The following is an 826,457-nucleotide window of genomic DNA, read 5'->3' on the forward strand; positions in this document are numbered from 1 at the left end:
CGCGAATAAAGAAAGCAGGTTGGTGCACATTCAATTCTATCAAGGATGTCCTCCAAGGAAAAAATCAACAAGGCAACATGTGTCAGCCTCTTCAACTCAACAGTACTGCCAGCAATGTTGTACTGCAGCGAAACATGGGCACTGACAAAGACAGAGGAGCAGCAACTGTCTGTCACGGAAAGAGCAATGGAAAGAAGAATTCTGGGAATTTCAATCTGCAACCAAGTCCCCAATGAAGTGATCAGACAGTAGAGTGGAGTGCAGGACGTCATTGTTGAGAGCAGGCATGGTAAAATGCGATGGGCTGGGCATATAGTGAGGCTCACTGACAATCGATGGAGTGCAGCTGTCCGTGAGTGGTACCCACAGGAACTGAAATGACCACTCGGCCGACCTCAAAGAGATGGGAAGATTTTATCGTGAAAAGACATGGCCGCACATGGAGAAGGAAGGCCAGAATATGAGAGGAATGGAAGATGTGTTGTGGATCGGCACACTCTATAGGAGGGCTGAAGGACCAATCGATCAAGGTGTCCAACTTACACCTGGAGGAGTTTAGTTAACAAAGTTGCAGTCTAGTTAAAGCACATGCCTTCCATGTTGTGTGTCTTCTTGCATGTCTGGGACAATTCTAAGTCACTGTGAGCACCATTGTCAGATTGAAAATTTATCTTGATACTTCCAGATGGGGCTTGGTAACAAACTGTGTGAGGGCTATTGAGGTAAGACAACTGTCCAGTCCGCCACCCTGGTGTTTACTAGATATCAAAGTCCAGTTCCTGTGTGCAGGAGGGAGGAAAACCATCACACTGGGTTCTGGTGTGTAGCTATTGTAATCTCAGATCCATTAAGGTTAGACCTCCATTCTCCACTATACTCCAAAGCAGTCCAGCTCATTCGTGAAGTAGCTCCTTTCTGTAGCAGCGACAGGCACTCACCTCTACCCAATGTGTGCCTTCAGATTATTGTTGTAACCACCCAAGCACAGACCACTGGTATCGATGATCTTTACAACCTTTCTTCCAGCTGAGCATTCTTCTGTAGCAACGCTTAGTTCAAAATCTAGTAGCCACAGTGTAGTCACTGTCAGCAAAACAGCCCAGCAAAGTAACAGCTACAATCACAGACACTCACCTGTCTGATAATAATTGCTCTGTTGTAGTTAATTATAACTGTCTTTATTGTGGGTTGGTAATTTAGCAACACTCATTAACTTAACCAGCTCTCCCTCTAGCTAGTTTTTGTCATCCTCACACAGCACTTCCTTTCTGAACTCCAAGGGGTCATATGGTAGCATGTTCAGATTACATTATGATTGCCAATAATACCTATGGAGTGAAATCTTAGCCTTGATAGAGTCAGTAGCAAAACTCTCCTTGACTTAAATAGGGCCAGGGTTTCACCCATAATGAACATCAGTTTTTTCTGATGGGCTATATTTATAAATGAATTAAGATACTGCTGAATGCCAGCACCTAATGTGATATCTAGTTTTGAAGGCAACTGTTGCTTTCTTGAATTGACCTGAGGAGGACAAAGAGAGATAGGAGGAAAATAGGGAAAGGTGAATAGCAAAGGTTGGGTTATCTATTATCTCACAATCCTGCTACTCTACAAAAACTTCACAATCCCATCTGTAAATAGTAAGATGTTCACAGGGCAGCAGAAGAGGAAGAAGGGGAGAAAGAGGAGGAATAATAAAGAGAGGGAGAACAGAAGAGTAGGTGGAGAAGGAGTTCTGTCTCCATCAACCTGTCTATTTTTCCCATGTACAGAGAGTCTATACAATAGTGTGATGCAAAGGTTTCACTGACACAAGTTTGGGATGGTTGTGTTACTCATAAGCGGCCAAGGCATGAGTGAGTTCTCCAGGCAATCCCAAAGGAATGCCGGTAGAGCATTTATCCCATACTACAAAGTCAAGTCGAAAGGAAATTACCACCAAGAGTTAAAATATTTTATTTGCCTATTCTTTGTATCCTTCCTCTTGCTTAGACAGGTGCCTTGACTACTGTAAGTCCCACTGTACAGGTCACAATGGATGAAAAAAAGATTAGAATACATTACAAAATCTCTACAAATTACTTAACATAGCTTTTCTTTACATAAAATTATAACCAACTTAATGTCTGATACTTCAGTACCTTCCACTGCTGTGAGTGCCACTGGACAGCTGGGACTCTCCCCTTTGAAATACTAGACCTTAAACTTGTCTTTGATGCAGGACTGAATATTGTCAGTCTTGCACCTGATACCAGAGTATTTTGTGGGGAGGGGAGAAATTCCACATTTAAAATATAATTTGAACATTGACTTGTGTATTATTTTGTCATGGCCTTGTGAGTGTGTAATCATTGTTGGAACTCTGCGGGGGATGGGGAGAGTGACATTGACTTCACAGATTAGGGCGCACAGAGCTGAATATGGCCCATGATCTCTGTAAATGATCATATATTTTGGCTTTGGATAAGAAATCACCTATCCATAAACGAATCATCTAAAAGATGCTGTCCAATCTAAGATTGCTTAAGCTTTACTCAGTTGAATTAATGAAGCATGTAATAATCTATCATTTTCACATATTGTACTACTTTTAAAAATCTATTTACATTTAAAATTCTTTGTTGCATTTGTCTGGATGGGATTTTTAAAACCAATCCAAAGTGAAATCAGATTTTTCAAAATATTTGTTTTAAAAAAATCAAACTTCCTATAAATATGGTATTCATTTTAACTAGATCTCCTGTATTTAATCATAAATGTTAACATTGTCTTTGTCATGTAATTGCACCATTGTACTATGAATCTGAACTGGAAAAAAGCAAATGTTCCTTGCATCTTAATTCTTGTGGTGTAAATAGGATATGCATAATATCAAATCTCTCTTTTCAACCATCATCTTTTTTGTAATATATGGGTTACGTAAGAGGCTTTCAAATGCTTTGGTTATGCAGAGAGGAAGAAAGTTACCAAAACATAAAGATCAGATTTTTAAAATGGAGAGACGTCCTAGTCTACACCCGGTTGAACTGCATAAAAGTACTTGGCTAGCATACATCAAGACATCATGCATGATTGGTTTCATCTGTTTTACCCAAATTGAATAATTATTTACCTTATATTTCAGGCAACATCTTTGCCTTTAAATAAACTATGTTCTTATCAGAATAGGCTAAAATGTCAAGATCTGATAGGTTATTATAAAAATGCCTTTTTAGTACAGTATATTTAGGCTTGGCAGAATTTGGTGTTTTTTATCATTTTGACACATTATAGATGCTTATTTTAAGCATTTTTTTATTTTTATAGCTTAACATTTATAGCTTAACAGTTGCACAAAATTATGGGGTGGTCAGACAATTATTTAATGACAAGAGAAGCTGAGATTCAAAATGTTAATGTTTTATAATTAAGGCTGCTTGTTTGTCATGGAGGTCATGGAAATTCTCGGATTCCGTGACTTTCCGTGACCACCGTGACTTCTGTAGTTGGTGCGGCTGGCTCAGGGGCTGCCTGAGCTGGGCAGCCCCTGGGCCAGCAACAGCAGCAGTTTGGCAGTTTGGGTGTGGGAGGGGGCTCAGGGCTGGGGCTTGTGGTTCAGGGCGGTGCTAACTGGGGGCGGGGAAGAGCTCCCTGGCTCCCACTGACATGTCCCTGCAGCTCCTAGGCAGAGGGGCCCACAAGTGCTTCCCCTGCAGATCCCATTAGGGTGACCAGATGTCCTGATTTTATAGGGACAGTCCCAATACTCAGGGTTTTTTCTTATATAGGTGCCTGTTACCCCACCTCCCACCCCCATCCCGATTTTTCACACTTGCTATCTGGTTGCCCTTGATCCCATTGGCTGCGGTTCCTGGCCAATGGGAGCTGCAGAACCAGTGGTTGTGGCAGGCGCAGCACGCAGAGCCCCCCTGGCCGCCCCTCCCCCTAGGAGCTTCAGGGACATGCCTGGTTGGAGCTAGGTAGGGAGCCTGCCAACTCCACCAACCCTCCCCCCCAGCACCAGTGTGGGTCCTGGGCTGGGCACCGCCACCTCCTCCCGCCACTGCCAGCGGGGGTTCCAAGCCACGCACTGCCACCTGCCTCCCCCCAGCACCAGTCCCAGGCCACCCCTGCCCAGCACCCATGGCCCTTGCAGCCCAAATTTTATTTAGGGGTAGATAATAAAAGTCATGGACTGGTCACAGGCCATCATTAAAACATAAATCATCAACATCACATATAGAATAAACAAAGTAAATAGCCTTAAATTGAACTCTAATTAAAGTTTTCAAACAGCGTTTTTCTAACTTTGCCTATCTGTAAATTTCAGTTATCACTGGAAATATTTTTTCATCAGTTTGTATGTGTGTACAGTGAAATCAATGTTTATCAACATTTACTGATCAAAATTTAATCCTTCTAGGCCCAGGAATACTTTCACACAATTTCTCCTTAGTAATATGAGTTTAATAAATATGCAAGGCCAAATGTGTCACAATTAGTATTTTTAAAAAGTAGAGAGCTGAGGGGGAAAAGTAATCTTCATACCTAAATGATTAGAAAATGGAACCCTTTGAAGAATTGGTACTTCAGAATCACCTCTTTTCAAATTCCATGATACACTTGGTAGCTGGAACCCTAATAATGAGGACCTAATGATTCTGTCAGGAACATTGAACAGGGTTCCATATTAGGGCCCAGTCCTTCAAGGTACTGAGCATCCCCAATTCCCATTGCATTCAGTGGAAGTAGTGTGGTCACTAACCACTTCACAGGGTAGGGCTTCGAGATCTGTTTTGAAAGGTGTGTTTAATTACAAAATCAGTCTTAATTTAGGTACCTCCTGGAGCCCACTGTCATATGCTGCAATAGACAGCTCCTCTGAGGAGCAATACAGAGAAGCCTAAAGGAGCAAAAGATCTTCAGGGTTCTTCTGGAGAAAGCTTGTAAAGAACAGATATGGCATCTTCAAGTGAGGGAATTTTAAGTGAGAATTGGAAAATGGATAGAAAGTTATGAAAGGATGAAAAATCTCATTCCTTTATGCCCATGTGGTTACAGTGTAAACCACCATGCTGACTGGTACCATGGCTTCTGTAATGCAATAGATTTTAAACTGGATCCTTCTATGTGGGGCACATGGTCTGAACAAATGGAGACAAGGATTATCATGAAAGTTATCAGTATCATCATGGGCACTCTTGTAATCCTACACAAGTTACAGTGAGGTTTTAGGCTCCAATCCTGCAAACCTGTATATATGTGAGTAATTTTACCCATCAGTATGTAGGCAAAAATATGCTTTTTAAGGGCCAAATTCTCAGACCTATACTCATTTGAGAAGCACCTTAATTTTATGAATAGGGCCATTGCTTTCAGTAGAATTACCCATGGAGTTAAGATGCCACTCTCAGCAACTCAGAATCTGTCCCTAAAATTAATATCATTTATCTGAAGGGCACAGACCAGAATAACACCTCTTACAACCAACTGAACTGTAAACTAAATAAATTTTAGCATACTAAACTGTTTCAGAATAGGATAACATATATGTTAGAACTAGTTAAAAATTTTCAACAGAACAGTTTTCTGTCAGAAAATGTTTTCAAATCAACATGTTTCATGGGAACATGTTGATTTGACCAAATTTTTGACAGAAATTTCAGAACAATTTGAAATCAAAATAGAGTATCAACTTTCTTGTTTGTGTTGACTTTCTTGTTTTGTTCTGATTGTTTTGTTTTGACTTTTATTTTTTTATCTTTCTCCGATATTACAATACTATAATATTTAATATTTTAAATTATATTATAATGTTTTGACATTATCAACACAATATTTAATAAGGTTGCTTTGATGTTTCTGACTTGAAATATTTCAAAATTTCTGCTTTTCCTATGAGTTTGTGATGGAAAAAAAATCTGAAATATTGGACTTTTCTATAGGACAGAAATTCCATTTTCAGACCAGCTCTTTAAGTATATTTTAGTTCCAGATGGAGGAAAGACAATAAAGAATCTCAATTAACTCCACCAGGAATCAGTGTTACCTATCTTTGAAGAATGATCAAGAATTCCTGTTCAATATTCAAGACCTTAGAAGAAACTTCCACTGAAGCCCTGTTTGTCACTTTGTTTTTCTAAGCAAGAACACATTTTTTATCATCGTGAGAGCTGGTCAGGTCTTTTCCTGTATTTTTCAAGCCCCAATGTTTTATTAACCAAACTCCTTGCTTTAGACTTGAGCTCATGTTCTCTGAGGAAGTACAAGTGGTAATTATGCAAGTCTTTCCTTCCCTGTCATAGGCAACATTCTCCGGGGAGATTTACAACCTTCACCTTTCAGATATGGAGACTAGTTGTTTAACTAGAGTAAGAATAATTCTGACATTGTAAATACTATTAGAATTGGAACAGCTCCTCCAGGAACTAGTCATTTGGAAGGACCTGGGACTTTATTCTTGTATTGTGGGGTTTTTTTGCTTTGTTTGTTTTTTGTATAACACATTGGTTCTACAGTGATTCCTGAGACAGGAATTAATTGGATGTTGTTTAGTTTCAGAAGCCAGACACTTTATATGTGATTTGTTTGATGTAACTGCATTAGTAAGAATCAAACTAACTTTCAGTCAGACCTAAGAAATACTATACAATAACCCTGCACTAATTCTTATAATTTGGAGAGATTTTAATAGGAGATTATATTCTTTCACAGCAATGGAGTACTGATCTCCAAAAATGCAGTCAGCAAACCTATAAACAGACATTCTGTAAGTTAACTTCCATATGAAGCCCTAATGTGGTGGTTTCATTTTCTAGCCAAAGAGTTCAACATTTGGGATACTCAGTCTGTCTCAATTCCATATGGGCCAAATTCTGACTAATGTGGGGGAAATGGTATTGCCCCCACCCCCATTCCTCTAAACATATATGAGCCAAAGGCACTAGCAGGGCCTGAAGACAGAGGGAGTCTTTTTATTGACAACAGTGTGCTCTGGATTAGGCCCCTAATGCATACGATTGACCACAGTCCTGTACACAACTCCTGGCTTCACCTATTCTATTTGAGCCAAGAGTAGGCCTAAAATACGGGAGTAGGATATGGGGGTGTGCACGGAGGCTATGCAAAAGGCTTGGTTCAGACGGTATTGTTTATACAGGTATAATACTTCTAATAACCAGGTGCCTCTGTGCCATGCATCAACTTTGTCACTTTTCAGTGGGGTCATAATAAGGACCTTTTTTCATACCAGATACAGATTTGTTCAGTGCTTTTATGGCCTATGGTTATGCTCGCACCTAGACAGAATTTGGCCACCTGTGTTAAAAATACACAAATTCCCCTTATAAAAAAATGTAATTAAATGCAAACTCCATAAATAAACTGCATATGGGGAGCCAAATCTTCAGACGTCAGCACCTAAGTTAGAGCTAGTGATTCCTCCTTCATGTGCTTGCAACATCAATTTGGTGTCTGAAACGGAAAAACACCTAAGTACCCATAGCAAGTATTTCAATGGACAAGTGCAGAATTAAACTCAGAGTATTTTTCTACAATCTCAATCTTTTACTGTGTGTATGTGTGTGTGTGTGTGTATATGTGCACATGTGGATTAACCCATATAAGTAGCATCATTTATAAAAAATAGAGTTATTAAAAAAGACAAACTTGCAAACATATGCCCCCTGTAAAATAGGTGATGACAGTATGATGTGCAATATTTTTATTGCCATATATCTGGCAAGACTTGGATAACTATATTTAGCCAAAATATATATAAATAAAAATTTGCTAGTACTCCACACTACCACATATTCTATATATATGTATATATATATACACACTATATCATATGTATATTTCCTCTCATCATATATAGAGCAGTCAAACCCTTACCTGAATTCTGGTTAATCACAGATCAGCAGTAATGTCCCTCAGGTTGTACAGCCTTTTTAAAACTGGACAGGTAATCGTGAACTGTCATCTAGCATCACTTCATTGCTTTCTGGGGCCATCTAGTTGCTCTTCACTGCCTTCCACAGCCCTCTTAGCTGGCTGGTCCATCTGGAGTTTGCTGGCTGCTCTTCACTGAGCTCTGGGATGGACGACCCAGAGCAGTTTACAGCTGCCAGAACATCTGGAGTCCACTGGCTTCTCTTGGTTAGGGACCCAGAGCACACAGTCTTTTTACAGCTGTGCAGCTGGCTTCCCCCTTCATCTGAAACTGTGTTTATCCAAACTCAGACTTTGCCAGAGACCTTTGGATACATGGGTTATACTGTGCATGTATGTATGCTCTTCTATATTGCAAAACCTAGTGTACATTTCAATCATTATATACACTGACTTTATGCTGCATTTATAGATGTCACTAACTCTCCCTCATATGAGTAACAATCTTGTGCTGCAGTAGCTAATGTAGGCCAAAGAGGAAAGGCAGAGAGAGCATAAAAACAAACAAAAACAACAAGTCCTGATTCTACAATTGGATCCACATGGGTGGACATCTGTCTCTGTGGAGCTTCATTGTAGCATCAGGGCCTATTTGGAATAAACAAAATACATGGTGGGGTGGCAGGCTACATCTAGTGGAGGGAGGGGTTTGTCCATTGTTTGAGAAGCCCTGCAAAACTCACTCATTGCTCTGCTGCATGTGTAAAATGAGGTCACTCCAAGCTCCTCACAGTAAAATGCAGACAATACCCTAGATCATCAAACATCCTTTCTTATCTCTGGTCCGCGTTCTGCCCTGAGATGCGTGCAGGGCCCCCGCTAATTTCAATGGGAGCTGCACATGTGCTTTAGAGGGCAGAACCGGCTTTATTTACAGAGTGTGGGAAAGCAGCAGTATATCCCATGGATCAGTAATTAAAAGTTTTACTTTTTGGAGTACAGAGGTGACCCCAAAATCTGAAACTAACGGAAAAAAATTCATGTAATTACAAAGCCTCATGTTTCATACTTCCTGACAGGTCTTAATGCCAGCCAGGATGCACTTGACATAGATTACCAGGTTTCTTTCAGGGCCACATCCTGCTCTCAGCGCATAGCACAAGCAACCAGCTATGAACTGGAATTTCTACAGTCGATCAATTGGCTTCTCCCAGGCTACAGAGTAGCACTGAGCCCCTCTGTACTATTACTCATCCTCAGAGCTGCAGCACTTCTCTGTCTTTGAGCCACTGGGCAGAAACACAGATCTGTCACCTCCTTCTACACAGACAAGCCATAAATCACCTGATTTTGCTGTGTCCAAGATGGGAAAGAGGAAGGACCTGCCCCTAAAAGCGAGTAGTGATCTACTATGAAAGCAGAATTAAGAATGAACATTGATATGTTGCTGGCTGAATTCTAATGCACCGTATGTGTTGTCCGAATAAAGAGCCAAGCAATCATGAATGATTACAGTTGGTTCAGAAAGAAGATGTTATGAGCAATCAATACTCAGTTTATAGTGTTCCAACTCCAGGCCAGATAGGCATAAGTAAAATATATAATAAGTGTGCATTTAGATGTAGTTAATAGTGCAACTTAATATCCCATGTAAGTACAGTATTATATAGCCTTATATTGCTCTTACCATGAGGAATAATTTATAGGTAAAGAAACAGAGCTTAAAACTAAGAGACTGTGTTTTTAAATAACCTGCCTGAAATGCATACTTACTTACCTTTTATTCTCCTGCTATGTGTGCACTGAGTTGGTCCAGGGAGTTCTATGAGGTAAGAAATTCCTGTGCAACAAAAGTTCCTTTTCTAAAAAAATGAACATAATGGAAAAGGCGAACAACTTACCAGGCAGCTGAAAAAGGAGCTGACTGTGTAGAGAATTTCACACCTAATGGCTTTTGGTTAGTAAAGCATATAAACAAAATGTAATTTTCTATGCAATTATAAAGGGTCACACAAAATATTATGTTTCAGAAAACCATGCAAAGAGTATATTGCTCACTACATCCTTAATTCTGAAAATACTTCCTAGCACGAGTAACTTTACTTCCCTTACATAAGTAAAGTTACTCTGGTGCGTAAGTATTTGTGGGATTGGGGCCTAAGAGACAGTTTCCTTTTTGAAACAGTTTGTGTAACAGTAACAAGAGGAAGATAAATTACTTTGAATGGTAGCAATTAGAGAAAAGAGGAGTGTGATGAATTTACCATGTGGAAAACATCTTATATTTGTTTATAGTCATTAAACTTAGCTTTAATGACACTACACTGATTTCAGAAAGAAACAGTTTATTTGATGAATAGAAACAAGCTGATCAACAGTAAGTACTTCCCATACACATGATGATAATGTTATGTTCTCTAAATACCTTGATACTTCACACTTTTACTAGACATTAAATTACAATGACTGTCTAATACATGCCCACTGGTAATTTCTAAGGATTCCTTAGTTTCATATCAATGTCCTTAACCACATATCAATATCACAATCCAGAACATGCCACTCACTTGAGGAAATTATTACATGAAGCACTATCAAATGAGGGGTTAAGGTAAATAGAGAATACTGACCCATTGTTGCAGAACATCACATTCAAACATCACTCTACACAAAAAAAACAAAAAACAACCCTCCCCCCACACACATTGCAGATATAGTTTGTGTCAACACATCTGAGGTCTTTTCATAAACACTGTTGAAAAAGGAAATTTAAACCCACTTTCAAATAAAAGTCAATGTGCAGTTACGTGCATACTAGATACACAAAATTCATTAAATACAAAATTCATACTGTACATTTAAATGAAAGAAAGAATGTGCAGTACAAGCCTGATTCCACACTAAAATAATAATTATTTATCTTAAATGTTAGCCAAAAGTTGGTTTAATTTCTTACATTTAGAAGGGGGGGAGGAACTACCAAACATTGCTGAAATAAAATATTTTCCCAACATCACAGTGTTTATTGTAAACCCCGAGAGTCTATTTCAGTATATGAAAAGATTTTTCTCCAAACATCATAGATATCACATGAAATGAAAAAAACGAAATGTTAGACAATTTTTTTTCTTTAGGGGCTAACTCATAGCCCCTGATAAAAGTTTAGATTAATACTCTTACAATATGAATGGAGCAAAAAGTGCTCCTAAAATAATGTCTGTGACAAAATTGGCACATACATATAAATATCTAACTATACAGTTTTGTTTTTATGACCCTATTTTCACCTAGTTTATTTCCTACTTCAAGTATTCAGTTGCAGAGTTAAGGTAAAGACCTGATTGTAAGAGACACAGACAGTTGTCCCTTACTATGACAACAAGTTCACCACAAGAAACAAGTTCTGTTGTCTGAGTTTGCAAGTGCAACATTTGTCATATGTGCTAAATAAACTCCTAAGAGCTTTGCTGTTTTGAAAACAAAGATCTAAAATTCCATTGATAGTTAAAGGACAAACTTTTTAAACATGAATGAATTTGGATCATGTATGCTATTCTAATTCTATACATTTTATTCTATTTACTGAGATGAAACATCAAGAAGGACTCCTGCTTGACTTAGTTGCTCTTTATTTGCACCAAAAATGATGGTACAATAAAATACTGTTTTCTACACAGCAATCATTTTAAAGGGGTTAATATAGGTATGGCTCACATAGGATGTTACTTTAGGAATAATTGCACCAATGATTTCAAAAAATAATATTTTTCTAAATTCAGTGCAAGACTTTCGGAATAACCACTTTAGAATACTTTTTTTTTACAGCAGCAAAGAAAAACCACTAAGAATTAAGGCCACCCATGCTTAAATTCATTGTTTGTCCTTTAATAATGCAAATATTCAATTGCCACTCACGTCAGTATAGAAGTACTTCTTCCACTGACAAAAAGAGAGATGCATCAGTAAAACAGCTGAACATTTGCACATGTTTGCCAGACTGGCTGAAAATGGTTATGAAGTTGTAAGGATCCTCTCGCTGAGGAAGTGGTAGAGATTTAACTCTCATTTGTGTCTCATCACTACATTAGAATGACTTCAGATTTTTTCTTTTTTCCTGGCATGTGCTTTAAATTATTCATCTTTATTTGAAATTCATTGTTGACACAGACAGCTTTTATTTTCTCCTCATTCATTAATATTTTCTTGTTTAACATCGAAAATTCATTGGGATCCATGATGGAGGCTGTTTGTTCACTACAGAAAACAATGACAAAATGGTCCATCATTTATAGGAGGCCTAATGCATATACTGTATTCACAGCATTCTTATCTTGATATATTTATGAGTCCCAGCTTTCATTAATACATACCTGTATGCATTTGGATGATAAAAGGTTGATCCACTCCTGTATACGTGTGCATGTATACACATATGTACGTATACATACCTCAAGCTTTTACCATCCACTAATATATAAATTTGGTATGTAAATTATTGATGATCAATTTAGATGTCCCATGCATTGTCAGAGACACACACCATATTTTCATAAGGCTAATCCTTGCCAACAGCAAGTAGTACCAAAAATTGATTTCATTTCCAACCTGGCCCAGAGCTTAATACTCGTTACGCTATCAAAATGTGATTATTTGAGTAACAGTAGATATAAGAAAACAGAGGAGGGTAAAGGCTTAGTTTTTACTTTTCTGAAAAGCCCACTTCTAACTGGGGGTAAGATTAATGCAGACTCCATTATATAAGTGTACTAATACCTCTTTGACAATCTAGTCCACTTTAGAAGTGTTACTGTAGAATACGCTAAGCAAAATCAGCAGATGAAGATACTGCACCTAACAGAACCTGAATTACACATTAAAAATCAATACCAATTTATCAAAATTGGTTAAAAGAATCCATTTAACTGAACTTCATTAAATAATAATATTCTGAACACAAGACCCATTAAAGGTGGAAATGAAGTTCTTGTAATTTCTGATTGAGTCCCCTTCATTATTTTCCAGAGTATCTGACTTCATAATGACTACAAGAAATAATGGAGTAGACACCAATTTATGCAGCATTTCATCTGGTAACAACCTCAGCATTCATCTTCTGTTTCTATGATCTGCTCCAGGATGTCATGGTTATGTTTGGAGATCCACTGCAATAGATTATCAGCTTAATTCTGCAGTGCTGCATTTTTTCCTCCTCTTTCTCCAGCTCCTCTGACAACTGTAACAACACAATAAACCATTCCAATTATTAAAATGCTTGACAGGTACAAATAGTGCCAGTTCTTACCCAATCAAAGCTCTCATGGAAGTAAGAAGAAATGTTGCCTATGTAGGGAAAGAGTCAGAACTTAAAGATTTCCAGATTTGAACCTATCTATTACATTTATAGAGTGCCAATCATCCTAGTACCTAGGCCCATGTTTATTTCTTCTACAGTTTACTTGTACAGCAAGATCTAAAAGAATGAGGCTGCTTTTAAATTCCAGAGATGTTAGATACCACTAGATATTGTGATTTTTTTCCATGTTAAACATATTTGCATGTCTTACGCAAATAGACAGGATCTTAGGAGCGGAAATGCTGCAGTTGCTGACAAACCTTAAGGTCTTTATTTTGAAAGAAGGCATGCTCCTTTCATTTGTCTGCAAGTAGAAAAGCAATTACTATCTGAAATAAGAGCCTGGTGCTACTGCACCCTCCCAAGAGGTGCTGAGGGCTCTTAATTTCCAATGAATTCCATGGCAGGTGAGAGTATTCAGTACCTCTCAGGACCTTCCAGGATTGAAAGTACTGAAAACAACAAAACATTTTACCAGTATATTTTAAGGTAAGTCCATTTCAATTTTCTAGAAAGTAGATTGAGGTATTTTAGAAATGCAAATCTCAGATTTATAAAAGGTTAAAATATACAAATGTTCACGATGACTATTTTTGTCTGTAGCCACTTACCCACAAGCATTGTACTTACTAGTATGAGTAGTGTTATTGAAGTCAATGGGATTTCTCAAAATAGTAAGCACTATGGGCCAGAGTCACAACCCTAGGAAGTTAGTAGAAAGACTCCTACTGCCTTGGGCTTTGGACCAGGCACAAAATCTGGTAGTAAGTATACGCAGGGTCAGACCCAACTCACTATAATGGCAACAGAACTCAAGTAACAATAAAATGCCTAACAGCCTTGAATACAATGCAGTCAAACAGTCTTATTCAGTACATGTATATGTCAGATGGGGGGTGGGGGGGATTAAACACTTCCCTTGCAGTACATGTGCACATTAGTTTATTGAGTTTGTGAATAAAAAAGGACAAATGCATTTACCTGCTAGGATTCTCAGTTGTTGGTCTCACATTCATGTAACTGACAAGTTTCCAAAATGTTTGTTTAAAAATGGCATAAAATATATTATTGCATTAAACAAATCATCTTTCCTGCTCTTGGTACTGTTAAAAAGACTATGATGAAGTTGTTTTGTAAATAGAATTATTTTGGCTAAAATGGCTTCTTATTTTTAAAAGTTAACACTTTCTCAGTGTGGTTATTCTGAAAGTGCAGCTCCACACTGTTTAAGTGCTGTGGACAAACAAACATGCAAAGAATTTGAAATCTGTATTTACAGGTACACGTCTGTGTGGTGGCTGCATATATTTATAGTCAGATGAACTATCAATCTTCCTACAAGAACTCGTTGCAATTCTTTTGGTTAAAACACTTAGGACCTGATCCAAAATCTATCTAAGTCAGAGGAAAGATTCCCACTGACTTAAATGGGCTTTGGATCAGGCCATTGAATAGGACAAAAATGACTTCTGCAGAGCTGGAAAGCAAGGGAGTTCCTAAAGTAGATCATGTTACTAGTTCTGGCACATAAAATCTTTGCAAACTTTTTATGAAAACTGTAAGTCAGAGCACGTGTTACATTTTGTGAACTGTGCATAGTTCCCATTCTTTTGGGTACTGAGGATTTTTTAATCATCCAAAGAGATATATAGATACAGGAAAAACCCATGGAAATTAACGAGAAGTTAACATTCCTGCAAGTATTAGAACAAAAAATGTCTACACCATTTTTTTAACAGGTTGGGAAATGAATAAAACAATCACAGTGACTGTTTTATCACAATCTTCTATGTATCTTGATATTTTACAAGCTAAAGCACCTTTGTAATTAACACTCGTTTATGCTGTTAAAAGTAAAGAACTCAGATCAAACAATGCTAGTCTGAGGAAGAGCAATAACATGCAAAATACAATCTCTCTGAAGTCCATTTTCCTACTTTTCATTTAGGGTTTGATGTACAATAAGAGAACTCCTGGATAAAACTCCACCCACTTAATCAACCAATCCATTCTTCAGGAAATTATATTATTGGAAGTACATGAAAAACCTGTTCACCACAAGTGGGAAATGCACAATATTTTTCAAATAAATCATATATATATATATATAAAAGGATATTGCTGTCAAACACCTACAAGGTCTGAGTAAATATAATATATATTTCTGTTTCTTCAGTGCAGTACACAGCATTAGTCACTGAAAAAAATACAAACCCAAGATTTGGCTAGATATATTGGACCCGATATTCAGAATTGCTGAGCACCCACAACTCCAAGTGATGTCAATGGAAGCTACAGGTGCTCAGCACCTCTGAATGTCAATTAGATATCACTGAATGAAAATTTCACAGGGATCTGAAGATATAAAAAGTGTGATTGCTCATAATGTATTTTCAGATTATTTTTCTTTTGGCTAAAGACTCCGGCCTGATTACTAGTTTCTGCCTCTAGTCCTTTCCTTTCAGTGGTTATTTGCAGAAACAAGCTGGGGGAGAGAGAGGGTAAACACAAAGGGGTTAAAGGGGAAACTGTTTAATAATGGTAGTAAAATGCAGGCTATTTTTGACATCTGGGTTAATGTCCATTATGTTCCATATGCTTTCCAAATGTTTGCAACAAGCACCCACATACAAAAACAGATACTCATTCACCTAGCCTTAAATTGCCCTCTTCTAACCTATTACACATTGTACCAGCATAAAAGGCCAACAACTGATATGGTCATTAGTGTGTGAGAGAGAGAGAGAGAGAGAGAGAGAGAGAAAATAGCCAGTTACTGTTAGGAAATTGGTATCTCACCAAATGTTGGTACTACAAAGCTATCATTAATGAAAATCCAGTAGGGCCATTTCTGCTCCTTAACAATCTATTAGAAGACATCTGCATTATGACTTAACATCTTTAAAAGTGTTGTCAGAATGAATTCCTTGTATTCCTAGTGAAGATTTATTTATTATTATGATCAAAGTACTAACAAATTATGTTAAATAATTTAATTTGCTTGGTCTAAGCAACTAGCCAAAACAGTAATAATTCAAATATAGGATTAGAGACCATTGATACTAGCAGTTTTAAAACTGTGCTATGGAATGCCACATTATAATCTGAATGCAATTGCAATCCAAATGCATTCTTAAGTATTTGTGGTCAACCCTAACTATGAAATATTGAGAAGGGTAATGAAAAGTGGCATGGAATTCTATTCCTGATTCTGCCACTGACTCACCGTCTGACCTTGGGGCTTTCTATGCTTTCTATGCCTTAAACCCCTTAAATCGGAAGGTAAATAACACAGAACTACCTCACAAGGCGTTGTAAGGCTTAATATCTGAAATGTGCTTCGAGATTCTTGGATGGGTGTTAAATATTATTATTTTTCAGTCTCTGTATTTCATTAAAATTATACACCATAAAAAAAGATTACTTTCATATACTGAATTACAAGCAAAAAGGGAGCATGTGGTTTGTTCAGATACTTGTAACTGTCAGTATTAGCATGTATTATAAAATAGGTGATTGCCAAAAGTCTTCAGTGACAAGTACCATGTAGGCATAACAGAAAGACTGCAGTTGGATTCAGCTGCTGGATTCAGCTAAGAATCTGTTCATGACTTCAGTGCAATCCTGCAGCTTAGATCAATGAGAATCTTGTGGACTGTGTTTCCCCTTCCTCTTAAGTGCAGATGCAAACATGCTCAAAATTTAGAAATTTGAAATTCAACACTAGGGACAACACTGGGTGCTTTTTTTATGAAAATCTAATAGAAATGTGTTCCACTATAATTTTTATTATATTAATACATTATTGAACACAATAGGCAACCTACAATTTGAACTCTTCTGTCACTGCAACCTGAGGACTTGTATCGTTCCTGTAACTTTTTGACTGCCAAATTCTTGGGAGGGGACAGATCCACAAAGAAGATTTTGAATGAATAAAGATCTGCCTGTTTTGAAATGAGTATAGCATTCTGTCAAACACTGCTATATGGATTTAAAAGTCTCTAGCAAAGAGGGCCAAACCCAGAGAAATAATTAAAATATAAATTTTTATCCAACCTGAAATAGAAAACTTGCAATACTGAGATGCCAAAGACACCTAAGACACTTGCTGAGTTAAGTGAAAAGGTAAAATCTAGTTTGAATTTATAGCATTCCTTCAGTGTCCCTCTAGGAGTTTGGCTTTATGCCAGTGTTCCTTGTTAAAAATTTGTTAAACGTGTTTGGCATTAATGCAAACACAAAGTACTCATTTGTTACAAATTCTATTGGAATGCATTCATTTAAGGCAATGAAGTAGTTACCAGAAAAGAAAAAATGTTCATTAAGTACATTTTAAAAATACAATGATGTATGCAGTGCATAACTATGGCGCCCCAGTGGCTATATAAATATCTGACAGAATAACCACAAGTTGTGTTTGGTTTGAAATTGGACTCTTAAACACAACCGATAGAACAAAAACAGGTTTTGTTTGTTGTCAAAACTGATGTTAGTTTTTCTTGTTTAGAACTAGTTACAATAACCAAAGTTTTGGCATACAATTTCTTACATCTCAAATCAATAAAACATACAGGTTAAAATAATGCAGAAGGAAGTCTCTCGCATCAAATTGTAAATTGAGCACTGCATATTCTATCCAGAAAACACTGAATCCAGAAAACAAAACACTCTGCTTTCAGGAGAGCAAATTTTAGTCATTCTTAAAAATTCCACTGAGAGGAAATTACACCTGTTAGTTTTGCAATTGTCTGACAACATTGGGTACATGTAGGCAAAAAGTTACTACTTAATCATAGTACAGCAAGAATAAAATAAACATCCCAAACCCTGTTTAAACAATTTAAATCTTAATAACTTATCCTCTTCTTCATGGTAACATGAAATATTCCTGAATAATGATAATTTCGTAGAAGAGACCATTTTGAAGTTTGTTTCCTAGGCGTTAGAGACTATCATTAAACTGTTAAAACAGAATAATTCTTCCTCTTACTATACATTGCTTTACAGATTATTCACAGTAAATCTTAAAATAGTAAAAATATGAGATTAAACTATCCTTTTTTGAAGATTCCAAATAAAAGTAGATAGAGTGAAGTAAGACAATGCAGGTATAATTATTTAGTGATTCGCAATAATCATCTATAAAACAAATACTTTTAAAGAAAGGACTTTATTCATTTTCTGGAAGGGTAATTCAGAAATTATCACATTTTGTTATTTATGTTTTAAATTCTTTACACAATAAAGTTAATCTGCACAAAAAGATCTAGAGCTGGTTGACTTCCTGCATGGATCTGATGAATTTTGCAGATTTCTATAATGCCAGAATTGTCAAACTACCCTAACAGCTTTCTTTGACAGGGTTGTGGATGGAGGGAAGTGGTAGGTGTGGTATATCTTGACTTTAGTAAGGCTTTTGATACTGACCTTCTCACAAACAAATTAGGGACATACAACCTAGATGGAGCTACTATAAAGTGGTTGCATAACTGGTTGGAAAACAGTTTTGAGAAAATAGTTATCAGTGGTAAACAGTCAAGCTTGAAGGGCATATCAAGTGACGTCCTGCAGGGACCAGTTGTGCTCAATATCTTCATCAATGATTTAGATAATGGCATAGAGAGTACACTTAGAAAGTTTGTGGACAATACCAAGCTGGGTGGGGTTGCAAGTGCTTTGGTAGATAGGATTAAAATTCAAAATGATCTGCACAAACTGGAGAAATGGTCTGAGGTAAATAGGATGAAATTCAATAAGGACAAATGCAAAGTGCTCCACTTCGGAAGGAACAATCAGTTGCACACATACAAAATGGGAAATGACTGCCTAGGAAGGAGTACTGCAGAAAGGGATCTGAGCGTCATAGTGGATCACAAGCTAAATATGAGTCAAATATGTTTAGTTTGGAGAAGAGAAGACTAAGGGGAGACATAACTGTTTCCAAGTACATAAAAGGTTGTTACAAGGAGGACGGAGAAACATTGTTCTCTTTAATCTCTGAGGGTAGGACAAGAAGCAATAGTCTTAAATTGCAGCAAGGGTGGTTTAGGTTGGACATTAAGAAAAACTTCCTGTCAAGGTAGTTAAGCACTGGAATAAATTGCCTAGGGAGGTTGCAGAATCTCCATCATTGGAGATTTTTAAGAGAAGGTTAGACAAACACCTGTCATGGATGGTCTAGATAATACTTAGTCTTGCCTTGATGCCGGGGACTGGACTAGAATTTTTCTCGAGGTCCCTGCCAATTTTATAATTCTGTTCTATAAATTGCTAACCTGAGTTACGAATAACAGCAGATACCATAGGAATGAATAAAATCAAATTGTTCCAAATCATCTGGGCAATGACAATCCTTGAAAACTACTGTACCATTATATGATAGAACTAGATGAAGATTGTGAGCCTTGAGACTATTTAGACAAGGATGCTTTCTCTACTAGGAATGTTTATAAATCAGTTAGGACATCAATGTTACTTGAAAAAAAATTTTAATAGATACTTTTTTATAAAAAATAAGTCTAGTGCAAAAACAATGCTAATCAGAACTATGCCAAAATTTAAAACATATTCTTCAGTGTGCAATTTCTACACTGAAATAAAAAGGAGATCACAGGAGCTCCATTAAGAATCACTTCAAAATATTGTTCTCACAGGGCCTGAATCAAAGTCTACTGAAGTCAGTGGACAAACTGCCTTTGATGTCAATGGGCTTTGGATCAGGCTCAGAGAGGGCAGAAAGGAGCAGTCACTAGGGCACAAAGCTATTTGTCAGGATGCTAATGTCTCCTCCAAGGTGCAGAGTTTGAAACAGGACATTTGCTAATATTTTAAATGAGCAGAAATATTGAATCATGAAGTGGCTCAAATGACAAGAGTTCCCAACATGATCCTAAAAACTGGCATTAGTAGAGATCACCTAATGAAATTGGAAGGAGTCTTTTTCATCCTTGCTGATGTGGAATGCTATTTATTCTCCTGCTAGGGACTAATTAGGGGCCTTGTCTGAAGATCAAGGTTTTGCAGTCTCTGCTTCTTAATAACATGGTTTGCCTATCCGCCACCTGGGACAAGGCAAGGTACTCTCTTTTACTCCAAACAGCAGGCACTGCCTTAGGCCTGTGCAGGCAGGAAACTGTTCCGGCACTTTCAGTAATTTAACCACTTCCCTATTGGCCTTCTATAACCATACTCAAAGTCCCGAATAAGCAGTGACCCATCCACCAGGAGTGCACCTATTTAATATAAATTACTATGTGATTGGATATCAGATAGTAAGGGAAAACTTATTATTATGATAATAAATGATATCAGAACTGTATGATCTGTTTATTTATAGATGAAGCGGAGGACACAAATCAACAAACCATTTGTTTTGTTTCAGAGTTAGAGACAATTCAAACTTTCAGTGGCTGACAAATGATGTGGTTAAATAAAAGCTGTGTCAAGCCCCCAATCTAATAAGTCATCTTATTAGGAAGTTGTGATGCCCTGCTTGCCCTGGCTTGTCTGCTTTACTGAAAGATCTCCTGCTGGGACCTTTGTGGCATTACACGAGGTAGAGAGGCTGCTGCAATATATGAGCCTTGATTCTGAGCAGCCAAAACAGCAGGAGAACTAAGCTGCAAAGAATTAAACATGTAACAACTCTACAGCACAGACAGTGATTGAGGTTGGCCCTTTTGCTGTTGACACATTCTGGCCCCTGTAGGTTGTGGTCACTAAGCCCATTAGAGTTGCAGTGTGGCAACAGCTAGTTCAGCAAGTTCAATGTGTTTCTGTTTTATTTCTAAATGCAGGGCGCAAGCTCGCAGTGATAGCAGAACGAAGTAAGGCAACAGAACCAGGCTATAAACACAGTCATCATTGTCAGGGATGTGAAACTTGTTTTCAAAAACTGTTTATTTTTGGCAGATGGAGCTTGGATGGATTTTTGCATTTTGTTAACTGTATTTTAATTTCAACTTACTGCATGCTTTAAAAAAAAAAAGTCCCGAGTGATGTTGTTTCCCTTTAAAAGAGAAAATTGTCACTAGTTAGAGTGATCTCTTTGTTACTAGGAATTCATGGAAAAAATGAAAACAGATGGCATGAACCCACTAAAATCTCATTTGGGGTCAATCCCATTCATTGGCACTCACTATAATTAAATCCACGCTCCTCAGAAGTTTGGTAAAAAGATATGCAAAATACCTCTCATTCAGAAAAAACCCCAGAGAATGTGAAATGAGCTCTAAATGCTGAACGCACTTAAACAAATGAGAGATCTATATGATCAAGACAGATTTAGGGCAAGATTTAAAAGGAAAAAAATCCTAGGCAAGTAATTTAAATTAGGCGATATGTATAACACACACATTTTAAAATGATGATTCCTCCCTCCACAGGATTAGGCTTTTCTGTGCACTCTGGGAATGGTGAAAGGTTGCCAGTTAGGGAGACCATGTGTTCCTGAATACTGGGAGGGTTCTCAAAAATGAGTGTTTGATCCCAGTTTTTCTAAACTCCTGCAGGCTTGTCACCTGAAGGAGCCATTGGCCAGTGCAGATGGTGCAAATGACAGCTGGCTGAGTGCATGTGTCCCTCAAAGACTTCCTTGCCCTCCAAACCTGTTGTAAATTGCCAGCCTGCTTTTGCCCCCACCGCAAGGCCTCTTGGAGACTGTCGACCCCCACTGCATGAGTCCTTGAGCCAAACACTCCCCATATTTAGACTTAAATCCACAGGGCAGCGGGGAAGGAGGAGGAGGAGGGAGCTTCTTGGCTGAGCAGGAGTAGGCAATTTCTCTTGGTCTATGCATATTTCCCTGACACCCTCATCCCATCCCAGGACAGGTGAGGTGACAGGCCTTTCACTTTAAAATATGGTCACTTAACTGCCAATACATCATTTAGCTGCTGGTGAATATGCAACCCCATGCCAGCTACCTTTTCCAGACAGGCACAAAGCTGCTGGCAAGACCAAATCACATTATTTGTCAGCCACCAGTGAAGGAGGAATAGCTTTCCCTCCCATCCCCCATTTTGTGTTCTTGGTAGTTGGCCTGATCTGAGTTAGGCAGTAGCTATGGAAATCCATTGGTTGATTGGCTCTGGAATCTCCAGTTTTGTGGGATTTATCTTTTCTGTCATGCCTAGATTTGCTGATAGTGAGTTTGGGATTAGAAGGGAATACTCCCATGTATATTGGCCTGGCACTGAGAAGTTTGTTTTAATTTTCCTCTGCAAGAGTTAGCTGATAGTTAACCGTGAAAACTGTTTGGAGTTGCATTTAGCTAACTCAGGTTACTGTTTCATTGTGCCTTGCTCCTGGAAGCATATAGGTCACTACATTTTTGTTGTGCTGGAGTGCCTTGTGCTAGTGGTTGGAGGTTCAATGCAAAAGGATCACAGGCACAGAGCAGGGATACAAGGGAGTTAGTTTTGTGGCTGGATCAAGTGTGTGGATAGGTGTTAAGATGGAACACAGATTTGAAGTACTTTATGCGTGGGCCCATTTCCTTCCCCGGAGGAAAAGGCTGGATTCTTGGCTTGAGAGGACATGTCTTCTTGGAAATGCTGGGCACAGAGTGGTGTTCTTGGAGCTGATGGCTCCCGTGAATTGGCAGAGAATTGCTGGGATTATCATTTTTGGTCCGGTAGCCATTTTGTTATTTAATTTAATACAAGTACATCTAGCCTGAGATGATATGCACATGCTTTTTCCAATCACATTATGGGGGGGAGTAAAGTTTGTTTATTTTTAAAGATTTGTGTAAGCTAACGAGTTTGACAGCCTTGTTCCTTGGACATGCATATTTATACTGACAGTTATGCCTCTAGTCACACAATGGGCTGGTCTATACAGCACCAGCTAAGAACACTAGAGAGGAGTGCTCTAACATGTTGCATGCCAACTACCCAATGCAGACCCTGCTGGCATGCTCTGAAAGGTAATTAGTTCACATTAAGATACAGGGCTACATTAATGCAAAATAGATACCTTTTAAAACACACCAGCAAGGTCTGTATAGAGCAATTAGAGTGCATCACATTAGTGCACTTTACAAATCACACCCCTCTGGCACAGTATGCCACACAGTGTAGACAAGACCTTGTTGGTTTTTTTTGTGATTTAAACAAATTATTAGCACACTGTTTTACTAGTGCATTCCATTAGCTAATAGTCATGTACTGCTTAAATGGAAGTTATTAGAATCTGAAACCAACACCTGATTGTTGTAGTGTGTTGCAATTAGGGTTGTCAAGTGATTTAAAAAAATCACGATTAATCGCACGATAAAAAACAATTGTGATTAATCGCACTGTTAAACAATAATAGAATACCATTTAAATATTTTTAGATGTTTTCTACATTTTCAAATATACTGATTTCAATTACAACACAGAATACAAAGTGTACAGTGCTCACTTAATATTTATTTTTTATTACAAGTATTTGCACTGTAAAAAAAAAACCAAAAGAAATAGTATTTTTCAATTCACCTAATAACAGTACTGTAGTGCAATCTCTATCATGAAAGTTGAACTTAAAAATGTAGAATTATGTACAAAAAAACTTGCATTAAAAAATAAAACAATGTAAAATTTTAGAGCCTGCAAGTCCACTCAGTCCTACTGCTTCTTCAACCAATTGCTCAGACGAATAAGTTTGTTTACATTTGCAGGAGCTAATCCTACCTGCTTCTTGTTTACAATGTCACCTGAAAGTGAGAACAGGCGTTCTCATGGCACTGTTATAGATGACATCGCAAGATATTTACGTGCCAGATGCTCTAAAGATTCATATGTCCCTTCATGCTTCAGCCACCATTCCAGAAGACATGCTCCCATGCTGATGCCAGGTTCTTCTCGATAACAGTCCAAAGCAGTGAGGACCGACGCATGTTCATTTTCATTATCTGAGTCAGATGCCACCAGTAGAAGGTTGATTTTCTTTTTTGGTGGTTAGGTTCTGTAGTTTCCACACTGGAGTGTTGCTCTTTTAAGACTTCTGAAAGCAAGCTCCACACCTCGCCCCTCTCAGATTTTGGAAGACACTTCAGATTCTTAAACCTTGGGTCGAGTGCTGTAGCTATCTTTAGAAATCTCACAGTGGTACCTTCTTTGCGTCTTGTGAAATCTCCAGTGAAAGTGTTCTTAAAATGAACCTGTGCTGGGTCATCATCCGAGACTGCTATAACAGGAAATATATGGCAGAATGCGGGTGAAACAGAGCAGGGGACATACAATTTTCTTCCAAGGCATTCAGTCAGAAATTTAATTAATGCTTATTTTTTAATGAGCGTCATCAGCATGGAAGCATGTCCTCTGGAATGGTGGTCGAAGCACGAAGAAGCATGTGAATGATTACCATCTCTGGCATGTAAATACCTTGCAATGCTGGCTACAAATGTGCCATGTGAATGCCTGTTCTCACTTTCAGGTGACATTGTAAATAAGAAGAGGGCAGCATTATCTCCCTTAAATGTAAACAAACCTGTTTGTCTTAGCGATTGGCTGACCAAGAAGTAGGACTGAGTGGACTTGTAGGCTCTAAAGTTTTACATTGTTTTGTTTTTGAGGGCAGTCATGTAACAAAAAAAAATCTACATTTATAAGTTGCACTTTCACGACAAAGATTGCACTACAGTCCTTGTATGAGGTGAATTGAAAAATACTATTTCTTTTGTTTATCATTTTTACAGTGCAAATATTTGTAAGCAAAAATAATATACACTTTGATTTCAATTACAACACAGAATACAATACATGAAAATGTAGAAAAACATCCACAATATTTAATAAATTTCAATTGGTATTCTATTGTTTAACAGTGCGATTAAAACTGCGATTAATTGCGATTAATTTTTTTATTCACGATTAATTTTTTTGAGTTAATTAACATAAGAACATAAGAACGGCCGTACCGGGTCAGATCAAAGGTCCATCTAGCCCAGTATCTGTCTACCGACAGTGGCCAATGCCAGGTGCCCCAGAGGGAGTGAACCTAACAGGCAATGATCAAGTGATCTCTCTCCTGCCATCCATCTCCACCCTCTGACAAACGGAGGCTAGGGACACCATTCTTTACCCATCCTGGCTAATAGCCATTTATGGACTTAGCCACCATGAATTTATCCAGTTCCCTTTTAAACATTGTTATAGTCCTAGCCTTCACAACCTCCTCAGGTAAGGAGTTCCACAAGTTGACTGTGTGCTGCATGAAGAAAAACTTCCTTTTATTTGTTTTAAACCTGCTGCCTATTAATTTCATTTGGTGACCCCTAGTTCTTGTATTATGGGAATAAGTAAATAACTTTTCCTTATTCACTTTCTCCACACCACTCATGATTTTATATACCTCTATCATATCCCCCATTAGTCTCCTCTTTTCCAAGCTGAAAAGTCCTAGCCTCTTTAATCTTTCCTCATATGGGACCCTCTCCAAACCCCTAATCATTTTAGTTGCCCTTTTCTGAACCTTTTCTAGTGCCAGTATATCTTTTTTGAGGTGAGGAGACCACATCTGTACACAGATTGCATGCACTAACTGTGATTAATCGACAGCCCTAGTTTCAATATATGCTTATTTTATTGCAAGATAAATAATTCTAATTATGAAGCAAATGAAGACGCCTTCGGAGTAATTTAGAGATGTATTACATACGGTAAGCCTGTTCTTGCATTTAACAAAATATAGTTTCACCTTCTTCTCCTTCAGACAATTCTTAAATAATATATTTTTTCACATGGTTCATCACAGGAACCTGTTCATATATGCCTAAAGCTTCTTAGTTAAAGTTATATCTTATTTTAATTTCTAGAGGAAAGATGCAATTCTTTGAAATGCTAACATGATTCATCTTTCTGAAGCTGGACCAGCTAGCTGTACTCGCTCTTAGAACTGATAGAACATTACCATGCCGCCTGAACATGACCTTGTAGGCATAGCTACTTCTTATTTTTCAAATACCGATCCAAACAGCATGCAACAATTTGAAATCTAACCCATCTTAACCCATGTGGGCCAATTATGCTCCACTCTTAGGGTCTGCCCATGCAGTTTTCAGTTCAGGATCAGGAAGACTTAAGGCCCAATTCAGGTGAACATTTATGAACACGCTTTAATGTTTTGACTTCAACAGGATTTAAACATGCACTTACGTATGTTTAAAAATATGCTTACGTGCCCTTTCTGAATAGTGACGCTTCCCTGAATTGGGGCCGTAGAGACTATCATTCTATGATGGGGCACTTACAGAGCATGTGTAAAGCTACACCATGGAGTTACTGACAAGTCTTTACAATAAGCATTGATGCAATAAGGAAGGAAAAAATAAAAGAGAGAACCAATTTTTTTAACGAGACCTTAGGCCACGATCCTGCAAAGATTTACATGTGTTCTTAACTTAAAGCATGTGAATAGTCCTACTGAGGTTTACAGGACTATTCATTTACCGTGAATACTTAACGGTAAGCATCTGTGTAAGAGTATACAGGCTCAGGGCCTTAGACTACAAGTTCTCAAAGGCAGGTAACAAAGTTTGCTATGTGACTGCAAAGCACCATGTAAATTTACAGCACTATATCCATGAATTTCAATGTTTAAATAGTAATACAGTATAACAAAGGGCACTATTAAAAAGCAAACCAGTTCTACTTGGCATGTTACTGCACATTTGGTATATTACAAATGAAACTAATCTAAGAACTGCACTTACTTTGTGGTTTTGACCTTACAAATAACAAAAAATAACCAGAACAACCCATCACACAATTGCACTGATTAGTATTTTTATCCCACAACCCCTTCTCTCCCCTCTTACTCATTTTCTTTTTCCCCCGTTGTTCCCCCATTCCATCTGTGGCTGGAGCCTGGAGCTAACCACCCCGATTTTCCCTTTTGTTTCAGCTGTGCTCCTTTCCAAGCACCTTTCTTTTCTCCCCCCTACCCCTTAGTAGTGCTTTCACTGCTGTATCCATCTTGGTTGCCAGCCTATGAAGAGCTCATTTTCTGAGTGGTGGCATTGTGACATAACTGGCAACTCAGAATTACCATCACCATCTACTTTACTTGCATACTACAGGCCTATTGATTGGAATGAGGAGAATCCCCATGGCAGTGGGTCAAAGGCATCTTTGAGGTCAGCAGAGTGTCAGTTTAAATAAAAGAGTAAGAAGAGAGAGACCTTTATTGTGCATCCACAGGGCACTAAATTTTAAATGGCGAATCTTCAGTGGAAGTTAATTCCTGAAGACAAACTTGTGAAATGATAATAGAGATAATACAGCCCACGCTTTGATATTTCTTCTGCTAGCTTCATAGGGACTCCCAGGAAAGTCAATGGGACTTGCGCTCCTATTTCCCTTGGCTGCTTTTGAATCCCTTTCCCACAGAGACTAATTCTGACACAGGTTACATGAAAGGTTGGTTGACTCAACCAAAGTTCAATACCTTGTGCATGCTGGTCCCTTTGATTGGAAGAAGGGGCAACAAGATTTTAACATACTAGAATGTTTATCAGCCTTCTTCCCTTTCTCTGAATTGAGCCAGAAACTTAAATGCTGAGGACTAGTGTAGGTAAAAAGCCCTAACCTCTACCAGCACCCAGCTCTGACCTTCCAAGACTGTTTTTTTTTAGTACCTAGATGACTGGCTTGTTTCCCCAGCTCTCATATGCAGCAGCCTATCTTCTACACCAGGGAATAGCATAACTGAAAGAAAAGGGAGCAGGAATCAGAGAAATAGCTGGAGCACGCAATTAATGTCTGAGGTTATGAGGCGAGGTTATGTGGTCTAGAACATAAGGTGTGTGGAAGAAGGCTGCACTGCAGATGTGGATGGAAAGACATTTTTGGTGCAGATGCTTATCTGTTCCAAACCAAACAAACTCCAATCTTGCTGAGGTTCCCCAAAGCTATTTGTGATTTTGGAACCAGTGATCATTTGTACTTTACACCCCTAGCCACAGCTTATCCATTGCTTAATAGGCAGAAGCATTTGACTGAATCAGGAATAGTTTCTTAGCAGCAGCTCAACAACCAAAGATAGTGTAGGTAAGTAGCTGTATTTTCAACCCACAGAATCACAAAAATGAGAGATGGGAAAGAGGTAGCAATAGTCCAGCCCTCTCACTGCCTCTGCAGGATTGTTTCCCACAAAATGCTTTCTAATGGTTTGTACAGTTTTATTTTAAATACCTCAAGGGATGGATCTTACAGTGTTGCAAAGTGACACTATAATCAACATAAATTGTTTAATAGGGTCCATAGAAAATGTAACCAGTTAAAACAGTTAAATTATTTTCCAGGTTAGAAAACCATTTAGGACCTGATCTCTCCCAGGACTGGAAGAGAGAAGAGGAGCAGCAACTCACAACCCAATTGAAACCTCCCTCCCATCCTCCTGGAAAGCCACTCAAGACCGAATTTCCCCTTCTGGCTTCTTGGGGATCTGCCGTAGCCAGAGACCAGAGCTGATTACGTGTCTATCGGAAAACTTCTCCAATTAGATCCTTATTTAAATTATTTAACAAGATAAGGAATTGGAATTATTCACAAAGGAACATTTTTATGAAAATGAGTTTAAATATATTGAAATGAAACAATAATTCTAACTAATATTAAGGCAGTTTGTGCATCATGATTTAGAATATTCAGCTATGCACCAGTGTCTGTGTTTGTGGAATGCAATTTCTAATGATGGTTGACACAATCTACATTTGTTGATATTATGACCATATCAGTCTATGTTGGGATTTTGTAAATATACTGAATAAAACAGTGCACTTTTTCCAACTTTATTCCATCCTGCTATGAGCACTTCCTGTTGGCAGAAGTTAAACTGCTTTGCTTACTTTCAATGGACTTGCTTGGTGCTCCTGCTGTTAGATAAACTTTCAAGGATATTTTTGTGACAGGTACAAACCTAGACAGGAAAGCTTGTGAAGAAATCCTAAATTAATTATATGTCAACATTCAAGCCTCGAGAAGGAGCAATTGTCATAAATTTTTTAAAGGTTAGAATCCAATTTTAGTTGAAAATGTAAAAAAGTTCACTGACTCACTTGTAAGTCAGAGCCAATAACATGATATATTTTACATTCTTTAATGGCCTGTTTTAGCTAAACATAGGGGAAAAGAAGCTATGATTTTATTCTCTTGAAAATTGAATTGTTAAATCATGTAAAATGATTACAGCTATGAGCCAATACCAAACAGTGTTGAATTTATAAATTGAAATTCAGCATTCTCTAATCCTCTCTGTTTTATTTGTTTTTCAAGAAGGTATATAAGGGATAAAAAAAAATTGTGCTAAAAAAATATCTTCACCACTTGTAATGCAGTCATCCCATGCTCATGCCAACAAAACCTTTATCCTATACCACACAGCATATATTCTATCCAACCACACACTGAGCCCGGTGGAAGAGTCTGTCCTATGTCGGGGACTCTTTCTGCCCCACCATCCCCACAAACATGATACAGTTCTATGGTGATCTGGAAGCCTACTTTCGTCATCTCCAACTCAAGGAATATTTTCAACACACCACTGAAGAGTGCACTGACCCCAGGGGCAGCTCCAGGCCCCAGCATGCCAAGCGCATGCTTGGGGCGGCATGCCGCGGGGGGCGCTCTGCCGGTCGCCGGGAGGGTGGCAGGCAGCTCCGGTGGACCTCCCGCAGGCGTCCGCTGGTCCCGCAGCTCCGGTGGAGAATCTGCAGAGCGCCCCCCGCGTGCCGCCATGCTTGGGGCGGCAAAATGGCTAGAGCCACCCCTGACTGACCCACTGGAACCCTCCTACCAACACTACAAGAAGAAGAATTCTGTGTGGACAACTCCTGATGGTCGAAATGACAGACTGGACTTCTACATAGAGTGCTTCCGCAGATGTGCACAGGCTGAAATTGTGAACAAACAGCATCACTTGCCCCATAACCTCAGCCATACAGAACGCAACGCCACCCATAGCCTCAGTAAAAACTCTGACATTATAATCAAAGGGGCTGACAAAGGAGGTGCTGTAGTCATAATGAACAGGTTGGATTATGAACAGGATGCTGCCAGGCAACTCTCCAGCACCACATTCTACAGGCCACTATCCTCTGATCCCACTGAGGAGTACCAAAAGAAACTACACCATCTACTCAAGAAACTCCCTGCTATAGCACAGGAACAAATCTACACGGACACACCCCCAGAGCCCCGACCAGGCGTATTCTATCTGCTACCCAAGATCCATAAACCCTAGATTCCCCCTCATCTCAGGCATTGGCACTCCTTACAGCAGGATTATCTGGCTATTTGGACTCTCTCCTCAGACCCTACACTACCAGCACTCCTAGCTATCTTCAAGACATCACCGACTTCCTGAGGAAACTACAATACATTGGTGATCTTCCTGAAAACACCGTGGATGTAGAAGCTCTTTACACCAATATTCCACATGAGGATGGACTACAAGCTGTCAAGAACAGTATCCCTGATGAGGCCATGGCACACCTGGTGGCTGAGCTTTGTGACTATGTCCTCACCCACAAACATTTCAGATTTGGGCACAAACAAACTTATACCTTCAAATCAGTGGCACTGCTATGGGTACCCGCATGGACCCACAGTATGCCAACATTTTTATGGCTGACTTAGAACAATGCTTCCTCAGCTCTCATCCTCTAGTGCCCTCCTCTGCTTGTGCTACACTGGTGACATCTTCATCATATGGACCCATGGGAAGGAGGTCCTTGAAGAATTCCACTTGGATTTCAACAATTTCCATCCTACCATCAACCTCAGCCTGGATCAGTCCACACAAGAGATCCACTTCCTGGACACTACAGTGTAAATAAGTGACGGTCACAGAAACACCATCCTATACCTGAAACTTTCTGATGCTATATTTACCTACATGCCTCCAGCTTCCATCCAGGACACATCACATGATCCATTGTCTACAGCCAAGCCCTAAGATACAACAGAATTTTCTGCAATCCGTCAGACAGATACAAACACCTACAAGATCTTTATCAAGCATTCTTAAAACTACAATATCCACCTGGGGAAGTGAGGAAACAGATTGAAAGGGCAAGAGGGGTACTCAGAAGTTACCTACTACAGGACAGGCCCAACAAGCAAAATAACAGAACACCACTGGCGATCACGTACAGCCCCCAGCTAAAACCTCTCCAGCACATCATCAAGAATCTACAACCTGTCCTGGAAAACGATCCCTCACTCTCACAGATCTTGGGAGGCAGGCCAGTCCTCGCTTACAAACAGCCCCCCAACCTGAAGCAAATATTCACCAGCAAGTACACATCACACCACAGAAACACTAACTCAGGAACCAATCCCTGTAACAAACCTTGTTGCCTACTCTGTCCCCATATTTATTCTAACACCACCATCAGCCACACCATCAGGGACTCATTCAGCTGTACATCTACTAATGTTATATATGCCATTATGTGTCAGCAATGCCCCTCTGCCATGTACATTGGCCAAACCGGACAGTCTCTATGTAAAAAAATAAATGGACACAAATCGGACATCAGGAATGGTAACATACAAAAGCCAGTAGGCGAGCATTTCAATCTCCCTGGACATTCTATAACAGATTTAAAAGCAGCCATACTTGAACAAAAAAACCTCAGAAACAGACTTCAAAGAGAAACTGCAGAACTAAAATTCATTTGCAAATTTAACACCATTAATTTGGGCTTGAATAGGGACTGGGAGCGGCTGGGTCATTACAAAAGCAACTTTGCCTCTCCTGGAATTGACACCTCCTCATCAATTATTGGGAGTGGACCACATCTGCCCTGATTGAATTGGTCCTGCCAACACTAGTTCTCCACTTGTGAGGTAACTCCCTTCTCTTCCTGTGTTAGTATAATAATGCCTGAATCTTTAATTCTCACTCCATACATCTGAAGAAGTGGGTTTTTTACCCACAAAAGCTTATACACAAATAAATCTGTTAGTCTTTAAGGTGTCACCGGACTCCTTGTTGTTATATATTCCCTTTGTCTATATATATACACACACACACACAGAATATAATTGGTTTTATGCATGCTATTAATATTTGAGCACGAGAGGGGTTAGGAGAGAAAAGAGCGAGTGTGTGGAAACAATATTGGTCCACTGAGAGTTGCTTATGTTTAGAAATATTTGCTGTAGTTTTAGTGCTGCTACAGGTTTCTTGAGAACTTTTCAGTTTACGCTTTTCAGCCAGTGATGTTGACATGTCTTGGAGAAAATTCTGAACACTGAAAACAAGAACGAATATGTCATTAGAATGCTCTATGGACACTACTAGGAAAAGCTATAAGGATGGTGAAGCTACACTCTACTCTACCTGTTCCCCTCCATCTTCGGGGGGAGGGATAGCTCAGTGGTTTCAGCATTGGCCTGCTAAACTCAGGGTTCTGAGTTCAATCCTTGAGGGGGTCATTTAGGGGTCTGGGTCAAAAATCTGTCAGGGAATTGGTCCTGCTTTGAGCAGGGGGTTGGACTAGATGACCTCCTGAGGTCTCTTCCTATCCTAATCTTCTATGATTCCATCTCTAAATTCCTTTTAAAGGAATGTGGCACAGTACTATAACTCTAGCTATGCCATTACCCGGCAGAGTTTCCTCACTGCAGCACAGACCACAGTTCCAGTCTTCATTCTGTGCCTCAGCTAGAAGTGGTATTGTCATCCATGCTAAAATGAGAACAGCTGAAAAAGCTGACCATGGTATGTCAAGGAAGGTACTAGTACAATGTCCTTGTGCTTCATCCTGGAAGGGGTACACTTCAAACCAGTCTAGGGAGGAAAGACTCTAGGTTAATTGTAGCCTTAGCAGGAGGAGTGATTGGAATGGGGGAGGAGAAGAGAAGGGAAAGGATATTGGGCCACATTTTGGATGCAGCTGTGAGCAGTATATAGGAGCCTGTTATGGCCCCCAATTCTGGGGGCAATTCTATGATGACCCTGGCATAGATTAGACTAGCCAAATGGCTGCTCTAAATCTGGAACATTGGAAATGGACCTCAGGGAGAGAGATAGTCAGGTGGGTATATAGCTGTAGTAAAGTGTGCACTGGCCACAACCATTCCCTACTTTTATGCAGGGGACTGTAGTGAAGGTGGCTAGCTACACTGGCTCTGTACCTACCTGACATTCCTCATGTAGAAAAATACCAAGCAGGGAGATCTAGCTGTTCTGATGGTGCAAAGGGAATGGAGAAGTTCAGAGGATGCAGCCCATAGCACTGAGCATGAGTAAGAGTGACAAAAAGGTAGCCTGGGCTGTAGAGTAGAGCAGAGGGTATGAAAGAGTCCTATTACTAACTTGGTGTAAGAACCTGACTCCACCCATTTTTCTCAGTATAACCATTTGTAAAACATGGATAATACCTACCTGGCTTTGCAAAGTGCTTGACTGCTCTATAGATCTCAACCAAAGCTCACTGATGTCAAAGAAAGTCTTTCCAATGATTTCAGTAGGCTTTAGGCCAAGCGCTATACATGTAAAGCATTATTGTTATAGTCCCAAAATGCCAACACTCAACACACACATGCAAACTGTTTTCACCAAATTCTGGCTATCAACGTACATATGTATACACCAGAAATCCTGCAGGCAGCAGCATGAGCACATTGCAGTTAGCTGGCCACCCTGACTGCTTCTTCTGAAAAGCTGTGGATAAATCACTCCACATGTCCTCCATGGGGAAGAGGAATAAGTGATATGGATATCTGGCCACCTGGATATTTTATATGAAAAAATGCTTACATTATTTGTCCTTATAAAAAGCCAGCCATGCAAATTATTCCTACTCTTCTCCGAAAAAAACAACAACCCAATCAAACTAGTCTCAAGAAAAATAGAGTGTATATTCATGCCAGTTTTGTGGTGTATACATGTGTCTATGTGTTGATATGGTGCTGGATGGGGGTTGTGTTGCTTTCTCCACAAGCCATTCTCACAAAAAATTGATTCTATAAGGTGGAAACCTCATGAGACCACACAATCTTGCAAGATTTTAATTATTTTAGGCCAAAATCTGTTCTCAGGACTTTCTGGCTGCATCCGAATCAGAAACAGAAAGTAGGCCCCTTATACATTTGGATCTGACATGAAACCAGAACTAAAGAGCTGGAGATTTGAATCCCTTGACATTTGAAGGGGATTGGTTCTGAAGTTTTTGCTTTGGTCCATCTTTAACACGTCTACATTTGTATGTAAATAATGTCTGGATTATCTGTCAAACTAGTCCTAATTCTGTATATTTGATATGTGTAAAAATTAAAAATAAGCTGTATCATGTTTTGCTGTAGTTGGATACTGACCATTTTACCTGTACAAGGAGACATATTAGCAGCATATTCTTCACAGTTTAACATCCCACATGGCTGATTGTTACATTTGGACATTAGCAATTTGTTTATTTATCAGAATAACTGTGGATAATAGAATGGCTTGAAGTAGTTTCACTTCCTCCAAAATGATAATAAATTGGCAGCGTGAGTGCTGACTTGCTGCAATGCAATTTCATTACTTCAGAGGTTAACGGAGCAACTTCTTTCTGTTGATCTCCCTGTCACCATAGGCTACAAAAGACTGTCTGACAGAGTCCAGTTTTCAGGAGAGGTGTAAGTATAACAGAGATTATCAACATTAAAAGGAAAACTGTCCTCCTCCATTACATTCTGCAGAGCTAGCATGCAGACCAGTGAAAATGATGAAAGGATTGCAAAACTCAACAATATGATTTGACTTCCGCTAAAATAAAATTAGAACCTTACAAGGGTTATGATGCAACATTACTGAAAAAATGGCTTCTTGGCTTACAAATAAACAATGAATAGATAAAACAAAATGGGAATACTTTAATTGTAAGGTAAAACATCAGTGGCTACAGATCTTGAGCTACTTTTTACAGTGGGTCAATAGAACCCCCTTTTACTGTATTTCTTTCAAGTAATCATCAATGATTTTTGTCAAGCTATGTCGACTCCACATTCTTTTGAATGCTGAATTTATATTTTTTGTAGGAGATGAAGATTGACAGGGAAAAGGTGGCATCTGAGAATCAGAGGATTAAATTTATTGCTGGTTAAATGAGTAACTTGCTTAATATGCCTCTCCTTGTTGTGTGTTGCTGTGCTGAAATGCCTTTAAGCCTTGGTAATTCTGTACAATTCAGGATTCCTGTTGATCACTAACAACACTTGGAAAGAAAGTATAACCCATGCTATTTGTGAGCAGACAGCATTGCCAAAACAAGCAGAATGCTTCACACATCTTGTAAAAAAAGAATTGGGAGTAACTTCCAGGGAAAAGGAAAAGTATTCCTCCTACACAAAGCACATTAACGTGCTTGCACAAAGTATTCAGTCTATCTAGGATGTTAGTTTACTTGGTGTAGATATGTTAAAATTGCCATTCTGTAGGGAGGAAATTAATTTTGCTGTTAGGGCCCAATTTTTCTCTGAAATATGTTTACATGGTTATATGTACCAAAATGTGAGTTTAATTTGTGTTTGCAGTTACCATAAATACATGCACAAATCAAGTAATTGTACCTACAAATGGCCAAATATGTTTCTGATCATTTGTGCACACAATTACCCAATTTGCACATGTAATTACTGTAATGTCATGTACAAACAAGACAAAGAATTGCACATACGTTTTTGTGCATGAAGTTGGCCATTCATAGGTTAGAAAATTGGGACCTAAATGTCTTGAAATTGGGCCACTCTGGATAGAGCCATATTTGCAGCTGACAAGGACAATGAGGCTTTGAGGTTTTTGAGGCTTTGAGTTTAATTCACCACTAAAATTCATAGCTTTTCTTTTTAAATTTGTATCCTTTCAAAAAACTTCAAAAATGTGTCTGGGTTCCTATAGAATTTTACAACTTTTCTTTTATTTCCTTTGCTTTTTATAAAACCCTGCAAATAAATGTTCTTATTTGTTATGTATAATTACAATTGTTTGACTGTATAAACATTTTCTTTTGATCTCTGATGCATTAATATATTTTCAAGTAGTAAAACAATGAAGCTGAACTGCCCCCACTAATTTTTTTAAAAGACTATGACATTTCAAAGACATTAATCCCTTAAGCAACAGGGTTGGGTGAACAGAATATGAAACAGAATTGGCCTCAACTTCAGGCTCTTTCATTACTCCCTTTTCCTTCCTGCAATAGGCCTTCTGATTCAGCACTTGACCTGAAAAAGACACTCCTTTCACTCTGTTTGATTTCAGGCAGTCCAATCACTTTCCCCTCCTCCTAATTTTGCTATGGAGTTCACTAGGTCTGACAGTGTATCTCCTGGGCACAAGCATGAGTCCTCTATTCAGATTGTATTTTGTGGATGCCATATGTAGAAGCGAGTGTTCCTGAGTGGGGAAAACCTCAACCTGAGTAAAAGTGCAGATCCTACCAACATAGTGCCAGGGCCTCTGGACTTTCCAGTGAAAGGGACCATCAAAAGTAAGAGGGGAGGAAGGAACTGTTGGAGATGATGGAGAGGGGGGAAGACAGAGAGCCTTTGCTGAAGAGGTGATGGAATGGAACAGGAGCATACTGAGAGTCCAGAAAGGAGCAGTGCTCTGGGGAACATAGCAACCAAAACTCAACGCCCTTACACACTTGTGATCTAGTAGTTTGAACATGAGACAGGGAATCTGGGTTACTGGCTCATTCTATGATATTGATCAAGTCACTTAACCTCTCGGTGCCTCAGTTTCCCCACCTGTAAAATGGGGATAACAATATGTACCAAACATGGCAAAGTGCTTTCAGATTTATGGAAGAAAGTGTGATGTAAGTGCAAAGTATTATTTTGTCTTATTGTATGTGGTAGTAATTTTAATGCTTTAATATACAAAATATATGCAATGTGATTAAGTTATGATTGATTTCAGAACCATGGCCTAAAGTTTTAAACGTGAGTAGTGATTTTGAGTGCCTAACTTGAGACACATGAAAGGGTCCTGATTTTCACAGAGTAGGTGTTCAGCGCTTGTCAAGACTCAGGCTCCTTTAAGGTATCTCAGGTTGGGCATCCAAAAGTCAGTAGTCAGTTTTGAAAATTTAGGCCCATAGTTTTGAACTTCTTGACTGTTGTGCATTTAAATAACTACTATCATTTTGCCTTAATATCTATTTTTGTGCTGAATTTCCCTTAATAAATAAGAACAAAAATTAATAGGAAAATAAATGTGTATTTGAATGCTCATCTGCAATAGCGATCATGTGTTTTCTTGACGCTTGGGATGAGCACTCCAAGGATCACTGAATTCCAGACAGCTTGAAAAATTTTAAATTTCAAGTATTGGAGTTCAGCGGGAAGAATGCTTGATCTGTTTGGCCCTTTTCAATGTCATGTCTACAGGCAGTTGGGGGAGATTTAGTAAATTAATATGGGGAGGGAATCATTTCTCAGTGTAGGTGATGTTCTCTATGCAAATTATTGGTGTTTATACTGGGCACACAGTGAAATCAGTAAAGTACAGTCTTGAGTGCATCAGCATTATGTTAATTCACACAGTATTTCTTAAATTTCCCCCTCACCTTCTTTGTTTTAAACTAAGGAAACATACATCCATGCACGAAAGTCTACACACTGGACAAACCTGGAATAATCAGTTCAAATAATTGATAAATTATCTGAGTGAGGATGGGGAAGCACAGAATAGTGTCTGAGTTTACTTTTTTATTGTGAAAAAACACAACTTTTCCACCCACACAGATAATTCAATACTTTTAAAAAAAATCAACTTTCCACGCATGAGAAATTTCAGTGCCAAGAATACGTTTTTGAGATATTATAAACACCATAAAGTGGAGGCTGATGACAAGAATGACTGTTTAACCACGGGAAAATTTCTGTCTCCCAAACTTAAACAATTGCAGAATGAATACAATGTATGTTCATCAAAGCAACATTATCGTGAATCTCTATTCTGACCAGTAATGGCCACAGCCCTCTTAGTAAGACAATTTTTCCTTGAAGAAGGGATAATCAACTCCAAGTGCAGGTGGGTGAGAGATATAGTAATGGTTGTCAGGTAAAAAGATGTCTGAGCACAAAGACCATGCCTCCTGGCACCAGAATGCCTTTCTATGGCTCCTGTAACAAAACACCATAGGTTATAGAGGGGAGCCAGAATTGAGGTGGAAAACTTCCATCCCACATTTTCCCCATGAGTGTTTTGGCATGCACCCATGGACAATCGGACTGCCAAAATCTGACTGTTTAGTAAAGTATTGCTACTACAATGCCAGAGCACTTTTCAGATGCATAATATTTATATTATCTAGTTAAGACTTGTATTATCATGAATACCATTAATAGATTCATTTATATTAGAATGCTTTGTTTCACAAAACAGAGAGGAATTTTTTTTTGCATTGTAGAGGTTATTCAATAATTAATTCTAACACAGTGTGTTTGATTATAGGTGGTCAGATAGGCAATGGTTATAGTAAGTGAATATGAACAATGGGGAATCCCAAGATAGCAGAGTAGGTCTTTCACTCCTTGGTCTGGTCCTATGCTCTCAGTCTGATATCAGGCACCTGATTTGTTTAATTTTTTTGGTATATATTTATTTATAGGTGCTCATCACTGTATAATCTTATCACAGCTACAAACATTGAAAAATTGAGTCAACAGATCTCACCCACTGAGTTCAATTGAGTGAATCAAGCAATCTGATTATGATAAACAATGATTGAGCACAGATAGTTGCTTTTTAAATGCAACTCTTAGTGCTAACACAACGAATGTTTTTCACAAATGTATTTGTACCAGATAAAGTGGAAAAAAGTGAAGGATTAAAATCCATAAACATTCACAGTAGAGAAGAAACACTTTGGAGTTTATTTCTTAATTGATTTTGGTCTTTACATACCTATCACTTTTTTATTTAAAAACTCATTAAATTTGATTAAGCTGACTTCTTAGCTCTAAAATTGGGACAGAAAAAAACAAGAATACCTGTAAAAATCTGTATTTTGGATGAAGTATCAAGTATTGGAAAGGGTTTTTAGCGTTGAATAGCTGATATTAATAAGAACACACTAAAGTTTATGTCTATACTTTTTTCATTTTTGTTTTCATTTGCTTGGTAGAAGCAATTAACAGGATGAAGTATTACTGTCATGAATGACAGAATAGACTCTCCAGTGTAGTAAACACAAAGATTACCCATCAGAAATAAAACAAAACAAAAAGCCTGCAAACATACTGTAATCTCTCTTTTTCTTGAGATAAACTTTTATATTGGCTATAATGCTAGCAAAACAGAATTTTTCATTTCACCTTTTTCCCCCTATTGAAAAGTGACACTCTCTTTATCTAACCTTTTCAAAAACCACCATTGAAAATTGTATTTTCTGATTCAAACAAAACACTGTTTTTCTTTCTCCCTCATATGGCTAATAATAAAGACTTGAGGTAAATCTCCCTACAGCTGCTTTCAGTTCACTTTAAATCAATGAAACCTATATAATCCTGAAATACAGTCAATTGTTTCTTTTCCACTAGGCCTGAAGGGCTGCAAGCTCAGAAGGGGAAGAATGACTGTTTTGCTTTTAAGCACCTATTAATATTTAGCCCCTCCAGTGCTTCTTTTTTCCCCCCTTTGAAGCCTTTCCCCCACTAAATTAATGTTTAACAATTAAGTCAAGCTGAAGGAGATTTTAAGAGATCTAGACAATTACTGATTGGGTAGAAGAACAGGCCTTTAATTTAAATGGGAAACATCTCTGAAATGAAGGTATGAGACCCCACAACTAATTACATAATTTTCTGCATCTGAAAAAACATAAGCTGAGAGAATGCAAATAGAGCCACACATGTAATATTAGGAAGAAAAGCTGGAACTATAACATCTACCTATTATCTTTGAAAATAGAGCAACTTGTAGAAAAACAAGCTTTGTGCTACTAGATCTACAGAGAGAAAATACAACTTTGCAAAGAACGAGAAAATCCAAGTGATGGTGTCTCTTTTTTCAGTCAAATATTACTGATACACCTGGAATGGTATCAATAAACTTTCTATACAAACATTACAAGCAGGCCTCAGAGCTCTTTTGAAACAGTATATTCTTAGTATACATAATATGCTTTGGCATACTTGCAGGATACAAGTGTTCTAAGTTTATACTTTCTTCTAAAGTAATGAGCACTTTAACACAAGAAAATATGGTGCTGAATAACAGGATAATGGTGGCGTTTTTGTCTTATGTAACTAGAGATTGTCTTGAACCAACCCTCACCCCCAAACTTCGAAGCTGTTTTAGTGGATACCTCATCTGTCAGAGTGCCAGGTCAAACCATTGTCTACACCAGTCTCCTTTGACTTGGATGGCTCCTTTGATGCTGAGCCACTGTCAGATCCATGCTCCTTATTGTTTCTTTGGATCTGACTGGAACCTTGTTAAACACTCAGATCTACAGTACTACTACTTCTGCTTCCTAATCAAGGGAAACTCTATCTGTTTCAAGCTGATCGAATCAGTGGAGCAACACAAACAATCTGGGTTTCTTAACATGTCTCAGATCCAGCTCTGTCTTGAATCCAAGACTGAGTGATCATTTGAGTTGTTGGAACACTTGGCATCAGACCATAGAGCAATTCAATGAAGTCAATGACTTTGTCACAGTCTAACCAGACCCATATGTGGAATCAGCTGAGGGAATTCGGAGCATCTTCTAAGAAGAAGCGTCTCAAAAAACACTCCTGAAATCAAAGACAAGGGGTGAAAACTGCAGAAATGGAACACGCATCTGGAGATGGCTCTTTGCACAAGCACTTAGGGCCCAATTTTGAAAGGTATTTAGGCACCTAAAGCAGCAGATAGGCACCTAATGAAATTTATAAAGGCACCTTAGTAGGTTAGGTGCCTAACTCCCATTGTACATTTTCTAAGAAAATAAAAGGAACCTCAGAGGGTTTAGAGGGTCTGTTCTGTTGGGATAATCATCCCAACAGTTTGGATGCTTCCCCAAACCTTATCTTTTCCTCCTGACGTTTCAAAAACTCTCACAGCAACTCTCAAAGGGGGTAAGATTTCTGGTACTTCCTGCCATTGGACAAGCCAGAAATTCCAAGACCCGTGGTATTTTGGCATTCATATTTCTGTCTGGAACAAGACAATGCAGAGGTAGATGAAAATAATAATAGTAATGATAAATAAAAATTTTAAAAGGACCATTAATAGACCTGAAAGGTCTGGTTTGAATTTTGAGTGTGGTTTCTTTTAATTCAAATAGGTTTAACACATTCCTAAATCAAATCAAAACATCTGAGCAAAAACATTAGCATTCAGTTCTATGAGTCATTGAGTCTTTTTGACACACTAAACATCTAAGCCCACAATCTGTTATATAACCTCAACATAAGTAAAAATTACTACATTTTAAAAAAAAGATGACAGATTATTATATAGGAGATATGCAGCCAACTAAAAATTGTCTGGCACTTCCAGGAATTAAGTCCCTTATTCTGATAACAACACCACTGACATAAGAAGGTCATGTTCTTTCCATGGTTTCAACAATTTTTTCATCAAGTCTATCAATTTATCTGCACTTTCTCTGCATTATTCACAAAGTAAATTCAACCAGAACATTAAAGAGTGAGGATAAATGTCTCTATACAGAAATGTAACTGATTTTATGTGTATGTACATATGCATGGGATTGTATCCCTCCCCAGATTCCTTTTGTTTAACCCCCGAAGGGATGCCTGGGTAATGACTCCATGTTTGTTTAATTTATCCAATAATCTGTACAAATAGTGGAGCTGGGCAGCAAATATATTTTGTGTATGAAACCTGGATATTTTATAGTAAAAGTTTATACATTTTCAAGAAGGTATTAGATAACTTTTAGGAAATATATTAACATAAGTTAGTGTATCAAAGTGCAATTCATCCTTGTGCAGAGGGCTAACACTGGACTTATTCATCAATTAAGTTCCATTTAAGCCTTGCTTTGAATATCATCTCTAACTTGGTAACCAAATAGCAAACAAAGATATATACCCAGTGACAACAGACAGCATTAAAAGTAAATGTGGGAAGCCTGGAAAGTGTAAAAGGTATTTATGTTGCTAGGCACAGGCAGTGAAACAAATTCAAAAGTAGCACTGTGTGTCAAGCAGAATTCTGTGAAGAAGAATTTGAGAAACAGAAAAGGGGAAACTGAATTGTTATTTAAATTTCTGGATTTGGATTCTTTCCATAATCTGACAATGAGAAATAATAGAAAATTCATGCCATCTGTGACAGGGAAAGAGGAGGGTGATACTCAGTTCTCAGATATCATTTGCTAACGGGCAAAGGGAGGTTTAAAACTATCACCATTCATAATGGTGATGATGAGTGAAAAGTGACATAGGGAACTTACTGACTGTTTTTAATCACCCTTGGGTAGCTGTAGACACACAGTAAAATGGAAAACAGGACATTATAAACAGAGCAAGCATGAGTGCCTTCTGTGACAAGGAGAATTGTTACAGGCTCCTTTATTCAGACAGGTTGGCTTAAGTATTCAATCTATCATCTTCCACAATTGGTTAAGGGCTTTGCCCAGTTTTAGAGATATCTAAACTTGTCCAAATTGGTTTGGTCCATCTCAGGTTCAATATAAAAGGAAGAGAGACTTACAGGCTAGTTAATTTAAAAAAAAATCTAAAAGACTTTTTTACAAAAAAGTGTTTCACAATTTTTTACCAAAAGATAACAAAGTTGGTTTCAAAAACTTCTGATATATTTAAAAACATGTTTAAACAAACTGGGATACTTGGCAGGGAAATACTTTTGCAGAAAAGGCATCAGTTACACTGGGTTAGGGAGTAGGTTGGGTTTGATTTTCTTGAGTGTTGAACTTCATGGACTTTTCTGGCTGTGTCAGAACTGAGTTTTGCATGTCTGTCTGCAAAACACTCAGCAAACAGCATTGCACAACACTGTGCTTTGGTCTGTTTTTCAGTGATGCTTTGTACCTGCAGCTCCCACTAAAGTCAACTACACACAACTAATGGAAAGGTACTTGAGCACCTCTGTCAATCGGAGGTATTGGTGCTCAGCACCTTTGAAAATCCATCTACTTATTCTCTGAATACAGCAGGCAGCATTTTAAATTCCAGACATCACTCACAAGTTACTGTGGTGTTTCCAGTAATTTGGTCATAAACCTAAAACAACGTAAACACAAATATCATTATTTCTGTTGTTTTTGGATAGTCGAGTTTGGAAACAAGGCAAGGACTTTATTTTATTGCAGCATGCAAGTTGTAATACTGACAGTAAAGTAAATAACCCTTTACAACAGGCAAAGAACAATTTTAACTCTGTTTTGGGCATATTTTATTTAGTTATTACATTAGAAGAGTGGGTGCATGCACATATTTATTTCGCTTTGGACTTCGAGCATACAAGGCAAATACATTGGGTTTAAAACCAGTTCCTCTCTGTGAAATACATAAGGGTCTCTACTTCTGAAAGCAGCCTAACAATATTTGTATTTTCTAAATATATTCATTCAATGGCATTTTATTCTACTGCATTACAAGAAGTTACCTCAACATACAGAACACAACTCATATACAGGAACTTCAATGCCTAAGTCACTTCAAGTCCTTACTCATCTTCCTTTATCTATACATGTGTTCCATGTTTGGCTAAAATCACTTGTCAGTCTCAGAAATGTAAAATACAATGAAAAAAACTCTCCAGAGAGAAAGCTAACTTCCCACAAGGCTTACTGTCATGGAGGACTAAAGTATTCAGAGGGGAGAGTTTACATTTTCTGTGGTACTCAAAAATGAACAGGTGTTCACAAGACCTGAGCTTTAGCACATTTTTACCCTTCCTTCTCTCCCCAAACAGAGCCGAATATCAGCACTTCTGATACAATGAAGTGTTTTGTATCTGTGTGTGTGTGCATGCGCGCGACCAACCTGAATAAAAACGAAACAAAGACAGAAAGAACAAATTAGAATCTTGAAAGGAAACTGAATTGTAAAGAAATAAGAGACTAGATAATTCTACATTCTGATAGGACTTGTTCTGAAGTGCTCACTGCATACATGCTGCGTTCCTTGGCTCATAACTTGCAGCAGTATTACAGAGTTTTTCCTTCCCCCGAGCATCTGATTAATAGCATGGATGAGATATGTCTCTGCACATGGTGAGATCTACAAAGTTTGTACAGAGAGAATACATAACCCTTTGTTATCACAGGTTATTTGCATGAGTTAGAGGGGAAACAAGAAGTGCATCCACAAGTCAGTTACACTAACCCTTTAAAAACAGTCTCAACTCAAAAGGCAAAGTTATGCTGAGTAGTCCACACATTCAATATGCCATAACAAATGTACGTCACTTCTTGAAGTCAGTAACATGACTTCAGCAATGGAGATTACATTTCTACTGGTTTCAAAGGTTTGTTTTTTGTTCTGTTGTGGGGCCATTTGTTTTTATGCCTTATTGTTTCTGCACGGGTGCTTTGAAATGTTGCCACTCCTTCCATGGCCATTTCCATTTTACTTCACTCAAGAACAATATAATGAAAACCATTTTAAAGTCTTTTCCCTTACAAAATATATCATTATAATTGAGCTCACGCTGAAATAATTTAAGATTGCTCAATGTGAACCTAGAATGGAAATTTCGTAACCCTGAGAAATATTGCCCCCTCTCCCCCTTTCAGTCATAAGAATATTGCAACCATCAACTTAAAGATGTCATAGGCAAATGGAGGGAAACATCTGCAAGGTCTTTCTGTCATCAGATCACCCCTTCTGTGCTCACATCACTTGAAAGTGGGTACGATCCATGCTCTGGCCCCATCTCAAGAACCCCGAGGGAAGGAGAAAGGACTAAAAACTAGAAATGAAGATGAAAGTGGTAATAGTTGGAAGAGAATTGGATAATAGGAAGGGAAACATGGAGATAAAAATTAAAAGCTGAAGACAAAAAGAGAAGTGGAGAAAGACCAAAACAAGACAGAACATGTTGGGGAAAATAAAGAGAGAAGGTTTTAAGGGAAGGAAAAGCAGATTTAAAATTGGCTTCTTTTAATAATTTCAGAGGTTAATACTAGCATAGAGGAAAATTGCACCACAAGACTTGTGCATGATGGAGCTGGTGTGTGTGCTTATGTGTCACAGCCATATCCAGACCTGCAAAGACCTAAAGTGAGGAGGGGGCAGGTAGTGACATGAGAGATACCCATCAACCCCACCAAACTCCATGGGAAATCTGCCAAAAAGTTAATGCAGCTCAGCATTTAATTAAACTATGAGCAACTTGCCATGTCACTGTGCCAATCTTTCCTTCCTCCCCACATGTAAGTAGCTGTGAGGAAGAGAAAATGGGGTACCAAGAGCTAGTGCAGAGGCACAGGGCCTCCCTACAGATGGTTTGGTGCTGCTAGAGGATCCCCTGAGGCCCACATAGGACTTGCTGCCCATTCCACAAAGGAAAACCACATTGCACCCTTCTCACCCTCCACTACTGAGAAAATAATGTGTGGAAATCCACACATTTGCATTTGGAAAATAATGTGTGGAACCCTGTGGAGTTTTCCTCCTCTCCCTTCTTGAGGGTATGTCCATGGGAGTGGGCAATCTAGCGCTCAGATGTAGACTTTTTAAAAAAAGTCTGTGAAGTTAACCTAACAGTATCCCCCTAAGGAAAGGGTTTTTTAATTGTTCTTTTAAAAGCGTATTTATGAAATCATTCCTTATCAATGGAACACATTTTCTTTCTTTGCTTGACAGTAGGTACACATATCAGTGTAAAACAATAGCTTGATTACTTGAGCATTTACATAGTTTTAATGAATAGTTACTAAAATGCTCCTGCAATTCCACACACAAATATTTAACCCCAGGGCTGCAGTAATTTATGGACCTTCCATTTATGGAAAGTATTCTATTTTTTTTTTCATAACCATATGTTGCTTTTGCATTGCACTTGGCCTATTCCTTTTATTGCCAACTCCATATCCTCTCACACTCTTACCCTATTTTCTGGAGCTGTAAACTACTGTTACACATAATTGAAAGGAGTCTAGTTAGACTGTTTACGAGCCAGGTAAACAAAGTATAAGGAATCATGGAAAAGTTCACTTTCTGTGGAAAAGTTGATTACATAATTTTTTGTTTTTCTATAAATACTGAGTGGAAAGGACCCCAAACTTAAAACTAGGATCCTTAATTTTGGTTCATTGTGATGTCAAGCACATTTGCCCCTAATTAAAAGTCAAAATCCTACCCTTTCAAAGATATGTCAATAACTACTGTAAATGTTAATGAGAGGAAAAAATTGAAATTCTCATACTAGAAATGTGTTTGTAGTGTCTAAACGGGTATCGATACTATATCAACCATAACCAGAGCATATTAGAATTTTAATTAAAAATTATTATTCATTTATAAACAAAGTACTGGATGTTTCCTTATGAAGTCCAAATTAAGTAATATATTCCAGTGCTAAAAATCCCATGACTGCAACATTAAATAGGGACTGGGGAGGAAAGGAAGACACCCAAAAGTAACATCAATCCAATTAATAAATATTTTTCCAAATACCAGAAATGGCTATAAAAACATAATTTGGATGTGGAAGAAAAGCTTTGGGGCTGAATTAGGTAACAGAGACAACGAACATTTTAAAGTAAAAAAACCAAAAGACTCAAGGACTTCTGTTGAGCTTTAATATTCACATCCCCTTCCCCAAAGAGAGCTTCACAACACACAGAGGATGTGAAACTGATAACAAAGAAAAGATGCCAAGAATGTACAAAATAGGAGGAATTTCTGCATTCCTGCTCTGAAGATGGAAATCCTCCCTCTGAAACAATTAATCTTGGCGGAGGGATAAGTGAAGTGGGGTGCCCAAGACAAACCTGTCAGACAAAGATATATTTGTTTGCTTTCTATTGATCTTAAAGTCAAAGTACAATACACAGCAGTGCTAATAGGGATGTTTCCAAAAAGATCTTCACTGCTCAGTGGGATATGGTGGGAGAGGAATATTTTGTTCTCAAGGGAGGATGGATCTGTTACAAATTGTTTTTATCATCATCAGTTTTGTAGCACCCGAGGCCCCAGTCTCAGTTGCAGCCCCATTGTGCTAGTCCCTGTATAAATTTATAGTCAGAGGCAGTCCCGGCCATGAAGAATTTACAGTCTAAACAGACAAGATTAAGGATGAGAAGAGAAACAAAGACAGAGGGTTGAAGTGATTTGCTCAAGGTCATACAGTAGATCATTAGCAGAGCTGTTTACAGAACCTAGGACTCCTGACTCAGTCCAGTGTTCTAGTCACTAGACTACACTGCCTGACCTATGCTAATCTCTCACATTCAGGAAAGAACATAGTTCCCAAAATTAACATAACAGTCATTTTAGGCTATCCTGTTGGTTCTAAGAAAGATAGAAGGTGACATGAAGATCCTTTTTTTACATTTTTCATTCCAGTTTGCACTGAACAGCTGCTTTTGAAGACAAGTTACTATATAATAAATAAATTATCTGCAGTAACATAATACTAGAAAATGTACTTTAAGGAATAATTCTGCAGTGGCAGGGAGACGGATTTGATGAACTGATAGGTCTTTTCTATTTCTAATGTCTATGATTCCCTAAATGGACAACAGCTGTATTTGAAAGCTAACCCCTGAGTAAGAGTCAGTCAAAGAGTATAAGCTTGGCACTTAGAAGAAATGGACAAACAAAGCTTTACTATAAAGAATTATAAGAAAGTGTATTCTGATCATAAAAAGTCAGAAGATAATATCGGAGGATCTCTACTTATCCATTCTGCCTTTTCTGCCAGGGCATCATTTCCTAGAGGCACAGAGGGCAGTTCTCCCTACTGCAACTTTTCATAGGTCTATATCAGGGGTTCTCAAACTGGGGGTCAGGACCCCTCAGGGGGTCACAAGGTTATTACATGGGGGGTCATGAGCTGTCAGCCTCCATCCCAAACCCTGCTTTGCCTCCAGCATTTATAATGGTGTTAAATATATAAAATAGCGTTTTTAATTTATAAGGGAGGGGTCACACTCAGAGGCTTGCTGTGTGAAAGGGGTCACCAGTAAAAAAGTTTGAGAGCCACAGGTCTATATGCTCCATTATGCCTTCCACTTCCCAAATTTGCAGGATATAATATAATCACATATAATGTTCTATATGCTGACACAACTTTGTCCTCCCCCTAATTTTATGTAACGATGCCCCCACTTTTCAGGTGTCAATACAAGAATTCCATCATGAGGAATTTCTATAGATTAACTCAATGATTGGTCATTGATGGAAATGACTGGTTCAACCAATTCATTTATGACACTTAGCTTAATCAATCATACATTATATTATATCCCTTAGAGAATTTTTCTTATCAATGTTAACAATAGTTTTTAAAAAAATGATGGGTGTAACATTAAAATATTCTTCGTTTATTTAAAAGTTTCAGACTGTTAATGTATAGACTATTGAAAAAAGTCACAGAATGGTTAGGACATTAAAGTATAGAGGGAACATTCTAGTATAGTTGGCTGTTACATGTTCCTTTGGGTCTTTGGTAACAAGAATGGAAAATGGCACAACCCTAATCTTTTTCTTGACTAAACTTGATCAATTCTTGTTAAAATCTTAAGCAGTATAATCTTATGAATCCTTTGGGCTTTCTGTTTTTGGGCAGTGCTAATTAAACTGTATTATCTTATGCAATGAAACCTGATGCAATCTGACATCATGCATGTACCATTCTGCTGCAATACGGTGACAAACAAAGCCCTGATTTTGTTGTTCTGAAAGGGTGAAAATCCTGGACTGACTGATTTCAGTGGGAGAGGAGGGTGCTCAGCATCTTGAAAGATCAGAACTTATTAAAGGGATAATAATAAGCTGTTATCCAATACTTAGTAGTTATATGGTGTACTAAAACACATGATGCAGCAAACACTCCTAACTTGAACTTGTCCTCATATTCCTAAAGCAACCTAAAACAATGTTATTTATTTACAAAATTGCTTTCAAGACAGAAGATATCTGTTGCAGTTCAATAGTTTCTGGTAAAGAACTATAGACTAGATTGTGTATTGTATGGTTATGTATTTCACACTACAAAGGGAAACGTAAATTAAGCAAAGCATCAAAGTAAGGAGGAAAACAACTGCAGAAAACAAATGAACAACAAATTTCAATTTCCATTTTTCCCCCCGTTGCACTCAAATCTATTCAACCTTATGCTGCAAATGGAGTGCATTTTATAATCTAAGCAGGATTGGGTTGGGATCTCCAAAGAAGATCTAAATGCTGCAAGGAAAGGTTATAGTGATTCAGTAGGTGTCACTCCTCCTTCTAAGCCAGTGTGAGAGGTTGAGTCTGTGTTGGCATCTTAGTAGGGGGGCTTATGTGGCTGGAGATACTGCCTTTCTAAAGTCCAACTCCTGACCACTTATGGTCATTACAGATCCTATGGAACCATTTGTAATAGGAGTGTCTTAGCCAAATTTCAAATTGACCAATTAAATATGCCTACTTAAATCATAAACACCACCCCCGCCATTTCCTGTTTCAATTGGAAGTAGTATTCTTTTCTTTCTCTTACACAGAACCGCTGTCCACAGTTAGGGAGCTGTTCCCTGATTAACAGATGCTATGATTGACCTCAAAGATGGCTGCATTTCAATGGTTGGGGAAAATGATCCCTATGTATAGTTCGACTATTAGCTTAAGTTCCCTTGGAATCCTTTGGGATGAATAATAAGGTATTACTACTAAATTACATCTGTATAGTTTGTTTTAGATTATTTAGTATTTTCCTCAGTTGTGTGTTTCACAATAAGTTACCATATCAACAGAAACACCTTTGGTAATTATCAATTCAGAACAATTTCAGAAAGCAAACTTTAATCCTCTAATTGTTTCTTTCTGACACTCTACTAATCTCTGCATTAAACAGGCTTTTCACCAGTTCTGGTTCACATGTCATTGCAACTTAAAGGGTTAAGCTATGCAAGATCACACAGGAGAAATCTCCACAGAACAGCAAATGTGGAGTGGAACTTTCAGTATGTAACACATTCTCACTCATGGATCAACATCTGACATTTACTTTATAAACAGTCAGTGACTAAACTGCAAGAAACAAATGTCAATACGTAGCCAACCTAGCAACAGCCTGCAATGTCCACACACTTGAGAAATCTGCCATCCTCAGTAAGAAACTGGGCCAAAAATCTAAATCTTGAACAGAGTGGAGTGCAGCATGTTGTGTTTTCTACAGATTTTAGCCCTGAAGTACAGAAATCCTGGAAAATTATCCCCTTCCAAAAAAAGATTAATATAAAATCCAAAACATCTAAGCACATGAGCTTGAGCTCCTTGGAATACAGTGCTATAAGTGTAACAAGCTTTCAGTTTAATTGCTCTGCTGTTTGTCCCGTAGAACTGTGCCTCTCAACTTTATATGGTTACAAATAGGATTCGTTTTGTTCTAGTCTTTTGTATTCTCTTACTGCTATAAACAGACTTGTTCATTCATGATGTGCAAACCTCAAATGGTTTTGCCCCATAAAGTTTGGGCAAGTAACTAAAGGTTACTTGATACCTTTGAGGTAATCTTTCTCTTTTCCCATTTCCCCATATTATATCTTTCTCTCAACTCTAACCAGAACCTTTTCCCTCCATCCTCTAAAATCCAAGATGATCCATCTTCCTCTCTGTCACCATTTTCCCCTTCCAGATATGGGGCGGTGGTTAGCATCAGGTGGTATCTCGTGTTTTCTGTCCTCCACTCTGCAAACTTCTGGGTCCAGCTCCACTAAGTCTCTGATTATCAACAAGTCCTTTAACTTTTCTGATATATAGGACTATGTGAAAGGTTCCCATTGAACTAAGGAAACACCTGAACTCAGGTGGATTTGAGTTCTGTTTCTTCTGTCATCCTCAGCCCAGGTTTAGGAAAGGGTCTCAAACCTGGGTGGTTACGGTTTATACAGAACGTCTTCTGTCTGCCCGACAGTTACATAATTCCAATTAAATACTGCTGCTGAAAAATGAGAGAATGAATTTATATCACATTAATTTGGATTGGTGCTTACTGATACAGCTCTGGACTCTGCACTGTAAGGTCAGTGTTAATGTTCTGTCTTCAGATATTTATATCTTCTGCTTTATGTACAGGCAAGATGGGATCATTTGTCCACTTCTCTCTGAGGAAACTTCTCATTTGAAAATTTTCACTGACCAAGGCCCTGATTCTACAAGTGACAGACCTCTGTGCCCATGCCCAGCCCATTTGACAGGAACAGGGCTCTGTGTAGGTTCAAGAGTACTCTCAAGCAGAGTAACTTGCAGGATCAAGGCTCAAGGTGATTCTTTGCTTGAGTGGAGCTGTCAACTCAGTACAGGCCCTCAATTTAGGTTTTGTTGTTTAAAAAAATTACAAAAGCTAATAGGAACGGGAATGTTTTGACTTCTTTACAAGTAATTTAAATGAATAACTTTGTTTTGTATTGAAAGTCGCCTACAGTGTTGTGAACCCAAATGCAACAGCACAGTGTATGCAAACAAGGAAGTGAAACTAACTATAAACAAAAGTGAAACTGACCAATCTTTTTTCATTCTTTCATCTGAGTGAAATGAAAAAGTAGTCAAAGAGCATAAAAGTTACAAAACTAAATACTAGTTTTACATTTCCTTCATTATTTAAGAGGATGAGACTTTTCCTTACAGATTCAGTGCCAAACTCCTTTATTGCACCTTTACCTACACACATTGCTCAGGTAACTGTCTAATGCAGGTCAAACGCAGTTTTGGAAGCATCGTTGCTGTGATTAAATAAACTTTTTAAAGTTCTTTCTAGCTATATCTTCCTTACAGATGCAGCTTTCTCCCCAAAAGGGATCATTCCGTATTGTTTGCCTTCTAAGAGATGTGTACCTATCTTAGTACCTGCATTGTAATTTATTTAAAGTAAAACATGAGGGTGATATAATAGCAAATGAATGTTGGCAAAATGTCAGATGACAGGCATAAAATTTTATGAACATGCACATTCCAATGTAATGTGGACATAAACCATCCACTGTAGTCCATTTTGGCAGAAATATTACAAAAATATAAGTTTGGCATATATTATAATTCATTTAAGGATGCTTAAAAACACATCCATCAACCTCCCAGGGAAGGTCAAAGAAACACATGAATACACCAAATTAAACAGTAACTGATGGAAAAGACAGCCTGAAACTCAGCCTTAGAAACTGGATTGAACAGATGTTTGAAGTCTGTTTTATTGGTTTCTTAATGCTGGCTGGGGCTAGATGTTAAATACAGAGCTAGAACCTGAGCTGGTGTAAATCAGTACAGCTACATTGACCTACCTGATTTACTCCAACTGACAATTGGGTCTATAATATAAAAAAAGAATTAAAATCTTTTAGAATGAAGGTAAAATGTAAGGCGTTCACATTTTTTGCCTGTACATATTTTGGGCCAAATTTTTAGTCAACCGGAAGTCGGTTTCCAAGTGTTCATGCACAAACCTAATGGTGCAATTTACACATACAAATGACTGTGTGTGCAAATAAAATGCAATTAGTTGCAGGCACAAAACTGTAAAGACAGGCTGGAAATCTGGCCCTCTAAATCTTCCACATGTCACCACTTAACAGAATAGCATCTGAGATGGCTATTCTGATTACCAGCCAAATCCTTCACCATTCACCAATCTGTAGCAGCAAGCAGGGAGAATTGGGGATGGAGGCTGTGAATCTGCAACTATGAAAATCTAGAAGCCAAAAAACACCAACACATCAAAAGCCTGTTGAAGTAAATTGGATTTTTTCCATTGACTTCAGTAGACTTTGGAAACAGGCCCAGCGTATGCAGTGATCATAACCGTTGGATTTAGTAGGGACCATGAGGCAGCTATGCTGATTGTGTGTGACCTGCCACCAGATTGGGTTGCAGTCTGTCACTTCCAAACCTCTGTGTGGGTCCCATGAATAAAGATTGTTTGTATATTGCTCAACCATGACTGGAAAAAAAAGTTTCTTTGTAAATCCATTTAAGCCTACTATGGATATATAGCCAACATTTGGTAGTAACTCACTTCATAGCAATATGAGTGTGAGTGAATTACAGTGTTGAAAACTTGGTTAAATCATTTGTCACTCCTAAGTTTTGCAAATAAAATATGTGTTTATACATATGAAATCGAGTAATTTAAACACTGACTCCTTGGGAATTAGAAGCTTTCAGGATGGATGCAAATAATTATATCTATCTATCTATATCTATATATATATTTTATATATATCTATATATTTAAATAACCAATTCAGATTCATTAAGAAAAAAAATGATAACATCTGCCTCTTTGGGCCTAATCCTGTGATGTACAGTCAGGGGCGGCTCCAGGAACCAGCACGCCAAGCGCGTGCTTGGGGCAGCAAGCCACAGGGGGCGCTCTGCCGGTTTCTGCGAGGGCGGCAGGCAGGCTGCCTTTGGCGGCTTGCCTGCGGAGGGTCCGCTGGTCCCGCGGCTTCGGCGGACCTCCCGCAGGCATGCCGCCAAAGGCAGCCTGCCTGCCGTGCTTGGGGCGGCCAAATACCTAGAACCGCCCCTGGGTACAGTATACCCTTAACTTCTAGTGAGCTAATTCAGCCCCTGGCAAGAGGGGGTCAGCACCTTGCAGAATTGGTCCCTTTAGATCTTTGTCCACTGTTCCATTATTATTAGATTTATTTAAAAATAAAAGGGGCATCTATCCAAGGCTCTAGGGACCCCACCATAAATTATTAAACTATATTAAATCTCCTATAGATTACCAAACGCCCCTCACCAGAAAACAGCTGATTTCCCTCAAAAGCCCACCTCCCGTGCAGCCTGTGTCTTGCAGATGGATAGACTTAGGCTATTTCAGACCAGTGGTGAATATCTCTTCCAGAGCTGAGCCTCATTAGCAATAGGTGATGAAGCAAGTAGGCAGAACCCTCTACCCCAATATAACGCTGTCCTCGGCAACAAAAAAATCTTACTGTGTTATAGATGAAACCACGTTATATTGAACTTGCTTTGATCCGCCGGAGTGCAGAGCTCCCCCAGCCCGTCCCCCAGGGAGCACTGCGTTATATCTGAATTCGGGTTATATCAGGTCGCGTTATATCGGGGTAGAGGTGTAGTTTGAAAGAGAGCTTTATTGAGCATGCACAGAGGCCAGTGTTATATGCGGAGAGGCCTGCATTTGCCTGCTGACAGTGGGGCCCCGGCTTGCATTCCTGACCCACTCACGTCTTACCAAACCAGGTCCCTTCTGAAAACTGATCCTATTTCTCCAGTTCCACTCATACTACACGCACTAACAAATATTATTTCTTTTGGTATCACCCAGTGATACCAATTATGACTGGGGATCCACTGTGCTGGGCACTGTACAATCAGAGATAAAGAGGCAATCCCTACCATGGAGAGTTTATAGGCCAAAAGACACTAATCGGATGAAAGGTTTGGATGGACACATAGCATACAAGAAAATGAATATGGTGATGAACTGGCACAGTTTTCTTGGGTATGTAGCTTTTTTCATTGGATTTTATAAAAGGGCATAGAGGTAGGATGAAAGGGAATGCCAGAAATGAGGGCGTTAATAAGAATAGGGGAATAGAAATGGGTAGGAAGGGGAAGAGGGACACAGTCACATCTAAGTCACCTGCTATTTTTGTCATTCCTCAATCCTTAATTATTTTGGTCTTTAGTGATACTACAGACATTTGGCTGGTGTCTATTTCCTGAGACATAAACACAGGCAACCTGAGAAGCCATTACTGCTCAATAAACAGACATACTGTATCTGAAGAACAAACTGACCAGAATGAGCTTCCCAACCTGTCTGATTAAACAAATAAAGGAGAAAGACAGACTTGGTAAAACTAAAGGATTTAAAAACCCTCCATGATTACCATTATCTGAGCAGGATCTAAAGAGCATATCTGAACACACTCTGCTAATGTGATAAAACTAAGTGGTCAAAGAAGATATTCACAGAACAAGAAGGGACCCTATGCTAAGGAATAGGAAGCTTCAAGGAAGAAGAAACGTTAATGAGGGCATGATAAAGCCCAGACATGTGGAAATATTTCTCTTTGAGGATATTCTTTATACCCATTACCCTTCAAAGATACCATATTAACTTTTTTGGCATAAGATGACAATTAAATTAGATTAATAGTTTCCAATGTTTTTGCATCTGATGTGCTCAAAAATGTTCTTTTGCTAACATTTTTAGGCCATCACCCTCATCTTTTACTTTGGCAATTTCTATAAACACTGACTTCAATTAAGTCAAGAATTTAAAAACATTTCAGCCTATTCATCTTTTTTATGACATGACAAATAATGAACTGGCTTTCATTATTGTTTCTTGTTTTCCAAAGCTATTGCATAGGGAGAAAAATTGCCAATAATTTTCAACGTCTCTCTTACATCTTCCAAATTGGCTTATTTTCCCATTTGTATTACAAACTTTTTCCTCTTAAGGATTAACAATGTCTTGAACTATCCAACCCTGTCCAATTTCATGCTAAAAAATTTCCTTTGTCTTGATGTGCTTCTGGTATTGGCACAGTATAGAAAAACAGTACAGTAATTCCCTGATTAAACTAAACACTGGGACACAAAGAGGGAACCTTTTCTAAGTAGCAGGTACAAGAGGAAGCGGCACATACATCTGAGTATTTGCCAATGGGATTTATATCTCTAACTTCCCCACACCCTTTTTAGAAAAAATTAACCCTGCATCTCAAAGACAATGTTTCAAACCTAGTCCTGGCAAACTGTAATAATAGCAATGGTCCACTTTCTTTTTTGTTATAAAAATCCCTTTTCTCTGAATACCTGCAGGAAGCTTATCCATTCTATATGAGTTTTGTGAGGCTCCTGCACTCCTCATTCTTTGGCCATATTTTTCAAACTGTCTTTATATCATGGACATAGACCACACTTCCTTGCTTCCTGAGACCCTTGGAAAGTTACCCTGAGCCCTTTCTTTTCTTCCCATGACCATAGTGATTTCGTCTCTTTTTCTGCATCCCTCCAGTAGGTCCTTCACTCCCTTCCTGCATCTATCCAAAGGTCCTGGCTCCTTCCCATGTTCCCCATAAGTCCCTTTTCTTCACAAAGCCCTATCTTTGAAGATCCTTCTGCAGGGCTTTTCTGGCCTCTGTTATTGGATTCCCATTTCTCAAGTTCTGGGACTATACTTGTCCCAGATAAGTGACAACAGTGAAATGAACTAAGTAGAACAAGAACAACTGGGGCACATGCTATCTTCAAAGCATTGTGAGGAAGTCCATGGGAGTTGTGGCCAGTTGGGAGCTTATGGAGAGGAAGTTAGCCAGGGTTTACTGGAAAATAGCAGAAGAGAAGGAAGAAAATTGCTGATAGAATGGAGAGCCATTGGGAGGGAAATGTGCAAGGGAGCAAGGACTACTCTTTTGCTCTTTTGGAGATGGGTCAAGAAAATGTTTCCTAAACTAGTTCAACCATCCTTTATTTCCATACAGTTTAGCTAAACAAGTCCTTAGACGTGCATTGGAATGCATATTGCACTCTGCATCTTATCGGGACCTTGAGATAACAACCTTAGACAAGTGACACTAAATTGCTGTAACTTTTATAAATCAGGTTTATAGTAAATTTAGATTGGCAATGCCTTTGACTTTTACATTTTCAAACAGGTGCAAAGCTCATCTCTTTAAGTTTTTATTTTTCAAAAAGAATATAAAGCCCAATAAATAAAAAATTAACACATACATTAAGAGGATGCCAATGCGGCAAAATGGGTGTTACATGCATCAATGCCTTTCTGGATTTGTCCCTCAGTGTGTGTGTCCCAGTTCCTTTTGGATCATGGATCACAAAGTCAAGTCTGGTTCTTATCTATTCATATTTTTCTCCTTTCACTACTTAATGCGGTTTTTTTGGGTTTTTTTTTATTAGATCAACTCTATTACAATATACTATTTAATATGATACTCATTTTCATTAAAATGAAATCTTAGCATCCTCAGAGTTTCATGCCCATGTTTCATTCTGTTTTACACTTTAATTGATCAACATTCTGGGAGCTTTTGTATTAATGAAGACCAACAGGATCTAGGTGATGACAGACTATACATTCCCTACGTTGCCTAATTCTATAGGGAACATTTCCAGGTGTGTTCAGGACTTTGTCAGTATTTTTTTGTATGAAATAATAGCTAATGAGCATTAAAACCCCCTCAAATCATAAAAAGAAAGGAGATATTCTATGCCTGCTACTAATGAAAATAAATACAATTTTGTACCTCTAAGTCAGGAATATAACTATGTTTTTTTTAATTAGGAAAACAAGATGGATGTGAGAGGAAACTATGTAATTGTTGTACTCTTAGACAGAGTCATAAATCTGACCTGACTTAAGTGCTTTGCTCAAAATTAGTATATGAGGCAGGAAACATTTACCGTAGTTCTCCTAGTCTTCCTCTTTTTTCACAGCACAGTTTTCACACCAACGAACCAGCTAGCATTCATACTAGATCTTTATCCTCAGTCAAAATAGGCTGGTCTTGCACCAGACACACCTGGTATTTCGACATGGTTCATCTTCCTACCTATTAAATGAGCTGCTTCTTTCTGCAGGCAGCCAAGCAATGGCACGCACTATAAATGCTGGTGAAGGAAATATGAATGGAGACAGTATTTGTACAGCAAGGTGTTTTAGCTTGCTGACTATAATTATGGAACATTCCAGTCAGCATATGGAACAAAGCAGTCAGCAACTAGCATACAGCCTTTTATGGTGAGAGACAGGTCTACCAGCAGTGACAGCAGTGAAAGATGACGACACAGCACGCCTTTTATAACACAGTTAATTCACTACAGATTACAAAACACATCAGCTGCAGGAGAGAAATGCTGCATATATTACAATCAACTCTTGCATAAAATATAGTCAAGTAATTTTAAAATGGGTACTTTGATAAAAGACACTGTAGACATTCCAACCAACCAACACTTCATAATGCTGTTAATTATGAAGAAAAGTCTGAAAAAAGTTTTTGGGTGAAAAATATATAAAAAGTTTTTGGGTGAAAAATATATAAATTTTAATTTATGGCAAATACATTTTAGAGGTCTCTTCATCAATGTGTTTTTCCTTTTTTCTTCCTTTCCTGAATGCTGTGTATTTCTGGCTCCTAGATACTACTTTAGAACCCAGTGGTATGCTTGTTCAGGATTAAAAATCCTCTTAAATGAAGTGTCCAAAATTTGTCCAACTGTAGGCTGAATCTAATCAGCATTAGGTCACTGATGACCTTATCTTTAACACATAAGTTTCACCTGTGGAAACCACAGGAGTTCCAAACGTGTTTCTGGAACCTGTAGTCTCCAGAAGCCACAACTGTGTGAGCCACATTCAGTTCAGAGGTTCACTTTAATTGTTTTCCATAAGTGTGTGACTTGGCATTTTAGTCCTAACTTCTTTGGTGCCAAACACAAAGGTTTTCAAAATATGTAGATGCTGATCAGTTGGACTGAATGAAGAACAATGTCCTCCCAGATATTATTGTATAAAACACTGTGTAAGAGTGTGACTCGGCAGGTAGCACACCCACTTCTGGCTGGGTGCAGTGTACCAGGCTCTCCTCCTTTTGCTGACAGCTACTTCAGCCCTGTGGTGTTGTGCTTCTTCTTGCGACTTGGCCCTCTGGTTGGGTCACATACAGTCCCAGCCATTCTGGTAGAAACTGATAGTCTAGTGACCTAACATTCGGCCTTTGGTCTATCTCCAGATTCACAAGTCCTTACCCCTTATATCAGGGGGTTTCAATAGTCCAAACCCTTTGTGCCCAGAGGTTTTTGCCCCACCTTCCAATGGGAGAATTGAGGACCTTCCTATTCTCTGGGTTCCAGCCCAGGATCCCTTTAATAAGCAGTCAAGGTCTGGCTATGTCGACCCCTTGCTGCCTCACTGGACCACTTCCTACCTCAACCTGATGTCTTTCCCACAGACTCTTCCTAGGCTCACCGTGTAGCAGCATCACTCTTTCTAAACCTAATCTCCAGGCTCATTGCAGAGCTTCTTAGCACTTTTGGCCATCCAGCTGATTCCACTCCTGGAGAGATTTCCCAACTTCCCTGGCAAAACAGCCTCTGTAGGAATCTTCCTGCTCCATGCAGGCCTCTGCCAGCATGGAGAACCCTGGGAAAATACCCCTCCCCCAGTTACCCTTTACAACTACCTTACACACTCTGTTGCAGGCCTACCTTCCTTCAGGGAGGCTCTGTCTGCCAGCAGTCCAACTCAACTCTCTAGCTCCAGCCAGGCTTCTCTCACTGAGTGATAGCTAGCTTCTGCTCTCCTTCCAGTCAGGCCTCACCTGAGCCAGCTTCAGTCCTTTTAACTCCACTCAGCAGACAATTACTGCAGGTGTAGCAAAGTGGGGCTGATTGAGCCCACAGATCCTTCAAGCTCAGAGTTGGATTTTTACTGCTAAAAGACGACCTTTCAAAATTATATTTTATTCTGACAATGATTAAGAACATAATAAATCAGGTTAAATCTCCTCTGAAGTGGAAAATCCTTACTTTGCTGCGTTCAGGCAAGGTTTTCACCAGCTCTTTGGAAATGCCTAGTCCTGCAAGATTTCTGTAGGATTGCACATAAGCCCCACAATCTGCCTGCACAGTTCTTCTTGAAGGACTGGGGTCTAAATGGCTGAAAACAAGGCTTTATCTGTGTTAGGTAAAAGATGTTGATCCCAGAAATGAAGCACTGAGGATGTTTTTAAAAAAAAGTACACAGGGATCGGTTTTCAGGAAGGCAGCCTGCTTTTTGCAGGGGTAATTTGTGATAGCAGTTGAATTGCAGGTACCATTTTCAATACTTACAAGCCTACCTGACTGTGGGTGCAAATAAAAACATGTACCTGTCCATTCTCTACACCTCAAAATGAGAAAAGGAAAATATAGCCATTAGAATGACTGTATGTTTTCAGTTCTGGTAGTGCTGGGATGACTCTATTATGGATAGAGACCTTTTGTTTGTCATAAGGTAACCTTTACAGAATTTACAGAACCATAGAGAAACTTTGTAAGATTTTCATTCAGATCCCATCAGTTCTCTGTGTGTGTTTCTTTACAATGTGTGCAAAATCCCACAAATCTAACAAAAATGCCAAATTTCCTTTAGGGGAAAGCAGAATTTCCCTCCATTACCATATTTCCTATTCTAGTAATATGTAAGTAAGAGAATGAGTGTGAAAATGTCAGATGTACAGATCATCTGTGACCCAGACTTGGGACCATGCTACATGAAGATTGTCTGGAAGTACAGTTTTTCATGTCCTGGTAGTTGTCAATAAAATATATATGTCCTATCTCAATTTACACAATATAGACACTCTCTTCTGCCAGTTCTTTTCCCTATCCATCTGCTGAGTTTAGACTTCATATGAAGAAGAATAAGGACTACCTGTCAAAATAAAATGCTATAATAATGAAATATACAGCACATGCTGTGGGAAAGTACTCAGTTTACTTACATATGCTGCAGCTGGTGAGTGCTATTGAAAAATGATTAACTCCATCACCCAGAAAAATAAGTATGTTTACAGAATATTTTAAACAGAATACATCTTCATCTTTTCACATGCTCAGTGTTCGGTTTTTGATTTAATATTAATGCTCTTCACTGCAAAATAACAGCTCCTATGCTGAAAAGGTTAATTCCTATCTTTCTTGACAGTCCAGTGCAATATATTCTTACACGGTGAAGAAATCAAAATGTCTTTTAAATCTTGCTTCAAGTACCCACACATTCCATGTTAAGCTGCTATGCTTAATTTAATATCTGTATGGCAGTGGTAAGGGTTTTAAACAATAGACTGTATAGCCTAAGGGACATAGGAACAGAATTCAGAAGGTGATATAATAGGTTTGAAAGATGATTGTACATTTGAGATGAGGCAGAAAAACCAAAAGCAAGGAACACTTTACCACAATTGCCAGAAAATAATGCAGTCACTATGTGAGCACACCCTGAGGCACTCCTCTGTCAGAAAGGGAGAGAAGTCCACAGTACTGTCATGCTCCAAAGGCTACAAATGTTCCCAATGTAGCTGGGTATTCAAAGCTTTCTGACATAAAAGCTCAACAGCTGTGGTTCACTGGAAGTCTGGGGGCAATAATTCTGTATTTTAATGACATAAATGACAATAGTTTTTCAACAAGAGAAAGAACAGGAGAGGGAGAGACAGAGAATGGAAAATAAAATTAGTCTTATTTCATTTCCTTTCTAAATTACTTCTTGGAATCAAGTGCAAAATATCATTCCAAATTCCCTCAAGTGCTTGAAATCATTGTTCAAAATGAAAGGCGTTAATTACCTGCAGCAGTGGTGTTCATCAAAATTCAGTTCCAGATTTCATTTAGCCTGTCATCCTGTTCTCCTCATAGCCATTCTTGGTCTTTTCTTTGAGGTGGTGAGAAGAGTCTGTATTTGTTATTACAAGATTCAATCCCAAACTCTCCCACTAAAGATCCCCCCCAAAACTAAACAACCCACCCAAACCTCTCCTTAGATGCTTGCATTTGTAATTTTTTGAATACACAGTGGTACTATATGTATACTTGTATCATCAGTAAGATGCAAAACAAGTACTGTCCATAGAATAATCTGCAATACTATGAAATGATGAAACAAAACATATTGGGGAAAAATAATAAATGTCCTAGATCATGATAAACAGAGCATTTAGGATGAGCTAAACTATATTCTACTCAAGGCTGATTTCAACAGCTTGGAGACACCAGTCACACAACATTTACTGGACTCAAATGTAAAGCATTTTAAAAAATACTGATAATCTTACTTTGCACGTTGTGTGTAAAATTCTGACTATTTCATGATCTGCTTTTGATTTGTGATGGGGGAACCTCACAAGATTCAGTCCAGATAAGATGCTCAATAGATTGGTCTTCAGCTCCATTGGGTCTCCATAATCTGTCTTTAGTCTCCACAGTATGCCCTTCCTTCCATTGATGATGTATGGCAGCTTCATCATCCTTCCCTCCTTCAATGACTTCCTAACAGCCCAGTTCCCAGACCTCCTCTTCTCTATCATCTCCATGGGCTAATCTTCAGGTCCTTAGTCAGTTTTTACTCTTTCCATACTCAGGCAAACTCACAATAAAGTTAACAGGTATTTGCCTAATAAGGAATGAGTAAAAACTGAGGAAACAGTCTTAAAAAACGTACGCCTATAATTGTCTTTACACACGAGTAGTCCCATTGACTTCAAAAGGATGACACACGTGCATAAAGTTAAGCATGAGTGTAACTAATTGCAGGCTCATGACCTGGATGAGGACCTCTAGATCTGCCTCCAGCCCTGAGTAGCATGTGCTGATAAGTCTTACTTTAATATTAATCAATGGGGTAAGGCACATAATTCTGTATGTTAAAAGGTTTAAAATACACATGTATTTTATTTAAATAATGTTGAATTTCTGGGCATTCTCCCCAAATTCCTTTAGTTTCCTTAACAACTAGAGTCAGCTTTGGCATATTTTTGTAACAATGCAGTGAAAGATTAAACAACAAACCAAATGTATATGAAATATATATAAATGAAGCATTCAGTGAAAGAGAAAAATAAAGGCAGGCACAAATGAGACAGTGGGTTTTATTCTCACTAAGGCTCAATTTTAAGGTAGAAAACTAGCAACTTTATTAAATAAATTCATCCTGTCTTGATTTCTACACAGAACTGAAACAAAAGGTGTACAGCATGCCTCAGAGCACACAAATTCCCACTCTGGGGCCACCCTATCACTGATGTACAGTACTTCTGAGGCATTTGAGGAAAAAGATAGGAAAGTAGCACATGGAAGACAACCACAGGTAGATAGATCCTGTAGGAGTATGGAAGTGTTGCCCTGTGTGAGGGGACTCAGATAGAGATCATTTTTATATAGAGTAAGATTGTTTAAACCCAAACTGACAATATCTCTCTCATCCTTTAAGAGAAAAGGGACAAGATTCTCATTTCTGCCTGCCTAGTTACTTTGCTATTGTTTGCAAGCTCCAGAATATGGTGACTGGAAACCACCACTTTTATATGTAAAGATACAGAGGGGCGATTAGCTATCTAAGCCACACAAAATCAGGAGGTATTGCTAAGGTACAAAGAACATAGCCATAGTTTCCTGTTTATCTTGTTTGCCAGAGGTTTACCTTTATATAAAGGTTGTGTGATCCCTTCACTTGTGGTATGCTACAAGCATTTTAACACCTCAAGCATTCATGGAAGCCATTCCAAAGCAAGATTCAGAAGTACTTGAAAATGGAATGCTTTGCTTTCTACAATTTTAATGGTATTTTTTCTTAGCATATTTGTGGCTTCTTTGGCCTTTTTGGGTTGGTGTGATCACAATCGGCATGTAAATTCCCATGAGCAACGGGCTTCTTAAGAAAGCACTGATACTTAGGACACCCTGCATGGGTGCACAAGAGGGACATAGGGTTCAAAGAACTTTCACCATCATCCCCTTGTTCCTCTGTGCAAGAGTCAGTTACAGTGGTGTTCCTGTTACCTTTGAACACAAGAACTTGGTGAGTCTAACACTGTAGGTGATGCTAAAAACACCTTCAAAGGAGTGCAGAGGATTGCCTCTCATAGAGCTGAGATACTGTGCAGTGAGCAAGTGGCAGCATGTGCTGCACCCAGTTAAGGACATAACAGTGGCCAATGGTCTCTGCACGGTGTTGTGCCCACTTCAAGTAAAAGGCCTTCAATGACGTTGTGCCTCAGAATTCTTGTCCACTGGAGGATGTGGGTTAAAAGCCACATTAGAACCATTGGAGCAGGTACCAGGCCATTCTTCCATATGGGTAAATGTTTTTAGAAATGAGAGATACCACTATATTTGCACTACCTCGTCTCTAAATCAACTTTTAAAATAAGCAAGTAATAAAAAATTCCATTGTCACCTAAAGTTGTTTTCAATCATTTTGAATTAGAGAAGGCATTATAGGCAGAGCCAGAGTGACTTTAGAAAGTTAAAGTGCAATCTGAGAGATACCCCAGACAGAATCCAACACTCATTGCAGCTAAACAGATCAGTAGATTTTAGAAACCTTTTCTGTAACCTTCCACATATACAATAAATAGTGTTCAACAATTTAGATCAAACTTTCAATAGACTTTCTAGGCCGTGGTCACAGTCGTTTGAGTGAGTTATTATAGACTGATCGTGTACTAAAAGGAATTCTACCTCTTAAAATGCCAACAGTTCAAAAAATTGAAATCCAGAATAAAAGGATGGTAAAAACCAAAAATGTTAAAATGAAGCCTGCCTCTCACCCATCTGATTTATAAACCAATTAAGAAAAGCAGTTGATGTGGTTCATGATCCAGCTATCAATACTTAACACAATAATGTTTTTATGTACATAATTACAGTAAGTTTACTAAAATTGTTGTTACCATACAGTTTCAAGTTACCTTAACAATAGGAAGTCAAGTATTCTGTCTGACAACAGGTGGCCAAACATTAGTGAAGACTGAACCTACTGATAAAGTCCATCCTCATGTTTGTGGACTGTTCTAATAAATGAGCCAAAGGAAACCTCCACGAGATTAGCAAGTAGGAACTAAAATAATCTTGTCCCATATTGAATTTTCTCTTTCCATATCTTATATTTCCCCATATCTTTTGAGAACTGATCCAACTCTCATTTCCAACTGTGATTCCCAACTGGTGGTCAAAACTGGAAGCAGACTTCTGAAATTAGCGAAGCCCCCTTTCAGGAAACTGGACTTGCTGTATGTGCATCTAACACATTAGACTTGACCTGGAGCCTTGTGTTCTGCAGGCAGCAATTCTTTTAGGTCAGCTGCCCTACAGGGAAGCTCTCTCAGGTTGATTCACAAAGAGTTAATTAAGCTTGTCTCTTTGTACATACTGCATAAACAATTCCTCCCCCCCACCGCCGCAAAAGATGCTTACTGGTATTATGTCTCCCCACTCCCATCATTCTCAGTTGTCTAGGGACCAGAACACATTCACACACACACTTCCCATTCTGGGGCGGGCACCATATCAGTTATGTATGCTGCTCTGGAGGCACGGGGAAAAAGACAGGAAAGGAGCACATAGAAAACAATTACAGGTGTATTGTATTATACACAATATACTATATCAGCTGTAAACTGTGTATATGTAATATATATACAAATTATATATATAAAATACTGACCTGGTCTCACCTTGAGACCCATTTACACTGTGAACTGATAATGCAAAACATTCCATTTAAATTAAAGGTGCACAATGCACCTGAAACAAACAAACAAAACAAAAACTTCTACTCCTATGTAAGCAATTGCATTAGGAATCAAATGACTTTTCCAAGAGTGATTTTGTAACAGAATCAATATATAGAATCAATGCCATGGATTCACACGCTTGCTCTAAAATTCTAATGAAGGCATCTGTTCATCACAGATATGCACCAGCATGCATACATCAGCCTGATAGTGGCACCTGATAGTTTCTATGCAGCTGTTTGTGTTATTAACTAGATATCCCATGGTAGTGCTAAGTTAAATGCTTTCAATGGTATGTTGTTTAGCTAAACTACTGACTGTTCATTGGCTTGGATTTACAGTAGTATTATAAACATATTGCTACTATTGACATTTTGCACTTATAGAAGGTCATTAGTCACTGAGCTTTGATACTTATATACTGCAGTTTTACCCACAAACAAACAATGTAACACATGTACCAGTTAATTCCCTCTGTGATATAATTTAGATATATTGTTACTTGCTGGTTTTGCAGCATATACAATATTCATTATTATTGCTAATTGGTTTATGATGAGCTGAAAATAGTTTTTGCCAATTTCAGGGAATGAAATGAGACAAAAGCAAGGAAGGATTTGGATGGCTATGATTGACTTTGTTTCAGAAATTCAATAATTCACTTATTTAGTACAGAATTTAAACTGCATTGTGACAGTTCACATGCTGTTTTCTGTACTACATAATGTTTGGTGAATTTTTTAACTAGTATATTTCTAAATCTTGGTCCCCTTGAATGGATTTAATCTACATGAATGGATTTAATATCTAAGGGTAAATCTAAATTATTTTGACAGCCTCTGAAAAATGTAATTAAATTATCTCTGGTCAAATAGAAACATTATTATCCTCTGAATTACTTCTGAATCTGAGAATTCAGAATTCACACTTCCTGCAAATAAATTAAATTTAGACACAAATCCAGCATGAATATGGCACAAATGTTTTGTATCATAGACATCTATACATCTTCATTAATACTTATTCTTCTGAAAGTAAGTTTTTTCACAGTTGATATGGTCTGTGGCAAATTGCCGGCACTATTATGATGGGTCCCACGCTTTCTCCTCTGGTGCGGCATTCAGAGTGCCGTTTCTCGCCCCTGAACTGGGGTATCAACTGTCTCACTAGTATCCCAGAAAAGGGGAGTGGAGAGAGAAGGACCCGGGCCCGCCCTCTACTCCAGGTCCCAGCCCAGGGGCCCTAGGGATAGCAGCGAACCACTTGAACTAGCGATTCCTTCCCCTGGGGTACTTCCCTCTCTGGCCCTTCAGCTTGTGGGGCTTCCTGCCCTCTCTCCGCTTGGGCCAAGTTTCTCCCAACCCCTTGTGTCTGTAGAGTCCCTCTGCTCTGCACAAGCCGGGTTTCCCTTTACCTAGGGTCTTGGTCTTCTGGCCCGCCACAGCACTTCTCCAAACTGCTCTCCTCCAAACTGTTCTTCTCTCCGACACCAAACCATTCTGCTTCAACTCCTTCAAACTGCTCTCCTCTAAACTGCTCTCTGCTCCAACACCAAACCACTCTGCTTCAACTCCTCCAACTGTCTGATTGAAGCAGGGGGCGGTTATCAGGTGACTGGCTTCAGGTGCTCTAATTAATCTGTAGCAGCTTCTCTTCCCTCTACAGGGAATAAGGCTCTCATCATCCTGGGGCTTACATATCTCCCATCTATCACTCTCCTGCTGCCCTCTGGCCATGCTATATCACAGGTCCAATTGATTGATTGTAGAAGTTACTGTAGAGCCTTTAAAATTTCATTCATTCTGTTTTTAAGAAAAGATATGCAGTCCCTGGATCTCTGTTATAGGCATATCAACACCATCAGATGTAATGGAAGACACCAAAACCATGCAGCAAAAAAAAGTAGTGAATATTCTTATCATTGATCATTTTTTATTTACCTTTAAATGATGCAAGTCAGCAGACTAAGGATCTGGTTAACAAAATACTTCGTGTGCTTTTTGTATTATTAATTTATTATTATTATTATTGTTATTATTGTTGAAATTATATAGGAAAGATTGAGTTGTTGAAATAATAAGAGCACCCATCAACCCACACTGAGGGAAAATATTTAGTCACCCTTGCTGCTCTTACTTGCTTACCAACAGGATAGTCTTTCCCAAGATTATTAAACACAGTAATAATAATAACACAGATACTGACTCCACAGGACTGTTGAAGCACATAACTCAGCTGCTCACATGCACCGAGATAGTATCATTCGTATAAATACCTTATAGCACTTTTCAGTTACTACACTCAAATCAAATAATGTTCAGCAATTTAAAGCTTGATTTCAAACTCAGGCCACAGTATGCCAAATAATTTTAAAGACATGCAATCTTTCTTAAATGTGTGCAGAGAAGATCCCACATACTGGGGAATGATGAAAATTTACTTATGAAGGAGTAGTAAATCTTTCGGTACAAGACTAAGGTCAGCAGACATTTTGGCAGCCAAGTTTTGAAAAAAGTAAAAATCACAATTTTTTTGAAAGGTAAGAGAAGTGGCACAGAGACCAAGAAAAAGAGAATTATACTAATCCTAACAAGAGATGAAAAGGAACATGCATATTAATCTGGATAGCCTTTACAAGGGCACATATATGGAGACAATGGCAAAGATCTAGGTCATAGTTAGTGAGACTGCAATAAAAAGGGAACAGTTGCCACACTGTGGTATCTCAAATATTAAATCTGAGAGACCAGCATTATTTCCTATTCTAAGCATACTATGGCAGTAACTTATCACAATACAGTGTGATAAGTGTTGTTAAATACTGATTTTCTAACAGAGATCACTATTTTTTACTATTTTATTGTTTGTATTATAGTAGTGCCCACAGGCCTCATTCAGGAATGGACTTATTGATCAGGCACCACTCTATAAAAACATTTCTTGTGTTGCACTAATTACAGTAGCTTAGTAAGTAAAGCTCTTCAGGGCAGGGACCGTCTTTTTGTTATGTACAGTATTTGTATTGTATCAAGCACAATTGGACCCCGGTTCATGACAGTGGCTCCTAGGAACTACTGCAATATAAATAATGAATGAATGAAAAAGAAAATATCATTTTACTCTGCTACAACAAGAGCAACTGGCATAGTTAATTTATTACACATTAGGGTTGGAGTCACTCCTAGGGGAGGGCTGGTGCAGGGCTGCCCAGAGGATTCAGGGGGCCTGGGACAAAGCAGTTTCGGGGGCCCCTTACATAAAAAAAGTTGCAATACTGTAGAATACTATATTCTCATGGGGGCCCCTTTGGGGCCTGGGGCAAATTGCCCCATTTGCCTCCCCCCTCTGGGCGGCCCTGGGCTGGTGGAATTACCACTGCTATAAGGATTACATTGAGTTTGGCAAACTTTGTTTGCATCTGGGCTTTATAGGTGTCTCAATGGAGGAAGCTAAAGATCTGTGCATCACCAGGCTGCCTGGGTTTCTCCCTAGCCAGCACTTGTTTTGAGTTGCACTGGCTCCCTACAGTTGCTCCAGTAAAGAAGACATCTGGCAGATTTACAGCTACTGGTGGCCTTAGATCTTGGTTTACACCAATAGAAGACAGCACGTACCAGGTTGGGGTGACTCTAGCCCATGTGTAATGTTCAATCTGCTGGCACATTCTTTTAAAAAACAGATTCTAACACAAGACCATCTGAGATTTCATATTTGCAGTCAAAGTCCATTATAGCAACCAGAAATGTAAGTTACTCATGAAAATGTTTTAATACATATAGCATTTACTATTTTTTTTCTTCCTTCTCTCTCCTATTTAAGAAATTCATTAAACAGTAAAGAGAAAGGCACAGAGATAGTATCTATTTACTGAAAATCTGACGTGTGTGCACTGATTGTGGGATGAGGTAGCTATCTTTTTTGCCATTTTCTCATCTTTGTGGAGTGTACTAAATTAGGGGCTGCTACTTGAGGATACTGGTATTAAATCGACCAGTCATCCAGTGAGTGGGATTTTTCCTATAAAAATCATATTACCTCAGTCACATGTGGTTTGCCTCGCAGCTCTGTTCAGCTTACTACAAGTGAGATTGCTATACATTCCTGCACAAAAGCTTCACACTAGACTAGCTGGGTATTGTAATACAGTCAAATGTAAAGAAGAAAGGCTGGTCTTGTGGCTAAATCATAGGAACAGCACTCAGAAATCCTGGGTCTATTTCCAGATTGGGCATTTTGTCAGTGTCCGCAGTCTGATTTTGAGGGGTGGAGGATATGTTGTAATTCAGCCTCCATTTTGAGTGTAGTCTTTCACTCTATATGCTTGTTATGTTGGCATTATCCCCCTTGTTTTTTGGGGTTTTTTTTGCGGGGAGAGGAAGGTAGATGGGCTGATTCCTAGGTGTCTGATCTTGAATGAAATCAACAATTAAATAGCCTTACAGTGGCAGGATAATGGGTGTTACCAACCCTCTGCCCAGCGGAGAACCCAAAGAGTTGGAAAATGGAAATACTCTAGGGCAAGGATAGAAGGAGAAAAGGTGTCAGACTGCTTTAAAAAGGACACACTTACTGTCAAGGGGGGTGGTATTGTCACACTATTACCAGAATGAGAAGACTGGGCAGGAGGAGCCTGGACCAAGACCCAAAAGACTCTCACAAGTGGTGAGGGAAATGGAGGGAGGGAATTGTGTACAGGTGTTTGTTGTTTTCCATAGATCTGTAACACTCTTGTGTTTTCTCCTGGCAAAGTCTGCATTTGTTTAACAAGCTTTTCTGCAAAGCCTGAATGTTCCTTGCTGTAAATGTCATGTGGTCCCTGAAGGGTTAAACTGTAAATCAGAGTGCCCATGGGGGGCACCTCTGGGGACAACATGCATAAGCTACTGGGGAGACTTGCAGGGTTCAGAACTGGTCTTGAGGCCTAGCACAGCCGGACCATGGAGTCCCATATCCCAGAGAAGGGGTACCAGACAGGGAGTCTGCACCCCAGGAATCTGTCTGAGAGGCTGCACTTAGAGACAGTGTCTGGATGCTGCCCAGACCCAGGGAGTTTGGAAGCTTGTGGAATCCAAAGGCTGGGTACAACACAGCAGCCTGATGATGGTCCACAAGGGGGAACTCAGCCAGGACTATAACACAGTTCTACCACAGACTCCCTTTCAACTTTGGGCAAAACACAGACAAATATTCAAAAGGGGCCACTGATTTAGTGTGCCAACTCGAGACACATATGGTTGGATTTTCAGAGGTGCTGAGCATTGACCCCAAATGGAGTTTAAGGATTTCATCTTCACGCAGGAAGTATAGGCTGTGATGGGATTTTTGTTTCCATTTCCTGGTTGTACAAGAACCATGAAAAATAAACCTGTAACCACAGAGAAGTTTCTTTCTACCCTCTAAATCTGGCTCTTCTGCAAAGTTTCTCTCCAGCTGCCCTATACCCTGGTCCTGCCACACTTGCCCTTGTGCCAGCATATTAAACTTTCATATTAACCAGCCATGTTTATTTGTAAAACATACTTTGCAATATACTTAATGAAAACAATTAAAGCAGGGCCAAAACCAGAGACCCTTGCTAAGTTTTTAAATGGTCTTACTCATGAAAGCTCCCCCTAATTTCAACAAGAGCCTTTAAAAATAAACAGGGCCTTATTCTTTTTTCTTATACAGAAAAATTTAAGATTGATATGTAGGCACAGGCCCAAGTACAGTTTTGGTGTAAGTGGGAACAATTCCCATTAACTTCAATGGCAACTACATCTGCTTATATCAAGATTGAATTTGTTCTACAGGGTCTGCAGCATTTTCTCATATTTTTTAATTAAAATTATACTGTTGATAGTTCTGGTTATATCTGAAATGTACAACCTTTTGATTATATTTTAATATTAGGTTATATTATCTTTTTCTCTTTCTATTCTATTATCTTTTGCTCCTCCATTATTCCATGCAGTACATATTTGGACTATTAGAACTGTGAATATGAATACTTCAAATAAGTTCACATAGTACTTTTTTATTTACTGAGAAAGAGCTAACAGGAGAAGGGGTTTAAAGTGTTCTCTTGGTAAAGTATCTAAAAGGACATTTATCCAAATATCTAGATATCTGTTTAATGTAGACAGAAAGAAAGAGGTCAAAAAGGGACAGATTTTAGTTGCTTATCTAGAACAGGATGCATTTAAACTAAATAGTTGTTTAATAGCATCTCTCCAATATAGGATCTCTTACTTAGGCCTTGGCTTATTTTACACTGAAGAGGAATTCTGTCCCACATCAAAGACCTCTGTTAAAGAAAAAAAAATAAATTCCTTTAAAAAAAAAAAACTTTGGCTGAACAAATAATTTTCAATTTAGGAGCAGGTGACAGTAAGATATCTCCCAAGGGCAGAGTATTTAGACTTTACATAGAACTAAACAACTCTGTTATGATGAAAGCCGGACATTCCTCGGCACTGGGATCTAATGAAAACGTCAACATTTTATGCAGTTTTGAAGCTGACAATTTAACAGTTTTACATGATCCTTTGAACATTTATCATCAATTTCTTAAATTTAGACAAGGGGAATAGTTACATAAAGCGAACAATTTTTGCATATACTAAAAAAACTGCACAAGTTCTTTAAGAAAGCAAATGTGTATTTAATTATTATGTATCTCTTTTGCAATAAACTGCCAGTAGTATGGATTCCCATACACAGGAAATCAAATGTTAAAAAAGAAGAATAAATGATTCTCGTGCTAGGCACTATATGCTTTCTCTCTTTCTCTGGAACATATGTTGATAACTGCCACCAATCCTAAAGTCTATTGTGTACATGATTGATGTCTATGCAGACAAGGGAACCAAGGTCAGGATAACCAGTATAAATTATGGTGGCCCAATCTTTCAAAAACTTCTTAGTCACTCTGAGTAGGAGGGGAAGAGGTGGAGGTGGTAAGATTCAGCCCCAACCTGCAAGTGCAGAATTTCAGTTTTGGAAACAATGGATTTGAGGTGATGGCGACACATCAGTGAGGAAAGGTCTGTAAACACTTTGAGATAAGACAGATGAGAATGGGGAGAATGGGGAGGTACATTTGGGAATCATTTGTATAAAGTTAATAGTTGAAAATATGGGAGTGGCTTTGGTCACCAGCAACAGTACAGAGGGAGAAGAAGAAAAGACTGAGGATACAGCATTAAGATTAATGATGAAATAGGGCCAAAGAGGAGGATCAAGAGTCACTAGAGAATACAGTGAAGGAAATACTGTGAGACTGGATGAGAACCAAGAGAGAAAAGGAGTTGCAGAACCTAACAGAAGAAAGGAAGCGGACACAGGCAAATAAAAAAAAAAAGAAGAGGATAAAGTGTCACTTTAGATTACCTAGCCAGGGGTCATTAATAAGTAGAACTGTGCAAATAATGGAAAATTGCTAATTGAATACATTATTCAAAAATGTTGAATTTGTCAAAAAAATTATCCAATTAATATTATTTACCTGACTCTTATTAGTAACCTGGGGCAGGATGGCTTTGGTGGAATGTAGAATAGAAGCCAGATTGGAGGGAATTAAAATCAGAGTTGATGTTGGTAGAGAGCACACTTGAGGATTTTTTAGGTAAAGAGGGACCCAAAGAGTCAAGGGGGTTGAGGGAAGGTTTTTTGAAGATGGAAGATACAATGCAAACAGACCAGGGGCGGCTCTAGGCACCAGCAAAACAAGCTGGTGCCTAGGGCGGCAAAATCTAGGGGGCGGCAAAAGGCTGGGGCCCCAGCTCATCCTGCCGCTGCGAGCCGAGGAGCGGCCCATCCCCTGCAGCCGGGGTGGGCGGCAGGCTGGGCCGGCGGACCTGCCGCAGTCATGCCTGCGGAGGGGGCGCTCGTCCCGCGGCTCGGTTGGACCTCCCGCAGGTATGACTGCGGCAGCTCAAGCGGAGCCGCCGGACCCGCGAACCGTCCGCAGCCGCGGGAGGTCCAGCCGAGCCACGCGGGACCAGCTGTCCCTCTGCAGTCATGCCCGCGGGAGGTCCGCTGCTCCCGGCTCCGGGGCGCCTCCCGCGCATGACTGCTTGGGGCGGCCAAAAAGGTAGAGCCGCCCCTGAAACAGACTATGGGCTTGTAACACATGAAACAAAGGAAGCCTTCATACTTCAGCACTGTGCTTTAAATATTGTACAGGTATACAATGGCATGGCACTTAGTTAAAACAGATGGAAAAATTACTTCAAGAGAGTTTTAGAAATATATGCTAATTCACCAAGTGATATTCCTGCTGCTCCTCATGCATTTTGTTTTTAATACTCCTTTGACTGAGAACATTAATTTAATGTATGAATCATTGTATACAAGAAGCCAGCTTTCCACAAGCCTGTTTGCAAAACATTATTTCCAGAAGTGTAGCTTGCTGTCATTAAGCATATTTAAATGTTTGTGCCTAGATCATGAATTCATGAATGTGTAATTCATTTCCCTTTTCTAAGCATTCATTATTTTAGAGTTCTGCTTCTGTGAGAAAAAACAGATCTGTATAGAGATTTACCAGTATACCATTTAATTAGTATACAAAAAAACTAAAATTGCTGGAAATGCACAATGGTGGTTCAAGCTTGCCTGAATGTCAGCATGATGACCACACCTGGTACCTAGAAAGCCTATATCTAATGGGTAGTGAAATATAGATTACAGAAATGGATTCCTTATAGCAAAAGTAGAATGACAATACATATGTGAGATATAATTCCTTATTTACTGTTTATTTCCCATCAAATATATTTATTAGAGACTCTTTATGGAGTAACTGAGAAAGTATTTACATGCACCAGTCAACTGTGGAACAATTCTATCAGGTGAAGTATCTTTTCATGTGTACCCTGAACCATTTATTCATTGTTAGCTTTTTTTTTTGCAGGTTACTCAATTTAAAAAATATTTAAAAATATCACACATTTTAAATGTATTTATCTGCAATTAACATTTAGTTTACTTCTCCCTGTTCCCCTCCCCAAATAGCTGAATGCTACATAATTAATACTTCTGAACCAAGAATAAAGCAAATTATTGTTTTCTGGTAACTAAAGGAGTAAGATACAACTAAAAAGAAATAAAAGTAATGTTTCATTAGCAAGATACAACTAAAAAGAAATAAAAGTAATGTTTCATTAACAAGAGTTAAGATGTATACATGCTGAAATGATGTTTTAGCTTCATATAAAAATCATAATTGGAGCTCAAAGTCCAAAATTTACCTAAGTACATTAATAAGTTCTCACAGCACCTTCAAGCCACCGTGGGTTAAGTAGGAATGCACTCAGTACCTAACTGAGTTGAGTTGTTAATTCACTGCAATTTGAGGCCAGTTTCCAGTGCATTTAAAAGGATAAAATAAAGGGTTCCCAGAGTTAAAAGGCCTGCAGTTTGGTGATGGGCCTCAGGTTCATGGGATATGGTGAGGCCTTCGTGGGCCAGGGTCAAATCTTGTGGCCATTACAAGTCAAGGTCCCAACATTTCTGCATCCTCTGTCCCCCTCACAGGAGGGAGGGTGCTTGGACTTATAGGGAGCTGAGTCCAGTGGGGAAGGCTGAGGAGAACATACCCCGAGTTATGGGTTACATGGTAAGGAGCCCTGTAATCCCTGCACTGAAACCAATTAAATGCCTGGCACAGGAGAATATGGGTGATGGGTAAGTAGTGCCCCTCCCCTGTTCTAAAGTTTAAAAAAAGTTACAGCCTGCCGCTTAATTCCATGCATGTGTCTGTCCTCAATTTGCTGCTGTGTCTGCATCAAATGGCTACAGCTAGGAATGTCAAACTTTGTTTTGCAGATCTCATTGAAAAAGTCTGCTTGAAGAAAACTTTGAAGAAAATCAGTTCAGCAGCTTTAAAGTTGAGTGTTACAAACGAAGATTTTGTGCATAACTTTTCTTGTATTTTTCTAGTTCTTTTAAAATATATGTATTAAGGATTCACTACTGCATTACCAAAACCAGCAGAGGCTGAAAGCATATCTACAGACCAAGGAACTTATAAGAGCTCTAGGAATTTAAAGGATTAATTAAGGATTGGTCTATCTGCTGGGGCCAGGAACTGGGGAGCTGTATAGGCTCTGCAGAAGAGAGAGCTATTGGGTTATGGAGCCTTTAGTGTAGATATTTTACTAAAGTGTTTTAAACAGGTTGATTTACATAATGGATTTTAGCATAGAGATAGTTCCAAAGTTTAGGTGTAAACTGAATAGCTCAGTTTCAAACAACTTTCAAACACTACAAACTGATTGCACTGGATCAAGGTATACACAAATTCTGTGAGCAAAACATTTCTTTTTTCATATTTCTTTTTCAAAAACGAGAAAGTTTAAAACCAAACCAAACAGATTAATCCAATGTTAAGGTTCAGAAATCAAGTCCTCAAAAGTCAGGAAATTCCCAGCATGCTTAAAATTAATCTGATAGCAGTAACTTGACCATGCTATCAGTATGTCACATTTTGCAGTTTTATTTTCCTTGTTAAGTGAAAACACAAATTAATATTGTCTGTTACTAATGTATACCATAAAATAAGTAGGATGTGCTCTGGGTCTAAATTAAGGTTGTCAAAGCAATCTTAGCTTTCAGAAATTCCCAATTTTTGAGACTTAAACTTCACATGCCATTAGCATTAGCATAAGTTCATTATTTTTAGTGATGTACAACACATACATGTGGCTTTATGCATTTAGGCTATGGTCTTGAACTACTAAAGTCAGTGGGAGTTTTGCCATTGACTTCCATGAGCATACAATCAAACATTTAAGGAGCTGAAAGTAACCACTGAACCTTGTTGAAGATATGCTGTTATTCTCTCATCCTCTGAAAAGGGTGGCTATCTCTAGCTGTGCATGTTTCCCCCCCCCTTTATGTTGCAGAACCCCACAAAGGGGCAGGTATGTCCAAATTCAGTAGAATTAATGGAGTAGCCCATTAATTCCTATATTACCATGTGAAACAGAAATAGCTGAAAGAAAAATTTGGAGTGTAAGTTATAATTAACTTTGCTAAAGCAGCATGCATTTTGAGTCACCTCAGGTATTCAGTCAATAGATATAACTGTCATCAAAATAAAGGGTGGACACTGTAATGTAATGTAAATTACTTTTAATGTAAATTATTTGGTTTTGTAAAGTTAAATGGAGGAGATTCACATTAATTAATTAATTGTGTAATGCATAGTAATGTTGTTTCTATACATTACATTTTTATTTTGTTTCTTATATTGTATGATTTTGCCTTGTAAACAGTGGCCATATGTGCTATATTTATAATTGTTGTTGTTTTAAAAGACTCTTTTATAATTAAATTTATTCTATGTTTGATCATATTTAAAAGCCATATTACACACAAGAGGATCAAGATATTACAGGGGCTGATCTAACCACATTAAGTGGGTATGCAGAGAATCATTTTAACCAGACTCCAAAACATAACAAAAACCTTGTCTCATTCCAAGGCAAGCCTGGATGGACTGTACCACTGATTATAAACTAGATTGTCCCTCAGAATTTCATATCATATGTATCTTACAGATATGCTTTGAATAGACAAAGTATTGTGGCATCTGGGAGAGGGTGACAGCAACAAATGTCCATGTGACAAAATCATGCAAACTTTCATTCATAATTTTGTAATGCATAAAGGTCAGGTATATACCACCATTGGGCTATACATATAAATTTATATAAGTACAATTTTAATCAAAATTTTACAATATGCAACATGTTTGGTATATTTTTTGCAACTACCCATCACAGAACTATCTTTCACGTTATGCATGGGTTTTTTTTAGCACAGTCATAAACGTATGTCCAATTCATGCTATTACCAGTTAGGAATAAAACCATTGTGCTTTCAAGTAAGAAAATTACTAGGAGTCTGTTCTGTATTTGTAAGCAAAAATGAGGCACCTTGAATGAAGAAGGAGAATTAAACTAGCCCCAGATATGGCTGAACACTGGCCATGTGTTTCTGAAGCGGGTATCCGCAAAGCCCTCCCCACAGATTCTTTATAGCCAGATCTGTAGACATATAAATGTGAAAATCAAGACATAATCTGGTCAAGAATTTGCTGCTATACAGCACATGGAAATCCATCCATTTTTTTAGCTTAAGTATTTTTTTTCCTAAAGGGCAGCATTTGGCCTTTGAATAAAATATTTTAAAAGACACTCCCAGCCCCGAATTTATACTGAAAGCTTATTCTATGTTTGAGATCCTGTATTTACTTAGTTCAAATATTTATGGGTGCGATGTATATACAGTATTGAACAAAACAGAAACCAGATTCATTCCTTAATGAGTGAGAAGAAATAGAGTTTGTATGGGGTGGCTAAATATACCATAGTGTTAAAAAATTGCCAGTTGTTCTTTAAACCAGCAACTCCAAGAAATTTTAAGTTTTCCCAGTTACTGAACAGAATAACAAAAACAAAAGAAAGTGGTATTAGTTTTTCTTCCATATTATCCAATTTTAAGACAAAGGTTAGAATATTAAAAAATGTGTCTGAATTTATTCAGCTGTTCTCATAGTTTCATATTTCATGAGTGACTGCTACACTGTATACGTTCCTATATGAGTGGGTTAAAGCTATCTGACAGGCTGGTTAAAGTTATTAGTCCAGCATTTGAATGCTTGTTCAAATCCTCAATCATCATTTATTGACAAGCTGCTAAATTCAGATTGACATCTCCATTTTTTTTTAACAAAAGAGTGGCTGGTATTTTAAAGGCCAATACATGAACAGATTGCTTTTCCTCTAGACATGTACATAAACTAAAAATGGTGTTAAGTCATTAAAAGACTAGTATTCAGGGGAAGCGCCTTTCAACTCTAGTCACAGGTATAAATACAGCTCAGGCTGATCATGACCAAAAATCATTATCATCTTACAGATGTTTGTTAGCCTATCCAAAAGTTATGGTGGATTCAATCTGTTTTCTAGTGAACAAATGACCACATCAAAACCAACATCACATCTGGCACCCTCACTGGTCATCTCTGTAGAATGACTAAGTACTGAAAGGGCATAGAGATAAGCCTGACTACAGTAGCTTCATACATCACTTCAATCATCAGTGCCACATATTCAACTTAATTCTTTTGTAGAAGATTCTCATCTTCAGGTGTATAAAGAACAGGTTAGAAAATAATATGGAAAATATTACAATATCATTAAATAAATTGATGATATACCTCAAGTGGAATATTGAGTTCAGTTCTGGTTACCCCACCTAAAAAAGATACAGCAGAAACAGAAGAGGTCCAGAGAGAGTCAACAAAAATGATCGGAAGCATGGAAAGACTTCCATACGAAGAGACTGTTTAGTTTACAGGAGATATGAATAAGAATGTCCTGGAGGAGGTATATAAAATGATGAATGTTATAAATTGTGGGTTCTTAACCTAGGGCTTGTGACCTCCAAGAACAGTTGCAAACAGGTTCCAGAGGGTTGTGAATATCCTCCTTTCCTTTATAGCTAAATTAAAGGGAATAGGGCAATGTGGGGGTCCTGAAATCTTTTTCTGTTATAACAGGGGGTCAAGGCATGGAAAATTTGAGAACCACTGGTATAGAATGCTGTTATTTAATCTCTCTTTATAGAAGAACAAGAACATATCCAATGAAATTGAAAGGCAACACATTTTGAACTGGTAAAAGGAAATGCATGTAAACATCAGACTCCATATTAACATTCTTTCACAGTGCTATAACTGCAAGCCTGCCTATCATTTCAACAACACAGCCTTCCATTGGCTACTCACTCTGGTTGCTCATTCATCACATCATAGAATCATAGAAGAATCATAGGAGATTAGGGTTGGAAGAGACCTCAGGAGGTCATCTAGTCCAACCCCCTGCTCAAAGCAGTACCAACCCCACTAAATCATCCCAGCCAGGGCTTTGTCAAGCAAGGCCTTAAAAACCTCTAGGATGAAGATTCCACCACCTCCCTAGGTAACCCATTCCAGTGCTTCACCACCCTCCTAGTAAAATAGTTTTTTCCTAATATCCAACCTAGACCTCCCCTACTGCAACTTGAAACCATTGCTCCTTGTTCTGTCATCTCCCATCACTGAGAACAGCCGAGCTCCATCCTCATTGGAACCCCCTTCAGGTAGTTCCCCTGCTATCAAATCCCCCCTCTCTCATCTCTTCTGCAGACTAAATAAGTGCAGTTCCCTCAGCCTGTCCTCACAAGTAATGTGCTCCAGACCCGTATTCATTTTAGTTGATTACTGTATCTCCCTTCCTCTATGGTTTCCCAAAGTCATGCATATCCAACCACCAGTCTTTCTAGAACATTGTAATAAGCGTGACCACTCATAGGTAAAAACACAACCATAATACACTCACCCTAAAAGACTTCCATTGGCCTCCAAATAATCCCCCATCCATTAAGAAATTGCTCTCATCTTCAAGAATTTTCATTGCTATGGTCCTACCAATTTCTCGCTAAACTCCCAATTACTCTGTCAGCTCAATCATCCTTTCAGACCCCCCAATCTCTATCTTCCTGTTTGAAGTCAATTCTTTTCTACCACTGCACTAGCTGTCACAAACAGTTTATTCACTATCTAGCTATTTATATCATATTCATAACCTTGGTACCTCTCTCTACTTCATGGACATAATTGTTTTTGAAATGCAGCTCAAAACCTACCTCTTCTTTGCAGTGTTCAACAATCATCCTGCTAGTTAGTTCCATGTACTGGCACGTGTTTCCATCAATTCATTATTCTTCCTATGTACTGCCCCAACCTAAGCAAACTAATTATAGTACTGACTTGTAACACCTGTTGTTGTATCTGCTGTGCATTATGAAATACATTGTTTATGAAAGATATGTAGCGATATTGCTCTGTAGGTATTGTAAAAAGATGGTCCTTCCAATGAAGATTTAAGGCAGAGTGACAGAACTGTGTGGGGAACCATGCACTGCTGCCACATGTACTGTATCTATCTTGTGGACAAATAAAGGACCTCAGTCTCAACAGTGATTAAATTATCATCTACCCCAAGTATTATCTACTTTTGCACAGATTCTGCCACCTCTGCTCATACTGAGTGCTTCCTTACTCTGTGAGTAACCTGGCTACAATCAATAGGGATACTTGTGGAGTAAGGTACAAATTAACGTAAGCATCAGTGGAAGAAACTGACCCTTTTTAAAAAAGGGCTCTTTCTGTATATTTAATTTTCTATTTCTGTTTTGTATTTTACCAGTTTATGTGACATTTAAAGTGCCAGTTCACAATATAGCAATTTCAGATACCAAATTAAGTTGTATATCTACTGGATGCAAAGTAACAAAAATATTGCACATCACTTGTTTTCTTGAAGTACTTGGAGCAGACATACAAAAATAACAAAAGGACTGCCAAGCAAATCTACAGTTCTAGTCTTATACCAGCTACAGCCCTCCAGAGACTTTAAAAGTATTTCTCAGCTGTCATTATGAAAACTAACATTTTAGTGCACCCCAAAAAAATAAAATAAAAATCTGGCCTGATATTGCAGACCGTTACTCAGATGAGTGCACACACGTAAGTCAGTAAGCTACTTGCATAAGTCAGGACTACATGTGTGATTAAGCATCTGCAGGTCTGGGCTCAACTGTAGCATACATAATGAAAACATATTATCTAATCAGAAATATTGATAAAAATTCAAATTAATTTGATAATGCTAGTGGTCTAGTCAAGTGTTCTAGGTTCATACTTAATGCTTACTGATCTATGAAGTTGTATCAAAAACATTAACATTTAAATAGATTGAACTGCCTTCAGAGCTGAGCACCCAGCCAGCAGCCACCACTCTCTAGCTGCCCGGCTCTGAAGGCAGTGCTGTTGCCAGCAGCAGCGCTAAAGAGTGACAATACCACTACCTGCCTACAATAGCCTTGTGACCCCCTTTTGTGTCAGGACCCTGGTTTGAGAAACGCTGGTCTCTCCCATGAAATCTGTGGGTAAAAGTACAAAAAAGACCAGATTTCACAGTCCGTGAATTTGGTAGGGCCCTAGTAATAACCATGATTAATAACAACAGTAAATGAATGAGAATTATCTAAAATCTCATACACCTTTTATTTATTTTTTACTACTAAATTGGAAATGGAGAACATTAATAAAATAGAAATAGGCCAGAAACCTTAAGGCTTCATCTAGGGTAATTTTATCTTATATCTGAACAATACAAGAACATACAATAAAGGGGTACTCTCAGGTTAAAAATAATATTAAAAAACAAACACATTTATTTACCTGTGTTACTAATGTTGCCTTGGATTGTTATATTTGAAATAATTTTTAAATCTAACCTTTCAAGATTTATATTTGTTTAGTCTTTGCATTTCATTTAACAAACATAATAAAAATTGACTCAACACTTTCAGTATCTGGTTCTCGGTTACAAGTATTTTTACTTTCAGGTTCTCATTCACTAGCACACCATTGCAATGTGTGGGTTGCAAATCCTGAAGGAAAATGTTTAAATCCAAACAAAAAACTGTTTACATTGAAATTTCCACTCTAACAATTTCATGAAAACATTCTGATTTTGCTAAACCTTCTTGGTACAATATCTACACTCTAGGCCTAAACCTATATATCAGTGTCACTTTCAATAATATCTCATGAATGGAAATGTACTACAAAAACTGTTATATCAAGATAGTTCAGTTACACAACAGATCTAAAATGGCTTCAGCATATTTACTCTATCACACCATATGTGAGGCTGTGGTCTCTACAACAAAACCTTTACACACTGAAGTCATTATCTCTATGAAGTCTGCAACTGGCATTTAAAACTTATTGATGGCCTGGGTATTGGTGGCTCAGTAGGCAGCCCTCTTGCCTGAGGCCCACAAGGTCACAGGTTCACATTCTGCTTAGGAAAAAAAACTGGACATATTCCAGAATTGTGTGTGGGCTGTGCTAGACTCCTGGAGGGGCAGTCCTTAGGATAGTAAGTGAAACCCTGTCTGTTTTGTGCATATCAAGGTTCTCGTGGTAATGGAGGAGGAAGAATGGGTAAGAAATGTAAGTTTAATATGCCTGGAGCAAATGGGTGTACTTGTTGAAGATCCTGCATTCAACCATGTAAGCACAGGATGGTAGAAGAATAGCATAACCTCCACATTTTTGGACTTCTTAACAAATCATTTCTGACTTTGTATTAGGCATGTTTGCAAGAGACCTGTTCAAAGACATCACTAAACATGATCATCATTAACTGATTTCTTTATACTTTCTGGACTGACTTGAGTTTCAGTTTCACATTTTGGGTCTGTGAAAAATGTATGCATAATTTTGGTAAGTGGGAAGTTTAATCAAGAAATTTTTAAGATGGTAAAAACTTGTCACATGCTGCAATCTGTCTGATGACATTACAATATGCATCAAGGAAAAATCTTCATCAAATATTTAAATTAGTACTGGCAACTGATTTAGAAAACAATATAAAATTAAGATTCAACCTGCTCTGGTGTTAATCTTTGATGTGTGGTTATCCCAGATGTCTCTCTCCTCTTCCTCCTCTTTATAGACAGGTAAAGATGGAACTCTTGAAGGAACTGGGGATCACACTCTAGGCAAAGGTTGGACAGGTGATCAATGTACAGCGTGAGATTTGCCATGGCTATGTGCCTCCAACAGTGACTGGATCATCTAGTTTAAAAAGACAACATATTCAAAATTGTAATATTTTATTTAAAACATGCATAAGGGAAAAACAAGTATGGGGGAGAAATAGTGTATTTGAACAACCAGAAATATATCTGGATGACCAAACTTGTCATATTGTAATTAGCCCATTTCATTCAGTTGTTCTTGTCATCTTTAGTTTCCTGCTTCCATCTCTTCAATGACATCTGATGCAACTCTACAAAAGTGGCATGCGTCACCAGTACCATGAAAAATCAGGGCCTGATTCATTGAGTTAAATGGGCTTTGCATCAGGCATTTAGTAAATAAAATGAGATTTCACTCAGCAATGCCCCAGAAGGCAACTCTAAATCCAGTCTCATAAGAGTGCAAACATTGCTTCTGTTGGCTGGCTACTCTAACTCTGGTATAGTAAATAACTGCCTTTTTTTTTAAACATGGAAAACCCAAATAACCATTAATAACCTGGATCCTTAGGGTTAGCTTTGGCCTATGTACATTTTCTAGATGGAAAAACAGACTATGATGTATTTAAGCAACAGTTCTTGCACAATTAAAAGGGATCATGAATGACCAGCATCACAAAATCTTTAGGGTATCACCAAATTCCTGCGTAAGTGATAAGATTCACAAAAAACAAAACAAAACAAAAAAACCCTTATTACTTATATTTTAGAAAAAAAAGAACTTAATATAATCCTGCTGCAAATCAGCAAATGTTCTAAGGTAAAACAAATTCATTTTGTCTCTAATATATAACAAGAAGCTGTTTCATAGAGGAGTGAAGGATATCCTCTTAACCTGTGATAACAAATTTGTTTGTTTTTTTCTCTTCTTAGTAAGAAAGCAATTAGATTTTCCCAATAAAAATATCCTTGTGCATATATAAACACTACTGGTAATCACGTAATTACCTTATCCAATCAAATTAAATTGCTGTCAGTTGAGTTCCCACTGCTGATTAACTTTAGTATACTTTAAATCTAAATGAAGCCATTTACAAAGGTGTCTCTATGATTCTACAAGGCATAACAGCAATATATTATTTGCCATAATCATCCAATGTTCAAGGTCAAGGATAGCTCATACTGAAACCCTTTTAGAAAACCTTAAAGAAACACAGAATTAAACTATGTTGCTTATTTTTGTGTTCTTTGCCATAACTTCTAAATGTAATAGTAACCTTTGACCCCCACACATTAAACACTGTAATTATGTAATTAAAACTAATTATGTAATTTATCTTGCATATTTGTATCTTACAGGAGGCAGGTCAATTACTTCACTCATTGACCTTAGAAGATTTCACAATTTGAAGCATAACAAGGGTTTAAATTAATTTTAAAGTACAAGTGGAAAAGAACAGCAGATCTGCAAAACTTATAAAATAAATATTATGGAAGAAGCATTTACAAATCTTATTCTTTATATTTTGTAAAATAAATCTCTTGATGATTATTCCATTCCTTTACGTATCTTCTATAATTAGAAATATTAACATATTATTTATGGACAAATCTTACATACAGTACCTGTCAACTGTAATTGCCTGGGGCCAAACTATGTACGTTTTTTTCTCCATATTTCCCTTCCTTCTAATCTGTCCCAATTTCCTCTCTTCTCATACTCTCTTCTCTCCCTACCATTTACCTTTAGTCTGCTCTGCATTTCTTTCTCTTCTCTCTTTTCCACATATACTCTCATGCCTTTTTCTTTCCCTTTTTGTCTCCTTTCTTCTAACTTCTGTATCCCATCACCATCAGCAAAACCTGTTAGTACTTTAAATAGTCTCTCAGTTCAGTAGCTGTTGGTACTATTGGTCTGTTCTCATCCCCATCCCCAATGCTGAGTTGGCATTTCAGGAGATGGTGTTTCACATCAGCTAATGACCACCCTGCACCTTTAAGAGGTGAGGGGTGGGATTTGGCAGGCTAGCTGAATGAAGGGAACTGTGCTTTATGGCTTGCGGGGGAGGAGATAAAAACTGCTGCAAAAGGGTCAGTGTGGTTGCTGACTCATCCCCTGGGAATGAGGGGCTTAAAAGGGGAAGCCCTGTACCTTAACCCTCCCTTTTGCATGGAGCAGGCTGAGGCGGCTCCCACGCTCCCTCCCGTTTAGGTGGTAAAATACCAGGTTTGATCTAGACCTGATGTGGGCATCATGCCAGCCGCTGCTCTGTTGAGGGGGGCTGGGAAGGAATTTTTCCCTTGCTACCATATTGGCCTAGGTGGAGTTGGGTTTTTTTTTTGCCTTCCCCATAGTGGGTTCAGAAGGGCTCTGTTCATGCATGGCATGATGGGCGGTAGGCAATATGTCACAACTCATTATTTGAGTGTAGGGCAGATGTCCAGTGCAGGTACTTCATAGGAAAGGCAACCAGTTACCAGATAAATGGCTTGGAAAAGGACTTAAAAGAGGTGTTTGGTAAAGGAGCAAATAGGGGGTGGTTGGGGACTCCTATGGCAGGGAGTCAACCCCTACTATTAGCGCCCACCTTAACTCTCCTATGAGGGTGGGGTGTGGATGGTAAGGTCCCAGCAATGGATTTGCTGGAGGTACCTGGATGGAAAAAGAGGGGGAGCCGGTGGAAGATCCTCAGTATGGTAAGATCCCAGCAATGGATTTGCTGGAGGGATCTGGATGGAAAAACAGGGGGAGCTGGTAAAAGTCCCCCAGGTAATTATGGAGTAAACATTGGGGTTACCTGCACTGTACACTTTTATCTGCCAGGTAGTCCAGACATCTAATAATAAAGTTGCTGCTTGATTAAACCCATGTCAAATGTCTCCTGTCCCTCTTTTGGTATAGCCAGACAATGGCTGGAGTGGCTTCTGCCAGTAGTGAGTCAGCAACAGGAAGGAGTAGTGGATTAGAGGCAATCACAGTGAAAGCAAGAAAACATGGTACAGTTTTAAAGTGGCCCTTGCAAATGTACCATATTTGGTACAACCGAAATACATACTACTAAATTATTCAGTGTGTGTCATTTCTTTAATACTATTTTTAACCTTTTTTTGGGAAGTACACACAGGTACAGTTAAACACGCAGCACTATAAGTTTTTTAAAAATTACATTTAAAGCACATACAGAACCTCTTGATGAGGAAATTCCCATTTTTGTGGTATGGTAAAATGATGATGATGATCATCATTATAAATCAACCATTTTTAACTTTTCAGTAAACTAATTCCTATGTAGTTTTGGTCAAAACTGTCTCTCAACAGAGAAAGGCCAACTGACAAAGTGAGCAGGCATGTATGCCTGTGTGCTCTAGCTCATTAAGGGCCAGACTGTGATTCCCTCACTCATGGAATAGTACCTTACACCACCAGTGGTCTCTCTGAATTCAATAGAGTTAATTGTAGAGCAAAGCACTATACAATCTGTCCCTAAGTTTGCTCTGTCTACATTTTGCTATGTATGGGGATCAATTTATACTTTTACAGAAACATTAGTGGAAGATTCAAGGTAGCTGTAAGTCTTTGCCATATGCCAAAAAGTAAAGCAAAGATGGCTAAAACTGATTTCCTTATAGAAACATCTTTGGGCATGCATCAGCTATATCAGACACACCATCTTCCTTTGTATTCTCACCTTAGAAGAGGCTGACCACAGTGAAAGAACTAATGAAGGCTGCGTACAGACAGGTTGGACGGATATCAGTTAACCTTTGACATAATAGGAACCAGGATCAGTGAACTCAGAATAGAGAGTTATAATAGGAAAAAACAACTTAAGCAGATGGCAAACCTGACTGCAGCAGGAAATCATGCACTGTAGCTGATTTATATAATATTAAAGTACAATAAAACTTCTGGACAACAGACCAAAGGAGAATGCATTTTTATATATATCTATATATCTACAGATACATAGATAGCTATATATATATAGAGAGAGAGAGATAGATAGTCTACCCAGGGGAGTTGAGGAGACTCAACTGATTTGAAAAAGAACATTAAAACTCTGATATCAATATACGTTGTCCCAGCTTAGAGAACCTCACATGGAAGAAAAAGACTTTGCATGAGTCCAAATATGGTTCTATTGCAAAATACTGGATTAGAGGAATTGGGACAGAATCCTACAAATAGCCAAATAACAGCAGGAGATCAGCTTCTAAAACAGCAGGATTCAGTTCTTTCCAGATGTGAGTGACATAATACAGGCAAAACAAGGGCACTTTTAGCTGATAGATGTATGCTTTGGAAAAAGAAACTGATGTAGAACTTAGGGGTGATTTCTCTAAAGCCAATATACATTTTGGAAGATTATGTTTTATATGGATAACATGGCATTGCATTTTTAAGATAGGAACAAAGAAGAAGAATCTCAATGTGGGATACATATGACTATATTCTGAAACTGCTGCATCAGAGGGATAAAGCCAAACACATTTGTGATACCTTGGCTGCTGCAGAAGCATGTCATCAGTCTTTTGCTGGACAATTCCCTATATATTAATTTGAATATATATGCAAATATTAGCCCCAAATGACTGAGTTATCTGGAATGAATCAGTAACAGAGTGTCGATATAACTTTTACTGATTATTCATGGATTTTGTGCTATAGTATTCATGGCAATGAACATTTACAGTTTCTGCAGGGAACAGTTTTGTGTTTGCAGAAAGATGACCTGGATAATCTTACAGCTCTTAGATACCACAATAAAAGGTGTTATATGAAAAAATAAGATCAATAGACAGATCTTTTCTATTTCCAACTTCTCTATGATTCTATGAAATGTTACTTTTCTTATAAACTCCTATTTTTACTCACTCAGAACATTCTCAGAATGTTCCATTTGGGGGCTGAGATTCCTCATGCTTTGTCTCATGCCAAATGTAATATTTTTGGGAAAAGCTTGAAGAAAATCCATTTAGATGTTTTTGAGCTTAGGTAAGTGAGAAAATTCTGCTTACAAATTTCAAATGGCTACCCCCACTCACAAATAACTCAAAAGTGGCTATATTAAAGTATTTTACAACTTGAAATAAATGTCTCTAGTTCTCAAGTAATAGGTATTTAAGTAAGTTTGGAAAAATTATCATTCCCTCCATAGGCAGAAGGATCCCAGGGATCCCAGCACAGGCCACAGCCACTTCTGCATCATCATCCACCCCTTCTCTGGTTGTCTGGAACACTGCAGGATGCAAGATTTCAAGAATAAATAAATAAATTTGTTAATCGCTAAGGTGCCACAAGTACTCATGTTCTTTTTGCAAGATGAGAAGGTTGGTGGAAAAGCTACAGAGATAGCATCACCTGTGGTTCTGTTTAATCCTTGTTAGCATTAATCTACCCAATTTTCTTCTCCACAGTTTGGAAACCACCCTTAAGTAATTCCCATGGTAAATGGATCCAACATGAGCCATGCTAAAAGGGGGCAGGAGCCACGCAGAGAAGAACCAAATCCCAGTGCAAAGGCATAGGTTATCTATGTAAATTGCAGGTTTAGAGGATTGGAACTCTGGGCATAGCCAGGAATAACAGTCAAGTGCTTAGTCTCTTGCTCCCTCCACTAGTCAATATGGCTTTCCTGTCAACTACAGTATTGAGTAGTTGCATAAATAAGTAGCCATCTTGTTTTCATCATTACAGGGAGTGTGACTACTTAAGTATGTGAACGTATTATACATTTATAGCATGTACGGTTCAAAGCAATTCTGTAAAAGCTGATTAGGACATTATACTCTGCTAAAAATTGGATGTTCTGTGAATGTTTGCTTTTTGGCCTTTTCCCAACCCTTTTCCCTACCAAGTGATGGAGGACAGCTGGAATGGACTAACATTCTAGAGGCAAGAGATTTTTTTCCCCTTTTTCCCTTTTGAAGGTATTACTTGCACGTTATTACATTTACATAAAGGATTCTAATTTTTCCCATATATAGTATTGTGCTACAGTATGTGAATGCTCTATAGCCACCTCTCCCTCAAAATGCAAAACTGAATTATGCTCACTGTCATTCAGTTTTTTTCTAAACAAACAGCTGATGCAAATCCATTTTTGTTTGGTCTGCTTTATGCTGACAGCAATTAATTCTGCATGTAGCCTAAAACATAAAGACATAAAAGTATCACACATGCTTTTAATCTGCAAGCAAGTTATCCAATTATTTTAGGTAAACTTTATGATCACAGCCATTCTTACCAACTTTCATATGATAGGTTATTTTCTTCTTAATGGCTTAAGACTCATATACTTAGCTATGAGGAATCTACTCTGAGTGCTGCTCATGTTTTAGTTCCTGATGTTGAAATAATATATTGAATGTGCACACTTTGTTTATACATATTAGTAAAAAGATACTAAAAGCATGCTGAGAAATAATGTTCCATGCCTTAGGACTAAAATAAGTTCTCCTTCTAAATAGAGCTTGTGTAAATCATGGACAAAGTTGACAAATTTCATGGATTAGTCATGGTGAAAATATCAGATTTCATGGTTTAAAACAGTTTAATAGGAAAGTCATATTAGAACTCCTGATTAACAAAACTTCTACATATTTCTGAAGAATAAAATGTCTGTTAACTTTTTTATACTCGTGCAATGTCAGTTTAGTATAAGTCGTTCTCATCTATCAAATGCATTCTAAGGCTCTGAAATCTACACTCAGTTACATTACGCATGATACAGTAGAACCAAAATTTCTACAACTCAAATTATAAGAAACGTTACATTAATGTTATTATGGTCCATTCCTCTACTCAATCAGCTTTTGTTGCCATTTAATGAGAAAATACTTAGTCATACAGAAAAGACATTTCCCTCAGCATCAATACAATTACAGTAGGAAACACAAACTTACAATTAAAATAGTTGATCTTGCAAGGTAATAGGTTATATCTAGTGCATTTCATTAAAGAAAGAGCTAAGGGGGAAAAAAATCTCCTCCAGAAGTGCCACTTTAACAGAACATCTTGGTACTATGCTAAAGAAATAAAATTCATATAAGTGAAGCATCACTTGGAGTAAAGAAAATCAATCATTTTTTTAATGTAAAACTTTTAAGTCCTTCCTGATGATGTAATTTAAAATTAGGCCTTATTTAAAAGAGACGTTACATGAGAGCATGTGATTCAAACAAATTTGTTGACTGTATCATTATTTGGCCTGAAGCCTGCATCTCCTCTTTCTGGTTAGCCATATAGACCACTTGTCATGTTTGCATATAAAGACAGCCAATTTGTCAGACATTTGCTTTAATTCTCTTTCTTTGTCTTCTTAACAATAACCTCCATATACATCATGATCATCAATATCATATATCTGACTGGAGAATGGAAATTCATTTGTGTCTACGTCTTATTTCCTTTGCATGCAATCCTCTAGGGTCTTATAGGATGTACTTAATAAGAACCACATTATTCTGCTAGAGGAAGTCCTTGAGCAGACTCTGAGAAGCAGTATGGCAAATTACTTTCAGAACATGGAAGGTCAGGTTGGAAATAAAAGCTGCAGTTATCTGTAGTACTTTTTGCAGTTGACTTTCTACTAGAAAGTAAGAAAGGGGGGTTAAACTTCCAAGAAAGGATTTATTGTCTCTTTGTGAAGGCTATGCTTATTTGCTCCTAATACAATAATGCCTTAAACGTTCACTGTAATAAATTCAAACTACATTTTTCAGTTAAACTGCATGTTTTGAACACACAAAATAGAACTATTTTTTCCAAACATGTTTAAACACCTTTGTTACCACAAACCTAGGAGATCCAGGCTACGTCTACCCTTGGACCTACAGGTGTAATTCTCAGCTCACACAGACATGCTTGCACTCACTTTCATCAAGCTAGCATGCTGAAAATATTGATATGGTCATAGTAGCATGGGCAGCGGCAACAAAGGCTAGCTACTCCAAGGACAAACCTCCTTGAACCCCATGGGTATGTACTTGAGGCAGCTGCTGCTCACTGCTGTCCATGCTACTGTGGCTACACTATGATTTTTAGCATGCTATCTCAATGAAAGGTAGCACGAATATATCTATGTGAGCTGGGAATCACACCCCTAGCCCCAGTATCACATACATTAAAAGCATGTTAAAAGAAAAATATTTAGATTGCAATGTCAAGCACTTGAAATTTATGCAATGCCGGGTTTAAGCTTGCCCGTGCAACCTCAATTCTGCTCCCTTGGGTATATGCATTATGATAGTCCTTAACTACATGATAACATGCTATTATCTACACAGAATCCATGCCTCATTCAATGCACAGACTGGACAGTGCTAAGGAAATAGGGCATCTGTTCGATCTATCTATAAAATATTTCTTATTAACCTATCCTTTTAATGTGTGTCCCTATACTTTATCTGCACGCCGTCCAAATCCAGACTTTATTTATTATGAATTGCTTCACAGACTTTTCAGTGCTGCTTATCATCACAATATCTGAGCACCTCATGACCGTAAATGAACTGACCTGAATATTTCCCCTGTAACATGGAGAATATGTTTATCTTCATTTCACAGTTGGGAAATAAAGACACAGGGCCAATAAGACCAAAATATGCAAAAGTGTCCACAAATTTTGGGTTCCTCAGTGACTGGCCCCCAACTTGAGATATCTCTGGCTTGATTTTTCAGAGTACGCCACATTTTTATAGCATTTCATATGTTCAAAGCAGTATAGACAGAATGACTGATTTATCCTGAAAACGTCGTGGTGAGAAAGGTGTGTAAATATTATCTTAATTTTATAGGTGGGGAAACTTAGATAAAATGGCAAAGTGATTTGCCCAAGGTCACACAATGAATCATTAGGAGAGAGAGGATGAGAATTCAAGACTTTCTGACTTGCAACACTGTGCTCATTCGTCCAAGCCACACTATCTTACTGTCAGAATGGTTAAACAACCACATTTTCCGTTGACTTGATGTTCAGTCATCAGAGTTCAGGACTTCTGAAAATCAGGCTCAGGTGTCTCAAGTTGGGCACCGAGAAAATAAGGGTTGCACAATGCAAACATTTTGGCTTAAGTGACTTGCTAATTGTCACATGAGAAATCCAGGGCAGAGACATGGATAGAACAAATTCTCAAGTTTGGCATTCCCCTGCCTTAAACTCAAGACCATCCTCTCTCTCCTCTATCTTATTCATTATGCAATCCTGACTCATTCCCTTAGCACCATTCATGCTGTGAACTGAAACACAAAAGGGCCCAGTGGAAAAAAATAGTAAGAGATCACGTAATTGAAGACTATCACATTGCATATGTACAGGGTGAAAGAATAAAGGTTGCACAAGCAAGCTTAAATCAGGCATTTCTTAACTTTCACGTGCTTGATTTGCTCCCTAAATATTTATTTACATTTTCTGGCATGTAGTTTGCAAAGTATTTTTTTTTAAAAGGCAAAAAATAATTCTATTATTTGCAACTATAACAGTGCCCTATCATGTATCAACAGCAGGGTATGAGACCTTAACATGCAGTGTTGCAGCACAGATATCTACCACTTTAGATAAAGTCGCATTAATACTGTGCTTATGGCGCTCACTTCCAATTGTAGCACTGCTAACTGAAAGAAGAGACTACTAGTTTGAAACTGGGTAACAATATTGTTTTTGTTTACTTTGCTTATTGTTAAGATAAACTAAACATTAAGCCTTACTTATTCTCTATGTGTAAACTTGGGAATCTGTCCTGAGAGGCTAATCTAACAAAAGCGGGGGATAAGACCTCTGAGTTCTCTAAACCCAAAGACTCTCCCACTGACTCACTATGGTCTGCACCAAAGGCTACTGAAGCCAATGTGAGTCTTTCCATTGACTTAAGTGGACATTGGTTTAGGCCTATATGACCTCAGGCAAGTTACTTAAATAGATAGTTGTTTAAAAAGAATTGGCCTATTTCTGTCCTCCCTTGCATCTGTTTTTCACTGATGATAGTCCATTGACCTCAGTGGAGTTCCTCCTTGTTTACATTAGTGTCAATGAGATCAGAATCAGCTTCAAAGTTTTAATCAAATGCATTTGTTCACATAAGTAACTAATATATATTTAGTGGCCCAATTATGCTTCCATTGAAGAAAATGGGAGTTCTGTTGTATACTTCATTGAGAGCATGAGATTATTAAACCTGAAACAGTTTTAAAACTCCAATTTATTTCTCACTATTTCTACTAGTACTTCTTCTCACTACTTATTTCTCTCTCTTTTCTTGGTTTATGAGTAACAATGGAGCTAGTTTCACTTTTAGGTTTTCAAGAACTGGGGCTGTAAATACATCAAAGGGAATGTTTATTTGTTTAAAAACAAATGTTAATGTTGAAATTAAAAATAAACCTGGAAATATCTCCATTTGCTTTCTTATAAACAAAAATCAATATAAAATCTAAATTTTGGGACAAATTTTGAGTTCAGGGTGTCTTTTTCAAACTCTCTGCTTCAGTGTTGTAATATGGATATAACAATGCCTACCTCACTGGGATATTGAAAGGTTCAAGTAACCTATGTTTTAACGTACTCTGAGATCCTCAGATGAAAACTACAGCAATGTAAAGTATTATCATTGTTACTATGAAGAAAATGTCTAGTTCTGCCCACTACGCTCACTGCCTTAAGTAACACAGTGGGTACCCTGTTATTAGTAAAGGAATAAACTTTTCATCAAACACTCTTTATAAAAATATTTCCCTGGAAATGTAACACAGCATGTAGCAAGACTACTACAATTTTCCATCAACTATGAGTATATGGAGCACAGGTACTGTATTTAAATTATTTTACTCGAGATTTTTGGCAACAGTTCCTCTTAAGGAAACTTAAATTAACCTGAAATTTAGAGTCTGTTATCCCCAGGCTAGCTTTGCTGGAATTTTTAATATGGCACTGTCTATTCAACAGTTGTGTGTAAAATGCCAATAAACTGGCCAGAAAAGAGCTGAAGGGCTAATTGCCTTTTAACTCCACTGTGATGATAAAGTCACGTAGAAAGAAAGGAAAAACTCCCACTGCTTTAACAAGTTTATCTGACTGCCACTTTAACATTCTCTGTCTGCATGCACTTTAGTGCATTCACCAATAAAAGGATAAAAGCATTCAGAATCCTATACCCTCAATAACTAAGAAACCCCAGATTCAAAACGTATGCTCTGTTGGAACCAGCCCATTAGCTCAACTAACTTTTTGTATGGTATTTGACTTCAGCTATACAGTATCTGCACAGAGTAGCCACTAAGCTAATTTTTCAGAAAAATTCCAGTTTTCCTTTTGCTTTATAAATATTATAAATTTGTACAAAATGTAAGAAAAGAGTAGCATAAAAAAACATGTCAGCCTATTACCTACAAACCAAGGAAGAAATCTTGGCTCCACTCAAATCAATGGCAAAATTCCCATTGACATTAATGACGCCAGGATTTCACCCCAAAAGAACAGAATTTGTGCAAACTATAATTTAAGAAAATATAGTAACCTTAAAGATAAAAGTTGAATGAAGACTTATGTGAAAGTAAATTTTTTCAATCATTTCATTCAGAACCATATTTTTACACCATTTTTCTCCATTGCCACAGCTCTGTTTAAAAGTTCAGTTTTTCTATGAACTATCTTTTTTTACCTGATTTTTCCTATATGCTATAGTATCTTTTACCTTAATTATCATTGTAGATAAATGAGGGATATAGGCATGTAAATGGAGAAGAGTAAAATCAAAATGATACATGAAATAAAAAATCAAAATTAAATTTGTAAATCAGCAAAGAGGACCATATTCTAGTGTTTTATTTTGTTTTTTAAATAAAGCATATTCTCCATTCCCATATAAGTAGCAACATTTCTTCTTTTCCTAAATGAATATACAAATGACATGGATCTTAAATGACACTACACAAAATATTTAAAAAAAAGAGAGGTGATGGATCACTCAAATTCTACTAGTTCTTTATTTTATTTTCACCAGGGAAGGACTATATCCAGCTCTTCTATTAAATTGACCTGTTCCACTTAATAAAATAAAAGCAGCACTAAAGGCATTGTGATGGTCAGCTGCAACACTGAGTGTTGTTTTTCTATTAGAATCAATTCCATGTATTTCTTATTTTAACCTGGAAAGAGTACGAAGTCTAAAATTCAAAGGGATTTCTGTAGAAAAGAATATGGTTAACACCAACAGTTCTTCAAGTACTAAACAAAACAAATGCTATATCATATTACAGTGAAATTTAAAAGCAGAAGTTCAAACTAAAAATAATGTGTCCTTCATAACAGACTTCATGTGCATCAGAGCCTGTCCATTCATGTGCTTATTTCCATACATTTCTGCATTAGCCTGCTCCATAATTTCATAATTTGTTCCAGATTTTGTTATTTCTTCCACATTTGAAGACACATTGTTCCACATTTGGGTGATGAAAGGTTGAACTGGATGGAAGTAAAGTGAAAAGTAAGATAAAATGAAAACAAAAATGAAGTTTTGTTTTCAAATTACAAAGTAGTAACAAATCTAAAGAAAATATAATATTCAGTGATTCCCTGACTGGCCTTATTGAAGGATAAAGACATATATGGTCACAAAGCAAAATGAACTACTGTGCTAGCAGCCCTCCAACTTTTAAATGACCATAGCTAAGGGAAGTGATGAACTTGATCTAACAACATATTAGATTTAGCCTGGTCTTTCACTGCAGTATAGGGGTACTCTTGAAGGTTAGATCTTTGTTACTAGATTACAAAACAGGGTGAACTAAATGATCAAGGTAATCTAGGATAAAGTTCTTCTCCATAGTTCAAAGACATTGGCCTTTCCCCAGGTTCAATTGCAAGTTTCTTTGAAGACTTTCCCTCAAGTTCATTAAATAAATTTTACTGACTTGAACAGATTTCAACATTAAAAAGATAATGTGAGCACTTCACCACCAGAAAAAAATGACAATCTGACTTTGAAGCTTTGTCATGCAACATTAGATTATTTTTCTTTCTTCCACTCAAAGACTATTTTATTCAAATGTACCTTCGTGTTTAAAATAAATCATTAGGTGATTACTCATTTGGTTAATTCTTTCTGAGGAATCAGAACTACTGATTTTTCTATTTATTTTATTTCTAATTTGACAATGTTTAAAGATGGCAGTAGCACATAATAAATTATGTATTGTTCCTGCAGCACTGTAGCTGTCCATGAGGCTTTGCAAAGAAATACAGAACGACAAAGAAGGTCCCTGCCCCCAACAATTTGTGATTTGACTAGATTTGCACCAGGATTTATATTAAGGGTACATACTTGTCTCCTTAACAGTGGCCCAAAAATCTGCAATAGCTGTAATTTCAGGTAGGAAGTTCTGTTTAAAGTCAATCCAACTTCCATTGACTTATTATCTGGGTATATCTCATTTAATCATTTCTCTGCCATTGCACTGGTGCACCTTCTATTCTCTGCCTGTGACACACAACAGTCTAGTCTTCTATGGGTGTCATTTCCATTCCTGGGTTTAGTGTGGGGGTGCTGGTGGCCAGACTAGACGATACGGGAGGCCTGACTAGATGATCCAGTGGTCCCTTCTGGCTTAATGAGGGTTATATCTAGCCTTTCAAACATAACTTTGATTTTCATGTTGGCCTCAATGCTGAACTCCTTAACCAGTCAAGATTCCCATTGTCTATATAGGATATTCAGGATGAAGATTATTATTTGTACTGCAAATAAGAGGATACACAGAGAGAGAGATTCATAAAGTGTCACACTTTCCAAAGTTTTTGAGGAAATGTTTGCAAAACATTCACATAACAATGTTTTAAAAAGATTTCACTTTTCCTAAACCAACATCTAACATATTAGTGCCAGTCTATGGAATAAACATTCACACACCCCTAATCTTCTAGCTATACAATCTGCAATTTAAAATGTTTTATTCCTTGCATCAGGACATGCGTATTCTACTTAGGGATTTTGGAAGCTTAAATTTTTACAATGCAAATAATGCAAAAACTGTTTGCAAATTATAGGAGTTGTGAATTTGCAACAGGGTGACTCTTTGTTATTCTGCAACTCCGCCTCCAGTTCCTAACCAAAATCATGAAATTTAATTCTTAAATTTCATTCAGTTTTGCACATGTTATAAAGCACAAATTTGCTAACCAGTTCACATCAAATAAAACCCCTACATGGAATCTGACAACTATCACTTTGTAAACAGCGCTGATGCATGGTATTTTGCTTTCTCAGGCCGTAAATTCTATATATTTATACCTGAACTGTTGTCATTTAGGTCAATTAAGATACTTTATTGGCTCAAAATAACTAGCTACAGGACATGTCAAATATTTTGACAGCACTTTATTATCCTTTAAACGATTTTATCTCATAAGGGCACAAGAAACTTCTGGACAGGAAAAGGCCATTTGTACCAACAAGCTTGTCCCCTTTAAGTTTATTTGAACCCCACATCCCTGTCACTGTATCCTTCGATGCTCTCTCTCTTCATAAAAATGTCTAGCTGTCTTTTAAACCAATTTATTCTATTTACTTTGATTGCTTTTCTGCTTCAATGACCTTATAATAGCTAGAAGTCAACATTTAAAAATTTAGTTCTTATAATAAAAAAGAAATCTATAAATTGCTTGACCTCTAAGTGTATAGATAAAGCTCATTTAAGGAAGTTGTGTTTTATCAAAAGAATGAAATTGATCAAAAATTCTAATTCTAATTATAACTGAAATAACAGAAGAAAGGCTGCTATAAAACTATTTGTTTAAAATATAGCATTGAAATTTAAATTGCAGATTTAATCTTTTCACCAAATCTGTTATCATACATTCAACCTCACATACCAATCACAATTACAATTTGCTGATTACAAAGGCATCAGGAAACTGATCCCCCTTCCTGTCACCCAGATTTAATATATTTCACTATGATTAAAGGCCAACTGTCAGTAAAACACAGATTTTTTTTCCTTTAAGTATACAATACTAATTTGTACCAGTATCCCACATAGTCTCCTGAACATGTTTATTACATACAAAAATTAACATTATTTTAAAATGCCAGAATTAAGGTTGCCTTTGTAACCTTAATGTAGCCCCCTTGTATGTACGTATGGTACTGTCTTCAATTACATGAACAAACTATTTCCCACAGGACCCATGCTTCATTCAGTGCACAAAACGGATAAAGTTCTATTCAATATTGTTTTTATCGTAGTTGTTCAGTTGGGGCTTCATGCTTTATTTACTATCCAATATGCAAACTCTGCTCTGAAGACAAAATTATTAATTTCCTCCTGGGTTTTCCTATGGTGCTCATCACTATCGTATGTGAATGCTATACAAATATTAATGCATTTATTTTCACAACACCCCTGTGAGATAAGGGAGGTATTTCCCCCATTTTACAGTTGGGGAACTGAGGCACTGAAAGATTAAGCTCAAAAGTATTTACTAATTTGGGGTGCTCAGTCTGAAACAGCTAGAACTGATTTTTCAGGAACTTTAGCATTATATAGCATTTCATATATTCAAGCCCAGCTCCCATTAACTTCAGTTGTAATTGTGAGTGCTTAGCACCTCTGCAAATCAAGCCCTAGAGTCTCAAGTTAGGAACCCAGAAATTGAGACTCGCACAATGTGTGAACACTTACCGTATGAAAAGTTTGGTTTAAGTGACTTGACTAACATCACAAAGGAAAAAGAGGTTATTTACAGTACTGTACAGTAACTGATGTTCTTTGAGATGTGTAGTCCATATACATATTCCAGTTGATGAGTGCATGTCAAGCCCTACCCTCATCTCATGCGAGGGTATAAAGGACAGAGCCACCCTGCCATAATAATTTCCTTCACCTCCAGCAAGAGCCCAGGGCATCAGGACTCTGAAGTAGTGAAGATGGGGAGTGGGTCACAGAATATGTATATGGACTACACATCTCAGTTACTGTACAGTAACCTCTTCTTCTTCAGTACTAGTCTGTATACATACTCCACAGTTGGTGACTCCCTCCTTGGGGCCGAGTATGAGGAGTCTCTGTAAATATGGTCTGTAACATGGATCTTTCAAATCTTGTATCGTCCCTGGTCACTTGCACTAATGTGTAGTGCTTCGTGAATGTGTGTACAGACAACTAGGTTGGTGCTCAGCAAATATCCCAGATTGACAGGTTTGCCAGAGGGGCCACAGAGGTGGATTATGTCCTGATGGAGTCGGATCATATTCTGCTAGATGGCTACCAGCCCTCTAACTGGTAGCATGTCCTGATGCACTGGGCAATCCAGTTCAATGTCCTGTGTGTAGATATAGCCTGTCCATTGATTCTCTCCATGAAAGCCTGAAAGATTTCTGGAAGGCTTTTGTCCTGTCCTGGTAGAACTATATAGCTCTGTGCACATCCAGCATCTGGAGCCTTTACTTCACTCTCCCACAGTAAGAAAAGAAGAAAAGAGGTAGATGGATGGCCTCATTGATGTGGAATTTTGACACCACCTGAAGAAGTAATCTGGGTTGAGATCCAATGGATATTTGGTGCTTGTGGATGACTATGTATGATGGCTCTACCATCAGAGCCTGTAGCTCCCCAACTCTTCGGCCAGATATAATTGCCCAGATAAAATTCTCTTTCATGGATAGATAGAGTCATGACCATGTAGCTATAGGTTTAAAGGGAGCAGTCACCAGTTTTGAGAGGACCAGGCTAGGTCCCATATTAGGGCCAGATCCCTGACAAGCATGTATAGACTCAATATACCCTTCAGGAACCTCTTTGCCACGAGCTGGGAGAAGACTTGGGTTTGGTCAATCAGTGGGTGAATCACTGAACTGGCCACCTGATGGACTCTCAGTGAGAGTCTGAAATGCTTCAGATGCAAAGGTACTGAAAGGGACATCCTGTGTTGTTTTTCCCACCTTGTGAACCTTGTCTGTTTAGAGATGCAGTAGACCTAGTGGAGTCTTTCCTGTTACTAACAAGAATCTGACAGATGTTTCATGAATAAGCCCTCTCTGCTGGTGTCGGCCAGTGAGCATCCATGCTGCCAAGTGGAGGGAGCTCAGGCGCAAGGCTGAGCCTGTTCTGAACTAGAAGGTTGGAGAGCAAGGATAGATTGATTGGCGGTGCTAAAGAGAGATCATGGGACTCTCTGAACCATGTTTACCTTGGCTCTGCTGGGGACAATGAGGATTATTTTGGCTTTCTCCTGCCTGATTTTCTGTAGCACCAAAGCAGGGGAATGGGAGAGAACACACAGAATAGCCCATCTGTCCACAGAAGGAGAAATGCTTTTGAAAGAGCCCAGACTGTGACCTTCTCCTACAAACAGAAGTGGTGAGACTTCTTGTTCTCCACTGTCGCAAAAAAGTCAATGTACGGAATCCCTCATCATTAGAAGATGTCCTGGAGGACCTGCTGGTGCATCAACCGCTTATGATTGCTGACTACTCAGGCTGTCTGCCTTCACCTTGTCCACCCACAGGAGGCGGAACACTAATAGAATAATGTTGTGTCGTATGGTAAATTCCCATAGGCAGACGGCCTCCTGACACAAGGACTACACCCTACCTGTTTAGGTAGCAGACTGCTGCCATATTGTCTGACATTGCCATGATTGTCCAGCGATAAATGTCTGAGGTGTAAGGCTCTCTCTGTCAGTAACCACAAATCCTGCACCATGAGAACCCTCTATGTTAGCCCCTTATCCATGAACTGGAGCAGTATGGAACCTCCTTGTGAAGTGGGGTTGTATGGAACCCCCTTGTGAATGTTGCAGGGCCCTTTAATCAATCTAGTGACTGGAGAACTACTGGAGGGAGATGCACCACCTTGTCTAGGTGGTATTTTGTCAAGTGATAGACTGAAGTCACCAGAAGCAGAGTCTTGCATGTGAGGTAACAAACACATGTACATGCTGCCATAAGACCCAGAAGCTTGACACAGAAGCATAAGACCCAGAAGCCCATAATGGGCAGGAACTAAATTGTGACATGAGGTGGAATCTGTTGAGTGGTAGCTAGGCAGTCGCCACTTCTGTGTCGAGTACAGCCTCAATCAATTCTATCTTCCTCACAGGCATTAATGTGGATTTCTTCTTGTTCAGCAGCAGGGCCAGTGGAAAGTGGCTAGGGACCTGAGATTCTGAGGCATCCCATACCAGCCATTCATCCAAGTATGGGAATACCTGGGTGCCTGTCCTTCTGAGGTAGGCCACCACCACCGCAAGGCACTTTAAAATAAGTGGAGCACAAAGGAGAGCCCAAAGAGGAAAACCTGATATTAGTAGTGATTAGTAGTGATTGTTGTCTAATACAAACCTCAGGAAGCAATTGTGCACTGAGTGTATCATGATGTGAAAGTATTCCTCCTATAATGTGAGGGCTGTATGCCAGTCTTTCTGGCCCAGGGAGGGGATGATGGATGCAAGGAAGACGATCTTGAACTTGAGCTTGTTGATACAGATGATCAGGCCTCTGAAATCTAGTACTGGCTAAAGGCCCCTGTCTTCTTGGGGATAATATGGGACATGGGACCTCAAAGGAAACCCCATTCCTCTTTGCTGAGGGAAAACATCCTCGATAGTGCCCAGAGCATGAAGGAACTGAATTTCTTGTCAAAGCACACACTCATGGGAAGAGTCCTTGAATAGGGATGGGGAGGGAGATTGGTTGCAGGGGTAGAGAGAGGAACTGGATGGTGTAGACTCTCTGGACCATCTTCAATACCTCACACTCTGAGATGATGCTCAACCAGGCTTGTTGGAAGTGACCTAGACAGTTGTCGAAAAGAGGGGAAAGGAAGGACTGTAGAATGAATGGTATGTTGTCCGCAAGCACAGAGTCAAATCTGCTACCTGACTGGTGCTGAAGCAGAGTGGTGTGACTCAGAGGTAGACGTCCTCCCCATGAACTTTTTTCTTGAGAATCTCTGCCTGTGGCCTGAGGATTCAGGCGGCCTGCACTGGAAGAACAGTTGCAGCTGCCGTGATAAGATGCTTCATCTTCTTGTCTTTGGAAGTCAACTTCTGGTGACCCTGATTTGTTTTCTCATTGGCCAACATCACAATGAGGGACCCTGGTACTGGATGTAAATAAAATAGTTCATATCCAGTAGCCAGGAACTGGCACTGTCTCTATTTGTCCATTTTTACATATGTGCCAATGATGCCATTGTCTGTCAAAGGCTTTTGTGGGCTCCAACAGCTCTTGTTGATTGGGATTGCTGTGTTCTGGTACTCACAAGTGTAGGATACGGAGGAATTAGTATTGTGCATCCCACACCACATCAGTAAGTATCCTCAAGACCACAATTACCTACCTCCTGAGGTCTTTGAACATGTTATAGCCTTGTGGGGTGTAAACTGACTGATCCAGTGCCAAGTTATTGTCCAGAGACGAGGAGGTTGTGGCTGGTAACATCTGATCTGCCCCGGGCCTGTTGCACTGGACCTAAACACTCCTGCTTCTGATCCCGAGGATGCAGCAAGGATGGGTCCAGTGTCTGGTGTGCAGGCGACAGTCTGTGCCTTAAGTATGCTGGGATGCCATTTCCAGTCTCCTTTCCAACAGGCTCCTTGACCCAATCTACTCCTCTCCCACAGATCTGACCCTTGTCCTCCCTGCATTCAGATCAGGCACCTTCCTGCTCCATCTTGCCTGGACCAAGCCGGGGTGTCACTGAAAGCACAGGAGAGATAGTGTTCCTGCTCTCAGTTCCTGTGCCTGGATCTGGTATGGCCTGCAGCAGCCCAGAGCTGTCATTACAGAGAAAGTCCTGCTCAGTCCTGGGCTGGACCATGCTCAGGGTGGAAGGACTCTGGAGGGAATGTAGCTGATAAAAATCTAAGTCTCTACTGAGCATATATGAACCGTAATTTTTCACAAGTTTATAATTTAGCCGAATTTAGCAGATTTTCACAGGAATGCCAAAAGAAATCTCTCTGATACTAAGACTACCCTGTTGCCAAATTTTAAACTCCTGCGCTAAAGGATAGAGGTGCTAACTATTTTTCAAAGAAAAGCTCTCCAGAATATTTTATATTGGGCAAGACAATGTATTTTTCCTTAACCTTGTTCTTGGAAATGGCTACACTGTTTTGGCTGAAATTTTCCAAAGTCAATCAGGCTGAGGCAGATACCTGGCAAGAAAAGCTTCAGCCAAAGTGATTTAAAGATAAGTGGGAAAGATATAAGTAACCAAAATGGGGTCTTATAATGGAAAGTGTCAGACAACTTTAATAATAGGCAGTTTTACCAAAGCTGGCTATAATATTCATAATAATTAGATAAGTTCATGGAGCATATGTCCATCAATGGTTATTAGCCAAGATGGTCAGGGATGCAAACCGATGCTCTGGATGTCTCTCAATCTCCAACTGCCAGAAGCTGGTACTGGATGACAGGGGGATGAATCACTTTAAATTCCATTGTTCCATTTCCTCTGAAGCATCTGGTACTGACCACTGTCAGAAGACAGAATGCTAGGCCAGATGAACCCTAGAGCTGACCCAGTTTATGGCTGTTCTTATGTAAAATACACACAGACACACACTTTATAGTAACATTCTCAAGTACCTTCAGTTGTTTCCCCTTTAATGTTAAAATCAGGAAGGGAAGTCCATATTGCTGTATTTAAAAAGTAAAAAATGAACATGTGACAGCTGAAAATCTTCTACTTGGAAAAATGTGATGTAACAATATTATACAAACTGTAATAATCCAATGTCAAAATGTCATTAACTTTTCTGATAGTCAAAATCTACAAATTCCAATTATTCTATCTGAGAAATCAATAATGACATCCAAACAACAAAACTGGTGCAACTAAAAATATCAGGGAGAAAATTTAAGACACCTAGACTTGGCCAAATAATACATAAATTGAGTCACAATTATTTTGTGCGTTAAACCAGAGATACTTCATGTCACTATTATCTGCAGACTCATATTATTAGCTGTTTGTGAGTAATCACTTGGTCAACAGCCATATATGAAACTATTGGCAAATCTCAATAGTTTAACAGATTTTACATGCATTAATATTGGTCTGAAAAATCATTTTAAGTGTTTCAATCATCCAATCACAGAGAAGAAACAATGACATGACACTTAGGTTACCAAATAGCAAACAGTCCAAGTCAATAGTTCAAAAGCAACAGAGGGTTTGGAATTAGTTCATATACATTATTAGGTCAAATTTATAACAAATAATTTGTAAATGGAGGATCAGTTTGCCAATGATTCATGAACAAAAAAGGGCTCCTGATTTCACTGCTCCTTTCTAGTTTCTCTCTCTCTCATAAACACCATGGCAAGGCCTGCTGCTGGCAGGGCAGATTAACTTTTTGTGGGCCCAGTGCCAAACATATTTGTGGCCCCCCCCATGGGAATGATTGTAAAAGGGGCTGGGGGTAAAATCACAGTGGGATAGGAGCTAGGGTTGGTCTCTGGAGCAAGGAGGGATCAGGGGTAAACTGCAAGCGCATCAGGGCTGGGGAGGGGGTAAACAGGATCCCCACTGCCCACACAGAGCGGGTACCTACCTGGTTCTAGCCCATTCTCTTTGTCTCTCTCTGCACTGAGCTGCCTCTCCTCCCACAGCAGCAGGACAGGTTCTCTTCCAGCCCTCTGGGGTGGGTGTTGGGAGTGGGAGGAGCGGAGGCTAATGTGGTTACTCCTATAACCGGACTTTTAGTTTCCAGTCAGCACTGCTAACCGGACACTCAGGTCCTGTTTTCTACTGGAGTTTCCAATCTAAAACCGGATACTTGGCAACAGGGCTGCCAGAAAAGCCTGAGGGGGGGAGGGGTAAGCAATCATTTTTAAAAAGTGAGAGGGCTAAGCCTTAAGCAGGGGTGGGAGGGGGGAAGCAAGTGGTGGGTGGGCTAGGAAGTGGAGAGGGGCTAGTGGGCAGGGCCATGACTGCTGTACTGCCCAGGTAGGTTGGAGCCTGTGGGGATCAGCTGACACAGTATCCCCAGCCCAGGTGACGTGACAGCCAGTGGTGGATTTATAGTGCCCCCCCCCCGGCCCTATGCTTAGCTTCATTTTTGGGGCCCCTCCTTGGGACCCAGCCAAGAAAAAGAACATTCTTTCATCTCCCCACACCACTGTTTTTCATTCTTTTTTTCTTCATCCTCCTCCTATAAGTAATAGCAAATAAATGAAAATAAAGTGAGGTAGCTTGATTGTTCTTATTTTTCCACAGACCACTTGAAAATCGCGGAGGGTCTCAACAGAACACTTGATGATCTTTCCAAATATTGTAAAAAAAATGTTGGTGTGCGGGGTCTGGCCAGATGAGGGAGCGGGCTCAGGGCTGGGGCAGGAGGTTGGGGTGTGGAGCGCTTACCTGAGGCAGCTCCTGTTTGGTGTGAGGGGTGCAGGTGGGAATGGGGTGGTGGTGCAGGAGCTCCCTTTGGTGCTCTAGATGCGGGTGGGGATGTGGGGGGATTCAGGAGTCAGGGCATGGGGTGGGGGGGCTGGATATGTGTGTGGGGGTGCAGGAGTCAGGGCAAGGGGCTGGGGAGGTGTGAGGGGGTGCAGGGGTCAGGACAGGCCTGGGGAGGTGTGAAGGGGTGCAGGGGTCAGAGGTCAGGGCAGGGGACTGGGGATGTGTGAGGGTGGTCCAGGGGGCTAGGTGTGTGTGAGGGGGTGCAGGAGTCAGGGCAGGGGGCTACGGGTGTGTGAGGGGGGATGCAGGAGTCAGGACAAGGTATGTGTGTGCGGTGAGTGAAGGGGTCAGGGCAGGGGGCCGGAGGTGTGTGAGGGGGTGCAGGGGTCAGGGCAGGCAGAGAGCTGGGGGTATGGGCTGGGGTCATGGGAGTGCTCATGTAGGGGTCTGTAGGGAGTATGCCCGATTTCAGCCCCGTTCCCAAGGCCCCGCCCTCACCTCTTCTCCTCCTCCTTTCCGAAGCAGCGAGCACGCTGAGGCTCTGCTCTTCCCCCTCCCTCCTGCTGGCAAACAGCTGATCGGTGGCAGGGAGAGGGGGAGGGGAAGGAACATAGCACCCTCCAGGGAAGAGGCAGGGGAGGAGCTTGGCTGCCAGCAGAGCCTGTCCTGCTATAGCAGGAGCACCAGGAGCCAGCAGCATCAAGCTTCTTCCCCCATGGAGGGGGGGGAGGAGGGGCAGAGAAGAGCGGGCCGGGGCCACGGGCCAGGCGCCATGGTAAATCCAGTACTGGCTGCTGGATCCTTATAAGCTTTCCAGTAGTCCCAGCTTCCTGCTGCACCACCAAACTTTGGCACCCCAGAACAATCCTTGAAACCTGTTGATCCTTACTTGCTATTCCACCTCTGAAAACGCTCACATTACAATCCCAGTTAAACAGCTTCCTTTAGATGGTCTCATGGTGAAGGCATCAGAGTGGAACTCATAAGGTCTGAATCCTATTCCTTGATCTGCCACATGACTTCCCACATGATCTGCGTAGGTTACTTAATCTCTTTTTACCTTAGTTCCCCAAAATGGGAATAAAACTTCCCTGCCTCAAAGGGGTGTAGGGAAGATAAAATTCATTAAGCTGTAGCTCACGAAAGCTCATGCTTAAATAAATGTGTTAGTCTTTAAGGTGCCACAAGTACTCCTGTTTTTTTTTGCGGATACAGACTAACACGGCTGCTACTCTGAAACCCATTAATTTTTGAGGCACTCAAATACCACTTAAATGAGAACCATACAAAAGCTTATAAATAAAAATATAATGGTGCCTGAGCAACCCCCTAGTATGGCAGTGAAGATATCTTAACTTTTAGGACTTGATCTAATACCTAGAACATAAGAACATAAGAAAGGCCGTACCGGGTCAGACCAAAGGTCCATCTAGCCCAGTATCTGTCTACCGACAGTGGCCAATGCCAGGTGCCCCTGAGGGAGTGAACCTAACAGGCAATGATCAAATGATCTCTCTCCTGCCATCCATCTCCATCCTCTGATGAACAGAGGCTAGGGACACCATTCTTACCCATCCTGGCTAATAGCCATTTATGGACTTAGCCACCATGAATTTATCCAGTCCCCTTTTAAACATTGTTATAGTCCTAGCCTTCACAACCTCCTCAGGTAAGGAGTTCCACAAGTTGACTGTGCGCTGCGTGAAGAAGAACTTCCTTTTATTTGTTTTAAACCTGCTGCCTATTAATTTCATTTGGTGACCCCTAGTTCTTGTATTATGTGAATAAGTAAATAACTTTTCCTTATCCACTTTCTCAACATCACTCATGATTTTATATACCTCTATCATGTCCCCCCTTAGTCTTCTCTTTTCCAAACTGAAGAGTCCTAGCCTCTTTAATCTTTCCTCATATGGGACCTTCTCTAAACCCCTAATCATTTTAGTTGCTCTTTTCTGAACCTTTTCTAGTGCTAGAATATCTTTTTTGAGGTGAGGAGACCACATCTGTACACAGTATTCGAGATGCGGGCGTACCATGGATTTATATAAGGGCAATAATATATTCTCAGTCTTATTCTCTATCCCCTTTTTAATGATTCCTAACATCCTGTTTGCTTTTTTGACCGCCTCTGCACACTGCGTGGACATCTTCAGAGAACTATCCACGATAACTCCAAGATCTTTTTCCTGACTCGTTGTAGCTAAATTAGCCCCCATCATGTTGTATGTATAGTTGGGGTTATTTTTTCCAATGTGCATTAAAGTTGATAGCAGATTTTCAATTGACTTCAGAGGGTACCATCTCAGATCCTTATTCCTGACTGGATGAATTCTGATTTTCATAGATGTGATATTACAACCATGAATGGTGGAGTCTAACTATTCACCAGAGTGATATAACATTCAAAATATATTATATTTATTTTTATAGGGGCTACCATATGTTTAATACTGCAATCCATGTACTTGGAGGGCACTGAAAGCATTTCCTTTTATTTTTTTTTTCCCTTTTGAGTAAGGTATTAGCTCTACTAGATCTGTTTCTCATTCTAAGTATAAAAAATACCTGCTTATACCAATAACACCATACGTAACTGTAAAAGTTAAAAGGAAACTTTTTAGGGGTGCCCACTCTACTACCTATATATAAATGTATTGACTTTTTAAGCACATAAAAGTGAGAAACTGATAGTTAGTTAGATAGTTAGTGCCGAGGACAGTGCTGCCAGTGCATTTTGGCTCCTTCTAAGTCACACCCCACCACGAGTGTTTATTTGTATACAAACTCTACAGAAGTGAGCAATGGGTGTATTTGCGCATTGGACAATGTAGCTCCTCCTCCAGTAGATGGTGTCTGTAGCAACCAAATGAAATCATGATTCCATTGCGCCCACCATTGTTTAGTTTAATAAATGGGAGTGCTTATTGTGATGGGACACCCCCCAAAAAACCACCCCAAAATCTATTACAAGGGGAATTCTTGAGTTAGGATCACACTAATTTGGCATAAAAGTTATCCAGCACTATCTGATGACAAAGAAAATGCTGATTTCTTACAAACTGCCTCCATGCTGAGCTCAGCTATCAAGATGCTTAAACTTTAACCCAAAACTCATTTATAAGAATGCAACCACACTTCATCTTCCTCAGGCTCTCAGGAATGATGTTTTTGCTAATTTAAAGCTACTGTATTTTCCTTCCTAGGGAACCTTATTAAAACGCAGCCTCATTAAATTAATACCTCATATACAATTCAAAATGGCTGGCTCCCAAGAATGATGCTATATGCAGGATAGATTTATTAGCTTATTGCATTTCCTTTTATCTTCAGCCAATCCACTTCCACAACAGAAACCAATTTTTTTCCAATAAAATTAGAGTGCAGAAAAATGTTGATTAACTCTGTGGTTGAAGTGAAATTACTAAATCAACAAATGACAAGTCCTTTGTATTTTATTTCAAAAGGAAAAAAAGATGACATTTTGAACCAGTGATTTACCTGCCCATTTAAGCCCTGTCAGCAACATAAAGGCTCAGACTGAAGTTAAATCCAGGATTCATTAACCCATTAAGCAGCTACTGTATTGATTCAGCAGTCTGAAAGGTGCACCTTTATTTCTATAAGGAGTTACTTTTAAAGAACGTCCCTATTGTTTAGTCCTATTTAGAGTTGTAACGAACTTTCCTTTTGTCTCTTATTGGAGTTTGTAGACCCATATACATATGAAAACACTTTAATTATTGAAGAGTTGAGTCATCTCATGTTTGGTTGGTTTTCTTGTACAATATAAACACATGCAGAAATGCATAATATTAAATGTATTCATGTCTGAAAATGAAAGGCAATGAAGTATAAGCCAGAGTGAAATTCTTTATAGGCATTAATTCCACCCCTCTTTCCCTCACCATGCATTCTTGCCCCTTCTAAAATAGTCCTTGATGTTTAGCAGCCTGAAATCATATGTCTGTCTGTTAAGCTGCTAGGTATGTGGAAACAAAGTTTTTAGGAGACCCATAAAATCAAACAAGATCAGATTAAATTATCTGCTGCTGATCTGCACAGATACACTACAACTAGTCACTAAGCCAGTCAGTTTAGGTTCTGAAAGAAATCAAGGGTAGTGAACCATGATATGCAACTTCATTGAGAGTTAGTTAAGCACATTATCTGACAGAATAAGTAGTTCAGACCTTCATAGTCGTCAACCTGGAAAATAAAAAGACTGATAATTACATCTTTGGCACTAGCAGAGACCAAAAGCAGTATTACAGTATGATTAATCTTATTACATCCTCTGATTTCCTTTTGATTAAGAATGCATGCAGTTAATTTTAATTTTGGGTAAAGAAATTATTGTGCAGGGAACTCTTTAAGAAAACCACCTCATCTCACAGCCTAATTAATTTTATGGCATAAAGGCTACAACTTTGATCACTCTCTCCAGCCCCTGGCCCTTCCAGAGACCTGGATCACTCTAGCTGACACTGCCTCTGCAGTCACCCTCTCTTTCTCTCTCACTCCCCATCCCAAATCAGGTTGAAGCCAGGGTATTGGGCTTCACCTCTTCTATTTCTACCACTTCCAAATCCTCCTTCCTTTTTCCATTTCTTCTTCTCTTTTGTACACACTGCAGCAGACTTTTCTCCCTCTGTGTTGCTGTCCTCTTCATCCCCCTTCTCTCTGACTGGCTCCCGTGTCTCTCTCTTTCTCTAATAGACTCACAGATTTTAAAGGCAAAAAGAACCATTGTGACAATCTAATCCAATGCTTCTAAACCTTTTCAAGCTGGTGACCTCTTATTCTAAATTAAAATGTGTTACAATCCCACTACATTTACTATAAAAGTAAGAGTAAAAATGTACCGAATGAGAACAATGATAAGCTTATATAATTTATTTGCATCTGTATTTTGAGATCATGACAGAGAATACTTGACTTGGAAGGATAAGATTGGGAAGGGAGTGGGGAGCAAGATTTTCTTTGCTTTAGATTATAACAACATTTTCAGTGCCTCATAAGCCACCTGATTGCTTTGCATGACTCCCCTCGGAGTCAGGACCCACTAGATGAGAAACACTGATATACTCTGATCTCCTGCATAATACACGGGCCATAGAATTTTCCTATGAGGGTCCTGCATCAAGCTCATCAGTTCTGATTTAGCTAGAGCATATCTTTCAGAAAGGGTCCATCTTGATTTAAAGACTTCAAGTGAAGGAGAATCCACCACATCCCTAGGCTAGTTATTCTAATAGTTAATTACCTATACTATTTAAAGTCTGCAACTTATTTCTACTATGAATTTGTCTAGCTTCAGCCACTGGATCTTGTTAAAATCCATTCCATCACAATCTCCCACACTGTCCTCGATGCCTTTCAACTTCCCATCTGATTCCATAAGTTGTTTTACTCCATGCTCACATCTCTTCATTTGAGCTACATTCTCACTCACCAAAACATGTACTAATTTGATCTTATCTTCACCAAGCACAGCTCTCTCTGATCTCTCCATCACTGATTTCCCCCTACTTAGCCACCACCTGCCCATCAATCCTCTCCCCTGCCCTGCCAAGACATCAATGTCTTCTCTTCTATCCCAGTTCTCTCCTTTCTGCTCTATTTTTCTTTTCTTACATTGATATTGTTGTTGATTCTCTCCATTCTACACTCTCCTTCACCTCTCTCCCATTGCAGGATCTACCCAGCCAACCTCAGCTCATCCCCAGCTCCACTTCCAATGCCAACATGATAGCGGATGCGTTGTCCCAGAGAGGGGGCCCTGAACTTCCCCAGGTCACTGGTCAGAGTGACCCTGCTCAGTTCAGTCTCGAAGAGGGGAGAGATGTGACGCAGTAGGGAGCAGTGGACTGGTTCTGGTAGAAGTCCTGTGAACATGCTGATTTCCTCCAGCACAAATTTGTTTTCTTCTCCTCAATTCTACCATTTGCCTAGCAAAGCAACTCTGCTTTCCCACCTTGATTAACTCCAGCATCCAAAATCCCAACGGCCTGTTTGCTACCTTTGACTCCGTCCACAAACCATTCCCTCTTTCTAACCTCTCTGTACAAGATCTTGCTGACTTTTTCATACTCTCTTAACTGATATCTGAAAAATGCAGATGTTAGAAATTAGATATGGAGAAGGCCTGTTTGACTGATAATTCTATTTATATGCAAATGAAGGATATAGGTCCTACATAGGGTATGAGATATTAAACTGATACAACAGGATAACAACCAAAAGACAGAGGATGATGACTTGGTAAGTGTATCTATCTAGGAATTTCTAGTGTTTGGTTTGGTCCCACCAATAATTATAATTGTTTCTTTGCTTCATAATTAATTTTGACTATTTACTTAATTTAGCTAGGATTAAATATAAAAGAAACTCATAAACCTCAACAATTCTGTTCTATTATGACAACTGACAGACTAAATGCAGCTTTTGGTAGCCATTTTAAATATAAGACATCAACTGAATACAAAGAGTCATTCATCAACAAGCAACAGCTACTGTATTTTAAACAGCTAATATGAAGTAGACAAGAATAAAACAAGCCTGAAGGATTCAAAACAACTCTAAAGTTAGAAATAATGTGGGAGTAATATGTATGAGTGATGTGATGAAACACTAGAAATTAAAATTTATTAAAACTTTGTCTTATGGAGACAGACTGCCAGTTATAGCAATAATACTCACAATATACAGAAAAGCCCTGCTGTATAATAAAAATACACAGAAGCCAAATCAAATGGCCCATTGGTTTCGAGCATGCACTGGTCAAATATTGCACATGGTTTCAAATTATGGCAGTAGAGCAAATAGGGAAGTGTTTTAAAGCTAAATATGTGAGAGCTTTGAGTGAGAAACTTCAGCCTGAGTTTTGTAAGCCTCTAATAAAGGTCTACATGTCAGAATACCCAACATGCACCCTGTATTGTAATTTCTCTGCTTCCATATAGGTTCAATTTAACTCCCAGCATTGGGAAAATAGCCCCTTTTGGCTCCAATACTTGTGTAATAAAACTCGTGTATTGTTGATCCAATAAATGTTAATCATGTCCCACGTAGGTTCAAAAACAGAAATGAAAATGTCTTCCAAACATTGCGTGTGATTGGAATAAATTCCTTCCAAACCAATGGGACAAGGTGGGTGAGGTAATATCTTTTATTGGGCCAACTTCTGTTGGTAAGAGAAACAAGCTTGTTCCCAGACCTGAAGAAGACCTCTGTGTAAGCTCAAAAGCTTGCCTCGCTCACCAACAGAAGTCGATCAATAACAGATATTGCCTAACCCACTTTGTCTTTCTAATATTCTGGGACCAACACTGCTACAACAACTTTCCAAATCAATTATTCTTTTAATTCTTATCCCCTTTGTGGACATCAGAAAAACCACCAAGTTTGAACTACTATGGCTAGAACAGCAAACAAGAACACCCGACTGATACAGTACGGAATTAGTAGGTATCATGCCACATGTCCAGAACAGAAGTCGATGGGGATGCAGATCAGTATAAATAACAATATTTATGCTTTTCAATTATCTCTCAATACACTTGTAACTCAATGTAATACACATTGTGTGTATTCATTCTTTTCATTTTCTCTTTATATCTTGCTTCTCGTTGTTTTTTAATGTTTTTACTTGGTTTTTAATTAAAATAAATAACCCTTCTCACTCCCAAATTTTGGGAGCATTTTCTATAGCTGCTGCTATCGTGTGATTTGTCGTAGATCACACTAAAGGTGATGAAAATGACACAGTCCACAGTGACAAGCCCAATAATACAAACTGTGTGTTAACAACATAGTACAGATATGTAGGGTGTAGAGGGAATGATCAATGCTCATAAAGCAAAAACAAAGAACATTAAACAGTAGTTATCAGCTGACTATGTTCTGCCTTTCATTCTCAGTAGTACTTTGCTGTCTCCAGATTCTGCATTTTGCAACTAACCTGGTCACAGCTTCTTCTGAGTCAAAACACAAAGTCTGTTTTGCCTTTTGAAGTGACTGATTATATTTGTTACTTTAATCCTTATGTAATATATGATCAGTAGTTCCTTTTACTACACAAAAAAGAAATTCCTCCCTAAAAAAACAGGCAGCCTCATAACTAACGAGCCCCAAAATTTAAGCACACAAAGATGTTGTTGCCCAGCACACAAACAGTAAACTGGCATACAGCAGACAATGATAATTTGTCTTTCAGATGAGACATTAAAGCAAAATACCTTCTGTCTCTAGTGAGAAGTCAAAGTATAAGTTTAATATTTAATGGAACTTTTTGATAACAGTAGGAAATTATTTTGGTATAGTAATCAACAATCCCTTTCTCAGTAAAATAAGACTGAATGAGTCCAAGTGTTTTTATATAACATTTAGAGCTGGCTACAGTGGAAGATCTTTGGTTTGTTAGAAATTTTAATATTTCAAAATTTGATTTCATTCTAATTCAGAATGAAACCAAATTTTTCGACATTTCTTGCTAAGCAGAACTCCTGAAAAAATTGTTTAGTAAAACAGACACATGGTGTTTCTAAAATGAAATATGCTCCCCGGGACCACCAGCTGCTGACTGAAACTGACTTCTTGCTACTCATCACAGTCAGCCCAGTCAGCAGCTGCTAGGTCTCCCAAGGTCGGTGGACTCTGGAGGAGTCCACTGCTAGGGCTGTCCCGGAGTCATGGACCCTGGAATCCTGAGCTCCCTCTCTACCAGGGCACCAGGCAAGCTTTAATTGAACCTGGTTCACTTTTCCAAGACACTGATGAACCAGTATTTTTGATAAAACTGTATTTTCTCAAAAAATTTCCAGCAAGCTCTACTAGTGTTGCTAACCCCGTACCAACTACATCAGGTTATTCCCAAATTATGGGGCAAATATCCTTTGTCCCACATTGATCTTATGAAGAATGACCAAATGTTCCTAATTTATGGAAAGCTACTATTTTTGTCCTCTGGATGGTGGACAACTCCTGATCTGTAAAGTGATTTGAGAAACCTTGAATATAAAGATCTCTATATGAAATCACATCCTATGCTGTATTTATTATTTTTTATTTCAATTACAGTAGCACTTAAATTCTCCAAATAAAAAACCAGGTCCCATTGTGCTGTACAAACAAGTAAAGAAGACATTCCCTGTCCCAGAATACTCACAGAAGAGGATAATGACAAAATTTCTACAAATAGAAGAAACAGACAAAAGGCATGGAGAGGGGAATAACAGTGACATAACAGTAAAATGAGCCTGTTTTTCATAGAAACCGATTGTCTGAGCTTAGCCATTGTCACATTGCAGTGGTTTTAGTAATCATGAAGGATGGATTTAAGGAGGAATTTAACAATATGCTTTATTACATACGACCACACCATTAACATCAAGATGGCCCAGTGCTTGGATGAGATCAGTTCATGGATGAAAAATAGGTGGTTGAAGCTGAACTGAACAAGATAGATATGACACTGGTGGGCAGAGGAAAGCACTGTGAAGCATTCACAACCATGGTGCAGTTTCCTATGGTTGAAGATCAGGGGTGAAAGTAACATAAAAGTCTTACCAGTACGGTGGCCCAGCTCCAGGCCCCTGGAAGGGGCGGGGCCTCGGGCACAAGGGGTGAGGCTGGGAATCAGCCTCCCCCAGCCAGCCCTTCAGCACTGCCTGGCCCACGCCACCTGGGGCTCTGGCAGTGATTTAAAGGGCCCAGGGCTCCGGCCACTGCAACAGTAGCGGTAGCCAGGAGCCCCAGGCCCTTTTAAATCACCAGCCTCTGGGGCAGCTGACCCTTTTGCCTCCCCCCCTCCCCCGGTGGCCCTGGGGGTGGGGCAAAAGGGGCAGCGATGTTAAAGCACTGCCATGGCAGCGCTTTAACGTCAGCTTTGTACGGGCCTGTACCAGTGGCCACTTCTTACCAGTACACAATACCTGCCCCTACCAGCCCACTTTCACCTCTGTTGAAGATACACACCCACAATTAGTCAATTCAGTCCATAATTTAGCTGTACTCTTGGATTCCTTGGTAATGATAAGCTCTCACATAGCAGTGTCCAATAGTAATGCTTTCTATCATTTCTGGTTAGCAGGAGACTCCATCCCATCCTGGAGAATTATACTCATTTTTTTGTCTTTTGTCATCTCTTAGCTGGGCTACAATATATGCACCTGAAACCTTATATACTTAAGAAATTCCAACTAGTACAAAACACTTCAGCATCTCTTCTCAGCAACATAACAATGCTACAAGCACATCAAACCCATCCTCTGCTCTCTTCGCTGGCTTCCCAGAGAATTTCAAATCAAATTCAAGGTCTCAATCCTTCTCCTCAAAGTGGCTTGGGCCAGGACCACTTCTAAAGCTCTGGGATGAAGACTGTGGTAGACAACTACTTTATTCTAACAAAATGGACATCATAACAGAATTTTCAGAATTCTTCTTGATCTATTGTTCAATTTGCAAACTAAGCAGCTGACCTCTCTGTGATCTACTGAACACTATATATCCATCTCCTCCATCCTCTACTAAAATGACCCACCACCATTCCTTCTATAATAACTTCATAGATTCATAGATTGTAGGGCTGGAAGGGACCTTGAGAGGTCATTGAGTCCAGTCCCCTGCCCTCATGGCAGGACCAAATACTGTCTAGACCATCCCTGATAGACATTTATCTAACCTACTCTTAAATATCTCCAGAGATGGAGATTCCGCAACCTCCCTAGGCAGTTTATTCCAGTGTTTAACCACCCTGACAGTTAGGAACTTTTTCCTAATGTCCAACCTAAACCTCCCTTGCTCTAATTTAAGCCCATTGCTTCTCGTTCTATCCTTGGAGGCTAAGATGAACACATTTTCTCCCTCCCCCTTATGACACCCTTTTAGATACCTGAAAACTGCTATCATGTCCCGTCTCAGTCTTCTCTTTTCCAAACTAAACAAACCCAATTCTTCAGCCTTCCTTCATAGGTCATGTTCTCTAGACCTTTAATCATTCTTGTTGCTCTTCTCTGGACCCTCTCCAATTTCTCCACATCTTTCTTGAAATGCGGTGCCCAGAACTAGACACAATATTCCAGTTGAGGCCTAACCAGCGCAGAGTAGAGTAGAAGAATAACTTCTCGTGTCTTGCTCACCACACACCTGTTAATGCATCCCAGAATCATGTTTGCTTTTTTTGCAACAGCATCACGCTGTTGACTCATTTTTAGCTTGCGGTCCACTATAACCCATAGATCCCTTTCTGCCCTACTCCTTCCTAGACAGCCTCTTCCCATTCTGTATGTGTGAAACGGATCGTTCCTTCCTAAGTGGAGCACTTTGCATTTGTCTTTATTAACCTTCGTCCTGTTTACCTCAGACCATTTCTCCAATTTGTCCAGCTCATTTTGAATTATGACCCTATCCTCCAAAGCAGTTGCAATCCCTCCCAGTTTGGTATCATCTGCAAACTTAATAAGCGTACTTTCTATGCCAATATCTAAGTCGTTGATGAAGTGCTCCAGGTTATTTCCATCTCAATGCCTGATGTCACCAAAGTATGTGTTTGCATAGCAAAATGTACATGTATTTTAAAAACAAAACAACAATAACCCTCCTCACAAAATCCCACCAAAATAAGATACTACCCTGCACATACTTCTCCTTTTGGGAGGGAATGAGAGAACAAACTCATGACAGCTTTTAGTCATTTGCTTAATGCACTACTGGAAGATGCTCAGATACTAAAGTGATGAGCACAGCATAAGAATCTGAATAGAACAGAATAGAATCAGGATAAGGTGATGGTTTTACAGATTTTGACTGGAAGTTTCCCCATGTCTAAGGGGCAGCCTGAGAGAAAGTGCAAAGTTGTTTGTTGATGGAGCAAAGGCAGGAGTTGACACTCTGATAAAATAGTAGTTACTAGAGTACGGGCTATTAGGAAGGGCAGAGCTTGATGATGAAGGGTCTAAAGGATAAATTTCTTATTAAAAATTAAAATAAGAATCCTAAAACTCTCCAATTTATTGCATAAGCTTTCTTGAACAGCCAAAATGCCTTTCTTAATACTGACTGATTTTCATCCTGATACCAGAGACCCTTCATCTTTCCTCCTACTCACACTCCACAGATCACAAGCTGATTCTTCCACAGGTGAAGCAAGTAAGAAAAGAAGGAATCCTTGGAAAAAGTAAGTCTGATTGCATTTTTGAACCCACTAAATTACTAAAAGACCTGCTTTTCCTAAAAATTCTATTATTTCCTGTATAGGAATCTAATTATTTGAACGGTATTGATAAAAGTTACAGTCTGCTTTAGACTGACTTTGCTAGGAGCTCGGTGCCAAAATTATTTATGCAACATCTATAACCTGTAGCTGCAGCCCATGTCCACACTAACTTTTGTAAAGGGCTTTGAGATCTTCCTATGGAAATTGCTATACAAGTTTAAAGTATTATTATATTATAGAACTCAGCAGCACACAATATTCCTCACTTATCTGAGAGGAAGACTCATTACATGCCAAGAGTCTCTTTGTGTTACACTTCCATATTAAGGATGAGGTAGGCCACTGACACTACCATGGAACTCTGTGTACTACATCTGGGCAGCACTCTGAACTCTCCGCTTTATACAAAAAGGATTTTTTTTTCTGAATTTCTTCACTTACTTAAATTTTTATATTAAGCCAGACACACTTGCTCCTATCAACAACTATTTAGAAAGTGACTGAGTGACCACATAACAAACATTTAAAAGTATAACAGTTGAAATTGCCCGGCACTCAGTTATAACTGTGCAGCTTGTTTTTGGCACCTCTTTTAAATGCAAAACTTTCTCTCACATAGATGAAATTATGAGTTTTACACACCTGCATGCCAGTATGTGGGAGGGATTTAGGATTTACATGTGGAAATCAACTGTGGAGGAGCAGAAACGTCACTTTTATGATATACAAAAGCTGGTGGTGTGGTCAAAAGATGGAATGTAGCCAGATGCTCATTACAGCAGTACCATTTACACTGGTACAGTTAAGGTAGAGTCAGTGTTTCCACTGTAAACCCCTATTTGCAAGAGCTTATAACTTGTCTGTAAAAATTCACTCCAGGCAAAACCTTAACACACAAGGTCTGAGGATCACAGTACATTATATATATATTATTATTGGTGTATATTCAGGTTACTTAGTAGTGCTAAACAAGTTTCCTATTCTTGTTTTGGATATTCTCTGCACTCCTTTCACTCAGAAAGACTAACTTTTAAGTAAGTAAAATAATGGAATTTTCCATTCTAAGTATAATTTTCCATAGTGGATAGCAGTTTTATTTTTTATTTTATTATTTTTTAAAATACCCTAATTTATTAACCAGTTTTCAAATGTTATTATTAAAATATTATTTCAAAAGATAATATGTAACAGATACATTATAGCCATTTAACACAAGAGTAAGTACAGCTCTACATAACGGATCATCTTAGTTGAAAAAGACTCATTATTACTTTTCAGCATATTAAAAATTACCAGCAATATAAAAGACAGGCTTCAGTTAACAAAATGCCCAGTCCTCTATTCCTGAAATCAGTAAAAAAAACTTCAATAGGACTTCAATAGGAGCAGGATCAGACCCAAGTTTTCCAAATGAATGGGTATGCAGTACTATAATTAATCATTTATTAATTCTCCTGCTTGCATGCACACGTCAGGTCTCTTGTCTGGTCTCTTGTCAATGTTGCTCCTTACTCTATATTAAGGCTGAGGTCAGTGAGGTCAGAAGCTGTGTTATCCTTCCAGCATGTAAGAGGTTGTCCATGCGGTCTTCTCCATCCAGCCTTTGTTGGATCAGCTGGTGGGCTGGTATGGTCTCTGGTATACAGAACAGATGGCCAAGCCACCTGAGCAAGTGTTGAGTCACTTGGGAGGACATTGGACGCTGGTTGGTCTGACACCTGACATCCTCTTTCATAATGTGATAAAACCACCATATGCCTTCAACATGTCATTGCTGTTTCATGTTGAAAGTGTCCAGCTGGTGCATTTTTGTTTCTGTGGTGAGATACATGATGTTGATGCCAAAAAGACTTCCAAAATGCATGCATAACACCCATAGCCTTGCTGATTTCATGTTTCATGCCAGCAAGTCAACCTCTTTCCTTGATGACAACGGAGCCAAGACACTCAAATGAGCTGACAAATTCAATTTTTTGTCCATCAGTTATGATGGTTAGGGGTAGAAACCCATCAGCCACTTTCATGAGTTTGTCTTCTTCCAGCTGACTTGTAGACCAAGCTTCCTTGCTTCCTCCATAAATATATACAGAGCATTGATTAGATATAGTTCACAAGGATGTGTATATAGCCATGTTCGAAATATGTTGTGCAGAAGTCATGAAGCACCACTGCCAGTATGTGGCTAGTGATGGCTTCCATTATTCTGTCAATAATAGTATTGAACAGATCAGGGGCAGCCACACATTCTTGAGGGACACGACTGTTGAACATAATCCAATTGGAGTTCCTACTACTTAAGCAAACACAGTTCTCACTTTGGTGGTGCATTTCTATGAGAAGGTGGAGGAGCTTGCCAGTCACTCCAACAGCTTGCAGTCAGCGCCAGAGGAAGCGATGATTAACAGAGTGAAAGGCAGCTTTTAAATCAGTAAGGGCTATAGACACTTCATCTTTACTGTGCTGAACTCTTGGGCTTTCTCAATAATTTGCCTAAGGCATAAACCCAGTTTGCTGTAGATGGTGTTGATTCATTATGGCAGGCTTAACATGCTTAAGAAGAACCAGCGTGAACTATTTGCTTGGAATGGAAAGCAAAGTGATGCTCTGGTGATTGGAACACATCAGAGCATCACCTTTTCCTTTCCAAAATGGGAGAATAATCCCATGGTGCCAATCATCAAATAGTTTCTCATGAATCCATACTTTGGTGATGTTATGGGTCAGCCACTCCAAGATGGAATCTCTGCCATGCTTGTTCAGTTGAGGAGCTATACCACAGATGCCAGCAGCATGACCATTCTTGAGATTACAGACTGTGCTTTGAACGTTTTTGACATTAACATCCTCTATATTACACAAAGGGGCAGCCACTGGACTCATCCACTTGGAGCTATGGATCTGCAATACTGGTGGGGTGGTTAAGAAGTCCCTGAAAGTGTTCTTTCCATCTACTTACACATTCTGCCTTGGTGTTCAGTATGTTAATGTGTCCATCTTTGCCAAGTGAGGATTTGTTCTGTGGACTGGCTTATAGGGTGCACATTTCTTTATAGACAGCACCATAGTCATTTCTGGCCAGTGCAGCTTCCATCAATTGAGACTTTGTTGCCCAACACTTCTCACAGTACTGCTTTAAAGCTGTGTTACACCAGGCATTAAAGTGTTGGTATCCTTGGTTGTTCCTGTTTAAGGAAGTCACATATTATTTTTCTATGGCATCCAGGATCTGTTGACTGATCAATTGATGCTTAGGGCTGGGAGCGCCTTATAACAGAAGACTGGAAACAGTTCTGCAAAATGTGGATTTGTTTATGTTCAGGCCTTGCATCTGCAAGGGCTAGTGTCTCAAATCATTTTCGGAGGTCAGCCTGATATTCCATTTTGACAGAGTCAGTTTCTGTAAAGCTAAACGTGTAATGGATGGCTTGGTTTCAGTTGCCTTCAACTTCAATTTCACCATGACTATGAGCAACCTCTGGTTGATATTGCCAACTCCGGTACCCCTGAACACTTGATGTGATGTACACAGCTTCTCCACTTACTGGATATGAGAATATGATCTAGTGCAGGGGTGGCCAACCTGAGCCTGAGAAGGAGCCAGAATTTACCAATGTACACTGCCAAAGAGCCACAGTAATATGCCAGCAGCCTCCCATCAGCTCCCACACACCCCCAGCTCCCAGCACCTCCCACCCACTGGCATCCCCACCGATCAGCACCTCCCCGCACCTTCTGATCAGCTGTTTCGTGGCATGCAGGAGGCTCTTTGGAGGGAGAGGGGAGGAGCAAGGGCATGGCAGGCTCAGGGGAGGGAGCGAGAAGGGGTGGAGTGGGGGAAGGGCCTGTGGCAGAACCAGGGGTTGAGCAGTAAGCACCCCCCGGCACATTGGAAAGTTGGCGACTGTAGCTCCACCACCGGAGTTGGTGCCTATACAAGGAGCCGCATATTAACTTCTGAAGAGCCGCATGTGGCTCTGGAGCGACAGGTTGTCCACCTCTGATCTAGTTTGCTTTGTGGATTCATCCATCATTCAAATACCAAGTCTACATGTGTACATCCTTCCTCTGAAAAATCAGTGTCAGAAACATGGAGTGTGGCTGTAGCACAAAGCTTGAACATTTGCTCACTGTTATTCTTCATGGTCACATCCACAACAATGCTCTATACTTTCCAGTGAGTGGATACTCTGCTGATGACGTTATACATGGCTATATTATACTTAATTACTATCATTACTTAATATTCATTGAGAGTGGGCTCAGTGCTGGACAAACCAAAGAAGACATAGTCCCTGCCCCTTGGAGTTTACAATCAAAAGACAACTGACACATAAAACACCAGGCAGTGGGTGTAGCACACAGTAGTGTACTGACATGTTTGTTCTCTTGTAACTAAAGTAGAACTATCACTAGCTATCACTTTCAAGAAGCTGAAGTTATATTTAGTACCTATATTGCTTAAGGGGTTTAAGGCACATGGTCTTTGGACTTCCCAATACATGTACTCCCATGCATAAGAGTACCCTAGGTAATTGCATGCCTAGTTATGCATTAGTGCTCTGACTGGTGAGGAGAGATATATTTAAAATATTTTTTTTTAAGTGTAGGTGAAGTCTACACACCTTTGTGGTGGTGGTGGTTGTGAAACAGGAAGGTAAATGTAAAGAAATGTCTTGTCTTTTTAAGGGCCAAACATAAATATAACGGACGTCTCTCATTCAACTCAAAGAACGGCTCTGAAGTGAGGCTTCAGCCAAGTTCTGGAGACAGGGAAACTGGCATGATTCTCCTTTGCTCTTCCTAGAGATTTTTCTTATTGGTTGGTTTGTTGTGGTCTCACAGTAAGCTGAGTGTCTTTTTTTTAAAATAAGTTAGTTGAGTGCAATAATGATTGCTTTGCAAAAGAAATAAAAAAAACTTCCAATGGGACTGGTACATTATATATTGAGTGTGAAGAGAGACACTCAGATCCTGCATGGCACCCTAAAACCTTGCTGCATTGTTCCACTTTGGAGACCCTAGAACAAGGTCCTGCCAAGCCAGACACCAGCCTGTGTTTTTGGGGGTTAACTGCCAATTCAGGTTCAGTGTCAGCTTAGAGAGGACTGAGCCTATCAGCTACTTAAAGATACTATGGGTTGACCAGAACTAAAAGCAGGGTATTCTGAGGAAACATAACAGTCACTCTCTTTGTAGATTTGTTTTGGAGTTTATTGGCTGTAAAACTGCATGGAAGGTATTTTGCCATAAAATTTCATCTAACTTTGTGTTATTTCAGTTTATGCTTAGATACAACTCTCAGGAGAGGATGATGGGGAAGTGCAACACCTTAGCAGGAACTCCTGGAGGCACTGTAATTAGATAGGAACAATGGGCCAAAAGCTCATATTTTCCCCCCAGGCATTTGAAAATGGTGGGGAATTATAATTGTCAGGGTGGGCGATAGTGTGAAAAGAAAGGATTTTATGGTGAATTATCTTAAGCATGTTACGCTAAAGTAGTCTAGCAAACTAACATTCCTATAAACTGAAATCAGTAAATAGTGTAATTAATTGACTTCAGTTGACTTACACTAGTGATAAATTTAACCCAATGCCTGCAGGAGTACTGGGGTTGAGGAGGGGCATTGGAGAATGTGAGGCAAAAGCAGTGATTTTTAACATCACGAAGGTGATGTAACAGACTCCCTTCAATCTACTTACTACTATGGAACTTAAGTAGTGTTATTGCAAACAAAGAGTTGGAAGGAAGTGCAAGTTAAAATAACCCCACACTTCTTATTTTAACAAACATTTCTGTTATTTTTTCTTGCTACATTGCGCTCTTCTATGCCTCAACATATAAACCAATTTACTCTATTAAAGACACCCTTGAACTCTGTTAAACTCAGTAGACAAAATTCAGAGGTTACGTGTAATTTACATGTTGGTAACTAGCTGTAAGTCAAAGGGAGGCTAGAGGAAGGAAATTCAAGTTAAACCTCATTGGATTCCGTCCAGATTAACTACTCACCTCTGAATTGAGTCTTGGACCACCAGCTCCCATGTAGGTGCTTGCAACTATTACACAGTTTATCTTTATCTTGCAACTATTACATAGTTCTCAAATAGTTTGAAGAGTGAAGCATAGATAGTGAACAAAGAAAGAACTGAAATTAATAAATGACATGAGTATGATGAGACAGTCTTTTTTTCAAATATCTCTGGTGTAATAGCTTAGAATTTCAAAACACTTCCAAGTTGGATGCAACCCTGATAAGATGCTTTTCCACCTTTCAGTATAATAGAATGTTGGATGTCAGGTCAGTGGATGTAGTTCTGCAGACAGCACAGAGACATTTATGTTTTCATTCACATCTCTAAAAGTCTCTGTATAGTTGTCCATAAAACTCTATTAAAACATACCTCAAGTGGTATATTCTAATCTATTTATTGCAAAGCCTAAATATCTCTGAGGCTGGAATTTCATCACTTCTGAGAGATGTAATAAGGACTTTAATGGGTTACCTTTGCATATTTTAAGGTCTATGGCAAGATTGCTTTAGTTAAAGGTGAGCGGCCATTTATATTACCATAACTCTTTGTGCACGTGTTCTAGTGAGGGCTGGTTGCGAAAATTTTTGACAAAACAATTTTTTTTATCAAAAATGTTGAAAGGTTTTTGTAGGTCAAGGATTGCATTTCTGGTCAAAATGAGAGAGAAAGCCCACCCCAGAATAGCCAATAATCTTACAGTTAGGACACTCACCTGGGAGACGAGGTTAAAGTCTCTGGTCAGCGTTATCAGGCAAAGGAGGAACTTGAACCTGGATATCTCGTGTTCCAGGTAAGTGCCCTAACTACCAAGCACAAGCAATTGACTATTCTGGGCTGAAAGTTTCTCTTATTTTTGGTCAAATGTTTGCAGTTTTATCCTGAGGTGGAACAGGAAACATTTTTTGGGACGGGAAATCAATTTTCCATCCAACTTTAGTTCTAAACCAGTTATTCTGATTTGAATAAGACTGAAACTGGACATAGCCCAAATGAAAGTTTTAAATAAACCCTAACACCATAAATAAATCTCTATATCCACTGTCTTAGAAACAGCATGATAAAAAATGGTGGAATGTGGGAGGTAGGAATTCTATTTATCAATCATCTTCCCTAAGTAAAAAAGGCACTTTAAAAACTAAAATATCTAAAGGATCTGAAGTAATGTAAATTATAAGATACTAATGAATTATATTTTTACTTTACAAAAATCTCAGGAGCACTAATGCAATGACAATACATAATATGTTATGCATTGAAGGAAAATATGTTCCATTTCTAGTGGACCAAATTCTGTCTGGTACTAGAAAAAAGAAAACAATGTAACAGAAAACAAAGAAGTGGTAGAAGTGATTTTCCTCCATTTTGGCTTCCACTGACAGGGCCCACTGAAGGTCTTCCACAGGTACACTGTCAGGGAAGATATATACGGGCATGAGAAAATAATTTGCGCTTTTTTAAGCATATTCTCCCTGATGTGGTTGTGATCTAACTTAACCCCATCCCACACTGATTGCTCCTGATCCTGACAGGAATCTTCTCCATAGTTCGGGGAAGGTGCATATGCTGGTATTGGATTGAAGCCAATCAAAATACAAGCACACATGCAAAGCTGTCAGGAGACTCCCTTCAGACAATCTGCCCTTCCTGCTGGCGGCTACTGACTTAACGCAGAGACTACTTTCCCCTTGCCATCGAATGAGGTCTTTTACTTCCAGTTGACCCTTCCTACTGCAATTCACTCCTTGCATTTCACCTACTTATGCCGTTCTTTTACAGTTGTCTCTGCTGCCCTTATCCTCTCAGCCTGGCCCTGTATCCAAAGTTTTGTTCTTTATTTAATTTGTTAACGATACATACAATTTTAATTTAATCATACACATGGTGTGGGGATGCAGCATTACACAGGGGAGTGCCCTAATCAAGTGGCTCCAGAAGGGTTCTGTATGGACTCAAACTGGCCTGACTCCTGTGAGACTCCAGGGGTAAACTTCGGTGTGGTGTAATATGGTATAGAAGCCTTAAGTCTATGTTTTGTTACCGGTAACAATTTAATTTAATTTTAAATGTTGCCATTTGTGTTTATTTAGCAGCTGAATGGAATAGCAGCTACCTTTTGCAGATCATCCATTACAGCAAAATTAAAGATACATACAAAAATTACATAAAATCAACAAAAAAGAAAAATATGCAAAACCTATTTTGGGTATTTCTTAATATTTATAGTCAAGCATGTTTTTAATAGAATAAAATTAAAATAATCATACCATGAGAAACAAAACTCACCTATACAGGTTTAACAACTTTGAACACACTTTTACTTGAACACATATTTCATTAATTGTGCAATCTTTAAAACTGCATGACACACTGAAGTGTTTCTCAAGTTGCTGTCCCAGAAGAAGTGTTGCCCCAGTTGATGGTAGGTGACTGTCATGGTAAATTGACAGGTTTCAGAGTAGCAGCCGTGTTAGTCTGTATCCAGAAAAAAAACCAGGAGTACTTGTGGCACCTTAAAGACTAACAAATTTATTTAAGCATGAGCTTTCGTGAGCTACAGCTCACTGTTGCATCCGAAGAAGTGAGCTGTAGCTCACGAAAGCTCATGCTTAAATAAATTTGTTAGTCTTTAAGGTGCCACAAGTACTCCTGGTTTTTTTTTGTCATGGCAAAGTATAGGTTTTTTCTTTTTTATTAAGCACCAGAGGAAATAGGCTTTAAAACTTGTGTCACCTCTTCACACATAAATTACAACTGCCCCAAGGCTGTTACAGCTTCCAGAGGTTGTTGGGTTTTTTTGTTGTTGTTGTTGTTGTTTTTGTAAGTTTACAGTTCTTTTTTCTTGTTTTTAGTATTGCCTATGTTAGAACTAATTATAGCTCCATCAACTGGCTACACCCATTCTGGAGCTCAGCTCTTATTCAGAGAGCTGTGCACATTTATGCCTGTATAAATTTGAAAGAGGGAGAAGTCAAGGAAATTTCAGACACATATTTCTGATGTAATAAAATAGTTTATATTTAAAAATAAATGAATTGCAATTAATTTATTTTTATTTAATTAAATAAAAAATATTTATTCATAGACAAAGAACACAACCATTGGCTGTGAATATTTAGTAACTAAACCAATTATTTGATAAACCCCATATAAAAAAAATCACCTTAACCACTAGAAACAGCATGTATATCTCCCCTACTTGGTGCATGGTGGGGTACACTGCAGGGAGGGGGAATAAGGAAATCTTATGTTTTCTTGAAAAAGGCTATTGCAGATATCCTTGGTGATAGCCAGGAAATATCATGGGGAAATGAATGGGTATGTTGTCACAGAAGTTCAACCTCTGGTTAGAAATTATTTTGTGAGTGAAACAGTATGGAAATGACATCTGAAATCTATCAAAAGAGAACATGCTTTATGATTTATGGTCTGCGATAATGGAAAAATTCTCTTCCCATTGTGCTGAATCAGTAAAGATGTCACTGGGTGAATCTGTTTGAACTGTAAAAGAACTGCCTAAGTAGGTGAAATGAAAAGAACTTAGGTCAGAGAACTAAACTGGACCACAGGAAAAAGGAAAACTGTATTGGCTGAATGAAGCAGAATTAAAAACCCAGTATCATCTGGTTCTATTTAAAATAATATCTTGATGAAGGGCCACAAACCATGAATATTAAAAATGTTAGTTTGCATACTTTAGACCAGTGGTTCTCAAACCGTGGGTGGGGACCCCTACGTGAGTCACGGCCCTGTTTTAATGGGGTCACCAGGGGTGGCATTAGACTTGCGGGGGTGGAAGCTGAAGCCTGAGTCTCACTGCCCAGGGCTGAAGCCAAGGCTTAAGGGCTGCAGCCCTGGGTGGTGGGGCTCAGATTAGAGCCCCCCACACCTGGGGCTGAAGCTCTTGGGCTTTAGCTTTGTCTCCCTGCCAGAGGTGGTGGGGTGTGGGCTTTGGCGGAGCTCAGGCACGCTCTGGGTCTGGTCCCACCTCTTGGGGTCATGTAGTAATTTTTGTTGTCAGAGGGAGGTCACGGAGCAATGAAGTTTGAGAACCCCTGCTCTAGACTTTCCATATATAGAGAGTGTTCTGCCTATTTTGCTCTTTTTAAATATTGCTGCTCTCTTCTGAGATGTACATTTTAGTGAATCACATTACATGAGTATAAAAATGACAGTGAATATGAGTTTACTAGAAGGCTATGACATCTAATGAAGGTTAAACTAGACGATTAATAGAATGTTTATTTGATTTCTATTTCTCTCTCTAGAAAGCTGCGTTAATGGATGGCTCAAGGGATTAGTAGTACAAATTAAAACCTGTCATCTCTAAGTAACTGGTTCAAATCCACCCCAAATTGGTAATGACTGAAAGTTGTTGCTGTCTGTTTGGTGGCCTATGTGAAAAGATTACTTCATCTCAGCTGAGTCCTATTGGACAGTTGAAAAATACTATGACATTTGGAAGGAATTGCTCTATTTGCAATCTAAACAGAGAGGCCAAGGACTGAATGGGCTTGGAAAATGAATTACTTTCTCACCACTAGAGATGTCCCTTCCAGTTTGAGGTGACAGTAGATTAATAAGGTAGCAGGGGAAGGTTTGCCCTGCTTCCCAAATTCTGGTAGAATAGATGAGATAAGCCTTCATACCTGTCAATTCTTTCATCAGCACTAAATTAATTTTAAAATACAAACTATCTATAAACATAATTTGTATAATTATAGGCAGAGAGATAACCATTGTTAAGGTTGCACAAAAGTGTTTTCATTCTGAAGGATCATTTTCAAATGAGTAGAACAATGTCAAAGTTTTGCCATTTGTGATGAAGTTTGGCACATTTGTTCTCAACTGAGCTGTTATTTTTTCTGGAAAACTTGAATTAAATAATTCAGCTGTTTTGAACAGCTCTAGTGCCCCAATGGAAAGTGGTAGAAACTTGAAATTTGGCAGGAACATACAGTGGGCTTTTCAAAAGTGAAAAAGTGACTTAGAATCACAAGTCTTAATGACTTTTGGAGGAACTTATTTGTACTCTTAAATCACTAAGAGACTTCTGAAAATCCCTAGGTTGCAGAATATCTTTCAATAGCCTTTCAATAGAAAATCTGTTTTTATTTGGCTGAGTTAAAGAGGCGTAAAACATTTACTTTTCTTTGATAAACGATCTGCCAACACTGCATATGTATTTATATGTTCTAATAAACTGGATTACAATTTCAACTGAATATATAATTTTTAACAAGTCTATTGGATTTGCATATGTAGGAATAATAAAGTGTACAGGATGGAGTAGGATGGAGTAAGGTATCGTTTGAAAACTAACAACTCACTGGTGAATAATATCATGATAAAATGTGTGTAGCAACATTATATGGAAAGTTATAGTCATAAGCTGAAATCAGATCTGGGTAAGCCAGTTTCTCAGAAAAAGGGCAAGGGGTTGCTTCTAGCCAGGTGTCCTCAAAGCTGATGGGCAATCACCTATCATTCTTTGGCAGGGAAGGAGGCAGGAACAAACAGATCTGCATCTTAGCAAACAACAGCATGGAATCTCTTTCACCACAAGACTCCATGGCTCCAACCTCACAGCAGGAATGAACTTTATCTAGGGGTCACCTTCAGGAAAATTAATTTCAAAGGGGAATTGGACTGTAAAGTTAGGGGCAAAAACACCCCAAGATATCTCTTCCTATCCATCTCCTTCTTTCATCTAAGAAGACAAAAGAAACAGCCTTTGGAAGCAGATCATGGCCTGAGAATTTGGGCAGCAATGTTACTGGGAACATGTAGTAAGGGATTTCACCTTGAACCAAGTCTACTTTGTTAAGCTTTAGTCCTAGGAAGCCTTTTACCTTTATTTCTCTTGTAACCATTTCTGAATTGAATGCCTTATACTTCTACTCACTTAAAACCTCTCTCTTTGTAGTTAAATAATCTTGTTTTATTCTTTAACCAAAACTAATCCAGTGTTGTGTTTAAACTGAATTGTGTGGATAGCTCCATTTAAAGTAGCAAACTGTTGTATACTGATCCCCTTAGAGAGGCAACAGACCTAAAATATCGGTACTGTTCAAGAGAGGGCTGGACAGTGCAGGACACAGGCTTCTTGGTGGAAAATTCAAGACTGGGAGTGTGTTGGGGTCACCCTGCAAATAGTAACCCAGGCTGCTGGAAGCCAGAGTATGGCTGGCGTTTGCTGAGAGGCTGTTGGGGTCAGAGTTGCTGCACTAAGGCTGTGGCTATACACAGACACAGGTGTGACCTGCATGCTGGCAGGTTGTTTGCAGGTGAATGGCCCAGGTGGAAGCTACAGCAGCAAAGCATTGTGAAGCATCCCAGGTTGCAGGGCAAGGGTTACACAGCCTCTCACTGGTCTGGATTGCCCAGAATGTCCTAACATTCCTTCCTTTCTTCTTCTAGGACTTGTGTGTATTCCCATCAGTGGGAGATTAGCGAAAAGTGCCCCTCCTCCGGACAACATATGGATGGTGGGCAAGAAGTTCTTAGGAAAATATGGACTGTAATCCTGCTCTCCCAAATGGGACAGCAGAGATCAAAGCGAAGTTCCAAAACAGTGCTTGGTGAAGATACGCACTGAACACCCTGGCATCTTTCCCCATAGGCTACAGATAGCTTGTTTGACTTTCTCAAAGGTTCTGCTTTCTCTAGATTAAAATAACAGGGTTCTTTTAAAGTCTAAAGTATGTAGACATACTTCCCCAGGGTGTGAATGAGGTGAGGGAACAGCACAGGGAAGGAAATGCTCTGAGAAAGTGCAAGTCAGATACTATTTGGGTAATGAAGCTATGGTGGGGTCTCATGACTTCGTATTTGTAGGTCAGTGTGTACAATTAATTGGATATCAGAAATTGCAGCTTAATCACTCTTCTTGCCAAGGTAATGGCAATGTAGAAGGCTTCAAGGAAAGGTGTTCTAGGGATGTCTCTCAAAGGGGATTGAGGCTAGTTGAGACTAAGTTATAACTGGGCTTTACTCCAAGGAAGGGGGAGCAGAGAAGGTATTAACAAACCTTTTTAAGAATCTGACAAATGCAGAGTGTGAGAAAACTGTTCTTATTTTAACTTGCTGATGATATGCTGATCTATCTGCTAGGTGGACTTTCGGGAAAGACAGAGATTTCTTGGGATTTTAGGTGGAGCAGATAGTTTAGAGTTGCAGGTATCTCAACTTGTATGAGACCAACTGATTGCTCAAAGGCCAAGAAGAGAATTTTTATTTTTAGCATAACATTTAAGTCTAGAAGATTTCCAGGACTGAAAGAATATAGTTTTCACCGTCTCTGAACATGACCTGTCTGTGGTGGTCCACAAACAATTATCCACCCATTCTGCCGGTTGGAATGTCTCTGAATAAGGATGGGGTACTAGTCTGGTTCCTCAATAAGAGGTCAGAAGACAATGGCATAGAGAGAGATGGTTCTCTGAACAGACTAAAAGGTCTATGTACCAGTGTTGTCTTGGCCATACTGGGGCTACCAGAATGCCATTTCTTTTGTCTCTCTTGATCTATCACAGTATTCTTGGACTAAAAGGAACAGGAAGAAAGGCATATAGAAGATCTTTGCTCCAATCAGAAAGCCATCTGTAAGGGATGTAATAGACATTCATGTCTATTTGTTCTCATGCAGAATAGTGGACATTTGATGTTCTCCTGAGATGCAACTAGGTCAAACTTTGGATGTCCCAGTTTCCTGAATAGCTGAGTAAATATTGCTACCTTTAGGGACAATTCACTTTGGTCCTGAGTCCTTCTGCTGAGGTTCACATGCAAATGAAAAGCTATTTGAGATATCTAGTGCTTTATGCGCCATTTCCACAGCTTTCTTGCCTGTGTGCAATGGATCCCAGGACACTGTTCTTCCTCATTTGTTTATGTAGTACATGGTTGTCAGAACTTGTACTATTTGATATTGCAAATACAGAAGAAAAGCCTTGAGGGCCCAAGTGTACTGCTCTGAGCTCTAGCATGTTAATGTGGTGCAGGAACTCCCATCTGTTCCAATGCCCCTGCACTTTGAGGTTTTAATAATAAATATCCAAGCATAGATTGGAGGCATATAAAGAGATTAAGTTGGTGGGAACAGGAGGAGTGAAAGAGACTCTCTGAAGAACATTTTCCCTGGACTCCAATCTGCTTAGTTGCTGCAATGCCAGTGCTGAGATAACTATCCTCCTTTGTAGGCTATCTGCTTTTGGGGTATGGTTTTGAGCTACTTAATGCTGTATAGATCTCATGTCGCAGGCAGGCATGAGGAGAGATGATGCTGAGGATGCCAGCAAGGCCCATGAATCTCAGAAAGTAGTGAGTGGTGTGCTCTGGAAATGCTCTTAACTAGATGCTGAGAAACCTGTCCTCCAAAAATTAGTACTTTGAGCATGTGATTAATAGAGTTGGTAAAAAATGTTGATTAAAAATTTTTTTCATTGAAAAATATAGATTCTGGTTGACTAAAATACTTTGTGAATTTGTTCTGAATTAATTGAATTGTTTTGGATGAAACTCTCCCTCCCTACCCCAACCCCCAAAAATCAGAAAAAATGTACTTGTTTCCTTTTAACGTATTCTAAATTAAACAGTTTGATTTTTTGATTTTACATGTCCAACAGGCATGAGTAGAATCCACATAGATAGAACCCAGGGATAAAGATCAGTATTTTTAGAAAGGGATGAGATTTTCCTCAAAAGTGGGAGAATTAATACAATATGGTGCAGCGATTAAAAAACACAACCAAATGTTATACCTAAGAGAACTGGGTTTTGAAATGTTTCCACATTTTTTTTAAATACAAGTCTGGAACTCTTGGGTCATCTACTCTTAGCATTTGAGTGACAGGCTAAAGCACAAATGTATTTAAAAGTGTTTTCTTCTTTCAAATACTTCAAATTATCTTCTTTTTCTCTCTAGCAATTATAGGAGTTCCATAAGAAAGACAGGTCCAAGGAGGGGAGATCCCATATGGACCCCAAACAATTCTTTGGTCAAAAAGCCACTTCCTGTCAAAAAAAAGTTTGGATAAAAAACTGCAACCAGTTCTAAGCTTAATCTAGGCTACCATACATTTGAACAAGTGGTCTAAAATGAAAGGCTCCTGATTACCAATCCCCTTGATAAAGATTTTCTATAGACTAGGAATTACCAGTTAAAATTCAATATCAACATATGAGTTCAACACAATCATAAAAGCATAAGACTATAGATGATATATGGTATGATACCACCAGTTTACATGTTATTTTTACTTTTAATCATATTTATTAAAGAGATTGGGATAGATATGTGTATTAAAAATACACAATCTTTCTTTAGAAGGTTTCCTCCACAATTATTTGTACTTGTTGGTTTTAAATAATATTTGTTATGTAAATTCCAGAAGTATTTGTACCTTTTATGTCATCACGCCAGCTTGTGCCATGTTTGCATCACAAGTTTTACCTTGCGTGAATGTCTAGACTTAAAATGAAGCAGAAAGTTTAAACAACACTTGAGATCATAAGCTTTGCTTTATATTAAGTTTAGATTCAAATCCAAAGAAATGGATACCTTAATGGAGTTATGTTAACTGTGGTGAGTTTGTCAGCACTTATCAACCCTCACAGAATATTGTGCATTAGTCAGGTTTAGCATGGAAAGCAGTGGTTCCCTTGTTCTCCAAAGAACATGATTTTACAACTGATCTGAGTTGCTGCTTGGAATTAAGGTCATTAAGTGCTACAGACATGAGGATGGCTTATATACATCTGTGTATTCTATATGTAATAACATAACCATAAGTAATTTATTTTCTTTGGATAGTACATTTTACGTACACATGCATTCTTCAAGTACATTATTCACAAGATTGACTTAAAGCTACTTGCTATATATGCATATATATATTAGCTTGTTCCATTTATTAGGACCAGCTTGTTCTCTTTCTGCAGTACTGTCTGAACCATAGCTATTAAATATTGTCAGTCTTTTCAGTAACATAATCCCAACTGAAATTCACATGCAAGATGTAATCTCTACAAGCCATTTGGAATCATTTCTAAAAAATGTAAAAGCCAGCATTCTTCTAAAGGAATGAACCAGTACGATAAAAATGTCTAAGGTGGAAGTCTAATCTGTTCATATGAGAACCTGTCAGTATACCATTCACTTACACTGGAAGATTAACCCATCTTCATAAATCGTCATTATAAGGAAGAGTGAGTGATACATTTGGTAAAGGTACTTCTCTCAAATTTCCAGTTAAAACCTTTGTTTCACATTTATAGTATGTTTACATGGAAAAAGCATGCCTAGAGCAAAAATTAATATATTAAAAAAACCTAATGTTGCTCACAAATCCTGAATAATTTTATTCCTAAAAATAAAGGCACCCTCCACCCAAATTCTCCCTCTAGCTTAAGTATATAAATATTGACTATTAAAATGTTTCAAAGCAGCTCTCAGTTGTGACCATCTAGTAGTTCTTTTTAACATGTATTCATTTTTCAGTTAAACCTTCAAAGATATATTTAAAATGCCAATTAAATCAGTTGTATACATTTTAATGTAGATAATGTGCCTAATTTATAATGATGAGAGAAATACAGAAAATGCATTCTATTTCTGAGTCAAGGTTTAAATAATGAGGAATCCAGATATCAACTTAATAAATTACTTTAAATGCAAGCAAATCTAAGATGCCACAGGAAACAGGATTTTACATAAAACAATCAAAAGACCAATGATGTCTTTAATCACTAAAAAACAAACCTTTCCAAGATAAATATGTATGGCATCTAGGGACTGAAAACATTATTTGGTGATGTCTCTGTAATGGAAAAACTTATATTTTACTTTAGAAAATAATTTCTATTGACATTTTTCTCATTGCAATTCTGCCTGGGTAAAAACTACAGGTCTGTCTCATCTTACGCGGGGGTTCTGTTCCGTGGTTAGCGCGTAAAGTGAAAACCACGTATAGTCAAAATTACACTGAGTTGAATGGCGGGCAGAATCGCCCGCACTACAGAAACAGTATTTTAATTGTTATTTTTCTCTTTTTTTGTTTTGTTTTTGCCAACCCCGTAAAGCTGAAATCGCACATGTTAAATGCACGTAAGATGCGACAGACCTGTATACATACTTCAAAAACTACTCCTCCAGAAAGCAAACACCTCTACCACAGTCTCCACATTGATTCAGTAACAAGGGGTTGCAATGTAGATTTAAAAACAGTCAGTGGTAGAAGAGGAAACATCTAGATTAGGAAACACAAGATGAGTCGGAAGCAAACTCTGACAAGCCTACCAATTACATGGCAAACCATCTCAATAGAGAATTGGGAATATAACGACAACTTACATTTTTATAATGCCTTTCATCCAGAATACTATCCATGTGGCTTATAAACTATATATACTGGAATCATTTCACACAGCACAGCCACCTTTGGGATGAAAGACAGCTATTAAACTATTAAAAAGCGCAAAGCAACACAAGAGCACGCTTTAGAATGGAAATTGAAGAATACGAATCTCCAACTAAAAATGCAAGAGAAATTTTTAAGGGACGGATGTTATCACAAAAATGATAACATGATTAGCACTTACCTCATTAAAGATTAATGAGATGCTCAGGTATCATGGTAATGGATGGCCATATATGAACCTAAGCTAGATAGATGTCTACAATATACTGTCCCCTAACCTCACGCTGGGGCACTGGTTCAGCCATCACTCAGGAGAAGTGTGCTACCATGGCATACCAACCTGCAATTTATTTGGTGAAGTCTCACCCAAATTGTGACTAGGCCAGACTTTGTTTGGCTTGTGCAATCTCACAAGAACACAGCCCAAATTAATGACATAATAAAAACTGATAATATAAAATATCAGCTCACAAACATAGATACTGGTGTAATTTTGATGACAGAGTTAATGGTTAATATTTATACTGATATTTGTTTGCCTTTAATTTCTATGTATTCATATCTGGAATTAGCATATACATTTACAATTTAATAAAATCAATTACAATAACAAGCTAGTAAATATTGTGCTATGGGATGTGAGAAAGTTGTATTGTTATTATAATTATCATTATTTACTAGGGCTGTCAAGCAATTTAAAAAATCAATCATGCGATTAAAAAAATTAATCACAATTAACCACGCTGTTAATAATAGAATACCATTTTTAAAAATATTTTTGGATGTTTTCTACATTTTAAAATATATTGATTTGAATTACCACATGGACTACAAAGAGTACAGTGCTCACTTTATATTTATTTTCATTACAAATATTTGCACCTAATACAAGTACTGTAGTGCAATTTGTTTATCATGAAAGCTGAACTTACAAATGTAGTTTTATGAACAAAAAAAGTGCTTTAAAAAAAACAATGTAAAACTTTAGCATCTACAAGTCTACCCAGTCCTATTTCTTGTTCAGCGAATCGCTCAGACAAACAAGTTTGGTTACAATTTGCTGGAGATAATGCTGCCCTCTTCTTGTTTACAATGTCACATGAAAGTGAGAACAGGAGTTTGCATGGCACTGTTGTAGCTGGTGTCGCAAGATATTTACGTGCCAGATGCACTAAAGAGTCATATGTCCCTTCATGCTTCAACTACCATTCCAGAGGACATGAGTCCATGCTGATGATGGATTCTGCTCGATAACGATCCAAAGCAGAGTGAACCGATGCATGTTCGTCGTCATCATCTGAGTCAGATGCCAGCAGAAGGTTGATTTTCTTTTTTGGTGGTTTGGGTTCTGTAGTTTCTGCATCTGAGTGTTGCTCTTTTAAACCTTTGAAAGTGTAACAAGCCTTATGGATGGGGGGAAGCAGTAGATGTGGTATATCTTGACTTTAGTAAAGCTTTTTATACATGACCTTCTCATAAACAAACTAGGGAAATGCAACCTAGATGGAGCCATGGCTGGAAAACAGTTCCCAGAGAGTAGTTATCAATGGTATAATGGCATTCAGAGGACACTTATAAAGTTTGCAGACAATACAAAGCTGGGGGTGTGGGGGTTGCAAGTGCTTTGGAGGATAGGATTATAATTCAAAATGATTAGCACAAACTGGAGAAATGGTCTGAAGTAAATAGGATGAAATTCAATAAGAAACAAATTCAAAGTACTACACTTAGGAAGGAACAATCAGTTGCACACATAATAAATGGGAAATGACTCCCTAGGAAGTAGTACTGCAGAAAAAGATCTGAGGGTCATAGTGGATCACAAGCTACATATGAGTCAACAGTGTAACATTGTTGCAAAAAAAGCAAACATCTTTCTGGGATGTATTAGTTGAAGTGTTGTAAGCAAGATACGAGAAGTAATTCTTCCGCTCTACTCCGTGCTGATTAGGCCTCAACTGGAGTATTCTGTCCAGTTCTGGGCACCACATTTCAGGATAGATGGACAAATTGGAGAAAGTCCAGAGAAAAGCAACAAAAGCAACAAAAATAATTCAAGGTCTAGAAAACATGACCTATGAGGGAAGATGGAAAAAATTGGGTTTGTTTAGTCTGGAAAAGAGAAGACTGAGAGGGGACATGATAACAGCTTTCAAGTACATAAAAGGTTGTTACAAAGAGGAGGGAGAAAAATTGTTCTTCTTAACCTCTGAGGATAGGACAAGAAGCAATGGTCTTAAATTAGAGCAAGGGCAGTTTAGGTTGGACATTAGGAAAAACTTCCTAACTGTTAGGGTGGTTAAGCACTGGAATAAATTGCCTAGGGTAGTTGTAGAATCTCCATCATTGGAGATTTTTAAGAGCAGGTTAGACAAATACCTGTCAGGAATGGTCTAGATCAGTGGTTCTCAAAGCCGGTCTGCCGCTTGTTCAGAGAAAGCCCCTGGTGGGCCAAGCCGGTTTGTATATCTGCCGCGTCCGCAGGTTCAGCCGATCACGGCTCCCACTGGCCGCGGTTTGCCGCTCCAGGCCAATGGGGCTGCGGGAAGTGGTGTGGGCCGAAGGATGTGTTGGCTGCCCTTCCCACAGCCCCCATTGGCCTGGATCGGCAAACCGGGGCCACTGGGAGCTATGATCGGCCAAACCTGCGGACGCGGCAGGTAAACAAACCAGCCCAGCCCACCAGGAGCTTTCCCTGAACAAGTGGCTTTGAGAATCACTGGTCTAGATAACACTTAGTCCTGCCATGAGTGCAGGGGACTGGACTAGATAAGCTCTCAAAGTCCCTTCCAGTCCTATGATTCTATGCTCCACACCTCATCCCTTTCAGATTTTAGATTGCACTTCAACTTAAATCTTTGGTTGAGTGCCGTAGTTATTTTTAGAAATCTCACATTGGTACCTCCTTTGTGTTTTGTCAAATCTGCTGTGAAAGTGTTCTTAAAACAAACATGTGCTGGGTCATCATCCGAGACTGCTATAACATGAAATATATGGCAGAATGTGGCTAAAACAGAACAGGAGACATAATTCTCCCCCAAGAAGTTCAATCACAAATTTAATTAACATATTATTTTTTTAATGAGCATAATCAGCATGGAAGTATGTTCTCTGGAATGGTGGCCGAAGCATGAAGGGACATATGAATGTTTAGCATATCTAGCACCTTGCAACGCCGGCTACAAAAGCCTGTTGTCACTTTCAGGTGACATTGTAAATAAGAAGCAGGCAGTAGTATCTCCCGTAAATGTAAACAAACTTGTTTGTCTTAGCGAATTGGCTGAACAAGAAGTAGGACTGAATGGATTTGTAGGCTCTAAAGTTTTACATTGTTTTGTTTTTGAGTGCAGTTATGTAACAAAAAAATCTAAATTTTTGTTATACTTTCATGATAAAGAGATTGCATTATGGTACTTGTATGAGGTGAATTGAAAGATACTATTTCTTTTGTTTATCATTTTTACAGACAAATATTTGTAATAAAAATAATAATATAAAGTGAACACTGTACACTTTGTATTCTGTTTTGTAATTTAAATCAATATATTTGAAAATGTAGAAAAACATCCAAAATATTTAATAAATTTCAATTGCTATTCTATTGTTTAACAGTGCGATGAATCCCAATTAATTTTTTTAATGCAATTAATTTTTTTGAGTTAATTGTGTGAGTTAACTGTGATTAATCAACAGCCCTATTATTTACTTTATACTAGTGTCTAGAATCAAGTTCAGGGTCCCATTATACTAGGCCAGGTGCAAACACATATAATAAGAGACATTCCTTACCCCCAAAAAATGTATTAAATAGTCAATGGAACATCTATTTATATTCCATTAAGACTGACCCTAATAGGATTGTCCATGACCTATACATACATATAAACACAGAGCCTGGTGATCAATGCAGAGTCCACCTGGGAAGTGAGTGGGTGTGTAATACCTAAAAAAGTGCTACTTATGCCTAAGAATAGGGACCAGCTCACAGAACCTGCATATGCCTGCAGTTATACAGGTTTATTTTGGTCAGATCAGGCCTTGGGAATATTATATACACCAGCATATGCTATTTCTAATCTTTAGAATCAACAGTATACCACCACAGTATATCTCAAAGGATTCCTGTTAATAGCTTATCCACAATATATAAGGCTACTTGTATTTTGACTCCTATGTGCTTTTAAGTCCCTCTACACACTGTGCACTCTGTTAAACCATCAGAAATCCTTGACTCAGAATCAACTTTTCATAGCAAATTTAAAAATAATGTTACAACAAAAGGATTGCCTTTCAAAGGACAAATGCCACCCCACAAGAATATGTTTGAAGGAAACATAAATAAACTTAAAATGTGATGGTTTTAATTCTTATATTGGAAATGACTATTTTCATATTTAAAACTACAATTTGCACACCTCTGCACTTGAGGTGGGGGGTCAAACATTTGTAATTTGCTGTATTTTAACATGAAATATGTACTTCTTGTATACTGTCTTGTGAATGGATTTATAAATCTGTGGGAACATTATAGATGCCAGGGGTTTAAGGTTAGAACAGTGACAATAACACGAAGGAAACAGCAGATTGATGGAATACTTTCTGAGAATAAAATAAATGTATTAACAGCCTTTAAGCAGAGAGAGAGAGAGAGAGAGTGCATGCTGAGAAGGCAGTGGTGGAATCCGGATTAGAGTTAGAGATGGGTTTCAGAATTGAGTCTGTCTAAATATAGTGATTTGGATTTTGAAACTCAGCTTGAATCTTGCAAGCTGTTCTCATGAAATTTAGGGTATATTTTCGCTGCCGCTGGGAGAGACCCTCCCAGACCGGGTAGACAGACTCATGCTAATGGGGCTTCATTTAGTGTGCTAAAAATAACAAGAAGGATGTTGCAACTTGGGCGGCAGCTTGGCTCTTAAGCCCACCCCACTCCTTGGTTTTGAGCTTGGATGGCTAGCCTGATCTGTATCAGAGCTGCAAGATCCACACTGCTGCTTTTAGCGTGCTAGTTGGAGCACTGCTAGCACAAGTCTGTCTACCCAGGCTGGGAGGGTATAGACATACCCCAAATTACAAGGACTTTGCAAGACAAATTTACTTACAAGAATTCCATGCTCAAATCTCATTAGGACAGTTATTGTTATGAAATTTAAACTGAATCCAAAACCAGGAATGGAAAACTGCCTCATTTTAGGTTTTAATCTGACATGAAATCAGTAGGGATGGGCCTGAATCTGGGAAATCACTCACAACTCAAAGGGTTTTGACTTGGAGTTCTACTTTTGGCTCCACTCCAGTACTATTAATCAAAATATGAAAATATGCACTTCTGCAATCAGAGACAGATACTGACAATTGAGAGTGCTCTTTTATTTTTGTGCACCAAAAGGGTGGCCTATAACGTACAAATAAAATATAAAGGTTGTTCCCTCCAGGAGATGTGTTATACAACTGACCATCATTAGACTTTTTTTTTTTACATTGCATCAAATTTAAGATACTGAACTTAGTACTTCCCTTTTTAATGTTTTTATTATTATTATAATTTAATTCAATTAAAAGGTTGGTCAGGAATGACCTATCACTTCAGAAGAATTCCCTGAAGAGTCAGGCTAGAACAATTTTTCTGTTTTTTTTAAAGAAACCTACAAAAACAAGCACTTGCTCCCCTGACCCCCCCAAATAAATAAATACATTAATAAACAGATGTTATTAAAATATTTTTTTGTTTGTGGCTGGTTGCCAAAGCTTCAATTGGCCTCCTTGAGAGGCTGATAAAGCTGTTTTAAGCACTACCACTTGGTTTGGAAAAAAAATGAATGAAAACCAGGGAAGTTAAAAATGTCTTGGTTTACATTCACTAATATATATATACAAGAGGGCAGAGAGTGATAATGGATACAGTAAGTACAGCTGAGCCAATATTCTGCAAAGAAGAAAAGCAACAAAAGACATTTGAAAATATCTTTCTTTGGAAAGCTTATTGTTTTCTATTAGGGACTGGCTAACTGGTTAGACCTGAAACTCTGCACTCTTTCAGACCTGAAATCAAGCCTTGTTAAAGCTTTACAGAATTTTAAGTAAAGATATTAATAATTTGCCTACATCCTGGACATTTATTCTAATCTTCCTTTTCTGGGATGACTCCAAAGGCCAATTATTCCCTGCTCTTAACACTCTGACAAGATCCTTACAACCTCCTAATGGCACCCCACCAGGAGGATTCTAGTTTGCTCCATCTTTTCCTCCATCCCCAAAGGTGCTTGTAATGTAGACATACCCTCAGTCTCTCACAGCTTAATTTTCTATTCTACTCACCAAACTCTGAAACATCCAAAATTATTCCATGATCTGAAGGGCTGAGTGTATTGAATTTATATTGCTTCCCAACTGTGGGCTTGTTACAGTAATGTGAAATTCCAATAATAAATCATGCCTGCAGAAGCCTGTGTGTTTCAGTATCTCCCTCTGGTGAAATCTTTATTTCCAGGTATCCAAATAGTCCATGACTCCAAATGCTTAACAGAAATCCTAAGATGTGTGGGTGCTATCTATGGTGGGAGTCTACTATTTGACAAGGTAATGAATCAAAAGAGCTACTTGAATTGCTCAACAAGCCAGAGAAACTTTATATGTCTCCCACCATCTTTCAAAAGTATCTAGTAATCAGCTTAAAGTTCTTCTCCACTGCTTGTTATTGTGGTTCACAATTTGGGAATGGTTGTTGTTCCCCAGTTGTTGCCAGATGATCTTTTTACTCTACTGACCAGGAAATGTTTTTTCCACCATACATTCCAAATCCTACCCCACGGAGGTCAATGGAAGTTTTGTCACAGATTCCAACGGGAGCAGGATCAAGCCCCACATGAGACAGAGATGCAGAGCAGTCCTCCATGAGGGTCCCTTGCTTTGGAATTCACTTCCCCCTTGGTCCAAAATTGCCTGAATTTGTTAACTCTATTTAACAGGACCTTGGGAGAGAGCTGAGTGTAGAGTGGAATGGGGTTGCTGTGCTTTGTGTATTGACTAAAGTGTTAACTTTTCTTATTGTATTGGTCTGTTTGTGTGTTATTTTTACTGATTGCAAGCTTAATTGCTGGTAGGGTGCCAAGACTTCATGTATATACATTTGTATATTTTTTAATTTAAAGAACAAATAAGGGAGACACATTCAAAGACACAAATGGAAGCTAGGCACATAATCCTCATACATTGCCTCTGAATGAGAATTTTGATTCAGTGCCATTGAAAATCTCCTCCTAAATAAAACAATGTATATCCATTTGGAAAAAAGCCCCAGGGAGGAAAAAAAACATTCAAGCCCTTGTTGCCCAAAATTATGACCAATGCACTGAGTGAATAATAGCATGAGAACTGTAGTACACCATGTTATCTAACCAGACTAGGTTACACAGTGCCCACATCCCAGTCTATGTAACAGCTTGCCTGTGTTGCCGCCGCCACCACCACATTTATAGATCTGATTTTCCCCAGTGTAAACAAGGCCTGTGTTTAGCCATCCATTAACTTTTCATCAAATTGTTCGGCTTCTTCCACCTCACATTGATTTTCTAAGAGCGTATCATAGTGTTCCTTAATCTAAACTGTCATAACCCTTTTACACATTCCTTCCTGCATTGTTCTAGCCTATCATGTGCACCAATGAATCATTTGGCATTTAGCTTTTTTTCCCCTAAAACCATTCACAAATCAATGTTACCAATTAAAGAATTTTCCATACTATTATGTACTATTAATATTATCAGTTTGGACAATTCCGTCCCATTGAGGTGAAATAAAATCTGCAGCATTTAAATGTTAATTCTACCCTAAAGTTAAATTGAAATAATTTGGAGCAATGTGAATATCTCAGAGCATGGGATTACCCAGAAGGTATTCTGGCTCCCCCACCTACATAAAAATATCCCAAACCTCCTCCAAATAGTGTTTTTTCAGGAAAGAGTCCCAGAATTGGAGAGTAGTGTAGTGTACTGAAATCTTTCTTACTAGTACTATATCACCTTCTGGAAGAGGTAAAGTACTTTAGGTAATAATGCCAAAAGAGATGTCCACTCCAGTTTGAGGGGATTCAGAAGGAAGGTGGGTGTATTCAGTGGTAACCTAAAATACACATTTTTCAAGATCCTCTGCTGATTATATGCAAGTCACTTGGCCATTTTGTGTCTCAGTTTCCCCATCAGTAAATTGGGGATAATTATATTTCAGTATCTCACAAAGATGTGAGAATCAAAATGCTTGTTCTCTGCTTTGAAGCTGTAAAGTGCTATATGTACTATGGTAGTCGGAATAATAATAAATGTAGCCTTAAGGTTAAAATTGTATACTCTCCCATTTGCTTTTATTTGTTTGAATTTAAAAGGCTGGTTTTCACAGTGTGCTTATGCTATACTGTACAGCATCCCAAGGACCTTGATGGGAGGAAGTGCATGATGTATAAATAAAATTATTATTTAAAAAATCCACAGTTACTGGTTTTCCTCAATGTATATAGTTTTGTGACTGAATTTTACTTTTTTGTTGAATCCTTAAGCTGTGAAAAGGGCCCAGAATACACCAGAGAATCTGGCCCAGTATTTCCAAAACAGTCTAACTGCTGCAAAATAAGACCCCACTTCTGCAGAGACTTACGCACGTGCTTAACTTTATGTACTGTGAGGAGTTGTCCAGTGACATTAACAGGACTGCTCACAGGCCGTGAACCAAAGCCCACTGAAAATAACTGAAGTCTTTTTACAAGGGCTTTGGATTAGGCCCACAGTGCATAAAGTTAAGCACATGCATATATCTTTGCAAGATCAGGGCCTGTGAATTTGAACGGAAGTTTAGACATTTTTTTAAATAACATATCAAGAGGAAATACACATTGTTCCAACTATTTGCCCTGGTAATAATTTACTGTCAACTTCCAAATGTGTAATATTTAACAACCTTAAGTGCTGCTAAATATACCTGGTACATAGGGCAACACACATGTCGGGTGCTGCTAAACGTATAGCATTTGGAAGCAATGGAGTTTCAAGGGACCACAGAAGCTACAGTGAAATCCAGCAATAAAGGAGTTAATGAAGATGCATAAGCCAAATAATCTGAATTTCAGAACATGTTTATTTGATTCTACTGGACATTCAGAACATCAAAGTAATACGAATATAATTTAAGGGCCAAAGATAAATAAATATGTTAAATTCCTTTGTTAGTGTGACACATCTCATACGATACCAGTGAGTTAAAAGATGGGAGACTAGAATCTCCTTCACCAGGCTTATTTGCTAATATATCATTGTGACAGGATCCCGGCATGCAACCTAGTACTGTGGGACCGCTGTGCCCCCTTAACCCTCCAACCTGGGCTGTCTCTCACAATGCTTTACTAATGACAAGCAGCAAGCCCCTCCAGGTGCTGTTATCACTCAGCACAACCACATGTGGAGCACCACACCTGCTAGATTGCATGAATGCTCCCAGAGCCACTCATGAATCACACACAGAAAGACACCAGCCAAATCCACCCCAGCTCCCTGTCTTGTACCTCAGGAATATACCTTCTTGCTCTGCGCAAGATGAGCAGTGCAAATTTATTAATAGGTTCACCACTTTGTCAATGGAAAGTGGATATCCACCAGCCTTTGCAAACCTGAGCAGATTCACCAGACACTTCAGGATGACTCACTGGTAAAGATAAACAGTTAAATAAGTTTATTGACTACAAAAGACAGATTTCAAGTGATTATAAGTGATAGACAAAAAATCAGAGTTAGTTAAAATATAAGCACACAGTCTAAACTCTCAACCCTATTAGAATAGGCAACATGATTAAGCAGTTTTTCTCACCCCACTGGATATTGCAGTCCTTAATATACAGGTTTGTTCCTTACACCTGGGCCAGTCTCCTCTGTTGGAGTCTTTAGTCTTCTGAGTGTCTTTGTTGTTTGCAGCATAGGTGGGGGAAGGAGAAAGGCCAAGCATGGGGCCCCATGTTCTATTTTATACCCTTAGTCCATTTGCTTGGAGAACACAAGTCCAAGCATGTCTGGTGGGCATTGCTGAGTCCCCAGGCAAGATTGAGCGATTCCCCTGGTGTGGCCTTATGAAGGTGAGTCATTGAAATGTAACTCCCTTGCTGGACAATGGCTGTTGATGGCTGTTTGATACCCGCCCGGGCGTTGGTTACTTTCCTTGCTGTTGTCTCTGGGAAGCTAATATCTGGCCCATTCCCCAACTTACAGCATGTTTTACCGACAACCATACAAAACAATCTCATAACTTCATATGCACTAATGATATACATATTTAGATAGAACAGTGATTTTCACCAGATCAAAACCTTGCCCCTGATACTTTACATGGCATGCTTTATATGCAAAATCACAATTATATACAAATGAGGAATATGGGGGTTACAGAGTACTCCCCCAAGGTATAGAATGTCACAGTCATATCAGGCCAAGTTTATTCCTGCTTTAATTCTACTGACATCAACAGAGTTTCAGCAAAGGTAAAACTGGTGCACCATTTTATATAATATATTCATAGTTGTATGTTACCAACACTCAAACAAGACCAGAAGAAACTGAAAGTGACCATTTCTTTAGACCTACTTAGCTTCTGGCAACCCGCACTGTTTGCCAAAGCATTTGGGTTCATTTCCTAAATAGATTATTTCTCACCATTAAAAAAATTCCTTATAAGTTCTCATGTTGATAATTCTCACTAGTATTTTGTGTCAATAAGGGCCCACATTTTATTCTGTGAAATGCAGAAAGAGCCTTGCTATGGGTAATTGTTAATTATAACCGCCACAAAGTATAAAATGGCCTGTGAAAGAAGGCCTATTTGGCAGCAGCTGTGAAAGCTGAACCAAGCTATTTGGAGATTAATCTGCTGCTGAATGTAGTCTTACAAGTGCAGCTTTGGAAAAGAAGATAAAAGAAACTAATGCTGTTCAGCCACAAATCACTTCAGATAAAAAAAAGTCTCATAAGCCATCAAAAAGGCAAATCATAATCATAATGGTTGACAAGGAGAAATCTTACAGAACTACTATCAAAGGTCAGCCAATGTCTTCCTGTTCTATGCTTTTTAGTTTACAGTGTTATACACGTATTTTTGACCCGAGAAGAACAGAAACAAAACCAAAATATCTTTAGGCAGATTTAAATATATCTTGCAAGATTATAATTCAAATCACGCATAAAGCTCAATTTCAGCATTCCTTAACTGCTAGTAATATTACAAAGGCAAGCAAATTGGGAGGTAAAGCTGCTTTGGAAGTGATGCTTATCTGATTCCAACACATCTTTCTTCATGTTTCAATCAGAGAACAGCTGCTATCATCCTACTGAGAAATTAATGACAGCACAAAACATAACAAGCCTTAAAAACTACTGATACAGGAGCCCTATTATTGTGGGAATAACTCATCTGCAGTTAAACTGCCCTTATAGAAAATAATTTGTAGCTAAGGTGAAAGGATTTATTTTAGCTGCAACATTCTTTCAAAAATATCACTACTCCCTTTTAAGCAATGACTTAACCTCTACAGTGCCTGAGGATATACAGCATCTATTGTGAAAAAGATAATTTAGTTATAGCCCTGAGATTGTACACTCCATGTCCAAAGTGGTCATTAGTCCTTGTGCCCTGCCACTGAGTAGGCATCAAGGCTGGGATGCCATCCCAAATGGGTACTTGCCATGGGCAGGAGTTTCACAAGCTTTTCCTGCACTGTGCTTGCTTGGTTTAAATCAGTTTGATCACAGTCATTGGGGGAGTGGGAGGGACAATCATTATGTGCTCTTGTGCTTGGAGAGCAGCTTGTGGATGGTTTCTAGTTCTGCCATAGAAGAGGTAGCTCAGAGGTGGTAGGGACCCCCAGCATTAAGCAACACCAGGTAACCAATGATTGAGGCAGCAGCTGTGGGCTGGGATAAGTCTCTCCCCTGCAGGTGGTGTGCCCACATAACCATCCCATTTGTTCCACGGTTGGAGTGAGCCAGGCTCCAGTGGCATTTCCCGTCCCTTTCAGCCTTGGAACAGCAGCAGAAACTAGCAGCAGGACAATGACAGCCATCAGAGCAGCACTATTCTTCTTATCTCTGAGATCATTGCAGGTGCCACGGGGGTTATGTTAGGGTAGTGGAGATTGATAGGTCAATACAGGTTTACTGTTCCTACACACACACACTTGCACCCACAAATGGGATGAATACAACCAGGGTACCACCAGCCTTTCAGCAACACCCAAGTGACAATGGTGAGTGAAACCAATGTGTTTGGATGAAAGAGCCTTCCTTTTTCACACTGGCTACCTTGGTAGCCTTTGGGAATAATGGCAACCAGTTTGTGTCAGCAGCTTCTGCTCCATCCCTGGCATCCAGTGCCTTTCTCTTTGCTTCATCAGTGGCCATTGGTTTGGGATTTCCAGGCTGCCTCCACTTGGCACAAAGGCAGCACTAACCAACATCCTGGAAGGTGTGAGGGCTGCCACCCTCTCTTCACCAAGAGGTAACAAGCTATCTGGTTCTACTGGCTCAGAAGCAGAGTTGACTCAAGTTTTGCCCTCAGATGTCCCTGACATCTCTGTTCCTACAATGATAGGTATGCCTAGATGATTTGGCACTTTGGGTGCCAACAGGCCTTCAAGACTTACATGAAAGAGAACTACAAGGACTGATAGCTGTCAGGTAACTGTTGGTTAATCTGAATTGTTATTAATTATCATTATTATTTAGTATTTCTATTGTTGTGACAACCAGAAACCCTAATCAACATCAGTCAGGGACCACAGGTCTTGAGTGCTCCTCCATAGGGCTCTTAGAAGCTAACGAGTTCCAATCTGCCACCCAGTGACCTGCTAACAGTTGCCAGAATAGAAGCTGAATCCTGACAGAGGACTCCAATCCTGGAATCTGATTGGTGGAATGCTGGGAGTCCTGATTGATTCACAGCTTCTATATAAACCAAGGACAGGAACAGAAGTTGTCCATGCTATTGGGTTCTCCCTGCTTAGGGCTGCTTCCCCTGCAATACCTGCGCCTACTGCAGGTCTCTTGGTAACCTGATCTGCCTGTCTCCTGACACATGGCTTGCCCTCTGGCCTGCCTTGGACTCTGACCTCCTGGTCTCTGGCCCAGCCTGACTCCTGCTCTGACCATTAAGGAGGGATTTGAAGGCAGAGGGTTCCTGAAATTTTTGTATGGAGCGTGCTGCATGTAGGAACTGGTATGGGATAAAGCAAGGAGGTACTTGCAGGAGAAGTGGACTAATGGACTGTAAAGGCTGACAACAGTATTGGAGCAAAAGCAGCAGTCAACAGTACGTTGAGGTTTTATATAAGTAAATAATATAATACAGTTTCAGGCAGAGGCCTTAAACAAAACAAGGTGCCATGAATTTTAATGGCACCACTTGCAGGTGGCTCCAGCAATGCATTGTATTTCACATGCAACAACAAGAAGTTATTTTAAAACTATCTAATTGTTGTGCTGTCTGGACTGTTATGTGGACAGTGCACAGCATTAGAGTTTTTCATTTGTTTTTGGATTAGATTACAGTAGACTTCTGCAACAGGAATACTAAATATTCTTGACATATTCTTCATTATAGCTCAGGTGAAAATCATGTTCCAAAGGGACCACAACAAGGACTAGGAATCAAGTGGTAAGGGTTAGTGTACTAGCCTGTAGAGAAATCATCCACAAGGGAAATGCCCCAATAACACTATAGTTTAAATACGAGTATTATCAGTGGTTCTTAAACCAGGGGTACACATACTCCTGGGGTACGCATGCCCCTGGGAGTATGCACATGTCTTCCAGGGGGTACATCAACTCATCTAGCTATTTGCCTAGTTTTACAACAGGCTACATAAAAAACACTAGCAAAGTCAGTACAAACTAAAATTTCATACAGACAATGTCTTGTTTACATGGCTCTATATACTATACACTGAAAAGTAAGTACAATATTTATATTCCAATTGATTTATGTTATAACTGTATGGGAAAAATGAGAAAGGACGCAATTTTTCAGTAATAGTGTGCTGTGACACTTTTGTATTTTTATGTCTGATTTTGTAAGCAAGTAGCTTGTAAGTGAGGTAAAACTTGGGGGTACACAAGATAAATCAGACTCCAGAAAGGGGTACAGTTGTCTTGAAAGTTTTGAGAACCACTGATCTAATCTACAGGTGTGGAGCAGGGAGTCTAAGAGAACAGTGTGAAATTTTTGCAAACAAAATTTATGTTTTAATTGCTCTAACAGGATACTGGCATTATAACAATAACCTCCATATAAAGATACATAAATAAATTTTAAAACAACCCTTATATATATTTAGCACTTACATATAACTTTAAATCTTCAAAAATCTATCTGAACATTAATTAATCAGTATTACCAAAGGACAGGCTTTCTCACTTTGAGCTGGATAGGTGACTTCCTCTAAAAGGTAGGAAAAACCTTTGTGGAACCACTTTTTGAAATTAAGATCATGCCTGTCACTTCCAGGGTACACACAGTGTTGTTGGAGCCGAGTCAGTTCCAGGATATTAGAGAGACAAGGAGGGTGAGGTAATAACTTTTATTGGACCAACTTCTGTTGGTGAGAAAAACAAGCTTTCAAGTTACATAGCGCTCTTCTTTGGGTTTGGGAAAGGAACTCCCAGGGTCACAGAGGTCCCCAGGTGGAACAGATTGTTTAGTGTAAGTAGTTAGCACATATTGTAGGGGACCATTCAAGGTAGAGTGGAATGTTAACAACTCTGCAGGCATAGGACAAAAAGGGTAGAGTCACTAACTTTTAAAATCTCAAAAGACTAAAACAACAAACCACAAGCACCAACATATTGAAATTCTAATGGAAATAAGGTCTTTTACTGTTTTGACCTTGCAATTACAGTTGTTGTGCTGCCTTAATAAACAAAACAGCAGATTAGTAATGTGCTACAATCCCACAGTTCCCTCGTTAACATAAGAAATTCCCATGTAGAAAAGTGTGTAAAGGATACTTTAGATCTGGATGTGCTCTCTTTGCCAGTTGCTAACCACTCTGGTAAGTAAAACTTCCTGCCAATATGAGCAACTAGATCCTTTGGGAAGGAAAACTGGCATGCTTCACCTCATCATGCTGGCTCTCTCACCACACAGCTAGTTAAAGAGACATTCACTAATTCACACAGAGATTCCAGCATGCATATGTACAGCTCAAACACTAAACTAGACATAGCAGACTGCAGATGAACAGCACACTATGTCATTCTTTCTAAGCATCTCTCATATATCTCATTCCCCCTTTTCATGCAGAATCCTAGAGGACCACATTTTCAGACACAATGGGCTAAGCTGCACTTACAAACAAATATATGCACTGTTTTATTGTCCCCACCAAAAAATACTCACAAAACAGATAACTACATATGCAAATTACCCAAACGGGCAAATGCCAAGTGGATATGCATGAATTTTCTGTGGCTTCAGTTAAGGTGCCAATGTGGGAAATAACTGGCTCTGACAAATAAGGATGAATATATGAATATAAACCTTTGGTCCATCTAGTCCATTCACTTGACTGTTGGCAAAAAATCAAATGGGCAGATCAAAGGAATTTAGACTTTCATGACTGTGCTAGAATGATCAACTACTACTTAAAGGCCTTATTCACTAAACACAGATACACATTACTTATTCTCTCCGTCCAAATCATCGATATATTTATGTTTGTACAGTGTGTAAAATTTTCATACATTCAGGAGATTTCATAATGACAAAATCCTTAACCCAAACAGCACAATTGATTTATTCTGCTTTTAAGTCTTGCAGTGTGATGGCAAAGGTTAAAAGGAACGGACTAGATGTAGCAAATACAGCAAGGGGCAATTGGTGTGATTTACTTGCAGCGGATTCCGACACACTGACTAGGTAACAGATCCCACAGACTAGGAAAATCATACCTGACAGTCCCTATATTTTTTACTGCACTCTTTTAAATAAGATATTTACGTGACAGATACGCTAAAGATTCATATGTTCCTTCTTCTTCAACCACCATTTCAGAGGACATGCGTCCATGCTGATGATGGATTCTGCTCAATAACAGTCCAAAGCAGTGCGGACGGATGCATGTTCATTTTCATTATCTGAGTCAGATGCCACTAGCAGAAGGTTAATTTTCTTTTTTGATGGTTTGGGTTCTGTAGTTTCCGTATCAGAGTGTTGCTCTTTTAAGACTTCTGAAAGCATGCTCCACACCTCGTCTCTCTCAGATTTTGGAAGGCACTTCAGATTCTTAAACCTTGGGTCAAGTGCGGTAGCTATCTTTAGAAATCTCACATTGGTACCTTCTTTGCGTTTTGTCAAATCTGCTGTGAAAGTGTTCTTAAAATTAACAACATGTGGTGGGTCATCATCCAAGACTGGTATAATATGAATACCTGGCAGAATGTGGTAAAACAGAGCAGGAAACATACTATACTCCCCCAAGGAGTTCAGTTAAAATTTAATTAACTCATTATTTTTTAAATGAGCATCATCAGCATGGAAGCATGTCCTCTGGAATGGTAGCCAAAGCATGAAGGGACATACAAATGTTTAGCATATCTAGCACATAAATACCTTGCAATGCCAGCTACAAAAGTGCCATGCGAATGCCTGGTCTCACTTTCAGGTCACATTGCAAATAAGAAGTGGGCAACATTATCTCTCGTAAATGTAAACAAACTTGTTTGTCTTAGCGATTGGTTCAATAAGATGTAGGACTGAGTGGACTTGCAGGCTCTAAAGTTTTACATTGTTTTATTTTTGAGTAGTTATGTAACAAAAAAAATTTACATTTGTAACTTTCACGATAAAGATATTGTATTATGGTACTTGTATGAGGTGAATTAAAAATACTTTCTCTTTTATCATTCTTACAGTTCAAATATTTGTAATAAATATAATAATATAAAGTGAGATCTGTACACTTTGTATTCTGTGTTGTAATTTAAATCAAGATATTTTGGAATGTAGAAAAACATCCAAAAATAGTTAATAAATTTCAATTGGTATTCTATTGTTTAACAGTGAGATCAAAATTGCAATTAATTTTTCGAGTTAATCGCGTGAGTTAACTGTGATTAATTTACAGCCCTAGTTTCAACTTTGAAGACTTCTGGGTAACAGGCCTTAAGGGTCTCTATTAAGAATGGGGAAACAGTAAGGTCCTGATTTTAGATCTGTTAAGTTTGTTTTCGGGCAGTCCTCTTGCACAAATCAGGCCCTCTCACATATTACCACAGCACTATTAAATTCTCTGGTGACGTAGTGGTGTTCTGGCCTGACACTGTAGCAGTGCAAAGGGTTTGTTTTGGAAGGCATGGTCTATCCTAGAAAAATGAAAACTTCCTTTGGCTAAAATGAAGAAATTGTAGCTATCCAAGAGGTATATTTTTTCTTCAGATATCTAAGCAGCTGACTAATAATAGGGTTGAATTCTGGAGTTGGTGGAATTTCATTAGATGTAATGAATGTAAATACATTTAAGAAGTCATAGCAATTTCAGACAAACCACGATTTTCAAACCCATGTGCATGATTGACATGTACTTGATGCAATACCCCAATTAGTATGTGCAAATTGGGATTTGTGTACACAAAAGGTGTACAGAAGGGTTTGAAAATCTGAGCCTTGGCATGTTATATCATATTGCATGCTAGTCTTATATTCTGAAATGTATTAGTTCTCCTATTTGTGAAAAGTCCTTGATCACTGACTGTGAAAGTGAGTAGATGTTCATATCGTTAAGTTATTTAAAGTATGTACATGCCCTGCAGATTAATATGTGCCAAATTCTCCCATTGTTTTCAAATGGTTGCCTTGCTTAGCTGTCCTAAACAATAGAAGACTACCTCTGCCAGCAACTCTGCTGAAGTGAGGACAAGTGTTCAAGATCGCCTTCAGCAGTTGCCTTGGAAATTGGCACTGGGGAACCTAAATTCTTTCTCTGCCACCCAGAAGAGGTCTCTTCACCCATTCCTGATTTCCCTGTGCTCAACTTAAGAGGAACAAAATTTTACTGTGCATAATACACTATGTGCTTCTTAATACGATCTCTCCTTCAAATAATACAGCCAAACTATAGTAGGAGTTCTGATGATTTTTGGTTTGATTTTGATTTGAAAGTTTAGACCTCAAAAACAGCTTAAGGACAAAGTTCTGGTGGGGACGGAGTGGATGGCAATGACCCCATAAATAGTCAGGCAATCTACTCTCCTTGCCTCTTAGGGCTAAATTAACCCTTTACACATTTCTAGATTATTGTGTGCATACAAATAAACCAGCAATAACTATATGCTGGAAAACACAGAACACTCCGTTTTAAAGATTACTGATGGATGCAACTACTTCTAGAATTCAAAACTTACTTCTTGTTAAAGCTGTAGTTACTCCAACCTGATGTCAAGATAAGTCATGAGGCAAATGGTACAGTCATAGTTTGAATGATTGTTTCAAAACATTTGTCAATAAGATCTACTTAAAATAGATGCTATTCCTGCAATTTTACAAACAGGAATCACTGGCAATCCCATGTTGAACAAGTCTAATGAAAAATGTTGGCAGTCTAAATGTGCTCATTGATCCTGCTTGATCTAGACATTTTTGACAAGAAATATATAATTTCTCATCCAATGTAAGTTCAATTTGTTTTGGAGGAGAACAACAACTCTGACCAAATGCTCTTCCTTTTACTCAAGGCTATTTGAGAACTAGCTTAAAAAATGGGATAGAAAGAGAATCACATCTTTACTGTGCATAACTGCTTTATCCCCTGTGGCAAATAATAGTATCTGAAATAATTAAATATACTTACAGTACTGGAGTCTTAAAATCCCACCTATCTGCTAGATAGTAAGTGTCTGTTTTACAAGAATTCAGTGTTATTCAATAGAATTCATCCTGCAAAGCAGAAAATCCCTTACAGGACATGAGGAATTATAAGGTTTAAAAGACTGTAATTGAAGAGTTAAACTGTTGTATTACTCAACACCTGTGTAATTTCTGTATCATTAGTCTGTAATTTAGTCTGAGATCACTCCTCCCAAAGGGCCTGATTGTACATCCCTTTCTCACACTGATAAGTACTTGCTTACTTGAGTAGTTCACTGAAGTCAGTGTGATTACTCATGCGAATAAATGCTAACTAACATGAATAAGAGTGGTGCACTCTAACCCAAAGCACAGAGAGAAGAAAGAAGGCCTGACATGCTTGAATAGGCGGGGATTGAGGATAATATCCCTAGACACCAGGAGTGGGATTTTCAAGAGTGCTGAAATGGCACAGGCGCACAAGTTGGAAGCTTTGAAGCTTGTCTAGATGGGAAAACTGACCAGCACAGCTACAGTGGAATAATTATTCCACTATAGCTACACTGATCAATTTCCCCATGAAGACCAGCCCTTAGATGAGTGCAAATAAAACTTAATGGGCCAACTACGGCTATGCCTTCACTGCAGAAATGGTGGAATTTTTATGGCAGGATAACGATTAGCTATCCTGCTGTATAATCCTACTGGAGACAAGGCACCTGTAATTTTTAACCACAAAGGAGCTCATTGAGGTCAACACTGTGCCCATGGTTGACCTGGCCTAGTTTACCTTCTGGTAAAACTACAGTGCCTTGTCTCCACTCAATTAGAATTGGAAAAGATATACTGGAATTGGACGAGAAGGGCAACAAAAATTATTAAGGATATGGAACAGCTTCCATATGAGGAGAGATTAAAAAGACAGGGATTTTTTCAGCTTGGAAAAGAGACTACTAAGGCGGGATATGATAAAGGTCCATAAAATCGTGAATGGTGTGGAGAAAGTGAATAAAGAAGCGTTATTTACTCCTTCACCTAACACAAGAACAAGGGGTCACCCAATGAAATTAATAGGCAGCAGGTTTAAAACAAAGAAAAGGAAGTACTTTTTTCACACAACACACAGTCAACCTATGACCATCATAGCCAGATGGTGTTATGAAGGCCCAAACTATAAGAATTAGATTAGTTCATGGGGAATAGGTCCATCAACAACTATTAGCCAAGATGGTCTGGGATGCAACCTCATGCTCAGGGTGTCCCTAGCCTCAGACTGCCAGAAGCTGGGAGTGGACAACAGGGGACGGATCACTCGCTGACTGCCTGTTCTGTTCATTCCCTATGAAGCACCTGGCATTGGCCACTGTCAGAAAACAGGATACTGGGCTAGATGGACCATTGGTCTGACCCAGTATGGCCATTCTAATGTTCTTACATTTATGTTCTTATGCAATAGCTAACCCACAGTAAAAACACTTTGGGGTGGGGGGTGAAGACAAAGCCAGTATCCTGATCTTTAAGGCTGAAGCAAAGATCCTAAAGGGATTCCCACACCCATAGCCTGAAGCATGTGTTATAAAATGTGGCTTGGTCTAGCTAAACCCAAGGGAGGGAAGGGAAAAAAATACTAATTTTAGCTCCACACCTCTTTATCCCTCCCAACTCAATACCTGCTCTTTGGGGATGCTTATTGCCACTGAGGCTCACATACATTCCTTTGCCAGTCATCTGCAGACAGACTTAGTCTTGTTAGCATTGCATCTGGTTGGTGGGTTGTCTAGGGAATAGTTTGTAGTTTGTGGGTCCTTCACACCATTGCAATAATTAATTTTTTTTCTTTTAACTGGCAGTGACAGCAGCCCAAAATAAATGGTGGAGCAGCAGGTAGCAATCTCCCCATTCCCTTGCTCCCGGTTGAGAAAGAGGAAGATAATAAGATAGCTATTGCAGACATTTTTTCTGGGAGCTCCTGACAAGTGTGAGGGGCAGCATGGGAGAAAGCACAAAGATCCTTGTTTGAGAATTTAACAACTGGGCAATGAAAGCTGGCATGCTGGGTCAGTTGGAGGCAGTAGATGACATTTCATTAGCGAATGAGAGATGATCAATCGGGGCAGAGGAATAGACTGTTAAGGGCCTTTAAAGTGAAGACAAGCAATGGAGGGACACATGCGAAGACCGAGGTGTGATGGGTGAACGCAATCTGCTAGGAAAATGATCTTTGCAGCAGCATTCTGAACAAATATGAGCAGGGCAAGATTACAATTTTCCAAGGCTAGAGAGAAAGATGCAGTAATCAAGATGCAGAATGTTGAGAACCTGGATGAGAATTTTAGCTGTGTGGATGGGTAGGAAAGACTGTACACTTGGCCTACACTTGCGGTGGTGTAGTTATGCATCACAGTGAAAAGCAAGCTGCATCCACACTCACTGAAGTGTGTGGCTACATGGGACAGTGAAAGGCTCTGGCATGGGGGAGGCAACTTGGAAAGGCTCCAGCAGTGGGAGCTGTCAGGGCCTTTCGCCACTGCCTCCCACTGATCCAGCTTTTCCACACTCCCAGAGGCTTTCAATGGGGTGGGGGAAAGGCTCCAGCAGCAGGGAGGTAGCAGGACACTACACTGCTAAAAATAGCAGTGTGGATGAGGGAGGCACTTGGGCAAGACAAGAGTCTATATGCCCTAGGGTTCATGTGTGTAGGGCACTGTACTCGCCTAAGCAGTGCCTCATCATCTACACAGATATTGATACCTGTGCTATCTGGGTGTGCATTGTCTGTACTCTACAAGCCACCATAACCATAGACCTATACTTAGAGATCGTATGCAGAAAGAATTGGAAAGATTTAGCCATAGCCTGGATGTGAGGACCTAGAGAGAGGTCCAAGTCAAAGATAATGCCATGGGACAGAGTGACAGGCAGCATGGTGACGTCATTCACAGTGATTGAGAAAGGAGGTAGTATGGAGGGTTTGGGGAGTGAAGATCAAGAACTCTCTTTTACCCATGTTGAACATGAGCTGATGGCTAAACATCCATAAGGAAGTGTCAAGTGAGATGGGTTGAGATTTTAATTTGGACAGGAGGAGACAGGTCTTGAGTAGAGGTAGATCTGTGAGTTGTCAGCATAGAGATGGTAGCTGAATGTGTGTCTGGGGATGAGATTACTCAGAGATAAATTATAGAGGGAGAAGAGAAAGGGATCAAGGACAGAACCTTGTGGAACTCCCCCAGAAAGTTGAAGTGAGGATGAGGAGGGTTTTCGAAAGGACACACTGACGGTGCAATTAAAGAATTAGGAGAAGAACCATACTTCTCCCTATCTCAATGCTTGAATGTTCTCTCCTAGTCCCAACCTCTCATCCTAGAGTCAAGCCGTACCATTTATCCCATCAGCATCACCACACACAACCATTTCATGCACCGATTGACTCCATTCCCTAGTTTGTTCATACCTACCCAAACCAAATCCTTTCCCTCTGGTGCCAAAACTCCCCACATCTCTTCACCTCCTTCCATCTCTACCTCACCCACTTGGAAATACTGATACACACACCAGCCCAAGAACCCTTGCTATTTTTGTCTAGCTTCTCCACAGCTCAGAACCAAGCCAGTCAGCTCTGACCTCTCTCCTACTTGGCACTTTCAGGCTTGGAGTATCCCCTCCCACCCAGCTTTCCAGGCTCAGAAAACCAATCCCTCAGTTCAAAACTATTCCCATTCCTTACCAACATGCATCATCACTAGGTTTGTGACCATGATGGTAAAGAGAACCAAAAGGCATTCAACCCAGCTAGAAGCATTGAATCATTAGAAGATATGCAGCAAGTCAGATAATGAGGAACCAGTGTCTAGAGGAATGAAATGAAAAGCTATAGGGAATACAATTTATGGACTGCCTTGTGGTATGAAGCAAGTCACTACCAAAAGAGGTTTTTCAACTACCCTAAGATGGCAAGCAAATATCATCACAGTAACTTCATATTAAGATAAGTGAACAGAGAAGTTGGCAAGGGACACAAGGACAACAGGACAGTTTGCTATCTCCCTGAAGTAAAAATACAAGACGTAATTGCAAAATTCGATGGGATTATGAAGTCATCTGGCAATTCTCCATTGGTGATGATACACACTGGAACCAATTAAAAGGCATCATGTGGAATTACACAGTTTTTCCTTTACTTAACTATCAAGACCCAATTTGAATGGTCGGTGTTTGGCCTACAATTGCTGGAGACATCACAACCATCACTCCCTGATGCCATCAACTGTAGTAGGAGAAACCCAGAACTCAAGAATAGATGGTTCAATGAAAGATGGATTAATTGCCATTTTATTAATTATTGTTATTAGTAGTAGTATTTATTTATTTGCAGGGCAATAGCGCTAGAGACCCCAATCATAGATCAGGAATCCATTACACTGGGGCCTAGACAAATACGTAACAAAGAGACAGTCCCTGCCTTAAGGACCATCTAAATATAAGACACAGAAAACAGGTGGATACAACAGACAGACAGGGGAAACACAAGGAAATAATGAGAGAGAACTAGTCAGTATTTAAAGCACAGTTGCCATTTCTTAAGTCTTCACATATGTTTTGTTCTTAAAGTGGGATCTTAACACAATTTAAAATTGTTCTTTAAAAAGCTTTTCAGTTCACAGTAACAATGGAATATCTAACCCTAAGTAAGTCTCCTGGTTATCACTTTGTTATAAACACACAAGAGTGAATTCTCCTTTTTTCTTTTCCCCACACCCCATTATATTACTGGGAAAGTCAAGTTCTGCTGGAATGATTTGGATCAAGAGAGGCTCCAGGGTACAAACTATGATGCAGTTACAGCTGGTCAAATAGTATTCATTAAATAATTTGACAGATTTCACATAATTTTTTTAATTTTAAATATTTTGTTATTAGATTAATATGTTTCCATTAGCCACCCATCTCTAGCTGAAACAAAGTAAACAATTACTAAAATTTCATGGACCATTGAGTGGATCAACAGCCCACCACATAGTAGTCCATTTGTTTTGGTTACCCAGACAAACCATAAAGAACAGACAAAATGTAACTTAACATACTATTGATTTCAAAATGTACATTTAATATTCTATGTACTCAGCAGTACATGTTTTCATGTATCAGCTGTAGGAAGGCACCTGCCAATCAAACGGCTTTTCCATGTGACATTTCTCATGAGTTTCATGTTTGTGGTTTAAAGCTAACTTTTATGTTTGAATCCAGTATTTCAAAGCAGCATCTGGGCAAAATATGCCTTTAATAGAGTCCAGTGATTTATTTGTTTATTGCTTGCGACACTGTATTTGGCAGCTGAGACATACAACTCCATGCAAAACAGCTGCAATCAAACACATGCAGTAAAGAGGGCTTTATATACCTTAAAACCCTTATTTTTATAAGGAAAAAAGCAATCAATCATATGCATTTTAACTAAATGATACATCCAAGTTTAAAAGGCAATTTCCAGAGGACATTTACATTTGTGAATCCCTTTGCTTGTTCTTTTTATTATTAATTATTATTATTATTATTATTATGCTCTAGATGATAGGTGGCAGAGCATGACAAATGCATCTAATTTCAGTGGGCTTGATGTCAGTTTGTCTGTTTTTAAAAAAAATGCACTTGATTGTGCATTAGGTGAGAGGTCAGTGACACTGAACACTGGCAGGTGTAATAACAACTATAGGCTCTTTGTATAGGAAATGCAAACAAGAATTTACCCCGAAGACAATCATGACAGTGCCTGCCTGCTTATGGTACCAAATGATTGACAGTTGTGACACCACGTCAAGGGCAAGAGTCAGGACACTTGGTGGTGCTTCACAAAGCCATATAATAAAAGAGGCTTTAACAGTGTCTCAGTGGAACTGATCCTTGCAGTTGATACCATAAAGCAACACAAACAATACATTGGATAGGAAAGCAGCTTTCCTATTAGCACAAAAACAACCTAAACTACACAGAATAAACCATTCTGACTGCATCTCAACACATGTTTTGTTAAGGTTCCCCCCCTTCTTCTTATCTGTCATTACATAAAGCACCTTTATTGAAGCTACCTGATCATTAATCACTGAGACACCTGCCAAGATAATTTTAGATTGTTTGGAAATCTTTAAGCCCATTTGTGGAGAAAATGTAGACAATGCAAAAACTTGCTTAAAGTACTCTTATTTCACCATATTTTCACAAACTTTGCATTAATTTCTCAAATATTTCCCTCCCCCAAATTTAGTGGTTTCATATTACAACTCTTATTTTTCTTATAGAAAGTGACTGACAAACAATATTTGTTTTTCTTAAGATTGCAATTATCAAATGAAAGACATGTACTGCAGAGAGATTGTGCTGCATGTTTGCTAATCTACATGCAAAAGATTAACTACGAAGGAAGTCTCCATTCAAATTTTAAAGCTTTTTGTGTGTATGTGTGTGTGTGTGTGTGTGCGTGCAGCATCGATATTCTATTCCTGGGCACATACATTTGCGTTCCTTTTTAGCGAAGATTTCTTTACTTTGTATGATTTTAGATTTTGACAATGCAGCTTTGTTATATAGGTACCTAAATAAAAGAGGCCTGATTTTCAGAGTAAGAGGCAAATGCTCAGTGCCACTGAAAATCAGGCCACTTTTATTTAGACATATAAATATGGATTTAGGTACTTAGCTATAGGCACCCACATTTAAAAATGTTGGCTTTTTATCTTTTGCGGTTTATAAAGCTTCTGCAGTGTATACAAATAGTTTGCAAAGCACTTTAATGACTTTTGGTATAAGTATGATATTAATATAAATATGATATAAGATATTATTCATTAGTTCAACTTCTCTTGCAGTCGTATGTACTTAATATATTTCAGTATGCTATACAATGAAATAAATTGATTTAATATCATGTCCCCTGAGATATAATGCTACAACTGCTTCGGTAACTCAAAAAATTCTTTACTTTACTTACTGAAATTCTTCCCTGAAATTAAATATTCCAAATAGCAGTGTGTGACTGATTCAAAAATGAAAGTCTGAGATGGCATGATTATGTTTTGCACCTGGTTGAAAAGTGTTAGAGATATTTAGCATTTATTAAGATTATGGTCTACAGAGATTGCAAATGATAAGATTTCTATCATGATCCCACTATCAAAACAATGAGAGGTGTGTTGAATTTCTGAAGTCATATTCTGAAATGTACTGGAATGACAGAAGTAAGGACAATATTGCTCAAGACAGATCTTTTTTAGAGTTGGGGTGTGAAATCTTGTCCCCAGTGAAGTCAATGGCAAGACTCCCATTGACTTCAATAGAACCAGTATTTCACCCATACTGTTTCAAAAAGGGGAAAAGTAGAAGGAAAAATACTCATAAAAAAGGGTGCTAAGTGACAAATTATTAAGGTGGTAAATTTGCCTTTGAAATTTCCAAATACAGTAGAGCAAACATAGGCCTTTGGACACACTGCAGCCCTAAACTGAAAGGTGATAGTGAGAATTGTTTAAAGTATATTAGTCACTATAGAATTTTGCTTTTTATTTTCATTTTTGCTGAAATAGTTATTTCATGAATTTGTGTGTTTTCAATGTGAATCCTGCCCTGTTTGTGCAACTTGGCCAAAACTACATAGTTTATAATTAAAGGCAAACCCCTTTGTAGAATGTAACTAATTTTTTATGTTATGATTATTTCATACATTATGCGAGAAGTCAGCTATGGATAAAGACAATGTAACAAAAAATACATATAGCTACATTGTCACTTGAAGACCTATTGACTTAGGGTTTAGCTGTATTTGATGATTTATAAAAATTGTTAGTTCCTTTTGGCAGTGACAGTGTTTTGCTCTTCCCCATCAACAAGCACACATTTGGCACTTAATAAATAAAATATCCGTGGTGATTCCATGGGAAAACACAAAGCAGTACTTTATTTCCTGGAGAAACAAGGCAGAACGCCCTTTGTCATTAACTTTGAAGAAAAAACAATCTGTGGTTTACAAACCTTCCAGTTGGTTAAGTCTGTTTCTGAATTGCCATTGTATATAAAATTGAGGCCCACCACACCCTGTCTTATTGTTTTTACCATGCTTTTATGTTCCCAGAATTTTATCACCCGGATGAGTATTGAGTTTTTTGTCCAAATGCAGAAAGTATACATGACTGGAAAATATGCAGCATCTATTTGTGCAAATGGCTCATTTGCTGAAAGCAAAAATACAGCTTCAAGAATTAGTCAGGTGCTGGAGCCAACTGCTTGGTTTTCCTTCCTTTACAAACTTGCACATTCTCAGATAACTCAGTAGACAAACTATATAGTGGCAAACTTACTTTCCTGACAATCATTTTAGATCACATAATCTCATTTACAAACTTGAACTTGCAAAGAGTTTTAAAAATATTCCTGACACCAGTTTACCTAATGTTTGCTTTGGGGGCGCTAAGCAGATATTTAGTTTTGTCCAATCAATGCCACTTAGAAGAGAATGTACTTATGTGTTAATCACCTGCTGGGTGGTGGTGGGAATCTATCCTTTGATCAAAGGAAGAAATACTGGTTTTACTTTACATCCTGTCTCTCTCACTCTCAACTGGCCCATAGCTGGAGGGATGCATTTCAGGACTTTTCTTTATTCCTAGTATTTTGTTACTTATTGCATACCACCACCAAAGACATCAGGACTAAAACCAAACACTCTTTGTGGTGCACCCGCATGACAGACTTCAAAATGGAAACAATATTTAAGTTAAACCTGCAAGATCAAGTTTGCTGAAATCTTGCAACACAGGCAGCTTTTGAAAACTTCAACATCAGATCAAAGTTTAACCGACAGACTGAAGTAGCTATGAGGGAAATGGGTATTTTTAAAACCTATGAATCTCTAAGTAAAATGGAGTGTAGAAGTAAAAACGTAGTACGGCATAGTGATTATTTTGCCTTGGTGCTTACAGCTGTTAAATTTTAATACAGATTTCAGCTTTTTGTTTGAGTAGTATCTTTTTGTATAGGAAAGAGTGGGCTCTCTCTTACCTTGTGTTAAAATGTATATTTGGAAGCTACAGCTCATCAATAAAGGAAGGGGAGGGGCTTTTCTTCCAACTTAATTATTCTGGGACACCATTGTTAGCTAAAACACCCGCAAACTATTTTTCTAATAAGTAAAACTGTGTCTGCTGAGGATTTACATATGACTTTAAGAGGAGGATTACTATTAGTGTTCAAGCCCTCTTTCTTGCCCTTTACCAAAAGTCAAGGTATTCCAAAACATTACAATCACCGAACAAACAGGCTTCATCTCATCTGAAATCTTTTTCTTTTAATCACACTGAAGATGAGCCCTTCCTTCTCTTCAAATTAGTTGCAATCTGATCAGCTGACAAATTCAGTTCTAAGAAAACCCATTACCATTGGAAGATTATTTATTTTGTGCTTAAAATAAATTGAAAAACTAAATTTCTTAAATATTTTTCTAACACACATTTAATGGATTATCAGTTGTATAGCAAACAGTTGGGCAACTTCCCAATGGTAGGACTGCTAACCAGAAGTTGGTCCAATAAAATATATTACATGTTGTGCCTCTAATATCGTGGGACCAACACAGCTACAACAACACTGCAAACAACCAATAGCAGACTGTCATGCTGTTCAGTTTTTCCATCCTCTCTCCTTTGAACTAATATTGTTGCGCTTGCAGAAAGTAGGGCAATAGGATATCCATTTTATTATAAGGCTTTAGAAACATCTTAAACAAATCTCCAAACAACAAACCTAACAACAGAATATGATAAACTGCAACCCCCCAAGAAAGGTGGAAGAGAAACTGGGTCTGAACTGCTAATGAAATTAGGGAGGAAATAGTAAACAAAGATTTAAAATATTCTAATGCTGAAAAAGGCCAATATATTGCTGGGAAATGATAATTTCTGCCCCAGTATCCCACAGACTGAGTTTATGGGTGCTGAAGGAACACATCTTACCTCCTAGACAATTTGGTCTGTCTAAAGAGAAGCAAAACTAAACTAAAGAAGGTGGAATGACGTCTAGATGAGGAATGAAGAGTGGTATTGTCCAGCTCTATAGCGAAAGGAGGACAGGAGACACTGGATATGGTTTAATCAGGCTGCAACTTTATTATTAGATGTCTGGGACTACTCGGCAGATAAAAGTGTACAGCGCAGGTAAGTCCATGGTCATTTCAATAGCTACCTGGGGCTTATGCCAGCCCCCTCTTTTTTCCATCCTGCTCCACAGCTAACCCATGCTGGGACTTTACCACCACCCCCATATTAGGGTTACGGTCGGGGTATAAAGGAAGGGGGTACAAAGGTTGGCTCCTTGTTGTGCCAGTCACAGGAGCCATGAATGCCTTCTTCCCTCTGCCACATTCTGTTCCTTTAAATCCTTTCCAAGTCATTTATCTGGTCACTGTATCCCTTCCCTATGGAGTACTTGCACTGGACATCAGCCCCACACTTACATAATGAGTTGCGACATTATACCCTAACTTCTTTCCCTACGCACCATAACAAAACCCCCTCAACCTGCTGTGGGTGAGGTGAAATCACCTTGGCCAATCTGGTGGTGAGGGAAAAATTCCTACCCAGCCCTCCAAGAAAGGAGCGGCTAGTACAATGCCCACAGCGGGTCCTGACCAAACCTAGTATTTTGCCACTTCCAAATTGTCTTGGTTCTGACACTCAGAGAAGAAAATGGGAACACAAATACAATTTGTATGTGGGTACTTGACTGTTAGACTCCAATAAAAAAAAATCTTCAGAAATAAGTGGCTGTACCAATAGCTATGAAGGAAGTTCTGCACATACTACAAAGTGAGAGTATTTTAATGATGTGGTAAATAAGAGCTATCGTTTCTCTTTGGGGAAAGATGCAATAGAACAGAGGAAAGGGTAATATCTATTAAGAGGCATGCTATTCCTGTGGTGGACAACCAGAGGGCCACATGGGGACCAACCAAGATATTTTTGTGAGTCATCAATTTCTGAAGACTTTCTGCAGAATTTAAGCTTCCCTTGCAAAAAGATCGCCAAAGGTGAAGCAATGCATTGCTGTCATATTGAGTGTACAGACTCAAGAGTCCAAAATATTAGCTGTAAGAGAGCTTCAATCTGTCACAATTTATACAAATGTTATGTTAACTCTGAAGTCTAATGACAATACTACTGGTATTTACAATGTCAAATATTTTACTGACGACCATTTTAGCAGAAATATTCAGTTAATGTTCTTATCAAGTATGACTGAGTCTCAGAAAAATTAGATGCAGATCAGACCTTTCAGGCATATAGATAAGGTTATACCTGACTTCAAGCTCTCTTTGGAGGAGAAGTACTGTCTAGAAAGGGCATGGGGAAAAGAAAGGAGAACTCCAATGTACCTAAGACAGGTTGAGTAGGTCCAGAGCACAACTAATCTAGCACATTTGCATGTCTGAAACCACTTCTTGACCATCAATGATTGACCAAACATTATCTTCAAGTACCTACAATTATTAAACTTTGAAATGGGGACTTCATTTGCAGGTGAGGGAGGGCCTAACAACTTTGCTGGCAACTGGCATTACAGGAGCGGCCTCTGAGTGAGGCTGAAGTAGAGCACAAAGGATAGGGAGTCTGAGTTTTCTGTGTTATGGGAGAGTGAATTAATGGGAATAACAGGCTAGCTTGGGTAACCAGCAAACTGTCTGAGGGAGGGTTAGCAAAAATTGGTGTTTCTGCAACAAGACCCATCTCCATCAACACAATATTGAAGTGGGAGACTGCAGAAGGAATTCTTCTAAAGTTGTTGGCATCGCAGCAGAGAGAGTACTTCATCAATAGTGTGAACAAAGTGGGGCATAGTATCACTCATCACCCATCTGGATGATTTTGACGAAAGATTAATTCGGTACATTACAAAATCTGCATGGGAAAGATATAGGCTTCAGTGATGTCATGACTGTAGTGCTCACTATGTTGAACTTGACAAGATCACATGGCCTAAATTGGTCTATCCATCTATCCTACATTTCAACATTGTGCTCATCACTACAATATTGTATGTAAATCATCATCAATGTAAAGTTATCCTTGAAGAAATCAGTGATGAATAAGATGATCTGCTGCACAAGACTGTGGAGGAGAAGGAAGGGTTTTTTTAAGAGATAAAGGCATTTTAACTGGCAGGGAGTAGTTGAATTTATTTATTTATTCCAATTTATAAAACTCTCTCTATACTTGCTTGCAAATTATAAACGGTCCTGGGATATTCCATTTCTCATAGAATTACTTACAGCAAGGTGAATAATTTGTCAAATTTCAACTTTATTCCAGTCACAAATTGTCCATAAATAGTTTGCAATTTACACAAATGTATCAGTTATTCAAAATTTACTGAATAATTTTTGGACTGTGTGTAGAATGTAGATTTTGAGCACTTTATTGTGTTTTTTTAAGTATTTGAAATTCAAGAAAGTGTTACTTTTGATGGAGATGTAGATCACATGGTTTGGTTTCTGTTCCCTGATTGGATTAATATAACTCTTAGACTCAAGCTTCCAGTATAAATATTTATGCTTCAAGTTCCAAATTCACTCACTGTATATATTCACTAACAGTTGCTTAAAATTAACTATTTCCAGGAATGTTAATGCTACTGAACATGTTCACTAGTAGATCTGTGGAAAGAAATCACAAAAAGTGTAGACACACAACCACAACAAATATGTATTTGAACAAATATCCACTATTTTTTTAAGATATTTGATCTGCTTTAGAGATGATATCGCATCTAAATGATTTGATTTTCTCAATTCAAGATAAAATCAATTATTTTCTGATATTGTTTGTAAGCTTCCCAAACAAGGGTTTTTCATAGACAGGTTAAATATAATGCCCTTTTCCACTTTCTGATCTAACAACAATTTATAAAAAATATTACTAATTTGCATTACATAGCATATACAGGTCTCAAACAGGGATCAGGGCCCATTGTGCTAGGCATTGTGATTGTTGTTTCTATGCTGAATGGATTGAGAACCTTCAAGGTTTATTTCATCAAACAAATTTTCAGGTTGTTTGCAGACACATTTTCATCTACAGCCGAAGAAGCTGAGGCCAAAGTTCAGACAGAATTTACTGACTTACATTGTTATGATACAAGTTTCAAGAAAGAAACTTATTGAATTTATATAATAAAAATTCCACACCTAGATACTAGGGTGACTGCTGTAATATAAATACCAAAGATAAGATAAGGATTAGATAACATAAATGCCTGCCTAATGACAGCCAGAGTAAGGTTATAGACCTGCTATTTGTGCAAATCTCTTTGGAAATACTTATATTTGTGAACAGATCTTTTTTGTACTATGAACAAATCAAAAGACTGCAATTGCCTAACAGATGCCGGGTGAAATCCTGACCCCACTGAAGTCAATGGCAAAACTCCAATTTTACTGTCTGACCTTAATACTGTAATATATTTTGCCACATCAGAGCTAAAACCAAATATCAAGAAACTGGTTTCTTTCCAGTCTTCCTATTGATTCTCTTTCTTCTGGTGATCACATAGCATATAGTTTGTGTTTGTGGGAAGTATTGTAAAGTGCTGCATTCACTTACAGCACAATACAAATATATATTTTTATATGTGCATTTAGCTAATTGAATAGCTATGTACATTTAATGAAAATTAGCTCTGCCTTGTCCACTCCAGAGTAGAATTGACATAAAAATACTAGTGATGACATTCTACAGACAAAGATGAAAGTAACTTCACACTTACTTTGAAAGTTGCACATTAAAACTATAGATATTTCTAATAAAAATAGAAGTACTATCACAAAACAGAGAAAGAGTTCTCCTAAGTCCCTACCCAGCTTGCAAAGGAAAGTTCCAGGAAGGATTTTCCTTTTGTTCAGTAAAAACAAGTTCCAGGAAAATAGTCGAACAAGAAGCACACCTAAAAGTCACAAATCCAAAAAGCCCTTGGGCTCCAGACTATGTAGCAACATCTGTCTAGCTAATTAAACATAGAGCTAGCATTCATACACTCAAACTCCTTCTTTTTCTCCACTGCTTTTGCCTGGTATGGACACTAATTTCAAAGTGAACACGTTTTTCTAAAGCACCGCCTCAACAGAATATTCAAACGTGAAACCATTTATTTACAAACCATTTGATATACTGAAATAAAAAGTGAACAATGGCTATTAGTTACTTTCCTCCAACATATCCTTATTTGCATAATCTTTGTGATACCTCAAAGTGCTCCTAGGAAAGAACTTTTAAAAAGGAGATTTAAATGAACATGAACATCTCTGTACATGCAGTCACATCAGATACAATGCTATGTATTGTATTTAATTTGAAAAACAGCCCTCTTCCTTCTCTTCCCTTGTAGGAGGCATCAGAGACACTGAATAGCTACCAGGTACCAGTAAACAAACATTAAAACTATGTTGCCTTAATCTTGTTAATAGCTTAGAAGCCGTAAAATTACACCCATACTGCAAACAATTCCTACTTTGAAGAATGATTCCATTATATAACTCTAAGGTCTCTCTAGAGAAGATATTCCCTTACCAAGATTTTAAAAATGAGTACCTGAAGTTGGGTCCTAAATCTATATTTAGAAGCTTAACTTTAGATTTCTGTTTTTGAAAGTGTTGGCCTTAGCTTGAATTTGACACTACCTAATAGTGAAATTCATCCCTGTGCATGATTTAAATTCTGTTTAGCCTTAGGGATGACTAAAATGGCACATGGGCCTTCTACTTGCCTTAATCCCAGGAGTGAATTTCACCCTGTTCTCGAGATAAAAAATTTGTACAAAATATCCCTACACACCACCATGTCACAGCTGCCAAAGAATAAAATCTACAGTACTGGCTGCCAATCTGTTTTGTGTCTATTTGGATTATAGACACACATGGATGAGTAGGTGGCAAAGTCCCAACTATCTTCCCATGTCTGCTGCACTTTACTGGTAAACAACAGAAAAGGAAAAGTGAGCAGTTATATTATGCCTGCATACCTCAGGTGTGTCATGAGTCATGCTCTTTGAAAGCCAGGTGGTTTCAGTCACCCATAATAGACTGCTATATAGCCTAAATTCTTAAAACATGTTATTGCCTTTATAGTTTTAAAAAAAATAGTAAAGATCTTGTTTCTAACAAGCCTCAACCAGTACAGTTGCATGTACTGTCAAATTTCTTGGCCAATCAGATTTTCTCATATAGCCAGTCTGTTTCTTAATGAGTGATGAGTGCTCTATGACCCTACAATACATTCCTATCCAGTCAGTCTTTTGTTCCTCCATCTCTCTCTCTCTCTCTTTCTTTTTCATGGGTTATCAGCACCAAAGCAGTAAAGTTAAAAATTACATTAGAGGACCATATTCCACCACTTTTACTTATGCAGAGAAGTACCTTACTAAGGAAGTAGGCCTGTTGATTTCAATGAGACTACTTGTGTGGTAAGGTACAAATCAGCATGAGAAAGGCTGGTACAATCTGATCTAAAGAAGGTAAATAATGAACATAAGGCAAAATTGGAATCAGGGGCTTCTGGATTCAAACTCTAAGATCAGGACCTATTCCTACAGCTGTTATTGCAGTTAGATGCACAAATAGAATGGGCCTATTTGCCCATTTAGATGTAGCCAAAATCTCAGCACAATCTCAGAAGACCTAACTCTCATGCAGTTTCAAACAAAAGCCATAGTCTAAACCTAAAGTCAGTTCAGGCTTTGAAAACCAGAATGATAGCTGCCACGTAAAGCCCATAGATAGATACATCTAGATTCAAATACTGACTCCTCAATCCATCTTTTAAAAAAACTGCTCCTAATTCCCTGCCACACACAACTACTACTTTGGCTTAAATTAATAACCATTCATGCTAACATTTTGCTTAGTTATGCAAGGTACTGAGGAGGTACCCAAAAGAGGTGTTCAGCACCCCACAAAATCAGGCCCATTATTGGCCAATTACATGAAATTATTCACAAATCAGCATTTTATCCACTTCTAAATCTCATTATACTTTCTGCAACAAAAAACTGAACAATAAGTGAACTCTGAACTAGATCTTCAGAGATTCTTCAGAGCATCACTTACTGTAGATTTGTGCCAAAAGCAAACAACATATGGCAAGAGGGAAACACCCTTTTTTAATCACAAAGGTTTTACATAGCAAGGATTTATACTGAAGTTTTTCTCAAACATGCAATTACGTCAGAGTTGAAGGTGAATGAAAGAAGAAAAGCAGCAGTTAATTCCACCACATTCTGACTCAAGACATTCCCAGAGGCGTTCCAATACTGCTATTGCAGCTACCTCTGTATCAAAATAAGGAAATAAAATAGCACTAACAGAAAAATATAACATTTAAGTTTTCAATTCTATTCCCTATTCTGTGAATAGAGAGAAAATCAGCAGCGTAATCTGCAACTTTGTTTAAAAATGGTTTTGTGCACAGAATAGCAAAGAATTTTGAAAGCTAGAAGAGTTCAAAAGACATGAACAGAAATATTTTATAAAGCAATGAGCATTAGAAAAAGTTTGACTGCAAATGAGTTAGCCGATTATAAAAATCCTCCATCCTTTGGTTATTCATTCAATATACTAAGATGGATCAGTGAAAACAGAAAGTTATTACTTTTAACACCGAAGGCTGCAATTTCATTCTTTGAAGTAAAAAAGTAGTACGTAAAAAAGAAAATTGTGTCTGTTGACAGTTCCAGTAGAGGGAAATGCACCACCATTTCATGTGGAGGAAAGGTAGTCTATGGAAAAGTTCGTCTTGTGGTTAAGGAACTGAACGTGGACTCTGAAGATGGGGGTTCAATTCCTATCTTCGGTACACTTAATCTCTCTGTGCCTCAATTTCCAATTTGTAAAATCAGAGCTATTAATACTTCCTACCAAACAGGGATGTAGTGAAGATAAGTTAATTCATTTTTGTGAAGTGCTCAGACATTACAGTGATAGAGGCCAGAGAGAAAGATATCCGCAAGGGAGAGCAAACCATGGACACGAATGGAAGAATCTGGAGGAAAGTCTACAAGGAGAACCATACAGCTTTCCTCCTTACCACTTGGGAAAATTCACAGGATTTGGCCCATTCAGAAGCACACATATCTTTCCCAACTCTGACAGTGCAATTATCTCAGATTTTTTTGAAGTGGTGAATGCCTATTAACTGGCATTGCAGTCTTAGAAGGAGATGCCTTGCTTTGCCTTGCCATCTTTTTATGGAACATCCTATTTTCACACTTGCTCAAAAATGAGTGTTCACCAATACTGTTTTTAAATTTGCCCACAAAAAAATCCAGGAGCAGTTTTTGCCTACAAAACATTTAAAGAATTTACTGAAACCACTTTTATATTACAGAATTATATTAAAGCAGAAGTTTATGTATTTTGGATATCTGCTAACTTAAAAAAAGGGTTTCTTAAATATAATTATTTGGCTTTTCAACCAAGGTGTGTCCTCAGTTTTAGACTTGTCCTTTCAGCTGAAAAGAAACAAATATTTCCACTGAGCTACATATTGAGGAAGATTCCATGAGAAGAAAATGTTGCCAGTGCCTCAGCTTCCAAGAATATAGACTCGGCTGCAACCTTCAGTTATAAGCAGCTGGTACTGTGACCTTACTAAAAAGATGGAGAATTAAAACTGGAAACATTTTGAACAACTTTAAGCATTGACATTTTGGAACATAGTCTCTTGAGGTTTATTTCTCAGAGCTGTTGATTTTTTGTAAACCTTTAATTTGAATTAAGAGTCCAACTGAAATAAGAGTACATATACAGCTTACATACCCTTTATAGGGACTCCACATTCAAAAAGTGTGGCATTGGGTTGTTCTAAGAACTGCAATTTTCAGTTCATGAAGTTCTAACACTTATTGCTCCAAATGGTACATGTGCAAAAACAACAAATAAGGGTTTATATTCAGAGAGAAGCGATGGATTCACAGTTCAACTGAAATGAATCTATTATTAGTGTTGAGCAAAATTTTTTGTTTGAAATTTTTTCAGCAAAATATGTGGAAACACCAAAACATTTTGTGAATTCATGTCAGTTTTGCTGAATTGTTTAGTTTGGGAAAAAAAAGCTACACAAATTTTGGAAAGGTAAAAACATTTCATTTTGATATTTTTGAAATCAGGCATTTTGATTTTTTTGAATCAAAATTACTTGTTGCTTCTAAATTTCCTTTAATTTTATTTTAAAAAATCCCAAACCTTTCAAAATGGTCAAAATTAAAAACAAACCATTTAGTTTCAGGTCAAATGAAACACTTAGTTCAACCTGATTTATTTATTTATTTATTTTAGTTTTTTGGTTTGACAAAAATTCTGGGAGCCAGAAAAGAGACCTTTTTTGGGTTGACCCAAAATTAATCCCCCCCCAGCCCTAATTTTTCAAAATTGTCAGCTAACAGAAAAATCCATTATTTGCCCAGCTCTATTATAGTGCAGCAGGTCTCTTCTGTGCCTCTCTTTTGTTACAGCTTTTGATTTGCAGCAACATTTTGTTAAATTCTTTAAAAAAGGATGCAGTAAATTTGGGGGTCCTGATTCTCCAGCTGCAGAATCTGAGTAATTCCCATTGACTAAAATGGGAGTTATGCATATACATTAGCCCTTCTATGAAAACTAAGCTAAACTAAGAATGGAGGGGTTGATGGCCACAATTGTCCGGCTATACTGAAAGAAGGACAGGAGACATTTGACATGGGTTTAATCAGGCCACAACTTTATTATTAGATGTCTGGGACTACCCAGCAGATAAGTGTACAGTGAAGGTAACCCTTATGTTTATTCCATAATTACCCGGGGGGCTTTTACTAGCTCCCCCTCTTTTTCCACCAAAGTCCCTCCAGCAAATCCATTGCCAGGACCTTACCATCCATCCCCACCTCATAGGAGGGTTAAGGTGGGCTATAAAATGGGGGGTTGGCTCCCTGCTGAACCAATCATAGGAGTCCCCAACTGACCCCCATTCATTCCTTTAATGAACACCTTTTTTTAAGTCCTTTTCCAAGTCATTTATCCAGTCACTGTATACCTTTCCTATGAAGTACCTGCAGTGCACATCGGCCCTACACTTAAATAATGAGTTGTGACATATGGCCCACCGCCCATCATGCCATGCATGAACAGAGCCCTTCGAGAAACCCGCTGTGGGGAAGGCAAAAAAACCCCAACTGGACTAAAGCCAATATGGTGGTAAGGGAAAAATTCCTTCCCAGCCCCCCTAAAAAAGGGACGACTAGCATAATGCCCACAGCAGGTGTTGAGCAAACCTGGTTTTACCACCTAAAAGGGAGGGAGGGTGGGCCCTGCCTCAGCCTTGGTCTGTGTAAAAAGGAAGGCTCCCAGCACCACGCTGCTCCTTGTCAAATCCTGCATTCCCAGGGGATAAGTCAGTGACCACTCTGCCCCTTTTACAGCAGTTTTCATCTCCGCCCCTCTGCCTCACCCCTCCCCGCAGCCATAAAGCACTGTTCCCTTTACTCGGCCAGACTAGCCCAAAAAAAAAACCACCTGCTTAAAGCTGCAGGGCGGTCATTCTCCCAGTTAAATAAAGTTGGGGGAAGGCAGAGAGAGTTCTCTTTTAAAAATATTGACCTTTCAAGCTGTTGATCCATGGACTAAACAGATTACCGTTCCCATATTTGATTTTCATTTACAACTATTCACTTACTGATACCTTGCCATTATACAGGTACATATTCATAATTTTTCATTTTGATTTGAGCATGGATCCTGCTGTAAAGGGGACCTGATCCTCAGCTAGTGTAAATCTGCATAGTTCAGCTGGAGTCAATGGAATTACACTGATTTATACCAGCTGAGGATATGGCCCAGGATCTCTGCCAAAACATATTAATGTCCACATCTGTATTTTTTTATGAATCAGATCCTAAAAATTGCATATGTTTCCAATTTTAAAAGATGTATTCTACTCTAGTGCTTTTAGAAAATAAAAATGTTCTTGTATTGCATGAGACCAATTCTGCCCACAGTTATGCTGGTGTAAATCTGGAATAAATCCATTGAGTCTGATGGAGTGACTCATATTTACACTTACATAATTTAGAGCAAATTTGGTCCCATGGCTTTATTAGTACGAAAATTCAATGATTAAATCATCACTGCAAATTGCCATTCTTGTGACAAACTCAAATTTAATTCTGACTCCAACATGCATACACTGTACTTGTAGCTCCTATTATGCCACATAAACGACCTTTTAATTTTAGTAGGAAAAGAAATGTCTTTCATTTAACAAACATCCCTCTCAACTCAAAGGCTGTTTGTTTATTCTCTATTACAGCTATAAGAATTAAATTATGTCTTTAGGCTCCCGAGAAAAGAATTTTCAACAGCAATATATACTTTGCATGTAAGTTTCTGAAATCAAAATTAATGTGACTCTAAAAGATCATTATTAAGATGTTGTTCATGCACAAAAATATGTAGTAGAATAGAGTTGTTACAACCATAACTTACAGTTTGAAATGTATAACTAAGTAGTATTGTGAAAAAAACAACAACCCTCATGAACTACCAGAACTAAGGTGAAAGATTTTTCCTAGAAATCTACATACTTGTGGGTCCAAGTGTTTTCAAGTTAAACTGTTGCATGCTAACTTCAATTTTCCTCTGACGTACTAATATCCCTCTCATTCATTCCTGCTTGTCTCTTGTTTCTCTCTTATGTTCACAATTAGCTTTTGATATAAGTTTGAAGCTAAAAAAAATGTCCTACAGGGAACATAAACTGAATTAAATTATACTGAATCTGAGGTTTAACATTACTTCAGCTGACTGAAAAAAAATGGTTTCTATGTATCATACTCTTTGCTTTGGAAAGGGGGAGTCTGTTTAAGATATGTCTTGTCCCATGTATTGATGAGTCTCCTGGGAGCTCTTAAATTCTGGAGGCTGAAACCATCTGTTCACTCTAATACTGGGTACAGTGTAAACTTCCCCTCACTCTCAGTTATCATCAGCTTCATTGACCACTGACATAGTCACGTCTTCCCTAAGGGTTTATCACCACTGGAACTACTTCTGAGCAACATTTTTAAAACTGTAGTAAAATTCTTCACAGCAATTCTAAAAGATTAGATTTTTTTTTACAATTAGACAAGTATCTAATTCTGAATCTAAATAAATGTGAAGGGATAACTAATATTTTCTGCTAACCCCAGTTCATTTTACTTATCTTTAGATCTACTTTATCTATATAATGAGATGCTATGGACCTGACTCACTGGACCACTCTGCTCCAGAGTGCATTAAAGATACGGCTGAAACCACCCATATCGTCTCATTTAGTTCTATATTACCACTATCCAGGGGAGGTGGCTGGAGTGAGATGTGCCTCGGTTATGCTCAGTTGGTGGACAGTCCCTTGGGAATCATTGTTACCTAGCCTAGGTTAGGATAGCTCCCAGGTTGCTCTCAATTACATTGAGAAAGAGCTCAGTAGAGAATATTGGAGTGGAACAATGCTGCAACAGAGAATCTTTGCCTTATAACTTCAGAAGCCTGGACAGAAATATTAATTATTGCCATGAATGCTATTCCCATTATAGCACTCAGCCACTTAAAAATGCACCAATGAACCACCTTAGCAGACATCAAGACATCATCCTCGCTTCGAGGGATTGCCAAAGAAGACCCATTATAATATTGCTTTGTAACAAAAACATATTTATTATTTCTATTTTTAATAGCAATAAGACATTCCACAGTGTTCATTTTTACTTGGATTATTACTCTTCTTAATTATTAAATTCACTTAACCTTAGGCCTTATCCATCACACCCAGAGCCAAGACATGCTCTTATTGCCCAATGCTTTTGCCTAGTGTGATTCAAATTTTGAAAAGCTAAATCTTGGACAGTAGTCATTCCAGTTTATCGCTATAACATCTTAAATGAATTCTGACAAGAATATTACTTTAAAATCTTGCAATACAGCCCAACAATCGTGCTAAATGCCAATCTCTTTTTATGCAAAATAAATTTATACAAATTACTGGCTTTACAAATACTATGCTTCCTGAATGGTACACTCAAGCTGGTCAGTAGTCTTGTAACATATAGTTTCTTTCAGAAACTTATCACTGTCCAGGTATAACATCCAATATCCACAACTTCAATATCACGATTAATACAAAATCTATATCTAAATAGAAATTGAAGAGAAGCCCCTTCTCATAAACTAGATCATCAGGGGCCTGATTCATCTACCTTACAGAATACAGGCTGCAGGCCACTTGGCAAAATGTTCCCTGCAGTCAAGCCACTGTCAACTCCTGTTCTGCTAGTATATCAAGATCTAGCTAGCACAACCTACACAGTGAGTGGAGCTAGTCAGGGAGACAGTGGGGCCAAGCTAAGCTATCTAGGGCAACACCTGCTAGTAGATCTCCTGTGGAGAACCCGTGAGAATTTAAAACAGTCTTCTCCCATTCTAATCCCTGAGGGAGGAAGATGGTAATGACTCCTATACTACCTGATGTGAACACCTCTGCATGCAGAATGGGGTCAAACTGCATACTCTAGTGATCATATGGGTGAATCAAGCTCTTAGCTTTCTTCTTTCCTATGGCCATAGTGCATTATTATAATGTTTATTTATTTTTGTTTTGTTTGAACTCAGTTTGTGGATTAAATAAAACACGTACATCCTTACAAAATGAACATCAGATGCCTTATTATTACTTACATTTACTTTCAAAAGCCTATTATCAAATGAATGTCCAATAAGTTATTTTTCCCTTAGGAAGTGGTCTATGTCATGAGGTTTTCACTTTATGATAACCTATCCCGAAGGTCCCACACTAAAACCATTATTCTTCTGCATCAGGGGGCCTGAATGGGATTAACTTTGAAATCACTTTGTATGTGAAACAGTCTCCCACCAGGGGTATGATTTGCTACCTTTGCAGCACTCCCAGCCTATGCTGACTTGGAAAGAAAGATCAAATATGATATTTATCAGTGCTCTGGAATATAACAATATGATATAAATTACACTGGCAACCGAACAAAAAAATCCAAGACTAAAACTTTGTTAAAACTGGAAATACATGTGAGCCTGAAAAGTAAACAAAAATCTGCTTTACATATTCAGGACAGAAGAAAATAATCTGACAAACAGTTGAGAACTGTGCTACTTGTAAATTACACAAGAAACTTATTGAAATAACATGCAACTTTAGCTGAACAGCACTTGCTAATTACTCACAGAACAACATGAAAACATCAAAAACCCAGACCTCTACTAAATTTTCATGTGACACAGAACTAAAGTTTTTTTTTTTGTTTTTGTTTTTGTTTTTTAAAGAACCCTTATTAGCAGAAGAGAGGAAACTGGGGCCAGAAGTAGTTAGAATATGTATGGTAGGTGCTGTTGCATTGTTACTATACTGTGTGTGTGTGTGCGCACGCGTGTGTACACATTATACACGTATATTATATAAACACACGATGTAACATTTTAACTTGAATCAGAAAAAAAAATGATTTTAATTGTATTTTGATAAACAAGTTTGGTTTTGTTCAGATGCTGACTGGTACCACACTCTTCAGAATAATCATTTTATTTTACTACCCTTGGGTGTTAAATTTCGCTATGTGACGTGGAGTTTTAACATTTTCTTTTTTTAAAAAACACAAACCATTAAATAGGAATATCACTAATTCAATATCACCTTACAGTCATTATGTACAACGAATACATACTTTCAATTAACAAGAAATTACTCTCATGAGGAAAATGTTTATTCTGGAGATGAGAATCTCATCAAGTCAAGTCACTAAATCTTATACATCCATTTATAAAATTACAATTCATTCATGTATTTTTCCATTTTTTTGATGACAGATACCAGAACATTCAGAAAAATAATGTAGGCAACTTCAACAAGGGCTTGATCCTGCAAATCGTTACTCATGTGAGTAGTCCTTGCACCCATAAACACTCCCACTGAAGTTAACAGAACTGTTCCAGTGAGTAAAGCATCACTTACATTATAAATGTTTTGTACAGTTAAACCCCGGGGCCTGATTTTCATGTAGATTAATGCCGCTTTATACTGCCAGAGTGGTGTAAAGTGGCCTTATTTTAAATGAGAATCAAGCCCTATGTCATAATTATAGGGCCACTGCCCTATTTTGTTAAATATAACTTACAAGGCAAGAACCTACAAGTGGCTACGAACTGAACACATAATTGACAAGTAATGACAATATAATACTCATAGTTGAAAATAATTAGCATAATAAGCTATATTTTTCTATTCTTAAACTTCCTGGACACAACCTAGGATGTCGCTTGTCATTTTATTTGAGTCAGAATGGAATTGGTGTATTAGAAGATTGCAGCTTTCCTTACCAAGCATGTATTTCTCAATTTAAATTTTCACAAAAATATAATGTTTCATTTATTAGCATCACTTTTTCATGCACATGAACATATCAGATTCCTATGGGATGCAATATCTAAACTGTGCCAAGTATTTTAAACAACGGATATTCATTTTTAATCTGAAAAAAAATTCTGAGTTCTTATATTGGCTTTCCCAGCTGACGTAACATGGCAGGTTAACTCCAGTTTAAAGTTTACTGCTAGAGGATGTCATTCTTATCTACTAGTGACAGGAATCCATTATTCACAGGAAATCCACAAGAGTGGATGCAAATTACTTGGAAAAGAGCACTTTGGACCTAAAAAATTAAACTGCTAGAAATTGAAAAAAAACAAAAACTTATATTGGGCGAATCATCATGATTCCAAAAAATTGCACATTATTCTAATCCCCTATGGCACATAAGATAACATCACATTGTTACATAGGCAAATTTCAAGACACACGTCTCTGAATACAGTTGAAAATTAAAACATTAGACTGCAACTTGAAATAGATATAAAAGATGGTTTCTCACCCCTCAGAATAAAACTGGAACTTTCGTTTATAGGAATGGCTATGCCCATATACCCTCCTCATCATCCTGCGTGCCAGATATTAGGAGATGCACAGAGAAGATGTTAGCATTGAAATGAAAGAAGAAAAGGTTAGTTACCTTGGTGCATGTTAAGGTACAGTGATCTTGGCTATTAAAAGCATGAGTTACAAAGAAAATTTTGTGCACTTTTAAGCAGCAAAAACAACTCAACAATAGTTTTCTGTATATCAGAGAATCTGCATCTATAGCAACCAGAATAAGAACAATGAAGTAAAACATTCTTCCCACCCAGTTAAAACTTTGTGTCAAAAGTGGATTATAAGATTAAATATTAAAAGATTATATATATTTTTAAAAGCTGATTGTTTGCACGCGATGTGTATCCACGCTTACTGCAGAAACAGTTTAAACCTTGTAAGTAAGCAAAGAAGTAATTACTATAATCAGACAGCTTCACATTCTGTAAGGTTAAAGGATACAATAAAAACTGCTGAGGAATCAAAAATTTCTTTTCAGTGAAGTATACTTTTCTAACATATAATCAATCAAATATATTATTTAACCAAGCCTTAAATACCGTATATTTCTAGAATACTATAAGCCAGTTTCTTTGCTCTTTTACAGGTTATTATGGTAGGGTTTTTTGCTTGTCTCAGTAACAGTTGCTCATGGAATTTTCATAAACTCACATTTAAAAAAAAAATCATTATTTGGGATTCTGCTCTAACAAAAAAGGGTGTTCTGTCCATTTATTATAGGCTTGAGGTAAAAAGGTGTACCAGAAGAATGAAATGTTCCTCCCCTGAGTATGTTTATTTGCAGATTACAGTTTTAATATGTTCCTTAATCTCTCTACTCAGAGATACATATATATGAACACAGTCTCTGTGGACTTTCATCCTGAATGCAGGAGTTAGATATGTACGAATATTGGGAGGAAGATAAAACAAAAAATAATATATAATTTTACCTGGCCTTTTTTCTTACATGATACTCAGATACCTAGATAGACAGACAAATATATACCACGTACATGTAATATGTGTTTCATTTAATTTAACATTTCAGAACAAATAAAATCTTATAAGTTCTTATATTTTAAATCCACCCATTCATATAAAAAAAAAGTGAAATTTTTCAATTTTCTAACATTTAAAGCTAGCTGGTGTAATGTAAATTGCTGGCACTTAATTCAATCAAAAAATAAATGAAATGAGTGGCAATTAATTATGATTGAAACAGACAGGAATTTTAGCATGAAAATATACACTGCCAATATCACTACTGTTCCTAGTCCATTCTAGGAATTAAAAAAAGAGCTCCCAGATGTCAACTGTTATTAAAAACCAGATGTTAAGAAAGATGTCTTCCATGTTGCTGAATTAAGTAAAGAAATCTGACAGTCAAATATAAACTTAGCTATCATTTAACACAGAAGAAATGTGGCCAAATTCCTTTAAAGTTAACTTGGAATATTTCTTAGTTTTAAGGTTTGCACAGCTATAATAGGCAGTAAAGAAAGTGTAATGTCTGAATATTATTATTCTCAATGAAGGGCCAAATCTTGCACAACTCCCATTTGGCTTGATTCTCCTAGGTGACAAGATATGAATAGCTCCCACTGAATTCTGTAGGAGTTACTCTTACTCAGGCCATTGACTTTAACTGAATAACTTATAAGTCTTCAGGAGTTTTGCTAGATTAAGGGCTGAGGAAAGACTACATGATTTCACTCACATAGAGTAGTTTGATCCCATTTCATTCACCCAGGAAACACACTCTATGTTAATCTTTGTTGGTATATTAAAAAAATAACTACAGAAATCAACAAAAATAGGGAACTCCATGTTTACAAAGAACCCTCCCTAACCACATGCAGCTGTTGTACTGTCTAGTCCAGGGGTGGGCAACGCAGGCTACACGTGGCCCGTCAGGGTAATCCGCTGGCGGGCCGTGAAACAGTTTGTTTATATTGACCATCCGCAGGCATGGCTACCCACCACTCCCAGTGGCCGCGGTTTGCCGTTCCCAGCCACTGAGAGCGGCAGGCGGCCAGGCCTGCAGACGGTAAATGTAAACAGACTGTGTCACGGCCTGCCTTTAGATTACCTGACGGGCTGCGTGTGGCCCGCAGTTTGCCCACCACTGGTCTAGTCCATTGTTAATTTTTCAATAGGCAAATATTAATTTCTTCTTTAACTACTACATCTCTCAAAATTAAGAATTATAGCCCAAATTCTGTTCTGAGAATGCTGATGGACTTCAAAGGGAAATGTACCCATGTAACTGAGAACAAAATTTGGGACTTTCAATAAAGAAAAGAAAAGAAAAGAAAAGAAAAGGGATACAAACATGGAAAATGTTCACTCCATAACATGGAATTAAACTCCCATATTCTGCTCTCCCTATATGTGTCTCTCTCTTTTTGAAGTAGAGAAAGCAAAATTTGGAGAATGACCTCACCCAGAGCCAGCGCTAGACATAAGCAGACTAAGCAATTGATTAGGGCCCTGAGCAGCTCCAGGGGCCCCCTATTAATTATTAGTATTGGGGGGGATATTCCTGTGGGGCCCCCAAATGAGCTAGTCCTGAAACACACCTCATCACACATTAAGCTGTGGGGGGCATTTTCTGGTTTGTTGGAAAATGTGTGTGCCCCTTTAAGGGCTAGAGAAATAAGGAGTGACTTTTTGCTGAAGCTGCAGACCAGGTCAGTGTGGGGATGCTGGGCCATCCCTGCAGGTTCATTCTGGAGCAGGAAAAGCCCTCTTTTACCTCAACCAGGCAGAGCAGCACCCACCCTCCCACCTCTGGGTTTTGTCAGAATTTGCTGTGGGCATTGTGCTAGTTTCTCCTTTCTTGGGAGCCTGGGAAGGAACTTTTCTCTCACTGCCACATTGGCTAAGACAAAGTGTGTGTGTGTGTGTGGGGGGGTTGCCTTCCCCACAGCAGGCTCATCTTAGATCGGGTGAACACAGAATGGAAGTTAGGCTATGATGTTGCAACTTATTATGTAAATATGAGGCAGATGTCCAGTGCAGGTACTCCATAGGGAAGGGCTACAGTGATGAGATAAAATGGACTGGTAAAGGATCTAAAGGAAGTATTCTTTAAAGAAGAGGAAATGGGGGAAGGGGAGTTTCAGAACTCCTATGACTGGTATGGCAGGGAGCCAACTCCCCATATATATAGCCCGCCCTTAAGCCACATTCAAGAGGAGAGATGGTGAGGTTACAGCAGGGCCAAATTAATCTTTTGTGGGCCCAAGCACCTGGACCATGGCCATGACCCCTGCTCTCCCCTAAGGCCCCACCTCCATTCAGCCTCTTTCCCCCGAGGCCCCACTCACACTCCACCCTGAGGCCCCACTTCCGCTTGGCCTTTCTCCCCCCCCTCAAGGCCTTGCCTGCCACTCACACAGGGGTCAGGGGATGGAGAGGAGTGAGCAGCAGGCGGGGCCTCAAAGGGAAGAGGCCAAATGGAGGTGGGGCCTCAGGGCAGAGCACAGGCAGACAATGATGGAGTTTGTGGTTTTATGAGACACCATAGTTGAAATATTTCTTCATATGAAAATTCCTTTCTCAGTGCTAAGGTAGCGTTGCAAAACTAAAACTACTGTACTGAGCTATTGTACAAAGGTATCATGTATATTACACTTGCTCATTATGCATATTCCTTTCAACAGTATTGCATACACATCAATAGGAGAATAGGTCCACGGTGTAAACTATGTAAGAAATACCTGCGGGTTAAGAAACTCCACAAGATTCCACCTGTGTATTTTCCACTGCATAATATGATTGGTAAATACATTTTTAGTGTGGTTATAGAATGATTTCTATGGGCCAAATTTTACTCTTGGATTTATTCACATGACTACCACTGACTGCAATACAGAACTATTTGTGCATGGCCTTATGTTAATAAAACCATATGTAGTTAGATTGAAACAGAAGTTTATTGTTACTGTATTCATTTGCCTTTTATGATTGTTTTCAAAATTATGCTATTCAACTTTTCTATTGAATTCACCATTATGTTTGTATCTTCCCCTTTTTGAATATTTTGGTTCTTTTCACAAGCTTTGTCTATCTGTTCAGTTTTAATATTAAAAATATGGATGCCACATAACTCAGATTATCAACTGATTATCATGATCCTTTTAAAGAGTAAATTTATCCAAATCGTTTGGGGGATTTCAATCTGGGGGACATTTGACAAAGGTCTCATGCTGCCACTAGTAAAGAAGTGACTTCAGAACTATTAAAAATCTTTTCCTTTTGTAGATACTTGTAGGGCATGATCATGTTTTTTAATCTAACAGAAAAAGGCATAACAAGATCCAATGGCTGGAAGTTGAAGCTAGACAAATTCACACTAAACATAAGGCACCTTTTTTTAAAAACAGTGAGGAAAATTAAACAGCGGAACAATTTACCGTGCCTAAGAATGTGGTGGATTCTCCATCATTTGCAGCCTTTAGATCAGGATTGAATATTTTTCTAAAAGAGTGGCGTAAACTGAAACACAAATTATGGTCTTAATGCACCTGGGTGAGGTTCACTGCTCTGTGTTATACTGGAGATCAGACCAGTTGATCACAATGGCCCCTTCTGGATTTCAAATCTATGAATCTATCAATATTAATAAAATTCCTCTTTCATCTTTTTCTTTTTCTTCCATCTATTTTGTTGTGAGAACTCCTGTAACAAGATCTTATTTTGTACATGTATTAATCAGCTTGGGAAAGTTAATTTAGTTAACACTATAATCTATTATGATGCACAAATGAGTCAAAAACTTTAGCTGGACTTTTATTTTTCTACCATTAAAAAGATCAGACAAGTCTCAATTTACCTTATCTAAAAATCTACAATGACATTATTGTGACTTGATTTACAGCTTCTCTAGGAAATAAATTGAATACTACATCTCTATTTCCTACCCCACGCCCGATAATGTACCGAAGACCACCAGTATTTAATGATCAAAGACATATGCCTACCATAATTGGGGCTCAATGTCCCCAATAACAACATCTCTGAAAAAACTATCTTCATTTATACATTATATTAACTTTTGTGTTAATACTCACAATATTAAATTCTATGGATAATAGTGATTGACTGACCTAAAAACATTTGGTGCGAGAGTGTGGTTCATACAACAGCTGAAAATATTTGTCCATTATCTGTCTCAGTGGAGCCTCCTCCCTATGGTACCTTAATCTATCTCCAATATCCTGATGGTTTAAGATCTAAAATTTTTGCCTTTGCTATTGTGCACTCTTTTTTATCAGTTTCCTAGGATTACACTAAAGTGACAATCTCATTGTTAAAATAATTGTAAATCTTGGCCCTGGTAAATTTAACACAACTACACAGAGGATAGGGCTCATTGAGGGATATTAAAAGGACCTATTCACCATTGTCCACACAAATTATATACAAGATGTAATTTTTCACATCCCTGTAATACCTAATCACAACGGTTTGTGTTAAAAATGTGAGGACTGATTCTGTATTATATTACACCTTCTGTAATCATTTATGCTTGTGCAAAGTGGTGTAAAATGGTACCAAATCAAAACAGTAGCACTTTACACTCACCTTGTAATTCCTTTGCTTAGATATAAATGTTTACCCAAAAGTTCAAGATATTGAAGAATCAGGATGACAGTGTTCATTGGTTTTGAAAGAAAAATATTCTACCATGAACTAGAGTTTGATAACTCAATGAAGACAGATAAGTCAGTCCAAAAATGAGTCTATGATTCTTTGAAGCACACTGAGGTATATTGCCAGTCAACACATTCTTGATGTATTATGGTGCAAATTGAAATTTTAAAATGCCCCAACAGTCATTACTATCAGAGACTTGCACCAGAAAAAGCGTTAGTTTCTCTTGTCAGTGTGTACCATAGAGAGTCATTAATCTATGGATCTTTCAAACAATAAACCATAATCAAACAATTTTTGACTAATGTATGTGTATACATTTGCTGCTTTTCAAACCTTGATATTTCAGTTGGTTTATACATTTGAAAATGCTGAAAAGATACCAGCTTGCATTACAGATTAATGGCATCCAAAACATTAAATCAAAAGCAAGTTTTCAATTATACACATGCGAAAAAAGCATCTGAAATCCAACATGTATCTTTATTTTTGAAGTGTTATTTACTAAAAATGGCTAATGATTGCATGCCAAGTACTTTTTGATAATCTATGAATAAATCTTTTAACTTGGCTTTATCACAACACTGCTGGCCGTTGAGATCAGTCTAATGCTGTTATGATGGCCTAATGATTCTGATCTAGTACCTACTGAAATTAATGGCAAATGACTCCAGTGTTGCCTGGTTAGGCCCTTAACTTGTTACTCTTGATGAGTGTGTACAAAATATATCTGTTATAATACTGAAGTGTATCTAAAAATAGATTTCACAACCATATTTCTCAGCTTCCAGATCTTTAAGGTCTATCTATCAACAGTAAAACTGTGGCAGCTGAATCTTAGATGAATGGAACTCTACTAAAGAAGGGATTAGACAAGGCTAAAATAATATGTATGTGAATTTTGTAACACATCAGGTGACTGAAAATTATGAGCCCAAATGACTGTTGCTGTGCACATTGGGTACTCCTGTACACAAGGGAGTGCAAATTGAATGTAAAAGGCTCTCGTTATGATATGGTAGCATTTTTCACTCGCGTTGGTATAAACAGCTACAAAAAAGCGCAGAGCAAGAGTAAATCAGGCCTTAGGTGTCTGATTCAAAAGAGAGCCAAGAAATCCCTTCATGAAGCTATAATATTGCAAACAAGGTATTTTTTCATTAACAATGTTCTAGTATCTTTATAAAATTATTTATCTAAAATAAAATAATTCTAAAATAGTACCTGGGATAAAATCTCTTTTTAGATAAATGCTTTCACAACACACATAACAGAAGAACCCAGATGAGTTAAGCTGTTCTGACTTTCTTACTACAACAGAAGACCCTACCTGCAAAGGCTCATCACAGCTCCCTTTCATGTTGCATGCATGCAAAGCATTAATGTTGTAATGTGAAGTAAGTGAATGTGGTGATAACCTGCTCATCTCTTGAACTAGCTTTCTAAAGTCTGATTTACAATCATATCTCCTTATTGTGTGTGGCTAGTGATGGTTCATTAAACATGTAACTACAAGCCGTGAGCCATTGCAAACAACGATACTTACATATATTAATTCCCTCAGAGCTATTTCTATTTCCTTTGATGTACACATTTACTTGCTTTGTAATAAAAGGTCTTTAAATTACACCTTTTAAACTCAGGAAATCTTAAATATTTATAACAGCTCTGAGAATGTTTTATCTGTTAGTCACTTATAAGAAACTTGTAAGGTCAAATATATCTTAGGGCCCAATCCCACAAGCCTTCCGTACATAGAACGGCAGTTGATTTAAGTGAGAGTTCTGTGCATGAATGACATGCAGGACTGAGCCTGTAACTGGAAAATGGGAAGAGACTGGCTGTGAAGATTCATTTGCATCTCTGGTGAATAGAGCTTTGTGAGCTTCATATTATAGGGGTCTTTTTTATACTCAGAAAGTTGAATACATCTTAAAAATTCCTTTAGCTTTACCTATGGGACTCTCAGATATATTTCAAATCTGTCCATGACAAAAGTGGTCACAATTAATAATGAGTCAGCAAGTTATAAGGAGGCCCTTAAAATAAATCCCATAATTTACCTATTTGTATATACTTAAGATGTACCCAAATACAATAAGTACAATGTGACCACTGACTTTATCACTCCCTTACTAACAATAATATGAATAAGATGTTTCACCATGTACTTATGTATTTTAAAGCTTTGTCACTAGATGAAGCCAAAATCCAAAGCTTCCTAAAAGAAGTGGTCCATGAAATCAGATTTGCATTGCAAAAATGTATAAACTCCTTTATAATGAAAGCCTATGACATGCTATCTCATGTAAATAACCAACATTAAACGCATCAGATATGCAATTTTTGTTATCAAGTTACTGTAAATTACAGAATGGAATTTTTTTTTTGCCTCTTTCAGCTGCTTTAGGCTGTGATGGTGGCAGTTAATTTTTCTACTAAGCAATGTAAGATAAATGTAAACCTCTCTATATAAGTACTGTATATCCTAATACACACACTCCTGGGAAGTGATGGGGAGAAGTTTCTACAGCTAAACATGATCTCAAGAAATTCTTCCATATGTGGAAAAGACTCCACAAAGCTGACATATAAATATAGATATATATAAATATACACGCAGGACAGTATGTATACATTTATATCACATTCATTAAACCTCAAAACATAAAATAAATTTTTTTCTCTAAGCAAAGGATGGGTATAACGTTTCAATATACAGAGTCTATCTTCTGGAGGTAACATAGACAGTAAAACCTAACCTCTGCACTCCAACTTAGCTGCCAGAAAAAGTGCAACTTTAAGATGATTAAAAGGCATGTGAAAATTCATATTGCTGTAATAATTATAACAACAGTAATAAATATTTCCCATTTACATAGGATTTTACTTGATTGAAGAGCTTACTAGACATCAATTAACACTGTGATATGAATATAAATACAGCATTGTCAAATTAGAATAAACAAGGGATGAGTCTGAGCTACAAAACAGAGATCCAAATCAGAAAGTTCATGGCTTTTTGGACGTAGGGTTTTCACCTAGGCTATTACAATATATAAAAGATCTACTGTGAAACTTCAGTATGAAACCAAATCCAAACTTCCTCAAAGTCTAAAGTGTCGGTTCAGTCCCCGTTTTGGAATAAAGTAGATATTAGTGGCTATATAAATATTAAAGGCAAGAATAGTCCTCTGCAGGTTCTCTGATCTGCAGTATGAAGTCATCATTAAGGCCTTGAGTCAGGAAGGCACGTAAGCACATGTTTAATTTTAAGCACATGACTAGTCTCATTGACTTCAGTTAGTTACTCAGTCAATGCCTAAGTCTTGACTTTTGACTGTATAAAGAAAATGAGAAATACAGTGGCTGCCACCAAAAGGTCAGCATTAGCTAACAGCTGCCACACAGTTTTCCTCCATGCCTGGAACAAAAAATAACCATGACAACTGTGTACTACATGATGCTGACCATGATAAAAGTTTTTATTGTATTTATCTTAATTAGGGTAAAATATCTTTTTAAAATCATAATATTTTTAAAATAGAATATTTGTAAAATAGACAGGATTGACTATTTCATCTGAGTGATGTTCTATTTTCCTCGCTACTATGACCACATGAACTGGAAGTTATTCACAGCATAATCGCCCTAAAGTGCATGTGCCCAGCAACATGTGAAAGTAAGGGGAAATACTGTAAAACCTGAAATTACTTTCACCATCACTTTGCACTTCACTCTAGCACCTTTCATCTTTGCATCTCAAAGTGCATTACGGCATTAATTAATTAACACCAGCACTGTGTGGTATTAATTAATTTATTATTACTATTATTATTATACAGAATCCATGTTAAAGTTGTATCAGTGGTTTAGGTGTACTGTAGTTTAATGTTTTCCCAAAGTCAAACAATGAGTCAGTGTCTGGAGCGCATTGACACTGGCTTCCAAGGCTATGCACTAAACTGCTATACCACAGTAGCTCCTTCTTATATTAGAAGCTGAGTTGGTGCTTTCCTTATCAGCCCAATTTCTATTGTTTTTGTGATGTGTAAAAAATTCAGTTTTACATACTGATGAGTTTAGAAAGCAAGTTTTGGTTTTGATTGTGGCAAACTCTTGATCATGTTTTTCTTTTCCAGTCACAAACCCAAACCAGACCTAATTTAATTTGGGTTTTTGATTCACAACTTCTATTTTATACTTTTCAAATTACCATACTCACTTGATACATTAATAAGCTAAAACAATGACTAAAACAAGACTCTTGGCTAACCCCCTGTTCTTCCATAAATTTGTCATATTGAACCTGTTTTTTTACATCTCCGTCCATATACTTAGAAGCAGGGTAAGAGTTAGGTAAGAGAAAAGCACCTCTCACCATATTTGGTGGTTTGTTTTCTTTTTAAAGCCCCAGCTCCTAGAATCCTGTGATTATGTGAGAATCTCAGATTTCCTTTTAATAAGGTACATTTGTAATCCTCGGGCTGCAGAGAAAATCATGAAAACATGACCAATGTGTACCCTAAAGGCCCTAAAACCAGAAGGCAAAGAAAAAACACCCAAAATATTACTTTTTAAAATCTCATGATTTTGTGTGGGTCAGAGTAATAATTTTTTAATGCTTGGTATTAGCAACACTAACAAAGATCAGATTTCTTAGGTTTTGTTCCTGGCTCTGGGAGCAGACTGTCAGTAGAGAGAGAATATCACATTCCTTCTGAAAGGCAATGTGACAGAGTGGATGAAAATTGGGTCTGTAATGATAGAAACCTGTGTTCTATACCCAGTTTAGCCTGAAGTGAGCTGGTACAGTCCCTATTACCTTAACTGTAAAATGGATGAATGACAGTTGCCTCCCTCTAAGGCAGGGATGTGATGCCTTAGTTAATAAGGGTTGTGAAGCAGACAGAAATATTATCAGCACCGAATGGAAGATCTAGGACTAGAATTCAGTCTGCTGGTCTGAAGCACCTTCCTCTAGACTACAAAGTGTTGGGAGGAGGAGAGTCTCTCAAGAAAAAGCTTCCTGGAGGTCTGTAATGCACTCTACATGGGGCTACCTATGTTACAGCCACTTGGAAACCGAAGCTAGCTCTGAATGCTTATTAAGGAGAATTTCACTTTGGGAGCAGATTACGTCAATGCTCCAGGATCTGCACTGACTGCCAATAAGTTTCCAGGTGGAATTTGAGTAAGTTGCCAACTCTCAAGCACAAACTGAAGGGAAAGAATCAACTAATCTAAATACAAAGTTGCAGATTTAATTTGTTTGTTAACAGCCAATTCTGGATGAAAGATCTGAAAATTACAAATGCTGTACTGAGGTGTATTTATTTTACTTTATTGAACTTACTCAATACCAATAAATATGAGAGATTTTTGTGTCTGACACATACACTCACACAGGGGAGTATGGGAGAGTAAGAATATCCCTATTCCCTATGCAGCTTTCTTAGGGCTTCTCTAGACATTAATCCAGACATATGAGGCTAAGCTGGAGCCGTGTACCTTTACTCCCTTCTCTCCCAAACAGATAGGCAGAAGGCGAGGGGAAGAGGGGCAGGGAGTAGGTAGAGACTTAGCTATTCTCCCTTAACACATCAGTCAGTGGATTTGATCAGGCTGAAGAGGAGGAATATGCTACACCCAGTAAAGAAGTCGTCTCCTTTGCCAGGAGTCACAATTCCTACACGGGGTTACTTCTGGGGCAGCACACCCACATGCTGCTCCTTACTCAGGGTGAGCTGAAAAGTTTCAATCTTGCCCTGACATAGCATTTATAATGTAAATATAATATGTAAAGTATAGCCTTAGCAAACAGCATCATGTGAAAAATGTGAGTGTGTTTATTCGTCTCCAAGGTGTGTGTATATGTTATCTACATATAGATTGATAACACACCCTCTCTCTTTATAGTAAGTATATGCACACACAGACATACATAAAGGGTGGAGAGGGCCTTACTCTCCCAAATATATGCTGAGGGGTAGAAAATCTTACTCTCTCATGCAAGCATGAGCACACACTTTTTCATATATGCCACATATAATATCAAAGTTTTCCAGAAAGATATGTCTATATATATAAATACATGTATAAAACTAGCAACATTCAAAATCATCACTATCAACTCAATACAATGTAGACAAACATATTTTTCAAAGTTAATGCTGTGTGTATTTCAAATATCTTTTTTTCTGTTTAGAAGTTATGCCTTATCTTTTGGAATTTCTGCTTAGTCTTCAAAATTGATAGACAACCTTGAAAGGGTAACTAGCAGTCCCCGTTAAGTGGCATATGTGATACAGTGTGCACCATCTTTTTCTTCTCATAAAATTAAAAGTATCCCCTGACCATTTACATGTTTATTTTTCCAGTTTATTCTGTGGTTTCACACCACTACCAGCATGTTGGATCATGGTCACCAAAAACCACACATCCCGAATTTTGTATGCAATACACTGTTGTGAATAGGAAATAAAGGTTTGCATAATAAAACCACATGACAATCAAACTGTAATAACAAAGAGTACTGTATGGAATAGCAAACAATAACAGATCACAGACAGAGAAAAATGATTCATAATTGAAAAATGTAAGCCTGGGCTATGATTAGTTCTCTCACATTCACAGCTAGCATGCTGTTCTGTTGGAGATTCTTTTGACAATGATTAGCTTATGGATCTATTCATTTGCTTGATGCATAATTAACCAACTGACGTGGTTTAACTGATGTACCATCAGTTTGCTATCTTGCTGGTTTGTTGATATATTCACCCTCCATTTTATTGTCACCTCCTGTTCTTCTGCTCCTTGACTGCATAATCTTCTCTCATTAGAGTCCTACCATTCTCATCACACCGCTTTTCTGACTCACTCATCCCCCTTACTTCCTGTCATCTCTATCACACATCCCTTCTTCACTTCCCTTTTACTGCTCCAAGTTCACCCACTCTACCCTCATCCCTCTGTCCCCTGCTCACACACAACTGCAAGTCCATATCTCACTTCTGCATCCTCTGTCAATTCCCCTCCTTGCCTCTGACATAATCTTCCCAGACACCAGATTCTCAAATCCCACAATCATCCCTGACATTATCTCTATTCCAGTGGCTGCCCCTTCAAACCTTATACCCATCTGCATCTTCATTACCTTCCTATGCTCCTTCTCTTGCTCACTGTGGAATGTGTCTCACCCAAAGAGAGACAAATGCTATGCACAACCTCCTCATCTTGCCTTCCTTCTCGCTCTTCCTATCCACAGAAACCAGAATTTCTATTTCTATGCCATAGCTCTGCCTCAGTAGCTGCTCTTTTTTGGCCTCTTCTTCTTGTACCTTTCACTCCAAATATCAGATAGTGGCATCAGGCTACTACTCTCCTGTTCCTGCTGTTTACAACTCCTCCCAGTCTTACTCATTCTCTCCCTCTGCATGCAGCTGTCATCACCTACTCTCCATCCACCTGCTTTGATTTTGACCTTGGCTTTCCATCTTCTTCATCTAACATCCCTCAACTTTCACCTTGGGTGATTTCACCTTCCACATTGATGCTTGAGCCAATGAATTTTACTCTTACTGTTACTTCCTCTTGACATGGAACTCTGGATCAACTCTCCCATTCACTCAAATTGCCACTTCCTCAATCTTCTCTTCACCAAACATGGCTTATTTTTCTCACCTCTCACTGTCCAAGTTCTCTCTGACCAACTCTTGATTTCCTTCAACATCGCCCACCTGCCACCTATTTCTCCTTCTCAGTCCTTCTCCAGCCTCCACTACACCAACGTAATGACTTTTTTTACTGCTCATATGCCCTCTTCTCTGTTCCTTCTTCCCTCTTCTCTAATGACTCAGCTGTAAACCCTCTTCAGTCTCTCATTCTCTTTGGGTTCATTCCTCTCACAAACATGGTCTGCTCTATCCTCAAACACCTCAGCCCCACCTGGCTCTCCAATAAAGCCCAATTTCCCTTCATATCCAAACTCAATCAATGTGTCATCTACCATCACTGACCTAAGTTCCATTTGGATACCCCTCCACTCTGGCTTTCACTCTCTGAACTGAAACCTCTCACATTAAGGCTCCAAGTACTTTCTTCTCAGCCAAATCTTAAGGCTTCTACTCCATCTTCATCCTCATGGACCTCTCTGCTTTCTTTACATTGCTGATCAATGTACTTCATGATATCTTATTCTCTTCCCAGGGCTTTCATTCTTCCAGTCTCTGCTAGTTCTCCTATCTCTCTCTGGCTGTTTCTTCAGCATCTCTCATCTCCATAGGAGGACTGTAGGGTTCCATCCTTGCCTTCTCCTCTTCTTCTTTTACATCCTTTCTTTGTGCAAACCCTTCTGCTCATATGGCTTCAATTACTGTCTTCATGCATGCCTCACAAATCTACCTTTCTACATCTGACCAGAATCCCTCAGTCCAATACTGCATCTCAGCCTCTCTCCTCCTATATGTTTCACCACTGAATTAAGCTTAACATGGTCCAAACTGAACTCCTTACCTTTCCTCTCACCTCTTCTCCTTCATTTTCTGTCACTATTGACAATACTAATTGACAAACTGGCTGAAAATACTCAATTTCTTAACATTTGTATATTTCATGGTTGTTTTTACAAACCACTCAATTTTTTCATACAATTATTTAATTTGCCTGCCAAAATAAATGAACTACGAAATGTTATTGGAATAGATTTTGCATTCTCATACACCAGTGTAAATCAGGCGTAACACCATATTGTCAATAGAATTGTGAGATCAGAATCAGGCTCTCTTCCTCCTGCTATAGACCCTGTGCCCTCCTCCTAAGAATTTTCTTCTGTGCTCTCCTGTCTAGCTGTTCCCAGACCCTTCCTCCTGTTGCTGATGACTTCATCATGCTCTTCAACTCCTACTCACTTCTTCCTAGTCTGAACATACTATTACTTTGCCTCCCTCCTCCTTTGAGCAGCACCTGCGTCCTTCTTTCATACCAGCTGAGCCATTACACACATTGAATCTATTTCCCCATGTTAAGTATCCTCACACCTTCTTGTCAAACTGTCTGAAATGGGCTGTCTTGATTATCACTACAAAAGTTTTTTCTCTTAATTAATTAGCGTCTTAGAGTTGGGTAGGGCAACTCCCACCTTTTCATGTCCTCTGTATGTGTGTGTGTGTGTGTGTGTGTGTGTATATATATATATATATGGAACATATAGTAAGGAGATATATATATATATAATATATAGTAAGGAGATATATATCTATATATATCTATATCTATCTATCTATATATATCTATATCTATCTATCTATCTATCTATATCTATCTATATCTCCTTACTATATGTTCCATTCTATGCATCCGATGAAGTGAGCTGTGGCTCACAAAAGCTTATGCTCAAATAAATTTGTTAGTCTCTAAGGTGCCACATGAACTCCTGTTCTTTTTTCTAGTAAGTATGTCATTGCTTTGGTGTTCTGCAGAAGGGAATCAACGAAAGAGTTCAGGCTCTTATCAGACTCCCCAAAATGTAGCATTTAAATAACATTTTGGTAGGGACATGTTAATTCTTTAGCACCAGTGTGTCTGTAGAAAAATCTTACAAATCTATGTCTCCAATTTTAAATATTTATTTTTAAAGACCCCATTTTTTTTTTACTGAATATAAAGTGTGTGAGACTTCTTTACAATGCAGCTTTTGACCTGCAGTCATATTGTGCAACCTACAAAATTGCAGCACTACCAGTGTGGGCTGTGCTCTTATCAAGTCTTACTGTGACTAAGCACAGCCCTGAGCAAAGGTTGGTGTCCTGTGTAAGCTGCCACCAACAGAGATGGAACCGGGTGGCACTGCGAGTCACAATTCCTCCCTCCCCTGCTTCCTTCTTGCTCCCTTGGAGGTAGCAATATTTATTTACTGCTTGGTAAATGGTTTGGAAAACTAGTCCCTGAGTATGTCACATAATCACTTAGCAGCAACTGCGTGGTGCAGGAGTAGTGAAATAACCATCCTATGAACAGACAAGAGGGCAGTATCATATGTGAAGATATTGCATCAAAAATATCCTAATCAATTCAGCCTACTTCTGAAGTAGGCTCATCAGGGGAAGACAGAGGGCCATCAAGTGTCTAAAATATAATAGAACAAAGTGTTGCATTATTCTTTTCCAACATACTGAATATTTCACAAACCATCTCATCTAAAAACTGACACCCAGAAGCACAATAAGAGATACTGCTGAGTTTTGCCGTGTTGGTCCTCTGGCTCTCATCAATCCCACCCCACGGAGGTAGTTTCTTCTAATTAGTGGTGAGGAAAGGAGAAAAGGGGGGAGGAAGAGAACCAGAGGTAAAAGAAAATAAGAAGGAAAAGATTTTGCAGATAGCAAAAAAGAAAAACAATTATTTCAACAACACAATATAAAGGGAAAGAAATAAAAATTGTAATCCTTATAGTTTCACACAGTTAGGGTAAAATAAAATTTGGTAATAATACTGTAATATAAAAACAGGGGCTAAAATAGACAAGCTATTTTAAACCCAAATATTCTGCAAACTGTTTAGCACTTTTCAATAAATTTCTCAGAAGTTCACTTCAAAGCCCCAAATCCTGCAAAGACTTTAGCATGTACATAACTTTATGCACATGCATAGTCCTATTAATTCCAATGGAACTATTCGTATGCAGAAAGTGATACATTAGCTTGAGTCCTTGCAGGATCAAGGCCTTAGCATTTCAGAAAACAAAAAGCCCTCGGTTTCTGTTTGAAAACACATCCATCTTAAACACAACAAAATCATAAAGTTTAATGTCATGGTATCCACTTTATGCAGATTGCTACAATCCAAGAGTACGGAGGCTGAACATTTGACACTTACCAATTATTTGCCTATTTACAGCAACATTAATTGCAGAAGCAGCATAAAAAAAACCTCCTAAAGACAAATTTTTGGGGTGACAATAAAATCACATTATATTATGTATTAAAATTATAGGCAAGGTGAGGTACATTGCCCTAGAAATTGTGCTAATATAAAATTAAAATGGAATCACATTTGAGTAATTTTGATTTACATTATTTTTTCACATTTTGTAAAATATTAACATTTTAATATTATTTTTAAATAAAAATATGCAAGTTTTGTTTATAATGAACAAGTTCTGATATTTGTAGAAGTGATTAGTGATTTAGGTGGTGGCTCAGTTTTGGGGTATCCAAACTGACACACACTAATGGGTCCCAATTGTCAGAGGATAGTTACTCTGAAACAAAGGTCTCTTGAAGATGTTTCAAGTTGGGCACTCAAAGATTGAGGCCCTCTGGAATCACTAGTCATTTTTGAAAATCACTCTAAAGTATACCCCAAAACATTTACATTTTGTTTACTAAAGACAACCAAAACTGAGTTACTGCAATATTTGCCAATGAATGGTTTAAATTCAAAGATATTTTCATGGCCAGTTTAGGAACAACTGAACACAAGCTTATAATGGAAATGCTGACCAAGTCTTTGAATAGCAGTTATTCCAAAAAGCAAGTACCTAATAGTGAAGTTACAGTAATTAAACAGATCTTCAGTAACTTTCTATTTAAACAGTTGAATCGGGACTCTGCTTAAAAGCTTAACGCAAAAGAAAAAGGTAGAGAGAGAAGAAAAATATTATAAGACAAACAGAAAGAGAAAGGAAAACGTTTAGATTCCCTGAGTGATGGAAATAAATACCAAAGCTATTAGTTTCAGTTCAAAAAGTGTATCACTTATATTGTTTATTATTTCTTTGGAAGATTTATTTTATCTTGAAATTTCAGAATGGTAAAAGGGTTAGTGTGAAGGTAAGAAAGGAGGTGACTGACCTGATCTGGAGAGGGTCGGTGATTTGAGTGCTGGGTCCTCCCAGGAGACCGGTGATGGTGGTGGTGGTGGTGGTGGTGGAAGTGGTGATGGTCATCATCATAGTTGTCTGCCATCAGTTTCATTCTGTTCTGTGTCTGAACAGGGAAAGGGAGAAAATTCCATTGATTGCCTGGTCTGTTCATTCCCTCTGAAGCACTTGGCATTGGCCATTTCAGAAGACAGGATACTCGGCTAGATGGACCTTTGGTCTAACCCAGTATGGCCACTCTTATGTTGTTAAGTGCTGGAACATATCGGTCAAATACAGTCACAGCAGGATCTACAGTATGGAACCTACAGTTCTCCTTTCATTCCAAAATCTAAAAATGTTATCATAAGTCAAATTCTAAGCGCTCAAGCCAAAGGTCTGCCAGCAGAAGACAAATGCAGGACTGGGGCCTAATTAAAGAAAGAAAGAAAATACAGTGGGACAGTCTTTGTTTCTATTGATACCTCTCCAACCCCACTAAAGTCACTGAGCCAAATATGGTGCCAATTAATGCCCCATGCAATCACACTGATTTCTACACAAATGAGATCACAGAGTGCAGAATTTGGCCCAGTAAATTCACTGGGTTTTAGGAGTGTAACAGAGAGCAAAATTTAGCCCAATTTTTGTGTTTACTATTGTAAAATATGAGTTCCTGGCTATTTCTTTTTCAATGTGTTAAGTTTTACTGAATAATTGCAAGATCAGATTAAAAGGAATATAAGTTTTCATGCATACTAGCAATTACATTAGCATTCACAGTAACAATGATGAGCGGTTATGGTGAAAGCCTATTTTTGCCTATTTTCAGGGTGTAATTGTGAAGTTGTTTCTTTTACCAGGATCAGGCTGTTATAAAACAATCAGGCATAAGAATCTGAAGATTGTATAATACATATACAGGCACAGCATGTTAATCAGTGAGAATAAGTTTTAACCAGATTCAGGTTATGAAAACAACTGAAAAGGTTTGACATTTCAGTTATTGACTTCTAGAGGTAATAAAATATAGTCGCCGCCAGGTAATAATAAATAAGACACTGCCTATGATCGCTATTACATTTTTTTCATATCATGTGACACTCAGAGCTCAACAATCCAGACCTTGCTGGGTCACACTAAAATATTTGTATTATGTAATTTTGCAAACACTTACAACTGGACAGAATACATACTACTGTCAGTAGTCATTATTTAAAATAATTTCAGCCATGCTTGATACGTTGTAATCAAGAAAAAACAACAAGGAGTCCTTGTGGCACCTTAGAGACTAACACATTTATTTGGGCATAAGCTTTTGTGGGCTAGAACCAAAAGATTATCTACCTGAACCTGACAAACCCATGAACAAAATTCAGTCGTTTTTGAAGTCCTTACCCAGAGTTTGCTGGAGCAATTAGATGAGGGTGCAATTAATATAATTTAGATGTCAGAATAGTATGATAGGAATCTGCACCCATGTAGTTTTAGTATTAAACAATCCAATACAAACTTGAGTTGAAATACTGTTTGGAACCCTGACAGCAGGACTGTCTGGCTATGTAGACCCCCTCCTCAGGCCCTACACTACCAGCACTCCTAGCTATCTTTGAGACACCACTGACTTCCTGAGGAAACTACAATCCATTGGTAATCTTCCTGAAAACACCATCCTAGCCACTATGGATGTAGAAGCTCTCTACACCAACATTCCACACAAAGATGGACTACAAGCCATCAGGAACAGTATCTCCGATAATGTCACGGCAAACCTGGTGGCAGAACTTTGTCCTCACCCATAACTATTTCACATTTGGGGACAACGTATACCTTCAAATCAGTGGCACTGCTATGGGTACCCGCATGGTCCCACAGTATGCCAACATTTTTATGGCTGACTTAGAACAACATTTCCTCAGTTCTCGTCCCCTAACGCCCCTGCTCTACTTGTGCTACACTGATGACATCTTCATCATCTGGACCCATGGAAAAGAAGCCCTTGAGGAATTCCACCATGATTACAACAATTTCCGCCCCACCATCAACCTCAGCCTGGACCAATCCACAGAAGAGATCCAGTTCCTGGACACTACAGTGCTAATAAGCGATGGTCACATAAAGCCACCCTATACAGGAAACTTACTGACCACTATACTTACCCACATGCCTCCAGCTTTCATCCAGACCACACCACACGATCCATTGTCTACAGCCAAGCTCTACGATACAATCGCATTTGCTCCAATCCCTCAGACAGAGACAAACACCTACAAGATCTCTATCAAGTGTTCTTACAACTACAATATCCACCTTCTGAAGTGAAGAAACAGATTGACAGAGCCAGAAGAGTACCCAGAAGTCACCTACTACAGGACAGACCCGACAAAGAAAATAACAGAACACCACTAGACGTTACCTTCAGCCCCCAACTAAAACCTCTCCAGCGCATCATCAAGGATCTACAACCTATCCTGAAGGATGATCCATCACTCTCACAGATCTTGGGAGACAGACCAGTCCTTGCTTACAGACCTGAAGCAAATACTCACCAGCAACCACAGACCACACAACAAAAACACTAACCCAGGAACCATCCTTGCAACAAAGCCCATTGCCAACTCTGTCCACATATCTATTCAGGGGACACCATCATAGAACCTAATCACATGAGCCACACTATCAGAGGCTCGTTCACCTGCACATCTACCAATGTGATACATGCCATCATGTGCCAGCAATGTCCTTCTGCCATGTACATTGGCCAAACCGGACAGTCTCTACATAAAAGAATAAATGGACACAAATCAGTCAAGAATTATAACATTCAAAAACCAGTCGGAGAACACTTCAATCTCCCTGGTCATTCGATTACAGACCTAAAAGTCACAATATTACAACAAAAGAACTTTAAAAACAGACTCCAACGAGAGACTGCTGAATTGGAATTAATTTGCAAAATGGACACCATTAAATTAGGCTTGAATAAAGATTGGGAGTGGATGGGTCATTACACAAAGTAAAATTATTTCCCCATGTTTATTTCCCCCACACACACTGTTCCTTACAACTTCTTGTCAACTGCTGCAAATGGACCATTTTGATTACCACTACAAAAAGTTTTTTTCTCTCCTGCTGGTAATAACTCACCTTAACTGATCACTCTCATTAGAGTATGTATGGTAACACCCATTGTTTCATGTTTTCTGTGTGTGTGTGTATATATATATATCTTCCTATTTTATTGCATCTGATGAAGTGGGCTGTAGCCCACAAAAGCTTATGCTCAAATAAATTTGTTAGTCTCTAAGGCCTGGTCTACACTAGGACTTTAATTTGAATTTAGCAGCATTAATTCGAACTAACCGCTCAACCGTCCACACTAGGAAGCCATTTAATTCGAACTAGAGGGCTCTTTAGTTCGAATTTGGTACTCCACTCCGACAGGTGGAGTAACGCTAAATTCGACATGGCTAGCTCGAATTAGGCTAGGTGTGGATGCAGATCGAACTTAGTAGCTCCGGGAGCTATCCCACAGTGCACCACTCTGTTGACGCTCTGGACAGCAGTCCGAGCTTCTATGCTCTGAGCAGCCACAGAGGAAATGACCCAGGAAAATTTTGAATTCCTTTTCCTGTCTGGACAGTTAGAATCTCATTTTGTGGTTGCACATCGGGGCGAGCTCAGCAGCGCTGGCAGCAATGCAGAGCTCTCCAGCAGAGGAGTTCATGTAATCTCTGAATAGAAAGAGGGACCCGGCGTAGACTGACCGGGAACTCTTGGATCTGATCGGTGTGTGGGGCAAGGAGTCTGTGCTTTCGGAGCTGCGCTCCAACAAACCGAATGCAAAGACCTACGAGAAGGTCTCCAAAGCCATGATCCAGACAGAGGATACAGCCGTCATGCAACGCATCGCCGCGTGAAAACCAAGGACCCCAGACAAGGCTACCAAAAAATCAAAGCGGCAAACGGACGCTACGGAGCCTGCCACCACTGCCCCACCAGTGACCGTGGACTCTGACGATGGGACAATGTCGACGGCCAGTTCCTCGGTGATGTTCGCGGACGGGGAAGATGAGGAAGGGTTTGTGGAGGACGAGGCAGGCGACAGCGCTTACAACGCTGGTTTCCCCGACAGCCAGGATCTATTCATCACCGTCACGGAGATCCACCAACAACCCTCCCCGGCCATTAACCCAGACCCTGAATCAGGGGGAGGAGCAGTCGGTAAGTGCTGTAACCATGTTAACTTTTATTCTTAATATAACAGGAATCTGAACTGTGTGAAAAGGAGGGCTCTCTAGATATGGGGATAGAACAGAAATCATCCTTGGAGATCTCCACGAAGCTCTCCTTGCGTTAATCGAACAGCATCAGCAGGAGGTTCCTGGGGAGAGCTGCCTTATTGGGTGCTCCCTGGTAGCAGAGTTTTCTGCGCGAGGCTTTCATGAGGAACTCATGGAGCACTGCCTCCCCGAGCACGGCTGCATCGGGCCCTGGTTCGTGCTAGCTTTCACGCAGCATGCGCTCTCTATCTCCTTCAGTGACCCTCCTCAGGGTGATCTCGCTCGGAGACTCCTGCATCTAATTAGGGTAATTACTGTAATTTTACGCCTGGTCCAAAGTATTTTTCAGAAATCTACGGACAGACGGCATAGCACAGACTCAGCACGCAGCTGCGTGATGAGCATAACGGAAAGCCAAAGAATATAATGGACACTCATGGAGGGAGGGGGGAAGGAGGACGCAAGCTATCCCACAGTTCCTGCTGTCTCCAAAAAGTATTTGCATTCTTGGATGAGCTCCAAATGCTTCTAGGGTCAAACACAGTGTCTGCGGTGGGTCAGGGCATAGTTCGGCAATTTGCGCACACACCCCACCCACCACCAGAAGTGAAAACAATCCTCTGTTGACTCTTTTACATGTCACCCTATCTTTACTGAATGCTGCAGATAGACGCGATGGTGCAGCACTCAACACCAACATCCTTGCTCCCCCCACGCTATTGATGGCTGACGGTACAATAAGATGGAAATCCATCCTCATCATCAGCCTCTTGGCATATGGGGCAGTGCAAAAGGGCTGGTAACCATGCCGACTAGTATCAGTATGGTCGATCAAGGGCGCCTGTCCCTAATTTTTGATGGCTGATGGTACAATATGGCTGGTAACCGTCCTCATCATTGCAACAGGGGGCTGAGCTTCATCAGCCCCCACCCTTCATTGTAAATAAAAGATTCAATTGCCCCTGGACTAGCAGAGGGATGATGGGCTCCTTCATCCACACTCCTTAATGTCCTGCCTGGACTATCATTGCAGCTGGAGGCTTCCTTCCAGTCATTTCTCACAAACAAGTCACTGTGTCTTATTCCTGCATTCTTTATTACTTCATCACACAAGTGGGGGGACAATGGTATGGTAGCCCAGGAAGGCTGGGGTAAAAACAGAATGAACAGGTGGTGTTGTTGCAGGAGCACCCCCTGTGAATAGCATACAGCTCATAATTTATGCAGGATCAGACACAGAGCGGCTGTGCTCTCTGGTTCTATGATACAGTGGTTCTCTAGTACACTTGCCCATAATCTAGGCAGGACTGATTCTATTTTTAGATACCAAAAAGGAGGGATTGACTCAGGTAGTCATTCCCAATTTTTGCTTTTGCGCCCCTGGCTGCTCGGCCAGGGGCACTTATGACAGCCCCAAATGGGGCAGTGCAAAAGGACAGGTAACCATGCCCATCTTATTACCATCTTATTACCAATTTATGGTATGGTTGATGGTACAATATGGCTGGTAACCATCTCTGCTGTCATGCAAAAGCAAAAGCATGCTGCTGTGTAGCGCTGCTGGCCCGCCTCTGTCAGCGGCATCTAGTACACATACGGTGACATACAGAAAATGCAAAACAGTGTCCATGGTTGCCACGCTATGGCGTATGCCAGGGCAATTCTGGGAAAACGGGCTTGAAATGATTGTCTGCCGTTGCTTTCCCGGAAGAAGGAATGACTGGCGACATTTACCCAGAATCCACCGCAAAAATGATTTCTGCCCCAGCAGGCACACGGGTCTCAACCCAGAATTCACAGAGACAGCCTAGACTCAGTTAATTGTTCGCCAAAATGTATCATTGCAAGGAATTCACTCCCTGTTTCCCATCTCACAGCTTCCACTGTCTCCAGACCTGCCACAGCATCCCCCTCGCAGAGGCTGGCGAAGATTAGGCGGCGAAAGAAAAAGACAAGGGACAAGATGATCGAGACGTATGGGCTGCTACCTAGCAGAGGCGGACCAGCAGAGCCAGTGGAGGGAGACCGTCTCTCTGTGCCAGCGCTCACACAGCGAACGGGAGGAGAGGTGGCGTGAGGAAGACAAGCAGGCGACTGAAACGCTGCTTGGACTAGTGAGGGAGCAAACGGACACGCTCAGGCGCCTTGTGGATGTTCTGCAGGACCGCAGGAGGACAGAGCCCCCCTGCAGTGTATCTGCAACCACCCTCCCCCGCCACAAAGTCCCATACCCCCTTCACCGAAAATAATCAGGAGGAGGGGCGGCCGGGGACGTGAATACTGTCACTGCACCACAGCACAGTGCTCAAGTACCCAAAAGCTCTCATACCCTACAGTTGCCGAAGTCCTTCACTTCCAGAATCACAGTAGTCCCAATCCCAGTCCCATCCCCTAACTGTCTACTTAATTAATAAAAATGCTTTGCTGTTAATTACTGTTTCCGTTATGTTTTTCCAAAGAAGACTGTGTTCGAATGGGGGGCGTGGTGAAGGGTGTGGTTAATTGCATAGGACAGTCACCTTTCCCAGGGTACAGACACGGGGGCAGGATCAGCAGCGGGTCACACACACGGTGCTGTCAGTAGGCAATCTGGTCGGTTTTTGGAGGTGGTTTCCAGGATCTGTGTGGGCGGGGGAGATGTGACTTTGCAGCGTGGGAGGGCGGTTACAGATCTTATACAGTGGTCCTTGTCCTGGACCGCTGAGTCACGCAGCTGAGGAATCTGTATCCGTCCTCCTCCACCACAAGGTCACATATCCGCCCGCACACAGAATTCCATAAAGAGGGATGGCAGGCTCCGTTGAAAGAAGCCTTCCGGCACTGCGGACCGCTGTAGGAGCAGGAGCCTGTCATTCCTTGAGTTTAGAGGCGGTCTTTACATCACCACACACCCTACCCAGCACAGCCTGCGTCCCAGTTTCAACCCTTTCACGAAAAGTCAGGAATAAAGAAACCTTTGTTAAGTAATAATGGGACATGTATTTTATTTTTACACGTGTGCTGGAAGTGGGGGTAACGGGGTGAATGGGGTATGTAACCGAAGAGGAGAGTCAACAGTCAGTGGGTAAAGAAACAGGGGCAGGTTCAGCTTCTCTGTAAAGAAACTGAACAGTCACAGGTCACGCTGCTCGCTGCTCGCCGGTATTTCAAGAGTTCCTTGTCGCTGTCCCAGGCGCCTGTATAGGGCTTCATGAGCAAGTGCATTAGCGGGCAGGCTGGGTCACCGAGGATGACTATAGGCATCTGCACATCCACAACAGTTATTTCATGGTCCGGGAAGAAACTACCTTCCTGCAGGCGTCTGAGAGCAGCCCACAGTTCCTGAAAACACACGCATCATGAACCTTGCCCGGCCACCCGACGTTGATGTTTGTAAAACGTCCCGTATGGTCCCCCAGTGCTTGCAGCACCATTGAAAAGTAGCCCAATTTCTCAGCAGCTGACTGTGGAAGAGGTGGATGATAAAGTGCGAGGAGGAGAAAACGGCGATGATCGCAGCGGGCTCCATGCTTGCAGTGCTGTGGCGTCCGCGCTGTCACTGACCAGAAAAGTGCACGAACAGATTGCCCGCAGGCGCTTTCACGGAGGGAGGGAGGGAGGGAGGGAGGTTGTGATTGACGGTTCAATGACGACACTTACCCAAAACCACCCTCGACACATTTCTCCCCCCAGCAGGCATTGGGGGCTCTACCCAGCATTCCAATGCGCAGCGGGGAGTGCGGGAACTGTGGGATAGCTTCCCACAGTGCACCGCTTCCAAAGTCGACGCTGGCCCCGTGAATGTGGACTCCGAAATTCGAATTAGTGTATTTAGTATGGATACACAAATTCGACTTCATAAGGTCGAATCCACAAATTCGAACTAAGTTGATTCGAAATAGTCTTGTAGTGTAGACAAGGCCTAAGGTGCCACAAGTACTCCTCTTCTTTTTGTTTGGAAACATTTCATTCTTAAATATGAAAATTAATGCTTGCCATTAAATTCACCAAATTTTGCAATTTTTTTAAGCTAGAAAAGCAAGAGGTTTGTAAAATAAATAACTATTTTGCTGTAGAAAGGCACAGTATGGGGGACATTGTGAATTATAGAGATCACTGAAAAAAGAGATGTCATATTTGCACTTACTATAAAAACATATACTACAGCAGAGCTCCCCAGTAGGATTGTGTCCACTGGGTTGTGATGAGGGGGAGAGGAGATAGGTGCCCCCTGTAGATGAACTCTGTTACCTCAAGTGAAATACCACAAAACACCCACAGGCAGTACAGGAGCAGCAGAGGTAAGATGCATAAAACCTATTGGAAAACACTTGGCAAATATTTAGCCACTATCAATATTTTTATGGTATTTCAGGAGCAATAAAATGTTCAAAAAGGGATCATCTCAGTGTTTCACATAATTAATTCCTCCAAAGGCCAGGTGGAAGAATAATTGGAACAATGCCCCATCCTTGTAATCAAATACATTGCCACATGCTAAGTCCCTGACAAACCCATATTTTCCATTTTGTTTCAAAAGAGATGATCTTCCATTTCCTTTTAAAACAATGGAAGAATGAACAGCAAAAATGACTGAATACCAGAGCTGGTTGGGAAACAAAGTTTCAATTTTGTGGGAAACTATGTGATTTCTAAATTGGTTTTGTACTGAATAGAACAAATGTCAAATGCAGAAGTTCCCCATAAGAATTTTTTTGTGCACAATTTTGTTTTGGGACAATCAAAACATTTTGTTTCAATTTTGACTTTTTAAATGTTAACATTTTATTTTGTATTAATTTTTATTTTATTTTCTATTTTAAATTCATTTTATACATATAAAATTGTATAACATAAAAAACATAAAATAAAAATAATCAAAACCCCATAAAATAAAATTTTCAACATGAAATGTTGAAATCAACATGTTTTCACAGAATGTTTTGACTTCAACTAATCAGTATTTTTAGATCAAAAACATTCCACTGGAAAATGTCTGATCAGCTCTACTGAACATCAGTATGAGTAATGCAGAGGGAGCAGGTGAGATGGAGGAAGAGTGAGGTGGCCTGTTGTTTAGGAGAAAATATGAAGTAACGGAGGGTGGCAAAAGGGAGCAACAGTTGAACATGCACCCATTGGCTTCACAAGCACAGCCACTCGAGTCTACAAAGAACAGAGCACTTATGAAGGTAGAAGATTTGGAAGCTACTACCAGCAAACTTATCTCAAAGAAAAATCTATGGAGTGGCCCAGGGGTACCCAAAATTTAGACAGGTTTTGTGGTGAAGCTTCTGTGAATCTGTCAGAGATGGGAGTACAATTAATTTTCTGTCTTTTCCCCCTGTCCTTTGTGCACTAAAATAAATACCTACAAACTGAAATTGAACAAAATACTAATTAAAAACATATCCTTGATATCTGTTGCATCTTTAAGTTAATTACTGCAATAAATGAACCTACATCCAGACTTGTTTCAAGGGGAAGAGGTATAGGAAAGGAAACCTCTAAATAGAACAATGGTCTAAGATATGTAGAGGGTCTTCATTTACAACTGCTCTTACATTTGGATTAGACTTCCTGCTAAATAATAGAAATGGGTTCCAGTCTTTTATCTTTGGGCCTTCTCTGTATCTGAAGCAATGGCAGCATGAGTTGCACAGGTGTCATACTGATATTAGATGGCGGTCCATGCCTGAAAGTCACCCAAGTCCCCTTGTAAGGTATGTGAAAGCTGCAGAGAGGATGTTATATCCTGTTATTCTACACTGACAAAAGCTTGTCTCTCTCACCAACTGACGTTAGTCCAATATAATATATTACCTTAACCATCTTGTTTCTCTAATATCCTGGGCTGCAACAACACTGCATACTTTGAAAAAAGACATTTAACAACCGAGTTACAACTTACTACTATGATGTATATTTAGAATAGGAAATAATGTTGCTATCTCCAGTAGTGCAGTGTGGAAACTAGGAGTCAAAGGTTGTTGTTTTTTTTTAATGTCAGTCAACAAGGATAACAATGTAGGCACAAGACAACAGGTAGAGAAAGGAGAGTCAACAGCTGACATTTTAAACCGAGACAAGCAGCTCTAGATTATACCTGTGCTACAAGTGTTAGATGGCTCCCGCTAAAAAGCGTACACAATGGACATGTAAAACAAATTCATATAGCAGAGACATATTGAGCAGGCTTTATCGGATGATGAAGCTGAAAGTTCAGCCCTGCTAAGACAGGTGGGTGAGATACATTTGTGACAGAACTTTTCCATCCTAGAACTATTTCCATCATTGGTGTCATAAAATATTTTCATACCTGCTTATTCCATACTGGCACCTGATTCTTTTTAGACCTCTATTTTGCCTATCAACATTCTACTTGCAGTGTACCTCAAAACATTCAATGTGAGTTGACACCTCTCAATCATTATCCTGTGCTAAGAAAGGATTTGCAGTAGTGTACCCTCATTTTCTGCTTAACAACATTAATAGAACATTCCTAATACATGGAAGGAAAATATTATATGTATTTTCATTAAATGTCCGGAATCATTTAATAACATGGAATGGCTGCAGGTATCTTAAATCTGTGTGTTTACTAGAAACAGAATATAGAAAGAGTTTGTGCTGACCTGTAGCTATGCGCTCATTTGTTTATGTTCTAAACTTAATAAGAAGAGGGGAAGAGACCCTGTGTCAGTATCTTTCTCATCAGCATAGCACTGAATGTTTTCTGTACAATTAGGGCCATTCTTCTTCCTCCACACTGGATAAGGGGAGAGAAGCATATGACTGTGGGTACTTATGCAGGAGTTTCTTCTAATTTTACCAGAGGATCAACTCTCTCTGAATTATTGGTAGATTGTTTGCATTTATATTCAAGAAGGAAGGCCTTTTTCACAAGGGTGAAAAAGTTGGAGAACAAACGGACAAATAATAACCCAGTTACTGTAAACACTGTAATATCTTTCCCCTTTGGGGAAGCTCCTAAGATTTTATTAGTTTATTTTCTTATCAATGAACAGCCTTAAATTTCCTACCTTTCAACTGTATCCCATAAAAGAATGCAAAAGCTAAACAAGATGATATATGCAATCCTAAAAGTGTCTCCTGTAATGAGGTGCTGGGGATTAGAAGTGTCCTGGGATAAGAACTGTAAATGAATGATGTAATCTTTCTAATTTGGTGCTGAAATATAAATAAGCCACTTCTAATGTTTCTTTTTTGTGAATGCCGTATTGCAGTAAAAATATGCACAAAGCAACTGTGAATGCTAAAGGAAGCTTCCTTTAATTTGTCTACACTGGGTGCAAAGTAGTAAGAAGTGTGAAACAGAGATGAAAAAAAATCATGTTTTGATCAGACACCCTAAACCTTTTTAAAAAAAAATCTTGCTTTTAACTGGCCTCTTAAAAATGGCACCAAATTCTGGTAAAATATGTTTTGTTTGGTTAGTCCTCTGCAGTAAAAAGTTAAAATGAACATTTTAAGATTAATTTTTTTTCACTTGAGCTACCATTAAAAAATACAGTGCTTCTGTATTAAATTCTATTTTCCTTAGGATATTTCTTACAATTTAAGAATGAGATTTTATGTGATCTTTAAAACATTTTATAAATACAAGTCCTTTTTGGAAAAAAGTAAACACAGTGAGGAAATATAGTAGAGGGATATAACAATCTTTTCCAGCCATTTCTAAAAAGCACAATACTCTGTACCCCTTGCATCTGACGAAGTAAGTATTCACCCATGAAAGCTTATGCTCCAATACATCTGTTAGTCTAGAAGGTGCCACAGGACTCTTTGTTGCTTAATACTCTGTATGTTACTGCTGGCTGTTTCACTTGCAATCTCTTTTAATGTTTGGTAAGCTTTGAAATGTCAGGTATATTTTTATTCCAGGAATAAATTAATTAACCAGATTGCGATTTATGCAGATACCTCAGGGCTTCATACTTACACATGCAAAAAATACTATTGGATTTTTATTGACCATATGTGTTTAGAGCCTAGGTTTAGCTGAAAGACAGCACCTCCAACAGCACAGTGTCCCAAGACAACATGATGGAACATTGGTTAAGTACTGACTTAGAGGGAAGAGTGCCACCTACTGACTTGGCAGTACCATCACTTCCTGCAGCATCTTAAATTTACTTGAAGATTTCCCATCCAAGCGCTTGCTAAATGTTTTCTATTTAGCTTGTGACACTACAGTACATCAGAACCTGCAGTTTTAGTTTAAAATATTGGAGTATCTTAATCTTAGAACATGTATAGTTCAGTACAATCTATGTGGGTGTTTAAAATGTGTCAACTTCAAGTCTGCACCACTTGTGGCTTTGTAACTATTATTTCATAGCTATTAAAGGACAGTTTTTGAATATGTAATATTTACATTTTCCTCTCAAACTGTTTTAAATAGAGCAGGATAGGGTCTTAAAACACAATTACAACTGCCAATTATTCCAGTAGCCAAAAGCTAGTATATTTTGTGTCTAATATATCTTTACGTATCTGCTCTATATATTTTGTAAATGATGCCACAGTATCAAATATTGTCCTATCTTCATTTTACTAACTCCCACTTATTCTGTAATTCCACAAATAAAAAACTAGTCCAACACATGCAGTCTTTAAGTAAAGACTGGATATCTTTTTAGAAGATATACAATAGCTCAAACAGAAGTTACGGGTTTAATGCAAAAATTACTAGGTGAGGTTCTTTGGTGTGTGCTATTCCATAGTTCAAACTAGATGAGGATACTGGTCCCTTCTGACTATTAAATCTATGACAACTCCAATGCAAAATCCTGGATATCTAGGTATCATTTTAGTAATGTATGTTATTTACTTCAAATTCTAAAACAAAAAAGGATTGATCTAAATTTCTAAATGCATAGCTTCACTTAAAATTATATGTGATATTATGGCAACAAAGAAAGGAACACAATAAGCCTTGCTTCTTAGACATAGTTAATAATAATAAAATAACAAATAAGCCAATATACCATTCCACCTCGGGCCTTATCCCACCCTACCCGTTATAATCACACCCTCTCCAGAAGACTAAGAAAATAGATGAGCCTTACAATTTGCCCTGAAGATCAATATATTTGCATTGTTTTCAATCAAGAATGAGGGAATAAATTCCAAAGGTTGAGAGGCAAGAATGCAGACTGTCCTTTTGGCTCCTACCTCTCTTTTATACTGAAGTAGCTCCAGTTTCAACATCTCCACTTACCACGCCTGTGGCAGTATGGCACAGGGAAAGAGAGAATCTTTCAAGTAGCCAGAACCCATGCCAATTAGGGCTTTACAGATGAAAAACACCACCATATATCCTATCTGGAAACCCAATGGTGTCTTTGGCTCCTAGTAAGACTCTCACAAAGTGGGCAGCAGCATCCAATGCTAGTTTCAGCTTCTCAGTAGACTTGCACCCCAGAACAAGGTGCTATAGAAGTGCAAAACATAATTATTGTTACATTTTTATTGCATAGTGTATTGCTGATCCTATACTATCCACATCAAATCATTTACTTATATTAATTCTAGTTTCTTATGTTAAAAGTGTTACCTACTGATATTACTCACACTAGCTTTATACAATTGAATATTTTCTTATGATATTGTTTAGAGTATTTATATTTATAATGAAAATAGATGAAAAGCCTGATCATACAAAATGCAATATATTAATTAAATGTATCTCCTATAAAGATAACTAGTTTTAGCCTGAACAATATAATCTTGCCAAAACTGTTTACTCTTAAGAAGTTAATAATTTATTGAGTAAATATAGTGGTGGGTGCATCCCTTCTGTGATATGGTTATGTAATAAATGAATGAAAGAGAAATTAAAAGCAGCTAACATCAAGATACATAAGTATAATAATATTTAAGGCTTGAAGCAATTATCTTTGATCATTCAACATTGCTGAGTTTCCAAAGTCACACATGGTGGGGGTAACTGAAATTTCACCCATTTACTAAAGAATTTATGACTAGCCTCTAAAGGAAAACTGACAGATATTTCATGTCCTCCTAAGATTCAGTGGCATTTAAGCAAGGATCTACTGAAACGAAATGAAAGTCCTTGATTGACTGGTAATAGGCTCAATAGCTTAACAGCAATCTGTAGCTGTAAAACTGTAATATTAAAACTGTCTTTAAAAAAATATTTTAGCAAAGTAGCAATAGGGAACTATGCTTTGATCAGTCATCTGGATCAAGTTAACAATAAAACTCTCACAAATGTGGTTTAAATGAAGAAAAAAATAGCAAGATTTGTTGCTAAGGGATATATAGAGATAATATAGTTCAATAGCTATTACTTACCTTTGGATTTTCTCCCCCATCTCTCCTCACCAAATGGAATTTGAAATATTTTCAGAATATTCCCCTACTGTAGCTTATTTCTTTTATGTAAGGTGGTGAGGAGATAGATATAAAGTCTACTGCTACGCTGCAGGCAATGCGAGCTGACGATTAAAACAAGGAGTTGGAAATCTGGACACATGCATTCTAGTTCCGATGGACTTGTGTGACTTTGGGCAAGTTACAAAATCTTTGTTCTGTGGATGCTAATACAGACAGGGATCCTGATATTTACTCACTTTCATAAAGTACTTTGAGAACTCCACATGACAAGTGCTATAAAAGTGCAAAGTATTATTCTTATTGATTTATTATTAGTAATTTAGTCCTTTTTATTTAAGAAATTAATTTTGGAAAACAAGTGACTTTTAGCTTTGAAATCCCCTATATAAGAACTGAAATAAGATACTTTACAGTACATAGCTCAAATAAAGAATCAAAATATTTCCAGAATTTGTATAGCTCAATTAGACCAGTTCAGATCTAGTGTATGTAAATGCAACACCAATTGCTTTTTCAGTACTACTTGCACTGAGAACTCGAGGACTAAATTTGGTTGGATAACCATTAAAAAGTTTTCCTAAACAAGTCAACTAAATCCAACACTTGTCATCTCCAAATAAAATCAAGTATTTTGTCTTAGAACAGCATTTTTACACATACATTGTAAACTGCTATCAACTGCAGACAAGTGAAGAATCTCAAATGCTTCTTGTTTGTGCAAGACGCAGAAAACCTTAACTGCCTATTGGAAGACACTGCTGTAACTGATTTGTAGCCTGACAAAGTTGCATTTAATTAAATACTGGACAATACAAATATAAATGTCCATTACTCCTGAATTAAAACTATGAAAATACGTTGTGATATAGTTATGACTTTTTAAATGAACATTATGGTGACTTCTAAAAATTAGTGAAGTGACAATAGCAGGCATTTAAGATGGTTTCTGCAGAGCCTGAGCTTCCAAACATTTGGCAAAACAGAAGTCCAAATTCTTATTTTTAGTTTACTTTTTGGCAAGTTTCTACTTATTTGTTTCACTTTGCTGCTTGCTCACCATTTAGTCTTGTGAGTTTCTGGAATCAAAATTGGTAACTTCAAACTTCAGTTGACAGGCCCTGCAAACATGTTCAACCTAACTGCCATTTATCTTCAGATCCTGAACCATTTAATTTTGAATATATTATCACTGATTAGAGAGCTCCGTCTCCCCAGATAAGTGCTCTGTCACTGAGACAATCAAATACTAGGTTTAATTTACCAGCTAGATATGACACTTAAGCAGGATCCCTTCTGCATGAGTTAAGATGAGTCTTGTGGCTTTGGTAATTTTTTTGTTTAACCTTCCAATTGTAGTTATGGATTCTTTGAGTGTGGATTCATTGGTTGTGAATGCACCTTGGCTAAAGCAACACAGATATCCTTGAAAAGCTATGAAAATTCTTTTGAGACATCTTTCAATTCTAAACTGTTGATTTTTTTCCTGTTTATAACAACATACTCCTTGGATCAACAGATGACTCAGAATAAAACCTTAATCCCTAAAATGCCATCAGCAGTACGCCTTCGGAAAATAACTCAGCCAAAGGGACTTTCTTGAACTGAACGTGGCAATTCCTCCCTTGTCAAGAGAAAGGATTGCCTAATGGTATGGGCTATGAATATTATGATATCCATGGAATCAAGCAACTGAATTCCACTAAGAAAATTTTTAACAGGAGCCAAAAATGAACATTAGCCCCAAAACACCAGGATTGAGATTTGCAAGGCTAGGAGATTTGGAAATAAAAAAAGCCGATGAAAATTAATGAGTGATACGTGTCCAAATCTTCTAGTTAGCTTTAAAAATCTCGACATAGATCTATAAAAGGCATCATGAAATTCAAAAGGACGAAGAACTGACATTTAGGGGAGATAACCTATATAGTACCTTTACTGGCATGGTAAACATCTTTACAATTCCCTCATACTTTTATCTACTTATTACAGAATTGCTAGTAATTAAATCAGGGATCCAACCTCTTTTCTATATATGAACAATAAAGTGTGTCCTCCCCAAAGTTACAGCACCTACTCTTTGAGTATAAACTGAATTTTCTGAGAATTTACAAGCAAATCTAGTAACAGTTTATAACTTAAACAATTTTTAAAAAGGGCCTTTATGAATTGTAGCATCTGTCAGTCTTTCCTTTCTCCCGAATGATAGAGACCCTTCAAATCTCCATATAATTAACATTAATTCCAATCTTATGTATTAGCTTAATTACAACTAATATCTTTAAATACAGCCAACTTATTAATGTTTATTGTTAATTATTGTTCTATTTAACTGTTATGCTTATACAGGCTACAGACCTCAGGTCATCTCACATAACTCTTAAGTGGTGCCATTGTAACAGAAGTAATTCAACCAATCACCATCCTTCATCTGTAGCTAATTTACATGCAACAATTCTATAGGGCTGTAATGAGATGGACTGGTCACATGTCAAGACTTCTCACTGGTAGTTTATTTGGTCCATTTGTCACTGTTCTTTCAAGGTTCTGTAGCTGTATATTAACTTGGATATCAGTGCTTGAAAGGCCCCCAATGGCACACTGAGGCAGATGTGTCGGGAAAACTGAGACAGTAATATAAAGGAAGCCACTACATTTCAGAGACATTGAGGTGCAGGGACTACGATCCCCCGCTCTCCTGTAGAGATTGCTGGTCTCTATATAAGATGTAAGGCTCATACTAAGTATCTTGACATAATTAGAAGTATTATTCTCTGGGTTTCTTATTTATTGCTCATGTATTATATTTTTAATATTTTTTAAAAAAGACGAAAATTCCAAGATTAAAGCTATGTTAAGATGAAGATAACGTAGTGAATACAGCTCAACAGCAGAAGGACAAATAGAAGACGTCAGGGATGCTGTAATTATTATGGGAGGGAATATTTAAACATCTTTGAAAATCAGTTTTATTTAGCCTGGGATCACAAATGCTAAAATGCCTTAATCATGATCTTATGGTTATTGGATGGCATCACTACAGGGCAGAGTTAAGTTTGTCTGGGTGACTTAACTGTGTATTTCCACACTTTAACATGTCTGGATTTTTTTTAAAATGCCTCTGAATTTCCTGGGTTTGTAATTAATAGTTTGGGATAATTATAACATCTCTGTAATGTTTTCTTACCTTTAAGTCACTGATATGTACCCTCAACCTTAACTTCATTTTAACATAGTTTTTAAATCTTGGAATATAGCATAAAGCACTGCAGGTATAAAAATTTAAGAGTTTTTTTTGTTTTCAGAGTTCTAACTCCAGACTGAATAATAAGGGTGCTGTTTCTCTTACTCATACAATAGATGATTTCTGATGAGAAGTGTGCTGGTCAAGATAGATGCAGAGGCATGTCATTTTATTGAAGACGGCTTTGGCTATCCTTCTACATCCAATTCCTGTGTTGTGACTTGAGAAACAATTAACTTTGACTGCAGTTGGCAAAGTATTCTGAGCATGGATATAAGAATTAGAAATGTTCTTTTATGAAGGTAAAGTGTAGGAATCCATAGTGCTTTTGGTCTATGGGAACAGACAAATTCTGTGTTCTTTTCCTTCCATCTATATCCCAGTCTATATTAAACAGAGCCTGCGTGATATCTAGAGGGTCCACTAACATGAACAATTGGTAGAAAACTTAGTAGAGTGTAAGGTGACCAGATATCCCAATTTTATAGGGACAGTCCCGATATTTGGAACTTTTTCTTATATAGGCACCTATCACCCCACACCCCCATCCCGATTTTTCACACTTGCTATCTGGTCAGCCTAGTAGAGTCCAATCATTGGTGGATGTGTGCTTGAGCAGAAATTTCTGGCATCAAAATCCAAAGTGCCTGACAATAGGAGTAAGGAGTAATTGTGAGGAATACTTTAGTTCTCTTAAAGGCCAACCTTCATCGAACGTCTCACACAGCTGCAAATGAGACCCAAATTAGATCCCAGATTAACTGTGTAGTAATATTTTAGGAGAGAAAAATGTTGGCAGATTCTGTACCAGAAATGGAAGTACAATTTATCGTGCAAGAAAAATTCTAGGAAATATAAGCAGAATGAACCCACAATAATTAGCTGTTTTAAAAGTGATGGAACAGTTTGCAGATTTTTTTTAAGTTAATTGCTAATTTGAAAGTTAAACCAAGGTATGTCACGGGGTAGAGCTCAAAGAGTAAGTATGTGATGCAGAAAGGATCCTAAGGGAAGTACATGGCATGAGCCAAAAGAGGCCTGGATGGCATAAATAAACCTTTGAGCAAAGCAGTCTGTCTGCCTAACCACCTGAAAGCAGGTTAGGCACAATCTTACCATTCAAGATCGCTAGAAATGATGAATGGAAAGTAGGTGGGATTGGTTTCCTCCCTCCCTCCCTCTGCCCCCGAGTGGACTCTGTCAGAGACTTTGATTTGATCATTTAAATAGCTGAACAGTGGCAGACAAGCTTTGCATAAAATACTATTTAACTGATATTAACAGCTGTGACACCTGTCGCCATGCAATATTCCAAAATGTGACTGACTTATCCTGAGACAAGACAGAGTGCCTAATAAATCTCTCTCTTTTAAATGCTGAAGGGTAATAGTCCTGTCACAAACACCAACTGGGATATTAGAAACTTGGCAGACTGAGACAGACTGCGATTCCAAGTGCCAGGCAAATACTTATCTGAAGTACTGAGGCCAAATTTCAACTTTCATGACACTTGTGATTGAATAAAGTTATTCTGATCTGAACATAGGTACATTTGATTTTTCTGTTGTGGTTCACTACATTTGAAGCTTGCGTCTTCTAAACCTTTTCAAGTTCTGTGAATTAACAGCATGACTCAAAGCACAGGAAATATCTTGTAATAATACAGCATAGTCAGCAATGTATAGGTTAAAGTCATGCTAAAAGTATTTGTCTGAGTCCCGCTACTAAACTTGGTAATTACAAAGAGGTATGTAAGAACACAGACACAAAGAAGTAGGTTAAAAAGCATAATTAAAGCTCTGGAATAGAAGCTGCCTGCGGACATTTCAGGCCAGGTCCTACTAAAAGCAGACAAGCAATATAAGATGGTAGGTCTCTTTTTGATATTTTACAATGACAGGAAATAACTCATTAAAAGGATAATTCCCCACAATAATTATTTAAAAACAGACATGAATCGGAAGCTACAGTAGCAAACCAAGACCTTTAATGCTGCAACTATATGGCTAACAGTACCAATTGTCTTTCCATGTCTTGTAAAATCTGTATGATTCACTTGATTTTTGCTGTTTCATTTTTGGGTTCAGCTCTCCTACTTGCACCATGTAAAGTATACAACTCAAGTGGAAAGTACTGGATGTTTTCCTTAGTAGGCAAGAAACAATTGAGAAAGGAAATATCAATTTCAACCCATTGTTGGCTTGTTAGAATAGAGATGGGTAGCAGAGAGAGAGCAAAGAGACATCACAACACTGTGCTTGGCTTTTTTTGTTAAGGGACTCTATCTATTACCAATTCTTGTTTTCAGATGTGATAGTTTGGTCCAATATCACAGGAACATTTTAAAACTAAATGTATAATAGGGGTAGCTAAATTTGAGACCCATTAATTTACAAAGTACTTGGAATTACTAGTAATTAGTTCTGCGTATAAGATCAAATAGACACTACCTAAAGTACAGCCTGCCTTCACTGAGCTTTATCATAGTTGAAAACTTAATAATAGACCTGAATGAATTTCTCCATTTATGCTTCATAAATGCCTTGTGGAGAAAAAATATATTTTAATGGCGATTCATGATTTTTGTTAATATAATGCAAATGTTTTCCATTTTCAGGGCAAAAATGGTAACACTTGGGACTTGTAACATCCTTTCCCAATCCTTCCAGCCAAACCAAAAGCTACATCTCCCCAGTTTCAGTCGACTGCCTAAACAGCAGCCTTTTGGCTAGCCCAGAGAACCATATGTTAAACCTCAATTTATTTTGAAATACTTGCTTGAACAAAGTTAATTGCGGCTTCTGTGGCTTTACAGGAGTTATAGCACAAGTTTAAACTGAGAAGATCACCAATGAAAGAGAGTATCACTAGACATCTCTATGGCTCATCAAAAATTTAGGACTCTCAATAAGGACAATGCTGAGAAGTAGGTGGTGATCCGTTTTAAAGGAGGACTGCCTAGAAACAGTGTGTGTTGGCTTGCATACCAGGTCCACGATTCCTACAAGGCCCACCCATCACAGTTTATATGACAGGCAAGAAAAAAAATTAAAAAAAAGCTTTTCTTCATCTCAGTGGAACATTTGGTAAAAAGGCTCAGTTATGACTCCTGAGCCTGCATGGAACAGAAGAGGGAAAGAGGTACAAAACCCAAGCAGGTGCATCTGGAGCTATTATGCCTTTTAAAACATAAAACTTCCAAAGGTGCTGGGGAGACTGTGAGGAGGGCTAGTCCTTGCTACATCTCTTGAGTAGGTGTAGCAAATATTCTCTCAACACAGCCCTGTTCCTAAAAACCTCTTCTGGAGTAACTAGCATTACCAGGAAACATGATCTAACCATAAACTGGTATTCTAGGATTGGTTTACATGATGTACTAATATATTACAAAGATTTGCACATCATTTAAAACAAGCCTACCATAATAAAACAAAGTAAAATATAGTGCACACTGGAATCTGAATAACATTAGTGACAAGTAAACTTCAGGACTGAGAAAAATAAAAAATATTAGAAAGTAAGTTTGTGGGAGTACTCATGTGCTTAAAGGCTTAAAAACTGCTGAATTAAGGCCATTATTATGAAAGATAGTAACAAACACAAGTGGAAGGGAGAATAAAGGTTACAGCAATAACATCAAGTAGTTGCTTCACTTAGTAATACACATCTTGACGTTTTTGTAATATAAGATACTGTTACTATGAAAGAAAGACTAGAGACGGTAGAGTAAATAATGCAAATACTGATTTCCACATTCAGTTCTTGTTTTCCAGCACAGTGAACAGATATGCCTGCAACTGGGGAGGCTGGCTGCAAATATGGACTTTGATCCTTAACTTTCAACATTGTATCCTGGCATTACAAAGGTCTTAGATGTGTATATAATTATGAACAAGAATACCAGTTCACTTGGAAACCCCTCCTGTCCCAACAGAATGGAGTCAGCAGCAAAATATCCACTGACTTTGGTGAAAGTAGAATTGGACAATATAACTCCCAGTGAAGTTGTTGGTTGGTTAAATCCACACACCATACACTGCTCTGAACATTCGCCCCAGGATATTGCTAAATGTCTTTGATTTTGTTAGTTTGTGTCATAACTAATGTTATTTAAACTTTTTTGTGAGAAAAATACTGAAAAGAGTCAGTTTCTTTCAGGAAATATGTTTAGTTGAGGCGAGGAAAAGTTGGCCATCGTTCACAAAAATTTCAACCACTTTAAAATAAGAATTACATCACTTTCAAAAGAAATGAAAGATTATAGCCTATATATGCATTTCCTTACAAGCCCCTGATGAAAAATGATGGAGAATAGGGTCCAGCAGTCTGCCAAGTCCTCCTCTAATAAAGATCTGGGATGATGATAATAATAGTAGTAATACTTTTCATTTCTAAAACATCTTCCACCTGAGGAACTTAAAGAACTTTACACACATTAATTTAATTTAATTTATCAACAGCTCTGTGACATAATTAAATCTTGCTGTCTCCATTTGACTGATGAGGAAACTGAGGCAAAAAAGTCATTAAGGGCCAGATTTTAAAGCGAGTACACAAAAGTGCATTCTGCTTGAAAGTAATAAAGACAAGATTTCAGCTGGTGATCTCTGCAGAGGATGTAAGAAAGGAACACAAGATATTTTGTCCCCTCATTCCCTAAAAATTAGGAAAATTAAATCCAATAAAGTAGCATTAATGTACCATCAAAGTTGCAAAATGCAGAACCCAGTAGTCTGAAATTCCAAAAGATTATGTTTTGAGCTGCAACACTAACTTGGTCACATCACACATATGTAGCAATTTCTATTCCTGTTTTCCTTGTTAAATATAAATATACTATTACTATTTATATTTCTAATACATATAATAAAATATACAGGATGTATGCAATATAGCTGAATGAATGTTGTAAGAAAAACCCTAATTTATGGAATTTCCTAACTTGAGCTCTTGATTTCACCCCCTTAATGTCACATTAACACTATTTTTATGTATTTAAGCTGTATAATGCAATATATTTCTTTCATTTTCATTTTTCTCTGGTGTTGCTGTAAGCACTATTTGCAAATATACCAGCTCTAGCTCATAGTAAGAAATACTTCCACGGATTGTTTGAAAGAGAAAACATTGCTAGCTGTTAATGTTGTTGCGATATTACAAGTTCCTTGATTGGTTCTCACATTGTTCCATCAGCAATATGTTCATGTGCTGAAATATGAAGCAATGAACTAATAGGTTAGAGAACACTGCCAAACACCAGTTTTGCCTCTGGCCAGAATATCCCGTACACCTGCAGTCTCAAAAATGTTGGAAAAGTTTCTAATTTCTTGTTTGGAGAAGAAGAATAAAATGCTCTCAAGGAGTTGGAAAACCTCTCAATTTGGCCAATTCCACTTACGTTTTTGGCTGAACATCCCAAAAGTGTAAAGAGACAACTGGGAAATTTACTCACAGTATCTGAGTTCAGGATAAATCAGGAACATTGAATATCTTCTGTTCTTAAAAAAAAAAAATCCCTTGAGATTTTTTTAATAATGGGCTTTAGGTTAATTATTTCACGAAGGATTGCATCATTGTACAAATGTCACTAACAATAACTATCTCTGAATACTCAGAAGGAATCCTTGCTAGGATGATTAAACATATTATATAATCAGTCAACCACAGCCCTAGTAGTGGATTAATACGTTATTTCTGAAAGCTCTTTTAAACCTCACACAAACATTGAGGCCTATCAAGCGTTCAGCATTAGTATACATATGTAAAACAATCTGAACGCTCCTAATTGTTCAGTTGCTGGTGTTTCACTGTGCCTCACTTTGATTTAAACTCCTACATAACAAATATTTGGTTTCAGCTCTATAATAACTATCTATAATTCTTTGCACTTAAATGGTGGCATCTGTCAGCCAAAGATCTCAAAGTGCACCACATGGGTGAACATTATTATCGCTATTTCTGCAGATGGGTAAATTGTGACACAGAGAAGTTAAGTAACCTATCTACAGTTATCAAAACAACACAATACAGAGAGATCTGTTATAAACAAATGCATTTTCTGCAACATAGACATTCACTGGTCTTTTTAATGGAATATCTCAGCAGGATTCTGTGTGCGTATTACACATTTTATGACAAGTTCAGGCATAAAATAATATCTTGATACCCAATATGTGTCTCCATTAATGTAAGTCCAGAGATTTACAATGTGTTGTAATATTCTCATTTGTTTATGCAAACACTTACTTTATTTCAAGTATTTAGGGTGTTGGTTGTTCTTCTTGAGTGGAAGGAAACATGACAAGCTATTGCTTCACTCAGAAGGAATATGCCTATGTGGGTTGGGGGGTGTGGCCAGCCCCCATTCCATTCACTGCCTAGCACAGGAAATGCTACATTTTTGTACAGGTCTAGCAACTCCTGCTGCTGAGCCAGTATGCTTGGAAGCATTAAGTCTGTACTACCACTGGACTACTTTGACTAGTCAGAGAGACAGCCCACTACATGGCTCTAAGAGCCATAATTTAGCCCAATGAAGTCCTCTAAGCATAAATATTCTATACCTTGTTTTATTTACTTTTAGTTTAGCCTGCACTTATGATTTGATTTGTCAACTGCCAGACATTTTCACAGCAAATTAGTAAATTTGTCAATTAAAAAAAATATTATTCAACTGATAGAGATATTTAAAAAGACAACACACATCTTTCTTTTAAAATGTAGCCTTTATTTTATCATTTGATTTTAAAGCATGGTTATCACCTAACAAGTGAGTGTGGAAAAATAGATTTTGCAAGTTCAGTGTCTATTGGCTTTCAACAGTTTCCAAAGCAAATTTACTCAATTTACAAACAATAATAGGTTTTTCTAATTGCAAAATAAAACTGGAATCTGAAAGTCAAACTGAGTTCTTTCTGACAGCAGCTATAATTCAGAAAGTGTACAGGAATCCATTTTAGCAAGGTTGCTTTATTTATTTGTTTATTTAATGTAACTGTGCTAGAATTTTAATGGGTTTTAATCTCTTCCTCCTAGCCAGGATGATAATAAATAATAATAATAATCCCACAACCTTAAATAAATCATTTTAAAATTAAATATTAGAACACACATTAAAGAGGATGTTATGCATATAAGGCCCACCTATTTCACATACATAATTAGTGTGACAGTACATGTATGGGGAGGAGGTGAGCAGCCCTCAGTGGTGAAAGAACAGGTTAAGGACTATTTAGAAAAGCTGGACATCCACATGTCCATGGGGCCGGATGCGTTGCATCCGAGGGTTCTGAGGGAGTTGGCTTTTGTGATTGCAGAGCCATTGGCCATTATCTTGGAAAACTCATGGCAATTGGGGGAGGTCCCAGATGATTGGAAATGGTCAAAAATAGTGCCCATCTTTAAAAAAGGGAAGGAGAAGCTGGGGAACTACAGACCGGTCAGCCTCAACTCAGTCCCTGGAAAAATCATAAAGCAGGTCTTCAAGGAATCAATTTTGAAGCACTTGAAGGAGGGGAACAGTCAGTATGGATTTACCAAGGGAAAGTCATGCCTGACCAAACTGATTGCCTTCTAGGATGAGTAACTGGCTCTGTGGATATGGGGAAAATGGTGGCTGTGAAATATCTTGAAGCTAGCAAAGTTTTTGATATGGTCTCCCTTAGTATTCTTGCCAGCAAGTTAAAGAAGTATGGTCTGGATGAATGGACTATAGTGGATAGAAAGCTGGCTAGATTGTTGGGCTCAACGGGTACTGATCAATGGCTCGATGTTTAGTTGGCAGCCGGTATCAAGCGGAGTGCCCCAGGGATCGGTTCAACATCTTCATTAATGATCTGGATGATGGGATGGATTGAACCCTCAGCAAGTTCGCAGATAACATTAAGCTGGAGGGAAAAGTAGATACGCTGGAGAGTAGGGATAGGATCCAGAGTGACCTAGACAAATTGGAGGATTGGGCCAAAAGAAATCTGATGGGGTTCAACAAGGACAAGTGCAGAGTCCTGCACTTAGGATGGAAAAATCCCATGCACTGATACAGGCTGGGGACTGACTGACTAAGCAGCAGTTCTGCATAAAAGGACCTGGGGATTATAGTGGATGAGAAGCTGGATATGAGTTAACACTGCCCTTTTTGCCAAGAAAATAGGCTGCATTAGTAGGAGCACTGCCAGCAGATCGAGGGAAGTGATTATTCCCCTCTATTCGGCACTGGTGAGGCCACATCTGGACTACTGTGTCCAGTTTTGGACCCCTCACTACAGAAAGGATATGGACAAATTGGAGAGAGTCCAGCGGAGGACAACAAAAATGATTATGAGGTTGGGACACATGACTTATGAGGAGAGGCTAAGGGAACTGGGCTTATTTAGTCTGCAGAAGAGAATGAGAGGGGATTTGATAGCAGCCTTTAACTACCTGAAGGGGGGTTCCAAAGAGGATGGAGCTAGGCTGTTCTCAGTAGTGGGAGATGACAGAACAAGGAGCAATGGTCTCAGGTTGCAGCGGGGGAGGTCTGGGTTGGATATTAGGAAAAACTATTTCACCAGGAGGGTGGTGAAGGACTGGAATGGGTTACATAGGGAGGTGGTGGAATCTCTATCCATAGAGGTTTTTATGGCCCAGCTTGACAAAGCCCTGGCTGGGATGATCTAGTTGAGGTTGGTTCTTCTTTGAGAAGAGGGTTGGACTAGATGACCTTCTGAGGTCTCTTCTAACCCTAATCTTCTATGATTCTATGATTCTTCTATGATTCTACATGCAAATAGTGAAGTTATACATGCAAATTACCATAATCAATCTGCTTGCACAATTATCTGTTGTTTTTTTCTTGGTTTTGTTTTTTAATTATGTTCGCAAATAGTATGTAAAATTTTGAAAGCATTTTTTGTGTGCAACTATATGTCTTTAAAAAAAACTGGACCTAATTAGCAGTTATATAGAAATTTACTTTTCTAAAGTATTGCAAACAGACAAATACTTGCACTGAAGACAACATATGGATGAAACTTCAATAAAAGAAAAGGGTGCAGCTGGCTAACCTGTCATACATGGGAAGTAGATGTTTTTCTCCAATTTTTTTTTTTACTAAAAATTGACTTTGTTATAACACAATTCACATTGAAAATAAAAGCCATTAAATAACATTAAGGTTATGACACAGACTGACAAAAGGAAGGAAATTCATCGTTAAGGTGGAAGCATAACATATGGCCTTGTAGGCACAATGGGGCTGATTAAGAAAGCTGTTCAGGTGCTGCCCTGTTATGCCTAGCTATTGAAAAACATATGGTACTTTTCTTCGTCACATGGGAACTTCTGTGCTTTCATCAGTTTGTGGTACACCCTTAAGTTCTTTTGAAACTATCTTGTGGAAGCGTTGTGGAGAGCCAATCTGCTTCCATCTGAAGTACAAAATACACCATGATGCTTTAGGACTCTATCAGAGCAATTAGAGCAGTTTATCACAGGGTAAGCCTGTGGTAAATCCAGACACATTTGCATTTAGGCAATTCAATCTCAGTGTAAATCTGTGATGCATTACAGCACTGTGATAGAATCTGTATTTTGGCGTTAATCCAATCACAATAAAAGTCTATGAGAAAGCTCAATACATTGGGTTACTCCACTGAGTTTAATAGAGTTGACCTCTTGAACTGTTAAAACACAATAATAAAAATCTACTACATACAGTCCCGTATCTCTTTAAATATGAAGCAGATCTTGGATGCCTATATGAATACACACTCTGGGAGTCACCAGATCCTGCTGTACAGTGTTTTCGGCAGCAGTAGGTGAATTTGCAAATGGTTACATGTTCCTGCCAGATAAGCACGTAGACATTTTAAATAAATGTTAGGAGACCCTAAACATTTTGAGGTCTCCCCAACAAAGTTCTATGACCCTTCCCTCAAACCTTACCTCCACAGGCCTAACCCAGATCAGAACATATTGGGGAAACTCCTTGGCCCTCTCTCCTGCTGGCAGAGGTATTAGGAGGGAGGCTTCAGCATTTTCTCCTTATCAGAGAATCTAGGGATCTTATTCCCATTAACAGGACTGTCCCCTGTCCCCCCACCAAAAACTTGAGATTTCAGGAGGATATTCCAGGGCTCCTCATACCAATTATTAAGATTCCTTGGAAAGGCAGGGGGAATTACAGTCCTTCTTCCTATCACCCTCTATGGTTTTCCCCTCTCCCAAGGCAGATTTCTTTGGTGGAAGTTTAGGATCTTTGTGGCCCATCAAAATCAGAAATTTCCTAAACGAGACACTTCAACTTCCCATCTCCATTAAAAGCCACAGGAGTTTCCAGAGAGACGTTACTGTGGCCATCACTACCAGTAGCATCAGGACTTTCTGAGACACTGCAATCGTTCTTCAGTGACAGTATAGCAGACTGTAATGCTAGGTTTCACATCTCCCAGTGCACAATGTTGTTCACTTTGGGGCTTCACACTTGAGTTTCTCTGGTGTGTTATGCATTCTGGGATGCCACCGGAGAAGACAATAGCAGGGCCAGGGAATGTTTGTGAGACAGAAAGAAAGAGACCCTCCCCCCAGCCTTAGACTATGGCAATGAAAGCAAAAAACTAATGAAACAGGTCTGATATATAATGGTGCATCTTGAACTTTGGGTAAAATTTCAGGACAGTTTTTATTTAGGCTGAGCTGATTTGCCTATATTTGATACTTTCAAAATAACAGCTGATTCAAACAGTATTTTCTTAACTCAGCCATAAAAAGGCCAAATACATTTCTATAGTTTTAAAAGATAAACCACCTCCTGACAGAGAACCAACATATCTAATTTCAAACACCAAATTATTTGCTTGCTAAAGATACTAATCTTTGAAAACAGAGATGTAAATGGAAGGGCTAACGCAACCTAACCCGAACTGTAATATCATTTTGGAATCATTACAAATCAGCTATTCTGTTTTAAACAGGAGATTGGTAATTATCCCCCGGTACCTGATTCATACCACATGTCTGTATCTAGAAGTGATATATGAGGGCTTCTGCTTTTATTACATGACTATTGTTTTCTCTTTTGGAGCAGTAATATTAAAATATGTCTAACAAGAAGGTAAAATGAGAGAAAAAGAAAGAGTAAAAAACTAGTGTTCATTAGACCAAAACCTGAAGAGCAGCACAAAGGTTCCCATTGGAAGGTATAAAAAAGAAGGGAAAAGAGAAACATTACTACTTATACTGGTGCACAGTAGAAAGTACCAGTGTGGCATGAGTGTTATGAAGAAATCGCCTGCAAAAGAACATTATAGATTATGCAGCAATCCAAGTGGAGATAAATCTGTTTCATGCATATTCTTTGCTAACCAAGCTATGGCTGAATTCTTGTACAGGAAATGAACACAGTATCATAAAAGGCAGAAGCTGAAAACTCCCTGTGAGCAAAGACAGTCTAGGCACTGGAACCCTTAAATTATTCATTTCTAACCTCATTTGCTATCACCTACTGATGTCTCTTTGTGATACAAAAAAAGTCTACTATGTGTTCTGCTAAAGAGATTCTCAGTGACACCTCTTCAGTCTATTGATAGTGGGTTCCCATGCAAACCTGTCCCCTCATTAACGCTGCAGCCTCACTCATGAGGAGGCTTTCTCTGAGCCAGTATGGTGGGAAAAAAGTTGGCCACTTCAAGGATTTACCTCCTCTCTGCCCCTCATGGGCACCCAGACTTCTTGTGGGCTTGAGAAGGTGTGCTCCTAGGCTGACTGGCTAAACAGAGGAGTATAGCGTAAGCCTATTTGCTCCTATGCACCCAGTGGGAGGCCTTACAGGCCTGTCCCCCTGCCTGAGATGCCATCCTGTGCCTTGGAGGAAATATCTCCTTCACTTGGGAATAGAATAGGATTGGGTTTTGTAGCCTTGCTATTTGGCATCATCTAGTCACCTTTCTGCACTGGAAAGGAGTATTTCCTTCACTGCCAGATTGGTCTGGGCAGGATGTTTTGGTTTTATTTTTTGTTTGGTTGGGGGTTGTTTTGTTTTGTTTTGCCATCCTCTCTCCTCTCAGCCACCCAGGGACCTGGTGGATAGGTTGGGTTGTAAAATTAATGTTGTCACAACTTGGCAGATGCCCATCGTAGTTAATTGTTCAATAGGGTCTGGTTCCCCTGATAAATCAGAATTGGAAGCAGATTACGCATCTCCTAAAAAGGGTGGGGAACAGGGTCAGGGTTTCTAATGTCTGATACAGCAAGGAGACAACCTCTTTTCCCTATACCCTTAACTCTTGCATGAGGAGAGGGTAGTAGTGACCTGCAATGAGGACTGATATCAGCCCTCCCCCAGATTGCACAGATTACAGAAGGAAGGATGACCTACACAGAGGATTCTAAGATGTTTTACTTAATAAAGTTGCAGCCTGGTTAAACCATATTCACCGTGTTTTGTCTTTCTTCTTGAGATGTCCAGGACAATAAAACGAGGGTGGCATCAATTTAATGTGTATAAAAGCTATAAATAGTGAAGTAGCATGTAGCATTTGGTATCTAATCTAAACTATCCAAAATAATCAGAGGGGTAGCTGTGTTGGTCTGGATCTGTAAATGCGGCAACGAGTTCTGTGGCACCTTAAAGACTAACAAACGTAGTGGAGCATGAGCTTTTGTGGGTGAATGCATCCGAAGAAGTGGGTATTCACCCACAAAAGCTCATGCTCCAATACATTTGTTAGTCTATAAGGTGCCACAGAACTCTTTGCTGCTTATCCAAAATAATGCTTCTCTAGCTACTCTCTTCTTCTTCTTGCTTTTATCTGTTTCTACACTGTGGCTGAAGGAAATTATGGGTGTTTTGCAAACTTTCACAGAAATCAGTTGAAGAGCTATACCCCAATATGTGTATAGGTATCTAGAGTGTATTTCAAAAAGATCGTTGACGGACACTGTAAAGGTAAGGTGCTCTATTCTTTCACTCCTCAGTCAGGAAAGATGAAGGAGAAGGAAAGAAGGGACTTATCTGAAGTGGTCACAAGAAATATCTGCTATCATCTAACAAAAAGAAAGAGAAAAGAAAGAAAATAAAAATAACCTATCATTGTTTGAATCCATGCTGCTTGGCTGCAGCATGGAAAATCCTGGGATCAATAAGTAAAAAGAATGAAAAAGTACAAATGTTGATGTATCTACTGGGTATATAGTATTGGCTGAAATGTCTCCTAAATAGCTGACTGACCTGAGACATATGTGCATCATGGCTGGAACCCAGGTACTTGGCAGCAATGTCTGTGATGAAGTCAGCATCACAAATGGATGATATGTTCATGCTCAGGGGCTGTTTCCTATTTCTATAGACCTGTGGGAAAAAGCTATAATGATTAGGTGCATGAGGTCAGAGCTATAGGGAACTTAGCTAAGAAGCAAGGGTTTTCCTTAATTTTCTGTTGCTGAGTGAATGAAAACCTATAGTATGCAATGTATGGTTCAGAATAAAGAATCATAACATTGTCTAACTACAGTATTAACATGGCATGCTCACCTGTGAAATGACCCACTGAGTGATTACTTTGAGAGGCTGAAGGGACTAGCATGACTTTGCCTTGTGATATTTTCCTGCTTCTCAGGTAACAATCACAAAACTCAATGATGACACTACCAAACAAAGGAAAACACCAAATACAACACTATCTACCAGTCACGGTCTGAAAACAGCCTTCTCATCTCTTTGCTCAGCATTACTAAAGGAGAGAAGGTGTTTGATAACATGCTCATATGACACACGACACAGATAGTTACTATTTAGGTTATCTGAGTATCCTTCCCTCGCTTGCTTGCTATTGAGCCTACGGTACCTACAAGTGCTATGACGAAATCAGAGAGTAGTCAGTGTACAATGTGTGTTCACATTATTGAAATTAACCAGTGGAGATGTCCATAGATACTGTACGCTGCTTACTATGGTAATTTTCCTCATTTGTAAGGTAGAAAATAAAATGACATTTACAGAGTTTTTCATGTAGCAAAATTTATTTCTAGAGCCTGTAACTAAGCACTCATCTGCTACAGTGTATTTATAATAACAAAGATAAAAGTATTTTTATTAATTTGGGGGTTTGTTTTAATCACAATTATGATTTCCAGATAACCTCTCAGAAAACATGGAACCTTCTGAACAAATAACTACTTACTACAAATGTACACATATCTAAACAGGTTCGAAGCGGTGCATCTGCTCTTTGATGTCTTTTGTGATGACGAAAGTGGCAGCTTTTATGGAAGAGGAAAAACGGAAAGTGTGTTGGCTGCATATAACATGAGCCAAGCAAACATGCATCTAAATACTAGACAGCCATCAATTAAGTAATAGTACAGCAACATTTACACTGTTCTTACCCTACCTTGCACAGCTGCTGGTACAAGGTAGGCTTGGCTTGAAGACTTTCAATATGAGGTTAGAATAAAACAGTGAAAATGAAAATACCACCAAGCCGCAGCCCCCAACAGAAGAGTAAAATGAATGTTCTCCCACCTGCTGTTTTAACTGATGCACTAATCTGTCTTTCTCTCGTTTAAGAGCCATTACTTCCTCTTGAGTCTTCTTCTTCTTTGAAGCAGACAGTTCAAGCAACGCAATGTTTGCATCTTTTTCACTGATTGCAGCAAGCAGTGCTTCCTGCCTGATAAAATAAAATACAAAAATACTATTGTTTCAAATAAATCAGAAAACACTTAGGAATATTTCTTGTAAATAATATTTGAAAAATCATTTACACTTTGAATAGTCATCCAGTTGCAAATTGTGGCAGGTGTCATAAAATCATGAAAAGACTACGTGCCAACAAATTAATAGAACGGCCTCTCACTTGATCCAAATATTTCACGACATTTAGCTGAATACATGTATTACATTATATAATGCAATTTTTAGCAATGTTTCTTTGAATTCTGTCATGTTAGAAACAGTCTTGGACATATAGTTTTAAAACACACTTTGCTTAATCCAAGTAAGCTTGTCACTAAAAAATTCATATTAGAAATACCTAACAAGAAAGACTTAAATGCTACAAATTAAATATATTTTTCAATCAGTTCTTTATCTCTGCCTCCTGGAGATTTAACCATACAAATGACAGGTCTCTGGAACTTCCTCTCATTTACTCAGCATTTTCCTATTATTTATAAGCACCACACAGGATCTGTTTTTAAATTATCAGTGAGTACCATAATACAAGAGTAATTTTCTGGCAAAAAGTGAAAATGATGAAACATGGACTTCACGGTTACTCCCTCTCTTTCTCTCTCTCTCCTCTTAATTCATGCTTTGGAGCCATTTGCATGTGCCAACCATGGCATTAATTAAAATAATCCTGCAGTGGAGTTGCAGGGAGTCATGAAGGGATGTGGAAGGGTCTTACTCCCCCTTACATTCCTAAACATCCTTGAAGTAAAGACCGCAATCTTTCCCTTAGTTTCTTAAATAATAAGAAGAATGTATTAGATTTGTGAAATGAGAGAAACAAAATATTCCAGTTCAGAAAAAACACATACTATATAAAAGCTTTTAGAATAGAATACGTTATGGCCTATGCCTTCCTCCAGAAATACGTAAGCTCATGAGAAAAAATAAACATAGATAAATGAGTCATAAATTAACCCTAACCTCCACCTGTTAATAGCTGTAAGAATATGGCTCATGAACTTCATACAAGGTAAGGTAAGAGACTGGAAATTTTATAGCCTCCAAGCTTACCAGCAAAAATGTCAAGGAAGCTATATCACTTTTATTTCAAAGTTTCTAATGTATTAATGTAAATATTTAGAGGACAATATTTCTGATGGAGCCAAAGAAAAACAACCCATATATTCTGCTCTCAAAGTTATGAGATATGGATTAATTTTAGATAAACAATTTCATTTTATACATAGACTTAAAATTCTCATTTATTATTCTGCCTGTTCATTATAACCAAAGTTTCTTTGTTTTTAATTCTATTTTTTTATAAATGGTGCATAGAAGGATGCCATATTCTCCAACAGTCTTTGTTTAAGTACAAAGTGACATTAGAAAAGCTAGTTTTAAAATTACTATATTTTTATCACAAAGATATTATGCAAAAGCATTGTGTATCCAGATTTTTCAATAAGTTTTTAATGGACTTATAATAATTATTATTATTTTAATGTGCTATTTGTACTTAAATAATGTAATTATTTTAATATGCTTAGTTCCCTTAGATGATCCCAGACTTTAAGTGCATTGGAATAGAAAAAAACTGATTTGCAGTAGCTCATCTTCCCATCCTGTCCTAAATAGAGAATATACACAAAAAGTCCAAATTTTCCTTCTTCTTGGTGGTTGGTTTTATTGGTAACTCAAACAACATGAAAAAAAACCCCACCCTTCAGCCTCAGGTTTCTCCCTGTAAGACTTTCTTATTTCAGCTCCTACTTTCCTCAGAATGACAGCAGGACTCCCTCAAGTAACTTTGCTGGAGATAACAAGAGCCATCCAACAGCAAGAGCCAGCAATAAGTATTCTGCATCTTTAAAGGCACAGAAAAATATATTCTATTATTGTATCAGAGGGGTAGCCGTGTTAGTCTGGATCTGTAAAAGTAGCAAAGAGTCCTGTGGCACCTTGTCCTGCTTCTGTTATTGTAGAATATATTCCCCTTCTAAAGTTAAATTGGACAAAATATGTGATTATATGAAATCAGCTAAGCTTAATGATTTGATTGTTCAGTTGATAACAGACATTTTTATTACCATATATAAAAACCGGTTACTCACCCTTTTTGTAACTGTTGTTCTTCGAGATGAGTTGCTCATATCTATTCCAGTTAGGTGTGTGCGCACGCCATGTGCACGGCTGTTGGAACTTTTCCCTAGCAGCTACTCATCAGGCCGGCTGTGGAGCCCCCTGGTTTGGCACTGGTATGGCACTCTATATATGATCCTGCTGGCCTGACCCTCTTCAGTTCCTTCTTGCTGGCTACTCTGACAGAGGGGAAGGTGTTATGGGGGAATGGAATAGTTATGAGCAACACATCTCGAAGAACAACAGTTACAAAAAGGGTGAGTAACTGCTTTTTCTTCTTCGAGTGCTTGCTCATATCAATTCCAGTTAGGTGACTTCCAAGCTGTACCTCGGAGGTGGGGTCAGAGTCAAGGTATTGCAGATTGAAGAACCACTCTGCCAAAGGCCGCATCGTTCCGAGATTGGTGGACGATGGCGTAGTGCACCATAAAGGTGTACACTGAAGACCATGTGGCAGTCCTGCAAATCTCCTGAAGAGGTATATGGGCCAAGAAGGCTGTCAACAAGGTTTGCACCCTCGTGGAGTGAGACATAATGGCAGGTGGAGGAACCTTTGCCAAGTCATAACAAGCGTGAATACATGCTGTGATCCAGGATGAGATCAGCAGAAGGTCGAACACTTCCTGTTGGCCCGTGTGGCGAACAGGTCGATTCAGGGAAATCCCCAACTGTGGAAGATTGAGTGGATGATGTCCAGATAAATCGACCACTCGTGCATAAGGAACTGTCTGCTCAGGCTGTCCTTCAGCACGTTCTGAATGCTCGGCAAGTATGAAGCTTGGAGAAGGATGGAGTGGGCTAGACAAAATTCCCACAGTAGGAGGGCTTCCTGACAGAGAGGAGACCATCAGGCTCTGGCTTGCCTGTTTATACAAAACATAGCCGGGGTATCGTCCATGAGCACCGCTACACAGTGACCCTGAAAGCGGGGCAGAAACAATTGGCACGCAAGGTGGACCGCCATGAGCTCTTTGATGTTGATATGAAGAGTCAATTCCTCTACTTGCCATAAGCTCTGAGTTGTCAGGCTTGCGAGATGCACTCCCCAACCCAGTGCAGATGCGTCTATTACCAGTCAAGGTGGGCTGGGGAAGGTGGAAAGGGACCCTGTTGCTCACCATGCGGGGGTCGAACCACCATCATAGAAAATTGAGGGTAGGCCTTGGAACGGTCAGCACCATGTCCAGACTGTCATGGTCCGGGTGATACACGGACGCGAGCCATGCTTGCAGAGGCCTGAGTTGCAATCTGGCACGCTGCACCACATAGGTGCAGGATGCAATGTGGCCCAGCAGCCTGAGGCACTGCCTCACCATGGTGATAGGAAACCTGAAAAGGCTGCTGATTATCTGTGAGAGGGCAAGATGCCACGCCTCTGGGAGGAATGCTCTCGCTTGATTGGCATTGAGAACTGCCCCGAAGAACTCTATTCTTGGAGTCAGAGCGAGGATGGATTTGCTGACGTTGAGAATGATGCCTAAGTGTTCAAACATGTCTTTGACCATTTGCACCTGCGATTCTACCTGCTAACGAGAGTGGCCTTAGAGGAGCCAGTCATCCAGGTAAGGGTAGACATGCACATGATGGCCGTGAAGGAAGACTGCCACGACTGCCGTGCTTTTGGTGAAGACACAGGGAGCCATGTATAGACCGAATGGGAGAGCTGTGAATTGATAATGTACCTTACCACAAAGCAGAGGAACTGTCTGTGAGATGGGGTGATAGATATGTGAAAGTAGGAATCCTTCATATCGAGGGTGGCGTACCAGACTCCCGGATCCAGAGAAGGGATGACTGTGCTCAAAGAGACTATGCGGAACTTCAGGCTGACAATGAACTTGTTGAGTTCCCTCAGGTCCAGAATTGGCCTTACGCCTCCCTTTGCTTTGGGGATGAAGAAGTAACGGGAGTAGAAACCCTTGCCTTTGAGCTCCTGGGGCACCTCTTCCACTGCTCCTAGAGCGAGGAGGGTTTGAACCTCCTAGATGAGAAATTGCTTGAGAGAGGGGTCCCTGAAGAGGGACGGGAAAGGGGGATGGAAGGGTGGGAAGGAGCAGAAGTGAATAGAATATTCTGCCTCTACTGTGCGGAGCACCCACCGGTCCGATGTAATAAGGGACCATGCATGGTAGAAGCGGGATAGACGGTTCAGGAAGGGAGGATAATTGTCCGGGTTGTGGACTGGTAATCCGTCCTTGTGTGCACCTTCAAAAGTGGTGCTTAGGGCCCGGAGGCTGGCTTGGACTGACCCTGGCCCTGCCCAGGAGGCGGCGCAATGGCCTATGCCGACTATATCCACTCCTCCTGCTGGAGAAGTCCTGTCTGAGCCTAGCGGGGAAAGACCGCTGCCGGATGGCCTATGGTTTGAAAGACTTCCTTTGGGTCACCGGGATATGCATGCCGAGGGACTTAATGGTGTTACAGGAGTCCTTCAGGCTATGAAGTCTAGAGTTTGTCTGCTCAGAAAACAGGCTCCGTCCGTAGAACGGGAGGTCCTGAATTGTTTGCTGAACTTCCAGATGGAGACCTGAGGACTGGAGCCAGGCATGGCGTCTCATCGCAATACCCGATGCCAGGATATGCACTGCAGAGTTCGCAGCATCCAAAGAACCCTGGAGGGAAGTCTGGGCTACGATTCTTCCCTCCTCAGCGATGGCCCCCAGTTCAGCCCTTGACTCAGATGGGAGAAGCTCTTTGAACTTTTGAACTGCAGACCACGAGTTATAACTGTACCGGCTCAGGATCTCAAGCTGGTTAGCGATCCAGAGAGAAAGGCCCCCTGTTGATTCTCCCAAACAAATCAAGGCATTTAGCATCTCTTCATTTGGGCACGGGCTCCAGCTGACTCTGCCTCTTTTTTGTTACTCCCTCCACAACAAAGGAACATGGAGGCGAGTGAGTGAAAAGATATTCATACCCTTTAGTAGGGACAAAGTACTTCCGTTCGGCCCCTTTGGCTGTAGGGAGAATTGAGGAAGGCGTTTGCCAAATAGTTTTAGCATTAGACTGGATAGTCTTTAGCATGGGTAAGGCCACCCTAGACAGACCTTCTGGTGCCAGGATGTCCACCACATGGTCCTCATCCTCTGCCACCTCCTCCCCCTGGAGTTTCATATTTAGGGCCACTCTTCGGAGGAGTTCCTGCAAGGCCCTGTAGTCCATGGGTGCTGGACAGGATGTGGAGGTACCCACCAATGCCTCGTCAGGAGGGGACGAGGAAGACGCCACTGGCAGGATTGGTTCCGTGGCGGCCTCCAGATCCTCTGGGATGGGTTCCTCCTGAGCGCCGGGTGTAGCTTCTAATGGGAGTGGGGTTGGATCCGAGTTTTGTGAGGGATCCTGGGGCAGGCAGCTGATGGTTGCCTCAGGAAGGTGAGACCCTAAACAGGATGGTGGAGGAGCACCAGGGGGGCACCTTGGGCCTGATGGTACACCCACAGGGTCCAGAATTGCCACTGAGGTTGCTAGTGGGGCACTGAAGTGTCCTGTCTAAGACTTCCCAGCCTGGATCTGGGCACTTCCAATGCCCCTGATGCTCTGCCTGACCTGAAGAGGCTGACCTCGAGTGGAAAAGCCAAGGGGGGGCAGGGTGGGACTTCTCCACAGAGGCCTCCTCCTTCTCAAATGGATAGGATGAGTGCCGTGGGGAATAATGAGGGCAGGATGGTGACCAGCAGTATTGCTGTGGGGAATGGTGGTGAGGTGCGGAGCGGTGCTGGGAGGTCCATTGGTGCTGCGAGGTGGGGGTCCGCCTTGGTGGAGAGTGGTGCCATGATGTAGAGCGGTACCACAATCGAGGCCCTTGCAAAAACAGGGGCTGTTGTCCAGAACAAGATCTGGAATGGTGCCATGAACAGGACCGGTGCCGTCCTGGGGAGCGGTGCTGAGATGAGGTGTGGTGCCATGATGTGGTGATGTGCGTAGAGCAGTGCTAGTCGGTTGAGCAACGACTGGGAAGTGCAGTCCAAGGTAGATGCGAGCAATGCCATTAGGTCACAGATTGGGATCTGGACCTCGAGCGGGACCATGACCTATCAGCTGACAACCACCTTGAGTGGGAACGGCTCAGAGAGTTGGGGCTGCGAGACCAGTGCTGCGAGTCAGACCGGTGCTGTGAGTCAGACCGGTGCAGGGCATATGTATGGTGCCGGGACTCAGAGCGGCACTGGGACTCAGAGTGGTGTCGAGACTCCGAGCGACGTGGAGATCCTGGTCGGGGGGCAGATGGCCCAAACATAGCCAGTTTACCTCTTGAAGGTGTCATGTCTCGAGGTAGTGGAGGCCTCTAGACTGGAGACTTGGGCGCTGTCATTTCGATAAGCCCCCTAGTGGCCTCAAAAGTGTCCAATGTGCAGGGTAGCGTGACTTCCTCCACCTTCAGCCGCAGGGAGTCCAGGAGCATGGGGCTTCCTGGAAAGACGTGGAGGTTGAGCCTGACCGGAGGGTCTGTCGGCCATAGGCCCATGCTCTGCAGCATGCCCTGCTGAGGCTGTGGTTTCTGAATCAGGCTGTTGTGGAGGCTTGTCCTTGGCCTGCTTCTTATGGGCAGCTGGTGAATGGGAGCAGTGCTGAGAGGAATGCTTCTGAGCCCCGGTAGACTGCCGACCACTGGGAGGGCATACCGAGTCTTTTTTCAGTGCCGCGGATGACACCATCAGAGGAGCGCTCCGCACCGAGGAGCTCAGGGCCGGGTCTTGCTGCAGACAGAGGGCAGACTCCACGAGGAGTTGTTTTAAACGAATGTCCCTCTCCTTTCTAGTGCGAGGCTTGAAGGCTTTGCAGATCTTGCACTTATCTGCTTGATGGGCTTCTCCCAGACACCGGAGACAGGAGTCGTGGGGGTCGCCCATGGGCATAGGCTTGGTGCAGAAGCTACAGGGTTTGAAGCCCTGGGATGGCATGCCCCAAGCCCCATGGAGCACTTGTTGAAGGGGAAAAAAACCCAACCACTAAAGACTACAATTAACAACTAGAGGAGAACAATTAACTAACAATGGGTAACTATATAGAAAGATAAGCAGAAGAGCTAGGGATTAGTGGCACACTTGCAAGCAAGAGACCACTGTTCCAACAACCGTCACTGACGGTAAGAAGGAACTGATGTGGGGTCGGGCCAGCAGGGTCGTATATAGAGCGCCATACCAGTGCCAATCCAGGGGTCTCCACAGCCAGCTCGACGGGTAGCTGCTAGGGAAAAGTTTCTGACAGCCGTGCACGCGGCATGCGCACATACCTAACTGGAATTGATATGAGCAAGCATTCAAAGAAGAACTAAAATTACAAACAAAAATTGGTCATACGTTTCCATAATGTCCAATGGTTTATGTTAACTAAAAGAATATTTCTGAAATGGTCAGGTTTTTTTGTTAGCTTCCATTGAGCAACCAATTTTTGTCAGTATCTTGAACAGTCCTTTAAGACAGCGTTTGCTGTATTAGTCTTGCTTTCAGGATATCTAGAATAAAAATGTGCATTGTTTACTACATTAATGCTAATGGGCTCAAACCCTATTGTTTTATTATTTGTTGCTATTACTGTAGATACATCAGATGAATATCAAGGTATAAACTGAATTGTACTAAAACAAAAAAGAAATAATTTATCATTTTGGCTTGATGCCGAAAGATGAATTCTGCAATCACATATTTAGTTCAAATGGTTCCATGTTAGAATTACAAATCTACTAATAATTGAATTCCCATACCTAGAACTTCTAATAGGAAGCACAATATATAATCACTGTTGGGATGTGCAATTGACAAAGTTGACAGAATGGTCAGAATAGAAACCTAACAAACTCAGGCTCACTATGGACTAGGTGGTAATATCTCAGATTTCCCAGTGTTTCTTAAATCTGGTTAAATTAGAAGTTAAGATATGTAGATACAGTTACATATTCTCTAGTAGGCTTCACTTTAAATATTTGCCAGCCGGTGGGTTTCACATTTTCAGTTGCTGCATTGTCATATTTTACTAAGTGTAATGCAGAGTTTACCCAGCTGTAAAAGAAGAGGACTCTCTCAAAGAATCATGTGGAGAATGAAAATGTTAGGTCAACATCAAGGGATAATTTTTTTGTCAACTGCTAAGGAAACCAAATAAGCTGCTGTAGTGAATCTTTATATTTCCTCCAGAATTTAACTGGCAGTGAGGCCCCAAATCTGAATAGGGAGCAAGGGCAGTCACAGGTCTTGGTAAATTTGGTAACATTCAGACAACTGACAGTTAGATTTACTCATATTTTTCTTTATTTTTTCACCTGCTAAAAATGCCTTATGTACTTGCGACCATAGAAGTGTGAGGGGTTTTTTAACACTATACATCCCCACTTTTAACAAGCAATTGGATACACACACACACACACACACACAAAGGAAAAGAAAAGAAAAGAAAAGAAAAGAAAAGAAAAGAAAAGAAAAGAAAAAATCTTCTGAATATCAAGGGAGCAATCCAACAAACATTACCAAGTCTGCACTCTGGGTCCTCCAACCATGGCTGGCTCCAGACCCCAGCGCGCCAAGCGTGTGCTTGGGGCGGCATGCCGTGGGTAGCGCTCTGCCTGTCGCCGGGAGAGTGGCAGGCGGCTCCGGTGGACCTCCCGCAGGCATGCCTGCGGATGGCTCCACCGGAGCCGTGGGACCAGCAGACCCTCCGCAGGCATGTCTGCAGGAGGTCCACTGGAGCCACGGGACCGGCGACCGCCAGAACGCCCCCCGCAGCGTGCCGCCGTGCTTGGGGCGGCAAAATCGCTAGAGCCACCCTTGCCTCCAACTCAGTTGACGCCCAGACATGCAGACCTACAGCAGTGATTCATAACCAATTTTTTTACAATCTAAAAAACCCCAAAATCTTGATTCCCCAATTTCCCTTGCTCTCAATGTCAACTATTTGTCAAAACATGCACAAAAAAAGTATAGGATTAACACTGTTATCCTTGATACATTTTTACATTAAACATTAGAGGATCATGAACGTTTTTGACTTTGAATAAGAGGTCACCAACCTGAAAAGGCTGAAAGAGCATAAACTCTGCTGATGCCTTTTCACTGGGACTAAAAGACATAGATCATGCATGATTTGAATAGTGACACAGTAACGATCCCAAGGTATACAATCCAACTGCATTTGACCAGGAGTTTTGGCTAACCAAAGATTAGTTAATCTGATTGGACTATATATTCTACCAAAGATAACATTTGATTACTCTCTCGACTACTTAAATCAACAAGCAAGCAGTAGCTCAAAACAATATGCATTATCGTGACATATATCACTACAATCATTGAGGTTAAAAAAAAAACAAGAGCCAGACTATGACAGACCTTTATACAGGCATATATAGGGACACTAGAAACTTTCCCCATCTTTGTGTGGCCCATGCTGTGCGGTCCTAATGTCACTGCAGTCCCTGCACTCAGACTCCATTAAATTCCAGGAAGAAACATCTTTAAAAAATAGGATATTGGCTGTTTTACTCATTTATTTTAAGTGAAGTGAACTGAGTGTTCATGGGAGAGACCAGATGGACAGCCTTGGAGCCTAAAGTTCTCTGTTGTTTCATAGAACATGTGAAGCTCCGACAGCAGCTGTGAAAAATTCACCACACTACCTTGCCAAAGAGCTGAAATCTCCTCTGAAGGGAACTCTGAGACTGAGAGGGCAGTTCAGCCTATTAAACCTGGCCTCTCTGTGAAAACGTGTCAATAAGGATGGTAACTACTGTCACTGTAGCTGTGGGATTTTAAAGCCATGAAACAAGGAATTAAGCTGCAATTTATTTCATATTCACTATCAAAACACCCATTAGATGGTAATGACTTCCTCATTAACAACATGGACTAAATTTGATTCAGTGACCTAAAAAGATGGGAAGCTCCATATATAAATCTCCCAAGTCAGAGATGTACCATACTAGAAATTAAAGCCTACAGTGTACGCCCTCTGAACATATACTTTGAAAATTAGGGCTTGAATAGCACTGAGTACAACATACAGTCTGATACACTCTCCTACTCACAAAGTTAAAAGCATCAGCATCATTTATCATTCTTAATTACATCCCAAATCAGCAAAAGTAGTAAATATCATAATATAGTTCTATAGAGATGTTATCACTTATTGCAGCTAAAATGTCTCCTTAGTGTTTAAATAAACAATAGTAATAAAAATACATTTTTAAATAATTTATTAGAGCAGTGCATTTAAAAACATTCTCCAGCATTAATATTTACAGAGAGCAATCCTTTTTGCTAATAGTAGCTTGTCCCCGTGCCCCCAAACTAATCTATTATATAAATATTGGAGTAATATTTCTAACATCAAGAAAAGTTTATCCAGCCTTACATGGTCAAATTAGAAAAATCTCTAAATTAACAAAATAGTCCCTAAATACATCAGCATTTTCTTCCAATTTTAATAATAATTCCTTCTTATTAGTATTGCACTTTGAATCCCTTTTATCCATGTAAGGAATTCATTCTTGCCATTCCTCCAAAAAACAAAACAAAAAACAAAATAACCAAAATGCAGATGATTACTAGAGAAAAATACTGCTGAAGATGCAGCTAAAATATCAAAATCTGGTTGTGCATTACAGTTACATGATGGCAGTGAGAAGGGAGGGCAGTGACATCCTGAGACTTCACACTCCCTTTGACGGGTGACTGCAAAGTCCTATGGAGTCTTGCAGCTGATCCGCTCCCAAGCCAGCCAACTGGATAAAAAGACAGTGAATGCAACAGTGTCTTCATTATTGCACTTGCCTGACAGATTCACTCAGCCTGTCTGACAATGAGAATTTTAGGACACTGGGGAGAGTCGTTTGTTGATTTGGGAAGTTTTGTGGAGGTTTGTCTACTTTAACTTATTTTTGTTTTCTATATTACAGTTTAGGGCCTAATTGTGCAACCTTTGCTCATGCTGAATAGTAATTATTCAAGCAAGTAGTCGCACTGAAGTCAGTGTCTTCCAACACTATTTATTTGAGTAAATACTACTCAGTGTAAGGATTGCAGAATCAGGCCCCTAGAAGGAGGAGGTAGTTTATGTGTTTAAAACTAATTTCCTATCTGTGCATCTACAGTCATTTTTTGTCACGTATTCATGAGCTATTTGAAACATTTTGGACCCCATTCAAGAACAAGGTAAGTCTTGAGGATATGCAAGTTTTTATGCAAATTATGGTCAGAGTAATTAGAGAATGAAATGACTTATTAGAGCATAAAGTTCATTCCTCAGAAATGGCAGTATGCAGTGCTCCACCCAGAGACACGTATCAGTTATTAAAATTATAATACAGTGGATTTTACACAAAAGGCACAGTACTTTAAAAAGTTGTACAACCTGCCTTTTTTGTGTAACTAATCAAAAAAAATTCTTAGCAATGGATAAACTGACTTAGATACTAAATTCAAGCTGAATCTTTACTGAAAGCCTAAACTAAAACTTTTGAGGGTCAAAAAGTTTACTTTTAATTTTTGGGCACCTCTGTGCTCTGGTTCCATTCTGGATCAGAAATGGAAGTACCCGAATACTATGAGCATTGCAAAGCTTGTTTTATTTCCAGCATGGTTGGCAGCAGATTCTGAAATCTCATGTATCAGTCTTGTTTCCACTCCTACTTTACAGATCAAAAAAATTTCATATATATTCAGACACTGCATGTTTGAACCTGCAAAGTTTCTGAGATGTGTTGACTCCCTACTGAAATTCAACAAAATATATACGGTATCTAACCACTACTCTCTACTCAGTTTGAATATAGGTTACTATTGATTGAAAGATAATATATAACGTGACTAATTCATCTTGACAGTTATCTAATATGCACAGAAGAATAGGATTGCTAACTCTCATGTCTGAAATCTGCTTAAGTAAAAGTTTGTGTAGCATTTGGCAATACATTCACTTCAGTCATATACTTCTGTATATAGTCACAAACTACATTCAGAGGACATGTATTTTGGGCTATGGAGAGAAATCATAAGCAGTACATGATTACTTAAATGTTACTTAAAGGTTTAACATCAACAATGAAGCACAGTATTTGTTAACCTTATTAATATCGATAATATCTTATATTAATATATCAGCTTACTTTCCAAATCATCCCAAAGCGGTTTACAAATATTGGCCAAATTCAGAACTAGCATATGATGTGCTACTGGTTTGTAGGAATGCAACTGATTTCTGATGTTCTCAAAGTACTGTTGCATCCCAAGGGTGCAACTTGTGGGAATGTGTGTGTGATGACATTCTTCCATTTCAGTAAAATTATCAAAACATTAACACCCAATGCTAATTAGTACACTACAATTTTAAGAACATCTTCAGACAGAAGATATTGTTTGGATGAGGGACAGTTGGCTTAATCTCAACCTGTACAGAAACAATGTTGTGCTTCAGTATCAACAGTAGCATACAGAGGGTTTGTTGATAGTCCACTTGGACCCACAGTTTTGGTTCATACAGAGTATTTACGCTCTCACGTGCCCTTTTTAGGTGACAGACCCTCAATAAATTATCTTAATAGCTAAATCAGGCAATGATTTTGGTGTTACCTTATAAAAACACTTGACTATGCCCAGTTTATTTAGGTCCAGATTCGGATACTCTTACTAAGGTCTGACCTTACTCTGCAAGTGGTCCCACTGATTTCATTGGTACTCCTTGTTGAGTAAGTTACTACTCAATGTGAGTGAGGGTGGCAGAATCTAGCCCTTAATTTGATGTCTCCGGGAGCATATTCGTGCACCGTTTCTAGAACTAATAAGCAAGGATCCAGTTCAGCAACATATTTAATCAGAACGACTTGTGTGCTTAACGTTGTGCATGTGCTTAAGTATTTTGCTCACAGGGACAATAAACTACTCAATAGCTCCATTACTCAAAGGGCTAAAACCTGTAGTCCTTATTCACACAAAACTCCCACTGAAGTCACTGGAAGTAGCTTTAAAGAATATTAACCATTTTTATTTAAACACAAATATTGGCTATGGGACTTCAGAAAGTATAAGATATGCACAGCTGCACATATTTAAGTGTGAGCATAGAATTCGCAAAACACAACCCCTAGATGATCTTTAAGCAACAATACAGGCATATACTATACGTTTGTGAAACAGGCTGTCTTGGACTGGAAAAAAATTACTTAATATAAAAAGGAAGCCCAAGCATGCTAGAAAGGAAGATAAGATAATGCAAAGAGAAATAAATCCATGAAATAGTCTGCTGAATGCCAAACTGGAAAAGTATACTGTACATAGTATTTTATCAAACTGCAGCCTAAACAAATGTCAAAAGGAATAATTTCTTTAACAAATATGGGCAACAACTGAGAAAAAAGGGTTGTTCACTAACATATATTTAGTCAAGATTAACAATGGATAAAAGAATGTACTAAGAACAGATTTAATAACCCTAAGCTGTCATTCAGCTTGTAGGAGGTATTCAAGATACAGCTAATAAAACACAAAAAAATGGTTTTAACCACCCGGAAAAAAATTCTCAGTAGACTAAAACACTAAAGGATGACCACTAAGATAAATGCTCTCTTTTGAGTGCTGCCTTGCAGTTAACCTTCATAAAGAGTCTCACAGAAACCTACAACCGTAATACATTGCATTGCCACTTTTCACAGTCAATTTAAAACGGAACTTCGTAAACACTTCTATTTTACTCCCCAACTGTGTTAGTCTATCAATAATTTTCTCAGCTCTAATAACAGAACCCATGACAATTTTTACGGGTGGCTGCTGGAGACAGTACAATTGCCACATAAAATAAAATGCCAACCTTAAGATTTATAGAAACAAGATTTTCTAACAAGAACCTTTACAGTCTTGATTACTTGAGCCATTCTGCATAAAATACAAAAATGCAATTTAAAATGTAGCCATTAAAATAATTCAAGTCAGAAATGTTTGAACTAATGATATACACAAAGTACACAGCCCACTTCTCATGTGCTAATCATACCGAGCAAGAAAAAAAAAACAGCTCAATCAACTTTTCCCCTTTAATTATTGTTTTCTTTCCCTCATGACCCTGAGTATTCAACCTTAAGTTCAGTAGGAGGTGGCTTGAGATAGACGGTGATGAGAGATCCTGTTTGAAACAGCTTCTCTCTGTCACCCTAAAAAAAAACCCACGGTATGTTAAAACATGCTGTTAATCCATTATGGATGCACATGCATCTTTAGAAAATAAACAATGGAACATTATCTGTATTTTTAAATAGAAAATATGCTGATTGCCTGAATCAATTTAAAATCTGTACATTCTACAACAGAGCCACTGGTCTAAATCTGCATTCAGTTATGGAGGTGTGAATCCAAAGTCTCTATTGACTTCAATGGGATTACTCTGGAATTACTTTTCTGGAGCTAAAAGCAGAATATGCAGATTACATATTATCATATAATCTGCGAGGGCTCCGTTTATACACTATTCCATTTATAAGCTAAACTATTTTAAAACTGTTTTCAAACAACAACTCTCTTGAGTGTAAGCTATTTTCAGAAAAGATAAACAATAATATGAAATAGCAATGCCGGGGAAACTGACTATCTCTGTGCCAAGCCATAAGCGCATCAAGGGCTCTAAACAGCACAGAGTCAATGGGGAGCAAAGACAGCAATGTCAAGAAGGTTCTTGAAACACTAATGGCTTGGCATCAAGGCACTGGGTTCCTCTGGCTCCAGCATATCCATATGCCCCCAGTCCCACCAATCTAATCACTCTCCTCCACATCACCCTCCTTCCTTCACAGGTGGGGGACTTCTGCACCCTCGGCACCACCCTGTTCATACCCTCTCGCCCACCATGGGATGTTGAGGGGAGGCTGAGTGCCCATGTAGAGAGGACACAAGGATAAGAAGGGGAGTGGAGTGAACTTGAGGTTGTGAGCAGGATGGCAGGGTTGTGCAGAGGATCACAGAGAAGTTGCACTTGATGTGGAAGTTCAGAGTGCAAGAAATGGAGAAGAGAGATTCATCAAAATGCAGTTCTCTTTCCATCCTTCCCTTGCCTCCTGCATTTCTCTCAGAGCAATCTTTTCCTCCCTCGTTTCCCACTATGTCCCCGCTTCCCATTTAATATTTATGTTTTTTACATTGGCAGCACTGAATAATTCTTTTTTTTCCCAGCAGCCTAATATATGCAAATGAAACTTTTGCCTATAAAAAAATCATTAAGAAAAAATTTTTAGGTGCAATTTCAAAGGCACAAATGGGAGCAGGGTACCCAGTGAACTCCCACTGACTTTCCGTTAGGGCTAGGCATACAATTCCCATGTGTGCCTTTGAAAAACACCCTCTTAGTCCCTGTCATAATGCATTTTTTACTTATTAACTTGAATTTTGTTTCATTAATGACAGATAAGGAAAACAGATCCCTTGGAGAGGAGATATATCTGTCCATGAAACTAGTTACATCACAGTCTCACAGACCATGTCTTTCCAATAACTGCCATATTATCATTTGGCACAAATTGATAGGAATGCCCACACGACTAGGCAATACCCATGTTCAGGCTGTGTAAGGAATATCTTAACGATGACCTTTGGTAAATCAGGGTCAGGTACTAAATATACCCAATGCCAAAGCTATTTCAATGCATAATTAAAAACAACAGAACACATGCATCTGTGAAAAAATGATGTTAAGATATTATCATTATTTCTGGTTATTAGGATTCTTAATTACAATTTGTTGTTATTTGCCCATTTTGCCCCAGTGCTCTGCAAACCAACACAAGCTTGCTTGTCTAAAATACCTCTGCCTGTAGTAAGATGTACAACCATACAACACAGAGGATAAAGAATGTTTAGGAATAATAAGACCCATGACATCTGAATACAGGGGTTTGTGTTACAGTGGGACACAGCACTGCACAAAGTCTATCTAAGCTAAACAGGAAAACAAAACCATAGGTAATCTGTCACTGTCAAACTACTCATCTTTCAACATTGCTCCTGGTGTTTATAATGGACAAAGATAAAAGTAGTTTGCAGGATGAATGGTTTGATCCCAAGAGTATAATTTTCAGCCAATTTTTTAAACTACCAAAATGATAGTGTGCTTTTGAAAAAAACTTACTATTGTTTTGTTTGCTTTACTGAAATTTTATAGCACTAGAAATATCTATTTTATAAAGATTTATCTCATAAGTTAGAAAACAACTTTTTGTTTAATTTTTAATTTAATTTTATTTTTATAGTTGACCAAATATTCCAAATTGCCAATGTTTAGTACAACCCAAAAGATAATTACTCTCATTAGTGGGTGGTGCCTACATCGAATTTTTCATAGCATTTTGATAATGGATCTATGAATATGATCCTTTGAGCAAACAAATAATTAAACAATACACTTGATGACTTCTTGGGGTTTCTGTGCATAGGAAATTTAAATAGAAGTATGGTGAACATTTTTGATGCAGTTACATGAGGGCTTCCTCCCTAATTTCCATACAGTTAAAGCAACAGCATTTTCAAGAGTAGGAATTTCAAAACTAGTAAGCTTCAAAGACTGGCAGGCTAAACTTTTAAGAGGCCCATCAACAGAATAATTAGCTCCATTCTGAAAGAATAAATAGAAACCCATATTTATTTGCAATAAAACATGTGCTTCAAACTTTATGACACCTAGTAAGCAATGGGCAGAGAGAGGACTCTGTTTGAATAGATACGTTTACCAGAATGCACTTTTCCTGGGGGTACATGACTAATATCATGGCTGGGGTGATTGAATCCCTTCCTCCTATGCAAGAGGAGGATTTAATCTATGCAAGGGAAATGGAACTGGGCAAGGTCATAAAGAACTCGGTCTGTACAGGGAACATGGGGTGCCCTTGAAAGGGATAAAAGGCGGGCTGGGAAACCCAGGTGGAAACCCCTTTCCCCGAGTACCAGGGGTCACTTGGAAGCAAACCCTGCCAGGGCAGAACAACAAGCATTAAGGATTGGGGGGAGGCCAAAAACCAATTGAAATGATGAATGCTGTTGTAGAAGAAGTTATTTCAGCATCAATTCAAGAGTTACAGGGCGCTACAGGACAAGCAGAGTCAGACCAGTGGGATGAGCTACCTCTAAGACCCAAGAGGCAGAACACAAGAATGGCAAGAGACACAATCACTGATGGCAGGGGTGGAACAACACCAAGGAGTGGTTGAGGGGCAGGGCATTTCAGGAGAGAGAAGTGTAATGGACACGGTTTGGGAGAGTACAGTGCCACAGCCCAGGGAGAGCCTTGTAGCAGTTCAGGCACAGGATAGTTGATATGCGGCTCTCTCAGATGTCAACAGCTTTTCACAACTGTTACAGGTTAACTTACAATTGTTTCAGAGGCTGGGAGCTTACCTCACAGGGGAGTCCTGGTCACCATGCATGGGTTCAGCTTTGGGATAAAGGAATAACTGGACGCTGCAGTGCCCAGACAATGGGATCATTAATACAAGAGAGAAAAATGGGAGACAAAAATTCAGGGATAGGATTGCCCTTCAAGGGGTACCTAGAGAGCCTCAGGACTTTGAGGGATGCATGGAGATTAGTTAGGAATATGGTAATACAGAAGCATTGGACCCAACAGGAGTTTACCTTCTCTCCAATATTAAAGATAAGATATTGGGAGGTGAATACACAGACATTTATCACTGCTTGACAAGGGAGCTATGAAAGACAATAAGATGGGATAGGACAAGCAAACCATTCATAGAATCATAGGGTTAGAAGGGACAACAAGGGTCATCTAATATGGCCCCTTGCCAAGATGCAGGATTTGTTGTGTCTAAAACACTCAAAACAGATGGCTATCCAACCTCCTTTTGAAAACCTCCAGCAAGGGAGCTTTCATGACCTTCATACTGTTTTTACAGTTAAGAAGTTTTTCCTGGGATTTAATCTAAATCTGCCAATGTCAAAAAACCAAGGCTAGCTAGAATCTGAGAAAATTGGGAAGCAGCTTTTTTGATCTACACGTGTGTTATTTTGGAGCAATACCCTGAAAGAAGCCCTGTATTATTCAAATATATGGACATTATATGGCAGGCATTTAATACATTTGAGGGCATGGATTGGTTTAATTGTGATGAGCAGTTTAGACTGAGGGCTGCAACACAGGCTGGAATTCAATGGGGCATCCCGCATCACATGTTCTGCTTGGGGTGGATGACACCATGGGGGCCAGGTGTTCATACTGACAGCAGCCTATCTGTTACTCAGCAAGCCCAACAGAGAGCCCATGCTCTGAATGACATTTGCTGGACTTTTAACAAAAGCAGGTGTTTGCTTTGGGGCCCATGCATCCCACACCTGCTACAGCTTTTGGGGAAGGCCGAAATGTGGTAGAACACTGGGGTAAATCCACTCCCCCTCCTGCTTGCTCTGGAGTACAGGGGCAGCTGGGGTATTGGCAAAAGCTTCTAAGTCCAATTAAGCTCAGAGTGTTGTGGTTATTCCTTTGGGATTACTCCCAGCAAGACAGATGGGTTGAATTTATGGGAAGGGTTTACAACAGGTTTTAGGATTCCCTATATGGGGGTAAGAAGTCATGTAATGTCCACAAATCTGAGGTCCATAGAAGGGTTGGAGCACATTGTAAAGAAAAAGATTGCGCAGGAAATAAATGCTAACAGAGTTGCAGGGCCATTCAATCATTTACTTATGAAGAACATCTGAGTTTCTCCCTCTAGTCTTGGTTCCTAAGAAGGCAGCTGGTGCTAGATCCACCACTTGTCCTACCCACACGATAGTTCAGTTGATGATGCAACAGACCCTGAATTATATTCAGAACATTATTCTTCCTTCAGTGAGCCTGTTTGCATGGTTAAGACCTTTGGTCTGGGTGCGCTGCTGGCAAAATGTGACATCAGGTTGGCTTTTCTGTTATTGCCAGTGCATTCTTCTGATTTTAACCTTCAGGATTTCTGTTTCAAGGGTCAGATTGTCTGTCTCTGGCTCAGCAAAAATTCAGGACAATGCTGGAATGCGCAGTGGCATGGGCGTCTGGTTTATACCATGAAGTACGCTATTTGGATACTTCTTGTTTGCAGACAGGGCAGATTCTGAGGAGTGTTCTAGGTTACTGGCCACATTGCAAGGCCTGCCTGGTAAGCTGGAGGTACTTCTGTGGAAAAAAGAGAAGAGCACTCTTCGAAGCCAACCTACCTGGGGATTGAATGAGATATACAGGCTGCTATATCTAGATCCACCCTGAATAAACTGGGGGAACTTCTGGGATTGATCACCAAGAATAGAGCAGCAAAGAAGGTTACACTGTGGGAGTTGCAATCTATTATTGGGCATCTAAATTTTGAATGCCAAGGGGTGGCATTTTGCATCAAACTGTCATCTGCCACACAGAAATAGCAACGTACAACCATTTTATAAATCCTAATAAAGAGATAAAGGAGGATTTAGGGGTTTGGGGACAGTTTCTGAATCAATTTAATGGAGCATCTTTTTGAAGGGAGGAATGGATGATAGAAGCAGATTTAACGGTTCATTCAGCTGCATTGGGAAGAGTAGGTTTTGGAGTATTTTACCAAGGCAGGTGGTGTGCCCAGAAATGGCCCTGAGATGGTACAGTAAAGAATATCACATTCCTAGAATTCCTTCCAATTTTGGCAGCAGTAACTATTTGGAAAATGGATTTCTCAAACAAAAGTGTGTTTTTGAAATGACAGCATGTCAGTGGTACATGTTATGAACCGCCAGTCCTCCAGATCACTCAGGTTTATGAAGTTGGTAACAACATTTGTATTACAGTGTTTAAATCTTAACATGTTTCTCTGCCAAGCATATGCCAGGACATATGAATTGCTGAGGCCATACTTGAAGCCCTCTGGCAGGGGCTCCAACTCATTGCCAAATATGCTGCAGAATGGACTGGTAAAGATTGGATTTCAAGGAAAGCATCCCTGAGTCAGGGGGTGTTGGGGCTCTTACGTCTTGTACAGCAGGAAGCTGATCTGCTCCTTTTTTCTGATCTCCTTTAATGGAGCTGAGGAACGGGGGTTGGTGCTCCATCTGGAACAGCAGGACAGCAACCCCCTGATTTATTCATCTCCTTTCACCTTATATGAAGGGAGGGTGGTGAGGTCCAGGTAGCAGGATAGCTGGGACCTGGTTGGGGATGAAATGGAAATGTTCAAGGAAAGGACAAAGACCTGCACTGTACAATTTGTTGCCTGGCACTCCCAGATATTTTAAGTGGATAACGTTGCCGCCAAATGAAATCATATCCATTGCCTCCTGTCTTTCTTCTGGTGTGGCCAGACAACATGACTGCGAATTTATTAAGTACAGTGTGTCTCAGAAATTACGTAACACCAATGCTCCATAATTTCTACTGTCTAACAATACATGCCCAAATGGAGTTCTAGTTGTTGGTTTTCATCTACAAAACCCCTCATGATTTGGGACCAGTTTGCCTGACATGTTGCCACTCTCTGTGCCACAATACAACAGGTGAGACCAATAAAGTCACTCATACAAGAGTTTCTAGATTTAAGATACACAGGGCTGCTGGCAGAGTTTTCTCTGAGAGTCCTTAACTTTGGAATGTGCTCCCCGGTATGGTCTGTCAGACTCTGAATTTACTAACCTCCAGGGCATGCTGCAAAGTCCATCTTTTTTCTTGATTGTTTGGGTTGGTGAGAGATATGGTGGCTTTGATCTGTTGTAGTCACTATTATAATCAAGTGGTGGTTTATTGTTTAGCATTGATGTGTGTGTAAATTCTGTAAGAAAGTGAATAATCTTAACTTTATTTTAAAACTATAAGCAATTTTACCAATAATTGCAACAATTTATTGCAATTTACTAATTTTTGTTTTTAAAAATACAATGATCTAGTCAAATTTATTTATTTGATAGGGGACTGCCGTGTTAGAGGATGAACTTTCTTTCACCTCCCACAGCATTTTGTCTCTGAGGATTTTCTTACATGTAAAAAAAATATATCTTTCCTCATTAACAAACCACAGCAAACTTGTTATCATATTAATATTCAAAGACGTTTGTCATATGCCATTTATTTAATTTTATTTTTACTTTTTGCAATTAAGTATACTCTGAGTATGAATAAAGGGTAACCAAATATGTCAATCTTTATTTGCCTTCTATGGAATACCAGTAATTTTAATTTTGTGACACACCTAGAGAAGTACAGGGTTAGATTGTAAACCCTGTACTTCCACTGGTGTGCAGTTACTAAAATAAGCACTATAAAATCTAAATAAACAAAGAGACTCCTGCTCATTTTTCAGCAGTAAATGAACACCTTAACTTCTTGAGGCCAACTATCCTGTCTAGTTCAACCAACCTACTCCAGCCCTAACTATAGCATACAAAACGAATGCTTTCAAAATGCAACACATCAAGAGGGAGAGTAATGTTGGGAGGTGAAGAGAACATGGAATTGCTCCAAGTATTTCAGAAGGAAAAAGAGAGGAGATCAGACAACAGTACACAAATATTTCCCTAATTAGTATCTTAAAAGACTAGTCATGAAAAAAGAGGTAGGATACCAGAGTCATGTTGACTAATTATGACTTCCTTGTTAAGGGAGTTACTGCAGGCATTGCCAGAAGCATGCATATCATCATATGATTCAAATTTGTATAGGACAGCTTACTCATTGATCTTCTTTGGTGGGTAAATGGTTTCAAATTTGTTTTAGGCTAAAGAACCAATTAAAAAAAGACAGATGTACAATTTTAGGGAAGAGGACATGCACTGATCAAGAACTGGAAGACAGATTATACTGGCTTTCTCAAACATAGACAAAACAGACACAGCAAACATCACTGAACTGTAGCAAAGAGAAGACATTTTGCCCGGTAAGATCTATGTCTGCATGGTAGTCAAGAGTCATTTGTTTGGGCCACACAATAGGAACCCGATAGTGAGACCATTTATTTCAGGCACTTCCAAAGATAAGTGTTGTAAAGGCAAGTTTTAAATAGGACATGCCAAAAAAACAAACAAACAAAAAAAGGTGCTGAAGTAGGAAAGAATAATTCAAAACATAAAACATCTACGAAAAGTAAAAATAATTGTCAGTCATGAAATGGAACAAAGGAGCTGATGTGACCGTGAAAGAGAAAAGATTTAGAACTAATTTCTGCTGTCTGTCGCAACAGTGCAACTCCAATTAAAGTTAATGGAATTCCATTGGTGTACATGAAAATAAAATTTCCTGATTTCGAAGTGACATAATCTTTCAGAAATACAGCATATAAAAGACTCATGTCACAGCTGTAGTAGACTATGAGACTGTCTGGAGCACAACATTTATAAAACATATTTCTACGTGAAAAAATTAAGTGCTTGTTGGACAGTTGGCAGATGGACAGTATGGAAACTCAGCAAAGAGTCCTGTGCACCTTATAGACTAACAGGAGTTTTGGAGCATGAGCTTTCGTGGGTGAATACCCAGTTCGTCAGATGCATGCATCCTGTTAGTCTATAAGGTGCCACAGGACTCTTTGCTGCTTTTACAGATCCAGACTAACACGGCTACCCCTCTGATACTTGAAAGTATGGAAACTGAAGTTCTCCACTGATCCACAGAACTGCAGACAGTGTTCTAAGCAACTGCTTGCAAATGCACTTCAATATGAGAGGGCTTTTCTAGGAGTAAGGAAGCAGTTCAGTCTCCAGTAGCTATTTGTTCCTGGGCTTCTACGTGAGACTGCCAACAGGGAATGTGCATTACACTAGCAGTATTGACGACTGTTTCTATGATATGGGCACCTGACCTCACAAATCAGACTGGAACTACCAAATTCATTTCACATACAGCCAGCCACTAAAAAGTTGGTTGATGGTAATGACTTGGAGGTAAAATGCCTTATACACTACTACCAATTCCCTGAGTGTGATAACCACGCAGCCAGGCTTCTCCTCCGTCATCTCAAAGCACAATGTTTTAAATATCAAGGTTCTTGCCTATTTACATCTTGCTTAGATGTCAGCTAAGAGGCATTAACTTGCAGACACTTATGTCTGTAATCATTCAATCACATTTTAGGGAACCAAAGCATGCAAGATTCATCCATATGGCACACAGCTGGGTTTACCCCAACAGTAAGACACGTGTGCTGGCAATGGATGTAATGCTATATTGTAATAACCTTCAAAGAGATGGTGAGGTGTAGGGCTATGTTTGGCAGCTAATATCTGTATGTGTTCTCAGATTTTTTTGCCCCAGTTTAGAATGTAAATATCCACCATCAAGGCCCTTCCTCTTTCTCCTGCTGTATAACAACATGAGGTAACCTCTGGAAGCTTGGAAATGTTAATCTCCTGGCCTGCACCTGAAAAAATCTACAGGGCCTGAGAGCCTTGTGCCTCACTTATTGTAAATCATCAACTGGGATTAGGCAGACGATATTTCTATTTGAATTACAATATGAATTTGTCCAATAAATACTTGTATGAATGAACCTGACAAACAAACAACAGCATTTCTTTTTACAATTCCCTAATAATAGACCATGGATAAATTTATAACACTTTCACACCAACAGCTGAAAAATGCCAAATGGAAGTTATTTTGCAAAATTTGGATGCATATATCTTACAAAAAATGACGTAAGTAGTGTGCCTTTTGTTGAGGAACATAGCAACAAGGAGACATTTGTGGACTCATTTTTGGAGGTGTTGAATACTAGAGCCCCAGCAGCACCCAAGAAAGTCAGTAGGATTTGTGGGTGCTTAGTACCTCTGAAAATCAAGCCACTTAAACCTCATGCACATCTCAGATTATATTATGGCACTAGATAATTCACAAGCAAATCATATTTTTTTTAATGACAGAAACCAAATCAGAGGAAGATGCTAATAAATAGCCTTGAATCTTAACTGAAGGTTGATGATGCTTTTTTTTTTTTTGCCAAATCCATGATACACAGTAGCACAGTTGACTATAAAAACATTAATTGCTGGAACAAACATTATAAGAGCAGTTGGTGAAAGTAGCAGAGTTGAAAAGATTAATAAAGAATTATAGGATAGAAAAATAAATAAATCCAGAACTTAAGAACATTAAACAAAGCAGCAAATCATTTAAACTTTAAATGCTCTGATTCAAAGCTGCAAGTCAAAAGAGTGATAAACCAATTAAAAAAAAGTGTTTTTTTTCAAACTGTAACCATGTTAGAATAAAGGAAGACAGTGCTGCTGATGAGGTAAAAACACTAATCTGTGCAATATATTCACACTATAGAGATGACCAAGTTTGCATTATAACAAGCAAAAAAGTGGTAGCTCTACTAGAGGTGAATGAATCATAACCTATAAATTACATAAAGTTGCAGAAGCATATTCAATAACCATAAATTACTTTCAGAGAGCCTAAAATTCAGATCAAAGTAATAAATTTAAGGAAAAAATGCTGCCTGTGGTATATAATGGCCAAGCAAATGAAATAAAAGGAGAGTGTAGAGTGAACATGACCACAAAAGGAAAAAGCACACTTCGCTGTTTGTTGTAGTATCAAACAGAAGACATTTTCAATTAGATGAATGGGCCTGTATATGTTTGAATTTGTTAAAATAACGTACAAAACTACAGGTCATGATGACCTTAAACAAACTATAGACTCCAAAACATAGAAGAGAGAAAAGGTTTCTAAGAATCATTTCAAATACTACTTGAATCAACAACACATCTGGAAAGAATTGTAATAGAAACAGTAAGAATTAGCTGCTATGGAAAACGCTCTCAAACTCAAAGTATGGGTGGCCTAGTGGGTCACACAAGTGATGCTTTCCATTCTGGGATGAACTCCCACTAAAAAGGAGGAATACTACTTAAGCAAATAGCATCATAATTACTATTTCTATGTGAAATGAAATCCTTGAGAGACTTTAGAGACATCTGTTTACTTGCCACACATGAAAAAACACATTGAACAGGTGATAGGAAATAGCTGTTTATGTCTTAAATATCAGTACTACTGTTCAAAGGATCCAGTGCTGATAGAAACAGTACCTGCATATCCATGGGAAAAGGTAGGCTCTAGCTTTTCTCATTGTCATGTAAAGGACTATATATTAATTATTGTAGATGGCTGTCCTGTCAAGAATATCAAGTGTTGCAATTATTAAATCCACACATCTACAATCCAAATCCAAATGTAAATGCAATTCATATTCTCTAGGCATATAATCCTTGTAACAATGGTCGACTGTATTCTGGTAATGAATTTAAAACATTTGCCTCAACCTCTGAGTCAGGTTGCAAACAAGTCTACTCTTTCCCCACGTAAGATGGCCATGCAGAAACTGGGGAAAGGGATATTGAAAAAAGAATCAGAAGGGAACACTAATAGATATTTGTATTTTTCTGGATTATGAGATGGACCCTAGCTTAGTGCTGTGCAAACTGGGGGTGCACAAGAGGTCCTTGGGGGGGAAGGGGAATGAAGAAACTTCGGCCTTTCACTTTTAAAAAGCAAACATACAAATAAAAGCACAGGCTGACTTATTTTCAATAATTTGGTTAATTTCATAACTACAATAGGCTTACTATGCCTTTAAAATAATTTTAATTCTCATTAATTTTAATTCATGTAATGATTAATCATTGATATTAAAATACATAAACCGGCAACATATATAATAATAGCTGAGAGCCCAGGACCTCTTAAATGAGTCATATGTTCTAACACTAAACCAAATTAATGAATAGTCTCATCTCTGTGTTTTCCCTCCACCTTCTGGAGTGAAAAAGAGTTTCAGATTACAAGTAATACAAAAAAAAGTTTCAGATTCAGTTTATTACATAAAAGAACTTCAGTCTAGCAATCAAAGACATGGTTACTTACTGTAACTGTGGTTCTTCGAGATGTGACGCAGACGTGTATTCCACTTAGGTGACTCACAAGCAATACCCCGTCCAGGGATGGGGGCTCAGAGTCTACTGAAATTTCAGCTCTTCTCTTCATTCAGCCATACAGCAGTTGTGTTGTAAGGTGCAGAGAGCTGAGCACAAGATGGAAGGTGAGGCCATGGAAGGTGAGCAGGTTGGGATGGAGAAGAAGCATATGGGAGGCTGAACTGACAGAGCCAGAAGGTCTGAGAACTAGCACTGTCTCGGTCACACCGGAGCAATGAGAATGAGCTTGGCGTGAGCTGCCTTGAGCTTCAGGATTACCTGAGGAATTATCAGAACAGGGGGAAAGGCATTTGGAAGAGTCAACTGCCAGCTGCAGTGGAAGGCGTCACAGAGGGAGCCCAGGTTGAGCCCTTCCACTCCCCTGAGAGCAGAATAGGCAACACTTTCTGTTTTCTCTCATCACAAACAGATTGATCATAAGGATGCCCCACGTTGTGAAGATGACCCAGAGGACACTCAGCATCAGGGACCACTCATGGCTCGGAAAAAAAACCCTGCTGAGATGGTCGTGAGACAATTCTGCATCACCAGCAAGTAGACTGCTATGGGAGCAATGTCTTTTTTGATGGAGAATTGTCACAGGTTGATCGCCTCTAGGCAGAGTAACCTGGAATGTGCTCCCCCTTGTTTGTTCACATAGTACATCACAATGGTATTGTCGGTGAGTATGTAAACCACCAAGTGTCTGATATGGTCCCAGAAGACACGACATGCATTGTAGATGGTCTGAAGTTCCAGCATGTTGAGATGGAGTGAGGGTTCCTGTTCTGACCACAGGCCCTACCACTCAGTGAGCCCAGATGTACCCTCAAAACCCAGAAGGGAAGCGTCGGTAACCACTGACTTGGTTGGAAAGGACTGAGTGAAGGGGATTTCCTGGCAAACATTGCATGGTGATGCCCACCAGCAGAAGGAGTATAGGACTAGTGGAGGAAGGTCTATCCAGAGAACATAGAGCAAGGCAGTAGACCTGAAGCGGGCTAAGGTGCAATCTGCCAAACTGGACCACCTGCGTACAAGTGGACATGTATCCCAACAGGCTAAGACGCATCTGAACTGTCATGAAGGGCTTGCAGACTGAGGCAGAGCTGTTGAATTCCCTGAAAGTGGTTGGTCAGCAGAAGTGCTCTTGACTTTGTGGAATCTAACAGGGCACCAATTAACTTGATTTTTTGCATGGGAGCCAAGGTTGACTTTCTGATGGTTGAGCAAATGCAATGTGGAGTTGATGGAAAAAGAACCTCCTCTCTGGAACTGCCCCTCAGTAACCAATCATCAAGGTCCAGGAAAATATGTATTTCTTTCCTCCTGACATATGCCATAACCACAGCCATGCATTTGGCGCCAACTTGGGGGGCAGAAGAGAGGCCAAATGGGAGAACTGCATCATGAAATTGGCATCCTCCTACCACACAATGAAGACATTTTCTGGCTTGGCAGAACTGCATGGAAATAGGTTTCCTGAATGTCCAGAACAGTGATCCAGTCATTCTGAGACAGCTCTGGGAGGATACCAATAAAGTGACCATGCAAAACTTCATGTATTTGATTGATTTGTTGAGCCCACGAAGGTCGAGAATGAATCTCATCCCTCCCTTGGGTATTGGTATCAGAAATTATCAGGGAGCAGAAGTCGTGGCCCCACGTTCCAGCGGAACTTCCATTACTGCTCCCAACATCAGCAGAGAGCTGACCTGACCTGCTTCATGAGCAGTGTCTTGTGAGAGGAGTCCCTGAAGAGGGACCATGAGGAGCAGGTAAGGAGAGGAACTGGATGGCGTAACCCAATCTGACTAGGACCCAACTGTTGGAGGTGATCAAGCTCCAAGAATGGTAAAAACTGGCCACGCTGTCTCCAAAGGGAAAGGTGAATGAAGAGGGCAGCACAATGACTGGAACAGTGCTCCGGAGCATGGTGTCAATGTGCGTGCTTAGCGGGCACTGGAGGAGGGCGTGAGGACTGATCAAACCCCAAGCACAACTGCTTCCTCTTCTGAGATCTAGCCCTCTTTCTGGATATGTTCCAATGCTTCAGGGGGAAAGGCTGTGCAAAGGAGTGCTGTGAGCAACATTCTTGCATGTACACTCCCATGGACCGCAAGGTAGCCCTTGAATCCTTAGCGTCAAAGTGTCATCAGTCTTTTCCAAGAACAAGATCCACCCATCAAAGGGCAAGTCCTCAGTAGCTTGCTGGACAACCAAAGCAATCCCAGAGTTTTACAGCCAGGAAGCCCTCCTCATAGTAACCGCAGGGGCCATAACTTTGGCCAAAGTGTCTGCAACATCAAGGGCAGACAGCAGGGATCTTCTGTGATAAATGCCCGAAACTCCTCACGCAAGGCCTCAGGCAACTGGTTCAAGAAAAATCATATTTGGACAGCAAAGCTTGTTGATGTGTGATCCTCATCTGTAGGGACGATGAGGTATAGATCCAGAAGGTCCAACTGCTTGGAGTCTCTGTCCTTGGGGGTGGACATGAACTTATCCTGCAGGGGCCCTATCAATCACTGCCGTTACAACCAGGGAATTCAGGACTGGATGGGAATAGAACCCTTCAAATCCATGCATAGGAATGAAGAAGCACTTCTCCATGTGCTTAGCCACCAGTAGTACCAAGGCCAATATACTACAGAGGGCTCTCGGTGGCTCGAGGAGTGCATTATTAATTGGGAGGACCACTCTCCCAAGAACAAAGGGCTATAAAATGTCCACCAGCCGTGGGTGTTCTCCTGGAGAAATTCTATCAGGATGCCAATGGAAGTGACTATGTGGCATAAAAAGTCCTGGTACACCTTAAAGTCCTTTGGTATGGAAGGGGAGGATGAACCAGGCAATATGGCATCGTCTGGAGATGAGGACAAGGCTCTTGGTTGAGCCAAAGCCAGCTCTTACTCCCAGGATGACATAGCCAGACAGGAGGACCCTGCTCGCTCATCAGGGAGGAAAACAGATGATGCCTGGGCTTGCGGCTGATCCACCACTGATTTGGTGGGTGATCTTGCCTTTGAACAAGAGATGACAAGTGGAATCTCCATAAGCAAGGAGCGTCCCACTGAGTCCAAGGAGGCCACTAATATGGGTAGGGCATCGGTGGCCAGTAGGGGCCGAGTCATGGGTCCTCCATTCCGGCCATGGGTTGCATGCCAACCCTGGGAGCCATGCTAGTCCATTGGCGACCCTCAGAGCTCATCAGGTGATGCAAAGCAGGAGGATGACTACATTAACTTGGAAGCAGAAGAGCCTCAGGATCTTGGAGACATGGTCGGAGTGACTCCCAAAGGAGCCAATAGGCAGTCTGATTCACCCATCGCCCAGAACAAAGCAGGAATTAGTGCCCCCAATGAAGCCAGTACCATTGGTACTCAACATGTCAGTGCTGCAGGCAGCGCTAGTTCTGGCTCAAAGAGACATAATGGAGCACCCGAGTGCATCAATGTTGAGGGTAGTGAAAGTCCCCATGGAAGTATCTGTAGCACTGACTGTCGTGGGGCCATCAAGGGTCTCAGTACCAAGATCCCACATAATGATTCCGGTATCGGTTCCATCTGAACCACTGGAAGGGGAGGATCTGGGTGTGGTACTGAGGGGCTTGACAATTCAGTGGCAGGCTCCATTGGAGGGGTTGTCAAAAGCGCAAAGTCCCAGAAAGTCCTGGACCAGTGATGAGGACAGAACCAAAAGGCTGAGCAGGTCCACTGCAAGCTGGTACATTGACACCATGGATACAATTGGTGCTGGCATTGCCCTTGTTGATACTGGACTCAACAGATGCCTGGAGACCAGAAGTGGAGTCAACAGTATGGGTTTCTGACCTCCCTCCCTCCTCAGTTCCAGGGAAGGGGCAGAGGTACCTGCTACATCCCGCATGCCAAAGCAGGCCCTGTGGAAGTCCACGCTTTTCCTGGGGGAGGCAGAGGAGCCACCCTGAGACCTGGAGTGGTCTCAGTCTTATGAGACTTTTTCCTCTGCACCAACAACGGAGAACAGGTCCTGTTTCTCTTCGGAGAGGTGCCTGCCTCAGAACGGGAGGCAGCAGTGCTGTCCAAGCCCAAGGGTGATCTTCAGCCCATGGAAGAACTTGGTACTAGATTAGGCCACATAGCCGGCTTAAGCAGGTGCTACTTGAGGCAACAATCCCATGCCACCTGAGTCCTCTTCTTGAATGATCTACAAACTGAACAACGCTATTTAAGCTGCCCTGAGAGTAGTTTGACTACAATCCCACTGAGAACAATGCGAAGCGGCAGCCATTTTGAAAGAAGGCATTTTGCTAATGGCAACCCCACAGCTAAAGTATAGAAATGGACAGTTAAGGCATCCAAACATTCCAAATTCAACCCTGTAGTGGCATCATAAGAAAAACAATTATTTTTTTCTTTAGGAACTATTTTTATCTAATCTTGGATTGTATACACCAGGGGTTGGCAACTTTTCAGAAGTGGCGTGCCAAGTCTTCATTTATTCACTCTAATTTAAGGTTTCACGTGCCAGTAATACATTTTAAAGTTTTTAGAAGGTCTCTTTCTATAAGTCTATAATATATAACTAAATTATTGTTGTATGCAAAGCAAATAAGGTTTTTAAAATGTTTAAGAAGCTTCATTTAAAATTAAATTAAAATGCAGAGCCCCCCGGACCAGTAGCCAGGACCTGAAAATCAGCTTGCGTGCCACAGGTTGCCTACCCCAGGTATACACTATTATGCACTAATAACAACTCTATAGTTATTGTATAGTGTCACTAGTAGGTGGAATAAAGGGTGTTTGGATGTCTTAACTGAGCATTTTCATATTTTAACGTGTCTGGATTTATTTTAAATTTTTACACTAATTATGAATTTTCTGGGTTTGTAACCCTTGTTTTTGGGATGATTACATCCCTGTAATATTTCTATTCTTAAATTATTGATGTGTGCTTGACCTTAATGCTAGTTTAACATAATTTTCATCTGGGAATAAATAGACTCAGAGACTGAGATAGAAAATAGTATACTGCTGAGTAGAGCAATGGTGGTTGATAAAAATGAATTCAGTACAGGGATAACATCAGCAGATCATAGTACCATCTAAATATTGTGGGACGAAATACTCTTAAAGACCCAGGAGCCCTAGTTAGGAGTTTTCAGTAAGTTGGGAGGTTTTTTTCCATGTTTCTCTCTGCACATGGAAGTTGTGGGCAGAGCCTGAGGGCCACACCATAAAAAGATATGACAGACAAGGCTCTAGAAAGACACTGGGTTGTGTACAGAAATCTGTATATGGAAACAGAAGTAGTCACAGGTAGGAAGGTGATGGGGAAGAAAATGGCATTTCAAATGGGGAATGGAGAAGGACTTAGCATCTGCTGAATTGGGGAACAGTGAACGTTTGGACCCTCTGCTCTTGCTAATAAACAGAGATATGGACACAGAAAATGGAGAAAAAGTACCAACTACAAACAAAGTTAATTCCTTTCCAGGACTTACTGCTAGCCTACAAATTGGCCCTCAAGTCCTCTCTGGTGCTTGAGCGCAAGTTCTTCAAAATATAACTGTAACTGTGGGTACGTCTACACTATGGGATTATTCCGAATTTACATAAACTGGTTTAACAAAACAGATTGTATAAAATTGAGTGTGCGCGGCCACACTAAACACATTAAATCGGTGGTGTGCGTCCACGGTCCGAGGCTAGCGTCGATTTCTGGAGCATTGCACTGTGGGTAGCTATTCCGTAGCTATCCCATAGTTCTCGCAGCCTCCCCCTCCCCTTTGAATTTCCGGGTTGAGATCCCAGTGCCTGATGCGGCAAAAATCATTGTCGCGGGTGGTTCTGGGTAAATGTCGTCAGTCACTCCTTCCGCTGGGAAAGCAACGGCAGACAAGCATTTCATGCCTTTTTTTCCCTGGATTGCCCTGGAAGATGCCATAGCATGGCAATCATGGAGCCTGTTTCGCCTTTTGTGACTGTCACCGTATGTGTACTAGATGCCACTCACAAAGGCGATTCAGCAGTGCTACACAGCTGCATGCTTTTGCTTTTGCATGATAGCAGCGATGGTTATCAGCCATACTGTACCATCTACCATACCATAAATTGGTAATAAGATGTGCATGGCTACCAGTCCTTTTGCACTGTTCCATTTGCTGCTGTCATAAGTGCCCCTGGCTGCTCTTAGCCAGGGACGCAAAAGCCAAAATTGGGAATGACTCCCTGAGTCAATCCCTCCTTTTTGGTATCTAAAAATAGAATCAGTCCTGCCTAGAATATGGGCAAGTGTACTAGAGAACCACTGTATCAGAGAACCAGAGAGCACAGCTGCTCTGTGTCAGATCCTGCATAGATTATGAGCTGTATGCTATTCACAGGGGGTGCTCCTGCAACAACCCCACCTGTTCATTCCATTCTTCCCCAGCCTTCCTGGGCTACCATAGCATTGTCCCCCCACTTGTGTGATGAAGTAATAAAGAATGCAGGAATACTTGTTAGTGAGAAATGAGTGGAAGGCAGCCTCCAGTTGCTATGATAGTCCACATAGGACATTAAGGAGTGTGGAGGAGAGGAGCCCAGCATCCTGCTGCTAGTCCAGGGGCAATTGAATCTTTTCTTTACACATGAAGGGTGAGGGCTGATGAAGCTCAGCCCCCTGTTGCTATGATGATGATGGTTATCAGCCATATTGTACCATCTACCAGGAAAAATTAGGTCCAGGCGCCCTTGATCGACCTGACCGATGCTAGTACGCATGGTTACCAGGCCTTTTGCACTGCCCCATGTGCCAATAGGCTGATGATGACAATGGGTATCAGTCTTATTGTACCATCAGCCACCCATGGCGGGGGGGGAGCAAGGATGTTGGTGTTGAGTGCTGCACCATCGTGTCTATCTGCAGCATTCAGTAAAGATAGGGTGACATGTAAAAGAGTCAAGACAGGATTGTTTTCCCTTTCACTTCTGGGGGTGGGTGGGGGGGTGCGTAAATTGCCTAGCTATGCCCTGACCCACCGCGGACACTGTTTTTGACCCTAGAAGCATTTGGAGCTCAGCCAAGAATGCAAATGCTTTTCAGAGACTGCAGGAACTGTGGGATAGCTTGAGTCCTCCAGTCCATGAGCGTCCATTTGATTCTTTGGCTTTCCGTTACACTTGCCACGCAGCAGTGCGCTGAGTCCCTGCTATGGCATCTGTCTGGAGATATTTAAAAAATGATTTTGAATTTCGTCTTCTGTAACGGAGCGCTGATAGAACAGATTTGCCTGCCCTTACAGCGATCACGTCCGCATCGTCCATGCTGGAGCTCTTTCTTTATTTTGATTTTTAACTGCATCACCACCCGTGCTGATCGGAGCTCCACGCTGGGCAAACAGGAAATATTCAAAAGTTCGCGGGGCTTTTCCTGTCTACCTGGCCACTGCATCCGAGTTCAGATTGCTGTCCAGAGCGGTCAGTGGTGCACTGTGGGATAGCTCCCGGAGGCCAATGCCGTCGATCAGCGTCCACACTAACCCTAATCCGATATGTTAATACCGATACTAGCGTTACTCCTCTCGTTAGGGAGGAGTACAGAAACCGGTTTAAAGAGCCATTAAAATCGATATAAGGTGCCTCCTAGTGTGGACGGTTGTGGCGTTAAATCGGTTTTACGCTCCTAAAACCGGTTTAAACGCCTAGTGTAGACCAGGCTTGTGTGACAGAATGCTGTTGACCTATTCTGTTACCGCCTTGGAACCTTTCAGTGAAATACTGATTCTTGCTCATTCACTGTAATTGGGCAGCATACAAGAGTGATGGCATGGTTCGGTGGGCATATGAAACAGCCATATTTAAGCTTACATTTTTGTTGAGGTTTACATTTTTAAATATGATCACTCACTTTGTTGTCCAGTCTAATTTGGAGAGAAGCCACACAGTAAAAGTGAATGCCCAGATCAATGGAAAAGTAAAAGAGGTAGTTCCACGTTAATGAACATTTGTGGAAGTCACTCAGATAAACACAAATATCTCCAATTGTTTGGGCTAAATGGAATGTACTTGATTCTTATGCAAGGTGATATATTCAGTTCACATTTATAGAGTATTACTGAAGCTTCCATGAAGTCAGAGGAGATTAAGCTTCAGAAGATCATGGAAGATTGAGTATCAGTGCTTCCTCCCATAGGAAAGCTGTAGTTGATAAACAGAAGCCTTTAGTGACTGGGAAAGGTACACTCAGGTTTGCTGACAGCTTACCTTGTTTTCTAAGAGGGGATTGTCTGCTACGCCTGTATTTTAAAGGAGAAAAGTCTACCTTGCAATTACTGCAATGTCTAATAAATGCACATTTTATGGTGAAAGAAGATAAACTGCTAATTAATGTTTGTGCAGGACTTTTGATATGTAAATCTGACATGTAATAGTTATGGCGAGATCCACTGTTATAGCAAAGGAGTCCTTAGTGCATCTAGTGGGATGGGAAGGGGAAATTGCTTTTACATCCCTTTCATTCTGGGCCAACCAGCTGATGATCTAGTACAGGGATATGCAACCTATGGCACGCGTGCCGAAGTTGGCACGCAAGCTGATTTTCAGTGGCACTCACACTGCCCGGGTCCTGGCCACCGGTCATTTTAATTTAATTTTAAATGAAGCTTCTTAAACATTTTAAAAACCTTATTTACGTTACATACAACAATAGTTTAGTTATATATTATAGACTTATAGAAAGAGACCTTCTAAAAACGTTAAAATGTATTACCGGCATGCAAAACCTTAAATTAGAGTGAATAAATGAAGACTTGGCACACCACTTCTGAAAGGTTGCCGACCCCTGCTCTAGTACAACCCCTTGAATAAATCAGAGCAGCTACAGGGCTGTTGTAATTTGTACTAGCTGCAAACAATGTCCACCAGCCATTATGGTAGCTGAAAATCAGCTATACCTCCACATGAAAGAGGGGTGGCATAAGAATCACTACAGTGGGTCTCTGTCCACAAAGAATTCCTCTGTGCCACAAGCAGCTCTAATGTATCAAAGGGTTGAGGCCTATGTATTTATTAATTACTGTGATTGTATTGGGTGAGGCTTAGTTTTGCAAGTGAAACTTAATGCCACAGACTAAAAATGGCAGAGTAGAAAAATGAGATTAAATTTACCATCTCCAGACACTACAATTCTAGCATCTTACCTGATGGTGATCTGGACAAATATTTTTTTTCTGCATGAAAATAAAAAGTATTGAATTACAAATAAATTGTCATTGTACATATGTTAATACCCTATTCTCGACTTTACTCTGTTTGTGTTCACTTACAAGGAACAAAAATTATGTCTGTCTCTCTCAAAAGCACAACTATCTTGCAGAAAGATTCCAAAGAGGTTCACCATTCCTTCACTGATTTTCTACAAATCTCTTTAGAAGGTTATATTCCATTTATTTACATGGCTATTAAGATCAAGCCTATCCATAGCTGGATGAACTGTTTCAATCACACTAAATCTGAGCTTGTTTGTAGATTTGAACTTTTTTTTGTGTGTGCTACCTTATACGCTAAAGAATTTGACATGAATCCTACAGTTCCTTCCAGAAACTAAACCCCTTTAGCTTCCTGGTAAAAGAAAGCTGAACTGTATGGTAAAGATTGTCCACGCCACTGCAATATGGGAAGGGGACACTCCACATGCAGATATCCTCTTTCAACATGGCTCAGTTGCCTCTGTGGCACAATCATCTCTGAGTCTGGAGGATTCAGACTGGGCCAGCCATTTCTGGCCCCACTCTGGCTGTGAAGAACTTGGGCAAAAAAAAAATAACATAGCCCAATATGGGGCTGTATTTGCATGGAGCATCGGGGGGTGGTTTTGGAGGCTACTGTGGCAAGTGGGAGTAGAATGGACACCAGAGGCCAGGGCTGGGGTGCTTATCAAAGTAGACCCTACAAGTGAACAATCAGGGAATAACATCAGGTGGGGATGATCAAGAAGATTACCTCCTTCCAGAGCCCCTCTATAGGGCTTTTTCTGCAGGGTGGGATGATCTGATCACAGCTGCAATAGTATGATAATAGTCATAACTTCTATACTATAGTCACAGGAAACAAGTGCAGTTTATACTAAAAGAGAGAAACTACAATTATTGCTAATATGAACTGCTAATAAAGTGTGTTTACATATACAGTGAAACGAGAATGTTTTCAGTCCAGCTGATATTACCTTTACCTTATAAATACTACTATTTAGTAGTAATTATACTGCCCAGTATATATTGATTAATTAAAAATGGTAAAGATTAAGAGAAGCAACTTTCAAAATTGGTCCCTTTTCTTGATGTGTAAGTCAGGTCTAATTTTCCTCCAGAGGCTTTGTTATTAATATCTTTCTTTACTTTTTAAAATTACTTTGTATATTTCTAGGCCTATGTTAAATAAAATCAGGATTTTTATTCATCAGTGATTATTGATTATCCAAATACTCAGAACAACACAGAAAAATAGAATCTATTAAACAATTGGTGTGGGTTCTATAACCATTATTGTAAGAGCACTAATTATATCCCAAACCAAGAACTATGGCAGACCACAAATTAACAGTGCTTTACTAACTAGAAATGATGTGACTGCCAAATGCAGTAGTTAAGATATTATTGCTTCTGTAAACTCTAAACTTAAGTATAAAGTAGACATGTAATCTTCAACTCCCCAAACACTCCAATTTGGCCACTAAAGATGCTGTTTTACATTTCCAAACATTTTCCCCTGTCACTACTTTTTATACTTCAGTTCTCAGGTTGTAAGTATTTGTTACTTGCAAAGCAACTCCTTTTGAACACAGAATCATGGGAGGCATTTGTTACTAACTGCTAATGCAGCCTGCCAAACAACAACTCCCTGCTGGTGACATGACCACCTAGTGACCTCTAAAAATGTTTTAACAATGTGAAAAATATCTCCCTCTTGTAGGAAACAGCAATTTTTTAAATTAAACGTACATTGAATGTTCTCTTACATACAGATAAATAGTATTCAGAGTCACCTTCTCTGTTTCCAATTTCATCTTTTGAAACCCAGCCCAAACCTAAATAAATAAACATTGATACTAAGAGGAAACTAAGAGCTCAAGAGCCTGGTGATTTCACAAACAGCTTTTTTCCATTTTCTAAAATCTAAACTTCAAGCCAGACATAGAACAGGTAATGAAAAGAAACAAGTTTGGCAGCCGCTATATGGGTCTAAGCTGAAAGTATGTTAGGCAAAAGTAAGTGGCTATAATTTGGCAGACTTAACGTCTTTAAAAGTTTGCAGCTTGCTAGGAAGATTTTTTTTTTGTTAGCATATAAAATTTACAAATTGAAACACTATCACTGTGTTGAAAAGGCACCACGACACAATGTCATCATTATCAATCCATTAAACATAATTTTATCATTATGTGCCCTTTAAGTACTAGCACAGCACAATGAACAAATCAATTATATCTGTATATGTGATGGTGAACATCCTATGTGAAAATAGTTTTTTTTGTTTTAATATTGTTAGAGAATTTTGTTTGTCATTTTATGTTACCAGGCCATTAGCAGCCTTCAAGTCCAATGTAATATTGGCTAACTACAACAGATTTGATATAGACCTAATTTTCTTATGCAAACTGGACCCAGAAGAAATAACAATGACATTTATGTGAAAGTGTTACTTGTTTTTGTAAAATGTAGGAATTATTGTAATAATTCCTTTCTGGGCTATAATTAGTTATTTTTGAGATAGTATTCATAAAAGGCCTAAATTTGCAATACTCATTCCATCAATATTTCATTATTTCACTGGCTACTAATGGTCAAAAGGATTTAATCCGTGGTCTTAATGTTGACATACAAAGCTTTTAATAAGATAGGTCCTAAGTACCTTGAACAATTGCCTCTCATCCTATTTCCCTGCCCATTAGATACTGTTACTTAGGTGGGCTTAGATCTAGTTCCTAGCTGTAATCAGAAGAATTTTAGACCAAGGCTTTCTCAGTTCTAGGCCTCTCTCACTGAGGATGTCCAGCATAGTCCCTCATAGACACTGAGGGTAGGTTTACACTTACCTTCCCGGTCGACATGGTGAGTTCGACTTCTCGGAGTTCGAACTATCGCGTCTGATCTAGACGCGATAGTTCGAACTCCGGAAGCACTGCGGTCGACTCCGGTACTCTACCACTGCAAACGGCGGTGGCGGAGTCAACAGGGCAGCCGCGGAGTTCGACCCTGCCGCGTCTGGACGGGTGAGTAGGTCGAACTAGGGTACTTCGAATTCAGCTACGCTATTCACGTAGCTGAATTTGCGTACCCTAGTTCGACCCCCCTTCTTAGTGTAGACCAGGCCTAAGGTACATATATCCAGGCATTTCATGGCATGGAGCAGACAGAGTCTCTAGGCTGATTACACATTTGAGAATACAACTGATGAAATAAGAAAAATATTAACATGGTTCCCATGTGTTAACAACTGTTTTACACTCATGTAGCTCCACTGACTTTAGTTAAGTTACTCCTGATTTACACTAATATAAGTGAGAGGAGATTCTCACTTGCACACAGATCAGATTCTCACCCATAATCTATGCATTTAGAACATCTTCATCTGATGTGAATTCCATTGAAACGAATGTATCTACACCAGTCAACACCAGCTAAAGATCTGGCCCAAGGAGACTTGCAATGGACACAACTACCATACGTTTAGAGGTGAAAATAGTTACCTCTGGTTGCAATTCCTTTTCTTTATGTAATCCAAAACAAACGTCAAAGTAAAAATTAGGCAATATGCTTTATTACTCTCTCAGATATTTACTATTACATCATAGTTCTTTTCTATATCATAGGTAAAAATGCCAGGTTTTCAGTATGTCTAAAAACTAGAACTAGCAAATACACCTCTACCCCGATATAACACAACCCGATATAACACAAATTCTGATATAATGCGGTAAAGCAGCGCTCCGGGGGGCAGCGGGGGGGGGGGGTTTGCGCACTCTGGTGGATCAAAGCAAGTTCGATATAATGTAGTTTCACCTATAACGCAGTAAGATTTTTTGGCTCCCGAGGACAGCATTATATTGGGGTAGAGGTGTATAACATATAACAATATTATGGATTTTGGGCTCTGCTATTAGGTTTTACTCACTACTCAAAGATTTTTCTTACTTTCTTTTTTTTTCTTTTCTGTTCACAACAGCAGGAGACATGCCAGCTGGAATATTTTAACTCCCTTTCATTAAAAAAAAAGAGGTTAAGGTCAAAATAAGTATGATAAACATGGTAGTTTCTATTCTGAATACTCAAGGATGAAAGACTAAACAGAAAAGAATTTCTAAACCTCACTAACTGTAAAATCAAGCTTTTCTGTGCAACACAATTAGAAGTAAAACTTACTTGGGAAAACAACTAAGTTTTTACAATAAAATTCTTGTCTTTTAAATGCCTAGTTAATTTAGCAGCTGTACATTCCTTACATTTATTATATGTTTTCAATTATCTCAATGATTGACACTTTCAAGTTTTATGGTAGATTATGAAGAGCAATGCACTTAAGAAGAGATGAAGTATATTTTCCCTCTGTAACAAAAAGAATTCAATTTGTGTTTTGGTTAAATGAGCTCTTCTTTGTCTAAAAATTCCTCAGTGCTAGGTCCTGGATTTTCTTGCCTGTAGGTTTAAAATATAGTAAATCCCATCACTTTGATTTTTTACAATAAAATACTTTGTTACAAGAACAATAAAATATGTTTCCAATAATTTGCCTAAAGGAAGAACAGTCTAAAGGTTATCATGCTAGTGGGAACAATAGATTAACTTGCAAAGAACTATAGTCTGTTTCTTCTAAAGGGAAAGTAAATTTATAACACAACAAATGTTTACTCCCAAGTGGTTAAAATAACTGGAATGCTGAGGTCTAAAACTAGTAACAAGTAGAGCTGTACAAAACATTTGTAATGAGACCTGAAACTTGGCAAAGTGGAAGATTGGACAAATAACCAGGGAGGAGTATAAAAGTATTGTTCAGGCATGCAGGTGTGAAATCAGGAAGGCCAAATCACACTTGGAGTTGCAGCTAGCCGGAGATGTTAGGAGTAACAAGAAGGGTTTCTTTAGGTATGTTAGCAACAGGAAGAAAGTCAAGGAAAGTGTGGGCCCCTTGCTGAATGAGGGAGGGAACCTAGTGACAGAGGATGTGGAGACAGCTAGTGTACTCAATGCTTTTTTTGCCTCTGTCTTCACAGACAAGGTCAGCTCCCAGACAGCTGCACTCTGCAGCACGGTATGGGGAGGAGGTGACCAGCTCTCTGTGGAGAAAGAAGTAGTTTGGGGCTATTTAGGAAAGCTGGACGAGCACAAGTCCATGGGGCCGGATGCGCTGCATCCGAGGGTGCTAAAGGAGTTGGCCGATGAGATTGCAGAGCCATTGGCCATTATCTTTGAAAAATCATGGCGATCGGGGGAGGTCCCGGATGACTGGAAAAAAGCAAATGTAGTGCCCATCTTTAAAAAAGGGAAGAAGGAAGATCCAGGGAACTACAGGCCAGTCAGTCTCACCTCAGTCCCTGGAAAAATCATGGAACAGGTCCTCAAGGAATCAATCCTGAACCACTTAAAGGAGGGAAAAGTGATCAGGAACAGTCAGCATGGATTCACCAAGGGCAAGTCATGCCTGACTAACCTAATTGCCTTCTATGATGAGATAACCGGCTCTGTGGATGAGGGGAAAGCAGTGGATGTACTATTTCTGGATTTTAGCAAAGCTTTTGATACAGTCTCCCACAGTATTCTTGCCAGCAAGTTAAAGAAGTCTGGGCTGGATGAATGGACGGTAAGGTGGATAGAAAACTGGCTAGATGGTCAGGCTCAACGGGTAGTGATCAATGGTTCCATGTCTAGTTGGCAGCCGGTATCAAGTGGAGTGCCCCAAGGGTCGGTGCTGGGGCCGGTTTTGTTCAATATCTTCATTAACGATCTGGAGGATGCTGTGGACTGCACCCTTAGCAAGTTTGCAGATGACACTAAACTGGGAGGAGTGGTTGATATGCTGGAGGGTAGGGCTAGGATACAGAGGGACCTAGACAAATTAGAGGATTGGGCCAAAAGAAATATGATGAGGTTCAACAAGGACAAGTGCAGAGTCCTGCACTTAGGACGGAAGAATCCCATGCACTGCTACAGACTAGGGACCAAATGGCTGGGTAGCAGTTCTGCAGAAAAGGACCTAGGGGTTACGGTGGATGAAAAGCTGAATATGAGTCAACAGTGTGCCCTTGTTGCCAAGAAGGCTAATGGCATTTTGGGTTGTATAAGTAGGGGCATTTCCAGCAGATCAAGGGATGTGATCATTCCCCTCTACTCAGCACTGGTGAGGCCTCATTTGGAGTACTGTGTCCAGTTTTGGGCCCCACACTACAAGAAGGATGTGGATAAATTGGAGAGAGTCCAGCGGAGGGCAACAAAAATGATTAGGGGGCTGGAGCACATGACTTATGAGGAGAGGCTGAGGGAACTGGGATTGTTTAGTCTGCAGAAGAGAAGAATGAGGGGGGATTTGATAGCTGCTTTCAACTACCTGAAAGGGGGTTCCAAAGAGGATGGATCTAGACTGTTCTCAGTGGTAGAAGATGACAGAACAAGGAGTAATGGTCTCAAGTTGCAGAGGGGGAAGTTTAGGTTGGATATTAGGAAAAACTTTTTCACTAGTAGGGTGGTGAAGAACTGGAATGGGTTACCTAGGGAGGTAGTGGAATCTCCTTCCTTAGAGGTTTTTAAGGTCAGGCTTGACAAAGCCCTGGCTGGGATGATTTAGTTGGGTTTGGTCCTGCTTTGAGCAGGGGGTTGGACTAGATGACCTCCTGAGGTCCCTTCCAACCCTGAGATTCTATGATTCTATGAAAGTTACTCAGAGGGAAGGAGAGATAGGGCAGGAAGCTGGGAAGGTAGACCTGTTCTCTATGAAATCCACAGCAAAAATCTTCTCAGTGGAGGAAAGCAGGCAGCAACCCCCAATTCTGTAGCAAAGGGTTCTCGGCAGGTCCTACTGTAATGTGCTGCTCTTGCACTGCCACATCAGTCTACAACTGGCAGCCATTCCAGATGGTACCCTACAATATCTAGGAATAATAGTACCCTGTAGTAAGGCCTCTCAAGGCCTAGAGTTCTGTTATGTGGAATCTAGAGTGACCTGGTGGAACATATTAGGTCCCGTTGGTACAAACCAGGGAGGCTGCTTTCTCCCCCGCTGATCTTTCCTGGAGATTTTGGTGAACGGAGAATAGTCCTAATTCTGCTATATACATCCATTCCTTCCTAAAGACTGAAAATGTTGGAGTGGGCCAGTCAGTTGTGCATAATTAGCTAGGGAGAGTCAAAAGGACCAATTAGCCTCAACCCCAAGGATATCAGAATTAAATATCAGTTTACCCCAGCAAATTAATGCTGAACCCTGTGCAAATAAACTATTGAGATCGCTAGTAATTACCTTTCAACAGAATGCATATACAGTACAGCATCCGTATGTATGATGGCAGAAAGTGCCCCAGATATATATCTCATTGGAGGAGGAGAAACTTCCTAGTAAGTAAGAGAAGTAAAAGCAGCTGGAAATGGAGCAGAGTGTTGACAGCTAACAGCCAAATTCTGTCTTGATTTAAGTACTGTGCAATCTCACTGGGATCAATGGAGTTGCATGGAGAGTAAATCCGGGCAGAATTTAACCTTACATGCCCTTCTTGGACCAATTATTGTGATGCTAGATTACTGCATTTAACTCAATATGAGGATACTTTTAATAGCTAGTGCAAAGAGAGAAGTTCGAGCTGATGCAGAGGGTAGCAATCAATTTGGTAAGCAGTATATTTTAGCAAAATAACTTGACACCATGACCTGCACTGACTGACTGCCAGTTTCTGAATGAAATTTAAAGTTTTGGTTTTGATCTACAAAATCCTACACGGCTTGGCACCTACTTGAATGACTCTCTCCTGTATGTGCCTTTGTGGTGGTCAACAGAGGCACTCAATATTGGAGCCACTTGATTTTAATAGAGAGGGCTAGTGCTCTAGCTTTTTCCACGAGGGCCACTCAGCTGTGGAACAAGCTTCTTCTCTTGGTCTGACACAGCCAAGGATTATTGACTTTCAGGGCATGCTACAAGGACCATCTTTTTGCTTGGATATTTGAAAAGCATAGGTCATAGAATGTCAGGGTTGGAAGGGACCTCAGGAGGTCATCTAGTCCAACCCCCTGCTCAAAGCAGGAGCAAACCCCAGACAGATTTTTGTCCCAGATCCCTAAATGGCCCCCTCAAGAATTGAACTCACAACCCTAGGTTTAGTAGGCCAATGTTCAAACCACTGAGCTATCCCTCCCCCCAGAAACAGTGACTATCTCTTCACTGTGTTAGTGATGAGGTTTTTGTGAGTCTTTGCTATTGATTTGTTAATGGTGTCCAAAATAATAGATGGGTGTTATGTGCCATTATCAATCTCAAAAAATAAAATAATCATCCTTTAATTTAATTTAATCTTTCACATGATGCCCACATACCATGGTGAAGGGCACTATTAATCATCAACATTTTTATCAGTACTGTACATGATACAAAAGAGGAAACAGACGCCAGCCTAAGTTGTTTGCAGTCCTTGTTTTCAATGGGGCTATTTTAAAATTACAGCAAGGTTTTTACTGAGAGCAGAATCTTGCCTTAAATATAAAGACAGATGTTGAGACCACTGGAAATAAAATTCTGTAGAAAAACTTTCCAGATAAATACCCTCTCCACAACAGTAATAAATGAGATTTAGAGATTTATAATTGAATCTTCTTGAATGATTGATGTAAAAGACATTGCTTCTATGACCATTTAAAGAACACTTTCACTACTCATTATACACTGTCTTTTTTGTGCACTTGGCAACACATTTTTACTTTAGCAGAGAAACAGTTAAAATGTACTGAATCAGAGAATAAGAAAAAGAAGTCATAAAATCCAGTTGTTATTCAATATATTATTGCAGTATTTTTACATACACCCTGGAGGAAATGATAGAAGAAACAGGCTGCACAGTTAATACATGGTTCAGCTATGAGACTACTGTATTCAAACAGTAGATAAAGTCTTGGAGATCTCCCATAGGATATCCCTATTAAATACTCATCTGTGATTAAATCTAGTTAACCACAGGGTGTCAACACTGGTCCACACAGAAACAGCTCATTCAACATGTATTTGCCAATTTAAAAACAATTCTGAAATAAAACAATCTAGAAATAACAGTTTGAATAATTTGACACATACAATAAACATATGGAATAACTTACTATGGAAGGAGATTGAGGCAAAAGAGAAAAACTGAGTTCAAGAGAAATTTCTACTTTTTTCTGGAGAAGGAAGCAAAAGAGGGACACTGAATCAAATCCTGTTCAATTAACACTGAAGCCAGTAGGATGGTGAATGTGACTAAGGCAAACAGAATTTAGGCAATAGTGAAAAAGCAGGAGGTTAAGATTAGGATGAACTGAAAAAAGATGGCCAAGTATGTTGTTCTGCATGACATTTTCCTGTTCCCAAAATTTCTTTCTCAAAAGACAATCTCATTCCCATTTACTCTTCCAAAATTGATCAGACTTTAGAAAATCTTTGTATAATCAGATAGCAAAATAATAGCGTAGGATACATTATGTAAAATCCACTAGAAACAAACCCTGTCCTACCAATATTGTCAATGCTAAATCACAGTATTTTCTCTTTCCGATACATTACCAGATTTTAAAAAAATCAATCTGATTAAATGAATTAAACCAGCAGGCCTGATCCACAGCCAATTGAAATCAATAGAAAAAGTCTGAGGGTATGTCTACACTGCACACTAAGCCAGGGCTCTGACTCAGGTTTGAGCCCAAGCCCCCTTTCTGTCCACACACAAATCAGTCTGACTTGGGTCAGCAAGCACTCAGAGTGTGGGTCAGAGCCCGCATCCTGCTAAGACGCAGGTTTACAAGGCAGTGTGAATACTCAAGCAAGGGCTTGGAAACACCAAGTCCTAAAGACATATCCTCACTGATTTTAACAGATTTTGGATAAGGTGCAGTATTTTCAAATCTCTGTACAAATCATAGGCCAATCAGGGCTGTGGGAAGTAGCACGGGCCGAGGGATGTGCTGGCTGCCCTTCCTGCAGCCCCCATTGGCCTGGAGCGGCAAATGGTGGCCAGTGGGAGCCGCGGTCAGCCGAACCTGCGGACACAGCAGGTAAACAAACCGGCCCGGCCCGCCAGGGGCTTTCCCTGAACAAGCAGCGGACTGGCTTTGAGAACCACTGGTCTAGATAATACTTAGTCCTGCCATGAGTGCAAGGGACTGGACTAGATGACCTCTTGAGGTCCCTTTCAGTCCTATGATGCTATGATCATTATCCTCAATTCACAGATGGGAAAACTGAGGCCCACATACCATGCTAAAGGGCAGCTTGGGCTATCGACAGCTCCTACATACCACACACCACTCATGCCATTGTGTGCACCCTGAAGTGGTAATTGGCTACATCTCTCAGCACTCACTTGTGACCTATGGAAGAATTCTGACTGGCCACTAAAATCATGCACACCACTGTTCATGCAGAGTTTGTGAGGGGGGAGGGCTCCAGGGCAGAAACAGGGTCAGACTTTAATGTCTGTACAGATCTCATAAAAATATAAAGTGCTATGTACTTGCTAATTATCCTTATTAAAGAAGAGCAGTGGCATTCTTATTAAACTAAAATATATTCAGAATTCTACAACTAGTGGATGGAAGGACGCTAAAGGCACAGGACTATGACTTAGGGCTTTTCTGTGCTAGCCTATCATGTCCTATGTCATTGTTTGGACGCTACCACACACTAAAGGTTCTGTAGTGAGCTGTGCACTTTGACCCACTATAAGTCTTCATACAGACAAGCCCTAAGAAAACTTAGGCTCACATTTTAAAAACATTTATGTGAGTAGTCCCTTTGACTTCCTGTGCCACCTTCTGCACACCACAGCCTTTCTATATCTCGGTCAACTCAACTATAAAATAACACTTAGCTACCTTACGGTGTAGCTAAATAAAACTAATTTTATTAATATCTGCAAAACATTTTGATAGCCTCAGATGGATGGCACTATAAACATGTAAATTATCTTTATTACTATAAGAAAGAAAAGTTAATTTAAAATGTAATACTATATAATTAATGTTGTGTCTTTTTAACATAATTAAAATACTCCAATAATTGCAGTGCCATATTTTGCACTAATAAAACATATTCTGCAATAGTCTGCTAAGTAGGAAAATAAGTGAGACCAAAGTGTACTGTACATTTTCTAACTGCTGAGAAAGTTGCATATACTGGCCTATCCAGCATTACTCTACTTTTTTTTTTGTTTTTAACAGCATACATCTCTCCATCAAAACCTGATGAGTGTGTGTTGTGAGCATTAAGATGCATGCCAGCTGCTGCTATTTTGTGTTGGTCATTTTTCACTATCGTGACCTATGGACTTTGAGCACAGCTGCCAAAACCTGCAAAGCTATTTTGCTTTGGCAAACTCTGTACATTTTTTAAAGTATTTCCTTATTCAAAATTTCTGAAAGCAAGTTGTGTCATTATGTAATAAATTTTGGATATTTCAATTAATTCAGACTTTTCTCAAAGGAGGATCCTCCTCCCTCCCGCAAAGAAATACAAGCTTCTCACATGCAATGACAGCAGCTTCCTGAAAAACGCCTGGTTTTGCTCTACACCAGTACTTTGTAACTATCAGTGAAATGAGGATCTTCATCTATGCTACTATTAATCAAATGTAATCATTTTTAAAGTGAATGAATTAATTTTATCTCCATAAGTCAAGAACAATTAGCAGTACTAATATTAAGGTGCTGTAAATATGCACAGGTCATAACACAAATGCACATGTGACTCTTGCATGCTGGGGAGTCCAAGTGTGTAAAAAGAGCTCTGCAACCACCAAAAACTCACTTTGGTGTAAGGGACTATTTTCCAAGACAAGGGAATCAACCTAGGATTACTTCCCTTGACTGATTCAAGGATGGATCCTGTAAAGTGCTGAGTACTCTGGCCTCAGTCCAGTAAAGCACTTAAGCACATGCTTGGTTGTAAGCACATAATAGTCCTATTGAAGCCAGTGGGACTGCTCATGTACTTACAGCTAAGCATGTGTTTAAATGTGTCGCTGGATGGGGCCACAATGCTCAGCATCTTGCAGGATCCAGCCTTAAATCCCCATCCATCTGTGATTGTAGGGGCTGGTACAGAGTAGTGTATTAATTCTGCAACAGTTCACCTTGACGTTCCCAGAATTTTATTTAATCTGTAGTTAAAGACAACCATCAATCTTTTCAGCATTCAAATATTTTCAAGCTATCAAAAAAGCTGTCAAAAACCAATCACTGCAGAAGACAGATTTCTGTTTGGATTCTATCTGTGTTTTAGGAAACATCTGTCAATTTGCTCTTTTAAAAAATATTTAAATGTTTCGTTTTCAGAGAAAAACAAAATTATCAAACAATGTTACATTAGAATGATCTCCTAAAAGGAATATAAGGATAGGGACAAGTGAGTCCAACACAAGAAAAAGAGGATAGAAAGGAAGCGGAGCTAGGCTATGTTTATGGAGAAATACAAAATATCTTTTGTAGTCCACAGTTATCAATTTCACAAGTTCAAGGACCTTTTATTATTTTGTATTGGGCCGCTGTTGGCACATGCTACTGCTCCACATCATTTTCTCAGATTAACAACCTCTAAAAGATTGTCTATGACACCTTTGGTGTTAGCTCTTCAAGGGAGTCTGGACTCACTACATTAGCAACTTAATATCTTTAGGATACAGTGCCTTTAAAGAAAACAAAAGTACTTGCTATTTTGAGCTGGTACACATGTGATCCTCTGGTCTCTCCTATTACACATCTCACATAAGAGAGGGCATGATATACGGGTACTTCTGTATCCCCCATGACAGCTGCTCATTTCTTTGTTATCTATCTCTTTTGGTTCGTGGTGGCTTCACTAGATAAAATAGTCACAACCAATTTTTCAAAAATGGCCACTGATCTTGAGTGCATCACATCAGGTTAGTGTTTTAACCTAAACATCAGAGGTAATGAGCACCCAGAGTTGCCACTGATAGTGTAGTGGTGGGTGCTCAGCACTTCTGAAAATCAGGCTCATGTGTCTAAAGTTGAGCACTCAAAAACTGAAGTATTCAATCAATGGCCACAGTCAAGGATTAAGCCACCATTTTATATCAATGACGTCATACGATTCCTCACCTGAACTTCCTTTTGAAGCTTCTAATTACCAATGTAAACTGTAATTCTAGTAACTTCTCTAGGTTACAACTCATGATATCTCATTTTGATATAGTCATTTAATTTAATGAGCCTTTATACAGTATAAACCATTATTTCTTGACTGGACTAATCCAGTTCATTACATGAGGGTGTCATCTTGTTATTTTCTTCAGGCAGCTGTAGTTTGTGCAAAGCTTTCATGCCAGAATCCTTTATCCGGTTCTAGACCTCAGAGATCATTACTTCTCTGCTGAGAGAATTTACAGAGAAGCAGTGAATCAATTTTAAGATTCTTTTGCTAACAGACAGTGCTCTGCATGACCTTGCACTTTGCTCTATCATGTTTACATTCCCTACTACAGTATGTCTCTAATCCCCAAAGTGTCCCCAAGGGAATTTAGCTGTTTCTTAAGTTAGAAGAGACTGCTGAACTTTGCAAAATACACCCAGTGCAAACAGAAGGCACTTGAGCTGTCCATGAATCCCTCTTCCTATCATCTTACTTTTCCATTAAGTATTAATGAGGAGGTTTTTGTCTTCATATTAGAAAGATCGTCTAGAGCTCTGGTGTTCCCACTCACCTTTTACTTTCCTCCTAGAGTGATTTGTATTATACTAATGCTTAATATTTACAAATTTTTACACATCATCCATTACCCTGATACCCAGAAATAATTTGCATGGGTTAAATGGGGTAATATTTTCAATTCAGAGGAACAAAATCCAATGCTTTCCTGCAGCCCAGAGCTTTTAAAACAGAGAAAAGAAAAAGATCTGACCAGCTGGCTATGTACTCAGGATTCCACTAACTATATTTAAGGGCAAACTGCTGTGGAGATATCTTCTCTCACTAAATTTCAGCTAGTCTGTCTGTTAACCATTTTAAAAGTATGTAGTGTGGAGGGAGGTAAATAGCAATGTTATAGCTCTTCTCTTTAAAAAGATCTAGTATTATAGCTACTAAAAGCTTATGCATGCCTGTGTGTGCTTACTGCACATATAAAAACAGAGAAAGACAACAAAATCGTTAAACTGTAAAAACAAACAAACAAACAAAAACTTTGGCCTTTTCTCAGCAGGAAGAGAGAAGGAAGGGGGAAGAGAGAAAAATGCCCATTTTCCATTGTAAAAAACTGTGATCATTTTTGAACAGCCAGAACAGGTGGCAGTTGAAAGCTGACATGAAAAGAACCCTCAATGAAGAACAGTGAACAGCTCTGTGTGTGAATAGTAACTTAACTGTACAATGAAATGTGTATTCAAATAAACTGCTGCAAATTGGAAGGGAGGATTGAAGGGATCCAGTGGTCTTTGTACGGTGTTCATGGACTAAGACAAAGGGTTCTGAGGAAGTCCTTGCCTGAACCTCTGTAGAGAGGGGTTGAGGAAGGTATTCTCTGGACTTAGTAAGATGCAAAGGGACTGAGAAACAACACCTGTATAATGCTTTACTGATAGTATCATATTTCCACCTTGTTAGAACCTCTACTGGGGGGGAGGGGGGCGTTGGATTAAAAATAACAAATGGAAGAGATCATTCCAGTCAATTTTAAAAAACCCTAAAAATCTAGTTATGTACTGTGCTCAGCTAGTAGTTGATGTTTTATCATCAAACTTTGGTTTTGGTGGAATGATAACAATTTGCAGAGGTTGAAGACCTTAAATATGTCACTGTGTAGTCAGTGGTTGCTGTGTACAAATTAAAATTCAAAACATCCTTCTGAAGAGACTGTACGAAGCCTGTGGCTCTTCATCTCTTAAGTGCCGTGGACATATTAACATGAAGTTTGGACATTTTGTTGTCATTGTGAAGTTCTCGTAACAATGGGGAATCTTGATTGGCTTGTGAGGAACTTGTTTTCCTTAAAAGAAATACCTGTACAAATTATCCATATCAAATATATTGTATACCAAGTCCGACAAAACAAAGTAAATTTATTTATTATTAATAAGTGTCAATGGGCATAAACTCTTAAGACGTGAGAGGGCCCTTCTGTTTGCCACTCTGCTTTGTGGTTCTTTCACCCTTCCCACTCACAAAATGCCTTTTTCCATATACAATATACTAAAGATATGATTTTATAATTTTACAAATAGTAGAATTGTATATAACCTAACATGATTGGAATCTCAGTGAAAACAGTTCAAATGTCATTTTAAACATTGTCTGCTTGTGCTGTAACCCAAAACAGAATACATTGTGCAGCTCTGCTGCATGAGAATCAGATAAGAAAAAGACTAATAACTGAAGTAGGCATCGTAAATAAAATTGAAAGTGAGCAGGCTATTTTAATTGTCCAAACAAGAAAAATGCCAAATATAAACAAAAAACATAAATGGCAGTTTCAACATAAATATGCATTTCATTTAAATACAATTTTATCTTCATAGCGTCTTAGAACATATGGGACTGCACTTAAGAAAATATACCATTACTACAGTTTAGAAAGCTAAAACACACATTCACCTGGATAGGGTAGAGCTTGTTGTACTGAAGTGAGATTATAACAGTATTAGAATGATTCAGGAAAAAATTAATACACCTTTCCATAGAAGGGAGTTCATAGAAAATTCTTATCAATTTATGAGATAAGTTCCATAACTGGAAATGCTTACAGAGTGAAAACAGGGGTTCAAAGTTCATTCTCTAGATGAAAAAATGAACTGTGACATGTATTTGGACCAAATCCTGAAAGTATAAAAAGTAATGTTTTTACTTGTTAGGTTAGGAATGGTTTACATTTTCAAAAATATTGATTTATTTCACTCTCCTTAGGCACTTTTTTCCACTGATTAAGAAAAAATAGTAATATTTATTTTTTTCGGAAGGCTCAATATCTAAAGTTATACTGTAAGGTCATCATTTTATCAAACAAAGTTTCTCAAGGGGAACGTTATTTTCACTGCAGTTAGTCAGGCTTTCCTTTTCAGTCATCAATATATAGTCATTAACAAAGGATATATTGCCCAGCAGTGTAGTAAGGAACAATCATGTTACATAGAGTCTGGAATATCACCCTCAGCTTGATCCTGAACTAACTTCATAGAAAGATAAATGATATTTCCATTGCAAAGTCTCCACAAACTGTTCAGTGTTTTAACAGCTTGCACTACAGACCTGTCTTTTTCTGTAGTCTTTCAGAAGCTGCATTACACAATATATTACAAATTAATAATATTACAGGAAAAATTAATTCTGTAAACCAGTAGCTATGTATTTGCATTTTTAAGACAAGATTATAATTGATCCTACATAAGTGAATAGGGGTACGGAGAAGGCACAAGACTGACAATGTAGCCATCTCCAATCAGGTTGGGGTCTAGGTATGCAGTCTCAATGCTAACCAAGCAGCTTCTCAAAACAGGGCTCAAAGATCCCATAGCCCTGTTGGCTCCTTCACATCAGCCAGCAAAGCTGAGCCAACACGGGAAAGATCATGCGCCCCCATTGCAAAAAGTGGCACAGCTTCTGCTCCAGCTTGCACTCCCCAAAGCCCCCCGGGAGGAATTCTGGCTGAGTTTGTCATTGCCACACCACTCATCTAAAAAGCAGCCAGTGTTTTAAAGATTTCAGAGTGGTAGCCGTGTTGGTCTGTATCAGCAAAAAGAATGAGGAGTCCTTGTGGCACTTTAGAGACTAACAAATTCATTTGGGCATAAGCTTTCGTGGAGAAAAAAAAAGCTTATGCCCAAATAAATTTGTTAGTCTCTAAGGTGCCACAAGGACTCCTCGTTTGTTTTGGTTTAAAGATGTAATCTGGCCAATAACAAGCATGTGGATTTAGGGAAGAAAAAACAAACCACAGAATATTTTCCAAATATTTGCTTACTGGCTGTGGAAAAACTTTATTTAGTACACACATCACAGAAACCCCCCAAAATTAAGTTATCTACAACTGTTTTCTGTAATTCAATGCCACAATAAGGCATCTAGTAGTAGTGATGTAGCAGGTATTTTGTTAAGGTTACCTACTATCGAATATCACTACAATAAATATTGCATTACAGATAGGGTGACCAGATAGCAAGCATGAAAAATCAGGAAAAGGGATGGGGGGTAATAGATGCCTATATAAGATAAAGTCCCAAATATTGGGACTGTCCCTATAAAATCGGGACATCTGGTCACCCTAGTTGCAGAAGACAACATCCTGAAGATGTCCAATTCACTTGGAAATTTGAAATAACTTCTGGTAGGGTTTTTAGAACTGCTCAGCATTCACTTAGGCACCATAGTAAGGGTCAGATTGTCCAGTTATACTGAAAGAAGGACAGGAGACACTTGATATGGATTTAATCAGGCTGCAACTTTATCATTACATGTCTGGGACTATCCAGCAGTTAAAAGTGTACAGTGCAGGTAAATCCTGTTTGTTTTGTAATTACCCAGGTGGGAGGCTTCTACCAGCTCCCCCTCTTTTTCCATCTAGGTCCCTCCAGCAAATCCATTGCTGGGACCTTGCCATCCATCTCCCCTTGTAGGAGGGTTAAGGTGGGCTATAAGAAAGGGGGGTTGACTCCCTGCCATTCCAGCCATAGGAGCCCCATATCCCACACCGTTCCATTCCTTTAACCAGCACCTCCTGTTTAAGTCCTTTACCAGGCCATTTATCTGGTCATTGGATGCCTTCCCTATGGAGTACCTGCACTGTGCATCTGCCACAAGGAGGCACCAGCAATTAGCTTGGCTGCCTCTCCCCACACCTACTTGGGGTCCCAGACATCTTTCAATGGACTTTTGTGTAGCAGCCCAAAAACATGTTACCCCTCAAGTTTGATCAGTGAACTCCCCTCCCCGCCCCAATGAACATGGTTGTCCTTTGAACTACGCAAGGATCATCAAGGACTCCCACAGCTGGGTTGACAATGCCATGTCCTGCAACACCCATCTCTACCTGATGGGCTATACAGGTTACCAGCCTCCCAGACCCTCGTATGCCAGAGCTCCATAGCACCAGTGGCATCTACTTAAGTTAGTCGCTAGCTCCTGGTGCAGGCCCCAAGACTGCAAACAAGACAGGGCATGCACTATGCCATCCTCCAACTGCGGACCCAAGCTTGGAAGGAAAAGAGATGTTAAGGCTCAAACACTGTGACACAAATTCACTCACTAACATCATAACTCTGCGTAAGGTGGAAGTTTGGCCTGCCATGTTGTCATACAGGAAACACATACTTTTATTGCGAGGGAGCTGTAATATGCCTGCCTTCGTGTTCACTCGATACCCAGGTATGCTAATGTAGTGGAAGGGCCCTCTGTCTCGTCTTCTGCATGGGGTACTCCCAAATGTTTTGCCAGGCGACCTGGTTCATTGTTGTGTGAACGGAGCTGCCTTGTGGGTATGAAAGGTGATGTATTACTCAATATTCACTTGGAGTGCTGTTGGGGACTGAACCTGGGTTGGGGGGGAGAGCCTTAGGTTCCCTATAGGCAATTGATTTTTTTTTTTACTTTACGTGGGTGCTACTCCCCGAAAAGGGGATCCGAAATCCCAAAGTTACCCCCACAAAAAAATTTGCCACATGTGCTTTATTAGGGTAATATCATAGGAAACCCTGAACACCTTAAGCCTAACTGGCAATGGTGCCCATGCCCATTGGACTGCCCCCAGCTTGCCTCCCTACCCTGCCTGTGTTCTGCACCGCATGACCTGTTTCAGCCGAGCCAAACCTGTAGTTGGCACTCCACCCACCCCCAATCCTGTTTTCCCCTTGTGATCATCCCCTTCGGCAAGAATGGGTCAAATGGGTCCCAAAGCATATCTCGCACACATGCTTGAATCTACAGGGGCTGCGAAAACAACCATTGTTATTAAATGCCCAGCAAATATTATTATGTGACTCATGTCCCTCCTGAGCTTGCAGTGGAAGGAACAGGCCACTGTCCATGTGAACTCCTGGTCCCCAGAGTCATCACCTCCTAACCACAGTGATGAGGTAGTACCACCCACACTCTCTGATCTCAGTTTGTGTTAATACCCTCAAACTGCTCATCATAAATTAAACCAAGACCCCCCCCCCATTGTATGTCATATACGCCTGAAAAAAGCATATATACTTAAACAGCTGGGCTCTTCTCTCTTAAGCCTGGAGTGTGTTACATGCATATAGATCAGAAGCAGAAGGCATTTTTTTTACCAATTGCCCTGTGGCTGGTGGGTTGCTGTGTGGCTTCTGTCTACTCTGTCCCTGCTGTGCCCTGTGTGCACCCATAATATGTCCACGTATTCCCCTCTCAGGATTTTATCTTTAGTTGTACTGAGCAGGTGAATTCCGTCGGGTCACCCACCCCAGCATAATCGTACTGGGGACTGACTGATAGGGCCTCCTCGGTGCCTTGTTCCCCCAAAGCCCCCCCAGGAAGCTCAATTCTATTCCAGAAGGTTATCTGTCTTAACAACTGGTGAGTTGACATGTGCCCAGGGGTTTCAACCACACCACTGCACCCCAACCTGTGGGGGGGGGGTCTGCTCACCTGCCTGTTTCCCGAGTCCTAGACTCCATGCTGGGCCTCCCCTGGAACCCAGGCCAGACCCAACACCCACAGATGCCTGAAGTTGTCGCAGCAACTGCAGACTAGCTTGCAGCAGCTGCCCAACACCATTAGTGTCCCCAGCAGGGGCACATCCTCCAGATGCATCTGATATGGATTCTGGGACTCCCATTCCTGGCCCTTGCCTATTTGTACTCCGCAAGGCTCACCACCTGAAAACGCACTGATGCATTACCCAGTTCAATGTATCCTTGATATGTATATAGTTCATAAGTTCATTATTTTTACATAAAAAGAGAGCAGAAGCATATCTGTTTTCTTCAAGTTACTGATATTAATGCATACAAAATAGCTTACATCATGTGAATGAAAAAATATATGAGAAACACTTGCAAACTAATATATAGGGCTTGAGCCTAAACAGTGCCGGTGTAGAGTAGGTTTACATATAATTGTGTGGTAAAAATAGAGTAAAACAAGATGTCAGGGGGACCTAATATTGCATTAATGAGAACACTGCTGCAAGGCCATCAAGTTACTTGGCTTGTAGCATAAGGGCTACAGCTAAATACCCTGCTATAGCCTATGAATTACCCATAAACCCATATTTCCCCAAACATTACCTGTTCATGCTCAACCCCTTTGTCATCTTGCACTTGAAAGTAAGGGAGTAGGTGCACAAAGGGTTTAAGAATCTGCTTGATGCAGAGGACCATACACAAGGCCAGATTTTCCAGTGTTCAGCGCTCACAAATAGGGCCACATTTTGAGAACAGCTCAACTCTAATTTACAGTATTGATTATAAGTGGCCAGATTTTCAAATGCGCTGAACACCGAACATGCACAGAAACCGATGAGCTTTTTTGAAAATCTGGTTCTTAGTACATAACTTCATTTGTACTTATGGGGAGCCTTTGTTAGCACATGAGCTGGAGGGCAACAACCTTGTACTCCTTGGTGTGCACCCCACAAGGATTGCAGGATCAAGACCCTCGTTGTACATGACTACAAGTTTAGACTTAAGGAATTCCAAACACTTTCTATTCAACCAGAAGTTTTGTTTGGTTGGTTTTGATTTTTGCTTTAATTTTCATACGTTATTTGACAAGATTGCAGAGATTTCTCTTTCATTAAACTTAAGGTCAAATGAAATTGTCTGTTTATGTGAATCTGCAAGCAACTAATGATGCAACTAAAGAGACTAATATGGCTCCACCAGGAGCTTTTTAATTACCTGAAAATGAAAAAGGAATTCTAAAAAAGTGGAATTGCTAATGAGAAGTAGAAAAGAATAGTGCAAGCATGTGGGGACAAAATCAGAAAAGCTAAGGAACAAAATGAAATACACCTAGCAAGGGATATAAAAAGGAATAAGTAGAAGTTCTTTAAATACATTAGATGCAAAAGAAAGGCAAAGGAAAGTGTGAGTCCTCTACTTAGCAGGGAAGGAGAGCTAATAACTGATGGCATCAAGAAGGCTGAGCTGTTTAATTCCTTTTTTGCTGCAGTCTTCACTAAAAAAGTTAATGGTGACCAGATACCCAAATGAATTAATATGAACAACAAGCGGAAAGCAAGCCAAAATAGGAAAAAACAACAGTTAAAGAATATATAGATACATTAGATGTATTCAAGTCAGTAGGGCCTGATGAAATTCATCTTAGGGTACTTAAAAACCTGAAAAAGCTGAAGTAATCTTGTTATAGCAGATCACAAACTGAATAAGAGTCAACAATGTGATGCAGCTGCAAAAAAGGCTCATATCATTCTGGGGTGTACTAAGGAGTGTTGTATCTAATGGGAGGTAACTGTCACACTCTACTTGGAGCTGGTAAGGCCTCAGCTGCAGTACTGTGTCCAATTCTGGGTGCCACACTTTAGGAAAGATGAGGACAAATTGGAGAGTATCCAGAGGCAAGCAACAAAAATTATAAAAGGTTTAGAAAACCTGATCTGTGAGGAAGGCTTTAAAAACTGAGCATGTTGAGACAAGAAGACTAGGGGGCACTCTTCAAATATGTTAAGGACAGTTATAAGGAGGACTGTGATCAGTTGGTCTCCATGTCCTCTGGAGGTAGGCCAAGAAGTAATGGGCTTAATCTGCAGCACGGGAGATTTAGGCTAGCTATTAGGAAAAACTTTCTAACTAAAAGGGTAATAAAGCTCTGGAACAGGTTTCCAAAGGAAGTTGTAGAATCCCCATCATTGGAAGTTTTTAAGCACAAATTGGACAAACACCTATCAGGGATGGTCTAGGTTTACTAAATCCTGCCACAGCACAGGGGGCTGTCCTTGATGACTTCTTGAGATCACTTCCACATTTCTATGATGTTATGTGCTTCAAAAGTGCATTGAGATGAGATGAAAACATAAAAGCATTAGTTTGCACTTGATTTTAGTTTTGCTATGAGCCAAAAAGAAAAAGGAAGCCAAATATGGAAAAACTGAAAACAAGGATACAAACTGGAAGCCAAAGAGAACTTACAGACACAGTGGAGCAAATTAGCTTCAGTCCATTACTGAATAACAAAAATCAAGCTACTCAAAGATTTTTGCAAAGGAAAGCCTGCTAATTGTTTTAGCAGATGATCAATACATAGGATCATATGATATGAGTTCTTTCTCAAGCCTGTGCTTTGTTGTCTTGTTGAATTTGGTCCCTCTGAAAACGAGAGACTAATTAAACCAGCTGGAGCCTAGAATGGTGCAGCAAGCTATCCTACAAAGCTCCATTGATGAGGCTTATTCTGTATGGCCACATCCATACTGACCAACTCCTGAGTTCTTTACAAAAAGAGATTACTACCGTAATTGTGTCACCTTGTTTCACATGAAGAGGCTACTCACTCTGTGCAATAACTGGTTCTTCGAGATGTGTGTCCCTATGTGTGCTCCACTCTAGGTGCACTTGAAATCCATGCACCTCAGATTGGAGACTTTAGGTCGCCATTTCCATTCAGTCCATGCATGCGCCCTCTGCAGCCTCATGCCCTGCACCACGGCTATAAAGAGCTGCTTACCTCTATTGTATAGAATACCAAAGCAGAGGGTAGGAGGGCAGATAGCAAAGCTGTTGAGAATAAAGAAGTGAGTAATCTTCTCTTCAAGTAACGTATCTATGGGTGCTCCACTCCAGGTGACTACCAAGCAGTACTTCTATGGAGGGGTGGGTCTTCAGAGTCAAGTCAAAGATTGAAGACAGTACAATAGAGTCAAACATGGCTTTACAAACTGAGGCAAGAGTGACCGCATAGTGTTCAGAAAATGTATGTACAGAGGTCCAAGTCATGGATCTACATATTTCTGGAATGTTCTTAAGAAAGGCTATTGAGGTAGAGAGTCTTTTCTTGGAAACTGGAGATCCCACAGTTCTGTCCGCAATGGAGAGAAACAATCTGGGAGATTTTCTCAAGGCTTTAGTCCTGTCTAGGTAAAAGGCTAATGCCCTCCTGACGCTGCGTATATGTAATGCCGCATCTCCTTTATCCTGGTGTGATTTAGGGAAGAAAACTGGTTAGGTGGGTAGATTGGTTTATTTGGAAGTCTGAAGATATCTTTTGTAAGAAATTGGGATGCTGTCGTAATGTGACCTTATCGTTAAAAAAAGACTGTGAAGAGGGTATGCCATCAAAGCCCCTAACTTTCCAACTTTTTGAGCAAACGTAATGGCTACTCGAAAGACTGTTTTCCTAGATAAGTGTAGAAGGACGCAGATAGCCATAGTTCAAAGAGGGGGCCTCGTAAGGCAACTGAGCACCAAGTTGAGGTCATAATAATGGCCAAGTGTACCCTAACAGAGTTTAGAGACAATCCTATCATTTTTAGCTCTATGTAATCCAGTATAACTGATAATGAAGAGGATGTAGGTGAGAGATGTCTTAGGTAACAACAGTGACTGAACCTTATCCACTTTTGCACGTAGGTGTCATGAGTGGATTGTTTCCTACTATGTAACAGCACTCTCTTTGCATCCTCTAACCCTGTGAACCATCTATCAGCAATACTTTGAGACTAAGAACCTCGAAATTGAGGTGAACGATTTGACTGGCATCCTTAGAGAGAAGGTAGGAGATGGTCTGGAGAGAGATCAGTTGACAAACAACAAGGTGGATGTGGTAAGGGAACAATGTTTGTCTTGGGCCACATCAGAACTACTAGAATAAACCTGTCTGTATCTTTTTGTATCTTGAACAGCACCTTGGATATTAAGGGAGTTGGAGGAATGCATACAGCAGGCCTGAACTCCAACAAAGATTAAAGGAATCCCCCAAGGAGTGGTGACCTAGCTACTTCTTGAGCAGGGAGCACTTCTTGCTCTTGGCTATGGTGAACAGGTCTATCTGCAGGACACCCCAGTACTGAAATATCCAGTGGTGTGTAATGGGATCTATCTCCCATTTGTGATCTTGAAAGAAGCACCTGTTGTGATGTTTTGTATACCCAGAAGGTAAGCTGCTGAGATATTGATCTGGTTTTGTATGCACCAGTTCCAGAGCCTCACTGCTTCAGTGCAGAGGGAAGGTGATCTCACTCTCCCTTGACAGTTGATATAAAATATGCATGACATGATTCTCATTACAATCTTCACATATTTGCCCCTAATCAGGGGAAGGAAATGGAGACAGGCATTTCTGACTGCTCTGCGTTCTACTGCAGAGTGGACTCGAGAGGAGACCCCTTGTCTTGAACAGTGTGAGCATCTAGGTGGGGATGTGTCGTTATAATTGACATTGTTGAGGGCTGATCAAAGGGGAACCCTTCACAAACATTGTGAGTGTCCTTCCAGAAGTCGAGGGAGTTTTTTATGACCAAAGTCACTGAAACTAATTTGTTCAAACTGTGTTTGCTTGGCAAATAAACAGTTCTGAGCTACCCTTGGAGGCAGCACATGTGAAGTCTTGAATGCTTTATTACAAAAGTGCCAGCCACCATATGTACCAACAGCTGGAGACCATTTCTGGCTCATGTCTGGGGGCTGATCTGAACTATACTGAGTAAATTGGTGAGGGTTATGAACCTATGTGAAGGAAAGTATGCTTTGACCATTATTGCACTGAGGTAAGCGCCTATGAACTCCAAACTTTGCACTGGGGTTAAGGTGGATTTTTGAATGTTTAATTGTAGTCCCAGTCTGAGAAATAGGTTGCTGTCCCTTTTAGTGTCCACTGAGGCTTTGTTGTGGGAGCATACCTTGAGAGGCAATCATTGAGTGATGGGAATTCCTAGTCTGCCAAGATGAGCAGTCATCACTGAAAGAACTATATAGCCACGGGTGTAGGCCACAAGGCTGCAGGGCATGCATACAGAGGCCGAACAGACATTGCTACCAAAAATCTGTGATCTGATACGCATGGGGTGCAAGCGCACTTAGATGAGCATCCATAGGGACATTACTAGAGTGGAGCACCATTAGGGACACTACTCAAAGAAAAAGTAGGAGTTTTATAATCTATACCACCACCACCAAATTCATAAGGCTTGTGATCTACAATAATCACCACTTGAACCCAGATCTCTGAATATAAAAGCCATTAATATATAGGGTCAATTTGTACTCTAGTCTCAGTTTGAATAATGGATGTCAATCAGCAGTAAGCTTAGCAAAAACATTTCTTTTGGAGTGAGGACAATAATTGCAAGTCAGCAGGAAAAGTAATGGATATATTTTCTTGTCAGTTTTGTGGACTGCCAAGAATTAAACTTTTAAATACAATAAAAGAATAATATGATTCAATTTCTTATGTACAGTTTCATGCAATTTAGTAACATCCCTAGACCAGTGAAGGAAAGATACAAGATAAAAGAAAAGTATGTCCCATTTTTTGTCTTACAATTACTATTATTACTGCTTATAGTGCTGCACTTTCTCTCAAGACCCTCACCCACGATTGTGTATCTTATGTATCCATGCACATGGAAGACATAAAATACATGTCAAACAAAACAAAGCAAGTTATTAAGAAGAAATAGACCCTAAATCTCAGTGGAAGTCAACAGATAAACATACTATAGCTCTCTTAGACCCTAAGTACACAATGCATAATTCAGAGATGAACTAAGTTTATAACTTATTGCAATATTTCTTACTCATAGAGACGTCTGGTATATTGAAACTTGTAGTTACTAATTTAGCAAAACTACAGAATCTTCTCTTCTTTCTTCTACTGTAAAAAAGCGGGGGGTTGGTGGGGGATGCCAGTACAATGGTGTTTCTGCCATGATTGACAGGGCTGGGAAGAAATATCTTTGGTCTGAATTTGTGTCTAAAATCAAACAGAAAATGATCACTAAATTGCTTATACACAATGCTCTCATTGCCACATACACAGAGTGCTGTATATATATTTACAATTTTTTTTTTAAATTCTGAGTCTACCACCATCAAAAGTCTAGACACTGCCAAATAAATTCTGCTAGCCAATATTATGGGAATGAGTTAAAGTGGTAATGTGAAATACCATATGATATCAATAAGAGTTTGTATATAGAGGCATTTATCATGGTCACCATTAAAATCTTGGCAATTACCTTAGATAACGGTACTCTAACTACAGTTTAGAGAAGTATAGAAAATACTGCAGGTATTAAACAAGCATTAACTAAGGCATGGTAGGCAAATCTTTAGAGGATGACCACTCTTCTGCAGGGAGGCACAGTGGAACACATTTTGTCCTGTCTGCATCCCACACAGCTCCGAAAGGTGCAAAAAACGAATATTTCACCATGTTAAATTAGATTCTGATTCACACCCTGCCCTAATTAAATCTATGCAGAACCAGAGACTTTTGACTTCAGTGGATGTCACAGGTTTCTAACTGACAACAAATTCTGGTCCCTAAAATAAAGAGGCAACATATTACAGATCCATATAGAGTGTGTATATGTGTACTGAGTCTATTTAGTAACAGATCGAGATGGATGGTTTATAAACTAGCGATCTATAGAATGGATACAATTTTTTGGCCAAAGCATGGCTTTCCACAAGCCCCATGTATAGGGGAGTATGCAGTAGTGCTGACTGGCATGCTGCAGGAAGGTAGCAATCTAGCAGCCTCCCAGTCCCCACCCCTCTCTGCCCATTCCCTAGGCCACTCAAGGAAGGGGACAAGAAATGTATGAGTTAACAGATGCCACTCTCCCTTCCACGCTGTTACAGTATAATGTATAGTGGATGATGCCCTCTTACTATTCTATGCCCAATCTTGCCTTTTAAATAGATCTGTGTAAGACTTCAATATTTGACAATAATCCCCCCCCCAAGTTTTTTTCGTATCTCAGGGAACCATAAAAATATTCCTTCAGTAAATATCTTATTTATGGTAGAGGGGGCCTCACCTCAGTTCCTGGAAAAAATCATGGAGCAGGTCCTCAAGGAATTGCCTTCTATGAGGAGATAACTGGGTCTGTGGATGAGGGGAAAGCAGTGGATGTGTTATTCCTTGACTTTAGCAAAGCTTTTGATACAGTCTCCCACATATTCTTGCCAGCAAGTTAAAGAAGTATGGGCTGGATGAATGGACGGTAAGGTGGATAGAAAGCTGGCTAGATCGTCGGGCTCAACGGGTAATGATCAACGGCTCCATGTCTAGTTGACAGCCGGTTTCAAGCGGAGTGCCCCAAGGGTCGGTTTTGTTCAATATCTTCATTAATGATCTGGAGGATGGCGTGGACTGCACTCTCAGCAAGTTTGCAGATGACACTAAACTGGGAGGAGTGGTAGATGCGCTGGAGAGTAGGGATAGGATACAGAGGGACCTAGACAAATTAGAGGATTGGGCCAAAAGAAACCTGATGAGGTTCTACAAGGACAAGTGCAGAGTCCTGCACTTAGGACGGAAGAATCCCGTTCACTCTTCTTCTTCCCATTCTGCAGAAAAGGACCTAGGGGTTACAATAGACGATAAGCTGGATATGAGTCAACAGTGAGTCAACAGTGTACCCTTGTTGCCAAGAAGGCTAACGGCATTTTGGGCTGTATAAGTAGGGGCATTGCCAGCAGATCAAGGGACATAATCATTCCCCTCTATTAGACATTGGTGAGGCCTCATCTGGAGTACTGTGTCCAGTTTTGGGCCCCACACTACAAGAAGTATGTGGAAAAATTGGAAAGAGTCCAGCGGAGAGCAACAAAAATGATTAGGGGGCTGGAGCACATGACTTATGAGGAGAGGCTGAGGGAACTGGGATTGTTTAGTCTGCAGAAGAGAAGAATGAGGGGGGATTTGATAGCTGCTTTCAACTCCTGAAATGGGGTTCCAAACAGGATGGATCTAGACTGTTCTCAGTGGTACCTTATGACAGAACAAGGAGTAATGGTCTCAAGTTGCAGTGGGGGAGGTTTAGGTTGGATATTAGGAAAAACTTTTTCACTAGGAGGGTGCTGAAGCACTGCAATGGGTTATCTAGGGAGGTGGTGGAATCTCCTTCCTTAGAGGTTTTTAAGGTCAGGCTTGACAAAGCCCTGGCTGGGATGATTTAGTTGGTGGTGGTCCTGCTTTGAGCAGGGGGTTGGACTAGATGACCTCCTGAGGTCCCTTCCAATCCTGATAGACTATGATTCTATAGCCAAAAGGGCCTAATATTTTTAAATTATTCGGCCAGAATTTTTTCCATGCCTGGTGTCTGTTGCAAGTTGATTTTTTTTTTTAATTTCAGCAAAAGTGGTTCAGCCATTTCTGAACACAAGGTTAGGGGAAAATGCATTGTTTTACAAGTGTTATAAAAATGTGTGTAACCATTCCAGTGAGAAGCTCTAGTGCTTACATACTTTGGAGCAGGTTTGGCAGGGTGGTCAGCTTGAGGTTAGAGAGGTGCCTTGTGCTTCCCCATGAAAATTCACCCATATATGTCCCAAGTTATAAGCCTCTGAAAATCACTGTTTGCACATACTCAAGAGGCCTGTCAGAATAGATGGCTAAATTCTTGAAAGATTCTGTCTGCTCTGAGCATGCCAAAGCCCAGGCTGCAGGGGCTGAAGAAAACTTCTTTTGTGATTGCAGGGGCCCGCTGTTTGCATTGGGCACCAGAACTGACATCAGGGTAATGGTGTGTCCTGTGAGCTCAGTGCAGAGAGTGAGAAGAGGTGGCAGGAGCTTGCTGGGAATAGATGGATACATGCTGGAAATAATAAGAGTAGGGGAGACTGGGATAGAAGAGGGCAAGTTTGTTGGGATAGGAGTGGAGAGGTATGTACTCACTAGTCCAAACTCCCCTGCAGAACTGGGAATAGAAGCCAGGGTTCTTGAGGCTCAACATTTCTCTGCTGTCTAGCAAAAAGTGGTAAGACTCATCTTATCTCCTCTACTAATTGGTCCACAGAGAGCATAATGTCTAATATTGCTACCAGTTACCCTATTAACTAGGGCTGTCAAGCAATTAAAAAAATTAATTGTGATTAATCGTGCTGTTAAACAATAATAGAATACCATTTATTTAAATATTTTGGAAGTTTTCTACATTTTTAATTATATTGATTTGAATTACAACAGAGAATACAAAGTGTACAGCACTCACTTTATATTTATGATTACAATTACTTGCACTGTAAAAAACCAAAAGAAATAGTATTTTTCAATTCACCTAATACAAGTATTGTAGTGCAATCCCTTTATCATGAAAGTTGAACTTACAAATGTAGAATTATGTACAAAAAACTGCATTCAAAAATAAAACAATGTAAAATTTTAGAGCCTGCAAATCCACTCAGTCCTATTTCTTATTCAGCCAATTGCCAAGACAAACAAGTTTGTTTACATTTGCAGGAGATAATGTTGTCCACTTCCTATTTACAATGTCACCCACAAGTGAGAACAGGTGTTTTCTTTTTTGGTGGTTCGGGTTCTGTAGTTTATGCATCGGAATGCTGCTCCTTTAAGACTTCTGACAGCATGTTCCACACTTCGTCCCTCTCAGATTTTGGAAGGCACTTCAGATTCTTAAACCTTGGGTCGGTTAGAAATCTCACATTGGTACCTTCTTTACGTTTTGTGAAATCTACAGTAAAAGTGTTCTTAAAATGAACATATGCTGGGTCATCATCTGAGACTGTTACAACATGAAATATATGGCAGAATGTGGGTAAAACACAGAGCAGGAGACATACAATTCTCCCCTAAGGAGTTCAGTCACAAATTTAATTAATGCATTATTTTTTTAATGAGCGTCATCAGCATGGAAGAATGTCCTCTGGAACAGTGGCCCAAACATGAAGGGATATATGATTGTTGAGCATATCTGAAACGTAAATACCTTACAGTGCCAGCTACAAAAGTGCCATGCAAATGTCTGTTCTCACTTTCTGGTGCCATTGTAAATAAGAAGAGGGCAGCATTATCTCCTATAAATGTAAACAAACTTGTTTGTCTTAGCAATTGGCTGAACAAGAAGTAGGACTGAGTGGCCTTGTAGGCTCTAAAGTTTTACATTGTTTTGTTTTTGAGTGCAGTTATGTAACAAATAAAAAAAATCTACCTTTATAAGTTGCACTTTCACAATAAAGAGACTGCACTACAGTACTTCTATGAGGTGAATTGAAAAATACTATTTCTTTTGTTTATCATTTTTACAGTGCGAATATTTGTAATAAAAATAATATACACTTTGATTTCAAATACAACACAGAATACAATGTATATGAAAATGTAGAAGAACATCCAAAATGTTTAATACATTTCAATTGGTATTCTATTGTTTAACAGTGCAATTAAAACTGTGATTAATAGCGATTAATTTTTTTAATTGCGATTAATTTTTTTGAGTTAATTGCCTGAGTTAACTGCAATTAATTGACAGCCCTACTATTAAGTCAAATTAGAGATCTGTACTGTAGAATGGAAGGATCCAATCCTGCTGATGATCCTTGTCAAGGTTAATAGGGTTCCATATGATGTGATTTCTGTTTATTTCTGTTTGCTTTTTTAAGAACTTAAGATATTGCATACAAAAACTATGTTAAAGGAATGTTAATGTTGTAAAGTCAAGCAATCAAAAGTTAGAAAATGACAGAATTAAGGTTGCCTGGGCTGACACAAATAGAAATATAACAAATGCATATGTGATTTATAAAATAAATATTTTAAATATACAGATTTACTGGATGGCAGGATGCTTAAGATAATTGTCCTGGATAGAACTATACTATATGATATACTTCAGAATTAGCCCTAGGGCTCCATTATTTCAGAAAGTGCCCTTCTTGTCTTGGTTAGTTCTGGAAACTCTTAAAATCATATTGTAGTGCTAGTCTTGGCACTTATCCAAGGACAGGAAATACCATCATTCTTTATTCCGAACTTCTACCTCTAGGAACCAATACAGAACTTTGGAAAGTCACAGGCCAAATGCCAACATTTAAAAGGATATCTGTGCTCTAATGTTTAGAGATTTTTTTTATTCATTTCTAAAGATTCAGAATAGTAACAAGGACCTCCATCTCAATTCTTTATCGGTCAGATAAAGTTTACTGGCAGTATGTTAAGTGCCTGAGGTGAAACTATCCCAGTGAGTCCTTATCTAACTGATAAAAGGCCGCTTCATCAGTCCATATTGCTTATTATAAACCAGACGAGGTGTTGATTGGTGCAATAAAGGTCATTATCTCACAGATAAAGTTTTGCCACTAAAAACAGAAGCTTGTTTTAAAATAATTGTGTTCAGAACAAACAAATGTAGAAAGTGCTGCTGCTCTTTAGTAGCAGAGTATATTTTAATAGTACTACACATTGGTATAGCCATAGAGCTCTCATTGAAATCAATATCTGTCTCCATTTTTCACAGAACTTTTCAAGAATTTCCTCTTCCTCACTGCTTGCTTTCTTCATTTTTCTAACAGCACTAAAGATCTTCATTTTAACTTTTTTTCCCATTTTTCTTAATAGCTATTACCTATTATTTGTCCTGACTTATTCCATCAACAAAACAGGAAGCTGATGGCATTCCAAATTATTTCTTGAATGTTTTGCAAATTTTCCTTACTATTTTTCCAGTCTGCATTCTAGAACATCAGCAGGTATACTACAGCATATCAGCATTACAAAACTGTTGCTAAAGCAAAATATTTTTTTTAGTCTAAGGGTATATGTGATGAGGCACACATCTCTCATGAGTGCCTCCTGTCAGCAGGGTGTGGTGCTGCAGTTTTTTTTCTCCTGGCTCCTCCTGTAGGTTGTTGACTTTGTTAGGCAGGTCTTCAGTGGCTCAGCCATCCAGCCCAGTCACACAGTCCAAAATGGACAAACCTCTTCCAGAGTAACTAAAGTCCAGTTGAAAGTCTATACAAATATCCAAACAAATTACTTTTTTCTTCCTTTTGGCTTATTCATCAACCTGCTTTCTGGGCTTAGTTCCTCAGCCCCTTCTTTAAGCTAACTAAATCCTTCCCTGCCTGTTATAGAGCACTGACTCCACGACTGCTTTCCCTGGAGTCCTTCTCGTTGTCCATTACTTGCTGAAGTTCCCTGTTCTTTGCCCCTACACCTAGGTTCTGCAAAGTTCTTCTTTGATGCTTTATCTGAGCACTGTCTCAGGCATAGGCACCAACTCCGTGGGTCCTCCGGGGCTGGAGCACCCACAGGGAAAATTAGCAGGTGCTCCGCACCCACTGGCAGCCAAGCTCCCACCTCCGCACCTCCTTCTCCCCCCACCAAGCACGCTGCATCCTCACTCCTCCCCCTCCCTCCCAGTGCTTCCTGCCCCCTCTCCCCCACCTAGTAGCTGTTTGGTGGCACTTAGGACTTTCCAGGAGGGAGCGGGAGGAACGGGGTTGCGACACGCTCAGGGGAGAGGTGGAGAAGAGGCAGGGCAGGGGCAGGGGAAAGGTGGTGGAATGGGGGTGGAAAGGGGCGGGGCTGGGCTGAGAAAAGGTGGGGTAGGGCAGGGACTTTGGGGAAGGGGTGGAATGGGGATGGGGATGGGGATGGGGTGAGGGCGATGCAGAGGCGAGCAGGGGCAGGGCAAGGGGCGGGCGGGGGTGTTGAGCACTCACTGGGCAGAGGGAAGTCGATGCCTGTGGCCCCAGGGCTTCCTTCCTGGAGACTCTTTCTTCACAGGTTCTCACTACCCCAACTCTCCAGCGAGATCACCTCTCAAGTTTAGTCCCCTTCCGGGATTGCAAACAGTTCAACAAAGTCTGTCATCACCATCACTAGGATCTTCAGCCGTGCCTCTGGGCCCTTTAAACTCCAGCTCTTTGCTTAGCTTTTAAAATAGCCACATCCCCCTTTCTCCAGGGCTTAGACCACTCCAGCCCTGGCTAGTGGGAGAGACCCAGGCCTGCCTACTACTCTGGGTCCCAACCCAGAGACCCTATACACAGCAACCACGTACCTCTGCCTCCAATTTGCTGCAGCTATTCCCTGGGCTACATTTTCCTATGTAGCCCCTTTCCTTTCACCCATTACCTTAGGGTTGTCAGAACCTGTCATTGCCAGAGCCAGTAAACCAGCCCATCAAGCTCCTCTGGCCAGAGCGGAGCACCCTGTGATGTTGCACCCCATAATGCTTTATAGAAATATACTTATGAGTGTAAATATGACATAATTAGAATATGTTTTATGCTAGATATGCCACATAACATATCTTTGCAAAGGTTATGTTCTACTGCATGTATTCATCCTATTTGTATGCATGCATCATTTTTATATCTGAAGTTATGAGCATTGGCTCTATGCTTGTATTTAAAGTGTTTGCTGTAGGAAGCACCTAAGGCAGATTTGGTCAACATAGTGTGAAGGGGTTATTCAAGTAAATGGGAGTACTTGGCTAACAATGGACCTTGATAGACGCCAATCCACAATTGAGCTTTCCTGGGAATGTTCGGGCTAACATATAGACAATGGCATCAGCCTGTAAAGAACTGAGTCATGCATGGACATGTGACTTGCCCATGTGACTCCAAAACATCATCTTGTAGTTGTGATTCAACAGAGGGGGAGAGAAGGGGTTTCCACCCACAAGAGAGACTATATAAGGCCCTGGGAAACCTCTCCATTTTGTCTTCAGCTGGCTCAAGAGGTAGACTCTCCACCCCAAAGGATGCCTAAAAGAAACTGGAACAAAGGAGAGTAACTACAGGGGTGTGAGTGAATGCTGGACCCAGATTAGGAGGAAGTCTAGTCTGTAACAGAAGCTTATTGGAACATATCTGAGGGTGAGATTTACCTGAATTTAATTTCTTACTGTATTAGCCTTAGACTTGCCTGTTTTTGTTATATTTTGCTTGGTAATTTACTTTGTTCTGTCTGTTATTACTTGGAACCACTTAGATCTTACTTTTTATATTTAATAAAATCACGTTTTACTTATTAATTAACCCAGAGCAAGCAATTAATTCCTGGGGGAACAAACTGCTGTGCATATCTCTATAAGTGTTATAGAAGACAAACAATTTATGAGTTTACCCTGTATAAGCTTTAAGCTCCCATTGAGAACTGGGTATCTGGGTGTTGGAGACAGGAGTACTTCTTAAGCTGTTTTCAGTTAAGCCTGCAGCTTTTAGGGGATGTGGTTGGATCTGAGTTTGCAGCAGGCAAGTGTGTCTGGCTCAAACAAGGCAAGGTACTGAAGTCCCAAACTGCCAAGGAAAATGGGCTCAGAGACAGTCCCAGCACATCAGGTGGCAGTTCCCAAGGGGGTTTCTGTGACCCAACCCATCACACTCCCTTCTTTGCCCCTCTGGTCCCAGCCAGGAACTGGCCTGCTTCAGCCATTCAGCCCCCTTTATCTGAGCCTCTCTTGGCAGGCCTGGAGGACCCATCTCAGCTGCTCCTTCCTGGAGGTGCGTGTGGTAGGACCATGTGGCTTCCAGCAGGGGCCCTCAAAGGGCCTGATATGCCCCAACACAGTATATTTACACTGAAAACATTACAGGAACACTGATGCAGCACTGCAGCAGTGCCACTGTAATGCAGACACTTATTACAGCAACAGAAGGGGTTCCTTCCATTGCTGTAGTAAATCCATCTCTCTGAGATGTGGTAGCGAAGTTGATGGAACTATTCTTCTGTCAACATAGTGGTGTCTACACCAGGGCTTAGCTCAGCTTAATTTTTCACAGCACCAAGTTATGCAACTAACTTTGTAGTGTAGACACTGGATTTATGTTAGATAGAATGGTTACATTTTGTTTTAATGTCATAGAATTTTAAAGATTTGAAATTCTGTAATTATACTAGCATCTGATAAACCATCTTTAAGGATTTCACTGAGGTTGTGCTATCATTTTAAAAATTCCATTCTTTATAGTAATATTTCAGATACAAGGGTTAAAAAGAGGGATATTATAGATAGAAAGACAGAACTGAAAACATTAAATGATTCAAGAGCAGTACGAGTGCTAGTTTTCCTTTCCTTTGTTTAATCTCCAAGAGATTTCTTAATATAAAAAATCTATATCTAAACAAGGCTGGATACGTTTGACAGCCTCCAACACAAACCCTAAAAAGCCAGGATATTACAAATTATGGGACACCTCTTAACTGCACTCTAATGCCCACACAGTGCATTTCCACTGGCAGTGACAGGAACTTCCTTCTGACGCCAACTTATGAGGAAACACACCACAGACAAACACATTAATCTCGCTCACAGTACAATGTAAAACCTTAATTACAACCTCATGCCTCCTTCACAAACACAGAGCACAACACATACTACGTACGCATGTCAACTCTGAATATTTGCTAATGTTGCTTGCTGAGCATGTAATCAAGGATTTGCATTGTGCCATGAGGGATATTAATGTTGCATACAATGTGTTTCTGTATCAGTTGTGACTATTTAGTCTGAAAATCTCCAGAAATTTCAATCCTTGCCTCGCAGATTTTGTTCTGTAAGTTCGGACAAATACACAGTTTCCTCATACAAAGAGGTCAAAGTCTCTGCCATAAGTGAAAAACTGAACTCAGTCTTAATCTGGAGATGCCACCACACCTGTATAATAAATACAGTTTAATGAAGGAGTTAATCATTTTATAATGTGCTGTAGTATGCTGATCAGACTCAACTCTCTAACAATTTTATCAGAACTGAGACATTGTGTTTCTTTGTTTTCCCAGTGCCTGGCTTCAGCAGAGGCCTGATTGAAAACTGGCTGAGGCTCAAACCAGACAAAACTTATCCTGATAAGATAAAATGCTGTTTGAAAGGGGGAAGCAACTAGAGTATTGAAGGGGGTTGTGACAGCTCCATCAACTGGTGGAATACATTCAAATTTTTATTAAAAGGATCAGAAACATCAGAGTTCTTTTGGATTGCTGCCTGCTCCTGAATCCCAAGTGGCTTATGCTGTAGTACTTATTTTCATGTGGTTAGCTATGAAAGTTTGGCCTTCCCTCTTTTTACCTCCATCTTGCATTACAGCAATGCCCATTACTTCACATTAACCATGAGACCACTAAGAAGCTTCACTTAGTGCAGCTCAGTGCCTAAAACTCTGGCATAAAGAATGAGAATGTTGATCTCTGAACTACAACTCTCATTGAGAAACACAGTCTATTCCAAACATATTTAGTAATGTTACAAAGGATTTCAAAGAAAATCTGCAGATCACACTACAGGCGAAAATAATTTTTCATTACTTAGTAGTAATATCACTTTTATAGTGCCTTATAGATTTTACCACCAATCTTTTAAACGAAAAATAATTGCAAATATACAGCTTCAAACAAACTGAAAACATACAATGTGCCAATTTCTTTGTTTCTCTAAAATGTCATAAAAAGGTAAACACTGAAAAAAATGCCTTATCTGCAGAGGTATGCCAGAAAAAACACGGATCATCAAATATTTCCAAAGAATGAACTTGTTCTCGAAGTCATTTTCAAAGAATTACATTCCAGCTCCAAGAACACAATTCCAAGAACGTCTTTTAAAAAATTCACAATTGAAGACCCAATTTTATGAGGCGCTCAGAACTATAACTCTCAATAAAGTCAATGAGAGTTTAGTATGCTCAACATCTCTCAGGAAATGCTCAGTATCTGGCAGGATCAGACCCTAAAAGATGGGACTGTGCTATTAGGTTCTGGTCATTTTTACAAGGTTTTAGTAAAAACAAAGATCAAAAGAAATGTTTGTATCTGGTGTTCTGTTGATTTATATCAGTTTAACTGCCAATATTTCTTAATTCACAGTGAAACTGCACAGGCCACTGTTCATAAATATTTATGCAAAATGTTAGACAACTGAATTTAAGTAGTGTGTCAAGCTATAAACAAATTCACAGAATATTTGTTCCTTCACAGAGCAGATGTCAACGTACCCAGCTTCTTTATTCATGCAGCCAATCTAGAGGCATCTCTCTTCCATTTTCTTTTAGTAGCTTAGTATTCAGCTGAATGGTGATTATTTAGACTACTAAATGTGTTGGAATTTAGATTGTGCGGTAGACCCACTATTTGTATTGTTATAGGATAGATCTGCAATCTATTCTTGAACATGAAAATTACATGTAATGAGTAATTTCCTGAGTGTAAGATTGCTTTATAGAGCTATTTATTCATTATAAGAAGTTATTTTTAGTGATTATCTTAAGTGAAATGTAATTCTAAAAGTAACAGGAACCATACATATGCTACAGTAGTTTATTTACTTATATATTATGTAAGCATCATGCATAAGGTAATTCTTATATCTTATTACCATTCATTTCTTTTAAGTGTCACATGAAATAGCTGATCTTCTGCCTGTAGCTTATACAAAGTTGAAAGGTTAGTACTTCCACCTTAAGAAAAATGTCACTAATAGATCCTGTGGATGTGTAAATGGTATTAAAAAAGGTCAGCGAGACCAAAGTCTGGTTCTCATGAGGTCTCACAGCTACAAGGTGTTTGGCTTTGTTGTTGGTGCTAGTTAAGACATGTCTGGGTTATTTGATCACACAGATTAATACAAAGAATATATCGGAACTGTGAAGGAAAAAATACACAACAGGAAGCTTAAATGCAGCCACATGGCCCATCTGATTCTTTCAACCTCCTAATAGATGATGGGTTGAAATAACTGCCTTTACTTGTATGCTAATTAAATAGTCCTAGCAGTGTATAAAATGGCTATAATAAAATTGAGTTTAACCATAACCTCCAGCTGTGTTCCACTATGACTCACATTCCAGGGCATCTTACCATATAATATGTAACAATTTTGTTAGCTGAGGTGTAATAAAACCCCAAATATATTCACAGCTTAAAAAAGAAAAAATATTTCATTAACAAAAATAATGGCATTCATAGGTAATTATACAAAACACTAAGTTATCTATTAATATGCAGTACCAGGTACCTTCCCTACCTATGATAATTCAGACTATTTAGCAAGAACAAATGATTTCCTTTATGTTGATTAATTCAAATACATTCACCCACACTGTTGTCACAATTATCACATTTTCTTAACAATTGCTCTACAACAGTAGCTAAGATATCACAATTATTTTCTAGTGTTAATATAGAGAAATACTGTGAAATCACTGTCATGATTTGGTAAGAGCTGCCTTCTTAATGGCAACTGCTATATGTAACACAGAGAGAGAGAGCCCTTCTATTTGTTCCTGCTTTAGTATTTGCTTTGCCATTTATTTTAAACTTAGAGCTCTTCTTTCCATAGGCTGCCAAGTTCAGCAGAATTTTCTAGTAACTACTGCAGCTGGAGAAACTCCAGGAGGCATGATCTTTGCAGTTGCAGTGATTCTTCCCAGGGTGACTGAAAGATATTGTATGTCTCTGATGTCTCTCAAAGGCAGTTGTACCTATAGATGTGTATTTATTTCTCCTGGACAGGAATAGCCATCCAACATTTCCACCACATGACTTTCATGAGAAGACATGATGGATGTCCCTCTCAAGAGCCCATCCTTCCATAATGAACTAACAGGATTGCAATGAACATATTCCCCAGATGTCACTATCAATTATCTATTTGACATGCATGGCAATTGTGCTAGGTGACACTACAATCTTTGAATAACATGGAAGTATGCCATCTAATTTTGTGGTCTTTTAAGATGGTATTTATTTCTGTTTATTGCTTAGGGTTGTATTTATCTGTCTTTGGTAGAGAATTTGAATTAATTACAATTTACAAGGCAAATGGTGCCAAAAATTGTGATGCAGAGGGCTTTGCATTGGTCCTTCACACCAAGTGAGTTTTACTCCATATGTATATTTGGAAGATCATTTTTCTTCTTCACATAGATCATATTAGGGTTTCATGGGCACTAAATACTGCAGTTTTTAAAAGGCACTGATTATAAAGTGGCAGGGTGAAATCCTGGCCCTGTTCAGATCAATGGGAGTTTTGCCAGATTTTCAAAGGTGCTCAGTATCTAAGTTCCCTCTAGGTTGTGCAGCCGCGCAGCTGTCTATTAAGCACCGTGCAGGTGCTCAGGGCTGTGGCGAGGAGAGATGCCTCTCCCCCAGCCCTGGACCTGCTGCAGTGGGGATAGGTACCCCTTTCCCAGCCCCAACCCAGCCCAATCCCAGACCTTCCACTGCCAGGGGGAGAGGCGTCCCGCTGACCCTAGCCCAGCCCAGCCCAGCCCTGGACCTGTTGCAGCCAAGGAGAGAGGTACCCCACCGGCTCCAGCCCAGCCCAGCCCAGCCCTGGACCTGCCACGGCTGAGGGGAGAGGCGCCCCCCCCCCCGCCCAGGTGCTGCTACAGGGAGAGAGAGCTGGGGGGAAGTCCTCTCTCTCTGCTGTAGCCCTAGAGCAGCCTGCACCCCAAATCCTCATGCCCGGCCCCACCCCATAGCCTGCACCGCCAGCCGGAGCTGCTCCAGGAAGTTCCAGAGGACTGAACATTGGGGAAGTTCCAGAGGACTGAACGGAAGTGAATGTTGTGCCAATATTTAGAATGTGTATATGCCTTGACCCAGGTAGTCCTAGGCCAGGTGAAACAATGGAATGGCTGAGACAGGGCTCAATCAATAAAGAATTAAAGAAGGACAATAATTAACGCCTATCAATATGGTTTATGGAAATTAGGTCTTGTCAAACTAACTTAATATTATTTTTATGAGATTAAAGTTTGGTTGATAAAGGTTGATAGTATTGATATAATATACTTAGACTTCCGTAAGGAATTTTACTTGGTACCACACAACATCCTGATTAATAATCTAAAATGATATAAAATCTACATGGCACACATTAAAATGAATTCAAAACTAGTTAAACAGAGAATCACCATTGAATGGCTGGGGTCTCACAGGGATCAGTTCTTGGCCCTATGCTATAGGGATAAAGAGTGATCTGGAACTCCTGGTAAACTGGGCACAGGCAAACAATACATGTTTCAATATGCCAAATGTAAGGTTATATCTAAGAACGAAGGCCATACACACATAATAGGAGGCTCTATCCTGGGATGCAGTAACTCTGAAAAAGACTTGGAGGTCATGGTGGATTATCAGCTGAATATGAGCTCTCAGAGTGATGCTGTGGTCAAGAGGGCTAATTCAATCCTTGGATGTATAAACCAGGGAATATTGAATAGGAATAGAGAGGTTTTAGTACTTCTGTGTTTGGTACTGGTGTGTCTGCTACTAGAATACTGTGTCCGGTTCTGGTGTCTCACTTAAAAAAGGATGTTGAAAAATTAGAGGGAGTTCAGAGAAGAGCCATGAGAAAGATTAAAGAACGGAACCACTCCCCCACCACCATCATATATTGAAAGACTTATAGAGCTCAATCTATAAGATTATCTATAACTACTCAAATGGGGAACAGAAATTTGATAATAGAGGTCTCTCCAATCTAGCAGACAAAAGTACCATGAAAACCAATGGCTGGAAGTTGAAGCTAGATAGATTTAGACTAGACAGAAGGCATAGATTTTTAACCACAAGGATCATTAACCATTGAAACAATTTACCAAAGGTTGCATTTTTTAGTTAAAATTGGATGCTGTTCTAAAAGATATGCTCTAGTTCAAGCACAGCCATTGAACTTAATGCAGGAACTAATACAGACGTTCTATGGGCTGTGTTACACAGAAGGTGAGACTAGACAATCCTGTCTGGACTTAAAATCTATGAATTATTAAATTACAAGAGTAACATGATGCATTCTGCTCCTTTACCCCCCTGAGCAAAGACAAAGGACAGGCCACAATCTGGTTCTTTGTGATTCAGCTTACCTATTTTCAGTTTCTAACAATGCAACATTATACAACATTTAAAATCACACAAAAAAATCACTTAGTGGGAATTGGTCATTCATTCATTTATAAAAGTAAATTAATGTCTCTTTTCCAGATGATTTTGGAGGGGGAGGGAGAGAACTGTCTCGTATCACTACCGTAAAAAACAACTTAAGTGATGTCCTAGTCAGGGTTTATGCCTTCTCCAGCTGCATATTTCATACCATAATTTTTGAAGGCAAAGGATAAGGATTAGGTATATTTTTTTTCCATAAATGTTCTATAGGAAATAAACCACCAGTTATAATGTGGTGTTTGTATTAAGTAACACAAATAAATTTACTGCAGAGATTAACACTTGGGAATGTCATAAATGCCTGTTATCACTGACAAAATCCTCTTTGGACAGGCTAAAAGTAGTACATGCTTGGTCTCAGATTATAGGTATCTCTGCATACAGCAACTGCTTGTATGAGACTGATAAACTTTAACATTTCACTTATGTGTTCTTTGATGCAGAACTATATTTGTTAGGAGAAATAATATTCTTCTGAAAAATAATATATTAAGTGCCATACAAATAACATTTTTTCATGTTATTTGGCAGATTTGAGTCATATTAATACTGCAATTTCCAAAGCTGCATAAGACATTTGGATGCCCAACCTTGCAGCCATTGTTCGCTATACCGTTCACCAGCATTTCAAACAAGCAAGATGCAAACTACTAATGTTCACTTTTGGAGGGAAAAAAGTTTTACTAGATTGTTTATCATTTCTATCATTGAAGTTGCTGCTATTACATTTTGTATTTAGTAACATCTGAACCGAAATTACAAGTTCTGTTTTGTACAAAAATCTGTAAAAGTTTTCTTGGGTATTGATTGCTGTACTGTACGCACTGATCTGAATGTTTGCACTGGATAGGCTCTCAGATGCAACACTGTCTTCTTCCTCTTTATTCTGATCATCTAATAAATTTTCATTTTGGATTGTAGATCACAGAAATGTCTTTTCTTCCTAGTCTTTTTTGAGCCCCTCATCAACAGGCAACTCATTTTCACCTGTTTAATAATCTGTATCGTGCATACTATTCGATAGCCAGTTAGTTCATCAAAAGGCTGCATTTAATATTTCCCAGAGTCACCTGGGAGAGTAGCAGTAGAGATTAGGATATTGTGTATTATCAAATTAATAATAATAAATGATGATAATGCAGAGTTTTTAACCATCCTGATGTTTACCATATTTCAACCTGCAGCAGTTATGCTTTCAAGTGTATCCTGGTTATCAGTTAAACATGTTATTAAATGGTAATGATAGAAGTTCTTAAACATTTTGAACTAAAAGTTCAATTTCATTCAATGGAACTATTTTGCTTCATACCAGGTGAGAATTCTGGCCCTTTGTTTAACACAAAATCAATTTCGTTGCAGATAAGAGGGCAAATTTGGCTCTCAATTACATCTTTATGAACCTTGAAAAACTCCACTAGCTGCAGTGAAAGTGTTTTAGATTTACACCAGTATAATAGAGCAGAGTTTGGCTCTGGATGCAAAGTTTACTTTTTTTATTTTCAGATTTCAAATATTAATTTTAACTTGAGTAAGGGCACTGTCTATAAACTGTAAAATGACACATTTGCTGCTTCTCAGATGTCAGCAGCCTCAATACACAATTTTTTCAGGTCTTAAACCATATGTTAACAGCTTATAAAAAGTGTGTATTGACTGTTTTGCTATCTCTACCACCATATTTTGTAATAATTGTTCAATAACAGCAATGTTCTTCTGTCTTACAGCTTTAAATTACCCATTCATGGTTTCACTGATGGCCTTTTTTTAATTTAAGCACCTGAACCATGAAAACTTCTCTCTCCCTCTCCTGTTTCTGGGAATTTCCTGGCTCTCTATTTGACCACAGGAATCACTTCTGCTATTTTCCTACTGTTTTTAATAGTCTAAATGTCCATGGATTTCTTTTGTCTCCCAACTCAACAATTTCCATTTGGCATTCTTTTCTTCTCCTTTGTCAGCTCTCTTCTCTGCCCTCTTTGCCTACATCTACATACATTGGCACTCTTTCATTGATATGGAAACCATCTTACCACATTCTGATTTAGCTTCCCATCTGAAAGCATTAGCAGGTGGGCAACACAGGGTGGATCAACCAGTGACTAGAAAAATATTTCATCAGTAGTCACTTTTCATAAATGCACTATATATGTTGGGGGGAGGGAGACATTAAATCTGGCAAATTCAAGGAATCTCAGAGTCACTAAAATAGGTTACTTTAGAGCTTGCTGCAAGCAGGTTTTCACCATATTTAAAAATGGTTTATCTACAAAAAGGAAGCTGATGGCATATAATAATCATTTATGGGTGCAGTCAGATACAAAGGAGAAAGAAAAAGATGAAAATGCCTAACATCAATAACTGCAAGAATAAGACAGTCAGGTAGGCCTTTTTTTAGGCTAAGGATAATGTCATTAATTATACACTTTTAACCATTGTTGTGCCCTCCCAAAGACCACAGCATTCTTTAGAAGCATTATATCTTTTACCTCTGAAAGAGAATTTTTTTATCTCCTTTGAGATCCAGAAAACCAAGGCATAGATTGATTAAATTAGTTGGATCAGAAAGTCTGTGGCAAAGCTCGGAAGAGAACCAACATCTCCTGATTTGATACTATGGTCCTTTTTCCTCCTTATTAGAAGCCCATATGTCTAAATAATTCATCAACAAAGCAGACTAAAGGCTAGAATGTGGGGGATTCAGCATGACGGGGCAGAAATATAAAAAAATCATGGCAAAAAATGGGTAAAGTACAAGCCCCCATGGCATCTCTTAAAAAAAAAAAGAATTAACTGGACAAGTGAGTAAATGGCCATGTACAATGGCAGGAGTCAATGAAAGAAAAGATACAGGAACATAAGAAAAAACCCACGGTGGAACAAGAGATTCTTGTGAAAACAGTAGTCAAAACAAGATGATGAAGACTGGACCATGAGGTCCGGTCACACAATTTTAGAATTAATGATCTGTCTGTAAATAAAGATTTGCCTGACTCAGCAAAATTTGCAGACAGATATTTGGCTATTGTGGTTTAACTGAACAAAAAAAAATTACCTAAATTTTGCTGAGAAGTGTTACACAATCCCTCCCAGAACTTCCAGCATGGTGCATGCTGATGGCAGGAAGGCAACTGCTTCTGTATTTCCCCAAAAGAAATGCTTTTGTTGTCTGTATTCATTGTAAACCATATCATTTTGTAAATTGTCTTCCCTCTAAAATGAAAGTTAACTGCTCCTTTAATATTTTCCAAAAAAAGGAAGTTTTAAAACAATAGTGAGCACATACTTATGTATATGATGTGACTGTCCTATAGCATGGAACCTTAAATGAAGACTTAGAGGATAAAATTACTTTTCCTTTCTGTTTCTCTTGAAATAGTCATTTCTGGATAATGGAACAAATTTACAATATCATAGATTGCTTGCAAATTAATGACTCTGATCAACGCTGCCAGACACAAGTTTGTCTTTTTCTGGAAACCAACGATCAGTATCACAGTAATTGCAGACATTACAAAGATTTTGCAATGTATAAGTCTACTTGAAGCACTGGATTTCAGCCATACTGATATTGTGAAAGCATCAAATTAAACTTCAGCAAGAACTAAAAATGGAATTCTATGAGGCCAAGTCTGACCATCATCTGCCCTGTTGAACTTTTGACCTTTATGGTGCCCCTTTTTATACTGTGTATTTAGTATCCAAATTGAGATGCTTTGATTCCTGGAAAGGGCACAATGTTTAATCAAGTTCTTATTTTAGTGTATTGTAGCAGTGTACATTGTACACAGTCAATAGCGTGTATAGTGGGAATAGTCACACACAATCTTAAGGATAATCATGCTAAGGATACAAGTGCTGCCATAAAAATGTCATTCCTCTTACTCACTACAAAATATAAACAAAATGTTGGAGATTAGAAAATTACTGGTACTCAGATATTTTGCGAATAATGGTTTTTCTCAGACAAAAACTAAGCTGAAACATTCCTGGTTTTCTTTATTAGTATCCTCAAATACAGAATCAGGGTTCTCTCTTATGTAACACGAGGACTTAGAACAGACAAATAGTCTGCTGTCCTTATTCTGCAATATTTACGAATAAGCACCCTTCTATTGTGTGTTACCTTGCCTTCCAAAAATCTTTTATGTCTGAAATTCTGTACACCACCATCTAATTGTCAGTGGCTCAAAATGAGACCATTTCTCTATCAGCACAACTATGGGATAAAGAGTTTGCCCAGTCATTCATCCAAATTGGTTCACATTTAGCAAAAACCTCTTGACAGCTAGCAGCTGCAGTAACTGGCAGCCAAGTTCTTCTATCTCAAAAGTGCAGCCAAATATATATACATTAAACATTTAAAAGACAGACATTTTCAGCACTGAATTGTAAATTATATTATAGGTACATTCAGGTAGCTTTGCTGGTATGTGGAAATCAATGTATTATACTTCATCATACCAATGATATCCACATGCTGTATTATGCCACACAAATGTCTATCTATGTTTGTGCACATTTAAGTGCATACATATTCATAAAAAGACAAATAAATTTAGTGACTAGGAGGCTAAATAAGTGGATTAAAGAGATATAAATATGGTAAGGGATTCAGTGAGGCTATTATAGCATTTTGTCTTTGTGCACTGAGATTCATAATACAGAAGTGTAGTGTCTGAAGTGTGAATTAACTTTAACAATAATGAAAATATGGAAACATTTTAAAAAGCTGCCTTTGTAAATGGAGAGCACATGTAGAGTACTTTTATCACCATAGTATCTCAGTTCTATAGTCTTCTTAGTACAATGGTGTGCTGTCAAGAAGTTGGAATTCATCTCGGGGCAGTGGTAAAAAGAAATATGCATAGAAAATTATAACATAGCCAAAGAGGATTCCCATTATTGAAGTAAACTTTCAGGAAATCAATAGAGAAATTCTGGCCTATAATGACTTACTACAATAGTACAATTACTACAAACTTTGTTGTTTGAATATATTCAAGCCTCAGGGCTTCAAAGCTATATTTTATTAGCCATGGTATAGAAGAAAATAAAACAAGGAATATTTAAGTCTCAAACATCCAGTCAAGTAACTAGCTTATTGAGTTACTCTTTTCATTTCACCCAGGGTCCCATACACGCAGGGTAAACAAACATCACTCTCTCGTGTACAGTTTACTGCCAATCACCTCAACTAGTGGCTTAAGCAGAGCTATCTGCAACACATTCCAAGGCAAACATCATCATCGTCAAAACTAACATATAGCATAGAGGGCTATGTAAAACATTATATTAAACTAATACAAAGTCAATAAAGCCACAATTATGATACACAAACAATCACATGTAACATTCCCCATGGATATTTGACCAAAAGAAAGTAAATGAAAGCACTAGAAATGTGTATTACCAAAGATATAGAAAATATTTTAGAAGTTTTTTTAAAATAGGACTATTACCCAATCCACATTGCTTCCCCACACATATGCACCCTATTACAGCTATTTTGATCAGCCTGCTGAGTGAGACCTTTGCTCAGCAAGGAGTATTTTGAATTGTTGATAAATGCTTCTCTCTTCTCAAGGGTGGATTGTTGCAGTTCTTTACTTGCAGGAGTTCCTGACCTTGCTATCTCTAAATGCTGCAGCTCACACCATCACAGACACTCCATTGTTTTAATACATCACTCCTATTTAAAAACCTTAAACTGCCTTTCCAGAAAAGTTCATCTCTTTAAAATTCTGCTATTTACATGCAAGAAATGTAATATTTTGGTCCAGCATACTTGACAGATTTTCAAATTTTTATTTAAAGAATTTTCTATTGTGAATTTTATTATTGTGCCTATGTATGAGGGCATGCAGATCCAGAGAGATTAGGGTCTATGTTTTAAAAAATATCCCCTCCTATTGAGAGCTTCGGTTTTTGGGTACCCAGCACCTGTTAAAAATTTTGTCCTAGGAGCCTCCAGTGGAACCCCTAACATTACTGGGCACTTTTGAAAATTTGAGCCAAAGTTGGCTTACCCAAGCTCACACAGGAAATCTGTGGAAAACTAGGGAATAGAGCTCCTATCTCTTGATTTCTATTCCAATGCCTTAAATACTAGGCCGTCCTTTTTTTGCACTCAGGTCAGAATCATCGGGTTACTTAGGACTAGATTCTATACTCAATTATGCATATGCAAACTATCATTGACTTTAATAGTATCTAAAGAAAGATTTTTTGACAGTAGCCCTAGTTATAACCTTTAGATGCTGGATGTTCGAGTACTCTACACTCCATGGCTACAGACTGACTTCCCAAAGCACCTAAAATGTCCTGTCTGTCCTGGCATTTAACATTTATCATATATTTGATGCTGTACTCAATCATTTCTATAAAACAAGAATTTCTATCAAGTATTGTATCATGAAACACCTTATAATTTTTATAAAAAATGCTGTATAAGCACATTCATAATATGGATACCGTATAACAATAGCTAACTATATATTATAAATCAAATCTATTGAATAAATACATAATATACTGTAGTGATGTATACAATGCAGTACATACAATTTTGAATCAAATGGGCTGATTTCATTGGTGTTAATTTAGATTTACACTAGTGTAACAGTACAGAATTGGCCCCAGTATACATATCATATACTCTCCACTAAATCACGTATAGCACATCTACTGATTGGCATTACATTTTAGCTAATTTTTATTTTATTTTAATTTTTTTTGGTCATTTATACTTTGTTTTCTATATTGACTTTGAGTATTTTTTTCTTTTGCTTTATATATCAGTCCCTGGCTTGAAATAAATGCAAATAAACATTGTTCAGTGCCAGAATTGCCACAGGCAAATACTTTTCTTTCAATGGTCCTGGGAAGTGGTTTGTTAAGCTATTGTTCCCAATTAAAAACTCATGTGTTTGTTCAATACAATATGGGTCGCTGCTCTGAGTGAAAGATTCCCTTGACATGGCAAAACCTCTAATTGTAGCAAGTCTATGCCAAGTATTTTTTAATAAGATGCAGCCCCAGGTTTGATTAGCAGCCACTGGATTCCATGTACAATCAGATAATGATGGTTTTGCTCTTCTCTGCTGAGCAAACATCCTCAGCTTTTAACCAAGTATATATATATTATAAAACCTCTATATAAATAACTATGTGCAGCATAACCGTCTTAAATCCATGGTTCATCTCAACTTATCTGACCTTTGACTGTTTAATCTTAGGAGAACCTGTGTAATACCAACTAAAAATAAATGGAATAAAATATTTATTTTGGCAGATATCATACAGATACAGTAGAGGGACATGTGGTGCATGGAAATTTTCTGCCGCACATGTAGAGTGCACAGAAAAGGCCCTGGAATACATTTTTGTTTTCCCACTTGTGGGATAGCATCTATTGGATAATGATGATATTAGGACTGCAAAGACACGTGTCATTTTGGAACCCAGTTCCAATACTCTTCCAGCTATGCCTGAGGGAAGGTGTTGAAGATTGGTGTTTATTCTATTTAGGAGGGCATCTCAGCTGATGTTTGGACTTTTATAAAATGTTAATACCGGTATATAATTTTCTGGATACATTTACATGGATGTTCATAATTAATAAATATGAAACCTAGACATTTTAATCTCCATACAAGGTATGTTATTACAACTGTTCTTAAGAGTAATTTGATGTTTTTATCATGGAAATAAATACAGTACATATTATCCCTTAACAACTATTCAGAATATCTCAACATAATCTCTCATAGAAGGTGTTAAGTAACTGTCCTTCCTCCACACAGTGTTGTAGAAACAGATTTTTTATACTCTATGTTTAGCTTGTTTTGGTCAGGCTTTATGTTCTATTGAAAAGCATGGAATGAAATACAAAAGCATGAGGTTAAAAGGAATGGAAATTAAATTTGTTATGAAAGTTCATCTTTATACTGTAGGGGAAATGTAAAATGAACCTGAAATAACTAAATATCAAGATTAAACTGAGGACTGTTGGGGAGAAATACTAGTGTATTTCCAGATACTTATCTTTCATAAACAGCAGGAGCAGGTGTTCGCCAGTATTGCCAAAAACATATTTCCCCCTCAGGAAGTATCAAAGGTGTAATGGTTTATTTTCATATAAGCCACTGTTGTTCTTTCAGTGAACAACGTTTGTGCATTTTTGCTTCAAAAAGTATGTCAAAGTGCTAGTCATTATAGAAATTCATCATAAACCTATATAAACAGCAAATACTATGAGATTCACTTTGATTTGCTTGCTACTAAAAGTAAAGTAACTCTTCATTTAACTACATCTTCAGGGACACAAGATGCAGGCAGCACTGGTGCTCACATTTCTGTCAAATTTCCTTTCATGAAAATCTGAAAATGGTATGTAAAAGGTAATTCAGGGCATCTCAGTCATGCTCTTTGGAACAAAGCTGGGTAGCTTTCTTATTCCAAGCAGTTTTATACTGTAATATTTTGAGAAGAGGAGGAGAAAAAAGTTAGTATACTTACAGACTATAAAATTAGACTTAGAGGAACAGTTTCTGCCTTTTATAATAATGAACAGAAAACAGAAAACTCTTCACAGTTTTCAGTACTGATGACTTAGAGCATTTGCCATTTAATTTTTCTAATGAAAGTTGATACAGTGCAGCATTCTATAATGAAGCTACCTGCACAATTTTCTAGACATTTGAAAAGAATAGTAGCATCTGCCTGTTATAAGCTGCAGTGTGAATGTTTACCAGAAAGGCAAGCAGTGACAGAAAGCACTGCAACTCAGGCACAGTCCTACTATCCCTACTCCAAACAAAAATATGTTTGAATTGTGCTGCTTTCTGCCTAGCTATGTATGTTATACCTCTTTATGTCAGTCATGAAAATTCACATTACACCTAGCAAACAAACACCAGTAGACTTCTTAATCACATAGGAAACAACATATCAATGATTAGGGTAAAATAGGCATATATAAAATAGATAAAGTAAACAGATAAAAAGCAAACAACAAATGTACCTGTATTAAATTACCACCAACAAACAGAGCAAAATAAAATGTCTAGGATAGCCATATTATTATGAATAGAGCTCTTAAATCCATTATTTGAGGTTACATTCACTGTTACAAAAGCAACAAATTCCTAGAAAACAACTGAAACCTAAATTACATAAAAATTTGGAGTATATCTGCATATACTCCACGCTATATGCTCTCCACATACACAAGTCTGTTAGGGACCCTTACGGTATTTGCAGGCAAAAATGTTAACAGCTACAAAGTGGCGACAAAGACACACATGTAAGGCATATTTTATAGGTCTCTTTGCGATATTTCCTGCTAAGGACCCATCCTCACACTAATTTTGCAGAGTCCTTTTGAGAACTTGAACTTTTCTCACTTTCAGAATAGGTGGAATCCCTTGCAATTTTTTTCCTATTGGAAGGCAGAAATTCTCCCAGTTTTCTCATGTCATCACACTAGCCTGGACCCCTATCTGTACAGGGCCTCCCTTTGTAACTCTGCTTGCGGGACTAAAATAGCTCTGTCTAATATTCTTCTTTTCCTCTGAGTGCTTTTAACCTTTTAATATGCTGTAAATAAGAAACTTTAGTATGTGTGAAATAATGCACATTTTGTTTGACTTGGTAAGTTGTACCGCAAATTAGGTTTACCTTTGCCAAACATCTTTTGAGCACACAGGTTCAGATATCTGCCTGCTTCTAAAGCAATTGGCAATTTGAGACAGAAGAAAATTAGCACGTTTAGGTTATTTTGCCAACTAGCACCTTTTCCCCCCTCCATAGAAAGGTATGACATATGGCAATGCCCTGTGGAGCTTTTTCCACAAATAAAATCACAGGAATTCCAGCTGACCATGAGCTGCTCAGAGTAAAAGTGGCAGGTTGGGAGAACTAACATTTGAGAATGGTAGCAGAGAGAGAATCTGGGGGCTTAAGGTTTTGTGGCAGCTGGAGGAAAGGTGAGCAATAGGGGGCATGATAGGTTCAACTGGTGGTATGGCAGGTTGTGGAGTAAGAGGGCTGGCAGATGGGGGCAGCAGAGAGGTATATTTTTCAAATTCTTAACCATCAAATTTGTGCATATCTCTGTATCACCATGAGCCAGTGTACTCTGAGGAATTCACCCCCAGGGAAGAGTGTTTCCACCACTGCTTTCCCTAAGGGACTATCTTTTGGGGAGAGGTGGTGGAGGGTGCAAGGTAATATTCTGGATCAGCTCATCTTCTGGCCCCTGCAGTCACATTCCTCCTAGGCCGGTTCTCTGCATTTTTGACGCAGTACTGGCTGCCAGCTAAACTTTCTGCCTGAGAAAGGAAATGGGCCTTGCACTGTGCCCTGAACATAAAGAAACTCTGGCTTTGTCAGACCAGGGGGGAATGAATTCCATAGTCAATGGACCTCCGCTGAGAATGTCCTGCCACCAGATGTTTAAATCAAGGGATTGTTAGTGCACCAGCTGATCTCAATTGCTGTGGTGGTACAGGAGATGCTTTTGGCTCTATTGTTTGATTTGGGCTGTTGGCTCTGTAGGTTGGGGCTGTCATTTTAATAACGGACAGCATTGTACTTCCCAGTAGGAGGACCAGTCTTATGATCCAAAGTAGGATGGGAGAATTAAGCTCCTGTTTAATATTTTGTTGTTATATCACATCTCACAAATCACACTGTTTTATTCTAGAATCCATGGAACGATCTTGTGCAGAAGATTTGTTTGGAGAAGACAGGATTTCTAGTTTGGCAGGTACTTGCTTGGGATTCAGCAACATTTGGGAACTGCTTCAAGTTCTGAAACACATCATGAATTGTCCAAGCATCCAAGTGAATTTTGTAAGGTTACACTTCAGTCTGGCACATTCACCAATGAAACAAAACAAGGAGTCCATATGTAACTTTCAAACACAGTGTACAAAATACATAGGTGCTGAAACTAAGGGTGTGGCAGCACCCCCTGGCTTGAAATGGTTTCTCTTATATACAGGGTTTACAGTTTGGTTCAGTGGCTCTCAGCAGCCTTAGTATATACAAATTGTTCCAGAGCCCCTGACAAAATATATGAGCTTTGCCAAAGATATGATGTACTATAAAAAGTAAGAGAGGGACAGAGAGATTTTGTGTGGTCTAGTGACAATGGCCTGGGCTTTCAGGGTCTGCAGCTCCTGGACAGCCCTTCCATGCAGACTGCTCCAGGATCAGGGATCCCAGGACTTCTAGGCTCCCAGCTCTGCCATAGGGATCCTGGAAGCCCTGAGAACCCTGGCTAGCAAACTCTGAGGCCCCTAGCTTAGCTGTGGTTCTCAGGGCTTCTAGGCTCTCTGCTGCCTGTCAGTACTCACAGGGAGCCAGGAGACTAGAAGCCCTAGAAGCCTCAGGGTTTGAGCTCCCAAGGCTCAGTTTTGTTTCAACATTTTCTAAACAAACTCTTTTGATTATTTCTAAACAATTTTTCTTAGGATTTTCTTTTTAGTATATATGTCAAATGTCAATGGAATAAAATGAATGACTGTACTGTTTACAACACTTAGCAAACACTATTCAGGAATTAAATGAAAGTACAACCTGTCCAAGAGGGCTTAAACCATAAAAGACATAGGAAACCAGTTTAATTTGTCAAGATGGCAGCCATTAACTGTGAAAGGTTATGCAAATACAGCAGATGGATGATAAAGTGCAGGCCACCTCTACTGTGTCAAATATAAATAAACTCTATATGAAACTGACAGGTAACAAATTTGTTGTGTAGGAAAGGCAGGTGAGGAAATGCTTCAGTTCCACAACAGCCTGCTTTATCCCCTAGTTGGAATTGTTTTTGGGTAAAGGAACATGTACCATCATAATTTGTAAAATTGCTCCTCTTTCCTTTTTCTAAATAACTAAATTGTACATATCATACTACCTAGGGTTTTCAGAAAACAAAATTCGAAATCTCTTGAAATACTGTATCTTGTGTAAAATGGTGGAATATGTGAATTGATAATTATAGATCTCTAAGAAGCAGTTAAAGATAATTTAGGTATAAATTTAGATCTAGGAATGCTAATGGATAACATTCTTGACATGAAAAACCTTTGATTTTAAGACTACATGATGTTGTTGACTTTATGGGAACATTCAAACATTCATTTTCTAAAAATATATATTTTCTGAATCTTTAAGATGACAGCAGAGGGCAAAGGTATTGTTCAAGTTTTCAACCACCCCTCCCCCACTCCCAGCCCTTTCCTATATAAGTATTTAAGTCCTATAATAAACAATTCTGAACCAGACAAACATACAAAACACAATGGGGCACGGATGAGCTTCAAAGCCCGAGCTGCAACTTCAAAGCACTATCTATACAGCTATTCTTAGAATGCTAGCATAAGCCCGCTAGCCCAAGTCTGTCAACCAGGGCTCTGATCCAGCAAAGCATTTAGGCATATGATTTGTCCAATTGAAATCAATGGGATTACTCATGCTTAAAATTAAGCACATGCTTACATTCTTTGCTGAATCAAGGCCAGACTGCTAAGGACCTTGTAGGATTGAGTCCTTTATTTTCCTTCTACCTTGAGGAACAATGTTTTGGTATCTTTCTAGCCTTCCTTCTTCACCTGTCAGTGTCCACCCTGGGGTCCTCAATCCCCTGTTCTTCTCTCCAAACTCTCTACTGGCAACTTCATCAACTCCCATGGTTTCAACTATTAACACATCTGAAAGACTACTAATCTACCTCTCAACCACTGAACTCTTCTCTTTCTGGATTCTCCTCTTCAAGTTTCTCTCTGACTTCTCTTGTTGGATATCCCACCACCATCTGAAACATAACCTTTCTAATAATAAACATTTTATCTTTCTTTCTGATCCCTCTACTCTTCCTTTCTAGTCTCTTAATACTGAAAACTCCCACTATCCTTCCCACTATGAGATTTACAACTTTACTGTAATCTTCAATTCTCCACTAGGTGCTGTAGCTGTAATACCACCAAAACCCACCTTTTGACCATGATCCCAATAGCTACAAAACTCTGTCCATCCCTTGGTCACTTCTTTCTTTAGTTAGGAACTCTCCTTTCTAGCCTTCCTTTTTCTCACATCTCTCAACTGCAATCTACCTAATGTGCCACAATACTAAATCATTTTCCATTCAGTCAGTCTGAACACATAACCTACCTCCTTTAATCCCTTCGTTTGCTTCCTGTTTTTAATCCTTAATACCTATTTACAAGGTCTTTCACAATCTTGTGCAAGAACTCTTTGGCAAAGTGGAGAACTTGAACTTTGTAAGCAGTCTATTCAGGTAGAAGAGCTGGGTTCCAGAACCCAACGGCACAAACAGGGAAAGTTATCACATTATCCTATTTGCAAAATACTGTATAGAATTCTCATAACCTATTAATGCTGGTCTTCTTTATAGGCTACAGACTGGCCAAAAATGCCAGCGGCATGGGGCAATCCTTATACTTCATGAAAGCACTTCCCATACTTATCAAAATGTTTTTTCACAATTAAAATGGTTAAAAATATATTTTTGTCACATTTATCCAGAATAGGCTCTCCCTTTCCTCATTCATTTCACACAGATTTAGCTGGGTAGAGAGGTTTTCCTTATCATCTTTGTCTCTGAGAACTTTCTTATATTATTTCCTACAGAAGTGTCAGACAGGAGAATGAGCAAATGGCTCATTTTAATAGTAAGTGACTATTCACATAGCTGATTTTCAAATACCCCAGTGAACTCAGGAGCACAAATCTACATTGTGTTTTCAAGGTTGAAAGAGCCAGAGTAGCTGACCAAGGTAGATCCCACTGCTACAGAATGAAGGAGTGGGTAAGGCAGTTGCCCCCAACAGAGATGAAAATGGGAATTTGGGTGGAATTAAGACCATCAGACCACCTCCCTAAAGAAGTAACGGCTGTCTAGACAAACATTAAAAACATCATATGGAGATAGGGTGACCAGACAGTAAGTGTGAAAAATCGGGGTGGGGGGGTAATAGGAGCCTCTATAAGAAAAAGACCCCAAAACCGGGACTGTCTCTGTAAAATCGGGACATCTGGTCATCCTATATGGAGACAGCAAACTTCCCCAACCCATCACTACAAGAAGACCTACTACAGCAGCAAATGTGAGGCAGGCTTGAGGAAGAATCCTCCCCCTCAACCCTGCCCCCACCCATCTAGTTTTCTCTGGGAGTGATATGAGGAAATCTTATCTGACTATTTTTACGTCTTAAAATACATGCAATCTTGTCAGTCTTATACAGGTAAGTGAAAGTTTGGGGGCATGGGGCCAGGGAAAGGAGTTTCTATTTGTTTGAACATGTTTTCCCCTTCCTGCTAAGTTCTTTTTTTTTTTAATATATGAAGCTTGAAAAAGATATGGAGCCACAGGAAATGTGTCTCCAAAATTTCCCTAATGAACAGGCAGATCTTAAGACTCTTGCTGCTATTGAGCTCATTTATATTTTTTATGAGCTCATGCACTTGTGGGAAGAAAAGAGACAGACTCTCTATTGGCAGATTAACCAGCCCTTTAGGGGTGTCTGCTGTTAATTTTGATTATTCATCTGCACATCTGTCTCTGCCCAGCTGTGACATGAACATAGCTCTTTGCAGCTAACTCCATTTAATCAGAAGCTTTTCTCCACTGAAATCTGTCAGCTTGTTTTGACCTCCTAACAGATCTGAATCTAGCATTACAATCTAGTACAAAGTCAGATCTAGCACTTCCAAGAGCTTGTATAAAGAGAGATCTCTGGTATTTAGCTATCTGGGCCTGGTAGCTGTTGACCGTGGCTGCCACAATCATGACCTCTGATAGTTTCCTTTAGAAAAGACACTTTGGTGGTTTTTAACACCAACCCAGAGACTGATAGAGCTGCAATTCTTTGGGACAACTCACAATGCCAAAATCTGTGATTGGAATAAATACTAAATCCTCTCTCTCTCCTCAGAATGTTTCATAGAAAAATTCCACTTATCTTCTTATGTAAGAGTTGTGCCACTTTTCAGAAAATAGATTTTATTGTGCCTTCAACTAGAAAATTATCTTTTATTCTATGTTCTGTCAGTCCTGGATCATCTGAATTCCAAAGAAACAAGACTCTTGAGATATTTAAAAATGTATATGGTACATTATTGTGCATTTCACTGAAGCGCTGTGGATCCTGTCCTACTACTGAATCAACTCATTTTAGGTTAATACTGCAGATTTCTCTTGCATTTCACAGAACTGGCAACTAGGAAATGGAATCCGTTGTTGCTTTCTTCCCCTCAGTATTCATAGCCCCTATAAACTCATGCCTATGAAAATAAAAATTATCTGTACTCCATATACTATCCACTGCACACATGTATGGGAACCCTGTACGACTACCTGTGCTTCATCTGATTTAGTACCATGTGATGCAGCAGAATCAAGCTTTCATCATATCAAATATGTTCTGTTGCTTTTAAATATACTTTTGGATTAACTTCTACATTAATAGGCCCTAGGATAGACTGAGGATAGCTATTCTTCTCAGCTGAGGAACTTACTGTGAAACGTTCACTAGTGGAAGACACTGGAGGACTATCAGCACTGGAGTGATTTAGCCTGCATCTTCACTGCAAAATGGGTGAGTCACCAGCCTGAATGAAAGCAGAACCCAAGATGTAATCCAGAACTCCACCTGTGCCAGCTAGCCTGGTTTGAAATAATCACTTAACTTGAGTAAGAGGTTTTTGTGTGGATGGGAATGTGGGTAAGTGGCAACACCCAAAAGAAAGCATGGGCTAACTCTGCAGTGAAGACATATCTTCAGTGTCTAGGCACTGACAAAGTACAGGGATAATGTTTCTAATTTAAGTGGGCTCCAGGATCACCTCCCTATGGGAAGGTCTACGTATTATGCATTTGTCCCCGGACTGGCTTGGAATAATTCTTAGAAGCAGATTTCTGGTGTGAATGCTTACTTATCTGTTGAAAATTCTCTAATATTTACTGAAAAATTGCTGTTTCCATAAGCAATTATGCCAGTAAATTCCCTTGCTAAAATATTTTCGGAAAGCAAACAGAAAAGAAGCACAAATGGAGCTGAAACAAATTGAATATTAATGGAAATGTTTCTGAAGTATTCATTGACTCTAGGGATCATGTATTTCAGAGAAGTGCTTATTACTCAGAACCTTTTTCTTGAGTAGGTATGTTTTTCTACAGTGTATTTACTTTATTCAGTTGCCATTAGTATGGACTGATGGGATCTAAGTACTAATTCCCCAGAGAGGGAAAGACAAAAGACCTATTTGCTGATTGCTATTTGTAGCAGCATGCTAGTTAAATATTTAGGAGGACTGCCTTGGCTTCTGTGTTTTAGCAGGAATTTTCTGATGGAGAAGTTAGGTCAAGACTGCATAGCACTACTATCTGATCAGATGTTGTATTTGAACTGAGAGCTAGAATTACTGTAGATGTCCCAGAGAGCACTGTTTTGTTATCAGAAGATTTCTTTTAAGCATAGTCTAATTTTGCTACAAAGAGACAAGAGCCATTAAAACAGAGAGATAGGAGCTGAAGTTTATCTAAAGAATCTCTGAAGCAGGAGCCAAGCCAGAGGATCCTTCTGGCCAGAACAAAGAAGCTCATATTTGTTGCCAGTTGTACTGAGTACTGGGAAACATCCATCAGGCTGTAATTGTCATATGCATTTACACATAGAAAAAACTCGGATTCCTTAGGAAGGTGAGACCAAATTATATGATATCCACTCCATAGATATCCAAGATGAATATACAGTAACCTCCAAGCTCTGGACCCTTTGAAATATCAGAACATTCTTTATGAAAATTATAAGACACCGATCTAGCTGAATAGATGAAGATTTCATGTATGATACTACAAAATGTTGCACTCTAAGAGAGAGATTTCCTTGATTTCTTTAATCACAATTTTTTATAATATAGGTATTTTTTAAAGAGTTACTTCAGTAACTCAGAAAGCAGCTATTGTCTCTGCTTTAAAAGAAAAGGCAAATGCTTTTTTTCTGGATGTCTTGAGAAAAACAGGTAGATCATTTTCATCTAATGTGTCAATTGTTTAAATGTTGTTTTGGGAGTTAAAAACTGCCATTTCTGGGATCCCTTGCAGGAGGATTTAGGAGGCTCATTACATCCTCCTGGCGGCTCACTCTCTGTCCTTCTATCCAACACCAACAGGAGTGATGGGCACAAGATTAGGAGATGTTATCCTTACTGCCCTGCTGTACAGCTTCAGGGTGAATACACCTGTATTCCCACTCTGCCATCCACTTTTAGGCTTCTGGCTCCCAGCCGTCACCTCTCTTGGGGAGAGACTTGCATCTCTCTCCCTCCTGACCAGGAAATCTTCAAAGGCTGCACAGTTCCTTGCTTGTGCTGTGATATTCCCTGCAAGCCAGAATGCCTAAACAGGCCATTTAAACTTTGCTTCCTCTCCAGAGGCTGTGAACAGAGTAATTGTCAGCAGTTACAAGCTGCTACTAAGCTCTTTTTAAGCAAACACATTTATTCTTAAGGCAAAACCATTAAGACATATTAAAGAGAATAAAAGAACCTACACGCATGCTAAAAAGCTTACCAGAGGTCACCCCAACTCCAACTCTGGGCATAGGCGCCAACTTCTCCTGGCGCTGGTGGGTGCTCGACCGCCCCCCATCCTTGCCCCGACTCCACCCCTGCCCTGCTCCCATTCCAACCCCTTTCCCAAAATCCCCGCCCCAACTCCGCCCTCTCTCTGCCCCTATTGGACTCCTTTCCCCAAATCCCCACCCCAGCCCCGACTCTTCCCCGCCTCCTCCCCTGAGCATGCCATGTTCCCGCTCCTCCCCTCTCCTTCCCACAGCTTGTAACACCGCGAAACAGCTGTTTCATGGCGGCAAGCGCTGGGAGGAGAAGTGGGGACACAGCGCGCTCAGGAGGCAGAGGTGAGCTGGGGCAGGGCGAGAAGCTTGGCTGCTGGTGGGTGCTCAGCACCCACCAATTTTTCCCTCTGGGTGCTCCAGCCCCAGAGCACCCATGGGGTCAGCACTTCTGACTCTGGGCTCTAGAAGGTGTCAGTCCTTCAAAACCCACAAATGGGTTTTCCCTCTGGTTTCAAGTTCACGAATGTCTCAGATTCAAAACCAGAACTCAGTGTGGGCAGATCAGCCTGTTTTTATTAATACGACTTGGATCTTTGATCTCCAACCTCCAGGAACAGGTAATCAGCAGACAATCAACTTCTCAGGGCGCAGCTTCAAAAGGCTGGGTTTTTGCATAACCAGAGTGGGCGGGGGGAATTTGCATTCACCTCTCCCTAGGTATTTCCCATGAAACCTCCTTCACACTTATTGTCCTAGAAGTCTTTTCTTTCTGGCACAATTTCAATAAATTCCCTTGAATTCACAGGCCTCATATCACATCTCCATGGAAGCAGGTTACAAATAATCCTGGCCCACAATAATAAATAAACCTTGCATTTAATATAATAAGGTTTTTCAAGGATATTGCAGGAAATTGCCATATCTGTCACAACTGCTATCTAACAAGGTCTCAGTGACTCATTAAGGAGTAGCAGCAACTATTCAGGAAGAATTCATTTTCCTAGAACAAGGCTCATGCTGACATTCTCAGAGGAGACTGAAAGAGATCCAGGATCTGTTTGCCACTGGGAACCAAAGAAAGCTTGATTAAACCATGAATTAGCCCTGGAGGCAAGAAACTGATCAATCAGAGGCACCTTTTTCCACGTGCAGGGAAACATTGCTTTCTTACTCAAGATATTCTTCTGTCTAGTCAGCATAAACTCCAGGGATGAACCAGATGAATAAGCATAATTGTGAGTTAATTTCCCTTTGAAGGGGCACTTGAAATTCCTATCTCCTGTGGAGATTGCAGGCTTATAGGTTAGTGAAATTTCTTTCCACACTTCCACCAAACTATCTATTATCTATCTCTTAACATTCAGTAACTCCCCAGACAGAAAATGTGCTCACTGCTAATGAATGTGATGACTCTTTGTCTGGGCAGCAGGAAAAGAGGCCAGGTTTCTACTGCATTTGGGTCATGAGGGAGGGGAAAGGGACATGCAGAGCCCGGTGGGGGGAAAGAGGAAATGGCCAAACCAGATAGTCGTGCTCACTCACCATGTGCATGAGGGTATTTATACTGTACCCCTGCATTCCAGAACTCACTCTCTCTCTCTGTCACCGATCATCACTGTCTACCGTCCCACCCATGGGATCAGAGTAGAACTGAGATTTATAATCTGATTTTGGCTTGCGATAGTTGCGTTTTTTTTCTTTGGGACTGGAGAGGAATTTTACCTTCACAATCAGGGGAAGGATTAGGTTTTTTTCAACTTTCCCCACAGCAGGTCAGGAACCCACCCAGTGAGGTAGGTAAGGACGTTAGGTTAAGATGTCACAACTTAGTAGGTGGCAGGCCTTGCAGTACAGGTCTCATTACAGAGGGGATATAGTTAAGAACATAAGAACAGCCATACTGGGTCAGATCAAAGGTCCATCAAGCCCAGTATCCTGGCCTCTGACAGTGGCCAATGGCAGGTGCCCCAAAGGGAATAAACAGACAGGTTATCATCAAGTGATCCATCCCCTGTCACCCAATCCCAGCTTCTGGCAAACAGAAGCTAGGGACACCATTCCTACCCATCCTAGCTAATAGCCATCGATGGACCTATCTTCCATGAATCTATCTAGCTTCCTTTTTAACCCTGTTAAAGTACTGGCCTTCAAAACACTCTCTGGCAAGGAGTTCCAGAGGTTGACAGCGCATTGCATGAAAAAATACTTTCTTGTGTTTGTTTTAAACCTGCTACCTATTAATTTCATTTGGTGGCCCCTTGTTCTTGTATTATGAGAAGAAGTAAATAACACTTCCTTATGTACTTTCTCTGTACTACTCATGATTTTATAGACCTCTATCATATCCCCACTTAGTCACCTCTTTTCCAAGCTGTAAAGTCCCAGTCTTATTAATCTCTCCTCATACGGAAGCTGTTATACCCCTAATCATTTTTGTTTCCCTTTTCTGAACCTTTTCCAATTCCGATATATCTTTTTTGAGATGAGGCGACCACATCTGCACGCAGTATTCAAGGTGTGGGTATACCATGGATTTATATAGAGGCAATATGATAATTTCTGTCTTCTTATCTATCCTTTTCTTGATGATTCCCAACATTAGGTTCGCTTTTTTGACTGCCGTTGCATACTGAGTGAATGATTTCAGAGAACTATCCACAATGACTTAAAGATCGCTTTCTTGAGTGGTACTAGCTAATTTAGACCCCATCATTGTATATGTATAGGTAGGATTATGTTTTCCAATGTGCAATACTTTGCATTTATCAACATTAAATTTCATCTGCCATTTTGTTGCCCAATCACCCAGTTTTGTGAGATCCTTTTGTAGCTCTTCGCAGTCTGCCTGGGACTTAACTATCTTGAGTAGTTTTGTATCATCTACAAATTTTGTCACTGTTTACCTATTTTTCCAGATCGTTTATGAATATGTTAAATACGACTGAGCCCAGTACAGATCCCTGGGGGACACCACTATTTACCTCTCTCCATTCTGAAAACTGACCATTTATTCCTATCCTTTGCTTCCTATCTTTTAACCAGTTACCAATCCATGAGAGAACCTTCCTTCTTATCTCATGACTGCTTACTTTGGTTAAGAGCCTTTGGTGAGGGACCTTGTCAAAGGCTTTCTGAAAATCTAAATACACTATATCCACTGGATTTATTTTGTCTGCATGCTTGTTGACCCCTTCAAAGAATTCTAGTAGATTGGTGAGGCATGATTTCCCTTTACAAAAACCATGTTGACTATTTCCCAGCAAATTATGTTCATCTATGTGTCTGATAATTTGGTTCTTTACAATAGTTTCAACCAATTTGCCTGGTACTGAAATGAGGCTTACTGGCCTGTAGTTGCCAGGGTCACCTCTGGAGCTCTTTTTAAAAATTGGTGTCACATTAGCTATCCTCCAGTATTTGGTACAGAAGCTGATTTAAATGATAGGTTACAAATGACAGTTAGTAGTCTTGCAATTTCAAATTTGAGTTCCTTCAGAACTCTTGGGTGAATACCATCAGGTCCTGGAGACGACATTTTTCACACATGCACGACACTTTTTAAAAATTAGAACAATCCTAATAGTTTTCATTTAAAACAATTCTATCTCAGAAATCAAGAACGACTATGTGAAAATGTTGTAATTTAAATCTCATAAAAGAGGATCATATTCTTTGGTTAGAGAGTTAATTAATAACACTAACATAACTGAACACTTCCAAACTAAACAACAAGAAACCTAATTTTATTCTAATAATTAAGTTAGTCACAATAATAATATCTTAATTTCTAAGTTCTCTTATAATGTCCCAGTTGCTTCTATTCAAAACAGAAGAAGTCAATATTGTTGCATTTTAAAATGTGATTTTAAATTTGCTATGCTCTAAAGGGACAAAAATCTATTAACTTTAAAATATGAGGTGCTATTAAAATGTTATGTAAAAACACCTTTGATGTTAAAGTACTAATTAGAATTTTTTGTCCAAATGCTAGTTGTCCGTTTCCATTAATTTGGACAAAACATACTGTAACAAAATAGTAAAACCACTATATCATTACCACAATTATATTATTTTTGGTATCTACGATGAAGTACAGAAAGAATACTGCTGTGTGCTGAACAAGAAAAAAAAGGGGGGAAGGGGAGAGGAGGGAACCTGGGAGAAATAGCATAATTAGTATTTTTAAGTTGGCATTCTCTTAATTCATTTTATTTGCAAGAACAGTTGGAACCATGGTGTGTCACTAGTGTTCAAGCAGAAGTATCCATGGAAATGAATGCTAAGTTCTGCTTAAAAATCAGCAGCATGGTCTATCTTTTGACAAAACAATTTCTGACCAAAACTCAAATCAGTATAATATGAACTAGGACAAACAAATCTACACAACAGTCTAAAAGTAACATGTAAAATAATCACACGATTAAGTTGGTTTAACAAATGCTATTTTCTTGTTTAGAATTATAGATCTTATTTCAATATACTGGATGTTTTCAGATTTTCTTGGTATATTTGAACTAAAGTTCACAGATTGTTTTATCTCAGCACATGCTCTATTTGCCTTTTTGTTTTTGACTTGCCACAGCACCATTATATGACAGTCAATGACAATCAATATTTATTTTGCTCTTGCAAACCTCTATGCTTCATCCCAAACTTCAGTTTACCTTGGGTTGTTTACCAGGGATGCCCACAGCAACATTTACTGGTTATGATGAACAGTGTTCGTATTTCCCCAAAGCAATCCCGAAATGCTGAACATTTTCTATCAGACTCCTGAGCAACTCAAAATAGTAAGGTTCCTCAAATCCCCCTCTTCAGATTTTCCCTTCCCCAAGGGAGCAATCACTGAGAAAAGCAACTATAGTTCTATTAAGGTATAGAAACTTGCTGATCCCCAGGGATGTGCTTCTCTAGCAGTGAGAATCAGCTTGCATTACTTCATAGCAGTAGGCTCTGCATGCTTAGTTCTTTAGTGTATAAAGTCACTTCATCAGATCAATTCTTTGTTTCCTTTTTTTTTTACCTCCAAAGTAACTCTAAACTACTTTAAACACCTTCATTACAGAAATGATTCAACCAGCACTGCTGCAAACTGTGGAAATGTAAAAGCTGTTAAAAATGTATTAAATGTTGTCCATGCCACAAGGGTACTAGTGTAAAATGACCTTAAGTTTAAAGGCTCCCTATGAAGGCAGAACAGTAATCTGCTCTGCTTCTCCTAATGAATAACAAATGGGCCTTCACAATTCATTTACTTCAGTACAATCTGCCATTACAAGTCGTTTTGTTTTTTTAAAACTTTGCAGTAATGTATCATCTTGCCTGACTATATGTCATTTTTAAAAGGTCACCAAAGGTATGTAACTCCACTTCTTTCTTTTTTTTTCTAAGATATGACAAACTTTGACAAAGTGCTGACCAGCCTGTTCTGATATACTGTATCATACATCTTGAACTCATACAAAAATACTTCCTGTTTTGTAAAGGAAGTTGGGAAAATACTATATTCTTCAACATGACTTTGTGTTATCAAATGAATAACTAAAATATGACAAATGAAGGACTAAAATTAAGACTTTTAGTTTTCTATGTATTTATTGTTATTTGTTGTACCCTAAAATTTAATTTCAAACTGCATGTTCAAAAGTCAATTAAAAGACCACTCCTATTTATCATTATTTCACAGGTATTTGGAAACACATATTCCGTTGCTATGGACAATTAGCCTTTTATCCAATTTTACTTGATAGTTTAACTCTCCCACCCTAAGGTTTTAATTATCCCCTCCACCCGCGTGCTTAGCCCTTAATTCATGCAGCTGGAAATCTGCCTCAGTGATGTTATAACCTTGTTAATGTAACAAAAGAGGAGTTTACTTAAAACTGTACTGACTATGGACTTAAGCCAAATTTACTTGAAAGAGGAAAGAGACTGTCAAAAATCCTATAGTAAACACAGAAAAGCAGTTCTTTCATAACCTTCACCTTAATTCATACAGACAAGCAATTTACATGTAAGTGGATTCATATGGCCTGCAAGGGGCCTCTTCTCTTGAGCTGGACTATTCTTTGTACCCTGCCCCCACCTTAAAAAAAATGAAACAGCTCACTTTACTGAAATGACAGAAGATGTGCAATCTTTTTAATCACAATAAAACATAATTAAGATAAACATTTATAAAGCTAGTCAGCATCAATAAAGACAGCATGAATTTCACAAAGGCATTTTCAACTTCAGCTGGTCCTTTGTCAAATACATATTTTAAATTCAATAGAGGTTTTTATGTGAAGAGTGTGAAGTTGCACTTCTAATGAGGTAATAGTTACATGAGCCTTAAGTGGAAGTTGCTTATCAAATATTGATATCCCCCATTCATTTAGTTACCAAATTACAATAGGGATTTCCTAACTTCATCTGTTAATTAGATTCATTGTAGGAGATATCCTAACAAAAGCTTACGTTAGACCAAACAAAACATTATTATATGGAAGTGTTGAAGGGAAATCTTGCTAAAAGAGCAAAAAATATAAACCATATTTCTTAATAGAACTGTGAAAATATTATAGGCATTTTTCAATCTGACTGGATCCCTAGTTTTTTATTTTTTGAGGGGAGAAGGGATTGGGTGGGGGGAACTGATTTCCCACAAAAACATAAAATAATTAGTCTTTTTGTTTCAGCAGTTTTGCATACTGAAAGTTTAAATATTTTTGTATAGGTAAAATGTCTTTCTTTAAGCTCACAAATGTTAGAGTATTTTCTGCTCTATTAAGAGGGTATTAGTTTGCTGGATGTCAAATGACAATCTACTACAGTGCATAGGCTTCTATTTTTTGGAAGCTATTGTAATCCATGTCTACTTTTATGCTACTGAATCACACAGCATTTCTACCACCAAATCTGCTCTAAACTCCACAGACATGCACATAGCTCATTTGCAGACAGACCACACAGAAGACTAAAAGAGAAGATTGCAGACTACCTGCTTCTTGGGTTATCCATAAAAGACCAGAATCAGGCTATTCAATTACTAAAAATATTTGTAATTGAAAAATACTTTATAAAACATGGTAATACTCCAAAATGTTAGATAATCAAAAAAATTACATCAACTGGAGCTATTTTTAGTATCTGCTGGGAGGCTTTTGAGACCTCCACTCAGGGCTCAGAGCATTATTAATTATTATTATTATTGATCTGTATTATGGTAACACATAGGAGTCTTGCTTTGAGCAAGGGGTTGGACTAGATGACCTCCTGAGGTCCCTTCTAACCCTGATATTCTGTGATTCTAAGTCATGGACCAGAACCCCACTTGCTAGCAAGCAGCAGGAGGGACTAGCTGCCCCAGCACATACTTATAGTTTCAGACAGGATCGTACTTGGGGAAGCTAGCTGTTCCTAATTACAGGTCTATTTTTAGCACACTACCTCAATCAGAACTAGCACAGGTATGTCTCCTCAAGATAGAATTTACACATTCCAGCTCTAGTGTAGATATACGCAGACATTACTACTACCAGAGCATTCAACGGTACTCATGGATTATCAAGAGGGACCGCTGTAGATTGATGTGGTAACATTCCTCTACCTATGGTTGAATGCCTTTTCTCTGAAGCATTCCCAGTCTGGTAGCTGTGAAATGGACCACTTACACTGATGTAAATTCAGAGTAACTTCACTGAAAACCATGGAATTATTCTGGATCTATACCTATGTAATACAGTATAATTTGGCCCCATATCTCAAATCAGGTCCCACTTTAGTTTTGTACTGTCAGAAGACTCCCAAGCAAGCTAAGGTCCTTACTCTGTGAACAGTTAAGAACATGTATAATTTTATTCAAAAATCAGGGATTAAATTATACACACACACACACACACACACACACACACACACACCTTTGTAAAAACATTGCATCAACAGACATGCATTTTAGAAAGAAAGAAAAAATGTCTGTCAAATGGGAATATATTGATAAACAAGACTTTTTTTCATTTAAGCTTAAATGTTTCAACTCTTTACTATATACTGTGAATGTGAATTCTTTCAGGAAAATATAAAATGGTAAGAGAAAAATACCTTATATGAAATGATTTTTAAATTAAAGTGCAATAATAAAACAATAGTAAAATATTACTTTTGTATAGGAACATAATGTCAACACTCCAGCGAGGTAGGAAATATTATTACTTCAGTTTTACAGTTGGGAAATTGAGACACAAACAACTTAAGGCCTAAATTTTCAGAGGCACCCTCTAATTGTAAGTACTGCAATTTCTGGTTAGTCAAACTGAAACACACAGGACTTAAATTTTAGTGATAATGAGTACCAACAACCCTAATTGGATCCAGTAAGAGGAAGGATGCTGAGTCCCATGAAAAATCATGCCTCAAGGTGACAACCCCAAAGTAGTGGACATGTGTGAAAATGTAGGGCTGAGTGACTTGCCATATGTCCCACTGGATGTCTGTGGTATGGCCAGGAATAGAAGCAAAGTCTCCTGACCCCCAATCTTGCATTTGTTACATACAGAGCTTGGTGGCAGAGACACAAGGGAGCAAGGTTTAGAAGTGTCTTTTTCAGGTCTTTTCTTCTTAGGCCAGTGGAAGTCAGTCAGGCAAGGCAGGACCAGACTTACAGTTGGATCCATAGATGTAGGAGAGATTTATGTTCTCTCAAACTACCCAGTTTGTGAGCACCTTGTAAGGTGTGTTTCTCCAAAGTGTTCAAGGCAACAGAGTTAAACTGAATAAAATCTAATGCCTGGCCTGTTGCTAGTCTGGAGAAGCACAATTAAGCCTGCAATGACACAGATAAATTATTTATGAAACAGACAGTGAGTTGGGTATTGCAAGTATCAAGACTAGCTTTGGTTCTATGATCCACAAGGAGGGGGTGGGGGTGAAATATTTTAGTGTTTACATAACACAGCACCTACCTATACTATCTCTTAGGGGCTTACATGTATTTCCTACCCATTAGAGCTGCCTGTGGTGCGTTGAAGAACAAGGGGATAACAGATGATAAACTTCATGATTGCCTCCACTTGACTAATCCACAAAGATTAGTCACCTGTCCTCTTGACTGGAAGATGAGCACTGTATAGTTAGTCACTGAAAGAAAATGAAGTTAATTAAAAGGAGCATACTCTAGGAGTTCAGGGATAATAAGAATAAGCCCTAGAAATGAGAAAGACATGGGTATTAGGTTGATCTTCAGGAGCTTGTGTGGACTGGTTTTGATCAGGGTCAAGTGCAACAAGGATAAATGTATGCATGTTTGAGGTGGGGGATTCTAATCACAAAAAGTCTTTAGAATTTTAATTTAGGCCAATGAGTGATAGTTGTCCTTAGTAGCTACGCATTTACAAAATCAAAACTTGGTGTACACTGAGAAAAAACAATATTTATTCTAATAAAGGAAGAGTGTCTTTCACTTTCTTGTTAACTTAAAATACTTTTAAAAGAACAGTAGTAAATATTAAGATGCAACATAATAAAATTGAGTATCAATTAAGAAATAAGAATCATGCTAACTCTTATAAAATGCTACAATATTCACCAGCAACAGTCCAAAATACACACCTCTACCTCGATATAACGCGACCTGATATAACACGAATTCGGATATAACGCGCTAAAGCAGTACTCCGGGGGGGGGCGCACTCTGGTGGATCAAAGCAAGTTCGATATAACATGGTTTCACCTATAACGCGGTAAGATTTATTGGCTCTCATGGACAGCGTTATATCGAGGTAGAGGTGTACAGCAGCTTTCAACATTGATTCTGCATGGTTCTGGACCATTACTAATATATTTTAATAAGGGGAAAGCACATCTATATAGGAATAGAACATGGTGATATTAAAAATTTGCTCCAAACTTGACTGTCACTTTGTAAAATGGTGAGTGTCAAGGTTAGTAATGGCTCATTATGGGTAGCATTTAAATAGGTCCCTTTAAGTCCTCATATGCCATGTCCATCACAGTGGCACCTGAGCATCATCCAATAGTGCATTAAGTGATGTGAGTAGCAATGTTACATGCAATCCTTTCCTTTTTTCTCGCTCTCTTCTTCTACACAGGGAGAAAATTGTGTGTATATTAATTTTATTACTGCGAGCAAGATTGAGGAAGTGCACTCTACAGTTGAAACAGTAGTGCTGAGATTTGTGGCTGTTCTTGAATTAGTCTGTTCCAGTCATGGGATGGCCCCAAAGAAATGCTGGCAGTCAAGGGTTGTTGTTTTTTCCTTGCTTTCCCATCTCCACAATTAAAGGAGGATTCTGTGGATGCCTCCTTCTCCCCCAAGACAGCCATCCAGAGCACTATTAGGTTGCCCCTTGCTGCTGTCTGGAGCGAGCCCTATAGGTCCTCTTTTCAGATATCTTAGCAAGAAGTGGGGCTGATTCCTGGTTTGGGGTCCCTAAACAAATATTAGAGGTGGCTGATCAACTAAGGTCCTTAAAGCAGCCAGAGATGACCAATGGAGTATTCTCCCTCTGCAGAGAAACTTTCCACTGGCATAATCCTCCAGTGGTAGAAGTGGCTATGCCACCTCTTATGACAGCTGTTCATAAATTAGGACTGAGCCTGTGCTATCCCTCCTAATTTGTGCTAGGCCCAGGCAGCTCTGGATCAGGATGCTATAAGTGGGATAAAGTGGAAAATCAGGGCCTTACCAAAGTAGCATAAATACCATTTAAAGATTGAGCGCCATTAAGGTCAAGGTGATGCAGTTGGGTTTTTTTTTATGGACTTTTAATACTTTAGAGACCTAAATTCAACACAAATCATAAACTAATAGGATTTGGATGACTTCATCCTAGTTCCTACTACAAATGGCCATCACACAACTCACCATAATTTGGCAGCTGCTGCTCAGATGGGGTGTTTATCAGTTAAAAATGGTGTGCCTTAGCACAGTTGTGTGGGAGTAGTTTTCGTAATGACTACATATGCAACTTAAAGTTCACACCTCACACCACTATTTTGTATTACAAACAAGTATTTTGCTTTTTCTTTAAAAAAAAAAAAGCTGATGATCCGTTAGCAGTTTAAATTAATTCATATTGAGAAATATACAGCAATTCTAGGTGTGCTACTTTCCGCACTTGCACTGTTTCCATGTTATTTTCTGATATGCTAAGTAAAGGAAATGCAAGTATTCAGGCAGATAAAAACAGATGATTGACAGATCTCATCTGACTTGTCAAGAATATTATTAAAATCTTTCCCTAGCATGCACACTATTTTTGACATTGTGTAACATCATGTTATATGCTACATTTATTTGAAAGTAATGTCTTATATAAAATTTTACAATATATAGTATTATATATATTTCTAATAGTTTTTTTTAATTCTGTTTACACAATACTAATTCATAAGCAGTCAATTTAGTTTATATGACTGTAGCTTTTTTGGTTCTCTAACTTCAAAAATTCAAGTTTTCACTTAGTCCAAAACCATATTGCTGGTGAGGCCATCATCTTTTAATTCCTCTTATTAAATTGTCGTGTTCTACATCTCAAATATGCAAGATATTTGTTGGAAGAAGAGAAAAACTGACCCACTCTATTCTGAAAGCCTAAAATACAGACACATCTGCTAGAATCATAACCAGTTTGTTGGTTGAGGTTAGCAATATGGGAGCTTGCAGTTGATCAATGCTGCCCTAGGTGACACTGAGGCCACCTATGAGAATTATACAAGAGGGTTTCAGCAGACTAGGGTGTAATTCTGTCAGTTTACCAAAAAAAACCCACCTAAAAACAGAAGCTTAGCTTTTCTTTCAGTTTCCCACGCCCTCATTGTCGTCTTTGGAACCACTTGTATCAGAAATGGATGCCATCACATTCTCTCACTGGCTACAGTTCAGTCCAAATTTCATCATTTTGCTCCTTCCTATTTCCTCAGTTAATAAAATTATAAGAAAGCATATTTTAGATTATCTTAAAAACTAAGGCACAGTTTGGCTGATACCAGTCCTGAAGGAGTACAGCTTTCTTCCTGTGGAATTATTTTTTTGATAACATGCTTGTATTTTTATTATTTTAAAACTAAGTTTATGCAATGGAAACTTTAAAAAAGTTATTACAGTCTTCAATATAAAATATTTTAATTTTCATTTACAAAGTAAAACTAAGCCAAACTCCAAAATCACTTAACTTTAGTTTAAATTAAAACATTTCCAAAGAAAATTAAGTAGTACTTCTAAACCTCAGTATCCCTTGAGATAATCCAGATCCAAATTTTCATGATTTAGAGCTGTAAATCCATCTTATTTTTATAAGGACAACTTTTTAACAATATATACCAATTCATAATTAGTGTATAATACAAATTATTTTGTATAGTGTTATTCATACTAAAGGATTATGGAACATTGAGCATGCAGATAGCCTGCACTAAAGAAGCACTTTAATTTGGCTTAGAATAGATATTTTGCCAAATTCTAGGCAAAATTTTGATATTTGGTCTTGGCTGAATCATTTTTCAAATACCTAGTCAAAGCTCAATAATTAGAAGGCAGCACTAGTCTCCCACCTACTGTACTGGCTGGATAAAAACTTTGCCTATTTCTCCTTCCTTCTTCCTTATGGGTATTTCAAATATCAGCCCAAATACTCAGGGAAAACAGGAGTGATTTTTAGGCAACTCTAGTCCTTTCCAATTCTGCACCGCCACCCACAGTACTAGTGTCATTCCTTTCCTGGAGTCAGCTAATGTGACACCCTCTCCATTGCCTTCCTGCCTCTATATCCCTAAGCACCATTCCTTCTCACTGTTGTTCCTCTTCAACAGCTTCCCCCAGTACCTACCCCCTGCACCCACTCAGGAGTGAATTTGGGAACCTTGGAATACTGGAAATCTGAGGTGTGCCAGTGTCACGGGCTAACATGACAAATTAAAACCCACTCAAATAATGCCAGTTTCCAAATTCAACAGAAAAGCTCCTGGGGTTTGCATGTCACTCCTGGGAGACTATAAGAAATAGAACAGAGACAATGGAAGAAACATAGGGTGAAAAGGGGATTAAAGAACAAGCACAGTGATAAACCCAAACAGGATGAAAATGCATAAAACAGGCTTCTCTTTGTGTATAACATTGTTTTTAAAACTTGATTATTCTTGAAAATATAATGGTTTAAAATTACAAGAGAAGGGTTTGCAGACTTCAATACCTTGTAAACTCAAAAAGTAGTTTATGCAATTCTTAAAACCTAAAACTTTGTGAGTTTCGCCAGTCCCTGGGGAGAGCACTTGTCTCAATCCTCACTCTTGCAATCTGTACTTTAAAATTATCATTTTGCTACTTGTATCATCATGCAGACTCTCTTATTCCCTGTAGGTCAATAGTACAAGCAAAAGGGCATTTGGAGTTATGGTCTTTAACCTCTCCAGCGTGCATTAGTTGACTTCATGTAACAGGTTCTTGAAAAGAGATTTGAAAAATCATCAGGTTATTAACTAGGTGCAGTCAGCCTGTTCCAGCCCATGATGGTAGTGTGGGAGAGAGCTTTACTGCCCACTATGGAGAGAAAATAAATATTTTAGGAGCACAGAAAACCTGATGGAAAAATAAAGGTCAAAGAGACAAAGGGAATGTCTTTGGAAGCCCTGGAAGAGTAGGAGGGAGATTTTATACTGGAATCTGTACCAAAAAAGCCCTGTGAAGATTTCTGAGAGTCGGGGTGATTTGTTCCCATTTCAGAATAAACATAAGACAAGCTGCCACGTGATGGAAAAATTGTAGTTTCTACTGTTTGGACACAGCAACAAAGAGTCCTGTGGCACCTTATAGACTAACAGACGTTTTGGAGCATGAGCTTTCGTGGGTGAATACCCACTTCGTCGGTTGCTTTTATAGATCCAGACTAACACGGCTACCCCTCTGATGTTTGGACAGAGTGAAGCTATGAAGAAGGGAATTACATGGCAGGGTTTTTTTTGTTTTGTTTTGTTTTACACTTTTACTGACAAGGAAACAGAGAAGGAACAAATTGGCAATATTCCATACATAAAAACTAGAGAGGCGATCAGAGGAATGTGGAAAAATAAAGATGGGGGTAATAAAAGTGAAAGCATCAGCTGTATCCCCTTCCCTATGAGATTCTGCAGAAGACCCCGCACTCATCTGTTTCAGTGTGCAAGGTTGGGGTGGTATGTGGCTGGGCACATTCAGAGCTGGGGGTTTGTCACTTCATGCAGCAGCATCACCCCAAAACCCGTAACAGTTCTTTGTGGAATTTCCAACAGAAATCATCACTTAAGCATGAAAGCTCTTCGTTTTCAAGATCCACATCTCCTACTCCCCAAAACTGACTGAGGTAGGGTATAAGAAGGTCTGGAGACATGGCAACATGATCTCTAACAATAATATGCTGTGTGGAGGTAGGAACTCAGAAAATAACATACAAGGGCAGCCCTTCCATACACATTCCCTTCCTGCCTTACAGATGCCTTGAAAATACATCCGGATCACTGTTCTGTCTCACAATTGGAGGGCCATGCCCATGGTGGAATAGAAAACCCTCTGGTTGGAAGGGATGCTATCTCAGGAACCTTGCAAGTTACAACTTGCTGTTTCCAAGTAACATACCCTGTGCAAGGAAGATGATGATGTAAAACAAGGTAAGTTTAATCTAGTTACAACTACAGCCCTGTAACACAGCATTTTACAATGTAAAACTGATGAGCAATACAGCACAGAAAAAAAAATCTCTTTTCTGCACCTGTTTGAAGGAGATCTTTCCCCTAGAATCCAAGCTTGTATATTTCATATTTAGAGAGCTGAAATTTGGCCACTCCCCCAATTATGAATAGTCTGGATTCAGCAGCTGTTACCATTCTTTTTCTAATTGTCTGGGTATGACTGGTTGAATTCCATGTAGATCAAAAGGATTATAACGCATCCTTTGTAATTTCACACTGTATGCAGTTGAACCATTGTCATTCGGTTTATTGTGTGAAGGCCATATCATTAGGGAAAAAAGCACTACAACCATTCCCTGGTGAAAAGGAAAACTGTGTTTTTGGTCTGTACACTCCAAGCACTTCCTAAGTGCAAGGGCTGCTGCAAAGGGAACATGAGAAATGACAGCGGCTCCTTCAACCTTCTATGCCCTGGAAATACTCAGGCAAAGACTGGGCACTGTATTGCCCCTTTTTTCATATTCTGAAGATTGCCTGAATTAGTCTAATGACATTCCAATGCCAAGTTCCATCATGTTATGAAAACAAATTATAACTATAACCTACAGAATAAATTATAGGAGGAGATGGTATACTTTCTTTCTTGTGGGAATGAATAACCAAATGTCACAGATTTTGTCAAATAAAGCCATGGAGAAACCATAGTATTTTACCCTAAAAGCACTATTATTGGGCTCTCATCTAAACAGACGTGGTGATAGGCATGTGTCTTTAAATGACTGAAGCAGTTTGCCAAGTAAATAGTTCACTCACATTATTCTCACAGAGAGAAGCATTTTATTGCCCTGTGCCCCTTTAGAGTTTTTCTTTTTTAAACATCTCTTCATTTTGGTCAAGCAAACTTCTGTTCCAGAGAACAAAGCCTTCATTTGGATTTCTCTAATCTTTATGGTGTTTGCAAGGTGGTGTCAAAAAAGTTAGTCAAGGCATGCTGAGCTACAGGTCTGTGGGGCAAAAAGCTGTCACAGGAGACTTTCCACCCACCTTAGAAGGAGACCACATTACCATTCTAACTACTTCCTGTGGAAGTCACAGTTGTATCAACATCCTGCTGTTTTGTTTGTATTTAACTTGGGATATGACTCTCTATACTCTCAGCATGAATCCTACAATTAAATGGAAACAGTCCACAGGTTACAAAAAACAGCCTACTAGTCCACTTTTCAAAAGATATATTTTTAAAGACAATCAATTTGTTGCCTATTTACTGATTGTTATAGTATATACAATCATAGCTCAAACAGAATAATGTAAAATGTTAAATTAGTTTATGAAAACACTTTTTCTCCACAACTATACATTAGCAAAGTATCTAATGCATATTCAAATCAATAGCTGACGACTGCTTAAATAATTCATAGGGAAACTTTCAAAACTATCTTTCCCAATATATAGGTTGACATTTATAGTTCTTTGTGTTAGGACTGAGCAAACTATTTAGAGAAAATTGTTAATATTCATCCTATTTTCAGAAGAGTAGACTAGAAAAATCTGATCCTGGTATTTTTGTGTAGATTTGGGTCATACATCCAGTCCTATTTATTCTACAATTATCCTCAGGCACTGCTTGTTAGAACAACTCTCTTGAAACTAATTCAGTGATATGTCAATATTTTTACAGGAACATCCACAGAGATGCAGGTAAGGGACTGTATTATCCACTTATTTGTTTTCCTCCTTGAACAAGCACAGTGTTGCAAACTATAACAAATGAAGGAAGCAGCATCACTTCACAAACACACTTAGGCCTGGTCTACACTGCGGGGTTAGGTCGAATTTAGCCACAGTTGGTCGATTTTAAAATGAATGCGTCCACACAACCAATCCCGTTCTGTCGACTTAAAGGGCTCTTAAAATCGACTTCTGTACTCCTCCCAGGTGAGGGGAGTAGCGCTAAAATCGACCTTGCTGGGTCAAATTTGGGGTAGTGCAGATGCAAATCGATGGTACTGGCCTCCAGGAGCTATCCCAGAGTGCTCCAATGTGCCCACTTTGGACAGCACTTTGAACTCTGATGCACTAGCCAGGTACACGGGAAAAGCTCTGGGAACTTTTTGAATTTAATTTCCTGTTTGGTGAGCGTGACAAACTCAGCAGCACAGGTGACCATGCAGTCCCCCCAGAATCGTAGAGCATAAAATGTTTCTACGCTCCCCCTATAATCTCTGTCCCTGAGGTTATCGCAGATTAGAAGGTGAAAAAAAACGCACTCGCGATGACATGTTTTCCGAGCTCATGCAGTCCTCCCGACCTGATAGGGCACAGCTTAATGCATGGAGGCATTCAGTGGCAGAGGCCAGGAAAGAATTAAGTGAGCATGAAGAGCGGAGATAGGTCGCGATGCTGAGGCTAATGCGGGAGCAAATGGACATGATGAAGTGTCTACTGGAGCTGCAGGAAAGCCAGCAAGAGCACAGATCCCAACTGCATCCACTGTATAACTGCCTACCCTCCTCCCCATGTTCCAAAGCCTCCTCACCCAGATGCCCAAGAACTCAGGGAGGAGGCTCTGGGCACCCAGCCACTCCACTCCATGACAGAAGGCTGTCATTCAAACAGTTTGATTTTCAGTGTGGCTACAATTAGCCATGTGGCCGTGTCCTTCCCTCCTCCCCCACCTCCCCTGGGCTACTTTGTCCTTTCTTTATTCATTTTTTTAAAAATGAGATAAAGAATGCATGGTTTCAAAACAATAGTTACTTTATTTTGAAGGGGGGAGGGTGGTTGGCTTACAGGGAATTAAAATCAACAAAGGAGGCTGGTTTGCATCAAGGAGAAACACACACAACTGTCAAACCATAGCCTGGCCAATCATGAAACTGGTTTTCAAAACCTCTCTGATCCTCAGCGCACCTTACTGTGCTCTTTTAATCGCCCTGGTGTCTGGCTGCTCAAAATTGGATGCCAGGCAATTTGCCTCAACCTCGCACCCTGCCATAAACGTCTCCCCCTTACTCTCACGGATATTATAGAGCACACAGCAAGCAGCAATAACAATGGGAATGTTGGTTGCGCTGAGGTCTGACCTAGTAAGCAAACAGCACCAGCGAGCTTTTAAAGTGCATGACGGTGAGCTGAGTGGGCTCCATGCTTGCCATGGTATGGCGTCTGCATGGGTAACACAGGAAAAAAAAGGCGCAAAACGATTGATAGACGTTGCTTTCACGGAGGGAGGGGCAACTGATGACATGTACCCAAAACTACCTGTGACAATGTTTTTGCCCCCTCAGGCATTGGGAGCTTAACACAGAATTCCAATGGACGGCGGAGACTGAGGGAACCGTGGGATAGCTACTCACTGTGCATCGTTCCATAAGTCGATGCTAGCCACAGTAGTGAGGACGCACTCCACCGACTTAATGCACTTAGTGGGGACATACACAATCGACTGTATAAAATCGATTTCTAAAAATCGACTGCTATAAAATCAATTTAATTTCATAGTGTAGACATACCCTTATATTAACAAGACATCATTCGCTTAAATTTTGTCAGTTTTAAAAAGTAAGGTAAAAGTACTTTCAGGGACTAAACCTACCCCTAAGTCACCCTGCTAATCTTTTCTATTTTGTTCAAATGCTTTTCTCTCCCCTATTGCTGCATGAAAGACCCACACAAACAACAGGGGAAACTAAATAACTTGATGACTACACATAATGACTTAACCAGCAAAGATAAGGAAGGAGAGATAACTTCACAGTACTGAGAGTCCTTCCCCAATACAATCCCTCAAAGAGGTCCCTATGAGTATATGCTGCCTCCTTCCCTCCTATATCTTTGCCATCAACAAGGCCTTAGAAACACTTCCTTCCCCCACCAAATTACCCAAATGAAACTGTCTCCCTCAGCTCCACCTGGATCCATCCAAGGCCTCCCCCACCAAAAAACAAAAACAACAAAAAACCTTTCCCTTTGAAGGGCAGGCAGGGAGAGAGCTGAGCAACTTCAGAGATCAGCCGCCTGCCTGAGACTGGCCTCTAGTGGCAATTGCAGCTGCCTCTTCCTTGCTTTGCAGATCAGCTCAGTCATTGACTGCTGGGAGAAAAGTGTTCAGCTCTGCTGCAATATGCAGCAGCCTCAGATTTTCTTTCTCCCCCCGCTCTGCTTCTTTATTTTCTCTTCTGCCCCCCCCCTTCCTTTCTTTTCAGGTGAGGCTGAAAGTTTGGTGGGAAATAAAACATGGGAGTGTTCCCCTTGTAAAATTGCAAACATGACATACACAGGTGCTGCCAAAAGCACAAAAAAAACATACTGAAAAACAGAGACAAGTAATGTTTTATTTCCTATTCTCTTTCAGGTATAATAACCACAAGTGTTCCTATGACAATGGAAGTGATTTTTAAGTTGATGGTATCAACCACTCATTGGAGAATCTTATGAAAAAAGGAACAGATATTGTGGATAGCACATCACAGTGTTCTGCTTGTGCTATTCAATGGGGGGAAGGATCATTTGATTAGGGACCCCAAAAGTATCTTCCCTTTATGAACAAGCCATCTACTTGGTACAATCTGGCCCATTCTAAGAGGCGAAATAGTTCTTCAAAAATATTTTTTCCTGAGTATCAGGATTAAGTCATCTCTGGCTGGACTGCTTTAGCAGTACCTATAGGGTACCTACCTCTACACTGCAGCTGGGAGCTGCTTCTCAGTGCAGACAGACAGACATGCAGGAGCTCTGCTCAAGCTAGCATGCTAAAAATAGTAGTGTAGTCAGGATAGAAGAGGTGGCATCTTGGGTGAATTGCCTGGGTAATCTCACCCAGACTCCCTAGGTACATACGCAGCTAACCCAACCCATCGCCTCTGCCATCCTGGTTAAACTGCTATTTTTAGCACCATAGCTCAAATAGAGCTAGTGTGTGTCTGTCTACCTGCGCTAGGAAGCATACTCCCAGCTGCAGTGTAGACATACCCATTGTGATGGTATGCACTATCAGAGGCAAGGAAATTATCCAACTTTCCTTTCAAATTGCTGGCAGGAATTTTGTCCCAGGTTTACTAAGAGTCCCCTCCAATACATCACTGGACTGACCAGATGCTTAAAAGAAAAATTCAATGCATAATATTAACGTCTCAAAAAGTATGGATGCACTGATCTTCAAGTCAAAACAGTGACGTTCACTTTCTGTATAATGTGTGGAACTGAACCTGTTAACACTTATTACCAAGTGTAGTGCTTACCACCCTCATCTTCATTGACTTGATTAGAACCGCAAAGGAGTCAGTTTTTGAGATCCTAATTTTAATCACAGCATTCTGCAAGAAGTCAATTCATGGATTTGTTTTTAAAGCAAAAATATCAGTCAGTTTAGCTGATAAGGAATTTTGTTAATGTTTAATGGTTGCGGCTTGGAATTTTTATATATAGAATTAAAAAATGGAACTAACAGAAACTGTGCCAATTATCACTCTGCCATCTTACTTTCCGCCGCTCTTCATCTGTCCTTGTCTTTATAGACTGTGAGCTCTTCAGGGCAAGAATAGTATCTTCCTCAGTGTAAGATAATACTGACACTGTTAGGAAGATAATAGTGACCCTATCCAAACATTGAAACCCACTCCACATGAGGAAATAAATAAAGAATTAAAGGAAGGTAATATAATTAATGCCAATCAACAAGAGTTTATGGAAAATAGAGTCTGCCAAACTAACTAGATTTTTTTCTGATGTAATTACAAGTTTGGCTGATAAAGGTAATAGAGTGGATGTAATATCTTTAGATTTCTGCAAGGCATGTGACTAGGGTGACCAGATGTCCCGATTTTATAGAGACACTGCTGATTTTTGGGTCTTTTTCTTATATAGGCTCCTATTACCCCCCACCCCATCCCAATTTTTCACATTTGCTGTCTGGTCACCCTCCATGTGACTTGGTACCACATGAATATTTGTTTAAAAGACTAGGAAGTTATAAAATTACCATGCCACACGTTAAATGGATAAATGCAAATGTATACATCTCGGAATAAAGAATGTAGACCATAGTTACATGATGAGGGACTCTATCCTGGGAATCTGTGACTTTGAAAAAGATTTTGGGATCATGGTGGATCATGGTGGATAATTAAACGTGAGCTCCCTATGAGTCGCTGCGCCCAAAATAGATAATGTGATTCTTGAATGCACAAACAGGGGGATCTTGAATAGGAGTAGAGAAATTATTTTATTTCTATATTTGGCACCGATTAGACTTCTACTGGAACAGTGTGTTCAGTTTTGGAGTACACAATTCAAGAAGGATGTTAATAAATTAGAGAGGGTTCAGAAAAGAGCACAACAATGATTAAAAGATTAGAAATGCCTTATAGTGATTGAGCATCTCAAGTCTATCTATTTAGTTAACACAGAGAAGGTTGAGATGTTTTGATTACAGCCTATAAATACCTATCTGGGGAATAAATATTTAATAATGGGGTCTTCAATCTAGGAGATAAAGGTATAATGTGATCCAATGACTGGAAGTTGAAGTTAGACAAATTCAGAATGGAAATAAGGTGTAAATTTCTAGCAGTGAGAGTAATTAACCATTGGAACAACATACTAACGGTCATGGTGGATTCTCCATCACTGATAATTTTTAAATCAATATTAGATGTTTTTCTGAAAAAATTGTTCTAGGAATTATTCTGTGGAAGTTCTACAGCCTGTGTCTACAAGAGGTCAGATTCGATGATCAGAATGATCCCTTCTGGCCTTGAAATCTATGAAGGTGAAGGAAACTTTTCAAGGTAAGCATTGAGTTTCCACAAGATTTTTAGTTTTCCACTCATTAAGTATAAGGAAAGGATTCAGCCCTAGTATGTATTTTTAAATAGCAGAGTCTAATTACAAGATATTTGAAATATTTTAAGAGACAGTAAATAATTTCTGAAATCTATATTAAATTATTGACATTATGCAATACAGAAACTTTTGAAAAAATAGTATATTTTACATAACAATTAGCTCAGTGATTTTATTATGCTTAGAAGGCACTGGTTATAAACCATGCAGAAAGCATTAGGACCAAATAGGCAAAATAATGGATTTGAACATATGGTATATTCTGATGTTAACATGTATGTTTTACTCCCATTAATGCCAGTATGAATTATTTGTGCACATTGAGGAAAAAATATGCACCATAACAAAAATATTTTCTCCAGAAATTATATAACTATTTATTGTCAATAACATGCAACTCTTGCACCAAACTTTAATATTGTGGAATTCTTAAAAAAATAAATCTCATCTTTTCACATATTAACATCAAGCGAAGAATATAAGGAGATGTTTATCTCATTCCATTGAACTTCCTCTTCTTTGAAGGGTACTTATCTAATGAGTGGAGCTCTCTCTCAGAGTCCAGATCAAAAAGCCCAATTAGATAATGCACTAGATCAGGGGTCAGCAACCTTTCAGAAGTGGTGTGCCGAGTCTTCATTTATTTACTCTAATTTAAGGTTTCGCGTGCCGGTAATATATTTTAACGTTTTTAGAAGATCTCTTTCTATAAGTCTATAATATATAACTAAACTATTGTATGTAAAGTAAATAAGGTTTTTAAAATTTTTAAGAAACTTCATTTAAAATTAAATTAAAATGCAGAGCCCCCCCAGACCGGGAGTTAGGACGCAGGCAGTATGAGTGCCACTGAAAATCAAGTCACGTGCCGTCTTTGGCACACATGCCATAGGTTGCCTACCCCTGCACTAGATTAAGTTGCTACCTGGTTTTATTCTAAACTTCTTTAAATAACTTAGTGTATGTGGAGACTTGTAATGACAACTGAAAAATTTGTCTAAAACTGACAAATGATTATACCCAGTGAACGAAGATGGATCTTGGCAATGTCAACCAGATGGGTTTAGAATTGAGAGCTATGTTTGGAACTTTAACATAATATAAGCATAGGAAATCATCATGAAAGTTCTTAAGTACACAATTCATGCCTGTAAGCCAGCAGTCACAAATTGTATCTACTCAGCATTAAATAATAAAATGGTAAATATCAGTTATAGAGCTATGGTCTGGTCTGCTAATTAAATTAATACATTAGCAGAGAAAAAGCAGATGAATAAACACCATGCTAGAACTGTCAGTATTCTGTCATCAGCTGTATGGATCTAATTTGATTCATGATTTGGTTATTAGAATATAATGTATATTAATAAAAATAATTAAATGCCATGCAGTTTTGAAATGCTCTTTCATTATGTTCCTCTTTCTGTAAGCAAGTATATAAAATCAAACTCCTTTGACCCATGTTTGTGAATTATTCTTATTGGACTATTTAGTAAGTATATTATACAATGTATTGCAGATTGTATTAAATCAAAATATTTTCCTTTATATTTATATATATAAAGTTGTAAATTCAGATTATAAATTATACATCTTATATGTTCTAAAACAATATTTAGCATTAATATAGCTCTTATATCCACAGAATTCAAAGCGTGATTTTTTACATGTATATATTTTTTATGTTTTCTAAATTTTTATTAAGGCAAAGTTACAATAACATTTTTTAAAAAGTAGCTCTAATGCAATAATAAAACTGTGGTAACAAGCACTTAAAAAATAACAACATTAAGAAGCTGAAGTGCAGGTCTCCACTAAAAAGTGCCTTTGGAAAAATGTCACTGTGAAGTTCCTCATTAATGTGTGCCTCATTGCTTTCCATGTCATATCAGTTCTATTTACTATCTCCTGGCTCTGCAAAATCATCCTGGATTCTGACAGTCATGATAAATTCTTTCCATATCACACATCATCACAAGTGATAGAGGTTATGCTGACCAAGGCACAGATACACCCGTGCAGACCTACTGTATTAAAATTATATCGTCAGATAATCCCATTCAAATTTAAGGATTTTCTCAAACATTAACTCAGCCTTATATCACATCTCACATAGTGGTATTTTATGGTATACTGCAAAACAATAATACTTTAACATCTGTTTTATTTACCAAGGAAAGCAGGTCCAATCCTATTCCTCCCTATATCATTGCAATAGGACTGGATCCCTTTGATAAGCTCCAGGGGGGTCCCACATGTCTAGAGAGAAGAGACTTCACAAAAGGTTCAGGTTTAAACTCTAAACCTCTCTCTGGAGTCTTTAAAAATAGATGGAGTTACAACTGCTTAAAACTGGAGTAATAAAGTAGTGAATCAAGTGGCCAAACTGCAAGAGAAGATGACAGTTAGGAAACCCTCTGCTGCTTATGAATAGAGCCCTACCAAATTCATGGTCCATTTTGGTCAATTTCACAGTCATAAACATTGTAAATTTCAGAATTTCAGCTATTTAAATCTGAAATTTCACAGTGTTGTAACTAGGGGTCCTGACCCAAAAAGGATTTTTGAGGTGGTCACAAGGTTACTGTGGCGGGGAGGGTATTGCTACCCTGACTTCTGCGCAGCTGCTGTCGGCAGTTCTGTCTTCAGAGCTGGGCAGCTGGAGTGATGGCTGCTGGCCACGAGCCCAGTTCTGAAGGCAGAGCCACTGACAGCAACAGCACAGAAGTCCGGATGGCATGGTATGGTATTGCCACCCTTACCTCTGCACTGCTGCCTGGAGAGCTAGGCCCTCAGTCAGCAGCCACCACTCTCTGGCTGCCCAGCTCTGAAAGCAGCAGCGCAGATGTAAGGGTGGCATGGTATCGTAGATCCACCCTTAATTCTGCGCTGCTGATCTCTGGGCACTGCCTTCAGAACTGGGTGCCTGACCACCAGCTGCTGCCCTCTGGCCACTCAGCTCTGAAGGCAGTGGAGAAGTAAGGGCAGCAATACTGTGACCCCCCTAAAATAACCTTGTGACCCCCTTGCAACTCCCTTTTGGGTCAGGACCCCCAATTTGAGAAACGCTGGTCTCCCCCATGAAATCACTATAGTATAAGATAAAAGCACACAAAAGACCAGATTTCATGGTCCATGATGTGTTTTTCATGGCCGTGTATTTGGTAGGGCCCTATCTATGAGGTATCCTTAATTTATGTATAATAAAACACCTAAACCAAGAAAACTTACTTGTTTTGTTTTTTTAATGTGGAGGATTTATTTTTGAAGAAGTCCTGGTTCATATTTTATAGATAAACATTGATTTAAAAAAATGTATGTACAAAATTGCTTTTCTTAAAGATAGAAGCACCAGTTAAGGGTCAAACAAAGATACATACATGCATTCACAAGTCTAGAAAAATTTTAAACCAAGAAATTAAAAGGCAACAATGTAAAAAATAAATAAGGTGGCTGTTAAAAGTAATTATCAAAACCTAAAGAACAACCGGCACTGACAACTATGCAAATGAAGAAAAAGTAAAAACAGTATCTTATCCATCACAAATACCTACTTCCTTAATTAGGAAATTTGTGCTACAAGATATTGTCATCACAGCATTAGTGGCTCTGACAGCCACTAATTTGTCTACTCCTATATCCCATTCTAGTCTTTGACACCTTTCTATCTCTGGGCTAGGACAACTGAGTCTTCTACCCACTATTAGGTCCTTTATCCATAAAGCTAGGTAACCCATTTCTGTCCAAAGTGAATTCAAGCTCTACATAGGCTTTACAAGCTAGGAATCTCAATCGAAAGATGCACTCCAAACATGTGCCTCCAATACTCATGAGAGTCTGTACAGCAACCCAAATATCCCACAGCAATAGCCAGAACTTCCCTTACAACAATTGATATTTGTAATCAGCCATACCAAAAATGCATCCTTTCCATTAAGGCAGGATCTTATCACTTAATGCAATCGACTAGAGCAAACAAAATTATACAGTCAAGACAGATGAACATTTGAAATTGTATTGGCACTAAGCCTCTGATTCAATTGCAGCTGAATCAGCAGCTAACAACTATCTATATGAAAGAAAGCTATAATAAAACCGCAAAGTAAATAAAAACTGCTTATGACTGCATTTGGTTCTTTATTTGTTCACTAAACAATAGTATCATCAATAATGAACCATGCACATTTCCACTTTTTAATACAGACCAGAGGTGAAAACTCCCATTGACTTCACTGGGGCTATGATTGCATCCAGATATTTATAATCAACCTACATATTATTTGATATCCCTTTTTCAGTTTGACATATGCAGAATTATACCATATGTATACATGTGTATGCGTTGTATGGTGTATTTAGAGCAACAATATTAAATAATTTCTTTATCAAATGGACTTACCTTTTTTTATAACTATATGGACATCTGCCCTGTACAGCAAGAAAACTAAGGAAAGCTGAAAGTTAGAAATGGCCTGTTGATTTTACTTTTAATTTTACAATATATTTCATGTTCTTTGAATTTCCTGTGCATAATGATCACTACATAATTACCAGACTGGTCAAGTCACAAGAAGGTCATTCTTCTCTAGCAAGCCACCAATTCAAAGAGAGTATCACAGCCTTAATGCATTATAATTACACATATTTTCCTTTATTGTGGGAAGGAAGTTAAATTTAAATTATAGGCCTCTGCAACCTTTTTAGTTTCTTAAGCTTAAGATAGAGATAGTGTTATATGCTGATATTTTTGTGTCAATTCAACTTAGTAAGCTTTACAACATCTATATAAAATTGACCTTTTTTCAGGATTCTTACTGAAAGATGTGACTGCATCCTAGTTTTAGCATAATTCAGTGCACAAATTTGCTTTGTGCCATAGGTGAACCCTTTTCACATCAGAATAAGGCAGAACATTATGGAAATTTAAAACACTGATAATGAATGGAGACAGATTCATATTAAAATATTTCAGAAGCTCTCAACTTAAGTTAAACTGTGCTGATACTGTATTAGCATCTAACACTACAAGGCAAATGGAAGTTATAACAAAACACTTTTTTAAGAATTCTACCTGTGTGTGTTGCTGACTTCCCGATAAATACTACCTTCATAATCCAAGGATATTTTATTGTATTTCTTCATTTTAGAGGGAACCTAACTCACATACATTTCTTAAGAGGTCCTGAGTTTCAGACGATTTAAATATGAATATAGTACATAGACAGCAGGAAAAAAATTGAAATTGCAATGCATCTAGTATCAAGAGGAGTAAATGTACTTACTTCATTTCTAATATTTCTTCAAGCTGTTTTCTCCGCTCTATTCTGAGGTTAGCCAGATGTGCTTCTTTCTCAGCCAGAGACTGCTGTGTTGAGGCAAGACGGGCTTTGGTAGCATCCAATTCTTGTCTGGTCTTTTCCAGTGCATTCATCAGTTCTTCTAACTAAAAAGCATAGATTGTTTAAGTTCCATATTCTTCATAGCAAATAATATTTTATAAACACAGAAAAATCATAGTAGGGCTGAATATAAGTGGAAGCATCGTTCAAATCCATTCCTATTTTTTATTGGTTAAAAAAAAACAGTTCTTAAACATCAGGAAATGATCGAGTTTCCAAGAATCCATCTAGTCACCAATAACATTTATACAAACCATTGAACTAACGTACATTACCAAAAGCCCTTCAACCTGTGCCATTGCCATAAATACTTCCTACACCATTTAGTCTATGGAATTCATTATGGACCTGTGGTAGTTACTCTATAGTTCAGGCTCTAACAGCACTTCCATTATAAACTGATCTTGACACCACACACAACTTTCACCAAAAACAGCTCCTTTCAGATTTACATTTTATATGACAACTGGTGAGAACCTCTGATGAGTGTATGGAGCATGTGGAATAGGGGAAGAGCTAAGGTTTTTACATTTGAACATCTATTTTTTAATTAATGGAATATATTCTCAACCTCATCTCCGTCTTAGCAATTTTTGAGGAGATTTCCCAATAAATATGAAATGCATTCATAGGGAATTGCTTACTGCAGGGATTAAAAAACAACCCACCCTACTTTAAAAAATAGCAATTTAGAAAAAAGTGTAGGCTGTGTTATAAAAGTGACACAATATTATTTAAAGAATAAAACTCAACCTCTGCAGAAAGGAAAATATATATTACACTTGCCTGGCAGCAGCAGGACTGTCTTGTGGGTGGATCATTACATTTACAGAACTGTTATGTCTATATGACATGGTCACTGCTAAAAAGTACATTATCTCCAGCATGGCTTCCCATTACCCTTGGCATAGAAACTCAGCAAAGTTAATGAATGAGATAAGACTGGAGACGGCAGGTCAATCAGCCTTGATGTCATCCACAGGTCCCAATTTTGCACGTGTGTGAACAGAGAATCAGGCTTCCAGTATATACAGGCTAAGTGCAATGGTCCTAACTTGGGGTTTTCTCTTTGAATATTTTGTCAAAGTAAAACCATTTTGTATTTGTTATATGCACCTCCTATAAACACATGAGGAATAAAATACTTGAAAAGTAAGATTGGTCACTACAGTTATTTTGTTGCTCTTTTCTTTCTTTTTGCCTACTTGTAATCTGCTAAAAATATAGTAGCCACTGTAGTAATCACCACATCACTAACTACAGACTGTGGTATACTTTGGGGTATAATGTGAAGTTGTATACTTTTTAAAGAGTTTTATGTGAACAATAGGTGGTAGATTTCCCCAAGACCCTATGATTATATTTTTAGAGAAATTGTGACATACTTCCTGTTTTGTTTTCTTACCCACCCACTCCCCTTGCCAAAAAATTAAAATTATATACATTAACCAACAGCAGAGGAAAATATTAGATGCATTACATCAGACTAGCCAGAAAGTGATAGGGGAGGGAGCCAACTGGAATATACCCAATCTGACTGCCTTTTTTTTTCTTCTGTGCTACCATGTTGTTGATACTATGGAAGTCAAGCAAAAATGTTTGCTTTTGCTGGTGTACAGAAGAAGTCTGACAGAATTCAGCTATGGTCATATAATCAGCCTGTCTACAGAGAAAATAAGATGTTTTCCCCAAGTTCATTTTTAATTACTGCTTGTCTCTATGTTGTTATCTAAATCCTACTACCATGCAATCAGCGCATATGAATCACATACTTTTTTTTTCAAGTTGAGCAAATATTGTGTTGCTTGTCTCCCACATAACAGCTTTGTGAAGCAGAATGAACACTATTATATGAATCAAACAATAGTAATCAGACTCAAACATTATTTGAAAACTTATATAGTACTTAACCCCTTTACTGTACTGTATTGTACAGCCATTCTCCATTGACATTCCATTGAGGTTGATGGGATATTAGAATGTGCCCGGTACATTCAACTAGGACATACCTAGAATTGTCCGGTTATACCGAAAGGACACTTGATATGGATTTAATCAGGCTGCAACTTTATTATTAGATGCCTGGGACTACCTGGCAGATAAAAGTGTACAGTACAGGCAACTCCATGTTCATTCAATCCACACTGCTACCCTTCCTCTGGCAAGACCCGACAATGTCCCTCCCGCTTAAGGTGCAGTGCGGTCATTAGCAACAACAATAAATTGGTTAATACCTTTCAATATCTTTCCACCCTGCACCTCAAAAAGTAAAACTGGTGAAATACAGGTATAAATGAAACAACAAAGAGAAATTATATGAATCCTGTGACTAGTTCTCTGTAGGCGCAGAGTTACACTGATGCAGAGCCACTTGCATGGTGAGGACTTTACATTTCTTCAAAAATAGCTATTACTGCCTTTCCACAGTGACTATTTCCTAGAAAAGTTACACTTGGGAAAATACATATTGAAAAAGAGAGAAGATCTGCACTGTGACCTACAGAAAAAAAGAAGTAGTGAAAAAAAGGAAAACTAAGGATGAACACAAAGCAAGAGAGAAAGGGGGGGGTTACTTGCAATAATTTATATTTTTGATCATATAATGTCAATATGTTACCATAAAAATACAAATAGGGTTTAATTTTCTACATATTCATATATAAAGGCACATACCTTGTCCCACAAGAAGTCCAACTGTATATAAAACTTAACTTTATATTTTCTTGTTTTAATAGGATTATTCCAAAATCTCATCCTTAAATTTCTCCAAGCCTTGAATGCAGTTTTAGCTACTCAATTCACATTCATAATAAGTGCCATGTAAGTAAGTCCCCAATCTATTACTTAAAGTCAGTTGCATCTGTTAATAGTAACATCTATAAAGATCCAGCCCTACAAACTGATTCAAATGCATGGACCCTTATTTCACAACAGTGACATCTATGTCAATGGCACTCTGGAGGTGTGGACCTGTATGAAGTACAAGACCCTAAACTGGAATAACAGCATCACATCTAAAGTTTTAAAATTTACTTTTTCCTTCTCCTGAAGCATTAGCCAGATTTGTCCTACTGTGTATTGATAGACACCACAGCTCACATCAAGTTTCCCATCAATCAAAGCATTTGAGAATATTTTTAAAGCATGTAAAGCAATCATTATCTTCTAACTATTAATGTGCTGACATTTTTATTAATTTACTTTTTACTTTATTTTAGAGAATAAAAAAGTCAAGTATATTTGTAAAAATATCTACACATAGAAGTGATGAGATTTTAAAGGTAGAGAGAATTTTTTTTAAAAATAAAAAAAAACGGCATGTGTAGACTCAAAAGCTATACATGCATTTACATTTTAACACAGTATTTGCAAATCAGTTCCTCCTTCACTTTTCTACCAAAACTTAAGTTCAGTGTTCTGTTTCCCTACCTACTTATCTCACAAATACCTAAAGCAGCACCAGGATTTGATTGGCAGGCAGGCTGGTATCAGAGACGTGTAGGACTGGAAGGGACCTCCAGAGGTCTTCTAGTCCAGACCTCCAGAGGTCTTCTAGCCCTGCACTCAAGGCAGAACTAAGTATTATCTAAACCATCCCTGGCAGGTGTTTGTCTAACCTGCTCTTAAAAATCTCCAATGACGTAGATTCCACAACCTTCCTAGGCAATTTATTTCAGTGCTTAACTACCCTGATAGTTAGGGATTTTCTTCCTAATGTTCAACCTAAATCTCCCTTGCTGCAATTTAATCCCATTGTTTTTTGTCCTATCCTCATAGGCTAAGGAGAATAATTTTTCTCCCTCCTGCTTGTAACAGCCATTTATGTATTTGAAAATTGTTATCAGGTCAGGTCACTACCCCTACATATACATTAAACATACACACTCACATTATATTATAATGTACAGTATCAGACAACATTAACTATAGGCAATGTTGCCAGCTACACCTGTAGAAAGGGAGAAAGATCAACCATAAGCCCATACCCTAACAACAGAACCTATTCACATCCCTGACGGGTTAAAATGATAAAAGATTATGATACGGGAGAGAACTAATCTATCACCTTTTAACCCTAGTATTAGGGCTGCGCAAAATCCCCGGCATTTGGTTTTAAGCTGAATATCAGCTTTCTGAATTTTGCCAAATCTCTCTTTCTTTTGGTGTTCCAATCCCCGCTGAGAGGAAGAAAGGGAGATTTGGGGATTTTTTTTTCTTCCTTCTCCCCAGAAGGTAGAAAAGTGACAACAGATTGCTGTACTCTAGTCCCCATGGAGGAGCAGTGAAACCAGCACTAATACTATCCTGTCCCTCACAGGAGTTCTTCAGTTTCTCTATTGTCCATGGAAGGTAGCTGAGGGATCAGTTCATCGTTGGTTAAATACTGGCTTTATGCATTTTTCACACACTTCTACAAAGTATAAGGACATATTCAACAACTTCCTAACTTTATTAATCCAGCCTTTAGAGTGGATGCACTTTCCTTCCATAGTGAAGTGTCTATTCTCATAGACTCATAGACTTTAAGGTCAGAAGGGACTATTATGATCATCTAGTCTGACCTCCTGCACAATGCAGGCCACAGAATCTCTCCCACCCACTCCTGTAACAAACTCCTAACCTATGTCTGAGTTATTGAAGTCCTCAAATTGTGGTTTGAAGACCTCAGGCTGCAGAGAATCCTCCAACAAGTGACCCATACCCCATGCTGCAGAGGAAGGTGAAAAACCTCCAGGGCCTCTGCCAATCTGCCCTGGAGGAAAATTCCTTCCCGAACCCAAATATGGCGATCAGTTAAACCCTGAGCATGTGGGCAAAACTCACCAGCCAGCACCCTGGAAAGAATTCTCTGTAGTAACTCAGATCCCACCCCATCTAACATCCCATCATAGATCAGTGGGCATACTTACCTGCTGATAATCAAAGATCAATTGCCAAATTAATTGCCAAAATTAGGCTATCCCATCATACCATCCCCTCCATAAACTTATCAAGCTTAATCTTGAAGCCAGATATGTCTTTTGCCCCCACTAGTCCCCTTGGAAGACTGTTCCAGAACTTCAGTCCTCTAATGGTTAGAAACCTTCGTCTAATTTCAAGTCTAAACTTCCTAGTGGCCAGTTTATAATCCATTTGTTCTTGTGTCCTGTAGCGGGGTGGCTACCCGCTCCTGCTCTTTGGGGCTTTAAAACAGCCCTGGGAAGGGGCTTTTGGCTGGGCTGATTGGGGAAGTGGCTGCAGCTGGGGTCACGCCCCAAACACAGCTACAGGGCCTTATAAGTAGGCCAGGGAGGCCAGAATGGAAAAACAGTCTCTCTCTGTTTCTAGAGGGAGATGGGCCTGGCTGCTGGGAACTGAGACAAAGTACCTAGAGTGGAGCAGGGCTGGGGAAAGGTAGAGGAGCTGGGGAGCTCCTGCCTGGAAAACCCCAGGCTGCGGCCTAGCATAGGGCAAAAGGTACTGGGGGTTGCAGGGGGCAACCTAGGGGTAGGCCAAGGCAGCAGGTCCAAACCCCCTTTGCCGATGATGAGTGCTGGCTACTGCTGTCTGCCCCAGCGAACGGGGGCTAGATGGAGACTGGGCAGTAGCCACTACTGAGGCGAAGTGGGGATAGTAGGGTGGGGGTTCCCCTGGGATGGGGAAACCCCAGTTAAGAGTTAAAGGGACACCGGGGTCCTGGGAGGGACACGGGGCCAGTAGCAAACAGGTGGATCACTGGCCTGCAGAGGGCGCTCCAGGGCTGGAAAGAGCTAATTCCCAGAGTCACCAGCAGGAGGCGCCGCAGGGGGTGAGTCCGACCCGTTACAGTCCACATTGGTACTAAGCTTAAATAATTCCTCTCCCTCCCTAATATTTATCCCTCTGATATATTTATAAAGAGCAATCCTATCTCCCCCTCAGCCTTCTTTTGGTTAGGCTAAACAAGCCAAGCTCTTTGAGCCTCCTTTCATAAGACAGGTTTTCCATTCCTCGGATCATCCCAGTAGCCTTTCTCTGTACCTGTTCCAGTCCAGTCAGTCCATCCATGTACAGTGATAGGATATTCTATATACAAAAATCACAAGAAGAATTTCTCTCAAAGTCACTATTGCTCATCAGTAATCTAATCCAAAATTCAAGCAGTATTGTAAAGTATTTTAATTATCTGCTGATGGCAAGTAATGATAATCTTATTCTTCTAATTACTCTTATTATGGGGTTTTTCTACCTTTATCTCTGTTCTACCTCACATCTCTTCATAATTACTGCCTTACAGTGACACCTATTGGAAAAGATTGAACTAGTAACATCCAGAAGTTCCCTCATAGCTGTTGGCTAGATGTTGTAATTACTAAATAAAGGTTTATTTAATCTCAACCATTGGAAGAATTTATTTTGGGGATCTCATAGAATTTTGGGCTCAGTCTTTTAAGATGAAAACCTGAACATCCCGAATCCATTACTAGCACCTTTTTTAAATTTCACCAGTTTCCTTAGTATAATAATATAATAAATGAGCTATTAAAAACAGTACATTTTTTCAACCCAGAAAGCTTAACCAAATGTCAGCATTTTGAGGATCTCACTTTGACTAAATATGTTTATTCTCAATGTCTGAACTGAAGTTCATCATTTCTGGATGGCAGAAAAACAACAAGCCAAGCTACTGTGCACGTAACTCTTATTCTTAGTTTTCAATATGTATTAAACAATCCTCTCTCCCTCCAAGTCCAATTAACACAGTTTCACACCGAGATACGAAAAGAAAGAGAAGTGAATGTGCAAAAAATATACATCTGAGTAACCAGATTCTGTTAAACTAAACAGGGTTAGAGTTCAAATGAATGACAGTTTGTTAAAAATGCCCTTGGGCATTCTTAATTCCAGATTGGATTCGGCTCAACGCAACTCATGCTAACATAATACAGCTCCAGTGAGTGGGGAAAAAGGAGGGAGGAAAAGGGGAATCACATGTTTTTACAGTTCAAGTAGGACATATTTCTGCGAGATGATGAAGAACTGGCAATCTTCCAACAATCAGGACTAATATTATTAGTAATATTATCTTAAAAGGTTTGGCACTTCATTTTAATAACAATAGTGATAAATACATGAGTTTTGGATTTCCCTTACTGATTTTTTTTCACATACCAGTATGCACAGCGATCATACTAATTTAAAATGTAATATTTTGTTAGCATATTTAGACCATTTATGAATTTTACATACTAAAATACATGTTGCGATATTGCACTACTGCTCATGTAAAATTATCTTAGTTACCACTATTATCTAAATACAACAATATTAGAACTAGCGAGAAGAGGTTATCAAGAAAGCTACAAAAAATAACACATCTTCTATTGTATTTGTTCAACTGAGAATCAACTGGTTTAGAAGTTGTTTCAGGTTTCTTGGAAAGTTATTTTTCTTCACATCAACTGGGAGCAGTTCTCATTCTTTTGAGTTCAAACTATACGCTGTGTAGATGTCAATAATCTGCAGTTCTGTGAATATGGAATTGATAGGAGCTAGACAGCCCCTTCCAGTGTAAAAACATGGGACTGGCCAAGGGGAAAGATTCCATAAGGTTCTTGTCATGAGGCAACTACCAAATTGTTTTATCTTTGGGTTGGGAAGGCAAAGTTTGCCCCCCTGCAGAGCCAGGCCCACACCAAATCACACAGCTGGGGGAGCAGTGGGAGGCCAGGGCTTTTCACACACAGAGGCCTCTCATAGTGCAGCCCTGATGGGAATTCCCCCTGACCACAGCTGTCCCCACAGTCTCACTTAAATGGGGGGGGTTCCCTACCCCAGGGAGCAGATGCAGGCAAGATAATACAGACCCAGCCCTAAACTCTACAGGACCTATGAGGGAACACTGTGTTACCATTCAACTTTTTTCCACCCAACAGAGGACTGCATGCTCTTTGTCCACAGCCCATCTGGGTCCCTCCCCCTTCCTCTTGAAAGGCTCCCAAACCAAGAAGAATTAATCCCAAGATTTTGGGAAGGTGATTTTGGATATGGTGCTGTGGAAGTGGCTGACCCTGCCCCTTTCTGCATGGAGGGGTGTGATCCACATACAAACAGTCCCCTCTGATATCTGGAAATGGGGGAAAGAGAAGTGGATGATCAGGGTCTAGAAATGTAATACACAGGCACTGGAATAAACTATGTGAATGATTTAACAAAAAAATTAAAAATAAGCTACTTAGATTCCAGGACGGTAGTTAAATGTTCATTTTGGGTCATTCGATAATGGTATAACCAATGTAAGGAACTAGGAAATTACACCCAAGGAATATCAACCAGCACAGTATTGTACACATTTTTAGTAAACATATACTGTATAATTTAAATCTACTTTAATGTAAATTAGCAACAGCATTTAAAATGTCACCCCAATTTGGTTGGTTATCTTTTCAATAAGAAGGCAGTAATAATTCTCAAAGAGATGTCATACTGCTGACAGCAAGTGCTGAAAAGAAGGTCCATTATTTCAACCTTATAATTATTGCTTCATCGTGAGTAAAGTAGGCTTTTTAAAAAAGTGTTTTACTGCTTATGACATGTACTAGACTGACATCTCAAGCAGCTGAAGCCTATTTAACAACAAAAGAGAAGCAAGACAGGTACCAGCACACGTTTCCCCACATGACCCTGCCAGGACCATTACTAAGGATGAGCGGTAGTTCAGTCTCCCTGATATTCATGTATTGGTCTCTCAGCTGAGTTTATCAACAAAGATGCCAGCTACTGCCAGTTGGGCCTTTAAGATGGGGATGCCTGTCAACCCTATGTAAAAGTCCTGTACAATTTAATTTAAAAGTATGACTTTCTTTTAGGTATTTTAACAATTTGAAAGAAAATGATAGCACTCCTAAAGAATCACATAGGATGATTAACAAAACAGAGATGGTATAATTCTCCATTAAACTTTATAATAGACTAATTTCTATAGAACCTTATCCATTTAATATGCATTAAATTTGAGAGACTTGCCCATAAAGGTTCTGGAAACTGGACTGAGCCCAGTTCTGGAAAATGGACTGAGTTCACTTCATGTAGGCAACAGATCATTCATCAGATGAGAGTTTTATTTTTAACCCCATTAGTGAATTAAAAAAAACAGAAACACAATACTGTGCTTCTTGGATACATTATCCACTGTTACACTGAATGTGATGATTTTGCCTAGAAATGATACCGATTTTCAGTGATGTATTGTGTCCAAATATCCAAACTTAATGAATAGTTTTGGAAATAGTGGAGTGAATTGGTTAAAAAAAATCACTCCAAACAGGCTCATTATTTAGGAGAAAATATTGGGTACAATGTATCATCTAAATGGAACTTAAAGCTTGTATCCATCTATTCTGCCCCAGAATTAAATACTGTACAATGTTCTTTAGCTCCCTCCGACAGCTCTCTGTCTCCCAAAACACATTCTGCATAGGTGCACAAATCACTCCCACCCAAATCACACATCTCAGAGGTTTCCCCAACTGCTGTCTCAGGGCTGGAGTATTCTACACAGACCCTGCCTCCCATCTTGTGAGAGACATCTGGTCTATGGACCCATATAGTGGCAGATCCACCAGTTCAAACATCTCACCACTCTCAAGTCTCAACTGTGCAGAAGGGTGCAATGAGCCATTGTGGAGCTGGACTTTGTGATGCAAACTCCCAAAATTTTGCTCTTCCTGCAAAATTGAAATGCAGGGGAAGATTGACAGAATCCTGTGCATGCAGAGTGGATTTGCTCCTAAACAGAAATTACTACAACAGCAGTGGATTACAGCTATGAAATTTGGTAGCCTAGACGAGGGCCTGATTCTGATCTCTCTGGCACCAGTAAAAACAAACAGGAAGAACAGTATTGAATTCAGTAAAGTTACATTAGAATAAAACTTAATTTTAACATAGTTTTAAATATCAGAATCAAGCCCCAAGTATTTCTTTATGGTTACAGCCTCCCAGTTGAAGGCTGCTCACACTGATGTTACTGATTTCTTTAGGCTGGAGGAATATAAGCAATTTTTCTGTCAAACACTTTTAATAATTTGGAGAAGAATCTTTTTGTTGCTGCTGAAGAATACATGGCAAATTAAGATGTATTCTCATTATGCACTTCTGAGTTCAGATTCCTTTTGTTACTTTAAACGTGAAACTGTTAAAAGCCCAGCATAAATAAGTATAACAGAAACATACTTTTATCAGTTTGCAGTCATTCTGATTATACACTGTATTTTTAAAAACATAATTAGCTACAGCATCAGAATATTGTTTTCTAGATAGAAAAGAAATCTGATCTGAAAATATCATCATGTAATGTTAAAGACTGAGATAAAACCTGCCCTCGTTGTACCCATGCAACTATATTCCCTGCTGAGGTTGCTGAGGTGTAACTGAGGACAGGGTTTTGCCAGGAATGCCTGCACTTTTACATTTAAGAGGTATATACATTTACCTCCTGAGGCAGTATGTTTAATGGCTAGAGAACAGGATTAGAAGTCAAGAGATCTGTATTGTATTTCCAACCCTGCCATTAAGGGCTTGCTACAAGGGAAAATTTAATTGAATAACTATAACACTGCAATTATAACACTATAGTTATAACAAGATAATTTCTCATCTGGATATTCTAGTGATTGGACATCTAACATAATGAATGCCAGTGAAAATGAAATAGGAACAGAGGCTAAAATGGGGGGGGGAGTTAAACATTATTTAGACAAGTCAGATGTCTTCATGTCACCAGGGCCTGATGAAATACATTCTAGAATACTCAAGGAGCTGACTGAGAAGATATCTGTGCCATTAGCGATTCACTTTGAAAAGTCATGGAAGACAGGAGAGATTCCAGAAGACTGGAAAAGGGAAAATATAGTGCCAATATATAAAAAAGGAAACTGAGGAAAACCCGGGGAATTACAGACCAGTCATCTTAATTTGAGTACCCGGAAAGATAACGGAGCAAATAATTAACCAATCAATTTGCAACCACCTATAAGATAGTAAGGTGATAAGTAAACAGTCAGCATGAATTCATCAAGAACAAATCGTGTCAATCCAACCTAATAGATTTCTTTGACAGGGTAACAAGCCTTGTGAATGGGGGGAAGCAGTAGATGTGGTATATCTTGACTTTAGTAAGGCTTTTGATACTATCTTGAATGACCACATACATAAGAACTAGGGAAATACAACCTAGATGGATCTACTAAAAGGTGGGTGCATAACTGATTGGAAAACCATTCCAGAGAATAGTTATCAGTGGTTCACAGTCAAGCTGGAAGGGCATATCAAGTGGGGAGCCACAGAGATGAGTTCTGGGTTTGGTTCTGTTCAATATCTTCACTGATAATTTAGAAAATGGCATAGAAACTACACTTAGAAAGTTTGCGGATTATACCAATTTGGGAGGGGTTGGCAAGTGCTTTGGAGGATAGGATTAAAATTCAAAATGATCTGGACAAAGTGGAGAAATGGTCTGCAGTAAATTAGATAAAATTCAATAAGGACAAATGCAAAGTACTCCACTTAGGAAGGAACAATCAGCTGCACACATACAAAATGGGAAATGATTGCCTAAGAAGGAGTACTGCAGAAAAGGATCTGGCGGTCATAGCGGATCATAACCTAAATATGAGTAAATAGTGTAGCACTGTTGCAAAAAAAGGAAACAACATTCTGCAATTTATTAGCAGAAATGTTGTAAGCAAGGCATAAGAAGTAATTCTTCCACTCTACTTTTAGCTGTTTAGACCTCAATGGGAGTAATGTGTCCAGTTCTGGGTGCCACATTTCAGGAAAGATGTGGACAAATTGCAGAAAGTCCAGAGAAGAGCAACAAAAATGATTAAAGATCTAGAAAACATGACCTTTGAGGGAAGATGGGAAAAATCGGTTTGTTTAGTCTGGAGAGGAGAAAAGAAGACTGAGGGAGGACATGATAACAATTTTCAAGTACATTAGAGGTTGTTAACAAGAGGAGAGAGAAAAATTGTTTTCCTTAACCTATGAGGATAAGAGGAAGAGGATGAGGATAAGAAGCAATGGGCTTAAATTGCAGCAATGATGGTTTAGGTGAACATTAGGAAAATCTTCCTAACCATCAGGGTAGTTGTGCACTGGAATAAATTACCTAGGGACGTTGTGGAATCTCCATCATTGGAGACTTTAAGAGCAGATTAGACAAACAGCTGCCAAGGGTGGTCTAGGTAATATTTTGTCCTGCCATGAGTGCAGAGGACTGGACTAGATGACCTCTCGAGGACCCTTCCAGTCCTACGTCTCTATAATTCTATGATTCCTATACACGAGTGTCTTTTTCTTTTTAAGGTTATATCACTTTGAAAATGATATAAGCCAAGGCACTCTTATTCTGGAATAAAAGTCTTCACATGGGGACAATTGTACCACCATAGTTACGTTCATAATTTTCACGATGTCAACAAGTCCTAACTTACTGGAGGCCCAACCCAACACCCAATAAAGTCAATATGATCTGTCCACTCACTGTAATGGATGCAGATCAGCACCTTTTACAGGCTGTGGGCATCTCAAGTTGATCACCAAAAATCAATGGACACTTCGGAAAACTTTGATCTTAACATCATTATGCCTCAATTTTAAATTTGCAAAATAGGTATTAACACTGTCCTTGCTCACATTTTTAAAGTGCATTAATATTCTCTAATGCTACTATAGGCCCTATTGCCCCAATTTAAAGATTGCTTAAATGCTGTCCTAGTAAGGATGCTTTCCTGAATTGGGGCTCATGTATTTGCAACATATTATATTTACATAAAAGCATTTGCCTATAATGTCACTTCTCCTTTTTAAAAAAGTATGTTATATGAATTGTTTGAATTAATTTGAAAAGTAATTATTTCCTTAATCAATCTTACTGCATTTTCTCTCATTTGAACATGTTCACGATAGCTGTAATGAGGTAGGAAAAAGATAATGGACCATATCCTGCTCTAAGTTACACTAGTTTGACATCATGTAAGTCCAATTATACAAGCAGTATTAAATCTGATTTACACTGGTATAAGTGAGAGCAGAATTAGACCTGATATATGTATGTTCGCAAATCATACAGTCTGGCCTAATATTTCCAAAATTATTTAAAATATATATTATAGTAATTATATCTGCTATCAAATTTATGTATATTTCAATAGATACAGTATCCTGTAGGGTAACTGAATGTATCTAGATGAGAACTCTTTTAGACTGAAAACAATTAGGCTGTGTGGGTTTTGTGCTGAGTCTCTTTGATAAACCGTGCAAGTAGAGCAGAGCAACTCTTTAGCTGGTGTTAAAGTACAGCGCTGTCAGTCTGGCCTCTCTGGTTAATGTCAATAGCACTGCATATAAAAGGTGACTAAAGTGTGTACAAATGTTGATCTTTGGAGAAGGCATGCCTAGAATCATACACACATCTACTATTTCATCCACCAGGTCAACTTCAGGGAGAGGGGGCAAATTAAGAGTTTTCTTGCCAAAAGTTGATTCTTAGCACACTTGTTAGGTTATTCTACACAAAGCTACTTCCCCTGCTGCATTTAATCCATAATTTTAATATATTATTAAACTTAGAAATGCTTCTCTCATATAGTTTCAAAAGCAGCAAGGAATGTATGTATAATGTGTTATTGCAAACGGGTAGTTTACGTAAATAAAGTAGTTTTGTACTTGCATTACGTGTTTAAATTTTGTGCAATGTGAATACTTTGATGTCATGAAAGTACCTGAATAGCTTGACATGGGAAATTTTAAAGTAATGTAGTGTGACCCAAGAACCCCTTAATGCCAGCTGCTAACAGGGTTACAGGAATGTCCTGATTCTGGTATGTACATTCTGGCTCACCAAATAATACCATGTGAGGTCATAAATTAAAGCTGAAGTCACATTGGTCATTAATACTGTTGTGAGATGTAAGTATGGATACTTTGTACAGAGTTAAGTATATATATTGAAAATATGTTCTGAGAGTCTGTATCAAGGTATGAGTCACTAGAAGAAGTGAAGAAACAGGTCTTCTGTCAGACAAGAGATGTTTATTCACCTCTCTGTCAGATGTAAATTAAGTACAGATGCCCCCCGACTTATGCAATTGTTTTGTTCTGGAAAGCCTTGCGTAACTCCAATTTTGTGCAAGTTGGAAACGTTTACCCGTACGTTATGCAAATATTTCCGCAACTCAAAAATCCTATTTCTGGCTTATGGAACTTTTTCTGTAAGTGCAAATTTGCGTAAGTCGGGTCTTGTGTAACCCGGGGACCGTCTGTACTGTAAGGTAACACTATGGATGTCCATTTACATACAAAGTTATCGCAGAGTTGTGAAGTCAATAGGCATGAGCACAAAGGGATAATAAGCTGTAGGTGATTAATACTGTCTCTAGATACAGACAATGAATTTGGGGGAGTAAGTAGAAGGCAGAGACAATATCCCTTTATCTTGTACCTACAGAGTAAACAAGCAGCGTGTTTATTCATGAAAACATTTCATTCACTACATTCATGAAAATAGGATCTCAGCCAACCATGGTCGAAATGCAGCTGAGGACTTTGAGGTTGGGAGGGGGATAAAACTAATTTAGACAGAAGATTAACCTATTAGTTATACTCGCTATCATTTGAATCTTTGGTAATAAACTTATCCTTGTTTGCACTATAAATATATCTAAATATAAATATATCTAAAGCAAGGTGCTAATCCTGAGCTGATTCATACAGGCTGGTGTGTATACTGTTCCTTTGGGGACAGCAGACCCAGATACAGGTCTGGACACTAAAGCAGAACTCTTCAGAGGAACTTGGAGATTGGGGTGAACCTATTGTTAACCTGCAAGGCAAAGTAAGGGATGGCATATCCCAGAGGAGAGTGGTTGAATGGCTAACAGGCTGGTGGAGTCAGGTAGCTGACATCCCACTAAGCACAAACAAGTTTCCCTCTCACTGGTGGCAAGGGGTAACAAAGTGACTTAGTCCTGGGTAGCCTGAGGATCATCGTACATAAGATTTACTTTGTAGTGTTCTTACAAATTAAAGATATTATTATGGCAGCAAGAGATTAAAACAATCCATGCAATTGGTAATACAGTATAGCTTCTACCGAAAGGATGTTTGATACCCCATTTAATAATGTGGCTTTTAAAGTAAAGTTCATCTGAATACTGAATACTCAGAGAGGTCTAGGTCTGCACTCTTTTTTAACGCAAATAATCTCTCTTCCTCAGTTTACTTTATTCTATAGCATTTTTGTGATATACATATTCATGTATTAGTTTGTAACTATGGCAGATCTACAAAAATTCCAATAAGTCACAAACATAATGCATGCTAAAAAAGCCCACATTATTACTGTACATAATGCACATCTCCATAACAAATCATTTCAAATGTATTTATGCTTTTGTTATAGGTCAAAGAGTAAAGTTCTTATTTGGATATATCATTTGTAAACAGCCTTTATTAAAAAAATAATTTGCTGCTATGCAAAGCAATTCATATTCTAAGTAGTGTTTTATGGAATTCCATTTACAGTCATATGAAAAGTACAGCAGAACACATGGGAAAGAACTACAAAGTGTTCCCCAAACTTATTGTACGATACATGGCAACACAGAGGGTGAAAATCATTCAGTGTAGAGGACTCATGCATCTTTTATACAGTACTGAAGGCTTGTGTATGCAGCTCTGCAGTTTGGACTACAGGGGAATTGCATGCACTAGCAAGCTGTATTACAGATATGAACTAAAAGTTACCTATTTTGTGTTAACACAATCCTGTTTGAAAGACTACTACGTTAATATGAACTAGGTATCTTTTAGTTCGCTCTAGCATCCACATGGGGCAGTTAGAGCACAGCATGCTAGTAAGCACAATTCACACCCACATAGTCCAAACTATGGGGCTGTGTAGACATAGCCTCAGACTCTTAAAAGATAGGGTTACATGTTTCCTTCTTTCTCTGATATTTTTCTTGCCAATCAGATCATGCCAAATAGTGAAAGGTCCTGTAGAGGACACTTTGATTTTTTTTAATTATAATTATTTTTAAAACAGGACTGTGCAGCAGCTCAGGGTGGGCCACCTCTGGCAGAGACCATCCAGCAAGAGTCAACACTAGAGCTAGGCAAGAAATGGTTTTCTAATCCAGCAAACATTTTTGAGATTTCACACATTTTTCCTGTTCTGCATCAGGAGAGAACTGAGGCCTTTGGGTGTTTTTTTTTTCACAAAAACAAAGAAACCACCCCAGAATAGCCAATAACCTGGTAGTTAGAGCACTCACCTAAAATGTGAAAGACCCAGGTTAAAGTCCTTGCTCTACCTGATTTAGTACAGGGACTTTAACCTGGGTCTTTCACATTTTAGGTGAGTGCCCTAACCACCTGGCTAGTGTGGGGTGGTGTCCCTCAAGTTCTCCTGGTGGAGCTATTCGACTCTGTATAAATAATTAAATAGGCATTGAGGCAGAAAGACTGTATAGACTGGCCATTGGAGCACTCACCTGGCATGTAGTGAGTCCCTCACTCTAATACCTACCCTAGACCTGAGAAATCTTTCCAGTCAGAAGTTTTGTCAAACCTGTCCCTAACCCACAAAAAAATCTGTTTCAGTGAATCGTCATTTTCTGACCAAAAAAAAGTTTTTTTGAAATTTCCTGACCAGCTCTAGTCAAGACGAAGGAACTTGAGAGCCTTGCCAGTTTAAGTCAGAATAACAAAACATCTGCCAATAAACCTCTATCACCGGGACACAAGATCCTGAGGAGTGAAGACCATGGAAGAGCACATGACTCAGCAAAATTATCACCCCCAGAATGTGATTTCAGGAATTCCACCATGAAGGTAACTTGCATTCAATATGCAAAATTCTATGACTGCTGAGTAAAAATCTAGTTCACATATGAGCTCCCACTTAGTAAAATTATCCCCATATCTATGTATGCAGTAATAACCCTGCTGGATGAAATGGTCAGGCTACATCCCTTCAATAAGATGGAAAACAGTTCCCTGAAGGAGAAAGAAATGGTGCTGAGGAAGCAGCATATCTAGAAGTGGGACTGAACTCAGCAGTAGTCAGGATAGGAAAAGGTAGTCTCAGGGGTCAGGAAATACTCTATGTGCAAGAGGGAACCAGATCTGAGTGAATGCATAGCCTATTCTCCCTGGAACCAAGGCAGCAGGCAGTTAGCAAGGACTGAGAGGGAAGTATGAGACATTGCTATGTTCCTGCATAAAGGAGACCCACAGACATAGTAACTCAGAGGGGAGCATTTTGGCAGAGAGACTGAGAACCTTGCACAGCCAAGGAACGTGCAGCTTTGCACAGATAGAAAGCATGTGTATAATTGCACATAGAGCATGCAACATTTCAGAGCAACATTGCAGTGAAGAAGAGAGGGTGTGCAGAATTACACATACAGAACATGCAGAATCCAATGAACAATGTGCAAAACTGCTGTCCCTCTTAGGTGTATCAGAGCCTCAGTTTCCCTTCCTTCTGCACCCCTTCTTCTGTACATACCACACAGCTGGTATTCCAAATTAAGATCTCCTCTCTGGGGTCTGATTTATGGATCATTTCAACCAAACATTCTGTGTCACCCTTGCTTCTTGGCTCCCCCAGCTGCTTTCTGGCCCATCCCCAGGGCTTCATGGTCACCCCTAATATAAGGATTTGGACCTTCTCCAGGACCTTCTGCTAATTTTTTTGCTGGAATCCTGCCCCATTTCCTCACAGCTCCTCACAGGATGTCATCTGACTCCCTAAACTACATTACTCTTCACAGTGATGTGGTCCCTTCAGCCAGGTGCTTCACCTGTCCCCTCTGGGAGAATCACACAACCAACAAATCCATCTGTTAAAGGAATGAGGGCCATAATAAGCATGCTGGAGTGGCATGCACATGCACAATAGAACCCACAACCTATTATGTTTTATAAAGTGGTGTAACAGAGAATTGCAGTCAAGCAGTATCATTCCATAGGGGGAGGGACTAAAACTATAGAAAATACATCATTCTTCATTAAATTCTGTAAGTTTTTATAGAATATACATAGAACACTACATTTCTGTAGAATCCTTTTGGCTTCATTCTTATTTCATTCTATAGGACTCTCTCATAAGGGGTTATGATTAGCTTTTAGCTCTTAATGGAACAATATTGAAAAACAACCACCATTTATATAGTGCTTTTCATCCTGAGGTTTCCGTACTGTATTTCAGATTTTGTATATAGAAATCACTCACCCACAACTGAAATGTAAAGTGTAAAAATGTAATAAGAAATGCCAAAAAGGAGTTTGAAGAACAGCTAACCAAAAACTCAAAAGGTAATAACAAAATGTTTTTAAGTACATCAGAAGCAGGAAGCCCGCTAAACAACCAGTAGGAGCCCTGGACGATCGAGATACAAAAGGAGCACTTGAAGACAATAAAGTCATTGTGGAGAAACTAAATTAATTCTTTGCTTCAGTCTTCACGGCTGAGGATGTTAGGGAGATTCCCAAACCTGAGCTGGCTTTTGTAGGTGACAAATCTGAGGAACTGTCACAGATTGAAGTGTCACTAGAGGAGGTTTTGGAATTAATTGATAAACTTAACAGTAACAAGTCACCGGGACCAGATGGTATTCACCCAAGAGTTCTGAAAGAACTCAAATGTGAAATTGTGGAACTATCAACTATGGTTTGTAACCTGTTCTTTAAATCGGCTTCTGTACCCAATGACTGGAAGATAGCTAATTTAACACCAATATTTATAAAGGGCTCTAGAGGCGATCCTGGCAATTGCAGACCGGTAAGTCTAACATCAGTACCAGGCAAATTAGTTGAAACAATAGTAAAGAATAAAATTGTCAGACACAGAGAAGAACATAACTTGTTGGGCAAAAGTCAACATGGTTTCTCTAAAGGGAAACCATGTCTTACTAATCTATTAGAGTTCTTTGAAGGGGTCAACAAACATGTGGACAAGGGGGATCCAGTGGACATAGTGTACTTAGATTTCCAGAAAGCCTTTGACAAGATCCCTCACCAAAGGCTCTTACGTAAATTAAGTTGTCATGGGATAAGAGGGAAGATCCTTTCATGGACTGAGAACTGGTTAAAAGACAGGCAACAAAGGGTAAGAATAAATGGTAAATTCTCAGAATGGAGAGGGGTAACTAGTGGTGTTCCCCAAGGGGCAGTCCTAGGACCAATTCTATTCAACTTATTCATAAATGATCTGGAGAAAGGGGTAAACAGTGAGGTGGCAAATTTTGCAGATGATACTAAACTGCTCAAGATAGTTAAGACTAGAGCAGACTGTGAAGAACTTCAAAAAGATCTCAAAAAACTAAGTGATTGGACAAAAAATGGCAAATGAAATTTAATGTGGATAAATGTAAAGTAACGCACATAGGAAAAAATAACCCCAACTATACATACAATATGATGGGGGCTAATTTAGCTACAACTAATCAGGAAAGAGATCTTGGAGTCATCATGGATAGTTCTCTGAAGACATCCATGCAGTGTGCAGTGGCAGTCAAAAAAGCAAACAGGATGTTAGGAATCATTAAGAAAGGGATAGAGAATAAGACAGAGAATATTTTATTGCCTTTATATAAATCCATGGTATGCCCACATCTTGAATACTGCATACAGATGTGGTCTCCTCATCTTAACAAAGATATACTGGCATTAGAAAAAGTTCAGAAAAGGGCAACTAAAATGATTAGGGGTTTGGAACGGGTCCCATATGAAGAGAGATTAAAGAGGCTAGGACTTTTCAGCTTGGAAAAGAGGTGACTAAGGGGCGATATGATAAAGGTATATAAAAACATGAGTGGTGTGGAGAAAGTGAATAAGGAAAAGTTATTTATTTGTTCCCGTAATATAAGAACTAGGGGCCACCAAATGAAATTAATAGGCAGCAGTTTTAAAACAAATAAAAGGACATACTTCTTCACACAGCGCACAATCAACTTGTGGATCTCCTTGCCTGAGGAGGTTGTGAAGGCTAGGACTATAACAGGGTTTAAAAGAGAACTAGATAAATTCATGGAGGTTAAGTCCATTAATGGCTATTTGCCAGGATGGGTAAGGAATGGTGTCCCTAGCCTCCGTTTGTCAGAGGGTGGAGATGGATGGCAGAAGAGAGATCACTTGATCATTACCTGTTAGGTTCACTCCCTCTGGGGCACCTGGCATTGGCCACTGTCATTAGACAGGATACTGAGCTGGATGGACCTTTAGTCTGACCCAGTATGGCCACTCTTATGTTCATACGTTCTTAAATGGAACCTCTTTGGGTTGAACATGGTAAATATCTTCTCTAGCAATATTTAACAAGTTTTTATATGGGTAAGTGAAAAACAATTTATACTATTGGAACTTAAAGGGAAATCAAAATATTAAGTCCCAGTCTGGACAAACTGAAATAAAATCCAGATACTCCATGAAATTCATGGAGACTTCATTAGGACAATCATTTTCACATGGAAGGCATTCAGATACCATGGTGAGAGTGGCAGTCTGAAACCCTAAGATAGGCAGATTCACAACAGAAATTTTTAGATGGACAGAATACATTCAGCAAGGCAGGATTTTTGTTAGGACACTGGCAATACCATTGCATATTGCTCAAAAAAATCATGGAATCTTTAATCACCGTGAATCAGCAGGATTGAAGTTTTACTACTCACTTGAGTTTTTCTTTTCTTTCCTTAATGGGGGCACTGAAGCAGAAGGGCGTAAATAGGAAAAGTTTGAATCTACAAGATGAGATTATTTGGTCTGTTTCAAACAAAATATATAGACATTTATTCGAACATGAGCAATTTAAAAGGACATCCGAATCTCACATAAGGATGCTTAAATTGGCACTGAAGTTTTTAAATACCCTTTTATGTAATTAAATTCCAACTAGATCTCTCAATAGTGGGTTTTGGACCTATTGTGCAAACAGTCCCAGAAGCAGCCTGAAAACAGCAGACCAAATCGCTATCCAAGCTTCCTCATCAGGCTTAGATGTATTTTTTTCCAATTGTTTATAAATATTATTTTTATCTCCCTTCCCCCAAAACCAAGAATTGATAGCAACCCTCAAAGATGACTATGTTCACAACAAGTTTCAGGTTTTAAAACTTGAAAGTATAATATCATATAAAGGGAAAAATCTATTTTCCATCACTCTCCCCCATTACTCAAGCATAGCTGAAAAGATTTCATTCAAATCACACACACAAAAAAGAGAGAGTTAGCCTTTTGGAAGAAAAAAAGCATGGAAAATTTCATTTCAAAGGGTCAATGCTTTAAAAAAGTAGAAGCATGTGAAAATAGAGGGTCATATTATCAGTAATTGACTTGCAACCTTCAAGCCTTTGCTCCAGAAACAGAATGTCTCTGATGAACAGAGCACCAGCAATCTAGAAAATTCTTCACACCTTGGGAGCTCCTACACAAGTTGGAGGTGCAGACCCAAGAGTGAGACTCTATTACAATTTTCTTTTTGGAGGAACATTAATTGACCACAACAGAAAGTTCATGCACAAATATACATACTGGCCACCTTGTACATTAATGCTTCCTTTCCTTTGTACTGTCATACAGGGTCCTTGCACTAACACCATACAGCCCAGTTCAGAAAACTCTATGCACAAGCTGGGACTGGACCTCGGGTGGAGCTAGTCAGTGAAAGAGATTGGACAGAACTCTTGGTGTCCTGGTTCCCAGGCCAGTGGCCTGTTCCATAAGCTAAGAGATGTTCTGGAAATATAGTCTTTATAGGAGCCTATACCTTTTGCCAGCTCCTATATCTTCTAGCACTCCAACTTCACTCCCTTTTCTCTTGAAACAGCTGAACAACCAATTTTCCTGATTAAAAAAAATTGACCCTGGACTTAGATTAAATATCAATAAAGTTATAATAAGCTGAAAAATGACTAGTACAATGGAAATGTTTATGCAACTTCAATAATAGGCAACACTATTAGAAAACCCATATCATCTCATATGAACACAACCCTGGATATCTTTTTTTTATTATTATTATTATTATTATTATGAAAACGACATGAAGTAATGGCTAACTAATTATTTTAAAGTATCAGCTCTCTCTACTTTACAGGAAATATAGACAGAACATTTCCTAATGATGAAGCCTAAAAAATTCTTAGGCTGTGTCTACAATAAATAAAACACACATGTATTAACTGAACAATTTTAAAAACAAAAAAGTGTTTCCCATCCATCTCAAGGCAGTTGGTTCCTAAAAATGATTCTGTTAATGCTTAAATTATAAGTACTGTATCAGATGGGCTGTTTGGCCTGCAAATTAGCTCCAGTACATACTACATGCTACTTTAAATGAATTTTGTTGAGCAGCTGATATGCATTAGAAGCAAAATCTGCAAAGCTATATTAACATGTTTTAAGGGATCTGACCTGCAAATGTTCAGTGGAGAACTGTAAAAACATATACTTTCATCCACAGAATGTCAATGAAAATAGAAACTATTAATCCTGGACCACAAGCTGAATGTACTTTCCCACCATTTGATGGCTTAGTTAGAAGAATGCCAAGGGTTGCTGAAATTAGGGACAGTCTGTTAACAACATGTAAATAAGGTGCAATGACCAGCAGGTTTTATACATATTAAAATATTTTTTCTTCATATATTTCCAGTAATGAGCACCATTTATATAAAATCCTTGGTCTGAGGCTAGTCTAAATATAATATACTTGTAGGGGAAATAACATTTGCTTCATTTAAACCTCAGGCACTGCTGATGGCAGAACAAGACTGGAATGTGCAGATAATTATCTCTGAGGCTAGTCAACTGCTATAAGTCCTTCATAATATCATCTTTAAGATCAAGCCAAGACATTCCAGTCTGAACCAAGGTTTATTTATTAAAGGATTTAGCACTTTTAGATCCCAAATTGCCTGGAAGACCACCAATTTCTATTTCCAAATATCCAATTTCTCCAGTTTCTTGGTACATGCATAAGACACCTTCAAAATCACTTCATGCATACACCTACCCCCCACCCCTAAATTCCTTTCCCTCAGCGAGGAGAATTCCATTGAAAACTCCTCCACAAAGTAAAATCTCCACAGAGACTTGTGGGAGATTTGACTGGCTCATAAAGTCTCAACCATTTAAACACTAACAGGGGAAAAAAATCACAGGAAACAAACACAAAACATAGCTGGATGGTAGTAATTTAGAGAGACATGAACCATAGGGACTGCTTGCTTCCTTTACTGGTTCATGATAGGTACAATTCACCCAAATACAGAAGGCCTCTGCAAGGTCCTTTGGACCACTTAAACCACAGATGAAGGGGCAAATCCTATCTACTCTTCCATGAGTATGGAAGTTCCCTCATTCAGTAACACCGCAGAAAGTGACAGGATTAGTAAAGGCTGTATAGGAGCTGCAGAATTCCTAGTGGGACATCCAAGTTTAGCATGCAGAGCTGGGCTGTAACTGTCAAAATACACAACATGTTTTATACACATTAATAGGATACAGAAGTATGGACATTTATTTCTTGGTTTGACCTCTTGCTGTTTGCCCAGATGTATCTTTGTCTTCTACTGGATATAACTTGTTAGTGATTTGGTGTTCGTTGTATTTGTTAACATGTGGACCAGTGGACTTCTAACATGATGATCAGGTAGTAGGGATACTGTGATATCTACTGATTATTTGTTGTGCTTTATATATTAAAATGTTACACTGGGACAGAATTGTGGATACTGAGGTATCTTATTTATCTTTGCATGTTTAACTCTTTTTCAAAAAATCTTGATTAAAAAGTAGAAAGAGATACAATTGTTACCCATAATTAGAGCACCACACTCCTCCGACTGCAATAAGTTGACATTGATTAGCGATTATCATTTTGGAATTGGTACTACTATTTTTTAAAGTTCACTGTACAATAACAAAGGCAATGGCTTACCATATACCATCTGTTTTGTAAATGAAAGTGATAGTGGAATATTAAAGAAGCTTTATGTACAGGCACAGAAGATAAATACATGTCTTCCTACACATAATAGAGCTGGTTAACAGAAAAACTAAACATTCACACTATGAACCTAGTTATCCAAACTTCCTTACTGTATCTAATGAACTGGTAACCTGTCTTCCTGTCTGACAATGACTCTTAATAATACAAACTCCCAATTATCCAGACAAATTTAGACAATCTGTTTGAATAACCGGCATCCTACTGTGCTGCATTAAAAATATGTATAGTGTGACCCAAGGTATATCTTAACATTAGTGTAACATTATGTGATACTCCAACCTCAGGGAGGAATGAGATAAGCCACTTCAAAAGAGTAATTCTTGTTGGTATAAACCCACAGTGATACATGTCAATTATTAGTTTATTATTTGGAATGGTTATAATGGTGCAAAAGTATTTCACGGAAGTATATGATCTTAAATTACTCCTGACTACAGGAAAAATAAAATAAAAAGAGCAATATCTACTTCTCCAGGATATCTGTCTTCTTTATCAGAGTTGTCACATTCATTTCTCTCCTTTACTTTAGTTAGTAGACAAGCTGCCAACAAGAGGCCCAGGCAGATATAAGATTTCCCAGTGTGAATCCTGGTAAGTTTTCCTGCATATAGGAAAGACAATTCAGCCCTTTATTCCACAAAGGTTTTTGGACAGCAACAAAATCTGTTAACCTAGGTCAGGAAAGAAAAGCAGTTTATACTCTTTGAACTCAAGGGACACATTCTGCTATCTTTTATCTTTTTTGACTTTGGCAGGATTGAACCAGTGAAACTGAAAGCAGAATTTGGCTTGCTATCGTTAATTTTCCAATCTGCATGTAAAATTCACTTGCCAAACAAAAATAATGATCATGCTAATATTTCTTAACACAGACCTGACTAAAAATATCACAGGTGGGCCCATGCAAATGATAACAACTCGAATTTGAAAATTGTGAGGAAACAAAGCAAAGAGAGGAATACTGGTGTTCTTGTCACAGAGAACTAAACATGCCTCTCCAGGAGAAAGATATTAAAAGCATTCAGTTTCTTAGTCATGTCTGGTTTTAGGCGTATAAATTATATGCACAAACACTCAATGCTGGCATAACCAGAATCACAGATATTGTGCAACCAAAAGTGGGGGTGGAGGAAATGTGGATATGTGATACACTAGGCAGATATATAAAACTAGAAAATTGATTTGAAACACTCAGTTTTGCACCTTTTTACAAAAGCAATAACAAAAACAAATGATGTTGATTCAAGAATTAAAATTGGCAGGAATCTGCCATTAGGTCTTCTATAGTTTACTCTATTTTTCTCCTCCAGACGTTGTCAGTGGGAGGTTTTATAGGATGATGATATACTGAGAAACTTATGACAAGCATGTCTAAACAATGTAAAACGTATTTTTCACAACACAGTAAACTCTGATAACTTTAAAGCCATGGAGCCAAGAGTAGTTTGATTAATAATTATAACAGAATTTTAACCTGAAAAACCTGTTTAAGGTATTTAAGTATTCTTGACTTTTTTCCAGAAAATACTTTTACTGCAGAAAGTAACTTTTATAAAACAGAGTAGAATGAACTATTAAAAAGTGATTGGTCATAAAAATATTGAAAAGAAATTGTTTTATAGCTTGATGAAAGAATAATAGACAAATACCATAAACAGCATCAATTAGTAGCTTTTCTATCATGTTCAGTACAAGGACTGAGAGGGCATGGAGCTTGCTCTACCCTCTCACTCATAGAGGTTGTCCCTTCTAAGTCACACTTAATGTACACTGGTGGTGAAATATGTGAGTGTACTTCTAAGGCTGCTGCTGCTCATGCTAAATCTATTGTATAGAATCATAGAATATCAGGGTTGGAAGGGACCTCAGGAGGTCATCTAGTCCAACCCCTTGCTCAAAGCAGGACCAATCCCCATCAAAGCAGGACCAATCCCCAATAAATGGAGATCTCATCAGTCTTCAATTCTATCAATCCAGCATCTTTTTACTTTACAAACACCATATTTACTTGAGAAATAAAAAAATCTCAAAAAGCCCATTTTAACTTAAAATAATCTAGCACATGCTTTAAAAAATAAAAGACCAACACAACAGAGCAGAACAGAGCTGCACAAAAAAAGTACTGTAAGTGTAAAAAGTTGGGCTTTTTTATAGTTTATTGAAAACACAAAATAAGTCTAAGAATTTTCAGCCTCTCATAATTCAAATCCTGGCCCAATGAGCCCCTTCACCCTGGAGCTGCCCAGAGCTGTAAAAGTAGGAGGATTTTGTAGACTCAAAGGCCTAAACAAATCCTGAGATTCCTCTATTTTGGTGTGAAATACTTCTGAGGCTAATCAACTCTTCCACAAGCCCAGGGCAGAGTCTAAGTTTTAGCCACTACCTAAGCACTGGAAGATAATTCACTTGTAGAAGTGAGGAGGTTCCTCCCTGCCAGACGTACCAGACAGACAGACAGACCAAGACATGGATTTCCCAGCAGAGATATGTAATTGAGCTGTCAGCATGTAGCAAAATCCAAGAAACTGGCCTTCATGGTGGGACAGGACATGGTTTCCCCTCGTAGCAACCTTACACTGGCTGCCTAGCTACTATTTTTCTTTCTTTAAATTTGGAGACCCATCCATGTCTTTGGATTCCTATGCAGTAGTACCCTCACCAGGAGAAGAGTGACCAGGGTATGTGTTCAGAAGGCCACAGAGAGCAGAAAGCTCACCTGCAGAGCTTCATCCACTCCCAGACAGCTGCCTGGATTACAATCATACAGCCATGTTGACCACTCTGCCTCATGATACTCAACTGTCCTGGTTTTGCAGCAGGCTAACATACTGAGCATGCTGCTTTTAAAATAAGGTCAGGATTTGGCCCTAGATGAGTCAATTAAGTATATTTTTAAGCTACTGTTTTCAGATACAGCACTGAGAGCATAACACAAATTCCTAATGCATCATTCATATTTTAATCTGTAAATTCTCTAAAGTCATTTTTCTGTTGTTACTGAAGTACTACCTTAAATACATATTGACTAATCTATGGTTTCATATATCAAGTGGACTATTTTTCACATACAGACTTAAATCTGGCTTTAAAAATTGTAGGATGAATTGTAAAAACAGTTTAAAGTTATGATTGGCTGATAAAGTGAAACTGTACTCCAGTTCACTTGGATTACTGTACAGCTGCAAGATATAAATTCTGTGTGAGAAACAGTACATTTTTTTAATGCTCTTTGAATTATCATGTTTTTGTTAAATGAAGGACAACTGGTTTCATATGCAGGTAAAGAAATATTGGCATAAGGAGTGTTATTTGATTTTAACTGAGTCATGTTGCCAGAATGCATGAAACAGCTGCTTAAGTTGAGTATCTGCCTGAGGCTACAACTAAATTTCCTTCATCCCCATACCACCTGTCTGCTCTAAAGTTACTGGATGTTAGTAGGTATCAAAGCCCAGTGGGGTCTGTAACTACCATAATGATGAAGTGCATTCCACACTACCCTAAACAACACCTTGACACTTCCGATAGACATGCATTTTACAGTATGGGATAAGGCATTATCTCCCCCCCCTTTTTTTTTTTTTTGCTTGTTTGCTTGTTTTTAAAGAAATTTCACAAATAAAGAATATCACAGACATACAAAATGGCAACGGCTTAATTGGAGGTGGGTGACACTGAACTTTATTTATTTCACTCTCTTTGATACATCTATTCCATTTCATCTATGTGCTTTTATTATATTTAGCGACACAAAATATGCAACAAATTGTCCAGACAAAACCACCCAGACTAGAAAAAATACTTGCCCCAAATAATTTCAGTAACAATAAACTTCTACTTCCAATAATGCCAAACTTCTCAACTCACTCCCATGAGAAAAGGTGAGATTTGCACTATGTCACAATGATTAACAAATTCAGACTTTTTCAAACCAGAAGGGGGAAAAGGTTCATAGGTTTAACACACATTAAATGGATTAGAAGCTAGCTAACTGCTAGGCCTCAAAATGTAATTATAAACAGGGAATCATCCTCAAGCAGATGTGTTTCTAGTGAGGTCCCAGTGGGATCTGTTCTTGGCCTTTTGCTATTTAATATTTTTATTAATGATCTAGAAGGAAAAAACAGATCACTGATCAAGTTTGCAGATGACACAAAAATTAGAGAAGCGGTAAATAATGAAGAAGATAATCATTAATACAGAGTTATTCGGATTACTTAGTAAACTGAGCACAAGCAAATAATATACATTGTAAAGGATACCACCTAGGAACAAAGAAAGTAGACTATAATTACAGGTTAGGAGACAATCCTGGGAAGCAGTGAGTCTGAAAAAAGATGTGGGGCTCATGGTACATAATCAACTGAACAGAAGAACTAATGCAATCCTGAGATGCATAAACAGGGGAATCTCATGTAGGAGTAGAGAAGTTATTTTACCTTTATATTTGGCATTGGTGTGACCGCTGCTCGAATACTGTGTTCTGTTAATGGTGAGAGTAATTAACCACTGGAACAATTTACCAAGGGCCGTGGTGGATATTCCATCCTGGACAGGTTTAAATCAAGGGTGTACGTTTTTCTAAAAGATTTGTTCTAGGAATTATTTTGGGGAAATTCTATGGCCTGTGTTATACAAGAGGTCAGATTCAATTATCACAATGGCCCTCTCTGGCCTCAGAATCTAGGAATCATTCCTCATGGAAAATGCCCTGTCACCAACTCACTCTTTTTATAGCAGGAGACTAATCGCCTAAGCACCCTCACCAAGTTCAGCTACAATATATAGTCTCTCTCACATCCTAGATCACAAACCACTTAGAGCTACAGAGCTCAATACCAACACCCAAAACTCTACTCAGATGCCACTGTAGTTTATGCAGTCTGGTATAGTGTGCTCTGTGTGTAAAACATTACACAATATGCAGGCAGGCATATTCTGGACTAACTTCAGATTCAGAATGTTAGCCACATATAGCATCATTTAGAACTGATTAATGAAGCCTAGAATCAGGTGACAAAGTCTTGGGCAACTGTGACAAGGTCCACATCTGGGAAGAAGATCATAATCATTTTGTCACATACTGATGAAATCACACCTGGCCAGAACTGCTACGGTACATGTTCAGCAAAGAGTTTATAAGAGTATAAGCAAAAGTTTACATGTCATTCCTCTGCTTCTACCCTTCTGCATACAGTAAGAAAAAGTACATTACATCCAATGGTTTATTATAGCAACTGAAAAAAGTGTAGCAAAGACGCTAGGCTGCTGCATGAAAATAAAATAAGTACTTAGGAAAGAACAAAATATACCATACATTGGAAAGGCTCACAATGGTTATGGAGAGCAAAATGCTTAACACTGAAAAATGAGATGCCCCAACCTGACAGAAACCGGAAGCTTGTGAACTGTCCACTAAACTCAAAGAGAAGGTCACGTATTTCTTCCTCCCACGCTTTGGGAATCCTTCACTGTTCAATGGCCAGATTTGCAAACATCTCAAGTTGTTTATAGGAATGTACTTTAGTTGCTTAAGTACAGCTGTATGTATGGATAGGAACAGACAGAAAGACTTAGCCTCCTGATGCAGTAAGGCAGCAGTTCTCAACCAGGGGTCTGGGGCCCCCCGGGGGGCCGTGAGCAGGTTCCAAGGGGGTCACCAAGCAGGGCTGGCATTAGACTCACTGGGGCCCAGGGCAGAAAGCTGAAGCCCCACCTCACAGGGCTGAAGTCCAGGGCCCCAAGCCTGCCACCCAGGGCTGAAGCTGAAGACTGAGCAACTTAGCTTTGTGGGGTCATCTGCGCTGTGGGACCCTGGGAAATTGCCTTGCTTGCTACCCGCTAACACCAGCCCTGGCTTTTATATGCAGAAAAACAATTGTTGTGGCACAGGTGGGCTGTGGAATTTTTATTGCATGTTGAGGAGGCCTCAGAAAGAAAAAGGTTAAGAACCCCTACAGTAAGGCACCCCATAGTACAGTCTTGTGTAAATCACAGTATGCAGCACTGCTACACAGCATTCTTGCCATGACAAAACTGCATGTTAAAATGCACACACATTGTGTCATTACCTATATAGTAACTGTGGATAATTAAAGAAATGGTAAGTGTCATATATTGGATAGCCACATTAACACTGCAGCAAACCCACAGGTCTCAAAATACCACATTACAATCCACATGGCCCATGAAACCTGACACACTGTAGCTGCCCTTTTGGATTATTTCCTGAGACAACGATAGTCCCAATGGGTTGGATTAGGGGCCTTGATTTCTGAAGCTTATTCTGGGCTTTTACAAGCCAGTGGTGACTTACACACTGAAGTTGTTTACATGTTCAGGATGTGCTGTTGTAGAATGGTGGAAAAGTCAAAGAAATCCCTATGACTCAGTGGAATTATTCTTCAGGTACAGCAGTTTATGACTTTTGTTTAGATTTAAAAGTAAAAACATCTCTATAGAATAGATTTCCTTCACAGCCTCTTGCAGGGATCCAAACATAATATTTCTAGCTTCCCCCACCCCCCAGTTCCAGAGATTGCAAAACCTTCCCTTATGTATTTCTTTAGCGTTGAAGTAACTATAGAATTGGTTGATGGCTGGTATGCCAAAGTATATAATTCAAGATCTTAGTACTAGTCTATAAAGCCCTTTCAAACCAAGGACCTAAATAAATGATCAACCACGCCTGGCACTATGCCCCTGCCCAGCAGTTAGAGTAGCCCAGGCCTCGTCTGTACAGTAATTGCTAGTCTGTAACTGTGCTCCGAGATTGCCCACAAACAATTCTAAAAATCAGGGCCCAAATGTTAAAAATGAATGCCCTCATGCCTGCGTTAAAATGTTTTTCAACTACTGTGTGACACTACAATTTCTGAGACACTAAGGTACCAGAAATTCTTGTGCTGTGTATTTTACCCCATTACCACCCAGTAGCAGGGCTGCCCAGAGGATTCCGGGGGCCTGGGGGTCTTCAGCAGTGGGGGGCCCCCACTTCGGCGGTAATTTGGCGGCGGGGGTCCTTCCGCTCCGAGACCCGCCGCTGAAGTGCCCCCGAGACCCGCGGTGGGGGCTCCCCACTGCCGAATTACCGCCGAAGACCCGGCTGCACTTCAGCGGCGGGTCCCGCTTTGGCGGTAATTTGACGGCGGGGGGTCCTTCTGCCCCGGAGCGGAAGGACCCCCCCGCCGCCGAAGACCGGGAGCAGAAGAAGCTCCAGGAGCCTGGGCCCCGCGAGAGTTTTCCGGGGCTCCCGGAGCGAGTGAAGGACCCCGCTCCAGGGGCCCCAAAAACCTTTCGTGGGGGCCCTGCGGGGACCGGGGCAAATTGCCCCACTTGCCCCCCTCTCTGGGCGGCCCTGCCCAGTAGTCTCTTTTATTACCAGTGCTGATTCTTCTTAGCAGCTCTTGCTTTTGTCTGACAATTACACTGTTTTTCCCCATTGTCACTTGGCATATTAACAAGATAAACCTTTCACCCCCATGTGCAGCTTCACAAGACCTTAACTGTAGGGTCTGTACTCTACTGCTCCTTCCAGGGGAGGATGCTGGAAAGGCGACAGGGTAAGTGATCCATGCCCACCTATTCAGCAGCCTGAATGGACACAATAGGGAGAACAATTCGCTCTGTCCTATTGATGAAGGAGACTGTGCAGTCTCCATGCAAATGGAGAAGCCTGGGAGATTGTGCCTGGGTGAGCATTCTGGTGTTCTTCTGTGGGTCACCATGACCCCCCACCCTCCCTACCATCATGAAGTGCTGTGGCACAGATATCACAATTTAGCCCTTTGCCTTGACACCCTATGATATATTTTTAGGTAAAAGATATACAAACAGCACTTCTGACACCACTGAAATGCAGTCACTTCTGGGGTGAATGCAAAGCACTAACATTACCTACTAATACTGCACAGCTGTTTAGGCTAGGAAGCAAAAACTTACACAGTATCAAATTAAAACTAAAGAGGGAATTTAGGAAGGTAGTATGGACAAAAACTGCTGGAGTTTTATTAGACAAGTACACCAAGATTAGCATTCCTGCCCTTCAGTAAAGTGGCAAGGGATCCTAAATGACGACATGTGGTCTTCATGCCACATCTCAAAGATGGCCCCCTCAGCAACTCAGCGCCCACTAAAAAAAATTCTGGGACCCTGGCTGAATACTGACTCGGAGGGAGATGATCAGTGACTCAAAATCAACAGGTTTCAGAGTAGCAGCCGTGTTAGTCTGTATCCGCAAAAAAAACAGGAGTACTTGTGGCACCTTAAAGACTAACAAATTTATTTTAGCATGAGCTTTCGTGAGCTAAAGCTCACTTCTTCGGATGCATAGAATGGAACACACAGACAGGAGATATTTATACATACAGAGAACATGAAAAGGTGGAAGTATGCATACCAACAGGCAGAGTCTAATCAATTGAGATGAGCTATCGTTAGCAGGAGGAAAAAAAACTTTTTGAAGTGATAATTAAGATGGCCTCACACCTTCTATGGGCCATCTTAATTATCACTTCAAAAAGTTTTTTTTCCTCCTGCTAACGATAGCTCATCTCAATTGATTAGACTCTGCCTGTTGGTATGCATACTTCCACCTTTTCATGTTCTCTGTATGTATAAATATCTCCTGTCTGTGTGTTCCATTCTATGCATCCTTAGCTCACAGCTCATGCTAAAATAAATTTGTTAGTCTTTTTTTCAAAATCAACACTACCTCCTTCAGCTCACCTAGATATCGTGTGCAGATCTCTAATGAAAGTACTGACCCAACCTGACCTTGCTTAGTTTATGAGATGTAACAGGGAAACAGCACAGGGAAATGAAACCAATAGAAGAAAAGAGCTGGGGGCATATAAATAACAATTCTGCTGGAAATGTTAAAAAAGTTACTTGCATGCTCTGCTGCTTTCACGGTGCCAAATACAGTCCATATCAACACATAATGAAAATAATAATAATTTTTTAACAAAACATATACTGAGTCCAAGAGGAAGAACTGTCTGCAGTCTCACACCAATTGACTTCCAACAAAAAATACTGCACTTCATATTTGCTAAATGTTCTTCATTCTAGCTCAGTCTTGTTCTTAAGAGTCTGAAGTTTAAACTAAGATTTTAAAAAATAACGGGTAGTAACCAAAAGCAAGTAGAACAATTAAAATAACATTTCAGAGGTATCAATCCTGATATAAAACTGTAAAAAGTAATGTAAGATACAGCTAATATTCTGTCTTTACTCAATACCTTTATGTTTGTGGAACTGAATGTGACAGCATTCACAGGTTGCATTCCTTATTTAGAATACTCTATTGTTCAACACTAAAACAATGGTCCAAAGTATTGAAGTAGCATGCTTGTAGTGTTTTGTACTACTATTGTAGGATACTGGAGTGGTTCTTTTATGCAAGGGGAAAGATATATGCTGAAAAACTAAGGCACAAAAGGGAGCGTTAAGAGCAAATAATAGTGAACATAGTTCCTTTTTTCAGTTTCAACTGCAGCTTTAGCATTACTGAAACATCCATGTTTTTCACACTCAGATTGGACACAAAGGTATTTAAGTTCTGGCACTTAGAAACAAGTGGTCCAATTTTCAAAGGTGCTGAGTACTTACAGCTCCCATTGGCTTCAGAAGAATTCAGCACATCTGAAATTACTTTTCATGGAAATAGGCTTCTTTTTGCATATTGACATGCATCTGTTGTTCCTAAAGTCACTTTTCATACTGTGTGGATTTCCTCCTTGCTGTAAATCTATATTAAATCCTTTCTTCATGTTTTGCTAGACAAACTACCCTTGAGAGTTGTCCTCATTCTAAATTCTTTCATTGTCAGCCATAAAATAATTCAGTACTTTAAAGTGAGCAAAGAGGAGGCAGCAGGAGGCAGTCATTGCTACAAGAGATATAAGATTTTCAAATAAAACACCTGTAAGGTTGGGAGGGATGGCACAGTCAATCAGAAGAACTGGAGACAAGCGCCTTCTAAGTAGGGTTGCCAGGTATCCGGTTTTCAACTGGAATGCCTGGTCGAAAAGGGTCCCTAGTGGCTCCGGTCAGCACCGCCGACCAGGCCGTTAAAAGTCCGGTCTGCGGCACAGCAGGCATCCAGGGCTAAGGCAGACTCCCTGCCAGCTCTAGCTCCATGTGGCTTCCGGAAGCAGCCACCAGGTCCCTGCAGCCCCTAGACGCATGGGTGGCCAGGGAGGCTCTGGTGTAGATCTGGCCTGAGAAACCTGTAGCTGATGAGAGATGAGTATGGGAGTCATAAGAAGTAATGTGCTACCCCATGACCCCACCTAATCTGGCCCTCCTGTGAGCTTTAGTAGGCTTCATTCCCTGCAACTGTTAGGTTCCTCCGTAGGGCCCACAATGTAATAGGCTTGTCAGCTCTGTCTAGTGAGCCAAACCAGGCCCCTCATGAGCCTTTGATTGCCACTGCTCCATAAGAAGTCCATTGGTGATATTCTGGCCCCAGTTAAGTTGGTTGCAAAACTCCCATTGACTTTAATGGGGTAATGATGTCACTCAAAAGTAGAGTAAGTACTTTAGGATTTAGTCTTTTATTTGCAAATACACCTCTACCTCGATATAACGCAACCTGATATAACACAGATTTGGATATAACGTGGTAAAGCAGCACTCCGGGGGGGCGGGGCTGCATGCTCCGGCGGATCAAAGCAAGTTCGATATAATGCAGTTTTACCTATAATGCGGCAAGATTTTTTGGCTCCCGAGGACAGCGTTATATCGTGGTAGAGGTGTACATGAGGAAAGTGATACTACTCAATATATTAATTCCAAACAAACACTTTATAGTTCATCTAAAGATACTATGAAATTCCCCTTTACAATGGCACTATTAAAAGAACATTTTAATGAAAAGGTACTCAAAATAAAGTTGGGAAATTGTCAGTGAAGACTGTCTGGAAAATTACTTTTGTTACTGGGCATGCAACAATTCCCATGCTGGGGTCCTACTTTATTAAATCCAAATTAAACTTGAAATAAAGTCTGTCCCTTTGGATTTAGGGGTTACACAGCCCTCAGGCCTGTGTTTCTCTGGGAGCGCCTCTCAATTAGGAAAACTCTTCACTCTATGAGTACCTCCCTGCCACTGAACCCCAATGGACTTTTATCAGGCTCATGTGTTCTTTATTCAAGCATGAGATAGGCATGTTCCACCTAAATTAGCTTGTCACAAGTGGCCCTGGACTCCCTTAAAGGGGCCAGCAACCCTGTGACACCTTTCCACTTAACTTCTAGTTGATATATACATTCAAATACTACAAAATTAACTTTTCAAAATGAATCTTAAATTCAGTCCATCTGTGCTGCAATATTTGGCTAAGATTGCATGTTAAATTTTCACCACTCTAATTCAAAAATTGCTTGGCTGATCCGCTTCAGACCTTAAACAGTCTGACAGCATGAGCCTAACCAGGAGAATTTTTAGGCCAAAAGGAGGCTTAATGTATAATTACTTTTGCAACCTTAAAAATGGAGCCATGAACTTAGCTCTATAATACAGACAGTAGTAAGTTTTTTCACTTGAGCATGTGATTCTAAAAAAAAATAAAATGGGAGGGGAGGGTGCGGGGAGAGCTTGATGCACTAAGAGAACTTCCCAAATCCTGTAAGGTATGTGTACTATTTGCCAGATATAAAACAGTTGATGTGCATATCTGGATTGTGGATTTGAAAGGCACTTTCAGGTCAGGAGCACCAACACATTCTGTCCCCCAGTTCCAGGAGTTCTAAATAAGAAGTAGCTTGTATCCTTAACTATACAGCCATGATTATGTCTCAATAGAAAATACATTACCAGAATTTGAGAGACACTTATTAACAAGTGTTAGAAGTTCAAGCTAGCAGTCTATTTCTATTTTAGATGTCCCAGTTACATCATTTCATATTGTATAGCTATACCAGGAGGGTCATGTTTAACCTTGCGACAGATACCAGAACAAAAAATATTGCCAAAGACAGGCACATCTTATGGCTTCTGTCTGAAATTCAGAAATACAGGTAGATATTTGATGTTTAAAAATGTGCTATGCAATTGAAATAATTAAGGTAAAAGTAAATACAGACAAAACACATGAGCTTTTACTTTTGTTGCCCCGTTACCCATGCAAAAAATGATTTCACTGAGTATATACATTCCTATATCCTAACAATTAGAAACACAGATCTCAGGCATGGAAAAAAAATGAAAAGAAACAAAGAAACAGGGAAACTATTATCATAATTAGAGCTGTGTAAAACTTGGATGTTATGGTTTGGAGGGGTTCATTCAAACCTTTTCTTTGGCTTTGGCTCCCATCCCAAATATTGCTTTGACTTTGGGGCTCAATGGAAGCCAAAAGCTCTAAATGAAACTTGGCCAAAGTCAACATATTTTTACAGGTTTGGGGTCAAAACCGCGCAAACCCACCAAGTTCCTCCTACAACTATAAATCAGCTCAGGTTTGCCAAAAAGTTTGTAAGCTGTTTGGCATACCAAGCTTGAGCTTCATGATCATAGTTTGATAAAATGTTACTCAAATCCATCCTCTATTTCTGTGTGCAGTCTCCTCCCTTTCTCCAAAACTAGTAAGGCCCAGTGCTGTAAAGTGCTGAGCATCCTCACCTTCCACTGAGTTCAGGGTCACTGAAGGCATTCAGTACCTTGCATGAGGCACTCCATATCTTGTAGTACTGGGATTATAATGAATAGTTAGGCATTTGGGAGTGCAACACAGAAACACGCATTTCACTTTTATTCCTGGTAATAATGATTAAAGTTACATAAATAGCTGTAGCAGATTATCAGAGAGACAAACTGTATCTGGAGGCGCCTTCAACCGACATGTTTGCAATGTGGCAATATAGTTTGAAATATCCATACACTTTTGTAAGCAACACTTGAAAAAGCAAATTCACACTTTCAGTCAAAAGGCATATACTGGGGGGGGGGGGGGGCACAAAGAGAAAAAAAGAAAAGAAAAAATATAGGTCCTTATGTAATTTTTCAGCCTTGTATGAATGTTCATCAACAGGTACTTCCATCCTACCCCAAAAAAGCACCCCAAACCTGATGATTAAAGGATTAGAAAACATGCCTTATAGTGATGGACTTACAGGGCTCAATCTATTTAGTTTAACACAGAGGAAGTTAAGGGGGTGACTTGCTTACAATCTGTAAGTATGTACATGGGGAACCAACATTTAATGATGAGCTCTTCAATCTAACAGAAAAAGATATAAAACAATCTAATGGCTGAAAGTTGAAGCTGGACAAATTTAGACTGGAAATAAGATGTACATTTTAAACAGTGAGAGTGATCAAGCATTGAAACAATTTACCACGGGTTATGGTGATTCTCCATCACTGAATTTTTAAATCAAGATTGGATGTTTTCATAAAATATATGCTTTAGCAATAATTTTGGGGAAGTTCTATTGTCTGTGTAATACAGGAGATCAGATTTGATGATCATGGTGGTTCCTTCTGGCCTTGGAATCTGGACCTATGAAAATGAGTCAACAATGCAACGCAGTTGTGAAAAAGGCTAACATCATTCTGGGGTGTATTAATAGGATGGCATAGGTTTAACAGAGGACTTCACTGTCCCACTTTACTTAGCACTGGTGAGGCCTCAGCTGCAGTACTGTGACCAATTCTGGGCGCCACACTTCAGGGAAATGTAGAAAAATTGGAGAAAGTCCAATGATAAAAGGTTTAGAAAACCTGATCTATGAGAAAAGGTTAAAAAAACTGGCCATGTTTAGCCTTGAGAAAAGGCAATTGAAGGGGATCTAGTAACAGTCTTCAAATACGTTAAGGGAAGTTACAAAGAGGACCACAATCAATTATTCTTTGTGTCGACTGAAGGTAGGACAAGTAGTAATGGGCTTCATCTGCAGCAGAGAGATTTAGGTTAGCTATTAGGAAAAACTTTCTAACTGTAAGGCTTCCAAAGCAGGTCTGAAATGCCCATCATTGGAGGTTTTTAAGAACAACTTGGACAAAAAACAGTCAGGAATGGTCTAGATTTACCTGGTCCTCCCTTTGTTGAGGGGTCTGACCTTGATGTCTTCTCAAGGACCCTTCCAGCCCTACATTTGTATGACTCTAGGATTCTTCAGCTTCTCTATTTGTTCATACTTCAAATAATGAAACAGAAGGAGGGCATTCATTCCAGAGCAGGGTTTCTCAAACAGGGGTCACCACTTGTTTAGGGAAAGCCCCTGGCGGGCCGGGCCAGTGTGTTTACCTGCTCTGTCCACAGGTCCAGCCGATCACGGCTCCCACTGGCCGCAGATCACTGCTTCGGGCCAATGGGAGCTGCTGGAAGCGCAGGCCAGTAAGTCCCTTGGCCCGCGCCACTTCCAGCAGCTCCCATTGGCCCAGATCAGTGATCCGCGGCTAGTGGGAGCCGCGATCAGCCGGACCTGAAGACGGGGTAAACACACCGGCCCGGCCCGCCAGGGGCTTTCCCTACACAAGCGGCGACCCCTGTTTGAGAAACCCTGTTCCAGAGAAAATAACAAATCAACAATCCTTTCAAACCCTCAATTGTTTTTGTATTGAAAATACACATACATGATTCATACAAGAGGTAAATATACGCTGTGAGAAATTCACGTTAATACCTAAAAGTGCACATATTCAGAATATAGGCACTAGACTGACTAAATTTCTTTCAAGTCCTCAGACTCAAACTGCTGGTGATTTTCTTTTACCTATAAATGGTCACCCAATTGTAATCATCTCAACTTACAGTAAAAATAATAAAATGTATTGTGGCATTCTAATAATTGGAAAGAGACATTCAATCCTAATCCTTTTTAATATTGGTTCATTTAAAATGTATTTCACATTTACTAAGTTTTCCTTAAAAACACAAATGCTATTGTTACATTGTGCCTGTTATTCAAACGAAAGATTTGGCACAGTTGTTTTATTACTTAAAAACTAGTTTGGGGAATAATAAACGTAACAGAAGCCATCATCATAGAAGACATACAAAAAAACCCAGACCATTCAGAACATGGCTAGAAGAGATGGATAGGTTTTTGCTTGTAACAACAATATATTTGGGTTAGAAGACAGATGTTCACAGTGCACATGTGGTTTACCTGTGAAGGGAAATTTTATATATGTGCACAAAACCACAGGCTAGTTATAGTTTTAAAGCTGTAATAAGAGCAAGAAAAAAATGCCTGTAAGATGAGTAAATGTGTAAACCCATCACTAAACCAGGTTAAGAGAAGAGAATTTTATTTAAAAATTGGGACCTTTATGATTAGGTTCAGGTATTCAGCAAACATTTAAGAATATTGTTCAACTGTGAGCATTTTAGAAACTGCGGTTTGCTAATTTCTCATAAGGTTCCTTTCACAACGAAGAAGTGCAACCAAAACAAAAACAAATCTGCTGTAATGATACAGGGAAGCTGTGTGCTTCATTTTCAACAAGTATAATTGACTTTGACAGCACACCAGTAATTTAATGCACTAAAATCAACACTATATACCTCAATCATCTGGGCATAGAAAGGGCAAACCTGCACCTATATATGAATGTTGACAATGGAAGCATTTTCAAAAATCTAAGAAACCTCATTAAAAAGAGGCAGCACTTATGTCAATATCTTCTCCAAATCAACCTTCTGCATTCAAAATCTAGAACAAGCATACATTTAAAGGCAGGCAGTTATACATCCAATATTCAGACCATTTCAATGAAAAAATTGATTGGCCTAAACTTACTAGAAAATATAGAGAAAATAATTCTATGTTTCAAAGAATATAAGTGTTTTTGTCCATTTTAAGCACTTTCTGTTTAATTAACTTCTTGTGTGACTTTACTCTAAGGCACAATTACAAAAGTAAAGCAGGGCAGCTCACACCTCCTCCTTGGTCTTCAGGCTTCTTCCCATGTTTACTTGCCACTGCTCATTGGCATACTCTTCACTGGGAGAGGACACCTCTCTCTATGCCCCATTGCACCAAGAATGGGGTGTGGGAAGAGGGTCAGAGAAGGGAGTCGCTGATACTCCAGAAACGCCTTTCCCTTAAGTTCCCCTCCTTGGAGACAGAAGAATTCCAGTCCCTTTGGGGCGGTCTGATGCCTCCTACAAACAGTAGTTTACTTAAAATTTATTCAAAATGTATTCAGAAGAGAAAAGGGTTGTAAAACAAAGCATCTAAAACCTGCAGACCCCAGTACTGTAGGCTCCCCTTAGCTTAATTTTAGAAAAAAAGAAAAGAAAATTGTACATTTCTGGAAATCAAGTCCCTTTGGTAATCATCCTTGGATCGGTTTGACAATCTCTCCCTATCCCTCGCTCCAACCTACTCATCAAGTCCTATGCATTAAAGTTCATTATCTTATCACAGTGAAGTTACACCCATATTGCCACAAGGGAGTGTTTGATCAAGAATACTATCTGGAAGTAATACAAAATCTTTGTCCCCCCACACAACGAATATTGGCCCCTCATCACCTCTGGGATGTTACTCCACCAAGTCCAGTATTTCACAGGCTACTTCTCAATAGGCAGGGAGCCAGCTATAAATTTGCATCTCCATTGTTCTTGGCTATGGGAGGGGAGACCAATCATGCCCTCATGCTGGATTAATGCAGTTTCTATCTTATCTAGTTACAGAGGTAACAGATTTTCTCTTGTATGTAAATATAAGTTATTGGCAAACTTTAGGCCTTCTGTCACAATACTGTTGACCCCCGCCCTTGCCGAGCGGAAGCAAATTCATGGCTTGGTACGTCAGTTACTTACCTGGAACAGAAATCAGTGACATAGTCATATATTTTCTTAGTGTAATTTGTTCATTTACAAAATGTACACAAGTCAGGTTTCCATGATCAGCAATGGTAACAAACTGCACACAAGAAACTCCCTTTTTTTGCAAAAAAATCAGGTATTTTTTTCCAATATCATGGCCCTGACAGTGCTATTTAAGAACTGTTCTGCATTGGGAAGGTGCAGATCTGCCCTTTTCCAGGGAAAGCCCTGGGAAGCAGTCTGCTTCAGACAGAAAGAAAACTTCCCAGAGTTCTCGGTTGCACAAAAGCTGTGTGCCTGCTACTACATGTTCTTCTGTTGTGTTGGTGTACAGAAGAGGCTTAGCGCTGGCCCTGCCTTCACTCTGTTCCTTCTCACCCTCTGTGGGGTGCTTTTGCCCTGGGAATTGGACAAGCCCCTATGCTCATTAGAGTGCTGGGACTGTAATTCTCCTGGTCCTTATTGCTCATGGGAAGAGAAAAAGGTGGATCTTTATGCCCTCCTCCACCCAGCATATTGCAGAAGGGTCAGTCACAAACTGTCCTTGTATGATCAATACTATGGTAATAATAAAACCATCACTAAAAATTTAGAGCTAAATTCTGTCAGGGGGACCCCACAGGCCAATCTCCTATTTCTCTGTTGATATCTATGCAGACTCAAGTACAGCAGCAGAAACCAACTTGGAAACCTTCCCCATCTGCAACTTGGCTGTTATTGTAGTATATCGATCAGACTTTTAGAAGGTATACAGTGACCAGAAAAATGACTTAGAAAAGGACTTTAAAAGGAGGTACTGGTTAAAGGAACAGAACGGGGGGTGGGAAAGGTTGGGGCTCCTATGAATGATACTGCAGGGAGCCAACCCCCCTTTCTCATAGCCCACCTACGAGGGAGGGTGGATGCTAAGGTCCCAGCAATGGGTTGGCAGGGGACCTGAATTGAAAAAGAGGGGGAGCTGGTGGAAGCCCGTGGGTAATTACTGAATGAACATCGGGTTACTTGCACTGTACACTTTTATCTGTCGGGTAATCCCAGACATCTAATTATAAAGTTCCAGCCTGATTAAAACCATATCAAGTGTCTCCCATCCTTCTTTGAGTATAGCCAGACAATGCATATACCTGCTTCTTATCTTTCATTTGCCACCAAGATTATGAAAAATTCGGGCTAGTTTTCATAGAATCATAGAACTGGAAGGGACCTCGAGAGGTCATCTAGTCCAGTCCCCTGCACTCAAGGCAGGACTAAGTATTATCTAGACTATCCCCAACAGGTGTTTGTCCAACTTGCTCTTAAAAATCCCCAATGATGGAGATTCCACAACCTCCCTAGGCAATTTATTCCAATGCTTAACCACTCTGATGTCCAAACTAAACCACTCTTACTACAATATAAACCCATTGCTTCTTGTCCTTTCCTCAGAGGTTAAGAACATTTTTTCTCCCTCCTCCTTGTAACAACCTTTTATGTACTTGAAAACTGTTACCATGTCCACCCTCAGTCTTCTCTTCTCCAGACTAAACAAATCCATTTTTTTAAATCTTCCCACATAGGTCATGTTTTCTAGATCTTTAATCATTTTGGTTGCTCTTCTCTGGACTTTCTGCAATTTGTCCACATCTTTCCTGAAATGTAGCACCCAGATCTGGACACAATACTCCAGTTGAGGTCTAATCAACATGGAGTAGAGCAGGATAATTACTTCTCGTGTCTTGCTTACAATACTCCTGCTAATACATCCCAGGATGATGTTTGCTTTTTTTGCAACAGCGTTACACTGTTGACTCATATTTAGCTTGTGACCCACTATGACCCCCAAATTCCTTTTCCGCAGTATTCCTTTCTAGACAACCATTTCCCATTTTGTATGTGTGCAACTGATTGTTCCTTCCTCAGTGGAGTGCTTTGCATTTGTCCTTAATGAATTTTATCTTATTTACTTCAGACCATTTTACCAGTTTGTCTAGATCATTTTAAATTTTAATCTTATTCTCCAAAGCACTTGCAACCCCTCCCAGCTTGGTATCATCCACAAACTTTATAAGTGTACTCTCTATGCCATTATCTAAATCACTGATGATTATATTGAACAGAACCAGATCCAGAACCGATCCCTGTGGGACCCCACTCGTTATGCCCTTCCAGCATGACTGTGAACCACTGACAACTACTCTCTGGGAATGATTTTCCAACCAGAATGACACCACTACATGGCTAAAAACACACGTAAAATACCCCTTTCACTAAGTTGCTGCTATTCTGCAGTATTATTAAATAAATCTTAGCTAAACCAAGGAACAAATGTAATCTTTAAAATATTTCCAGTTAGTGCAGGCATGCCCCTAGAATACCCTCACAGATACAGAGAAGAAAAACTAAAAAAATTATTTCTTAGAATGAAGTACAATAAAATCTTTGACTAACCTTCAAAGAAAAATGGAGACAAATTCATTCACAGTTTTAAACAGGACCATTTTGAGTAATTCAAAGTGTAAAATCCTATGCAAATCTATATCAGAGGAACATGAATGGAAAAATTCCAAGTGAAAAGTTTTGTTTCTTTTATTTGAAAAGTTAATAAGGATTTCAACTTGTGATGACATTTAATCTAACCAAGGATACACTGAAATCTTTACATATTAATTAAGTAAACCTGTACCCCATCCAATGGGAATTCACAGCTAAAAATAATTATAATAAAAGCAGGCTACTGTATATCAGTTCTTTGCCCCCCATGTACATATAAAATAGTAATTTTACAACTGCAAGTTGCTTTTCAGTTATTACAATTCATTTTATTTCTCTGGGACTGGCTTTTGAGTTCTGATGTTTAATTTAACACCAAAATAATTTTTTATTAAATTCACTGGAACTTGATAAGGGATCCCAAGTGGGCCCTTTCCTCTGTATGTTGGATTCCCACAAATGCCATTTAATATGTGGATCCATTCAGGAACACTTTATATGGTTTAAGATTTTTTAAAAGTTAACACTGCTACAAACCACAGCCTCCCCATACCTTCACACCTTCCCACTTTTTCAGAAATCAATGAACAGTGCAAACAATTGGGATAGAGTGCAGATAGTGTGAATCTGTGCTACTGATAATCTACTCGGTATGTCCATTTCAGTGGCTATACATGGTCTAGCCACTAGAAGGAGACAAATAGCCACACTGGGTTAGCATATGCTACACATATATGTACAAAAGGAAATTATGACATTAGGTATTTCACCCTCATATGGCCAGTTTTACTCAAAGTTTTTTCAAAGCCTTCTATTTTCTTCAGATGACCTATCAATCTAGTCACTTCTTATTTTCAGAAAGTAGAAAAACATTGTGATCTGAATGAAAGTGAAGTGAAGTATTTTTCCATGAAATTCTTGCAGTATATAGCTAATTAGTTATATTTATAGCACCTGAAAAATTATGTCAGCAAATATAAGAAAACAGGTTTGCTTGCAAAAAAAGTTCAGCATAAGCATCATTTCTGATAAACCACTTAAATAGGATAATCTACATCATGAAGCCGTCTTTACATTACACAATAAAACTTCCCAAATTCATGTTAAATTAAGGACAACTGCATAAATAGGTTCAGACATTTTATTGCAGTTTTGTTTGCAGAATTTCAGTCTAAATTATTGTCTTTGTCATTGATTATAATTTATATAATCTAAGGTGTTTCAATATGTAACAGTACGATTCTGGACAAGCTATAAGTCAAAATTAACATTAAAAAGCTAGCTATGTGTGTTTTGCTATATTGGACTGTGATGTGCTGAAATACTAACATCTATTATAATGAGGTTATTGATGTAGAGTTGACATATGACTTGATTTGCAGATGCCCTACTGACTAACCTTTTGCAACTATATCTCACTGTAAACCTGTGGTAATTATTGCTGGTAGGGAGAGTTGGTTTAACTGAACTATTTCTTTTGATACACGCTGAATGTGATTGCCCCCTGGAGATTATAGGAGTCCCACATGTGTGAGTTATTACATAAATACTCAGAGGGGGAAAAAAGGTGTATCACATTAAATTTTCCCTGTTTCTTATTGTTTCAGGGTTTTTTTTCCAAGAACTATTTTTCTTAAAGTGCCCATTCATATACATATAACATACATTTTTCAAAACATTTATCAAAGCATGTGTTCTATAAACTGTATCCTTATTAGAAAGTCATTAGAAATGTTGTTTAATGAAACGCAAATATTTTCAAATAATTTTTCATAGATTTTAAAGTAACTGTAACTAGAATATATGAGTGTAACCGGGTCCTTTCCTGGCCTGCCTTCCTGCTGCTCTGGGCTCCTTTAATAAAGCACCTTCAGGCTTCTCTTTTGCAGCACCCGTGGTTTTTATTTATATCTAGTACCCACCACCAGCAACACTATATACAAAGTTTACAAGGCTTTGGTCTCCTCTTTACAGGGGTTCTCCCTTCTCTCTGGAGACTACCCCTTCCCTGGCCAATCCCCCCTTTGCACTGGCTGCCAGCCAGCCTTTATAGCTCTTCTCTGACCAGGCCCACAGGTGCAGCCAGTTCCTGAGGCCAGGCACCAGCCTTCTCCCCAGCCCCAATCTATTTCCCCTGATTAAGGCTGGCTGAGCAGGGGCTAATTAGGTGCTTGTGCACCAGCACCCTGCTACAATGAGTAAAACCTCGTTTATGATATCAGGATATCTTACTGTATTGCTTAATGGATTTAAGCCCTAAAAGTCAGGAATCCAGGTGTTACTTTGGGCAATCCCACCTAAAATCATAGTACATAAGAACATAAGAATGGCCATACTGGATCAGACCAAAGGTCCACCTAGCTCAGTATCCTGTCCTCTGACACTGGCCAATATATTGGGTTTGCTTGCCAAACAAATAAATAAATACGAAAAATCATTATGTCTGATGTACTGCTAAGATAGGGAAATCTACGTTCAAACTTTTAGATCAAAGATGCTCCAGAAGTGCATATAATATTACCATTGTTGTTATAATGAAGTATTAGTAATGTTCTATAGTTCTCCTGGCTTAAATCACAAATCCTGAAGGAGATTAACATGTTTTTAAGAATTATATTCAAGTTATTGAATATGTATATGTAAATAACTGTTGGTTAAGGAAAAAAAGACATGAAATGAAAAAACAATTGTAGTTATAAGATTTTACATATTTTTGTAAATGGTCAGTTAAAAAATACACTGTACAGAACATTGTCATTTCTGTCAGTCTATCAATTACTACAAAGAAAGAAGGATTTTAAGAGACTGCAAGTCCACTAGAAACTGATCTTCAAATACGATTTTCATAGATTGTCTATAGGGACACTTTATAACAAAAGTAGTTTTGGCTTCTGGGAATTACACTGTGCAATGAAAACAAATGTCAAAGCAAATCACAAAAGAAGAAAAACACTTCTGGTACTGATCCTCAGACCTACCAATCAACCTTTCTGCCCTCTGTAGACTCTCAAATAGTTTAGAACTTTTCTTCATCTGAAACCTTTTAGAAAATTTCTCTTCAGTATAATCTTAAAACATTGGCTGAAGTTCAACACACATTTCAGCAACACATATGGAATTTATCCAGAACTTATGGAACCTCCACTGGCCAAGAAAAAAAATGCCTATGTGTTCATTCATGTTAACAATCTGAATTAATATTCAAATGTACGTAAGGTATCTGTCTCTTTAAATGTATTTATTTTGATTATTCTGATTTTGTAAGTATGCTATTTTTTAAACTTATTGCAATAAATCATCAGAAGCAGATTCAACTTTTCTATGATTCCCATCATAAATCACAGTACAAAGTACACAACATCAAAATAAAAACAATACGTTGTAGTTGAGGCAATTTCCTCAATTTAAAGAACAAATAAAATATATATTATAAATACGTGCATATTATAGGTATGCTCTCAAAAATGCAACTGCTTCCTCCTCCCCCCAAATATTTGAAGGAAAAACTCCTCAGTGAACTGTGTGAAATTCATAATAAACTCTACCTTTTGCTGAGGCCTGGACATTTTTGAGGTTGAAGTTATTAGCTACACTTCCTATCCTGGCAAAATTCAACTATAATTAGAGAAGCAGAGAAATGGCAAAGGAAGTGCCCAGGAACAAATCATTGATGTGCACAATTGTGTAATCTACCATGCTAGGCTCTTTCCTTTCATACCTCTTGTTATATAAAGGGTAAAAATATTCAATACATATATGCTCCTTATTTTTTTTAAACTGATCACACTTCAGCTTAACCAGTGGAAAAGAAGAAACTTTACAATCCCTAAGGAACCTATAATTTGAAAACGGAAGCATGCAAGAACATACTTCAGTTTTCAGGCAATAAATTGAAAAGAATTTTGCAGATGTATTACAGAAAACTGGCATAAAATATTGGCTTTTACATTTCTTCATATGTTAGTTCATTAACTCAATAGACAGTATATGGAGAAAGCCAAAAATTACAAAGATTGCCCATTTGGACTTGAAATTGGCTTGTTTATCCGAAAAGAATTTGCCAAGACCTGAAAAAATGTATCCAATTTAAGTAATGAAAAATTTGTGTGAAAAACAGAAAAGAAGCTTGTGCTGAAAATACTCCTGTGTAGGATATGCTACTAAATTAGAGCTCTAAAGCACCAAGTGTAGTAATGAGCCTCGGGATCTATAATCTTGTCTTAAACTGCAGCTTTCACCACAGATATGTTCATGTAGCACAGGTACTTGGTTCAGAGTAGGAAAACTGTCATTCATTTTAATAATAATAAATTAATTTATTACCCACTTTTTTCCAAAACAGTTTTTCAGAAGCTTTGAAGGAGACCTCTTTTCTAACTCTAACGCTGATATATTTGAAACCTGACATACTCTCCAATTCTGCCTTCAGATCTTTACGGCTGTCTAATTTTTTAATTAATTCATGAGTGAAGAAAGGAAACAACCTTTTTATATGTATTGTGATCCACCTGAATTCTGCTATCTTCCAAAATGTGAGTAGCTTTTTAACCTGTCAGCAACTGTGTTAGAAGCTCTCCAGACAAGAGGCCAGATTGTCCATGGCTTTTATGCTGAGGGGAAGGCACAAACAGCCTTTCTCCCACCACTTACACAACATGCACAAAGTCCAAGGTCTAGTGCACTTGCGTCCCCCCGGGGTATGCATCACTTAAAATTCAGTGGGGAAGGGAGAGAAGAATGTGGGCTAAATCTCTTCTCAATCCCTTCCCCTTCGCCACCCCATCTAGCCGGCTGTAAAGAAGGACTGAAACAACCAAAGTGTATAACACTATGCATTTCCCCCCTGCAGAATGAGGGAAGATCAGGGAGGAATTGTATCCTAAAAGGCAAAATCCTAACCTCAGCTCCCTCTTCCCCCACAATGAAAGCCAATAATTAAAACTATATTTACACAAAATAACCAGAATTATTATAACCTTCAAGATGCTACAACATCTTTCTGAGATGGATACAGACGCAATTTCAGATAAATGCATAAGTTAAAAACTTTGTTGTTTGCAGTGTCATTGTAGCCATGTTGGTCCCAGGATATTTGAGATACAAGGTGGGTGAGGTAATATCTTTTATTGAACCTGCTTCTGTTTGTGGAAGAGACAAGCTTTCAAGCCTCACGGAGTTCTTTGTTAGGTCTGGAGAAGGTAATCAGAGTGCAAGGTGGTACGGATTGTTAAGCATAAGGAGTTCACACATGCTGCATGAAGTGAGCAATTAAGAATTAGCAGGGAGTAGGGTACGTTACAAATTGTTGTCATAAGCCATAAAACCAGTGTCTCTGTTAAGTCCATGGTTTTTAGTTTCCAGTAGAGGGGTGAATTATGCTAACCCTTAATTGCAGAGTTTATTGTAAGTCGTCTCCTACAGCATGTGTGAACCTCTTATTCATAACTACCTATCCCACCTTGTTTTAACTGTGACACTCTGGTTGTCTTCTCCAGACCCGAGGAAAAGCTCTGTGAAGCTAAAACGCTTGTCCCTTCCTCCAGCAGAGTTGGTCCAATAAAAGATTGCCTCACCTAGCTTGTCTCTAAGTTAAAACTAACTTTGAATACAATAACTTATGATTTGGAGAGTCCTGAAAATGGGAGCAGTATGTGTTTCAATACTAATCACTACAAAGCTGTAACTTTATGGACGGGATTTCATCCTGCCTTGTTTGAAAATTCAGAAATGCATACTGATATCTGTGTACTACAGTCACACTGCTTCTTTTATCTCTGAATAGATTACACAGTTGTATTCATTTTTGTTTGTGATACTTCATCTCATCTTCATATCTTCTCTTTTTATAAACATTTTAATATCTCTGGTTTTGACATGTCAGAAAGAAAATTCCTTCTAGAACATACCATAATAAATGTACATCAGGTATACCACTTGGTTAGGTTTTGGTTATATTTTAATTTAAGAAGACTAGAGAGATGAGATATGACAATACATTCTGTCTTCAATGTATCTTATATTTCTAGTGTTGTTCGGGTGGTAGAAATTATACCAATGTGTCAACAAACTGGTAAATAAATACAGAATTCAAAACTTAAGGATTGTTGGGGTCCTAGAGGAAATGGAATTGTAGAGCATGAAACAGTTTTGTGCCGAATTAAATCACTTGGGACCTAATTTAACTGAATGGGTGTCTACAGACTTTCACATGGCGAGAATCATACTTTTACAAACCTAGAACCAGTTTGCTTGCCTGAAAATAGCTGCAGAACAATTCACTTAAAGGAACAGTAAAGTGGATAAACTGAAATCCCAGATTATGATATTCCAGGATAACCTGGACTGTATACCACTTTGCTCTTAAAGAAAAGGAAATGTTTTGCTGCAAAGAAAAATCTCTCTTCATGACATGGTCCTCTGCTCTCTTCTACTCAACTTGCTTTCAGGAGAATGATTATGAACTTACTTGTTTAAATTTACAGAAGAGGCAAAAAAGATAAATCTGAGGGAAAATGACAGAAACAGATTTTGAAGTTGAGCAGATCAGAACAAAATAGGCAATGAACATTTTTTACTTCTCTCTTCCTGCTGACCCAAAAATCTACCTTGGGAGATGTATGTGTGTTGCTGTTTAGATAAATACACACACAACTGAGTTATTGAGCTCAGCATGAATATAGTACTTCATGTTTTTGTTCAAATTTTCTAGTGGGAATTCTACATTTATAAGATGTATAATCAGGCCCAAGTAGAACTGTTTCCTATGAAAGCTATTCTGATGATTTACTTTGTATTTGATAAGAACAATTTGTGTAGTATTATGTGTAAATTTCCATTGTTTAATACTGTGTTGGAGCACATGAGATACTCTTCAAATAACATTATAATCACTGTACAGTTTGTGAAGTCCACTGGATAAGTTAGAGTACTTTTCAAAGTATTTAGTTTCAGACTAAAGTATTTGGTTTACAGACACACTGCTGTGATTTGAGATTGTTGGTGGCACACGCTTCTAAGGGAGTGCATAGGCCATGCTGCAGTGAGGTAATGGCTAATGTCCAGTCCCTTCATTAGCAGTGTTCAAGCAATTATGGAACTGGCTGAAGTAAGACATGACCTTAGATTTTCTTTATGTCTGAGATACCTTTATATTGTTTTAGTGTATACGTTTTTGTAAACACATGTGGTGATTGGAGTATTTTATTCTATATTCTTAGCCAGTTTTCTCCACTCCCCCAATTCCTGCCATTTACTTCTTCCTCTTTAGAGGGTGGAGAGAGGGAAAGACTGACATCTACAAAATCAGTCATCCACTTATTGCAAAATAGTGCTATTTACTTGAACTGCAAGCTATCAATAAGAGGAAATTTGGGGATCACACAGAGTGGGAGATAACGTTTTGCTAACTTCCACTATGTAAATCACATCAAGACACGCTAAGCCTACTTTTGGCAAGCAAAGGTATTTTCCTATTTTAAAAAAAATCTATCAACATATTTTTACAAAAATAAGTAATTAGTATATCAAAAGAGGAGATGGTCTGTAAGCATTCTTAACTGGAGGTTGCCTTACAAACTTAATTTTATTGTTATTGAGAGGATTGGAAACTTCATATTTATTAACAAACAAATTAATTTGCTGAAAGTAACAAGTCATAACACATGTTGGCGAGTTATTTTGATATCTGGACAATATAACATGAAAGCTTGTCCTGTAATAAAAGAAAAAGGAGAACTACAGAAAGATAAATAGTTGAGGTTTTTTCAAACTTTTTACAGATAGGTATATACAGCTTGGAATCCACACAGAAAACATAGATTTGAGAAGTTTTGTGGAAAGCTGCAAAAACCTAAAACTGAACCAAAGATTTTTGAGGGCCAGGGAGAAGCCTGAAATACTCAAATTAAACAAGCCTTTGGACTGCAAATTAAAAAAATATATCATAAACAGATATAATGACCTCAGATATCTATCCATGTTTCGATAATATTTTGTCTTCAAAATGTAAACAAATCTTTGGCTTTATAGTAAGAGGAGTAAAAATCTTTCTTCTTTGAATGCTTAATTTCACAACTGAAAAGACTGTGTATTGATAGCCACCTGTTGATCCCATATCCACAATAAACTGCATAATTTAGTCTAAAATAAAGTTTAAAATGTAGCAGGAATTACTGGTTTTTTTAAAGAGAAAGAGAGAGTACTTACCAACAGTAGTAGCTGCAGTCCTTCACACAGATTATATCCACTTTCCAGTTTTCCTAGGGGCCTATTTACTTTTGGCATTGATGTCATGACCCTCCAAAAAGCAATGGCCATGATCCCTCATGCAACCAAATGTTCAATAAAAAGAAATATACAGAGCTACACCCCCAACTCCAGCACAATTCTTTTCCCATTGATCAATATTATAATACCACTGGTAGAGGAAGGAATGTGTACAACTTCCTTTACCAGTCAGAAAACCAGCATCCCTGTTATCCTGTAGACCAAAACAAGTATATTTCTTGTTCCAGCTTGCCGTAAAGAGAAGTATTTAAGAAGTCCCTCATCCATGAAAGACTGGAGTCACCACGAAGTGTTTGAGAGACCATGCATGTTGATCACTATAATTTCTGCTCAAGTCATCTGCTTGGAAGACAGATGAAGAACCAGGGAAGAAAGGGGATGCCTGATATACCAGTCTCAAAGTCACACAGCTTCTTGACAAAATGGACAAGGGCAGCTCCTCCCTCTCTTACTATTTCTGTAATATGTGTCAGTCTACCTGGTGTGTCTCAGGATTCGCACAGATCTGCCCTTGATTTGTGGAAGGAAAGCTCTGAAAACCATATAAGTAACCTTAATTTCCAAGACATTATTCTGAAGTCAGGCCTCCTCATATTTCTGAAGGCCCCTAAGTTTTATAGCAATCCAAATATGACCCTAAAGTTATGCCTGAAGCATCAATCACAGTTTAAGCTGACAGTTAAGGGAGACTGAAGTGAATTCCCTCAACAGACATCCTTGGGCACTGTCCACCACAATAGGGGTTTAGAATCTTCTGAGACATGATCACTAAAGTCTGGAGATTGTCAAGCCAAAGAAGATAACCAGCTTTGAAGGTGCCTCATCCTGAGCCAAGTGAAAAGTATTGTATGTGCACAGGATGCCATGAGACCTATAAGTTTCAGGAAGAAACTGATGATGTTGTGAGGCTGAGGTTTCACAGAAATTACTGACTTCTGAATTTCTTGAAACCTGTCACATAGCAAGTAAGCAGTTAAAGACTTAGGGACAGAACCTCTGTCCCTGCTCCAGCTGTATAAACTAGATGGACACCCAGCTAACTGATTTCCTTGGGTTTCCCCTAGGGCAGTGGCTCTCAACCTTTCCAGACTACTGTACCCCTTTCAGGAGTCTGATTTGTCTTGCGTAACCCCAAGTTATACCTCACTTAAAAACTACTTGCTTACAAAACCAGATATAAAAATACAAAAGTTTCACAAGAAACTATTACTGAAAAATTGCTTTCTTTCTAATTTTTACCATATAATTATAAAATAAATCAATTGGAATATGAGCAGTATAAACAAGTCATTGTCTGTATGAAATTTTAGTTTGTATTGACTTCACTAGTGGTTTTTATGGAGCCTGCTGTAAAACTAGGCAAATATCAAGATGAGCTGATGTACGCCCTGGAAGACCTCTGCAGCCCTCCAGGGATACATGTGCCCCCGCTTGAGAACCACTGCCCTAGGGAAATCTCCAAGTACCTTGAGCCAGCTCTATGGTCTCCCGCACCAACTCCTTCCCAGCTCCAAATGTAGGAGCCCTGCCTGGGGAGAAAGGGGATCTGGCCAGAGCTACACTGTGCTCCAGCACAGGATATGTCCTGAACTGATATATTAGACCCTTGGAGTCACAGCCAGCTGGCTATGGCTTCACATATTATCAAGAATCTATTATACTTGGTCAAAGAATTTTAGGTCACTCTTTACATTAAGGTTGCATTTATAAATGGTTTATAAAAGATTAATAGATTATTAACAGATGTTATAAGCATATAACAGACATGAGTAATATGCGTTATAAGCACATCCAGTAGAAGGTGTTACAGATGGATATAAGCCACATGAATAAAGCAACATATTGAGCTATTGGACTCTACAGTAATGTATAAAAATTGATTCGCCATGTATTAAAACATCCATTAATAATTTATTAACCATTTATATACTATTTATAAATGGAACCTTAATATAAAGATTGACTATGTTTTCCATTTTATCTGGTTGTTAGTTGGGACAACACTAAAATCACATCTATAAATTCACTAGAAAGGATTTAAGCAGAAGCCACACAGGTTGAAATTCTATCTACTGATATAAAGCAATATCATACCTTCCAACTGATAAATATCCATATTCCAGCAGTCGGCTAATTCCTCATTGGGAGAGAAAATGAGTGGGCACAAGTTACCTCATTATAATCTAATTAATTTACAATATGTATCATTTAGAACAGAGATATTAGAAAGCAAAAGCCGAACACAGTAGAAATTCAGTATGCTCAGAAATGTAGTCAAAAGCTCAGAGACCTGCAGAAAGCAGCAGTACTGCATCCCTCCAGCCAGATTCTTTGTAACTAAATTTGCAGGAGTATTTATATTATGCCAAATAAATTAAATTATTTAATATGACCAGGTGCTAAAGTTTTAAGTCAAAATCACCATCAGTCAGATGCCTCAGATGTCAATCAAAATCACCTCTGAGCTACTGCCAGCACTCTGGGTCAGTCTAGTCTTTTCTATAAACATAGTCATTTGTATTTCCAAAAGATGTCCATTTCACATTTCAAAGATTTCTTTTACATCTGACATTGGTTTCTATGAGCTCTCTATTCCTCACTTACCCGCTTTTGAACACTTGTTCTTTAATCCAACCTGCTTTGCACCCCTAATCAATGGAATGAGAGCCAGTTTAATTCACTGAGGAAGCGGACAGCAGAGGGAGAATACATCCAGTCCAGTGAAAGCACAACAGACATCAACAGGGAGTGGACAGAAAGAAGTCAGAGCAAGGAGTGAGGAAAAGTTATCCAGATGGCCAGTCATCAGCAATGGGAACTAGTAAAACCAGGATAAAACTTGGATTTCATTGAAACAGAACACAACACTAGCACTGACCCTGATCACCTTACTTATGGGTTAGATTGTGCCACAGTAAGGAGCAGTGTTGAGCTACCTCTTCCAAGAGAAAGCACTGATAAGCATTCTATAGCAGAGTCTGTCCCGGAGCTTCAGGCACACAGAGGCTGTGGGCCAGCTTCTAAGGCCTTTGTGGTGGTTCAGGATATCAGTAAGCCCTGTGCAGTCAGCTAAATCTGCTGGCTAGTGCTTTGTGGTGGGAAGGGGTAAAGCTGTGGCCCCACCTCCTTTTCACTTCTAAGGGAGTAGAGAAGGAACAGTCCAGCACTCCTCCTGAAAGCAGGGACTGCAACTGCCCAAAGGGAGATGGAAGCTCATTGTACCCTGACCCTTCACATATGCACTTAGGGCCATGCAGAGTCTAACTCTACATCATGGATACTACTCTGATCAAGATGCCCTACAATCTCAATTCCTAAGGTATAAATAAAGATTTGGTATCACTGACTTTTACTCACATTACATTATATCTTGCAAAGTGTTGAGCATCTCCTTCAAGATGCTCAGAACCTTCAACTTTCAGTGAAGTCAGAAGGCACCTAGTGGTTCAGAAATCAAGCTACCAACAATGAGGTAACTTTCAAGGACCAGTGCCAAAGCCAGATCTAAGAGAGATTAACCTCTTTTTTTGTTTTGTTGGATCTTTTCATGCCTCTTTAACCTGTGGGTCACTGTCCCATGGGAATAAGGCCCTCATGTTAGAGAAAGTTAAAGCACTTTCCATTTAGGAAGAAGTCATTCAGTTTTTCTGAACAATTGTATCAGACTTCCCCTCTTTTTACCTACAATATGCCAGATATACTATTACTGGGTATATTGCTATTTACAGAAACAAGCATCCAAAGGTTGTAAACATACCCAGGACAGAAACAACACATCTTTTAATTTCGTGATATAGATAACCACAGCTTGTGCATTCCTTCTCAAGGTAAGTTTGTTCTATTATACAGGAATTAACACATTATAGCTGACATTTATTTCCGCTTCATGTAGACGTCTAAAATATAGATATTAAATGAAAAATTAATTTAATTAATATAAAGAATATTAATTTAAAATAATTGTTCTTGATTATTTAACATTTTCATAATTAATTACTGGCAAATGTTTGATAGCAACTGAGTTGCAGAAAAGGGATATATCCGAGGCAGAATTTATTCTTTGAAAATTCAGCCAAGGTATCACTCTGGTACTATTTGATTGGCACATTATAATTATATATAAGAAGATAAAATGAGAGAGACATGAAAGCTCCACATGGTATTCTCTGAGGGTACCACATCAAAGACTCAAAAAGAGAGTTCTGAAACTATCTTTTAGTGGATGTTTCCACCACAACAGCCTTCTGAATTATCAATGGCAAAAATAAAGTGCTCTCAGGCTGTTAAATTAACTTCTAAAAACTAATTCAGTGTTCTAAATGGTAATTCTGCACTATAGAAATCTAATTTTATCCTTATAAATTACATGGTCCATGGTAAGCCTACATAAACGTCAAAATTTCTTTTGTTAAAAACCCAGATAGTATAGTACAGTGCAGTGCAGTATACAACACTGCAATTTATAAAATATCCAAGAACCTGGCTGATGTATAATATCCTATATCTGCTTCTTACATACCTAGCAGCTGTAGAACCAACACTGGGTAGCAAATAGTGGTGTTAAATTCTCCATATTGCACACAGACACACTGGAAACACAAATACAGTACAAACCACATGCAGGCCAAATTTCATCTATTACAAACCATTCAGGGGGCCATTATACCACTGGATCAAGCAAACAAGCACCTGGCATACTGTAACTTAAACTTTACCTATATATACTGATTCCAGGTACCCCCAGGTGGTTCACAGAATTTTATAATATTAGATACTTTTGATCAGAGGTTATTTTTAGTCAATTGTCAGAGAAAACTAAATAATAACTGAATGTGGGTATCAAAATTATGTGTTAGTCTCTGGGCTTGGCTACACTTGAGAGTTGCAGCGCTGGGAGTTTACAGCGCTGGTCATCCAGCTGTGTAGGAACAGCGTTGGTGTGTGGCCACACTCACAGCTACCAGCGCTGGTGTGTGGTCACATTTGCAGCGCTGTTGGGAGTGATGCATTATGGGCAGCTATCCCAGTGTTCAAGTGGCAGCAACGTGCTTTTCAAAAGAGGGGGGTAGGATGGGGCTGTAGTGTGACAGGGAGCGGGGGAGAGAGAGAGAGAGAGTGGATTTTTGGAGCCAACACTGTGTGTTTAGCTTCCTGCCTTGCAAAATCAGAAAATGTTCCCGATCCCTTACCCTTAACTCTTAACTGCAAACAGCCTGCATCCAACGGACTCCCTCTCTCCCCTCTGCCCCCGCTGTTTCTGTCAAGCAAACACTCACTCCCTGCCTGTCTCATTCACAGGGGTTATCTCATTTGTGATTGTTCACAGTCAGGTACAGATTGATCACAGCAAACAGGAGGTGTTTGATAAGCAGCTCCCAGAGCACCAGAGCTCCGAGTTCACAACAAAACAAAGAGAGGCTGCATAACAAAACAAAGAGAGTAATTTAGTTAAAAGCATTCTGGGATATCTGCTAATACCCTGGAGGCCAAAAACAGCGCTGATGTGTGTCCACACTTGATGAGCAGCGCTGGATCACGAGCGCTGCACTCGCTACACCCCAAGCAGACCAGGTGTTCAGCCAGCGCTGCAGCCAGGGAGTTGCAGCGCTGGATGTGCCTTGCAGGTGTGGACAGTTACTAATTGCAGTGCTGGAAAGCCTCCACCAGCGCTGCAACTTTCAAGTGTAGCCAAGCCCTCTGCTACAATATAACTTCTTCTGTACACATTGTACCATTGAATTGTATCAGCTGATTATCTTGCAGAATCTTTATCTCTGAATTTTGATGACCCATTAACTGTACAAACTCTTCTGAAATCAACTTGTCTTTAAATATGAGGAGCTGTTGGTTCATGAAGGGTCTGCTTTTTCCTTGTGATACTTGTTTTTTAAATCTTTGAATGTTTATATGTATATGTAAGAATAATATAATGCTTAACCTTCTATAATTATTTTACAGAGAAAAACACATAAAACAAAAAATACGTTCACATTCGTTTCATTTTGAGATAAGTCAGGAAATGGAAATGGAATATCCTTCTTTCATTTACACTAAGGGAAAATGATGTTACACCGAAGAAAAGACCAATACATTCCATTCAGCATTCCTCCAAATTACTTATACATAAGTCGGGTCACATAGGGTCACATAAGTTGGGTCACATAAGTCGGGTCACATAATTTAACTTCTAAAAACTAATTCAGTGTTCTAAATGGTCACATAATTTGGTCCAAAGAGTGCAAGTGAAATGAATGGAAGAGAGAAATGTATGGCTATATTATACAGATTTAAAATTCTCAATTCAAATCAAGAAGTCAGCATTTCATATCTATGATTAATATTGAATGTATTTAGCAAATTCTCATTCGGAGTCTTCTTATTCTGCATTACATGGAAGATCCCCTTCTAGCACATATTGGACCTAATCTTGTGAGGTTATGAATGCCTCCTCTGATGGGAGTTGAGTGATCACTGTGTTCAGGTTCAGACACATTATGCATCTTTGAAACAACACACAAATTGGAAAATACTGGCAGTTTTAAAGTGTAATTAATAAACCAGCATACAATTATGAATTAATATATCAGCTCACCTGCAAGTGCTGAGAGTTGTCTGTCATATTGTCTTCTCGCCTACGAACTTCTTCCAGCAACTGAGCATTCTTCTTTTTTTCCATTTGTTGATTGTGCTTCAGATTGGCCACTTTCTTGTTTTGATCTTTCATATGTCTAAGAATTGTATGCATATGCCCGTTAATGCTGATGGCTACAATCATGTATCTCTTGCTACAATTTAAACTTGTGAATATGACTTATCACCATATGCCAGGTTTAAAACATAACATTTTATCCTGTTTTTAAAATGATACATCAAAATGGTCTAGATGAAAAGAAATTTCCAATGATAAAACAAATATTCTGGCCCATAGATTATATTCATCTTTGAAACCTTCTCACAATACATATTCCAAACACTCTTTATGCTTAAAAAAAGATGTATAATCTCACGATATTGCTGTCACGCAACATAGTAGAGATAATTTTTTCAGAGTCTGTTGTATGTTTAGCTGAATGTGTTAGTTATGAAGCTGCCTGCTTCAAAAAGAATAGTTTCTGACAATGGGTCTGATCCTGCAGTCTTCACACAGGCATTGGCTTCACAGACAGTTTTGCCTGAATAAGGATTACAGGATTGGGCCTTGCAGTAATATTTAATTATTAATATACAGGGAAATAATAGGTAAAGAATACTGAATGTTCCAGCTGTGCTGTTTGCTGAAGTATGCGGCACATTCATATTTTTACAGTTCATTTAGGGGTGGCTTTTGGGGGGAAAAGATGTAAACCAGAGGAGCCTTATGTTTTTAAATAACATAATTCTGATTTCTACAAAGGAATTAAGTAAATAAATCAATTCCTGGCTAGCATTCATGAAATTAGAAATATTTTTTCAGAATTAAACATTTTATTTTGTTAAGACTGAGCTCAACTTAAGCTAAAAATTATAATAAATTGTTTCAAAGTTGACTCATATTTCACTATGAATCCTATTTATTACTTACGAATTCTCCTGCTTCTTGTAGTTAGAATATTTCCCTGGATGAATGGGGTAAAACACCTTTTTTGCCATTTATCCTACATCATCAGCAACTGTCATGTCAAGCTCTAACAAAATTCTTAGAGCAGCATTTTCTACCTGCTTGGGTTACTAGATATTATTTTCTTTGACTTTCTTTTGATTCTGAGGAATTTGCTTCTTTTTATCTACATAATAATAAAGTCATGTGCAAATTCCTAATCAGATCTACAGGCTAATCCTTTTTTGCCAAATGAAGGGGATATTTTCCAGTGCCTATAAGGAAATTCCCCAGTTGCTTCTGAAGTGGACACTTTAAGAAAAGATCTAGTTACAATGTACATTTGCTGCACAGATATTAGGATGCTGCAACAATTGGGCCATGTTTTATCATTTTAATTGTTTTTTCTACTGACATGGCCACCTACTTCCCACGATGGCTCCTGCCATTTATTATTTACACTACAAACTTCCATGTGAATCTCAAGGAAAACACATTAGATAAGAATGGCATAGAACATATTTGTAAGTACAGCATCATTATACAGCAGATAGTCTATTATTATTAATGGAAAAATCACCAGTAACTATGTAAGAGTAAGAATTTATAAAAGCAGTTAAATTAAAAACTAACAGTACTTGAAAATAGCCTACTGTATTTCTACCAGGAAAAGCCTTAAAAAGTTTCAGGGAACAATGCTGTCTGATCAGAGATATAGAACTCTGCTTACTGCAAGTACTATAAAATTAAACGAATTTTCCCCAGATCTCAGTCCAGCCACAGAGACTGAAGAAGGGCTTTGCTATTCTGAAAAGAAATTTGGTAGACAAAAGAGCTGAAACCTCTATTTTTCCACTGAGCAAAACTAAAAAGGGCCTGATTCTTTGTTGTTTTCAGCACCTTACTTAGTCATTTGCAACAGTGAAAAATGAGCGTAAAAGGCTAACATCATGATTTGATAGCATTTTACTTTTACTTTGCACTGGCATAAAGGACTACACAAGCTGCAGGGCAATGGAAAATCAGGCCCAAGATCACTTTTGTTGGACAATCTCATATATTCTGAGATCAAGCAGTAGCAACCAGATTACATGGCTATCTTTTAAATACTGTTGAAGGCAAGGGCACTGATGTCCAAGAAACTAACAATGACTGAAACAGGACTCAGAGCATATTTATTTCTTTCCTTTTTGACATGTTCCATTTCTCCCTTCCAGTACTGGGGAAGACCCCCTGCTAAATCCGTGGCAATGCAATATTCTTTCACACAATGTAATTTCTATATATTACCAGAGTGCTTTATATTACATCAATTAGAAGTTAAGATGGCAGAGTAAGAAACTGGAACATTATTCTTCACAGATCATTACTCAGGGTTTCTCCCTCTCTATATAATGATGGATGCCAACATATAATACTTTGTTCCTTGGTGACTGGTTTTGCTTAGAGTGCAGAGTGGAATGACTTGTATCCAGTGCCGATAAAAGCTGTAAGGGACAGCTTCTGAAGATAATAGAGACTTGGGTTTTACTGGTAGACCTTGTGTCTGTGGAAAGAGAGAGCCTGAAGTCTTCACAGACTCCTTTTGTACCCTCCTTCTACCCCTTTGCAGGAGGGAGGGTGAGAGGATTCAGAAGTGAGCTGAATTCTAGAGGTAGGCTGAGAATGGTCTATCCTAAGTTATAGGTCATATGTTGGGAGTCCTGTAACCCCTGTACTGAAATCACTTCAATGCCTGGTACATGAGAGCTGTGGGACATACAGCACACCTCCCCATGTTAAGTTAATAAAGTTACAGCCTGCCACTTAAATCCATCCCTGTGTCTGCCTTCATTCTGTCCTGATCCTGCGAGAGATGGAGGGAAGATGGGAAGTTAGGTGGCAGTATTACATCATCACATGCTCTTTTTCAGATTATACAATAGGACATACAAATGTTTCTAGAATTTTAGACAATGTAGCACCTTCTGTTATTGACTACTACATAGTATATGGCAGTAAGAGAACTGCTGAACTTCATACAAATGTAAGTAGGCAAAGCTGATATGCAGAGCTCTGCCTCATTCACTGTGTGAAAGAGGCACTTTACAAAGGCTGTAGAAAAATAGTAAGAAAGTTATAATGTATTATTTAAGAAAGAGTTTTTGATCATGTGAGTATTATTATTTGTATTGCAGTAGTGCCTACATCCCTCTATCAGGGACTAGGGCTCAATTGAGCTAGGCACCATACAAACAAATCAAAGACTAGCCATGCTCTGGACAGCTCACTGTATAGGGTTATGATAAGAGGCAACATATAACCAGACAAGTGGATGGAGGATGTTTAGCAGTAAAGGTCAGTATATTTGCAGAGCATTAGTACTATAATCGCAGAGCTCACAGTAGAGATTGCATCCTAATATGCATACACAAAATAGAGTTAAGGTTGCAAGTGGAAACCCCACTGACATTCCTTGACTACTGGGTACTTAAAATGCACAACTAACTGTTTCTTGAGAAAGGTTTTGAGAGACTCTGCTAGATTGTGGGTATTTTGTATATTTGTTTAATTATTTTTTAAAGAAAAAAGAAATATAATTTTAAACTATATTGCTAGAAGTCTCCGGAATGCTCTCTCTTGTGCACTCCCATCCATATTCAACAAAGTGCTTAAGCAGGTCTGTAACTTTAAGCACATTAGTAATCCCAATGACATTAATCGGACTAATCACACTCTTTGCTGGATTGAGACCTCATTGGACGTGTCTACATTGCAGTTAAAATCCATTGCTGGCCCGGGCCAACTGACTCAGGCTCATAGGGCTCAGGCTAAGGGGGTGTTTAACTGTGATGTAGACGTTCAGGCTTGGGCCCTAGGACCCCAGAAAGTAGGAGGTTCCCAGAGCTTGGGCTGCAGCCTGAGCCCGAATGTCTCTTCCACAATTAAACAGCCCCTTAGCCTGAGCCCTGCAAGCCTGAGACAGTTGGCATTGGCCAGCTGTGTGTTTTTAATTGCAGTGTAGACTTACCCAGTGAGGACTAGCTTCTGTATAATCCTTTCTCACTGAGGGCCAGATTCTGCCACTCTACTTTCACTCAGTGGTGTTACATTAGCGGGACTGCTCACAAAGTGAGGTCACCCTCAGTGGGCAAGATTGACACAACCCTTACTCTGCTGTGCAGATAAGGAATAGGGAATAAGGCCCCCTCCTACCTCCCACTCATAACTTCTGAGACTGTGATTCCAGCTGCAGTGGGGAGAGAGAGAGGGAGAGAGAGAACAAGAGCTATTTGCCTGACACTCCTTGCTGTGAGCAAGTGGGTGAGGAAGGGGCGGAGGAGTAAGACCCTTCCCTCTCCTCTGCTCTCTCCCCACCCTCCACTAGCCAGCCAGAGTAGTTAGCTGGGACACAATAGGGGAAGAAGCTGCTCTACAAAAAGACTCTCTAAAATAACTTCTCTCCAGAAGAAGGAGAGAGCAGGGGAGGATTGTGACTCTGATTCACAATTAATTCTCTAGTCTTCTGGGGCACTGGACTATGCATCACCCTTCAGTGAGGTCAGACCGTAAGGTTACAATCTAGCTCACAATTTGGCTGAGCATGCACCCAATTTAATGAGACAAAGACTCATTTCCTGCCCCAGTAAGTGCATTTCAAATAGAGCTGCAATCCTACAGAAAGATCTGGTGCACAGGCCTTAGAATCTTTCAATTTAAAATGCAGATGTGCATGTACCAAAATATCACACACAGATATGCACATGTAAATTTGCTTACTAACAAGTGGATAATCGGCCTTTTAGAATACAGTATTTTCATATGTTTTGTGACCACTTTTGACAAACTGAAATTCCCCTAAAGCTAAACACATGGGTTGGTATTTGAACTTTCAGTGATTTACGTCCTTCTATATAATTATTTCCAACGCAATCGCTTTTATCAAAGGGTTTTCATGATAATATCTAGGAAGCAAAATAATAAAAACAAGAGAACTTTTATTTTTAGAGACTGACCCAGAAAGAAAGAACTCTGTGTTTGTGTTGTTAGTTTTCTTTATCTTTTTAGCGTAGGGAGCAATGATCTGTGACGACCCTGCTTTCACCAATGCTTACAGGAGAACAAAGCTTTTTTTTTTTTTTTTTTTTTGCGCAAACTATTGCTGTTGTGGATGAAACTGTCTGTGGAGATGCATTAATATATTTTATGACCATTCAGTCAGCTTTGCAATGTTTCCAGCCCTCCTTAATGTCTCTCTCTTTCTCAGTTGGAAGAGTAACTTATTGCATTAAATGGAAACGGAAGCTATCATGACCTAAATGCTGCTCAATTTAGGCCGGCTATTGGGAAGCTCAATACCCTTCACTTTTATAGGATAGCCAACAAAATTGCTATCCAGGGTATCAGAGAACTTGATACAGATGAAGTAATGGTACAGGAATGTTAGGTTTTCACCAAGGGAGCTTCAGAATGGAAGGTGAGAGCTTAACAGCTTCAAACTTAACAACAGTGATATTTACCAAAATGGGGAACAGAACTCTGAAATAAAACAAGGCACTCAGTGAACTAAAAGCAACAAGTGTGCTGTGCAATTTCCCTATTCATTTCCTTTTCTGAAACCCTCAGCTCCAATGTGACCACTTTTTTAGCAAACTGGTAAATTTGATGTAGCTTGCTTCAGTACTACGACATGTATGTTTTCTCTATTTGTTTTATTTCTTATCTGAAATGTGTTAAGAATTAACTATGAATTTAGCTCATCTTCCTGTAATTTTCAAAACATATTTAAGAAATCAAAGATATATGCATACAGAAAACAGTTCAAGACTAAGACAGGATGGTATCCATTAATGAAAAATAAATAAAGATAAAACAGAACTATAAGAATAAAAATAGAAGACAAATTAAAAAAAAGACAAAGATAAAGCCAAAAAATGAATACATTTGGAAAGACAGATGCACTGTACAGTAGTACTAAATTTATGCTATATAGTTGGAGTTAGATGATTAACAGAGACTCATGGATAAGGTAACCTGACTCGAGGCCCATTTACTACCGGTGTCTTTTATACTCAATTTCTAAGACCAGAAAATAGAATTTGCAAGAAAAGCGTATACTTGCCAACATTCCATGTTGTTGTATATATTAAAAAGCACAACCCTCTTTGCAGCAATTTATTTTCTCAGCTCAGTTAGGCAACACAATAAAAATTTTTCCTGCTTAAATCACCCTTTGGTTAATTCAATCATGTTTTGAGTTACACAAAACAGTAACTGGAGTATGACAAACTGAACTCCCCCAGGCTGAGACAAATAATCAGGAGCTGAGATTTTGGGGCACTGGAGAGTTGGAGGCTTTTTGTTTGTATCTTCATTAAAGACTTAGAGAATATTCGAGAGTGAGGGAATCTTATCTCATACCCAGATGAGGAACACTCCTCTCTGACATGGTATAAACCAGGGGTTCTCAAACTGGGGGTTGGGCCCCATTATGGGGTCACGAGGTTATTACATGGGGGGTCACGAGCTGTCAGCCTCCACCCTAAACCCTGCTTTGCCTCCAGCATTTATAATGGTGTTAAATATATAAAAGAGTGTTTTTAATTTATAAAGGGGGGGGGGTCGCACACAGAGGCTTGCTATCTGAAAGGGGTCACCAGTGCAAAAGTTTGAGAACCACTGGTATAAACCCAGCTCCATAGGTGCTGGAACTAGGGGTGCTGGCTTGAAGTGGTTTAAAGTGTTTAAAGTTTGGTTCAATCGCTATCAGCACCCCCATATACAAATTATTCGAGCACCCCTGACCAGCTCCCAGATGCATTATTATAGACACTCTCTACTTTAGATATGTCCTTCAAGTTGACAGGAGTAAAGGTCCTGAACAGAGAAATATTTTCTTCCCAGCCGCAAGAGGCCACCAATATCATGCCACAACAGCCCCCTGCTGGAGATGCAGCATCATCTTTAAGTCAATTCAATTTGATTTGGGAGTGAGGAGCAAGAAATACACCAGATGATGGTGAGAACCACCACCACTGGGTCATCAGGTCCACTACAACAGATTTAGGAATTTAGTTTAAACACGGTCTTTTATCACACTGTAACTTGTAAGGAAATGTTAATGCTAGGAAATACACAACAGTATGTGTCAACAAATAATCAGTAACAGTTAGTGCTAAGAAATAGCCGAGATATTTCCATCCGGTTATACTGCCAGATTATTGGGGGGAGGGGGGAGGAATAAAAACCTTGTGTATCAGTTTGAAGCTGATTCTTAGATATAAACAACAAAATGGGTTTAAACACACAGTTCTCTATTATTTACTTAAAAAAACCTTCAGCAGCTGGGTGAAATCTTTTCTATTTTTATAATCATATGCCAATCCATATGTTAGAGGTATTGTGCAAATCCAAATGAAAATCAGCCCACTTCATATATGGTAGATCAGAGGTGGGCAAACTACATCCAGCCTGCGGGCCACATCCAGCCTGTGGGACCATCCTGCTCGGTCCTTGAGCTCCTGGCCAGGGAGGCTAGCCCCCAGCCCCTCCCCTGCTGTTCCCCCTCCTCCACAGCCACGCCGCCACATGGGCAGCGCTCTGGCCAACAGAGTGGCATGCTCCTGCCGGGTGGCACAGTTGCCAGACATGCTGCTCTGAGCAGCATGGTAAGGTACCCAGGGCTGGGGGGTTGAATAAAGGGTGGGGGGTTCTGGGGGGGGAGTCAGGGGACAGGGGGGATTGGATAAGGGGCAGGGAGCAGGGGGCGGTTGGCTGGGGAGGAAGTTTGAGGGGGGCAGTCAGGGGACAGGGAACAGGGGGGGTTGGATAAGCTTGGTAGTCCCAGGGGGCATGTCAGGGGGCAGAGGTGTGGATAGGGGTCGGGGCAGTCAGGGGACTGGGAGCAGGGGGAATAGATAGGTGGTGAGGTCCCGGGAGACGGTTAGGGGCAGAGGGTCCCGGGAGGGGGCAGTTAGGGGACAAGGAGCAGGGGGGGTTAGATGGGCTGGGGGTTCTGAGGGGGAGAGTCAGGGGACAGGAAATGGGAGGGGGCAGATAGAGGATGGAGCCAGGCTCCTTGCGGAGACACAGCCTTCCCTACCTGGCCCTCCATACAGTTTTGCACCCCCAATGTGGCCCTTGGGCCAAAACATTTGCCCATCCTTGGGGCAGATCTTAAGAATATTACCATTTCTGCATGGAAAAAGGGCACATACACTGTGAAATATCTCTTTCTGGCCTAACAGTTTGATGTGGTGTTCAACTGAATTTAAGCAGTGTATTATTCAGTTTAGTATGATTGGATGTTATGGTGCATCCTTCCAATGAAAAATGGTTTTCCAACATAGTGCAGAGTAAATAATAAACTAATTTACATTTGGCCCCTATAAAGGGGTTTGTATTTTCTGACTGAACTACCTGCTTCTTGTCATCACCCTTCCCCTCCAGTACTTCCTATGCCAGCTTCTTTCCTGTAGTGTGCAACACAGAATGGCAAATGATGATAAACTCTAATCCTGTTTCAAAGAGGACTAGATTTAAGCACATTAACAAACTATTAATGAATGTCAGGAGGCAGCAGATGGAGCATGGCAGGCTCATGCAGGGTAGATTCACACTTCAGCTTGCCATGAACTAAATGTTTGCATAGACAAACCCTCAGTCCCCATTTATGGAGGAGGTCAGCACATCTGGCCTGTGTGGATGTGGTGCCATATATGAGGAGTGTGGATGTGATTCAAAGTGTAAGTGAAAAGCCATTTGGTTCTTTGGTTGGGTCCTTGTTGTGGTGTTTGTTGTGGACATTAGCGTCCTTTCACCTTGCTCGCCACTTACCTTTGGCAGGAGCCCAAGTCTCTGAGCTCTTGCACTGCAAGCCAAAAGGATCTTTTGGATTGGAAATCTCAGTATATTATTTAGTATATTATTTCATGTACTGGAAGATCCTCATTCCCTCGAATACAATGGCACTCCCGAAGGATTCTCATGTCATAACAAATTTGGGATAGGCAGATGTGTGCCACAGGTGTGGTGCTGATTTTACTGTGCACATAATGATCTGAATGACTGTATTATGTTGAGAATTAACAAGTGATGTATGTGTTCAGATGGGGGAGCAGTATTCTATAGTAGAGCAGTCAGGGGCCAGTGAAGAGGTCTCTGAAAGTTTTGCATGCCAGTATTCCTGCCAGTTTCTGGATGAGATTTATGTGCATCTTTATTCTGTCATGGATTATTTTAAGGTTCTGGTGGCATGTGAAGCTTCAGTCTAATGTCACACACCAAGACTCACTACAAAAGTCCCTGTGCAGTCCCACTCTAGGCTTTCAATTTTTTAGATGAAATGCTGACACATTAGTCTTCATAAGGTGTGGTTTTAACTGCCAATAAATGAAATATTCTTCCATGGTTTTAAGGGCCTTGGTTAGAATTTGTTCTGTTGTAGGTAAATCCATTGCCTGTGTAGTCAGAGCAACATTACTAGCATAGACAGATTTCCATGATGATGTTTGGGGAAGGTCACTGGTGTATATAGTAAACAGGATTGGTGCTAGGACTGATCCCTGTGTGTCAAAGTCACTTGGAGTTTAGCATATTACTTATATACAGCCCACTATATATAAATTAGGAAGATTGAGACAAAGTGGTCATAAGTTTCTTATTCAAACCTATTTCAATTCATTGTAATCAAGAATAGTTTGCTTATAATCTGCTGCAGTGTGTAATAATTCTGACTTTCTCACTGATCGCTAAGTTTTAGGTAAAGACATTACAACAAAACCAACTTAACTTCCATAGGGTTTCACTTAAAAAAACCCCCAAAAAACAGCAAACTCCCCCCCCCCAAAAAACCCTTTGCCTTCCTTTTACATTTAGAATTGGCACCAAAACATCCCTTAGAATTACAGCTCTTGCACACTACACTGATACACCTGTCAGAGGCAGAAGAGGGAAGGGTTCATTACAGGGGTAGGCAACCTATGGCACGAGTGCCAAAGACAGCACACAAGCTGATGCTCACACTGCCCGGGTCCTGGCCACCAGTCCGGGGGGCTCTGCATTTTAATTTAATTTTAAATGAAGCTTCTTAAACATTTTAAAAAACTTATTTACTTTACATACAACAATAGTTTAGTTATATATTAGAGACCTATAGAAAGAGACCTTCTAAAAATGTTAAAATGTATTACTGGCACGTGAAACCTTAAATTAAAGTGAATAAATGAAGACTCAGAACACCACTTCTGAAAGGTTGCCAACCCCTGGTTCATTACATCAGGGTCCTGGTCAATTAGAATAAACTGCAAAAAAGTTTAGACATTACAGAAACTTTCTATTTCAGCTAATGCATACCACAGTTAAGTTTTCAGAACATGATTTCTTAAATGCAATAGATTGCTGTATTTTCCGGATCAAACTTTACAATTTTCCTGGAGCAGCATACTCAGGAACCCCCTATCTGTAGTTTAATGTTTCATTATATTATACTTCCTATAATTCTTTCAAACCGTTTCACCATTGAAATTTATGTAAATTGTGGCGACATAATTTGTAGCTGTCTTGGAAGATGCAGCACATTATGCAGTCGTTTCCCCCCCCCCCCAAAAAAAAAAGAAAGAAAGAAAAAGAACAACCTTAACTAAGTATTTTTCCCCATTAATACATGCATAACAGATAGGAATATTTGTTCCTTTCCATTTTTCACATTTTGAAATTGTACTCTGCAATGAAATGAATAAAACAGATGATCTGTTATGTGGGTGGCAGGAGAAAGTAATCAATGAAGCATAAGAAATAGACAAATTCTCTGGAAAGAGTTCAATTAAAATAATATTGTTTAAAATAAATGTTTTAAAAGCCTGAAATGTACTTTTTATGGGTATAGGAAGTTGAGTGGATCTTATTGTCATCTGATCTTTCATCTTACATGTTAAAACTGCAGAGAAGAAAGGACAAAGGCATGTGGGACTTTACAGGTGAGAACAATGTGACCTCACAGGTTTCATGCAACCAATTCTGCCATCCAGTAAAGAAATACGTTACATCCAAATAACAACCATACTACAACCAATATGAGATAAAGGTATAAAACAAACTGTTGAGCATCATTTCAGTGTAGGAGGACTTCAAACAAGTATAAAGGAGGAAAGATGAAAAAACTGACACATTTGTCCAAGAATTAGTTATTAATTTCTGAGATGGTGGGGCTATTTAATACTAAACTTTTTTCAATTATATCCCCTCATTGGTATTTTAGGGCTAGACTGAACCTTTGCTCTGAGCCCTTAAAATAGGGCAGAATATAGCTATGCTGCTCCAAGAGGAACTCCCAGGAGCCTCAGAGTCTCAAAATCTCTTCTCTGTTGCCTCTTGCTCATGGAAGGAAAGGGAGAAGGAGAATAATTTTCTGCAACTTTTTACAAGGCATATCATGTTCCCCACCCACATTCCAGCTCCTCGCTGCTGGCCAGTGCATAGGAGCAGGAAATGGAGCCTTGGCTCTGCCTGCTTTCCTCTTCACTCCTTCCATTCACCTGTTCAAGAAGGGTACATGCCAGGCACACAGCTCCTACTTTACCCTGCCCCGTGCTTGGGCCCAAGATCTGGGGGAGCCCTAATGAGGAGTGTAGGAGGGGGTCTTACTCCTGATTACTTCCCTGTGCAACCGCATTAGGGCTAATCACAATCTGGACCTTAAACAGAAAACTTTAGTAGGGAATGGCCCTCAGACACTACCATGATGGAGACCACATTAGCACCTAGATCAACAGAAAGAAAACAGAAACACCATATCACTTTATGTTAAAATGGGTATTATTTTTAACTATGTTAAACGTTTTTCTTGTTCTTCTAAAAGAATATTACAAAAGCTGACATCCTATCCAAGCAGCAGGACATTTCACTCCTTTACTCCAGCATTTTAAAATTCCATTCAGCAGATAGATATAGCTAGGTCTCTTTCAGACTTCATCTTACAATAGTGTATAGCTATAGTTACCTCTCAAATGACTTGCCTTCTGACATTTACAGAAAATCAACCCACTGCTAAGTTCCTAATTTTAATTAGATGCCTGGGTACCTTGGCCAAAAACTAAGCAATGTCAGCCAAAACTAGGCAATGTCAGCCAAAAATAAAAAATGTTTCATGCTCATAATAGCCTTTATCTGATACCACAAAATACATTTTTTTGTTTTTTTAAAAAAAACTTCCAAAAATGCAAACATGCAAAATATTGCTACAAGAGGAAGAGCAGAATTTGTAATATTCCCCTAAGGAATACTTCATTTCAACAACTTTCATCACATTAAATATTATTACAGTGGGACTACCAGTCAGAGCCAATTAAAAAACTTCACCATTGCACCAGAAACTCTTACACTTCACTGCCAATTTCATAGCAAAAACATGCAATACACCATGTCTGGAATAATATACAATAGGAAATAGGATTAACAAAGCTCTGTTTTATGTCCCTAGCACAGGAACAAAATATAAAAATACAAAATGAAATAGTCTTACCAAAAACATGATAGACCATGTTTTTAGTACAAAAGAAGTTAAATTTTAATTGTATAAGTGTAACAATTTAGTCTAAACAACTAAGCATTCTTAAAGTATTCATGGCCCCAAACTAGATGTGATGAAAAATCCTATAACTCTACACGTTAATTTAGAAAGAAATCAAACAGCTAGAATAAAATTCTGTGGAAGATGTACTTTAGGAAGACTCTTGCTGAGGTAGCTACTTAAAAATATTTTTCTGAAGCAATATTTCTTGAAAAATAGAGTATGACAATTTATTATATCTACTGGGTTCAACTAATCAGCCTCATAGAAGATGCTGTAAAGATTTAAGACTGATCCTGCAAAAGCTATATATGTCAATAACTTAACGCATGTGAGTAATCCCATGGAGCTCAAATACTTCTGTGGGATTCCACATGGACATATCTGCCTATCCAGATCTGACCTTATACCTTAAAAATAAAAAAAATATACAGAAAACAGGAAATTTCTTCCATTAATGTAGGTGTTGTTTTTAAAAAAAATCCATTTTGATCTTTGAATTGAATCAAACCTTAACAATAATGTATCTTATTTTAAAAAATATTTTAACTAATTAAACAAAAATACATTTGCTACATAAAATTCTTAGGATTTAGGGTCCAGTCCTGCTCCCACTGAAGTCAATGGGCAAATGAGAAAACTCCCATTGACTTCAAGACGAACAAAATTAGGTCCATATTTTGGAGTCTTACTGAAACATAAAAATCTGTTAGTATGAATATACAGACCTGAAGAACAAATATGTTGTTTTGTAATCATAGAATCATAGAATATTAGGGTTGGAAGAGACCTCAGGAGGTCATCTAGTCCAACCCCCTGCTCAAAGCAGGACCACCACCAACTAAATCATCTCAGCCAGGGCTTTGTCAAGCCAGGCCTTAAAAACCTCTAAGGATAGAAATTCCACCACCTCCCTAGGTAACCCATTCCAGTGCTTCACCACTGGAAATAGTGTTTCCTAATATCCAACCTAGACCTCCCCCACTGCAACTTGAGACCATTGCTCCTTGTTCTGTCATCTCCCACAACTGAGAACAACCTAGCTCCATCCTCTTTGGAACCCCCCTTCAGGTAGTTGAAGACTGCTATCAAATCCCCCCTCACTCTTCTCTTCTGCAGACTGAATAAGCCCAATTCCCTCAGCCTCTCTTCATAAGTCTTGTGCCTCATCCCCCTAATAATTTTCGTTGCACTCTGCTGGACTCTCTCCAATTTGTCCACATTCCTTCTGTAGCGGGGGGACCAAAATTGGACACAATACTCCAGTGCTGAATAGAGGGGAATAATCACTTCCCTAGATCTGCTGGCAATGCTCCTACTAATACAGCCCAATATGCCACTGGCCTTCTTGGCAATGACGGCACAGTATTAACTCATATCCAGCTTCTCGTCCACTGTAATCCCCAGGTCCTTTTCTGCAGAACTGCTGCTTAGCCAGTCAGTCCCCAGCCTGTAGCAGTGCATGGGATTCTTCCGCCCTAAGTGCAGGACTCTGCACTTGTCCTTGTTGAACCTCATCAGATTTCTTTTGGCCCAATCCTCTAATTTGTCTAGGTCACTCTGGACCCTATCCCTACCCTTCAGCATATCTACCTCTCCCCACATCTTAGTGTCATCTGCGAACTTGCTGAGGGTGCAATTCATCCCATCATCCAGATCATTAATAAAGATATTGAACAAAACCAGTCCCAGGACTGACCCCTGGGGCACTCTGCTTGATACTGGATGCCCTAGACATCGAGCCGTTGATCACTACCCATTGAGCCCAATGATCTAGCCAGTTTTCTATCCACCTTATAGTCCATTCATCCAATCCATACTTCTTTAACCTGCTGGCAAGAATACTGTGGGAGACCATATCAAAAGCTTTGCTAAAGTCAAGATATATCACATTCACTGCTTTCCCAATATCCACAAAGCCAGTTATCTCATTACAGAAGGCAATCAGGTTGGTCAGGCATGACCTTCCCTTGGTGAATCCATGTTGACTGTTCCTGATCACCTTCCTCTCCTCCAAGTGCTTCAAAATGGATTCCTTGAGGACCTGCTCCATGATTTTACCTGGGACTGAAGTGAGGCTGTCTGTAGTTCCCCGGGTTCTCTTTCATCCCTTTTTAAAATATGGGCACTATATTTGCCTTTTTCCAGTTGTCCGGGACTTCCCCTGATAACCACGAATTTTCAAAGATAATGGCCAATGACCATTATCACATCAGCCAACTCCCTCAGCACCCTTGGATGCATTAGATCTGGACCCATGAACTTGTGCATGTCCAGCTTTTCTAAATAGTCCTTAATCTGTTCTTTCACCACTGAGAGCTGCTCACCTCCTCCCCATTCTGTGTTGCCCAGTGCAGCAGTCTGGGAGCTGACCTTGTCTGTGAAAACCGAGGCAAAAAAAGCATTGAGTACTTCAGCTTTTTCCACATCATCTGTCACTAGGTTGCCTCCCCATTCAGTCAGGGTCCCACACTTTCCCTGACTTTCTTCTTGTTGCTAACATACCTGTAGAAACCCTTCTTGTTACCCTTCACATCCCTTGCTAGCTGCAACTCCAATTGTGCCTTGGCCTTCCTGATTACACCCATGTGTGCTCTAGCAATATTTTTATACTCCTGTCATCACAAATCTATGTCTAGATTGTTAAGCCATCTAACTGCTGTTTCGTCCAGGGTAGCAAAGGATTGCAGTCAGCCCTCCAACCTTCTCGTCGTGCACTCCCCCACCACGTTTGACTGTCTGCATTGCTGCCCCCCCCACACACAGTTACACTGCCAAGAATGAGCTAAGGCAAAATTTTGCATTGTGGCAGCCACTCTTGCCATTCCAGTTAGCAGCCTGTTAAGCGTAATCTAGGACGTGCATCCCAGGTTGCAAACAGGTGGATGAAGGCTAGGGCTTCTGAAATTTGTCAGCATGCCTGTCTCTCTACCCCAGAGTTGGTGCCACTCTGCAAGAACAGAGCTGTCAAACCTGATATGCCACTGTTCATCTGAGATTGGCACTAACTGGGCTGGCAGCTCTGGACATGAGTTCATGAACAGCTGCCGTAAAAGAATCTGACCAAATCAGTCACGGCAAGTCACCAGGGACTGGAGGTGTATGTGTTTTCTTCTGGACGCAGAAAGGGTGCCTTGCTTATTTGTAAATGTTGGAGGCACTGTCAATCTTGCATATGTAGCTGGTTGTTTTCTTCTGTCATAGCCCTCCTTGCAGTTTTAAGGGTAATGGCATCTTGTTGAAGTTTTGAGGGAGCTATGATTTTAATGTGTGGCTACAGCAACCACTAATGACATAGGTTGTTCTGACTGTGTTCAGCGCTGAATCAATTAGATGCGTATGCCAGCTGCTGCCTCATATTGTGCTGGAATGAAGACCAGCACCAGCACTGAGGTTCATTAAACAGTTGCCTCTGCTCCCCAAAAGGTGCCCACTAGCTTCTGGATCAACACAGCATGGGAGGTGATCTTTTTATTTCAGTGCTCTAGATGGAACTGGTATGTTAGACTGCAGCAATTTGATTCCCAAATAAGTGACAATTGGCTGGGAAAAGAGTGGAAAATCCTCAACACAGACTGTAAGGGCTTGATTGGCCAGGCAATTGTTCACATGGAATGTTGTGGTCACCATCTTAGATTCAATTTAAGTGTCCATTGATGAAGGTAAGTGTGAAACTTCAGTGTCTTGTAGATTGTTACTCACATCAGTGAGACAGATGTCATACACATATACATACATACTCATCAGCATTAGTTGTTGGTACTTCGTAAGTATATATGTTGAAAAGAAGAAGAGCTAGAATGGATCCTTGTGGGAGTCTGTTACAGAGATGTCTAAGCCGGCTGAATTTCTACAATGAACCAACTTTCTAGCCCTTTTTGAAGGGATCTTCAATGTCTTGGATGTTAGGTGAATTACTTGATCTTCAGTACACTGTCCTTGTCTGAAGCCAGCCTGAACTAAGGGCAGTTGTGGTTCAATAACCTCATTGATGCACATGAGAATCAGTCTCATAAGCGTAAGCATCCATGTGACACAAATGAGAGATGGATCAGTAGCTCACGGGATCTCCCAGGAGTTTTCCTGATTTTGGAATGGCTACAACCTTTGCCCTGCACCAGATTTTTGGGATGCAACTGTCCTGGCAAGGGACCAGGGAGTAGCCAGTTTGGCATAATGGTCACAGCTGGACTAGAGTCCCCACATCAGGAACAGTAGTTGATGAGCAGAGATCAGAGGAATCATTAGAGTCAATAAGCAAGAGTCAGGGCCAAAGTCAGGCCAAGACTGCAGACTTGAGATCAGAGGTAGTACCAAGCTAAAGTCAGGAGGCAAGAATTAGGGTCAGGATCAGGTTAGGATCAGAGAACAGGAGACAAGGTGAGGTCTGGGAGTCACAGCAGGTCAGAAGTCTGTGTTGTTGCCCAGATAACTTCGTGGGGCACCTTCCAGGGTTAAAAAGGATGGTTGGCCAATCAGAGGGCCACTGGGTACTGTCACTCTGGGTCCTTTGGACAGCACTTCCTGTGGCGCTATTCTCTACAGTACTCCCTGGCTGGAGCTCTGCATGGGCTCCTGGTAGCACTATGGGGACATCATCCATGCCAGACTCTGCAGACCCAGATTCCAGTCCCCTGACAGAAACATCGTTTGAGTAACGGCAGCAGCCTAGTGAAGTCGGAACTCCATATGGATATAATCCAGGCCTGGAGCCTTTCCTCTTTTCATAAACTTTATGCCTTGGTGAAGTGTTGAGAGGGTTATTGAATGCATTCATGGCTCAAACATGCAAGGAAATTATTTATTCACTTAAAATCCATAGATGGATTGGTCTATGGAAATAGGTATCATCATGATAAGAAAATCCACACTCATTTTAGACTGAAATGTTTGAAATAATAAAGAAAACACAGTTGAAATAAGCAGCCTTATTTTCTTCAAGAAAACTCTAGTGCTCAAATTGCTAAATTAATCAAGAATACCTAGATTATAAATTATTCAGATTTACAATAAAATAGGTTATTAAAGACAGATATTTTAATAGGCAAAAGTATCTAGCTGTGCTGTCATTTGAATTTTATATACTTTCAGGATTTAAAACAAAAACTACACATTTGCAATCCAGAAAAAGGATTATGTTCTTCAACCTGAAGAATGCCTAATGTCCAAAACATCCTTGAGTACTTTAATCTGTTCCTTATGCCTAACTCTTCTTGCTTTACTTTCGTTGTCTAACCCATTTGACATGATGACCAAAAATGAGAAAGAATATTTTAAATGCAAAAACAAGATGAATCATTAGAACCATGGAGAATTAATTACTTTGACACAGCCAACATTTCCAATACAGTTGGACTTGAAAAAAAACTTGGTGTCCTCAGGGAAGTTCTGGTCTGGATAAGACCTCTGTTTAAAATGTTAGATACATCTCTAATTTTAAACAGACAAATAAGATTACTTATGGGAATGACAGTTCAAACATTTCAATCAACTTTGTACTTCTATTTGGCAAATGTTTCTATTAGTAAAATGAAAAAATAAAAATACCAGCTCAAACAGCTGTAAGGGCCATCTCCAACCCACTGACTTTAATTCATCTGGATCAGGCCCTAACACAAGTCCCAAAATAAAATGGGCAAGAGCAAAATAATGCTGTAAAAACAATGAGAAAAATCAGACTGTCCGGGAATACTTTCCTAAATATGGTACCTGCCTTACTCACTATGTATGTTGGTTATAATGGGTCACATTTTAGCCCATGCTAAGATAATAATAATGGTGTTGCCCACACCTCCAGCAAAAGGATGTGCACATAGCATGTGGTACTAAACCAATGTTAATATTCACTGATAGTCTACCCTAAAGAAAACACCTCCCCATCTCCACCCCATGCAACATATACCATGAAATGTAGATTAAATTGTGCAAGGAGCTGTGCCTGTGGGCCATGGCTTGATTAAATCAGCCACACACACAAAACACGCAGATTATACAGCATGACCTTTTTGTCACACCCTGTTACTCCTGTCTTTAATTTCTGTCACGAGGTTTTCTCTAACTTTTCTAGAGAAACAAAAGGTGGGGAGGGGGCAAGGGGGTCTATGGGCAGATTAGTGTGGGGTAGAGACACAGACATACCTCCTCCAGCAGGCTTTGGAGTGATTTGTGGAGTAGTTCTGTCACTTCCACCCCTTACTGTAAGAAGTGCTATTGTGCCTGGCCCTTGTGCATGATAGGGGAAGGAGAGAACAAGGGCTTCTTGTGTTCTCCTCTCCCACCTGCACACCCATACTATACTCAGGCATAATCTGGCACAAAGTGATGATCATAAGCACACAGTGTACAATTTTAGATAACAGAGCTCTTACTATTTTATCTCAGGAATGTTTTGTAGTACAAACTGCACCTGGGCTGTAACCAACTGCAAATCCAGCTCAAAACTGGCACCGTTGCAGTAATTTTCATGGGAGGTCCTCACGTGGCAAATATGTTAGAGGGAAGCAATGCAGAGTGCAATTACCAGCTTCTGATTGCTCTTATATTTGCTATAAGTTAATAATCACAGAGGCAGCAGCTAAGCACCAAAACAAAAGGAAACAAGAGTGCTTTTCACTGGAGCAAAATCAGGAGGTTGAAAAGCAAAAAGTCAATGATGGAGATAGCATCAGTCCTGGAACAGCTATGATTCAATCCCAAAAGCCAAACAGGAATTGTCCCCCAAACATACAGCATTCTACACACTCTAGAGGGCTTTTCAGAAAATGTGAACAAATTCACCTCTGCCAGCATCTTTGGTGGGCACCTATCAGTACTGATCAACAATTCACACAATCCATGTGCCAGTTCACCATGGTCTCAATCTAATCCATCTTAAAAACAAGCAAAGCACAGGATGGAGCCTAAGAAAACCCAAAAGCTAAATTTAGAAGGTTTATCATTTCTACATCCTTAAACCCCACAGAGTTGGGGTTTCTGCCTTTAGTTTGTTTATCAGATCTAGTTTTATATGACGTATGCTATGAATATTTGTTACTCTTTAAGCAACGAGACCAAACCCTATAATTAGCTCTCTGCATAGCCTCTTTTATTCCATTTTATAGCACTATATGCCCTGAGCATTTAAATAGCCAAATCATTGCTTTTAAGAGGAAGTGACTCATGTAGATGCACCAGTAACTAAAATATGAAAACAGATTTTAATTAACTGTCAGTTTATATTTCAAAGGTATCTCACAATTTTAAAAAATGACCTTTTTCCATTCCTTTTGAATTGAGGAGTCTTTAATTTAATGTAAATTATTAATGTAATGTAGACAGCAAATGTAAATAAGCAGCACAGATAGATAGATACAACATCATAAAAATATGAGGGTAATGGAAGCCCCACAGTATAAGTATATCAAATTGACCATCTGTTGTTGAATGGAGCCTTCTTGCACAAAGCATCCTTCCTTGCAAAGGGCTCTCTTGATTGAATAGGGCTAAATGCTAAGGGTCCTTACTTGGTTTTCGTTAAGCAAATTCCCAGTGAAATCAGTGGGAGTTCTGTTTGATGAAAAATGAGTAAAAACTGAGTAAATACCATAGAATTTGGTCCATTGTGACTGAGTTTAACTTGTTTTAGTTTCTGTGATCCCAAAGACCACACTTAGCCTAAGCTTTAGACACAGTGGGGCACAAAGGAGAAAAAAGTTTAGCAAAACCGTGTAAAATCTGTGCTTCCTAATCCAATTCTTGGTGGTGCTCAAGGGTTTTCATTTACTTTGCTTGGGGTTGCTGACCAGAAAAAATGTAGAAGTTTGATGCTCCCTTCAGAAGTCAGATAAAGGTAAGCAAGGAGTAGTTCAGGGCCTACTGTGGAGAGGGGTCATGTGGGAAGGATGCCCTCTAAGTTAACCATAGCCCAACCCACTATCTTTATATAGCAGAGATCGTTCTCTATTCATCTCTAAGAGCCTTAGAGGAGGGTATCACAGGGACAAATTTCTGCCTCCTTTTTAGAGCCTAGACGGAGGGAGAAGAAATTTTGGTGGGAGGTAATTCTTTTTTCCCCCTTCTCCTAGAGACTCAAATTCTATCTACTGGCTAAGCTAAGTGAGCATTACACCTAGTTACTCTCTGCTGCTTTGAGAAGATGACTACAGGATGAGGCGAAGTAACTGAACAGCATAAAATGTGGCTGAAAATACCTGGTTCAACAAATATGGCTAAAATTTTAGTTATCTGCACATGATCTAATTCACCCATCACTAGCTCTCAAAGACAGAGTAGAACACAAGTATGTTACAGTACTCAATGTTGCCAACTCTCAAGATTAATGTATCTCATTATTTGGTGTTCTACTTAAATGTCCAGCTCCTCCTGTCTCATTTACATGAGAAATTCAGTTTTCAATTAAAACATAAGTTTGTCATGATTGCAAACAAAAGCTTGAAAATGTAACCCAAGTGTATCCTATATGCGCAAAGAAAAAGAACCCTAAATTTATTATTTTTTAAATTTCACCATTTTAAAATCTCATGAATATTTGAAGCCTGACTTATGAATGTGTGGGGTTACTGAGTGCTTCAGTAAGGGACTATCGCTTTGTCGCAACAAGCAGCTACAAGAAAATATTACTGCATTGTGCAAACCAGTGTCTTGGCATTATGAGTCGGTACAGCCAAATGTTGTCACAGAATCTGTATCTCCCACCTTGAAAATAAACATCTGTGCTTAGGTATTTATTTAGCAGATGTATAATAAGGGAATTTTTCCAGAGTAATTGTTTAAACAAAAATGGTACTTGATACAGTACTAGCTGCACTAAGTGGAATCCTTTAGTCTGCAGCACTTCCACCTAAAGCACTGGAGACATACTGTGTTTGCATGCTGGAGAGAGAGGTGCATGGAGGAAAGCAGAGAACTGAGACTCACTAGCTTCCCATTGAGTACCTTTTTCATAATGCCATTTGTAGCTCAGACTAGTTTCATCTCCACATACGTCGTGGATTGTGACCACTGAAAGCTCAGTACAATAAAAGCAGCAAAGAGTCTTGTGGCACCTTATAGACTAACAGACGTTTGGGAGCATGAGCTTTCGTGGGTGAATACCCACTTCGACGGATGCATGTAGTGAAAATTTCCAGGGGCAGGTATATATAAGCAAGCAAGAAGCAGGCTAGAGATAACGAGGTTAGTTCAATCAGGGAGGATGAGACCCTCTTCTAGCAGCTGAGGTGTGAAAACCAAGAGAGGAGAAACTGGTTTTGTAGTTGGCAAGCCATTCACAGTCTTTGTTTAATCCTGAGCTGATAGTGTCAAATTTGCAGATGAACTGAAGCTCAGCAGTTTCTCTTTGAAGTCTGGTCCTGAAGTTTTTTTGCTGCAGGATGGCCACCTTAAGATCTGCTATTGTGTGGCCAGGGAGGTTGAAGTGTTCCCCTACAGGTTTTTGTATATTGCCATTCCTAATATCTGATTTATGTCCATTTATCCTTTTCCGTAGAGACTGTCCAGTTTGGCCGATGTACATAGCAGAGGGGCATTGCTGGCATATGATGGCATATATTACATTGGTGAACATGCAGGTGAATGAGCCGGTGATGGTGTGGCTGATCTGGTTCGGTCCTGTGATGGTGTCGCTGGTGTAGATATGTGGGCAGAGTTGGCATCGAGGTTTGTTGTATGGATTGGTTCCTGAGTTAGAGTTACTATGGTACAATACAGTTTCTTATCTCATCCCACTCTTATTGAATAACACTTTAGATAGTTTCAATTATAATGAAAATGAATCAAATCTAAATCAGAGGGTTTGTCTGTCACAGATCCATTAGACCATCAGGTGTGTGCACTAGGGAACAGGGCTGTAAAGAAGTAGTTTGCTTGTTCAGTCGTTATTTTCAACAGCACCTTTAGCCGCAATCACAACAGAAATTAAAAATAAAGTTTGTTTTCCGGAGGCCCAATACCTGGAAAATAAGCTACAGTTACAATTGTGGACCCCAGTTAAATAGACCTTCCTCTGTTCTTAACTTAGGTTAACTAACTGAGGTTAAAATAGAAGGCAACTCATGTTTTAATTTGGGTTAGCAGCTCAAGGTTTTAACTCAAGCACCTAAACTGAGTTAAAATCTGAGTTGCCTTAACTTCACTGCTATTTTAACCTGAGTTAGCTAATTTAAGTTAACACCACACCTTTTTTTGCAGTGAAAATATACCCTAAGAAGAAAACCTACAGAAGGGCCAAACCTTGTGTATCTCAGTGGGCCATTGAGAGTAACTTTCTCCACTACTTCAATCGACAATCTATAATTAGAGTATTTTCTTCTATTCTAGTTAGTGCGTCCTTTGTATCATTATCCCTCTTTGATCTCCACACTATTTTCTATGCTGCTTCTTTCCTTTACACAAAAAGAATGATTTGGTGACTTAGTGAACAAATGAAATAAATGTACATCTCCCAAATGAGAGATCATCTGACTGCTCCCCAAATGTAAATCTCTGATGCATGGGGAAGTAATTGTGCCTCAGCCAGGTGCAGTATACCCTGGAAAGGAAGAGCAGAATGGCTGCTTCACGTTTCACAGGGTGCAGGATATACTTCGCAGAATCCATGTCTCTGCCCACTTTGGGGAGATTAGTGCCAATAGTGACACAAAGGAAGCAAAAAGGCTGTTTCTGTGCTGGAAAGCACGGAATGGAAAGGGAGAACAGTTTCTTGTGGCCCTGCTTCCATAGCATATCAGTGGAGAGCCAAGTGCATTAAAAACCAAAACATATACTTTTGTACTCAAAGGATTACAGAACTCTCACCCCACCCAATTTATGCTGCCCTCTAAATTTTGCCCCCTAAAATTTGCATGTCAAAATAATAAATTACTAGGAGATTATAAATTCTCTTTTCTTGTTCAGAGATCAATTTCTAATTATCTCCTAGTAATTTGTTATTTTGACCTTTGCATGTAGTTTAGCATATTATGGGAGGCAAAGTAAAATGTGGGTAAGGTCAAATGGGTGGGATAATGGTGAGCAATGAAGGATTATATTGCAGAGAGGAACAGACTGGATCTTTTAACTGTTCATCTACAGTTATTCTGTTTGTTGTTTTTTGTTAAAGATTCAGAATTTTTGTAAATAAAGTGTAATAGTGACTTTTACATGTCAATTGGACTCCACTCAAACATACTTTTGACTTTAATTCTTTTTTTACCAAAATGTTTTGATTGTGAATATTTATATATATAAACAGATAAGAGTGAAGCATCCTTCATCAAATCTTTAAATATTTTTACAAGGCAGTCTTATTTAATAACACACTATAACAGAAAAAGATGACAACACTCTGTCAATTACCCAATAAATATTACAACTATGTTTCTCACCAAGACTAAGCAGTCTTTCTGAAAAGGACAGTATATCAAGGATTCTCTCAGTGCTCATTAATATAACTATCTCATTTTCTCCAAGGAAATTATCTTTGAACAACATATCACACTGCCCTTGGAACCATCAAACTGACATTTGACAAAACTGCAGAAGGCTACTAAGTTAAATTTAAAATCCCCTTAGACCTTGCCTTGCTCATCTCATTGAGCTTTAACCTCCCATGGAAACAATTAGGCAGACCAACAGCTAACGCTGGTGGGAAAATTTCTTGCATTTCTCAGTATATTAAAATCTGTTGGAACACATACCATCCCACTGTTTGTCTATATACAGAAATGGAGGAGGGGGTTGCAATGTATAGTAACCTAAATGAGAAATATTAAGTTGGTTCATGAAAAGTTCAAAAGTGCTGTTTCTTGTATTTAGGGCTATATTTTATTTAACAGATTGAAAGTATGTAATTATTTCTATAATATATTGTATTCTCTAGTCTGCCATAAGTATAGAAGAACATTATGTTATCATTTAGACAACACATTCTCTAACAACCATAAAGCAAAACAAATAATTAAAAAACACACTTAGCAATACATTGATTAATATAACTGAATAATTAAATACAGCCATTTCCTAAGTCAAGCTCTGACACTAATGATTATACAAGCCTGGAAACCTTAATGCAATCACTGGAATCCGTCAATAAACCCACATTGTACTCTAGTAGCCTTAACCAAGACTCGAGGGACAAAATTTGGCAGAGTTAGGACAACAGTTTTCTTTAATGAGGTCAACTACTCCTTTAGGTCAATATAACAAAACAGGAATCACGCCCACAACCACAGGACAGATATTTCCACACACCAGTCATTAAATACCACAAAATGAAATGCATGGCAATAATATTGCACGATATTCTTTCTTTAACTTTTATATTGCAGATGACCTTTTCAATATATGTTGAATATTTGCTGACACAAATGCTATAACACCTACATTAAAATATTAAATTAATCAAAGGTTATCCCAAAGTAAGCATCTCAAATTCATTTCTGGATGGAATAAAAAAGAAAACTACCGTTTTACAAGTGTAGCAGTAATAAGCAACCAATGATTTCCAAATAAATTGTGTCTTAATGATTATTTGAATCCTTGCATTTAATTACTATTCAGCCTAGCTTCTCTAGAAGTTGTCTATATTATGCATACAATAAAGAAGAAACTAAATCAGTGTTCATCCAGTTTACTGATGCTATTGACTGCAAACAGAATAGGATAATGATGAGATTCAAATTTCACAAAAAGGAAACTACATATGTAAAGAAATGCAATCAGCTTTAGTTGGAAAGTGATTTATAAAAGCTAAGCTTAAACACTGAAAAAAATGATATATGTGAAGTTTTAAGTACCGAGTATCTTCTCCAAAGATTTCAAAATTGCCAATATTTATCCAGACTACCAAGGTAGAAGACTAACTTAGAGGCTGATGTGAGAAAGATAGAGATTTCTGACAAGCTCATCCTTGTAGGGCTAGGAACGTGCTGAACACTTTTCTGTATGAGGTTACAACTTGGGGTCTAAGTGGCCAGCAGCCTAGCTAATATTTGTCCTCCATAAAATTGAATCCACAGATTCACCCCTCTTGGATGCTAATCTGCAACAGCAACCCTCCTTGGAAGTGGGCTGAGTGCTCAGTTGTGGAGCTAAGATATAGCATCTCTCCCAGCCTCAATATACAAAGAATAATTTGGGGGTAAAGAGTGTGAATTCGCATAAATGTAGGCTTTCTGAAATTTTCAGATACAGACATCTTACAAAGGCAGACTGAAGGTTCTGCCATAGCTCTATCTGAATGTGACATCAGGCCTTCCGATACCTGGAACCTGGACTGAAATGAAAAACCTGTACATCCCAAAATTATCTACCTGAGAAACCTCTGCATTGAGATGGACTCATCAGTCTGGATGATTTGTGGAGGGGTGGGAGGAAAGTTCTATCTAGATATTGTCTGAAAGTCTGCCTTAGTGAATGGAACAAAGCTGCCCAAATAAGTCATATGGTATGGGGAAGAAAACCAGTAGACAAATGGACTAGTTTATGTGGAAGTCAAGAGACCACTTTTAGCAAAAACCTTGTATGTGCTTGAAGCACCACTTTTTCCTTAAGAAAAAATATGAATAAAAGATGAGTTTAAGACCAAGAATGTAGTTTATACAACTGCCAGGGGACCATACAAAAAATTAAAAAACCACATCCCAGGACAATGATTAGTACAATGAAGGCTTGGAAAAAAGATTTAAAGGAAGGGATAATCAATCACCTAGGAACCAAAAGCCCACAAAGCCATTGGATCCTTCAACTTGAAGTAGGCTTTTAAGAAGCCCTTCTTCATTCATTTCCAATGGCAAGACCCATTCCACAGGAATTAAAAGGAAAATATAGCTGCCATGTGTATTTCAGAGACGATAAGTGTGAGCTAAATTTCATTAGCCAAACCGTGTATTGCAAACTGGAGGATATTGAAATAACTCAAGGCAACAATAGTTTACTGGATGCCCAAATAGAAAACTTTTTTCCACATTAAAACATAAGTGTTATGCTTGGAAGATTTATGAATTTCCTAGAACACTTCATGGGAAGCAGCAAAGTTTCTACAGCTAAGAGCCCAGATTCTACAATGCTAAGTACAGAAGAGCAAGACCTAGGTGTGGTACCACTCTCTCTCTCTTTCAACTAGAAGTGGTTGAAAATTTTCTGAAAATGATGATTTGACTAAATAAAATGTTTAGAAGAAATGTGCCAATTTTGTCAAAATTGACAATGAAAAATTATCGAAACGTTTCACTCTGAAAAGGTAAAAGTGCTTCATTTCGATAAGTGTTTTGTTTTATCATTTCAACTTTATATTAAGTTTAAAAATTGAAAGAAAACACTTTGACCTTATCAGAATGAAACATTTTTAAAAGGTAATTTTGATATTTCCCAAATTAATTGTTTTTGGAATTTCATTTCACAGGAAATTTTGAAAATATGATTTTTGTTCCAATTCTAGACAAAGGGAAATTTCAAAATGTCAGCTCCTGGAACAGAAATTCTGAGTTTCAACCAGGTCTACTTTCAATAGCAAGCATAAAATTATAGAATAAAATATGAGAGGCAATTTAGTTGTATGTAAACGTGATATGAATACTGTACAGTAAGGTAATTGCAGAGCTACCTGAATTTACAAAGGATTTGATTTCAAAGCACCTCTAACTGAACTTTTGAGAAAGAAGCTATAGAATTCCTTTGAGAGGGTTATAAAAAACATCTGCAGTACAATCATCATGAACTCATCTGTCTTAAATAGGCATCAGAAAGCAGGCTAAATCATCTGGAAAAGTACAGTAAAAATTCTTTCTGCATCTAAGCACCGTGACATATAAAGCCAGTTCCCAGCTAAGTATTTTCTTCAACTTCAGCTATGATAAGTAAAGGAAAATAAATTTTAAAAAAATCGAATTTTCTATTGTGTGCTGTTAATAATAAGGATCAAGCACATAATGCTTATTTCTATAGTCCCTGTTTTTTTTGATTCATTGGCTGATATAAATAAGTATTATTTTCTTGGAGTACAGGAATGGGTGGTAAAAAATGTCTATTACTTATTTTCTTATTACTGTTGACTAGAGTTGGTTGGGAATTTTTTGATAAGAGGTTTTTTGTTGGAAAAATGTCCATTTGTTGAAATAAACTTTCCTCAGGAAAGGGTCTCACAGTTGTACCAGTGGCTCACATCGTTTGAACCAGTATATGACACTGTGTGTAAATGATGAATTCCTTAACAATAAAAACAAATTTAAAAAAGAAAAAGATCTTCACACAAAACAACATGTGGATTCAATATGTGGCTAAACCACTTTTTCTTAGAAAATTTTTTCAAAACATTGTGATTTTTTTAAATAAAATGGCTTAAGCTACAATGTTAACATAGCTGCTCTACTACTGCCAGAACTTTTGTTGTATGGGAAATGTATAACATTGGTTTAGCCCCATCATTTTACATCGTGCTTTAGAAAATGATGATTGAGCTTGAAACACAACTGGTAATCTTCCAATACTTTCTGACAACAAAATTATCATATGAAAAAACAAACTCTGAATGTATAATGAAAACAATGAAAAATAAATTGCAAGAGAAAAACCACTTAAGAAATGTATTATTTCAATGAGAAGATCAAGCTTAGCTGAACAGCGAGTGATGTAAGAGAAGAGAGCAGAAGGTACTGACCTGGAAGTCAAGCTTGTTGGAGCAGGGATGAAAGCAGCAGTTTGGAGAACAAACAGAAAGGAAGGGAGATAGCAAAAGAGAATAAAGGGAGGATAAAGATTAGTTTTTTCCAACAAATAGTGAGCTTTTATATCAACAGTCTTTATTTTAAAAAAGCAGTAAAATAAAACTTCTGTGTAGTATTTCTTTGATGAGTAAGGACCAAACAAAAACTTAAAAGCAAAAAAGTCACCTAGCCATTTATGGACTATAGAAAACTATATATGTTTATGAACTCACACTGCACATATACAAATTTTAGTTAATAAAATAGGTGGCAATTGTTAAGGCATTTGTTTGGCAGCCTGCAGTAATCGTCATGAAACCATTATTTGAACCAGTGGGTTTGACCCACACAGGGCCGGCTCCAGACCCCAGCGCGCCAAGCGCGCGCTTAGGGCGGCGTCCCGCGGGAGGGCAGCAGGCAGCTCCGGCGGACCTCCCGCAGACGTGCCTGCGGAGGGTCCGCTGGTCCCGCAGCTCCGGTGGAGCATCCGCAGGCATGGCTGTGGGAGGTCCACCGGAGCCGCGGGACCAGCGGACCCTCCGCAGGCACGTCTGCGGGAGGTCCACTGGAGCCGTGGGACCAGCGACCGCCAGAGCGCCCCCCGCAGCGTGCCACCCTACTTGGGGTGGCGCAAATCCTAGAGCCGCCCCTGGACCCACATTCGGTATGTCATCTTCATCTGTGACAACAAAAAACCTAAACAAGTTGGCTACAGGTTCAAAGATTTTCATTTTAGAGGTTCAAAGTATTGCACCTAACAGTGATCAAAGATATTGCTTCCGTGTGTCCCCCAGGAAATAAAGTCCCTTTCAAAGCTGAGAGCAATCTTTTTCACTCCTGAAAATGAGGTTAATACTTCATCATTGAAAATATCCAGATGCTTGATAACTTATTTGTAAAAAAAATAGCTAACGTGCCTTTTCAATTAGCCAACACACAAAAAAATCCCTATCTTATGCCAAACTAGAATAATTCCTAGAGTTGTCACAGCTGCACGTTGTTGCATTTATTTATGAAAGATAATTTAAAAAAACCAGAAAAATAGCTTTTGACAGCTATTCAGCATGCTGGTTCCTCATATTTCACATACTGAATTATGTCAGTGCTGCACGGTTTGAATGCTGGCAATTTTTATAGAGTAGCCATCACTTTTCTTTCCATCTCAATTCACTACAAAAATGCCCAGTGAAATAAAGTTTTAGACTAAATCCCACAAAAGTCAGGATATTTGAAATTGAATATTCATAACTGTGCCTCTCTAAGGTGGTATGTGCAAAAACACAGTTGCAGGTGTGAAGTGGATAATTACATGCACAAAAGAACTGTAAATTGTGGGCTTGGATAGATTGTGCCATTTAATCAAAGCCTGGAGTGAGAGGCATTCTGCTCCAAAGACGCAGAATTGCTCCCTGGAAGAACCCAATTGTGCTATGGAGAGTATAATATGATCCTAGCTCTGCTGGGTGATGTGGAGGGGGTAGACTGCTTGTCTATCTTCCCAGTGCAGGAGGAACTAATGCCACTCCCAAAAGTGTATTCAGGAGTTTCCTTCAGGGCACAATTTTATTCTTCAAATACAAAACTCACAAACACACACATACAAAGCTATTCCCCTGAATAAAGCAAGCTGGAGGGGCCCAGAAGCCTTTTCCCTTGAACCTCTCCTCCCTACTCTAGGACAAGCCACAGGAGCTAACTTTCCTGCAACACTCCTCAACTGACCCCTTCTCAGTTGGGGCTGATATAGGAACAGACCTGATTGGCCACAGGCCCTTAAAGAGGGTGGATCGATGGCTTTTGGGTGACTTGCTCCCAGAAAGACTGGCCGCGCAGCACAGAGGCCATAATTCTGTACTTGTATTAAGAGGACCCTATCTTCCCTACTGCATAGCCACCTAAGGACCAGCCCCAGTCTAGCTCACCACAAAGGATTTCTGATGCAAATGCTGCCAGACTCTTGCAATAGTACTGCACATATTTACTATACAGTTAAAGTCCCACAAAGAGAATATAATCAAATTGCAGCTAAGAAAATGCTTCAGTAGTGTCTTTGCCTCAAAATAATATATGTCTGAAATCTTTGTAATTCCTAAGGGCTCTGCTAAGTGGCTGGATTCAATTTAACAAACTGATTAACTAGTCTACATTTTCCTCCCTGGCGTAACTCCAGGTTTTAGGGATCTGCATCACGATTTACTCTCTCATCCCCCCTCCATCAACCTGATGACACTTCACTCTTTATCCAACATCAAGCTGGAATGACTCAAGTATATACCTGCAGATTGCCAGATGGGTTAGTCAGGGGCTATAGCTCACAGAAACAACACACATAACTGGAGAAAACTGTAGCTTAGACCTGTTTTATCTGTTAAAAATCAACATGTGCCTGATCTGTTTCTGCTTCCCTCAGGGGTGGTCCTCCAAACCTCTGTTGGAGCTTAAAGACCTACCATTTCCTAAACTGGTTTCTTCTGCATAGTAATTGAGCTGATTCAGGGCATACATTGCATAGGCTGCTTAAAGTGATTCATGGAATGGGCTGTCCAAGCAGAAGCCCTCTCCAAAAAGAAATTTGTTATTAATCTAGTCCATTTCCTTTGTGGACTTTTCTTCAAATACCCTCCTCCATGGGATGGAATTTATCATCCTATGAAGCGTGCAGGGCTCTTTAAACAAATAGAGTCCAGACATTTGCAGGAAACTGTTTATAATTCCCAAAATCCTGAGTTACAAATGAGCAGGGACAGCCTCCCTATGCTGCTTTTTAGCTACACATACTGTAGTGTGAAGACAAACATGAAGAGGCATGCTTTAAGTAGCAACTATACAATTCCCTGAACTGGAAGTTCCCTCATTTATTAAGCTCCATGATGCAACACACACTAGTACTGATTGGTGTGTGTAGAGGACCAGGAATTCTATAACTACTGCACATCTTCCTTTCTTTATAATAAATTGAAACTTAAATCATAAATCAGTGTCTATACATACAATTCAAAAGAAACTTCCAATTCCTCAAAACTATTTACACTACTATGTCCCTTTGCCAACCCCATTTACATAGTCCAGAGCAATATTCAAAAGATCAAGCCTTTGAGGGGGGTCTGATCAATCTTCCAGACTATGGTCTCCCTTTTGCTGAATTTGTGTGTGCAGTTCTCTGGGGGAAGGAGGGCTCAATTTGTGATAGAGTACCCGCAGGTCCCAGATCCGTTCCTTGTTGTGTTAGGAAATATTTAAGATTAACCAGATTATTCCAGAGAAGTCCTTTTGGAGTCTCCACTAGGTAGCCTCTGGGAGTGTCTGCCTGGTTCAGAACTGTTCCAAATTTCTGGGAACTTTTAAGCCAACCGTTGCTCCCTGGTCTCAGTTCAGGTAATGCTTTTGTTCTGTGCCAATCACTGAAGTTTTGTTGCTGCTTAATTTTAATTTCAGAATCCCATTTTCAAAATTCCTTCAGGTTGGGCTATTTAGATTTAAGCATATTAGTACCATAGATATAACCATCCTTAGTTGTCTTCGCAGCAAACGTTTTGCTGGGAATAGACCAGACACAAGTGATGTTGACTGCTGGGCCATAAATGCTTTATACTGGTCTATTGTTTTTATATAGGTCTTTTTAAAATCTGCACTGCTCTCTCCACCTCACCATTGCTCTGGAGGAAATGTGGACTACTAGTAAAATATTAAAAATCAAAGTCCTGTGTGAATGGTAGGCACATTTCAGAGATAAATTGACACGCATTATTTGATATGGAGACTTTAAGAACTCCGTGTTTTTCAAATATTCACTTCAGTCTCTGGCTGTCCTGTGCTGAGGAAGTCTAAGTAAGTATAGCCAAGTCAATATACCTGGAAAAGTAATCAACTACAATAATGTGTGTCTTTCCAGAGAAGAAAATATGTTGCTACCCACTGTCAAGCTCTGTCAGGTAGTTTTGTAGAGACTAATTGCTCTGGAGATTGCCCCCCCCCCCCTTGTTTCATACCCCACAGCACTCTACTAAAGTCTGAATTTGCCATTGAGACTGGGTCACCGCCCGGTCTGTTGTGTTCATGCTCTGCACTTGTTTATTCCTTGGTCTTCTGTATGGATTTTGGAGAGAATCTCTTTCTGTAGTACTGTAGGGATAAAATTGTTCCATCCTTTCAGAAGCAGGCCATCAGCCCCAACGAGGTCCGTACATTCCTGCCAATACAACAGTAGGTCTGTTGGAAGTTGACTCTGAGCCCACCCTCTTTGGCAGAGTTCAGTATATTTCTGGCAAGTCTTATCCTTTAGTTGTTCATCTCTAATTAGCTGAAGTCAGCTGACAAATGCTGGATTTGTTGCCAGAACAAAGTCAATGTAGACTTTGACGTCTTTCTCTAAAGTCTTTTCCTTTTCATTTGGTGGCTGCTTAATTGGGGTTCTAGATAGACTGTCTACTGTTATGAGAGCTTTCTCTAGCACATGATCAATGTTTAAAGAAAATTGCATCAGCTGTAGTTGAAATTTTTGAATCTTAGGTGGAAGATCATCCAGTGGTTTTGAATCCACTAAGGGCTTATGTCCGTTCACAGACCCAAGTGTCTGCTAGAGCTTCCTTTTTCACTTGAGCATACCACTGTTCAGTTTCTGAGAGGCTCCTTGATATAAATGCAACAGGTCTCTGGTCTCCTTCTGGCTGCTTTTCTTTGAGTTCTGCTCCTAAACCATATGACAATGCATCCACTGCTACTGTTGATGGGTCGTTTAGAGTATTGTGCCAAAACAGTACTTTTTATTTATTTTATTAAATGCATTTTGTTATGTGTTCACCCAGATCTGTAAATTGTGACCATTATGGAAATCTCTTAAGAGTTTTGTTACATGAATAAATTTGGTAAGAATTTCCCAAAATGGTTTGTCATGCCCACAAACCTTTTTACACCAGAAATGTTTTGTGGTTTGGGTAAGGCAATTAATGCTTTCAGTTTGTCTGAATCTGGCTGAATTCCCTGTTTGCTAATTATGTGTCCTATAAATGTAATCTGCTCCTTTCCGGATTCACATTTCTTATTCAGAGTGAGTCTAGCTTCTTGAAAGCATCTCAAAACTGTGTGTAGTCACTCATCATGTTCATTTTTATCTCTGCCATATACCAACACCTCATCTGCATGGAAGAGGATGCCAGGAAAACCTGACAATCTGAGAGATTCTCTTTTTGAAATGTGCAAAATGGAAGACGAATGAAACAGTACCTTCCAAACCAGGTGATGAATGTAGTTAATGGTACAGATTTTTTAGACAGGGGGATCTGCCAGAAGCCTGTCATAGTATCTAACTTTGAGAAGACTTTGGCCTCTGATAACACAGCTAATGCCTTATCAGCTGCAGGAAGTATGTGTCTTTCTCTGCGCACCCTTTTATAAGGTTGTGTAAAGTCCACACAAATGCAGAATTTGCCATTGAGCTTCAGTACTACACCCATTCTCGCACACCAGTCCGTGAGTTCTTCTATCTGGGAAATAACCCCACTCTCTTTAATTCTTCTTTGACTTTTCCTATAAAAGGTATAAGGATGCACTATGAGGCTGAGAGAGCCAAGGGAGTTGGTGATGGCACTGATTTTATTTTGTACTCTCTTGACAACATTCCTAGCCCTGAGAAGATGTGTGGATACATGTCCTGTATAGTTTGCTTTCTGCCATTAATGCATTCCAGTTTCAGTAATAAATGTAGTCCTTGTATGCTGGAAACTCTAGTAGGGGAGTTGTTAGTCCTGGTATGACACATATTGCTTGTTAAAGAACTTTCAGTTGTTTCCCAATTTCCCAAGGAACTTCCCACAAACATCCAACTATTGTTACTAGCCCCATGTAGAATCTTATTTGATCTTTGCTGATTTTCATCTGGGATTGATTATAAACTTTTTGGAACTACAGTGACTGCTGCTCCAGTAACAATTTTAAATTTAAGTTTTTGATTGCTCAGATTCATGCTTATGTACAAAGATATTGCCTGTTCTAGTGAGGATATAGTCCTTAGAAATATAGACTCACCGTCATCTGATAACAATCCCTGTTGGATAGTTTCCACTATTATTGATGACCTGCACGCTATTGCCAAATATCCCATTTTGTGGCATCTCTTATATTCTGCCTCTTTAGCTGCACATTGTTGCAAGCTGTAGCTTGGTGTCTTGCCAGATCTTCCACAACTTTTCCAACCATCCTTTCTTTTAAGGTTTAAACAAATGGAAACCAGACATGTGCAGAGAACTCTGTTTACAATTCCCAAATACCAAGTCATCCGTGAGCAGGGACAGCCTCCCTATGCTGCTTTTCACCCACACACACTAGAGCGTGAGGACACACACAAAAAGTCATGCTTTAAGGAGCAGTCCTGACCAGGAAGTTCCCATGTTTAGTAAGCTCCACACTGCAACACATCCTGATCCTATTTGGTTACTGTGGAGGGCCAGGAACTCTATAACCACTTCACCCACCCATAATTTAGCCCCTGGTGCACATGTGGGTAACAGGATATCTGCACTTCTCAGGTTCTGGAAGCACAAGATCTCAGTTCTCATTCCTTTAACAAACCACTCAAGATGTGAACTCATAGAAAGTTAAATAACATAAGATTGCTCTGGGAAAAGCATATTACAGGCTATTAAGAGTATACATTGTTATTGTTAGTTATACTGATAGTTGTACAAGATCTTTTACACTTGACTCTATTGAAAATGAGTATTATACCAATACAGCAGAAAAAACATGACCAATGCAGTAAGTTACCAAAGAGTGCTAGAAAACTTTTAGGTTTATCAGATTGTAACAATAACCAATTTGAAAAATCAAAGTATTTTATTGTATATAAAAAGTAATTAACATACAGACCAACCTACAGTATACATGATGTACTGTATACAGTATAGGCATTTGTTAGAAGTAAATGATTAAACTGTCAGAAACGCAGTGATATCTGAAGTAGAAACATAAAGTTCAAGCCAAAGAGAATTACCATATGCATAAAAGCTCCTTCAGTTTTGTTAATAATTCCTGCCTGTCTGCTATTCAGCACGTACATTTCTTTGAGACTGTGCTAAATCAGATATCTCTTCTTTCAAACATTTGACATTCTCTAATATACTAATCAAAAGTGATTTCTCTGTGTTAAGTTTTATTTCAATCTATAAAATACAAACTTATTTCAGCGTTTTTTTAATTTCAGATAAAAGGATTTAATTATAAACACTCCTCCATAACTCTGAAATGGAGATGTGTTATATTGGTAAAAACACTATAACTAATAATATTATGAAGTATGTGTATTATAATTCGAGCAAACAAAATTAGATACTGGGCAACTTAAAAAGACTACCTTGCAATGCAAGGAAGATGTTAGAATAGGAATACACATGGTGCTCAGCAGATTATGTTCAAAATGAATGCCTGGACAGAGCATTCACTTTCCTAAGAAATCCCACACAAGCCTCTGTATCTGGAGCATGTGCTGTCACTATCACTGGACAGAAGACAATTTTCCCTTTGGAAGCTGCACAGGAGAGTTGGGAACAAAGTGGAGGAAGCAAGTTTGCAGAGCTGCAACTCATCTTTTTACCCCAACAAGGAATGGGTGGAGAGTAGGTAAAACCTTGGCTCTGCCTTCCCTCAGATAACCAGCCAACAGAGCTGAGCCATCACACGGGGGAAAGTATGCAGCACCTTGTAAAGAACTGCAATAGTTTACTTCTTGCTGGAATTATAAGGGTCTCAAACTTTGGGTCATATTAAAGGAGCCTGATTTGCTAAAAAAGGCTTAAGCATCAACACTCTGAAAATCAGGCCTCTTCACTGTGTCTCTATACCTAGAACAGATTACTTTCCCTGGTGTGCTGGCCACCCATTCCCCACCCCTTAATACCCATACACATACAGGAAGGTGAATATACTTATGTCTCCTTATTCTCCCATGCTGCAGTCTAAAACAAAGGATAATTTAGCCCTTACATTCTAAATAGATGAACCGACGCAAAATTTCTAAATCAACATTTGTGTTTTATTTTGGAATAGTTAATCTGCTTCTTCATGGAATACTTTCTTATGTACATTGAATCTCTAGGGCTCAATCCTGAGAAGTGCTGAGTATTCTAGCTCGGATGCATGATACATGTGCTTAAGTTTAATCATGTGAGTAGTCTCATTGAAATTAACTGGATTCCACACAGGGGCCAGGGGCCATTCTAGCAAATCTCAATGCAAGTTGGGGGCTAAAATTTATAACATTTTATAATAGCCACCATCTGGTTATATTCAGCTATTCAAATATACTGTACACGTTTCTCAGAAATACGTCACCAATTTTGTCACACTCAATATACATGTGATTCATTTTTTTGTGTGAAATTGAAGGAAAACGTAAAATATCCACTACTCATTAGAATCCTGGCCATTTGCTCTATAGTCAATTGTCAGTAAATGACTGAAACTGCTTTATGTTCAGACTAAGGTTCACATAAATCAAATAAAAATATCATGCAGGAAATCACATTCATATGCAGAAGAAAACCATACGATCTATTCTTATATTTATGTCTCTGTATTTGATTATATCCTTTGTATTAACTATGCTGGAAGTAAACTATTAAACATATTATTTACAGTGTGGGAATTTAAATCTTTATTTTGCCAAATTTCCCAAAACAAGAAAGTTTAAAAGAAAAATCGGGGCCCAATCCTATAAGGTGCTCAGCACCAGTAACTTCTACTAACTTGTGCAGATGTCAGTGCTTCTTAGCACATTAAGGCCCACAGATACTATAATTCCTGTTCCGGGCAATGAGAATTTTCTATATATATATCAAACATTTTCCAGTAACTTGTGGGCACTGTGTACATCAGGTAGATGTATTTATTATGCATTTATCTACAAAATTCATCTATCATCCATCCCACATCTCCTGGGCACATGCACATTACTCATACAATTATAATATTGTAATAATAGTAAATATATTGTATGGTAAAATAATATGTTGAACAGAATATCATTTTCGTGATTTTATTCTTAAGCATTTTATTCTACACCATCCACAAGTAATTATTGCTAACCAGATCTTTGTCAAGTGCCTGCAAAAAGTAAATAAAGTAAATATTTAGCAACAGTTAAATTGTAAAAAGCTGATAAATAACCACATTAACTTTTGGAAGTTCACCGGAAGTTTCAAACCATGTAAGAAGGATGTTTTACCTCTAATCCACACAAGCCTCCTTCTGTAAAAAACAGATCTTGGCTTTCTCCCTCCAATAACAATTGAAATTACTAGTAGGTCTATTTTGTAGCAGGATCTTTCTTCTGTGACAGTGTGCCACTTTGTCCAGTAGTAGCTGATAGATGGGCAGGATCTAGCAACAGTTACAGTGGGACCCACTGATCTTGCTTTTGATTTATGTGGCCCCTTGAGACTCTCCTCTCACAACACAACCCCTGAAATACACGCTTTTGAAACACCCTAACACACAAGATTGCTTCCTTCCTTCCTTCCCATAAGAATGGCTACGCTGGGATAGGAATGGAGAAATCTCACACATTCAAGAACTTCACATATATAGTACAACCTGGGGCACAATCTTCAGAAGAAGCTTTACAGTACTTTTCAATTTGAAAGGAACAAGATTAGTGGTTCCAACCCCCTCTCTCCCTCCACTAGGGAAAGGCTGAACAACTTCCCCACATGTAAGAAGAAAGGGGAAGAGCCACCTTCAAAGGATACTTGCCAACAGAAGTGTGAGGTACCCCAGAAAAATACCCAAAGCTAGAGTTAAGGAACAAATTAAGAAGATTTACCACATCTTTCCAGAATTTCTCAGATGTATACTGTACATGCTGTTCCAGGCAAGGACAAATGTCTGGAATGGTTCTTATTTGGGTTCACTAATACTAATACAGTATCAGTAAAAAAGCATAATTGCTCCCATAATGCAATATCTCACCCAGGTTCTGCAGACAGGGATATTACTATGTAAACTGGGTAGAAGTTTCCCTATATATACTCTTTGATATGTAGAATACCAAGCCTTTTCTAGCCAAAAGGAGGAAATTCCAAATCTGCTTCAAAGCCAGCACATAAACTTGTTTCTTAGGTACAACTCGTGAAGTAATGTGAATTGACTTTTTTGTTATTTTAAGTCCTTCCACAACGGAGATCTCTTAATAAAAAGGCCATTCAACATAAAGCAAATAATACAAAAAAATACCTTTCTAGCTCAGCAATTTTCTTATCTTTGTCATTCTTCTCATTCTCAACTTCCTTGAGGATTTCTAGAAGTCTGTCAACCTCAGCTTGAGCTTTGCCACATTCTTCTCTGTAGTAAGATGCCTCTTTGTCAAGCTGTTTCATTCTGTCTGCAAATTCTGGGTTCAGCCGAGCTTCTTCTTCAGCTTCATGAGCCTTCAGTGTTAAATTAAAAAAACAACAACAATCATTTAGATAGTTTGGTGGTGCTATTTCTGCAGCCTCAGAGTTCAAATCTGCATGAAAAAAAGGATTATGGGTATTTTTGTCAGTTGGAAACATATTCCCATAGAGGCACAGAAAAGAAAAATGAAAATCTGTCTGCATTCTTCCTATAATCATCAGGGGTTTATATTCCCAAAACTGCATCATGAAGAAAAAATATTTTCCCCAATTTAGCGTTTTTCATACATGAACGTAACCATGAAAATCTTAACTTTTGTTTCACTATAAAAGTTTCTTACTACAGTCAAACAAGCAGGCATTTAAAAAAATGCCACATTCGGTACCCTAGTCCACAGATTAAACCACTAGATATCTATTAAAATCTCATTGGATACTAACAATTTAAAGGAAGGAATCAGAGCTGTTTTTAAAGGTAAAACTAGAAGAATGCTTTCAGCTGACAGTTTTAACCCAAAGCCTTTTTTTCTACTGTTAATACTTAACCTGAAACATCAGAGGAACAAGCCCATTGGTGAACACGGCACAAATAAATATACCTGGCAAACACATGCATGGGTGGGTGGCAATTTCACAGACAAGAAAGAACACAATGAAAACAACAACAACCGGGCGGAGTCCTGTCCTACTCCCACCAAAACTGATGGGAAAGTCCCATTAACTTCAATGGGAGCAGGATTGGGCATAAAGGGTTTTAAACTCTTGGCTGAAATAATCAGAGACAGATGGAAACAACAATGCACTGCAATGCTTAGCCTACCCCTTGTTTCCCATTATTCCTAATTGGCATCTTCAAAGAGCAGGCAGGGAAAAAACAAGTAGTTTAACTGCAGTGCACATTAAACATAAAAAATTCAGAGAACATTTTTTTAAAATGTACAAATATTTTACAAAAATTAATTAGAACAGTAGGTCTTCCTGCTATCTTACTAAACAGAGCAGATGTTGATTTATTTTTAATTTCAGGGAATAAACAAGGCAAGCAAGCAATGAAACAACTGCTGGTCAAAATGAAACATGCATGTTTTGAAAAAAAAAATCAGTACCACGAACTACTACGGTTAGAAGGTTGACATTCTTTGCAATGATTTAGTAGAAATTTTTCTATATATATATATATTTTTTAAAGTCTTGTGTTTAAAGGAGGAAAAATAATTACATTACTGAAGAACAAAAATATTTTGTTTCTGCGTGTAACATAATTTAAGCATGAGGATAATAAGGAAAATAATGTTGCTTTCAAATTCTATTTTTCTACTTTGGGATTTCTATTCTCGCAGGAGATCTAATTGTGAAAAGAACATGAAAGTGACATAAGAAGCTCACTATATTTGTTTTTCTTGTTACTCCAATCCTCCCCTCTAGATAATATTACATTCTTAGGCTACAGGCTTCACGCAGATGCTGGGATCTCCCTACACTGAGCTCATTGCAGGGTCTGGTACTTAAGAGTATTTCAACTATATTGTTCTGGTGGCACATTTACTAACAAATTATTTTTTATCTTTTAGAAATCCACAAAGTTGATAAATATCACATTGGGGGTGGGTGGTGGTGGTGGGGGGAATTAGCTATAGTCAATTTTTTTGTTGTTGCCAGCATTATATTTTTAAGTGCAATAATGGCTCAAAATCCAGTTGTGCAAGAGACTGAGGTCCTTCTTTAAGGCGCTAAGCACTCTCAATTCCCACTGACTTCAACAGGAAATGAGAGTGTACAGCACTTTGCACAAGTGCTGTACATGTTCCTCTCCCATTGAAAATAGAAGCAGGAGCTGGCAAGTATTCCTATATTTCTGTAGAGACCAAAAATCCACAGGAAAAACCAGGTTCTCTCTTTTAAGATCCCAGGTAATCTATGGGGAGAGCCATCCCTTCACATCACTCCTCAGATTTCCTTCTCCCACCTGGGATCATCATTCACTTAAGAAGTCCTGAAATAGACTCACCCACTCTGTCCCTATTTCTCATTTGCCTCTTATGTTCTATCCCATCACCATTAGCGCATATCTGTCTATCCACATGCCCATTGCAGTACAGAGACACTCAACGATTCAATGGGAGAGCTGGGAAGAGAACCCAAATTCCCTGAAGCCCAGTCACACACTATATCCACTTGACCACACCGCTTTACAGAAATAGTCTTTTTAATCATTATGGATGCTTTAATTAACAGTAGTTTGCATGTTAACTTTACATTAGAATTGTACATGTTTGATGCTGCTTTTTATTATTGTAACCATGAAGAGCGTTACACACATGTACTAGATATTGAAGACAAAACAGTAACGTTTTCAAATTTTTAGTGTTAAAATTAGTTGTGTAAAATGAAATCATTTGGAGGTCTTTTCATGTTAACAATAATAATTCTTGGCAGCTCCAGGAAGCACAAGGGAAGTAAATGGCACCAGGAGACTCCCTAGTCCCCTTTGCACTCTTGTTCAGTAGCCAGGCACAATAGAAGCCCTATTACTCCAACAAAAGAACTATTCCTAACATGCCCGGTACTCAAGACACTTCAAAAGGGAAAGGGTGAAAGCAGAGCCAGGGTTCCACACAGCAGAGGCACCAGAGCTAGCTGGGCATGCATGCAGGAATATGCTGCACTCACAAAACGGTGTAGTTGACGGTATATTCCGCTACATACCAGCAAATTCCATGAGGAATTCCGCCTTCCAGAGGCACAATTCCTCCTGGATAGGTTCCCCTTGGAGCAATGCATTTCAACACCTCTCCAAGCATAAGACAGTGCCTATAAAACTCGAGTATGCCCAGAACTGATAAATTACCTACCCCACCCTACCAAGGCTCTAGAGATGCTTCACAGAGATGCATAATGTAAAATAATGTAAAAGCATATTGCAAATGCCAGGATAAAAACATTCTAATCTAAAAATATTAGGAAATTAAATATGGAGCCCAGTATTTGAAACCATTGTTAGGTTGTCCCTACTTGCATGGGATTACCCATTCAGTAGATTGGGACTAATTGGGAGAATAAGGATTGTTTTGCAGAAGGGATGCAGGATCAAACCCATGCACACTACTAAATGGAAGGAAAAAAGGAAAGGTTCCACATATATGGAGGGCTGATGGAGCAATATCATAAAACATCTTTGAAACAGAAAAGTTTTCTGGTGTTATTCAAAATTTGCCAAGGACAGACTAATTGGCTGTAAATAGAGAGTGAGGCTATGTCTACACTACAGCCTATGTCAGCAAAATTTATGTCGCTCAGGAGTGTAAGTATTCGACCCCCCCTGAGCGACTAAATTACACCGACATAAGCACTCATGTGCATAGTGCTATGTCGATGGAAGACCTTCTCCCACCAACATAGCTTAATGCACTTGCGGAGGTGAGTTTTATTTATTCCAACGGGAGAACTCTCTCCTGTCAGCATACAGCATCTTCACCGGATGTGCTTCAGTGGCACAGCTGTACCAGTACAGCTGCGCTGCTGCAGTGTAGTACGTATAGACATGGATTAAGTTCACAACTAAGTTATTCAATTCTCTCACATTAGGGACAAATAGAGAGAGAAAGTGGGTGAGGTAATATCTTCTATTGGACCAACTTCTGTTGGTGAGAGAGACAAGCTTTCGAGCCATGCAGAGCTCTTCTTCAGGTCTGAGAAAGACACTCTCAGTTTCACAGTTAAATGTGCTAACTCAGGGGTGGCCAAACTGTGGCTCGTTAGCCACATGTGGCTCTTTTACCATTAAAGTGCGGCTCAGGGAGCCCCCCCCCACACACACACCCATTCTTCACTTACCAGACTGGGTGGGGGGGATGCTCAGGACCTTTGCCTTGCATCAGGGTGGTGCGGTTGGGGCTTCTGCCCAGCAGGAAGGGAGTTTTGGGGTTTCAGCCCTGCAGGGCGCAACTGCCAGGGCTCAGGGCTTCAGCAGGAGCAGCGCTGAAGCCCCAACCTCTGGCTCTTGAACTTCTGAAGATTGTCGTATGAGGCTCGGAGGGCCAGAAAGTTTGGCCACCCTTGTGCTAACTACTTATGCTAATAAATCTGTTCCATCTGAACAGTTCTTTACAAGACAAAATTTTCTTATTAATATACACCACTTACATATTCAATATAAATGCCAATAGCGTATTTGAAAATTCTTTTAGAGACTTGATACTATTTTTAATTTGCATAGTACTGTAACCATCTAACAACAGTTTCTCAGTAATAAAAGTTAAATATAAACACTTTTTTTCCAATTATTAATTGGGATTTTGCATTTTAAAGAAAATATACTACTTGCATACAATTACTGAATTGATACTATGCTGTATTTCAGTATTGGAAAAGACATTATTATTTTTTGCAATCCCCAAAAATCCAAATATTTGAACTTCTCTGATTCTAAAAAGCATTTCATATTATCAACCCTGTTTTTTATTTTGCATGCCACAAGTAGAGGCAAAATAATTTTTTCTATATAAATACCAAATTGTCTACAGAAATATTAAAGTGTGATAATGACATATAAAATTAATGAATATATTATAAATTATGCCCACAATCCTGCATTAATTTTTCTGTATCAGATGCATGCATTGGAATAGTATACCTTAATTTAAATTAGCCAAAAGATCAAATTAGTGCTTGACCAAAAATAATAATTAAATGAAATAGCAGAAATGTACATGCAAGAAAATACTTTCTAAGATCCTTCACATTTTTTCTGGTTCAATAATAAATTAATTAATCTGTTCTCCTCTTAAATTTCAAAATCTCTTTAAATTTAAGTTATTTTTTAAACTAATTCCTGGGACTAATTCCTAGAGCTGATCTTTGCTTTGGTTTTTGATCTTCCATTGCTTCTGCTCAGTATTTGCAGAATCAGGTCCTCAATATTCAGAAGCAGCTTGAAGGACTAGAAACAATCAAATAAATTGTAATACCTTATTACAGAAAAATAACAATAATGTAACTTGTTTCTAACCATTATTTATTAGCACAGGGCATGATTGCATAATTTAAATGGTGTTCACATCTACACACAAAAGAAAACAAGGTCCAAATTCTGTTAATATTATTCAGACAAGTAGTCCCTCTAAATTCATTTTGAATATTCTCATGAACAAGGTGAGTGGGAATTTGGTCCCTTTTATATTTTTCCACTTTGCTAACAAAAAGCCTACAAGTGTTAAACAGATTCATCTGTTTGTTCTGTGCATTTTTAGGAATGGATAGGAGTGAGTGCCCCAGAGCTGATAGTACTCTATGGACAAAGATTTATCATTCTACTGAAAAAAGAACAGGCAGTATGAGGGAACAAAGGCTTTCTTAAAAATTGATTGTTAAATGCCAGAAAGGTTTAAAATGAAGATTGGAGTTCAACAGGACTGAATTTTGCCATCCACCTTATATTTATTGCATATTTGGAAACACAAATTTGGCTCAATTTCTGTTAATGGCAATCATGTAGTCTAAAGAACAAGTCTTTAGATCAGTCTGAAAAAATTATTATTCTCACATTGTCAAAAATAAACACAGAGGGAAAAATAACTAAAGAAAATATGCACTGAGGATAAGATGTAACTATCTGCTACATGAATTTAATATAAAAGATTTTCCATTCAGTGGTTTTGAACCACTGAGAGATAGTACTTGTAAAAAAGAAGTATGCAAAAAGGAAAAATTGATAAGATTTGGGATACTATATGCAAAAAGGTTAATGGTCAACAAATAGCAATCACTGTAGCAGTGTGATTAAAACTGAAATAATAAAGGGAGTGATCTATATAGAGCAAGAGAAAAGGTAACCAAGGAGTCAGAAATAAACAAAAGGTGTGCACTATAAGAGTGCAGATGATATGCATGAAAGTATGTTGTCTACCTATGAAACCATCATGTCGATGACCCAAACTAATATAAGGAGTGCAAAGTGCACAAGAATGCAAACTATCTGATCACCACAGTATGTTGGATGAGAAAGTGGGTATATAATTAGGTTTTATGTTCTCTATGAACAAATCATGACTGAGTTCCAAAAGTAATTACATGATTTTCAAGAAGTAAATATGGTAGATTCTATGGGATCTATTCTCCCATTAATACACATGAAATTTCCACTACATCAGAGGAAATACTCAGCATCAACAACCGACCCTACGAATGAAATCCTGGCCCACTGAAGTTAATGATAAAACTCCCATTGACTTCAGTGGGACCAGTGTCATCCCAAGTGAATAATACCATATTTTTAGAACCCTATAAAATCAAGTTCTCTCACACCTTCTGATTGGAATTACACGTTAATTATATTTAGAATTACTATGTAATCTGTAGGTCATAAATTGCTATGTTATCACAATCCAGTTACGTCATTATTTCTGCCCTGTGATGCTCACAGCATATTTTTAGTGTTAGTTTGTACCAGCCAGAAAATCTTCTATGCATAAGAATGTATTTTTGTTCTTCCTCAAATTGAAAAATGCATACAATAGAAACAAAAGGAAATTGCTTAAGAAACTATATTAAAGAAGGCATCAAAGAATAATCCCAAACGAACAAAAGTATTATTACATTTTCTTGTTTAAACTATAGGACAACTTTGCCATTTGTTTTCATCATTCTATATTTTCAGCCTTTTCTTGGTCAAAATATGTTTTTTAAATGTGTAAATACTGAACATGCACATTCGTTTACTGAAAAACTGATCTTTTGCCTTCTGAACTAATGTGATCATACTGCAACTTTACAAAAATATGCTGAACAAACATTTACTAGGTATTATTACTGATATTATCAGGTGAGATACATCACCATATATTATTTTGAATTTGAAGGATCCAGTAAAGTATTCCATGAGCATAGCATTAAAATAAAATAAAACAAAACAAAAAACTATCTTTTGCATGCTTTTAAAAAAATATAATAGAGAAGTTGAGGACCTGAAGGTAATGACCTTTGAACTTCAGAGGATGTTATATTAATCCAATTCCCAGTTAATACATATCATATTAAAAAAAATGGCCTTGAAGTCCACAAAGCTCATTTATTTTGAAACAACTAAAACAGGTGATCATCAAAAAAAATTTTTGCAAAGCTCTATAGAGGAAGAACACAACACAGTGTCAGGTCAATGGATCCTCATGCTTTCATATGTTACAGCGGGCACTTTCAGAAAGGACTTACTGGATTGTACATCTGATTGAACAACTGTTCAGCTTGCTACATTGCAAAGTTGGGAAGGAGTGAAGCATAGACAGGAAAAGAAGGAAAGATCCAGGAAAACAGCATTAGCTCAACAAATCCAGTGCATTTGCACAGAAGAACTTGTCATAAAAAAGTAGAAATTTAAGTTTCTAAACATTCCTCGGTGAAAGCGAGAGGCACTGGGGAAACATAAATGTTGACTTTGGCTTCTAAAAAAGAATAGCTGGAGTAAAAAATTTAAGGTTTGTGTTACTTTCCCTCTCTCAAGTTAAATAACCCATGAAATAAAGAAAGGTGTCCACTTTTGATGATACATTAAGTGCTAGTCTCAAGCAATGAATCACTAGAAGCGCTTTTAGCCAAGGCTGCAATTTATCACAAAAGTTTCAAAGACAGTAATAATAAAAGATTAATTAAACTTTATCATTAAATGTATGGTTTTTCTTTTGTATTAACACAAGCCTGAATTTTTGATTCAATACGACTTTTGAACAGTACAGCTTGGCAAACAGTAGTTTAGCAACAGCAAGTATGTCAGTAAGCATGGAAATATAAAATCCATGATAAACAAAAGGAGGAAATTCTAAAGTGGATAATAAGATTCAGGAAAGCAACATAAAAAATAATTAACTACCTATGAGGTAATTCCTGCTGTTCCATCATAATTAGCAAAGGAAAATAAGTAAAAAAAAATGCCTGTAGAGTTTTGGCACAGAAGTGTTGGGAGCTCTCCACTAATTTTGTTCCCATCAATTCCAAATCATAATCCTTGTAACAAAAGGCTTAACAAGCATGCTCATGGTTTTAAACAATTTTGGTGTACAGTAAAATACAGTATGAACACAGGAGCAATTATTCTTTTTGAATGCTCTCCTATCTATTGGTTTTTAAACCCATATGCTATTTCAATTAATAATGGGGCTGCAGTTCATTTTGTTGTAATCAAATAATTCAGGAGTCTGCCTATGGATTTTTGTTTTACTTTTGAATATATTCTTTCCGAGTCTGCATATTTTCTCCCCCAGAAATGCAGGTATTGCACAGTGTCAAGTATATAATACTGAGAAATAGTTATAGTCAACCCTGGGAAAAATGTCTTGGAGAACCAAACATATATATATATATCTTAAAAAAGGAGGAATTTAAAAAATAATTGAAAAAGGAGAGGAACAAAATTCCAAGGCAACACTATTCCTCATCACAAATTTGGTTAGGCCTTGTATCCCATAAACACTTCTTCTGGGCACAGTGCTTAGGACTATGACTTCTCAGAACTATTCACTGTTGCAAATATGTGCTGGATTAAATCAATATTTAGGAATAAAAATGGATACAACTAAAGAATCATAGTTAATGCTGAGCAAGTTAACTAACAGTATCACCACTCTGATTTATTTATTTTTTAAGAATGATAAATAATATGCAAGTTGTTCATATTTTTTAAAAAGAATGGATACATATTTAGAGTTACTTTTCAAATTATGTCCAATGAAGTGCCACATCTCTCACCTCTGCAGTGTTGAGTGTTCATTGATACAGTGAGCATCCATATGGGACATGCAGATTTGTATATTGTGTATAAGAATGAAGAAATGTATATGCTCCTTCCTATCTCCATTCAACAAAATTCTAAAATCCTCCCAAAACTGATTTCTGTTTCAGTTAGTTTGTTAAGGGATAAAACCAGTGACTGAGGTAGATTTCAATTTCTGGAGAGCAAGTTACTTTTATCACAGGATATTTTTAGGTTTAGCTGAAATTAAAGCTTTTACTAAAGTAAATGCAAACTAAAAATTACTGTTTGCAGTCCACTCTCATTAACAGCCAGTGTTTCTATTCTCCTAAACACATCCAACAATGATGATCTGCATGTTATTGTGGAAATACCAAGCTTCCTACAAATCTTGGGCCACTTCCCATTGGGAATTCATGTTGTATTTATGGTATAATCAAACTATTATGTTTTCAACTTTCATTTGGTAACCCTTTGTATTTTATTCATAAGAGACATACTTCTTTTTTATTTAAAAGGAGGCCCAGACACTTACAGACTTTTATAACTGCTTATTTTTCCATTACTAAATGATATGTTGATATATACATTCATAGATGTTCACTTAGAATTTCAACTATTTCAAGCAGATTTCCATTTTTTTAAGATGACAGGTGCTTTAGCATTCTAAAGAACTATTTATTACAAAAAAACTCCCCAAAATAAGGCCACTGGGGAAAATATTTTGAACATGTGAATTCATTTGAACGAATACCATTAAAAGCAATAAAATTAAATGTAAAAGTTAACCATAGAGGTAATAATATTTAAATTATAATTATCTTACCGTGCTCATCACCTTATCTGAACTATAATGCAAATAAAGATTCTTCACACCTTCAGTAAATAATATTTATATTTCTTTTAATAAATAAAAGTCACCTATGCCTACATACTTTATTTAGGTATTTTAAATCTGGTGCAAATAGCATTGATAATTTCTTGTAAATATTTGATAGGTTAAGATTTTGTTAAAAGCTCTTTGTATGCAAGTTTATTTGAAATGATGCCCTCCTCTCATCCAAATAAGAAAGGTCATAATGGGTTAGACCAAATGTCCATCTAGCTCAGTATCCTGTTCTCCAACAGTGGCCAATGCCAGGTGTTTCAGAGGAATGAACAGAAGAACAGGTAATCATCAAGTTATCCATCCCATTACCCATTCCCAGCTTCTGGCAGACATAGACTAGGGACACCATCCCTGCCCATTCTAGCTAACAGCCATTGATGGACCTATCCTCCAGAAATTTATCTAGTTCTTTTATCTAGTTCTTTGTTATAGTATTGGCCTTCACAATATCCTCTGGCAAAGAATTCCACAGGCAGACTGTGCATTGTGTGAAGAAATACTTCCTTTTGTTTGTTTTAAACTTCCTTTCAATTAATTTCATTTGGTGACCGCTATATGTTCACCCCAACAATTGTATACATAGTGTGTTTTATACATGTAAAATGTATATTAGATCATAATATTTTGAGTGTGCTCTTCTAAAGTATACATTACAGCACATATACCTACTCTAGAAGTACGTAATAAAATCAAAATGACAGGTAAAAATATAATTCAAACTCTGAAACCCTTGCTCACCCTTACTCCACAGGGAGTCCAACTGAAATCAATGAGGCTAACTATTCAACATAATCTGGACCTAAAAATGTCAATATTCAAGCTAAAATAATTAACCTCTTCTAGAGCACATAAGCATATAAATCCATGTCCAAAGTATTTTGGGGGTTTAAAGTTTTATCTACACTTCTGACTGGCTCATTTAACACTTGCAGAAGGAAAATATGATGCTTAAACCCACTGAGTATATCATGCCTTTGGTGTTCAAACAATGAGTGCAGACACTACCAAATGACAAAGCAAAAAGTCAAAGAAACACATGAAAAAAAAATGTGTCAACAAAATTTGGAGATCAATTAGTATTGTAATGAAGTAATCTACATAAAATTATTGGGTAAGTATTATACTTCTAAAACATTTTTTTTAAATGTTTGCTTCTGCTTCTTGGTGGATATAAATAAATGCCAACTGTGATATATTCAATACTATTTTCTTTAACTACCTCAAATATTAAATAAATAATAAATAAATAATATTAAGGAGAATTTCAGTAAAAAACCTAGACATTTTTCACTAGACAGAGTAATTTAGATTTGTACATATAGAAACAGCTGATTTCTATAACTCCTCCCCCCCTCAGGTATTTTCACCAGTTTTTCCAAATACCCCTTAGACAGGAAACTTAAGACAATTTTTCAGGCTCACAGACAGCTTTTATACATGCTTCTAAAGAAAAAGTCAACATTGTTTGATGCTAGGATCAGCAGACAGCAGAAGAGTGCCAGATTTTAAAATGGACCTCTTGCTTCATTGCCAGTTATATACTAGAGAAGTGAAGAGTTTAGTCCATTTCACAATAAGAATTTTCTTAGAAGGCACTTACCTTTTTCAGCTGTGCTTCCAACTTACTACATTCTTCTTTCTTTTGTTCTATGGCTATTTCTAAAGACTTTAATTTGGAGTCTCTTTTCAGCCCTGTTGATGCCAATGATGATGCATGTTCTTTGAGGTCAATTAAATTAGACTGAAAAATTATCCAAAAAAAGAAGAAAGAGATGGTGTTAGCAATTGCATTGATCCTAGCCGCTAAGATTGTAAATTATCGTCTCAGCTATGTTTTCAGTCAAAAACTTTGTTTACATAGGACATGTGTGCAGACATGGGGATGGGTATTTACAGCATAATAAAATATTATTAGGTAATTTTTAGAAGGTTAACAAAAAGTTGAATGTCTATGAAAAGATTACGTGTTCCTGAATATACCATGTTCCCTCTGGAAAGATAGAGGGTAATTTCCTTGGGGAAATGGATGATTCATCTGTATTTTAAATGAAATCCTTGAGAATTAGAAAATAGTTGATTCTATATTTTACACTGATCAGTGTTCTCCTTTATATTTAGTTTACTATCAGATTTTACTTTTGCCAGTTACCCTATGATAGAAGGGTGGAGGTAGCTGCACACATCAGTATTCTACATATTCATCTGTACTTAAAATACTATTATCAACTTCTATTGTTAATTTTGTCTATTTTACTTATAATAGCCTATAGAAGATTTAAAATAAATTAGAATCATAGAGGTTAAGCCCCAGAAGGGACCACTGGATCATCTATTTGGACCTCCTGTATATCACAGGCAACTAACACCTGTCCAGCACCCACACAGTAAACTCAAAAACTGAAATTAGACTAGTATTACACAGGGCTGCCCAGAGGATTCAGGGGGCCTGGAACAAAGCGGGGGAGCTGCGGTGCTTGTACTCACCCAGTGGCGGTCCGTGTCTTTGGCGGTGGGGGTCCTTTCAGTCGCTCCGCATCTTCAGCAGCACTGAAGGGCCCCCTCCCGCTGCTGAAATGCCAGTCGAAGACCCGGACCACCGCCGGGCCAGGGCTCACATGGCCCCGGCGGGGCCCAGGGCAAATTGCCCCACTTGACCCCCCTCCCCCGGGTGGCCCTGGTATTACAGCTCTCAGGAGACCGGCACAGAATCAGAGGGACTGGAATTCACCAAGATCTGAGACCCCCGCCCTCCCCTAATAGCAGGGAATTGATTAAGTAAGATAAATACAGATCATCCTGCAAGTGAGCCACAACCCATGGAATTCTCACCATCATTTCTTTTAGCCTCTGCAAAAATGGCAGCAGGCTTTTATTAAAAATATCCTCCTCATCATCATGCTGGTGATAGATTAAAAAAAACAACACCACCAAAGACAGACTTGATGAATAGATAAAATATTTTCCATTAATTCATCACAACTTTAATTACTTATAAATTCTCACCCAATATCTTTACTTTAAAGGGTACTCAGACCCTACAGTAGAAGTATGCAAGAGAAGAAAAAACAAGAGGAAGTATCTTGCAGCATGACATGAATAGGATTTAATCTTATCACATAGTTCATAAGTATCTAATGAAGTGAGCACAGAGCAGTGGTATGCAATGGCACAACAAAACTTTAGTAAAGAATCAACCAGACCAGGGAGTCACCAAGTAAAACCCCTTATCAATAATCAGTCTGATTGAATCAAATACTTGTGGACCTTACTCTCAGAAGGGCTTGCTCCTGCTAAGCCCATTAGTTCAAATAAAAACTGAAAATAAGACCAGCAATGGAATACTAAAGCCTTGTCAGACATATGGAAAGGAAAGGAAAGGAAAGGAATATACACAAAGAAGAAATAAAGGAAAGAAATATTTTATGGAAAGTAATCAAGACTTTGAGAGTGAGGAATGCTCAAAAATATACTGCTTTAGGAGTTAGTTTCTAAAAATAGTTGAAAACCAATAGCTTAAACCAGGTTTCTCAAACTTCATTGCCCCGCGACCCTCATCTGACAACAAAAATTACTACACAACCCCAAGAAGGGGGACCGAAGCCTGAGCCCCGCTGCCTCAGGCGGGTGGGCCAAAGCCAAAGCCCCACTGTCCTGGAGCAGGCCCAAAACTGAAGCTTGAGGGCTTCAGCCCTGGGTGGGACAGCTGTCACCTGAGCCCTGCCACCCAGGCCTGAAGCCCTTGAGCTTCAGCTTCAGCTCTAAGCAGTGGGACTCTGACTTTGGCTTCAGCCCCAGGCCCCAGCAAGTCTAACACCAGCCCTGGCGACCCCATTAAAACAGGGTCATGACCCACTTTGGGGTCCCGACCCACAGTTTGAGAACTACTGGCTTAAGCAACTGGACAGTGTCTCTAATTAACTTGTTTATATCAGTGAAACTTGTTAGGAAGATCAGAACAATAAAGATTTTTAATTTTACTGCAAAGGCTGACCTCCTTCTCTGTTAGTTCAGCTTGTAAAGCATTAACTTTCTCCTTCAAGTCTTTGTTTTCCTTTTTAAAGGATTCTATTTCTTCCAGTCTTTCTCGGTCATCCCGTTCCCTCTGCTCCTTCAAGCGCTCTATTATTCTCTCCTAACAATAAGAAAGAGTAATAAAAATGTAAAGCTTGGTACAGCAACTTACTTACTGAAGACAATAGAAATACTTCCACTGGCTTCAGTGGGCATTGGATCAGCCCTAAATGCTGAATTATGGTACCATCCCAGACAAAGTCCAACAAAATGTGATATTAATGTAAAATACATAGACGTTTAAAAATATTTAGAGAACACTACATATTTGGACAATGCACCTCCTTTGTTGTTAATCCATAAATTATGAATGAATGTTCAAAATGACAAAGCCACGTTTTCTACTGTACTCAGTTTTAATTTTCTTATTACAGTCTAGCTTCCCAGCAAGCTCTATGAGGTTACAATAGAGTCTTCATGAAAGTTCTAAAGTTTAGTTAACAATTGTTTGATAATTTAGAATGCAAGCAACAATCTGCCAGTAATTGGTAATGCTATATTCACAGGTATGACATTTTGAGGTACCCAAGAAAAATATTGAACAAGACAGAGAAAAAGGTACCTTCATTTTGACTGCAAACCCCAAAAGAAGAACATTTTCTATCCTAATAGCAATGATTACACACATGCTTAAAGTTGATCATATTCTTTAATGGTGTGCTGAATTTGGAGCTAAGCAGGAGAAGGAAAATGATCGTTTTTCTTCGTGGCTTTGAAGGGATTACCTCTAGAATGTTTATTCAGTCCTGGGCTCATCAACAGAAACACTGACAAATTAGAATGTAGTCACTGCAGACGAACATGATTCGTGGGCTAAATAATTGATTTAAAAAATATGTAAAACACAAGTATATAGTGTATAGTTTAGCGAAGCAATGACTAAATTGGGGAACATTGCTGTCTACAAGTATTTGAAAGGTTTAAACAAATAAATAGGAGAAAATATTTAGTGTGAAATAAAATTAAATTAAGAATAGGATAATTTAAGCAGAATGTCAGAAAAAACCTTTTGACAGAGAAATTTATTAGACTATGGAATAAGTCTCCCAAGGAATGTGATGGAAGCCATATCACTCGGGAAAGTTAAACCTGGACTAGACAAAACATTTCATACAACAACACTGGCAGGAAAATGGATGAGATGGCATAATCCATCTTTTCCCCCTCTGATTCCTTTGGTGTGCCATTTTAGTGCTGTTGATTGTTTCTTTTTAAGTTTTTTTTATACTTATGCATGAAATCTATATTATAAAAGCAGCACCAACTCTTAAAATACTGCTGCATACCAACATATAATCATGGTTAGTGGAAGTCTAATATTGTCAGAATAACATACATTCTCTTTCTCTCATGTTAATTTGCTCTATGCATAGCTTGCTATACTGCAATACATGTAATGTTTCATTTTTGCTAGCTTTAATGTGATTTATTCTCAGTTGAATTTTTTATTATACCTCAAAATGTCAATGAAATATTGAAACAAAGACAGCACCACCTCAGTGGCTTCTCATCAGCTTATTTTATTTGTAAAAAGCTTAGCTACCTGTAAGCGGGGGTGGGGGGAAGCATTCATTCATTCATTCACAGAACTTATACTGAAATTTATTATTAAGAATATTTAGTTATTTAACTGTCCTCTCTAGACATTCAGTATAATCCTTCTCAGAGGCTTAGAGGCCCTTCAAAACTGTTCCCTTCCCCCCACCCCCATTCCCCCAGGTACAACAGAAATCTGTAAAAGGCATAACCTCAACCTTTAAGACACAAAGGATGAGAATCAAGTGCAGAGTGTGAGCCTAAGAAGTCCGGCTCCCACCCCTGCAGCAGCCCTTCCTTCTTCCTCTACCTCTTCCTCTTTATTCTCCTTCCTCCAATGAAGACATTCCCCTTCCTTAGCCCAGTATCACGATTTATCACTTTCCTGCAGTTTAAAGGGCACATTATATGTATTTACTGGATTTTTTAAATAATATTAAATTAATGGGGTCTTTTGAACGAAATAAATATTTTCATTATTTTAACTGTGTGAAGAATATTGTTGTGATTAAGGGGAAGGTTTGGAAGTCAGGAGGAGATGGCTCTCCAGAAGATCCCTCATGCTCATGAGCCCACCTGGAAGTGGAACTTGCAGATCTCAAATGTGGGAAGAAAAATTTATCCATTCACCTAGATCAGAAGACACCCTGACTCTCAATTGTGTCCCAAATCAAACTGACTAAAAAGCTTTTCAGACATGAATGTCCAAGGGGAAGAGACAATCTTCATGCTGCAGTGGACCTAGATGGAGCTGGAGGTTAGGTAAACCTGTAATGGTTAAACAGGAGAAAGGAAGGCAGATGATGGAGACCAGGAAAAAGATTTATTTTTTCTTTTTAAAAAAAACTCAGGAAATTAAACTGAAAAATCTAAATTAATAGGATGTCCAGTGCAGGTACTCTATAGGAAATGTATACAGTGACCTGATAAATCTCTTGGTAAAGTACTTTAAAAGGAAGGTTTGTTAAAGGAACATAACCAAGGGCAGGGGAAGGTTTCAGGGCTCCTATGACTGATACAGCAGGGAGCCAATCCCCCTTTCTTATAGCCCACATTCAGGGGCGGCTCTATGATTTTTGCCGCCCCAAGCACGGCAGTCAGGGAGCCTTCAGCGGTGTATCTGTGGGAGGTCCGCTGGTCACGCGGATTCGGCGGCGGCTCTGCGGGTGATCTGCCAGTCCTGCACCTTTGGCATGCCCGCCACCGAATTGCTGCTGAATCCGCAGGACCGGCGGACCTCCCGCAGAAACACCGCTGAAAGCTGCCTGACTGTCGCCCTCACTGCGACCGGCAGGCCGCCCCCCGCGGCTTCTGCCCCAGGCACACGCTTCCTGTGTTGGTGCCTGGAGTCGCCCCTGCCCACATTAACCCTCATTTGAGGGGAGGATGGTAAGATCCAAGCAATGAGTTGCCTGGAGGACCTGGATGGAAAAAGTGGGGGACTGGCGAAAGCCTCTCAGGTAGACACTTTCATCAGCTGGGTAAGTCCCAGACATCTAATAATAAAGTTGCAGCCTGATTAAACCATATCATTCGTCTCTTGTCCTTCTTTTGGTATAGCCAGACAAAGCTAAATGTGTGCCTTACAGTATGTACGTGAGCATAGCTGCATGACAGCGAGAATCATAGCTTTTGCATTTCCTAACTTTTGTGCATTATTACCACTGTATTAACCCACTTTTAGCATTAATTTGTATAACAATATTGCCTTTGAAAAGATAAGGATGTTATCAGCTGTTAGCGTCAGGTATCAAAATTGGATGTTTTATAATGGATAAACTGAGAACTCAGTCATGTCTCCTGCTGGATCTGTACATGAGATGTAAATGTAAAATATGTGCTGTGTTTCAGTAGTGATCATTATAGACCTGTTTTATTAGTACTGTAAATATTTGTGCTTCTCCAATAAGTTTAACTGTTTCCTCCTGTTATACAATATGGTACATCAGGCTATAGCACTTTCTATTTCATCAATCCTTCAAAGCAAAAACATACATTATATTGAATGCTCTGTAATTTAACTGTATGTATTAGCACAAAATTAATGTTTAATAAGGTTGTGAGTTTTTTAACAGTCAGGTGAAAGCTTTTTTAACTATATAGTAAGGCTTCACTTGGGGGATTTTTAGTACATACATTTAGGAACTTTTTGACATAGGAAAATAATCAGCACTAAGTTTGATGTTCTTGTAATAAGAACATTGATATAGAACAGATATTTGCTACTGTGCTTCTGAAGAGCAATTTTTTAAAGAGCCTGAAATTCAGAGTCCTGCTCTCATTTTACATCATGCATTTATTTGACAGAGAAAATCACCTTTATTCCCCTGGATAAGCATACATCTATATTATAGAGTTAACACTACTATGAGAACCTTTGGCTGAAGACAATGTTGAACAATTACATAGTTCTCTTTCTAACATAAACAGGCTACATAGTAATGACATTCCTGTATGCACTTAGATGTGTTCCATCTTGCATACAGCAAAAACAAATTGCCAAAGGACAAGTAGCAAAACCCTTTCCAAGACATTATAATTTTTACAGTGGTAGGCTGCCCAGCTCTGTAATCCTGGCTTCATACAGTCAATAACAAAACTCCCACTGACTTCAGTGGGGTCAGGATTTCATCCAGAGTCTCACAATTTCCTTTAGCCATTTCAATATAACTTTGCTTAGGCAGAGAGGCTCACCCATGTGGATGAAGCTGCAGGAGCATGGCCTTACATAGAAACATCATCACTTTTTTTATTTGAGCAGTATGACAGAACTGTTCTAAGTTTACTTTTTAATGTGCCACATATTGTGAGCTACACAAGACATGGATGATATATGTTATTAAGAGCCCAAACTCACTCCTAATAATAAATAAATTCCCAGACTGTTATGGGGAATCATAGATTCTATAATATTTAAACTGTAAATTCAAAGATTATCCTCCTGTATTGAATGTAGATTAAGAAATGTACATTGCTGTATGCATAATTACTTTAGGGTGTTTGTTTTGTTTTTCATACCAATGCCACCTTGAAGATTTAGTTACTTAAAGTAATATTCCCTATATAATAAACTATATTAAATGTATACATAATAGTCACTCTGGCATTTTTTAATGGTTAAATAGTATAAAATTATTCTCAGTCAATCACAAAAGAAGGCTAATTTAACTGTCAGCTGCAGGGGGCTAGATGTCAGAAACGTGTTAAAAGGGCCTAATATACCATGTTTTACTTGATTAACAGCTAACTTGAAGAAATCCCAACAATGTGTTCTTGTTTTAGTCTTATTTGCACTGGCAAGCTTTCCTTGTGCACTAATCTAGTACCTCACAGGTCTAATCTACTTGCACTTTATCACAGAAGCAGGAACTGAAGTGTAGCAGCATGTTGCTTTATTATCAGACATACTCAATTGCTTATCTACTGTGTGGGGCTACAGCAGTTGTATGGCAAGACCAACTTCATAAATATCTTCTTCATGAAAGCAACCTCTTGAGCTGCTGGGCCAGTCCTAAAGCTAAGATATTTGAAAAGTTTAACGTTAACATCAAGCAAGTCAATAGTGTTTTTACCTATTCTTATTTTTTTTAAATTATCTGGGCAGGAATAAAATTATTTTTGGCTTAATATGAAGTGCACCTTTAGTCTCTTTTAAAGAGCTTTCATTGCCTAGAAGACATTTCCAGTTTAGAGAATGATTAAAAAATGCCCACAAACTGTAAATATATCAATTAATTATTCCTGCACAGTCCTAATTACTTTCTTAGAATTTTGCACATTATTGCAAGTTATTTGACACCACAAACCGAATCAATCCCAATTATATTCAACACCAGAAAAGCTATAAAAATTTGGTATTTTCGATAAAGGACTGTTGTCCTAAAAAGCACATTTTAAAGACTGATGCAATATAGTAGTACTTGAAAACCATAGTCTAATGATTATATAGCTCATGATGAAGATTGTGTTTCCCATATGCAAAACTTGGCATTGTTCACAACAGTTTTACTTTTGTGTGTATGCATCCCATCAAATTTAATTCCACTAGTCTTTAAGAGGCAGAATACTCCAGCAAAAAGGATATATAAAGAGTTTCTATCTATCTTGGTTTAATCAAGATTATCATTTGGAAATGTACTGAAGACTGAAAGATGAATATTAGGATCCTGGAAATATTTTCTACATTAAATGAATACATGCTACAGGTATACTGTAAAATTGTTTGTTCTATGGTAGGTACATAATGATTTTAGGATTCCATCAGTCTCTGTTTTTCATTTAGTTGGACACAGAGACAAAGCCACCCTGCCATTAAACGTAAAAGAAAAGCCAAAATGGAATACTCATACTCTTGCAAATTCTACTTCTAGGATTTTTGGTAAAATACTAGTGGCGATGTTTTCTAATTCAAAATCTAATTATTTATGTGCAATTCTCAATGCACTACAATTGGTGCAAATACATTATAAATTTTTCAAACAATAAGCACACAAAGTTTGCACAGCTGCCCTTTGCATGTACAAATCTAATGCAAGTGATAGCGTGCCTAGAATCATACACACAAAACTAAAAGCCAGTTTTAGACCCATTTTATGGTAAAACATTTTAAAGGAGGAAAAACAGTTAAAGCATCTGATTGTGGGGCATCAACTGGGATTTTTTTGTTGTTATTTGGTTTGCTAATTTTTATGTTTTAATATTCTCTGGATAAAAGCCTTCTGTGGGGTGTTTTCAAATCAAGTGTGTACCTTTTTCTAAAAGATATGATCTAGTTCAACTACATCTATTGGACTTAAATCATATGACCTGTGTTATGCAGGATGTCAGACAAGATGACCACAATGGTCCCTTCTGGCCTTAAAATCTATGAATCTCTGAATAAAGCCTTGTCCACACTAACAAAAGTAAACTGACTTTGAATTCAGTTCAACAACATGCTTAAGTATTTTGCTGAGTGAATTTTCAAAACATTCAGTATTAATACTCTGAGAACTGTTTTAGCACATATAATAGGAGTGAATTAGTGAGCTAAACTTCAGGTCTAATTTTCAAAAGTGTGTGAATTAGAAACATACGTCTCAATAGGACTTACCTTTAAAAATCAGGCCCTAAGTGACATAGGCTATTTAGGTGCCCAAACTTGAAGAGAGACTCCTAGTGGGATTTTCAAAAGTGCCTAGATACTTAATTCCCATTTATTTCAATGGGAGTTTTTAACTGTGTTAAGTAGACCTAGATTAAAGCACATTCAGTGAAGTAGTACTATTTTATATAGTATAGACAGGGCTCAAAAAGTCTACCTGCAATTTAACTTGTGGAGATCAAGTGCGGACTCCTGCTCATTAAGACCATTGTTTGCATAGCTGTGAGAATTTATAGAAACCTTTAGCACTACATAACAGTAGATCAGGGATTAAATTTCTGATGGGAAAATCATAACTTTTCCTTGTGTGTATAATTTTTCTTTTAATGTGTGGGTTGATCTTATCTGTGTTAGTCATAAGTATTGAAGAGGGAGCCTTTTGGGGGGGCAGGGAAGACGGGGGGGAGGTTTACAAATGCTTTTTTAAAATTAACCTACAAATAATCACTTTAGGGAAGTGAAAAAATCACTGTTATGGTGATTGTCTAAATGGCAGAACTGTTCAGCTGATGTCTTCTGTTGAGAACTGTAAGGACTGTTCTGAACAGCAAGAGGCATCATGATCATGAACTTCCTTCTGTAGCATTGGATAGTGCAGAGAGGGATGTCTCACAGATAGTTGCAGAAACAACAGGAAACCAAAAAATGATATAAGTCCTTTATGAGATGGTGTGGTGATTTGGGGGAGTTGTCTGTACAATTTATTAATTCTGTGTGAAATTATGAATTCCCTGTATGTCTACCAGATTGCAAAGTCCATTTGGAATGTAGGGGCTAGTTGTCTTCTCTGTTGTCTCTTAGTCTCCATGTTGGACTGAAATTCCAAGGCTTAGTGACACAGTGCTGACAAGAAAGCATTGATAACTCAGGGTGGTCCCCTATTCAAATACAAACACCCGAGACTATATGCTGGTTCCCACCCAAAAGAACTGGCTTGTCAGGGGAGAGGTTTCCTGGCAATGAAGCCACATGATAGGAGTTTGGGATCACCTGATGAGGCCGATCTGGGAGTCATCTAACAGAGGCACTGGAACATTATAAAATGGGCAGAAGCTGATCTATTCAGGGTCTTCACCATCTTCAGCTACTCAAGAAGAGAGAAATTGCTGTAGGAGCCTGATGATGCATGAGTCAAAAGGAGGAGCACTGCATTCAGCAGGTTTGATGTTTTTATATGATCTTTACTCTCTGTGCTTAATCTCTTAGCAAAGAGCAATGGTGGTTTAGGGTCTTGTGCAAAGTGTCTGTGTGCTACGCATTGCACCTATCATATGACCCACTGAAGAGGCTGTTGTTCATCCTTCGAGTTGAAGATGACCATGACATCACTGATTGGTTTGGTTTCTGTGAACACGTGAGGTTGATCAGGCCAATTTGAGCTTTGAATTGTCTGTGGCACACTGAACAAGAGATGCCTCTATGGCTTACTTCATTAATGGCGCACATGCTACTGTTGCAAGATTTACAACTGCTGGCACTTCTGCTCTGCCTCAGCAATTCTCCTCTTTTCATAGACTGTAGCTCAAATATGGATGAGGCTTCACCAGGTAGATTTATCATGAGCAAGATCTTCCCAAAAACTCTCAGTCAATGTTGAAATGCCCCAAGGATAGCTTGAGGGCGACCTTGAAACATTTCTTCTGGCCTACCTAAGAGCAATTTCCCTCCTTTAGCTTGCCATAAAAGATCTTCTTTGGCAGTCACTTATCTGACATTCTGGTGACATGACATGCCCATCTTATCTGTATTTTCATCAGAGTATGGATGCTTGGAATGCCTGCCTATATGAGAACCTCAGTATCTGGAACCTTGTCTTGCCCTCTTATCCTCATTAGTTTCCTTAGACAGCCCATGTGAAAGTGATTCAGCTTCATCACATGATGTCTGTACACCATCCAGGTTTCATAAGCATACATCAGAGTTGGCAACACAATGGCTTTGTAGACCTTCAGCTTTGTTGATTAATGCCTCTACGCTCCCACACATTAGTCTGCCAAAGACCACATTTGCTTTGGCAGTCTGGCATTGGTTTAATCAATGATGTGAACTGCATATGAAAGTGTACTGCCGAGGTAGGTGAACTTGTCCACTGCATACAGGGTTTGGCCATTCACTGTGATGATAGGCTCTACATGAGGTTTTCCTGGTACAGGCTGGTATATCACTTCTGTCTTCTTGATGTCAATTGTGAGACCAAAGTGTCACAAGCTGAAGAGAAACAGTCCATACTTCACTGCATGTCAGACTCAGATTTGAAATTCAGGGAACAGTCATTAGCAAACAGAAGATTGCAAACCGTCACTTCCTGTATCTTCATCTTCACCCGCAGTCTCCTCAAATTGAAGAGCTTGCCAGCAGTCCAGTATATGATACCAATCCTAGTGTCACAGTCACAAAAGGCATCTGTAAGCACGGCAGAGAACATCATACTGAAGAGGGTTGGGGCCAGTACACAGCTCTGCTTGACTCCATTGATGACTGGGAATGGTTCAGATGACTCATCGTCGTCCACAACACAAGTGAGCATGCCATCATGGAATTGCTGAACCACTGTGATGAATTACTCCAGGTAACTGAATTCTCCTATTATCTTCCAAAGGCCTTCCTAACTGTATGAAATGCTTTTGTCAGGTCAATGAAAGTCATATACAGGTTGCAGTCCTTTCCTTGGACCATTGCCTTGTTGTGATGGAGAGTCTTGTGTGTCCCAATGACCCTCAGAACTATGCCGGCTGGAGGCTTGTGCTCCTGGTAGGGCCACTCTTCGTGAACTGAAGAGGTAAACTGTAAGGCTCACACTTTTGGGTGGAGTTCTGGGAGAGAGGGAGTTTAAGGTATCGGGAGAATTTGAGGGATCAACACTAGTTCTAGAGGCTGGGCAGTGGATTGTAGCGTTGTGGCTCTCAGGAGGGGGTGCCAGATAGATCTGAACCCCAAGAGTTTGCCCAGGGGCTCTAAGACAGCAGCAATGCCTGGACTCCACTCAGACTCTGTGATCTTAAAACACCCAGGGATTCAGCAGCTGGATCCTCTTACAACAGTCTGGCAAGTGGCACACTAAACTGGAACTGTGATAGCTGGCGATCATAAAATTATCAATAATGATGCAGAAAAAGCAGAAATGTTCAACAAACAGTTATGTTCTGTATTTAAAAGAAGCTGGGTGATGTATTCATATCACTAAGTGATGATCGAATACTTTCTATTCCAACAGCAACTAAGGAAGATAACCAAAATTTACTAAAATTAAAAACAAAAACAAAAAACCAACTGGCCTGGATAATTTGCAAGCAACAGTTTTAAAAGTTGTGCAAGGAGCTTCTTGGAGCATTTATGTTTATTTTTAATAAATCTTGGAAAAGTGGGAAAGGTCCAAAAAACTGAAATAAAGCCAATATTGTGGCAATACTTTAAAAGGGTAAACAAAATGACATAGATAATTATAGGCCAGTTAGCTTGACATCAGTTCCAGACAAAATAACATAATGGCTGATATGAGACTTAAAGAATAAAAGGTGAATGATCTAATTAATGCCAATCAATGTGTCTCCCAGGAAAACAGGTTTTATTGGATTAACTCACAATCATTTTCTGTCAAGACTGTAAGTTTGGTAGATAAAGGTAACTGTTGATGTAATACTTTTAGAATTCTGTCAAGCACTTGACTTAGTACTTCCTGACATTCTGATTAAAAGTTAGCACTATGCAAAAATCCATACGGCACACATCAGATAGATTAAAAACTGGCTAACTGATTATAAAGACTGTAGATGTCACCAAGATTTGTGGTCAGGTAAATAGGGATAAGGCAAAGTCACTATGTAGAGAACCATCAGGATCACTTGGAAAGCTGGGCACAATTAAGCATTTATTTCAATACATCCAAGGCCAACTGGAGTTAGGTGGTAGGTGCTTTTGAAAATCCCACTAGACACCTATCTGTATCTTTAAGCCATATTTACAGGATTAGGGCAGCCTGTACACTGGAAAAGCAAGGACTCTGAAAAAGTTACAACAGATAATGAATTGAACATGAGCTCCCACTGTGATACTGTGGCAAAAGGGGCTAGCACCAATGACTTGCAGTATCCAAATCAAACAGACCAGAGTACTGTTTTCACCCCAAAGCAATTCTTCTTCTTTTTGTGTGTGTACAATTCCCCAGAACCAAGCATCCTGTTATTTGCACTGTTCACACCACATTAACCTTATCTCCCTGATCTGGTCTTGCAGTGATTTTTTGTTCTGGTGTCTGGTATACCAGTAATTCACTTTCCACCCAGTACAAAAAGATTTCCAATCAAAGACAGTTATCTCCTAACATGAGAGAGAAACGTTATTGGTGCTGTAGCATTCCACACGTATGATCATTCTGATGAACTTCTCTAATTTGAACTGCAGTGTTGCAGTCTTCCAACTTGACAGTCTACAAAAATAACAGATAAAACTGAAAGACAAAGGACAAAGCCCATAATTCAAAGCCTTTTAAAACTTCTGATATACTAGATTTTAGAACTTTGTATTATTCCTGTTGTACCAGATCTTCAGCTGGTGTAAAACAGCATACTGATTTACATCAGCTGAGAATCTGGTCCATTTTAGATGGGAGATGGAAATTTCTATAGAAATACAAAAGTTTTTGAAAAATCACTTAAGCCTTCTGATTCCCAGTTCCCTATTTAACTCACTTCACCACATTGCCTCCCAGGCAAGTCACTTTATGAGCATTAGTGTTAAAATTTCTAAAATGGTTTAATGATATTTAAGATAAGAAAAATCCAAAAATAGACACGAGGAAAATTTATATGCAGCCATATATCATTAGCTAAATATTATTAATCATTTTACAGATGACAAAACAAGGGAGAAAGGATAAATAACTGATCTGGACTACTGAATTAGATGTGAATATTGAAGCTGGGGCCCCTGGTACTGAAGCTAAATTACTGTGTGATTTTGGCAAATCACAAAACATCTGACAGACTCGATTTCCCCTTCTGTAAAATAGGGGTGATATTTACTAATTCCATATTTACAGGATGAGAGCAGCCTGTACCCTGGAAAAGCAGTGCTGTAGAATAACATTAAACCCACCATGCTGCATTTATACCTGCAGCGGTCTCCCTTAAACACGTGCTAATTTAATCAGATGATTAAATACTACTACCTAATTATATGATGAAAATTCTCATTAGACACTAGAACATGATTTAACTTTGCACACAGGCCCAAACATATTTTCTTACAATAGATAACACTAATTCCACCTCCAGTCACAGGGTTTTAATTGCCTCTGTAGACTCCAGAAAACCGTCATAACAGAGGGCGGCATTTCGTAGTATTCAGACTAGTGTCTAAGAGCAGGTCCCACTTGCCACTGGGAAGGCTCTATACTCATTCAAGTTTATTTAAACATTTACCAGTTGTTCCACATAAAATAAAGTATGTGCTGAACTTTAAGCACAAGAATAGTCCCACTGATTTCAAGTATGTGAGTTCAATAGCACTACTCATGTATTTGAAGTTCATGGGTAACATTCTGGTCCCACTGAAGTCAATGGGAATTTTTAGGTATTTAAGTATTGTCCAGCCAAGCGAGAAGAGGGACAGAAACAATGGACATAGTTTAATTAAGCCACAACTTTATTCCCAAATGTCAGAGAGTACTCAGCAGATAAAATTGTGCAGTGCAGGTAATTCCATAACCATTTATATTACCCAGAGCACTGCTGTCAGTCCTCCCCCTTCCTACCGTGGTCCCCAGCCCATCAGCTGCTGGGATCTCACCACCCATCCCCTCGAATGAGGGCTAATAGGGGCTATAAAGAAAGGGGGTTGACTCCCTGTCATAGCAGTTGTAGGAGCCCTGAACCCCTCATTTTCACTCCTATAAAAATACCTCCTTTAAATACTTTCCAGATCTATTTTATCTAATCATGCATCATAGCCTAACCTCTGTTATGTTTTTTGCCCCCAATAAGCCCCAAACTCCTGTGGGGAAGGTGAAAACCCCACCTAGCCTTGGTCAATCTGGTGGTGAGGGAAAAATTCCTTTCCAGACCCCAGCCCACCCCCACCCTACCAGACAGGAGCAACTAGCTTAATGCCCACAGCGGATCATGACGAAACCTGGGAGGCTTCTCAGACTGGTCCAGGTGAAAACAAAACCAAGTTATTTACTGCACAGACTTGGGTACCAATAGTCCCTTACCCTCTTCTGGTCACCTGACCAGCCCCACACTGACCTGGCATGGTGCTGCCTGCACCTCAGCTCTGTACCAGGTAACTTTCTTGGCTCTCTAATCCTTGAAGGTGGAACACACCTTCTCCAACAAACCCACCACTTAATGTGGGATGAAGTCATTTGCAGGTTAAAGGCATAAAACTCCAAATAAAAATACAGAGGAGATTATTTTGGGGGTTAATTCTGTAATTTTACATAAACTTCCTTTCATTTCTTTCTTTGGTGCTAGACCACTTTTTAAAAGCATCTTTTTTTCTGGACACACTTCAAAAACATTGAAAGAGCACCATATAACACTATTACATGCTAAACATTACCTTCTCTGACAGAGCTTCTTCTAATGTTGCTAGAGCTGTGTCCGTGTTACTGGAATCCGTCTGCAATGATTTCACTCTGTCTTTTAAATTGCTTAGCTGTTTATCTTTGTCCCTAAGTTGCTCCTGTAGATTTTCAATCTAGAAATAAAAATAGATCACAATATTAATCAATATTTTCTTATCATTCAAGCAGGGAGTTGAGCCATAATAATCTGCATTACTAAAACAGCTACATATACATGTACTGTGCTGTATCCCTCAGGTTACTGCAGATCTTCTATATCACACATGATGAGCAACAGAGCAACCTCTTCTTTTACTCAATTCTTTCAATATTCATGGCTACATATTAGAAAGTTTTGGGGCAGAAGGGGTGGATTTGGAGGGTGTTGTGGAAGAAGAAAGGAAGCCTCAAAACCTATGGATAAGCATCTTAACTTCTGAATATTTATTTGAACCAAACTCTTGGAGGTGCACCCAGCATTCGTTAGCCTTTTGAAGGTGCAACCACCAGCACTGAACATGTAAACTGCAGCTGGACAGGAGTAGCTCTAATTTATATGTCTAGATTTTTTTTAATGATACATATTTTGACATGATTCTCTCATTCTCTAGCCAACTACAAAAGCAGTTTCTCCTCCCTTAGTGTTCACACCTCAACTGCTAGAAGAGGGCTTCATCCTCCCTGATTGAACTAACCTTGTTATCTCTAGCCTGATTCTTGCTTGCATATTTATACCTGCCTCTGGAAATTTCTACTACATGCATCTGACGAAGTGGGTATTCACCCACAAAAGCTCACGCTCCAACACGTTTGTTAGTCTATAAGGTGCCACAGGACTCTTTGCTGCTTTTACAGATCCAGACTAACACACTACCCCTCTGATATTTCTCATTCTTCTGAGTGCTCCATTGTATAACCTGAATATGGCTCAAAAGGCATAATTTGCAGACAACTAGTGGGGCTTGGTTCATCTTAAATATTTTGTGGAATGCACAATCTGGGCAGCCAGTCTCCACCAACACTTTTGCTCTTAGCCACAGTTTTGCTGGCAAGAATGTATGAACATTGAGTAGTAAAAGTTGGTCCTTAACTTTTAAAGGCAAATACATAGTAACAAGACAGGAATGGTCAACTATGATATAAAATAGGGAAAACCTGTTATGGTATCAGTTTATAATATATTCAGAATATCTCTATTTTCACACAGTTAGAACCAAACATATTCTCCTTGTGCACTGAAAGCTCCTACTGACTTCAATGTGAGTCATGCTCACACAAAGATTTCAGGACTGCGGCTGAAAAAATGTGCCAAATCTGTTGAGCAAAGTCTGTACCATAAAATATTTTTGTGGGTAACTGATTTAAAGTAACTGCATGTAAAGCAGGCTCTTAATAAGAAGAACCTGTGATATGGATCAAGTTGAACAAGTATGAAACAGTATATTTGGCAAATAAACCATGTACTGGCAGCAAACCAGGCACTTTTATCCATTATCTATAGCCTGAGAACAAACAAGCTAAACTGCAGATTATAACTCTTGTACATGATTGGTAGCCTGGATCTTCTCCTGAGGACTACATTAGTTACCATTGACTATATGTTTTTATTTCTCTTACTTCATATCATGCACTCTTATCTAAAAAACACCAGCATATGCAAAATATTCCGTTTTACAACCTTAAAATGTCAAGGAGGAAAAATAATACAACTTAAAAATAAATATATTTAAAATATTTATTTTGCATTACATACTGGTAAGGAACTTTTTTTTAAAGGAATCATGTATAAATTATGCCTCAAGGAAAAACAAAAACTACAAAGAACATTCTAGAATACACACAGGATATCATCAAACAATTACAACCCATACTTGATGAGAACCACATCATGGAAGATATCTTTCCTGAACCCTCTCCCCCTTCTGGCCTTCAAACAACCCCCGCCCCCCCATTCTTGGCAAGCTCATCAGCAAAAGCAAGCTTCCCATAGGGATAGGACACAGCAACTCAAAGTGGCACCAGGCCCTACCAGACCAACAGGCGCAAAACATGCAGATATACTTCCCCTGCTACAATGATCAATACCCCCCAAACACCCCTTTCAAGATGCATAGGTCCAACACATGCCTATCACAACATGTGGTGTATCTCATCCAGTGCATCAAATGCCCCTACAACTGTTATGTGGGTGAAACCAGACAATCATTACACTCTCAGATTAACTCACACAGAAAAATGATAAAAGACCCTAAAACACCCTATCATTTACAGGCGAACACTTTTCACAAAGTGATCACTCCATATCTGACCTCTCGGTCCTCGTCCTTAAAGGAAACATGCACAACACCTTCAAAAGACAAGCCTGGGAACTTAAAGCCTGGACACTAAAAAACAAGGACTTAACAGAGACACTGGTTTTATGGTCCATTACAACAACTTGTACACACCCTGCTGCCTACTAACCCTCCATTGTCCTATGACTGCAGAGATGCCCACTTCATGTTAAGTGATCTCCTACAATACATGTGAACCCATTATGCTTAACAATTTGTTCCACCTTATTAGCTTGGCCACTCTAGCTTTCCTTCTCCAAACCTGAAGAGAAGCTCCGTGAAGCTTGAAAGTTTGTCCCCTTCCACCAACAGAAGACAGTCCAGTAAAAGATATTACCTCACCCACCTTCTCTCTCACATTCTGTGACCAAGAGTGGCTCATAGCCTGGCTGCAACAACACTGCAAACAACGTAACATTTCTTAAAAGTAAGAAGGCAAACATGAGCAAAATTTAAAAACATACAAGAGGGAAGACGGACCAAATCAGAGCTGATAATATGGCTATAGCTATAACATATATAAAGCCATATTTATGTAAGCTTACAACTTTTCAATATTCTCAAACCAAAAGAAAACAGCAGTCTAGAAAATCAGTGCCACTTCCATCACTTGAGCTTTCCCCTACACTTCTTATGTTGTTCCTCCCTCATTATGATACTTCATTTTGATTTATCTTATTGAATGCTTTAGGGGTGTTAGAAGGGGAATCCAGGGTTCTATTCCCACTTTTGCAAATGACCATCTCTAAGACTTAGCAAATTGCTTAACCTGTCTACTTCGGTATGTAAAATGGGGTATAAAAAGAGTATAACCTTATCTTTCTGAAGTTTTCCAAGTGATATGAAACCTTCAAAAAAAGCATGCCTTTGGATAAGTGTAATAGTAATGCCGCCCCCAAATGGTCAGAAAATGTCATCACAGAGTAAGACAACTTTCATTAATCGCTCTTGAAGCTGACTTTCTTCTATTACATGGAGTTTGGTTAAATTTTAAAAAATGTTGATGTATTACCTAAGGTGCTCAATTCCAATGGACAATGTACAGTAAGAACCTATTCCATATGAATACCTATACACACAGAACTATCACAGCAGTTTTACTTTTCTGGCTGTTGTCCACTTCATATCTTCAGACATGGATTAGAATAAGGAGAATGATATACCCACATATGTCAAAAATAGATTAATGGAGCTACCATACACAATGTTCCCATTTGTGCAACTGATCCTGCAATAACAGAGCCTTTGGTCAGGTTGCTGTACTGTCATTTTATTTCTGTTGACAGTAGTCCCTCAAGTACATATCCAAAGGTGAAAATAAATACATTTTACGGCAAAAATCACGTAACAAATTAAGAATATGTTACACCGGGCCATTATTCAGCTAAGCAGCAGCCCTTGGATAGCATCAGGTATTATATTCACTAGAGAGCTTAATAAAGAAACAGTCAAGGATGTTATCCTCTTCGTCTCCCAGATGAAGCACAGAACTATTTGGCTGGTAGAGGGTTAAACACACAGTAGTGTTAAAGGCTCAACAACTACATTTTTATACTCACAGATACTGTAGCTTGGGCTTACAAGATATATGAAGTAAGACCCACTGGTTGAATCACTTTGATTTTCCACTACTTAAAAATAAACATTGTAGCTACTATGCTCACTTTCGCACAAAAGTGTCTCCAGGAATGTTATCACATATATTTTTAGGCAGTTTTATAAAACACTTATTCTTCCTTAATATATTATAGATGTGACTGGCCAAGCAACTGCCACAGACTTCCTGTCATTGACTTACTACTGTACATATATAAAACCTGAAGTTTGTAGATTATTTTATGGCTGTGAAAATCTTTACAACTAGAGCCTTATATGGTAGAAGACAACTGCATAATGCTGAATAAATAGACAAATTTAGCATTGTGGTTGGTTTATAAGAGTCCTCTTGAATATTGATGCAGAACAAAAATAGACCACTCTTTTCAATTGTGTTTTGTTCCTGCCTTTTATGGCTGATGTAGGTTATATAAAACCCCATAATATATTAATGCATAATAATAGTAAAGGAAGAAAAATAGTAGGAAAGCTACATTGGGAGGTTGTCAATTTATAATAGAAAAAATCAATCATAGAAAGCTGGTGTGACATTTTATAAAACAAATTCTGAGATGCTTAATTAAACATTGGTTTGAAGCACTAATGTATTGATTAAATTATCTTTATCCTGTCATTTTTAATAGGAAGCAGTTTTTTAAACTTCCCATATGCCATTTACATAGGTCCTGGCAACCTGGCAAAAAAAAACAAAACGCTGAATATGATTGAAACTGCAATCCTAATGGTTCAGTGGGGCCTTTATTGAGGAAATGCTCTTCTCAAATCATTGCACATCAACCTCATGGGTGATCAACATGTTCCACATTAATCACAAAGGTTTAGTGTACAAATTAATCCAGCTGCTCTAACATTATCTCTCATTAGTTTAACATTAATCTGGAAAAATTGAATAAATAATGTGTTCAAAATCTAATTCCAGTGAAAGCCATTAAATGGATCAGTGCTCCAGTCTTTATATGAAAAATATTACCTCTTCAGAGCTTGACATGTAACTTCATACAGGCAAAAACTCCCATTCATTTCACTAAGTCTTCCTACTTAAGGTCTTCAGATTAAAGCTCCAATTCAGGAAAGCATCCCTAGTCAGGGCAGCAGTTAAGAACGTGCTTAAAATTAAGCAAGCACTTAATTGCTGTTTTGAATCAGGGCCTGAATCTTTACTTTGATAGGCTCCAGCAGAGCACACATTAGACCAGATCCTGCATGTGCTGAAATCAATAGAAAATTTGCCATTGACTTCATATAATGATGCAATACTTTGCACATGCAAAGCAACTTTCATCCAAAAGAGCTCAAAGACTTCAGTGGAAGCAGGATCAGACCCACTACTACTGTTATAGCTGAACTAGATTATTTAGAGTATACTAGAGTATTTATTACAAACCTAAACCCAAATTCTCTGCTCATTTAACCCCACTGAATTCAGCTGAGTTATGCCAGCAGAAATTTGGCCCCCTAATGAGCAAAAATTTATAACCACCACAAAAAAGGGATGCACATTGGCATAAAAAAAATCTGAGATAAACTGTTTACCTTAAAATGTGTGAATTCAATTGAAGATATTTTGACAATTTATAATTAGCAATTAGGGTTTGCGTGTAATACACACACACACACACACACACACACACACTGAGTGTGAGTATATGTGCACATTCTAGTGGTAATTTCTTTATTAAAATGTGTTGCAATCTGAAGAGTGGTTAGGTCGATATGTCAGATAGTAGTATGCCAATACTGTATCCTAATTTAAACTTTTTACAGTACGATGATGTGAGTACATGACATTATTACTATGGGTAAAAAATCCCTACTTGCTCTGTGACACAGTAAAATACTAGCTTTAGAGAAGGCACACCAAGTATACTCCATACATTTTCATCATTGCTATCAGTGGAATTGATGACACTATTTTAATTTTGACATTTAAATATATAAATATTCATCAAAGCAATTGGACAAATTCTGTCCTGCATGACATTCCACGTCTGGAATTTGGCTCTGTATAAAGAGTTAAAGCTCAAGAGACACTACATGCTCCATCTCTCTGAGTATTACTGGATATCTATCTTCCTCGAGGAAACAAAGAGGGTGGGGGTGGACAAGGAGCTGGGAAGATATTATGTAGATTAGCTCATTACTGTAAATTATCTCTATTTCATACATAGTAATATTTTTGTTCATGTGTATATTTTTGTTCAGACATAGAAATGGAAGATAAAAGTTCCTAACTCATTAACACCTATTTTATGGCATTGTAACAGTCACATCCAAAATTCTATTAAGTGGTACTTAGAAACTTGCACACAATGTTTCTTTACTTTCATCCAAGTATTAATGATTCTAACAACTACTTCATGACCCCCTGTGGAATATTTAAGCCATTGCATGTTTCAGCTTCATCAAAATATATTTTTTAATGGAGGGGGAAAATACCAGGAGAGCGTTTCCAAAAACATGTAATCAATATTCAAAGTTGGATCTGCTCTTTTATTATCAGCTTGACCTACCCATTGTAGACACCCCAAATTAAAGTACTTATTTCCTATGTGCAGTGCTTATCTGAATTCCAAAGTATTTATATGATTTCCTTCCCCTTCTAACTAATTTTAAAATATGATCCAAGCCTTAACCAAGAAAACATGTTCTAAAATATTACAGCATTTAACAAAATTCTCCCCTCAAGAGGTAAAGAGAACAGGCAGCAAATTAAAAACATCCCCACTGAATTACAACTGTTTTAATGTAGATCATTCAATTCATGGCCCACAGATAAAGCAACACACAAATGGTCTCCTACTTACACAGGTACTGGTGAAAATCTGGAGTAGCTCCATGAAGTTATTTAGATTATACTGGTGGAAAGTGAAAGGAAAAACAGTCTTTTCTTTTCTAAGAGCGGTTGGACAGGAGTTTAATGATAATCTGGTAGCATAGACAAGATCTCATGGTTAGCTAAACTTGGACAGAACTCTCAATTGGGTTAGTGAATACAATGGGAGTTCGTATTCTCAAACACTAAAATCTTGTAACACATCAAATTAACTAACTCTTCATGGGCTTTTTAAACCGAGAATTATATAGGTTATGACAGATTATTGCTGTCTCTCTAACATACATGTATATATATTAATTTTATTTCTACATGCATGCCTCTGGCAAGGTAGGATATGCAACCATCAAGTTGTCAACATGCAATCCCCTTCTACCTTTGCTGCAGTGACATTGCGCTATTATCTTTACAAAAATAAATTCATCTCATCTTTCGGTATTTTAATAAATGTGTATATTCTCATCATTTAAATTTGACACTATTTATACATTTTTAAAAGCATTACACACTCTGATAATAGTCTGGTCTATTAGGCATCCTGTCAATAAACTCCAAGTGCTAATTCTGTCACTTTTTGGCGACTGTCTCAGGAATGCTTCTTGAGTACTCAACAGATTAAATTAAATCTCACCTGCTGACATTCTTGGTAATTCTACAGAAAGCTACATTCTCAAAAAAATTATTTTCATTATCCAAGTTAAAGCTAAGATACCGTACTCAAAATAGTGCCTTTAACGATCTATAATAAGGTGTAACAGAATTTTTCAGAGAAATTTTTCTGTGGCCTTTTTATGAAACCTTAAACATTTGCTAATACAATTAATTTAGCTCAACATATTTTCTACTCTGCTTTGGATTTATATGGATTTTAAATGACTTAAACAACAAATATTTTGTAATACTGGCTCCTTGAATCCTAAAACTAATTTTGTTTGACCCCTCTTAGTTTCTTTAGACCTAATTCATTTTCTGAAATTTGTATCACATTACAGAAAGAATCATCATATTCCAGTAAGGTTGTTGAAGAGGATATGAGCTAAGGTAGATATATTTATGGGTAGACCTCTGTTTATGTTTATACTGTGATTTCTAAGTTATGGGATAGGAGCCTGGACCACGGGGTGGGCACCTGTACTTATATTTCTAAAAAAAAAACCCTGAATAAATAAAGAAATAAAATAAATGGAACAATTTGGCTGTAAAAATTAGTTCCAGGATGAATCTTGTCATATACTACTGTTTTCTACAATTAAAAAAACTGGCTACTTCTAAGTGACTGGAGTGTCAAAAAATAAAATCTGGACAGAGATTTCAAACACATTTTAGTAATCTGGCAACTCAAAATTAGTTTTGTTTTCTGAATTTAAATGCGCCATCCCTTAGTCCCAAACACTGCTTTGATATTTTAGAGAAAAAATATAAAAAGACCAACATAGAGAAACATATATTTTAGGAAAAATATGATGCTGCTGGCTTTTACCAAGTTTATAAGTATAATATTAGCTCAATAAAACCACTATAACATTTAACTTAAAAAAATAATTTCAGAGAACTAGATAATACAGGAATGCATACCACCTTCAGATTTGTGTGGGGGGAGGGAGGAAAGATATAAAGATAAACTTTGGGGAAAATTCTCTCACACTCACTCCATTGGTATAACAAGATAAAGAGAAATAGGACTTCTTTCTTGTCACTAGTCTGGGATTTCCAATGCCTGGAGTCCATTTTCTATGGGAACATTACAAAGAGACTTTCAGCTCCTGAATCACACTCAACTGTCACTAAAGCCTATCAAGGCTCATTGGCCGAAACTGCAGAACTCAAACTTTCTGCTGAATAGACCTAATAGTTATCTCTATTAAACTTGATTTTTCCATGGATAACTTAACAATTTGTTTAAGTTTGTCTGCTCTGTAGTAGGAAACAGCTAATTTAGGAATTCAGAAATATTCTGATGCCCATGTTATATTTTGGCTAGAAAAAGACAGCTATTAAATTCTGTAGTAACACGGATTTACTGTATCTTTAACTTTGTTATATCACAGTCCATTCAATTTTAACTAACCAGCCACAGAATAGCTCTAAAGCTACTACCAAAGAACACAAAGGATATGCTCAATGGAAGGAACTTGATACAACAAATAAAACCAGTGATTTTGACCTGAATAATCTGGAAAGGCCAGAGACCGAGTAAATAATATATCATAGAAGAAATTAAAACGGTTATTACTATTAATCTGTTCAATAAATAAGTTTTAGTAAACTAGACTTAGGAAGAGTAGTCTAGTGGTTAAATACACAGGACTAGGAATCAAGGGATCTGGGTTCTATTCAGACATTAGCAACAGACTTCATGTGTGATTAAGCATCAAATGCTCTTTGTGCCTCATTTTACCAATCTGTAAAATAGAGATAATATCCATCAATACTACTCAAAAGAAAAAACTCTTCAGAAATGTAAAGTATTATTATATTATAAGAAAACAGAAATACAGTTTGGTTGGAAATTAACTTGGGGAATATTCCCCTCGGTTTCAAAATATGTAGAGAAAAGAATTAACAGCTCTACATATAGTCACTAAAAGATAAAAAAAGTATACAGCCATGCTGGGAACATGCACTTTTACCCATACAATAGCATCTGTAATAGGGGGGGTCTCTAACATACAAAAATGTACAGAAAGTTTTTTCTGATTACTTTGTAATAAAAATACCTCTAATTTGTTAATAACTCCTGTATACTTAGACACTGTGATAGTATCATGCCTAATGGTCTACACTGGGGGGGGTCGAACTAAGGTACGGAAGTTCGTGTAGCTGAACTCGAACTACCTTAGTTCGAACTACTCACCCGTCCAGACGCCGCGGGATCGAAGTCTGCGGCTCCCCCGTCGACTCCGCCACCGCCGTTCGCGGTGGTGGAGTTCCGGAGTCGACAGGAGTGCGTTCGGAGTTCGATATATCGTGTCTAGATGAGACGCGATATATCTGTAAGCAGAGTCAGGATGAGCCCCACCCTGACATCTGGTGGTAAATTATGGGGAGTGCGGAAAGTGTTGCATTGGTATTTCGGTTATTTGCATGGGCACTCCCACCCCACTTAGCATACCGCAAAGCAGCATGGGATGGTTATTTTCGCAGCTGTGGGAGCCCCAATTTCGTTGTTATTGGGGCAGGAGGAATGAAATGTTGTCACCCTGATTGGGTAAATGGGGAACTACAAAATTGTCTTGTGATGGGGGGTTTCATTGTCAGCTGGATAGCACTTGCTAGATGGGGCACATGGGTTCCAAAACCCATTGGAAAGAGAGAGGCTGGGGACAGAGATCTGTACTTGGTGGTGCAGGCTCTTTGTGTGAGCCAGAAGCACCAGTTCCACCTGTGCCTCTCTCCACTGTGGAATGTCAGAGTTAATTTTTGATTCCCTTAAAAGTCTAAATGCAGGTTACTGAGCTGAATTCACTGGTGCTGGGGCTCCCCTACTAAGAGCTGGAATCACTAAGAGCTGAAATCACTGAAGAGCTGGACTTGCTGAGCTGAGAGCACTGAGTACTGTGCTAATGAGTGGGGGAGCCTGAAGCCATACCATGGAGCAGAGCAGCCGGCAGAGCAGAGTGGAGCCAAGCAGCTCGCGAGGATGGCTGGAGTGGCTCACAGGACAGCTGGTGGACCAGAGCAGCTGGCAGGGCGGAGCAGCCCACAGAGCAAGCGGAGCTGAGCTGTTTGCGGAGATGACTAGCAGAAGCAGAACCCCACGAAGAGGCAGGGCAGTTGGCCCCGAAACCACGTAAGGTGCCCCTTTTCTACCCAGGCTGGGGAAGGGGACCTCTGCAGAGAGACTCTTGAGCTCTGGGGCTGCACTGACCCAGGACAGAGACTTTTGGATTGTGGGACTTTTGGGACTGTGGGTGATTTGGGGGTTGCTGGACTCAAGGGCCCCGAGAGAAGGACATGGCCCAATTTGCTGGAGTGGGTCTTTGCTCACGGTTTGACCTATGAACTCTAGCTGAGGTATTTTCCCAGTTTAATGCTTGTTGTTTGTCATGTAATTAAACCTTTTCTGCTACACCAAGACTCTGTGCTTGCGAGAGGGGAAGTATTGCCTCTTCGAGGTGCCCAGGGGTGAGTGTAAGATTTTCCCAGGTCACTGGGTGGGGGCTCGAGCTGGTTTTGCATTATGTTGTGGGGAAGGGACCCCTATGTATTGAACCCGGCCCTTGCTGCTATCGTTTCGGCCCGGCAGAAGGGTTACATATCGAACTCCGAGAAGTCGAACGCTACCCGCCGACCCGGGCAGGTAGTATAGACGTAGCCTAAAGGTATGATTTGGTCACGGAGGTCTTGGATTCCGTGACTTTAACACATCTCCATTGCTTCCTTGGCTTCAGCTTCAGCCCCACCCCATGGCAGGGCTCAGATTTCGGCTTCAGCCCTGCCATGACTGTATCATGATTTTGTACATTTTCACCATGACTGCTCCATGAATTTTGCCTAATTTTACCATAACAAAACCATGTCCATAATCATGCCCTATCAATGAATGCGTGAAAGGAGTAATGAGAAATGATCTGTACTAGTAGAACTGATCAAAAATGGGAGGGGGGACATTTTTACTATTTTTCCTGCTACAAAAATATTCTCTCTCTCCCCCTCTCTCTCTCTCTCTATATATATATATATTATTTATTTATTCAGTCTGTTTTCCATGAATAAATTCTGGTGGAAATTTTCTAACTAGCTCTAAATACTATGAGAGGATTCCATCTTTCCCCCATAGTATATAGGATGCAAATTTACCTGTTCAGGATACTGAGGCAGCCACATGGCCTTCAGAGGGAAGGGACTGGCTGCTGAGTTACCACAGAGTAACTAGGAAAAAGAGGAGGAGAAAGCCAAAATGAGCCTTGGGGAGGGAGATGCCCTCGAGCGTGCTGACACTTCTACAGAACTATAAAAGCTGGTTAGTGAGCAGACTAATCCAAGAGAACAGAAGGCTGTCAAAGGAAAAGGAGCTCCTAGACTGAGGGCCTGGCTTCTACTGCCAGACTCCAGTTGACAGCAAACTGGACCCTAACGCTAAAATTAACCTCTAACAAGAAGTGGGCCAAAATAAACCTGGGCTGATAATATCCACTTGTGTATCAGGAAATATTCATTTTGTGTCCCTTTCTCCTTAGGGCATCAGTAAACTCTGAACAAAACAACTTTGCTCTTGAACTCTTAAGCAAGACTCACACTCCACACATCCAAAATGTATTAGGTGCTTTCTAAACACAACGGAAGACCCGCTCGAGGATCTTGTCCTTTTTAAAACCCTGTTACAGTCTTAGCCCTCACAGCATCCTCTGGCAAGGAGTTCCACAGGTTGACTGCATATTGTGTGAAAAAATACTTCCTTTTGTTTTTTTTAAATCTGCTGCCTATTAATTCCATTTGGTGACCCCTCGTTCTTGTGTTATGAGAAGAAGTAAATAACACTTCATTATTTACTTTCTCCACAGCAGTCATGATTTTATAGATGTCTATCATATCCCCCCTTAGCAGTCTCTCTTCCAAGCTGAAAAGTCACAGTCTTATTAATCGTTCCTCATATGGAAGCCGTTCCATACCTCTAATAATTTTGTTGCCATTTTCTGAACCTTTTCCAATTCCAATATATCTTTTTTGAGATGGGGCGACCACATCTGCACACAGTATTCAAGGAAGTCAACGTATGTGTGCATGTGGACGGTGAGTATTTATAAACTGTCTCATTTGTATATAAATTAGCATAACAACTTGAAAAACTAAATAGCAATCTGCTCTGGAAACAGGTTCTATATTTTGGTTCCTAAAGTGTCACAAGGAAGGAAACTAAGAAGCACATTATTGGAAACTAGGGTTGCCAACATTCTAGTCACACAAAACCGAACACTATTGCCCTGTCTCTGCCCCACCCCTCCTCTGAGTCTCCACCCCTGCCCCACCCCTTCTCCAAGGCCCTGCCCCCGCTCATTCCATCCCCCCTCCCTCTGTCGCTCGCGCTCCCCCATCCTCACTCACTTGCTCGTTTTCACCAGGCTGGCTCTGGGGGCTGGGGTGGGGGTGGGGGTGAGGGCTCCAGCTAGGGATGCTGGCTCCATTGTGGGGCCAGGGATGAGGGATTTGGGGTGTAGGAGGGGGCTCCAGGCTGCGGCTGATGGGTTCAGAGTACGGGAGGGGGCTCTGGGATGGGGCAGGGGGTGGGGTATGTGTGTGGGGGTGAGAGTTCTGGCTAGGGGTGCGAGCTCTGGTGTGGGGCTGGGGATGAGGGATTTGGGGTGTGAGAGGGGGCACCGGGCTGGGGCCGAGGGGTTCAGAGGGCAGGAGGAGGATCAGGGCTGGGGCAGAATGTTGGGGCGTGGGAGGGGGTGAGGGGTGCAGACTCCAGGCGGCGCTTACCTCAGGTGACTCCTGGAAGCAGCGGCATGTCCCCTCTCTGGCTTCTATGTGGAGGCGTGGCCAGGAGGCTCTGTGCACTGCCCCATTTGCAGACACCACCCCACAGTTCCATTGGCCGTGGTTCCTGACCAATGGGAGCTGCGGAGACGGCACTTGGGGCGGGGCCTCACCCAGACCCCCTGGCTTCCCTTACACCTAGGAGCCAGAGGAGTGACATGCAGATGCTTCTGGGAGCTGTGCGGAGCCACGGCAGCCAGGGAGCCTGCCTCAACCCCGCTGTGCCACCGACTGGACTTTTAATGGCCCGGTCAGTGACCAGAGCCATCAGGGTCCCTTTTTGACCAGGCATTCTGGTCAAAAACCAAGACACCTGGCAACCCTACTGGAAAAAACAGTTTAAAATGTTTAAAGAGACCGATGTTAAAGTGAAAGAGCCAAATCTTGCCATGTGGCTTCAGGTGCATTAGGAAGAATTGACAGATTGGGCAGCATATTTTCCCCCTCCCTACCAAAGAAATTAATGGCAATGACATGGCAGAATAACTCCTAGTACTCTCCTGAGCATCAGATGGAGAATCTGATTTATGCAGTTACCAATACTTTATGGTCCTATGGGCTCATGGGCATAGAATCATTGATGTTAGAATTGAAAAGGGCCTGTTTGGTTTATAGTCTATCTCCGTGCCAGTGTAGGACTGATCCCTATTGTATATTTACTCATATTTTGTCCAGTCTAGTTTTAAAAATCCCAGGCAACGGAACTTCCTTTGCTCCCATTTGGATACTGTCCCACAACCTAACATATAACTGTCAGTCTAATTTAATGCTATTCATCTTGGCCTCCCTTATGAAGTGGTAAATAATTCTTCTTCCTCCATGGCATTAACACCCCTCAAAGACTTAAAAGGGGCATATACTCTCCTAGTTTTCATTGAGCCAGAAACCGTATCTTTCTCAAAAGTAAATCCCATCGGTCCTCTAATTATTTTTATTCTCTGAACTCCCTCCCATTTGTCCTTATCTTTCTAGCAATGAGATGTCCAAAATTCAATCTAATTCTACAGACGCAATTACACCAGAGTCACCTAGAGAGGGATTATTACCCCTCCACTCTGTAACATGATGCTTCTGCATCTGCAATTCAAAATTGCATCTGCACTTTTTGGAGCCATATAAAGTTGCAAACTCTTGCTTAATTTGCTGTCTATTATCACTCCTATGGCCCTCTCAGCATTAGTACTTTCCAGGTTTCCCCTTCACAGTGAGTAAGTGTCACTTAGCTGTGTTAAGATGCAATTTTCTTATTTGAAGCTGCCCATATTTCTAATCTCTTTAGTTTCCTTTGTATTATTTCAGCTGATGTCTGCAATTACACCACAATGTAGTATTACCTGTGAATTTCATTAACATGCTATTTATTCATTTTGTTCACTATATTAATGAAATTATGAAAACGCTAAAGAAAACTACACCTACTATATATTGCTGCTGCACTCCACTCTAGATAGGTCTCCCCTACACTCACGATGTTATACTTGACCATTTATCCTTTATATATATATATATGAGTGAAGAATAAGAGAAGGAATAAAAATAAAAGAAGCATCAGATCATCTTAGACATGTATATTGTCACATAGCTTGAAAACTGACTGGAGGCAGTATATATATATATATATATATATATGTATATATATATATATATATATATATATATATATATGTATATATATATGTCTGCAGTCAGTTTTCAAGCTATGTGACAATATACATGTCTAAGATGATCTGATGCTTCCTTTATTTTTATTCCTTCTCTTATTCTTCACTCTTTGTATCCTTATCCAAAGAACTTCACTTCATAATGCAGGTATTATAAATATTTGACATATAAAGCTACTGCTCTACTAATTCTTCCCTTTCCAACTCTCCTATTTAGAAATTATGTACATCTATATTGACATTCCAATTATAAGAATTGTCAAGCCCGAGTCCCCACTCTGTCACTCTGAGTGCAGAATGTGGGGGCCTGCAAGGATTCTAATAATTAATACTGGCCACTCCAGGTTTCTATTCAACTCCCAAGGTAACTGTTTCTCTCTGACCATGGATGGGTAGATGCTGCTACCACCTGAATGCAAACAATCCCTTTGAAACCAGAAAGGCCTCCATGGGAATTCCTTCCTGTGGGGTACCCTCAAGCCCTTTCACACACCCACCCCCTCCCGGGAACTGCTGAGAAAGAAAAACAAAGAAAATCAGCTGCCGCCACCAGCTAATTAAACAATATATGCACAAACCTCTTAGGACACCAAAAATCCAATCCTGTTCTTTAAAAAGGTAAATTTTATTAAAAACGAATAGAAAGAAAATACATCTGGAACTTGGGCTATTGCTAGATTTAAAAAACCCACTTACAAAATTTAAACATCAAGAATAACCTTCTTGAGGTCCAGCTTAAAGGTTACAAGCAAAACAAAAAGCATTTGGGGTTAGCACAGAGGAGTCCACAAGCCAAGAAATAAACAAAAATAAACCTAATCGCATCTTTCTAAACATTCCTGATCTACTTACACATTTGGGAGTTCCAAATAAGTAGTTCTAGGTATGATTTATGATCATACCTGGCTTAAAGCTTCTCATAGCATAACTGCTCCCTGTTTCCCTCTTTCCCGGAGAACACAAAGGGGAAGGTTTTTTTTCCCCATTTTAAAAAGTTCTAGCCTTCTCATTGGCTCTTTTGGTCAGGTGCCCATTCCCTTTCCTTTACCTGGGGACATTTTTAACCCTTTACAGGTAAAGCAAGGAGAGAACAGCCACCAAGAGGTACTTTATAAGTAACTGGCTGGCTGGGTGTCTATAAAAGGGCGCTACCCCCGCCCTTCATTTATCACAAGAATCAATACCAGACTTAGTCTAAACATCATACTTTAGTAATATTGCTATTTTTTCTTGATTTTCCATACTCCTTGCATTTTCATGGAGGCACTTAAGTACAGGGGTCGGCAACCTTTCACAAGTGGCGAGTCTTCATTTATTCACTCTAATTTAAGGTTTCACATGCCAGTAATAAATTTTAACATTTTTAGAAGGTCTCTTCTATAATTTTATAATATATAACTATAAACTATTGTTGTATGTAAAGTAAATAAGGTTTTTAAAATGTTTAAGATGCTTCATTTAAAACTAAATTAAAATGCAGAGCTCCCTGGACCAGTGGCCAGGACTCAAGCAGTGTGAGTGCCACTGAAAATCAGCTTGAGTGCCCCCTTTGGCACGCGTACCATAGGTTGCCTACCCCTGCTTTAGTACATCAACCGTTTTCTCATTCTTCATATTTTGCTTCAAAACTTCGCCTAAATTTCTTCTTTACTTTAACTATACATTTTGCTTTCTACTGGTGGCACACTTTACCATTATTTAAGGTACAAGACTATTTGTGTTAATCAAAAGCTCCCCTTTACTCCTTTTCTTATATAGTTTAAAACACATTTAACAAACCCTGCCAGTTTTGAATTTTGGAATTCAATGCATCTTCTATTTAAGTACAGACCATACTATAGCCCCGATCTGATTCTAATGGAAAGAAGATACAGGAATTAAGGAGAATTTATGTTTAAACATTAGGCTGTGCCACAAACCCACTTAAGTAAGAGAATACACAGTTATAGTAGAAACGTAACAAGTTTCTGATGTATATTTTCTAGGGTTTATTGTGACTAAGTTGGCCACAAATTAAATTTTGACTTCAACTATACTTTTACTTGTATATGCGGGTTTGTAGCACAACTTTACATTATTTATGCAGTCTTCCATGAAAATGATAGTTGGAGTAATGGCATTTAAAAATACACATTGATAATTACCTCTGGAAAATACGTAAATTCGTATCCTATTGTTATCCTACATGACGGAATACAGAGAACATTCAATACTTGCTCTCATTATTTACAGGATCAGTTAAATAGAGAACTCGTAAGTCATAAAATGTTCATACAGTATTGTATAAATCTCTGACTTCACACTTGAAAGGGAAAATGGCTGTGAGCCAAATTCTTCAAAGTTTATCTGTGATCTGAAATGTATATTTGTCCCCACAGTCCAAGAAACACCTCCAGAAACTTCCAAGTCCTCTAAATTCTAGTTGTTCTATACTATTCTTGATAATAGACCAGTATTTCCAATAAAACTAACAGATGAAAGAATTCAATTTTGTTTACTGATCCACAGGCCTACTACTTGGATTTGGCAGAGGGAGGATTTTGAACAGAATGATCTATGGTAGACATATTTTTTTAAAATTTAAAGTAAGAGAATTATATTTATAGGTCCAGATCCTTAGTAAATAAGCAAAGCTTCACAAATTCAGTGGAGCTATGCTGCTTTACGCTATCTGAGACTCCATTCCCCAAAAATATATACAGAAGCTTGTTACAGCTAATCTGATTTTACCTGGAAAAAGTTTTATAGAAGTTTTTTCAAAGCCCTTATTAGAAAATATACATTAAAAAAAAATCACAAGCATTTTAAGTGCTCATATACTATTAATGAAAAGAAATACTTCATTGTCTGAGATACCTTTCAGTTTGCACTGATGAGAGAGAGCATCTATTTTTATATTGGAACAACAAGATTTTGTTTACCTAAAAAGAAAAGTGTAGTAGGAGGCATCTACAACATTGGTCTTCTATTTTTAAAGATACCCTTTTTTAAGTCATTCAAAATTAACATATGGTCAGTGTATGTAGCTGAAATTAAGAGTTGAAGTGTTCCAAATGTTCTTCATTGGAGACGTAAGGATTCTCATTGCTATGAATGTAATTTAATATTTGCAATATAGCGGTACAAAAGACAATGCACATATTGAGTTGCACCATTCCTTACTTCAAGCCAGACACAGACTTTCTATGTGTGTAAACTATCAAAGCACCACTAAACTTAAACAGAAATTTTAAACGCAGCAACTTGGGCCTCTTTAATCAACATCTGTTTAACAGTTTGTACCTTTCAATAGCAGCAAAGGTAACATGGCAATGCCTTAATACTATAAATGTCTGAACAGGAAGTAGAAATAATCTGAAATAGTGCTGTGTTCAGGATAGTTGTTTTCAGTGTGAAGAGACATCCACACTTTGTCTTTTGCTACATTCATTTTGTTCTGTCTCTTCCTGTGATATAGCAAATTTGTATATAAAACTTATATTATCTACAATGAGAATAAAAAACATCTTAGTGTAGTATCTGAATTTTCCTTTTTTCAACAATTTGTTTATAAAAGGTTCTGCGGTGTCATTAACATGTCTGAGATTTATTATCCTAAACAGCCAAGCATGTATTTACCCAGTTTTCTTAAATCCTATTTATTGTGGAAATTAAGAGATGAAAAGAATTATTAGACCAGCCTTTCTGGCAAATGAAGAATGGTCCCTTACAGTTTAATGCAGTTTGGAGGTGCTTTTAGATCTCATCCGGTGCTGAAAACTTAGTTGACATTGGTGGCCAAAATCTTCATTTCTCATCTACATCTGGTAAAGTATTTGCAATACTTCTCAGGTCTGGATCTCATTGTAATTTTCTACATTTCTGAGACTTCTAGGTTGGATAATTTTAATGGATGGGATGGGGGGCTAACTTTGAAGGTTAGAAGATTCAGCTAGAGTGAGATGCAACTGCTTGCCTTGTGATATTAGATATAGGAAGCACGTTATACCAGTTCTCTGGTTCCTTACCGACTTCTGGGTGTAATTCAAGTACTTCCTTTGATATACAAAGCCAAACATGGCTACCTATGAAATTACATTTTTCATAGCACACAAGTTAACATACCATAGATTTAAACTTCAGGAAACTGGTGGCAAGGAGTTTTCAGCTGCGGGACCTCTGAGTTCGGATAATGATGATGTATTTATTAAAAATACATTACCTTCCTTATTTAACTTTCCTAAGACTGGAATTATGATACAACAATGTCTTCTCAGGCTTTTTCTGAGGATTGAGTGGATGTATGTAATATTGTCTGGGGAGTTGGGGAAGGACAACTTTATTTTGTCTTTAAAATGAATCTGTTATGTTAAATGTTGCTTAGGCAACCTAAGTTTCTATAAGTGAGGACATTTAATACATTAACAATTTTCATTTGTTTTGTGGCAAGTCTTTATAATGGCACAGAGCAGACTGGAGTTGCAGCAAATAGTTTTGCTTCTCCAAAGCTGCTCCTTCAACCTTGTTTCAGATTGTAGGGGGAGAAGCTAGAAAAACAACAACAAGATTTTTGTTCTTTTTGTGGATGGGAGGAAGGCTGTTTTGTTTTGATGAGTTTATACTTTCATGTTTACTTTAGTCTTAAAAAGGGATAAGATAAAGATAAAAGTTGTATGTAATTTGATGTTCACTAGTATTTTTCTTGACCTCTATAAATGTCTTTTAAAGTTTTTATCCAAAATTCTTGGTGTCTTTTATTTGTCCTGTGAAGTTTCCAGGAAAAATGTCTTACAAAGAGCTCACTATGTAATAAAGAATTCTTATAAAAATATTTATCATGTTTCAGTAAAAAAAAAATATATTTTACATGCCACTGCAAGTCATAAATGTAAGTCTGTGCTCCAGGATTCATTCTATGAGGTGCTTTACAACCAAGGGTCTGATGTGCTTGAATTTGCAAATAAGTATCTACCATCATGTTCCATAAGATGACAGATACCAGTAATTGCCTAGACTTTTAAAGTTACTAGCAGATGTCTAGTTTAATGCTTATCGACTTACTGCAGTAAGCTCATTACCTAACAGACAAAACAAATACAATAAAAATTAAATGTACACAAATATTAATTTCCATTGCACTATCCAAGACTAGCACTAGTTTTGGTTTTACCATCAATAGAGAGGTATCATAGTATTTATAGATAGTATGTTAAATCTTACCAAAAACAGGAAAGATCTCTCTTGCTTTTCATTCTAGTTTCTGCAATGTTTTTCAGAAAAACATTTAGGACTACATTTTGCCTGGTCCTTACATGGCTGCACAGCCCATGTAAGAGCCAAGAAGATTGCAGCTACTACACCAGAGAACACAAGGCCTGCTCTGTCTCTACCCCACTAAGAGTGCATGGTGCCTCAGAGGTAGGGTGACCATATATCCCGTTTTGGGTGGGACAATCCCCCTTTTCAGCTCTTTTCTGGCCGTCCTTACTTTTTCACTAAAACTGGGCATTTGTCTTGATTTGTGCAGGCAGCGCTACCTTCAGAGCTGTCCCCCAGGGCAGCCGCACCCTCTCTTCAGCTGCAAGGCAGAGCAGGGAGCAGAAGCTGCTGCCGGGGTGTGGGGTTCAGTTCTGAAGGCAGTGTTGCTCACCAGCAGCATGATGGAAGAAATTTGCTGCTGGCAGGCAGCGCTGCTTTCAAATCTGTCCCCCCAGGGCAGCAGCCCCCACTTCCTGACTGGACACTACAGGTAGTTCTTATGTCTGGGTCAAGCTGGGACAACTGTCCATTGCTTGAATCACAGCATAGTGAAGAGTTTACTTAAAGGATTGTGCCTCAGAGATGTATAATCTCTTCCCAGGTAGCTTGGTATTCTGGTAAAAGGAGTGTATTACACACATCAGAATGGTGCACTCCTCCCTGAGTTCAGTGACTGCAGTCACTGGTCTTTGAGCAGGATGCACGAAGAGTAGGGTGACAGAGTGGAGAGCTGCGGCTGCTGTCAGGGGAGTCAGCTCTGAAGGCAAAGATGCCTGCTAGCAACAGCAGAGAACTCTGCTGCTGGCAGGTAGTGCTGCTTTCAGAGCTGACCCTCTGGGCAGCAGCCCCACTTGCTGGCTGCAAGGCAGAGCATAGAAGTAAGGGTGACATGGTATCGCCACCCTTACTTTTATGCTGCCTCAGAGTCTGAGCCTTCCTTTAGAATGCTTTGAGCACCTTGACCAGGAGGCTGCATAGAAGCACTAAATTAATTTTCCTAACAGCTCAGTGCAAGGTCAGCAATGAGAAGGTAGGAACCCCATTCACTGATGGGCACAAAACATGGCTAAATGGATTGTCAGCATCAGTAGGGTTGAAGGATGCCGCATGCAGGTCATCCAATGGGGGGTCAGTGACGGTGCTCTAATTTGTAAATGCTGATTTTTGTTGGTTAGCTGAGTTGCGGCTGCAGGCTTAAAGCAGTGTGATAGTCTCCTCACAGCTCCAATGTTTGCCTAGCTTGGGAGCCTGAATGATGAGACAGTTTGAAATAGGAAGGGTTTTTAATTGCACATTTTGTGATAGCTAAGAGTCCCCCTGAGCCAAACAGGCTGCCTGCCGTAGAGGCAGAGTGCTATGCTCAGATGCTGGACTGAGCCAGTGTTCAGAGAATGGCTTGTGAAGAAACACTTGCAAATCAATTCTACCCTGGTGTTTCAGTAGCAGATTTACCAGGCCATAGAGATCTCTGGTATAAACCCTTCAACTTGGAGATCAACTTGGCCCATAGCAAGGAATTGGTTCAGCAAAACAGGGGCTGTCCAAAGCAGGGTCCCAGCCAGAGGTAGGCTGACATCATGTATCCAAGCTGTCTTCAGAGCTAGGTACCCCAGCAAGCAGCTGATGCTCTCCAGTACCCAGCTGTGAAGGCAGTGCTGCCACCATGATGTTGCCTGGTGATGCTTTTGTTCTTTTTGTGTGGGGAGGGAAGTCGGGGAGGAGGGCTTGTGCATACCTGTGTCCTTAGAAGAATCAGGAGTTTGTGTGTGGTCATTTTTTGCTATAAAAATGGTCTAGGAAACATCTGTGTAATTCTAATGAAGACCTCCAAAAGCAGTTCAAGTTTTAAAAAAAAAAGACACTTCAACATTGAACAGCAGCAAAGTTGTATGCAAGACACATGGAGCACATTGCCCACGGTGGTCAAAATGACATTACCCAGCACCTTAAAAGCAAGAAACACAGAGATGCTAATAAAAGTAAGTGTTTAACACCAAGTGTTCCAGGATTTTTTCTGAGGCAAGATACAGAAGTTGAAAAAAGCACTGGAGACTTGCCTTTGAGTGCACCAAAAAGTTTGAGTGGACACTGCTGAGGAACATGCCGCTGTGGGAGCAAATGCAAGACAGCCTCGCTGCAAGCCACACCAGAATTCCCACCTTAAATATGTTGGATGAGAATCATCTCTTTGACAAGTAATCTAGTGCAAAATCAATTGTCTCCAGTTGTCTTTGAGACTGAAATCAGCAGAGAACGCCCATCACCGAAAAGTGGCAGAAGATTTTTCGAGAGCTGGACCGTAGTGGAGTACAATACAAAGATATAGCCAAGGCTTTGGAATTTGTGCTATGTCTGCCTATTACTACAGTGCACATTGAACGTGTCTTTTCAATTATGAATGATGTATGGTCTCCTGAAAACAATCACACCTGAATGTCTCCACCATGAAGGCTCTCTTGTGTGTGTGAGTAAACTTTTCTCTAGACTGTATTGCGTTCTACGACAAGTTGCTGAAAGACAAGCAAACCCTCACAAAAATAGCATCATCAGAGAAATACAACTGGTATCAAGCAGCTTCACACCCCGAAGAACGACAAGACAAGGAACAATGCCAGTAACTACAGAGTTTTAGGTAAAATATACAAAACCGAGAAATATATGAACATAGATATAAAATATATGAAACTGCCTTATCTTTTTTGTGTAATGTAAGTAAGCTCCCCTGAGCACTGACCATCTCTTACCCGGTGTCTCATTTTCTGTTTAGGGAAATATGGTCACCCTATTTGGAGGACAAGGAGGAAGTAAAGACGAAAAATCCAGGCCAGCACAGATGAGGCAAATAAGCTGCACCCACAAAAGGATGTGGTAGCAGGAATGCAGCCTTTGCACACCCAGGAATTTTTAGGCAGAATGTGTTTTCCTGGGGTAGGGCAGTTCCATATTTCCCCACACGCCTCATCTCAGGGAAGAAGAACAATCTAGCCCAGAGGTGGGCAAACTATGGTCCGTGGGCCACATCCAGCCCGCGGGACCGTTCTGTCCGGCCCCTGAGCTCCTGGCCTGGGAGGCTAGCCCCCGCCCCTCCCCTGCTGTTCCCCCTCCCCGACAGCCTCAGCTCACTGCACTGTGGGTGCAATGCTCTGGGCAGCGAGCTCCTGGGGTAGCGCAGCTGCAGAGCCCGGCCTGACCCGGTGCTCTGTGCTGCGTGGCTGGCGCCAGCCAGGTGGCATGGCTGTAGTGCCACCAGCCACCGGTGCTCCAGGCAGCACAGTAAGGGAGCAGGGAGCGGGGGAGGGATGTTGGATAGAGGGCAGGGGAGTTCAGGGGGTGATCAAGGGCCAGGGGTGTGGATAGGGGTCGGGACGGTCAGAGGGCAGGGAACAGGGGGGTGGAAAGGGGGTGGGGGTTTTGGGGGCGGTCAGGGAGAAGGGGTGGATTGGCACAGATTGCTGCCAGCTCTTCAGCCTGCCAGGTGTGTGAGATGCAACGAGGAAGGCGAAGAATCCCTATTCCTGCCAAGTGCTTTGTGGCCTTGCGCTCAGGGAAGAGGTTCTGATTATCCCATGCCCTTAAGGAGGGAGAGGTTTCTTGGGTGCATACACCACATCCCACTACACACGCATAAGGGCAGGGACAATCTGGCTCAAAAGTTTTTAGTCAGGGAATTAAACTTGTGCTTCTAAAACTTTTGTTAGGGCTGTGATGTTAAGGCAAAATATTACTAATTTATGAATTTCAGAAGACAGGCTGAAAGTAACCTTTTTTATTCTGTTTTAATGGAAAATAGTAAGAACAGTGCAAGTGCAGTGATAACAGTGAGGAACACAAGTTGCCATACCAGAGCGATTACCCTTCGTAAACCCAACCAAGCTTTATTGGTAATTTGTTATCATGATCAGAGGGGTATCTCATGACCCCATGGAGGGGACTGAAGCCCTCTGTGATAGTTTACTGGCCTGATCTCTTATATAACTAATTTGATAAATTCCTGCTTTCTATTATTTTACCACACAGTCCAGGTTTTAAGCTTTGCAGCTCTCAAAGTTTGTTCAACTGTTTACCATCATATCCACCCACTGACATGCAAAAATCCCAAACTCTCAAAAGTCATGGATTGTTTTAAACAAACATTAAAATCATGTGATTTATTGCTCCCCTGACAGCCATGACAAAAATCCAAACTTAACTATGGATGAATATTTTAGGATAGCTCACAGCAGGTATTTCACTGCAGGTTAAAATATATCTGTACATACTCTCAATCCTCTTTATCAACAAGCAGCTGCTTTTAAGACTAATTCTTTAAAAATTCATGTGGCACTTTAGCAATTTCTCACTCTGAGTCAGGAACAGTAATAGGCAAATAGGCAGCTGCGCCCAGATGCTCTCTTATTCTGATCAGCAGTATGATCAATCCTGCATGGTGCTGCGTAGATAGTAATAACAGGACTCTAAGGCAGATTCATATGATCCCCACGTTCCCTCCAAGACTAGAAACAGATTTGTGCCTTCAATTCATGACATTTCTTATGCAATAAAAACAGTGGGGCTGATCTTCCTCTCACTTACCCAAGGTCTTACACTGTCATAACTGACTTTAGTGGAATCACTCCAGATTTATAGCTAAGTGAGAAGAAAGTCGGGCTTAGCATCTCTTTCACATTTCAAGATCAGACAATGTTATGCCATTTTCCTCTTGCCTGTCCAAGTAACTCTTCACCCCCATGCACTTTATTTCACTTTGATCTTAGCACTGTATCTGGTTAGATGTTAAAATTAAATTCAGGTGTATGAGAAGGAAGTGAATTAGCTTCAGATTCTATTCTGAAGTTGGGTTATATCTACACTTATTCAAACATACCACCATTGAGTCTACCTCCAAGAAGTACATATTACTTGGCAACAAGAAAATTATCAAAGCAATTGACCAAACTGGCAGAGTTAGCTCTGACTGCATCTGGTAACCATAATATGAAGGGGGAAGCATAAGGATAACAAAGAATTCTCATTTATCATTACCGTTAAACTTAACTACAGTACAAAGTCTTCAAGTCTTTGAACTTCATGCTTTCATTACACCAATAATAGCTTCACTCAAAGATGAAGGTGATGCTTTTCCAAGAGTGATAAAAGGTCAAAAGCGTTAACTCAGTGGAAACTCTAGTGATAGTATACACAGTAACATGGACAGCAATGACCAGAAAAGCCTGACTGCTACCATCAAGGAATTCCAGAAATGCAAAAGTTACGGTGTTTTGGTTCTGTGCCAACGAGAGAACACAAATGTAACACTATATGTAAAATAAATTCTAAATAAACAAGTCTATTTTTCATATTTATTAGCAAATTTCCAAACTAGATTAAGATATTTCAGCACAAGGCACTCTTATCCTGGAATAAGTGTGTTCACACAGGGAGTTAATCAGGAATAGCTATTCTGGAATAATTCCCTGTCTAGTATGAGAGTGCACATGGTGAACATGAGTGCCTGCACGCTGATCACTTAGATGCCAATTAGTTTTCCCAGAGAAAGCTGATTGAAGTAATTAGATAACCAGGTTATGGGTGGGGGAGCTGGGCGGAGGGCTGCATGTGATAGAGCCAATTAACCCATCAACCTAAATCTGGTGATGAGGCACAGGAAGGAAGTGCCAGGGATGGGGAAGAGAGGGGAACAGGGCTAGCTGAGCCCAGTCACACAGAGTTCTCAGGGAAGGGAGACTTTTTTCCCTCTGGTCCTAATGAGAGGGCCAAAAGCACACAGGATATCATAAAGAGACTGTTACATGGGAACAGTGGTGGTTTTGGTGGAGGAAACTCAAAATAAACACCACTGTGAATGCACAACTAGTAGAGTTTGCACAATTTCTGCAGGACAAGACGAGAGGAGCAGAGCTGCATCCTGTTACAGTAGACAAGCCCTAAGAAGAAAAAATTCTGAACCACTCCCAGAAAAGCGGTTAATGGAAATATATGGAAAAAGGGTTCCAAAGAGCAGCTCTCCCCGTAACCATAATTGTAGCCTTCTTTGATATCAGTAGATGAAAATTCTAATGCAAGTTTTCAGAATGTGAATATATCTCACTAGAGAAAAGGGAAAATGATTGCTGGTAAATCTATCCTTGTAATTTTTAACAAAAAATTTTTTTTGTAAAAGGGATAAAGAAAAGCATGACTGGAGCCATCCTGTATTTTATTGTTTCTAATTGTTTCTAATTTCTACAAAGATCAGATGTCTTCATGCTAAGTTCAGAAAGCTATAGGCAATGAGACATAGGACATCTTTTAATAACAAGTTTATATAAACATTCGATAAGTCAATATATTTGTGAACTACAAATTTCAACTTCATATTTTATATTTTGAGAAAGCAATGTTTCCATCTAACTTCTACAGACTGTATGCATACGGAGGAGTCCCCTGTTTGCTTAGGTTTTCTGCAACCTTTACTCACAAAAAAGGTACAGAATACAGCAAAAACAAGTGAAGGCCTCATCTACTCTGAGCAAATGACTAACTGCTAATTGCACTGCTGAAGGCTGTTCAAGTAAAAAAATAGGTAGAGTCTTCAAAGAAAGTATACCTTGTTCAAAAGCATGAACTATTTACAGTATTACATATAATATATCATTTGAGATTGCCATAAAGGCTGCCCAGGGGATGTTTTAACTTGAGATCTAGATAGTCACCTGAAAACCTACATAAATGCTTCTGCATGTTTAATGTTCATTAAATATGGGTACTTGCCATAGCAAATCCATTACAGAATTCATCCTTTTACAAACTTACATACACACAAAGTACCGCATACTTTAAAATGTGCACTCACTTTATTTTCTCTGTGCACCACATATAGCATTTGTTGACCAATTTACATTTATCATATGGCTGTGACAACAAAAATAGTAGTAGTAGTAGTAGTAATTAGTAATAATACACAAAGATGCTTTGGGATGAAATTGCTTGCTTTCATTCTTATAAAATAAGTCTAATTTGCATTAATTAGTACATCTAGAAGAAAATGCATTTTGTTTACAAAAATGTCCGTTAATTACATTTACTTCTGATCTGAAGCACAGTCAGTCTGTCAATGCTATAAATCAACAGCACATAGGTGCAGATTCACCCCAGCCATTTTCCATTTTGCCAGGGAAGATATTGTTATAATTAGGGATCTTTGGGGCTTTTCATTATAAATGCTGTTTTTCAGACACTTACAACAATCTTTTTTGGACTATAGAATGAAATCCTGACCTCACTGAAATCACAGGTAAAACTTCCATTGATTTCAGTGAGTCCAGGATTTAACCGATAGTGTTCAGAACACAGGCTTAGCACATGAGGAAATGACAGAAGTTAGATGTTCTGGATGATCTTTCTGCCAATGCAAAAATTATTCTCTCAAGTAAATTTTGCACTGCTCCCTCCTGTTTTATTTTTAAATTCCCAAGCATTAGGACTTGTACCACATCCTATGGGAGACTATTCCATAGCCTAATATGTTTTCGTGTGATTCATTCAATTTTTGTTTTCTTAATCGCATTCCATTATTCTTAGTTATCCCTCCATGTGCCACACTAAATAATTCCTCTCCATTCCTTTGCATCATCCAAATATGTACTCTTTTCTGTCATTACTTAGCCATATTACATATAGCGTAGTTCTCTTACACTGTCTCCAGAAGAAATTTCCTCCAGTCTATTGAAAATAAAACACCACTATTTCCCTTTGCTTAGCTTAGTAGTCAGTTCACATGTTGTGAATCACTTCTCAGTGTGAATAAATGTAGTATCTTATTTAAAGATCATTATTTATTACTTACTTAATAAAGATAATTGTTAATTACTATTGACATTTCAGAGCTCAGCAGCAGCTATCTTGCCAGCAAGTGACATTGGTAGCATGAGACCCTTATGTACAGGTCTCATTAATTGCACATTACAAATGTCATACAGATCATTAAAGGTACTTCAGTATATTCTATCTAAACAATTCTGAACTTTTAAACAGTCACATTTTTGTATGAACTATGTTTGAAAATAACTTTGTCACAGCTTGCTACCATAAGCTTACAATGGGCACAACTTGTTTACTTATCCTGTTAAAAATTCCCTACCAAATCAAACCTCCCTGTGCTCCCTTCACATTTGCCCTCCACCCACAAAAATGTGAACCTTGCTCATATTTCAATATTTTATTATACTTTATATTACTTTTATTTATCCTACACCGGTTTATCTCCGTTCTATATAGATTTTCCCCAACTACTTGTCTACCTACCGTCATGATTGCAGTAGTACTGCAGTATTGCAGTAGTACCTAACAGCCCCATCCTGGAGCAGGGCCCCATTGTGGTAGGCACTGTACAAACATATTACATTCAGTAGCTCCTCTCCCAAAGAGCTTTCATTCTTCACCCACCCACCCACCCACCCACACCTTCAGAATGACCTCAGATAACATGTCCCTCCCCACCCCACCCCGGGATGTGTTCTCCACATAGGGCTGGAAGGGGTAGGTAGGCCTCTGCAGGTGTGAGGTGCAAGAAAACAAAGTCCATCAATCACTACTGAAGCATAATCTCTGATGGTGTCCACGGCTGTAAACTACCAAGTGCCTAACTTCTTACTTGGTTACTGTCACCCCCTTCTGACTCCTTCCACACCTGCTAGTCTCCAAAGCTCCAAAGCCCATAACAAAGCTCATGGAATCTACGAATGATGACATCATTGGAGTTCCTGAGATGTAAAGGAGCCATTACTTGGTGCTACTAAGGGTGGGTATGTGCTGACTGCTGAGACACCATGTACTTACAAAGTCCTAGATCTGTTTGTGAGATGAGGAAGACCTATGCCAGCCCTCACCCTCTGGTGCTGCTGGCTCAGCCTTTATTAAGTCTCTCTTTCCTAAGGATGTTGGGATCTTCTTCAAGACCTGTTCCCTCTGGGAAATTTTGTGGAGGGTCTCATATGCTTAAGGTGAATGAGGTGCTGCTGATGGGCTCCTGTTACTTGAGTATGGTAATTATAGGTGTTTTTCTAGATGAACAATCTAGAGCAGCTGTTCCCAATCTTTTCTGTTCTGGAATACTCTTCCATCAGGACCCCCATTCATCTAGCCAAGACACCCCTCACATTTACCAGTATAGGAAGGATGGGGTGGTCACAGTCCCTTGACACTTGTTTGAAACCCTCAGGATGAGATCCCATGTCATAATCTGCCCTAAGAGAAGCATTCTGAGCAAGTTTATCTGGTCAGTGCAATATTTAACAAGGACAGAGGCTTATTTAGCCAGGAAACTCTTTATCTTCTCTGAGCTCAAACAAGTTATGAAAACTCTGACATGTGAAAGCCAGTGAACTTCAGTTTTGGAAGAGTTACCTATATAAGGTGCCCATTTGCTCACAAAAAATAGTGAAGAGGGCATTTGTGGGTTTATCTTTATGAAGTTCACAGTCTCATTAGATACCCTTTTTAATAGTTCCAGTGGCATCTTCTTTGATGCCTATGCTCTGTGGTGAACTGAACATGGCTCAAGGTGCAATGGATTCTAGTCACATGGGCCAGATTTTTCAAAATATTTTTAAAAGTATGAATATGTAGTTAGGTGTCTGATGGGATTTTCAAAAGCTCCTAAGCAGCAAACTCCCAATAGAACCATCATTTCAAATACCAACATAGTGATGTCAATCATAACATAACTATCATGAGACACAGGGCACAACAACGTTTCCCCAATTATAAGGGGCTCATTAGCTTACGCTATTTGAACTGATACCAACTCTGATACTCAGAGAACTTTCATCTTTTCAGGACTTCTACTTAATAAAACACCCTTCTGATTTTGTGAACTCATCAGCTCTCACTTGAGGAATTTAGCAGATTTCTTTTGCCAAGATGGATGCTTGCTCTTTGCTCACTGCTCCATGGCTCACTGCTCCATCCTTCTCATGCTAGAATCCTTCACCAGCTACTGAGAACTGACAGCAATCTGATATGTGATTTGGTCTAGGTGTGCTGTAGAGAGAACTCAAGGCTGTAACCAGCAAATCCACAGAGGAGGGGCAAATGGTAAGAAATTTTGAATGGTCATGAGCGTCCTGTTGCCATGCTCCTTAGACCAGTATAGGGAGAATTTGCTGTAATCCAATTAACTTCCTCTTGAAGGGAAAACTAGAGAGCAAGCGGCAGCACAGGCAGGTCCAAGTAGAGCAGGGAGACAAAGCAAAGTATTGGGTGCTTAGCCACAGCAAAATGGCAAATTCCACTGCAAAAATGGTAGATTCAGCATCACAGCGGAAAAAATCCATGACTGTAGAATCACAAAGTCCACAGAGTCTTGAGTGAGATAAACACTTTGAACTATTGTTTCTGGCTGGCTGTAGATACAGGCCAGTATAACTGCATTAGTTTATGCTCAGTTTGTTTTTTAGGTTTTCTCCATAACTGCAAGGGCTAGAACCAAAATTTTGTTTAAAGCGGAGAGTTGCGAGGGGAAGACAGTGGTCATAACCACACTAAAATCTTTTCATGAGCCCCAACAGATTAAGAACAGCCTTGTTTTAGACAGACTGATTGGGTCTGTGCTAGAGCTGGTCGGGGATTGCTGACAAAATATTTTGTCAGAAAATACAAATTCGTTTAAACCATTTTTTTTCCCCCAAGAACATATCAGTTTTGACTAACCGTTTGTCAGAAAGGTTTCTCAGGACCGGAATGGAATTGCTAATGACAGACAGCAAGAAATAGCACTCCCAAATGCAAAAAGCCCAGTTCTTAGGGCACTCACCCAGAATGTGGGAGATCCAAGTTAAAGTCTCTGCTCTGAGTCAGTCTCTCTCTAACCCAATGAACGTTTAAATTAGTCATACAAAATGGAACAGCTCCAACTGAGGAGACTGACCCAGTGGTTATAGCACTCACTTTGGATGTGGAAGACATGGGAACTTGAACCTAAGCCTCCCACATCCCAGGTGAGTGCCCTAATCACTGGACCAGTAGCTATTCTGTGGCAGGTAGTTCTCTCTCATTTTTCATGACAAACTTTGCAAGGTCTTGGTTTCATCCCAGTGGAAAATAAGAAAAATTTTTGAAGTCTCAAAAAATTTAACAGACCAGGAAAATCATTTCCTCCCTAGTTCTAATCTTTGCTTTCTTGTTTTCTTTTATTTACTCAGCCAGCCTGAATTTGTTTCACAAGCATTATTTAAATGCTCTAAAGTTGAGCTCCATTACAAAACCAACAGAGATTGCTCTGACATCAATTCTACGATGATATGTTCTTGGATTAATATTGATAGTCTAAAATAGAGTCTTTTTTCATTGGTGTATCTCCTTTTTATCCTGGCGTGTCCAAGGAAACATTATCTTGTGTTGCACAGCTTCACCCATCAGCAGATGGTGACAACATTTTGTGGCATTCAGTACTTTGAAGACAGTATTCTTATCTGGGGCATCTACTTCTACAGGTGCTATTTCTTCATATAATACATAAGCCAACAGTCACCTTAGCAGCTTTGATGTCATCATTAAAAAAATTACCATTACTTGCAAGGTAAACAACATATACAATCTGCTGTCAGAGCCTGGGTCTGTTTTAAGAAACAATTACGTAGTGCAGCATCTGTTGTCTCATTTCTAGCACTAATTTGGAAGACTATGATTTGGTTATTTCCAAACTCAATTCATGTTGCACCTTATTTAAGAGCTCTCTGACAGCATCTGCCACAGTTTGTAGTAACATCCAGTGCTCTACCACCAATGCTAAGGTCCATATTTTTGAAAAGGTATTTAGACATTGTTGCGCTCAGTGTTGCAATTGTTAACTGAACCCAACTCTCATTTTCAAAAGGGATTTAGGGCATTTAGGAATCTAACCCCATCAACTGGATTTAGGTTCCCAAGTGCCTAAATCCCTTTAAAAATGAGATTAGGCTCCTAAATCATCTAGGTGTGGCAATACTGAGCATAGCAATGCCTGAACACCTGTAAAAATCTGGGCATGGGTATTTTCAGTACATTTCCTCTGTTCCCTAACAATTGTAACAGCTGCCATTAAATATTCTAAAGCCTGCAATGGGATTTTGAGACCACACACCAAATTTATAAATCTATAAAATCTGATGCAAACTATATTAGAGATGTGCTTAGGCTTTACATGCCAAGCCTGGTCCAAAGGAACAGCCATTCTTCCTGTTTCGAGACATGGATGTTCTGAATTCAGAATGTGCAGCTGTTTTGTGCTTCTCAGTCAAAATCCCTTGCCTATGTAAATTGATAATATTAATATAGTTTCAAACTTTTTAAATTCAAGATTAAGACATATTTGTTTGTTTCATTATGGCCTTAATCAGACAAGATGTAAATTTATTGTTTTTAGAAGACACTAAACAGCAGGGCCTGCAACATACTGTATAGTACATTATAATTTAATCTCAGAAGCACAATACCACCAAGTGTGCAGCATCCAGCTTCTATGCATGCACATTCTAATTATTAAATTATAGTTAAGACTTAGAGTTTGTAGGAAATATCATAATTATCTGGTAGTTTAGGGCCTTAAGTCACGTAGCACTTCATCAATCATGAAACTTAAACTAGTAGAGATGGAAATGATAATTTTACATGAAAAGTTTGTGTGTTGTAGGGGAAAGCAAATAGTCTCTTAACCCACTTGTATTATCTCATTTTAATGCCCTACAAAAAACCTCCCTAAAAGAACTTCCACAAGCTTCTGCCCTAGGAAAATCTAACAGTGACTCCTCTACTTTCTTCTCTTTCTACAAAGCTCCTGTTTTCAACACCAAAGAGTCATATATCAGGGTGGTATGTAACTGGCTTTCAAACACCTATGAATTCCAAGGACTAAATGTATCAGGATTAGCCACCGTATGCAGGAGGAAATTGGGAACACGGAAAGACATAAAAGACTTGTCATCCACTTCAGCACTTTCTGCCTTCGGTAACACTGCATATCCCTTGGCCTTTCAATCTACACTGTGGCTGCAGTCATAGAACATGTAAATATTGGTAAGAAATACACAAAGATTTCTGAGGTCTGCCCCTCTGCATGCTAAACTGACAGATATGAGGTGTAAGACTAGCTTTGCCAGGCTAAACATGGTTATTAAAGCAGCATACCCAGTTTTACTGGCACTAAAATGAAATGCTGGTGCCAAAATTTCTAAAAGAAAGAAATATTAAGTAACACTGCACCTCTGACATTGACATAAGTTTATTATTATTTCGTGCCAATGCACCTTGATCCAAACCATCCAAGTGCATGCTGTTCCAATCCTGGGCCTCCACTAAGACTGACAATTATACTGAATAGTGTAGTGGTTTTCCAGTTTGGTCAAAACTACACACTCTCTCTCATGTGCATATGGCATCTGCAGAGCAGCATTCTATGGATGCAGTTGTAGGTCCGTAAGCCATTTCAAGGCCTCCTCTGTGAAATTATTTGGATATCATTCACAACTACACTGAAATTACTGAGTAAAAGGAAAGTGCATTAATCACTAAGTATCTAGCCTTCTACTTTTCTCTACTATATTTTGGCTACATGTGCTTAGATGCCTACCTGTAGAACTCACCACATCAATTCTGTAAGGATTTTTTAGTTGTTTGAATTTTCATATGCATCAGAAAGACTCATGGCTATCAAAATAGTCCCAATGCTTTTCTTTCTTTTCCATCTTTATTAGTAAGCACTCAATAGAATCATTTTTATGCTTCTACACTAGCAATATAAAACAACAAGTTAGGGCCAGATTCTGACTCTCTACCTTATGTTGAGTAGGACCTTATTCAGAGCAGTCCTACTGAAAAAATAAGACTACTCACAGAGCCAGGTGTTATTCCACATGGGAAAAAACCATCAAAATCTGGCCCCACATAGAAGAAAATGAAGCCTTTCTAATTAGGCTTGTAATACCTTCAGAAGAGGCTAATGACTAGTGTGAACGTTTTTAAAATTGCAGTTCCATCATATTCAATGTTTTCAAGAGAATAACTTGGCAACCATGCATTTATCTGCATCCAAGCAGTGGTGCTGAAACACTTATTATAGTGTGGGTACTGAAAACCATTGAACCCTGTATATGATGGAAACTGCTTCAAGCCAGGGGGTGCTGCCACATCCTCATCTCCCCTAGTTCCAGCACCTATGTCAACTTGTTCACTGCAAGAGACAGGATATTTCACCAGAAGGACTAATAATCTGTTTCTGCAAAGGCTCTTATGTTCCATATGAAAGAGTTTATATTCCATTTCACATAGTATATTTGGAATATCCACAGTTCTTGCTAGAGATAGATGAACCTCAAATGTTAAGCACCAAAATGTCTGGCTACCAACAGTTGGAGTATGGTAACTCCCTTCTCTCCACAGGGAGAGAAATATCCCAGGGACCAAAAAGGAAAGTGGAGCAGTGACTGTACACCAGTGGAGCATGAGAGAAGGATGGCAGGGATGTATATACTAGGGGAGAAAAGGAGAAAGGAACTCAGCAGCAAAGCACAAATACAATAGGGAGGCTAGATTTAAAAAAAAGGAACAGGGAGAAGACAAAATGAATGTCCAGGGAGACTGAAGTGTTCTCCTACTGGCTTTTGTATGTTACCATTCCTGATGTCCGATTTGTGTCCGTTTATTCTTTATTCAGACTCTACGTAAAGGAATAAATGGACACAAATCAAACATCAGGAATAACAACATACAAAAGCCAGTAGGAGAACACTTCAGTCTCCCTGGACATTCTATAACAGATTTAAAAGTAGCCATATTTGAAAAAAAAAACCTTCAAAAACAGACTTCAAAGAGAAACTGTAGAACTAAAATTCATATGCAAATTTAACATCATTAATTTGGGCTTAAATAGGGACTGGCAGTGGCTGGCTCATTACAAAAGCAACTTTCCCTCTCCTGGCATTGACACCTCCTCATCTATTATTGGGAGAGGACTACATCCACCCTGACTGAATTGGCCCTGTCAACACTGCTTCTCCACTTGTGAGGTAACTCCCTTCTCTTCATGTGTCAGTATAATAATGCCTGCATCTGTAACTTTCACTCCATGCATCTGAAGAAGTCGGTTTTTACCCACGAAAGCTTATGCCCAAATAAATCGGTTAGTCTTTAAGGTGTCACCGGACTCCTTGTTGTTTCTGTGGATACAGACTAACACAGCTACCCCCTGATACTTGACACTCTACATCTCTAGTGTATAAAGGATAAAATAATTTACTGGGTCCTGGAAAAGGGCTGAGACATCCCTTTGGATCACACAGGATAAAAAAGGGGGGTGGCTTTTGGGTTTTTATTTAAGGAAGACATTCTGAATAATCAGTCTAAATACAGGTGGGCTCAATAAAAAGATTAACTTTTTAGCTTTGTGTAGAAAAGTCTGTATTTTTGATGGAAACCTACAGAATTTCTACTTTGGGATTGTACATCAGACATAAGGAAAATAAACAGAAAACATTTCCTTTGTAGTATTATGATGTGAATTTATTTAAACAATTGGGGAGAAAGGGTGATAATGTTTCAGTTTAAACTTTCTTCAGATAAATCATCTGTGAATGAATGTAACCCTAAACATATTCGTACACTATTGAAAGCCTCATACTAAGTCGTAAATGTGACCCAAAGGTAATGCTAAAAGAATTTTCCATGCATTATATCCCTACCATACAAATAAAATTATGATATTTACACAATAATTATGTCTGGGCATGCCAGGGTAAATCAGCACCTAGACATTATGGCAATGGGCTCATTACAAATACCCCATATAGTCTAAATCTACACATACGTTTAACTCTATGATCCCAAAGAATGATTTAGTGCCAAATTCTCATGCATGTAATCCCACTGATCATTTCTTCTGTAAGTAAAACAAGAATTTGGCCCTTAGCATACAACATGAACATCAGACATATCCTGATGCAATACATTATTCAAGTAAAATAAAGTCAGGCACTAATTCCAACGTTAGAGGACCAATTTGGTACATTTTGCAATTAGTTCTTACCAGAATTTATTTCTTGCACTGTATACCATGCACATTCCAGGGGACGCACTTACTAGATCATAATAAGAGTTTACTCTGGGATTCAGTTGGGAATGGTAGTGCAACTCTAGAATTGTTATTTTCAATAAAAAGTCAGATATTTTGAAAGGCTACAGGTCTATTTATATATGTATGGATATAAAAGAACAGACACTGAATTTTAGTTAATTTTATATGAAAGTGTACAACTTTGGGATCAAATGGAATGAAGATCTTTTTGGCAGAATTATTAGATAACCCAGGGTTTTATACAGAATGTATGATAGGGAGAGAATTTACTATACCTCTTTCATACACCAATGGAATAATCTTAAACCATAAAAACAAAAATAATGCAATATAGTGTATATTCAAAAGCTTACAGTCACTACATATTAGAATCATAGAAAAAATGCACTGCTACAGACTAGGGACCGAATGGCTGGGTAGCAGTTCTGCAGAAAAGGACCTAGGGGTTACGGTGGACGAAAAGCTGAATATGAGTCAACAGTGTGCCCTTGTTGCCAAGAAGGCTAATGGCATTTTGGGTTGTATAAGTAGGGGCATTTCCAGCAGATCAAGGGATGTGATCATTCCCCTCTACTCAGCACTGTTGAGGCCTCATTTGGAGTACTGTGTCCAGTTTTGGGCCCCACACTACAAGAAGGATGTGGATAAATTGGAGAGAGTCCAGCGGAGGGCAACAAAAATGATTAGGGGGCCGGAGCACATGAATTATGAGGAGAGGCTGAGGGAACTGGGATTGTTTAGTCTGCAGAAGAGAAGAATGAGGGGGGATTTGATAGCTGCTTTCAACTACCTGAAAGGGGGTTCCAAAGAGGATGGATCTAGACTGTTCTCAGTGATAGAAGATGACAGAACAAGGAGTAATGGTCTCAAGTTGCAGAGGGGGAGGTTTAGGTTGGATATTAGGAAAAACTTTTTCACTAGTAGGGTGGTGAAGAACTGGAATGGGTTACCTAGGGAGGTAGTGGAATCTCCTTCCTTAGAGGTTTTTAAGGTCAGGCTTGACAAAGCCCTGGCTGGGATGATTTAGTTGGGTTTGGTCCTGCTTTGAGCAGGGGGTTGGACTAGATGACCTCCTGAGGTCCCTTCCAACCCTGAGATTCTATGATTCTATGATTCTATGAAAAGTTAGGCTGGAGGGAAACTCAAGAGGTCATCTAATCCAGCTCCATGAGCTAATATACTTAGACCACCCCTAACAGAGGGCAGGGAGCCAAATTCTGGTCTTTAACTCAGTCCCTTACTTCCTGGGCCTACAGGGACAATGTTCTCAATTCCTGAGAATGCATCTTGCATTGCTCAAGCATCCACATCTAGCCAACCTCTGATAGACCCACATGCAGCCCACATGAACCCTTCAATGCTGAAGATGGAGGAATCCTGGCGAAGAATATATTTGGTTTGCTTTTAACTTTGTTCTTATAATTAGCAACAGTCTGTTTTAAGAAGTGTATCGTTGAGACATACTATACATATATATATCACAAAACATGGAGCGGGGACCTGTTGATAGGCTATAAATTGAAAGTGAATTTATTTTTATTTTTAAAAATATACATTAAAACATACTTGATTCCAGATACTAGTGGACCTTGTGTTTTCTTCTCTTTCTTCTTTCATTTTACATAGAGAGAGACTGTACATAGAACAGATGCAGTGTTATGCTAGTAGCTTTCCAAAAAGGTTTCTTTCCCTAGAGTGGACAGTATTAAGGTAAGGCCAACTTCCCAAATAAAGTAAAATGAGTTAGCTGAATCTGTGGAAAATTTGTTATTTGTTTTTTAAAAAAAATGGGGGGGCAATAAATTGCTTCCTGATGGCATTTGTTCCCCTTTTTGGGGAGTGTCTTTGGTTTCTTGGATTTTTGCACACACAAAGCACAAGACATAAGAGCTCAAAGAATTTAGGTTCTCTAATTCGTTTTTTGTTGTTTTTTTTTCAAATCTTTAAAATGTGTAATATAAAAAGTGAAAGAGTTTGAGCCACATTCTGTCACCCTTTCATTGAATAGTACCTTATTCCTTAAGCAGTCCCATTCATTTCAGTAACACTACTCAATGTGAGTAAGGCTAACAGAATCTGGCTTTTTTGAAAGTCAAAGAATTTTATCTGAATTTATTAAAGCGTTTTTTTCCTTAACTTCATGAATTTTGTACACACTACATCATATGGTGTTCTCTATACTGAATGTAATAATTGCAGATGGTGGGCCCAATCTCAAAACCTTCACTTATGTAAATAATCCATACAGAAATAGTCCCACTGAAGTCATAGGACAAATCATGTCAGTAGGAACTATGAGTAAGGATGCAGTCTTAGGCCCTGCGTTTTATATTACATTAAAGGCAGTATACTGTAATAAATGAATACATGCTCTTGCTGGGTTCTCTCAAATTTTACAACATATTCTTTTGTTAGAAGTCTTACCTTTTTCTGAAGGACATTGATTTTTCTTTCCTTTACTTCTAACATGTCTTTCATATCTCGAATCTCTCCAGCCAAGGTTCCCTTCTCTTCTGTGAGGTCTTGCAGTTGTTTTGTTTTTTTATTAAGAAAAGTTTCTTTTTCTTCCAGTCGTAATCTCAAGGCATCAACCTGTAGTCAATAAATGAAACACAAAGACTGTAAGGAAAGAATTGTAGTAAATAATAGTTAAGGTTACATAAGCTTTTCCATTTTAACCCTCTATATTCTGTTGCATCTGAAACCTTTACTTTTTGGACTAAGATTTTCTCCACCCAAAGTTGATTTTTTTTTTAGAGAATGAAATAAATATACTCTCTCATTCAAACATTATCCTTTAGAGTTGTGGTGTTGTTTTGTTTGTTTAACAACTCTAAAACAGTAAAGGTTGGAATTTGACATTACAACAGCCTTCATTAAGTTGAGGTGTTTATGAATGATCTAGGAAAGTTCATTTTGATTTGATAAACATATAGTCCATTGAAAATAGTACTCTGAACATGCAGTGCATTTTACTTTGAGATTTCTTGCTGAAATCATGAAGTACCCAGCTAGGGAGGGTATCCTCAGTAGTTTATCTGCAGAGTGAAATAGTGAAGGTGCCACTGAACAAAGGGAAGGTTTCAACAGGAGCCTTTACCTCCTTCAAGGTCTGTTATCGTCTAAGGCTCTCAATAAATGAAGTACAAGATTACTTCCTGTATTCACTGCAAATCTTGTAAGATAAAAATTGAACATCTCTGAAGGAGAAAGGTCCTTTCCTCTAGTCCTTGTGAGGTGTAGCTAACCAAGTTGTTCTAGATTATGGATTTTCTTTTGTATTTCTTTGTAAAAAAAACCAAACTATGAAATTCCATCAAAATTATTAATAAAGTGTTAAATTTAAACCAGTAAGCACCCCAAGAGTCAGGAAAATATATATTTATCTTTAACTGTGTCAATTTCTACTTTTTTAATACAACCATGCAACTTTGCTGTTCTTTTAACAGTTGGTGGACTGTATTAGTAAGATAAAAATACATATTGAAACAGTTGTCAAAATATGGTCAGCAGAGCACTTGTTGGTGATCTGGAAATAATTGGTAGGTCATGTGATACTGGTTCCTACTTATGTGTACAGCTGTTTCTACAGGCAGCTAGATTTTTCATAGCAGTTAGTAGTCTGGATATCTGTAAAAGCACTGGAAAGAAAGCCCACCTGTCTACGTCAAAAAGAAGAGAGGAAAAATGAAGCCATCTTCAGGGACTACAAGCACAAATTGGATTGAAGCTGACAGGCATTATTTAGAATAATCAACAGGAAAGAAATGTTCATTGGAGAAGGGAGCAAAGTAACCAGGCAGCATAACCAAGGTAAGCATGGGAGGGGATGACCAGGTGGCTAGGCACCATGTCCCAGGAAGTAGAGAACCAGGCATTGGGCAGTATATACACTGTACACTAGGTCCAAGCAGCCAGGAAGTACATACAACTGTAAAGAAGAAAGAGGACCAATGTGGCAGACAAGACAATGCCAGGGGAAGAGAGGGGACAGAAAAGATAGAAAGAGGGATGACTGAAGAGCAAAAAGACAGTGTGACTTTTTCAAAAGGACTAAATAATTATTGCACTACACAGTTAAAAATATGTTAATGCTTTTCTCGTGTGACATTTCTATGTAAACAACTGCTATGAGTAGTTTCCACAGGGATAATGCATACTTTCAAGTGGAACAGGAGTTGGGCTACTCCATTGTGAACTGGAGGGGAAGAGGTCCACAGGATGCTCTTTGTATGAGCGCACAGTCTGCACTAAGATGTAATATGCAAACTTGGCATTGTTGATGGTATGGATAGTAACTATTAGGCTTTACTGTGTTTGAAATTTCCTTATTGGGCTATGATTTATGATAATCAAAGATATTTGATGTAAGAGAGTTCGTCACAACTTCTTTAAAATAATAATAATTGCCCAGTTTCAGCAAAATACTTAGGCATGTGCTTAATACTTGTGAGAAATTCCATCCTAACCAAGCAAATGAATCAGGGCCACAATAACTAATACAGATTCTTAATTATGATAGATAGATAGATAGATAGATAGATAGATAGATAGATAGATAGATAGATAGATAGATAGATAGATAGATAGATAGATAGATAGATAGATAGATAAACAGACTGCAGATTATGATGATGTGGAAGGGAAGGGGAAGTGAAGTCAGAGATTGAACAGTAAAAACACAACTGCAAAATGTAATAATATAGGATTTAAACAAGCTGCATTGTACATGGAACAAAAGAATAGGAACAATATGAAAATTAAATGATCCAACACTGGAATTATTTAAGATTGAAAAGATCCAAGCTTGGAATGATTGTAGAGTATAAGAATCCAAAATACACTGTGTAAACTGTGCTGAGCTTGACGTACAGTAACATTCATATACAAGTTCTTTCCATTTCTGCAGAAACGGAAAGAGCAAAAGCAATATCTCTCTACTGAAAAATGCAGTAAAATATAGTGCTTAGGTAGCATAGACAGTGTGGTAAATAAAGCAAACTGGAAAGAGAAATAACAGAAAATAAACTGAATTGGCAAGTATACCCATTAAATACATCTCGTTTTTTCTCTACCTTAAGCATTGCCATTATGGAAAGGGGAACTTATTGGACTGAAGCAAAAGCCAAAAGGGGGGCAGGGGTAATAAGCCCAGGTGTTTAACTTTTTTTCCTTTATCAATCATATTGTTAAAATGAAACACAAAAAAACAATTAAATCCTCATCAAAGCCCCAACTCAGCAAAGCACTTTAATACTCACTTAACTGTAACCATTATTACTTAAATGGGAGTTACAATTCATGTTTGGTTCCTTGAATTATCACCTAAGACACATCTCCCTTTATAAACACACTGCTGCACTGAAATGCAACAAGCTATGCTGCAGTGAGACGAAACCAAGCAGTACAGATTTGGGGGGGGGGGGTTTGGCCAGGAGAATGGAGTAAAGGCATTATGAATTTATGACAAATTATTTTCTTCCCTACTCTGTTATTTTCAGATCAAAATAGCTAAAACATTAAACATTAGGTTTTTTGTAATCTTCTTGTGATTAAGTTTAATTTTTAAAAAATAATACACGTTGTATTCGATCATGAAATAGACAGCTCCCAGGAAAATCTATAGCCGCAAAATATTAAGATAGACTAGCTGTACTTAAAATTTGATCCTCTAACATAAATCCATTCAAAAGTTCCTCTTCAGAAATTCCTCCTTTTTAAATGCCATTGGAGATCAATAAAACCAAACCACTGTTAGAGCTAAGCTTTATGGATTCAATTCTGCATTCCTTGCACACCCCAAACAGAAATAAAAACAATTTACTCTTAACTGAACTATTTCTGATGTTTTTCCAGAAGACTGGCTACTAGGCCCAAATTTTTAGCTGGGGCCCTCCTGGAATGGGAAAGGAGATGCCAAAAATGGTATTACATGCCTACTTTCAGGGTCTGCTCTTTCTCCTCTGGAGAGGGGGGACAGTCTCTGTCTACAGTCTGGAAAGCATGCAGAGGCAAGTTTGAGGTGGAGAAAGCCTGCAGGTAGTCCACCAATACATTGACATTATCACTACTTGGAAGTTAGAGAATTCAGATTAAAACACCATGATACAAAGAATAAAGCCAATGGCACACGCAATACTCCTTGAATGAAGGTAGAATTTTTCTGACCCTTTTTTCTCTCTGGCTGATCCCTGAAATCACCCAGTGTTTATGTTAAATGGATCTCACCAGGCTAAGTTAAGCAGTAAGTTCCACTCAAAAAAGGCATTATTATGTGTGTATAGTACATGGCAGTGTAGTCCTAGAACACTTTTCCCTTCAACAGGGAGTTTGCAGGAACTCAAACAAGTGAGAAATTTTAGATTTCCAAATCCAAAATTTCAAATATAAAATCTGTAACACCAGAAAGTGATGGATTTGGAGTTAAATCAACATTTTACTGAAATATGAGAAATTTACTTCACAATAAAAAAGCTAGCATTAAGTAACAATGAAAAATGTTATTTTGGCATTTTTAGGCAGTGCAATAAGCCTAGTCAGAAAGGGTCATGTATATTATTCAATCAACCTTTTCTTCTAGTGGTTAAACTGCACATTGTTAGAGTACAAAATAATCTGCAAAGAAATCTGATTTATTTTGATTTATATTGTGAGTTTTGTAATGCTAAATTTGTTCTGAACAAAAGTCTTTGCAAAGCCATTTTTAAAATTCAGTTTGGGACCAATTTAGATGATCTATTGAATCTCAGGATGCGTGTTCTTCCTGCTCTTAAAATGGCTCATTGCTTTTCTATACACTGGGAAAAAGATTTACACTATAGTTTATTGGATTTTTTTCTCTTTTCTTTTTATGAAAATTTTGAATAAGAACAACAACATAATAATAGGTCTTACAGTCCACAAGCGTAAAATGCAAGCCTCAAAGTGACTTTTAAAACAAAACAAAAACCAGGAGACCTGCTATGTTGCCCTGAGAAAATCTATTGCGCCTTTACGGCACTAGCCTGCAATTGAGTGGATGGGAGGCATCACTGCAGCAGGAGCTCTAAAAGTGTTGTTCCTCAGAAAGGCATTATGAGGCTGATTCTCAGAAGTGCTGAACATCAGCAGTTTCACACTTAAAGTCAACAGGAGCCAATGCTGCTCAGCACCTCTGAAAATCAGAATTGGTACCTCTCAGAGTTCCTACTTGTGCAGGGGAAGTATGGCTGCGTCAAGGAGTGCAGCACACACTTCCCTCTGCAGACAGCCTGCTCTCTTGGCTAGATTTAAAGGGGGTAAGCCCATGGCCTCCTTCCTCCCATCTCTCTTTTGGTGGTTAACTGCTAGGCCAGTCCAACAAATCCCTACATTTAGATTAGCACATGTACTATGACACTGCAAATTGCCCTTCCACATGTGATATAGTACAGGGGTAGGCCACCTATGGCATGTGTGCCGATTTTCTGTGGCACTAACACTGCCTGAGTCCTGGCCACCGGTCCGGGAGGCTCTGCATTTAAATTTAATTTTAAATGAAGCTTCTTAAACATTTTAAAAACCTTATTTACTTTACATACAATAGTTTAGTTACATATTATAGAAAGAGACTGTCTAAAAACATTAAAATGTATTACTGGCACGAAAAACCTTAAATTAGAGTGAATAAATAAAGACTCAGCACACCACTTCTGAAAGGTTGCTGACCTCTGATATAGTAAGTAACACTTTATGGCTTTCTACACTACTAAGGTAGAACCCAAACCTCAGAAAGTGTTATTTTTGTTGTTAAACACTAATGGCTAAATTCTTGCTCCACGCTCAAGTCCATCAGAATATTTGCATCTTATCACAGTGATGTTATCACTTAGCACTAAGGTTGCCAACACTGTATTTAAAAACCAAGGGACTGTTTTCTTAGCACCCCATCCCACTCCTCGTCCCAATATTACTAATTATCATTAATAAATAATAAAAGAATAATAATACATTCACCAGGAGTATTCCTTGCTTCTTTTTGCAGCACTCAGTAACTCCCGATCTTGTTGTACAGAGATAAAAAATCATGGGACGTCCCTTGTAATAAGGGACTATTGGCAACCCTACTTAGCACATAGAGGGACAGAGCCACGGTTCTGTCCATTCTTCCCCTTGTTCTGTCCCCTCCTGTGCCAGCTCTGCAGAGTCTGCTCCACTTCTGTGCTTCCATCATTACATGGGTAGTTGGTGCAGTAGCCTTAAGGGGTGCCACAGCTGATAAACTAAGAAACAGGCCCCCATCAGAAATTTGTGTGTGCTCATCCCCTTGGAAACACGCAGACCTGAGTAGTATATGAACAGCAGGTGTTTTTCATGCTCTTTTAAAAAATTCTGCCCCATATTTTGCATGAAATTTAACTATAAAATAAACCTAAATGCCACCATATTTGCCAGTCATATTTTTATACATTGGAATGTTACAAAACAGAACTTATCAAGTACAAACTTAAATTGTGGACTTGAATGCACATCCACTTCTCAAAAGAAAAGGCAGGAACACAATACACCCATTTAAAAGAAGAATTTTTCTCTACTGCATAATCGCAGATACTTGAATCCTGTGCAATTGAATATTATACTTTTACTATATGGAACCATGTGAAAATGTAGAATGGATTTTTATTACTACCCATGCAGTTTTCAGATGCTGAATTCTTGACTGGTTGGTGAACTGGTTAACTATCTCCCGGATGGATCATCACCGGAAAATAGGTTCATAAAATGTTTTAAAGTGAAGATTTCCTCTTAACAAAAAAATTGTGCACTATGCCTGCTAAAATGACCCCATTCTGCACAGCAGTTCCTTAATCCATGTTACCCATGACATGATCCTTATGACAGGTAAATGCCAGAGATTTGTATCACAATGTATCATATACTCTTTTATAATATATGGCTCCAGACCTGTAACTTCCTGCATGTGAGTGGATTCCTACCCTATATAGACACTCCCCACCCCACTGCCTTCCCTACGACTCTACAGGAGCACAGCAATCTGCCTCACACAAGAAGATGCAGGATCAGGATCTGTTGTAAACACTTGCATTTTATCATTTTTTTAAAAATCTACATTCAATACTCATATTTGCATTAAACTTTTAACTTATTTACAAGAAGTTAAAAGTTCTTCCTACTGAGATATTTTGATATGCTTTATAGGATTCATCAGCACTCCCTTAATTGTCATAGCATATCTAGGTATTTCTAGAAGTGTATCACAACAGATTCCTCCTAATTTAAGTGACACAGGCTGACTCACCTCTTTTGCTGTAAGCCATGCTGAAGTATGAAAATCAGAAGCACTCATTTTACTTTTCTAGTGCTAAGTTTAAATTCTGTAGTTGCAGACCTCGCTGAACTTTTAATTTAGCAATTCTTTTTTAATCTTAAAGAGTTGTTTATTCATTAGAGAGGTAATTTGATTTAGTATCCTCCTTTTAATACTTAAGCAGTAAATACTTAAGGAATATTGGCAAAAGGGGGAGAGATTTATGGCAGTTAACTACGTTTTCGCCTAGGGAGGGAGGGCAGCCTGAGATATAGGCTAGAACACAGTTTGTAAACACACATGACCATACTGTCTCCTGCATATATATGGAAAAGGAAATTCCACAAAGTTCTCTTCATGGAATCCCACCAGATGAACAGGTACCCAAAAGTCACCTACTACAGGACAGGCCGAACAAGTAAAATAACAGAACACCACTGGCAATCACATACAGCCCCCAGCTAAAACCTCTCCAGTGCATCAACAACAATCTGGAACTATCCTGGAAAACAATCCCCCACTCTCACAGGCCTTGGGAGGCCGGCCAACCCTTGCTTACAAACAGCCCCCCAACCTGAAGCAAATACTCACCAGCAACTACACACCACACCACAGAAACATTAACCCAGGAACCAATCCCTGTAACAAACCCCGTTGCCTTCTCCATCCCCATATCTACTCTAGTTACGCCATCATAGGACCCAACCACACCAGCCACACCATCAGAGGCTCATTCATCTGCACATCTACTAATGTGATATATGCCATCATGTGTCAGCAATGCCTCTCTGCCATGTACATTGGCCAAACCGGACAGTCTCTACGTAAAAGGACACAAAAAAAACCATCAGGAATGATAACATACAAAAGTCAGGAGGAGAACATTTCAGTCTCCCTGGACACTTAATAACAGATTTAAAAGTAGCCATTCTTTAACAAAAAAAACTTCAAAAACAGACTTCAAAGAGAAATTGCAGAGTTACAATACATTTGCAATCTTAACACCATCAATTTGGGCTTGATTAGGGACTGAGTGTGGCTGGCTCACTACAAAAAGCAATTTTCCCTCTCTTGGTATTGACACCTCCTCATCAATTGCTGGGAGTGGACCACATCCACCCTGACTGAATTGGCCTTCTACATTGGCTCTCACTCCCTTCTCTTCATGTCCCAATATATATTTATGCCTGTAACTATAATTTCCACTCCGTGCATCTGAAGAAGTGGGTTTTTTACCCACAAAAGCTTATGCTCAAATAAATCTGTTAGTCTTTAAGGTGCCACCAGAATCCTCATTGTTTTTCCACCAGATGAATTCCATCCTGTTGGGCAAGGGAGGGGAAATCCCCTTTCAGTGTAATAGGCAGGATGTATTCACTTTTCCAGTGATTCCCTGCTTGTTTCTCAGGAGGACGATGATTGGACACTGCATGAATCACTCCCATTCTGCCACTGCAGACTCTAGACAGACCCCTTCTCTAGTGAAGGTCCCCAACTTGGCAGCAGACTCTTCATGCTGCAGGAGGCTGACCCTCCCTTCATTCTCCTCTCCTCTAGGCCAAAATTTGCTTGGTTATCATGCCCTCCCCATGGAAGTAATGTTGGGTGGCCAAATAATATTAGAAAATGGCTTAGATGGAAGAGAGTTTAAATCGAGTATAAAACTCATTCCTTCAGTCAGTTTGAAACACAGTGTAGATTGGACTTACATCATCTGCAGCACGGAATTCTGATCATATGTGGATTAACAATGCAGCCAACTGTATAAAAGAAGCTGTTTTATTAATATTTACATTTTTGGCTACTCCTAGCACTAAAATTAGGTGGTTTCAAGTGACTTGTCCAAAGTTCAGAATTTAATGTTCAGTTCAGTTCCAGCAAATTTCAGAAAACACATGGGAATTGTAACTCATGTGTTAATACTTAAAGTTTTTGTTAATAAAACTTCCAACACTAACCTTACCTCATTGAACTTACCTCACTGATTTTTATGCTCACTATAAAACTATAGCTGTCATAATATTTTCTGAATTACTGCAAAAGGAAGTAAGTCATTCCAAAATCAATGTTATTTTGCAACATAATGATAGTTGTAAATTCAAAATACTTAAAACCAATTTACAAAACTATCAATCTTGGTAACTTAACTTTTGAAAATCCTGTCTTCAATAACCTTCTGATTTTATTTTTAAACAAATAGAAATTAAATTCAACACACCACAATGCTCTTCCATAAAGTTGTGTCAATACACTCAACTGCTTCATACCAAAATAGCATATAATTTACTAATAATGTAAAAGGTACCAATGGATATCCACTACATTTATATATAACAAGTAGTAAGAAAAAATGGCATCAGTTCTGCTTTTTAAGATTGTTTTACTATAAATAGTTGAGGTCAATGATTATAAATAGTTGGGATACCAATCTTTTACTGAAAACTGTTATTAGGTTGCTAATTTAGTCACCACAGCAACAGCAAAATGCATCTAAACGAAGGACTTGGAAATAGATAAAATCTCTATACTATAAAGGCAATGGGCCTGTGTGCTGGTTCTGGGGGTAAGCTGTATCTTTGACTTCTCATTCTCTCCAGGAGCACCTCTTTCAAATGACAGGCCTACACTTCTTCAGAATTGAATATCATGATCCTGCTTTGAGACTGGATTACTATACTACAGCACTCCCCTTTTTACCAGCTGTGTTTTCCTCAGCAGATCCAACTGTCTTTGGTCCCTGTAATAGAGTTCTCGCTGGGAGCTGAGATCAGTTGATAAATGCAGTGACACAAGACAGCTTGTTCAAGCCAAAGTATTACTTGTTTATCTAGAGTAACATGACCAACAGAGTAAAGTGTTAAACAACAAGAGCTTAAACGCATATGGTCTTACCTAAGCTTCATATTTCTCTCAAGCAGTTTGATAGGCCCAACTTAGTCTTGATACAGCCTGCTTCTTTGCAGACCCTCAAGGGTCTCCCAGTCTCCTCAAAAGTTCAGCTTTTAACCACTTTCAAATTCTTTATTTCACAATTCCCACCTGAATACCCGTGAGGACACAAGCTGGGACCTTCTTCCCCTTTGGGAAGCCAGATTCTAGATTCCATATTAGTGGAGGTAAACTTCAAAGGAATTCACATTTACATTTTCTGAGTACCAGTAATTGGGGAACTCCCACTCCTGAATACTCACCAGGCTGCTGTACCAGACCCAAACCTTGGGTCCCACATGCTCTTGGCTTGCTGAGTCTGGGCAGAGTTTAAGCCTTGTCTCTCTGGCTCTTGGCCTCTAGGCATAGGTTTCAGGTGCAGACCTCATGTCTGACACCTCTCTTGGCAGCGGGGACCTCACTGTCCAATAACTTAGGCCCTGAAATTAGTGGCAGCTCTCCCAAGCCTCTCCATAGCTGCTGCATGCTCCCAGTATTCCACCAAACTTGCGGACTCTCTGGTTTACTATTTTCCTCTTTGGGGGTTACATGACAGCGTAAGCAAGCAATACGCACACTGCAAAGGAATTTCTAAACACACACACATTTTACTCTCAGAGAAAGCACCAGAGATATACGGATCTATAGAAAAATAAACACTTGTACAGAAGACCCTGCCTCAGCTTCCTCACCCCCCATGTCCTTTCCATTTTAGCCAGTGTTTTCCTGGAAGTTCAGAATTCTTCTGTGCCCCATCTCCTCCAGCCCAGTCTTGTCTTCTGGTTTCTCTCTGCTTGAACACACAGAGAAGCCCTCCTGTTTATAAGCACAGTTTTGGTCATGAGTCCCAGTATGGGACCTCATGTCCCAGCCATGCTGCACTCACATCCACAACCCCCTTTGTCTCATAGGGGGTAGTGGGGCAGAGTCATTAGCAAATACATAGCCTTTCCAGGGAGTCTCCATTGTCCTGCTGGGGCATGTTTATTCAATTGTCCAAATATACTCACACGAAGTCCACTGTATGTACATATCCAGGGATCTGCACAAGGATACAAGTATGTGCATGAGAGTTTGCTTGCATGAAAGTCAGGTGCACACACTTTGGAAAATATTGTTCAACCCTCTGTGCTTCAGTTTACTCATCTTTAAAATAGAAATATTACTTATCTTGTGTGAGGCTTAATTCATTAATTTTTGTGAAGACTAATAGGCATTCTTCAACATGTGTCTAAGTAAATATGAAACTGACACACTGATGTGGGGGAGACATTATCTGAGTGCAACATACAAAACTATCAAGTTAAATATATTTCTCTCTCTGAGAACAGCACAAGTTACTCCAAAGAGAAATGCTTGAGTCAGAAATGCTGCTTGATTCTCCACAGAATTAATTTGAACAAAGAACAGAATAACTATAGAAAAGTATGTCTTCAGTATATATACAATTGCATATTAACAAGAGAAATGGGAAACAGCAATTAAATACCAAGAAACTATTTTCATATAATGTAATGTTAATTAATTAATTTTGCAAAAGTTCATTTAAATACTTATCTTTTAAAAGAATATTAATTAATAACTGTTAATCGGTACCCTTTAGAACCGTATCTTCAGTCAATATTTCTCTGATTGACAGTATGTAATTTTACATTGCAAACTAGACAATGATTGTAAATGTGGTGTGCAGTCAGATACTTTCTCTAAAAGGTGTAATATAAGGAACTGTTTTGTCTATATATGATAGGATATTTATATTGACATTTACAAGATGGAGAAAAAATTATAATAAAAATTAATGGGCCAAATTAGAGCTGCCACAAGGAACCCCTTGCCCTCCTTCCCAAGAGTCAGGCTTAATGAGATGGCCTGCACTTTGTGCATAAGAGTGGGGAGAGGATGCTGCAGAAGCCACTGATGAGAGTGTACCTTTCTGGGTGCTTTAAAGCATTGTTATAATTCTCATATGGTGTAAATCCATTGACTTCAATGGAGTTATGCCAACAATTTGGCCCATTCTCTCTCTTCCTGGATTATGCAAGCATAATGCATCCCTCACTCACATGGACAATCACCACTCAAGTACAACAATAGCTCGTGACATCCATCTTACCATAATTTGGTCCAAAACACCCACATTAAACATGACTGACGAAGCTCCCCACAATGCAACTACAGTGCCTTGCTGCCTGGATGTGCTCCACTTTCTCCAAAAGAACTCAAACAGCAAGTCCCTTATTTCTTTCTCCTGCTTTTCAGTCACACTCTTTATGACCATGCAGCTCATTGGTCATACATTTTCCCAGGGCCGCCCAGAGGATTCAGGGGGCCTGGGGTCTTCGGCGGCGGGGGGCCCCCACTTCGGCGGTAATTCGGCAGCGGGGGGGTCCTTCCGCTCCAGGACCCGCCGCCAAAGTGCCCCAAAGACCCATGGCGGGCACCCCCCGCTGCCGAATTACCACAGAAGACCCGGCACTTTGGCGGCGGGTCCCGCTTTGGCGGTAATTCGGCTGCGGGGGGGTCCTTCCGCTCCGGAGCAGAAGGACCCTCCGCCGCCGAAGACCCAGAGCGGAAGAAGCTCTGGGGCCCTGCATTTTCCTATGGTGCAAAGTTATAAACATCATGGTACACAATTATTTTCTTAACTCCTTTTCACTTCACATCTCACAGTCCACGGTGCAGAGTAAATATGATGACTACTCAATAGGCAATAGATAAATTAACAATCATTACTAATGCACTGTAGCAGGGTGGACACCCGCTCCTGCCCTGAGGGGCTTAAAACAGCCCTAGGAAAGGGCTGTGGCAGGAGAAAGCAGCCACTGGGCTGATTGGGGGAAGCAGGCAGAGCTGTGGCTACACCCCAAACAGAGCTCAGCTGCCCCCTATAAAAGACTTGAGCCAGGAGTATAGGCACACAGTCTCTCTCCAGGCTGGGTGAGAGCAGGGCCTGTCTGCTGGGAAACTCAGGGTACATAGAGTAAGGCAGGGTGGGGGAAAGGCCAGAGGGGCTGGGGAGCTCCAGGCTGGCAACTCCCCAGGCTGCAGGGCCTGGTCCAAGGCCCCATAGAGGTACTGGGTTGCAGAGAAAGGCAGCAGGCCCAAACCCCCCTTGCCAGGGATGAGTGGCATACACTGCAGTCTGCCCCAGGGAATGGGGGCTAGTTGGTGACTGGCAGTAGCCTTACACTGAGGCGAGGTGGGGATTCCCTGGGGAGGGGAGACCCTGAGACTGAGGTGTGTACTGCTAGAGGGCAGCACCCCAGATAATGGGGCACTGGGTCCGGGAGAGACACGGGGACCAAGCAGCAGTGGGACACGGGCCTGTAAAGAGCGCTCCAAGGCTGGCAGCGCTAATTCCCAGAGACGACCAGCAGGAGGTGCCGCAGGGGTGAGTCCTGCATCACTACATGCACGAAAAGCAAAGAGAGTATCTGGGATATTTTACCCAACCTATAAGAACAAAAAACAAAAAAAAGATACAAAGCAAGAAATCTTTGTTGGAGTACAAAACAACTTCCCATTTTCACCCCCTACCACTCTGATTGAACCATGCAAGCATAGCAGAACTTTGCAAACCTCAGCTCAGAGACTCTCTGTTCTGTCTTTTACCTTTATTCCCACTGAAGTCAACTTCATGGACTGTTGTGGCCTTGTATAATAAAGTGGCCCATAGTTATACCAAAATGCCCTACTTTGGGAAAAAGCCTGATGACTCATGCTGTCTCAACCCAGTGTACATATGCTGCAGTCTAAACAGAGGCTCTGGCATAATCCCCATCTACACATGTAGGATAATGTCAAAATGTAGTCCCTTAGGTTAGACGTCCAACTTTCACAGTGTGGCACTTGCTGGTTTTGAGGCCATCCGTAACTTGTAAATATATTTATCATTCCACACAGCCTATTATATTTATCTGTTAACAGAAAGGGTTGTTTATTCTTCTGTATTCCAGGGTCCCATGCAGCAGGAAGCAATTTAATATAATAGTCATTCCCCGGATTCTTGCAAAGTCCCCCAAAACATATTTATATTATTACTGCCTCTTGGGATGAGGAAGTGACAGACACCACAGCTGATCTCAGAATTTTTGGATGTGCCCACCAAACTAATTATTGGTGGTGCCCCCTCCCGCCCTGATCCCCAAATCTACTCCGCGATTATCACAATTCTATGCAGATGGCCAGTTTAACTATTTCAGAGAGGATTAGCTAGATGATAATTTAACTGTGTCATGTTGCGTCAGATGTATGTATAATTTACCAGCAGATGTCAGGTAGAGCTCATCCTGACTCTGCTTACACTTAGGTTGTGAGCTCCTCAGAGCAGGGACCATTCTTTCTTGAATGTATGGAAACTAACTACTGGTACTTTGTTATAGGTGCTACTATGGAGAAATAGTATTTTTATTATTTCAGAGTGGAACTACTCAGTGATTCATCCTTGACTCTGGAATTTACTTCTCCCCTTCTACTAACAAAGCTCATTTTGAGGACTGTCAAGGTATGTTGCGCCATAAAAACCTTGGGAGAACAGATGCATCCTGCATGAGGTGGAAGTTGAGAGGGGTTAAGTTGTAGGGGAAGTTGATGGCTGAGAGAGTCATTTCTTGTCATTATGCCATTTCATAAATGTTCTTGGTGTTTTTTTAAAAGTACATGTGCTAAGAGAGTGTTGAATAGTGCATTTTAAAAGATGTAAATCAATAACTACTAGAAGGTGAAACAATTAATCTTCTCTCTCTTTGACATTACTGAATAATTAGGGTAGCACAACAGTTTTCTGTTATATATTCCTATGTTCGGGAATTTTAGAAAATTGTAAGCCTTTGCCTTTTTGGGTCACACAAATTTTGCCCAAGGCATTATTCCTACTAAAACTAGGCTTCTGTAAGATTTGCTGGCTGAGTATAGAGTTTAAATTTAATTTTCTCTCATCACCTTCCTACAAAGTAATTGCATGTGTGGAACTAGCTGTGAGGGGTGCAGTCAGATCCTTTTCTGACTCGTTTAATTTCCGCTGTGCCAAAGTAACTCTCTCCCCCTGCTGCGTCAACTAGTGTCCCTTTCTATGTAAAAATACACCACTTCCGTTGCAGATACTTACGCACGCATTCATGAAAGTAAAAGCAATCACTGAAACATTGGTGGTAAGTGAACACAAAAGGAGTATAAGCACAGATTAAATGAAATCATTTTTAAATGCAAGTGAATGCTAATGATAAATTTGCCTCGATCACCAAGCTGTAATTGAATGAGTTCATTCTCTTAACAACACTATTGCTAGCTATGCTGAGTTATTCAGAAAAGGGGAAAATATGAGCTTCTAATTGCTCTTTAAACAGTAAAGCTTGGATAACATCCTCTTGAAAAGAATGAGAGTACCCAGTAATCTCTCATAATGGGTCTCAGAAGACTGTGCCTCAAACACAGGCTAGATGCTTTAGATGTCAGTCAAGGGAGTCAGATGCTTCCTGAAAATGTTCTGTTGTACTTCTCCAGATTGATTTAAGGGATTCCCAGAAAGGATGATTCCTGCAGATCAGAGAAGAGCCAAAACCTCTGCTACTTTAACAATTTTAGGAGGCTAACATATTTTGAAGTCAGAGGCTTTGTTGAGAATTAACTAGAGTGAGTGGTTCTCACAGCCCCTAAATATACAGCTCTAAATCCAACTAGGGATTACAACACTATCTTTTCTGCCGAACCTTGGCAATGTGCCCTTTAATTCCGTGAAGAAAAAAGGATTCCAGGTCTCTCTCTTTTGCCTTTGAGTGTTACAAAGGGCATGTCTACACTGCAATGTAAGCCCAGGGTTAGTAGCACTCAAGTTATCAGATCCTGGGTTTGTTAAACTAGGATGTGAGCATCTGCACTCATTTGTAACCCCGGGTTAGAAATTGTTGGACACAGGCTCCCAAGACAGCACTCCAGTATCTACACTACATTATGCAGGCCCAAGTCCAAACACCCATATTGTAGACTTCCTAGTGCCCTCCCGAAATGCGGTCACTCTAGCCCCTTGTTCATGGTGCAGTGGAAAAATTTGCCTATCCACCAAATTTGACTGTCCAATGGAGTAAAAGTTAGCCAATGGGGGGAGAGATAGCTCAGTGGTTTGAGCATTGGCCTACTAAACCCAGGGTTGTGAGTTCAATCCTTGAGAGGGCCACTGGATCTGGGGAAAATCAGTACTTGGTCCTGCTAGTGAAGGCAGGGGGCTGGACTCAATGACCTTTCAAGGTCCCTAGGAGATAGGATATCTCCATTATTAAATAACAATGGAATTGTGGAGTACTTTTGGTAGACTCCCAGAGAACGAGTCCAGTGGGATTGCATCTGCATTGCAAAGCAACAGGGCTTGAATCCTAGGTCCTGGCTTGACTCAGGCTCGGACCCTCCACTACATCTGGGACTCTGGGTTCGAGCTCTGGATTAGCACAATTTGTGCATAGACAGAAAGGGGTTAGGCTTGAGCCTGAGCTCAAACCTTGGGCTTACCCTGCAGTGTAGACATACTCAAAGAGATCCCGAAAACAATGGGCAGTCCTTTCTGGAGCATCAGATGGATCTTGTGACACTGAACCCTGTTTCTGCTCCAGAGGCTGCATAACAAAAAAAATCTTCACACCCATGAACCTCAGAATTGATAGAACAGAGATGGATATAGTACCCTTACATTTAAAGAGAGCCTTTGATCCCATCATCAGTTCTTGGCCTTTCAGATTCTCAGCAGCTTGATTCTTGTAAACCTGGCCTTAGGAAACTTAATTAGTCCTTAGGTATGGTCAGAGAGACCAAAAGAACCTTAACTGTTCCTACCCAGAACCAATGGAACTGACAATTCTGGAACCAAGTAAACTGGCATCTACAATTTCTGACAATAAGAGTGTAAGAAAAGATCCATCTGTGTCTTTTTGCCTACAGGGGGAGGGTCTGATAGATGGAGCATCAGAAAGGGAAAACCTCCTCCCAAGCAAACAGGGCATCAAGTGTGTGCATCTGAAAATGGCCAAATAAGAAGCACAACATGAAAACATGACCTTATAGAAGAGATCCAACAATCTGACCAGGAGCTTATAAAATATCGCCCCCTGTGCAGGGTTGTGAGGGCCTCCATACTCAGATATTGCTCACATCACCAATAAGCTGGGCACAGAATCAGTAAGGCAAGTAGTTCAGCAAAGATTATGGTGTCAGAAATGGACGCCACTGATCTGGGAAGGTCAGAGGCCTCAGTGATACAGAGCTGCTAGACAAGTGACAACAGTAAAGGTGTCAGACCCTCAGAGCACAGATCTAGTACATTCTTGATAACTGTGCTTGGCAGTTCTTGATCTGGACTCCTGAATCTGGATTCAGTCTTTGACACTGGATACAGAGACATACTTATCAGCCACAGTACATAGGTGTGTGTACTTTTTAAGCTCTGGATCTGTGCTCTGATGTGGATCAGAGCTTTGCAGCTCCCAGATCCATGCCTAGCTGCCAGATCTGGGTTTTGCAAATCCAGATCTGTTGGAAATTGAATTTAACTGTGAGATAGCCTCTTTAGGCACACATCTACATCTCCTAGGTTAACCTGTACAGACCCAGAGACCTTGACAGTCAGATACCTCCCTTTGTGCAGGGGTGTGAGAAGCAGCCCAATCTCCTCCAGCAGGACAATCTTCAAAGCTGACACTAGATATTATTCAAGTGCCAACTTAGCAGACTGGGCCTCAAGAGTTTCTCCCCATCAACAGTAGACTGCCCAGCCCTCTCTTGCAAATCCAGACAAAGCCCAGGCTGGACAGGCATCTCCTCTCACCTTTTAAAAAGAAAAACCCAGATAACTATGAACTTAATTTGCCTCAAACGGACAGAAAAAGAGAAAAGAAAAAAAAATACAAGTAAAGTATTGAGTATGCTATGTGCTATCTGAGCTTGCTGAACATTTGCTGATTAGAAAGGAACTAAGGGGTGACTGGCTCCAAGCCCTCTTTCACACCCACAGAATCCTCCAGGATGCAGAGAAGGTGGGAGGAGCAAGGGGCCCCAATGAACGCTACTTTCCAGAAGGTTGTGGAAGCATGTGGCAGAAGTGCCTGGATTCTACAAGAAAAACTGCAAATACCATAATTTCTGCTAGAAATTTTGGCATCAAAGAGGAAACTCACTGCCGACATCACTGATTTCTTCCAGATTGATGGAAACAAAAAGGATTACAGTTCTTTTTACAAGTCCATGATAGTACTGATGTTATAAATCATCTAAATGGAAATTTCTAACCCAGGCGCTGATAATGATTCATATGGGTAGTGTGACAACCTGAGTTTTGAATATTAACTTGAATATTAACTCTCACTTCCCTCCAGGGGAATAAAGAGGTGCTTAACACATGCAGCTCACACAAAATCTACTTCTTTATAGGAGGAGCAACAAGACAAGATTTTGCTTGCAGAGGAAGTAAAACTTACTATGTCAGTTTGCGAAGAAAACTTTAGAGTCCCAAATGATTGTAAGGGAGAAATTTAATGCTCAAATCAAAGGATGCCAAAGAAGCCTCTTTCTCCCAGCTTACTAGGAAAGGGGGACGTGAATTGGATGAGGCCCCTTACCATGGAGTCATTGAGGTGTGCCAGAGTGTCTGAAAGACCTCAGCCAAGTATTCCTTATGTACAGATCTCTCTTCTATTTCAAAACACTATATTACTGAATGTGTCCATATTCTTCCACAAAAAAAGCAGAAGGATAACCATACCTAAGGAGGACTCTCTGATGCTGTAAAAGTTCAGTGCTCTGATTCTGCAACCATAGGGTATAACAGTATGACAGGAAAGTTCCTTTCTAACTGACCTTTGTTGTAGTTTAACAAATTTATGAAAAACCCTACTGACGCCGGATTGTAAGCCTAAGAAGGGCCTTGTTAAGAAGCATAATTAACTGAGTTCAGAGTGATGTGTAGAGATGAGGTAAGGCAAGAACAGAGGACCATGCATGTGTTTATCTTCCTAGTGTTGGCCTCATCCACATCATCAACAGTCATGCCTGGTTGACTTTCCAATATTATCAGAGAGGAATGTCTGAAATTTCAAAACCCTGTAGCATAGTTATGAGTTAGTCAAGAGTAAGGAGTCTGCAAAATAAAGGGCCAGATCACAGCCATCCTGAGCACCTGTGCAAGGGAGTAGAGGTGGTATGAAGTGCCTCGACACCACGACATCATACCAGGCACCCTGGATAATGGACATTGTGACAGAGTCATGTCACAGTTTAGTTCTTCCCCAGAGCAGTGCGGAGGTCAGGAGAGAGGGACTGTGACTCAAAGTCACAATCTCCTTCCCACACTGCTCCAGGGGGAATGCAACAATGGTTAGATCATCTAGTCTGACCTCCCATACAACAATGGTATTTCACAGTTGCCCAATTACTTGTGTTTGGCTCAAGCATCTTCCAGAAATACATCAGTCTTGACTTGAAGACTTCAAGAGATGGAGAATCCATCACTTCCCTTGGTAATTTGTTCCAATTCATTCCTACTGTTATAAATATGTGACATTTCTAATTTGATTTTTTTTTGGCTTTAACTCATAGCCATTGCTTCTTGTTATGCCTTTCTCCACTAGACTGAAGATCCCTGGTATTTTCTCCCCATGAAGGTACTTCTATACTATAATCAAATCACCTCTAATCTTCTTTTTGATAAACTAAACAGACTGAACTCATCCAGTTTATTACTATAAGGCATTTTCTCTAGTCCGTGAATCTTATTTTATAGCTCTTTTCTGTGGCCTTTCCTTTTTAAAATGTGGACTCCAGAACTGGACACAGTTTTCCAGTATCATTCTCACCAAAGCCACATACAGAGGAAAAAAGTCATCTCCCTACTCCTACTCCCTATCCCCATTTGTTTAACAATGATCCCTAAATCCTTTCAGAGTGATTGTTTCCTAGGATACAGTCATGCCCCCTTCCCTCCCAATCTGTAGGGATGACTAACATTTGGTGTTAAAACTACTTAGTAGACTTTACTCCAACATTAATTTGTTCATCCACCTTTACGAACTCAAGTATTACAAATGGAAAAATGGGAACACTTACATGAAAGTCTCCAAGAATTTTTTTTCTAATTATTTCATTACATTTTTCTTTGTATTATTCCAGCCCACTTTGTTTTCTTTGGTTTCTTTGTGAGGAAAAACTTTGACACACACTATATCAAAATAAAGTAGCATAAATGTGTCTGCCTGCATAATTTCAGTCTTTGTTTGGTGCCCAAGCCTAAACAAATTGCTGTTTTGTCTCCAGATCTTATGGAAAATAAGTTTTAATGAGGATATTCTTATCCTCCAAGTCTAATTAGATCTTCCTAATGAAAAAAGGTCTTATCCTACTGAGTCTCCTCAGGCAGGTAATTTCCTGTTATTCTGGGCATCCTTGTTTGGGCACTCCCCTTTCAGGTCTGGGCAGTTCATTGGGGGCTTAGTTAAGGTTTGTGGCCCTAAAATTTTGCTTGATCAATGAACCCAGGTCATCAGAATTTAAGTACAGGGTACATGCAGGGCAACTGAGGATGGAATCATCTACAACATCAGATGTGAAGCGGCTGTGGAACCACTCTGTGGCTTTTACTACAAGCAAGAGGTTTGCAATGCCACTGTTACACTAACCTATATTGAAATGGATCCTCTAGCCTCATCCTCAACCAGTCTCCCGCTCAATGCATGCAGCAAGCAGTAAGCTGATCTACATGGCTTTCAGGGAGTGCACACCTCAGCCATTGCACTGCCCCCAAATCAACCGTCCCACCCCACCCTTTCTTCTGTAGAAAAAGAGTTTCGGCTAACAGGGGGAACGCTGCACCTGCAAAGGAAGGGGCAGAATTTGTCCCTAAGAGCAGTAAAGTATATTCATTAGATGAGCCAAGACCTCCATTTTTCTCAGAGGTAGACACCAGTGACATTTACTGAAAGAAGAAGCTGAAAAAACTAAAGCAAGAACAAAGCATTCAAAAAACTGTACATATTAGAAAACAATCATCCAAATTCAATTTTATAGTTGGGTAAATGAAGCAGTGGAGGAAACATCTGCCTTACTTTTTCCACTGTAGCAGTGAAAAAAGACTACTTTAAATGTCAATATTGTAAACCCATAACTGTTGGCTAATTGGTTTTCTGTATCATGCCATCCTAGTTCATTGACAGCAATGGTACTGCATTATAACATGTTCATGTAGCACAAATGTAGAAGCCTAAAATGCAGTCATGACATGTAAGCAATGAACACTAAAGCCTTTTTGAAGCTTTAAAACAGTGTTAGTATTTGCTAATTAAAGGCCTAGCCTACATTCCTCACTTAGGTTAACAGTCCCAATAAAGGGGTACTATCTCTTGATTAAATTATCCCCTGAAGTCAATGGAAGTTCCAGTTTGAGCAAGGCATACCCCATCAGGCCTAATAAGTGAGGTGTTTGAAGCTTTAAAACAGAGTTAGTATTTGCTAATTAAAGGCCTAGCCTACATTCCTCACTTAGGTTAACAGTCCCAATAAAGGGGTACTATCTCTTGATTAAATTATCCCCTGAAGTCAATGGAAGTTCCAGTTTGAGCAAGGCATACCCCATCAGGCCTAATAAGTGAGGTGTTTGAAGCTTTAAAACAGTGTTAGTATTTGCTAATTAAAGGCCTAGCCTACATTCCTCACTTAGGTTAACACTCCCAATAAAGGGGTACTATCTCTTGATTAAATTATCCCCTGAAGTCAATGGAAGTTCCAGTTTGAGCAAGGCATACCCCATCAGGCCTAATAAGTGAGGTGTGTAATGCATCAGAAAGTCTTCCGTTAATTTACCATGAGATTTAAATAATTAAAGCTACTGAAAGTGAATTGTTCATCTTGTCTTCTCACAATTCAAGTGTTCTGAAATCAGATTGTTAAATAAGTAATCACTTTTCCCCGTCTTACTTGCACAGGAATAAAACTTCCTCAAAAACTGTTTTGGCTATAATCAGACTAGTTTTTAAAATACATAAATAGATTAGAAGACTGAACACAAATTATAGCCATCAAAATTTAGGTCAAACCTAAATGTAGAAATATGTCCTTGAATAATAAGAAAAACATAAGTGTTAAAAAAACAACAACTGTACAATGTTGAATTGAACAAGGTCAAAACCAAGCGCAAGGACAAAAACATGCATTTCCAAAAGAATTTTGTAGTAACTTCTCTTATTTACATTTTTGTCTGGTACAAACTGTTTCTTCTTATAGCTATATTAAGTTCCTCCTGCAGCCTAGAGGTGTATCCAAATATGTAATCTTTTAACTGTTGGCACACATTAGAATACAGATTTTTTGTTACAGAAGTCTCTGGAAGCTAAAAGCCAAAACCTTAGAAGTTTAAACGTGTGTGTGTGTGTGCATTCATTCAAATACAGTATATAATTTATAAGAGTCCAGGAAAAAAGCTTTCATGACTATCAGACTTCAAGAATAAAAAGCCACTGAGATTGCACTATTTGTGCCCTTTTCTTAATTAAAATACAGAGGATACTGTCAAGACAAAAACAATGGGCTAAATCCTCAGAGTGGAGGTGCACCAAAGCTGTCTGTGGCACACTTTGTGGTAGTGGGAGAGATAAAGGTGGTTTTCTGTCCCCTGATCCAAGGAGTAGCCAAGCAGAGTAGCTTCAGGGATTCTTTATGTTGTGCAGGCTTGTTGTGTCGTCATTGCATTGGCTGACTGGAACAGAGTGCACTTGAGACATACCCATCACATGTGTTACACAAATAGGCAACAAAGGGGTGGTGTAAAGCAAATGGGCATATAAAACTAGGTATTATGCCAACTACTGTTTCCACACACCAGGGGAATCTCAGTGGCCCGGATAGGAAAGCTTTAAGTGCTACCAACAAAAAGAGGGAACTTTTTGTAAATTGGGATCTGCTCAATATTTCTGAAATAATATGAAAATTCCTAGTCTGCAGTTCCATATATTCCTGGGATTATGAACAGTGAAAGTATTTTAAAAATCTAGACGCCAACTGTCACATCTGAGAAGACCCAGCTAATCAGCACCTTACCTCAGGGATGAGGGAGAGCCCAGAACTATCTACACATCATCTCCATCTTTTAGAGCACATGGAACTAAAACTAGTCAGTACAAGATTTGATTTTCCTTGTGAAAAAATTTACAGATTTTTTTTTAATTTTTAGTAAAGAGTTTTTATCGATGAAAACCCAAAAATATTTAATTAAAATACTCTCTCATGAAAAAAAATTGTTTTATTGAAAAAGCCATTTTTAACAGAAAAAAATGCAGTGACCAAATTTCAACCAGCTTTAATGGAATTAATTCTGTAGGAGCCAGATGGGGCTTTTTTTGATGTGACTGAGGAGAGGGTGTATTTGCTGCCTGTAGAATTCTCCTGTTTCTATATGTAAGATCTAGCAGAAAATCATGCTGTGGTGGTGCTCACTCACCCTTAGAATGCCCCCTTGCATCTGTGTGGGATGTTGCCACTACATTTGACTTCGGTGCCTCATGCTTGCTGCCTGCCTCTGATTGTAGATCTTCTCTGGCTCAGCATTCTAGCCAAGTCACAAAGTTTGAATCCCTTCCAGGGTATCACAAACAAGTCCAAATGAATCTGGAGAATTCCTATATCCCCTTCGGCTACTTAACTCCTTCCTTGCACTTGCACAAACCTGATCTCTGGAGCCTGCACTATTCCCATTATTGCTGTCTTTTACCAGAACCTTGGGTCTGTCTCAACCAGAAAGACCTATCTTAAAGTCTCTCCCTCAACTGAGCTTCACCCGCTGTTGCCAGAAGCCAATTAACTATTCACCTCCCCACCTTTATCCCTCCCACTACCACAAATTTTGCCATGCACAGCTTTGGTGCTCCTCCACTCTTGCGCCTCCACTCTGAGGAGTTAGCCCATTGTTTTTGTTTTGACAGTATCCTCTATATTTTAATTAAGAAAAAGGCACAAATAGTGCGCTTCCCCATGTGCATTCGCTAGCTTTGCAGGTGATGAGGTTGGGTTAAAGCCCATCGCACATGCCTAATTTACTGCTTGAAGCAACTTGAATTTTGGTTTTGGTCTTGCATCACTCCAAGAAAAGAGGGAGTGATGAGGTAGTTGCCTAATAGTAGCTTGGGGACCACAGCAACAATACGGAAGACAGCCCTCGTTGAGGGTTTGTGGTTTCCCTGTTTTACAGATCTTGGGAATATATGACTGAAAGGCCACATTGCCTGTTCCCAAGTGACTGTTCTTCACACCAAAAATGCATTTTGGGGAACATGCAATATCATATGGGGAGCAGCTACAATGGTGCTCTTGCATCTGGCTCATCAGAGAGCATATGGGGAGTTTTGTCCTACTAGCCCAATCAGAGTACTATGGTGAGAATAGGCAAAGTTTTAGAAACACTCAAATTATGGGCCTAAACAATTTGACAATGTCCCTTTAATTCAACAGCAGCAAAAATTACTACCTCTGATACGGATGGTGGTATCCATCTGTCCAAAAGAGAGCTGAGCCAGAAAAAGAAAAGATACTACTGCTAGGGCTTATTGTCAAGTTCTCATACAAGGAAACAGCTGCTTGTTGAGGAATAAGTAATTACAGAAGACCTGACCCACATGACCTAAGACTGAAAAACTATTGCTGTAATACAAAACTCCTATTCAACATGAAGTCTCATCTTATACAAAACCAACTTAACACAGAACATAAAATAGTCACTTCTATCATAGTTACTTGCCTTTAACATGAAGCTTTGACAAGTCATGGAAACTAGCCGCAGTGGGCTAGTCTATTGTGTCACCTCACTCATGCTAGAAGGCTCTGAATGGTTTAATCAAAGGTTGTTTGCCCAGTGGCAGTTGCCAGAGGTTAATTAAGGCCACAGATGTACACGATTTCCTCAATGACTTTTCCTTTGAGAGCCTTATCCAAAAAGTTAAACAAGCACCTAGTAGTAGTAATAGCATTCTATTTGCACCCCGCTCTGTGGATCACTCGTGGTCCCCAAGAATCATAGAGTTCACTTGCTTGGCCCTCTTCATATGTGCCTCTGTGCAATTAGAAAGTTGGCAACCCTAGCTACAAGCTCAACAGGTTGACTATGCATTGAGCAGAGACTCAGGGGTCAATTTAATGTGTGTGTGTGAGGGGTGCATTTACTTCTGCTGCTAGTTTGTGTGAAGGATTCGAGCCATGTGCAGACTATTCTGGACTTGGAAGGTTGTCCTTAAATTGGGAGCCTTCATGCCTGACTGGTTATTACCTTCCCACATCAGGGCTCAGCAGGTGAAGCATACTGTGATCACAGAAGGATCAAGAGTTGGGATCTAAAAGAACTATGTGGCTGTGCATTTCACTGTATTCTTCTGATAAGTTCACCCCATGCACTAAAATTGTAATTTGTTGACCTTCCAGCTACTACATTACCTGTATCTCCTTTGCAGCTTGATGGCAAGAAGTTCAACTGTTTAATATTAAATTTGATAGACATTAATCTAATGTGTATGGTGGATGTTTTCCAACAGAATTTACGGTAAAAAACAGAAGTCTATATAGCACACAACTCCAAGGAAAGGACAGAAAAATCTAACAAGATATACTCCGTAATATGAAGATATGATGAATACTGTACTCTTTGCAAAGTGTAGGTAATTATTGCTTCTGCAGAAAAAAAATGATGTTGACAACTTCCTATCTAGCTGAACCATATGAAATATCCGGTAACTACAGCAGTAATCTCAAAGGAAGAGCTATCTGAGCTGAGGGGCAGGAGGAACTGACTAGTAACTACATCTCTCTGATGACTGAAGAATCAAATACCCTGAATTGTGTTGGATAATGAAATCTCAATGAATAAGCTTACACAAATAAAATAACCATAGATTCAGGCACAGCTCCCCCATTCAGCTTACAGAAGTTATAACACAGAAAAAAGTGAGCAGGCCTTAACAAGAATTCTCAGACAGAATATTAACGTTGCATATTGCCCCAAATATTAACGTATATTAACGTATGCATATTAACGTATATTAATGTATGCATATTGCCCCAAATACAGTAGGAAGGAGGAGGGGTATTGAAAGAATATGACATGATTGCACCAGGGGTAGGAGCCACAGAACTCTATGTGGCTCCCTGAGATGCAATACACCACAACACCCAAAGAAGTCGTGATTGATTGCTCCTGTTTGCCCCTTATAGTTTGAAGGCCTCTGTTGGAAGGAACAATATAATAAGTGTTAACAATTTCTATTATTGCTGGGAAGAGAGAGATAAATATATGGCGAAAAATAATTAGATAAAATATTCAATGTTATGTGCAGAGTATTATTTTGCAATCCAATTACTGTTAGCATTATTATGATTAGTGTGAAATGCTGAACATTACCCCTAAAACAGTGAAATGCACTCTTGCCCAGATGGCCTATACAACTCCGCACCATTTGAAGCACAGAGTTGCCAACTTTGGTTGGCCGTATTCCTGGAGGTTTCATCACATGACATTAATCTTTAATTAAAGATTAATCTTTAACTCCTGGAGACTCCAGGACAATCCTGGAAGCTTGGCAACCCTAAGCCTACATTAAGACTTAAAAATAAGGCCAAGGGCATGGTATGAGTCCCAGAAATCTAGGGTAAGTTTCACTTGAAGGGTAAAATTCTAGCCAACATCAGTGGGGCCAGGATTTCACCCCTAATGCGTTGTTGAACATGTGGCCCAAATCCTCAGCTACCATAAATTGCCAACTGTGTATTTAGGTGAGAAAACAGGAAAAGGGTGTACAAATAGGAAATTAAGAGATAAAACCTCTGCTATGTGTATTTGAATTTCCTGTTTTGGGGTTTGGGTTTGTTTGTTTGTTTGATGAAGTAGCTTCTGGTTAGTATAAAATACATAAATAGATCACCATGTAAAGCATCTTGTTAGTATCTATCAAAATGTAATATTGCAGAAAGAAGATCAGTGTGGAGTGTACTTCATGAAAATCAGCCTCTTCACTAATTATTATATAACAATATAATTATGGCAATGTGTGTGTCTTACAGATTGAAAGGGGGAAGTATGGTGTATTTCTTCCTGGTAAATTATGGTAACACTGCTATCTTGCTTAAATTTGACACTGCAGGTGAAAGATAGTAACATTTTATAATGACCTGCTGCAAATGTGTATTTTATGATAATTTCCAGGGCCTACAAAATATTAATGGAAAAACAAAGGTCCTAGCACCTCCTGACAAAGTGCCCTGCATGATCTGGTCTATAGATTATAGTTTAATCTGCAAAGCAGTTCTAATGATTCACCAATCACTGGTGACTTTCACATACTCATGCATTTCTGCAAAAATCCCCTTTTGATCTGAAATTTTTCATTCTATCTGTGTTCTAATTTTATTACCCATCACCATAGCTGAGTGCCTTTTCCTGGTTCATGGTCTGCCCAAAGGTGACTTTTGGAGGAAAGTTCGAACAAAATCTCAAGAACCATTTTTGAGCTCTGTGAAGGTAAAAATAAAATATTTTTCCACTTTATGGAGAAAAGAACCTGACACTTTTTTCACACAAATAACTCCAAAATGTCTGAATTCTGAAATGTGGCATGGAAACGGTCCTCAGTGAATACAGCCTCACTGATTAAATAATGAGTAAACTATGATAAGCTGAGTATACATTAATGCATGCATGCCATAGAAAAATTAGTTAAATCTGTGTTAGAGAAAAACATATACGTGTATATATCCTTTCATAAGTGTGATGTTAAAATGGATTAAGCACTTATATAGCCCTGAATACTTAAGACCGTCAAATGTTATGTCATCTTAGGTGTTTATGCCACTACAATGCTGCTTTAATTGTTAATGGTATCTTAAGGGTTAACTCATCTTTAAAACTATGCCACTGCAAGATTTTAAAGTAATTTAAATACTTAGACCAGCCTAAATATTTAAGGCAGTTTAAAAGCTTACCTCTTTCAACATTTAGGTTATGTCTACAACACTGCACTTCTGCCTGTAAAACTTTAGTCCATCGGGGTGCAAAAAAAAAACCACCCCCCCGACCAACAAAAGTTTTACCAACAAAAAGCACCAGTGTAGACAGCGCTTTGTTGGAGGGAGACACTCTCCCGTCGACAAAGCTACCGCCCCTTGTTGAGGGTGAGTTATTTCCTGCCGATAAAGAGCAGGCACACCATGCCACTGTAAGGTACGTGGTATAGACATAGCCTTACTCTGGTTCAATTGTTTATACAATTTCAAAGTCTCTCTCCCCTTCCCTCTCATTTTGTGTACAGATGTGGTCTCCTCATCTCAAAAAAGATATACTGGCACTAGAAAAGGTTCAGAAAAGGACAACTAAAATGATTAGGGGTTTGGAGAGGGTCCCATATGAGGAAAGATTAAAGAGGCTAGGACTCTTCAGCTTGGAAAAGAGGAGACTAAGGGGGGATATGATAGAGGTATATAAAATCATGAGTAGTGTGGAGAAAGTGAATAAGGAAAAGTTATTTACTTATTCCCATAATACAAGAACTAAAGGTCACCAAATGAAATTAATAGGCAGCAGGTTTAAAACAAATAAAAGGAAGTTTTTCTTCACACAGCGCACAGTCAACTTGTGGAACTCCTTACCTGAGGAGTTTGTGAAGGCTAGGACTATAACAGCGTTTAAAAGGGAACTGGATAAATTCATAGTGGTTAAGTCCATATATGGCTATTAGCCAGGATGGGTAAGGAATGGTGTTCCTAGCCTCTGTTTGTCAGAGGATGGAGATGGATGGCAGGAGAGAGATCACTTGATCGTTGCCTGTTAGGTTCACTCCCTCTGGGGCACCTGGTATTGGCCACTGTCAGTAGACAGGATACTGGGCTAGATGGACCTTTGGTCTGACCCGGTACGGCCATTCTTATTTTCCCTTTTCTATTAAAAACCTGGAAATAAAATAAAATAAAGAACACCTGTGCTAATACTACATTAAGACCCCAATCCTGCAAATACTTATACACGCACTTAACTTTACAAACATGAAAATTCCTGTTGAAGTCAGATTACTAACGAGTGTAATCACGATCTGGGCCTAAGGTTGTATAGTTAAAGCTACCAAAAGTCAGAAAATTGAAAGTTCCTACACCAATGTTAGCTTACCATTAACTACTAAATGTTGTAATAACACCATTTTTCACATTTAATTTTTAATTGCAACAGAAATAATATTTTTATGATTTAGAATGAAGCATTGTGTAGTGATCTCGTATTCCAACAGTTGGAGGCCTGACTTCTGCATCTTCTTTATTGTCAGATGACGGTGCTGCAGCTTCTGGAGATCCTAAATTAATTTCCAGTGAATGCTGCTTTGAGAAGACCAGCATTATAAAAAGATGCAATGTCTAATTCAGCTGATTCTATTTTTATGCATCTTGAAGTGTAGTGGTTCTCTGAAAAGTGGCTAAATAAAAATGGCTCCTTCTTACTAAAGTGATCTGCTCCTATTGTGAATTCAAAACATATTCTTAATTTAGTGACAAATGAGTTTTTAATACTTCTTTTAAACTCTTGCTAGGCAATGCAACTATGGGAGAGGCAGCTAGATTCTATTCTGGTTCTTACATTATCAACAGAATTGTGAGACTCTTAGAGTCACTATTTTGTTCACTTATAAGAGACTCAAGTGCTCCCTGCATTTCTATTTTTTATTTAACCAGGATATCCCCAAAAGACTTATCTTTCCATGACTTTAGCTCCTGAAACTAAAAACAGGTTCCTTAAGCTACCTACTTGTGATATTAAATCTTTTTGAACTAGTGCAAAAGTTGTTTCCTAGGCACTGTGGATGCCTTTAAAAGAAAACAAACACTATAGTGTGGTATGGACTTTTCCACTGCATTTCCTATATTTGGAATATATAGTATAGCAAAGTATTTGTACTGCTTTACAATAACTGTTCGCTTTTTAAAGGTGCCACCTGTGCATGTACATTTATTGCTTAATTGTTCTTAATATTCTTTAGTTGGAATTTATGTATTTTGATTACTGTTTATATTACTGCTAAAATGATAAGGGAGTAAATTGTTTACCACAAAATTAGATGTGATGTGAAAGCAGATTTACCAGAGAGGTGGAAACAAAACCTTAGTAACAAAACTCATTCTCCAACCTCTGACAGTTGACAATAACATGGGAGCCTTATAAATCTGCCATTTAAGAATATTCTAAAATAAAAACATATCATTCCTCATCTGTTTTTTTTCCTTGAAACATTCAGAAAGTAATCTTTTTTCCAGACATAGATTATTCTGCACAAGTGAAATTCTGCTCCTTTTTCTAATCTCTTCAAAAGATTGTGAAAATACAGATACATTTCACAGGACAGGAAAATACCAGCATACAGAAGCAGTTTAATATAAAGTCTACCAAAGATTAACTGCAGAGGGCCCTGCACTATGCAAATTTAATTACATTTATTGGCACATATGTAATAGTATCACAATATCATCTCAGACAAACAGAAAAGCTGCTTTCTGACCTTAATGAGGTTAAAGATGACATGTTGAAGAGCTGCTAACATTTCTGTCTGTAGCTGTCCTAGGCAGTCTCCAATGGCTTTCACTAACCAAGAATGGAATGGGGCCAACTCATATGTAGTGGCACACATTTCGTACATTTCAGTTAAATGGAAAAGCACAAGAGATCATTTAAGCATAAATAGTATCCTTCCAAGAGTAAAAATACAGTCAAAATAATGTCTATAGCCAGGACAAAGACTGTGGTTGGTAACATTTAAAGTGGAACTTAGAAACTTGGAAATTTGAAGAGTAAGTAGTTAAAGACAAAAACCAACAGTTACCAAATCTATGTAGTTGACTATGAAAAGTTGTGCTGTAAAAATAGTTTTGAGGGAATCCAGGTTTATCAATCCCTATGATTTCCATCTCAAATGTGCTCCATTCACATTTTTTAAAATGTTTTTTTTCTCCTGCCAGTCCGGAAAGTTTAAACTAGGATCTGAAAGTCAAGCTTGGTTCTTCTCTTCAAGTATATATGCCCTCATTGGCGCCTATGCAGTCCCTTTACCTTCAGTAAGTTTGCACAGGTGTAACTAATTGCTCCTGTAATATAAAGTTAAAACTCTATTATTGATGCACAAAAAGAAATATATCTAGCTCACACACTCCTAGCTCTGGCAGCAAAGAGTCCTGTGGCACCTTATAGACTAACAGACTTATTGGAGCATGAGCTTTCGTGGGTGAATACCCACTTCATCGGATGGTATTCACCCACAAAAGCTCATGCTCCAATACGTCTGTTAGTCTATAAGGTGCCACAGGACTCTTTGCTGCTTTTACAGACCCAGACTAACACGGCTACCCCTCTGATACTCGACTCCTAGCTCTATTAGTTCTGTTGGACTCACAGGAGTAAGACCGATAGAACTTATTTTTAGACACTAACTTCAGAATACACACGATTTTGAATACACACAAGGTGTCATTTTTAGTCACTCACCAAAAAGCTGTACCAGTTTACTAGGAAGCACTACCTTCTGGGGATGATAAAAGAGTAGAGGCCAACTCCATTATGAAGCACTTACTCGTAAATTTGGTTAAGGAAATTGAATATCCATATGTATTGGATCTTCTATTTTTAACTATCTTAAGGAGACTATGAGGAGAGGCTGAGGGAACTGGGATTGTTTAGTCTGCAGAAGAGAAGAATTAGGGGGGATTTGATAGCTGCTTTCAACTACCTGAAAGGGGGTTCCAAAGAGGATGGATCTAGACTGTTCTCAGTGGTAGAAGATGACAGAACAAGGAGTAATGGTCTCAAGTTGCAGAGGGGGAGGTTTAGGTTGGATATTAGGAAAAACTTTTTCACTAGTAGGGTGGTGAAGAACTGGAATGGGTTACGTAGGGAGGTAGTGGAATCTCCTTCCTTAGAGGTTTTTAAGGTCAGGCTTGACAAAGCCCTGGCTGGGATGATTTAGTTGGGTTTGGTCCTGCTTTGAGCAGGGGGTTGGACTAGATGACCTCCTGAGGTCCCTTCCAACCCTGAGATTCTATGATTCTATGATTCTAAGTCAAAATGGCTGTCTAAAGATTTAAACTGGGACCATCATCCTAGAAACAAAATCGGTTACTAACTATCCATAACTGTTCGAGATGTATTGCTCAATACAGGTGCGTATTAGCCCCAAGCACCACCGCCGGAAGGTTTTTCCCTCAGTGGTATCCATCAGGTTGGCTCTGGTGCCCAGTAGCATTGCACACTCATGGTACTAGTAGAAACAGTCCCATCAACCTGCTATCTCCTCAGTTCCTCCTTACTGACTAACTCCAAAAGAGAGATGAGGATGGAGTGGAATGGACATGAACACCACATTGCAAAGAACAATTATGGAAAGTTAATAACCATTTTTTCTTCTTCAAGTGCTTGCTCATGTCCATTCAAATGTAGGTGACTCCCAAGCAGTTATGCAGGTGGAGGATTTGGAGTTTAGTGGCATGCTAAGTTGTAATGCTTGGCCAAATCCAGCATCGTCTCAAGCCGTTGGGTAATGGTGTAGTGAGATGCAAAACTGCACTGAAGACCACATCGCTGCTCTCCAAATGTCCTGGACAGGAATTTGTGCCATTTCTGTTGAAGATGCCTGGGCCCTTGTGGAAGGTGCCATCAGGGCAGGAGGTCAGGTCATAGCATGTACAGATACAGGAGGTGATCCATAATGAAATTCTCTGGGCTGAGACTGGAAGACCTTTCATCCTGTCTGCAATGGCTATGAATAGCTGAGTGAATTTCCAAAATATTTAGTTATTTCTACTTAAAAGGCTAGTGTGCATATAACATCCAGCAAGTGGAGTCTCTGTTCCTCAGTTGGCATGTGATTTCAGGTAGAAGATCGATAGGAAGATATCCTGGTTACTCTGGAATTGTACTTTGGAAGGAAGGCTGAGTGTGAATGCAATTGGACCTTGTCCTTGAAGAATATCATATGAGATGGTTCTGAAGCGAGGGCCCGGATCTCTGAGACTCTTCTGGCTGAAGTAATGGTCACCAGGAAGACTACCTTCCATGACAGATGGCGAAACAAGCATGTTGCCAGAGGTTTGAAAGGAGGTCCTGTCCGTCTTGCCAATACCAAGTTGAGGTCCCAGGGAGGGATTGGTTGCCATACCTGAGGGTACAGTCTCTCAAGTCCCTTAAGATAGAGTTTGAGAAAACAGAATGACCGTTCAACCAGGAGTGGAAGGCTGAGATTGTGGCCAGAGGGACCTTAATAGATAATACAGTTAGCCCTTGCTGTTTCAGATGGACTAAGTAGTCTAAAATGAATGACAATGTTGACTGTGTAGCTGAAATGCCTTTTTGTATAGACCAGATCAAGAACCTTTTCCACTTTGCCAGGTAGGTGGCTCTGGTGGATGGTTTCCTGCTCCCTTAAAGCACTTCACGAACAGGCGCCGAGCAGGGTAGCTCCACAGGATTCAGTCATAGAGCTTCCAGGCCATGAAATGAAGGGACTCCAAGTGCAGATGACGAAGGCAGCCATGGTCCTGAAACATCAGGTCTGGAAACAGAGGTAGACAGACTGGTGTTTCCACTGAGAGGTTTAGGAGCGTGGTGAACCAGTGCTGATGTGGCCAGGCCAAGGCATCAGGATGACTTGTGCCTTGTCCCTTCTGATCAAGGCCTTGCATATGAGAGGGATGGGAGGATATCCATAGAAAAGATGACCTGTCCAAGAGAGGAGGAAGGTATTTGCAAGTGACCCCAGGCTGCAACCCAGGAAGGAGCAGAACTGGAAACACTTCCTGTTTTGCTTTGTCATGAACAGATCTATCTGGGGTGTCCCCCACTTCTGGAAGATGATTTTCACAATATCTGAATGGACAGACCACTCGTGGTGGTTGAAGAAGGATCTGCTGAGGTGATCCACTAGCTCATTCTGTGATCCCAGCAGATAGAAGGCCTCAACGTGGATCGAATGGGCTATGCAGAATTTCTACAAGCAGCGTGCTTCTTGGCACAGATGAGAGGAGCACACTCCAACCGCCTGTTGATATAAAACATCGCTGTTGTGTTGTCTAAGGACTGACATGCACTTGCCAACTACATGGGGTTGGAAAACCACCAGGCAAACCACCCTGAACATTCTGACGTTGATGTGTAGTGAGAGCTTTTCCGGAGACCAGAAGCCCTGAGTTCTGAGGGACCCCAAGTGAGCATTCCAGCCCATCTCTAAAGCATCCATGACAAGAGATGCTGAAGGTTGGGGTCCTGAAAATGGGACCCCTTCACACGCTGTCCATGGGTTTAGCCACCAATTCAGCGGACTGTGATGGCTGTCCAGATGGTGTTGGCTTGGTGAGTATATGGATGCCATCCATGCCTGGAGAGGTCTGAGCTGAAGTTTCACATGCTGTACCACGTAGGTCAGGGTGAGCACACATCTACATTGGAATGGGCATGAGCAAGCACTCAAAGAAGAACTAAGGATACACTAATCCAAAGAATAATAAAAGGTTTTGATCTTGATGTGGGAATCTTGGATCAAAACCACATTTCACAGAGCACAATTTGAGATAACAGCATATCAAAGAATAGCTGAATTCTGGTTATTTGACATAAAAACAAGAATAATTTTAACATGATTTCTGTAGCAATTCTTGACAAAGCATGTGTTTCTGTGTGCGCACAGGCACATACCCTTCTGTGCACAGGCATATCTTTCCTCTGAATTAGCTAATATTGAGCATCTAAGGAATGCATAGGACCACTTGCCTGGAATTATAGTCATATGCTACTATGCCACTGATGAAAAACAGGTCCTTGTATAAAATGACACAAATTTGAGTTTGCATGTGGTACAGCCCCCAAAACATGATACTTAAGAAATCCAGAAAGGAGAGCAATACACACACAAACTCACTGTATAGAACATAACCATCAAACAACAATAGCAGCCTTACTCAGGTCAGTTTTCAAAGTTGGGTTGCAATCAACAATACTGGTCTAAAATTCTCTCCTCTGATTTTGACAGAAATTTCGTTTTACATGACTTCTGGATTTTTCTTTCAACCATGTCACTGTTCAGCCAAGTGAAACTAATTGCACATTACATTAAAAATTCTGGAGTCTTTCTTTTAGTATTTAACAACAGATGCTTGATTATGCCACTACAACAAATATCACTGAGCTGTTTAACTTAGTAACAGTTAAAAGCTAAAATACCCAAATCCTAAATATGCAATTCATAAAGCAGAATATTTTCCTTAATTAATTTTCTCAAAGTTTACAATATCTATACTAATGCTCTGTAACTAGATATGTTCTGAATCCATTCTAAGAGAATCTGTGTAGAATAAACATTTGAAGTATCTTAAAACTAACCAAAAACATCTTTCTACTGTGCTGCAAGGCAAATGATTTTTAGATGTTTTGCATTTTTATGCTAAATAGTGCAGCTGCAATTGATAAAAAGCAATCAAGCTAATTTAAGTCAATCATGTCCAGGAGGTTCTCATCACTTGTATAAAAATGCTCTCACACTCATTTTTAAAGTTTTACCACAGCGAATAGAGTTTTCTTGTTTTCAGTTTCCTATGATACAAACAGCACTTTATGTATCTAAGAAAAGGACAGTTGTAGATTTTCCGATAGTAGTTTACAATATAAATCAAATGTCTCAGTCCTATTCAGGTAAGAAATTAGGCAGACAATAACAATAACTCATACTATGATTATCATTAAGCTATGAATAATGGTACACCTTAAATGTTTTGTGAGGCATCAAGTCAAAGACAGAGTAACCTTTTAGCACTTGAGATGTACCATTATTATCCCATAAAGCACAATCTGGAATGTATTATTGGGGTCATAAAATGTGTTTTGAATTTGTATTTTCTTGAATGATCAGTTTGCCACATCACAGCTCCTCATCCTGGATTCCCTCTCATCTGCTACATTTAAACTTTAAATGATTATTTGTTTTAATTTTAAACATTTTAATTGTATTTTAAAACCAAATAATCCAGTTTTTAAAACTGTGGAGGAATTCCTTCTTTAGACATGGGGGGTCAGTGCAGCAGCTAGAGAAGCCTGCAGAGATTGGAGGAGAGCAGCATTGGGGTGGAGGGTGAAGAATCTGCCAGACTTGTGTCCCCCTTACTTTATAGCTCAGAGTCTGAAGCCAGACAGAGTAGCCAGTAGCAAGCAACTTTTAAACCATGCGTCTGGTTTCTTCTCATGTTCTCTTTGAGCAACTGCCCATCCAGATTGCTTGTCCTCTGCTACAACAGGAAAGTTACAAAAACATCACCTACCAGGCAGATTCTTCTGATTAGCATGGAGAGGAGCAAAGAGTTACTAATATGCCTGCCACTCATCCTAGTCTGACCAGGGCCATATTCTGAAAAACACTCTGGGAAACTGCTGGTCTAGCCAATGATCCAGGACTGTGAGGCAAGCCACTATCAAGCAGACTGGGCCCTCAATCTCAGCTAGGCCCCTGGCTCCAAGTTTCAGCTTCTTACAATTGCTTCTAGAGGTGTGTTCAGCTCAGCAAGGGGGAAAATGTGGGTCAGATGCATGTGGTGGAGAGAGGTACCCAGCAGACAGTAGGGCAGAGGGCCAATGAGCTGCACTCTTGGTGTTTTTCTGACCACATAATATCAAGGGGGAGAGAGGGAAAGATATTAATCATTAAAATAATTTTCCTGCTTGCTCTTGGTCCAAGATTGAAAAAGATCTGTTTGAATTAAACAGGAATGGTTCCCTCTTTATTAGTAGATTACTACACAGTTTTTATAAAAGTAAAAGTAACACATTGTAAATTGCAGTCTGTTCACCATGGGATTTGAGTTTAATTAATAGATAATGGCTCACTATTAATGAGTAATCTCATTTGTCAAGGGGTTCATTCTGTCCCCTGAACTACACCTTAGCCATTACTGTTTGTGTATTGTATCAATAGGCAGGATTCATTTGGCCTGTTATTGTTTGCTGATGTGTTTTATTTGTATCTGACTTTAAAAAAGGAAGAAGAGGAGGTGGGCAACCTATGGCATGCACGCCAAAGGCAGCACACAAGCTGATTTTCGGTGGCACTCACGCTGCCCGGGTCCTGGCCACCAGTCCGGAGGGCTCTGCATTTTAATTTAATTTTAAATTATAAGCTTCTTAAACATTTTTAAAACCTTATTTACTTTACATACAACAATAGTTTAGTTATATATTATAAACTTGCAGAAGGAGATCTTCTAAAAATGTTAAAATGTATGACTGGCACGCGAAACCTTAAATTAGAGTAAATAAATGAAGACTCTGCACACCACTTCTGAAAGGTTGCCAATCCCTGAGGTAAGTAATAGTATCACTGGATTAAGAGGATACTCACCTGGACATGTGATCCTTTGCAACTGTGATCCACATCATGTTACTGTGCTCAGGAAATAAAAAAGTATCACACCTTTACTACAAAGTGGGAATGAGGATATTAAAATAAAGATCATCATGAAAACAGCTACTAAACACTAAAATCAAGAGAAGCTAAAGGCTAGATTTATTTGAGAGGCTACGTTGGCATAAATGAATATGTCCTGGTATATGGCCTTAGTGGCAGAAAGTCCACAAAGGAAACATGTAGGGGACAAGAACATGCCAAAAAACAGGTGGCACTTTCTAGAAGGAGCTATTCAGCTGGGGGGCAACATTAAGCTAGAGGGTCCCTCAGCAGCCTCTGCTTTTGATGTTTCTATGTAGCCCATGCAAGAACATAATGCTGCCCTCCCCTGGCATATTCTGCAAAGTAAGGCAAAGATAGAATCACTGTCTGCCTGCTTCAAGAGTGAATCTCCCCTCATACTGGCCAGGATGACACTGGAAGCATTATTAGCACATTCCTCCACTACAAGGAATGAACATCGCCCTATATAAAGTGAAATGGATACCAATGTATAGTAAATACAGAAAGGACAACGAACAAAGAAGATGGCGTGATGAATGACATCCTTGTCAGGTTCTATTTGATTACATTTGACCCATGCTGTGATAACAGGTACAGGACAACAACATTTTGTTTACTTTACATACAGCAGAAGTGGGCAAAAATGCACCACTTGTGAAAGAAGGTGGGTCTAGTGGTTATGCTGCAGTCTGAAAAATCAGGTCAGGTTCTGGTCCCAGTTCCACTGCAGACTTCCTTTGTGACTCTTTTAGGCAAGTCACAAACACTTTGTGCTTCAGTTTTCTCAGTTTTAAAATTGAAATGATAATACAGCACAAGGATAGCATGAGGTTAAAATTAACCAATCAGAGATCCTCTGGTCAAAGGTGCCGAAATAGTATTTGTTAATTATTATTATTATAATAAACAAAAAACTCTGGAGATAGTAAACTTTGATGCATGCCATCCTTACAGCTCAGCATTTCCTATACTAAATTTTCATTTTTGCTGCAGATATTTACCCGAACCTTTCTCACACAATTTTAGTTCACCCTGACCACACCTAAAACACTACTTAGTCTCATAAATTAGGAGAGGAGGGAAAAGGGGAGATTTCAGTTATGGAAAAGCTGTCATTTAAAAATTTGTGATAAACACAATATTCTTGGGTATTTTAACCAATCTGTGAATGCCCTTCTCTTCTCCCTGGAAGAGTCTGAACCACGTGGCCATCCTCTCACTATTTGTGTGAGGACCTGCGTTACCATTTGTAACAGAAGAGGCACTTAGAATACCACTTTGGGCCATTACCAAGTGTGATGGGGCATGCTCATTTCTCATGAGCACCTCCTATTGGCTCTTGGCCTCATGAGGTGGGTCTTCAGTGGCTCAGCCCTCCAGCCAAGTCTCATACAGTCGAATGCATGGATCCCCTTCCAGGGTAACACAGTCCAACAAATGGTTGGGCCTCTCCAGGGTCTTCAGCCCCGTATCTAGGCCTGTTTAAATTATAGCCCCTTTCTCAGGCTTTTAGTACTGAATCTTATTCCCTTCTTAGGGCTTAGGCCACTTCCTCAGACCCACCCCAGGAACCCTACGTAGTAGCCACTTGCTGCTTTAACACTTCTTGTTGCATCCCCTGGGCTACTTCCCACTCTATCCCATCACCTTTTTGGATTCCCTGTCTGTTCCCAACAAGGTGTCTCCTAGGCCTCCTTGTCTGGAGAGTTTCTCCATCTGTCCTGATTTCTCAAGCTCTTCCCTCAGGCCTCTTGGCTTGGAAAAGCTTGTAACAGTCTCTGCCTCCTTTTTAATCAGGGTTCTCTCTCCCAGGCTTTTGTGCCTGGAAAGCTCTCCAGTCTTATCCATGCTTGAGCAGGGTTTCTCCCCAGTCTCTTTACCTGTGAAATTTAATAGCCTTTTCCTCCTTCTTCAACTTTCTGGTCCCAGTAGGGTGACCACACGTCCCGATAAAATCGGGACTGTCCCGATTTAAAGGCGTTTGTTCCACATCCTGATTGATGTTTGGTCGCAATTTGTCCCAATATTTTGCACTCTTGTTTTTTTTTGTTTTGTTCTGCCAGCGGGACTCCACTTTTCCCCCACCCCTCCACCCCCCTGCTGGTGGGACTCCATTTTTTTCTTTCTCCCCCCCCCTCCCCCACTGACGGGACTCCAAGACTCCGGGCTTTTTTTTTTTTTCTTCTGTGCCAGCAACACTCCCCATCCCGCCCCATGTGTCCCAATATTTTCTTCATCCCATCCGGTCACCCTAGGTCCCAGCCAGCAACTGAACTGCCCAGGCCCTACAGCTCCTTTTAACTGAGCCTGCTGAGCTCTGATTGGCTGCTTCCCTCCAGCCTTTCTGCTCCTTTCCTGGGATAAGGCGTGGTAAGACCACAAGGCCTCCAGCAGGGGGCCTCAAAGGGCCTGGTACATCTAAGTCATAGGTCACCAACCCAAGTGGGACCATCAACAGTTGATGTGGGCTTTGCAGATCAGTGCACTGTGCCTTGGCATGAGTCACAGGCATTGCAGGTTTGGGCAGCGGCGAACGTTACCAATGTATATGAATCTGCATCAAGTCTGGCAAGGATTTCCTGCCTGATTTAAGGTTAGTTTATTTGGTTCAGTTGGTTATTTAATAAAAGCTGAGGCCAGCTTGACCACACATCTGTCTTTATTTGCGGCCTGCACTTGGCAACATAACCTTAGCTATGCTTACAGTTATGATTAGGAAAACTGCTGTGAATTGTTTCCCTCCAGTTGCAAGCATAAAGTAACAAGCAGTATTAAATACATACTATTTTATTTACCACAGCTTTATAAAATTTTCAAAACATCCTAATAAGATATAAAAGTAAAAGTGAACTCTCAATATTTTTGCCAGTTCCTGGCAACTTCGCAATAACATGCATGCATTCAAGGATCAAACCGTGCCTTCAGTTTATATATAGTTTCACAGAAGTTGAGCTTATTTTGAGCCAGCTTATTCAGTTCTGATTTATTTGATAAATTGAAAAATTAGATTAAAACTGGTTTGTAGCTCTCCTGTAATAGATTTGACATTAGAAACATGGGATGGACTCGCAGTAACTTTTTACTACATATCAGTGTCCATATATACTGGAGAGTGAAGTTTTCTCAATAATCCACCATTCTGGACCCAAGTAGCCTGGAGGAGAATTGTGCCTGATTTGAATACAGACGGCACAAGAGCCTGATCTGTGATCTGGGCAGGAGGAACAGACTGGAAGCGGTAGTTACGGGGAAGGAAACTGGGACTAGCTGGGGAAGGAGATTGGACTGAGAATCAGTGGCTTGAGGCCCCCCTACACACACACACTTTTTTTATGCTGGGAGGGGTGGGGGCGGCTGGGAACAGAGCTTCTTTTGGAACTGCTACCTCATCTAGCAGCCCAGGCTCCTGCTGTTGCCTCATACAGTCCCCAGGTCTCTCCTCCACTCCCCCACAGACAGCCATTGCCCACTCATTGGCCAAGCTGCCTGTCTGTCACTCTCACTCACTCTCTCTCTCTCACACACACACACACACACACAGGGGGCCTGTGTCCATGGGGGAGTGGAGCAGAGGCAGCAGCTTGCGGGTTGGGGTGGTGCAACCTAGAAGCTGGGGAGAGCCAGAAGAAGCTGCTGGGAGCATGGACTTTCCTCACCGGCTGCCCAGTAGCTTATAGGGAGAAACATTCAGAGCAAGGCCAAAAGGGAAGGACAGGAGCACCTGACTCAGAGCCAGGCCCCAGGGCCTAACAGAGACTTTCCATCCTGACTGTCACTTCACCCCCAGCCTAATACCCTCCAAACTTCACTGCACCCTCAGCACTTTATCCCCAGAGAGACACAATCCCAGAGTGACCCCAATCTCCACTGAATCTCACTGCACTTCCAGACCCTTATCCCCAGAGATATCTCCAACCCCAGTGAATCTCACCGCAGCCCTCATCCCTTGAGAACCCCTCAAATCCCAGAGAACCTAAACCCAAGATCCCAAACCACACTGAATGTTGCTGAACCCCAGTCCCCAGAGACACCCCCAATTCTGCTGAACATCACTGTGCACCCCATACACTAGCCTGAGAGAGACCCATGACCACACTGAATCTTTCTTACCCCCAGGCCCTAATCTCCCGAGAGACCCTCCAACCCCACTGAATCTGACTGCATCACCATCCCCAGTGAGAGCCTGCAAATTCCAGAGAACCTCCACCCCAATCCCAGTGACTCTTTGCACTGCCAGACCAATAGCAATCAACTCCACTGAATCTCACAGCACCCTCAGCCCCCTATTCCTAGAGAGACCTCCCAAATCAGAGACCTCCAATCCTACTGAATCTCACTGCACCCCACATCCCCAGAGAGAACCCCTACTCCAATGAATCTCACTACATCACAACCCCTGCATCATCAGAGACCTCTAACCCCACTGAATACCACTGCACCCAGACGCCTAACCACCGAACTCCCTGGCTGTATTGTAATAATTTGTATGAAACCTGCTGCCTTATTTAAAAACAAGTATAAATAGCTTCATGAGCTAAACAGTGAATGTTTATGTAATATATAAAATAATGTGAATTGTCTGTATCAAGTGCATAAGAATTTACTGTGGCTGGGATTATGATAGACCCCCCACACACACACTTTTTTCAGACCACTTAAAGCACTGGCTTGGGAAAAAAGGAGGTGAGAGAAGCCTGGATACATATTTGAGGAGGAGCTGGTTTGTAGGGAGAGAACTGGAACTGACTGGGCAAGCAAACTTGGACAAGGAGATGAGGGGTTGAGGCAGGATATAACACAGATTGAATGAGGAGCCTGAAGAGGGAAATTGGAACTGGGAGACAATGGGGACAGGGAATGTAGGCAGAGGACAGAGACAAATCAGATGAGGAGCTGGGACTGAGGAACTAGATTTGACTGAGCAAGGAGACTGGGGATAAGGAGCTGTAGGCTGGTGGGTGATGGAACCAGTAATGGCTGAGCTGAGACTGGAATTTGGGGGGAAAACTGGGAATCCAGGAGTAAGAGTAGGACTTGCTGGGGAAGGAGACTGGGACTGACTTGGTGAAGAGAACAGTACTGGAACAAGGAACCAGTGTGGGGAATAGAGAAGATGTGGACAGAGAAGGAGGGGAATAGGCAGAAGTGTATGTGCCCAGTACAGCATACTCCTTGCCAGAACCTGGAATGTAGATTCTTGAATCTCACCATTCCTCAGCGGCCAGAAAATATCTGTGAATCCCCTTGCCAAAGTGTCCATTCTCAACATACATAGAGAATGATAATCCAGCTACTACTGCTGCTATCAATTACACCATTAGTTCAAGTGGCAAAGATCTGTGCAGTAGCAAAGTTCCAACTCCGCTGATGAACCACGCGGGTGTCAATATGATGAAATTTGTTTTTTCAGTTAGCTTTTGGAAAATCTAGGAAATTACACAAACTACATTACTAGAATATTAAAGTTGCAAAATTAAGAACTCAAAAGTTAGGGCATTTTGTGCTTTTTAGACTAAAGAAGCCATAATCTGAAAATCTGCCTCTACAAATTCTAAAGTATTCAGCATCCAAAACTGTGCTAGATTTGCTACTGGGTGGACAGCACTTTTGCAAATCTGGCCTCTTCACTATCAGACCCTGTTTATAACTTTATCAAATTTTAACTATTCAGGCTTAGAATTTCCTTGCCAGGTGTCTACTACAAGCTGAGTGTTTTTGGAAAGTTTCAGCAAAAATTTAGCTGGGCTAAACCTGATTGGTGCTGCAATCTCATGAACCAGATCACAATGCCACTGTAGCAGAGTGGTCAGCCCGCCCCAGCCCTGAAGGGGTTAAAACAGCCCTGGGAAAGGGCTGCCCCCGGGGAGCCAATAGGGTAGGTTGATTGGGAAGGCAGCCACAGCTGGGGTCACACCCAATTAGGTTACAGCTGGCCCTATAAAAGGACTGTGAGCCAGGCACTGGAGAGTCTCTCTAGCAGTGGAGAGAGAAGGACCTAGCTGCCTGGGGGCTGGGTACCAGAGGTAGAGCAGTGCTGGGGAAAGACAAGAGGAGCTGGGGAGCTCCAGCCAGGCAACTCCCCAGGCTGCAGGTCTTGTGCAAGGTCTAAAGAAGGTACTGGGGCTGCAGAGGCTGCAGCCTGGGGATAAGCAAAGGCAGCAGGTTCTAACCCCCTTGCCGATGATGAGTGGTCATGACAGACTGAGGTTTGCCCCAGTGAGTGGGAGCTAGATGATGACTAGCAGTAGCCACTGAGGCAAGGTGGGTGAGAGGGTTGGGGGTTTCCCTGGGTGGGGAGACCCAGAGCATGGTGGGGTACTGCTGGGGCAGCACCCCAAGGTAAAGGGCACCAGGGTCTGGGACAGACACAGGGGCCAGCGGCAGTTGAGACACCGGCCAGTAGAAGGCACTCTGAGTCTTGGAGAGCTAATTCCCAAGACAACCAGCAGGAGGTGCCATGCCAGTGAGTCTCGCTTCGCTAAAGCCACTCACTTGGATTTGCCCAGCGCAAAACCTGGAGCAGAGCGCCAGGGCCAGACCCATGTACAGAAGCTGCCAGTGAGGGATGAATGAGGGGTGGGCTTGCTCTCCCAACCATGACCCTCAGGGCCTCTCTGGTGCACCAGGCTAGAATTAGGGTTATAGTGCTGGGTTGGAGAGTGCTGCTGAGAGTGGCTGGTGCCCCCTTGGCGAGGAGGAGGACATAGGCCTGTGATTTCCCCCCTTTCCCACACAAATTTGGACCTTGGGTGGGTCGCAGAAAAAGATTAAATGCAGTCTGTGGGTCACCTTACTAAAAAGTTTTGGAAACCGCTGTACTAGGGGACAAAAGCAGAAGGAGATAAGCTTCAGAGAGCCTGGGGCATAAGGCTCTCTGTCCAATAGAGAATGCTCCCCTCCAGAACCTGTAACAGAACCCCCAGGATCTGAGTGTCCCAACATTACACAGCTGTTAAACCCATTGGCAAAGTGTGTTTCTCATCCTCCACTAGTGGCTGGTCCACACAGAAGTTAACAGCATACTATTCTTATCACTTATTCCATTTGCTAAAATAGGAGAAATATGTGTTGTAAACCTAAAGGTTCCAACAGCACTGATGGCCAATGTCAGGATCAATATGGTTCCACACGATGGAATTTCTGTTTTTTTCAGTTAGCTTTTTTTTAAAGCTAGGAAATTATATATTTTAAGAAATATGTTGAAAGAAGATTAAGGTTGTAAACTCAAACCCTAAAAAAGTCAGGAAATGCCAATTATTTTAAACATGAAATACTCTCAGAATTCAAAATGCCTTTTTAACCCACTATGACAACATAATTTTAATAGATTATATGTCAAGAAGGGACCATTGTGGTAATCTAATATCACCTCCTGAATAACAGGCCATAAGACTTTAACAAATGAATTCCTGCTTGAACTAGAGCATATCTTGTAGAAAAACATCTAACCTTGACTTTTAATTTTTCAGTGATGGAGAATTCACTGCAACCCTTAGGTAAATTATCCCAGTGGTTATCCTCACCATTAAAAATGTGTACCTTATTTGTAATGTGAATTTGTCTAGCCTCAAAATACAGCCATTGAATCTTGTTATAGCTGTATCTGCAAGGTTCAAGAGTCCTCGATCATTTTTCTGTTCCTCACGCAAGTACTTGTAGATTAAGGAGTAACTTGATCACAATCTTCTCTTTGTTAAGATAAATATATTGAGCTCCTTCAGTCCTTCACTATACGCAAGGGTATAGTGCTGCTGGAACTGACTGGAGCATCATTATGGCACCTGAAAGACAAGATGGAGCAACATTCTGGCTCTTCAGAATTGCCCCCTCTTCCCGCTCCTCTCCCACTGGCTCCCTACAAGGCTTGTGCTTTTCCCCAAAGCATCCAGTGATCAGCTGCCCTGGGAAATGTTGTGGCTGTGAGATGTCCAAGGAGTGGGTAGAATGGAGTATGTAGGGCAGGTGTGAAAAGAAGCCAGGGGCAGGTGTGGAGGGTCAGGTCTCTGGCTCTATAAAATTTAGCACTACATCACTGACTATAAGGCATATTTTCCAGTCCTCTTATGATTCTTGTGGCTCTTCTCTGACCTCTTTACAATTTAACATCCTTCTTGAACTGTGAACCCCAGTGCCAAATGAAGAGGTAATATAACCTCTCTACTGCTACTCAATATTTCCCTGTTTATAAACCCAAGGGACACATTAGCCTTTTAAGCCACAGCACTGCACTGGGAGCTTATATTCAGCTGATTATCCACTATGATGCAATAGTCTTTTTCAGAGTCACTGCTTCCCAGGATAGAGTCACCCATCCTGTAAGTATGACCTACATTCTTTGTTCTCTAGATCTATGACTTTACATTTGGCTGTACGAGAACACGTATTGTAATAAAAAGTTACTTATTAATTTTTCATATTTTGTTCTGCTGCTACCACAAAAACAAATGTAGCCAGAAAAAATGAACTTGTCCTTATAAAGCTCTTTCATGGATCTATATTGACATTGCTGATTCCAGTTCATTAACAAGGAAATGAAGCAGAGATCCACGTCAGCTGAAATCTTTCTTTTTTTTAAATCATATCCTATCATGCTTTTTGCATTTTTACTCTTTTGAGATGCTTTTAAATTCACATTCTTTAAATTTTAGGGGAATCTAAAGTGTTCTCTTTCCCAAGAAAGAAAAAAAACAAAATATCCTTGTCCTTTTTACTCTCATGGACTTCCTATCAACTTCCAGATCCAAAATTAAAATAGAGTCTTGAAAATATAGAGGCCAATGTATTCAATTCTTAGTTCATTAATCTTTATCTAAGGAGGGCCCAATTCAGTGAGGTCTTTTAACACATCTAACATGAGACTATTCATGCATAAAAGTTGGCACATGCCTAAGTAGCTTGCTCAAGTGGGACTTTACTCCCCTACTCACCAAGCCCATACTCCTCCAGTCTTGGCTTTCTCTACCATCCTGCTCTGTAACTCTAGAGTTCAGGATTCCTTTTTCACTAGTTCTGCTCTGACTGACTAGAACACTTGGTCTTCCTTCCTTCAACAAGCCTGTAGCTTTAGTTCACTGAACACAGCTTCCCTTCCCCTTCTCCCATTACTGCATTCATTATTCTCTCATCAAATATCCAAGCTTCAAGAACACTTAACTTGCATCTTTACAACTATTGACTTTATTCTCTTTTTTAAATACTTTACCTTTTGTAGTTTGTATTACATAACATTTAATAATGAAAAGAGGCACATATTGTAAACCTAAATATGTCCATGATTATTTTTTAATGTTTAGGTGCTACATATTTCCCCAAACAAAAAGATACAGTTCTGTCTTGAAGAATACACCATGTCAATTCGACAAGTTCAGTCCCTCAGTAAACAAAAGGAATGGATAAGGTAACCCAAAAAAATCACATTGAAAACAAGGATAACAAAGATAAAATCAAATATCAGTGAAGACATGGAGGATTTCATTCCAAAGGTCTTGAAGATTCCATTAACTCTTCCCTCCCTTCTTGTCTCCCCTACCTCATGTCTCATAAGTACAATGATTAAGTGGGTGTTTGGGAAGTTTTTTAATTAGGTGAGGGAAATGATCTGGCGAACAGGTATGGCTAGGTGTTTCACAGAGGAAGAGGGATTCAAAGACTTTTCTTTTTTTTTAAATCTTATTTTCCACATGACTGACAGGAACCCTGGCAATTATGCAAATTAATATTAAATAATGCTGCATAGCAAGTGCCATTTATTTAGCAATTACATTTAAAAAAAACAAATATACAGAAATAGAAATAATTTGACTGACAGCAAATATAATATGCAATTCAAAATGAGAGAATACCAGTATAGAAAGAAGGTGTACATGACATTGTATAAGAAACGTTCCTTTCAACTGATTTGTTTCAAGGACTAAGATTTAAATTATATTACAATAAATTAAAGATCATTAGAAAAAGAAGGAAAAAGGACTCTCATACTGGGGAGGAAGCAATATCCAAGATGGCTAACAGACACAACATTGATTTGGCCGAATAAACAGTTTCCTAGTATCTCAACTGCTTCAATGACTAACAGTATAAATAGACCATTTATCCAAGGAGATTAAATAATTCTGAAACTATCATAATACATTATTTTTCTTCTAGAAAATCAAATCCAGCAAACTCAGAAGTTTTGTATTTTGCATTTTTAATTTAAAGGTATTCATTCAATTCAGAAATTTCTCATTCATTCTGTCTCTTAAAAATGCTGCTTTAACAAAGCTATTTTTTAATCTAGGTGTTATTATACACAGTAGTAGTTTAGTTCAGTTTCTTCTCAAGTATAAGACCACAACTTTCATGGATCACTGTGCATCACAATTGTAATTCCTCCCTGCAGCAACTGAAACCTAAGAAAATTGTTGCCACATGTCAATGCCAGCCAATCCACACAGGCTTTTATTTACTAAAGCCTTCAGGCTACACAACTCAGCTACCATTGCTTACCATGGTAAAACTGTGAAGTAGCAAATCTACTTCAGAAAGACAGCCTTTGCTCCACATGTATTATTCCTTGCCTGAATAGATGAAAGAGCACTGTTGTGTCTGGGTTTTTATATTACTCAGCTTACACAGATAGAAAAGTATTTATTGTTTTAAACTGCAAAAAATGTAAAATGTCCACAATAAAATTAGGCTCCCATTAAGTTGACAATACAATGCAAAATCAAAAAAAAACCTTTTATATTTCTGGTTAACACATTCCAACTGAAAATATGGAAAATAATGATAGAATCAAATTATTTAGGAGAAAAATAATCTCTGTGTGTTCTATTAGGAAATAATAGTATATATAGTAAAACAGAACTAACTTATAAAGAGAGGTTACGGAAGTTATGTAAGGCTAAATTATGTGGGACTAAGGGTACGTCTACAGTACAAAATTAATTCAAACTTATTCTATTCGAAATTTTGGAAGCGATTTTATATATTCGGTGTTGTGTGTCCCCACTAAAGCACGTGAATTCAGCAGAGTGCATCCAGAGTACTGAGGCTAGCATCGAATGTCGGAGCGGTGCACTGTGGGAAGCTATCCCACAGTTCCCACCACCCATTGGAATTCTGGGTTAAGCTCCCAATGCATGATGGGGCAAAAACATTCTCGCGCATGTTTCTGGGTGTGTGCCGTCACTCGCTCCTCCCTCCGTGAAAGTTACAGCAGATGCCATGCTGCCAGCAGACAGTGCAGTATGGTGCACCACCTGTCTCCTGGTACTATGAATCCACCTCTCACATCCTCTCGTCTTTCTATCTATTCTTTTATCTAACCATTTCCCGCCTTTTTCTGGCTACCGTGAACAAAGCAGCACAGCATCCACCACAAACTCTGCTCTCCCGCTCTTGCATCGCTAGCTAAATTTTTCCATGCTGTCTGTCCTGGGCTCGCATGCAAGCTGCAGAAGGCAACAACTTCCCACCATTATTTGGCCATCGTGAACTGAGCCGAACAGCTTCCGCCGCTTTTTCCATATTGTCGGTCCTGGGCTCCCGTGGAAGCTACAGATGGCAACAATTCCCCGCCATTTTTCGGCCATCGTGAACAGAGACGCACAGCTTCCACTGCAAACTCTGCTCTCCCGCTCTTGCAGTTCTAGCAGGCTTCCCAACTCCATGAAAGCTACAGAAGACAACCATTTACCACCTTTTATCAGCCATCTTGAACTGAACAGGCCTACGTTTCATGCCTTTTTTCCAGGATTACCCGTGCAGGCGCCATAGTGCAGCAATCATGGAGCCCGCTCAGATCTCCGCTGCAGTTTTAACCATTGTAAATACCTCGTGCATTATCCAGCGGTATGTGCAGTATCTGCAAAACTGGTCGAGGAAGCGACGACAGTGCGATTACTATCCTGATGAGGACATGGACACAGATGTTCCTAGAAGCACGGCATGTGACAATTGGGAAATCATGGTGGCACTGGACCAGATTCATGCCGTGGAACACCAATTCTGGGCCCAGGAAACAAGCACAGACTGGTGGAACCGCATAATGTTGAAGGTCTGGGATGATGCCCAGTGGCTGCAAAACTTTTGTATGTGTAGGGTCACTTTCATGGAACTTTGTGACTTGCTGTCCCCTGCCCTTAAGCACAAAGACACCAAAATGAGAGCAGCCCTCACAGTTGAGAAGCGTGTGGCCATAGCATTGTGGAAGCTTGCAACACCTGGAGCGGGGGCATTGGGTTAGGGAGGAGGAGGGAAGGACAAGTCCAGAAACCAAATCAAAAGTTTGCATATGCCAGCTTCCCGGTGCTTGGGCGATCCTCTGGGGTTGAGTGTGTGGGTCCCCGTAGCCTCCCTCCTCGTGTTCTTGGGCGTCTGAGTGAGGAAGCTATGGAACTTGGGGAGGAGGGAGGGTGGTTATACAGGGGCTGCAGCGGCAGTCTGTGGTCTTGCTGCCTTTCCTGTATTAGATCCACCATACAGCGGACCATGTCAGTTTGCTCCCCCATGATCTTGACCATAGCGTCCTGCCTGCTCTCATCGCGTGCGTCCCTCTTCTCTTTGTGTTCCTATAATGCTTCCACATATTCAGGTGGGCCTTATCAGTGTGGGAGGACTGCATGAGCTCGGCGAACATGTCATCCCGAGTTTGTTTTTTCCGCCTTCTAATCTGGACAGACAGCCTCTGGGTCAGAGTAGATAGGGGCCGCATTGAAACATTTGCACTTGCAGGAGGACAAAAAGGGAAGGTAGTATTTTAAAAGATACATTTCAGAGAACAAAGGGGACACTTTGGTGTGAGTAAGCCATCACACACGCCCAGCCACAGAATTCAGCTTGCAGGCAGCTTAGGGGCACACGGGGTTCTGCATCTTCTACATTCATTTCAATGCTTTCAAACTGCTGGGCCCCCTTTCCCATAGCAAGCAATGCCTAGTGGGTTTGCCACATAAAAGGAGGAACTGCAGGCTCTCTGAGATGATTGCTTCACACAACACCCCCTACCCTCCGCGTGGCTCCGATGAGGCTCTGAGCAGGGATGAGCCCTTTAAACTAAACGCGAACAGCCCAGCACAGCTGGGTTTCCCCTCCCTGCCCCCCACTGCGTGGCTCCAATCATGCTCTCACTCACCAGAAGTGCCTTCTCCAGGGTCATGGTCCAGGAGCCTGCCTTGGGAGTGAGGGGAGGCTATTGGCTCCAGCATTAAGAAGCGTTCCTGGCTAGGGTGGGAAACGGATTCCCCACTTGCCACCTGTGCACTGTCCTCCTCCTCATCCTCCAATGACTCTTCCCCATCGCTCTGTGCAACTCCCCCCTTGCAGGTGTCCACGGACAGTGGTGGGGTAGTGGTGGTGTCACCCCCCATAATTGCATGCAGCTCACAGTAGAAGCAGAATGTATGGGGCTGTGACCCAGAGCACCCATTCACCTCCCTGGCTTTTTGGTATGCTTGCCTGAGCTCCTTTATTTTTGTACAACACTGCTCTGTGTCCCTGGAATAGCCTCTTTCTGTCATGGCCCTGGAGACTTTAGCGTACGTATTTGCGTTCCTTTTTTTGGAACGTAGTTCTGCCATAACAGACTCGTCTCCCCAACATGTGATGAGATCCAGTACCTCCCGTTCACACCATGCTGGAGCTCGTCTGCGAATCTGGGACTGCGTGATCTCCTGTGATGGTGGACAATGCATGGTCGCCTGTGACGGTGGACTGTGCTGATGGTCACCTGTGCTGATGGTGACCAAACAGGAAATGAAATTCAAAAATTCCCAGGGCTTTTCCTGCCCACCTGGCTAGTGCATCGGAGTTGAGAGTGTTGTCCAGAGCGGTCATAAGAGAGCATTCTGGGATAGCTCCCCGAGGCCAATAACGTCGAATTGCATCCACAATACCTTTAACCCGGGATTGTGATCTCGATTTAAGCGCTACTCCACTTGCTGAGGTGGAGTACAGAAATCAGATTAAAGAGCCCTTGAAATCGAAAAAAAACGGTTTGGTTGTGTGGCCGCATTTTTTTTTTAATTAACTCTGCTAATTCCGAAACAACAGACTAGTGTATACCAGGCCTAAGAGGGCAAGTCCTGTGCTGAAGTAGAGCTGCAGCATGTGCTGGCCATTGACAGCCTTTCCTTATTAGGAGGGCTGCTGTTGATCAATCTCAGTGCCCCAAGAGGTACTAGGACTGGTCAGTCAAGTGGCAGGGTACTGCCCATAAAAGGGTAGTGCCAGGCAGCAGCAGCCTTCCCCTCTGTTTCACCACCACTGCAGCAAGTTACCCATTTGTCTACCTGCCATTTAGGAAGATTATTGCATGGAGAAGCATCCAATTCAGTTGTTGCTTTATGTCTATGGAGTTGTGTTACTGCGCCATGGATAATAACTAGAGTTTGAAGCTCATCAGAAAAATGAAATTTACTAGGATTAGACACAAACTTTCCATTTATGATCTAAGCTCTAGCTGTACTTTGGACTCTGAAGGTAGAGAATGCTATTATTTTCAATTATTACATAATCTACCTTCTTAATATATATTTCACCCAATTTTGTCTGTTAGCATGGCTCTCATTGCTAATATCAGAACCATATATTAAGGTATTTTGATAATAACCTTTTCTTTATTAATTCTCACTTAAAACATGGTATTACATTAACATTAACTCTTACTAATTTCATCTAAACACTGCCTTTTTATTGTAATAAGCAAGATGAGATTTAGGACAATTCCCAAATACACAGTTTACTAATTCAGCAACATCTATATAACTAGATTAAAGAAGAAGAGGTTTATTCATATGAAAAAAATAAAGCATTCTACCTAAAGGAGTAAAAGCAGCAAAGAGTCCTGTGGCACCTTATAGACTAACAGACATATTGGAGCAGATCCAGACTAACACGGCTACCCCTCTGCTCCTACAGGAGTGACACTGTAAATGGAATCCTCTGACTGATACTCACTGATGGATGAAATTCACCCCCTATGCAGAGGTCCAGCAATAGGCCTAGACACCATGTGCATTCTAAGTAAAACTATTGCTATTGATGGAACACTGAAGGGAAAAAGGTCACCTGGTTGGAATAATCATAAGTTTAATTATATCAGCAAGCTCCTTACTTTCAATGGCTATTTTTATAATAATAATTAATGTTCATCTCAGCTTCCCTTTTTTAAAACTGTCAAGACCTGAAAAGGGAAACCAAACTGCATATTATTATTTATATGTTGGTCCAATTCATGCTCCATATATAAGTATCTACTTTATCACACTTTATTTTCAGATTATATAAACTGTAACATGCATTTTAAACATGGACTGCCTATAAAATGTGGCTTGACAAATTATTTGTACATTACATTTCCTGTTGAAATAAAATAGAGTAAGAAGATGTTGGATAAAGATAAAAATCTACAATTGTTTCCTTCAAAAGAGCTAATTTTCCAGCCACTATAGTATGCTTGAAACCGCTGCACAATTGTATCACATGACAACTCAGCTATAAAATTTAATGTTATTGTCATCAATACCAGACCAACATGGTCTGCCTAGGGATCTGCTCAAAGCAATGCAGGCTTGTTTCCTAACTGGTTTAAAGAGATAGGATGCATCCTTTTGTTAAAACAATTCTTTCTGAACAACTATAACTGTTCCATGATTTTTATTTATTTATTTTTAAGATTAACGGTGGTTTTCCGTATTACAGTCACTGGCATTTATAATTCTTTCTGTTCACTAGATAACAGAAGTACTAGATCATAGATACAATGTCCAATGTGGATATCCAGTGAGCTAATGCACTACTATTTGAGGGCCCATCCTGTATGCCCACACAGAGAAGGTGTTCCCTTATTGCCCTACACCAACTATAGCATAGGTAGCAGCATGGAAAGAGCAGATTATACAGGGCTCTAAATATTCCCAGAGCATGTGAATGGAGAGTGGGTAGAACACTGCCTCTGGCTCCTCAACTTGCTAGCCAGTGCTGCTGTATTGCAGACACATGTTGCACCAGATATACAGTCAATACACATTACACCCCCAAAGTTCAAGGAAACAGGAAGACAATTTGTGATTCTTCAGGTCAAATTCTGCTTCTTGGTCTGGTCCTGGGACAGTACAGCTACACACACCCCCATAAATAAGATTGTAGCACAGCCACAATTGACTAGGCTTTAGATTTCAAAATGTATTTCAAGTACAGTGTGTTATGATATAGAACCAAACACACTTATTAAGTTCTCTCACTCACATAACACGGATTTTTAACAAAACAATTGAGTTGTTAATACACAGTCAATAAACATGATTTGTTGATATATATGATTCACTGGAACTGAATTAAAATTGTTTCATAAAAGTAAAATTATTTAACCGTAATTTTCATAAAATCATAGGACAATCTCTTCTACTGTTAACATTCCAGAAAACATTCCAAATAAAAATCCAAAGGAATTTAACTTTCTTAATACAAATGCCCTCAAGAAGAGAAAAAAAACTCAGACTTCAACATACACTTATGCTGTAGCTCACGAAAGCTCATGCTTAAATAAATTTGTTAGTCTTTAAGGTGCCACAAGTACTCCCATTTTTTACAGATTATTGTGGTTGGGGGTAAAATTTGAGAGTTATGAACTTGAACCCTAATGAACATTCAAACACAACTCAGAATGATTTTAAACCTCTCAGTGGTAACTGCCCTGTTTCTCATCCTACTCACATCCCTTAATGTTTTCTGAATAGTTCTGTGACTGTAATTATTTAAACTGGAGAGGTAACACACTATCATTACGAACAAGTGCCCTGGGAACTTTAACCACCACCAGTTTTGGGACTTTGTTTTTTAAGTTTTATCCAGAAGACTGCTACTAAAACTTGGAGATTAGTATGGATTTAGTGGGAAAGGGAAGAATGTCACCTACTGAATCACCAATGTTACACCCAACATCCCCCAAATTTTTCCATGGAGTTCTCCAACCCAAGAACTGACCCAAACCAATTCTCTTGCACTTGTGATAACTAATTGGAACGCACCAGGTAATCCGAATAGAACTGTATCCATCTGGCATCTTTCAAAACCACTAAATTCACTTTAGAAAGGTATATCTGAGGAAAATGAATGAAAATGTATCATCTGAGACATATATTTAGGCCACAGTGCAGGCAAAACTAGAATACTATTAAAACTTAAAGCTTATCAGGCTTGCTTTCTTTACACTTAATGAAATCACAATTAGAATGTGACAAAAGTGACTTCTAAACAAAAAAACACTTCTAAATGTAAGCCTGCAACATAGAAACTGATCATTTTCTTTGTATCTTTAATGAGACAAACCTGAGTATGTGGGGAAACTCTACAAGAAGCTTTAATTGCAAAACAGCCGCAAGGAGCAGTACCTGAGATTCATTTACAGACCAAAGGACCAAGCAGCAAAATATCTCAGGAACAGAAGCACAGGAGAATTCTGTCTTAGAGATCTCAAAACATTACCCTAGTTAGTTAGAAAATATAGTGAGATGAGGCTTCATATGGGTGAGGATTAGGAGACAAGACATCTGACACGAAGACCCAACACCTGGACAATCTTTTGGGAAGGGTCTCCTCCTTAACATGACTACTTGGCTAGAAAAAAATGAGCAAGCTGAGACCCACCTGCAAAACCTGGAGATCATTTTCCACATCCTGCTGACCTCATAAGGTGCAAAGAGAATGAGACAAGAGGTCTATATGAGTCCTTTCCACCTTCCCTGCTGATCTGATAGGGTGAACGAAGGCTAAAGGAAGGAGGGCTCCACTTTATTCCCTCCTGTTAACATCAGTAGAATCCCAAGTGGGAGAACATCTTTGCCCTGGTCTCAGCATATGTACACCTTACAAAGCCTGATGGGGTTAGAAAAGGACTTTTATACACTTTACAGGATGTGTAGGAAAGAACTTCGTTCTGAGGCACCTCTAATATGCCTTAGCAAATATTTCCAAATAGGACCAGGAAGAGATGGAGTTAAGTTCCCACCTCAACTATTCACTGGCTTGCAGAGCGGTAGCCATGAACCACAGGGAGTAAGCTTAGCCATATATACACAAAATGTCTTCCACTACTCTTCCTGAAGCAGTACATCTCTGCATAACCAGGATTATGAGCTGTGCCTTAAATACAGCTGTGTAAGAAATGGTTTTCCCATCCTGCAAAATCTTCAAAGATTTCAAAAATTTTCCACAGTTTTACATCAGGGCAAGACTGAGACCTTTTGAATTCTTTTTGTGAAAAACTAAAGCAAGAGAGAAACCCTAGGAAACCCAAGAGCCCAGTGGTTAGGTCACTCACCTGAGATAAGGGACACCCAGGTTCAAGTCCCTGCTCTGCCTGATTTAGAGCAGATCATGATCATCTAGTCTGACTTCCTGCACCTTGCAGGCCACAGAACCTTATCCATGCGCTCCTATAATAAACCCCTAATTTCTGGCTGAGTTACTGAAGTCCTCAAATCATGACCTAAAGACTTCAAATTACAGAGAAGCCACCATTTACGCTAGTTTAAATCTTCAAGTGACCCATGGCTCATGCTGCTGAGGAAGGTGAAAAACCCCCAGGGACTCTGCGAGTCTGACCCAGGAGAAAATTCCTTCCTCTTTTCTCCCCAAGATATCTCTTATTTTAGTACATATCCAGACTGTCTCACTTCATAAATTTCTTAACTGCAAAAGTAATATCTGCTGCTTACTCACTGAGGTGATACATTACATTTATATATATTCCTGCCTGCTGAAGTTAAGACATTACTTGCAAAATCAATGGGCTCTGTGTTAACGGTCACTATATCTTTCCAAACACATTTAGTAAGCTTGTATTTTTCCCATCTTAGCATGGCCATAGACAGTTATGTGAATCTGGTTCATGAGCAAGGTATAGGCCTTATAAAAGTCTGGTTCATAGATGAACAACCTTAACCATTAGGTCATCACCAGAAATACAATAATGAAGACTGTGTAAATCCGGGATAAAGTAAAAAATATTAATTCACTATAAGACCATGAGAACCTCCTGCCACCTTTTATTTTTTACACACTGGTTAGGAGGCAGATGATCTGGGTTTTACTCCTAGGGTTGCCAGGTGTCCATTCTAAAAGGGAACCTGGCAAATCTGGTCAGTACTGTGGTCCAGACACTAAAAGTCCAGTTACCTGCAGTAACTGTCCTCCACCACAGGGGGGCAGAAAGAGCAGCAGCTGCTGCACGCGCCTGGAGCCACTCTAACAAGAAAATGCCTGTGTGACACTAGTGCAACACATAAACTCTGTCTTAGCTTGCCTAGCATGAGTATTGTGAGGCTTAGTTCAGTCAAGCTTGTTAACTGTTTTAACATGCACATATGGAGGGTACTCTATTGAGTATTAATATAGGGCTGTCAAGCGATTAAAAAAATTAATCGTGATTAACCACACGATTAAAAAGATTAATTGCACTGTTAAACAATAATAGAATACCATTTATTTAAATATTTTTGATGTTTTCTACGTTTTCAAATATATTGATTTAAATTACAACACAGAATACAGTCTAGAGTGTTCACTTTATATTTATTTTTATTACAAATATTTACACTGTAAAAAACAAATAAATAGTATATTTCAATTCACCTAATACAAGTACCTTAGTGCAATCTCTTTATAATGAAAGCTGAACTTACAAATGTAGAATTATGTACAAAAAATAACTGCATTCAAAAATAAAACAATGTAAAACTTTAGACCCTGCAAGTCCACTCAGTCCTACTTCATCCAATCGCTCAGACAAACAAGTCTGGTTACAATTTGCAGGAGATAATGCTGCCCACGTCTTCTTTACAATGTCACCTGAAAATGAGAACAGGTGTTCGCATGGCACTGTTGTAGCCGGCATCACAAGATATTTATGTGCCAGATGCGCTAAAGATTCAGATGTCCCTTCATGCTTCAACCACCATTCCAGAATATATGCATTCATGCTGATGACGGGTTCTGCTCGATAATGATCCAAAGCAGAGCGGACTGACGCATGTTCATTTTCATCATCTGAGTCAGATGCCACCAGAAGAAGGTTGATTTTCTTTTTTGGTGGTTTGGGTTCTGTAGTTTCTGCATGGGAGTGTTGCTCTTTTAATACATCTGTTAGTCTATAAGGTGCCACAGGACTCTTTGTCGCTTTTTACAGATCCAAACTAACAAGGCTACCCCTCTGATACTCGCTCTTTTAAGACATCTGAAAGGTTCTCCAAACCTCGTTCCTCTCAGATTTTGGAAGACACTTCAGATTCTTAAACCTTGGGTCGAGTGCTGTATTTATCCTTAGAAATCTCACATTGGTACCTTCTTTGCATTTTGTCAAATCTGCTGTGAAAGTGTTCTTAAAACGAACATGTGCTGGGTCATCATCCAAAACTGCTATAACATGAAATATATGGCAGAATGCGTGCAAAACAGAACAGGAAACATACAATTCTCCCCCAAGGAGTTCAGTCACAAATTTAATTAACACATTTTTTTTAACGCGCATCATCAGCATGGAAGCATGTCCTCTGGAATGGTGGTCGAAGCATGAAGGGGCATATGAATGTTTAGCATATCTGACACGTAAATACATTGCAACACCAGCTACAAAAGTGCCATGCAAATGCCTGTTCTCACTTTCAGGTGACATTATAAATAAGAAGCAGCCAGCAGTATCTCCTGTAAATGTAAACAAACTTGTTTGTCTTAGCAATTGTCTGAACAAGAAGTAGGACTGAGTGGACTTGTAGGCTCTAAAGTTTTGCACTGTTTTGTTTTTTAGTGCAGTTATGTAACAAAAAAAAATCTACATTTGTAAGTTACACTTTCACAATAAAGAGATTGCACTACAGTACTTGTATGAAGTGAACTGAAAAATACTAATTCTTTTATTATTTTACAGTGCAAATGTTTGTAATAAAAATAATATAAAGTGAGCATTGTACACTTTGTATTCTGTGTTGTAATAGAAATCAATATATTTGAAAATGTAGAAAAACATCCAAAATATTTAATAAATTTCAGTTGGTATTCTATTGTTTAACAATGCAATTAATTGTGATTAATTTCTTAATCAGTTAAATTTTTTTTAGTTAATTGTGTGAGCAAACTGTGATTAATTGACAACCCTAATTAATACTAATGCAGAATTATCTATATAGTGGTATCAGTAATTATTATTGATTCTCTAGAAGGGTAGTTCTACACCATCTACCTTTCACACTACTATAGCTATGAACAACTTTATACAATTCTAAATGTGCAATGTAATAAAAAAGACTGATGAAAAATTAAGAATACCTTTGTATAAAATTGACAACAGAAATTGTATCCATATGTGAGCATTAAAATGGCATGTTATGTGCCAAAATGAGTTGAGAATCTGATGAAAAATTGTTGATTATTATTATGCACCTAATACACCTATTCGTCTAGAAATTCACTGGGTACTAGTTAACAGATAAAAAAAGTCTGTTTTTACAGTACAAAATTAAATATGACTGGTTTTAGCACATCTGGGACGCAATATAATTCAAATAGAATGCAACAGCCCTGCGAGTAAAGTCAAATATATATCCACAATAAAGCATGGGAAACTATGAAGCATTCAGAATATTTCAAAGGAACTGAAAATGGAATTTCTGTAATATTACCTAATGTATAAACATTAGTTAAGGGTATAAAACCAATGTATATAGTATAAATGAATAAATATTTTAACATAAGTTATTTAAATATTCTGTTAGAAAGGTGGAATAGCATTTTTAAATATATACACTATAATTGTATGCATCCCAGAGAAACACAGACATTACAGATTCAACTAAAAAGTATTCCCCATTCTAAATTGCCAGGTATATCAAAATTATTTGGTAAGCAAATTTCAAGGAATTTCATTTACAATCTTCTTGATGTACATTGCATATATTTGTTTTGAATTGGAACTCATTTTCTTTTTATGGCTTTTACAGTATGATGAAAGGTATATCACTGCATTAAGACTAAAACTCTTATTAACCCATTACATATAAAGAGGCTCTCGTTTCTATCTGATCTCCCAGGGAAAAATAAGTCACTTTAATGTGTTCAACCCTGCGGCCAAAAATCTCTTGCACATGAACAATTACAGCTAATTTAAACCCAAATTGCTTCCTGTAAGAGGTGGATATCATTAAGCAACTTTCCCCATTTCCTTTCACAAAGAAATCTTAAAGAGAGAAAAGAACTAAAGAAAATTCCTTGTGATGCCGTATGATAAAACCATTAGGCCCACACTACTTACTTCAAAGTAGTAAGCTTTTCTATGGGGCATATAAAGTAGCTTGCTGTGCTTCAAAGCCTCATCAATTTATTAGGTCATTTAATTATTAAAGTGTGACAAAAACTGTTCAAAATGTCAACAAATTTCTTTGTGCAAGACTAGATCATTGTGTTTCAGGTTAGTTATAATAAATTATTAATTAAAGTTAGCATATCATATAAAAATATGCGCATATATATACATATATAATGTATACATATATATGAAAAAAACAATTTCTGGTGATTAAGTCATTGACAAGTTCAAGTCCACTCTGCATGGATTTAGCCAGCCCCTACAGCAGTCAAGGAAAATGATTAAAAAGTGCAAGATCTCCACAAATACACAACAAACTTAAAGCCTTGCTTCATTCATAAACTGATTGAGTCTTGTCTTCTGGCACAGAGATTAATTAGATCCAGATAGCACTGTGAAGTGATGATATTCAGCAGGAATTATATAGCATCCATTCTTCAGTAGTCCACAAAATCTACTGCCATATGGATCCTTTTCCCATTTAAAGTTAACAGTATCTCACCCTATTGGATCAAAATCTCATTACCGCTTATATAGTACCACAAATATACATGGCCAATAATAAAAGTCAGGTATATTGTCTGCCCTGAAGAACTCACACCATGCCATTCCATAGGGGCGCCCAGAGGATTCAGGGGGCCTGGGGTCTTCGGTGGCAGGGGGCCCCCGCTTTGGCGGTAATTCGGCGGCAATTCAGCAGCAGGGGGTCCTTCTGCTCCGGGACCCACCGCCAAAGTGCCCCGAAGACCCGTGGCGGGGGCCCCCTGCTGCCGAATTACCACCGAAGCAGGACCCAGCACTTTGGTGGCGGGTCCCACTTTGGCGGTAATTCGGCAGCTGGGGGTATTTCCTCCCCGGGAAGGAAGGACCCTCCACCGCCGAAGACCCAGAGCGGAAGAAGCAGGGGCCCGGGCCCCGTGAGAGTTTTCTGGGGCCCCCAAAGTAAGTGAAGGACCCCACTCCAGGGGCCCTGAAAAACTCTCCTGGGGTCCCCTGCAGGGCCCGGGGCAAATTGCCCCACTTGCAATTGCCCCCTGGGCAGCCCTGCCATTCCACCTATCCAATCATTCTAATATTCATCTTTCCTTTGGTTTTCCTGAGGGGCTAACAATAAATGGATGTGTAACAATTGGTTCACATCCTTTGCACATCAGACAATTACAGCTAATTTTAACTCAAACTGCTTCCTGCAAAATGTTCAAGCTTGAGCCCGTTGTCATGTAGCAAATGAGACCGAAGGGACTGTAAGCATGGGGAAAAGAAACTTCTTCTCTGTCGTAATGCCTGATGCCAGCAACGCATCACAAAGTAGCACTGAAGTTTCAGAGGAAAATGTCAGCCCTTTTTTGCCACAGTCCACATGATAAAAATAAATGCTGGACTTCCCTTAATGTGAATGGCTGATGAAGAATTAGGTAATCAAATCAGTGGAGAACTAACTCAAATACATCACCATCAGTATAGCAGGGAAATTAGGGGGGGGGGATCTGCTCAGCATCTTAGATGTCTATACACAAACACAAGGAGTATGGTGAATAAACAGGAAGAACTGGAGTATTTGTCCATAAGCTAATTTATGAATTAACTGGCATCACAGAAATGTGGTGGGCTAAGTCTTATGACGGGAATATTGGTATAGAGGAGTACAATTTGTTCAGGAAGGACAGGCAGTATTAAAAAAGAAGGAGATGTTGCATTATCCATCAAGAAGACTACACTTGTTCTGAGATCCAGAGGAGGTGAGAGGCAGACCAGTTGAAAGTCTCTGGGTCAAGATAAAAGGGGTAAAATGATAGGATAGACTACTAGAGACCTCCAAATCAGGAAGAGGAGGTAGATGCGGCATATCTACAACAAACAGAAATACTCAAAACTCAAGACTGGATAGTAATGAGGCACTTTAATTACCCAAGTAGCTGCTGGAACAGTAATATGGCAAAACACAAAATTTCCAATAAGTTCTTGGAATGTATTAGGAACAACTTTTTGTTTCAGAAAGCGGAAAAATTAACTAGGGTAACTGCCATTTTAGACATGATTCTGACCACCATGGAGGAATATGCAATTTGGGTGAAAGTGATCATGAAATAATAGATTTCAGGATTCCAAGGAAACGAAGCCATGAAAGCAGCAGAATAAGAACAATGGACTTCAAAAAAACAGACTTTAACAAACTCAGAGAACTGGTAGTTAATGTCCCATTGGAAGAAAAATCTAAGAAAAAAAGGAGTTCAGGAGCACTGGCAGTTGCTCAAGGAGATAATATTAAAAAGGCACACTGAAAACTATGCAATGTGAAAGAAATATAGGAAGAACAGTAAGAGGCCAATACAATTCCATCAGGAGCTCTTTTATGACCTGAAAATCAAAAAGAAATTCTACAAAAAGTGGAAACACGGACAAATTGCTAAGGAGGGGTACAGAAGAACAGCATAAGCATGTACGGACAAAATCAGAAAGGATAAGGCTCAATCTGAGTTATAAAAAGGTTTATGATGACAAGATACTCAATACAATTAATATTAACAACAAGGGGGAAGAAAAACAAGCCAAAACAGGGAAAGGTCAGGTTAGAGAATATTTAGGCAAGTTAGATGTATTCAAGTCAGCAAGGCCTGATGAAATTCTTCCTAGGGTATTTAAGGAACTAGCTGAAGCAATCTTGGAACTGTTAGCAATTATCTTTGAGAACTCATGGAGGATGGGCGAGGTCCCAGAGGACTGGAGAAGGGCAAATATAATACATATCTGTTGAAGGGGGAAACAAAGGATGCTGGGAATTACAGACCAGTCAGCCTAACTTTGCTATCTGGAAGGATACTGGAACAAATCATTAAACAATAAATTTGTATGCACCTAGAAGATAATAGGATTATAAGGAATAGCCAGCATGGATTTGTCAAGAACAAATCATGTCAAACCAACATAATTTCCTTCTTTGGCAGAGATACTGGCCTAGTGGATAGAGGGACGCAGTATATAGGATATATCTTGCTTTTAATAAGGCTTTTGTCATAGTCCCACATGACATTGTCAGAAGCAAACTAGGGAAATGCAGTCTAGTTTCATTTAATATAAGGTGCGTGCACAACTAGTTGAAAGACCATAGACCAAAGAGTAATTATCAATGGCCAATGTCAAAATGGGAGGGCGTATCTAGTATTGCAGGTGTCATTCCTGGTGTGATACTATTCAGTATTTTCATTAATGACTTGGATAATGGAGTGGAGAGTATACCTATAAAATCTGTAGAAGCAGCAAAGAATCCTGTGGCACCTTATAGACTAACAGATGTTTTGCAGCATGAGCTTTCGTTGGTGAATACCCACTTCTTCGGATGCAAGCAGTGGAAATTTCCAGGGGCAGGTGTGTATATATAAGCAAGCAAGAAGCAAGCTAGAGATAACGAGGTTAGATCAATCAGGGAGGATGGGGCCCTGTTCCAGCAGCTGAGGTGTGAAAACCAAGGGAGGAGAAACTGGTTCTGTAATTGGCAAGCCATTCACAGTCTTTGTTTAGTCCTAAACTGATGGTGTTAAATTTGCAGATGAATTGGAGCTGAGCAGTTTCTCTCTGGAGTCTGGTCCTAAAGTTTTTTTGCTGGAGGATGGCCACCTTAAAATCTGCTATTGTGTGGCCAGGGAGGTTGAAGTGTTCTCCTACAGGTTTTTGTATATTGCCATTCCTAATGTCTGATTTGTGTCCATTTATCCTTTTCCTTAGAGACTGTCCAGTTTGGCCGATGTACATAGCAGAGGGGCATTGCTGGCATATGATGGCATATATTACATTGGTGGACGTGCAGGTGAATGAACCGGTGATGGTGTGGCTGATCTGGTTAGGTCCTGTGATGGTGTTGCTGGTGTAGATATGTGGGCAGAGTTGGCATCGAGGTTTGTTGCATGGGTTGGTTCCTGAGCTAGAGTTACTATGGTGCGGTGTGCAGTTGCTGGTGAGAATATGCTTCAGGTTGGCAGGTTGTCTGTGGGCGAGGACTGGCCTGCCACCCAAGGCCTGTGAAAGTGTGGGATCATTGTCCAGGATGGGTTGTAGATCCCTGATGATGCGGTGGAGGGCTTTGAGCTGGGGACTGTATGTGATGGCCAGTGGAGTCCTGTTGGTTTCTTTCTTGGGCTTGTCTTGCAGTAGGAGGCTTCTGGGTACACATCTGGCTCTGTTGATCTGTTTCCTTATTTCCTCATGTGGGTACTGTAGTCTTGAGAATGCTTGGTGGAGATTTTCTAAGTGTTGGTCTCTGTCTGCGGGGTTAGAGCAGATACGGTTGTACCTCAGTGCTTGGCTGTAGACAATGGATCTTGTGGTGTGCCCGGGATGGAAGCTGGAGGCATGAAGGTAGGCATAGCGGTCGGTAGGTTTTCGGTATAGGGTGGTGTTAATGTGACCACCACTTATTTGCACCGTGGTGTCTAGGAAGTGGACCTCCCGTGTAGATAGGTCCAGGCTGAGGTTGATGGAGGGGTGGAAGCTGTTGAAATCATGGTGGAATTTTTCCAGAGTCTCCTTCCCATGGGTCCAGATGATGAAGATGTCATCAATGTAGCGTAGGTAGAGAAGGGGCGTGAGTGGACAGGAGCTGAGGAAGCGTTGTTCCAGGTCAGCCATAAAAATATTGGCATATTGTGGGGCCATGCGGGTGCCCATAGCGGTGCCACTGATCTGGAGATATATATTGTCATTAAATTTGAAATAGTTGTGTCTGAGGATAAAGGCACAGAGCTCAGCAACCAGTTGTGCTGTGGCATCATCAGGGATACTGTTCCTGACAGCTTGTATTCCATCAGTGTGTGGGATGTTTGTGTAGAGAGCCTCTACATCCATGATCAGCATACTATACAGCAAACAGGAAAACATCAAAAAAGAGCTCTCCAACCTAGAGACTCTCATCAATAACCAAACTTCCATACAAAAAATGGGCAGATCAGATAACAGTCTTCATATATGTTAAGGACATGTAATAAAGAAGACAGTGATAAAACGGTTAATTACCTGTAACTGTTGTTCTTCGAGATGAATTGATATTCGAGAAATATGTGTTCTATGTGGGGGCGGGGGGAGTGCCCCATGCAGTGGAGCCAGATAACTTTGCCTAGCTGTATCTGTAGAGGTAGTGCTGATGCCCTGCAGGCATAGCCCCTCCTCTGGTCATATAAAGGTGGCTCCACCCTGACCCTCTCAGCTGCTTCACACCAAATGTTGTAAGTGCAGACTCCGATGCAGAGTAGATGGGGGGCAGCAGAAGTAAGTAATTGTTTTTTCTTCTTTGAGTAAATGCAGCTGCATATTCTATGTGGGTGACTTGCAAGCAGTACTCACAGAACATGGGGCTCGGAGACTATTTAAAGAAGGATTACAGAACTGCTTTCCCAAAGTTTGCATCTGATCTGGATGCAGTCTTAATGGCACAGTGGTTTGTAGAGATATGCACAGAGGACCATTTGTCCACCCTGCAAATGTCCAATATAGGAATGTCATTTAGAAATGCCGCTAATGTCACCTGAGCTCTGTAAAATGAGCTTGTACCCCTTGAGGAGATGTAGCCTGGACTATGCTGTCATGATACAGGAAGTTATCCACCTGGAGGCATACTCAGGCTGTGGTTGAGGGCTGGATCTTCAGCTCTAGGCATAAGTGACAGATTGCCTGGAATCGGTTGGTCAGCAAAAATGCTCTCGAATTTGTAGAGTCTATCAGGCTCCAATGAGCTTGATTGTTAGAGTTACAACCAAAGTTGACCTCCCACTGTTTAAAAGGAGACACAGATGACTGAGTAGGCATAGTGTGAACTAGACATGACACATGACACTCTCTCTTGACTTTCTCTCATTAACCAATCATCCAGATATCCGAAGATATGAATTCCCCTCTTCCTGAGGTATGCTGTTACTGTTACCATCCATTTCATAAAGACCTCAGGGGTGGAAGACAGGCCAAAGAGCTAGTATTGGTCCACCACAACAAACCAGAGAAACCTCCTATAGTTTGAGAGAATTGCTACATGAAAATAAGCATCCTGAAGGTACAGGGCAGCAAACCAGTCATTGTGGTTTAAGGCAGGAAGTATTGTTCCCAGGTGACCATCTGGTATCTCATATATCAGATGTATTTGTTAAGATCACAGAGGCTGAAGATAGGTCTCCCAAGGGTTTGGGAACCAGGAAATACTGAGAATATAATCCCTGTCCCCAGTGCTTCAGGAGGACCTCCTCCTCTACAGCCCCAAAGGCCAGTAGAGACTGAACCTGCTAAAAGAGCAGTGTCTTGTGAACGGGGTCCCTGAAAAGCAACGTGGGAAGGGGGGATAGAGAGGAACTGTATGGCATAATCCTCTTGGACAGTGCTTAGGTCCCAATTGTCTGTTGTAATAGAGTCTCAAACACTGTAAAAGCAGGTCAGCCAGTCCCCAAACCAGGGGAATGGGGAAGGAAGACGTACTCCTGGATCATTGTCCTGAACACATGAGTCAGAGCAGGCAGTTGCTAGACGTTGTGGGGATGGTGAGTGGGAAGCGGAGGTGTAGCTCGCTACACCCAAAACCAGAAGACTGCCTCAATCTTCTTTGGGATCTGTGGCTCTTTCTGAAGTAGTGGCAGGCAGAAGGATGTTTTTTCTCTTATTCTATCATCATTTTATATTTATGTTTCCTTCTATTTTATTTGACTGATGAGGGCAGATTTGCAATTTCAAATTTTTATTTGTACCTTATTAACATGTAAGAGGATGAATCCTGGGACATATAGTTCAATAGACACCTAGAATCTCAGAATATATATTTTATAAAGAGCGGTAAATGTCAGCTAACTTTTCCCCATGAAGATGACGAATTAAAGTGAACTTTTGCCCCTGGAAAATTCCTTTACCTAGGATTAAACCTTGAACTATCATGCAAGAAACCAATTCATTTAAATTAGTATACTTTTCTGAATGTAAAGAGTTAATTTTACTTTTATAAATGCAGTGTCTAACTGTTCGTGTTCTTTTAAAATGCACACCAATTCAAAACTTACAAATAAAACAGTTAAAATATAAATTTCATTCTTATTTTGTGTTTCATACCTTCACAGTAAAAAACAGCCATGGAAAAGGAACTAGTGGAGAAGGCCATTTTTAACACTGAAATGGTTTATTTAATCACATTTGAAAACCATTTCAACTGCGTAAACCATATTTAAATATCTATATTTTCAAGCTCTGTACTTTAGACATTACACATAAAAAAAACCCTAATATACTGGGCTATATTAAGGATTAACAATCTATTCACATTTGAAAATGAAAGCTAATTTGGTAAGAAAAAAAGACTTCACGCCAATAACCTACACCCCCACCTATATTTATGCACCCTTCAAAACTTATAAACAGCCTCTCTCTTTACAATTGAAATGTACAATAGAAGGACACAAAAATGAGCATTAGGTCTGAGGAAACAGGTTTGAGGTCCCAAACTATCTCAAGACAATTTGAAATTAGGAGTGAAAATATTAAGAAGAAATGAGAACTGCCATATATATATATATATATATATTCCACTAAAGACAAGGGAAATCTCAGCTACAGCTACACACCCTTGATGTTGCGGATTCCATACATGGGTCCAATCTTGCAATACTAACACATGCAAGACCGCTATTGAAGTCAGTAGGGTCTTTTCAAAAACTGCAGGATCAGTGCTAAAATACTGTAATAAGGAAAATATGCCAAATATATTAGCACATGGCAGGGTTTAAGCTGTTACACTATTTTTAACAAATTGAAAAAAAGCCCAGGATATATCTTCTGCAAAGATTTGTAACTAATACATCATTTGAACCCTGACACACTCTGTTAACTAAACATTTATATTGTATTGTATGATGAGAAAATAGCTTACCTCTGTCTGAAGTATGGCAGCTCTCTGTTCTTTGGCAGTAAGCGACTCTTTAAGCACTTCAATGTGTTGCTTGCAATCCGAATTCTGATTGCTAAGGGTTTCAAGCTTAGTTTGTAAGGCGAGAAGTTCTGATTCTTTCTTTGAAAGTTCCTGTTTCAATTGGTCAATCTGCAAAATGAAAAAAAAATGTTTTACATCATTAATCTCCAATTTATACTCTCATGAGTTTGGAGAGATGAGAATAAGTCTCATGTGATGCAACCCAGATACCTTCTGGAGAGTCAGGAGAAGCATTAAGGTGCTGACGCTGAGATGCTCGGCACCCACAATTTCTATTAAGTTCATGTTTGCAGTGTTGTTATAGTCATGCTGGTCCCACGATATAAGAGACAAGAAGTGAGTGAGGCAATGTCTTTTATTGGACCAACCTTTGTGGTGAAAGTGACATGCTTATGAGCTCCACCTGAGAAAGGTAATCAGAGCATCACAATGAAGTGAGCAATTAATATCTTTGCAGTTAGAGGACAAAGGAGGGTAAGTGAGTTATAGATTGTTGTAATGAGACATAAATCCAGTGCCTCCACTCAGTCCATGATTTTTGATGTCTAGCAGTTTTGAATTTAAGCTCCCAGGATCAACTTTTGAAGGTGTTGTGCAGGTCTCCTTTGAGGATGAGGTCAGATATGGAGTGATCGTTTTGTGAAAAGTGTTCACTCACAGTTGATAGGATGATTTTGACTTTTATGATTTTTCTGTCTGAGTTCATTTGAGAGTGGAGTGATTTTCTTATTTTACCCACATAGTAGTTGTTGGTGCATTTGATGCACTGGAGGAGGTACATCACATGTTATAATGGGCATGTTAATTGTCCATTTCATTTTGAATGGTTTCTATACAAAGGAAAAATAAAGATTTCATGCATGTGTAGATTGAATGCAACACCATAGTCCCTCCAAGACCACAGCTATCATTACCATTGGCTGGAGTGAGCCCAGGTTATGAGCACGGCAGTAAGAACTAGCGGTAGATGAGGAACAAGAATTTAACCGAGGGGTGGGGAACAGAGTGATGGAACTCTAACCATCTTCCACTTGCTACACAGTTAATGCCCTTCACCCTCCATTTTCCTTCCCTGACAGCTCATGTGGAGCTCTCCAGTAACAGGAAAGCCAAAGGAAAAAGTCATAATTAAGAAAAGGCTGGAGGGCAGGGAGGAGGAGAGAATTGGGGGGAAAAATTCCAAATAGTGAGTCTATTAGACTGTAAAAGTTGTGGAAACCCCATCACTTTGGACAGGGGTTCTCAACCTGATGCTCATGAACAGGTGGATCACAGCTACCCTGCCCTTCTCATATTGCTAAATGGGAGAAGTGTCCTGGGATGGAAAAGACTGAGTATTTCGAACATTTAAAACTGGTCAAAGCACTGGAGAATATATTATAAAGAACAATCCTAAATATTAGATGACATAACAGGTATTCTTCTTCTCAAGCTTTTATGTGACAACAGTGGACAAGCAAATTAGCTACTCAAATGATCCATTGTGAGATACTTAATATTAGCTATTTAAATTACCAAATGACTTCAGCCCACGTGGGGCGGAATGGGCAGTAACTTTTCAGAGATATTATTTCAGGCTATCCCTCTGCTAACTGTGGCAGACACTTGGTTTTCATTTAAACATTTTTCCTCACAACCAAAAGGGACAGACATTTTTATTTTAAATCAAAGTTTAAATGCTATGAAGGTGACCAAAGAAGAGCTGGGATTGTCCTATCCATTCTGTCCTTTCAATTTAAACCCAAAGACCACTTGGGATGAGGTTAAATCTAGAGTTGAAGGGAGTGGTAGCCCAGAAAAAAAAAAGTTTGTCATATTTAGCCATATCCTCAAAATCAAAACACAGTACTATGTCACAGCCGTAATTCTGAATTACATATTTAGGGTTATTCTCTTTTTCTTTCCATAAGTTTCAAAATATTTTGTGTCCACTAGGTTGGAGAATTTGGCTGGTCACCCTTTGTCTCTTGCACAAAATCCTAATCTACACAGGAAGCTAAAGCAATAGCATTTATAGTCTTAATGTATCAAAAGAAAGAAAAGGGAGTTTAGAAACAAACAAAAAAACAGATGTTGGGAAAAGTAAAAAGAAACATACAACATGTATCGCAAAACTACTCAAGAAAAAATTTTCAGCTTGAAAATAAATCATCTTCTTTCCTCCCCGTCATTTATTTACTTTGCCAGCACATGTAAGCAAGGGCAGAAACTAAAACAAAAAAGGTACACAAAATATAGACTGGGAAAGTCTGAGTACATAATATAAAGGAGGAACCCTAGATCTGAGGCCAATCTAATTATATTACATGTTTTATACTAGACCCTGGTGGACATCACACACACCTAATCTCTACTGGAAGCTTTTCACAGTTACTCTGAGAAATCAACAAGCAAGGAAAATGGCAACATTTTTCATCACAGCTATGCTCCCCATTGCTCTGAAACGATCTGTTCATTAGCATGCAGTTCCGGTTTGAAGTTCTGCACACTGAAGGAGGTCAAGAAAATGTGTTACAGTTCCCAAACACAAAAGAACAGATCCGAGTTAGGATAACTGTGTCTTTGGCAAACTCTTCAATAAAAAAAATAAAATGAAATGAAAATGAAAAAGAATGCAAGAACTGGGACCTCTCCCTTAAAAAGAAATATCCAGGACAGAACAAGACCTCACAACTTTTATCTGATACACTCAATTGTTAAAAAGTTCTTGTATAGTATGGTTCTCTGTAAAAAGTTAAGCACTTCGTTAAACAAGTCTTTGTCCTTGCTGAAGTGCACGTATCAAGGTGAATGTAAGAAGAATGTTGATATAACCCAGTGAGGACCCACGCCTCTCTATTGGAGTGAAAGTAAAACAATGACCACAACTTCCATGTGAGTTAGAAATAAAGACTACAATGAAGATTAACCCGGATGTCTGGATATAGATTCTAGATCCAAGGCCAGAAGGGACCCATTGTGATCATCTAGTCTAACCTCCTCTATAACACATCACAAGCCACAGAACTTCCCCAAAATAATTTCTAGAGCATATTTTTAGAAAACCAGCCAATCTTGATTTAAAATGGCCAGTGATGGAGACTCCACCATGACCCTTGGCAAACTGTTCCAGTGGTTAATTACCCTCACTGTTAATGATATACACCATTATTTCCAGTCTGAATTTGTCTAGCTTCAACTTCCAGCTATTGGATAGTATTTTACTCTTCAATCTAGCAGAGAAGATACCATATATGGTATCCCAGGACCACTAATTGTCTCTATTCCTGACTCTCTCATTCTCTGGAGAAGTTTGGAGGTGTGTGTTTATTATTAGTGTATTAGAATTTACAAAGAAAATACCTTGATGCTGTACAAATGCAATCTTTACTAATGGTCTGCATGCAGCTGATACACCTTCCTTTCTAGATTTAAAATAAGAAGAGATGTAAACTAAATACATATTCTTTTAATATAACAGTATAAAGAGAATTCTAGCGCCTAACCATGAAAAGAGCCTTTTTCTATTGTTTGGCATCAATCAGGACTTATATTTATCAAAACTTCTTATCAGCAATCTCAGGTTCGACAGATCAGGTATAATAAGATCTGCTTGCTGACAGCCATATAAATACTTTTTCCACCTTGAAAGGTTCTCTGATGAATGGCAGAACTAGTATCTTTTGCTGCAAATCTCAGTTGTAAGAGGAAGGACAGGGCTGGTGAAAGAAGTTGTACAGTGTTTCATCAGAATGTGACATACTTATCAAAGTACTGATCTGAAGGTTGTGATGAAACAATGGTATGTATAACAGTCTTCTTCTCATTCATCTGCTCTTTAGAGAAAAGAACTATATTGAACCTCTTCCTCTCAAAAACACTGGAACTTCCCCTTTATATACAAGATTTTGGACATTATTTATACCTTAAAAGCTTCAATATCTTTTCTGAGATATTGTAGTAATTACACTGTAAGTCACAGAGAACTGCATACTTGTAGGTTAACCACATTTGAAAGCGTACTGTAATCTCACTAATGGTAACCCCACTTATGAGTTTTAAAAGATTGTATTGAACATAAAAAGTGTTAAAAAAAACCCTTTATATTTAAAATAAGCTGCCAAAAGGGCCATAAGCTTTCATTTATCCAGTGGGAAGAATCTAAGACAATAGCTAAAACATGGCAGGTGTCACGGAATACTGAAGGTACAGGAGACCCCACACTTTCTAAAATTAAGGCAATGTACCTTTTCTGAGATGGCAAATCTAATACCGTTAATATCATACAATACTTTTTCTCATTGTCTCCATTTTACGCTCAGGATAACTAAGACTCAGAGAGTAAAATGATTTGCCTAGAAGCCAATGGGAACTGCGGAGGCAGTGCTCGGGGAGGGGCGGGGGCAGTGTGCAGAGCCGCCTGCCGCTCCTCTGCCTAGGAGCAGCCAGGACAGGTTGCTGCTTGCAGGAAATCACCCAAGGTAAGCACCCCCTGGATCTGGCAATCCGCACCCCGTCCCAGGCCCCCTCCTGCACCCAAACTCCCTCCCAGAGCCCACACCCCATCCTGCACCCCAAACCCTAGCCCCACACCTAAACTCCCTCCCTCTTTGTTAACCAGCATTTTTCACTTACCAGCACCCCTCACCCCCCCCAATATGCTAGATAAAACAGCTTTTCCTATATCTTGACTTCAGTAAGACTTCTGACACTGTCTCATGATTTTCTCATAAACAAACTAGAGAAATACAGCCTAGATCAGGGGTAGGCAACCTATGGCACGCAAGCTGATTTTCAGTGGCACTCACACTGCCTGGGTCCTGGCCACCAGTCCAGGGGGGCTCTGCATTTTAATTTTAAATGAAGCTTCTTAAACATTTTTAAAACCATATTTACTTTACATACAACAATAGTTTAGTTATATATTATAGACTTAGAGAAAGAGAACATCTAAAAACGTTAACATGTATTACTGGCACGCGAAACCTTAAATCAGAGTGAATAAATGAAGACTCGGCACACCACTTCTGAAAGGTTGCTGACATCTGGCCTAGATGAACCTACCATAAGGTGAGTATACAACTGGTTGAAAAAGCAAACAAAAAGTAATTATCAATGATTCACAATCAAGCTGGAAGGGCCTATTGAATGGGGTCCCACAGGGATATGTCCTGGGTCTGATTCTATTCAATATCTTCATAAATTATTTGGATAATGGCATAGAGAGCACACATAAAGTTTGTGGACAATACCATGCTGGGAGGGGTTGCAAGCAGTGATGAGCTGCCAAAATCTTAACAACGGGTTCCCTATAAAAAGTTCTGATTTAACAACGGGTTCCCTATAAAAAGTTCTGATTTAAGGGATGTGCGACAGCATGTATTTTTTGTACCAATAGGGTTACCATACGTCCATATTTTCCCAGGAGGTGATTAAGAACCGAAAAGCCTGACATGTCCAGGAAAATACAGATGTATTTTAACCCTACCTAAAGTTCTTTTTTAAAAAGATGGGACTGAACTAGAAATGAGCTCCGTTTCACATGTGTGGGTGGTGATCAGGGACAGTCTCAATTTTTGGGTCTTTTTCTTATATGGTCTCCTATTACCCCTCACCCCTGTCCCGATTTTTCACACTTGCTATCTGGTCACTCTAGGGTGTGCACATGTGTGGGTCCCAGCTGCTCCCTACCCCCACCCCCTCATTGAAGCAGGTGTCCAGGGTTACTGCCCTGGGAACTGCAGGGCACCAGTGGATGTGGGGCTGGCTGCAGATAGGGGCGTGGGGCAGGGCTAGCTGGAGGCAGGGAGTGACACAGGCTGGCTGTGGGCAGGTGATGCAGACAGGCGGGCTGCAGGTGGCTGTGGGCAGGGGGTGGCTGCGGGCGGCTGTGGGCAGGGGGTGGCTGCAGGCAGGGGGTGGCTGTGGCAGGGGCTGCAGGCAGAGGCTGGCTGCGGGCAGAGGGTGGCTGTGGCAAGGGCTGGCTGCGGGCAGAGGGCGGCTGTGGGCAGGGGCTGGCTGCGGGTGGCTGTGGGCTGGGGGTGGGGCAGAGGGCGGCTGTGGGCTGGGGCTGGCTGCGGGTGGCTGGGGGCAGGGGCTGGCTGCGGGCAGGGGGTGGGGCAGGGGGCGGCTGGGGGCAGGGGCTGGCTGCGGGCAGAGGGCTGGCTGCGGGTGGCTGTGGGCAGGGGGCGGGACAGGGGCTGGCTGCGGGCAGGGGTGGCTGGGGCTGGCTGGGGCGGGGGCAGGGGCTGGCTGGGGGCAGGGGCAGGGGCTGGCTGGGGTGGCTGGGGGCAGGGGCTGGGGGCAGGGGCTGGCTGGGGCAGGGGCTGGCTGCGGGTGGCTGGGGGCAGGGGCTGGCTGCGGGTGGCTGGGGGCAGGGGGCGGGGCAGGGGGCGGCTGTGGGCAGGGGGGTGTATAAAGTACTAGACACAGGATGGAATAATCAATTGCACAAATACAAATGTGAAATAACTGCCTAGGAAGGATCATTTCAGAAAAGGATCTGGGGATCATAGTGGATCACAGAGTAAATGAAAGTCAACAATTTATATACATTGCAAAAAAAACAACAACCCATAATTCTGGGTATATATTAGCAGGAATATTGTAGTAAGCATGCCATGAGAATTAATTCTTCCACTCTAATCAGCACTAATAAGGCCTCAACTTGAATACTGTGTCCAGTTCTGAGCGCTATGCTTTGGGAGAGATGTGGGCGAATTGGAGAAAGTCCAGAAGAGAGCAACAAAAATTATTAAAGATCTAAAAAATATGACTTATAAAGGAAAGACTGAAAAAAACTGGGTTGGTTTAAGCTGGAGAAAAGAAGTCTGAGAAGGGAGATAATTCTTTAAATACATAAAAGGTTGTTATAAAGAGGAGGGTGAAAAATAGTTCTCCTTAATCAGTGAGGACAGGACAAGAAGTAATGGACTTAAGTTGCAGCAAGGGAGATTTAGGTTAGACATTAGGAAAAACTTCCTAACTGTCCAGGCAGTTAAGAACCGAAACAAATTACCTAGGGAGGTTATGGATCTCCATCCCTGGAGGTTTTAAGAACAGGTTAAATAAATTTTCAGGAATGTCTATATAATAGTTAGGCCTGCCACAGTGCAGGGGACTGGACTAGATGACCTATCAAGGTTGTTTCCAGTCCAAGATTTCTATGATTCTCCACCAAGCCATTTGGGCTCCACAGAAGCAGATAGCATCACCCCCTCAAGAAGCTTTTTCAAAATCCCTAGCTACAAATTTTAGCACACAAGGGGCTTTTCCAATTTTCACTTCAAAAATTATCAGCTCCACAAAATTTCACATAAAAATAGATGGATGCAGAGGAATGAATGCAAAAAAAAAATCAAGAAAAAAAATGTAGTTTCACAATCAAAATTGCTACAGTGATTTTGACCAGCTTTACTCTGTTTATTATAACCAGTCTCAACTTAATTATAGTCAGCTGGCTGTCCTTCCTCTCCCGCATTTCCCTCCCCACTCACTGCTCCTTCTCATCTTAAAGGAACGTATAGGTAAAATGCCTCCTTTTCCCACTTCCCAAGATTCATCTATGTGAATGTTTCATTTCCCCCTCCTCTATCACTGCTGTCCTAGTTTTTCCACTTTAAAAATCTGATCATACACCTGTATTGTAGAAGGTATCTCCATATCAGTACATTGTTACTTTATAAACAAACAAGAATATAATCAGGAACACAAATTTTGGAATAAATTCATCATAGTTTGTATTTTTTTTTAAAACTATTTAAAAAAAATTAAATTGGTTGAGCAAAGAGAATCAGAAAAAGTAATCCAAAAGTACAAAAAATAAAATGTTGGGACTGCTCTTTAATTACATGGCAGCTAAACAAATGTAAATTAAGTGTGGTAAAAATGTGCAGCTGGGATCACAAGTTAGGTGCCAAGTTTAAGTCTGATTATTTTAAAATAACTGAGTGGCAGTATTGTTTAGTGAGTCTGGGAGTTAGGTCCCTGGGGTTCTATTCCACACTTTGCTACTAACTGGTGTGTAACCTTGGCCAATTCACTTAGTCTCTCTCTCTCCCCCTATCTGTAAATTGAGGATAATAATATGCATCAACCTTTGTAGAATGTTTTGAGATTCTTAAGTTAAAGGCACTGTGTAAGTGCAAACTATCAGAATTATAAAATAATTTTTTAAACTATTAGAATTTTAAAATACTGTACATGTAACACACATTTACAATGGAAACAACAACTCAGCATAATTTATGACATAGTAGTACTAACCATAATACCATTATCAAGGTAATGAGAAAATTAACAATTAAAATGGTATGAAAATACTGTAGGTCAGAATGGAAACCAATAAAGTCATAAAGCAGCCTTTGGGTAGTGAAAGCAGGAGTTATAAAGCTGAAAAAAGAGAAAATGAAGAAACCATACATAAGATGTGGAGGGGAAAAAAAGAAACATAAGAAAGTGTAAAACATGAGAAATGTAGTAAATTAATTAATGCTTTTGCCGCTGCAGTGTGATGGATTAGCCTCCTCTCTACTTCTCCTGAATCAATACTTACAAGTGCCTTTTTTTTTTAATCCAAAAAAGGTTCCTGCAGCAACTCCTTTCAGTGCCAAGTACCGCAGAGCTACCATCAGCAAATTCACAGAGGACTGCTTAAACTGAAGAGTCCAATTAAAGCTTCTGTTCACATTATTTTAATACCATTAAACTATTTTATTAGTAGACTGTACCTTATTTTTCATGAACTTTGAGTGACTCTTGTAAACTTCTATTTGTTTGATCTCTTCTTCTCGGTCCTCTATATTCAGAACTCCGTTTGTCTTTAACATCTGTATTTCATCTTCGAGATCCCTTATATTGCGTTCAAGTGAAGCTATTTTTGTGTCCTGGATTAAAAATTTAAAAAATAAAGAGAGAGAGAGAATCTGTAATTATATGAAAACTGGATGTTAAAAATGCAGTATTTGTAGCAACGTGGTACAATAATAATACACTAGCACAAGAAACTGGAACAAATTCTGCTTTCATTTATACTAATGCAGGAGTGATGGAACAATTTGTATAGTGGGGGTGCTGAGAGCCAATGAACCAAACTGTCAACTCTGTATGAAATCACTTCAAACCAGGGGGTGTAGCAGCACCCTCAGCATCCCTAGTTCCAGCACTTATGACGTGTACTGATGTAAACCCCAGGTAATTCCACTGGCACTGGCTTAAGGGAAAACAGGATTTGGACCTCTGCTCTCAAACAAAAGACAGCACGATTCTTGATTTTATTTTAGCATCAATTAAGAATGAGCATTTTGATGCTCATGCACAATCTGGGCAAAATCCTGCCCTACATCCTAGAAGTCACACAAAAGAAGGACAATAGATGGGGACAGCAGGGCCAGACATATATGGAAATAACTTATAGGCCTTGCCAACTACTTAGGGCTATCAGGAGCTGGCTGGCCTCTCAATCTAGTGGTCTCTTGAAAACAAGGTTACAATCCAGTCCTGCTGTTTTGAGAAATAAGAGGCGTCTCCTTATGGCCATTTCCTCCACTGGTATACCCACATATAGCCAAGGGCAGGATATATACTTTTCGTCCTACAATCTCAAAGAGCTTGACAAACAGTATGTAACCAAGTTAATTTGCAACAAAAGAAATGCCACCTCATATACCACAGATCATATGCCACCTCATATACTGGTTATCAGCTTGTGCCAGCACAGCACTGAAAAAATCCAATGATTCAGCTCTCATTTTCATTTATTGTCTGTAAACTAAAAAAATCTTATCCACTTGGGGATGGATAGCGATCATCAGGACTTGTAGTACCTTCTCACACAACTTTCACTTTGAAAGAATATAGCAAAATGACTCAGTAGGCAATCTGTTTTCAAACATCTATTAGGGAACAAATTCTCCACGGCTCAAGCGCAGAGAAATTAAGTCCAAGAATACAAAGGAGCCAAGACATATTAGAAACTGGGATAAAATCCTTGCCCTACCGAAGTCAATGGCAGAAGGCCTATTGACTATAATGGAGTCAGGATTTTGCCCCTTCTCTCCCACAAAAAATAAAAGCTCAACCAAGACAAACTAAATTTGAATCTCTGTAGTAAAATAAAACTGTTTCTGTTTTCAGTTGACTGTACTGCCTGTCTTTAGCCATAAACTGAAGTTCTAAGATATTAAAAAAGATTATTCCTACACTACCTACAGACTGTCCTGAAGTAGTCAGCACCAAAACTTTTGCATGATAGTAAAGCCTATTTTCAGGATACCACCAGGCCAAATTTGCAATTTCAGAGGTTGGATAGCCTGGATACAGCTCTGATAAGCATCTGAACTTTTGACTACTAACCCAAAATGAAACTTTGAACCTTTCAAATTTCACCAACTATTGTTACATATCCAAGAGGAACCAAAGCTATGTAGGGATATACATTAATTTCTTTTTCTGCAAGACATTGTGTTGAGTTGCAGTATTGTTAACCTTTATTCCTGTAACCAATAATGATTTGCAGAACCAAGGAATTAATGGAATGCACTTATTTCCTTTATTAGTAATAAAGAATTGTGAAATGGTTGGATGGGAGAGATTCGGTCTCTAGAATAATATCTTCTTCGGCTTGCTATGTGATAATTAACCATAATTTGGGTACTTTAATTCAGAGTGTTGATAGATTGGTGGAAAAGTAGTAAGAGAATGAGAATTACAAGACTAAATTCTTCTATGAGATGCCTATTTTTTCAGTCCCCACTCCCAGGCCTAATCCCTTATTACCAAGCATTTACTTCAAAATGCTGAGGTCTAGATTGTACCTAGGCCTCCATGGATGCACAAAAGAGAGGAAAACCCACAAAAGAGCCACCCTGTGCTTCTACAGGCACAGATAAAACATTTGCTTTTGAGAAAAGACCAGGAGACCCTCGCAGCAACAGTCGAATTAGAAACCTCAGAGGAGGTGGAGATGTGCAAGTTTAAAGTACCACCCCAAACCTATTCCCCCACTGCACCAGCCAAAGGAGCTAAGCCAGCACAGGGGAAGCACCTAGTGGAACCTATTAAAAAAGTATAGTAGAGACCACTGTTATATTCACTCTTTGTACTCCCATAGGCATGCACGCACATGCGCGCACACACACACACACATATACACACACACCCTCCACTGGAAAATTTCCTAGTACACAGAAGCCTGTTCTCACAAGTGATCCATCCCCTTTCTCCCAGCTTCTGGCAAAAAGAGGCCAGAGACACTTCAGAGCATGTTTTTGCACCCCTGACCATCCTGGCTAGTAGCCATTGATGGACCTATCCTCCATGAACTAATCTAGTTCTTTTTTGAACCCTGTTATAGTGTTGGCCAGGTTAACTTGCATTGTGTGAAAAAATACTTCCTTTTATTTGTTTTAAACCTGCTGTCTAATAATGTAATTTGGTGACCCCTACTTTTTGTGTTATGAGAAGGAATAAATAACAATTCCTTATTTACTTTCTCCACATGTTTCATAATTTATAGACCTGTATCATATCCCCCCTTAGTGGTGTCTTTCCCAAGCTGATAACTCCCAGTCTTTTTAATCTCTCATCGTGTGGAAACTATTCCATCCCCCTAATCATTTTTGTTGCACTATGTACCCTTTCCAAGACTAAAATTCCCTTTTTGAGATGGGGTGATCAGACCTGCACACAGTATTCAAGGTGTGGGTGTACATGGATTTATATAGTGGTATTATGATATTTTCTGTCTTGTTGTCTATCCCTTAATGATTCCTAATATTATGTTAGCTTTTTTACTGCCCTTGCACATTGAGCAGATGTTTTGAGAGAACTATCCATTTCTCCAAAATCTTTTTAAGTGGTAACAGCAAATTTAGATCCTATCATTTTGTATGTATAGTTGGGATTTTGTTTTCAACACTGAATTTCATCTGCCATTTTGTTGTCCAGTCACCCAGTTCAGTGAGATTCCTTTGTAACTCTTCACAATCAGCTTTGCATTTACCTATCTTGAGTAATTTTGTACCATTTGCTAACTTTTCCACCTCATGGTTAACCCTTTTTTCCAGATCATTTATGAATATGTTGAACAACTCAGGTCCCAACACAGATCCTTGGGGGACACGGCTGTTCCCCTCTCTCCATTCTGAAAACTTCCCATTTATTCCCACTCTTTCTTTCCTGTCTTTTCACCAGTTATCCCTCATCCCATGACTGCTTAGTTTACTTAAGAATGGACAGACACAGCAGTCTTCCTCCCTGATTTATGTGGAAATGGTCAACACCTTAGGTATGATGCCTCTGAACGTTCAGAGTACAATGTCATTATGGAAACTTTAAAGGGAGCGCTACATCAGACTATGGATAGCTCCCCAGCCCTTTTAGCTGATGTAATAGTTATGAGGAAATTGCAGTCTATGTATAAACAAATGCAAGAACGTACAACCAAGGAACTTAAAAGAAGGACCACGGTGTCCTCTTAGCAGTACATTTAGCTAAACAAGAGACTGCCTTGTGAAATATTACCTTTAATGGATAGACCCCAACTATCAACTATCAGCCTCCACTTCCATTTTGGAAGAGAAGATTATTTCCTCCTTGATCACCTGCCTCATAATCCCCACAGAAACCTTTTCATTCAGGCTTTGCTGCTCTGACACACAGTGTTTTAGGATGCTAATCTTCAGTGGTTTGAGCATTGGCCTGCTAAACCCAGGGTTGTGAGTTCAATCCTTGAGGGGGCCACTTAGGGATCTGGGGCAAAAAATTGGTCCTGCTAGTGAAGGCAGGGGGCTGGACTCAATGACCTTTCAACAAGGTCCCTTCCAGTTCTAAGAGATTGGTATATCTCCAATTATTACCTTAAGAATAACAAGGTAACAATAAGAATATTTTCTATTTTTAATACTATGACTTTAAGATTGAATATCTGGTTCTCCCTCCCATGGAAGGAATATTTCTACATTCTACTTGTAGATTATAACAGCTTTTGCCTCCTTTGGTGATGACTCTCACACTCACAAATGGTTATGTAACAGAATTAATTATAAAAACAACTGTGCGGACGTTCCCATCTTAGTATTGAAGGTAGTGGGTGGTTTGGGTTTTATTTGCGCCTTTTCTTCCTTCTGTTTAAAATAAGATGTTTTGTTAAAGACCAAAGTCACACAAAATGTTACATCCTGGAAAATTTGTGATTTTATCCAATTAATTCCCTTTGCCCCTGTAAGTCTTCTGACAACCCTATTCTGTCTAAAACACAAGAACAGCAAGTCATCCTAGAGTGCGAAACAAAGGATTCAAGAACATGTTAATGATTTAACACAAACAATTTATAAAATTACTAACCAGAGTAACACCATGCATCGTGCTTCCTGAAATACTGTGTACATTTATTAAATAGTTATATTAAGTCACAGAATCAAAAACACAGCACACTAAACAATTAAAAGGGTCACTTTGATAGATATTTTTAAGAAATTTCAGTATACAACAAAAGAATTATTTTAAAATTAAAAGCAAAGCAGCGCTGGTTCTGCTACACAGAGAGAGCAGGCAGTTGCCTAGGGCCTCATAAAAATGTCCAGTAAATATTTGCTTGTCTTACTACAGTCTCATAGGGATGCCTATCCCAGTGGAATCCCTACACCCACCCATGCAGCAGTGAGTGTACAATGTGGTTCAAAATCAGACAAAGGAGGCCAGGGGAAAAGAAAGGTGGCTTGTTGGTCACAGGCAGATTCTGCGTGCTACTAGAACTGTAACAACAGGCACAAACAAACTACACTGGGAAAAAGTTGGGTAACTTATTTCCATGACAATGGAACAGCAGATTGCAGTAGCAGAGATATTTTGGGGTATAGAACTAGGCAAATATTTCCCTATACATTATGAAGTCTTACCTAACATACTGAATTTTTAAAACATTTTTTCCACTGTATTTTTATGCAAATATAACAACCTGTCTTTTTTAAGTGCAATGCTGCAGCAAGATAGGGAATATGATTCCTAGATGCATAAACCAGGGAAATATTGAGTAGAAGTAGGGAGGTGATATGCTGGCAAATGAAGTTCCATGTCAATAAATTCCAAGTAATGCACTTTAGAGAGAAATTTTACACTATTCATACAACTTACATGATTCCATATTAACTGTAGCAATTCAGGAAAAGAACCTGTTCATCACTGTAAACTGCTCAATGTGCACCCACGATCAAAAAAGCAACCAAGATGTTAGGATGCATAAGGAATTGGACAGAGAATAATACTGAAAATATAACATTATTCCACATCTTTCACTTGTATTGCTGTTTCCAGTTTCCTGACTCCCCATCAGTCTGCCAGGTGCATGATGCAAAGGAGCCAGGCATGCAAACTAGTAGGAAACCAAGCAGGTTTTGAAGCCAACCTAGCAGGCAGCATTCAAGCAGATCCTGCCTGGTTTTCATCAGAACAGTTTGATTTTGACAAATTGACCATTTCCAATAGAAAACCGTTCCATCTAAAAAATTTCCAACCAGCTGTAAAGAAAAAAAATATTTTAAGTGGCATTTGTTTGTAACAGGATTTTCAGATTTGTATTTAATCATGTAGGTAAAATGCCATCTAAACTACCTACTGTATATGCCGGTTCATAAGCCAAATTTTTTTTAGTAAAAAAGGGAAGCACCAGAGAAGGGGGTTGGCTTATGAATGGGTATAGAGAGGAAGAGGTGGGACACAGACCTAACAGAGGGAGCAAGGAGAGGCAGCACAGCCAGAGGGGAAGAGGCAGGGCCAGAGTCTCTCCACTTCAGGTCACGCTGCTCTCCCCACAGCCTCTGAAGCAGCTGCAGCTCCAGGGCTGGCAGGCTGCAGCCATGCCGGTTGGCCCCGCCCCCCAGAGCAGGCTGTGGCCATGCCTCCGGAGAACGCTGAAGCCATGCCACCCAGCCCAGCCCACTGGAACATGCTGTGGCCACGCTGCCCAGTCTGACCCGCCGGAGCAGGCAGCAGCCGCGCTTCCCAGCCTGCTGGAGCAGCTCCAGCCAGGTCAGAGACATCCTCCTGTGGCCCTTCCCAGATAAGGTGGGATGGGATGGGGAGAGTGTGGAGGCCCCGGGCTAGGGGTGGGGTCATGTGGGGGGTGGTCACAGGGGTTACTCTCCTGACTCGCAGCTTCTCCCCCCCAAAAAAATTTCCCCACCAGTTGCTATCCCGGCCCATCAGGATAAGCAGCTGGTGCACCGGGACACTTTGTTTACTTAGGTTTACCTCCGTGCCTGCGGATGCTCAAGGTAAACAAGCCATCTCGGCCCACCAGCGGCTTATCCTGATGACCCAGAAGCCAAAGTTTGCTGACCCCTGAATTATAGGGTCGGCTTATTAACGGGTTATAAACATTTTCAATTTTTACTTATCCATCTTGGGGGGAAGGGGTCATCTTATAAATGAACCGGCTTATGATCGAGTATATACGGTAATTTATTAGGTGAAACTCTCTAATCTGACATGTTTCCATGGACAGAATCATAGCTTATCACTATGGTATCTAAATCTTGACAAGGAGATGAGCATTATTCATATTCATAATGAGAAGACCTTGGAGAATTAAGATACTGAAAGCAACAAACAGAAAAATCTCTTTGCTATTACATTACCCACTCAGAGAAAACTCATCTATTAGGCATTTATTGTGCCTTCTGCAAAAGCATTTTTCTGAAAGGTTTTTGTGATGAAGGAGAGAGAAGTGTGTGGTGAAGTGTAAGACCAAGAGAAAAGGAGGTGCCTGTTTATAGAATTCTTGTTTTGGCGAAATCATCCAAAAAGGGGGGAGGGGCGCAAAAGAACAATAAATTATCATGGTTATGATCAGCCTTAAGAAGGGACAAGAGTGAATAAACAAACAAACTACTGTAGTACCTATAACATAGAAAATTCCATAAAGGAGCAAACCAGCTTGCTCCAGCCAACCCCATATCCTATTTCTAGTACCTTCTTTTCCCAGTTACTCCAGAGTATGACAAAATCCAAAAAAACCTTTAACTGTGTTTTACTAATGCTGCAATTTTTCATGAGTGGGGTGGGGGGTTACAGCTCCCTACTTTTACTGTAATTGATCAGTTTATGCCCTGTGGCATAAAATTTAAGTAGCTATTTATGTAGCTGTTCACATAAGCCCGGAGTGCTGAAATCAAACATTTCTTTTTAGTCTCTACTCGAATAGTGTGTTGTGGCTAATATTGTGGGAAAATTTCACATTACTGATTTTTTTCATTCAGAATCAGAACATAAACTTCAGAAATGCAAAATTTTCTGCAGAACACAAATTTTTGAAAAATTCCTTTTTGGAAGAACTGAAATGCCATTTTTCAAGAATTTCCGTTATGGCAAGCTGGCTCACCAGCTGGGCAGCCAGGCAGCCTAAGGCTCCCATCAGGCAAACTCTAGGGGGAGCAGAGCAGGCTGGGAAGCCTACTAGGCAGGTAGATGGGGAATCAGGATAGCTGGGCTGCTAGGAAACTGGGAAGACTGGCAGAAATCCATTCTGTCAGAAAAACTTCAACTAGTGTTAGTTGTGGCTAAATTTACGGACACTTGGTCTGACAATCTAACAGCCTGAAAGAAGAGAAGATGCAGCAGCACTTAATTTGTGCAAGGGCTTGCCAGGGCTGAGCCCCAGCACCTCTAGGTGTGGCAGTTCATAGCCCCGGCACATCTGGGCTTGTTGCATCAGTAATGAATGTAAAAAAATTGCTTGAGCCCCAGCACCCCTTTCATTACAAATTAAACACTGAGATGCAGTATCTCCTTCAAGCCTCAAGCTCTGTGGTTTATCTACACCAGCAGCATTCCAGATCTGGGATTGTTGGAATGCTGCTGGTATAGATAAACCACAGAGCTTGGGGCTTGAATCACAAAGACAGAAGGTTTGGCTACAGTAAGATTAAGGAAGAAGTATAATATTACTAGGACTAATAACTCCTCTGAGTTCTCCAAAAATATGGCATCAGTGATTGAAGTTAGGCCCTCCAAACCCTGTTAACAGACACAGGACTATATAGCAGGTCTTTCTATATTGGATCAGACTATTAATCGGAATTAGTATACTACTTCCAACAGTTGCCAATACCTAATGCTTCAGAAGAAGGGGCATCTCTCCTCCCCCATTAATGACCCTACCTAACAGTGCAATCCTATATTTGGCCTGGGAGAAGAATTGGATTCCTTCATTACTGGTCCCGGCAGTGTTAAGTTTTTGCCTTGAAGCATAAATTAAGAGCATTCATTAATACAGGATTGTTCTGATTGTGCTGAGGAAAGTTGAAGTAGTAAGAAGCTGACTCTGCAGATTAGTTTCCAGTGATAATGACTCATATATCCCAGAACATTATGACAAAACTGCTGGTAGCATATTGCCTGACACACACACACTGTAATATATAGAGCTAGACAAATAATCTGCAAGAAATAATTTATTCAAGGCATTTTGCCTCTTTCTGTTCATGAAATGTCAGCAAGCAAATCACTATTCCCAAATGTATTTGTTACTTAAAAGTATTCATCAAATTATTTCCTTGAATAACTCTATGTAGTGTTCACAAGAAGCCCAATATCAGTATTCGATATTTGAAATTTCAAATTAAATCTGTCTTGATCAGTTTTAATTGAACACACACATCACATAGTATGTTTCTATTCCCTCAATTGAGAAACAGAGCCTTTAGTTTCATGGTTTTTTTATGTCAATACTTGAGCATTTGATCATTGCTTTTTTTCTGAAAATATGTATTTTCTAAGGCGATAGTGTCACCTTAAGGTTAGGCCCAAAATTTAAGTTCTATAAAAGAAGGATATTACCAAACCTATTATGAATAGACATGGTTTCATTATTAATTTCACAGAAAAGAGGTTTTGGGGATAAACATTCACTGATTATAAGTCCAGCATGACAGCTATTGCAAGAGAGACAAAAAGAAAAAATCCTTAGGAAAAAAGTGAAATACAAATAATGATAATTAAATAGACAGTGTCTGTATAGATATTAAACGTAAAGTGTAGAAAATATTCAGGTTCACCTTTAAAACAAGAGAAAGGGAAGACTCGTGCAATCGGAACAAGAAGAGTATTTTGCACTACACACACAAGCAGTTTTCTAGTAACATACCTGAAATATCAAAGCTGGATCAATATATAAAGATGGTTGTTTCTGCAAGTAAGGTAAAATCACAAATATTTTCATTCACTTAAAAACTAGCCATTTTAAATACTTTTTGCTCTTGTCTCTGTGCTATTCAGACTTCAGCATGATTGTCACTAGTTTACAATGAAGGTGAGCGTTATGCCAAATTGGTAGACAGATTCTGCCTAATTTATTCACACAGGTAGTCTCGCTAATTTAAGCGGGACTTTGCATGAACAAGATTTGGCCCTGGTGTTGCTAAGTACACAGTATTAGTTCTTAATACAAACAATGAATGCAATCATGACAAATATATTCAACCTCCTTTGCTTTTAATGTTTTAGGTTATTTTAACCAATAGTAACCAATCTTACATGCTTATATGCCAAAGAGCATATAAAATTATTACAACACATATTCCAAACTCAGAGTGTAAGTGGGTGCAATTCCGTTGAAGGCAATGGATTTCAACACATCTGCCTCACTCACTATGTGTCCCTGCCTCATTTATGTACATCATTCAACTGGTACATTGAATGAGGTAGGGAAAATAATAGTATAATCATGTAATGAAAGTCTATCATAATGCATATGCACATGGAGACAGAGTTAAGGCTGCATTACACATTTCTGAACTTTTTAGTTTTTAGTGTGGTACTATTATATATTCTCAACTTAGGTTTTTAGTATGGAATATATACGATATAACAAAGTATACTGCAGTAAATAACCTAGCATTAACAGATCTTCTAACATTTAGAAAAACAAAAATATACTACTACTACTCATGGCTTTGTCAATTAAATAAAACTCGTTTCTGGTTTGCATACATAATTGCTGGTAAGACTTCACAGTAAAACAGTTTTCATGTCATGTCTTTCTGCAAAAATGGAAGATTTGAGATGGGTGATAGCTAGAGAAACTGTGCACACCAAAACATGGTTTCTTAAGCAAGAGTATAACAACTGCTTCTTTAAGAGAATCTGACACCTTGCCCTTGTTAAACAAGGCACTGACATTCCATTCCAACAAGGCCCTCAACACCTCATTGGTGCTTTTCACAAGAAAGAGGAAACATGGATCTAACATACCAGTTTTGTCCTGTACATCCTCAGTTCCTCCCACATGCACCACATAATAAAAGGCAAACATAGAAGATGCTGGATTTGTTCCCCAAAAACAGATTTAGCCACCATGGATACAGAGAACTCTGTCCAAATATGAGTAATTATATATTACAAGTAATCTGACAACCCCTTGCAGAAAGAAACACACATGTCATCAGATGCAAAATGATCCGGTTTAAGAGTAAATCTGGATAAAGAATTTGGGAGAACAATAAAATCTTGAAGGAATGAGGGATAGGGTGGGACAGAGAGCTGCAGTTTCCTGGCTCTAGGAGATCACTCTATCCTCTTACCCATCTCGGCAGAACTGAGCTTTTGTGGAGAGGGAGGGGCAAGGGAGGTGATAGGTACAGAGGAAACTGAGGAGGAGCTAGGCACTTTGGAGAAGAAGGAAGAGAGTGGAAATTAGGAGGGGGGGCTGTGTTTGAGGAAGCAGGCAGGTAAAATTAGGGGTCTGGAGAAGTCTGGAAATTTGGAAGGAAAAAGTGAGTAAGAAATTTTGAGACAGAGGGGGGTTAGTATCTGAAAAGATAGGGCTAGGAAAAGAGAACATGGCAGTTTTAGCAAGCAGTTCTGGGTAGGGGGAAAGGAGAGATGAGGAAGGAAGAGAATTCGGGTGCAGAAGAGAAGAGACATGGGGAGTGTAGGGATCTGATGAAAAGAGGACAGATTAAAAGGCTCTGGGGAAAGGTAAAAGTGTCAGGTGAGGGAATTACAGACTCAGCAATGACCAGAGAGAGTGCTCATTATAAAGATCTTGCAGGTAAAAAGCATTGCTCTCAATCCTTTTTCAATGGAAACAATATATTTCCTAACATCCTGAGGAGCCAAAAGACAGGACTTTCTGACTTCAATGGCAGAAAAATTGTCAGAATAGCTGTGACTCTGGGTACTCCCTCCTACCAAATGGAGAATGGGTTTGCGCATTTGCAGAAGAATCAAAATTTATTTTGCAGCTTAACCTTTAGGGCCCTCTTTTTGTTGTTACTATCCTCATAGGTGCAACACATCAGTTTTTAATTGATCTTATTCAACATTAAGTGTTCAAAATGATCATCCCAACAAAACACAGTCTCCTACTTTCTAATATGCTGTAGTTGATAAATTACTGCAAAAATGCTGGACAATGTTCTCGTATCAGCTAATACATGGATTCCCAGGCTGGAATCAACAGCAAGTTCTGCATAAAATATATATATAGCAGTATATGGGACACTGCCATGGGTATAACTTTTTTTCATTAGACATATAGGATAATCCAAGCTAATAATTATCCATTAAAAAGGCAACTCCTGTATTTACTTCAGCATTCAGACATGCTGTAGTCACGCACTTAGAAGTCAGTGGCAAAACTAAGGCCCTTAATTTGCACTTCTTTTAAGACATAAGTGAAAGGCCATCATTATTGTATTCAGGATGGTTTGCCAACTCTCATAATTTTATCATGAGTCTAATAATATTTGGGTTATTTCTTAAAGACCCAACTTGTGCATTTACATAGTTTTGGGAAAATCTCAGCTTTAATTAAAATATTCTAGCCCGTACGGTTATGGAGAAATGTTACAAATTGTTACCCCTAAAGAGTCAAAACCCAGAAGGCAAATAAAAAGATCTCAACATAACTCCGGTTTAAAATTATGAGATTTAAAAAAATCTAAGGGTCGTTTTTGAATGCCTGAATTGTAATTTTTGAATGTGTGATGTTGGCAATGCTATATATCAAGCAAAGCAATCAAGCTTTGTCACAGCACTCTTCCCCCTTAGACAAATTTCTGAGCTGTCTCCAGTGTGAAAATGGCTTTAAGAGACAGGTAGGCAATATGGGCAAGTGATCTTCGACAGAAAAATGATCTTTAAAAGGTTCGTATGAGAGGCACATGAGAGGCAGATTTCAATTATTTGGTCAGAGACAGGATATTATTTTTTCCTTTATGCCTTATCATTCTCTTTGGGCTTAGCACACCTGGAACTATGTACTGAATATTCATATTCCTTAATATTCAGCAATAGAATACTTGGTTTTACTATGCCTCAAGCAAAAAAAAACAAAACCCAAACCTCTTTGTTGCCCCCATTGTACCTGAGTTTCTTTGTGCTTCCAGCAGGTTGCAAGGAGCCCAGCAATTTACAGACTGAGAAAAAGTGGCTTAGACACAATAATTAAATATAATAATCAAAAGAACAGTGAATTATACAGAAACAGATAATGGCATAAATAACCAGAAGCCCTGTTAAAAAAGTGGATATAAAAATATACCTTTAATTAATATTCATTTATCCACTCAGCTTTGACAGCAGTTAGTACAGTCAAATTTGGCAAATCACACACACAGTTTTGGGAAAGAAAGAATAGCTTTGTAATGCAAGAATTTCACATCCAAAAAATGAGTAATATGCAGCTCAGTGCTGAAGAGTCATTTATCTTTTAAGGTGGATGATAAGGTTGTTTTCAGGTTTTTGTCATTTATAATATTGTATCATATGGCAAGTGTGCAGCATAAAAACACAGGGCTTATTCAGACTTCCTTTACACCAGATTTACACCACTGTAACTTCATAGACCTTAATGGAGCTAGTCCAGATTTACATCAACATCCAACCAAAAGCAAGCCATTAGCATGTATTCTTATTATCTGTGACAAAAGCTGATGTGTCTGTGTCTTCTGCACTAATTCTTTATTAATAAATATATGAGCCAATCCTACTAACTCTTGCTCATGTGAGTAGCATCATCAAAGGACTATACACAGGAGTAAAGGTTTGCAGGATCAGTCCTCTGGAGTTTTCTAATTAATAAAGCTAACAAAGTCTTCCTGAAATATACCCCAAGCTGTTCTGATAACTAAAATACTACAATGCATTGATTGTCCAACTTTTTTCTGTATGTTATTTAATTGACATGCCCTAGAATGTAGCCAAATTATCCTTGCAAAACTTCACTGAGCAGAACTTGTCTGCTTTTTGAAACGGACTACTAAGAACAGTGATATGAGTGTGAGGAAGAGAACCACTAAAATAGAGGTTAGTAAAAGAAAAAAAATGTTTACTATGCTTTAGTAGAATATGAAATTCTACTCTATGATTACAGGAAAAAGGCCACTACTTTCTGTATGATCTAGTTTCTACGATCAGCAAAACCAGTTTATCAGCTTGCTCACTGCAAATCAGTCATCTTTCTAATATGGAGATGATTTATTGAGAAAACAGGTGGAAAGGGGGAAATTATTTATCAATAATGGGTTTGGAAAAAGATGAATTATTTGTTCTTTCTGGAGACACAGAATATTTGTATACCTTTCCTGGAATGCTATTCTCACGTTTGTGAAATTGCAGGCCTTAGCTTTTCACCAAAAAGAGGTATTAGTCAAAATGCAAAAAATGTATGTGCAGTTACTATGAATAAGATGTTTACAAGAGCAAATGGTAGCTACGTTTATTTTGGGGAAGTTCTATGGCCTGAGTTATACAGGAGGCCAGACTAACTGATCACAATGATCCCTTCTGGCCTTGGAATCAAGGAATCTAAAAACACTTTTACAGATCTATGAAATTTAGAAATTGTTGTGGTTGGGGTGGGGGGGGAGAATACTGATTATTCCCTTACTTTACACAAAAATACATTCGATAATAAAAGCTACAGCTCATTTCTTGTTTTTATATTAACTGGTATTAACTGAGTTCAAACTAAAAGATTGCATATTGGCAAGCATGCAAAGTCCATACCTTCATCTCTATAACTGTCTGAAGAGCTTTTGTCTTTGCTGGTTCAGGCTGAAGTTGGGTTCTTCTGTGTAGTTCCTGTGGAGGGACACGATAAAAATAAGCTTGGCGACTCATCTTTCCATTATTTTGTCTCTCATATAAATATAGCACAGTCCACAGCAAATTAAAAGTCTGATGTTCAGAACTGCACAAGTCCAAATGCTACAGGTGCATCTTTCTTATGATCCCTCTAGCATCACTGCAGTCTCTATCTTATATTACAGTCAACGCTGTCGGCACATGCGCTATTTCTGAAACCTCTATCAATAATTAACGTCAACAGTGACAAAGCCAGCAAGTAATTTCTTAGTCCAAATACAACACTGCTGCTTTTGCCCAGACATCAAATCATAATTCATTCAATTATAGTACATTGTGTTGCTAATTCAAAAACTAAGAAAAATAAATGTCATTTTAAATCTTTTACTGAAGTTCTCTGCTTAGAGTTTTTCTACCAATATTTGAAGCAAGCAATTTAAAACCATTAAATTCAAATTTGACATTTTAAGAATAGTAATTATATAATGGTTGATGCAGCACCATCTACAGTAGCTTTTGCATTCCAGTTTTCATGTATCACAGTATGATTTTTTCATAGTTTAATCTACAGGTAATAAAAATATAGGGGTTACAATTGCTACACAAAGATGTACAATAAACAAAAGCAAACATCAGCCACTCTTCAAAGCTGAAGACTGGGGGTAGACATTGACAACATTGAGAATTGTGTACAAACCATTAATTGAAAAATATTTTAATATCTATTCAAAAGTACTGCTTCTGATGCTGATGTGAATGTTTCTCAGATACTGTAGGTGACTGTAAATTCCATGGTATTCCATATGTGGTTATTTTAAAGTCTCTGTCCACGTCTCCTTCACATGCATGTGCACAGTTAGAACAAAAGGGGTTTCAGATGAGGTACTCTAGGGTTCTCATTCCGCTGGAATTCAGAATTATCTGTGTAAAGGCTATTGTTTTCTGGCCCTCTCAGCCCCACTGACCTACATGAAAAGTACAATGCCATAGGACATTGCCACCAAACCTTCCCACAACAAGTTTCGGAGCTATGAAGGGGGAGGTGACTAAAATAATGCAGATGGGTTCAGAATTAGCTTACTTGATGATTCCTTGCAGGATTAGTGGGAACTATACTACAGACTGTCGCTGTCTCCTGCAAGTCCTAACTTGTCCATTCCCAACCTTATTCCCATCCATAAAGCTCAATTCCTGCAGAGATACATCTTCAAGGATGGAGGGCAAATGATGCTGTGGATGTGTCATCTTCCCTCCTGCTCCCTTCCTTCATCCAGATCAAGCAATTTATCATCCCTATCTCATTGGGTCTCCATTCTTTCTGGTGAGACTTCAAGGGGCCAAATTTTGGATTTTAATTAGGTAATCCTGTATTCATGTTTCTTCTTTATAAGCCCAAATAAAGATGCCTAAGATACCCTCAAACTATATCTCTAAGCAATTGCTTTTGACGTTGTAAACTAGTACCTTTAAAACCAAACACTAGAAATAGAGGGAATGCATTCCTTAGGGTATGTCTACACTACAAAATTAGGTCGATTTTATAGAAGTTGATTTTTAGAAATTGATTTTATACAGTCAATTGTGTATGTCCCCACTAAGCACATTAAGTCAGCGGAATGCCTCCTCACTACCGTGACTAGCATCAACTCACGGAGTGGTGCACTGTGGGAAGCTATCCCACAATTCCCGCAGTCTCCACTGCCCATTGGAATTATGGGTTAAGCTCCCAATGCCTGATGGGGCAAAAACATTGTCGCAGGTGGTTTTGGGTACATGTTGTCACTCTCCCCTGCCTCCCTCCCTCTGTGAAAGCAGCTGCAGACAATCATTTCGCAACTTTTTGCCTGGATTACCCATGCAGACACCATAGCACGGCAAGTATGGAGCCCACTCAGCTCACCGCTGCTGTTGCGAGCATTGTAAACACCTCGCACATTATACTGCAGTATGTGGCAGAACCTGGTTAAGAGACAGCAGCACGAGGACGATTGTGAGGAGGACATGCACACAGACATTCCTGAAAGCACAGGCTGTGGCAATTGAGACATTATGGTGGCAGTGGGGCTGGTTGATACAGTGGAATGCCGATTCTGGGCCCGGCAAACAAGCACAGACTGGTGGGACTGCATAATGCTGCAGGTATGGGATGATTCCCAGTGGCTGTGAAACTTTTGCATGCGTAAGGCCACTTTCTTGGAACTCTGTGAGTTGCTTTCCCCCACCCCTGAAGCACAGGAATATCAAGATGAGAGCTGCCTTGACTGTTGAGAAGTGAGTGGCAATAGCACTGTGGAAGCTTGAAATGCCTGACTGCTACCGGTCAGTCGGGAATCAATTTGGAGTGGGCAAATCTGCTGTGGGGACAGCTGTTATTCAAGTAGACAAAGCAATCACTGATATTCTGCTATCAAGGGTAGTGACTCTGGGAAATGTGCAGGTCATAGAGGATGGCTTTGCTGCAATGGGATTCCCTAACTGTTGTGGGTCGATAGACGGAACACATATCCCTATATTGGCACCGGAGCACCTTGCCAACCAGTACATAAACTGCAAGGGGTACTTCTCAATGGTGCTGCAAGCGCTGGTGAATCACAAGGGATGTTTTACCGATATCAACATAGGATGGCTGGGAAACGTGCATGACGCTCACATCTTTAGGAACTCCAGACAGTTTGAGCAGCTGCAAGAAGGGATTTACTTCCCAGACCAGAAAATTACTGTTTGGGATGTTGAAATGCCAATAGTTATCCTTGGAGACCCAGACTACCCCTTGCTCCCATGGCTCATGAAACCATACCCAGGCAGCCTGCACAGTAGTAAGGAGCAGTTCAACTATAGGCTGAGCAAGTGCAGAATGGTGGTAGACTGTGCCTTTGGAAGTTTAAAAGCTCGCTGGCACTGTTTGATGACTAGAATAAACCTTCTGTTGCTTGGGCCATCCTCTGGAGTGGAGTGGCTGGGTGCCCAGAGCCTCCCCCCACACACCCTCACGTTCTTGGGCATCTCGGTGAGGAGGATATGGAACTTGGGGAGGAGGGTAGGCAGTTGTATAGTGGATGCAGCGGTGGTCTGTGCTCTTGTTGGCTTTCCTGCAGCTCCACCAGATGCCTGAGCATTTCCGTTTGCTCCCGCATTAGCCTCAGCATTGCATCCTGCCTCTTCTCATTGCGGTCATTTAATGCTTTCCTGGACTCTGCCACTGAATGCCTCCATGCAATCAGCTGTGCCCTATCAGTGTGGGAGGACTGCATGAGCTCAGAAAACACGTAATTACAAATGCGTTTTTTTCGCCTTCTAATCTGCGATAACTTCAGGGATGGAGATGATAGGGGGAGCACAGAAACATTTGCACCTGCGGCGGGATAAAAAGGGAGAGTAAAATTTAAGATGATACATTTCTGAGAACAAAAGGGAGACCCTTTCACAGTGAATCAAGCAATTCACAGCAGACAGCACATGTGCTTTAGGTACAAGGTCACACTTTGCCTTTTATATTGAGCGCCTGCCAGTATGGTGATACATCACACACGGCTGGGCAACAGAATTCGGTTTCCAGGCAGCCATGGTAAGCCAAAGGCTATGCAGGTTTGGCTTCTAATGCCTTGATAACACGTGGGAATGTTTTCAAACTGCAGCACCCTCCTTTCCCATAGCAAGCAATGCCGGCTGGGTTTGCCATTTAAAAGGAGGGGCTGTGGTTTTTGGGTGGATGTGCAGCACAAACCTCCTCCCACCCCTCCGCGTGGCTATTTTGGATGATCCCTTCACTCCTCCCTCCACCACATGGCTATTATAGACTTTAAGGTCAGAAGGGACCATTATGATCATCTAGTCTGACCTTCTGCACAATGCAGGCTATTCTCAGGGATGATCCCTTTTAGCCAAGCGCAAACAGCCCAGCATGAACGGGGTCCTTTTACTGTTCCCTTACAAAAATTCTCCTACTTCAACCAGGTTACCATCAATGATATCACTCTCCTGAGGCTAACACAGAAAGATATAGACCAAATGTTGCTTGAATGCGACCAAAACCCAGGACCATTCGCTGCCATGCTTTGTGCTGCAATACTTCCAGACTACTTGCTACTTGCTTGGCGTGGTAAAGTGTCCTACCGTGGAGGACAAAATAAGGCAGCCTTCCACAGAAACCTTCTGCAAAGGCTTTCAGAGTATCTCTAGGAGAGCTTCATGGAGATGTACCTGGAGGATTCCCGCTCCGACCCCAGACACGTTAACAGACTTTTCCAGTAGCTGTACTGGCCGCGAATGCATCCCAAGTCTTCAGGGCAAATCAAACATTAAACAGTATTGCTTTTAAACCTTGTACTGTAGTTACAAATGTGCACTCACCAGAGGTGCCTTCTCCGCCTTCAGGGTCGGGGATCCTGCCTTGGGAGGGTATTGGCTTCACGGTGATGAAAAGGTCCTAGCTGCCAGGGAGAACGGATTCACACTTTCCAGCTGAGCATTCTCCTCCTCCTCCTCCTCCGTGTTGCATGAGATTCCTCCCTTGCAGGTGTCCATGGACAGTGGTTGGGTAGTGGTAGGGTCCCCGCCCTAGAATGCCATGCAGCTGATCACAGAAGCAGCATGTATGGGGCTCTGACCCAGAGAGCCCATTTGCCTCTTTTGTCTTTTGGTAGGCTTGCTTGAGCTCCTTGACTTTCATGCAGCACTGCTGTGTGTCCCTGTTGTAGCCTCTGTCCATCATGCCCTGTGTGATTTTGGCATATATATTAGCATTTCTTCTTTTTGATTGGAGTTCTGCCTGCACAGATTCTTTTCCCCATACAGCAATCAGATCCAGTGTCTCCCGTTCACTCCATGCTGGAGCTCGTTTGCAATTCTGGGGGGACTGCATGGTCACCTGTGCTGCTGAGCTCACCACGCTGACCAAACAGGAAATGAAATTCAAAAGTTCCCGGGGCTTTTCCTGTGTACCTAGCTAGTGCATTGGAGTTGAAAGTGCTGTCCAGAGTGGTCACATTGGAGCACTCTGGGATAGCTCCCACAGGCCAATAATGTCAATTTGCGTCTGCACTACCCCAAAATCAACCCAGCAAGGTTGATTTTAGCATTACTCCCCTTGCCGGGGAGGAGTACAGAAATCGATTTTAAGAGCCCTTTAGGTTGATGGAATGAGGTTGCTTGTGTAGATGCATTCATTATAAAATCGACGTAACGTGGCTAAATTCGACCTAACCCTGTAGTGTAGACCAGGGCTTTGAATGCCTTAAACATAGCCTACTCCTTGGAGAGCTAATGAAGTACATTTTCAAGGAGGAAAAGCTTCTCTGTAACTGTCAATGGGATTTCAAATTACTTGGAGACTGTTTCATAACCTGGACAGTATAAGATCAACATCCATGTCTTTAATAAAATTTGGCACCAAATGCTGCTCTCAGTTATATCACAGCAACTCCATTTTGTGCTGTCTTCCATATTGCTCCTTATGAATGGGCAAAGCTCCCTCTCAAAACCCATAAAGCCATCTCCTTGTCATCATTCAGTTTCCTCCTCAAAACTCATCTCTTTCCATAATGCTTATAGCAAAGACAACCTGATAAGGACTAAGCAGATGGAGAGCTGTGATTATTACTACTAACCAGCTAAGTATTGGGCACATCCCACTGTCTCAGACAAACAGGAAGAAATAAATGATGCAACTGATGTGTTTTAATTAGGCCACAACTTTATTCACTTAACCTATCGGGCAGTAAATAATAAAGTGCAGGTCATCACTCTTTCCTTAATCTTTTTTACCTATTTAGGAGGGCTGCCAACAGCAATCCCCCTTCCCAACCTAGTCCCACCTCACTGCTTGACCCCACTGCCCTCCCCTCATATCGGGGGGGGTGGGGTATCTGGGATAAAAATGAGCTTCTCTCTCCATTGTACCAGACATTAGGAGCCCCAACACCCTCTTTTCCAGCTTCCTTAGGGCTTAAATCCACTTCCAACTCCTGTTTATCAGTGAACTATATATCCTCTCTAATGAGTACCTGCACCGGACACCTGCCACATCTGCTACCTACTAAGCTGTGACATCTTAAACTCCTTACCTACCTCATCAGTTCCTGACCTGGTATGGGAAAGATGAAAAAAAACCCACCCTGCCCCAGCTAATCTGACAGAGATGGAAAAATTCCTTCCCAGCCTACACCCCCACAAAAAAAGAAAAGATAAAAAGCAACTAGCACAATTCCAATGATAGATCATTAAAAAAAAGTCTTACTTTCACCCCATGAGTGAGCTGGTGGGTGCTGCTGATTGTGACTAATGAGAAAGTTCTTCCTGAATATACAAATACCTTCCCTTTCTCCCACCTGGTCCAGCCCCTTTTTTGCTGCTGCTGCCCAGACAATGACCAACAGCATTCAATTGCAGCGAGCATATTAGATTTGTCTCATCTTCCCCATCCCACTCCGGCACATATGTTAGTCTCATCCAACTGTTACACACCCTTCTCTTTTAGAGTACATCTGCGCTGCAATTAAAGACCTACAGCATAGCTGCAACTGGCCCAGGTCATCTGAATTAGGCTTGTGGGCTATAAAATTGAAGTGGAGACATTTGGGATCAGACTGGCACCTGGGCTCAGACTCCAGACTCAGTGCCACAGGGTTTTTTATTATACTGTAGACCTACCCTTACAGGTTAAGCTTTTGTGATCAGGGGCTGTCATTTGTTATATCTTTATGCACAATGGAATCCAACCTGGTTGCAATTTTAGTTGCTACCACAATATAACTGTTAAATAAAAATAACTAGTTTGGCTCATGATATTAAATCAATTACTACAGTATTTTCAAACATCTCTGAAAACACATCTGGAAGAATTCAGGATTTAATATTTTAAATATCTATACAAACAACTAAAAAAAAAGGGAAGCCAATTAGTTATGAGTTTTCCATGTAAGTGAGCAAAGATTCTTTAAACAACAGTAACTAAATGATTGCATACAAAGGAAGATGCCAATAATTAATACAATAAAAGCTCTTCTTACACAAAAGAAAAAAAATATTTAGCAAAAAGGACCTTTTCCAGCAAAAGGTTTACGAGAAATGTACTCTTCCTCAGCTTCCTGGCTAATTGTATTTCCTAACTGTGCTATGCCTGTATGTGATGTTATATCGCTACAAGACAATAACTCAGCAATCTACATGTATATAGCATGTGAATGAATAAATCAATACAATTTTCCAAAAATCTTAATTTTTACAGTCAAAGAATCATTTTATACTTAAAGCATTCAGGAAAAGTAGTATGTGGCAGGACTGAATTTCATGAGATTTATCCAGAAGCATTCATCTTTGACAGTCCATACATCTTTGGCTAAAGGGAAGGAAATGATGGCTGTTTCCATAGATAATACATGCAGTTTTATTCATGCTTATGATCAATTTGTATGACCTTTGGAACAGTTTAGTATTAAAGTTACAGTTAGGACATTGGTATGCTGAGAACTGCCTATCACACTGACTAATATTGTCTCATTGTTTCCTTTAAATCTCCCTCTCTGTATCCATCAGTTGTCTCTTGTTGTATACTTTGTGACAGGAACGGTCTTTTTGTTGTTGCGTATGTAATGTGCCTAGTACAATTGGGTCCTAGTCACTGACTAGGATTTCTAAGTGCCAGGGTCAATACAAATAATAAATATTAATAAAATAATACATACTTCTTGATAATCACATAGGAGTTGGATTTAGTCTGACTGGGTTGTCTTATTCCACCACTTCTCCCAAGCCCCATGGCTTCCATAGAAGGAAGGCATGATGGAAGTCCAAACATACCATTCAAAAATTCTTACTTCTGGCCTGCAGAATCCCACTGACCAATGTCATACAATGCATCATGCTGCAATGCCACCACTACCAGAAATTGCACTGGCCATAAAGGCTCTGGATAGCATGGAGTGCCGCAAACATTTGGGTGTTTTAGATTTGTTTATTAAAAGATATCCAGTATTGTGTTTTTTAGAAGTTTAAAACTGCCAATTTTGGGCCCACTATGGTGCACGGCACCAGTGAATTTCTAGTACCTGCCCTAAAAATATTTTTTTAAATGTGCATTTAGAATAAAGCAATTAGTGAATGCTCCTTTACCCTTTCTGTTCTGAGCATTTAGCACATAGCTAATTTTTCAAAAGAAAGAAAAAAAAACCTTTACAAGTCACCTTCACTGATGAAATCTCTCAATCACTAACTGATTGTTTCAGCAGACAGTTGAAAACGAAAAATTAATTAAATGTCAACCTCACAGTGAATTTAAACACTAAGTGAATGTCCTAAATTTGTCATCTTCTTCTTCTGTGGAAATTCTGGGGGGGAAAAAGCTGGCCAATCAACTCCCTATCTGATCAACAAAAATTACAGCTAATTTTAAGACTTGACACTGTTCCCAAAGGGCATATAAAGTGAGTTGGAGTATGAACAGAATTCCATACATTACCCAGGGAAACAAATCAGAGTTTCACCCCTTTAGCCAAAGATGAATAGACTGCCAACGATGAGTATTCCTAGATGTCTATCATAGCATAAAGCCTTGCCTCATAATACTTTTCCTGTTAGCTTTATGAATCAATCTGATGCAGGCTGACTTAAAAGCTTTTATTCTCTAGCCCTGCTGGTAAAATGCAGCAGACTTTGGGATTCTGGAGAAGATCAGAAAATGACTCCCCGTTTATTATTTTGTGTGGGTTTTCTTCCAATAAGGTTCAAACATTTGGGGATATCACAAGGCTCAGTTCTTGAATTTATGTTGTTCTGTGTACAATTTTTTTCTATAGGGAAATTGATTCAGAGACATGTTGATATCACTTTATGTGCATAATATATTGTTTTTCTAACTGAGATCATCTAAGGTGCTTTATAATTTGATTAAACAGTTACCTAAGAGACATTCTGAATATGCAGTTACTATAATATAAGGAAACCACATTTTTCCACATTATGTCTTTTTTTTAATTGATGCTGTTTTTGTCTTTTGAAATTGCTTTTATTAAAAGGACCAGGGAGCCTTCTAGAACTTTTTTAAATAAGGTAGTTTTTTATCCTGAAATTTTTGCCTGAAGCTCCTCTTGCTTACATTACAAAATCTTTAAACCACCCCCTGTAACTAGCAAGGCTTCTAAAATAACCTTGGGGGCATGTTCAGTTATTAATTTATGCTTTCATTATACAAACCAGACTTCAGATGGGGTATGTTCAATTTAATTCAGTCTGCAGACTGAAAAACGATTCTCTCAAGAGCTACACAGAATACTGCATACTAGTACAGAGATACCATGATGGTGCCTTGTCATTATGGTGATAAGCACACCAAAAATAGATCTTTTCTTTGGCATCCATGGAGATTTTAGATTTACTATAACTTCTTAGGGTATATGAGGCCTAAATCAGAACTAACTGGTTGCCCACTTCTTCCTCCACATGTATTTTTGGGGTGTTGGATTTGAATACTGGAATGAAACCCAAACCCAAAGTACTAGTTTCTTGGTTACTTTATTCCTTACAGTGGTGTCTCCCACACTAGAAATGTCCTTTGTACAAGGCACAGGAGAACTTGTAAGATCTGCTGTACAGTACTTACATGGTCTCCATTACTGTAGTGTTGGAGCACCTCACAATTTATCATCCCAACCCATCAGAGATAGGAAAGCGCTATTATTATTTTTCGGATGGGGAACCGAGACACAGAAATTAAGAGACCTGCCAAAGGCAACACAAGTTTATGACTAGTCTTGTGAGGATTCGATTTTTATCAGTTAAATGTCAGTAAATACTGATTTCACATACACACACAAAAACAGACGAGAAATATTTACATCAATAATAATGGAAATGTACAGATAGGCAAAGAAAAATGCTGCTTGAGAACTTTAGAGTTTGAGTTAAGATATTTACTTTGATGTGATGTTGACAATTTGCTTAACAATTATAACGCTTTGATCTTTTGAATCTCGAAATCAACTGTCTTTATTGTCTGCTCCCCACTATTTTCTGACATAGCTTATAATTTCCCACACTAGTGAAAAAAAATGAAAAAATGCTTAAATATAAACATCTATATTATTCCTCAGAATTAAAAAATCAAATTCTGCAAAGCCTATTTACGGCAGAGTGGGGGGAGGCTAACACCCTCACCACTGGACCATCCTTCCTCTCTATCTATCCCTATGACAAAGGTACATCTGTGGCTGTGGGTAAAGCAATGGGTGATTCCTTGAAAGCCAACCAGTTTCAATCCCACTGATGTCCCAGGAGGCTGAAGGCTCAGGCAGCAGCAACTCAGAGGCCCACACTTTTCTCTTCTGATCCAATGATAAGCTAAAAGAGTATGTGATCCAGCCCCAGGATGCTAACAGGGGCTGCCCCTCTCTCCAAGCAGCACATAACCTTCTGCAGAGTAGGAAACATGCAGGAGGAGTCACAAGACAAGAGCAAAAAAAAAAGTAAAATATAGAAAAAATAGAGATTGTTAAGAAGGAGCCGAGGCAGATAACCAGAGGAAAATTAAAATGGACAGATGAAAGATGGCAATGACTAGGCTAAATTAGACACAGGAGAGGGCCTCACAGTAAACATAGTTTCTGATATTCCCAGGTAAAACAGGCAAATCTGCAAGTCACAGCAAGTTGAGGCATAAGAACAACTAGTTCTTTCCAACACCTCCACAAAGCAGATGGTTTCCACTCTTCTGGTGAACAAGAGCATTGTACTGCCCCTACACGATCAGCCTGTCTGAACTTTAAAATTTGAGATCAGCAGTATTTTAACATTCTGATCAATTATTTCATTTAAATAAAAGCAAAGGCACTTAACTAAATTGTCAACTTAACTGTAGTGTCCTCCAGCCAAAAACACCATTACAAAGATAGATCAAATTCCATTAAACCAGAATCCTAAAAAAATCTGTAACATAAGAAAGTTACATTATTCTTAATTTATCAGCATACCCTCCCCCTCTCATCTCTCCTCCTTTTCCCTCCACCAAAAAACAAAATAAAATACAGTCATGAAACACTTGAGCTAGCATCTCAGTAAAAAAATTACGATTAAACACATTTTATCTTTCTGACACAACTATGAATTGACAACACTGACATGGTTCCATGCCAGGCTACAGCAGCTAGGAAATAAAACAGCATTTTTGTTAGGTGGGATTCCACATTATCTTGCCACTAACCTTCTGCTAGAGGCCCTCCATCACACGGAGGAAATAGCTGAAGGACATTTTGTTGTGTCAATTGTATATTTATTCAGTTATTTAGTGTAATAAGACTTCGGATGACTGGTATTGGAATTGGGAGCATAGCAATTACACAAATTCACATTCTATAATGTTTGTTAGGGGTATTCCAGGACAGGGGTTTAGGTCAGAGGGCAACATCCATTTTAGCATATTTTCCACCCTTCTCTCCTCCATATGCACCTTTATGCTTCTTCCATTTGTACTCTGTGCGCCCAGTTTCAATTTGGACAGAAGATGGGCGAAAAATAATTTCGCCTTTGTCCCTCAAATGGGGGCAAAATGGTGCTGGAAAAACAAAGAGGGAACTGAACATGAATCAGAGCTCAAATGATCATATGTGCCTTACCCAACACATATGGCGTCCAGACCTTTTAAGCTTGTTGAAAAATATGTTAACATTGTTAACATTTTTAATTGGTTTTACAGATAATATGCACTAAACTTTAAGGGTACTGTATATCTTTTTGTATCATTCACTGTTGCAAACTACACACATCAAAAGAAGATTTTTAGTAGAATTGGCATTGCAGACAGCTGGCACAGAGCCACAGGAAAATGCTGGCTACAGCAGTATGGAGGCCAGAAATCTGTACATTTCTGATAAACTGTGACTATTAGCAATGGTTTTTTTCTTTTCTTTTTTTCTAAAAAGGAATTTTATCTTAGTTTCACAATATTGCAGGTTTATAGTTTAGAATTTGCCAATATCAATGTTTGCATTTAATTTTTGTCATTGTTTTCCTGTCATTGTGCTGGCATAAAATCCGGTGTACCTTGTGTTTCCTTGTTTGTATTCACTTTGGGTCAATTAAGTATATACCCTAGAATCATTTGATTTTCTTGTTTCTTATTCTCTTTTTTGTTTTCTAACCAAGGGCATGTGTTACCTATATTTGTTTAAAACATCATTAGTTCAGGCTATATAGGATTTATCCAACAATGCTCCTTCAGAAAATGATGCCAAACTTAGATCCCAAAAAGGGGCCATCAGAGAAGCTAGTGAACTATTTACAATTTAACTCCAATGCTGGATGATGTGGAGAATTGACTGATTTGTGAAGAAAAAGTTCTGTGGTGACAATAATTGGACACTTCTAGAAACATGGGACCTTTCAGCCTCTGTCATGACCACAACTAGGGTACATCAAGTTTCACCCATTCTCCCCTTTGACAGGAAAACTGAAGCCACTATTCCTCTAACATTATCCCCCTCCCCATGAATCACATCCCTTAGTTTTAGACCGCTGACCTATTCTATTCTTTTCCTATCCAGATAGCATAATATAGGGATTTTATAGTATAAGAGTTTGGGATGGGGTTTTGGGGGGGGAGGGGGAATCACACTGAATCTTGGGTGTTTCAGTTGGAGAAGGATCCAATAAAATATCTTTGCACAGACTCGGTCCTAGAGTTTTTTGAACTAGATTTGTTCATAAGTATGAAGTGCTAGGTAGTTGGATATGGCTTCTCCATTTGTATTTTGAAAGTTGATGTCTCTCCTGTTAAGGATTTGCTTTTCAGCCATTCTTTCTGCTTGGTTTTCAGTTATGTCAACCATATGGGCTAAACAGAATGCTTAGAAATATTTCTCTATATTTATTATCTTCAACTTAATACATAGCCAGTACCGTGTTTTATTTCATTTCTACTTATTAGGTTAAATGATTAAAAATAATTTACCAAGTGTTATCACAGTAGAGCATCTGAGGCATTGCAGAATTTTCCCTATTCTTAGAATACTAAGTAATACAGTATCTCATATACTTTGATTTGGTAAACATTGACTTTTTAAGGAGGATCACTGTATGTGATTATAATTTTTTAAGATTAGTCATGTTTGTCAGTAACATGCTCTTTAGACAAAAAGTAGATGCATTTATAGGGAACAAGACTTGGGACAGTATATCCTGTGGAAGTTTCAAACCAAATAAACACTGCTGAATGCTACATCCTAAGAATAAATATTCCTGTTTTAAGCCTAATTAAATACTATGCTATAACAAAGGAAGAGAAAGTAAGGACTCTGCAAATATTTCAAAATGCATATACCAAAATCCTGAAGCTGAGATAGTAGCTGCTTGACAAATGTTTTGTATTCTCTCAATTCCACAGGGAGGTGCAGACTGCAATGTTTTGCCCATTTAATGTGGCCAATGTCAGCAGGAAATTCCAGTCAGCAAAGAGAGGGCCTATAGCCTGATGTCACTTAATATTTTTTACTACACTCTGATACCTACAATGTGGCTGTATTAGTTTCTATTCAACAATAATGTAAATAGAAATCTTGAATTAAGAATTAAAAGAAAGTACTGGACTGCAGTGTACACTTGATCGATGCTAGGCAATTAAACTGCTTCCCCTTATATTTTGCAAAGTGTGCAGTAAGGCATATGTACTTAGTATCTTGTTGTTCCTTCATTTCTTTCTGGAGAAATAAAAGGTACACTTCTTTTTTCCTGACTTGCAATTTTGGGATCTCATATTTTGCTTGGACATCAATTGGATGACAAGAGTCTATTGCCAGATATCCAGGGACATTTTATAAAAGGTATTTCAAACAAATTTACCTTTAATGAGACTTTAATAAGTTAAGTTTGTTTCTTCAGAGTTCTATTGCTTAGATGAGTCCAGCTCTTCCAAACATAATAACCCCGCTCCACCACCACCACCACCACATACAAGATAAAGCAAATTTTATAACATATGGTTGCCATTTTTGGAATGCGAACAAAATATACAGACAAGAAGATGTTAACCAAACACAAATGTGTCTTATTAAAGGAACAAATACAGGTTATGAATAAATTATGTTAGTACTTGTATGGAAAGTTTATATGTTAATAGTGATAAAATAAAAACTAAAAACGTTGAATGGTTATCCTTCCTGAAACTGTCATAGAACTTACTTTAAAAAAATAGTCTTCTCCACTAAATTGTATCTCCAGTTGAATGATAATGGCTCATGTTCTCTTTTAGCTAAACTGCTCAGAAGGATGCCAACTGATTGCAGAAGCACCTCAGCCAAAATTAACTATCTGCTGTATTGCAGTCTGTTGCAATGACAGATCTTTTGTAGGGACATTTGATGACTCATATGAAGCCTTAATTGAATAGCAAGAATCACGTTGATGAACAGAGGGAAATTATTAATAGTATGACTTCCAGGAGGGAACAGTATCAAATGGAATTTGCAGCAGTGATAGTGTTTGATATTTTACTCTCGCTAAATACTTATATTGCCCCCATCACTGTAGTATCACAGAGTCTGGTTTAAGTATACTAGAGCACGACAAATTAGAATAAGGCATAAATGAAATTATGATCAGGCATTCCAGTACTACAAAAATAAATTTAAAATTAAATCCGATGTATATCAATCATGCATAATGACCGACATAAATTGTTGGGTCACTTGAAGAGATTTGGAAGAGCAAACCACAATGGAGCAAGATGAAATTTAATACAAATAAATTTGAAATCTGACATCAGGGATCAGCAACTTTTGGCATACAGCCCGCCACGGTAAACACCCTGGCGGGCTGGGCCTGTTTGTTTACCTGCTGCATCTGCAGGTTCTGCTGATTGCAGCTCCCACTGGCCACGGTTTTCTGCTCCAGGCCAATGGGAGCTGTGGGAAGCGGTGGCCAGCACATTCCTCGGCCCGCGCCACTTCCCACAGCCCCCATTGGCCTGGAGCGGCAAACCACGGCCAGAGAGAGCTGCGATCGGCCAAATCTGCGGATGCAGCAGGTAAACAAACCAGCCCGGACCGCCAGGGTGCTTACCCTGGCGGGCCACGTGCCAAATGTTGCCGATCCTTGTCCTTCATAGTATTTTGAGATGAAAAACAGACACACATTTGGGGACAGCTACTGTACTTTATTTAGAAAGTAATAAATTCACTGGAAACCTAAACTCATAGGTGAACAAAATACAAAACAAATTTGCAACACATGTATGTGGTGAAGAAACCCACTGTTGTACTAAAATGTATATACACAGCCATGGTGTCAACACAATTCCAGTTCCAGAAGGATCATTCAAAGAATAGACAAAATACAAAGGAAAAGAATAATGATTAGATACAAGATTGATGAATAAGTCATACAGAGGGAATTGAGGAAGCTAAATGTACATAGTTTAGTACAGAAGACTTAAGATCAGTCTATCGACATCCATCAGGTAATTCTACATATTATAGAAATGCATAAATAATTCAGATAATAATTATAGAAGTTGATTAAGAGCACAAAGATCTAAAGCTATAGTAAAGAATGAAAAATTAATACTACATCCTCAAAATTTTAACTGTAAGAAAACAGGACAGATGAAAACACAATCAAAGATTGGGGGTTAAGACACCATCATTATAAGTGATTTTTTTAAAGGAAAAAAGGTTAGGGAATTAGATGGTAAATAATTAAATAGTCTTTGTGGACCATAATCTATGATTATTCAAACAACTTATTATTCATCTACATAAGTTTTTGTTTTGATCTTGATAATGGATGAAGATGAATTGTGGTTTGTGCAGAATAGTTTAGAACATGGACTAAGCTTTGTCGTATTTTCAAGTACTATGTGATCCAATGTGTGTTATCTCTCAATACTCTCTTTTATTTTAAAATACTTTCCATGACTTAGAGCCTATGAATACATAGATACTTACAGTTTATGGCACAGAATGTTGAATTACCTTAGCCACGTTGATTATTAAAGTATGTTTTCATTCTTCGGCACCAAGAAATCTGTTTTTATCAAGAACATGAAAATATTGGGTACTTTTAGGGAAAGACTAAAAACTTGTTTGAACTACTGTAGCATTTTAAGCTGATTTATGGAGTTGGCTATGGCTGGTTTTCTAATGTAAAACACCTGGAAACGTTCGAGGGGGAAAAGAGCTCTGGTTAGTTGTTATGATATGGGATTTCATTCAAATGCTAAAGACAATTGTCATCTGTAATGAAGAGATGTTTTGTGTCTTCAAATCAAAACAGCAAACTGAAACAGCAAATAAATGGCATCAGCTATTCTAGAGAAAAAAATGATACAGAAGTATTTGACATTATTGGAAACACTGGTTTTGCTCTTAAATCTTTTTATTTAGAATGTGTTTGGCAAAAAGAAAAGTTTATAGTCTTTAGATTGCTATTTCAAGAAAGACAAAGCAGAAGCCCCTTTGTCCTGATGAAATCTAACCTTCTGCTGGAAAATATTGCTGTCCATTAACAGCTTATCAAGGACCATCAAGAACAGGATCACCCAATGTCTGTCTCCTTATTTACTTAATTAAGCTGTCACAATGTGCTTGAGAGATACTGGATAGCATTACCAATTTCACCCTTAAAATAGCTCTGAATATTTTAAAAGTTGAAACAGACAAGACTGCTCTGACTAGTTTTGTAGTTACTGAACTTCAACTTGACCACTGAAGAGGATTCTTAAAGATATGAACAAAATACTTCAAGCATGAGGTCTTTCAGCTTTGTGATACACACGACAGAGTGGTTTTCAGCAAGTGCACACCAATCATCTAAACCACAGTAGAATGATTTCATTAATATTTTAGCATCATTCCTTTTATTTTCCAAGAACTATTTATACACAAGGTGTGGACTGAGTAGGTTGTATATTTAATACAAATGATTAATTGTATTCTATTTTATTACAAGCCAGGCATTCTTTGGGAAATGTTAGTCCAACAGCCAGGACACGCTTATTAAAGGTCTAAAATATAGTGGCCCATGTTCCTGAGCAGCAGCAGAAGAGTGCTCAGGAAAGGAAGCTGGGGAGGGAAATGCAGTGAAGGTTTATGTTAGGCTTCTCTTACTCTCCACTGATCAGGGGGACATACTGCTGGTGGGCTGAAAGTGTAAATTAGAGCGGCTCTTAATTGTGACAACTGTTGATGGCCCCAAGGGTCCATTCCAACAGCGAGGGATCAGCGGGGCATCAGGATGCCCAAGCCACCCTTCCCTTTCTCCCAGCTAAACATTGTGTAGAAGTGAAAATGATATAATTATATCAATTATAGACTACTTTTTATCTCTTTGATGTTAAAAGAAACCTTGACCAAAAAAAGACAAATTTCTACCTCTACACCTTCTTTGTGGCTGATACCAATTGAGACATCAGTGCCTTCCTCTGCTCTGCTAGTAGTGCCTGTCTTGATTGTCCATTTACCAAATTTTTTTGATTATCATCTTTCTGTTTCCTCACAAGAATCTCCCTGTAAACACCCACAGAGCCACTATGTTGTCCTTAAAATTCCCCCTCCCCCTGAAACTCTCTTCTGCTATCTATGTTGGATACTTATACAGCCCCTAAAACCATAGTCTCTGAGTGCATCCCAATGTTTTTAATGCATTTATCTTGGAGGTACAATAACCCCCATTTTACAGATAGGAATCTGAGGCACAGAGGCCCAAATCCACCAAGAGACTTAGGGGTTACAACACCTAACTTTTAGGTGCCTAGCCACCCAGTAGAATCCACAAACCCTGGATCAGGCACCTAGGCTCCATATGCAATGCATAGGGAGAGAGGGGTACCTAAAAATGGGATCCATAAAAGCCAGCATACTAGATCAGGAGCCACTTATGCTAGCCAATAGCAGTTAAGGGACAGAAGGCTAAGCCCTACCCCTCTCAGGCAGTTAAGTACTTAATTCTAGGCTGGAAGGAAATGCCTATCTCCACATGGGATCCACAGCCATGAACCCTCTCCTGGAGTCAGATGACAAAGTCATTTCTTACAAGAAAGACAATAGCACGTGCCTAACTCCACACAAAAAATAGGATGTGGCAGCAGTGATGGCAGCTTTCCTTGCAACTTTTAGTCCAGTGGTGAGGACACCCACCCAGGATGTGGGAGACCACAGTTTGAGTCCCTTATATGATGAGATGGGATTAGAAGAGGATCTCCCAGGTGAGCACACGAACCACTGGACTATAAAGTAACACTCTCCCAATGACCTAATGCATATTTAATTATTTATACACAGTGAACACCTTCAAGAAGAAAAACTGAGACATGCATCTCAGAATATCCCATAGTTCAGTGGGTAGGGTACTCACCTGAGAGGTGAGAAACCCACATTCAAATGCCTTCTCCTCATTAGGCTGAGGCAGGAATTGAATTGGGGTCTCCCACACCCTGGGTAAGTGCCACCACAGTGTACACGCCTAGAGGCAGAAACTTAGGTGCCTCAAGGATTTTAACAGCGGAAATCTAGGTGCTGAGGGACTGAGCATTAGGCAACATCTTAGCAGAGGTTTTAAGGATCTCAATGTCATCTAAATTTTGGACTTCAGTGCCTAAAGTGGGAGTTAGGTGCCTAGGTCCTTTTGTGGATCTGGGCTAGAGAGAGACTCAGTGGCTTGCCTATGGTCACACAGTGTCTGTGGAGGAGAAGGGAATTAAACCCAAGTCTCCCAAGAACCCTTACTATTGGACCATCTTTCCTCTACTGTGATGCCTACAAAAACTTGACATTAGTTAAGCATCTGGTGTTCTATGACCACTGCGTATCATGCTGTTCATAATCAGATCAGTTATCTTTTCCTGCCCCATCTGTTTTTTTTCTGGTATCCACCTATTTTTTCTCCTTATACTTAGGCTATGTCTACCCTATTAGCTAGGAGTGTGATTCCCCTGCTTGTGTGCATGCACTCATTGAGTTAGCACATATATAAATAGGAGCGTAGCCATGGTAGCATGGGTAGCAGCAGAGACAGCATGGTTAAGCTGTGCTGAGTACAAAACCATCTGAAACCTATGGGTATGTAGTCGGCACGGGTCAGCCATGGTGCTACTTGTGCTACCACAGCTACACAAATATTCATCCTGGCACTAGCTCTCATTGAGCTAGCAGAAGCACTTATATATGAGGTGGGGAAGTTACACCCATAGCACAGAAGTAATCTTAGATTGTAAAATCTCTCAGCTCAGAACATCTGTTTGATAATTGCCTGCACAGTGCATAGCGCAATGAGGTCTTGATGCCTGACTGAGGGTTCTACCATCACCACCACAATGTAGCCCTTCTGCCAGGTGGAGTTGGCAGCAACAATTCAATATCTAGGGACTTCCTCTTAACAAAACAAAACAGAACAGAACTGGCTCGAGCCTCCACCCAGTAAGCTGGGAAAACTTGCCACCACGACTGGATGCCTCTAAGAGGCAATACTTCTGCTCTCACAAGCACTGAGACTGTGTAACAAAAGAGAAATTTTATTAAAAGGGAAAGGGAACCTAGCATTAATTTTGGAAAACACCACAACCACATTCAAAAGCATGTGACCATAAGCAAACCCAACCTCACAGCACATTGGGCATTAGACTGATTTGTAACCCAAAACCAGCCAAAACTTTATCTACTGCGCCTATCTAATATTTAGATCCATTCCACCCCTCTGCTTTACTTCCAAGTAGTTGAAAATAAGTGTAAGTGAGTTAGGCCAAATCAATACACAGGAACCTATATTAGCTGAAGACAATCCTTATATATACTGAATTTATTTTAATGATACAAACTAACCAAAGAATATTAACATGTATGATGTATTAATTTTATTAGGGATATAATTTTGATTTAGAGGTGTAACTGAAAATGATTTTAAGAGACAACATTTAATCCTTGTATAGATTGTACATCAGTAAAAAGGTTACTTTCAGATAAAAAGCACTATTTACCTGTCAGGTTGTGACAAAATATCTACTATGGGAGAAAAAACTATCATACCAGAGATACCTAGGATCTCTAACCTCTTTACTTGGGATGTCATAACCTCCCCAGATATCACAGCTGAGGTACAACTCTCTCTCTTTCAAGGGTTTGTTTTTCAAAAGATTTCAATATCAAACATGCACTTCACTCCTTTCTAAGTATCTTTTCCCTGGAATAGCATTAATGCATTATAAAAGTACATTTTAAACCCATAATACTCTAAAATAGTTTTGAAATTGCAGAAAAGAACTACTAAATCAACCAGTTCCTCAGGTTTAACCCTACCTGAATCACATTAACCAACCCACACATACTATTTAATATTCAACTGAATATTTTATCCTATGATTAAGTCTATCAATGTTTTATTTAGAGTGAAGTTCATACATCAGCTCACTAAAAGAAAAAATGTGTTTTAAAATTAAAAGAAACAAATCCACTTAGCAGTTGCTATCTGTCTCCATTGCCTGGGAAACAGAACAGGATGTTGCTGTGGTAACCTGAATTCAGCTGACCAGCAATTTTCCTCTCTGAGTCTTCTGCTTCCATTGTTACCAGCCCATGAAACAGAGTATCTGACTATAGAGGATTGTCCTCGTGATACATAAATGGCACTATGTCCTCATCCATATTACAGTTTTGACAATGGTAAGAAATATTTGAGATAAGCTCTTGAAATCATTTTCATGATGTTTCCAATCAACATTTTTGTTTAAAATATTTTTCCTTATCCATGAAGCACATTAGTATACCAAGTATGTGGTTGTAAGTGCAGCCTAGACATTATTATACCATATATTGTTATTCACCACACATGGTGACTACTTAAAATCAGCAATGGTGTCTAAATGCCTAAATTTTCTCTATTGTAAATGAAGATGAATTGAAATCAATGAGGTCACACCTGTGTAAAGCCTCTGAGAGACCAGAATCAGACCATAGAGACTGCCAACACTTGTGGCTCGAGAATTCATATCACAATGTAGTTATTGTTGTACTGGTGGTTTAATTATGTCGATGGGAGAGCTCTCTCCCGTCTGCACAGAGTGGCTACACAAGCGATCTTACAGCAAGCGGCACAGCTGCATTGGTATAGCTGTGCCGCTGTAAGGTCGTTAGTGTAAACATGGCCTAAGCCCACTGTAAAATTGTTAAAATCAGTTTAGAAATTATTTCAGGAGAACAATTTACATAAGTAAATTAACTGTATTGCTTCTATTACATTTTAAGATGCATAAAGTTTTCAAAATATTTGGCAACAAAGTACAGAAGATTTACAGCAATATGATTTGTGAAATGTGTGATTAACTTTATCAGATCCAGACAATGTAGGAATAAACTGTTGGTTCTGCAGGCAGATTTTTCAATAACTTTTACAGTACATCATCTTAAATAGGATACAATTTCAATGATTCTGGACATCAAATATCAAATCATAAAGATGTCAAGATGACTGAAACTAGCAGGGACACCATTTACGGCAAAGAATTGCAAGCCAGTAACGTCTTACAGCAACTGAGTGACATAATATTTAATGTAGAACTTTTTAAAAAAAAAGTGGAGTCAGTGATATACAATCAGAAAGTCTGATAAACTTAGATTTTGACCCCTTGTTATAGATTAAATCCAAACTACAAGGTAATGGTAAGGTTGAAATTACAACTTTGCAGCAGTCAAGTCAGTCAAAGTTACAGCATCTGTAGCAATGCTAATGCAGCTCCCTCAGCCCCCTTCCCATCCTATGCCAGCCCTTCCATGCTATTGTTTGGGGAATGAGGTCACAGACAGCCATATACCCATGCCAAGGCACTTTCATATCATAGTGACGAGCACAGTAAATGCATGGATATATCAATGTGACAATTTGGGGAATCTGTATTTGCCATTTTCTAACTCTTTTTGCTATTGAAGACTCTATGTCAGATCACAAACTACTTTTGAATGTGAGAATTGTTACCTTCTCTATTATCCTTTTACCTCCATGTTGGACCAAAATTCCAAGGGATGGTAACATAAGGGCATGGAGCCTACAAACCTATCTTAGAGATAGTTGTTTAGGGCTGTTAACTAATGACTAGAACTGGCCCCTGACACAACAGTAAGATGGCTGAAGGTGGTGGGGAGCCAGTTTGCGCTAACTTCTCTGCAGGAGATTGGAATTTGAAGAGTGGACTTTCGTCAGCAGCTGTACAAAGAAACCAGGTTTTAGTGGTAGGTCTTATAAACTTAAGGGACTCACAAAGTAAGAGAAAGAGGAAGCTGTGGACAGGAGGGGGAACAGAGCGGCTTTTATAGCAGATGGATCCTGTTTAACAGCAGGACCAGCCCAGGTTAAAGAAAGCAAAGAGACAGACACTCCATGTTTCAGAGAAGAAGCCATGAGTTGCAGGGAGAGCACCCTGGACAATCCAGAGGACTCTGAACTAAGCCCAGGAATGCTCCAGAGTGGTGAGGAAACTGATCCAGGGAAATTAGTATAGGTGTATTTATTATTTTTGTCTAGATCTGTAAATCTTCTGTGCTATGTAAATAAGGAGTAAATTGTGCTTATAACCCTTTTTAAAACTGTGAGTCTGTCTGTCTCATCTATCAAGTATCCTGGGAGAGGGAAACTGTGGACTTCAGCTACTACGAAGTAGTGGGCCAGCGCTGATTCTAGAGCATCTGGACCATGCAGTCCCACTTCTGTGAAGAGGTAACAGAGTCCTGGTGCCCATGAAATGTGCCAGAGAGGCCAAGGAGAAAGACAGTGCAGCAGCCTTCTCAGATCCACGGAAGCGTCAAGCACACAGCTCCTGCAGATTGAGAACCAACACAGCAGCCTCATGCGTGTCCAGCAGAGGGAGCTTTACCTGGACTGTGTATTACAGTCATATACAAAATTAAAGCCATTTTCCACCCCGACTACCTCCCTGAGGTCAGAGTTCAGTTCCTCTTCAAGGTGCCCCTCAAAAACTGTCCCTAACAGCTCTGAAATCAAATTCATACTAATGTCACAAAGTTTTACAGAAATAGAAAACAAAATAAAAGCTAAAATAATGTATGTTGCCAAATACTAAGGTTGACACTAAGCTTCATTTAAAGACAATATTGAAATTTTACCTGTGTCTTGATGAAAACAAAAGGTGTCTTCCTCTCTCAGATTTCTCTTTCTGCCTGTCAGTTCAGTCTTGGCATATTCAAGAGCACACATGGGTTTTGGTATATGGGTTTTGGCAGTTCAATCTCATGTTTCAATTTGTATCATACATTAGATCACCCTTCCAACTCAGATAAAGATGATAATCTCCCTTTCCAGGTAATACACATCAGTAAATCAAGGTTGCTTTGGGAATGACAAATTATGATACAACATTGGTTAGCTTATCTCCAAATATGTGAATATCACTCAGTAGTCTTGCCACGTTGCCTTGCCCCCTCTAAGATTTGCATACTTGGGCCCCAATGCTGCAAACACATATGGAAGGAACTCATGGGTCCCAGAGTCCAGGCTCCTGTCTGAGCCCAGATGTTTACACTGCAATTTTATAGCCCTGCTGTCTGAACCCCCACAAGCCCAAGTCAGCTGACACAGGCCAGCCACAGGTGTTTTACTGTAGCATGGACATATCCTAAGTGATTATATTCTGTCCAGTAATTTGTGTGCAGGTAATTTTTGCTAGTTACATGTAGATAGGAGATTCACATAATCTGTGCACTGATGGGATAATGTACTCTTCCACCTCTGAAATATAGGTAGCAATCACAATACGTGATCAACAATGTTTCTAGAAGGTCCAATCCACAAGCAGCTTTTCAAGCCTATGTCTCTTACTGACTCCTGTGGTACATGCTACAAACATTAATTTAAAAAATGTCTTTAAAGGACTTTTTGCTATCAACCAGACACATTTAATATCTACAGTGCAAAAAAGATGTAAACACACACAACACATGCCACCATAAGTGAACTGCAAACACCATTCCAGATCTTATTTCTTCCTTCTCATTACAAGACAAAGACTCCGTTTTTATACAACAGTGAAACTACCTGTGGGCTGATAAGTCTGACTTACAAAAGCAGATCTTGGCACACGAAACTACATGTTACCATGGAAACTGGCATTTGTGGCGTTTGATTTAATAAGAGCCATTATCTGTGGAAAACACAATCTGCCGAAGACTTCCTAGCTGTAACAAGAAAAAAAAATCTCAAAAAAATGGCAGGTCAGTTTTTGAAGCACTTAATAAATTAGCAGCACTCAAAAATTCTGTGTAGTCAATAAAACCTTCGCATAACGACAGGATTTCTAAAGAAGTGTAGGGTTTATTCATTTTTTCCAATGTGGTATAGAAATCAGAAGAGGGGATTGGGAATCACCGTTCCTAAGTTTTTTCCCCTGCTCTGCCACTGTGACTTGTTGTGACTTTGGCCTCAAGCTCATTATGTAACTTCTCTCTGCCTTGATTTACGCATCTGTATCATATAGATATCCATACATACCACTCTCAAGTATTAATAAATTATATCTGATAGATTCCACAGTTTGGAAAGTGCTTTCCAAAAGGCACAATCCCTGCTCTGAAGAGTTTACAATCTAAAAATATTGCAGCATTTAGTTATCTGTAAAGCTTTTTGAAATCATTAAATGAAATACCGGTACTAATATTACTAGTGTGGAATTCACTCTACATTGGCATTGAACTGCTTGATGCCAAGCCTCAGGGCCGGCGCTTCCATTAGGCGACCCTACGTGCTCGCCTAGGGCGCCAGGATTCGGCGGGCGGCATTTTGTGCGCTCCCCAAGGGGCGCATGGGAGCTTCCGGTTCCGCTCCCATCATGCCACCGAAGAAGGACCTTCTGCCGACGTGCCGCAGAAAACAGCAGCAGGCAATTGAGCAGCTCAATGACTGTCGCTGTCGCCTGCGGCATTTCAGCGGAGGGTCCTTCTTTGGCGGCGTGATGGGAGTGGAACCGGAGGCTCCCGTGTGCCCCATGGGGAGCGCACAAAATGCCGCTCTCCGAATTCTGCCTAGGGCACCAGAAACCCTGGCGCCGCTCCTGCCAAGCCTCCAGAGATTAATTAGCCCACTGTCTCCAACAAGTTGAACTATCCCCGTTAATTCTTATGCCTAGTTATGAGAAAATAGATGTGACATTATTAACTACTTCAATGCCTATCATCTTTGCCAAAACATTTATCTGCTTTGAAATTATGAAAAGACCTAGAGTAGGGTAACACCCATTTTCCCACATTTACCCACACATTCAGTTTGAACCCCACGTACATCAACATATAACTGGTATCATATTCTGATCCATCCTTTACCTTCAGGGGTATTCAAACTTTTCAAAGCTCTTTCACCCATCTTTAATTATCAGTTTTTCTTAATACTTCATCTCATTGTTTTTAGATTTCCCTAAACATTTGTTGAAGTCTGATGCTTTTCTCTTTAGCACTTCACAGTTCACAATGGGTATTCTATTTTTTTTTGTAACTAGCACACTGTACATAAAAAGACTTATCAATCCGATTTAGTCAATTTTCTTAGTCTCTGTAGCCCAGTACGTACTGTCCTTTGTCTAATGACTGCCTGAAATATTTTATTCTGCACATATTTCACATCTGCTACTCAGCTTTTTTTTGGACAAGATCAGTCATAATCATCTTCAGCACAGTGGTATACTTTGTGCAACTTACAGCATCTGCCTTGGAGCCAGTTGACCTATGATCCTCATATTTGCACCTAAATTCAGCTCATGAGCCTGTATCCTATCTCCTTCACTGGTCTCTAAAATACACACCGCCAACTCTTACAGGCCAGATCCTCAATCTGTGTAAACACAGAAGTTTACACAAGCTAAGGGTATAATCCTTTATTTTTTTCCCTTGAAATTGATTACTACTGTATATTTGAAAGGCCTCAGATTTTATGTACTGTATAACATCATTATTGACAAAAAACAGCCACTTGTTTAGTAGCACTTATAAAAAAAAAATAAGTAGTTGTGTTGCCCTTGGCTCTGAAATAGCAGTTAACTAATAACATTTATTCCCAGAGGTGTGCTGACACCAATTAGTAAAGCTAATGCACAAAGATGTTTTGGCACAAGGCTCCATATAAGATTAAACTAAACACACATGAGCTCCACATGTTAAATTCAGTTCAATTTAAAACATTAGAGTAAGGGAGGGAAAATCAATATTTCTCCAATAGAAAAAACCCAAACAGTGGAGAAAAATAAATTTAAAACTTTATTCTAAATACTAGGCTTTGTACTGTAACTTTAGGGTACTCCCATTTAAAAAAAATATCAATAAGAGTTCTAAGTATCACTTTATTGCAAAAATCAAGCTCCAATATTATTAGGAAGGTAGAATATTACAAAGTCTTTAAAGAAAGAACCAAACGTTAGATGCAATAAAAAGTTACCTGGTGGAAGCTTTCCAACTCTCTAACCCTGCTAACATAATATCGCAACAATTTGCCTCTTATTCTACTCATTCCATTGCTTCTTGGTTAAATGCTTTCTAGTTATTTATAGCTCTCTATAGACTCCATAGAATCCAACAGATTTTCTGGGCCCACATACTTTACTACATGACCTCCATTCTTAAAGAGCTAGTCTTTTACCTGGACTTGCAAACTGACCAATATTGCATGAACATCTACAATTCTTGGTTTCCTTTGAACCAAAACTCTCTTCAGAAATAGGTACATAATCCAACATCTCAGTGTGTTGAAAACTCCCTTCAAAATACATTTCATATAGCCTATTAGTTTACATCACAATATGCTATTATTCAGGAGGTTGCATTTCAGTGGTAGGTGAAGTGATCTCTGTAGATCTAAGGCCTGATTCTCATCATACTTCCATCAATGTAAAACAGGAGTAACTATTAATTAGTGGAATTACACTGATGTAAAACCACCATAAACAAGATCAAAATTAAGTCTATGGTCTCTCAAGGACCTTGGAATAGAAAACTATACACAAATTTATATTTGTATGTTTTAGCTTTACCATATGTCACTACAAGATAATAAAAAAGGACATATGTAGAAAAATTTTATTTTAAAAAAAAATGTATTGCCAGTAATGTTTGCTACCAGAAGCTAGCTCTAGCTTATGCACATCTCCTACACAGTGTAGCTCCTTCACATTATTAATTACAATCTGACTTTTTGAAGGGAAATTATTCCAGAGGGCATTTGTGATATTTACATCAATAAACAAGAGCTTTTTACACTTGCAGTAAAAATGTATATTTAAAGAACACTGTGTGGGTCAAATACATTTATTTTAACAAACTTTTTGTAATTTTGGATGTTACTATATACTTTAAATCAGTTTACAATGTAAGGAAGTATTTATAGAAGGAAGACAAAGTGTAATTTAATTCTTGTGTAGCCAGCCTCTACAGAGTCTTCCATCTTCCTGTGTTTTCTGGGAGGAAACTGGCATGTAAAACTGGGTGACATCATCATATACAAGATCTATAGGAGAGAAAAAAAAAGATACTATATTACTTTAATACTTTTACCTTTCATACTCACAATCCCATTATCTAATTATGATCTGTATTATTTATCTGTATGATCAATACTCTGCCTCATACATATATGCCCACACAGCATTCTTACAATACAGCTAGTGCACAATCCTCACGTCAAATGTAAAAGAAATAAAAGTCAAGGAATTGCACCCTTACCTGCCTCAGTTTATAATCTTTCAGGCCCAGTTGGGGGAAGGAGGAGGAGAGGAGGGAAATCATTAAGTCCTTCTTCTTACTCTTCTCTTATAGCAATGTAATTCCTAGAAAATGATACAGTATCTGCAAGAGAAACAAAACTAAACTTAAATTGATCACATATTTTGCCAAGCCCCTCTCTCCTCCCCTCCCCTTTCACCCCACCAATAAAGATGATGAATGCAGAGGAACTGAAAAATAATGTTAAAGTAAATTCAGAAGAAAAGAGAAAAACAGAAAAACGAGTTCAGTGATGACAAATGTAAACAATGTGAATATAGCTGCAAAATAAATTCACTCACTATAAACTTACCACAAAAGGGCTCCTCCTAATGACTTCTGAGTGGTTCACTGGGAGAAGTGGACCTCTGCTTATGCACCTCCTTTGTTTTTCTTCTGCTGCACCCTTCTGCTCTCCATATCTGCAGCTGATGTATGCACATGGAATGACCCCATTTACAAGAGTAAATGCCTAATTGTGGTTTTGGTTGTTAAATGATCATCTGCAGTTTTGCAGAAAGAAACTGTCAGGCCATTAGGAATCTTTGCTAAGAAAGCAGTGCAGTATCAGGCTCAAAGTTTCACTTTCCTATTGTCCATTCCTATTGTTACATATGCTAGTAAGTGCAAACAAAACCCTCTATCTAAACATCTCCAAACTTTAAACTTAAGCAAGCCCATGTTACAAAGTCTCTTGAAACTGTTTGGGGGTTACAAGATCAATTATTGGGAATTATTTCAGGTTACACAGCTGGCCTAGTGTTGAAATTATTTGTTAAACCATTGTCAAATTATTGAGTTAAGGCTATAAGTATGTATAAGAAATTTAGGGTTAAAAAATACAGGGATGTCATAATTGTGCCCAAAATAAGCAATACAAACCCAGGATATTCAGAGTTAACCTTAAGTTTAACATGTCAGGTTTTAGTTTTAAGATATGGAAACACAGAGTTTGAACATCTACCCAACCATAGCTCTGCCATGTAGTGGGAAGGGGGGTGTGTGTGAAAGGGTTAAAAATATATCAAACGTATACTCTGAATGTATCAGTTTACTCTGAATCTTAGGCCATCTTTAATTTAGTTTTTGTCTGAGAATTACTTATTCTGATAGTTTCCTACATGAGCTGTGCAGAAAAAAAAAAATCACTCACCACATCTTCCTCAGCATGTCCATACACTGAGGCCAACATTTTCATACCTGGGCAGCTAATATTAAGAACTTATATCCACATGTGGTTGTTTATAGTTAATTGCCTAAATAAGGATAAAATCAGCCTAATTTTCAGCTGTCAGTAGGAGCTGTGGAGGCCTAGTACTGTACCTCTTTTAAAAAAAAAATCAGCCTACTTCTTTAGGTGACTAACAGATTAAAATTTTAAAATGTGAGTGGTTAAAGATGTTACCTAAATATAAGGGATTTAAAAAAAAAAAAAGAATAGCAACTCATACTGCAGGACACATGACAACCACTAATCATCTGGGGTTAGGCAAAGACAATAGGTACATTAGTCTGCAATTGTCTGACTGTTACAAAAGATTCCACACGTGTTTTTGAGTGCAGTTATGTAACAAAACAAAACAAAATCTACATTTGTAAGTTGTGCTTTCACAATAAAGAGATTGCACTATGGTACTTGTATGAGGTGAACCGAAAAATACTATTTCTTTTGTTTATCATTTTTATAGTGCAAATATTTGTAATAAAAATAATATAAAGTGAGCACTGTACACTTTGTAGTCTGTGTTGCAATTTAAATCAATATATTTGAATATTTAAAAAAACATCCAAAATATTTAATAAATTTCAATTGGTAGTCTATTGTTTAACAGTGTAATTAAACTAGTGATTAATCGCAATTAATTTTTTTAATTGCAATTAATTTTTTGAATCGCGATTAACTTTTTTGAGTTAATCATGCGAGTTAACTGCAATTAATCAACAGCCCTAGTATTTTGGTTGCTGATTTACAGTGCACATAATAGCAAAAGTATCAAAATGTAAAATTATTTATTAGGATGGGACAGCCAATTCAACTGGGCAAGATCTATTAAAAGTGGAGAAAGGAGACTCTAGATTATACCAGGAAGCATTTAGAGATTTTTTTTAATCTAAAATTCTCAACATAGAGTTGTCCAACACAGTACCATAATTTTACACTAGTCTCAGTCTTTAGGTAGCAATTATACAGGCTGTATGGAAACAGAAGGGAATGCAATAGGAGAATATAAATTGTAAAATAAATTAAAATTTTGGCTTGATAATGTTATGAAGTGAGAATGGCCAATCACATTTACACCTGCTGGGTGACCTTGGGCAAGTCATTTCCCTTCTCTGGGCCTCAATCTCTCCCATTTTAACACAAAGACAACAGAATTTACCCACCCATGTAAAACATATGAAATGTTTTACAGGTGAAAAGCACTATAAGGGCCAGGTATTATGATGAAAGGCAAATTTTCAAGTGTGGAGACGTGTGCATTGGCTGTGTTCATAAAAGTGCTTCTGTACCTAAACAATTCATATTGCACATGCACGTGGATAACTGTGTCCAACTAAGAGTTAGCAAGAACAAACAGTGGATTTGCATACTTTAAAAATGTGGGTTTAAATACATCTTTTGATGTCTAGATTTTCTATTTAGATAGACTGCTAGCCCCTTGGCTCGCCACACCTCTTTCAGTACTTCAGGCTTGAGCTCAAAGAAATCAAGAATTTGATCCTGTGAGATTGCCAATACCCAGAACTCCAACTGAGTTTGCTCAATTGGAGCAAGAGCAAGGCCCAAGTTGATGTCAATGTCAGGAACAAGAACATAAATCTCTTATCTCTCAAGTGTTATCTAAAGACTAAACACGTCTTGAACACTCGAAGTTATGGCATCTTAAATTTCCCAAAATATTGGTGAGAAAATAGCATCGTAATGACACTAATACAATTCACAAGAGTTTCCCTTAGTCAAAAGAAAAAACCACTGCAATATTGTTAATGCCAGTAATTTCTAACAGAAAACATTTAACAGAAAACATTCTGAGCTCTGCTCAAGTTACAATGAATGTGTGTTATTTTTTAGCCTTTGCATTACCATAACACTGCATTATCTCATCTAATTTAATTTTTCCAAAACCTGTGGAAAATGAACTTTTTGCATGCCCTGGATGTTTGTTTATTGACTAAGAAGTGTACAGGAACTAAACTATCTATTACAGTAATGGAGGATATTAAAGAACAATGCTACAGTCTAATGGTCTACAGAAAGATTTCTGTAGTACCAGCCTGCGGTTATTGTTTTCGTCCCAACACATGTCTAAAACATATTATAAGACAATAATATTTATTGTTCTTGATTTATATAGGTTTTTCTCTTCTCCCAAAAAGAACATTAAAAATAGCAGATGTTCACTAAAAATAACAGCACTATTTGATTAAATTGGGTATATTTTATTGTGGAAAACTAGTCAGGCAACATCCATTATTGTTCATGATTGTTTCCACAGAACACTCTTATAAGAATTCTTCACATATGATACTTAAAGGTCCTGACCCCCACGTCCTGACTCAGGCAAAATTCCCACTAATACACTGCCTAAATGTATCCCAGCATATTAAAATTAAACAAATATTAATTTTAACCAGGGGAAAAGAGTCAAAAGTCCAAGGACATTTTCACCAAGCATTATCTATTCCCCATCATACCAGATGGCCCTTAGATGATACAGAGCAGTTTGTCTCCTTTCTTGGCCTCAGTAGTGGTAGTGATGAGGGAGAAGCATGTGGGCTCTAGAAAATCCCACAGGCTCAATAGACTAAGCAGAGGAGGAGATGATCATCAGGACTATAGTTTCATACAAAGGTCCCCATTCAACATATCCCTAACCCCACTGAAGTCAACTAAACTACTCTCCTACTTAAAATTAGGGATGTGCTTAAGTTCCTTGCTGAATGCAGGCCAGAATGAACTGTTTTGCAACTTCTCCCGGGAGTACTGTTTTTGGTCTTGCAGAGCAGGCCACTTTTTCCCTGGATAGGTGGGCAGCAAGCATCCACAGCCTTTTGATTATTTCTAGCTGCCTCCAACCCTAAGTTAAACTGAAGTAAAATGCAGATCGTGGCTATTGCATATTTTTTAATCTCATATTTGAGAAGTTTAAGTCAAAACTGTATTTTTCTTAAACTCTTGTATTAATCAACAATATTCAGATACATTTAATTCGGTAATTTTCCTTCAACAAAATAATTGTATACAGTATATTATAGTTTTTTCAGCCCCCAAGGATAAAGACAAAAACCTGAATTTCATTACACTTAACAATGCACAACTATACCATCCTGATAAACTTGAAGGTTTTTTTCCTATACATTTAACATATACTTGGCATCTAGGAAGTATGGTGCAAGCATCATAGCATTCAGAAATCAGCAGACACACTCCTCAGATGTACAGCATGGCATGATAATTAATTCTGGATTACTTCTAGGGAGGTCTGAACTTTAAAAGGCTAGAATTTATTTTTTGTGTCCATTTACCAGACGCTTACTAGATGTTTTACTCCCCGCACGCACACACATTTTTCTTCTGCAATCTATCCCTAGGACACTATGGAGCTGAACTAACCTTTTGGATGACTCAGATCACAGAATTAACGCCTGGAGAGGAATTTGCATGCATACAGAGGAACCATGAAATGGAATCACTACCTCCTTCCTCACCCCCATCTCATGTTTCACTATTCAAATCTTGTGCCTTTAATTCAGTTCAAATCAATCAAATTGAAATCAGTGGAACTTCTCCATTGTAAAAATGTTTTCCTCAAGTCTATAATGTACAAACAACAAGGGATTTACTTTGCTTAAAAAAAAAAAAAAAGGATGGATCTCAAATAATCCAACACCATTTCCCACAATTCCTTTCCCTGGTTAAAAAATTTAAACGTTTCAGACCAAAGTGAAATATGACTTTTTACTATAAAATATACAACTGTGCATTGTTTTTCTGTGTTCATTACTTTGAAGGAGAAATTGAATACTATAGGGCAGAACAATATATAAATATCCCTTTCTTAGGTTGAGTTGATTTAATCTGGTGTGTAGCAAATACCAGTAAAACAAAATAAAAGGCATCAGATCTGTGATCCTCCCATTTTAGTGAATGAAGTACCTGTTCAATATTTTCTCTCTCAAAGTGACAGGTTTCAGAGGGGTAGCCGTGTTAGTCTGTATCAGCAAAAACAACGAGGAGTCCTTGTTAATCTCTCAAAGTGGTGACCTATGCTTTATTTACTGCACTAAACAAAGCACAGGCCACACACTGAAAGAGAAATTTAGTATTTAGCATAGAGGTGGATGGATGGATGGATGGGCAGACACTTCTGCAAGTTTTGGCCTTAATGCTTCTGTGTCTCAATTCCCCATCTGTAAAATGGGGATAATACCACCTCCTTACTTCTGAGGAGTCTTGTGAAGATAAATTCATTAATATTTGTGAGAAACTTGATATGGTGACTAGTGCCATAGAAAAAGCTCATCAGGAATTTAATTATAGGTTTTTTCCTATGGCACTTGTCACCATGCTGATGTCTGACAAATATGAATTAATTTGCCTTCACAGCACCTCTATGGAGCAGGGAAGTATTATCCCCATTTTAGAGATGGGAAATTGAGGTACAGAGACATTAATTTCAAAATCTGCAGAAGCGTCGACTAATTTTAGATACCTTTGAGATTGGATGCCCAACTTGGGACACCCAGAACCTGACTTTCACAAGTGCTGAGCATCTTCAACTCACATTAACTTCAGTTGCACTTTGAGTACTCTGTATTTCTAAAGATCATGCCCTAAGTAAGTTGAGCACCCAAATAATGAGGAACAGACAGATAGTGGACACCTGTGAAAAGTTTGTCAGATATGACATTAGATAGGTAATGTGTGGCAGTACTACCAACTGAACCCAGTTCTTCTGGGTCACAGTCAGCTGCCTTAACCCACCACACTACTTGTCTTTCTTCCTACATGCTTTCTTATTCACTACATACTTTCCAACTACAGCAAACGAGGCTAGGGTACAACAAACAGCCTCATTCACTACACAATACTGATTCAATAACCGAGCACTGTCTATCTTGTTCACTAAATGAGGTACAGGTCTGGTGGAAAAAATAGCATATAATCATGTAACTAAAGACCATATCTTAACACACATACACAACAGGGCCAAAGTAAGGTTACAATGGCAACATTAATTCTGCCCTTTCCTTAATCCGAGTGCTTGATTTTGCAACCTCAGTAAAATTATATTAACAAATGCATGGCATGTTTATATTTAAACTGTTTCTTTAAAAGTTGCATACAATATGACTGAGTGGCGGGGAAAGAGGGGGAAGCATTTGGCAAAAGTAGAGTAGGTACTCATTCATCAATAACGTTTTGTAGACAAGAAAGGGCAAACCATTAAAAACTTCACAAGACTTTCCTAAAACGCTACCTCAGTATTTTCAGGCCAGCTCTTCTTAAATGCATTAGCACATTTTATCCTTCCCAGTCATTGTTAAACTGTGTTTCACACACATACCTTTCAGCACCATCCACAAACTAGGCATTTAAATAAGCAGAACAGTGACTTTTTGCCTCTTAGGGAAAATGGTCATAGTTCCATGGTAATCATCAGGTCAGACATATCATTTGCAATTTTCATATGCCACTGTATTCATCCAGAAGGTGGAATTCCTTAGTTAGCTTCAGATATCGTTCCCTTAGCCACATTTCCATCCTTTGCATTCAGGGCCGGCTGCAGACCCCAGCGCGCCAAGCGCGTGCTTGGGGCGGCATGCCGTGGGGGGCGCTCTGCCTGTCGCCGGGAGGGCGGCAGGTGGCTCCGGTGGACCTTCTGCAGGCGTGCCTGCGGAGGGTCCGCTGGTCCCGCGGCTCCGGTGGACCTCCCGCAGACGTGCCTGCGGAGGGTCCGCTGGTCCCGCGGCTCCGGTGGACCTCCTGCAGGCGTGCCTGCGGATGCTCCACCGGAGCTGTGGGACCAGTGGACCCTCCACAGGCACGTCTGCAGGAGGTCCACTGGAGCCGCGGGACCGGCAGCCACCAGAGCGCCCCCCGCAGAGTGCCGCCGTGCTTGGGGCGGCGAAATTGCTAGAACCGCCCCAGTTTGCATTGCAAAAGCAATAGCAGGAATGGATGATCTACCAAGAAGAGTCTATGGCCTCATCTACACTAAAGGGAAAAGTCGATCTAAGCTCTGCAATTTCAGTTAAATGAATAGCGCAACTCAAATCGACATAGCTTAGATCTACTTACCGCGGGGTCCAAACTACGTGACATTGACAGGAGACACTCTCCCGTCTACTCTTACGCTTCTTGATCAGGTGGAGTACAGGAGTTGACAGGAGAGTGATCAGCAGTCGATTTAGCGGGTCTTCACTAGACCTGTTAAATTGACCACCAATGATCCTCTGGTAAGTGTAGACAAGCCCATAGTCTTATACTGTTACTCAATTTTATACTGTTCTTCAGTTCACAGGCACTGACTTTTGTTTTTGCCAGCGGGTTCTTCTCTCTGCCCCCTCCCCCGGTGTGTGTGACAAGTGGGGCCTTGGGGCAAAGAGGCTGAGCAGGGATGGGATCTCAGGGCAGAGTGGCAGTCCAGGCATTGGGGCCCACAGAAGATTCATCCAGCCCTGTGGGTGCTGGGCACTGCTTATTTTTTTTTGGTGAGTGGTTGCCCGGAGCATCCACGGAGTCTGCACCTATGCTTAGTTCTTTTCTACTTCATACCACATAAATATACCTGACAGACTTCCTTAAGTTAAAAAGTCAGTAAGCATTGCTACTGTTAACATTTTTCAGTAAGAAGCATCAACTTCTCAGTGTTTTAAGACTGCCAAGATGAAGTAATCAAAAAACAGCTTAACTAATCTTCTGTATGCTATTAAAGCAATATGAGGACCCTTACCACAGTGTTTGGTGGGAGTGGGAGACAGACAACATACTACTTCCCCCTGTCACCTGCAAAGACTGGACAGTGATGAAAGAACATTGACTTCCTTTTCCTTTTTCTTTCATTACTATTCCCTCCCCCAAGGTCAATAGTTATCCTGTTCTCTTCTAGGGATCAAAAACCACAGTGAGCTTTGTCCTTTGCTGCTCTGTTTCCATCTTCATTATCTTGATGTTTTCCAGGTAGGTGCGAATTTGCCTCTGTGGATGATGAGAGTTCACATTCCTGTGTCCTACTGATATTTATTACTACAGAAATATGCAAAATATCTCCTACCTTCTACTTTAATTTGTCACTGCTAATATTCACTTGCAATTTCCATTATCAGTTAAGCAACCTCATTAAAGATTTTTATTTTTCTGGCACCACTGTGTATAAATCCAATCCTGGGAATACTATGCATTTGATCTGGCTCAGAATATATTGAGAATTTTAAAAGTATACATTTCCTTTTCCTGGCAAAGTTTTGACAGGTCATTCATTGGAAAATGGTTGGAAAAATCTTTTCTTACAAATACCATCCACATCTGCAAGACGTTCCATTAAAGAATGTGCAGAGCTCCATCTGAGAATACTGGTTGGTGCATGAAAGCGATTCTTGCTACAAAATGTCAGCTTTTTATTTAGGGCTGAGGATACAGTAATGCAGAATTTTGCCCTGTACCTTGAAGAGTGAAAGGAATGATTCATGCACCTACATCCAAATATGTTGGAAGATGCAAACTTAGCAAGGCTAGTAAGGACAATCTGTTTTTATTCTTCTTGAATCACAAATATGTACTGCATATGGAAAGCATTCCAATATATTTAAAACAAAAATCTTTTCTGTCACTCATCCAATTTTTACTTCGTCATTAGAGAAAAGTTACTTGTACATTTGTATATACATATGGGAATACACTTTTTTGCCCAGGTGAGGCAATTATAGTTTGCACAGCATTAACAGTGGGGATCTTTACGGAAAGAGTAAGTGGCATTTTGAACTTGCTGTGTTTAAACAGAATATGTTTCGTTGGACACTTGTCTAAATTATCTTAGGAAAGAACTCTTGGCTGAATTAGAGTTCTACTTTATTATACTGAATTTCACATAATATTCATGACATGCAAAAGAATATGTCATTAAGAAAAATGATAGCTCAGACTGACAGACTGACAAAGAATACCAGAAATTCTATGTTAACTAAAATGCTGCATATCATATGAATTATTTAAGTTTTTAAACTATTAGTTGGTAATTGATGGTAGCTACCATCTCACATACAAATCTCTTCTGAGACACTGTATACATTGCATTGTGTGAATGAAATCTGACTATTTAAAAATCAAATCTCCAAGCACAGAAACAATGCATATTGTTTACTGATAATAACTTTCACTTTTAACTTGTACAAAGGTGTGTTTTGTGACCTTAGTGTGTTTTCTAGTTTCTCAATTTTTTTACACTGGTTAACTAAAAAGAGATGGATGTATTTTATACGTACACTAATTGCACACCAAATGTGATATTAGGAACATTGCAGTTCTGGAGTATTAAGTATAATAAGGAAAAACAAAGTACTACAGAATCATTATATTGGTTTGAAGCCTATCCACAATTAAATCAGTAAACACACACATTGCAGTAAAACCTAAAAAGTTACACAAAGTAGCACTCTATGGCTAAAGTGTTTTCCATGTTCACATTTAATTGATCTATATAGACAGAAAGGGAGTGGAATATAAAACATTTTTAGACTTAGATCATGCTATTACTTTGAGAAAGGTAGAAATAACTTTACAGGTCAAACAAAGGCCAAAAGCTAACAATACATAAGAATTTGGGCTAAGTTTTCTTTTATCAACACTTCTGAACCTAAGGTAGTAAAATGAAGATATCCAGACACCTGTGCCCATTTCAGTATATCAAGTGAGCAAAAATCTATAGTTAATGGCTGTGTTGGCTGCAATGACCAAACTACCAGACATCCTACTGCACTACTGAGTGACATTTCTGAAGTTTCAATCAAGATTCTGCCTTTATGAATGAAATCTACGAAGTGAGCCAAAAACATCAAGGTCTCCATGAAAACCAGTCCTCCACATCTTGAGAAGTTTATTTAACAGAACATTAACTGACACTCATAAGTAGCTAATCTGTGTCAAGATTTAAGGCATTAGTAAAAATGTTTCCAATCCTTAACCTAAAAGTTGCCAAGACCTTTATTCTGCTAAACTTTTGTTGACTTTAAATTTGACAATAAAATCTATAGTTCTAAATAAAATTGTGGAGTGTCAACAAATTATGAATATTAGGCAAAGTAACATATATGTTCACACATAGCATACAGTATGTTAGGGGTCTGGTCCTGTAGCTAGCAAACCAGCAGAACTCCTATAGAATTTGATGGGTAGTGTCTGTTTTAATCTAAATCTATGATGCAGAGAGAAAGATCAATATATAGGAATATCATGTGACAATGGGAAGGGAAACATTTATTCTCATGAGTTAAAAGTAATGTCACCTTAATTCAAAATAACACCAGAAGTATGTCACTCATGATCTCCCACGTTAAGTGTAAATGACGCTTATTATACCACCTACCATCTTGTATTCTATTTGTTCCTTATCATACTGCAGGTGTCATTTCATATTGTATTTCATTGTTTTTATGCACTTCAGATGTATCACAAGTTGTCTGTAACTGATCTTGCTTTGATCTGCCTGCAGAGTAAGTGTACTAAGAAACATTAATTTATTTTATTAATTGTCAATGTGGCAAAAACAGTCACCTGCAGCAGTAGAAATAAGGACCTTTATTTCCAAAAGCATAAATTGTCCTACCTGAACTAAAGAAGAATGCCTATGGGTTAACACCACAGATAGTCAAGTAAAAATCCTATTCAAGTCAGGCAGCATAGCAGTAGAGTCTATCTCCTGCCATTACAATTGCACTTACAGGAAGATTACCTCTACCCTTCAGATTCATTATTTTAATTTTTGTATTGCCAAAGGGAATGGCACAGTGAGGTATACAATTGGTTTGAAAAACCTGCACTCCTCAGGTCACACTATCCTTTCTCTTTCCACACATTTAACTATATAGGACAGTTGATCCAATCCCTTTTCTGTTGCAGCCTCTGCTTGGTGAATTTGTGCACTGCTTCCCCCATGCCAGGCACATACTGATACATTTGCCACCATCTATCCTTTTTCCTGTTCGTTTCTCTCTTGCTTCTCTGCTCTTTCTTTCTAGTCCTTTCTATTTTGTGTGTCTTGCTCTTTTCCCCCCTTCTTTCTAACTTTTTTTCCTTTTCTCCCCACACTTGTTCCCTTATCCTCTCTAATCCCCTTCCCCATTAGACTACAGACTGAGAGGGAGAGGAGAGGGTGTTCATTGATATCATATTTGAGTGACGGAGGAGCAGGGAAGTTTGGGCAGTTAGTTGTGGCATGAGACAGTAGCCCTGGGTGTAAGCTGATCCCCACAGCTATAATACTGAAATCCATACTAGGAGCAGGAAGGAAAGCTGGGATGCTTTCAAGGAGCCATCTGCAGATTTGGCAGCATGGTTACAGAATGAGAGAGAGGTAGGGAGGGTGGAAAGGGATTCAGGCCCCTACAACTTTCTCCACCCTTGATAATCCCTCCTCACGCCAGGTCTCTATCCCAACCAAGACTGGGAAACACTGGGGTAGGAGAATTTCAGACAAAATTTAAAAAAAATCCCACAACCTGTTGTTTTACTTTTCACTGTTACCACTGTTGTACAGCTTGCTCTGCACCAACTGGTTGCTGCCTGCATCCCTAGAGATGGAAGCATTTCAGTGATGAGTTAAGCAATTCCCAGTGTATTTATGCCCACTTCTATTCCTGTTGCAATCAGTGGTAGAGCTTCTATTGACTTCAATAGAGCCATGACAAGTTACAGCAGTTAAAGATCCGTCCAAAGCATAGTAGCTTTAACAAATTATTAAACGTCCTTCTTCCCTCCTGCATATTAATTGATTGATTGATTGCAAGATTCTACTACCCCCCTCACTCCCCTGCCAAAAAAGAAGGATTTAATATAGGAAAAAATAATTCTAGATTTATTTCAGAACAGATATGGTACTGCTATGGTATGACAAGACAGTCATCACCAGTGACTCAACCAATAAACCTAATTACTTTAGCTTATATGCATTCTGCAGTTCTATTTGATGTCATAATTCATGGTGATTACATCAGAAAACCAGGAGGTCACAGCTGTGAAATGTGGTTTTGATCATGTAAAATAAGAAATATCTAATCAATCAATCAATGTATTTTATTGTATTGCTTACACATTATCACTATAACTGTATTATCTCATCTAATTTGATTGTTCAATTTTCTTGAAAATGAATTCTGTGTCCCCTGAAAGTTTGTATCCATATTTCCATGGCGTATATAGAACAAGGAAAATTCAGAGTTAAATGTGAAACTCAGTCTTTCATTTACAGTGCTGGCCCTGATCATTCTCTCATTCAGTAAAACCTGTGGGATGCAGCTCCTGGAGAAGAAATTTCTCCCTGATCATTCCACTTATAGGGTGGGGGTTGCCTACCTATCCCATGGAACAGATCGCAGAAGCAGCCCACAAGCCTGATGGATTACTGGGAATCTGCACAGCCCTAGGAATGCTGCACTCATCCAAGCATAGGCCCTATTTGTCTGCACAATTTTTTTCCCCGGCAGCAAAGCTCCATTGGATCCACAATACAGGGACTACACCTGACCACAACAGCTCTGGAAACAGCAAAGGAGGACTCATTACAAGAAATTAAACATTCCCAGGCTCTATTATTGCTTCCACATAAGCTCTACAGGGCCAATGTGCATCCCCCTAGTCCACCTGCTTATTCCTCTCCCTGGCCTGACTAGTCTCTGTCCACTCCTCTATGTGGTACATGGGCCCTCATATTCATGAGGGGTGTGGAGGAAGTGGGGGAAGACCCTCCTTCCACACAAGAAGGGACAGATCCATGCATGGAGGAACCTCTCTATATATATGAATTCATTTTATAATAGAAATGCAGATAGGCCCTTAACCATAGTGATGGTAGCAGGTATAAGTGCATGTGCATATACACACACACAAATAAACAGTGCATTTAAAATATTAACATACAAAACAGGGTTCTCAAGTATCAGGGGGTAGCCATGTTAGTCTGTATCCACAAAAACAATAAGGAGTCCGGTGGCACCTTAAAGACTAACAGATTTATTTGGGCATAAGCTTTCATGGGTAAAAAACCTCACTTCTTCAGAGACTCCTTGTTAAAACAGGGTTCTGTTACTTAACTCATTTATTCAGAACAGTTTGGTGTTATTTATTTCATGAGTTTTAGACAAGATTTTTTTAAGCACATTATAGAACCCCATAGGAGCTTCCTGTATTAAAGACAAAGTAAAGTATTATTAATGCTAAGTATAGGAAAGCACTGTCTTTAGAAATACCAGCCAAACATATTTGAATATGTAGAAATCAGACCAAAAAACCCCTCAAAACTTGATGTTGCAAGCTAGACAGTAACATGGGCAGTTTAGTTTTCATCTGTTTCATTTGCATGCAACTTTTTTGCAACCTTGTAACAATATGACCTGTTCTGACTCTGCATCACAAAATCCTGTACCCAAATTCCATGACATTACTGTTATTTGGCAAGCTTTGTTTTCTGACAATGCGACTGATTTTTAAGCTTAAAGCAGTGATACCCAGACTGAGGCTCAGGAGCCACAAGTGGCTCTTTAACGTGTCTCCTGCAGCTCTTTGCAACACATGATATTAAAACTCTGTGTGATTTAATTATTAACCAGTCTAAGTTAATAACCAACCAGGATGCTTTTACTGTGTTATTAACCAATTGTAGTTGATAAATAATAATATTTGGTCAGTCATTTTGCTGAGATTAGATTAGAAAAGATATCGATATAGATTAGATGTTGAGTTAATGCTGCTTTAAGTGTCTCTTGAGGTGAAGGCGGCATATTAACATGCAATACAGATGTTTCCTGGTTCCCTCATCTGACATTCTTCCCACCACCTCAAATTCCCAGGGTCCAAGCCAACTTATAGGCACATAGAGCCACTTCTGCCTGCTTGGAGTCAAGCAGGAGTATGCCACATACCCATGTAACCAACTAGTTAGAAAAGTCCCAAAACATTTTTAAGTCCTTTGCTCCTACCTGCACTGTACAGCAAAGAGGAATATTTAGTATTTAACCCCCCTAGCCATTGAATGTCATTCAGAAGCTGCAACAGTTCCTCAACATAACTGCTCGTTTGAAAGGGAAGAATTATTAATGCCCACTATCCATGTTCTGCACTGGTTTCAGCACTGAAGTTGTTTAATTCAAGGTTTCTTTACGCTATATAAAGTCTTAAGTGTCTGCCTCTCTCCTATATTGCTCCAAAGCAGTGGAGTTTGCCAAAGCTCTCTGCTCTCCATCACAAGTTTAATTCTAAATCAGGCTGCTGGCAAAGCCTTTTTAGAGTCCAGGAACACTTTCTATACAGTTCCTTCCCCAAGGATATCTATCAGAGTCCCACTTAGGAGCCACAAAAGCGTCAATGTTGGGCAGAAGGTAAGTTCTATAGATGCAATACCTAACTGGATGGTTACATCCTAGGATCAACTTGCACTCCCCTCTTTTTTCAGCTCTTCTCTTTTCAATATTTTGCCCTCCAGGTTTGTTTGATAAAATAGCTGTTTTTTTTCTGGCCCACTAGATCCAGTTTTGGTTTAATCACTGTTTGCATTTTGTTCTGCGTCTCAGCTAGATGGATATGGGCAGTACAGAAAATATTAAAATGACTACATGTACATCACTCATTGAGTTACAAATACACATCCACATTACTCACTTTTGAAACGCAGTTATTTATAGGGTACAACACTATGACTGTTTAACAATCCAGAGCAATGCTAATCAGTTTAGTCTGTGAAGAATACTGAAAATATCACATCCAACTAAAACTGCAGAAAAGTACCTAAGTGAAATTATCATCCATTCCAAAAAAAAGATATATTTTTTCTTTACACTCAGAACATTAAAACTTTAAAAAGGTAGAAGCTTGGTTAATTTGTTAGGACTGAACTTGTAGTAAAGAAAGCTTCACTATTCTCTGTGTCATCTCTGCATCAGTTCTTACTTGCAATTGTTCCACACTGCATTTAGTTTAAATGCTCTTATAAAGGCCCAATAAGTGTCCCTGATATCAGTTTAAAATAAAAGTTTCCATCTTCTCTTTATTTCACTAGAACATAATAAAAGAAGTGATTAAAATAAAAAATTGAGAGGGATTGTTTGTGAATGAAATGCCAGCCCAGGAATAAATCACAAGCTTCATTCAAGAGTGCCATCTAGTGACAAAAAATATTTTAGTTGCACACACTATATTATTTACACAGACAGAACAAGTTATATGGTGAATTATTTACACTTGGTCAAATTGCCCCTCCTGCCTCTGTGGATGGAGGGGTTGACTGGGGTGCAGCTGGGGATCTTTGGGGTTACCAACCAGAAGCAGATTTATTTTTGGTAGTTATGGGGCATTTCCCCAATAACCTGGCCATGCTGCTTCATTTAGTAGCTAGCCCAGTAGCCACAATCTGAGGCTTGTACAGGAAAGATATTTTGTAAAGGCTGAGGAATATAAATTTGGATATCTATAGCCCCAATCCTGTGTGCATATGTATATACATATATATTTGAGCCTGATGATTGTGTGCACATAAATTTATCTCTCTATAGGACTCAGATAGACATTCTTAGAGAGTGACACAAGTGATTTGATATGAAGATTTTGTTTGGGGGTTGCTGTTTTTTCCAACTTGTACACGGATTACTTGTAAAGTAATAAATGACGTCCATTTTTGGCCTAGCAGAATAAATTGCTAGGCTAATTTCTCTCAGTTACACCAGTAAAACTATATTATGGCGATGGGTTTGCGGTGTAAATAAAAGAGTAGTGTGGATCTTAAACTGATGACTACAGTCCCAGTACTAAACACTTAAGCACTGTATAACTTTACTCACATCAAATTACATAAGTAAAATTGTGCAAGTGCATAACTCTAGGCAGGATCAGGCTTAAAGGTCATATCCTGTTCCCACTGTAGTTCATGGCAAAACTCCTGTTGATGTCAACTGAGGTACGGGAAAGTCTTAAAATAAGATCATTTTCCACAAGTTATACAAGTGTCGGGAACTCTTCGGGTGATTTTTTTTTTTAAACAGAAGTTGTAATTTTTTTTTTTAAGTACAATATTTAGCTAGGCCATATTAAACCCCAATCCTACAAAGATTTACACAGATCCCTAACTTTAGGGACAGACATCTCATTGAATACTCACAGACTCTAAAATTAGGCAGTTGAGTGAGTCTTTATAGGATCAGGGCCTCTGTGCCTAAATGACTGCAAAATATACACTATATATAAAATTAGGGAGTTATTTGGTGGCAGGTTAAAAAGCTCAACTCGTATTCTTTCATTTTACTAATCAAAGTGGTAAAACTCTTAAATCCAAATTAAACATACCTTGCTCCTGGACTATTGCCTAGTTTTTCTTTGTTCTGTTAAAATGTCACTCCTCCACAGTTTCTCAGAGGATATATGAAAAAAGTATACCGCATCAAGTTTTTTCTTGACTTCAGTTTTTACAGGTGAGTTATTGTGTGAAACCCTGAAGAATGGGACACAACCTTCCCTTTGACATTATGAATACAACAGAATAATACAAGACTCCCACATTTTCTGAAACTCCATTTGGTTTGAAATTCCTCTAATATATATGCTCACATAAAATAACATCCTCTATTTTGTCCATTTAGCATAGTAATTAGACTAACAGCACATCAAAACCACACAGTATAGTCTATTAACTTAAAAAAATTCTTGAACCATATTTTAAAAATCACATGTTCACATCAAAAGCATTATGTCTTTTCTTTCCTGTTTCATGGGGGCTCTTCAATACATTACCCATTAGCAAGATGTTTTGCCAGAAGACCAGCTAAGAACCAACAACTACCATACTTCAAAGGACATCATATTTGAACAACAGTTTGAGCCATTCTGTAGCTATGCTTATTTATATATATATATATATATATATATATATATATATATATATATATATATATATATATATATATATATATATATATATATATATATATAAAAAGCTCAACTTTTTTAATATATATATATATAAAGCATACACACAAAAAGTTAGCAGCATAATCAACTTGGTTTCCAAACAGCTGTTTCTGATCAAAAGTTATCATGCAGAACAGGTGTTAACCCTCATTCTTTTCCTGACATTTGCAATTAAGCAATTTCACACTAAGAGGAGAAAGTTGATCACAGGATGATCTTAAATCAAGCATTGAAAAAATCTTGTGTATTACTAATAATCACAAGGGTTTATGTGATAAATGCCAGCACAAATTAATCTCACTATTCTTGAATGCCTTCACTGGCATCTAATCAATAAGATGTTATTACTTGTTCAATGCACAGAAACCATTACTGTAGTTAGGAAATCTTTTGGAAGCCTACCTGAATAGGAAAGGGTAAATATAAATCCAAACAAACTTACCATCACTTTTTAAGAACAGATTCATATGAGTTCATCTTCTGTCTTCCTCCTTAACAAAAATAGCTTGTGTTGATTTAGCAAACTTCATATTAGTGACAATCTCCTGTCTGGGAAAATATTCTTCTAGAGTAAGGTATTTATATAAAAGGTATTTGTAGTAATAATTTAAAATTCATGAGGCATTCTGCATCTCAACTTAACTTAGCTTCCTTCATTTGGATAAGATATGATATGCATGCAAACCAAAGAGTCTAAGTTTCCTTACTGCTCCTAATAGTTTTTGTTAAAGTCTAATGAGGATTTGCTTGAAGTTTAAGAAAAAAAGTGAAAGCACCTTGAAAAAAGAGAGAGGCAGCAGTTCATAAATTAGTCAGCTGTTCCCTGTGTCAGTAGGATCATATCCATTTCCATAAGTAAAACTATATAAAAAGGGATTGCACATTTTTGCCATTATCAGAAAAAGTAGCCATGTGATTTAATTTTTAAAATTTGGTTACAAAAGTAAAATTTAAGGTCCACATGTTCATCCCCGTACATGTATTTCCACAAACACATGAGGTACCTGAGTTAGTACCTCAGATACTGTGGGAGAAGGAACACATAATGCTATCAACAGCAGTCAGAGGTAATAGAAAGGGCATGTTGCAAATGGTAGGTTATGAAAGAGAGGAAAAAAGTGTGTTCAGAAGCATGGTCCCTTTAATGAGGTGTACATTTTCTTCTGCGGGGCTATCCCCTTTCAGGAAGCTTTTGAAAGCAATGCTTGCTTGAAGTGAGTTAGGAAAGCGATCACTTGCATAGCAGAGCAATGATAGTATAAAGATTCAGTTAAGTGGAAAAACAAAAGTAGCCAGAATCTGTTTGCAATTATCAAGTCCAGAAGCAGCAAAATGGGTAAGCAGTCTTTTCAATTTTAATTATTTATATTACTACTTTTCTTCTACTAGATTACAACAGTTTGGACTATGTACAGAATCTACTGACCTCTTAAATGTGTAGTACAGAATATGAACTATATGTGGCAAATTTAAAAACTTAAAGTAAAATTTTCTGTCTGTGTTCTGTTGGTTAGACTATAGCTTCTTTGCACCCTACACTCAACTAGGACTACACTTGAAAGACTAGGGCTCCCAGTTGCATAGTTGAATATCTTTTATTCTGCAGCTAAACTAGACAGTGTAGGAAAGAAAGAAAAAAAAAACCCTCACCACACTAAACTAGGAGCTCAGCAGGACACAGAGAAAGAAATGAATGAATGGACATTAATAAGTCATGGCACATTTATCATATACTTGAATCCAGTTTACTGTGATGACATGTACTATATCTGAATGGAAACTTACAGAAACTATAAAGAAGTGCACTTAGGATGTAATTTATTTGGAATTTTATATAACTAATGTTAATTTTCTTTAGCAATTTTATTTTGCATCGCAGTGCAAACCCAAAGGCCTGATTTTTTCTTAAGCAGAAGAAAAGTCTTTTATAAATGTGGCTGTTATGCTTTCATACACTTGCACAACGTTGATCTTCTAGGATATGCACACGCCGTATGCATATGTATCTGAAATCTTAATCTTTACCCTAAAATGTATTACACCAATAACTTAACTAAGCTCTCAACACAAGACTGAGAAGCAGAACCAGACTCTACTCTTAGCTCCTCTCTGGAGCACTGAGGAGGTAAAGATATGGAAAAGTAGAAGCCATGTGGGGGTATTTTGAGGTATCCAGCCTATCCAAGGCAGACACAAGCAGAATGCCTAAGAGAAGATGCAGCATAGAACTCCTTACAATTTCTGCAGTGAGTGCTTCCCCCGCTGTCTAGAGCCAGTTCTCCATCTCTCTCATTTATGGCCATGCTAGGCATGCTAACAGGCTTGTCTTAGAGTATAAACCGTATAGGGCAGGGACTGTCTTTTTGTTACGTTTCTACAGGGGAGTCTAGCAGGGGATCCTGGTCCATGGCTAGAGCACCTAAGTGCAAGAGTGAGATAAATAACCACCACCCTGTGCTCAGGAAATAGTATTAACAGTATTCTACCAAGGTCCTGCACTGGGCATCAGAAGAAGAGTGTCCCTACTCCCTTTGCTGTGCAATGTATTTTTGTAAAACAAGCCAGAATTTAGCCCCTAATAATTAACAGATACAAAAGTTTTAGATTTATAAGATTATATCTAATCAGAGCAGACCTTTTAAAATAAAATAATATTGTTTTGCACATATAGAGTTCCTTTCAATGAGGGACCCTAAATTGCTTCACACAGGGAAGTAGGTATCACCTAGGCTAGATATTACCCAAGGCCAAACAGTGACACTGCCAGACAGGAGTAAAAACCCAGATAGGATGACACAATGTACTGAGAGAGCTTTTATTATTATTTTATTGGGGTGGGCTCTTTTAAAAGATCCAGTGTCGTCTGAGCAAAAATGGGATTTATAAAAGATAGGAATTAGCACAGTATTCAAATAAATGGAAATAAACCAGCTTGTGTTAAATTCTTTTGGTCAGCCAACTATATGTCTATCTTTTGAATAAAGGTTTTCCAGAAATGAGCTTCAGTTGAAATAGTCTTCATTTTTAAAATACATTTTTTACCGTAAAATAATTTTAGATGTTACTATTCTGTCCATCAGTTCATACCATGTCTGAGCTATATCTTGCATGTGTATGACCTGAGGATTTTCTTGTTAAATACATTCTGTTGGGATGTCAGAGCCCATAGGACTAAATAAAAAAATTTCTGGGATACTAACCTCTCTGTGACTGATGGATACTATAATATTTAGGCTTGGAAAGATTATATATTTGTCAATAAAAGTTATTTTCATCGTACACTTATAAACAAAAAAAATTCCTTCAATAATAAAATTTACAGATAGACAAAGAAAAAGTGATGCTAGAGAACTTATTAGAATTTGATTTAAATATGTTTACTTAGTATATTTTGACATGTGATGTTGACAATTTGTGTATTAAACAGTTATAAAGCTTTAACTTTTTGGATCTCAACATCTGTCATTAAATAACTGTCTGATACCCACTGTGTGATTCTTCCCCCATAGCTTCCTACAACTGTGAAATTTTAAATTGATAAAAATATAATTTAAAAGGTTAAAAGCCATTATTCTGTGCAACTATGAAAATTTCAATCAATAAAAATAGGAAATAATAATTAAAAATAAACATTGATATTATCCATCAATCATAAAAAAAAAATCAAATTCTGCCAAGCCTAATGATAGTCATTAAAAACCTCTCTCTGAAAGGAAATGACTATTGAATGTAAAATACTGTGTAAAGTTACAAAGTTAGATATTTAAAGGAAATGAGACCACTAGTGTTGTTTCTTCAGTTGTACAGCCAAAAGAATCTATTATACAGTAGTGGAGTGGGGGGATATTTTATTTTAAATTTGGAAGTTTACATTGGTTCAGATTCTAAACTGGCTATGAGAAAATCAGCAAGAGACGGTTCAGTCTTGAAGGAGTCTCCATTATTTTAAAACTTCCTGTTCTTCATGTGCATGAGCTGACTCTTATCAACGTCAATGGTAAAGGTGCCATGGATTTCAGTGGCAGCAGGATTAGGTCAAATATATCTTTCCAGGGCTGCCCAGGGCGGAGGGCCCTGCAGGGGCCCCCACAAGAGTTTTTCAGGGCCCCTGGAGCGGGGTCCTCCACTTGCTTCGGGGGCCCCAGAAAACTCTCGCGGGGGCCTGGCCCCCGGAGCTACTTCCACTCTGGGTCTTTGGCAGCAATTCAGCGGCGGGGGGGCCCTTCCGCCCCGGGACTCGCTGCCAAAGTGCCGGGTCCGCCGCCGAAGACCCCAGGCCCCCTGAATCCTCTGGGCAGCCCTATATCTTTCACTTAAGACCTGGTTAAGCATCCAGGCTGCTGGGTCATCTAAGTTGTGAAAGAGCTCCAGTGCTTCTCCAATGCTTCTAGCTCTGCATCTCCCTTGCAAACTTTATCATGGCCAAACTTGCACTTGTCACCTCCAGGTTCAATTGTAATTTTGCTCCTTCTCTATCCAAAACTGCTTGCTTGAACCATAATATAGGTGCATGGGAATCAATCACCTCTGTTCACCATGAACTTCACTGGCTGCAAGTAAGTCTATCAGACACTTCAAAGTCTTACTGCTATGTAGAGCCTATATATTTAGGGCCAAGGGACCTGCAAGACCATCTTTTGTCTCCTAATACCTCCTATTGTACCTCTCTCAGTAGTATGGTCTTGTCAATGGAACTCTTTACCTGTGGGCATCCCTTGGACTCCCAGGGTGCTTCTAAAATTAGCAGGTCCTTCCTGTTTGAAGTCATTTTATCTATTCTTCTGTACATGTGAAGAAGTGGGTCCTGAGGGTTCCCTAGCCAGTCCTCTGGCCACAGACAATTTTTAATTAGATGAATTATTCTATTTACAACATTTCCACCAGGAGCTTTACTGGACATGGATGTTCAAATTTACAAAAAATACTACAGAAAAAGTTAATACAACAAATCAGCTTCTGAATGCTGCTTTTTGCCACTTTTGAATAGTGTACAATTCCAGATAGTCACACCCATGCACACTGTATCTATAATCTAAGTGTTCCCCTCCAGTGACTGAAACCTTCTATTGCATGTGAACACAGTAGAGATTTTTCAGTGGCCATAACATAGGTACAAATGAAAAAAAAAAGTAAGCCAAGTAGTGGCACAACTCTTCAATGAGGACTATGCCCAGGACAAGTTTCCACCATTTTGATCTACAGTAACAATGTGCAAATGAGAAGTGTAGTCAAAAAAACACAATAAGGTTTTTTCATCCTAACTAAATTCAAAACTTCTACAATGTTTTTGCTTAAATTAAAATGTCAATAATTTATCTTCTGACAGAAACCAAATATTTCAGCCCAAAAAGTATTTGTTCAGAATGTTTTAAAACCTGCTGAATTTGTGACAGACTGATTCTGCTGTCATTAGAGTTAATGAGTGTTGTGCCACTGATTTCTGTAGAAATAGATCAGGGTCCCAAAACTTTTTTTGACAACAAACAAGTAAAACAAGGGCCTAAATCTGCAACAAGATTACCATTACAATAATTACAATTTTGCCTAATTAATGTTATTGTTGTATTCTAAATGGCAATGTTCACCTTTTACAGCAGTTTTCATCCTTGTATCTAAAAAATGTGCATATAAATAAATGAAAGGCAGCTTTTTCTAAACATAGAAACCAATGCCTCCTTCCATTTTTCTCTTCTTCCCTTTGTCATTTGCACATATTAAGAACATAAGAAAGGCCGTACCGGGTCAGACCAAAGGTCCATCTAGCCCAGTATCTGTCTACCGACAGTGGCCAATGCCAGGTGCCCCAGAGGGAGGGAACCTAACAGGCAATGATCAAGTGATCTCTCTCCTGCCATCCATCTCCATCTTCTGACGAACAGAGGCTAGGGACACCGTTCTTACCCATCCTAGCTAATAGCCATTTATGGACTTAGCCACCATGAATTTATCCAGTCCCCTTTTAAACATTGTTATAGTCCTAGCCTTCACAACCTCCTCAGGTAAGGAGTTCCACAAGTTGATTGTGCGCTGCGTGAAGAAGAACTTCCTTTTATTTGTTTTAAACCTGCTGCCTATTAATTTCATTTGGTGACCCCTAGTTCTTGTATTATGGGAATAAGTAAATAACTTTCCCTTATCCACTTTCTCAACATCACTCATGATTTTATATACCTCTATCATATCCCCCCTTAGTCTTCTCTTTTCCAAGCTGAAGAGTTCTAGCCTCTTTAATCTTTCCTCGTATGGGACCCTCTCTAAAGCCCTAATCATTTTAGTTGCCCTTTTCTGAACCTTTTCTAGTGCTAGAATATCTTTTTTGAGGTGAGGAGACCACATCTGTACACAGTATTCGAGATGTGGGCGTACCATGGATTTATATAAGGGCAATAATATATTCTCAGTCTTATTCTCTATCCCCTTTTTAATGATTCCGAACATCCTGTTTGCTTTTTGGACCGCTTCTGCACACTGCGTGGACATCTTCAGAGAACTATCCACGATGACTCCAAGATCTTTTTCCTGACTCGTTGTAGCTAAATTAGCCCCCATCATGTTGTATGTATAGTTGGGTTTATTTTTTCCAATGTGCATTACTTTACATTTTTCCACATTAAATTTCATTTGCCATTTTGTTGCCCAATCACTTAGTTTTGTGAGATCTTTTTGAAGTTCTTCACAATCTGCTTTGGTCTTATCTTGAGCAGTTTAGTATCATCTGCAAAATTTGCCACCTCACTGTTGACCCCTTTCTCCAGATCATTTATGAATAAATTGAATAGGATTGGTCCTAGGTCTGACCCTTGGGGAACACCACTAGTTACCCCTCTCCATTCTGAGAATTTACCTTTAATTCCTACCCTTTGTTCCCTGTCCTTTAACCAGTTCTCAGTCCATGAAAGGACCTTCCATTTTATCCCATGACAGCTTAATTTACATAAGAGCCTTTGGTGAGGGACCTTGTCAAAGGCTTTCTGGAAATCTAAGTACACTATGTCCACCGGATCCCCCTTGTCCACATGTTTGTTGACCCCTTCAAAGAACTCTAATAGATTAGTAAGACACGATTTCCCTTTACAGAAACCATGTTGACTATTGCTCAACAGTTTATGTTTTTCTATGTGTCTGACAATTTTATTCTTAACTATTGTTTTGACTAATTTGCCTGATACCGACGTTAGGCTTACTGGTCTGTAATTGCCGGGATCACCTCTAGAGCCCTTTTTAAATATTGGTGTTACATTAGCTAACTTCCAGTCATTGGGTACCGATGCCAATTTAAAGGACAGGTTACAAACCTTAGTTAATAGTTCCGCAACTTCACATTTGAGTTCTTTCAGAACTCTTGGGTGAATGCCATCTGTTCCCGGAGACTTGTTAATGTTGAGTTTATCAATTAATTCCAAAACCTCCTCTAGTGACACTTCAATCTGTGACAGTTCCTCAGATTTGTCACCTACAAAAGCCAGCTCAGGTTTGGGAATCTCCCAAAGAACTATCTTGGCTAGGCAGACAGTGAGTGTCAGCACACTGCTATGTGCTGGAAGCCTAAATGAGGGCTTCGTCCCTCAACATTGCTCAAGACTCCATCTCCATGGTCTGGATAAAGGCTGCAGTATTCACACATGTATAAGAAAGCACCTGATACTTGCTAATTAATCATTCTGTCTCTTCCTTCTCAGCAGTCTCAGTCTAATTAGCGTGTGTCCTGCACTAGCAACAGCAGTTTCAGTCTGGGGTTCAGAAAATGCATAAAGGAAATATCAGCCCTAACAATGACAAAATGGACTTTGCTAATACTCTCCTACTTTGGTTGGGCCTACAAGGCAAAAGAGCTTTAGAAAAATAAGTCTGGTACAAATGAAATTGTACTTTACTGATCTATTCCTTTTACAAAACTTGCATTTCTGTTTAGCTCTAAAATAACGTCCTGTTCTGCTTGGTTCATGTCTATAGCTAAAAACTGTCAATTTGGGGGCACTGCTGCAATAAATATGGTAGTATTTCTTCAACATTTGTACAGTAGAGGAGCATCATAAAAAAATTTAAAAAATTAACAACTTTGATATAAATGAATGTATAGAATTATTTTTGGGCAGGTTCTCTTTCTGGATATTGAAGGATTATACATCTGGAATAAAATATGTTCATTTAGGTTTGTGATCTAACTGACTATCAAATTTCAAGTATCTTATGCTCTCTGGTTGAAGGTCAGTTGGGTTAAATTACTGCAAATTCTTGTATTCAGACATCGTTGTTACTCTGACGCCTGCTAAGTATGATTGTAGTATTTTTAACTTTCTTTTTATTGGGTTTTATATAGGAAGACAGGTTTAGCCATATTAGACCAGGCCATTAACAAGTCTAGTCTGGTATCTAGCCTCTGGCCAATAGCTCATGCCTTAGAGGAAACTCAAAAAGTTTCCTAATGCAGTGGCTCTCAGTCTTTCCAGACTACTGTACCTCTTTCAGGAGTCTGATTGGTGTTGCCTACCCCAAGTTTCACCTCATTTAAAAACTGCTTGCTTACAAAATCAGACACAAAACTAAAAAAAAGTGACAGCACACTATTACTGAAAAATTGCATACGGTCTCATTTTTACCATATAATTAAAAAATAAATCAATTGGAATATAAACATTGTACTTACATTTCAGTGTATAGTATATACAGCGGTATAAACAAGTCATTGTGTGTGAAAGTTTAGTTTGTACTGACTTTGCTAGTGCTTTTTATGTAGCCTGTTGTAAAACTAGGCAAATATCTAGATGAGTAGGATGTATCCCTTGGAAGACATCTGCATACCCAGGGGGTACACGAACCCCTGGTTGAGAACCACTGACCTAATGTATTTAGCCAATTGTGCAATGATTTTGGGGCAGGAGGGGAGAGAGAGAGAGAAAATGAGGATGGAGCATATGGTCTAAAGCAAAAGAGGTTTTCAAACTGGCAGGGGGGGCACAGAATGTATTTGGGGGGAGCATGAGAAGCTTCAGAGAAAAAAACAAACTTACTGCACACATTCAGAGCTGGGTGACCGGAGAGCAGCAGCTGCTGACCGGGTGCCCAGAGGAGGAAGGCATAAACTACTACAGATATAAAGAAGGGGGCATGATCAAATAAGTTTGTAAAACACTGGTCTGAAGTGTGAGATTTTATTAGTTTAAAGTTGTTAGCAGTCACAAAATTGTCCAGTCCAGTCCTCCTTCTGAACCACCTGTAATAATGAATTCCAGGAGTAAAATATACTCAGGCATATCTGATCCAAATTTGCCATTTTTAAAATTTAATCACATAATATCTGGCACTAATATTATGGAACAAGGTAAAAGTTGCAACTGAACAATTTTCATTACACTCTTCATTCTGAATACCTCAGTCGCTTTTCTTTTCCAGTCTAAATAATCCTAGTTTGTGGAATCTATCTTCTTATGCAAGACCTAGTGTATGTCAAGCCATCTTTACTGTCTTTTCATTCTCAGCAATATCCTTCTGATTGTTAGATGACCAAAGTAATATACAGTATTTCCTAGAAGGACAGACAACCCTTCAATATAATGTCAAAATATCTTCTGTATTATCTTCTATGGTGTCTTTGGACCCAACCATTCTACTCCTATTTTTAACATTACAGGTCCACTTACATTCTGGACTGAGAAGAATAGTAGTCCAGTGGGAAAGGAAGGATGGTCCAGTGGTTATAGGGCACTTGCCTGGGTCTTGGGAGACCTGCGTACAATTCCTTGCTCTTCTATAAACTTCCTGTATGACTTTGGGCAGGTTGCTTAGTCTCTCTGTTCCCCCTTAATAAAAGATTGTAAGGTGCTCAGATGCTGCGGTGATGGGTACCACATAAGTACCTTACACTTTTTCCATATTGAGTTTCCCAAGTTTCCCAGCTATTGTGCTAAGACCAAAGATATAAACAGGGTACCTCTCGTGTTTATGAAAAATAAGCAATCGTTCACTAAAATTATCAGTGAGGTTTTCAATCCATAACAATGCTTTCTCCCCTTTTCCAGGCTTATTTATTTTCCTTAAAGATTCTCTAATAGCATTACCATCATCATCTATGTTAACTTTTTAAAAAGCTCCAGCAGTTTAGAAATAATGATTTTCTGTTACAGGATCAAGTAAACATTACTTTTGTCAGGTACTTTCCAAGTGTTGTATTATGTACTGTAATTAGACATTCTCTCAGTGAATCCAGTTTCCTTGCAACCTTGAGAAAGCAGAATTACCAAAAAAAAAAAAAAAGCACAAGCAACTAGCAGAAGAATTATTATAAGAAGTCTTAATTGTTAACTGATTGGAACAGGATCACTAGATTAAAATGTTTAGGAAAAAAACATTCTGAAAGTAGCAAAATACCACAAAAGGAAATTTTCAAAGGCATTATTTCTAAGTATAAAATGAAAAAAAAAATCTGTTACATAAATACTGTAAGCCACTGCATTTCAAAACTGAAGAATATGCTAGCTCAAATTAAGATTTTATTACCAACAGGTAAAAATTTTGCATTCCATAAACTATTGTTTAAGACACAAATTGGGGAATTTATGGTGGCTACAAGTTTATTTCTAAATTATACTGGGACTTAGTAAAAGACTGAAACAGATCAGAATTTTATAAAGGAACTTAGAGAAGGGGTTTTAGGAATTCAGGGTACACCTGAAGAACTGATCTGAGGTCTATCTAGATTCCCTCAAAGTATTAATTGATTGCTCCCAGAAAGACCTGTCCCCTTACTAAAACTCAGTGGGGGTGTTTTGGTTGGCTAGCTCCCAGTACCAAAAGAAAGGGGAAGGGTCGATGGGAAATCAAGACCCTGAGACTGACAGCCCCCAGGAACAATGGGGAAAGGCCAGAGTGCCAGGTCAGCCTGATTGACAGGTCAGCCAGGCTAATCAGAGAGTCAGGAGGCAGGGGGGTCCCATCCTCCATGTGAGTCGGAATTTACTGGGTCGGGCAGAGTGGGGCCAAGCTAAGGAGAAAGCAGGGGCCCAAGCTGAGCTGGGGAACAGAGCTGTGCCAGATCCAGAGGGGCCAGAAAAGCAGCCCAGGAAGCAGATCAGTGCTGGGAGCAGAGTCACAGAAGCAGCCCAGAGAGCAGACCTATCCTGGGAGAAGAGCTGCAACAAGGAGAGCCAGAGGGGCCAGAGAAGCAGCCCAGGGAGCTGGAGGCAGAGCAGCAGCAGTACTGAGGCAGAGTGGGGCTGGAGCAGTCCGGAGCCAAGTGCGGTGAGCAGCTGGGGAAAGTGAGGGGGACCCTGGGCAGTGGGCCCAGCGCAGGGAGACACCCCCAGCCAAGAGGCCTTGCAGGCCAGACTTGGAGGGGGATTGTAACTCTGATGGGGTGGGGACGATGCTGGGAAGAAAGGTCCTGCCACCTAGAGCCTGAAGGCTTGTGGCCACTGCCAGAGCAAGTGTCTGACCCACAGCATCCCTGCAGCACAGCCAGGGCCTGAGAAGAAGGACTGGGACTTGTGAGGAACAGATTGTGAACTGCCCTGACGTTCCAGAGATGCTGGTTGTGATGTCCCCGTGCCACAGAGTGGGGCTATGTGTTTTCCTTCAACCTTTCCCATTTTTTCCTTATTTTTTAAAATTGATTGTTGTATAAGAAATTGTATTTGCTTTGAACTGTATGTAATGATCAGTGGGTCAGGGAAGCATCCAGTGGAGGTAGAGCACCCCGGAGTGGGGACACCCTAGCCCCTGCCCTAAGTGACCACAACAAGGTTGGGAGTCGAGCCCCCCAGGAATCCTGGGCCCAGCCATGTTGGGGTCATGATGACTCTGCCACACAGGAGAGTGGAAGGGGAGTCCTCTAGGTCAGGCAGGGCTCTGGGTAAAGGAAGTGGTAGCGAGGACTCAGATCCTTTCACTAGCCCACTTCACTGGGGTAGTGTATAAGCCAGGAAAGTTCCCCACAATAGCAGGACCATTCCCCTGCTTACATATAGATATTCCCTTTTACAAGTATAATTCAGTTCATCTAGCAAACAGCTGGAAAAGGTGGGAAAAGTTGGGGTTACCATTCATCATGCATGTGCAGGATACTTGGAAATAGGTATTTGTAATGATTAAAAAATTACTGGACAGGTTTCTTATATGAATCTGAAGATAGTATATCTAGACCTCACATCCTGAAGACAGTTATTTTGAACAAAATAGATTATTGGTTACTGTAAAAGGGTAGCTGGCTCCTTAAATGAAATTGGGCTTAGCTCTCTTGTTCCAGTCTAGATGTGCCATAGTTTGATGTAACGAGGAGGGCTGGGCTGCCCCAGAGTGTTATAAATGAGAGTTCAGAAGTCTGAGAGGGGAATTCAGAACACAGATTCACATACCCTGAGTGAGTAGCTAAATGGAAAGTTTTGAACCTAGAGTTCAGAAAGGAAGAAAGAGTCCTGAGAGTAAGGAGAGCTCAGAAAAATAGTGGTAAGCTGAGAACTCAAGGGAGGGGATGCCCCTGAAGGAGAGGGAAGTCAGAGTTCCCTGGTGGAGCAGTGGAGCCAGATCAGGCTGGAGAAAGCAGAAGGCAGGAAGTGGGTCACCTACAAACTTCCCCAGACCAGCAAGCCACGGCCAGAGATGGCTCAAGACTGAGAGGAGCAGAGTATATGCCTGCTGGCTCTGAACTGGACAGCTGGAGAATGATGGAAGGGCTGAGCCCACTGATGTCTCCAGGCAAGAGCTGAAACTCTACCTGGGGAGGAAACAGAGTGGTGAAACACTCCAGTTACAAAGGGTGGGGTGAGGTGTGGTGAGACACCGGAACCATATTTGGTGTTGGACTGTTGGGACAAATGTATTGTTTGGACTGTGCTCCAGGGGATTCTGGTTTATGGCAGTGGGATTTTTGGTATTAAATTAACTGTGCAAAAAGGGTTAACTCTGAAGACCGTACTAAGTTTGAGGAATCAAGAGGGAAATTGAGACCACGCATTTACAGTGACCCAGATGCTCCATGCCACAAGATTATTGGCCTTATACTGGAAGAACTAATGAAGTGATGAACAGATACCTACAAAAAGCACCTATCATGAAGTGCATACATGGAAGAAAAGGCTGGAAATTGGACAGTGAATGAGACAACTGAAAGACATAGCAGTCCTGGAAAGGTGACTAAACTTCAAAGAAAACATGGAGTATAAAATGATCTGGACACCATTCCAGGACAACCAGAGTCTTAAAAACCAAGCAATGATTGACCTTATCAGACTCATCTGTAGACTGGGAGAAGTCTGCTATTTCATTGACTTTTAAGGTTTCCAAATTTAAATGCAGACTGATGTTATTGTTACCAGCACCCCATTCAGGTAAGGGCTTGTGCTAACATGTTTATGACTATACAAAATTGTTTTCACCTATACTAAAATAAAAAGTCCAACAACAAAGTTAAAAATAGAACAATAGCCAGAAGGAAGGAAAAGGGATTCATGTGTCAGTCTTTTCTGTTATCAGATTCAGCTGTGATGCACTGTGTGAAAATGAACCAGTTACACCAAAACTGACTAATTTTGATATCTGTTCCCAACTATCATATATTGTCTCTCCCCCTCCCTCACTCCCATCTTGATATTAACTAAAGTTATGCCAGGAAGGGTAATGAAGAAATACTTTGTTAGTGAAAGCAGCTCTACGGCCCTCCTTTCTGGCTTTGGTTACCAGTCTCAAACCTGTGAATATGAATATTTAACCACTGTATTTAAATTCCTTCATTTGTCCTACTGCCGTAAGGACTGCTTTCTCCATCCCACTGATCACAATTATGTTACGTTTGCCCTGTTCTTGTGAGTGAGGATCCTGTAATGTGTAAATGGGACTGTCTGCCTCATGTATATTTATTAACTTTAAAAGTAGTTTTTCAAAAAAAGGCTGTTTAATTCAGAACCTTCTTTCCACTGGGTACATTCACAGTATATGTTTGGCCACCTAAATTGCCTGCATGTCCTGATCCAGTAAGCACTCAGAGGCCACCTAACTCCACATAAAACAGCCAAGGAGGGGAAGGGAAGAAGGAGGACCACTTCCCTCATAACCTTTAGCCCATTGCTTTGGATACTCAACCAGGATGTGAGAGCCCCTGGTTCAAGTCACCGCAGTCAGGTGAGTGCCCTCACCCTAGGGTATGGAATATTCTAATGAGGATCTCCCTCAATTTCTCCTACGAATGTTGTTTCACATTAAATAATTCAGTGTTTAATCTGGCCAGAGAAAGAGTGACTCTATAGCCCAATGGTTAGAGCATTCACCTCAGAAGTGGCAGATTCCCGTACAAAATCCCCTCTGCTTGATGAGAAGGTGACTTGAAATGGAGGGTGAGTACCTTAAGCACTAGGCTAAAAATTATAAAGGAATTCACCATCAACATGCCCCTCCCCTGGGCCCTGCCCACTGCACATGGAATTAAGCAGCCTCTGATCAGGCCCAACATACAATTTAAGCAGGTGAATATCTATCTTCCCCTGGGGCTTGTGAATCACATGCTGTCAGGATCAGTGGGACTTGAACTAAGGTCTGCAGAGCTACCAGCCAACCAACATCCCCTGGTGGCAACTGTAACCTGGCCACTCTCTGCAACCTACAATTCCCACAGGTTGAACGCCATAGAAAGGTCCTCCTTGAGTGATCTGATTGACAGCAGTCTTAGCGATCCTTGATTGGCTCCCTGACCAGCTCTCTGATGCTGTATAAGCCCATAGGACATACCAACAAGTGTCCAGGCAATAATGCAGATCCCTAGCTAGCTGCCACGACTGTCCTGCTTCTGAACTCCCAGTACTGATCTTGGCTCTGATGTGGATTCCGACACCTGATTGGCCCCTGGGAACCTCAACACAGACCCAATACCTAGTACTGACCCTGGGTCTGATTCCTGACTCGATTCTCAGCTTGACTCTTGACCTTGAAACTGGCTTTAACCCCTGGCTTCAGTTCTGGGATCCCAAACTCCTGCCATTAGTCCTGCCCACCTTCACCCAGATGCAAGCAGAGATAGGCACCTCCCTGTAACCCAGACTTAGGCAGAGAACTTTGAGGTCAGAGGTGGGAAATTAGCATACATGTCTCTCATCAGCACCTCCCCATTGGCTAGCTTAGGCAGTTCCCTACCTAGCATGCTGGCTTTATCAAACACATTGTAAGGCGCCTATCTCTCCCCACTGATTGCATAAGAGCCTCGGTGTCTAACTCAGACTTTGTGGATCACCATGTTGTTCCTGTGATTTTCTAGGTACTAAGAGTTAGGCATTGTGACCCTGAGCATCACAATACTTCAGTCCTTTTTGTGGATCTTTTTTGTGGAAAATATGGTGGAAACAAAAGGAATGTCAGGACTTCTCTGTTTAGTTGTTAGTCTCCTCAGATGCTTATGTCAAACCTGCAACCCTCAAAAAGTGTGTGAATTGGACATGCAGCCCTGCCACAATACTATTTATATACTTGGGTCTGATGTTACAGTTTTACAATTCGAGATAGTTCCTAGAAAATTACCTTCTGAAATTGCACCTTCCAGGAATGCTGTCAAGATGCTTTTATCACCTCCATGTATTGGAAGGTATAAAAACTAACATCCATAAATTCTGGATTCCTGCAATACCTTTGTTACCTCCACTTATGATTATTTCTACACATCTGAAATACCGCAAACTACTTCTTCACTTGTTTGTCAGAAGTAACCACTGCAGTTTTAAACTGACAGATTGAAACTCACATATTTTCTAAACTTGTTGTAAAATCTTCATTGAGAGTGGTTCTGTCTTTTAAAGAAACTGAATCTTTAGTCTGTAACCTTCCTAATTCTTCACATGCACTGTACAATGTGTTGTAACTGAGCACCCTCACAAGAATAATATGGTGCATAATGAAAATATGGCTGACTAGGTGACAGTAAGAGTAGTTACTGTCCTCCAGGGCATAATCATGTTTCTATTTTTTCATATCTGGAGCAGCTACTACAATTGCAAAGTTCTCTTCCAAACCTAAGAGGTCACCTTAAAATGTACATATTGCTATTTACATTTTGATATAAAATAATTGCCTTAATGAGGATCTTTTGTATAAGGATGTATTTATAACCAACATATTAAGAATCATATATAAAAAAAGGTTTAGGGAGGCCAAATTTACATTTTTGATTTAACTTTTTTAAAATAGAAGGCATTCTTCTAGTAACTGATTAGATTAGTATTTTGAGCCTGGTCAGTAGAAATAAAAGGGAAAGAGGCACTAATGAGCCTAATAAAGAGGTTTAGTCTAGAGTGGCTGTTAATCTATATAACTAACTTTGGGAGGAGAAACTTTGGTGTTGATAAAGTATTTCCTTAGTAAATTACTACTGGCTCCAATGCAAGGCATTTATAGTAAACATTGAAAGTCTGCAAGGCATCTGTTCTATTCACAATGGAAGAAGGAACTTTGTTCCATTAATAACTTTTAAAATATGCAATAACTAATTCATGCTGGCAATTCAAGTCCTATCATCAACCTTCATTATTTGACCAACTGAGTTCAAAGATAGAAGCAGAATTTTTTTAAGAAATACTGAAAGTTTGAAGTACACAAATTATAATCAAAAAGTTTCTACAAAGTATAAAAAACTGTAGCTATAAACTACATATTATATCATTATTTTAAGAGTACATACAAGATAAGGGTTAAATTGCATGTATGAAACTAAATATGATGTCAGATTCAGTTTTAGTGAAATTATACATTATATAGGATATGCTGTGTGTTATATATAATAATACGTACTGGAATTTTAACGTTTGACTTTACTAGAAATTTAGTGGGACTTTGCCTAAAGCAAGTTTTTAATAGCAATAATAAAAAAATACTTAATGGTACTTAGGGTAAATCATGTGTGGTCATCATGTTTAAAAAAAGTAATACCAAACATCTGTGCTAGATTTCCACATGATAAAACCACCATATTACCTAAAGTTCTCCCAAACTTGTGGAGAAAAATGTTTATTTAAAAACCTAGAAAAGATACATGATAACCAATTTACAAAATATAAGGCAGGCCTCTCACATTTTGTGATAGGAATGTATGTTTAGTGATCTTCATAATATTTAATTCTGAATGCCAACCAAACCATAATAAGACTTCATATGACTTCAAACACATTTTAAACTTTTAAAATGCTTAATTTAAAAGGGACACTGCAATGACTAACAAGATCTTTTTTCTTGTGTGTGTATATTTGCAAGGACCATGTAATTCATTATACTGTATGTGATTTTCTTCTTCAAGCAAATGCTTCAGTGCTCTCACCTCTTAAAAATATCAGTACAATCCACCTAACACTGAAAAACCCTAACAAAATGAACATGTGTGTACAATTAGGGCAAACAGTTACAGACAAGGGTTCAGTTTTAAGCTGTTGAAATATGATCATGAGTAAAGAAGTTCTAAAAATCACAGAAAATAACTCTGTGTCCTTTCAAAAAGCTACTCTTTAAAACTGGATTCAAAATTCAATATAATGCTTTGGGTTATTTATGTAAATCTTTTTTGTTCAAAGAACGACACTAGACTGTGAAATAGCATCTCATTCAATGTATGTTATAGAATAGATGCAGACACCCCAGGAGTATATAAATCCATTTTTTCCTTTCTCAGAAAGAAATATATTAAATATATTTAAGTTTCTTAAAAGATGGAATATAAATGAAACCCCTCTTTAAAAAAATCATATTAGACACATACAACTATTAAAAATTAAGCTAACTACATCAACATTTTTCCATTTCTGTGATAGGATAGCAGGATTTCAAGTTCAGTCTAGCTAGCTTTTTTCACCTTCTACAAACCTCAATAGGCCTCACTCCACTTTTATTTACCTCTCTATAAATCTTCCATTCCTACAGGTAAGTCTTCCTAACATGATCCAGAATAACCCTCTCCATTTAGCCTTCAGTCCTGTTACTTGTGATCTAAAAGTTGCAGTTTTCATGTATTCCAACATTGAGGCTTTTCTGATCTCATTCCAGGGAATGCATCACTGGAGTAAACATGATATTACTGCAAGGTTACCTCTTCACTGCTATACTAGTTAGTGCAACTGTAACAGCAAACACAATAGAGAGAGTGAAATGGGTCCAGGATTGTGAAGCACCAAGTGTTAAATATCTCACAAGACTGATTCCAATCAATTAATAATAGGAAAAGAAGAAAAGAAGAATTTTTACTTGTCAGTGTTATTCCTGCTTGTTGGACGTACTGTTTGTATGTCTCTCTCCCACAGTCTCATCTCCACAAAGGTCATTGAAATGGAAGGAAGGGAGTGCATAGGACATATACTTTCACAATACCAATGACAGGAGGAGCAGGAGCACACAAACAGGAGGCTTCTATCATTACTTTAATTGCTGCTTAATCTCTGAGCCTGTCCTTTCTAAAGGAAGAATTTGACCTTTTAGCTGTACTCAGGGATAAAGACCTATCACTAGTCTCCTCAGATTGCCTCTACTAATGATGGTGTCAGCAAAATGCAAGAGCACTAAAATGGCTAAAAGCAACTTCTCATAAGAGGAACACTTCTTGCCTTCTCTTTGTTATGCTTTTCAATTGAAAATAAAATTGCTCATCTTCAGTAGAAAACAAAAACAGAAGACTTAAAGGACATGGGCGAAAAAGTGAGAGAAAGATTCAAACCTTGGCACCAAGAATTCAGTGAAGCTTATCATTTGCATTTATAAAGACTCTTAAATAGGTTCTCAATGCACTTGAGAAACATGAATAATAGAAGATTCACAACAGCCTTAGAAGGTAGGGAAATATTGTCATTTTACAGATGGTGAAACGCCTTCCTAACATGGCCCACGATGACTTTCTCCACTTGGCCTTGACTCCTGTTACTGGTGATCTAAAAGCTGCAGTTTTCATGTGTAAGGGAAAACTGAGTAGGCCCAAACGTTGACTAAGATAACTTTGATTAAAATAACTGTGTACGAGGGACACGAGGAGAGAGAGAATGAAAAATGCCAGTCTTGCAAAATGTAACTGTAATCGCTAGAAGCCTTATCCGCAAAAGTACAACCTGATAACAAGCAGGAAAGCTTGTTGCTTTTGTATTCCTAATAAGGAGCTGTTTTTCTGTTTAAAAGGATATTACGAATGAAAAGTGTGTTTGACTAAATGTGGTTTTAAGCTATATAAGCTTCTGTGTCCCTTTGTTAAACAGACCAGCTAGGCTGGCTGTGTCTCCCTGCATACTTGTAATAAAGTGGGCCTCAGGCTGTTCTGATCCAAACATAACGTGTGGTTAATTTTCCACCACTATTCTTGGTGCCGTGACTCGGATCCACAGCACACCACTCGACCATGGACCGTTCCCCACCGAACCCAGGGCCCATCTGAAAGGTAGGAAACCTTTTAATTCTCCTTTTTGGGTTTTCGGTGGAGGACTGTCCTTAGACTCTGGGGTTGGGTGAGTTGCATGCTGGATCCAGATGTTTTGCTGCCAGACAAACCTGACTCCCTTCTGGTTCTGGTTGCCCCGGGAAGAGCCATATGTGGGGGTGGGTTCGAGTCCCATCTGGATCACCACATATATGGCTGGGTAGGACTCTGGTTGTGTGTGCCACAGTGTGAGTGTGGAGTGTGAGTAAGGGTCACAGGAAGACGCCCAGAGCTCTCTGCGAAGTCCACAAGCTCGTGACCAGAGATGTCTCTAATGCAAGCCCTGTGACTACAATTAGTAGGGCCAAAAAGAGGGCCCTGACCAAGGTAGACTCCTCTGCATTGCTTCACCAGCAAGGGGTCTGCCTGGGTCCAGGATTGTGTTACCCTATCCTTTACCGTCTTTGGACGATCTGTTTCCGCACCCTCTTTCCTCCCCACATCTCTGGTCCCAGCCTGAAGGCAGTTCATGAGCCACTGACTGGTCTGATGATCACCTCGCCTGAAGCCACAGAGTAAGCAGCGCTGTTCTCTCTGAGAATGCTCAGCCGATGCTCTTTGCTGAAGGGGGCTGTAGGAAAGTCATGGACATCCTAAACAAACCTTCCCTGTGTGAAAGGCCCAAGGGTGAGTGGCCAGGCCCTGGGGGTCGGAGGAGGAAACCTGGATACGTACTGGGGGACAAAGATTCCAAGGTGATTCCCACTTCACCAGGTGCTGGGAAAAATGGGGGCCGGTGGATCAAAAGGGATCACCGTTCTGCCAAAAGGCACACCCGGTTTCTATATGTAGAGGAATTATAGTCCTCTCACTTGCAAGTTTCTGTAGAAATGGAATTGGTATACCAGAGATGATCCAAAATTACAGTTTCCCCCAGAGAGAAGTTTCAACCTTGACAAGATTGTGCACCTCAAGGCAAGTCAGGCAAGGTCAGTTTGATCCATATTTTAATTGGTATGAAGAAACAGAAAAACGGCACCATGAATCTCAAAGGAGAAGTCTCAAGGACTCTCAGAAGAAACTTAAAACACAATTAAAGGAGACAAAAGAGAAATTGGGTTTTCCAAGCCCTGCTGGCCAGCAAATATCTCTCTACCCTTCAAGGCCTTTTTCAGATACCCCCTCAGATCCTATAAACTTGTATTTAAACTGTAGTAGGGGTGGGCAATATTCCTAATCTCCACCCCCTCTCTTCACCTCTGACCATTTCTATCAGTCCTCTGTCTGACCATCATGCTTTCCTCCTCAGTCCTTGTTCGCCAGTTAACTTTTTGGGAAGAGACTTGCTGTGTAAATTAAATTGTACAATCTATTGTACCCCAGACGGTGTGTATTTGGGCGTGCCTGGTCCCAGTCCCAATAAGGTCCTGGCAATGTTACAGGCAGACGCTCCAAAGAGGGAGACCGACCCCAGCCCTTCCTCGTTGCAACAGGAACTGCTGGCTAAGGTTCCCCCCCGCTTCTTGTGGGCTGATCATGCCAACCAGGTTGGGTACATTGGGCCCGCCCAACCAGGTAAAGTTCGCCTGAACCCCAGCAAGACCCCTGCCCAAAGTGCAGCAGTACCCTCTATCAAAACAGGCCGAGAAAGGAATTTAACCTGTAATCACCTCCTTAATTCAGCAAGGAGTCATTATTCCCACAGTCAGTGAGTGTAACTTCCCCATTTAACCATGCTGTTAATGCTGCTGAGAGGACAGAGTGCCCTCCCCAGAGAGTGAGAGACCTTTCTTTAGCTTATGAGCTGCTAGCAGGCAGGCAGGCAGGTAGGCAGGCAGGCAGGGCGCCCCCCCCCCGGCATATGTGATTGGAAGATGGGTGGAGGGGCAGTCTAAGAGTTCCCCCCTCACCACGGGAGGACGCCCCTGCGTATTATATGTGCGTTCTGTCCAGGTGGCAAGCCTCACGGGGAATGATTCGAGTGACCCTTGTGAGTGATATTGTTAAGAAAAGGGACCAGGACGGATGGGAGTTGGTCGAAAAGCCCACCCTCCTTGCTAAATTGGTAGTGAAACAATGTCTGTGCCCATGGAAAGGAATAATGCAGCGAGGATAAAAGGATCAGGCCCAGACAAGCAAGCAACAACAGTTAAAGGACTTTGAAAGAAACAGAGTGAAAGTTAACTCTGTAGTTACTGGAGGGAATTAAGCAGTGAAACTTTTTACAAATGTTAAAAGAAGATGTTATGAAAAGAAAAATTCTTGGTTTCTTTGCAACCATTCCTTTGGGAAAAGGGCCCATTTCTCCGGAGGAATGTCTGTAAATAATCCAGGCAAGAGGTTATTTAAGTGGAATCATTTAACTATGAACAAGTTAGTCAAATTTGCTAAAAAATACTCCTGATGTGTACAATCTTTGTTTTATAAGTTTGAAATGAATTGGTGTTGTTTTGAGGTTGTAAAACTGAGAAATACTTTTGCCAGACAAAAGAAACTAGTGTTGTTTAATTTTGGTATTTAGCATTTAATCCTTAAGGTGACTTAATGCTTTACAGGATTTAAATTGTTTTAAATAAAGACCAAAGTTGTGGCTGCAGCAGGGCAGTCAAAGCAAGGAGAACGGGAAAAGATTTTAAATCTGTTTTGGTAACAAATAGCAGATAAAAGCTGTAGTCAGTGCCCTACACTAAGCCTTAAGGTGGCTCTGTGTAATCAACAGTCACTTTGCCAAAGGGGAGCCAAAATGGGTTGTTTTTTCCCTTTTCAAATCAATGTGTGTTTGAAAGCAGGAGTTAAAAATTAGAAGTTAATTGTGTCCTTTTGAGACAGAGACTCTAAGCAGCTGATATCTCTGAATCCAAAAGCAAGCCGAGAATGTCTGTGTTAATGCAGATCACCTAAATGATAAAGATAGAAGCCATTGAAACCTGACCTACCTATGAAAAAAATACAGGAAAATATGGGAAGTAATTCCTCAGTTTTGCCTGCAATCAACAAGGGTATTTGTAAAATATATATATATATATATTTTAAGCAATAATCTGCCAACCCCAACGGGGTAAAAAAATATGCCTTTTTTTTTTTTTAAAAAACAAATAGGAAAAGCTAATACCAACCAAAAAGCTGAAAAATGTTCCTGAAGTGTTGCTGAATACACTTTCATCCTGATCGCCTTTGGTGCGTCCCGGGCAGCCACCTGGTTGCGCCCAAGGTGCTCTGGCGCTGCTTTGCTCAGGTGCAACATGGAGTGGAGTGCATGGGCAAAGGGCGAATGATTGCTGTAGTTAGATGAGACTAGTTTGTACCAGATTTTTTCTCCTGTGGCCCAGCAATACTGCCAACAGTGTGTAATCTGTGAGCAACATAATATTGGTGAAGCTGTCAAGGTTAGGCAGGCAGCACACCCCCCCTTCCCGGGGACCTTTTGTAAATATTCAGATTGATTTTATTTAAATGTCTAAATGTTGTAATTATAAGTGTGTTAGTTTTAGTTAATGTATTTTCCAACTGGGTTAAGGCCTTTCCCTGTAAAAAGGCCGATGCCAAGACTGTTGTAAAACTTTTGACTTAAGGATTTTGTACCGCGATTTGGCAAACCTGTGAGTAGGAACAGTGATTGTGGGCCTAATTTTACTGGACAAATTATAACAAGTTATGTGCAGCTTTACAGATCCAACACAACCTCCACTGCCCCCACCACCCGCAGTCTGCCGGGACGGTGAAACGTCAAAATGGGATTTTTGAAAATAAACTGTCCAAGATCTGTGCTGAGAGAAATTTAAAGTGGCCAAACACCCTCCCATTAGTATTAATGACTATGAGGGCCACTCTCAATTAAAAGACTGGACTCAGCCCTCATGAGATTCTAATAGGGCACCTGATACAACTACCGGCTGCGCCACTGACCCTGGCTCAGATGGACAGTCATTTAATAAATAACACAATGCTTAATTATTGCCAGGCACTAATGAAATGTGTTAGGTCTTTTATACACAGGTAAAAAAAGCACACTCAAGGATCCTGAGCAACCCTGCCATTCTCTGGAACCAGGAGACTGGGTCTACATAAGGTCCAACAGTGAAAGACTGTCCTGGCCCCACTCTGGAAATGCCCATACCAAGTCCTGTTAACTACCAACACTGCTGTGAAGTGCCAAGAACTGACTGCCTGGACCCACGCTTTGCACTGCAAAAAGGCACCTCCACTGCGGTATGATTCTCCGACTGATGATCGGCTGTCTCTCCTTCTGGTGCTGCTGTTCCTTCTGGACAGCAGGAGAAAAGGACAAGGTGAAGTGCTAGTAACTGCTCTCTTGTCCACTAACTACTATGCATTTGGACTTTGCTAGAAGAACCAAACCATTACAGGGTGATGTGCTAGTAACCTCTCCCTTGCATAATGGCTAAACCACGGCTTTCCCAAGAAAGAAGAAGGAACACTTGCTCCGCTGAAACCACCAAAGTCCAGGAATTCCTGACTACAAAAGATATTAAAAATTGGCCCTGGTGAAAAAGGCAAAGTATTGTTAATTGGCAGAGAGGGACTTGTGGGGACCATTCTTGGGAATGTGGAGTTATATGGTGTGGTGGGGTTTTTTTCCCCAGGGGCTGGGCTCTATGATTACCGACAAGTACCATCAGAATGCACTGCCCTCCCTAACTGGCGTCCAAAAAAAAAAATGTGTTAGGATATCAATGAACTCTAATCAATGCTACTCTAGGAACTGTCAGGTTCACACTGCCTTTATCCAGCTTTTAGGTTACCTCTATATACCCAAACTGCTCAAAGGAAGCCGCTATTAGGCTAGCACAGCAGAGGGCCTGGGCTTCCACTAGGAAAAAGAAAGACTTGGCCAAACACTTATGGGATGGTGCCAACAGTGCAGCTGCCATTTGGAACATTTACAAAGGACAACAACATGAAAAAAAAAATTGGACAATTGGAAAAGGCCACGGATCTTATTACTGGAGCACAGTTAACCCAAGGTGCAGATGTTCACAGTGCTCCTTCCAAGCATATGGACCAATTGTGGGGATGTGGGCTCCCACATATCGAATCCTGCCGGGTCCGTGGGGAGGATGCATGTGGAACTGGATAACCGAGACATTTGGGAAATAAAAATACCTGGTATGCCTAATCGATTTATAGTCAGTGCTCCTGGAAAACACCCAACATTTGGATAGGGATAGGGAGTCAATGGACACTCTGGCCGTTAAAACCCTCACAGCTCCAGTGTGTACAGAAACTGAAGCCAGGGGAAGTTGTCACCGTTCATGACAACATCTGCTGGGAAGGTACGGGACAAGAAACAACCCTAGCAGGACACTTGCTTTTCCAAGCAAATAATAGCTGTGTGTATGTTCAGGCCACCATTCTGCAAAATATACATTTCAGTCTCACCACTGCTGCTGGTAGTAATACTATTTATTGGCCTGTGGACAAAAATTTGCAAATAGCTCTTAAGTTTCAGATACCTTTTAATTGGACTGTCTTAGTACCTAATCGATTCCAAAATTTGCTTTCACTCCTGACGAAGGTCCAGAAAATCTCTGAATTACAAAAGCAAATTCATATACTTCAAAATATATACCAAATTAAAAAAATGCTTATATGGCTTATAAAGTATCTACTTTATGTAGTAAAAATAATGTATTGTGTTTTGTAATTAAAGCTATTCAGCAACCCCACCGTGTTATTTTAATGGGAATGTTGATACTTTTATTGTTATTGTTTAGCCGAGGCTTATGTTGGTGTTGTAAAGGATGTAATAATAATAGTACCTTCCATGTTCATACTGATCATGCATTGTTATCTTCAACCAGAACCCCAAAGGCTGAGCCATTTGATTTGGAATTAAAAATGCAAAATTTAATAAAAATAAAAGGTTTAAGATTAATAGTTGTGCTAAAAGCACAAAAGGGGGGATTGTAAGGGAAAACTGAGTAGGCCCAAACATTAACCAAGATAATTTTGATTAAAATAACTGTGTACGAGGGGCACGAGGAGAGAGAGAATGAAAAATGCCAGTCTTGCAAAATGTAACTGTAATCGCTAGAAGCCTTAACCACAAAAGTACAACCTGATAATAAACAGGAAAGCTTGTTGCTTTTGTATTCCTAATAAGGAGCTGTTTTTTTCTGTTTAAAAGGATATCACGAATGAAAAGTGTGTTTGACTAAATGTGGTTTTAAGCTATATAAGCTTCTGTGTTCCTTTGTTAGACACACCAGCTAAGCTGGCTGTGTCTCCCTGCATACTTGTAATAAAGTGGGCCTCAGGCTGTTCTGATCCAAACATAACGTGAGGTTAATTTTCCACCACACATGTATTCCATTAATATTAAGTGACTTACCCAGACGCAAACCAGGTCAGTGGTAGAGCCAAAACTAGAACCCATCTCTCAGGACTCTAGGTCTTATACAGATAGCCACAATAAAATATTCTTGATTCTGCTGCCTGACACTCAGAGCAACTATGTGCCTAACAATCCAGAAAAGGGTTTTATATTGTTCCAGGACATGCAAAAAGTAATTTTGAATGAGGGAAGGATTTTGTTTCACCATTCTATTCATTATTTTTTTTAATCAAAGGCTCATTTTTTAAGAAGAGCTTGTGATAATTTTGACTTCTTCACAAAAGAATATTAATATACTGCAACAATACTCAGAGGGGTAGCCATGTTAGTCTGGATCTATAAAAAGCAACAAAGAGTCCTGTGGGACCTTATCAACTAACAGATGTATTGGAGCATAAGCTTTCATGGGTGAAAATCCACTTCGTCAGACACATGTAATGGAAATTTCCAGAGGCTGGTATAAGTATGCAGGCGAGAATCAGTCTAGAGATAACGAGGTTAGTTCAATCAGGGAGGGTGAGGCCCTCTTCTAACAGTTGAGGTGTGAACACCAAGGGAGGAGAAACTGCGTTTTTAGTTGGCTAGCCAGTCACAGTCTTTGTTTAATCCTGAGCTGATGGTGTCAAATTTGCAAATGAACTGAAGCTCAGCAGTTTCTCTTTGAAGTCTGGTCCTGAAGTTTTTTTGTTGTAGGATGGCTACCTTAAAATCTGCTATTGTGTGGCCAGGAAGGTTGAAGTGTTCTCCTACAGGTTTTTGTATATTGCTATTCCAAATATCTGACTTGTGTCCATTTATCCTTTTACATAAGGACTGTCCAGTTTGGCCGATGTACATAGCAGAGGGGGTATTGCTGGCACATGACGGCATATATAGCATTGGTGGATGTGCAGGTGAACGAACCGGTGATGTTGTGGGTGATCTGGTTAGGTCCTGTGATGGTGTCGCTGGTGTAGATATGTGGGCAGAGTTGGCATCGAGGTTTATTGCATGGATTGGTTCCTGAGTTAAAGTTGTTATGGTGCGTTGTGTGGTTGCTGGTGAGAATATGCTTAAGGCTGGCAGGTTGTCTGTGGGTGAGGACTGGCCTGCCTCCCAAGGCCTGTGAAAGTGAGGGATCGTTGTCCAGGATGGGTTGTAGATCACTGATGATGCGTTGGAGAGGTTTAAGCTGAGGACTGTAGGAGATGGCCAGTGGAGTTCTATTGGTTTGTTTCTTGGGCTTGTCTTGCAGTAGGAGGCTTCTGGGTACACATCTGGCTCTTTTGACTTGTTTCCTTATTTCCTCGTGCGGGTATTGTAGTTTTGAGAATGCGAGGTGTTGGTCTCTGTCTGAGCGGTTGGAGCAAATGTGGTTGTACCTCAGCGCGTGGCTGTAGACAATGGATTGTGTGGTGTGTCCGGGATGGAAGCTGGGTTTTCAGTATAGGGTGGTGTTAACGTGACCGTCACTTATTTGTACCGTGGTGTCTAAGATGTGGACCTCCTGTGTAGATTGGTCCAGGCTGAGGCTGATGGTGGGGTGGAAGGTGTTGAAATCGTGGTGGAATTCTTCCAGAGTCTCCTTCCCATGGGTCCAGATGATGAAGATGTCATCAATGTAGCGTAGGTAGAGAAGGGGCATGAGAAGTGGACGATAGCTGAGGAAGCGTTGTTCCAGGTCAGCCATAAAACTGTTGGCATATTGTGGGGCCATGCGGGTGCCCATAGTGGTGCCACTGGTCTGGAGGCATATATTGGTCAGCCTGGACCAATCTAGGTAATGGGCCTGACAGGAAAAAAGATTTGTGGGGAGAGCCTACTGAGAAGAGAAACCTGAGGACCTATTTGATGTAAAGGAGAGAGAATTGGTAGAAGTTTGGGGTGGGTGAGGTTTATTCCATCAATTTCCCTCAACAACATGTTAATTTAGTCCTCTAGCTAAATCAAAATTCCACCCATTCCAAGATAATGACAGACAAAATCATAAGTCTCAAATCAAGGCCAAACCTTCTCTGCTCTTTACCTAGTTCACAGGTTTCTCACTGGGGAAGATGCATTCAGCTTGCCCCAGAGGCATGGAGTAGAGTTTATATGTGAAAATGAGTTTCTGGCCTCCCTTACTCAGAAGTTCCAGCCTTGGGCCCCAAAAAAGTAAGAAGATGCCTACTCCAGGCCTCAAGCCCACACTTGTTCTGCACCCAAGACCACTGTCTTTACCTTCTTCCAAGACTATCTCCAATTCTGGGTTCCCAATACAAAATCCCAATGGCAGCAAAAGTTCCAAAAACCAGTAAGTCCAAAAAGGATTTTCCTCAGAGTAACAAAGTGCCTCTTCCAGATTCTTACCCATATATATAGCTTCAGGTCCTTTCAATACAATGACCAAGAGAGCTCCTGCTTCTTCCAAATCTCTTAGCCTTGTGTGGGAAGCAAATTATCTATCTATCCTGCTACTTATAGTCCTACTGTGCCTTGCTATAGAGACCTACAATTTAATAAATCCCAAAAATCTCAGCTTTCAGCATTCTTTTGGTCTGAACTGAGATCAAGTCAGAGCTACACCTGAACTTTATTTTAAGAGGCAGCACACAGATTATAAAAGGAGAATTATCTGGTTGAGTTAGGAGAAGAGAATTTCAAAAGGTTCAAGAAAGTATGTATATTTTTAGGATTTTACAGAGACAACCTGTTTTTACCCTTTATTTTACTGGCACTCAGTGAACCTTAAAATATAAGCAGGCTAGATTCGGTTAAGATCTCAAAGGTTTGGGTGTAACTAATTTGTAACTGATGAGAATTAATTTTCAGTTCTCTTTTTTTCTTCTGATACACTCCATTGTTGGGTCTTAATATACAAACAATTTTCAGTTGGGTGTTTTAAGTCCCCAAAATTTAATTAGGCCTATTTAAATTTTGGGGACTTAAAACACCCAACTGAAAATTGTTTGTATATTAAGACCCAACAATGGAGTGTATCAGAAGAAAAAAAGAACTGAAAATTAATTCTCATCAGTTACAAATGTAATGTTGAGGCTGGATAAGGTCTTGGATTTCACTTATTTTGTCCAAGTTTTTCCCACACCCAAATTAAGTAAGTTGGTCACCTTGACTTAATGATATTTTTCAACATTAACATTTTAGTGGCAATTACAGTGTCAAGATATGAAAGGGATTCAAAATGGAAAACTGCATAAAACAGATATTGTATTTACCAGTATCACTGTAAGACATCGACTGAATGATTTTTACATTTCTGGGTCCAAAGTCCTCCTTCAGCTGTCTACAGAGTTGGACAGGAGAGATCTGTATCAGCAGTCAATGTCTAAAACTGTAATGAGTATGATTTTTTTATCTTCTTTTTAAAGAAGATACCAGTTTTAATTATTGTTATGCTGGAGTCTGGATAGCTCTCAGAGAGTGTTTTTTTGATTAATGGGTAGTTTCATGATAGCCATCCATTCTGCCTCAATGAGGGAGCAGTTAATGCCTTTCATTTAGCTATAGCTGGAACAATACAAAACACTGGCCAAATTCCAGATTAGAATGGCAAATCCAGAATAGGAGTTGAGCCATGTGGTCTGAGAGGTTTTCCCTGGGGTCTGAATGCAAACACAGAGTTCTGTGTATTGCTTGTTGGAGCTATGTGTGTCTACAAGATAGAAAACAGTCAGAGGCATCAGAAAGGAAGCAGAGAGGACCAAAAAAGCCAAGGAGACAACAAAAGCAGCACTTGTAATGTGAGCCTTAGAGAAAGCCAAGAGATAGTATTTTGGGTGCAGTGTTGGCTGAAAAGAGACTTGGAATTGTGATAAAGGATATTGCCTCTTGTTGTCTGATTATTAACTACTGTGTCCAGGGAAACAGGACTTGTTTACATTCCTTGAAAATAAAACAGGATTGCATCAAAAGAAATACCTGATTCCCATCATAAATTTCTTCTCCTAACAGAAACTACCCACCAGATACCAAATACTACTTCTCTACTGGAGCTAAAAAGGGATGACATTATTATCATTGTTACAGATTGTGATACAGCATGGCGAGAGGGCAGCAGGAGAGTGTTAGCAGGGAGCCTTATTCCCTGCAAGGGGTGGAAGGTTTGCTATAGATTAACTAGAGCACCTGAAGCCAATTAGAGCACCTGAAGCCAATTAGAGCACCAGCAGTGAGTCACATGATATAAACCCCTGCTTCAGGTCAGACAGTATGGGTTGTTGGAGCAGGAAGGTTTGGTTGGAGCAGAGAGTGGTTTGAAGGAGTTGAAGCAGAGAACAGTTTTGAAGAGAGACAAAAGGAAAGTTTGGAAGAGTGCTGCGGTGGGCTGAGAAGTCCAAAAACCCTAGGTAAGGGGCACCTGGCTTGTGTAGAAGGAAGGCAAGAAGCCCCTCCACATGCTGAAGGGCAGGAGAGGGAAGTAACCCAGGGGAAGGAACCACCAGTACAAGTGGTTCACCACTCACCTCAGGGCCCCTGGGTTGGGACCTGGAGAAGAGGGCGGGCCCAGGTCCCTCCCTCTCCACTCCACTCCTCAAGGACATTAGTGGGGTAATTAAAAATACCGGTTCAGAGGCAAGCAATGGCGCCCTGAACCTTCCCCAAAGAAGAGAAAGCGTGAGACCCAGCATAACAGTACCGGCAATTTGCCACAAGATGTAAAAGAAATATCACAGATGCAGTTAAGGGAAACAGGGGGCACATCTCTGAGGCAGAATTGCACCTCTATCATCAACATGTAACAGCAGCTGCTGGAGTGTTTAAGGCACACCAGAATAGTCATCATGATTAAAACAAACATTGAAGATCATATTGTATTTATGTCACGTATAGTTAAAGGAAAGCTAAAGGAAGGGTGTTGACATCATATGAAATTGAGATTCTCTTTAAACACGCCATTCTTCTGTCACATGGAGACTAGTGCAGAAACTAGCAGTGAAAAGATTAAATAGTACCAGAAAGCACATGATTGCAAGTCTGACTTCACCTGTTGCTGTGGAGAGGCTCACTCGTCTTTAATTTGGCCCAGGTGCAACAACAAGCAGTCAAACAGCAGAAGTAAATATTAATTTAAAAAAAAAAACAAAAAACTTTTAATGGTTAGATTGATGCTGTATACAAAATGGCCTCCAAAAGAAAATACCATTCCTAGGGACAAAACATCTACAGATCAACCTGTAAAAGACAGTAATTATTATATTTTAGTTGAAGTCCCCAAACTTTTTAGAGAGATTAAAATGTAAACATATCATAAATTATACATACAGTAACTTCTCACTTAACGTTGTAGTTATGTTCCTGAAAAATACGACTAAGTGAAATGATGTTAAGCGAATCCAATTTTCCCATAAGAATTAATGTAAATGAGGTGGTTAGGTTCCAGGGAAATTTTTTTCACCAGACAAAAGACGACAGACACACACACACACACACACACAGAGTATAAATTTTAAACAAACAATTTAATACTTGTACACAGTGATGATGATTGTGAAGATTGGTTGAGGTGGAGGAGTCAGAAGGTGGAATATTTCTCTTACTGCTAAATGATGAACTAGAATTGGCTGAGTCCTCAAGAGTTAACTCTCTGACTCCAGAAGCCAGCAGAAATGGAGGAACATATGCACATTTCCCCTTTAAGTATACTGCCTTGTTAATCAGATCAGTTTGCTGAGACCCCAGCTGCTGCAAGCTCCCTCCGTCTTGAGCCTGATGTGTGTCGTTCGCCCCCCCCCCGCTCTATGGAAGATGGGGTAAGTGGGGTACAGGAGCAGGAGGGAGGGGGACACTCTGACATTAGCCCCCCTCTTCCTTCCCTCCCCCCTGCACAGCAAGCAGGAGTCTCAGGGAGCAGCTCAAAGGCAGAGGGCAGGAGCAGCACATGGCAGTGGGGGGAGGGACAGCTGCAATGGCTAGCCTGCTGGGCAGCTGCTGCACAGGAAACTTAGGGGTGCGCAGAGCTGATAGGGGGAGCTGATAGGCGGGCTGCTGGTTCACCCTGGTTCCAAGCCCCTACCAGCTAGCTGCAACGGGCTGCTCTTCCTGCAAGCAGTGGACAAAGCAGGTGGCTGCCAAAAGACATTAGAAGGGAGCATTACACAACTTTAAATGAGCATGTTCCCTAATTGATCAGCAACGTAACAATGTTAACTGGAACAACTTTAAGTGAGGAGTTACTGTACACTGGTTTCATAACATATCAGTTTCAAACTGCTTCCAAAAATATTTTCCATAAAAACTCCAAAGTTCTTCCACACAAAACAGTACTGGAAGACTATACTAAATGGACAAAAACCTCACATGCACTTCCAGTTACTCAAACAAATAACGCAGGTTCACAAGAACTCTCCCATCAATGACTTCAGAGTAGAATTAGATCAATTCCCTTTGCTAATAAATATTTTTTTAAAAATGGAAAAAAGATACTACCTTATTTCAATCAAAGCAACAAACACCATCTCCCATCACAAAGCAGTGTATCAAACTTGAAAGTAAAACACATTCCATTCCTATATAGCTTTACTCACAGACCTAAACAACACTGATACTACGCTCCATGATACAAACAGTGCCAATGAAAACTGAATAAATAATTTAACCCTAAAATAAACAGCACAGGTCATTCTGACAGGAGCAGGTCAAAACCAGGAAGCTAGATTAATAGCCTAGGCCTGGTCTACACTTGGACTTTAAGTCGAATTTAGCAGCGTTATTTCGAACTAACCGCTCAACCGTCCACACCAGGAAGCCATTTAATTCGAACTAGAGGGCTCTTTAGTTCGAATTTGGTACTCCACCCCGACAGGTGGAGTAACGCTAAATTCGACATGGCTAGCTCGAATTAGGCTTGGTGTGGATGCTAATCGAACTTAGTAGCTCCGGGAGCTATCCCACACTGCACCACTCTGTTGACGCTCTGGACAGCAGTCCGAGCTTGGATTCTCTGGCCAGCCACACAGGAAATGACCCGGGAAAATTTGAATTCATTTTCCTGTCTGGGCACTTTGAATCTGACGTCCTGGTTGGACATCGGGGCGAGCTCCGCAGCACCTGCAACGATGCAGAGCTCTCCAGCAGAGGAGTCCGGGCAATCCCAGAATAGAAAGAGGTCCCCAGCATGGACTGACCGGGAAGTCATGGATCTGATCGCTGTGTGGGGCGAGGAGTCTGTGCTCTCGGAGCTGCGCTCCAGCAAGCGGAATGCAAAGACCTTTGAGAAGGTCTCGAAAGTCATGAAAGACAAAGGATACAGCCGGGATGCGATGCAGTGCCGCGTGAAAGTGAAGGACCTAAGACAAGGGTATCAAAAAGTCAGAGCGGCAAACGGACGCTCCGGAGCCAAGCCCCAGACATGCTGCTTCTACGAGGCACTGCATGCCATTCTAGGTGGGTCTGCCACCACTGCCCCACCAGTGACGGTGGACTCCGAGGACGGAATAGTGTACCGGGACAGTTCCTCCTCGATGTTCGCCGATGGGGAAGATGAGGAATGGTCTTTGGAGGACGGCGCAGGCAACAGCGAACCCACTCCCGCTTTCCCTGACAGCCAGGATCTCTTCATCACCCTCACAGAGATCCCCTACCAACCCTCCCCTGCCATTAACCCGGACTCAGAATCAGGGGAAGGATCAGGCGGTAAGTGCTATAGACGTGTAAACATTTATTTTTTATAAAATAGGCATAGAAAAAATAGAAATACTATATAAAAATTTTTCAATGTAAAACTATATAAAAAGTAGGTCCACACATATAGGGATTGAACAATAATCCTCTTGGGACAGTTCAACAAAGCTCTCAAAGAGGTGCTCGAAAAGCCTCCGCAGGAGGTTCCTGGGGAGAGGTGCCTTGTTGGGTGCTCCGTGGAAGCACACTCTTCCGCGCCAGGACATCCTAATGTACATAGGAACCATCGCCTCCACCAGCATTGCTGCATATGGTCCTGGTCTGTGCAGGGCTTCTCTTAGCATCCGCTCTCTCTGACTCCGAGTGACACGCCTCAGGGTAATGTCGTTCTGGAAGTGCTGCATCTAATTAGGGCAATTAGTGTACTGTTACTATTGTGAATGGTAGACTTTTACTTTGCATAAGAATGACCCTCGCTTAACAGCCACGTGTTGGAGGCCACAGAGGAAAAGCATACAGTGATCTTTCCCGTGCACTGCCGGGAGGGGCTGGAAAAGGCTCAGACTTTATGCTTTCCAGATTGCCTTTAGCGGGAGGGCACAGCTATCCATTAACTGTTAAGCAGACTCTACTGTAAGGCTTACCAGGACTGGCTGCTAGACGGATTCAGCTGTCCCTACCCGCTTGGCGTCACTCCTGTGCAAGACCGCAACCACTGAAAGCGTATTCCGAAATCTCAAACTTGTCCTGAGATCTCGTGAGACTAGGTGCCCTGTATGGTCTTGTTCACAGAAACTGACTAGACTGTGTTCACTGTTCGCAAACATGTATCTGTTCAAGGAAATCACTTACTTTTTCGCATCACACAGCTTCGGCTCTTTCCCGGACTGCCCCGGCATCCCCCTCGCAGAGGCTGGCTCAGATTAGACGGTGAAAGAAAAAGACTAGGGACGAGATGTTCCAGGAACTGATGGCCTGCTCCAGAGCAGAGGCGGCAGAGCAGAGACAGTGGAGGGAGACCCTGTGTCAGCAGCATCGCACACACATCGAACGGGAGGATAGGTGGCGGCAGGAAGACCAGCAGGCGACTCAAACGCTGCTTGGTCTAATGAGGGAGCAAACGGACACGCTCCGGCACCTTGTAGATGTTCTGCAGGACCGCAGGCAGGAGGAGAGAGCCCCCCTGCACTGCATCTGCAACCGCCCTCCAACGCCAAGAAGTCCTGTCCCCCCCTCACCCAAAGTTACAAGAAGGAGGGGCGGTAGGGGCCGTGAGAACTGTCACTGCACCGCAGCAGAGCACTAATGTACAAGACACCTCTCGCGCTCTAAATTTGTAGAAGTTCTTCCCTTACAGGATCACCCAGTCCCAAATCCAAGTTTCAACCCCCCACTGTGTATAACATTATTAAAAGCGGTTTGCTGTTACTCTCTGTTTCCGTCACGTTTCTCGTGTCAGAAGACTTTGTGTGTAGGGGGGGGCGATTTTCAATTGCAGTGCATAGCCCACATTACCAGGGTACAGACTTGGGGGCAGGGTCAACTGCAGGGCACACACAGACTGCAGTCACTAGGCACCAGGGTCAGTCTGTGTGGTGTATGCTGCCCCGGGTCATTCGTTGATGTGTATGCTTGTCCAGGGTCCTGGCGCCTGCCATCCCCGAATGTAAAGGCAGGCTTCCCTTACCATGCACTTCGACCGTAGCCACGAGCCTCTCCGCTGCCCTGAGCCCCAAAAAGAGCCCTCATCCAGGGACAGATACTCACCCTTCCCCCACACCCCTCACCCCTTCCAACGCCCAACCCCACAGCCCACAGCCATCATGCAAACCCCTATCCAAAGACGGCACCCCTCGCCCCTTCCTGCAAACCCACCCATTCCTGCAAACCCACCCCTACATGCACAATCACTGTAAACCGTCCCCCACCCCACAGACCTATGTAGGAGCAGGAGGCTGTCCGTCCTGTATTGGACAAGCGGTCTGTACATCAGTGCACACTGAACCCAGCACAGTATGCTTCCATGTTTCAACCCAGGAACAGAAATGCAAAGTCAACGAAAGATTTATTATTAATTACTGTTACATTTCATTAGTTTTAAAACGTGCTTTGGAAGTGGGGGAAACTTGGAGAACCGGGTTTGTGAGCTCAGATCTAACTCGACACATACAGACACAGGCCCATGATCAGGCTCTCTTAAAATCAAGTGGACAGTCACAGGTTACCCTGCTCTGCGAGGAAACTAGCTTTCAAAGCCTCCCGGATGCACAGCGCTTCCCGCTGGGATATTCTCTCGGCACGGGTGTCTGGCTGATCGTAAACAGCAGCCAGGCGATTTGCCTCAACCTCCCATCCGGCCAAAAAGGTCTCGCCCTTGCTCTCACACAGATTGTGGAGCACACAGCAAGCAGCAATAACTACGGGGATATTCTTTTCGCTGATGTCCGAGCGAGTCAGTAAGCTCCGCCATCTCCCCTTGAGACGTCCGAAAGCACACTCCACGACCATTCTGCACTTGCTCAGCCGGTAGTTGAAGAGTTCCTTCTCACTGTCCAAGGCGCCTGTATAGGGCTTCATGAGCCAGGGCATTAGCGGGTAGGCCGGGTCCCCGAGGATCACTGTAGGCATCTGCACATCCCCAACCATTATTTTGTGGTCCGGGAAGAAAGTACCTGCCTGGAGGCGTTTGAAGAGACCAGAGTTCCTGAACACACGCGCGTCATGAACCTTGCCCGCCCACCCAACGAAGATGTTGGTAAAACGTCCCCTATGGTCCACCAGTGCTTGCAGCACCATTGAAAAGTAGCCCTTTCGGTTAATGTACTCACTGGCCTGGTGGGCTGGTGCCAGGATAGGGATGTGAGTCCCATCTATAGCCCCAGCGCAGTTTGGGAATCCCATCGCGGCGAAGCCATCTATGATGACCTGGATGTTTCCGAGAGTCACTACCTTTGAGAGCAGTTGCTCAACGATTGCGTGGGCTACTTGAATCACAGCAACCCCCACGGTAGATTTGCCCATGCCAAAGTGGTTCGCTACTGACCGGTAGCTGTTTGGCGTGGCAAGTTTCCAGAGGGCTATGGCCACTCGCTTCTGCACACTCAGGGCTGCTCGCATCCGTGTGTCCTGGCGCTTCAGGGCAGGGGACAGCAAGTCACAGAGTTCAAGGAAAGTGCCCTTACGCATCCTGAAGTTTCGCAGCCACTCTGTTTCATCCCAGACCTGCAGCACTATGCGGTCCCACCAGTCCGTGCTTGTTTCCCGGGCCCAAAATCGCCGTTCCACACCATGAACTTGACCCATTGCCACCATGATCTCCACGGCGCGGCATACCCTGCTTTCTGAGAGGTCTGCGCCACTCTCCTCACCGTGCTGCCGGAGCCTCCTCGCCCGATTTCTCAGCATCTGACTGTGGAAAAGGTGGACGATAAGGTGCGAGGAGTTGACAACGGCCATAAGTGCAGCGATGATCGCAGCGGGCTCCATGCTCGCAGTGCTGTGGCGTCTGCGCTGTAACCGACCAGAGAAGGGCGCGATCAGATTTCCCGGGCGCTTTCAGGGAGGGCGTGATTGACGGTTCAATGACGACAGTATCCCAAAACCGCCCTCGACACATTTTTTCCCCCAGCAGGCATTGCGAGCTCTACCCAGCATTCCAATGGGCAGCGGGGACTGCGGGAACTGTGGGATAGCTTCCCACAGTGCACCGCTTCGAAAGTCGACGCCGGCCCCGTTAATGTGGACTCAGAAGTTCGAATTAGTGTATTTAGTATGGATACACAAATTCGACTTCATAAGGTCGGATACACAAATTCGACTTAAGTAGATTCGAAATAGTCCTGTAGTGTAGACAAGGCCCTAGAGAGTACAACACAGACGCTTCACTCTAGCAGACTACGAGCCAAATTCAGTGCTGATGCAAGCAGGTGCAATTCCTTTAATATCCCATTGACTTCAGACCCTACTAATGGATAACTTTTCTTTTTAGTGAGAGTTTTGCCTGAGAAAGGTTTTCAGGGTACAGGCTTTATGACCCACAATGCCTAGAGAACAAAACTTTACTCTTCCTCCCTGAAAAAGCAGGGTATTGCAAAGAAAGAAATAAAAATGGGCTAGAAAAAAAAGAACAAGTGTTGTGAGATTGCCAGTACTTCTGGGCTTCAGATGGGTCAAATACCACCAGACTAGGGATGTCCTTAATATTTCACCTAAGACTAGTAACTTCAGAGTCATACAAAGATTTACAAATTAACAAACTTTTTTGAACTGCAGAATTGAGTTCAGCTTGGTTTCAGGGCTGGTGAAAACTAGAGTCATTTCTTTTTACAGACAAACTGAGGGCTTGGCTACACTTGAGAGTTGCAGCGCTGGGAGTTACAGCTGTGTTCGTACAGCTGTGTAGGGACAGCGCTGAGGAAAGCTGCTAGGCTGTTGAAGTTAGAAAGAAAAAAGAAAATGTAAGGAATGCTTTAAAAATATTTCTTCCTGCTGTTCTCTCCCAGTACTGAAGAAACTGTAAACATAAACAATTACTCCATGACAAGGACAATAAGTACTTCTGATCAGAAACTATGTGTACTCCTTAATGAATTTAGATGAGTGGTTCCAACCTTTCTGGATAAATGTACCATTTTGCCACTCTAAGACATTTGCTGTACCAGCCAGTTCCCACCACCTCACATTCAACATGCAATGCTATGATCTGCCACAGATCTTTGGCTGATTCAACCCCCAGTCTAACATCAGAAGCAGAAACCTGCATGTGTTAATGCCAAGCACAAGACAGTCAAAGAGAAAAAAAATAAGCTTGCACCATTTTACTCCATTTTTGTCAACTCTTCCTAATTTAATTTTCAATATCAGTAGCTATTCATTCTCTCCTCAATAGCTGCATAAGTTTGACTTTTCAAAGGAAATGTATCTTGGTGGTTAAAGGGACACTATCAAAGTGGGAAAACCCAAAATGTGATCTAATTTATTTTCTTATACCTGTTTCCAGAGTCCATGTAATTCCTTATGTTTATGTGTTTGTGGATTGGAAGAATTTGAAATTAAATGTTTCAATCTTTTTTGAGTTAAGAAAAGTCAAAAAGAAAATAGATTCCAGTTTCAAGTTTCAAAGTAGTATAAAATATATTTTCAAAATTAGGAAAATGTACTTTTATCTGAAAAGATTTAAGAGGAAGGTGCTTTTCTTACCTCTCTAAGATGTATGTTTTCCTTCTCCTTCTGGTCTAAAATCACTTCTAAATGATTAACCTGAGATTCAGCCTCGGCCATCCTTCGAGCTCTTTCGTGGTCATCTTCCATTCCTTTGGATGGCAAACCTTTACTTTGCAACATTTCTAGAAGCTTTTTTATTGATTCATCTCTGGCATTTAGTGTTTGCTTTTGTGTTTCAATTCTCAACTCCATTTCTTCTAGAGTTTTTCTCAAGAGAAAGAGCTCTTTAGCCTGTCTATCATGTTCTGCCTGAAGTCTTCGAAAATTCTCCTCTGTAAGCTCAATAGTAAAATGCTCAGTTCCTCGGTTTCCACTTTCTTGTTGAAGAAGATGATTAAGGTCTCTCTGAGTTCGAAGCTCATCTTGAAGTGCCTGGATGGTCAGTTGCAAATGCTATAATACAAAAAAAATAAGTTAAATTAAGGATCTAAATGTAGTTTTTCTTCTGTTAAACTATTGGTAGGTAAAGGTACAAAAGTTAATAGACTCAGTGATGATTCTACCAAGTGGCCTATAAAAATGTCAAATGCATCTGTGACAAAATACTTGTAATGAAGGTTTTCAACTGCTACTGGAAAAATATAAAACATGGATGGAAACACAAACACAAAATAGTGTCAGTTACAGGTAAAATTAATGCTTAATAAACCTAGGCAATGAAGAGAAAGTGAACTGTTGCAAAAATCTCAAAGCGACACAACCACTAGTACATTTTGTGCCTATAAAGCTTGAAGACACAGTATTCCTTGTTTTCTAAGTTGTTTCATACACTAGAAGTAATTCTGCCTTCCACTTTTTTCCAATGGTACTGTTCATGCTATAATGCAAATCATAGTCATCACCATAAATAAAAATTAATAGCTTTATTCGCAAAAATAAATAAATAAATGAACAACTTTAGTAAACAGGATTACTGCATCTCAAACAAACAAAAATAGAACAAATGATAAGAAATACTGAATTTTGCAAAACAAATTGACTGCAAAAGAGGACAAACCTTTGTTCTCCTGGCATCCAAAAACTGAACAGCATGGTAAATGAAAAAATGAAGCAAAATCAACATAAAGAAAGGTCAAATGCAAGCAAAGAATATTCAACAGAAAGAACTGAAGTCAACATAAAGTACCTGCAGGCAGGGACACTTTCAACAGAAAAAAATCATTTTATTGTGTTATACTGTATAGCACTGACAACTTTATAAGAATTTAAACATATCAGTCTAAAGCTATGACATACTCTAGCCAGTGGATATATTACAAATGGATTTATTAGTGTTCTAAAAGTTGTAATTCCATCACTGAATAAAGACGACTTGTTTCCTTCTAGATTACCATATATTTCTACACTGCAGATTGTCCTTAAGTATTTTGTACCTCCCATACTCTGCCTGAATCAAGTAGTTTTCTATTCACTGATAGCCAAACCTTGCAGTCCTTACTGAAGGCAGAGTCAGTAGGAGATTTGCCTAAATGAAGACTAGATTTGGCCACAAGTAATTGTCCCAAATTATTTTAGTTTATGGTATAACTTCAGATTATATTGTTATTTGCAGTTTTCACAGCAGTTAATAATTCTCCTATATTCATGAAATTGTCTAAACAATGTACTAACCTTCATAAACATATAAACTTTTAGATAGTCATATGGTCCAAAACAAAAGCTTTTCAATCTCAGCAAACATATCAGTGAGATTCTGATAATTTGGAAACATGGAACCATATATTTTAATCCTAATGCACTTTCTGAAGCTCCTTAACTTCTCATATAAAATCACTGATAAGTAGGGCTGTCGATTAATCGCAGTTAACTCACATGATAAACTCGAAAAAAAATAATCATGATTAATTGCAATTTTAATCGCACTGTTAAGCAATAGAATACCAATTGAAATTTATTAAATATTGTGGATGTTTTTCAGCATTTTCAATTATATTGATTTCAATTACAACACAGAATACAAAGTGCACAGTGCTCGCTTTATATTATTTTTATTACAAATATTTGCACTGTAAATGATAAAAGAAATAGTATTTTTCAATTCACCTCATATAAGCACTGTAGTGCAATCTCTGGGCTGGTCTACACTACGGGGGAAAATCGTTCTAAGATACACAACTTCAGCTACGTGAATAACGTAGCTGAAGTCGAAGTCTCTTATATCGAATTACCTACCGTCCTCACGGCGCGGGATTGATGTCCGCAGCTCCCCATGTCGACTCCGCTACCGCCGTTCGGGTTGGTGGAGTTCCGGAGTCGACAGGAGCGCGTTCGGGGATCGATATATCGCGGCTAGATGAGACGCGATATATCGATCCCCGAGAAATCGATTACTACCTGCCGGTACGGCGGGTAGTGAAGACGTACCCTCTTTATCATGAAAGCGCAACTTACAAATGTAGATTTTTTTTGTTACATAACTGCACTCAAAACCAAAACAATGTAAAACTTTACAACCTACAAGTCCACTCAGTCCTACTTCTTGGTCAGCCAAGGAATAAGACAAAAAAATTTGTTTACATTTACAGGAGAAAATGACAGCCACTTCTTATTTAGTATGTCACCTGAAAGTGAAAGCAGCAAAGAGTCCTGTGGCACCTTATAGACTAACAGATGTATTGGAGCATGAGCTTTTGTGGGTGAATACCCACTTTGTCGGATGCATGTAGTGGAAATTTCCAGAGGCAGGTATAAATATGCAAGCAAGAATCAGGCTAGAGATAAGGAGGTTAGTTCAATCACAGAGGATGAGGCCTTCTTCTAGCAGTTGAGGGGGTAGGGGAGCTGTGGAGGTAGGGGAGGTGGACTCCAGCTGCGGGCTCTGGTGTGGGGCCGGGAATGAGGGATTTAGGGCACAGGAGGGTGCTCTGGGCTGGGACCAAGGGCTTCAGAGGGGATCAGAGCTAGGGCAGAGGGTTGGGGTGCGAGAGGGGGTCAGGGATGCTGGCTCTGGGTGGCACTTCGCTCATGCAGCTCCTGGAAGCAGTGGCATGCCCCCTTCCCCCCGGCTCCTACACAGAGGCGAGGCCAGGCAGCTCTGCGCGCTGTCCTGTCTGCAGGCATTACCCCCACAGTTCCCATTGGCCATGGTTCCCGGCCAATGGGAGCTGCAGAACTGGCGCTTGGGGTGGGGGGCAGAGTGCAGAGCCCTCCCAGCTGCCCCTACATGTAGGAGCCGGAGAGGGGGCATGCCACTGCTTCTGGGAGCTACGCGGAGCCACAGCAGGCAAGAAGCCTGCCTGAGCCCTGCTGCACTGCCACCCAGAATTTTAATGGCCCAATCAGCAGTGCTGACCGGAGCTGCCAGGTTCCCTTTTCAACTGGGAGTTCCGGTCAAAAACCAGACACCTGGCAACCCTCTCACATGGCACTTTTGTTGCCGGCATTGCAAGGTATTTACATGCCAGATATGCTAAACATTTGTTTGCCCCATCACACTTTGGCCACCATTACAGAGGACATGCTTCCATGCTGATGATGCTCATTTAAAAAAATATTGCATTAATTAAATTTATGACTGAATTCCTTGGGGGAGAATTGTATGCCTCCTGCTCTGTCTTACACTCAATCTGCCATATATGTCATGTTTAGCAGTCTCAGATAATGATCCAGCAAATGTTGTTCCTTTTAAGAACACTTTCACTGCAGATTTGACAAAAAACAAAGAAGGTACCAATGTGAGATTTCTAAAAATAGCTACAGCACTAGACCCAAGGTTTAAGAATCAGAAGTGCCTTCTAAAATCTGAGAGGGATGAAGTGTGGCACACGATTTCAGAAGTTTTAAAAGAACTACACTATGATGCGGAAATTCAGAACCCAAACCACCAAAAGAGAAAATCAACCTTCTGCTGGTGGCATCTGATTCAGATGATGAAAATGAACATGCGTTGATCCACACTGCTTTGGATGGCTATCGAGCAGAACCTGTCATCAGCATGGACACATGTCCTTTGGAATGGTGGTTGAAGTATGAAGGGAAATATGAATCTTTAGCACATCTGGCATGTAAATATCTTATGACGCCAGCTATAACAATGCCATGCAAATGCCTTTTCTCACTTGTCATGGTGGTCTCACTGAAGGGGAAACCCTGCTTTGTCCCTGCAGCCCTGATGGATGCATGAGAAAGATATCACAAATCAGGTCCAGCTAAAGCCTAACACAGCTCATTGAATTTTCTTATTGTACATAAAAGTGACAGGAGTTTTTATCATTTTGTTTGGGCAGGCCGCATCTGTAGGGTGAAGCCCCCAACTCTGAAAATGCCTGACCTAGAATGTAGGATTTTTGTGTGTTTCTACATTCACACGCACACACACACACAACCCTCTAAAAAACACCATCTGCAGCTAATATTTTGATGTTATGGGACACCTCAAAGGCCATCTTGCACTATCATATTATCTCTTTGCAGTGTGAAAGGAAATGGAATAAAGTTGCCCTATATATAATGCCCTGCGTTTTAGGGCACAGAAATATAAAATTTGCCAGTTGGTATCAAACCATTGGTCCATCAAGTCCAGTATCCCGCCTCCAGCAGTGATACTTCAAAGGAAGGTGAAAAAATCCTATTACACAGCTGACCAAGTGCACAATGCTGCACATAGTGGAAAAATTATCTTCTGACCCCTTAGGTGACCAGCTTGCATCCTGAACCATGGGATTTGGTTTCTTTCTTACTTTAGGGGACATAATAGCAAATCTTATTATTGTTAAGAAAATTATTCAGTCCTTTTATAAATCCAGCCACAGTTAAACTGTATTACTTCCTAATGCACTGCACCCAGTCTCACTATACACTGTCTAGAGAAGTGATAGTTCCTTTTCCAAAACTTTACTATAATCTCTTGCTGTCAGATTGGTTTTGGCCCCTTTCCATACGCTATATTGTTCGTAATAGATATCTAGGGTATTGTAGCCAATCCCTAAAGCATGGGAGAATATCAATTTGGAGCATTCTTTGCATATAAAATCCATTGATACAAGTCTGAAATATCCCTCCAGGTTTCTTATGTGGAATTTCTCCAGCATGATCTACTTCTTTCATGGTCAGTGAACTAATTTTAGTACTTTTGAATTCATCCTGCTCCTAAACGTGATCTTTTTTCTGAACAGATCTGGTTGAATACTCTATTCAATGAATAATTACTGTTATTTGTCAAATAATATTATTAGGTTTTCAAACAGCTCTGGTTTGGAGCATCTCCTGTGAAGTAATATGCTCCTTCAATTCCCATTTTATCAATAGGAACTCCGGGCATGCAGCATCATGCAAGAAGTCATCAGCATATCACAGGACCTTGTAGAATCCTCTTAGTAAAATCTTTTTTATCCATATTCTCTCAGAATTGGTTAACCAATATTTTTCCTCTTCCTGGTGGAATCAGTCCAATACTCATGGACTAAATCCTGTGGTCCTTACTCAGGCAATATAAATGATTCTGAAACCAGCCAGTTGCAGTAAGAGGAATGTTTGCTGAGAACGACTACTTTCGGATGTTATAAAATACACTGGGAGAAAAGGACATTTATAAAATTGAAATATCAAACAAAATGTCAACAGCAAGTACACATACATGCACCAAAATATAAACAAATGGCCAGCAGCCAGGCAGTTCCTCAGATCCCAGAATAGCTTTGCACAAAGAATGTGTATCATTAAAACGATCATCATCATCACCACCAACATATTATAACAAAATACTGGTGCCATAGGTGCCTTCAGACTGCAACAAGGTGTGGTTTCTAGGGGTATGTTTTTAAACAAGTAGTCTTCCTTCTTTCTTGTACCTTTGGAAAAATACAGCATGATTTCGAAGGCAAACATTTCTAGGATACGCATTTTTTTCAAGAAGCAAAATTCTCCAACCTTAACTCACTGAATAGTACTTTACTCTCCTGAGGACTATTTGAAGAGTAAGGTGCTTCCACTGTGAGTAAGGATGGGAGAATGTGGCCCTAACTGACTAAGGTTAGTAAATTATATAAATAGGTAGAAACAAAAACATTATAAATAACAGAGTCCAAGAGTCAGAATTAGATTAATATAGGCACACTAATTAAAATTTTCAAATTTTCCTGTCTAACATTAAGTATCTAACTAAAAGTAGCTTGAGTTTAGACTGCAGGTGCTCAGCACTTCTAAATGTTAGGTATCCATGTTTTAAATTTTTTCCTTCAGCTATTAAAGTAACAACATCCAGGGCAGGGACCATATTTTTATTCTCTGTTTATACAGTGCCTACCAAGTGGGGTCCTGGTCTACTAGGACCCCTACCAGGCACTGCAGTAATACAAATAAATAATACCACCACCACCAATATATGGTGGTTGGATGGGTGGAAGGGAAACAAAAAACAAAATAAAACTTACTCCTTTTTTTTTTAATCTACAAAGATGCCTCTCTCATTTTACTTCTTTGCCATGCTTAACCTTATCTGTTCTCCTTCAGAACAGAAGTGCTTAGCACTGCTTTAGGGACGCTTTCTAGGATATTAGTCTCTCTTAACTAAACCTTAATCCTGACATGATTTTCTCACAACCTTAAAGTCAACATAATCAATCCCATTTGGATTCAGATTCCAAATGCCTGTTGTCTACAAAAAGATGCTCAGAATCTGAATCTTGCAGTTACTCCCGTCAGCCTTCTGAAGTCAGAGAGCAGGATTCCCAGGAGTTATTTTATCACAGCAGTCAACGTTTGCCCAGAATATTAAGGACATTCCAAAGCACTCAAGCTTCTTCAAAGAACAAGGAAAAACCACATGACAAAAAGCATTGTTAATGAACAGTTTAGGATGAAAATTACAATTAAACCCTTCCCATCCCTTTCTGGCCTTCAAGAAAGCAAGTTTCCAATCTGCTCCCCCAACTCTGTATCTGAGGAAGAGAATCAATCTGCAGTTCCACTGAGGTGCTGGAGGAGACTCCTGGAAACCCCTAGCTAAAAGTCTCTCCTGCTTCTAATGGGGTTTACCTCCCTATCTGGGTCCTGCTAAAGCAGTCCTGCAAAAGATTACTGAAACCTGGATATTGTAAATATACTTCTGAAATAAAAAATGTTTGCTTTTACAATGTGCCAAGTATTTTCAATATTATTTCTGCAGAAGAGATACCTACACACATTCCTAAATTTCAGATTATACAAGCTGAACATTGTGCTGTACTAGCAATATACTCAGTACAGTTTTCTTAGAGCTGATTGGAAATTTCTGAACATTGCTTTTCAAAAGGAATACTCAAAAATTTTCAGGTTTTTATTTTCCCATTTTCTAACCAGCTCTAGTTTTTATGAACAAAGTGCAAACACTTCCAGGGATGTGCAGCTTAGTTTAAGTTTAATTTGCCAAATAGCACTGACCCCCCTCCTTAGCTATACTTATGATTAATACTCTAGATATGGTTTATTTCATGCCTGGATACCACAGTGGTTGGTTGATAGATGGATTAGGCTGATTAAATAAAGCATTTTTGTTTAGATTTTACAACCTCTCATTCCAGCTCTGGGGCTTATCAAAAGCTAAACAGGTAAAATTTTATGGGCTCCCTTGCTGAACTATTCACAACAACATTTTCCCCATATGTGGAACAAGGCATGATACAAGGAGCAGAGTTAAGGTTGCTTTGGACCAGTGCTTAATTTGCGCCAGGGCTCACCTCTAGACTTGACAGTTCATAGCCTCAAGAAAAAATTGCTTGAGCCCTGGCACCACTTTCATTACAAATTAAGCATTGCTTTGGACATTCTAACAGGGAATTTCATGATTTCTGTTTGTTGCTTGTCAGCTTGAAGTAGTTCTACTCCTACTGACTTCACTGGAATTACTCCTGCAGTTTTCGCCTTAACGAACCAAGAAAAGTCCCATTCAAATAACAAAAATCTTTATTTTTACTTTTATATTGCCTTGTCCGATCCCCTTCAAACCTCTCAAAAATTTCTTTTGTGGGCTGAGGTAGTCCAGGGCAAATGGAGCTTTTCTGTTAAATTGAGAGGAGAGGATAAAATAGGGTTTTAATGGAAAACTTCCTCCACCTGAAGAAACTGCTGTTGAACAACTCAGTTAAATCAAAGAGCACCAATTAAAAAGAATAATAGGGAAAACAAGAAAATTATTATTCAGAGCGGGGGGGTCCATCTTAACCTTTTATGTACTTCATAACCAGCTGAAGCACTTTTGCTGGATATGTGATAAAAAAATGACATTTAGAGATCAATGAAATCTTTCAAAAATACATATTTACTCTTTAAAATGTGGGCAGTCTTCAAAAGACCGAATTTATATTTTTTCAGCAATTTGTTAATCTATTAACAGAATTCATTTTAACTTTAATGTATATTCAGGTATATCTTAATATGAATCTGTTATATTATATTTGTCAATCGACATTATGTTTGGCCCTGTATATAAAACAGATTTTAAAATAGCCTTTGCTTCAGAGAGCTTAAAATCTAGAGAGTACACACAAAGACAAGACAAACTGGGAAGTTCAGATGAAAGAGTCAATTACATAATTTTAAAAAAATTGAAATGGACTCTGAGAGGACTAAGATTCAGAGGCAGATCCCCTTTTAGGATCAAGGCCACAAAATGGCAGTACAACATATTTAGTATTAAGTAAAGAAAAAAATCAAGCAATACCTTCCAATGTACATAGCAGGGTTGTCTTTTTTGTTTGTTTGTTTGTTTCCAACAGCCATTATAATAAGTTGGCTGTTTAATAAATAATAATAGTAATAGCTACTTATTTTACACACCACCATACTGCCTGAAGATTCCCCAGATGTTCTGAAAACCATATATAGGAAACTCATTATCCATGCTGCCACTGTACAGTCATCTACAGGGGTTGAAACATGACAAGTGCTGAACAGTGCACACTATATAATGGTTTAGGACAAGTCAGGAAAGATACCTAATTTTAGTTAATCACATTGGAATTTAGCCAGAACATTAATGTTTAACACCCCTATTATTGTGAAAAGTGCATCTATGGCTCAATAATTCTAAGTGATCAGCACCTCTACTTTATGTCTCATATAAAAGACAAAACCGGCCAGTTTTTCTACCAGCAAGATCAAACAAATGTTGTCTTAATATTTTTAATTGGATAAGGTCTACCTCTTATCTCATGTTAACCAAAACCATTATTAAAAATTATTTCCATCATTTTCTGTAAGTAGGTTCTGTTCTAGTGTTACCAGTCTAACATTTCCAACTAAGAAAAAAAGGCATCATATTTCTGGGGATCTTTTTGCTCTTTTCTGGTGTTAGCTGTTAATCAGGTTTCATCTTCATGCCTTAGAACAAGTCTGTGGGCACGTAATCACTCTCAAAAAGGCACTCCCTTGCCTTGGCCTATTGCTTAAATACAAGTTTGTTTTAAGTCAAACACTTGGGAGTTTTCAAGACATGGACATGTAATATTAAATACTTTGGAGTACCAACTACAACTCCTTCCATTAAGCCATCCTCTGAAGTCAAATTGTCATCATCTTATTACTAATCACTTGACAGACATGATGCAAGTCTCAAAAAATAACTTTTTTGCTAGCATAAATAGGCTGACTCCATGTTAAACCACAGACAGACAGAAAGATTGCCTACTGCATTACTATTCCTTTAAGAAAATATGATGTACAACAGATTTACAATGAACAACAATCCAGCGTGCTATTGCATTAAGGTCATATATTAGAAGTGCTAATGGGAAAAAGCAGATTAAACTCAGAGGTGGAATTAGCATCTCAGAAATCTCAAATGGGAGGAGGTAAATACTGGTTCTGTGTGAGCAAATGTTCACAGAATTTTCAAGGACTGTTTATAATTCAAATATTTCTGACAATCCCTTTTAACAACCAACAAATTAAAATTTCTTATAAAGTGAGCTGAAATTTTCAAAAAGTTGTTGCCACTTTTTAAAAAAATAACAATAAACTGGCTAAAGCCATTACCCACCTAAAGGGATAAAAATATGATTTCACATGTAGATTATGGACTGTAACTTTCCCAGGAAGCTTATAATTACAGCAGATGGTATCATATGATCCTCAGCCTCCTAAAAATGAATTATGCTAGGGGTTTCTGATCTAGTTTGCACTGCGGTCAATACTGAGATTCCCAATGACTTCAATAGCCTGAAAGCTGTTTTACAGTCAACTTCAGTAATGTCTTATATCATGAGGGCAATAAATTATAAAACTATTATATTCCATAGTCTTATTTACACCATTAAAAGCAGTACATATTTTAGTATAATATTGCTATAATATTATATTTATAATGTGGGTCCAGGAACAGAATAGGCCCACTGGTCCTCCTGCATGTCATAAGAGGTGACTAAAAGGGGGCTGCCTGGAGAGGGATGGGCTCTGCCAGGTTAGAAATTTGTCAAAGATACACCATATGATGAGCAAGTCAACCATATCCATACCGGACTGGTCGCAGCCTGGGTAAATAATGACCATGCCATCCAGGCGGACGCAACAAGTATACTACTGGTGTAACCCCAACAAAGAGAATCCGTGGAAGAGATATTATCATAGCCACACGGAACGTAAGGACATTGAGACAAATAGGGAGGTTGAAAGAACTCACATACAAAATGGAGCAATACACCTGGCACCTCCTAGGAATCTCTAAGGTCAGATAGAAGAACTTTGGAGAGGCCACTCTATTACAGTGGAGAGGACAAACATGTCAATAGCGTAGAATTTCTTGTGCATAAAGATATCAAGAATTCAGTATTAGGATGCCGCCCAACATCCAGCAGGGTTATTTCCATACGTCTAAAGGCAGTACTGTTTAATATCACAGTGGTACAAGTCTACGCCCCTACAACAGACTATGAAGATGAGCAAATTGAAGATTTTTACAATCAGTTCCAAGACATCATCAATAAGGTACACAAGAAAGATATCCTGATTGTACAGTGAGATTGGAATGCTAAAGTGGGTACTGATGCACAGGCAGATTGGCTAGATTATTGTGGCCCATTCTGTAATGCGGTAACCAATGAGAGAGGATTGAGACTTTTGGAGTTTGCCAGCTATAATAATCTGGTTCTTGCACAAACATTAGGAACACATAAAGCATCTAGACAATTAATGTGGCACACACCTAATGGTCTACATCACAGCCAGATTGACTACATCATGTGCAAAACTGATTTCGTTCTGGGATTAACAGAGCTAAAACAAGGAGCACCTCCGGTGCTGATATTGGAAGTGATCACGACCTTGTGATGCTAAATTTTTGGCTTCAGCTAAGGAAAACCATCAGGCCAAAGTTCACCACAATCAAGTTTGATTTAGAAAGACTCAGAGATCAAAACATTGCAGAGTCATTCCAAGCAATGATCGGCAGAAAATTTGCCCCGCTGCTTGCTCTAGAGGAAGACAGAGAAACAGTGACCAACGATTTCAACACTGTAATGAATGAGGCTGCAATGGACATCCTGGGGAAACATCGTAAGAAGACAAAACCATGAGTCACAAATGAAATACTACAAATGTGTGACATTACAAGAGAATTTAAGAGAGACAAGAACAGCACTGAGGGAGCTGATAAATACTGAGCAATTGGCAGAAATATCAAGAAAGGAATGAAGGTGGCCAAGGAGATACAGATTGAAAAACGGGTTTCATAGTAGCAGCCGTGTTAGTCTGTATCCGCAAAAAGAACAGGAGTACTTGTGGCACCTTAAAGACTAACAAATTTATTTTAGCATGAGCTTTCGTGAGCTACAGCTCACTTCTTCGGATGCATAGAATGGAACACACAGACAGGAGATATTTATACATACAGAGAACATGACAAGGTGGAAAAACAATGCTCTAAAATTGAAGAGTGTATCAATAATAAAAATAGCAAATGAGCCTTCCAGGTTGCAAAAGATCTGATGAATGAAAGATGGACCAAAGCTAACTTAATTCAAGACAAAGAAGGGAACAGTCTTACAGAAGAAAGGGACATCATCAATAGGTGGGCAAATTACAGCTCTGATCTATACAACTACCAGACAAATAGCGATCCTAGTGTCCTAGACAGCCCAGATTCAACAGAGGAGGATGACTTTCCAATACCGCGTGAAGAGGTGGAGAAGCTGTGAAATCACTCAAGAACAGAAAGGCTACAAGTATTGAAAACATCCCAGCTGAACTGATTAAATTCAGAATAGAAATAGTAATAGATGTACTCACCAAGATCTGCAGCAAGATCTGGCCCTCCACGTGGACACAGTCACTAATCATCACTCTGCCAAAGAAAGGCAACCTGCAATTGTGTCAAAATTACCAGACTATCCCAGCAAAGTGATGTTGAAAGTCATATTGAACAGATTGAAGCCACAAGCGGAGAATATCATTGCTGAAGAACAGGCTGGCTTTCATGCTTGAAGAAGTACCACAGAACAGATTTTCAACCTTCGTGTTCTATGTGAAAAGTACTTACAACACCAGCAGGATATCGACCAAGTCTTTGTTGACTTCAAGAAGGCATTTGAGTATGACACGAAGCTCTCTGGGCAACCATGAAGAAGTACAATGTTGGTCGTAATCTTATTCTTACCATTAAACAACTGTATGCCAATGCCAGCAGTGTAGTGCTTGTCAATGGGATAATAGGAGAGTGGTTTCGCACCACTACTGGAGTCCAGCAAGGCTGCCTTCTTTAACCCACACTGTTCAACATCTACTTGAAGCGCATAATGACTTATGCCCTAGAAGATCACATATGCACAATCAGCATTGTGGGGCAAACAATCTCAAATCTTTGGTTCGCTGATGACATTGATGGTCTGGCAGGCAGCGAAGATGAACTTGCCAACCTTGTGAAACAATTGGATGAAACCTCCACAAAATACAGCATGGAAATCAGTGCAGAGAAAACCAAGCGAATGACAAAAACACAACGGGATCAGCTCACATATTACTGTCAGTGGACAAGAGCTAGAGACAGTGAAACAGTTCAAGTATTTGGGGCAATCATCACTGATGAAGGATCAAAGATAGAAATTCTGGAAAGAACTGCGCAAACAACAGCAGCAGTGGCAAAGCAAAAGCCAATTTGGAGGCATAAGAGCATCTCCCTGGAATCCAAACTGAAACTGCTGCACGCATCAGACATCTCCATTTTTCTGTATGCACACGAGACATGGACCCTTATGACAGAACTTGAACAGAAAATACAGGTAGTAGAGATATTTCCGTAAAATCCTGGGGATCTCCTACTTCGACCACTAATGAAGAGGTCCACAACATCATCACCCAGTGTGGTGGGTCATATGAAGACCTCCTGATGACCTTGAAGAAGCGCAAGCTGAAGTGATATGGCCATGTAACAGATCATCTGGCCTATCCAAGATCACCCTCCAAAGGACAGTACAGAGGAAGAGAAGAAGAGCTAGACAGAAGAGGAGAATGGACAGGAATGGACTTCTCAGAGGCTCAAGCACTGACACACAATCATCAGGGGTGGAGACAACTGATTGATTGCTCATCAATGATCGTGCCCCAATGACCAATGTGGTTACGGGAGTGATGATGACCATGACAAGTTATCTATATTGACTGCTGAAAATGTTCTTTTTGATAGTGTCCACTGTACCTTTATTAATATACAATAAAAGCCATTAAAGTCAACATTTTCTAAACCTTGTCACAGAGTTCCTGTATTTATCTCCTTTTCTAAGTACAGCATAGGCTGAAATTTGGTAACTGCTGGGAAATTCTACATAATAATGATTGTACTGTACTTATTATTCAAAAACAATTAGCAATGAACAGACGGAATCCACCAGACATCACAAATGATAGTATATGAAGGGTATATGGTCTTATTCTTCCCTGATGTTATTCCTGCCAAACATGCTAGCCAGGGAGAACTGGTGGAAATTAAAAATTCCTTCACTGATGATGAGACAGACTTTTGCCCATTCTTCTCAGCCTTCAAACCTGCCAATATGTGGCAACTGAAACGTGACAAATTTCCAAAATGTGAGAATTTTTTTTGTTCTATTTTTCACCATAACTATAAAATCCACTTTGAAATATGCCTTTTCTCCATGGGAACTAAGTAAGCCAACTGTTTGAAAAGAAAACAGGAAAATCAGAAAATTTATAATATGCAACCATAAAGACCCCCTGCCATAGGCCAGCAGCAGGATGAACCCAGGACTATCAGATCCCCAACACAGATTGGTACTCATTGAGCTAAGAGTACTGTTCTCCATGTGGCCAGTCATTAGAAGGAAAGTACATACTTTGCACAATCATTTGCTAGACATCTGAAGAAATTTGAGGATCAAAAATCCTAGATTCTATCCTTGGGTTTGGGGGGATTGTTCTCTAGTGGTTAGAGCAGTGTTTATAGACAGAAGAGGAAAAAAAGCAGTGAGATTCATGAATAAGACCTGTGTCTGTCATAGTAGAGACCAGAGTTCTATTCACAGTTCTGTTAGAAGAGACCATGTGCAATTTTTCAGTTAACCTATTTGTAAAATCTAAGGAATTATACTTGCCTTACTCCTAGGGTAAAGTATATGAGGTCATGCTCAATAATACGTGAAGAGAAGTATAGATACAAGTTAATGGAAGAGGGGAATTTTAGGACTCATAGCCTCCTGGCTACCAGCATAATGTATGGTTGCCACCAGTCCGGGCTTTACCCGGATAATCCAGTTTTTGGTTTCTGTGGTCGGGTGTCATTTAGGATTGCCAGGTGCCCGGGACCTGGCAACTCTAAATGGCACCTGAACCACAAGTCCGGTTACTGCAGGTCAGGGGGGGAGGCACTGGTTCATTAACCCGAGCCAGCCCCTGCTCAGCCAGAGCCGCCTCCTACCTGCCAGCAGGCTCCTTGAGACAATCCAGCAAGCAACAGGGGGAGGGGCCTCAAGGGGAACAGGAAGAGAAGGGGCAGGGCCTCCAGCTAGGGTCCAGTTACCAGCAATTAGAAAGGTGGCAATCCTAGCCTAAGGCAACCACCTCTAAACCCTCCAGGATTGTCCTTGAGTCTGCAGGAGTTACAGATTAATCTTTAATTAAAGCTTATGTCCTGTGAGGTAACCTCCAGGAATATGTCCAACCAGAATTGGCAACCCTACCTCTAAGCCAAAGGGGTTTTTGGAAGTCTCTCTCCTCTGCACTTGAAATATCATCCAGTTTGGTGGTGGCTGCAGACAGGGAGGCTAATTCACTCTAAATGTGGAATGTGCTTGAGAAGTCTGCTTCTCATAAAATTGAAGATTACGCATGTGAAAAAGAATTATTTTTCAGTCACTGACTCAGCAAACCACTTACTAAAAGAGATTAATGACAGCAATCAAGGTCAGATTTCAAACACTGAAGAACATGAGGATACATAATTTTCAATCCTCTCTTATTTGACTAGCTTTCTTACTTAAGAAGATTTGGGGACTCTCTGATAGAATGTTTAAGATCCTAGAAAAAACTTAAAAGTAGAAACTTTTTCTTGAATAGCATTCTATGAACTGGGCTTCGTTCCATTGCCTTGTAGAGACTTTGTCCAAGGAGAAAGATTTAGTTTCTTCCACCGTAGACAGAACAAGGAGCAAAAACTCCACAGTCAAAAAAAGTCAGAGATTACTGCCCTACCAAGGGAAAAAAACCTAGCATAGAGGAGAATATAGCCCTTAAAAACTGAAGCCAATAGTAAACTGAATTCTATATTTTGCCTTTATTCATACTGCTTCAATAAGGAGAATGTTTCAAAGAGGAATCAACATCTGAATATAAGTTCAAACATATACAGATTGTTGCCATTGTCCAAATATACTAATACAAGGTGAAAAATTAATAAATCATATTATAATAAAGGTATTGTAGAATAGACTGGATAAACTAAATTCTGGGAAGAAATGCAGGTTGATTTGAAAAACTGTACCAGACATTTCAATAAAACTGAAATCATTGACTATCACTAGCATCTAGGCACCAAATGCAAAACATTATGTGTCCCCAAGAAATGATGATGGTCTGTTCTTGGCCTTCATTATTCCATGAAAGCTCTGCAGAAATGTGAGGTTTGTATTTTGCTTTGAAGTCATTCTGACATCTTGCTTTAATGAGCTCCACAGTAAAGGGGCCTCTACAGAGAGCTCTGTGCCTGATGCCCCTGAGATTTTGACTCTGGACTGGATCAGCCTCAGTATTCCCACTGAGGCAACAGACCATTCAGAATCATGAAGATTAAGACAAGGACCTTGAAGTGCATCCACAATCACAAGAGGAACCAGTAAAGGGACTGATGTGATGTGCTTTTGACAGCTTTTCATGTATTAAAAGGCTGGCTACTGCAAGCAGTGGTTTCTAGTCAGCCTTCAACTTCACATTCAGTAGACAGAGTAGAAATTATCTAAATTGGAGATGACAAGACTATGGACCGCAGGGACTAAGTCCTCAGCCAAGAGAAATATGCATGCATTTCCTCAAGGACAAGGAGAGTCAATTCAGTCTGTATAGACTAAAGTGGCAAAATAAAGAAATAAGCCTAAGTGACATTTACAATTCAAGAAGTTAGCTCACTCTTGATGTCGTCTTGTAAGTGCACCAAGGCAGGAGATACCATTAAATTACATTGTGAATGGTACTCGGGCACCAAAACTATATAAAAATGTAATGAAAGACCTTTTATATACCTAATGAGAAGGATTTGTTGCTTTCTCAGGGCTTGTCTTCATTGCAGCCGTTAGCTCAATTTAGTAGACTCAGGATACTGCACTTGAGGTAGCCTAATTTGAGTGACTGACAACAGCCATATTTTAAGAGTGATTTGATTAGCAGCACAAGTGATTGAATTAGCTGATGAGTTGCTGTAACTTGAGCTGTTGCATTTCTACTTGAATTGCTAGCTCAAGCATCAGCATCACTCGAACTTGAACCATCACCGTCCACACTCACCAGGGTACATCTACACTGAAGCTGGGAGATATGATTTCCAGCACAGTAAACAGACTCGTGCCAACTTGACTTGAGTGCTAAAAATAGTGTAGATGTTGTGGCACTGGCAGCAGGTTGGGCTAGCCACAGGAGTCCAAGGCCACCCAATCCATTGAGTCCAAGCTCAGGCAGTGACACCTCTGAAGAACTTTAAAACCAGGTACAAAATCTCAACATTGCACTGCTAATCTAAAGGCTCTCTAAATGACAAGCAAAAGCATCCAAGAAATCACTATGAAGGAGATTTTCAAAGGCATAGTGGGCAGTCAGGTGTCTAACTCACACTTTCCATGAAGTTGGGCACCTAACTCTTTGTGCTTTTGAAAACTTCCCTCTGTATCTTTCTGTTACTGGTTATTAGACAGCACATGAATTGATGTTACTGAAGAAGACAACATCACAATTTTAAAAACGGCATCTGGTAATCCAGAAATAAAACAAGTGACAGTGCAAGCTCCAATACCAGCACATTCCTGATATATTTTATCAGACAAAATAACAAAGGAGAATATTCTCCAGGCTCAATCTCTTATTCTTCTCTGCTAAAACTAGCAATAGTTGTGAGAGCTAAATAATACATAATCAGTTTCTATTCAAATCGTTTGAAAAGGAGTTCTATCACTCTGTGCTCTGTTAGAGATGGGAAATTTTAAAAAAAGACAGTGGTTTTAGCAGTTCCAATCACAACAGCCTTCAGTCAAAGCCAACAGAGAAAAATGTGATGTATCAAAACCTGGAATGACCATCTGGAGATGATGTCGCATCCCAAGTTACAGCACAAAAGAGAAATTATTAGAGAGACTCTCTTTGACTTGTCAAATCCACAAAGTAGACCAAAACATATTTCTGGAGGCCGGAATGCTCAGATTTCACAGTACACTTTATTAAACTTATATTTTCCCCTCTCAGATTCACCTAGTATCTACTTTGAGGCTTGAATGCCTCCTGTACCCTGAATAAGAAAATAAGAAAGCTGCAATTGTGACACTTCCCCACAAGATGGCACCAAATATATATCCTACAAATAAGGATCAAAGGGAAAGGAGCAGTGAAAAAATTATGGTCAGATTCCTAAGCAACAGAACACTTTATAATGTTTGATATAAAATTTTACTAAAATAACCTTTTTCTTTTATGTATGAGGTATTAAATACTGTAGAACCCCAAAGTTATAGTCTAAACCAGGTTCTTCCTTCCTAAAGTCAATGGCTACTTTCCCCATTATTGAAAGGACTTTAATAGTATACGAACCATTTCTAAAATCTAAAACATTTATTCTCCAATTTATTCATAAATGATCATAAAATATTTTAGATATTAAGAGAAGCCACACAACCCTGATTATTCAACACTGCCAGATGAGAATCAATAGTCTTGCATAGTTTTATCTATTTGTTAAAATTAGAGGTGGGACTAAACCCCAAATCCAAGAGGAATATACCTTAAATTTTGGGAAACTTCAAATGAAGAGTCAAGTTTCACAGCTGGCCCCATCTTTAAAGTAAGATGAAGCAATATCAATGGGTACCTAAACTCTGAGATGGCTCAAATATAGATTAGAATTTTGTGGGTCTGGACCATCTCTTGTTTTTAAATGAATTCAGATAAAGACATGAACCATAATTCAAATGAAGGGCTAACATTATCACTAATCAAAAACATATATATTGTCTTTTCTCCAAACTAACCATAATGTTACCACACAAAAACTTTTTACAAAATTTACAAAATTGTTATTAAAGTACCAAACTGGTAGCACTGAAGGCTAAAGTTTACCCACAAATCAAGTGAAGCAGCTTAACAAGCTTACTTCTCTGTCTCAACAATGACTGGAAGTACCACCGTGAAGGGTTTGAAGATAGTGTGCCAAGCTGCTCAAACTAATACATGCCAGTTAATGCTGAATATGATCATATTTTATGTGCTCTGAATATTTGTCCATTAAGAACTGGATTGAGACACCAACTCATTTTACACAGACTACCAAAGAGATGCTGGCAAATGTAGGTCATTACCACATTGGTATGGATTTGAACCAGTAACCTATACGTGCTCTATCTTGTTACCACTTCCCAGAGCTTCTCTAATGTTTAGCAAATGTGTGCAACAAAGACTGACAAAAATCTGTTTGCTTTTCTGACATTACTCCTTTTTTTAAGGAATTCAGAAAAAAAAGTTTTTTCTCCCCTTTTAATATTTTATATATACTGCTATGTCAGTCTTTCAGGCACTCCAGAAAATACTTTGCATAGTAGTTTTCAGTTAGTTGATTTATATATACAGATAAACATTTTATTATTAAAAAACACTGTGCATTATGACATTTATTTGAAAGACACACCTCAGAGAGAGAAGCAAAAAGAATCTACTTTAACAATCTATTGGTAGTCCTCCCATTTTACTGTCAATCAGGTAGTCAGGGAGAACTGCAAGCTGTTCCACCTTAGCTATTTCTACAAAACTGGATCCAATGATTTTTAAAAGCAGCTTCAGCAATGACAGAACACAAATGTTTCAGAACAATGCAGGCAGCTGGCACAAAGATGAAGGGCATTTACAGCACATCATCATATACCTACAACATACAAGGGGAGATCTGCATCATGCTAAAAATACCTTTCTGAATTTTTTTTTTAAAAACAATGTGGACATTTTGCATTTGACCATGGGACAAGACTTGCCCAGCTAAACAAAGTGAGGGGACATACATCATCCCACACATGGCCCCACAGAGATTAGGCAGAAAAAATAACGCAGAGTTGTCTGTGATACCCTTCCCATGGGATAGGAAATATGTCCTAGCAGACAGGGCATTGGGCTGTGATTCAGGAGACCTGGCTTCAATTTCAAGTTCACTCGCAGATCTCCTGCATCACTTTGGCAAGTATAATCTGTGCCACAATTTCATCTCTAAAATAATTTGGAATATTAGTTCTCTACCTCACAGAGATGTGGTGAAAGGAAAATCCATTAATAACTCTGATGTGCACAGGCAGTATGGTGATGAGGGCCAGATAAGTAACTAGCTAGAAATATAGATTCTGAGGCAGCATGGTTCCATTGTAAGGACTGCCTGGCCTCTTCCAAAGCTTTAAACAACCCTCTTTAGAGGGTCAACAGAAGATGTTGAGCAGTGGGTAAAGCCTGCAGTCTCTAACTCAAACAGCCAGATTTAATAGTATTGTTCATGCATGTTCTAATACAGATTGACACACATCTTTGATGAAGATTAACAACAAATTAATACAGTACATCCTTATCTACCACATGGTTGATAAATCACCATAAATGTTTCACTAATCACTGTTTAGCACACAGTGCTGCACAATAACTGTCTAATTAAATCTCAATTATAGGAGTATAGTACTTGTGAATATGAATTTTAAGCACTGACAAATTGTGTTAAACATGGCTGTAAAACCTGTTCTGTATTTTTCCCCCAACAAAAATATATCAAAATAGAGATGTAAGAAAAACTCACAATAACAAGAAAACTCACCGTTAAGGACTAAATCTCCAATATTAAACCACGGCAGGAGGTTCTTAATGTCGTATTGTTGTGTTTTATTGCACTGGAGGGTGGTTGTTGTTTTTTTAAATAATAAAAATGTTTCTGCTTTTGAGAGTTTTTAATCGGATCCATGGCAGTCTTATTACAATATGAAAATACTAGTGCGCCCATATGCATATTATGAAATGCTGGGTGCCTTCTGGGAGCTGCTGAGTGGATATTGAGGGTGCTCAGGTGCTCCCAGCATGAGGTCCTTTCTGGCTGATTGCACTCCCCAGTGCTTAATATTAAATCGTTGGTATCGTATTCCCTCTTTTTCTGTCAGTACACAATCTAAGGTATTGTCTATTTTCCCTGTTTTAAAAATCTGTTTGAGACAAGTAAACATGCAACATAGGCATTTTATTTATAAAATGTTCATAAAACATGTTTTACTTTTTAAAATGTGTGATAGTTTACTAATTGGACACAACATAGAAAAATGTCTGTGATTAAGGGTACACATGCATTCCCAGCTATAAATGGTTTCACAAACCACTTCAGCTTCAAGTGCTTTGCTCTCAAAAGAAGTTTATATTGCTTGGGAAGAGATGCTGGTCTGGCATACCATACCCGTGGGACTAGCAGGGCAGCAGCTGTGCAAAGCAGAACTGTTTAAATAGGAGTTTTAGCCTGAGATCCACAGCAATAGATAAGGAATATCCACAGACCTCAAGCTGTAGATGTGATCCCTGCTTTGCCTCCACATCCCTCCAAGCCCCACTTTCATTAAAAGCAGTCAAGAAAATTCTGCAACTGGCTCCTCTGCAAATCTCCCTCCCCACTAGTCCATGGTTACACTCCCCCTCTTCAGTTTGTGACAGCTCTATATGGAAATTTAACGCTACTCTGGGCAGCAGCAATTTAATGCCTTGACTACTCTGCTTACACTGCCCAAAAAGAACCATATTCAGTGCCGCTCCAACTCTTTCCCATATATTATAGCCATAGATACAGCTATGCAATGGCAGGCAACGTACTGCATACTTGCCTTTCCCATACACATGTCCTCCCCTTGCTCCCAACTCTCCTGTGTTATTAGAGCTCACCCTGTTCCCCTTGACACTGTGCAAGTGGAGGAGAACTTATGGCCCTTGGTACTCATGTTACCTTCCAGACACTGTGGATGTTATCAACGAATGTTTGTCTCAACAACATATGGACTTTACGATTAAAGTCATCATATTATAATTGTAGGCTTATTTCTGAAGCTGGCTGAAACTTGGAATTTTTGGTTCACAGAAGATTTTGCTATTTCATAATTTCCTGTGAATTGGAAACGGCCCTAAAAAATTGTTTTGGGAACACAATCACATGGTGTTTCCAAAACAAAATATGCTCCTGGGACCAGCAGCAACTAACTGAAATTGACATGATTCTTGTCAGTTTTACCACACTATTCACTAAGCTCCCAGGATTTTCCAGAGTCCGAGGCTCCCAGATAGCCTATGGGCAGTCCTGATGGTAGACTCCAGGGCTTCCAGACTCCTGGGCCAGCTGGTTACCATGGCTAACCACTTCGGAGGGCCCCCGCAAGTCAGTTTCCAGGAGCCTGGCTACACAGCAGGGAGCATGGAAGCCCTGATTCAAGATGGTGTTCTGAGGGCTTCCAGACTCTCTGCTGCAGGTCCAAGGAGGAGCCAAGTCCCAGCTTGAGCTGGGGGTCCCAGGATTTTTACACCCCAGCTCCACAGCACAGAGTCTGGAGACTCTGGCACGGCAGGGCTGTCCCAGAGCCCAGGCTCTCCAGCAGCCTGCCAGAGAACCAGGCAGGATTCCATCAGAACTCTGCATGTGAGTCAATGAAAATTTGTTGAACACAATAGGTTTCCACAAAACATTTTGGGTTCGAGGAAACGGAATTTTCCACCCCCAAAAAATATTTTATCAGAAAAATCAGTTCAGTTTGTCATCATAATCTATATTACAATGTACAAATCATTTTCCCCAGTGGGAGAACAAAATAAACAAATCATATAACAAAAATGATGTCAGTCAAGAGTCAATATCCCTTCACATTCTGATGCCTTCATTGCACTGGAAATCACTTTGCAGTGGTTTGAAAGACAAGAAGAAAGCAAGGCTGAACACCATACTGCAACTTATGCACTATGACTACAGTAATTCTTCAATGTTCAATTATATGAATGTTTCGATTTTATGAACTCCTCATCCTCCAGTTAGATTATTAAGGGGCTCTACTGTACCTCAAGTTATTCTGAAGTCAGAAATTTATCATTCTGACTCCACAGCAGAATCTCAGGGAAGGTGTGAAGGAGAACCCTTTGCTTAAACAGAAATGGCTTACATAATTAGCAAACATGAGAAGATTTATTAATATGAAAAGTAAATGGATTTTTGTTTAAAGATTAAACAGATTCTGTCTCTGCTCTGGCTGCTTTGTGCTGCGCCATCAATGAAAATCAGTTGGAAACCTAGCTTAAATAGCTGGATTGTTTGGATGGCATAGGACTGGACTATCTGCTCCTCTGCCATGCCACCTTCTACATAGTGGTATAGGGGGCACTGCTGGAGAAAAAGGAGTATAGCCAGATATATCAGTTTGATTCCCCAGCTGCTATAATGTTCCCTTTGAGTCCATTACCCAGTCAGTGCAATACAGAACAGTCTTGAGCTATCTTCACACCACACGAGACCCTAAAATATGAACTCTCATCAGCTCCTCTCCTGTAATCTTTTGAAGGCGTAATTCAGACAGTAGGTTCCTTGGGGAAGGAACCTATCTCCCTCTATCCTTGCACAGTGCTAAATACTCTGAATATACACAATAGTCATAATATTGAGGTCATCTGGGCTAGTGCCAAAAATTGTAACTATCCCCCAAGTATTTAAGGCCCTGGTCCTGCTGCCACTGAAGTCAAAGCCCTTAATTCTCCACTGCACTTGATTCTCATGACAGCTGCACTCAAATAGAGCAGAGGGGGCCAGTCACACAGAGCTTGTTGTAGTTTCCTTATTTAGGGCCACCTGGCCCCAGCGTAATTTAGAGAAGGAGGGGTCACTCCTGGTGCTGCTGGTCATAGAAGAGCTCAGTTCCACCCACTTCACATCATAGACCATCTCACCCTGAATATGCATTCTCCTCCCACTTACATTGGGGTTAGTAGAGGTGTCTATGCCACCCTCTTGCAGCTGTACACCAGTGGAAATATCCCATAAACTGAGAGAATTCTACACTAGGAATCTCTGACCAGTTTAAAGCAACTTTGTCTTGCTTTGGGGACCAGAGAGTATGGCCCAAAGCAGATCTGCTCCTAAATGAGAACTAGTGTCAATCTGTGTGAATCAAAAGAATTAAGTCTGCATCCCCAGAAGGACTATATTTTGGTTTAGGGATACTACCAGAAGACTATATTTCTGAAGAAACATGTGCAGCCTTTTTTTCTTCACATAAGAACAAAAACAAAAGCAAGAGAAGAATGAAATTGGCAATGATTTCTACATATAGAAGATTCTATAGGTTGACATGCCTATAATCGTAGGCCAAATCTCCTTAGATTCAGTCTATTAGTCCAAGAGGGAAAGTTTGTATAAATTCTGCTTTAAAAGTGTCTTAAACAACATGAGAGTTGGTTAATTAAGCAATAATATTCTATTCAGTGCATTTTAATGTACTTTAATAGCACAGTAAGACCAATATTCAGCTTAACATTGTCCCTTAGTGCCTCAGAGCAGAGGTTCCTAAACTGGCATTTGCGGACCTATGGTAATCTGTGGAGTACTTGCCAGTGGAGAGCTGGCTGTTCACATGGTACAGGGTCTATTTCTTTTTTCCAACTTCTCTGAAGGTGGCAGTCTAGCTGCCTCTGTTAGAAGCTGCTGTTAAAGAGCAGAAGAGAAAATACTTTTTTTTAGTAAAGCAGCTAGCGTGAATGGACCTGCTAGTCACTAGTGGGAGAGATGTTCGGGACACAAGGGAATGGGGCAGCCAGAGAAAACAGGGGAGAAGGGTCCGGGCAGCTGGAAAAACAAACAGAACCGATGGGAGGAGAAATGAAACACAGAGCAAAAAAAGGCAGTGTGACTAGATTTTTTCAAATAAGACAAAATACTTCTTGATTAAAAACAGGTACAAATACATTAAATACTTTGTATCACAGACCATCTGCCTTCCCTTTTGTGATCACATAACGTCTAGCATTTAGAGATTAATAACAAGAATTTTAGTTATAAATTGGGGACGCATCAGTTGAAAGTAACAGAGGAGAAGAAGGACCTCGGAGTATTGGTTGATCACAGGATGACTATGAGCCGCCAATGTGATATGGCCGTTAAAAAAGCTAATGCGGTTTTAGGATGCATCAGGCAAGGAATTTCCAGCAAAGATAAGGAGGTGTTAGTACCGTTATATAAGGCACTGGTGAGACCTCATCTGGAATACTGTGTGCAGTTCTGGTCTCCCATGTTTAAGAAGGATGAATTCAAACTGGAACAGGTTCAGAGATGGGCTACTAGGATGATCCGAGGAATGGAAAACCTGTCTTATGAAAGGAGACTCAAAGAGCTTGGCTTATTTAGCCTAACCAAAAGAAGGTTGAGGGGGGATATGATTGCTCTTTATAAATATATCAGAGGGATTAATATTAGGGAGGGAGAGGAATTATTTAAGCTTAGTAACAATGTGGACACAAGAACAAATGGATATAAACTGGACACTAGGAAGTTTAGACTTGAAATTAGATGAAGGTTTCTAACCATTAGAGGAGTGAAGTTCTGGAACAGCCTACCAAGGGGACTAGTGGGGGCAAAAGACATATCTGGCTTTAAGACTAAGCTTGATAAATTTATGGAAGGGATGGTATGATGGGATAGCCTAATTTTGGCAATTAATTTGGCAATTGATCTTTGATTATCAGCAGGTAAGTATGCCCAGTGGTCTGTGATGGGATGGGATCTGAGGTACTACAGAGAATTCTTTCCTGGGTGCTGGCTGGTGAGTCTTGCCCACATGCTCAGGGTTTAACTGATCGCCATATTTGGGGTCGGGAAGGAATTTTCCTCCAGGGCAGATTGGCAGAGGCCCTGGAGGTTTTTCACCTTCCGCTGCAGCATGGGGCACGGGTCACTTTCTGGAGGATTCTCTGCAGCTTGAGGTCTTCAAACCACAATTTGGGGACTTTGATAACTCAGACATAGGCTAGGGGTTTGTTATAGAAGTGGATGGGTGGGATTCTGTGGCCTGTATTGTGCAGGAGGTCAGACTAGAGTATCATAGTGGTCCCTTCTAACCTTAAAGTCTATGAGTCTATGTAGAAATTACAGCAATTGTTCACATGGAGAAGTAATAGCAATCTCTCAGTGCCATATCATAAATAAGTACTTCAACAAACAAAAAACCCACTAGCACTCTACTTTTCTTCCTTGCTCTGCTTCCAACTGCTTCTTAGTAGTGTGCTGTATTTACCTTATTTGGGCCAAAGAACACTGTTCAAAAACTACAATTTTATTCGATATGGCCACAGAATTTCAAAACCAGAAGACCCTTATCTGCCATATAACGTCTCCAGTAGACCAAAGTACTACAGTGCTAAAGACAGTTTCTGGAACTAACTCTGTAGTTCTATTCATAACTCAGTGAAATACTAAACCATTCATTGCCCTCTCTCCCCCCCCTTCAACATCATTGTCCCAACACAATATAAAAAATAGCTCCCTGTAGGACAGGGGTGGGCAAACTATGGCCCGGGGGCCACATCTTGCCCTCCAGACATTTTAATCAGGTCCTTGAGCTCCCACTGGGGAGAGGGGTCCAGGGCTGGCCCTGCTCTGGCGTTCCAGCCAGGGAGCACAGACGGAGTCTTGCCCCACTCCGCGCGGCTCCTGAAAGCAGCAGCATGTCCCCCCTCTGGCTCCTATGTGTAGGGGTAGCCAGGGGGCTCCACATGCTGCCCCGCCCCAAGCACTGCCCCTCCACAGGTCCCATTGGCCGGGAACCACGGCCAATGGGAGCTGCAGGGCCGGTGCCTGTGAACGGGACAGCACACAGAGCTGCCTGGCCGCACCTCCACATAGGAACCAGAGGAAGGACATGCCGCTGCTTCTGGGAGCTGCTTGAAGTAAACGCCACCTGGAGCCTGCACCCCTGACCCCCTCCCGCACCCCATCCCCTGCCCCAGCCCTGATCCCCCTCCCACCCTCTGAACCCCTCAGTCCCAGCCCAAAGCACCCTCCTGCAACCCCAACCCTCATCCCCAGCCCCACCCCAGAGCCCACACCCCAACCCTCAATTTCATGAGCATTCATGGCCCGCCATACAATTTCCATACCCAGATGTGGCCCTTGGGCCAAAAAGTTTGTCCATTCCTGCTATAGGGCCTCTCTCCTTCACCAACCACCATCTTATCTCCAGTCACATTTCATAATGCTCTTCATGAACATTTTCTTTCTGGGCCTTCTAGTTTCATTCTTCAAAGTAGATCTTTCTTCCCTACTGATATCGCCATCTTAAGCAGCTTTCTTGACCATGACACCTTGCTGATTTTCTACTCTCTCTAAAAATCAAATCCTATTCTGCAAGCTTCCCAGCTTCCATTTTCAGTGCATGACATAGATTTTTCACCAATTATAAAAAAAGTTTAAAACTGGAACACTTCTAGTGATTTTTTTTAGGTCAAGAAATAGTCTCACAGAAGATGAGAGTGCACTAAAAAAAAAAAAAGAACGTCTGCCATCTTTACTGCCAACTTCTGATTCAACATGACACACGCATATTTCTCAAAGAAGGTGATTTTTTTCCAGTATCTTGATGGTATAAAATAGTTTACCAAAAATCATTAAACAAGTGTCACTAACACAGAGTGAAATAACAAGAAAAGCTATGATAGTGTCTATATTTATTCAGCTTTTCCCTTCACTCCAAACTGTTCCATCACTTTATTCCAATGAACAGGTCAAATTCTCAGTAGGGCAATAATTTGTTTTGACTGTAAAATAAAAACAGATATTTCAGGTGCTCCAGAAGAAGTTCTTTGGACACCAGAACACTATATGAAAAGCAGTAATTGTCCCAGTAAAACCTGGACATGTGTTTTTTTTTAATCATACTCTTCTTCACCCCCCACCCTATGACATTTATAGATGGTATGTGTACTCTATATTGTACTATATATAGATTACTTGCATTTCTATGCATGGGGCCAGACTTTGGCTCAGTGGCCCTATCCCCTTGTGGCCTCCCGCAGACAGTGTCTGAGGAACCCAGCCCTTACCCCCTGCTTCCAGAGCAAGTGCCAGCAGCAGCATCAAGCAAGTAAACACATTTCTTGCAAAAGCAGTATTGTTCTATGTTCATATTCAGGCTGGCAGCAGCTCCATGCACAGCCCTTTCCTCCCTCCCAAATTATTCCTACCAGGAACACAAACAAACAAACAATGTATGTGGGAGATACAAAGGGACCTATGCTAGAGTGGACAGAGGTGAGTACAAGCGTAAGGAGGTTCACAATGTCTCTTTAGCCCTTTCCTCTAAAATACATATGAAGATCCTACAGAGAGGCTTTTATACAATCAGGATTAGTGTAAACAATTTCTATCCAGATATGCCCTACACCTGCTGGAATTTAGCCTATAAACTGTGATCTGGTTTAAAGCATCTTGCGATACTTTACTATGTGCAGTGCCATACAAAAATAATCAATGACTAACAACCATACATTTCCCTACACCATTCCGAAGCATAAATAGTGGACATCCACTCCTCCTAGAAGAGCACCTAATAGGAATACAGGTTTGTATAATAAAATATTTAAGTATATGGAAAGAAAAAAGTTATCCCAATAAAAGAATAAATCCATCAAATGATTTTTGTTCTTTTTCGTTTGTTTAGAAAACCAATTACATTTTAGATAAAGCAGGTGGCTGAACCACATGCCTTTTAAAGGCAAAACTCTCAGTCACACACTCACAAAGGGCCCTAACTGCCGCAAATGCACCATGTTTTGTTGCTCAGTAGGAGCTGGCTGCACAGAGGGACCACACCCCACTGCATGTTTTGGAGCACTGCTCTGCAGCAGATCTCGCCACAGCAAGGTGGAAGAAGTTTCAGGGGCAGGGCAGAAGAAAGAACAGTCAATTGGTCTACAGCTATATGAGTCCGCTGGTCAAAACTTTCACAGAAGAGGAGTACAGGGGCTACAGATGCTACTACAGACCTGGAAGTGCAGGAAAATAATTTCCCTGATCCCCATTTATTTGTACTTTTTGCACAACTCAGAGACTTGGTACTGTTAGAAGAATAAAACTTCCATGTAACAAGATGTATCACAAAACCTCCACTGCAATACTCTCTAAAACCTATGTCTGACATTTGTTATACCAGTATTCTTCTTTTCATAAAGCAGGGAAAATTGCAGCAGCATTAGACAATGTGTTTATCTTTCCTAGCAGCTAGTCTGCTGGTTGGTCTCTGCGCTATTTTTACTGAAAGAAGAGTGCTGGGAAAAAAAAGGCTAAAAATGTATCTACACCCCATATTCTCTCTAACTGGCCTATGCCATTCTTCAGGCTTCCCAACACCTTTGTTTCTTCTTTCCTCCAATACTGCAGGAAGCTCTATAAAGCAGAGACTGGGAAGGATTCATTCCAAGAATGAATGCAAGATACCCTGAGCTCCTTGGAGGATAAAACTGAGGGCTTACCTGCCAAGTGAAAAGTCTTCAGCCAGCTGGCTGATTTGTTTTTAACTATTACAGGAGAGAAATAAAGGAGAAAATTCAGTCAGACATTTCAAAAAATGAAGACAAATTAGACATTTAATGAATTTTGTTCTCTCTTTGCTGGTGGGTCAGTCAGAGACATGGTGTGCACATGCGTTTCTTTTTCTATGGATGGACTGAGTATTATATTCTGTGGAATCTTATCTTTTTCCTCCTGACATCTATACAGCAACATTAGTTATACTCTCTGGAACACTAGCTGGTAATTTCTCTTTTCAGTTCTTATTGCTTTAACCTTAAGGTTTCCATTTAGACAGTTTTATTAAGAATACTCCACAATTGTAAGCATGGACTAGTTTTATTTATATTTATTGTATAATTTCACAGATGTGTTCTTCCTGACCAATGCCATTTAAAACAGACATTTAAAAAGAAATTGTGCTGAAAGTTACCATGGTGAAATGAGTTTCAAAAACTGCATAGTTACCACTAAATAAGGTGTGTTTGAGACAATAGCCTTTCTGTATAATAAAAACTACAGAGTGCACAGAGTGCAAGGATGCCGTATAATTATTAATGTAAAGCCATGTAATTTTTTCCAGCTAAGCATGACCCTGAATCATCTAGTCACTATCCAATTATTTTGCAGTAAACATACTGTGAATATGCAGAACGGTTCAGAATTTTCATGCTGTTTGCCAGCAATAAAGATAGTACTTGAGCCTCTTACTCTTCACTGGGAAACAGAAAAACTCTAAAGTTTGCATGAAAAAGAAAAATATACATATATAATATATATACACACACACACACACACACCCCATAACAGAACAAATTGTTGACATGTAACAAAAGTTACTGAAGAAAGGGAAGTGTTCTTTAAAATAACTTTAAAAGCTCCTTTGACAATCTCTCCCCCATTAAACAGGGTTTTATTCTTCGAATCAGCCTCAGAATTTGAGTTGAGGACTCAACAACTCCACCTTCAATAAGAACCATAACTTGTTAATACCATCGTAATCCCATTGAAAGCATTAGTAATTACACAGTAACCTAAGTTAAGATTGTTCTCATTAATCATGCAATTAACTTGTGTTACCAATGCATACCTTGGTCTCTATTATTTGGTGTTGTAGACACAGTAACTAGTGCTATACAGGTTTTTGCTTATCTCTACAAGGCTGTGGAATATTCTATGAGAACTACTAAATACTTTCTATGAGTCAAATGTGACCAGCAGGGATTTGGAGCAATCAAATTTTTGAATTGCTCCACTCCGGCTCCGGGCAAAATCCTACTGGTCCGTGCTCCAGCTCCGGGCTCTGCTCCAAAGCCCCGGTGACCAGGGGACAAGGAAATCATTGTATTCTGCTTCTTGCGTCTTCCAAGCCCACAGAGAACACATTGCAGTGTCTCTCTTCACAGCTCTATGGAGTATTAGAGGGGGTGCAGAGATGATCCCACTGGTGGTGGTGTATGAGGGGAGGAGAGGGGGAGGGAAGATAAGTGCTCTGGACAAGGTGATATCCCAACAAACTAGCATATTCTAAAATTCCCATGGAAGTTAATGCTTTTCTGTATTACACTCACAGTTTCTAACAATCATGCTCCTCTCCCCCATAAAGGTAGGAGCATGCAACCACAAGTAAGGAACTGGCAGAACATCCAATAAACCAACTGTGATATCAAGGCACAGAGGGGACAGCGCATAACAGGAGAACTGTATTTGGATGTCATATGTTCTACAGATTTCGGTCCAGTATTCTGTATGGATTCAGGGTTCCAAGAGACTCCAAGGCTATGCTCACTCAAGAACATGATGCCATTAGCCCTTTCCCCTGAGAAAGGATGGGTAGATAAATATATTCCAAAGAAGGGGTCCGTGGGGCTCTTAGTTATTTAAAGCACATCCCTTGCAGCTACTGATGTAGCAAACTGCGAGAAATGGTGTTTGCTTCGGTGTGCCTCTGAATAAAGAATCTATAGAACAAGGTAATGTGACTTTTGGAGAAACAGAAGCTCTTAGAATTTTGGTATAGCCTCTTCTGTGATTGGTGGGATGGATTTCAGTTTTATAATACAATATGCAACCATCCACGAAGTCTCCCAAAAGTAGCATTTTTTTAAAAAGAGATAAATCTGAGTATTGACTGGAATGTATCTATTGCCTTGGATTTTAAGTGCTTTCCAACATAACTGGTGACCACTTGAAGGAAACTTTGTCGCAGAAGGTCAAATTGATCCCAACCAATAGGATGTATCCAAAATGTGATGTCCCTGAATAAAATGCATAGATTATTAAACCCAAATGCATGTCCTTTAAAATATTCCAAAAAGTTTATGCTTGTCACAGTTTGAATACTGAGTAGCCATTTGACTTTATCAAAAGGCAATTCTTGTTTAGGGACTGCAAGCCTTTGGTGTTCAAGGAAGTATTGTCAAAAGAGTTAACACAATCAGTCAAAGAGTATCTGTTATAAATTTGTTGATGGCTAATTTAGTTTTGTTGTCAATGTGGCACTAAACAGAGCTGTCATCCCAGCACCTTTTCATTTGTTTTGGAGACAGAATCCCTGGCTGAGGCAATGAGAATGAATGAGAGAAAGTCTGGAACAGAGACTGATAGATATGCTCACAAGATATCATGCATTGATGACCTTATGTTATTTATTACTTACTATGATAGCTCTGTTCTTAAAATGTATTAATATCATTGACAGGTTTCAATCAGAGTCCATATAAGTGATTCATTTTTGTAAGTAACAGATTCAGGGGTGGGTGTAATTGAAGGATCAAATATTGCTCAAAGACACCTCAGAAGTGTATTCATCCAATGCTCAGAGGTAAATAATTAGCATCAGTGCATGTCATGTGTAGCTAGAGAAAAAACTATAGATTATATTTCCTTCTGTAGGCAAATGGAATTTAACTCTACCGACAGAACAATCTACTCTACTAAGCGACCTCTCTTTTTACAAACACCTTATTAAAAAACTTGTATAACCCACCAACTACAAAACAACACACCTTTCACCTCAATAGAATTGGAGTCAGTACTTACCATAATTGATTTGCCCTAGATCCTGTATTGGGACAGTTAGTTTAGAGTCCTGGACCCAATGAGGAACCCCATTGACTTAATTTGGTCTTTACAGGAGTTCAGGGGATGTCACAGTAGAGCGAAACACAAGAAGGCCTAAATTTAGTGACTATATTACATTTTGGTTGACAAAAACAACCAAATGACATACGTTCCCTTCAGTTTTGCCTATCAGTTTGTTTAGGCAGGCCAAAATATTGCTCTAAATTTTAAAGCTGTATCCTTTAGTTTGAAAACAACTTATTTGATCATTACAATACTGAAATGGGAAGTAACAAATATATTTCTGTACCATCTTTTTAAACAGAGTAGCAGATAATCAGATTCAACCTATACCTGAAATACTGCAAGGTCCTGGAAGCTGTTGCGGTGGGTGAACTGTTTCTTAAAAGACACACTGAAAAGGTTTTTTACTTTTTTAAATTAAGGAAAGGTAGCCACTTGGGACAGCTAATCAAAGTAACACCCAACATTGTTTAATCATAGTAGGTCCTGTATTTCTTCCCTCCTTTCCTCATGAAACTGTTGATTCAGAAATATTTAATAAACTTTTCTCAAATAATGACTGAAGTGCCTCCTAAGGAAGAGGAGATGCCAGACTGGAATAGCTAATATGAATGGGAAAACTAGAAACAAGTGGAGATGGCAATTTTCTAACAAATATAATATGACAAAGGTGAGTGTCATGCTGGGATATTGCCACACCTCAGATGACTGCAACACTCTGCCTTGAGACTTGTGATTAACTGTATAGTCATCCATAAATTTTATGAGAATCTGTGCAAAGTCCAACATACTGGACTTCAATAACCCTTAGCATGAGGGAAAGAATGTGACAGCTGGAAAGGGTGAGGGGCTCTTTTCACAAGAAATGTGAACGTTTGGGCAATTTGCAAAAGATTAGTGCATTTATTGCATGCGGAGGAGGAGGAGAGCAAAGGCTCCAGAGTTGCATTTTCTCAGAGAGTGTGGTACTCAAGTTTAGATGTATCTTGGAGCTCTCAGCTCCAGAAAATTTTAAAATTAAGTAAATAGAAAGGTCTACTCCTGCAAACACAGGCTACTGAAAGCAGCATCACTACTGTGAGCAGACTAGCTAAAGTCCACACCTCAAAATCAATGCAGTGAATCACAGCAGTAAAACAGTACCCTGCTAATAAATGTTTTCAGGACTGGACCCAAAACATTCCCATTATGAGGCAAAACCATTCAACACGGCTACATTAATTCTATTCTCAGAATTTCACTAGACTTTCTTATTACTATTTTTAGACACCTGACAGACACTATCAGGTTACAATACCGTATTCCTGTCTCCCCATCATTGCTAATTGCCAAGATATCTGTGTATAAACATAAGCTCTCTCCTTCTTAATCTGCCTTCTCTCGTCTTAATTTTTACAATGAAGTTTGTGACATTACAGTTTACTGGTGATGACAGAAATCCAGATCATAATGTAACCAACATAATGGGATACACGAACAAACTGATTAAATGCCCAATTATGTGAGACTCTGAGCTCCTCATAGTGTACAGCCCTAAAATATAAAGGGGGAGGGAGAATTCTACATAGCTTGGTAATGAGGAAACACGGAAAAGAAATACTTTTTTCTGCCTCACTATTAAAAGATGGTTTTGGTTTATTACACACACACACACATGCCTGAGGTACATGCCATTAGCACTCTAGGCTATTCAAAGACAGGAGCCTAACTTTAGGATCCTAAAACCATACCTAGAAGCTGACTGCTTCTCAAAAGTTCTCAGCACCCAACAACTCTCCCTGATCTCAATAAGAGCTGTTTTGTGCTGAGCACTTATGAAAATTTGGCAGGTGTTCAGATTTAAGGGCCTAAATTTAGATTCCCATTTTTTAAAAATCTTGGACTTTGTGTATGTCAGTTCTAACACCAATCTTTAGGTAAGATACATTGGAAACAATGAATGATAAGGGTATTCACTGCATGCAAGAACTGTCCATCATTATCTGAAAGTCACTGCACAAGTTCTGTGGAATATTCAGAGGCAGCATAGGCTGACCTGTATTCATGTAATGCTTATTTTTTTTAAAAAGTATGAATTATTTGAAGGTTTATATTAAGGGTTGAAAGGATACATTTTTGCAAAACACTACACCTACATTTGAATGTAAAAAGGATAGAGCTATGCAACTGGCCTCTGGAATCCACACAAATGAAGTCAGTAGAATTTCTCATATTGTGTGGTACGCTCTTGTTTTGCAAAACTAGAGCAAACATTTTTACTAATAATTCAGAAAAAGAATAAAGAAACCCCTTACTACCTTTTATGGGAGATTCATTTTGTCCTAAACAATTTTATCAAAATGAAATAAAGGGGACAAGTTAAAAAGATAATAAATGACAACAATTGTGATTGCAGTCCCACACAATAATTTTGATGAAACAATAGATATGAAATAGATATTCACTAGTAGGGGGACTCAGCATCCTCAACTCCCACTGAATTCAGCCTAATAAATTGTAGTGGCTTAGTATTGACTAAACATTTTCAATAAGTCTATGAAGCAGCCACAAGACAAGAAAAGGAGTTATTAACAAGATGAGCAAACAGGTTTATATATATTAAAAAAATGTACAGACTTGTAGTTTTACAAAGCCAGAGCATTCTCTCTGAATAACCTCTAATCTAAGAACTAATTTTTTTTAATGTATGCAATGTTTTACCTCCATCTTGTTTGTTACCATTCCTGTATGGATGACAGGAGAGATTCCACTTATGGATCAGGAAGTTTTGCATCTACAAGATGGTGAGAGCATAGACATGGATAAAATGTCATGGCAGAAAGACATGGGAAGTTACCAAACAGGAACATTTTAGGGGGAAAGGGCAAAGTAATTTTACAAATATATAAAATAAATTTCTAAGCCAGCTGTTCTCAGAATGGGGCCCGCAGATTGCCCATGGTCTATGAAGCCCTTGCCACTACAGTGACCACCCAGCCCTAATTTGGTAGGACAGTCCCAAAATATACATTTCAAGTCCCGGTCCCAGGCTGAATGACTCCAGGACTGCATTTGTCCTGGATTCTCTGCGACCCGCTCCACACCTGCCCAAGGTTCAGGGGCAGTGCTAGACTCTTCCCAGTGGAGGGGGGGGGGAGCTGAGGTGGGTCTTATCCCCCCTCACCGCAAGGCCTCTCCCCCTGCTCTTCCTCTTCCCACCAAGGCCCTGCCCATGGCCAGCCCAGAAGCCAGAGCTGGGCAGCAGCAAGAGCTGCCCAGGGAGCCCGGACCACTGTAGGGAGCCTCGGACCCTCCACCTGCCCTGCTCGGTGCGCACAGGCCAGGGGCTGCTCTTGGCACCCTAGCACCCTGCCCAGAGCAGATGGAGAGTCCGGGGCTCCCCACAGCAGCCCAGACTCCCTGAGTGGCTCTTATCTCAGCCCACCTCCAGCTTCCAGCCTGACCAGGGGGCACAAGCCTCAGGAGGTAGAGGAGAAGGAGGGACGGGCTCCTGAATGTGTCCTGTTTTCACATTTTGAAGAAGTGGTCACACTATTTGCCAGTAGTCTGCAAAGTGTTGGTAGACCACATGATACTGACTCTCCTCTTCCTTATCTCCAGCTTACCCTACAGGGATCCAGGCTCTTAAACATATTAAAGATACTTTGAATGAATGAATGAATGAATGTTTCCTATGATTAGGCTTCCTTAAAAGCCATTGATGTAGCTGCCATAGGTGTGTTGTGAAATTATGAATGACATGGGAGGTATTCTGCCTGAATGCAAACAAATATCAGAGGGGTAGCCATGTTAGTCTGTATTCACAAAAACAATGAGGAGTCCGGTGGCAGCCTAAAGACTAACAGATTTATTTGGGCATAAGCTTTCATGGGTAAAAAACCCACTTCAGATGCATGGAGTGAAAATTACAGATACAGGCATAAATATGTATTGGCACATAAAGAGAAGGGAGTTACTTTACAAGTGGAGAACCAATGTAGAAGGACAATTCAGTCAGGGTGGATGTGGTCCATTCCCAATAATTTATGAGGAGGTGTCAATAACCAAGAGAAGGAAAATTGCTTTTGTAGTGAGCCAGCCACTCCCAGTCCTATTCAAGCCCAAACTGATGGTGTTAAATTTGCAAGTGAATTGTAGCTCTGCAGTTTCTCTTTGAAGTCTGTTTTTGAAGATTTTTTGTTGAAGAATGGCTACTTTTAAATCTGTTATTGAATGTCCAGGAAGATTGAAGTGTTCTCCTACTGGCTTTTGTATGTTACTATTCCTGATGTCTGATTTGTATCCATTTATCCTTTTACGTAGAGAACGTTCAGTTTGGCCAATGTACATGGCAGAGGGTCATTGCTCGCACACAATGGCATACATCACATTAGTAGATATGCAGGTGAATGAGCCCTTTATGGTGTGGCTGGGTCCTATGATGGTGTTGCTAGAGTAGATATGGGGACAGAGAAGGCAACAGGGTTTGTTACAGGAATTGGTTTCTGGGTTAGTGTTTCTGTGGTGTGGTGTGTAATTGCTGGTGAGTATTTGTTTCCGGTTTGGGGGCTGTCTGTAAGCAAGGATTGGCCTACCTTCCAAGGCCTGTGAAAGTGGGGGATCATTTTCCAGGATAGGTTGTAGATCATTGAGGATGCACTTGAGAGGTTTTAGCTGGGGGCTGTATGTGATGGCCAGTGGTGTTCTGTTATTTTTTTTGTTGGGCCTGTCCTATAATAGGTGACTTTTGGGTACCCGTCCCGCTCTGTCAATCTGTTTCCTCACTTCCTCAGGTGGGTATTGTAGTTTTAAGAATGCTTGATAGAGATCTTCTAAGTGTTTGTCTCTGTCTGTGGGACTAGAGCAAATGGGGTTGTATCTTAGGGTTTAGCTGTAGACAATGGATTGTGTGATGCGTCCTGGATGGAAGCTGGAGGCATATAGGTAAGTATAGTGATCAGTAGGTTTCTAGTATAGGGTGGTGTTTATGTGACCATCACTTATTTGCACTGTAGTGTCCAAGAAGTGGATCTCTTGTGTGGACTGGTCCAGGAATAATGATCCAGTCAACAGTAATAGAGATGGTCATAAAATACTCTCTGTTAAAATGTGGTCCACTTTATACATTAATCTGAGAACCAATGTTCTAAACTTCAGTTCAGAATTACTCCAAAATGTAACATCAGCCAGGCTGATCTCACTGTTTCCATATTGGATAGTCTGATCATTTGTCATTATATTTGATCAAGAGATGCTCCTCACTACCCTTTTGTGAATCAAGTATTTTGCAATCTTTACCTACTGCTTTAAATTTGCTCTGGCTGTATCTTTAACCTCACCTACTTGTTGTAAATGATGTAGGATTTTTGACTTTTTTATTTACTGTGTATAATAAATTCTATTCCATGTTAGATTGGAATAATGATTTTTACTGAAACAGAAACTCAACTGCATCCTTAATTATGGAATGAATACTGACTGTCCATATTGCTCTTCGGGATCTAACTTCACACATTCCATAGAGTGCGGAAGTTATTCTGACTTAATGTTGCTGAGGTTATCATTAACGCTTTGCGCTAGAGTGAAAGTTTGATGAAGCTGGGGGTATGTATTGCTCTTCAATATCTGTTGGAGGTGAAAGAAAAAGCCTTATGGAATGCCAGAGTGTGTTATAGTATTGTCATCAACCTGCAAGGAATGCAGGAGTTCTTCCACTTAGGCCTGGTCTACACGGGGAGCATCGATCTAAGATACGCAACTTCAACTACGAGAATAGCGTAGCTGAAGTCAACATATCTTAGATCGACTTAGATTGACTTACTTCGCATCCTCGCAGCGTGGGATCGACAGTCACCGCTCCCTCGTCAACTCCGCTTCCGCCTCTCACCCTGGTGGAGTTCCAGAATTGATGGGGAGCGCGGTCAGGGATCAATGTATCACGTCTAGATGAGACACGATACATCAATCTCTGATAGATCGATCACTACCTGTCATCCAGCGGGTAGTCTAGACCTACCCTTAGTTATCTCTATGCTTTTCAGGCTTAAATTGGTGGGGTGTGTCTTGAGGCATCCTTGACTGTCACTGAACTAAACTTCTGTGCATGGACTGGGTGTTTTGTGGTTTGTTTCTTTTAAAAACAGCAAGCATTAAACTTGCAATACAGAAAAATCTCCATATAGTTAATTCATACCAAAAATATATCATCAAAATGTGTGGCTTAGTGGTGTTCAAAAAAGAAAAATGCATGGTTCAGTTATTCCACATTGTACCGGTGCTTATTGGGCCTTTAGGATTCTGTCTGAAATAAACCTGCACCCTATCATGATTGCAGATGGATTTTTTTCATAAGAAATATAAATGCAGTATTTCCTTTATGTCAAGACTAAACAATATTAGAAACATTATACAATTAAAAAACTAAGTTTATTAGCCAATAACTCACTGGTGAATATTTTCATAACCAAATTCATAAATAATATCTAAAACCTTGAAACACATTCATACAAATATATCACCTGAAAAAATAATATCCTCTCTACAATTACAATTGATTTTGCTTAAAAACACAAAACCAAAACCAACAAGAAGTTTAAGAATAATTTTAATGAAAGCTTTCAGTGCGTCAAGACACTCAGCATGCAGTCAGCTAAAGAATCATATGGCCCTGCAGATTCATTCTGTGTGTCATGTCCTTCCTTTGATGATAGTCAAAAAGTTAATGCTGACAGTTAATCCCAGGGATTCATTTTTAGAGAGGACAACTTCAGTGGTGAAATTATTCCTTTCTGATATAGTTTCCAGATAAAAGGCTAAATATCCAACAGAACTTGCCCTGTAAGGGACAAGAGGGAATCAGGTGACATGCCAACAATCCTACCGTAAGTCAACTGTACTTGTTTACACCAAACCCATTCAAATATTAAGTTTTCAGATTCTGGCAATGGCTGTCCAAAAGAACACTGCTAGTTACTTATTTAAGCTGGCTGTTTGAGTATGGTTCAGAAGGATGAAGACAGCTCCTTAGTAATTCCTACTTCCCAATATCATAGCATCAGCAGGCTAGTAGTCCTCCCTTCCTCCCAGGCAGCACTATAAGGCTAAATGATGACTCATCAATGAAATGGAAAACCTTTCTTGTCATTACAGACTGTGAAAAACAGGTTTAGATGAAAAGCCTAGCAGTGTTTGCAGTTGCACCTCCAATCTTAAAATATTACTGTACTATCAATTTTCTTCTAGAGATATTTTAATGTGCTTATCACCATAGTACCTAGGCACCACAGTTGATAAATAAAATTAACTTTGCCAACTGCTTTTGACCAAGTAAAAATTCAACCTGCTTAGAGCAATACTTCATCCCATAATGACCTTATTTTTATACATCAAGGTACAAATAGTCAAAGCCTCAAATTTTAGTCTAGTCAATGCAGAAGCTTTGTCTATCCTTTGCTGTAAATACTCTTAACAGAGAAACACTTGTCATTCTTCTGCTCACATCACATGAAAAATAACATCCAATCCTATGTCCAGGAAGTTCCAGGACACCTAGAGTGAAGAAACTGACTAAGTACATTCACTGACAGTTCTAGACTCTTATAAACAGTAAGAAAAGGCAGTAGTCAATGGCTACCTGAGAAAGAACATCTAGTACTGCTGAAAGTTTAAGGAGGTGAGTATGATCATGAGACTGCTACCATCACCATCTGCTGTCTATACAGACTATTGTGCATGTCCATACCAGTACAGCTTTTTGAACCACTGGGTCTTTTAAACATAAATATAGCTTATTTTAAAAAAAAAACCTTCTGATTTAATTTGGAAGACAATGAACTCATTTGACAGTGAATTCATTTTGTCCCATTTCAAGCACACAAACATCACGAGTTCAAAAGTCTATTCAATTCACGTTTTGCTTAACAGGGAATCAGAAATGGTACAGAAAGAAATTCTAGCAACAATAGCCTAGGTACAGAACATATACAGTATAAGGCACTACTTTTGCCAACCTAGATGTTTCAGGAGGTTCTTCTATCCTTATTAAAGAGCACAAGAATCCTAATAAATAGAAAAACACTGTTAAACCGAACTGGGCTTAACATGACTTTAAATTACAGGAAAAAAGGTTGCAGGGTAGATTCTGTCCCTGTAACAGAGTCTACTCACCACTGGGTGCCCACTCATGGCCAGGAATAGCATTGCTGCTCTCCCCTGGGGCTAGCAACCAGGGGCGGCTCCAGGCACCAGCACGCCAAGCGCATGCCTGGGGCAAGGGGCGCTCTGCCAGTCGCCACGGGGGCGGCAGGCAGGTTGCCTTTGGTGGCATGCCTGCGTGGGGTCCGCTAGTCCGGCGGCTTCCGTGGACCTCCCACAGGCATGCTGCTGAATCCGCGGGACCAGGGACCTCCCGCAGGCAAGCCACCGAGGGCAGCCTGCCTGCCATGCTTGGGGCGGCAAAATACCTAAAGCCGCCCCTGATAGCAACCACTACCGATGATCACTCTGGCACCCTGGTTGTTTCTCTGCCAGTAATCCATCCAGTGACTCAGCCCTCCATAGTCTTTAGTTAACCCCTTCCAGGGTCACAGTTGTCCCAACTGAAAATCCCCAAAAGATCTTTAACACAAAAGAAATCCTTCTGCCTTCTCTGGGCCCTTCTGCAATCAGTCCTTGTTTCAGCCTGCTGCCTTCTTGCTGGGCTCAACAGCCATTGTGGAGAGTTTGTACACCTACTCCTTGGGGTTGCTTGGTGAACCCACTCCCACCCTCTACTCTGAATACCTCTGGGCTTCCTGTACCAACCCTGGTGTGGAAAGGGTGTGCCAGAGTACACTACACTCTGGCTATTCACACAGGTGCAAAAGATGACAAAGCTACCTTTGCATATCACCATCGAGGGCTGTGCATCACAGAAGGCACAGCACAGCATCTGGCCCTATGAACTCAAATTAATTTTTCAAACCCCAATTATCCTAAAAATCAGTCTACACAGTTAAAGTCTCAGACACAACAAGAGTTGCTTATTCTTAATACAGAATGATATTTCTTCTTGAAGCACCTATCTTGAATAATCTTGTTTAAACACTGTATCACTCAGATTATGTTTTCTTGTTAGCAATGTTGCCTTGGTCAATGTTTGCAGAACAGAAATATACCATAAAACAACTCAACCACTACCCACACTTGCCCACTGGTAAATTCTGGGGATTACAGTGGTATCAATTCTATAATCACCTTGCTATCCTAAATTCATCGATAATATTGAAAAGAACAGCTTCTCAGAAGTGATCCTTCCATCCTAAGTGCTGTTCACTTAGTGGTCAAGCTAACTGCAAGACTGATCCCACTGTAATCTGCAGTATGTATTAAGTGGGCAGGTGTATGTGCTGGATGAGTTATTTTGTTCACACTTTGATACACAGAAGGAATAATGTAACTATTGGAAAGCAGTACTATGTATGATGTAAAACTGAAGACAATAAGGAATATTACTTCAGTGACATTGCATACGACTGCAAGTTTATAATCTGATAGTTCAATATCCAAGTACCTCTAACCACAGAAGACCAAATCCTATAGCCCTTACTAAGGACTAAATAATCCTTTTCATGGGTGAAGTGTGTTTCCCTGGAATTATCATATCAAGAGGTGGACAGGTAGACAAGGAATGGTATAGATTGCCTCCTTGCAGAATGGGCAACCCTGCAGGAAGTATGGTCCTCCAACCCTGTGGATGTTCCAAGATCCATGGGAAGATTCTGTGTATTTTGGCACATCTGCAAGAGTCTTGGAAATTTGTGCCAATAACCAGAGTGCCTCCATTATTTTCCCTACAGCAAAATGGCTCTCTTAGGAGCCATGCTCCCACAAATTCCCAAACAGCTGCCCCAAATGCATTCTCTGGGGTCAAAGAGTTCACTGAGCACAGTGGAAATCCATATATAATAATGCTGTTTCTGACAGCTCAACCACGTATGGCCTTATGCATCAGAGTGAAAAAATCATGGAGATTATGTGAAGGGGCTTTTGTAGAATCACTGAGGTGTGGAGGAAGTTCAACCCCCTCTATAAAAATCTGTTCATTTTTGCAGTTTTTTAAATTTTTCTATGTGGAAAAAGAGAGGGCTATCTGACCCTCAATCTTTTACTCAAGGGAAATACCCATTGACTTCAATTAGCATTTGACTAAGTAACAACCACAGGTTATGGCCACAATAACAAATCCCATTTTTTATATTACAATAATCCATATCTGAGATGTAAATGTATGAGTACAATTATTAAAGTATAAATAACAAAATGTTAGTACTCAAAAAATCTAAATCAACTTGCTAGATTTGCAATTAAATTCAGTCAGAGCAAAGTTATATAAATATAATTGTTCTCTATTAGTCTAAAAGTCATGAAAGATTTTTTTAAGACGTACTTATGTTTAGAGAGGCCAACAGAGGAATGAGTCTCTACTAATCTTTCAATTTGCTCCTGAACCCTTCCAAAAATAAAAAAATGAATCTGAAACAGAAGTCAATTATTGCCATCTATATGCAAAAATTGTGGGTGATCTGCCTTGTTAAACAACTCAAAATTATTTTAACAGATAATTGAATATCAAACAGGATTAATTTACACCTACAATCCCACTGAATCCAGCAGAAACTAGGACATCTGCGGGAGGGAAAAAAAGGCAAAAAAAGCCTGATTCTTCTCTCACTTGCTAAATAGGGAGTATCTCTATTAAAGTAAACTGAGTTGTGCCAGTGAAAAAAGAGTGTAAGTCAGAAGGGAATCAGGCCTTTATGCATCAAATCCTTTTCAAATATAAACTGTCAATACCCAAGGCTCCAAATAGCTAAACCAAGAAAGTTTTAAACAAACACATCACATAGCTGATTATTCTTTGCATGCTTTGAAAACTGTGTGAGAGCTTTATATGATTTTGATGGGGTAAAAAAGTTTCATGCAACCCTCAACTGTACTTTTAAAGGCAAATTTCATATTCAGCCTGTCTTTTTTTTTTAAAGTAGTGTACTATAGTATGCATGGACTGCTAAAATATACTTCTTTATTTAGTTGCAAAGTAAGAAGATTTTTTTTAAATTAATTACATTCTATAACTTGGATAATTCCTTCTAGAAAAATAAATGCAAATTATTGTACAGGTAAAATTCTTTTTCTTTCTCTCAGACCCCACTCCCCAAGTAAATGTACACTGTGTCAAGCACTACATGGAGGACTTAGGGGGAAAGACTCCACCTCCCAGCAGGTGGCAGCTACCTAGTCCTTGCATGGCCATTACTCCAGCTCCTTAGGCTACCATCCCCGTGTACTCTGTTGTTCATGGTCACTGGACCACACAATCACACCCAGAAGCATGCCCTTCATGCTTGCTCCACAATCCCTACAAACTCCTTCCCCCACCCCCACAAAAAAGCTAATCACTATTAATTTACTAAAAACAAATTTTAAAAAAATAAACAGTTCCTGGTCTCAACAATCTTTTCCACTCCTTTACTCCCAATAGTGAGTTTTGTAAACAGGGAAGCAGCCAGTGATGTAGCTGGAGGGGAGATTTGACACCCACAGAAAAATAGATTATTATTTATTTAAACGAACGCTGATAGTTTATTCAAAACTATACGAAGAAAGATGCTGCCACCACCCAAAGAGCTAACAATCTACCTAGACAAACAGTGCACACACATACATACTGGGAGATCCATAGGAAGTGCTAACCTGGAGCACCATTTTTATTCTTAAAGCAGAGGCATAGTTTTATTTCAGTAATGAGATGCTGAGCACATCATAGTGGCATCAGCATTCATGGACCTTGCAAAAGTAGCAAATTTTATGGATATATTTGAAAGATGAGAAGGTGGGTATCATCAGACATTCTGGGATGGAGAAAGCATTCCATGTGTACAGGTAGCACGGAAGATGCCATCAAGACAAGAGCTGTGTTAATGAAACAAAGGAAGTTTCTTTGGCAGATAAATGAAGGTATGAGATGAGAGTGGTATGGAAGGACAGAAGAGACTACAACTCTACCCCTGCCTACAATGAAGAGCACTGAAAGGGAACAGGAGAAGCTAGAACTATATTAAAAACAAGAGGAAATAATCCAGTGGAGAGATACAGAGAAGAGAATAATATGGTCTGAGGGGCAGGGAAGAAAGAACATTCCACCTAGAAAGCAGCAGGAGAGCTAAAACTGAGGGAAGCCGGATGGAAATGGGGGAGGTCAGTGAGGATAAGGGTATAGTAGTTAGGTAGAAGATAACCAGTGTTGTAACCATAATAGCAGAAAGGAGAAGTCTGATTTTCTTCATATGCTGTAAGGATCAGACTGGGTAACAGGGAGAGCAGGAGGAGGAAACAAAAAGACTTTTTGTGAACCTCATTAACAATTAAGTTGATGGTGTTGTAAACATATCAGGAATGCTACAATAAATGCCTGTCATAACTATAAAGGGAAGGGTAACAACCCTCCTGTGTACAATACTATAAAATCCCTCCTGGCCAGAGACACCAAAATCCTTTTACCTGTAAAGGGTTAAGAAGCTCAGGTAACCTGGCTGACACCTGACCCAAAGGACCAATAAGGGGACAAGATATTTTCAAATCTTGGGGAGGGGGAGGTTTGACGCTTTTGTTTGTGCTCTTTGTTTTGGTGGGTGTTCGTTCTTGGGACTAAGAGGGACTGGACATCTCCAAATCTTTCTGAACAAATCTCTCATATTTCAAACTTGCAAGTAATAGCCAGGCAAGGTGTATTAGTTTATCTTTGTTTTTCTCAACTTGTGAATGTTCCTTTTGCTAGAGGGAAGTTTATCCCTGTTTTGCTGTATCTTTGAAACTAAGGCTAGAGCGGGTTCCTCTGGGCTCTTTGAATCTGATTACCCTGTAAAGTTATTTTTCATCCTGATTTTACAGAGATGATTTTTACCTTTTCTTTTTAATAAAATCCTTCTTTTAAGAACCTGACTGATTTTTCCATTGTCCAAAGACCCGGGGGTTTGGGTCTTTGATCACTTTGTAACCAATTGGTTAGGATATTATTCTCAAGCCTCCCCAGGAAAGGAGGTGTAAGGGCTTGGGGGGGATATTTTTGGGGAAGAAGAACTCCAAGTGGTCCTTTCCCTGTTTCTTGTTAAATCACTTGGTGGTGGCAGCATACCAGGTTTTAACCTAAGCTGGTAGAAATAAGCTTAGGGGGCTTTCATACGGGTCCCCACATCTGTACCCGAGAGTTCAGAGTGGGGAAGGAACTCTGAAAATGCCAAAAAAAAATTACATTTGCCAAAATAAATACCTCTTCCAAGTTTTCCAAGAAAAACTGAACACTTCTCAGGGCAGCAACTGTCTCTTATGATGTGTTTGATATCACTTGATACAATCCTGATGGGGCATCGGGGCCCTACTACAGTAGTTTTCAATGTGCCAGCTCCTCCAACCCTTACTCATTCCATATTCAGGCAAAAAACTTCAATTGACATCAAAGGGCATTTTGCCAGAATAAAGAGGACTGAGGACAGCTAGAGTTGGCGCACTGAAATTTTTGAAATGGAAGCAGACAACTTTCCATTTTAGATTTTGACACAGACGCAGATGATTAAAGGAGCACTTAACTCTATGGCTCCTGCAACTCACAGTATCTAAACAGGTTCCACTCAGGCCTATATATTATTAAACATATTTTACAACATACTGTAAATTCCAACCATAAATTAATAATAAGCTCTGATCTCTAACTTCTCGGAGAGATTGGAACCTTACTGTTTTGTCTCTCTTCTCACTATATATTCATTAACATAATTACATGTTTCTTATTCAGGAGAGAACAGTATCCTTATTACGAAAGATAATAGGAAACACCTATTGAGACAATACAATATTTAGCTGGCAAAGCAGAATTTTTTTTTTCAAAATAGAAATATCCCTTTAACTGACATCCATTTGAAAGGATTCTATTGTGCTATCACACACTATACTTTGTTATGATGGAATCTCAAGATATATTTTTCAGCAGGTTTCTTCTAGCATCTAGTATCTATTTTCTGAATTGTACTGTGGATAACCAGTAAGCTGTCTAGACATCCTGAACTGACTTGTTAAATCAATTATCTATCCATGAGAATATAGAAATATCAATATGCGTGAACTTTCCCTTATGCACAAGTCCAATATAATTTAATAGAAAATTAAATGTTTTATAGATATTTTAACCATTCTAAAATGATTTAATATAAAATATTCTGCTACAGAAATATACAGAATGGTTCAAAATACCTATAGAAAAATATTGGTTATTAAAGCCTTTTAGAGAGTTATACAAAGAACACCATTACATTTCCATATAGCTTCTATAGAATTTCCCATAAGGGTGCAGTTTTTACTAACAACTGAATTCTTAGATAATTCTTAATTACAGTTTTTCCCACAGTGTACAACCAGTTGGCATTCCTTCCCCCAGGTTATTACACACACGAAGAGACTGTTAAAGGTAAGTGCATTCAAGTTGTGTGACACTTTCTTAAGTGTCACATGATTATAGTTGTGTGACACTTTTTTAAAACTGGTGTATTATTTTAGGAGGGGATTTCCAAAAGCGCCTAAAGGATTTTGCAGAACAAGTCCCATTGGAATCAATATGACGCTTCCTCCAAATCCATTGGGCATTTTTCAAAATCTTCCCCTTAAAGCATTGAAACACTGAGTAGAAAAGTTTATATTATTTACGCACAATGATATTTTATGTAACTCAGAAGAACATATTCTCTGTACTACATGTTATTCCTTGCTATTATAACTACTCTTTTCTTTATTGGAGTACAATAAGCAGTCACATAAAATATATGGTAATTGCCTGACTTAACTCACTTTTCCATCTGAAAAAGTTTTCAGGTTGTTTTATTTTTTTAATAAAAGTGCTCCCACCCGCCAAACACAAAGCAACAGGGTAAGCATTTTTGTTTTACTCCTAACACATGCATATTCATGCTACTATTCCTCCAATGCATAATAAACATGATGCACAAGAAATCGGGATTAAGTTAATTCATCAATTAGGTAAGTGCTTGCCAATATACCATGCTGCAGATCATCCCATCTGCTCTCTGTGACAAAATATCTTCAAGGGGGTCAGAAGAGCAGACGTACCAACACGCTGGTATCTTCCCCTCTACCTCCTTTGGACCATAGAAAGGTCCCTTTACAGGTGCTTGACAGTCTTCTTTCACTAAATTTTTGTGAACAAGGCTGAACATGGGACACCATCCCCTGTTCATCCCCCAGAAAGAGCGGCATTAACGCCAGTGGAGCTTCCTCTGTGACTGCTAAGTACTAATAGAGAGACAAGGTGGGTGAGGTAATATCTTTTTACTGGACCAACTTCTGTTGGTGAGAGAGAGAGAGAGAGAGAGAAAGATGTATTAATAGATTGAGACTCAGCCAATGGAAATTAGGGTTTAAGATTATAGTGTGGGTTTCTTCCCTGACTAGAATTATAATAATTACCCAATTTACTTTACATCAGGAATACATATTGCTTTAATTGTTTGGGTAAATAAACAACCAAACTTTCAGGCTTTCCAAAGTAAAAATGTTGCTTTAAAAATACACATGATTAGATGCCTCATAAACTGATGATGCTAAAAGGGTGGGAGCATAAGATCAAAAGACATTAGTAATACCATAAAAGCAGCAGAGAGTCCTGTGGCACCTTATAGACTAACAGACGTATTGGAGCATGAGCTTTCGTGGGCGAATACCCACTTTGTCACATGCATCCGACGAAGTGGGTATTCATCCACGAAAGCTCATACTCCAATACGTCTGTTAGTCTATAAGGTGCCACAGGACTCTTTGCTGCTTTTACAGATCCAGACTAACACGGCTACCCCTCTGAGATTAGTAATACCATGTGATAAAGCTCAAGTGGCAGAATCCTAAACTTTCCAGTAAATAAAAGATCTTTTGCAGAGGTTACAGAGGTTACAGGCTCCGGTGGACCTGCCGCGGGAGCTCAACCGGAGCCGCGGGAAGAGGGGACCCGCCGCGGGACCGAGGAAGGGCGGCGCAGCACACCGCGCTGCCTGGGGCAGCCTAATTTCTAGAGCCGCCCCTGGTTGGAGCCAAGCTCCCCCCTCCTCTCCCCCTCCCCCCATAGAGCCACGTCCCCGCTCCTCCCCCCCCCTCGCGCTTCCCGCTACCTAACAGCTGTTTGGCGGCACTTAGTGCTTTCCAGGAGGGCGGGGGGAGGAGCGGGGATGTGGCGCACTCAGGGGAGGAGGTGGAGAAAAGGCAAGGCAGGAGCGGGGACTTGGGGGAAGGGAGTGGAGCAAGGGCAGATGCTTGGACAGGAAGAGGCGGGGTGTGGGCAAGCACCCACCTGGCAGAGGGGAAGTTGGTGCCGTAGGGGGGAGTGGTGGGCGGGGAGCAGGGGCGGCTCTAGAAAATAGGCTGCCCCAGGCAGCGCGGAGCGCTGCGCCGCCCTTCCTCGGTCCCGCGGCGGGTCCGCTCTTCCCGCGGCTCCGGTTGAGCTCCCACGGCAGGTCCACCGGAGCCCCGGGACGAGCGGACCTGCCGCAGGCATGACTACGGGAGCTCCACCGGAGCCGCGGGAACAGCGGACCTCCCGCGGGCACGGCTGCGGACGGTTCACGGGTCCGGCGGCTCCTCTTGAGCTGCCGCAGTCATGCCTGCGGGAGGTCCAGCCGAGCCGCGGGACGAGGGCTCCCTCCGCAGTCATGCCTGCGGCAGGTCGGGTCGTCCGCAGCTCCGGTGGACCTCCCGCAGGCATGACTGCGGCAGGTCCACCGGCCCAGCCTGCCGCCCCCTATATTTGGCCGCCCTAGGCAACAGCTTGGTTTGCTGGTGCCTAGAGCCGCCCCTGGCTCCAACCCTGGAGCACCCACGGAGTCGGTGCCTCCCTCCCGCTCACCTCCTTACCTGCATATCAGGACAAATGGCGTCCCAATTGTACATTGATCGGGATGCGGGACAAAAGGTTAAATATCAGGACAACCCCAATTTTATCGGGACATCTGGTCACCCTAAGGGCAACAGTATTCCTCAGCCTTAGCCAATCTTCAATTTAAGTGTTACCCTCCCTTTTCTTTTCTTCTTGGGGGGGGGGGGAATGGTGAGGAGGGAATGAGATGGAACGTTACAGAATATTGAAAGTACTAAAATTAAACAAACATATATATCCATATATTTAATACTTTGAAATTTGTCTCAAATTATTATGTGACAAGTCTGGCACTGCAATGAAAACATGACACTATTTCTGATAAAAGCAAATAGATTTAATTAGGCAAATATTAATGGAACAAAAGGAATGTTTATGTTTATGGAAATTAGAAAGAAAATTAGAAAGAACTGCTGTTCTATATGACCACCTAGTGTTTTTGGTATTTCAGCCAACAAAAACTTGCAGGGATAGTGGAATTTACATCTTCACGCACACACACCCCTGTCAGATCTACTCTAAAAGTAAATCTATGAGTGTGAATGTACTTGATTACATAAAGTATTACTTTAGTAGACCACTAGAAGTCTATCAAGTATATAAAAAAAGATTCACAATGTACAGTACCTTGAAAACAAAAGCTAAGAAAAGAAAGTTAAATTGATACTTGATACAGAATCTCCAGAGGCAATTTTAATTGTAAGACTTGCTAGCTTGATATGCAAGGCACATAAAGAAAAAAACTACTCTAGAGATTAATTTCTGTGCATATTCATAACCCTTTTTCTGTTGTAGTCTTTAACCACTATTTTATGGATCACTATGTTCTCACACAGGCTGCAACAATTAAACTATAAAGTTACAACACACTTTATGCTAGTGCTGATTAATGCTAGCCTCAGGTATGTAGCGAGGTGTTGCCATATGTGTTTTGAGCACATCTGAGGTATGCATTAATCAGAACAATTACGCATAGTCTGAAGTCTTGCTGTGATTAGAAATGGGACTTCATGACCAACTTTCCTCTTGTTTGTCTGTGCACATCCCATTGACTTCCACTGTTAAAGTATTGGAGGCCAGAATTTGGGGCTAACTTTGTTTAGATATATCCTGGATTTTAGAACCAACACTTTGCCCTCTAGGCTATAGCTCCTCTCAACTAAGTATGAATATCAGAAAAAGAGAGTGAATAATAAAATAAATAAATAAATAAATAGATGCCTTGCACCATCTTTTCATCTGTAGAACTCAAAGTACTTTGCAAATGTAGGGAAGCATTACCATCACTGTTTTACATTTGCTCTAAGTACACAGATTTGTATGAGACACACTGTAGACTACACTGTGCAATACCCACCTGGGGAAGTGAAGAAACAGATTGACAGAGCCAGAAGGGTACCCAGAAGTCACCTACTACAGGACAGGTCCAACAAAGAAAGTAACAGAATACCACTACCCATCACCTTCAGCCCCCCAACTAAAACCTCCCCAGAGCATCATCAAGGATCTACAACCTATCCTGAAGGACGATCCCTCATTCTCACAGCGCTCCTCCCAGGTCTAAATCCCTGAGCCCTGGTGCTCCCATGAGCAGAAGCCCTGAGCCCCCTGCCCAGAGCCCAGGAGCGCCGAGGCTCAGAACCCCTAACCCCCCACCACCACCACCCCTGCGGCTGCAGCCCCAACCCTCTCATGGCTGAAGCCCATAATGTCTTGTCCCAAGATACAAACAACCTCCATTCCTGACATGCCCGTAACTCTGAGGTTCTACTGTATGAGATTAGAGAAAACAAACATTAACATGAAGAATTGGCCCAACAGGAGATGCTATAATGAGTGTCCAAGACATTTCTGTGTGGCAGATATTACTATTCCACAATGTAGGGTCTCAGGATTGCCATGGGGCCACCAAATCTCTAAAGGAAGCAAACCACACAATAGATAACTATATATCACACACATTTTATTGGCGTATTCCACTAATTATACACAGCTCTGTCTATAATCAATTATACTACAGATGATGTGAAAGGGATGGGAAGACAGATCCAACTGGTTAAAGCAGGGGTTCCCAAACTGTGGAACCCCCCAGGGTATGCAACACATCTTTAGGGTATACACAGGAGAAATTGTTTAATCATAGGATTTTATTTGTTAATTATTTTATTTATTGCATTTTCATAATAGGCTACTCCAGTGGCCCCATTGCGGTGCCCGCGGGCACCGCGGTGCCCGCCAGGACATTTATGTGGTCCCGCCTACTGACAAAGGAGCGCGGCTGCTGGACAAGCAGCCACCGAAATGCCACTGAGAAGCAGCAAAGTCAAGAAGCATCACCGCCGAAATGCCGCTGCTTCTCGGTGGCATTTCAGCAGCGACACTTCTTGATGCCGCTGCTTCTCGGCGGCATTTTGGCAGCGACGCTTCTTGGCATTGCCACTTCTCAGAGGCATTTTGGCGGCTGCTTGTGCGGCGGCTGCACTCCTTGGCAGCATTTCGGCTGCTGGTCATCCAGCGCTCGCCACACTGAAAGGTTGGGGATCACTGGGCTACTCAGACAAAACTTCAAAACTCTGTCCTCACCTTCAATCACTATACAGCATGGGTTCATTTGCCCAGCAATTGTCCAGTCTAACTACGCTCAGAACTTAATCAGGGTTGTTGGGTTTTTTTCGGTTGTGTAGTCACATTATAACTATATCTGTACATACCAGTGAAATATGGATAGATAGCTAAAGACAGGTAGTGTTAATAAGAACACACAAAATATCAGTGATGATAAGGGTAGAGGTATGTGGTCAGCTGGTAGATCTACAAGAGGATACACAATATGAAAAGTTTGGGAACCTCTAGGCTAAAACAAAAGACTATGGTTATTTTAGACCCTTCATGTCTTGTTTAATTGCCACCATATCTATCTATTGTTAAGATAGAAAACACACAAAAACACAGGGTGGGCAAGCAAGTGATAAAAGCCTCTTATCTGATAGCAATAACAAAATCCAAGTAAAATGCTCCCTTTTTATCAGCATTTCAAGGTTCCAGACAGAAGCCCTGTCCACGCCACTATTTTTAAAACTGCTAACAGTTAAAAAGCAAGGAGCATGATCTGTAAGCCTCATTATACTATTTTAGAACAATGTTTTGACAGCATTAAACGTCTGTGTTAGATCCCTGCTGAAATAGAAGAGAGGTTCAAGTTATTCTTGAACACTATTCTGTCCACCGTAATTCATGGCTGGATCATGCAAAGTGCTGGATCAAGGCCAAAGTGCTCAACAAAGTATCAAAGGGCCTACTCACACAGAGCGCCGTTTAAGTGTTCACTGGATGTAGGCCAGAGTACTCAGCACCTTGTAGGATCAAGGCTTTGCTGTAGCTGTGACCTTGTTCCTGGTGACCTGACATGGACACTCAAACCATTTAATAAAATGTTTACAGTGCAACCAATTTCAAAATAGTTTAGTTTTGTTCTCATGTGAATATGGATAGAGATATGCTAGGGGTTGGGTGAAACCTTGTTGAATCTTGGTGGTTTAAGAGCCACCCTTCATGCAGGATAAATGTAAAAAGCACTTAAGCTCATTTATGGAATAGATAGCTGAAACAATAGGAGCCACCACCCAAAACACTGGCCCCATGCAAGGGTGGCAAGGAATCTGAGCTACGTGGGAGGAGGGGTTAGACTGGGAGCTCAATGCAAATACAGGGGAACCGAAGAGAGCAGAAATATCACCAAAGTACACACAGAAGGCAGAAAGGAAGCCCCTGAGCCAGCCAGAGAGACACTTGTAGCATGACCCTGAGAAAAAGCCAAGACAGGGAGCTTTTGTTGGCAAAAAAGGAGACTTGGAACTGAGAGCAAAGAAACTTTCTCCCGTTTGGGGAAACAAGACTTTGTGTATATTCTTTGTAAATAAAACAAGATCACATCACATCAATTTCTCCTAACAGAAACAACCCACAATATCCCAAATATTGGCTAACCAGATAGGTCAAAAGGGGAAACGAAGTGTAGTTTTAAATTATGTGTCTTACAAATGTGAATTGCTTAGTGGTTTACGTGTCATGTTTTGACACTGCTTGCCAAATATACTACGTACAATTCTTAGGCCAATTTATGTGGTGCTATGGAGTACATGCAGATACATCAGTTGGATATGCACCAGGCCAACTTGGATTTAGAATAACCAGATCCAGTAAACAAGTGATGGGAGGGGAACTTGACCTTTTCCATAAGTGGGCATTATGAAGCTGCTTGGGGATGGTAGGGGAATTTATGCAAAAGTAAGTACTGTGCAACAACCTCAGGAGAGGAGAAGGACAGAGGGTCTTTCTTCCTTCAGGTTCATGTTAGCTTCCACAGCTGTGGAGCCCAAGTAAGTCACCAGAGTCCTGAGGGCTCTGTACTGCATACATGGTCAGGATTTGGCTCACTGTACGCAACAAAATAGCTTCTAAAATAGTCACTGTAATATAGCACAATAGGATATTCCACACTGAAGCTTGGGGTGGAAGTTACATACTGTAACATATTGCTATCTAAGGGACTGATCCAGCACTTAAGGTACTGGAAGATTTCCCCTGACTTCATTGGGAGTTGGATCAGGACCTAAGCCTTCACTTCATGTTTTATTTTATTCATAAATTTAATTTATTTAGTTTACACAAATCCACTGAAATCCCCATGTACTGTATAACCCAGATGTAGTTAAGGTGATAGCCATGTGTCTTGTCCTACAGTCATACAGGATAACCTTCCCAAATATACCCCATAATTATACTTTGTAATTTACCGTAAATTATTTATAGTCGCTTACCATACCTCTTGCAGTTTGTTTTTAAAAGGTTAAAAAAGTTAGCTTGAGTGTTTTCTCTGCAATTTTACCTGAAGAGGACTTTAACTCTTACCAATATAAAATGCATAGGAACAAATTCTACTCTCCATTATACTTGTGGAAAGCGGCAGTAATTCTATTGAATGTGGCAGATTTTTTTTTTAATACACACATACCCATGATGCTCTTGCAGGCTGAATTTCAAAAGCAGAACATTTAACGCTTCAAAATATTGGTCTCTTGTCCTTAAACACAGGATCCTTTATTAGCTCAGTCAGTATTAATATACAGCACACACTTGTAACATAGAGGAGAGATTCAGGGTTCAGTAAGAAAACAGAGTTCCAAAACCAAAATGTTCGCCTACCCCATAGCCCAGCAACTCCAGCCAACAAGACCACAGGCAGGGAGTGACTAAAAATCACCACCTACAGGAAGTACAGTGGAAGGTTGTCCAAAAAGTTCAACTGTGCACTCCCTTTTGTGTTTGTGAAGTGTGTTACATACACAAGTTTATACTGTATACTGCACTGTACCTTTAGATACCAGCTGACAGAATTTGGAGGCATAAGCAACAAAAATGTTAGCATAAAAAAAAATCTTTAAAATAGGGACTTTGTTAAGCCAAAACAGTAAGCTAAAAGCTGAATTTTAAACAGTAGGCTATCACAGGCAATTAAATGTATTTTCTGAAATATTTATTTTAATATTTACTAACTGCAGTAATTAATATGCAGCTGACTGTCTGAAAGGCAACCTAAAATAGGACTGAATATTTTAACAATGCTAAATCATCTCTTTTCACAACTCCTTTTACTGTTCTATCAAAAGGTAAATCAGCTAATGCTCACCAAAATAAAATGAACTACCAAAGAGAACACTGTGATGAATTAATGTGCAGTTACAAAGCAGTCTCTATTTTCATCACAGTCCATCATTTAAGTATATGCTATTTTTCATAACCTCTTGTTAATTACCCATCAATCATGTGTGTTCTGTGAAACACAGAACTAACTAGCACTAGCACTTTTGTTCTTAGAAATCTTAAGAACATAAGAATGGCCATTCTGGGTCAAATCAAAGGTCCATCTAGTCTATTGTCCTGTCTTCCGACAGTGGCCAATGCCAGTTGCACCAGAGGGAATGAACAGAACAGGTAATCATCAAGTGATCCATCCCCTGTCGCCCATTCCCAGCTTCTGGCAAACAGGCTAGGGACACCATTCCTGTCCATCCTGGCAAATAGCCATTGATGGACCTATCCCCCAGGAACTTATCTAGTTCTTTTTTGAACACTGTTATAGTCTTGGCCTTCTCAACACCCTCTGTCTAGGAGTTCCACAGGCTGATCGTGTGTTGTGTGAAAAAATACTTCCTTTTGTTTGTTTTAAACCTGCTGCCTATTATTTTCATTTGGTGACCCCCTAGTTCTTGTGTTATGAGGAGTAAGTAACACTTCCTTATTTACTTTCTCCACATCAGTTATGATTTTATAGATGGCTATCCCTCCTTAGTCGTCTCTTTTCCAAGCTGAAAAGTCCCAGTCTTACTAATCACTCCCCATATGAAAGACATTCCATACCCTTAATCATTTTTGTTGCCCTTTCTGAACCTTTTCCAATGCCAATATATCTTTTTTGACACGGGGCGACCACATCTGCACACAGTATTAAAGAGGTGGGCGTACCATAGATTTATATAGAGGCAATATGATATTTTCTGTCTTATTATCTATCCCTTTCTTAATGATTCCCTACATTCTGGTTGCTTTTTTGACTGCTGCTGCACATTGAGTGGAAGTTTTCAGAGAACTATCCACAATGATTCTCTTTTTTTGAGTGGTAGCAGCTAATTTAGACCCCATCATTTTATATGTATAGTTGGTACTACTTTCTCCAATGTGCATTACTTTGCATTTATCGACATTGAATTTCATCTGCCATTTTGTTGCCCAGTCACCCAATTTTGTGAGATCCTTTTGTAGCTCTTCGCAGTCTGCTTGGGACTTAACTATCTTGAGTAGTTTTGTATCATCTGCAAATTTTGCCAGGCACTGGTACTGGCACTGACAACAGAAGCATTATCAGTTCTGGCTAACCTGATGTTAGAGGAAGCTGCAACATCTCCAGCACCAACCTTGGCTTCGATGGCATTACACTCAGCACCAGTACACATCTCAGATCTCTTGGTACTGATGTCACCTCGAAGATCAGCACTAGAGAAAGTGTACTCCTCTTCTTGCTCACTGAAACCCACCTTCTCTACACCTTCCACTAGGGAACCTTTCAAATGTCAGGAGAGGCTCTCGTCAAACCAATGACACTCACTTCAGTGTTCCAACTCGCCCACTTCATGCACGGCAATAGCCTAACCAACTTTATCCCTACAATGCTCCACCATGGTCCTATTTGACATACTGGAGACTTCCATCTAGGTTCTGGTCTACCTCCAACCAGTCAAGAAGATTCAGCAGTCACACTCTATTTCATCAATTGCCAAACCACTGACTGTGGACAGGAAGGAGCAAGAACAGTTTGAAGATGAAGATGAAGAACAGGCAGGTCTTGAGCTACTTGACCAATGTCCTTCATCTTCTTCCAGAGATCTGTCATTACCCTTCTTGACTCCAAATCAGCAAAAGGATTTCTTCCTAAGGACAGATTTCACTCTATCCAGGTGATTTATCACCAGCATCAAAATGAATCCATCAATCACGGTAAGAACCTGCTTCAAACTTCTAGGCCACATGTCAGTGTACACATGTGTGACACTGCTAGTAGCCAGGCTTCACTTATGTCCTTTACAAAGCTGGCTATGATCCAGGTATAACCCCATCGGACATCAAATACACATGCATGTTGTGGTCCAAGCTCACATTCGGTTTTCACTGAAGAATGTTCAAAAGGGAGTACCCTTCTCCACACCACTTCTTACAAAGACACTGATCACTGAGGCATCAGAAACAGGGTGGAGTATACACCTTGAACCATTTTCAGATAAAAATAACTTTGCTTCCAAAAGAACACAACTCTACAGTTGAGCATACCATCCCCACAGAACCCACCTGTGAGCCCCTCTGAATGCAGTTTACACCACCTTACTTCAAGACTTCTTTTTTTGGTCTCCATTACATCAACCTAAAGGGTCAGCAAATTCTGCAACAAAAGTAACTGTGTAAAGATCCCCAACACTGTCAGGTGTAGGCAGCAAGTGTCTTCTGTCTCTTCAGGGGTCTGAGCCAGGTGTTGAGACACCATTGCTTGGACCTGCTGTATGAGTGGGCTTAGTGCTCTATACCTTGGAGGAGAGTGAAGGTTTAAGCTTCACCTTAGGGAGAAAAGAGGGGGATCGGCATCAGGAATCATGTTTAGTCCAGTTTTCTGATCTCTCTTTTCTTGATGAGGAGGCAGAATCAGTCTTTGGTGATTTTCACTAGTATTGGTTCCTTGTCCAATGGTGCTGCAGATCCTTGGCCAGTACTGACCTTAGGTGTTGTGTGCCACCTAACAGGGACACTGGCTAAGTGGGACTTAGAAGTGACTAGTCTCATCTTGAAGGTCAATGCCCATTCTTCAGGGTCTGAAGTTCCTCTCATCAATTGCTTGGGAAGGTACAACTTCAAATGAGTGCTGCTGAGAATTTTCTTGTTCTTTTTTGAAGTTCAAGGACTTTGAAGATGCCACTACAGGTTAAGATAGTGCTAAGTGCCAAGGATAAAATTAAAATCTAATTTCAATTTAAAAAAAATCAAAGAAAAAGTAGGAATTTCACTGATAAAATTATCCTTGTCTAATTAGTCAATTGGGGCTGTCCTACTTGTTAAACCCGATTGCGCTCTATGTTATCTGCTGGCAATGTTGGTTTTTCAGGTTGTTTTCAGGTGCAACACAATTTACAGTAGGGATATCTAGTTCACATTACAGTTCTGAACCACAGTGCGTATCATAGCACAAACTACAGTGGGTGCATAATAATGTGTAAGAAGCACAGAGACTGCGCTGTTCTTTTCAGTTGTTAGCTATCTAGCTAATGGTCTTCAGCTGAAAACCCCACCCGAAATGGCAACAGTAAGTGAGGAACCAATTACCAAAAAAGTGCAGATACAGGACAGAATATGAAAACACTTACACCTGGATTCAGGAATTCCACAAGTGTGATTCAAAAGCCTTTTGTAAAGCATGCAGGAAGGAATTTAGCATTTGCCATTGAGTCCGATGTTAAGCAGCATGCTGATTCAAATAATCATGAACAAAACACCAGGACTCACAAGAGCAATATCTTGGTCTCAAATTTTTTCAGCAGGCCAAATAAAGCCTTCAAAAACAAGGTTATCACTGCTGAGCTAACAAGTTTACAACACAGTAGTCCATCAACACTCCTATTGCTCATGTGACTGTGAACTTAAACTGGTGCCAACCTTATATCCAGATTCAACGATTGCAAAGCACATCAGCTGTGGCTGAACTAAAGCAGAGGCACTGATCAAAAATGTGCTGTCGCCGCTCTTGACAGGATGACCTCAGCAAGCCAGATGGTCCCTATTTCTCAGTTGCCAGAGATGCATCTAACAATGTAAAAACTTATCCCTTATCACTGAGATACTGGACACCCGAACATGGGGTCCAAGCTAAACTGTTAGACTTCTATGAGCAAAGCAAAGAGACTGCAGAGGCAATAAACACCACATTACTTGAAAAACTTGCAACACACAAACTAGACCTGAACAAAGTGTCTTCCTACTGCGCTGATAATGCAAACATGAATTATGGAAAGCGACAATCAGTGTACCAGAATTTAAACAAACAAAACAAAAATATCTTGCCTGCAAACTGTCTTGTCCATGTTGTGCACAACGCCATGAAACATGCTAGCAATACCCTGCAAGTTGACATTGAGACTCTGGTGATTAAGATATTCAATCATTTCAGCAGTTCTGCTAAGAGAGTAGCAGCACTGAAGGATATGTTTGACTTTGTGGATATGGAGTATGCCACTTTACTGTGCCACATTCCGACATACTGATCGAGTTTTTCCCAGCTGTAAACAGACTTGTAAATATGTGGCAGGCTCTTAAGTGCTACTTTGTTTCTCTGGGCAGTGTCGAGTATCCAAAATCTCTATGGATGCTGTTCTCCAACATGGAAAACAGTGAACAAGGTGAGGGGCCTAACAAAGTTGAGGTTCATCTGTTTTTCCTCCAGAATGTCCTGAAAATTTTCAGTGATACTGTGCTCTGTTTGGAAAATGAAAGTGCAACAGCATGTGAAGTGTATGCCATAATGAATAATCTGAGAATTAAACTTCAGCAACGGAAGAATGACAAATTCTTCGGCTCCAAAGTTGAAAATGCATTCACTGAGATACTGACTGTCACTGCTGAATGTCTCCAAAAAGACTTCATGAAATTTTACGATGTGTCAGTCCTATATCTGGAGAAATGGTTTCGTTTTTTGACAACTGGCTACTTGTTCAATACCCAGTGCTTAAACATCAAAGTTAATAGGGAATTCGAATACAGGGATCTGTCTGCGGTCGTGACCGCTGTAAACCTACAAAAAACTGGATCTTAATCAGCTCTGTGATGAGCACATCAACTCCAAGTTGGAGCCTGGCAAACACTCAGTTGTGGAACTCTGGTCTCAAGTGCTGAGAAACAAGGACAGAAGCACTGAATTCCTGAACATAACAAAGCTGGTGTCATACATGCTCAGCATACCAGTAAGCATTACATAGACAGAACGTATATTTTCAGTTATGAAAAGTGCATGGAGTGACATCCGGAATCCAAGCAGCACAGACCTGGTGTGGTCTGAAACCCTTGTCAAAATGAATTTCCAGATGAATTGCAAGGACTTCTACAGCTTTGTGATTGCCCAGAAGCAAGTCATGACTATGGCAAAGTCATCCAAGAAGTACTAGACTTCTGGCATGTCTGAGAGGTATGCAAATTGTGAAGTTGATTTATTGATTGAATAAAAAACCCTGCCCTTTACCCCTGTTGTTTATTTAGTGTACAAAAAAATCTGTATGTTTAAATATGGATTACAACTAAATCTACTATTTAGTCAGGGAGGGCACGGCAGTCACTGATTCCGGACCTCCCTGACTTAGTTTGCTTCAGCTGTCAGCGGCTGAAGCCAGGGCCGAAGGTAGGACTGTGGGCTCCCCTCCGTAACTGAAGCTGGGGCTGGAGCCAGGGCTAGAACCAGGACCCTTCGTTCCCCTACCCTACAACTGGGGCAGCAACCAGGATCCTGCATTCCTGTCCCATGGCTTGTGGTAGGAATTGGAACTGGGATCATGTGCCCCTCCCCCATGGCTTGCGGTGGGGGCCACAGCTGGGGCCATACACCCCCACCCTTGCAGCTTCTTAAGGCTGTGTGTCCTCCACCCCCATGGCTCCGGTCGGGGCTGTATGCCTGGGGCTGCTCCGCCCCCAGTGTGTCCTGATATTTTACTCTTTCTTTGGAAACAGCAGGTCTGGTAATTCTGTGACTGTCCAGTGAAAAAGGGGCTTGACACTGCAAGGAGACTCTCAGAGGACTTGGAGGTTGGAGAATGCACATCGCAAACCTGCACGAGGGACAGCAGATGCTACGTGGGCTGAAAGAGGAGTGCTTCCTTTGCCTCTGGCTGGGCGATTCAGGGAGCTGACCCTTGGCAACTTCATGCTAAGGTTTCTTCATGCTAAGGGCAGAAGGTTGGGAGGTGTCTCGCAACTCTGAAGTTTCACACTGGTACAGAGGTGTGTTACAGCTATGTTGCATGATTTAATTAATTGCTATCTCCAATTGATGATTGGTCAATCAAATGAGTCAGATTACTTTATATTGCTGCATGCTGAGCTACTAAAAAAGGACAGAACCACCCAGGTGTGTGAAGAGCCACTACAGAAAGACTGTTCTAAACATCAAAAGGGACATTTCTGTAGACAGCTAAGAGTGCTGATGTAAAGAGGATGGTATTATGCAAAGTTGGTCAATTGATCATACAGCAAAGGGACTTGCAGAAACAGATTGTTGACCAGAGTTAAGCCAGAAGTTGTTGGGTCATATACTGAACATGTCTTACACAAACTGGTCTTGCACAAGATGTTTTGCATAAGGGTATTGGAATTTTCCAGACAAAGTTGCAAGCAACCTAAAGGAGAAGACTGTTTCCTCACTGCATGATGGAAAGGGACACAACTCACCTCCTGGTTTGATATTTCAAATCTTTGACAAATTAAAAGTCACTTTCTGATTGGCCCACATCAGTGTTGCTAAAAAGAGAAACCAGGACATGCTACCCAGCAGAAAATATATTAAATGCCCTGTGTTGTTCAACACACTGTTCCCTGAAGCCTAAATATTGGCAAAGAGGCCGAGAGGGACAGCAGGAGCACTCCTTGTGTGGTTCAATTAAGCACCCGGTTAGTTGTTTTTTAAAGTCCTATCTAAGGAGACTGTTGTGAAATCCAGAAAGAGAATAAGAGTACAGCTGTCATAACATCTTGAGTGAATTGCCTGAATGAGCTCCCCATCTATCTTGAGAAACCAGTCATTGCAACTGTGAAGCTGAGCTAGAAAACCCACCTTTATGCCAGTTCCAACTATCCGGTCAAATGACTTTTAAAGATGCATTGTTTACTCAAGTGACAACTTGGTTATGTCAAGCTAAATGCTTCTCAGAAGTATGCACATGAGTTAATGAACAACTAACATGTATAATGTGGACTTGTGTTTTAACAAGTTTAGTCTTAGCCCTTGTTTACACTACGGGGTTAGGTAGAATTTAGCTGCGTTAGGTCAGTTTTAAAATGAATGCATTTACACAACTAACCCTGTTCCATCGACCTAAAGGGCTCTTAAAATCGATTTCTGTACTCCTCCCCAGTGAGGGGACTAGCACTAAAATCGACCTTGCTGGGTCGAATTTGGGGTAGTGCAGGCACAATTTTACGGTATTGGCCTCCGGGAGCTATCCCAGAGTGCTCCAATGTGACTGCTCTGGACAACACTTTGAACTCCGATGCACTAGCCAGGTACACAGGAAAAGCCCCAGGAAATTTTGAATTTCATTTCCTGTTTGGTCAGCGTGGCAAGCTCAGCAGCACAGGTGACCATGCAGTCCCCCCAGAATCGCAAACAAGCTCCAACATAGACCGAAAGGGAGACACTGGATCTGATTGCTGTATGGGGAGAAGAATCTGTGCAGGCCGAACTCTGATCAAAAAGAAGAAATGCTAATATAAAATCGCAAAGGGCACGATGGACAGAGGCTACAACAGGGACACACAGCAGTGCTGCGTGAAAGTTAAGGAGCTCAGTCAAGCCTACCAAAAGACAAAGGAGGCAAACGGTCACTCCGGGTCAGAGCCACATACATGCCGCTTCTATGATCAGCATTCTAAGGGGGGACCCTACCACTGCCCCACCACTGTCCATGGACACCTGGCAAGGGGGGGGAGTCTCACGCAACACGGAGGAGGATGAAGAAGAGGAGGAGGAGGAGAATGCGCAGCAGGCAAGCGGTGAATCCACTCTCCTTGGCAGCCAGGAACTTTTCATCCCCCTGGAGCCAATACCCTCCCAAGGCGGGATCCCCAACCCTGAAGGCAGAGAAGGCACCTCTTGTGAGTGCACATTTATAACTACAGTGCAGGGTTAAAAGCAATAATGTTTAATGTTTGATTTGCCCTGAAGATTTGGGATGCATTCACAGCCAGTACAGCTACTGGAAAAGTCTGTTAACGTGTCTGGGGATGGAACGGGAATCCTCCAGGGACATCTCCATGAAGCTCTCCTGGAGGTACTCTGAAAGCCTCTACAGACGGTTTCTGGGGAGGGCTGCCTTATTTCATCCTCCACGGTAGGACACTTTACCACACCAAGCCAGTAGTAAGTGGTCTGGAATCATTGCAGCACAAAGCATGGCAGCAAATGATCCTGGGTTTTGGTCACATTCAAGCAACATTCGGTCTATATCTTTCTGTGTTAGTCTCAGGAGAGTGATATCATTCATGGTCACCTGGTTGAAATAGGGGAATTTTTGTAATGGAACAGTAAAAGGATCCCGTTCATGCTGGGCTGTTTGCGCTTGGCTAAAAGGGATCATCCCGGAGAACAGCCATGCGGTGGGGGGAGGGGTGAAGGGATCATCCCAGAGAATAGCCATGCGGTGGGGTGGGGGGAGGTGTGTGCTGCACATCCACCCAAAAACCACAGCCCCTCCTTTTAAATGTGAAACTCAACCGGCATTGCTTGCTATGGGAAAGGAGGGCGCTGCAACTTGAAACCATTCCCACATGTTTTGAAGGTGTAAGAAGCCAACCCCGCGTACCCTTTGGCTTACAATGGCTGCCTGGAAACCGAATTCTGTAGCCCAGCCATGTGTGATTTGTCACCATACCGGCAGGTGCTCAATATAAAAGGCAAAATGCGACCTTGTACCTAAAGAACATGTTCTGTCTGCTGTGAATTGCTTGATTCACTGCGAAAGAGTCTCCCTTTTGTTCTCAGAAATGTATCATCTTAAATTTTACTCTCGCTTTTTATCCCCCCGCAGGTGCAAATGTTTCTGTGCTCCCCCTATCATCTCCATCCCTGAGGTTATCGCAGATTAGAAGACAAAAAAAACACACTCGCAATGACATGTTTTCTGAGCTCATGCAGTCCTTGCACACTGATAGGGTACAGCTGAATGCATGGAGGCATTCAGTGGCAGAATCCAGGAAAGCATTAAATGAGGGCAATAAGCAGAGGCAGGAGGCAATGCTGAGGCTAATGGGGGAGCAAATGGACATGATGAGGCATCTGGTGGAGCTGAAGGAAAGCCAACAAGAGCACAGGCCCCCGTTGCATCCATTGCGTAACTGCCAAAGTTCCATATCCTCCTCACCCAGACGCCCAACAACGCAGGGGCAGGGGCAGAGGCTCTGGGCACACAGCCACTCCACTCCAGAGGATGGCCCAAGCAACAGAAGACTATCATTCAAAGAGTTTTGACTTGTAGTGTGGCTACAATAAGCAATGTGGCCTTGTCCTTCCCTTCGCCCCCACCACACCTCACCTGGGCTACCTTGTCAGTTATCTCACTTTTTTTTAATTAATAAGAAAGAATGCATGGTTTCAAAACAATAGTTACTTTATTTCCTTTGCCAGCTGTGATCGAAGGCAGGAGGGTGGTTGGCTCACAGGGAATTAAAATCAACAAAGGAGGCGTATTTGCATTAAGGAGAAACACACACAACTCTCACATGGTAGCCTGGCCAGTCATGAAACTGGTTTTCAAAGCCTCTCTGATGCGCAGCGTGCCTAGCTGTGCTCTTCTAATCGCCCTGGTGTCTGGCTGCTCAAAATCGTCCACCAGGCAATTTGCCTCAACCTCCCACCCCGCCATAAACATCTCCCCCTTACTCTCACAGATATTATGGAACACACCGCAAGCAGCAATAGCAATGGGAATAATGGTTGCACTGAGGTCTAACCTAGTCAGCAAACAGCACCAGCAAGCTTTTAAACGTCCAAAGGCACATTCTACCACCATTCTGCACTTGCTCAGCCTATAGTTGAACTGCTCCTTACTAGTGTCCAAGCTGCCTGTATATGGCTTCATAAGCCATGGGAGCAAGGTGTAGGCTGGGTCCCCAAGGACAACTATTGGCATTTCAACATCCCCAACGGTAATTTTCTGGTCTGGGAAGTAAGTCCCGTCTTGCAGCTGCTCGAACAGCCCGGAGTTCCTAAAGATGTGAGCGTCATGCACCTGTCCCGGCCATCCCACGCTGATGTCAGTGCAATGTCCCTTGTGATCCACCAGTGCTTGCAGCACCAATGAGAAGTACCCCCCTTGCGGTTTACGTACTGGTTGGCAAGGTGGTCCAGTGCCAAGATAGGAATATATGTTCCGTCTATTGCCCCACCACAGTTAGGGAACCCCATTGCAGCAAAGCCATCCAGTATGACCTGCACATTTCCCAGAGTCACTGCCCTTGATAGCAGAACATCAGTGATTGCCTTGGCTACTTAGATCACCGCAGTCCCCACAGTAGATCTGCCCACTCCAAATTGATTCCCGACTGACCGGTAGCAGTTCAGGCGTTGCAAGCTTCCACAGGGCTATTGCCACTCGCTTCTCAACTGTCAGGGCAGCTCTAATCTTGGTATTCCTTGGGTTCAGTGCTGGGGGAAAGCAACTCACCAAGTTCAAGGAAAGTGGCTTTACGCATGCGAAAGTTTCTCAGCCACTGGGAATCATCCCATACCTGCAACACTATGTGGTCCCACCAGTCTGTGCTTGTTTGCCGGGCCCAGAATTGGTGTTCCACTGTATCAACCAGCCCCACTGCCACCATGATGTCCCAAATGCCACAGCCCATGCTTTCAGGAACGTCTGTATCCATGTCCTCCTCACAATCGTCCTCGTGCTGGCATCTCTTAGCCAGATTCTGCTCATACTGCAGGATAATGCACGAGGTGTTTACAATACTCACAACAGCAGCGGTGAGCTGAGCGGGCTCCATGCTTGCCATGCCATGGCGTCTGCATGGGTAACCCAGGAAAAAAGGCAAGAAACGATTGTCTGCCATTGCTTTCACGGAGGGCGGGGAGACTGACGACGTACCCAAAACCACTGACTTAAGAGGGGCAGTGGCGGGGGGCTGAGAGCAAGGGCTCTCAGCTCCGCATGCAGCTCCCCGCTGGGAGCCCAGCAGACAACTGGACTCCGGACATGGAGCTCCCCACCGGGCACAGTCATGCTCCTGGTGGGGAGCCAAGAGCCTGGGGGCAGCCAGGCTCTTGGCAGGGAGATCCAGCTGCAGTGTCTGGTCAGCTGTCCCGTTATTGGTGGGGACCAATTGACGGGGAGCAGGGAGCTGAGAAACCTGTTGCAGTTGCCCTGCTCCCAGCAGGGAGCAAGAAGCAAGGCTGTAGTATGTACACTGACCTAACTAGGTTGACATACGCTGCCAACCTAGCGCTATAGTGTAGACCAGACCTCAGTCACTTAGGCCTTTGCAGTGATGAGCAGAGCAATGCCTACATATCTTTAAAAATCTGAGCCCCTAGAACTGAAAGACTCCATATCACACTACCAAATCCCCTGTGTCATCCAGTTCCCCACAACTGAAACTAAACTAAAATTGAATTAACAACATATATTAGAAGACCTTACATAAATTCATCACTGTCTTAACTGCGCTGCAACTAATGATGTTTAATCAGATATGAATATACCCCATTGAATGGATATCGCTCAGTTTGAAATATGGATTGCAGAAGCATAAAGAAAAGAAGATTAGGCAACATATCAGTAATTGCAAAGAAAGAAAACAAGGCATTTCAGCAACAACAGATAAGTAAAGTGATCTGGAGAATTGCTCCAGACGTAAGAATTATCAAGCTGAATAGAAATTTCGTAAGAGCAAGGCTAAGGTCTCAATTCAACAAAGTACGTAAAATCGTGTACTTAAAGCAAGTGAGTAGTTGTAGTGAAGTCATATGCTTAAGTGTCTTATTGATTCAGGGCCTTGATTCTACGGATTTTTTTAAAAAAATCTCAGTGTTAGAAACAGCCCATAGATCTTTATGTCTGAAACCTGAGCAAAGCCTACCAGTACATATAGAGTGTTTATTTTGTTCCTTATCAGAGGGGTAGCCGTGTTAGTCTGGATCTGTAAAAACAGCAGAGTCCTGTGGCACCTTATAGACTAACAGACATTTTGGAGCATGAGCTTTTGTGGGTGAATACCCACATGCATCCGACAAAGTGGGTATTCACCCACGAAAGCTCATGCTCCAAAACGTCTGTTAGTCTATAAGCTGCCACAGGACTCTCTGCTGCTATTTTGTTCCTTGTGGTATTTACAACAAACTGATCTATTATAAGACAATTTGGACAGTGGAATAAGGAAAACTGCAGGAATGTGTTCAATTACTTACATTTGCTTGCTATTCTGAGGGATACTGGGAGAGTTGAGGTGTTTATCTAGCCTTATTACACTATTATGCATTCTGCTCAAAGGCCCTGTTCTCATTAACGCCCTCTTTTCCTTATTCCACTTCTTTTACTTGAATTCACTGCAGTATAAAAAAGTTTTTCAGTGTAATTTCTTGGAATGCAAGACAGCTACATAGCCTTTAGAAAATGTTTGGGCTTTATTGAAAAGCTTCATCCACATATAGTGTTTCCAAAGGAAATCCTCTCCTTCTCTGAAAGAACAAACAGAATTAAGAAGTCAGTGGGAGACTCAAGCCTTTTCATAATTTCCTTACATGGTAGGGGAACTGTGATATTTATTTGTGAAAAAAAAACATTTTCTTCCAACTGCTGGTATGAAAATCTAACAGATGAACAACATAGCAACATGGCTTAATAAAGAGACAAAATGTTTCTATAAAATGACCAGTTCGCTAATTTATACACCCTTAACTGTGATGATCTCTCCTTAATAAATGTTACCGTTGAGTTAGAAGGTGATAATACAAAACTTCTCAGGAGCATGTGGGAGTGTAACTAGAACGTAATGTTCAGTACCATGCTAAACAGACCTTCTAAAAACCTGTTTTGTGTCGACAGAGTGAGTCCTGTCGTTGATCCCAATAGGGGAGCCTCACAAAGCATCAATCACAGGGTGACGTGGGGTTGAGGATAGCCTGTCAGGGAGTCAAATCTAGAGCATCCCTGTCATCTACCTTTAAACCCAACTGGTGAGGATCTGAGCCTAGAACAATTGCTGGGTCTATACTTCAGCTCCTCCTCCAAAAGCTAAGCCCCCCACCCCCCTCCTTTCCTTTTTATTTTAATTTTATTTTTTGCAGGGGAGGGAGAAGTGGCATGTGCACAACCGAACTAAATCCCTGGGCTAACAAGAGAATATTAAAGACAAAAACACGTAATCCATGACGACAAAATCCTTACCTCACTCAAACAACTTGAAGAAGGCTGCACCACAGAGATACAACAATGGGTGAGCTTCCAAAAGTCAGACTAAGTCACACGGACCAGTGATGACTAGAGGATACTCAGGTGTATGAGAGGGATCACTGAATAAAGGAAATAATGGAACGTGGCTTTCTGACCTGAGCTCCTGCCGCTCAGAGCCGCATGGTAAAGGGGCAGGGCTGCGAGCTACGGCGGGCTGAGTGGCAGCAGCTCAGGTCCCGCCGAAGCCACGCCGCTGCAGCGCTGTCCAGAGCCGCTTCTGGATGCGGCATGCTGAGGGGGGAGGCACCATGGTAAGGGGGCTGGGGGGTTGGATAAGGGGCAGGACATCCTGGGGGGCAGTCAGGGGACAGGGAGCGGGGAGGAAGGGGAGTTGGATGGGGCAGAGGTTCTGGGGGGGGCAGTCAGGAGACGGGGAATGGATCGTGGGAGTTCCAGGAGTCTGTCAGGAGGCGGGGGGTGGATAGGGGCTTTCTGAAAGTCACTTCAATAACAAAAAATACTTATGGTGAAAACTGCAGACCAATTTCAGCCCTGATATAGCTCCAATAAGCTGAATGTCACCCAATATATTTTATATGGATAAGCTAAGCTAAAATTCTATATTAAAATTATACATCTGAAGAGAAGGATAATTTTCCTGTGTGAGATATTTTTAAAAAATCAAATGGAAAAATAAAGGGAGAAATAGTGAAAAGAGAAATAAAGGGCTGACAATTGAATAGGGGAGAGCAAAACAAGAAGGAAAAGAAAGTCATCAGAACACAGAGAAGAGAGACAATAGAGGGTACAACTTGCAGTAACGGAGTCTGCACTGTCAGAAATCTAGAATTTTTAATCTGACAGGAAGAAAAGCTCCCTTTAGGTTAAGAGTAATTTAAGTCTCCCCAAACAGATCATCAATTTCAAGGTTTCCATAAAAAAAATTGGTAGTTGATAGAATGATTGACCCTTCAGAGATTCAAAAATACATTTATCATACCCTGCATTTGAGAGCCCATATTATCTGTTAATAGTGAGAGAGGAAACGGATGTGGAAAAGATACAAAGATACACAAAAAAGTGCTCTGGGATCACATCCAAGGACATCAGGAAGCCTGTTACAGTCATCATCTGATCCATCATGGGGGAACAAAGTGCATCTGTTGGCTTATGTATAAGGAGACAATCGTAGGCATGCCCAGGCACACCCTAATGTAGGGGTGAGCAAGCTCATCCTGCCCGGCCCACCTGAGCTCCCGGCCAGGAAGGCTCCCCCCTCCGCCCCCGCCTTCCCCCATCCCCCGGCGCCTCAGAGCGGCCCTGGACAGCACTGCAGCAGTGTAGCTCCGGCAGGACCTGAGCTCCAGCCGCTCAGTGGTAAGGGGGCAGGGCTGCGAGCTCCAGCGGGCCGAAGCCACGCCGCTGCAGCGCTGTCCAGGGCTGCTCTTGGACACGGCACGCTGAGGCTCTGGGAGAGGAGGGAGGCGGCATGGTAAGGGGGCCAGGGGTTGGATAAGGGGCAGGGGACAGGGAGCCGGAGGGGGTTGGATGGGGCAGAGGTTTTTGGGGGGGCAGTCAGGGGATGGGGAACAGGGAGTTGGATCATGGGAGTTCCAGGGGTCTGTCAGGAGGCGGGGAATGGATAGGGGTCAGGGCAGTCAGGGGACAGGGAGCAGGGGGGATTCGTGGGGGGTGCGGTCCCAGGGTGGTGGTTGGGGTGGGTCTCGGTAGGCGGTCAGGGGACAAGGAGCAGGATGGGTTGGAGATTCTGAGGGGGGTAGTTGGGGGGCAGGAAGTGGGTGGGGGTCAGATAGGGGGCAGGGCCAGGCTGTTTGGGGAGGCACAGCCTTCCCTATCTGGCTTTTCATACAATTTTGGAACCTCGATGTGGCCCTCGGGCCAAAAAGTTTGCCTACACCTGCCCTAATGTCTCCAAAAAAAAGTGTCTGAGTTTTAGTTTAATCGCATGATATGCTCTATATAGAAAGCTCGCGTTCACTCGCAGCATGCATCCCCACTACTGCAGCGCTGCATTACCATTGGTCCTCTGCTCCCCTCCGACTACTATTCTAGAAAATTCTTTGACCTGTATAAGCAGCCGCATCAGGTGTGCCCAGCGCAGCGTCTGCAGTGTTTGTAATCTTTGTTGTATGTACTCTACTGAAATAGCATAACAAGCCCGTGGCTTTATGTTTTAATTCAATCGTATGATACCCCCTTTTAATTTTAAAATATGGATCATTTGTTGTTAAGATAAGAAAAGGAGCAGACAAGCTGTTCATGTGAAAGAGCCTTTTCGAAACTAGCACATGTAAAAAACAAACTAAGAAGTACAATGTCCCAACAGCGCCTTGACTCACTCATGATTTTGAACATTGAACAAGAATTGGCTTCGTCAGTTAATTACAATGATGTGATTGAGGAATTTAAGTCCATAACACCTCATGAGGGACGTCTCATTCTCTAAGACAGGAAAATGAAGAAACCTTAATCTGTTTTGGTCAATTTGGGTTAGCTCATTATCTGGTTAAAGATAAAGATCATGAAAATTGACTGTATCTTTGTATACAGCAAAAATTTGGTATTTTTTGTCTCATTTTTAAGTAAAGTTTAATTGTTAATTTAAAAAAAATTAAGTTTAGTTAAGTTTTAGTTTCTTTAGTTTGTTTGATGAATAAAAATGTCTTTTATGATTGAGTATTCAATAACTGTTCGCCTTTAAAAAAAAATTCCCTGGGTGCACACCTTAATGAAATGTGCTGCACATGCCTATGGAGACAATGATGCCCACTTTCTCTGGTACAATCCACGCACTTTCTAATAGCACTGGTTCTCAAACTAGGGCCGCCGTTTGTTCAGGGAAAGCCCCTGCGGACCAGGCCTGTTTATTTACCTGCCGCATCCACAGGTTCGGCGGATCGCAGCTTCCAGTGGCCACGGTTCACCGCTCCAGGCCAATGGGGGCTGCGGGAAGCAGCAGCCAGTATGTCCCTCGGCCTGTGCCATGCTAGAGAAGTGCAGGAGGACCACTGCATGAGCAATAGTGCTGGAGGCAGAAGCCCTTTGCAAAGCATGAACCACTACTAGAGAACTTGGAGATACAGGAGCAGGTGGAATGCAATGAGCAGGAAGACTTGATGCATTCCTTAGAACAGTGGTTCTTAACCTTTCAAGACTACTGTACCTCTTTCAGGTGACTGATTAATCTTGTGTACCCCAAGTTTCACCTCACTTAAAAACTCAGACTTGGGCTTCAACTTTCTGCCGTAGGCCCCAGCTAGTCTAACACCTGCTTTGGCAACTGCCAATATAGCATATATATATAGCAGTATAAGCAAGTCATTGTATGAAATTTTAGTTTGTACTGACGTCACAAGTGCTTTTTTATGTAGCTTGTTGTAAAACTAGGCAAATATCTAGGTGAGTTCATGTCTCCCTTGGAAGACCTCTGCGTGCCCCCAGGGGTACACGTACCCCTGGCTGGGAATCACTGCCTTAGAAGGAGTAGCCAGCCAATGCCCCTATTGAATTCCAATTTAATGTGAGTTTTCCTCAGTAAGGTTTTCAGAATAAGGGAGTACGTTATACCACAGTCAAGATAGTTGATCTATTTTAAATAATGATGTGTGCAGGTTCTTCACTTGTTGTTTTTGTTATTTTTAAATAATACCCTCTAGTCATAGAATAATAAAAAATGTGTCCCAACACCTCCATTGTGTTTATTTGTGGCTAAATAATAATAGTTGAGATATGGTTGATACTTGTATTAGGACTGAGCTGAAAGGCACTCATATTCCATTCTGCCCTGACCCCACCTTGCCTTTGGAATTAACAATCCTTGAATCTCCTGTAGGGAGTTCAGCATACATTTGTATCTAAAAAGTGACACTAAAAATGATTTGATCATCCTAAAACAAGAATCCACTCATTCATATCAAGTTAACTTCATGATTTAGGAAGCATTTAGATAAAGCAACTACTTTCATATTAAACAATATTAGCATTGCATTACATCAAAATCATTAGAGTGGGATGTTTGCTAGATAAAACAAGAGATATCTTCAGCTCTATTACCAAAGGGCAATGTTATCCCCAAGGCCTGTATGGTTTTTATTATGAATGGGTAAGCAGCTAATTTAAAAAAGGAAGTGTGGGGGTTAAATTCTTGGTTGCAGTTTTATCCAAATACAGTTTTCTTTTAAGTATGTTTATGTATTTACTCTTTACCTTTTATAATTAAAAAAATCATTTTTCTACTACTTCACTGATGAGAATTTTCTGAAGTTAAAAAAATTAAGAAAAATGCCAAAAACAACCCAACCCTAAAATTGATATAATAATGGTATTCTGTGGCACTATAAAATGATCGGGAGTATATAAGGTATACATAGAACATAGACATTGTGGTTAGGCAGAGACAATCATTTTCAAAGTGGAATACTATTATCCTGTCACTCCATTCTACTCCAGTGATTATCTTTTTGACCAAATTATTTTTTTAAACAATAAGAAATAAAACACAACATTGGTTAATTCTCCAAAACAGAAACTTTTGATACTGCACTGCACCAGTGTATCACATTTTCATTGTAACATAAGAATCTGCATCCTGACTGATGCACAGAAAATACATATTCTGCCTTTATCCTATAAGCAATGCATTCATGACATTACAGTTTATTAAAAGTTTATTATACATCTGTGAATGAGCTAGTTTCTGATTAAGTGGAGTTTGTTTCCAAACTCTGAGTAAACATACATCTGCATGCTATTCATACTTCCCAAAATCGCAATCCACTTTTCTAATGTTCCCTAACCTAACTCTAAATTTCAGGAGACCAGATTCTATAATCCAAGAACGGCTTGGTTCAGCACAAAAGGCACACCCCAGGAGAAGTGGAAAGGCAGCTTTATTTTTCCCTAATCCTGAGCTGCTCTGGAGGCTGGCATGGCCCTGAGTACTGTTCTACTTTACAGGAGCAGCTCATAGGTAGCCAAGTAAAGCTTCGCACCCCAGAGTAGCCAAAGCACATTGTGGTCTGCCCACAGCTCCTGCATTCTCATAACCTGACGTGTGCACAGGAGGGCAATGTGAGTCTCCCTACTTAAGCCCTACACCTTCCCCCAGCACTGGAGTTCTCCAGGGGGCTCTTTCAGGCTTCTTTTTGGCTGCCTTATGCCAGTGGAACATGCAATGGGGCCACAGCAGGGTCTAGAATATGGCCCCAAAACAGTATCTGTTATCCCTTTATATCTAGCTTCAAATCCAATTTAAAACTGCTCTCTTGGTTTTCCAAAGCCTACACCTACTTCTGACTTTGTAAACCTGTCACACTCCTGACTTCTCACTTCATCCCTCCAATCTATCACCTCCTTCACAAATCTCCACAGCTGGGGGCTGCTTTTTTAAAAAGAATGTTGTAGATTAACCATTTATGTTTGATTATCTTTTACCTTAGAAATATAAGGCCTGCACTTTCGTCTCTTTTCTGAAGCACTTTACCATTTCCTCTGAAGGGCCAGGTCTACAGCAGAAACTTTTTCCACTACAGTATTGTTGTTAGGAGTGAGATTTTTTATGACATTTCTATACCAGCAGAAGCCCTAGTGCAGACACGGCTTAGGTCTGCATAAAAGTGCTTTTCCAGGTATAGTTTATTTTGCTTGGGGAACCGGTATAAGCTATACAAGCAAAGCACTTTTTTGACAGTATATGCTATGTCTGCACTAGGAAGGTTTGTCAGTATAGCAATACCGGCAAACCTTTTCTAGTACATCTGGTTAAGGACTTTAATAGGGATGTCATGTAAGGCTGTAATTTAAATTGCAGCTCTCCATTCCATCTCCCAAATGAGGGAGAGGGAATACTAGTTCTTAGATCATCTAAACGGGAGGGAGAGCAACAGTTTACATTATAGCCTCATGTTACAGTATTATTCAGATCCTCCAAAGACCTTGTGAAGATCCTCCAGCAAAGAGAGAGGGAAGTGAAGACCTGATATTCCAAATGCAAAAAGTAGGGAAATACTTTTAAAAATGTTTGTGAGGACACACTTCCACATCAAAAAGGAACAGTAAAGAGCACAGCAAAAATATTTGCTTTTATTAAAAAAAAAAAAAAAAAAGCTGGATTAGATAGAATAAAAAACTGTCCTCTACACTTAAGACCACAACTAATCCTTTTTGTTAATTGGGTAACTCCTCCCTTCTGTCCAATTAAACTCTCTGAAACCTGACAACAGTCGCTAGTAAGAAATACTAGTATTACCTAACAGTTTAAAATAATGGCCATTATTTAGGGGCCTGATTTTCAGATGTGGTGAGTATCTTCAGCTAGAGCTGTGAGTTCTCAGCACCTTTGAAAATCAGCACTACTGTGCAGTTTTCCAGCAGATGTTTCCCTTGAATTATTTAAATAGCAATTTTTCTGAGGTCCAAGGAGTAGGGCATTTGTAGTAGTGAACTTTGTGTCAGAGTAAATGCAATTAAACTGGGAAATTTCACCAGAAGAAACATTAGAAACTTCACACGCTACATTTGGAAGTTTTGCCACAGAAAATCTCTAGGGCTCACTGTTCATGTCAAGTAGGGTTAATGTGCCTATAAAAGTATCGAACAGACAACATATCAGTAGCACTAGCAGATGACAAAACGAACAGTAAGAAAGTGACTGCCAAAAAGGGTTCCATTCACAATGAATAACCTGACAAATATTAGGCTCATTTTCCACTCAGAGACTGTCCATGGGCAGATCATGATCTTTTACTTATTGTGAAATTTTTTCTGATGCTCTGTGAATCGTTTACAGGGTGTTAGATATTCAGTATTCCACTTATTCATGGATGGGTAACAATATTGATTTAGAAGCATGGAAAAAAGACTTACATATTAGGAGACACTGAAATGACTGGGACTGTTCAGGAAAAAAGGAATAAGACCAAGGAGTAATTCAGGTATACAAAATAATGAATGATATAGAAGGGGTAAAATGAGCTCCGGCATAATAAAAGAACAAGAGGACAATAAATGAAACTGACATGCAACAATTTTAAAAGAGGAAATACTTTTAACACAATGAAAAATTAACCTGTGGAATGCAGTGCCAGAAGTTATCACTGAGATAAAGAGCACAGTAGGATTTATAAAAAGGATTAGACATTTATAGGGATAATAAGAACATCCACAGATGAGCTAAAAACATTTTAGAAGGGATATAAACACACTTCAGGGCATATGCAAGCCACTAAGCAATAAGAGGTAAGAAGGAACTTCCCCTTTCATAACCATCTACAATGAGGTTTCTTGCACCTTCTTGGTAAAAGTCTGATGCTGCCCATTGTCACAAACAGGATACTGGGCCAGATGGACCACTGGTTTGTACCAGTATGGTCATTCCTATGTTCTTAGGGTAACCAGATGTCCCAATTTTATAGGGACAATCCCGATATTTGGGGCTTTGTCTTATATAGGCTCCTATTACCCCCCAGTCCCGATTTTTCACACTTGCTGTCTGGTCACCCTATATATTCTTAACATTTGATATGTGTTAATTAGTTGAGATTAGCCAGGAGTCATAAGGTACTGTTTTTGTTCATTACTTGGATGATCATAACTCTTATAACCAAATAGAGAGCTGGGGATGGAGGGAATCACTGTGATTTTGAATCCCTTGGGATGTAGCACTTCAGAGAAAGTGAACAGATACTGTCCTAATCTTGTTTATAGAAATATTTTAAAAGCTTTTCTTTTCTGGGCCACACAGAGGCATAATTTCTAACAAATAAAACAAAATAGGCTACTGTCAGATTTATTGGTTGGGTGCAGAGTTTTAATTTAATTATTTTTTTTATCGCATTGTCTGGCTGTTTGAATTGTTTCTATGCCAGGAGAGTCTGATGAGGAATTCTGGGAAGCTTGTCCCCCTTCTGTGTTAAAAAGTTTCCCATTCTCTATAAAATATACCCAATGTATTATATTTATCAGTATGTAGGTTTTTGTCATGATCACAGTTTGTGTTAAATTTTAAAACACACACACACACAAAATGCAAAGGCTGTGTTCAGATATTCATTCACCTCCTTTCTTTGTTTGCTTAAAATACATTTTATGTTAATATTCCTGAAGTAAATTTGAAATTAGTTTGCTGCAAACATAACCTTATTCATTCAAATGTTTGTGAAAAGTAAACACAAAAGAAGTGAGCATGGCCACAGCAAGTAGATTTTTCTCATTCAAGCAATTCACAGAACATTTTTGTACCCACTGCTACTACCAAACATACTCACCTGTTGTTGCTGAAAATGCACCCATCCTCCCCATTGATATAATCTTCATTGGAGAGAGAGATTCTGACAACATAAAATGATCTAATGCTGAAAGAGGGCTAATTTGCCAACTTTCCTCTTCTGTTCCATGATCTACTTTCTCCATATCAGATTTTCTTGCTGAAATATTTTTGCTGACATAGAGGAATTATCTTTGTTCACTTTCCTAGGGAGCGATGCTGAGGGTATAGAATGCTTTTCGTTTTCTTCATGATCAGCTACAGCCTTTTCAAATATTTTCCCAAATAATCTCACTCTACAAAATTTTGCTGGATTTTAGCAGCTGCTTATCATGGCCATCTATTGTCCATGGGTATAGTCACATGTGTATTTTTACTCTGCATTTTCATACATAACCTTAGCAGATAATTTTAGTGCATCCTTTCAAGCACCTAACATAAAAGATGGGGCTAGATGCTGCATTTTACTCAATACAGATCTAAACAATTTATCTTCTGCAGACTTTTTCAAATTTATTGCACCAAGCTACTATATCCCTTTTAAAAATGATGTGGCAGATATAGGAGGTCTGCCAAATTGCATGTGAAGCAACAAAATTCTCTCTCAAAGATTATATTTTTTGATTCCTCTGGACCTTAAGGGAAATCTCCTTCTGATTGGATGACTATACTTTTGACCAAAGATACAACAGCAGCAGCCACTTTAGGAAACTGGACTTAACGTAATATACCTTTCTGAAGTTTATACAAATTCACTGCTTGTCTATTTGGATTACATTTACTAGGGTAATCTCCTTTCCTATTCTCTAATTACCTTAGCTAATGCAGAATTCATGGGAATAATAGAAATCTATCTTAGACCCAGAAGGGAAATAATTCACTGCTTGTTTTAGTTGGTCTTCTCATCATAATTTCAAAAAAAATCACCTTTTTCTAAGGGAAAAAGTTAATCTGCAGCATACTGTTAGAAGTCCAAACTAAACAATTATTCCTGTTAGCACTCAAAACAGTGTTAGTAGAATCTCATAACATAGTTATTTTAGTTACTTTTCTATTGTTGATCTTTTCTTTTTTTAGAGCTCTAAATAATATTACTCCAGCTTTTCCTGAATGTATACCAACATTATAGCTTACCGCATTGCACTTCTTTTTAAAAAAACATAAAAACTAATCACCCATGCTTTCAATATCTTAGCAATTGGTGTACAGTGGAGTCGCATCTTACACGGGGGTTAGGTTCTAAAGTCAGGCGAAAATCGCGTATAGTCAAAATTACCCTTGAAAATCCCTTAAATCGCCCATAAAGTACAGTATACTGTAAAGGGTTGTATATATAGATTGTATATATACACAACCCTGTACAGTAATATGTATAATGTGTACAGTAATGTACAGTATATAATAAAGAGTACATATGCAAAATATAATTTTACAGTACTGTATTTTTAATTACAGGGGGTAATTTTAGGGAATAATTACAGGGGGTCGTCAGGGCTTGATGTCGATCCAGGAGACGGAGGTGACAGAGAGCTTGGGTGACAGAGAGAGAGTCGTAGACAAAGTGGTTGGCTCTGGTTCAGCTTGAGAAGTTGATTGATTAGGCTCATCTGCTGCTGGTTGTTTTTCCTTGAAAAACATGGTGATTGGCAACTGTCGCTGTTGTCTCTTGAGCTGCTCAAACATTTCTTGATATGGTCACAAATTGTCCGTAATAGTACGTGTGATTTTGAGGCTTCGTTCCATAGAGGGATCGTATTCAGAAATTAAATAATTCAAGTGTTTCGCTGCTTGGAACACTTCAGCAAATGTATGACGATTCCAACTTGCTGGCTCTTCCTGTTCGTTGTCATCATCTTAGTCTTCTGTCTTTTATCAGTTCCTTTAACTTTTCGTTAGTCAATGTTTCTCTATGGCTCTCAAGTAATTCTTCAATTTCTTCCTCAAGGATGTCGACGAAGCCATCATCACCCACTTGCCTGACCACCTGAACAATGCATTTCACTTCTTTGTCAATGGTCGGGAAACCCTTAAAATCATTCACACACTCTTTCTATAGGTTTCGCCAACATGCATTGACTGTTTCAGGCTTGATTGCATCCATTGCATCACTTATATTAAACAGGCAATCAGCAACGTTGAAGGACTTCCAGCACTCCATCACATTGAGTTTGGAATCACCATCCATAGCGCTACATATCCATGAGAACGTAAGCCTCGTGTACGTGGCCTTGAAACAGCGAATCACGCCTTGGTCGAGAGGTTGGAGGATGGAGAGAAAGACTACTTCAACGTCGTTATGTGCAAACCAGAGTGGCCAGGAGCATTGTCTATGATCAGCAACACTTTAAAGTCAAGTCCTTTCTCTTCGAGGTACCGCTCAACCTCCAGAATGAAACACTTGTGGAACCAATCCAGAAATAATGCTGCCATCACCCAAGCCTTTTTATTTGATTGCCAGAACACAGGCAGGAGATTTTTGTTCTTGCCTTTTAGGGCACAGGGATTTGCAGCCCAGCTTTATTAAATGCCCAGCTGCATTGCCACAAAACAACACGGTCACACGGTCTTTAGTTGCTTTGAAGCCAGGGGCTTGTCTTTCTGATTTCGAAATGTAAGTGTGGTTGGGCATTTTTTTCCAGAAGAGCCCAGTCTCGTCAGCATTAAAAAACTTCTTCTGGAAAATAGCCCTTTTCTTCTATGATTTTCTTTAATTGTTTGGGGTAGACTTTTGCTGCCTCTTCATTGGCAGATGCAGCTTCACCAGTAGTCTGCACATTTTTGAGGTTGAAGCAGTTCCTAAAACTGTTAAGCCAACCTTGGCTGGCTTTGAATTCCTTCTCATCAGAAGGCTGTCCCTCTTCAGCGGGAGGTTTGAACAGCACGTAGAGGCTAAGAGCCTTTTCTTGCAATGTGTTGTCATTGATAGGCACACGTTTACGATTCATGTCTTCCAGACATAAGTTTAATGCCTTTTCAGTCTTCACTAAAGTCCTATCACGCACCTGGCTCGTTATTTTAGCAGTTATTGGAGTACTTGATGCCACAGCTTGACGAATTTCTCTCTCTCAAATCTTGATGGCACGGATGCTAGATTCATTGCAGCCATACTTACACACCATGTTGGAGACCGACATACCGTCTCTCAATAAGTCCAACACAGGCAGTTTTTCCTCCAGCGTTGGAAAAAATCGCTGTTTCTTCGGTTGAGCACCAGATGAAGTAGTTGGCTTGCGTTTAGGTGCCATGTTGTACAAAAAATACATATCTGTAAATACTAGAATCACACTCAGCGCGGCAAGATGCTCACACTATGAGAGGCATGCGGGAACTGAGACCGACTGAGGGAACAGCAGATTCACATCTCCCATCTCACACTCATTCCGGGGCATATGCTCATTGGGTGGAATCGCCTGCACTATTTACAGGTATCTTGTTGTTTTTCTTTTTTTGCCGAGCGCATATAGTTGAATTCGCCTAAGTTAAATGCACGTATGATGCGACTCGCCTAAATAGCTAATAATTAATGTAATAGGCAGCAAGCTTAAGTAACTTGGATTGATATAATCAGCGTCAGGTTTCTCATATTCATTTCTCACAGAAGTGTAAAAATTCTTTCTGACTGAGCAGGAACCAGTTTGGCTCCAACCCAACTGTATGAGTGCTTCTGCATGAGTTGCAAAGAATGTAGTGCAGGAACCTTCTGACCTGTTAGTGGAATTTTGGAATGGAAACAAGGTTCCTTTCCTTCAATACCCTGGTTTTTTGCCTGGCAAGAATTATTTTTACGTTGCTGAAATAAACTCTGCATGTAATTCTCTCTAGCAGTGAAATGAGAGTAAACATTATTTCAAATGGTGATACAATTCAGTGCTCCAACACATATCATGCTCCTCTCCTAACTCCTTGGAGAGCCACATTAAATTATTGTGTTTGTGTATCTTGGGCTGTCTACACACTAGGAAAAATAGGTGTGTAGTCATGTTATTTTAGAGCCCAAATTTACTGCCTTAAGATATTTGAAATCTTCAAGAATTTTGAAATGAAAGAAAAAGATTCATAGTCATAGATTCCAAGGCCAAAAGGGACCATTGTGATCATCTAGTCTGACCTCCTGTATAACACAGGCCATAGAACTTCCCCAAAATAATCTTAATTTTAAAATGGTCAGTGATGGAGAATCCATCATCACCTTGGTAAATTGTTACAATGGTTAATTATTCTCAGAGTTAAACATTTCATTTCCTGTCTGAATTTGCCTACCTTCAGCTTTCAGCCATATGACTGTTATACTTTTCTCTGCTAAATATTTGTTCCCCATGTAGATGCTTATAAGCTGTAATCAAGTTACCCCGACTCTTCTCTTTGTCAAGCTAACTAGATTGTGCTCCTTAAGTCTATAACTATACAACATGTTTTCTAACCTTTTAATCATTCTTGTAGCTCTTCTCTGAACCTTCTCCAATTTCTTCTTGAATTGTGGGCACCAGAACCAGACACAATATTCCTGCAGCGATCACATCAATGCCAAATATAGAGGTAAAATAACCTCTCTACATCTACTCGAGATTCCCATTTATGCATCCTAGGATCACATTAGATCTCTGGGGCATAGCGTCACAGTGGGAGCTCATGTTCAGCCGATTATCTACCATGATCTCACAAAGGTCATGAAACAAAGAATGTAGGCCATACTTACAACATGGAGTCCCCCATCCTGTAAGTATGGCCTACATTCTTTGTTCCTAGATATATACATTTACTCTTAGCAGTTTTAAAATGCAGAGTGTTTGTCTGCTTCAGTTTATAAAGCTATGCAGATCACTCTGAATCAGTAACCTGTCCTCGTCATCATTTACCCTCACCCAATTTGTGTGTCATCTGTAAACTTTATCAGTGTTTATTTTATGTTGTTTTCTTCCAGGTCATCTATAAAAATGAGTAGGGCCAAGAACTGATCCTGCAGGACCCCACTGGAAATATACTCTAGTGATGATGGCTCCCCATTTACAATCAATCACATTTTGAGACCTACCAATTAGCCAGTCTTTAATGCACTTAATGTGTGCCATGTTAATTTTATATCGTTCTATTTTTTTTAAAGTGTCCTGTGGTACCAAGTCCAACACCTTTCAGAAATCTAAGCATATTATGTCAACACTATTATCTTTCTCTACCAAACTTGTAATCTCGTCAAAAAAGATATTAAAAAAAAAAAGACACCCAATATAACAGCACTATTGACCTACAGAATAAAATCCAGCGATGAATTATTTTGTATATTGTCTTGCAAGAATGTTAGTATACACTTTCAACCAATTTTATCAGGCACTGAATCTTGATTGTGATGTGCATATTTGACTATAGAATATTTCAGATGGTCTGAACATTGTACTCTGAAATCAAGAATCTGTGGCTACTAAAAAAGGCCAGATTTAAAAACAAACAAACAAACCACACTTTTATCCAGTTCTCTTTCCCAGACACACAATTCCATGTCACACTCACACCTATGATACACTTATGGAACTTTTAATGACTACATATGCTTAGAACAATCGATGTGGGCACTAGTTTGAAAACTCACCTTATCCTAACTACTGCAGAGCAAAGAGATCTACCCATCATAGATATGCTTTGAAAGTGCATCTTCAAGGAGCATCCTATTCTGTTATACAGTAGAGGATCTGGGGGTAAGTATTAGGGGAAAAGACCCAGGGGGGCATAAGAGGGCAGAGATACTGGGGAAAAGGCAGGGGAAGGGACATAGGCCCAGATTCTGTTCTTAATTATACTGCTGTAAATAAGGAACTCCAGAGAGACCAGAATTTGGCTCAGAGATCAGGGAGACAAGGCCTAGTAGGGGGACAAAGAGACCCTCAGGAGAACAAGGATAAGAGTGAGATAGACAGGAATAGAGCCCTTGCATGCAACAGAGCCACAGAAGTCAGCGGATACTGTGATGCTGTATGGAATTTGAGGGGCACTTTAGGATATTATGAATACCAATATTATAAAATTGCAATGAGTTATGCCAGATATGCCGTGTAAGGTATCTGCAAAAATGTTATAATTTGCAAGGTATGATAATCTTGTTTATGTGTTTGTACCACTTTTGTATTGTAAGTTATATGTATGGTATGTCTGTAGTTCCAAACTTGTGCTGTGCATCTAGATGACACCCCCAGACAGATTGGCATTAGCATTGCCTAGCCTGCTTGACTGCCCATCGAGGGACATCAGCTATACAACTGACCCATTGACAGAAGGCAAGGGATACACCTTATGACTCAGCAAGGCAGGCAGAGGCATGCCTATGGACAGAACTCTAAGGCTTCCAGGCCATGTGCTGGGCAGCTTGTGTTTGGAACAAAGGAAGAACAAGCCATATGGCAAGACTATAAAAGGCAGCTGCATCTTCTCCATTTTGTCTTCAGTCCTGCTTTTGGTTTTCAGCCCTGCTTCTAACCTCTGGAATAACTTTTCTACAAACTAAGCTCTGAACAAAGGACAGAATGATCCATCCAAGCTGTGGATGTGTTATAGAGGGACTTTCAAGCCAGCAAACTCACCAATACTGCTAGGAACCTGATGGACTTTGAAATCTTTGTATGTATGTGACTGTTTTACCATTTAACATCTCTCTTCTTGTTTGTTCTTCTTTCTTTATAATAAACCTTTTAGTTTTAGATACTAAAGGATTGACTGGCAGTGTGGTATTTGGGGTAAGATCCAAACTTATATTGACCTGGTAACGTGGCTGACCCTTTGGGGTCAGAAGAACATTCTGTATTTGTGAGCAGAATTTTAAAATAAATTCTCACTGTACTGGACCTAGGTGCTGACTGGGAGCCAGAGAACTGGAACGCAATAAAGGGGTTTTGTGATTTCTCTCTCAATAACCAGTGTGGGGATCAGAAGCACAGTTTGTGACGGGTTGGGGAGATTAACTTCAGTGTTATCCACCAGTCTTGGGAGTATCTGCTCTCCCTTTTGCATTTCCTTGGCATTTCCAGTGAGGGCTTCCCTAGGCACACTGGGTCACAGATACTACCTCCCGTCATGGGTCATAATAGACATGCTTCCAAAGACAGCTTATAAAAACCATGTTGCTGCAACCTGCAGGAGTTGGAAGATTAAATAAATGTGACTCAAATACTATCTATTTCCACACAAAAAAAATTTTAAAAATTGACAAATGAAAAGCAAACACAAAGTGGCCCAACCTTACAATAAGTTAAGAGAGTAATTCTAGCTGAATGACCAACAGGTAAAGCCCATACATCTTCAGGTATAAAATCTTAATGGGACTATAGAGATGAAGGTGATGCACATGATGGAATTCTATACAAACATCATGGAATAACACTAAACAGCAGGAGGTCACAAATGCTAACCATAATCTACAGTGCCCATCCAAGTATTGAGAAATGCAACAACAGCACTTGAGATAATCTATTTTGGGTGAAGCATGAGTGCAGTTATTGAAGATAAAATTGTTGAGAGTGAAACCAGCAATAAATACAGGGAGAGAATTCAAAAGAACCACTGAAACCACATACGATTTAAGGGCAATCTTGGTCCAAAGTTGGCACAGCTTTGATTTAAATATTTCTCTTAATAGTGCACTACTAAAATATTTTTGAAATTGAGATGTTGAACAATACATCAAGTAGCAACATAATGACACATTGTAAATCAGTTTGTCCTGGGATGCACACTGAATTAGTAACAAATAATTGCCTACAATTCACTAGTGGCTCATTTCAGGAATTTTGATACATCGGATCAAGCAGACCACATCAAGCCCTTACCATCTACAGTCAAACACGTTAGCAGAAAAATCACTACAAACAGTGAACGAGGAAAACAAAGGGAATATCAGGGAAGAGACCAAATTTGGGTCAGAGCTCCTGAGAGGGAACATGGAGAATAAGATGGAGCAGGAAACAGAAGTGGAGTAGGGAAACTAGAATATCTGAAGGAGAGACAAGAAGGAATGGGTGTGTTAATGGGGAGGAAAGAGGGCTGGAGGAACAGAACATCTAGAAGAGAGAGAGAGAGAGAGAGAGAGAGAGAGAGAGAGAGAGAGAGACCATGCACGCTAAAAGGGAAATGTGAGACAAGGAAACATGTAGAGAAATGGACTGCTCAAAAGGGGAGACACAAGTTGAGGAATATACAGAGATCTTGGAGGGAAATAAGAACTATTGCACTGTATAATGGTATGATCTTCATGCCATGTGTCCTTTTTCATGGAAACCAGAGAAATATACACACTTATAAACAGTCATAAGTGTAAATTATTGGTTGCAAGTGTCAGTCAAGGTGTTGCTGTGTAGCCTTGAAGGGAGGACAGAGGGACTTCCATAAATCCTAGTGAGTCCATGGATGTGCAAGGTTATCTGCAACTCCATGTTTCCTCTCCTCCTTACAGCCTTTGGACCAAAATGACCCTTCTAGATGCATCTTACAAAATATACTGCTAAGGAAGTTTTTGAATGGCAGATTTCAAGATACTCTCTTCAGCTGATTCTGTAATTTTTTCCAAGGCCATTTGTAACAAGTACATGAAATGGAGAGGATACTTGCATAGCTACAGCTGATGCATCAAAATGTCTTCAGGGAGATTTTATTTTCCCATCATTTGAATCTTTTGAGGAAAATTTCTCCTTCTGATGAGGTGGTAGAATGCTTGCTTAGGAATGACACCCCTTTGTCTACTTAGGTGATACTTTGTATAGTGAAAGATCCTTTTAAGCGTTTGTAAAATGTAATGGTCTGCCTGTTTAACCTGCAACCTTTATTGCTGAAGTGCTCCCATACCCATTCCAGCTTCGTAAAAGGGAATAACAGACTACTTTCTGGAACTAGCTTTGGAAATATACCCGTTTAAGCTTTATGGGACTAGCTCTGCCTGCTCACTTTGCAGTTCTAAAGTCTTAATAATAAATTCAAAGTGTTCAGGTGGAAAAAGTCTTCAGTGGGTATTCTTGTCTAATTGTTCAGATTCTCATTCTGACAGCTTTCCCTCTTCAGGGGATAAGCTGCCTGACCGAGATGAAGACTGCCTGCCTTTGCTTTCTTAGATAAATTTTTGTACTCCAACTGTGGTTTCTTTACCTCTCCTGCTCTTATTGACTCAGGAGAACTTGAGGGCAAAACATGCTTCTCTAAAGTAAATAAAGTATTACTTTGCCTACTTCTAGTTATAAAGTAATACATTCCATCTATATTGAAATCCTCTAGAGCCTTGCACAGACTAACGCTTACGATGGATATCTTTGGTGTCACAAATGGGGGAACTACCTTCTAAAACAGAACAAACAAAATACAGGCTGAAAATTATGATTGCAGAATGCCAGGTACTGATCTCTCTCTCTGAACTGAGCCAGGAATCTCTGGTAAAACCTATGTTGGCACACACCAATATGTCATATGCTCAGAAATAAAGCACATTATTATAAGTGATGTGTACTCTTCACTCTAAATTTTGCAGCAAGAACCTTACATTTCTGAAACAAAGCAATGCTATTTCAGTGAGACAATGCCACTTCTGAAGCAAGATCTGTAACAGTTTCAGGGTAACTGCGTCTGTATTCCCCCACCGTGGTCCCTCAAAAGCACCCACTGAACGTTTCTGGTTCCTAGCCATCACCTCTCTTGGGCCAAGACCCATCTCTCTCCATCCTGACCAAGAACTGCAAGGCTGTACAGCTCCCTGCCTTACACTGTGGTATCGCCAGCAAACCAATCTGCCAAAGACCTGCTCCTGTGCTTTGCTTTCTCTCTCAGAGCTACAGAGTTTTGTCAGCAATAAGTTACCACACCGCTCTTTCCTTTATTCTTAAGGTAAAAGCATGACAGTGAAAACATGTAGAAAACAAAAAACAGGTTGAAAAAACACACTAGCCATATCAGAATTCACACACACCATTCTTATGAGGCCCTAGCAGGCCAAAGACTTTCCAAACCTTCTCCAAGGGTTGGGGCCCCATTGGACAGGAGGTCCTGTCCATGTGCTGGATCAGAAAGAAGGCCCTGTGTGAGTTCAATATGACTTTTATTCCAAAAGCTCTTTCTTTGTCTCCTAGTCTCTGTAAAACCTATTTTGAACCAGTATATGCAAACCACTCCCAGGGGTAGTACCCCCTATAGTTCTTAGTCTCAATGACTGCCTTAATTATCCCCCGCCATTTTCAGTTCCTGTAGAAGCTATGGTGACCCTCCTCCAGGGAGCAGAACACAATCATACATAAACCATTCATAGATTTAATACAGTGTGGTCCCCAAAGATAGGAACAGCTAGATTCAGAAACAGGTTATTTATTGGATTAAACACGAAAACCAATACAGTTAGTACAATATTCTTCATATTGTTTATTTTGATACTAAATTCAATACAGAGCTCTATTTTGGAATGTTTCGACTTTTTAAACAGACAAATTTTCAATCTTCCACAGAATTTTGTGCTGACAACAGTTAAGTGCATTGTAGGAGTTGTGTGCAGGAACCTAGAGCTCTTGGCAGCTGGTGAAAGGGTAATTTGAGTTTTTTGGCATCCATCCAGCAAGGGATGGGAAGCAGTTTAGGTCTCTGGTGCTTGAAGAGCAGTGGAGATTTTTGGCTTTAGGGAGCCTTGAAAAAATGTGGAGGAAATGCACGAACTCTTAGTTTCCTACTCCAGTAAGTTATGTCCCAAAGCAGTGAAGTGTGTTTGTAAACCTAAGCATGTGAATAGCACAACTGATTTCAACAGAACTATTCACATGCTTAAATTTACATCAGTGATTAGACACTTTGCTGGATCAGAGCCTCACAGCAACCAGCTCACTCACTATTCTTCCTCCTGCTACCCTCACATGCACCCAGTATCTCACCACTGCATCCAGCAGCAATAGATAAAAACATTAGCTAGATGTTTCTCCAGTGAAATAGTTAATAATCTTGACACTAAATTGTCATGATTAGATTTTGACATGAACATCACACTAAGCTGAATGGGGACTTTTCACCCCTCTGGAAGTCATGGTTTCAAGCTGTCATCTACAGATTCAAGGAGACAACTCTGTGTCCATTTACACTTGGCTCATATGAAGAAGCTTTGGGTTTTTCACAACTATAAAAGCCATTGAAAATGCAATTTTTCAATGGAAACATGGATTCTGCAGTAAGAGGTGGAGTCTGTAGCCAATTACACTGTTACAGAATCATGGAAAACATGGGTCTCTGGAAGAAGCAGATGATGACTTAGAATTTACTGTGCCTCTATAGCTGAATCTCACTGTGTTATGCTTCCACCTCCAGTTTACGCTGACCTTTGTTTTTCCTCTATAGAAATGTGAGGTGGAGACCCCACATTCTCACTCCATTATAAAGAGGCCTGGAACAGAGATCACATTACAAGACCTTGCTGCTCTCTGACCCTTTAATTAAAAAATATTTACATTTATTTGTCTCACGATTTTGCTGTTGGCAAAGAAGCATTTGTTCCCTTCATTTCAAGGTTGGAAGAGCCTTGATTTTACATATGTTTTTCAGTGTTGTCTACCATCTCAAAATGCTGGAAGTCAGAGAAATAACTGCATTGTGGGACATGCCTTGGGAAATTTGAAAAGTAAATAAACTTCCAGCCCCATGAGCCAAATATTCTAGTACTAAAAAAATCAAACATTTATTGCCTGTAGCATCAGGAAATAAGTTATTACTACATAACATATATCAAGAACACTTCTGAATGTTACCACAGCTGACCCAACTGACACAGACCTAATAAGTTAAAGTGTCAGGTCAGAGCTCATGACAAACAGCTCTCCTGAGGGCCCTCTGGCACCTGGGCAGTTCACAATCCTATAGCCAGGAATACTGGATGTTTTGTATAGAGAAAGTGACTGACAAAGGGCCTGATTCTGAGAGGCGCTAAGGACCTATAACTACTTGTGTTGCAGGTACTTCACACCTCTCACAATTAGCCACCATCTTAAAGTTCTCTTTTTCTGATACAGCATTACAAATATCTGAATGTGTCTTTGAATACAATCTGAAACATTTCCTGTGAGTTTAGAAATAAAGCAAGAAAGGAGGAAAGTCAGGAGGTGGCAGACAAGTTTATCCATGTATGTATGTATATATATATAAATAAAATGTTCTGCAGGATACCTAAAAGGGTTTTGCATATCAGAGATAGCCTACAGGGAGGAACTCTCTGCTGTAGACTAATTGAGAATGACACTGTCAACTCTCTGACAGAGAAATTAGGGGCAACACTGAGAAAATTAAGATGAAAGGACCTAAGTGAGGGGCAGCGTCTGAACAAGTAAAGACTAAACAGTGTAACAGGAAAGAAATGAATCCCATCTCTCACTGTCCCGATTTGCCACCCCACCCGCGACCTCAGATGATGAAAATATAGTCATTCAAACTAACCCTAGGGCCCCTGGGTTAAAGGTGAGAAGGAAAATATTTTATAGAGACTAATAGATAAAGAGAAAATGGAAGATTTCCTCAAGGATTCATCATGATCACAGAGGATTCCCCAGGGGGAAAGAACAAAAAAGAAAATAAAAATTTACCCGAGACATAAATTATGTTTGATGCAGGGACGGCTCTAGGCATTTTGACACCCCAAGCACGGCAGGCAGGCTGCCTTCGGCAGCTTGCCTGCGGAGGGTCCGCTGGTCCCGCGGCTTCGGCGGACCTCCCTCAGGCTTGCACCGAAGCCGCGGGACCAGTGGACCCTCCGCAGGCATGCCTGCGGGAGGTCCGCCAAAGCCGTGAGACCAGCGGACCCTCCACAGGCAAGCCGCCGAAAGCAGCCTGCCTGCCGCCCTTGCAGCGACCGGCAGAGCGCCCCCAGTGGCTTGCCGCCCCAAGCACGTGCTTGGCGTGCTGGTGCCTGGAGCCGCCCCTGGTTTGATGTACAATCTACAATACTTGTGAAGAACTGTACTAATTTATGAAGAACAATCTTAATCTTCTCACCTGACTTGACTTACACATTCGAAAACTTTTTTTTTTTTTAAACAAAGGATTTCAGTTAGACGGATAACTAGTTATTTGTGCGCTGCATCCAATATTTTTCATTCCAGTAGAACCCACACACAGTTCCCAATTTTCTCTTCACAATGTTCCTCTTACATCACTCTGGCAGTGTAGAACCGCTCCCTGTGGAACACTGCTGCCCTCCAACCTCTTGCTCAGAGGATGGACAAGGGATGGGAGAGGGCATATCCACAGCACATTGTACTGAGTCTGCTCAGGGCCACAGGAGTGGCCCATAAGTAGCTGTTGGAAGCTGCAGAAGAGGCTCCTTCAAATTGTACTGGGAGCCCAGAATCCAGGAAGTACAAAGATGATAAAGCCAGCTGTCCCGTTCGTCCGTCCCCCACACTGCCTGGTGGGACTGCACCTCCTGAGCTGTGCATGATTGCATCTAGGAGGCTCAGCTCAGAATCGGGGCCTCTTTATACAAAAATTATTTCACCGCCCACAGAAACGTATGAGACAGCAACTACCGGACAGCACGTAGCACTAATTCAAAACAAATCAGGACAGGAAATGAATATCGTACCCAAATGAAATGGCAAAGGAAATATAGTTATAGTGAACAAAATGTAATTACCTATTTGGAACTTGTCTAGATACTGATATCTAGCAGAGGAAAGAAAGCCACCTGTTGAATCACCAACACTTCTTGTAGCACTCTCAGATCTACTGTCCAAATATTAACCAAGCATGCCTGTATTTAATCTGAAAGCTGATGAGCTCACAGCCCTTTGTCATATGGCAGCAGGTAAAGTTCTACTGGTCTGTTCAGGTATACAGCATCCATCTTTCCTCAGAAGTTGACTTGTCTTGGTTTTAGTTCCTTCTGATGTATAAAAAAGGCTTGAAACATTCTGTGGAAAAAAACTGACCTGTTTTTTACATCAGAAATTCAGCTCCTGCCTAGACTAGAAGACTATGATTATTGCAGAATACAATGACATCACCAAAAGAGTTGTTCAACTGTGAAAGTAATATTTTTTGTCAGCTTTATTAAAAAACTCTTTTAAAAGTTGTTTTTGCTAACACCTATTTAACTTCAATGTCTAATTAGCACTTTGAAGAAAGGAAGTCTGTTTTCAATTCAACACCAGCTCCTCTTCAACTACGGGTACGTCTACACTACAGCAACACAGCTACTTCACCACAACTGTAGCACAGATGCTTTCCACATCAACAGAAGGTTCCCCCTCCCCCCACTGATAGGCAATCCACCTTTCCAAAGGTGATAGCTAGGTCAATGGAAGAATTCTTCCATCAACCTTGTTGCACGCACAGTGGGGATTAGGTCAACCTACCTATGTCATACAGGGTGTGATTTTAAAAATGAAAAATTAAAACAGCCCTGAGCAACGTAGGTAGGTAGGTAGATCTAATTTATTGGTGTAGACCAGGCTTAAGATGTGAGAACATATTATATATAGCCTCTAAAAACCCGACCACATCCCAGAGCAAAACCAAGATCAACACGGACATTCCTGATACACCTCTACCCCAATATAACAAGACCCGATATAACACGGTAAAGCAGTACTCCGGAGGGGTGGACTGCGCACTCCAGCAGATCAAAGCAAGTTCGATATAACACGGTTTCACCTAACGCGGTAAGATTTTTTGGCTCCCGAGGACAGCGTTATATGAAGGTAGAGGTGTATTTTAAGGTAAACCATTAACAGAAAAACCCACACATCTTTCATACCTCCTTTATAGCTCATAAAAATGCAAGAAAGCACCTTGCCTTTATCAGGTCATTTTTGACACACCTGGTTGTTGCACAGCTGGAAAAGATTAGCTAGTTTCTGATAAATAATAATACAGATGTGAATATTGTGTAATATTTATATCATAATAGCTCCCATACCCTCCCCCCGCCCAGTAAAGATCAATTAAGAACAACACAAAGATATTTGAAGACCTTTTCCATCCAGCACACCCCCATTTGATAGAGTCTCCATGTTTGTGGTCCTATTTATGACAGAATACTGATGGCCAGTCTTTCATTCTGCATGTTTTTAGATTACATCATTTTTGTTCTTAAATTAATATTTAATGCACTCCACATACTTACTCAGGTTACAAGCACTTTAGGTTATAGTTATAATCACAATAAAACTTCTTCTAAGAAAGTTTAATATAAATTACTTAAGAATGCCTAAAATACATATGTATAAAAAGACAACTATGAAATGAGACCAGACTGCCAGTCAAAAGGTTCCAACTATATCTGGCACAACCACATTGTCATTGAATAGTCTGAGAGTCTTATTAATAGGCCTGTATTTTTTCATCATTTTTCCACATCTTAAACAGATAAAGCAGAAGATAAACTGGAAATGTGTCTCATGTACCTAAAATGTCATCAATTTCAATGAAAGTGAAGAATTTACTGAAAATACCATCCAAAATAAAGTTAAAACCAGCAAGTAAACATGCAGCTGTTAACAGAGAAGAGATTTTTAAAAGAAAAGTTGAAGAAAATAGAACAGCAGAATACTGAGAAACAGAAAATAGGGAGTGTGAGCATGCTGAACTACAAGCTCAAAGTGAGACCTTAAAATAGACCTTAATAATGTCTCAAACACTGAGTTATGAAGCGGAGGTGAAAACAATTTAAATGGCTTACTTTATCTTGGTGAAATAAATCACCAAGATACATCAGGTAACATGTTTTCTTGGGATTTTGTAACTCATTTGTAAAAGTGATGATACACCTCATGAAGACCAGTAAAACAAGCACAGAGTACTTGCACTTCTCAGGTTATTCAGATCATCATTGTGCATGTAGCCTTGTACTTTATGATGAGTATGTACAACAACTTCACAAATTTTGATATTGTTTATGTATATGTGTGAATATATTGATATACAATACTATATCAATACAATAGCTATATTGATATACAATACTGTATAGCAGATAAAAAGCAAATTAGGGCCCAGCCCTACAATGAGATCCAATTAGGCCCACGCAGAGCCACTTCACCTGCATGAAGCTCATTGCAGCACTGGGGGCCTTAGTTTGAAAGTAGACATTATACTGGTAACAGGTAACTCAGGGATTAGATCATACAGCCAAACAAAATGATAAACATAAAGAAGTATAGCTTGGGTGATGTGTAATGTCATCAAAGCTGCAAGATGAGTAAAGCCTGTAATTCGTGTTAATATATTTGCTTGATCATGCAAGATTTTACTGTAAATAAATGTGAATTAATTAATATTAGGAAGCAAAATTACCTTCCTGCACGTTTGTTAAATTTATTTTTATTGACTGTTCTGGACACTTGTCTTGAAATCATATATTAACATTTGAGGAGCCAGTTGCAATTCAAGTTATTTTACTACTTTGCATATGCTGATCCTATTGGTTAAATCTTCTTACTTTTAATCAACTTTATCCTTGTAATTGCAGTATCCACAATTCATTAGTATTTCTGTAGATGTGCACAACCTATTTTAAGAAACATTTTTACATGCAAACCTATCAAACTTTCAGAAGATTTGCTATTATCCTTCTTATCATTTATCTTTTTCTCATTAATCAGAAGCAAATTCTTATCATAACAGAGAAGAAAATTCAACATAAAAGATCAGATAATTTATAATACGTTTTCAAAGAGCAAATAATAACCACCTTCGCAGGAAGTTCACTTTATGAAAAATCAATGGACCAAATTAACCCTTGGTGTAAATCCAGTGAAATCAACAACAGAAATTAATTTGGCCCATTATGTCCAATAGTGTATTATTTGTTTTGATAATCAACTATTAAATAATGACATTTACACGCAGTTTTTTTTCTTCAATTATGTTATAATTGTTGTTTACGGACAGAGTGTGATATATATATAAACTATTGCAACACACAAAAGTAGAATTATATATGGTTCTTCATGTTGGAATCATCAGTTCAAATGGATGGTGATAGTTTTCTCTCCTTTTTTTGACAGGCAGCAGTGCAGGGAGCAAATAGCATTGAAGGATTTTTGGTGCACTCTCTGCTCTCAGCCTCCTGATCCCCACACAAAGCTTCTATAATATCCCTTCTGAATAATAAACTAAAATTAAGAAGATTGGTATTCTTACTAATCAGGAAAAATGTATACACAGAGTATCTGGTTGGGACATTACGGACTGGTGATTCTAAGATGCAGAAACATCATGTACAGATTAAAAATCTTAGACAACTTGCTGCCCCTTTATCACCAATGCATGTTCTGGGCAATCCCAATCAGGACCGGCTCCAGGTTTTTTGCCGCCCCAAGCAAAAAAAAATTTTGGCTGCCCTCGGCTCTCACCCCCCAACACACACACACCCCCTACCACCCCAGCCCTGGGCCCCCCTCCACCAGTCCTGACTCCACCCGCTCCCCACTCGCCTCCAACCGGCACTGGTAGGGTCGGGGTAAGAAGCGGGGGCGGGGCTCCCAGGCCACGCCTCAGCACAGGGTCCCTCCAGCCAGGGCTCCAGCCTCCAGGACTGGCCGGGATCCAGGAGGCCAGAGCCAGGGGACTGCCCTGGCAGGGGGCTGAGGAGCCGGGGCAGGGTAACCACAGAGGGAGCGGAGCCCCGGAGAGCGGGACGTGGGCCCCGCACGGCAGCACCCCACCCTCTATGGCCCCACTGCTGCTGTTTTTGGCCACCCTGACGCAGTGCCTGGGCGGCTCAGGCCACTTCACCCAGCCCCATCTGCGGCACCTGCAGGGGGTTCCTTGTGCCCTGCAAGGCGGCCCCCAGCCCGAGTGTCCCCCACTCAGAGCCTGCCCAGCCCAGCCACAAGGTGCGGGCGCTGCTCCCCCACGACGCAAACCGCAGTGGCCCCAGGGCACCCCCCACGCATGACGCGCTGCTGCTACCAGGGCCAACTCTAAGCTTTTGCCACCGGAAGCAAAAAAAAAAAAAAAAAGGCCAGAATGCTGCCCCTGAAAATGTGCCGCCCCAAGCATGTGCTTGTTTTGCTGGTGCCTAGAGCCGGCCCTGATCCCAATGACCCTGATTAAAAACAAAACAAAAAAAACTTTACAGAAGCACAGAAGAGATAGGGAGACAAAACAATACCTCTGCCCTGTGGACATGAAACCCAAAGGGCATAGCTGCAGAGGGAAAAGTATTTTTAAAAGGGATGCAAGACTGATCAGGTTGCTGTCCTTACAGACCTCCACTACATAGGATCCTCGTCTCTCCCCCCTCCCCACCCTTCTCTCTCTCTCTCTAACAAAAGAGGGCCCTAATTTACAAATGAGGGAATCACCCTTTCAGCTTTGTAAGCCTCAGAGATAATAGCAATGAATTGGTTCAGCTACAGAAAATCCCGGCACCCGCTTTTGGGGCCCAGAAAAAAGGGGAATAGTCTCTCAATGCATGTAAGTTCTTTGACTATGGTAATTGAAATTTTAAGGTCCTACTTTAAATATCCAAGCAACATCAAAGATATCCTTTCTTGCAGAGATCCAGACCCAAAAAAAACAGAAAGGAAGATCTCCTGATAAAAATGGAAGGAACTCAAAACTAATTATTAATTTACTTACACTACCACTTGAAGAATCATAGAATCATAGAATTCAAGATCAGAAGAGACCATTATGATCATCTAGTCTGACCTCCTGCAAGATGCAGGCCACATAAGCCGATCCACCCACTCCTGAAATAATTCTCTCCCTTGACTCTACTGTTGAATGCTCCAAATCATGATTTAAAGACTTCTAGTAGCAGATAATCCACCAGCAAGCGACCCCTGCCCCATGCTTCGGAGGAAGGCGAAAAACCTCCAGGGCCACTACCAATCTACCCTGGAGGAAAATTCCTTCCCGACCCCAAATATGGCGATCAGCTGAACCCCAAGCATGCGGGCAAGACTCTCCAGCCAGACCCTCTGGAAAAAGGCTAACAATATCCTATCATTGACCCTTTGTATTAATTACCATTGTGGCATGTTATTGACCTATTGACTAAACCCGTTATCCTATCATACCATCCCCTCCATAAACTTATCTAGCTTAATCTTAAAGTCATGGAGGTCCTTCGCCCCCACTGTTTCCCTCGGTAGGCTGTTCCAGAATTGCACTCCTCTGATGGTTAGAAACCTTCGTCTAATTTCAAGCCTAAATTTCCTGACTGACAATTTATATCCGTTTGTCCTCGTGTCCACATTAGCACTGAGCTGAAATAATTCCTCTCCTTCCCTGGTATTTATCCCTCTGATATATTTAAAGAGTGCAATCATATCTCCTCTTATCCTTCTTTTGGTTAAGGAAAACAAACCGAGCTCCTCAAGTCTCCTTTCATACGACAGGCTTTCCATTCCTCGGATCATTCTAGTGGCCCTTCTTTGTACCTGTTCCAGTTTGAATTCATCCTTCTTAAACATGGGAGACCAAAACTGCACACAATACTCCAAATGAGGTCTCACCAATGCCTTATATAACGGGACTAGCACCTCCTTATCTCTACTAGAAATACCTCGCCTAATGCATCCCAAGACCGCATTAGCTTTTTTAGCGGCCACATCACATTGCCTACTCATAGTCATCCTATGATCAACCAGGACTCCTAGGTCCTTCTCCTCCTCCGTTACTTCCAACTGGTGCGTCCCCAGCTTATAACTAAAATTCTTGTTAGTCATCCCTAAATGCATAACCTTACACTTTTCACTATTGTATTTCATCCTGTTACTAATACTCCAGTTTACAAGGTCATCCAAATCTCCCTGGAGGATATCCCGATCCTTTTCCGAAATGGCAATACCTCCCAACTTTGTGTCATCCGCAAACTTTATCAGCCCACTCCTACTTTTGATTCCGAGGTCAGCGATAAATAGATTGAATAAAATCGGACCCAAAACCGAACCTTGAGGAACTCCACTGGTAACCCCCCTCCAACCCAAACAGATCACCCTTCAATACGACCCTCTGCAGTCTCCCCTTTAACCAGCTCCTTATCCACCTCTGGATTTTCATTTCGATCCCCATCTTTTCCAATTTAACCAGTAATTCCTCATGCGGTACCGTATCAAACGCCTTACTGAAATCAAGATATAGTAGATCCACCACATTTCCCTTGTCTAAAAAATCTGTTACTTTCTCAAAGAAGGAGATCAGGTTGGTTTGGCACGATCTACCTTTCGTAAAACCATGCTGTAATTTGTCACAGTTGCCATCGGCCTCAAGGTCCGTAACCACTCTCTCCTTTAAAATTTTTTCCATGACTTTGCATACTACAGATGTTAAACTAACAGGCCTGTAGTTACCCGGGTCACTTTTTTTCCCCTTCTTGAATATAGGAACTATATTAGCTAATCTCCAGTCAAATGGTAAGAAATAGCCTCTAGAGAATACCTTAATGTAATAATAGCGGCAGAGTTTGCAGCCACTTAAGAACCAGACTTAGACTATACAGGGAATAGTATCTCTGGACCGAAGGCACTAAAATGACACTGCCCTAAGAAAACCCACCACAATATAGTGTGATTGTATAAGTTCTAACAGTAAAAATGATGACTGAGCTCAAAGGTGTGAAATTGTATAGAACAAGAGACCAGACCCTCAAACAACCAATAAACCTGTAAACAAATTCCAAACTATGAGGTAAACAGCAATTTCTTTATTGTGGTCTGCCACAGGAATCCACTCACTCACCATGGGTGGTGCCTCCTCATAACTGTTCTGGGGATTAGCTCTCTTCCAGGTCCCACACCTCCCGCTGCAGTCTCTCCCACTGGCCTCTCTCTCATTCTGCAGCCCCTCTCTCACTCTAGGAGCTGCAGCTTCCTCTTTGTAACTCAGTCCTCTGGCCAAGTCACTAAGTGGTTTCCCCTTCTGGGGCAGAGTCTCACTGGACCCGCTGTCCAGGCGATGCCATTTAGTCCGTGACTGGTAGGGGAACTCAGGCTCACCCATTACTCCAAGTTCCAGTCTGGGGACCCCACAACAGACAGCCAAAGTCTGTTGAGTCCCCAACCCTGCTGGCTTTTCCCCAGGGCTGCTTCCTACTTCACTTCCCACTGGCTTTCTTCTGTACCCTTCTCTCTTCTGGGTATGTCCTTCCCTCAGAGCCAGGCACCCCGGGGTCCTGCTCTTTCCCTTAGTGCCATCCTTCCTTCTCTAATGCACAGTGGCTGCAGACTTCCTCACTGAAACCCTCTCTAGTGCCAGCTTCCAGGCTTTATGCTAGTCCAGCCTCAGCTCAGCTCCATCTTCCAGTCAGGTCTTGCTTCTCCAGCCTAAATCCCTCATGTGTGGCCTATCTCACTAATTGGCTGCTTTCTCAGCTTTCTTAACCCTTTTGGGGATGGTGAACACCCCTCACATGGTCCTATGAAACTGAAGGGAGAAGATTATAAATAGCACATGGAACACCTAGATTGTAAAAGAGTATCAGACACTATATTGGATAGCCCCAATCTCTCCAAATTTAAACTTTCACAAGCAAAATCATTATGGGAAGACCTGCCATGTCAGAATGCAGAAAGGAACCCTTTGGCATGCAAAACAGAAGGAGATGGTCAGCAGCTGATAGCTGCAGCAGATCTGTAAACCGAGCCCATCCAAAGAGTTTTGTGCTGGATCTTGTTGTGACCAGTTCATTGCTAGACAACCCCACTTCTGAATTCTAAGGTTGAATGCAGAAGGTAGGGGTGCAGGGTCCATTGCTTTTAATGAGGGCAAGAACTAAGGGTTATGCGTAAATAAGCACTGCTTTGATTTAAAGAGCACTGAAAAAACTGAAGTGCCAGTTTACTAACCTGAGCTACACACTGTTTATGTAGAGTTCTCTTTTGGACTATGTTAAGTTTGCTTGAGTCCTGTGACTCCAGATGAGCTTCCCATCCTTTGAGATGGAGACTGACATTCAGGGTTAGGATTAAACCAATCCAGCTCATTGAAAAGTACTACCTCCATTAAGTTTGTTTCCTGGAGAAGATTGGTAATGGAAAAAAGATACTTTTGCTTTTAGATAAAGAAAAGATTAGGAGTGACTGAAAATCATTACCATATTAAGGCTGTTGGTTGTCTCAGTCCATATCACAATAAACATCACCAAAACTGGCATGCTCAAGGACATTCTTAAACTAGACCAAGGACTGAATAGGTACAGAGAGTGAAGCACTGATGACAGTAGTGATACTTAGCATTTATACACAGGGGCGGCTCTAGGCATTTTGCCGCCCCAAGCACGGCAGGCAGGCTGCCTTCGGCGGCTTGCCTGAGGAGGGTCCGCTGGTCCCACGGCTTCGGCAGACGTGGGAGGTCCGCCGAAGCCGCGGGACCAGCAGACCCTCCGCATGCAAGCCACCGAAGCCAGCCTGCCTGCCCCCCTCGCGGTGCCAGCAGAGCGCCCCCCCGCCCCGCAGCTTGGCGTGCTGGGGCATGGAGCCGCCCCTATTTATACAGCACTTGGAATCTGCAAATTCTGTACAAACATATGTCAGCTAATCCACTCTCACATAATAGAAGTGGTCCCCCTCCAGAGTAAAACTGAGGTACCTAGGTAGAACCTACAGTATATATACAAGAGACATTTATAAATTCATTTCAGTTTTAGCGATATTATGGGTTCTAGAATTTGAAGAATACAGAATATAACAGCAACTAGAATGAAATTTTCAAGTGCATTCACTATAAACAGAGGTCTTCAGCCTCCATGGCTGTCAGTTTGGTACTGAACAGCACAAGAACTACATTCATGCACTACTGGCTTGTTGTCTAGACCAGAAAATTGAGATATAATTTTATTGTGAGTCAAAAGAAACATTTGATTCAACCCAAAATAAAAAACATTTGGACTTGAATTTTATTAAAAAAAATATTAAGAAAAGTTAAAGTAAAATTTTGAAACAGAGTCATTTAGAAAATGTCAAAACAAGGAGTTTTTCTGTTTTGGGAATTTTGTTTGTTTTTTTTCCTCCCAGAGTGAAACAATTCAGCAAATTCAACACAAATGTGTGACATGTTTCAGTTGACCCAAATCTGCATTTTGTAGTAGTCTGGCTTATAGGAGACAATGGGGGCATCAAGCGCTCAAACCACAACTCCCATGAGGCAATGTGCCAAAATGGGAGTGTGCAGTTTAATGTTGAACTGACTAGAAATGAAGCATTTAGGGTCATTTCAACAAACCAGACCAAAACGTTTTGACTCTGGGAATGATGAAATGTTTAATTTTGAACAAAAATGTTGAAACAATTGATCAAAACAGAAATGTGACACTTCTGAATTGAAAATCTTTTTGAATTTCTGTTCCATGAAAAATATCGAAACTTTTCATTCTGATTTAGAATAAAAACAAAAATGTTGAAATGTCAGAATTTTCCACAGTATGAAAATTCTGAATTTTGCTCAATACTTGATTTTTCTGAACTGAAGGAAATCTTGAGATATATCTTGAAAGATCCTTTTTTAGTTCAAGACTCCAGAAAGTCTTGAGACATATCTTGAAAGATGAAGTCTGAAAAGCTGACGTGCTTTCACCCAGTCACACATGGTACACTACTTAAATATTTGTGGAGATAGAAATAATATATACTGAAACATCTAAATGCACTGGGAAATTCAGAGAGGCACACTACTAGTAGTGCTTTTGCAGAGGGAATGCAATACTGGTGATTAGAAACCTGTGAAAAAGAAGGCATCAAAAACCCTGATTGTTGCTGCTTGCCTGTCAATGGAGGAGCACAGATTGGAGATCTCTAAGCAGGAAGAACATATTATGTATTATATTTTTTCATAAGATAATCAATACATGTTTTTAAAAAGGGGCAGCTTTAAATATACAAGACCATCAGTGAAAGTGTGTGTAGGAAACTTGAGCAAAATAGGAACTTACAATCTCACCTTTGCCATTGATCTATATAGCTTCTTGGAAACAGTACAGAATAGCTACTTTTCTGATGATGGTATTGTATATTTAATCATAAATAATCTGAATCATTAATGACTATATCTTCAATCATTTTATAACAGAGACTGGAAACATTAGTAATTACACTTCCGATATAACTAAACATTTTCAAATTGTTCATTTCCTAAGGTTAGGTCTGTTTAAGGAAAGTAGCTGACAGAGCACAATTCCAATTTACTTCATCTTTGGTACAATACAGAATATTATAAAATTTAATCGATGGGATTTAATATCATGTCTCCCTTTAGCTTTCATGGAAACTAGGCTGCTAAATCCCTATTCACCTCATACAAAAAGTGTCCCCACATACTTATGCTTACTTTTCCAGCTCTGTGTAGAAGTGGTGCAATTCCCTCTTCAGTAAAGGCTGCAGACTATATTCAGACTGCTGTTGAAAAAAATACTACAGAATGTCTCACAAATAAGAAAACAGGTAGTGGCAAACAATCAATCATTCTCCTCACCACTAATGTAAAGGAATGCTGCATCAAGGAAATTATAAGCTACATCCAGCTTCTTATTAGTATGCTTTCCTACTGCTTAGCAGACAGAGGCAGATACAGCAAGACACAGAATTCCTGTTGATGATGCCAAACTAGCTCCAATACAAGTCACAGTATCATAAGCAAAATATTAAGTGCTTAGTTGTAAATTGGTAGAAATAAACTTTCAGGATTACTTACCTGGTTTTCTTCATGAGAAACTCTCATCTGCTCTTTAAGAACTGACATTCTGGCAGCTTCTTCTTTCCTCAAGACTCTTTCCTTTTTTAGCTCAGGACTCCAGAAAGTCTTGATGCTATTCATGGAAGATCCCAGCTTACTGTCCTTGATATCCAGTTCTTTTCTCAGAAGATCATTCTCTCTTTGTAGTTCCTTGAGCTGAGCCTGTAGATCTAGCATGGTACTATCCCTTACCTGTCTCAGCATAGAGGGAACTTGATGATGATGATGATGTGAAGATGTGGTCAGACCTCCATGCTGATCAGTATAAGAAAGGACATCTGTGTGAGAAAGTCCAGCTGAAGCAATATTTGGACTACTCCCCATAGCTGTGACTCGACCACCATACACAGCTCGATTTGTAGCCCTTCCAAGAGTCATTGTGCCCTTTGGGAAAGTAGTAGATGCTACACCTTCATGGTCACTAAGATACATCGGTCCAGATGTTGCATAGGCTGCATTAAGGGACTGGATGTTCTCCATTGATAGTGTCTTACCTGTTCCTCCACCTCCCCCGCTGCTTGTTCTCCTGTGGCCCAGACGAGGAGATCTTGGCAAACGAGGAGACCTGGAAGGACTGCCTTCCAAATTACTGATTGTTCTTGCACTTCCATACATTTTTCTACTACTGTGAGGTACTATTTAATAAGAAATTAGTAACACTGATGTTGGATATTAAACCTATAATTCCAGATAATAATGCTGGCAAACAGTTTCACTGTATTCTTCAAGTAAGCAAAAACTGATGAAGATCTGGAAAAAAAAATAATTGAAGTTGAATAAAGTAACAAATACAGTATATAGTAATGTTACAATGATGAAAGTGGATCAGAAAACACAGCATACATCAACTGGTCTTGGAATAATTATTTTAAAAGTAAGACTAATACTGTATTTTACATTTAGGATTATGACCTGTGAATTTCCATATTTAATGGAATTTCAAATGGAGAAACAATTGTTTATTTTTTTCTTTCCAGAAACTATTTTTGGCATTTTGACTTAGTAACACTGTGGACCAAATACATCCTTAATGTAACTTCAGTCATTTAAGTCAATTAATTTAAATCAATTATCACAATGAAATTACACCAGGGACGAAACTGTCTGGTGTCTACCCAAAAACAAATTGAAACCAGAGGTCAAGAATATATTTTCAAAACACAACATATCTGTTTTCCTTTAATAACATTAGCTGAATAAATACCACAATGGTGGGGACGTGATGGAGGCCAAGAAAGGGGAGGTTAAATTTCATAGAATATCTGGGTTGGAAGGGACCTCAGGAGGTCATCTAATCCAACCCCCTGCTCAAAGCAGGACCAATCCTCAACTAATTTTTTTGCCCCAGATTCCTAAATGCCACCCTCAAGGATTGAACTCACAACCATGGGTTTAGCAGGCTAATGCTCAAACCAAAACACAGTACTTCTGATAGCCACTTTAGCAGTAGAAACTGATATTGTTAAGCTAAATTTTAAGGTTTACAGTAAGACAGTTAATTTCAGAGAATAACTGTCTTCAGAACAATTAGAAATTATTAGGAAGATGACTGGTACTATAAATCACAGGCTTGTTGGTATTAGTAGTTTGCCTACTTCAAGGAAAAATGTATATTATAAACAGTTAATTCTTTCCTCAAGTAAAGGAGGGACTGTCAAATCTCCTTTTCTGCATTTGGGGTCATAATGGTATTTCTGTAGCAAGCTTACTTTTGTAATTGATTTAAATAATCAGAACAGTTAAAGTTACTGAGAATTTCATAACCAGTAAAAATAAAAATAATAAAGAATCTGATAATACCAGGAACATTTGATCCACATTTATCACCCATAACTATGAGCCTTCACTGATTTTTTTAAACAACAAACAAGCATTCCAAGCAATCTGTGAAATTAAGTAACTTGGCTGCGATAACTAAACCAGATCTAAAATAATTTCTTAAAGAGATGATTAGTTCATAGCAGCAGCAGCAAGTCTAAGTCACTTAAATCCAGCAATTTTTAAGCATTTCCCCAGGATATTACCACTACATACAGGTACCCTATTCCAATTCTATAATGTCCATTCTACATTTGTGTTGATGGGTTTTTTGGTTTTGGTTTTTTTTTTGGTGGGGGGGAAAGAGAGGGAGGAAATGTAAATATTCTTAAACCACGAACAACAGCAAGTATATTAAGTCATTGCCACTGTGTTTGAACCATTTTAGAAAAAGCAATTATGGACATTAGTGCAAACAAAGACAAAAACAAGTCCCTACTATAATAGAGAAATGTACCGTTGCAAACCATTCTAATCTCCAAGATTTGTAAACCATCCATGACCTCATACAAGTGTATTCTAACTGGTTTACATGGATTCTAAAAACTGTTGGAAGTAGACTAGGTTTTCAATAGGTCTAAGAATCAGTATAGTGTAAACCACTTCAGTCTGAGCTGTTTCATTGCAAGCATGGATTTGGACGTGTTAAAATGTATCTTCTTGGTCCCCTCAGTACTATTCTGCAGCGCATCAGTGCCCTTTCAAAATATTCCAGAATCCACTTTTTATGTGAGTTGGCCCAGGAATTATAGGAGTAGTACCTGGAGGGTATTGCAATGGAAATGGTTTAAAACAGTGATTGTGGATATGGGGCAAAAATGCAAGGTTCTGATGTCCTTCAATGTGGCTAAAATGGACACACCAAACTCTTTGTGCTGAAACTGTTTCTATCCAGGCGGTCCAATTTCAAATAGTTCCCTTCTCTAGTGCAAATACAGCCCTAGGCAAACTGGATCAACCAGTGCTAACAAAACATTGTTGTGTATTAACCAGCTCAACGACAGTCAGTTTGCTGTTGGTTTGTATTTGCCCCAGCAGGTGAGAGGCAGTTCTGTTGTCCCAAAATACAGTTGTTTCTTCCATGTAGACATAAGCCTCAATTTTGCAGGATGCCGCACAGGCACATCCATTCTGAGAAGTACTGGAATTTTGACTATTTAAGCAGAAATAGTGGATGTGAAATTAGATTCTAGCAACGCTCTCCTGCTGAAGTATACAAGTAAATTCCAATGAAGTCAATGGGAACTACTCAGCCTGTAGAGTAATGCTGAAACATTTAAATCATATAGGCCAAAGCCTTGCCCAAGAAATTGAGCCCTGAAGCCGTCTGGAGTCTTACTGGACTCTACTGCAATGGAGGCAAACTCAAATCCTAGAAGAGCCAGTTGCAGTTTCCCTATCTAAGTTCTTACGACAGTGCCTATTATCCTAGTATTTGGGTGCCCAAACATACCCCTAGTAAAGAGACAAAATCTATGTCTCGCCAGCTCCAGCTGCCACATGGTATATAGCAATTGATTCACTAGGGTACACAATATTTCTGACATCTCAGCTCCAAAACAGTCAGGGAGTGAAGTTAAGGTCACTGAAGCAGAGAACACACAACACCTCATGACTGTTAGGATCAAATGGTCCCGACCCCTTCTCATAATTCCCCAATCACCCTCTCACCAATAGGTATAGAGTGAGGATCCATATATAGCACCTCAAAGATCACACAGCTAATTTGTATGTGCTTCCTACCACCAAGAGCAACTCCTTTCCACACTGATAAACAGTTGGCACGGTGATAAGCAAGGAGATGCAGTGGTAATGGACTACCAAAATCCTTTGTATTGTTTAAACTGAGCTCACTTAAATGCTTCAGATGTGGGAGGCTGAGGCATTGGTGAGGTTATGTCTCAGAGAAACATAGGACTCACCTACAGTATATCAGGACCATGTCTGGTATTCTAATGCCACCATTTCTACCACAATTTGGTATGGGTATTATTTACATTGGCTCCTTTAATTTATTTATTAAGTTACTTAGCCCTCCTTTTTTAGCTGTAGTCTGTTCAATACTTCCCTCTCCAGCATGTGTGAAATCTGTAAGATTAATGACTGTAAGAGAGCAATAATTTGGGTCTTGTTCAACACTGATTTTTTTCATAAATCCCTATTGCTGAGCTTGTAGAAAGAGGCCTAGCTTTTCCCCAGACTTCTCCTTTACTGTGTGCTTTTGTTATATGTTCACATTTCTGTTTTAATAATGTAACCTAGATGTGAAAGTTCTGAAAACAAGGGGAAAAAAGTGAGGAAACAGCAACTGAAAAATTACTTAAGAAACCTCTGCTGTTCATGTGTATTTTAATTTGCAATCCATTGCACATCTTTTTTTGAATTATACAGATCTGCATGCAAAATGTAGCCAGTGTGTGGGATTTTTCTTGTTTTAATTGTGGCTCAACACATCACCAAGCAAAGCAGGATATAATTTTCTTTGAATATTCTTTTTTTTACATTTATTACTGCATTAAAAACAAAAAGTGAGGAAAAATTGGAAAATGGAGAAGTGAAACACATTGTATAGAAGGGTGTATTCATTAGCTAATCTGAGTTCTACAGCACTTTTGTCATTTTACTATATCTATACTAAAAAGATAATGAACACAAAGCCTGTTCATATATGCACTAGACATTGTGTTTATCAAAATTAAAATGTCCTTTCTTGGTTTACTGCATGGAGGTATGAGCAATGATCAAATGAAGGGGGGGGGGTTGTAAACCAGTCACAACCACACAATATGATTCTTTATATTTTAAAATATCTGTTAAGAGTTTGAAAAACTAAATTTAAAAAATTGGAGGGATAAAAATACACATTGGTATGTTCATGTTGTGTATTTGGTTGTCATGGGTTTTGTTACTATGGCAACTGAGTTAGACTATTAAGGGATAGCTCAGCCGGTTTCAACCGGCTGAGTGAGCTCTCTGTCTCTGTAAATAAAATGGAGGTTTTGGTTAGCTGTCTGCTCTCTGGCCTCAAGTGATTTCTTCCTAAACCGGCTGCCCCAAGGATATAACACTGGCGACGAGGGTGGGATCCTGGTGCTGCTCCAGTAACAGAAGGAAGTAGAAGTCAAGGTAAAGACCAAACAAAGAAAAAAAGCTGCTTGTTTGCACTGACTGTGAAAGTGAAACTAAAAATCATGGCTACTCTGACCAGGCCCCTGGAGCCTTTTGATGAGAATACAGAGCAGTGGCATGTGTATACTGAGCGTTTTGAGCTTTTTGGTATTGCAAATGACATTACAGAAGTGAAGAAGGTGCCAATATTCTTAACTGTTGTAGGGGCTAAAACCTACTCTCTGCTACGCAGCTTACTACACCCTGTTAAGCCTGAGACTAAATCTTACAGTGACATTGTGGAAATCCTGGGGTCTCATTTCTCCCCAAAACCACTGGTAATTGCTGAAAGATATAGGTTCCACAAAAGAGACCAAAAGGAAGATGAAACAGTTGTACAATTTGTAGCCATTTTAAAAAAGCTAACAGAACACTGTGAATTTAAAGAGATGTTAAATGATGCCCTGCGTGACAGGTTAGTGTGTGGCCTCTGCAATGAAGCTATACGGAAGCGCCTACTGACAGAGGCTCAGCTTACATTACAGAAGGCTGTTGATATTGCTGTCTCCATGGAACTGGCTACAAGGGAGGCACAATACATCAGTGCATCCCCTAGGGTGCAAAAAGTGTCACAAGAACTGACCCACAAAACGGTGCAGAGTCAAGAATGTTACCGCTGTGGTAAGCTGGGTCACCAGGCATCAGAATGCTGGTGTAAGGACCTGGTGTGTCGACACTGTGGCAAAAAGGGACACATCGAGTATGCCTGTAAACAAAAGAAAAAGAGGCCTGTGGTCTGGCCGACAAAAAGAGGAACCTTGCATACCCTAGAGCAGACCCAGGATGATCAAGGTGACACCTCCTCACAAGAGGAAGTGCCACTGCATGCTTTGTCTTTGGCAGCGGGCTCACATGAATACTGGGTAACCCCCTTATTGGAGGGCAAACCTATACGCATGGAACTAGACACCGGTGCAGCTGTCTCACTGGTTCCTGAGACTGTGTATAAGGAAAAGCTACAGCATCTTCCGCTTAAGGCAACAAAAACTGTTCTGAAGACATATACAGGTGAAGCTGTGCCCATGTTGGGCACTATTGATGTTAAGGTGGAGCTCAATGGACCAGCGGCTAAATTGCCACTGTTTGTGGTGAGAGGTGACTACCCAGCCTTAATGGGTAGGTCTTGGCTTGGGAAGATTCAGCTGAACAGGGCAGAAGTGCACCGGATGACTAAAGAAGAAACCAGTCTAACCCCTATACTAAGGAAACATGCTGCTGTTTTTGGAGATGATTTGGGAAGTATGAAGGGAATCACTGTGACATTGAACATTAAACCTGGCAGTCCACCAAAATATCTGAAAGCCCGAACTGTGCCATATGCCATCAGGCCAAAAGTTGAAGCAGACCTGGAGCGCCTGGTCACCAATGGAGTCCTAATACCAGTTACCCATAGCTCATGGGCCACTCCTATCATTCCAATAGTAAAGAAAGATGGCTCTCTCCGGATTTGCGGTGATTTTAAAGTCACTGTCAACCCAGTGTTGTGTGCAGAGCAATACCCGCTTCCCCGCATCGATGACCTCTTCGCAGGCCTGGCTGGGGGACAAAAGTTCAGTAAGATTGATCTGAGTCAAGCATATTTACAGATGCACGTCGATGAAAAGTCCCAAGAGCTGTTGACTATTGTGACTCATAAGGGGCTTTATCGATACTGTCGCCTACCTTTCGAATCACATCGGCTCCGCCCTGTTCCAGAGGGCTATGGACCAGATCTTGTGTGGCTTGTCAGGAGTTCAGTGCTATCTGGATGATATCCTGGTCACTGGAAGAAATGAAGAGGATCACTTAAAGAATTTAGAGGCTACCCTACAAAGACTGGAAGAGTATGGCCTACGAGTTCGCAAAGACAAGTGTGAATTCTTCAAGCCCTCTGTTGAATATTTGGGACACATCATCGATTCTGCAGGTCTTCATAAGGCCCCTGCAAAAGTTAAAGCTATTGTGGAGGCTCCCCCACCTCGAAATGTAAGCCAGCTGCGCTCATTTCTAGGACTACTGAACTATTATGGGAAGTTCATCTCACAGTTAGCCACACTGCTAAAACCACTTCATGAGCTCCTTGGGCAGAACAAGGCCTGGAAGTGGACTGAAGCCTGTGATGTTGCATTTAACAAAGCTAAGGATGCATTGTTAAATTCTGAAGTTCTAACGCACTTTGATCCATCCTTACCCCTGCAATTGGCCTGCGATGCTTCCCCTTATGGAGTGGGAGCGGTCGTGTCACACATTATGCCTTCGGGAGAAGAAAGACCTATTGCTTTTGCTTCACGCACTCTAAGCAAAGCAGAAACTAACTACGCCCAAATCGAACGTGAGGCATTAGGAATTGTTTTTGGAATTAGGAAGTTTCATCAGTACCTATTTGGGCGAAAGTTTACTCTTCTTACAGACCATCGACCTCTGACATCAATTTTTGGACCCTACACAAGCATTCCCCCATTAGCTGCTAGTCGTATGCAACGTTGGGCATTGATACTTTCTGCACACACATATGAAATCAAATATCGGAAATCCACTCTGCACGGCAATGCAGATGGCCTCTCAAGGTTGCCTTTACCGGTCAAACATCAAGATAGTGCCCAAAAGGAAATCTTCTACTTTGAACAGGTAGAGAATACACCCATCACTGCTACTCAGATAAAGAAGGCAACCCGCGTTGACCCAGTATTATCCCAAGTTATGGACCTGGTGATGCATGGAAAATCTCGACAAACCTCTTCGGTCTCACCCGACCTTGTTCCCTACATGTCCAGGCGGACGGAGTTATCGGTCCAATCTGGTTGTTTGTTGTGGGGGAGGCGTGTCATTATTCCACCACCCCTGAGATCACAGATGTTAGAACAGCTACATTCTGGTCACTGTGGAATAGTGTGCATGAAGGAAATTGCACGAAGCTATTTTTGGTGGCCTAGATTGGACAGTGCTATTGAAGAGAAGGCAAAAGCTTGTATGTCATGTCAGGGTGTAAGAAATGCACCCCAGTGGGCACCCCTACACCCATGGGACTGGCCTGAAAACCCGTGGCAACGTATTCACGTTGACTTTGCTGGCCCCGTTGAAGGAAGCATGTTCTTGGTGGCAGTAGATGCCCATTCTAAATGGCCAGAAGTCTCTATAATGCAGTCTACTACTGCAGAGAGTACTATCCAAAAACTACGAGGACTCTTTAGTCGTTTTGGTCTGCCAGAACAACTTGTGAGCGACAACGGACCGCAGTTCGTCTCTCAGGAGTTTCAAAATTTTATGAAGGCAAATGGGATACACCACATCACGTCAGCACCATATCATCCGTCCACCAACGGATTAGCTGAAAGATTTGTGCAGACAATGAAAAACGCTTTGAAATCAGCAAAGGGACAACACTCCATTCAAAAGCGTCTGGATACCTTCTTACTTTCCTATAGAAACACACCTTATGCTACGACCCAGGCTTCCCCAGCCTTTCTAATGATGGGACGACAGCTGCGCACTTGCTTTGATCTGCTGAAACCTTCTGAACCCAGACAAACTGTGCAACATCAGCAGCAATATCAAGTCATCAGACGGGCACCCAGAGCAAAAGACCGAACCTTTAGCCCAGGACAGCCAGTTTTGGCTCGGAATTATACTTCCAGAGCTAAATAGGTCCCGGCCACAGTCATCACTCAAACAGGACCTGTTTCCTATACAGTCCGGACTGCAGAGAATCTTACCTGGCGGCGACATGTAGATCAGCTGTTGCCAGGTCATGCCAGTCTACAGGACCCATCTGCAGTTGAGGGGTCTGACTTCACCCCTCCTGGTGAGACACCGAATCATGAGTCACCTGTTCCTGACTGTTCTCCTCCATTACTGCCGGCAGCTGAGATACCCCTTTGCCCAGCACGAGCTGATACCACCTCCTCACCTATTCGTGCTGCGGACCCTGAGCCCCTAGTACTTTCGGGTGCAACAACACCAGAAGTTCACCGTAATCCACCTAGAGACAGAAGGCCTCCTCATCGGCTGGATCTTTAGTTAGGGCGAACCCACGGTTATGGGGCAAAATAATCCCCAGGGTTTAGCCGGGAATGGAGGCAGTCTACCCTCCTTCTCTAGTTTAGTGTGTGTTTTATTTAGGGGATGTTCTTATTGGGGGGGAGGAATATGTTGTGTATTTGGTTGTCATGGGTTTTGTTACTATGGCAACTGAGTTAGACTATTAAGGGATAGCTCAGCCGGTTTCAACCGGCTGAGTGAGCTCTCTGTCTCTGTAAATAAAATGGAGGTTTTGGTTAGCTGTCTGCTCTCTGGCCTCAAGTGATTTCTTCCTAAACCGGCTGCCCCAAGGATATAACAGTTCAGATTTTTTAAATGTTGCTAACATACACCATTACAATATAACGAATGGCAACATTCAAATTTAGATTATTTTTAAATCAAATCATGCTCTGAAACTGGATTGCTGGTATTATAGTATTTTTACTAATATTGTAAATTTCAGCTAACATATAATTTCAGAAATTTTCAGAGTACTCACTGCTGTAGTGTGTTACAACAAAATGTATATATCTGTGTATGAGAATTTAACTGATTACTCTACCACCCGATCGTGCATGTTGCTGAGCACCCTCAACTCCCACTGATGTTAATGGAAGTTGAGGGCATTCATCACCTCACAGGAGGTGCTCTTTCCCAGATTGCATTCTAGCTAATGAAAATGGAATGGCGAATGAAGGAGAGAAAAGGAATGGTTGTAGAATATGCATCTTAGAATGTATAAGATTGTAAAATAAAGCTGTCAGGCATTCTGCTGCTGTCAGGCACAGTGACAGCAATTAGTACTTATTGTGTGTTCACAAAATTCCAACAATGAAAACCGTTTGCCCCAAAAGCAATATTAAGCATGTTGGATAGCAGGCATGCTGAATGAACGAGCAATTATATTATTACCAAATGTAGGTGAGTAGAAACTCAGTACTGCCTTAGTAATTTTTTTTCGGAGGTTTAGGTTTTTTGCTAACTCTAATATTCAAAATAAAAGGAAAAAAAGCAGTATTCTTTTTTAAAATGTCCCGGCTCTGCATTGTGTTTAAACCATCACTTTTTTTTAACTGCAATGTTTTGAACAACTAACTTTTAAGAATAACTTTAAAGCTACCTCCAGTTTTCAGCCTTTACGTTAGATAGTACTTAAACAGTGTAAAGAAATAATCTTTTAAATCTAATCTGAATTTCTCTCATTAACAGTATACCAAACATATCATCTTCTGCCTGAGTCAGGATAACCTGAACTGGCCTTGGGGAAGGAGGGTTATTTTGGTACATCAAAAGGCCTGAAAGGGTATGTGTTTTGTTTAAAAAAAAACAGTTTATAGCTTTTCTGAGAGTCTGTATACACTTAAAAATGCTACAATGGCACAGCTGTGCCATAGCGCTTCAACGTAGACACTACCTACACCGACTCTGCCATTAATGTAAGTAATCCACCTCCCTGAGGTGGATTCTTCCATTAACATAGGTAATCCAGCTCCATGAGAAGCGGTAGCTAGAAGAATTTTTCTGTCATCCTAGCACTGTCTATGTGGGGACGTAGGTCAGTTTAATTACGCCATCAGGAATGTGAAATATCCAGACCCCTGAGCAACATAGTTATGATGACCTAATTTTCTAGTGTAGACCAGGCCTGAGGAATAGCAGAATTATCAAATCTGATCTCCCTTAATTTTTGCTGTAGAACATATTGCATATATTTATAAACGCCACCACCCGCATCAAAGGGTGGGGGAATTGATGGCACCAGCAGTAAAAAAGAGACAGTCCCCAGTACTAAGGGAGGGAGACACCTGCCAAAGGACCATAGGTAACTCCTCCCAGTGGAATTTCTGGCACCCATTGGCTAGTTGGGGGAGAGGGGTGCTGATTGGCCAGCATTCCCCAACTCCCAGGATTCAGACCAGCGCAGTGGCCAAGTGGAACCTCTTTCAGCTCCGTTCCAGCAGCACAGTACAGCATACCTACCAATATTTGGCAATCAAAAATAAGCACACTTTATACAGCAAACTGTCTTCCAAAGAAGGTTGGATGTCTCCGTGCATATTTATTTTGATTGATTGCTCCTTAATTGAAAGAGCCAAGGATGTTTAATAATAAAATCCTTTATCGAAAATGTTGGTAATTGAATTTAACTAAGCAAACTAACAAAAAGCAAAGTTCTAAGAGTTAGGTTAGAAGTCCTTTCCCCTCTCAGTTGCTCAATTCTCCCACTTCTGGGCTCTTGTCATGTCATCATTTCACTAATTCTTCAGTCACTAGGGACTTAAAAATACAAGTCCTGTCTGCTTTTAATGTAAAAAAAAAAAATCTGAAATTCACCAAAACAAACACACACAACTTTAAAACTTTCATAGATTTTACAGCCAGAAGGGACCATTGTGATCATCCTGTCTTATCTCCTGTATGGCACAGGCCACAGAACTTCACCAAAATAATTCCTACAGCATATCTTTTAGAAAACGATCCAATCTAGTTTTAAAATTTGTTAGTGATGGAGAATATATCACAACACTTGGTAAAGTATTCCAATGATTAATTACTCTCACCATTAAAAAAACACATATATATGTGCCTTAATTCCAGTCTGAATTTGTCAAGCTTCAACTTCTACCCATTGGATTGTGTTATACCTTTCTCTGCTAGACTGAAGAGCCCATTATTAAATATATGTTCCCCACGTGAGTGTTCAGACTGTAATCAAGTCACCACTCAGCCTTCTCTTTGTTAAACTAAATAGTTTTAGCTCCTTGAGAATATCACTATAAGGCATGTTTTCTAATCCTTTAATCATTCTTGGTGTAGAAATTCATTTCAAGTGTACCTCTTTGGGCCTTCTTGGCCCATGCAGGTCCTCTCAGCAGGCAGCAGATGCCCCTAGAGCAGTGATGGGCAACCTGTGGCCCGTGCCGCTTCCTGCAGCTCCCATTGGCTGGGATCAGCGAACCACGGCCACTGGGAGCTACAGGTAGCCATGCCTGCGGAATGTCAATGTAAACAAACTGTCTCACGGCCCACCAGTGGATTACCCTGACAGGCCGCATGCGGACTGTGGGCCACATATTGCCCACCACTGCCCAAGAGATTAAAGAAGATTTTGTTATGTTTACCAAATGCTCCTGCAAATTCTAGGAGGTGCTTTTAAATAATTCTATTTCCACCTAGAAGGAACATCTCACTTCTCTGACCCTTTCTACACAGAAGTTAGTTCTTCCTAACGCACATTTTCTATATAGTAGTATTGTCTCTAAGGGAGTTCACAAGGTTGGCAAGTGCTGTACTATTTTAACTTTGACATTTCATTGATAAAATGCTCCTTTTTTCAGCTGAAAACTAAAACAGAAAAAAAACCTGTTACCACAGCAATCTTAAAGACCCTGTTTTTACTATAAAATCTGATTTTTTCCTCATCACATTCAACTTCCAGATTTAAGATGACATATAACAAAATAGCCATTATTGTAACCCTCCCAATTTTCAAGTTGATGTAGTTCACATTACAGACTGAATTTAAGCCTAGTTTTTTTAAAAAAAATCTTAAATTCTTGGTTTACCCAATTAATTAACATATACAGAATCAAAGCAGCCTTTCAGACACACCTTCCCCCACACATAAAAACATTAGGGAAAATATTCATTACAACTTTTGTTTGTAAAAGCAGCCTGAAGCAACCATTAACATGATGGAACAGATCCTCATTTATGTTAGGGGCAGTTTTGTGCTGGTCCACCAGCAAGAAGCTCCCTTGAAGGTACCTTATCCAGAAGCTGGAAGATTGGGACTACAGCCAGCACAAGTTAAGACTGCTACCAGGCAGATTTAAATTGTGCCAGAGGGTTGCAAATTTGTAGGGGTGGGATTCAGCCCAAAATAAAAGGAGAGCAAAGGTGGCCACTTTTTGACACACATCCCTCCTAAGGTACTCCCTCCACCACCCAAACTTGTCAGCATATAAAATGGACAGTGGTTATAATGTATGATAGTTACAGAGTCAGACCTTTAGCTGGTTTAAATGAGCGTTGCTCACTGAAGCCAATGCAAGTATGCAAATGTATGCCATCAGAAGATTTGATCCATAGTCTTCATTTAGAATGACGGGTCCAGTTTACAGTGTTTGGATGAGACTTTGAACTACCCCGAAGATGAGAGATTGTGATGTAGATTGGGTTTTTAAACTTGCTTAAAAAAATATGTAATTATGGGAGAGCTGTAGTTACATCCTAGTTAGGGTTAGGTTCAACTTTGCATTTAAGCCAGGATTCATCCTCTTTGTACTGTATGAAAAATACAATTAATCTTCCCCAAATTTATAGCACAGTCTCTGAGTAAAGACTGAACACACAGATTCTTTTAAGTAAATCTGTTAATTTATGAGTGCTAATCAATTAAAAAAGGGTCTTTAAAAAATTAATATTTTACATCATGATTTTTGGGTCTTTCAAGCTTAAAAACTACAAGCTAAACAGTTTGACATTTGTACACAGTGATATTTAGGATCTCTTTCTGGGGACAGAATTGTTTTAATTAATATTGGGAAAACAATTTATCATAACATGAAAAATATGCACAATGGGTAGCATATAATGTGGGGATTTTTTTGTTAACTTCTATTTAACTTCAGTTATTAATTAAAATTTTAGAATAAAGGATGTCTTGGTTAAAGATTCATCAACATTTCCTCTTTCAATTAAGGTGTCAGAGCTTGCAAAAAATATGATTGGAGAAGGTCCACCAGAAAACTTAAGAAAGATCAATCTTCCAATTCCTGGTATTTCTAGTATAAATGCATTTAAAAAAAACTTTTCTAACAATCTTTCAGGCCTTGTTTTTAAGTCATAAAGAAAAAAATGGCACAAGCCCAATTTTAAAAAATTATTTTGCAGATCTTTAAAATCAAATGGAGTATGGAAAGGGTTCCAGACATATTAAAGAAAAGCAACCGTTTCCATAAATGGTATGTAACTCCAAATACAATACATAATATAAATCAATGATTCATCATATTAGGCCAGACTTTCAGCAGGAAGGAAAGTGTCCAGTTTACATACTGTTAGAATGCTAGCGGAATGGCCGAAAATGAGAAATATTTTAAAAAAATAATAGAAAACAAAAATGGATAAGACAAACTGGAAGTATTATGCTTATATTACAGTTTAAATATTCACACTACTTTGCCCCAGTTGGAGACTATAATTTGCATTTGAGTGTCCAACTGCATTTTAAGCAGTCAGGTACGATTCATACATGCAGCATGGTACAACTAATTAGGCATCTCAGCAAAACAGAGAGAATGTGTGTTAAGTGCATAAAGAGCTGCGAGTCTTGGCAAACAAATTAAGACTCTGGTTCCTGCAATTGGATTTGTTAGTTCAGACCCCTTCATTATTAGATCCAATTGCAAGATTAAGGCTTAAATCTTATTTATAAATAAAGGCTATTATATTAAGGCTTGGTTTTTATATATGCCTATTTTCTCATAGGGAATATATTTGTGTATATTATTTCATTCAGGCCCTTTAGATAAAGGAAGCCCATCAGTAGAAGAAATTAAGTTTTTTATAATCTTGAACATTTTAGGAGGAATTCCTTTAATCACTCATATTAGTTTCTATACTATGTTGTAAGAATATGGATTGGGAAAAAGACCCATATAAAATTTAGGGAGTAAAAGACTATGGATACAGCAGCTATTATATTTTAGACTTTGCAGAAATTTGTGATGTAGGTAAGGCCATATTTTATTTTTAAAAGGGGAACAGACAAGAGAGCCATTTATATTGTTTCATGCAACAGGCTCATTTAACACAATATCAACTCATTATGGAGGATCGCTCTCTGTATTTGTTTTCCCTTTGATATCCAATAAGTGACGCATGATTTTCATAAAACACTATTATAATTCATCAGCTCTACAAACTACAAAATGAACTCATACAGATAACTGGTTCAATCAAAAAGTGATAAACATGTCATGATATGAAAATAATTTATTTCCTTATAAATTAAAATAAGATATGATTGGAAAAGTCATACTTGGACTGCATGATAGAGGTGATAGTAATCAAAAATAAATTTTATTATTTGCATAATGTAGGAGCTACTGGTAGAATAGTAACCAGAAGGCATGTAAAACATGCCTATAATACCTCAAATATCTATGATTATGTCTGTGTATATATAGACATAATGATTATAAATTAAATAACGTTTTGAAGCACAAAGTGTCAATACACTAAGCATACAGTGTGACCTATTTATTATAGGAAGGGAGTTTAAAGATAGGCTATTTATTTTCATATAAAGAATTCACAGATAGGAGTTGAAAGTAATGATAAAACTGCCTCAAGATTCTCTAAAATAAATTATATACATCTACAAACAGACAAAGTACTCAAATGAATCTATAACTAGTTGAGAAAATTTGTGTACAATTCTATATCCGATTACTAACACTGTTATTAAACAAATAAAACTTCATCCTTTCATCTCATAGGTTCCTAAAGTGCCTTTAAAAATTATGCAAAGACTTACACACACACCCCAAACATCCCAGACCTTTATGCATAGGAGTAGTTTCCACTGAATTCTTTAGGACTTACTCCTATTAGTAAAATTATACACACAACTATTTGCAGGATAAAACCATATATCAATTTTTCCTTTTAGTAATAAGAACATTATTTTAGTATAGGAAAACAATAGAATAGCATCTTGTTCAAAGAATACTTTCAAGATAACACTGAACACCACACTGATGCACAGATGCTCTCCCACCAACAGCACAACAAGAACTCCACATGGACTCCTCCTGAGGGTCAAAATGACAGTCTGGACCTATACATAGAATGCTTCCACCGACGCACACAGGCAGAAATTGTGGAAAAACAACATTGCTTGCCTCATAACCTAAGTCGTGCAGAACGCAATGCCATCCACAGCCTCAGAAACAACCCTAACATTATAATCAAAGAGGCTGATAAAGGAGGTGCTGTTATCGTCGTGAGCAGGTCTGACTACCAAAAGGAGGCTGCCAGACAACTCTCCAATACCAAATTCTAGAGGCCACTTTCCTCAGATCCCACTGAGGAATACACTAAGAAACTGCACCATCTACTCAGGACACTCTCTACACTAACACAGGAACATATCAACATACCCTTAGAGCCCCAACCGGGGTTATTCTATCTACTACCCAAGATCCACAAACCTGGAAATCCTGGATGCCCCATCATCTCTGGAATTGGCACTCTCACTGAAGGACTGTCCGGATATGTGGACTCCCTACTCAGACCCTATGCCACCAGCACTCCCAGCTATCTCTGTGACACCACTGATTTCCTGAGAAAACTACAATGCATTGGTGATCTTCCAGAAAACACCATCCTAGTCACCATGGATGTGGAGGCTCTCAACACAAACATCCTACACACAGATGGAATACAAGCTGTCAGGAACAGTATCCCTGATGATGCCACAGCACAATTGGTTGCTGAGCTCTGTGACTTTATCCTCACGCACAATTATTTCAAATTTGATGACAATATATACCTCCAGACCCATGGCAAAGCTATAGGCACCCGCATGGCCCCACAATATGCCAACATTTTTATGGCTGACCTGGAACAACGCTTCCTCAGCTCTCATCCATTCATGCCCCTTCTCTACCTACACTACATTGATGACATCTTCATCATCTGGACCAATGGAAAGGAGACACTGGAAGAATTCAACCACAATTTCAACAGCTTCCACCCCACCATCAACTTCAGCCTGGACCAATCTACAAGGGAGGTCCACTTCCTAGACACCACAGTACAAATAAGTGATGGTCACATTAACACCACCCTATACCAAAAATCCACCAACCGCTATGCCTACCTTCATGTCTCCAGCTTCCATCCCAGACACACCACACAATCCATCGTCTACAGCCAAGTGCTAAGGTACAACCACATTTGCTCCAACCCCTCAGACAGAGACCAACACCTACAAGATCTTCACCAAGCATTCTCAAAACTACAATACCCACACGAGGAAATAAGGAAACAAATCAAGAGAGCCAGAATGTACCCAGAAGCCTCCTGCTGCAAGACAAGCCCAAGAAAGAAACCGACAGAACTCCACTGGCCATCACCTACAGTCCTCAGCTAAAACCTCTCCAACGCATCATCAGTGATCTACAACCCATCCTGGACAACGATCCCTCGCTTTCACAGGACTTGGGGGGCAGGCCAGTCCTCGCCCACAGACAACCTGCCAACCTTAAGCATATTCTCACCAGCAACCACACACTGTACCATAACAACTCTTACTCAGGAACCAATCAATGAAACAAACCTCAGTGCCAACTCTGCCCACATATCTACACCAGCGACATCATCACAGGACCTAACCAGATCAGCCACAACATCACCGATTCATTCACCTGCACATCCACCAACGTAATATACGCCATCATGTGCCACCAATGCCCCTCTGCTATGTACATCGGCCAGACTGGACAGTCCCCGCGTAAAAGGATAAATGGACACAAGTCAGATATTAGGAATGGCAATATACAAAAACCTGTAGGAGAACACTTCAATCTCCCTGGACATACAATAGCAGATTTAAATGTAGCCATCCTGCAGCAAAAAAACTTCAGGACCAGACTTCAAAGAGAAACTGCTAAGCTTCAGTTCATTTGCAAATTTGACACCATCAGTTTAGGATTAAACAAAGACCGTAAATGACTAGCCAGCTACAAAAACAGTTTCTCCTCCCCTGGTGTTCACACCTCTATGGCTAGAAGAGGGCCTCATCCTCCCTGACTGAACTAACCTCGTTATCTCTAGACTGATTCTTGCCTGCATATTTATACCTGCCTCTGGAAATTTCCACTACATGCATCTGACGAAGTGGGTATTCACCCACAAAAGCTTATGCTCCAATACGTCTGTTAGTCTATAAGGTGCCACAGGACTCTTTGTTGCTTTTTACAGATCCAGACTAACACGGCTACCCCTCTGATACTTGACATCTTGTTTTAGTGTCAGATGTTCACACTGTGTTTATAATAATGTTTCACTTTCCCTTTTAAACTGGAGAAATTCTATGCAAAAAAGCGTGTTTTAACATTTACGTTCTGGATTATTTAAAAATCTACCAAAGACCATAAAGAAATCCATTCTGTAATCTACATTTTTTTAATTCCGCAGTCATAATTACAGTCATAAAATATAAAGCAAAATTATGTGGATGAGCCATTTGAGCCAGTAAGGATATGTAAGCCTGTGTATGTACTATGACTTGCCCCATAACATTTTAGGCTGTTCTCATCAAAATTCATAAGGAACTCAATCCTGTGAGACGTGAAGCATCCTTCAGTTCCATTGTCTTCAGCATGAGATGAGGGTGCACATCACTTCTCAGGATTGTGCCCAAAATGAACTGGGCTGGACCTCATCCAGGCTTATATTGTAGCCCTCCAAGGAACATGCAGGTGCTGTAGGAAATGGTTTTGGTGATTCCCTCTGAGTGAGTACAGAACCAGTTCCCTAGAATACTGCTAGAAAGCACTCTGCTACTGGAGTTGCCATTTTTCTGAGAAGACAGAACTCAATTCCCAACAACTGGGGTTATTAAATATTTCATAGTACTTTTCTGCTGTGCTACACCCTCCTTTCCTGCCTTAGTACAAAAGTTGAGCCTAACCTGTTCAAGCATTATCCATGCCAATTCATAAGAAATTGTGAGCCATCATTGTAGACATCAAATATGAACATCTAACATCTGTTTTCAGTGTTATTCTACTTAGCAAAAAGAGTTGTCTGAGCAGATTTACCATTTTTTAAAAAAAGTCTGTATAAAAGCCACAGTACAGCATACCTGCCAATATGTGGCAATCAAAAGTAAATATGCCTTTCACAGCAAACTGTTTCTTCCAAAGAAGGAGGCCAAAAGAAGCATTTAGGAGCACCTGTATCTTCCTGTAGTAGCAGCAGCAGAAAAAGAACCAAGACTGAATGCAGTTATGCTTTACCATGTTCTACTATTTTGATAATCTTGTCTCAGTATTCAAAGAATGATGTGACAAGGAAGCTGTATTTCAAAAAAAATAATGTTTCTTTTTGGAAGAGGGAAGATGGGAGAAAATTGTAAAGACATAGTTCATGAGGTCACAGAAAAATTTAGACCTTAGGTCATCTTTTTTTAGAAAACAGAAGATTCATACAATGTATAACATACACACAATGAAATACTACATTGGTCATGTATCTCTTGGCAAATTAATTTTTAAATTAATTTTATTGCCTGTGAAAGGTGCTGGGTTAACAGCATTGAAGACTAAAGGAGCAGCAGCAATGCAATCTCCCTCAAAATTTGACATAAAGACCATTTCCAGGAATGAGATAGTACAATCTCCAGGTCAATTCAGTTAATGGCCTCTGGGAATCAAAAGGATCTTATTGGTTCCATTTGTGAGGTTGGACTTTGTAAACTTCATTTGCAACTGGACCGAGACCATCAATGTATCACTGAGCAGTCATCCTATTTTACTAACCTTACATCAGCTGCACTGGATCTGAACTAGTTACCTGGAGGTAAATCTGTATCCTACTAACAATACCCTTATTGCATGAGTGGCAGCACTGTACTTCTACTTCTCTCACTTCCTCTGAAACAAGTCTGTTTCCCTTGCACTCACACTGATAACCAGACTGGCAGCTGACAACCTGTCCTACCAGTTCCCCTTTTCCAGCAACACCTATCCCAACTGCACACAGTTATCTGAATGACAACAACACTAGCAGTTTTCACAGATAAAGCTACCATTTATCTTACTCTCTTCTCAGATCTTTTGCCTTCCTTTATCTTTTCATGCTTATGTCCTACATTTTTAGATTTTTTAAATTTAATTACTTTAAACTCTAAAGCACAATCTTTCCAGTCATTTTACTTGATAAAATATTTATTCTCCATTTCTCCAAACACCAGCCACTAGGTTCTATTGCAGCACTGGGCCAGGAGTAGTCAGAGCAGTACCATAAAATGTGTTATCATGGCATGCAAACAGCTTAAAATTGTTAAATATGCAAATAGACATATTACAAATGGAATGGCACTTGGAAAAAAAATGGTAATTTGGTCATTAAAGAAAGAAGGCAGGCTGGCCAGAGAGTAGTTGTTCCAAATTCTCACTCAAAATAAGTGCTATACTGTAAAAGCAGGTTTCTTGGAGAATGGTCTGTGTTAGCCCAGAAAATTCATCTGCTCCTTATTTCCAGAACATGACTTCAGAAGCGAGGAATTTCTCTAGGCAACTGAAGGGCAAATCCACCTCGACATTCAAGGATAGCTTGCAACCCTATGGTGGAACCAAGCTCTTATCCTCAGATGTACCCTATCCACTGCCATAAAAACAAGGAGGGGGAAGGGAGAGGCGGAATATGCTCCTTCTGGAGCCAAAGGCAGGTTATATGCTACTAAAGACTGCTGCCTGGACCCTCAGACAATCAATATTTCTCCACCATCCAGACTCCCCTGGAAAGAGACTGGATATTTTTAGACTAAAAATGACAGGAAACTAAAGCCATTTTCACCAGCACCAGCTCCAAAAGATCTCTCATGTGTGGTAGTATGCTGCCATGCAAGTATATTAGCATAGTGATTCTCTGCTACAAAAAACACTATCACTGCAGGAAAACCTTTTCAAGAGCAACATCAACAGACATAGATGAATGAGGTTCTATAGATATATTGAATGCATGATAGGAGATGGTTCCAGAGAGGAAGACAGCAACCTCTCTCCAAATTCTGGACACCATGGCTGACAAGGCCTAACTTGCACTATCAGAAGCACCGTGATCCTTGCTGGACCAGTTTCTTCATGGAAAAAGAAAAGCACCAATTATTACTTTAAGAAGTGGGGATTAGAAATCACAGGCAAATAAACCAAGTAAATTGCTAGACTTCCCTGAAAAGAGCCAAAACTGTTACACTAATTTTAAATATCTTCTGAAGCTCTTACCTCTGCCCTTAACACTGGAATTTATCAAAAAGATAAAAAGCACCAGTTGTCTGGTATAAATAATAACACAGCACGAAAGTTGAAGCTCAGGAACCAATAGTTAGTAGAATGAAGATGCATGCCCAAATTTTTTCTGTACAAAGGCACATTTGATATCTAAGTTTATAGCCTTGCCTAGACCCCAAATATAGCGTATAACCATTCTGAGGCAGAACAGAAAAAAAAACCCAACCAGTTTACTTCACACCTTAGATATTGACAGCGATAGCCTAGCATAAATCCAATCCACTTTACTTCAAAAGGATCATTTTTTAAAGAGTCATTAACACACACTCAAACAAAAAGGGAACCCAATTAAAGGCAAAAATGCTCTGGAACAATTTTAATTGATTTTTCTGCTGATCTATATTTTCTATTTCTTCTTTTTAGTATTGCCCAGAAGAATCACCATTGCTAGTACAAACTAGAGAGGGACAAAAAGGGGGTGATGCTTTTGCTTGCAATTTTGTAAAGTCTCAGTCACTGGGTTTTAATTTTGCAAGCCTGAAGCCAAAGCTACTCTGTACCCATGGTTTTTGATGCAGTTTCTAGGAATGTGATGTATTTTACATTTCCCAAGTTTTCCCTGCTGAGTTGTGATTCTCAAAATGAAGCTACCTACTTTTCCATTTAAGTAACACTTGTCTTGCTTCAAGGACTATGAAGAAAATAAAAGTAAAAAAATTATGAAAATACAGCATTAACATTGCAAACTAAAAATCAAAGCATTTGGTAAGCCACCCTCAACATTGCCAAATACACATAAAAGCATCCAAAAGACGATCATCTATATTGAAAAAATACATTGAGGATACACACTAAAGAACCCTGAAGACTGGAAAAGATATACATAAGAGCACACAGTACATCAGCCTCAACACTGCAAAAATTCATGCAAGAATATTACAAAGTTGCACCTGGTATTTTTAAAGTGAATAAAAATTACTGACTCGGCCCCTCACAGTCTATTTTAGATCAAAACCACAACATGTTAGGATGGATAGAAGTACTATAAATACTGGGAGAGAAGTTGTCTCTGAAGAAGACACACACAGGCCTTAGTGGACTTAGATCTCTGTTTCCTTTTCACCTGGGGGAATGCTCCTCTGAAATGCTTCCAGCTCCACACACAGGGCCATTTAGACAGGCAGAATTGTAGGATTTAAATAAGTGGATAAGATGGTGGAGTTGGGAGGAAGGATTTAGGTTTATTAGGAATTGAGGAACCTTATGGAAAAGAAGGAACCTATACAGGAAAGATGGGCTCCACCTAAACCAAAACAGAACCAGACTGATGGCATGTACAATAAAAAAGGTTGTAGAGGAGTTTTTAAATTAAGGACTGAGGGAAAGCCAACAAGTGTACAGAAGCACACAGTTCAGACAGAAACATCCCTTAAGGAAGGATTTATTGAAGGAGATACTCTATATCCTAATAAAGAAGAAAGAATAGAAGCTGAAGAAGTACAGGTGGGAACAGAAGATAAACAATCAAACAAAAAACAATCCCATCCAAATACATCACATGAAAGCAGACAACTAAATATAGACAGATTTGATAAGTGTTGTCTTCAAATGCTAGAAGTCTAAATCTAAGATGGGTGAACTTGAGTGCCTGGTATTAAATGAAGATAGTGATATAACAGGCATCACAGAAACTTGATGGAACGATAGTAATCAATGGTGGTATATCAGGTAACAAAATATATAGGAATAACAGAGTAGGTTGCACATGTATGGGAGTAGCACTATCTGTGAAAAAGCATATAGAGTCAAATATAGTAAAAATCTTAATGAAAAATCAAACACTACAATAGAATCTCTATGGACAGAAATTCCATGCTTGAAAAATAAGAGTATAGCAGAAGGAACATACTACCAGTCATCTGATTGGGATGGTGACAGTGATTGTGAAATGCTCAGGGAGATTACAGATGTTACAAAAACAGAAAACCCAATAATAAAGAGGGATTTCAACTATTCCCATATTGACTGGGTCACCTCAGGATGGGATTCAGAGATAAAATTTCTAGCCACCACTGCTTCTTGGAGTAGCTAGTCCTAGAACGCACAAGGGGAGAGGCAATTCTTGATTTAGTCCTAAGTGCAGAACAGTATTTGGCCCAAGAGCAGAACTGCTCAGTAATAGCAATCATAATGTAATTACATTTTATATTCTTTAAGGAGGAGGGGAAATACCAAAGAAATCCACCACAGAAGCATTTAACTTCAAGAAGGGGAACTACACAAAAATGAGGAAGCTATTTAAACAGAAATTAAAAGAACAGTCACAACAGTGAAATGCCTGCAAGCTGCTTGGTAACTACAGTAAAACCTGCCTTAGGGACTACCTCTGAAGAGAGACCACCTGACATGAGTGACTGCTTGCAGAGGCCTTGGAACACCACCGCTCTCTGGTGTTCAGACCTTTGAAGAGAGACCACCTCTTACAAGCCACCACTTTTGCTAACTCCCATGGGTGGTCGCTCTTGGCAGCTTTTACTGTATTTGAAAACAAATAGAGGTTCAAACTAAATATATACTCCCCATCCAAAAAAAAAAAAGAAAACAGTGAGGGGACTAAAAAATGTCACCATGACTAAACCACAGAGTGGTCAGAAGCAAAAAAGCATCCTTTAAAAATTGGAAGTCCAATCCTACTGAGGAAGTCTGCCAGGAGTATAAGCTCTGGCAAGCCAAATGTAAAAATATAATTAGGCAGGCCAAACAATAATTTGAAGAACAACTAGTAAAAGACACGAAGATCAACAGCAAAAAAAATGTTAAGTACATCAAAAGGAGAAAGCCTGCCAAACAAACAATCAGTGGGGGCGACTGGATGATCAAGGTGCTAAAGAAGCACTCAAAAAAGACAGAGCTGTTGCAGAGAAGTTTAATGAATTTTTTGCATTGGTCTTCACTGCAGAGGATGTGAGGGAAATTTTCATATCTAAGCCATTCTTTTTAGGTGACAAATCTGAGGAACTGTCCCAGATTGAGGTGTCTATAGATGAGGTTGTGGAACAAATTGATAAATTAAACAGTAATAAGTTGCTGGACCAGATGGATTTCACCCAAAAATTCTGTAGGAACTCAAATATGAAACTGCAGAATGACTAGTTGTGGTATGTAACCTATCAGTTAAATCAGCCTCTGTACCAGATGACTGGAAGATAGCTAATGCAATGCCGATTTTTTTAAAAGGCTCCAGAGGTGATCCTGGCAATTACAGCCTAACATCAGTATCAGGCAAGTTGGTTGCACCTATAGTAATGAACAGAATTATCAGACATAGATAAACACAGTATGTTGGGGGAAGAGTCAACTTTGCTTTTGGTGAGGCATGATTTCCCTTTTAAATCTATTAGAATTATTTGAGGGAGTCAACAAGTATGTGGACAAGGGTAATCCAGTCAATATAGTTTACTTAGTCTTTCCGAAAGCCTCGGTCCCTCACTAAAGGCTTTTAAGCAAACCAGGCAATCATAGAATAAAAGGAAAGGTCCTCTTGTGGATTAGTAATTGGTTAAAAGACAGGGAACGAAGGGTAGGAATAAATGGTCAGTTTTCAGAATGGAGACAGGTAAATAGCACGGTTCCCCAAAGATCTGTACTGGGACCCGTGCTGTTCAACATATTCATAAATGATCAAGAAAAGGGTCAATTATACAAAATAATTCAAGATAGTTAAATCCAAAGCTGGCTGTGAAGAGTTACAAGACGATCTCACTAAACTGGGTGACTGGGTAACAAAACAGCAACATTGAATTTCATCTGGTAAATGCAAAGTAATACACACTGGAAAACATAATCCCAACTATATAGACAAAATGATGGGGTCTAAATTTGCTCAAGAAAGAGATGTTGGAGTCATTGTGGATAGTTCTCTAAACTTGTCTGCTCAACGTGCAGCAGCAGTCAAAATAGCCAACAATTAGAAAAAGGGACAGATAATAAGCCAGTAAATATCACAATGCCACCATATAAATCCATGGTACACTCACACCTTGCATACTGCATGCAGTTCTGGTCATCCCATCTCAAAAAAGGTATTAGAATTAGAAAAGGTACAGAAAAGGGCAAAAAGTTTATAGGGGCATGGAACAGTTTCCGTATGAGGAGAGATTAAAAAGACTGGGACTGCTCATCTTAGAAAAGAGACGAATAAGGGGGGGATAGGATAGATGTCTATAAAATCATGAACGGTATGGAGAAAGTGAATAAGGAATTATTATTTACCTCTTCACATAACACAAGAACCAGGGGGTCATCGTCACCCAATGAAATTAATAGGCAGCAGGTTTAAAACAAACATAAGAAAGTACTTCACACAACTTCTGGAACTCGTTGCCAAGGGATGTTGTGAAGGCCAAGAGTATAACTGGGTTCAAAAAAGAATTAGATAAGTTCATAGAGGACAGGACAGGCTATTAGCCAAGATGGTCAGGGCAACCCGGTGCCCTGGGTATCAACAAGCCTCTGATTGCCAGAAACTGGGACTCGACAACGGGGCTCAATAATTGTCCTGTTCTGTTAATTCCCTCTGAAGCATCTGGCACTGGCCACTATCAGAAGACAAGATACTGAACTAGATGGACCATTGATCTTACCCCGTGTGGCCATTCTTACATTATGGGGGCAGTAGAATAGTTTAGGTGGGCAGAACCTTTTCTCCCACATAGGGCAGTTAGAACTACTGAGGGAGGGTCTCCAAACACACAAATATTGGGGGTGTCCCTCTATACCCTTCTACTTCCATAGGGCAGTGAGAAGACCTGGAGAGAGTCAATTTCCTATACCAGCATAGGGGAGTCAGGGAATTGTGCCTCCATATCAATATCCTAGCAGCAAGGACTTGCTCCCAGCACCAACTGGACAGCCTCTGGAGCTCAAATGAGTCTCTTCTCACCCCCCGACCACAAAACAGTGAAAGGATCTGGGGAGAGTGTCTGTCTCACTGCTACCACGTAAGGCAATAATAGGGCCTGGAGAGACTCTTTCTCCCCTCCATATATAGGGAAGTAAGGGAACGGGGAAAGTCTCTCCTCTCCCCCAGGAGGCACTTCAGGGGACCCAGAACATATGTTTTTCCTCACCCATCCCTAGGCAGTGAGGAGAGGTGGGGGTAAGTCCTTCCCTTGCTACCACAGTAGCAGAGGAGCCTGGGAAGGAGTTTTACCCCTCTGTCACAGAGCAAGGAGAAGTGTCTCACTAACATACCCCATTGAAAAGGGGAGTCTCTTTTCCTCTTCCCAGGGAGAAGACAGTGAGGAAGAAATGGGGTGCACTCACTCTCTCCTTCTCGGGGGCAGCTAAAGGAAATAGCAAACCACCTCTCCCGTTCATGGGACGGTGTCTCTCCTCCTTCCCCCAGCGGGCAGAGAAGGGAACCGAACTAAGTCCATTTCCTCCCTAGGTGTCCGGGAACCTGGGTGAGAGTCTCACCCCCGTGAGCCAGCGGGCGGTGCTGTGGGGCGGAGGGACACTCACCCCTGGAGCGGTGAGACGCAGGTGGGAGCTTCTTGCCTACACAGCAGCAGGAGGAAATTTCCCGCTCCACCTGTGCAGCGTGATGAGCTGCAGCCTTCTCACTCCTGGAGCAGGCACCTCCCCGGCCTCTGGGGGTGGGGGGTCCGTTCACACACGTGCCATGCAAGGGGGAGAGTGGGGGTGGAAGCTGCAAGACTCTTGGGGGCTGGTGGTCTTCATACCCCAGCAGGCGAGGGGAGCCTGGCGGCGCAGAGACACGCCTCACGGTGCACTAAGTGTGGGGAGGGAGCCTAGGGTTACAGGGGGTGTCTCTCCCTGAGCGCGGGGGAAGCGGCTGGGGAAGGCACTAGAGGAGTTGTCTGTGTCCCTGTGATGGCAGGGCGGGGGAGTTGGCGCGTAGCACGTCCTCCCCTCCCGCGGGGCGGCGCGGAAAGGGGGCCGAGCCAGGTGCTGAGTCTCTCTTTCTACCCCCCAGCGCCCTAGGGAAAGGAAGGAGCAGCGCAGAGGCCACTGACGGGGAGAACGCTGCCCGCCCGTGAGGGGAAAGGGGGCTACAGAAGGCTTCCTCCCCCCTTCGGTGGAGCTGTGGGGAAGGGGCACTGAAGGCGGCGGGAACCGGGCCCGCAACTGATTGGGAAAATAACAAATGGTTAAGTGAAGCCCTTGATTTAAAAAGCCAGAGCAGGAAACTATCCCTGACATATGGGATTTGCCCTCCTCTTGGCTGCACGCATTGGCCGTGCTCATTGCAACGAGCCAGTTTCTGTCAGTGCAAGTGGCCTGTTGGATTGTCCATCAAAAGGGAAATATCAATTCGCCGCTAAGGGAGTAGATTCCCTTCCATCCATCACAAGGCTTAGCAGGTAGCCGCCTAGAAATCAATCACACACTAATACAAGAGACACCACCCTTCTCCCATCACATTATTACTCCAGCTCTTTAAGAAAAAAATTGTTTGTATGATAAATATATTCCTGGGTTTATCATCTGCATCATAATCTTGGGCCACCTAAAATGATCCTTAAACCCACACAGCATTGTAAACGTGCAACCCAAGTAAGTATTCATTCATTATATAACTGCAAAATAATATCCTGTTAGTCTTACCCTTGATTTCCTTTTCCCAGCCACAAAAAGAAAAACTAAATCAGGATTTTTTTCTGACACCATTTGCCTTTAAAAAACCCCCACCAAGCTTTACAAATTATATGGGCTACAAAGCTAGGAATTTTAAATTCTCATCAATTTCATGCTAGACTTTAATACAGTAATAATGATAATATTTGTACATTGTTCACAAACATGACAATTATATGGCTGATTTTAGGAGAAATTGCAAGAAAGGTATGTAGACGATTCTGTAGGGAGAGGCACTCATTGCTACTAGAATAAGATGTGCACTTGGTCACATTTATTGCAATGTATTAAAGGGCTGGGGGGAAAAACCCTTTTTTGCCATTTCTTTCTTCATTTTCAGCCACTAAATAATTTTAGACAGCAATATATAACAATTTTGTTAATCAAAATTAATACACAAAAATCTATTATGGCCATATTCTTGCTTAAGCTTCTCACCTTTCAAATCATTGCATCTGTCTTTCCTCCTCACATGGATTTTACAACATCAAGTCTAGCTGACAGCTGATTACACTGAGGAAAGAGGCAGCGTGGAGAGCTGGAACAGGCGAACATTTAAGAGGCAAGGGAGAGAGGGAGTCTGCTGCAGTCAGGAGAGGTTTGTGTATTTCTATCCCTCGTCTTTCTGTCCCTCAGCGAGTCTCCCCCAGTAAACTGCGAGCCTGGCTCTCTGGCTTGCTAGTCCCTGACTCAACATTCCCAGCATTCCCGAGGAGCTGGGTTTTCATTAGGGCTGAGCAACCTGCCACAAGGGGCAGCAGCAAACTTCCTAATAACAGAGCAAAAAGAGCTCTAGCAGCACAACCACAGGCACTGCAAGCCCATGGATTCCCACCCAAGTATTTGTCTCTGTCCACTCATTGCAGACCCACTATCCCTATTTAATATATGTGGGTCTGAAAGGAAGAAGGGCTGATGGTTTTAAAACAGCCCAAAATTAAATAGTCTGCATGCAGAGCCAGTTGTGATTAAACTATTCTCTTGCCTCTATTCAAAAGGCCAACATTTTCAAAGCCACATGCCTACATTAGGTGTATATATATATAGGCCGAATTAAGGCTATGGGGGGGGGGGGAAGAGAACAAATAGGAAATTAATTATTGCAACTCTCAAATTAAAAGTTCAAGTATACAGAGTCTAATTTATTTCACAAGAAATGTATTATGTTGCAAGTATCAGAGGGGTAGCCGTGTTAGTCTGGATCTGTAAAAGCAGCAAAGAGTCTTGTGGCACCTTATAGACTAACAGAAGTTTTGGAGCATGAGCTTTCGTGGGTGAATACCCACTTCGTCGGATGCATGTTGCAAAATGCGTTAAGAAACTGACTACTTTTATTTATTAATTTATTTTGTATAGAAGTGAACCAGGAAAATCTCCCTTAAAAAACAAACAAAACAAACATTCTGTTTCCTAGCTCTAATCACTGACTTTTCATGTTGGGGAATGTACTTTTTCCTTTCTGCTTCTTCCCCCCTTTTCTCACTATCTTATTTTTTTCTGGTCAGAATTATCATTTGTATCATTGTATTATGACAGATTTACCTCAGACTACAGCTTCAAGACTTCTCCTCCACTCCAGGAATTTCACAAATAAATTACTGTCCGCCTCTTTTTAACTGTGTTGTTGTAGGGTAATGTCTTCATGGAGTACTTCAAATCTGTATTGTACTTTATTCCTGGCTCACCCATATATATATAGACACTGTTGAACAGCCTTGTTTCGGACAGATTTTGTGGCATTTCTATAATAAAATATTATGCCCAATGAAGCTGATTTCAGCCAGTCTGACTGATTTAATCCTTTCAGTGGTATGGCATTTGCATTATCTAAAGCCAGCTGAAATCATTTTCTGTCATGAATATTCATTCAGAGATGTTACTATTCAAGACAATACTGGAATCCAAACAAACAGGACAGGGTGCATAATAAAAGTGTGTCTTCCTTTAGAAAATATGCCCCTCCTTATGCTTCTATGTCTTTTAGGTACAAATCCCCTTTTCCCCCTCCCCCCGAGCTCAGGACATAATGCTTGCTGTCTTTATTCTAGTTATCACAATCTGATAGAGTCCAAATTTTACTATTTAAAGGCTGCATATCTACATGAACAGATCTTTGCTGTAAGTAGTTACCAAAAGTATGACTTGGTATAGAATAATGAATGTTCACATGGTCAAAAAAAGCAACTGGGAAGTGATTCTCCTTTCTAGATTTGAGGATCTATCAAGCCTGTTATCTATGAGGATATACTGACACCGGAAAATATGATTCACCTTCATGAGTGGCATTTTATAGTAACTTTGCCTTATTTTCAAAAGTTAAATCTTATCCTGTCTACACTAGGGAAATTTCACAAACAATTTTCACTATTGTTAACACCAGTTTTGCTCCACCATATTAACAGTGGGAGTTTTATTGTAGATGTGTCACCAACTGCTGACAGTATTTTAAGCACTGTGGCTATGCTATAGCCCTGTGCCAGTGTAGGAAAAAAGCAGCTTCTGCTCTCTGATCAACGGGATTGCAAGAGGCCAATTTGGCAACCACGAATTAGAGAGTCATCTAACCCAGCTCTGAGCAGAACTAATCGTAGCTAACAACCACCCATCTGCACTAGGGCTCCCAATGTTGCTAACACCAAAGGGCAAAATTTCCATAGTATATATAGGGCTATTTGGTAGAGAACTTCTGGAGACCCCCCCCCATCCCCCTATACTGTCAACTACAGGGGGAGGGAGGGAGAGAAATTGTTAGGGGGGGAAATGTAGAATTCAAGCAAAGAGAGCTGCCAGGATTCTGCAGATACCCTGCATGGGTTGTTAGTAGAGACAATATGGGCCCGAACCAAAACAATAGATCCAAACCTTCCCAATCATTCAGTTAATTCTGACATGAATCTGAGCTTCTTAAATCAGGCCCATTTCTAGTTATTACTCTTTGGTGTTGAGGTGTTAATATTAAGTACGAAGGGGAGAAAGCCTGACCAGATGAGGGATCAGCAACTACTTTTTCATATGGAGAAGTTCCTGCTATATGACCAATGAACAATACTGTTTAGACAGCTCTTTGAGGGAAGCAGCTTTTTATGTTCTGTTGTTTAAACATAGCATAGCCCCTTTACAACCTGAGCAGCTAGTCAAAGTTCAGTGCCCTAGGAATATTTTATTAGAAGCAGAAATTGATGGAGTCTGGTATTTTCTTTGATGCAATGTTGTTTATATACAAGGAACATACAAAGTCCTATTTCTCTGAACATAGGAAGAACCAAAACAAGAGGAGTAGTTTCTTAGCTTACAGCCCCAACCCTCTTTAGTCAACAGACCCAAAAGCTCTCGCTCTAGTTTTTCCACGGTCACACTGTGCTCACTGGCTACTGCTTGGCTATCTTGCTCTTTTGCCTCTCCTCTTCAAACTTTTAGGGGAGTTCACAACACACCATGACATTTTAATTAAAGGGTGCAGTCACACTCACTCTCAAAGAGGTTTAAACTCAAACTTATAACAATGTTTCATCCAACTCACATAAATATATTTATTAACATATCCACATATAATGTAATATGCAATGTCATATTTTTATTTTACATAATTTTGATTTTAATATATGTTATACATTTTAGGTAAGCTCTGGCATATTTTCTGGTTGGTTTATAAATGACTTTTTCCTGGAGCCCTTTCTGTGTTGAAAATGTAGCAATACTTTATAGCTACAATTCTTCATTTACCTACCATGTATCAGAGGTTTTCAAATGGTGGGGCACACCCCAATAGGGGAGCATGGATGAATGTAACATCAGGCAGCTTGTGCCAGCCCCACCTCCACCCTGACTCACCTCAGCAGGCCACTCAGCCTGTAGGTCAGTATCAATATCCACCATGGCCATGCCGATTTTCACTCCTGACAACCTCCGCACCCAGCACTGGCTCCGCCCCCAGAGACCATCACATACACTTTCCCCCACCCTAAAAACAAGAGAGGGGAGGAGCAGGTGTTGGCCCTGCTCTAGCAATGCAGTATCACTGCAAGGTAGAAGCAGCCCACTGCTGAGGAATTCTTGGCTGTGCCATTAGTAAGTATCTGTGTATTTGAAACTTACAAGTATAGGTAATTTAATTAAAGTTGTGTGGAGGTCTCTGTTAGGTTTATAAATAGGCTATCAAGCATCCTTTTGCATGTCAGTGGTGAGCTGGAGTAGGTTCCCACAGGTTCTCAAGAACCGGTTGCTAAAATTAGACCTCCGTGGAGAACCAGTTGTTAAAGGGCCAGGTGGTGGGCAAAGAACTCTGGTCTGTGGGCCGGACCATCCTGTTGCTCCCAGGATTCCCAGCTAGGGAGGCTGAGGCTCCCCCGGCCCTTCCCCCACTTCCCCCCAGCTGCAGCGTGGCCAGCCGCCGGCACCAGCTGGGCAGCTCAGCTGAGCTCTGGAGTTGTCCTGCTGCCACTTTTTGAATGGCCCAGCAAGGTGTGTGCGGGGGGGCTGCTGCAAGCTCCAGGGCTGGCTAGAGGGGAGGGGAGGGGAGGGGAAGGAAGGGGGCAAGTGGGGCAATTGGCCCAGGCCCAGGCCCAGGCCCCTTAAATCAAAACTTTTTATAGGGAACCGGTTGTTAAGATTTTGGCAGCTCATCACTGTTGCATGTGTCTACTTTTGTCTGTGCTAGGGGTGTGCAACCAAAAAAAAAAGTTTGCAAACCACTGATGTATCAGAACCTGTGATGGGCCTATTGATATCAATGGCAAAACTCCTGTTGACTTAAATGGGAGCAAGCTTAGGGTCCAAAAATAAAATACACAAAAGGAAAAAAGATAAGAAAATCCAGTTTTATATTTTCCTCCCCCATCTCTGCTGCAACTCTGGTTTTAGGAATATGTACAACCTAAAACATGTAAGGTTTGTTTTATGGTATTTTTCTGTTCAGTTTTTTTTATTTAAAAAATTCAAAACAAACATTATAAAAAGTATAATTTTATTGCTTTTCTTCATCTACAACACTTTCTTTTATTCTCACCAGCTCAGTCTCCTCTGCCCTTATCTATGCCAACAACACTTCAGTAGCAGCTGGCCCCTTTTCATATTTTAGATTATATAAAAATGGTGAAGACAGGAGCTGTTTAGCAGATCTGTTTTTAAATAGGAATTCAAGTGTGAATGGAACAGAGTCACTGCTGCTGCATAATTGAAAGCAGCAACAACAGGTGCATGCTTTAAAAAGAAGAGAAAAAACTGCATTAAAAATTTTATTCCCATGAACCTTGTCCCTGCCACTTTCATCTGTGACTCCCTAGTGGCTGAGCTGCTTTCAGCTTTCACCATCTACTACAGCAGTTAAATCAGGAGCATTAAATAGCAGCCCATTGTGCTTTTTAAAATACAAATTAGAAGTTGGAAATGGCTTGGAAAAGTAAAGTAATGCTCCCATTATATAAATGTATAGTGCACAAAAGTTTTTGGTCACTTTATCACAAAGAACAGAGTAAGATTAGAAATAAGGCAGCAAAAGGCATGGAGATGGTTAGCAGGGCTGGCTCTGGCTTTTTTGCTGCCCAAGCAAAAAAATAAAAATAAAAAAAACCCCAAACCTGCGGGGCGGCTGGAGCAGCGAAGCAAAAAAATAAAAAATAAAATAAAAAACAAACCTGTGAGGCAGGGTGCAAACTTTCAGCTAGCGGGACTCCCTGCGCTGCAGACGTGCCCCAGGCAGTGGAGTGCGTGCCCCGGCTAGCAGAGGGGAGGGGGAGTGAGGGGAGGAGAGGGGAGAGAGAGAAGCGGGGTGGCCAGGGCTTCCTTCAGCCAGGGCGCTCACCACTCAGCCCCTCCCGCTGTGCTGCCTGCTGGGAGGGCTCCACGCCGCTCCGGTCGGCAGGGAGGGAAGGACGCGGGTTGCTGGGCTTGCTGCAGACCTGGCACTGGCTGGGACAGACAAAGCGCTCAGCCGGCTCCCAGCAGGGTGCTCCCCTCTTCCCCACCACCGCTCCCTACGGGGCGGCCAGAGCGACAAACAAAAAGAAAAAAAGAAAAAAAAAAGAAGAAAAAAAAAAGGGCGGCCATGCCACCCTCGGACTGAACGGAATGCCGCCCCTTAGAATCTGCCGCCCCAAGCACGAGCTTGCTTGGCTAGTGGCTGGTGCCTGGAGCCGGCCCTGATGGTTAGACACACACAGTAGGCTTCCTAAAGAGACAAAAATATAAAAAGCTAGGGCAGGACTGAGAGTCTGCCTCAAGGTGTATTTTATTTGACAAGGAGCAAAGTAAAAGGATACAAGTACAGAAGTTGGTACTAGTACAGTCTACACTACAGTAGTATAATGAAGGACAACCAGTGCTCCTATTTATTCCTATCCCATAATTTAAAAATAACAAACAAAAATATCAAGGTGACACACTTGATAAGTGCAATTTAAATGATGCTTATAATTAATCTGTGGAACTCACTGTCACAAGGTATTATTGAGGCAAATACCTTCATGAATATTCAAAGGAATACACATTTTATTGGAAAAATAGAGTCTGCAATTACATTCGTTAGGAAAGAAGTTATGATTCATAGTATCAGCTGATTTCCAGCTATGATAAGGAAGGAATTTTGCCTTCATGGTACAGTACTGCACAATTGGTTAGGTGTGAAGAGGGAAAGAGAAGGAGAATGTATGTGTGTATACCCATCTTTTCATCAGATATAGGCCACTATTGGAGGCAGGATAATGAACTAGATGGACCATTAATGTGGTCTAGTCTGCCAGTGTTTGTTTCTAAAAAAATTTAAATATTGTTTTTATTGATTAAACAGGAAGAACGCACAGTGAAGTAAAAACAAAAACTATGTAAAATGTGCATACAGATAACAAACTTGGATTAAACTCTTAAAAAGAAAAAATGACCAGAGGCGTTCTCCCCATTGCATAAAGACTACTTTGTGCCATTTATGACAGACCATGCATCCTGTTAATAATGTATTTTATGTACTTTTAATTGTATGAAAGAAACCAAATTAGAGGGAGAGGAGAATTACTATCACATAAGTATGCTCATACTCCTGGAATTAAAAATAGAAAAAGAGCAGCACAACTTTAACTGGACAGGTACAGAATAGATTTGTATATCTAACTAAGAAATTATTTACCAAGAGGTGGTGACCATATATTCAATAAGAGCCTGATCCAAAGCCCAGTGAAATCCCTGGGAGTTTTTCCCATTAATTTAAATGGATTTTGAATCATGTTCTAGCGGCCTAATCCTGAAGAGGTGCTGACTGCTGCAATTCTCACTAACATAAATTACAGTTGCACTGGAATGCGACAAGATGCTCAGATGGCTCTGAAGAGTTAGAGATAGGAGGAAGGAAAAAAAAAAGAAGCCAGAATAGTGAGACCAGTGTAGCCAATAGTAATCATATGGAATCACATGTGGACTGGAAATGCTATGTGCTGAATTTTGATGAAAATAAGGCTGATTTAAAAGAGTTTAAGTATGAACTGTGGCTGTGGTTTTGCTGGATAAAGGAGCTCTTCTGCTTCCCCTTAATCAAAACAGAGGCCTAGAAATGGCAGTTAACTCTGATTGTTGGAGACTATTTCTTTACACAAGAGATATTTCACACTTTGCTATCCTTAGGCGAGAGCTAATCCAACGCTGTCGCCTTGGTTTCCAAAATTATTAGCTTTTTTTTTTTAAACTGCCAGTGTGGCACTTAGGGACCATTTTAGCTCATGTTTAAAGAGCATGAGGAAAAGATGTTGCTCAGAATGTATGTGAAAAGGAGTTATTGTGGAATTCACTGCAAAATGTATTGTAGAATTGTTTAACTTCCTTGTTTTTGTGCTTTTATTTATAACTGCATAATCAAATGGGTTTATTTTGCACCACATCTTACTTAAATTAGAAATAAAACTACTCTAGCATGTGCTCCTGGTTTTACTGTGAACAGCAAAACCATTTCATAGTGAAAATAGTCAGTTTTAGAGCTCTCTTGAGTACCATGTCTCAAAATGGGGTTACTAATTGGCATTCCCATAACATATTCCATAAATCTGAACATCTCCTACTCTAGTTCAAGTTCAGGAGGCCCTCAAGGATATCCAGTATATTTGGTGAAAAATCTTGAATTGGATTGATTTATCACAGAGATCTAATAATTTAATCAATGACACTTTATAAAACTGACTGCATCTCTTTTCATGGGAGTGCTAGGATACCAATATTGACTATGGACAGTATCTCATGCTCAGCGACTGAATGCTGCTGCTAGCCCTGACAGCTTGTGCACTCCCAGACTCTGGGTAAAAGTGGATCCATGCACAGGTATGGAGTCTAGAAACATATAGGCTGGCCTGGCTAGCAGCTGTGCTAGGTATCCTGCCCAGTTACTGACCTTACATGGGAGAAAGAGTACTCATGCTAATATCTCAGAGCTTCCACATTTATAATAATTGGACTTGTTACCTTGCATCTTGGGTAGTCATTGACAACAGTTAAACGTAGGTGTTAAGTGTTACTATTCTAACTTGGTAGCATTTTACATCCATTTTGCACTGGTTTAAGTGACTATAAAAGTCAAGGATAATGGAGAAGCAGGCCAATTTTATCTAAAATATTACTCCAGCCAACTTGTGCTAAATGTTCACTTGTGTTTTTACACCCAATCCATCCCCCTAATATTCCCAATGAATACATTTTCATTAAAACATCACAAGTTCTACATGGTTTTGATACAAACTTATCTGACATTTAGGCTCAGGTTCTATCAAAATATTTAAAAGACATGTCAATCTGAAACAGGGGGCGCTCACCTCTTGAGCACCTCCTGCTGCTGCATACAGCACTGTAGTCATTTTCCCACTCTTGGTGCCCCCTGTAGGTTGTCAACCTCACTTGGTAGGTCTTCAGGGGCTCAGCACTCTGGACAAGTCACACAGTGAAGAACAGATCACTTCCAGGCTAGTAAAGAGTTCAACAAATTGTTTGCTCTCACCAGAGTTTTCTGCCCCATCTCTGGGCCCTTTAATTCCAGCCTTTCACTTGTGCTTCTCAAGAAGCTTTGTCCCCTTCTCAGGCTTAGGCTACTTTGCCAGTGGGGGAACCCAGGACTACCCACTACTCCAGTTTCCAATCCAGGGACCCTATAAACAGCAGCCACATACCGATTCCTTTAGTTAGCTGCTGCATTTCCTGGCCCTCTTCCCACCTGGTCCCTTTACCTCCACCCATTATCTTAGGGTTAAAGTTCCCAGGTCCTCTTCCCCCATCCCGGCTCCAGTAAATACACCCACTCAATCTCCCTTTGGCCACAGAGAAGCACCCTTGCTCACCCCTGTAGCTCCTTTTAGCTGAGCCTGCTGGGCTTTGATTGGCTGTTCCCATCCAGCTTGTCTAGGCAAGCCTGGTGGACCCTTCTTGGTTGCTCCTTTCTTGAGGAGGGGTATAGTAGGACTGCAAAGCCTCCAACAGAGGACCATGAAGGGCCAGATACACCCCATCAAAGAAGCCTAGCAAACTTTTTACTAAACCTGAACTGAGTTTAGAGTTTGTTAAAAAACTGTTGAGTTTCCCTTAGTTTCTGGGTTACACCACTCTAGTTAGAATGGCATAAAACATTTCTTATCCTTTTTTTAAATTTTGTTATGTTACTTATTCAGATGTACAGTGTGCAATAGAATCTACAAACCCACACAGGTACGCTAGATATTTCAATCTGAGTTAATACATTTTTGTTTTGTTTTTTCATTTTAATAGGCTGGACAGTTTATACTCATTTAATGTTCATATTTTCTGCAATGTTAATACAATATCTCCAATCTTTTAATTTTGCATATAGCTTAAAGCATTTCCCAGGGGATCTGTTAACTTTTGATTGCATTGTATTCCACTCTTATCAGTTCTGAAAAATAAAAAAACTACTTAATGCTAAGGGCACATGCCATGCTAAATAAGCAGTCATTCATACTCTGCGCCATCAAAATGTAAACAGAATTAAAATCTAAGTTTAGCAGAATCCATTTATGCTGCTATGGTTAAATATCTATAAATATTTCTGCCATCATCCTCTATTTCCATGAGTTTACAAATATACTATGGAATTTTTTTCTTTGCTTAAAACTTGGCCAACACAATTTAACACAACAAAAATTCATACCTGGTATAAATGGGTGCAACTCCATTCAAGTAAATAGTCCAGATTCTATGGTCCAGCTGAGTTACACTCACCACAGGACCTAAGGGTATGGGAGGATTTGGATTTATGCTGCCTTTACTGCTCTCTCCTCCTGAGGCCTGTTATAGGCAGCTCAGGCTACAGTGCAACTTAGAGCCTTAGGGCTGCTCTAACTTATGCCCAGCTGCTGATTTCTTCAACCAGCCATTTTGGCAGATGTAGACTGTGCAGTGGTGCTTCAATCATGCTGCTTTTCCTAGCCCTGTGCCATGTGTGGGGGGAAACCCTAAGTAGTCATTTTAAACTGGCTTTCAGCCAGATCATAAGGGTGAACTGAGGCCAGACTATTTAAACAGTCATATAAACTGTGCCTGTCACTCTAATGTTTGAGTACCTTATAAAAATATCACAGCCAGAATTTCCTCCCTCCTTTTCCCAATAGAGTTGCATGCTTTATATCAATGTTGAATTGGGTCCTAAGACCAGAAGACTGATTTGTACCATACGTAGTCATTTATATCTGTGCAAAGTGAGTGCAAAGTGCTACTAATGAACTATTTACTTAAATTAGGTTAAAATGGATAAAGCAAAATACTATATATCAAATATTTGAAATAAATTAGAAAGTCTTTGTTTCTATATGTATCAGTTCCAGTTAATTTCTGAAGCCCTTACAAATGTAAAATTTCCATTGACTTAAGTTAACAGTGTGTAAGTGCTACAAGACCAGGTCCTCAGTGATTATATAGTCAAGTTCTAAGTCATGCAGTTTTACTGTGTGCCATACAGCTGAGAAGTAGTGAATAAATTGTTTTATTCTTCTAACTCCCTTCAAAAAGTTATTTATGTAATCAGCTGACCTTACTGTCTAAAGCAGGGGTAGGCAACCTATGGCACGTGTGCCGAAGGTGGCACACAAGCTGATATTCAGTGGCACTCACACTGCCTGGGTCCTGGCCACTAGTCTGGGGGGCTCTGCATTTTAATTTAATTTTCAATTAAGCTTCTTAAACATTTTTAAAACCTTATTTACTTACATAAAACAATAGTTTAGTTATATATTATAGACTTATAGAAAGAGACCTTCTAAAACCATTAACATGTATTACTGGCACGCGAAACCTTAAATTAGAGTGAATAAATGAAGACTTTGCACACCACTTCTGAAAGGTTGCCGACCCTGGTCTAAAGAGAGATTCATATTTCTACCCAGTAAGATGTTTTTAAATATTTTTAAATGAGTTTCCAGACTGTAGATTCCAGTTAACAATGGTCATATTGGTGCCATGTAGCACAGAGGACCTGCTTCAAAGTCCATTGAACTGCATTCAATAATAGTAACAGTGGCATTTCTATGACTTAACATTTAGGATGGTAGATGGGATGACAAAATGTTTTCCTAAGGGACAAAAAAATGCCACATTCACTCCTTTGCTTTCAGTTTTAATATTTAAAATACTGGAGATTAAGTGATCTGA

The 826,457-nt window shown here is 39.7% G+C and overlaps 1 protein-coding gene and 2 long non-coding RNA genes across 8 annotated transcripts; 2 read left to right on the forward strand and 1 right to left on the reverse strand.

The window, feature by feature from the left end:
- Positions 1-12,987: 12,987 nt before the first annotated feature.
- On the reverse strand, positions 12,988-814,214 carry ERC2 (ELKS/RAB6-interacting/CAST family member 2). Of its 3 annotated transcripts, XM_039482085.1 has the most exons (23): positions 813,699-814,214; positions 787,120-787,911; positions 686,210-686,626; positions 602,736-602,810; positions 597,871-597,912; positions 588,458-588,613; positions 579,690-579,857; positions 512,194-512,361; positions 485,107-485,178; positions 473,520-473,657; positions 460,200-460,340; positions 457,809-457,949; positions 446,419-446,612; positions 436,149-436,160; positions 407,983-408,118; positions 349,689-349,849; positions 264,430-264,459; positions 229,096-229,243; positions 227,803-227,922; positions 196,705-196,839; positions 83,121-83,310; positions 61,680-61,786; positions 12,990-13,108 (listed from the first exon to the last, which is right to left on the reverse strand). In XM_039482085.1, exons 2-21 carry the CDS (start codon positions 787,774-787,776, stop codon positions 83,254-83,256), a joined length of 3,168 nt encoding a protein of 1,055 aa, XP_039338019.1. In that variant the 5' UTR covers positions 787,777-787,911; positions 813,699-814,214; the 3' UTR covers positions 12,990-13,108; positions 61,680-61,786; positions 83,121-83,253. The 3 variants fall into 3 exon arrangements, with proteins under 3 accessions (XP_039338020.1, XP_039338021.1, XP_039338019.1); XM_039482086.1 differs by lacking the exons at positions 61,680-61,786; positions 264,430-264,459; positions 436,149-436,160; positions 485,107-485,178; positions 597,871-597,912 and having other exon boundaries at positions 12,988-13,108; positions 813,699-814,208; XM_039482087.1 differs by lacking the exons at positions 61,680-61,786; positions 227,803-227,922; positions 264,430-264,459; ... (1 more) ...; positions 485,107-485,178; positions 597,871-597,912 and having other exon boundaries at positions 12,988-13,108; positions 813,699-814,208.
- LOC120369143 lies at positions 502,423-541,397 on the forward strand. 4 transcript variants are annotated; one of them, XR_005582947.1, is made up of 8 exons: positions 502,423-502,464; positions 506,476-506,717; positions 511,396-511,479; positions 513,350-513,582; positions 526,403-526,487; positions 537,529-537,647; positions 539,413-539,507; positions 541,300-541,397. It is a non-coding gene; the product is annotated as an uncharacterized LOC120369143 (long non-coding RNA). The 4 variants fall into 4 exon arrangements; XR_005582950.1 differs by lacking the exon at positions 502,423-502,464 and adding an exon at positions 502,508-502,666; XR_005582949.1 differs by lacking the exon at positions 539,413-539,507 and having other exon boundaries at positions 537,529-537,651.
- Positions 814,006-816,609, forward strand: LOC120369142. Its single transcript, XR_005582945.1, has 3 exons — positions 814,006-814,754; positions 815,328-815,433; positions 816,372-816,609. It is a non-coding gene; the product is annotated as an uncharacterized LOC120369142 (long non-coding RNA).
- Positions 816,610-826,457: the final 9,848 nt, after the last annotated feature.

This window comes from Mauremys reevesii, linkage group 7 (assembly GCF_016161935.1).
Source record: "Mauremys reevesii isolate NIE-2019 linkage group 7, ASM1616193v1, whole genome shotgun sequence".
Classification (NCBI taxonomy): Eukaryota; Metazoa; Chordata; order Testudines; family Geoemydidae; genus Mauremys; species Mauremys reevesii.

What these genes read in the sequence shown, in the direction of transcription:
- ERC2 (XM_039482085.1), bottom strand. Translation starts at nt 787,776, where the DNA reads ATGTATGGAAGTGCAAGAACAATCAGTAATTTGGAAGGCAGTCCTTCC. An exon ending in AAGAAGCTCTGTCAGAGAAG is followed by an intron (nt 460,341 to 473,519) that starts GTAATGTTTAGC and finishes TCTTATTGTTAG; the next exon opens with GAGAGAATAATAGAGCGCTT. An exon ending in TTTGTCCAGATCACCATCAG is followed by an intron (nt 229,244 to 264,429) that starts GTAAGATGCTAG and finishes TTATTTTATCAG; the next exon opens with GCAGGAAGCACTGCTTGCTG.